We start from the raw sequence: 1,102,572 nt of genomic DNA, 5'->3' as shown, positions 1-1,102,572 counted from the left end.
ATAAAAAACTTCGTGAAATATACAAATGGAAAAACATGAAAAAAACAATCGCTAATTATATTAAAAACTGTAGTTCATGTACAAAAAATAAACATCAAAAACAAAATAGGGAATTACTAGAGATAACAACAACACCAACCAAAGTATTCGATACCATGTCCATAGACACAGTTGGACCGTTTACCGAAACCAACCAAGGTAATAAATACGCTGTAACTATGCAGTGTGATCTGAGCAAATATGTGATAATAATACCTATTCCAAACAAAGAAGCGAACACTGTTGCAAGAGCAATTGTCCATGGATTCATATTAAACTACGGACCCATGAACAAAATAAAAACAGATCTCGGTACTGAATACAAAAATCAAGTATTCTCAGAGATATGTAAATTGCTAAAAATTGAACAAATATTTGCAACACCAGCTCATCCTGAAACCATAGGAGCTCTAGAACGTAACCATAAGTGTCTAAACGAATACCTACGAAGTTTCGTTAACGAAAACAAAGACGATTGGGATGATTGGGTACAATACTACTCTTTCTGTTACAACACGTCACCCAATTCCATACATGGTTACACACCATTCGAGTTAGTGTTTGGAAAAAAAGTAAATATACCCTCAGAACTCTCTAAAACAAAACCAGAACCAATATATAATTACGACTTGTACAATAATGAACTAAAATACAGATTACAAAATTCCATTAGCAAAGCCAAACAACTTCTAGAAAAAGCAAAGAAAAAGACAAAGAACCAAAATGACCCAAAATGTAACCCATTATCATTGAAAATAGGAGATCAAGTTTTGTTATCCGTCGAAAACAGACGAAAACTAGACCCATTGTATGAAGGTCCTTATAGCATAATATCAATTGACAATGTAAATTGCCTGATAAAAGACCAGGACAATAAAATATCTAAAATTCACAAAAATAGGTTAAGACGAATAAATAAATAAATAAAATAAACAAAATTGCTTTGAAATTGCCTATACTGTTATAAATATAAATATACCACCTAATTAATCAATACCAATACAATACTATTACAATAAGTAGACTTTAAAAATATTACTCATTATTGTTAAAAAAAGAAAAAAAAAAAAAAAAAACTTCTAACTATACATAATATAAACAATAAAGAAAAAACGAATTGTCTACCGTTCCTAAAGACAATTCATTTTTTTCAAAAGGGGTAAGGTGTAAAATACTGTAAACTTATTCATTTTATCATCGCCTACTATGTATTATTTTCTCTAAAAATACTGTAAACTTATCATTGCCTACTATGTAATATTTTTCCTAAAATACTGTAAATTGATATGTACCGGCCTACTAAGTATAGGTAAAAATTGTATAAAAAAGGAAATATAAATTAAAAATACGTAGTTCGTTGGAACTATCAAACTCAAGCTTAACGTGTTTCATTCTGTGGAGTACAAGCAATTCGCTGCTCCCATAATTTACACTGCTTGATTAGGTCATTGTGGAGTTCAGGCAATTGCTGCTCCCATAACTGGTTAGTCTGGAGTTTTGGCATTTAGCTGCTCCGACTAACCATAATCTAATCTAGAAAGAAAGAAGAATAAGGTATTGCCGAGTGGATTGGCAACAATCACATAAGGTGGCACATCACAGGGATTGCCAAGTGGACTGGCAACAACCACATAAGGTGACACATCACATGGAGGAACAAGTGAGCGTGATGAAGTCCAATTACGAATTATACAACGAGACGAGGGGGCAGGAAGCAAAAGAACGAAAGCGAATCGTGTTGCTCTATGCATCTTTAGCAGCAGTTTTGAATTCGACAGCGAGTGCGGTGAACTTCGAGGAGCGACGGAGTGATGTAATCGAGCTCTTTTTATTAGCGCAGTTGGAAATTCAGATTTTGCTGGACCGTCAACGAACCCTAAGAGGGATCATTGAGAGCGCGAAATATGGAAGGCTACACCCAGGTCTACTTCATAATCAAGACCTCCTAGCACTCTTGAAACTGCTACCAAATCGGGATCCTCTGAATGCAAGATTTGAGCCTGGATCATCAATTGCTGGATCAATTGATGAAGGTTCAAATGGTGCAAAGTGGTCGCGAGCTGCTGTTCCGACTTGATGTGCCATTGCTAGAGAAGCGATTGTTTCAACTTTTCCGAGCGTATGCTATTCCGGCAGCCCTGGATGGAGGGTTTCATTACTACCATTTGGAAGCCGACTATTTTGCGGTTATTAGTGCCGCCCAACATTTCGCCCTAATGAGTGAAAAGGGAATTAGCGAATGTACCCCGATGTTGTTGGCAGCTGATGTAAAAAGAAAGTCATTGTACCGGCTGAAGGGATGTGTGTGACCAGCATTTTTGCCAAAATTGGTAATAAGGGCTGCCGTGGTAGTTGGGCTAGCCCTTGGGATGGAATAATTAAAATGAATACACGAGGTAGGTAGTGGCAGTTACGCTCCTCTGCTCAGATGGGCAAGGAGAGGATAGCACCGTCAGCGGAATGGGAGTGTTGGTACTTGGAGAGCGGTGCGTTTTGCGGGCGAACGGGTTTCGCTTGACGTCGCAAGATGTGGTAAAGAAAGAGGTCTTCATTCATACGGGTGAATGCTGTGACGTGGTTCAACCGTTGCCGGAAGAGATTCGTGAGCTCGTGCGACTTAACGAAACAAGGCCCTTGCACGTACTGAGCGCTGAAGGATTAGGTGAGCGGTGGCGCAGCGAAGGTCGGGCGGTGGAGGAGCTAGCAAGACGAGTTAAGGAGGAGGAATTTGTTCGACAACATCAGGCAGTGGGAAGACTGCATATGTACACATCAGCAGGTACACTAGGCATTATGTTCGTTATTATCATTGCGGTGGCGTTGATGGCATATGTGAGGTGGAAGAGGACAGCAGGACGAAATCAATCGATTAAGTCACATGCAGAAAAAGTGACGTCTTCGGTCGACAGCCAGCAAGCAGATATATTAAGTTAAGGAACACTCTTATCGAGCAGCAACCTGTCAAGGAGCCGTCCAGTGAAAGTTCCGATTCCACCACCTTTGCCGTTGGACACACGCACAGACACCATACAACAAGAGGGGTTAGCATCATCGAGCCAGGTTTTGTCAGGGAAAAATAGTGCCGAATGTCAGCAACATCAATCTCGACTAGAAATAGCTTCACCCAGCGATATTGGACACTGTCCACAGAAATCATCGGCATGTCGATCATTGTTTAAGTTAAGTTAAGTGAATTGTAATTATATTAATAGGAAAACTATTTATTTCATATATATTGTTTGGGGCAAAAGGCATTGTAACGACAATATATAGTAATATAGTGTATAATGATAATATATAGTAATTGCTAATTAAGTTAGTAGTATCATTTAGCAGACCAAGATTAACTCGGAGCAATTGTAAGTCGCTCTCAGGAATAGCTCCATCTAAGGTGGGAGAGATGAGGTGACTCATTGGGCGCGACCTAGAAATGTGTAACCGATATTGTGATAGAAAGTGTAAGCTTTGTATTACAATATGCGGAACATACTTGTCGGAAAGTATTGTGTTGTAAAATGCTGAGTGTTTGCATAACAGCACTGACCTCTTAATCATGTTTTGAGGTAATCGTGGGTCGGCAAATGAGAATAAGAAAGTAGGTTAAGGTAGGTCTAGAATAAGCATAAGGAAATATAAGAGGGAGTCGATTTTTAAAAGCGAACCCGAAAGTTAGGGAAAGTTTAAGTAGTGTAAAGTAACGTAAACGTATTGTAAGTGTAAATTAAGTGTAATGAATAATAAATTTAAGTATAATAACTAATAAAATTTGATTAGAAACGGAACTAAAGAGTTTGAGTGTTCAAAAGAAGTGAACAGTGAAAGTGGAGGTCACGACATTCTCCACTATCTTGCTAGGCCGGATAGCCCTATACGCCCATACCAAAGAGGCTTTACTCCAGGAAAATCAGCCTGATCTGTTGCTGAAGAATTTTTGGCCCCCTACATGAGGATGGACGATTCCGTAGCTTACATAATGACGAAATGTATGAGTGATACCATGACCGTCCGGTTGTGGATAAAATCCGGCTCAATAGGTTACGGTGGGCGGGTCACTTAATCCGTATGGATGGGGATGACCCCACTCGGAAAGTCTATAAGGGCAATATCATTGGTAGAAAAAGAAGACGAGGCAGACCCTGCCTAAGATGGAGCGAAGGCGTAGGTCAGGACGCCAGGCAGCTTTTAGGGATATCGAATTGGTGGACTTCGGCGCAAAACCGGGATATCTGGAGTTCCTTATTAAGGCAGGCCTAGACCGGATACTAGTTGTTGCGCCGTTGATGATGATGAAACTCTCCCCAAAACATTCAAACTTTTCCGAATAAGTAGTGCGTGGTTAATCGCAGCCGGAGATGGATGAATGAAGAGATATATGCGCTTGATACCAACATAAGTAATAATTTTTAATGAATAGGGTGTGAGTTATTTTTCTTTCACCTGTGTAATGTAAAACTTAAATTTTTAATATCTTTTTTTATTCCCAAATCCATCACTGAAATGTGATGTGATGAAAAATGTGATATTACAATCTAATGAAGTGCTCTAATATGTAATAAGTGTAATATTACAAACATAATCTTCCATTACAAAAAAAAAACAGACGACATTTTTACTATTAATTACAGTTGCAGTTTTTATTGTGCACTGTGAAGATAGATGCTTGATGCGAAGTAAAGGATAAGCAATCACTTGTTGCCTTTGCTTATTGTGGCTTAATCAAGCATAATCCATGTATTATGTACATGTGGCAGAGTAATTAGTTTTTCGTATTAAAATACACCAGTTAGTTCATTTACCTACATACTTTAGCAAATTCTAAAACCAACCAGTGTGAGGATACACAGGACGAAAGCCAACCCAAACCTGTCGAAAATCAGTGCAACGCCAGCACAAAGAGAACAACCAACCATAACAAAAATAGATCCACATGATCGGCCCTCGAATACTGCCGTCGCCACTTGCGCTACGAAGAACGGTGATCCTCTGTAATTTGGCATTATATTGCAAAACATTACTTTTCAAAGATGTAATATCATCAGCACTTTGGTAATGTCATGAAGTTAACTGGTGCAGTGATGTAAAGTAATGCGTTGATGTTAGATGATGTAGTAATGCAAGGTAATGCGTTGATATTAGATGATGCGGTAATGTGCTAATGTTAGATGATGTGGTAATGCAAGGTAATATGCTGACGTTACGTGATGCGGTAGTGCTAGGTAATGCGGTGATGCTAGGTGATGTTGTAATATTTAGTGATGTTTAATTAGATAGGTGATATATGTTATATTACATACATCGCCTACCCATCTCTAGTTTAAAATGATTTTGGAAACGGCAAAGAGCAGGTGGAGGGGTAATCTAAATTCTGCACACTGCCCCACAACGATTTGAAAAGTGTTGGTATGGTCAGTACAAGAAAATCTAGAGTGGAAACCAGCCTGATCTCAGACAATGAAACAATACCGTACTCACGCAGAAACCTTTCCACATTGTTATTACGGTCACCAAGACATGTTTCAAGATCATTTGCCTGATTGAGGTGTTCTTTGAATTCGCCATTGCATTGTAATAACCCATACCGACCACAATCTCACTTTTAGAAAGCCTCCCTCGAACTGTGTAGTAATTCATAGAATGTATCTTTCTTCTCTTCGAGCGTATCAGAAGTCTTTATAGGTGAGTAGAACTGCATATTTGTGTTACTCTTTCAGTTAGACCTGCATCTCGCATTCAAAATCCTGTCAGCATCTGGCAGTGCCACAAAAAGAAATCAGCGCCATTTTAAGTCTAAAATGCAACGCTTATAACGTCGGAGTTTTCGCTCATTTTGGTGAAGACCAGCATTTTAGGCACGCTCGATGTCGTTGAGTAAGATAATGAAAAATAGTAGAGTGAGGAGACATGGGTAAGTGAAAACCGAGACGGGGAGCGGTTTTGGTGTTCCGCCATTGAGTAGGCTACCCTAGCCTAGCAGTTCCTCTTGCGTTAGAACCTGTGACATTGCATATCGAGGGAATTTGTATGGTACACAGCCAACATCAGAGTGTATTGCGATAGCTATGGCACAATTCGAATAACATTAATGCCTCTAAAAGTTTCTGCTTCGTCATGAAGAGGGCTATTGTGCTGTATTGATGGCTGGACTAGCCCTGCCATATCTTCAGTATTAGAAACTGAGCACACCAATTTATAGCATCACAGGCGGAAGTACTGAAAACATTGGAGGCTTGTCGATGGCTAGGCTCATACTCCAAGCCCCAAGGGTATCCTAAAAATTCTGATTGGTTGTCAGGTTCCCGGTCATAGGAACATAGAGGGAAATTGGCAGACGGACTTGGCATGCGGGGTTCTAGCTTTGGCAGTCTCCCGCTAGATACATCCTGCATACTGTGTAGGAATCAAATTCACTGTGTAGGAATCAAATTCACCGACACTGCTAAGCAGTTATGGGGGCGAAATATATGCTGCAATAATTGCACTCAACAGAGATCCCGAATATGAAGCATCAACAAATGATCTTCATAATCACCTTAAGAACGTCATCATTGGTACGGCCACAAAGACGACGATTAAAGTAAGCCAGCAACGGAACGAAAGAATGCTGCATACCGAGTAATGTTGCATTCTCAGAGGACGCGGGCACGCGGGGAAATTTAACACGAACTTCGTCAAGTAGAGAAGCGACCTTACAGACGGAAAAAAAGAACCTAGGAAAACCCAAAGGTCTGTGAACTTGAAAAGTACAGGGAACAACTCTATCAGACGCGCAAGTTTCACCAACAAGTCAGCAGAATGAAGCCACCTCGATTCTCATCCTACCACGACAAAGAGGGAAATATGATTTCCGATAGAATGGACATACTGGAGTAATGGGTTGAGTATTTTGATGAACAACACAAAAACCAGAATATTGGCGAGTTGAAGGCCCCGCCAACTAAAAACGACGGACAAAACTGCCACCACCAAGTATAGAAAAAACAGTCCGTGCAATTCATCGGCTTAAAAATCATAAGTCGCCAGGAGCTGATGAAATTATAGCCGAATCAAAATTAAATACGGAGATGACCAATTACACCAAGTGGTTCATTAACTTGTTCTCAGGGTATGAGACAGCGAAGCAATGCCTAACGACTGACCACGGGGCATTATCTGTGCCATTCATAAACAGGCGGATATCCCGCCGCAAGAAAAATTGCAAACTCTGGGCATCGTTCGAGAGAAGAGTCCTCCGAAGATGTTTTGGCCCTTTACATGAGGATGGACGACTCCGTAGCCTACATAATGACGAAATCTATGAGCGATACAATGGCCCATAAAATCCGGGTCAATCTTCGGGCGGGTCACTTAATCCATATGGATGAGGATGATCCAGCCCGAAAAGTCAATATCTATGGTAGAAAAAGAAGACGAGACAGACGATGGCGTAGGCCAGGATGCCAGACAGCTTTTAGGGATATCGATTTGGTGGACTTCGGCACAAAACCGGGATGTTTGGAGTTCCTTATTAAGGCAGGCTCAGACCGGGTATGCTGCTATGTGATCAGGAAAATCTGCCAATATATAGACATTCACAGCGTACCGTTGATTTTATTGGCATGAATTTTCAGTAAATTAAAAAAAAAACAAAGTTGTACTATTTACAAAGAGTTGAGGGAAATAACCCTCCAACTCTCCGAGGAAGCAAAATACAAATGAGAAACTTCTTTGGAATAAATAACGAGAGTGAAAGATTCCCACTGTTTATGGCTTCTTCAGAGTGGCCTTTATCTCACCATGGGGACTAATGCTTTATCTATTTCTGCTACTAATATGTTACCTTCGTCTATGCGTCGGTAAGGTGAAACAACACAGTTTTTACTGTAAATTTCACTGTAAAGAAATCTATAATTGGGTATTGGTGCCGCTAAAAGCGCTATATCCGGCGCAGCCTTTGGATATACTGTACACAAATAAAAAATTTCCATGTGATCCCCCTTATTATGAACTCACACTATTGTGGTATTGACAAAAATTTCACCTTTTATAACTTTGTTAATAATGGTTAGATTTTCTTCAAAATTCCTAGAGTTGTGCTATACTACATCTCTGACCTTGACGTAAAATTTGATATATTACTTCCACTTCGAAAATATGGCAATATACCATTATTATCTTTATTTGAGCAGATATCGGAACGGAATGTACATACTTTGAGAACTAGACTTAATATAGATACGCCATTGTGAATTTTTTTTAGATGTTTCGGTTTGATGTTTTCTAGGAAAACCTGTTTTAGTTTTTGGGGTTATATTTTGAGCATCCTCCTCTTATATTTTACCCAATAGGATCAGTTCCGAAAATTACTAATAGAGCCCTTTCATTTGTTACCCTATATCACTATATTCTGAAAAAAAATGTTGTTAAACTCAGCAGGATATGGCATCTCTTGCAATATGTAAAGAATTTGTAGACAACACTTTCTCACCAAATCTCGTGGCAGTAGGTTCAAGAGTTTACAAATATACCGGGTATGACAGACAGAGGGGCACACATTGAATCGATTTTAATAAGGTTTTGTTTCACGCAAAAAATTAAAAAGAAGAGAACACTGTGGTGGATTTCTCAAAATATGATAACCATGTTCAGCCGGGCTCTAAAAATATGATCAAGCCAAGAATCAATACAAAGAGGTTCTGCAGGAGAGCGAACAGTAGGTAGTTCTGATATTAGCAGAGATTTCCACCAAACTTTCCAATATGCTGTGAAACTTTTCGGTTCGAGGAGGAACTTAAGGGGGGGGGGGGGGAGCGATTACAGTAAGTTTTTTGAATATAACAATATACTATTACTAACTTAATTTGAGCAGATATCGTAACGAGGGTATTTTGGGGTCTAGACACCTTGTGCATGGAACACCATATTTTTTCCAGATTTTTGTGTTGGATAGTTTCTGAGAATGGTTCCTTGAAATAATCGATCCCTTTCGTGCTCTCGCACTTCTCTCCTTTACAACTGATATCATATCGAAATGAGAACCGAGACCTTTCATTTGGTACCTTACATGGCACGTTATGTTTATGGGGACTTATCGTTAAGTTTAGCGAGCAATATTGTAATTCACCGCATGCGCTGGGTACACCTTTCGTTCCAGCCTTTCTATTGAATACATGTAATCGTTTCTGAGAAGTGTGTGTGTGACAGACAGATAGACGGACGGACCGATTTTAATAAGGTTTTGTTTTCACCATGATTGATGAAGAAGTTGTAAACCATTCATTTAAACCTGTGGGCGCGTTACACTTGAGAACGATCATGCCAACTTCTGTTGCGCTAAAAGGATTGAGGATATTGGTAGACTGTTCCATAAAGAGTCTGTATATTTTCAAATAGTGGCTCGATTACAAAAAAGATGCCTACTAGTAAGGTTTAGCACTCCACGAGGTTACGCAATATTTGAAAAGGAATAATACATCAGGTGCCAGGAGAAGAAGAAGATATGCATTGTGGTCGAAATAAAGTCAGTTGGGGTAGGATATGTTTCCTTCTTCTTCCTTGCTGTAACGCGTGGTGATGGACACCAATGCGCCGGCATTTCCGAATTAGTTGTTGGAATGTTTTTGGAAAAAGTATGTAACCGGATAGGTGCAACTCTTTGTGTATTCTAGAGCTGGTGTCTCCAAGTTGGATTCGCTGAATATGGTATAGCTCATCAACCAGCTTAGAGAAACAAACCAGCAACACAGAATTCAAGATTTGGGAGTATTCCTTCCATTTTGTAATCGCTAAGCAAACATCACGGTTGGCTCATGTAGTTTCCAAATTAAATTTACTGTTGATCGCAATGTGGTGGCAAGTGTTCCAACAGTTTACTACCTATAATGCGGTTGTGGAAAGTGCAGAAATCAATAAACCTGTCACCGTGGTTGCTGCGGTCATCAAGATCGTATTTCGCTATCACATGCCCGAGTGACATGCTGTCAGAGTCCACCTTGATATTCAAATAACCCTTTACGATCACAATGTAAGGAAGTATCTCCTGGACTGGATTCAGTTGCTCATAGACAGATTCCATCTCTGTATTGGAATTTTCCGTTGGTATATAACGCTATGTCATAGTCAGTATCCTGTCCAAAATCGGCTCGAAAGTAATGAAAGTGCGCATTGAAGTTGCCATTAACATTAATGTGGCACTGAATTTACGCTTCCATCAGGTTTTCAGGAGTAAAATAACAGTGCCGCGAGGGGGAGAACAATGCTATCCAGAGTTCCTAAGCATCGAACTTCGCTTAACTCCAAAATGGACGACTTGAAACACTGGAATTCTCGCTTAAGGTGGAAAAAGCAAGCATTATGTGGGGCCTTGATACCTAACCTAGTTGGGCAGCCAAAGTCGTAGCCAATAAGTCAGTCCTTATTCCGTTGACTGCTGGTCCAAACCTCCGAATAACCGCTTCCACAAAAATTGGTTTGAAAAAGGAGTGAATGAAGGAGCACGCTCTTCTCCGGCAGGGTGCATATTTTTGTAACGAATAAAGAGCGGTAAAACAGGTTTACGACAGCTTGTCTTCTTTTCCATTGCGTGTAATGAAGAAAAAACAGAGAACAAAATATACGAATTTTACTATATGAAGAAGATAGAGTTATTATATCATCACCCATTCAACTAACTTTTAAAAAAATATTAAAGAAAGCCCTCGACGACTGCTACACCTTTCCTTTTACTATTTACAGTGAATACATTAAGCTGTGACATGACTATACTATCGCATCTAAACAATGGTGCACTTTCTTGAAAGCATTTTTTTCTCGGGGATTACATGTACACTTTCAATTCACTACAAAGCCCATAAAACCATTAGCACTTCGCAATAGCAAGAACTTTCTTTTCCTCTCTAGGCTAGTGTTCACCGTGAATTTATTTACGAACATGAATTCGAAATTTCGTCCAGCTATTAATTTCTCCGAGTGTTCGGAACGAAAAGGACGAAGGCAACGTGCAGCGCCCCATTCAGACACCACTGATCCAATCGGCTTACTAAGTTCAGGGTATAACTATTGTATATCGCATGGAAACTATGGGCGTGTAGTTGTTTCGTGTCAGGAATACAGTAAATCCCCAAAACGGAGATTTATACTGCCCGTGGAGGATATTTACGCACAGCTAGTTGGACATTAATTCTCTTAGTTTCTGGTTCTAACACAATTTTGTTGACACTCGACTCAAAGAGAAAATTCGATAAAATGAATAAAGTAGTCCGAGGGCTTGATTGAATTAAAGACCCCCAGCCTCCGGCCAGAAATCTGTGTAAACGTATAAATTGACCGTGAAGATTAATGTGCTGACTCGTAATATTTCTTGCGTATGGAATTTGAATTGGACAATTTCAGAATTGGAGAATTATTACTTTTACTTTTGACCACACAAACAAAACTCCAGGAAATACTGAGCTAATTTTTTTAGGATATTTGTTACTTTTATTAATGCCTACTAAGGAACACGGTGTTTCAATCAACAGATCTAACGCCGGTTGTGTACGGGGTGGCGATATGTGTAACTCTGAATGCTTGAACAACATCACAATAACTTTGTAGTCATGTAGAGTACGCACCGGGGCATCTACTTATTAGCTACACATACAAAATAATGTACTACTTTATGATAAAAACGCGGGTGGTAAGACATCCATAGATGTTCCAGCAGGTCTGTCAGTTATGCAGCCATAGGTATTCAATGACCAAAAGCGCGGCGGGTCCGTTAGCGTGTAAGGCTTCCTATATTCACATTAAGGCCTGATATGGCTAACCGGGGAACTGGGCCAAAATCTCACAATTGACAGCAAGACATCAATATCATTAGTATAGCGGGATCCCGAGCAACACCCGATGTGCTGTAGTTTTTAAACTCTTCCGACCACTTCAATAAATTTATCCTGGGCGCTTCAGGTATAAAGGTTTTGTCTTCATCGTATTAACTTAACATAACTTTCTATGCAAGATGGCTGCAGATTCAATATATTCCTTCATATATTTCCCAATTTTAAGATACATATTGAAGACATCAATATTATGCTCATTCCAAACAAACATTACCATATCTTCACTTTACTCTATGCGCCAAAGCATGTACATATATAAGCACAAAAGTTGAATGCCACTGGTACTAGCGTAGATGTCTATCTCAACGAGACATTTCCCGCCAACGTTTTTAAAGGTTTTGTTTGCAAAACAAAACCTTATTAACATCCGTTCAATGTCTGTCTGTATGCCTTTTTTTCAGGAGTCGAAAATCTTCAAAAGACATTGGCCTGGACACACCAGCGTGTGGGATTTTTATCCACTATAACCACCCGCGACTCTCTCCCTGCCCGCGGAACCCCATATCAGGTATTACATCACGGGGCCGAGTCAGCTCATTCTAGCTTAGTCACCTTTCTTCTATACGCGGCGCACGTGACTGTGCTTTTCTCCTCTCCTCTGCCTTTCGCAGTTTGATTTGGATAGATGCGATCATGGAGTTGACTGCATCCCAATTTTCTTGATGTGCTAGCATTTCGGCACCAGATTTCTCCTAGAGTCTCCTCAAAATTCCTCCTTTCTTCCACAAATCTCGGACAGTAGAGAATACATGGTCTGGGTCCTCTGGCACTCCATCGCAATTTGGACAGTCGGGTGATGTCTCCAATTTAAACCTGTGCAGGTATTGGCGATATCCTCCATGCCCCGTGAGAAACTGAGTGAGATTATAATTAAACTCACCGTGTCGTCTCTCCAACCACTCCTTGATGGCAGAAATGAGCTTATGAGTCCACCGACCCTTTCCCGAGCGTTCCCACTGCTCTTGCCATCTATTTGTTGATCTCCTCTCTCAGCGTTCTTCGTCTGCGATAAGGGGGAGATTGGATTCGCGTTGTATATATTCGCCATCTCAGCTGCCAAGATGTCAATCGGCATCATTCCAGAGATGACGAATGCTGCATCATCTGAAACAATCCTGAAGGCAGAGCATACCGTCAGGGCTGTCCTCCGGTAGACTGCACTCAGTTTGTTAGTGTTAACTGACATCTGCAACGCCTCCCTTCAAACTGGGGTTGCATAGAGCATGACTGAAGGCACCAGCCTGGCTATAAGCAACCTAGAGGTATGCCGTGGTTCTCCCACGTTCGGCATCATTCTCGCCAGGGCCATACTAGCAGTGGAAGATTTATCGCAAACATATTTTACGTGTTGCTTATAGCTGAGCTTCTTGTCTATCACCACCCCCAAGTATTTGATCGCCGGCTTGATGATGATATGATTCCCTATTCTAATACAGGCGTAATTTCGTAATTTCTTTTCCGGCGTTTAGTGATGAAGACCGCTTCCGTTTGTTCCTCCGCAAGTGCCAGACCAGAGCTCTCTAGCCAACTTTTAACTGCACTAATTGCCTCGCCTGAGTATAACTCAGCATCTTCCAGATGCTTTGCAACAACAACCAGCGCTGTCGTCAGCATAACCCACCACTGTGGCTTCCTACGGAAGGGGAAGATTAAGTACATCGTTGTACATGATGTTCCATAGTAGTGAGCACAACACGGAGCCCTGTGGGACACCCGCAGAAACAACGTACTCCTGGGGTCCGTCATCGGTTTCATACCAGAGCCTTCTTTCAGTTAAATAACTGAAAGGAGGAGGCAATACCAACCTTCGCTAGGGATTTTCGTATTAGATTCCAATTGGCCGAATTGAATGCATTTTTAACATCCAGGGTTATTACCACGCAATATTTGCTAGTACCACCCTTTCCGTGGATTGCATCTTCGGCCAAACCAGTAACCAATTTGATGGCATCAATGGTTGATCTGGCTTTACGGAACCGATACTGCCGATCTGAAAAGCCACCTTGGCTCTCAACAACCGGGTATAATCTATTATAGATTACCCGCTCTAACATTTTCCCCACAGGCTTAGGCAGAAGTACCAACTTTTGCTGCTTCCATATCGGTGAAAATATTCCCTCGGACATGCACGCTTCGAATAGCTCAGCAAATATGCCCGGCCTAGATTTCACGGTAAGCTTAAGGGCCTTATTCGGTACTCCGTCCAAGCCCGGCGCTTTATTGTCTCTACCGCAGATCTCCAGCAGCTCGTCTCTGGTGACTGGCGGAATTGTCGTCACATTCAGAAGTGGTAGGATTGTGTTGGTGCACTCCTCTTGCTGAGGGAATAACTCCTGGATGATTTTCAGCAAGAGGCTGGGGCACGTGATCTGCGGAGATGAACGGCCTCTGAATAGTCCCATCACGATTCTATAAGCACTCCTCCACGGGTTTACGTCCGCTTCTGAGCAGAACTCCTTAAAGCATTTCCTCTTGCTTCGCTGAATGGGGAGCTTGAGGGTTTTGCGGGCTGCCTTATAGGCGCACTCTTTTTGCCTTGATCGACTCTACCCTCGCCCTCTGATCCGCTCTTCTGGCTCGGTGGCAGGCTGATCGAAGGGTGGCCAGTTCAACATTCCACCAGTAGTTTGGTGTTCTACTGGGGAATGAGCACATTCTAGGTATGGACGCGTCACATGCTTTGGCGATGCATTGAGCCTAGTGGACGGGTCTTTCCGTAGAGGTGCCTGCTTTATTAGGTTAATCGAACCATACCTCTACGAAGGTCTGCTCATACAAAGATTTTGCAGACCATCCTGAAATCTTTTTCGGTTTCGGGCATGATAGCTCTTTGCCCTGTGGCTCGACATATGTCTCAAAGAAGATTGCCTGATGATCGCTGTGGTTGTAGCGTTCGCTGATGCACCAGGACATACCACGCGCCAGCGCAGGGCTGACAAAAGTCAGGTCTACAACCGAGCCTGACCCCCCTTACTTAAAGGTGTTTACAGCACCTTCGTTAGCCAAGACTATGTGCGCAAAAGCTTCTAATAAACAGCGCCCCCTGGCATTTGATTCTCTGCTACCCCACTCAAGGGCCCAAGCGTTGAAATCATCAGCAATCAAGTTTGGACTTCGTCTTCTTGCGTCGAGAATAAGATTATCAAGCATTTCCTCGAATTCAGACAGTGTCAGACTTGGTGGGGCGTAGCAGCTGCATACATATACACCACTTATTTTTGCCCACACATAACCACAGGCTGCCTGACTTGCAGTACATTGTATGGCATGTCAACCGCAAGCCTATATCGCCGCTCCATCAGTCGAATCTGTGACCCATATGCCACCGTGACGGTGTCTATACGGTTCACTTATGATGGCAATTTCCATCTCAGATTCGAACGTGGTCTGCTCAAGTAAATCCTGAGCGACCCTGCAATGATTCAGGTTTATTTGAATAAACCTCATTTTCTCATTGCAGTGAGCGCCTTCCTAAACTACGGACATTTATCACTTCCGGTAACATGCCGGTTATCCTGTTCCTCTTTTACTTCACATAATAGGCATTTTTGGTCCCTATTGCACTCTCTGGCAATATGGCCTTTCTCCCCACACCTTCTGCATCGATCGGATCGATCAATGCTGCTGGTGCATGCCTTGGCGAAGTGCCCAAACATGAGGCAGTTAAAGCACCTTTACTTACCTTCGAAAAGTTTCTTCTCTTAAACGGCAGACAACCCATCCCATCCGAAACTTTCTGGCGGCTAACAACATCTGCGCTGCCTCCACTGGTACTCGTATTGTGGCTGTTTGAGTGCCACCATAGGTTTTTCGTAAGCCCTCAACAGACTCTTCTGTAAGTTCTCTCAACTTGAATTGCTCCTTCAGAGCAGTACAAACTTCTTCTTTCGATGTCACTTCATCGAGATCCTTACATTGTATATAGATATCATGTTTTTGGGTACGCACTACGGTGTTCTCCCTGACTGAGTTTTTCATTTGAGTGCGAAAGTCATCAGTTTTGCCTACGCTGGATCTTTTCAGCTCGAACATGAGATCACCTTCCTGGGTTCTTCTGATTCTGTTCACATTTCCGCTCAGATCTTTTAGGTCGGGATCTGCTTTGACCTTTTTGAGTATCTCCGCGTAGGACAGATTGCCCTTACTGGAGATAGCAATTGCATCTGGACGAGTTCGCACTTTTGATTCTCGTTTTTGGTAACTTTAGTCCATCCATCGTCTTCGTTCGTCTTGGGCTTCGCAACGCTGGTCGAGTTTCCTACATTCGTTGTACGCTTTCCTCCTTCTGAACTGCTGGTGCTGGTTTTCAAAATGTCCTGTCCGCCTTTTTTTCTCTTAGGCGCCTGCTGATTATCTAGAGGATCCCCCACTTTTTCACGTCCTCGTTTCTTTCGCCGTGATTCGATGGTAGTGCGGTTAGGCGTCACTTGGGTCGCTTGCGACACTGTTGGCACAGGAGGGTCGGCGTATCCTTATTATGCGTTTCCTCCATTTGCGATCTATTATAGAGGACTCTAATAACCCTAACCATATTCTTTATGGCTTGGTGCACGTTGTGCTTGTCCTCGATGAATTCGGACAGCTATTTTTGCCCCAAGCTGGGTGGAGGGTAATTCCTCCGGTTCGGGACTCTTCTCCCTATAAGCCCCGGCAGGATTACTCTTGTTACACGCTCCTTCACTTTTGGCGTTTATTGACCTTACCTGTACTTTATTCTTCATCGTCTTTGGCAGTGATGGAGATCTCAAAGTGGACGAGCTTCTTTTGAATGGGTTCTTTCCTTGTTCCTGGAGTACCTCCTGCTGTCACGATATGTTCAGATATTGCCTCGCGCCTCCACCAAAACCGGCTGCAGGTCGCATTTTGGTCTATTTCCGTTTTATTCAAAACCCGACCACGGTTCTTCAAAAGCGCTAGGTGGCAGCCATATTGGTTTCAGCTAATACAACTGAGCTTGCCATCTACCGGAGAGTGGAGCGAGCTGCTACTCAAATTAGTGCGGCCCGCTAGTAGATATCATTTGAATTCACGTGGAATACACAACTTTGACCTTCTATAACTTTGTTAGTAATAGTTGGTTTGCATTCATTTCCAGAATTATGTCTTACGTTATCACTTACACTGATGCCAAGTACGGATTAATTTCTAAAATATAGTAATATGCTATTATTAACTTTATTTAAGCGAACATCGTAATGGGATGCATTTTGAGACCTAGGCTCTGTATAAATGCATTACTGTGTTTTCTTTAGATTGTTTGGTTGTGTAGGTTCTGAGAACGAGACCTGTTTCACACACTTTTCTTTGCCTTCACTCCCCTGCGTTTCACCCAATATAAGAAGATAATTTTCGAAAAGTGCTAATTAGGCTCTTTCGTTTGATATGCCTTATGTTGCTTAAAGCCAACACAAAATGATGTAACTCGTTGCATGTGTAGCGGTTCATAGACCACATATTCCCACCAAATTTAGTAAGGATAACTCCAACGTTTCGGAGTGAATCGCGTGTGACAGATGGACAGACAGATAGACAGACATACGGACAAACAGATAATGAAACGATTTTAGTCAGGTTTTGTTCCACACCAAACCGTAAAAACAGAAAGAACGTCGCATCGTTCCCACAATGTGTACGACTGACGGTCTGTGCCCACCCGATGCACTTACTTCGATTTCATTGCATTCTATGTATTTCACTTTCAATGCGTTTAATTTTAACCTAACAAGCGGCAGTGTTTTGCCGAAGAAGAGAGTATATGATGTTTTTTCTTTTCAAAATAAGGCCAAACTTGTTGAAATGGTCGCAAGTTCTAACCTCAGATTCATCGTGGTTTCGGGAATCCATCCAATTCCATTTGTAGCATGAGTTAGTAAGATCAGCTTATATCTTCAATATTTATTTCGAATGTTGTTAATTCGATTGACAGTGGCCACCATCGGTGTTCTCCGTGGCGGAGCAGGCCATGCATTACAAATAAAAATGTACGGCCCTCTCAGCAGGCACAACTACCTCGTGAATACTGGTGTCGAAATTTTGGTTCTTCCCGTACCCCGGCACCATCGACTTTTTCCACAACTGTTCAAACTGGCGGCAGCAAATTCCTTCCGCATAAACACATACGGGTATAGGCAAGTGGACGTGAGTCTTGGCTTGCGTAGGACGTTTTCGTGGCGATTCATCCTGGCGAATGTCAGCTTCCCTATACTAAGCGCAGACTTCTTGTGTCACTATGATTTGCTGGTGGACTTGCAAAACAAGTCCTTTATAGATCCCACGACCAACGAATTAAGGTCTTACCCAAGTAACAATCTTTCCGTATTTTTAGAGGACATTACCGACTCTCGTGTTCGGGCAATCCTCTAAAAGTTCAGCCAGATTACTACCGAGTGTAATCGCTCTAAACCAGTGAAGCACAATATGCAGCACCATATTAATAATACTGGCTCCCCTATCTTCTCGAAGGTGCGTCCCCTACCACCTCAGAAGCTGGCTATTGCACGGAAAGAGTTTGAACAACTTATGCAACAGGGTATCTACAGACCTTCGGACAGCTGTTGGTCTTCCCCACTCCATATGGTCCCTCTACCAAGTGACGAATAGCGCCTCTGTGGGGATTACAGAAGGCTAAACGCACAGACTGTTCCAGATCGATATCCTATTCCCCTCATCCACGATTTTGCGCATCATCTCGCAAACTACCGCATCTTTTCGACCTTGGATTTAACCAAGGCCTATCATCAAATCCCTGTAGCTCCAGAAGATATTCCAAAGACAGCAATATGCACATCCTTTGGCCTCTTCGAGTTCACACGGATGACTTTCAGGTTGTGCAATGCGGCGCATACCTTTCAAAGGTTCATCCACTCGGTCCTGCGACACCTCGACTTCTGTTTCGTATATTTGGATGATGTTTTGGTCGCTTCTTCCTCAGAGTCTGGACATTTTTCAACGTCTCCTTGAGGCCGGGTTAGTCCTAAACGTTGAGAAATGTGAGTTCCTTCCAACACAGGTGAAATTCCTCGGCCACTTCATTTCCACTGACGGAATACAGTCCGACCCAGACAAGATGCAAGCGATGTCAAGCTTCCCGCGTCCGAGAACCGTGAAGGATTTGCGGAGGTTTTTGGGCATGCTAAACTTCTATCGTTTTGAACGCGCACTTGTCTGGCCCCAAAACAAGAGACACACGAGAGATTGTGTGGTCTGAAGAGGCCGTACGCGCGTTTGATAAATCCCGACAGCACCTGGCTGATGCTACACTCTTGGCATTTCCTCGACAAGATGCACCCATAGCCGATTTTGTTGACGCCTCTGACATCGCAGTAGGTGCTGCTCCAAAAGGTGAATCAAGCCTGGCAGCCGTTGTGCTTCTTCTCCAGACAGTTAAACCCCACTCAACAGAACTATAGCACTTACGATCGATAACTACTCGCAACGTATTTGAGCATTAAGTACTTCCGCTTCTCCCTTGAAGGCAGGCAACAAAAGCCCGACAAAGCGTCAGCTTCGACATCTGAGCCTTATAAGCCACTTCACGTCTGATATACAGCCTGTGTCCGGCAAGAGCAACATAGTTGCTGACGCTTTGTCACGTGTCTCCGAAGTTCGGCTCGAACCTCTCTCTCTGCTGTGGATACTCGGAAAAGGGAACCCGGGCACACATTCCGGGCACCTTTCGCAAGGAATTGTTCCACGCGGTTCACGACGTATCGCATCCAGGCATCAGATCGTCAAATCGGTTAGTCACCGAGAAATACTTCCGGCCCTCCATGAACAAGGATGTCAACTTCTGGGCCAGAGAGTGCATCGCATGCCAAAAGTGTAAGGTCACCAGGCATGTAAGAAAAGAGGTGGGCTCATTTCGCCGCACTACCAAGCGGTTCCACACCATCCGACATCGACATCGTAGGACCTTTGCGAGGCTCGCACGGTTACATCATCGGCAGCTTTACGCGGTGGCCTGAGGCAATACCTCTAAAGGACATTGCGGCGCAATCTTGTGCCGGAGCCCTCTGTCGAGAGTGGATCCCTCGCTTTGGCGTCCTTGCAGTGACCATCACTGACCAGGGAATGCAATTTGAGTCCACCCTTTTCTCGGAGTTAGGCAAACTCCTGGGTTTCAAACGCCAGCGGACTACTACATACCACCCGTAATCCAATGGGATGCTAGAACGTTGGCACCGGACACTGAAAGCCGCCGTTATGGCTCGCGATGATCCGTCCTGGACTCAGGTCTTGCCTCTCGTCCTACTCGGCCTACGAGAAACCCGTCGAGAGGAATTTACTGCCAGCCCCGCCGAGCTGATATACGGGGAGAAACCAAGACTCCCAAGTGATCCGGTCTTCGACAAGAGGTCGGTCTCACAGATTCGGTATTACTGCACCTGCTGAAAGACAGCCTTCGCCACAGGAAAGCCACATCTCCCATACAACACTCGTCCGCATCTGCCTGCGCCCCCAAGGAGCTGGACACCTGCACGCACGTCCTGGTCAGGACGGATGCTGTCCAGAAGCCGCTACAGCCCCCATACGAAGGCCCGTACCGTGTTCTCGAGCGTGGAGAGCATTTCTTCCAGCTCGAGATCTGGGGACACAAAAAAGCTGTCTCCTTATCCAGGCTGAACCCCGTTTGCGCCCCAAATCAACGTTGCGTTCGCTTCGCCGTATGATGGGGAACGCAGTTCGGAAGTCAGTCGCTGAAACCCCTAGGTTTCATTTGGGGGCGGAGTGATGTGGCGCAACGGGGCTAACAACATTCGAGATTTATTTCGAATGTTGTTAATTCGAATGGCAGTGACCACCATCGGTGCTCTCCGTGGCGAAGCAGGCCATGATTTAAGAAATGGTGGATTTCGAAAAAAATGAATTGAGTTTTAATGTCAGGTGTTTTAAGTAAGAGAGTTGAAGAAAAGTTTTGTTCATCTTGTATAACAAATTCATTTACATTTTTTTTAAATGAAAATAAAGTTACATGAAGACGAAAGAACTCAGGATTTTCTCAGAAAGCTCAATTTTTATCAAAGACCGCTTGCTAATGTGCTCATATACCTGTACACATCTAAACTAATCATACGTATCTGAATAATTCGGCTTTATTTTGTAAAAGTGAATATAACTGCACTGAAGTGGGAGTATGTACCACATAAATATCATATGTATGTATTCATCTACCCGCAAACTTTACAAGCTTAGATATGCTTCGAGAAATTGAGGCTTACAAGTCACCGAAATGGGTAAGAAAAAATAAATATAAAATCCTCCTATGCGGCCTTCATATATGTATGTATATGAGGTCTTATACCCTGATGCAGTGTTTCACGGTGGCGCTGACATGGGCAATTCTATGTATAAATAAAACAAATTCTACTTACGATGCCGTAGGAAGCGGTAAATTCTGACAAAATAAAAAGCTGTGACCACCATCAATTTTGCTAGTAACAGTATCATCAGCAGCAGATATCCGAATGGATATATTTTGAGGACTAGATTTTAAAAAGCTTTGTGATTTTTGAGGTTTCGTGTGAAACATCCCCGCGGGACTGCCATTACGCTGTTACATCGCGGGGCAGGATCAGTTATAAACTGCGGCTCATATTAGCGACATTTTACATCTCCGCCAGGTGCATGGCGAATCTTGAGCAGTTAAAAACAACGTGCTTCACATCCTCCGGAATCATACCCCATATCGGGCAATACGGGGAGCTGTCACGCCCAAAGCAGTAAAGATATGCGCGATATTCTCCGTGTCCGCTTAGTAATAGGTCATAGCTAATCTCCCCATGGCGTTATTGCGTTGATCACTTTAGGAAATCTGTAATTCTAGCGTCCTTTAAGAGAACTGTACCATCTTTTCTGCTACGCCAATCTTGCTTCAGTTCATGCCAATTGTCGACGATAGGTGTAGGATTTGCCGACTGCGTATGTTGGTCGTAGAGACGTCGACCCCCGTTCGTCAAGATGTGGATAAGGATCATGCCTGCTATTACGCATGCTGTCTCTTCAGATGTTGTACTGTAGGCACCCGATGTCCGCAATGCATTTAATCGATATGGGCGTGCAATCTTTTTCCTCTTTGAGCTCTGAGCTTCACAGTCACGACTAGCTTCGCTTGTCTCCACTTTTCTGGGAAAATACCTTCCTTGAAGCACGCTTTGAATATTTGTGGGAGCCAATGTAATCAAGATACTAGCCCAGTGGTCGTTGTGGTATATTCCTCGCTTTCCCACCAATTCAGATCCTTGGATAGCGTGTTGCTAATAAACGTAAAGTCTATTACCAAGCCCATATCCCGTCTTCGGAAAATATTGGCTCCACCGGTATTTCCCAGGAACACATTCAGACATGAAAATGCGCCGAGTAATACGGTGTTTTGCATTTGTTTCGCGACGTATGGAATTATAATTGGGTTGTGACGACTTGCATCGGTAGCAAGTTTTTCAAACATTAGTATGAATTCATCTAGTGTGAGGCTTGGTGCAGCATAGCAACTATTTACATATGTTAATCTGGAAAAACTGCGAGAGAGGTGGTTTCGATTGTATGGCCATATAATTCGCGCTAACGAGAATTCACTTGCCAAGATTGGTCTGAACATCGAAGTCGATGGTAAACGACCAAAAGGCTAGCCGAAACAATGGTGGCTTAATACGCTGGATGGGGATCTAAAAGCCTCGAGATTGCATCCAGATCAGGCATTTGATAAAATAAAATGGCGACACCGATCACGACGAGCCGACCCCGTTTGTGAAGGGCGCAAAGGCTGAAGAAAAAGACGAATGTTGTAGGCTACTGATAGCCTGTTCGATAGCTGAGTCTGGACCAAATTGCCGCTTCTATCTGATATCCAAACACCACTTTGGAGATTTTTGTATTGTATTGTATTTTCGAGAACAATTTAGGAAAGTAGGTCCTGGGCTACCTGGAAATGATTCAAGTTCCGCTGTAGGAAATTCATCTACGTAGAGCTGAAATCGCTTTCCTGTACGCCGGACATCTGTAAGTGCCTGTGAAATGATCGAAGGGACTGGTTTCCCATCCTTCACATAGCAGACATTTGGGATAACTTTTGCAGTCCTTGGCAATATGATCTTCCTCTCCGCATGTCAGTCCCAACTTCGACCTATCTGCTTCTCGCGATGTGTTCAAATTTTAGACATTTGAAATACTTCTTAGGCGATGTTTCTTCTCTTAACCGACAATAGTTTTTCCGCTACTTTGATTGGGAGGACTATTGTAGTAGTCTGAGTACCACTGTATGCATTTTTTAATCCTATTACATTGGACTTATCTATTGAATTTATACCGAGCTGTGATGTGACACCATAAAGCGTCACAGATATCCGCCTTTGTGGTAATCTCATCCAAGTCAATCATCACTCAATTTTGACATATTTTCACCTCCGGTGCTTCGTTTAAGGATGTTTCCATTTTCTATTCCATTCGATTCCATGCAGGTCTTGCGATTTATTTTCGCCGCGCTTGAGTTCGATTAACCTCCCGCACAATTTCAAGGTACGTCAGCTCACTTGTTAATGTTATAATCAACGCATCTGGTAGCAATCTGTTTGCTAGCTTGCTTTTCTCTCTACTTTAGTCCAGTGTAAAACGCCTTTGTCTACGTTGTTTCTAGTATTTAAGATACTTATTACTGGACTTCTCTTGTCGTTGTCTGCGAGTGTTTGTTTCAGTTTCTGGCTAGCGTTTGTGAAGATGTGGTCGGTGAACCGCTACGCGTAAATATCGTTTTGAGTTGGGTTCAAGGGGTGCAACATTTTTTCCACAGAATTTGGCCATGTATTATATCAAACGAAACGGCTTAATTAGTTCTTTTCGAAAATGATCTTCTTATACTGAATAAAACACAGGGCAGTAAGGACTCAAAATATGTGTGCCAAAAATTGAAACCGGTCTCGTTTTCAAAACCTATCCAAACGAGAAATCTGAAAAAAAATCATTATCATCATCATCAACGGCGCAACAACCGGTATCCGGTCTAGTCCTGCCTTAATAAGGAACTCCAGACATCCCGGTTTTGCGCCGAGGTCCACCAATTCGATATCCCTAAAAGCTGGCGTCCTGACCTACGCCATCGCTCCACCTTAGGCAGGGTCTGCCTCGTCTTCTTTTTCTACCATCCTCATCCATACGGATTAAGTGACCCGCCCACCGTAACCTATTGAGCCGGATTTTATCCACAACCGGACGGTCATGGTATCGCTCATAGATTTCGTCATTATGTAGCCTACTGTAGGCTACGGAATCGTCCATCCTCATATAGGGGCCAAAAATTCTTCGGAGGATTCTTCTCTCGCACGCGGCCAAGAGTTCGCAATTTTTCTTGCTAAGAACCCAAGTTTCCAAGGAATACATGAGGACTGGAAAGATCATTGCCTTGTACAATAAAAGCTTTGACCCTATGGTGAGACGTTTCGAGCGGAACAGTTTTTGTAAGCTGAAATTGGCTCTGTTGGCTGGCATCAACCGTGCGCGGATTTCCTCATCGTAACTGTTATCGGTTCTGATTTTCAACCCTAGATAGGAGAAATTATCAACGGTCTCAAAGTTGTATTCTCCTATCATTATTCTCCCTGTTTGACCTGTGCGGTTTGATGTTGTTGGTTGGTTGGTTTTCGATGCTGACGTTGCCATCATATCCTTTGTCTTGCCTTCATTGATGTGCAGCCCAAGATTTCGCCCTAATTGTCGCCTGCTCTATCTGGATGAAGGCAGTTTGTACGTCTCGGGTGGTTCTTCCCATGATGTCGATATCGTCAGCGTAAGCCAGTAGTTGGGAGGATTTAAAGAGGATCGTACTTCCTGCATTTACCTCAGCATCACGGATCACTTTCTCCAGGGCCAGGTTAAAGAGGACGCATGATATGATATCTCCTTGTCATAGACCGTTGTTGATGTTGAATGGTCTTGAGAGTGATCCTGCTGCTTTTAACTGGTCTCGCACATTGGCCAGGGTCAGCCTAGTCAGTCTTATCAATTTCATCGGGATACCGAATTCCCCCATGGCCGTGTACAGTTTCACCCTGGCTATGCTATTATAGGCGGCTTTAAAGTCGATGAATGGAAGGTGCAACTGTTGTCCATATTCCAACAGTTTTTCCATCGCTTGCCGCAGAGAGAAAATCTGATCTGTTGTTGATTTGTCTGGAGTGAAGCCTGTTTGGTATGGGCCAATGATGTTCTGGGCATATGGGGTATTCGCCCTAGCGAGATAGAGGAGAATATCTTATAGATCGTACTCAGCAACATGGTAAGTCTATGATTGCTGCACTGTGCGATATCTCCCTTTTTATGTATGAGGCAGATAATGCCTCGTTGCCAATCGTTAGGCATTGCCTCACTGTCCCATACCTTGAGCACAAGTTGATGAACCAATTGGTGTAACTGGTCGCCTCCATATTTAATTAAATTGGCTGTAATTCCATCGGCTCCTGGCGACTTATGATTTTTAAGCCGATGAATTGCGCAGACTGTTTCTCCTATACTTGGTGGTGGCAGTATTTGTCCGTCGTCTTCAGTTGGCGGGACCTCCAACTCGCCGATGTTCTGGTTGTTCAGTAGCTCATCAAAGTACTCAACCCATCGCTCTAATATGTCCATTCTTTCGGAAATCAGATTTCCCTCTTTGTCTCAGCAGGATGACCGTCGAGGTGTGTAAGGCTTCATCCTGCTGACTTGTTGGTAAAACTTCCGCCCCTGGTGCGGTTGCTCCCTGTACTTTTCTAGTTCACAGATTTGTCGGTTCTCCCAGGTTTCTTTTTTCCGTCCGTGAAGTCGCTTCTCCGCTCGACGGAGTTCGTGATAAGTCTCAGCGGGTGTCCGCGTTCTTTGAGAATGCAACATTACTCGGTATGCGGCATTCTTCCGTTCTGTTGCTAGCTTACATTCATCGTCAAACCAGCCGTTCCGACTTTTCTTGCGGTTGGGGCCAAGATCTTTGTGGCCGTATCAATGATAACGTTCTTCAGGTGGTTATGAAGATCATTTGTTGATGCTTCATCTCCAGGATCTCTGTTGACTGCGGTTATTGCGGCATCTATCTCCCTCTTATAGGTGTACACGAGGACTGCGTTGTGGATTGCTTCAGTATTCACCCTCACCTGATTATCAGAGGGGATTGTAGGTGGTGTCGTAATTCGAGCTCGAAGCAGCGTGCCAGCGAGATAGTGGTCCGAGTCTATATTGGGCCCCCTATATGTTCTGACATTTATCAAGGCTGAGAGGTGGCGGCGTTCAATCAGCACGTGGTCAATTTGGTTGAAAGTGGTCCCGTCTGGCCCACGTATGTTTGTGAACCGCTTTCAGCGCAAACCAGGTACTTCCAGCAACCATTTCGTGTGATGCTGCTAACTGGATAATGCGCAGTCCGTTATCATTGGTATTCTTATGTAAGCTATGGGAGCCAACGTATGGCTCCGTCCCTACTTGACTGTTCAAGTATCATTTTGATATCATACTTGGGACAGGCTTCGAGAGTCCGCTCAACCGCCTCGTAGAAGGTATCCTTCTCTGCAGTCTCCTCTGTAGGGGCGTGAACGTTTATGAGGCTTATATTTCTAAACCTGCCTCGCAAACGCAGAGTGCATAGCCGTTCGCTTATATTTTCAAAGCCCATAACAGCCGGTTTCATTTTTTGGCTGACTAAGAAACCTACTCCAAGCACATGGTTTACTGGATGACCGCTATAATATATGGTGAAGCGGCTCCAGGAAACCGGTCCCTGTCCATCGCATCTCTTGTAACGCTGTTATATCAGCCCTATATTGGGACAGAGTATTGGCTAGCTGCTCAGCAGCATTCGGTCTGTACAGGTAGCGCACATTCCATGAGAAAATGCGCAAATCGTTAATCCGTTGTCGTTGCCGGGTTCGTCGTTGTAAGATCCATCCTGTCTGTGCTCCTTTCGTGGCTTCGTAACATCGGTTTTTGGTGTAGGGTTGTCAGCCCTACCCAACCCCCAACCTGGTGGACCAGTTGGTATATTTGGTCCCGTTTTTAGGCGCGAAAAATGAAAATACAAACGTAATAAACAGAAACTCTTTTGAATCGGGGCGCTCACCCATAGAACGCGAGGACTTTCTAGGAAGAAATTAGTGAATTTTAATAATAATAATCGTTGGAACGACAATCCCAGCGCTCTAAGCACTTGAGCCATCCAGTGAATTTCAAGGTACATTTATATTTATCAATGTCAATTCCTGTATATATCCAGTGGAAATGTCAACGTATGATTTGGACTTTTAAAACCATTGTAAACTATGGGATAAAATATAACTTTCTTTGGAAGCTGAGGCTTTATTGATTAAGATGTATGATGTATGTACGAGTATCTGAAGTACTGGCAGATATAAGTTATAATACCACCGCATCATATATTCCAAAGTTAGCCACCCGATAAAACTCATTTCTCATAAAGAACTCAGCTTCGATAGTACATAATTTTGAATTCATTCCCCATATGTGGAAAGTAGCTGCAAAGCAAATGACTGTCTGATATCCGAGACAAAGGTCTCCCCTGGGAGCACTCTGCATAAAAGTCCTCAACTACGATAACAACCACTCCCGCCTAGCAAGCGACAAGCGAGGATGAGACTGTCTCTCCCAAAAGGTTTCTAAATAAAACCATTAATAACATATGCATGGAGCGAGAAATACTGTCGAGGTAACATTTCGTTACACCCTTGTGAATTTGAAGTTAGATAATATGCTTGGGTTCCGCCATCAAAATTTAACGATGACTTCGATAGCATCGAGTTGGATACATACATACGGAGCTTTATAAACTCCAAGGATAATGGCGCTACGTCCATGCTAGTCTACAAACGTGTACATACATATCTATATGTGAGCACATATATGAACCGATGTGTCGTTGGAGCAGCATTAGTGAAGGCAGACTCTGGGGAATTTGTGTGGCTTGCATTATTTAATTTTATTGTAAATTGCCGAGTCGATAACTAATGCTGAGAGACTCCCCTAATAGAAAACTATCATAATGTATATTAAATTGCAAATTGAAGAAATTTGGGTCAACTCAGATAGCTTCATTATCGATATGAATAATGACGGGCTATTGTATGAGCGTCAAATAATTGCCAGGCGACACAGAATAGCTTACGTTAAAAAAAGGACGAAAATTGGTGGTCCCATTCTGTGAAACAATTTATTACTGTATAGGAAAATTGAAAGCTAAGCAACTTTTATTGGCACTATTTGTGTCTCTTGTGTGTTAACTGGGTTGGAAAAGGGTTTGATGCTCCTGAATAAAGTGTCACTTTCAATATACGCTTATATATTGTATAATGAAATTCTATTGTCATATAAAAATTCTGACAATAGTTGAGGTAATCTTGTAATCTGCAGAACCATGATTTGTTTTCGTCCATTTATGGTCTGCATGTCACGCGAAACTGACTTTAAGTTTGTTAGGGGTGTTGGGATTACGCAATTTTAGATAGGTAAGGAGTATGGATATCGACGAATTTGTAAATAGTGAAATATATGCAGTAATATCAGTATTTCTGCGAATGATTCCTGCTTCTCTAATTTTGTTTCTAATATTGGTTAAAAGGAATGAAAAGTACAGTCTAACCGTACCGCGGACCTCTGGCAAAAAAGAACATTTTTTTATAAATAGTGGACATTACATTTAAACACACTTAATCTAGCGGAAGCATTAACAGTTAACTTAATCTTAGATTATACATAGCTGATATAATTTCATAACAGGCAATACAGCGGCTGAAGAGGAATAGGCGAAGGGAAGGATTGTGGTTTAGGCTTAATGCCTTGTTAATTTGCGGGATATTGAACAAGTCACTTAGATAAACAACTTATTTAATGGTAGAGATAGGAGCTGAATTAATACTAAATGACAAGATCTTGATGTTGGATGCCATTTTCGAAGATATCCTCATTCTGTTCCGGCGAAAGCCGATCGTCTGACACTTTTGGGGATCAGCGGCAAGTTTAATAATACTAATCGTTGGTGCTATAATTTGTATTGCATCAGGGCCTTGAAGTGTGTTAGAGCACTTCATTCAAAACCGTAACGATACACTACAGGATTAAAGTACCCCGTAGGAGGCAATGTGGTCAGCATTGCGCCATTACCCTGATTTGACTCAGGTATTCATTCACAGCTGAGTCGATTGGTATCCGATATCAAATCACGATACAAATTCGACTGCCACCAGTGAGATTTGAACCGCAACCTTCCGTATGACAGCCTTGCAGTTGAGACATATTTCAGTTCGGCTTATAGTATTGGATAATGATCTTGATAGCTCAGTGGTTGAAGAACTTGGGTTGTTAGCAGAAGGATTTGTATCATGACTGGATGCTGGATTATATTCAACTCGGCTGTAAATGTGTACCTGAGTCAAATTGAAGTAACAAGTACGGACGAGGTAATGCTGACTGCCCCAAGGCCCCGATGAAATTAGGTAGTCGCGTCAAATTATTACTTTTATATTTCCGAGCTGCCACAATCTCGGCAGATGCCGGGTTTTACCTAATACTAACATTTAAACGTGGAGGATCCTAGCTACTTAAAAGGTAAGTTGGCTCTGGTGATGGTGGCTGATGGCAGGCTAATGGGAGAATCCGTCAGGAATTCCCCGCGACATCGAAGGTATGCAGAATGGTGTATTTCTCTATGGTTTGAACCAGACTGTGTGTGGGTCCCAGGACATCAAGGCACGCCGTTAGGGATTTGGAAACAGCGTCTGTAGCTGATAATATTATGGGAACTACAACCATCCTCTCGAAACACCAAATTTCTTTGATTTCCTGAACCAGTAGCTCATTGATTTAAGTGATGTCTGTCGATTCGGAAGAGTTTTATGTTAGAGAAGAAAGATGCATAACGGGAGTCCAGCTTGGTTTCACTCAAAGGCATTATTTGTGGTTTGTGTTCGCCGAGGAGAAGCTTGAACTCATGCCTGCGAGCCCGACCAAATAAGGAGTTAATATTCAATTAGATGAGCTGACCTTGCATGTTTAGACGCTAGAAAATTGATCACCGCATTAAATATCAACATAAATTGCTGTGATTATCCGAAAACCTGGCACGAATTGGGGTTTGTTTGGTCGATTTGTGTTCTGTTTACTGATGATAGGCCTAAATTTCGGCTTATCGCTTTGATCAGTGCGAGCGATCAACTATAGGCTCAACTATCGCTACTTTACTTTACCTTCGTTGAGATTAAAGGCTTAATAGAAAGTACTCTTGAGATGCCTTGGGTTTTTAGGTCCTCAATAAACTTCTGCGTGGAGGAAATGTGATCCAGGCCATGAATTATGGGGGATGTTGTTTTCACTTCATTTGTAGAGTCCAATTACCGTTTCCTATGAGTAGGTATTTTGAATTCGCTTTTTAGTGTTTTTCCTGTTTGATGTTTTTGGTTTTTTTTTTTTTATTTTATTTGATTTGCCCGGTGGCAACTCTTTTGCTTTCTTTTTTAATAACAAAATTTGTTGACTTGACACTATGATCTGATCACTATGTACACAAATACAAAATTTCAATTTCACTTCGACTCTATTTTCCAGCACACAGTATGAACAAATTCACATTTGGACTCTAAACTCTCTCACCTGAAAAATTCGAAACAATTTATCGACTCCGCCTTATGTGAACCCACTTTAGGAACTTGAATTTGATATGTATTCAAGAATTATTTGTGCTAGTGAAACCAAGAGAGAATGACAAAATTTTACACGCTTGAGCTAATCAGCTTCTAACTACAGTTTTTTATCGGTACAGATGCAAATTGATGCCCCTTGATCGCTGTGAAGCACCTGACAAATGCTCGTTATTAATTTGCTTAAATAGTGAAATTTCAAACAACTATCACTTTTATGTTTTTTCGTGTTCCCCAAAGGAAATATTTGACATCCGAGAAAGTTCGACTTCTTGTGGGATATAGTGACTAGCCACTACAACAATAGAGTACTCCTGTCAGTAGAAGATGATCGCGGCCATCAATGCACTCAAAATGAGTAAAGCCGCTAGGCTCGAAGGTCTACCCGCAGAGCTATTTGTCGCTACTCCTGCAGTTTCTATAGATCTGCAACTTCCACTCGTACGGAAATCCTAGCGACCCGAGATCTTTCCCAGAGATTGGAAAGAGAGTGCGGCGGAGTGATACCGGCCGCACTGGAATCAAACAGAACCTGCCACAAGGCCGATTTGAAAGAGCGAGACTGCTTCACTTCTTTACTACGTTTTTAAAAAAGTTTCGAAAAAATAATTGAATTGAATTAGTGAGAAGTTAGAATTCAAGGACTGCAGAACTCCCTTCTTAAGATTCTTTAAATTCAGCCTTATAGTTGTCAATAAATTAATAAGAAATAACAAAAGTAAAATGTTCCAGTTGAATTAAACGTGTTCTTAATTAAAAAAACAACTGATGATCCTGATTAAGAAACAAACTTTCGCCAAGATTCAAAGAAAAAAATTCAAGGTGAGGGGGCGTTCATCCGTAGACCGGCACAAGTTCAGTTCGAGACCGGCGTAATTCAATTAGTGGTCAATCGATAGCAGCGCAGTATTTGGGGAAAACGTGTTTTATCTAGAAAATTCACCACAATTTCCGAGTGTGTGGTTTTGCCTGTGCATCGAGCCATGCATGCCATGAAAGGTTTCATTGAATTCTTTCATCGTTTCATTGCCGATAGTAGCGACGGACTCCCATAGTTCGTTTATGAACGGAGAAGTACCAGAGCACGTCAACCTCGAGGCGCTCAGCTGAATCGATCTCAAACGTCACATCGGCCATATCGCATACAAATTCTTCCAAATCAAGGAGAAGGTCAATTGCACGTCTAGCGAGGGGAAACATTAACAGATCCAAAACTCGAACAAAGAAAGTCAGACGACCGGCAATTCATTCAGAGCAAATAAGTACAGCATAATACTTTGCTGCAGAAAGTTCCTTTTTTGGTACCGCCCAAGCACCATCGATTATTTCACAACCAACCATCAATCAACTGTCACCGTCATCCGCGCCCCAACCAAACCTCAGTGCCTCGAGTACCTCTAGGAGTTCCCTCCATTTGGTTATTTTGCTATTCATGACAGACTTGTTTACGCTGTCGACGTAAAAACGGCTGCTAATTTCAAGGACCTTAGCGGTGCGAAAGGTGACCAGGGCTACCGACAATTTCGGAGGTGCCGCCAACTCCCCAATCGAATATCACATTTTACCTTCAACCGTCTATTTCGTCTGCGTGGATAATGTTTTGGCTGCTTCTTCTTCAGAATCTATGCACTTGGAATACCTCGAGTGCTTTTTTCAACGTTTCCTGGAGGCCGCACTTGTTCAAAATGTTGAGAAATGCAGATTCCACCAGCGGCAAGTAAAATTTTTCGGCCACTTATCCAACTTGAAAAGGTTAAGGCGATAAAAAGCTTTCCCTTTCCAACCACGGTAAACGATCTGCGAAGGTTTTTGGGCATGTTAAACTTTTATCGTCATTTCTTGCCCAAGGCGCTCATCACCAAGCGATTCTGAACGCCTATAAAGCCTCCCGCGAGGTTGCGTGGTATGGTGAGACCGTCCATGCGTTTGAGTCGGTCAAACAACAGCTTGTTGATGCAATACAGCTGGCATTTCCTCAGCCAGATGCACCCTTAGCTGTGTTCGTCAATACCTCAGATACAGCGGTAGGCGTCGCGGGGGTGAATCAAATCTGGCTTTCTTTTCAATCGATCGTGAACCACTCGCCGCATACCTCACCATAAAATACTTCCGTTTTTCCCTTGATGACAGGGAGTTCACAGTGTTCGCGGACCACAAGCCCATTACTTTCACGTTTACACAAAAGCCCGACAAAGTGTTCCTTCGCCAACTTCGGCACTTCTAATAACCAGCACGTGTTTGGAAAAAACAATGTTGTTGCAGACGCTTTGTCTCGAATTTCCGAAGTTTCAGTCCTCGCCGCGGTCGATTATACGGCAATCACAGAGGTACAAAATGACGACGCTGAGCTTTAGAGCCTGAAGGCAAACTCCTAATACAAATTCAAGAAGGTTCCTATCTTGGGCTCAAACTATTATTTACTCTGCGAGACCTCAGATAAAGGACCCAGGTCATTCATTCTAGCCGATTTTCGCAGGGAAGTATTTAAAGCAATACATGATCTTGCGAATCCAGACATCAGGTCGACGAATCGCTCAGTCACTGATAAATACGTTTATGAACAAGGACGTGAAATCTTGGGCCAGACAGTGCATCGCGTGCCAGAAGTGCAAGATCAACAAGCACGTCCGAAGGGAAGTAGGTGTATTCCTTACGTCAATCAAGCCCTTCTACACCATCCATTTCGATATCATCAGCCCCTTGCCAGACTCGCACGGACTCAAGTATTGCTTGACAATCATCGACAGGTTTACGTGATGGCCTGAAGCAATACATTACGGCACAATCATGTGCCGAGGCCCTCTGTCGAGAGTGGATTCCCGCTTTGGTGTTCCAGCCGTTATCATCACGGACCAAGGAATCCAATTCGAATCTACTCTTTTCACGGAGTTAGGAAAGCTCCTAGGCTTCAAATGGCATAGGACTACTGCATACTGTCTACAGTCTAATGGTACGCTGGAACGTTGGCAACGGAAACCCTATTGGATTCTGGCGATCTGTCGTGGTCGCGGTCCTTGCCTTTCTTCTTCCTCGGCCTCCATGCAGCCCAAAGAGAGGAGTTCACGACCAGTTCCGCGGAGATAGTGGACGGAGAGAATCTTCACCTCCCACCGACCCTGTGCTGGACATCAGGGCAGGGTTAGGCGACTCCGGAATGCGACGTCCAAAGCGGGTGCCAGTGGGTCTCCTTGTCGAGGCTGAGAGCGTTCCACGAGCCCGTGATTGCTTCAAAACAGTGCCTGCGAAGTGTCAGATTCGCGCAGAGACCCCATTGGCGGGATCACATGGTCGATTTACTCTGCTGAACCTGCGCGGTTCAGCTGGGGGCACATCGGAGAGTGCGAACGTCGTCCACAACGTAAAACAGAAAAACGAAGTTAATAAAACAAATTACTGTATAACTATTAACATTATATTTATTATACTCTTTATTATTTAATGAATAAACAAAATATAAAAGTTAAATAAATTGCAAAGTGTAAAAAGTGCCTTTCACTCCAGGCAATAAAGTGAAAGTACTAAAACTGCAAGAATGTACTCAATGTCAGTTACCCACACGAACACTTTGCATAGCAGCATATTGTATAAAAGCCCTTCTTACTACCGTCGGCGTTTTTTAGTTACCCATGCACCTCAAGTTACTTATCTTTTATCTGATTTCCTTGGTTCGAAGCTCCATTTTCAAATCGTTCTGTTTATATTCTATATTTCTCCATTAACTGGTGGGTGGCTTCTCTATTCGGTTAGATTTGAGTAAGTATTTAAGCTTGAACAAAATTTCTGGATAATTGCTAAAAATGATGATTTTTGTATTAATGAAACAGTGTATACTCGTATATATGTATGTACCCACTCACTTTCTAATTCATTATTTAGAGAGGTGAGAACATGCACACTAGAAGTGGGCTAATCCATGGCTCTGATTTTTTTTTTTTTGGAAGTAGGGTAGGTGATTGCGTCTACGCACAGAGTGTTGGACTCCCGCAATAGCACGCTGGCGGACTATCAACTAAACACTTCCCTGTCATCAGAGAACTAGCCTGGAACCGTTTGACACATTACTTCGGGCTAGCCCTCCCGCTCTCCCGGCTTTGGGAGCCTTCAAGTCAGGGAATTCCTTTCACCAACGGGAGGGGAGGGGAGGGGAGGAAGGGAGTTGTTGTTAGTTCAGGGAACCCCTTACCGTCCGATCCCTCTGCCGGTCGAGTTCAATCTTCTTCGTAGTAAGAAGAGCCCGAACATAACGCGCAATACGATTCCAGCTGCCACCGCTCTTCAACATCTCTCTGACAATGTTGTCTGGAGAGAGCCCCCCTGTTTTTGCATAAAGCTGGTGGCGTAGGCCGTCCCACCTCTCGCAAGAGAAAAAGGTGTGTTCAGCGACATCCGCCACTCTATTGCAGAACACACAATCAAGAGATCGCGCCTTCCCAACCCTGTGCAGGTAAGACTGAAAACCTCCATGCCCACTTACAAGTTGGGTAAGGAAGTAATCAATCTCACCGTGCTTTTTGTTCAACCATGGGTCTAATTTGTCGATGAGCCGTGCAGTCCACTTGCCCCTTGGCTCATTTTGCCAAGAAAAATGCCACTCGCTAAGGGTGCGTTGACGTTCTTCACAGGCAACCACTTCTCTTAAGTTTTCGCCCTTACGGCGATAGATAGCTTTGCGCTCCTTGACAAGGAAGGCAACGGGGATCACTCCCACAATCACCATCATAGCCGGTTCGGAGACGGTGCGATAAGCAGACGCCACTCGCAAAGCTCCCCGGCTCTGCACTTGAGCGAGGCGTTTACGATGCACCTCCTTGTCAAGGGCATCAGCCCATACCTCCGCACCATAGAGAAGGACGGACTGCGTTGCTCCCATGAGGAGACGTCTCCTAGTTGATATAGGGCCGCCGATATTCGCCATTAGCCAACTCAAGGCCGCGACTCCAGCTGCAGCTCTGTCCGCTGCTGCTTTGATTTGCTCGAAGAAGCTCATCTTCGAGTCGAGCATTAAACCAAGGTATTTAATCGCTGGTTTTGCCTCGATAGTCAACTCGCCGATCGATATGGGGCGCAAGGTCAGGATTCTCCTTCTGGTCAGGATGACTACTTCAATTTTTTCCAGCACAAGGTTGAAACGGTGAGTAGTCATCCATCCACTTACCCGTCGCATCAATATGCCATGTCTGCTTTGCGCCTGTTCAACAGTGCGTCCGGCAACAAGTGCCGCAACGTCGTCTGCATTACCAGACCAGGCGCGACTCTTCGGGCATATCAAGTCTCAACAGACTATCGTAGGAAGCGTTCCAGAGGTCCGGCTCTAGGATGGATCCTTGTGCTACTCCCGACGTGATTTTCATCCTCCTCTGGCCCTCGAGCATCTCATAGAGCAGGGAGCGGTCTTTCAGATAATCCCTCAATATCTGCAAGAGATAGCTTGGCACGTGAAAGAAGTTCGCTAGTGTGCCTAGTATATCTGTTCATCTTACGGAATTGAAGGCATTTCTGACATCAAGCGTTATGAGGAGCACTATCCGTCGAGATCAGCGGTTGTGTGCCCCGGCTCGATTAAACGCATCTACGACCTCCATAACCTCCATAACCTCCACTGTAGATTTCCCTATTCTAAACCAGAACCGCTTTGCGGATAAGTCCCCGGCAGCACGGGTCGCTTCAGCGAGTCTACCCCTGATGAGCTTCTCGAGCACTTTTCCGGCCGTGTCAAGCATACACAGCGTTCGGTATGCAGACGGGAGCTCCGGGTCTCCTTTACCCTTACTGGTCAACGCGAGTCTGGCCACTTTCCAGCGACAGGGAAAAATGCCCTCCTTCAAGCACGCGTTGAACACTTCAAGCAGCAATTCTGGCCGTTGGCGGAACACCAGTTGGCCACCTGGCGACTTCCTGTTTTTCATAGTGAGAACCGCTTCTTCGAGTTCTCCCATTGTGAAAAGGGGGCAGTCCACGACGCTTTCCGAGCTATTTACATCAACCCGTACAGGGTGTCTGGGGAACAATGCCCGAACAATGCGGTCCATCTGGTGGGTGCTCAATATGTAGGACTTCCGCAGAGCCCCGATTTTCCGAGTGACAAGCTTATAGCCAAGTCCCCACGGGTCATCATTCACCTTATTAACAAGATTTTGCCAGCCGCGAGCTTTGCTTTTTGCTGATCTATATTGTGCCTTCATGGCACATGCCTCCTCGTTGGCGTACAAACGTTGTGCCAAACGGCGGAGCTTATGACACTCCTTCCGTAGGTCGGCAATTTCTGCCGTCCACAAGTACATAGAAGGCTTGTCGCGCCTGGGGCCTCTCCGGGGCATGGAAACCTCACACGCCGTCGTTATCAGATTCATCACTGAATTTACGACGGTGTCAGCTGCGACACCACCACCCCCCGGGGTGCCCCCATCGCGGCCCTACCTACTCCAAGAGCTTCGACGAACTGTCCGATGTTCACCCTCGCGACATTCCACACGCAGGGGGAACGTCGTGTTGGTGCTCGCCGGCAAGTAGCGTCAAACACTTCGAACGCAATGTACTGACGATCACTTGCCGAGAAGTCTTCTAGGACTCGCCACCCGTCCACCGATGATGCCAGAGATTCCGACACAAAAGTGATGTCAGGAATGCTTCCTTCACAACCTCGGCGCCGAAACGTTCGCATGGATCCGGTGTTTAAAACTACGAGCCCGGTTCTCGCCGCCATTTCCAGAATCCGTTTCCCTCTGGAGTCTGACTGAGGCATGCCCCATTCAAGAGCCCTGGCATTAAAATCACCGCCAACCAGGATTCGTCCCTCCGTCCTCGAAACAGCGTCCTCCAGAGCATCAAGCCGGCGCTGAAAGTCCGGAATCGACTCATTTGGCGTCAGGTAAACGCTAAAAAATGTTATCCCTAGACACCGGATCCAGACAAATCCGTCTCCCCGGCCTTCGGCAAGAACACGAAGTCGAACATTGTCCCCAACGCAGATGGCAACGGTGCCCGATAAGTCGAGATACCATGAGGACGGGTCCTTGTTTCGGTATTGCTCGCTAATCAGCACTAGATCAGCATTTACTTCCGCAGCGAACTGTGCCAGCAGCTGGTGAGCGGTTGCACTCCGGTGCATGTTAATTTGCAAAATGCGGATCATGGCGTTCGCACCCTAGCCCACTCCAATTCCGTCCCGAGCCCGCAGTGTGTGCGACGCTTTCACCAGACGCGCCACGATCGCTGCAAAGAACACAACTCTCGCTTTCCTTGCAAGTCTTCGCTTGGTGACCCACTTGGCCGCATCTCCCTGTGGGGACTATCCACATTCGTACCCTGCATACTACCCATCCGATTTTGATTCTCCCGCTGTTAAGGAGTTTCCTCGCATATTGCTTGGGGACATCCACCACGAGAAATTTTTGGCCTCGAGCATTTACAGAGGTAGTACCTACCCGGGCATTGGTTACCTCTGGACATTCACACTTTAGCGCCTCCTCTACTTCGACCTTTTCTGTAAGGCAGTCAAGATCCCGTATTTCTAGAGAACACATGGGTTCTAGGCTGGAAACAAGAGCCTTCTCCCCCAATAGCCCCTTGACCGCTTCGCAGAACGTGCTCTTGTTGGTCATCTTTGGGCTCAGTTCGACGAGAACTCCACCACTCCTCGTTTTCCGTATCGAAGACACCTCTCCTTCATTCTCCTCGGGTTTCATCCTGTAGCGGATTTCACTAAGGACTTCCGCAAATGTCTTGCATTCAGTCGGCTTAATGAGCAGAGCCGACGGTCTAGTCTTTCTTCGTTTCCTCGTTTTTTCCGCTACTGGCTTTTGGTTGGCAGCCTCCTTGTTTTTGACCAGACGTGTCTCTGGGGACGGAGTCCGTTGTTTCTTTTTATCCTTTTTCGCCTTCTTTTTTTGGGCCATGGAGACTACTTCGATAAAGTCTGCTTCAGGCACGTCCTCTTTCCGCTTTTTCCCCTGTTCACTTTGCAGAGGGCTATCTGCGGTCCGTTTGACGCAAGCAGCATTCTCAGCGGGGAGTGCAACTGTTTCTGCTCTACAATCTTCTTTCGCTGCTCTCCACGTTCGTCTATAAAAGGAAATGCGGTCCAGTAGTTCCTCCAGTTCCATCAGCCCGTTTTTGACGCCTTTGCTGACGTTCCTCTGAAGGAACGTTGCCGACCGCATACGTTTCACCACTGCTGCGCACTTTCTGATGAGCCTTTCCTCTTCGGCTCTAGCTCTCCATCTGCTCAGGACTAGCGTTTCTCACTGAGCTTACTTCCAAAACAGGGGCACTGCAAGGTAATGGAATTGCCATCTCCGCACGGTCAGTCGCGCCACTTGATGAGGTTTCCTCTTTATTTGGGCGCGCCGGTGTCTCATCGGGTATGTCAGCCCTTGTTGCGTCCTTCGCTGGACGCTGCGGTGAACGACACATTTTTGTGCTCCGCCCAAACGCACTCAGCTCTTCCTCCTTGTCTGTTGTTTCGTCGTTTTTTTTTATAAGTTTCTGAATATTCTCCATGAAAAAGTAACCAGCGCGTCGTGTGCAAGGGAGCAGGCCGCAATAGTCAAGAACGGGTATACCCTCGGGGGCACAGCCCCTACCCCAGTTCCCCGAGGCCTGACCTACGCTTACCTGATCCCGGAATTCACGGACGGACCAGTGCTCGCTCGGGGCAACGCGGTCTACTAACACCGGTTCAATGCACACTTCCCGACCAAGTTCCGGAAGGGGCTGGCTCCTGATACACGTCGCAACTACTACCTTGGCAGAGCTACGCTCACATCACCCCGACGACGCCGACAGAGAGTTGTCGACGGCTCCGGAGACTCCCAGTGTGTCCCGACATGTACCGGTCATTTGCGGTTCGCTCTTCACCGAGAAGCTTTCTCGAGGCTACTACCTAGGACGCAGGTATGCTGCCAGCTAGGGGGCAGAACTACTTACTCGGGTACCTCGGGGACGTTACACCCCGTATCGTAAGCGTTAAAAGTCGCTAACGACCCTGAGGGGGTGAGAACTTGCAGACTAGAAGCGGGCTAATCCATGGCTCTGATTAGTGGAAACTCCCAACATTTATCTTTTAAAAAACTCCACAAAGAAATTAATTACAAATACCAAGAACCTGTCCAATTGTTTGTCTAAATGCTACAAAACTTTCTCGTTATGTTCTATTAGATTTCCTGGAACAAATTGATATGCATGTTTGGCCTTTGCGATATCTGGGATATCCTCTCCTCCTATCGGGTTAGATAAATTTATCTGAGTTAGAATTGTGTAAATGTTCACTAATAAAACAAACTTTGGCATCCATACCCATACGTACTTATGTATGTAGATAGTCCACACATTTCTCATCCTGAACGAATGTAGAAAAACGGTAGAACAATACGAAAAACCTTTCTGATTACGTGATGCGAATATCTATTATGCTATTGTCTGTTTCTAAGTACACATTGTGTTACAGCAGAAAATTTAAGAGAGATCCTTTTCGGTACCTCAGGCATGTCTTCGTTTCTCCCGCCTTCTTTTTCAAAGAAACATTCTTAAGTTTTCCTACTGTGCGTTGTGAAGTGAATTAAATGTATCTGATATGGCGTCTCCTTTGTATGCAAAGATTTGCGTCTGATATAAAATTAGACGGCTAGGAAATGTTCGAGGGGAGGAAAACAAGACTAGACACGATGCGAAGAAAAACATAAAATCTCCAATGTTGGGTGCTATACTTTCATCACAAGTGACGCTCACCAAGGTCAAAGGAGAAAAACACCAGTCGGGAGCGAAATTTGGAGATTGAATTTATAAAAGTGAGTACGCCAATAAAAGCCAAATTGTCTTTCAGGTACGCGACGTGAATTTAGTTACTTCAGTTGCAGGTGCCATACTTTGATCAGCATTTTAAATTAAAGATTGGATGTTGACTGACAAAAGACTACACAGTTTATGATATCTGCAAAAGTTTGCAAAGGAAAAAAGGGTGGGTTGGGTTTAAGAACTTTTTACTTACCTGAAGCGATTTTAGTTTAATGTCATTTAATTAATTTTGTTTAAAATGATAAATTAGAGAGAATAGAGGGAGTAAGTTGCTCCCCATTTGGTCCGGCATTAAGTTGATGCTGACTTAGGACTTAGGACCCCACAATTCTCAAAAAAATATTTTCAGCTCTGGCCAAGGTCTGATTAATAAGGCGGATTTGCGCTTAATATATCAATTCGTAGTCATGTAAAGCCGTCATCGCCTGACATTTTTTAGAGAGAATAGAATTTGAAATTCATAACTTACCGAAAAATAAGTTACCAATGTTGAAACTTGAAAGTGTCCGTGTGACTTAATGGTTAGAGCGCTAAGTTGTCGTAGCAGAATTTCACGGTTCAAATCTCACGGATTTATACCATGACTGAATGTTGGATACTAGTCGACTCAGCTTTGAATGAGTACCTCAGTCAAATCAAGGTAATAACAACGGGCGAGCACAATGCCTCCTATAGTGTACCGTCGTGGCTCTAGCACGCTTTAAGGCCCTGGTACTTTTGGATTGTCGCGCCAATGACTTCACAGTTGTATCTCCTGCATTCTAAAGCCTTTTGTTACTATTTTCTTGCTCTTTTAAAACAAAAGGTCATAGCAGTTGAAATAAGATGTAACCGTTAGACCTTAGCTAGTCAATAATTAGCTGGCGTCCGCGCAGCTTATTATGAGTGTATTGATGTCTAATATAGTGTTTTCCAAGTTTCATGAAAATTTCACTACTAATATTACAAAGTAATTGCTTATACACTTCCTGGAGCTATTTCAAATTTACTTGGGGGTAAAAGAGAACCTATCTAATGGTGGACAATGTCTCTGTACCATTGACGCAAAAGCTTTAAAGACAAGCTATTCTCTGTGGTTAATACTGGAAGAGACTGGCCAGATCACGTAAATATTAATTTTCACCGACAACTGAGCTTTGTGAAGGAAAACTAGCTGAGGTTTTCTCCCAGGAAATCGGAGGATGGGACTAGTCCCGGCCCCATAAAAATAACGCCGATATGTTATGAAGAGGTATAACCTATACCAGAATCTGTTTCGAAGGTAGTCGCGTTTGCAGAGCTAACCTAAATATCCTGGTAGTTGGTACCGAACTGCCACCAATTTTGGTTTATACTTATTGTAGTAGCAAAATTTAGTTGTGTATCTACTACTAGTGCCATCTTGTATAAAATATGTGAACTGAAGTTGTCTGTGTTCTTTACACCTTTGCCTATGAAAATACATTTTACAGTGTTTTCTTCGTCTTCACTGAGACACGTTGTTTTAATTATCGGTTATGGGCCCAGACCGCTCCTGGCTCACAGAAAGTTCTCGCGACAGTATAATTATAATTCGCTGTAAAATACATGATTGAACAATTTTTTTTTCTTGTGTTATCGTGTGGCATCTAAAATAATGACGTCCAGTTCGAACTATCTTATGAGTGTACCTAAATTGAAGGGGCGCGAAAATTACAGCGAATGGTGTTTCGCAGCAGAAAATTTCCTTGTATTAGAGGGAATAGTTGGATGTATCAAACCTGAACACAATGTTACTCCAGCAACAGCAGACGATTCAAAAACAAAAGCGAAGGTTCTAACAATTGACCCGGCTCTTTATGTACACATAAAGAACGTCGCAACATCGAAAGAATTGTGGAATAAATTGATGATGTTATTCGATGACTCGGGATTTACAAGAAAAATTAGTCTTCTGAGGAATTTAATATCTATTAGAATGGAAAATTGCTCTTCGATGACGGCATATGTAACACAAATTGTTGAAGCTGGCCAAATGTTACAACGTACGGGATTTGGCAACATGGCCACTACCGCAATCAGTGTACTTTTAAATGGCAACAAGGATCCAGAAAATAAATCGTCAAAAACGAGTAATGCATTTAGTGCCGTGTTTTTTTAACAGAATATTTGACAAGGATTATTGGTATGTCGACTCCGGCGCTAGTTCGCATTTGACAAGCAATGAAGATTGGATGATTGACGAATGTTATTCTGGGTTTACGATGGAAATCGTGGTGGCTAACCAGAAAAAAATCCCAGTGGTATGTTGTGGAAACATAAACCTAAAAATGTCAACTGAAGACTGTAACTATAACATAACTGTGGAAAACGTTTTATGTGCGCGTTATCTACTAACCTATTGTCAGCAAGCCAGATGATAAAGCAGGGCAACAGGGTCTATTTTACAAGCGAAAGATGCGAGATATTTAATAAACAGGACACTCAAGTAGCCACGGCATCACTTGTAAATGGAGTTTGTAAACTGAATACTTCTACTTGTTTCGTGGCAACAATAGCAGAGTCTCCAGAGGTTTGGAATCGTAGATTGGAACACGTCAACAGTTATAATATAAATAAAATGCAGGATGCTGTGGAGAGTGTCAAATTAACTGAGAAGGCAGATATTAACAAGTCTAACTGTTTAGTGTGCTGTGAAGGAAAGCATAGTCGGTTGCCCTTCAATAACAAAGGGAATAGAAGTACTAAGCTATTAGAAATAATACGCAGTGATATATGTGGCCCAATGGAGAATCTATCCTTAGGAGGATCAAGGTATTTTCTCATCTTTGTTGATGATCACAGCCGCATGACATATGTTTATTTTTTGAAACTAAAAACGAGGTTTTGCAATATTTTAAAGAATATAAAGCAAGAGTTGAAAACTTGACGTGAAATAAATTACAAGTACTGAGAATTGATAATGGCAGAGAGTTCTGTAATAGAGATTTTGATGGTTATTTGAAGCAAATGGGTATAATTCATCAAAAATCAAATCCTTAGACCCCTGAACAAAACGGGCTTTGTGAGCGCATGAATAGGACTCTGATAGAAAAAGCCAGATGTCTCTTATTTGATACAAGACTAAGCAAGGAGTTTTGGGCTGAAGCCATTAACACAGCCGTCTATTTACAAAATAGAATTGTAAAAAGTGGATTGAACGACTGTACATCATATGAGTTATGGACTGGAGGGAAACCTAACCTCAGCCATTTGAGGATATTTGGTAGTACTGTCATGAGACATATACCCCAAAAAAGAAGAGATCCCACTGGATAAGAAGTTAGAACAATGCACACTGGTTGGTTACCCCGATGATGTCAAAGGGTACAGGTTATACAATCCTTCAACAAAGGCCATTTTAACCATACGACAATATAGGCCCCCTATGTGTTCTGACTTTCATCAAGGCTGAGAAACGGGGGCGTTCGTACAGTACTTGGTCAATTGAAAGTGGTTGAAAGTGGTCCCGTCTGGAGAGATCCACGTTTGTTTGTGGACCACTTTCCGCGCAAACCAGGTAGTTTCAACAATCATTTCGTGTGATACTGCTAATTGAATAATCCGCAGTCCGTTACCATTTGTATTTTGATGTAAGCTATGGGAGCAGAAGTATCGCCTGAATACGGGTTCTGTCCTTATTTGGCTGTTAAAATCCCCAAGCACGATTTTGATACCATACTTGGGGCAGGCGTCGTGGGTTCGTTCTTTTGCCTGGTAAAAGGTATCTTTCTCCGATTCTGCAATCTCCCCTGGAGGGGCTTGAACGTTAATGAAGCTTATATTTTTAAATTTACCTCGCAAGCGCATGGCCGTGCGCTTATGCTTTCACAGCCGATAACAGCAGATTTCATTTTTTGGCTAACTAAATTTACCTAAATGTTCTAAATGCAATTTTGTGGCATTAGCCTTTGGTCCCTTTTTAATTTACCTTACCAGCCAACGCTCTCTAGGCTCACTCAAATTTTTTGATCTACTAAATCTGGGTTTATTATCAACTGAACTTCTTTCTTTAAACTTTTTAATTATAAAATGCACAGTTGTTCTGGGTCGATTCACTATTTCCAATATTTTGATCTCAGACAGACCGCGTTTATAATGACTGATAATTAAATTTATTACTTCTACGGACAACTGTTGTCCTTTGCGACCCATTTCCGTGTTTTTGCTTTCCAAAATTCTAACTACTAGCGATGTCGAATACCTTTTTGCTCACTAATCTGCGCATATGCAAATAATAAGGGTCCCTTTGCTATGGTATTTTGTTTTTGTAATTACTATTGTAATTGTAATTAATTGGTTAAAGGGTAGTATAGGTCCCAGGGCGAAACGTGGATTGGTACCCACGATGGAGCATAAAACCTGGGAAACGCCTGCTGAACCAACACCAACAGCTCTACTACCAGACCCTATCTCCGCCTCCACGTCGTGACCGCTGGGAGCTCTTTCTTAACGAGAAGCTGTAGACGGAGAAGGATGAAGACGAATCTCCCGCGCCTAAAAACGGGAAAAATTATATCAACTAGTCCCCCAGGTTGGGAGTTGGGTAGGGCTGACAACCCTACACGGAAAACCGATGTTACGAAGCCACAACAGGAGCCTCGGACTGGACGGATTACACAACGACGAACCCGACAACGGCAAAGGAATAACGATTTGCGCATTTTCTCATGGAACGTGCGCTCCCTGTACAGAGATAAAGCTGCTTAGCAGCCAGCCGATACCCTGTCCCAATATAGGCCTGATGTAACAGCGTTACAGGAGATGCGTTGGACAGGGACCGGTATCCTGGAGAAGTGCCGCTACATCATATATTATAGTGGCCATCCAGTAAACCATGTATTCGGAGTAAGTCTCTTAGTCAGCCAAAAAATGAAACCTGCTGTTATCGGTTTTGAAAATATAAGCGAAAGGCCATGCACTCTAAGCTTGCGAGACAAGTTTGGAAATATAAACCTCCCAGCCTTGATGAATGTCAGAACATAAAGGGGGGGGCAATATAAACCTCTCAGCCTTGATGAATGTCAGAACATAAAGGGGGGGGGGGCAATATAACTCGGTTCACTATCTCGTTGGCATGGTGCTCCGAGCTTGAATAATAACACCACCTAGAATCCCTTGTGACAATCAGGTGAGAGTTAACACTGAAGCCACCCACAACACAGCCCTTCGCGACACCCATAAGAGGGAAATGGATTCCGCAATAAGCGCAGTCAACAGAGGACCTGGAGACGAAGGATCAACAAATGATCTTCACAACCACCTGAAGAATGTTATCATTCATACGGCCAAAAACGTACTTGGCCCCAGCCGCAAAAATATGGAGGCGATCAGTTACACCAAGTGGTTCATCAATTGATGCTCAAGGTATCAATGTCTGACGATTAGCAAAGAGGCATTATCTGTCCCATACATAAAAAGGGAGATATCACACAGCGCAGCAATTATAGAGGTATCACGTTGCTGAGTACCATCTAAAATATATTCTCCGCTATTTTCCTAGGCCGGACAGCCCCATACGCCCACAATATCATCGGCCAATACCAAAGAGGCTTCACTCCAGGCAAATCAGTAGCCGATCAAATTTGCTCTCTGCGGCAAGCGATGGAAAAACGGTATCCCGACGAAACTGATTAGACTGACTAGGCTGACCTTGACCAATGTGCGAGGCCAGATAAAAGCAGCAGGATCACTCTCAAAACCATTCGACATTAACAACGATCTACGACAAGGGGATGCCCTATCATGCGACCTCTTTAACCTGGCCCTTGAGAAGATGATAAGTGATGCTGAGGTAGATGCAAGAGGTACAATCCTCTTTAAGTCCGCCTAACTACTGGCCTATCCTGACGATATCGACATCATGGGAAGAACCACCCAAAAAGTACAAACAGTCTTCATCCAGATCGAGCAGGCGGTAATCGGCGCGAGATGTTGGGCTGCACATCAAAGAAGGTAAGACAAAGTATATGGTGGGAACGTCAGCGCCGAATTCTAACCAACCAAGAACATGAAACCGCACTGGTCAAATAGGAAAAATAAGGATAGGAGAATACAACTTTGAGACAGTTGATAATTTCTCCTATCTAGGGTCGAAAATCAGAACCGATAACAGTTACGATGAGGAAATCCGCGCACGGTTGTTGCTTATTTCAGTTTACAAAAACTGTTCCGCTCGAAATGTTTCACCATAGGGTCAAAGCTCTTACTGTACAAGACAAGGAGGATGGACGATTCCGTAGCCTACAGTAGGCTACATAACGACGAAATCTATGAGCGATACCGTGACCGTCCGGTTGTGGATAAAAGCAGACTCAATAGGTTACGGTGGGCGGGTCACTTAATCCGTATGGATGAGGATGATCCAGCCCGGAAAGTCTATAAGGGCAATATCTATGGTAGAAAAATAAGACGAGGCAGACCCTGCCTAAGATGGCGTAGGTCCGGACGCCAGCCAGTTTTTAGGAATATTGAATTGGTGGACCTCGGCGCAAAAGCAGGATGTCAGGAGTTCCTTATTAAGGCAGGCCTAGACCGGATACCGGTTGTTGCCCCGCTGATGATGATAAATTAGAAAAATATTAGAGGTGAAAGTAAGCGATGGTTTGTGACAAATCGACAAGCATTTTTTAAGGTTTTGTGTGAAACAAAACCTTATTAGAATCGAGACGGTGTCTGTCTGTCCGTCTGTCCGTCTGTCTGTCTGTCTGTCTGTCTGTCTGTCTGTCTGTCACACCCAATTTATTCGGAAACGGCTAGACCGATTGTCACGAAAATTGGTGAGAGTATGTAATCTGGTGATCCCTTTACATGCAGTAAGTGGCGCCATCTTGTATTAAGTTTAAGGGGGGGCTCCCCATACATGTGAATGGAGGGTACAAATTTTTTTTTCACAGAATGTAGCCATGTAGGATATCAAATGAAAGGTCTCAATTAGCACTTTTCGAATCTGGTTCAATATTTGATATTGGGTGAAACATAGGGGAGTGAGGGTTCAAAATATGACCCACAAAAAGTGTAACAGGTCTCGTTCTCAGAACCTATCCAACCGAAAAATCTGAAAAAATCACAATGGTGCATCTCTACGAAATCTAGGCCTCAAAATATATCCGGTTCCGATATCTGCACAAATAAAGTTAATAATAGTATATTTTCACATTTTAGAAATTTACCCGGCACCCACCCTTATGTTCATCCCAGAAGTACAAAATTTGGCATGCCTGTAACGAAGAATATAATGCACAGTTTGATCAAGTTTGAAGAAAATCCAACTGTTATTAACAAAGTTATAGGGGGTGAAACTTTACAATCTTTTGTGAATTTCGTGGACTCCACAACCTGCATGACGTCATCATCACATGTCAATTCGTCAATACCACAACGAAATGAGTTCTTATGAATTGGGTCCCAGAGAATTATTTTGTTTTAGTTTTTTAGTTATTTGTCAGCCAGACATGTGTGCATGTAGGTATATAATATATGCGTGCTAATGAACTTTGCGGGTAGTGCCTAATTCAAATAGATAAAAGAAGTAAATCGGAAATATGGGTGCGATCAATTTATATACATGCATATATGTGTACAGTATTCGGTAATAAGCAGTTTGTTTGTTTAGGGTGAGCGTGATATCTATGGCTGCAATATGTACGTATGTCTCGTAGTTTGGAAAAATATGAAGGATTATGTTGGATTTGTAGCTATATACGTGCGTTGTGCGTTGAAGTTTCTTCCATAAGATGAACACAAAACCTTTATACCCGAAGCACGAGCTTCCGGTATTCCGACTTGTTTATTGCTGCATTTAGTTTGTGATATTTTAGATATTTGCAAACACAATAACATGTTGAATACTTTTTTGGACCGCATGTATCTATCCACGTTGTTGTAGCTCGCCTCTAGATCTTGCTGCGGCGGATCAACTTCAACACCGTTCACCCGATCGCCATGAAGGCTAGTACATATATATGGACAATTAACATACATACATAAACAAACAAAAGACGAAAATTGAACATTATTAGAAGATCATCCAGACGTGCAGGGCAACTGCCAGCCAGCAGAGCTACTGAAATATCTGAAGAATCGAATGGTTATATTGTGCGTACATTGTCACGCTGTTAAGTTTCAGTAAGAAATAGCTGGTATGTATTGTTTCACTGGGAAGGTAAATCACCAGAGCTATGTACTTCTAACTCATGTTGCTGGAGTTACTCAAGAATTCGATCACTCTACAGTTTATCCAGAAATATAATTCATGCTTTCAAATGGCATTGTTTGGGGCGGTGAATATTGTAAAATACGGTAATTTCACACCCACATTCAAAGTGTATCATTGGCATGGTGTGGGTAAATTGGCTCACTTCTTCCAGCATCTGAAGAAAATCCGCAGTTTTCGCAAATATACACAGGCAACCGAGTTCGGCTGGTATATCACACAAATGTCATTTTATACTGACAATTCTCAAATAAGTACTATCTGTTGTTTAGAAACTGAAAGTGTAGCGGATTGGAATATTAGACTCAACACCACTTCGAAGTCCCAATTCTATCTAAGTGTATTGTTATTATTTCACACCTTCCAGAACGATTCAATTATTCTATCAACCCTTATTATCTCCATGGCTTTCGTGTACATCACTCGCTGATTTAGGAGCGAAAGTACATTGCTTTGATTGTTGTAAGTGCTCCCCAACGTCTACTAATAGATTGCTTCAATTGCCTGTACGAGCACACATCCGCTTCGGCCACTGAAAACACTTTACTCAATGAAATTCTTTGCTTTAGCCCTTCCAGCTTCTCCTGCAAGAAAAACCTCGGAAAGAAGCATAATCCCCTTGTGGATGGCTTGAACGCATGTCCAATTTCCAGCTTACATCGAAAAGGTTACTGAAAGCTTTCTTCCATAAAATCACACGTACCTTGCTTTGATTCCGTATGGAAGCAAGTCCATCTGATATCAGTTTGTGCTCGCTGTTCGGAGGATTCGGTCTGAAATGGAAGTAATTTGAGGATAACGTTGATGTGAGAGTGTCTGGTGCAATTCGATGTGTATTTCAGATACGGATAACTTTAGCGCGTCATAAAACTCAATGGCACTATCCGTTCGTGGGTGAAAATTGGGTTTCTTCCGTGCCTGTGCCCTCTATATGCTTGAGTACGTTTTCTTATATGGAAATCTGTTTGTGTTCCCCTCGTGATGTGAATAAAATCTTTTATCCCAATTGTGAATCTTAAGATTGCAAAGTGTCCAAATTCGGTTTCGGTGCTCCTCTATGCTGGGGATGGACGTTATGCTTTGGCCTAATTTATTTTTGTTGTTAAGTAACTCGTGACGTCATGCTTCTTAATTCGCAAAATAGCCAGCTTCCTATCTGCCGAGGATATCATCGAGGATATCGCCGCCACCACTATTACTCAGAGTCATGCTTGTGGATAACCTTACTATGGATTGCCGCCTCGATTGCGCTTGTGCAATGCATAACATCGTCAATTCCACCGCCACAGAAGAGAGGTACACCGTTCTATCTAAGTCCTAGGACATGAGATTTCACTTATATTTTAAGGTTTCGGGTTTTGTTTCACACGCATTTGGGCTGAAAGCAAACCACCCCTTCATTGCTCTGCCATCAAGTTGTTGAATTTTTCCATGTTACTTGTCGCAAGCTCTCTATTTTGGTGATTTCTTTTCAAGTACAACGATATTGGGCATCCAGCGTGGACAACGAGCTTCCCTTTTAGGGAAAGGTTGCATAATAATAACTGGTTTCAAACCTATTTATTTTTGGGATGTACATAGTTAGGTAGGCCGGAGGAAGTATTCCGAAGGTATAAATCGTTTCGAATTACTGAGTAATGATGAACGATAATGAAGAAAACCGCGATGAGACTGAGAGTTCGACAACATTTTTGCAGCTATGAATAATGATCAACGTCTATCAGTGGCTGAGTACATTATTGAAAACTCAGGATAAATTAGGAAGATCAAATGGTTAGGTAGGGCAGATGAGAACCGGCGAGAAGAAATTTTATGGGAACGGAAATTTCGAAAACGAAAAATTCTATTGAAATTGAATCTGAGTCAGTTTGCCAATAGTAGATACGATTGAACATATTGTTGAAAACTTTGGTGAAAATATCGGATAAAAGACTCTTAACCCACCCAACGAAAGAAATTACCGCATTATTTCTATTGTGCGAAACTAAGCATGGCATATCGGACGTGTCTCATTTGGGAGGTCAGTCCTAAGGAAAAACTAGACACTTCACTTTATGTTAGCCTTTAGTCGAAAATGACTTCTGATTTACTTAGTTATTTATTTTAGTTTTCAACATTAGTATTTACAAATAATTATCGCTTACTTTTGCTGAATATTCCGTTTCATACTCTTTAATAACTATATTTGACACTGCTTCAGTTCTAATCCCTTTTATACACTATATCGGCTGCCAAAATTACGCTACCTCATGGCACAGTTCCAATTACTTATCAAATCAGCCATTTATAGTTTGAATCCGTTTTGAAAAGCTTTCCAATTTGCAGTACCATTCTGTAAGCATTTCTGTTTGTTGCATTGTTTACTTAACTACCATAGAGAGGAGCAAACTTGTCCATTTGGTCGATTGGATTGTACATGCATACATATGTACTTTATTTTCAGCACTCGTGTTGTTTGAATTCTTAAAAAGAAACGTTGTGCGAAATATAATTTTACCCATCGAAATACAGGCATCCTTTTTGCAAAGCTACCAATTTAGTGATGCATCCTCATATTTGATTGTCATATCATGAGTATGAATGTCATGTTCCTTTTAAGTTTATAACTTCAGAAATTTGTTCCCATCCAAAAAGTTGACAGAAGCATGCTATCAAACATCTAAATTCGAATCTGAAATATTTTTTAAAAAGTTGAAAGAGTGTAGAAACAACATCCACTGTTGAACAGTTTCCAAGGGAAGTCATGGAATTCTAATCGTAATAAAAATGAAAGTAAAAGCAAATTGGAAGTTGGAAGATGAAAGTTTCAGGTTTGAAATGTTGCATGACTTCTCCATATAAGCGTATTTAAAAATTAAATTGTGGTCGTTCTGGAGAGTACTGAATGGAAAATGGTTGTTTGCGTTAATTTTTGCCTTTATAATAATATCAATAATTTAATATATTTAGCAAGCAAACAGTTCATAATTAAGCTGTAATCTACACACCTTTATCTGAGAGTAATCAAAGGTAAAAGAAATAGTGCAATTTTTGATGTAGACCCCCATTAAACTACTTACAACTCGCAACAACACTTAACCTCGGTGATTGAAAATGGCTTTTCGCTTTCAACTACGCGTTGGTTAATTAAAATTCGTTCAGTAACTGTTAATGGGCAATTATTTGATATAACCCAATGAAAGGTAATGCTAAATCATATGTGCATGTACTCGGCAATTCTGATTAAGTCTATTCAACGACCCTTCGCTTGAGTGATATTCTAGAGTGATTCTATAGTATTTGACAGTAAATTACCAAAGATTGTTTACTCCATTGTGGTACTTAGATTTTTTACAGTGGATTAACAGAAAAACGACAATTTTGATCTACTGTAAATTTGATATTCATGGTAGGATTTCCACCAACTCTTTCCAGTGTTTGGAAGAACTGTTGTTAATGGTGTTCCAGTAAAAGTTGGAATTAAGTTGTTTAAATTCCATATAGATGCGCATATTTTAAGCCTAATTACTCTATATTTAAAATAGAAGTAAGCTAGATGTTGCCTTCAGGCAAAGTAATCCTGTGAAAGTTTTATAATTAAAATCCCGGTGAAAATAAACTATTCGAATGCAAAAATTACAAATGTGCTGCCTATTTCTCCGTTTATAAGCAGTGAATTGTACACATATTGTATATACTTTCAGGCTGTTGGTATTGCTATCGACGAATGATACGGTATTTTTCGTTTCACTTTGTCATGTATAGAATCCTCACGTCGCGTCGAGCAAGGGTCGTTGGTTTGGAAAGTCGTTCCAGCCAAGTACAACTGCAACTCACGAAAGAGATGATGATCACTAGCTACTAAATATAAGCTCAGTGACGACGTCCTCTTCAACCTGGCCCTCGAGAAAGTGATTCGTGATGCTGAGGTAAATGCAAGAGGTACGATCTTCTTTAAGTCTACCCAACTACTGGCCTATGCCGACGATATCGATACCATGGGAAGAACCACCCGAGACGTACAAATCTGGTAAAACCTCAATTTGGTAGTAAGGGAGGTTTTGGCAACCATATATCAAAGGTACCCCACCTGTCGAAAATATAATATATTACAAAATAAGGTTGCCAGAATAAGCTATTATCTATCCAGCCTTGGCGGCCATACCAACGGAATTGCTTTACATGGATATATATCCCTTTGAGATTTATAGATTTCAAAACCGTGCAACCGGTCGCTATGAAAATTGGCATATACTTTATATTCATTTTTTAATGGAGGTTTTTATGGTGTATACGTTGCTGAAACTCGGCGTTGCAAAGGATAAACTGCTACACTGTATAGCCGATCATCATGCCAATTAGTATACATATACTTATATGCATTTTTCCACGGAAAATATTCTGCTGTGAAGTTGAGGTTTGAGTTTCCACTTCACGGGCTTGATAATAACATGACGTACAAATTAGAAATCTTCGAGTTAAAGCGTCTGTTTCCAAAGCTGTTGGAATTCCGGAAGGTTAGACACATGAAGCTGAACACTCATAACAAGCTCAATCAAGATTAAGAGTCGATCCCAATAAAGCAGCAGTCAATTACAATGAAGACTAAGATTACACAATGCATGGAAATGGCCTCATTGATTTAATGAATATACTTTTCTACATTGTGGCGCTATGAACTTTTATTAAGAAATAATTGTTGTTCCACTGTCAAGCTATTCAAGAATCCAAATATTTTTTACAGCATATTCGGAAACACAATGCATACTTTCAAATGGCTTCATTTGGTGCGACAAATATTGTAAAATATGATAACTTCACACTCACAAAGTGAAAAGACGAGTGTATCATCAAGTTTGTTCACTCCGCCCAGTATCTGCAAAAAAGGAGAGTTTCACAAATATACACTGCCTGAACGCCATCTGCCAGGTTCAGATAATAGTGTATAATACAAGTTTAAATCACCCAATGAGATGAAACAAATTCTTTCTGAAACTGTAATGTCTCTCAGAATCTTAAGAAGATCTGCAGGAAAAGCCTGATGTCAGTATTGGGCTAGCGGTGGTAATTTTCTATTTTTTCTTCAGTTCACCCTGTAAAAATATAGAGCATTCTATAGTTTCATTTATTTCTCTCACCACCTTCACCCTTTCCTTTCGGCCAATCAAATTCTACTTCTTTTTCTTTTTTCTTATTGCCTGTTCCGTAATGGGGTCAGGCCGTCTAAACTGGATTCGTCGCTTTTCGGGGTCGTAGGCTTCGTCCAGGTGGTACAAAATTGATTCAAAGCAACATCTTCATCTCCCTATCGGGAGACGACACACATTATACTTGGTACCCGATCAATACTCAGACGAATAAAGTGACTGTTACATCTTGGTGGTTTTATGTGATTACCCGCTGTGTCAGCTTAACCTCACGGTCTTCTTAATACACGGATTTAGTCACAGGTCCGCTGTAATAATCACCACGGTACCAGTTTATAATGCGTGCAGGCTCAGCATCTATTGTAGTGGATGAAAGACCTACCGCCAACCGAGTTGAACAGCGCGAATCTACGCTTGAAATCCAAAGGACTCTGCCCGAGATGTATACGTAACCCCAACCCGCATAAAACTACCGCTAGGACCGAGAGCACATCCCCCAAGAATTTTTCTAAGACATATGAGCTCAGCTCCCATGGTAGCAGATAATCTTTGGTAATGCTGCATGGCCGATGCCATTCCCGATGAGTCCCCGTGCAGACTCGGGTCTCATCACGAATGGTCTTGGAGTACCGTTTCTTGTTGCCACCACGTGGAGATGCTCCATAGCTGCTTAAAGATGATTTGGGCGACAGGGTTGTTGCCCCGCTTCTCCATTTTTGACCACGAGCAAGAAGGGACATTTAAGCCCTTGGGTGTTTAACATAGGTACCTATCGTGGAGACTTAATCGTACGGTCTTCTTAAGACACGGATTGATTTTGGGACCACAATCAGAGCCCCGATGTGACAAGCAACAACGGTACTGTGGCGCGGCAGGATTCGCGGCATTCGAAATTTATTTCGAATGTCGCGAATACCAGCGGACAGATGACGTCAGCGGCGCTCCACTCATTTCAGACCTCGCTACAAGAGTGAAGAACAGAGTAGGTGACGAGAAACGTCAGATAAAAAATAATAATAAGTGAAAAAAGACAGTTGTTGGTAGTCATTGTGAAAAGAACAAGTTTTGTGCAGAAAGAAAATAGTTGCGGACGGAAATCAGTATAATTTCTAATATCCCGGATTTATAATAGGAGTACTTTTTTGAAATTGTGTATTGAACTTTGTTAAATACGAGAATTTTGTAAAATACAAAAAACATGGCAGAAAACTATTTCAAACGTACCTGGCTTGTTAATTTTACCTGGAATTCCGGACGAATTTTCTAGGTATTGTTAAGTTTTCATTAAAGTGAAGGGATAAACATTGGTTCAACTTGGAAAAGAATACAAGCTCCTAAATTGGTGACCCCGAAGCGAACATCGCCGCAGGAGTCAAAGCACCAGCTCAGCCACCGTACCACAGAATAATCGGCAAAATTGAGGAGATATTGAGAAGCTTTTCGTAGTGCCAGCAAGATTCCGTGATGCAAATCCAGAGTGTGTGATGTGCATTTTATCGCTGCCGTTTTAAAATAGACTCGTCGCCGTCGCCGCCATGTCTGTTGTTACGGACGCAGCAGCTGCCACCGCTGTCGTCACAGACACCGCAGCCCCAGACGCCATCACCGAAGCACCAGACACCATCATTGCCGCAGCCACTTTCACCGCCATCATTGCAGCCCCCGCCCTCAAGACCAGCGTCATCGCCGCAGGATTCGAAGCCGCCGCCGTCACTGCAGCCCCCGCCGTCAAGACCAGCGTCATCGCCGCAGGGTTCGAAGCCGCCGCCGTCACTGCAGCCCCCGCCGTCAAGACTAGCGTCAACGCCGTAGCCGCCGCCACAACCATCAACAAAACAGACACCGCCGCGTTATAATTTATAATTTTATTAAAATTTTGTTGTTTTAAAAAAAGTGGTAAGAATAAAAACAAAATCGTCGCAAGAGACGGCGTTGAGGCGTTTGCATCGGCATCTTTTCGCTTGCTCTCCACTCTTTTAGCGAGTTTTTTGATTTGGGGTGCGTCGTTGGTGTCACTTTATTTTTTTCGCTCGTGCGTGCATTTGTGGGTTCGGCCTGCCGTGTCGACTAGATCAGTTTCACCGCGTCTTCGCTTTAACACTCGCGTCAAAAAGAAGTTTTCTTTTTATTAGTCAAGTTGTCGATCGACAATAAAGACGCGGCAGGCCCATCGGACCCGCAAGTGACCGCCCTCGCCATGTGCGTCCCTTCGTTTTGGCGGCGGAACCCCGAACTGTGGTTCGTGCATTTGGAAGCACATTTCCAGATATCCGGGATCACAGTGGACGCGTGTTAATTACGCTGTGGTCGGCCTGGACGAGGAGTCCAACTTGCTCGTGTTTGACGTAGTGAAATCGGCTTCATATTCACTGCTCAAGACGAAATTAATCAGGCGCCTGTCAGTAAGTGAGTCAGCAAAACTGGATCACTTGCTGGCAGGCCTAACGTTGGGAGATCGGACTCCCAGCCAATTGCTGCGCGAAATGAAGCAATTGGATGGGAGTAAGATCGACGACGAGTTGATGAAGTCCCTTTGCTTGCGTCGGCTCCCGGAAGGCACCCAGGCGGTCCTCGCGTGTGCCTCAGGTTGTGTGTCTCAGAAGGCACTGGCAGCTGCGGCCGACAAAGTGCACGAGGCGTACGTACGCCCGACCATAGTGGCCGTTCAACAGCCATCGGACGAGGTGGGCGACTTAAGGCGCGAAATAGCCGCCTTAACAGCCAGTGTGGCTTAGATGCGGGGGACGCTGGGCGCTCAGCGTTCGGGCGCCAGATCACGAGCTCACTCGCGGTCTGCCACCCAAAAAAGGCAATCAGGTAGCAGGTCGTCAGGACAGTCAACGGACCGAGGGATTTGCTGGTACCACCGCAGATTCGGCGATAAAGCCACCATGTGTACTATCCCTTGTAAATTCACGCCTGCCGCAAAAAACTAGGTCCGCGGGGGGTCCTGGCGACGGCCACCCAGAACGCAGCGCAACGTCGCCTAATAATTTACGACCCTCTCAGCAGGCGCAACTACCTCATCGATACTGGTGCGGAGGTTTCGGTTCTTCCCGTACCTCGGCAACATTAACTATTTCCACAACCGCTCAAACTGGCGACAGCAAATTCCTCCCGCATAAACACATACGGGTATAGGCAAGTGGACATGAGTCTTGGCTTGCGTAGGACGTTTTCGTGGTTTTTCATCCTGGCGGATGTCAGCTTCCCCAAACTAGGCGCAGACTTCTTGTGTCACTATGGATTGCTGGTGGACTTGCAAAACATGCCTCTTATAGATTCCACGACCAACCTTAATTCGTCGGGACAAATGGTATCTCACCCAGGCAATAATCTTTCCGTTCTTTTAGAAGACATTACCGACTCTCATGTTCGGGCACTTCTCCAAAAGTTCAGCCAGATTACTACCGAGTGTAGTCTCTCCAAACCAGCACCACATTATCACTACTGGTTCCCCGATTTTCTCGAAGGTTCGTCCTCTACCATCCTAGAAAGTGGCTATTGCACGGAAAGAGTTTGAACAACTCGTTCAACAGGGTATCTGCAGGCCTTCAAACAGCTGTTGGTCTTCCCCACTGCATATGGTCCCTATGCCAAACGGCGAATGGCGCCATGTGGGGACTACAGATGGCTAAATGCACAGACTGTTCCTGACTGATATCCAATTCCACTCATCCACGACTTTGCGCATCACCTCGCGAATTGCCGCATCTTTTCGACCTTATACTTAACCAAGGCTTATCACCAAATCCCAGTAGCTCCTGAAGACATTCCAAAGACGGCAATATGTACACCCTTTGGACTCTTCGAGTTCACCCGAATGACTTTCGGATTGTGAAATGCGGCGCAAACTTTTCAAAGGTTCATTCACTCAGTCCTGCGAAACCTCGATTTCTGTTTCATATATTTGGATGATGTTTTGGTCGCTTCTTCCACTGAGTCTGAGCACTTAGCCCCTCTCGAGTGCATTTTTCAACGTGTCCTTGAGGCCGGTTTAGTCCTAAACCTTGCGAAAGTGGTGAATTATGAATTCTGCCGTTGATATCCCTTTAAGGTATTCCCGTGGACTGTCCGTCCTGAATGCATCCTTCTTATTATTAACGCAACAGGACTGTTAAAAATCCTTTGCGCTAATTTCATCGCATACTGATCTTTTACCGTAAAGGTATTCGTAGTGAGCTCCTTGTACAGCAGCTATGGCCTTTTTTTGCTTCTTGGGGTTTCACCAGCATTTTATTGACGAAAAATGTGGCGTATTACTGATCATCATTTGGATATTTTCATTAGCTTTTCATCAATCGATATAGATAGATTGCGCATTGAACCCAATGTAGACTGCCTTTACAAAGGATAAAGCTGAGCACTTTATCTCAAACCCCTCTTCCTTCATCTCGGATAGTATGCTATATAAATAATACGGCAGAGTTAATTTTTTTATTTTTCTTCTTTGTAAGAATCGAATATTGATAACTTAAAGCAGTGATTGGTTAGTGCCATTCTCACTCCTTTGCCGAGAATGGCAATCAGATCAACCGTAAGTTCGTTCTCAATTCAACCTAATCGTTTTCTGAATGAAAACCCTGCTGGTGTATTCCGGAGGTCCAACATCTTCGAAGACAAGCACTAGTGCTCATAGTGATTTTTTTTAAAAGACAGAAATCCTCAAAACCGTGGCTACTCTAAGCAGCCTGTAAGTATGCCAGAGACTCCTACATTCGGCCATTCGGGGAATGTTAACAGCCGCTTATCCTTACTTGTTAGTCATGATTATAAAATCATAAAAACCTGATTTACATGCATATATGTGTACCTCGACTTTGTATTAAATGCTTTTGTTTCTATTTTTAAACTAAAAGTTGTTCCTCCTTTTTATTCTTTGTTCGCTCTTAGTTCGCTGTAAATATATTTTACACAAACACGCACTGTTCTGGATGTTCTGCTCAACGGCATTTAACAAGTAACCACGAATGAATCTTAGATTCATAAATGCGCTGACAAACTTATACATCCAATATACGAACATGAAGCTTTGACCTAGCACATATTTTTTCGCACCCATTAACGTATCCTTGTTACATATGTCGATATCTGGTTTCAAGCATGCATACAGATACTAACAGTAAGCACAGATTCTTTGTTTAAAGTGTTTTACTTAAACACATGTTTTATTTGCATGTAACTAAAAATTCAATTGTGTAGAATGTTTTGAAGATCCGTCTAAACGCAGAGCACTGTATTAGGGGTAGCTTAAATAATGCATAAGGAAGGCATAATATAATACATACACAAATAGGTGGCAAAGTAGTTAATTGATTTATCATTCTAGTTTTTCGAGTAGTCGAATCTATTTTACAACTACGCTATTAAAAAAAATCTCCATTTGATCTCTCATCAAAGTACCCTCCTCTCACAAAAACGCTTAAAAGGGTCATTGAACGCTTTTTTAAAGTTGAATCAATTAGAGCTCTTTTTCATAAATTTTTTTTTAGAAAAATCTTATAATTTAGCGAAAAGTAAAACTAATATTTCCCATAATGGACTATCAAAGTTTTGTGTCAACATATAACTAACTCTAATTGATTAAAGTACAAAAGTTAAAAAATCTAATGTTGTAATAACAGATTGTCGCAAAATGGTTAAAAAACTGCAAAATTCTCGATTACTGTGGCGTACCTCATATTTTATGATAGCTTTTGTACTTCTATAATGAATATAAGGGGGGCCATTTAGTGAACTTCATAAACTGTAGGAATATATTATTATTAACAGTGCTAGAAGCAAATTTCGTTAGCGTAGTTGAGATGTTTGAGGAAAAATGACGTATACCATTGCACCCCTCCACGTTTTTTAGTCAAGGCACCATGAAGATCGTCACCGATAACGAGAAGAAGACGTATCGGTGACAAGATGTAATCTTATTGGATTCCGTTCCGATGATACCGACAGCAGAAAATAAATATATATAGCAACACCTGTCATAAAATATAACCTAGTATTATTTTGGCTAGAAAAATCAAATTAATTAGGCAAAATTTGAGGCTACGTGCCTGAAAAAGAAAGAAAATGCACGCGATACAACGAAGAGAATCAACCTATAGTTCAAAGGAAAGAAATGGAAAATTGACCCCACTTTCAACAAAAATCAACAGAAAATCAAGTCATTCAAAGCGAAAAGGGACAGAAGAAATAGGAAATAAATCTATCTTCGAAAATAAGGAAGTCGGAAATCAACAGACTTTCGAAAAAGAAAAAAAAAGAAGAGTTGAAAGTAAAGAAACTATAAAGGAAAATGAATTAAAAGGGCAAATTAAGTGAAACTTGAGGTCAAAAAATAAAAAAATAAGAACTTTCCCTCCCTAAAACTGCATCACAACCACATAATGTGCACCATTGATAAAGTCTTCATTAGTAGAAGAGACATCGAACGGAGATACTACCATTTAAGTCGAATACCAGTCGACTCAATTGTGAATGAGTATCTGGGGCAAATCAGTGTACCGTTACGTTCTAGAATGAAGCGCTCCAACACGCTTGAAGACCTTGATCCTACTGGGTTATTACTGTGACGCAAGACCGAAACCATCAAACACAAAGAAAGCGAAGGTCAGGACAAACAACTTCTCACCGCCGCATCTCCAGTGATAGCCGGGAAGCCTTCTCTGTAAAACCTACACTTCAACCCTACAACAATACTCAACACAATCACGAGAATAACTAACTTTCATGACATGCTACTAATTTAGGAAAATCTACGCATAATTCAAACGAATATTAGGGTCCACGTTGATAGCTACTTATAATGATCTAGCTGAGTGGGACAGACGAATGTCTATTCTAGTTGATCAAGTCACCAAGAACTCAAACAGCCAAAATCTGACCGCAAGAATGCAAATGGACGGAAGTATCTCGTAGATACGGGTTTGCTCACTTCGGTGGGAAGATGGGAATTCTGGAGGTAGTTGACACCGTTGTCAAGGAACATGCGCACATTCCAGAAACCAATTATAAGATATTTTCGATAGCCAAATGTCGTAGCCTTGAGGTCAGTCTCTATGCGAAGAGTGGTTGGAATTTCAGTAGCAACTGGAGCGCACAAATTTCAATTCTTTTTAGTCGCCTTTTATGACAAGCACTTAGACTGTATTATCATTCATCAACTCAAAGAGGGACCCCACGCACAGTTGTAGGCTGAACCTTCATATTTGCAATCGATATTGTAATATAGGTCAGTTTCGGTACAGTACAGTACAGTAGGAGGCAATGTGGTCAGCATTGCGCTCGTCCGAGATTATTACCCTGATTTGACTCAGGTACTCATTCACAGTTGAGTCGACTAGTATTCGATGTCAAATCACGATACAAATCCCACTGCTACCAGCGGGATTTGAACCGCTGCCTTCCGTATGACAACCCAGTGCTCTAACCACTGAGCTATTCGGCCCCCTTATGTCCAATCCAAAAATATATCCTAGAAATTTTGTAGCACAAATTACTTCAATTCGAAATTGTTTAGGTAATTCACTTTTACTTCAGTGTCCAAAAGTTTTCAATTTAAATCGGACTGGTAAACCGCACATTAAATTTTTTTTGTTTAAGTTAGGAGCATAGTGACAGACATCTGTCACAAATTTCACGTCAAAGTATTCATTATTTTCCGTTTTACACTGGGTTTTCAGCAATTTCGGCGATTTTTGCAATGTCTAAATATATTGAGCGAAGAAGTTGCATCAAATTTTTTGTTTGTACAACGAAGTTCCGGGTAAAGACACGTTCAGGATGATGCAGAAAGCCTTCGGACACAATGCTTCGTTGGGAAGGAATGTTGACAAGTAGTATAAATAGTTCAAAGAAGGTTGCGAAAGGGTTGAAGACGATGAGCATTCCGGACATTATCAACCTCTATCGATGACAAAACGTCATGAAAATCGAAGAACTTGTGCTTGTCAATAGTCGAATGATTGTTAGAGCCCTTGATGATGCTGTTTCTCCATCGAAAGGATCTATCAGTACCATTTTGGAAGATATTTTGGGCCTGAATTAGGTAAAGTCTCGGTTGGTGCCGAAAGAACTCAATTCTTTCGAAAGAGAGCACTGATTCTTCGTGCCTTTGGACGCATATCATTCCACAATTATAATACTTTGCTCGCTTGATTTAGTACCGCATGACATCTTACTATTCGCGAAACTCAAAAGACTACTGCGGGGAAATCGTTTTGAAACGATAGAAGAGATACACCGTACATACACGCGCTCTAAAAGTCATCCCGGGAGGAGGCTTTAATTCTTGTTGCGACGATACCAAAATATTGGCGATTGGAGATTAGTTCGAAAGAGACGAAATATGTTTAGAAGAATAAATATAATAACACTTTTTGTAATAAATAAAAACTGATCTTAATTTTTTCGACACAGTAGTACATTTGTTCAACCCGGTACTATCTTTAAGTAGCTTCTGTCACATTCAGCATTATTGTCTTCCTTCCAAGTTAACAGTTACTTTCCTTACCAATCACGATTCACGGTATGGACATGGCAAACTATGTTCATATAATCAGGGTCGAAATGGTCAGAGAGATATATATATTATAGATACTCCAACCAACTAGAAGTAACTCAGAGGTAGTTCTAGGTTGTCTCTAGGTTTCATCCTGGGACTGGTAAGAAATTCGAAGCATTTTCTTATGAATACAGATTTTTTCTAAGGATTACAGTTCAAGAAAGAATATATATTATTGTTGCAATCAAGGTGTACGCAAACTTCCACCGCGATTGAGTATTGAGCCGCTATTTTGGAGTTATACCTCTACTTACAAGCAACAGTAATCCCAACGTCTCCAAACTTAATGGCTGAAACCAATGTGAAGGGTAAAGGTGATACGGTGTGAAAATTCACTTTTGGACTATCGTACTTAACGGGGATGTAAATCGGATTTATCTAAAAATATTTCAGAAACATTTCTGCAAACTTCCAAGAAGGTCTACCATCATCATTTTAAAACAAAAGTTAAAGCAAAGTTCTTGATGCTGAGAATTACTTCTCCGATTTTGCAAACGAAGTGCAAAATGTGGTATTCAGCAAATTAATAGTTCACCGTGAGCATATTCTTGATATTACATCACTTCCTTCCTTGAGGATGGATTTCATATTTACGGTGAAGCATTAACACCCGGTATCCTTGGTTTAGCAATCAATTAGTTTTACATTCATACATACATACTAATAACGGTGAAGGAAGATTTTTGCTGTAAATTAAGGCTGTTTATTTAAAGCACCAGGAATTATTTTGAGCTGCCAACACTAAATTGAAAACCTAAGATTCCTTTCCTCCCGTCTAGTTTTCTTTCGTTCATCAAGAGTATTTCCCTCACCTGGAGGTTGTTGTTATTCCGAAAATTGTGTAATTTCACTCCCGTCGACATTATTCCATTCTTTTTCTTTCAGCGAACAAACACCTCATGCTGAGTGTTGAGCATGCACCCCACGGTACCTGAAAGCAGGGATCCAGTCCTTAGGCACTCGTGTATTCGAGAAAGGACCGCGTCGTAGGATCACAAGGTGTGCTATAAACGTGCATTATTGTTTGGTGCTATTTACGAATTCCACCCAGAACACCGTTGAGTGTCCAGATAATGTTATAGAAATGCTCCACTGTCTGGAACTTTGCGAGCTTTTAAGTCGAAAGGGATGATTTATGCTTGGAGGGCATGTTTCTAAGGTTCAGGCGAAGAGCTCGTAACAAAGCGGTAAAGACGCAAAACATGACTAGGAAAATTTAATTTCGACACGTTATATCGGAATTGATGTCCTTCGAGGGCATAGCGTGGATTGTCATCAATAAATTACGGGTCCACGAGCATTTCGTATATACATACGTACTCGTATATTTTCAATAAAATATGGATCCTTTCCATTTACGACCAGCGATGAGTACAGGCACGAGAGATGCTGGCTCGATTCCTTGGATCCCAGTGTTTATTGCATACGAATTTTTATTTTTATTCCAGTTTGATAAACTGCTCCCATTAAGAAGTGCTGAAAGAGAAAAGAGTGCAAAGCATTTTTCGCACAGAACAGTAGATGAGAATTTATGGAATTTATTAGGGTAAAAAGGTTTTACGCCTCGGAAAAAAGGTTCGCAAGATTTAGTGGCGTAAAGGTATCTCTATGATTGATGAAGTTTCATTTAAAAACATATTACATTGTAAGGTACCAAAAAAGGAAAGATGATTTATTGAACGAGCCGAATTATTATTCTGAATTTCATTATCTCCGGACTTATCATGACCAATTTCCCTCTTCTCGGGTCAGCACTTAAAAGGTTGGTAAAGAGATATGGTATTTTTATAGGTTCCTGGGTAATTTAACAGAGCGTGCTGTCTGATTGAAAATTTTGATACGCCTTTTGAGAAAACTCCAGAATGTTTTTGGAATTCATAAAATTTTTACTGTTTCATGGAGCGCGCATGGAGGTTTCATGAAAATTGGATGGAAAGCAGACAACGGATAAATTTTACTATCCCCTTAATAAGTTATCTCGCTTGAATAAAAAAATATTCAGCTCATTAAATATTGGGTTTATTTAGATTGGCTTGATATTTAATTTGATTTCCGATACGAAGAGGATAGGTTTGAAGTGCGGTTATCACAGGAGAAATGTGACTTTAGCTTTTGCATGGATAGTTGGAAAAGTGGGGAATATACCACGTGCTAGGCACAGCTTGTAGATTTCGCTTATTTCACGGCTTTTCATGGAATTGTAACTAATAGACCACAAAATCCTAATTAACCTAATTATCTGCTATTCTAACAATATAGCATTTTATGATTCCATTTATCCTACTTTTAAGGGCCGTCTGTTTGTCTATCTGTCTGTCTGTCACACCTGATTTACTTGAACACAGCTTAATAAATTGTGGCCAAATTTAGTCAGAACGTGTGGTTTGTAAATCCCTTTAGATACAGCCAGTGTCGCCATTTTCTGTTGACTTTAGGGGGGATGGGACTCCCAACACATGTGAAAGGGGGGTGTAATTTTTTTCATAGAATATGGTCATGAGGGGTTTCAAGTGAAAGGACCCAATTAGTACTTCCTGAAACTGATAATATATTTGATATCGGGTGAAATACAGAGTCCGGAAAGGTGGAAAAACAAGAGCCTGTAATAATCTGAATATATCGCATTTAGCATGTCAGACTATTCACTTTAATGGAATGGTGATTTTCAATGATATTGGTTGTTAATTTGCACAAAAAAAAAAACAATTTCGATCTACTATGGCTTTGCCACTAATAGTATAATTTTCACCACTCTTTGCAGTATCAGGCTTTACATTAAAGCTTATTTTACTTCAATTCTAGGATCGATTCAACGGGGCTTCCATTCAACATCCGAAAAATACACAAATATACTATTATTCAGAATGCATATAACACCGTAATCAAATAGTCCCCAAAATTTACCTAGAAATTTAAAAATTCAAAGTAATCCTCATTAACTGCCAGGCTACCATCGCTTAGTTCAATTTTTGAACTTGCTTTAACCATAACATGGAGATCGAGGCTATGTCGTGGACCTCGTTCCTGGATCTCGTAATGTGATTTGCAAGGCAGTCGACCATATTTTTCGTATGTTGGCGAGACTTCAAGCATCAAACTCCTCCTGTTTGGCTGCCCGAAGGCCAAGTAGGATGAGTGACAGTACTTGCAGTCAAGAAGGGTAATCATGGGTCATTATAATGGCTTTTAGCGTCCTGTGTCATCCTTCGACCGTTCCACTGGGTTGGTTGTACGCGGTTGCCCAATGGTATTTGAAGCCTAACTACGAGAAACTGCATTCCCGTACATCAAATGGTGAAATTCACTCTCGAAGGAGGACGTCGGCAGAAGGTTGTACAGAAATTTCTTTGAAAGCTGCCGCCTCAGGCTAGCGCGTGAACCCATCGATTCTTATGAGGTAATACCTGAAACCGCGCGAGTTTGGCCAAGGGCGGTTTATGTTGAAATGGATTGTGTCAAAACGCTTGGTGGTCCTGAGGAAAACACCTTCTTCTTTCCGCACATGTAATTGTGCACTTTTCGAATATGAATTGTCTGCCCCAAGAATTAATGCCCTTGTTCATGGAGGGTAAAAAGTATTTTGCGATGACTAAACATTTTGTTGTCCAGATGCCTGATGACACTGAACGGCTTGAAATACTTCCTGCGGAACTCGTCCAGAATATATTGCCTGGGTCCTTTGTTTGAGTTTTCGCAGTAAATCTTAGCCGTTGAGCCGAAGGGAGGAAACTCCCTAGATGTGCATTAGAAGTTGGTCATAAAGTGCTGCAGTACTGCGTCGCTATTCCATATCTGTTTGATTGCCGGAAAATCGATGGATGGATCTTATTTTCTGTAAAGCATGACTGTTGGTAACTGTTGAGCTAATCCCACAAAGCAGTACAGAGAAAAACATTGACGCATAACAATCCCAGCTTGTTAAAATGAGTGAATTCTGAAATTTTGGACAAAGCAGTAAAATCGGATATGAAGCTGCTGACGCATCGATTGATTTGATGTTCGCTTCTAAATAAACAAGGCTTCCCATATGTACAAACTATTCGATGCCTTTAATATTCTGCAATGCAAGTACGATATCCTATCAGACACAAAATCGCGCTTTTGTTGATATTTATTGTAGTCTGAATCTCCTGGTTTTCTTCCCTAAATTAAACTGAAGGTATTTGAGGAAGTATAGCATGGAGATCCGTGCTCGGTTCTTGGTAGCCAACAGAGCCTATTCAACTTACAAGAACTGTTCCACTTAAAACGTCTCACCACATTATCAAAGGTCTTACTGTACAAGATAATGATCTTGTCAGTTTTCATATAGTCCCTGGAGACCCAGGTTCATAGCAAGAAAAATTGCGGCCAAGAGTTCGCCGCATTCGAGAGAAAAATCCTCCGAAAAATTGTTTGCCCCCTATATGAGAATGGACGATTCCTAAGCCTATATAACGACGAAATTTATGAGCAATGTGATGACCGTCTGGTTATGGATAAAATCCGATTGAATAGATTGCATTTGATGGGTCCTTTAATCCCTATAGATGAGGTTAATCCAGCCGGGAAAGTCTATAAGGGCAATATCTTTAGTGAAAAAAAGAAGACGAGGCAGACCCTGCCTCAGATGAAGCGATCGCGCAGGCCAGGACACCAGACAGCTTTTAGGGAAATCAAACTGTGATCTCAGCGTAAAAGCGGGATGTTTGGAGTTGCTTAGTAAGGCAGGCCTAGACCGGATACCGGTTGTTGCGCCGTGGATGATGAAGATAATGGCATCGATCACGTGGACTCAGTTTTGCAATTAAAATTGGTGCATCATTTTACCTCGAAGTCGATTTAACTTTTTCTGGAATGTTCCCCCCACTCTGCACTCCCCATACACTCACTGTATATGCACTGGATTTTTTTCCAAAATCTACGAACAGTAGATGAAATGAAGATCCAAACTATGCACAGTATTCCACAATGATTTAAGGAATTTGAACATAGCAAGGAAACCTCTTTTTAGGTCAATCAAACTTCCTGGGTATTCCTTGATGTGATCCGGGAATGTTTTAACTATAATATTACTTTGGCGATGGAAGAAAATAGGCATTATTACACTCAAAACGGATGTCATTTCTTCAAAACATTTTAGCTTTTTGGTTTTAGCAATGAATATGAGGGCTCACAGGAGGTGGAACTTCACCGGATGTTATGCGTTTGAAAATCGTGGCACCCTCAGAAATAAGGTAGTATGCCATTTTTCCATGACGGTCGCCAAAAACTCGATTAGTCAGGTATGCAGGAAGCCTTGACATAATCGATATAGCAACTAAAGATGTTTTTTTGCCTCTAGTTGATTGTCCTACAACCAGATCAGGCATTCGATAGAGCCAAATGGCGAAGCCGATCACGACAATCCCCCGCTTGTGAACGGAGCAAATGCTGAAGAAAAAGAAGAAGAGTTGATTGTCCTACAACTACCGAGTCGATAATGAGTTGCTCTTTGCAACCCCTTGACCCAATTTGACCGCCATTCTACTGCTCGGACAGAATGTAATTGGTCTCGAGGTGACCCTTCCACGATTAATGTACGTTATGAATTTGTAGTTGTTGGCAAGCTAGTAATCTGTATACTGTCTGGACGCTCTGTTGGGATTCGTTGAGAGGTCTGAAAAACCTCCGGTGAAAGTTTCTGATTGCATCCAGAATTTCAACTACGTGTGCCTCATTTGGGATGGCATAGTTCCTGAAAACTTTCTGCACTTTATTTTTCACCCGTCTGCTGGCATTGCCAGAGATGAATTGAGTGAACCTAGCAATGTCCTGTCTTAGTGAGTCACCCCTATGTTTCGGACGAATTTTTCATGCTGGATCTCTTCGGTCACTCAAACCAATAATCTAAAAGCGAATTTTCTGACCGTGCAATCTGATAGCCATAACGGCACCACAATACACAAGTGATTGTAGTTGTAGCAGCGCATTGATTTGAGATGGAAAGCTCGAAGTTGCTGGAGATGCATAGAGCCTGGAAATACCTGGTCTATGCAAGCATCCATTTCCGAGAATTCTATACACGCTCTTTGCAATTCGTCCCGGACCTCAGCGGAGACCTCAGCTGGACGGTAGAGAAGAGTGTTTCGGCGAGTATTGAAACTGTTGCCTACAGTGCGGCGTGGTGTTTTTTATGCCGTCACCTCTGCTCCGGTCAAGTCGAACACGCTCCCTGATGATGGCTGTCAGTCACGTGCGCGAATTTATTTATTATAATTTATTATTTACAATATACAATATACAATCAGTCATATTGGCGAGTTGACTGCTTATCAAAAAATTGGTATCACCTAAACGCATAACAAACGCTGCCATAATGCAAGTATATTTCGTGTTCACTCATTTATCTACAGGGTCTCTTTTTCTTCTAATTTTTTTATTCTGCAATTTTTACTTTCCCAAATTGGAGCTAGTTCAACGCTCTCGGTGCTGAATACATTGAGCTATAAAAGCTCTTATCTCTTCGATATTATAGAATCCTTTTCCTCCTGTGTAATCCGGTCAAGCTTATTAATGGCTTTCTGGACAGCTGCGTTAATTCTAGCATATCACAACGTAGCCTACCCGCATCACAAATACTTTTTCTAATTTCAAAAGTAAACTGAACCATTATTCGTACTAACAAACTTGGATAATTTATAATAAGATTAATTTGATGATTGGATAAATCTTTTGGAAATTACAGCTATTACTTGACATAATTATCACGATTAGTTTCTTTAATTCGACGGTCGGGAGGGAGATGTGTAGCTACTGCCTTGGTGGAGTATTTGAGTCAAAAGGAGTCTTCCTCGTCTTCCCAGAAGTCTTTGAATACTCCGCGGATGATTACCCGATAAAAGCGGTTCTCTGCTGAACGGAGTTTGTTCTCTTGTTGATGTCAAATCGACAATCATTCTACATATGCCTCCACCCCATATGATCCTTTCGCCTTAAAGTACCTGATTGAGATTTGAATCCGTTGAAATTGATTGCATTTTGCCAATCACTAACATGTAGGTTTGCTTACTGAAATATGGATAATTATATGTAAGCTACTTTGTGAGACTCTATTTCTCAACTATCGTGAATTCTCTTCTTAAAGTTGACCGAACATGCTCTGGACAGTACTTTGCCACATCCTTGCTTTTTACATTGTCTGACAGGCAAATTTTCTCTTCTTTAGACAATGGGAGGGTAATTGTCAATTAGTGTGTGTAGTGCAGGCAGTAGTTACGTATTTCCAGATTGAATAAACGGCGATTATATGGTAGTATGATATCATTAAGGGACACAAGAGTCCATTGTTTCATTCAAAATTAACAGACAAATTGAAATTGACAAGAGAATACTATTTGCTTGCGACCCATAGACTCCATTTCAGTTAAAACGCTTACTAGGGGCAGACCCTCCAATGGAAGGCGATATCAAAGAGCTCGTCAGCTTTGTTCCGGTAACATGGGTCGATTCATTTAGATTATGAGGCATGTTATATGCATACGTGCACCTTGGCATATGTAAGACAATTTGAAGTAGATTAGCTAAATTGCAAATTTGGGCCTTTGCATGTTCTGGCTGATCTGTTAGGCAAATTGAACTACTGAAATGGAATAATTGAATTATGAATGTGAATTGAAGTGGTAATTTTCCATATTTTGAGGTTGCACCGGAGCTTCACATTAGTTATTTACAATCAATTATAGCAGTGGGTCTTTAAATTCTCTTTCAATCGCTTGGAGAATTGGATATCCGCGAAACGAAATAAACCAAACCAATAAACCAACTTCTGGAATTCAAAACCTCAACCAATATTGACATCAAAGTGAATTTTTATTATTTGCGGCAGCACCTTTTGGCAATCACTTTTGCCTTCAATGCTAAAAACGGTTAGTAGCTATCTCCTTTGATGAGCGGGATATTAATATGTCTTCAAGTTTTATGGTTTCCATATTACTTTAGGGCTTTCTAACATCAAGCTGTGCTCCCTTCATCAAGTCGAAGGTACATATCAAGGAAAAATCGTAACCAGATAATCAAGCTTTGGCTAAACTCCCTAAATATATATTAGACCCAATCCTTTTCTCTCTTATCCACTTGAACCCCAAACTCAACAAATTTATACAACCCTAAATATATACGAGTATATGCATCTTAAATAAAGTCAAACATAACGTCAATTTGTTTGAACTGTGATTGTGATGACACTCTAACAGGCAGATCCTAATTTCATCAATCCGCCTGTGAATTGAACTTACGGATCAGTTTGGATCCTTCAAAGTGTGTTGGCTGGCTTCGTCAATGCGTAGAGTAACGACTGCTCTACTATCCCTATATCGGCCTAAATAATCCGAATTCATTCTATCACTTGGCAACCACTTCAAATCGACCGGAGCTCCGCCAATAATGGAAAAGCATACGGAAACGACGCCATCACACTCTAAAAACATTATTCAGTAGAACCCTCTCCGATTTCAGGACTAGACTGAGAGATGTTTCGGGTACGGAAAAGCCTTCTTTAGTCCTTTACATCCTTGAGTAGTTTTATTCGCCCGTTATAGTTTACTTTGTGTCCGAATCGAACGAATAAGAGGATTTCATCCCTTCAGGGAGCAATAGGAAGGATACTGCGAATTGGGGCTACCTGAAACTAAAATGAACATTTGAATACTCTCGATTTGTACGAAAATGTATACGTGCCGGTTATATCTGTGCTTACTAGATGCAAATTGGGTGGAGTTTTGGAGGTAGAGTAAGGATCACTGAATTTCTTATGTACTTATTATACAAAGAGAATCCAATAAATGGGAGAAGAGGTTTGCATATATTTAAGAGCCTTTAATAGCGGAACCAAACCAAAGTTAACTTTATGGTTTGCTTTCCATTAAGTAACCGAATGGATTTCTAATCCCAAATTTTTGTTTGCCCGAACTTATTGATCTTGCCCAAGTAAAACGCTAATTTCAGGATTTGGATAATGTGCTTGATGTTGCTGCAAATGGCGTGAATTGAATACGCGACGAAAAGTCAGAAACCGGAAATTGAGCAAACTGTTTCGTATATTTGTTATGAAAGAATATTTTGCCGCACTAGAATTTCTATTCAATCCATTTTTATGTTGATAGTGTAAATGCATTGAGTATTGAGGACTATTCACTTTAAGGGGGTCATCTTGTGAAGGTCATTCTTTTGCCTTTTTAGGAATTTTTTGTGAAGAACTGGATAGACATACAAATGCGAATTTTTCATCATATATTTATTAATATCTTGAGCATGCTAACAATTTTTTCAGGCGGATATCACAGTTCATTTTCGAAGTACAGAGCAACATGCACATAAATCTCCAAAATATGTGTTTTTCGTTAGAAGGCGCTGTGCTCATTTTAAAGAAAAAAATAAACGGCGTTTGAACGTGTGAACTATACCACGGTTCGCAAACTATGATTATTAAACAACAAAGAATGTAAATTTTCGGTGTCTTGTTAACCTTTTTAAGGTTTCGCGAAAACAAAACCTTATTAAAATCGATTTACTGTCTCTCTGTCTGTCTGTATGTCCATCATATGCATTGTTTTCGGAGAGGGCTATAGCGATACACCAAATTTGGTGAATAGGTTTGCGCTTGTTCCCCATATATGCAAAGGGAGGGTATACATTTTTTCTTCACCAAATATAGCCATCTGGGGTATCAAATAAAAGGTCTTGGTTAGTATTTCCCGAAGCCGATCCCAGTTTTGCCATTTACTGGGGAGATGGTTAGTCCCGCGGGTTGCAAGGGACCATTTGTTTAGCGGACCCATTCCCAGAAACTATCCAACCGACAAATTTGGAAAAAAATCAAGAGGCTGCCATTATATGGTGCCTACGCTCCGAAATACTCTCCATACCGATAATAAAGTTAATAATAGTAATTGGCTGCGAAACCCCTCTTAAATACATCCTCGAATCAAGAAATGTTGGCAATAATATGGAACATGATCCTGCCAAGTTTGGTGGAAATCGCACATTACTAACAAAGTTATAACCTTTCAAATTTGCCGTTTTTGTGCAAATTTAAGACTTTGAATATCATTGTCACGCGGAAGTGGATATTCTCACATAATATATGTATATATTACGTGCTAAGTTCTAATAGGACAAATGCGCACTTAAATTGCTTTATAAAAGAAATACCCAAAACCTTCATACTTGAAGCGTCCGGCTTCCGGTTTCCCGACTTGTTTTTTGTAAATTTTAGTGTAGGCTTCTCTAATATATAAACAAGCCAGGTATAAAGGTTTTGTATTCATCTTATGTGCGAAACTTTCTACGCACATTTTTCTATTCGTGTATCGCTAAAATACCGAAAGATTCCGTCATATTTTTTTCTAATTACAAAATATACGTACATATTACAGGCGTAGATATTATGCTCACCCTAACAAACAAGCATTGCCTATTACCAAATAATAATAATAATCGATGGCGCAACAATCCATATTGGATCAAGGCCTTGAAGTGTGTTAGAGCACTTAATTCAAGACCGCAACCGTACACTAGAGTATACTGTAGGAGGCAATGTGGTCAGCATTACGCTCGTCCGAGATTATCACCCTGATTTGACTCAGATACTCACTCGTTCGCAGCTGAGTCGACTGGTATCCGACGTCAGATCACGGTACAAATCCAACCGCCGCCAGTAAGATTTGAACCGCGACCTTCCGTACGATAGCCTTGTGCTCTAACCACTCAGCTATCCGGACACTTACTTATATGTGCACTTATATGCGCTCGTTCATTGGCCTAACCTGAATGAAGTCAAAAGCCTTCAAATCACCATCTAAGGTATCAAGTCATCGTTGCTCGGTTGATTTGGATGTTAACACCAATATTGGGAAGTGAGTTTTCATTATTGTTGGGGATAATGGGGGATCCTAAGTCCACATTCACAACAACTTACACTCACGTTTCTTGGTTTCCGGACCCCTCGTTTGGGGCATAACATCCAAGAATTCAAAAATAAGGACTACCGGTTTCGTCCAGGCCATAGGCATCTCATCAGACACTGCCTGTGTCTCCAGGACTCAGCTGCAATGTTATCAGATCCTGTTTATTTTCCTGATTTCATTCATCTGATTGCTTTCTCGACTTCTTTTGGCAGTGCCTGTGAAAGTGTAAAATGAACAAATTCTTCTATTGAAGTATGCTTGAAGTATTCTCGCCTTAAGCCCGTCGTGAAAGTCGGTAAGCAAAGCATCGTTCTTGCAGTTAACGCAACAGAAATATTCGTATCCTCCGGTTTGACTCGCAGAGTGGCAATCAACGGCAGATAATGAGGTGCGATAATCTCATCTACATAGCCATTAAGATCACCAGCAATGACAATATAGCAATATAGGTATGTTTCTCGGCATTGGGGCGGCCTGCCACAGAAACCCTCAGAACCACCGACACCACAGTCTATACGCTAATAAAGTAGAGAAGTGTACAGCTATTGTCACCTCGTCGGTATTAATGCACCTTTTCCGAAGGGCCATTGCGATTTCCTACATCTTACCAGTGAGGGCACCAATATTCTGCCACTCAGAATGAATGAAAGAAGCATCTATCCGTCTGAGCGTATTTTATATCTGGACTATTCTCTCCATGAACTCTACTTAATGGTTACATGATTTACACCTTTCTATATTCAAGCAATGAAACTTTCTAATAGTTCCTCCATGAGAACCTCTATTATTTGTTTATTATCTACTTGGCATGTGTTAGTTGCACCTTTCTAATCATTAAACGCGAACATTTCATAGTGGATGCGCCATTATTTGGTCCATTGGTTTTTTTTTTCTAACTTTGCTTAGCTTGCAATCTTATGTGCGTTTTCCTTTTTGGTTAAATCACTGTATTCGCTGCCGCTTCCTGACAATATGCTCATCAAACCATTCTCCGAGAAGCTTGCTTCCTTCTTCCACTTCCTTATCCCATGACCCACTTGACGGCTCTCCTAGGAGAGCATGCCATACCCGCATGTAGCTCTAGCAAACAAGCCTGCCGTCAGCCACAAATAACCCTAATAGAAGCTTGGAATTCAGAATAAGAGAAGTCACCACCCCCCATGTACTACTCCTATACAATAGCACAAAGGCAAAATTAGAACAGAACAGCCTCAACTAGTCTAGTCATTTTGCCAAGATCTATGCCTGGGCGAGAGAGCAAACAGATGTCATTTGCGTTGTCAAGAGGTTGGAAGAAAACTAACATTATGCACTGAACACCTGCACGTATTCCACCCAAGTCAACATGAAGGACATCATTGTCATTGTCAAGCGTCCCCTCAAATTCGAACAATGTTAGATTTGGTGGGGCGTAGCACCTGTATACATATGCACCACCTATTGGCTCCCACACAAAGCCACTGACTATCTGAATCAGAGTCCTTTGTATGGCCTGTCGACCGTGCGCTCGTATTCCCCTCCATAAGTCGAAGCTGTGGCAATTTGCAACAGTGATATTTTCTATATGGTTCACTTGTAATGGCGAGCTTCGTAGGTAGTCTGCTCAAGTAAATCCTGAGCGACCCTGCAATGATCGGGTTTTGGATTGAATAAACCTCATTTTCTCATTATTGCTAAGGATTTCCTAAATTCCGGGTATTTAAAATTTCCGGCAATATGCCGGCTATCCCGTCCCTCCCGTCTTTCGCGAAATAAGTAGTTAGAGCCCCTATTGTACTCCCTCCCAATATGCTCTTTCTCTCCACAGCGCCTACATCGATCGAATCGATTAATGTCGCTGGTCCATGCCTTCGTGAGGTGCCAAACATGAGGTGTTTAAAAAATACCTTTATTGGGATCTATTTCTTTTAACAACATCCAACTCGGACCCTTCCCACCGCAAACAACTTCTGCGCCGCCTCCACTGGTAATCACATTGCGGCCGTTGGAATGTCTCTTATGCGTTTCGCAAATTCACAGTAGACCCCCGCTAGTTAATCTAATTTGAACTGTTCTTCCTAGACAGTACGGCTTTTCCTTTTCATGTCATTTCATCAAGATCCTCACACTGAATATAGATCTCATGTTATGGCACACATTGCGGTATTCTCCCCAAGTAAGTTTTTAACTTAAATGCGAAAGCCGTCAGTTTTACGTACACTAGATCTTTTCAGCTCGAACATGATATTACCCTTTTGAGGCCCTTCGCACTTTGGCCATATGCTTTCGCCTTCTGACTATTTGGTTCCCTTATTCCTCTTGGGAGGCTGTTGATTCCACATTGTTGGAATAGCAGGTTTCGGCGTCTCCGCCCTTTACCGTAAGTTTACTCCTTCGTTTGTCTTCCTTGATTGTTTTATGTTCGTTACCCTTCTCACATCCATTTTGATTTACACACCAGTCATAAGCAAATACTTGCCCATGCATAGTCTGAAAAGAGAGTGCATGAACATATACTTATACATGAATAGATATGCCCCTATCCGCCACTTGTGGTCGTGAGAGGGGCTGGAAGATGGGAGTTTATTGGCTGTCTGTCTGTCTTGCCGACTATTTGTCACATCCATTTTCTCGGAAATTGTGACTGCCATTGATACACAATCTAGTGGAAAGACGAGAACTGTGAATCCCTTAGCATGCAGTAAGCAATATTGGTTTACGTTGAATTTGAGGGGGTCCCCACACAGGGGGTACTCAATTGAACGTCTCGATTAGTGCGTTTTTCGGAGGGAGATACGCTCTGTACCGATATATGTTCGAATCAAGTTAACAATAATGTAATACCACACTTTTTGAAATGGACTCAAAACTCCCCTTAAATTTGTCGAAAATTCATCAAGTTCTGCAGGGATGTAGGCTGTAATATACAGCATGGTACTACTGGTGGAAATCATCCTATTACTAACAAAGTTATAATTAATGAAAGTTGTCACTTTTATGGAATTTTTTTGCAACCTAAGAATGAGTGTCAGCACCATACGACAGTGAAAAGTCCGAGGTACTACATAAGCATTACAAACAAATGGAGTAAATGTACACTGTAATAGCTGCTGCTTTTCGACCGTCGACAACAAGCTAATCAGAGTCGCTTAGATATTTGCTGCCTTTCAAGAACAAACCGATGAAATATAAGATAAGGTGTCAGACGAAAGGACATTACTAGCACTTGGAGGACAAATAAGATAATATTTTGAACTAAACTTTTGTCTCTATGTTCATGCACGAAAATTCTGTATTCGCGATATCCGTCGATACACATCTCCTACTTTGGTCTGACAGTTTTTGTTAGAGACGGGTTATTTGGAACTTTATTTTCAACTCTTGGATTTGTTAAATGAAATTCTAACGGCTTCAGTTTACTCCCATCGTGCTTACCAATCATTTTTTCTTGAATATAAAACTTAAAATTGAGATAAGCCAAATAAAAGTTCCCCGAGGTGAATTTGTGTTCACTTAATTGTAAGTACTTCTCAGCGTTTGGAGCAATACGTCTTTCTACTTTGGACCCATTTCCGTTTTTTTCGACAAGAAAACAACATGTCAATAAATAACCAACATTAGCCAATATAAAAGATAACAGTCCGGTTTCTTCGATGGAAGCTTACTAAAAATAAAATTATTTCTTTTTACCATTTTCCCCAGGGGCCCCGGTTATGACGTTGATGAAAATCTTAAATTATCAAATTTGGTTGATATCAATAGCCATCGTGCGAAGGCGAGCGGGATAAGGTCTGCCCACCATCTCATCGGAGAAAAAGTTTGAGTTTTATCCACTGTCGGCCGCAATAGAATTTTTTAATAGTTTTGATATACGGCCTTCATGAAATACCATGCGAGGAATCGAATAAACAATTAAAGGAGATAATTTTCTAGGATGGTTTATATTTAGAGAAGCTTGACAGTGGGTAGGTTAGAAAAACTGCTTTAAATGGAAAGCATAAGGGAATGAAAGGCGAATTGTTTTTTGGATAGTCGAAAGCTAATTGCATTCTGGTGTGTTTTTATGAAGAAATGAAAGCAAGAGAAACAGTCCAAGTTTGTATGACTTTGGCAATAATTTGGTATCGGTTCTGTTGAGAGGTGTTTAGAATACCGCTGCAAATGTTATCTTGCCAATATCTTGAAGCGACTCATTCACTTCGGCGAAAATTTAAAATTAAAAGTTGCAAATGAGCTTTACCTGCGTATTGCATAAAGCTGAAACAGACATTTGCCTGACGCAAGCGTTTGTGTGTTTGATGTCTGAGGCAGACTCAGGCATTTACGTGGCATGAGCAAGTAATACTATTCACAAAACAATTCTTCCGACTTGCAAATACAGGGTTTGGAATTTCAAATGCCCAGTATTTGGCCCTGAAAACATCAAATGTCACTCAGAAAGTGACAAATATTAAGTAAACACTCTAACATCTACGAAATGGGACGCTATTTGCTTGAAGAAAGTTGGGAAATATTAAAAACTTATTTCCAAATTTGTAAGTCTTCTACACAAACTGTGAGAAATTTGAAAAAAAACCCCATTTGCGGATCAATTTGTCTAGCGAGTTCGTGAATGTTGGATAAACCAACCCATGTACCTACCATAAAGTTCAATTGAGCACAAGCTCAAGCCAATTAACCATTCGAATCGTCCACGGTTTGCAAATTACGAGGAAAATCGTTTGGCCGGGGATGGTGAATTTTACTGAAAAATCATCTTTTCGGACGTAGTTCATTTCCACTTCAGTGGTATGTGGATAAGCAGAACTGTCACATCTGGGGCACAGAAAAACCCCCCATGTCGTCCAAAAGAAACCAATGCACCCGCAACGAGTGAGTTTGCTGCGTATTTTGGTCTAGTGGTATCTTCGACTCATTTTTAAGGTTTTGTGTAAAAATCGTTTTACTGTCTGTCTGTTCGTCACACGCGTTTTTCTCGGAGACATTTATAGCCATTGACACCACATTTGGTAGAAAGCTGGGAACTGTGAACGCTCACGCATACAGTAAGTTACACCCTTCTACAACGAATTTAAGGGAGGGGGCATATATGCAAAAGAGGAGTGTACATGTTTTTTTTTCATCAAATATAGACATGTCGGGTATCCAATTAAAGGTCTCGGTTAGTACTTTTCGAAGCCGGTGTTAGTTTTGACATTTGTTTGAAAGGTGGAGAGTACGGGGGGTTGAAAGTGATCATTCCTTTAAGGGGGCCATTCTCAGAAACTACCCAACCCAAAAATCTGAAATGAAATCAGGAGGCTGCCACTATATGGTGCCTGGGCTCCGAAATACCTTCAATACTGATATCTGTACAAATAAAGTTAATAATAGTATATTACTATAATTTTTGGTAATTGGCTGCAAAACCCCCTTAAGTTCATGCTAGCACCGCGAAATTTCGCAAAAATATAGGTTATAACATAGAGCGTGATCTCACCTCTCAAGTTTGGTGGAAATCGCGCTATTCCTAAGAAAGTTATAATACGTCAAAGTTGTCGCTTCTTTGCAAATTCAAGACTATAAATGTCAATATCATCCGAAAGCGGATATTCTCACATAATATATGCATATATTACGTGCTACGTACTAAGAAATACACAAAACCTTTCGTACCTGAAGCGTCCAGCTTCCGGTTTCCCGACTTGTTCTTCGTAAATGAACTAACCGTCAATGACGAGCGCTACCGCGCATGTTGACCGATTGATTCTTCGAACAAATTGAAATTGAAGTTTTGGACGAAATTTGGTTTCAAGAGGACGGCGCTATGTACCATATAGAGAACGTCACAATAGATACCCTGTCTTCGGAAATCGAACAATCACCAAAAACGGTAATGTGAATTGGCCACCAAGCAGAGATTTGACGCCATTGGACTGTTGTTGGAAAGCGGCGGAAGATAAATGTTACGTCAATAATTCAAGTCGTCAAGACCGAGATTCAACTTGTTGTTACCGATATAAAACCCGAAGCAATCCAAAATGTACTTAAAAATTGGGTGGACCGAGTGGGCTATTGCAAGTCAGCCTTGGTGGTCATTTGAACAAAGTTATCAGCTCATTAAGGCCCTAATATTCGCTATCCAGGCTCTAAGAAAATCAACAAAACTAACAATTATAATTTTTTTAAATTCGCTGAATATTCTCCTTAAGTTCATTCTATAATCACAAAGTATAGGTGGTAATGTAAACCATGACTCTGTCAAATTTGATAGAATTCCTACTATTACCGGCATTGTCTCCTAAATTTCTAAAATGACTACAACCCACCATATTGAATATTTATATCACATTAAAGTGAAGAGTCTCACTTACTGAAAGCATACGCAATACGAGCTACGCAGAAAAAGAACAGTTGTGCGCTTAAATATTTACGTGAGAAATACAGAAAATTTTATATATCTGAAGCATCAAGCTTCCGATTTTTGACTTGTATCTATTTACCTAACAGCATTACATTTCAGAGCCAGGGGTTTGCTCATGTAACAACGTGACGAAAACTTGGGCAAACATCGTATGCTACGGTTGCATCTTAGAAACCCGTAGTATTTAACCTCCCGCTGAAGTAAATACAGCTCTGAACTCTTAGGACTCAAATTCATATGATAAGCTTTTGATATACTTATATACATACCTATAGAGGTGGTCAACGTAGGCCTTGTCTACGGCTTCTAACTGAATTCAGATATTTGCATCTATAATTGATTTTCTTTTAACTAGTCAAGAACAGTCCCTTGTGAATGAAGGCAAATACATATTTGCAAGACTATCAGTAAGATACTGCTCTAGATACGATAGACACCTTTTCTGATTCGATAGGTTGTTTCACTAGCAGAATCCCTTTGATGAAGTCTATCCCCTTGATGTCAACAACATACCAACCCGAACCGGCTGAACTCAGTCATTGGTTTAAGTTTCTACAAGAACTATCGATTTGAAGATGGATTTCAATCTATCTCAGATGCTCATCCATGCCTTTAGAATATTCTATTTGCTGTGAATAGAAACTGTAACGAACGATGCGTATGAACCAATTAACTCTACGTCGAATCTCTTATCAATTATACGTTGGCAGAGAAGCAATCCAAAAATAACTCAGAAAATATTGAATAGGAGATTTCGGTGTAGTATCTATGAACGTGGGTCTTGACAACGAGAATATCTTTTTGACTTTTTCCATAATAACGGATGGTTTTATATCGGTGATTCCAAAAATGGCATTGATCTTATATGAGCAACGCCGAAAACAGTGTAAAGGAACGAGCCCACTGAGAACGACACGACACAAGAGACTGGCAAACGCCCACTGGGAACGACACGACAGAATATTGATTGATGTAACTGCAAGATATACAAATTGGAAACACTATTATGAACTTATGGCTGGCGTAGGGAAATGTCTCCGGGCTGCCGCAGACAACACAAATAATTGAGTGGAACTCAGATATTAGGTAGACAAAAGTCTGTGTCCGAGTCAGGCAAATGCTTGTCTAGTGCAAATGACCTTGAACCTTTGTATGAGATAAACATCTGCGCTTGTGTCAGGAAAATATCTGTTTTCCATTGCAGTTTGGACAACCGGTTGAGGTATGCAATTGAAACCTGGAGGTGCTGGGGACATCCTCCATGTTTCATGAGAAACTGGGTAATAGTAAAATTGGTCTCACTGTAACGTCTCTCCAACCAGTTCTTGAGGGCAGGGAAGAGACTGCCTGTCCACCACCGATCCTTTTCCGAGCATTCCCAACACTCTTGCCATCTATAGTATGTGCAAATCCCCCCCCCCTTTCGCCGTTCTTTGTCTGCAATAAAGGGGAGGTGGACCTGACGTCTGCGATGCATCATCTGAGGCAGTTCTAAAGATAGAGTACACCCTTAGGGTTGTCCTCTTGTAGACTGTACTCAGTTTATAAGCGTTACGTAAGATCTGCAATACCTTTCTCCAAACTGGGGCGGTATAGAACAAAATTGAGCTCACCACGCTGGCTGCAAACAACCTAGAGTACACCGTGGCCTTGCCACGTTCGGCATCATCCTTGCTGGAGCAATATTTGTAGCAGATGCTTTGTCATAAACATATTTTCACGGGTTGCTTATAACTGAGCTTCGCAATTATCATCCCTCCCATGGCTTGCAAGTGATGATAAAATCCCCAATTTGAATGTGAGTATAATTTATCTTACGGTGTTTTGGTGATAAGGACCGCTTCCGTTTTTTTCTCTGTAAATGTCAGACAATAATTCCCTAGTCAACTCTTAAGAGCGGCCTTGAGCGTCCTGTGCCACCTTTTGAGCATCCCATTGAACTGCGGGTGGTACACGGTTGTCCGGTAGCATATGGAGCCGAGGAGTTGACCCAACTCTGAGGAAGGAGGGGACACAAACTGTATTCCCTGGTCGGTGATTATAATTGTCGGCACACCAAAGCGTGGATTCTCGACAGAGGGCCTCAGCACAACATTGGGCAGTAATGTCTTTTAGAGGTATCGCCTCAGGCCACCGCGTGAACCTATCAATGATTGTGAAGCAGTACCTGAAAACGTGCGAGTCTTGCAAAGGTCCAAATAAATCGGGATGGAACGCTTAGTGGACTGAGAGAACACACCTACCTCTTTCCCCACATGTTTTGTAGTCTTGCACTTCTGGCATGCGACGCAGAGTCTGGCACAAGAATTAATGTTCTTGTTCATGGTCGGCCAAAAATATTTTGCGGTAAATAACCGAATCGTTGTCTGAATACCTGGGTGCGCCAGATCGTGAATGGTATGAAATAATCTTTTCAGAAATCGGCCAGACTATGTGGCCTTAGTCCCTTGTCTGAGGTGTCGCAGTGTGTCCTGGATTATGAGCGGAAATTGAAAACTTTCTAAATGTGGATTTGGAGTTGGTCCTCAGCCTCTGAAGAACTGTGCCATCCTTTTGCGCCTCTGAAATTGCCGAAAAATCGACGTTTGCGGGGATCTTCACCTCTGCAACACGTGGCAAAGCATCTGCAACTACGTTTTCTTTTCCAGAGTGCTGAATGTCGGAAGCGAAAGTGAGTGGCTTATGGTCCGTCAACAATGTGACCGGTCGAAATATCGGAATATCGAAAGAATTTAATTGCAAAGTACGCGGCTAATAACTTACGATTATATGTGCCGTAGTTCCGTTGAGCGGGTTTCAGCTGTTTGGAAAAGAAGTTGAACGGCTGCCAAATTTGACTCACTTTTTGGTGAAGAGTAGCACCAATGGTAATGTCTGCGGCATCGACGAATACGACCAGGGGTGCATCTTGCTAAACGAATGCCAGAAGTGTAGCATCCATCAGCTTTTGCTTGGTGGTCTTAAGTGCTTGGATAGCCTTTGGGGACCCCAAAATCAGACGCAAGTCTTTGGTTTTCAGCCTAGACAAGAAGGCGTTAAGGATCGACTAATAGAGTGCGGACTTGGGCAAGAAATGACGATAGAAGTTTAGCATCCCCAAGAACCTTTTTCGAGGTGTCCTAAACGCTTGGACTCAGAGAAAGACCCGATCAAAACATCATCCAAATATATGAAACGGAAGTGGAGGTTTCTCAACACTGCACAACCATCACCGTTTTCGGAATGTCTTGGGAAGCTATAGGGATTTGATGGTGTGCCTCGACTAAGTCCAAAGTCGAGAAAATACGGCAGCTGCGATAGAGTGCGCAAAATCGTGGATGAGCGGAATAGAGTATCGATCTGGAGTCGATTGAGCATTTAGACGTGTGTAGTCACCACAAGGTCTCCATACATCATTTGATTTAGGGACCATGGAAAGTGGCGAAAACCAATAACTGTTTAAAGATCTACAAGTAGCCTAATTGAGAAGTTCATGGAACTCTTTCCTCGCAACTGCGTTCTTTTGCGGTAGTAATGGACGCGCCCTAGAAAAAAATGGGGAGCCAGTAGTGTTGATGTGGTACTGAACATCATGCTTAATGTGCTCAGAGAGGCTACGCTCAGTAGTGATGTTACTGTATTTTTGAATAAGTGTGCGAATATATGGGTCGGTAACGTCCTCAAAACGAGGGAAAGAGTGCTAGGGGAGCAGAATGAGATTTCACCTGATGACTTAACAGAAGTTGTAGGGTCAATGAGGGACCTGTTATAATATAATCCTTTTTTGGTTTTATTACTAGTGTTCTCGGTAAGATGGTGCTACGCTTGAATACTTCGATGACCATAACCCCGCTTGTCCACTCCCAAACGCAGCCGGAAAGAGAATTGTCTTAACATTATAACATTGCATGTAATAATTTTGACATCAGCACGTAGGTCCTTTTAGTCGTAGTAGTAGTAGTAGTAGTCTTTTCCATAAAAAATCCCAGCCCGCTTACTTAAATAATGCTTTACAGTCTTCTGATATTACCCAATTCAAATCTTTCTAGGAAAAAAAAGGAACATCATTTGATGATTGTCCCTCAGCACCCTAAATCTATTTTGATTCAGTTCGAACACCAAGCTGAAACCCTCCGCGGTCTTGGATTTGTGCTTGTGAACTTCGCCATCCAGTGTCCGATATGAATACCCGACTTCTAGTGGACAAGCATGCGAATGATATTACCTGCCCCACCGGTTCTACTCTTCCTGGTAAGGGTATAGGAAAAGGTACCACCAGCCAGGATTTACCCTTTAGTTCCATTTCCTAGTGGCCGAGTTGCCATACATTCACTTCTGGCTGTCTGCGCCGTAGGCTTTGCATTGAAGTGGAGAGCACGCCTTCTACAGATTTTTCCGTGGAGGTATGAGGACCTCCAAAATCCGCGTCTCGTCCGGGACTTCATCGATCATAGCCGCGGATGGATTCCAAATCTGTAACTATTTACTGCTGAGAGAGGAGGATATCATAAGCTTCTATATTCAGATGCTACACATTCTTAGTGTATTAGTATACTACCACAGACTGCCTTACCCCGACACGAAATGGAGCTTCGCTTTCATATATAAAACAAACTAAAAACCGTGTAAAGGATTTAGTATATTTGAGATACGAAAAAATTTTGTTATACGAAGAGGCTAGTAGGTTAAATCAATATCCTACACTACATACGGACACAGTGAATTCATACGAAATAGACGACTTTCACCCACTAAATCTTTGATAATAGTGGTACGATTCCTTACAAGCTTTATAATATAGTCTAAATGATAATATACGTTTCTAGAAAATACTATACCTATAGAATTTTACTGGGGCTTTTGAGCTTTCCTCAGCCCTGTGAGATGGAGTATGAGAATACACTTAAAGTCTTTCCTGCTTGCTGTCAGAGGCAACTAAAAGGGATAAAAATTTGCGTGTTAATAACCTGCCAATTTTTAAACTTTATTGCTACCGAAACGTCAACAACGCCTCGGATATATAGTGACCTCACGCGGAAGACCTTTGGCTATCGAAAACGGATTATGATTAGTTTCTGGAATATTCTCACGCTCCTCGAGAATGGTAGCGTTCTAGAACTTGAGCGGGAATTCCCACGATATAAGCTGAACTGCTGAATTCTGAGTCTAGGGGAAGTAAGAGTTTAAGTGGTAGCAGACAAGAATTCAATGTCGGGATTTTTCTGGCGGTTACCGCAAGGCGCGCTCTTTTGACCTAAGAACCGGTTTCTGACAGACTTCAAACTGCAAGATTCTGGTCCAGCTATGGAACACTACGCATGGACAGTCATATGCATGAATGCTTTCTACGAGCAATTATACGCAGTTCCCGGGAGGCTTCCTAAAAGTGATGATGGATGATCTGATTGTGGTGGGCCCTGGCAACAACTTGTTCAGACATGTGATAAGAAAACACGGTCTTGGCGACCGTGACGTAAAAGTGGGAGGTTTGTGGATTTCTGCAGCTTCCACCGCCTCGTCATTGGTTGTTCGAGCAGAGAGCCTGTAATAAGGTTAGTTGGGTTTCAACTGACCGACATCGAATGAGCAACCAGATTAACTACTTCGCGTTCAGCAATAGATTTAAGAGTTGTCTCCTGGATGTGCGTAACAAGAAAGACGCTGACATCGGCCTAAAAAGGGATCACCATCTGATGGTTGCTTACGTTCGCTTGCATGCTGTGTCAGTTACTTATCGCAGGGTTGGAGAACTGCGAGCCCCTAAGCTCAACATCGACTACTTGTATGATCCAACCACCGCTCGATAGTGGGAGCGCTATCTTGGTGATCGGATGGAAGATATACTGGGCAGCCCGCCTGAAAATACAGATGAACATTGGGCTACCATCAAAAAATGCTTTACGGTGCGGCCTCATCATCAAAGGGCGTCACGGTCTCCCCAAGGAATTATTTATCACTGCACCTGCAGTTACTGCTACTTCCACCCGTACGGAAATCTTGGAAATCCAAAATCTTTTCCGTGGAGTGGTGAAGGGGGTGATCGTTAAGATTCCAGAAAAGGCACCCGTTTTGAGTGTAACAGTTGGAGGGGTATTTGCCTGCTCCCGGACCGCATCAAAGAACATCTCGAAATCTCAATCAATAGGGAGTAGGCTAGTCTCCGCTTCATATCCTCCTGCATTGACTTCATCTACATACTGCTAATCATATTGGAATAATGCACAGATTTTACACCTTCTACACCTGCTCTTCATCAATTTCGAGAATGCTTATGATTGCGTGAGCAGCGAGTGTATCTGGAATGCTCTGCGAAGAATACATATTCCGAAGACACTAAAAGCCGTTATCAGAGTGACATATAATGGCGCAAAATGTCATATGCTGCAACGAAGTAAAATCTCGGAGGGCTTTGTGGTTGAAAGCGTAATCCGTAACACGGCATCTTTTCTCAAACACCCCGATTACGCTGATGACCGCAGTCTGCTCTCTCATGGTTCTGGTGGGTCATAGTCCTTGGCCAAATGGCTCTAGATTTGAAAAAAGAAGCGAATACACAGGATATCGCACCCTCTTTATCTACATTAATGGGCAGAGCATCGAAAGCGTCGATGTATTTATTTATCTAGGAAGCGTGTCGTCCTGTCTAAAATCTGGAAAGGCAGTTGTCTCAAGATTAAATTGTGACTGTCCTGTGCTAGTGTTTTTTCTGTGGCGTTATATGGTAATAGCACATGTGTGGGCACAAGCGGGCCATATTGTTACTCAAAAGCTCCAAGTCTTCGTCAACACTTGTATGCCGCTGTTCAACTGCTATTTGATGCCGTAAGTTTGGCATCACCATGATTTTGTTCAGATGTTTGGTGGGCTAGTTTTCCGCTTCATTTTAAAATTGTATTACTTAGCCCCTTACTTTGTTGCTTTGACATCAATGTTGAATACAAAATCCAATTCGTAAAGTAGTCATTCATTGCTTCCATTTGATATCTATACAATCGGTATCCTCTTAGATTTCACGCAAAATTGTATCATACATTGTATCCCCTGGTTTTCACAGATCGCATTATTCTATCAAATTTCATCTCACCAGGTAGATCCATTTCAGATAGAAATGCATGTGATTGACAAACAGACATTTTAACGAAACCTTAAAGACCGTCAAACCAAAATTCCAAGAATTTTACAAATACTTGGTAGAGAGTAGTTACAGGGTCGCTCAAAGAGAAAATTTCTCTACATTTTTTCTTTTATGGGAACAGTCCGTTTAGCTGCAGCTTATTATTTGGTACAAACAATAGTGTCCATCAGACAGGATTGTTCTTTGTGTTATTCAGCGAAAAGCTCAATTAATTTCGCCCATTTCACCAAGCATCAATTTGAATTTATTTGGAGATTTTCCGGCTCTTTTTGACCTAATTGAACTTCTAGTAGCAAATTACCTTCCTGTGAAATCCTTTTACCGCTCATATTTTTTAGATACACATTCCAAGAACTCAGCATATGTGAAGTCCATTTTCAAGGTTTTATATAAAAAAAACCTGTTTAATGTCTATTTGTCTGTTCATCTGTCTGCCTTTCAGGCTGCTATCTGTTACATGCACTTTTCTCTGTAATTTTTATACCTATTGACATTCCTTACTTACTGTTACTTTGAGTTTAAGGTAAAATGGAAGATATCGATTAGTAGTTTATTATGTCAGCGAAAGTTTCTGGATTGAAGACAAAGGAAGAGGAGCGACGAGTGAAAAAATACAACTGAATCGCAGAACTATTCTCAAAGAATATCAAAACGAAAAAGTTGAAGTTATCGTAAACTCCTTTCCTCAATAGACTATGTGTCCTGCTGTCGAACTGACGTACCCTGGTTTACTGATGTTCTCTAAATGAGTTGACACTAAACCTTAGTAAATGTCTCCCGATGTGCTTGTCACTTGAACTATATTCATCGCCATCACTCGCAGTGACGAATCGAATATTCAGTCCCTTGCTTTCATGGATCCACTTCGCGATACCATAATCGGGTAGCTCGTTCGTTACGTTGATGATAATCTGAGTAGCAACTAAGAAAAGAATCTTTTTTAAAGACGAGGGAGTCAAAGTTGCAGTTATCTGCGAGTCTGTCCCCGTTGGGCTTACGATCACCAAGGATTGCCATCACATTCCCAACCAAGAACGTCATTCCATCGTTCGACAATATAAGCACATTGCAAAAACCAATCAGTGTCTTTGTACAATCAATCCTTACCCGAAGCGCCTTTAGCATGTTGGTAGCAAGATTATTTTGAGATTAGCAGGCTGTCAGCCCACAAAGTTCTGTCCCTTTTCGGCACCTGAATATTTTGCACGAATTCTTACGCCCTACCTACTACCTGTCGCGTCTGGATGTTACATTGCCGCCCAGACTATGCTTGTAGTCTGTTCATTAATTTATTACTAGTTTTGAATATTTAACCTAAACGATGCTCATATAACATTAATACCCACCACTCTTGAAAACTCATCCCCACACCATATGTAAGCTAACCTTTTACTACCTCCAGACTAATTTTAATTTCAGAATGACATTTTGGTGGAACTAAATAGTTTCAAGGACTTTCCTTTCAAAATCCATCAAAGTGCTAACTATAGCACATATAAAGCCATACGAATTTGGCTATATACATACATATGCTACGAATGTAGGCAATCCCCATTGGAACTGTATCTTCGGACTTCATATCATTTATTTTAGATCCTATTTACGACCTCCAATGTGATATTCCGTTTAGGCTTTCCAGATTTTCATGTATCCCATTTATATTTATGTACGCATGATGACCATGTTGCCTAGACGCATGTGAAGATAATCAGAAATGTGGATATATAGGTCAGAAGTGCTGATTGGAAACTTGCCGACTGACCACAAAGGAACACATGTTCGTCTTTGAATTGACCATTAATTTTCATAGAATCGATTTTAGCCTGATGAGAAGATATGTATCAGACTCAATATGTATTGAATTCACTATGAATGGATTAGATCAGGTGGGACTAATCCTTTTATTGAATAATTCGGAGTATGCGCTAGCTTAAATTGAAATGGACACAAACAGTGGGCACTGATGCATTTAAATGGTTGAACACGAATTAAAAGGTCATTGCAGTCCGCTCTATTTGAAGTCAGTCAATGGAAATTTGGCGAGTCAGTAAGGTGAAATGTGATCACTGTGTACACATTAAGAAAAGCTTATTTTAATGTTTCTTCAACAGTATGTAATCATGTTGGGTATCAAAGTTAGTTAATTACGTGTTGAAACAGGGCGTCTTATCGTGAGCCTCGTTTTCAGAAAATATCGAACCAATAAGCTCATCTAATCGACAATTTATTCGACCTACCAATTTAGGTTTTAAATAAAAAGGCATTCTGATCTCTCTTAAGATCGGAAAGCTTAAGGTCGCTCCAAAAACTTCAGTAAATTGTTAATAAGATGGGAAAGTTATGTATAACGCTACAGAAGTTGCTTCCCCCCTAAAACACATAATATGATGGGCATCTACGTGTACATGCCAAATATGGGCATCGATTACAGTAGGCCTAGACCTGACACCCATCGTCATGCCGTTGAAAACAATGAAGATTGTCAGTAACACATTAAACTGGATAGTATTATATTCGAAAGCGACGTATTCACTAGAGATGGGTAGGTGATGTACTATTACAAAAGTGATATCACCTTAAAGTGTAATATCACATTACATCACCGAGTGCGATCAAAACATTGGCAAACACTACACCATCACCGAAGATTACAACGGCATCTGAAATCACCGCATTCCCAACCATTACTGCATTACAAAAGTGATGTTGTAACATAGATATTTCTAAACATCAGTCATAAATGCAGGCCAAATCATTCTAGTAATAAGTAATATTTGGTACTATCAGAAACCGAGTGTTCATAATAACAGAACAATTAGGGCAGCAAAAATGATGTTTGTGATATTATTTTGTAATATCACATTTTTCGAAAGTCATATGATATTATATTACCTATCAAGGCGATGTTTTGTGCACCACTAGTGCATACTGCAATTGTTGAATGGATAACCTTTACTACTATAAATAATGAAAAAGAAGTTTAATGAAGAAACTAAGATCATAGAACTCATAGAGTGCAATAAATTCACATTAAAGTGACCTCTATAACTTCTTAAAAATATTTGGATTTCTTTCAAACTTTCCAGAATTATGTCTTATATTATGGCTTATGTTGATGGCAGTTTTGTACTTTTAGGATGAACTTTAGGGAGGTTTTCAGTTAAATTTATAAAATATGGTAATATAGCATCGTTACCTTTATTTGAACAGATATTGGAACGGAATGTATTTTGTGCCTCAGATTTATGACCGTTTTTTTCAGACTTTTCGGTTAGATATGCTTTCAGAACGTGACCGGTTATACTACTTAAAACAAAGCAAAATAATGCCACTTGTTGTATGTAAAAAGACTTACAGGCTACATACACTCTCCAAAGCATTTCCGGTTAGAACGAAAGTTACCGACGAATGGACAGACAGCTGGAGAACCAGACAGATTGGCAGACATTGAGGCAATGAAGAAACGGTTAGATTTTGCTTCAAGCATTTCCGAGTAAATCAGGAAACAGATTGAAAACCAGCCTATTCTCTGTCGGTAAAATTTTCGAGGTTCCTTTGATGTCCTTTACTGTTATTTTAGTTATTACTTTGGCTATACCCCTCCCCTCCCCTCTAATTGTGCCGCTTAGGATAGGTGTCCTGGGAATATTACTGATTACCACGTTACCAACCGAGTGCTTACGATCTCCTCCGTATCCATTACGATACGATACAAAATTATTTTCGTCGTTTTATGGTTTCATTAGCAATTGGTGGAACTCCAGTTGGCTCGTACTTTACCTCCAAAACGCAGCTACAGCCCAGCGCGCTCATCCCTTCTCGAATCAGCAGAACACTCAGTTCATTACATTAAACAATCGTCTCCACCTTTCCGCAATTCCGGTAAACAAGCTGCGCCGAAGATTAAGACGCTTTTGATGATGCCCCAATGCTCATCAATATTCAATATTTCTGCCGTTTGCGCAGTAAGTGTTTTAGCTCTGCTGGGCGAAAACTATATTGAATCCTTGAGGACGACTCACTGTTTCCCTGAGAGCAGATGCAATAGCGACACAGAAGTGAATGTAAGTGGCCGTCAGTGATGGCTTTTTTCTAGGCTGACGCTTGCCCCTCTTCTGCTACGCGAATTCTGAAAATATAATTAAAATATAAGTGATTAGATGTTTGATTCCGGTTAGTTGAAATTCGATAAACTTGTGGCAAACCCTATGCAAGAAAAGTTTACCGCCAATAACAAGAAAGTGGAAATTGCCGAAATCTGTAAACTTTACCCATTCTTGCTGTTACAATTGTAATTCATAGATTACTATTCTTTTATGGAAAGCACTGAATAGCTCTAAATAAAGCGGCAAATTCTTGCTGGAAATGGAAATTTGCAAATTTTTATATTAACATGCGTGACATACCAACTTGCTGTTGGTGTGGATGCGCGGTTACTACTATTCAATATTGTGTCAGTCCTCCTCCCCCCCCCCCCCAACAGACTCCAATACAATAATAGGGGTATAATTGGGTATAATTTAAAGCAAGTAAAGCCAGATAATGTTTATAGGAAGCCTCATTGAAGCGATATTAGCGAGTAGTTGTAAACAATTCATAGTTCCAGTAAACATTTTAAATATGTATAACTTTAACACAACCTGGATGAAGTGTTGTTCTACAACTGGTGTTCTTTGTGATCTATGTATCATGGAACGTCTCAAATCTAAAATTTACCGCAATGTCGTTCATCTTGTCGCTCTCTATGGTTCTAGGTGTTGGTCGACTATAAAAGACAATGAACGGTTTCTTGCGGTAATGGAGATTTTGCGTTGGACTAGTGGCGTGACAAGTTGTGATGAGGATATCCGCGATTGATATGGAGTTGCACTGATCGAGGAAAAACTACGAGAGAGGCGTCGTCAAGATTGGTCCAGATCAGGCATTTGATAGAACCAAATGGCGAAACCAGTCCCGTTGAGCCAATCTCGCTTATGAACGCGAAAAAGGCTGAAGAAAAAGAAGAAGAACCTTAGCACAAGTGAAGGACTTCCGTCAGGATGAATACCAATAATTTAGGTACAACTTTTCAATATGATTTTAGTTTAAATTTTAAATTTAATAGAAAAAACTCACTATACACTATCTATACATATCTATAAAAAAACGATGCTAGCACACAAAATTTCCATTTCACTTTCCGCTCAATACTAATTCCCTGCTGTAAATTTTAAATTTGAGACGTTCGTTGATACGCCGCGTCGGCCACAAGGAACCCCAGTTGTGGAACGTCACTTCGCCCAGGTTGCGTTAATGTGTGAATCAATTTCAAAACACAGTTCACATTGGCTGTTAGTATTGATCTGAGATATTTATATCGCTCATTTCTAGGTAGGTCACTGCCACGGCAGTGATAGTGCCTGTCTCATTGGGATTGGTCGTCCTAAATTCTGTTTTATTCAGATTCAATGAGATCGTGTTGCATGAGAGGATTATTCAAGCAAGTTGCTAGAGATCAGCTTTGTTATGAGACTCTATGAAAGCAGCATCTGTATAGGGAGCTGGACGTTGGATGTCCCGTGTGGCAGTGTCCATTGCCAGAACAAAAAAAAGTGGTGAGAGGGTGCTTCTTTCACGAGCACCGACGGAAACACCAATCGGTTTTGATGTACGGATCGTCGTCGATCGCCCAAGTTCGTTTGGCACTAGGTGTTACCGCAGAAGATACCAGATGATTAATTTTCACTTCCGATGATTGTAAAGTCTGTGTTGAACTTAAACGCATAGCTTCTCCTTTACAAGTATTTTTTTTAATTTATAATAAATAATATGCCAGTTAGCTTGTAATATATAATTAACGGTGCCCTATCGCTCATTCTCCACATGCGCTACTTAGTATTGGGTAGAGTTGGCAATTTAGCCGGCTCCAAATCTTATCTGAGTGCCATCAAAGGCTATAATAAACATTATATCAAATGCGACTGAAATTATTTTTTTCCGATAAATGTTTAATATTGAAACCAAACAATCCAATAGAGAACGACCCAGCAGACTTCATAACGTCATGATAAATATTGTTCGCAGATAGAAAGAGAAATTGCATTCTAGAGTTTTATTCTGCCACAGTTTAGTGCACCCTTGCTGTCAACCTGCCCAACATAGTACAAACTCAGTCCTGGGACTGCATAATCTTGAAACCCAGATGCAGAAACGTCTCAAATCAAGTTGCTTATGACGTTCCATACAACAGATTTTCTTTACACATCCCAAATACCAGTAACCCTTTTAACAATTTCTAAAAATAACGAAGAAAACAACAAACTGTCTAAGTGTCTTAAAGGTTCGTGCAATATTCAGAGATACTTTATTGTCTGAAACTGAGCATGATATCGCAAATACATCCACTTGGGCACGCACTACCTTACAATTGTGCTGCATCTCAAAAGTACATTATCCAACAAATGCATCCCCTCTATTCCACTCCTTTTAGAGTTTACAAGAATTCAACGGGATGCATGCATGCTGTGCACCCCCAACGCTTCTCCTACATGGGTATTTTAGCACGAAGTTAATCTCTTCAGACATTTCAAGAGCTGACACTTTAGCAACATTATCGTCCAGGAGATGACTCAAGTTTAGGAAAGTTTACTGTATCAGCTAGTCGTCGATAAGTGACAACTCCATTGTCCTTTATATATGTGGATGAGGTTCTAGTGGCATGAAAGTAGCGATATTTTCCAGGCGGTATTATTGTGAACATTATTTGAATTCCTTCCCCGTTTAAATGTTAGCAACAAGAATAAGTTGGAATTTGAAATATTCCTCATTCTTTTCAAAGATAGTCGATGCCATACAAGACGAAGCAAATAGTGACGCTGATGGGGATGACCAAATGTTAAGAGAAGCATGTATGAAAGATTTGTAACAGTTTCGGAATTCCCCTCCGACAGTCACACCACATAACATAATCAGTGTGAATAGTGAAATTTTTGTAACAGTATTCTGCAAACGTGTTGAAATTGAGAGACTTTTACTCTGTATGTATTGTTTAACTAATCTTTGTTTGAATAAACTAAAGTCAGATAATGAACTAATGCGTCCACGAAATTCAATGAACTGAATTGCCGTTACTTTCGCCATATCAATAAGTTCAATCAAGCACTGAGAAGATCCTTTATCGATTAAAGTTGTACTGCTAAGAAACACATATGCAGTACTTGGCAAACCAATTGTCCCTTTCTTAAATTTTAGCCAGTAAAAGAAATACTCCCTACAACTGTTTAATTTTATTTAACCTTACGCTAACGCCGAGCGCAGCTTAGTGAGGTGGCGTGACTTTTTATGAAACAAGGAACTGCTTACAACAGAGAACGTTCGCACGCAGGATTATGTGGTACAACTTGAGAGCGTCCGTGACCTCCGGTGGTTTGTGTTCACCCGCAGTTATCATTAGTGACAGCGACAAGGGTGGAGTAAAAAGTATCAACCACTGAGTATTTGAGGAATCCATGTAATACAAAATTTTTCTTCAGCCTTTGTCCCGTTCACAAGCGGAGTCGGCCCGTCGTGATCGGCTTCGCCATTTGGCTCTATCGAATGCCTGATCTGGGTGCAATCTCGAGGCTTTCAAATCCCCATCCAGCGTATCAAGCCACCGTTGCTTAGGTCTGCCTTTTGGTCGTTTACCATCGACTTCGATGTTCAGACCAATCTTTGCAAGTGAATTCTCGTTTGCACGAACTGCGTGACCATACCATCGAAGACGCCTCTCTCGTAACTTTTCCACGATCGGTGCAACCCCATAAAGATCGCGGATATCCTCATTTCGGATGTGATCTAAACGTGTGACGCCACTAGTCCAACGTAGAATCTTCGCCTCTATTACCGCGGGACGCCGTTAATTGTCTTTTATGGTCGGCCAACACTCAGAACCAGAGAGAGCGACTGGACGGACGACATTGCGGTAAATTTTAGATTTGAGACGTTCGTTGATACGTCGATCACAAAGGACACCAGTTGTGGAACGCCACTTCATCCAGGTTGCGTTAATGCGTGAAGCAATTTCATAAATTTTAATAACGCAGCTCTCCATTGGCTGATAGCGTTGACCCGAGGTATTTAAATCGCTCAGTTCTGGGCAGATCACTGCCGCTGACGGTGATTGTGCCTGTTTCATGGGGATCGGTCGTCAAAAATTCAGTTTTGTTTAAATTCAATCTGAGACCGTGTAGCATGAGGCGATCATTCCATTTTTGAACAAGTTGCTCGAGATCATTTTTGCTATCAGATGCTAGGAAAACATCATCTGCATAAAGCAGTGTGTAGGGCGCTGGACGTTGGATATCCCGTGTGACGGTGTCCATAACAAGGACAAAGAGGAGTGGTGAGAGGGCACTTCCTTGATGAACTCCAACAGAGACACGAAGCGGTTTTGACACACCCGCCATACTTCGAACGTTACTTTTCGGATCGTGGTAGAGCAATTGAACCCAGCGCACGAGTTCTTCTGACACGAAGTGTCGTCGTAAAGCATACCAGATGAGTTCGTGTGGTACACGGTCAAACGCTTTCTCTAGATCCAGAAAGGCAATGTAAAGAGGACGATGCTTCTCATGGTGTTTCTCCATGAATAACCGCGCAGTGTGTATTGCGTCAGTAGTTCCGCAGTTCTTGACAAATCCGGCTTGATTCACGGTTATTTCAACGATTTCGCGAATACTGTTGTCAAGAATGCGTTCGAAAATCTTCATGGTATGGAAAAAGTAACCGGATCGGACGGTAATTTGAACATTCTGCTGGGCTACCTTTCTTTTTCCATATTGGAACAGTGGTACTTTCTTGCCAGTCAGATGGTGCTCTTCCTTCCTGAATAACCCGGTTAAAGAATTCACTGAGCCACAGTGTTGGGTCCCAGCTTTCCCCCGATTTCATTTGTTTTATTGCCTCCTCGACTTCAGTTGCGCTGACTGGTGGAACTGGTCCAAATGTCGGCAATGATTGTGGAAGTGGAGGATGAGCAAATTCTTCAGTTGAAATCTGCTCCAAGTATTCTCGCCATCTATCCGTTGCGGCTCGACCGTTGGTAAGCAAAGTACCGTTCTTGTCGTTAACGCAACAGAACTGTTCGATATCCTGTGTGCGTTCGTTACGGCTTTTAGCAAGTCGATACAGATCTCTCTCACCATTCCCCGTGTCCAGTTTATCGTAAAAATTTTTGTAATGGTTCGCTCGGGTGACAGCGACCACTTTCTTTGCTTCCCGGTTGGCATTCTTATAAATTTGCCAACTAGCAGGCGTTTTATCGTCGAGAAATTTGTGGTAGAGGCGTTTCTTTTCACGGACCTTCATTTCAACATCATCATTCCAAAGCCAAGTATCTCGGTTGATGTACCGCTTACCCGGCTTGGTGACCCCGAGGGTTGCAGAGGCCGCTTTGTGGATCGTGTCTTTCATTTGGTTCCATGATTCTTCCACATTCGTAATGGTTGGCAATCGTATGAGTGAGACCGTTTCTTCCTTCTTCTCACCAAATCGCCACGATTTAATGCGCGTTCCTCACGCCGTTTTATCGGTGGCTTAATTCGCAGGCCAGCAATCAACGGCCGATGTTGAGGTGCGATGGTTTCATAGGGAACGACTTTGCAATCTGTGACAGTGGTAAAATGTTGGCGTCTTATGAGAATATAGTCGATTTGCGTTTTATTGTTCCCACTATAAAATGTGGGAAGATGAGACAATCGTTTGATGAACCATGTATTCATAACTACAAGGTCATGGGTGTCCGCAAAATCGATTATACGCTCGCCACCTTCATTGCGCGCTCCGAACCCCTTTCCCCCATGGCACCTGTTACCGTCTGCCTTTTCACCCACATGGCCATTAAGGTCGCCGGCAATGATTATGTAATCGTCAGCAGGCACGTGACAGGTCTTTTCATCGAGAAGTTGCCAGAAGGCATCTTTCTCGGCATCAGGTCGGCCTGTCTGTGGTGCATACGCGGTGAAGAAGTGAATAGTGTGATCAGCTGATATAATGGTGAACTTCGTCAGCCGATCATCAAATCGTTCGACTTCTTTAATGGCATCACGGAAACCCTCTGAGATGGCAATGCCAACACCATATTGAGTATGTGGGTTACCAAAATAGAGAAGTTTGTAGCCATTTTTACCGCGTTCGCGTTCAATGTCACAGCTTTTGGAACCAGACCATCGGGTTTCTTGCAGAGCGCAGATGTCAATGCACCTTTTCCGAAGGGCTCTTGCGAGTTCCTCCGTGTTTCCAGTTAGGGTACCAACATTTAGTGTGCAGACACGTATTTGTTTTGTTCGTTGTGTGCGGACTAACTTGCTTACGTCCTGACGCCGTCCATGCGTCAAGAATCCATGCCCATTTCTCGACAAGACCGGGGCCCGTCCTGCCGCGTCGACTGAGGTGGACGCCCTAGCATTTCTCCGAGGCCTGTGACTTAATCCGATCATCATGTTTGTAACGACAGAGAGATCAGGTAGGATTTAGCATAGTAGAATAACTCCAACTGTACTCTATTTAACTCTTTCCCTGATTTCAGCATTTTATTTTTGTTTTACTGAGGATAGTACAGAGTACGTTGCCTCAAACCGTCCTCCTTTACCTGGGCTTGGGACCAGCACACTATGTTAATAGCATGGCGGAGTTTATTTATGAATCGCTTAATGATGCTTTTCATATTTTTCATTAGAAGATTCGAACTTTTTTGAATGTGTTTTTCCAAAACAATCTAGGGAAAATGCTTGCGAATCTTTCGGCATTCAAAATTGGAATCAGATTTCGAATTTAGAAAACAATCATGATACGTAAATCCACAGGAATCCCGTACATTATTTGACACAGTAACGATAAAACTGCGAATCAACTTTCGCCCTACTATGTAGCTCCTAGACGACTTCAGCTCCTGCTTTCCTGCATTATCCTCCGCCACCCTGCGTTACACTGTGATAATTTAGGAAGAGTGCAACTTTCTTGGAAATTCGTGGGAGAAGCTTAAGCATATTACTAGAATACAGCCCGCAAATACGGTTAATGCACTGTGCTCGACATAAGAGCTTATGGCCACCATATATATGTCAAATATATTGCAGTTACAGAAACAGCAGAACCATCGGGTTTAGAGTCATAAAATAAAGCCTATATACTCTGCAGTAATATAGGCTAAAATATAGAGCATGATCCTACCAACTTTTGTGGAAATCGCGCTATTACTAACATAATAGGTCAAAGTTGCCACTTTTGTGCAAATTTCTTACATTCTGAATGAATGTTTTGACAAACTAAGTGCATAAACATTACTAGCTAGACACAAATGGAATAACTCATTATCATCATCAACAGCGCAACAACCGGTATCCGGTCTAGGCTTGCTCCTAGCTCCTGGTGTTGCGCCGAGGTCCACCAATTCGATATCCCTAAAAGCTGTCTGGCGTTCTGACCTAGCCATCCCTCCATCTCAGGCAGGGTCTGCCTCGTCTTCTTTTTCTATCATAGATATTGCCCTTATAGATTTTCCGAGCTGGATCATCCTCATCCATACGGATTAAGTGACCCGCCCACCGTACCCTATTGAGCCGGATTTTATCCACAACCTGATGATCATGGTATCGCTCATAGATTTCGTCATTATGTAGACTACGGAATCGTCCATCCTCATGTAGGGGGCCAAACATTTTTCGGAGGATCCTTCTCTCGAACGCGGCCAAAAGTTCGCAATTCTTTTTGCTAAGAACCCAAGTTTCCGAGGAACACATGAGGACTGGTAAGATCATTGTCTTGTACAGTAAGAGCTTTGACCCGATGGTGAGACCTTTCGAGCGGAATAGTTTTTGTAAGCTGAAATAGGCTCTGTTGGCTGCCAACAACCGTGCACGGATTTCATCGTCATTATCGGTTGTGATTTTCAACCCTAGATAGGAGAAATTATCAACTGTCTCAAAGTTGTAGTCTCCTATCTTTATACTTTTCCTGTTTAACCAGTGTGGTTTGATGCTGTTGGTTGGTTGGTTTTCGGTGCTGACGTTCCCACCATATATTTTGTTTTACCTTTATTGATGTGCAGCCCAAAATCTCGCGCCACTTACCGCCTGCTCGATCTGGATGAAGGCAGTTTGTACGTCTCGGGTGGTTCTTCACATGATGTCGATATCGTCAACATTGGCCAGTAGTTGGGTGGATTTAAAGGGGATTGTATCGCTCGCATTTACCTCATCATCACGGATCACTTTCTTCAGGGCCAGGTTAAAGAGGATGCATGATAGGGCATCCCCTTGTCGTAGACCGTTATTGATGTCAAATGGTCTTGAGAGTGATCCTGCTGCTTTCATCTGGCCTCGCACATTGGTCAGGGTCAGCCTAGTCTTATTAATTCGTTGGGATACCGAATTCTCTCATAGCCGTGTACAATTTTACCTTGGCTATGCTATTATACGCGGCTTTAAAGTCGATGAAAAGATGATATAACTGATGTCCGCAGAGAGAAAATCTGATCTGTTGCTGATTTGCCTGAAGTAAAGCCTCTTTGGTATGGGCCAAGGATGTGCTGAGCGTATGGGGCTATCCGGTCTCGCAAGATAGCGGACGGTATCTTGTAGATTGCACTCAGCAACGTGATACCTCCATAATTGCTGCACTATGTGATATCACCCTTTTTATGTATGAGACAGATAATGCTTCATTGCCAGTCTTCAGGCATTGATTCGCTGTCCCATACCTTGAGCACAACTTAATGAACCACTTGGTATAATTGGTCGCCTCCATATTTAACCACTTCAGCAGTAATTCCATCGGCTCCTGGCGACTTATGAGTTTGAAGCCGATGAATTGAACGGACTGTTTCTTCTATATTTTGTGGTGGCAGTACTTGTCCTTCGTCGCCGGCGGGACCTCCAATTCGCCGATGTCCTGGTTGGTCAGTAGTTCATGAAAGTACTCAATCCATCGCTGCAATATGCTCATTCTGTCCCAAATCATATTCCCCTCTTTTTCTCGGCAGGATGAACATCGATGTGTGTAAGGCTTCATCCTGCAAACTTGTTGGTAAAACTTCCGCGCCTGTTGCGGTTGCTCCCTGTACTTTTCGAGTTCACAGACCTGTTGGCTTCCCAGGCTTCCCTTTTCCGTTTGTGAAGTCGCTTCTCCGCTCGTCGGAGTTCATGACAAATCTCCGCGCGTGCCCGCGTCGTTTGGGAACGCAACATTACTCGGTATGCCACATTCTTCCATTCCGTTGCTAGGTTACATTCATCGTCAAACTAGCCGTTCCGACTCTTGTTGTGGCTGGGGCCAAGTATGTTTGTGGTCGTATTTATGATAACGTTCTTCAGAAGATTGTGAAGATCATTTATTGGTGCTTCATCTCCAGGATCTCTGTTCACTGCGGTTATTGCGGCATCCATTTCCCTCTTAGAGGTGTTGCGGAGGGCTGTATTGTGGATGGCGTCAGTGTTAACTTGGACTTGATTGCCAGAGGGGATTCTGGGTGGTGTTGTTATTCGAGCTTGGAGCACCATGCCAACGAGATAGTGATTCGAGTCCATATTGGCCCCCATATGTTCTGACATTCATCAAGGCTGATAGGTGTCGGCGTTCAATCAATACGTGGTCAATTTGGTTGAAAGTGGTCCTATCTGGAGAGGCACGTATGTTTGTGAACCGCTTTCCGCGCAAACCAGGTACTTCCAACAACCATTTCGTGTGACACCGCATTGAATAATCGGCAGTCCGTTATTATTTGACTGTTAAAATCCCCAAGTATGATTTTGATATCATATCTGGGACACGCTTCGAGGGTTCGTTCTACTGCCTCGTAGGAGGTATCCTTCTCCGACTCTTCCTTTTTTGGCTGATTAGGAAACCTATTGCGAGGACATGTTTTACTGGATGTCCGTTGTACGCATCTAACGCTGTTACATCAGCCCTATAGTGGAACCATGAGAAAATGCGCAAATCGTTATTCCTCTGTCGTTGCCGGGTTTGTCGTTGTGTTATCCGTCTAGTCGGAGGCTGCTGTTGTGGCTTCGTAACTTCAGTTTTCCGTTTAAAGTTGTCAGCCCTACCCAACCCCCAACCAGTTGGTACAATTATACCGTTTTTAGGCGCGGGAGACTCGCCTTCATCCTTCTCCGTCTGCAGCTTTTCGTTAAAAAGGAATAAACTTTTCATACCTAAAGCAACCTCCTTTTTTCCCGACTTGTTTATTACTTCTGAGTTGTCACAGTTCCGGCAGATTCTGGATTTTACCTAAGACTAGGACCAAGTGCCAAGCATTTGGGCACAAAAGATCCTACCTACCTAAAGATAAAGGAGCGCTGGGGATGGTAGCCGATGGTGGGTTAGTGGGAGAATCCGTCGAGGACTCCCCACAACACCGAACACGTATGCACAATGTTATATTTGTGCATGGTTTGAACTGGACTGTGTGAGCAGTATTGCCGGAAGCGGAAAAATGATGGTTCTACACCATGTGACAAAGAGGGCGAGGAGTGAATAAATAGTACTTTTATAAGAGCGTAATTCATGAAAAAAAGAAAGATTTTCACCTCATTTGTTGTTGTATTTTGTGTCATGTCCACATTGTCGTGTAATGTGACTATCAGCATTTTTAGTACACTGCGAGAAATGGTTCTAGGAGAGAGGAGGTTGGCGAATGCATATCTAAATACTTATCAGGCAATAGAATGAAAACATCATAATATTTATTCCTACCTAATACAGATCATATAAGCTGCACTGCAACAAAATTATTAGGACAACAAGAAAAATGAAAAATAAAAAGCGAACGGATTCTAAGTAAAAACCAACCGAATTTTAGCTTTCAATTTAATTTGAATGTTATGCATTATGTATGCAAGCAACGATTCGTCGAATTGGAAAGGAATTGAATCACACCCGAGCCAATTTCGTTCCCAATAATGCCACAAGGCCTCCCAGGAATCATTTCATGTGGAAGTGTGCTTCTTATGGACCTGGAGTTCAAGCAAATAATATATAATGTAGATGTTCAGCCAAGTTAAGGTTTACCGATTGCGGAGGCATATAGAGTTGGCATAAACATTATAAAATATCAATTGTGGACGACAAATGATTGATGTATGCCTAATGTGAGGGTTTGTAACAAATTAAGGCACAACACATTAATGTTCTGTTCTCTGGTCGCTTTGAAGTCAAGTTAATTGATTCCCCCCACCATGCTTGACAGTTGCGTGCATGTCGCTAGTTTTAAACTGCATTACCTAAAGACACAATGCCTTCTATTAAACCCAAATAGGTTCTGTTTATTTATGATATTTCAGACCACCGAACTGAATATCAAAAAGCTAAGATTTTGATTACGGTTATAGCACGCTTTTTCACAAAGGCAAACTGTTTTCTTGGTTATTTGATTGATGTGACGATTTTGTTCTGAGCAGGCTATTATGAAACTTCGTAACCCATAATTCCCTGCTCTACAGTGAATCTGTCCGCGCGTGGATGCCGAGACATCTTCTTTCAATATCATAGCGTTTTCAAGCGTTTTTCGTCTACAGCGAATAACATCGCATCTTTTTCAAATTGCCAGCTTTCGCAGTGGGCCGCTCCAATTTATCTCCAACTTAGTGGGTTATGGACTGTATTCATTAAAACCGTTACTTTACTTTTGCGATTTGATGGAAATTTTGCCTATTTCACAAGGTGACGACAGGCGGCGTAACGTTACCAGTCCAATTTTCGATAATTTTCTCCTACACGAAACGTATTATTGCCAAAAAGTAACTTCGTTTCGGTTTCTTTGGAAAGTACTGAAAAATAAGTACAGGGTGCGGCAGCATAACTTCCTTTTTTGAAAACTCAATAAAAACTATTGTATTAATCGGAAAATATATATTTATTTTTTATAATGTAGGTACATGTCTAAAGTTTTTATTTATATTGCTTTGAAGATCAAATCTGTTAGGTGACGTCCCCCATTCTCCATACATTGCGTAAACCGATTTCTGGCATTTGTCATGACTCTTGTTAGCATAACAGGTGTTATGTTGGCAATTTCTTCTTGGATGTTGGTCTTCAAATCTTGTAGGGTTCTTGGACGGTTCACATAAACACGGGATTTCAAAAAACCCCATAGAAAAAAAATCAGAAGGGGACAGATCGGGAGAGCGAGCCGGCCATTCCAAATCGCCTCTAATTGAGATAAGGCGCTCTTTAAAGTGTTCCCTCAAAACAGCCATCGATGCTCTTGAAGTGTGTGCTGTTGCACCGTCTTGTTGGAACCAAGTGTCCCCCAAATCCAAATTTCTAGCTGTGGGGGAAAAAAAATTCCGTAGCATGTTTACATACCGGTCCGAATTCACTGTCACTGTAACCTCATTTTCCTCACAAAACCAGGGACCAATAATTCCAGCTGAGGAAATTACATACCACACTGTGACTTTGGGTGAATGCAAAGGCTTTTGATGCAATTCTCGAGGGTTGGTGTCAGCCTAGTAGCGCATGTTTTGTTTATTAACCGACCCACACAAATGAAAATGGGCTTCATCGCTAAAAAAACAATAGCACCCTCGGGAACGACATCAAGAAGAAGCTCACACGCGTTCATCCGAGAATTGAAGTCACGTTCTGAAAGTTCCTGCACTATCGCCATCTTATAGGGATGAAATGAAGATCATCACGAAGAATTCTTCTCACAGAACGATCGGATAGTCCAAGGGCAGATGCGTGTTTGCGCGCAGAACGCCGTGGCGATCGCAACATTGACGCTCTCACTGCTTCAATGTTCTCAGGTGATCTAACGGGCCGAGGGACTCCAGTTCTTCCTTTTGTCGCACTTGCAGTTTGTCTGAATGTAGTGACCCATGTAACAATTGATTTGCGGTCTGGGACGGGAGCCAACGGGGCTAAATTAAAGTGATTCCGAAATGCACGCTGTGTTGCAATAACCGAACATCCGCTTGAAAAGTAAACCTGAACGGCAAAGGCACGCTCCTCACTATTCCAACGCATGATGGCGACTGAACCATGTCGGAACAAAACTTCACAGTATCCCCTCTTGAACGAGACCACTAGCGCTCCGCTATGACATCAACTAACTGAGTGGCGCGCATTTTAAAAAAGGAAGTTATGCTGCCGCACCCTGTATTTAATCATAAAAGTACTGAGGTGCCTGGTTCAAAAGTACTTTCCGTACTAAAAAGTTAACACTGGTCCCAAAACATCAAGAGAAGCCGTGAAGGATTTAGGTACAATACCTGTGACTGACAAAATTTTGGGAACTGCAACCATCCGCTGAAGACGCCAAATTTCTTTGGTTTTCCGAACTTGTGCCTCATAGATTACTTTCTTCTCCACGTGTTTCCGTTCAATGTTGCTGTCATCCGTGAGGCTTGCTGGGCGGTATGTTGCGATCAGTTAGAACTTGCCGGTCCAATAAAATACAATACAAGCATACCATACTTGTATGCTCGATTTTGGTGAATCACCTTACATACAGTATTATGCCTGTATTGAACCGGTTCCATAAGAACGCAGCCAGAAATGGGATGGTCCAACGTCTTTAACGCCGTACTGGTCGTTATCCGCGCGTTAAGTGGAATCAGCCCACAGTCTGCCTTACGAACAGCAGCACGTAAGGGATTGGTTTGCTGTTTGCTATAAAAATAAGCATGTAGCGAGTCGACTCGGCGGTGATATTGTGCCGCAACATGAACCATGCCTGCACCTCCGATATCACGAGGCAGGTTCATCCGCTCCACGGCACAGATTGGATGATGCATTCGGAATTGCGACATATTAGTCTGTATCCGCCGCTGGACGTTTTCCAGATCGGTTTTCGTCCACGGCAATATTCCGAATGCATAAGCCAGTGAAAGGATAGCAAATACATTCAATGAGTTTATTTTACACTTACCCGAGAGCTTTGATTGCAGTACCAGCTTTACACATCGCGGGCATTTGGATAACAGAGCATCCTTCAGATCACCAACTCGAGAATGGGTTCCTTGCAGAATTCCTAAGTACTTGTAGAAGTCTGTCTCGGTCACACCTTGGATATGGGGGTCACAAATGCTATGTCCGGCGATCGGCACATGACGATCTTTGGCTTTGTTTCGACACTTGTCTAATCCAAATTCCATACCAATATCGCAAACCCGTAGACCATATTTTATTACAAAACCATTGTATCTAGCATCATTTAGTAGCCATGAAAAGTGGTTCAGTTCCATGCAAAACCACATATGGATGGGCTCTGGGGTGTTGCTACTCTCATATGAATACACTGCCAAAATGGTATGCTACCTTTCCATGACTGTCACCAAAAACGTTATAAGTTTCGGATCAATGCGATGTAGATGGAGCACATCGATTAGCCAGGCGTGCGGGAAGTTGTGAAAACTTTTGGCATAATCGACATAGTACGTAAAAAGAGCGCGTTGCCCTGTAGTTGCTTGTCGCATAAGTACCAAATTGATATTTAGTTTGCGACCTCTGGATCCGACTTGGCTCCTCGGGCAGAATGTTATTGGTCTCGAGGTGCGCATTAACCATTCCCCTATTAATGGACATTACGAATTTGTAGGAGATTGGTAACCAAGTAATCAACTTTGTGTCTCTGGGACCAGCACCGTGTCCTTTTTAAGGACAAGGTAGGTAATCTTCGCAGTGATGAAAGTTGGAAATTTCTCCGGCCGACTAACGGCTTGATTTGTGTTATGTGCCAACCGACCATGTACACTGGTGAAGGCTGTGGCTGTTGTCTGCTGTGTGGCGTGGTGTTCTTGATGTGCCGCCTGGACCACCATCGACTCTTGGTCACCTGTTTCCGCTATGACCTCAAGTCGAACACGTTCCCTGATGGCGACCGGGATTGTATCGGAGCGAGTAACGGAATGGCCCTGGTTTGCACAGTCACGTGCGGGTATTGAGAGAAGCATTCGATGAATCTCTGGTGCAACAAGTGACCCGTCCCCACCGTTATTTCGTAGAAGGGGCAGATGATAAAGAGGTTAATATCCTCAGTCCACTTCATCCACTGCCTTTTCGAACGTGCTGAAGTGGTCGCCGCAAACTGTGGTGAAACATCTGTAGCAGGCGGAGCCATGGTGCTGGTCATCGAACTGCCATGCTGTACATTGTACTGCCGGCTATCCGTACTGCACTTCCTTCCTTCCCTAATTTTTTGATTTGCATTTGATACTTAACATAACTATGATAACTGTAAGATTGCAAGTTCCTCCACTATCCTACCTACCCTGTGGAATACAGCGTGGCCAACATCCATTTACACTGAAGCTGTTTATTCCTCCTCTTTCGCAAGCGGGCTTGGGACCGACTAAGGCGGATCTGCTTAACTTATTTTGGATTTAGTTTTCTTCGGTGTTTTTCTAGTTTATGTATTTTCTTTCTTCTCATGGTTAAAGTTTAACAAATTGAATTGTTTTTCTTTGCATTTCCTTTGCCTTAGATTAATTCTTTTGTGTCAAACAAATCCTTGTTAGAATCGAGTCGATGTCTGTCCGTCCGTCTGTCACACCCGATTTATTTCGAGGCGGCTAAACCGATTGTTACGAAAATTGTTGAAAGTCTGTTGTATCTTTTACATACAGCAAGCGGCGCCATTTTGCCTTAAGTTTGAGGGGGCTCCCTATACTTGTGAATGGGAGGTGCAACATTTTTTTTTACAGAATGTAGCCATGTGGGGTGTCAAATGAAAGGGTTCAATTAGCCCTTTTCCAAACTCGAACTCCATTTTTGAAATAATAAAAAAATTTCTTTTCCGTTGGTGTAGACATTTATTCTTGCAAAAACCGATAGTTGAGCAGCTCATAGTGGATGATTCCCTTCCAATCCCACCAAACACACAGCAAAACCTTCCTGGCCGTCAATCCGGGCTTGGCGATGGTTTGGGCCGGCTCGCCGCGCTTCGACCACGACCTTTTTCGCTTGAGGCTTATGTACGTGATCCATTTTTCATCACCAGTCACCATCCGCTTCAAAAATGGGTCGAATTCGTCCCATTTCAGCGGTGCATCGCAGACGTTGATTCGGTCCAAGAGAAATTTTTGTGTCACCTCGTGAGGTACCCAAACATCCACTTTTTTTTGAATCCAATCTTCTGCAAATGGTTCCAGACGGTTTTATGGTCCTTACCCAGTTCCTGGCCAATCGAGTGAATGCTCACATGCCAGTCTACTTGGACGATTTCGACGATTTTATCGGTTTCTACGGCGGTTGGCCTACCAATACGGGGTGTATCTTCGACATGCACTACACCAGAACGAAATCGATCGAACCAACGCCGTGCTTTGCGAACCGTTACAGTATCGGGCCCATAAACTTCACAAATTTTTTCGGCCGCCTTCGTTGCATTTTTACCTCTCAGGTAGTAATAACGTAAAATATGACGAATTTCTTGCTTGATGGACTCCACCTTTGTCGCGCTATAACTTGAGACTGAAACGTACGATCACAACACTGTGAAGGAGACACTTGTAACACAGATTGTCGTCATCGTATCGCCGTATAGTGTGGCCCGATGCGATAAGGACAACACAAGATATGTTTAAGTGTCGCCATCTATTGACAAAATACGACATTTCTTTTTCCCCAACGCACGCACGATTTTCCCAAGTCATATCGTACTTTTACTCACAGAGCTACAGTAGCTCAAAATTGCTTCTTCCGTGTAAATTGCCAAGAACCCGAAACATTAAATATCAAGATCCCACTAAAGTGAATAGCCTGATATGCTACGTGCAAATGGAATAGTTCTGCACTTAACACACTTACACAAGATATACACAAAACCGGTTAGCGCGGATGATCTTTTGCCCATAGCGCACATTTAATAAGTTAGACAAATGTGCCACTTCGTGACCGATCTAAGAGGAAGCATCTCTCTTATAAGGCATTGATCGACCACATGAATTTATTAAGGGAAAATTGTATTGTTGGTACTTCCTTTTGCCTGCATGAGAAGCCCTTAAACTCAATCCGAAATTATGCTAAATGTAATTCAGCTCCTTTCAGAATTCTTGGGACCCTTCTGGGTTAATAATGGGATAATAATCATAATTTAATGACTGTAATTGGGCGAAAATATTATCTAAAAACCATGTTCCATTGCAAATATTTCTGCAATTCGTTATAATTGAACCATTTGTATTTTTTTATTATTACACATGGACATATCTTCACCAACAAATATTGCATCGCTTAGCTGTTACGCCCAAAACACCCAAAGCTATCTCAGACTTCGTTTCATTCAACTCCAAACAACCTTTGCCTTTTCAAGCAAATAACAACTTTTCAATTCTTTCACAATCCTCATACTTAATAGGATTACTTTAAACATCCTTTTATTCTCTCGTCTTGAGGACTTTACAGTTTTTCCAATCATCTTAAGGTCAATACCCATCAAAGGCATTCGACCCTTCGGCAACGACAATGGTACCATCGACGATAACGACATCGTTTTCTTCAAAGTGGAAGACCTTGTTTGAGGAATGTTGTTGCTCTCTGGAGTTTTTAATCTGAAATATCCTTAAAAGTTGGCAGGACGGTGTGTGTTTATAGAAGCCATTCATAAAAAGAAAAGACAACATTAAGAGGATACAGTCATCGCAAAGTTTCAAAGATTGGGGAAGAGCTTTGGCTTAAGGGTTTTCGAAGCTAACTGCTCTCAAATTCCGCATATATCTATCGCTTTCGAAACAGCTCCTTACAAAAGTTTGCGTAGTTTGTTGATATTTGAGTATTAAACAGATTATAGCATCTAATGGAACCCTGGAATCGTTTCAACTATTGTTCGCAAAAATTTTTGTACATAAGTCGCTTTGTTTTCACAGTAAGTTTTCGTCTAGTTTATTTTGAATGATTAAAGCTCTCTACAGAATGGGCTGTTTTTCAAAATGTTGAAAGTGCACACAAAGTCATTTTGTTTCAAATCAGGCTCTCAGTCCCTTTAGAAATGATTTGTTAATTCCAAAGTGAAAAAAACTCAAAGATGAAAATAGGCCAACCACATCTCGCACTTTGTATGCCCTTGCGTTGTTGTTCTTCCTTTACTTTTTCCACTGCTGCAAATCCAAATGGAAGTTCTATTGTTGGAAGCTCGTTTCTCCCGTTACACTTTTTCCCAAATACACTTCCCGTGCAACGGAAAATTACCAAGCATATACTGAGTCAAAATGAAAAACTTTTTCTTGTTTTTTTCATGTTCACATTGAACCGAACACCAATGACAACGTTGTTCCTGGAAAAAACCAACGACCACGAAATCGTCAACGTGTACAACATGTTCGGAATAACAAGGATCCGCTGACACATCCAAAGACCATTGCAATAAAACGGTGGACATATATGAGGATATTGCATCGCCCGAGCTGACGAGCCTGAACCAGGGACGTCCGTTGACTTGTTGGTACCGTTTTCGTAGCCTTCGTGGTATGCCTCGTGACTGGGTGCTGCGGATACGCTTTAAGAAATTTAAAGTAGGAACGCTGATAAATGCAACCCACTGTGATGGTGGCTTTCTACAGGTAATTTCATTTTCAGCACTCTTAATTCCTCCATCTTCCAGGAAGTTTTATACAGGTGTAGGATGAAGTCATCCTATAAAGCCGCGCATAAGCCACGACAGCAGCTTTTTATGGCGCCAAGACGATGGTTAACTCGTCTTCAAGTGGCCCTTCTGTGTTTTGTATTTCCACTCGCTGGGATGATGCTTAACAATTCATGAAGGGATGGCCAGAGTTTGACGATTATTTATTTAGTATCGAAGCAGTATCCTAGGTAATCCTTTCCATTTTGTATGGCTAGAAACAAAACTGAGAAAGGTCCTAGTTGTTCTTCCAATTCACTATTCAGCATAATATATCATTTAAGGTCACTTCGCTAAGCAAACAAAAAGAATATTCCATGAATAACATTACTTCTTTCAAATTTAGCATTCACATAGAAGAAAACATCCTGAGGTATTGTGTACTTTCAGGCGTTTTCCTGAAGAAAGGCTTCTCGATTCCTAAAGTAAAGAATAGGTGCTCCCTACTACACAAAGCAGATTCTCTATCACTTTATCCACGATGGTTTGAAAACCATAGTCATTTAAAGTAGGTCAGGCAATGGCTTAACAGGAAAAATACAAGGACTCAGAAGGACTTGAGAGCATCACTCCCGGAAAAAATGAGGTCTTGTTGGGTGGAAAACTTTATCGTTCGTTGTATAGAGGCTTTTCGACACTTTATAGTTTTCTCTACTTCTTCGTTGCTTTATGTGCCAGCAAAAAATGTTATTTTGCCCTATAAAATTTAAATAAATATCCTGTGCCGAGAACTGCTATTCACTATATTCTGCACCCAGTAGGTAAACAGGAAAGTACGGGAATTTAATAACTATATTGGGCGGAGGAACTGTGACGCACTTGACACTTAACTTTTTCTTATATTCATTCCTGATTGAAACTAAGTTGATTTAAAGCCAATTCTAGTTACCATCATATCTGCTATACTTAATATGTTTATGTGTATATTTACATAGAGAAAGGTCTATTTTCAAACTTTCCTGGCGTTTGGGTTTTTTCCCAAAGTTATATCGCAGACCTGTTTCTAAAGTATCGCCTAAAACTTAGGTATGGAAGTTGATTTATTAATCACCTAGAATCTTATATACACTCTGTTACCTGCCCTTGTTTGAAAACGACTTTCAAATGTAAATGTTGTATATAGTGACCTGAAATGAATATAGTGCAATGCATCAAGCAAGATTACGTATATTCCCCTCAACAGATTCCATTCCTTCAGGGACTTCTTAACTGCTTAGAATTGCTGGGGAGGGATCTATAAACGCGTAAAGGCAGCAAAGTGTGTCAACCACATCATTCTGCGGTCATTATCTATTCTTGGTATTGTGTTTCGGTTCACCTTCAAACTATCCGTTGAACCTACTGCTGCAGACCTAGGGCGACCAAAAGATGAATAAATTTATCGACGCTCTTAATATTCTGTCCATTGTCTTTTATGTATGGAGTAATGATGACTGAGGCAAAGATCCTTGGTGATTATCCTTAGTGCAACTCTCCCTCCTCGTTCTTCAAATGTGGAACCTTTTGAGAGTGTAAGCAGATGCCATCAGCTTAGTTAGGGTGGATCTTTTTTAAGGACCGAGTTACAAAGTTTCCGGTAGTGTACCTATTCAAATCCCCCCTCTTCCCCACTCATAACGCTGCGAGATCACCGCGAAGTATAGCACTTCTGTGTATACCTGCATGATTAAATCATATGTCCGTCGAACTTTCCGGGCTCGATCCAGTTTCAGGAGGTTTTTTTCATAACGGCTATTTTTTGCATTTAACGAGCCAAAACTAATTGCCTACTTCATTGTATTATCCACAAGATTATAAAGTCGGGTAACTAACTACCTCTAGAGCGTTATCCCACCATCTTCTATCATCCGCAAATTTCTGACAATAGGACATAACATGCCCCGGGTTCGCTTGAGCAGCGGCGCATTCGGGACAGTCGAGGAACTCGTAAAATCCGAAGGGCTCAAATACTTCCTACAACGACTGTTCCCGTAAAACACTGTGTTAGGTGGTAACTCAATTCTTCGTCTTTCCTTTCAACACATCTATCAATATACGGACCCAAGTCCGCAGTCACCTCAGGCGGAGTCGCTCTCCTTCTTAGTGGAAACAATGTACTCCATTCACTAGAAGATCCGAGGAAATCTTTCCTACGATAATACACTCTCTCTTGCCCTGTCCTTTATGCACGGCAGAGCCTCAGCGCGACTGGCCGGTATATTGTTCATGATCTCAAGTACTTAATGGTCGATTTTAAAACGACCTTGTGGTTACCAATCCGTATTTTAAAAGTGTTGTTTGATAACAAAGATCGAATCCACCTATATATCCGCCAAGTCCACTTTAACTATTTGTAACCATACTTTGATAGCATGAATTGTTCCACTTCCATAAAGTTACACGCCCTCCCAGTTTAGCTTAGGTGCCTTTAATCCAAGCCCAGTTGGCCGAAGTAAAGGCATTCCCGACATCCAATGTTACCACCTTGCAGCACGACCATTGCTATCGGATTGATTGTAGAACTCATCATCCGCGGCGAACAGAAGCAGCCTCTTGTACTTTATTCTCTCCAACATCTTCCCCATAATGTCTAAAAGGGGGTACGCCAAGTGGTTTATGAGACTTGGGTAGCAGAGCCAAACTCTGCCTCCTCCATTGGGTGAGAAACACTTCTTCCACCATGCACGATGCAAATGGATTTATGAACCATGTAAGACTAATTTTAGTCGCCAAGCTCAGGGCTTTGTTCGAAATTCCCTCTAATTTCGGATTTTTACTATCCCCAATTCGTCAGCCGACGTAGTACTCCCTTGGCACTCCCTGTAGGACACCACTTTGTCGTGATGCGAGAGCTTGTGATAGTTTACTACTACACTAAGGGTGTCCAAAAACTCAAAGATTTCGAATGAACCTCGTTGCGGTCAACTTACAATACCAGGTTAATGGTAAGAGGAGAAACGCCATAGTTGTCTCTGCTTACTTTCCCTATGATTCTTTGTGCCCTCCGCTGCCGCAAAAAACTAAGGGATCTAGAAGTGTATGCAGAATCAAGCTGAACTTGTAACTTGTAATTTCCTAGGTCAACGTGGTAACAAGGTTCCATGGTGGAACCGAGAACTGCAGAGACAGAGGAAATCAACCAGACGACTTCTAGATCGTGCTTGCAATAGCAATAGAGATGAAGACTGTCTAAACTTCCGGAACTCACAGCGTGAATATAAGAGGCTCGAGAAACGTTCGAAACGAGACTCTTTTGAGCATACTGTGATGAAATGAAAGGTGAAAGGGAGACTTCTAGAGGCTGTGCTGACTCCTTAATAAGAATGAGTTGGCCAAGTTGGGGAGTTGAGTCTATGCAGACTCTCTTGGGAGTACACCACCCGGGAGAACCGTTCTCAGAAGTGGGAAGAAGTGAATTGGCCTGAACCCGTCAACGCGAAGGTGTCGGAAGGGGAATTAGGACACTGTGCAATGAAAAGGTGAGAGCTGCTATACTATCATTTGAAGACTTCAAAGCACCTGGCATGAAATATCTGGGAGTTATTCTAGACAAGAAATTTCTTTGGAAAAAATATGTAGAGATAAAGATGAAACGAGCTCTCAGAGCTTATGCGCCCTTTGCCTCGACATGGGAACTTATGCCTTAGGTAATAATGTGGATATATGTTGCTATCATTAGGCCGATGTTCGCTTATGTATCCGTAGTGTGGTGAGAACAAAAGGAACAAAAGAGTTTTCGCTGTAAACTTGCCACACTACAAGGAACTGTGTGTCTGGGTATCACCAATGCCATGAGCACCACATCCGACGCAACTTTGAATACATTACTCAATTTGCAGCCCTTGGATTTGTTTATTCAGAACACTGCAATGAGAGCAACTCATACACTAATTCGATTAGATCCATGAGAAAACAATGGAGGATGGCGGACACAGAACATTGGAAGAGTCATTGGGAGAACGTGAGTACCAGCCATGTAGACATAATCCCACGGCCTGTTGGCCGTCAATGGTACAGCTGTGCAGTGCGGTTTATACTAAGTGCAGGTTCAGCATTTATACCAGTGGATGCGAGGCGTAACCACGGAACTCAAGTTGAAAATGCGAACCCACGTATAGGGCACACAAGGAGCTCTGCTCGCGATGTGTGCACAACCACCATTAAACTCCTACAAGGGAACCCACTGAAAATAACCGGGCCGAAAGCACATCCAGCCGGAATTCTCCTGGAGCATATTCCCATGGTACTAGATGACCTCCTGTGTGGCTTCACGACAAGAGCCAAATAAGATGAGTCCCTGGCAGACTAGGGCCTGATCGTCCTCCTCGAATCAATGCTTCAAACTTGATGAGACATTTTTCAGCGGGGTTATTCAAGTTTCTCCTTTGACTTATCCGGCAAGTAATATGTCGTGTGTGTACTTCATTCAAATTTGTTATCTATTTGGGAGCTGCCATATCCCTCTAATTTACCTCCAAGGTAAGTTACATTCCTGTGAATGTAGTACACATGTTGTGAAGTAGCGAATTGTTGAGAAAATCCGCTACGTTTATATTATTATTGTTCTATCAAGGGAAGTTTCATTGCGCCCTTGAAGAAATATTGTTACCTTTTTACTGGATATAGTGTACCTGTTAACTATAGTATGTCAAGCAAACCTATAACCGTCAGGAATTTTAATTTATTCCCTACCTCCAAATATTTCAATTTGATATTAAGTATTCTACCAAGTGCCTTGACCTACTTTGCACATGGTTTCGATAAACTTCCCACAAAACCTGCAGGCAGCGTTTGTAGATATCCCCAACTTTGCCAGGTGATAGTTTAGTCGGCAATAACCAGTGAGTATTCTCACTATAATCCAGAGGTTCTTCTTCGTGAGGTTTAAATAGTCCTTCATGCGGTTGGATTCGATCCCTGAGTAGATTTAGTAGTTCTCTTCTGGATGTGCCTAACAAGGGAGGTACTGCGGGGTTGGGGAGCTCCGACGTCCTAAGTTCAACATCGACCGCTTGTACGACCCAGCTGTCGTTCGACAGTGTCGAAGCAATCTTGCTGATCGAAGGGCAGATCTACTGAGTAACGCTCTTGAGAATATCGATGAACATTGGTTCGCTATCAAAATTGCTCTCTTCTCGGGTACACAGGTCGTCGGTCATGTCTCGAAACGGTGTCATAAGATCTGGCTGACTGCAGAGTCGTAGCGGACCACTGAACAGAAGGGGTTGAAGGCTCTACTAAGCACTGCCAATGATGGAGAATGTGACGCGCTCGAACTCCGCTACCGAGAAGTTTAGCATAGTGCACGCTATGACAAAAGAGAATTTGCTATTTCGCTGGTCAGGGAAGCGGAAGATGCCGCAGATCGCAATGATTTTAGACTTGTATACCGCATCACGAAAGAGCTTACATGTGGTCGCAAATCTTTCCATGGTTCTGTGAAGGACATCAAAGGTCGACTTCCACGTTGATGAGCAACTGAAATGGTGGAAAGAACACTTCATCGCGGTCCTTAACCCTAGTACATCCAGTGAAGTTCCTCCTCTTGTGGATGAAATTGCTAGTCACCGCAAAATGAGGATACGCACTGTTCCTCCAAACAGAAAAGAAATCATTTCATTTCAACTGCTGCTTCCATTCGTACGAAAATCTTGGAAATCCGAGACGTTTCCCAGGGAGTGGAAGAAGGAGATGATTCCCAAAAGGGGCACCCGTTTTGAGTGTAACAATTGGAGTGATATCTACCTGCTTCCTGCCGTTGGAAAGAGGATAGATAAAATAATACTGGAACACATTAAAGAACAACAAACTTAATCGACAGAGAGCAGGTTGGTTTCCGCCCCGGATCCTCCTACATTGACCACATCAACACCCTAAGGATCATTTTGGAACAATACGGGGAATTTAGATCTTCGCTACATATGCTCTTCATCAATTTTGAGAAAGCTTTCGGTAGCGTGAACAGTGAGTGCATCTCGAGGGCTCTACGTCGGAGGGACATTCCGGATTCCATATTTATTATGAGATATATATATATGATGCCGCAGCATCGAGGTAAAACCTTGTAGGATTTCGAGGTCGAAAGCGGAGTGGCGTGCATCGGTGACGTTGTCTGCTTCCCTGTCTGAAGGAGGCAGAGGAATACAATGGATGACGAAATTTTTTCTCAAACACCTTCACTACGCTAATGGCATCTGTTTGCTCTCTCGTCGGGTTATGGACCTTGGCCAAATGGCTCTGGACTTGAAAAGAGAGGCAAGTTTCGCTGCCCTGTCTAAAATCAGAAATGCAGTTATCTCAACACTAAGATCAAGTTGAGACTGTTCTGTTCTAGTGTTCTTTCTGTGCTAGTATATGGGAGTGGCACATGGAAAGTGAACTCTACTCTTATTCAAAAGCTTCAAGCTTTCGTCGATACCTGTTTGCGTCGTATCAAGTTAGTACGCTGGCCTGACACTATCTCAAACGAACAACTTCGTCGGCACACGCGCTTGGCACTCGAATGCGATGTGATAGGAAGACGAAGTGGCCATGCATTAAGGAGGGGCGACGATTACATTGCTGTCCATGCCGTGCAGTGGAATCCACTCTCCCAAAGTGGTGAATGAGGATTGGGAACGTTTCGGGTACTTGTGGGGTGATCTGAAGCACATAGGATACCCCACCCTGAGATGAAAAGGCTATAGCTCTGTATATCCTGGGTCCTTCTGCCGTTTGTTCGATCTCTTCGCAGGATTCACTAAAGGTGTTCAATGTCGAATCTGATTATTCTATAATCCGACATAGAGGGCTCATCCGACACATTCCAATTCCCGACCAGCCCGTTCATCAGATAGCAGTGTTATGTCTAGTATACTTCTCTAGTGCTGGACACGGATGTTGGAGTGTTCCCTATGTTATATATTTTTAAGTTAGTCAAATTCAAGAAAGTACTCACCTCTTCGATTAGTATCGCTGTTTCCCCTGCAATAGTAGCGAAGTAACCAGAGAAGAGAGCTACGTTCATCGCTATGAACGGGTACTGTAATACATAGAGATGGGCAGTTTGACTAACATGGCTATTTTAAATATTCAAGGCGCATGCCTTTCTTCTGAGTCTTAACGATCATTCCCTTCTTCTTCTTACTGAGAAAGATGTCAGATTCCCAGCATTTACGAATGAGTAAGAATTCTGCAGTGGCTGCAGAAATTGCATAGACTTTACTCCGCTAGAAATTTCGATTCTGTTTGAAGGAGGATTTCGGACCCGGATGTAACGATGGCTTGCTATATCACTCATAAGACCGGGAACTTTACCGGATGGTATATAACTTAGAACAATGATCGAATGCTCCTTCAAACTTCTCAGGTGGTCATCATCGTAGATATGAAACCTACCGTTAACATCAGATCACCCAGTTTGAGGTGAAAACTACAAACTTTTTACCGCTGTTGTTACTATCAATAAGAGCATATATCCCAATTACATATTCCCAAATACACACTCAAATTCCCTTTAATCTGACCTACCTTGTCTTATCGACTAATAGAATAACCCCATTATTGTCAGGCACCCGCCTTATCTGATTCAGAACCGGGTAATCGGGTTAACAACACTGCTAGAGATTCTGGGGGTGTAAAGGGTGGAGTGCTACTTCATCTAGATTGCGCCATGATAAATATTATCTATTTTATGGTGGTCGATTTTCAAATATCCTGTTCTATACAGACACTGCGTAAAAGTAACCACTTTTAGACATGAAGTAACCACTTTTAGAGATGTTGCTCGAGATTGGCTTTGGTGCATGCCGTTAAGAAAACATCACCTGCGTAAGCAGTGTGTATGAAACTGGATGTTGGATGCCCCATGTGACAGCGCTCTTGACACGAATAAACAAGTCGGAATACCAGAAGCTCGCGCTTCGGGTATAAAGGTTTTGTGTTCATCTTATGTAAGAAACTTCAACGTACACTTTTAAATCCGTATATAGCTACAAAACCAACATATTTCTTCTTTTTTTCCAAATTACAAGACATACGTACATATTACATCTATAGATATTATCCTCACCCTAAACAAACAAACTGTCTATTTCCGAATACTGTACATACACATTCACGTATATAAATTGATCGTACTCATATTTCCGATCTACTTCGTGCCCAAAAGCACATGCACATGCCCACATGTCTATTTGGAGTAATTCATATTCATATACAAATGACTAAAAAACTAAAACAAAATAATTCTTTGCGATCCCAATCATATGAACTTACTTCGGTATTGACGAATTGATATCGGATGATGACGTCATACACCTTGTAGAATGTATGACATTCACAAAAAATGGCAAACTTTCACCCTCTATAACTTTGTTATTAATAGTTGGATGTTCTTCAAACTTGACCAAATTGCACCTTATGTTGTCCTTTACACAAATGCAATTTGTAATTCAAGCATGAACCTAAAGGGGGTTCCCGGCAAAATTTCTAAAATATGCTAATATACTATTATTAACTTTATTCATGCAGATATCGGAACCGGATGTATTTTGAGGCCTAGATTCGTAGATTTTTCGGTTGGACAGGTTCTAAAAACGAGCCCTATTACACTTTTTTATGGTCATAGTTTGAGCCCCACTCCTCTATGTTTCACCCGATATCAAATATGGAACCAGTTTCGAAAAGCACTAATTTAGCTCTTTCATTTGGTACCCCACATGGCTACATTTTACGACAAAAAATGTTAAACCTTCCATTAACATTTATGGGTAGCCCTCCCTTAGACTAAGTCAACCCAGTTCCCAGTTCCCAGTCAACCGCCTTCCCTAGATCCAGGAGTACAATGAAGAGAAGGCGATATTTTTCTCACTGTATCTCCCTGAGTGACGGCACAGCGTGTATTGCGTCAACCCAACTTGGTATACCTAACAACCCAATTGGACAGCAATCGGAACATTTCGACAGACCACCATTCTTTTTCCATATTGAAACGATTGTATTCTACCTAATATGTAAAATCTCAACTACAATGTCGTCAAGTAGTGTTGCTTTCGTTTTCATTCATTTGATTGCCGCTTCAACTTTTGTGGTTCTGAGAGGCGGTGTTTTTGGAAGTGATAAATGAGCAAATTCTTCCGAGTAAATCTGCTTAAAAAATTCTCTCTGCCTGATTCACGGTGAATTTCACGACGTCGCGAATGCAGCTGTTAATAACCCACTCGAAAATCTTCATGCGATGAGATAACAACCGAATGTTGGGGCACACCTTAGGTAGTTATTTCGCTTTTTCGTAAAAATTTTCCGCCGTGCAAATCAGCAATTCCTTTTTAACCTGAAGACAGGCTGCATCGCCCTACAAGCGGCTTCCCTTCCCACAAAAAGGCGATTTTATATGATTTCAACCTCAATTCGAACAATCTACGTATCAAATAAATTGTGAGACGAGCTCTCATAAATTGGCTACCTATGCCGTCCTCACGACTAACATATCCATCACATCATGTTGTATCAGTTTTGTTCGAAATAGTGAAAATCCGGAGATAATTTCATCAATCATGGTTGGATGAAGCTGGGAGAAGGATGAATACTTGATAGCCATTACTTCTTTTTGGATCTTCTACTATTCATGCCCAGGGACATAACGTCTCCCGAGCCTGAGCAAAAAATGGATTATTTGATGAAATCTTTTCGAAGCGGGGCCATTACGTCTAGTGAATTTGTATAATAAAGAAGGGGCGGGGAAGAGAGCTCCAGCAATGGAAATTTTTGTTTTCGGAAATTGAGGGAAATTAAATTTTCCGGATCGGATATTGATAGAACAAATTATATTAAATTTGTCTTCGACGGTTTGTTTCTGTTGCGAAACAGTGAAAAGATTTCAAGAATTTTCGACATCTCTCTGATGTATTTACTCATTTTTAGAGAAAATGTATAAGATTTTCGGAAATAGCGTTGTTTGCGTTGCTGCTTAGTTCTTTGAGTCCTGGAAACGAGATTGCATTTCCATTTTAGATAATATCAAAGGCGAATTCTGTGATTCTGCTCCTTTGCATCGAGCGAGATAAAGTTTTTATTGGAGCTAATTCTGCTGAATAATATGACGAATATTACGAAATAATCCCGATGTTTAGGATTATTCGTGTGATCAGAAAATTACTATAATAATTTGCCCAGAAAACGCACCGAAGTAAAATCGGTATTGTTTTACGCAAACTTTCCAAAATAGAATTCTTGAGCCAGCGCTTGGAGATTTTGCAGAACCCGTGTTCATCCCATTATTGAGTTTCAACTGAACGAAATTGTAAATAATTCAGTAGTCTAATTACACTAATTAGTAGCAACAGTAAAGATATTGCGAATGATATAATATTAAATCTAAATTTGATAAGATATATTTGCACGCAGGGTAAAATCATCCCAATAAACATCTTCAGTAAAGTAATCTTCTTATCTTTTCCACATCAAAGAGATAATCCTTAAATTTCTTAGAACTTTTCCAATTAATTTCCGACAAATTCAACCAAAATTTTGCCTTCTTCCAGATAGTCGATGGCAACACAAAAACAGATGTTTCCAACAGACGTGATCCTGGAATGTTTTGTGGCGAAGCCGAACAGCCGCAAACATTTATAAGTGAAACAAGTTACGTCAAAGTTCTCTTCCACACGGATAACTTTACGGATCAGGTAATTTCCTTTAATTATATGAAATTCATTGTCGTCTAAAATTGTGTCATATTTTATACCTTTGAAATCTTACCAAGGAGTTGGTCTTTGTGTGTAAAATATTTCTGCATGTACAAGCTTAGCTTGGGTACGTCTCTAATTGAATTCGGTTAGCTGAACAAGCTCGATTAATTGATTCAAAATGGAAATGGAATGTTATCAGTCAACATCTAGGCACCAGATTTCAGAAATCTTAGTTTCGGGTGCTTTAGATACCAATTTTGGAAATCGAAATTGAACGAAGAAACTGTTCATTATTGTAAACTCACTAATTGATACAATGTTCGAAGAGTATATTCAGAATGAGCAAATACATAAATTCTTGTTTAGGATAAGTGAGGGATCCTAAGTCCACAACCACTTGTTGTTGGACCGGACCAAATGGAGAGCAACTTACTCCCACGTTTATTTGGTCCGCGGATCCCTCGTTTGGGGCATGGCACCCAAGCATTAAAAATCGTAAGACAAACGGTTTCGTCCAGGGCAGAGGCAACTCTTCAGACGCTGCCTCAACCTCTGCCCTGGGAGCAGCGTGACCGTGAGTGGCATCGGATGGAAAACGCTCCATTTATATGTTAAGGAAAACACGCCAAGGGTGCGAATTATATCCAGTGGAAACCGATAGTTTGAGCCTGAGCTGGCTAAAGCTAAATTAATTGTTTAGGATAAGTGAGGGATCCTAAGTCCACAACCACTTGTTGTTGGACCGGACCAAATGGAGAGCAACTTACTCCCACGTTTATTTGGTCCGCGGATCCCTCGTTTGGGGCATGGCACCCAAGCATTAAAAATCGTAAGACAAACGATACGATTTTTAATGCTTGGGTGCCATGCCCCAAACGAGGGATCCGCGGACCAAATAAACGTGGGAGTAAGTTGCTCTCCATTTGGTCCGGTCCAACAACAAGTGGTTGTGGACTTAGGATCCCTCACTTATCCTAAACAATTAATTTAGCTTTAGCCAGCTCAGGCTCAAACTATCGGTTTCCACTGGATATAATTCGCACCCTTGGCGTGTTTTCCTTAACATATAAATGGAGCGTTTTCCATCCGATGCCACTCACGGTCACGCTGCTCCCAGGGCAGAGGTTGAGGCAGCGTCTGAAGAGTTGCCTCTGCCCTGGACGAAACCGTTTGTCTTACGACATAAATTCTGTTTACCATCCTGAACTGAAATTTAATAATTGGAAGAAACCCTAAACGTCATTGGAAGCTAGCTATCTATTTCAGAATTAAATAATTAAATTTACTGTAGCCGCGCATAAGTATTTGGATTAGTTTTTAGTTTTTAAAATCGCTTTTATTTTTGATAAATAATACAATAATATATAGATTGGAAAAGTGAAGAAAAGAACAATCTTGTAAACTAACCAAAATTACTTAAATCTAATGGTTACTGTGGGCTTTCAAAATTGTTTGATAGCGGTTTACAGTCAGAGAAGAGAAACAGTGTTTATTGCGTTGTTGGGAAATGGTAAAAAAAACCTGGCAGAATTCTCTTGGCCTTTGTGACAAATAAAGAAATATGAAAGTAATAATAGATGTTTAATTGTTTCAAAAGATACTTTTAACTTAAATTATTGTTCTTAAAACTATCATAATTAAAACTATTTACTTTTTGCCTTATATATTTTTTCTTTTTTTATAATAACATCCATAAGAAGAAAAAGTAATAATAACAGTTGTAATATTAACAAAAAAAAAATAATAACATATGTATGTGTGTGTTACAACTGGAGGTAAAAGCAGCACCCGTTGAATATGTACATATTTACAAAGCCCCACAAAGCCACAACTGACAGAACTGAGCACGGCCGCCGCTAACTGGCAGTACCAGGATTTCTCTTAATACCAATTGCTCTCGCTCTGGAGTGTCTCAAGTCGAATTCCGGAGCCCCCACAATCAAGTTCAGGAGGTATTCTATCTTTTTGTTCGTGACCCGCCTATGTATATCACACATAACCGGGTCACCGCCAGCATCAAGAATTAGACCATTCCTGTCAAGATACACAAACGTTTTGGGAGAAATCAAGCCTCTCGTGCGAGTTTTCTCGAAATTTCCATCATTTGGGTAGAACGGCTGGGAAACCCAAGGGTTCTCGTCATACGAAACACTATATGATTCGCAATCAATCTGATGATAACTGTGTCGATTCTCGGAACAGCAGCAGCTCGTAGTTTGACGAAGCAGTCCTATTAAGCTCCATGCACGCACATGGACATTTCGTTTCAAAGACCCTTATTTTCTCCATTTGGCTAGCACTCAAATTAAACCAGATAGAACACCCGTATTTGAGCACTGGTCTAACCAAAGTAAGATAGCAAATAATCTTAATCTTTCGGCTAAGAGGAGGATAAAAGAGTCTTCGAAGAGACATAAATGCCTTGCGAGCGCTTTCTAGGGCCACTTTAACGTGCTCATTAAATTGGAGACGCTCGTCAAGACGCACACCCAGGTATGTGGAAATCTCTCCAATTCCTTTTCAAGTTTCTACTGGCGTACGCCAAGGAATTTCGAAACAGAATCGTTTCACACTTTTGCGCACTGACTTTCCTCCGCCAGCTGTTTGTGAAGAACTTAATATCATTGAACATCTTCTGAAATTCAACTTGAAGCTCAGTTACCCTCTTGTGTGCCGTGTAGGCTATCAAGTCGTCAGCAAAGGCAACGAACGACCTTTTAGGAGATCTATTAAACTCTAGTGAAGCTTCCATTCGTGATGGCAAAGCACTTGCCATACAGCGTACTACACATCACCGCTACGAGGTGGCTGAGAAACTCGTTCTTCAGGAGCCTGAAAATCAGCCGATCCAACCAGACGGTATCAAAGGATTTCTCCATGACTATAAAGCAAGCACCTACCCACTCACCATTGTTAATCCGCCAGTAAATATCAGACGTTACTTTCATTAGTGCATGTATTGTTGAATGTCCAGATCGAAATCTGGATTGCACATTCGACAATAATTCCGTCTTCCTGATATGCCCGTTCAAGGCTTTCAATACCAGAACCTCAAACAGCTTGCTGATGTTAGGCAGCGAACTCATTGGGCGATAGTTCTTAGGACTGGATATTTCCATGTTTCCATGAATCTTGAACACTTTGGCTTTCTTCCATTGCCTTGGAAAGAAGGAATTGTTCAATAAATTATTAAACAGGATGCAATAATTAGGAATGGTAATGCCTGAGGACCACGTTGAGAATTGTTTACCCTTCTAAATATAGAAGTTAACTCCACACATGAGACAAAGTAATCAAGCAGATTATCACTTCGTATGAGATCAGTCTCCAACGCAGAGCCAAACTGGAGAACTGTACTGCCGTTCAGGCTATATTTGAAATTATGGACATCTCGTTCTACAATTTCCGAAAATCATCCATCACGATGTAGTTGCTTTGCGCATCAGCAGTTACATCATTCGTGTCTATACCTGAGTCAATGAGGTGTTGTATCTCGCTATCACTGACTTTGATTCTCGGTGCAGTTACTCCTGCCTCCTTCCAGAATAACATATTTAGAGGGATCAACAAAAAGATGGCATCTGAATCGCTTAGTGAAATACCATGTAACTCTCGCCATTGGGAGTTCACTTCATTTATGTAATATTGGCGGATAAGATTCCGCGCGATCTTGAGGAGTGATTTGAACTCAACCAATATGGGATGATGATAGTCCTCATATCTCCGATAGATTTGATAACGTGAGTGAGCAGAAGGCTTTTCACTTTTTTCAACCGTTTTATGGCTGCAGTTTCATATCATATCAAGTTCTTCTGGTTGAGAAGATATTGAAGTATTTCATCATTGCTCAAGGTTCTGTTACCTGGCGCAATTGTGCTATAGTTCTTCCTATCAAAAGGTGGACATTCCTCTCGATATCCCCGAATAAACCTCTCTTGGAATTTATTCCAATCCGTTTCCAGCCTGTGGACGCCACTGTTCATCAGCAGAAGGCGAACTCTTCGTTCATTAAACAGAACCTCAATACGAATAGCGTTATGGTCGTAAGGAAGAGTCTGTAGTTTCCGTTGAGGATTCCTAATATTATATTATAGTTTAAGCGCGCGTCAGAAATGCTCAAATTCAAATAGGAATTTGCCCTAGGCCAGGTTGGACTAGCTGACCCGTATAATTCGCATTTATACTCTAGCTGGTATTGCTCTATCCAAGATTTGAGGAATATCCCTCTGGGAGTGATTGTGGCGTATGCTTAGCATTCAAATCGCCTGATATAATATAATAATTATGCAGCCTGTTCAGTTCGAGTGTCGTAAACAGAGAATGGAATTCCTCCTTGAACTTGGCTCGATTCTTTCCCTCTGCATAGACTGATAGAAAGCATAAATTCCCTCCTCTAGGCAGTGAAAACAGAATACAAGAGACTTCCATCAATTCAAAGGTTTCAAATTCAGGCCTTTTAATAAGCCTGGAACGATAATGGCGACCCACACGTATTCCGGAACCACCTCCCCCATCACAATTTTGTTTATCGTTCCTCACGAATTAAAAATCTTTGAGTGTTATCGAATGCCTCGGACTAAAGTGGGTTTCTGAAATCAAGACAACGTCAGGCTGCTGCCTGGCAGTGAAATCAAGGAGCTCCGCTCTTTGGTGGATTCCTGCGATGGAATTCACTTCAATCGCGATGATCCGGAGACCATCCAGTGGTACCGCTGTGACTGCAGACCTAGCGGCGGGCATGCTGTTTGTGTAAATATTCTATTATACTGTTTATTTTTGTATTGTGTACGTAAACGCATGCTACATGTTTTCAGACATTGTTAATATTTTATTGATGATGGTATTCGTCCCCCCACTGGCATCTTGTTGGGTCTTCTTCCTCTCCCCGTGACAATTGGTGCCGAAGGGACGGTACCGTTCAACGCCGCTGACACCTACGTCCTTTGGGCCACTCTTGGCGCCTGCTGCTTAGTGACCTTAAGATTGCGGTATGCAGGACATCCACGATACGAAGCCGGACATCTTGTCACAGGCGCATTGATATTAGAATCCACATAAGACAGATTGCGGGGCATACAAAACTGAATTAAGCGCCTGAGTTACGATCCCTGGGAGACGCATCGAATCCATTGCTGACATTGAGAAAAAAAACCCAGATGATCACAACTAGCATGAGAGAAGCTTCCAACTGGAACTCGAAATTTAGCAAAAGAGAGGAGAACGAGAAGGTTGTTTCTCAACCGAGCTCTAAAGACTGATTCAATCAGGTCCATATATTCGGATTATATACCTTATTTGTCCAGCACATGTTTATATTCCAATTAACTGGCATGATGTTAAGTTCCCACCTACACAGACGCAAAAAGCTTGCGACCAATCAATCTATCTGTCGAAAGGGCTGGAAACACTAGTAAATCCGTTATTAAAGGATACATACATCCCTTCACTGTAGGCAACATACTTACCAGAAAGGTAAATCTACGGAGACAGCATTCCATGATCTAACGGCAAAAGAAGGTGATATCTGGAATTTCCCCCCCTTACGAGCTGATAACCGGTGCTTCTCACTTTCTTAAAACCGATACCACTTAGCACATGCGTCGCTCCTTCAAAACGTCTGATGCGCTGACTCAAACATACCATTGCTGGTCTTTGTTTTTGAAGCTGTAACGAACTGAAAGATAGACTGATCCCGGCATGATCAGTCTATCTTTCAGTTCGTTACTGGACCCACCTTTTCAATTAAACGACAAGTTATCTATTTAATTAGAACTCTTCGTATTGTAAAAGCTTTCGCTATTGGTGCTCTTGTGTTGTTTGAGTAACTTCTCTTTCAAATCAAAATCACTTATAATATTGGGTTTTACTGGGCCAAGTTATTCACCATCGGAGCAACATTTGATTGATAGTTGCACCTCGATATGAGGACTTAGAACATGGTGATGTGGATATACGTTGCTATTATTAGCCCAATCATCGCATAAGCATCTGTGTTGTGACGGGGTAAACTGCGACAAAAAGTTTTTAACCTTATTCTAATGAACTAAATGCGTGGAGCAGTTCATAGACTATAAATCAGCAGTCCATATATAGTCTATGGATATTTGAAAACAGTACACTTAAAAGGCATAGAACTTTACGAGAGATCCTTGCACCCTCACACATCTTTATGAGGCGAATCAGAAGATGATTTCCTTAACCGATGTTTTAAAAACTACCTTTCGCATAAGGACGAGAAAAATCGTTCAGGAATGCAGAAATGGTTTGAAACCTATATCTAAATTAGATATGGTGGCACTGCACTAAGTAAAACTGTTACGTAGAGGGAAATTAAATCTAAGGGGCCTTAGTAGGTCCGGTTTAATTGCTGCAACACCGTGAACGAAACCAGTGGCTTATGCCATTGTCCGAAAGTGGGAACTAATTTCCATAAAACTATAAATGGCAGAGCCTAAATGTCGCAAGATACATCAAACTTTTCTTGTCGGAAATAACGAAACAAACTGCAAAGCTTCTCCTCCCGAAGGATATATATAATAATACTGCTGCCTTTCACCCCTTGTTGGGGTATAGACCGTCATCCACACCTTCAGCTCCTCACCCATGAATTCCATAGATGCTAGCACTCGTCCTCTAATGTTCTGCGCCTAGCGCCCTTGGAGCAACTCGCTCGTCGGCCATCTGAGGAGAGTAGATTCCACTGCATAACATAGCCCGCAATGTAATTGTCACCTCCCTTAAAGTGTGACCTATCCACTGCCACTTCCGTCTTCTTATCACATCGCATACGAGTGCCAAGCCCATGTGCCGACCAAGTTGTTCGTTTCAGATAGTATCAGGTCAGCGTACTCCGATGATACGGTGCAGACAGGTATTGACGATAGCTTGGAGCTTTTGAATAACATGGAGTTTACTTTCCATGTGCTACTCTCCTATAGGAACACAGAAAGAACACTAGCAAAGAACAGTCTCAACTTGATCTGTGTGTTGAGATAACTGCATTTTCAGATTTTGGACAGAGCAGCGAAAGCGGATCTAGCGCTGTTAATGAGAGGGGCGACATTTAGTTCAGCGCCACCGTCGGCAGAAACCACGGATATACAAATTGATCAACGCTTCCGAGGCTCTGCCTATTAATGCAGATAGGTAGGTTGCGATGACCCATCAGACTAAGAACCTTGGTTTTGCCGGGGTTTATCTTCAGTCCAATTCTACTTGCCTCTCTTGCCGAATCCGAAACCATTTGGTCAACGTCCATGATTCGGTGAGAGGGCAAACAGATGTGATCAGCGTAGTGGAAGTTTTTGAGCAAAGATGTCATCGTCCATTGAATTCCTATACATCCTCTCTAAATTCCGCGCACTCTTCCAAAATGATGAGATGAGTCAATACAGGAGATCCAATTGCCACATCCAGATCGCCACGACGATCGCAATATCACCTTCAGGAAGCTTCCCCTGAACCGCATTTAATTCCTCGTATAAAGCATCCTTCCCCATTATATTGAAAGTTTCCGCTGTTGCGTAACATTGTACAATTCTGATGCTCGTTAACTTGAACCGAAATCTAGCAGTTAGAAGTCTGTGAGAAACCGGCTCCAAGGTCAAGAGAGCGCACCTTGCGGTAGCCGCCAAAAGCAACCCGACACCGGATTCCCATCTGCTACCACTTGGTTTTTCAGAGTACAAAGCACATTGCCGCAAGAGGGAGAGTCCACCATCTTGCTTCGCTTAGGCCCAGCATGTCCAGTTTATATCGCTGCAATTCCCACTCGAATTGATGAAAGCGAACATTTTGAGGACCCTGGCTACCATTGTCGAGGAGCTTGCGCACATTCCAGAGATCATAGTCCGTTTTCGACAGCCAAAGGTCGCTGCTGTGAGATCAGTCCCATTCCGAGGCGCTGTTGACGTTTCGGTGGCAGTAGAGTTTCAAAATTTGCAACTTGCTAGCCTATGAATTTCTATCCCTTTTAGTCACCTTTTACCACAAACTGGGAAGGCTATGAGTATATTCTTAAGCCTCAACTCACAGGGCGAGGAGATTTGCAGAAGTGTTTTGTGTTCAGAATAGGAACTCTACAATATGATGCGCATCCATGTGGCAATAAGGAGCCAAAACCCGGGGAGCATTTCCTGTATGAGACCCCTTCTTTTGGATGCATCAGGCATCAGAATTTTGGTGCTTTGTTCTCCAGCTGCAAAAGCTAGTTTCATGTCTAAATATTTTAGGCTACACCTCTCCCTCGCCTCATACACACACACAAAAATTAACAAAAGGAAGGTCGTTGTCTCAGAGAGCGTTGTCTGATTTCTAGAACTTAGACGATTGGAACCCCCTTCGTCTTCAGTTTCAAACTGATTTCGAGGCACCTTTTGGCTTGTTGACATAGCGTGAAATATAAGCAAAACTGTTTCCGGCTATTTTCAGCTATCGGTGGACGATGGTTTAGAATACCCCACCTGTGCTAGTAAAGCCCTACCAAGAAATGTACGTATCCAACCTAGTTAAGCGGGAGATGCAATCTTTTACCGCATCCATATCAAAGGTATCTTTGGGTTGGCTTGCAACAGGTTGAAAACTAGAAGCTCAGTGTGAAAGGTTTTTGTGTATTTTTGATATAATATACCATTTGTACCTGACCCGTTTTCTTTTTCTTCTTTTTATTTAGCCTTTGTTCCGTCCTTAGGCGGGATCCGCTAGTCGTGATCAGTTTCGCCACTTTATTTTATCAGAGGTCTGATCTGGATGTAGTCGTGAGGCCAAATCACTATCTAGCGTATTAGCCACCGTTGTTTCGGCCGGCCTTTTGGTCGCTTACCATCGACTTCGATGTTCGGTTGAATCTTGGCGAATTTTCTTTAGCGTGAATTACATTAATTAATCGATGCAACCCCATATCGATGGCATTTCGAATGTGATCAATATTCATCTCCATTACCGCAAGATACCGTTTATTGTCCTTTATAGTCGGCCAACACTCAGAACCATAAAGGGCGACGGGACGGGCAACATTGCGATAAGTTTATTTGTACCTAACTCGAAATGTATGTTACTATATTATATCCTCATGGTCAAAGCTCTTACTATGCAAGATCCTAAATTTTGGTTCCTCATCACGTAAAATTGCAAACTCTTAGTTGCATTCAAGAGGAGGATCCAACAGAGAATCTTCGTCCACCTACTGGAGGATAGACAACTTGACACCTGTATAACGATGAAGTTGTTGGGCCATATTGTGACTATTCAAGATCGGTTTGAATAAACGAAGAAGATCATACTCGGAAGATTGTAATTTTTGTTACTTCCAGTGTAATTTAACGATACAAATCGATTGATTTTACCTTTAGTAAGTGAAGTCCTTGAATGAAAATAAAACTCCTTGCATCTAGTTGGACTATTATTCAAATAGAAATTCTTGTCTAAAATCAAATTCCTCTACACGTGTTTAATAAATATACGTATGAGGATAGGCAAACATTTCTCATACTAAACATACTCGTATTGTATTATAGTATTTTGTTTTCCTTGGGGCATTTGTTGTTTTTTTTTAGCTTGATTTACTTTGACTTGTTATTAACAGAGTTCAGGGGAGACGAATATAGGAGAGCTGCACATCATCCCCAGTTGCAGCGAGCAAGTAAAGTTCATGTAACTCTACGGCTAAGAGTTTCCTGGTAGTTCCTCCACAGCAGAGTCCTTTATAAGCGAATACTCTATTTGTGCTGTCTCAATCATTCGAATTGAATAGTATTACTTTCTATTTGCTTCCAACGTTATTTCACTGAAACTTTGTTCAGTGCTACATATGGAAAATTATTCCTCCCACATTTGGTTTCGTCCTTGCCATAGCTAAATGTATGTATATGCATAAAGTAGATACATGCGGACTGCTCACATACTAGTTACAACCGCACAAACTTCCAAAGAAACATTCTCCGTCGTGATTTATTGATCCCTGAAGGACTTCCAGTCGACGACAAACCAAAGAATGAACTTTGTTCTCAATTTTTCCTCTCCGCCATTTTTTGCCTCGTTTTATATATTGAAATACTTGAAGCTGTTTTTGCAAAAGTTTGAGATATGCATTTCGTTAGAGAATTTTTGATGAAAAAGCAAATAGACTGGAGTAACTATTCTCCGTCAGTGGGAAGTGGATTAGTTTACATTTGTTCGGAAAGTGATGACAAGGGCATTGGGAAAATTCCGTAGAACGTCTTGGCATATGCTAGGAACTTTTTAAATTTTAAACTTTCTGCAGCCGGCCGGAACGGAAATCTTGGTCGGAATAGAAGGCATGCCCCCTTGTGAGTTGAAACCGTTCGACACATCCCAAATAGCACTCGCAAATTGAACATGAAAAATAAATACCATTATTTGATTGACTCACAGAGAAAGTTGAGCAAAAGTAAATTGACCTGAATTTTTGATTTTCATTTCATTTCAGACATATTTCGCATTCGACACGAGGGCAGAACAACAAATGGAAGTTTATTTGCGATATGGCCAGCATCCGGAACTGTATCCGAATCGTCGTGGTGAATTTGTTCAGGGGTAAGTTTTCCAACCCTCCGATTTACTTTCGAAACAGACCTACAGTTTTGTGGCTTATAGTCGTCGGTAGTTCGTTCCCAGCCATTCAGACTTGCTTTAAATTTTTTATAGCGGAATCCATGGAGCCTCGACGTTCAAGTTGGCTCTCCTTACTGAGCTGAAAGTGGGTTTCTAAGAAGACTGTCCCTCTATAATAATTCTGATACGCATGATGACATTTTTTATTGCTATCTGTGGTAGTATGATTAGGGATCAATGAGCATTTGGTTCGACTGAGGTTCATTTTAAGTTCTCCAGCATTTAGAACTATTCAGCTTACTCCTTCCTGCACAGATCAATGCGAAGAGCAATCATTTAAATAACCAGACGTGAGTAAACTTTCAGAGTCATTCGAAACCCACGTCTACCATTCAGTTCTCTACGTGAATTTTCACTCCCGGTCAATAATTAAATTTGTCAATGAAATATCCTAACAGTTGCATTTCAACATCCCAAATTCTATTTCTAGTCTAACAGGGCAATTTATTGATTTTTCGCCTTCCATATTTCAGATCGTATTGCGAACGAGAGTTTCGTGATTGCCGCCTGCAAACCTGTTACGTACAATCACCAGCCTATCCAGGACTTTATCCGAGAGCTTTAAATTGTCGTTACAAACTCCATACGAGACAGCCATATATCAAACTTTATCTGCAGAATGAACAGTTTGCTGTTGATGGTCAACGGTAAGTATGACTGGGAACAGTCGGGTTCAGCCGAGTTGGGTAAATTGTTTTCCTACCGTGATGCTAGGAAATATTTGCACGAAGGATTATCTAGTTGTTGAATTGTTTCCTGGCAGATAGTAGTGTTCTTTACATATCTAGGTAAATTCAAAATGGCTATCCTATTTGGATTGATTTCCTGAAAAGGTTATATTTGAGTTTTGGTTCGGAATTCCATTCTAGTTGACTAAATAGAAATTAATGACGAATTGGATTCGACTTTGTATTTGAAAAGGAGTTACTTACTCATTATCATCATCAACGGCGCAAAAACCAGTGTCCAGTCCAAGAGATAAGGGGTATAAAACTACAGATATCTCCGTTTTACGCCGAGGTCCACCAATTCGATCCCTAACAGCCGTCTGATCTTTTGGTCCACGCCATCGCTTCATCTTAGGCAGAGTCTGCCATGTCTTCTTTTTCTACGGTAGATACTACCCTTACAAACTTTTCGGGTTGAATCATGTTCACCCATACGGCTTAATTGACCCACCTACAGCAATGTATTGAGCCGGATTTTACTTTATCCACAAGGAGATGGTCGTTGTATGGTTCATAAATTTTACCTTTATGTAGATTACGGAACTTTCCACCCTTCTTTAGGAGGCCGAAAATTCTTTAGAGGTTTCTTTCCTTGAATAGGCTAAGAATTCGCAATTTTTTTTATAAAACAACGAATCTCCTAGGAATTTGGAAACTGGCAAGATCATTATCGTACAATAAGAGCTTTGATCCTATGGTGAGGCGCTTTATGTGGAATGGTCTACAAAGACCTAAAATAGGCTTCGTTGGTTGCTAACAATCATAGGTGGATTTCGTCGTCGTCAGCTGTTATCGGTTGTGATTTTCGAGCCTAGATTTGGGTTTATGAGTTCATTATATCTATAATATTTTGGTGCAGTTTTCCTTTAATATGTAATTCTACTACGTTCTCGGTTGGTCATTAAAGATAATCTTAGTACAAAGAGCATCAGCATTGACGGCACTATTTGTAATACAAAGATGAAACCGAATATAGTTTTTGAACTCCTTCATTAAAGCGCTTTTGCTGTACACTATACTAATATAAAATTATACTAAGATCAACGATGTGATAACTCTGTTTAGTTTCATGTCATCGATAGAGGTACATATGGTGAATTGTAATTAATTTCTTACCGGAGAAACTTACCGTATTGGATTTATTAGCATTCAGGTGGAAATTATTACACATAAACCAAAGCTCCAGATATTTTTTTTCGAGTATTGCAAGTGAATGTGTTTACGGACGGAGTGTTGGACTCCCGCAACGGTACGCCCGCGGACTACCAACTAAATATTTCCCGTCATCAGAGAACTAGCTTACAATCGTTTCACAACATTACTTCGGGCAATCTTTTCCGATCCGCCTGGCTAGGGAGCCTTGAAGCAAAAGAACTCCTTTCACCAACGGGAGGGGCAAGGAGGTTAGTTTAAGGAACCCCTTACCATCCACTGTCTCCAACAATCGAGGTCCCTCCTTCGCAATAAGAAGAACCCGAACGCAATGCGCAACACGACTCCACTTGTCAGCATTCCACAGCATCTCATTTAGAACGTTGTCTGGAGAGAGCTGCTCTATGTTTGCATAAAGTTGCTGACGAGACCCATCCCATCTTCCACAAAAAAGAAAACTATGATCGCTGTCGTCCGCCACCCCATTGCAGAACATACAATCAGTCCTTCGTGCCTTTCCAATTTTGGGCAAGCAGGATGGAAGCCTCCATGCTCACTTAGAAGCTATATAAGGAAATAGCCAATCTTATCATGTTTTCAGTCACGGATCTTAATTACTGTTCAGCCGCGCGGCCCATCTGCCTCTTGACTTAATTTACCAAGGCAGTTGCCAATCCGTTTGTGCTTTGATTTGCTAAAAGAAACTCATCAGCAAGTCGAACGTTAAACCGTTGGTTTTGATTTCTATAGTCAACTCACCGCTCGATATCGGACGCAGGGTTGGATTTCTTGTTCTGGTCAAAGCTGTTTCCGTTTAATTCCAACACAAGGCTGAAACCATGAGCAGTAATCCATCCGCTTACCTGTCGCATCAATATACCGAGTCTGCTTTGCGCCTCTTCAACAGTGCGCCCACCAAAAAGTGCCGCAACGTCGTCTGCATAACCGACCAGGCGCGATTTTCTGACATGCCAACCGTTAGCAGGCTATCATAGAAAGCGTTCCAGAGATCTGCCTCTAGGATGAACTTCTGGAGCACTTTCTCGGCGACAGTGATCGGTATACAGACGGCAGCTCAGGGTCTCCTTTTCCTCTGCTAATCAGTGCGAGCCTTGCCACTTTCGATCAACAATTACATTTGTGTGGTTTTATGTGAATACCTGTCGAGTTGATATAGCCGCACGGCCTTCATAAGAAACGGATTGATTTTGTGAACACAATCAGAGCCCCGTTGAGACAAACACGATGACATCAGTTTATACTGAGTGCATGAATCAATTTATTTATACTGGCGGTTGCAAGACCTACTTAATCTGTACCAAACTAAGGAATACAGCACTCGTGTTGAAACGCAATACCATGCCGAGGCCCGAAGATCTCTGTTAGCTTGAACGTAACCACAATCCTCATGAAACTTTCACCAGGAGACCGACCGTTATAACCGTGCTGAACGCATATGAGACAGAAATCCTTTTGAGGCATGTGAATTCACCGGCCATCCCGGTTCCCATGGTACCAGTATACCTTATTACCCGTTTCGTGACCTATTGCCACTTCAGGTGAGTCCCCGTGCAGACTCGGTTCTGATCGCCCTGATTAGGCCTTTGGCGCATTTGTCTACTGCATCATTGCCAGGGTACCATATTGGATACAGCGTATCCTGATGTCACCACGTTTCTCCTCGCCACTTGGTTTTGGTCCGGACGAAAAGGCTGCTGCCCTGTCTTCATCGCCGGCTCCTCAGAGCACCACCTTGGATGGACAAGGAAAAATTCCCTCCTTCAGGTAAGCGTCAAACGGACGGAGTAGCAAGTCGTATATATTTCCGCCGTGATAGCATCAGGATCTGGCGCCTTTTTATTTCTCATAATGAAAACTGTCTCTTCTCTTTCATGTTTGAAAGTGAGCAGTCCTTGATGTCTTCGGCCCTGCCATCAACCCGTACGGGATGCCTAGAGAATAATCCCCGTACAATGCGTCCCAAATATGCAGCGTTTCCGCAAAGCCCCGATTTTCCGGATGACCGGTTTATAACCGAGTCTCCAAGAATTCCCACTCACCTCGCTAACTAGGTTCTGCCCACACCGAGCTTTGCTTTTTTATCGCGATGCGAAGTATTCTTTTACTGGATCTGTACTCTGCCTTTGTGGTGCATGCCTCCTCCCGGACGTGTAAACTTTCTGCCAAATGGACGAGCTTATAGCAGGAATAAGGTAAATGCTAAAAATTTTATTTCTAAACACCGGCTCGAACCTGAAATTAAATGCTGTCCTGAACGGCAGCGGTACCCGATAAGTAGTCGGAACCTAATTCCGGTATTGCTCGCTGATTAGCATCGCAGTGAAGTGCGGCAGCAACTGATCTGCGGTTACACTGCATGTTAGCTTGTAGGACGTTGATCATGCTAACCGCGTTCTAGGCCTTTGCGCTCTGAAGACTAGACTCCGCTCTGAACCCGCAGTGTGTACAACGCTTTCACCAGACGTAACGATCCTTGTAAAGACCTACCTTACCTCATGCTGTTCTCATTTCGAGTCCCATGCACATTCCTGACGTGTGTCCATAGTCCAGAGACCTGTAACACTTGGCGGGGTTATCCGCATTCGTACCCTGGATACTACCCAACCAGTTTTTATTTTCCCGCTGTTAAGAAGCTTTCTCGCGGCTTGCACCACAGTGAGTTTTTGGCCCCAATCTATCCGGCAATTGTCACCTCTGAACAATCACGCTTGATGGCCTCCTCCACTTCGACATTTTCTGTGAGGAACTCAAGATTTCGAATTTCTAAAGACCACATAGCCTCTAGACTACAAATGAGAGCCTACCCCCAGCAGCCCCTTCACGGCTTCGCAGTACGTAATCATGCTCAAAACGCTTCTGCTTCGTTATCTTCAGGCGTGACAGATTTCACTGACAAATTCAGTCAATATCTTGGTTTCTGTCGGTTTAATGGGGTAAGCTGACGGTCTAGTGCTTCTTCGTTTCCTCGTCTTTTCTGTTAGTGATTTACTATTCGTGATCTCTTTGGCTTTGGACAGGCGGTTTTTTGACCGCTCAATGTGTTGTTTCCTTCTGTCCTTTTTTGCCTAATTTTTTTGGGCACTGGAAACGCTTTGGATAAAGTCTGATAGACGTCACAAATACCGCCATGTCAAAGCTAGGCTCACATCCCCTTCTCTAGGTCGGCAACGATTTTTCGACAGTTCTAAGGACTCCCAGTGTGTCCCGACGTTCATGGCGTGGTTCACTCTTCATCGAAAGGCTTTCTCAAAAGTACGACTCACGACGCGGGTATACTACCAGCTAGGATGTCAGAACTACTTACTGGGGCACCTTGGGAAAGTCAACTTGAAGATGTCCCCCCTGAACTATGCACTGCGTCAAAAATAGGGAGGGTTTGGATTTGCCTGTCGCTTAACATTTGAATAATATTTTTAGCGGTATTTAACGGTGAATTTTCTGGAAATCGGATCCTCGTTAATGTTGTAGCCGCTAGGTTTGTGGAACTATTTCCATTGTTTCCTTAGCTGTCTTAAATTACTATCCAATCAGCGTTTTGACTGTCAATTCCATTTCATTATTTTCGGTAATAGTAATTGTTAACAACGTGGCAGATTATCTTTTAAAATAATGCTACGGAAAAATTTTGAAACGCTCTTATAGTCAATATTTAAAAAGTCAGATACAATTACGAATAGATAGAGGGAGGATCCCTGAAGAGTGAAGCAGTTTGTACATCTCGGATTGTACTTCTCGTTATATCAACATTATCAGTGCAGAGCAGCTGCCAGATGAACTTGAAAAGAAATGCATCTCTTGTGTTTCAATTGGCGTTGTGGATCAACTTTTTTAAAGGTTAAAAACAACGCCTTATAAAGCATCCCATTGGTCAGATCGTTGATGATGATGGCCTCCCACATTACTCATTATTAATAATTTTGTCGGAATACCGAATTCCACAATTTTCATCCTTATTGTTACCCTACTATGTTATCATAAGCACTCTTACAGTTGACGAAATTTAGTCGCCATACAGAGTGCCCGCATGGCAGTGTATAGTTTAACCCTAGCTATACTATTATAAGCGGTAATGAATTCGGCGAAAGTGGCAATATTCCAACAGTTTTTCCATCGCTTGTTGTAGAAAAAAATCTGTTGCTGGTTTCCCAGGAGTGAAGCGTTTTTGGTATAGGTCAATGATTTTCTGGCCGTATGGGACAATTCGTGCAAGCAAGATAGCGGATAATGTCTTATAGATGGTACTCAGCAATGTCATATCTCTACAACTCTACAATTGCTGCTCACACTGTGTAATTTTCCACGGTTTATATATGGGACCGATGCTTCGTTTTTCGTGTTAAACCTTGAGCATAAGTTGATGAACTGCTCTGTGCTCTGGTCAACTTTCTTTTTAACCAATTCGACTGTATTTCCATCGGCTCATGACGACTTGCTCGCTTGCCACGCTTGGTGGTGGCCACATTTGTCCATCCTCTTCAGTAGGCGGAATCTTCAACTGGCCGGTCTTCTGGTTATTGGGTCGTTTAGTAATATACTCAAAGCATATCCCCAATATAACCACACGGTTGGAAATCGTCTGGTGAAGATGTTCCATGTATGTTTCAAGTTGACAGACCGATCGGTTCTCCCAGGCTCTCTGTTTCTGTTTGTCGTAAGTCTTTGTAGATAACCGTATTCTTTGAGATTGCTGCATTGCCCAGTATACAGGATTCTAAGGTTCCATTGTTAGTTTAGTTTAATTTAATGTGAGGAGCCAAAGCTCCCAGGATTCAATACTTATACTATCACCGTAAATTGCCTATTCAATGGTTTCCCGCCTTTGACGTTTGAATGCTTTTGCGAATCTGAGAACATTCTCCAGACCTCCCTCCATTTTTATCGCAAGCATTCGTTTACTACCAATGAAATGGCACATATCTCTGTCTGGAATATGGTCATCATTTCTCTGAGGGGTCGCACCAAATCCATAATCGGATTATCTGAGAACATGCTGCGGGATCAGTAATCCCGAAACACTTCTTCTCTCTTTTGGTGATTACGACAGTGTATGTCTTCTCAAAGACGAATCTGGAAACCATATGGTCGACCGACATCAGAGCTACCGAATGTTTGTCAAGGAATTTCCAGATAGACGCAGGACCGTATGATTGACCTGCTTTCTGTTTCACCTCCAAATGAATGGCGGGTAGATTTGAGATAGCTTTGAGTGTCCCGATCGGTCTAGTACTCATTGCTCCAGTAATACTTATGCAACCGAGCCTTTGAATCTGCGTTAGCAGTTTTTTGCTGTTAGCCGACCAACAGACAATACATGCGTACAACAAAAAGGGTTTTATTACGGACGTATACATCTAATGAATACGTTGAGGTGAAACTGCCCAGGTCTTACCTCAGTCGCGCAGCACGAGAGCAATCTGCAGGATTTCTGATATTGTTCCTGGATATGGCGCTTCCACGTTAGCTTGCAGTCGAGTTGTACTCTTAAATACTTGACTGTTTGTATCAGCTGGATTTCCGTGTCTTCGTGAACCATGAGTCCGCTGCGGAGGCCTGAACTGTGGATTACTTGCAGAGGTTGAATTAAAGCGGCCACATACTATCTCTGTAAACTTGCCGATAATTATTACGGCTGGCATTGCTAGCTTGCAGTCAGCATCGAACCGGCGGCTTACCTACATCAACTAGCAGCCGACATTCATTGGAACTCGTAATATAACAAATCAATTACTAGAAGTCAAGAATCTTTATTCGTTTTGAGAATGATGGGGTCCTATGTCCGCATCAACTTAATGCTGGATCGGACCAAACGGGGAGCAACTTACTCCCTCTTTCCTGGTCCACGGACCCTTCGCTTAGGGCTTGCACCCAAACTTTTAAAAAAAGTCAGGCGACGACGGCTTTACGGTTTCTTACCAGGGCAGAGGCAAATCTTCAGACGCTGCCTCACCTCTGCATTGGGAGCAGCGTGACCGTAGCGGCTCGCAGATGTTGAATGCTCCCTTATATAACTCGTAGAACACGACATGCCTATGAATTATATTGAGCGCAAATCCGCCTTATTGACCAGAGCTTGGCCAGAGCTGAAATTTCGTTTCCGGTCCAGCATTAAGTTGATGCGGACTAAGGACCCCATCATTCTCAAAACGAATATTACATCACTTTGTGATGCGGTAATGCTAAGTTATGTGGTAACGCTAGGTAATGTTGTAATGTTTGGTGATGTTATATTGTTTGGTGATGTTGCAATGTTTGGATCGCGCTTGGTGATGATAATATGATATCACACTTTAAGGTGATATCACTTTTGTAATCCAAACATCAGTTACCATCTTTAGTTCAAATGACTAACAGCATTAAGGGCGCTCTGACGTATGTATCGATTGAACTATTCTATTACTTGTCCTACTTCTCGCAAAAAACTTTATCTGATTCGGATGCCGAATGAAATTTTCTCACTTGGGAATAGCATCGTACTGTGACTAAATATAATACGGCAACGCTAAGTATAATAAGTCATGGCAACCAAGCATCAATGTCTCCACAAAATACGAATATTCAACAGAGCCTCGAAAGAGGGAGATCCCACGACTACAATCTCATCATCATCATCAACGGCGCAGCAACCCGTATCCGGTCTAGGCCTGCCTTAATAAGGAACTCCAGACATCCCGGTTTTGCGCCGAGGTCCACCAATTCGATATCCCTAGAAGCTGCCTGGGTCCTGACCTACGTCATCGTTTCATCTCCGGCAGGGTCTGCCTCGTCTTCTTTTTGTACCATAGATATTGCCCTTATAGACTTTCCGGGCTGGGTCATCCTCATCCATACAGATTAAGTGATCCGCCCACCGTAACCTATTGAGCCAGATTTCATCCACAACTTGACGGTCATGGTATCGCTCATATATTTCGTATTATGTATGCTACGGAATCGTCTATCCTCATGTAGGGGGCCAAAAATTCGTCTCTCGAACAACTACAACCTTACGCCACCGAAAATGATGATGATCGATTTTTCAATGGTCGCGCGCTAATCGATAAAGGTATCGGGGACCCATGAAATGATCACTTTGTCCAACTTGAGCGAGAATTCCGCCGATATAAGCTAGACTTGCTGAGCCTAACGAAGCGAGATTGTTGGAGAATACTCTTCTCCCTACAGTATTATGTGTTGCGCCTGGTGTGCCTGCATTGACAGAATTCATATCCGAACAAATATACAAATTCTGATTTTCCTTTTATGTCAATGATGGTCCGTTTATTTTCCGTATACGTATTTCGGTAGCCACTTACTGCCTTCTTCAGCGGGGTTGCGATGAAGTTCCACCACTTGTTAGCCTGCGAAGAGAAACGAAATCATCGTTGTTATGAACGCACTCAAACGTAGTAAAGCCATCAGTTTTAACGGTCCCAGGCGCTTATTATTGGTGTAGCTCCTTCAGACCCTGTAGATTTGGTACTTGTGCTCGCACCTGCGTCATAAGGGCTTTGTGTCCGGATTGCCCAGTGGTTAGAGGATAAAGTTTTCGTAAGGAAGTCGCGGTTGAAATCTCACTGACGGCAGTGGGATTTGTATTGCGATTTGACATCGAATACAGGCGACTCAGCTGTGAATGAGTACCTGGGTCAAATCCGGGTAACAATCTCGGGCAAGCGCAATGCTGAGCACATTGCCTCCTACAGGGTACTGTAATCCTGTAGTGTACCGTTACGGTCTTGAATGCAGTACCCTAACACACTTGAAAGCCCTGATCCAATTGGATTGTTGCGCCAACGATTATTATAATTTATTATTAGGGCTTTTAGCGAAAACACAGCAGTATATCTTTTGTGATTAATTTTTGGCTTTCTTCAGGATGGACGATTTCGTAGCTGATATAAGGAAAAAATCCTTGAACGATATCGCAACCGTTTTGTAATTGATGAAATTCAGCTCAATGATGGGAAAAGATGGCTTAACTAACCTTGCCATTAGGGATGTTGAATTTGTAGGCCTTGGTACAATGTTTGGATATTTGGCGTTCCTAACTAACTAACTCTACAACCACTTCCACCCTGTAATTAACATATCATATCTATGTTTATCTTTCTGGTATTGTAACCAGAGTAGGGGGGTACACAAATATATAAATTCGTTCGTTCGTAAGTTCGAGATCTTAAATACTCTTTTCATTGATGCCAAAAGTAAAGCTTTGCGGAGCAATATGTTGCTCTGCTGATAGCTTAGCTTCTTCGTAATATTTCTCCGGTGTATGTAGTACTCCAAACACACAGAGGTAAATTGGCAGCCCCATCTGCACATCTAAAAAGGTGCTTAGTTCCGTCATTTTTGCCGTCCCAAAGTGATAAGTGATTCAGGAAGTGAGGAAAAGAAGGTAATTTCGTCAAGAGTTGCCCCGGAAGTCAAGTGTATAGATCGACAGAATGTATGGAAAACAAGCTAGAATACAGTAGTGAGCTGAACGATACAGTGAAACGAGGTTGACAAAAATAAATGTCATCCACTACGACAAATGCGGTGGTCGCATTACCCCGGGTTTAAACCCTGGTCTTCATGGGTGTTTGTGTATATCTTTGGACTGTCTTACTAATTTGGGCTTATAACTTGCACTGCATTGAGTGTGACGCTGAAACGTCATCTTCTTGAAAACTGAGACTAAGTGAATGCGCTATACTCCACAAAGAAGGGAACAGGAGGCATAATGCGAAATAGTTCAGAGCTTCCTCTCACAAATGATCCGAATGTAGTTGCATGTAGATGAACGTCAAACTAGGCGTCTAATCCAATTCTAAACATTTGCGGAGCAGAACATTGTACTGACCAATGATAGATAAAGGGCTAAGCTCGATTGTCAACTCATGCACATCTCAGCATCCCATTGTTAAATGGTAAAATATGATAAATAATTGACACTAGATGCAGTGAAACTACCAGGCGATGTTCATTAAGATTGGAAACACCAGTAGTGACAGTCAAAAGCGCTGCAGAAATAAAATGTCGGACGGTTCCACTGGGTATCTTCTCACTCTCCGGGATCATAAAAAACAAATTGTGGAGCTGGAGGGATCTGCGAAGTACTGGGCATAAAATGACTTTAGGATTGGGCAAAATTCAGAGCAAAGCTGTCAAATGGGGTGTTGAGACCAGGAACTACCGTTTCAATTCGCATGTGGTTAGGCAGAAGTAATATATAATTATATTACCGAAACAACTAAAACCGCTCAGCGTACTCCCTTCATATTGTCGTATATTTAGGGAATATGATCCACAACAGGCAGATCCTCTTCAAAGAGTTGATGAGTATTCTATCAGAGGAACAATATGGGTTTTGACAAGCTCGCGCTACTGTCCAATATTACAGCAGTGATCATGGGTCTAGATTAAGATCTGATAGCCTTTGGCAATCGATGTATGTGGGGAGTAGGAAATACGAAGAAATGCTTCAATTTGGCCAACTAGGCTTATATTAAGGACATTTTAGCCAAACTGGGTATCGCTGGCTACTTAGTTCATCCCACTTTTCGTAGATGTTTCTCTGGCCCGAAATAGATGACGGACCGAAAAGTTGTATAATGACACCAGCTCTTTCCTAAAGTTTTGTTTTGATACGCTGTTGCGGAAGTGCTTGACTTTTGTCTGCAAGAGAAAGCACATTGATTGGTTGGGCAGATAATCAGGCTGCGCTTAAATTGCGAAGTTCGAGGGTCGACGTTATTCTTTCATGCAAATCATCGGTTCAAATGATGACAGAGAGTCTGGCGGACGGAAGCAGTAGTCATTATCAACGGAGATAGGAAAAGTAGAACTGATTATCCAGATTGGTAGTCATCAACTTGTCTTAAAATTGATCATTCGATACGTGGAGTTACTAATTGATGCCAAATTCCGCTTTAGTGGGTTCTTGAACTATGCATCAAAGGAAACACTAGAAATCAAATGAAAGTATAGATACACAGCATTTATTGCAGTGGTAATAAAATCCATCCTGCAATAGACGAGTCTCATTTGGGCAAGAGCAGTCGACAACGCTATGAACCGAAAGGGGGTAAGCAACGTATTAAAGACAGAATCGGTTGAATGATCCTTTTAGAAATTCTAACGGATGAAATGTAGTGTCTCTATCAGAAAATACGAAGTGGTAACTGAGCAAATATGGAACTTTTCAAATTAAGTTAATAATAGTATATTACCATATTTTTGGGGAAATTGAGTAAAACGCCCCTTAAATTTATCCCAGAGTTATAAAAGTTGGTAATAGTATAAATATATATTATATATATTATCTCCAAGTTTGATCAAAATCATACTATTACCAACAAAGTTACAGTAACTCAAAGTTGACTTTACCGTGTAAATTTACTGCAGCTAAATATCAATACCATACTAAAGTGGGAAGTTAGACATGCTAAATGCATACACGTAACGCGCTACGTACTAATGGGATAGTTCTACACTCAAATATACTCACAGAAGAAGCAAACAAAACCTCTCATACCTGAAGCGCCCGACTTGTTTAACTTTTTTAAGGTTTTGTGTAAAACAAAATCTTATTAAAATCGGTTTACTGTGTGTCTGTCGGTCACACGCATTGTAGCAGCGATTGACACCAAATGTGGTGGAAAGGTGGGAACTGAGAACGCTCACGCATGCAGTGAGTTACATCCTTTTACGTCGAATTTATGGGGGTTCCCATATATGCAAAAGGGGGGTGTAAATTTTTTTTGACCAAATATAGTCGTGTGGGTTATCAAATGAAAGGTCTCGGTTAGTACTTTCCAAAGCTGCTTTTAATTTTGACATTTGTTGGAAAGGCGGGGAGTTCGGCGGGTCGAAATTGATCATTTATTTAACGGGGCCATTCTCAGAAATTGCACAAACAAAAAATCTGAAAAAAATCAAGAGGCCGCCACTATATAGTGGCTAGACTCCAAAATACCTTCCGTATCGATATCCCTTCAAATAAAGTTAATAATAGTAATTTACTATAATATTCAGCAATTGGGTGCAGATCCCCCTTAAGTTCATCCTAGGTCACCGAATATACGAGCTTGATCCTACCAGGTTTAGTGAAAATCGCACTATTACTAACAAAGTAAAATCGCACTATCACTAACAAAGTAATAATAGGTGAAAGTTGTCATTTCTTTGGCAATTCAAGATTTTGAATGTGAATATCACCCGAAAATGAATATTCTCACAGAATGCGTATATCACGTGTTACGTACTAACGGGACAAATTCACACTCAAATGTCTTTATAAAAGAAATACACAAAACCTTTCATACCTGAAGCGTCCAGCTTCCGGTTTCTCGACTTGTTTACTTATTTGTGTATCTGTATAAATTCCGTAGCCTACATAACGTCGAAATCTATGAGCGATACCATGACCGTCAAGTTGTGGATAAAATCCGGTTCAATAGGTTACGGTGAGCGGGTCAGTTAATCCGTATGGATGAGAACGATCCAGCCCGGAAGGTCTATAAGGGCAATATCTATGGTAGGAAAAGAAGACGAGGCAGACCCTGCCTGAGATAGAGCGATGGCGTAGGTCAGGACGGCAGGCTTAGACCGGATACCGGTTGTTGCGCCGTTGATGATGATGATGTATGAATTGCTCGAGACAGATATTTGTATGCGTATAAATGTGCTAATTATGATAAGTCTGCGGGTAGTGACCAATATGATAGATGTGCACACACGTTAGAACCAGTGGTATTTATGTTATAATAAGTAAATATATATATGCTTTTCTGCACGGAGCGAAGTGGAAATCCGCGAAGATGCGTTAGATCAATTTGTATAGGCAACATTTTTTTATCTATGAGTGCCACAAAATCTATGTCATAATCTCATCATCTCATTTGATAGTGTCCAAGTGATAAACTTACAACGACAAATATAACACATTCCCGCAGGTTCGAACCCGGAGCAATGAAATCAACAGGCTATAAATACATAATCCTTACAGCCTGAGCTATAGTCTGAAAAGCCCTGTTTGGTAAGTCTGGCGTGGTGGCTTCTACTCTACATTTGCATTGTTTTCTATTTACCACCTATGTATCTACATATATGTCTGTAATTAAAAACCACCACGTCACCACTAAAAGCGTTTGCGTCAATTGGAGATGTAGTCACATGGTCAGGTTCAAACGCACCATTATTACAATTCAGGCCTCTGAATGTTGCCTTCAGTACACTCTAAGGCTGTTTGGGGGGAAGAGAGTTCGTAGGCTTATTTACTAATAGTTTAATAATATCATAGTATATGCATAATAAATATACCTGCACCCTTAAATCACTCATTACAAGTTTCCTCATACAATAGGAATGGAAATGAGTGGAAATTGCATTCTTACATAAAGAGCCAACGATTTAAAACTCAAGGGAAACTGTATTTGTTTGCTCAAACATTCCAGCCAACTAGCATACCAAGCCCCTTTTGCTACACATTCTCGGCACCGGGTCACCCACACTCCACCATCGTAAGTTCGAACGAGTCCACCGATATCATCAAATACATATTTTATTGCCTGGCCCTTATACGATACGTCCTGAATGCCTTCGGTTATCCATTTCGATGCTTTGGATATTTATCAAAACTTCAGAAAATAGTCCACTCCGAGTTGTAAGCATTGTCTCGATAAAACGGTCCTTTTTTCTCAAACTACCAGCACAGAAAAGGAAGATACGAAACAACCTCGCATCCGGGAAAGCAGAAAAAATTAAGAGCTGAACAGTTTTCAAATGTGTTATGCTGATATGTTGTGAACTTTCAGATTTATTGGATATTGTGGAATTTGTTGGGGCTTTTAGATAGTGTTATCTAAAGGGACTGCAATCGAATTATAAGACTTAAGAGGTTTGGCAAATTGTCAGATGTAGTTTTAGGCGAATTACATTGAGAACATGTTATGTGGTACTTGGACCGGTTGTTTGTTGCTGGTATCGTCCTAGATACCATTTCGAGCCTGTAGCGATTGTAATTTATCTAAAGGGCTCTTACGGGAAGTTAAAATAAATATTTCGTGGTGTTGAGTTTGCTTAGAGGCAAGCGTCCATGTTTTCCAGTGGATTTCATACTTAACATAGTCATTATTGATTTTATTCGATTTATAATTATTCTGTTACCTCTTAATACGAAGAAATAGAGAATACGTGTAAATAGTAGCAACAATTCTATGAGAAGTTATATTGTAGATTGGATTATTTAAATCTAATGGAATATTACTACTTATATAAATCTAACCAACAAACGAGCATCGATTGCAGTCGAAAATAACGACTTGACTAATGACATTCACACAAAGTCGCATATTATCGTATCTGTTAAGTACGAGCTGCTTCGCGGACGTTGCGAGTACTGAAAACACATTTGGATCAACTGAGTCCTAAACGTGATACCAAATCCCCAGGTCTTAAAACAGCTAATTGGGATCTCCGACGATAAACATCTTTGAAATATTTTGTTTGAGGAATGGGGGATCCTAAGTCCGCATCCGATGTCGGACCGGACTCCCTTGCTTTTTGGTCTACGGAACCCTTGTTTGGTATTAGCACCCAACTTCAAAAAATAAAAAGCGAGTATTTAACATCTGCAAAGCGCTTTATTAATTAATAAACGTTACCAAGGAAAAAGTTGACCCTGCTATGGTGCGGTGCTAATTACCTCCAGGAAGACAGGAGCAAAAAAAGATAGAAACCACCTAAACGAGATTGCTTACTTTTCTTTTCTACGGATATGTCTGTCTGTTTGTCAAACGCATTTTTCTCAAAGACGGTTGTTGCAATTGACACCAAATTAAGTGAATCAGTGGGAACTGTCAGCACTCACGCATACTGTGAGTTACATCATTTTAGGTAGAATTTATACATGCAAAAGAGGGGTGTACATTTTTTTCACCAAATATAGTCATGTGGGATATCAAATGAAAGGCCTCGGTCAGTACTTTTCGAAGCCGGTCTTAGATTTGACATTTCTTGGAAATGAGTAGAGTGAGTCGCTCCTTCATGGAACCGTTTTCTGCAGCTACCCAACCGAAAAATTTCAAAAAAAAAATCAAGGGGTTGCCATTATATGGTGCCCAGGCTCGGGAACAACCTCCATGCAGATATATATTCAAATAAAGTTAATAATAGTGTATTACTATAATTTTTAGTAATTAACTATAAAGCTCCCTTAAGTTCATCCAAGAACCACGAAGTAACAATATAAGCTATAACATAAAGTATGATCCTACCAAGTTTGGTGGAAATCGCATTGCTACTAATAAAGTTGTAATAGGTCAAAGGGGTCGCTTCTATGCAAATTCAAAACTTTGAATGTCAGTAACTGACGAAAGTGAATATTCTTACAATATATGCATGCATTATGCGCTACGTACTACTGGGACAAATATCCACTCAAATGTGAAACTTCCAGTTTCCCAGTTTGGCCTTTTAGATCTTCCAGTTGCTCCTACTCGTCAATCCGCCCGCACATTCCTGGGAGTCAGTTAGGTGTTAACACTCATTTCGAGACGTACACGATTACAAGATGTGAGTGACCACTGACCACGATAACAGGACCCCCCGTTCAGAAAATATAAAACCAATGACGAGTTGGTGGAGCATACTGAAATCTGCAGCACCCTCTCACCACTATCGTTACTGTCCAAAGACTCTGTTTCGGCATCACATGCCCAAGCAAGATATTATGGAATTCCACCTTTGCAATCAGATTATCCATCCACCTATCATTAGGGCGACTCTTGCGGGTATCGATGTTGTTAATCTCATACCCTACAGTACGGCAAAAAGGATATGGATTCTCTCTAAAGCCCTTGCAAAAACCAAGAAATTCCGTCCAAAAGCAGGAGAAGTGTTCTCTAATTTGGAAAACTTCAATAAGACTTGCTTCTTCTAATTGCGATAAGAGCTGTTTCTCTCCCTAGGAAACTAATATATATTCAAGTGCGAAAAATAAATATAAAATATCTTTCCAGGACCCTCCTCCCTGGCCTCCATAGGAACAGTCTGCGTCCGGTGGACACTTTCAGGGGCGGGATATACTCGCACTATTTACCAGCAGCTGACTTCAATCAAGTGAGAGTTAACACTAAAACCATCCAAGCACAGCCTTCCGTAACCACCCCTAACCGCCTTCCGCAATAACCACAGTCAACAGCGATCCTGAACATCAAGTATTAAGATATCATCTTCACAATCACTTGAACGGGAACAGGAACGTTATCATTGATGCGGCCACAAACATACTTGGCCCCAGCCGCAAAAGAAGTTGGAAGGGCTGGTTTGACGGTGACTGTAAGCTAGCAACGTAATGAAAGAATGCTGCATACCAAGTAATGTTGCAACCTATCACGAACTCCGGCGTGCGGAGAAGCGACTCCATAGACGGAAAAAGCAAGCGTGGGAGAAGCAAATACTCTGTGAATTTAAAAACTACGGGAAGCAACCACACCAGGCGCGGAAGTTTTACCAACAAGTCAGTAGGATCAAGCCTTATACACCTTGATGCTCATCCTGTCGAGACAAAGATCTGATTTTCGACAGAATGTGCATATTGAAGCGATTAGTTGAGTATTTTGATGAGCTCCTCAACAACCAGAACATCCGAAGAATTTTCGGCCCCCTACATGAGGATGGATGATTCCGCAGCATTTTTAACGAAGAAATTAATGAGCGATACCACGACCGTCTAGTTCTGGATAAAATCCGGCTCAATAGGTTGTGGTGGGTGGGTCATTTAATCCATATGGATGAGGATGATCCAGCCCGAAAAGTCTATAAGGGAAATATCTATGGTAGGAAAAGAAGACGGTGCAGATCCTGAAGCGATGGCGAAGGCCAGGACGCGAGATAGCTTTTAGGAATATTGAATTGATGGACCTCGACGCAAAACCGGGATGGCTGGGTTCCTTAGTAAGGCTGGTCTAGACCCTTGCTGCGCCGTTGATGAAGGCTCACCACCTGCATCAAGTCACGGGTCAGATGCGTGCAACTGTGTACAAAATTATGGCAAGTGTGCACGGCACTCTAGTCCATAGGGAGCCATGGCACCAGACTTGACAAAAACTATAAGGAGAAACCCTCTGTGAACCATTTTTTAAGGACCTGACAGCTACCTATAGCTTCTGGGTGGACGCGCTGCTATCCTTCGTGAATTCTAAGGGCTGGCTCTGAAGATCTAAGCCGGCTGGACTTTGCTCCCCTTACTCTTATCTAAGCAGCTATGGTTTCAGGGGCTTGTGTTGTAGAAACAGCACAATATAGCACCAATTACGAGTAGGTGGCTCTGAGGGGAAAACTATATATACCTCTCTCTTCTCCTTAATTTTGACAATCACATCCCCATAACCTTCCCCTTTTTGTCTACCACAAAAACTTCCGAATGGTGTGAAAAGATTTAAATTGAATTGAAATCACAGAAAGAACCGAGAATGAAGCAATGGGAACTGAAGAAAAACAGTGATTGCCACTTGTTTCCGCAGTTCATCCAAACGGTCAAACGTGGTCACCTTACCTTCCTGGAAAGAAAGCAAAACTGAACATAATTGAAATAATAGAATCGACATTCACGAAATGCCTCTTAAGAAAGCCGCGATGGGAAATAATTAGAAGGTAAATCTCTAAGATTCAAATTATTGTGATCCCAATTCCAGAGCAAGTACAAGAACCGTCTTTGACGGAGTTCCATGTTCTTCTGATAAGTCCCAAAATCGGGTGGGGAATTAAAAACAGAAGGTTCCCTTCCGAGATCTTTCATCATCAATAACGGTTTCATCCCTCCTAAACGGGTTGTTGTTGGTAGCCCAACAACAACCTATTTCAGTTTACAAAATCTGGGCCCCTCTAAACGCCAAAAGGTCAAAGGCAATGATCTTGTCAGTCCTCATGTATTTTCTTTGAGAGCTTGGGTTCGTAGCAAGAAAAATTACGACCTCCTTGCGGCATTCGAGAGAAAAGGGAGGTGGTAGATTCCATACCCCATATAACGACGAAATTTGTGAGCGATTGCAAGTCGATCTGGTTGTGGATAAAATCCAGATCAATAGGTGGCGGTGAATGGGTCAATTAATTCTTATGGGTGAGGATAAATGAGGATGGGGAAACCTCGGAACTCCAAAAAAGCATTATCTATGATGGAGAAAGAAGACGTGGAGCAATAGTGTGTGCGAAGACGCCAGATAACTTTTAGGGGCGTTGAATTGGTGGACCTCGATTCAAAACAGCCTAGAGTTCCTTAATAAGGCAGATGTTGACCGGATACTGATTGTTGCACCATTGATGATGACGTGCGTTTAGGATTGTTGTTTCCATAGTGACAGGTTCCTCTTTGCCCCAAAATAAACTTGATTATGTTGTCAATGGATAAGCCGTCATACACAATGCAGAAAACTCTGGTGAAGTATAGACATCATGGAAATTAAGAATTGAAGTAAATCGCTAGAAACCAGCAACGCTGTAGCCTATAAGTGATTTACTCGCTATAGTTCGCATAGGGGATCCCAAAGGCTATACATATATGTATGTGCAGAAAAGTACTTAAAGATCTAAAATTAATAAAACTGCTTTTTTTGGTCGCATAATATTACGAAAGTCTATGGATATACTTTTCGACGGAGAATTAAAAAAAATAGAGTATTTATCCTGTGTTGAATTTTTTTCTTTCCTGTACAAGTTTCTGGCTTGAATACGCGATAATTGGAAATTCCATTGAATTCAATTCCTAAGTGGATACCAGAGGCTTAAAATGGACACGGTTTATAACGATATCTTCTTTAGTAAGATTTTTTATTTTACTTTCATTCCGTTAATTGGAATCGGCAACGAGCCACTGCATTTGAAAGAATATCTAGGGTGAGTGGATGATTTCGGGCTTATAAGAAGAATGTCGAGGCCAAGTGGCTTGCTCTTAAGATTTTCTCAAGCTCCTTCCAAGAACCGAAAACTCCATCTTATTCCGCCAATTCATTAAGGACCTTCCGTGTATTTAATAGATCACTGTAATTGAGATTTTCACAGCATCGCCATAAATGTGCAGATATATACATATATAGATCTGCGTCTATCTTAATAGAATGGAACACGAACTGGGTTTTCCAATGATGGAGTGGAGGTAGTTAAATGGTTTTAGCTCGACGTTCTAATTAATTTGACCCCATTCTCTGACAGAGCTCCAATTACTATCTGAATTTCAACGTTTCCGTTCTTTGGAATATTTCCAGGTGTGAAAATATAATGACCTGCCCGATGAGACCAATTGGTTCGGGGAATGAGCATTGCCCTTACGACTGGTTAGCGGTTTATGACGGACGGGACGAGCATTCCCCGCTTATCGGAAAATTTTGCGGAATGGGAAAATTCCCCTTTAGCATAATCGGTGAGTAGATACCAACATTGAAAATTATTGTCCAAATTTGAGTAAATAGAATGTAATATAAATTATTTGAAAGCATGATTTTAATTTAGTATTTTCTGATTAATCAATAACAATCGATCCCCTAGTGATAAGCTCACCAATTTGCTTAACCATTAAAAAATAAACCCCTTTCATATTCCACTTGATTCTTAAGATCAAAGATAATAAAAGTTAATTAAGTGAAGTGAGATGGTATTGTTTTTCTGTTTTAAACTATCCTTCCTAAATAAAATAGCTTTATCTCATTTCATAGACGAGGTGAAGGGCCCTTAATTCATTTTTTTTAATTTATTATTCAATTTTCCGTGAGTTTGTCCTGATGTAAAATATTTTACTTGTAAATCATTTTTTGTCAATTACTTTACTTGTAAATTGGTGGATGGTTTCCGCGGGAATGAATAGATTATACCCCCCAAAATTCAGGCACAAACTGCTGAATATTCATGTAGTGATAAGAAACAATCTTTTTGGAGGATGTATTTTGATGGTTCCGTTCATATATAACTCGTAGTGTATATACATTGAATATACCCAATATTCAATTCTTTTGTATTAGGAAGAAGTAATTTGGCACAAAAGAGACAAATTTTACCTACTCTAACTTTGTTAATAATCGTAGCATTCCACCAAACTTTCCATAATACTGCTTCAAATTGAAACTGATATCAGCGCGGATCTAGGAGATGTTTGCCGTGAATTTTCGAAATATAATAATATACTATTATATTATTATTTATTAATTTTATGTGAGTAGATAGATAACATGTTCTTGCACCACCACCATTTTTCCAGAAGTTTCGATTGTCTTTTGAGAACGAATCCTTGAAGTATTTCCTTTGAGCCCTTTCGGACCCCAGCACTCCTCCCCTTTGCAACCAATGTCAAAACTAATCACAAGCTCGGATAGCGCTAATCGAAACCTTTGATTTGATACACATGGCTACATTAAGGGAAAACAAATTTGCCCCCCTTCTATCTCTCCACAAAATGGTATTAACTTGCGCTACCTAACCTAGATGTCAAGAAAAGAAACTGTCCAATTCGTCTTAACTCTGGTGGCCTACCATAAGATCTTTCTTGCCCCATCTCTTCAATTATAACTGCTTTCTCTCGTCAGTGTCTTCCTCTTGTGGAGAAACCCAAGAGATACGTTTTACCAACTCTAGACCACACTTTTTCTGGACAGGACTAATCGAATTACAGCCCAAGTTGCAAGAATTACAGCCTTTAGCATCTCCGTGTATGGTCCGGCCCTTATACCAAACGTTTTCAGAGTATTATGTACATCTTTCGGGACTTATCCTGTCGGTTAAATTTCAGCTGAGACTATTTGGATCTTCGTTCATATCATTCATCAGTTAGTGATATTTCTTATTGTTTTTCTATAGTGCTCGGGTCGAACGGTATGGCAAGATTGATTATGAAGCACGCTCATTCTTTCTTGAAAGCATATCAACATGTTTGGTTTGTCTTAATAATGTGATCCTGCAATAGCTCAACGGGGTCATTCTCCAAAATTCTCTGCTGAGTACACCTACATTGTGGGCTCTCTATTTTTCTGGGAGCTGGCCAACATAGCAAAGACAATGATATTGCGGTGGAGCAGCAAGGATATATTTTAGACCGAAGTCAGGATTCTGCCTCTTGGATAGGGAAAAAGTAATTGCATAAAGTTACTCACAGTTTAGTTATTAATCTGCTAGGCCTGATTAGGTTATTTCGAAAAACGTGACATCCTTAATAATTCTGATCGAGAAATCCGCTTTAGTTGCGCATCTAGACAGTTTTTTTTGTTTTCCGTCCTTTTTGACGGAAGCATAGCCTCTTTCAAGGTTGCATAGCAATCTGAAAAATTTGCAGATTTTCACGGTTCCGGCATCTACATGCTTTTGGTTTTTTTTTTCTTTTCAAGGAAACCTTAAACAGGTCGGAATATTAGAAGCTCGTCACTTCAAACATATATATTTTGTGTTTTTCTGTTCGAAAACTAAAATTTCAGATATACAGTTGCGGTCAAAAAGATAGTAGTGCTACTACGGCATATAGTTTAATTAATATGTTTAATTTTTTCTGTTGTCTTGTTTGTTCTACTATCTTCTCAAGATACTGATATATATAGATAGAATGTAATAAAAAATGCACCGTTGTAACTGATTACGTTAGCACTTGTTCCTGTAATTGTATTCAGTTTCAAAAGTGTTCGCTATTGGGTCGGTCAAAATGATAGTAGTGACAGTGGTGAAGTTAAAAAATAAATCTAAATTATTTATTTGTATAACAAATTTGCAAAAAAGTAAGTACTGCATTTTTTATGGATTTCTATATCATCTTGTGAAAACCTGATTGAAAATTTATCAGCAATGTCGCGAGGCAAAAATTGCATGGCTGATTAACGCAGCCTTATTAAAAAATAAATTTCGAGAAGGAAAACTTACCAAAAAGTTCAAGATATTATTGGTTGTTTACCGACGATGGTTCGTAATGCATTAAGTATCAATGAAAACCTGAAACATGTTGACGTTGTCCCGCAATCATTTCTCATGTAATTGAACGAAGGGTTAGAAACTCGAGAAAGGATACTTCCGCCCTTGAAACTAAAATAAAAAGTGCACTGGAAGTGAAGGTAAACTTAGAAAATATTCGTAGACATTTGCGGGAGCACGATCTAGCAACTCATAGCCCAAAAAAATGCCCTCACTAACAAAAAAATATGTGACACAAAAGCCTAAAGTTCGCGAAAGAGCACTTGGATTGCCAACCGAGAAATGGAGAAATATTTGATGGACAGATGATTCCAAAATTGTGCTTTATAGTTGAAGGTGTCCGGATAACTGAGTGGTTAGAGCGCAAGGCTGTACGAAAAGTCACGGTTCAAATCTCACTGGCGACAGTGGGATTTGTATCGTGATTTGACGTCGGATACCAATCGACCCAGCTATGAATGAGTACCTGAGTCAAATCAAGGTAATAATCTCGGGCGAGCGCAATAAGCGCAAAATAAGGTACTGTAATCCTGTAGTGTACTGTTATGGTCTTGAATGAAGTGCTCTTACACACTTCAAGGCCCTGATCCAATATGGATTGTTCCACCATTATTATAGTTGAAGAGGATCTCACAAATACGTCAGAAGACCAACTAAATCCGAGTAAAACCCAAAATATACAGCCAAAACTATTAAACATGGCAGATTCAGTATTATGGTTTGGGCATGTTTTTCATTTTATGGAGTATATACTGACTGATGGAAGAAACCATGCTATCATGCGCCCGCGAAGAAATGCCGCTGTTTTGGGTCTTCCAACAGGCCAATGACCCAAATATACAAGCAAGTTGGCGCGCCAGTAGCTTCAGGAAAATAGGGTTAAAGTCAGGCCTCAATCGAATAGAAACTTTGTGATGTGATCTGAAGGAGGTAGTTGCTCATTTTAACCCAACAAATAACAATCAGCTCTGGGAAACTGTAGAATAGAAATCAATACCTAAGAAACGATGTGAAGATCTTGTTGATTCAATGAATCGGCGGTGTGTTTCAATAATAGGAAAGGATACGCTGTTCAGTAACATTATTTTACCACTAAATCCTTTGAAATGAATCATTGTTTTAAGTATTTTTTTGACCGCCCATGTATAAAAGTTCGTACGAAATGCAATTTCAATAACATTATAAGGAATTATTCTTTGAGGTTCCCTTTTATAATTTTATTGTTAACAGTCGCACTTTGCTAAAATAATAAACAACATTGCTTACGTGATCAGAAAAATTCCTACTTTTCCATTATTTTTTTCCCACAGCGTGCGCACTACTATTATTTTGACCGTAGCTGTATGTATGCACATATTGAAGACATAAATATTATGCAGATACTAAACAAACATACCTATCGAAATTGATAACACGCATCTGAATATTTCCACTTTACTGCATGCATCAAAGCATACATACCATGTGTACATATATAAGCACAAAAGTTTATTACCCCTTGTACTAACGTAGGTAAACTTATATCCCTCTGGATGGAATACGCGGGGGTCTCAACAGACACTACCTCGCAGCTTCACCCTGAGAAGCCACCTGACCGAAACTCGCTACACCGTTTGCTCTATTTTTGTTTAATTGAAGGCTCGACAACGGTATGGCTTGCATTTCAAAAAGCGCCAGGTTTGCACCTAGACTGGTTTCAGCTAACACAACTGAACACAATTCTGCCATTTTTTCCATCTAAAGGAACATACGGACTACATATTCATACCAAAATTCGTGACAATCGGTCAATTGGTCGTTTCGGAGTAAGTCGGGTGTGGCAGACAGATAGCTAGACAAACAGACCGACAGACAGTCCTTTTCTTCAGCCTTTAGCTCGTTTACAAGCGTCGTGATCGGTTTCGCCATTTGGCTCTATCGAATGCCTGATCTGGGTGCAATCTCAAGGCTTTTAAATCCCCATCCATCGTACCAAGCCACCGTTGTTTAGGCCTGCCTTTAGCTCGTTTACCATCGACTTCGATGTTCAGATCAATCTTGGCAAGTAGATTCTCGTTAGCACGAATTGCATGACCATACCATCGAAGACGCCTCTCTCGCAACTTTTCCACGATCGGTGCAACCTCATAACCATCGCGGATATCTTCATTTCGGATGTGAGCAAAACGTGTGACGCCACTAGTTCAACGTAACATCTTCGTCTCCATTACCGCAAGACGTCGTTCATTGTTTTTTATAAATAGCCAACACTCAGAACCATAGAGAGAGACAGGACGGACGACATAGCTGAAATTTCTAGATTTAAAGCGTTCGTTGATACGTCGATCACAAAGAACATCAGTTGTGGAAAGCCACTACATCCAGGTTGCATTAATGAGTGAAGCAATTTCATAATGTAGTTCTCCATTGGCTGATAGCGTTGACCTGAGGTATCTAAATCGCTCAGTTCTGGGCAGATCACTGCCGCTGTCAGTGATTGTGCCTGTTTCATGGGGATCGGTCGTAAAAAATTCAGTTTTGTTTAGATTTAATCTGAAACCGTGTTGCTCGAGGCGATCATTCCATTTTTGGACAAGTCGCTTAAGCTCATTTTTGCTATTAGATACTAGGAAAACATCATCTGCATAAAGCAGTGTGTAGGGCGCAAGGACGATGGATATCCCGTCTGACGGTGTCCATAACAAGAACAAAGAGGAGTGATGAGAGGGTGCTTCCTTGATGAACACCAACAGAGACACGAAGCGGTTTTGATACACCCGCCATACTTCGAACTTTACTATTCGGATCGTGGTAGAGTAATTGAACCCACGGCACGAGTTCTTCTGGCACTAAGTGTTGTCGTAAAGCATACCAGATGAGTTCGTGTGGCACACGATCAAACGTTTTCCTAGATCCAGAAATGCATTGTAAAGAGGACGATGCTTCTCACGGTGTTTCTCCATGAGTAACCGCGCAGTGTGTATTGCGTCAGTAGTTTCGCAGTTTTTGACAAGTCCGGCTTGATTCATGGTTATTTCACCGATTTTGCGAATACAGTTGTCAAGAATGCGTTCAAATATCTTCATGGTGTGAGAAAGTAACCGAATCGGACGGTAATTTGAACATTCTACTGGCCAACCTTTCTTTTTCCATATTGGAACAGTTGTACTTTCTTGCCAGCCAGATGGTGTTCTTCCTTCCTGAATGATTCGATTAAAGAATTCACTGAGCCACAGTGCAAGATGCAATGTCGTCAGGCTCGGTGGCTTCCCCGATTTCATGGTTTTACGTTAGCACCTGTCTGGACGACTTAATCCCACGGTCCCCTTAAGACACGGATTGATTTTGTGACCACAATCAGAGCCCCGTTGAGACAAGCAACAACGGTACCAGTCTATACCAAGTGCATGGCTTAGCATTCATACTGGTGGATGGAAGACATACCTAAATCTCTACCGAACTAAGGAGTACGGCACCCGTGTTGAAACGCAACACCACGCCGAGGTCCGAAGGTCTCTTCTCACTTGAGCATAACCACAGCCCCCATGAAACTCCCACTAGGGGGCCTACCGCAAATAACCGAGCTGTACTCACATACAACGGTAGTTCATCCGAAGTATGAGAGTCCAGGAGCAATCCCGGTTCGCATGGTAGGAGTATACCGCTGGTAAGGTTTCGTGGCCAATTACCACTCCAGATGAGTCCCCGTGCAGGCTCGGGTCTGATCGCCCTAATTAGGCCTTTGGAGCATTCGGCTTCTGCATCTCGGCCGGCAAACGAAAGTGAGTACAGCGTCTCTCGCTGCCACCACTATGGAAGTTCTCTTCGGCCATTTGGTTTTGGTTTGCCGCCCCCGTCTTCCTCACCGCCACCTCTGAGCACCAATTGCGCTGACATGTGGAACTGCTCCAAATGTCGGCAATGATTGTGGAAGTGGAGGATGAGCAAATTCTTCAGTTGAAATCTGTTCGAAGTATTCTCGCAAAATCAATTATACGCTCGCCAATCTCATTGCGCGCTCCAAACCCCTTTCCCCCATGACACCTGTTACCGTCTGCCTTTTCACCCACATGACCATTAAGATCGCCGGCGATGATAATTTAGTCGTCAGCAGGCACGTGACAAGTCTTTTCAAGTTGCCAGAAGGCATCTTTCTCGGCATCAGGTCGGCCTGTCTGTGGTGCATACGCGGTGAAGAAGTGAATAGTGCGATCAGCTGATATAATGGTGAGCTTCATCAGCCGATCATCAAATCGTTCGACTTCTTTAATGGCATCACGGAAACCCTCTGAGATGGCAATGCCAACACCATATTGAGTGTGTGGGTTACCGAAATAGAGAAGTTTATAGCCATTTTTACCGCGTTCGCGGTCAATGTCGCAGCTTTTGGTGCCAGACCATCGGGTTTCTTGCAGAGCGCAGATGTCAATGCACCTTTTCCGAAAGGCTCTTGCGAGTTCCTCGGTCTTTCCAGTTAGGGTACCAACATTTAGCGTACAGACACGTATTTGCTTTGTTCGTTGTGTGCGGACTAACTTGCTTACGTCCTGACGCCGTCCATGCGTCAAGAACCCTTGCCCATTTCTCGACAGGACCGGGGCCCGTCCAGCCGCGTCGACTGAGGTGGACGCCCTAGCATTTCTCCGAGGCTTGTGACTCAATCCGATCATCATGTTTGTAACGACATTGTGTGCATTTGCTTGGTTGGCCTGTAGCGCGACCTACCACCGAGAGAGATCAGGTAGGATTTAGCATAGTAGATTAACTCCAACTATACTCTATTTATCCTTTCGCTTGATACGTTGCCTCAAACCCTCTTCCTTTACCTGGGCTTCGGACCGGCATATTATGTTAATAACTTGGCGGAGTTTAGACAGACAGACAGTAATTGCATCGATTTTAATAATAAGGTGGTGTTTCACACAAAGCCTAAAAAAATCTCAGAAGAAAAGTCCGAACTTACCTTCGAGCCTGCATTATTCAATATTCAGCGATTTGCTTCAACTGCCGTAAGTTTCAAAGTATTTCTAACTTGGAACCAATATTTGCTCTTCCGATGGTGATTGACAGGAAGGCTCATCAGAGTACTTGTTTGAGGATTGTATATACCATAAGTATATACTTTTAGATGTTGCTACCCACTAAAGCAATAGGCACCCTTTAAACTTCCAATATTTTGCATAACCCATGTAAGATACATAAACATCAGCGAACTCTAAAGTTTAGTTTGCGTTCATCTGTTAGCCCTATCACCCCAAAACCCGATGCAAAGTTACGTAGAAAGCTTCCCATTTGCAGCAACTAAACCCAACTTTGTTAAATTTCCTGCAAATTACAATTTAGAAGGGATTTGTTGAAATGCAAATTAGACTGAAATTTAGACACATTTGCCTTTACCTTAACTGATTAAAATGTTTTGTTTGTTTGCTTGTTTATCTGCTCGTTACAGGTACCTCACAGTATATGTATGTGGAGTTTGTGTCGTCGCCGGCGGGGCCTCTGCTAAATACAGGATTTCATTTCAATGTTGGCAATTGGCCAGGTCATGTAGAGGCGCCGGGTGTTAAGCAGGGTGTTTGCAATTGGCTTTTGAGCTCCGATGCTCTGAGGGAGTCGAGCTCTTCGGAAGGGATATTTTTGAGCATAGCGCACTGGTATCCACCGAATACATCCTGTAGCTATCACGTGAAAGGACGAGATGGAGAAATTGTTAGACTTTATTTTCCAAGGTAAGTTTAACTGACATGTTTTCGATTTCAATTTTACTTTTATTGATTGATCCAATGCTGCTGAACGATATTTTAGATTCTTATTCGGGGATGTGCTTGTATTTGTAAACGGTCAACATTGATAGGAATAAAATGATTAATTTTTCGCCCCACAAGTAGAACTTCGGTTCTGAAAATTATAGTGGTGCAGAATACGAGCTTTTTCACTAACACATTTTTAGTTAAATTTGTTTTGCTAAATCTATTTATTATATGACAAATCTGTTCTGAAATATTACGATTTTGTTGTCTTTCTTCTATTTTTTTGATTTTTAATAAAAGTTAAATGCGGAGATTACTTTAATGGGATACATTAAAATATAAATTCGAAAAAAACCCTCTTCATATTGTCTGGGCTAAACGCTTCAGGCGCATTTGCTGTCGGTTATGTTAATAAAGCTCACATAGTGTCAATCATAGTGAATTGCATATGTTGAATTACAAATACAATAAAGAATCATGTATATTAGGGATGCGATGGAAGTTTAATTTTTGAAATTGCACACATGAGCCTGTGTAGGCTGTCGAGGCATTTCATGTAATTCGTGGGACGTATAAAGCAATTGTATTAAAATATGGGATGATAGTTAATTGTTTGCTCATGACTGATTTAGGTGACATCGTAGAATGTTCAATACTTCATTTCCCATTATTATAAATCCATAGTGAAACTTTTCATAGCCATGCAATCGCTATTCATGAGCTCCGCCTATCAATTACTATGGGCATATGATGGAAGCCCAGGGCTTTAATAGACATCTATTGTGATCTTAATATCAATATGGTACATATACGAACGCTTGATGAACGAAATAAATATAAAAACCCCTATCAAATCAAATTCTGAGGTTTCGTTTCTTAAAAAGCTTCCCCATTCAGAGCATGAATATTTTTTCCATTGGGAATGAATCCGTTTTAAAACCAGGGGAGCAAATTACTTCTCTTCAAGATTTAGGAAGAAAATATGTACGTCAACAAAATAATTTAAAAGATAATTATAATGCACCTTTGCTGAATGATAAAATGAAATAACAATAAACAGCGCTGGTAAACTGAAGCAAATTAAGAAAAGAAAATATAACCGTTGATAATTTCTCCTACCTAGGTTTGAAAATCACAACGGCAAATAGTTACGACGATGAAATCCGCGCACGGTTGTTGGCAACAAACAAAGTCTAGTTCAGCTTACAGAAACTGTTCCGGAACGTCTCAAAACAGTGTCAAAGCGCTTACTGTATAAGACAATGATAGTGCCAGTTGTCACGTATTCATTGGAGACTTAGGCTACATGAGAATGGCCTTGGACTTGGATTCCATAAACTATATAACGACGAAATTTATGAGCGATACTACCACCGTTTATATGTTGAACCCTTGGTGCGGTATAACGCATCAACCACACCTACGTGCCATTGTTCGCGGTTACCTGTAATGGAAGTCAAATCCCCACCACTTCTTGAGACGCTCGCACTCCTTCCCCACTGTTCTGTGCCCAGCACCCTTTGGCGACCCCCTTACCGAACGAGTTTTTGGTTTAAGATAGTATCAGGCCAGCATACTCCGATGTGTTCATGAAGGCTTGGTGTTTTTGAGTAACAGTCGAGTTCACTTTCCATGTGCTATTCCCGAATAGCAACAAAGAAATACTACTAGCACAAAATGGGCAATATCCAGTTCAATGGCACCGTAGACATATATAAATTGATCGACGCCTTGGATGCTCTACCCATTAATGCAGATAGGATTGACTTTGTGGGTGTTTATCTTCAGACCAACTCTGCTTGCCTTTCTTTCCAAATCCATTGATTGAGCAAATAGATGTCATCAGCGTAGCCGAGGTGTTTGTGAAAAGTTGCCATAGGCCATTGAATTCCTCCAAGTCGTCCGGACAAGGCACCATGGAGAACGTCATCGATAAAAAGAAGAAATAATATCAATGACAAGATGCAAATCTGACGGACGTATATTACGCTGAACGCCTCGGGATTTCGCTCAGTATCGGAGTTCGTGCGCGTCATGTCCTCCATCACTTTTCTTCTTTTGCTTTAACCTTTGTAACGTTCACGAGCGGGGTCGGCTCGTCGTGATCGTTTTCGCCATTTGGTTCTATCAAATGTCCGATCTGGATGCAATCGCGAGCCTTTTAAATCCCCACCATTATTTTGGTCGATCTTTTGGTCGCTTACTTAGACCATTCTTGGAAAGTGAATTCTCGCTGTCGCGAATTACGTGGCTATACAATGGAAGACCCCACTCTCGCAGTTTTCCCACGATCGGTCCAACCCCATATCGATCCCGGATATCCTCATTTAGAATGTGATCAAGATTCAAGATTTATGACGTACGTTGATACGTCGATCACAAAGAACACCATTTGTGGAGCGTCACAGATTGCGTTAATGCGTGAAGTAATTTCATAACGCAGTTCTCCATTGGCTGATAGCATTGACCCGAGATATATAAATCGGTCAGTTCTGGCAGGTCATTGGCACTGACAGTGGTAGTGCCTGTTGCATCGGGATCGATCGTCAAAAATTCAGTTTTATTCAGATTCAATTTGAGCCCGTATTGCATGAGGCAATCATTCTATTTTTGAACAAGTTACTGGAGAAATTTTTGTTATTAGACGCTAGGAAAACATCATCTGCAGAAAGCGGTGTATAGAACGCTGGACGTTGGATGTTCCGTATGACAGTGTCTACAATAAGAACAAAGAGGAGTGGTGAGAGGGCGCTTCCTTGATGAACACCAACAGAGACGCGAAGCGGTTTTGATACACCCGCTACACTTCGAAATTTACTTTTCGGATCGTAGCACCAAGTGTTGTGCGTGTCGTCATTCCAAAGTTAAGTATAATAATAATAATCGTTGGCGCAACAATCCATATTGGATCAGGGCCTTGAAGTGTGTTAGAGCACTTCATTCAAGACCGTAACGGTACACTAGGAGGCAATGTGGTCAGCATTGCGCTCGCCCGAGATTATTACCCTGATTTGACTCAGGTACTCATTCACAGCTGAGTCGACTGGTATCCGACGTCAAGTCACGATGCAAATTCCACTGCCACCAGTGAGATTTGAACCGCGACCTTCCGTATGACAGCCTAATGCTCTAACCACTGAGCTATCCGGACACTAGTTAAGTATCTCGGTTGATATTCCGCTTACCTGCCTTGGTGACCGGAGTGTTCAGGGCTCGCTTTGTGGATCGTGTCTTTAATTTGGTTCCACGATTCTTCCACATTCGTAACGGTTGGTAATCGCGTAAGTTAAATCATTTCTGCTTTCTTTTCACGAAATCGCCACCATTTAATGCGTGGCGCCACGCTGTTTTATCAGCGGCTTGATTGGCTTGATTCAGGACGGCAATTAATGGCCGATGTTGAGGTGCAACGGTCTCATAGAGAACAGCTTTGCAATCGTCGGTGTCGGTGTCTAATGAGAATACACTCGATTTGCATTTTACCGTTCCCACTATACAATGTAGGAATATGAGACAACCATTTGATGAACCATGTATTCATAAGTACAAAGTCATGGGTTTGCGCAAAATCCATTATACGCTCGCCACTCTCATTGCGTGCTCCAAACCTGTTTCCGTCATGGCACCTGTTACCGCCTGCCTTTTCAGCCACATGACCATTAAGGTTGCTGGCAATGATGACGTGGTCATCAGTATGAACGTTGCAGGTTTTTGCATCGAGAAGTTGCCAAAAGACATCTTCCTCGACATCAGGTCGACCTATCTGTGGTGCGCATGCAGTGAAGATGTGAATAGTGCGATCAGCTGATATAATGACAATGCCAACACCTTAAGTACATTGTTTCCAACCCTCCTCCTTTACCTGGGCTTGGGATCAGCATGCTATGTTAATAAATAGCATGGCAGAGTTCAAGTCCGCCATCACTTGCATCGGTCAATAGAGCTTTCAACCCCTCCTGTTCATCGATGCGCTTCCACGATTCCACACTAAGCCAGATTTTGCGACGCCCCTTCGGGACGAGGACAATCACTTTTTTAACACCCGAGAAAAAGGTATTTTTGATGGCAGCCCGATGGTCATCGATTTTCTCAGGCGGGTTACTCAGTATATCTGCTGTCCGATCAACAAGATAGCTCTCCTAATGTCGAGCGGCATTTGGATCATACATACGGTCGATGTTGAACTTAGGGGGCCGTGGCTCCCCAGCACCGTGAGAAGTGATGGATGCAACACGTAAGCAAACGTAGGAAACCATCAGATGGCGACCCCTTTTGAGGTTGTTGTTAGCACTTCTCTCTCCAACAATTATGAGGCTGTAGAAGCTGCTGAAATCCTCAAACTCCCGCCATTATCGTTACGGTAACCGAGACCGTGTTTTCGATCATACGCCCGAGCGAGGTGTTGTCAGAGTCCACCTTGGCATTCAGATAACCCATCACGATCACAATGTCACCTTTAGTAACCCTCCCCCCCCTTATTAAAAGGTATCCTTCTCCATTACGTGGGAAGTCTTCTTTTGTGCATAACAGTGTATAACTGCCATGCTCTTTAAACTGGACCCGAATTTTGCAGTTGGAAGTCTATCAGAACCCGGCGTCCAGGTCAAGAGAGCGCGCCTTGTGGTAGCCGTCAGAAGCTACCCGACACCGGAGTCACGTCTGGTACCACTTCGCTTTCCACAGTAAAAAAGCACATTGCCGCAAGAGGGAGAGGAGTACTCTCCAGAGTCCCACCATCTTTCTTCGCTTAGGCCCAGAATGTCCAGTTTATAACGCTGGAATTTCCGATTGGAATAAGGTTTTGTTTTATACGAAACCTCAAAAATTATATATCAACATTGAACGTCAGAACAGATAAGAACCGTGTGAGCCCGCTTTTTTGTCGCAGAAATTTTTTTTAGTGCTGATAAAGTGGCATATATTTCAGCTTTGCATATGGTCAACGTTTTTCTGAGAGAATGGACCAGCTTCATACCCGGGGTTTCCAAGAACTCCTCCGGACGTACTTTGTTTCCCATCACTAATCCGTCGATGAAGATTGTTAAATCTTCAATTCCAGAAGACTTTTAGCCATTTATTGATAAAACTTTTCTTTTTGTGATTACGATAGATTATGTCTTCTCAAAGATAAAACTGAAAATCATGCAATCAGCGGGTATCAGAGACACCTCACGTTTGCACATGGATTTGCAGATCGACCCGTAACCAAAAGATCGGTCATCTTTCCACGCGTCAATAGTATTAAACGCATATTTGCCGTTAACTACTTTTTTTAGCTACGAATCTCTTGGTTGGCATAGTTCTCATCATACCAGTAATACTGAAGTAATTAAACCTTTTGATTTGTAGCAGCAGCTCATCAAAAGGGTTTTATTACGTATGCGCACCGTGAACTTGTGGTAATGAAAGCTTCCAAGTTTAACCTAGCACAGTCCTACAACATCAAAACGATCTACACAATTTCTGATGTTGGTCCTAGATATAATGCTTTACGTGAGCTTGGAACCGAAATACTTTTCTAAATTCTTAATTATTTATATCAATTAAATTTTCACCCCGATGATTATTAGGGACATCACCTTCTCAATTTTTTCCGCAAAAGTCAGGAGAGCTAGATGGGTCAGTGTCTAGAGTGCTAGGGTATTGCAGTGGAAGCTATCATGTTTCCAATCGTTTTACTAGAAAAGAAGATAGGCTGACCGGCCGGAAACTTTTTGCAACCATGCCTGGCTTCAGAATAAATACCACTTTCATGTCCTTCAAGTAATTATAATATAAACGTGGGCCAATAATGCTGTATATAGTAAGCATATTCCGAATGTGGAGACTCAAGGCGTCTATAGTATCTCCACCTCAAATTAACGGTACTCTAGATGAAATAAATGATTTTTTTAATCATATTCACGCGCTTGAAATTAAATTTTTTAAATCAAAATGTAGTCACCTTTTCTACATAGTTTTTTTTAGATTGCGTAATAGTTTGATCCTGTTAATTTGATTCGGGAAGTCGTGAATTTAATTTGGAAAGAATTTCCCATGAAAAATCATTAATTTGATTTAGAAAACTGTCATCTGAGAAGGGCAAACATGATTATATCGATGCATCAACGCAAGAAAAGATGTTTACTTTGATATTTCGGAAGTATTTGATTCCGTTAGTTACTTCTTACTTGTTTCTAAACTTCAATCATTCAGTTCACCCTTGTCTGCCCTCTCCTGCTTTAAGTCTCTATGTAAGAAGGTAGGTAAGCTGTCTTTAGATGGCAGCAATTCGACAACCTTCTTTTCCCTCTGCAGGACCCTGCAGGATTTGTACATTTATATATGCTTAAACCTTTTCTCTGTTTTTGATATGTCTGTAAAAATAAATAGGCTTCAATTAAATCTCATGAACTGTTTTAATAAGTTTGCACGTAATATGAGCAAATTCGACGTTGGCACCCTCTTGCAACGATCTCAGTATAACGCCAGATAGCAAACTTCAAATTAATCTACATTACATATACGTCATCAGTTTACCCCTTTTGGATGTCTTCTATACAAAACTAAATTTTCCTACGGAGTGTTGAAGCTGATACGATACCTAATCGGTTACGCTTTGGTTACGAACCCTATGTATGATAATATTTTATTTAGCTTTTTTGTTTCTGAGAAAGGTGTGTGTGACAGGCAGACAGATAGATCAACTGCAGCTTCTAGCGTCTAGCGTACTACGAATATTTCGTAGAAGGAAAGATGTAGAAACTCCACGCATAACACCAAGAGGAGAAGGAAACGGAAGGAACGAACTAAAACACGAAAAATGTCTCTATTCTCCCCATTGAAACAAACTGCTTGGTTTATATGTACCTATGCAAAGTATTTTTGCATAACTTGGAGGACGTATCATCCCTAAATCAAGATCCTTCTGCAGGCGCTTTTCCAATTGTTTGAAGTAATAATTTCACAGTTGGGCTTTCTTTTTCCCGTCCATGAGGGTTAGAGTTGCCTTTGCTCCGTGGATCACCGAACACTGGTATATTATATCATGCTCATTTATCTGTATCGAAGAATCGCTGGAGAGCGCTATGGACCTCGATCTGTCACCTTAGCCTTGTTTCCTGGGCTAAGAAAGGGGTCCCCTTTCTGATACGGTGTCCAATGATATCGATTCAATATTTCGTATTGAGTAAAACAGTTGCCAGTGGCTCCATGACATAGCCCTTCGCATTTAAGCATATTATCGATTGGAAGTTAGCAACGACAACTACGGTGACTGCCTTTCGAACAGTAGCTGCATGGACACTACCAATTTGTGATATAGTTGCTAGTGCTTTGATTTTATCCAGCCAACTTATTGGATGCTTTTGAGGAGATAGACGAGACATGTGACCCTCGGACCCTTACCACCTTGACCGATAGCCTTCACTAATGCTGTTGCCATTGGTATTGGTGTTTAAATCACTTCTGTAGTGCAGAAAATAGGTGAAACTTTTTGCATTCCAAACAGCGGGTTTTAGTTGTACATTTCCCAGAGTCGGCGTTTGATAAAAAATTCCGAGCTCTTTCTTCGGTTTTACGCATTGAAAATGGTTCTTCTTTGTGACCTGACGGACAACCTAGTGTTTGTTTTTGTTTACGAGAAAATGGTACCTGCAAAAACTTGAAGATCAATCCTTCATTGCTAGTTCAAATTTGCGAAGGTCAGCCAACCTTGTACAGACCGAGGACATGTCGGCTAGTTTTTTTCTTGTGAATTATTACGTCACAGCTTGCCGGGTGTTTGAAAATCGTTCCTCCAATATCGTGAATGAAGCTTGATAGTTCTACTGATCAATTGCAGACGAGGCGCTGCTTCTTTCGAGACGCCTTCCAAGTATCCAAATAAGTAAGTACTTTTTGAATGCTCTCCGCCGTGTGGTGACAGCTCTAACTATTTCCATGAATCGGATCCATTCCTCGCTCAGTTTTAGAAATACCAGAACCTGAATATGTGGCAGTTTCGCAGCTCCTACGGTATGTAAAACGGCAAACTGCACCCAGTGCCGCCCATTATATCAGCCATTCCAGTAGCAGGGAGTTTTGCATGATCTGTTTCGATGATTCCTCATAAACAAGAACTGAAGAAAGATTTTAGTTTTCGATTCATTATGCATGTATTTAGAGGTAGGTCCGTTTCAGATGGACAGCGTAGTACATCCGGGTTACTAAAAGCGCTCTTTTGAAGTATTATATAATTTTACGTCCTGTCCCCTCTTTCCGATAATTCCTTTCGAGACTTTCTATCTCTCTCATGATCTCTGTTTGTTCATTCAACATTGTCTCGGAGTGGGTATTAATGGCTCGATGTCCCAATTACAAATTGCTAGTAAAGGCTCGATGGGCGAACTTTAAAATTAACTTACTGGTGGGTCTGCTCTAGATTCTTTGATAGGTTAGTAGGAAAGTAATGTCCAAATGGTAGTAGCGCACTACGAGCTTTTAGGATAACGGGCGGAACAATAATTAATATAGTTTTAATATCACTACGGCTTAACCTAGGTAATGGCGGCATTGGACAGATTTCAACTCTTATAAAGATAGTGCGTAAATACTACGATTAAACCACCAGGATGATTGTGTGAAAATGCAAACTTATCAAACTTGGTTTACTATCTGTTGGTCTACCTCTGATAGTTCATGATGGTGCTCAACACGATGATCAATCTTATGGCATCAAACCATGGATATTAAGATCATTGAGTTGAACATCAAATTTGCAGTCGGTCGAGCTCGAAGACACGAGCTGCAATTGTTATTAAGCAAATACAACTCACAAAGAGTACTCGTGTGTAAAACCAGCTTGCACTATAAATACAAACCCACTCTTCAAAATTTCACACCGCTCACACCTCTTCGGAGGCACCGCATGCTGGTTTTCGACAAATTCCTTGCAACACAGCTTTTTTTTCCCGCTAATGCCTTTAAACATCTGGATATTACCATCGCAACTCCGTCCAACTTGCAAGTCGTGGTCTGTGATCTTTGGGGGCCAACTGAAACAACAGTTGCACTCCTATATCAATAATAACGCACGTTGACTACATACCAAGCTGCTCATAATATCTCCTAATTTAATATAATATAAGGAACATAATCCAAACACCGCCCTTTTTCTTGAAACAGTACCTGGCATAGGTGACTACGGTGACATCATCATCGATATCTAACTCCCCGATCGGGCCATTTCGGACTTTAGGAACGCAACTGGCGGCTCATAAACCAATTCCTCAAAGCCAGGCTCTCCCCAGCTATAATTCCCTCTAAACCAGAAAGTTTCCAGCGAAACCATTGAAAGTGCGATTCGTAAATACACTGAAGTAACCAGATATAATAAATTCATACCAACACGCTCCCGTCGATATTGTCGGCATCCCGTGAGCAGGTTTGAGTCGATCGATGGCTACTATCTGGTAACTTCAACTTTAAAGAACCTTTCCGTTCTACCGACACCCGAAATGTCCTTGGTATGGATGTTGGAATATTTTCTCTGAACTATTGTTAAGGATGAAGACGTGGCTTGCTGTCGCCAGGTCTATGAATGTCATTAGCTGCCGGATGGTACGCTATGGTTCTTATGTGGGTTTCGCCGGTCAGGTTGCTGAGTTTTTGAAACAACCTCGTCCTCCTGTCTTCCTTGATCTGTGATAATCCGAAGTGGTATGCCGAACTTGGAGATATATGTGTCAAATACAGCTCTGGCTACTGTGATTGTCTTTTGATTGGTATTTCCGGCCAATGTGAGAAACGGTCTCCCATGGTCAGGAAGTAGCGTTGCCCCTCACAATAAGATAAGACGATAAAATCGGGATGAACGGGCGAGAATCTAGATGATAATGCTGCAAAGGTGCCGACTAGTGTAGTCGCATGATGAGTTACTTTTGATCGCTGAGTGGTATTTGTACTGACACTGCTCTGGGAATGAACCTTATGTAAACATGTAACATACCCAGGAATGCTCTGAGATGCTTCAAGTTGGTTGATTGCGGGTATGACTCAACCGCTTTGACTTTGATTAGCAAGGGATGTGTTCCCCTCTTTGAGGCGAGATGTCCTAAGAAGCTGACCTCGTGCTGATCAAAAATGCATTTAGTTGAATTCACGGCTACTAAATATTGTTTCAAGAAAGTTCATAACTGGCTGACGTGCTCTTCACGTGAAGAGGAAACGACTAATATGTCATCAATGTAGGCATAGCAGAAGTCCAAACCTCTCTAAACTTCGTCGAAGAATCGTTGGAAAGTTTGCGCTGCATTCCGTAGGCCGAACGTCATAAACGGAAACTTGTTAAGGCCGAACGTTGTTGTGATGGCAGTCTTCGGTAGGTATTCTTAACCTACCGGGATCTGCTCTTATCAGGTCTATTGTTGAAAATATTGACCGTTTGGGCGAAATCTTGAATGCAACGAACTGGGTATTTGTCAGCACATACGGGCGTTGAGTGCGCGATAATCTCTGTATGGTTTCCACTCGTTATTCTTTTTAGGCACCATATGCAAGGGTGCAGTTCACGGAAATTTCAATGACGCGCCATTCTTAGCTAGATTATGGCATTGAATCCCTTTTTAACATACATATTCAGCTTGTTCTGAGCTAATCGTCTGTGTTTTGAAGCGCCTGGTGCTCCTGGCGTTGTGACCATATGATGCTTAATACGGTGCCATGCCCGCCCGAATTACTTCCTAAAACTCATGAAAGATATCATGGTTAGGGGTTCCTCTAGTAATTGTTCTAATGATCAGGGTTATAAATTCTGCCATCTTTTCTTGGTAGGTAAGGTGAGTTGTTAAATGTACTAAGAAATCTGCTCCAAGTAAGGGTTTAGACACATCCGCTGTAAAAATCTCCATGGAAAATCCAATCGAAGGCCGAGGTTGTGTGTGGAGATATCGATTCAGTATGTGGCAATTGTAGTAGCCGAAAGCTCGGACCGTGCCGTTTTATATGGTCCTTGGAATTTTGAGCGCGGATAAGCGCGTATGTTGTTTATTTGTCGAACAAAAACAGGCGGCATGAAGACGTTAAAACGGGGCAATTTTCCACTTTCAACGGCACCCGATGGCGTTTTCCAAAATCCAGTTACACGCATTTATTGGCTTCGGCATTAAATCTCCAGTGATACTAGCATATACCTTGGGGACGAAGATTTTCAGATCTGGACTATGAATGCGATCGAGAATGAGCATCGACGATTACGCCCAGAAGAATTATCGGGTTGGGACTAGATCTGCAAGTTGACTTAATAACTGCTGGACTAGCTGCGTCAAACTAGTTTCGCGCTGCTGAAGGCGAGAATGTTGTTATATCTGATGTTGCTTCCGTGATACTTGCCGGAAATGTGGCATAGACCTTATCAGCTATCTCGGCTGCAGTTTGTAGTGGCTGATTATGCGTCGTTCCCATAATCGGTTGAACAGTAGATGGCGTCTTAGCCATAGATTTTTCATCAGTGGCTCTGGAACTGTAGTAGAGTTGAGACATTGCAGACGGCGGACGAACTGGGCGGATTTCTCGTCACCCATGTATATGTCCTTCAAGAACTGTCTCATTTTCACTTCCTTGATGGTTGATAGCAGACATTTTATGAATGCCGCCGTGTTTATGTATTTGATTTGTTTATTTAAATGCAACATCGATCCTGCTCTCATTATGGTGTTCACAAAGTGAGTGTTGTGAGTAAATTAACTTTCTAGCAGGTGAATACTAGCAATTAGATAACTTTTAGGGAACAGATCACTTCAGAGACTTTTTTACTTTCAGTAAGTGCCTGAAAGTGATTAGCACCGTCAAAAGTTACACTCTAACCACTTAGTTGCTGAATATCGAGGGTTTCCATTAGCGAAGAAAACCTTCCCCTCGAATCAATTCCCACAATCCCTCCTTTCCTACAAAAGTGATAACCTTCTTTTCCAAAGGGAAGTAGTGTAGTCCTCTGCACAGGTGTCAGTCCCACGACCAATAGTTTCATCCACCCAAACAAAATAGCCTATACCTTTCACCTTTTTTTCTTAGTCTCTTTCCCACTCTTATCTTTATCCTCTCCCTATTTAAGAATTTCCGACAATAACGATTGGAGGTTTTTGTTAACTTTCCTTTTATCTCATTTATCTACAACCTAATGAAATTTCATTAGGTTAAGTTCCAGAGTTTTAACCTTAGATTAGGTAAGATTTGTGTTCGGTTGATCTTTTAAATTGTCATGTCCATATTTATTAATCGAAAGTGTTGTTTCAGAAGCTCAAAAGTTCAGATGTAATATTAATTTTCAAATTCATGATAGATTTATGGAGCAAATTTCCAAGCTGCCGCGGCAGATTAGCTAGATTCAGGTGACAAACCTGTTTGAACGTATGTTATATCTTATCGGAAATATGGAAACATTATGTGTCGGCCAAGTGATGCCAACTTGTGTTGGCCCTACGACTTTACGTTTCTATGTTGGCCTCGATTCGCTCGCGGAACTCTGGACCACATAAGCAACATAATTGCAGAACTGACCTTCCTCTAAAACTCTGTTCGAGAATGCTATAGGTGTGTATTCACACAAAGGAGTCGGCATTCCTCCTTAAAACTCAACGCGCAATCCTAATGGATGAATACAATGAGTGCTATTTAGACGGCCAGTAGCTTTAACATAGAATTCTGTTAATTTTCGTATTGTGCAACGTATCACAAATATCGGTTGTTTCAAAGAGAATATTCGAATTGAATAGCCAGAAAGCAAAGTAATGGTTTCTACTTTGTGCTTCCACATCATTCAGTTCAACGAGCAATTTTTAAACCATTACGTTTTCAATTTCCAAATGAAATTACATTCCCAATTTCCATAGCCAATGTTTGAATTATTTCTCTCTCCATCATTTCAGTTTCCGTATAAATCGCATAGAAGCGGCAGTGCTGAAATACGATGGCGACTGTGGTGAGTCCCTGACCATATACGATTCATCGAAACCAGATCCTGCCAGAATTATTAAAACATTCTGTGATACATTCTCGAGGCCTATGGAAAAGGTGGACTTTGTCAGTACGAGTCCATCACTATATGTTCGATTCGAAAGCAAGACAGGATCGTATAGTGGAAGCTCATTATATTACTGGGCGCACTACGACTTCTTCAATAACACAAAATTCGGCGACGCTGTTCCCAACACGCTGTGTGACGAGATATTCTATGCATGGAAGCATCCAGGCGGAAAGATACGTTCGCCGTTGAATACTCTTATTTTCAAGAGGACGGGCACGACGGACGTTCGTTGTCAGTACAAATTTGTAACAGATAGTCGCTTACACGCCAGAGCTGTTGTGGAGGTAATTATCATTTCCTTGACGTAACCACTCTCTTTCGCAAGTAAGTTTAGATAACATAACTATGATTTGACATATTATTAAAGTGGCTGCGAGATATCGCTTCAACTGCCTCTATACAATTATTTCACCTTGAACTTCTCCTACGACTTCACTGTCATACCACCTACAAACGTTTTCTACCCTAATAAAAAATTTAAACCTACATAACATACCTTGTTAAAAAAGCATTAATCTCTCCTTCTTTGCCCAGGTGACGTCGGTTTCGTTCAAAGAGGTACCCTACAATGTGAATGTTTGCACCCGATGTCACGAAGAGCGCGTGGATAAATTGGTAATTTGGGAAGAGAAGGATCGGATGCCGCACAATTTGGCCTGTTTCTGCGACAACATTCCACGCGCTGTGCGAGTTATATCGTCCAGTGACCAAATGAACTTGGAGATGATTGTTCAGGGACAACATGCTATCACGAGCTACTTCAAGAATCCGAATCCATTGTTCGAGGCCAATTACGAGTTTGCCCATGGGCCACTGTGTGGTCCTATTTCGTTTGGGCCATCCCCCGAGGGTGAGCTAATATTTCCGTACAGGAAAGCGCTGGGCATGATAAATCAGAATAACGGCGAACACAAGCGTGAGAAGTGCATATGGGAGTTGAAGGTGGCAGGTCAGCGAGATTTATGGTTGCACTTGGAAAAGGCACGGTTTAGCGATAGAACGTGCCACAGCGGGAAAATTGAAGTTTATTTGGCCGGTAGACTGGAGCCTCGCTTCATTGTTTGCCCGGAGAACGTATCGTCAGCGCGAGACCTTCCTATTTTATCAGCGCGAGAATTAGGAGCTTCCGGAAATGACCACGAACCGCTCCCTGTCCTCATTCAATATACAGGCGATGGTCTGGCGGGCAGAAATGCCTTCCGCCTGGTTTGGACAGAACTCTTTCATCTTCCACGTAATCCAGACGGAACGCTAGCATCATCAATGTTGCAGGATGGAGGCTGCGACTTCAAATGTCCGGGCGACACATCAATTTGCATACCCAAGCACCTGGTGTGTAATGGGGTAATGAATTGCCCGAACGTCACCCACACTTCTACTCAGGACCAACTATTGCAGTACGTCGAGGAAAACCTGCTTCGGCTCGGACTTGATGTCGGATTGAAGGACACGTTAACCATTTTAACGGACGAATCGCCGGAAATTTGCATGAAACCTTCGGACGAGAAAACACATTTCGTTGAACTATTGTTAATTGTTGCCGGTTTAACGCTGGCCGTGGTCATATTTTTGGCCATTATGTGTAGGATGTGCACCCGTAGACGCTGAAATGTGCACATGTACAGCCCCGTAAAGCCTTCATCACTACCACTACCGATATTACAATCATCGAATGTTGTTACTGTATAGAGGAGAGTCGGGAACGCAATGTTATATTTGGGGGAGGTTGATAGTCCTGAGGTACAACGACGAAACAATGGGAGCGACAGCGAGTAACTCGTTTCACAGAAATAACGCACTCAAAATGCATTTCCGGTTACTAAGTTGACATGCATGTACGCATAAATCTCATCCCGGACAGGAACAGAAGGACGCGCTCGTTGCTTTCGTTTGCGTCGTTGTGATGGGTTTTAAAATAAACGGGCAGACTCTATTGACCACTATAATGTAATTTGTTAATTTTTAAGAGCAAATTCATAGAGACGTTAAGTCAGCATGTTAAGAATAATTGTAGTGTTAAGGACAGGAAAAGGAGATGTACTGATATGATATTATATGTATGCACAAACTTGCATTCCAGAACAACACACGAGTATTTTGTACTCGGGCACAAAATTAACGTATTTTGTTATGTATCAATTGGCACGAACTAGTAAGGCGACATACATTGTTTTGTAATAAGAAGAGAAGCTATATTTGTGAAAAATAAGACAACATGGGAGAACTTCACAGTGCCATTGAGGTTTATGAGTTTTGGATTAAATAATATATTATGAAATTTATGACCACAAGGTTTTATTAATCCTCCCCTTCAATCCTGTTTCCACATTCTTCTTTTTAAAGGTCTCTGCATGTCTAATCACATCTCATCCTTTCAAATAAAGCCTCTAACACATGCAGCCTGCATAAAAGCCGACAGGAAAGTATTTCCATCCAGGAATTACAAAAAAAAAAAAAAATGGGAAATGTCTGCTTTTTTCAAATTCTTTTTATGGATATTCAAACTTTTATAAAGTATAGTATTTTTTTAGAAACCTAAACGACAATAACCTAACATAATAGCATTACTATCCGACTACCTGTTTGCCTATTGATTCCATGCACAATATGATATTCTGGGTTTCTGATAACAATGGAGACAGTTTAAGGGTGTCGACAATGCTAACTGAAGCTTTGAGGTAAATCCAATAATCTGTCTGATACACTATTTATTGGAAATGTCAAATAAGAATTGTACTGTTCTATTGCTGGATCTGGGATACCATGTCAATATGCTTCCTGGGCAGTACGGTCAACCGAAATTGCCCTGTATCAGGTGACGGATGCATCACCCGATACTATAGACACTAAAGAAGGAGGTGTCTGTGCGTTCTTGCACGTTGGAGGAGTTTACGAAAACCCATTCGAAAGGTATGAGCTATCCTAACCGGGAAGGGAGAAGGAAGCACCGCGCGCTGGCTGGCAAGCATGAAGAGAATGCAATGAACATTACTCAAGATTGTACACTGGATGACTTACCATCACCGCTAATGTACAGTATGGTAGTTGATGAATTCCTTAAGGGGCTACTATATACAGGATTATAGGTCAAGGATTACGCTGACGATAATTAATGAATCTATAGATTCAAACATCATAGCAATCTATATGATCGAATCCAAACTAGCTTCGGGAATTACTAGTACATAGTGCAGGAGGACGGGATTGCACATCAATCCAGTTTCCATTCACTAGGAAGCTCAAGTTTGATCACTTGAAGGCCACTAGAGTCATGGAGGTTAAACAAAAAACATTGGTGAAATATTTGTTAATTATAGTAGCAAAACCATCATTTAGTTATTACATCGCGGGATGGGTTTGCCTTTAGGTACTTGTACTTCTGCTCTTCTTTCTTTCTTCCTTCAGATACAGATCGTTTGCATTCTGATAAGGCGGAATTACTGTTCCAAGACTTGTGAGCCTCCTTGTTCGTGGTGAACGTATCTATATCTTTGCTGAATATAGTCTTTCTGGTCTGCTAACCACTGTTTCAATATCCTGTCCTAAGGGTCTCCCAACTTGGTTGAAAAATTCGTCCTTGCATTTCTTCAGCTCTAACGTAAGGTCTCTGATTAGTTCTGGGTATGTCTATTTCCCCGAAATATACAACATCATCTTGTTTAGAGATGATGATAATCTCCGATCGGTACGCTCTTTCTACAGGTTTCTACATCCCCCTTGTGTGATCCCTCCCTTTGTTCATAATTATGGCTATGTCAGTCTCGTCCGAAGCGTCAGCCGTCTTACTCACCTGTTTCACTTTCTCGGGAGTTGAATTGAGTTGGTTTTAAACCCCCTTTCAATTAATTCATTCAAAATCTTGCTCCATAAAACATGGTCTCCGATTGAAGCTGGATTTTTGACGACCAACCGAAAGCATTATCACTGGGTGATTTAAGTATATCGGATCAATACTACCAGTCAATTCGCAATTAAATTGCTTTACATATCAGAGCAGTTTTTTTGAAGTCCATAACTAGCATTTTTTGTGCTCGATGCATCAATGACCGTCTGAAGGTAGTAGTATAATGTGACATTCGTAATTCGAACGTTTTTAAAGTTTTATGTGAAACAAAACCATATTAAAATCGATTCAATGGCTGTCTGTCTTCAAACCCAATGAATATGATCATGTGGGGTGTCAAATGAAGGGGTTCGATTTTCAAAAATTACCTTATTTCTGATGTTGGATGAAACACAGAGGAGTGAGGACCCAAAATGTGTGCCCCGAAAAGTAGAACAGGACTCGTTCTCAGAACCTATCCAACCGAAAAATCTGAAAAATGTACAGTGATGCATCTATACGAAATCTAGGCTTCTAAATACATCTCGTTCTGACATCTGCACAAATAAAGTTGATAATAGAGCATTGTCATATTCTATGTAAGTATAGGCTATAATATAGGACATAATTCTGAATAGTTTAAAGGCAATCCAACTATTGTTAACAGTTATTGAAAGTCAAAGTTTTGAATTTCACGTAAATTTATTGCTCTCTAAGACGTGAATGACATCATCATCATATAAAGTGATATTATAAGTATAAACGGCGGGGTCCATGCGAACATTTTAATTTTTTTTGCCTTTTAGTTATTTCCTTATCAGTATGAATTACTTGAGACAGACAGACAGACGTATATATATATGTAGCTGCTAATTAAGTTTGCGGGTAGTGCCCAATAGGATAGATATGTCTGGTATCGGTGGTGTTTAATTTAAGGATAATACATATATATGTTTTCATGCACGGCATAAAGTGAAAATGCATGAAAATGCGTTTTAGGGCCCATAAACTGTCTTTTTGACTGAATTAAATTTTACAACGGAGCGATGCCGGACGCTGCGTTGCGCAATTGCACTACCCATACACTTAGTGACATTTTGTTCAAATATGAGCTACACGCTGGAAATGGTACGAGTAACATGTCACCAAATGTTATTGTATCTACTGTGATCGCATACGGTTCTTACCCAATTCAAGAATTGTATTTATCTCCCCCAATTGATTATAAAAACTGTTTGACGACGAATATAAGGCTGATGTAACAGCGTTGCAAGAGATGTGATGGACAGGGACCGGTTTCCTGGAGAAGAGCCGCTATACCATATATTATAGCAGCCATCCAGTAAACCATGTGCTCGGAGTAGGTTTATTTGAAAATATAACCGAAAGGCTATCCGCTCTGCGTTTGCGAAGCGCAGGCCACAAACATACGTGGGTCTCTACAGACAGGACAAAATTGACCACGTGCTGATTGAATGCCTTGGTGAATGTGAGAACATATAGGGGGCCAATATAGACTCGAACAACTATCTCGTTGGCATGGCGTTCCGACCTCAAATTACAACACCACCTACAATCCCCTCTGACAATCAGGTGAGAGTGAATACTGAATCCATCCACAACACCTATAAGAGGAAAATGGATGCCGCAATAACCACAGTCAACAGAGATCCTGGAGATGAAGCATCAATAAATGATCTTTACAACCACCTGAAGAACACAAAGATACTTGTCCCCAGCCGTACAAAACTCGGAACAGCTAGTTTGACACCGAATGTAAGCTAGCAATGGACCGGAAAAATGCCGCATACCGGGTAATGTTGCATTCTCAAAGAACGCAGGCACGCGCAGAGACTTATCACGAACTCCGTTGAGCGGAGAAATGACTTCGCAGACGGAAAAAGCAAGCCTGGGAGAACCAACAAGTCTGTGAACTCGAAAAATACAGGGAGCAACCGCACCAGGCGCGCAACTTTTACCAAGAAGTCAGCAGAATGAAACCTTATACACCTCGATGCTCATTCTGCCGAGACAAAGAGGGAAATCTGATTTCCGACAGAATGGGCATATTAGAGCCATGGGTTGAGTACTTTGATGAACTATTGAACAACCAGAACATCGGCAAGTTGGAGGTCCCGCCAACTAACGACGACGGACAAATACTGCCACCACCAGGTATAGAAGAAACAGTCCGTACAATTCACCAGCTAAAAAATCATAAGTTGCCTGGAGCCGATGGAATTACAGCCGAATTCGTTAAATATGGAGACGACCGATTACACCAAGTGGTTCATCAACTCGTGCTCAAGGTGTGGGAGAGTGAATCAATGCCTGACGATTGGCAAAAAAAGGGAGATATCACACAGTGCAGCAATTATAGAGGTATCACTTTGCTGAGTACCATCTCTAAGATATTCTCAGCTATCTTGCTAGGCCGGATAGCCCCATACGCTCAGACCATCATTGCCCCATACCAAAGACGCTCCCTGTGGGGCAAGCGATGGAAAAGCTGATGGAATATGGACATCAGTTCCACAATCTCTTCATCGACTTTAAAGCCGTAAAGCCGTACACAGCCATGGGAGAATCCGCTATCCAAACGAAATTAATAAGACTGACTAGGATGACCCTGACCAATGTGCGAGGGTAGATAAAAGCAGCAGGATCACTCTCGAGACCATTCGACATCAACAACGGTGCAAGAGGTACGACCCTCTTTAAGTCCACCCAACTTCTGGCATATGCTGACAATATCGACATCATGGGAAGAACCACCCGAGAGGTACAAACTGCTTTCATCCTGATCGAGCAGGCAGCGCGAGATCTTGGACTGCACATCAATGAAGACAAGACAAAATATATGGTGGCAACGTCGGCACCGAAAACCAACCAATCAACAATATCAAACCGCACTGGTCAAACGGGAAGGATAAAGATAGGAGAATACAACTTTGAGACCGTTGATAATTTCTTCTATCTAGGGTCGAAATTCACAACCGATAATAGCTACGATGTTGAAATCCGCATGTCAGCCAACAAAGCCTATTTCAGCTTACAAAAACTGTTTCGCTCGAAATATCTCACCATAGGGTCAAAGCTCTTACTGTACAAGACTATGATCTTGCCAGTCCTCATGTATTCCTCGGAAACTTGGGTTCTTAGCAAGAAAAATTACGAACTCTTGGCCGCGTTCGAGAGAAGAATCCTCCGAAGAATTTTTGGTCCCTACATGAGAATGGACGATCCCGTAGCCTACATAACGACGAAATCTATGAGCGATACCATGACCGTCCGGTAGTGGATAAAATCCGGCTCAATAGGTTACGGTGGGCGGGTCACTTAAACCGTATGGATGACGAGGCAGACCCTGCTTGAGATGGAGCGATGGCGTAGGTTAGAACGCCAGACAGCTTTTAGGGATATGGAATTGGTGGACTTCGGCGCAAAACCGGGATGTCTGGAGTTCCTTATTAAGGCAGGCCCAGACCGCATACTGGTTGTAGCGCCGTTGATCATAATGATGAAATAGCCCGTTTCCGAGATGCCGTAACTTTAACAAATGGAGAAAGGTGACCTTTTTCTTCCTTCTATTATATATATCCTCTTTACCCTCTCCGGATGTTTGGTTGGCAAACCCTACTTTATCACGATAATACCTCCTTTCTCTTTCTTTTACGCATCCTTCCCCCGCGGGATAATTTTGAAAATTCAAATTGACCATGGTGACATAAAAAGAACCCGACTTTGAGAAGCCATGATCGGGCATCAGTCGTCAGCTGAGAAATATTGAGCAACGAAGCGCAACATGCTCATACACAGCACAGCGCGTTGCGTGAAAGATTTCAAACATGTTTGGAATTCGTCAAAGATTTGCGCAACAGGCTGCGTTGCGTTCTAAGTAGAAATTCGAAACAGTAAACCACTGTTTATTAAATGGTTATAGTGAAAAACACGAAATAAATGTGGACATCTGCGATCATCCAGAGAAGCAGATTAAATTTCAACACAGAGGAATACGCCTACAGCACAAAAAAGCAGGAACAAACGAAGAAAGCGAACACAGAAACGAAATGTCTACAAATTCAAACACCACCGTGGATCTATCATCAATAAGATCAGCAATTCGAGGATTAATTGACCAACTCCCGACGGTCACTATAAGTAAGGAATATTATGAGTTTAGAGACAAGGGCGATCAAATAAGCTATTTGGCACAATTTCTTCCAACTGTGGAACAAGCTCCAGTTTTAATAACAATGTTACATAAAATTAATATTTTGCGAATTCGCTACGATTCATCGTTAAAATGGGACGTAATTAAACAAAAAGCGGAAGAAGAACTAGACAATGGCAAATCGTATGATACCATGTTAGATGATATTAAATTAATAAATGTTAGAAAGACATCTGAATACTTCGATATCCTTAGAGATAAATTAAATGAAATCAAACTTATGATAGACATCAGAGAAACAACTAGGCAAGACGAAACAAAAAAACACTATGAAGCGAAAGTAATTAAAATGGCAATTCAAAAACAGGATAGCAGTATTATTGGAGTATTAAAATCAATAAAACCTAAAACCTTAGAGGATTTGATACACGAAATGAAAGAAGAGAATTATTGGGATAATGATGAAGACACGAGACAGAAATATACCGCTGAACGTAGAAACAATTTTTATAATAGATCCAAGAATGAAAATTTTAGGCAAAACAATTTTAGGAATCAATACCGAAGTTCAAATTATACTCAACAAAACCAGAATCATGAAAATAGACAAAATCATACACAACAAAACAATACCTGGGGTAATAATTCAGGAATATCTAGACAAAATTTTTCACAACAAAATCGGACTTGGGGACAAAATTCAAGACAGAACAGGCAAAATTCTACACAAACCAGACAGAATTGGGGACAAAACAGACAAAACTCTGCACCAACTGTACAAAAGTGGGGGCAAAATAGAAATTGGGGAAATCATAATACATTTCAAAACCCTTACAATCAGAGCAATAATAGCGTTCAAACTAGAAGGGAACACACTCCCATGGATACTAACATGATCAGTGAGCAAAATTTTCGGCTAACAGCCTCAAGATTAGATTACCTTACATAGAGCTGTATCACCCATTGAGGAACATAAAAGCCATGATAGACACAGGTTCTACAATATCATTCACTAATACTAAAATAACAGACCCAAGAGGATACATTAAAGTTGACAAAAGGATAGTGAATACAATGAACGGTGGGACCGTTTTAGACACATTTATAACTAGGGACGCATTCGAAGAATTCAATTCAAAGGAAAAATTTTCATTTTTCGTACATAATTTTTCGGATACATTTGATATATTATTGGGTTCAGACATATTAGAGAAACTTAAAACAAATATTAATTATGAAACACAAGAAATCACCTTCAATGGTAGACTCCATAAATTAATAATACCTGGTAGGGAATTATCCGAACCGTCACAATTAGAAATAGAGGAAATATGTAATTTAGTTGAGGAAAAAGTTGACAGATTTAGATTAGACCACTTGAATAAGGAAGAAAAAGACAGCTTAGGGAAAATATTAGGTAAATATAACGACCTAATGTTTAATGAGGAAACTGACAATTTGAGCTTCACTCATCATATTAAACACCATATTCGTACTAAGGGTGGTCAAAGGGTAGTATAGGTCCCGGGGCGAAACGTGGATTGGTACCCACGATGGAGCATAAAACCTGGGAAATGCCTGCTGAACCAACACCAACAGCTCTACTACCAAACCCTATCTCCACCTCCACGTGGTGACCGCTGGGAGCTCTTTCTTGACGAAAAGCTGCAGACGGAGAAGGATGAAGGCGAGTCTCCCGCGCCTAAAAACGGGACAAACTGTACCAACTGGTCCTCCAGGTTGGGGGTTGGGTAGGGCTGACAACCCTACACGGAAAACAACCTGTTACGAAGCCACAACAGGAGCCTCGGATAGGACGGATTTTAAAACGACGGACCCGGCAACGACAAAGGAACAACGATTTGCGCATTTTCTCATGGAACGTGTGCTCCCTGTACAGAGATGAAGCTACTGAGCAGCTAGCCGATACCCTGTCCCAATATAGGGCTGATGTAACAGCGTTGCAAGAGATGCGATGGACAGGGACCGGTTTCCTGGAGAAGAGCCACTATACCATATATTATAGCGGCCATCTAGTAAACCATGTGCTCGGAGTAGGTTTCTTAGTCAGCCAAAAAATGAAACCTGCTGTTATCGGCTTTGAAAGTATAAGCGAACGGCTATGCACTCTGCGCTTGCGAGGCAAGTTTAGAAATATAAGCCTCATAAACGTTCACGCCCCTACAGAGGAGACTGCAGAGTCGGAGAAGGATACCTTCTACGAGGCAGTAGAAAGAACCCTCGAAGCCTGTCCCAGATATGATATCAAAATCATACTTGGGGATTTTAACAGCCAAGTAGGGAAGGAGCCCGTATTCAGGCAATACGTTGGCTCCCATAGCTTACACGAAAAAACAAATGATAACGGACTGCGGACTATTCAATTAGCAGGGTCACACGAAATGGTTGTTGGAAGTACCTGGTTTGCGCGGAAAGCGGTCCACAAACACACGTGCGCCTCTCCAGACGGGACCACTTTCAACCAAATTGACCACGTGTTGATCGAACGCCGCCACCTCTCAGCCTTGATGAATGTCAGAACATATAGGGGGGCCAATATAGACTCGAATCACTATCTCGTTGGCATGGTGCTCCGAGCTCGAATAACAATACCACCTAGAATCCCCTCTGACAATCAGGTGAGAGTGAACACTGAAGCCATCCACAACACAACCCTCCGCGACACCTATAAGAGGGAAATGGATGCCGCAATAACCGCAGTCAGTAGAGGACCTGGAGATGAAGCATCAACTAATGATCTTCACAACCACCTGAAGAACGTTATCATGGATACGGCCACAAATATACTTGGCCCCAGCCGCAAAAGGAGTCGGAACGGCTGGTTTGACGATGAATGTAAGCTAGCAACGGAACGGAAGAATGCCGCATACCGGGTAATGTTGCATTCTCAAAGAACGCAGGCACGCGCAGAGACTTATCACGAACTCCGTCGAGCGGAGAAGCGACTCCACAGACGGAAAAAGGAAGCCTGGGAGAACCAACAAGTCTGTGAACTAGAAAAGTACAGGGAGCAACCGCACCAGGCGCGGAAGTTTTACCAACAAGTCAGCAGGATGAAGCCTTATACACCTCGATGCTCATCCTGCCGAGACAAAGAGGGAAATCTGATTTCCGCAGAATGGGCATATTAGAGCGATGGGTTGAGTACTTTGATGAGCTACTGAACAACCAGAACATCGGCGAGTTGGAGGTCCCGCCAACTGAAGACGACGGACAAATACTGCCACCACCAAGTTTAGGAGAAAAAGTCCGTGCAATTCATCGGCTAAAAAATCATAAGTCGCCAGGAGCCGATGGAATTACAGCCGAATTAGTTAAATATGGAGGCGACCAGTTACACCAAGTGGTTCATCAACTTGTGCTCAAGGTATGGGACAGCGAATCAATGCCTGACGATTGGCAGCGAGGCATTATCTGTCTCATACATAAAAAGGGAGATATCACACAGTGCAGCAATTATAGAGGTATCACGTTGCTGAGTACCATCTATAAGATATTCTCCACTATCTTGCTAGGCCGGATAGCCCCATACGCCCAGAACATCATTGGCCCATACCAAAGAGGCTTCACTCCAGGCAAATCAGCAACAGATCAGATTTTCTCTCTGCGGCAGGCGATGGAAAAACTGTTGGAATATGGACAACAGTTGCACCATCTGTTCATCGACTTTAAAGCCGCCTATGATAGCATAGCCAGGGTAAAACTGTACACGGCCATGAGAGAATTCGGTATCCCGACGAAATTAATAAGACTGACTAGGCTGACCCTGACCAATGTGCGAGGCCAGATAAAAGCAGCAGGATCACTCTCAAGACCATTCGACATCAACAACGGTCTACGACAAGGGGATGCGCTATCATGCGTCCTCTTTAACCTGGCCCTCGAGAAGGTGATCCGTGATGCTGAGGTGAATGCAAGAGGTACGATCCTCTTCAAGTCCACCCAACTACTGGCCTATGCTGACGATATCGACATCATGGGAAGAACCACCCGAGACGTTCAAACTGCCTTCATCCAGATCGAGCAGGCAGTAATTGGCGCGAGATCTTGGGCTGCACATCAATGAAGGCAAGACAAAATACATGGTGGCAACGTCAGCAACGAAGACGAATCAACCAACAACATCAAACCGCACTGGTCAAACACAAGCACGAACAAAAATAAGGATAGGGGAATACAACTTTGAGACCGTTGACAATTTCTCCTATCTAGGGTCGAAAATCACAACCGATAACAACTACGATGATGAAATCCGCGCACGGTTGTTGTCAGCCAACAGAGCCTATTTCAGCTTACAAAGACTGTTCCGCTCGAAACGTCTCACCATAGGGTCAAAGCTCTTACTGTACAAGACAATGATCTTGCCAATCGTCATATATTCCTCGGAAACTTGGGTTCTTAGCAAGAAAAATTGCGAACTCTTGGCTGCGTTCGAGAGAAAAATCCTCCGAAGAATTTTTGGCCCCCTACATGAGGATGGACGATTCCGTAGCCTACACAATGACGAAATCTATGAGCGATACCATGACCGTCCGGTTGTGGATAAAATCCGGCTCAATAGGTTACGGTGGGCGGGTCACTTAATCCGTATGGATGAAGATGATCCCACCCGGAAAGTCTATAATGGCAATATCTATGGTAGGAAAAGAAGACGAGGCAGACCCTGCCTAAGATGGAGCGATGGCGTGGGCCAGGACGCCAGACAGCTTTTAGGGATATCGAATTGGTGGACCTCGGCGCAAAACCGGGATGTCTGGAGTTCCTTATTAAGGCAGGCCTAGACCGGATACCGGTTGTTGCGCCGTTGATGATGATGATGATGATGATATTCGTACTAAAACAAATGAACCAATATATACACGGGTATATCGTACTACAGGAAAACATAAAGAAGTAATAGACAAAACAATTGAAGAATATCTAGAATCAGGCATAATTAGGCATTCCGAATCACCATACAATGCACCAGTTTGGGCTGTACCCAAGAAAATGGATGCAAGTGGTAAGGAAAAATGGCGAGTAGTAATAGACTACCGGAAGATTAATAATGAAACAATAGAGGATAAATATCCTATACCCTATATCTAGGATATATTGGATAAATTGGGAAGATGTCAATATTTCACGACATTGGATTTGGCGAAAGGGTTTCACCAAATCGAAATTGAAGAAAAGGATATAGAGAAAATTGCTTTCTCTACTTCTAGCGGTCACTATGAATTCTTAAGGATGCCATTTGGGTTGAAAAATGGACTTGGAACTTTTCAACGATTAATGAATAACGTATTAAAAGAATATATAGGTAAATTATGTTTCGTTTATCTCGACGACATAATTATATTCAGCACATCATTGGAAGAACACTTAGTTGCACTTAACAAAATATTCGAAACTCTGAGAAAGCCAATTTGAAATTATCACTTGACAAATGTGAATTTATGAAGAGAGAAACGGAGTACCTAGGGCATATTATTACAACAGACAGCATTAAACCAAATCCGAAAAAGATTGAAGCAATTCAAAAGTACCCTCTACCAAAAACTGAAAGGGAAATAAAATCGTTTTAGGCTTAGTAGGCTATTATAGGAAGTTCATCCAGGATTTTGCAAAACTCGCAAAGCCAATGACCAAATACTTGAAAAAAGGGAAATAAAATAAATATTACAGATATCGAGTTTATCAGTGCATATAACAAATTTAAAACTTTACTGGTAAATGATCCGATTCTAAAATATCCAGACTTTTCAAAAGAATTCACATTAACTACTGATGCTAGTAATTACGCCATAGGAGCAGTTTTATCTCAACAAGGTCATCCAATTTGCTTTGCCAGCCGAACTCTAAATCAGCATGAAACCAACTATAGTGTAATTGAGAAAGAATTCTTGGCGATTGTATGGGCAACAAAATATTTCCGGCCATATCTATATGGAAGAAGATTCACAATAAAAAGTGATCATCGTCCGCTTCAATGGATCAATAGTCTAGACGAATCAAATAGTAAATTTGTCCGATGGAAAGTTAGACTATCCGAATTTGACTATAAAGTAGAATATCTTGAAGGGAAGGAAAATCATGTCGCAGATGCTTTATCTAGAATTAAAGAAACTAATATGCATGTAGAACAACAGGAACAACAAGATGAAAATGAAAGTTTAGCCACTCAACATAGTGCCGAGGAAGACAATAGAAACTACATAGAAATCTCAGAAAAACCTATTAATATATATGGGACACAATGGATTATAAAAAGGGGAAGAATGGGAACTCACATATTTGAAAAACTATTTAATACCAAAAAACGACATACGTGGGTAGTGAAAGATAAATTAACTGAAGAAAAAAGTAAAGAGATACTCAAGAAGATTCATAGTGAAAGTATCATAGGATTGAAAATTGATAATATAGACGACTGGAATATGTTTCAGAATACGTATTTAACATTTATTAATCAAGATTTAAAAGTAAAATTATTAAAATGCAATACTTTATTAGAAGATGTAAGATCAGGAGCCGAGATGCAGGAAAACATTTTAAAAGAGCACTTGAAGAATAATCACCGCGGAATCAGTTGTGTTTACCAAAAGATGAAAAGAAAGTTTTACATACCGAATTTAGAACATCTGATCACTGAAACTATAAACCAATGCGAAACTTGTAAACTGGCTAAGTATGAACGAAATCCAGTTAAACTGCCATTTAAAGAAACAGAAACATGTAATGGACCGAGAGAAATTTTTAGTATGGAAATTTGGATGCCTACTACTGGTGTTAACTATGTATCATGTATTGACAGATTCAGCAAATACGCTACTCTTATTAAAATTAAAGACAGATCATGGTTATCAGCGAAGGAAGCGATGTTCAAAGTAATAAATATAATGGGGAAACCAAAAAAGCTCATTGTTGACCAAGACGCATGTCTTACGGCCGAATGCTTTAAGAATTTTTTAACTAAAGAAAAAGTAAAAGTGCATATCGTTAGTTCAAAGACAGGTTTAGCAGACATAGAACGATTTCATGGGACAATGAACGAACAAATTCGAATTTTGAGAATAAAAGAAGACAAAGAGAATATCGATGAAGTTGTTGAAGCACTCAAACATTATAATCATACCCTTCATAGTACTACAGGACAAAGACCAATTGACTTACACCTACAAGACGAAAAAGAAACAAAGAATAAAGTGAACAAAAGTAAATGGGTAGAGTACAGAAATAACAAGGAAAATAGAAAAGACGTCGAAATTGACGAAAGGTATGTTAAAGATAAAAATAAAAAGCGTGGTAGAAAATATCGTAGAGTTGGTAACACTTCGAGGGAAAATGATAGGAGAATTTTAGTTCAAAATAAAAAAGAAAAACGAATATACAATAAAGGAAAATATTGTAGGAAAAGGACTTAAATACTTATATGGTACCTTAGACGACGATGATAGAATTAAAATAATGTCAGAAATAGATAACTTACATGAAAACCAGAAAAATATAATTAAAGAAAGTAATAAATTTAGCAGAATATCCGACATATTAAATAATGAGATTAGAAACATAATAAACGCACTAAATACTCAAAACAGGAATTTGAAAGATATAGTCCGAACAACCAATTCCAAATTAGATTCTTTTAACGAAATGATTATGCGAAATGATTTCCTGCAGCATCTTATCGAAATTGAAAATCATGTAACCGAATTAAAACAAGCCATTAACTTTTCAAAACAAGGAATACCAGACAGTAGACTAATTTCCGAATCCGAAATAAACTTAAAACAATTCACGAATATTAAAGTAGGTATATTTTTAAAAGAAAATATTATTCATTATATCATTCAAATCCCCATATATTCAGAAAAAAAATATTTTATTGTAAACATTATACCTATATATAATAAGGAAAACATTAAACTTAATATAACTCCAAGCCAATATTTAATTAGAAATAAAGAAATTTTCCATGTAACAAACAAAGAGACAGATTTAGTAGATGTCAAAGATGACTGTATTTTAAGTATATTGAAAAATGTGAATGGAACGTGCAGTTTCGTAAAAAGCTCTAACAGACTTATAGAATCAATCAATGAAAACATGATAATAACCCAAAATTTACAAGCTACGAAAATTTATCATAACTGTAACAATAGATACAAAGAAAACATTTTAGGAAGTAAAGTAATCAAATTTTTTAATTGTACTGTAGAGATTAAGTTTGAAGGAATTCGTCATTATAAAAATTTCATGATTCACACTCAAAACAATAATATGACGACTGAAATCCAATTTGTAGAGATAGATTTGAAAAAACAAATATTCGAACATATTAATGAAAGTAAGGAAATTAAGTTACAAAACCAAATTAACTCACGACTCAATTTTTCCACAATTACGATTATAATTGCAATATGCATAATAACCTTCTGCTACATGTATGTAAAATGTCAAAAGAATAAAACGAAAATTATAGTTAAGACCGAGCCTAGCGTTGAATATCAGCCCACAGCTTTGAAAAGAACTCCTACCCCAGATTCATTTAAACGAGTTGTTTTTCCACCTATGGGTAATCCTATTAAAAATTCGACTTTCTAAATTTTTCGGGGATGAAAAAACTTAAGGAGGGGGGAGTTACATATGCATAATGACTATCCTCTGATAAGACCGACTGTAAGATAAACAGATGAACATTAACATGAACATTCACATCTGTTTGTCATAAGATAGGATAAGAAATGCATAGTGATAAGAAGTAGTCATCGACTCCTACCACTCATGAGTCATGTGTATGTAAGTAGTGATAAGTTCGAAATGTAAATGTAAGGATCAAAGTACGAGCCTGATCTTCTATAAAATGTCATGCAAGATGGTCAGCTCGCCAGTAGTATTTGACGTATCGGAAGATACGAAAATAATAAAAACGAAAAGAAAGAAATAAAATTTATGGTGCTTATTAGATCAATTTAGATGGGGCACATTTGTTTATTTAGGATGAGCACAATATTTATGTCTTTGATATGTATGTACATGTGTATATCTGGAGTTTAGCAATTTTTGAAGGAATATTCTGCATTTTTAGCTATGTACGAATGGAAACCCGTGCTTAGAGAGTTTCTTACATAAGATGAACATAAAACCTTTATAACGCCCAGCTTATTATTCAAAAGTGACTTACATCTCAACATTGGTAGCCTATTTCTAGCTTAAGTTGAACTTAGCTTTCCCAACTTTATTTCAATGGGTGGTTACATTTGTTTGGCCTCTTTCTATGTAGATTTACTTTTACATTAACAGCACCAGAAGGTTTTCATTTTACTTATTTAAAAACCTACTATTTACATGCTTAATTCTAACTTAGGATAGTTTAAATTACTTAAAACTACTATATACAGTCGCACATCACAGCAACTTATGCTTATCCTCTTTGTACCTCTACCAGGCCAGGAGTGTCAAAGAGGGAAAATATGTTGGGTTACAGGTTGTTTGGCAGGGCCTGAGATATATAGCTAATGGCGACGTGCTACCCTGTTGGTAGAGTTGCCGAATTGATGGATTTGGGTGGTCTTCCATTTTATCGAATAATCTTCCATAAAATTGAGAACATATTCTCGTTACACGTGAAACTTAACTTCCCAGTATTTGATCGTCTGTGAATTGCGCGGCTTTGTTGGGGAGGAGGTTTGACGCTTGACATGTCATCGGCATATTTGATAACGTTAGTGCCAGTCTTAGGAATGGGAACGTCAGCCGGGAAAGCCTTATATAAGGTAGGCCCTGCAAAGTACCTTCCAGTACAATGGCTAGATTTTTAATGACAAAAAACTCAGAAAATGTTGCGAATCAACTGGTTTGACTGCAAAGCTCGTAGTTTAAAAGGTCAGTAACTTATTGGAATGTTTGGAAAAGAATTTTTTAATTGTGGCTTCAACAGTCGTAGTTAAGGCCGAATCGTTTTGAGGTGGAGAGGAATTGAGCCAAGCCTCAAATGATTCCGCAAGAACTTGCTGTTCTTAGTGAAAACGAAGTTTCGTGACTTGTGTTTACTCGTCAACTTGTTTATATTCTATATATTAGCCCGGGTTTTATGTCTACTAATTTCCAAGTCAATTCTGTATTGCGGAAATTCCCCACCATTTGCCGAATAATTGTACTCAGGCAATTAATCCGAGAAAACAATGCTTTGTATTTTGCATTGAATTTATTTCCATGTTTGTGAACCGTCCGCTTGAAATTCCTGCGCCATATTCGTCTCACTTTCATGTGTAACATGATATCATGGGGTAGAGAATTATATTCGACTTCATCGACTTTTATTAGCTTGGTTCTGCATACAGCAGTGTTCATGGAGTCGGTGGTCGCAATTATTGCTTCGTCGATTTCTTTATCTAACAAATTTCGAATTATAATAAGTTTTCTCAAGTTCAAATTAGACGCTAAGTGTGACTTGAATTTGTCCCGGTCTGTGTGAGCGCAGGATCTGATAGTCGTTAGGACTCGCTTTTGTAGTTGAGAAGACGCGGAAAGTTGGAGTTTAAGTGGAAAATGCAGCATTTCCCCTGAAAACTTTGTTTGGTTCCATCAGAGAGCAGGAACTAGTCAAGGATAGACTAACTACTCGGTTTTATCGATGTATCTGACAAAACCATCTCAATATTGGTGAAAACAGGTCGTGGATCCATTCTAGCAGGATTTTCTATATTGACTGCTTTGTCGCCCCAGGAGGCTTGCCTCAAGTTGAAATCGCCCTTGAGAAGAAGGTATTTTGATTTTACCAGGAGATTGCCCAAAACTTGCACGTAATGGCCCAGTCACCCAATTTTAGAATTGCACGGAGACTATGAGGATCCGTCTACGATCAGTAAGTTTAACTATTGCCGCCGCAGCGGAAGAGTTTGCAGGTTCTTAATGGCGACTTCCTCAAAAGTATAGTCTTTTTGGACTAGGATAATAGTGCCTGAATTGCTAATGTTCCGAATAATGTTATATCCAGTGAAGTTTGCGTAATGTGTGCTTATAAGGTGAGCCTCCGAAATGCCGTAAAAGTAAGCCTTCAGAATGTCGATTAACAATTGGGCTGTGGCACGTTGGGCGTGTGAGATCAGCGACGCGGAGTTGAATGTGATTATACTTAATTCCATAAGTTAAACATAAGTCTATTCGCATCGAATTGACACTGGTCCTTGCTGAACGCAGAAGCGAGAGCTTCAAGCAATTCTCGGAAACCGTTGTTGCTCGGTATTTGCTTGATTCGCTGCTTTGGGAACACATTTCTTAGCAGTATGACACGCCTGCGTTGGTCAAACTCTGTGAAAGTTGAGTCAATGTTTGCTTGACTGAGGATTTCTCAGTTGCCTTCCGGGCTTTGGTAGCTTCCCGTCTGGCTACCATCTCTTTATAAGCTGGACATCCACGATAGATTACAGGGTGGCGCAGTTGCAGCAGTGCCGTACTTTCGCGGATGGCTCTGGGCGCATTTAACGCATCTGTGCACTATCGAGCAATTTTGAGGAACATGCCCGAAGTTTTGGCAGTTGTAACACGCACTTCATCGACTCGGTTGACCTTTTCGAAAGTTATTTTTTGATGATTTTTGTGGCAGGCTCAAAGTTGATTATAAAAAGACAAGAATGTGATTTGATAAGGAGCGAAGGATTCTCCCTGTGGAGGGTCTAATCTTGTTTGGTCACACAATTTTCAACCGAGCGAACTCTCAGAAGCGGGTATTATGAAGTGAGTTCGGCCATACTTCCTTCAGGGTCAGTTTCCCTGTGAAGACCGCTAATAATTATGGACTGAGCTTTAAGGGATGGAGGGGTTCTTGTGGTGACACAAAGCCCTTCCTCTTTAAAGAGCAAAAAAAATGGCATGGCCCCCTGTTGACTTACCAATACACTTTTAGCATTCACTTGTTACTTTTTAAGGTTTTGTGCGAAACAAAACCTTATTAGAATCGAGACGGTGTCTGTCTGTCTGTCACACCCGATTTATTCGGAAACGGCTAGACCGATTATCACGAAAATCGGTGAGAGCATGTAATCTGGTGTTCCCTTTACATGCAGTAAGTGACGCCATCTTGTGTTAAGTCTAATTTTTTTTTTACAGAATGTAGCCATGTGGGGTATTAAATTAAAGGTCTCAATTATTACTTTTCGAAACTGGTTCAATATTTGATATTGGGTCAAACATAGGGGAGTGAGGGCTCAAAATATGACCCCCAAGAAGTGTAACAGGTCTCGTTCTCAGAACCTGTCCAACCGAAACATCTGAAAAAAATCACAGTCGTGCATCTATACGAAATCTAGGCCTCAAAATATATCCGGTTTCGATATCTGCACAAATAAAGTTAATAATAGTATATTTCCACATTTCAGAAATTCACCCGGCACCCCCCTTATGTTCATCCCAGAAGTACAAAATTTGGCATGCATATAATGAAGAACATAGTGCACAGTTTGGTCAAGTTTAAAGAAAATCCAATTATTACCAACAAAGTTATAGGGGGTAAAACTTTACCATTTTTTGTGAATTTCGTCCACTCTACAACCCGCATGACGTCATCATCACATATCATTTCGTCAATACCACAACGAAATGGGTTGTTATGTTATGTTTTAGTTTTTTAATCATTTGTATGTGAATATCAATTACTCCAACCAGACATGTGTGTATGTAGGTATATAGTATATGCGTGCTAATGAACTTTGCGGGTAGTACCTAATTCAGATAAATATAAGAAGTAAATCGGAAATATGGGTACGATCAATTGATATACGTGCATATATGTATACAATATACGGAAATAGGCAGTTTGTTTGTTTAGGGTGAGCGTAATATGTACGTATATCTCGTAGTTTGGAAAAATATAAAGGATTATGTTGGATTTGTAGCTATGTACGGATTGAGAAATGTGCGTTGAAATTTCTTACATAAGATGAACACAAAACCTTTATACCCGAAGCGCGAGCTTCCGGTATTCCGACTTGTTTAGTTTGTTCCGCTGACTCGTCGACGACTTCAAGGCATATCTTTTCTGCTATGGATCCCTGCTTTGACTCACTACCGGGCTCCCCGTTCGGGATGACGAAGTTGCTGCTTGACGTGGCTCCTACGCTGGGCATCGTTAGTGGTTTTAAGCTCTTAGGCCGCTTTTCTCCGTGCCCATTACCTGGAATTGCTAAACTCTATTTTTAAAAGCCTTTTCTGAAAGCTGGTCGGCACAGAGTGCCTAAAACTTTGTTCATGAGTCACAACGTCCGGCAACAATTTGGCGGCAATACAAATCTCTGCTCCTAAAAGCTGGCAGTTGATAGCGGCGGTGACAGTTTTCTGGCAGCGCTGCAGGTTTGTGGCAGTCCACTTTTTTTGAGCCCGAAAAAAGGCGATTGCTGTCCGTGGCAGACAGATGCAGAGTGACGTCCAGCTGCCAATATTCCGACTTCTTTAGTTATTATATATCAGTGTCAATTACGCGAGACCACAGTAGATCTACTATAGGCAGTACCCTTACAAAAATGACCCCACTTGCAATTATGCTTGCAGAAGCCTATCTGTACACATCAGAGACGCTAAACAAGGAAAAGGCATAATCTTCGTCAAATCGTATTGGTAAGAGAGAGATCGGTAAGCTTCTGCTATTCTGATACTGCGGCGTGGTCACCCATATAGCAAAAAGTTGTTTCACGTATTCACTTATACATAAGCAAAAACTTGTCAATCTCACCAATACATTGGCAAGTCCGGGCGGTATGTCAAACACAGCTGATCGGGTTTTTGGTACATCTTGCTCATGCTCAAGGGCAAAACAATTTGAAATCGTGTGTACTCGCACTGATTTCCCCCCTTGAGGGGCAAGGGGGAGTGAGGTAGCTGTCTAGTATCTAACTGTGCGCGAGACAGACATATGTATATATATATTATGCTAACAAAGTTTTGCAATTAGTGTCCAATAGAGAATGGTATGTATAGGTACGTTAGTACCCGGGGTAATCAATTAATATGTATATATATAAGTGTGAACGCCTTGGCGGAATTTAAATTTATGCCATCAGTTTAGATAGATATGCATATATATGTATACATGGGTATGTGGTGACAAACAATGTTTTTTTATTTAAGATGAGCATACTATTTATGTTTTTAATATGTACAAACATCTGTCTTGGAGTTTGGAAATATATGAAGGATTTTGAATTTTTAGTTTACAAATGGAAAAACGAACATAGAAAATTCCCCATATATGATTATCATATATGATTCCGCTATTCCGACTTGCTGAATTTTACATAGCGCATCTGTGTGAGGAGTTTATTTTCTTTCTGTGTTAAGGTTTACTTCAAGTCAGTATACTGAGAGAACGCGCTACTACAGTAGGGTGGAAAGTTCTCTACATTGTGGCTAACGCTAAGCTTATGCTTATCCTTCATAACTATTACTTTTTAATTCAATTCATCTTTTTAATTCCAGTGTAGGCTCTTGTTTTCTCATATTCGTCCTCCTCCTGTTCCTGCTTTTCTTGAATTGACTTAATTTCTCATCTTGTTTTTTCGGATTTCATCTTGATCACAAGCAATCCACATATTTCCTCGCCAATATTCATTCACGGACGGAGACTTTTCTTAGAGTCACCGAAATACTTCTTCAAGTCCTTGTAAGCAGATTAATCGAACTTTGGCTAGTGTATATTTAAGTATATGTATGTATGTCTTTATTGTATTGGATTAAAGGCATATATTTCTTCCCACCTCGATGTGCCTTGCCATCGGTAAGCCGGTCCTAGATATTTATATAAATGGCCCAGTATTTGCACAGTTAACCATCTGACAGTTAGCAAAAGAAAATAATTAAAATAATAATAATCCCTTGATTAACACTTTCGAATTAAGTTAATGCATATTAATCAAAATTGTTGTTTTACCATACAATATCCTGGAAAATGTCCTCCATATCTATTTCATTTCACCAAAGATATATATTTAAGAAAAAAACATTGACTAAATAAACTTTTTTTTCTTTGTAGATTTAAAAATTCTCACCTCTAGACAGTATCCAATTTTGACTTCAGTTTAGTAGGTCTCTTCAAGTACATGTCTGATGAGCAAGATGAGCTGATAAGTTATTGTAATATTATTCTCAGTTACTGAAGCCGTACATATTTAACAAATATGTTTCATATTTGAAATAATAAAAAATTGTTTTTCCTATTCGCTAGTGTTGATTTATTCGTATTACAAATTCCGATATTTTGGAATACACTTGTTCCCTTCATCAGTGCTAACAAGTCCCTTGTTGTTGACTTTTTACACAAAACCTTAAAAAGAAAAACTAAAATGTCCCCATGGACCCGCCGTTTACATAACATCACTTGAACTGATGATGACATCATACACGTCTTAGAGACCAATAAAAATCACATGAAATGCACAACTTTGACTTTCAATAGCTTTGTTAATAATAGTTGGATTGCCTTTAAACTTTCCACAATTATGTCCTATATTATAGTCTATATTGGTGCGTACTTCTAAGATCAACTAAAGGAGGTTTTCAGATGAATTTTCAAAATATGGCAATACACTAACTTTATTTGTGCAAATAACGGAACGATATGTATGTTGACGTCTAGAGTTAGTATAGATCATGACTGTAATTTTTTTAGATCTTTCAGGTGGATAGTTTCTGAGAACGAGACCTGTTACACTTTTCGGGGCACACATTTTGAGTCCTCAGTCGCCTGTGTTTCACCCAATATCAGAAAAATGGTCATTTTCGAAAAAACTGCTAAACTAGACGCACATTTATGCCATTCACTGTATGCTTCATCGTGAATAAGGATTCGACCGTTAATGTCCTCCACAAAACCATTGAAAACTTTGGGGAATATACCTCTGCAATCATTGCGGCACCTTTCGCTTCCCTAACCAGTGCAACAGCAGATACCCTATTGTCAAGGTGTACATAACACTGAGCTTCTGAACTGAACTGGGATTTCACACGGTATCAAAGGTGACTGACAAGAAAGTACCACTGTTTCAATATGGAAAAAGAAAGATAGTCCAGCAGAATGTTCAAATTACCGTCCGAACCGATTATTTTCCAATACCATGAAGATTTTTGAACGCATTCTTGACCACCGTATTCGCGAAATCGTTGAAATAACCGTGAATCAAGCCGGATTTGTCAAAAACTGCGGAACTGTGGCTCGGCAGGATTCGCAGCATTCGAAATTTATTTCTAATGTTGCGAATGCGGACAAATAGATGGCGCGGAACTCTCCACCTTTTAGAACTCGTCACGGGAGTGGAGGTTTAGCGGTGAGAAAGTGCCGTTGGTTGGGACAGAAAAGACCGCATCGAAATAAGCCGGTCTCTTCTATCAACCTTGGCTGCGGCCTTTTTAATCAAAAGAATCATAAGAATCGGTATCAAAATACCTAAAGTGGTGACCCCGAGAACGCCGCCGTTGCCGCAAGTGCCGCCACACACCATTACTTGCTGTATTCATCTTCCGACTCATCGTTTTTCTTTGACTTCTTGGCGGGCTTTTTCGATTGCTTTGATCGTTTCTTGTTTGCGCCAATGTCGGTTCCACCTCTACCGAAAAAGCCGCCGCTACAGCCCCGACGCCATCACCGCAGCCCCGCACGTCCACAAAAGCAGCACCGACTACGGCCAAATTTACTGCCGCACACCATCAGTCTCTATTTGAACCAGCCTTTGGGAATTAGTGAATTAGTGACATTTCATTACTTTTATTATAGTATTGTTTTTTTTTGTAACTTTAATTGTAAGGACCATTGCAACGTCCAAAACAACGAAAAGTGCCTAGGGTGCTGAGTTTGTCGAATTATATTGCTTCAAGTTTTATTTCAACTGTGCTGTGAACTATTGAAAAAGCTAATTAGAGAACTACTTAGAATTTTGAAAAAATAGTGAATTAATAGTAATATTAAATTATATTCTTATTTTCAATTTTAAAAAAAAAAAATAATAATTAAAGTAATAATCGCTGCAAGAGACGGCGTCGAAGCATTTATAATCACGTCGGGGTCACCACTTTAGGTATTTTGATACCGATTGTTATGATTCTTTTGATTAAAAAGGCCGCAGCCAAGGTTGGAGACAGAAGAGACCGGCTTATTTCCATGCGGTCTTTTCTGTCCCAACCAACGGCACTTTCTCATCGCTAATCCTCCACTCCCGTGGCGAGTTCTACAAGGTAGAGAGTTCCGCGCCATCTATTTGTCCGCATTCGCAACATTAGAAATAAATTTCGAATGCTGCGAATCCTGCCGCGCCATACTTTTATAATCACCGCGGGTTCTCCATTCTCTTGGCGAGTTCCTCCTTAATTTCGGTCTGCACTTGAGAGCGTCCGCTTCGGGTTGTTGTTATCTACTCTGTTCGTGCGGTCATTTGTGGGTGCGGCCTGCCGTGTCGGAGAAAATTCACCGCCTTTTCATTACAAACTCACCGCGTTTTCATTGCACACTCCTACTTTTTGTTACTCATGATGTCGTACGACAACAAAGACGCGGCAGGCCCATCGGACCCGCAAGTGACCTCCCTCGCCGTACGCGTTCTTCCGTTTTGGCGACGGAACCCGGAGCTGTGGTTCATACATTTGGAAGCGCAGTTCCAAATGTCCGACATCACATCGGACGCGACCCGCTTCAACTATGCGGTGGTCGGCCTGGATGAAGAGTCGATTCTTCTGGTGTCCGACGTAGTGAAGTCGGCATCATACACGCAGCTCAAGAGAGAGTTGGCAAAATTAGACCACTTGCTGGCGGGTTTAACGTTGGGTGATCGTACTCCCAGCCAATTGCTTCGCGAAATTAGGCAATTGGGTGGGAGCAAGATCGGCGATAACCTGATCAAGTCGCTCTGGCTGCGACGGCTCCCGGAGGGCACCTAGGCGATCCTAGCTTGCGTCTCCGGTTCCTTGGAGGAACTGGCGGCGACGGCCGACCAGGTGCAGGAGGTGTACGTACGCCCAACCATAACGACCGTTCAACCACCGTCGGATGAGGTGAGCGACTTAAGGCGCGAGATAGCCGCTTTAACGACCAGCGTGGCCGAGATGCGGGCGACATTGGACGCTCAGCGTTCGAGTGCCAGATCGCGAGCTCGCTCACGGTCTGCCACACGAAAAGGGCGTTCGGGTAGCAGGTCGTCAAGACAGCCTGCGGACAAAGGTACTTGCTGGTACCATCGTAACTTCGGAGATAAAGGGGCAAGATGTGCGCTACCTTGTAAATTCGCCCCTACCGCAAAAATCTAGGTTGGTGGGGGGTCTTGGCGACGGCCACCCAGAGCGCAGCGCCACGTCGCCTAACTATTTTCGACCCCCTCAGCAGGCGCAACTACATCGTCGACACTGGTGCGGAGGTTTCGGTTCTTCCCGTACCCCGGCATCATCGACTTTATCCACAACCGCTCAAACCTGCGGCAGCAAATTCCTCCCGCATCAGCACATACGGGTATAGGCAAGTGGACGTGAGTCTTGGCTTGCGTAGGACGTTTCCGTGGCGTTTCATCCTGGCGGATGTCACCTTCCCCATATTAGGCGCAGACTTCTTGTGTCACTATGGGCTGCTGGTGGACTTGCAAAATAAGTCTCTTATAGACCCCACGACTAACCTTAATTCGTCGGGCCAAGTGGTATCTCATACTAACAATAATCTTTCCGTTCTTTTGGAAGACATCCCCGACTCTCGTGTTCGGACACTCCTCCAAAAGTACCTCCAGATTACTACCGAGTGCAGTCTCTCAAAACCAGTAAAGCACAATGTGCAGCACCACATTATCACTACTGGTTCCCCGATCTTCTCGAAGGTGCGTCCTCTACCACCCCAGAAACTGGCTATTGCGCGGAAAGAATTTGAACAACTTGTTCAACAGGGTATCTGCAGGCCCTCAAACAACTGTTGGTCTTCCCCACTGCATATGGTCCCCAAGCCAAATGGCGAATGGCGCCCCTGTGGGGATTACAGAAGGCTAAATGCACAAACTGTTCCTGACCGATATCCAATTCCACTCATCCACGACTTTGCGCATCACCTCGCGAATTGCCGCATCTTTTCGACCTTGGACTTAACCAAGGCTTATCAGCAAATCCCAGTAGCTCCTGAATTCATTGCAAAGACGGCAATATGCACACTCTTTGGACTCTTCGAGTTCACCCGAATGACTTTCGGATTGTGCAATGCGGCGCAAACCTTTCGAAGGTTCATTCACTCAGTCCTGCGGAACCTCGATTTCTGCTTCGTGTATGTATCGGATGATGTTTTGGTCGCTTCTTCCACTGAGTCTGAGCACTTAGCCCATCTCGAGTGCATTTGTTAACGTCTCCTTGAGGCCGGTTTAGTCCTAAACGTTGAGAAATGCAAGTTCCTTCAAAAACAGGTGAGATTCCTCGGCCACTCCATTTCTCCTGAAGGAATACAGCCCGACCCAGACAAGTTGCAGGCAATTACAAGCTTCCCGCATCCAAAGACAGTGAAGGAGTTGAGGAGGTTCTTGGGCATGCTAAACTTCTACCGTCGTTTCCTGCCCAAGGCCGCCCAACACCAATCCGTTTCGAACGCGTACTTGTCTGGTCCCAAAACAAAAGACACACGACAGATTGTGTAATCTGAAGAGGCTGTCGCGCGTTCGATAAATCCCGATAGCAACTGGCTGATGAAACACTCTTGGCATTTCCTCTGCAAGATGCACCCCTAGCCGTTTTTGTTGATGCCTCTAACATCGCAGTAGGTGCTGCCCTTCACCAAAAGGTGGATCAAGTTTGGCAGCCGTTGAGCTTCTTCTCGAAACAGTTGAATTCCGCTCAACGGAACTACAGTACCTACGATCGCGAACTGCTCGCCGCGTATTTGAGCATCAAATACTTCCGTTTCTCCCTAGAAGGCAGGCCGTTCACAGTGTTCATGGACCATAAGCCTCTCACGTATGCTTTGAAACAGAAGCTCGACAAAGCGTACCCTCGTCAGCTTCGACACCTGAGCTTTATGAGCCAGTTTACGTCAGACATCCAACACGTGTCCGGCAAGGACAACATAGTTGCTGACGCTTTGTCTCGTGTCTCCGAGGTTAACATCCCCGCCTCACTCGATTTCTCGGCTATTGCCAAGGCGCTGGAGGATGACGCAGCACTTCAGAGCCTCAAATCCGACCCCAAATACAAATTTCGGGAGTTGCCTATCTTCGGCTCAAACCTCTCGCTCTGCTGCGAAGACTCGGAAAAGGAACCTCGGCCATACATTCCGGCCACCTTTCGCAAGGAAATGTTCCACGCAGTTCACGACTTAGCGCATCCAGGCATCAGGACAACAAATCGGTTAGTCACCGAGAAATACTTCTGGCCCTCCATGAACAAGGATATCAATTCCTGGGCCAGAGAGTGCATCGCATGCCAGAAGTGTAAAGTCTCCACGCATGTAAGGAAAGAAGTGGGCTCATTCCCCCACACTATCAAGCGATTCCACACCATACACCTCGACATAATAGGGCCTTTGCGAGACTCGCACGGTTATAGGTATTGCCTCACAATCATCGACAGGTTCACGCGGTGGCCTGAGGCAATACCTCTGAAAGACATTACGGCGCAATCTTGTGCCGAAGCCCTCTGTCGAGAGTGGATACCTCGCTTTGGCGTCCCTGCAGTGATCATCACTGACCAGGGAATGCAATTTGAATCCATCCTTTTCTCGGAGTTAGGCAAACTCCAGGGTTTTAAACGCCACCAGACTACTGCATACCACCCACAATCGAATGGGATGCTGGAACGTTGGCACCGGACGCTGAAAGCCGGCATTATGGCACGCGACGATCCGTCCTGGGCTCAAGTCTTGCCTCTCGTCCTACTCGGCCTACGTACAACCCACCGAGAGGAATTTGCTGCCAGCCCCGCGGAGCTGATATACGGGGAGAACCCAAGACTCCCAAGCGATCCGATCTTCGACAAGAGATGGGGTCTCACAGAGTCGGGGTTGGTAAGTCTGCTGAGGGACAATCTCCGACGCATCAAAGCGCCACCATCCACCCGACACTCGTCCACACCTGCCTGTTCGCCCAAGGAACTGGACACGTGCACGCACGTTCTGGTCAGGACGGATGCCGTCCGGAAGCCGCTGCAGTCTCCATATGAGGGTCCGTATCACGTTCTCGAGAGGGGAGAACATTTCTTCCAGCTCGAGATCGGCGGACATAAAAAGGCGGTCTCTCTGTCCAGGCTGAAACCCGTGTGCGCCTCGAAGCAGTGTCGTGTCCGCTTTGTGGATTGACCGTCAACGAAGTTCCGGGATCGGTCGCCGAAACCCCCTAGGTTTCATCTGGGGGCGGAGTGATGTGGCGCGGCAGGATTCGCAACATTCGAAATTTATTTCTAATATTTTGGGTCTAGAAAAAACGTTTGACCGTGTGCCACACGAACTAATCTGGTATGCTTTACGACAACACTTCGTGTCAGAACGTGTTTTTCGCTGGGTTCAATTGCTCTACCACGATCCGAAAAGTAAAGTTCGAAGTATGGCGGGTGTATCAAAACCGCTTCGTGTCTCTGTTGGTGTTCATCAAGGAAGCGCCCTCTCACCACTCCTCTTTGTTCTTCTTATGGACACCATCACACGGGATATCCAACGTCCAGCGCCCTACACACTGCTTTATGCAGATGATGCTTTCCTAGCATCTGATAGCAAAAATGATCTCGAGTAACTTGTCCAAAAATACGATGATCGCCCCATGCAACACGGTCTCAGATTGAATCTAAACAAAACTGAATTTTTGACAACCGATCCCCATGAAACAGGCACAATCAATGTCAGCGGCAGTATCTGCCCAGAACTGAGCAATTTAAATACCTCGGGTCAACGCTATCAGCCAATGGAGAACTGCGTTATGAAATTGCTTCACGCATTAACGCAACTTGGATGAAGTGGCGTTCCACAACTGGTGTCCTTTGTGATCGACGTATCAACGAACGTCTCAAATCTAAAATTTACCGCAATGTTGTCCATCGCGTCCCTCTCTATGGTTCTAAGTGTTGGCCAGCTATAAAAGACAATGAACGGCGTCTTGCGGTAATGGAGACGAAGATGCTACGTTGGACTAGCGGCATGACACGTTTTGACCACATCCGAAATAAGGATATCCGCAATCGTTATGGGGTCGCACCGATCGTAGAAAAGTTGCGAGAGAGGCGTCTTTGATGGTATGGTCACGCAATTCGTGCTAACGAGAATTTATTTGCCAAGATTGGTCTGAACATCGAAGTCGAAGTCGAAGTAAACGACCAAAAGGCAGGCCTAAACAACGGTGGCTGGATGAAGATTTAAAAGCCTCGAGATTGCACCCAGATCAGGCATTCGAGAGAGCCAAATGGCGAAACCGATCACGATGAGCCGACCCTGCTTGCGAACGGGACAAAGGCCGAAGAAAAAGAAGAAGATCAAAACTAATGTGTGTCATTCGCGGCATCATTTGTAGCGGTATATGGAATCTTCAATGCCTTCGGCACATCAATTCGCTCCGATGATTCCGCAGTCAGCGAGCACTTAGGACGCTACGTCGGGGCGTGACAGACTACCTACCATATACCCGATACAAGAGTATTTTTGATGGCGATAGGATACTCTCTGGCGAGTTGCTCAGTGTATCTGCCATCCGATAAGTAAGATAGCTCTTCCTATGCTCGTAGAAAGCATAGTTGTCCACTATTTTAAAAATCTCCGTTGATACATAGCATGAAACAATCATGATATTTTCCTCACCTGGGCCGGAATCGTGGAGCCAGAATCCTGCTAGAAATTGGCTCTCATGTCAAGGGAGCGCGCCTTACGGTAGTCGTCAGCAACAATCCGAATTGGCGTCTGCCACCACTCGACTTTCCAGAGCACAAAAGCGTAATGTTATTAGTGTGGCAAGCGGGAGCGAGTCCCACGATCTTGCTTGCTTAAGCTCAGAATATTCAGCTACCGTTGTCGAGGAGCGTACGCACATCCGTGAACTAATCGTCCGTATTCGATAGCCAAAGGTTTTCAACATGAGGGGTCGTTTCGGTAGCAGTAAAATTTCAAAGTTTGCAGGCTGCTCGCCCACTAATTTCCTTTTAGGCGCCTCTTAATGGAGGGACACCTGTAAACTACCAAAAAACGCCAGCTTTCAGGAGTTGTTGGGCCCATTACTCTTAGGCGTGACGTATGACCATGTACTACGCATTAAAGTCCCGCTTCAATCTACCCCTATTGGCTATGCTGACCACATCGCAATTGTGGTAGGAGACAAGCATCTGGACATGTAAGACATCGATCAGGTTGGTGAGGCTAGAGTTGCCTGAATACAACACTAAGGCTGTGCTAGTCAGCAGTCGCAAGATGAAAGAAATTCTAAATTCTAAAAAATCTCGGTGCTGGATCTTCGTTTACCCTGAATGACTACTTATCCTATGCGAGTCAAAAAGCAGCGAAGGTTTTAGCCATGTCCATCTACTCTGCTATACATAGCCCCAGTTTGAATAGAGGCTCTTAATGTTAAAGGCAATAAGGGGAAATTATCTTCAGAATACCGTCTGAGTACGCCAAGAGTTGCTAGCTCATTCAAAACGTCAGAACAAGCAGCTTTTGCAGTTGGAGCAATCGTCCCTATTGACATTTTGGCTGAGGACATGCAGAAATTGAATAGCTGTAAGACACCCCAGGCCCAAAATACTGAAGAGCGATGAAGGAAGGGAAGAACGCACTCAATCAGGGCGTGGCAGGAATAGGAATAAGTGGACACAGATGGTGATTCCAAATATCTAGTTTTGGATTATGCGCAGCCTAAGAGTTTCTGGCCGGGTATGCTGGATACCATCGGTATTTGCATCGTTTTGAATATGACGACTCCCCTTTCTGTCCTGAATGTCTAAGTGGACCGAGAGTAGCTAATGAGATAATTATATTATGGTTTGTTTAAATTTTAATGAACATTGAAAGAAAATTGTAAGAAATGCTGGAGAATATGTAGGGTGAGAAAAGTAAAATCAATCGCTGAACGCTGCTCGGCGTACCGAAAAACCATCTGGTACTTTACAGCCTCGAATTTTTAGCCACTTTTCACTTCCAAATTCTAGGGAGCTATTCAACTATTCTCTCTAAAATCTTGTTTATTCTAAACGTCAAATATATAATAAGTTTTCTGCAACTTGCAGCGTTGTATAGCCCTCTATCTGCCTCCTAAGCCTCTGAAAATATCTTTCATGTATTTGTGTATGTTTGCCGAATATTTGGGCAAAAATTTAGCCTTGCACGGCTATAGTCAGCTTTGAGAACGAGAGTTTCATAGGTTTAACAGCCTAACCACGCCCTTATCTTCAAGTGTTGCTGTGTTGCTCCACCAACAACATTCCAACAATTTCCAGGTAACATTTTTCGTGTCAATTTCTCTGCGAACAGTTGTATCGAAAGTAACATTCTCTCTGACTTTCGTTTGGAAATGAGAGAGCCAGCCATTTGGTGGCGGATCGTACCAACTGGAGAGACACTTTCTCTCACTTTGGTGGCACACGGTATTCTCTTTTGGGGCTATATTATTATACAGACGATTGCGATTTCGTCCAGGGCAGAGAACTCATCAGGCGCTGCCTTTGCCTCTGTCTTGGGAGCAGTGTGAGCGAAGTGGTTATCAAAGATTTTTTGCCCCTGTAATAAAGTATCTTAACGTAAGATGGATGTCGATAACCAAAACAGATTGGGTTTTATCTTACAGAGTTACTACTGAATAGCATACATTTGAAGGGGGAGATTTGAGGGCTTAGGTCTACTTACCTGAGCCTACTTATACATAGTTTCCCACTAGAGACTAAACCCCGCAGGCCATTAGTTTTTTTTGGTCAATATTCCTGTTAAGTGCGATTTTCTTCTCTTCGTAATTTATGATATTATATTAAATTTTTACAATAAGCTATTGCGAATTTCACTCTGGCTTATATTTGCTTTATTCTGTTATCCAATTTCACCGGAAAAATATAGTTATTTCCAGCTGTTTTCATCAGTTATTCTTTGTACGAAAGCGAAACCAATAGTTTGCAAAATATTTTCATTAAAATTTCGAAGAGAAATCTCATGTTATCACGCCACAGCTGTCCAGGAATGATTTTTTTCCAATGTTTATAAAATAGCAGAAACCAAAAGGATTATGGAAAAATATGAACGGAAATCAGATCATAGGAATGTAACTGTAAATAGAGGCGGGTGTTTCGAGTTTAATTTTATAGATTAAATAAAAGCATACGAGGATATATTTACATGTTTATCAGAGAATTGGACAAGGACAAAAAATCAAATCTGTTATACTGCGTACTGGGTGCGTAGGCATACATCTATCGTTATATATGCATATGAGGAATTTTAAATGATTAATTTCAAAATATTATGAAAAAAATTCCTATTGCACCATTTAAATTGCAAATGCATTAATTTATGATTTACATTGGGTGACCGAAGCCCCTAAATTTCATGCGTATTTTCTCTTTATTCAAAATCAGTTCTATTCAACAAAATCAAATGAAAATCCTTCGGTATATTCCTTACACCAGAGTACACTGATGTGGGTTCTACCAACTCCAAATAATTGAGGCAATCAATGTTCAAATGCCTCAATTCAATGCAGTTTTACCGTGTAATGCTGCTTTTGAAAGAACAGATTGAATGGATTCTATGGGGGATATATATTTTACAACTTACCGACCAAGCTTCTATGCTATCATCTAAAATATGTACATGGCAAGTACCATGGCATCCCCATGGCCAAATATAGCAGATGGGAAATAAAGCGACGTGTTTTATTTCATAGTCTGCTTTATTCGATTGCGCCAATCGTTAAGGCCAGCGCCAAATGCTTGACCTCCCATTACACTGTATATACAAAACATACGGTTCTACCCCTCTTTCAAAGCTACAATATGTGGTACTTCATTTAATGGCAAACCTTCAATTTTTAATATATGTATATGGTTGCTATTCACCTCTTGTGGGGTATGGCGCGTCATCATTCGTGCTTTGTTAAAACGCCTTTCAACTCCCCCACGACATTGCCAAACACCCCTCATCGACTGTTCTCCGCCATGTGTTCCTGGGGCAATCAAATCGTCGGCCATCCAGTAGGTTCCAAGGCGTAGCGTGCAATACAATTGTCGCCCCTTCTTGATGTGTAACCTATCTACTGTCACTTTAGTCTTCCGATCACATCGCCTACAAGTGACAAGCTTTTACGCTGACGAGTTCTTCTTTTGAAATATATAATATGAAGTCAGTATACTACGATGGTACGTCGCAGAGTGAGTTTTTGTGTGACAGTGAGGGTCACTTTCCATTGGATATTTTCATATAGTAACCCAGAAAAAATACTATCACAGAACAGTTCCAACTTGATCTTGGTGTTAAGATAACTTCATTTGAAGATAAACAAAGCAGCAAACGTGGATTTAGCGCTGTTAATTCTTCGAGCGACCACGGCATCAGTTTGGTGCCACCGTCGGCAGAAACTAAACTTGCTAGATATAAAAATTAAATACTGAGAAGCTTGGTTTTCTTGGTGTTTATCTTCAGTCCAACTCCACTTGTCTCTCTTCCCAAATCCAGAGCAACATGGCCCAGGCCCATGACCCAGAGACATAGCAAGAAAATGTGATCAGCGTACTCGGAAGGATGGAGGAACGAAGATGTCATCGCCAGCAGGAAAAACGTCCCTGATGACAAGAAACAATAATATTGGTCACAAGATGCAACCCGAGCTGGAGTTTAAATTCAACAAAAACTTTCACTTCGTTGCAACACGAGCCATTTTGCACTATCATATGTCGCTTTGATAATAGCTATGAGTTTATCTAGAATACCCTTCCTGCGTGGAGCGCATCAGATACACCGCGACAGCTTTATCGACATCGACGAAGACCAAGAGAAACGAAGATCTCAACTCCGCGTACTGTTCCAAGACGATTCAAAGGGTGTAGATGTGGTCATTGCCGGAAGTTCCAGAGAGAGGTTTGGCATCTGCCTGCTCTCTCTTGATCAAACTTTCGAGATTATTTAAGCATTATTATCTTTACGATCGCAGGAATTTGCAAATACAACTTTAATTGTCACACTCAAGACGAGTGCCTGTCTTTAGAATCTTACATAACAATCATCCTCCTGTTCCATTCTTTGGAAAAGTTTTGGATCCAAGGATTTCCATACGAGTAGAAGTAACAGATCTGCATAATCTGCATATGTAGCGAGCGCCTTTACTTCGTTTGAGTGCATAGCTGGCCGAAAACATATTACGGTGACCAGCCATTTCATCCAGAAGAGGCAGAACTTCAATAGATGTGATTCGGTTAAGAACTGTGGTGAAGTACTTCTTCGTCCTCTTCAGTTGCTTGTTGGTTTGGATGAAGAGTACACCGTTAGCATCTTTCGCAGGACTATCGAAGGGTTCCTTTTTTTTGACTAGGGTATTACACGGTATCGTCGCGCCCTCTATTACACGCTATGAGGGCCTTCAATCCCTTCTATCGATCTAATTCCACAGTTTAGCAGTCAGCCAGATCTTGTGACACCCCATCGGAACTTGCCGATGACCTGTCTAGCATCCACGAAACGACGCAACAACCTGCTTCCGGTTTAGGCCTGCCTTAACTCTAGACGTCCCAGTTTTGTGCCAAGCTTCACAAATTTGATATTCCTTAAAGCTGTCTGCCGTCCTGACCTATACCGCTGCCCCATTCCAGGCAGGGTCTGCCACATCTTCCGTTTCTACCATTGATAAATCCCTATAGATTTTCCAGGCTAGACCATCCTCATCCGTGCGAGTTGAGTGCCCAACCCATAACCTGTTAATACGAATTTTCTCTACAACCAAATGGTCATGGTATCGCTCACAGATTTCATCGAAATGTAAGCTGAATCGTCCATCCTCATTTAGAGGGCCAAAAATGCCTTAGAGGATTCTACTCTGGACCGTGTCTAAAAGCTCGAAATTTTTCTTACTAAGAATCCAAGTCTCCGAGGAATGCACGAGGAGGTATGGTAAGAGTTTTGAGCGGATCAGTTTATGTAAACTAAGGTAAGCTGTTGTATGTTCTATTTGGGGGTCGCCACTCTTGAACCCTGCATAACAAGCTATCGAACTTGAGCGACCATCAGATGTTGATTTCTATCGAGACTGATGTCAGTCACATCGAGAGGACAACTCCTTAATCTACTGCGCGAAATGGTCAACTTTGTTGGTCGTACAGTGTCGCCCTAAGACCTCTTCTCCATAATATCGGAAGTCCCCTTTGGTGTATAGCACTGTACAGTTCCTTAATTTGAACCGGAATCTTGAAATTGGAATCCTGTCAGAAACCGCCTTCTAGTTCAAGAGAGCTCGCCTTGCGGTAGCTGTCAGAATCAACTCGATACCAAATACCATTTGATTTTCCGGAGTATAGAAGGGCATTGCGGCAAAAAAAGGCACTGCCTGAAGTCCCATCACCGTACTTTCCTTAATTCCAAGATGTTCAGTTTATAATGTTGAAATTCTCGCTGGAGTTGAAGAAAGTGGGAACCCTCGTTACCGTTGTCGAAAAGCGTGCGCACATTCCAGAAACCATCATAGTCCATGAGGTCAGCCCCTATCCGAGGCGTTGTTGAGGTTCCGGTAGCCGCAAATTTTGAAATTTGCAAGTTGGCAGCCGAAAAATTTTAATACCTTTTAGTAGACAAGCTGAGAAAACTTTGAGTGCATTCTTCATTCATTCAATCGAACAGAAACAAAACTGAAATTCACATTTATAGTCTAGAAAAACAATACAAACAAAAGTACAAATTGTAGCAAGAGGTTGTCGAGATTGAGGTTGAATAAGGCTAATAACCCTATACGAAATACCGACGTTACGAAGCCACGAAAGGAGTCTCGGACAGGATGGAGTTTACAACGACGAACCCGACAACGAAAACGGAGTAACGATTTTTGCATTTTCCCATGGAACGTGCGCTCCCTGTACATACCGAATACCACTCAGCAGCTAGCCGATACCCTGTCACAATATAGGGCTAATATGACAGCATTGCAACGCTGAACAGCGAGCGGTTTTTTGGAGAAGAGCCACTACACCATAATACATGGTGGTCGTCCAGTAAACCATGTTCTCAGAGTAGGTTTCTTAGTCAGCCAAAGAATAAAACCAGCTATACATTCTACGAGGCAAATTTGGAAATATAAGCGTTCCTCCTACAGAGGAGACTCCAGAGTCGGAGAAGGATACCTTCTACAAGGCAGTTGAGCGAACCATCGACACCTGTCCCACGTGTGATAGCGAAATCATACTTGGAGATTTCAACAGTCAAGTAGGGACGGAGCCCGTATTCAGGCGATACTTAGGCTCCCATCGCTTACATAAAGATAACAATGATCACGGACTGCGGATGATTCAGTTAGTAGTATCACACGAAATGGTTGTTGGAAGTACCTGGTTTAGGCGAAAAGTGGTACACAAACATAAAAGGGCCTCTCCAGATGGGACCATTTTCAATTAAATTGACTACGTATAGATTGAACATATAGAATCGGATCACTTTCTCGTTGGCATGGTACTCCGAGCTGAAATAACAACACCGCCCAGAATCCCGTTTGACAATCAGGTGAGAGTTAACACTGAAACCATCCACAACACAACCCTCCGCAACAGCTATAAGAGGGAAATGGATGCCGCAATAACCGCAGGTAATAGATGTCTTGGAAATGAAACATAAACAAATGATCTTTACAACCACCTGGGTAGTTTCTGTGAACGGCCCTGTCGAATAATTGATCACTTTCCCGTCTCCGCACGTAATCCCTTTCCAACTTATCTCTAAATAAATACCGATGGAGGCTTTTTGTTTGGTATCCCACATGACTGTCTTCGATGAAAAAAAGTTACACCCCCTTAGCTATGTGTGGGAACTCCCCTCCTCTTGCACTTAACGTAAGTGTTATGCACGCATGCACGGAAGATCACAGTTCCAACCTTCTCACAAAATTTTGCGTGTCGTCGCAAAACCTTAATAAACAAGTCGGAATACCGACAGCTGAACGTTTCAGGTATAAAGGTCTTCTCTTCATCTTATGTGAGGACGATTCTATTAATGTTATTCCTTTTCTGCATAATATAGTTAAAAATGAAATATTCCTTAATATATTACCAAACCTTCAGAAATATGTGCGTATTGAAGACATAAATATTCTGCTTATCATACACAAAGATACTGAGAGAATACTGCGGAAAACATATGTATATGCGCACCTATCTATCTAAATTGATAGCAAAATATTCCTACTTTACTCCATACGCCAAAATATACATATTTACGTATATAAGCACGAAATTATACTAACATAGATACATTTCATATAGATGCCTCACTGTAATTTTTTTCAGATTTTTCGGTTAGACAGGTTCTGAGAATGGGACCTGCAACATTTTTCGGGTTCGCATTTTGACCTCTCCCCCAATATTCCCCCAGCATTAGAAAAAAGATAAGTTTCAAAACGTACTAATCGAGCTTTTTTATTTGATACCCCACATGCCTATATTCTGAAAAAAAATGTACACCCCCTTTCATAATATGAATGGGCAGTCACGCAAAATGATGTAAAGGAATTCACAAGCGGTATGTTCTCATTAAATTTCGTGATAACTGCTTCAGCCGTCTTCGAATAAATCGGATGTGGCAGACAAACATACATACATTGAATCGATTCTGATAGTTTCCCCTCACCAAGAACCTTAAAATCATCATTGCCACGGGAACGAATTTTGTCTTAACTAGTGGTAAAGAAATGAGTAATCTACAAATACAAATAAGATTTTTAACCTTCACGAATCAAATTACATATATCTCCCACTAATGACAATTATATCTTATTTACCATTTCCATTTTCGTATGTCTCGCAGTGAAAAATAAACAGATCAATCATATTTCAGTGGAATTTGAAGGTAATATTATTTCTGAGAATGTTTTCGCAAATTTGTTATTCGAGACGATATAATTTTAGATCAAATTGTTGCTTTGGGGGAAGATGAAAACGTTTTTGTTATTTCGGCAAGGAGAATCCTTCCGTTCCCTCATCATTATCCTTGAATTCTGTTCGAGATAACTCGTGTACGTTTGTTTGTAAACAAAAAAAGAGAAGTTGGGTCAGTTACGGATCCTGAACCTGATTTTGAGTAGGAATTACAGAAATGAAGGTCATTGCGTGTAACGATCTTTAATGTGGTTTATACAGAATTCCCGAATACAGTCCGTGCAATTCATCGGCTAGAAACTCATAAGTCGCCAGGAGCCGATGGAATTACAGCCGAATTGGTTAAATATGGAAGCGACCAGTTACACCAAGTGGTTCGTCAAGTTGTGTTCAAGGTATGGGAGAGCGAATCAATGCCTGACGATTGCTAATGAGGCATTATCTGTCTCATATATAAAAAGGGAGATATCACACAGTGTAGCAATTATAGAGGTGTTACGTTGCTGAGTACCATCTATAAGATATTCTCCGTTATCTTGCTAGACCGAAGAGGCTTCACTCCAGGCAAATAAGCAACAGATCAGATTTTCTCTCTGCAGCAAGCGATGGAAAAACTGTTGGAATATTGACAACAGTTGCACCATCTATTCATCGGCTTTAAGGCCGCCTATGATAACATAGCCAGAGTAAAACTGTACACGGCCATGAAAGAATTCGGTATCCCAACGAAATCGATAAGACTGACTAGGCTGGCTCTGACCAATGTGCGAGGCCAGATAAAAACAGCAGGATCACTTTCAAGACCATTCGACATCAACAACGATCTACGACAAGGGGATGCCCTATCATGCACCCTCTTTAACCTGGCCCTGGAGAAAGTGATCCGTGATACTGAGGTAAGTGCAAGAGGCACGATCCTCTTAAAGTCCACCCAACTACTGGCCTATGTTGACGATATCGACATCATGGGAAGAACCACCCGAGATGTGCAAACTGCCTTCATCCAGATCGAGCAGGCGGTAATTGGCGCGAGATCTTGGGCTGCACATCCATGAAGACAAGCCAAAGCATATGGTGGTAATGTCAGCATGAAAACCACACAACCAACAACAACAACTGGTGAAACGGGAAGAATAAAGATAGAAGACTGCAACTTTGCAACAGTTGATAATTTCTCCTATCTAGGGTCGAAAATCACAACCGATAGCAGCTACGACGATGAAATCCGCCCAAGGTTGTTGTCAGCCAACAGAGCCTATTTCAGCTTACAAGAACTATTCCCCTCGAAACGTCTCACCATAGGGTCAAAGCTCTTACTGTACAATGATCTTGCCATTCCTCACGTATTCCTCGGAGACTTGGGTTCTTAGCAATAAGAATTGCGAAATCTTGGCCGCGTTCGAGAAAAGAATCCTCCGAAAGATGTTTGGCCCCCGACATGAGAATGGACGATTCCGTAGCCTACCTAATGACAAAATCTATGAACGATACCATGGCCGCCTGGTTGTGGATAAAGTCCGACTCAATAGGTTACGGTGGGCGGGACACTTAATCCGTATGGATGAGGTTGAGCTAGCCCGGAAAATCTATAAAGGCAGTATCTATGGTAGAAAAAGAAGACGAGGCAGACCCTGCCTAAGATGGAGCGATGGCGTAGGGCAGGACGCCAGACAGCTTTTAGGGATATCGAATTGGTGGACCTCGGCGCAAAACCGGGATATCTGGAGCTCCTTATTAAGGTAGGCCTAGACCGGATACCGGTTGTTGCGCCATTGATGATGGCGATACAGAATTTCTCGAATATATTGGACAAACTTTTGGTTAATTACGTTGTTTTGTAATGAGATCCTTTTTTAAGTAAAGAGACTTTTAAAACTCTGACTTCATAGCTGCTTTTCAGTTTCCACGGCCACAGACAATCGCGATTGATGAAATTTCAGAACAAATGTACGTCAATTATTTAGATCGTACTAGGTTAAATGATTGGTTTGAAGGCTGCATTAGTAACTCACAACTGTGCAGGTAATATTAAATTTGCTGTGCTGCATTCTGTCACCTTGCTGGCATGGGCCATCAAGTGGGTCAATAAAGTGACTAACGCAATGGGACGGTGCTTATTAGAAGCATTCGCCCAGTTAGATACTGGTCTAGTCAACGAAAGTGATATAAACAGTTATCGGAAAGATGGGTCCAGTTCCATTGTAAATCAGACATTTGTCAGCCCTGGCGAGTTAGCAAGGAGTTCATGTAAAGCGACCACCAGGCAATCGCCCCTGAATTAGGAGCGGAACCGCAATTCCACGCCTAAAGCCAAAATCGAAAGGAACGGCAGGATGGTCAGCAAAAGTAATGGACGAACACACATTTGGAAGTGTCCCTAGACCTGCCTTGCAAGGCAGGCACCTCCACGGATAGAGCTCTCCATGCCAGACAATGCATCACTATGGCATGTGAGGCACAAAAAGATCCAATTACTAGTGGAATAGTGAACTACTGGTCGCTGAGAACCAAGGAAGCCTTTCATCGTTAGCAGTATGGAATCCGCAAAACCCGCCGTAACTTTGTTAGTAATAGCTGAATTTCCTTCAAACTTCCCAATATAACTTATACTTATGCCAAACTTTATACTAAGGGGGTTTACCAACTAAATTTCTAAAATATGGTAATATACAGGCATTGGAGAAGTTCACCGACACATTCGAACGTAAAGTTCTACGTCGAATACTTGGACTGGTAAAAGATGGAGCTGAATGGAATTAGATACAACCGTCAGTTGTATCAGCTCTATAAGGAGGTGGTAAAGCTACGAAAAGTGCAGTGATGGAGGACATGCGAATGCCTAACAGGGTATTTAAAGGCACACCTGAAGTACGCGGCCCAGTATGAAAGCTTCGTAAACGATGGGAGGACTCAATGAATAAGGCCAGTAAAAAGTTGCTGAAATTTCTAACTAGAAATCTATGCTGGAGGCCAAGGACCGATTTGGTCTGTCGCCTCCCTGAGCGGATATCGGAATATGACATATTTTGACAGTACTAACTAAGACCTTTTATTTTATACCCCATAGGGGTGCATTAGGTGAAAAGAAATTTTACGCCATCAATTTGAATAACCAGCGCCTCCTAAACTCCTAAAATGTATGTCATTCTCTATATGCGTGGGATTTCATAGTTCTTATATGTCCACCAAATTTTGTTTTAATCGGTGTAATCGACTCTTCAGCTATGAAAAGTTTTGTGTATCTCTTATATCAAAATATTTCAGTGCACCTTTGTCCCATTTGTACCTAGCACGTAATGTATATGCACATATTATATCAGAGTTTTCTCTTTAGCGTGATACTTTCATTCGAAATCCTAGCATTTTCACTAAAACGACAACTTTCACCAATTATGATTTGGTTAGTAATAGTTAGATTTAGTAGGATCATGCTTCATACTGTAGCCTATACTACTGCAATTTTATGAATCTAGATGAACGTAAGGGGACTTTTACAGTCAATTACTAAAAATTAAATTTTAGTTATGTAGGGTATTTTGGCACCGTATAGTGGCAACTTTGAGACTTTTTTCAAATATTTCGTTTGGGTAGATTCTGGGGATGGGGCCGTGAAAGACGTGACCGCTGACCAATCCCGCCTTCCCCGTTTGGCATTAAATGTCAGAACTGAGCTTTAAAAAGTACTAATCAAGACCCTCCATTTGACTCCACATGACTGTATTCGGTGAAAACATTTTACAGTATTCTTTTGTATATATTGTATTAGGACGCGCTAGGAGAGTAGGGTACTATCGCCACTAATATGGAGTATAGTAGTTGTTGGACTACTAAGAGCATTCGACTATATGACATAGAAGTTAAACGAAAAACGGAGGCCAAATATTTAAGGATTACACTAGACCGCAAACTATTCTGGAAGATGCATACGAGCACATATGTAGAAAAGCATCAAGGGCTTTAATGATTTAAAATGAAGATGCGCCCCAAAATACTATATTGGAGGGACACTGCGATTAAAGATCCAAAATATATTACAATTCATTTGAAAACCGCGTACAAATAAACATAATGAAAATATTTTAATATATATTGAATTGGATAGCCTCTGACTAGAAATTTCAATATTATTTGAACCTGTAAGTTTGAGCCACGCGTCAGGTGAATTGACAATTTGTCATGTCAAAGCGCAACTCGTTACCTACGTATTCTGTTAATTATAGAAGCAAGTATTTAGCTATTCCTGATAATGTATTTCTAAAGGACATCCACTATATGTATATACATATGTATGCCGAATTTAAAAGTAGTAGCAGAAAAAGCGTACTTTGAGGATGAAAATAAAGGACGCAACTGATTACCTGAAAGTAATACTACACATGAAAAACATTTCTTTTTCCATCTCAATAAATCCACTGAATACGTTTGTGGTTTTATCAGCTTTGACTAGTCTTTCTATCTCCGTTAATCCGTGTCTAGACTCATTGAAGCCTCTTATGAATGGAAAGAGGGAACCGAGCAACAGAAATGTACGCTTATGAACGAACATCAATATTCCTAATTATAATGAAGCATTTGATTCAGCATCCGTTTCAACTCCAATAATAATTGAAAAATACCCTTCGGAGAGAGAATGTTGGGCAATATGAGGGAATACCTGCGTTGTTGTTATCTACAATAACTTGAAACGACTGAGTTTGAAAACGAAGCCATTGCAGTTATTAGAAAATATATGAGCGTTGCTATTGGAAATAGACTCCTATTAGTATTGTGCTGCGCTGGGCCCCTTTGCACTGACTGAAGCCATGTCAATGAATTTTATTAATAACTAAATAGGTATTTGGGCAGACAATTGTTGCCTTCTTCAGTTAAATGAACCCAGAAATACTCTTAACCTAAATATAGACCAAATTTTTCTAATTTAATTGTTTTAATTACCATGCTAATTTGACTGTCTCTTCTATGGTATCAATGAAATGAGTGCATTGCCCAAATCTGTATTTAAACGGTGCTCCTAATGATCTTTTCCGTTAAAGAAGCTCTAGTGGGAGTCCAGTTTGTTGACCCTCCCTTGCATTTTAAGATCTTATTCCACGATGTGCCTTGCAACTGTAGAATTAAGATGTATTTTCTCCCACGTTTAACTAGCCACTGCCGGGCCAGATTGCAGCAGTGTGTGAAATTCTCACCCACTAACACCACCTCCTCTCCCCCTTCTCCTTCTTTCTTCCGCATGAAACCGCCGCAGAAAATTATTTCACGGGGAGGACTATGCTCTAAGCCACCATGTCTTCCGTTTTCTTTCGCGCTCTTCTTGCTTGCTCCGCTTTTCCAAGTTCCGACTGGATCCTTTTGATTGAGGACTTCATCATATAATAATTTCCCTCGGACTTCAGCATTTACAGCGATATTCTGTGGGTTAATTCTGATTTTCAGAGAGTTTTCCACACCACATTCAGGGCAAAAGGAAGCACCATGCAACCTGAATTGATACAGTTATTTCCTGCAACCAGCATGGCCTGACAGAAATTGAATCAGGTGGTATATGATCCCATCGTGTCGTTGGCGAATCCACTCCTCAATACGGGGAATCAAAGTGGCGGTTCAGCGACCCCACTGCGAACCATCCCGCCGTTGCTGCCACTTCCTTGCCTTGCCTTGCCGATTTTCGGTATTCTTTTCAAGTGCAGGCAGGGTGCCTCACTTGACAGAATGTCCATCGGGATCATTCCCGCAATAACATACGCTGCCTTGCTTGCATTTTTGACGTCCAACGTCAACACGCACAGCATTTATTAGACGACATCGCGTCTCCAGCCAGTTTCAAAACAACGTCCACGGCATAGATCGTTGAGTGGACTTGTCAAAATTAAAATTGTCGCTCTGATAGGGAGAAGACTATTGTAGACAACCCTTTCAAGCATCATTCCTACCGTGTCGATAAGGCAAATCGGGCGGTTTCGTGATCGACGGCCCGGTTATTTATTGGACTTCAGGAGCAAAACTAATTTTTCCCTCTTCCATCTAGCAGCGAAACCTCCTTCTACCATGCGTATTTCCAATGAGCTTATAAATTAGTTGGTCTGGTTGTAACAGCGAGATCCAAACCCTATTATATAAATCCAAACCTGGAGATTTATTTCCACCTATTCTCCGGCAAACCTCAGCAAGCTCCTCTTCAGTTAAAGTAGGTATGGTGTAGATGTCCTATGCTTGTTTAGCATCACGGTATAGAGTAGATGCGGGCAGGACGCTTGTAGTGTTCGCCCTCTCATCTTCTTCTAAATAACCGTCTACGCTGTTCCCAGGGGCTTTGGTCTACCTCGTTTAAGCATTCATGCTTGTTGGTCCGTGCAATCGTTTCTAGTTGAAGTCTCGTCTTTCTCTAGATCGTTGGCAGATCCTTCTAGCTCGAAAACATACAGCCCGAAATTCCGCGATCCCATTATTCAAACAATGGCCTTTTTGCGAGGACTTGCCGCCTCGGCATAGCAGCGTCGCCTGCTCTCAGTGTGCGTCTGTTCATTTGCTCTACCTTTTCTGAAGGCGCACCACCAGGATTTCGGCCTACCAGTAGCATTTCTATGAATGCACTCTCTTCAAACTTTTTCACGAACCAACGCTGATTTCTTGCTCCGCGGGAACGCACATCGCCGCATGGCTCATATACGATCTGGAGGAAAATTGCCTGTTAGTTGCTATGAGTATAATGCTCACTGACAAACCAAGCCATTCTCTTTATGGTACTCATATATGTTAGATCGACTATTGAGTCCGACCCTGTCTCATGAAAGGTGGACACATTTCCTGTATTTGCAAGCACCAAGCATAGTTCCGCGAAAGCCTCTAGCAGGATACGGCCCTTTGTGTTCATGATTCGACTGTGCCAATCAATAGCCTAAGCGTTGAAATCACCCGCTATGATCTTGGGATTTCGACTTTTTGCATCCGAAACCACCATACCGAATATTCCCTCGAATACTGCTATCGTTCATCACTTCTTGAAAGGCTAAATTTCCACACGCCCATATTGTCCAGTTATATCTGCAGCTCAGCCACTACTTTTATTGTTACGATAAGGCTTGCTGATTATTGCAGCCTCGATTCCCTTCTTATATGTGGTCTACCAGAGCAGGTCTTGTACTGCCTCGCAGTGGTTGAGATTGATTATCAATTTCATCAATTTCAATTCAATTTCAAATTTATCAATTTCATTTCCTCACTGCATCCAAGGCTCTCTTAAGCACTGGGCTTCGCCTGAGAGACACCTGATCCCAGAGTCAGCAAACGACCAAACCTATTGTTATTTTACCAGCCGTCAGCAGTTTGAACGCTGCTTCAGCTGGTAAGTCCGTACAGTTGAATCCCGATAATTCGTATCGTCAAGAGACTGATGATTTGGAACGAAATATCGGAATTACTAGTTATCGGGAATGAAAAATAGAGAAAACTAACCCTTGAGACCAGCGAATTTGTACGATTTGGCCAAAAATACAAATTATCGATATACGAATTATCGGGGTTTCACTGTAGTCGCCGTCTGTGTGCCGCCGTATGCCATCCTCACTTATCTGATTGCGAAATCTTGCAAACTGAGTGGTCTGAACTTCTTTTCTAATGCCCGCGGATATCGATGTCTTTATATTGTGTCATAATCTCTTTCATTCTGGCTCGTACTTGTGCCCCTTCTCCTAGGAACCTACCGTGTCGAGGGAATTTTCAGCATCAAATCTCTTTTTTGGAAGTACTAATTCGACTGACTCTTTCTCCAATGATAATAACTATACTAATCAATTCAGTCCATAATTTTCTTTTTCATGTCTCACTGTTCTTTTTGGGGCTCTACCTCCTTTGGGGATCATTCCAGTTTCCAAGAACTTTATACAGAGCTACAGAATAAGACGACCTAGATCCGTTAGAGGCGTGATTTCACTATGAAACTTCCTACCCCAAACTTAACTGTTTTCGAGGTACTCGGGTTTTAATTTTTTTTTATAAAAATGGTCGACTTTTGGGCTATTAAATTAGATATTTTGAAATACGTGACTCTCTTATTATTTAATGTTTACATGTAGAATATGTACATAGATGCTTTATGACCTCAATAATTGTACGTTAATTAACTAAATAGGTCGTTGTAGTTGATTGAAAGTTAAAAAAGTTGGTACAAATTTAAAAAGTTTATTTTTTTCTTACAGGATATTTTAAAAAAAATATGGCAAATATGCCTGAAAAAATATCCACATTTTATCAGTTATCCAACGAGGTATAACAATCTAGGGTTTTATTTAAACTCATAGAAAAAACTTAGCTTCTTATGCTACATGGGATTTCAAAATAATGGCGCTTATTTCATCTAATTTATAATATGTACGCAGATGTGAGTAAGAAAAATAATGTGCTGTGTTTGGCTGTTTCCTATTCTTAGTTAGTCTGCTTATATGATCCGTCCATGGTAGATGCGATATTATTTTTTTTTCTGTTTCCTACTCGAGTTGAATTTGTTTCTGGACTGATTCTCTTCTAATTGTGACTACTGTGCTTCTTTACAGGACTCCGATTTGTGCTTTTGATACGGAACTGTTGAAGATGACAATATCTTGATTTGCTACGTATACTGCAATTGTGTGTCCGTACAAGCTCGCAATGAACACATAGCACGCTATCCCCGTCGTCGAGTGCCGGATGTAAACGTGTTCGACAGAGTTTATCGAATACTTGGAGCAACTGGTTCCGTTTCCAGACGACGTACAGATAAAGATAAAGATGTGATTACGATACAATCAGAATAAGGAAATCCTAATAAGAAGAGAGTATGAGGATCACAAGATAGATTCGGCGTGAATGTTTGGATGGGCATCATTTCTAATCATTTGATTGGGCCTTAATTTCTCCCTAATAATTTAAATGGCGAAAACTACCAAAATTTCCTGAGAGGTGACATAGGCGACTTACTGGAGGATCGTCCACTCAATCTACTTCGAGACATGTGGTTTCATAATGACTGTCCTGCGCATTTCGCATTAGAGAATGGCTGGACAAATTATCTCAACTAGTGGATTGGACAAGGTGGGTCTTTACCCTGCCCAGCGAGAAGTCCAGACGTCCATGGATTTTTATCTCTGGGGGCACATGAAGAAGCTCGTGTACAGTGAGCTCAACCCAATTCCATCAGTTGAGATTCTGAAAGAAAGAATAATTAATGCGGCGAATGAAGTAAGAAGGACTTTGACAACTGGTGTAGTGAAAAGTAAACTTCTCAAAAGAGTGCGAAAATGTGTGCAAAACAGAGATGAGTGGAGTCGATCGTCCACCTTGCGGAATTTACTCAGACGCGTCAAGGATCCTTTGGCAGCGGAGGAAAAAGCGAGATTTACCGAATAACGTGCCGCGACAGTCGAAACGCCTGATAACGACTAGATTTAATGAGCACATCAGGAAAGTAGTGTTCGGAAACAAAAGTCGTGCATAAGATCATCAGTGGCAGTGCACATTGTCGAGGAAGCCCATACCATTAAACGCGAAAATCTTGAACTCTTGCGTCATACAAACCGAACGACAACCTTGAATCCTTATGAAAGTCTAGAAATTTTAAGAGAAGACGGGACGCGGTTATTAAACACAGATTCCGGTAATTGCCCCTCAAAATTAATAAGACTTGCCGCGATAATTAATAGATAATTAGGTTAATAATTTAAAGTTTTTTTTTTGGTTAAAAAGTATTTTTAGTATAAATAGAACGGTAGAATCGTAATTGTTTTCAGTAGCTTTGTACTGATGGGAGGGAGTAAGTTGCTCCCGAAACATATATATAATAAAATAATAAAATAAAATTGCAGTTTGGAGTAAGCTACTGGTCTATCAACAGAGATGAAATTTATAGGTATTTGATTAGAACATAAAAGTTAAATAAATGTTATTTTGTACTCATCTATTGTTTTATTTAGTTACTTAAGTTCAAAGAATAAATTAGATTAAATAAGCGCCATTATTTTTAAATCCCATGTAGCATAAGAAGCTAAGTTTTTTCTATGAGTTTAAATAAAACCCTAGATTGCTATACTTCGTTGGATAGCTGATACGTACATACTTTCAGCCACATCCGCAAAGCAGTTGCCACATTTTTTTTTTGAGATATCCTGTAACGAAAATTAAACTTTTTAAATTTGTACTAACTTTTTCAACTTTGAATCGTCTACAACAACCTATTTAGTTAAGTTACGTACAATTGTAGTTATTGAGGTAATAATGCATCTTATTCTACATGTGAAAATTAAATAATAATAAGCATGGGCTGATCACGGGAACATGTCCGATATGAGCCGCAAGCAGTACTTGATAGTTCTGCTTGCGGCATGTATTGGGACCGGCAAGTTCTGACTGATCGCCATACCGCACACAATAAGCCTGTCGTACTGTTAGTTGACAAGACGGGTCGCTCCGCGTATATTATTGATGCTGCTATCCCTCATAATAGCAACATTGAACGGAAATACGTGGAGAAAAAGGTGAACTATGAGCCATTGGCTCGGGAAATCAAAGAAATTTGGCGTCTCGGGCGGGTGGTTGTAGTTCCCATAATATTGTCAGCTACAGGTATTGTACTTAAATCCCTGACGGCTTCCCTTGATGTCCTGGGACTTTCGCACAGTCTGGTTCAAACCATGCAGAAGTACACCATTCTGCATACGTGCTCGATGTTGTGGGGAGTACTGGACGGATTCTCCCACTGACCTACCACCGGCCACCACCACCAGTGCCCCTTTTAGTTTTTAAGTAGGTAGGATCGTCGGAGCCTAAATGCTTGGCACTTAGTGCTAGTATTAGGTAAAATCCGGCATCTGCCGAGATTGTGATAACTCGGAAATAATAATAAGAGTCCCCAATAATAATAATCGTTGCCACAACAATTTAATTAGAACAGAACCTTGAAGTGTGTTAGAGCACTTCCTTCAGATCAAATCTGACAGCACACAAAGTCATAAGCTGTTCACTATGGAAGAATGCGAAAGATATAACAAGATCTAGATAAACAAGTCGGAATACGCAAAGCTGGCGTTTCGAGGATAAAGGTTTTGCGTTCATCTTATGTGAGAAACTTTCTGCGCACATTTTTTCATTCGTATTTGGCTAAAAATTCAAAATATTCCTTCATATTTTTTTAAACTACATGGAATATGTACATATTACAGACGTATGTAGATATTATGCTCACGTTAAACAAACAAACATTATCTATTACCGAAAACTGTATTCTAAATGCAAGTATGTAAATTGATCGTACACCTATTTTCGATTTACTTCGTGCATAAAAGTATACATATGTACATAGGAAGTGTGTATATTGAATACCGCTTGTTCAGTGTACAAATATATCTATCTGAATGAGGCACTACCACAAAGCTTCATTTACAAATACACACCATATAAATACATACATATGTCTCTTTGGAGTAATTGATATTTATATAAACATTATTGAAAAACTAAAACAAAATGTTTCCCTGCGGCCTCCCATTCATGTCAGCACATTTTGTTGTGGAATCGACGAATTGATATGGGATGATGGCGTCATATCCGTATGTACCATGTCATACCCCCTTCTATAACTTTGTTAATTAGTTGGATTTCCTTCAAACTTTCCGAAGTTATATTATCCTAAAGTTATGCCTTAAATTATTCCTTATGCAAGTTTTAGCATGAACTCATTTGGGCTTTGCGGCTAAATTTCTAAAATATGCTAATATACTTTATTTGTGTAGATATCGGAATGGGATGTATTTTGAGGCATAGATTTCGTTTAGATACACCACTGCAATTTTTTTCAGATTTTAAGAACGATGGATTTTTTCAACTCAAACATGAGATCTCTTTTTTGGGTCCTCCAGATTTTGCTGACATTTTCGCCTAGGTCTTCTAGGTCGGGGTTTCACCTTTTTCAGTATCTTTACATACGATAGATTTTCTTTGCCGGAAGCCGCTAGGCGAATTTGCACTTTTGGTTTCTTCTTCCGACGATATCTATTTGTCCATCACACACATTTTTCTCGGAGACGGTTGCAGCGATTGATACCAAATTTGGTGGGAACTGCGAAAGCTGACGCATATAGTGGGTTATATAATTCTACATCGAATTTAAGGGAGGGTCCATGCAAAAGGAGGGTGTAATTTTTTCATCAAATATAATCACGTGGGGTATTAAATGAAAGGTATCGGCTAGTAATTTCCGAAGGCGGTCTTAGTTTTGAGATTTGTGGGAAAGGTGGGGAGTGGGGGGTCGAAAGTGATCATTTCTTTAACGGACCCATTCTAAGGATCTACCCAACCGAAATATCTGAAAAGGAGGCTGCCACTATATGATGCCTAGGCTTCGAAATACCCTCCATACCAAAATCCTTTCAAATAAAGTTCATAATAGTATATTACTATAATAATTTTTAGTAATTGGCTGGAAACCTTCCCTCCCATTAAGTTTATTCTAGCTCGCAATAATATAGTGTATAATATAGGGCATGATGCTACCAAGTTTGGTGAAAATCGCACTATCGCTAACAAAGTTATAGTAGGTCAAAGTTGTTGCTTCTTTGCAAATTCAAGACTTTGATTGTCAATATCACCTGAATGCGCATATTCTCACATAATATATGCATATATTACGTACTGCGTACTAATGGGACACATGCACACTTTATAAAAGAGATACACAAAACCCGACTTGTCTTGTTTACGACCTTAATCTTTTTAAAGTTTTGTATGCAAAGGAAAACCACATTAAAATCGGTTCAATGTCTGTCTGTCTGGCCGCCTCTCTGTCTCTGTCTGTCGGCCATACGCACATTTCTCAGAAACGACTATGCCGATTGATATGAAATTTGGTGAGAAGATGGAAAGTATGAACGCCCAGACATGTAGTGAATGACATCTTTCTACGCTGAGATTAAGGGGGGTCCTCGTACATGCAAAGAGGGGTGTAAAATTTTTTTTAACCGAATGTAGTCATGTTGGGTATCAAACGAAAGGTCTTGATTATTACTTTCTGTCTATTTTTGACATTTATTGGAAAGGTAGGGGTCGAAACGGACCCATTTTCGAAAACTAGCCAACCGAAAAATCGTGAAGATTCCTCTGTGCGGCATTCTCACTTTGGGCGTATGTTTTCCCCCTTCTGAATTTCGGACCCCTTTGTTGGACTGATTAAGATGCTTTTTTCCTTTTCGGCGCCTGTTGTCTCACACTTTCTTATTTGATCGAAGGTCGATGACCTTCTGCTTTGGGGTGCTTGGCTTTTCCTTCGATTTTCTACCTTTTTTCTGTGACCTATAGTAAAGCACCCTAATGGCTCTAACCATGTTCTTAATGGCTTGATGTACGTTGTACTTCTCCTTGCTGAATTCGGACAGCTCAACTATTTTAGCCCCAAGCTGCATAAAAGGTATTCCTTCTAGGTCAGGGCTCTGTTCTCGGTAAGTCTTGACCAGATTACAACTTTTACAGACTTCTTCACCTTTTTCAATTGCCAAGCTTCCATGAGCTTTCTCTTTTCTCGTCTTTGCTATTGGTAGAGATCATAAAATTTATGAGCTTCTCCTGGATAGCTTTTTTTGGCCAGCTATCTCCTTTCAGCTCATCATTCTTTGCCTTTTCGATTGGGTTTTTGGCAGAGTTGTGCTTCGTTGGAGCACCTCCTCCTCCAAATCTAAAACACTTGTAGCATTAGATGCCACGTTGGCCAAGTTGTTCACTACCGAGACACTGGGGTCAAGGGATATCAACGGCCGGAAGCCCGCTTGCTTACTCCCAAAACCCGCCAGTAGTAGGGTGCAGAGCCCCTACACCGTAACTTTACTCCTTCTCTGTCTGTTTGTCACACGTACTTTTCTCAGAAATAGCTATACTGATTGACACGAAATCTTGCGAGAAGGTGGGAACTGTGAACCCTCACACATGCTGTGAATAACATCTGTCTACGTTAAAATAAAGGGCGAGGGGGCTCATAAATGCAAAACAGAGGTATAAAAATGTTTCTCACCGAATATAGCTATACTGGGTATCAAATGAAAGGTCTTGATTAGTGCTTTTCGACCTAAACTGCTAAATTTCAATATTGAGTAGTCTGACATGCTAAACGCCTATACATTACGGACTACGCAGGAATAGGATAGTTCTGCATTCAATTATACTCACGGAAGAAATAAGCAAAACCTTCCATACCTGAAGCGCCGAGCTTCCGGTTTCCCGACTTGTTTCTATTATATATTCGTGGACGGGGTTGTAGACTTCCACTTTATCTGTAAACAATTTCTGCCCCATACTAGTGTATTTTACGTGAAAAGTTTCAATACCCAGTTTAACTATGCTAGTATCGATTGCAGCTTTTGGTAAATTAAGAAAAATAATACGCGGATTCTTAACATTAAACTTTTTACCCGCATCTGCACACATCAAATGTTGCCACCGAACTCTTGCAATAATTTTATCTTCCATCCTTTTCCTCTGTTCTATAATAAAATTCAGAACTGCACCTACTTATAGATATCTGCTCCTTCAGGCAAGACCGATTGCCGCGAGGTGGGTGGTAGAGGGTGGCGTAAGAAATAAAGGCTATATAGGGCCGATGTGCACCTCCCCTCGGAGGGGTGTGGCGAAATAACCACAGAAATCAATTAAATGGTCGATTCTAAGCCACTTTTTTTTGCGAAAAGAAATCATTTTTACAAAAACAATTAAAATGATAGTGAAAAACTGTTAACTTATATTTAAGCGAGAGAAAGCCCATATTTTTATACTTTAGTATTTTTGCATTTTTTGTATTTTTTGAAATACTTAAAGAAAAGGATTATTTCGTTTAGAATAAAAAAAATTGTTTAGTGGTGAATCACCCTTTTCTCTGAAACTAGGAACTTTATATTCACTAAATTTCCAAAATCTATTGCAAGGGTTTAAATATAGTAGATTCTCAAGGAATTCGGCTTACTTTCAATTTATAGGAGAAAACCAGGTTTTGTTTTTATTGATTTTTATATAAAAAATTCAGGTAATTACATTATTTTGATCATAGCTTCGCGATAAATAATATCGCGTGACTTCTTGCATACCTCATTTTAAAGGCTTTAAAAGAGCATTGGCTCATTAATCATTAATTTTTTTAAAATTTTTAAAATCCCTCCATGGAGAAGGCACTTATCGGCCCTATATAATCTTTATTTCTTATGCCACCCTCTACCACCCACCCAACCCGCGGCAATCGGTCTTGCCTGAAAGAATTTGGAGGTTGAAAGCTTTAATGACTGGACTAGTATTACATCATCATCATCATCATCAACGGCGCAACAACCAGTATCCGGTCTAGGCCTGCCTTAATAAGGAACTCCAGACATCCCGGTTTTGGGCCGAGGTCCACCAATTCGATATCCCCAAAAGCTGTCTGGCGTCCTGACCTACGCCATCGCTCCATCGCAGGCAGGGTCTGCTCCGTCTTCTTTTTCTATCATAGATATCCCCCATCTCACATCAACGATCTCGTCGCTATGTAGGCTACGGAATCATCCATTCTCATGCAGGGGGCCAAAAATTCTTCGGAGAATTCTTCCCTAGGACGCGGCCAACAGTTCGCAATGTTTCTTGCTTAGAACCCAAGCGTCCGAGGAATATATGAGGACTGGGAAGATCATTGTCTTGTACAGTAAAAGCTTTGACCCTATGGTGAGACGTTTCGAGCGGAACAGTTTTTGTAAGCTGAAATAGGCTCTATTGGCTGACAACAACCGTGCGCGGATTCCATCATCATAGCTGTTATCGGTTGTGATTTTCGACCCTAGAAAAGAGAAAGGTCTTGAAGTTGTATTCTCCTATCCTTATTCTTCCCGTTTCACCAGTACGGTTTGATGTTGTTGGTTGGTTGGTTTTCGGTACTGACGTTGCCAGCAATATAATATTTTGTAATTACACTAGGCGACATAATTCATCGTACGGCATTTGAAAACGTAATAAACTACATTTATTTGAATTAACCCAGAATATACGGTATAAAAAAAGAAACATAACGAATAGGCAACTCAAATAACCTTTGTATTCATTTACACTTCCTTACAGTTTTAGCACAAATTAATAAAGTAATAAAAAAAAATGATAATTCAAAGTAAAAAAAGTGATCTTACCACTATTTTTATTCTGAGATATTTGTCTATCAGTTAAATGTCTATGCTTCGTTGGGCCTCCTTTGGTTCCAGGACTGATTGCATCCGCAATGGCATAGATGACACAAGTTTGCGGGTAATACTTTGAGGTATACTATTTCATTCATCCTGTAGAACGTTTTTTAGAGAACTCTTTAATGTAATGTAGTGTTTGTGTATTTGCTTTTCGTGCTAGTCCCACAAATGTTCGACTGGGTTTTCGTCTGGACTTTGCTTTGATAAATGCAGTTGCTTTGGAACATTATACAGTAACCACTTACGTAGTATACGAGCTGTATTTTTGGGGTTTTTGTCCTGTTGGAAAATATAACTTAGACCCAAGGCCATTTTATTGACAGATTCCTGTACATTGTGTTTCAAAATATTTAGGAAAACCATCAATAAACACTAGATTACCGAACCCTAACCAACTTATACTCCCCTAAGCAAGCACATCAACTGCGCCGTGTTTCGCGGTGCTCCAAAGGCTCTTCGTCTCTAATGCAGTACCTTATTTCCGCCAAACTTTTGGTCGACCATCGTCATCAAATGTCTTGTACTGGCTCTGTAAACACAACTTGTTTCCAGAACGACATGTCCTCGTCTTTGAGTAGAAAAAAAAATTATTTTCTTTTAAATTTTTTAAGGGGGCATCCCGTGTGAAGGTCTTTTTTTGCCTTTTTTCGAAAATTTTTTGTGAAGAACTGGATTAAGATACAAATGCGATTTTTTCACCATAGATTTACTGATGCCTTGAGCATGCGTGGTAATTTTTTTAGCCCGATCTTATAGTTCGTTATTGAAATACGGAGGAATTTATACAGCCATCTTTATAAAAAGCTGTTTTTCTGCTGCCACGCTAGAAGGCGCTGTGGTCTTAAAGGAAAAAAAGTAAACGGCATTTTAATGTACAGACTTAACTACAGTCCGCAAAACTAGGATTGTTAAAAAACATTAAAAGCAAAATTGTTGGTGCCTTGTTAAACTCTTTTTTGTGAACTGCGGTGTTTTTTCACGGTTTCTTCATTGAATAAAAAAAACAACTACTAAATGAATTGCAATTATCGTAGTTTGCGGGCCGTAGAAATATGTTCTAAATAAGTCCTGAACATTTCAAAGAATTTAGTTGGATAGATTTTGGGCTATGGTGGCAGCCCATTTTCAACATGCAGTTTCGAGAAAAACGCATTTAAAAAGTAGATTGCAATTTTTAGCCATAAAACCTTAACTGGCCGTTAATCTGCTATACCTAATCCATAAACCTTAGGCTTCTTCAAGAAACAAATTTACAATCTTGGCTTTAATTCTTGTCCTTTTAGCGAAGTCATTCGAACGTCATTCGGACCGATAAATTCGAGCTTTATTACGGCAATCGACATAAATTTGGCATGTGACTTATCACGTGTTTAACACTATAACGACTCCAAATATAAAAAAATTACTTTACCCATATATTCTATATTTATATCTATATCTAGATACAATTGAAGCCAACAAAAAAATTCGACTCCGCGGATCCGACTCACGGAATGACCCCTTTAAATCCACTGATGACGGACTTTTTCCTAGCTATCCTAGAAAAATTCCCGTGTTTAAGTTCTTTGCATTGTCCTAGTGCTAACCTCTACATTACACTTTTGCAAGAGTTCTTCTCTTAGTTTTACGCCACTTGTTATTGGCTTTTTGCGTATTACCCTCAGTATCACTCTTGCTTCCTTTTCAGATAACTTACAAGCGCGCCATGTTCCATTTCATATTCCACTTTTCTCGTTTCTTTATAACTTTTCACGATACGTTGGATTGTTGACATCGATTTTTTTTACCATTTTAGCTATTTTCGGTAATGGTTTCTTTTCGCAAGCTCACAAATTAATCAAAATTTGTCTAAAATCGGTCGATATTACTTTGTACGCGACATTGCAAATTTATAATTTGAACTGCGATCAATGCGTTGAGACTGACCGCAGTCGAGAAACCGGAAGCTTACGCTTCAGGTATAAAAGGTTTTGTGTTTCCCTATGTGAGGACCATAACGTAGTTTTCCATTGGCTTATCGCATTGACCCGAGATATTTAAATCGCTCACTTCTGGGCAGGTTACTGCCATTGCCAGAACTGAGCGGTTTAAATATCTCCAGTCAATGCTATCAGCCAATGAAAAACTGCCTAATGAAATTGCTTCACGCATTAATACAACCTGGATGAGGTGACATTCCACAGCTGGTGTTCTTTATGATCGACGTATCAGCGAACGTCTTAAATCTAAAATTTACTACAATGTCGTCAGTCCGCTGCTCTCTATAGTTCTCTATAAAAAACAATGAAAGGCGTTTTGCGGTAATGGGAACGAAGATGTTGTATTGCAATGGTGGCGTGACACGTTTTGATCACGTCTGAAATGAGAATATCCGCGATCGATTTGGCTTTGTACCAATCGTGGAAAAACTGTGTGTGAAGCGATGGTGTGGTGACGTAATTCACACTAACGAAAATTCAGTTACCAATATTGGTCTGAACCACAGTAGATCTACTATAAGCAGTACCCTTACAAAAATGACCCCACTTGCAAATGTGCTTGCAGAAGATTATCTGTACACATCAGAGACGCTAAACAAGGAAAAGGCATAATCTTCGTCAAATCGTATTGTTAAGAGAGAGATCGATGAGCTTTTGCTATTCTGGTATTGCGGCGTGCTCACCCATATAGCAAAAAGTTGTTTCACGTATTCACTTATACATAAGCAAAAACTTGCCAATCTCACCAATACATTGGCAAGTCCGGGCGGTATGTTAAACACAGCTGATCGGGTTTTCGGTACATCTCGCTCATGCTCAAGGGCAAAACAATTTGAAATCGTGTGTACTCGCACTGATTTCCCCCCTTGAGGGGCAAGGGGGAGTGAGGCAGCTGTCTAGTATCTAACTGTGGTCTGAACATCGAAGTCAATGGCAAGCAACCAAAAAGAGGGCCAAAACAACGGCAGCTTGATATGCTGGATGGGTATTTAAAGGTCCCGCGATTATATCCTGATCAGGCATTTGATAAAATTGAATGACTAAATCGATCATGACGAGCCGACCCCGCTTGTGAACGGGACAAAGGCTGAAGAAAAAGAAAAAGATGTGAGGAGCGACGAGTGCACGACAGCTCCGTGTAATATAGCTAAAAATTCCATTGCCGTCTATTTTCTAGAAAGCGATTTAAATAAATCATTTGATGGAAAGCCCTGTATTGATAATAATCAACCTCATACGCTTCACACTCTGAGTTTAACATTATTAGCAAATGCCAAGAATTTAACCAACATCAAATATAAAAAAAGGCTGGGGAAAATTAGATTCTTCTTGAATGGAATTATAATATGTCACTCGAATGTCAATTATTCTCTTTAATTATGACGACATCTTATTTGTGTGGCTTACGATGCTGTTAATTCGCACGAAATTGTTAAGCTTGCGGTGCTATAACTTTGACACTAATGGGTGGATTTTCATGAAACTCATGTGTATGTACTAGGCTGTCCTCTATGTCGGTGCAAAATTTAGTACACCTAGGATGAACTTAAGGGGAGTTTTTTATTCAATTTTTAAAAGTTGATACTATACTATTAGTAAATTTATTTGAGCAGATACCGGAATCTCTCGAAGATTAGATTTCACATAAGTGTTTTTCACAAAACCTTAAAAAGGGCTCCAGATAAGTAGATTTTTCATAAATATGACTTTAATATTTCACGCGAATGTCAATTATTCCTGTTAATTATGACGTCAGCATCTTATTTGCATGGCTTTTGGAAGCAGTAAATTGGTGCGAAATTGCTAAGTTTGAAGTGCTATAACTTTGGCATTAATGGCCAGATTTCCATGAAATTTAGCACGCATATGCGGATATTGTCCTCTATGCTGGTGCAACATTCGGAACTCCTAGGATGAATTTAAGGGGGGTTTTCGAGTAAATTTCTAAAAGTTAGTAATATGCTATTAGTAAGTTTATTTGAGCAGATATCGGAATGGGACATATTTTGAAACCTAGATTTCATCTAAGCGCGCCACCCTGATTTTTTTCGGATTTTTAGGTTGTTTAGTATCTGAAAATGAGTCCTGTCTCACTTTAAGTGCGTACATTTACTCACGCACTTTGCATTTCATGCCAAAACTAAATCGAGACCTTTCACGACTATATCCGGTGAAAAAATTGTTTGAATCCCCCCTTTGCATGTATGGGGAGTTCCTCTTTAAAGTCCACCTAAATTTATGAAACTCGCTGTATGCGTGGGATTTCATAGTTTCCATCTGTCCGCCAAATTTCGTTCGGATCGGTTTAGCGGTTTTGGAGAAAAGTGCGTGTGACAGACACAGACAGACATTATATCGATTTTAATAAGGTTTTGTTTTACACAAAACCTTAATAAAGGAAATGCGGAACGGTTGAAGCGGTATTCATACGATAACTTCTGTCGTTTGAAATAAGATGCATATTTGCATTTTTTCTGCTATCACTCAAAAACGATGCCAGGCAAACATTGCAAACAGTGACGGTCATAATACTTGCAATAGAAGTAATAGTATATAATGGAATAAATAATATATAATCAAAATAAAAAATGAAATGGAAAATAATTAACACTTAATATTATGAATTATGTCTCTTACTCTATATGTATCAGGATATGTCTATGGAGAACACAATATTTATTTGTGAAAAGGGGATGGGTTCTGCTCTTATCTTCTAAATTCCAAGGATCCAAGATGCCGTACTTTCTCATCCTTAACAGAAACTCTGCTCCACTAAAGCTTTTAGAAAGTAACGGAATTAAACCACAGCCTCGAACCCATTTTCCAGGAACTTTTGAGCACAAGCCAAATCATCCCAATAGCAACCCCTAAAAAGCTCCCAAATATTATTCGAGCAAAATCACTTTGAGAACGTCTGGTTCTCCTGGCACATGATTTCCGGAAATACTACGGTGCCGGTGGATGTAAACAAAACAATTTTGGCGCGGAAAATTCATTGAGAAGACACACGCATGCCCCGTCCGCGAAAATGTGAAATTCATTCAGAGAATGGAAACCGTAGCTGAAATTGCTCCAGAGGAGTTTTGTGGACTTGGCCTTAAATTCTGCTTCTTCAGTTGAAACGTTTCCTTGCGTGGATAAACGTCTCGAAGCGGTCCTGATGCAGTTACCATACATTTTATGTGGGTGAATCTCTACCGTTTTTAAAGTGGTGAAAAACGATAAAGTTTCTTTGGGAATTTCATTGGTCTAAGCGTTTTCCAATTTTCGCAAGTTCAATTCTGTAAAGCCAGATAATCTTAGGTCCGGGGACTCGTTTTTAGTGTCTCCTTAGTGCAAATTTTCCTCTGTTCGAATTCAATTTATTTTTATGGATGATACCCGGCTTTTGTGAAGTGGATAATCTGTGCGTTCTCTTAGTAAGTTCTGTATAAATGTAAAAGTGGGGGTGGAATAAGTGCGGAAAAGAGAATAGTGATAGTGTCGGTCCAGATAGTGCCAACTGGAAAGTGCTACCTTACCGGGGTATCTACCACAAATACTCGTAGCCTTCTCATATCCCTTCCTTAGCGGATTACTGAAACTCGGCGTGAAGTGATCCCTTCCTACGATTCGATTCCGTGTTGAGAGATTGAAAGGTTAGTGGTTTATAGTCGATAGTGGCAAATTGCTTTTTTATGTTCGTCGATTGCATGCGTGAACGAATTTGACATCAAACGGATAACGTGAAGTATGACGACTATATTTCCCAATATCCAGAGCTATGGGTAGAATTCCCAGACGTCAATTAGGGTTAATATCGGTATTCGATTAGCGTAGATACATTTATCCCAAGTTCTTAGCAAATCGATCTGTTAACGCCAATGAAGGGATGTTGTGAAATATTGCGGTTCGACACAAATCTTTGCATCTTTGCACTGAAACTCATCCATAAGAAGGAGACCGCCTACCAAAAACGAATATCAAAGAAATCCTATTTTAGGCAACGTAATTAGTTTCCAAGCAAATTATCAAAGAAAAATTACGCACTTATTTTCTGGTAGATAGGACGCCCTTAAAAAATGGCGTTAAGATGATAAATGGAGTGTGCAATGTCTCATCAAATTCATGTCGTTGGGGACTTCACCCCTTCATTTTTTTCTTAGAATGCTAATACGGTTAAAAAAAATTCAACTAGTATATCATGTCATATGAAGTCGTTTGCTTAGTTTCAGAAATACTTCTAAAGAACTGGGCTGAAGAATTTGGGTCCTGAAATGTGAGACGGAATCGGTATGCAGTCGAGAAGCTAAATAATAAAAATTTTCTCAGCCTGAAAAATTATTTCTGAAGCCTTCAAGTTGTGTCTCGAATGTCGTCATTCTTTGACATAAAAAACAATACCCGTAGTAGGTGAAGTTCAGGTGTAATTTTTGAATTCCTTTTGTATCCGTACCACTTAAAAACTTTTATATGTGGGATTGTGCTCCTAACTTATTCCTGCCATGTGTGGAGCTAGACTTATTAAGTTTCACCCATCATCACACGTGCCGGCCTCAAGTTTTATTTTATTGGATATAGGCGTAGGTACCCAGTTTTGTAGTTTAGAGAATTTACAATAGTTATCAATTTTTTTCTGTTCCTGTATACCACCCTTCATGGAAGTTATCTTATACTTGCTGGGAAGGAAAAAATATCATATTTCCTAAAAAATAATTCTCTCTTTGCTGGTGAATCTCGACGGTATCCACGCACGGATACAAAATTTTAAATTTTAGACGATCAGAACAGGGACCCTGGGTGCTTTTTATGCGTTACATAAAAATCTCCATAGGGATCTCTTTCGGGAAGCAAAAGTATGTCCAGGGGTTCAATAATTGGTCAAACAATACAAACTAGGCATACTCACCATTTTTTGCAAATGTAATGAAGTGTTGCTTTAATAAAATGATACTTTTTATTATTAAACCATAATTTTTGCCTTAAGAATTAGAACGGTAACCGGTGGCCCAGATGAAGGGTGAAGATTTTTTGAACTGTTTTCTTGTGATTGATTTTTATTTTCCTTTTATTCGCCCAGTCTATGACCATGCAACATAGCTCTCCACTCGTATAAAAGCTATAGATGACTTGCTGTGTCCTCCAGGGCAGAGGCAACTCATCATTTCCCTAAAAAAAGTTTGTGGCTCTGTAGTTCTTTTGCAGTTGTGCAACATGACTCTATCGTTCGTAAAAACTGAAGTTGCGAACTCGTTGTTGATAAGGATGTCTTCAGTGTACAATAGGTGTAGCGCTGGACCTAAGACGCTCTCTCTCAATTTCATAATTTCCATTGCATCATTCGTTCATAAACAACATCTGACATTTCTAATAATTAATTTTGCTTATTTTTAAAACAATCTGGCAATTGGTCGTTTCCCCCTAAATTCAACAACCTAAGTCCATTTCAACAATTCCAAATTTTATTTTTTTAATAATCTTCAAAGGGTACAAGCGAAACTTGACCAACTTGACCCTCCTAAACTTGCACATATTACATAGTATTGGATTCAGGCAGGCGATGGTTCATTGCTTGGAGGAATTTCCATGCCGCATAATATTATACAATGAAATCGGGGGTTACTGTTGTTTTCGCTGAGTCCACATGGATTTTGCAGTTCAAGACCCTGGTTGGCGGAATCAGAGTCAGTGAGACCGAGGCAACTGACTAGATGGACAGCTGATCAGCTGGACATGGGAGATCGTTTTTGGTTTTTGGAAGAAAAGGCGGGGGAGTTCGGGATTCGGAGTGCATTAGATTTGATCATAGCAGGTGTTTTTGATACCAATAGGAGATACGAATAGAAGTCGTTAAAATCCTAAATGTTAATATCTTTGGAAGTTTCTGCTTTGAGTGAATTTATTCAAGTGAATGTGATGCTTTCCATGGGTCTTGAGTCTGAGACGAGTGTCTCTTTTGAGCGCTGCATTGACGAATCCAGGCGCGCTGCCCCGCTGCACTACGTTACAGAGAATATTATCGAATGCAAAAAAGGTCGTCTTTAGTGGAAAGGTCGGAAACATCAATTTGAAAGCCAGAACTTGAGAAACGGAATTTCTTTCTCAGATTCAATTTACACTGAAATAAGATGCTCAGCTATTTATTGATTCTGATCTGTTTTTCTTGTTGGTCGTTCATCGAACACATATGGTTTCGGTGTGGGGGATTCTCATCTATCAGGAAAGAGAAGCATTTTTAACAAGAAAGGTGACAAAGAATTAAACAACCAGTGGCAACAAACACACTTTTTCCTTAATTTTTAATTTAATTAAATCCTTAACAGAAGAGATGGTCACTTTGTGTTTAGTTATAAAAGGAAGTGTCCGGATAGCTGAGTGGTTAGAGCACAAGGCTGTCCTACGGAAGGTCGCGGTTCAAATCTCGCTGGTGGCAGAGGGATTTGTATCGTGATTTGACGTCGGATACCAGTCGACTCAGCTGTGAATGAGTACCTGAGTCAAATCAGGGTACTAATCTCGGGCGAGCGCAATGCTGACCACATTGTCTCCTACAGTCTACTGTAGTGTACCGTTACGGTCTTGAATGAAGTGCTCTAACACACTTCAAGGCCCTGATCCAATATGGATTGTTGTGCCAACGATTATTATTATTATTATATAAAAGGAAGTAACAAATGTGTAAAATGACACTTAAATCAAACAGAGTTCTGTATGAAATATTTTAAATCGTTTTAAGCCATATCCACAATTCTTTTAATCATTTACCTTCCCTTTTATTTCAACTTGTCTCAATCCCGGTAGATACCGAATTTTACCTAATACTATCACTAAGTGCCAAGCATTTAGGTTCGGACGATCTTACCTATATAAAAAAAAAGGGCGCTGATGGTGGTGGCCGGTGGTAGATTAATGGGAGAATCCGTCGAGAACTCCCAGCAAGATCGAGCATGTATGCAGAATGATGCACTCCTGCATGGTTTGAAGTAGACGGATTTAGGTACAATACCCGTAGCTAACAATATTATGGAAATTACAACCACCCGCTGGAGACGCCACATTTTTTTAATTTCCGAGACAGGGGATCATAGCTCATCTCCTTCTCCACGTATTTACGTTCAATGTTGCTATTATGGGAGATAGCAGCATCAGTAATATATGCGGAGCGACCCGTCTTGTCAACTAACAGCACGACAGACTTGTTGTGCGCTACATAGTGATCAGCTAGAGCTTGCCTATCTATCAACTATCAACTACTGCCTGCCCCAACGGGTCATATTCCCGTGATCAGCCCATGCTTCTATTTTATGCAAAGTTTTGATGAATCACCTTACATACAGAATTGTGCCTGCTTGTGTATTGCACCGGTATCATAACAGTGCAGCCACCAATGAGATGGTTCAATGTCTCTAATGCTGAATCATGCATTCTGCATTGGTCGTTCTCCGCCTGTTTTTCCATTATTAGTTTGTTATAAACTCGGGCGGCGACCACGCCGTCCTGAAATTCACACATAAATCCCTCCGTCTCTTGGAAGATGCGGCTTTGTATACAGAAAGGCACTGTGGTGTTGGTACCTTTGGGATGAATGCAGTACAAACGTAGGACATTCTATTTATGTTATTTTATTTTTTTTCTAAGATTTTCCTTTTACTATATCGATTGATTCTATTTTTCATTTACTTCCTTTCGTATTCCGTTATTCCTTTTGAGAAGTTCTTCTTCCCCTTTTCATTTCTAACCCGCAAGGATCACATTAGATAAGGGGCATGCTCCAACAGAATGGCCAAAGGATGTCAAGGCAGGGTGGAAACCACTAAAGCCGTGCCTCGCCATTCATTTGAGGCAGGAGGAGCATTGATCAAGGATGTGATCCGTTGTGGATCCTTCCTCTCGATCGCGGCATTCAGGTCCGGAGTTAGTTTCAGTTTGTATGAAACAAGATCCTGTTAAAACCGATTCAATATCTTGCTGTCTGTCTATCCTTCACACCGATTTACTCGGAAGTTTCTGAACCTACAGTCACGAAATTTGGTGAGACGGTATGGGTTATGAATCCCTTTACATATAGCGATTGCCGTCATTTCGAATTGAGTTTGAAGGGGGCGCGCCATGCATGGGAAAGGAGGGGTGTAACATTCTTTTCACAGAATATGGTCATATGGGGTATCAAATAAAAGGGCTCGATACTCCTCATCGTCATCGTTATAAACGGCGCGACAACCGGTATCCAGTCTAGACCTGCCTTAATAAGGAAATTCAGACATCCCGGTTTTGCGCCGAGGTCCACCAATTCGAGATCCCTAAAAGCTGTCTGGCGTCCTGACCTACGTCATCGCTCCATCTTAGGCAGGATCTGCCTCGCCTTCTTTTTCTACGATAGATATTGCCCTTATAGATTTTCCGGGCTGGATCATCCTCATCCATACGGATTAAGTGGCTTGCTACGGAATCGTCCATCTTGTACAGTAAGAGCTTTGAGCCTATGGTGAGAAGTTTGGATCGGAACAGTTTTTGTAAGCTGAAATAGGCTCTGTTGGCTGACAACTACCGTGCGCGGATTTCATCATCGTAGCTGTTATCGGTTGTGTGGTTGTGTTTTTCGACCCTAGATAGGAGAAATTAACAACGGTCTCAAAGTTATAGTCTCCTATCTTTATTCTTCCCGTTTGACCAGTGCCGTTTGATGTTGTTGGTTGGTTGGTTTTTGGTGCTAACGTTGCCACCATATACTTTGTGTTGCCTTCATCGATGTGCAGCCCAAGATCGCGCCGCCTGTTTTGGATAAAGGCAATTTGTACGTCTCGGATGGTTCTGATGTCGATATCGTCAGCATAGGCCAGTAGTTGGGTGGACTTAAAGAGGATCGTTCCTCTTGCATTTACCTCAGCATCACGGATCACTTTCTCGAGGACCAGGTTAAAGAGGACGCATGATAGGGCATCCCCTTGTCGTAGACCATTGTTGATATCGAATGGTCTTGAGAGTGATCCTGTATTTCGATTTTCAATATTGGGTGAAACATAGGGCTCGAAATATATGCTCCAAGAAGTTAAACAGATCTTATCATTGGAACCAGCCAAAAAAAGCAGGTTTTTTGCATCTGTCCGAAATCTGGGCCTCAAAATATATCCCATGTCGATATCTGCTGAAATAAAGCTAATGATAGTATATTACTATATTTGAGAAATTCTTTAGTTTGTCCTAGAAGCACACAATTTGGCATTGTGGAATAATAGACGATTATGCCTTGAAGACTGTTAACAAAGTTATAGGAGGTCAAAATTTTGCATTCCAGGTAAATTCATTCCACTCTAACACGTGAAGGACGTCACCATAAAGTGAATTTATATGAATGATAAGTCCATCGAGACATTTTAATAATAATCGTTGGCGCAACAATCCATATTGGATCAGGGCCTTGAAGTGTGTTAGAACACTTCATTCAAGACCGTAACGGTACACTACAGTACACTGTAGGAGACAATGTGGTCAACATTACCCTCGCCTGAGATTATTACCCTGATTTGACTCAGGTACTCATTCACAGCTGAGCCGTGATATCCGACAATCAGTCAAGATTACAAATCCCTCCGCCACCAGTGAGATTTAAACCGCGAGAGACATTTTAGTTTTTCCATTTTCGTTTTTTGCAGTTATTTGTATATCAGTATGATCTACTCAAGGCAATTAAGTTGCTTGTACCAGTGGTATTTTCTTGAATTACATACATATGTGTGTACTTCTTCGAACGGAGTAAGGGGGAAATGCTTACAGATGCGTTAGATCAATTTGGATGCGTATATATATATACATGGGAGCATCTGTATCCTGTAATGGCAACACTTGTTTATTAAGGATGAGCACAATATTTATTTCTTTGATATGTATGTACATTTATATATCTCGAGTTTAGCAGTTAATGAAGGAATATTTTGCATTTTTGGCTATGTACGAATGGAAAACCGTGCATGGGACTTCGTTGCACTAGATGAACGCAAAATCTTATACCCATATACCCGACGTTCCCAGTTTCCGGTATCCCGACTTATTTTTATTTCAATTCCAGGTTTAGCTTGCGTGATGTTATGTCGACAGGCTCGCGTTTTCTCCTGTTTGTTTGCGCGCATCGGAAGGGATACACGAATTTTTGTACAATGACACGTGAGGGATGGGTGTGTTTAAAGGACTCCGCCATTCCGAGCCTGGCTAGCATAGACTCGTGCAAGCATGTGTCGACAGAGCACTTTGATCGAGCTTCAAGATTTGGGGGTAGACCTTCACGGTCAATTTCGCCATCTGTTTAGGGGTTTTGGAATACCTGTATATTGGTAGAAGAGGTAGAAGAAGATTATTGTTAAGATTCAAAAGAAGGACACTCACCTTCAGTGTAACAATTGGGGGTTGAATTTTGCCAAAGGGGAGTTATCCAGTGGCCTTTGAAAGAACTGGAAGCAGGTATACTGATCTGTACGATCTTATTTTTGTTTTAACTTTAACTTCCAACGGTTTGGAAGTGACGGTAATACTTGCATCTTTCCTGCGACTAGGAAAATAGCTTAAATGAGGAATGTCATTGAATATATACTTTATCAAAACGTACGGAGAATTCATCAGTCAGTTTAAGGTTGTTTTTAAAATTCTTCCTCTAGCTAAGTTGATACAACTGTCCGCTATTTAATTTATTTACTGTAATCGATTTTGTCAGTTAATTTCAAATGATTTTGTATAAAAAAAATTACAAACAACTACCGTTTTTGATGAGTTGCCTCTACCTTAAACTGAAGCGTAGTCGTCTGTAAAAAGATTTTTAGTTTTGGATGTAGGCCCGAAACGAGGAGCCCATGGACAAGTGAGGAGCAGTTTGTCTCAGTTGTGTCAGTTCCTACCTTTCCATGAAATTTGGTGTTAATCGCTATAAACATTTCCCAGAAAAATGCATGTGACAGACAGACAGACTTACTGATTTTAATAAGGTTTTGTTTTACACAAAACATTTAAAATATTAGTAGTATAGTCCATTTCAAAGATGAGGGGGAAGATCTGCATTACATTGGTCGGCCGTAAGCATCTTAAACTGAAGCTAAAATCGATCACGCGAAGGTAATGGTTTCTGGAAATAGTTATTTATATTTGGCTTAACTTTTTATATTTCACGAATTAATTCGAACAATTTTCAGTGATCATTTGGACATAAAATATGTTGCCAAGCTCAGAAAGATCTAAACTCTCCAGAAACTGAATCGGGAAAAGATCATTGAATGCATACAAAAGCAGATCACTTGGTATTCATGAAACTCATTAGAACTGATGGCGAGACATGGTTTAATGAATTTCACATGGAAACCAATGAACAAGTTTCAGGATGGTGCCTTCTAATTAAGTCGAAACCGAGAAAAAAAATGGAATACACAGCGAGAACTGAAATCAATTCCCATAATTACGTTTACACTATAAAGACACTACCATTATTATACCAGATTTTTTGGCTGAGTAGTTTCTAGGAATGATTCCTGAAAATACCTAACCAGTTTCTCACTCCTTGCTTCCTTCCTTTACAATTGATGACAAAACTAATATTTACTTAAGAAAGTGCTAATCAAGACCTTTCATTTGATACTCCACATGGCATGATGGGAAAAATTTTGCCCTTTTCTTTTACATGTACGAGAACGAAATTGCAAAAGCAAATACTAAAAGTCTAATGGTGCGTCCCGACGCTTGCTATTTGCCGCAAACTGCAAACTTTCAATAAATATTTATCTTGATTTCGAGTATTAACATCGTCATCGTGTGTAACTGCGTTACACTAGCACGTTTATTGACCGCACAAGATGCGGCAACCGCAACTTCTCCGCAGACATGCAATCTTGGTGCAACTGCAACTTGCCGACAAGCGTGCAATCTCCCTACACGAACCTACTTTACAACTTTCTCGCACCCATGTGGCTAGTATTAAGCCGATTCATGATGTTTGCCGGTTGCCGCAACCCAGCGAGAACCAAACCCAGAGCTTCGTTAAAAATTCGTTCAGGATTAATGGCAATTGATCTTCATGGAATCTGTGAGCGAATATTGCTTCAAAATTTCTCAATAGGAAGCTTAGTGGAAGAACATGCGCATATACATTTTTATTCTTTTCGTTTCTGTTTTCGCCTATGACCTTCCTAGAAAATTTTTGATTGATCTAAGCGAAAGGACTCGTTTCATTTTTAAAGCAAGTAAGCAAACTATTGTGTTTTAACTCCCCGCAGTCAAAATATTTTCTTCTGTTGGGAAACTTCCAGAACTGCAGTGTGAGCTGCAACTCAATGAACGTTCCACGTCGGGGAAGTTCGCTCATTCACCTCGCACACACCGATCGTTTTTTCCCCAAAAAAAGCAGCACTCAATCGGTTTGGCGGCAAGTGCTAGTAAAGGGACACATACCAAGCTAAACATCCGATCTACACGTTTGCGTTACGACAGTTTGTTAAGACTCGACAAACTTGTGGACGGTCCAGAACTCCAACAAGCGCTGGCAACCATGCCAGATACTGTGTCCACACGCTTGCGATTGAGACTTTTTGTCAAACTTTGGCAAATATGTGGACGGCACTTAAGATTTTTAAAGTACACTCTTTCACCAGGCAGCTATTTCTCCGTTATTTTCGTAAATGTCAATTGCGAATGATCTCGCATGCGTAGTAGGTCATCACACTTTATGTCCAAGTTAGTCTGTCATGCTATACCTTTTATCATATTTTAGACTGAATTACTAAACCCACTGCTTTGTTTTTACAATTTTACGGGAATTTCAAGCTACTTCACAAAGTGACAGTAGGCAGCGTTGCATTACAAATTCAACTTTTCGACCATTTTGTTATTTACAAAACATGATATTGCCAAACTTCGATTCGGTCTAAGAAATGGGAAAAAGCATTCAGGCAGCGATGAATTTGAAAAGATACTAAATATAGCACCTTTGGTACCAAAAAGGCAACACTGGCCAGGACCTTTTCTACAGTTTGGGGGATAAAATCGTCGAAATCATCCAAGTATACCGACATTTGAGCATTCGCTCGATTAGCCAGGAACTGGGTAAGCACCATAAAACCGTTTGGATCCATTTGCAGAGGATTGCATTCCAAAAAAAGCTGGATGTCTGGGTGCCACACGAGTTGATGCAAAAAAATGTCTTGGTCCGAATCAACGGAACGAGTTCGACCTATTTTTGAAGCGGGTGGTGACTGGTGATGAAAAGTGGATCATGTACGAAAATCTCAAGCCAAAAAAATCGTAGTCGAAGCGCAGTGAGCCGGCCCAAACCATCGCCAAGCCCGGATTTACGGCCAGGAAGGTTTTGCTGTGTGTTTGCTGGGATTGGAAGGGAGACATCCACTATGAGCTGCTCAACTATGGCCAGACCCTCAATTCAGGCGATTGACAAGAAGCGGCCAGGATTGTTCAATAGCAATGGTGTTTTGTTCCACCAGGACATCGTTCGGCCTCACACTAGTGGTTACCATCTCTTCCGGTACATGCAAAAGGCTCTTGGTGCTACTAAGTTTGCTTTAAAAGAGGCTTGTGAAAACTGGCTGTCTAAGGTTTTTGCAAATGGGGGGGGGGGGGGGGGGGGGGATAATGGAGTTGCCTTTTAAATGGACAAAATGGCCCATATTTGAATTAAATCGGATAATTCTAAGTGTGTTAAATGAAGCGTTAAAATTCGATCACAAATACGACATTACTTTTTCCCCAACCCAATATATGCCATGAGCTTTATATAAATGGCACCGTCAAATACCCTAATATTCTTTTTTTTAAAAATTCACCTGAAGCGCCGAATTTTTGGCTCCTCGTTTGCTTTTATACGATATCTGTTAGAGACTGGGATTTAAGGTCTATTCCGGTGCATATTTCGATACAACAAAAACACGCGAATTTCGTTAATGTCATGTTCAGGACTGAATTGTTCTTGCCCAACTATATAAATATATTGAACAATTTTGAAGACTACATTTTTCAATGTTCATAGGGTTGCGATCTTTACAATTTTTCAAATTTCACTTTGAAATTTCGGGAATATATTAAACTAGGATCTAGTTGTATATCGTCCCTTATGTTAGTTGATGACAGTCAACTAGAAGGCAATCATCTGATTTTCAATCTCTACGTTCATTATACTTCTCTCAGTTCCTTTTTTTCTTGATTGTCTCATTAAGGGGGGAAACCGCAATAGGAGGTTTTCAGAATCGACTTTTTCTCATTCCAATATCTGCAAAAAATAGTTAATAATAGCATATTGCAATATTTTAGAAATTTACCTGGAGACTTTCCTTCAATTCATCCTAGATGTACAATACTTGGTATCAGTGTAAAGGAGGACATCACTAGGAAAAGTTTAAAGTAAATCCAATTATTATTAACAAAGTTATAGATGGTCAAAGTTTGGTATTTCACGTCAATTCATTACATTGTAGGACGGGTATGACGTCATCATCAAATAAAGTGAACCCGTATGAGCGGCGGGAAACAAGGAAGCATCTAAGTTGTCCTTTTTAAGGTTTTGTGTGAAACAAAACCTTATTAGAATCGATTCGAAGTCTGTATATCCGTCTGTCTGTCTGTCACACCCGATTTATTCGGAAACGACTGGACCGATTGTCACGAAAATTGGTAAGAGTATGTGATCCGCCGTTCCGTACATGCAGAAACTGGGGCCATTTTGTGTTAAGTTTAAGGGGGGCTACCCATACAGGTGAAAGCAGGCTGCAAAATTTTTTTTCTCAGAATGTAGGCACGTGGGGTATTAAATGAAAGGTCTTAATTAGTACTTTTCGAAACTGGTTTAATATTTGATATTGGGTGAAACATAGGGGAGTGAGGGCTCAAAATATGACAATCAAAAAGTGTAACAGGTTTCCTTCTCAGAAGCTATCCAACCGAAAAATCCGAAAAAAATCACAATGGTGCATCTCTTTGAAATCTAGGCCTCAAAATATATCCGGTTCCGATATCTGCAGAAATAAAGTTAGAAATTTACCCGGCACCTCCCTTATGTTCATCAATGAAGAAAATAGTGCACAATTTGGTCAAGTTTGAAGAAAATCCAACTATTATTAACAAAGTTATAGGGGGTGAAACTTTACAATTTTTTTGTGAATTTGACGTCAATACCACAACGACGTAAGTTCGTATGAATTGGGTGGAAAAGGATTATTTTGTTTTAGTTTTTTAGTCATTTGCATATAAATATCAATTATTCCAACGAGACATGTGTATATGTAGGTATATAGTATATGCGTGCTAATGGACTTTGCGAGTAGTGCCTAATTCGGATAGATATGTTATAAGAAGTAAATCGGAAATATGGGTACGATCAATTTATGATATATACGTGCCTATATGTGTACTATATCTATACTATATCTCTTAATGACCTAACTGTCTGAGCCGGGCAGCTGGCCCCATATGTGTCAATGACGACTTTGTTGAGGTCTTCCACTGCTGTTTTCAGTTCCAGTTCGCTCCTGATATCACCGCCCCTTTGCAGGTGAGCCATGTTGTTGCTCAGGTGCGTAGTAGTCGCAATTCATTCTCCTGGGATTTCTTATTACCCTTTTTATTTCGGGGTTGCCTCCAATGTGGAATCTGATTATTCTGTGATCCGAGCTTATTCGACACCCTCCAATTCCTGTCAAGCCTGTTCATCAGAATATTCCGTAGAGTTATATCTAGTACATTTTGTCTAGTGCTTGTTATGGATGTTGGAGTGTTCTCTGTGTTATATATCTCTAACTTATTGCTAAGAATAAATTCAAGAAGGTACACACCTCTTTGATTGGTGTGGCTGTTCCCCGAGACTTCGTGATGGGCGTTGACATCGCAGCCGAGGAAAAGTGCCAGCGCCTTTCTTTCACAGTACTTGACCAGTCTAGCGACTAACTATGGTGGGATCCCTATGTCGTCTCCTGGGAAGTAGCCCGATACCACGACTGCCTCTCGAATTCTTCCCTCGGTTTTCAGTGAGACTTGGATTGCCACGAGTTCTCCGATCGGGAACTCTCAAAAACATCTATATTTTGAATTACGTTTAAAAATGATGCAAGATCCTGATTTTTTGCAAAACGAATCCCAAATTACTTGCATGCTTCCTCCTGTTATTATAATACTATTCCAAAGTTATCTTTAGAACTTGACCTTGCCATCATTGCAGATGCACGGGTGCTTTTGCACTCGGAGTAAGGAGAAAATATTGAGATGAGGAAATATGGAGATTACGTACATACTTCTGTATGTTTGCGTCAATTTGCGATATTGGCAATATTTGTTTGCTTAGGATGAACACAATAACTATCTTTAATATGCAAATACCATATATCTTGAAGTTTGAAAATATATGAAGTAATCTTTTGAATTCTTAGCTATGTACGAATTTAAAAGAGCTGCAAAATTTTAAATTTGATGACTTTTGATTTATTGATTGGTTTGATTCTGAAGGTTTTGTTTGAAGCAAAACTATTTCGAAATTGGTGTACCTTCTGCCTGTGTGTCTGTTCGTCTACAACACTGACTTCCTTAGGAATACGGTTGCTCCTATTGATATGAAATTTGGTGGATAGGGGGGAAATCGTGAATCTCCCCGCACGCATTGAGTAACATTATTATACGTTGTGCTTAACAGGATCCCCACATATGCGAATGGGGGATGCAATATTTTTTTTCACCGAATTTGGTCATTTGGGGTATCAAATGAAAGGTCCCGATTAGTACGAAACAGATATTAGTTTTGAGATTCGCTGCAAAAGAGAGGAGTGCGGAGATTCGAAAGGGGCAAACAGAACAGAAACTACTCAATCGAAAATTATTTTGGTCTCTGTATATGGAATCTAGACCTCAAAATACCCTACGTTATGATGTCTACCCAAATAAAGTTAATAATATTGTACTACTATATTTATTAACACTATTTTTCTGTCAAATTGACTGGAAACCCCCGTTAGTTTATCCTGGAGTCATCAAGTATTATATAGACTATGTAATTGAGCATGATACTACCAATTTTAGTGGAGATCGCAGTATTATTTCCAAAGTTATAAGAGGCTAAAGTTGCATCTTTTGTGCAATCTAAAACTTTAAATGCCAGTTGGTGGTGCTGATTTTCCCCAATCTTATATACGGAAAAATAAATAATATTTGAAATCTCCGTGATTACTATTATTCGCACTTGAATTATTTATTTTATGAGTGTACATGTTCACACTTTATTTTATGATTATCTAGCTTTTTTGTCATTTCAGTTGTTACTTTACTGTTTTTATGTCTTTTATTAGTCGGCGGCCAGGTCTCGAGAGTTTTAATGAGAATGTTGACAAATGTCTGTTTTTGACTTTTGTCATCCCATTCTCATGTCAGTCCGTCAGCTGTTTCTGCGGCCATTGAATGCAGCGGCGGAGGGGAATTCCTAATGGTGCTTAGGTTCGCGCCTCCGATGTGCCCCCTCACTAGTATCACACCGAAACCAATAGTCTGGCATAAATAAATATAAATGCATAAACATTACGAGCTATGTAAAAATGGGACAAATATCTCCCCAAAAATTCTCACATAAGAAATACACAAAACCTTTCATACCTGAAAGATACAGCTTCCGGCTTCTCGACTTGTTTGTTTTTTTCTCGGGAATTTCCATCAAGGTAAAATGAATAAATGAGACATAAAAAGTGAAATTAACCTACTATCCAAAGCCCTGCCAACTGTGTAAAAATGTGTTCATTAAAATTTTCCCGGAAAAAGTGTAACTAATAAAATCCCATATTTTAAGAAAAACTCACATTAGTTCTGAAAGTTTAAAACTTTTGGAATATTTTCCATATTAACGAATGGAAATAGAAGAGAAGATGAGTTATGAAGCTACGTTTCCTTCTATAGATACAATTTTAGCATTTGACGTAGTAAATGGACTTCGCAGCTGGTCAAATAATTCAGGATTAAAATCCATCCATAAATATAGAGGCTATTTATAGTCTCTTATGGCGTGGAAAAGAATCGTTAAAGATAAAAATTTTCATAAGTTTAGGGCTTATAAGTGGTAGCAACGGGCAGTTTTTCCCTCTTTTTGCATCCCTTCCTCTTCGAATACATATATCAAAATATCAATATCAATGTACTATTGCCACTATTTCAAATTCTTGCGTTTATATGCTGCCGCCGTACTATAAAATCCAAGGCGGTGGATAGTCGCAGGTTGACGCTAGTAGGTATGCACGGTTGCATTTTAAAATCAAAACGTAGTAATTGCGCGGTAGCGGCCTAGGCAGTTAGCCACTGGTGCATTTGAGTCCTAAGATGAAGGTACTTTAGATGTTGGGTGTGAGACCATCATCCGTATCTAATCCTTCACTTCAATTTAAGGATTTTTTATGGGGGGTATACAAACACAAACATTCTGTTTGTTCACAGCTACTTATTTACAGAATTAATCTGGGATAATCGTAGCTAATCCAATAGGTTGATGGGACATGTCATTACCCAATTCGTCACTCGTGCCTAGCTGTATACAGTTCTGCATTTGCAATTAAAACCCCCACTATAATTAACTGTAATTGACATAGGGGAACATATGCCAAATGTCAGTTTTCTAACGAATGTCAGCTCCATATCTTCAAAATTCCAAAATTCGAATTCAAGTTGCGACAATTCGAAGTAAAATGAGTAAATTAAAGGAAATTATATGTGCCTTTGAATTAGTGAAGTGAAAACCAAATGACACTTTCATGTGTGTAACAATCTTCGGATGGTGGAGGAATACATGATTTAGGTCCTCCGACACTCCATCGTAGTTTTGACAGTCAACGATTCCCGACATATTGGCCAAAAACTGAGTGAATTTAAACTTAGTCTTTTGAGCGTCTCCATCATTACTTCAGTTTGCTTATACAGGGGAAGAAGGACTTTTTTTTTATAGATGTTCATAATGCCATCTGTTTCACTCTGGACAATTCTGAAGGTGGAACGCACGCATAGGCTCTTCTCTATTTAAACTCTTATTTTATGTCCCTTACATAGCCTATATAGCGCCGTTCCCCAACCTAGCTGACACGAAATTTCTGATAATAATAAGTAGATTAATAATCTGAATTTTATTGACTGCATATTAAAATTTAGTTATTTTTATTTTTTTTGTTTCGCGCTGATTGACAGCTTTTATTCTCGAATTTCGTTGGTTGATTTCGCATAACCTGTTAGTTGAAGCCTAACTTTCAACTTCCTGGAAAGCTCCCTTAAATTGATCGTAGGGTTCTAAAATTTTATTGAAATATGAATCATAACATGTGGTTATGTACAGTTTGGAAAATTCGGAGGAATCCTGCTATTATTGGTTATAGTAGATCAAAATCAGGTAATTCTGTAAATTCACTGAACACCAAGGCACTGTTGCCCGTTGTTTAAGCAAATGCATCCTTGAAATCTTATGGAATCTTGTGGGACCTGATAATGGATGGACTGTTGGGTGAGCTTAGTGCAGTGATTGCATGCGTTGAAGGAACAGCCGAATTGAGCTCAAACAGCGGTATACTAATATATGATGATCGTAAATGCAGCTTATGATAATCTATGCCTATTTCGACCACTTCCGGGAATATGCCTCTTAGACCCTCCCTTCTTTAGTGAAATTGTTCCCCTCATGCAACAAATAGGCCATGAAATGCGAAATATTTCGGCAGTGAGCTTCTGTGCAGGTGGTTGTATTATCGTGGCGTGAATCTTACCATACCCGTTTCTGAGGCTCACAATAGGTTTCCCTTCAAGTTTCTGCAGCTGGAATAGTTGCATTTTTCCAAAGCAAGTTTTTCGCGTAGTTACAAAACCCATTAGTTTTCCAATGTCCTATCATTGTGAAATCCTTTTTTTAAATTCTTCCGATCATGCCGGATTGTTTTTTTGGTTGGATTCCCTTTTGATTTGTTGAAGTATGTACACGTGCAGCAATCGCCTCGGCGGAGATAACAACCGTCAATGGGCGAACTCGCATCCTTGTTTTCCTTTTCTCTCCTGCTTTCCTGACTAAAAGACTGCTTCGCTATTTTTCAGCCGCAGCATACTTACTAACTATGGTAGGTTTGATCGATGCCTATAACCCTCAGGAATTTTAAGATATTCTTTACGCCCAAGGATTTCAGCCTGGCATCTGGTCTAAAATACTCTCTCAAGTGCATCTGCCTACTTTGCATAAATGCTGGACGCCGCCGCGGAAATGTGTGGAGACTGGACGAAGTGTCAGAAACACGTGTCTGCGAAAAATTCAAAATACATATCTACAGTATAATTGGAATCCAATTGAAACGTTTTCATTTTACCCGGAAGCTTTATAACTCTCCTCACAGAATCCGTAGATTCTGGCCGTAGATTGGCCACAGATATTCCTAGTTTCCTTCGGTAGTAATTTATCTAGCAATTATTTGATTATAATTAATTGATGCAGAGCTGTTTGGGTTGGCATATCTCCATCGATGAAAGAGATGACGTGGTCGAATGTCGGTTCTAATGTAGTCGCTAAATCTTTCTTCAGTGTTTTGTGTACAGACAATGTCGCGCAAACTGGTCTGAAAGATTCGGAGTGAAAAGGACCATTTTCGCCCACCTTGATGTCAATGATATAAATTTCAAATTTAAGCTACATATTACCACCTTTAAAAGCGGTCCTAAGATGATTTCCAGGCCGTTTACAGCACTGTCGTTTTCAAGCATACTTTTCATCATCATCATTATCAACGGCGCAACAGTTTGTATCCGTTCTAGGCCTGCCTTAGTAAGGAACTCCAAACATTTCGGTTTTGTGCCAAGGCTTACCAAATAGACATCCCTAAGAGCTGTCTGGCGTCCTGACCTACGCTATCGCCCCATCTTAGGTAGGGTCTGCCTCGTCTTCTTCTTCTATTTGAATCAGGTTACTCGCCGAACACAACTTATTGAGCCGAACTTTATCCATACTCAGACGGACAAGGTATCGCTCATAGATTTCGTCGCTATATAGGGTATGGAATCGTCCATCCTCATATAGGAGGCCAAAAATTCTTCGGAAGATTCTTCTCTTGAACGCCGCCAAGAGTTCCCAATTTTTCTTGCTAAGAACCCAAGTCTCCGAGGAATACATGAGGACTAGCAAGATCAAAGATGTCTTGTACAGTAAAAGCTTTGACGTTTCGGGCAAAGCAGCTTTTGGGATGTCGAATTCATCATTATAGCTGTTATCGGATGTAATTGTCGACCCTAGATAGGAGACATTTTCAACGGTTTCAAAGTTGTTTTCCTTCGACCAGTGTGATTCGATGTTATTCGTTCTTTGTTCTGTGGTGTTGCTATCATGTACTTCTCCTCGCCTTCATTAATGTGCAGCTCAAGACCTCTCGCCACCTGCTAGATCTGGAAAAAGGTAGACTGCAAATCTCGGGATTTTCTTCACATAATGTCAATATCGTCCGCGTAGGCCAGTAGCCGGGTGGATTTGAAGAGGATGATGCCTCTTGAATTGTCATCTGCATCGCGAATACTTTCTCCAGGGCGAGGTTAAAGAGGACGCATGATAGGGAATCTTCTTTTCTTAGACCGTTGTTGATGTTAAATGGTCTGGAGAGTGATCCTGCTGCTGTTATCTGCCATCGCACATTGGCCAGAGACAGCCTAGTCAGTTAGTCGGGACACCGAATTCTCTGATATCCGTGTATAGTTTTACTCTCGCGATAATGGCATAGGCGGTCTTGAATTCTATGAAAAGATGGTGTTACTGATGGCCATATTTCAGCGGTTTTTCCATCGCTTGCAGCGGAAAGAAAATCTTTGGGATGGGCCAAAGATGTTTTGAGCGTATGGGGCTATCCGGCCTAGCAAGATAGCGGAGAATATCTTATAGTCGATACTCAGGAACGTGACACTCCTATAATTGCTGCACTGCGTGATGGCTCCTTTTTTTTGTGCAAGACAGATATTGCCTCATTGCCAATCATAGGCATTGATTCGCTGTCCTACATCTTGAACATCTGTTGATAAACCGCTTGGTGTTGTTGGTCGCCAGGGTAAAACTGTACACGGCCATGAGAGAATTCGGTATCCCGACGAAATTGAGAAGACTGACTAGGCTGACACTGACCAATGTGCGAAGCCAGATAAAAGCAGCAGCATCACTCTCAAGACCATTTGACATCAACAACGTTCTACGACCGGGGGTTGCTCTATCATGCGTCCTCTTTAACCTGGCCCTGGCCAAAGTGATCCGTGATGCTGAGGTAAATGCAAGAGGTACGATCCTCTTTAAGTCCTCCCAACTACTGGCCTATGTTGACGATATCGGCATCATGGGAAGAACCACCCGAGACGTACAAACTGCCTTCATCCAGATCGAGCAGGCGGCGCGAGATCTTGGGCTGCACATCAATGAAGGCAAGGTAAAGTATTTGGTGACAACGTCAGCATCGAACACCAACCAACCAAAAACATCAAACCGCACTGGTCAAACAGGAAGAATAAGGATAGGAGAATACAACTTTGAGACCTTTGATAATTTCTCCTATCTAGGGTCGAAAACCACAACCGATAACAGCTACGATGATGAAATCCGCGCACGGTTGTTGTCAGCCAACAGATCCTATTTCAGCTTACAAAAACTGTTCCGCTCGAAACGTCTCACCATAGGGTCAAAGCTCTTACTGCAAACTCTTGGCCGCGTTGGAGAGGAGAATCCTCCAAAGAATTTTTGGCCTCCTACATGAGGATGGACGATTCCGTAGCCTACATAATGACGAAATCTATGAGCGATAGCATGACCGTCGGGTTGTGGATAAAATCCGGCTCAATAGGTTACGGTGGGCGGGTCAATTAATCCGTATGGATGAGGATGATCCCACTCGAAAAGTCTATAAGACGAGGCAGACCCTACCTAAGATGGGGCGATAGCGTAGGTCAGGACGCCAGACAGGTTTTAGGCATATCGAATTGGTGGACCTCGGCGCAAAACCGGGATGTCTGGAGTTCCTTATTAAGGCAGGCCTAGACCCGATACCAGTTGTTGCGCCGTTGATGATGATGTAATTGGTCGCCAGCATATTTAAACAATTCGGTTGTAATTCCATCGGCTCCTGGCGACTTATGATTTTTAAGCCAATGAATTGCACGGATTGTTTCTTTCATGCTTGGTGGTGGCAGCATTCGTCCTTCATCTTCAGTTGTTAGGTCCTTCAACTTGCCGGTATTTTGGTTGTTGAGCAGCTCATCAAAATACTCAATATATCGCTCCAGTATGCCCATTCTGTCGGAAGTAGATTTCCGTCTTTGTCTCAACAAGATGAGCATCGAGGTGTATAAGGTTCCATCTTGCTGACTTGTTGCTAAAACCCCTCCCTCTACTTTTCGAACTGACACACTTGTTGATTTTCCCAGGCTTCTTTTCCTTCTGTGAAATCGCTTCTTTACTCGACGAAGGTCGTGGGTAAGTCTCTGCGTGGGCCCGGGTTCTTTGAGAATGCAATATTGTTCGGTATGCAGCATTCTGCCGTTCCGTTCCTAGCTTACATTCTTGGTCGAAACTGCCATTCCGACTTTTCTTGCGGCTGGGGCCAAGTATGCCTGTGGCGTTATCAATGATAATGCTTTTCAGGTGGTTGGGAAGGTCATTTGTTGATGTTTCATCTCCAAGACATCTATTACCTGCGATTACTGCGGCATCCATTTCCCCCTTATAGGTGCTGCGGAGGGTTGTGTTGTGGATGTCTTCAGTATTCACGCTCACTTGGTTTGTCGGAGGGATTGTAGGGGATGTTGGAGCCCGTAATACTATCCCAACGAGATACTGATCCGCGTGTAGAAGGTATTCTTCTCCGACTCTGCAGTCTCCTTTGTAGGGGCGTGAACGTTAATGGAGCTTATAATTCTAAATTTGCCTCGCAAACGCAGAGTGCGTAGCCTTCCCCTTATGTTTTGAGACCCGATCGCAGCAGGTTTCATTTTTCGGGTGACTACAAAACCTACTACGAGCACAGTAGTGACTATTCTCCAGGAAACCGGTCCCCATCCAGCGCGTCCTTGCGACGCTGTTACATCAGACTCATATTGAGAGATGATATCAGCTAGCTACTGAGCAGCATTCGGTCTATACAGTGAGCGCAGGTTGCGATGAGAAAATGCGCAAATCATTGTTGCGTTTTCGTTATCGGATTCTTCGTTGTAAAATCTATCTTGTCGGAGCTCCTTCCGTGGCTCTGTAATGTCGGTTTCCCGCATGTGGAAGTTACAACACCGGGGCTCGAGTTACAACACCGCCTAGAATCCTCTTTAACAATCAGGGGAAAGTTAACACTGCAGCCATCTAAAACGCAGAGTTCGGAAATACCTACAAGGGAAAATGGACCCGTAAATAACCGCAGTCAACAGACGTCTTAGAGATGAAGCATTAGCAAATGATCTTCACAACCACCTGAACCCATTGAAACGGCCACAAACATAGCTGGCCTCAGCCGTAAAAAAACTCGGAACAGCTGTTTCGGCGATGAATGTAAGCTAGCAACAGAAGAGAACAATTGTGCTTACCGGGCAATACTGCACTCTCAAAAAACGCAGGCACGCGCAGAAGCCTCTTATGAACTCCGTCGAGTGAAGAGGCGACTTCACAGAGAGAGAGAGAAAGCCTGGCAGTACCACAAGTCTGCGTCTCGAGAAGTACAGGGAGCAACCGCACCAACCGTGCAAGTTTTACCAATAAGTTAGCAGGATGAAGCCTTATACACCTCGATGTTTATCCGGCCGAGACAAAGAGGGAAATCTGATTTCTGACAGATTGGTCATATTGGAGCTCTGGGTTGAGTATTTTGATAAACGGAGAGTTGGAGGTTTCGCCAACTGAAAATAACGGAGAAATTCTGCTAGCATCAAGTATAGAAGAAAAAGTCCGTGCAATTCATTGGCTTAAAAAGCATGAGTTAAATATCGTAGCGACCAATTACACTGGGTAGTCCATCAAATGATGCACAAGGTGTGCGACAGTGAATCAATGCCTGACGATTAGCAGTGAGGCATTATCTATCCCATATATGAAAAGGTGATATCACACAGTACAGCATTTATGGGGGGGACCCGTTGCTGAGCACCATCTATAAGCTATTCTCGACGACGACGAACTTGATAAGACTGACTGGGCTGACCTCGACCAATGTGCGAGGTCAGATAAAAGCAGCAGGATCATTCTCCAGACCATTTAACATCAACAACGGTCTTAGACAAGGAGATGTCCTATAATACGTCCTCTTTAACCTGGCCCTGGAGAAAGTATTCACGATGCAGATGTCAACGCTCTTCAAATCCAACCAAATACTGGTCTACGCTGACGATATTGACATTATGGGCAGAACAATCCGAGATTTACAGTCTACCATCATCCAGATCGAGCAGATGTCACGAAATCTTGAATGCAAGACGAAGTGCATGGTGGCAACGTCTCTCCCAAAGAACAAGAACGAACAACATCGAATCGCACTGGTCAAACGTAAACAACTTTGAGATCGTTGAAAATGTCTATCTAGACAAGACAATAATCTTGCCAGTCCTCATGTATTCCTCGGAGACTTGGGTTCTTAGCAAAAAAAATTGCGGATTCTAGGCCGCGTTTGAGAGAAGAATCCTCCGGAAGACTTTCGGGCTCCTATATGAGGATGGACGATTTCGTAGCCTATATAACGACGAAATCTATAAGCGATACCATGTACGTCTGATTATGGATAAAATTCGGCTCAATAGGTTATGTTGGGCGAGTAATCTAATTCAAATGCCAGAAGCAGACGAGGTAGACCCTGCCTGAGATGGAGCGATAACGTAGGTCAGGATACCAGACAGCTTTTAGGGATGTCGAATTGTTGGGCCTCGGCGCAAAACCGAGATGTTTGGAGTATCTTTTTAGGCAGGCCTAGACCGGATGTTAGTTGTTGGGCCGTTGTTGATGATGAATGTTATATTACTAAATTTTTCCTTGAATTACACCCCAGTAGTAGATAATTTTCACCTACACCTCTCTCGACATTACCACCCTGAGTTCGAATCACGGTGTGTCAGTCAGGAGTGGCGGCAATAAGTTTGCTATTTCAAGTGGGACCGCTTTGAAACTTATTATTCAAATTTTTATTTTCTACCAGGCAAGGGGATTAAAACAAGAAAAGCTCCAGTTTTATTGTATCCATTTCTCACATTTAATTAAATTAGGAAGTTCGGAATGCTTAATAAATAATACTCATCCCATGTTGTGCACACGAATTTCGGGATTCTGATTTGTTTGTAAGATATTTGGTTCCTAATTAAAAGTTGCTACTACTTCTAGGTATCTTGATTCATTATTCAATAGCTACTGATTTTGCTTCAGAAATGAAGCACTGAAATATTTTATGAGCGTCCATTTAGTGGTAAACATTCCCTCATTTTAAGAATCTAATCAACTTTCCTATTTTTCACAACTATCGTGATGCCATTCTCAGGTTGATGAATTTTAGAGTTGTTGTAATAAGCTTGCCCAACTTCTTGATCCAAATTCTGCTTTCCTTGTTAAATATAAGAGCACCTGTCCATGCCCATTGGAGGGAATCCAATTTTCCATATTCGGGGCGTTATGAAAGTCGAGCATTATCTTCATGGAAGGTCATTGGGGTAGTAGCTCAAACATTTTACATGTATGATGCAAGCAAAGTCTGTCTACATTTTCTCTCTATTATTAGTACCCTCAGCGTCGTTGACATGAAACATTCCTTTCTATTTTACTTTGTACTAATCGTTATGCAAATCAAGATCTTCCGTTTCAAATGCATCTCTGCGTTGAAAAAAATTATCCGTATGATCGCAATTTGAGCCTGATGTTGAACATTCAGTTCCTCTTTGAAATGTTTCAGGACTGAAAAACATGATACTTATATGTTCTAAATCTGACAATAAGCACGAAATTCGTGCCAATCCTACCCGGGGTAAATACTAAACACTTCCGTTAGTGTAAGCTTTCTCGTTACTTTCATTGCCCCTAATGCTACAGTTTCAGGTGGAGTTTTACGCACCTTCGATTGACGGTTACTAAATGAACATATCCCTCGAGTCTCATGAATTCTCCTCCTTCGAACAACTACATGTTTCTGCTTGTCACTTGTTTGTTTAGATTACAAAGTAGTGCAAAGTAAAGCAATCCTCCATCGGAAGACCAACAAACATCATCAAATCAACATAAATCCAAAGATATTAAATAAATCACTAAAGAATATAAACCCAACTAAATACTGGTATTGAACACAATTCATCACAGTTCAGCTTGTCAAGGTATCGAAAAGATATAGAAGTTGCTTAACTTTTTAGGTCCGCATCAATTTCAGTTATCAACTTTGTACTTTACCGTCAAAGAATTGCCTTGACAGATACCAATAAAATTGATTTAAGGCTCACGTTGCTTACTTTGAAATTCTCAATATCCTTGCTCTTCGGACCTATCGGGACAGCATGAATTCTTATCCCATGAATTTTAAAGAAAACCAAAAGCTCCCGTGATGCCTATTCAATATTAATATTGAAAGTTAGATACTGCTCTCGTATAATTCGTTTTGATCAAATTGTCCAGGAGAGAGATATAACAGAAAGAAGTCTATTAGGGCATAAAGTTTGGTAGGATCTATGGGATTATCTTTCGAAACTTTTTATCTCCAAGAGCAGCATGTGTGGCTATGCATTGTATAAATTTATGGGAATTTGATAATCTAATATCTGCTACCGCATTCATGTACCTTCATAATTTTTAAATTCAAACTAGTATAACATAATGAAGGCGGATTTATGCCAATTTGTAGGTAGTTACCATCTTCCTCCATAACCGACCGGGCGATGAATAAGTTATGTGGGCTGATTATTTCGTGTGTGTTTCACCTTGATTGCGGTTTAAGTGTCCGGTGGTTCAAACCTCAGTGGTGGCAGAGGTTATCGTGACTGGATGTCGGATACTAGTCGACTCAGCTGTGAATGAGTAATAACCTCAGGCGAGCGTAATGTTGACCACATTGCCTCTATAACGGTACTCTAATCATTTAGTGTACCGTTACAGTCTTGGATAAGGTGCCCTAACATACTTCAAGGGCCTGATCCAATTGGATTATTGCGCCAACGATTACTATTATTATTAGGTTAATATCTCTGCCTTCATACCAGTCTCAACTGATTTGAAACCCCAGCATGGAGAAACGTTTTTATTATAATTATTTTAAAACCAGAAGAAACGTTTCCCCCAATCGACCTCCAAGCGTGTCGCCTTTTACTTCTTACAGATCTTCGTATGTATTTATATTTGTGTATTAATTGATGAGTCAATCCATGGTCTACCAGGAGGATATTGCAAACAGCATTTCCATAGTCGGACTGATATCTGTCAAATGAATATTTAATCCAATGCAAAAACTTCTTTCGCTAGTTCTTATGACTGAAGGTAAAATTCTTTAAAAGACACTTATCGAGATCATTAGCTTACGAGAATTTTATTTGACTTTCCACTCTCTTGGGGAACCACTTTACGCAGCAACTATATAGATTTTCTTTTTGGCATGTGAAAGTTGTCGTTACTAAACTGAACCATTTAGAGGTCCCCTCTGGGACATTACACAGTGTAGTATTGTTGTTTAATTTGGTGCTGCGTAAACAGAGTAAAACTGACCACATTCTTCTAATGCCAATAAAATGACAAACACCTATGTCTCCGTACAGAATTCTACCATAAATATTGCCCTTATAGACTTTCCGGGTGGGATCATCCTCATCCATACGGATTAAGTGACCCGCCCACCGTAACCTATTGAGCCCGATTTTATCCACAACCGCACGGTCGTGGTATCGCTTATAGATTTCTTCGTTATGTAGGCTACGCAATCGTCCATCCTCATGTAGGGGGCCAAAAATTCTTCCGAGGATTCTTCTCTCGAACGCGGCCAAGAGTTAGCAATTTTTCTTGCTAAGAACCCAAGTCTCCGAGGAATACATGAGGACTGGCAAGATCATTGTCTTGTACAGTAAGAGCTTTAACCCTATGGTGAGACGTTTCGAACGGGACAGGCTCTGTTGGCTGACAACAGCCGTGCGCGGATTTCATCATCGTAACTGTTATCGGTTGTGATTTTCGACCCTAGATAGGAGAAATTATTAACGGTCTCAAAGTTGTATTCTGCTATCTTTATTCTTCCCATTTGACGAATGCCATTTGATGTTGTTGGTTGGTTGGTTTTCGGTGCTGACGTTGTCACCATATACTTTGCCTTGCCTTCATTGATGTGCAGCCCAAGATTTCGCCCTAATTGTCGCCTACTCTATCTGGATGAAGGCAGTTTGTACGTCTCGGGTAGTTCTTCCCATGATCTCGATATCGTCAACATAGGTCAGTATTTGGATGGACTTAAAGAAGATCGTACCTCTTGCATTTACCTCAGTATCACGGATCCCTTTCTCGAGGGCTAGGTTGAAGAGGACGCATGATAGGGCATCCCCGTGTCGTAGACCGTTGTTGATGTCGAATGGTCTTCAGAGTCATTCTGCTGCTTTTATCTGGCCTCGCACATTGGTCAGTGTCAGCCTAGTCAGTCTTATTAATTTCATCGGGATACAAAATCCTCTCATGGCCGTGTACAGTTTTACCCTGGCTATGCTATCATAGGCCGCTTTAAAGTCGATGAACAGATGGTGCAACTGTTGTCCATATTCCAACAGTTTTTCCATCGCTTGCCGCACAGAGAAAATCTGATCTGTTGCTTATTTGCCTGGAGTGAAGCCTCTTTGGTATGGGCCAGTGATGTTCTTGGCGTATGGGGCTATCCGGCCTAGCAAGATAGTGGAGAATATCTTATAGATGGTACTCAGCAACGTGATACCTCTATAATTGCTGCACTGTGTGATATCTCCCTTTTTATGTACGAGACAGATAATGCCTCGTTGCCAATCGTCAGGCATTGATTCGCTGTCCCATACCTTGAGCACAAGTTGATGAACCACTTGGTGCAACTGGTCTCCTCCATATTTAACCAATTCGGCGGTAATTCCATCGGCTCCTGGCGGCTTATGATTTTTTAGCCGATGAATTGCACGGACTGTTTCTCCTAAACTTGGTGGTGGCAGTATTTGTCCGTCGTGTTCAGTTGGCGGGACCTCCAACTCGCCGATGTTCTGGTTGTTCAGTAGCTCATCAAAGCACTCAACCCATCGCTCCAATATGCCCATTCTGTCGGAAATCAGATTTCCCTCTTTGTCTCGGCAGGATGAGCATCGAGGTGTATAAGGCGTCAACCTGCTGACTTGTTGGTAAAACTTGCGCACCTGGTGCGCTTGCTCCCTGTACTTTTCTAGTTCACAGACTTGTTGGTTCTCCCAGGCTTCATTTTCCCGTCTGTCAAGTCGCTTTTCCGTTCGGCGGAGTTCGTGATAAGTCTCTGCGTGTGCCCGCGTTTTTTGAGAATGCAACGTGACGTGACGGTGACGGTATCCAGCATTCTTCCGTTCCGTTGCTAGCTTACATTCATCGTCAAACCAGCCGTTCCGACTCCGTTTGCGGCTGGGGCCGAGTATCTTTGTGGCCGTATCAATGATAACGTCCTTTAGGTGGTTTTGAAAATCATTTGTTGTTGCTTCATCTCCTGGTCTTCTGTTGACTGCGGTTATTGCGGCATCCATTTCCCTCTTATAGGTGTCGCGGAGGGTTGTGTTGTGGATGGCTTCAGTGTTATTATTATTATTATTCTGTTAAGGGAAAGTCGCACCGCGTCCTTGAAGAACTATTGTGCCCTTTCTACTGGTTATAGTGTACCTATTGATCATAGTTTGTCAAGCAGGCCTGGAACCATTAGGAACTTTAGTATGTTCCCTACTTCCAGATGTTTCAGCTTTGCATCTGGTATTAAGTGTTCCCCCAGATGTCTCGACCTACTTTGCACAAATGCAGACACTGTCCTAGGACATGTATAGAGGTTCTCCTCCTCACAAAACCTGCAGGCAGTGTCCGTAGATATCCTTAGCTTCCCTAGGTGATAGTTCAGCTGACAATGACCAGTGAGATTTCTCACTATGATTCGGAGGTTCTTTTTGGTGAGGTTTAAGCAATCCTTTATGCGTATGGGTTCGTATCCCCCAATAAGCACCCTGGACTGCTCCATCCCTGGCAGGCCCGCCCAACATAGTTCCCTCAACCGGTTCTCTTCATTTCTTAGATTCATAGCCATGAAACCGTTTCCGATTCCACAGAAGGGTTTTGGCCCGCGTAAAGAGGTCCCTGCTCCCTTCTTGGCTAGTTCGTCCACTGCCTCGTTGCCTTCCAACCCAGCATGGTCTGCAACCCAAAGTATCCAGACCTTGTTGGACGAGCCGAGTGTATTCAATCTCTCAAGGTACTCCCACACCAGTCTAGAGTTCACCTGGTTGGACCTAAGTGCCTTGATCGCTGCTTGGTTATCGGTGAGAATAGCTATGTTCTGCCCCCTATAGTTCCTTTGCAGATTAGGAGGAGGCACATTTGTCTATGGCGTATATTTCCGCCTGGAATATGCTAGTGTACCTGCCCATTGGTTCAAAGTACATTTTCCTTGGACCAATGACACTGGCACCCGCTTGCTCTGCTGTGAGGGATCCTTTAGTATACCAAGTAATCAGTTGCTGGTTTAAGCCGTATGTCGCAGCCACGCTCTCCCAGTTTGCCTTGTTACTCCAACGCGTTTCAAACTTCTTATCGAAGTGAAACCTCGTTGTCATGTTATCCCTCGGTATCAATAATTCGGGACACCGCCTAGAAGAAATATCAATTTTCCTTCGATTTAGGCAGCCCCCCGCCTCACTCATACTACCGGCCATCCTGAATATTGATCTCCTTGCTTTTTCTGTATGTGCAGATGAAGAGGGGTTAATCCCAGAAGGACCTCCAGGCATGCCGGTGGGCATGTCCTGTTTGTATGGGCATGTCCTGTAAGTCCTGTATTGGCCCTATATGTTCTGACATTCATCAAGGCTGAGAGGTGGCGGCGTTTCATCAGCACGTGGTCAATTTTGTTTAAAGTGGTCCCGTCTGGAGAGGCCCACGTATGTTTGTGGCCCGTTTTCCGCGCAAACCAGGTACTTCCAACAATCATTTCTTGTGACCCTTCTAATTGAATAATCCGCAGTCCGTTATCATTTGTATTTTCGTGTAAGCTATGTGTCGTATCCCCTAAATACGGGCTCCTTCCTTACTTGGCTGTTAAAATCCCCAAGTATGATTTTGATATCATATCTGGGACAGGCTTCGAAGGTTCGATCTACTGCCTCGTATAAGGTATCCTTCTCCGACTCTGCAGTCTCCTCTGTAGGGGCGTGAACGTTAATGAGGCTTGTGTTTCTAAACTTGCCTCGCAAACGCAGAGTGCATAGCCGTTTGCTTATATTTTCAAAGCCGATAACAGCATGTTTCATTTTTTGATTGACTAAGAAACCTATTCCGAGCACATGGTTTACTGGATGGCCGCTATAATATATGTTGTAGCGGCTCCTCTCCAGGAAATCGGTCCCTGTCCAACGCATCTCCTTTAATGCTGTTACATCACCCTTATGTCAGGGTATGGGCTAGCTGCTCAGCAGCATGCGGTCTCTACGGGGAGCGCACGTTCCATGACAAAATGCGCAAATCGTTAATCCGTTGTCGTTGTCGAGTTCGTCGTTGTAAGATCCATCCAGTCCGAGACTCCTGTTGTGGCTTCGTAACAAGTTGTTTTCCGTGTAGGGTTATCAGTCCTACCCAACCCCCAACCTGGAGGACCAGTTGGTACAATTTGTCCCGTTTTTAGGCGCGGGAGACTTGCCTTCATCCTTCTCCGTCTGTAGCTTTTCGTTAAGAAAGAGCTCCAACGGTCACCACGTGGAGTTGGAAATAGGGTTTGGTAGTAGAACTGTTGGTATTGGTTCTGCAGGCATTTCCCAGGTTTTATGCTCCCTTTGACCACCGTACAGAATATGTTTGTTATTTTTTCGAGATGTCAGCAAGCTCCATAATATGGCTTTTCCTAAAAACACCGGAGGCTGTTAAGGTTTCTATGGCTAACTTGTCAGTAATCTCAATCGACTTATAATAAATTGTCGATCATACTTATCTTCTGGTGATTAAGGCAGATCATGTCTTCTCCAAGATAAAGCATAACCTCTTCCTACGCCAATATTATGAAACCTATATGCACCGTTAGTTGCTTTCTGCTTCACCTACACATGAACATCTAATGTTTTTAATAATACCCGGGAAACCAAGCCGTTAGAACTTGGCTAACAATTTCCTGCTGTTAAGAAAGTCTCGTTCAACTGATGATACGTGCATATGTACAACAAAGTGAACTTTATTATCATGAGCACATCCGGTGAATGCATTGTGATGAAAGTTCTCAGGTGTTTCTTATCTTCCCCGGTCCTGTAGTATCAGACCAATTTGCAGGATATCTGCTGCTTATGCTGCCAGAATCCTATGAGTTAGGGTTCAAGATAGAAATTTGTGTTCTAGCAACCTGCAAATTTGACACTTTACTCCTACTGAAACGGCAACAAAGTCTCGGAGTGGAATTGACCTCGCGGCAACGACCTTTGGCTGTCGAAAATGGTCTATCATTCGTTGCTGGAATACGTCCACGCATCTCCACGACGGCAGCGAGGATCCACAAAATGCTTGCTTTCGCCAACTTGAGCGACAATGGCAGCGATATGAGCTGGATATTCTGAACCTAAGTGAAGTAAGATGGTGCGAGTCTGGAAACTATTTCACCCCCTTTTGTGCGAATGTGCTTCTGTACTCTGGAAAACCAAGTGGTAGCAAACGCGAATCTGGTGTCAGGTTATTTCTGACGGCTACCGTAGGGCTTGACAACCATAAAGATAATGGTGGTAAATTTGTGGATTTCTGTCACTTCCACCGCCACGTCATTGGTGGCACATTGTTCGAGCACAAAGCCTGCCATAAAATCACTTTCAAATGACCGACATCGTACGAGCAATGAGATCGACCATCACCATCTGATGCTCGCTTATGTTCGTTCGCTTGTGTGTTACTTCCGCCAATTCCCGTAGGGTTAGAGAGAGAGCTGCGATTGCCGAGAAGTCCAGTGTAGTGTGCACCGTAAAAGAAAGGTATTTGTTATTGTGCTGGTCAGAGAACAGGGAGATACTGCTGAACGCAATGATTTCAGAAGTGTATACTTCATCACGAAAGAACTTGTATGTAGTTGCAAATCTTTTGAAAGTCCCGTGAAGGACTCCTAATTCACGACGACTAGTAATTGAAGACGTGGAAAGAACACTTAACCGAGGTTCTTAAGGAAGTCATCCCGTGTGTCGGATCCGAGGAATCGATTTTTTTTGACATCAATTATATCTAGATATAGTGCAGAATATATGGGCAAAGTGATTTTTTGATAAAAATTACAGTGTTAAACAGATAAAATGTTGCATGGCAGGTTTATGTCGATCGCCGTAATAAAAAACGTATTTATCGGTCCGAATCTCGCTCGCTGAAGTCAAGGCTTTACATGTGTTTCTTCAAGAAATCTAAGGTTTAAGAACTAGCCGATTAATGGTCAGTTAAGATTTTATGGTTAAAAGTCGCATTCCACTTTTTAAATGCGTTTTTTTCGAAACTGCATGTTGAAAATCTGCTGCCACCATAGCCGAAAATCTATTCAACGAAATCCACCACTTATTCAGAACATATTTCTACGGTCTACAAACTAGGATAATTGCGTTTTATTTGGTAGTTTTTTTATTCATTAAAGATGCTGTTCAAGCGATTTCACCGGATTTTCTCCAGCAGCCGCATCTTTGGAGCTAGCCCCATGAAACCCCGTCTGCCTGCGCATTTAACCTCTTCCGTCGTTACATCACATGCTATGCAAATGGCCTGTTTGGACATCACGAGATTCTTTTCCGCCTTTGCATCAGCATGTTACATACCAAATGGTATATTTGGCCTCGACATGACTTTCTTCCGTGTCAGCAGTTCGCAGCGCAACAGCAGGTGTCGATTTGTCGCCGACAACCAAATTTACAATAATAAACAAGTGTTATTGTGTTGTGTACAAGAACACTTTCAAAGCAATGTGTAAACACGGAAGGGTCAAACATAGGTGATTTTAAGAATAACGTTACTTTTACTTTTGAGTTGTGTACAAGCCTCTGAACAGAGCTAAAGGGTTCTATCCGAGAACACTTTACGCGCGGGAATTACTTTAAAATCGCTTTTGAGATTAATTAAGTAAAAATTATTAATAAGAGTGAAATAGAATATTGTGATTAGAAAATAAAGGTATGTTGAAGTGGAGTCGCGAGTGTTCTCATTTACTTAAGCCATACAAATCAAGTAAGTATTCTTTCTAACCCCTTTAGTGTTTTCTGTTTCAGTGGTGTTTGATTACCCCATCGTTCCGAAGTTAGGTTTCGGCAACCCGGAACGAGAGCAACCACGGTCCTCTAGTTAAACATCCAGGAGCTAGTGCGCGAGCTTGGCCAACGCCAAGCAGGGTAGTTCACTGGAAGAGGCCGTTTAGGAGAATGCTGAAACAGCTGGTCCGTCGAGCCGGATGACGATCCAAAGTAAGTTTTTAAATAAAATTACTATTATAAAAATAATTTCTCTTGTGAAAAAATATATATAAAGTGCGGGAAATTATAGTGATTGTGTTTCGTTTACACAACATAAAACACTACTTGAACGTCAACGTTGGTGTGCATTGTTTTTTGTGTTGTTGATCCGTGGGCGCGTTCAAACCCAAGGCAAAGTTCCTTATAGCGTTGCGCCTCCCACGTTTCTCTAACGACATTCTATCATCGTTGGTGTGAATTTTTGAGGTGTTGTTGATCCGTAGGCGCGTTCAAACCCAAGGCAAAGTCCTTATAGTGTTGCGCCTCCCACGATTCTCTAACGACACTCTAACATCGTTGGTGTGAATTTTTGTGGTGTTGTTGATCCGTGGGCGCGTTCAAACCCAAGGCAAAGTCCTTATAGTGTTGCGCCTCCCACGTTTCTCTAACGACACTCTAACATCGTTGGTGTGAATTTTTGTGGTGTTGTTGATCCGTGGGCGCGTTCAAACCCAAGGCAAAGTCCTTATAGTGTTGCGCCTCCCACGATTCTCTAACGACACTCTAACATCGTTGGTGTGAATTTTTGTGGTGTTGCTGATCCGTGGGCGCGTTCAAACCCAAGGCAAAGTCCTTCTAGTGTTGCGCCTCCCACGTTTCTCTAACGACACTCTCACATCGTTAGTGTGAACTTTTGTGGTGTTGTTGATTCGTGGGCGCGTTCAACCCAAGGCAAAGTCCTTATAGTGTTGCGCCTCCCACGTTTCTCGAACGACACTCTATCATCGTTAGTGTGAATTTTTGTGGTGTTGTTGATCCGTGGGCGCGTTCAAACCCAAGGCAAAGTCCTTTTAGTGTTGCGCCTCCCACGTTTCTCTAACGACACTCTAACAACGTTGGTGTGATTTTTTGTGGTGTTGTTGATCCGTGGGCGCGTTCAAACCCAAGGCAAAGTCCTTATAGTGTTGCGCCTCCCACGTTTCTCTAACGACACTCTAACAACATTGGTGTGATTTTTTGTGGTGTTGTTGATCCGTGGGCGCGTTCAAACCCAAGGCAAAGTCCTTATAGTGTTGCGCCTCCCACGTTTCTCTAACGACACTCTATCATCGTTGGTGTGAATTTTTGTGGTGTTGTTGATCCGTGGGCGCGTTCAAACCCAAGGCAAAGTCCTTTTAGTGTTGCGCCTCCCACGTTTCTCTAACGACACTCTATCATCGTTGGTGTGAATTTTTGTGGTGTTGTTGATCCGTGGGCGCGTTCAAACCCAAGGCAAAGTCCTTATAGTGTTGCGCCTCCCACGTTTCTCAAACGACACTCTAACATCGTTGGTGTGTATTTTTATTATTGTTGTTGTTACGTGGGCGCGTTCAGACCAAAGGAAAGACCCTTATAGTGTTGCGCCTCCCACGTATTTTGTGTGTCGTTCATATACACTGTCCGTACCAAACGGAAATATTTAATTCAATTAAGTGACAACCAGTAAATAGAACCAAAAATGGAGATCCAGGAGATCATTGAAGCTCAGCAAAAGCGGGTTCTGAAAGTTGAAGAGGTTCGCGAGACGCTATGCAAACTGCGGCAGGAAAAGCGAACTAAGGAACGCTTCGAAACCGCGTGGAGTGAGGTCCGGCAGATCTATTTAGAGTTCATTGCAGAACATAAACGGCTTCTATTATTGAATCCCTCGGCAGATTTAATATATTTTCGAGAGAATAAGCTGGGACTCATGCAATCAGTTTATTTGAAAACAAAGGAGTTCGTTGAGAGAGTTCATCCCTCTCTTATTCCTGAGGAGAGACAAACAGAGGTCGACCCGTTAACTTTGGGGTCAGTTAGGGAGCAAGTCCCTAAACTCCCGCCAGTGACTCAAAACTATATAGATCCCGGTGAAGGAAGTTCGAGTAGGGGGGCCGTCCCAAGACAAGTTGAAACAGGGTTATTAGAACGAGACTTGGGCATAGACGTCAACGACAGACTCCAAGGTGAAGCGACAGCTAGGGATCTGCCCAGGAGTTCAAGCAGATGTGAAGTTGCATTTGGAGGGGCATGGGGGGCCTGTGATAAGGATAAACAAAATTATCCAACGTGGAGAGACGAACCGCGTACATCTAATCTTGGGCCCTTCCCCACCCATCTACGACCGGACTATTTATTAGATCCTAGTCAGCCCCGCCCAGAATATTTGCGGACTCCTGGACCAAACCGCTCAGAATCCTTCTTGGATCCCAGCCAGACCCGGCCAAACCATTTTGGTCCTTCGAGCCATTTTTCCCCTTGGAACTCAGGATATCGTTTTAGACCCGCCCCACCCATCCCAGATATTCCAATATTCAGTGGGGACATCAGTCAATACGAACCATTCAAAAGCCTCTTTAACTCTGTATACGATGGTTCTGAAATCGATTTTGCGGAGCGCTTAATGATGCTTCAGAGCAAGTTAAGAGGCGATGCAAAACGTGTAATCGACCATTTAGGGATATACGGAGAGAATTACCAACAAGCATGGGTTCTTCTTGACCGAAGGTACAGTAATCGTCGGGCCTTAATAGAAAAAGAAATTCAGGCGTTAGTTGACTTACCTCAGATAAACCAAAGGGAGGCTAGAACGCTGGGAAGAGCATTGGATACCATGCGTTCCGCAGTTCAGAACCTACGGAAAGCAGGATTCAATGCAGATGAAGGTATTCCATTCATTCCGTTCGTCCTGACGAGGAAAATGGATATGACAACTCGGAGGGAATTCGACTTAACGTTACGAGATCCGAAAATGCCCGTTACGATAAACGACATCGACCAATTCCTAGAAAATAGATATGTGGTCATGTCCCCCGGTTGGGATGGTCTAAGTGGGATATCCAAGGCGGAGGATCTTGGGAATAAGAGAAAAACCCAGAAGGAGATAGCCTTGGTCTCCAAGTCGGATGGTGAAAAGAGAAACTGGATTAAATGCTTCTTATGTATGGGGAAGCACTTCACAGCCCAGTGTCCTCAATTCATTGAAAGTACCGACAAGGAGAAACTGCTCCGCCGTTATCATGTTTGCATTTACTGTCTCTCCCACAAATATATCAGGGGGGAAGCGTGCAATAAACGCAAGAATCTCCAATGCGAAATATGCAAAGGGCAACATCTTACTGCCATGCATCCGTGCAAAGGGGATAACCCGTCTTCTGCTGTTCATCATGCCAAAAATTCGACAGCATTGTCATGGTCCGGAACCGTTCTTCCAACAGCTGTCGTTAAGCTAGAGGCAAGAGAAGGACATGCCGTTCCAGTTCGGTGTTTGATTGATCAAGGCAGTCAAAGCAGCTATATAACCGAAGATCTAGTACAGAAACTTCGGTTAAAAAAGAAAAAGACCAACATCGAAATTTCAGGAGTAGGTGGTGTGTCAGCAGGGAAAGTGTCAGCGGTTGTGTGTCTCACCCTTAAATTGGACGATGGTTCCGAGGTCAGCACTAAAGCGTTAGTAGTCAGACGGGTAACTAAAGGTTCCCTTCCACAGGTACCGCCGCAAGTAAAGGCACTGTTTCAAGGGAAGAAGTTGGCGGATCCCGTAACGGAACATGCATCTCACGTTCCAGTTTTATTAGGGTCTAGTATCCTTCCACAACTTTTCGTGAATGGAGTAGAAACCGTAGATAGTTTCCTGCTCCAGAACACGAAATTGGGATGGATTGTGTCTGGTCCGGCGGAATCCTCGGTATCGAAGTTCACCTCAACACATGTCACTATCAAGGAATGGGAACAGGACTTAAGGGCTTTTTGGGATATGCCCCTAAGTAGAGATGAATCTAGTCGCATAGATGACGAAATTTGTGAGGACCTATTCGTAAAGGGTCATTACCGAGAGAACGATGGCCGATACGTGGTACCGACCCCGTGGCGACAAGATAATATTAAACTAGGAAACTCGTACCACAAGGCTGTGCAGCACTATCTCGGTCAGGAGAAAAGGTGGTTGAAAAACAAAGACCACAAGCTCAAATCGGATGAGTTTATGGAAGAATATTTTAATTTGGACCACATGGCTGAAGTTCCAAAGGATCATCAATCTGACACTAGCGGCGAAGTATATTATATCCCGTATTTAAGCGTGGTTCGCCAAGAGGCCACGTCGACGAAATTGCGGAATGTCTTCAATGCTTCCAGTCCGACATCAAATGGTGTGAGCCTTAACGAGATGATCCATCCCGGTCTAAAGTTGCAAAACCATATTTTCGACATTGTCACTAGAATACGCAGGTTTGCGTATGTATACTCTAGTGACATTACTAAGATGTATCGGCAGATACTTTTAAGACCGGAGGATCAGATCAAGCTTAGGATTCTCTGGCGGGCAAAGCCTGAGGAACCGATAAGAGAGTTTTACTTGAAAACGGTGACCTACGGGTTAGACTGTGCACCCTGGCAAGCAATTCGAACGCTTCACCAGGTGGCAGACGACAATGCTCCTGATGAGGAGATCAACTGGATCATCAAGAACGCGTTCTATATGGATGATCTGTTATACGGGGCGTCCAGTATAAAAGAAGCTCAAGACGTCATCCGAAAAATCACAGAAACTCTAGGGAAAGGCAAACTTCCGCTAACGAAGTGGGCGACGAATTGCCCAGAAGTTTTAAAATATATTGACGAAAGTCACCGAATTAGGTCATATGTTGAGGTTGACAAGGCAGATAATGATCTTAAGATCCTTGGCCTACACTATAGTCCTAGGGAAGACTGTTTCCTGTACAGTATCAAGCCAATTTTAAATGTTAGGTATACCAAACGAAGAGTGCTTAGTATAGCTGCTTCTATTTTCGATCCTATTGGTTGGCTGCTTCCAGTTGTAATGAAACTGAGAATAGAAATTCAACATCTATGGCAGGAAGGTTACGACTGGGATGACATTATTCAGGAACCGTTCCGAAAGCAACTTGAAAACGTGTTCTCGTCCTTAGAATACCTGAATGAAATTCGGGTTCCACGTTGGAGTGGGCACACCTCCAAGGATGAAAAGATGGAGCTAGTAGGCTTCAGCGATGCATCCGGTGATGGTTACGCCGCGGTCATCTATAGCCGACGCAAAATTGAGACGGGTTACCTCGTGCGGTTGATCGCAGCCCGAGGGCGTGTCACGCCTTTAAAGACACGATCGAGTATAAGCTCCAAAGCATGCACGATCCCTAAACTCGAGTTGGAAAGTGTAGTGCTATTAACGGAATTGTTCAACGACGTCCGTAAAAACCTAGGGACTAGCCCAGTAAAATTCACGGCGTATACCGATTCAGAGGTGGCTCTCTGCTGGATTCGGAGTCGGAAGGATATCGAAAACAAATTGGTTAAGCGACGAGTAGCCGCGATCCATAAGTATTTGTCACCCACAGATATCCACCACGTGAGGTCAAGTCATAACCCTGCAGATTGTGCATCTAGGGGCATGTGTCCCCGGAAATTTGTAGCTCACAAGTTGTGGTTCCATGGGCCGCAATTCTTGCAAGGGGAACTCCCTCGCACGGAGGTCGTCGGTTCTGGTGCTGAAACAGTGACTCATCTAGCAGAAGTTGCTTCCGAGCCTACGCCTGATCCAGATTTCATTCAGCGATTCTCAAGTTTACCTCGATTGATAAACACAATCGCGAGATGCCGTCGATGGAGATCGGGAACTTCCGGTACGTTCTCAGCTCAGGAGTTGAAGCAAGCGGAGTGGGCAGTCGTCAGGTATCAACAAAAACTACTCTTCGGGAGGCAAATTTTCAGAATTCAGAAGGGATTGAATATCGAGAAAAACCATTGGCTGTCCACGCTAAACCCCTTTGTCGATCAGGTATCTGGGGTTCTCCGAGTGGGAGGAAGATTAGAGCAGGCGCTCATCCCGTTTGAGCAGAAACACCCTATAATTCTCGGGAAGTGTCACCTAGCTGACCTCATAATTCAACATGTTCATAAGTTTGACCAACATTGTGGAACAGGACTCACAATGGCTATCATCCGAGAAAGATATTATATTCCAGCGTTGCAACAGAGAGTGAAGAAGTGGATTAGGGGATGCGTTAGGTGCGTTCGAATGCGAGGAGCCACTATAATCCCGAAAATGGCAGACCTTCCTCCCGAGCGAATCAGGTCATCCGCTGTTTTTGAAAATGTGGGAACCGATCTGTGCGGACCATTTCAAATAAAAGCATCAAATTTACGGACCACAAAATCTATGAAGGTCTACATAGTGGTCTTCGTATGTATGTCTACTAAAGCGATACATTTAGAGCTCTGTACGGATCTTACCACAAATGCATTTTTGGCTGCGTTTCAAAGGTTCGTAAGCCGGCGAGGCCAGCCGAAAATGGTTCGCTCCGACAACGGCACAAACTTAGTAGGGGCTTCCAAAGTGCTCAGGGAAGCCTGGGGAAAGTTGACCAGTGAATGCGAGGAGAGGTTGGCTCAGCGTCAGATCGTATGGCATCATAATCCCCCAAGAGCCAGCCACTACGGAGGGCTGTTTGAGGCAGCAGTGGGGAGTCTAAAACGCTACATAAAGCGGATGCCTTCAATTTCCAACCTGACATATGAAAATTTTCAAACTGCCGTCTGCACATGGGAAGCAATATTAAACAGCCGACCATTGTATCCGCTGGCTGATAATAGTCATGACCTACAGGTACTAACTCCTGCACATTTCATCATTCAAAGAAGCCTATTGTCACCTCCGGCTGGGGAAGGTCTAAATGAAAGTCTCCCAGCAACCAAAAAATGGCTTCAGATCCAGGAACTGCAGAAGCATTTCTGGGTCAAATTCGAGACTGACTATTTGGGGTATCTACAGAAGCGGTATAAATGGAAGGCCCCCGGTAGGCAACTGGGGCCAGGTGAACTTGTTCTAATCAAAGAAAGGGGTCACAGGCCATTAGATTGGAAGACCGGGCGAGTGTTAGAAGTTTTTCCAGATCTACAGGGCACCATCCGTCAAGTAAAATTAAAAACTGCTGGTAGGGACAATATACATCGTGCTGTGCATCAGCTCGTTCCCCTTCTTCCAGAAGAGGAAGCTGAGCCCTCTCAAGCGCAGGAAGCAGATGATAATGCGTTAGAACCGGACAAGGCTCCACCTAACATTCCCTCCCGAACGCGAAGCGGAAAAGGATGGAAGCCGTGGTCTCTAGCGCAAGTGGCTACTCTGCTGTGTATATGCCTAATGCCCGCCACAGTGGTGTCCTGGGCAGTGGACCCGGTCTTGGAAACCAGAATTTTGGAATTGGGATTAGTGCAGGTAAAGGCATTTGACCTAAAATATACTATTGCAACCTCAGTAAACCTCACGCGTGATCTCGACACAATGTCGCAACAGTTGGAAAAGTTCCATAAGATATGTGAGCGGCAGATGGTGGAGGAAGTCCAAGAACATTGCAACGAGCTGAAACTTACAAGCGAACTGCAAGTCGCTGATGTTAATCGACAGTTGACCGCTTCCTATAAGGTCAACCGAGTTAGGCGGGCCTTTGGTATAGTCCCCATTATATCAAGTAGTTTATTGAAAACAGGTGCTAAGTATATCCCCGGTCTTTTAGCGGCGGGGACAGTAGCTTACCTTAGTTACCGAGACATAGCTATTCGCGAGGAAATGAAAGCTCTTGTACATCAACAGACAAAAATCGCAGCGTTAACGTTAAACATCACGGACCTCGAGTACCATCAGGTGGAGAACCAGATAAATCACCTAATGGAGCAGCAGGGGAAAGAAATGTTAAGGCAGGAGCTGTCGGAGTTCTCCCTAGGAATTAAAACATTAATTAGCGAAATCGTTGCCAAACATGAGCAATTACGAAACATTCGACCTACCAAGGAACTGGCTGCTTTTATAAGCCAGGTTAATAGGGAGGTCCCTGGGGTAGTCCTGCCGAAACAAGATGAGCCAGAAAGAGTGTTCGAGGTTAATCCAGTGTCTGCATGGCTTCAGAATGATCTCGTTACGATCGAATATACAATTCCTCTTGCGTATAAAGAGGAATTTAGACAGGTAGCAGTTATCACCCCTCCAGATTCTAAAAATAACACTTGGGACTTGGGGACAACGATACCATTCCGCATCCTATTCGTTGGGCCCAATGCGGACAAGTTTTTCTTCGAGGAAGAGTCTACAGAGATTCTTCCTCGCCTATACGAGACAAAATTGTTACGCTCTGGACCATCATGTATTAAGGAAATTATACGGGGAGGCCACCAATTAAAGGATTGGTGTTCGACCACGCGGTGGGGCAATGAGACCTACATCGGTCGCATTAGCCCCCATGTTGGAGTGATATTCAAAGGGCAAGTTGATAAAATACCAATCACGTGTAATGACACTCAGTTAGAAATTCGGTTTCCTGTTTCTTTAGTAGAGCTCGACTATTGTACCATGGGCGAGGTCCCCTTCCAGATAAAAGAGATTCCACGAGCCATTACAGTAAACTGGACAAAGGTGTATGAAACAGTCACTCCTCGGTTTAATCTTCCATCAACCGAGATCAGTCTCGTCCGGGACAACAAGCACCTTATAGCCACATTAAAGAGAGAACTCGATGGAGTAATTAATGACGATAATGTGTTCAAACAATACATTCCCCACGGTTGTACTTTGGCAGGGTTATTAGTAGGGGCCGTTATCGTAGGAATTTGGGTACGGTTAGCCAGAAAGAAGCGAAAGGGGGATGACGATCACCCTACCTTTATAAGCCATCTAGCAACAGCGGATCGGCAGCACGGGAGATGGGGTCAAGAATCGACAAACCCTATAGGTATCATGTCACCCGCAAATTCCTCAGTCTAAAATTCCTGTGTATACATTCCCATGTAAAAAAAAAAAAACAAACCCGTAGTTGGATCCGAAATTGTAATGTAAATAAATGAAATTAAATAATAATCACTAACCTACGTAAAATTCTTGTGTATGAATGGATTGTAAATAAGTGACTAATACAAATTAACAACAGACCGGCGGCAAAAAAGTCACGGTCAAGAACAGTAGCATGGTGTCAAGGTATCAGATTTGTTTTGATTGTTTTTTTTTGTTTTTTGTTATGTTGGGTGACAGTCGCTGGATATGTGTTGTTTTGGTAGCATGAGTGCAAGCAAAAATGAATGCAGACGCGTGCAAAAGTGATTCAATGTCTGGGGCAGCCGGCGCTCTGATTTCAAATGTGCAAAGTCAACGCTTGATGGATCACATTTCTTTACCGTGGTACGTCATCGTGAAACTGAGCTGATGAGGTATTCCCTAGGCATTGAATCGCTTTCGAGTAATTTTGATTACTACGCGTGTAGTTTAATTACTACCAATAGGTAGCACACTTAAGTGCACAATGAAAAAAAAAACGAAATATAAGTAATCTGAGAACAATTAACTGAGAGTAAAAATATTGCAGAAATAGTAAGCAAAAAATGAAATGTGGTGATTTTGTGAAGTATGAATATTTTCTAAATCAACACTAAAATTAACTATAAACACAAAATGCATATGAACATAATGATAACTACATCATATACAAGCAAAATAGCATCCAATTAAACGATTCAAGTTTTCCAGGCGTTTGTAAAAACGACCAAGTATTTATATTTGTGTAATTATTACATTCTTCATTTTCATCCTCTTGTAACAAAGTCCTAGGGTTAAATAGCCTTTTTTATTATAATTTTTAAAAGAGCAGATTCGATTATAAAAGAATAATGAACACAATGAAGAAAATAAGAACGATACATTTAAGAACAAACAAAATTGTGGACCCTTCCGCAAAAAGAAAATTAGGCATAAGCTTTGATATGTATAATACTAACAAGACAATCGACTTCATCGGAAAAAAACAACACATCAACACCCGGAAGACAACTCTGCATCAATCGGAGATCTACCAGGGGACTGGCTATTGATGGAAGGGGTTATTAAGGCGCTACGCACTACTTAGGGGTTTCCGTTTTGGGCGCCATCATTTCGATCGTTAGAGGTAGAAGGATGGCCTTACACCCTTAGAATGCAAGCTGGCAACGAGTGACACCAATACAAGAGTTTCCATATCCAGAAACTTGGGACCGTTTGCCAATAGATAACAGTCCAGGTCCAGGCAATTGGACTTTCTTTGCGCGGGAGGATGTTCAAGCGATTTCACCGGATTTTCTCCAGCAGCCGCATCTTTGGAGCTAGCCCCATGAAACCCCGTCTGCCTGCGCATTTAACCTCTTCCGTCGTTACATCACATGCTATGCAAATGGCCTGTTTGGACATCACGAGATTCTTTTCCGCCTTTGCATCAGCGTGTTACATACCAAATGGTATATTTGGCCTCGACATGACTTTCTTCCGTGTCAGCAGTTCGCAGCGCAACAGCAGGTGTCGATTTGTCGCCGACAACCAAATTTACAATAATAAACAAGTGTTATTGTGTTGTGTACAAGAACACTTTCAAAGCAATGTGTAAACACGGAAGGGTCAAACATAGGTGATTTTAAGAATAACGTTACTTTTACTTTTGAGTTGTGTACAAGCCTCTGAACAGAGCTAAAGGGTTCTATCCGAGAACACTTTACGCGCGGGAATTACTCTAAAATCGCTTTTGAGATTAATTAAGTAAAAATTATTAATAAGAGTGAAATAGAATATTGTGATTAGAAAATAAAGGTATGTTGAAGTGGAGTCGCGAGTGTTCTCATTTACTTAAGCCATACAAATCAAGTAAGTATTCTTTCTAACCCCTTTAGTGTTTTCTGTTTCAGTGGTGTTTGATTACCCCATCGTTCCGAAGTTAGGTTTCGGCAACCCGGAACGAGAGCAACCACGGTCCTCTAGTTAAACATCCAGGAGCTAGTGCGCGAGCTTGGCCAACGCCAAGCAGGGTAGTTCACTGGAAGAGGCCGTTTAGGAGAATGCTGAAACAGATGCCTTGAAAAAAACACCAAAATTTACAAAAAAAAGTTTAACAAGGCGCTAAAAATTTAGCTTTTAATATTTTCTAATAATCCTAGTTTGCGGACTATGGACGTTAAAACGTTCACATTATTTTTAAACGAGGCAGTATTTCAATAATCAACAAAGCTATCGAGATGGAAACATTACTACTTATGTTCAAGATATTAATAAATATCATATATGGTGGCAGATTAATATTGGTATCTTTATACAGTTCTTCATAAAAAATTTCCAAAAAAGGCGAAAAAACAACCTTCACACGCAATGACCTCCTTAACGGTATCACATCCGGTGAAGTTCCTTCCCTTGTGGATGAAATGGCCAGTCACCGCTTCACAGCATGCGGATACGGACTGTTCCTCCAAGTAAATCGGGAATTATTTCAGCCATCAATGCACTAGAGCGGGGTAAAGCCGGTGGGCTTGACCGTCTCCCTGCAGAGTTATTTATTGCTGCCCCCGCAAGATTTGTCTTTATTGCTCACTCATACGGAAATCCTGGAAATCCGAGACCAGAGTTGGAAAGAAGGGGATGATCGTTAAGATTCCAACGAAGGGGACCCATTTTGAATGTGATAATTGGAGGGGTATCTGCGTGCTCCCAGCCGTCGCAGAGATAATAGCTAAAATAATCCTGGAATGCATCAAAGAACATCTCGAAAGCTTTGTCAACAGAGAGCACGCTGATTTTCACTCTGCATTGACCACATTAACATCCTACCATCCACCACCATCCACCACATTAACGACGCTAAATCCGCTTTTCCGGCTTTGCCTAAAATCTAAAATGCACTTATCTCAATATGAAGATCAAGTTGAGACCGTTTTGCGCTAGTTTTTTTTAAGTGCTACTATATGGGAATAGCATATCGAAGCCGTCGTGTGTTGTATCATCGCAGACTGACCAGATACTATTACAAACAAAAAATCGTGCTCAGGCCAGGCACCCATACGCGGTATGATCGGAAGGCAGTAGCAGTGGATTGGTGACATAGTAAGGAGTGGCGACAATTGCATTGCAAACTATGCCATGCAGTGGAATCTACTCTCCCAAGATGGCCAACGAATGGGTCGCCCCAAAGGCACTTAGCTCAGAATGGTGGGGAAGGAGTGCGGGTATCTAGGGAAATAGTTGGGGGTGCGCATTTCAGGTAATCGCAAACGACGGCGCGTATCTGTGGTTGAAGTGTTATACCCTGCCAAGGGATAAATGACAACCATATATGATACAAGTCGGGAAGCCGGAAGCTGGATGCTTCAGGTATGAAAGGTTTTGTGTATTTACGAGTATTTTATAAAGAGATTTGAATGTGCATTTGTCCCATTAGCATGTAGCACGTAAAATATGCATATATTATGTGAAAATTTCCACTTTCAAGTGATATTGACATTCATAGCTTTTAATTTGCAGAGAAGCGACAGTTTTGACCTAGTATTACTTTGTTAGTAATAATGCGATTTTCACCAAATTTGGCAAGATCATGCTCTATACTGTAGCCTACATTGTTGCCTACATAGGATGAACTTAAGGGGGGTTTTTCTATCAAGTACTAAAAATTATAGTTATATACTATTATTAACTTTATTTGAACAGGTATCGGTATGGAGGGTATTTCGGAGCCTAGGCACCATGTAGTGGTAGCCCCCTGATCTTTTTCAAATTTTTTTGTTGAGTAGTTTCTGAGAATGGGTTCGTTAAAAAAATGATCACTTTCAACCCCCCACACTCCCCACCTTTTCAACAAAACTAAGACCGGCTTCGAAAAGTACTAACCGAGACCTTTAATTTGATATCCCACATGACTATATTTGATGAAAAAAACAATTACACCCCCTTTTGCATGTATGTGGACCCCCCTTAAATTCAATATAAAAGGATGTAACTCGCTATATGCGTGAGCGTTCCAGTTCCCACCTTTCTACCAAATTTGGTGCCAATCGTTACAACCGTCTCCGAGAAAAATGCGTGTGACGGACAGACAGACAGACAGACAGACGGACGGACAGACAGACAGTAAACCGATTTTAATAAGGTTTTGTGTTTACACAAAGCCTTAATAATGGATATAATGCTTGTGGGTGCTATTTGCACTAACTGAATTTCCACTCATGATAAGGAATGTGGCGTGTGGCTACGAAACTGGAGTCGTCATAGCGTTCACCATTATGGCATTTTTTAACTGTGGAATATCTGCAGACTTATCCTCGAGCTTGTATTCTGCAAATTTATGTCTATGATTCGAGTTCAATGCCCATTTTGCTCATTCAAGTCGCGCTATTTTGCCAAAGTCCAGCCCTGGGTTGAGGGCTGTGGATGTGGATGTCGGTATGACTGCCTAGGAAACGCACTACAGATAAATGTTTCCCGTTTGCCGTTTTCTCATCGCTCTCTGTGTATATCCCACTGGGTAAAAATCGTCGTAGTGAAGAATTATAGGTTTGAAGCGAGATAGGGTTCATTCTCAGAAACAAATCAGAATTATGGCCGTCAAAATATATTTCATACCAAACTTTGGTCACTAATTGGTTAACAATTATATAGTTCTTTATTCGCGAATTTTACGAAAAGCCCTCAGATATTTACAAATTGCGAAAACGTAAAGTACTATTAATGGCTTAATGTTGGAAAGTTTCAAGGAAATCATAATATTATTAACAAAGTTGTAGTAGTATAATTTGTCTATTTGCAGTGATCTTTTTTGTGTTCTAAAATAGCACAAATAGAGACATCGTAACGGAGAGTATTTCAGAGCCTAGATACCATGTACGTGGACCAATACATTTTTTTAAAAATTTTCCGGTTGAGCTTCTGAAAACGGATCATGGAAGATATTGATTGATACGTCCAAAATTTTTTCCCTGAATATAGTAGCGTAGGTTATCAAATGAAAGGTCTCGGTTAGTACTAACCAAAGCTGATTCTGACATTGGATGCAACATTTACATTTACCATGGTATATTACTATATTTTGTACAAATGGCCTAAAACCTCCCTTAAGTTTTTTGAAATAATTAAGACTTGCTTTTTTCTGTTCGCTAGTGATATTTGTTATGGTTGCATGGTTTTTTCGAAATGACTGCAGAAATATATTAAATGGTCAATTCTAAGCAAAAAATGTTTTGTGAAAATTTTTCGTAGAAGTTTTCGAGTTTAACTTTAACGGTGCAATAGTTATGGATTTAGTACTATGTTGTATGTATCTGTTCAAGTAAAGTTAATAATATTATGGTGTATGATTATATGTATTTTAAAATTTTTTTGCCAACCCTCTTAAGTTCACCCTGTATTCGTGTAATTTTGCATTGAAAGGTTTCAGTATCAAATATAATCCTGGAAGATTTGGCGGAAAACCTACTATAATTAACAAAGTTATAGTGGGTAAAAATTTCCTCTTTCAGGTCGAACTACAACTAGCTAAAACACAAAATGTCAGCCCTACATCGAATTGAACAGTGAGCGTCAAAATGAAGTGTCAACCATACTTTCAACATTTGTCTTCTTCATTTCAATACTTTACAAAGGGATTTCAAGAAATATTTCAGATTTTTGTAAAACGATATTTATACCTGTATTTATTAAGAAACGAAGTAACGAACGCGAAAATAAAAGTAATGTAATAGAAACAAAGTTATCTGCATATTCATAGGGTCAAAATAAATTGTGCACTTACAGAGACTGAATGATGATCGTTTAGAAGAAAAATATGTCCCGTTATGTTTCATATTCCTGATGGCAGCGATCAGTTTTAAAATGGTTATTCCACGTGCTTCATCTTTTGAAACGCGAGAACTTGTAATAAAATTTAATTAGGAGGGAAAATCGCTGCGTAAAATAGCTTCGTTATTGATCGAAGCCATAATGCAGTTAAAAGAATTATAGATAAGTTGGAGCAATCAGGAACACTGGAAAATTAACGGGGTCCTGGAAGACCGAAAAGACTCACTGGAGAGGAAATACGCTCCATGGTAAGAAACCGTTAGGCAAAGTGCAACTACCAAGGCGGTGAAAATATCACAGGAACTGTCGACCGCAGGAATATAAGTTAGCCCCACCAAAATCATACGGACGTTACATGACAATTTGGAAGGGTTCCGAAGAAGACGGGAAATTTACCCGGTTGTGTTGGAGTAATGTCGCTGCTGGATCTTCCAGAAGGATAATGACCCAAACATACAGTTAAAATAGTTAAAGAATGGCTGCTGTATCATAATCCAAAACAGCTGGATCACCCCCTCAATCACCGGGCCTTTATCAGATAGAGCATTTATGGGAACATCTCGACAGGAATGTTCAGAAAACAAACAAGACTCTAGAAGCAGTTCTTAAGGAAAAAGGTAAACAGACGAACTTTCAATAGTTGCAATTTTAGGTTTTATAGTTATTTATTTTTGACTGTACAATTTATTTTGATGCCATGGATATCCATCGATTTTTTTTATTGCTTTACTTTTCTTTTTGTGATATAAATTAAAAATGCTGTTTATTAATTATTAAAGGCTAGAATATTACTTTTGAAATCGCTTTATTAAGCGTTGAAATGAAGCAGGCAAATGTTAAAAGAATGTTGTGCACTTTATTTTAACCCTTACAGTATATTCTGAAGAATGAAGTACAAAACATTTTATTGCAGCTGCTACTCAAACAAAAGCAGGTGCTCAAGAGAATAAAATCCATAAAATACCACTTCACACTAATACTACTACTACTGCTGCTGCCACTACTACTAACCTAACTAATTAGAACATTTTTATTGCATTTTAAAAAAATTAAAAACCTAAATCATATTTCTCATCAAAATGAGTAACAAAACATTTTGAAAAATTCAAAACTTATAGGCAGGAAGATGCTTCAAATTCATATACACGATGACCTACTAGCTCTGTCCAAATGCAAGCCAGTAACGAAATATTGTTCCACGTGAAATACACCGCGTTTTATCGACGACGTTTCAAGGGGCTCGTTTCGCACCTGACTTTTACTAGTGCCAATACAAAATGTGGCAAGATAAAACAACCGTTTAATAAACCATGCACTGACAAGTGCAACGTCGCAATCTTTTTCTTCAGCCTTTGTCCCGTTCACAAGCGGGGTCGGCTCGTCGTGATCGCTTTCGCCATTTGGCTCTATCGAATGCCTGGTCTGGGTGCAATTTCGAGGCTTTCAAATCCCCATCCAGCGTATCAAGCCACCGTTGCTTAGGTCTGCCTTTTGGTCGTTTACCATCGACTTCGATGTTCAGACCAATCTTGGCAAGTGAATTCTCGTTTGGACGAATTGCGTGACCATACCATCGAAGACGCCTCTCTCGCAACTTTTCCACGATCGGTGCAACCCCATAACGATTGCGGATATCCTCATTTCGGATGTTATCAAAACGTGTGACGCCACTAGTCCAACGTAGCATCTTCGTCTCCATTACCGCAAGACGCCGTTGATTGTCTTTTATGGTCGGCCAAGAACCATAGAGAGCGACTGGACGGACGACATTGCGGTAAATTTTAGATTTGAGACGTTCGTTGATACGTCGATCACAAAGGACACCAGTTGTGGAACGCCATTTCATCCAGGTTGCGTTAATGCGTGAAGCAATTTCATAACGCAGTTCTCCATTGGCTGATAGCGTTGACCCGAGGTATTTAAATCGCTCACTTCTGGCAGATCACTGCCGCTGACAGTGATTGTGCCTGTTTCATGGGGATCGGTCGTCAAAAATTCAGTTTTGTTTAAATTCAATCTGAGACCGTATTGCATGAGGCGATCATTCCATTTTTGAACAAGTTGCTCGAGATCATTTTTGCTATCAGATGCTAGGAAAACATCATCTGCATAAATCAGTGTGTAGGGCGCAGGACGTTGGATATCCCGTGTGACGGTGTCCATAACAAGAACAAAGAGGAGTGGTGAGAGGGCACTTCCTTGATGAACACCAACAGAGACACGAAGCGGTTTTGATACACCCGCCATACTTCGAACTTTACTTTTCGGATCGTGGTAGAGCAATTGAACCCAGAGCACGAGTTCTTCTGGCACGAAGTGTTGTCGTAAAGCATACCAGATGAGTTCGTGTGGTATACGGTCAAACGCTTTCTCTAGATCCAGAAAGGCAATGTAAAGAGGGCGATGCTTCTCACGGTGTTTCTCCATGAGTAACCGCGGAGCGTGTATTGCGTTAGTAGTTCCGCAGTTCTTGACAAATCCGGCTTGATTCACGGTTATTTCAACGATTTCGCGAATACGTTTGTCAAGAATGCGTTCAAAAATCTTCATGGTATGGAAAAGTAACCGGATTGGACGGTAATTTGAACATTCTGCTGGACTACCTTTCTTTTTCCATATTGGAACAGTACTTTCTTGCCAGTCAGGTGGTGTTCTTCCTTCCTGAATAACCCGGTTCAAGAATTCACTGCGCCACAGTGTTGGGTCCCAGCTATTCGCTTTCCAGAGCGCAGATGCGATGTCGTCAGGTCCTGTTGCTTTCCCCGATTTCATTTGTTTTATTGCCTCCTCGACTTCAGTGGCGCTGACTGGTGGAACTACTCCAAATGTCGGCAATGATTGTGGAAGTGGAGGATGAGCAAATTCTTCAGTTGAAATCTGCTCGAAGTATTCTCGCCATCTGTCCGTTGCAGCTCGACGGTTGGTAAGCAAATTACCGTTCTTGTCATTAACACAACAGGAGTGTTCGATATCCTGTGTGCGTTCATCACGGCTTTTAGCAAGTCGATACAGGTCTCTCTCGCCATCCCGAGTGTCCAGTTTATCGTAAAGATTTTTGAAATGGTTCACTCAGGTGACAGCGACCGCTTTTTTTGCTTCCCGGTTGGCATTTTTATAAATTTGCCAATTAGGAGGCGTTTTATCGTCGAGAAATTTGTGGTAGAGGCGTTTCTTTTCACGGACCTTCATTTCAACATCATCATTCCGAAGCCAAGTATTTCGGTTGATGTACCGCTTACCCGGCTTGGTGACCCCGAGGGTTGCAGAGGCCGCTTTGTGGATCGTGTCTTTCATTTGGTTCCATGATTCTTTCACATTCGTAATGGTTGGCAATCGTATGAGTGAGACCGTTTCTTTTTTCTTCTCACCAAATCGCCACCATTTAATGCGCGGCGGGCCAGTGCGGTCCTCACGCTGTTTTATCGGTGGCTTAATTCGCAAGACGGCAATCAACGGCCGATGTTGAGGTGCGATGGTCTCATAGGGAACGACTTTGCAATCAGTGACAGTGGTAAAATGTTGGCGTCTTATGAGAATATAGTCGATTTGCGTTTTATTGTTCCCACTATAAAATGTGGGAAGATGAGACAATCGTTTGATGAACCATGTATTCATAAGTACAAGTTCATGGGTGTCCGCAAAATCGATTATACGCTCGCCACCTTCATTGCGCGCTCCGAATCCCTTTCCCCCATGGCACCTGTTACCGTCTGCCTTTTCACCCAGATGACCATTAAGGTCGCCGGCAATGATTATGTAATCGTCAGCAGGCAAGGACAAGTCTTTCCATCGAGAAGTTGCCAGAAGGCATCTTTCTCGGCATCTGGTCGACCTGTCTGTGGTGCATATGCGGTGAAGAAGTGAATAGTGCGATCACCTGATATAATGGTGAGCTTCATCAGCCGATCATCAAATTATCCTGCAAAACTGACGATACACTCGCCATTTTCTTTGCGTTTTATCAAGGCAATTCGCTGCTAATTTTCCGAGGGTGATTAATTGGCAGGACCTTTTTTGCAATAACTTTCCATTTGTTTTGCTGGAGGACTTGTCGTCGGACAAGGCAGCAGGATTTCATATAGTCGACTAGCTCCAACTATTTATCATTTTTCCTAATCTCAACATTGATTTTATTTGGCTGGGGATGGTACAGTAAGTATTGTATTGTAAGCCCACTGCCTGAAACTCATCTCTTTTATCTAGGGTTGTGAGCAGCATGTTATATAAATAAGGTAACCTTCCTGGAATTAAACCGATCTAAATACGGTTTTGTTTTACATTTATACGGTAGAATTCCGACAATTCCTATCGTTAGATTTCTACCAATTAGCCGGAAGTTCGAATTATCGGGATTCCACTGAATTAACATTTGCATCCCATATTCTCCCCTAATTACCAGTAGTTTCATTATATAATTGTCAACCTGTACGCAGAGCAAGTGATTTGGAACGTGAGTGAATATTCTTGTTATTCTTCAAAATTGAATTAAACTTGACTAACGCTTAGCTCAGATAAATAAATCTAAACATGGTGAAATTGATTTCCTTAATATTTCATGCCCGGTTGGGTATGTGTTCAAATCGGTCCCAATCTATCTCATATGCCATGGGCTTTTCATGCCTTTTATCATTCAACCCGTTCCATACACAAGTCATTATATTTATTATCGAACGTGGTTGGCGAATGTACCAATTGGGTCCCAGTATTTATTTCCAACATAATTACTTTTTTCCTGTTATGGAACTTGCCCATGACCGCACAGGCCTGTGTAATTCTATTCTGGACTAATTACTGTTCTCGAAAGGATGTAGGATGTAGGTTTTCAAACCCGCTGTTAATCGTAGCTAGTTACAAACCACCAGAGTTTGGGTAATTTATTAATACTATGTAAACCTAAACGGCGGAGCGATCCTTTTGTTCAGCAAGGATAATGACTTATTCTGTGGAGAGCATTATTTAAATAAATCTTTCGGTGTGTGCCACATCTGAATTCGAGGCTCCATAGGTGGGATTCCTCCAAAGGCTGATGAATGAGTACGTAAATCTTTCATTTTCTATTAAGCTTATTAGGATAATTTAACCCTTACAAATTATTTGCTGCGTGAAATTTCAGGACACGTTAATTACCTATAACAGTTTAAATGCGCAATTTATATGGTATGTAAGGAAGATCCAACAAAATTCAATATTTGCTTATACATAGACTAAGCAGCCATGGAATTCATTGTTGTTCTTTAATAGTCTAAAATGAAATGACGCCTAGGATTTCATTGTTGTTTTCTCTTTAATATTGTAAAATTACATCTTAAGTCATTCTGTTGACTAGTGCTTTTCTCTTCACAGAGACGTTTGCCTCAGAAATTCTCATGAAATTTATCAATACCCAAACCATATTTCGATGGTATGTAGTTGCTACTCTGGCTTTGCTCAGGGAATTTCATGTTTGTTTTATAGGCATCCACCTGCCTACATCATATATCATATAAAACATTGCTTGAGAACTAGCACAACGAAAAGAAAATTTTTGCTATCGTGGCAGAGCTTTAGAGATTATGAATCAAAAATCCATGAAAATTGATATTTCAATACAATCCAATCTTGATAATCTGCCTCTTGGTTGGTTGGGCACGTTCAGTAGACCGGGGCTCTGTGAATGCTTCTTCCTTGGCGCCGACTACCCCAGGATGGAAATAAAGAGATCTGCTGTTCACTTTTCCTCATTCACCCCCTTTCCCTATCTACTTATTCTGTGCATATGCCATTCATAATTCCTTACCTCTCCGTTTTGTTATTGTAGTTTGCAGAGTGTATTCTGTAATTTGCGTGTACACTGTCAGCGAAATGGGAACATGTGGTTTTAAGTTTATGTAGGAAAGGACGCTATAAGTACAAAATCCGGCCCAGCAGCGCTCTTTTTGGTTATGAGACTTGCCATGGAATCATCAAAGTCAATTCTGAAAAATTGTTGGGAGGGGCTTAAAGAAAATATTCTGAAATAAAAAGTGCGTTATTCAAATGGTTCATTCAATAATATGCCAGATATAGTCCATTATCTGGTGTCATTCTTTAACGAATTCGAAATATTTTTACGCAAAAATAAGGAAAAAGACTCTTTCAAAACTAGCGATGACTGATTTAATAATTTTTGAAACGGCTAGGATTTTTTTTAACGTTTTTTTTTTAGGCTTTAGCCATTGACCCCATTGAAAATTAATTTGAATTATAAATCCAAGAATTAGATCGTCCTTCAGAACGAATTAAAGCGGTTTATTTTAAAGGATGCTAACGTATGAGATCTTTATGCACTGTGCTGACGAAAGGTTCCAAGGAGAAAAAATATCAAGTGGCAGTTTGACATAGTTAGCATGACTAGTTGGGCGGGGAGAATATAAAGGAAGGGAAATAATTACCAGGTGTAAGTTTCGACTATGACGAAGGCAATTAAATTCCTAGAGTCCATATGGAGAGTAACGATACCATCACTAGCAGACATCTGTACCGTAATTGGCTACTAGTTAAACAGCGTCTGCTATTACCATGTCAACATGTGGAAGTCATCATGAGCGTCCAATGCAAAAGCCTAGGAAAAATAAGTTCAACGGTGAAATTGTGTGCGCTTCAGAGTTACGAGTCCCTCCTCCGAAACGAACCATAATTCCACGTGATCACCGGACATAATAATAAATATATTCCAATCAATTCAAAACTCATGCAAAATTGTTCACCCTTATTAGAGATCAAGTAATAATTGCTTCCACTTTTACCTTCCAATTCTTAGGGTCCAATCAGAAACTATTCAAGGTTTTTACTTCTTCCATTTATTTATGGCCACTGTTTAAGTCCACAGTAAAGCCGCAAAGGTGCAGTACATTCTTCCATAAAAGTTATCTATGGACGAGAACTTCGGACAGATTGCCTAGAACCACAAATATATAAAGGCCACAAAGCTTAATCTTAGGCAGCGTCTAAGACCCAAAATGAAAGTGCACTGCGTTGTTGGAACTACGGGACACCCGGGGAATTATTGCTGACGCCCAGCTGACAAGCAATTGATAGCTAGGGAGGATGCTGCGAAAATCAGTGAAGCCAAGTGACTTACTGTCCAATTCCGTGTCCAGTTTCGCCATTTCTTACGCCAAAGTAGCTAGAGTCACATCCTTGCCAGCATCGAACCCGATTAAAAAGTGCGTTGATGCCATTTCTTCATCTCAGCTCAAGGACTGATTATGTATCTATGGTGTTAAACGTCGTAACATTCAAATTATCATACCTGGTCTCACACGCCGAAAGTGTGAATTCTCTGCAACCAGACTTTTACTGAATTCATAATATGAATTTCATCGGATATAACATTGTTTGAAATGACCGCAATACGGGCATTAAAGAGAAAGGATTACAAATTTGAGGAAACCATCATTAATAACCTGCGAACCTGTTTCGCTGCACTGACATTTGTTAAAAACACCGATAAACCATTGTCGGTTTAGCTAAAACCAGCCTTCTCCTAATAACCGCAAAAATGGGTACTCATAACAATGAGGCAGATTCAACTTTATCATCAACGCTAAACCTGGAAATGTCGCTATTATCCATAACCTAATGGACAGAGAAATCGAAAAGGTTGCTGATGCCTTTGGCATTGCTACAGCAATAAGCCCGAACAAGCAGAATCTACCATCTCTTTTTTGCTACCAAAGATATTGTCCTTGTGGGTTTGCTGGGTTTTTCTGAGAATGAGATGATCTTCCTACCGCAATCATTCAGTTGAATTTGATCTATAATCAAATTATCATGGTGTCGCTTAGAGACTTTTGTAGGGTGGTTCGTCTAAATTCTATGGATGATTCTGCTTTCGAACGTGGCTTCTTAATTTTTGTCTGCTAAGAATCCAATACCTGGAACAATACTCGCCTTATCAACATAGTTGCGACTTCGACCCTATGTTAAAACGTTTCGAAAGAAGCAATTTTTGTAAACTGAAATGGTCTCTGTTGGTCACCAATAACCATGGGTGGATTTCGTCATGATAGTTGTTATCGGTTGGGATTTTAAATCCCAAATATGAATAATTTTGAACGATTTCCAAGTTGTAACCTCTGCTTTGATTGCTTTGAATTAGTCTTGGCTATTGGATGGTTTTGCTTTTGGTGCTGACGTTGCCATCATTTACTTCGTCCTGGTTTCTTAGCGTGTAGTTCAAAATGATCCATCGTGTAATTTATGCAGTTTATACATCCCGTATTGATTTTTCCATTATCTCGATACAATTAGCACATTTGAGCAGCTGAGTGGATTTAAAGAGGCCAGTGCTTCTGGCCACTGATGACTTCTATTCGTGTCAGCTTAAAAAGGACAACGTAGAGTATTCCATTGTTCTAGACTGTTAGCGGTAATCTGGTCTCACATACTGGTCACTTGGGATAGCCTAATTAGCAACAACCTCACAAATTTCAAGAGAATATGGTACTATTTCATTGCTTTGTCTCTGAATCAATTCCGTAGTGAAGACCTTACCGGCAAATTAATGTGAGCTCAATCATATGTTCTAGAACATATATTAAATAGGCAGCTTCATTTTTGTCAAAAGAAGGGACTCTACCCAGACTAAATCAAATCATTCAGGCAACTTAGAACTATCATGTCATGAGGAGAGGAGATGTAAGAGCAACAGGTGGTAGAATTAGATGCGAGGGAGTTAGCAATTTCTACAAAGTATTGAATATAAACGTATTTCAAACCGACTTATAACGCGTCGCAAAGACAGAAATTATATCTCGGATATTTTATCAAAAAGGGTTCAACTACTCTTACAATCATCACCCGGGGCCAGCGTTGGTGCATCATTGGCATTGGCAAACGCTTTTAAAAAATTGGGAGCAGGTTTCCCACAAGGGCATATACAGGGTGCGGCAGCATAACTTCCTTTTTTCAAAACTCAATAAAAACTATTGTATGCATCAGAAAATATTTATTTATTTTTTATAATGTAGGTACATGTCTAAAGTTTTTATTTACATTATTTTGAAGATCAAATCTGTTAGGTGACGTCCCCCATTCGCCATGCATTGCGTAAACCGATTTCTGACGTTTGTCATGACTCTTGTTAGCATAGCAGGTGTTATGTTGGCAATTTCTTCTTGGATGTTGGTCTTCAAATCTTGTAGGGTTCTTGGACGGTTCACATAAACACGGGATTTGAAAAAACCCCATAGAAAAAAATCACAAGGGGACAGATCGGGAGAGCGTGCCGGCCATTGCAAATCGCCTCTAATTGAGATAAGGCGCTCTGGAAAGTGTTCCCTCAAAACAGCCATCGATGCTTTTGAAGTGTGTACTGTTGCACCGTCTTGTTGGAACCAAGTGTCTCCCAAATCCAAATTTTCTAGCCGTGGGAAAAAAAAAATCCTGTAGCATGTTTACATACCGGCCCGAATTCATTGTCACTGTAACCTCATTTTCCTCAAAAAACCAGGGACCAATAATTCCAGCTGAGGAAATTGCACACCACACTGTGACTTTGGGTGAATGCAAAGGCTTTTGATGCAATTCTCGAGGGTTGGTGTCAGCCCAGTAGCGCATGTTTTGTTTGTTAACCGACCCACACAAATGAAAATGGGCTTCATCGCTAAAAAAGTAAAAAAAGTAAAAAGTAAACCTCAACGGCAAAGGCACGCTCCTCACTATTCCAACGCATGATGGCGACTGAACCGTATCGGGACAAAATTTTACAGTATCCCCTCTTGAACGAGACCACTATCGCTCCGCTATGACATCAACTAACTGAGTGGCGCGCATTTTAGAAAAGGAAGTTATGCTGCCGCACCCTGTAGTAAGGAGTAAATGCCGCCAGACACTTCTTTACCTGCCAGAAGAAAGCACACATACTGGAAAGTATTGTGGGCAGTTAGACTAGCCACAGCTCACCAGCTAGACATATCCTCAGAGTAGGAGTGTTATAAAATAATACTGACCTATCTATCGCTGATGAAATCAACGTACTATCCCCAGTAAAGCAGAGATAAAGTGCTGAGAGCTAGCAACAATATAAATAAAGTATAATAGGAGTTATTCCACTATGCTAAATCCCACCTGATCTCTTTTGGCGACTGGCCAACCAAGAAAATGCATCCAATATCGTTAAAAGCAACATGATCGGATCGAGTAAAACGCCTCGAAAAAATGCTAAGGTGTTCACCTCAGTAGACGTGGCAGGACGGACCTGTTGAGAGCATCAGGACGTAAGTAAGTTAGTCCGAGCAAAATACGGGTCTGCACTCTAAGTATTGGCACCCTAACTGAAAAGATCAAGGAACCCGCAAGAGTCCTTCGGAAAAGGCAGATTGATATCTGTGCTCTGCAGGAAACTCGATGGTCTGGTATCAAAAGCTACGATTCAGGGTGCGAACGCGGTAAAATCCGGTATTAACTTTTCTATTTTGGTAGCCCACACACTCAATACGGTGTTGGGATTGCCATTAAAGAAGTCGAACGACTTGATGACCGGCTGACGAAGCTCGCCATTATATCAGCTGATCGCACTATTTACTTCTTCACCTCGTACGCATCACAGACAGGTCGACCTGATGATGATGAGAAAGATGCCTTCTGGCAACTTCTAGATGCAAAGACTTGTAACTTGCCTGCTGATGACTATATCATAATTCCAAGCGACCTTAATGATCATGTACGGGAAAAGGCAGACGGTGACAGGTGCCCTAGGGTAAAGTGGTTTGGAGCGCGCAATAAGGATGGCGAGTGAATAGTCGATTTTGCGGATATCCATGACTTGTACTTATGAATACATGATTCATCAAACTATTGTCTTATCTTTCTACATTTTATAGTGGGAATAGTAAAACGCAAATGGGCACCGATTGCAAAGCCCTTCCCTATGGGATCATCGTACCACCAATAAAACAGCGTGAGGAACGCACTGGCCCATTAAATGGTAGCAGATTTCATTTACGTGATTACCAACCATTACTAATGTGGAACGCATTCTTCACAACCGTATTTGGGAAATCGTTAAAATAACCGTTAATTAGGCCGGATTTGTCAAGAACTGCGGAACTCATGACGCAATACACGCTGTGCGGTTATTCATGGAGAAACACCGTGAAAAGCATCGCTCTCTTTACATTGCATTTCTGGATCTGGAGAAAGCGTTTGACTTTGTGCCACACAAACTCATGTGATATGCTCTTCAGCAGCACTTGGTGCCAGGTGAACTCGTGTGCAGGGTTCAATTGCTCTACCGCTATCCGAAAAGTGAAGCTTGAAATGTGGCGAGTGTATCAAAACCGCTTCGTGTCTCTGTTGGTGTTCATCAAGGAAGTGTTCTCTCACCTCTCCTCTATGTTCTTGTCAAGGACACTGTCACAGCGTACTATACACTGCTTTATGCAAATGATGTTTCCCTAGCGTCCAATAGCAAAAATGATCTCGAACAACTTGTCCAAGAGTGGAATGATCTCTGGACTCGGTATCGAATTGAATCTAAATATAACTGAATTTTTGGCGACCGAGTCCAATGAAGGGTTAGGATATGTTGAGGAGGAAGGAGGTGTAGCAGTAAATTGAGGAAACATCTATAAAAATGGCGCTCTAATCCTCATAGCCCTGGTCGAGTAGTAGCTACATACTGGATACGATTGGATTATCCTGGTTTTTGGTATGTTTAGTTTTCTTTGCGCAAGGGAACTTCTTTGATTGCTTTGGTACTAATTTTGTTGGAAGCTTCCTCTATGTCGAGGAAGACAGCTAGAGTTCATATGTTGTCTTTAGTGTAACGACGGCTCAATTATCTTGTGAAGAGCGGTTTCTGCGGATTTGAATTTGAGGTAGATCTTTTATGGTTTGGAGAAGAATGATCTCTCCATGAACATAAATGTATCTCTAGGACACTTCTATGGTCTACAATGCAAAAGATGTGAGGCTAATTCGCCGAAAGTCCTCCGCTGACCACCACCGAACAAAATACAGTTCTGATAAATCTCAGCAAGGCAAAGAATTACCCTTACTTGCTATTATACTTTCAGGATGAATGCCATTTTGCCATCCTACGCAAAGTAACCACGAATGTGACTTGCGTATTTGGGGATGTTACGGCCTGAGGCAATAACAAATAGTACTTGATCGGTGTATGCATCAAAGTTCCATAGATGTGCTGATCGGAAGGTGGAAGTAGTAGTAGACAGATCACATATTTAGAAAAAAAAGGAAGACAACTTTCCCGTAAAGTCGATGAGTGGATCGCCATAGAACTACGTACCGCGGAACAATAACGAAATCTCAGAGACTCATGACGCAAGTTGAGTACTTTCCCAGGAAATGACAAGGATGACACCTACATGCTCATGTGCTATGTTTACAAAGTGTTGCCATAAATCACTGAAATGTTACCATTTTCTAAAACTTTTGACTCAACTTGGTAAAAGCATTCAAAAAGAGATTATCCTCTAGAACCTTAGACTGTCAAGGTATTTCTAACGCGTACTACAAATATTTTGTAGCATGTATCCTTGTAACAAGTTACACCAAGAGCCAGCCATAGGGTCACTCGACTCCCTTAAACTTCCGTAACTTTCTTGTTTCAAGGGGAAAGCATGGATATTCGCAACATACAAGGGTGGAGTCTGATGTGGTGGTTGCAGTTTGTTTTCAAAATACACATTACAAAAACAATTACCATTTGTATACCTATTTGGACGTATCTTTAGCAATATGAAATAGCAAAACCGTTGATCATGAACACAATCTGCTTCACAGACAACAGCATAACGTCCGCACTGAACTTCATTTCAGCCTTGCGTACTCCATTTATGTGTATTTAGGCCACTCAATCAACTTGACAATATTAACACCAAATTGAATTTCTTTTACCATAAAAGGCTTGATCAATTCAAATATGTGAGTACCCACCCATGATTGTTTGTACTATTCGTTATCCCATTTCGGTCGAATGTCAGCTCATGTAACTTATAGTTGTCAAAAGCGATTTCCATAGTTATCTGAAAATGATCTAGCACACATTTCTTTTCTTAAATCATTGGCTGCCAGCATAGATTATAGCGATTTTGTTAGGGTAACTCATGTGTTATTAAATTCTCATTAACTTCACTGGGATATCCATTCGAGACAGCAATGTGTACGTCCCCTTAATAGCCAAGTGGATTATGGAGGGAAATATTTTGTTAACTTCTGCTTTACATGAATTTCCATAAATAGGGATTAATCGATATTGAATCCGAATCCAATTATGCAAGTGAATTCCTTTTCGAAATAAATATTCCTAATTGCTTCTGAACCCTGGAATAGAAGGTGTTCTTATATGTACTACTCGTTGGAACGTACTATAATAATCACGGCGGCAAAAGTGATTACCTATTAACACTAAATCGCAACGTGAAAGTAAGCTTTCAGATTTCGGAATTATTGTATTTGGCATAATAATCCTTGGATGTAGAGCAACTCTAATATCATGAGTGAATGATAGCATTAATTTGATACTTGCTCTGTTATAACTGGGGACTTTGCTTAACCAATATGCATACTGTAAATTTTTGTGTGAACGGTTTAACCCTATCGCAACTAGACCCTATCGCAGCTAGATTTAAATATCAAAACAATGCATAAAAAAGCCTATCGGCAAATATTTTTCTAATTGTTTTTACGTTATCGCGCTTGACACATAGAAAGAGGATGGCGGTAACCGGTTAATATCATTGATTAATTATACAAAATAATGAATACGAGTCACAACCAATGTTAGAAAAATCTTCCAACGTTCTTTGAACTTAGGAATCAGGTGGTAGTCACTGAGCACTAAGTAAGGATTAAAATATGAGTGATGTTTCATTCAAACTTTTGCAGGCGAGCGACAAGCTCACTTGCATCGAATGGTAAGGGAGAGTGTCACTATGGAGAATGCTTACAACATTTCCCAACAATCTTCTTCTCCAATGCTTTGCAACATTTGTCAGTATTTTATTGCACCTCCAGGATCCACAAAGTTTACCAACCAAGCGCACTAATTATCAACAATTTACGGACAGTATGTTTCCATATGAAATTTCACGTCTTGACACAATGGAATTATAATGAGCAAGAAGATTGTGTCCGGATAGCTGAGTCGTTAGAGCACAAGGCTATCATACGGAAGGTCGCGGTTCAAATCTCACTGGTGGTATGTAGGAATTTGCATTGTGATTTGACGTCGGATACCAGTCGACTCTGCTGTGAATGAGTACCTGAGTTCAAATCAGGATAATAATCTCGAGCGAGTGCAATGCTGATCACATTGCCTCCTACAGTGTATTGTGGTGTACCGTTACGGTCTTGAACGGCTCAAGGCTCCTGATCCAATTGGATTGTTGCGCTAACGATTATTATATCATTATTAAGACGAGTGACGAATCAATGCCTTTCCTTAAATTTTTCTTACTTTGTCACTCTTTCTACTTCACTTTGGTACATCCAGGTTCATCTTTATCGTAAAGAACTCAGCAAAGCGACTTTCGGACTTGAAGTAAAGATGGGTAGGGTGTGTATGTCATATTTCAAAAGTGATATCATTTTAAAGTGCACGTCACCTAACATAACCACATTATCATATATTACAACATGAACAAACCTTATAACATCATCGAACATTACCGCATTACCCAACATTACCATATTACAAATGCGATGTTATTAAATGGCATCGTTCATTCAGATATCACCTAACATTACCGCTCTTTGTAATACAAGTTGCGGCGGCAGTTGTCGACGCCGAGCATGGGGCTGACTTTGGACTTGCTTTAGGCTGACTTCGAATTGGCTTTCGGGGTAACAACGGAGTGGCTTTGGACTGGCTGTGGGCTAGAAAATGCATCCGAATGCATTTGAATATGGGGGTGTAGGTTCCTGGCCATTAATTGTAATGTTATGAATTAGAATGAATGTTGGCTATTGGTTGAAGTGCTTACGACGTTGGTCTACGTAATAGTTTCTCATAAAAGCGAGGAAGGCGATTATCGAATGCCGGTGCCGACCATCCGTTGCGACTCTGTTCTGGCTTTGATCTGAAAGAATGATTTCGATTCTGTGTGTGACAGGCAAACTTTCAATCATGTCATGCATCTTCATTTTCTTTGTACACTATGAATCTTAAAAATGTAGGGCAAATATATTTAATATTTGGTACTATAGGAAGCCGAGTGGTTAGGGTAATGAAAGCTGTTGTTTGTGACATTAGTTTGTAATCTTACATTGTAATATCACTTTTTCAAAGCGTAATATAATATCACGTTACCAAGTGATGTCTTGCTTACCTCTAACTTCAAGTATTTCCTTCTTAAGTTTTTTTTCAGGCAGAAACAGATTCTGTGCTTCATGTTTCTTTTTTCAGATAACTCAATTCAACTCCCGCAAAAATGAATTTATCCAACTTTATCGCCCATAAATGGTTCTAACGCTAACGCTATTTTCTCAACCCTACTTCCTCCTTTGCTTCAGAAATGTAACGGACTGTGTTCACTTTTCTCTTCTACACACGTTTTCATTTTTTTTGCGGGCGGTACGAGGGCAATATCTTATCGACATGTTCCAAATATTTTGCTAAATTGAATCTGGAATTTTATTGTCACCCTCCTTCTCGGTATCAGCATTTCAGTATATCTCCCGAAGGTTGCGATTTCGTCTCCATCTGTATGTAAAGATGAAAGCTAGTCGATACTGAAAGGATTTTAGACGTGTTCCCAAGTCTTCGAAATTTATATCACTCCTTGAATATTTTACTAAAATTAGTCCTGTCCGTCCAAATTACCACACCAAAAGTACTATAAGGAAACAAAACAAGTGGGAATACCGGAAGCTGGACGCTTCTGATATAAAAGTTTGGTGTTCATCTTGTCTGAAAAATATCCTATTTACGTTTACCCTTCCGCTTATATTTCGAATTCAAAATATTCCTTGATACTCATCTGTATTTCCCAACTCCTGCGCCGTTCATCGCGCCTTATATGATAATGACGTCATACACGTCTTAGAGTGCGATAAACGTGAAATCCACAACTTTGATTTTCTATAACTTTGTTAATAATAGTTTCATTTTTTTCAAACTTTCCAAAATATACTTACCATATTATATTATACTTATCCATTGTATTATTACTTGCGCTTATAGGGCGAACTTAAGGAGGGTTTCGGGTAAATTTCTAAAATATGGTTATATACTGTTATTCGTTTTATTTAAGCAGATATCGGAATGGAATGTATTTTGAGGCCTAGATTTCATACAGATGCATCATTGAAATTTTTGTCAGATTTTTCGGTTGGACAGGTTCTGAGAACGACAACTATTACACTTTTTGGGGGACACATTTCACTCGACATCAAACACATCATCATGTGAACATCAAATGACTCAGTTCGAGAAAAGGGAGTAATCGAGGAATTTGGGGGGTTTTTATTACAGTAAAATGAGGCCAGTAAACCCCTCCCCCCCCCAACCCTCCATCCACAGCTTTCAAGGGGTTCACATCTAGAATTACCTAATAATTTACTACAATTTATGACCGCAAATTCACAATAAAATAATAAAATCTTATCTGATGCTGTTGCATTTATCATTGCACTTAAAATTCCGGAAACGATAAAGCAGTCAACATATACTATTATAGTATAATCCCACAGTTGCGAGGATGTCTAAAATTTCAATTTAGAACTTAGAAAAGACAAAATTAACCTGCGTAACTTACTTGACGTTTGCCCCGTTATAACTGAGTCACTTCCCGTTAAGAGGATTGATGGTATCGAAAGGAACGCCATTGTAGATAAATGCACTAATCTTTACCATCCATCTGGCGATTCAACAATCAACAAGATTCAATGACCACCAATGACATTTTCCGATTCAGGAAATCGAATTTCAAGAGCGGTATTCGGATTCGTTGTTGCGAATACCTTGACATCAGGTCCTTGAGGTAGACTAGCTTTACTCTGTAATCCATTTTCGCAAAAGTTAGTTTCTGTCATAGTCGAGTGATTCCGCGAAATTCTTCAATTCATGTGATATTGGATATTCTTTCAATTCATGTGATATGTCCGCCATTTGTTCCTGAAAATTTGCGCTTCACATTTAGCTTCCAATGGTCCACCGTATTGATTGTTCGTCTCGTTTCTTTCAGCAAACTCATCTTTCTTTCTCTCAACATGCCCGATCTTTCCGTGATTTGTATTAAATAACTACTTCAAGGATATCTTTGAGATCGTGATCACGGGAGTACATCCTCCAAGCTGCTAGTTAGTAGAATATATACATTCAGTTTGTCTAATGACCCTGTCGTCAATGTTTACATATATTGATTGTGACTTGCTTTCCAGCTATCCCAGAAATCAAAAAGTTAATGTTGGAGGAATCGCATAAAATACGTATTTCAGTACCATTTTGGAGAAAAACCATTTTCTATAATAGATTTTCTCCAAAACTACAAAGAAAACGAGAAACTTCTCAACCCAAATCAGAACTACACTAGTCGCCAACACCAGCCTTCAGCTTAAATAACAACAAAAATCCGCAATCTTATCTCTCTTTGCAGCATGCTGGCTTTGAAATAAATCGCGTTCCAATATCTGCTCAAGTTACACAAAGTTAATAATAGTATATTCGCATATCATGCTAGAAGTATAAAACTATTATTTGGCAGAAGGGATAACATAAGGCATAATTTTGGGAAGTTTGAAATAAATCCAACTATTGTTAACAAAACTTCTACATTTTGTGCAAATTTCGAGCATTCTGAAATGTGTATGAGGTCATCATAACATATCAATTCGTCAATACCACAAGAAAGTGAGCTCACGTGAATGGGAGGTCGAAAGGAAACATTTCGTTGAAATTTACGTCCATGTTTTTATTTTTTACAGTAATTCTAGATTAAGAAAAGTACTAGGTTTTTCCCCCTATATATATCATCATCATTATATATCAATATCAATTACTCCAGACAACCAAATGTATGTATTTATATGTATATGTGAATGAAGCTTTGGGGTAGTGCCTAATTGAGATAGAGATATTTGTACATTGAATAAGCGGTATTCAATATACGTACTTTATATGTACATATGTTCGCTTCTATAATAATAATAATTGTTGGCGCAACTTATATACTTTTATGCACAAAGTAAATCGGTGTACGATCAATTTATATACATGCGTATATACGCTAATAGGCAATGTTTGTTTGTTTAGGGTGAGCATAATATCTACGTCTGTAATATATACATATTTCTTGTAGTTTGAAAAAAAAATTTGAAGGAATATTTTGGGTTTTTAACCATATACGAATGAAAAAATGTGCATAGAAAGTTTCTCACATACGATGAACACAAAACCTTTATACCTGAAGCGGCAGCTTCCGGTATTCCGACTTGTTATATTTCATTTGAAAGTTAACATAATGAGGCAACTTTTATCAGTTTTACAGGTGTATAAGTTAAAAGTGCCGCTATAATATTGCATTTTGAAATTTAGATAAAAAATCGACATGAAATATATTGTCAAACGAAGATCTCGAACGGCTTCTAAACCACACTGGAATAAGAATAGGAGCTTGAAGTTGGCAATTTCAGGAGCAACTTCATTAAAAATTGGTTTCCTACTGAATACTTAATAATAATTGTCGTTGGCGCAACAATTTAATTGGATCAGGGCCTTGAAGTGTCTTAGAGCATTTCATTCAAGATCGTAACGGTACACTGCAATTGTACTGGATTGCAATTGCACTGGATTATAGCATCCTATTACAATGAAGGATCATCCACTGGAAAGCATATTGTCAAACTGTCTCTCAATTGTTCATTCTTTTCCAGTACCGACCTGACTCCATAAATTTATTCGTATATGGTTCTCTCTATATAACTCCTTACATTTTTTGACCAATTTCTTACCGTTAAATCGGCTCAAGCACCATATAATGGTAAATAATCACCATAAAAACAGAATTTATCTCTATCCCGACAAGAATATAAAATATAACATTCCAAAAGGTAATTTGACCGGAGGTTGTAATATTTGTCGAATTCGGGTCACCTTTTTTTCCTTGCATTAATTTTCCCCGATTCAGATGCAGAATGTGTAGGAGAAAATACTTTGACAACCCGCTCGCCGATGTATTTTCCATCCTTTCCCTCAGACTTGATACAGATTAATGTGGGTAATGGACGAAAAGCACACGAGAAAGTCTATCAATTTAGGCATGTATCTTTCGATAACTTTTCCCATTGATGATGATATCAGTTTCGTATTAACCCACAGTAGTTGCTAAAAAAAAAGTATCAAAAAAGAAAAATTTAAAATAGTTTTCAAGTTTATTCTTAATATGACAGGGATTTTGAATTTTTGACGAATATGAAAATGTATTTTGTAAAGAATATGTCTTATACGACGATTAAAGAACAAGTCGGAAGCCGGAAGTTCGGCGTTTTGTTGATTCTTTATATAAGAATATTTGGGTACACGATGGTTCCACTTATATATGTATTGCTTGTAATATATATACGTTGAGTATGCCCGATATACAATTCGATGTGGTACTGACATTTCATCTTTGATCTACTATAACTTTGTTAATTTCGAAGTTGGTGTGTATGAGGCTGAAAAGTACAAACTTGAAGGAAGATAGGGATTATTCTCGGAAACCACTTTCCTGCAAAATCTGAGGAGAAATTGTCATGGTGGTGCGTAGTGTGTATAAGTAAACACCCAACCAATTTAGTTAAGAAAGTATAAGAGCTACATTAAAATAACGAATGCAGTCACCTGATTTAAATTCGATCCAGCATTAGTGGGCATATGGTGAAAATTAACAAAAGAACCCAGATTTGACCGTGGTGTTAATGAACGAATGGCAAAAAATACCGGCCGAAATGAAAGAAAGCTGGATTGGGACAATTCGCATGACGTCAGAGATCTCAAAACAACTATTGACTATATCAATTATATAAAAGCTTTGAATTAAGAGCCAATGAAAGACAGATACAGAAAGATATCAACAAAAAAGAAATGGAAACCGGAACAATCGTCGCTGTTAAATATCCTGGAGATGAAACAACTACAACTAAACCACCAGACGCAATAAAAGGTGACTAGTTTGTTGATTGATTGAGTAGTGTAGTCAAAGAATGCTTTATACCCTGGTGTACTTATCACGAAATCCGTTGACTTCGATGACGTCATAAACAGGTCAACACTTATCCTGTCGAGACAAGGTTGGAAATCTGATTTCCCACCCTATTGGTATTGGTATATTGGTGTAACAGGTTGAGTATTTTAATGAAACGCTCAATAACCAGAATACTGACGACTTGTAGGTCTCTTCAAATTAAGATGACGAACGAACCAGTCTACATCGAACATGGAAAAAGCAGCCAGTGCAGTTAACTCGCTTAAAAACTGTAAGTCTTTGCGAGTCGACGAAATAACAGCCGAATTGTTTAAGAGGTTAGATCACTGTAGAGCGCTAATATATATGTATACTTTGTAATTTTTTGTTTTTTTTTGTGAAGGTGACATTGTGATCATGATGACCTGATTGCCAAGGTGGGATCTGACAACATCTTGCTCGGGTATGTGATTGGAAAGTACGATCTTGGCAAAAGTAACGGTGATCGTTCCCGGATTTCTGGTTCCGAGGGAACTTCCTTTAAAAGGTGGCTGAAAGGTTTCTAAAGGCTTGGGTAGGAATAATAGCTGCGGCTTTAGATTTAATTTAAGTATAATAATTTTATATTTACATATTTTACATATTACTAAGTTCCTTAGCTTAATTTATTACCTCCACACAACGTACTCCACGCTCGAGCTGCTGCTGTACTACTTAAAACCTTTTACACTGGGTCACCTGATACTGCATCAACCTCTTGGTCGACGTCGTGCCTTCCCAAGATTGCTCAACACCTTTTTATGTTGACTTGAGCTAATCCTTATGGCCTAAATTGAGCGTGTTATTATGCCCTAGATTGAGCGTGTCATTATGCCCTCAATTGCGTTTGTCACCTTTTGCATGTGCTTCAGGACGCTCGTATTGTTTACGGAAACAACTAGGCAATCATGTCGATGAGCGGTTTTGGGGCCATTACTGCTGCACTGCTCTAGTTAAACGGCCTTTTTTCGCAATCCCGCATATTTCTTGAACCAATTTGTTGAATGACAATTCAAGCGGGTCTTTCCAAGTTGTTCAATTCAATTATGCTCGACATCTATTTTGTAAAATACTGTAAACTTATTCACTTTATCATCGCCTACTATGTATTATTTTCTCTAAAAATACTGTAAACTTATCATTGCCTACTATGTAATATTTTTCCTAAAATACTGTAAATTGATATGTACCGGCCTACTAAGAATAGGTAAAAATTGTATAAAAAAGGAAATATAAATTAAAAATACGTAGTTCGTTGGAACTATCAAACTCAAGCTTAACGTGTTTCATTCTGTGGAGTCCAAGCAATTCGCTGCTCCCATAATTTACACTGCTTGATTAGGTCATTGTGGAGTTCAGGCAATTGCTGCCCCCATAACTGGTTAGTCTGGAGTTTTGGCATTTAGCTGCTCCGACTAACCATAATCTAATCTAGAAAGAAAGAAGAATAAGGTATTGCCGAGTGGACTGGCAACAATCACATAAGGTGGCACATCACAGGGATTGCCAAGTGGACTGGCAACAACCACATAAGGTGACACATCACATGGCGACCGTGACAGGACAAAGACTTCGTACATAAGTGACAGTCTAAAGACTTCGTACATAAGTGACAGTCTAAAGACTTCGTACATAAGTACCAGTCTAAAGACTTCTGCTTACTAGCGTTTCTACTTACTATCGTGAAAATTTGAAAATCAAGGTCGTGTAAATGAACGACATTGGGGAAAAGTTCGACCAGCTTTACCAGAAAATCTGGCAATTGCTCAAAAAACCAGAGCAAAACAATGGAGGCATAACACTATATAAAATTGGAGAGCAACCACCACGCTGGAAGCCGTCAGAATCAACATCGACAACTACGGTTGATGATAAACTTGCGGGACCTCGACGCCTTACGATAGAAGAATATAAGAAACGTACGAAACGACTATCCAATAACGAATCTGTCAGCGCTAAAGGAGGACGAAGAAGAGAACTCCAGCGGCAGTTCATAAAATATAAACGGTTAGAGGAAATCGCAGCTACACCAGAAGAGACCAACAAGTATAAATATTTAATAACCAAAGTTAAAAAAGAAATAAATTATTTAAAAAAAATGCAAAAAAAAAAATAATAAAGTTAATCAGTAAAATAATATAAAAAAAAAATGTTTGTTCCAAATTAGAATTATGATAGTTTAATAAATGTAATAGTAATAAATAATAAATGATTTTTTTTTGTTTGTTCTAAATAATGTTAGTATTTATATCACATGATTGAAAGCACGACAATATAACAATATAAAAGTAGATGTCTGAAAATGTTATTCTTTGCTTTTTCTAAATGGACAAATTAGAATCTCTAAAAGAGAAACTTCAAATTACACTAATAAATCTACGGAAAAGTGTAAATCGTCCTTACAGTGAAAAAACTATACGTGAAAAACGCGAATTAATTGAACAAACACTAATAGACGCAAAGTCGACTGAACAAAATATACGAACAGACGTTAAAACAGCAACTCTAATTAAGGGAGTTTACAAGGAAATACAGCAACTATCTGCTGAAATACTTTCAATATTAGACAAACAACAATTAGGGAACATGGCTTTCGACATTAAAACAGCCACAGCTCTAGTCAAATACTTTGACGGAAACCCAGAGGAAACAGAATCCTTCATTGAGTCAGTTTCACTATTGAACGAACTCACACCAGTAGAACACAAAGGTATTCTACTTAAATTTGTGAAAACCCGGATAACCGGCAAAGCCAAATACGCGGTATCCGAGGAATTAAACACAAATCAATCAAAACTCATTCACAATACTTCAGAAAACCATATTACTAACAAAAACATGCAGCCTGATCAACTGCACGTTTTCGAAGTTCTATCACCTAATGAGGTAGTGCGTTTACCGGAATTGAAATTGCGCAATATAAAAATAAAAATACTGATATAGAAATAGACGTAATACATAAAAATAAAGTCCAAATAAAGCGGTATATAAATTTAAATAATAACCAACCAATTGAACCGGCATTAGTGCAGGAACTCACAGAGTTGGAAAAATATCTAAATAATAGGTTTCAGACCAAGACTCTGAAACTATCGGCCGAAAGTGAATTATTCACTATATTAAATACGACCGCATTTAAAACGCTAGCGAATCATACTTTGAAAAATATGGATATCCAAATATACAAACCACTAATTACAATAACGGACAAATCGAAAATAATAGAAGTATTGCATAACAATCACTCTACTCCAACAGCAGGACACATTGGACAGAGTAGAATGTATAAAAAACTTCTAGAAAAAGCAAAGAAAAAGACAAAAAACCAAAATGACCCAAAATGTAACCCATTATCATTGAAAATAGGAGATCAAGTTTTGTTATCCGTCGAAAACAGACGAAAACTAGACCCATTGTATGAAGGTCCTTATAGCATAATATCAATTGACAATGTAAATTGCCTGATAAAAGACCAGGACAATAAAATATCTAAAATTCACAAAAATAGGTTAAGACGAATAAATAAATAAATAAAATAAACAAAATTGCTTTGAAATTGCCTATACTGTTGAAAATACTATTATAAATATAAATATACCACCTAATTAATCAATACCAATACAATACTATTACAATAAGTAGACTTTAAAAATATTACTCATTATTGTTAAAAAAAAGAAAAAAAAAAAAAAATTTCTAACTATACATAATATAAACAATAAAGAAAAAACGAATTGTCTACCGTTCCTAAAGACAATTCATTTTTTTCAAAAGGGGTAAGGTGTAAAATACTGTAAACTTATTCACTTTATCATCGCCTACTATGTATTATTTTCTCTAAAAATACTGTAAACTTATCATTGCCTACTATGTAATATTTTTCCTAAAATACTGTAAATTGATATGTACCGGCCTACTAAGAATAGGTAAAAATTGTATAAAAAAGGAAATATAAATTAAAAATACGTAGTTCGTTGGAACTATCAAACTCAAGCTTAACGTGTTTCATTCTGTGGAGTCCAAGCAATTCGCTGCTCCCATAATTTACACTGCTTGATTAGGTCATTGTGGAGTTCAGGCAATTGCTGCTCCCATAACTGGTTAGTCTGGAGTTTTGGCATTTAGCTGCTCCGACTAACCATAATCTAATCTAGAAAGAAAGAAGAATAAGGTATTGCCGAGTGGACTGGCAACAATCACATAAGGTGGCACATCACAGGGATTGCCAAGTGGACTGGCAACAACCACATAAGGTGACACATCACAATTTGCTCTCTCGCCGAGCCACCGGCCTTGGCCAAATTACTCTCGATTTCAAAAAAGAGGCAAATAGAGATTGACTGCAAATAAACATCAACAAAACCATGGCTCTCAGTCTGACGGGTCATCACACTCCCCCTATCTGCCTTGATGGGCAGAGTATTGAGTATTGAAGAAGCTCCAAGCTTTCGTCACTATCTGTCTGTGGCGTATCATCGGAGTGCGTTGGTCTGAAACTTCCTCTAACGAAGAATTTGGTCGGTGCACAGGTTTGTGACTCGTACGCACTTTAAGGGGCTCATCCCGTGTGAAGGCCGTTTTTTTGGCTTTCTTTAGAAATTTTTTATGAATAACTGGATAAAGATACAAATACGAATTTCTGTATTTCTATTGCCAAGCTAGAGGGCGCTTAGAAAGAAAGAAAGTAAACGGCATTTTAACGTACAGAGTTAACTACAGTCCGCAAACTAGGATTATTAAGAAATATTAAAAGCAAAATTTTTGGTGCCATATTAAATTTTTTTTTGTGAATTTTGGTGTTTTTTCACGGCTTCTTCAGTGAATAAAAAAAAACTACCCAATGAATCTCAATTATCCTAGTTTGCGGACCGTAGAAATATGTTCTGAATAAGTCGTTTCATTGGATAGATTTTGGGCTATGGTGGCAGCCGATTTTCAACATGCAGTTTTGAGAAAAACGCATTTAAAATATAGAATGCGATTTTTAGCCATAAAACCTTAACTGACCATTAATCTGCTATATCTAGTCCATAAGCCTTAGGTTTCTTCAAGAAACACATTCTTGTTCTTTTAGAGAAGTCATTCGGATGTCATTCGGATCGATAAATATGAGCTTTACTATGGCGATCAACATTAATCAGTCATGTGACTTATCACGCGTTTAACACTACAATTTCCGAATGACTCCGAATATAAAAAAATAACTTTGCCCATATATTCCAAGCCAAAATAAAAATCGATTCCGCGGATCCGACACACGGAATGACCTCTTTAAGGAGAGACAATTGCATTACTGGCTGCGCCTTGCAGTGGAATCGACTCTCCCAAGATGGATAACGAGTGGGTCGCTTCAAAGGCACTTGGACGCGCTGTACCAAGCAATAAATGGCACCTATATTATATATATAATGTATCTCAAAGATTCGGCCCCAAGCTGATTGTTATTCAAATAAATTCCTGAAAAGGAGGCGTTATTTGTCTCATTCGAAACAAAACAAACAGCATTTAGTGCAGGAGTTACAGAAATAGCACGTTGCTAACTACTATGAATAAGTTATTCATCGTCCTCCAATTACACACTTAAGCCAAATATGACGATATTATATTTTCATCCGTTTGAAGGTCGTTACGACAAGTTAAAATTTCCCCCGACCATGGGAACATTCGGTATCTCAATACAACTTATAAAATTAACTAGCTAGCTATAAGCAATGCCCGACGTTAAAAAATTCGCAAAATTACCCCACGTTTCACCATTACTGACGGCCCAAGAGAAAGACTGTTCTATGCTGCATTCTTTAGTTGGACAAATGGTCCGTGTAACTATCCTCCTTCTAACTGTCGGTTTTTCCGGCCGATATCGGCATAATAGAAATAATATCCCGGGATGAGCAAACTACCTTCATCGACCCATCGGGCAGGTGACGATTGGTGCGCAATTTCGAGCTCGATATCAATGAAGATAGTAGCGGTCGCACCAGAAATATTACTAGAAATAGACAATACTCAAGAGTTCCAGCTGATTAGAAGCCATTTATGTAGATAGATCACAACCGATAATAGTTGCAATGACAAAATCGGCTTATGGCTGTTTCCAGCCAAAAGAGCCCATTTCAGCTTAAAAGGACTGATTGGCCAAAAACCCCTCACTGTTCAAAACAATGCCTCTTCCGGTCCTCTTGCATTACTAGGAGATTTGATTTCTTAGTCTATGTTGGTCGAAGAATTTTTAACTCATTACAGGATAATTGATTATTTCTTATTCTACACTGCGCAGAAGTCTATGAATGGTACCAAGAGCATTTTGTTCTGAAATAAAACCGTGAAACTTTAACTTTATTCTCTTTTGGTGCAATATTCTTGCACCTCACTGTATAGGATTTCCCTCTTGAAAGTCAATTTTTATCATTTTCACTGCTATGCGAGCCTAGCTCATTCTATTAATTGAAATATTGCTCATATTTCCAAGTGGTATCTTTGATCATATATGTATACCATACACATATGGCTTTCTATCTATTCTTTCTATCTATACACAAGTTGGCTGCAAAACGAATATAGCTTTAGATAGCTCCTTTTTTTCTTAGCAAACATGTCTTCACACTCTCTTTCAAAGCGTTTTGATTTTTTTGCTACTTCCGTTTTGATATCTTTGCAGAGAAAAGGAGTTTCCGAAGACATTGAATATGTAATATTAGTTGATGATGATGGCACGATAATATCTTTTTGCTGCCTTAAGTCCTTTGACTCACAGCCTTCTATTTTGCGTTAGATTAAATGAGGGAATCAACTGAAATTTTTATAGGAGGAAGGATATAAGCTGCAAATGTTAATTCAACATTTGCAAATTTTTAAAATGAAAGAAGAAAAATTAATCTATGGAGGAAATGCATACGCTCAGTTCATCGAATATCTCCCTCTAGTATCCACAATAGCAACAAAATTGGCCAACTGAGCTGCATTGCATACAAAAACGTTGTTGCGAAGCAAATGCAATGTAGAGTACGATATGCAAATTATGCAGTTCGTTTGCATTTACTTGTAAAATTATCATATGCAAATGAAATTTCAAATGCATGCACGAAGCGATACAGATTATGTAAGTTTTTGTTTGCATTTGCAAGATTTCCATATTTCAAATGTATATAGGCTCTAAATTTTTGCAGAAGCATTGCGAACTTTAGGAATTCAACAGAATTGTGGTACGTAGGATCCCTATCAATTAATTCAGAGAAATAGTTTGAAAAACAAGATGAATACTTTGAATTCTATATCAATTAATTTGAATGGTGAAAAATTCATGATGAAACCGTGAATAGTAATATAAAATTTCAGGTATAAAGGATTTTTGTAAGAAATAGTATTTTACTGTGAGCATGATGATTAGCTGCAACTACTTCCATTCCTTATCTTGAATAAAATGCGAACTCGGTCGAAAGGTCGACTTTTGTTTTGAGGCCGCCGCGTCTTGCACCACAGTAAAATTTCAGAGAAAGTCCGAAAAGGTTGCATTCTGTTGCTGATACTAATCAGTTATGTTATTGGTGACATTCTTTGTCCGTAGGTCGTGGAGGACTTCAATGGACTATGACAGCCTCCTTAGAGCTTCGACGCTGATGACATCTGGTTTTAAATTCGGGGAAAAAAGCGAACAGAATCCAATTCAAGATCAACATCTAAAAAGGTTCCTAGCCTGAAAGTCTTCCAGTCTACATTAATGGGGAGAACATTAGAGGTGTCAATCAATTTGTCTACCTTGGTAGCATTTTATCTGCTGACGTTATGTTACCTGACACATTAACAGTGACAGATCCGTCCTAATGGTTTTGCCTAAAATCTCGAACTGCCGGTACCTCAACATCAATGTACTTTTCATTTATTGGAAAAGTGTCTAACGTAAAAGTCTAATACTAGCTTATTCTATTTAGCGTAAGCCACATTAAGATTTTGAGCTGGACGTCTATTTCTTTTGTTGCCTTCACGGTCCTAAACTGTAATTAGCACTTTGGTTTTAAGGTTTTGTGTCAAACAAAAATCGGTTTAGCTTTGTCTGTCTCTCCGGGTATGCTGTCTGCCACTCGCACTTTTCTCAAGAACGGTGGTATCGGTTGATACAAAATTTGCTGGAAAGATGAGAACCTTGAACGCCCACGATGATCCAAGCCTATATTGGGCCCCCGTGTACGTTCTGACATGCTGTGTTCGATTAACACGAGATCAATTTGTTTAATATTTCCAACAGCCATTCCGAGCGACACTGCTAATTGAATAATCTGCAGTCTTTTATCATGGTGTCTTTATGTAAACTAAGGGAGGGTTCATTCTACTCCCTCGTAGAAGGTATCTTCTTCCAACTCCTGTGCAGTTAATGAGGCTTATATTTCGAAATATTCCTTGCAATTGCAGGGTTCATAGTGTTTCGCTTATGTTTTGAAAGTCAATAACAGCAAGTCTCATTTTTTGGCTGGCCGGGAAGCCTACTCCAAGCAAATGGTACACTGGATGGTCTCTATAATATACGGTGTAGTGGTTTTACTCTAGGAAACCCGTCCTTGTTCAGGGCCTTGAAATGTGTTAGAGCACTTCATTCAAGACCGTAACGGTACACTACAGGATTACAGTACCCTGTAGGAGGAAATGTGATCAGCTTTGCGCTCGCTCGAGATTATTACCCTGATTTGACTCAAGTACTCATTCACAGCTGAGTCAACTGGTGTCCGGAGTCAAATCACGATACAAATCCCACTGCTACCAGTGAGATTTGAACCGTGACCTTCCGTACGAAAGCCTTGTGCTCTAACCACTCAACTATCCGGACACTGGTCAACAAGAGAAAGTTCAATTTCAACTGCGAAGTGGTCCGATATGTATGGATGAGTTTTGCTACTTTCTATATGGAAGTTCTGCTTGATTCTATTGGGCACCAAGAAGTTGTCAAGTATTGACTGACTAAATGGTCGGGTAGTATCACCTTAAGAGTAGGTAATGTGCAAGCTATTGAGCCAATTATAAAGGGCACTCTTATTCTGACTAACGGTTGTTTTGCCTAAGATGTACCTTGAATAAAAGTTCTTGTCGACCATGAGTTCTTCACTGGATATTGTTCAAGATTTCAAAACCCTTTTCGGTTGTTCATAGGAATCCCATTCACAAGTGACACGAAAGAAGTTTTTGCCTAGATTAGTTGCCACGGAACACAGTTCGAAGTCAAGGATGAGGGTATGCTCATCTTCTCGGTTCCTTTTAACTAGTAATACGACGCACTTGTTTTGGTCGTTCCGTATAGGATTGTGTCCTGTAAAATTTAAAACAACACAATTGTGAAGGCGAGTCTTTGTAATTCAGATAAAATCTGGCTTCAAGGTATCGACAAATTCTTGAGCTCATTAGGCGTTTTCGCATCCTAATGTTAATTTTCAGAGAGGCTTCAAGGTTCCTTATCTCTGATCAAAGTTGTAGACAGTAGAATAGGGCATGCTTCGGGTCTTCAGGTGTGCAATAACATTCAGAGCAAAAGAGAAAATCATTGAACCTGAATCGGTCAAATACTTCTTGTTACCACCGTGCTCTAGCTGTAATTGGGTCAGGTGGTAAGTAATTTCGCCGTGCCGTCGCTGAATCCACTCCACAATACGGAGTATCTGGGAGCCGGGTCCAGCGTTGACTTTGCGAATCATCCCACCGTTACTGCTTTTTCAGGTAGATTCATCCTCCTTTTCCCGTTCAGACAGTGTGCCCCACTTGCGAGAATGTCCATCGGGGCCATTCCCGCAATAACGCACACTGCCTCGCGTGAGATTGTTTTGCAGGCGCTACACACCCTAAGCGTCACTAAGGGTTAATCCCCTCCGAATGTTTCCACACGCTACGAAGTTGGTGCCGCGTTTAATAGTGTAGAGCGAACTAACCCGGCCACAAGTAATTTGCGACTGTGTGTAGGACCTTCAATATTAGGCATCATCCGCGCTAACGATACGTTGGTATTTGATACTTTCTCACAGACATAGTCCAGGAGTCCCTTGAAATTGAAGCCATCACCTTTAGTAACGTCAGTACTAATCGTATTTCCTTTTCTTACGGTTAGCAATCAATATAGCTTTTTTTCAGCCGATCCACTTTCGCCTGATACTGACACTCAAAGTCTTGCATTTGCACCAAAGCAAGAACTTTTACCTATTATAACTTTGTTTAGCAATAGTGCGATTTCCTCCAAACACTATGTTATAGCCTATATTGTGGCAAATTGGTGATTCTAGGATGAACTCAAGGGAGTTTTGAAGTCAATTACTGAAAATTATAATAATATGCACATTAACAGCAACAAACATTTCCACCAAATTTAATGTGAATTGCTGCAATCATTTCCGAGACAAATGCATGTGACAGACAGGCAGTAATTTTAAAAAGGTTCCGTTTTATGCAAAGCCTTAAAATAGAAGAACTCACTCCAAAAATGGCCAATTTGTTTAAACCTCCCATTACTCATGTTATTTCATGCTATCAAAGAGGGTAGTGCCACACTCGGTGCGTATATAATATTTCACCTTTCTGGTAGTGTCAAAAACAGTGATCAATTGGGAGAGAACAAAAACAAAAATGAATATGTGATTCGCGGTGTTTCTCGCGAAAAGATTTGAATACCTAAACCGTAACACCATCTCCGTCGCTAGTAGTGATTATTTTAGCAAATATCGGGAACAACTAAATATCGATATTTGTTTAATAAAATAATCACTGCTAGCGACGGAAACGGTGTTACGTTTTAATTCTTTAAACAAAAAAAGGAATTCAGCTTGATTTTCCTCTAAATAGGAGGGAGGCAAGCTTCTATGTATTCAGTTCTGAATAAAAGCCGTTGCTTATAGATACTTGGTTAAATAATATTGAAGTGTAGATTAAGAAAAGAACTACGTTTTTTTCTTATTCTGTAATTTTTTTATTTTCTTTAATAGACACTTGTTTTGGAGACCACATGCCTCCTTCATCAGTGCTAATACCTAATTGAAGTCTACTTACTGGAATGGTTTGTGACTAAACAAGTTCACAATAAATGGAATTGAGTTCCTTTTAATTAATACAAACAAAGGGATTACAAAGGAATAAAAAAAACACACAATTGCTCTCATATTGTATCTAATTGATAAAATGTTTCTATCTTCCATCCGATGTTTCGTCCGCCTATTGCACTTTTTCTGTCATCCTTTTGGATTCAAGATGTTATTATGTCTCATTCTAGGACAAAAACCCGTCTACACTGCTCACAGTTGACAGATAATGTCACAAGAGTGATGGCATTGTTAGCGTTAAGGATGCACCATTTGTAGGATAAAGGCTAATCTTGAATTGCCATCTGTTCTGAAACTCTTTGTTTCATTCGAACATTTTTCCAAGTCCTTTTAACTTTTTGTGGGTACCAAATCTCTAGTAAATCCTTACAAAACGTCCGCCAAAACGGATCGAATTCTAACCGAGAAATCTATTGTAATCGTTGAAGTTTAAATTGTTTCCCATTTGAAAAAGGTCTGAATTTTTTATTGAATAAACATAATTATGCAGTCTAGTCCTTACCCCCAAATTTTGTTCAGCCGTGGATTAATTAATGTTCATAGTTAAGCCATTAAATGAAATAACCTTAATTTCATGAAGTTGTTCACGAGGCAAAAGTGGAAAGTATAAAAAGCGTAGTGTTAAAACCGTAAACAATTCCAGAAAAGAGGCAGTTGATATTTAAGGACAACAAATGGACTTGAGAAAGCAATGAAATATGTATGAGTACATTATATGGTATTACAATTTCAGACAGCATGAGCATGGATGTAAAATTGACATGTCGATATCATGTTTATTCCAATTTATCTAGAATATTCCCAGTAAAATAAAATGGCTTACATTTCTCCTCTTTTTCAATAATTTATACCACAGGTACGCAATGGTGTATGTTTGTAAATTTGTGGTAGGTATAATTATAATTAATTCAATAAGCTAGTAAAAAAAAATTGTGAAATCGAAGTCCGGAAGTAAAAATGCGGCGACGGTAAAACAGAAATCCGCTTCTGTGGTTTTTCATTCGATTATCTGAGCTGTACCGAGCTTAAAATAAAAGTTTCAGTAGCTCCAACATCGTTTGATGTGAACTATCCAATTTTGATTGAAATATAATATCTTTAACGGGGTCTTCCGCCATCGATTTTTTCTTTTGCGTATTTTGAAAGTTGATGTTGAGAATACGCCATTAAAAGGATTTCGTGAAAAACACGTTCTTTTTTGGGGGTAAGCTTTCCCGCAATATAAATAAAATCCGGTTTTTGTTTATTCGGCTAACACTTTTATTTATTTAGCTAACACTTTGACTCTGTTTTGGTTAACACTTTTATTTATTAAGGTTTTGTGTATAACAAAACCTTACTAAAATCGATTCAATGTCTGTCTGGCTGTCTCTCTGTCACACGCATTTTTCTCCAAAACGGCTAAACCGATCCGAACGAAATTTGGTGGACAGATGGGAACTATGAAATCCCACGCATACAGCGAGTGGTATAAATTTAGGTGGAGTTTAAAGGGAGCTCTCCATACATGCAAAGGGGGGATTCAAACATTTTTTTCACTGGATATAGTTGTGTAGGGTATCAAATGAAAGGCCTCGATTTGTACTTTCCGAAACTAACATTAGTTTTGGCATAAATTGGAAAGTGCTGTGAGTAAGGAGTCAAAATGTACGCACTTGAAGTGAGACAGGACTCATTTTCGGAAACTACCCCACCTAAAAATCCGCAAAAAATCAGGGTGGTGCGCCTAGATGAAATCTAGGCCTGAAAATATGTCCCATTCCGATATCGGCTCAAATAAACTTATTTGTAGTATATTACTACTTTTTAGAAATTTACTGAAAAACCCCCCGTAAATTCATCCTAGGACTTCCAAGTTTTGTACCAGCATAGAGGACAATAATTCGTATATACGTGCTAAATTTCGTGGAAAGCTGACAATTAACGCCAAAGTTATAGTAGTTCAATCCTAGCAGTTACGCGCGAATTTACTGCTTCCAAAGCCATGCAAATCAGATGCTGACGTCATAATTACCCGGAATAATTCGCGTGAAATATTAAAGTCGCATTTATGAAGAATCTATTTATCTGCAACCTTTTTTAAGGTTTTATGTAAAACACTTATGTGAAATCTAATCTTCGAGAGATGTCCCATTCCAGTATCTGCTCAAATAAATTTACTAATAGTATATTATCAACTATTAGAAATTGACTAAGAAACTCCCCTTAAGTTCGTCCTAGGTGTACTACTACACCGGCATAGAGGACAGTCTCGTGCATACACATGCCAAGTTCCATGAAAATCCAACTATTAGTGTCAAAGTTATAGAAGTTCAAACTTATCAATTTCGTGCTAATTAACAGCATCCTAAGCTTGACAAATAAGATGCTGACGTCATAATTAACGAGAATAATTGACATTCGAGTGAAATATTAAAATTCCATTCAAGAAGAATCTAATTCTCCCTAGCCCTTTTTTAAATTTGATGTTGGTTAAATTGTTGGCATTTGCTAATAATATTAAACTCAGAGTGTGGAGGTTGACCATTATGAACACATCAAATGATTTATTTAAATCGCTTTCTAGAAAATAGAGGGCAATGGGATTTTTAGCTATGTGACACGGAGTTGTCGTGCACTCGCTCTTCACATCTTTTTCTTCAGCCTTCAGTTCACTAGCGGGGTCGGCTCGTCGTGCTCGGTGTCGTCATTTTATTTTATCAAATGCCTAATCAGGATGTAATCGCGAGACCTTTAAATCCCCATCCAGCGTATCAAGCCACCATTGTTTTGGCCGGCTTTTTGGTTGCTTACCATTACTTTCGATGTTCTGACCAATACTGGTTGTTGAATTCTCGTTAGCGTGAATTACGTGGCCACACCATCGAAAACGCCTCTCTCGCAGTTTTTCCACGATCGGTGCAAACCCATATCGATCGCGGATATTCTCATTTCAGACGTAATCAAAAGGTGTCAGGCCACCAGTGCAATGCAACATCTTCGTCCCCATTACCGCAAGACGCCGTTCCATTATAGTCGGCCCACACTCAGAACTATAGAGAGCGACAGACGGACGACATTGCAGTAAATTTTAGATTTGGGACGTGCGCTGATACGTCGATCACAAAGAAGACCAGTTGGGGAATGCCACTTCATCCAGGTTGCATTAATGCGTGAAACAATTTCATTACGCAGTTCTCCATTGGCTGATAGCATTGACTCGAGATATTTAAATCGCTGAGTTTTGGCAATGATAGTAACCTGCCCTTCGAGATATTTAAATCGCTCTGTTCTGACAATGGCAGTAACCTGCCCAGAACTGAGCGATTTCAATATCTCGGGTCAATGCTATAAGCCAATGGAGAACTAGGTTATGCTCCTCACATAGGGAAACACAAAACCTTTTATACCTGAAGCGTCAAGCTTCCGGTTTCCCGACTTGTTTGACTACCTCTTTTAGTGACTTGCTCGCATATTCGGTCAAGTCAAGAGGCGCGGTAGTGTTCAGGATTGCGCCTGCGATGTGCCGCCAAACTTTCATGGATAGTTCCAAAGTGGAATTTGAACATCTACCATCTTTTCGAACGGTTAGTGGCATGCGACCGCTCCGGTCCCTCTTCATCAGCCCCGGGCCCAAGGCACTATTAGAAGTTTTGAACCTGACAGAATTCCCATCGATTTCATATTATAGAGTTGAAAAAATGGACTTACAAGAATCTGTCTTTTGATAGTTTATCAAACAAATGCTTTGGTGCACGCCCTCGAAATAGAATTGAATCCCTCAAAAGCTGTATTTGGATTTTCGCTCCAAAACATTTGCACTCGGCCAAACGGCTGGTTGGAATTGCTACCCACATAGCAGTAATGACCTCGAACGTGTCATGGGCGTGTTGAGGATTATTTTGGGAGAGGAGAAACGCATTGACTGCTCCGAGCGGAGGGGAAGAATTCTACGGCCTTGTCACTGAATCGTAACTTTCTTCAATCATGTGTAAACGTGTTTTCCCCGAGAGTTGTCTTTTTTCAAAAATTGCGACATCATTTCTACCAGAAATATTTATCGAATTCGATTAATTTTTTCTCAGTTGTTCGGTGAACATTCCGCTATGACTTCCCGAGCCGGTTTTCGAAAATTTTAGGTTTGTTCCATTTTCACTTTTCTCTTCCTTTTCCTCAGCCTTTGTCCCGTTCACAAGTGCGGTCGGCTCGTCGTGATCGGTTTCGCCATTTAGCCCAGCGTATCAAACCACCATTGTTTTGGCTTGCCTTTTGGTCGTTTACCATCGACTTCGATGTTCAGACCAATCTTGACATCGAAGACGCCTCTCTCGCAATTTGTGCACGATCGACGCAACCCCATAACGATCACGGATATCTTCATTTCGGATGTAATCACATCGTGTCATGCCACTAGTTCAACGCAACATCTTCGTCTCCATTACCGCAAGATGCCGTTCATTGTCTTTTATAGTCAGCCAACACTCAGAACCATAGCGACAAGACGGACGACATTGCGGTAAATTTTAGATTTGAAATAATCGTCACGTCACAAAGAAAAACAGTTCTGGAACGCCACCTCATCCAGGTTGCGTTAATGCGTGAAGCAATTTCATAACGCAGTTCTCCATTGGCTGATAGCGTTGACCCGAGTTATTTAAATCGCTCATTTCTAGGCAGATCAGTGCCGCTGACACTGATTTTGCCTGTTTCATGGGGATCGGTCGTCAACAATTCAGTTTTGCTTATATTTATTCTGAAATCATGTTCCATAAGGCGACCATTCCACTTTTGGACAAGGTGCTTGGGATCATTTTTGCTATCAGATGCTGGGAAAACATCATCTGCATAAAGCAGTGTGTAGGGCGCAGGATGTTGGATATCCCGTGTGACGGCGTCCATAACAAGAACAAACAGGAGTGGTGAGAGGGCGCTTCCTCGCTGAACACCAACAGAGACACTAAGCGGTTTTGATACACCCACCATATTTCGAACTTTACTTTTCGGATCGTGATAGAGCAATTGAACCCAGCGCACGAGTTCTTCTGGCACGAAGTGTTGTCGTAAAGCTGTAGAGGGTTAAAAAGGTGCAAATTATTACCCTTTTATAAAATGATGGATAGTTTTAGCAGATTTCACAATAACAAAAATTCCAAAGGGGAAGAATAAAATATGCATTTTTTTGATCAAGTGCTTTACAGTTGCTCATGACATTTTGAGAACTACGGCGAGGACGTTTCAAGGAATATGTGGAACGATGGGTAATTTTCAAAAATATGTTTGAAAAGTCAAATTATGTACAAATTAGATAAAAACAAAAAGAACGTTTTCTTTAGTGTTTGCTTTGCAATTAATCCCACAAATGGACTGAAATTGGCATTTAACCTTGGCGGAAGAAGACCGCCTTAATAGAACCAGTCCAAATTGCTCAAGGGTATAATATACCCTCTATAAAAGGGCACACCAAAACTTTTGCAACCTTTGTGTGCAATCATCATCATCAACGGCATAACAATCGGTATCCGGTCTAGGCTTGTCTTAATAAGGAACTGCAGACATCTCGGTTTTGCACCGAGGTCCACCAATTCGATATACCTAAAGCTGTCTCGCGTCCTGACCTACGCCATCGCTCTATCTCAAGGCAGGGTCTGCCCCGTCTTCTTTTTACCATAGATATTTCCCTTAGAGACTTTCCATGCTGGATCGAAAGTGATCCTCCTACTTTTATCTGGTCTCGCACGTTGGTCAGGGTTAGCCTAGTCAGCCTTATCAATTTCGTCGGGATACCCAATTCTCTCATGGCCATATACAGTTTTACTCTGGCTATGTTATCATAATGTCCACATTCCAACAGTTTTTCCATCGCTTGCCGCAGGGAGAAAATCTGATCTGCTGTTGATTTTCCTGGAGGGAAGTTCTTTGGTATGGGTCAATAATGTTCTGGGGCTATGCGGCCTAGAAAGATAGACAAGAATATCTTATAGGTGATACTCAGCAGCGTGATAGCCCTATAATTGTTGCACTGCCTGATATCCCCCTTTCTATGTGTGGGATAGATAATGCCCCGTTGCCAATCGTCAGGCATTGATTCGCTGTCCCATACCTTAAGCACGAGTTGATGCACCACTTGGTATAATTGGTCGCCTCTATATTTAACCAATTCGGCGTTAATTCCGTCCATTTCTGGCGAATTATAGTTTTTAAGCCAATGAATTGCGAAGGCTGTTGGCAGTATTTGTCAGTCGCCTTTAGTGGACGGGACCTCCAACTCGCCGATATTTTGGTTCTTGAGCAGTCCATCAAAATACCTAACCCATTGCTCCAATATGCCCATTCTGTTGGAAATCAGATTTTCCTTTTTGTCTTGTCTTTGGAAACAGTTAATTCGCAGTTTGAACCGCTATAACTTTGGTGTTAATGGCCGGCTTTCCATGAAAGTTAGTATATATATACGAAATATTGTCCTCTATGCTGGTACGGAAGTTGTAGGATGAATTTAAGGGGGCCTTTCAGTAAATTTCTAAAAGTTGGTAATATATTATCAGTGATTAAAAATAAAACTAGGTAGCTTTCTCCTACTACAATATATTTTAGTAGTTCGTAAATACGTATTTCCGGAGCTACTTACCCTCTTTCTCAGTACTTAAGCTACCTAGCTAGTTTTATTTTTATTTAGAAGCAAGCATCGGTACAATAACTATTATATTATAAGTGAGTTTATTTGAGGAGATATCGGAATGGGCATATTTTGGGTTCTAGATTTCATTTAAGTGCACCACCTGATTTTTTTTCGGTTTTTTAGGATGGGTAGTTTCCGAAAAGGAGTTCTCTTTTCACGACTAAACTAATATCAGTACTAGTCGAGACCTTTCATTTGATACCTTACACGACTATATCCGGTGAAAAAAAATTTTGAATCCCCCCTTTGCATGTATGGGGAGCTCCCCTTTAAACTCCATCTACATTTATGCTGCTCACTGTATGCGTAGGATTTCATAGTTCCCATCTGTCCACCAAATTTCGTTCGGATCGGTTTAGCCGTTTTGGAGAAAAGTGTGTGTGACAGACAGACAGACACACGCTATAGAATCATAATGGGGTGATTCAGAGTCCGATCATCTCCGCAGGTCACGTGCCCTTCACTCTTGTTAGAAATTATCCAGGGGTTATTTCCCCAGCAAGGGGAGGGCATAGACAGCTTTCAGCGACCTCTGAACGACACGGCAATACCGAAAGTCACCAGTGACGAGCTGCTAGAGATCTGCGCTAGAATAGGAGATAACAAAGCTCCGGGTCTGAATGCCGTGCGGAATATATTCGTTGAGTTGTTCGAAATGTGCAAGTCAGAGGGGATATTTCCTGCATCATGGAAACGACGGAAGTTGGTGCTACTGCCTAAGGCTGGGAAACCTTCAAGTGAGTCAACTTCATACAAACCTATTTGTCTTTTGGACACTGTGGGCAAAATGGTAGAGCGAGTAATCTAGAATAGAATACTCCCCGTTGTTGAGAGCCAGGGAAGTCCCTCAGATCGGCAGTATCATCATCATCATCAACGGCGCAACAACCGGTATCCGGTCTAGGCCTGCCTTAATAAGGAACTCCAGACATCCCGGTTTTGCGCCGAGGTCCACCAATTCGATATCCCTAAAAGCTGTCTGGTGTCCTGGCCTACACCATCGCTCCGGCAGGGTCTGCCTCGTCTTTTTTTCTACCATAGATATTGCCCTTATAGACTTCCCGGGTGGGATCATCCTCATCCATACGGATTAAGTGACCCGCCCACCGTAACCTATTGAGCCGGATTTTACCCGACGGCCATGGTATCGCTAATAGATTTCGTCATTGTGTAGGCTACGGAATCGTCCATCCTCATGTAGGGGGCCGAAAATTCTTTGGAGGATTCTTCTCTCAAACGCGGTCAAGAGTTCGCAATTTTTCTTGCTAACAACCCAACAAGTTTCCGAGAAATCCATGAGGACTGGCAAGATCATAGTCTTGTACAGTAAGAGCTTTAACCCTATGTTGAGACGTTTCGAGCGGAACAGTTTTTGTAAGCTGCTGTAAGATCGGCACTATGGGTTCCGTAAAGCCAGATTAACCATTGATGCCATCAAAATGGTTACTGGCTTGGCCGAAGATGCAATCCTCGGAAAGGGCAGTACTAGAAAATATTGCATAGTAATGGCCCTGGATGTGAGAAATGTATTCAATTCGGCCAGTTGGAACCTAATACAGCAATCTCTGGTGAAGATTGTTATTCCCGCTTATCTTGTAGCGATTGTCAAAAGCTATTTGCAAGAACGGAAGCTTTGGTATGACACTGATGACGGACCCCAGGAGCACGTTGTCTCCGCGGGTCCGTTGTTAAGGGTTGGCTAGTGAGTTCTGGTTTGACACTTGCGAAGGAAAAAACGGAAGCGGTCCTCATCATCAAGCGTCGTAAATGAAATTTTGCTCGTATTCAAATTGGGAATCATATCATCACTTCTAAGCCTGGCATCAAATACTTGGGAGTGATGATAGACGGCAAGCTAAGCTACAAGCAACACGTGCAGTATATTTATGACAAAGCATCCGCTGCACGTCCCACGGCATGCTTCCAGGTTGCTTATAGGTAGGGCAGTGTGTTCGATCCTGCTCTATGCAGCTCCAGCTTGGGGGAAAGACATTGCAGGTTGCATTTATCGCTAACAAACTGAGTTCAGTCTAGAGAAGAACAGCTCTAAGGGTGTGCTCGGTATTCAGGATCGTCTCAGATGAAGGACCATTTGTTATCTCTGGAATGATGCCCATTGACATATTGGCAGAACAGATGACGAATATATATAATGCGAAGTCGATCTCTCCTTTATCGCAGACGAAGAACACCGAAAGGGAGAGATCTCTAAATAGATGCAAGAGCGTTGGGAACGCACGGGAAAGGGTCGGTGGACAGACAGGCTAATCCCTGCCACCAAGGAGTGGTTGGAGAGACGGCACGGTGAGATTAATTATAATCTTACTCAGTTTCTCACGGGGCATGGAAGATATGGCCAGTACCTCTTCAGGTTTATACTAGATACTTCACCCGATTATCCAAACTGCGATGGAGTCCCAGAGGACCCAGAGCGTGTATTCTTCCACTGTGCAAGATTTGTGGAGAAAAGGAAGAACTTAGAGGAGACTTTAGGAGAGGTGCTCGTGCCAGAGGATCTGGTGCAAAGAATGTTAGCATGTCAGGAAGACTGGGATGCGATCAACTCCATGGTAGTATCTATCCAGAGCAAACTACGAAAGGCAGAGGAGATTAGAAAAACGCGGTTACGTACGCCGCGTAGAGACGAAAGGGGACCAAGCTAAAATGAGCTGACTCCGCCCCGTAATGTAATACCGTACGGTGATTCCACGGGGCTTGGGAGGAGTCGGGGGTGATTTTAGTGGGTAAGAATCCCACACGCTGGCGTGTCCAGGCCATTGTCTTTTGAAGATTTCCACCTCATCAAAAAAAATCATAAGGTTTTGTTTTACTCAAAACCTGAAAAATGATCGGCTTTGATTATATAGCTGATAATTTGATTTCCTTGACCGTCAAACATCCTTTCTGCTGTTATACAAAAAATGGTAATTTTCAGGAATTTTTGTCAGGGAAACTATGAAAGCTTTTAAACGTTCATTATATCATCTTAAAGAGTACGTATTGAACAGCTTTTAGTATTTTTTTTTGTTGGAGATGCTGTCCTGAGTCCTGAGTCCACATCCAGTTAGTGGCGGAGCGAACTACTTGGGAAGCAACTTAATCCCTGCGATAGGTGAAAACCGATCCATCCAGAACCGGCACCTTGAACCCAGCCCCTAAAGATGGCAAATAGGCGTCACTCCACCACTACCTAGACGCTAATAACCCATCCATCAGGTTTTTCATCGCATATGAAAGTATACTTCTATCAAAGAATATAAAAGTTATTCAAATTAAACTACAGCATACCAAAGCCAATTCCTTTCTGATTCTTTACTGGTACAAGACCCATGGGTTCGATCTAACTTAATCTGTAGTAGTCGATCAGTAAATAAGGCTAAGTTCGCCTTTAATTAAAGACTTAAAGACCGAGGGCGTGTATATCAAATATTTTGGAAGCCGTGTTGATATTATCCCTTCCTCAATAACTTTCTGCAAATATTTCAAAATATCAGCTTAATCCTCTACTGACGAAAGAATCATCACTCTTAGCAGCTTGTGTTCGAATTCAAAGAAGAGAAGCTATTCGATTTTATCATTTCGGTGTTCATGTTTGTTCCGAAATGAAGTGAGTGACCTGATAATCTACTCTAGAAAGATGTTACAGTTGATTTGAAATTGCCAGCTCTTAGATGAAGTGTCATTGTCAAACCATCATTACTGTTGTACAAAAATGGAATCTAACAAAAACGGATCAGGTGAAGTTCATGGCAGTAAAGTGTATTTGTCAAGCCGACTAAGCGCACGATAAAAAATGTGGTAAATTTAGTGCGCGTTTTTTTTTTTTAAAGAAAAAGCGTTTTTCGAAAATGTGCCGATGATGAAGAAAGAATAAAGGTGTGCACGTACAAGGAAATGGGTTGATCTAACCATCGCAGGATAGCAAGATCTGAAGAGCACATCGGAACTTCTTAACAAGTCAAAATACCGGAAGCTGGTGCTTCGGGTATAAAGGTTTTGTGTTCATGTGAGAAACTTTCAACGCACACTTCATTTTTTTTCAAACTACGGGATATACTACAACGTAAATATTATGCTCATCCTAAACAAACAAACATTTCCTATTACCGAATATAGTATTATATATGGAGGTATATAAATTGATCGTACACATATTTCCAATTTACTTTGCGTACAAAAGCATAGATATGTACATATATAGTACGTATGAATACCGCTGGTTTAATGTGTAAATACGTTACAATCGCCTTTCGCAGGTATGAGGAGCCTCCCTTAAACTCAACACAAAATAGCGCCATTACCTATATGTGAAGGGATTCACAGACCACTCTCCAAACTTCGTGACAACAGGTCCAGCCGTTTCGAATAGATATACAGACAGGCACACATCGGATCGGTTCTAATAACGTTTCGTTTCACATAAAACCTTGAAAATTGGCAAGCGGTAGAGTAGAAGACCTACGAGCGGCAATACTACGTTACCTCCCTGAAAATAAATAGTCCAAATAAAGATAGAAGCAACTTCGCTCGCATAACTGCCGCGCGTTCAAGATCTGAAAAGGACGCCAGAACTTTCTTAAAAATAGACGAAATATACGGCGGAAGAACGCTCACCAGAGGCAACTAAGGTAACCTCTCGCGAAAGAGCACGGATAAAGACGGAAGAAGCAACGGTTTGGTTAAGTGCTCTTCCAATTAAAACCGTGAAGTGCAGGACATTTTAGAGGATTTGAGGGTGCTTTCATCGTGTATGAGGAACCGAAGAAATGTTCAACCTTGAAAGAGCATCATAATGGCGCTCATCTTGCATTCGCAAGGAAGGCCCCGTTAAAAAAAGTTTAATCTGAATAAACCAGATGATTTTATTGGCACCACTTATGGAAGGAAAATCCACCTAGAACAAAACGGAACTTTGGAGGTGGAAACGTGATGGTGTGGGAAGTTTCCTTCTTATTTGGCAAGGCGAAACTATGCATTGTACCCACAAAAATGAACTCCGAAAAACACGGCGAAATGATGGAAGCTACGTTGGTATCCTATTTAGAATGAAACGATAAAAGGATGTTTACGTTCACCAGGATAACGCTTTGGTTCACGTTGAGAACCTCTGGCTGGAACTGGCAGGGCGAGTTTACGCGTTACGTTTGCCACAGTGTCCGATCTCAAAGAGAAAATCATTACAAAGTGGATGAAATTTGAGTCGGAAGAAGCCCGCAATTTGGTTTCATCAATGTCAGAGCGAATTTTTAATGTGGTTGAGTATTATAGTGCAGCTATCAAATGTCCTGATAGCTGAGTGGTTAGACCACAAGGGTGTCATATGGAAGGTCGCGGTTCAAATCTCATTGGTGTGAGATTGACGTCAGATAACAGTCGACTCAGCTCAGAATGAGTACCTGAGTCAAATCAGGGTAATAATCTCGGACGAGCGCAATACTCAGGTGAGAGTGAACACTGAAGCCATCCACAACACAACCCTCCGCGACACCTATAAGAGGGAAATGGATGCGGCAATAACCGCAGTCAATAGAGGACCTGGAGATGAAGCATCAATTAATGATCTTCACAACCACCTGAAGAACGTTATCATGGATACGGCCACAAATATACTTGGCCCCAGCCGCAAAAGGAGTCGGAACGGCTGGTTTGACGATGAATGTAAGCTAGCAACGGAACGGAAGAATGCCGCATACCGAGTAATGTTGCATTCTCAAAGAACGCGGGCACGCGCAGAGACTTATCACGAACTCCGTCGAGCGGAGAAGCGACTTCACAGACGGAAAAAGGAAGCGTGAGAGAACCAACAAGTCCGTGAACTAGAAAAGTACAGGGAGCAACCGCACCAGGCGCGGAAGTTTTACCAACAAGTCAGCAGGATGAAGCCTTATACACCTCGATGCTCATCCTGCCGAGACAAAGAGGGAAATCTGATTTCCGACAGAATGGGCATATTAGAGCGATGGGTTGAGTACTTTGATGAGCTACTGAACAACCAGAACATCGGCGAGTTGGAGGTCCCGCCAACTGAAGACGACGGACAAATACTGCCACCACCAAGTTTAGGAGAAACAGTCCGTGCAATTCATCGGCTAAAAAATCATAAGTCGCCAGGAGCCGATGGAATTACAGCCGAATTGGTTAAATATGGAGGCGACCAGTTACACCAAGTGGTTCATCAACTTGTGCTCAAGGTAAAGGACAGCGAATCAATGCCTGACGATTGGCAGCGAGGCATAATCTGTCTCATACATAAAAAGGGAGATATCACACAGTGTAGCAATTATAGAGGTATCACGTTGCTGAGTACCATCTATAAGATATTCTCCACTATCTTGCTAGGCCGGATAGCCCCATACGCCCAGAACATCATTGGCCCATACCAAAGAGGCTTCACTCCAGGCAAATCAGCAACAGATCAGATTTTCTCTGTGCGGCAAGCGACGGAAAAACTGTTGGAATATGGACAACAGTTGCACCATCTATTCATCGACTTTAAAGCCGCCTTTGATAGCATAGCCAGGGTAAAACTGTACACGGCCATGAGAGAATTCGGTATCCCGACGAAATTAATAAGACTGACTAGGCTGACCCTGACCAATGTGCGAGGCCAGATAAAAGCAGCAGGATCACTCTCAAGACCATTCGACATCAACAACGGTCTACGACAAGGGGATGCGCTATCATGCGTCCTCTTTAACCTGGCCCTCGAGAAGGTGATCCGTGATGCTGAGGTGAATGCAAGAGGTACGATCCTCTTCAAGTCCACCCAACTACTGGCCTATGCTGACGATATCGACATCATGGGAAGAACCACCCGAGACGTTCAAACTGCCTTCATCCAGATCGAGCAGGCGGCGCGAGATCTTGGGCTGCACATCAATGAAGGCAAGACAAAATACATGGTGGCAAAGTCAGCACCGAAGACGAATCAACCAACAACATCAAACCGCACTGGTCAAACACAAGCACGAACAAGAATAAGGATAGGGGAATACAACTTTGAGACCGTTGACAATTTCTCCTATCTAGGGTCGAAAATCACAACCGATAACAACTACGATGATGAAATCCGCGCACGGTTGTTGTCAGCCAACAGAGCCTACTTCAGCTTACAAAGACTGTTCCGCTCGAAACGTCTCACCATAGGGTCAAAGCTCTTACTGTACAAGACTATGATCTTGCCAGTCCTCATGTATTCCTCGGAAACTTGGGTTCTTAGCAAGAAAAATTGCGAACTCTTGGCCGCGTTCGAGAGAAGAATCCTCCGAAGAATTTTTGGCCCCCTACATGAGGATGGACGATTCCGTAGCCTACACAATGACGAAATCTATGAGCGATACCATGACCGTCCGGTTGTGGATAAAATCGGGCTCAATAGGTTACGGTGGGGGGGTCACTTAATCCGTATGGATGAAGATGATCCCACCCGGAAAGTCTATAAGGGCAATATCTATGGTAGGAAAAGAAGACGAGGCAGACCCTGCCTAAGATGGAGCGATGGCGTGGGCCAGGACGCCAGACAGCTTTTAGGGATATCGAATTGGTGGACCTCGGCGCAAAACCGGGATGTCTGGAGTTCCTTATTAAGGCAGGCCTAGACCGGATACCGGTTGTTGCGCCGTTGATGATGATGATGATGAGCGCAATACTGGCCACATTGCCCTCCTACAGTGTACAGTGGTGTATCGTTACGCTCTTGAACGAAGTGCATTGTGGATTGTCGATTGGATTTTATTATTATTATTATTATCAATAACTAAAAACAAGGAAGTATTTCTCTAAATTTTAAAAGCGCTTCTATAGGAAATGTGCACCCAATTTTACGCTTTTCTTAAACAAACCTCTCGCTAAAGTGACCAGTGAAGGTAAGCTGCTCAATTAATATAGTAAACAAGGAAATACGGTTGTAAGAAAATACTGTGAAAGTAAGATCTATTTAGAATTCCTGGAGTTGAGCGTTTTAAAATTCTTGGAATTAGGGCGATTTAAAACTTTATAGCACAGTAGATCTACCAGTACCCACACAAAAATGACCCCACTTGCTAATGTTCTTGCAGAAGGTTATCTATACACATCAGAGACGCTAAACAAGGAAAAGACATAATCTTCGTCAAATTGTATTGGTAAGAGAGAGATCGGTGAGCTTTTGCTATTCTAGTACTACGGCGAGCTCACCCATGCAGCAAAAAGTTGTCTCACGTATTCACTTATACATAAGCAAAAACTTGCCGATCTCACCAATACATTGGCAAGTCCGGACGGTATGTCAAACACAGCTGATCGGATTTTCATTACATCTCGCTCATGCTCAAGGGCAAAACAATTTGAAATCGTGTGTACTCGCACTGATTTCCCCCCTTGAGAGGCAAGGGGGAGTATGGTAGCTGTCTAGTATCTAACTGTGCTTTATACTACATCTATAGAAATCGCGCGCACAGTATGTCAAGCGATGGACACAAGACGAAGTACATGCTGGCAACGTCAGCGCCAAAGAACAAACAGCCAACGACATTGAATCGCACTGGTCAAAAGAAAACAATAACAAGTCGGGAAACTGGAAGCTAGGCGCTTTAGGTATGAAAGGTTTTGTTTGCTTCTTCTGTGAGTATATTTAAGTGTACGACTATCCCATTTGTAGGTAGCCCGTTATGTATATGCATTTAGCTTTAGTGTGATATTGGTATTTAGTTGCAGTAAATTTACACGCTAAAGTCAACTTTGAGTTACTGTAATTTTGTTACTAATAGCATGATTTTGGTCAAACTTGGGGACAACATGCTTCATATTATACTTTGTACTACTACCAACTTTTATAACTCTGGGATAAACTTACGGCGGGGTTTACTCAATTTCCCCAAAAGTATGGTAATATACTATTATTAATTTAATTTGAACAGATTTGGAGAGTATTTTGAGGCCTGGGCACCATATGGAGACAGCTTCATGAATTTTTTCAAATTTTTCGGTTGGATATTTTCTGAGAATGGGTCCGTTAAAAAATTTTGCAAACAAAACCTTAAAAATAGGACACAACAACTTTGACACCGTTGAAAATTTCTCCTATCTAAGGTCGAAAATCACAACCGATAGCAGCTATCACGATGAAATCCGCGCGCGGTTGTTGGTTGCCTGCAGAGCTTATTTCAGCTTACTAATACACCATACGACCAAAGCTTTTTTTTACAAGCCTACGATCTTGCCAGTCCTTATATCTCTCTTGATCGCTTTCGAGAGAAAAATCCTCCGAGGAATTTCTAGCCCCCTACATAAGGATAAACGATTCCGTAGCCTACATAACGGCGAAATCTATGAGTGATACTTCGGCGCAAAACTGGAATGTCTGGAGTTCCTTACTAATGCAGGCCTAGACCAAATACCGGTTTTTGCGCCCTTAATGATGATGATGTATGCCGAGCGACTCACTAATATGTACAGTTCAAAATTTGCCGATGTGTAGAGATATACAACGTAGATTTTCCTGACGGTCCATGTCTCCGGCAAGTCAATATGGCATTGCTTACAAAAACGATAAAACTGAAACGCCTCCGCTTCCAAGGTGTTGGGCAGATCCCTTTAACTTTCTGAAAGTTGGAAATATCGAAGAGTTATTCTTTCCTTCTTTGGAGCAAACCTGCAGATTAAATGAGCTCTCACAGTATGTAGGCTAAGCAGACGGACTTGGCCTCCAATTGGGAGCGTATACCGCTTGTAGTAATTTGGAAATATGTTACTATCAACAGATCGAGTTTCGATTGTAACTACGCTCCACTACAAAGAACTGTATATCTGTGTGTTACTGGCGTCGGGAGCGCAACATCTAGCGCAGCTGCAGTTGTACTAGGCAAGCGGCCTATTAACCGAGATACTTGGCTTTGGAATATCGATGTCCAAATGGAGGCCTGTGAGAAGAAATGTCTCTGTCGTAAGTTTTTCGTCGATAAAACAATATGGAGCTGTGCAACCCTCTGATATACATACATTTTCAAAATCTTTCGATACAGTGGACACCACAGTAGATCTACTATAGGCAGTACCCTTACAAAAATGACCCCACTTGCAAATGTGCTTGCAGAAGCTTATCTGTACACATCAGAGACGCTAAACAAGGAAAAGGCATAATCTTCGTCAAATCGTATTGGTAAGAGAGAGATCGGTGAGCTTTTGCTATTCTGGTACTACGGCGTGCTCACCCATATAGCAAAAAGTTGTTTCACGTATTCACTTATCCATAAGCAAAAACTTGCCAATCTCACCAATACATTGGCAAGTCCGGGCGGTATGTCAAACACAGCTGATCGGCTTTTCGGTACATCTCGCTCATGCTCAAGGGCAAAACAATTTGAAATCATGTGTACTCTTACTGATTTCCCCCTTGAGGGGCAAGGGGGAGTGAGGTAGCTGTCTAGTATCTAACTGTGGTGGACACGATGAAAATTTTACGAGAGTGGGATATTAGAGAACGTGAGATAAACATTCAGCTTTAGTAATACGTTCTCGTTGTCGGATTCCGGAGAAAGACGAAAATTGAGCTTTTTCGTCAAAAGAAGTATATGCCATCCTATAAGGGTTTAAACTGTATATGACTGAACATTATGAAACTATTATGCGTACCTGGTCACTGTGGTTTAGAGCTAACTGAAATCTCGGATGCCTTAGCAGCGTTTCTAACATTAACAAACATTACTATCTGAAACTAGTAACTGATAATTATCGATTGAGCCTCTTTTCGCCCTATTCGTACACGCATACGACAGTGTAACGCGGAAATGGTGAGTGTGTGGGAACTCGCACTCTTGTATATAATAGAAGTGAACATATGTAGCCTCTCACGTTAACTTATAACAAGTTGGAATACCGGAAACTGGATGCTACGGACGTTAAGGTTTTATGTTCATCATGTGTGAGAAATTCTCGTTTTCCCATTCGCATATACCTCCAATTTAAATCCGTCGTTCATATGAGTTTCATTTATATGATCGTCCTAGAGTGCGATAAACTCACGCGAAATACACAATTTTGACCTTCTATAACTTTTTGTTGTTGGATTTTTTCAAACCCGAAAAAATTCATTTTGATACTCCACGCGACTATATATATATATATATATCACACATTCACGTAAGCATTGGAGGTGCAGTGCTGATTCATAGCATGAAATAAGGACAAATATGAACTTGCTAACTATTATTAACGAAATTCTCATCCCAGAATCAGTCAAAAAGCGAATGTTTTCTCAAACGAAAGTTAGAAGTCATTAAGAAGCTTCTCACCCCTCCGTAGTCATTCAAGTTTGTCCATCAAATTATTTTCTTCCAGTGTATAATATTTCAAGTTAATAGTTATTACGAGAAGGGTGAAACGCGCAGTAACCCTCGTTATTGCTATGAATGACAATCTAATGCCTTAGCTTATTAATAATATCTCAAGAATGCTTACAGAAACCCTTCATCTCTGTGGACTTCTTCCCGAAACCATTTTGTAGTGGATAAGGGCTTTCATCATCATTCTCGTAAAGGATAACGTTATATAGGTGGAGCAAGTGATTTTATATATATAAGCGCAAATAATGCCAAGGATTATATTGATATCCCCGCGAAAATAAGTGGGCGCAGAAAGAGCAGGAAAAGATTCAAACGCTTCTATCCAGCTGAGTTGGATTTGATCATTAACTTCTATAAGGGAGCTTGTCCAATTCTGAAGAAATTTAATTAATTTAATTTGAAATTTACTTGTTTTCTGCTTTATATTACTGTTACTTCTTCAAGTGTATTTGTATATTTCATCATTGGTGCCATATCTGGGAAAAAATATTGTTGTGGCACGAGGGGCGGAACATCTTCCTTCGTGCCTGAGGCATAAAATGGATAAACGTCGAGTTAGTAAAGTCTTTTTCCAATTTAAAAGCTTGAATGCATCTTACAGCAGGCCTTGTTCCTACGTTCATCTGTGAGATCCAATTAAGGCACAGCAACAATACATAGCAGGAACATGACTACATACAGTAGGCACGAAGAGGAAAATTGCATCTCTAACTTTATTAAAAACCCATCACCAGGAAAAGGAAAATAGAAATATCGATGATTCCAGCATTGAAGTGATGGTCGGATGCGAATAAAGAAAAACGGAAGTTCGCAGGAGTTGAAAAAAAACGAACATTCAACACAAAGTCGCGATGAAATTATGGAGATTGTTGACGTGGGTAAATGTGGGCAGTTTAAAGTCATTTGTGAAGATGCGGTAGACGTTCCATTTTTTGCTGTTTCTTGAACTACTTGTCAGTTTCTGAAATCACGTTATATATTGCCCCCAACGAGATCGCTTTTTTTTCAAGTTTCCATAAGATTACGAACTGAATAACCTCACAATAAAGTCTGATGTGCAAGAATGAATTATTTACAAGTCGCAATTACTGCAAATATACCAGGGAGTGGACAGGTTTTGAACATTTACTGAGTTCAGTTCAATCAAGGCTAGCACCTATTATTCCATCATCAACTTGGAAAGACTGTGATCAGCGAAGTTGGAATTTAATTAAATTTGAGATTTAATTTAATTAAAGATTTAAAGGCATCCTTCAGATTTTACACCTTTTTCACTGCGATGCTTCTTAATTAAGTTACTTTATGAAAGCAAAACTTCCTTGAAAGGTAAGTTCTATTTTTCATCTACATATATATAATGGATTGATTACAATATTAAATTCTCTTTACCTTCTTGCTCATTTGAAGGTACCACTTTTTTTTTCTTGCCCATGTCCGACAACTCTATTTTTCAGGCGATTGTCTGCCAAATGTGAAGCGTTATTTAAAAGTAGTGTTCATGCTCGCTCATTGGTTTCTAAGGATACGCAGTAATATGATATCTACCGACGCAATATAAGTACAAAGGAGAATTCATTCGAAGTTAATCGTCTACGATCTTGCCGCTGAGCAGAGCGTGCTAGAAATTACTGGACCATCCATCTAACGGGTAGCAATGCAGCCGTGTGTCGTCTTCAGCAATTTGACGCTATCGGTGGCTTTCGTTCCACGACTGGGAGTTTCAAAGAATGCTTGCAAGTAAAGCAAATGAAAACTAGTATATACTCCATCCCCCATCAGATGAAGGCGGATTATATGCTACTGGTTTTGGAAATCAAAGAAATTTGGCTTCTCAAGAGGGTGGTTGTAGTTCTCATAATATTGTCAGCCACATGTATTGTAATTAAATAATTCACGGCTTTCCCAGATGCGCTGCGGGTTTCCAGTCCTCTAATTCAAATCAGGTAGAAGTACACCATTCTGCCCCAAAGAACAGACAGACAGACCAACTTAACATTATTCTCGCTGAAATGCCAAAAGAGATTGGTGGAATATGATATTTGCAAAACAGCGTTTAGTTTGCACCCAAAAAAGTCCCGCCTCCTGCTCTCTTCGCTCTTTGGTTTTGAAGATAGAGGGCACAGTTGTGAAAGCCGAGTTTGCGATGATGATGCTCGTGAACATCGAAAGGTCTTATGACCGCTTGCCTATCCAAAATTTCGCTATGGCGCCAGAGAGGTGTCGATAATACTTTAGGTAAGTGGATCTGTGCAACGCTAACACAGTAATTGTAAAGTAATTGTGCTGTCGGTATTTGTATCGGGTATATTGATTGATTCACCGCTTCGCGAACTCCAGGATCTGTCAATTCACTACGAAGATCTTATTTGCAAAACGGAAGAAACTTTGCCTTACGATATCCGGTGCAGCTTTGCATGCATTGTTTAATTTAGAACCTTTATATATATATCCAGAGCAGTTCATAGACTGATTCGTTTCGGTTTTTTCCTTGGGTTAAGAGTCTTTTTGGCTGAATTGTATACCTGAGTGATTGATATGCGGTTAAAGGGAAGCCGTGATAGTCAAGCTAGAAACAGGGCGCAAAATAGTTATTTGATCATTTCAATAATTGTTCATGAATATAGAAGCCGTTGAAAATGCTTTTCTAGATTCAATACGGCGGAACTACTCAGCTCACATTATGTGGGGAGAGGTCTAAATGAGCACTTTTCAGAACTTGCCCCACTTTCCTGCTAGAAGATACAGCAGATAGAACCCAAAATGTATGGACCATAAACTGCAAAAGGCTCCCTACATACATTGCTATATTTAGACAAGTTTTTGAAAACCCTCTTAAATGTATCCCAGAATTACGAAAAGCGCACGTATGAAAAAACGTACGTTGAAAGTTCCTGGCATTTGAAAAACACGAAACCTTTCATACCTGAAACTTCCTCTGACTTCCAATCTTGCCTTTTAAATAAGTAGAATCATTTGAGCTTAACTGCTTGACAATTACCAATCACCAACAGCAGCAATAACACTGGCACTTCAGACATCCCGGTTTTGCACTGAAGTCCACCGGTTCGATATACTTAAAAGCTATACGGGTCCGGACCAATGCCGTTGCTCCATTTCCATCAAGGTCTGTCATGTCTTCTTTCTCTGCCATAGATATTACCCTCATAGACTTTCCGGACTGGATTATCCTCACCCATGCGGATGAAGATTAGAGAGTACAACTTTGAGACAGTGGAACATCTCTCCTATCTAGGGTTGAGAATAACAACCGATAACAGTTATGATGATGAAATCCACTCACGGTTGGTGGCAGCCAACAGAGCCTATTTCAGCTTAAAAAACTGTTTCGCACGAAACGTATTCCTCGAAAACTTACTAGCAAGAAAAATTGCGAGCTCTTGGCTGCGATCGAGAGAAGAATCCTCCGAAGAATTTTTGACACCCTACATAAGGATGAACGATTCCGTAGTCTACATAACGACGAAATCTATTAGCGATACCATGACCGTCTGGTTGTGGATAAAATCCGCCTCAACTGGTTACGGTGGGCGGGTCACTTAATCCGAATGGATGAGGATAATCTAGCCCGGAAAGTCTATAAAGACAATATCTCTGGTAGAAAAAGAAGACGAGGCAGACCCTGCCTGACATGGAGCGATGGCGTAGGTCAGGACGTTACACAACTTTTAGGGAGGTCAAATTGGTGGACCTCATGACTACAGTTGTGATAGTTCTGAGCAAACTCAAATCCCTTTACTTTACACGTCTTATCAGTCCTTCCGCTTCGCTGATTACGTTGGCGTTAAGGTACCCACACATTTCGACAGTTTAGTATAGATTGCTTGTGCACTAACTGCATAAATAAATCCTTGAATTGCATCCATTTGCAACAGTTACTGTCGAAATTCGGTAGTGTGATTCTCGACGTTAGCTCTGTCAGTCCCAATATGTTCGTTAAGCTTGATTAAAGTCATTTCTACTTGATCTTCGGATTATAAAAAATTTTCGAAGTCACACTGCCTTTGGTCAACATTCAGCTCTGCTAACTGTCGATCAGGGGCAAAAAGAGGGCGCTTATAAAGCAGCCCGCAAAACCCTCAAGCTCGCCATCCAGCGAAGCAAGAGGAAATGCTTTAAGGAGCTCGGCTCAGAGGCGGACGTAAACTCGTGGAGGAGTGGTTATAGAATCGTGATGGGACGATTCAGAGGCCGTTCCTCCCCGCAGATCACGTGCCCCACCCTCTTGCTGAAAATCATCCAGGGGTTATTCCCCCAGCAAGAGGAGAGCACCGACGTATTCCAAACACCTCTGAATGTGACGGCAATTCCTCCAGTCACCAGAGACGAACTGCTGGAAATCTGCGGAAGAATAGGAGACAATAAAGCACCGGGTCTGGACGGAGTACCGAATAAGGTCCTTAAGCTTGCCGTGAAATCCAGGCCGGATGAGTTGTTCGAAGCGTGCATGTCCGAGGGAATATTCCAGCGGTATGGAAGCGGCAGAAGTTGGTGCTTCTGCCTAAGGCTGGTAAACCTCCAGGTGAACCATCGTCATACTGACCCATATGTCTTTTGGACACGGTGGGGAAAATGTTAGAGCGGGTAATCTATAATAGATTACTCCCGGTAGTTGAGAGCCAAGGCGGCCTTTCAGATCGGCAGTATGGGTTCCGTAAAGCCAGATCAACCATTGATGCCATCAAATTGGTTACTGGCTTGGCCGAAGATGCAATCCACGGAAAAGGTGGCACCAGCAAATATTGCATGGTAGTAACCCTGGACGTGAAAAATGCATTCAATTAGGCCAATTGGAATCTAATACGGAAATCCCAGGCGAAGGTTGGTATTCCCGCTTATCTCGCCGCAATTGTTGGTAGTTATTTAACTGAAAGGAGGCTCTGGTACGACACTGATGACGGACCGCAGGAGTACGTTGTTTCCGCGGGTGTCCCGCAGGGCTCCGTGTTGAGCCCACTACTGTGGAACATCATGTACAACGATGTACTTAATCTTCCCCTTCCGGAGGAAGCCACAGTGGTGGGTTACGCTGACGACAAAGCACTGGTTGTTGTCGCAAAGCATCTCGAAGATGCTGAGTTATACTCAAGCGAGGCGATCCGTGCTATTAAAAGTTGGCTAAAGAGCTCAGGTCTGACACTGGCGGACGAAAAAACAGAAGCGGCACTCGTCACGAAGCGCCAGAAGAGAAACTATGCCTGTGTAAGAATCGAGAATCATATCATCACTTCCAAGCCGACCATCAAATACTTGGGGGTGGTGATGGACAGGAAGCTCAGCTATAAGCAGCACGTGCAGTATGTTTGCGATAGATCGTCCACTGCTAGTATGGCCCTGGCGAGGATGATCCCGAATGATGACGCAGCATTCCTCGTCTCTGGAAGGATGCCGATCTTGGCAGATGAGATGGCGAATATATACAATGCGAAGCCAACCTCTCCCTTATTGCAGACGAAGAACACTGAGAGGGAGAGATCCATAAATAGATGGCAAGAGCGGTGGGAACACTCGGGAAAGGGTCGGTGGACTCACAGGAGATCAAGGAGTGGTTGGAGAGACGACACGGTGAGATTAATTATAATCTCACCCAGTTTCTCACAGGACATGGAGGATATCTCCAATACCTTCCCAGGTTTAAATTGGAGACCTCACCCGACTGTCCAAGTTGCGATGGAGTCCCAGAAGACCCAGAGCATGTATTCTTCCACTGCCCGAAATTTGTGGAAGAAAGGAGGAATCTAGAGGAGACTCTAGGAGAGGTGCTGGTACCAGAAAATCTGGTGCCGAAAATGCTAGCACATCAGGAGAATTGGGATGCGGTCAACTCCATGATCGCATCTATTCAAGATAAATTGCGAAAGGCAGAGAAATGGAGAAAAGCGCGGTCACGTGCGCCGCGTGTGAAAGAAAGGTGACAAAACTAGAATGAGCTGACTCCGGCCCGTGATGCAATACCTTATGGTGGTTCCGCGGGGCAGGGAGGGAGTCGGGGGTGGTTTTAGTGGGTAAAAATCCTACACGCTGGTGTATCCAGACCAGTGTCTTTTGAAGATTTCCACCTCCTCAGAAAAAAAAAAGCTCTGTTAACTGTAGCAGAGACTGTTCTGTCAAAAGTTTGAAAGTAGTCCTGATCCTTGCCTAATTCAAACCTTCGCTTCGTCTTCTTCGTTTGAGGTGCTGTGCGTTTCGACTTTACAGCTATTGACTGTCTTTTCATTGTGCTGAGCCTCTGTAGTCACTTTGGAGGGAATGAAACCGTGCACTGCATGTTCGAAGGCTCCTAAACTACTCTAACTTTTTCATCTTTACTTTTCTCATCATCAACGGCGCAACAACCGGTATCCGGTCTAGGCCTGCCTTAATAAGGAACTCCAGACATCCCGGTTTTGCGCCGAGGTCCACCAATTCGATATCCCTAAAAGCTGTCTGGCGTCCTGGCCCACGCCATCGCTCCATCTTAGGCAGGGTCTGCCTCGTCTTCTTTTCCTACCATAGATATTGCCCTTATAGACTTTCCGGGTGGGATCATCTTCATCCATACGGATTAAGTGACCCGCCCACCGTAACCTATTGAGCCGGATTTTATCCACAACCGTACGGTCATGGTATCGCTCATAGATTTCGTCATTGTGTAGGCTACGGAATCGTCCATCCTCATGTAGGGGGCCAAAAATTCTTCGGAGGATTCTTCTCTCGAACGCGGCCAAGAGTTCGCAATTTTTCTTGCTAAGAACCCAAGTTTCCGAGGAATACATGAGGACTGGCAAGATCATAGTCTTGTACAGTAAGATCTTTGACCCTATGGTGAGACGTTTCGAGCGGAACAGTCTTTGTAAGCTGAAGTAGGCTCTGTTGGCTGACAACAACCGTGCGCGGATTTCCTCATCGTAGTTGTTATCGGTTGTGATTTTCGACCCTAGATAGGAGAAATTGTCAACGGTCTCAAAGTTGTATTCCCCTATCCTTATTCTTGTTCGTGCTTGTGTTTGACCAGTGCGGTTTGATGTTGTTGGTTGATTCGTCTTCGGTGCTGACGTTGCCACCATGTATTTTGTCTTGCCTTCATTGATGTGCAGCCCAAGATCTCGCGCCAATTACTGCCTGCTCGATCTGGATGAAGGCAGTTTGAACGTCTCGGGTGGTTCTTCCCATGATGTCGATATCGTCAGCATAGGCCAGTAGTTGGGTGGACTTGAAGAGGATCGTACCTCTTGCATTCACCTCAGCATCACGGATCACCTTCTCGAGGGCCAGGTTAAAGAGGACGCATGATAGCGCATCCCCTTGTCGTAGACCGTTGTTGATGTCGAATGGTCTTGAGAGTGATCCTGCTGCTTTTATCTGGCCTCGCACATTGGTCAGGGTCAGCCTAGTCAGTCTTATTAATTTCGTCGGGATACCGAATTCTCTCATGGCCGTGTACAGTTTTACCCTGGCTATGCTATCATAGGCGGCTTTAAAGTCGATGAACAGATGGTGCAACTGTTGTCCATATTCCAACAGTTTTTCCATCGCTACTTACTTTTCTGCACTTCCATAATTCGACCTAATGGTCTAAGACTAGTGAAATGTCATCTTCCCCAATTATTATTTGCCCTGGCTGCGTATTTTCGTATATTTCTCGCCTTGAACTGTATGTCAACATTTGCTGATAAAGCATTGTTTACGAGGAAATTAGCAGCGGTCAACCCGCTCAAATCATTTCGATTTTCCTAGCTGTCTGGAGTTTAAAATTCCCTCAATCTGCGCCCGTACTATTTCTAATTGGTCATAGGTTAGTGATGCAGCTTCGAAGATTCTGCGCTTCTTCTGACAGTAAAGATTCCAAAGATGGACCCCGGTTTGAGTGTGACAATGGAAGGGGTACCTGCGTGCTTGTTGGCATTCTAAAGATAATTGCTAAATTAATCCTGGATCGCACCAAAGGACATCTAACATATTGAAAGCTTTATTGACGGAGAACAGGCTGGTTTCCGCTCGCTATCCCCCTGCATTGACCACATCATCACCCTACGGATTCATTCTGGAACAGTGTGCCAAATTTAGACCTTCGTTTCACCTGCTGAAATCAATGAAGTTTTGAGAAAGCTTTCGATAACGGAACACGGAGTGTATCTGGAGTGCTCTACGCAGGAGGAGCATTTCGGAAAAACTAATTGTCAGTTTCAGTGTGACGTGTGATGGCTAAAAATATTACGTATTTCTTCGAGATAAAATCTCAGTGCATTTTAAGGTCCAATGCGAAGCCTGCTAGGGCTGCCTTTGCTTTAATTTGTGCACAAATCTTGGAAGCGTAGTTGCTGTTGACGCTGGCACCGACCAGAATCTTGCGGATGCATTAACAGTGGTAGATCCGCTTTCGCTGTCCTATCTAAAATCTGGAAATGCAGTTATCTAAACACGATCAAGTCGAGGCTGTTCTGTCCTAGTGTTCGTTCTGTGTTGCTATAAGGGAATAGCACACGGAAGATGACGGTTCCTGTTACTCAAAACCTTCAAGCCTTCGCCAAAGCCTGCCTGGGTCACATCATTGGGATACGCTCGCTTGAAACTATCTTAAACGTAACTAATGCGTATTGCGGGTCCCTCCAACGGAACTTGGCGCAGAACGTTCGCAGAATAGCGTACTTCTGCATGGTTTATAAACTGTGTGAGATTCCCAGGACTTCCAGGGAAACCGTTGGGGATTTAGAGAAAATAGCTCTAGGTGGCAATATTATACGCTAAGCTACAACCAGCCATTCCAGATGGTAAATTTATTTGATTTCCAGAGTCAGTGGCTTACAGTTCACCTTTTTCTCCACGTATTTCCGTTCATTGTTGCTATTGTTCGAGATAGAATCATCAATAACAGCTCATCAACCTTCCGGTCCCAATATATGCCGTAAACAGAACTATCGAGTGCTGTGTGCGATTCATTTCAGTGAACCAAAAATATATTATGCTCTTGATCATTCCAGATTTGGATGCAAAATTCTGGCGAATTACCCTATATAAAGTATCATGCCTGTCCATGTAATGCACCGTCGTTATCATAGTGCAACCAGAAATCAGATGCTCCAACGTCTCTAACGCCGCACAAAAATTCTGAACTGATTGTTCTTCATCTGCTCTCTTATTCTCGGCTTCCTATATGCACCCTTCCATGGCTGTCGCCAAAAACTTTATATGTTTTGAATCAAGGCAATGTAGACGAAGGACATCGATTATCCAGGTACTCGGGACCCTCTCGTGAGTTTAGGCATAATTGGTATTATATCTGAAAAGATTTGGCCTTAATTTCCTGTCGTACAACGGAGAGAATGTTGTTCACCTGGAGGTGCGCATTGATTGTTTTTACTAATAATGGACGTTATGAATTTGTAGGGGTTAGTAAGCAAGTAATCGGTGTTATGTCTGATTTGTCCTGCACCGTGTAAGTCCTTTTTAAGGGCAAGTTAGGTAAGGGATAGGGCGAAAATTCGTCAGACCGACAATGAATGACCTGATTTATATTATATGTCGACCATGTATACTGCTATACTTTTTATAACAAAAATTCTGCACCCGGTTCATTGCTTTGAATTTTTTATGGCTTTTCGAACCTCCTTTTCGGTAACATCCGCAAAATTTCGCCCGGGATAGTGGCATGGTGGTTGAGTTCCGCTGTAATGCACTCAAAATGCTCTCTACTTAGCAAACTCAGAGGTTAATTCCTAAAGTCTACTCCAAATATGCTCACTTTTGCCAAACCCTCTGCACTTTAGTCTTCACCCGTCAGCTGGCATTGGCAACATCGATTTGAGTGAGCCTACCAAAGATCTGCCTTGATGAGTCCCGCCGACAATCCTGACGAATTTTCCATGACAAAGTTCTTTGGCCATTCCCCATATATGTGGAAGAGGTGTGTGAAATTTTCCTCACCAAATATGGTCATGTGAGGCATCAAATCGGAGCTCAATTAGTACTTTTCGAAAATGATCTTGGTTCTCTTATTGGGTGAAAAGCAGCGGAGTGAGGACTCAAAATGTGTGTCCCAAAAGGTGAACCACGTCCCGTTCTCGGAACCTATCCAATCGAAAAATCTGAAAAATCACAGTGGTATATCTCTACGAAATCTAGGCCTCAAAATACATCCGGGTCGGATATCTGCACAAAAGTTATATTAGAAGTACGAAATTTGGCTGCAGTATAAGGGCTAACATAAGGCATTTGGTTAAGTTTGAAGAAAACCCAACTATTATTAACAAAGTTACAGGGGGTGAAATTTTTTGCGAATTTCATGCTTTCTACAATATCTATGACGTCATCATCACATATCAATTCGTCAATATCACAACAAAGTGAGCTGATATGAAGGGGGTCGCAAAGAAAAATTTTATTTTATTTTTTTTTTGTCATTTGTATATGAATATCAATTACTCCAAACGGACGTGTGTGTATGTAGGTATATAAGTATATGCGTGCTATGTATATGTGTACAACCAATTTGTGTACTTGTATGTTTATATATATGTACAGTATTCGGTAATCGGCAGTTTGTTTGTTTAGGGTGAGAATAGGAAGGAATATATTAGATTTCAACCTGTATGCGGATGGGGTAGAAGTTTTTCACATAAGATGAACACAACATTTTTATATCTAAAGCGCTATCTGGTGAAAAATAAATCGAGGAATTCTCACTCCTACCTACATAGTTCCCGATACCTAAAATGCAAATTTAACATTTTAGGGTGCTGGTCAACCTCACGAATAACACAAATAAACCAGTCGGGTAACCGGAAGCTGTGCACTTCAGGTATGAAAGGTTTTGTTTGTTTCTTGTGTGAGTATATTTGAGTGTAGAACTATCCCATTTGTGCATTTAGCATGTCAGATTTAGTACTTCGGGTTGTAAAGGTAAAGGCAAATTTGAGCTACTGTAATTTTGTTACTCATAGTATGATTTTGATCAAACTTGGAGATAATATGCTTCATATTATATTTTATACTATTACCAATTTTTATAACTCTGAGATAAACTCAAGGGGGGTTTTACTCAATTTCCCCAGAAATATGGTAACTCCTATTAACTTAATTTAAACAGATATCGGAGATTATTTTGAGGCCTGGGCACCATATAGAGGCAGCTTCATGATTTTTTCAGAATTTTCGATTGGGTAGTTTCTAAGAATGGGTCCGATAAAGAAATCACATTTATTTCCAGATTCCACGAGCAATATCAAAACTAAGATTTGTTTCAGAGACTACTATTCAAGATCTTTCATTTGATGTTCCATATAGATGCATCCTGTTTCATCTTTTCGCCCATCCTCACTTCTTCCCAAATAGCAGCGAAAGCCTGCAAAAATAATGAATAAACAAACCTTTATGCAGGTTCAAATAATCTAGCACATCAAACTAGGCGCATCCTCGGTCAGTATATTTTATAAGACGTACTCCTTGAGGGCGGTCCAGCCACAACTGCAGCATCTATACAAAAAATGAAGTTTATTTATTAAGGTCAAAGTTACCAATCACTGAAACATAGTATATATGATAGCACATATATTTCATAAAATTACATAGCGTTGCATATAGTTATGCATAATTAATTATTTAAGTATCAATTACTAAAAAGAGTTATCTTCGGTGAAGGGCAACAAAAAGGAAGAAACCACACTTATGTTCAGCCTTATTGAAAAATAGGAAATTGTCTGCACGTCTGCTCATCATTTTCTTATGTATTACAGTTGATCGATTCAGCATCTCAAAATTGTTTATTTTGCGACTGTCCTTCAGTTCAGTTTAGAAGATAGAAAAAGATAAGCATCAATGTGTTACCCCCTTTTCCCCCTCAAGCACGTGAAACCGATAGGGTGGTTTTCGTTCAGCTCGCCATTTAGAAATACTCAATATCTTCATTTTATTTAATGTTTTTTTTAAGCTTTTCTTAAAATATATTCTTGAAGGCAAACATGAACGCAAGTGTACTTTACAAACTATTCCCAACACAGTAGTCGTCGTTTATATGAAGCTTGAAAAGTGGTCCCCAATTAAATTTCCATTGTGTATATAAATTTTCTTACAAGCAAAACCACCCACCCCCAGGAAAACTCGTTTTTACGTGACTAATATAGTCCTAACGCATCTGTCAATCTCAATTTCAATATAGTTCACTCTAGTAAAACGCTTAGATGTGGTACTCATACACATACACATGGTCTTTGAGTGCTAGCATAGAGAGATTTCGAAAAAATTCAAGATGACAAGACATATTCAAACAATCCCACGAATATCCACGGAGTGACAATTTTCAATTATACCCACTTCCATAAAAGATTGCAGCTACCTTGGGGCCTACATGTGGATATATTCCACTGCTCTGTTAAACACAGGTGAAGAGAACACAAGGTGAAAATATCATTCGAATTGACTTTTCCTCTGCGAATAATATATGGTTTCCAATTTGAAAGTACTTCAGAATAAACTTGAAGAAGACAGACTAGAAAATATTTCAGACAATTAGAAATCTTTTTCCGTTTTGATAAGGAGACCAAGCAGGTACTGCAACCTATACGAAGTTTCCAACAGAATCATTACAATATCTTTTGATTTTGAAAGGTGTTAGTACCAGGTTTTTTAAGGTCCTGTTGAAAATAAAACCTTATTAAAATCGGTTTACTGTCTGTCTGCCTGTGTAGAATTTTGTTTGTTGTGTGGGGTATCAAATGATAGGTCACGATTAGTACTTTTCAAATCGCATGTTATTTTTGACATTAGTTGCAAAGGGGAGGAGTGCGGGGGCCCGAAACGGGTCAATTATTTCAAGGACCCGTTCTTAAAACTACCCAAACCAAAAATCCTAGAAAGTCATCGTAGTCCGTGCACATGGTATCTTGGCCTCCAAATACTCCCCATTACGCTATCTGCTCAAATAAAGTAACTAATAATATAAAATTATGATAATACAGGGTGCGGCAGCATAACTTCCTTTTTTAAAATGCGCGCCACTCAGTTAGTTGATGTCATAGCGGAGCGCTAGTGGTCTCGCTCAAGAGGGGATACTGTAAAGTTTTGTCCCGACACGGTTCAGTCGCCATCATGCGTTGGAATAGTGAGGAGCGTGCCTTTGAGGTTTACTTTTCAAGCGGATGTTCGGTTATTGCAACACAGCGTGCATTTCGGAATCGCTTTAATTTAGCCCCGTTGGCTCCCGTCCCCGACCGCAAATCAATTGTTACATGGGTCACTACATTCAGACAAACTGCAAGTGCGACAAAAGGAAGAACTGGAGTCCCTCGGCCCGTTAGATCACCTGAGAACATTGAAGCAGTGAGAGCGTCAATGTTGCGATCGCCACGGCGTTCTGCGCGCAAACACGCATCTGCCCTTGGACTATCCGATCGTTCTGTGAGAAGAATTCTTCGTGATGATCTTCATTTTCATCCCTATAAGATGGCGATAGTGCAGGAACTTTCAGAACGTGACTTCAATTCTCGGATGAACGCGTGTGAGGTTCTTCTTGATGTCGTTCAAGAGGGTGCTATTGTTTTTTTAGCGATGAAGCCCATTTTCATTTGTGTGGGTCGGTTAACAAACACAACATGCGCTACTGGGCTGACACCAACCTTCGAGAATTGCATCAAAAGCCTTTGCATTCACCCAAAGTCACAGTGTGGTGTGCAATTCCCTCAGCTGGAATTATTGGTCCCTGGTTTTTTGAGGAAAATGAGGTTACAGTGACAGTGAATTCGGACCAGTATGTAAACATGCTACAGAATTTGTTTTTCCCACGGCTAGAAAATTTGGATTTGGGGGACACTTGGTTCCAACAAGACGGTGCAACAGCACACACTTCAAGAGCATCGATGGCTGTTTTGAGGCAACACTTTCGGGAACGCCTTATCTCAATTAGATGCGATTTGGAATGGCCGGCACGCTCTCCCGATCTGTCCCCTTGTGATTTTTTTCTGTGGGGTTTTTTGAAATCCCGTGTTTATGTGAACCGTCCAAGAACCCTACAAAATTTGAAGACCAACATCCAAGAAGAAATTGCCAACATAACACCTGCTATGCTAACAAGAGTCATGACAAACGCTAGAAATCGGTTTACGCAATGTATAGAGAAAAACAATGTAAATAAAAACTTTAGACATGTACCTACATTATAAGTAATAAATAAATATTTTCCGATACATACAATAGTTTTTATTGAGTTTTGAAAAGGAGTTATGCTGCCGCACCCTGTAGTATAAAATTTATTGCGAACCCTCCTTAATTTGATCCTAGATCCGTAAAACTTTGCAATAATTTATATTTATTTATTTAAATATAAATATACTTGATATACTTGAATAGGAACATACTGGAAAGTTTAATGGAAACAATACCATTATTAACAAAGTTATAGTAGTTACTACTCCCCAATAGATAAAATGCCAGCACCACTTCGAATTGAATATCGGGTATATTCAATGTATATTCACTATGAGCTGAATTTAAGTGAAACCATCGTGTAGGCAAATATCCTTACATAAAAATTCAATAAAACCTTTCATTCCTGAAGTGCCGACCTTCCGATTTTCGATTTGTTTTTCTGTTAATTGAGCAGAGTTACGAAATGAAAAATAATTTGCTGTTAAATCAAGTGAAACCACTTGATAGATATATTTAGTTTCATGTTTCACTACGTAGTTAAGATCGCAATAAGAAAAAATTAAAATGTTTACTATCTATGTTAAAAATATGAAGACTGGTGAAGCAGAGAATAGTGCTAGAACTATCGTGGTTGAAGTTTCGGGCTAAACTTCGTTGCACGACCGAGGACCACGACTGATAATATCTTTATTTTATATCTCATTAACAACAGATGCGTCAAAATGATGATTGTTGTTCTGCCTTTTCTTCAATGAATCATGGCTTAAGGAGAGTTAGGAGAAAGGTAATTAAATCAAATCTAATTTTAGCTAGGGGACTTCATCATAATAATTTTTTCTGAAGTCATCTTTAAGGGTGCACTGCGGTGTAGATATGGGAGTCACTCCATCTATCTAACGACTCTGTCTTCCTGATTATTCAGCTATTATATATAAAGCAGCATATTAGTACAGCAATAGCCACCGACTTTTCTGAATTCTGACTTATGGGTTCACTTCTACCAAGAGAAGTCCCTCGCATTTTTGTTAATGCTTATTATTCTGTTGGTCGTATTATTTCTCAAAATAATAAACAAAATCTCATTTCTGCAGAACAAAACCGAATGTCCTTTATTACCAAACAAAGTGGATTCCCTGGATAAGAAAAACTCATTACCCTAGTACCAAAACTCCCGTTTGGTGGTGCACCACCACTTTATGTTATTCCCTGATTATTCGGTCGAACTATTTCAATGATAATAATAATCGCTGCCGCAGCAATCCATATTGTATCAGACCTCGCGCCAGTTACGGCCTCCTCGATCTGGATGAAAGCAGTTTGTACGTCTCGGGTGGTTCTTCCCATGATGTCGATATTGTCAGCATAGGCCAGTCGCTGGGTGGACTTAAAGAGGATCGTACCTCTTGCATTTACCTTAGCATCACGGATCAATTTCTCGAGAGCCAGGTTAAAGAGGACGCATGATAGGGCATCCCCTTGTCGTAGACCGTTGTTGATGTCGAATGGTCTTGAGTATGATCCTGCTGCTTTTATCTGGCCTCACACATTGGTCATGTTAGTCAGTCTTATTAGTTTCGTCGGGATACCGAATTCCTTCATGGCCGTGTACAGTTTTACCCTGGTTAGTATAATCGGCCTTAAAGTCGATGAATAGATGGTGCAACTGTTGTCCATATCCCAACAGTTTTTCCATCGCTTACCGCAGAGAAAATCTGATCTGTTGCTGATTTGCCTGGAGTGAAGCCTCTTTGGTATGGGCCAATGATGTTCTGGGCGTATGGGGCTATCCGGCCTAGCAAGATAGCGGAGAATATCTTATAGATGGTACTTAGCAACGTGATACCTCTATATTTACTGCACTGTGTGATATCTCCCTTTTTAGAGATTAATACCCTGATTTAACTCAGGTACCGAGTGGCAGCTGAGTCGACCCTCTGCCAGCAGCGAAATTTGAACCGCGACCTACTGTTACAACAGCCCAGCGCTCTAACCGCTTGAGCCATCCGGACATACTATTACAATACTTCCTCCTTATACTTTGCGGGGGTTTCATTGATTAGCTTAAGCTCAAATGATCGATCGAAAAAAAAGCCTTTTTTGTCTTGCCTTGTTGTCAACTGATCTCATTGTTCGCTTAGTTAATTGCTGAAACGATCCGTTTTTTTCTATATGTAACTTATGCGTGGACCAATGTATAGTACTTCCACCTACAAATAGTTAACTCTCAGTAACGCTAAGAACAATGTCTTTACCGTCCATTCAGGCGCCAACAACATAGTACAATAGCAAGCGAAATTAAATGTCAATAAATACTGCTTTTTCTCAAGAATTGAAAGGATAATGAATGACAGTCTTGATTGTTGTGACTTCCAAAAGTTTAGTTTTCTTCGCTCCGGGTGCACTGGGGTAGTTGCAAGCACATGGCTGCAGGTAGGTGGCATTGCACAGCTGTTTATGGCTTGTGGCATGCAATGGCGAAACACACACAGAAAATTATCTAAGCGCCATCGACACACCGATACATCAATAAATTAACCACATGGGTTACGGGCCAATTACGATAGCCACCTCGTTCCTTCCCCAAAGATACTCAATGACATTCCGTGCCCCTTTGCTCCTCCTCTGTAGAGGCTTCTTGGGTATTGGTTAATAACACCTGGTTGACCTGGTTCACTATGGGTTTGGGGAAATTCTCCGTGGGGATGGGAGAGGTATGGATGATTAGGGATAGGTTAATAAGGTTCACTGTACCTGTAAGAATAATTATTTAGTCTTCTTGTACCTCAAAATGTGCAGACAAATGAGCTTTACCCTATACTATGCCCCTCACGATAATTTATTTTGGAAAGTCATTGGTATATTCGGTCCATAGAAGGATGTAGAGACATGCGCTATGAAGGGTGAAATTAGGGCTGCGGAGTTGACGGTTCTCATTCTTTGTTAGGAAGAGTCTGATCGGGCCACGCTACCAACTCGTGGGGAAGTTGGCGTTAAGGAAGCAATAGTTTATAACAGGGGACAGGAATGGGCTTTTCAGAACAATGACTGGGATTTTGTCAAGCCCGGTTGATGTTCACGCAGGGTACAGTCCGATTGACAGCTCCGAAACGAACATTTTTTTTCAAGTTGCCTGTATGTAGGCAATATTTGGCAAACGATTCTTTTAGTGCTAGGGTCCGGAGTAAGTGTCCTCTCACGAACCTTGACTTCTTCGCTGTGTGATTCACTTGTAGTTGATATTTTAGAAGGACAGAGGATAATAGACAGAGGACAAAGTACAGAGGACAGAGGATAGAGGACAGAGGACAGTTGTCGTTAGGGGAAGAGATGAGAGTGTTGAAGTTGAGAGTAAGCCTCGATAGGAGTTCGTTACATACTGAAATGCTTCAATGTACTGCCAAACTACGGTAGTCCATTGTACTCGATGCCCCTCTAAAGCAACTGCAGCACATCAGCACGAAATATCTGATGTCTGATGTGTCTATACTCGGGCACTCACTAGAAGATGGATCCTGCTTCCTCATTATAAGATGGACACGCACCATTTTTCTTTTCTAAAGACATGACCATCTAGTGAATTGCTGCCAGTCAGAATACCCACAATACTCCTGCAAATCTTCCTGATTTTCGACAGGATAAACTATGCAGCATATTTGTTTGGTTACAGCAGTAAAAGTTTGGTGTGATTAGCGACATTAAGTTTCTGTCACCTGCCATTATTAAAAGCTTATTATCATTTTTGATAACAGAAGGGGATTAAGAATATACTCAAAGGCTTTTCTGCTTATCCTAACGGGTGACTAACAGGGTTAGAAATTTGTGAGTTAGCCACCTGCAAATTTTGTAACTTTACTGTTACCGAAACATCAACAATGCTTCGGATAGGAACAAACGCCGCAGACCTTTGGATATCCCAAATGGACTTTGATTGGTTTCTCGCATTTGCGTACACTCCACGACAGGTTGCCAGGGATCTCAGAATCCTTGCTATCTTAAACTTGAGTCGAAATTCCAAAGACATTCCCTTTCTATCACACTAATGGCAATGTGCTTTTGTAATCTGGAAAGGAAAGTAATAGCAGACGCGAATCTGGTGGCGAATTGTTTCTGACGGCTACCGCAAAGGCGCGTTCCCTTGAGTCGGGAGTCGGTTTCTGACAGATTTCTAACTGCAAGATTTCCGTCTAGTTTAAAGAGTATCATAATTGTGTCCGGATAGCTGAGTGGTTAGAGCGCAAGGCTGTCGTACGGAAGGTCGCGGTTCAAATCTCACTGGTGGCAGTGGAATTTGTATCGTGATTTGACGTCGGATACCAGCCGACTCAGCTGTGAATGAGTACCTGAGTCAAATCAGGGTAATAATCTCGGGCGAGCGCAATGCTGACCACATTGCCTCCTAGTGTACCGTTACGGTCTTGAATGAAGTGCTCTAACACACTTCAAGGCCTTGATCCAACATGGATTGTTGCGCCAACGATTATTATTATTATAATTGTACCATGCTATGCACCAACGGGACTTCCGATATAGTGGAGAAGGATGCTCTCTACGAGCAATTACACGCAGTGCAGGGGAGGCTTCCTAAAGGTGACATTGTGATTAGCATCACCTTGCTCGGACATGTGATGAGGAAGCATGGTCTTGGCGACCGTAGTGATAATGCTGGGAGGTTCGTGGGTTTCTGAAACTTCCAATGCATCATCAGGAGTTGCACATTGTTCGAGCACGGAGCCTGCAATAAGGTCAGTTGGGTCTCAACTCAGCGACACCATACAAGAAATCAGATCGACCACTTCGCGATCAGCAGTAGATTTAGGACCATGGGAGAGCTATCTTGTTGATCGAACCGCATATATATTGAGTAATCCGCCTGAGAATCCTTCCTTTAGTGTTTTTCAAGGCTCTATATTTGGCCCCCTATATTTTCTGGGTGTAATATTCGATGACAGACTTCACTTCAATTTCGTTGAGATCAGCAAAAGAGGTTCCAAAATGTCTGGTATTATCCTACGTTCCTCGTCTGACTTTACCTCAATTCAGTCCTCCTTAACACTCTTCAACTCCCTTGTCAGAAACATCCTTGAATATCCTTTTACAACAAGAGCCTTCCACGAGTTGACTATCGGTCACTATTGCGCACCCTCAATACCCCTTTCTTGCAGCTTGCCCGCATTTTCCTTGATATGTGTACCATGTTAAAACTCTGTAATTGTTTGTTGGACCGCTCTGCCAACTCTGATATTATTTTTCGCCACGTCTCTCATAATACACGTAGTGCAGGCATTTTGGAAGTACAATTCGCGGAGCTCGACATCTAGTTTTACTCCCCGATACCGAGGTTATGCCGGTCCTACAACGTCCTACAGCTTGGGTCCTTTGACACTGCCACCTTCTTTGGCTTTAAGCGTAAGGTAAGCCATTTGCTTGCTCCTCCTTCTGAGGACAACAGATAACAAGGTTTCGTGTTCCGTATATTGTCTTAATTAAATAAATAAATGAACATTAAATCGCCTTTAAAAATATTTTTTTTTCGAGTAGTACACCGGTCGTCGGCCACGTCCCGAATGGGAGTCATAAGATCTGGCGTCATAAGATCTGGCTGAAATCTTGGGAGTCCCAGACCTTTCCCAGAGAGTGGAAGAAGGGGATGACCGTTAAGATTCCAAAGAAGGGCACCTGTTTCGAGAGCGAAAATTGGAGGGGTATCTGGGTGCTCCCTGCTGTTGCATAGATAATGGCAAAAAATATTTCGAAAGCTTAATCGACAGAGAGCAATCTGGTTTTCGCTCTGGATCCTACTGCATTGACCATATCAATACCCTGCGGGCCATTTTTGAACAGTGCGTGGGGTTAAGATCTTCGCTGCAACTGCTCTTCATCAATTTCGAGAAAACTTTCGAAAGTAGGAAGAGGGAGGGAGAGAAACCTATAGCTATTATCAGAGCGTTATATTATGGCGTACAATTTGACGTGCTGCACCGAGGTAAAACCTAGGAGTATTTCGAGGTCCAAAGTGGTCCTATTACTGATATTATTTCTTGTTTTTATCGGTGACGTTCTCCATGCTATATTGTCTGGGGACGGGGAGGAATTCAATGGACTAGGACATTTTGCCTAACTACCGGGTCATGGACCTTGGGCAAATGGCTCTGGATTTGGACGAAGGTCTTCAGTCTGACGGTTCATTGAACTCTCTCTATTTACATTAATAGGCAGAGCATCGAAGGCGTCGTCTCCATTTTGGTTTCTGCCAAAAGAGGCACTGAACTGTATTTTGCTTGACACATTAATAGTACTAGATCCGCTTTTGTTGCCCTGTCTTAAGTCTGGAAGTGCAGTTATCTCGACTCCAAGATTAAGATGATACTATTCTGTGCTAATGTCCTTTGTGTATTGCTATATCGGAATGGTACATGGAAGGTGAACTTCACCTTTACTCAAAGGCTTCAATCCTTCGTGAACACCTGTCTGCGTCATATCATCGGGGTACGCTCGTTTGACACTATCTGAAACGGAGAACCTGGTCAGCGCACAGGCCTGGCACCCATACGCGTTGAAGGAAGAGGAAGTGCAAGTGGATAGACCACACATTAAAGAGGACCAACAATTACATTAATTGCAATCAAATCCACTCCTCTAAAATAGCCGACGAGTGGGTCCCCCAAAGGCACTTGGTGCAGAATAGTAGAGGACTAGCTGTCGACTAGAAATTTGATAGACATAAGCAGATTGTAGAAACTCAAGCATACAATGAATGACATAACTTTACGTGAATTTTAGTACTTTAGGAAGCTGATTCGTTTATTGCGGAATAGGAGAGTGTCTATGGGAGCTACAAGTTCGACGGGAGACAGGACCGACAATGTCCCTATATAAAATCTAGGCCAAAAAATATACCCCATATCGATCTCTTTTCGAATAAGCTTAATGATAGTATATAGCCATATTTACGAATTTTGCTGTATGGTCCGGTTTAACTCATCTTAAAATTATAAACTTTAACTGGAGCCTTAACGACTTAATACTGTCTCTTTTTCATTCCTCCATTATTTTTACGTATTTGATAGGATGGACTTTCTTAGTTAAAAATGCGAAATACCTAAATAATAAAATAAGAGAACTTAACTTTTCGGCTTATGAAAGCCCCTGTCAAGTGCTATTTATGTAAGTATTTTGCTGCAAGCGCAAATTCGGATGGACATCGCTGTCAAATATTTCGTTGCCTTTAATTGGCCCTGTCTGGCTTTGAGCATTATCCAAGTTATTGTTGACATCAGTCAAGTACGAATTAAGTTTTCATTTGGACGTGGACGAAATGAAATTAACCTCGACGTCGTAGCACTAAATTCATGCCAAGTGTTCTTAATAGTACATAAAATTATGTCTTTATTAGACTTTCGCCACGATGAATCTCCCTAAATCTCGGTTCTCGGCATATTCAGGTTTACATGGTGCCAAATGGCATTGTCCAACGGCTTCTCCTTTCCGGTAATTGCTTTCTACATATGCGTAACATATGCGCTGGAATACAATACACATGGAAAAGGATAATGTCCACATTGAGCAGATTTTGTTCAGAGGAAATTATTTTCTTTCAGTCCAGAAAGGAGCCCATACAAGTTTTATGTGTTTTATGATCTGATGTCACATCAAGGGATTTCTGCTTAGTATGCGAATCTATCTATTTGAATGGGAATTAGGCTAGAGAAAAGTGTGGATTATGTTTCCTTTTAGCGAAATTGAAACTGAAATATTGGCCTTGCCTTTTATGCATTGATTTTGACACTGATAGACTGTGTGTCGTTTGGAAGGGATTTGAGACTGATAACTCCGGGAATAAGGATGAGTATTTCAATTAGACTAATTAGTCCGCAGGTTGTAGATTGAAGCGATGATGAACTGAGATTATGTGCAGGATTAGAATAATCCGTTTATTCATCAGCAATGTTCATACGCAAGAAAATACATTACGAAATAATTTGAAAATATGCAATAAACATCGGAGTGTTAATATTTGAGGCAAAAATGTGTATACATATTTCCATGCTGAATTAGCATTGTCCTTGCTTGGAGCTTACCAGAGGATAAAGTCACCTAAATTATGGGGGAAAAGTTTCTTAAGCTTCATGTTACCCAGAGCTGGTTGTTTTACAAGAAATTGAAATACGAATATATTTTTAAACTTATTGCTCGAGTTCTTAGCTCTCACTCCCTCATTTTACATCTAAATCGAACATAAATTTGGGTATGAAAGACAAGCAAAAGACGCCATGTTTTTAATGATCTGGTATTATGATTTCAAGATGCAGATAACATCTTCGTATAAGATAAAAAATATGGAATATCACTTGGGGGGTCCGTTAAAGAAATTATCAATTTGCAGCCCCCGCACACCCACCTTTCCAACAAATGTCAAAACTGCTTCGGAATTTACCAATCGAGACCTTTCATTCAATGTCCCACATGAATATATTCTGTGAAAAAAAATGTACTACTTAGACTCAACGTAGAAAGATGTAACTCACTGCATGTGTGTTCATAGTTTCCGCCTTCCAACCAAATTTCGTGTCAATCCGTGTAGAGAATATTGACAGACAGACAGTGAACCAACTTTAATTAGGTTTTGTTTTGAAAAAAAAAACCTTAAAAACCAGTTCCAACTATTAGGTCACAGTACATTTATTGTAGAATGTTGACCGCAGAACATGCGAGTTGGCTTTTTTGAACAAATTTATCCCAGGTATCTTCTTACTGAAGTTCACGAAACTGGACAAATACGTATACAGGGTAATCTTCTACCTCTCCTTACGTTAGTTGTACTATGTTCTTGATGTACTCTTCTTGATGGATAGCAAAAATACCGCCCAGAGAGAGAGACAGAGAGAGAGAGTTTTGTTTGCAAACATGTCCGTAGATGTCAGATACTCCTGATGTTTGTCCAATCGTCCTTTTTCCAAAGTTCAACTTATTTTAGGTAAAGTGGATGCTTAGATTCAATTCTAAATCAAGAGGATGATTTAGGTTTAATTGTCATGGACAATATAATCCTTCAGCTGTAGAAATGAACAAATAATCAGTTTGGAAAGTTTAATGTCGATGAGAAGACCTTGCACATCAAAATGGGCCGCAGGGGTCTACATCCAGTGCACTTGTGAAAATTTTGAAAGCAATCTACAGGACTTCTAATGCTATCCCTTGATGTGGAAATTTCACGATAAATTAGAGTCATGATAAATTCCAGGATATTTTAGTAGTTGTGCTAAGTGAATCTCATCCACTGATAAAGTGGGTACTAGTGGTTACTAAAATGAGTTCGATGTCTGTCTATCCGTCCATCACAACCATTTACTAGATAGTTAGCCACGATATTTGGTCAAAGTATAATATATAGTTTACGAAGTCCTTTCTATGCAAGGAGGGTAACAACTTTTCGTTGACTTTAGGGATAAAGTAAAGTATCCTTCTCTCTAGACCTAGCCAAGCCTAAGTTTCGTAAAAATTTATCACTTTTACATCTCATGAACATCAAGTGGATGAAATAATTATCATTTCTGGCTCTTATTGTCTTTAATAATAAAAGAAACAAGCAGCTCCCCTGATGCTTATCCGAGAAGCTTGCACTATTTCCCCAATATTCTGCACCATGTAATTCTGAAGCGAACCCCTTATCGGTCATTCTAGGAGAGAGGATTCCATTGCATTGCATAATATGCAGTGGAGTTATCGCAATTGTTCAGTGGGTCACCTATCCGCTGCTACTTTCTCCTTCTCATCAACACATCTACGAATATCTGATCCATACGCCGCCCAATTTCTTCGTTTGTGATTGCTTCCGAATATGTCGGTGACATGATGTATGAGCCTGGAGCTTTTGAGTAACGATGGCACTCCCTTTTCTCCTACCATTCCAATATAGTAGTGTTAGATAGCCTCAACTAGATATGCAAATTGTTCGAAGCATTGAATCTACTGCCCACTCATGCAAATTGGAAGAGTATCGAGAATATTCAGACTGAGGAATTTTTTTTTCACTCTGACTCTGGTTCCTTTTCCAAGTTGTAGTATCGGTTGCTCTGAGTCGTGCCTACTATATATTTCTTAGTTGTCACAATCTTGGTAGATGCCGGATTTTACCTAATACTAGCACTAAATGCCAAGCATTTAGGCTCGGACGATCCTACTTACTTAAAAACTAGAGTGGCGTTGGTGGTGGTGGCCGGTGGTAGGTTAATGAGAGAATCCATCGAGAACTCCCCGTAACATCGAGCACGTATGCAGAATGGTGCACTTCTGCATGGTTTGAGCCAGACTCTACGAAAGCCCCAGGACATCAAGGGAAGACGCGAGGGATTTAGGTACAATACCTGCAGGTGACAATATTATGGGATCTACAACCACTCGCTCGAGACGCCAAATTTCTTTAATTTCCCAACCCAATGGCTCATAGTTCACCTTCTTCTCCACGTATTTCCGTTCAATGTTGCTATTATATTATGGGGAATAGCAACATCAATAATATACGCGGAGCGACCCGTCTTGTCAACTAACAGTACTGCTTGCGGCACATATTGGTAAACTGAACATGTTCCGTAATCAGCCCATACTTGCAAGGTTTTAATGGATAACCTTACATACAGCATTATGCCTGGTGATGTATTGTACCGGTGCCATAACAGTACAGCCAGAAATAAGATGGTCCAACGTCTCCAACGCTGAACCACGCACTCTGCACTGGTCGTTCTCCACTCATTAAGCGCAGGTGTCGACTACGCCGTCCTGAATGGTACACATGAGCCCTTCCGTCTCAGCAAAGAGTTCACCAGCACACAGTCATCTGTTCGACAAATGCAAATCGCCAAAGACAATTCACGTGTTTACAGTGCATTGCCTTCGACTTTCATTCATCGATCCGCTCTTGGTCCGACTTCACCCCATTCAGAGGATGGAAAAATTCGATTCTTCAAGTTAAGTGGAGTCAGCCCACAGTCTGCCTTACAGACAGCCGCATGCAAGGAACTCGCCTGCTTTTTGCTGTAAAAATAAGCGCGCAGCGAGTCGATATGGCGATGATGGCGACACTTGTCTAATCCAAACACCATCCGAATATCACGGTCGAACATGCCTATTATCCGCAACAGACTTCTGAGATGGTCGTCAGTACCAGCGTACAGTTTGATGTCATCTAAGTACATCAAGTGTGTCAGTTCGCACTTAGCACGTAGAATGTTGTTGGTCTCGAGGTGCGCATTGACTCTTCCACTAATAATGGACATTATGAATTTGTGGAGAGTTGGTAAGCAAGTAATCGGTCTTGTGTCTGCGGGTCCCGCACCGTGTCCTTCTTAGGGATATATCCCCGGAAGGGTGGACATTCCTCCGGTCGACTCATGACCTCAATTATACTGCGTGCCAACCGACTGGTAAATTTCTTATACCAGAAATTCTGCACCCGATCGTGAACTGGGTCCTTCCAGTTCTTCGAGCGGTTTATGGCTCGTCAGACGTCCTCTTCGGTAACATCCGCAAATTCATGCCAGGAACGGCGGGCGCCTTCGGCGGTGATCCACACAGCATGCTGAGCGTGCTGGGCGAGTAACCCCCAAAGTCCATCCCAATACTCTTTCGCTTACGTCACCCGAAACTGCACACTGGACGCTCTGTTGGGATCGGTTTTAAGATCTGAAAAAGCTCCACTGGTTCCTCGCGTATGTTGCATTCTGGACACGTTTGAAATGACTTTCGCCATGCCGTCGTAACCGACTGTAGATGGTCACTCAAACCAGTAACACGAAAACGAATCTTATGCAATCTGATAGCCGCAACTGCACCACAATACATACTTGAGTGTAGTGTCAGCAGCGACATATAAACAAACAGCCGAAATGCACAACCTGGGAATACCTGATCTATGCAAAGGATCCATATCCGAGAAATCTATACGCGCTCTTTGGAGTTCGTCGCGAACCTCAACGGAAACCTCAGCTGGACGGTGAAGAAGAGTGCTTCGGCGAGTACTGAAACTGTTGCCTGCAGTGCGGCGTGGTGTTGTTGATGCCGCTGCCACTGACCCCATCGACTCTCGGTCACACTTTCCCCGATGACCTCAAGTCGAACACGCTCCCTGATGATGGTAATAAAGCGGTGCTGTATGCGACTCGCTGCACAGTCATGTGTGCGAATCTCTGGTGCAACAAAGGACGGTAAAATGTTGTATCCGCTCCCAGTTATTTCGCAATAGGGGCGGATGATGAAGAGGTTCATTTCTTCTGTCCACTTCGTCGGCTGCCTAACGCGAACCAACTGAAGTGGTCGGTTTCGACGCCGTGCTGTCCATTATGGGAGCTCCACCCAGTCACCAAGTCAGACGACTCCCGCCGAGTTATCCGTGCCGGACCTTAAATTTCTTCTTCTCATATATGCCAGGTGTGGGGATAGCTTCCTCAGTGATTAATCCGCAGGACTGCAAAGCTCCTGCACTTTCCTCACCTATCCCCTGAGACGCTGCGCTGGCGTACAGCCATTCAGACCGAAGCTATCCATCCCTCCTCCTTTCTCAACCGCGTGGGACCGGCTACGGCTATTTATTTATTTATTTGTTATTATATTTATTTACTTTCTGTGTTCCATCCCTACTCCACATTCACAAATGTAGCCACCTCAGTTCCAATTCAAAAGGGCAACGTAATTCTACTTTGATATTTTTAACAAAATTCCCATAAATACCTACCTACGGCGATCAGGATTCAAACCCAGGGTAACAAAATCGATAGGCTAGCGCTCAACTATCTCAACTATCTCTCAACTATATCGCTCAACTAGCTCAGCTGTCATAGAACAATTTTGCGTAGCCACTTTTTAAGCAGCTGGCCTCTTCTACTCCCCTTTTCTTCGGGTCCGCTGTTGAAAACTTGGATTTGTCCTGGGCCATTCAAAGTGTCGCTTCCGATGTGGCTTTTCAATACTTATCATAACAAAAACAATCTTATCCTGCAGCCGACTTATTGGAATTAAGAGATCTCATAACAATAACAATGTGATCTTGCCGACTAAACAGGAGGGTTTTTCAACTCCCCAATCTAGATACCTGGTGTGGCTCTCCCCACCCACTAATGCTCTTGCTATAAAAGTTTGGCTTCTGGAGAGCCACGAATCAACCTAGGAGAGAGATAGGGTACCTTCCAGAGAGCTATACTCTGCATCAGTTCAATCAGCAGTCCCCTCACAAACTCAAATACAGAAATGCAGTTTATTCAATATTTCGTATTTTTATTAGTGCTCGGAAAAAGTTACTCTTCAAAGCAATATCATATGATTATATCTATTATGCAATAACATACAAATGGCGTAGTTCTACATTCGTAAGGATTTCGTTAATTTCCGAAGGAAGGTATTTATCTGGATTCGTTGCGAAACAATTTTTTAATTGCCTTTTTTTAGGTTGAATGAAATTTAAAAGGAGTTTGGCCCAAAATTAATTTTATTGGGCAAAAACCATCGGAAGGTGGGCAAAATTGGTTCGCGAAATACCGTATTTGCATGATAAAATAAAGTCATTGAATTCATTGTCCTGTTCGTTTATCTTTTTACAATTATGCTATTAAAAAGTTAACTATTATTTGATCCACGGGCGAGCAACCCGAAAATATGTGGTTTATCCACAATTCAAGGAGTGCATCCTTATCTTGTGAAGCAGTGAATATTTCAAAACTTCTTTCTACTAAAATAAATAGCCAAAGATTATCGGTTGGATTTCGCTTTTGTCTACATGTTTTGATGCCATAATCTATCCCATCCCCCCATCCCATCATCTATCTCCTCTATATATACATTCTTATCTTAGCATGTTGGTATTTTTCAAATTCGTCATTATAACCTTTGTGTCCCATCCTATTGTTTAATTTAAAAATCCTTTGACACTTTTTAGGGGATACCGAGATGGTATTCGTACTCATCGCTTATTCCGATAATTTACTGCATAATACTTTAGTGGGGACTCATTGACCCATTACATATATTCGTTATGTTCACTCCTTTGTGGAGTATAAAGCATCCACACAATCTTTTGTTATTTATTCCTCCATTTCATATTCAATGGGACTGTGCTCTAGTTTCATTATCATCTCACTTAATGGTATGCAAGTGATAACCCTGTAGAGGGGACATCACCAAGATGAACACATTCATGACGAACGGTGGTTCGAACACGGGGCAACAAGATGAAGGAGATGAACTTGGGCAGCACACCGTCATTGACCCATCCCATGGAGGATAATTTACCCAAGATTATCGACGCATGGTTTGATAAAGTCCGTAAATTGCACCTATGCCACCTCTGTTCTGAACGTTTGGCTGCATAAATTAGTGTAGCACTTTGAATCGTTTTCTTCTAATAAGGGTAGTATTGTATAATTCAAAGATGATGTGAGGCTGGTCGACAATTTTGTCCATATAATGGATAAAGAGCTGTAGTAAGTGTGGAAACATTGTTCATTACCTTGGTTTGGAATAATAACGGTGGGATTTTCATTTATTTTTAGATGCAGTGTTCTTACGAAATTAATCACATTAGGCTACTAATACCAAACCGATAGAAGTATGTAATGACTAGTAAAGTCTGCATTTCAGAAAATGTAATCAATATGTAGAAAATAACATTTACAAAACGTATGTCATGTCCATTGATTGCTCCAGTGAATTTAATTCTCTTAATTGATAAAATATATTATTGGCTTCAAATAATTGCTGATAATATAGGTATTGCCACTCTGACTGACCACCGTCCTCCGCGGATGATGAGCTTTCAAGAATTTTCTAGTTAATATTCCACTAGAAGAGCCTCACTTAATTAAGTATTTGATGACATGTTTTAGTATCGAACCAATGTTTACATATAAGCAAAGTTTACCATCGTAGAGTACTAATCAAAATCTGAATACTCATAGATTTTTGCACGAATGCAATTACCGTTGAATGCATGCACCGAAAAGATTACGGTTCATACATCCTCGATTCTCTTCGAAAACAGAATGGCACCACCGGAAAATTTGATGGGACTTCTTGAAATTCGTCCTTGGAGACTGTTGGATACAATATGTGATTGCACAATTGCAATATACATATAAGTGCAAAGATCCCTTCAAAATGAACATTTTGTTAAGGGGTGGAAATCTTCAAAAAACTAAATCCGGGTTTTACTTGCCCTGAGAGTGTCTGATTCTCACCTACTAAAGCTACCTCTCACCAAGTTAAGATTTTCCCATCTACCAGCTCTCTTTCCTACTGGAGTGATCTACTCCCGAAAAGTGAGCTAACCGAGACATTGGAAGCTAGCTAGAAGGATAAGTAGAGCTCTCACAGCTCTCACTTTGTGACGACTATAATGAGAAGCAGGATCGATATTGGCTTTAAATAAATATATAATATAATATATAAACACGGCTTTCACTGAACTTCTGCTATCAGCCATCAATCTCACCTGGTAATTCCCAAAGTGTTGACCTCAAGGGGAAATGGGAAAATTGCCGAAGGTAAGCAGGAAAACATTGAAAACCAGAATTCTTAGAGTCCGCCTGCAGGCATGAGTACGACTGCGACCGCGGTAAACTTGCGTTCCTAGATTTCCAGATTTCAATCCCCAGAAGCCCGAGATTTGGTTCGAAATAGTGGAGGCAAACTTTGTGAGGTCTGACATAACAGACCCAAAACAACAATGTTTCCAAGTCATAGCAATGCTACCACCGCGACATGCTACCGAAGTCGACATAATTTTATGAGCCGGTGACAGATAACTCATATCGCCACTTACGCGAACAATTAATAAGGTTGCTGAGTGTCAGCCAGGAGGAGAAAACAAAGTAGCTCATGGAAAGCACTTCCATGGGTGACGCGAAATCCTCCCAGTTCCTCAACCGCCTGGAATGTCTCGTCAATACCAAAGCTTCTGAGCCGCTAATGCGTAGTCTTCGAGTAAGATACTTACCATCTACTTTCCAACCGATTATGGCGACAGTTGATTATCAGCCATTACAAATCCCAGCCAACGTAGCTGACAAGGTCTATGCCGCAGTTTTTTCGAAACCATGCCTCGCGCGTGATGAAAAAGGCGGTAATCTCAAGGTTCTCGGTTCAGGGTTGCCTATAGGCACAGACGCCGATATAAGCATTATATCGCAAACATATGAAAAGAGACGCTCGAAAGCAGTAAACACCGCAACCATTTCGTGACCAAGAGGTATGAGCAGAGGCGCCAATATCTCAGCAACCGTCTCAACACAGCGGGCCGCCAAATGAATCCGCAAACAGTGCTGCTGTCTTAAGTTTGTTGGACAGTACTCCCGCAGTAATGACCATAAACACACAGTAACATCGACTGACTCCAATTTTTTCACGTGATGGCCATTGACCTTGAAAAAAACCCGATTTTGAACCGACACCAGAAAACTATGGCGTCAATACACGCTCGCAAAACTTTTAATACCTTTCTTTTCTACCGAAGTGATATACTCCCCAAAAGTTAGCTAACCGATACATTGCAGACTAGCTAGAGGGTTAAGTATAGCAGTGACTCAATAGAAGAGACAGTCTACTCCCAGCTCTCACTTTGTGAAGACCATAATGAGACGCAGGATCGATATTGGATTTAAACAAATCAAATATATAAACTCAGCTTTCAGTGATCTTCTGCTATCAACCATCAACCCCACTTGGTCGTCCCCCAAGTTTGCATAGTTCAGCTTCGCACTTATAAAGAAAAGACCCTGTTGTCCTCGCCTCATTTTGGATGGCTTTGCTATGTGGCTGCTTGTTCTTAAAAAAAATTCAGTCTTTAAGCAGTTTCTTCTTTATGATAGTAAGTCATTTGGCTTTTCCTCCCTATGAAGATTTTCATTTCGAATGTACTATGGAGCGCCTACTACGCTTCTTAGCACATTATTTTGAAAAGTTTGTATGAGTTTCAAGTTTGCTTCCTAGGTACAACCCGGTAGCTTTATGCTTGTAATTTAGTAGCTTGTTATCGGCGGTGGAGTGGTAGTTCATCCCCAACAGCTACTAGATCTGTCCGTATCTGACATGTAGCTTTTCCCTTCCTTCTAAGATATGCTTCTATAATTTTCTGCTGAGCTTAGTATTGTGTGACACACTTAAATATTTAACTTCATTCGCCTGTGGCACATCTAATCTGTCGATAGTAACTTTAGCTGGGGTCACTATTTTGGTAATGAAGTTAATTCAAGTCGATTTCATTTAGTATGATTTCGCCTGGTCTGTAAAATGTGGTCAATAGCCTTTTTATTGTTTCACCAATATTTCATACTAATGATACCAGTGCCATCTAGAAATGAATCATTGCAAGGCATATCATTGATAAAGCAATATTATGGGGTATACCAGTTACAATTTTTCCAATTCAGAGTATGTTCTTCCATATTTCGCCCTGAATGAACGTTCGGCAAAATAAAATTTTAGCATCTCGAAAAATCCTTCCGGAATGTCCCTATGCAGTTTATATCGCATACTTAATGCCACATCCTATCACACACCTGGGTAATATTGAAACAAGTTGAAAAGCCGAAAGCTGAACTCTTCAGGTATGATTTTGTTTTGTATTTTCAATGTACGAATATTTGTCCCATTTGTAAGGAGCTCGTAATGATTATGCAATTAGTATGGAAGACTATTCACCTTAGTGTAATAATCACACTTGAAGCCTTAGATTTCTATAAATTAGCACAAAAATATGTACCGTGTACTGTGGCCCCCCTTTAAACTCAACGTAGAACGATGTCGCTCACTACATATGAGCGGCTTCGCAGGTCCCATCTTTCCACCAAATAGGAGCAGCTGTTTTTGGGAAAACATCGGCGAGTTGGAGGTCCCGTCAACTGAAGGCGACGGATAAGTACTGCCACCACTAAGTGTAGAAAAAACAGTCCGTGCAATTCATAGGCTTAATCATAAGTCGCCAGGAGCCGAATTAATTAAATATGGAGGCGACCAATTACAGTGGTTCATCAACTTGTACTCAAGGTGTGGGACAGTGAATCAATGCCTGATGACTGGCAAAAAGACATTATCTGTCTTATACATAAAAAGGGAGGTACCATGCAATGCAGCAATTATAGAGGTAGCACGTTGCTGAGCACCATCTATAAGATATTCTCCGCTATCTTGCTAGACGGATAACCCCATACACTGAGAACATCATTGGCCCATACCAAAGAGGCTTCACTCCAGGCAAATCAGCAACAGATCAGATTTTCTCTATGCGGCAAGGGATGGAAAAACTTTTGGAATATAGACATCAATTGCACGCCAGACCTCAGTGCAAAACCGGGAAGTCTGGAGTTCCTTATTAAGGCAGACCTAGACCGGATACCGATTATTGCGCCGTTGATGAGGATAATGAAGTCCACATCCACTTGAACCAGACCAAATGGAGAGTAATTCACGCCTACATTTTTTCAACAAGTCGGGAAGCTGGAAACTGGACGCTTGAAAGATTTTGTGTGTTTCTTTTATAAAGACATTTGAGTGTGCATTTATCCCATTAGTGTCTAGCACGTAATATATGCATATAGTATGTGAGAATATCCACATTTAGGTGATGTTGACATTCAAAATCTTGAGAAGCGACAACTTCGATCTATTATGGCTTTGTTAGTAATAGTGCGATCTTCACCAAACTTGGTAATATCATGTTCTATATTATACCCTGCATTATTCGTGGTGTTAGAAAGAAGTTAAGGGGGTTTTGCAGCCAACTAAAAATTATAGTAATATACCTTTATTAACTTCATTTGAACAGATATCGGTATAGAAGGTATTTCGGAGCCTAGGCACCATATAATGGCAGCCTCTTGGTTTTTCAGATTTTTCAGTTGGATAGTTTCTGAGAATGGGTCCGTTAAAGAAATGATCGCTTTGGACCCCCCGCAGTCCCCACCTTTCCAGCAAATGTCAAAACTAACATCGACTTCGGAAAGTACTAACCGAGACCTTTCATTTGATTCGCCACACGACTTATTATGTTACTCACTGTATCGGCGAGCGGTTCCACCAAATTCGGTATGAATCGCTAAAACCGTCTAGATAAAAACACGTGTGACGGACAGACTGACAGACATAATAAGGTTATGTTTTACACAAAACCTTAAGAAAGACCGACGGTTTCACCCAGGGTAGAGGGCACTCATCAGATTCTACCTCACCTCCGTCCTGGGTGCAGCGTGACCGAAACTAGCAACAGGTGGAAAACGCTCCTTTATATAATCGCCGAAACACCAGAAGGGTGCGAATTATATCAAAATTTGAACCGCAACCAGTTTGAGAATAAGCTAGGCTAAATCTAGATTGTTTGTTTGGGTTATGAGGAATGCTTAGCCCACATCCAATTGACATTGGACCGGCCAAATGGTATAAGATTTCGCTCCACAATGATTTGTTTCATTTTCTTAAGGATTATGTTAGCTCTGCAAACAACTTGGCGGTAGTTGGGAGTGGTGATATTCGCCAATATAATTCGTTTTCCCTTGGCTCTCTCCCTGCTTCGGAGACCATTATAATTTCGGCCTCTTTCCATTGTCGCGGAAAGTATTCTCATTTTAACGCCTCATTGAATATTTCTAACGACTTTATTAGGCTCTTTTTTGGTAATTCCTTTCTCTCTATAATAAGTAGTAGGAGCAAGATTTGTTTTAATTTCTTTACCCAGTTCATTCAACTTTACGTGCCATACTGGGTAATGGTGAACTCTTTTGTTTGGGGTTAAACTTGCGGCTTGCCTATCAAGGGGATAGAAAGTACTTTCTAAATGCTTTCCGAAAAGATCTGCCTTATCTCTTGGAGAATGAACTTCCGTTTTCCTATTTAATCGGGGGATTTGATTTGAGTAACGTGTGACTCTTCGTGCTGGTAAGTTTGAAATATATCTGTTGAAGGCCGCGTTCTTAAATTCATCTCTTTACCTTTTTTGACAGGAAATTAAAACTTTTTTTCCTTTTCATTATGTTTTGTTTTGTCATAGTTTTTGTGCTTTATGTTTCTTTTTAATTATTGTTGATTTCTGCAGGGTGCTCAGTACCTATCTTCTTTATGTTGCAGTTTACATTGAGCCAGTTACGGAAACGTTGTATTTAGTACATTTTTTTACTACTGTTCACTTAATTTCTCCAATACTGAGCCTGGAAGGATAATTTATTCCCCTCAATGTTTCACTGAGTAGCATCATAACAGCGAGATGATCGGCCATTATGTTTTCATTATTGACAATATGGATGTGATCTTCTGAGATTCCCTTAGTTACGTGGAAATAAATGACCTCTAGTGTTTTTTTTTTTCAAGTCAGTCGTCCATGCAGACATAACACTGTATTGAAAATTGTACTTTTGCACTCATCCCTCCTTAAATAACGCTTTACCTCTGAATTTGTTGACCCAGATTCCCAGGACAGCGAAGCTGTTATATGACACTGATGGCAAACTACCGTTTATCATTTCCATGGCCGTTTCACAGTGTTTCTGCGCAAAATTATATCGTTATTGTTCTGGTTGAGGAGGAAAACGCTAAAGTGTTGTAATTGTAGTTTTAGAGCTTGTGCTTCTACGAAAAAGATTGATGCTATGAAGAAATCGGTCTGTAATATTAAACTCACACTGGCGAACGATGAAATTGATTCGGATTAGCCAATAAGAATTTACATCTTTGGTGGGTATGGGAAGATGATTTTTAAGGATTTGTTTGCAAAACAGAACCTTATTAAAATCGGTTCAGTGTCTGTCTATCTGTCTGTCTGTCTGTTTGTCTGTCTTTTTTCTATTTTTTTGTTTTAAGGAGGTGGAAATCTTCAAAAGACTCTGGCCAGGCCACGCCAGAGTGGGGAATTTTTACTCACTAAAACCACCCCCGACTTCCCCCCTACCCCGTGGACCCACCGTTAGGTATTACATCTCGGGGCGGAGTTAGTTTACTTTCGCTAGGTCTCCTTCCGTCTTCCCGCGGGGTTCGTTACCGCGCCTTCCTCACTTTTTCTGCTGTTCGCAGTTTCTCCTGGATTACTGCGACCATGGAATTGATTGCATTCCAGTCTTCCTGGCAAACTACCATTCTCCGGACGAAATTTTCCATTGAGAGCACTTCACCTAGAGTTTCCTCTAGGTTCCTTCTTTCTTCCACGAACCTAAGACATTGGAAGAATACGTGCGCTGGGTCCTCTGAGGCCCCGTCGCAGTTTGGACAATTAGGTCCGGTGTCCAATTTAAACCTGTACAGTTATTGACGGTATCCTCCATGGCCGCTGAAAAACTGGGTGAGCTTATAATTGATCTCCCCATGCTTTCTCTCCAGCCACTCCCTGATGGAAGGGATCAACCTGTAAGTCCAACGACCCTTTTCTGGCTGGTCTCATCGCTGTTGCCATCTGCTTATGGACCTCCCTCTTTCGGCTTTTTTCACCTGCGATAAGGGAGATATGAACCCGGTGTTATAAATGTTCATCATTTCGGTTGCGAGGATGTCAATCGGCATCATTCCCGAGATGACGAACGCTGTTTCGTCTGAGACGATCCTGACGGCAGAACACATCCTTAAGGCTGTTCTTCTGTAAACCGTACTCAGTTTATATGCATTGCCTAAAACCTGCGGGGCGTTTCCCCAAACTGGGGCAGTACAGAGCTCTGTGGGACACCCGCGGAGACAACGTACTCCTTAGGCCCATCATCGGTATTATACTACAATGTTCGCTCATGCAAATAGCTATCTATAATAGCGGCGAGATAGGTGGGAACACCAATCGCCGCCAGAGACTTCCGTATAAGGTTCCAATTCGCCGAGTTGAATGCATTCCTCATCCAGGGTGACCACCACACAATATTTGCTGGTACAACCCCTTTCGTGAATTGCATTATCGGCGAAGCCAGTAACCATTTTGATGGCATCAATGGTTGATCTGGCTTTACGGAACCCATACTGCCTACCTGAAAGGCCCCCTTGGCTCTCGACGACTGGCAGTAGTCTATTATAAATAACCCGTTCCACATATATATGGGTCTATAGGAGGACGGTCCCCTGGCGGTTTGCCAGCCTTAGGCAGCAGCACCAGTTTATGCTGCTTCCCCGGTGCAGGAAGGATACCCCGACATGCACATTTCGGACAGCTCCGCGAACATATCCGGCCTACATTTTACGGCTAGTTTGAGGGCCTTATTCGGTATGCCATCCAGACCCGGGGCTTTGCTGTCGCCTATTCGACTGTAGATCTCCAGCAGCTCGTCCCTGGTGACTGGTGGAATCGGTGTCACGTTCAGGGGACGCTGGAAAGTGTTAGTACCCCGCTCTTGCTTGGGAAATAACCCCTGGATTATTATTCAACAAGAGCATAGGGCACGTGATCTGCGGAGATGATCGGCCTCTGAATCGCCCTGTCACGATTTTATAGGCGCTACCACACGTAGCGATATGTCCGCTTCCAAACAGAGCTCTTTGAAACATTCCCTCTTATTCCGCTGGATGGCGAGCTTGAGGTTCTTGCGAGCTTGCCTATAGGCATGCTCCTTTTGCCCTTGATCAATCCTACCTATTGCTCTCTGAGCCGTTCGTCTGGCTTTGTGGCAAATCAATTGAAGACTGGCAAGTTCACTATTCCATCAATAATTGGGTCTTCTAGTGGAGAATGAGGATCTCCTAAGCATCGACGCGTCACATGCCTTACAGATGCTTTGTGTAACATGCAGAGCTCTATCCGTAGAGGCGCCTGCTTTGCTACGCAGGGCTAGCCACACTTCCATGAATGTTTGCTCATCCATCGCTTTTGCAGACCATCTTGGTGTTCTTTTGGGTTTCGGCTTCTGGGGTGCGGGCTTGTGGCTCCATCCTTAGTTCAAAGGTGATTGCCTGGTCGCTGTACATGAAGTCCTCGCTAACTTGGTAGGACACGCCTCGTGCCAGCGCAGGGCTAACAAAAGTCAGATCTACAATTGAACCAGTTCCCCCTTTCCGATAAGTGTTTACATCGCCTTCGTTGGCCAGAACTACATTTAACTGGGCAAATGCTTCTAATAAGCACCGGCTCCTTGCGTTAGTCTCTTTGCTGCCCCACTCGATACCCCACGCATTAAAGTCACCGGCTATCACCTTTGGGCCTCGTCCCCTTGCGTCGTTAACAAGATCATCCAACAGTTCTTCAAACTCAGGAAGTGTGAGGCTCGCTGGAGCGTAGCAGCTGTATACGAATATACCGCTTATTTTCGCCCACACAAAGCCACTAGCCGCCTGACGCATGCTATATTGTATTGCTTGACGAACGCACGCCCATATCGCCGCTCCACCAGTCGAATCTGTGACCCATACACCATCGTCAAGATTTCTGTACGGTTCACTAATGATAGCAATCTCCATCGCGGATTCGTAAGTGTTCTGCGCAAGCAAATCTTGTGCGACCCTGCAATGATTAAGGTTTATTTCTGTTAACCTCATTTTTCACTGCAGTTAATGCCTTCCTAAATTCTGGGCATTTACCATTTCCGGCAATATGCCGGTTATCCCTTCCCTCCTCTTCTTCGCACAAAATGTATTTGGGGTCTCTATTGCACTCCTTGGCAACATGTCCTTTTTCCCCACACCTTCGACATCATAAGGCATTTGAAGCACTTTTTTAAAGAGATCTGTTCCCTTAATCGGCAAACAACCCATCCAATCCGAACCTTCCCCACGGCCAACAACTTCGGCGCTGACGCCACAGTCGCATTGTGGCCGTTTGAGTACCGCCATAAGCTTTTCTTAGCCTCTCGATAGATTCTTCCCTGAATTCCTCCAACTTGAATTGTTCCTTTAAGGCAGTGCAGATCTCTTCTCTTGATGTTACCTGTCTGTCCGTCACAAGCACTTTTCTCAGAAACGGCTATACCGATTGACACGAAATTTGGTGAGAAGGTGGGAACTGTAGACCCCCAGACATGCAGTGAGTGATATCCTTCTACGTTGAGATTTAGGGGGGTCTCCATACAGCCGGTGTTAGTTTTGAGATTTGTTAGAAACGCGGGGAGTGCGAGGGGTGGAAAGTGATGATTTCTTTAACGGACCCATTCTCAGAAACTACCCAACCGAAAAATCCGCAAGAATTGATGAAGCTGCCTCTATATGGTGCCCAGGCCTCAAAATACTCTCCATATCGATATCTGTTCAAATTAGGTTAATAATAGTACATTACCATATTTTTGGGGAAATTGAGTAAAACCACCCTTAAGTTTATCCCAGAGTTATAAAAGTTGGTAGTAGTATAAAATATAATATGAAGCATATTATCCCGAGTTTGATCACAATCATACTATTCCTAACAAAGTAACAGTAGCTCAAAGTTGACTTTACCGTGTAAATTTACTGCAACTGAATATCATTATCACACTAAAGTGGGTAGCCAGACATGCTAAATGCATATACATAAAGGGCTACGTACAAATGGGATAGTTCTTCACTCAAATGTACTCACAGAAGAAGCAAACAAAACCTTTCATACCTGGAGCGTCATATGGTATTTCTGGAAAAGGAGGCATGCAGTGTACCAACTTAAAAAGAAAGTTGGTTTCACATAAGATAAATATACTCAAGCAACAAAGCGAGTTGCCACAATTGTGTTGGAAGTTATCTATATTAATTTAGTAACAAGTCAGGAGTCAAATCTTTTAGATGATGCATTCTGAACTGGGGACTTCTTACTTTAAGAATAAACTTTAACTTTTAAGTTAGTTAAAGTTTGGTTTTGCAAACCAACCATCTGTTGCCCAACGAACCTTTTTACTGGAAATTGGCAAACACCTATCAAGACAAAGTGCCTGCTACTCATGCCTATGTGAAGAAGACTTTCAAAGAACAAATAATGCCGAGCGAGTGATTTCACCTTGAATCTTCCATACGTTGTACTAGAATAAGACCGAAGCAACAACCGTGCAATTGTCATGCAATAAAATAAGACGATTTGACAGAACCTGGAATCAGAATGTGTTTCTAAATGAGAAATTTCCGCTTCGCTGATCAAAGTTACCGATGTTTGTATTACATTTATTCTCTTCTCCCTCGAAAAAGGTATGTCTCTGTGGTTTTACGTGCGTACCTCTCGATTTAACCCCACGGCCTTCTTAAGACACCAAATGATTTTGTGACCACAATCAGACCCCACAGATAAAGCACAACTGGCCATTAATATGCTACATAGACCATAGACCTTCGGTTTCTTAAAAAAACACATGTAGGGCCTTAAATTCTTGCTCTTTTGTGTGAAGTCATTCAAACGTCGTTTGAACCGGAAAATCCGCGCTTTACCTATTTAGCACCGTATTTTCCGAATTCAATATTCTACACTATATCTAGATACAATTGATCCAACAAGATAATCGATTTCTCGGATCTGAAACACGGATGACCCCCTTAAGTTGTAAATTCTATTTGGATCTTCACTATTGTCTAGCATAAGCATGAACGGTAGAAGGATTTTATTTTCAATTTCTTTAGAATGTTTTTTTCTTTCTTCGGTATATTCAGTCTAGAAACTAAAAACATTTCCCGTTAAGCCTTTTACAATATCCTCTTCTGGATGCATTGGAGAGTTCCATTGTTTTATCTTCGTACGTGCATCATTGGAGCTTTTTTCAGCAGTTTCTTCAAGAGAGCCTTAAGTCGTCTGTTTTTACAATGTGTTCTTTGGACATTTATAGTTTAGAGCATTTATTGGTATTAGCAGGTGTGCCAATAGTAGATTTCCACGCTCCTATTGATTCTGAAGATGTTAATCGGCGGGGGAAGCTTCACTTTCAATTTCGTTTTTCGCGTTATCGATTTTCACGGGACTTTCCTAATATCATAATTTGCGATGATGATACTGCCTTTGTTTTCTTAGATGCACTCCTTGTTTACAACATCCATTAGTTCGTCTTAATCTGTGTGATACCTGCTCTGGCTCGTTTGCACAGAAGTTGCCGTTCTTCTCTGGAAGTGAACTAGCCCGAGATGAGAATTTCGGTACTGCTGTAGTTCCGAAGTTTGGAAGCTAAGCTGAAACGTAAGCTTTTCTGGAAGTTCTTCATTTTCCTTTTCCTGAGATGTTTTAAGTACACCGCTAATTTTCTTCCTTCGTTGTTAATGTGATGTTTGCTGTACTTTGTGTTATGTTTTTGATCGATGATGGTGATCTTATAACCCTCGAACTCCTACCAAAAGGTCGATTAAAACGAATAAAAGTTCCAGCACAGAATTGGTAGGACTGGCTTCTTGAAAGGGAGATTTTCCAACACAACGGCTCTATATCCTGGATTATTAAATCCATGGTTTTGTTCCGTATTACATTTTAATTTTCCATCTGGTCGAATTAAGTATTTCTCTCTAATAAAAAAGCTTTCGCAAATTGAATGACATGTGTTTTATTTTTGCAGGTAACTATTTATCAATTGTCAACTGTAACTATATATCAACAAATGGCACATGAGAGCATCACCATAACCAGAAACGGTTGAAGTTTTGGCGAGAAAACAAGGCCAAATCGAATAAGAAATATTATCTAAAATTAGCAAACAACTACTTGAAGGAGTTATTATATAGTTATTGTATATTGCATTCTTTGGCGGCTGCCAAAACTTGGTAAGCCGAGTTTTACGCGGTGTGACCTATATTTTATGTTTGGATCCATATGCTGAATATAAAAAAAAATTGTTGTAATCATGAGCGCACTGGGCAGCAGCACCTACACTTTTGAAATCGTAAACCTGAATGACTATTGTTTTGAATAATTATAAAACTTTTAAATGCACTTTTCTCACAATGCCACTTTTAAACTAAAGCTATTATTCATAGGTGACACATTACACTTTAGCCCCCTACATAAGGATGGACGACTCCGTAGCCTACATAACGACGGAATCTATGAGCGATACCATGACCGTCAAGTTGTTGACAAAATCTGGCTGAATAGGTTACGGTGGGCGGGTCACGTAATCCGTATGGATGAGGATGATCCAGCCCGGAAAGTCTATAAGGGCAATATCTATGGTAGAAAAAGAAGACGAGGCAGACCCTGCCTGAGATACAGCGATGGCGTAGGCCAGAACGCCAGACAGCTTTTAGGGATATCATTTGGTGGACCTGGGCGCAAAACCGGGATGTCTGGAGTTCATTATTACGGCAGGCCTAGACCGGATATCGGTTGTTGCGCCGTTGATGCTGATGATGACACATTACTTTTCATACTTTCCCTGAATATTTAAAAAAAACAGTCCTATTTTCACATCGAAATAGGACTGGTCTGAGTAAAATACCTACAAGAACTGAAACACTGGACGAAACACTGGAATTTGCTTAGTCCTGCAAAGATAGAGAGCTAATTTGCATTTGAATAAAATTTAAATCAACCCAAGGAGTGAAAGCGTTGTTTGATTCAGAGTCTGGTCATAGCTGAAGAGAGGCGCCAAATCAAATTTAGCGGCATAAGTTAATTTAAAGTCACTTCTACATTCTAATTTATTCTATTGAATTATAACATACAATTTTTTACAAAAGGAGTCTGGAGAGTGGTAGCATATGCAAATTGAATATCATGATGAGGTTCGAATACATAAAAGAAGCAAAAAATCGTCCAATCACACTTCATCGCAGAAATCATATTTCCTCTTAGAGTTAGTGCTTTTTCTCAAGTGGAATTCACTTTGACTACCCTTAATTGCCACAATTTGCTTATTTTTATTTGAAACCCAAAGCAAATATCGTTGACCTACAATCACTCTGTCGATGTATGTATGTATATTATGCCTAAAATGTTTTAATTACTAAAAAAATGTACTTTCTGCTATGTTAGTGCAGGTACTGATCTACTAATTGATCGAGAGTAAATTTAATCACTTTGATGATTGATATTCAAGAAGACTTCAAAGCGATCTAGTGGTTGAGTCTGGATAAATTGGGTAGACATGAGTTTGGCCAAATGGCAAGGCCGCAATTAGGTTTCCTATCTTTCACGACTGCTGGAACAAGTTGATTTGGATGATTTATTGCGTGGTGTTCCTGAGCAATTAATTCGTTGTTTACATGTGCAGTCTTTGATTTCCTTGGAAGATAGAGTGAATTCAGTGATTTTAATTTATGTGAGGTGCGTTTTGCCAACTTGCAGACATGTAGAAATCAAATTGTTAATATAAGAAAACAAATTATAGCGTTTTAGTCTTCAAATCCTGAGATATAAATAGCAAATTTCTTCTTCTACGAGTTGAAACAGTTGATCTGTTATGCGCATTGCTTCTCGAAATGAAGATGAATATTGGTAGATCAGTGAAGAAGCTTCCACAACATACCTGCTGGACTGAGTTGCGGTATTTGGAAACCGGGTTGCCGCAAGTATAGTATTCTTGGATTGTCCTCTTGAACTAACAAACCAAACGTAACAAACAAGCAAAAAGTAATGAAAGAGTAAATCTTGAATTACATTGTTACGCACAACAGGATTGTTGAATATCTTTAGTCTAAAATAAGAATGTATGTATGAATAAACTCGTTTCTCACAACAGAAATATGATTATAGCTTCTCTTTGCTTCCATGCGAATGTAATAACTAGTCAAAAAACTGGATGAATTCCTTCCTCTGCTGAATGGAGACCCAATAAATACCAACAAACATAATCCGGTCTGGACGTGGGCTTAGTAAGGAACTCCAGATATCCCGGTTCAAGTCGATATTCCTAAAAGCTGTCTGGCGTTCTGGTCTAGGCCATCGCTCCATCGAAGGTAGAGTACGTCGCGGCTTCTTTTCCTACTATAGATATTGCTCCTACAGACTATCTGGGCTGGATCGGACTAGGTGACCCGCTCACCGCAACTAAAACATAAAATTTATCACCGTATGGGGTGCTGAGTCGTCCAAGTGCATCCTCCTGTAGGGGGATAACATTTAGCGAGAGTATTCTTCTCTCGAATTCGGCTAAGTGTTCGCAATTGCTCTTGCTAAGAACCCAAGTCTTCAACGAATGCATAAAGACTGGCAAGGATAGGAATTCAATAATTCATTCATCGTTTGCCGCAGAGAGAAAATCTGATCTGTTGCTGATTTGCCTGGAGGGAACCTTCTTTGTTATGGGCCAATGATGTTCTGGGTGTATAGGGCGTCTATATAATAGGATAAATAGCAACATGATACTTCTATAACCGCTGTATTACATATATCCCCTTTCTTGTATATGGAATAGATAGTGCCTTGTTGCCAATAATCAGGCATTTATTTTCTATCCCAAACCTTGGCCATGAGTTGATGAACCGCGTGGTGTAGTTCTTCAGCCCTCATATTTAACCTCACCTGATTGCCAAGTCGTGTTATTATTCGAGCTCTTAGCATCACGCCAAGCAAATAGTGATCCGAGTCTCTATTAGCCCTCCCATATTTTCTAACATTTATTTAAGTTTCGAAATGGCGGCGTTCGATTATCACGAACCCCCCTCTCGAGGCATTTGCGGCGTACACTTTATATACACTGCTTACTGGATAATCCACGGTCCATTTCGTAATTTCATGCAACTTATACGAGCCCCAAACATCGCCCGAGTACGGGCTCCAATGCAACTTGGCTGTTAAAATCTCAAAGTATGGGTTTGATATCATACCTGGGGTAGGTTCTGAAGTTTTATTCCACTGCCTCGTAGCAGTTCGAAATCGCCTCTCTAGTGGTCTTATCGTTTGTGAGATTTTCATTTCTAAATTTGACTGGCAAGCTCTGTAGTAGTAGTAGTGCATAACGATTCGTTTATGTTTTCAAAGCGGATAACACTAGATTTCAGTTTTTGACTGAGTGGGATGCATCTTTCTCCATCTACAGTTTTTCATTAAGCCAGCCAGTATTTCATTGACCCCAGCGGTCACCACATGAACGGTAGGATACAGTTCCCTTCGAAAAAGATGATCTGGTGGCCGCTGCGTTGTAGTGACCACTCACTCACTAGACCATTTCTTTCCATCAACGAGGTGCTGTATGTGTAATCGACGGTCAAGCCTAATCCTCCACCTCGGAAGGTCGGCGCAATATTCAACTAGCTTTGTACGATATGCAGCTCTGAAAGCTTCAATGAAATTTTAGATCGAAGCGGTTGTCTTTCGTCTGCCAAGCTGGGTGAGTCTTACCCTCACATTGAAATCGTCGGCAACAATTTTAATCACAATAATTTTAATATACCCATATCGTAGCGTTTCCGGACATATTCTACACCTTAGCTACCCTAGTTACCGTTAGGTCTATGTTCGGCTCTCAAGCTATTTGTGAAAACCGGCCGTGGACTGCTATGCAGCGGTCGAAGTTAAATCGTGTAACCCCAGTTATCGGTGCAGTTCAGCTTGTCGGTCATCCACATTTCCTTTCTCCTTGAACAGCATGCATTGTGGCTCTCCGGTGGAATCCTTAATAAAATGTCACATTTCTCCGCACTTTCTACATCTCTCCGACATATCAAGTGGGCTGATGCATCCTGCTACAAAGTAGCCGAAGTCGACACATCTGAAGTATAATACCTACCTCCTGAGTCTGCGCATAACCAAATGTATCCTTACTTTGCCTGCTGCATCCAATTTTAATCTACTTGCCCCTGCGATCCAAAAATAGTAGTCTTTCCACCCACATATGCCTACTGGATAAAGTACTCTATCCTATATCGCTGAATTATTCTTCCAACGAAATACACATATCTTGCCACGGAGCAACTTCGTCTAGATCTTCACATCTGATGTCCTGCTTTTTGACTCTAACCTTACCTCATTAAAATCGGTTTGTTGTCTGTCTGTTTGCAGGTCACACGTACTTTTTTCCGAAACTACTACACCGAAAAAGACAAAATTTAGTGAAAGGAAGTGCATGAATTTTCATAAATTAAAGAGGAGATGCAACATTCTTTTTCCTTAATGTATCAGTGTAATGTTTCAAACCGATGGTGTTAGTTCCTAGTTTCATAAGTTTTGACGTAAATTGCAAAATAAGGGACTAAATAATCAAAATACACAATCTTAAAATAAAATATGACTCGGAAACTTACCGACACAAAAATTAGAAATTTAGGCTTGAAAATATATCCCCGTCCGACTAAACTTAATAGCAGCATATTACTGACTTTGTTAAATTGTCCGCAAGGCCACTTTAAGTTGTTCCTAACAGTACCAAATTGCAGTAACAGAGGCGGTGGTATCGCTCACAATACTGAAAAGCTTCATGGAAGTCCTGCTATTTATAGCAGTTTAAATTTATCTATTTGTTACATCTTAAACCATAAAAATAGCATAATAATAATAATAATCGTTGGCGCAACAATCCGTATTCGATAAGGGTCTTGAAGTGTGTTAGAGCACTTCATTCAAGACTGTAACGGTACACTACAGTACACTGTAGGAGGTAATGTGGTCAGCATTGCGCTCGCCCGAGATTATTACCCTGATTTGACTCTCATTCATAGCTGAGTCGACTGGTATCCGACGTCAAATCACTATACAAATCCCACTGTCACCATCGAGATTTGAACCGCGACCTTCCGTATGACAACCTTGAAATAACATACTGACATCATAATTAGTGAGAATGATTGACAAGTGAAATACTCAAATTCATTGTCTGCCTGTCCGCATCTCGCTTTATCCGTCTGTCACGAAGTTTTGGTAAGATATGTGGTCTGCAAAACCCTTCAGTTACAAAGAGTTACATAATTTTTTGTTACACTCAAAATATGTGTATATGAATAAGTAGTGTACAATTTTTTTTCACCGAATATGGCCATGTGGAGTATCGAATGATAAAGCTCTATTATGTGAACTTATTGTATTATAAATCGTGTATAATGTCATCATCATATAAAGGTTAAGGTTTCGTATGAAACAGAACCTTATTAGAAACAGTTTACTGTTGGTCTCTGTGTTCGTCCGTCTGTTTGTCTCTCACTGATTTTCTCGGTTAATCCTATTGATACGAAATTTGGTGAAAGGTGGAAACTGCAGTACTTAACTTCGTTATATGTTGAGTTCAAGAGGGGGGGAGGGGGTCCTATACATCAAGAGGGGTATGTATAGTTTTTCTACCGGGGTATCAAATAAAAGGCCGCGATTAGTACTTTCCCAAGCTGGCCTTATTTTTGACATTCGATGGGGAATCCGGGAAATTGATTAATTCTTTCATGGATCCGTTCTAAGAAACGACTCAATATAAAAATCTAGTATGCCGACTTGTTTGTATCTGCTTTAGGTGAACTTAGGTACATTCGCTTATAATTTTGAACTCCTTTCGTGAATCGTATCAAGTTGACTATTATCATTACAAGACTTTACAGAGGAAGTTATTTGTGCAAATTGCTCTTAATATATAGTGCTCAACCGAATTTTAGAAGTGTAGTTAACCCAACATTAGCATCAAATTGAGGCTATTCCACATAAGTGCGCAATGATATGAATAGATCAAATTATACATATTCTGGCTTTGTCACTCTTCCTTTCCGTATTAAATTGTATAGAATAAACCACAATATGTTCTGAATTGATAAGAAGTCAGTAATATCCTGGTATAAATAAATTCAATGCAATCATGTCCTATTCTGTGACACACATTAGAGGAAAGTAGTCCAGACCGTTCAAGAGGATATAATAGATCAATTATGTATTATTCACGCAAAAAATTAACTTCTTATGAAAGTGGATTTCCTATCAATGAGTGCTAATGAGGGAGACTAGATTTTAGCTTTACAATACATAATTGATGGAGACTGAGTGATTTGTGAAATCTGTTATTCTTTCCATCCCGCGAATACAAATCTAGGACAAAAACGTTAGTTGCTATTATGCTTTTCCCTGGTATACGCAGGAACTTACAATTCGATCAAGAGGAAATAATGGATACTCGGAAAAGTTTTCTTCAATAAATCCAATTAATCATTAGAATTACCAAGTTGATAGCATCATATAGAAAAGGTACTTTCTACATCTGTTCAAAAACTTGGAGGTAGGGGGATTGGAATTTAGTGGAAGTGTTTTCTATATATGGATATTACTTGTAGTGCATATGTTATGTATGTGGAGAATTGTATCGAAGTGATATCTTTATAGTGTATGCGTACATGCATACACACTCTAGGTATATCGTCCCTCTGGAAAATTTCCAAATAACATGCCTATCAATGTCAATGTTTTCATCGTTTGGAGAAGATTGAATTGAAAAAAAAACATCAACAATCTCCCTCAGAAAGACTATCAAAGTTAGACTTCAACTTGTTATAGAAATTCAAGTACTCGTATGTCTCCATGCCCTTTAAAATGTAAAACATCCAAACATTGCTGTTGTGATCAATTCCCATGCGAAAGCTAGATACATACTCCAACCCAAGGTAATTTTTTTTTCACTTGATTACACTTACTGTTCGACCTTCTGATATCGAATTGTAGAATCTATGATACAAATATTGTGATATATCCAAGGAATTTTAGACACGAAAAATTCACCATTATGTTTAGTCAAGGAAGGAAATGATAAAAGTACAATTAGCTTTCGGAAAACTGGATGACTTGAGGCAGGTTAAACCTTATACTCCGATTTAGTTTTTCTCTCCGTAAAATTCACTCAGCCCATTATCATCGCATAAAAATGCTTCTTTATGATACCTACCAAAATATACACAGTTGCTATTGGCACATCTGGTTCTTCTATATCAGCCTTGGATTTGAAATCCTCCGCCATAAAAAAACACGTGCCATCTATTATGGAAGATTTGACTTGCTCTTATTCTTTTTCTTATTATTTGAAAAACCTCTTATGATGTGATACCTTTATCTTCTTTATCATTAAGGTTTTCTGTGAAGCAAAACCTTACTAAAATTAATTCAATGTCTGTCTGCCCGTCTGTTCATTTGTCCGTCTACCCGTCTGCCCATTCGCATGGATCTCTATTTCATGGGCGCAATGGGATGTTATGATCTCCCTGACTTCATCTGTGAATCCGACAACAACGACAATTAGACTCAATAATAGCAGACTGATGTTTCCTCTGCGTTGACTTCGTTTTTTGGCCTGTATACATTCTTTACGTTGTTGGCCGCGATTTTGATGGCCAACTTGTTTTTGGTTTCTTTAGGTGAGGATTTATTGGTCTAGGTTGCTTATTAACTGTGATGTACATATATCGCTTGCTGATCATTATGCGCATACTTTTCGTTGACATGCCCGTGTAAATGTTTGAGGAACGAACCAAGAAAGTAAGATCTACAATAGAGCCGGAACTCCAAGCACTCAAACCTTTCGTTGGACCTACTGTACTGTCCTCAGAAATCATCTATTCAAATCTGAAAGCGTTCTCGAGAGGCAGAAAGTGCGCAGATACTTCGTTGAGGAAAACCTGGCCGTGGCGTCTTCGTCTGAGGTCTAAGGGGGGCGGGCAGCTGAATGTGAAATGTAGGGCCGTTTCCTCCTTCTCCTCACATAGCTGCGACCACCACGCCAATTTTTTCCATGGTAGCCTAAGGAGCAGTGTCCCGTTAAAAGCCCTATTAAGAATATCATGACCCATTTTTTAAAGTACAACCAAAATACCGCCCTGCAAGAAACCCGATGGTCTGGTGTCAAAAACTGCGACATTGAACGCGAACGCGGTAAAAATGTCTATAAACTTCTCTATTTTGGTAACCTATACATTCAATATGGTGTTGGCATTGCCATCTCAGAGGGTTTCTGTGATGCCATTAAAGAAGTCGAACGATTTGATGATCGGCTGATGAAGCTTACCATTATATTAGCTGATCGCACTATTCACTTCTTCACCGCGTACGCACCACAGACAGGTCGACCTGATGCCGAGAAAAATGCCTTCTGGCAACTTTTCGATGAAAAGACTTGTCACGTGACGACTATATCATCGGGGTCACCAAGCTGGGTAAGCGGTACATCAACCGAGATACTTGGCTTTGGAATGATGATGTTGAAATGAAGGTCCGTGAAAAGAAACGCCTCTATCACAAATTGTTCGACGATAAAACGCCTGCTAATTGACAACTTTTGTAAGAATGCCAACCGAGAAGCAAAGAAAGCGGTCGATATCACCCGAGCGGCCCATTACAAAAATTTTTACTTTAAACTGGACACTCGGGATGGCGAGAGAGATCTGTATCGACTTGCCAAAAAACGCGACATTAATGCACGTTTGATATCCTAATATCTAACGTTTCTGTTGTGTTAATGGCAAAAACGGTACTTTACTGACCGATCGTCGAGCGCCGAGTGATAGATGGTGAGAATATTTCGAGCAGATTTCAACTGCAGGATTTGTTCATCCACCACTTCCACAATCATTGCCGACATTTGAACCAGTTCCACCTGTTAGCGCAACTGAAATGGAGGAAGCAATAAAACGAATGAAATCGGGGAATGCCAAAGGACCCGACGATATTGGATCTGACCTCTGGAAAGCGAAGAGCTGGGACCCATCACTGTGGCCAAGTGAATTCTTTAATAGGGTTATTCAGGAAGGAAGAACACCATCTGACTGGCAAGAAAGTACCACAGTTCCAATATAGAAAAAGAAAGGAATTCCAGCAGAATGTTCAAATTACCGTCCGATCCGGTTACTTTTCCATACCATAAAGTATTTTGAACGCATTCGCAAAATCGTTGAAGTAACAATCAAGGTCGGATTTGTCAAAAACTGCGGAACGTCTGACGCAATACACGCTCCACGGTTACTCATGGAGAAACACCGTGAGAAAAATCGCGCGCATTTGACCGTGTGCCACACGAACTAATCTGGTATGCTTTACGAAAACACTTTGTACCAGAAGAACTCGTGCGCTGTGTTCAATTGCTCTACCACGATCCGAAAAGTAGAGCTCGAAGTATGGCGGGTGTATCAAAACTGCTTCGTGTCTCTGTCGATGTTCAACAAAGAAGCGCCCTCTCACCACTTTGTTCTTGTTACGGACACCGTCACCAACGTCCAACACCCTACACACCGCTTTATGCCGATTATGTTTTCCTAGCATCTGATAGCAAAAATGATCTCGAGTAACTTGTCCAAAAATACGATGATCGCCTCATGCAACACGGTCTCAGATTGAATCAAAACAAAACTGAATTTTTGACGACCGACCCCCAGGAAACAGGCACAATCAATGTCAGCGGCAGTGATCTGCCCAGAACTGAGCGATTTCAATACCTCGGTTCAATGCTATCATCCAATGGAGAACTGCGTTATGATATTGCTTCACGCATTAACGCAACCTGGATGAAGTGGCGTTCCATAACTGGTGTTCTTTGTGATCGACGTATTAACGAACGTCTCAAATCTCAAATTTTTCGCAATGTTGTCCGTCTTATCGCTCTCTACGATTCTGAGTGTTGGCCAACTATAAAAGTCAATGAACGGTGTCTTGCGATATTGGAGGCGAAGATGTTACGTTTGACTAGTGGCGTGACACGTTTTGATCACATCCGAAATAAGGATATCTGCGATCCTTATGGGGCTGGACCGATTGTGGAAAAGTTGCGAGATAGGCGTTTTGGATGGTATGGTCACGCAATACGTGCTAATGAGAATTCACTTGCCAAGATTGGTCTGAACATCGAAGTCGATGGTAAACGACCAGAAGGCTGGCCCAAACAACGGCTAGTTGATACGCTGGATGGGGATTTAAAAGCCTCGAGATTGCACCCAGATCAGGCATTATATAGAGCCAAATGGCGAAACTGATCACGACGAGCCGACCCCGCTTGTGAACGGGACAAAAGCTGAAAAAAAGGAAGAAGATTTATCGAGAGTGAATCTGGAGGCCATATAATCAACTGACATCAAAGCCACTTAATGTTTGCCAAGGAATGTCCAGATGGACGCATTACCATACGATGGACCCTCTTTCTTTTTTACATCCAAATGTATGGGAAGTATATTTTGGATAGCTGCCTCGATCGCGTAGTATCCAGTAGCTTCCTGCTGTTAGCAAAGTTCAGTCTCCGCCAGTAGATGATGCATTCATGTATCAAAATAGGTTTTATTATGGTGTATACTTCCAATGATTCCGTTTTGGTTAGTGCCCAGGTCCTACCTAGCGAAGTCCTAGAGCACTAGAGCAATCTGCAAGATTTCTGATATTGTTCCTGGATGTACCGGTTCCAAGTTAACTTGGAGCCGAGATTTGCTTCTAAATACTTGACTGTTTGTATCAGCTGGATTTCCGCCCCTGATGGGATAGCGTGTCATAGCCCCACCTAATGCTCCTAGTGAACATAACTAGTCCAGTCGTCCTAGTGTTCACCGTAGGTCCGTTGGGTGGTCACATACTGTATCCGCAAACTTGTCGATAATTATTTCGGCTAGACAGTCGGCAAATCCTTGTACGAAGACCTTTGTGTCCCCCAGAAATTATAGCAAGGTGTCCATGGCCAGAAAGCATAACAGAGGAGTGAGACGCTCTCCTTGTGGGGAGACACAACCGATTTCTGGATAGTCAGTATGTAGATTTTTCTGCACTCCAGCATGTGAAGGATCAGACTGATTAACAGCGAATCGATTCCATACTCTCCTAGCACGTCACAAATCTCATAGAGCGAGGCATCTTCGGTGTTTGTGAACGTGCCGTATTCTTCTTCGGTCATCGTCTTTTCAGTTTCCGCCATGAGCTCATGGGGAGTTGCCTTCTTGGTAGGCGTGTTGCCTATAATGCCACTTAGGAATGTATGTACCTCCTACCAAACACTCTACCAGTCTTTCCAGTCGTTTTAGTAAAAAAGAAGACTGATCGGCTGGAAGGGTTTTGCTTGTATAGGTGAGGTTCTCTGATTGGGAACAAGTATTACTTTCACATTATTTCAGTTGAGCGGGACTAGGCATATGGTATATATTCCTAACATGTAGACCCAGGGTGTCCATTCCCTCTAATACTAGAGCAAAAATGATACCATCCGGGCTCGTAGATTTGTATCTATGGAACGAGTTAAATGCCCATTTTACTCACTCCAGTGATACTATTGTGCATGTCAGATTCTAGTCTCTCCTTTGAGGACTGTATGTACCTGTCGGCCCGAGATGAGATTTTATATGTTGTCTAAGGAGAGCTCGATTAAAGAAGACCCTTGTAATTCTCGTTTCTTTTGCTAAATCCAAGCTCCACCATGGTGTTTCACCCTTCTTGGCCGTCTTCAGTGGACATATCTCTCCGATAGCTTCCTTCATATGTGATATTTTCTTAATTCCAAAAACGGACTTGATGCGCCTCGTGTTTGTAACCCGGGCATTAAGTTCTATTTTATACTTTGCCCAATCTGTCCTTCGCGGATTCCGAAATGAAGTGGTTTGGAGATGGATCCATGCCCATTACGAAATCAATTCATCTGAGATATGTGGATGTGATATCGTTTGATACTTTCCACTTTCCGGCAATGTCGCAATGCCAGGAGATGTTACGTTATGGGGATGACCTCTCTTCCGACCACGTTGAAGGAAGCTCATTACCCAACTTGAGGATCTACAGATCGGTTTCTACTATATGTTCTAATATTCTCTATCCTGCTGGGAGGATGTTCAAACTTCCCCAACATATATGGTGGGCGTTAGCATGATATCCGGCTATTACTCCCACGCTTTTACCTTTGCCGTATTGGATAGCTCTGACGAATGTTCCATTCGGAAGTTCATCTGCCTCATAGGGGAAATAAGTAGAGCACCATTGAATCTCCTTATCATCTACATTCCAAAGCTGGGCTACCACACATATTAGTATTCAACAGTGCAGCATGTCTGAAATTTAATCCCCTAACTTCTCCACCAACAACCCGTAGTTCTTATATGAGGTATGTAAACATCTTTCAGCTATTAATCCGTGTACTGATAAGTGCAGTCGTCGCTTTACAATATTGCGAAATTTATTTCAGAAATATGACAGCTCATCTACGCTCCAGATGGAGATGCTGTGGACTGCACGTCTCCTTCAATGGTCTTACGGGAAGACACTGTTAATGAGGTGGTCCCAAGGCCTTAAGGCCTTCAGAGACGCCCAAAGCAAGGAGAGTTCCACGACTTATAGGCTCTCTCTCCTGCTTTCCTGCCTAGCGAATGAAGGTTTTGAGGTTATTCTCCACACCAGATTGTTCCAAAACCTCAACACCATTACGTTCTTCTTCTAGAAGGTAGAGGAAACATTTTTAGCATGATGGTAGCCCCGAAATCCTTTTCATGGTAAGTCGCGCCCCCTGCTGCCTGAGCCACTCTTTCTTGTTTCTGTCAGCAAAGTTTAGCCGTAAAATTTTACTGTATACACCTGCCGGCTAGTAGCGAAGCTTAATGCCCTGCGACGTTGCAGTCCTTATAGTTTGGAGGAGTTTTCTTCTACGCTATTCGCACTGCTCAGTATCATAACCACACAAGACTCATCCATTGGCTTTGATAGCCTTATCTGCAAATGAAGATTTAGCAGTTGTCGGCACTTGTGGCGTAGAGTTGGGATTGTCCGTGAACCGCTGCCGCTTTGCCCTGATTTGATCCGCACTTAAGTAAGTGTAGAATCTGAGTCGAGACTCAGATTCTCCATCAATGAGCTCAGGGTTGCCTTTTCACTCAGAGTTGGATTGTCACGATCGAAATCTAGTTCTATTTTTTTGTTTTTAGGTTTTATTTCTTGCCGAAACAAGACCAGTTGAAGCTGGGGTCGCCTGGTACCTAGAGTTCACCGTCCACAGCCAGATTTTAAGCCCTGTGACAATTCAGTCCTTAACATGTAGTCATACCTTGGCATGGGCTTTTGATTATCGCTTAGCTTCAGGTGTCATCTCAGATTCGCTAGAGAATCTTCCTTACCGAGTTCCCTATCCACAACAAGGTAAGTAACCATCAAGGGAATCTTCTGGTGTACCTTTACCGTGTTGAATGAAGTGTTCTGAAGGTCTTGATATAATTTGATTGTCGCGCAAAATATTTTTGTTCATGTTTCTACAGTGGAAGAATTCGTTTAAAATCCGTCCCCTTTCATTTATTGCCTGGCTTCCCCATTCCACTGGGCAGGCGAAGTCGCTTTGCGAATACGAACACAAACATCCAAAACGACCGAGTTTCGAACCCGAAGTAAGGAAGTCGTGAGACCGAATTTCAACCATCCGCACCCGCCACTTTTCAATTTTTTTTCCAATCCCTTGTTAAAATCGATTCACTGTCTGTCTGTCACACGCAGTTTTTGCCAAAACGTGGCGGCAATAATTCAAATGAAATTTGGTGAGCATATTAGAACTATGAAATCCCAAACATACATTGGGTGACATAAATTTACATAGAGTTTGAAAGAGGACTCACCATACATGCAAAGCGGTGATGTAATTTTTCCCCCAAATAATATACCCTTGGGGGGTATCAACTAAAAGGTCGCAATTAGTACTTTCCCAAGAGCGATGCGCTCATCTGAAATCTGAACTTCGAAATGTGTCTCATTCCGATATCTGCTCAAATGAATTTACTAATAGTATATTATCGACTTTTTGACATTGACTGAAAAACCCCGTTTATCCTAGGAACACCAGATGCATCAGCGTACAGGGTAGGACCCCTTATAATACAGCAAAGTTTCGTGGAAATCTGCATATCAGTGTCCAGGTTATAGCAGTATAAACTTCAATCAATTCAATTTGAATCAATCATTTCCTTTCAATTCAAATCGTATGAATTAACAGAAATCAATAGAATACTTTGCAGAAGAAAATATTTGTATAAATGGCTATTGAAAAATGGTGCACAGTTGAATCTTAAATTATTATGCAAGTGCAGTTGCTATACATTGAAATGTCCTCACATAAGAAATACACAGGCTTTCGTACCTAAAGAGTCCAGCTTCCTCTTTCGCGACTTGTTAAATTTGTACTCAATATGGTCTCCATATTTTGGCTCAAATTTGATCATGCTGACCTTTTTACGTTTCCTTCAAATATTTTTAAATACTTTTATTGTACAATTTGCACATGCAATTTTGTCTTTCTTTATTTGACACCCAAGACAACATTTATTTAATGAAGCCAGATAACAATGCATAAAAATAAATGAAAGTTGTTGCTGACAAGGTATCGAACTCAGAGCCTAAGCCGAATCTGTTACGAAAATGGGTGAATAGTAGTCTGGAATATCGACTTTAGCGTTTTTTACTCTACTTGGTGACAATCAATAATCATGTTTTACTTGATTATTCACATTCGGATGTCCATGGTTGAGTAGCTCTGATGATGGAATAAATACGAATATGGTTTGCACATAAAGATTTCCTGTATTTGTATATAGTTTATTCGTTATGTGTTCCTTTATGTTCTCGCGAAGAAAAGCTGTTTCTTCCTTCCAATGTAAAGTATCTGTCTGATCCTGAATGCGAAGTTAAATTGAGGAGTACAAATTGATTCCGCTGAGGAAACCAGCAAAGCTTTCTTGTCTCGTAAGAACTCCTTTGTGATGAAATCGGGGCTTCTTCTAAACATGCGGTCTTACACAAAATACGTCCCCAAGTTACTCCTGCATTTCTTTTAATTCGATCCTTACATTAAATGCATTGTATCGTGCAGTGATGTTAGCGACGTTCTGCGTACTATGGTCGACGGTGCGGTGACCGATGGGCGTCGAGTTGCAATGAGAGTTTTCTCTAACGCATCGTACTTCTTCAGGGCAGACTAATATTTTGCATTCGGAGATTTGTCAGCAGTAATCAGGCTCTGAGGGGAAGTATAGCTCTTTTAACTACGATCAAGCCGTCATCAAAACTTAAGTCAGTGTTGTTGTCCTCTCTCCGTTATTGCTTAGTCAGTTCGACAAATTAGCCAAAAGAGTTTCTGCTCTTAATAGTACTGCGACGCGTGCAGTCTGGTATCCGCTGACGGTGCTGAAAAGCAAAAACTATTCTTTTGTTAATTCCAGATGGTGCAAGGTTTTGGAGCAAAACCCGAATACCGGATGTTATGAGTCGCGTGCAAATGCTTACAGGATGACAGCGATTTGCCTGAGGCACTGACTAATAGGGAACTATCCCGACCTGGCTTTAGAACGCCAGCTCCCAGTTTTGATTAAAATGCGGACCGCTCGGGGACTTCTTTTTCGATTGCCCAGTTCATGCGAGAATCAGTTACCGACACTGGGCAAACTGTCTTTTGGTGACCTCAAGGAAAGCTCAAACCTAGGTTGAGAAAATTAAGATCTTTTGTGAACTGCATGGGCTGAATTTAAAAATTCAGAGCTGGCCAGATTTCACCCCTTTAGCTTATGGTTTTTGGAGTTCTAATATGTAATATATTTATCTATATATTTATCAAGTATTGTTATATTGATAGAAGAAATGCTGCATTAGTATTAATTTCAAGTAGCGATTTCAGGTTTCAAAAAACATTGTTTTTAATTTCTACGGAAGAGATTAAGTTATATGAAGACCTTTTATTGCTGTGTCCGCCAGCCTACTGCATTATCGTCCAGAACAAAGACTGGAGAAAAATAGAGGAGGAGAGTTTAGCCTGCCTTATGCTGGAGCTCGTATTTATATTTTTCTGATATTGCTTTAAAGGGCTTCATTCATTTGTCCACATTAAATTCCGATTTTGGCCATGACTGTTTCCATTTCGGTAAGGGAAACCAGCAATCGTCTCAAAAAGCTTTAGCTTTGATGTCGTCAACACCACCACTTAAAAAGCCAATTTTATTCTATTTCTATAAAACTAACATTTGCAGTTCTCAATGTTGAAGTCCACATCTTCGTTTGTAGGAAAATCAAACGTACCATTCATATACAGTAATATTTACAAAGTTCTCTGATGTAGCCTCTGAATATACCATCGATGGCCTTTAGCCCAAATGGAAGAAGTACAATTTAAAATTTCCCATTACACTATAAATCTGGAATGCGGTCTTTTCAATATCCGGTTCTTTCAGTCCAATTTGGTAGAAACCACTTTTCAAATCAAACATGTTAAAAAATTGTTTTTCTCTTAGATTTACTAGGACTCCGTTGACTTCTTATAGGGGGCGTTTGTGGGGTATGGTAATCGAATTCGTCTTTTTGTAGTCCATAACTACCCAGTTTTTTTATCGGAAAAGTCGGGTTTCTTAGCAACATTCCATGCCGTAGAATTGATGCTTTGGGTGCTTGATGATTCCATCCACTGGCAGTTTATTACTTCCTCGTTGGGGACAATTAGAGATAGATACCATTTGAATACACTAAATCCTTTGATGTGGTATAAATCTCCCCTTGTACAAAAGTGGTATGGGTTAGTTTTCCGTCCGTTCCCAAGAGGAGATGACGGGATTTTTCAATATTGGCTGGAACCGAATATTTTAGATGATGCTTAGAGGAGCACCTACATATAACCACTTGTATACATGATGCTTTTGAAGATTTTTAACAGTCGCTTCCCATTATTTTTGCAATAGTGTATGAAAGCATGGAAAATATACGTTTTCCTGTATTGCCATCAAATGATATGATAAATGAGTGATGTTTAATTTTTATTTCCCCACCGAATGTCTTGTCTCTGTGAAACATGGTAGAATATAATGGTCGTTTTAGACTCTATACCAATGAGTAATAGTAAAGTTTCTTTGTGATCGGCTACCTGATAAATGTACGGCAGAGTTGCTCATTCTATAATCAAAATGCCTTTTTTTGTGACAAATTTTTGCATAGTTCTGCTTTATTATTTTCTTCGGGAGTATGACTACTGGGACTTCTTATGAAATGCACCACATCTAGTATCTAGTATCTAATCGAAAAGATACTGCACAATAATCGTAGAAATAAAAAGATCACAGAAAATCTACTCTGCAACGGCGGAACTCACGCTCACGTTAGAAAAAGCGATCATTCTGGGGACCCTGGATGCTGTTATCGAGAAACTGGGCATACTGTCCAAAAACCAATTTCTGTCCTGATAAAATAGCCGAATGTCGGAGGAAGCAAGCATGGGAAACAAATGTGCCGCAGACCGTACAGCACTTCACCCACTCGCCTCACATGCCAAAATTTCCATTATTTAATTAATTAGTTTATCTAGAAAATATATGTTAGTCAACAATTCATAACTTCAATTACTGGAATAAAATTTCTTTTTTGAATAATTGTTTATTATATGATTCCAACCATATATTCAAATACATTTCAATTTTTAAGGGACACACCTAGCGTGAAGTTTAAAAGAAAAATCGATTTTTTTCGTATGGGTCATACTTCTAAAAATAGCATACTAAAATTTTAAATCTATATCTCAAATAGGTTTTGGATTATAGCCATTTAAAGGGTAGTCGCTGGGCAGTTTTATTTTACATAAGTTTTATTTTACAGAAAATGCATAAACAACTTCCATGCTTAAATAAAAAAGGAATTCATGATGTTCCCAGACATCGATCAATAGCAAACAAGCCGGGAAACCGGAAGCTTGACGCTTCAGGTATAAAAGGTTTTGTGTTTCCCTATGTGAGGAGCATAACGTAGTTCTACGTTGGCTTATAGCATTGACCCGAGATATTGAAATCGCTCAGTTCTGGCCAGGTTACTGCCATTACCAGAACTGAGCGATTTAAATACCTCGAAGGGCAGGTTACTGCCATTGCCAGAACTCAGCGATTTAAATATCTCGAGTCAATGCTATCAGCCAATGGAGAACTGCGTAATGAAATTGTTTCACGCATTAATGCAACCTGGATGAAGTGGCATTCCCCAACTGGTCTTCTTTGTGATCGACGTATCAGCGCACGTCCCAAATCTAAAATTTACTGCAATGTCGTCCGTCTGCCGTTCTCTATAGTTCTGAGTGTTGGCCGACTATAAAGGACAATGAACGGTGTCTTGCGGTAATGGGGACGAAGATGTTGCATTGCACTGTGGCGTGACACGTTTTGATTACGTCTGAAATGAGAATATCTGCGATCGATATGGGTTTGCACCGATCGTGAAAAAACTGCAAGAGAGGCGTTTTGCATGGTGTGGCCACGTCATTCACGCTAACGAGAATTCAACAACCAGTATTGATCAGCACATCGAAAGCAATGGTAAGAAACTAAAAAGCCGGCCAAAACAATGGTGGCTTGATACGCTGGGTGGGGATTTAAAGGTCTCGAGATTACATCCTGATCAGGCATTTGATAAAATAAAATGACGAATCCGATCACGACGAGCCGACCCCGCTAGTGAACTGAAGGCTGAAGAAAAAGAAAAAGATGTGAGAGCCGACGAGTGCACGACAGCTCCGTGTAATATAGCTAAAAATTCCATTGCCCTCTATTTTCTAGAAAGCGATTTAAATAATGTGTTGATAATGGTCAACCTCATACGCTTCACACTCTGAGTTTAATTTTATTAGCAAATGCCAACAATTTAACTAACATCAAATATAAACAAGTCGGGAAACCGGAAGCTGGACGCTTCAGGTATGAAAGGTTTTGTTTATTTCTTTTATAAAGAGATTTGGGTGTCCATTTGCCCCATTAGCATGTAGCACGTAAAATATGCATATGTTATGTGAAAATAGCCACTTTCAAGTGATATTGACATTCATAGTCTCGAATTTGCAGAGAAGCGACAGTTTTGACTTAGTATTACTTTGTTAGTAATAGTGCGATTTTCACCAAATTTGGTAGGATCATGCTCTATGCTGTCGCCTATATTGTTGCGATTCTAGGGTGAACTTAAGGGGGGTTTTCCTGTCAACTACTAAAAATTATGGTAACGTACTATTATTAACTTTATTTGAACAGGTATTTGTATGGAGGGTATTTCGGAGCCTAGGCACCATATAGTGACAGCCCCCTGATTTTTTTCAGATTTTTCGGTTAGGTAGTCTCTGAGAATGGGTTCGTTAAAAAATGACCACTTTCAACCTCGCGCACCCCCCACCTTTTCAACAAATGTCAAAACTAAGATTGGCTTCGAAAAGTACTAATCGAGACCTTTAATTTGATATCCCACATAACTATATTTGATGAAAAAAAAATGTACACCCTCCCTTTGCATGTATGGGGACCCCCCCTTAAATTCGACGTAAAAGGATGTAACTCACTATATGCGTGAGCGTTCACAGTTCCCACCTTTCTACCAAATTTGGTGTCAATCGCTACAACCGTCTCTGAGAAAAATGCGTGTGACCGACAGACAGACAGACAGACAGACAGACAGACAGACAGACGGACAGACAGACAGACAGTAAACCGATTTTAATAAGGTTTTGTTTTACAAACAAGGGCTAGGAAGAATTAGATTCTTCTGGAATGGAATTTTAATATTTCACTCGAATTTCAATTATTCTCGTTAATTATGACGTCAGAATCTTATTTGCTTGGCTTAGGATGCTGTTACTTAGCACGAAATTGATAAATTTGAACTTCTATAACTTTGACACTAATAGTTTGATTTTCATGGCATGTTTATGCACGAGACTGTCCTCTATGCCGGTGCAAAATTTGGTACACCTAGGATGAGCTTAAGAGGAGTTTTTTAGTCAATTTCTAAAAGTAGATAATATACTATTAGTAAATTTATTTGAGCAGATACCGGAATGGGGCATCTCTCGAAGATTAGATTTCACATAAGTGTTTTACACAAAACCTTAAAAAGAGCTGCAGATAAATAGATTCTTCATAAATGCGACTTTAATATTCCACGCGAATGTCAATTATTCCGGGTAATTATGACGTCAGCATCTGACTTGCATTGCTTTGGAAGCAGTAAACTCGCGCGAAATTGCTAAGTTTGAACTGCTATAACTTTGGCGTTAATGGCCCGATTTCCATGAAATTTAGCACATATATACGAAATAGTGTCCCCTATGCTGGTACAAATTCGGAGGTCCTGGGATGAATTTAAGGGGGGTTTTTCAGTAAATTTCTAAAAAGTAGTAATATACTATTAGTAAGTTTATTTGAGCAGATATCGGAATGGGACATATTTTGAGGCCTAGATTTCATCTAGGCGCACCACCCTGATTTTTTTTGGATTTTTAGGTTGGGTAGTTTCCGAAAACGAGTCTTGTCTCACTTCAAGTGCGTACATTTTGACTCCTTACTCACACACTTTGCAATTTATGCCAAAACTAATGTCAGTTTCGGAAAGTACAAATCGAGGCCTTTCATTTGATACCCTACACAACTACATCCGGTGAAAAAATGTTTGAATCCCCCCTTTGCATGTATGTTGCCCCCCTTCAAACCCCCCTTTATTTTACACAAAACCTTAAAAAACGCAAGTTTACCGGAAACCGGCATATATCTGAGCAATCTACTGCGAATACCAGTTCGTCTCCAGAGAAATTACTACGGAATGATGATGATAATGTTGGGATTGATTTAGTATCAAAACGAAATTACTTTTAATCAAGGAATTCAAAAAGGCCTAGGGTTTAAAATAGCTGTCATTTGTGAATATGGTAATTCGTACATTAATTCTGGAATAATGACTGATAACGCATTTGAAATAAATAGACGTCTTGTCTCTGTGATGCGTCGGAATAAACGGGATAAATCTTTTTTGTGGATTAATGACTCTAGCATGCAAATTCTATCATCAAACTTTTGCTGGATGTTTCACAAATTTGCGGACTGCAGCCGAAGCCATTTGTAAACTGAGTACGCAATAGGCTGTAAATGAAGAAAAAGAGCTTAACATCAAAGAAAGAAAACTTAGAGATAAATTTGACTATTAGCAGCGACGATACATGGAGAAAACAGGAAAGCAGGAAAATACAGCAAGAAAATTCTCGATTCATGTGGGAAGTCTACTTACTGTCAGAGTTGTGTATTTTTTTGGAGAAAGAAAAAGATAGCGATTCTGAAGGTTACGAATAATGGTTATCACTACACGAAGAAGAATGCGATATTAATCATAAGGAATCTGCCTACAAAATGAAAATAGCGTAAAAAACATGTTTGGTTGTACGAGTAGTAAATATGGTGTAAAATATTTTTGCTACATTGGTGATGGTGATAGTGCCACTCATAAAGGATTAATACATTTAAATCCTTGTGATATTCTTGTTGAAAAATTAGAATGGGAACACGTTGCTGAAGTTTAAAGGAAACCAACAAGAAATCAAAAATCAAACCTGCTGTTATGGGCACTCTATGCTTGTGAGACAAGTTTAGAAATATAAGCCTCATTAACGTTCACGCCCCTACAGAGGAGAGTGCAGAGTCTGAGAAGGATACCTTCTACGAGGTAGCAGAACGAACCCTCGAAGCTTGTCCCAGATATGATATCAAAATCATACTTGGGGATTTTAACAGCCAAGTAGGGACAGAGCCCGTATTCAGGCAATATGTTGGCTCCCATAGCTTACATCCAAATTCAAATGATAACGGACTACGGATTATTCAATTAGCAGTTTCGCACAAAATGGTTGTTGAAAGTACCTAGTTTGCACGGAAAGCGGTCCTCAAACATACATGGGCCTCTCCAGGTGGGACCGCCTTCAACCAAATTGACCACGTGTTGATCGAACGCCGCCACCTCTCAGCCTTTATAAATGTCAGAACATATAGGGGGGCCAATATACACTCGGATCATTATCTCGTTGGCATGGTGCTCCGAGCTCGAATAACAACACCACCCAAAACCCCTCTGATAATCAGGTGAAAGTTAATACTGAAGCCTCCGCAACACCTATAGCAGGGAAATGAATGCCGCAATAACCGCAGTCAACAGAGGACCTGGAGATGAAGCATCAACAAGTGATCTTCACAATCAGCTGAAGAACATTATCATTGATACGGCCATAAATATACTTGGCCCCAGCAGCAAAAGGAGTTGTAAGCTAGCAACGGAACGGAAGAATGCTGCATACCGAGTAATGTTTTATTCTAAAAGAACGCGGGCACGCGCGGAAACTTATAACGAACTTCGGCGAGCGGAGAAACGACTTCACAGGCGGAAGGAAGGAAGGATCTTGGGCTGCACGTCAATGAAGCAAGACAAAATAGATGGTGGCAACGTCAGCATCAAAAACTAACCAACCCACCAGCCTATTTCAGCCTACGAAAACTGTTCCGCTCGAAACGTCTCACCATAGGGTCAAAGCTCTTTCTGTACAGAACAATGATCTTGTCAGTCCTCATGTATTCCTTGGAGAACTGGTTTGTTAGCAAGAAATATTGCGAACCCTTGGCGGCGTTCGAGAGAAGAATCCTCCGAAAAATTGTTGGCCCTCTACATGAGGGTGGGTGATTCGGTACCCTACATAACGACGAAATCCTTGAGCGATAACATGACTGTCAGGTTTTGGATAAAATCCGGCTCGATAGGTCACGGTGGTCGGGTCACTCAACCCGTATTGATGAGGATGATACAGCTCGGAAAGTCTATAAGGACAATATCTATGGTAGAAAAAGGAGACGAAGCAGACCCAGCCTGAGACGGAGGAATGACGTAGGGGATATCGAATTGGTGGACCTCGGCGCAAAACCGGTATGTCTGGAGTTCCTTAGTAAGGCGGGCCTAGACCGGATACCGGTTGTTGCGCCGTTGATGATGATGAATAGGAAGTCAGGAGGAAAAAGTAAAATATCGAAAAAGTTAACTGTAAGTTTAATAAATGTAATACAAAAATATTACGGTTTGGCAATTACGGGAAATCAGGATAATGTAGTCGAAATGTATAAAGAAATCTTGGCTACGTCATATCATTTGTTTTCAGCTGATAAGAAATCAAACCATGGTAATTGCCCAGAATGCGTAGAGAGTTGGTGCACTTATCAGCGCGGAAGCTGATGGAATGATGAGTAAATTTAAGCGCGATTACCTTCTACTGGATCCAGAATTTGAAGAAGCTCTAAAACCTATTTAAGGAGACTTATCTCGACATGAATTGCTTGATAGATGTAAAGGTGGTAATACTCAACACAATAATGAAAGCTACAACGGTTTGCTTTGGCACTTCTCACCAACCTTGGCCTCAAAACTCTGGAATTATCAAATAATTTTGAAACTTCAATATTTATTGGTGGTTATTCACCAATTTTGAAGATATTGAACGTAATGGGAGTTACAGTTGGACCTCTAGCAAGAAATTATGCCGCTCTTAAAGGCGGGACGAGACTACGTTAGTCGTTAGTCATCGCCAACGGGCTTCTCCAGAGGGTCGATCATCTTGAAGAACAGCTTGTTCAGATCAAGAAGAACTTTTTGAAGAAGAGGAAGGTGAATTATATGGGCCTGGAATAGCAGATTAGCTATAAGTATGATTTTAATCCATTTATAATAGTGAAAATGATCATTTTATTTTTAAACGCGTTTTTCTCGAATTCGCTGCAGTGATTACTCGAAGACAAATAATCCGATCGCATGTTTTGTATATAGTTCCTCAACGATTAAAATTTTGGGTAAAATTCATGTTTGTTTTTAAAGACGCTGCCGTTTTCTCAATTTTGAGTTTTTTTCTGATTGTAGATCATTGTACGGACAATATCTTCTAAAATGTTGTTTAAGAATCGAGGGGTTCCTAGGTCTGCGATTCACTTAATAGCGGCTCGGACCAGTTTAGCCTTGGCCAGCCTAGGTCTAAAAAATATTAGAAGGCGGATTTGTGTTCATTATAATACATACACATGACGTGTTTTTGAATTAATATAAGCAAATACCACCTTGTAGCCACTTCGGTCATGCTGATCCCAGGGCAGAGGTGGAGCAGCGTCTGATGAGTTGTCTCTGCCCTGGACGAAACCGTAAGTCATAATATCTTCTAGTTTAACTAGTTTTTTTTTAGGTTTCACTCACGGAGAAGACCGGAATCACTGCAGCAGTGGAGGACTTTTTTTTAGTGCCGCAAGAGATTGCGTGTAACTCTAAAAATGTTTAATTTTACTGTGTATTCCTAAAATATGTATAAATATACACTAGTTTTTTTTTTTAAATTCCCAGAAATTTCCTTTTCTTAGGTGTCACGCTAGGTGTGCTCCTTAAAACTAGTAAATTATTATTATTATTTTTCTCACGTAATTTTCTACAAAATGGCTACACCAGATTTGGTAGGCGTATGGGAACTATGAAATCCCGCTCAAAGAGTGAGTGACATAAATTTAGGACGAGTTTAAAAGGAGTTTCCCCATATATGCAAAGGTGAGATGTAGATATTTTTGTCATCGTATATAATCATGAGGGATATCAAATGAAATGTCTCGCTTAGTAATTTCCGAAAATGAAACTAGTTTTAAATTACAAAATACGCGAGTAAGGAGCAAAAATGTGCACACTTAAAGTGTGACAGGACTCATTTGCGGAAAATACCCAACCCAACGGAAAATTTACTTAGATTCAGGCTAATATGAGCGCATTGAAATCTAGGCCTCAAAATATGTCCCATTCCGATATCTGCTCGAATGAACTTACTGGTAGTATAGTACCAACTTTTTAATATTGATTGAAAAGAGAACACGCATCTGTAAAGGGCCTTGCGAAGTTATATTAACCTCAACACAATATAATGATATTCAATTTATGTATCATGCATATGTTTCCTTACAGATTTTTTGTTCCTAAAATATTTAGCAACAAAAATATTATTGACCATTTTCTATTATCGAAGATGTAGTGGATCCACAAATTACCGAAAAGATAATAATAAATTTTCTTCTTTAAAATCATCCATCAATTGAAGATGGGCACTGCGTTTCTTGAGCTTACCTAAAGGAAGCCTATGTATCCTGAATGATCAAGCTATTAACGACAACCACTGCAAACTCACATAGGCATATTGTTACTTACCTTCCTCATTATCTTACAAAGTCAGGTCATTAAGTTGCTTTGGCTGAATTGTTGAGATACATAAGTTTTTACCTAATCTACAATTATTGAGGAAAAGCCTTTTATAAGATGTCCTGTAAGTTTATATATTGCCTATAAATATCCATCTATGTATATATAGATATGCTGCCTGTGCGAGCAATGTGCTGACATGCACTTGTGAAAAATTACCTAACCATATAACTCAATATCCATAAAGATCTAGCATTTCTTATGACGATAAAGACGATTTTATTTGTGCTATAAATACGTATCACTGCGAGTACAGCCTTTATCTAGAATATAGCACATCTATCACATATATCCAACTAAAACTCCAACAAATTAGCAAAATTATAGAGAAGTCTTAAGCAAACAATTGAACGCCTAATAAAATTTTAGTTTACTTTCTGCCGTGAGATTTGTTTACGTATTAACATATTTGACGAGCAACTGAACGTAGATTAGTAAATGGCCTTACTATAAACATCTTTTAATATCTGAGCGGCTAATGCAGACAAAAGTTGATCATGTCGGCTATGAAAAGAAATTTACTGTCACAAACATGCAAAGATATATGAATATTTACTATAAGAAGGTGAATAGGAAGGTGCTTTCTTTTTTCAAATAATTTCCAAGTGTTACTCAACATAATTTTCGGTTTGAATTCATTATTCCGCTTCTATATTCAATTGTATATGGTACAAGCATTCTATAGTCTAATTCCCTTGGAACTAGGCCAGCATTACAATTTTGTTAACACCGGTAGGACTTCTTAGTTGATATATTTTCTTTTCAGATTGATATATGGTGACTGAAATAAGCGGTCCATTCCTTTAATTCCTCCTTCTTTGCATTGCGAACAGGCGACTTCATTGAATGGGATAAACGAACTCACTACTGGACTCGTTAAAACGAACTCAAAAGAACCTTAAGGAATGCTTGAATGTTATAGAACACCCAGCTCCGCTCAGGATAACAAACTCCTCACTCCATTGAATCAGATGCTTGCCAAAGGCACATAAACAAGGCCACGAGTTGCGTAAAATCATTCAGTAAGAAACTCGATAACACATCAGATAGCACGATGGCTTCTGCAAAAAATGAATGAAGTTGATACTCCATCAACTCAAAAACGAACCATAAGAAAAAGAGTAGAACTCATTCAGAAACTTCGAAATACAGAAATAGGACCGGACATAGTGTCTTGTAACGTACAAGCCTTATACTCAAGCATTCCATTAAAGAAGCACTTGCGTACTTAAGAGGATAATCCTAACTTGCAAAGCAACATCTTTATGGACCAAATCGAATAATGCATGAGCAGTTTAGACTTTTCGCAAGATACCGAGGTTAATAGGATTAAAAAAAACCGCGTGTGGAGGTGTTACTGAGACTCTACAGTTCTTTCAACCTTAATGCCTTAATGCACTCCTACACTTAATGCCCTTAATGCACTCCTACACTTCCTTTCCCTGGATCCGGGCATTAAGTAAGATCTGCCAGACTGCAGAGCTCGGATCTTTAACAGGGAAGCTCTACACGCTTAGTAACATACTAAATGAAATACTTTGGGAACTGTAACTCCCAGAGTTTGGGTTACGCATCACGTAAACCACGATCCAAGAGGAATTTCGCAGTGTGCTTTCCATCCAGGGCAGAGTGTTGTAAGGTTATGATACAGTATTCTTCACCGATGGATCATAGATAGTTTGTGAAGTTCCTGCGCAGACTTTCTCTTCAATAAATACAGTGTAGTCCAGTCGTGCCATCTTCCAAGATTAGCCATTGTATTCCAAGCACAGTTACTGGCGATACTGGAAACCTGTCGATGGCTGGTGTATATTACGAGCCCCAAGGGTAACATAGTCATACTAAGCGATAGCTAGGTGGTCATTAAGACTTTGTATTCATCCTCCAAGCTGATAGAGCATTTACGGGGCGCGCTGATCAATCTGCGTAGCACGCACCCGGTCATAGTAACATATACGGGAATGACTGTGGAATATACTCGTACTCCATAGCAGCAGCCTAGCTTTATAAAAAAAATGTCTACTGATTGCTTGAATTGAGCTCCTTTCCAGTTAAACTCCAGACAAAATTAGGGCATTCACTGTCTGCGGGGTCTGCCATGGCATAAATATGTTCATCCAATTTTTGTATTAAGGAATAGATGTAACAATTTCCAAGAAAAAGTTGGACGAAGGACAGACGAGTGGATGAACACTTAGACAAATAGTAACCCGATTCGAATAAGATTTTGTTCAACACGAAACTATAAAACCTGTTAATTGAGTTTCTCCTCGTTGAAAAGCTGTCTGAATTGAAAACATTAAGCTGATGACTCTCAGCTACTGTCGATAAAGTATTTCATCTGTTGCTATTCTTACACTGCATGCATGCATGGAGAAGTGTTTGGAGCGAATCCAGCCGTTGCAATTTAGAAGCAGCGTGGCTCCCACACCTTATGCGTTCATGCGAGGCCCTCCCCGAAATGACCATGCCTGACGTAACTGAAGTCGACGTTGAAGCAGCCCTTGACACGGCAGGTAACTGGAAGGTGCCAGGAGTTGACAAGATTCACAACTTCTGGCTGAAGCGGTTCAAGAGCACTCACAGGATATTGGCAAATCAATTTAATCAGATGATTGCCGATCCTGATTTAGTTCCACCATTTTTCACCAAGGGGATAACTTTCCTCATCCCCAAGGAACAGGGTGTCTCTTGCCCTTCAAAATGTCGACCAATTACTTGTCTTCCTACCATCTACAAGGTCTTCACTTCAGTTCTGTGCGCGAACATCTCAAAACATCTTGATGTTCACAAATTGATAGCTGAGGTGCAAAAAGGATGCGCAAAAGGCTCCCGAGGCTGTAAAGAACAGCTTATAATCGATACGGTAGCTGTAAAGCAGGCTGTCCACCAAAAACGAAACATCTCGACAGCCTACGTCGATTATAAATCAGCCTTTGACTCCATATCACATTCGTGGTTACTACAAGTGTTACGCTTGTATAAAATCAACCCGAATGTCGTTCTTCTTCTGAGAACAGTAATGAAGAATTGGAGCACGAAGCTATCGGTATCCTCACAAACATCAGGAGAGATACCAATCAGGCGTGGTATTTTCCAAGGCGACTCTCTAAGCCCACTGCGGTTTTCTTTGGCTTTGAATCCGCTATCCCATCTTTTGCATGAAAGCAAATACCAACCCAAATCCAAGTCAAGCATGGCATATTGTGGAAATGTACATGAAGTCATTTGATGTACATTGACGACATCAAATTGTATGCCAAAGACGAGAACCAACTTCGCTCCTTGCTGGACATCACCATCCAGTTCAGCAAGGATATCGGCATGCAGTTGGGTTTGGAAAAATGTCGCATAAAAACAATTGTTCGGGGAAAACACACCGACAACGACGGATACAGCCAAAATAACACCTGCTGTGGCAATAATTAAATCTAAGTTGCTGGGGGAATTTGAACGGCGTCTGGATCTTGTCCTTAAAACTGTACGGAAAAAATAAGATCATGGCAATCAACACCTTTGCCATTCCCGTCCTTCTATACACTTTCGGTGTGATACAGTGGAGTAATACTAATTTAGAATCTGTCAATAGACGGGTAAGGGTAGTTCTTGCAAACAACAACATGCATAATAGAGCTGCCGAAAAATTGAGGATCACTATCCCACGTCATCAGGGAGGAAGGCGGGTACTTGATTTAAAAACGTTGCACTACAATCAAGTGCATTCTCTTCGTGAGTTTTCCTATGAGAAACAATCCTCTAGCCAAATACATCAGGCTACCGTCATGGCAGATAATAAATTATCTCCTTTGAACTTGAGAAGCAAAGAATGGGATCCTATGTCGAATGTTACTTCAGTCCAACAGAAGATCGACATGTGGAAAGAGAAACGCATTCACGGATCAAAGCCTCCAACAAATGGTTGACAAATGGTGTACTTTTCTATGAGACCGAAGCATTCCTAACTTCAATTCAGGATGCTTCGCTCCCAACAAAAAAATATAAATGGTACATTCTTCACGACTCCTCAATCACCAAATCCAGTTGCAACTGTGAAGAGGAGACCATCCGGCACATAACACCTGCGTGCAGGATGTTGAGCAGTACCGAGTACACCAATCGTCATAACTCCGTCTGCAAGATTCTCCATCAAAACCTTGCGTTGAAGTATAACTTAGTGGCAACCTATTATACCATCCTTACTATAAGTATACTCCGCAGAGAATCTTGGAAAATGATTGGGTCAAACTTGTGTGGGATCATACTATTGTCACCGACCACAGTGTTAATCATAACAGACCCGATCTAGTTCTGCTTCTGAAGGAAGAACGAGCGTGGTTTATAATCGATATAGCCGTACCGTTGGACCGGAACACTGTTGAAAAACAGCACGAAAAAATCCGGAACTACGGCCCATTGGCAGACGATATGAAGCAGATTTGGAGACTACAAAAGATCGAAGTAGTGCCAGTAGTAACTTCAGCGACGGGATTAGTCCCGCAGAACTTACATAAAGCGCTGAAAACGCTCGATCTTAGGGCTGGACTATACATGGAGATGCAAAAAGCGGTTATCCTTGCAACCTGTGCTATAGTCCGAAAAGTCCTGTCCGGTAACAATCTGACCTAATGGGTTTCAATCTTGATCCGCACTGTCTTCGATATAAGATCCATGTCTCTGTAGTGTAGAACCTCCGCGTCATTGGCTGAAGTGTTTGCGACAATCGGGATGTAGTAATACATTTTCGCATGGTCGCAGATACTTTGCGTTAAAACGCATTATCGCTGTAATGCGGGCCTTTGGATGTTGCCTTCAGCCCATCCTTACGTTGGTCGCCCCTCGGCCGGTTAGGCGGGAAGAGGGTCCGTGGGCTTTTTGAACTATATATATGTGTGTATGTATGTTCCATAGGAAGGTTGGAATTTTAAGTATCTTTTCACTAGATTTCGGTGAATTCCTTATAAACTCAACTATCGTTCATGTTTAACGGTATCAATGTCATATCCTGCTAGCTGTGATAATTTTGGAATTGCACAACTTCATTGAAATTTAGTACTGTATAGCAAATCGAATGTATTGAAGTTTGCCCACACTCAAATTGGTTCACATCTGAAAAAGACTGAATTGTTTTCTTTTGATTTCGAAGTCAGACTAAATACGAGTACTTTCAGCGAAAAAAAACGTCACGATGACTTGGAACAAAAAGATGCCATCCACCTTACCATTTAAGCAATGAAATTGAAAATTGGTTGATAGAATTCAGGCCAATAGACTTCGGTATGAAAATGTCAAGCTATATTTTTTAATATTATTTATATCAGTAAGAGAATTAGAAATTCAGAAGAAAGGTGCCGAATAAAATGATGTGCAACAGGAGTAACAAATTAATGAGTTACTGCTAGTGACTATAGCAGATAAACTGGACGAGTTGCCAATGACAAAACTAACTCCCTTACGAAGTATATATTTCCAATTAAAGCCTAATTTACCTAAATAGTATTCAAATCTTTCTACCATAATTTGTTTACATTTTTCTTATTTATTTACATCAACTTTTGGCCGACCTCTTGACCGCATTCGAGAGAAGAATCCTCCGAAGAATTTTTGGCCCCCTACATGAGGATGGACGATTCCGTAGTCTACATAACGACGAAATCTTTGAGCGATACCATGACCGTCAAGTTGTGGATAAAATGCATTGGGTTTACGGTGGGCGGGTCACGTAATTCGTATGGGTGAGGATGATCCAGCCCGGAAAGTCTATAAAGGCAATATCTATGATAGAAAAAGAAGACGAGGCGGACCCTGCCTGAGATGGAGTGATGGCGTAGGCCAGGACGTCAGACAGCTTTTAGGAATATCGATTGGTGGACCTCGGCGCAAAACCCGGAATGTCTGGAGTTCCTTATTAAGGCAGTCCTAGATCGGATACCGGTTGTTGCCCCGTTGATGATGATGATGATTTACAACAATATTCATTCAATAAAATTTGCTAAACTAATCTAATAACCTATTGTGTATCTCCTTTATCACGCAAGTGCAAAGAAATTAAAAATCAGGTGCTGTACAAAATTCAACTACAGAGACTCGATGTTGTGGAAAATATGTCATGTCAATTTGGCAACCCAAGGACAAAGTAAAAATTATGAAAAACAGGTATCTCGGGGATGTCAGCTTTTGTCGTACAAACGAAACTTGGTGCATATGGGAATGTTAGTGTTCATTTTGTGGGCGTACCCTCTTGAAATCATTATTTTTTTCTAAAATGTCGTTTAATGAGATGGAAATGTCTATGAAAATCTTATACAGTTCTCCGAGTATATCATCTTTAACAGAAAGGCGACATTGTGCTTGCTTTTACAAAAGGAACATTTATGTGGAAAAGCTGAATCCCGACTTAGTGTGTTGGCTTTTTCGAGAAAATGTCTGCCCTATGTGGATTGAAAGCCTCCGTTCATACATTAAACAGTTCTTCTATTACTATTACGTTGTGTGGAATTCCAAGACTTATTAGGTATATACCCCTTTACCCATAAATCTGTCTACCCTAGATTTACCGCCCTTATTGCTAGTTGTAATTATTTCCAGAGGGATTGTATGTGACAGTTATTCCAAAGCAGCTTTACATCTGAAAGCAGTTTCAGTCGTGGTTAAGGGAAGAGCATCTGGGAATGTCTGAGCCGTGTGTTCACTGGTTGAATATCAAAGGACTCTGTGAATTACAGGCTAAACTTAAGTATTGGCTGTGGGATTTCAGATATCATGAATATGATACTGGGATGCAGAACTGTAAGATATTCCTACATTCCTGTTTAAAAACAGCAACTTTTTTGGGTGTAGGAATTTTACAGATCACTAATGGGAACCTAATTCCAAAAAGGCACATTTTATTTTGTCACCCTGTATGAGCCCAAGAATACATTTTTCATTGTTTGGCGACTAATTAACATATGACTCAATAATTCGTTTGCTCATTAGCAATGTGCGCTTTAGCAGATACGTAGAAAATGCTTGATAACTTATGAATCAACGGCATTGACTGGGTGTTGATGACTTGTAAGGTTTCATAATACCTACTCATATGTATGCATCTACATTGCCTTTTTAGAGAAGGGGACCTACCCTACGGGTCACTATAATCGCTTTGTGAAATATTTCATGCATTCATGAATAGAGATGTCTATTTGATATACACCTGAATTTAGGGTAGATTGTTCACATTTGATTGACCGACAAAATCCATTTTCCAGATAAATAATTTATAAACAGTTTTCTGTTTCAATATAAACAGAAGTTATTATAATTTTTTCTGCTTCATTGGTTGGGTGGTTTTTGTTAATATCCAAAGGGCATTAACTGAAATGCAAATGAATAATTACAAAATAAATAATATAACAAAAAAAAATTGGAGCTACGTTTGGAAATATGCATTACCTTTTTTCCGACTTCCAAAGCTCTAGCCTTTTCGAACCTAAAAATCCAAAGTTGGATGAAAATATATTCCAATATTGAATAACGAACAGTAATGAAATCTTCTTTTAATAATGTTGTGGAAAACAACAGTTTGATCAAGAGTGAACTGGGCCGTCAGAATTGCATAGAGCCTCTTCGCTATATATATACATAGCATATTATATGCATAGTCTTTGGCAACCTGTCAGTAACAACCATTATGTGTACGACATTCTCAGATAATTGTAGTAATCGCTAAGCTAATCTGCAAACTGTTATTGTGTGTAACTTAACTTTTTCTTGAAATGGAAATAGGAATTTTCTCTCCCAAAAGTGAGAAAACCTATGCCCAGACTTAAAGTTGTCACACACTTTTACCCACCTGAAATTCAAGTAAATTGCAATATTTAAAGCTCCTAGTTCAAAATTCCCTACCAAACAAAGAATGTGAGATGGCTGAAATTATATGTGTGCATTGCTGAAAACCAAGGCTAGATACACGCTAAATATCGGCAAAGCAAATCGTCTATACAGGACCGTTTTAACCAGCAGCCGCCTGCATTTGCAACTTTCGTCCTGTGAACCTAATATAGGGGGAAACAGTTGATGATTGAATGACACATTTTTGTTGCACAGAAGAAAATATTAGTGACTGCAAACTCTTGTGGGTATCAAGCTTTCAGGAAAAAAAATATCAACGCTGCTCTTCTTATCTTGTCATCCCCTATCTCGAAACGCATCTGACAATATTTTAATTTATCATTATCACCTCAATCAGAAAATCTACTATTTTCCCAGTGAAAATCCATTCGCTAGAGGTGTCAGTTGGTCGCGATGCTAAGCTAATCGGAACCCATCACCACGGGAAACAAAATATAGTAAATTGGTCATTTACCCTGTTGCCTAACAAATTAGTGTTTTTGTGGATGTGATTATTTTAACAGGATTCAGTGGATATGTGAAGAGAAAATGCAAATTAATTTCGCACATTCTATACTCATGCATCTACGTTTATAAAATGCATTTATGACCGTATTTACACTTTTATTTATGAGTATGCCGGCAGACACATGTGCACATAGAATTGTATTATGACCCAAATATAATTCGAAATGAAGCCATTTCCTTGACCATTGCTAGGAAACGCAGAAAAACTAAAAGCTGGATGCTTATTTGTAGCAATTTTGTGGGAATAATAAAGAGCGGTAAGTGCACAACACAACTTCCACATATTTTGTTTTTATTCTCAGAAAGTTCTGATTATGGATTTTTCTTCAAAATGTATCTTAATATAAAGATAATTATTGAAACAATATTTCTATCGTAAGAGTACATTTTGTTACACGCAAAGTATGCTTTGCATTAGTGAAGCTTTTTCTCGAGTTTATGTGATGTCTTACGGATGATTCTGATACCATCTGTCATGTCCTCTTGTGTTTTTATATTGATTTATATCACAGAGATCGATACTAGGGAATGGTCGACGGAAAATGTTTAGAACGCCATTCAGCTTGATGAAGTGTGCTGGGAACTGACCTCGTAATAGCCCTCTGTCGTCATAGAGTCAAAGAGCTTCTGTTTTCATTTTTGTCCACCACAGGTGCAAAGATACTCCTCATACTTAGGAAGACTGATAAGTGACCACACTAGTCCGTTCAACGGAAGAGAATTTACCTTTTACATATTGTAGAGGGAAACCACCGATCCTCAAGTAAAGATGAAGACTAAGAATTTCATTACTATTCCTGTTAAAGCAAATGACTTAAATTCAGACTAGTGGAAAGCTTGGATAATCGACTTTGCATAATAAATTAAAATTTAACGGTAGATAAAGTAGAACAAGCTAATTCAGATTTTTTTATTGTCAATGTCATTGTCATTATTATAATATTATTCTGTTAAGGGAAAGTCGCACCGCGTTCTTAATGAACTATTGTGCCCCTTTTACTGGTTATACTGTACCTATTGATCATAGTATCTCAAGCAGGCCTATAACCGTCAGGAACTTTAGTATGTTCCCTACTCCCAGATCTTTCAGCTTCGCATCTGGTATTAAGTGTTCTCCCAGATGCCTCGACCTACTTTGCACAAGTGCCGGATAATGTCCCAGGGCGTGTATAGAGGTTTCGTCATCCTCCTCACAAAACCCGCAGGTAGTGTCCTTACATATCCCTAGCTTCCCTAGGTGATAGTTCAACCGACAATGACCATCCCTGGTAGGCCCGCCCAGTATAGTTCCCTCAACCGAGCCGAGTTTATTCAGTCTCTCAAGGCATTCCCACACCAGTTTAGAGTTCACCTGGTTGGACTTAAGTGCCTTGATCGCTGCTTGGCTATCCGTGAGAATAGCTATGTTCTACCCCCTGTAGTTCCTTTGCAAATTAAAGGAGGCACATTTATCTGTGGCGGATATTTCCGCCTGGAATATGCTAGTGTACCTGCCCATTGGCTCAAAGTACATTTTCCTTGGACCAATGACACCGGCACCCGCTCCTTCTGCTGTGAGAGATCCTGGTTTAAGCCGTATGTCGCAGCCATCCTCTGCTAGTTTGCCTTGTTACTCCAACGTGTTTCTTATAGAAGTGAAACGTCGTTGTAATGTTATCCCTTGGTATCAGTAATTCGGGATACCGCTTAGAAAGAATATCAATCTTCCTTCGATTTAGGCAGCTCCCCGTCTCACTCATACTACCGGCCATCCTGAATATTGACCTCCTTACCTGCATCTGTATGTGCAGATGGAGAGGGGTTAAAGGACCAAAAGGACCTCCAGGAATGCCGTTGGGCATGTCCTCATCGCTCCACTGATACACACGCAAGCTAGCCTTTGGAGCTTATGTAATTTCCTGGCTTGTGTGCTGAGTTCGGTTCTTTCTGCCTAGATTACCGCTCCATAGGTAATCATTGGCCTTACTATTGCAGTATATATCCAAAGTAGTATCTTCGGGCTGCAACCCCATTCTTTCCTTCTATGGATCTACTAGTCATCAGAGCCCTCGTGGCTTTCCGACAAGTGTTTCCGACATATGCCTTCCAGAGTAATTTTTGATCTAGCGTAATATAATATAATATTTGACCTCTGTTCTCGTTTCACCTACATATCATGTAATGTTATGGCTCCCAGGTGATCAAGCTTACGCCTCCTAGTGAATGGTGCTATGGTGGTTTTGGTTGGGTTAATCCGCAGTCCCACTTTCCTGCACCAGTCACTAGTAACCCTTAGTCCAGTTTAGATGCAATCACATAGGGTATCTTCATATTTGCCCCTACAGATTAAAACAATGTCTTCCGCGTAACCCTGGACTTGTATTCCAGTATTTGTTAACACGTCCAGGAGTTCATCCACTACCATACTCCACATCAGCGGCGGTAATACCCCACCCTGTGGACAGCCTTGAGTGGTGTTCATGACAGTAGAATTTGTACCTGTCGGTACTTCTATTTGCCTACTTTCTAGCATTTTGCCCATCCAGAATGCCAGGGTGTTTCCCACTCCTTTGCGGCTCAGGCATCTTATATCTCTGTGTGCGATGTGTTGTCGAATGCTCCTTTGATATCCAAAAACGCGTACAGCGCAATTTCTTTTGTGTCTATGGCATCCCGTAGTACCTCTGTCAGCTGATACACAGCAGTTTCAGTTGACCGTCCTGCCCGGTAAGCGTGCTGACAGTGATGTAGGGGATTACGCTTTAGAACGTTAGTTCTAATATAGTTGTCTGAGACCTTCTCCACCGTTTTCAGTACGAACGATGCTAGGCAAATTGGTCTGAAAGAGTTATGGTGAAAAGGGTCCTTTTTACCCGCTTTCGGTATAAAGACCAGTTTTGCCCGTCTCCATGCCCTTGGTATGTATCCCAGTGGTATGCTTCCCCTTACCACCCTCAGAAGGGACTCTAAGATAATTCCTAGGCCTCGCTGGATTAGTGCTGGGAAAATTCCATCCACTCCGATAGATTTCAGTGGTTTAAAAGTTCCCACTGCCCACCTTAGCCTAGCTTCTGAGCATACCTCTTTTGCTAGTTTCCAGTTCTCCTTTCTTCCCCTTTTTTTCCTTGTTGGGGTGTCAGGCAAAATGTTGTCGCCTGTCACCGTGGGGTAGGACCCCGGTGAATGAGTTCTGAGAAGCAGGTGTACCCTGTCCTCCTCATTCTCGGTAAATGTCCCATGTTCATTTTTCAAGCAGACATAGGATATTCCCCCGTCTTTGGCTACAGCCTTGTACAGCCTGGTTGCTTTTCTGATCTGTTCGATTCCTTCACAGAATTCCCTGAAGCTGTTCCGTTTCGCTTCCCTGATCGCGTTGTGCATTTTTATACCTCTGCCAGTCCCCGGTTTGTTTTGCCCGGTTGAAGAGTCTTCGTGCCTCTGTTCTCATTCAGGCCAGGTTCTTGTTTCATCATGATATATCCCTTGATGACTTAACTGTCTTAGCCGGACAGCTGGCCTCATATGCGTTAATGACGATTGCATTGAGGTTTTCCACCACTGTTTCTAGTTCCAGTTCGCTCCTGATGTCACCGCCCCCTTGAAGGTGGGCAATGTTGTCGCTCAAGTGCGTTGCGTAGGATTCCCAATCCATTCTCCATTCTCCGGAACAATAAATAATAACGGTTCTATGAACAAAATAATGTAATTATCTGAATTTTTCATGTAAAAATGAATAAAAACCTGCTTTTTTATATAAATTGATAGTAAGCCGAATCCATCCAATCTACTGTACTTAAGCCCTCGCAATCAATACTGAAAATTTTATGAATAGGAAAAAATCCAATTTTATAAAGAACCGGAGCACCGACACCGCGGTTGTGTTATGAATTCCACTTTCAAAGTTGTGCGTTCTTTGTAATATCGACTACCTTATGTAGCAATATAGACTGCGCGCGTTCTGACCACGACATCACAATATAACAAGGAGCGCAGAACTCTAAATGCAGAATTCAGAACTGATAACTTGTATAAAATAAGGAAAATGCGAATTTGTGTCAGCGAGAGACGTTGAAATGTCATGTTTTTACCAAAGTCGATGATATGGATAATGAGAGAAGTCAAGGCGGCTGCACCATCTGAAATGTTGCACACATCGATAAAGATTACGATAGAAAAAATTAAATTATGGACTCAAAAATTACGAATACTTACACATCACAAACTTGACGATTCTTACACTTAAATTTATTTAGCGCTAGGATACCATAAGTGATCGCACAAGTCAGTAATAGCGTTTTGCTTTTGCAGTAAGAATTCGACAATTCTGTGGCTAATTCATGCGCCCGTTTTTCGTTACTGAGTAGTCAATTTTGTTGAGAAATTCCTGGCCACTGTTTAGATTCTCTGAAGAAATGCTATATTTTTGAGTCTATGTGAGAGCATAACACAGGTCTATCCGAGCATTTTGATAGTTCATGATAGCTGTACTTTGTCTAACATTCACCATCAGCATCCAGGCCTGCTTTAGTAAGGAACTCCAGACACCCCGGTTTTGCGTCGAGGTCCACCAAATCGATATTTCTAAACGCTGCTTGTCATCCTGGCATACGCAATCATTCCATCTCAGGCAGGGCCTGCCTCGTCTTCTTTTTCTACCATAGATATTGCCCTTATAGACTTTTCGGGTCGGATCATTCTCATCCATAAGGATTAAGTGACCCGACCACCGCAACTTGTTAAGCCGGGTTTTATCTACAACCTGACGGTCGTGGTATCGCTAATAGATTTCGTCGTTATATAGGCGACGCAATCGTTCATCCTCACATAGGGGGCCAAAAATTTTTCTGAGGATTCCTCTCTCGAACCCGTCCAAGGGTTTTTGCTAAGTACCAAAGTCTCCGAGGAATATATAGGGACTGGCAATATCATAGTCTTGAACAGTAAGAGCTTTGACCTTATGGTGAGACGTTTCGGGCGAAGCAGTTTCTGTAACCTGCTGGCTGCCAACAACCGTGCGCGAATTTCTTCGTCATAGCTATTATTGGTTGTGATTTTCGACCCCAGACAGGAAAAATTTTCAACGCGGTTAAAGTTGTAATCTCTTATCTTTATTCTCCTCGTTTGACCAGTGCGATTCAATGTTGTTAGTTCTATGGTGGTTTGCGCTAACACCATGTACCTCGTCCTACCTTCATCGATGTACAACCGGAGATCTGGCGAGGCCTGCTGGATGTGAATGAAGGTAAACTGTATATCTCGGGTTATTTTTCCCATAATATCAATAATGTCAGCGTATTTCAGTAGTTCGGAGGAATTGAAGAGGATGGTACCTCTCGCATTTATGTCTGCATCGCGAATCACTTTCTCCTGGGCTAAATTGAAGAGGATGTAGGATAGGGCATCCCCTTGTCTTAGACCGTTGTGTGTGCTGTGACATGGGCTAGGGCCAGCCAAGTCAGTCTTATTAATTTCGTCGGGATACCGAATTCTCTAATGGCCGTGTACAATTTTACCCTGGCTTGCCGAGAGAGAAAATCTAATCTGTTCCTGATTTGGCTTCGAGTGAAGCCTCTTCGGTATGGACCAATGATCTTCTGGGCGCCTGGGGCTATCCTACAATGCAAGATAGCGGAGAATATCTTATAGATGGTACTCAGCAACGTGATGCCATTATAATTGCTGCACTGTGTGATGTCTCCCTTTTTATGTATGAGACAGATAATGCCTCTTTGCCAGTCGTCAGGCATTGATTTTCTGTCCGATACCTTGAGCGCAAGTTGATAAACCACTTGGTGTAATCGGTCGCCTCCATATCCAACCAATTCGGCTGTAATTCCATCGGCTCCTGGCGACTTATGGTTTGTGAGCCGGTGGATTGCACGAATTGTTTCTTCGCTGGCTATGCTTGGTGGTGGCAGCATTTATCCGTTGTCTTCAGTTTATCATTCTTTAGTAGAAAGCTGAATAGCTTGCTTTCTACGTGACAAGTTTGTCCCGGACGTACCGAGATAAACTTTATATTCCGGTTAGTATGATTTGTAAGCTAAATTGATTATTGCGGTACAGATCGATCTTGCAAAAGTTTCTTAGTGAGGATCTTCACTTTATCTTGTAATTTTCTTACTAAAACTGCTTTCAATCTCTTTTTAATTTGTTATAATCGCCGGAAAGTTATGAAATCTTATGAAAAAATCTGGGAAGACGTTAACGCCCCTATTAGAACTTTGGGCTAGCTAATATGCCAAGTCCCAAAGTGCAAGCTCTTCTTTTTCTTCGGTCTTTGTCCCGGTCACAAGTGGGGTCGGCACGTCGTGATTGGTTTCTCCATTTGGCTCTATCGAATGTCTGATTTGGGTGCAATCTCAAGGCTTTTAAATCCTCATCCAGCATATCAAGTCACCGTTGTCGTTTACCATCGACTTCGATGTTCAGACCAATCTTGGCAAGTGAATCCTCGTTAGCACGAATTGTGTGATCGCACCATAGAAGACGTCTCTTTAGCAATTTTTTCAAAATCGGTGCAACCCCATAACGATCGCGGACATCTCCATTTCGGATGTGATCAAAACGTGTCACGCCACTAGTCCAACGCACCACCTTCGTCTCCATTACTGTTATAGTGGGCCAACACTCAGAACCATAAAGGGCGACAGGACGGACAATATTGCAGTAAATTTTAGATTTAAGACGATCACAAAGAACACCAGTTGTGGAACGCCACTTCATCCAGGCTACGTTAATGCGTGAAGCAATTTCATAATGCAGTTCTCCGTTGGCTGATAGCATTGACCCGAGGTATTTAAATCGCTCAGTTCTGGGCAGATTACCGCCGCTCGCCGTGATTGTGCCTGTTTCATGGGGATTGTCGTCAAATATTTAGTTTTGTTTAAACTCAATCTGAGACCGCATTGCATGACGCGATCATTCCATTTTTGGACAAGTTACTTGAGAGCATTTTTGCTATTAGACGCTAGGAAAACATCATCTGCATAAAGCAGTGTGTAGGGTGCTGAACGTTGGATGTCCCGTGTGACAGTGTCCATAAGAGGAACAAAGAGGAGTGGTGAAAGGGCGCTACGTTGATGAATACCAACAGATACATACTTCGAGCTTTTCTTTTGGGATCGTGATAGAACAGTTGAACCCAACGCACTAAGTGTTGTCGCAAGGCGTACCAGATTAGTTCGTGTGGTATACGGTCACTTCAACATTGTCATTTCATCTCATCTCATGTCATCTCGGTTGATGTACCGCTTACCTGGCTTGGTGACCGCGAGGGTGGCAGAGACCGCCTTGTGGATCGTGTCTTTCATTTCATTCCACAATTCTTCCGCGTTTGTAATGGTTGGTAATTGCCACCATTCAATGCACCAGAGGCCAGTGCGTTCCTCACGTTGTTTTATCGGTGGCTTTATTCGTAGGACGGCAATCAATGGCCGATGTTCAGGGGGCGATGGTCTCATAGGGAATGGGTTTGCATTCAGTGACAGTGGTAAAATGTTTGCGTCTTATGAGAATATAGTTTGGTTTGTGTTTTACTGTTCCCACTACAAAATGTAGAAAGATGAGACAATCGTTTGATGAACCATGTATTCATAAGTACAAGGTCATGGGTGCCCGCAAAATCGATTATACGCTCATTACGCGCTACGAACCCCTTTGCCCCATACCACCGGCTACCGTCTGCCTTTTCACCCATATGACCATAAAGGTCGCCGCCAATGGTGACATAGTCGTCAGCAGGCACGTTACAAGTTTTTTCATCCACAAGTCGCCAGAAAGCATCTTTCTCTCTTTACCTGGGCTGGGGACCAACATACTATGTTAATAGCATGGCGGAGTTCTTAAAGTGCAAACTGTGGAATTACAAAGCCTAATCCCAGTTACTATGGTGATTCTATTTTCGATGCGACAACGTTGATGGTCAATCGGGGTAGCATTTGCTAAATTATTTTATTTGTGCCTACCATTTTTATCACTGCTAATCAAGAAAATGAAAACCACATCAATAAACAACAAACCAGCACGCCAAAAGCTGGGAAGCTGAGAGGTTGGAGCGTACGAGTATAATGGATCCCATTGGTACCATTAGGCAGGAAACCTTTAGAGTCCCACGAATTCGAAATTATCGAAATTGCCATTGGAGAGTCATAGAACAATTCGTTTTTGCCAGCCATCATAGTTCTTGCACTTGTTTTTTTATGCACGTGAGAATGTTTATTTATTTTCGCTCATTCCTGATATTTCCCCCATTTATTCTAATTCATCTGGAATTTAAATCTAAGATCCTGAAAACACCGTCTCACACATTTTGTAGGTCCTGAATGACTGGTCTATTGATGTGCATGCTGCCTTTATTCAGTTATGAAATCATGTTTTTTATATCACCATTAGAACCCCGACCATGGAAAAGCCCTTCCAGTATTTAGAGAAACAAATATTTCTTGAAAAAAGTATGATATTCGACCCGCATAATTTCGTAGAATGTGGTTGATGCAAACATATCAATTTCCTATTGACGGTTAGACTCACAAAGCTCGCGCCTCCAATAGAGGTTGGCCTAACTTTTAGCAATCGAAAAACGGCTTTAATTGGCGCCGGCATCGATGGCCATTAGAATTCTCGTTTTCTCGACGTTGAGTGGAAATTTTACGATAATTGGTGAATGTTTGGAGAATACTCTACTCCCTCTTCCTTTTCTACTCTGGTAAGTGTAAGAAAGCACAAGCTAACCTGTGTATAAAGAGCGCGTCATCACGATTTTAAAATGACATTCGGTGAAGTTTCACCCCTAAAGCCATGGAAGCGCTCTCATTTTTGTTATGAACATGTTGGCATCTGCTTTCCACCTCGACTGCGCTGATCTCATCTGTTTGCTCTCTCACCGAATCACCGGCTTTGGTCAAGTAATTCTGGGTTTGGAATCAAAACCTGGGTGCTGGTGTTAGTTGCTCATCGCACTAATGAGCTAAATACCGAAAGTGTCAAATAGTTTGTATACGTAGGAAACCACTAATTTCTTTTCATATTTCATTAGGGTTTAAGCTCTATTGACTTGGATACAAGTTTTGAAAATTATCGCAATTTTAAGCATATTTGAAAGGAAGTTTAGATATTCCAATGAAAAACGGTAGACAGTATGAGCTCCTGAGTGGCCGAAATTCATTTGATCATCCGCCAATCGTTCTATTCATTACAAGCCTAACATTCTTGATCACGATATTCATGAACGGCTTCAGAAAACGATAACGATACGACAATGAGAAACCTCCATTCCTTTCATTATACTGGCTCAGTTGCTTATAGTAGAAGTACTTGTGTGGATGGGGGAGAAAATCTTGCGGGAATCTTCTAAAGAAAAACTCGGTAAATATTAGGATACGTTAAGCTTTCATATCTTTGAATGATGAATTTCGAAGCGTATCCAATAGAAGAAAAATAGGAGCATTTTCCAATCGTATCCGCCGATATTCTAATACGGCAATCAAAAATATGCACAACCCCTTTCATATCTTCGTTGAAATGCAGTGTAGTCAACTGTCGTGTCTGTTGGACTGGTATCAGTTTAGATTGATGCCGAGGTAAGTAACTTGCTTCAATGTGGGAATAGGGGAAATCGTTTTACAGAAAGGTTCCTGATTTTCGATGTCATCTTCATTTTTCCTCCATGGGCAATTGTTTATATATGGTGGCAACGTCAGTAGCAAAAACCAACCAACCAACAACATCAAAACGCACTGGTCAAACGAAAAGAATAAAGATAGGACACTACAACTTTCAGACCGTTGATAATTTCTTCTATCTAGGGTCAAAGTTCTTACTGTACAAGACAATGTTCTTGCCAGCCACTGTATGAGGACGATTCGGTAGCGTACATAGTGATGAAATCTATTAGCCATACCATGGCCGTCAGGTTGTGGATAAAATCCGGCTCAGTACGTTCCGAAAACACTAATTTGTGGACCTCGGCGCAAAATGATGTATGGAATTCCTTATTAAGGCAAGCCTAAACCGGGCACCGGTTGTTACGCCGTTTATATGAAAAAGGATTTCTTCATTCTAGCAAATTTATTTGGTTGCCCTTCCGGACACAATACACTTACGCCAATATATTTTCCAATCCTCGAAACAAGAACTAAAGTCGCCTTCCGGTATCTTTTCTCCCGCCTCAAAACGATTTCCTGGTCTTATGAGTTTCAAGAATAGCCAGAAGTCACACGGTGTTATATCAGGCCAATACGGTGGTTGTGCAACGATATGCATAAAATTTTTGGAAATAAGTCTTGAAGAACGAATGGTCTTTTTTGAAGAAATTGAGTTGTTTTGACACTAGCCAAGACTTTAGACGTTTTAGGCCCAAAATATCTTTCAACATGGTATCGACAGATCTTTTTGAAATACCAACTGGATCATCAATGTCTGCCGTAGTCATTCGAAAATGGGGAAGTATAATTTCTTCGATTTTGTTGATATGTTTTTCATGAGTAGAGGCTGTCACAGATTTCTGGCGCAATGCTGCCAATATAGGAAAAATATTTTGATTTACAATTTACCCGCGCAATTGATATTGAAAACTGGTCTTACCTTTTGAACACAGAAATATATCTGCTAACATAGTTTTTCATAACTGCACATTATGATATTTTAGACAGATTTATTGGTATTAACAGCTATTATGCCAATCTAAAGCGTTATTAGATTGCTTAAAGTTCATCTTATTCAAGTTAAATATTACATAGCATGCAATTCTTCTGGGCCTAGGATTTTATTTTCGAAAATAGATATTATACGTAATATCCACTCTTGTACAAAGTTAAAAGCAAACGCATGTTATGTGAAGGAATGAATTTCTTGTATAGAAACTTGGGAGACATTCAATATGTAACCTGAATATAATTCAGAATTCACCCTGAAAACAGTACCAATAAAGCAAAGCTACGTGAGCAACAGAATGTATCCAAAACCGGGGTTGCCATGGAAATGAGCCAAAAAAAGATTTTCCTCAAAATGCTTGGCCACACAATGTTTTATTTAAAACACTTCAGAGGAGCTGTTAATTGAATAAATTTAAATTTCTGCTCTACAGCGCCGGTGAGTGTCACCGGCTACAAAATTGAAACTATACTGCTCACAGTAAGTAAACTGTATTGTCCTGAAATTCTAATTCACTGTGCTGTAACTCAGAATTAGCAAACAGAAAGTGAACACCACAATTATTCAGAAGTTGTAGGCTTTCGTCATTTCTTGTATAAGACATAGCATTTCAATGCTTTCGGTCGACATAATATCAAATACAAAGCCCAAGACAATTGAGTAAGATTGCCCTAGAATGCAGCTCCCCTATTAAACCACGCTGGATTAGCTACTTTACGAGAATGACTGGAAAGGGGCAAGTACCATTGCCAGAAATACATAGATAACGGTAGTACGTGGGTGTGATAAATGCGTAGTTGTCCAACTGGGGATTGTCATTTACTTTTGCGGTGCAAATCCAAACTAATAGCTGTTTCATGGCATATTTTTCCAAAACGAAGCTTCGAAACAGTTCACACTACATTCCCCTTTCTGGAAAATCAAACAGTCTAGTCTGGCTCTGGGCTGCCCTACAGATTTTGCTGACACAAGCTGGTGCTGAAAGGATTACGTGAGCTCTTCTTGGAAAATGATGCCAGAAAAGTGATTGAATTAGAATCTATGATAAGCAGAAGCTATTATCCACTTAGGTATATTGTGCGATATGGCGGCATTTTACGAATAGCTTCCCAGAAGGAACACCCCATTCAAATGGAAATAAACACAAAAATGGTTCACCATTAGACTTGGAAGTACTCGCAACTACCTCCGGCAATCTACACAAACAGTTGCCAGGAAATTATCTACAATTTACATTATCTAATCTGGAATTGAAAAGTTTGCGGTTTGGAAGGTTTAATGATTTCTTTAGTCATTGAATATTCATAGTTTCATAATGTTATGGAAACGAAGATAATTGATTGAATATAAGAATTAAGTCAGATAAATCAAAACATTAAAATAGATTTATCCTTGCTGTAGGTTTCTAAGAATCTGCACTGTTTTTTTCTTGAGTGAATATTTCATTGCAATTAGTTCTTCACACTCAATCACTCTATCCGGTGTCCACTGTGGAATTTTCTTGAAAATCAAGCTTTAATTGCCGCAAAATATGCTCTCACCCCTTTAGAAAAAGGGAAAAAGGTTCCTTCTTTGAAATGCCGGGCAGTTTTTCAAACGTAAAAGAGTGCATAGAAATAATTCCATACGCTCGCAGGGAATGGCCTAGATTTACCTTTTTATTAATTTTTTTTTGTGGAAAGCAAAATATTAATAAAATATATTTGCTATCTTTGTATCTGTTCTTCTTCTCACTCAATAAACCTTCTTCCACTTTCTATTTAATAGTTCCCCGCGGAGCCGCCGGGAGGTATTATTTCGGGAGGAGGGCTGGGCTTTAGATTGCGATTGGTTCCATACACTAGTGTTTTAATCGCAATCGGTGTTCCATATAATAGTGTAGAGGAAGCTACTCTCGCTAGAATGAATCTGGGGCAGTATCTCGGACCTTCTCTGTTAGCCATCACCCGCGCTAGCGAGACGTTGGTATTTGCCGCTTTAATCTTCCCGTCATCCATCACCACCAGATATTTGATAACCAGCTTAGTAATGATGATGTGGTTACCCGAATACTAATCGTATTCCTTTTCCTACTGTTTGTAATCAAGATCGCCTCCGACTTCTGCTCCATGAGAATAAAATAAGCCATCTTTAACCATCTTCTTGCTAGAAAACGTGTACATGCATTTTTTTCGCTCCACTAACAGTTCGATCGCCTGTTTGTAGAGATTCGTCGCCTCAGCATATTTTTTTAAGGTTTTGTGCAAAACAAAACCTTATTAAAATCGGTTTATTGTTTGTCTATCACATGCATTTTTCTCGGAGACGGTTGTAGCAATTCACACCAAATTTGGTGAAAAGGTCGGAACTGTAAACGCTCATGAATACAGTGAGTTACATAACTCTACGTCGAATTTAGTGGGGTTACCCATACATGCTCTCACTGTAATTTTTTTTCATTAAATATAGTCATGCTGGGTATCAAATGAAAGGTCTCGGTTAGTACTTTCCGAAGCTGGTCCTAGTGTCGACATTTATTGGAAAGCAGGGAGTGCGGAGGGTTGATCATTTCTTTAACGGACTATTCTGAGAAACTACCCAACCGAAAAATCTGAAAACCGAGGAGGCTGCTACTATAGGTTGCTAAGGCTCCAAAATGCTCTAGATACCAATATCTGTTCAAATAAAGTTAATAATAGTATAATTTAATTAATTATAATTTTTAGTAATTGACTAGAAACCCATCTTAAGTTCATCCTAGTACCTAGTATACAGCAATAAGCTATAATCTGGAGCATGATCCTGCCAAGTTTGGTGGAAATTGCACTGTTACTAACAAAGTTATAATAGGTCAAAGTTGTCGCTTCTTTCCAAATTCAAGGCTTTGAATGTCAATATCACTTGAAAGTGGGTATTTTCACATGTGATATATACATATATACATCATACATATATATATATTACGTCCTAGGTGCTAATGGGACAAATGCAATCAAATCCAGCGTCCAGCTTCCAGTTTCCCGACTTGTTTATTATTTTTCGACACGTGAAGTGCACAACATTCGACGGAGTTTAATTTCCTTTAGTGGATTAAGAATGAATCTTAATGCAGTGACCGTGCTAGACAAATACAGCACATCAAGCCTAATTTGACAGACGAGGAAAATAAGGCACATATCAGCATAAAGTCGACGTAGAAAAAACTGGGCACGATAAAGTTTAATTGATTTAATTGATTACTTCCAGCATCCAGCCCTATTTCTCCTGTTTGGCAAAAGCAGGTCGCCTCGCGAATATTCTTTACCTTATTATTCCTCACTATAGTTACATTGAGGGCAATTACTGCCTCGCAAAATCAAAGAAATTTGGCGCCGCTACGAGCTATAGCTGCGCCCGATTATCTCTATCCCTCACAAGCTTACTTAAAAATCATAAAATTTTGCAGCGCTACGATAAATCAAATTACGTTTTGCGCCATCATGACTGGCTCTTTGTTTATTATTTTATATACTATTTACAGCCGCTACTTTCAACAGTACAATAGTGCTTCTTTATGGCATAGCACAATCTAGACTGCACGAAGATAAACCGTATCTTACTTACCTCCGCTCACTGCCATCACTAGAACTCTCCTTAGCGAAAGGACACTTCCCAAGTTAAACACCCTGTTCACACGTTTGCATTACAACTATTTGTTGATGGTTGGCAAGTCTATGGACGCACATCGCCAACAAGGGCTAGGAACCACGCCAAACACGCTGTTCACACGCTTTGCTTGAGACTTTTCCTAAGGCTGGTAGACGGCACTTTACATTCATCGATCTCCTCCATGTTTCTGCAGCCAGCCAGGTCGGGCAACGTCCTTTTAGGACGTAGCCGACAACTTATTTATACCGGAGACAAAGCTTCTTCCTGTCTGTTTGTTTGCCTTTTTTCGCTGGAAAGTGGAAAGCTTCAAAAGTTATCTTCGGCTCAGATCAGACGGTTATGTGACGTCGTGGGGCTGGATCGAAATTTTTCCTGAACTCGTGCTTACGCTCGTTCTCCTCGCTCGTTCCTCCTTCCAGGTGACTTTCTCTTGTCTAATCTTCCCATAGATAGCTGCGATCATCTTTTCGATAGCAGTCTATACCCCCTTCGATTTCAACATATGATTCATCATGTTTCCCAGAGTAAAGTGCTCCCCAGTTGGAGCTTCCAATACGGCTCTTTGAACCGTAAACATATTCTGCGTTCTTCGCAATGTTCAGGAACATTAGACAATAAAGAGAATCATCATGCTCAGATCGATAGAGGAATGTTTGACAACCTCAATGTCCGTTCAAAGCTTGTGTTAGGTCGACATTTACTTCGACGTGAGGTCGCCAAATCCAGCTCTGTCCGTCTGCCTCTCGGGATGTGTGCCACACGCGCTTTTCATAAAAACAACCGTACTAATTCACAGGAAATTTAGTGGGAAGTTGGGAACTGTGAACTGTGATGATTTGCATTATTCCACGTTAAAATTAAGGGGGTCCCCACACGTTTAAAAGAGGGTGCAACATTTTTTTTCATCAAATAAGATGTTTCGGTCAGCAATTTTCAAGAAAGTGTTATTTTTGACAATGGTTGCAAGGCCCTGGGGGAGGGCGTGCGGGGTTCTGCAAACGAACAATCACTTTGAGGAACCGTTCTCAGAAACTACCCCCTTGAAAAAAATTATATGATATTTAGGTCTCAAAATACTCTTTATTGTGACATCTTATCAAATCAAGTTCATAATAACAATATATTATCTTCTTTTGAAAATTTACTACCAATCTTCTCAATTATTCAAATTCTTGGACCATATTCAAAATACGAGAATCCGCTTGTTGGCTTTTATTTCTCTTTCGCAGGTGAGCTAGCTAAATTGTTCCACCACTCCTCGGTAGTGCAGCTCTATACAAGGTAGCACAATCGACACTAAATTTTGCCCGTAATGGACGATGTGCAGCTTCTGCAAAATGATTTGTTCTGCCTTTTGTTGCTCTTTTTATAGTTCTGTTGCAAAGTTGTGAACAAAAAAATCAGCGCTTGACGTTGCTTGTTTTGCAACAGTCTGCCTATATAACTCTTCTCAAAATAATTTAAAATTGATGTCAGCTTTTAAGATAAGGTGTCATTCAAATAGTCGAACGCCTTTTCTAGAGTACCAATTCTTAACGCAGGAAAAATTCGGGCGGAAATCACAAGATTTGCGTCTGTATTTTAGAATCGCAATAAGTTGTCCTTTGATAATACGCTTTAAATATTTTTCACTACATAAAAAACGCACCTTAGCAGTTCCACATCCAAAGCTAGAAATTTGGTATGTTGGTACCGTAACTGGAAAGACCGAGGAACTTGCAAGACCCCTTCGGAAAAGGCGCATTGATATCTGCGCTCTGCAAGAAACCCGATGGTCTGGTGCCAAAAGCTGCGACATTGAACGCGAACGCGGTAAACTTCTCTAGTTTGGTAGCCCACGCAATCAATATGGTGTTGGCGTTTCCATCTCAGAGAGTTTCCGTGATGCCGTTAAATTAGTCGAGCGATTTGATGATCGGCTGATGAAACTCACCATTATATCAGCTGATACCCACTATTAACTTTTTCACTGCGTACGCACCACAGACAGGTCGAGCTAACGTGGAGAAAGACGCCTTCTGGCAACCTGTCGATAAAAGACTTGTAAAGTCCCTATTGACGACTATATCATCATCGCCGGCAACTTTAATGGTCATGCCATGCGAGGCGCGCAATGAGGGTGGCAAGCATATAATCGATTTTGCGGACACCCATGACCTTGTACTTATGAATACATGGTTCATCAGATGATTGTCTCATCTTTCAACATTTTATAGTGGGAACAGTAAAACGCAAAACGACTAAATTGTCATAAGATGCCGGCATTTTACCACCGTCACTGATTGAAAAGCTATTCCCTATGAGACCATCTCACCTCAACATCAGCCGTTAATTGCCATGCTGTGAGTTAGCCCACCGAAGAAACAGCGTGAGGCACTCACTGGCCAGCCGCGCATTAAATGGTGGCGATTTCGTGAGAAGAAAGGAGAAATGATCCTAATGGCGCACCCACCATTACTAATGTGGAAGAATCGTGGAATCAAATGAAAGAAACGATCAACAAAGCGGCCTCTGGAACCCTCCGGGTCAACAAGCCAAGTAAGCGATACATCAACTGAGATACTTGGCTTTGGAATGATGATGTCAAAATGATGGCATATGAAATGAAACGCCTCTACCACAAGTTTCTCTACGATAAAACGCTCCCCAATTAGCAAATTTCTAAGGTTGTCAACCAGAAAGCAAAAAAAGCTATCGCTGCCATACAAGCCGTCCATTATAAAAATCTTTACGATCTGTATTGACTTGCTAAAAGCCAACAGGAACGCACACAGAATATCGAACACTTCTGTTGCGTTAATAACAAGAACAATACTTTGCTTACCAACCGTCGAGCCGATGGCGAGAATATTTCGAGCAGATTTCAACTAAAGAATTTACTTTTCCTTCACTTCTACAATCATTGCCGGCATTTGCAGCAGTTCCACCCAACAGCACAACTGAAGTCGAGGAGGCAACAAAACGAATGAAATCGAGGGAAGCAACAGGACCTGACGACATCGCGTCTCAGCTCTGGTAAGCAAAGAGCTCGCACCCAACACTGTGGCTCGGCGAATTTTTTAATCGGATTATTGAGGAAAGTAGAGCACCATCTGATTAGCAAGAAAGTACCACTGTTCCAATATGGAAAAAGAAGGATAAGCCAGCAGAATGTTCAAATTACCGTCCGATCTAGTTACTTTACCACGCCGTGAGGGTCTTTGAACGTATTCTTGATAACCGTAGTCGCGAAATCGTTGAAATAATCCAGAATCAAGCGGGATTTGTCAAGAACTGCGGAACTCCTGACGCAATACACCCTGCGTGGTTACTCATGGAGAAACACCGCGAGAAGCATCGCCCTCTTTCCGTACCGTTTCTGTATCTGGAGAAAGCGTTTGACCGTGTGCCACACGAACTCATCTGGTATGCTCTACGACAACACTTAGTGCTAGAAGAACTCGTGCATTGGATTCAATTGATCTACCACTTCATCGAGACCGCTTCGTGTCTGTGTTGGTGTTCATCAAGGAAGTGCCCTCAGCACTCCTCTTTGTTCTTATTATGGACACTGTTACACGGGACATCCAACGTCCCGCGCCTTGTACAGTGCTTTATCCAGATGATGTTGTCCTTGCGTCTAACAGGAAAAATTATCTTGAGAAACTTGTCCAAAAATATTCCATTTCTTCGCATGCAACACGGTTTCAGATTGAATCTGAATAAAACAGGATTTTTGACGACCGATCCAGCAGTGACCTGTATAGAACTGATCGATTTAAATATCTCGGGTCAATGCTATTAGCCAATGGAGAATTGCATTATGAAATTGCTTCACGCATTAACGCAACCTGGATGAAGTGGCGTTCCACATCTGGTGTTCTTTGTGATCGACGTATCAACGAACGCCTCAAATCTAAAATTTACAGTAATCCGTCCGTCTTGTCGCTTTCTATGGATCCGAGTGTTGGCCGACTATAAAAGACAATGAACGGTGTCTTGCGGTAATGGAGATGAAGATGTTGGATTTGACGAGTAGCGTGACACGTTTTGATCACATCCCCATTGGACCGGCGGAGAATTTAAAAGCCTCGCGATTGCATCCAGATTAGGCATTTTATAGAATAAAATAGCGAAACCGATCACGACGAGCCGACCCGGTTTGCGAACGGGACAAAGTGTGAAGGAAAAGAAGAAGGAGAGGATGGAATGGAGAATGTCTGTGCTTGTCTTGTGTTTGTCTCACTGCTGTAAGCTTTTCATTTGCACAACGTTCTGTGTGAAGATAGTGAAGCTGAAACACAGTTTGTATGGATGCCTTATACTCCACTAAGGAGTGAGCAGGAAACACTAGTACATACCAACTGAACCATATATGTAAACGTATACTAAGTCTTATTTGGCAGCAATGCGTATATCAATGATACAACAAATCCTTCGCGCTCTCCCATTATTGCATGTACCTGAGTAAAGTAGTCCAGCAACAAATTAAACGTACCGTCAACATAAATCTTATGGACTAGAAGAATCCAATCTCTAATGTATTTCTTACCAAAAGTGAAAATGCAGTTGTCATCACCAGAACCTTAACTTGAGTAATTTTTAGGCGTAATGATCAAAACATGGTCGGCTGGATGAGTTGGGTCTGCATTGTCATCCCAAAGTGCTCACCTTATTACCATTCTCAAGGCGTTTCGAGTTGAGAACTGTCTCTAGCTCTAAAATGTGATGGAAGCTTTTGAGTGCTAATAGCGCGTCTCTTTGAGTTTATGACAGCGCTGATAAATTCAATGCGAGCATTAAACTACCCCGAGTTATTGAACGCAGATTGTATGTCTGTATAAGTTTACCCCTTGCAACGGCATTTCCCAATGTTTTCCTCGCAGCACCATGACTTATATTTCCCATTGATGGCGTACTTATCAAATAGGTTCATGTCCTTCTCACAATCGTACTTCATCTTTCCCCGTTTATATTCCATTTTTAAGAACTGAAAAAAAAATAATTAATAATTTTTTGATCCTTGATGTTTGTTGGAACTTTATAATTGTGACTCTCTTCATTCACCTCTATCCGCCCTTTTTATATCGAATAAACTGTTGGCTAAGTCTGGAAAATTGCTGCGGAGGTAGTGCTAGTCTAGTAAATTGCTGTAGACATATTACTATGAGAAATATGAGAAATTACTGAAGATGTAATCTGTGAAAACTCCTGTTACTTTGGTACTTGGGGCAGCTTCTGGATTAAATTTTTAATTACCTTAAATATATTTTGCTGGCAGCGGCTCATGTCGTCAGACTTATATACCTTCCATACGTGTGTATGAATATTTTTATTCCCCCTTGCAATGCCAAAATACACCTAACAATTTTATATTGATGTTACCCGTGCAAAATAATAATCCCTAGAATCACAAATTACTGTCGTTCTTAATCATAACAACCTTTTGCAGCATACTTGTTTACTCCGTCTTCATTTTCATCGATTATTTATTTTTTTTATTGCCTTTTACCGCATTGCAACACAATTCCACATCCACCACATATGAATATATAAATTGTGCCGGTGAAAAACTATGCGTCATCAAAGATCGTTTTGAACTCACATAGCAAATACAATTTGAAAACAACTGTTAATTCAATTCAATTCTTATCTGGCGCCGAAACATTCAGTGTCGAAATTTGCTCGAAACGGCCAGTTTCGGCGTTTGAAACCTTAAAAAATTGATATCTGTCGTCCAATCGTCCTGCTCCGAAGGCGCACTTTGCGGTGGTGTCAGTAGCAGTTCAATGCTGGTTTCCCACAGTACAAAAGTACAGTGCCTCGCGGGAGTGAGAAATTCTGTGCTGTCCAGAATTTCACTATTTCACTTCGCTTAGTCACAGAGTGTCTCCTTACAATGCTGGAATTCTCGCTCGGGCTAGAGAACGCAAACATATTGGTCCCTCAAAGCCATTGTCGAAGAGTAGGTGCATATCAGTATTTCAGAAACGTATCGTAGTCCACTTTAGATAGCTAAAGTTCGTAGCCGTGAGGTCAGTCTCTATCGGACATTGTTGGTGTTTCGGTAACAGAGTATTTTCGAAATTTACAGGTTACTAGCCCCCAAATTTCTATCTCTTATCTTATCTGTATTTGGAAATTCCAATTCACAGGGCATTTTAAATTATATAACTACGATTATATTGTAATTTTAATTTCTGAGAAAATGTCTAGAATTACACGTGAACCATAAATGAACTGCAAACTGATTGCGCATTTTCATGATTTGATTTCCTTCTAGACACAGTTGACTTTTCCTTTCCCGTTAATTTTTCTCCTTAGATAATCTTTTCAGGGTCCACTAAGCTAAGGAGATTTGCTTCCTTCCAAACAAATGTTGGCCTCCTTATTATTATTGCGAATTTCAATTTGGACGTGATTCTCAAACATCTGTTTTCTCGGTATTGCTACCTCTAAAAAGATATACAATTATATATATTTTCCTGTAAATAAACGTGAAATTTCTTCAAACATCTAAATAACATCTCCAACGTTCGCAAAGACGTATTCGATACGATTCAAATTCAAAGAATTATTAAAAATGTCCCCAGCTGAGCTGATCCATAGCAGATTCATATTATTGTAAATTTCCTGGAAAAATGTTTGGGGATTGCCATTCAATTTGAAGACTCTCCTTGTGAACAATATCCTTTGCCTAGTCCGTTTATCGAAACTCTCATTTCTTTTTATCTGCAATCTTTTCTATTACTTTGATTTGATGAAATATTGTTATGTACCTTTGTATTGGAGAAGGAAGTGATAAAAGGACAGCCAAGCATGCGGAAGTCGTGGAAAGACAACGAAGATGCGAAAGTATCTATATATGTATAAGGGTGGTGGTATTAGCATTAGTAGCAGGAATAACTTATGCACATGGAAAGCACTTTATTTTATCTATGAGCAAGGGGGAGTATGATGTGAAAAACTTATCCAACAATTTGCAATTTGAGAAGATTCGCTCTCAGCCAGGATTAGGATTAACAAACAAATCAATGTGACCTAAATCTTACCACTATTGACCCATTTTAAAAGACCAAGCTGTGGCAATGACAGAGGAGATATTTTCTGAATAACATGAGGAAAGATGAATACAGAGCTTCCAGGAGAATCTACAGGATTCGAGTTGAACATACACGAATGTGGTGGCCATGAAAACAGAATCAATGAAAAGATATCTCTTCTTTATTGGAAATGGAAAACTATTCCAGATGTAGAATAAATTTTATTGATCATACTGGATTTGACAAGTCAGCATATGGCAATGGAGTTATTTTACTTTGATGAGGGTAAACTTTCCTAAGAGATTCGGTTGGAAACACCTATGCAAATATGATGAAATAGGCGTATTACCATTTCCAAGATTTACACGAAATTGTCCGTGTAATTAACGATCGAACATTTGCACCATTCGATTTATTTTTATATTAAATTGCGTAGATATTAGTATTCAATAAATTGAGTTGAATTCCATGTTTCTTCTAGTAGTGATTCATTTGGAGTGAAGGATTACATGGAGTTACCTACCACCAAGAGCCTAGTCCAATGTAATTAGTTTTCGATCACGACCTCTTAATGGAAATCTCTTCAAGCAGGTGGGCGACCAAATATCATCCTATTATATTATCTGTTGGATTCAATCTGTCTGCTGAGGCTTAATACCAAATCAATTTGATTACTTGGTTCATGTTCATACATATGGCGGTAATTGCCACCCCACAGATTATCATCCGCATCAATTATCCACAGGTAGGTATACCGATACGTACATCTGCACATATATACGAATGTACAATATCCGTATATCGAAATAATTAAACGCTAAGAGAGGAGTCGAGCTCCCAATACTCGTCAAATAGGCACCTGGGAAATGTAATCGTTCCATGACGCGATTAAATCATAATACCTTTCACACGAATCGTGGCTTTCTTGATTGACTCATTGCTTAAGGACTCTCCCTTAATTACTTAAGTTTAGGCGGTCATAATAGGCTAGTCTGTGGCAATCGTTTTATGCTTATCCTTCCCATTTTCTGATAATGAGGAGTGTCACGACCAAATTATTTTGTCAAAGGAAATTTTCCTTGGAATGCTTTTAGCCTTAAAGGCGATTAATGACGAAGTGGATTATGAAAGTACCTATACTGCCAAGTCAAGACATTCTAACAAGTGCTGCCGATTGCTTACTATTTTTCCAGATTGTATCTATAACTATTTGATATTATATGCAGGAATATGGATGAAAACCATAAATATGTAAATATCCTCACAAAATTAAGAATAAGCTATAGGCTAAGCCTCGAAGAAAGTAAATAACATGGAGTCAACATAAATCCAAGGTAAAATTGCAAATTGAACTTAACGATAATATTAACAGGATTAGTTGGGCTCTAACAGAATTCACAGCAGTAGCTCCATGTTGAAGTTGAATTAATATGACTCCCACATAGTGAATAGTCCTAGGCAATCTCAAATAAATATGTTGAATAATTCAAACGTTTTACAAAACTTGTCAAATTGGGTGGGGGGGGGGGGGGGTGTGGGCTCTACTAATGGAGAGTCGTCGAGATCGACAACTGTAGCGTGGTTCGAAGGCTAGCTACTATGATGATCCTGAATATTGCTACTCCTGCTGCAGCTGCTTAAACGGAATCTTTTTAAAGCACTTCTGTTCGCGTGGACATGTATGAAATGAACTGAGAAAATTAGCCCATTTACAGCACATTTTGTTAAGGTTTTATGTAATACAAAACATTTTTAAAATCGTTTCAGTGTCTATCTGCCTTTTTTCTTTTCTTTTTTTTGTAAGGAGGAGAAATCTTCAGAAGACCCTGGCCAGGACGCGACAGTATGTGAGTGGTGGGAAAAGAACAACTAAAGCCAACCGTGACTATCCCTCACCACCCTGACTATAAGCAATCTAGAAGTATACCGTGGCCCTCCGACATTCGGCATCATTCTTTCTATGGCTGTACTCGAAGTGGATGTCTTTTCGCAGGCGTACTCTACGTTCTACTCAAAATGAAGCTCCGCATCTGTCATCACTCTCAAGTATTTGATGGCCGGCTGGAAATGATGATATGACTTTCAATTCTAATGCGAGCATGATTTCTTTTCCGGCGCTAGTGATAGGTCCATCTTTTCTCCCGCAAATTTAGTCCAGCTCTCTCTAACCAGGTCTTAATAGCACTGTTTGCCTCGCACGGGTACAGAGCAGTATTTTCAACATGCTTGGTAGCTTAACAGCACTATTTGCTTCGTATAGATACAGCTCAGTATTTTCGAGATGCGTGGTAGCTCTAACCAGTGCCAGTATGACTGTGGTCTCCTCCAAAATCGTACATGATGTTCCTCAGTAGGTGTCATAGCAGCGCCTCTGTTCTTGCAAGCAGCGTAATAGTTAAGAACATCAATCATGGTCAGAGACTGCTATATGCGGCTCCAATTGGCCTAATTGAAAACATTCTTTACGTCCATAGTGTCTAAAAAACATACAGGCCTATAAGATGATAGCCCACCTGTAGGTTTGCTAGCCTTAGGCAGCAATTCCAGCGCCGCTACCATGCTACAGGATATATCCCCTTGAACATGCACACTTCGAACAACTCAGCCTAAAAGCCCTGTTCGTAATTCCGCCCAAGCCCGGAGCTTTGTTGTTATTTATTCTACTACAGATTTCCAGCAGTTCGTCTGCGGTTCCTGGCGGAGTTGCCACCACATTCAGAGCTCCCTGAAAGGTTTTAGCATTCAGTACTTGTTGGAGGAATAACCCGTGGATTATTTTTAACAAGCGAGTAGAACACATGTTCTGTAGAGATGACCGGCCTCTTAGTGGTCCCATAAAAATTTTATATACGTTTCCTACTAATTTACATCCGCCTCCGAATAGAGCTCTTAAAATATTCCTGCTTCCTTATACGCATGCTCTTTTTGCACCGGATCGATTCTACCTACAGCCCCTAAATTGGTGGCAGAATGACGGAAGGCCGGCCAGTTCACTAATCCACTAGTAATTCCCGCCGTCTCCGCCCATCCAATGCTTTCGTAGACCAGTCCCATGACCATCTTAACTTTGGGCATCCTCTCTCTTGCTGTCATGTAGCTGTCTCAATATTTAAATGACAATTGCCTGATGGTGTAATCCTCGCTAATGTGGCAGGACATACCATGCACCACGAAGGACTGGCCAAAGTCAGTCAACTGAGTCCGAGCCCCCTTTCTGAAAGGGTTTTACTCGCTAGGACTATATAACTCGGCAAAGGCCTCTAAAGAAACTTCGACCAGTTGCGTTATTCTCATTGCTTCGAAGGCCCACGCATTGAAATCATCTGCAGCTACCTTTGGATTTAATTTCCCTGCGTGGAAATCAAGGTTGTCTAACGTGTCTCTAAACTCAGACAATGTGTGACTCTGCGGGTTGTAATAGCTGTACATGTATACACCGCTTGCTTTCACTTAAACAAAGCCAGTGATCGACTGACTCACGGTGCATTGTATAGCATGGTTACCGCAAGTCCATATCGCTCCATTTCCAGCAAATTATCCCCCATTTTTTTCACAAAATAGGCAGCTGAGATTCTTATTGCAATCTTTAGCCTGCATCGATCGACCAATGTCGCAAAGTGTCCAAACATGATGCACTTGAAGCACCTCTCCAATGAAATCTGCTTTCTCAGAGAGCCGACAACCCATCTGAATCGAACTTTTCCCGCCGCCAAATACTTCAGCGCTGTCTCCACTGCCAATCAAATCAATGTCGCGTTGTGTATTTCCGCACACCGTTCCCAAATCTCGATCAACAACTAGAACAGGCACGTCATCCTTATAAGCTTGAGGGAGTATTGGAAAATTTTGCTGTTCGCATATTTGTGAGTGAGAAATGACGATAGCACATCTTCTTGGGGGCAGTCTTTCGTCATTTCCGCTATTAGATAGCGATCAACACACACTTCAGCGCTCAGCAATCTGCGCGTATCACTTAAATAAAATTTCATTAACTACATGCTTTCTTGCGACATTACTGAACTTTTGGAACGGCGCACAGTCAAAGGCCCATTCAATGTCCAGGAACGCCCCCACCCCGAACTCGGATTGAAAAGTAGACTCACATGGCTTTCCACGCTGGTAAGCATGCTAGTTTTCATTTAGTGGGTGTGACTGTTGCGCCTTCTCGCGAATGTGAGGCTCAACCAGTCCCCCCAGACATTGTCATTGTCATTGTCGTTGACGCTGCGTCTGGTTTCCGACATTTTTAATAGTTGCCATTTTTTCTGTAATTGACGAAATCGTAGGGATTAGCCAAGTTTTTCAATAGCGTCGCTTATAGCTAGTTAAACGCATTTTTTTCGTTGAAATTTTTGAATATTTTTTTATTGAAATAAAAATCATAGGTAAATTGGCTTGTAGTTCTTCATAACAGAACTATTCATAAATATTCTGCCTACTTTGTTACTTTCTTTATCAATAACCTTCTGTTAAAAAAAGCTTTACAAAGTTGTCATTGTAGGAAAACTTTAGTAAGCTAATATTGTGGTCTAAATCCGGTTGTGCATATTCTCTGTATAAATATTCCGAAAAGCGCTTCTAAGCCCTACTCATTTAAAATATATGTAGTAAAGCATGTCAACATTTTTTCAATGCACCCTAGGTTAAAGAACTTAAGCCACGTGAAAGCAACTTTCCTAAGCCACAAAAGTTGCCCGCCTTATTACATTTTACAATATGCTTTCTTTAAGTTTTATATAAAACAAAATCTTATTAAAATCGATTCAATATCTATCTGTTTGTCTGTCTGTCATATCTGATTTACTCGCAATGAATCCCTTTACATATAGCAAACGTTGCTACTTTAGGTTAAGTTTGACGGGGGCTTTCTTTTCGCAGAATATGATCAAGTTGGGTATCAAATGAAAGGCCTCGATTAGTAATTTTCGAAAATTTTTCTGATATTGTGTGAAAAATAGGGGAGCGAGGGCTCAAAAATGTGTGCCCCAAAACGTGAAACGGGAGTCGTTCTCAGAACTCATCTGAAAAAATTGAGGATGGGGTATCTATATGAAATCTAGCCCTCAAAATTCATCCCATTCCGATACCTACTCAAAGTTAATACTAGTATATTAAATGCGTGGAGATGCGTTAGATCAATTTGAATGGGCGACGTTTGTTTATTTTGGATGAGCACAATATGTTTTTATCTTTGATGTTACGTACATCTGTATACCTAGAGTTTAGCAATTAATGGAGAAATATTTTGAATTTTTAGCTATGTTCGAATGGAAAACCGTGCTTAAAGAATCCCTTTCATAAGAAGAAAACACAAAACCTTCTACCCGAAGCGTCCAGCTTCCGGTATGCCGACTTGTTTATAAAGTCAAAATGTGGTCCATGGGCTATATATTAGCAGACGCTACCACTACCATTTGTTTCATTCAAAGAGAATCGTTTTCGATTTATTATTACTTCGTTATTTTGGGACTTTATGGAGATTAATCTTTTGAATAAATTATAAATAAATAATGAAGTTAGTATGGTATATACCCCTTCAAGTTAATAATTCTTATGTCCAGTTTATAGCTTTCGAAGCATCTGTGGGAAACATCAATGCCTGTTTGTCGATTTATGGGCAACAAACTGGTGAATGTTGTCACGGCAGGCACTAAGCTCTTTTGCAAGGATGGGACCATAAACCGATGAACTCTTAACTGAATCTATTGTTCGCTGCATTATATCTTCGCGGTATCGATATTCTTGAGTACAAAGCGATATAGAGCTCCAATTTTTCTGGAAAGTCATTCGCAGGATAAAGGGAGGTATCGATTTCATTCTCATTCTTTTTGCAAAAATCATGTTAGATACTTATCAAAAGAGGAAAAAATTAAATTTCTCCTTTATATTCACACTAACATATTTCCTAAACATAGGGAGTGAAGACACTAATTAATTACAATGGGACGACGCAAAGAGACAGTTTATAATTCGTTTATGACAACTAGGCATATCATATCTCTTTCCCTGATGTAATTTGAAGTGTTCACCTCTTCTACCCCACTCTAAAGGTAGCCGCGTTATAAGTCAGATATTACATGCAATATACATTTGGTCTCCACATTCACCTTCCCTTTTTATAGTCTAGTTTTAAGGTTTTATGTTAAACAAAATTTTATTAAAATTGCTAGCTGGTATGTTCAAAATGGCAGTGGGAAAATTATAACAAAGTTATAAGTTCACCATTTTTTGTTAATTTCGAGCACTCTACAGCCTGCATGACGTCATCTTCACATATCAATTCATCAATACTACAACGAAATGAGTTTTTATGAATTGGGTCACAGAGAATTATTTTGTTTTATTCGTTTTGAGAATGATAGTTAGGGTCCTAAGTCCGCATCAATTTAATGTTGGACCGGACCAAATGAGGAGCAACTTACTCCCTCTTTCCTAAGCGAGGGGTCCGTGGACCAGGAAAGAGGGAGTAAGTTGCTCCCCATTTGGTCCGGTCCAGCATTAAGTTGATGCGGACTTAGGACCCCATCATTCTCAAAACGAAGATTTTCAGCTCTGGCCAAGCTGTGGTCAATAAGGCAGATTTGCGCTCAATATAATTTGTAGACATGTCATGTTCTACGAATTATATAAAGGAGCACTCAACATCTGCGAGCCACTACGGTCACGCTGCTCCCAGGGCAGAGATGAGGCAGCGTCTGACGATTTGCCTCTGCCCTGGTAAGAAACCGTAAAGCCGTCATCGCTTGACTATTTTGTTTTAGTTTTGTAGTTATTTGACAATCAGACATGTGTGTATATAAGTATATAATATATGCGTGCTAATGAACTTCGCGGGTAGTGCCTAATTCAAATAGATATAAGAAGTAAATCGAAAATATGGGTACGATCAATTTTTATACGTGAAAAAATAGGTAGTTTGTTTGTTTAGGGTGAGCGTAATATCTATCGCTTTAATATGTACGTATGTCTGGTAGTTTGGAAAAATATGAAGGAATAGGTTCGATTTGTAGCAATATATGGATAGAAAAATGCGGGTTGAAATTTCTTACATAAGATGAACACAAAACCTTTATACCCGAAGCGCGAGCTTCTGGTGTTCCGACTTGTTTTTAAAATAAATTCCCAAATTCCATACTTCAACCAAATGTTATCCATGATTATGATACAATCACTGTGTGCAATGATACGATTGCATTTGGCAGATACATTACGCCCCATTCCATTCGGGCAGCCAAGTGTTACATATTTTGCGCGCCCTCTTTTGCCACTAAGAAGAGCAAGGACCGCGGTTGAGTTTTTGTTTATGTGCGACCGCGTAGAGATCGCAACAAGTCGGGAAACCGGAAGCTAGTCGCTTCAGATATGAAAGGTTTTGTGCATTTCTTTTATAAAGAGATTTGAGTGTGCATTTGTCCCATTAGCATGTAGCACGTAAAATATGCATATATTATGTGAAAATATTCACTTTCGGGTGATATTGACATCCATAGTCTTGAATTTACTGAGGAGCAACAGCTTTGACCTAGTATAACTTTGTTAGTAATAGTGGGATTTTCACTAAATTTGGTAGGATCATACTCTATGCTGTAACCTACATTGTGATTCTAGGATTAACTTAAGGGGGGCTTTGCTGTCTATTACCAAAAATTATAGTATAGTATAGTAATTATTAGTGTCCGGATAGCTCAGTGGTTAGAGCACTGGGTTGTCATACGGAAGGCCGCGGTTCAAATCTCGCTGGTGGCAGTGGGATTTGTATCGTGACTTGACGTCGGATGCCAGTCGACTCAGCTGTGAATGAGTACCTGAGTCAAATCAGGGTAATAATCTCGGGCGAGCGCAATGCTGACCACATTGCCTCCTACAGTGGTCTGTAGTGTACCGTTACGGTCTTGAATGAAGTGCTCTAACACACTTCAAGGCCCTGATCCAATATGGATTGTTGCGCCAACGATTATTATTATTATAGTAATTATTAACTTTATTTGAACAAGTATCGGCATGGAGGGTATTTCGGAGCCTAGGTACCATGTAGTGGCAGCCCCCTGCTTTTTTCAGATTTTTCGGTTGAGTAATTTCTGAGATTGGGTTCGTTAAAAAAATGATCACTTTCAACCCCCCGCACTCCCTGCCTTTTAAACAAATGTCAAAACTAAGACCGGCTTCGAAAAGTAACCGAGATGATGAAAAAAAATTTACACCCCTCTTTTGCATGTATGAGGACCCCCCCCCCCCCTTAAATTCGACGTAAAGGATGTAATTTACTATATGCGTGAGCGTTCACAGTTCTCATCTTTCCACCAAATTTGGTGCCAATTGCTTTAACCGTCTCCGAGAAAAATGCGTGTGACGGACAGACAGACACACGGACAGACAGGCAGACAATAAACCGATTTTAATAAGGTTTTGTGTTTACACAAAACCTTAAAAATGCTACCTGTTGTTTGTAATCAGTTTATTCAGTGACACAAATAAACAAGCACAATCAAAACTCTGAAACTCACTCACGGAGCAGGTATTTAGGCAGGAAAATCATGCAGCCCGGCAAATAACAGAACGTCATCAGGACGTCCTGGGATGAAGTCGCAGCTGAAGTCCTACCGATCGACGTAAGCTTTGAGTTAGAGGCCATTCGAAAATTAGCGAGGCAGCGAACGCCAGATATGGAGAGCTTCATCGACTTCTTTAACAGCTTTCTTACCAATGAAATTTATGTACGCTACTCTCTGCATTGATAACTACACTCAATGCATCCTTCGCATTGCCTTTGGAGATATGAAAAACATTCACTAAACCATCCGTTGGGTTCGAAATGTTTCCTTTTGATCGGGCATACAATAGTTGAACAATGTTATTATGTACAAATTGACAATTTTAGGGAGAGGTAAGAGGAAGATTTCGATAAATAAAATCAAACGATTGATTGTTAAAATTTTACATGGTTGACGTAAATGAATGTCAAGGAAGTAGGTGTTAAAATAGAAGAAAAAAGGGGAATATTACGTAATAATATTAGTAACTGCATTCCCTTTTTAAGATCATCTATGGAAAAGGCAAATGGAGGACTGCACCTGTTGCCGAGATGTGGATTTTTCACCTCGCTATATTCTGAGAACGAAAGAACGAATTTTGCGGCCCCATTCCCTGGTGTTTTAGATAGTATCAGAGAAAGGAAGAATTTCAAGAGTTCTAATCGAGCTTGTAATGACTTATAGTCCACTGGTCGAGGGGACCAAGCGGGGAGAAATATCTCATAAACCTAAAAAGATGACCAAATTTACCGTGAAGGTCACCCCGCAAATATTGAACCTCCATCGACACGTGCTTGTACGCCCCTGTGCTAGCCAGGCTCGCGAATGTGGAGGGGTCCTTTAAGCTAATCAATAAGATAAAAGACGGCTCGACCGTGCGCGTGCTTACCAACTCCGAAGGAATAGTGGTGGTCATAAAAGGTATTGAACCTGGTGTGGATTCGGACGAAATTGCAAGCATCCGATTTACAATCTACCTTATCTTCGTCATCGTAAAATAACCGTCGAAGAAAGAAGAGGCCCATCCACGGTGTCAAAATTCCCAGGATTCCCAGGATTTCAATCTGATCTATGGCCATTTGCGTTCAATATCAAGTTGCATGATGCAAGCGTACTGAAATGTAGCAACTTTGGTCGTCCACATACTGCCAATTATTCCATATTGAGCATTCCAAACTACAAACCTCTCATCACGAACATACTTAAAACCACTATTGAAATACCGGGTAACAGTGTTACCATAATCCCCAGCTACATATACCAAGGCAAAATCAAATATTCAAGAGGAACACTACGACAATAAACGACGCAAACGGTATAAACCAACGTAAATTAGAATCAAAATGTTCTCTCAATAACAGCGAAATAGATATCATGCACACTTCTGAAACATATCTAACGGATAAACACAATTTCTGCATAAAAAAATGCACATTCTACAATACGAAACATTCCGAAAGTAAGGCTCATGAGGATACCGGTATCCTTATAAAATTGCGCCTTGATCATTATGTCCTTCAAAACTGTTAAATCAATTATTTCTAACCAACATCTATTCGAGTAACACAGATGTTTGAATCACAAATATAAGGTGCTCCAATATTCAAAATAAGCTCCAAACAATTTCACGATTTCTTTTTGGAAACTGAACAATAGGGTCATAACTTCCAGAGGGAGCGAAACGGATAAAACACCTTTGGACACCAAGGGTGACATTCACCTAGCCATTGAAAGATTCACCAGCACTGTGTACTTGGCTACACGACTGTTCACAAAGTCAAGCCAAAAGGTAACCAACCGTTTTGTTTCACATAAAACCTTAAAAATTAAATGTATCTTTGTAAAATCTAGACCTCAGAGATCCTTACTCAAATAAAGTAAGTAGTGAATTATTATTATATTATTGACTTCACAACGACGAATATGGCAACGAAAATGCAATAACGATTTGCGCATTTTCTCATGGAACGTGCACTCCCTGTACAGAGATGGAGCTACCGAGCAGCTTGTCAATACCATGTCCATACATAATTATAATGGCCATCCAGCAAATCATGTGCTGGGAGTAGGTTTCTTAGTCAGCCATAAAATGAAACCTGCTATTATCGGCTTTGAAAACATAAGCGAAAGGCTATCCACTCTGCGCTTGCCAGGCAAATTGAGAAATATAAGCCTCATTAACGTTGACGCCCCTACAGAGGAGGCTCCACACTCAGAGAAAGATACCATCTACGAGGCAGTAGAACGAACAAGGAAGCCTGTCCCACGTATAATCTCAAAATCATATTTGGGGATTTTAACAGTCAAGTAGGGACGGCGCCCGTATACAGGTTATATGTCGGCTCCCATAGCTTACATTAAAATACAAATGATAACGGACTGCGGATTATTCAATTAGCTGTGTCACACGAAATGGTTGTTGGAAGTACCTGGTTTGCGTGGAAAGCGGTCTACAAAAAACGTGGGCCCCTACAGACGGGACCACTTTCAACCAAATTGACCATATGCTTATTGAACACCGCCACCTCTTACCCTTGATGAATGCAAGAACAAAGACTCGGATCACTATCTCGTTGGCATGGGACTCCGAGCTCGAATAACAACAAGAATCCCTCCGACAATCAGGTGAGAGTTAACAATGTAGCCATCCACAGCACAACTCTTCACAATACCTATAAAGACCAAATGGATGCCGCAATAACCGCAGTCAACAGAGATCCTCGAGATGAAGCATCAACAAATGATCTTCACAATCACCTGAAGAAAGGAGGAAAAGGAGTGGAAACGGCTGGATCGACGATGAACATAAGCTGGCAACGGAATGGAAGAATGCCGCATACCTAGTAATGTCGCATTCTCAAAGGATGCGGGCACGCGCAGAGACTTATCACGAACTCCGGCGAGTGGAGAAGCCGCTCCAAATTGTAAACTTGAATAGTCTAGGGAGCAACCGCACCAGGCGCGAAAGTTTTACCAACAAGTCAGCAGGATGAAGCCTTATACACCTCGATGCTCATCCTGCCGAGACAAAGAAGGAAATCTGATTTCCGACAGAATGGGCATATTATAGCGATGGGCTGAGTATTTTGATGAATTGGCGAAAAACCAGAACATCGGCGAGTGTGAGCTCCCGCCAACTGAAGACGACGGATAAATACTGCCATCACCAAGGATAAAAGAAACAGTCCGTGCAATTCATTGGCTTAAAAATCATAAGTCGCCAGGGGCCGATGGAATTACAGCCGAATTGGTTAAATATGGAGGCGATCAACTACACCTAGTGGTTCATCAAGTTGTGGGACTGCGAATCAATGCCTGCGACTGGCAACGAGGCATTATCTGTACCATACATAAAAAGGGAGATATCACACAGTGCAGCTATTCGCCCAGAACATATTTGGCACATGCCAAAGAGGCTTCATTCCAGGCAAATAAGCAACAAGAAAAACTGTTGGAATATGGACATCAGTTGCACGATATTTTCATCGACTTTAAAGCCGCCTATGATAGCATAGCCAGGGTAAAACTGTACACAGCCATGAGAGAATTCAGCATCCCCACGAAATTGATAAGACTGAAGCCAGATAAAAGCAGCAGGATCACTCTCAAGACCATTCGACATCAACAACGGTCTATGACAAGGGGATGCCCTAACATGCGTCCTCTTTAACCTGGCCCTGGAGAAAGTGATCCATGATGCGGAGGTAAATGCATGAGGTACGATCCTCTTTAAGTCCACCCAACTACCGGCCTATGCTGAAGATATCGACGTCATGGGAAAAACCACCCGAGACGTACACACTGCCTTCATCCAGATTGAGCAGGCAGCACGAGATTTTGGGCTGCACGTCAATGAAGGCAAGACAAAATATATGGTAACATCAGGGCCGAAAACCAAAGAACCAACAATATCAAACCACACTGGTCAAACGGGAAGAATGAAGATAGGAGACTACAACTTTGAAACCGTTGATTGGATTCCTAGCAAGAAAAATTGCAAACTCTTGCGCGCGCTCGAGAGAAGAATGGTCGGAAGAATTGTTGGCCTCTACATGAGGATGGACGATTCCATAGCCTAAATAACGACGAAATCTATAGTATGAGGGGTACCATGATCGTCAGGCTGTCTATAAGGGCAATATCTATGGTAGAAAAAGTGGACGACGCGGACCCTGTCTCAGATGGAACGATGGTGTACGCCATAACCCCAGACATCTTTTAGGGATATCGAATTGGTGGACCTCTGCGTAAATCGGGATATATAGAGTTCCCTATTAAGGCAAGCCTGGACCGGATACCGGTTGTTGCGACGTTGATGATGAGTGAGTTGTTAGAATTTCATAAAAAGGAACTTTAAGTACATTCTAGAAGAACAGTGTATATAAAAATATAAAGTATAATGCTGGAAAGTTTGATAGAAATCGCGCCATTAAAAAGAACTGTGTGACAGGTGAAAGTTTTCTATTTCGTGTGAATCTACTGTCTCTTAGGACATCATACATAGAAATATAATATTGTATATACACTGATATATAGTAGTACCGCTATGATTGCAATTGCAAAGCATCCCGAGGACGTGGAGCTTTATGCAAATGAAGCGATTCATACCATCAAGTCATGGTTACGAATGGCAAGCTGGACCTGGCAGACGAAAAGACGGAGGCGGTCCTCATTACCAACCGTAGGAAGAACAACACGGTTACCATCCGGGTTGGTAATCGTGAGGTCGTCTCAAAATCGGTTGTCAAATACCTGGGGGTGATGATCGATGCCAAGCAGAGTTTCAAGGGACACTTGGATTATGCGCGAGAAAAGGCAGCAAATGCCAGCTCATCCCTTGCAAGGATCATGCCTAACGTGGGAAGGCCGAAGTATAGTCGCAGGCTACTCATCGCGGGAGTGGTGAGGTCGATCCTGCTATACGCGGCCCCTGTCTGGGCGGGAGCGTTGAACCACGCGGTCAACCGGAGGAAGATATGTTCGGCATACCGGCCAATTGCGCTAAGGGTGTGCAGCGCATTTAGGACGGCGTCGACGGAGGCAGTGTGTGTTATCGCAGGAATGATCCCTATAGATCTTCTAGCGAGCGAGGCACACTGGCTCTACGAAAAGCGGAAGGCAAATCCAGCCGAGGTGAATGCGGATTTCCGAAAAGCCATCAGGAGAGAGTTGTGTGGCAAGTGGCAACAACGATGGGATAACTCCGACAAGGGCAGGTGGACCCATACATTGATCCCGTGCATCGAGAAATGGGTCAACCGAAAGCACGGAGAATTGAATTACCACCTGACACAGTTCCTTACGGGACACGGTGGCTATAGGAAGTACTTGCATCGCTTCGAGTTGGACGAGTCTCCCAACTGTCCTGAATGCGGTGCTACACTCGAGGACCCCGAGCACGTTATGTTCTATTGTCCCAGATTTCTACAGCAGAAAAGGAGGTTGAACAGCATCTTACGGGCGGACATCGAGCCCTCCAACCTGGTGGAAGAGATGTTGAAGTCGGAGGAAAACTAGATGGCGGTAAATGAGGCAGTAGCCGTGGTGCAGACAAAACTCCTGGAGTTGGATCGAGCTCGGAAGGCGGCGCGACGGAGACGTGACATGGACGAGCTGGTATAGCGAACCAGAGCCTCCCCCGCGAAGTAATACTTCACGGTGGTCCCGCGGGGAGGGGCGGAAGAGTGGGGGTGGTTTTAGTGGGTGTGAATCCCACACACTGCTGCTGCTGCTGCAAAAAAAAAAAATAAGTAGTACCGCTATGAAGTAACGAGTCTGAAGTATTAATAGCCCATGTATACGGGAAACGCATAGAAACACTGTAGTTTTATTTTCCCGAGAGCCAATTGGATAATTACGCCAACGATTTCTATTATTCAGACATGTATATGTATGTATATGTACGAAGTTGCCGGGTAATGCCCAGTTCATAGGTTCTCATACAAGTGATATTCATTTTAATACATATATAGGTATGTAAATTGCAGTCCGCCTAGTTTATTTTATCTATTTTTTGGTTTTTCTGTTTGTTGATTTAAAATTATCAATTGCTTGATTTGGAGGTATCAATCCTCTTCTCTAGCTTTTTCCATTCGTCTTCTGGAATTTCCATTTGCAAAATGTTTCTGTTGATGTCATATAGTACCTTTCTCCTTGTTTATTATTCTTAGGTCCAGGAAAGGAGGGTTCTGATCCATTTTTCTCCCTCCTGGAATTATCATGATGTTTACGTTAAGAGGAAAAGAATTATAACTCGCGCCCCCAAGGAGTCAATTAGCTGTTGTGTATTTTTGGTGGCTAAAGTGGGCGAAAATAAATAACGCATTACTCTGTTTGTTTGTGCTCCAAACTTGGGCCATCATTAGAGAAGCTACGTACACTTATAAAATTCGGAACAAAGAAGAAAGATTATAAATAATAATTCAAATAGTCTCCCAAAACGAGCATTCTTTCGATATCCTCATTGATTTTTATAAAGATATGAAAAACTTTCCGCATATATATTCATATACTTCATATAATAGTAGCCTTGCAGTCCTGAATACGACAAATAGAACCAAATCTGGAATAATTCTATCACGTTTAGGGACAACATTTTTTCCTGCGGTCGACTCGTTATGGATCGTATTTAGATGGTATTTCTTTTAATGTCCCCCGTTAGAATCACCCGGCATTTTTTCATCCTTCCAGGCAGATTAAATCCCCATCAAATTGAATTTTGGCTTGAATTGAATGAGCGAAACCATCAAGTCTATTTTTTTCCTTTTCCAATGGAACAATTTTTTGGGAGAGGAAAGCGTGAAATGTAATTTAATGCCAGAATCCTTTAAAAGGTTTGAAGGAATTCCACTTCGATCACACTCAATTTTTCTCTTCCAGAAACTTCATATGAGCTGATATTACCTAACGGTCCTCCTGAATTACGGAAGAAGGAATAGCTTCCTTCCGTAGATTCATTGCAGAGATAAAAAATTATCTTTTCAAGAGTTCTTGAAACCAGTTAATAGCAAGTAATAAATTGGATTTTGGGGTGTGCTATATTTCAGATATTAAAAATTGAGAATCATTCCAACATGAAATTCTCTTAGGGAAAATTGACGGAGAAAAAAAGATTTGACAAATAGTGGATAACATTTTTTAAATGAATTGTCATATGAGATATACAATTGGAATTTGTTTCGATCATATCGCATCACTAAAGTGTTACTGATCATTCTCAAAGGAATAAATTCACAGTCTATAATTTCATGTTTATTTACTAGAAGTGAAAAGACTTTCTTATGCCTCAATGTTGAAAGCTTTCATTTCAATCTAAGACGGTCTAATCAGTGTAACATGATAACATAAAAGCAGATTTAAAAATATCTTTAGGATTTTCACTAGATAAACGATGATACAGGGTGCGGCAGCATAACTTCCTTTTTTCAAAACTCAATAAAAACTGTTGTATGCATCGGAAAATATTTATTTATTTTTTATAATGTAGGTACATGTCTAAAGTTTTTATTTAGATTGTTTTGAAGATCAAATCTGTTAGGTGACGTCCCCCATTCTCCATACATTGCGTAAATCGATTTCTGGCGTTTGTCATGACTCTTGTTAGCATAGCAGGTGTTATGTTGGCAATTTCTTCTTGGATGTTGGTCTTCAAATCTTGTAGGGTTCTTGGACGGTTCACATAAACACGGGAAAAAATCACAAGGGGACAGATCGGGAGAGCGTGCCGGCCATTCCAAATCGCCTCTAATTGAGATAAGGGGCTCTGGAAAGTGTTCCCTCAAAACAGCCATCGATGCTCTTGAAATGTGTGCTGTTGCACCGTCTTGTTGGAACCAAGTGTCCCCCAACATCCAAATTTTCTAGCCGTGGGAAAAAAAAATTCTGTAGCATGTTTACATACCGGTACGAATTCACTGTCACTGTAACCTCATTTCCCTCAAAAAACCAAGGACCAATAATTCCAGCTGAGGAAATTGCACACCACACTGTGACTTTGGGTGAATGCAAAAGTTTTTAATGCAATTCTCGAGGGTTGGTGTCAGCCCAGTAGCGCATGTTTTGTTTGTTAACCGACCCACACAAATGAAAATGGGCTTCATCGCTAAAAAAAACAATAGCACCCTCGGGAACGATATCAAGAAGAAGCTCACACGCGTTCATCCGAGAATTGAAGTCACGTTCTGAAAGTTCCTGCACTATCGCCATCTTATAGGGATGAAAATGAAGATCATCACGAAGAATTCCTCTCATAGAACGATCGGATAGTCCAAGGGCAGATGCGTGTTTGCGCGCAGAACGCCGTGGCGATCGCAACATTGACGCTCTCACTGCTTCAATGTTCCCAGGTGATCTAACGGGCCGAGGGACTCCAGTTCTTCCTTTTGTCGCACTTGCAGTTTGTCTGAATATAGTGACCCATGTAACAATTGATTTGCGATCTGGGACGGGAGCCAACGGGGCTAAATTAAAGCGATTCCGAAATGCACGCTGTGTTGCAATAACCGAACATCCGCTTGAAAAGTAAACCTCAACGGCAAAAGCACGCTCCTCACTATTCCAACGCATGATGGCGACTGAACCGTGTCGGGACAAAACTTTACAGTATCCCCTCTTGAACGAGACCACTAGCGCTCCGCTATGACATCAACTATGATAACTGAGTAGCGCGCATTTGTAAAAAGCAAGTTATGCTGCCGCACCCTGTAGTAGTCCTTGTGAGCTAAATCTGGTGAATAGCAATTCGTATTTTAAGTGATCCAATTTAGCCTTTATGCTTTGCAAACCAGGTCTTTTTGATAATTTTTTTTCTCTCAACTCACACAGAAGATTGCAATAATACCCAGAGTTAACTCTTTTATCTTTCCCAAGATAATTAAGACAGACATACAGACAATAAATGGATGAACTGATTCTATAAACTTTGCCGACCGCTGTCACATCGGCTGTTTTGGAGCGGAAAACGTTAGTAAAGCTTTACCACTGTGTATTACTATAGGTTCACTAACTTTCGCACTAATTTATGTAAAATAAGAAGTATTTGTTCATCAATGTGTCAGCAATTTCATGCTTAGTCAAACTTGTATCTCCACAAACTATATCAGGGTTTTCCTATGTGACGGCTTTCACAAACCGATTTTTGGTTTTCGGTACATCCAACTGCAGAAAGAAAGAAAACCGAAACTCAAAATATTTACCACGGGCCATGCTGACATAGAAATGCAAACTTTAAACGCATTTTTCTCAAAAAAACACATTTTTTCAGCTGATGGAAAGCAAAACAAAATTTTTGTTGAACTGATTGGGCTCAAATTTTGATACTCTGCTTCACACTTCTGTAGTTCTAGTTCGAAACACGATTATGTGTTTTCGTTAATAATTTCTTATTTTTATTCTGAATTTTCAATGGTTAGTAGACAGGATATTCGAAGATTTTTCCTTACACGTCGGCCATATATATTTGGTTGCTATTCATCAATGTGGGCTACAGCACATCAATCATATCAACCCGCATCACCGCACTTCTCCCCTACTGTACTGCATGAGGTGTCGTTGGAGCAACCCCCTCGTAAGCCATTTCGCATTACGTAGCCAGCAATGGAATTGTCGATCTTTCTTAATGTGTGACTTATCCACTGCATTTTTATCCCTCGGTGGGAGGCCTGTGCGCCGACTTCTTCGTTTGAACTAATAGCGTGCTCTAATGATACGTGGATCTTGGGGGTATAGTGGTCACTTCTGATGTGCTACTCCCATATAACAACACAGAAAAAGCAAAAAGTGTCATCAGCGTAGTCGAGGCGTTTGAGGAAAGATATTATTGTCCGTTGAACTCCTCCACGTCTTGCGAGGCCTTTGAGGTAAAAAGCGTTATGAAGGATGTCACCTACAACAAGAAGACATATAAGTCGTGTTTCAGAGAATCAACCAACACTTGCAAAACATACACATACTTCGCGTGTGTGAAATCATGAGCGTAGATTTGAGTTTAACGACATTTATGACTTCCTGATAAGTTAAATAACAGCGAACTACCGTTGCTCCTTTTTAAAGTTTTGTGTGAAGCAAAACCTTATTAAAATCGATTCAATGTCTGCCTGCCTGCCACAGCTTATTCGACAGTTGAACTCATTGTTACTAAATTTGGGGAGAAAGTATGGTTTGTGAATCCCTTTACATATTGCAAGTGACGCCATTTTATGTTGAGTATGAGGGGGTTCTCCATACATTCGAAAGGGGGGTGTAAACACAGAATATAACATAGTCATGTGGGGTATCAAATGAAAGGGTTATGTTAGTACTTTTGAAATGAAATGAAAATGTTCTTATTTCTGTTATTGTGTGAAACGTATTTGAGATTGGGCTCAAAATGTTTACCCCGGAAAGTGAACAGCTCGCGTTCTCAGAACCTATCCAACCGAAAAATCTGAAATGATACATCTTTATGAAATCTACACCTCAATCAAATACAATGGAACTATTATTTACAAAGTTATAGACTTTCAAAGTTTTGCATTTTACATAAATTCATTGCACTCTAAGGTGTATGACGCTATCATCATTTATCAAATTATATGAATGGTGGGGCCCGTGGGGATATTTTATTTTTTAAGGTTTTGTGTGAAACAAAATTTTATTAGAATCGAGTCGATGTCTGTCTATCCGTTTGTCTGTTCGTCTGCTTATCTGTAACGTCCGATTTATTCGGGCACCGCTAAGGCTATTTGTCACGAGATTTCATAGGAACAAGTGGTCTGCGAATCATTTTACATGCAGCAATTAGTGCCAATTTGAGTTGAATTTCAGGGGGGCTACGCATATATATGAATGAGGGTTGGAAATTTATTTTCCTAAAATATTGTCATATGGGGTATTAAATGATAGGGATCAGTAATCAGTACGATTAGTATTCGAAACTGATTTTATTTTTGATACTGGGTCGAACGTACGAGAGTTAGGGCTCAAAATGTGTGCCCCGAAACAGGTCTCGTCTCGTTCTTAGATCCTCGTTCTATATCCAATTGGATCAGGGCCTAGAAGTGTGTTAGAGCACTTCATTTAAGACCACAACAGTCTATTGCAGGGTTACAGTACCCTATTGGAGGCAACGTGGTCAACATTGCGCTCGCCCGATATTATTACCCTAATTTGATTCAGGTCCTCATTCACAGCTGAGTCTAACGCCAAATCACGATACAAATCTCGCTACCACCATTGAGATTTGAACCGCGACCTTCCGTACTACAGCCTTGCGCTCTAATCACTCAGCTATCTAACCGAAAAATCAGAAAAAATCATGATGGTGCGCCTGTACGAAATCTAGGCCTCAGAATATATTCCATTTCGGCATCTGTTCAACTAAAGTTAAATATGGCGTATTTCATTATTTTAAAAATTTACCCGAAAACATCGCTTAGCATCTTAGCAATGCAAAATGTAGTAGCATGATAAACAATACGCAAATGTAATACACAATTTTGGAAAGTTTAAACAAGTCGGGAAACCGGAAGCTGGACGCTTCGGGTACGAAAGGTTTCGTGTATTTCTTATACATAGCATGCAATATATGCATATATTATGTGAGAATATCCACTTTCGGATGGTATTGACATTCATAGTCTTGAATTTGCAAAGAAGCGACAACTTTGACGTATTATAATTTTGTTAGTAATAGCGCGATTTCCACCAAACTTGATGAGATCATGCTCTATGTTGTACCCTATATCGTTGCAGCCAATTACTAAAAATTATAGTAATATATTATTATTAACTTTATTTGTACAGATATTAGTACCATACAGTGGCAGCCTCCTTATTTTTTCGAGACCTTTAATTTGATACCCCACATGACTATATTTGATGGAAAAAAATTTACACCCACCTTTTGCATGTATGGGCAATTTTGAATTTTTAGCTTTGCAGGAATGCGGAAACGTGCATAGGAAATTTCTCACATAAGATGAACTCATAACCTTTCCATGTCCAGCTTCCGGTTTTCCGACTTATTTTAGTTTTTTTAGTTATTTCTATATCTGTGTTTATTACTCGAGACCGACATGTGAATGTAATAAAGCTTGCGGGTAGTAATCAATATGATAGATGTGTGTACCTTAGAACCAGCGGTTTTTAATTTACGTACATACATATATATATGCTTTTATGCACGGAGTAAAGTGGAAATGCGCGAAGATGCGTTAGATCGGCATGAGGTAACAGGCAATGTTTGTTTCTTTAGGGTGAAAACAGTATTCATGGCTTTGCTATGTATGTACACATGTGTATCTTGGAGTCTGCCAAAATATGAAGGAATGTATTCTTAGATATATACGAATGAGACGCCCATAAAAACGCCCAACCTACCTTTGGAACACTTATTATTTTTTTTATTTGATCAACTTGCTCTTTGACAAACATGTCCTCACATGCCAGACACTCGCACTAACTGACATGATGTCTCGTTTGAGCTCAGTGTGCTCTTTGTGTTTTGGTCTTGGATATTCCCCATGAGAATGGCTTTTTGCTTACTCTACGTACTTGCGAGCGATCAGATAGTTCTGCGCGATGTTGCCCAGTGCGATTAAAATGCTGGACATCAGCAATACACTTGCCTCTTCAGCTCCCTAAAATATTTGAAAATGACAGCGAACAACCACGATTGCGACCTCATTGGGTGCGAAAGACTCTCCTGGTCGAGAACTTTATTCTTGTTGTGAGAGAATGAGCGACCGAGTGCAATTTTAATTGAGGGTGCTCAATGGTAAGACCCAAAATATATCCTTGTTACTCGCTTCTGCCATTTTATTTGAGGGTGCTCCACAGTAACATCCGAAAAGATGTCCTTTGAATTCGTTTCCTTGTGGAGTTTTCTGATAATAAAAGACTCGGTCTTTGAGGTTGCTTGTTGCGGATGATGAGAGATATATTTTGATGTGGTCAATGGATCCGTCATATCAAGGTCATCATAGATAGGTATAAAATAAGGTGAATAAAAATGCTCAATATATTTACTAGCTAAAAATTTGCTTGGCCATCTCGAAATCCATTATGCTGAAAAAAGCAGAAGAAAGTGGTTATCCATTATATTAATACGAGATGCTGTTTATGATATGAAGATACCCTAATACACGTTGCTATAAGGAGGAATGGTTTGCGCAATGAATGAAGGGTGAAAACTTTCGATTTACTTTTCATCAATTTGAGGAAAAATTGAACAATTTGAACTAAAATAAAATGTTGTATCTAGGTTGCTTTCGTTTTTCACCATCATAATTAATTTACAGATTATTTCACGGTTTCAAAGATTGAAAAAGGTTAGCAGACGTTTTTGGTGAAAATATATTTTTATTTCACGTATTCAGCATCCTGCTTTAGCTTTTGAGTGCTTCATTAGCAGGGTACGCTCCTCGCGATCTAGTACAGTCATCTCTCGGCCATAGGTTTGACTTGGAAAGGTCGACTTGCTTGCAAATCACCATCTATCGCATGGACTTATCGTTATTTTTGTTGGTTTTTTACATTTTCCCGTCGATTGCCAACGTAGATCACATCACCATATCATCGAAGGCGTCATTCTTACCACTTAACACTCTGATCAATATTGGATTTCAGTCATATAATGGTCGCCTCTTATTTTTCCAGATTTTTTCGGTTGAGTAGTTGCTGAGAATGGGTCCGTTACAGAGATGATCACTTTCGCTCCAGCTTATTCGACAGCCTCATAAAGTACTAGCCAATACCTTTCATACCTTTCATACCTTTGAGACCCTACAGGACTATATTTGGTGAGAAAAAAAAGATCCAGTATGGAAAAAGAAAGGTAGATCAGCAGAATGTTCAAATAATGGTCCGATCCGATTACTGCTATGAAGATTTTTGAACACATTCTTGACAACCATATTCGTGAAATCGTTGAAATAACCGTAAATCAAGCTGGATTTGTCAAGAAATGCAGAACTACTGACGCAATACACGCTGCGCGGTTACTCATGGAGAAACACCTCGAGAAGCATCGTCCTCTTTACATTGCCTTTCTGGATCTAGAGAAAGCGTTTAACCGTGTACCACACGAACTCATCTGGTATGATCTACAACACTCAAATTCGTGCGATGCGTTTAATTGCTCGCTCCGAAAAGTAAAGTTCGAAGTCTGGCGAGTGTATCAAAACGTGTCACTGTTGATGTTCATCAAGGAAGCGCCCTCTTACCACTCCTATTTGTCCGTGTAATGGACACCGTTGCACCGGACATCGCCTTATACACTACTTTATACACATAATTTTTCCCTAGCGTCTAATAGCAAAAATGATCTCAAACAACTTGTCCAAAAATGGAATGATCGCCTCATGTAACATGATTGAGATACCTCGGTCAATGCTATCAGCCAATGGATAACTGCGTTATCAAATTGCTTCGCGCATGACCGGATGAAGTGTGATTGACAAATCAACGAACGTCCCAAATCTAAAATTTACCGTAATGTCGTCCATCCTATCGCGCTCTATGGTTGTGAGTGTTGGCCGACTATAAAAGACAAAGAACGGCGTCTTGCGGTAATGGGGACGAAGATGTTGCGTTGGATTAGTGGCGTGACACGTTTTGATCACATCCAAAATGAGGATATCCGCGATCGATATGAGGTTGCACCGATTGTGGAAAAATTGCGAGAGAGGCGTCTTTGATGGTATGGTCACGTAATTTGCGCTTACCAGAATTCACTTTTAAAGATTGATTTGAACATCGAAGTCGATGGTAAGCGATCAAAAGGCCGGCCGAAACAATGGTGACTTGATACGCTGGATGGGGATTTAAAAGCCTCACGATTGCATCCAGATCAGGCTAGAGCCAAGTAGCGAAACCGATCACGACGAGCCGACCCCGCTTGGGAACGGTACAAAGGCTGAAGAAAAGAAGAAGATACACGTCCGTGTAACACTGATGAATATTGGTATATGCGAATAAAATAAATAACGCTAACGAAAAAGCGAAAACCATCTAAATATTTCAAATCAAAATTATTAGAGAACGGAGGCTATTTTTCCTTAAATAAATAAAATGATGCGGACAGAGGAGCAAGCTGGCAGCAGTTGTATTGGCGTAGCATTTTTGCAGGCGCCGTATGGAGAGTCCCGCAAATAAATTTTGGAGATTTAACAGACATTCATCAAGCCCTTGCATAATTTATAAAAGTCACATGCATCAGCGTTGTAGAAGCGAAGAATGAAACTATATATTCTGTAACCTCATCTGAGGATGCCAAGACAATGAAAATTAAACCGTAACTTGCTGTAGAATGTTATACCAACATCTTAATCATCATCATCATCAACGGCGCAACAACCGGTATCCGGTCTAGGCCTGTCTTGATAAGGAACTCCAGACATCCCGGTTTTGCGCCGAGGTCCACCATTTCGATATCTCTAAAAGCTGTCTGGCGTCTTGACCTACGCCTCGCTCCATCTCAGGCAGGGTCTGCCTTGTCTTCTTTTTCTAACATAAATATTGATTGCCCTTATAGACTTTCCGGGCTGGATCATCCTCATCCATACGGATTAAATGATCCGCCCACCGTAACCTATTGAGCCGGATTTTATCCACAACTGGACGGTCATGCTATCACTCATAGAGTTCGTCATTGCATAGGCTACGGAATCGTCTATCCTCATGTAAGGGGCCAAAAATTCTTCGGAGGATTCTTCTCTCGAACGCGGCCAAGAGTTCACAATTTTTCTTGCTAAGAACCCAAGTTTCCGAGGAATACATGAGGACTGGCAAGATCATAGTCTTGTACAGTAAGAGCTTTGACCCTATGGTGAGACGTTTCGAGCGGAACAGTCTTTGTAAGCCGAAATAGGCTCTGTTGGCTGAAAACAACCGTGCGCGGATTTCATCATCGTAGCTGTTATCGCTTGTGATTTTCGTCCCTAGATAGGAGAAATTATCAACGGTCTCTAAGTTGTATTCTACTATCTTTATTCTTCCCGTTTGACCAGTACGGTTTGATGTTGTTGGTTGGTTTATCAACTTATCTTCATAAGAGGAGAGAACTGAAAGAGTCGGGCCACCCAAAAAATAAATAGATATTTGGGAAGGATATGTTACAAAAAGGATAACGTGGAAGGTGGAATATTTACTAACATTTACCACGTAGGTTTGATTGTAGAAAAAAGAAGTTAGTTTCAAATTATAACAAAAGACATCAAGGAGGATAGAAATGCCCCAATGATGGAACCCTGAGGACACCAGATGAGGGAAAAAAGTCGGAAACCGGAAGCTTGGGGCTTCTGGTATGAAAAGTGCTGTTGCTTTACGTATGTAATAATAACTGACTACACGATGGTTCTATTTAAATGTAGCTCATTGTGTATATACTTTGAATACACTTAAGATTCATTTCGGTGTGATACATGACATGTTATCTCTTGGGGAGTAATAATTTGACGCGAAAGTGGCCACTTCTATATATTATAACTTTTTAATAATAGGAGGATTTGGAAATTCGAACTTTACAGAATGATGCTTTATATACCTACGATACTACAAAATTTTCCAAATCTAGGATCAACTTAGGGGGGTTCGCAGTTTTTAAACTATACTACTACATATACTATTATTAGCTTCATTTGAGCAAATATCGTAACTCAGAGTATTTGAGGGCCAAGATACCGTACGCATGGAGTATCATATTTTTTTCAGATTTTTTGGTAATTGATCCATTTTGGACCCAACATTCCTTACCCTTGTAACCATTATCAAAACTAATATCTGGTTCGGAAAGCGATACCATTCTTTGATATATTTTTCCAAAATTTTAAACATAGCGGAAATGAATGATATCAATTGACAATTTTCAAGTGATGAGGCATCACTTTTTTGGGTAGGGCCCTCTTGCAATTGTCTGGGAAGATACCTTCAGATCAGATCTAAGCACATAATGAGGAGATAGTTGCTTAAAGTTTTACTGTGTCCATTTGAAAATGCAGGAAGATGACCCAATCATTTAATAAACCATGTATTGATAAGTAGAAGTTCGAGAGTTTCCGCAAAATCGACAAATACATTCGGTACCCTTATTGCATGCCTCAAACTCTTTCCCCCTTGACCTTGACCCCCAATGACGATATAGTCATCCAGGGACGTTACATGCACCTGTGATGAGTAGCGGCTAGTAGGCATCTTTCTCGGCATCGGGTTTACCTATCTCACCTCAGAGATGGCAATGCTGACACCAGATTAGGTGCATGATCTACCAAAGCGAAGAATTTTATAACCATTTTTATCGCGTTCGCGAGTTTCTTATGTAGCGCAAATATCCTCTGAAGAGCCCTTGTAAGTCCCTCCATCTTCGTCAGGAATCCTTGCACATTTATCCACACAACCGAGGCCTTTTTTATCGAGTTGATAGCATGATCATTTTTGTAACGAGATTTCGATTTATTGGAGGACCCTTCCCAGGGCCTATCCCCAATACAGATCAAGTAGGATTTAGTATAGTGGTGTAACTCTATCTAGATCTCCTTTATCTGGGATTGAGGCTAGCCTAATATGTAAATAACATTGCATAGTTTTTTTAGTGTGTCTTCTTCTTAAAAGAGGCAAATATTCAATTCTTTTTCAGCTTTTTATTCATCAATATCCACTTGAAATATAATCTCAGAAAATTGCATGGCATAATCGAAGTCTTTTAAAGCTTCATTCCTGATAATATAATGATATATTACTTTTGAGGGCGGGCATGATTTTGTTTTCCAAGAAGGCCTTGAAAGAGTTTGATACTAAATATCTTGGAGTACTCCAACTAAGCAAACACATCTCTCTTTGGTCGCTCCATGGCCCTTGACCAAATAGCTGGATCGATGGAAATATTTTTTCATTTTAATGTTTTTGTTATGCTGCTATATGGGATAAGCGTATGCAAATTGATCTGCTTTGTGCCTTGAAATCATTCCGATGATGTGAGCAGGATACGTACATATTTAGTTCTTGTTGTTTTCTATTATTTTTCATCAAAGCAGCGTTAGCTTTATACGCATATATGTATTTCTATATTTTCCGCAGAAGGCTCAAGGAATCTATTGCAACGAAACTACATACCGTATACATGTTTTCGGTGTTAATTTCCCAAACTGAGAGTGAATTTGCTTTTTTAAGGTTGAGGGTCTGTCTGTCTGTGAGTATGGCAAGTGTATCTATTCTCATGAAATTTGGTAAAGGGAGACTATGAATTTCGACGCGTGCAGTGAATCAATTACGTATTCTACGTTCAGTTTGATCCTAATACATGCAAACTCCATTATATCTTTAAAAACTTTCTCATGCTTTCCTTGTTCAGGAATATGATTACGCAATTAATTTCAGTTATAATTTGAAATCGATTTCTTGTACTCTTATCGGAAACAGTTTCCATGAAACTTCATAAATTTACCATTTCGTATGAATTATGTGAATTTAAGATTACAACATGAAGAAATATGAATACATAATATAATAATTTCAATTAATGCGAATACGAGCAGCATTCCAGCAAGATACTTTTGCATCTATTTCTATCGAATCAGTGGAAGGTTGCTTATCGGCTTTGAGAGGACAACGAAAATCTGTAGAGGTTTATTAATTGCTTGCTACCGGCTAATTTTCATCTTAATAAGATACGCTGTTGAGATATACGTATAGATTGCTACTATTAAATAGTATGACAGGAAGGTATGGTATTTCACTAATGTTTAAATTACTTTTCATTGTGTCGAGATAGCAAATACTCCTGTGTACTTCTTATATGGTAAACATAACAATAGAAACAATTTCAGCGCATCAAGGTTTACATACAATGTACGTGTTTGTTCAAGAAGAGAACAGAGAAAGCCCTCAATTCCAAGCAAAGCTTTTGATAAGTTTATTTGATTCATATTCTAGGGTTTTCTATACATGCAATTTCCATTATATGCAGTACTGGTGGTTCCTTCCGTTAAAAGTATTTGCCACACCAAGGAGTATATTGCTTCCAGGAAGAGATGTTTTTCTCTGGAAGTCCATTAAACAGATTTATGAAACTTTCAACTCCATTCTCCATCTGCTTATAAAAGTTTGTATATGAATTCTAAGTATCTACAACTCCCTACCAGGATATTATTTTGAAGAGGTTGTCTTTTTGTATTTGTCAATATCCGGTTCTGTTTCTTCTATACCGGAAATTAATTGCCCACATTCAACCACAAGTGAGCGTTTTCATGTTTTCAGGTAATGAATACGCAAAAAATGTATTGGCAAATGTAAATACAGGTGCCTTATGATGAACAAAGGAAGCAATATTTTTATTTGACAAACGCCAACTTTGAATTCATCCGAATATTAACGCTTTGGAAGCTTTGGTTCATATGTATGTAAAATTTCATAACTTCAAGAATACATATCATGAAAATTCCTTCCTGCGCCTCACAAAATAAACAACGCGCAAATCCTTACGCATTACATGCATGCAAACTTCAAATATAATTTAAATGCTCTTTAAAAATGCCGAAGAAGGTTCCTTTCCCGACTCAAAGTTATCACATTTTCACAAATGACATCTGTAGGGTGCCAAATGCAAATACCGAAAGTTTGATCTTTGATCATTGCTGTAATCAATTGTTACAAACCGCAAGCTCGGCGAGTCATGCATTTAGAATGTCAGACTCCTTAGCCCTTCTACAACTCTTTCAAATGAGGCTTCAGAAAGTACTAGCCGAGTCCTTTCATTTGATGATCTTCATGCCTATATTAGGGGGAAAAATTACACGCTCTCTTTGTGTGTTCGGAACCCCGTCCCCAATTGAACTCAATGCGAAGCATGCCTGTGCGTACACAGTTTAAGTATTTCCATCAAATTTCGTGCCAATTGGTATAACCGTTTCTGAGAAAAGTCCTTGTGACACATCGGCAGACAATAAATCGACTTTAATAATGGTCTGTCTTTCACAAAACCTTTAAAGCGACTGCTAAATATTACAAATAATTAAGTAAATGTACAATACAGTGTACTTATCAGTGACGTTCTCCATGTTGACTTGTTTATAGGACAAGGAGCTCTTTAATCCTCCTCTTTGGTGTTTTAGTCGAAATAATAATACTTCTTTGAACCCCGTGTCAGAATTTTATCTATTTTCGACATTCTGCTCTAGGTTTATTTTGACGATTGTTTTTACTATTTATTTGATTGGAAAGTGAATGTCTAGTACATTAGAAGTAATTAATATGGAAAAAGCCAAACTATTAGGATTATTGATGGTATATATATATTGGTATAATAATATGATAGTAAAAGACTCAATAAATTGTGAAGTTAGGTGAAATATTTTGAATAAAAAAAGTCAGATAAGCCTTTAATTACAAAAATAAACAAAGGTCAACACTGGAGAACGCTGTAACGTTTTATGGTTACGATACGTGCTGGTCTGTCGTCATTCACAGTACTATCCTGCCAATAGGGAAGTTGCGAGAAAAAACTAAGATCAGTTGAATCCAGCTTAGTATTGGTCGACGACGCGTACTTTTTATCCTGATCTTCTTAGGTGGTTTTCAACCTTTTGTTAATTAGTCTGGGTTGGCTCTGAAATTGGAACGTGTGCTAAAACTTGATTTTGCAGGTTGACCTGATGCCACGTTGACTGCAGGTTGAACCACAAGAGATTTGGTCAATGATACAGCTATGTTACCAATATGTAAGCAGGTTTCAACTGATCGATTGATATTGCGATGTGTTTGACTTGACGGTATGCTTGTGCATTAATGTACAGTGCTTCTGAGCCCCTTGAAAATGAATATCTTCTTTTCTCCGTGACGTTTCACTGGTGTTGGGGGAAAATCTTTCCACTATCGCAACTCCAAAATGAAACTGTCTCGATTTAATGGTTCGCCTGCTTTTGAACCTAAGAATTCCTCTGGGAAATGTAAGTTTTCGCCATAATCCAAATGCGCTGAAACTACTTTGGGATCTCTTGGTGTTGCCTTGAGTTATCGATGAAACAATTCCAACAGTTTGAGGATGATAAGCTGCCACAATTACCTGTATAACACTAATGAAAGCAGTTCCCCGGTGGAAATTCCTCGAAGGTAGCCAAATCGGTTAATCCTTCCATTGTAAAATATGTGAGCTATGGTCCTTGCTTCTACCTTTTCCATGGGGAAGGCTTCAGGCTAACGGCTAAATCTGTCTATGCAGGTAAAGCAGTACCTCTAACCTGAAGAATATGACATCACTATTATGTCTGTATGATTATTTGAACATATTGAAACCTACTAGTTCAGCAATGTTCGCTATGAGTGTTGACACATGTCTACGCTCACTCATGACAGTCCTTTTTCACCGATGACCAGATGATACTTTGTGAGACTTGTTTAACTGTTTAACCCGGGTGCGGTGGATTGTGTAGAATGTTGAAAGCCACTCTGCGAAATGATTTTGTAAAATATGGACGCACATCCTGACACGAAGGTTCGCTTTTCTTGAGCAGTAAGCAAGAGTTATGCTGCAAAAGCATTTATATTTCATCGTCGTTCTTTTGTGAATTTATCAAGCTTTCGTATTCAATGCTAGTAATTTCACATGGCTCGATACGAGAGAGTGCAAAGTTGTGTGTCAAATACATGTATTTTATAGTTTGAGGCGAATTTGCTGATCAAGCGTCAATGGTGCGGTTATCGTGGTGAAGCCTTTGGAGATCCCTCGTCTCAATGATGGCCCTGAAGAAACGCAAATTGCCAAAGACCAGCGGCCAAAGTTGGTATATTTGGCTTCAGTCAGGTTCAACTTCTTTAAATGGAAACAAAACGGACTCAGCCCCTTTTGGCTGACTATTGTACTGTAGCGCCGATGACATAGTCCGAGGCGAATAACCTAGCTTGCGCTAAGGTGGCCTTCAACTTTTGAAAACATATTTATGCCTCATAAATCCCGCAGATAATGTCTTTGCATTTTACCTTACCTTGTGATAGGCTCCGGATAGTTGAGTAGTTAGAGCACATGGCTATCGTACGGAAGGTCGCGGTTTCAATCTCACTGGTAGGATTTGTATCGTGGTTTGACGTGGGATACCAGACGACTCAGCTGTGAATGAGTACCTGAATCAAATCAGGGTAATAATCTCGGACGAGCACAATGCTGACCACATTGCCTCCTACAGAGTACTGTAGTGTACCGTTACGGTCTTAAATGAAGTGCTCTAACACACTTCAAAGCCCAGATCCAATATGGATTGTTGCGCGAATGATTATTATTACCATTGCGATAGGCTACTTACAGGTGTCTGAAGTGAACTAAACTAAAAGGTGATCATGCCTAGAAATCTCATCAGTTCGTTTGCTGTTTTTGGCTCTGAATATTGTTGAATGACGATGACCTTCTTTCTGACGTGATTCCCACATTCGAGAAAAATATCAGATAATTAAGATAATGGGCGGTAAGGCTAATAGTGTCTGAGTTCTTTACAAGGCGACCCTCGAAAGAAAGGGACTTACAATACAGGCTTTCTAAAAATATTCAGAGTATTCCTCGTTTGTCGTGAAAAGCGACGAAAAGGGATGGAAATTTGTAGACTAGTAACCCGAAATTCTCTTGCTACCAAAACGTTTACAAGACAACTTTTGATTTTTTTCTGGAACTCTCCTTCACAACGGTATCAGGGCACCCCTCCATCTTATTGGAATCGACTGGAAGTCTGTCTGTCTGTCGGTCACACCCGATTTGTTCGGAAACGGCTAAACTGATTGTCACGAAATTTGGTGAGAACGTGTGGTCTGCGTCTTTACATACTAAAAAGTCGCATAATTTTCTGTTGAGTTTAATAAAAAGGAGTTGCCAAATTTTGTTCACAGAATATGACAATGTTGGGTATCAAATGAAAGGGATCAATTAGTACTTTTTGAAACTGGTTCCATATTTTATATTCGGTGAAATATCCCTACGTGAGTGAGCGCTAAAAATATAGCCCTCAAAAAGTGTAACAGGTTTCTTTCTCAGAACCTACCCAACCCAAAAGCCTTCCAAAATCACAGTGGAATATCTAAACGACATCGAGACTATAAAATACATCCCGTTTTGATATCTGCACAAATAAAGGCAATAATAGTATATTAGCATACTTTAGAAATTTAGCTGCAAAACACCTTAAGCTCATGCTAGAAGTACAAAAGCATAAGGGATAACATAGGGCATAACTTCCTGAAGTATGAAGGAAATCCAACTGTTATTAACAAAGTTATAGAAGGTGAAACTTTTACATTGTATGTGTATTTCGTGCATTCCACAAAGGGTATGACGTCAACATAACATATTAATACGTCTATACCACTACAAAGTGAGCTCATATGAATGGGGGATCGCAGGGAAACATTTCGCTATAGTTTTTTAATCATTTATGTATCAATATTAATTACTCGAGGCAAACATATGTATGTATTTAGATTTATATGCTAAGGAAACTTTGGGGTAGTGTTTAATGCAGATGTATGTATTTGTACATTAAACCAGCGGTATTCAATATACGTACTGTATATGTACATATGTTGCTTTTTTACACAAGTATAGCATTTGGTAAAAGGCAATGTTTGTTTTTTAGAGTGATGAATATGAAGGAATATTTTAAGCTTTTCACCATATACAGATGGAAAAATGTGCTTAGAAAGTTTCTAGCATGAACCCAAGGCCTTTATACTCGAAGCACCAACTCCCGGTATTCCGACTTCTTTCCAGCTCTTTAGCATAAACGATGTGACATGGTGAGACTATGGAAAGTTTTTCTCTCGCTCTTGCGGCACTGCGCTCTGTAAAGTTAAGTAGAAGCAGACGCGAATCTTGGGTCGGACCGCTGCTAACGATCTCGACGCCCTCATGTCTGGAGAGCTGGTTTTTGATATAATTTTGACTGTTAGATTTTCAGGTAGTTAAAAGAGTATTACAATTGTGCATTACTCGACACTAAAGATAATTTCCGATGTAGTGGAAGTGGATCCTTTTTATGACGAATTACACGCAGTTCTGAAGAGGCTTCCTGAAGGTGACATTGCGATCCTGATGGGTGGTCTGAATGCCAAACTGGGCTCTAACAACACCATGCTCCGATATTGTTGTAGAAATATAGTTTTCATGACGGATTCTAGAGGTATCCAATTTCACCGCCTCGTCGTCCGTGGTATACTGTTCGAGCACAGAGCCCAATGGAGGTCAGTTGGGTTTCGACTAACCGGCAACGAAGAGCAGCAGCATGGACCACCAACGGGGTCATCATTTGATGGTCCCTTACCGTCGCTCGTATGCCACTACTGCATCTGCTTATAGGAGAAGAGAATATTGGTCGTCCAAGTTCAGCATGGTTCGTTTTTGCAATCCGACCACCATCGATCAGTGGAAAAACATTCTTGCCGTACAACCGACACAAACTTGAAACAAGTCGACCAAACATATGGATATTATTGGGCCGTCATCAAAACTACCTTTATCGCTGGTGCGGATGAAGTTGTCGACCGTGTTTTAAAAGGATTGTGGAAGATGCGATGATGGAGATGGGTCGATGAATATAAAGAGCAAAGTTTAATGTTACGGACTATGGTACTATCACCGTGAAAAAAAGAATTCTACCATTACGTGCAGGAGTACAAACACCTCGCAAAATTGTAGAGACAGCTGGTGTACTTTGTCAGCAACCAACAACCATTACGCCTAGTTGGGGTTGACGCATTGTGCTTTACATGCGAGGTGCGCCAGTCGAGTTGTAACCTATAACATTTTGACCGCCGGAAGTAGTAATTAGTCACCATCATCACCAGTATCAAAACGGGCGATCCTCCGTACAGTAAAGCAATAAAAACATTCAAAATATCGTTAGACAATATTCACAGAAAACAAGACGTTTTGCATAACCCCCATGAAGGACTACATAGTCGAATCCATTGAGAAATCAGCTATCTATTCATGACACTTAGACGTTACTCAGGGGAAGTGGTAACGATTGGAAACAGGGCCACGATGCAGTCTTGGAAATGCAATGCTGGATTGGCCTGGTCATATAGACGAAATCAGCAATATGGTGATCAAGTAAACAGTGACAATGAATCATGAAAACAAAACAAAAGGCGTTTTAACGTGCAGGGTATAGCCCGGTTCAGGAACTAGGATTATTAACAAATATCAAAAGGTAAATTTTTTTAAAACTTTTTTTCGTAAACTTTGGTGTTTTTCATAACTGTATAGTAATAATAACCATTGGCGCGGCACTCCAATTGGATCATCTTAAAGTGTATTAGAGTACTTCATTCAAGCACGTATACGGTAGACTACAGGATTACAGTAGCCTGTTGTAAGCATTACGCTCGCCCGCGATTATTTGGCTCAGGTACTAATTTATAGCTGAGTCGAATTATCTAGTTTATATTAAATTCGTAATTATCCTTTTCTTCTTATTCTTTAGCCTTTGTTCGAGCCAGAAACAGGGTTAGCTTGTGATTGGTAATTAATATATTTAGTAAATGGTTTTCAACCGAAAGCTTTTTAAAGAAATCTTCCAATAGTTTACAGCAGTTTCGTCTTATATACATCGCGTATGGTACCGTGTATTTTAGACTATTGCCATCAATGTGGTGCTGATATTTTCTGCCGTTTTAGAATGCAGTAAACCTGATCGTACTATCAATTCATATGAATTCATTTTACAAATGAGTAAAAACAAAAGAAATGAAAATGAAAACCCCATAACCCCATAATATTATATTACATCTTGCAAATAGTCCTCAACCCGACGCACACTGTAAAATCGCAATTCCTTTTGGTACGAAACCTATAAAGTTGTTTGAAATAAAATATAACTAGTGTTTATAACGCATGCAATGTAAGTTACTTATTGCAAAGAAAATACGTTTGTAAATATATTATTCATTTGTAATTGGCAGGGGCAGCATTATGCACTTTGACTAAATTTGGCTTTTATTTCTTCTCGGAATACACTTTAAGCTTGGTAAGCAGCGACGAACTGATATTAAAGGTCTTTTTGTGTTGTGTCTTTTTGTGTTGGTATAAGTTCGTGCAATTTTTCTCGCGGAAAATTTACGATAGTAAATGAACATGCGTCATGATTTTTCCAGACTAAATTTTTGGTGCCTTGTTAAACATTTTTTTTTTCAAAGGTTGGGCTATGGTGGCAGCAGATTTTCAATATGCAGTTTCGAGAAAAACGCATTTAAAAAGTAGAATGTGATTCTTAACTATTAAACCTTAACTGATCATTAATCTGCTATACCTAGTCCATCAACCTTAGATTTTTTCAAGAAACGTATGTACAGCCTTGGCTTCAATTCTTGTCCTTTTAGTCATTCGAACGTCATTCGAATCGATAAATACGCGCTTTATTACGGCGATCGAGATAAATCTAGCACGTGACTTATTACGTATTTAATACTACAATTTCCGAACGACTCCGAATATTAAAAAATCACTTTGCCCATAGATTCTACACTATACCTAGATACAAATAATGCCAAAAAAAATTCGATTCCGCCGTTCCGACACACGGGATGACCCCCTTAACACTTCCTTCTGAATTTATCAGATACGCTTGATCGTATGATAATTAATAAGTGAACATTACATTCAGCTTTTGTATAGTTTCGCTCCTATTTTTCGGTTATATAAAGTTAATCAATCTTCAACCAGTTTGTTTGCCTTTGACGAATTATATTATATTATTAGATAGATAAATTGTATTGGTTGGAGTGAAAATTAGCATCCATTATCATGGCAAATGTTTCATCGATCAAGATAATCAATTCATACATCTTAAAAAATGTTCATGGGGACCAACATATTTCTGTTTATAGAACCCTACCTCTTATTTTTCGAATCTGCGGAAGCCCTTACAGGATGACAATTTCTCATGAAAAAAAAACTGATAGGTCAATTCGTGTATTAATCGCTCAAACATAGGAAATTTGGCTGTTTCATTTTCACGAAAATTACTCCGAAAAGCAATAATTTTTTCTTGTATGGGTGTCGTAAAAATGCGCAAAAAATGTTAGTTATATCTTATACTTAACACTCTAGACTTTATTATGATTGGACACATTAGATGAAATAATGCGGAATAACTTAGTTTTGGTTGCATTGAATTTGGAACCAAGGGAAGTTTATTTCATGCCTTCATTGAATAGGTTTATTTGCATATATTATTTATAATAAGTTTAATAAAATGTATTTATACTCACGTATAAGGCCAAATAACAACAACAAATGAAGAACATTACTGTGTCGATATTCACTTCGTAATCGTATTAATAGTTCGAACTAATAAACGCTAAACAACGATTAATTTAAATGATCCAGTTTTTCTACCGTTTTCACAATTTTTTATTTTTTTTTTTGCTTAATTGCAACTAAAAGGTGTGTGCTGACGTATTGAGTAGTATCTTAAGTATACATAGTTACCAGTTATAATGAATGAGAAGATTTTGCGCGCTTGATTCTGATTTCCTTACAGTGTGCGACGGCGCGTCTTACACACAAAGCCAATTTCCAAATAGCAAACTCGTTTCAGTAGTTGGTAATATAATGGAATGATTTGTGGTGTAGGGTTCTAGTATGACTGCCTCCAATTGGCAGTGAGTGTATAATAATTGATAATTCTCTTACAAAAAGTACTAATTTGATGGGCTATAACTTTATTGATTTCAATAAGGTTACTGTGAAACCTGTCAGTATCGTAGGATATATATATGGTAAAACTGTGTGCATGTACATAAACTTAAGACTGGTTTTCAAATAAATTTTTAAAATATAGTAATACGCTATTATTAACTTTATTTGAGTAGATATAGTAATGGGATGTATGTTGAGGCCCAGATTTTGAATAGGTGCATCACTGTGATTTTTTCAGATTTTTGGGTTGGGTAGATTCTGAGAACCAGACCTGTTTCACTTTTTTCACACATTTTGAGTCCTCACTCAGAAATAACATCAGTTTCGAAAAACACAAATTGAGCGTAATTATCATTTCCGATGCTTTGAAGAACTTAAACACATAACTTTCCCTCTTTACAAGTAAATTTTTATTTCTGCGAAGAAATAATATATTTATTTCGAGAGCTACTTAGTCCCTTCTTCAATGCTTGCGTTTGCGAACTATATTTTTTTCCCGAAAAATCGAAAATATTACAGGTATAAAGAGATTATAAAATATTCCCAATTTCATTTGATTGACTCTACTCACGAACAACGTAAATTCAATTGTTGATACAAACCGGAAACAAATGTTCAAGTGCAAATCCTGTTTTATTGAAAAAATTAAATTCAGTTTGCTCAATTGATTTAACATTCATATTCACTCGCTCCAAAGGGTTGCACAGCAATTTTTCGTGCGACTAGCGAGAACCATACTGGAAACGAAACGTACTACATTAATTCTAACACTTATTCGATTTATGTACAAAAATGTAATACAAATAGAATCCCTCCGTGCCAAAGCTTATCTGACATCGCCTCAATGTTTCAGTTAAGCGCTCTAAAAGGATAAAAGCTTTCATAAAGGAGGTTTGCGTGTGTTTGCATTCATTCATATATACATATGTACATACTAGCCTATGAAAAGATAATCCGCTTAACGTCAGTCTGGATTTGTTGAAATTTCCGCTGTAAGGGCTTGTTAAAATTAGCAAAACTCGGTTAGGAATCAACGCTTGTAGTGAATGTGTGCTCCATTTGGGTTTATGAGTTAATTTATCGTTTTATGCCAATGTTCGTATCGAAATTGTGTGTTTGCAGATAATACAGAATGATTGGATTCTGCAAATAACAAAACAGATATCCAGCGCACAATTACTGAAAGATGCCAATTGCATTTTGCAAACAAATATGCTACTAATAGATTTCCGTGACTTTATACATAATGTAGACCTTTACCAATTATGAAGTCATTATAGGTTGAAATTTGTTTGTATTTGGATGGAAATTGGAAACTTCCGTCAAATAACCTGCAATTTTAAGGGCCAACATATTTATTTATCTTATGACAAACGTTGCCAGCAAGAGTGTGGGCCATGTGCAAGTGTGAAAAAGGGAATTCCTAAGGCTTTTTTATCCGATGCATGTTCTAGCCAATTTGTTCACCGTATCTCTATTAAACTGCATCAAGCAGTTTTATTTGTCACAATGTTGTTCCTGGGGTTCGATGGGAAACCATGGCAATTAAACCGGGTAGCACAAAGTAACAAGTCGGGAAGCCGGAAGCTGGACGCTTGAGGTATGAAATGTGTTGTGTATTTTTCCTATATAAAAACATTTGAATGTGCATTTGCCCCATTGTACGTAGCACGTAGTATATGCATATATTATATGAGAGTATGCATTTCGGAATTTTGACATTTATAGTCTTGAATTTGCAAACAAACGACAACTTTGACCTAGTATAACTTTGTTAGTAATAGTGCGATTTCCAGCAAACTTGGTAGAATCATGCTCTATGTTATAGTCTAAATTACTGCGTTTCGTGGTACTAGGATGAACTGAAGGAGGGTTTTGCAGCCAATTACTAAAAATTATAGTAATATACTATACTATTATTAACTTTATTTGAAAGTATATCGGTATGGAAGGTATTTCGGAGCCTAGCTACCATATAGTGGCAGCCTGTTGATTTGCTTCAGATTTTTCGGTTGGGTAATTTCTGAGAATGGGCCCGTTGAAGATATAATCACATTCGACCCCCTGCGCTCCCCACCTTTCCAACAAATGTCAAAACTAACAGCGACTTCGGAAAGTACTAACCGATACCTTTCATTTGATACATCGATATATTCGGGGAAAAAAATTACACACCCTCTTTGCATTTATGGGGAGTTTCCACCTTTCAATTGCTATAACTGTCTCCGCGAAAAATGCGTGTGACGGACAAATAGACAGACAGTAAACTGATTTTAATTAACAAGCCGGAATATCGAAAGATGGGCACTTGGGAGTCATGACTTAATGTGAGGAATTTTCTATGCACGAGAAAAATTCTAATTCTTGCACCTCAGCGGCGAAAAAAAACGCAACATTTTCTGAAATTTAATGTTTCCAGGTAGAAGTGTTGCGTAATTCCCACGATAAAATTGATTTAAACTACAGTTACAGGATGCCTATCTGTTTAGTGTTTTTTGCATGAATCATTTGTGAATTGACTAAATACAGGTACAGGCATTTAGCTGGCAAAAGCATAGAAGAAGAAAAATATATTATGTCTTTACTTTCAATTCTTCAGGCTTGAAAGTATCTTTCGAGTTTATACGTATTTACATACATACTTTTTTGTCGACACCTGTAACGTTTTTTAATGGAGATTAAGTCCGACTCTACCGTACCGTACAACATAATCAAATCACTAAGACGTAAGTATACGCTATTAGATGCTACCCGCAAATTTTACCCACGCCTATGCTCCACCTCAGGCAGAATCCGCCTAGTCTTCTTTTTCTATCATAGATTTTGCCCTTATAGACTTTCCGGGCTGGATAATCTTCATCCATACGGATTAAGTAACTCGCCCACCGCAACCTGTTGAGCCAGACTTTACACACATAGGTATCGTCATTATGTAGGCTATAGAATCGTCCATCCTCATGTAGGATGCCAAAAATTCTTCGGAGAACTCTTCTCTCCAACCTGGCCAATAGTTTGCAATTTTCTTTGCTAAGAACCCAGGTCTCCGAGGAATACTATTGGACTGGGAGGATTATACCCTTGTACAGTAAGAGCTTTGATCCTATGCTGAGACGTTTCGAGCAAAACAGTTTTTGTGAGCTATAATATGCTGGACTGCGGGTGGTAAGCGATTGTCCGGTGGCGTTTAAAGCCGAGGAGTTTGCCCAACTCTGAGAAAAGGGAAGACTCAAACTGCGTTCCCTGGTCGGTGATCATAATTGCTGGCATACCAAAACATCAAAATCCATTCTTGGAAGAGGGCTTCTGCACAAGATTATGCTGTAATGTCTTTCGGAAGTATTGTCATAGGCCACCGCGTGAACCTATCCATAAATGTGAGGCAATACCTCAAACCGTGCGAGTCTCGCAAAGGGCCAATGATGTCGAAGTGGATTGTGTGGAAATGCTTGATGGGCCGAGGAAACATTCCTACCTCTTTTCTCACATTCTTTTTTGTTTTGCGCTTCTATCATGCGACACACTTTTTGTCCCAAGTATTGATATCCTTGTTCATGGACGGCCAGAAATACTTTTCGGGGACTAACAGAATATATGGCCTTGGTTCCTTGTCTGAGGTTCCGCAGTATATACTGGAAGTTGAACCGAAGATAGGAGACTCCCTAAATGTGTATTTGGAGTTGGTCTTCAAGCTCTGAAGAAATGCGTCGTTCTTCTGAGCCTCGGCGAATGCTGAAAAATCGACGATGGCGGGGACCTTAACCTCTGCAAAACATGACAAAGCGTCAGCAACCACGTTATCTTTTAAAAACACGTATTGAATGTCAGAAGTAAACTGGGTGATAAAGGTCAAGTGCGGAAGTTGGCGAGGGGACACTTTGTCGGACTTTTTTTTCAAAGCAAATGCTAGTGGCTTATGGTCCGTGAATAATGTTAACGGCCTCCCTTCAAGGAAATACCAGAAATATTTAATTGCGAGGCACTCGGCGAGTAACTCACGATCATAAGTGCTTTAGTCCTGTTCAGCGGGATTGAGTTGCTATGGAGAAGAAGCTCCTCCGCTGCCAAATTCAATTCACCTTTTCGTAAAAAGCAGCACCTACGGCAATATCTGAGGCATCGATGAATATGACTAGGGGTGAATCTTGCTGAAGGAATGCCAGAAGCGTAGCATCCACCAGCTGTTACTTGGTGGTCTCAAATGCCTGGGCAGCCTCTGGGAACCACACAATCAGAAGAGACTCTAACATCCTTAACGATATTTGGAAGCGGGAAACTCGAAATCGTTTGCACCTTGACTGGGTCCAGTTTCATGCCTTCAAAAGTAATCAGGTGGTCGATAAATCTCACTAGAAATTTTTATTTTGCAACGATGACTACTGGGCCAACCTGAAGGAGACGTTGAAAAAATTCAATCGAGGCGCTCCAAACGCTCGGACTCAGAAGAAGATGCGACCAGGACATCATCCAAATATACGAAGCAGAAGTTGAGGCAGATTGTGGATAAATCTTTGAATGGTTTGCGCTGCAGTGCACAGTTCATAAATTATCCTAGTGAACTTGGCGAGTCTGAAAAATGTGCATATGCCGTTTTTTGAATGTTTTCAGGAGCTACAGGGACTTGATGGCATGCCTCGACCAAGTCCAAGGTCGATTATTTTCTCGGCAGTTTGGGATAGAGGGCGGAAAGTCGTGGTTGAGTGGTATGGGAGAGCGGTCTGGAATGGTCTGAGCATTAAGACGTCTTTAGTCTCCATTCGCCATTGGGTTTAGGGAACATGTGACAAACAACTTTCTGAAGGTATACAAATTCCCTACTTAAGAAATTCCGGGTAGCGAATCACTTATGATTGGAGGCCGTTGGATATTTTTTATCGCTAATAAACATAAGGTTACCCAGCCCGTATTCCGTCACAACAACTTACTTTGTGGATGCTACCGTAGTGAGTGAATCCGTAGTTTTGATGATACAGTTTCCGCAGGTCTGTATTTTTATTATTCAGTTTCCCCCGCTCTATATAGCGGCTTTTCCGCTTCTGTTTGACGTCCGAATATACTGTGGAAATCTTTCTATTGCTCACATAAGATGGGACGGGACACTAAGCTGCTTCAATAATGCAAGTTCTAGTGTATCAAATTTGTCCGTAACTACGTTTGATACAATCGATCTCATTATCATGTGCTTTTCCGTATAGAAAATATTTGTTATTCTAATTACAGAAATTTACAATTTAACTCTCCCCTTTGCATTTTCGGTACAGCTTGAACCTATCACACTTACTCGGGCAAACATTTGAAATATCTTTTGGCGGTATCTATTCTCAGAATCGACAGATAATCTAGCCGATGCCAATTTTGTTAACAGCAACCGATTTTTTTTGCCGTTTTGGTAATTTAAAAACTACCGTGAGCATCTCGTAGTCTTAACTCGAGTTATTACTTTTGGACCTATCATACCTCCATTTTTTGTGGTGGCTTCGCCCAAGTCCTTTCATTCTGCCACGACTGAGTTGTGACTAATCTTTACCTCCACTGCTTCGCATACTGATTATTCTATCTTCGCTAGAGATCGTGAACTTGCTTTCTCCGGGTCTGATTTTGAGTAGTACGCATAACGCGGAAGGTTCTGCCTAGCTTGATCTGCCGCGGGACTATCGTATACGTAAACTCGTTTGTTGCTGTAGTAATCAGTATATCTGGATGCTATCTATTTTAACCTTTATATTCTCTTCCCCCTTCTCCTTCTTAATCGAAGTGAAGTCGTTAGCACAATTTTCTTTATTAAAGCTAACGAACGGCAATTAGAATGTCTAGCTCACAATGAAAGTGAACAAAATAAATAGGAATTGCAATAAGTAGGTGATTATTTAACTATGATAAACACTATGGTGGTCCGGACAGCTGAGTGGTTAGAGCACAAGGCTGTCGTACGGAAGGTCGCGGTACAAATCTCGCTGGCGGCAGTGGGATTTGCACCGCGATTTGACGTCGGTTACCAGTCGACTCAGCTGTGAATGAGTACCGGAGTCAAATCAGGGTAATATTCTCGGACGAGCGTAATGCTCACCACATTGCCTCCTACAGTGTTCTGTAGTGTACCGTTACGGTCCTGAATGAAGTGCTCTAACACACTTCAAGGCCCTGATCCAATGTGGATTGATGCGCCAACGATTATTATTATTTCCGAGTTATCACAATCTCGGCAGATGCCGGATTTTACCTAATACTAGCACTAAGTGCCAAGCATTTAGGCTCGAACGATCCAACCTACTTAAAAACTAAAAGGGCACTGGTGGTGGTGGCCGGTGGTAGGTCAGTGGGAGAATCCGTCGAGTACTCCCCGCAACATCGAGCACGTATGCAGAATGGTGTACTTCTGCATGGTTTGAACCAGACTGTGCGAAAGTCCCAGGACATCAAGGGAAGCCGTGAGGGATTTAGGTACAATACCTGTAGCTGACAATATTATGGGAACTACAACCACCCGATTTCCCGAGCCAATGGCTTATAGATCACCTTCTTCTCCACGTATTTCGGTTCAATGTTGCTATTATGGGGGATAGCAACATCAATAATATACGCAGAGCGACCCGTTTTGTCAACTAACAGTACATCAGGCTGGTTGTGTAGAGTGTGTCGATCAGTCAGAACTTGCCGGTCCCAATACATGCTGTAAGCAGAACTATCAAGTACTGCTTGCAGGTCACATCGGTAAACCGGACATGTCCCCGTGATCAGCCCATGCTTGTATGCAAGGTTTTGATGGATAACCTTACATACAGCATTATGCCTGGTGATGTATTGCACCGGTGCTATAACAGTACAGCCAGAAATGAGATAGTTCAACGTCTCTAACGCCGAACCATACATTCTGCACTTGTCGCTCTCCACCCGTTCTTTCATGATGAGCTTCTTATAAGCTCGGGTGGCGACCACGCCGTCCTGAATGGCACACATGAACCCCTCCGTCTCAGCAAAGAGCTCCCCAGCATACAGCCATCTGTTCGACAAATGGCTGCCAAAGACAATTCACGTGATTATCGTGCATTGCCTTCGACTTCCATTCCTCGATCCGCTCTTGGTCCGACTTCACCCCACTCAGAGGATTGAAAGATCGATCCTTCAAGTTAAGTGGAGTCAGCCGACAGACAGCCGCATGCAAGGACTCGCCTGCTCTTTGCTGTAAAAATAAGCGCGCAGCGAGTCGACTTGGCGATGATGTTGTGCCGCCACGTAAACTACGCCCCTACCTCCGATGTCACGAGGCAGGTTCATCCGCTCCACGACAGACTTTGGATGATGCATTCGGAATTTGGACATAGTTGTCCGTATCCGCCGCTGGACGTTTTCCAGATCGGTCTTCGTCCACGGCGATATTCCGAATGCATAAGCCAGTGAAGGGATAGCGAATACATTCAACGCGCTTATTTTATTCTTTCCCGAGAGACGCGATTTCAGCACCAGCTTTACACGTCACAGGAATTCGAACAGCAGAGCATCCTTCAGATCACCGACTCGAGCATGGGTTCCTTGCAGAATTCCTAGGTACTTGTAGAAGTCTGCCTCGGTCATAGCTTCGATGTGGAGGTCACCAATGCTATGTCCGGCATGCGGCTCGTGATGACCTTTGCGGATGGCTTGGATTCGACATTTGTCTAATCCAAACTAAATCCGAATATCACGGCTGAACATGTCTATTATTCGCAACAGACTTCTAAGATGGTTGTCAGTACCAGCATACAGCTTGATGTCATCTAGGTACATCAAGTGTGTCAGTTCGCACTTCGCACGTAGGCCATACTTTATTGCAAAACCATGCCCTCTAGCATCATTTAGTAGCTATGAAAGGGGGTTCAGTGCCATACAAAACCAAAGGGGATTCAACGAATCCTCTGGAAGATGCCCCTCCATATATGGGATGGGCTCTGAGGCATTAGCACCTCAGATGTTGGCGCTGATAAGGTGGTATGCCTACGTTCCATGACTGTCGCCAAAAACTTTATTAGTTTCGGATCAATGCGATACAGATGTAGGATATCGATTAGCCAGGTATGTGGAACGCTATCAAAAGCCTTGGCATAATCGATATAGCAACTGAAGAGGTTTCTTTGGCCTCTAGTTGCTTGTACTACAACTAGCGAGTCGATAGTGAGTTCTTTGCAACCCCTTGAACCAACTCGGCAGCCCTTCTGCTCCTCGGACAGAATGTTGTTGGTCTCGAGGTGCGCATTGATCCTTCCACTAATAATGGACGTGATGAATTTGTAGAGGGTTGGTAATCAAGTGATTGGTCTTGTATCTGCGGGGTCCTGCACCGTGTCCTTCTTAGGGATAAGGTAGGTAATCCCCGCAGTGAGGAAAGGTGGTACTGCGTGCCAACCGGCTGTGTACATTGGTAAATTTCTTATACCAGAAATTCTGCACCCGATCCAGACCTGGGCCCCTCCACTTCTTCAAGATGTTTATGGCTCGTCGAACTTCCTCTTTAGTAACATCCGGAAAATTCATGCCAGGTGTATTGACATGTCGGGTGCCTTCGGCGGTGATCCACTCAGCATGCTCAGCATGCTGGGCGGGTAACCCCCAAAGTCCACCTCAATACTCTTTCACTTCCGTCACCGAGAATTGTATTGTCTGGGCGCTCTGTTGGGATTTGTTGAGAGATCTGCGCGATCGCGTATGTTGCATTCTGGATACGTCTGGAATAACTTTCGCCATACCGTCGTAACCGACTGCATATGGCAGAAAGTTTCTGTTTTAGTGTGTCCAGAATTTCAACAACGGGTGTCTCACAGGGGATGGCATAGTTCCGGTAAACCCTCTGCACTTTATTTCTCACCCGTCGGCTGCCAGTGCTGATCTGAATCAGTCTAGCAATGTCCTCCTTAGTGAGTCCCGTCGACGTTCCAGACGAATTTTCCATGGTGGATCTCTTTTGTCACTCAAACCAATACCACGAAAGCGAATCTTCTGACCGTGCAATCTGATAGCCGCAACTGCACCACAATACACAAGTGATTGTAGTTGCAGCAGCGACATATCAGCACACAGTCGAGATGCAATCTCATCATTGATTTGAGATAGAATTCCCGGAGTTGCTGGAGATGCATAGAGCCTGGGAATACCTGGTCTATGCAAAGCATCCATATCCGAGAATTCTATACACGCTCTTTGAAATTCGTCTCGCCGTCGCCTCTGCCTCCATTGACTCTCGGTCACCAGTTTCCCCGATGAGCGCAAGTCGAACACGTTCCCTGATGGTAGCCGGGATTGTGTCGCCGCGAGTAATAAAGCGGTACTGGTCTGCGACTTGATGCACAGTCATGTGCGCGAGTTGCGGGAAACGCTCGATGAATCTCGGGTGCAACAAGGGGCGGAAACATGTTTTACCCGTCCCGGCCGTCACCTGCCCCCTAAGACGGTGCAGTGGCGTACAGCCATTCAGACTGAAGCTATTCATCCTCGCTCCTTTCAGAACCGGGCTTGGGACCGGCTACGGCGGTGTTTATTAAAGTTTTATCATCATTATTAAAATTTATAACACACAAATACCAAAAATAACTAGCAATTTCACAAGTATGTACATAATTATTTTAAGCACTCCTTTTGATTATAAAGTAGGTATATCCTTTGTTATAAATGCATTTTTTTTTTAAATTTGGAGTCCGTGTGGATCCTAACCTTTGAGTTTAACATGCAAACGTTCCGATTTACCTCGCGTATTTCGAGAACCTAACATGCCGTACGTACGAGGACTGCATGTACTCTATTAAAATATATGTACTACGGCGGACTAGCTACATACTAATAGGAATAACATGTAATCAAATGTTCACATATACGGCGCAAAGTTTCGCATTTGTGACCTCCTTGTGATTTAGAAAAACCTAAACAAGGATGGTTCTGATATTGATAGATCAGCAGCTTACTCCAGACTACAATTTTATTTTATTAGCTAGGTAGCTTTGTACTGATGAAGGGAGTAAGTTGCTCCCGAAATATATATACATAATAAAATAAAATTGTAGTCTTGAGTAAGCTACTGGTTTATCAATTTTAGACTTAACTACAAATAGAAGACAATATCTAACCTCTTAGAAATGGTTCTGATGCTATCTGGTATGGCATCTGATCTTTAATGAGAAGTTTGATTGCTCACTTTTTCATTATCAGCGCGTCGCGTTTTCGTTTTTTTTCAACGGCTATAATGAACAATCGTGCTATGCGGATATTCCAACTTTCATCACTACAACCTTTCTCTACTAGACGCTCTAAGTTAGTAACATCTGCTTTAAGTGGACTAAAGATATATTTCACCCTTGCAAAAATGCCTATAGCCAATGGGGATCATATTCAAATTTATTATGCCGTTTCCATATCCCAAATATTCTCTATCACTCTAAAAATAGTTGGTCTATATTTTACTGTGCCCCATTTAATTACGCTTGGTAGGATATCTTTCTTTCTCCCAATGTCAAGGTTAAGACGTATTTCAGCCTCTGAACCATCTCCAACATGTTCTAGTCCAGCAACCCTTTCTTAACACACAATGGACCATTTAGTACCATCGCATAAACTTTAATAAGGGTATGGATGGATTTTTACTCTTACCAAATCTGGCACGTCCTTTATGTAGGTATCCCTAATTTAGGAGAATCTTGTCTAAGGGATATATAAATGAAGGACGTGCCATATTTATATACGAATCTAGAAACTAAACAGTTTTCTGTCAACTATAGATTGAGAATTTCGAAAATGAAAATTCAATAACAATACGCTAAGGGTCGCGAAGTAATATGCAGAGCAATATTTAAGCATCCATTTGCACTACTTCCTTTTGTAATAATTTAAATATTCACTACAAGCCTGGTACTTTTACGCGGGCAGGGCGAATTATGAACTGCGACTCATTTTGTTCTTCCTTATTTTCTATGAAGTTCAGCTTATATCACAATCGTGTAGATTACCTTCACGACTTTCTTACAGTCCATTATGCTCTATAATAATCTCTGGGCACAACGTCGCTCATATTTGACTTAACTTACTGCAGAGGAAAAGGTACTTTTAATGACATCCCAATGCTCATCAATGTTACCCGCCAGGTTATTCAAGATATTTGCCGTCTAGTCAGAAAGGTTGTTCTTCTACTCATCATCATCATCAACGGCGCAACAACCGGTATCCGGTCTAGGCCTGCCTTAATAAGGAACTACAGACATCCCGGTTTTGCGCCGAGGTCCACCAATTCGATATCCCTAAAAGCTGTCTGGCGTCCTGACCTACGCCATCACTCCATCTCAGGCAGGGTCTGCCTCGTCTTCTTTTTCTACCATAGATATTGCCCTTATAGACTTTCCGGGTGGGATCATCCTCATCCATACGGATTAAGTGACCCGCCCACCATAACCTATTGAGCCGGATTTTATCCACAACCGGACGGTCATGGTATCGCTCATAGATTTCGTCATTGTGTAGGTTACGGAAACGTCCATCCTCATGTAGGTGGCCAAACATTTTTCGTAGGATTCTTCTCTCGAACGCGGCCAAGAGTTCGCAATTTTTCTTGCTAAGAACCCAAGTTTCCGAGGAATACATGAGGACTGGCAAGATCAAAGTCTTGTACAGTAAGAGCTTTGACCCTATGGTGAGACGTTTCGAGCGGAGCAGTCTTTGTAAGCTGAAATAGGCTCTGTTGGCTGACAACAACCGTGCGGGGATTTCAACATCGTAGTTGTTATCGGTTGTGATTTTCGACCCTAGATAGGAGAAATTGTTCTTCTACTGTGGAACGAAAACCGCATTAGGAAGAATGTCCCTGCTGAGGTTGGAAGTTCACACTCTACGCTCCTGCAAGTAACTTCGGACGCAACGCCTAAGCGACCAACAAATAATGATCGTACTCAACTCGTTAATCTATTGCTGATCTGATATTGTCAATCTGATTACTGGTATGTACCAGTCAGTGAGGCAGTGAAAGCTGCAGAAAGCCATGAACTTCCCACCAGTGCCATTACAGTCTTCAAGGCTATTATCAGAGCCCACCGATGCATGCAGGGCACCCATAACGATCACAATGTCACAATAACACTGCCATAAGAGTTTTCTTTTTCTCTAGTTGGTGCCTAACGTTACATTATTGAAATTTCACAGTCAATACTCAGGCTATGTTATATCGGTTTGCAAAACAAAACAAAGACAAAATGGCGTGCGTTGCAGATATCATTAATCGAACACCAGATTCTTACTAAGGTACAGGTAAGGTAATACAGTGTCGCTAGTTGGGGAAGGGTGTTCTTCAAAATCCCTGCATCGGCACAGCTTTGTTGTTTTGACTATATTCAGTCAATTTCCTCCGGTGATTCTGTTGGCTAGCCGTTTCTAGGGAGCATATTGATCCAGGGTTTGGGGCATCGACACTCTTGCAGATCCAATTTAAGTTCTGTCTTTTTCAGTGAGATTGCCATATCTGTTACTGTCATTCGAAGAATCATCAGGGTCGTGGCTCGCCAGTTACCAAAGGGATGCCGCTACAAATATGTTTGTCTCTGTACTTGCACTGCAATGTTTATTTGTCTGTTTTTTCTTCGCTCGTTGGAAAGTGGAAATGTTTAAAACATACCGTTGGCTGCCGCCCTACGGTTATGTGGGGCTTGTACTCAATAAAACCACCTCCTACTTCTTCGCTTACCCCGCGGGACCGTCATTTTGGTAGTACGTCACCGCGCAGCATTAGTTAAAAACTGCATCTCTTCTCCTTTTTCCACGTATTATGGATACTTTTGGTTTATTTTTATATCGCCCTACAAGTCGCTTTAGAAGTTAGCATGCGGTCCACGATATTCGTATTTCGAAAGTAAAAAACAACAAGCTCCACAGTTAATATGGAGAGTTGGCACCTCCACGGAATAAAGGGCAGATCGATGTACTCCGTGTCCGCTTAGCGTAGCTAACTTCACCGTGCCTTAATTTGATCCATTTTCAGATATCTCGGATAATTCTTTAGAATCATCTTTTTTGCCTTTCTATCATAACTTCATTTCGCACCAGTGGCCCGATAGGTACGAGGCTCGCTGATTGCATATGTCAGGTATAGAGGCGTCGTTGTCATTCGCCAAGATGTCAATGGAGAACATGTCTGCTATCACACATGCTGCTTCGTCTGATGTTCTACGGTAAACGCACAACGCTCACAGTGAACTCAATCGGTATGCGGTTGCGATTTTTCTCTTATTTGCTCCTAGCTTTAGTGCCGATGCCTGGACAAGAACTACATAAAGTAAGATAGAACTAACAACTTTCGACATAAGGAGCTGACATATGTCTTGAGTCATATGGCAATTCCTCTCTGCGAGCGCCAAACCAGCGTCTTCGCTTCAAGATCTCATGGGTCGGAGTCCACTCCCCTACATCACATCTTGAAGTGTTCTCCTCAAGGTGACTACTTACAGTTCTTTCCTCGCCTTTCTATATCGAAGACTGCAATATCCTTAAATTTCGGAGTTCCATCAGAAGTTGGGCATTTGCTTCTTCAATACAGTACGGTGTGGCACATGCACATCACATGCCTCTTGTGTCACTGGCATTATCTCTAGCAATGGTATTTCTTGAAACAATTGCTTGTCGAATTTCTTGGATGCCCAGCCCGCTACTGCAAATTTCTGGGTATGTTATGCTCTATTTCTATGCTTCTGTCTGCTTCTATCTGGAAGATAATAACCTGATGGTCACTGTGTGTTTATTCCGCGCCTGCAGGCATAGGACGTTCTTTGATAGACTATCGCTAACAAGCGTGAGGTCTATTGCAGAGCCTATATCCCATCTTCAAAAAGTATTGACTTCGCCATGTAGCGCTTGGCGATATTCCTCTCCGCATCATCGGCCCAACGAGACCTATTTACTAGAACAATTTCTTGCTATTCCAGACACTTTAAACACTTCTTAGTCAATTTTTATTCTCTTTGCCGACAGCTAATCCAGCCGATATGAATTTCGTCACCAGCAATAGCTTTTTTTGCCGCTTCAATTGCTTATTGTGGCGTTCTGAGGGCATATGTGTTTCTAATTCTTAGCACCCAACTTAAACTTGGTGCAGCAATCCATATTCGATCAGGGCCTTGAACTGTGTTAGAGCACTTCATTCAAGACAAACCATTCAACGTACACTTAGTTGTGATTTTAGGGCCTCACAGACCTTAACCTTCGTGGTGGTCTTATCTAAGTCGTTGCAACATCAACTATGGAGTCTTAACTTAAAAGGGTAAGTAAAAAGTGCTATTTCACCGACCGTACTTTCCAAAGTGGGTTTCGGTGTTGACGTTTGATGGGAAAGGAGTAAGGAGGTTGGAAAGTGATCATTCATTTCACGGACCCATTTTCTGAAGGAGCCCAAACGGAAACTCTGAAAAAAATCGCGAACCGCCACACACACAACTCCGAAATAACTTCCATGCTAATATTTGCTCAAATAAATTTGATAATAGTGCATCACTATAATTCCAAGTAATTGACCCCAAATCCGTCTTAAATTTATTCAAGAATCATAAAATTCTGCATTAAAGTTCTTGCCAAACTTGGTGCAAATCGCACTATTATTATAATAATAATAATCGTTGGGGCAATAATCCAGAGAGTATTAATAATAATAATCGTTGGCGCAACAATCCATGTTGGATCAGGGCCTTAAAGTGTGTTAGAGCACTTCATTCAAGACCGTAACGGTACACTAGGAGGCAATGTGGTCAGCATTGCGCTCGACCGAGATTATTACCCTGATTTGACTCAGGTACTCATTCACAGCTGAGTCGACTGGTGTCCGACATCAAATCACGATACAAATTCCACTGCCACCAGTGAGATTTGAACCGCGACCTTCCATACGACAACCTTGCGCTCTAACCACTCAGCTATCCGGAGAGAGTATTACCTTGGTTTGAATCAGGTACTCATTGACAGCTGAGTCGACTGGTGTCGGAAGTTAAATCAAGATACAATCCCACTGGCACCAGTGAGAGTTGAACTACGCCCTTCCCTATAACAGCCTTGTGCTCTAACTACTCAGCTATGCGAACACTATTACTAGCAACGTTTTAATAGGTCAAATTGAATTGAAGTCAGAAATTATGCTACTTCTGATGCTACAAGCCAGATTTACCAGCTTCATAGTAGAATTTGCGAAGTGATAGCGTACACTATTTCCTGCGCTTATTGTGTTTCTTTTCCCAAGATAAACGATTCCGGCACTAGGTTCCGCAGGAAATCAGGCCTCGAAGTAACTGTCAAATCATCACCTCGACCGCAGGTTCTTTGCAGAATTCGTCGGTTCATGCAGAAGTATGCGTTGGTCATAGCTTAAACGTAGACTTCACCAATTCGCGCGACCCGTGATGACGTTTCCGAACGGGTTGAATTCAACTCTTGTCCAAAGCAAACTTCATCCAAATATCACGGCTGACAGCAACCAAACAGATTTCTTTTGCTGCTAGTTATTCCTCCCTCTTGTTCAATTCGGTAGCCCTACTGCTACACGGGCAGCCGTTAGTCTGGGAGTGCGTATTCGCACCACATTCGAGCTGACATATGACCTACTTTATGCCATGCTCTAACCGATATCATCAATTTCTTGCACCCTATCTAGTGTAGCACTGGTTTTTCGAGATGTTTGGTCCAACATGCACAAGATCCAAAATTGTTTCTGTTACCGATAACTGCACCGATTGGATGCTCTGATGGAATTTGTGTGTGATCTGGAAAAGCTGCGCTTTCTTTGCACCGTAGCAATCGATTGCATACAACCAAGATCAAGAATCTCATCGAATGGACATTTCACGGGGATGGCATAGTTTATTTTTCAAGGATGAATTCCAAAGATAACTTAGAGTCTTTGGAATTCATCCTGAATCTCAGTCGAGACTTCTATATGAGAGTGGAAAAGAGTGCTACTTGGAATGAGGCATGGTGTTTTTCATGCCGCTTCTCCGCTTCCTTTCGACTCTTAGCTACTAGTTTCCGCGATGGCTTCAAATCTCCCTGGCGACAGGGTGGTGTCGTTGTGAATAATAAAGTAGGAGGCGTTCGAAAAATCTTTGATATAATTAAGGTTGGTATAATGTTATGCATTTTCTATCGTTGTGATTTCATAGTAGAAGCAGATTATCAAAAAGTTCACTACTGCGACGTATTTCCTTCGCTGCCTACGTGAACCTTCTGAAGTGATCGCCATAAATTGTGATGAAACAGCTAGAAAGCAGAGCCAACATCATTAACGCAACAACCGGTATCCAGTCAAGGCCTGGTTTAATAAGGAACTCCAGATATCCCGATTTTACGCCGAGACCCACCAATTCGATATTCCTAAAATCTGCCTAGCGTCCTGGAATACACCATAGCTCCATTTTATTCAGGGCCTGCCTCGTCTTTTTTTCCTGCCATAAATATTGCCCTTATATATTTTCCGGGCTAGATCATCCTCATCCATACGGATTAAGTGACCTGCCCAAAGTAACCTATTGAGCCGGATTTTATCCACAACCTGACGGTCATGTATCGCTCATAGATTACGTCGTTATGTAGGCTGCGGAATCGTCCATCCTCATGTAGGGGGCCAAAAATTCTTCGGAGGATTCTTCTCTCGAACGCGGCCAAGAGTTCGCAATTAATCTTGCTCTCCGAGGAATACATGATTGGCAAGATCATTATCTTGTACAGTAAGAGCTTTGACCCTATGGTGAGACGTTTCGAGCGGAACAGTTTTTGTAAGCTGAAATAGGCTCTGTTGGCTGACAACAACCGTGCGCGGATTCCATCATCGTAGCTGTTATCGGTTGCGATTTTCGACCCTAAATAAGAGAAATTATCAACGGTCTTAAAGTTGTAGTCTCCTGTCTTTATTCTTCTCGTTTGACCAGTGCGTTTTGATGTCATTGGTTGGTTGGTTTTCGGTGCTGACGTTGCCACCATATATTTTGTTTTGTCTTCATTGATGTGCAGCCCAAGATCTCGCGCCAATTATCGCCTGCTCGATCTGGATGAAGGCAGTTTGTACGTCTCGGGTCGTTCTTCCCATAATGTCGATATCGTCAGGTCAGTAGTTGGGTGGACTTAAAGAGGATCGTACCCCTCGCATTTACCTCAATATCACGGATCACTTTCTCCAGAGCCAGGTTGAAGAGGACACATGATAGGGAATTCCCTTGTCTTAGACCGTTGTTGATGTCGAATAGTCTGGAGGGTGATCCTGCTGCTTTTATCTGGCCTCGCACATTGGTCAGGGTCAGCTTAGTCAGTCTTATCAATTTCGTCGGGATATCGAATTCTCTGTGTACAGCTGTGTACAGTTCTGGCTATGCTATCATAGGCGGCTTTAAAGTCGATGAAAAGATGCTGCAAATGATGTCCGTATTCCAACAGCTTTTCCATCGCTTGCCGCATAGGGAAAATCTGATCTGTTGGTGATTTGCCTCGTGTGAAGAACCTTTGGTATTGGCCAATGATGACCTTAGCGTATGTGGCTATCTGACCTAGCAAATAGCGGCGAATATCTTATAGATGGTACTCGGTAACGTGATACCTCTATGATTGCTGCACTGTGTGGTATCTCCACTTTATGTATGATACAGATAATGTTTGTCGTCAGGCATTGATTCGCTGTCCCATACGTTGAGTACAAGTTGATGAAGCACTTGGTGTAATTGGTCTTCGGCTCCTGGCGATTTATGATTTTTAAAATGATGAAGTGTATGGACTGTTTCTTCTATAATTGGTGGTGGTGGTATTTGTCCGTCGTTTTCAGTTGGCGGAACCTCCAACTCGCCGATGTTCTGTTTGTTCAGTAGTTCATCAAAGTACTCGACCCATCGCTCCAATATGCTCATCCTGTCGGAAATCAGATTTCCATCTTTGCCTCGGCAGTATGAGCATCGAGGTGTGTAAGGCTTCATCCTGTTGACCTGTTGGTAAAACTTTCGGTTGCTCCCTGTACTTTTCTAGTTCACAGGCCTGCTGGTTTTCCCAGGCTTCCTTTTTCCGTCTGTGAAGTCGCTTCTCCGCTCTCCGGAGTTCGTGATAAGTCTCCGCGCGTGCCCGCGTTTCTTGAGAATGCAACATTATTCGGTATGCAATATCCTTCCGTTACGTTGCTAGCTTACAGTCATCGTCAAGGCAGCCCTTGCAAGTCTTTTTGCGGCTGGCGCCAAGTGTGTTTGTGGCCGTATTTATGATAACGTTCTTCAGGTGATTGTGAAGATCATTTGTTGATGTTATATTTCCAGGATCTCTATTGACTGCGGTTATTGTGGCATCCATTTCCCTCTTTAAGGTGTTGCGGAGGTCTGTGTTGTGGATGACTTTAGTGTTAACTCGCACGTAATTATCAGAGGGGATTTTGGGCGGTGTTCTTATCCGAGCTCAGAGCACCATGCCAACGAGATATTGGTTTATATTGGTCCCTCTATATGTTCTGACATTCATCAAGGCTGAAAGGTAGCGGCGTTCGATCGGCACGTGGTCAATTTGGTTGAGAGTGGTCCCATCTGGAGAGGCCCACTGTTGTGTGTGGACCGCTTTCCGCGCAAACCATGCACTTCCAACAACCGTTTCGTGTGACACTGATAGTTGAATAATCCGCAGTGCGTTATCATTTGTATTTTGATGTAAGCTATGGGAGCCAACGTTTCGCTTGAATAGGGGCTCCCTCCCTATTTGGCTGTTAAAATCCCCAAGTATGATTTTGATATCATATCTGGGACAGGCTTCAAGGGTTCGTTCTAGTGCCTCGTAGAAGGTATCCTTCTCCGGCTCTGCTGTCTCTTCTGTAGGGGCGTGAACGTTAATGAGGCTTATATTTCTAAATTTGCCTCGGAAGCGCAGACTGCATAGCCTTTCGCTTATGTTTTCAAAGCCGATAACAGCAGGTTTCATTTTTTGGTTGACTAAGAAACCTACTCCGAGCACATGGTTTACTGGATGGTCACTATAATATATGGTGTAGGAGACTCTTCTCCAGGAAACCGGTCATCTTTCTTCGTCTGCAGTTTTTCGTTATTATTATTATTCTGTTAAGGGAAACTCGCACCGCGTCCTTAAAGAACTATTGCGTCCCTTTTACTGGTTATAGTGTACCTATTTATCATGATATCTTAAGTAGAATTATAATTGTCAGGAACTTTAGTATGTTACCTACTTCCAGATCTTTCAGCTTTGCATCTGGTATTAAGTGTACACACAGATGCCCCGACCTACTTTGCACGAGTGCCGGACACTATCCCAGGACGTGTATAGAGTTGTTTCGTGTGTTTCGTCATACTCCTCACAAAACCTGCAGGCAGTGTCCGTAGATATCCCTAGTTTCCCTAGGTGATAGTTCAACCGACAATGACCAGTGAGAATCCCACTATGATTCGGAGGTTCTTTTTGGTGAGGTTTAAGCAATGCTTTGTACGTATGAGTTCATATCCCCCAATAAGCACCCTAGACTGCTCCATCTCTGGTAGGCCCGATTCCACAGAAGGGTTCTGGCCCGTGTAAAAGTTTTTCGTTAAGAAAGAGATCTCAGTAGTCCCCACGGGTAGGTGAGGATAGGGTTTGGTAGTGGAGCTGTTGGTGTTGGTTCAGCAGGCGTTTCTCAGGTTTTATGTTTCATCGTGGGTACCAATCCATTTCGCCCTGGACCTATACTACCTTTTGACCACCTGGTTATCATGGGGCCCATATTTTATCATACTGTTCCTACTGGTTAGCCAAACTGGGCCTTAAATTTTTACTTCTCCTCAATAATTGGTAATGCATTTACTATCTTACTGCCTGGTGTCGAGAGGGTTTCCTCAGTAACTAATTTGCGGGACTCCAAAGTTTGTACACTTTCCTCAGCTACCATTTGAGACTCTGGTGTGGCCTGAGACCATTCAGTCTAAAACGTGCTTTCACAACCGGGCTTGGTAGCAACTTCTGTGGAGTTGTTAATATTGTTGCTATCTTCACTCAATGAGTTATTGGTCTGCCTGCGTTTGTATCATTAAAGGAATCGTAAAATATCTGAGAAGAAATCTAGCAAAATCTCAAGCGCAGGAAATAAAAAAATAATTTTTAAGAGTCTTCTGCATGGCAATATTGTGCTGATGTGTTAGTTCACTTTAAATAATAAAGCGGAAATACGAAGATAAAATTAGGTTCACAATGAATTAGATGGTGCTCATCCTTATAATTTGCATAGGCATAAGGAGCTCAACCAGCACTGTTAATAGAAGATATAAGGGATCTATGCAGAAATACAAATGTACATTGCACAAAATCATTCACAAGAAGGTGACCCGGATTCAACTTTCGCTCCAATAATCGATTCAGGGAGGCCGACAACAATTCATAGCAGCTTATATAAATGCGTGGAAAGTATCGATAAACGTTTGCTTTAGGATATAAAGGGAGTTTCAAGACTAAGTACGTGGGCGAAGTTATTTCGATTCGGAAATTTACAACGAATGTAAACCTTTTCAAAATGGTCTTTCATAACTTGATTATAGGCTGATATGTCAGAGCGAAATGACAAAAGCTGGTCCAAAATCTTTAACCTCTCGATTTAATTGCATGACATTAGTTAAAAATTATTTATGCTCTCTCAATCTTTTTGTAATTATAAAATTTTGATCGTTCCAATCGTAATTTTATTCTCTATTTTCAGTTGCTTTTTTTTGGGACTAAGGTAAGTGCAGATGCGAAATGTACAGATTTCGAAAGAGAAAATTCATAATTTTAAAGCAATACTATAAATTCATCTATGAGGATCGTAAATGGTCTTAAAGAAGGAAGTTGCAGAGCAAAGCTACGAGTAGCTTCTGTGTATAATTTTTGTAAGGAAATGTAAATTGCATAGTTACTATGCAATTATGTCAAAGACTCAGAATAAGACTGCCTTCGAGTAAACTAACTGAAGTGTGAAAAGGTGAGCTCTTTCGGTGAAATTCTTACTTCTCGATACAATATTTAACGTCGGCATTTTTTACTGTATTATTTTCCAATTTTGGCGTCTTTATAAAGTACTTAAGTATGTACAATTCACTGGCAATTTTTGAGATTGTACAGGATATATATAATACAATGTGGAAAAATTTTAGCTCTGATCTGTATTTGGCCGTTGGTAATTGGTATTTTTCCACACATATATGGACTTTTTTGGATGAAGCAAGAACATCATTGGCAAAGGCAACATGTATTTATTTTGGATGAGGCAAGCTCAGACTGGTCAGCAGACTCAATTACCAGGAAAAAAACCTTAGGAAAGATTCATGACACCGTTCTTACTGCTTCTACTTTTAGAAGTTCAAGCTGGAAATGTTTATTGATTTTTTCAGCACGGTTACAGTACGATACTATTAAGAATTATTTAGCGAATATGACTTGAAACGGGGACAGATACGGCCTATTTTCGGGAAAGCAAGATAACACACCAACCGCTTCATTTAGATTTAACAGAGGCAAATTGCGTAGTATTGCCTACCACACCTACTCCCTAAATGAAATAGCAAGCAGCTCCAAACATTCAGGTCTAATATATTGTGTCCATGGTACTGTCCTCTGAAATGCCTCCTCCCCGCATGATTCGCAGGCTTTTGTGAATCTGAGAACGTCTTTCAGAAACGGAAAGTGTACAGACACTTAGTCGAAGAAAGACTTTTCGAGGGATATATTATTCAGAATCGTCTCTTCCCCTTCTTTAAATTGGCTATACTAGGAACCACTTCGCCTATAATTTCCATATTGTAATTTAGTAAGCAATGTCCTGGTCAAGTCACTACTCAGGTTCTTATATCCTACTTCTAGGGGGGTCACAAAAATTTAGCGACTACCGGTTCTTCCACAGATTGCAGTTCAAAGAAAGCAAATCCGCTATTAGACGGATACTGAACTTGGAGTATGACTGGAAATGTGAAGTCGCTCCTTGCTTACCCCAGCAATGCATCATCCTAAAAGGTTTGTTATAACATGATTGCGGTAAAATAATTATAAAAATCTTTTAGTTTGCTACTGTTCATTTGCTCAGAGTATATTACGTCTCGAAGGTTGGTTGGTAGGTACCCCGACTATCAATGATCGAAGGAGGATCAAGGTCCTACAACTGTCACTTCACACAGACCTATAGTTCTATTACCCATTCATTTGAACTCTTGATAATCATTTTAATCGGGCGAGTACTTCATGACTAGCCCAGGAGAAAATCGTAATCAATATGCAAATTTCCGTTACGGTAGACATAGAACTGATGTGTAAGTGCATCTCTTTTTCGAGAAAATAAATCGTGTTTTTAAAAAAGCCCAATTTAAAATCGGCCATTCTTTTGAATAGCACACAGAGTTTTGTTAAGGTTTGGCATGGTGACATCTTATCTGGGAATATTCCGAAAGTTCTGGAGCCATGTCTACAGGCAGAAAATGCATTTCGAACTACAACGGCTTCATTTTGCGTGAATCAAACATGAAGGGGATCAGCTCAGTTTTCTGCTATACTTTCTTACTTACACACTTGTTGATAAATTCGTATTAAACATGCGTTTATATCAGAATCCTAGATAGATTTCTGATCTGCATCTGGATAAAAAGTTTGAAAAGGATCAAACCAACAAGAAATTCAGAATCCTATATTGGATGCTTAACAGAAATTCAAAACAGCAAATTTAAAACAACCCCCTAGAAAACTACCACCAATTTGGACTTTGGACTCAAGCTTGAGGTATTTTACATTTATCAAAAACTAAGATTTTAGAGGGAATGCACTCGAACGAATTAAAAATCATTGTCAACCCTATGTTTTCTATGTCAAGAAATCGAATTTTGTCATCAGTGACGTACTATACGTTGTCTAGTCAATTACACACGAACGAACTGGACGTTACAGGTACGAAGGGTTTTCTGTGTTTCTTATATAGAAACATTTGAGTTTAGATTGTCGAAATTGACTGAAAAACCCCCCTAAGTTCATCCTAGGAGTGCTAAGCTTTGCACCGGCGTAGAGGACAGTTTCGTGAATACACATGCCAGTTTTATGGAAATTCGACTATCAGTGTCAAAGTTATATGTCAAACTTATCCATTTCGTGCGTATTTACCGCATCCTACGCCATACATACAGATGATGACGTCATAATTAAGGAGAATAATTCGGATGACGGTTTACCCCTTTTATTTGATCAAATGGCCGATCTGGATGTAGTCGCCATTCAGCGTATCAAGCCACCGTTGTTTCTGCTGGCCTTTTGGTCGCTTACCATTGACTTTCATATTCAGAACAATATTAGCAAGCGAATTCTCGTTAGTACGAATTACGTGACCATACAATCGAAAACGCTTCACTCGCAGTTTTTCCACGATCGGTGCAACCCCATATCGATCGCGGATATCCTCATTTCGGATGTGATCAAAACGTGTCACGCCACTCGTCCAACGCAACATCTTCATTACCGCAAGACGTCGATCATTGTCTTTTATAGTCAGGCAACACTCAGAAATATAGAGAGCGACAGACGGACGACATTGCGGTAAATTTTAGATTTGAGACGTTTGCTGATACGTCGATCATAAAGAATACCAGTTGTGAAACACCACTTCATCCAGGTTGCGTTAATGCGTGAAGCAATTTTATTGTGCAGTTCTCCATTGGCTAATAGCATTGACTCGAGATATTTGAATCACTTAGTTCAGGGCAAGTTATTGCCATTGACAATACTGAGCGATTTAAATATCTCGAGTCAATGCTACAGCCAATGAAGAACTGCGTTATGCTCATCACATAGGGAAACACAAACCAGTATATACCTCAGTGCTCATCAATATTCTCGGATGAGCTTCTCAATATGTCTACCGTTTAGTTAGAAATATTGTTTCGGCTGCGAACGACAGTCGTATCAACAAGGCGAGCCGTGTTAAGTTCGAGTATCAAAGGGCTCCCGCTTTGCGAGGTGATTCAAATGCAACACGCAAGCGACCATTAAATAATGACCTCCCTGGGGCCTCCTCTTCTGTTAGACACATTTAGACGACAGCATTTAAATCTACTGCTGACCGCAATGCTGCCGATTTGATTAGATTTGCCTTTCCACTTAGCTAAAACCTAACAGGTACTACGATCTACCCTACACGATTAGTACTTTATCAGTGCCGCATCAGTAAAAATGACAAAATCATGGTCAATGATCGTTTATAGCGATGACTGATCGACGGATGAATAAAAAAATGTCAAATAAAATCTGGCAATCTGATCAGACTGATAAATGGCTGAGTTAAGTGCAGTTGTCATTGTGTTATTAGTCAAAATGTAATTTCTTAATGGAGGGATGTTTAAATGCAGTTTTATGGGGAGGGGAGGGGTTTTACATCATTGCGCATCTTCGACCGCGACGGTAATTGCGGAAGAAAAATTCCCTGCTTAAGGTCTGGTGATAGTGCCGTGTATGTGATGCAGTGCATTAGTATGGTGGTTGGGGGCATGTGCATTGAAAAGTGGTTTATGGCTTGCCGTATGAGATGGGAAAGCGCACACAAGAAAACCATATCAGCGTCGTCGACACACCAATACATTAATCCAGAAATCTCAATACCTTTTGGATGCCGTTTCCATTAACCAGGAAATATTTTTAGTCAAGTCTTTATCCGCGACTCAATCAATCAATATCAATGCGTTTTAATAAGATAGAAATCCCCCGTCCCTGATGGTATCATAAGACAAGCAAAAATGTACCTCATAACTACAGGGTGCGGCAGCATAACTTCCTTTTTTCAAAACTCAATAAAAACTATTGTATGCATCGAAAAATATTTATTTATTTTTTATAATGTAGGTACATGTCTAAAATTTTTATTTACATTGTTTTGAAGATCAAATCTGTTAGGTGACGTCCCCCATTCTCCATACATTGCGTAAACTGATTTCTGGCGTTTGTCATGACTCTTGTTAGCATAGCAGGTGTTATGTTGGCAATTTCTTCTTGGATGTTGGTCTTCAAATCTTGTAGGGTTCTAGAACGGTTCACATAAACACGGGATTTCAAAAAACCCCATAGAAAAAAATCACAAGGGGACAGATCGGGAGAGCGTGCCGGCCATTCCAAATCGCCTCTAATTGAGATAAGACGCTCTGGAAAGTGTTCCCTCAAAACAGCCATCGATGCTCTTGAAGTGTGTGCTGTTGCACCGTCTTGTTGGAACCAAGTGTACCCCAAATCCAAATTTTCTAGCCGTGGGAAAAAAAAATTCTGTAGCATGTTTACATACCGGTCCGAATTCACTGTTACTGTAACCTCATTTTCCTCAAAAAACCAGGGACCAATAATTCCAGCTGAGGAAATTGCACACCACACTGTGACTTTGGGTGAATGCAAAGGCTTTTGATGCAATTCTCGAGGGTTGGTGTCAGCCCAGTAGTGCATGTTTTGTTTGTTAACCGACCCACACAAATGAAAATGGGCTTCATCGCTAAAAAAAACAATAGCACCCTCGGGAATGACATCAAGAAGAAGGTCACACGCGTTCATCCGAGAATTGAAGTCACGTTCTGAAAGTTCCTGCACTATTGCCATCTTATAGGGATGAAAATGAAGATCATCACGAAGAATTCTTCTCACAGAACGATCGGATAGTCCAAGGGCAGATGCGTGTTTGCGCGCAGAATGCCGTGGCGATCGCAACATTGACGCTCTCAGTGCTTCAATGTTCTCAGGTGATCTAACGGGCCGAGGGACTCCAGTTCTTCCTTTTGTCGCACTTGCAGTTTGTCTGAATGTAGCGACCCCTGTAACAATTGATTTGCCGTCTGGGACGGGAGCCAACGGGGCTAAATTAAAGCGATTCCGAAATGCACGCTGTGTTGCAATAACCGAGCATCCTCAACGGCAAAGGCACGATCCTCACTATTCCAACGCATGATAGCGACTGAACCATGTCGGGACAAAACTTTACAGTATCCCCTCTTGAACGAGACCACTAGCGCTCCGCTATGACATCAACTAACTGAGTGGCGCGCATTTTAAAAAAGGAAGTTATGCTGCCGCACCCTGTACTTCCTGCTTTTTCTAACAGCCGTAAATTTATTATTGCTGTTAACCGCAATTAGCCCCGACGATATTATGGTTAAGCACACAATTGAACGGCTTATTTAATTTATATCTTTTTCCCCTTTCTGTGATATTTAAGTTCTCACATTGGAGTATTCATTTGAGTAAAGTGTTTTTTACGGTTTTTTTAAGTAGATGAAGGCTTTGGTAGGCTTTTTTTTTCAATCAGGGTAGAAAATGCCAGACACATTCGATGACCATATCGAACAGAAGACACAAAAAAATGGTCTACTGAATTCTCTATCTCAAGAGAATCACGTCCAATTGGGATGTGAAATTCTCCTTTATGAGTAGCTGGTTGCCTGTGCTGTTACCAACTATCATATTAGGACGGATATATTCATTTCTATTCTAATACTGGTCCCTTCTATGCTCATCCCCACATTTTTAACATCTATGCTCGTAGAAAGCTCTGTCCGTATGTAGCATATTTTCTGCAACATAATCGGCCTTGACTACACATTTCTACAGCAATAGAGCGCTCGTGCTGAAATTGAATTTCCTAACGCTCTAGTGACATGGTTGGTGTCAAGTAATATCTTGGCTATGAAATTTTTTGCCGTATTTCATTGTCCTTCCTACGCGCAAATGGGAGAAAAAACAATGAAAATATGCGTTTGTTAAGTGAGTTGGAAAGTTATATTTTTGTTGTCCTGTTTTATGAATAAAATCGAGATGAAAATTCGACATAAACATTTTCAACTTAGACCACTTTTCACATCTGCAAGTTCTAGTTTCTAGAAAATTGTGTGTTGGTTTCTTAGGAAGTAGACATATTTCTGGCCTACGGCGACAATAAAAGACCACCTGGTGGGATGTAGTTTCCTCCTCCAAAAATGAAGAACTTAAAATTCCTCCTCGCAAAGGTAACGAAGGAAGGAAATATATTCATTTATGTATACAAAAAATTCCTTTCCGAGTTTAAAGCCAGGCATAAAAAGCAGTACAGGCAAATAAAAGAATGCAAACACATTATCTTTGAGCTTGTATGACTTTTGTGAGAACATTTGCCTAAAGGATCTTTGCGAAGATGAACGTGAGCTTTTATGTTCACCAAAGTGAATGAAGTATTGAAAAAATTGAGGAGTATTATTTTTGGAAAATGTTTTTTACAGTTTATGAAAAGAAGTCTTAATGTACCCACCATAGGACAAAAAACGAACAGCTTCACTACAGCACGATTACACAAACAAATGTTTCTATAATATATTCCCCGGAAAAGATGAATTCATATGAACGTTACTCTAGTCAAATGTTGAAATTATCACTGAATACTATTTCGCCCTATGCAGCCACGTATATAAACATTAGCTTGGACTACGTTACTGTGCCTCTAAATGGGTAGAATTAAATAGCTCCCACCCTCTGTCAGAGATTTCATTCCCCCAACATTTAGCATCACCCTTGCCACGACCCTGGTGACCTTAGGTGCGTTAAGGCAACCATGTTGCAAATGCTGCTTCACGTTCAACCAGGTAGTGTTTGCTTCGAAGATGAATCCGCGAGATGCTTTGTAAAAACAATCACCGCTAAGGCAACGGCGCGACCCACTATCTTCGCCTTTCCTGCGACTCCAACTTTGAGGGTGTCGTTATACATGATATTCCACAATAGTCATCGTAGTATAAAGCCTCGTGGAACACCTGCACCTGTATCGTTCTAAAGTCTTTTTCCTAGCTAGCTGTCAACAAGCGCAGCTAATCGTACCCAGGGACATCTTTATTAGGTCCCAATTCATTGAGTGGAATGTATTTCCGCATTAAGGGTAACGACCACGCAATACCTGCTAGTACTATCGTTTCGTTTTGCATGGCACTTTCAGCCTATTTGAGAGGCGAATTGATTGTATGCCTAGTTTCTAAGACCCTGCGCCGCAGGTAGTAATCTGTTATAAATTATTCTCTCCACTGAATCTCTGTAGGCGCTTTACCACCTCTGCGCAGAGTCGTTTGAAGCAGTCCGTCCTGCTTCTCAGTGTAGCCAGTTTAAGGTTTTTTCGCTCCTTTACTTCCTGGTCAGCTCAATTCATTGCTCTCTGAGTCGCTCGTCTAGTCGATAACAAGCCGACCGAAGATCAGACAGACTGCTCCAGCAGCAGTTAAGCCTTTTGCTGAGAAAGTTTAACTTCATGGCGTTGACGAATCGGATGCCGTCGTAATGCACTTGAAAGTGCAGGTCCCCAACTGCTTGGCCCATTCTTCAGGTCGGAGACGATTGCCTGGTAGTCGCTGTGGGTGTAGTGTTCACTGACTGACTATCACAGGTCAAGTTCGCAACCGAACCGAATTTCCCTTTCCGACTTGTATTAACCTGACTACCGTTAGTAAAAATGATGTCTAACTGCCCGAAGGCCTCCAAACGACAACGTTCCCCAATCTGTGGTCGAAGATCTCAAAGTGACTGACAAGTCTTTTTGATTTTTTTGGAAGTGATTGGCTGCCTGGGTTTTTCTCAGCTTTTTTCCGGATCTCCGCACATCTGAAAGTGCATGGTTGAGTGCCACATGTGTTAGCTGCGTGACGGCCTATATATTCGGGAAGATCATATGATTGTTAGGCTTTTCATGAACGGATCCGGTCGTGTTTGGTGTTGATTTTCAAACACAATCTAAAAATCGAATCTGAGAATAAGTTGCTAGATTTTAGGGCAATTTAATAATAATCGTCGGCCCAACAATCAATATTGGATCAGAGCCTTGAAGTGTGTTAGAGCAACTGTAACGGTACACTATAGTACAGTAGTACACTGAGGGAGGCAATGTGGTCAGTATTGCATTCGCCCGAGATTATTACCCTGGTTTAACTCAGGTATCCATTCATGGCTGAGTCGACTTGTATCCGGCGTCCAGCGCTCAAACCACTTGAGTCGGACACTTAGGCGAATTATCAGGCTTGCTCCAGTTTAATATCTAAAAAATATTCGCTGATTCCAAAAGTAGGGGTAAAATTTGCTTTCAAATAACTATGTATAGCGAACGTTCGCACTATATTTTCATTCAAACGAGAATTGAGAACATTTGGCATGTTTAGTGTGGGTGTAGGGACTCTGAATACCTTGACGGAAAAGCAGTTTTCTCGTTTAGGTGAAAATATTATTGGTAACTTCTGATTTTGCTTGCAGTGATTCAGTCTACAAAATCAAAGCAGAATGATAAAATCTTAATGTAAAATACTCCAAAGAGTCGGTAAATGAATGCTTAATTCCGGAGAATATCACCATATGAAAACTTTTCGGCCTTTTCGGTGCCCTTTTCCTCAGAATTTCTACTTTATGGTATGATGCTCGATACCAGAGTTAGCCTCTTAAATTTAAAAATTCACTAACCTTCTAGTTTTCGTTTTATCTGAACAGTTGTTCACACCGCAAGAGTCGCGGATGCAATTTTCATAATAATTTAAGTATTCTCCATTGGAATGACGAATCTACCTTAATGGATAGTGCACCAAGTTGTCGCAACACAACGTGGTGGTTTAAATTTTATAACTGGCAGAATGAGTTGACTCAGCTATGAAAAAGAGGAATAATTCCTGACTACATTGGTTATTCTACTCTTCAAGACCTAGATCGAAAATAGATTGTCACGCATTTATTATTATTCTTCTTCTTCATTCTATATCCTGTTTTGATGCGAGGTCGACTCGTCTTTGCCGGTTGCAATCGGAATAACCCCATGTCGATCATAGATGTCATCATTTGAGATGTGATCAGAGCGGGTTACGCCACTGGTCCAAGGGAACATGACCAGAACTCACAACCCTAGAGTGCCACACGGCGGACAGTACTCTTGTAAGTTGAGGCTTCCCTTGATGCATCGATCATAAGGGACGCCATTTGTGGAGCGCAACTCCATTCAAGTGGCGCAATTCCTTAACACAGATTGTCTTTCAAAATATTTTTCCTTGTTATTGGTTAAGGGTATTTGTTACGTATTTCAGGGACCAACTGTCCCCTTCTTCAGTGTTTCATCTGTTTAGTAGAAACAACACTGAAGTTGGTCCCCGAAATACATATTTGTATATATTACCAAATACTTTTAGCCAGTAAAAACGAAAAATATCTTGAAAGGGAATCTTTCATTTTAAGACTTCGGCGCACAAACTACCTCCTAACTCAAACCATCCTTAATACAATTTGCCATTAGCTGACAGTATTAATCCGAAATATTTAATCGTTCAGTTTTTGACAGGTTACTGACATAATAATGAATAAGACGCTTGGAAAACATCGTCTACATAGGATAGTTCCCAAGCCGCTTGTCATTGAATGTTTGGTGTCACAGCGTTCCTAACAAGAACAAAGGCCAGTGGTGAGGGGGCGCTTCTCTGATAAACACCGATGGAAACACGGAGCAATATCGATGAACCTACGATTCTCAACTTTACTTTTCGGATCGGGGCTGAGCAATTTAAAGAAATTGAAAAGTTTCTTTGACACTAGCTGTTGCCGCAGAACATACCACGTGCGCCTGCGTGACACAGTGTCAAATGCCCTTTCATAATGCAAAAATACAATATGTAGTGCGTTAGAAGTTCCATATTTCTTGATAAACCCGACCTGATTCAAGGTAATTTGATCTATGTAGCAAATACGTTTGTAAATAATGCGTCGTAAATACTTTACGGTATGGGACGGTAATTTAAAAACTCTACTGAACTGCCTTTCTTATAATTCTCTCGAAGAACTCATTGTGCCGGAGTGTTCAATCTAAGCTTGTTGTTTTCCAGAGCTCAGTTTTATTGTCATCAGTCCTTGTTATTTTCCCCGATCTCATTTGTTTGATTGCTGCGTCGACTTCTACAGCACTGACAGTTGTAAGTGCTCTTAATATTGACAGTGCTTTTGGAAATGGGCATGAGCAAATCCTTCCGTTGATGTCCGCTCACAATATTCCGTCCATCTGTTCTTGGCGGCGCGTAAATCGGCAAGCAAAGTACCATTGTTGTCACCAACGCAACATCTTATGTACCTCATGTCATCTTTTAACATTCGATACAAATCTCTTTTGTCGTTATCAGATAGATGGTGGCAAAATTCGCAAGATAGCTGACATCGAGGTGTGATGGTCTTATAGGGATCGGCTTTCCAGGGAGTGACAATGATAAAATGCTAACTTGGGTTTTATTATTCTCACTATAAAATGTAAGTGGATGAGACCATATACTTACAAGTTCAAGATCGCGACTCTTTGCAAAATTAACTATACGCTAATCACCCCACTGCGTGCTCGTAATCCTCCGAGACAGCCTTTATGTTATAGTATATAACTCGTTTTTGGCAACATATTGTTAGAATACAGAGCTTACTATAAAGTCGTTTGCATTTTGGGCGGTCGGTAACTGTCGTCCAACCATTGGTAATTAATTCTGTAATTAAAGCGGATATGGTTTCATTATGCTTTAGGATAAGTTTGCATAATTCGGAAAGTCCTCACACGACTTCCTCGCGGTGGATGCAGGAAACCGTATTTGGATGGGCTAAGAGTCTGTTAAACTGAAGTGGGAGTAGGCTCACCCAACCAACGAGAATCTGTTTGCCTGTTGATCAGGAGCAAACAGATCTGGTTGGGGGATGAGCCCTGCACTAGAAAAAGTGTTAAGCCAAGGGTGAACAGCATACGCCGAGGGCTACGTGACCAAATGGAAGCTTGGTTTTTCACATGGGGACTCTGAATACCTTGGGCACCTTTAGTTTCAAATAATACCCTTACCCTGGTTGCTGATTTAGCCAGGGTAGGCATTTTTCCTGGACTACTCGTGGGACCAAGCTAGGAATTCCAATTTAGTGAGAATAAAAAAACCCATCATCGGAAGACAAGCAACTGAAGGAGCCAGTGCCAGAAGGCCATACATATTCTAAACAAGATTACGAAAAATAAAGCTTAAAAGGTTGGTGATTGTCGAAGAACATAACCACAAACGTTTGGGAAACAAGTGAAAGAGCAAAATGTGCAAGATATCAGACGCCAAACAACCTCTGCAAACAGGTAAGCATCAAAAGCCAGCCAGCCAAACACGAACTGCGAAAACCTTCGGCGACGTAGTGAGAAGTCGCTTAAGTGTGGCGCTGACGGGTGATAACGGGATGTGTGGACCAGCTCAATAATCGTTAATATCAGAGTGAGACCCTTCTTAGGTCATAGTTGGATACTTTTCAATTGCGATCTCGCTGTAGAAGCCTTCAATCCTCAAGACCTTGTGGCGCGGCAGGATTCGCGGCATTCGAAATTTATTTCGAATGTTACGAATATGAGCGGATAGATGGCGCACCGAAACCCTCCACGTTTTTTTTTAGAACTCGCCACGGGAGTGGAGAGCTAGCGGTGAGAATGTGCCGTTGGTTGGGGGAAAAGGACCGCATGGAGACGAACCGGTCTCTTCTGGCTCCAACTGTGACCGCGAACAGTCCGACTGTACGCTCGAAGTCTCCTTTTACAAAAATTTATTTATTTATTATTTATTATTTATTTATTTATTTATTTAGTATTTGAAGTTGAAATAAAATTAAAAATAAATAGGTAAATACCTAAAGTGGTGACCCCGAATTTTAATTTCCACACGGCGAGTGCCTGTCAAGTGCGCATATCCTAAATCAAAGCAGACGACCCGCGTGCGGTTATTTCCATATAGCAGAGATGGTCGAATCGATTTGTTTTGATAATAAGCAGAATGTTTGAGCGTTGCTGCACATAAAAAAGTGAATTTTGATGAGACTATTCCATCAGAATATCAAAACTACGTATTCACTGTGATCGCGGCGATAATTCTTTTGCTGGGTTGGCAGATAACTTAAGTTCGAGAGGATCCCATGGCCGTTTCGATCATCGACGATAATCGGCGTCGTTTTATTGATCTTCAAGCGATACCCTGGGGAAAATCTGTTGATGAAGTGTTTTCCGTGAATTGGCTAAGGGAGGCTTTTGACAGCTGACAACAGACAGAGCCTGAGTGCGAGAGCTTCTTCGTTCCGGACCTGCAGCGACACTGGGGCAATCTAATATGGCGATACTGAATTTCTCTAAGCCCTAAGTTGACACGGTAGGTCGCACCCACAAATGTCCGCACGAGCGAAAAATACCAAAAAAAAAGAACGTTGAGAGTTTCGGTGCGCCATCTATCCGTTCGTATTCGTAACATTCGAAATAAATTTCGAATGCCGCGAATCCTGCCGCTCCACAACCTCAGGAGGATCGAGGAGGAAGTTTCGTCATGCTGTCAAGAACTTTTCGGTGTGCAAATTGGTAAGATTTTTAGGACAGGCCGACTGGAGTTAAAGGTCGGGAATCTGAAAAAGGCATTTGAAACCGCTTTAAAAGTCTTTCATCCTGCTAAATGCATAAGGGAGGTAGTCTCACCTTGGTGGAATGAAGCTCTGTCGAGCCTCAGAAAGCTGACTAAGGAGATCTTGAACACCAGCTGTAACCCCAAATTTAGCAGCCATACAAGGACTACCTGAAAAAGCACAAGTTGTCTATGAAGACTGTCAAGAGGCGGTCCTGGTCGGATTATTTTTAGAACGTTGAAAGCACCAGAGAAGCTGCAAAACTTAGTAAGATTCTATCCAAAGAACTCAGCGCGTCCTGGACATCTACGTAGGGACAATCATGAAGAGAACACTATTCTCCAAATTTCAGCACGCCCATCTCAACGGTGGATTCCCAGAAACCGCACTCTATGAGAAAATTAATAGCTTTCAGCGGTCAGTACGGTCCAACCATTACATTCTAGCTGCCTTTCAGTATAAAAAGGGAGCATTCAACAACGATATTGCCAACATCATCAAGGAAGCTTTGACCAGGATAGGATTGTAGGGGTGGGCTTTTGATAATATGGCTAAGAACTAGGATAATCCAGTTTGATTAGGGGGTAGACACTTGACCAGAGCTATCAGCAGAGATACGCGCCAGAGTGGCCCCATCTCTTCGGTGTTCTGGTTAATAGTGATGGACGAAATTTTTCGCTTATTTGACAGTACGACTTGGTGAAATTGGTTTCAGGGTTATTTCCTTCCGTAATGAGTGGCATCATGGAAGGAGCGTTGGGAAAGTTGGACCTGTACAAATTCCACCAAACCGTAACTGATGCTATTCACCACCAAGGCAATTTTACCACCCGCAGCTAAATGAACGAAAATTGGCTCTTTCCTCCAATGTTAAATATCAGGGGTAATGTTGCGTAATGAGCTTAAGTGGAGATTGAACATAAAACTCTCTCTCCAGCCGAGGACCTAAGGCACGGTTCTATTATGCGGTGACAGGCGCCAAGTAAAAGCTACAAAAGAACGAAACTTCACAGGATTCAAATAAGCGCGCATGCAGGTCCTAGTAGGGGCCTGCAGTCTTGCCTGACATATGCTCTCAATGAACTCCTACACATCCGCTTTTTGACTTCTATATAAAATACGTTGCAGCGTGCAGTATTGTCGAGCTACGTGAGTCCGGATGGTGAGTAGCGAAGCCCTACGGCCATAGTAACATCCTGGACGAAGTATCTCGGGACCTCAGGGCATTCCCCATTCAACACTCTAAGTGAACTCCACGAGGAACTTTGATGTAAATTTACCGACTAGGGTAGAGTAAAAGGCTGGCGCTGTGGTGCAGGGCTGTGATCCAGCATTCTTCAGCGACGAATGAAATATGGCCTGTGAAGTCGATGCGGAAGTTTTATTCGGATGCAGACAGTATAGCCTAGTCGTGCGCTCTCCGCAGATTGGTCAGCGTGCTGCGACGCTTCACTACCAGCGCTAAGTCAAGGAGCATTCGGTTCGCTTCGAACCAGACGCGTGCAAATGTTGACAATGTTACGCAATTTGCCCGACGCACTGGTCTATCTATCTATCTAGCTGTCCGGATAGCTCCGTGGTTAGAGCGTTGGGCTGACGTACGGAGGGACGCGGTTCAAATCTCACTGGCGGCAGTGGGATTTGCATCGTGACTTGCCGTCGGACACCAGTCGACTCAGCTGTGAATGAGTACCTGACTCAAATCAGGGTAATAATCTCGGGCGAGCGCAATGCTGACCACATTGCCTCATACAGTGTTCTGTAGTGTACCGTTACGGTCTTGAATGAAGTGCTCTAACACACTTCAAGGCCCTGATCCAATATGGATTGTTGCGCCAACGATTATTATTATTACTGGTCTATAGGGCCAGTTTTGTTAGCAAATTCGGCATAGCCTGCTGAGCGGAGGGAGAAATCTCCAACCACTTCTTTTGCGATCGCCCAGCTCTATCTAGAGCTAGGCAACGAACATTAAATAAACCATTCTTTGAGGGCCTCAGATAGATCTCAAGATTCAAGGTGGGGGAGCTGCTTTCTTTCGCAAATGCTACGGACTAGTGTGGAAGATCTGAGCCTATACCCGCTTGCTCTCACAGTATCAACGGCACACCATAGTGCTAATTGAGCTACACGGTGACGACAATACCAATATTTGAATTAAATACACGTAAATTTGGCTATTAATGACTTTAAGTCTTATAAAACCGCGTAATCTAGGGCTTTTGCAATAATCATTTCTTACGATTATTTGCTACATGCGCTGATTTTCAATTCCTGGTAATGTTATCTGATTCCGCTTTTAGCGAGGACCTTGGGTGATTGTGTTGTTCGGGTAATAATGGCTAACCTTTATAACATGTTAACTTGGAAAGAAACAAATCATCATCAATTATTTTACCACTCGTGTTGCAAATTTTAAGGTAACACATTCCACATCTTTCCAGCAATATTCTGTAATAAGTTTCGGTTACGCTAACATAAATCAATACGATCGGCACTTAATCTCTGTAGGCTAACAGCTCCATGTATCTATTCAAATAATTAGAAAAGTTTGACCTCATACCTTTGCAACTGTGAAAACAAGGAACCATCTATTTACGGCTCTAAGAATGAAATCCTCAAATAGTGGTGTTTTCCATTGTAAAGCTTCATACGTTTGAGGGTATCTACATAAATATCCACCTATCTAAGTGTAATCGGACTGGGAAGACTTCTGGAACAACTTAATGTTACCCCCATGCATTATTGGCATATTTTACTCACACTCTTGGGACAAATTTATTTCCGTTTAATTTAAATTGGTTCTTGTCAGACCCGTGTCAGAAAAACGGTGAACAACATACGCGGTCTTATTCCTTTCCTTGTACTTGTAAGTGTAAGCCCGTAGAAGCAGCAAATTGTTTAAGGGAGCAGTTAACACACAGCACACTTTCCAAGAAAATCATATAGTCCATACGTAGCATATGTAAATATAGTGAAATTAGCATTTATTACTGTTGTTAATGTTTTTAAAAATTGTAAGGTTTGTATATTTTTTCAATTTATTTTTGAATAATAAATAGCTTCAAGCAATTAATTTAAAAACTCCTCATATGTAGATTTACTAAAAATACCCATCTATTTTAAAATTAACATATGTTCCTTTACCAAATTATAAAACTTTTCGTGGTAACGATAACAACTTTTGATATTTCCTGCTCAATGCTTCCAAGTCTAGAAAATGTTGCGAAACTTTATTTCGAAGTCTACTGAACCCTTCCTTATATGCCAACCAGAGATACATGTATTTCGAAGAGAAGTTTTAAATATTTCAAGGTGAAAGTTGAAAGGTGTTAGTAAAACCAAATAAACCACAGGGTAAAGTTTACGTGCAGCGTCTACCCCATCGTTGGTGTTCTGGTTCCTCAAAGAAACTTTCCTGTTAGTTATTTATTGCCACGGGAAATATGAAAGCGTTTAAAATAATCGCTTGGTCGAATTCCACATATTGAAAAAGTTTTGAGGTAATAAAACTTAGAAAGACCAGTCAGTCGCTTACTCTGTAATTCCAGCAGAGTATATGGAAAGGAACTTTTCCAACCATTTTCGGGGAATGAGAGTAACACAGAACTAAATTCGTTGATAAAGCAGCCAAAGGAATTGGGTGAACGAGGGAGCAGCAATGATTTGCAAATTGTTGTAAGGCTGAAAGTTTTAGGTGAATTTGCCTTCATTAAAGCAGATGGAAAATTTCCCTTCGGGAAGAACTCTTTAAGAAACAAGCTTAGGCATCTTTTAGAAATTGGAGAACTTCCTACATTACGGTAGTAAGATGTCAATTATCCCTCGAAATGGCTTGACCTTGAAAATGTTTGAATGTTCTCCTAAAAAGCTTAAGTGAGGTCAGATGCTTACTTCGAATTTCTGCTCAGAGCACAAGATATACATAGACTGGTAAGTACTGCAGCACTGTGGCAAATATACATTTTGATATTTTTCTTGCCTTTACTGAACACTGTGTTACTGAATATTATCTCAGACCAAAGTATACATCCCGGACGCTGTAACAGTCGCAAAAAACTGGTTAAATATGTTGACGAACAACTTCAACAAACATCTTATCAACTTATGCTCAAGCTTTGGAACAGTGAATTAATGTTATCTGTTTCATATTATTAGAAAAAAGTTAACACGAGTACAATTTATAAAATATTCTTCCTTCTCCATATACTCGAATCATTAACCCATTTCAAAGCGACTTAACTGCAGGCAAATCAGCAACAGATCAAATTTTCTCTTTACGGCAGTCTATGGAAAAACTGTTACAATATGAAGACCAAGTACATCATCTTTTCGTCGACTATTAAGCCGTCTATGATATGATAGTTTAACCAGGGTGTCACTTTACAGATCCCTGGGAGAATTCAGCATCCCCACAAAATTGCGAGACTGAGTAGGCTGGCATTGACCATGGTTTGAGGCCAGTTAAAAAAAGAGTTTCGTAGCAACTAACATTTTAAACTCTTAGTCGTGTTCGAGGGGCAAATTTTCCAAAGGAAACACCACAAGGAACCTGCCGCGGACAGTCGCTAGTTCATATGAATGAGGATGATTCCGGAATTTGATGGAACGATCACATATTCCAGGATCATCAAATTGGTGCAAAAAAAACGGGATCTTTGGGGTTTCTTACGAAAGCAGCGCAATATTGAATACGAATTGTTGTGCCATCAAAACAAAGGCGAAAAGACACCATATAATAGTGGAAAGTGATTTTTTTGGTGATTTCGAATCATATAGTTAAGCTTAAGATGTATTCCTCATATACCATTTACGAGAACAGGCTGCTTATAAAGCAGAGAAGTAGATAAGTGTAAGAAAGTTCAATCTTTTTATTTAACGGTCACTACGTGCGCTAGGTCTCTTTTATACCAGACTTCGTTATGACGAATTATGACAGCTTTGTGTAATTGCCGTTGTGTTCGAGTCCGACTTAGACTTTAGAAGTCGATACATGTTTTTAAGGTTTTGTGTAAAACAAAACCTTATTAAAATCCATTCAATGTCTGTCTGTCACACTCACTTTTCTCCAAAACGGCTAAACGGATCCGAATGAAATTCGGTGGACAGATGGGAACTATAAAATCCCACGCATACAGTGAGTGGCATAAATTTAGCTGGAGTTTAAAGGGGGGCTCCCCATACATGCAAAGGGGGGACTCAAACAATTTTTTTCGTGTAGGGTATCAAATGGAAGGTCTCGATTTGTACTTTCCGAAGCTGATATTAGTTTTGGCTTGAATTGCAAAGTACCTGAGTAGGGAGTCAAAATGTACGCACTTAAAGTGAGACAGGACTCATTTTCGGAATCAGTCCAACCTAAAAATCCGATCCTAGGACTTCTGAATTATGCAGATCGTATATACGTGCTAAATTTCATGAAAATCTGGCTATTAACGCTAAAGTTAGAGCATTTTTTTATATTTGATGTAAGTTGAAATGCATGAAGTTGACTATGATCAATACAGGGATTTCCATCAAATGATTTATTTAAATCGCTTTCTGAAAACGAGAGGGCAATGGAATTTTTAGCTACGTGACACAGAGCTGTCATGCACTTGTCGCTCCTCACATCTTTTTCTTTTTCTTCAGCCTTCGTCCCGTTCACAAGCGGGGTTGGCTCGCCGTGATCGGCTTCGTCACTTTATTTTATCAAATGCCTGATCAGGATGTAATCGCAAGGCTTTTAAATCCCCATCCAGCGTGTAAAGCCCCTATTTTTTCGGCCTCTCTTGCAGTTTTTCCATGATCGGTGCAAACCCAAATTAATCGCGGATATTCTCATTTCAGACGTGATCAAAACGTGTCACGCCACCAGTGCAATGCAACATATTTCTCCCCATTACCGCAAGACGCTGTTCATTGTCTTTTATAGTCGGCCAACGCTCAGAACTATAGAGTTGTGGAATGCCACTTCATCCAGATTGCGTTAATGCGTGAAGCAATTTCATTACGCAGTTCTCTATTGGCTGATAACATTGACTCGAGATATTTAAATCGCTGAATTCTGGCAATGACAGTAACCTGCCCCTCGAGATATTTAAATCGCTGAATTCTGGCAATGACAGTCACCTGCCCCTCGAGATATTTAAATCGCTGAGTTATCGCAGTAACCTGTCCAGAACTGAGCGATTTAAATATCTCGGGTCAATGCTATCGGTCAATCGGGAACTACGTTATGCTCCTCACATAGGGAAACACAAAACCTTATATACCTGAAGCGTCAAGCTTCCGATTTCCCGACTTGTTTTCTTTTCAGCTTGTTTTGACGCTGTGTTTTATGCAAATATGTTTTCTTCCCTTTGGTCGTCTATATAGGTGCTTGTATACGCTGGGGAGACGCATACCCTTTGAAAACTCGGACTAAAGTGATCTTTTATACTGAACTCCATTGTCTAACGGAATACCCTTTATGTATCGCAGGATTTTCGTTTGTGGATATAATGCTATCTGCTGTACCTGGGCAACATCAGCATCAAAAATGAGATGTCTTTTGCATTCACATACGGGGCACGTTCCGTACATTCTGTTTCCTCATTACACTATAGACAAGTATCATCTCAGCTTGGGAATTATGGTCAATAAGGACGTCCACAATAATTCTGTAGTTGCTTTTGTTTGTCGACAGGGTAAATTTTGCAGTATGTTTGTTTAATTCTGACAGAGGAAGGTTGTTGTGTTGAAGAGAATTTAGGCTCTGCCACTTGTTCTTGTGGAAAACTTATTTCCAGTTTTTAATAGCGACATTAGCCAATATTATTAACACTCCAATTGTTGATTCCGATGCTAGCGTGAATGCGCTAAGTAAGATTCTGTCCTAGGGACATAAGAGCCCATCCTTTCTTAAAAAGTCGGAAGACCTGTGGGCGGAATCTTCTAGTGAAACCGTGGAGCTGTTGGTTCAAACGCACTTTCCCGCCAACGAGGAGGACTGTGAATCAGAACCTCGCTTGCAGATTTGCGGCCACCCCAGCTGTGCGAGACTACCAAATTGGTAGCTACCGAGGAAAAGATCGGCTGGGCTATAAACAGCTTGGTGTCATCTTTCATATCGAAAGCGGGCAGGCGCGGTCATGAGTCTGCGAAGGACTTTTAACCAACCAGCCTGACCTCTTTCGTGCTAAAGACTCTAGAGCGCGTCCTGGACATCCACTTAAAGACGATTATGGAGAGAATGCCTGGACTTAGACCCAGCATGTCTACCTCAAAGGAAAACCGCAGAAACCGTCCTCCACGAGGTATTTGGCACGGTTGAGCGATCGCTGCAGTACATGCAGTATACCCTAGCTAGAGGGGGAGCTTTCAAAACTGTTAGTAGCAACGCCATCAAGGAAGCCTTGGTCAGTATTTGATTGGAGAGGTATCTTACGCATTGGATAATCCAGTCAGATCTGGAAGGCAACCACTTGACCAGAATTGTGAACAGAGGGACGCCCCAGGGTGATGCCATCTCTCCAGTGCTTTGGTTAATAGTAATGGACGAAATTTTGCCAACATTGGACATAAGCGGAGTTAAGGTGGTGGCGTATGTCGACGACCTAGTGATATCAGTGCCCGGGATTCCTCCGTTCATTGTGAGCGACATCATGGAAGGAGCGTTGCGAAAGGTGTGCGTGTGGGCCACACGATGCGGACGCGGCATAAACCCAACTAAAACGCAACTGATGCTATCAACCACCAAGACCTGAATACGGGTTACCTGAATTCCACCTACCACGGCTGAATGAACAAATATTAGCTTTTTCCTCTAATGTAAAGTATCTGGGTGTTACCCTGGATCCAAAGTTAAATTGTATATTGAACATAGAACTGAGGGTTAAGAAGGCCTGTATGGCCATATATGCCTACAAGAGAACCTTTGCAAAGAAAAGGGGTCCGCTATAGTGCGTCCGATCCTAACGTACGGCTCTATTATATGGTGGCAGCCTTTGAGCAAAAAATACAATAGGATGAAGCAGATTCTCACAATTAACTCCTGCATCTCCTTCCCCTAGACATCCACATTAAATACGTTGCAGCGTGCAGTAGCGTCAGACTACGTGAGTCTAGATGCTGGGTAGCGAATTTCTACGGCCACAGCAACATCCTAGACAAGGTACCTCATGAAATCTGAGCATCCCTCCTCTGGGTTCCCGGGATTGAATGGGCCTACGGATTGGCCAGGCGAGGCTCTGCTCTTGGCAGCCCTTCAGTGTACACAGTCGGTGTTCCGCTGGCGGCTGCCAGGGGCGGAGGCTATTCGCACTACCTAACAGTCGCGGGGCCTATTTGGTGAAGACTTACGAGCTGTTCCAAGTCAAGGAGAATTTAGCCCGCTTATAACATAACCCGATCACGAGAGCTCCTGTGCCAGACGCGTGCAAATGCGATCAATATTACGGCGGTCTGCACGGAGCACGGGCCCATGTCACCAGGCTCGGCATACCCTACAATTCGCATTGCCGAAGCTGCGGAGAAGGAAGGAAAACCCTCATGCACTTTCTCTGCGATTCCCCAGCTCTAGCTAGAGTCAGGCTGCGGACATTGGTTAAACCATTCTTTGGAGAGCTCAGAGATATTTCTAGCTGCAGCGTGGGGGCTGCTTTCCGTCGCGAATGCTACGCGCTGGCTCTGAAGATTGGAGCCGGCTAGACTCTGCCTCCCTGCTCTCATAACAGCAATCACGGTTTTAGGAATTTGTGGCATCGAAACGGCGCATCACAGCGCTAATACGGCTCCTCGGAGCGGCCACTGTTACCTACCTACCAACCCTACGCTTATCTCTGGAAGGCAAAGATCATTCAGTTTGCACCTTTTGGAAATGATACCATCCTGACTTTTCTTATTTGGGTTTGCTGAAGGTCAATACTGTATATGTCCTGAGTTGCAAACGTAGAGCTGCATGCGACCAGGCGCGTGTCATGGGTTGTAGATAATGACATGACTCACTGGGTCAGCTATGAATATCGCAAGATGATATTGTAAGCGATGGAAAAACTGTTGGAATATGGACAACAGTTGCACCATCTGTTCATCGACTTTAAAGCCGCCTATGATAGCATAGCCAGGGTAAAACTGTACACGGCCATGAGAGAATTCGGTATCCCGACGAAATTGATAAGACTGATTAGGCTGACCCTGACCAATGCGCGAGGCCAGATAAAAGCAGTAGGATCACTCTCAAGACCATTCGACATCAACAACGGTCTACGACAAGGGAATGCGCTATCATGCGTCTTCTTTAACCTGGCCCTCGAGAAAGTGATCCGTGATGCCGAGGTAAATGCAAGAGGTACGATCCTCTTCAAGTCCACCCAACTACTGGCCTATGCTGACGATATCGACATCATGGGAAGAACCACCCGAGATGTACAAACTGCCTTCATCCAGATCGAGCAGGCGGCACGAGACCTTGGGCTGCACATCAATGAAAGCAAGACAAAATATATGGTAGCAACGTCAACACCGAAGACGAATCAACCAACAACATCAAACCGCACTGGTCAAACACAAACACGAACAAGAATAAGGATAGGAGAATACAAGTTTGAGACCGTTGACAATTTCTCCTATCTAGGGTCGAAAATCACAACCGATAAGAACTACGATGATGAAATCCGCGCACGGTTGTTATCAGCCAACAGAACCTATTTCAGCTTACAAAGACTGTTCCGCTCGAAACGTCTCACCATAGGGTCAAATCTCTTAGTGTACAAGACTATGATCTTGCCAGTCCTCATGTATTCCTCGGAAACTTGGGTTCTTAGCAAGAAAAATTGCAAATTCTTGGCCGCGTTCGAGAGAAGAATCCTCCGAAGAATTTTTGGCCCCCTACATAAGGATGGACGATTCCGTAGCCTACACAATGACGAAATCTATGAGCGATACCATGGCCGTCCGGTTGTGGATAAAATCGGGCTTAATAGGTTACGGTGGGCGGGTCACTTAATCCGTATGGATGAAGATGATCCCGCCCGGAAAATCTATAAGGGCAATATCTATGGTAGAAAAAGAAGACGAGTCAGACCCTGCCTAAGATGGAGCGATGGCGTGGGTCAGGACGCCAGACAGCTTTTAGGGATATCGAATTGGTGGACCTCGGCGCAAAACCGGGATGTCTGGAGTTCCTTATTAAGGCAGGCCTAGACCGGATACCGGTTGTTGATGATGATGATATTGTAAATAAGTAGCCGCAGACAAGCAAAACGTTTCTAATTGTGTTCGTCTTCCCTAACTTATTTTTCCTTTTCTGGGGAAGTAAACCTCGTTAACAAACCGGTATTTCGGGGGGAAGGAATCGAAGCGCCTATCGGATGAATTGCAGTGACGTTAGACTGTGTTTCAGAGACCCCCTCCAAATAGCTTCCCTATCTTTGGAGGTACCCATGGAGCAACATTGAGGCTCTTTTGCAAGGCGGAATAAAATTGTTGAATGCCTGTTCTAAACATATGCCCAGCTGGTGAATTGTAGAGTGTCAGAGTGCCCATAATACTTCTTCAAGTTTTCGCGCTTTTCGACAGGATAAACTTTTCGGTATGCATGTTAGTTTCTGAGAGGAAAAGTGTGGGGTGTCTAGCAGCATATATGTTCTGCCACCTATTATTATGGGAGACTTGTTCCCAGTTTATGAAGGCAGCCTTACCAAATGCTATTGATACTTCAATTGCTGGTTCCGAGTCCAACATGGGGTCGATTAAATACTCTTTTGCTAAGGCATTCAAGATATAATTTCCCTCTACATCACAGTGACCATGTACCCAGAGTAGTTCCACCGTATTGAATCTACAAAAAGAGTTCAAATGGTTTCTGCATTTATGAGCGATTTTAGAGGTAATCAAATTAGTATTCAACACCCTCAATGCAGCCTTACTTTCGCTGCAGATTGTAATGCGCTTGCTCTTCAACCGCTCGTCAATCACTTAGCTTACCGCGATTGGGTTCGCATATACTTCAGCTTCAAAAACCGCAGAGAGGGGTGAGTCACCTTTGTGCGTGTTGACGTAAGCTTATTCTAATATGTGAGTGAAGGAGAGGATTTTGCCAGCCTGTAGTCCTACCTTCTTAGTAGCTAAAGTTACCTTCTGCGGAGTATTTAATTGTTTATGATCGTGGGTGGGATTCGATATCTGTGACCCCTTACTGTCTGTTGTCTGTTGTTTTTGTGTTTTTGGATATCCTTAGTGTAGTAATAAGCTACTACAGACTCCCCCATCATAACAAGGTGGTGTCCGAAGGGGAGATCAATGCTCAAAGGGCAGTATAGCATCCCTATTAACAAAAACGTGTATTTAGTGCATTAAGTAAAGTTTTGTTTCTTTGTTGTTAAATAAAAGTCCAACACCTCTTTGGGAGGAAGGCCACAAATAGCCACCGAAACATGCATACTTGCAAAACATAAATTTCTGGTAACGTAAACGGAAACGGGTTTAGATTTTTAATTTATAGTTATTGTATCTCAAGTTTTCTCATTGGTTACCTCTCCTGCAACAATGCCTTTTGTAACACTTTCCTCTTAAAAGGCTCGTTAAAACCAGCAGATTCGATGCCAATCGGTATATCTGCGGAGCCAAAAAAATACTCTGTATCGGATTGGATCAGTTAAATGTGGTTTATTGGTGTCTTACAGGCTGCTCCAAGCAGGGAAGGGTTAAAGATCGAAGAAAAAACCAGACTACGAGAAATGGGGTAGCTAAATTTTAAGAAATTGAAGGAAATGTAAGTGTGAGTGAGATATATAGTTAAAAAAGCCCACGGACCCTCTTCCCGCCCAACCGGACCGAGGGGCGACCAACCTAAGGATGGGCTGAAGGCAACATCCAAAGGCCCGCATCACAGCGATGATGCGTTTTAACGCAAAGTGTGTGCGACCATGCGAAAATGTATTACTACATCCCGATTGTCGCAAACACTTCAGCCAATGACGCGGAGGTTCTACACTACAGAGACATGGATCTTATATCGAAGTCAATGTGGATCAAGACTGAAACCCATTAGGTCAGATTGTTACCGAACAGGACTCTTCGGACTATAGCACAGGCTGCAAGGATAACCGCTTTTTGCATCTCCATGTATAGTCCAGCCCTAAGATCGAGCGCTTTCAGCACTTTATGTAAGTTCTGCGGGACTAATCCCGTCGCTGAAATTACTACTGGCACTACTTCGATCTTTTGTAGTCTCCAAGTCTGCTTCATATCGTCTGCCAAGGGGCCGTAGTTCCGGATTTTTTCGTGCTGTTTCTCAACAGTGTTCCGGTCTAAAGGTACGGCTACATCGATTATAAAGCACGCTCGTTCTTCCTTCAGAAGCAGAACTAGATCGGGTCTGTTATGATTAACACTGTGGTCAGTGGCAATAGTGTGATCCCACAGTAGTTTGACCCGATCATTTTCCAAGATTCTTTCCGGAGTATACTTATAGCAAGGATGGTAGGTTGCCACTAAGTTATACTTCAACGCAAGGTTTTGATGGAGAATCTTGCAGACGGAGTTATGACGATTGGTGTACTCGGTACTGCTCAACATCCTGCCCGCAGATGTTATGTGCTGGATGGTCTCCTCTTCACAGTTGCATAACCTACAACTGGATTTGGTGATTGAGGAGTCGTGAAGAATGTACCATTTATATTTTTTTGTTGGGAGCGAAGCATCCTGAATTGAAGTTAAGAATGCTTCGGTCTCATAGAAAAGTACACCATTTGTCAACCATTTGTTGGAGGCTTCGATGTCAATGCCTGACAACAACGAATTTTTTATATGACCTCCGTGAATGGGTTTCTTTTTCCACATGTCGATCTTCTGTTGGACTGATGCAACATTTGACATAGGATCCCATTCTCTGCTTCTCAAGTTCAAAGGAGGTAATTTATTATCTGCCATGACGGTAGCCTGATGTATTTGGCTAGAGGATTGTTTCTCATAGAAAAACTCACGAAGAGAATGCACTTGATTGTAGTGCAACGTTTTTAAATCAAGTACCCGCCTTCCTCCCTGATGACGTGGGATAGTGATCCTCAATTTTTCGGCAGCTCTATTATGCATGTTGTTGTTTGCAAGAACTACCCTTACCCGTCTATTGACAGATTCTAAATTGGTATTACTCCACTGTATCACACCGAAAGTGTATAGAAGGACGGGAATGGCGAAGGTGTTGATTGCCATGATTTTATTTTTCCCGTACAGCTCAGTTTTAAGGACAAGATCCAGACGCCGTTCAAATTCCCCCAGCAACTTAGATTTGATTATTGCCACAGCAGGTGTTGTTGCTTACAATATGCCGAGGTATTTGTAGACGTCGTCCGAATCCATGCCCTCAATTCGGATGTTATTTTGGCTGTATCCTTCGTTGTCGGTGTGTTTTCCCCGAACAATTGTTTTTATGCGACATTTCTCCAAACCCAACTGCATGCCGATATCCCTGCTGCACTGGATGGTGATGTCCAGCAAGGAGCGAAGTTGGTTCTCGTCTTTGGCATACAATTTGATGTCGTCAATGTACATTAAATGACTTCATGTACATTTCGACAATATGCCATGCTTGACTTGGAACCCGTATTTGCTTTCATGCAAAAGATGGGATAGCGGATTCGAAGCCAAACAAAACCACAGTGGGCTTAGAGAGTCGCCTTGGAAAATGCCACGCCTGATTGGTATCTCTCCTGATGTTTGCGAAGATACCGATAGCTTCGTGCTCCAATTCTTCATTACCCAGTAGAAGAACGACATTCGGGTTGATTTTATACAAGCCTAACGCTTGTAGTAACCACGAATGTGATATGGAGTCAAAGGCTGATTTATAATCGATGTAGGCTGTCGAGATGTTTCGTTTTTGGTGGATAGCCTGCTTTACAGTTACCGTATCGATTATAACCTGTTCTTTGCAGCCTCGGGAGCCTTTTGCGCATCCTTTTTGCTCCTCAGCTATCAATTTATGAACATCAAGATGTTTTGAGATGTTCGCGCACAGAACTGAAGTGAAGACCTTGTAGATGGTAGGAAGACAAGTAATTGGACGACATTTTGAAGGGCAAGAGACACCCTGTTCCTTGGGGATGAGGAAAGTTATCCCCTTGGTGAAAAATGGTGGAACTAAATCAGGATCGGCAATCATCTGATTAAATTGATTTGCCAATATCCTGTGAGTGCTCTTGAACCGCTTCAGCCAGAAGTTGTGAATCTTGTCAACTCCTGGCACCTTCCAGTTACCTGCCTTGTCAAGGACTGCTTCAACGTTGACTTCAGTTACGTCAGGCATGGTCATTTCGGGGAGGGCCTCGCATGAACGCATAAGGTGTGGGAGCCACGCTGCTTCTAAATTGCAACGGCTGGATTCGCTCCAAACACTTCTCCAGAAGTCTTCTGACCGATCCAGATCGAGGTTACTTTCCCTATCTGAGTTGGTGAGATTTTTGTAGAATCCCCGTTGGTTCTGAAAGAACAAGGTGTTGTCTGTCCTTCGCTGAAAGCTTTTCTGATACCTACGGATGCGATTGGAGCATACCGCAAATTTCTGCTTCAGCACCTCGAGGATTTCTTCGATTGGTATATCATTGGACAGATGGTAGTTTCCTATGAACGCAACGCATCTGTGCACTCTTGGTGATGGATTTCCAAGGAGTGCTTGCGTCACACGACCAATCTCCTTTCTCAACTTTTCGACTCTTTTGTTGAGTCGAAACACCCAGAACGGTAAAGTCCTTCTGCGCATACCTCTGTTATTCGCTCTAAGATGTTGATTATGGAGACGAATAACCGTGGCAGCTGCAACATAGATCAGGCTGTGAACCTCTGAAGCAGTAATCTCGCTAGCGAAACGATCAGCCAAAATTCTGTCAACGGCAGCAATGATGTTAGTAGTTGCCGAAGTAAACTTCAGTTTTAGGATCTTTGGCCTAGCGTCTGGGAGAATGTCGGCATACTCTGTGAATGCGACCTGGAATGCGGTCAAAGCCTCATTAAAAATTGGGTCGACATCGCCAGTTACTAAGCTTCTCCTGACTACTGGATTCATGGAGTGCCTTACAGGTGGAGTACTTGTGTTACTCCTTTGACTAGTCTGGTAATTTTATGACTACAGACCGAGCTCAAGTGAAACCTCTTGGAAGATTTGTTGCCTAGTTGGTAAGGCAACTCGGTTGTTATTCACTATCACCCGATATTGATTGACAACGTTCTGCTCCGGAACATGACTTAGTTCCGGGAAGCGGGTTATGAACGCGTCATTTAGTCGATGTCTGTACCCTGACGGATTCCGTTCCAAATCCGTGACACGGTAATAGGCGCGGACGATAAATTCGTTGAGTTGGTTCGTCCAAACCATACGACGCCTAGGTCTCCCGTCCCTGGCGCTTGGCGGAATAACCGCCAAAACATCCAAGGGCGAAGAGCCGCTCTGATGTTGTTGAACGACCCTTAACCGTGTTGGGTACTGTCTTCGTGTCCCTAGGGTCCCATTAAAGGAATTTAAATTGTTTTCCCCAATTTTATTCCCACGAGTATTGGGGAAGCAGTCAACCCTGCAACAGAGCGCCAATGTTGCAATGCCCCTTGGTTACCTCCAAAGGTAGGCAAGGTATTTGGAGGAGAGCCGCTGAAATACAGTGTAACGTCACTGCAATTCATCCGATAGGCGCGTGGATCCCTTCACCCCGGATTACGGATTTGTTAAGTCAGGGGGGACGAACACAAAGGGAAACGTTCTGCTTGTCCGCGGCTACTTATTTAGAAGATTAACTTGCGATATTCGTAGCTGACCCGGTGGGTCATGTCATTATCCGCAACCCATGACACGCGCCTGATCGCATGCAGTTCTGCGTTTGCAACTCAGGTGAGGATAAACCTGGTACGCCAGGCTATATATATATATATATATATATATATATATATATATTTGTATCTTTTCAGTATTTTATGTCTTCGATCAATGATTCATAATCTGTTTGAATAGCGCTTCTATGCTTCCATATATATGGAACAAAATCGATCGTACATGACCACAGGGGATTATTAAACATATGAGAATATGGAATATGGCTATAATTTCAGAACCATTTTAGGGTATCCTCAAGAGCAGAGCAACCATTTAGCTAGTGATAGCTCCAAATAAAGTACAAAGTAGTGAAAACTATAAATCTAAAATTGCTCTTTGTTAAAGAGAGTTTATACAATTATTGGGGAAGAAAAAGAGACACAGGAAAGAGAGGTGTCTAGAGAGCTTCGCGATGTTTCATATCTACAACAATCTGGATGCAAATATTTAGAAATCCATAGGAGCAGTTGACAGATACAATCCACCCTTTCTATATGACAACGCTGTAAAATATTCGTCGACTTAAGTCAATATATGATATATAGTACTTCTTCTGACTTCGGTACACTGCTCGATTATTCCAGGAAAATAGTCATATATGTGATCTTCTATATCCCCTGATAAAAATGATTTTTTTGCTTCGAACACCCGAAAACAAAGAAAAAAATAAGGACATAATCTATATGTCTTTTGCCGCCAAACGAGTCCTTGACTGCCAATGAACCTACGACGTTCATTGAGTCTACTTCGGATTTCGTCTTTGTATTGCAGTCTTTTGGCCTGAAACCGTTAGGCTGGATGCTAAGTAACGGTGATCTGACAGTGAGGCTTCGTGTTGCACCCGCCAGTCCATAATCAGTTCTAAAATCTTTGGAGTTCAGATTGTTTGGTCAATTAGTTGACACGAAATTAGGGACGGACACTATCTTCGCAGTCATGAGACAATCTGGAGTGATGAAACCAAATAACTTCTCTTTTCTATGATTGTATTTGCTACTTTCCCAGCAAATACACTAAGTGTGGGCATCACAACCTATTAAGAGTTAAAGCCCACATGATTCTCCATATGCTTCCAGAACTTTTAGCTGTTGCTGCGGAGGACACAAAGAATCATAAGTATGTAAGCAGGGGGAACTAATCGCAGTTCTAGCGTTTTGTAAGCTGCGCTGGTAGTAGAGAAGAGATTTTAGTAAAAATCAGTTACAAGCATGTATCACGGTCGGTCTGTAACCAGATTTCTCTCACGCTCAACCGTCAAAGACTTGATCTCCTCATGATTACTTTTTCTAAGAACGGCCAGCAGTACTAATATCCTCAGTCACAAAGGGCCCGGTATTTTTGCGCAGAGCAGTTTTCAGTTTTCGATTTATTGTTTTCTCTGGTTCATGGTGTCCGGTTCAGACCATTCGATTTCATAAACTGCCATTAAGCCAATTTCGTTCTCGTCTCTAGCTTCCCTTCCTTGCACCTCTTCCGCTAAAAGTGTATGCAAAATTATTAACAGGGAGGATTTATCCTGCAGTCCCTTCGTCATTGCGAGCCCCCATACGCCACTGTATGCGTTATATTCCTCGTGCTCAGAGAAGATGCTGCCATTTTTTTGTATGAGGGAGAGATCGTCATTGTTCTCAACTCTTCAAATAAAAATGATGATATGAATGAATTTTAACCTTTCAATCTTTGCAAAAAAAGATGGAGCACTTATGGTGACTGCCTCTGAGAACCTTAGGCTCTTTTGCTCTAGTTTGAACGCCAAACTGGGACCACTCCACATTTGTGGGTTTGTCCTTCGTAACGTTTATGAGCTTTGCAGTGTTCGACTCTGTTCACGAAGCATGCGAATAATGTCCCCTGCCTTTCTCTGAGGGACGATTACAAAACTACTCCGATTTCACAATGGTAAAGTTAGGCCAACTGTCAGAACTTGGAACTGAAATCACCTGCTAGAGCCAGGCAGTCTTATGGGTGTACATCAAATGGAAGGACCCATGGTGAAAATCTTCATTATTAACCTTTGAATTTGGTCCTGGTTCCAACATTTTCTCCTGGAAGATGGTGAATTGCCCTTATGACATTTGGCAGATCCTTAGAGGAAACTCGATCGACAACGCTCGGAAATGAGACCTTCGTATTAGTATACCTATCGGAGGAATAGCTTCGTTGAGGCCTCTCTCACTAATTGCTACACCTCCAGATACACTGGTTCTACTCCCCGCGAACACAATAAAGCATTGCTCACTAAAGATGCGTTGGTATGACCGAATAGTTTGCTACGTTCAGTGTGGGTCTGCACGTGGTTATCAGTTTGATCCCTCGTCCCGCCGAAAATTCCACTTCCTGGCTACTGATTTTTCTTGGCAATAACTAGAGCGATGTTCATGTCCTAATTCCTGAGGAACTTCGCATTCTTTGGGAATGCATTTTGCTATTGCCGAGTTCGAATCGGTTCACCATATCCAGTCCGCACGGCTCCATTTTGGCATGACATTTGGCCGGCTTTCTTTCCACCTCCTGGGTAATGTCGGGGACAGGTTTGCGACAACCAAATAACAATTCCATCTAATCTTAAATTAATCAAACTGCACAATTCAACAGGTCGAATAATCTATACGTATATCCGTTTGATCATAAACAATTTCCATACCCTAATTCCAATTCATTTCTGAAAATTACGAAAAACTAGAAACAGTAACATCTTGCATGGGCAATTCCTAGCCGATGAATCCTCGGTTTGGCATTAGTAGTACTCTGATTGCAATCATTCAAAACTGAAGAATTCCTGTATGTCGCTCATATGAAAAATCTCACAATAAGTATCGTATACGCTATTTCATAAACAACATCAATTTATAAAATATATAGCCAACAGCTTCATCATGCGCTTCATTTAGCCTACATTCCATTCGTGGTTGTCGCTAATTTTAGTTCATTTATTTTAATTTGATTTCGTGTTTCGAGTTTACTTTGGAACATCTCATAAAGTGGAATAGTGCCAGAAATGTTTTGTTGTACTCAACATAGCATTAGTCAATAGGGGTCGGTCAGATATATGTTTGGATGTTTATGCTACTATATTTACTAGAAACTCCAGAGGAATATATCTCCTTACCAACCTAGTTGAAATGTTAGGCAGCCATTGCTGATTAAAATCGGTTCATCTGAAGTTAGATATGGGACTCAGAAATTTGGGCGATATTTAGAAGAGTATTGAGTTAGATACTCAAACGGATTCGAACTAGTTTCCCGACTTGGTGTCGATAAATAACTTCGTACGAAGTTAATAAACATGTTATCCAAATATTTAAATAGAAATTATATATTAAAAACCACATTTCCATCACAATTACCATTGTTAGCGTATATAAAAGAAATGAATCCTATCGCGCTGATACAGACTTTCAGAAGATTCTGCAGAGCTGTGAATGCTTACGGCGTACGTGTTTCTTATTTTTTTTCTAAATGATGATTCTTCTTTGGCAATTATTTTAACCACTTCCCAATTCCAGAACCAACCATAATTTCCACCATTAATTACCCTACAATGCTTGATTGAAAGAATCGTTTACTTTGTTGAAGTATCAGCTGATGTAAGATTATCTACACAACTTAAACTTGTGTGGCTCAATAATCAATCCTGATACCGGAAGCTGGGCGCTTCGGGTATAAAGGCTTTCCTTCATTAATTGCTAAACTCTAGATATATACACATGAACATACATTATGTGCTAAACCTCAATAAGCAAACTTTGCCTATCCAAACTGATCTAACGCACCTTCACGCATTACCACTTAACTCCGTGCAGAAAAGCATACATTTATGTACTTAAAGTAAATACCACTGGTACTGACGGACATACATATCGGAGGCTACCCGCAAACTCTGTTAGTACATACACATGTCTGCTCAAGTACATAATTCATACTGATTATCATTCTTCTGTTAAGGGAAATTCGCACCGCGTCCTTGAAGAACTATTGTACCCGTTTTACTGGTTATAGTGTACCTATTGATCATAGTATCTCAAGCAGGCCTATAACCGTTAGGAACTTTAGTATGTTCCCTACTTCCAGGTCTTTCAGCTTTGCATCTGGTATTAAGTGTTCTCCCAGATATCTCGGCCTACTTTGCACGAGTGCCGGACACTGTCCCAGGACGTGTATAGAGGTTTCGTCCTCCTCCTCACAAAACCTGCAGGCAGTATCCGTAGATATCCCTAGTTTCCCTGGGTGATAGTTCAACGACCAGTGAGAATTCTCACTATGATTCGGAGGTTCTTTTTGGGGAGGTTTAAGTAATCCTTTGTGCGCATGGGTTCGTATCCCCCAATAAGCACCCTGGACTGCTCCATCCCTGGTAGGCCCGCCCAGTATAGCTCCCTCAACCGTTCTTCTTCATTTCTTAGATTCATAGCCATGAAACCGTTTCCGATTTCAAAGAAGAGTTCTGGCCCGTATAAAGGCGTCCCTGCTCCCTTCTTGCCTAGTTCGTCCGCTGCCTCGTTGCCTTCCAACCCTGCATCGCCTGGAACCCAAAGTATCCAGACCTTGTTGGACGAGCCGAATGTATTCAGTCTCTCAAGGCATTCCCATTCCGGTTTAGAGTTCACCTGGTTGGACCTAAGTGCTTTGATCGCTGCTTGGCTATCGGTGAGAATAGCTATGTTCTGCCCCCTGTAGTTCCTTTCCAGATTAAAGGACGCACATTTGTCTATGGCATATATTTCCGCCTGGAATATGCTAGTGTACCTGCCCATTAGTTCAAAGTACATTTTCCTTGGACCAATGGCACCGGCACCCGCTTCCTCTGCTGTGAGGGATCCGTCAGTGTACCAAGTAATCAGTTGCTGGTTTAAGCCGTATGTCGTAGCCACGCTCTCCCAGTTTGCCTTGTTACTCCAAAGTGTTTCAAACTTCTTATCGAAGTGAAACCTCATTGTCATGTTACCCCTTGGTATCATTAATTCGGGATACCGCCTAGAAAGAATATCAACCTTCCTTCGATTTAGACAGTTCCCCGTTTCACTCATACTACCGACTATCTTGAATATTGCTCTCCTTGCCTGCATCTGTATGTGCAGATGGAGAGGGGTTAATCCCAGAAGGATCTGCAGGGGTGCCGTTGAGCATGTCCTAATTGCCCCGCTGATATACACGCAAGCCAGCCTTTGAAACTTATGTAATTCCCTGGCTTGTGTGCTGAGTTGGGTTCTTTCTGCCCAGATTACCGCTCCATAGGTAATCATTGGCCTTACTATTGCAGTATATATCCAAAGTAGTATCTTCGGGCTGCAACCCCATTTTTTTCCTGTTATGGATCTGCATTCATACTGACACACAGATAACTAAGATAAGTCAGGAAACCGGAAGCTGGAGGCTTCAGGTACGAAAGGTTTTTTTGTATTTCTTAGTACGTAGCACGGAATATATCCATATATTATGTAAGAGTATCCACTTTTGGGTGATATTGACATTCATAGTCTTCAATTTTTAAAGAAGCAACAACTTTGACGTATTATAACTTTGTTAGTAATAGTGCAATTTCCACCAAACCGTCCTCTACATTATAGCCTATATCACTGCAAAATTTCATGTTGTTAGGTTGAATTTAAGTGAGGGGGGGGGGGTTCCAGCCTATTGCAAAAAAGTATAGTAATATACTATTATTAACTTTATTTCAACAGATATCGGTGTGGAAAGTATTTCGGAGCCCAGGGACTATATAGTGGCAGCCTCCTGATTTTTTTCAGATTTTTCGCTTTGGCAGTTTCTGAGAACGGCCTCCTTAAAGAAATGATCATTTTCAAAAAGTACTAATCGAGTCCATTCATTTGATACCTCACATGATCATATTCAGTGAAAGATATTCGCCTACATTATTGCGGGGCCAACTGGCTAACATACGTAAAATTTTCCATGACGACACGAGAAGTTCTTCTATTCCACAGGAGATAAAATAAATTATCTTATGTAACAAAGCTTGTCGAATCCCTTGTAACCTTGAAACAAAATAGCCTTCAGATGACATTTACCTGGTGTTGATTTTAATTTAAAACACTAAACAAATAAATGGTAATAAAATATCTTGACAAATATTCTCACTTCGATCCCTAAGACATATTGTTTTACAAAAAAGGATAATTAGTTGTCATTTGAAACTTCATTCGACCAGATAAAAATCCTTTTATGGCATCCATTAAAGAAACGTGGCCCTCTTTGCGAAATTTTATTCGAAAAGCTTCTTCTCCCTGACTGTATAGTACGAACAACTGAGGTACACGAAAAGGACGGACACTTTACCATATTCTCGATAAAAAAAATCCTAAAAGCATAGGGCCAACTTCGCCTTTATGCAGATTCAACTGCTACAGTATCAAGTTAACAAATTATTCCCTTTGAAGGCGAAAATTCGAAGCATATCGCTTTTCGCTGATGACTCCGTGTTCCATTTTTCAAATATAGAGGCTGTAGTATCAGTTCAATCCAATTCCTTATGTTATCCTTAAAGAGGCAGAGGGAACATGTTTCTAGAAAATATGATTGAATTGGAAGCACGTGGGTGAAATTGGATTAATTCTGCATTTTATCCAGGCTTATAATTCTATTGAAAATCGAATCCTGGTTATAAACCAGGCTCCTCGCTAAAAATGAAACATATCCACAGTTTACATTGACTGTGGATCAGTCTATGGAATTTAAATAGCACTTTTTTCATTTACACGATTTTATAAATTACATTTTTAATTCTTTCTAGAAACTTAGATTCTATTGAATTGAATAAGATTTATAAAATTTAACGAAATGACAGAAAAAAGGTGTTGCACATAAAATGGCCAGTCAATGAAGAATATTCAAATATTGCGGATGTTATATGTCAAAGTAAAGTGGGAACGTTGCTCTATATAATTCATGAGTCATTTCGTTTGTGAGTTTCTGTCAAGCTGTATCGAAGCAATTACAGAAAAAGTGGATCGCAGTCAAATAAGGGTAACTTTTTTGTAGGAGTTTAAACTTGAACACAGTGCCGCAAAGGCAACAAAGAACATTGATACGGAAATTTGGAGAAGGAACAGGCTGTGAACAAGCAGCAGCCATTTGTTTGAAAAGTTTCGATTAGGAGATATGGGTCTTGAAAATGAGCCACTTGGACGACCTCAAGTAACTATTGACGATGGCTAGGGTTTTGTTATGGCAACTAAATTCGTGTGGAAAGCTTCAGAACCTTTTCTGGGATAGCAATTAAAAGGTATTATACCGAAGCGAGTCAGTATGAAGACACACGTCCACATAAAACACCCATCCCAGTTTTAACCACGTGCATAGAGTAATCATTTGTGGACACATTTTTAAGGATTTCATGCATATTGATTAATTGCATTTTTGGTTGCTACGGAAGACTGATGCCTGGGCTTTTCGTAATCAATTGCAGAATCGGCAATTATTGAATTTTACGATTCTGGCAAACATAAAATTAAAAAAATTCAAGTCGAGATCGGGAAAGGAACGGCGCAACAACCGATATCCGGTCTAGGTCTGCCTTAATAAGGAACTCGAGAAATCCCGGTTTTGTACAGAGGTCTATCAATTCGATATCCCTAAGAGCTGTCTGGCGTCCTGACCTACCCCACCACTCCATCTTAGGCAGGGTCTGCCCCGTCTTCTTTTTCTACCATAGCTATGTCCCTTATAGACTTTTCAGGTTGGATCATCCTCATCCATACGGATTAAGTGATCCGCCCACGCTATTCAGCCGACTTTTATCCACAACCTAACGGTCATGGTATCGCCCATAGGTTTCATCATTATGTAGGCTATGGAATCGTCCATCCACATGCAGGGGGCCAAAAATTCTTCGGAGGATTCTTCTCTCGAACGCGGCCAAGAGTTCGCAATTCAAATACATGAGGACTGGCAAAATCATTGTCTTGTACAGTAAGAGATTTGACCCTATAGTGGGACGTTTCGAGCAGAACAGTTTTTGTAAACTGAAATAGGCTTTGTTGGCTGATAACAACCATCCGCGGATTTCATCATCCTAGCTGTTATCAGTTGTAATTTTCGACCCTAGATAGGAGAAATTATCAGCGGTCTCAAAGTTGAATTCTCCTATCCTTATTCTTCCCGTTTAACCGGTGCGGTTTGATGTTGTTGATTGGCTGGTTTTCGGTACTGACGTTGCTACCATATACTCTGTCTTGCCTTCATTGATGTGCAGCCCAAGCCATCGCGCCACCTGCTCGATCTGGATGAAGACAGTTTGTACTTCTTGGGTGGTTCTTATTATGATGTTGATATCGTCAGCATAGGCGATTAGTTGGGTGGACTTAAAGAGGATCGTACCTCTTCCAATTGCCTGAGCATCACGGATCACTTCGTCGAGGGCCAGGTTAAAGAGGACGCATGATAGCGCATCCCCTTGTCGTAGACCGTTGTTGATGTCGAATGGTCTTGAGAGTGATCCTGCTGGTTTTATCTGGTCTCGCACATTGGTCAGGGTCAGCCTAGTCAGTCTTATCAATTTCGTCAGCATACCGAATTCTCTCATGGCCGTATAGAGTTTTATCCTGCCTATGCTATCATAGGCGGTTTTAAAGCCGATGAATAGATGATGCAACTGGTGTCTATATTCCAACAGTTTTTCCATCAATTGTCGCAAAAAGAAAATCTGATCTGTTGGTGATTTGCCTGGAATGAAGCCTCTTTGGTATGGGCCAATAATGTTCTGGGCGTATGGGGCTATCCGGTCTAGCAAGATAGCGGAGAATATCTTATAGATGATAATCAGCACCCTGATACCTCTATAATTGCTGCGCTGTGTGATATCTCCCTTTTTATCTATGAGACAAATAATGCCTCGTTGCCAATCGCCAGGCATTGATTCGCTGTCCCATACATTCTAGTTCACAGACTTGTTGGTTCTCCCGGCTTCCTTTTTCAGTCTGTCAAGTCGCTTTTCCGCTCTACGGAGTTCGTGATAAGTCTCTGCGCGTGCCCGCGTTTTTTGAGAATGCAACATTATTCGGTATGCGGCATTCTTCCGTTCCATTGCTAGCTTACATTCATCGTCAAACCAGCCGTTCCGACTCCTTTTGCGGCCGGGGCCAAGTATGTTTGTGGCCGTATCAACGAGAATGTTCTTCAGGTGATTGTGAAGATCATTTGTTGATGGTCTCCAGGTCCTCTGTTGACTGCGGTTATTGCGGCTCTTATTGGTGTCGCGGAGGGCTGTGTTGTCGATGACTTTAGTATTAATTCTCACCTGATTATCAGAGGGGATTCTAGGTGGTGTTGTTATTCGAGCTCGGAGCACCATGCCAACGAGCTAGTGATCCGAGTCTACATTGGCCTGCTATATGTTCTGACGTTCATCATGACTAAGAGGTGGCGGCGTTCAATCAACACGTGGTCAATTTGGTTGAAAGTGGTCCCATCTGGAGAGCCGCATGTATGTTTGTGGGCTGCTTTCCGCGCAAACCAGGTATTTCCAACAACCATTTCGTGTGACACCGCTAATTGAATAATCCGCAGTCTGTTATCATTTGTATTTTGGTGTAAGGTATGGGAGCCAACGTATCGTCTAGTGCGGGCTCCTTCCCTACTTGTCTGTTCAAATTTTTGATATCATATCTGGGACAGGCTTCGAGGGTTCGTGCTACTGCCTCGTAGAACGTATCCTTCTCCTTCATTAATTAGCACAAATATATAATCTGATAAGCTACCAAAATATATAAATATATGTACTCCATTTTATGAAATAGATCCCAAGGTGCATGGTGGCAGTGTGTAACACTCCATAGAGGTGCGGACCGCTGACTGCGCTTGGAGAGACGGTGGAGACGGTTTCAATTTAGGAGCGGCCTCCCAAACAATTCGTTCTTTCCAGGCCCTGATGTCTTCCGCGTGTGATGCCACATTCTAGCATCCCTTGAACTGCGGATGGTATGCGGTTGTATGTAAGGCGTTTGAATGTAAGGAGCTTTCCAAGTTCACTTTCCGAGAAAAGGGTAGTTTGAAATTGCATTCCTCGATGAATGCAATACTTGTATCCACGCGAGTCTCGCAAAGGGCCTCGAATATCAAGGTCTAGGGTGTGGAGATGCTTTGTAGACTTAAGGCATCTTCTTCTTCTTTCCTAGCATGACTAGTGACTTTTCTCTTCTCTGGCCTTGTTCATAATGGCCAGAAATGCTGCAAATTAGCTGATTAATTGTCCAAATGCCGGTGTGCAGAACATCGCGTACCGAGCAAAATACTAAATACGAAATACTAGTATGAAAACCGACGGGAATAATATTGAACCAGATCCATTTTCGGAGATATCGCAGCATATAAAAGGTGAGCCGAAGATAGGGAATAATTGAACTTGTATTAAGATCCTGACGGCAGGGTCTGAACAACTACGTCCGGGCCGCAGCGATTGCCGATAAATCGGCTGTGACTGTTTTGAGAAGAAACCCAACTGTTGGACGCTTTGGTTCACCATTTGGTGAATAGCGGCCTGTGTACGTGCCATACTGTGATATCTCAGGTATCGAATATGGGTGGGAGTGCTTCCTGTTGAGGAAATGCCAAACGTGTACCAGCTGCTGCTGGGTAGCTTCAAACGCTTGGACGACTTCTGGAGATTGGCAAATTCTCCGCGATTCTTTGATCTTCTGACCAGACACTCGACAGTTTGCTAAGTAATGGACAGAATCTTGGATGACTGGAATGGAGTACCAGACCGGAATCGTTTGTGCATTCATGCGTCTATGATCTTCACAAGGCCACCAGTCGCAGTAGAAAAAGAAATATTTTACCTGAATGATTATAATGATTATTTGTCATTATAACCATATCCTAGCAAAATAAATTTATACATTTTTTATGAGTTATAATTGATAATTGATGAATTCATTTATTAGCACCCGATGTCATGTAACCTTCATTATATAACCTAAGTAGTCACAATTTATCATTGCTTACCTCCGAAAACTAAATTCAAAGAAAGTCAATTTACTCCTTGGTAAATTAATAATTTCTGACATCAAATTTTATGAATGCATAATTTTCCGTCCGCAAGGATACAATGTACCGGCGAAATGTTTTGTTGAGACAATAGCGTGTGCAAACAACGTTTTGACAAATTATCTTCGTTTTATTCGTATTCAGACACAAATTGTCCGTGAACCTTTCAGCAAGGATCTAACGCGAATGTATAAATGCCGAAGTTCCTTCGTGGATACAATTAACTAATTGACGATGCCAGTGCTTCAGGAAACCATCATAGTTACGGTTCTGCCCGCTTTGTTTAGGTTTCCACTGAACATAAATTTCATTTGTTCAAGTGTCTTTAGTTCACACAATTTAGGTAAATTGAGAATGTTGCAGGCTCGTAGTACAATTATTGGTGTAGGCAGCAGCCAAGGAAGTGATGTTTGTGTCGGTTGGGAATTGATGCATGAATAATCTATGACATCCGTGAAGTAACGAAAGCGGAGTATCTCTACATGAATTTTCGAATGGACGAATTGCTTGAAAATCGGAGCAAATCATACTGGAATTGCAGCAAATTTGTGAAATTTGTGTTACCACCGAGGAATCCTCCAAAACGAGCAATTGCTGATTCTGCCAAATGTGCTTTTCAGAAATACTAACGATAGTGATAAGTTACAGGAAACTTAGTAGATAGCTTGCCAGAGGTTTGACATTCACATCTGGGGTTATTTCTATTAGTATGAATACCAAACATGCACTTTACATAAACGTTAATATGGGAGGCAGCTGGTGTACATATGCTCTCTCTTTTATCGGTGCTAATGCTACCAATTATTCCCCTCGGTAGGAATTCATAAAAATCTATCTCTTTTTAAGGTTTTGTTTTAGCCGGCCAAACCGAACCAGTTAGTGACATAAATTTACGTGGAGTTTAAAGGGGGGATGTCAACATTTTTTCCACCGGATATAGTCATGTGGGATATCAAATGAAAGGTCTCAAATAGCACTAGAATCTGATATTAGTTTTGACGTGAATTGTAAATTGCGCAAGTAAAGAGTCAAGATGTGCACACTTAAAGTGAGACAAGACTCATTTTCGGATACTAAACAACTCAAAAAACCGAAAAAATAGGATGGTGCGCTTATATGTACTTTAGCTCTAAAAATATGTCCTATTCCAATATCTTCTCAAATAAGTTTACTAAAAGTATATTACCAACTTTAAGAAATTGATAGGAAAAAACCCTTAAGTTCATTCTAGGAGTACCAAGCACCAACATAGAGAACAATATCTCGTATACGCACATCAAATTTCATGGAAACCCATATATTGGCACCAAAGCTATAGCAGTTTCGCGCAAATTTTCTACATCTGAAGCTATGCAGATAAGATGCTGACGTCATAATCAACGAAAGCAATTGACATTCGAGTGTAATATTATAGTCCAATGTCTGAAGAAGTTACTTATCCCCAACCCTTTTACCTATTCCTGTCATTAGGCGAAACATTTTTAAGATTTTGTGTGAAACAAAACCTTGCTAAAATCGATTCAGTATCTGTCTGTCTGTCCATCTGTCTGTTTATCTGTCGATTTACTCGGAAACGAAGCCGAAAAATCTAAAAAAAATGGAATGGCGCATCTAACCGAAATCTAGGCCTCAGAGTACATCCCATTCCGATATTTGTTCAAATAAAGTTAATAATAGTATATTACTATATTTTAAAAATTTACCCAAAACCCCCCTTAATTTCATCCTAGAAGATTTGGCGTTGGTATAAGGGATAATATAAGACATAAGTTTAGGAAGTTTGAATGAAATCCAATTATTATTAACAAAGTTATTGGCGTTGTAACTTCTGCATTTCATGAAAATTTATGGCACTCTAAGAGGTGTATGCCGTCATCATCCATTGCATATTTTAATTTTCCTTTTTTGACTTTTTTTAGTTATTTATATATCAGTATCAATTACCCGAGACAATCATTTGTATGTATATGTATGGGCCAGTTAAGTTTGCTAGCAGTGTCCAATAGGATAGACTTGTGTGTACGGTAATGCTAGTGGTATTTACTTTAAGTACATATTTGTATGACATTGTGGACAGGGTAAAGTGGAAATACGTGGAGATGCGCCAGATCAATTTGGATGTTCAACGTTTGTTTATTTAGGATTAGCATTAGGATGGCATCTTTGATATGTATGTACATATGTATATCTAGATTTTAGCAATTAATGGAGGAATATTTCGCATTTTTGCTATGAACAAATAGAAAACCGTGCAGAGGGAGTTCCTCACATAAAATGAACACAAATCCTTTTTCATATTTGCTAATAATATTGGGCCCCTAGTGTGAAGCGTATGGAATTAGCTATAATCAGTAGAGTATTTTGAAGAACATACTATTTGTGTAAATAGCTGCTGACACAGTGCAATTTTAATTAAGCAAGTTCAACTCCCACACACTTAAAGTTCCTCACATAGGGAAACAGAAAGTTTTTATACCTGAAGCGTACAGCTTCCGGCTTCCCGACTTGTTTTTACTTTCTCTAATATTTCGAGACAAAGAGGGAAATCTGATTTCCGACGAGACTGCAGAGTCGGAGAAGGATACCTTCTACGAGGCAGTTGAGCGGACCCTCGAAGCCTTCCCCAAGTATGATATCAAAATCAAAATTGGAGATTTGAAAGTCAAGCAGGGACGGAGCCCGTATTCAAGTGATACGTTGGCTTCCATAGCTTACATAGGGACACCAATGATAACGGACTGCGGATTATTCAGTTAGCAGTATTGCAGGAAATGGTTGTTGGAAGTACTTGGTTTGTGCTGAAAGCGGTCCACAAACATACGTAGGCCTCTCCAGACGGGACCACTTTCAACCAAACTGACCACGTGTTGATCGAACGCTCCTCCTCGTTGCTATTTCAGCTTACAAAAACTGTTTCGCTCAAAATGTCTCGCCATAAGATCAAAGCTCTTACTGTATAGGACAATAATGATGTCAGTCTTCATGTATTCCTCGGAGACTGCGAACACTTGACCGCGTACCAGAGAAGAATCCGTCGTAGAATTTTCGGCTCCCTACATGGATGATTCCGTAGCGTACATAACGAAGAAAATTATGAGTGATACCATGACCGTCTGGTTACGGTGTGCAGGTGGGTTAATCCGTTTGGTTGAGGATAATCAACCGCGGAAAGTCTATAAGGGCAATATCTATGGTAGAAATAGAAGACGATGCAGACCCTGCGTGAGATGCAGCGATTCCATTGGCCAGGATGACAAACATTTTTTAGAAATATCAGTTTGCTGGTGGCCACGACACAAAACCGGGATGTCTAGAACTCCGTGGCGACTTGTTTTTCTTTGAAGAAATTGCTTTTTATTTGAAGGTGTTTCACAAGTTTTACTAAGCTTGGTCAAGTATCTACGTTTCGATAAGATGGTGTAAAGCAATCCTTGTCACATTTATTTTGTTTCAATCTTATTTGGTATATCCTAAGTTCACCAGCTTCTAGACCCGCTCAATTCCCAAAAAAGAGGGGTTAATTGGATTCAATTTTCGATTTTGCGGCGCTGCTTTCCATTCCGTATCATCTTAGTCTTCAATACTATATTTTCCGTTTAAATGGATTCCTTGTCCTCATTACCCCGTAGTATAATTTGCTCAGGCTTCTTTTTGGGCGTCGCTAAATGATGGATGACTCTTCTATGATGACACAAATTCATCCGGTTAAAATAGTGAGATGTGCGAATAGTCTAAGAGGGAACCATTCCTTACTCTAAGGGCTGCATCATTGTAGGGCGTCAACTTTTGCTTTGAGTTGTTAGGTGTATGCCTTTCAATTTTACGGCTAAATTTTTTGGACGAAATTACGAACGATTGGCTCAGATACGCAAGACCTAGGGAATTTGACCACAGCGGTTTTTTTCGATGTGCATATCCACAAGTATGCATGCTTCTCCCGGTGGCTAAAATGGAATTTTTCTAACTGCAGGAAACTGCTAGCTCAGATGCAAATGCTCGGTAGCCTAAATACTATTGAGGCAATGAGGGTAGTACCCCGACAGCCGCATCCAAAGCTATCTTAATTCTTACCCTCCATTCATCTGGAGGCACGTAGAAAGGCGATAAATCATGCGTCCATCGTTTCGAAAACATCGAGAAGTTCTGATGTCTTTCAGAGGACATACTCAGTCATAACCCTTAAAATACAAGAATAATCGAGAAAAAGCCGCCAGTATTTCAGGATTACAGACCTAATAACGGTTTAGCCATGAATGGCGGATCGGACTTAGAGGCTTTTCGGAAAACACAATTATGGAACTGGCTCGACCTCTCGGAAAAATGATCCCCATACTCCAGGCGGAGATATATGCGATTTTATTGGCAGCAAAAGAACGACGTTAGTCAGTTCTAAATAGTAATAACATATCAGTTGGTGTGGAGTTCCACCAGTTTGTGCTGAAATTTGAGCGAAACATTCATGATGTGCAATGGAAAAAACTGCTGTGGTGGTCTCGGCTATATGTAGTTAATACGAGGAAGAGGACGAGGCGACCTGGCATTTTATACGAAGCTACCCAACCTTCTAAGATCTCAGACGATACCTCGAGTAGGGGTTTCCTCAATGAAGAATCTGCACACCGTAAAAATGCTCTCAGATTCGCAAATACCTGTGAATGTCGAAGGGGAGAGGCCATTTAATATATAATTCTAATGAGTATTTGGATCTAAACCTTCGCAAAAATAAGTCAACTAATTTGGTCAATCCAAAGGGAATGGTTATGTTCAAATGGTGTGCATTGTGTGCGGCCCATTCACTCACTTCCCTAATAGGTGGATATACAAAACCAAAAAAAATGTACTCTTTGAGATGTGCAGTAACTGTGCTGGAAACGAGAGAATCAATTACCTAAAAACAGTTTCGAAGAATCATCAATTCGGCGCTGAATGCGTCAAGTATAAAAAGTGTTGCGGTTTTCATATTTGAAGAACTTCCACCATTGTATGTACGTACCGTATATAGTTAAAATCCAATTATCTACCATTTTTCAAGACTCATTTACATAATAATTTCATTTTGGAGAGTACAGTATCGTGAATAGCTCACTTTTGTTAGTATCTGCCTTCGATGCAAGTTTTTTTGTAATATTCAAGGAGCATGCAGGAATTCCCAACTAAAATATAAACACCAGAAATAAGTAGAAAAGTATATTTTATTTATTATTCTTGTTTGTAAAACTTTACTTCAGTCAGTTTGGCAATTACCCAAAAGGTTGAAGACTAGACTAAAATTGTACAAATTTATGGGAGTATTCATATAAAGAAGCCCGAAGATGTATAAGTTTCCATATTGGACAAGGTATAAATCATTGCCATCGCAGGACATAGTACATTGGACATCAAACTTCCGGAACTCCTGGTATATTGTCAACTAAATTAAACGTTGAAATATTATAATATACTACCCCAATCTTAATTTGCGTGAATATCTTCACGTGGGTTGGTTATATATTAGAGCTTAGAGACTTTTTATAAGTGTATCATTTTATTCTTTTCCAAGTTTTCCAGTTAAGTAGTTTCAGAGGATGAGTTCCATCTGTCCTACCTGCAATCATAAAAATTGTGACTTTTTACAGAATGTACACCCTAAGGATTTGTATTTGACACGGGGTGCGGTAATATTTGCAAAAAAAACCGGTCGAAAACTGGAAGCCCCGTACTCCCTACCTTTACAGAAAATATCAGCTGCTTTTTACAGTGTACTGAATGAGACCTTTCATTAGATACATGTAGTGTCCACAGCTTTGCGACATGTGCTGCATTTTATTCGCCTTGGCTAATGGCAATGTCACAAGAGCATGTTTTTTCCGCTTCTCTCAAGTTTTAGCACCTCTTAACTTCTCCAATACACTTTTTCCTAATTTTCATCCCGAAGTATACTTATATTAAAAATTTAGTTGCTATAATGCCCAAATTTTATTTTAATTTTTGAAATTTTTCGTAGTGATGCATCTTTGGCGGATTTGTGAGAGATTCGACTTTCTGATAGTCTAAATTAGTGAAGATGTGTCTGCAGGATAACCTAAGAAATTCTCTGACGAAATCACCCGTTTTTCCCATTTTCTGGAGCAAATTTATAAAGAATATCGACTAATAGTTGCGTTGTTCATCTCAAATTCCATTCTAATTCTCACTGTAAGTAGATCTGTGCGTAATTGATAGTAGCCGCTTTAATTAATTAAGAGTTAAATTAACTTAGAAGAAGTGCAAGGCCGCGGAAAGTCGGAAGGAGACTCAGGGTGGAAATCTCGAAGAAAAAAGAGTGGAGTTGATAAGTGGCTATTAGAAAAGTGCGATATTGGTTGCTGTGAATTTCGTTTAAAGTGGTGATGATGATTTCGGAGGACATTTTTAGGTAAATGACATTAGAAGAATTGCAGATTTGATGACTTTTGACTTAATTATTTCGAGACGTATGTCGGCAACATCAAAGTGTTTCGTAACGCGTAGAAATTCGGAGATAGCAAGTGAAATCCAGTTCATAGTTCGAATACAGAACGAAAGGAGTCAGGATAAGGTATCTTTACGGTAAATGCTTCTCGAATTTCAATAAGATCAGACTGTAGACTAGGGAGAAAGCAAATTAATAAAAAAATAATAATTAATTTAGAATCTACCAAAGAAAGTATCGTCAGTGGAGCACAAAAACAAGAAAAATAAGCTATGACGTAATATATCGGCAAATATTTAATCGTTGCAAAGAACAACTGTCCGGATAGCTGAGTGGTTAGAGCGCAAGGCTGTCGTACGGGAGGTCGCGGTTCAAATCTCACTGGTGGCAGTGGAGTTTGTATCGTGATTTGACGTCGGATACCAGTCGACTCAGCTGTGAATGAGTACCTGAGTCAAATCAGGGTAATAATCTCGGGCGAGCGCAATTCTGACCCCATTGCCTCCTAGTGTACCGTTACGGTCTTGAATGAAGTGCTCTAACACACTTCAAGGCCCTGGTTCAACATGGATTGTTGCGCCAACGATTATTATTATTAAAGAACAACTAGCCGTTTACCATTAAGTGTGAAGCGTTATTAAACCTAAATCACTTCGTAAACTTATATCGCTATTGGCGCAAACGTACAAAAACAGTAGGAGTAAAAAAATATTTAAGAATTTATGTGGCGCTGGATAAAAGATTAAATCACACTATATAAGTTTATGAAAATGATAGGCACTACGCCCAACTTCTGACGCCATGTTTAACGTCAAATGGGGTGGATACATGTGATTATCAACTCGAGTGTATTGGATTTCGGTTTATTTCTGTGTATGGATTTCTTTTTGAATTTCCCCTAAAACCTAGTCAAATTTTTTGGGAACCAGACCCTTAAAGATATTTAGGAAAGGGGAGGGTATTTTATCTGTTTTTGTATTATTCCTTTATATTACTATCCCTTAATATTAGCATTTTCCTCATTTTGTTCTTAACTATGGTATTATTAGCATCTGAATTTTATAGCATTATTCCCAGTTGTCACAATCTCGTCAGATGCCGGATTTTACCTAATACTAGCACTAAGTGTCAAGCATTTACGGTCGGACGATCCTACCTAGCCAAACGATAAAGGGGTTCTGATGGTGGTGGCCGGTGGGAAGTTAGTGAGAAAATCCATCGAGAACTCCCCGCAACATCGAGCACGTATGCAGAATGATGTACTTTTGCATGGTTTGAACCAGGCTGTGCGAAAGTCCCAGGATATCAAGGGTAGCCATGAGGGATTTGGGTACAATACTTGTAGCTGACAATATTATGGGAACTACAACCACCCGCTCGAGACGCCAAATTTCTTTGATTTCCCGAGCCAGTGGCTCATAGTTCACCTTCTCCTTTAAGTATTTCCGTTCGATGTTGTTGTTATGGGGCATAGCAACATCAATAATATAAGCGGAGCGATTTGTCTTGTCAACTAAACGGTGCCATAACAGTGCAAACGGAAATGAGATGACCCAACATCTTTAATGCCGAAAAACACATTCTGCACTGGTCCTTCTTCCTCCGCCCCTGTTATGAGATTATAAGTTTGGGTGACGATCACCCCGTACTGATAATTATGTGGTATTATCAATTTTTTTATCTTTTGTTTTTGACACTTCTTTTCAATATTCACTATTTTCATTATTTTTTTAATGCATTGAGTTCTATAGTTGTTTTCTTTAGTTTTTCTCAACCTTGCATGATCTTTTTAAGGTTTTATATAAAACAAAAATCGATTCAATGTCTGTTTGTCTGTCTGTCACTCGCACTTTTCTCCAAAACGGCTAAACCGATCCGGACGAAATTTGGTGGACATATGGGAACTATGTCAATATTGATTAGTACTTTCCAAATCTGGTATTATATTAGTTTTGATGTGAATTGTCCAGTGCGCGAGTAAGAAACTAAAATGTACACACTTAAAACGAGACGGGACTAATTTTCGGGAACTACCCAACCAAAATCCCAACAAAAATCAAGAAGGTGCATTTATATTACCAACTTTTAGAAATTGACTGAAAACCTTCCTTAAGTTCATCCTAGGAGTATTGCACCGGGATAGAGGGCAGTATTGCGCATACACATGCCAAGTTTAATATAAATCCTGCTATGAGTGTCATATTTATAGCAGTTCAAACTTATCAATTTCGTGCGAATTATTATTAATTAACTGCATCCTAAGCCATGCAAATTAAATGCTGATGTGAAATATTAAAATTCCATTGATGAAGAATCTACTTACTACTGTGTAGATTAACTTCATCACATTTGTGAATAATATTGAACTGCTAGTGTGGAGCTCATAAGGTTGACTATTATCAATATTATATATGATACTTTTCCTATAATTTTTTTTTTGTGCAAATAGATCTTTAAAGGGTAGCGCACAGATGAATATGTAGACGCGGAACTGTCATGCACTCATCGTTCCTCACATAGGGCCTTAAGAAGGAACTCCCTAAAAGCTATCTGGCGTCCATCCTCATGTAGGGGGCCAAAAATTCTCGAACGCGGCCAAGAGTTCGCAATTCCTCTTGCTAAGAACCATGAGGACTGGCAAGATCATTGTCTTGTACAGTAAGAGCTTTGACCCTATGATGAGACGTTTCGAGCGGAACAGTTTTTGTAAGTTGAAATAGGCTCTGCTGGCTGCCAACAACCGCGCCAGTGTTTCATCATCGTAGCTGTTATCGGTTGTGATTTTTGAGCTTAAATATAATAGGAGAAATTATCATGACTATAATCGGTGAAAAAATGTTACACCCACTTTTGTATTTATGGGCGCCCCCTTAAAATTCAATGTAGAACGATATAACTCACTGTATGCAATAATGTAATTTCCTGTATGTGTAGAATTTTACACTTTCCATTTGTTTAAAAGATGTTGCTTTTATGTGTTCATTAGTTAGCTAGGAGGTGATTTAGGCGGATAAAAGTCCCACAGGCAGATACATATGTACCAGTGTTTCTTGAACATTTCCATCTTTAGAGAAAAAAGACAGACAGTAAACCAATTTCACACAGAACTTTAAAAAGAAATGCGGTTTCGGTGTGCTATAACTTCGTTAACAATGGCACCTATGTAAGTGTACAGAAGTGCATCTGAAATGCCGTGTCCTCTGTCCTACTTAGGCTCGGGAATATTGGAGAGGTACCTTGAGGGACATACATCATGCACAATCCCGAAATGAAATTGGCAATAATTAGATTACGCAATTTTCCCGACCTCGTTAACTTCTAGCCATTGAATACGAAGATGACAGAAAAGATGAGTTAAAGGGAAAATAATGGCATGTTCTTCAAATCAAGGAAAAATATTAAACAAGAAATAACACTAGTTTACACGGTTTATATACTTTCGACAAATTGTGTATTTTTTTATAGATTCTGGTCTACTTAGTACGGAAATGATTATAATTGGCTTGATCTAACTATTTGAAAATAGAGCAACTGCAGTCCCCTCATATATTTTCGTCCCAAAAACTATCGGATCTTTTTTGAAAGAGTTTAAGGTTTCGGTGGAAATGCTCGCGCTGCTCGTCACTTCCGCTGCTGAAGTAGATTCTCTACACTCATGCCAGAGAAATATGTAGGCATCTAAATATTTTCCCTTTATTTCACATACATATATGTATTATATAATACTTTTTTAGAAACTGAGACTGATCTACAAATAACTAAAACAAGTTAGTTCATTTGATTCTAATATGTATGTGATAAACACTAACCATCATTTCAACTTATCAAGGTTGTCTCAATTTTGCGTGGTAGCCTAAAAGATCATACTTCCCAAGTTATATGGAAACTATGGAGTATGGCTTGGAAAGCCATTTGATTCATTCGAATTACTCTTCTCCTACATTATAGGTTTCATGGTTACGACGGTAACTTCAGGCTGCCTTTTATAAACGACGTACGACATGCGGATAATTTGACAGTAGTCGTCTTGAGATAGTGGTTTCCATTGCAAATTGAACGAGGCCTTTGATGCTCTGTTCATTAATGCAGATAGGGAGGATACGACCCATCAGACTGAGAATCTTGGTTTTATTTGTGCTTATCTTCAGTTCAACTGTACTTGCTGTCCACGACTCGGTAAGAGAAGAAACATATCTTATCAGCGGAGTGTTTGAGAAAAAACGTCTTGGTCCATTTTATTCCTCCACATCCTTCGGGCAACGCGGCATAAATAACAAAAAGAAATAACATCGTTCACAGGTTATAGCGCTGACGGAAATCGCTTTCGACCTCAATTCCCTCTGAAATTTTATCTTGCTGCAGCATACAACATTTTCCGCTATCAAATTTCGGCCTGATACTAGCTTTTAGTTTCTACGGAGTACCCCTCCTATATAGAGCAAGCCAGATACACTCCCTGTTAACGATGTCGGAAGCTTTTTCGAAATCGATGAAAAACAGGTTAATCGTAGATCTGAACACCGCACTGTTTCAAAAAGATCCGTATGCTATTCGAGTAGGCAATGCAGGTGGATCGGAAGCGGAAGCCAAACTACTCGCTTTCGATCAAACTTTGAAAATGTTTTTTGATGCGCCCGAGGATTAGTTTAGTTTCTATCTTTTCAACTGCCGGGAACATGCAGATACCTTGTGCTAATAGTCGTTGGAATCTTTGACGGCAATTATATTTTGGAATTATATTCTGAAGATAATTTTTAAATTAAATTCATTTAATAGCGAAATAGACAACGATCAAATTTAAATTTATTTAATAGCGAAACAGACAACGATCAAATTTAAATTTATTTAATAACGAAATAGACAACGATCAGTTCGCCGCCGCGGTTGGGAACAGAAGTGACCGACTTATTTCCATGCGGTCCTTACTGTCCCAACCAACGGCATTTTTCCACCGCTAATTCTCCACTCCCCTGGTGCGTTCAGAAAATGAGTGAGTGGAGAGTTCCGCGCCATCTACCCGTCCGCATCCGCAACATTCGAAATAAATTTCGAATGACGCAGATCCTGCCGCGCCACATCACTCCGCCCCCAGACGAAACCTAGGGGGTTTTGGCGACGGATCCCGGAACTTCGTTCGCCGTTAATCCACAAAGCGGACACGACGCTGCCTTGGGGCGCACACGGGTTTCAGCCTGGACAAAGAGACCGCCTTTTTGCGTCCACCGATCTCGAGCTGGAAGAAATGTTCTCCCCTCTCGAGAACGCGGTATGGGCCCTCATATGGAGGCTGCAGCGCCTTCCGGACGGCATCCGTCCTGATCAGCACGTGCGTGCATGTGTCCAGTTCCTTGGGCGAACAAGCAGGTATGGACGAGTGTCGAGTGGGTGGTGGCGCTTTGATGCGTCGGAGATTGTCCCTCAGCAGACGCACCAACCCCGACTCCGTGAGACCCGATCTCTTGTCGAAGACCGGATCGCTTGGGAGTCTTGGGTTCTCCCCGTATACCAGCTCCGCGGGGCTGGCAGCAAATTCCTTTCGGCGGGTTGTACGAAGGCCGAGTAGGACGAGGGGCAAGACTTGGGTCCAGGACGGGTCGTCGCGTGCCATAATGGCGGCTTTCAGCGTCCGGTACCAACATTCCGGCATCCCATTGGATTGCGGGTGGTATGCCGTAGTCCGCTGGCGTTTAAAACCCAGGAGTTTGCCTAACTCCGAGAAAAGGGTGGATTCAAACTGCATTCCCTGGTCAGTGATGACCACTGCAGGGACGCCAAAGCGAGGTATCCACTCTCGACAGAGGGCTTCGGCACAAGATTGTGCCGTAATGTCTTTTAGAGGTATTGCCTCAGGCCACCGCGTGAACCTGTCGATGATTGTGAGGCAATACTTGTAGCCGTGCGAGTCTCGCAAAGGCCCTATTATGTCGAGGTGTATGGTGTGGAAACGCTTGGTAGTGCGGGGGAATGAGCCCACTTCTTTCCTTACATGCCTGGAGATTTTACACTTCTGGCATGCGATGCACTCTCTGGCCCAGGAATTGATATCCTTGTTCATGGAGGGCCAGAAGTATTTTCCGGTGACTAACCGGTTTATTGTCCTGATGCCGGGATGCGCCAAGTCGTGAACTGCGTGGAACACTTCCTTGCGAAATGTGGCCGGAATGTATGGCCGAGGTCCGTTTTCCGAGTCTTCGCAGCAGAGCGAGAGGTTTGAGCCGAAGATTGGCAACTCCCGAAATTTGTATTTGGGGTTGGACTTGAGGCTCTGAAGTGCTGCGTCATCCTCCTGCGCCTTGGCAATAGCCGAGAAATCGAGTGAGGCGGGGATGTTAACCTCGGAGACACGAGACAAAGCGTCAGAAACTGTGTTGTCCTTGCCGGACACATGCTGGATGTCTGACGTAAACTGGCTTATGAAGCTCAGGTGTCGAAGCTGACGAGGGGACGCTTTGTCGGGATTTTGTTTCAAAGCATAAGTGAGAGGCTTATGGTCCGTGAACGCTTCTAGGGAGAAACGGAAGTATTTGATGGACAAGTACGCGGCGAGCAGTTCGCGATCGTAGGTACTGTAGTTCCGTTGAGCGCGATTCAACTGTTTCGAGAAGAAGCTCAACGGCTGCCAAACTTGATCCACCTTTTGGTGAAGGGCAGCACCTACTGCGATGTCAGAGGCATCAACAAAAACGGCTAGGGGTGCATCTTGACGAGGAAATGCCAAAAGTGTAGCGTCAGCCAGTTGCTGTCGGGATTTATTGAACGCGCGGACAGCCTCTTCAGACCACACAATCTCTCGTGTATATTTTGTTTTGGGGCCAGACAAGTACGCGTTCAAAACGGACTGGTGATGGGCGGCCGTGAGCAGGAAACGACGGTAAAAGTTTAGCATGCCCAAGAACCTCCTCAACTCCCTCACTGTTTTTGGACGCGGGAAGCTTGTGATTGCTTGCACCTTGTCTGGGTCGGGCTGTATTCCTTCATCTCACCTGTTGTTGAAGGAATTTGCATTTCTCAATGTTTAGGACTAAACCGGCCTCAAGGAGACGTTGAAAAATGCACTCGAGATGGGCTAAGTGCTCAGACTCAGTGGAAGAAGCGACCAAAACATCATCCAAATAGACGAAACAGAAATCGAGGTTTCGCAGGACTGAGTGAAAGAACCTTTGAAAGGTTTGCGCCGCATTGCACAAGCCGAAAGTCAGGGTGAACAGTCTGTGCGTTTAGCCTTCTGTAATCCCCACAGGGACGCCATTCGCCATTTGGCTTAGGGACCATATGTAAAGGGGAAGACCAACAGCTGTTTGAGGGCCTGCAGATACCCTGTTGAACTAGTTGTTCAAATTCTTTCCGCGCGATAGCCAGTTTCTGGGGTGGTAGAGGACGCACCTTCGAGAAAATCGGGGAACCAGTAGTATTTATGTGGTGCTGCACATTGTGCTTCACTGGTTTCGAGAGACTACACTCGGTAGTAATCTGGCTGAACTTTTGGAGGAGTGTCCGAACACGAGAGTCGGTGATGTCTTCCAAAAGAACGGAAAGGTTATTGTCAGCGTGAGATACCATTTGGCCCGACAAATTAAGGTTGGTTGTGGGGTCCATAAGGGACTTATTTTGCAAGTCCACCAGCAACCCATAGTGACACAAGAAGTCTGCGCCTAATATGGGAAAGCCGACATCCGCCAGGATGAAACGCCACGAAAACGTCCTACGCAAGCCAAGACTCACGTCCACTTGCCTGTACCCGTATGTATTGATGCGGGAGGAATTTGCTGCCGCCAGTTTGAGGGGTTGTGGAAAAAGTCGATGATGCCGGGGCACGGGAAGAACCGAAATCTCCGCACCCGTGTCGACAAGGTAGTTGCGCCTGCTGAGGGGGTCGAAAATAGTTAGGCGACGTGGTACTGCGCTCTGGGTGGCCGTCGCCAAGACCCCCCGCGGACCTAGTTTTTTGCGGTAGGCGCGAATTTACAAGGTAGCGTACATCTTGTCGCTTTATCTCCGAAGTTACGATGGTACCAGCAAATACCTTGGTCCGCAGGCTGTCTTGACGACCTGCTACCCGAACGCCCTTTTCGTGTAGCAGACCGTGAGCGAGCTCGCGACCTGGCACTCGAACGCTGAGCGTCCAACGTCGCCCGCATCTCGGCCACGCTGGCCGTTAAAGCCGCTATCTCGCGCCGTAAGTCGCTCACCTCATCTGACTGTGGTTGAACGGCCGCTATGGTTGGGCGAACGTACACCTCCTGTACCTGGTCGGCCGTCGCTGCCAGTTCCTCCAAGGAACCGGAGACGCAGGCTAGGATCGCCTAGGTGCCCTCCGGTAGCCGACGCAGCCAGAGCGACTTGTCAGATCGTCGCCGATCTTGCTCCCACCCAATTGCCTCATTTCGCGAAGCAATTGGCTGGGAGTTCGATCACCCAACGTTAAACCCGCCAGCAAGTGGTCTAATTTTGCCGACTCGCTTGCCGACAGGCGCCTGATTAACTCACTCTTGAGCTGCGAGTACGATGCCGACTTCACTACGTCGGACACTAGAAGTATGCACTCCTCGTCCAGGCCGACCACCGCATAGTTGAAGCGGGTCGCGTCCGATGTGATGCCGGACATTTGGAACTGCGCTTCCAAATGCACGAACCACAGCTCGGGGTTCCGCCGCCAAAACGGAGGAACGCGTACGGCGAGGGCGGTCACTTGCGGGTCCGATGGGCCTGCCGCGTCTTTGCCGTCAAACGACATCTTGTTTAACGAAAAGTAAGAGTTGTTATGCAGACGCGGTGAATTTATAACGAAACGGGGTGAATTTTACTCCGACACGGCAGGCCGCACCCACAAATGCACGCACGAGCAGAGAAAATTACGACCGAAGCGGACGCTCTCCAGCGCAGACCAAAAACACCACCAAGGAAATGGAGAACCCGCGCTGCGAAACACCTAACGCCGTCTCTTGCAGCGATTTTCAATTATTATTACCACTTTTTCTGACTTGATCACAATTTTTAAATTTTAAAACTATAATTAACAATTAGTGCACAAATTCAAAACTAATGATAATGTCGTCGGATCGTAGCGCTGATGGGTTGCGATGCGGCGTCTAGTTCATTTGGCACGAGCACTCAATTGCAGGGAACGATACGATGGCACCAAACTCAAACTAAACCTGCGAGTTGATTGAAGCGAACTGCTGATTTTGTGGTGGCTGTTATTGCTGCTGTTGATATTGTTGCTGTTGTGCTGGCGGTTGATTATGATGTTGTTGAGCTTGAGGCTGATATTGTTGTACCTCGATGGGATTTTGCTTCCGTATTCCCAAAATTTTCCGCCGTTGCTGCGTTGTCGATGTCTGTGGCGGCGGCGCTTATGCAAGAAAATCGGGGTCACCACTGTGCTAATAGTCGTTGGAATCTTTGACTGCAATTATATTTTGGAATTATATTCTGAAGATAATTTTTAAATTAAATTCATTTAATAGCGAAATAGACAACGATCAAATTTAAATTTATTTAATAGCGAAATAGACAACGATCAAATTTAAATTTATTTAATAACGAAATAGACAACGATCAGTTCGCCGCCGCGGTTGGGAACAGAAGTGACCGACTTATTTCCATGCGGTCCTTACTGTCCCAACCAACGGCATTTTTCCACCGCTAATTCTCCACTCCCCTGGTGCGTTCAGAAAATGAGTGAGTGGAGAGTTCCGCGCCATTTACCCGTCCGCATCCGCAACATTCGAAATAAATTTCGAATGCCGCAAATCCCGCCGCGCCACAACCTCTCCAACTATCAAACTCAAAATCTTGTCGTTGCCCTTCTTTAAAATGTTATCGAACGAATATGTGATCTCCTCTAATATTCACGCGGTAAGAGGTTTGAGTTCAAAAATTTCCCTAAACATCCAGAAATATGCGGAAACAGGAAATAAGGTTACCCTGGCGCAGAAAACCCCTCTTGAGAAGAATCCTGAGCTAGAAAAATCATCGTTGCTTTTACGTGGAGCCAAGATTGTAGTCCTGTTGAAATTTACTAAGGACAAGCACAACGTTTACTATTAAGAATATTGTGAGGGTCGTCAGGATTTTGTACAACAAACGGCGGGGGGAGATGGGAAAAAATCAAAGGCAAATCCTAAAATTACTCCCACGACGGTAACGCAGCCAAAGCACGCGACACACAATAGTTCGATAACAAGTCGGGAAACCGGAAGCTGGGCGCTTCAGGTACGAAAAGTTTTATGTATTCTTTTAATAAAGGCATTTGGGTGTGTCCCATTAGCGCGCAGCACGTAATATATGCATATATTATATGATAATATCCACATTCAGTCTTGAATTTGCAAAGAAGCGACAAATTTGACCTATTATATCTTTGTTACTAATAGTGCGATTTTCACCAAAATTGCCAGGATGATGCTCTATGCTACAGCCTACATTCCTGGTGGTGGTAGTAGCCTCCTGATTTTCAGATTTTTCGGTTGTGTATTTTCTGAAAATGTGTCCGTGAAAGAAATGATTACTTTCAACTCCCGCACTCCCCACTTTTCGAACAAATGTCCGAAAGTACTTACCGGGACCTTTCGTTATATATTTGATGAAAAAAAATGCATGCTTGTACCGAGATCCGAGGCAATGGTCATTTCTAGTACTGGAATATTACTAGTGCTACGCAATTACACTAACAAAACTGACCCCAAACTTAAAGACTTGCGGGAAAAATCAGCAAGACCCGGAAGAAACAACAAAGGAAGCATCCATTTTAAACTTCTGGGTAGGCGATATTGCAGATTGAACGACGTTCTGGGCATGCATGGATCACCAAAGCATACAGATATAGGAGGCGGCTTGGGGAAAAATAAACGGCATACGAAAGTCTAACGTTGGCTGAATTCGAGAACATATTGGGCAGATTGGTTTTGGATGCGAGAGGAAAAAAACTTTTAAATTGGCTGCTAAATCGAAGTTGACAATATTTGTGGAGTTGTTTGAGATATGTTTGGTGAATGCAATTTTTCCTGATGTATCTAGGAGTACTGATAGGTGGAGCGTGGCCCTGGAAAGGATGATACAAGTTGTAAGCTATTTCTAACTAGAGTAATGATCTCTATTTTTCTCAACACAATGCCAGTTTGGGGAAATGTACTGTATATTATATGTAGCTCAAGGAATGAGTGGAGTTAATAGGAGCACTGCCTTAAAAGTGTTCACTGGATTTAGGACCCCCTTAAATAAAGCGAATTACTCAGTAGTCGGCATGGAAAGAATCATTGAGCAAGATCAATTAGACTCCAATATCAGAGGAGATCAACATAAAATATTTAATACTACATTCCTTCTCATATCCTGATATTTAACTATGCTGAAAAAGGAACCTTTGAGGAAGGTTTTCAACGTGAATGCGAAAACGGAGCGGAAAATACGATCTTTATATTAAGAATTCAGATTTATTAAGCCGACTAAAGTGGTTGGGCAAAATATTTGATTCTCAATGTTAGAACAGTATCTACTAAATTCAAAAATGGAAACCCTGATATATTAATGTTAACTTCCAGTCTACCAGGATCCATATGGCTCTCATACCGGGCATTTTCCTGATAATTAAAAAAACTCGCTTGAAATGAAAAATATCTCCACAACAAGACAAAATTCAAAAATTGGGATACATCTATGTAGTTTACAGTATTCACTGCTTACAGTTTTATGTATAAATTTCAACAAGATGATAATTAAATTTGCAAATCCAAAACGTAAAAGCACTTCCCAAGTTTGTAGACTACGATGAAAAATACAATACGATTTGCATTAAGTGTTTGTTCGTGCGAGTAATGGGAAACTTACTTAATATTCTGGTCGATAAGTTTTTCAGGCTGGATGGCTCCTTTCTTCTAAAAGCTGTTACAGTACAACTAGTAATGTACTCGTACTCAGGAGTCCCGTCTCTATAAAACAGGAGCGTATTGATTATTTGCACATTTGCAACCTCGCGATAAAGTAAAATGTGTTGTTGCCTTCATTTATTCCTAAATAAGTTTTAGGCCGCAGAGTCGTGCATCTGTAGTCATTTTATATTTCATTCGAGGTATAATAATTTCATCGCTAATCTTATATATCAATTGCTAGGCGGAAATACTAAAGCTAATCCCGCATAGCGAGCAGCTTAGCATTAGTTATTAGGTTATAAAGATGTCATGTAAGGTGTTATACTTTCGGCGATTTCTTAGTTAGTATGGTTCCAATTTCGTCACCGACAAGGATGGGATTTGCGTGCTTTCTACGTCGGATCCAATTGCTCAGTAAGAATTTTTATAAATGCTCCTATTACATGTCTTCCTTTCCACTACAATATGTTATTTGATCCATTCGTCTAATCTCCTCTATCCAACAAAATGAGAACATTTTCATGTACCATAGTTCATTTTGGTGAAGCTTTACATTACATTTTTAGGGAAACTCTTCAATATTTTTCGTCTGGAAATTAATCTTCTTCTAATTTGGCTTTCTATTTTATTATTTTCTACCTTTTTCATGTGCCTGAGGTGTTTTGTTAGCTGGCGAGGAATGATTTGCAAAAGAACGCATCGTGTATTATGTGGATTCTTTTCATTGGTGAACTTTCGTAAGTTTTTCATTTGGTTGTCCTCTTGTGAAACTTTTAACCGAAAGTATTTAATTCACTTCGAAAGTTTAAGAAATTGGCGGCATTAAATGCAGACTGTAGATATCACTGGAACTACCACCAAATCATCATCTTCTCGATATATTTGGTACATTACCAGTAATGATAATATAGGAGGAAACTGCAAAATCTACCAGAACTGACTGGTAAAAAATTCCAATGATACATTCATATTTAATTAGATTCTCTGTGGGGTCACCTATATTTCAGTTCCGATTTCGTAGGTTACATCAAGTGTTTCGGCTAACATATGGTAGTTATTTATAATCATCTAATATATGTATGCATATCAAAACTTCGATTCATAAATTGTCGATAATCGAACCCTGAAAATTTTCTGCTCAAATTTAAAGAAAAGTTAACTCTAAATTTTCTGTTATCAATCAAACTCTTTAGAACAAAAATCAAAACCATTTTTTCTTCAAAAATAAAAATAATAAACAAATAATACATAAAAGAGAAAGATTATACTATTTTATCATCTTTCCTATCAATACCTAACAATATACAACAATATACAATAATCAATACAATATTAATATCAACTATTAGCATATATATAGTTAAACAAGTCGGAATACCGGAAGCTCGCGCTTCGGGTATAAAGGTTTTGTGTTCATCTTATGTGAGAAATTTCAACGCACATTTTTCTGTCCGTATATAGCTACAAAGCCAACATAATCCTTCATATTTTTCCAAACTACGAGACATACGTACATATTGCAGCCATAGATATCACGCTCACCCTAAACAAAAAAACTGCTTATTACCGAATACTGTACACATATATGCACGTATATAAATTGATCGTACCCAAATTTCCGCTTTACTTCTTATATCTATTTCAATTAGGAACTACCCGCAAAGTTCATTAGCACGCATATATTATATACCTACATACACACATGTCTGGCTGACAAATAACTAAAAAACTAAAACAAAATAATTCTCTGGGACCCAATTCATAAGAACTCATTTCGTTGTGATATTGACGAATTGATATGTGATGATGACGTCATGGAGGTTGGAGAGTGCACGAAATTCACAAAAAATTGGAAAGTTTCACCCCCTATAACTTTGTTAATAATAGTTGAATTTTCTTCAAACTTGACCAAACTGTGCATTATGTTCTTCATTACATGCATGCCAAATTTTGTACTTCTGGGATGAACATAAGGGGGGGGGGGGGGGGTGCCGGGTAAATTTCTAAAATGTGGAAATATACTATTATTAACTTTATTTCTGCAGATATCGGAACCGGATATATTTTGAGGGCTAGATTTCGTAGAGATGCACCACTGTGATTTTTTTCAGATTTTTCCGTTGGATAGGTTCTGAGAACGAGACCTGTTACACTTTTTGTGGGTCATATTTTGAACCCTCACTCCCCTATGTTTCATCTAATATCAAATATTGAACCGGATTCGAAAAGTACTAATTGAGACCTTTCATTTGATACCCTACATGGCTACATTCTGTGAAAAAAAAAATTTGCACCCTCCATTCACATGTATGGGGAGCCCCCGTGAAATTTAACACAAGATGGCGCCATTTACTGCATGTAAAGGGATCACCAGATTACATACTCTCACCAATTTTCGTGACAATCAGTCAAGTCGTTTCCGAATAAATCGGGTGTGACAGACAGACAGACAGACAGACAGACAGACAGACAGACGGACAGACGGACAGACAGACACCGTCTCGATTCTAATAAGGTTTTGTTTCACACAAAACCTTAAAAAGCCCACGGACCCTCTTCCCGCCCAACCGGACCGAGGGGCGACCAACCTAAGGATGGGCTGAAGGCAACATCCAAAGGCCCGCATCACAGCGATGATGCGTTTTAACGCAAAGTGTGTGCGACCATGCGAAAATGTATTACTACATCCCGATTGTCGCAAACATTTCAGCCAATGACGCGGAGGTTCTACACTACAGAGACATAGATCTTATATCGAAGACAGTGCGGATCAAGACTGAAACCCATTAGGTCAGATTGTTACCGGACAGGACTCTTCGGACTATAGCATATATAGTTGCAAGGATAACCGCTTTTTGCATCTCCATGTATAGTCCAGCCCTAAGATCGAGCGTTTTCAGCGCTTTATGTAAGTTCTGCGGGACTAATAACATCGCTGAAATTACCACTGGGACTACTTCGATCTTTTGTAGTCTCCAAGTCTGCTTCATATCGTCTGCCAAGGGGCCGTAGTTCCGGATTTTTTCGTGCTGTTTCTCAACAGTGTTCCGGTCTAAAGGTACGGCTACATCGATTATAAAGCACGCTCGTTCTTCCTTCAGAAGCAGAACTAGATCAGGTCTGTTATGATTAACACTGTGGTCGGGGGCAATAGTGTAATCCCACAGTAGTTTGACCCGCCACCAAGTTATACTTCAACGCAAGATTTTGATGGAGAATCTTGCAGACGGAGTTATGACGATTGGTGTACTCGGTACTGCTCAACATCCTGCATGCAGATGTTATGTGCTGGATGGTCTCCTCTTAAAAGTTGCATAACCTACAACTGGAGTTGGTGATTGAGGAGTCGTGAAGAATGTACCGTTTATAATTTTTTGTTGGGAGCGAAGCATCCTGAATTGAAGTTAGGAATGCTTCGGTCTCATAGAAAAGTACACCATTTGTCAACCATTTGTTGGAGGCTTCGATGTCAATGCCTGACAAAAACAAATTTTTTATATGACCTCCGTGAATGGGTTTCTCTTTCCACATGTCGATCTTCTGTTGCACTGAAGTAACATTCGACATGGGATACCATTCTCTGTTTCTCAAGTGCAAAGGAGATAATTTATTATCTGCCATGACGGATGGATTGTTTCTCATAGAAAAACTCACGAAGAGAATGCACTTGATTGTAGTGCAACGTTTTTAAATCAAGTACCCCCTTCCTCCCTGATGACGTGGGATAGTGATCCTCAATTTTTCGGCAGCTCGATTGTGCAACTACCCTTACCCGTCTATTGACAGATTCTAAATCAGTATTACTCCACTGTATCACACCGAAAGTGTATTGAAGGACGGAAATGGCGAAGGTATTGATTGCCATGATGTTATTTTTCCCGTACAGCTCAGTTTTAAGGACAAGATCCAGACGCCGTTCAAATTCCCCCAGCAACTTAGATTTGATTATTGCCACAGCAGGTGTTGTTGCTTGCAATATGCCGAGGTATTTGTAGACGTCGTCCGAATCCATACCCTCAATTCGGATGTTATTTTGGGTGTATCCTTCGTTACCGGTGTGTTTTCCCCGAACAATTGTTTTTATGCGTGGATGGTGATGTTGGTTCTCGTCTTTGGCATACAATTTGATGTCGTCAATGTACATTAAATAGCTTAATGTAGCCAAGCCATGCCTGATTGGCATCTCTCCTGATGTTTGTGAGGATACCGATAGCTTCGTGCTCCAATTCTTCATTACTGTTTTCAGAACGACATTCGGGTTGATTTTATACAAGCGTAACACTTGTAGTAACCACGAATGTGATATGGAGTCAAAGGCTGATTTATAATCGATGTACGCTGTCGAGATATTTCGTTTCTGATGGACAGCCTGCTTTACAGTTACCGTATCCATTATAAGCTGTTCTTTGCAGCCTCGGGAGCCTTTTGCGCATCCTTTTTGCTCCTCAGCTATCAATTTATGAACATCAAGATGTTTTGAGATGTTCGCGCACAGAACTGAAGTGAAGACCTTGTAGATGGTAGGAAGACAAGTAATTGGTCGACATTTTGAAGGGCAAGAGGCACTCTGTTCCTTGGGGATGAGGAAAGTTATCCCCTTGGTGAAAAATGGTGGAACTAAAACAGGATCAGCAATCATCTGATTAAATTGATTTGCCAATATCTTGTGAGTGCTCTTAAGCCGCTTCAGCCAGAACTTGTGAATCTTGTCAACTCCTGGCGCCTTCCAGTTACCTGCCTTTTCAAGGACTGTTTCCACGTCGACTTCAGTTACGTCAGGCATGGTCATTTCGGGGAGGGCCTCACATGAACGCATAAGATGTGGGAGCCACGCTGCTTCTAAATTGCAACGGCTGGATTCGTTCCAAACACTTCTTCAGAAGTCTTCTGCCTGATCCAGATCAAGGTTACTTTCCTTATTTAAGTTTGTGAGATTTTTGTAGAATCCCCGTTGGTTCTGGAAGAACAAGGTGTTGTCTGTCCTTCGCTGAAAGCTTTCCTGATACCTACGGATGCGATTGGAGCATACCGCAAGTTTCTGCTTCAGCACCTCGAGGATTTCTTCGATTGGCATATCATTGGACATTCCAATGATGTTCGCAACGCATCTGTGCACTCTTGGTGATGGATTTCCAAGGAGTGCTTGCGTGACACGATCAATCTCCTTTCTCAACTTTTCAACTCTTTTGTTGAGTCAAAACACCCAGAACGGTAAAGTCCTTCTGCGGATACCTCTGTTATTCGCTCTAAGATGTTGATTATGGAGACGAATAACCGTGACAGCTGCACCGTAGATCAGACTGTGAACCTCTGTAGCAGTAATCTTGCTAGCTAAACGACCAGCTAAAATTCTGTCAACGGCAGCAATGATGTTAGTAATTGACGAAGTAAACGTCAGTTTTGGGATCTTTGGCCTAGCGTCTGGGAGAATGTCAGCATACTCTGTGAATGCGACCTGGAATGCGGTCAAAGCCTCATTATAAATTGGGTCGACATCGCCAGTTACTAAGCTTCTCCTGAATACTGGATTCAAGAAGTGCCTTATAGGTGGAGTACGTGTGTTACTCCTTTGACTAGTCCGGTAATTTGATGACTCCAGACCGAGCTCAAGTGAAACCTCTTGGAAGATTTGTTGCCTAGTTGGTAAGGCAACTCGGTTGTTATTCACTATCACCCGGTATTGATTGACAACGTTCTGCTCCGGAACATGACTTAGTTCCGGGAAGCGGGTTATGAACGCGTCATTTAGTCGATGTCTGTACCCTGACGGATTTCGTTCCAAATCCGTGACACGGTAATAGGCGCGGACGATAAATTCGTTGAGTTGGTTCGTCCAAACCATACGACGCCTAGGTCTCCCGTCCCTGGCGCTTGGCGGCATAACCGCCAAAACATCCAAGGGCGAAGAGCCGCTCTGGTGTTGTTGAACGACCCTTAACCGTGTTGGGTACTGTCTTCTGTAGACTGAACTCAGTATGTTAGCGTTAAATGTAACCTGCAATGCCTTTCCTCAAACTGGAGCTGCATAGAGCAGAATCGAACTTAGTACCCCAGATGTAAACAACCTAGAAAAATGCCGTGGTCCTCCGATTTTCGGCATCATCCTTGCGAGGGCCACACTCGCGTGTGGCTTATAGCTAAGCTTCCCGTCTATCATCACTCCCAAGTATTTGATGCCAGGCTTAGAGGTGATGATATGATTCCGACTTTGAATACGGGCAAAATTTCCGTTATGGCGCTTGGTGATGAGGACCGCTTTCGTTTTTTCCTCCGCAAGAGTCAGACTAGAACTCTCTAACCAAACCTTAACAGCACTGATCGCTTCGCATAAGTATAACTCAGTATCTTCGAAGTGCTTTGCGACCACAACCAGCGCTATATCATCGGCGTAGCCCACCACCATGGCTTCCTCCGGAAGGGGAAGATTAAGAACATCGTTGAACATGATGTTCCACAGCAGTGGGCCCAGTACGGAACCCTGTAGGACACCCGCGGCGGCAACGTACTCCTGGGGTCCGTCATCGGTGTCATACCAAAGCCTTCGTTCTTGAAAATAGCTGTTGACAATAGCTGCAAGATAAGCGGGGATACGAACCTTCGCCAGAGATTCCCGTATTAGGTTCCAATTGGCCGAATTGAATGCATTTCTCACGTCCAGGATCACTACTATGCAATATTTACTAGTACTGTCCTTTCCGTGGATTGCATCTTCGGCCAAGCTATTAAACCATTTTAATGGCATCAATAGTTCATCTGGCTTTACGGAACCCATACTGTATCCGGATAGGTGAGTGGTTAGAGCACAAGGCTGTCGAACGTAAGGTCGCGGTTCAAATCTCTGGTAACAGTAGAATTTGTATGGTAATTTGACGTCAGATACCAGTCGACTCAGCTGTGAATGAGTACCTGAGTCAAATCAGGGTAATAATCTCGGGCGAGCGCAATGCCAGATTGCCTCCTACAGTGTACTGTAGTGTACCATTATGGTCTTGAATGAAGTGCTCTAATACATTTCAAGGCCTAGATCCAATATTAATTCTTTGGCCAACGATTATTATTATACTGCCGACTTGAAAAACCTCGCTGGCTCTCAACAACCGGGAGTAATCTATTATAGATCACTCGCTCTAGCATTTTGCCCGCAGTGTCCAAAAGACAAATAGGTCTACAGGAGGTTGCCTCACATGGAGGTTTGCCAGCCTTAGGCAGTAACACCAACTTCTGTCGTTTCCATGATGCAGGAAATATCCCCTCTGACATGCACGCTTCGAACAACTCAGCGAACAAGCTGTCTGTCTGCCCCTCTGTCTGCCGGTCTGTCCGTCACATGCATTTTTCTCGGAGACGGTTATAGCGATTGACACCAAATTTAGTAGAAAGGTGGGAACTGTGAACGCTGACACATACAGTGATTTACATCCTGTTACGTTGAATTGAAGTTGGGGGGGTCCGCCCCAAAATGGGGGTGTAAATTTTTTTTTCATCAAATATAGTCATGGTATCAAATTAAATGTCTCGGTTATTACTTTTCGAAGCCGATCTTAGTTTTGACATTTGTTGGAAAGGTGCGGAGTGCGGGGTATTTAAAGTGATAATTTCTTTAAGGGGCTATTCTCAGAAACTACCAAACCGAAAAGTCTGAAAAAATTGGGAGGCTGCCACTATTTGGTGCCTAGGCTCCGAAATGCCTTCCATACCGATATCTGTTCAAAAAAAGTTAATAATATTGTATTACTATAATTGTTTGTAATTGGCTGGAAACCCCCAGCACCACGAAATTTTGGAGTGATGTAGGCTATAATATAGGGCATAATTTTACTAAGTTTGGTGGAAATCGCACTATTACTAACAAAGTCATAATACGTTAAAGTTTTTGCTTCTTTGAAAATTGAAGACTACGAATGTCAATATCACCCGAAAGTGAATAGTCTCACATAATATATTAAGTGCTACGTACTAAAAAATACACAAAACCTTTCGTACCTGAAGCATCCAGCTTCCGGTTTCTTGACTCCATACTTATTTGGCGCTATCGCACACTTTGCGCCATGAACGTAAGAAATGCAGGGCAAATCATTCTAGTGATAAGTAATCAGCTGCCGAGTGTTATATTTTATTTTGATGATATAATATCATATGTACGGTTACGATAACGAAAGGTGATGTTTGTGATATTACTTTATAATAACACTTTTTTCAAAAAGTATGTAATGCCGCATTACTTACTAAGGTGGTGTTTCGCGCACCACGAATTGCCAGCATCGAAGATGGAAATGCTGATAGACCTTACAACTCTACTACACTGTGCATATCCGAGAAATCCCTCGCACCGACTGCATAAAACATCTTTGATCCGTCGATGAAGGATTCTGCATTGTAACCTTGCACCACATCGCGGATCGTTCATTCTGTCCTGGTTGGAAAGTGGTTTTTTGAATAGTATTAACCTTAGTCTACTGTATTTTTTTTTGCTCACGAACCCAGGCAGTGTACATCTAGTGAATCATTCTCGGCAGGAGTCTTTTTTTGAAGGCCCTCTTGTAGGCGTAGAAGCCTAAGCAGATCTTCATATTACAACATTTTTTCCAATACATCCTCTATGATTTCGCTCATAATGGAAAGCAACTTCCTTTACTTAAATATCACCAAGTCGCGCAAGTGGTAAGGCATATGCCACCACCTTCACCCCATCTCTGCCCAATATCTGTAGGATTTCCTCTACCACTATGAGCCAGAGCAAGATAGAGATGGCGCCACCCAGATTTGTCACTCTACTCAGAACTTTAGTTATGTAGCTCCCGCCTGCTTTAAGAGGACTTGATCTTTCCACAAATTGCGCTCAGGAGCATTCCGACTGATGCTTCCAATATCCAGACATTAGGCAGTTTTGGTGACTGAACTGCACCTTTTCATGCAGACCTTGTCTGGCTGCCAGTATTTGTATCTATAGCAGATATTGAACGCCTCCCTGGTCAGTTTTTTTTACGTTGGACAGATTTTAATGTCTTTTTGTCGTCGTTGACAGTTTCGAATTTCTCTTTGAGAGCCCCGATCTTTAACTCTAGTTCGGCTGTCACGCCAATGTTACTGATTCCCATACCAGAGAGTTTGTTTTTGGTAATTTGACCAAACTTCCTTCCATTGTCGGTTAGTGGGATGATTGCTTAATAGTAAGTTACTAAGCAAAAGGGTCTGTCGGGTTTATTTTAGCTGGATAGTTCTAAGCTAAGCAACTAATAGAATGAAACACCGTCAGACAAACCTTTTCAAAATGCTCAAAGAATCGTAGAAACATTTTTACCTCAAAATTAGAAAGAAAAACAACCGAAAATATAATGTAATCGTATTTGTTGATTTCCTTGCAACACTTTACAAAATATTTGAAAATCATTTGCAGAACTAATTGGTCCTTGATATCCTCAACATAAAGTACAGAAATGTCGCCTTTTTTCTCCATAAAAGATGAGGTGAGCAGCTTTTCGTCATTGTATATATTTTTTGAGAAATTATTTCTTTTTTGGGGTTTGATGCCACACATTTTTTTCCGAAACTGGACACTTTAAATCCACCAAATTTTCAGAATTTATCGCTAGGACTTAAATACAGTGGATTCTCAAGGGATTTGGGCTTACTTTTAATTTGCAAAATAAAACTAGGTCCTGTTTTTAATGATTGTGTAAAACAAAACCCTGTTAAAATCGATTCACTTTCTGTCTGTCTGTCACACGCTTTTTTCTCGAAAACGGCTAAACCGGGCCGAACATAATCTGACGGGCATATGAGAACTATGAAATCCCACTCATACAATGAGTGACATAATTTTACGGTGAGTTTAAAAGGGGTGTTCCCCATATAGTTTCGACGGAAATTGTAATATGCGCGAGCGAGGAGTGAAAATGTGTACACTTAGAGTAAGACAAAACTCATTTTCGAGAATGACGCAACCCAAATATCTTAACAAAATCAAGGTGTTGCGCCTATATGAGGCCTAGGTATCAAAATATATCCCATTCCGATATCTGTTCAAATGGGCTTACTGATAGTATATTACCAGCTTTTGGAAATTGGTAGAAAAATCCCCTTAAGTTCATCCTAGAAGTACTAAATTTGGCACCTGCTTAAAGCATAGTATCATGCATACTTATACCCATTATGAAAATCCTGCAATTAGTGCCAAAATTATTATTGCAGTTCCAACTCTTCAATTTCGCGCTGAGTTACAGCTTCTTAAGCCATGCAAATAAGATGCTAAAGTTATACTTGACAAGAATAATTGACATTCGAATAAAATATTAGAATTCAATTAATGAAGAGTCCACTTCTCTCACCTCTTTTTAAGGTTTTTAAGGCTTTTTGTAAAACAAAACCTTATTAAAGTCGGTTTACTGTCTGTCACGCCTTTTATATCAGAAAGGGTTACTCCTATTTGTATCAAATTTGATAGAAAGACGGAAGCTGTCAGCCCCACTGAATGCAGTGAGTGACATAGTTTTGTGGCGAGTTCTAAAACGCGGCTGAACAGGTTGCGATAGGCGGGTCATTTAATCCGTATGGACGAGGATGATCCACTTCGGAAAATCTAGGAAGGACAATATCTATGGTAGAAAAAGAAAACGAGGCAGACCCTGCCTGAGATGGAACGATGGCGTAGGTAAGGACGCCAGACAGCTTTTAGAGAGATTGAATTGGTAGACTTCAGTGCAAAACCGGGATGTCGGGAGTTCCTTATTAAGGCAAGCCTAGACCGGACACCGGTTGTTGCGCCGTTGATGATGATGATGATGAAGTTGGTGGTTTTGCGTTGTTGGACCTTGCGTTAATTTTCTTGTTTAGCCATTGCAAATGTATGTTTAATGAGCTATAACTCGCCCCATATTTCACCTACAAAAAAATAAATTGGCAGTATTTTTGCTTAGTATCATTTCTACAGGAAAAGCATGATTTTTGAGTTATTTACCAAAAACCTTTTAAAAAAATCCATTTTTTCGATGAGAAACCGACATGTTTGAACATGGGTAACTCGAGTATTGCTACTTGTGCGAAAGATTTACATGAAACATTTTTTTCATAGAACTGACCATTTAATCGATTTTATGCGGTTATTTAGAAAAAAGATATTTTCTACCCCGGGAGAAGGTGCTACACCCCGGTGAAGCACACATCGCTATATAGCTTTTATTTCTTATAATAATTATAATCGTTGGCGCAACAATCTATATTGGATCAGGGTCTTGAATTGTGTTAAGGCACTTCACACATTCAAAACCGTAACGGTACACTACAGTACACTGTAGGAGGCAATGTGGTCAGCATTGCGCTCGCCTGGGATGATTACCTGGATTTGGCTTGGGTACGCATTCGCAGCTGAGTCGACCGGTATTCGAAATCCAGTCACGATATCAGATCTCTTTTCCACCAGTGAGATTCGACCCACGACCTTCCGCTACGACAGCCCAGCGCTCCAATCACTTGAAATCAACAAACAATAAAAGGACACAAAAACAGCCAGACAGAATCGATTTTAATAAGATTTTCTTTTAAACGAAACATTAAGAAAGTGAAACCAACTAAAAAGGATTTTATTTGACATGATCTATGTATATTTTGCTGTTCAAATGTTATCCGAAAGTGTCACCTGTAACCTTTTTCAGATGTTTTCGGTTTGATAACATCTCGAAATATGATATATCCCGTTTCAAGTGAAACTTTTCGCGCCCTTGCGTCCTACTTTGGAAACAATATCAAAACAAAAATTTGTTGCAAAAAAAAGAAAGCAAATAATCGAAAGCTTTGATCTATCTCCACATGAATAGCTTTAGACATAAACTTTTTACATCCTCATAACATTCTCGTAGATAAGGATGCTATCACAGACTCAGTGTAAAATCATGCGATTCACTGCATACGTTACCCAAAACATTAAACATGAAATTTGCTGACGATTTCCTTTCCAGAATAAGAAGAGCCACACCGGAGACTCTCCATTGGTAACGAAAATGTCGCCAAGAAAAATGCTATCAGATACTTGCGGGTGATTTTGAAAAAGTGCGTTTTGCAGCAATGGATATGGCGTTTGTAAAAAATATCCGATTGGACAGTTTACTCGCTTTATTTACATAAATAAGACTAGTAAACATGGCTCCGAAGAGTATCTGTTTATGTTGTTGATAGGAACATATTTCAGCTTCTACTATATAATCTCATATAACATTTTAACTGTTCTATAAGGATGTAAATGATTTAGAAATACTTGATAATATTTTTAGGATACTGTGAAGGCATCAATGAATGAAGTGGTGCGTACCATATTGCGTCTTTCCGTTATGTATATTTGGTACATGTAGCTTCAAGGAGGCATTATCTACACTTTGAAAAGGGTGCACGGTATACTACGCACATAAATGTGGGTACGCCTACACTATATATAGTTATATATATTACAAAAGCCAATCATAGAAATTCAAATACGTAGTTCTTGGAATAAACGATACAAGGCCTTTGAGTATCATTGAAGTAAAAATCAAGCAGAATAATTGAAAAAGGGACGAGAAAAGTATAAATATAACCGCATTTCTCCCGTATTAAAGCCCATTTATGTAAGTTATTTTTCATTATACACAGAAATATGTATTTACCTGAAAAGAAATGGAAAATCAGCCTCACAGGAACTTTAAAACAGTCTATTGTGTAGGCAAGTTTACTGTCGTGTATTGAATTTCTACAGCAAGGAAACGGGAAAATGATTAGTTTACGGCTCAAAAAATGGATCAAATTATTCACATCTGCCACTGCCACGGAATGGAAACCAAATTGCCGTACAATTTCAGAAGCTTCTTTTTAGGGCTTTGTTCAAAACAAAATCTTGTCGAAATCGATTCATTGTCTCTCTGTTCGCCTGCTTGCCTATCGCACCAATTTTGCTCGCAAACAGGCGAACTTTTTTCAAGTTTGATGAGACTGTGTGCTCTGTTAATCCCATTACATCCCAGAGTGGCATCTGTTAAGTTTAAGACACTGATGAAACAGGATGTAAAATTTATTTATAAGGATAAGGAACTCGAGACATCCCGGCTTTGCGCCAAGGTCCACCAATTCGTTCATAGCTTTCGTCGTTATGTAGGCAATTCTTCTTGTTAAGAACCCAAGTCTTCAAGGAATACATGAGGACTGGCACGATCATAGCCTTGTACAGTAAAAGCTGAATAGGCTCTGTTGGCTGACAACAACCGTGCGCGAATTTCATCATCGTAGCTCTTATCGGTTGTGATTTTCGACCCTAAATTGGAAAAATTATCAACGGTCTCAAAGTCGTGTTCTCCTATCTTTATTCTTCCCGTTTGACCAGTACGGCTTGATGTTGTTGATTGGTTGGTTTTCAGTGTTGACGTTGCCATCATATACTTTGTCTTGCCACCATTGCTGTGTAGCCCAAGATCTCGCGCTCTCTGCTCGCGCGCTGAATGAAGACAGTTTGCAGGTCTCGGATGGTTCTTCCCATGGACCCATGGACTTAAAGAGCATTGTACCCCTTGCATTTACCTCAGCATTACGGATCACTTTGTCGAGGGCCAGGTTAAAGAGGACGCATGATAGGGCATCCCCTTGTCGTAAACCGTTGTTCATGTCGAATTGTCTTGAGAGTGATCCTGCTGCTTTTATCTGGCCTCGCACATTGGTCACGGTCAGCCTAGTCAGTCTTATCAATTTCGTCGGGATATCGAATTCTCTCATGGCCGTGTACAGTTTTGCCCTGGCTATGCTATCATAGGTGGCTTTAAAGTCGATGAATAGATTGTGCCACTGGTGTCCATATTCCAACAGTTTTTTCATCGCTTGCCGGAGAGAGAAAATTTGATCTGTTGCTGATTTGCCTGGAGTGAAGCCTCTTTTTGGTATGGGCCAATGATGTTCTGGGCGTATGGGACTATCCGGCCTAGTAAGATAATGGAGAATATCTTATAGATGGGACCAAGAATCATGGTACCTGCCGCAATGTGTGATATCTCCCTTTTTATGTATGAAACAGATAATGCCTCGTTGGCAATCGTCAGGCATTGATTCGCTGTCCCATACTTTGAGCACAAGTTGACGAACTACTCCATATTTGTATCGCATTGATCCGAAATTAATAAAGTTTTTAGCGACAGTCATAGATGGGTGACATACCACCTTATCAGTGGGTACATCTGAGAGTGCTAATAGATCACAATCTGTATGCTGGTACTGACGACCATCTTAGAAGTCTGTTGCGAATAATAGACATGTTCAGCCGTGATATTCGGATGGAGTTTGGATTAGACAAGTGTCGAATCCAAGGCATCCGCAAAGGTCATCACAAGCCGCATGCCGGACATAGCATTGGTGACCTCCACATCGAAGCTATGACTTAGACAGACTTTTACAAGTACCTAGGAATTCTGCAAGGAACCCATGCTCGAGTTGGTGATCTGAAGGATGCGCTGCAATCCGAATTCCTGCGACGTGTGAAGCTGGTGCCTAAATCGCATCCCTCGGGGAAGAATAAAATAAGCGCGTTGAACGTATTCGCTATCCCTTCACGGGCTTATGCATATTGTCATGGACGAAGACCGATCTGGAAAATGTCCAGCGGCGGATACGGACAACTAAGTCCAAATTCCGAATGCATCATCCAAAGTCTGCCGTGGAGCGGATGAACCTGCCTCGTGACGTCGGAGGTAGGGACGTGGTTGACGTGACGGCACAACATCATCGTCAAGTCCACTCGCTGCGTGCTTATTTTTACAGGAAAGAGCAGGCGGGTCCCTTGCATGCGGCTATCTGTAAGGCAGAATGTGGACTTGAACTTGAACTTGAAGGATCGATCTTCCAATCCTCTGAGTGAGGTAAAGTTGAACCAAGAGCGGATCGAAGAATGGAAGGCGAAGGCAATGCACGGTAAAAACGTGAATTGTCTTTGGCAGCCATTTGTCGATTTGCATTTGTCGAACAGATGGCTGTATGCTGGAGAGCTCTTTGCTAAGACGGAGGTGTTCATGTGTATCATTCAGGATGGGGTAGTCGCCACCTGAGCTTATAAAAAGCTCATCATGAAAGAACGAGTAGAGAACGACCAGTGCAAAATATGTGGTTCGGCGTTAGAGACGTTGGACCATCTCATTTCTGGCTGTACTGTACACCAGCGCCACCTTTTGTTTTTAAGTATAGGTAGGATCGTCCGAGCCTAAATGCTTGGCACTTAATGCTAGTATTAGGTAAAATCCGGCATCTGCCTAGATTGTGATAACTCGGAAATAATAATCGTTGGCGCAACAATCCATATTGGATCAGAGCCTCAGTGAGTAGAGAGCGAGTAGAGTACTTCATTCAAGACCGTAACGGTACACAATAGGATTATAGTAGTAACGGTACACAATAGGATTATAGTAGGCAATGTGGTCAGCATTGCACTCGGCCGAGATTATTACCCTGATTTGACTCAGGTACTCATTCATGGGTGAGTCAATTGGTATCCCACTCAGTTATCCGGTACTCTTTAAAATCTAACTTTAAATATCAGCGCGGTAATAAGGGAATTAGGAACCCAAATGTGCTCACCATAAAGTTGAACATTTCTTGTTCTCAAAACGTCATCGCGGTACGTAAATTCTCGCTAACTTGCCATGATATATTACCCAATGGCGCAGGGTTCAGAAACATCGAAACCGACCCGATCACTTTCGTTGACTAATACTGTATTTAACTGGCCAAATGCTTCTAAAAAGACTGTGCCCTTGGTTGGTCTTTCTAGCTACAAACAAGCCATGCAACACGACATACACAACAACAGAATTATCAGTATTTCATTAAAATGAATTGTTTGACATATTTAGGGTATATACATGATGAACTTAATAAAAATGGAACCAACGAATACGCAAATGTTGTTACATTGAAAAAGTCCGGTCTCCGATTTAGTTTAAAATATTGCTAAAAACCAATCCTTCTAAAAATGGTTTCACTGTTTATCTGTTTGCTTTTGAGGAGATGGAAATCTTCCAAAACCGATGGCCTGGACTCGCCAGTGTGTAGGACTTTTACCCACTAAAACCACCCCTGACCCCCCTTCCGTCGTGGAACCATAATAAGATATTACATCGCGGGGCGGATTTAGTTCACTTTTGCCCAAAAATACCAAAACATAACTACCGAGCCAGTAAAGCATGATGTTCAGCACCACATCAATATCACCGCCTAAACGCTCAGATTATTCCGGACCAATTTTCCATTCCACTCATTCATGACTTTGCGCATTCTCTTGCTGCTAGCCGTATTTTTTCTACCTCGCATCTAGCCAAGGCCTACCATAAAATCCCTGTAGCTCCTGAATACACCTTTCGGACTCTTCGAGTTCACCCGGATGACTTTTGGAGTGTGCAATACAGCGAAAATATTTCAGAGGTTCATCCACCTTGTTCTATGAAACCTGAGCTTTTGTTTCGTTTACATAGATGATGTTCTGGTCGTCTCATCTTTATAGTCTGAGCATATAGCGGACCTCGATTGCATTTTTTAACGGACCCAGACAAGGTGCAAGCAATCGCGAGCTTCCCGCTTGCCAAAACTGTTAAGAATTCGAGGTTCTTGGGTATGCTAAACTTTTTGTCGTTTCCTGCCCAGGGCCGCCCCGTATTAATCGATCTTTGACAACCATTTTTGCAGGCTAAACACCAAGACCACCCGGCTGATTGAGTGGTCCACAGCGGCTGTCCAGGCATTTGAGTCAGCTAGCCATATTCATCCATGCTTCAGACCTCGACTGCTCTTCACCAAAAGGGGAACCAAAACTGGCAGCCATTGAGCTTTTTCTCGAAATAGTTGAACCAGGCCCAACTAACTACGATCGTGAGTTGTTAGCCGCGTATTTTGCAATAAAATACTTTCGCTATTCCTTGTCCACTCAGGCAACTAATATTCATAAGCCAGTTCACCATTGACATCCAACACGTTTCTCGAAAAGGCAACATAGTGGCTGACGTCACAATTGATTTGCCGTCAACCGCGGTGGCGCAGCAGAACGATGCAGTTCTTCAGGGCTTGCTGCCAAGTATGCTTTCAGGGAGTCCCCATTTTCGGCTCGACCTCTACATTATACCGCGAGACCTCAGGAATGGGACCAAAGTCGTAAATCCCGGCCGCTTTCTGCAAGCGAGTATTTATCACTGTTTACCATCTGGCGCACCCAGGCATCCGGACAATGAACCAGTTAGTCACTGCGAAATATTCCCATGAACAAGGGCATCAATTCTTGGGCCAAACAGTGCATCGCATGTCAGAAATGTGAAACTTCGAAGCTTGTGAGAAAAGAAGTAGCTGTGCCCGCACTTTCATACCATCCACTTCGACATTCTTGGCCCATTGCGGGACTCGCACGGTTTCAAGTATTGCCGTACAATCACATAGGTTCACACGGTGCCCTGAGGCAATTCCCCTAAAAGGCATTACGACATTCTCATGTGCCGAGGCCCTCTGTCGAGAATGGATTCCGCGCTTTGGTGTGCTGGCGATCATGATCACTAGCCAGAAAATGCAGTTTGAATCCTTTTTTCCCCGGAATTAGACACACTTCTTGGCTTTAAATGCCACCAGACAACTGTCTACTACCGTCAGTCCAACGGGATGCTTGAAAGATGGTAAGGAAAATAAAGGCCGGTAGAATGACGCACAGCAAACCGCCGTGAGCCGAATTATATCATCGCCAATCATACGAAAAACGTCGCCAGCGCGACCAGAGATCTTCAGTCGTGCACGCATATCTTGGTAAACACCGGCGCCTTCCGGAGGCCGTTGCAGCATAGGACGGATCTCACAAACTCCTTGAGCGAGGTCCGCACCACTTTACCTTCGACTTCGCCGACGTGCCCTCTTTTAAGTGTGTAGGGACCTCCCTTAAAGTTCAATGTGGAACAATGTAATTCACCGCATAGTCGGGGGTCACAGTTCCAATTTTTCTGCTAAATTTCGATACAATAGGTGTAACCGTTTCTAAGAGAAGTGCATGTGGTTGATAGACAGACACACAAAAAAGCAACCGATTTAAATAAGATGTTGTTCTCCACAGAACCTTAAAATTATAGTCCTACATTACAGATTGCATACCATATATCTAAAAATTGAGTTCTATTTAAAGAATTTATTTAGTTGTACACATGCTTCACTGAGACGACAGTTTTTTCGCTTTTTTATTGATGTCCTTTTTATTTTATTCGTTAAACTCCAATAATACTCATCCCTTAATCGTGGATTAAATCTTTAAAGATCTCAATGTTACAACAAATAGCTGAAGGGCGGAATTTCACGTCAACATGAAGGAAATATTTTGGTATTGTTTGCTAAAAATACCGCCAACAAAACATCACCAATGCTTAAAAGCTTAAAAGCAACCTGCCTTTATTTAGAAGAGAAAAAATTTGAATGTTTACCCACTATTCAGCAGAAAACCGGCGCGTGAACATAAACATACACGATACATATGTAGATAAGTAAAGGTGCAGAAAGGACTTCAGAGCTGTTGGGAGGCTTTTATAAAATCTAACAAGAAAAAAAACGAACTTCCTATAGTGGAATACGTGACAGAGCAAACAATACAAGTAATTGAAATCTTGGCAAGCTACTGTGCTCTCCAGGATGGATTCGCTTCAGTGTGCTGAGGGTGTGTTCTACGATCCTACATGTGAGTCTTCAATTCCGTATGACTAGGAAGTTCATGACTAGGTACATATGACCGTGGCACAGCAGACGGAGAGAGGACCGAATTCAATTTCACGGGGAAACTTTTATGCAACAATTGGGAAATCTTTTTAGCAGAAATAGGGTTGAAATATCCATTCAGAGTATATCGGTTTTTCCAAATATGTTTTATTAGAATCCTGAATATGCAAAGAATCAATATTTCGTTTAACAAAAAAAGATGATTCAAAATATACATATTTTACATGTCTTTTTATGTTTTCAGGTATAACCTTCATAGGAAACGTCAGCAATATTAACGTAATTACTTTAAGCTACTTTTCCAAATATTATTCCGTTCTAGGGTTGTGCTCTGCACTTGGAATAAGATATTCAGGTATTCATCAAGAAAATTTAAAGCTCCTCTCAGTTGGGTGAACACTCGTGAATGGTGTTACCTTCATTCTGTTGTTAATATGAAAATCGATTGATAGGTTTAGAGGCTAATGGCATATGTATGTATGATAAGTGATTGAAGTTGAAATGACATATGTGTATCAATAATTTGCATTACACCGCATATAGGGACAGACATCAAAGTGAAAATTACTCTGCTTGCAACATATTGCATTACCATTCATACCTTCTGTCAAAGGAGGCATACGCCTATATGCATATTTATGCACTTGCCTGAGCATTCTGGTTCTATCCCACGTACATTTAAAAGGAAGTTTAAATGATTAAGTTATTGATGGAATAATAATATGGAACTTCACGGCACAAAGGGAATTTAAATGATAAATGATTGATACGATAATTATGTGGCATTTGTAGCAAAGCATTTTAATTAACCTTTTCGCCTATTTATAATTTGACTGCAGTTATCGAATATCGAAGTTTTATATTCTAATTCAAGAGGTTATGATTACAACTTTTTAAATATACACATTTATTCGAAAATATCAAATCTGGAATCCAAGAACTACATATACTTGCGCTTTTGATTTAGATAAAAATACTCAAGTTGTAGCCACCACATCTGAATAGGTATTAGGTCATTACTACTCGGTAGGCAAGTACAAGTTTGACGTTACTCGATTGGGGAACGAATTTATGTCTGCATGGTAGGACAAGATTGGCCCGTTTGGTTCGACAAAAAATCATTGCTGGACGTTGGGTGTCCCATAGTGGCCAAAACAAAACAACAAGTCGGGAAACTGGAAGCTGAACGCGTCAGGTATCTAAGGTTTTGTGTGTTCCTTTTATAAAAACATTTGCACCCTGCATTTGCTTATGTAATATTATGCTTTATGCAATATTTTCTATTACTTCGTGGTGCTAGAATGAACTTAAGGGCGGTTTTGCAGCCAATTACTAACAATTATAGTAATATCATCATCATCAACGGCGCAACAACCGGTATCCGGTGTAGGCCTGCCTTAATAACAAACTGCAGACATCCCGGTTTTGCGCCGAGGTCCTCCAAATTCGATATCCCCAAAAGCTGTCTGGCGTTCTGACCTACGCCATCGCTCCATCTTAGGCAGGGTCGGCCTCGTCTTCTTTTTCTACCATAGATATTGCCCTTCTAGACTTTCCGGGTGGGATCATCCTCATCCATACGGATTAAGTGACCCGCCCACCGTAACCTATTGAGCCGGATCTTATCTACAGCCGGGCGGTCATGGTATCGCTCATAGATTTCGTCATTGTGTAGGCTACGGAATCGTCCATCCTCATGTAATGGGCCAAAAATTCCTCGGAGGATTCTTCTCTCGAACGCGGCCAAGAGTTCGCAATTCTTCTTGCTAAGAACCCAAGTTTCCGAGGAATACATGAGGACTGGCAAGATCATAGTCTTGTACAGTGAGAGCTTTGACCCTATGGTGAGACGTTTCGAGCGGAACAGGTTTTGTAAGCTGAAATAGGTTAATATACTATTATGTAATATATTATTAACTTTATCTGAATAGATGTGGGTATGGAGGTTATTTCGGAGCCTATAATGGCACCCTCGTGATTTTTTTAAGATATTTCGGTTGGGCGGCTTCTGAAAATACTTCCGTTAAAAAAATGATCCCTTTCGACCCCTTGTCCTCCTTACCTATTCAACAAATGTTAAAACTAATACCGGCTTCGAAAAGTATTAACCGAGACTTTTCATATGATACCCCACATGACTATATTTGATGAAAAAAAATGTACACCCTCCTTTGGTAGGTATGGGGACCCCCCCTTAAATTCGATTTAGAATTGTGTTACTCACTGTATGCGTAAGTGTTCAGAGTTTCCACCTTTCCACCAAATTTAGTGTGAATCGCTACAACCCTCTCCGAGAAAAATGCGTGTGACGGACAAACAGACAGACAGACAGTCAATAACGTTTTGTTTTACACAAAACTTATGAGTTATGAGAAAGCACTTCCTTGATGAACACCGAAAAAGACACACGAAAGGCTTTGATGTACCTGCCACATTTCGAATTTGACTCTTCGGATGGCAGGAGGACAAATTAACCAAGCGCAAAAGCTCTTCTGGCAATAAGTATTTTCCCAACCCATAACAGATGAGTAACAACGAGCCACGATAGCGGAAATATTTCGAGCAGAATTTTTTTATTCAGTTCCCGCGGCAAGAAAGCACAACCAAGATAGTCTAGCGGAATGTTCAAATTACCGTTCGATCAGGTTGCTGCCTAGATTATGAAGTTTTTTGAACATACTCTTGAAAAATGTATTTGCGACATCATTTAAATAACCGTGAAACAAGCGAGGTTTGTCAAGAACTGTGGAACTACTGACGCAATACACGCTGCGCGGTAACTCATGGAGGAACATCGTGAGGAACATCGACCTCTTTAAATTATATTTCTGCATTTAGAGAAAGTGTTTCACAGTATATCACAGGAACTTATCTAGTAGCGTCTCACAAATACGCTGATCTCCACCATCTTTTTCGAAAATGAAATGATCGGCTAATGCAACAAGATCTCAGTCGGAATCTAAATCAAACAGCGTTTTCTGGCCAATCCCAACTGAACAGGCAGCGTCACTTTCAGTGGCAGTGACATGCCCAGAACTGAGCCATTTAAATATCTCGGATCAATGCTATCAGCCAATGGCGAACTGCGTTATGAAAATGTTTCGCGCATTAGCGCTTCTTAGATGCAGTGCCGCTTTTTTGATCAAAAATAAAAACTTTACTACGGTGACGTCTTCCCTATCACTTTCTATGGTTCTGAATGTTGGCTGACTAAAAAAGGCAATGAACGGCGCCTCGCAATAATCGAGATGAAGATTTTATGTTGGACCAGTCGCGTAACACGCCATGATCACATCGTAAATGAGGATATCGCAAACGGGGCGCCTTCGATGACATGGTCATGCGATTCGTGCTAACGAAAATTCTCGAATACAGTTGCCAAGAATAAATTCTTAACTGAAGTGAATCTAACGGTAATTTGAACATTCTGTTGGAATATATTTCTTTTCTCATATTGGAACGGTGGTTCTTTTTTTCAAGTCAAGTGGCCTTTTACCCTGCTCAATACCACAACTGGAGAACTCTCTGAGCCAGAGTATTGAGTTGCAGCTCTTGACTTTCCTAAGTTCAGCTGTGATGTTATCAACGGTCGACGCTGCGATGTGATAATCTCATTGGGAACGGTTTCACCGTAAGCGCGGTCGGCGTTTAATGAAGATTTGAGTTTTACTATTCCCAGTATCAGCTGTTGACACAACCGTTTAATAAACCATGTATTGGCAAGTACAAATTCATGATATGCACGAAATCGCCAATTGGCTCGCCGCTGTATGTTCCAAAGCCTTTTCCTCCACGCACCTGCTGCTATGTCTTCCAAGTTCCTCCGCCTTGGCAGTGAGGTTACCAGATGTTGATTCGCATAGCTCGGACTAAGTTCTAGCCTCTATGAAAACTCATGCTCATTTGTCGACCAGAGCGAAGTCCGCATGTCACGTCGAGTTGGATGGACGCATTAGCCTGTTTCAATCAATGCCATGGACGTTTGATAATATAATGCAACTAAGTTATCTGTAGTAGTTTGAAATATTCTATTTTGTACAAACTCGCTGCATCCTAAGACAACATATATAAAATGTTTCCTATATATGTATTGATATACAGCCTTGGTGAAAAGTGTTAGGTACTCTATATTTTCGCTTTTTTTCTTGTTTATTGTATTATATAATACATAAAGCACCCCAGGATTTTATTAGATCAGGTATTTTGTACAGTATGCTCCGTATGAGCTTCGCAAATTCCTTCGCGCGTATGCAATTTCATTCTTGGATTAACAGGTTAAAAGGAGATCCCAAAACAAGCTCACCAGCTTTCAGCTGTTCACCTCCAACGGATTTCCATCCATACAGTCGGCTGGCGAGATCAGTCACACGCGCAATATTTCGCTTTAACTAGAAAGAAGCGTTAGGAATGTATTTTGTAAAATGTAACAAAATAAAATCTAGATGTAAACAATAATGGAAAAGGTTAATAATCGTTTTAGAAACGATAGAAATTGTTAACATTAACCTGCAAATATTTGAAGGAATTTTAAATAAATTTCGTAGATAAAATTATAAAAATGATCAGTTTTGAATTCATCATCATTAACGGTGCAACAACCGGTATTCGGTATAGGCCTACTTTAATAAGGAACTGCAGACACCCCGGTTTTGCGCCGAGGTCCACCAATTCGATATGGCTAAAAGCTACCTGGCGTCCTGGCCTACCCTATCGCTCGATCTCGCGCAGGGTCCGCCTCGTCTACCATGGGGCAATATCCCCTTATAGACTTTCCAGGCTGAATCATTCTCATCCATACAGATTAGGTGACCCACCCACCGCAACCCGTTGAGCGGGATTTTATCCACAACCAGACGGTCGTGGCATCGCTCATAGACTTCGTCGTTATGTAAGCTACGGAATTGTCCATCCTCATGTAGAGGGCCAAAAATTCTGCGGAGAATTCTTTCCTCGAACGTGACCAATGGTTCGCAATTTTCTGTGCTAATGAACCAAGTCTCCGAGGAATACATAAGAACATAAGATCATAGTCTAGTCCAGTAAAAGCTTTGAGTCTATGATGAGACGTTTCGAGCGGAACAGTTTTGTAAGCTGAAATAGGCTCTGTTCGCAGCCAAGAATAGTGCGCGGATTTCATCGTCATAGCTGTTATCGGTTACGATTTTGACCATACATAGGAGAAATAATCAACGGTCCCAGAGTTGTAGTCTCTTATCTTTATTGTTTTCGTTTGACCAGTGCGGTTCGATGCTATTCGTTTTTTGGTTTTTGGTGCTGACATTGCCGCCAGGTACTTCCTCTTGCCTTCATTAATGTTCAGTCCGATAACCCACGCCGTCTGCTCGATCTGGATAAAGGTAAACTGTACATCTCGGGTTGTTCTTCCCATAATGTCAATATTGTCAGCGTAGGGCAGTAGTTGGGTGGACTTAAAGGGGATGTTGCCTCTCGCTTTCACATCTACATCACCAGTAACTTACTCCAGGGGAGGTTAAAGACGATGTATGCTAGGACATCTCCCTGCCTTAGACCGTTGTTGATGTTGAATGGTCTGGAGAGTGATACTGCTGCTTTTATATGGTCTCGCACGTTGGTCAGGGTCAGCCTATTCAGTCTATTAATTTCGGCGGGATACCGAATTTTCTCTTGGTCGTATACAGTTTCAACCTGACTATCAAATGCGGCTTTAAAATCGTTGAAAAATGGTGCAACTGGTGTCCATATTCCAATAGTTTTTCCATCGCAGATCCATTGCTGATTTGCCTGGAATAAAGCCTCCTGTGTATGACCTAGACTTAAGGATGTTGTGAGCGTGTGGGCCTATCCAGCCTAGCAAGATAGCACCAGTCGTCAGGCATTGATTCGCTGTGCCACACCATGCACATCAGTTGATGAACCGCTTAATGTAATTGGTCGTCTTCACATTCAAACAATTCGGCTGTGATTCCATCGGCTCCTGGCGACTTAAGGCTAAGCCGTTGGATTGCACGAGCTATTTCTTCTATGCTTGGTGGTGGCATTATCTGTCCGTCGTCTTCAGTTGGCGGAACCTGTTCAATAGTTCATTAAAATACTCAACCCGTCGCTCCAATATGCCCATTCTGTCGGAAATCAGATTTCCATCTTTGCCGCGCAGGATGAGCATCGAGATGTATAAGGCTTCATTCTGCTGACTTGTTGGGAAAACTTCAGCGCCTGGTGTGGTTGCTTCCTGTACTTTTTCCGTTCAGAGACCCGTTGGTTTTCTCAGGCTTCCTTTTTCCGTCTGTGAAGTCGCTTCTCCGTGATAAGTCGTGTGTCTGTTTGAGAATGCGTTCCGCAGCTAGCTTACATTTATCAACGAACCAATCGTTCGGGCTCGGGCCAAGTATGTTTGTGGCCGTATTAATGATAACGCCCTTCAGGTGGTTGTCAAGCTCATTGGTTGATGCTCTGTCATCTCCAAGCATCTGTTAGCTGCGGTTATTGCGGCATCCATTTCACCCTTAAAGGTATTACGGAGAACTTTATCGTGAATGGCTTCAGTATTCGCTCTCACCTGATTGTCAGATGGGTTTGTAGGCGATGTTGTAATTCGAGCCCGGAGTTCTATGCCAACTAGATAGTGATCCGAATCTATATTGGCCTCCATATATTTTCTGACGTTCATCAAGGCTGAGAGGTGACGCCGTTCAATCAATACGTGGCTAATTTGGTTGAAAGTGGTCTCATCTGGAGAGACCTACGTATGTTTGTAGACCGGTTTCCACACAAACCAGATACTTCCAACAACCATTTTTTGCGATACTGCTAACTAAGTAAATCCGCAGTCCGCCATCATTGGTATCCCTATGTGTTCTATTGGATCCAAGGTATCGCCTGAATACGGGCTTCGTCCCTACTCAACTGTTGAAATCTCCAAGTATGATTTTGATATCATACTTGGAACAAATTTCGAGGGTCCGCTCAACTGCCTCGTAGAAGTTATCCTTCTCCGACTCTGCGATCTCCTCTGTAGGGGCGTGAAAATTTTATGAGGCTTATATTACTAAATTTGCCTCACAAACACAGAGTGCATAGTCTTTCGCTTATATTTTCAAAGCCGATAACAGCAGGTTTTATTTTTTGGCTGACTTCTTATTCCGAGCACACTGGATAGCCGCTTTAATATATGGTGTAGTGGCTCTTCTCCAGGAAACAGGTCCCTGTCCATCGCATCTCTTGCAGCGCTGTTACATCAGCCTTATATTGGGACAGGGCATTGGCTAGTTACTGAGCAGCATTCGGTCTGTACAGGGAACTAACGTTCCATGAGAAAATGCGCAAATCGTTATTTCTTTGTCGTTGCTGGCTTCGTCATTTTAAAGTCCATCTTGTCCGAGGGTTCTTCTGTGGCATTGTAACATCGGTTTTCCATGTAGGGTTGTCAGCCCTACCCAACCCCAACCTGGAGGACCAGCTGGTGCATTTTGTGCCGTTTTTAGGCGAGGAGACTTATCCTTCTCCGTCTGCAGTTTTCTATTAAGAAAGATCTTCCAGCGATCCCGTGGTGGATGTCGAGATAGGGTTTGATACTACTTTGATTCATCTGTTGATGTATTATCTCCGTATTACCTTTGAGTAGATCTTACTTAATGTATGGTAAACAAGAGTTGTTAATTGTATCATTCACTTAGGCCTCCAACACCCATTTGGTACCTTGATAGTTGGTCTTTAACCGTGACTCTCTCTTTCTAGGATCTGGGTGTCACATATGAAGTTTCCTCTATCAATAGATAGAAATTAATTTCTTCTTCATTCTTCCATCTTCTGTAATATTTTTGAGTATGTTCTATATTGTTCGGAATATAATACTCTTAGTGATTTTTAAGTACCTCTTGCCGAGTTCTTGTGCTATGCCAAGTCTGCATGCCGAAAATGTTTCTCGAATATAATCGGTTTCGTTCCACGCTGCTTTGAAAAATGTTACAGGTGCATTGCATACAAAATACTTAATATAATTGGAATATCCCCCTGTTTATTGGCTGTAATAAAAAAGGCAAATTTCGGATTATATTATATGAATGTATGTATAGTATGTATATTAGAAGCTCGGAAAATACTGGACTTAGGTTTGGTAGATCGTTGATTGGCCTGGAAAACTTAAAGAACTTTTTTACTGCTTTTAAGTCCGGGTATAGACAGTCGATATTGGCGCTTATTACTGTGGATTGCCTGCTTTCAAAATTAAGCTAAATGCAACTTAGATACCACCATTTTACTATTTATAGCGATTCTAATGCATCCATGTACAATTTTTAACAGTTATGACTTCTGAAACAAAAGTTGAACTTTTGCGAGGATTTTCCGCCTTCAGGTGGAGATTTTTCTTTATGTGGTTTTGGTAGACAGCAACTGTTGAATGGAATTGGGTTTTTTAGCGTATCTAAGCCCCGAACAGTACAAGAAGTACTGCCGTCTTGGGATGTCCTGGGAGGACAAAGGCATTCCAGTGGATCATGTGATATGGCGCATAGGCGAGGTCGGCGTGCGCTACCCCATAAAGAGGTGAACGGGAACAAATATTATAATCTGAGATACTTTCATAGTAACTGCAGTAATGAAAGCCAACTCAACCCGAAGTGAAAGAAATGGGTTATGAACTAATAACGTAAAGTATGTATGGGAAGCAAATTACACAATAATGAAGAAAAAAAAAGTTCAGTATTACAAAAGGTTAAAAGGACCCGAAAAAATATCTACATCAATCGTTTCCAATTAGGCTCCAAGCAATTCAGAATTTCAAGTGAACGCGCAAAGAGGTAGCCGTGATGAAAGAGCAGAGTACTTCGGTAGGTATTGACAATTATTTCTATAGAGCGGCTTAGAGTTGCCATGTGCATAGATCCTCCAAATACTCCAAGTATTCTGCAAATACTTCATGTATTATATGTTTTCTCTACGATTACTCAATCGAGTTACTAAATCATCCGACTAAGTGGATATTCAATTTGTTTTGTTTCTCATCCCGCATTTAATAAATTTAATGAAGTCAAAGTCAACTGTGGAATGACGACGAAAAGAAGCTAATTTTTTAAAAAAAAAAAATGTTTAACTAGCAATCGACATTAAGCAATGATGAAACTACAGACACTTAAAAGCAATTATTGATTGGGTGAGAAGTATTTTTTATTAGATGAATAAAACTGCACAACCGTTTATATTGGAAAAATACTTTTGGAAAATACGGGCCCCCAATTCAATGGTTGAAGAAATGTAAGTTTTGAAATTTTCTATAGAATAATACTATTGATTAAAAAAAAAGAAATGATTTTATAGAGAGCTCTAACTCTCCTCTCCTCTTAATGGCAAAGTTACATATAAATGAATTTCTGCTCGGTTTTCATTTAGTTCTGCTGACGTTATGTATAGTATAGTATTGCGCAAAACACGATATGTGTTTTTGAAATCTAATCAATATATCTACGAACGCCTCAGATTGAAATTTTGCTGAGTGTTGGCCGACTACAAAAGGCAATGAATGCACCTTGCGGTAATGGAATTAGACTAGTGTCCTAAGAAGCCATGATCACATCTGAAATCAGGATTAGTCTGCAAATCGAAGTCGATAGTAAACGACCAAACTACCGGCAGAAAATATGGTGGATTGATACGTTGGATGGCATTCTGAAAGCTTCTTCATGAAATTCACATCAGCCTTGACAGAGCAAAATGACGCAACCGATCAATATCTTGCTTCAGAGCGGGTCAATGACTGAAGTAAAAACAGAAGTTTTGGGAAAAGCGGATTTAAAAATTCAAATGTCTTTGTTAACAACAAAATTTTAACTGACCACTTATCTGGTATATCTGGCCGATAAAATTTCAGTTTCTTTAAAAAAAAATCATGTAATGTCAATTTTTGCTTTCTTGCTCTTTTAGCAAAGTCACTTGATCGTTGCTCAGACTGGTAAATACGCGCTACATTATGGCGGTCGTCATAAACGTGACGTATGACACCTTATCTGTTTTACACTCTAATTTCCGAATAACTCGGAATATTGGAAGTATTCCACATTATATTTGGATAGAATCAATTGCAATAAAATTGCTTTCTCAGACCCGGGATGAACCACATAATTGATAAGAAATTGTATAAAGGGACAATCAGATTTCTAAAAACGCTTTTTCTATATTTATATACCATTGGGAATTGTTGTACACGTATATAGTTATAGCCTGCACCAGAATTATGTATTTTCATTATTTTTTAAAGTGATAACATAAAGAAAGAGCCAACAAATTCGAAATTCGCGAATTTTATCTATCCATATCTACTTTGAATTTTTAAGATTTTTTAGATAGCTTGGGATATTTTGTTATGTGGACATTTTTGATTTTATTTTTGATTAATATACATACAATATAAAGCAAAATCCAGCTAGTTAAACCATGTGTGACTCAACAACGACTGGTCCGATTCCCATGAACTTCGACTTTATGGATCTGCCTTCGCTCTGAATGGAATAATAGCTGTTAGAACATGCAAAAATTTCACGCAAAACAAAAGTATGGAAAAAAATCATGCTTCCATACATATTATATCAAACGGTTTTCTTGATCATATCTCGAGAACGAGTTCTCTTTTAAGGAATTTTAAAAGTTTTGTGTAAAACAAACCCTTATTAAAACCGGTTCACGGTCGATTTCTGTAACATGCACGCTTATCAGAAACAGCTATACCGATTGGCACGATGTGATGTGATTTATGGAAGAGTTGGGAAGTGCAGGGGCTATGGGTGATCATTTCTTCCTCGGGTCCATTCTCAGAAACTAGCCAACCAAAAGATCTGAAAAAAAACACGAAACCCTATACGGTGTGCAGGCCTCAAAATACATTCAGTGCTGATATCTACTCAAACAAAGGTAATAATAGTATGTTGCTATGTTTTTGGGAAATTATTTAAGAAACTTTCTCGATTTTATACTAGAGTTAGAAATATTGTCAGTAATATGGACTACGGTATACAGCATAACATCCCCAAGTTTGGTCAAAATTATTACAATAGCTTAAAATTATCTCCCACGTGTAAATTTACTGCAACCCAAATTCCAGAATATCAACATCATACTAAAGTGAGTAGTTTGATATGCTAAATATGTGTAGATTACGCACAAATGGAGCAGTTCTGCACTTAAATGTACTTACAAAAGAAATACAAAAAACGTTTCATACCTGAAGCGTCGAACTTCCCGATTTCAACTTGTTCTGAAATTCATCATCGAAAAGTGATTTTAAAGAGGTGAATTTAGTTGATGAAGTGCTCATTGCAATAGGTAATGCCGTTTGTACTTCGGCAATCAATCCAATCAGTGATTTTAGTCTACGTGTTTGATTTTCCAGGCTCCGTCGACACGTGCTTGCACGCCTTTATGCTAGCTAAGCTCGAGAATGTATTTTTCGTATAGATGCACCATTGTGATTTTTTTCTCAGATTTTTCGGCAAGATAGGTTTTGAGAACGAGACCTACCCCCCCCACTTTTTGGGGCATACATGTTGAGCCCTCACTCCCCTATCTTTCACGCAATATAAGAAACAAGATCAGTTCCGAAAAGCAATAATCGGGCCCTTCCATTTGATACTCCATACAACCATATTTTGTGAAAAATTGTATACCCTCCTTTCACTTGTGTGGAGAGCCCTCCCTTCAAAATCAACACAAAGTGGCGCTACTTGCTATATGTAAAGGAGTCCACAGACTACACCTTAACACCAAATTTCGTGACAATGGGTTCAGCCGTCTCCGGGTAAATCGGGTGTGACAGACAGACAGACGGGCACACGGATAGACGGATAGACTGGCAGACGGACCAACAGACACTGAATCGATTTTAAAAAGGTTTCGTTTCACACATTTTAAAAAGGACGGCTCGACCGTTCAACTCTGGACCCGAGTACCGCGGTCGAAAGGGAGGTTTCACGACGGATCAAATCCTCGATCGATGTTATATTGGAGAATGTCCCTTTATCAAAATGAGTTTTGCAGGGAGTACGGACGACTAGGTGAAAAAAAGGTTCTCAAATCAAACAGAAATTATATCAAATTCATTTATATTTCAGGATTCATTCTACGAAAAAATGCAAAAAAAGAAATGATAAGTATTTAAAGAAAGGAGAAAGGTACAAATACATACATATCAACACAGCATGAACAAAGAAAATTAAATGCAAGAAAGGAAGAACCTAGGAACCTAGGAATTAACTTAATACAAAATATATAAAACAAGTCGGGAAACCGGAAGCTTGACGTTTCGGGTATAAAAGGTTTTGTGTTTGCCTATGTGAGGAGCATAACGCAGTTCTCCATCGGCTGATAGCATTGACTCGAGATATTTAAATCGCTCAGTTCTGTCAATGGCAGTAACCTGCCCAGAACTGAGCGATTTAAATATCTCGGGTCAATGCTATCAGCCAATGGAGAACTGCGTTATGAAATTGCTTCACGCATTAACGCAACCTGAATGAAGTGGAATTCCACAACTGGTGTTCTTTGTGATTGACGTATCAGCGCACGTCCAAAATCCAAAATTTACTTTAAATGTCATCCATCTGCTGCTCTCTATAGTTCTGAGTGTTGGCCGACCATAAAAGACAATGAACGGCGTCTTGCGGTAATGGTGGTGTGACACGTTTTGATCACGTCTGAAATGAGAACATTCGCTATCGATATGGGTTTGCATCGATCGTGGAAAAACTGCGAGAGAGATGTTTTCGATAGTGTGGTCAAGTAATTCACGCTAACGAGAATAACGAGAAACAACGGTGGCTTGATATGATGGATTTCAAGGCCTCGCGATTACGTCCTGATCAGGAGTTTGATAAAATATGACGAAACCGGTTACGACGAGCCGACCCCGCTTGTGGGGGGAAAAAGGCTGAAGAAAAAGAAAAAGGTGTGAGGAGCGACGAGTGCAGGACAGCTGCGTGTCAATTGGCTAAAAATTCCATTGCTTTCTATTTCTTAGAAAGCGATTTAAATAATAATAGATAAGAGTCAACCTCATACGATTCACATTCTGAGTTTAATATTATTAGCAAATGCCAAGAATGTAACCTACATTAAATATAAAAAAAGGCTGGGGAGAATTAGATTCTTCTTGAATGGAATTTTAATATTTCACTCGAATGTCAATTATTCTCGTTAATTATGACGTCAGCATCTTATTTGGCTTATTTGGGTTTGGAAGCAGTTAATTCGCTCAAAATTGCTAAGTTTGAACTGCTATAACTTTGGCGTTAATGGCGAGATGAACATATACGAAATATTGTCCTCTATGTTGGTGCAAAATTCGGAAGTCCTAGGATGAATTTAAGGGGGATTTTTCAGTAAATTTCTAAAAGTTAGTAATATACTATTAGTAAGTTTATTTGAACAGATATCGGAATGGGACATATTTTGAGGCCTAGATTTCATCTGGGTGCACCACCCTGACTTTTTCGAATTTTTAGGTTGGGTAGATTCCGAAAATGAGTTCAGTCTCACTTTAAGTGCGTACATTTTGATTCCTTACTCACGCACTTTGCAATTCACGCCAAAGCTAATTTCAGCTTCGGAAAGTACAAATCGAGACCTTTCATTTGATACCCTACACGACTATATCCGGTGAAAAAATTTTGCATGTATGGGGAGCCCCCTTTTAAACTCTACCTAAAATTGATGCCGCGGTATGTGTGGGATTTCATAGTTTCCATCTGTCCACAAAATTTCGTTTGAATCGCCGTTTTGGAAAAAAGTACGTGGGGCAGATAGGCAGACAGACAGACATTGAATCGATTTTACACAAAATTTTTACACAAAACCTTAAAAAAGAAAAAAAGAAAATACGCAAGAAAAGAGATGCGATTATGAACTGGAACCCAGTCCCAGTCAAATGTATGCCAAGTTTTTCTTCTATGATATAAATATAAAATCGAATTGGTATACCACGAAGAAAAAAAGTGAATTTCCGCGCGCGTTTGTTTCATCTGCTTTTCGTCTCGCGCAGCCCTCAAACTAAACACTTCAGTCGATGAAGATGGGGAGGATCAATCAATAAGATTCTCGACTTTTGCAAATTACTTCCTTATAGTTTTAAGGGAATAAAAACAAAATAGTGTCCGGATAGCTCAGTGGTTAGAGCACTAGGCTGTCATACGGAAGGTCGCCGTTCAAATCTCACTGGTGGTAGTGGAATTTGCATCATCATTTGACGTCGGATACCAGTCGACTCAGCTGTGAATGAGTACCTGAGTCAAATCAGGGTAATAATCTCGGGCGAGCGCAATGCTGACCACATTGCCTCCTAGTGTACCGTTACGGTCTTGAATGAAGTGCTCTAACACACTTCAAGGCCCTGATCCAATATGGATTGTTGCGCCAACGATTATTATTATTATTAAAAACAAAATAATTTCATTTAGATTAACCAATCACACAAATAACCAACTCAATATTAAAATCTATACTAGGCTCACGAATTCGGAACATGCCTTCTGTCAAAGGTGTTTCGGATATCATCGATATAGCAAAGGCTAGGTGCGGAGGACTTCATCGACTTCAGCAGCTACTTTCGGTTTACAGGAATGTAGGTCGCCTCATCAGCGCACTCAAGGTGTTTGGTGAAATATGTTATAGTCCAATAAACTTCTCCATGTCCCCCGTTCAAGGCAGCATGAAGAACGTCGCCGATAATAAGGAAAAATAATATCAATGACAAGGCGCAACCCCGGTGGACTCTGCTTTGGACTTTCAAATCCTCCGAGACTTTACCTAAATGCAGCACGTGATATTTTGCACCATCATATATTATTTTGATAATAACTATTAGCTTTTCCGGAATGCCCCCTTCCTAGAACACAGCAGATACACTCCCTGTTCAAACTATCGAAAGCCTTATCGAAATCAATGAAGAGCAGGAGCAGTGAAAATATAAATTCTGCGCACTGTTCCAAAATGATCTATAGTGTGTTGATGTGGTCAATACAGGAGGATGCGGAGCGGAAATCAGTATGCCCTCTGCCAAACAAGTTTTAGAGATGTTCTTTGATGCGTTCCATTTCTTCTGCGTTCTATTTTCGCTATTATATTTGCGAAGGCGTGGAGTAAGCAAATACCGCTCCAGTTGCCACACTGAAAACGAGTTCCCTTCTTGGGAATCTTAGCGATCATCCCCTTGTTCCACTCCCTGCGAAAGGTCTCGGATTTCCATCAAGCCCAGTGGCTTTATTTCTCTTGAATGTATTGATGGCCGAAATGATTTCTCTCCCACTTCCAGGAGTAGTCAATATCCGCATATTACCGTGGCTGGCGATTTCACCCACAGAAGGCGGAACTTCACCGGACCTGATACGGTTAAGAACTGTGGTGAAGCGTGTTTTCCACCTCTTCAGTTACTCGTCACCGAAGATGAAAGTCGACGGTTAACTTCGAAAGATTTGCGACTCCATGCAAGCTTTTTCTTGATTCATTTTTGTCACGCAGCACACTACTCTGAACTTGTCTTTAAGCGTAACACCTCTAGATCATACAGGCGCTAGATGTAAAACTTAGCGGATCACAGTTTCCCAACACTAATAATCATTGGCATGACAATCCAAGTGGATCAGCAATTCGAAGTGTGCTACATTCAAGACTGTAACGTACATTACAGGATTAGAGAACACTGTAGACCGTGATTAGTACCGTGATTTGACTCAGATACTCATTTACAGCTGAGTCGACTGGTATTCGACGTCATGTAACGATGCAAATCCCACTGCTACCAGTAGACTTGAACCGCGACCTTCCGTATGACAGTCTAGCGCCAAACACCACGAGGTGGTAGTAGCTGCAAAAATTCAGAAAACCCCCACTATCATCGTTACTAAGACGTTGCTTCCGCATTACATGTCCGAGTAAGATATCGTCTGCACCCACCTTGGTATTCAGGTCACCCAACGCGATCACAATGTCACCTGTAGGAAATGTCTTCTGAACTGTCTGCAATTGCTCGTATCCTTCTCTACAGTGCCGGAAGTTAATTTTCAGACAAATTGAGCTACTCAATAAAGCTTAATGATCGGATAAATAGATTTCGAAAAGCGTGATCAATTAAATATTTAATCACGCCTGAAGGTACTTTGGATTGCGAAAACAATAAATGGAGAAATTCCCCAAAATACAAACCAGATACCCGTAGACGTTGTGATGATAACTTTCAACTTAGCTCAACTAGGTTACATATATTGATGAAAAGTGACAACTCGACTGCAGGGTGTACTATGCAATCCACTATCCCGGGATGGCCGAGAAGTATGTCCTCTAGAGTTTCGTAACGAAGAACAGTGGACCTTCTCGGGGAGTGGGAGGTAATTGAAGCACATTACCAGGAACCGATAATGATGGCGCTTAAACATTGTCTACACTTTATATCCAGCATAGGGGCATATGGCAATTATATGTAATGGTAATATCCCTGTACCTAAAGTTCAACGAACGTGAAGCTCCCTGTTTTCATGTTGTCAATGAATAATTTTTGAGCTAGTGTTGATTGCTGTTTCTTAATTATAAAAAAAGTCCATATTATTTTAATTTATTTTCGCCATTTTTTCTAAGCCCATGAAATTCACAGCAATTTTTACTGGACTTTACTTTACTATTAAACATGTAAAAAATTAACAATAACTTTCTCCAAATAAAGCAGGTCGCAAAACGCAATTCGCTCCAGTGCGTCTCTCAGCCTTTCTCCCTCTAATTAGAGCATTTCAAGCATGTTTTATTGGGACATCCTAACCATATTAGACTCGAATTAATTTACATAAGTACTTTAAACTTATTTAATTTTCATATTGTTCACAGATAATTTCTTTTGCACCCACAAACTTTCTCAAATTAACTTCACCATTCTCCAGAAATATCCTATAATTGCTCCATGTACCGAGGTTATACTGTAAAAATTTTTTAATGTTATTTAACATAAAGTGGAATGCGTGCTTTTAATAATAATGATTTTCCCTCGTCTTCTTGTTCTTGTTTTTGCTGTAAACACCACCGTCAGCGTCGTCCTAGCAAGTGAACTCTGGCTTCGGTAAAAGGCTCAGTATGCTGAGTTTAATGACTGGAATGAAGAAAATGAATTTTCCAATAAGCGCTTAATAATCCCTACAATAACCATGCACCTAGCCTTGCGCTTAATTACGTCTAATGTCGCCATCATTGGCCATATAAAAACTCAAGCTCACCCGCTCCCTTCGTTTCGTCCTAACAAGTTTTGAATTATAAGAGATGTTATGACTTAATGGCTTCTATTGTGCATTATGTGGTAACGGTCTTACATATGACAGCGGTACTGAATCATCTGAGTCAGACGCAATATAAGTTTATTGGCTCACTTTGCTGAAATAGACTTTTGCGATGCTCCGGAGAAAGAATAAAATCCGAAAAAGGTCACAACATTCAATCCTGCATTATTATTTTATGAAGCATGCATAAATTCATATACACTTTCAGTCTATATCATCAAGAACTGAAAAAACATGTAGCACCGTCTGGCTTAGTTTTTCTGGGAAATCAACTTGTGGTAGTTGAGCTTTCCGACGGATCCCAGCCTTCAAGGATTCTGGAACATAAAACCGATGCCTTGACTATGATGTTTTATTACTTTGCAGAACTTATATGAACATCAATATTCATGGAATAATAATGAAGGAAGCAGATAGGAAAAATTGTACCCGCGAGTTTACTTCCAAAGGGATAAAGAAATTACGTCCACTTTTCAACGGTGTGTTCTAATTAATTTCACACGGGCTATTTTTTTATAACTTAATAAAAACAAAATCACTTCGTACTCTAATCGATACATGAGTAAACAACTTGGCCTAATTACAATCTCCAGAACATTGAGAATCAGTCTGAGGATTCTATTGATATAACCTTTCTTCAAATATTTTACGTAGGCTTAAATAAAGATGAAGGAAAAGGTACGCAAATAGTCTTGTCACCGGCAGGGAAGTCCAGCACAAAAGCTCATTTTATTATATGATATATTTACACTTCTGTGAAGGAAATTTCGTTTCTGCTTACAATCAGGGTCCCGAATTTCAACATCTTCAGCCCAATATTTACGATGAGCATTGTCAACGAAATGCTGCAGATTTCATGTGTTATCGATTGAACAACGGTTCCGATTTTATATTCGTATTATCCTCAGATAAGTAAGCAGCGGGAGAGATTTCTGTAGTTTTATGATTGAACATTGAGCTTTTGTTCATGCTCCAAGAAACCTTAACTGAGCATAAAAATCCCAAGATTGTCGATATTGGGATTTCTGTTCGATGTTTTGGGTTCATTTGTATATTCAAATCATTTTCTTCATTGCGAACGTATTTATTGTCAGATTCGATAATTTTGATCGATAGTCCAAAGGGTAAGTAATACTAGGCTCAAGGCTTATTTCACTTTCGATACATAAAAATTGACAATATTTTTTCAAATCTTACAAGTTTTCACACACAGTATTTCTTATCAATATCAGGTAGTGCCCCTTCAACAAATTCAAGTTCAAATCTCAACGAATTTTTATTTTCAACAAAATGTAAACAAGTGGCAATACCACTTCAGGTATAAAGCTTTTGTGTTCATCTTATGTGAGAGACTTTCTATCCACGTTTTTTCATTAGTACTCAACTAAAGATTCAAGATATTTCTTGATATGTCCAAGCCTCAACGCTGTCGTTCATGAATTCCCTTTATATGATGATAATGCCATACAAGCCCTAGTGTGAAATGTATTCAATCGAAATGCAGAATTGTGACTCTCTATAGAAAAGGTTTAACTTTGCTAATAATAGTTGGATTTCTTTAAACTTTTCAGAATAAAGGGTAATATTATCACTTTTACTGATGCAACATATGCAACATTCGAAATAAATTTCGAAAGCCGCGAATCCTGCCGCGCCACAATGTCATTATTAAGTTTATTTTAGCATACATCGTAATGGGATGTATGTCGGAGGATTTTGATGAGATATAAGTAGAGTTTGGCTGAAGATTGAAGCCAACAAAACCAAGGTTTCTTAGTCTGACGGGTTATCATAATCTGCATTAATGGGCACAGTTTCTTAGGTGTTTATCACTTGGTGTATCTAAGAAGTGAGATTTGCGCGGACGGTGTCACCGAACTGGATTTTGCCCGACATCGCAGCCTTGGGTCGCTTTCGCTGCCCTATTTAGAATCTAGAAATGCAGTTATCCTAATACCAAGATCAAGTTGAGATTGTTCTTTGCTAGTATTCTTTCTGTGTCACTATATGGGACTAGGGCATGGAGAGCGAACCCCAATGTTACTCACTCGTCTGCGTCGTACGATCGAAATACAGTGGCCTGACACTACCTCGAACGAACAACTTGGTCAGCACGCAGGCCTACCACTTGTACCCACTGTGATCGGAAGATGGAACCGACAGTGGATATGCGACAATTAAAGATGGAACCGAGAGTGGATATGTGCCATTAAAAGACAATTTCATTGCAGGTTACGCCATGCAGTGGAATCTAATCTCTCAAAATGGCCGACGTGCGATCGCCGTAAGTGCGCTTAGCGCAGAACAGTAGAGGAGCCGGGTTTCAGGATATAGCAAGGGGAACTGAGGAGCATTTAATTTTAGCGCAGAACAATAGAGAAGAAGTGCCGGGTTTTTGGATATCGCAGGGGGAACTGAAGGGTATTTCAGGTAGCCGTGAACGATGGCTCGTAAGTTTGGTTGACGCGCTATACCCCACCAAGGAGTAAATAGCGGACAGACAAACATTGCATCAATTTTAATAAAGTTTTGTTTCACACAGTTTGCCATTAGTGATTGTGTTTATCACTTTCCCAGATTTACTTGAGACCATAATGAAACATTGGAAAACAAAGACAGGCCAAACCTCGGCAGAAACAACTCGAATAAACTTGAAGCCGATTTTCAAACGATTTCCAAAAAATACAGTAATAATAACCGTTGCCGTAATAATAATCGCACTTCGTTCAAGACCGTAACGGCAACCTACAAGATAGCCCATAGGAGGCAATACGATCAGCATTGCGCTTGCCCGAGATTATTACCCTGATTTAACACAGGTATGCATTCACAGCTGAGTCGACTAGTATCCGACGTCAAATCAGGATCACTGCTACCATATTACTATACTATTATTGACTATATTTGACCACATATCGATATGTGTATTATGGGTATTTTGAGTTACTGATAACGCATTGGGGCACCCTTAGAATTTTCCCTATTTTTGGGTTGGGTATTTCTAAGAATGGATCTGCGAACTAAGCAGTCACTTTCTAGTCCTCGTACACTCCTCTGTAAAACTGATGTCAAAAGCAGGACACAGTTGGGAGAGTTCCCATGAAAGCCTTTCAACGATATAATGCGTTAGGGTTCACAATTCCTTACAAAATATCATTGGCCCTTCAACTGATTATGAGCTGCTTTCATTGCAGCGCTGTCAATGAAAATCGAAGGCAACAAAATGAGAAATGCATTTAGAGCTGCACCAGATGTCATGCTCATGGCACTGGTAATGCTCGGACATGCAGTTTTTTTCACTCAAATCAATTCACATTGAAAACTCGTTATTTAATCTGGTTTACTGTCTGTCTGCCCGGCCGTCTGCCACACTAATTTTTTATTCAAAATCGTTTTTTATTAGAACAAATAACGAACAGTAATAATGTGAATGGAGAAAAATGAATGAAAAGCAATCTTATAATATAACAAAAAATGGACTAAACATTATGGTCACTGGAGACACTATATAACAAAATATATTAAATTGAAAAATAATATATAAGGTAACCCGACAAAGTTAACTATGTCTTGTTGTTTTTTCCCTTTTTCTTGTGATGATTAAAGAGCGAAATGAACACACATCAATATAATAGAATGTGTAATTGATTACGATCCAAGATGAAAGTAACACCCGTATAATATCTATATTATTTACGTAGTTCCACCATGAGATAAATGTCAGAATTGAGCACGGTCGCCGCTAGTCGGCATCCCGAAGCCACCAGTAGCAGGATTTCACCTATTCATCCCGCCTAACATCAACTGTTCTCGCTCTGAAGTATCTCCAGTCGAATCCCGGAGAACCCGCAGTCACGTTCCAGGGATATTTTATCTTCTCGTTGGCCGCTCGCTTATGTATATGATATATTACCAGGTCACCGGCAGAATCAAGAACTAGACCGTTCCTATCCGAATCAAAATAACGATAACTGTGTCCATTCTTGACACAGCATACATCACCTCATTAGTTACATAATGTTCATAATTTGACGAAGCAGTCCTGTTAAGCCCCATGCAAGCGCGCAGACATTTTCTTTCAAAGATCCTTATTTTCTCCATCTGGCTACCACTCAAGTTAAACCAAATAGGGCACCGCGTTCTAGCGCAACTATAACGTGTTCGTTAAATTGGCAACATCCGTCTAGATGCACACCTAGGAATTTAACGCACCTTTTATGGTGGATGCGCTCAGAACCATTTTCACATTTGTCACACCTATTACCTCAGAAACGTTTACGCCTATTGATACAAAATTTGATAGGAAAGTGGGATCTATGAATCCCCTTGCATGCCCCTTGCGTACATGCAAAAGTGAGGTGTAATTTTTTTTTAACGAACATAGTCATGTGATGCATCAGTACTTTCTTAAGTAGTTTTGACATTGGATCTCATTCTTTACAAACTGACTGCGAACCAATAGGTTTATCCTAGGATTATCAACTTTTGCAATAATATTGCCTATACTATAGAACATGATTGTCACTTTTGTGCAAATTTCTTCCATTCTAAGATTTTGAATGTCAGTATTATACTAAATGAATAATTGGACAGAGTAAGTACATGACCATTACGAGCTAAGTACAAATGGGCCAAATACCCATCAAATATGCTTGCATAAGCAGTATATAAAGCAGAAGCGTTCAGCTTGCGGTTTCCCGACTTGTTTTACCTTAGCCCACCACACTATGGATGCATAAGCGAATTCCGGCCTAATCGTAGCAATATTCTATCTATCTGTAACGGAAGTCCATATGTCGAGGCAAAGGTTCGCCTGCACAATTAATAAGCTGTTAGAGCTCGTTACCTCTACTTCTTTCTTCCAAAGGAGCTTCTAAATAATAATAGTAATAATAATCGTTGACGCAACAATCCATATTGGATCAGGTCCTTGAAGTGTGTTAGAGCACTTCATTCAAGACCGTAACGGTACACTAGGAGGCAATGTGGTCAGCATTACGCTCGCCCGAGATTATTACCCCTTCACAGCTGAGTCGACTGGTATCCGACGTCAAATCACGATGCAAATTCCACTGCCACCAGTGAGATTTGAACCGCGACCTTCCGTAAGGAGCTTCTTGCCTAGAATAACTCCCAGATATTTCATTTCTTCGCAGAGTTGAAAGAATGTACCCCTCATCTCTGACAAGCACAGACCATTCAGACATATTCCACACAAGTGACAATATTTTGAAGTGCTCAAAGGACAATGTACCAGCTCTCGCTTTTTCATTGGTAACAACCGCTCACATATTGTTCCAATTTCTCTTGTAATATTTTCGAGTCGAAAGGTTTGCAAAAATCGCCAGTTCTCTTGCTCCTACTTCTGTCACTTGTTGTCCCGGGTAATATACTTTCAAGAGAGTCTGTACAGACTCAACACTGGAGTTCATGATAATTCCATCCGGTTTTCCAACACAACCAACTTGGCCGATTCATCCCTTGGACTTGGTAGGGCCAGAAAGTCTCTCATTAGCCGTCCAGTTCCTCACACTATACTCAATTCTAACAACTTTGAAGTGTTGATTGATAGGTCAATTACTTTAGTTCTTCTTGGCCCTGCAAGCATGGGGCGCCATATGTTTGCGATCAACAGATGAAATGAATCGAATAGCTTTTTTTCTGTAGGATTAAATGTGCAGCTGCTTCAAAAAATAGACTGAGCGCTCGCAAAACGAGCTAAAAGTTCAAGGCCACTTGATTATGAATACAGAACCAAATCCTTCAGTTCTTGGGTAAGCGGAAGGCATAAAGAATCAGAGGGCAAGCAAGCAGAGGAAACTATGGCGTTTCTGCAAATGCATTAACTTGTTATTGTAAGATGACAGCAAGACCTGGGACAGAATTGTCTTAGCATGGTCTATTTTGTCGTCAGGACGCAGGCCCTCGGTCTCGAAGAAAACCCTAGACTCTTTTCTCATCTAATACTACCGACTTTATTAAAACGAACCCACGGCTCTTGTAACAGAAATATATAACGGCAGGCCTGCAGGTTTGCCAATCTTGCTACCAGAAGATAGAAAGAGGCTTTGGCATGCTGTAGTTTAATTTGACTAATCTATATGTTTGTATAGGTGGAGCTTAATGTAAAAACCGCCGCTAACTGAAGGATCTGCTGTGTCCAGTGTAGATTTCAAGGCGGTCGCCAGCTAGTCCCCCATCTCCGCAGAAAGTTCCGCTGTCTTGTGTACGACTTCTTTCGATATTACCCAACTTGGTGGTGCGCCAACTCATTCCCAAGAAGCTTCCCCATCTTTCGTAATATCTTCCGTTGTCATCAGCTGGGACTCTTCCCAGGTTTACGGTGTCCGAGCTACGTGGATCCGTTTCTACATACCGGTATTTGATCAATTGGGTTCTGATCACCAGCTTCCCTTCCCCTCCTGTTTTCTAGAAGAATTTAGCAGCAGTGTTCGTCTCATTAAGGGAGTTGCTGTTCTCTCGTTTCTGTCAGATGCTTCCTTCTTCTCTTTTATCTTGAGGACGAATTACTAAGCACAGAATCTAGATAAGGCTTTAGGTTCTGAAATTAATTTTATTGTCTGGCGTTTCGAAGTTTTAGTTTTGAGAGTTGAGCCTGGAGTCCCATCGAGCGCACGGTGGAAGAAATCAGTCAAGAAAACAAAAAGCAGAGTTACGAAAAATGCGAAGAACCTGATTTTCCGTGAGTAGGAGATCTATATTTGATTTGATTTGAGTAGTATAATCCCTAACAGATTATTAGTCTTATAATGAAAATTGTAGTAATTTGTTTTCTTCTTCTTACTTAAGCATATATACTTTCATAGATCAATTATTAGCTAATAATTCCTAATATCTTGTGAATGCCATTCTGGAAATTTTTAATATTTTTTACAATGTTAAACAGACTATGTTAACATTGAATGCTAATTTGGACCACAGATTAAAGGACTGTTTACAAATGCCAACAACAGAGACACTTAAGGAGTGCAGTCAGTGCACGATTATATTTGTCATTGCCGGTGGCAGTTGGATATTTCGGCTTCTGAAAATACAGAGAAACGGACAACTCAAAGGCATAGCAATTTTACCATCGAATCTAGACTTCTATGCATTTCCTAGTGGGAGTTGAGTGTTTTCCAATTGCATGCTTCAATAGAGTATGATACCAAATTTCTGTTTAGAATATCCTCTTTTTAATTCATCTGCCCGCAATTTAAAGACATGTCCCAACCATGCAAAGCAAACTAACGGTTGGCTATATAGAAAAGAAGAGGAAAATTCATGCAGATGCACGATTCGTTTGTTTTTTCTTCAAGTGTTTCTCTTTTAAGGTTTTGTGTAAAACGAAACCTTGTTGAAATCGGTTTAGTATTTTTCAATGCTTGCCTTGAGTTCTGGAATTCACAGGAGTTTGCTGGAAACCGCACTATTAATAATAAAGTTATAGCAGGTGGTTTAATGAAAACTCTACTCTCTAACTGCTAGGCACAAATGGAACGTTTGTTCACTCAAATATTTTATATAAGAAATACACAAAACTTTTCATGTCAGAAACGTCCAGCTTCCGGTTCCCTGACTTGTTATGATGATGTTATGTATTATAACTGGAAACCGGAAGCTCGGGACGTCAGGTATGAAATGTTTTGCTCACTTTTAAGGTCTTGTGTAAAACAAAACCTTATTAAAATCTATTCAATGTCTGTCTGTCACACGCATTTTTCTCCAAAACGGCTAAACCGATCCGAACGAAATTTGGTGCACAGATGGGAACTATGAAATCCCACGTATACAGCGAGTGGCATAAATTTAGGTGGAATTTAAAGGGGGGCTCCCCATACATCCAAACCGAGGATTCAAATTTTTTTTCACCTGATGAAGTCGTGTAGAGTATCAAATGAAAGGTCTCGATTTGTACTTTCCGAAACGAACATTATTTTCGGCGTAAATTGCAAAGTGCGTAAGTAAGAAGTCAAAGTGTACGTTCTTAAAGTAAGACAGGATTCATTTTCGGAAACTACCCAACCTAAAAATCCGAAAAAGATCAGGATGGTGCGCTTAGATGAAATCTAGGCCTCAAAATATGTCCCATTCCGATATCTGCTCAAATAAACTTACTAATAGTATATTACTGATTTTTAGAACTTTATTCAAAAACCCCCCTTAAATTCAGCTTAGGACTTCCAAATTTTGCACCAGCATAGAGGACAATATTTCGTATATACGCGCCGAATTTCGTGGAAATCTGGTCACTAGCGCCAAAGTTATAGTAGTTCAAACTTAGCAATTTATTGCTTCCAAAGCTATGCAAATAAGATGCTTACGTCATAATTAACCGGAACAATTGACATTCGCGTGAAATAAGTCGCATTTATGAAAAATCTATTTATCTGCAGCCCTTTTTAAGGTGTTGTGTAAAACACTTAGGTGAAATCTAATCTTCGAGAGATGTCCCATTCCGGTATCTGCTCAAATAAATTTACTAATAGTATATTATCAACTATTAGAAATTGACTAAAAAACTCCCCTTTAGTTCATCATCATCAGTGTACTACACCGACATAGAGGACAGTCTCGCGCATACACATGCCAATGAAATGAAGATCCAACTAATAGTGTCAAAGTTATAGAAGTTCAAACTTATCAATTTCGTGCTAATTAACAGCATCCTAAGACATACAAATAAGATGCTGACGTCATAATTAACGAGAATAATTGACATTCGAGTGAAATATTAAAATTCCATTCAATAAGAATCTAATTCTGCCTAGCCCTTTTTAAGGTTTTGCTTGTGAAACAAAACCTTATTAAAATCGGTTCAATGTCTGTTTGTCTGTCTGAAATTTGGTGAGAAGGTGGGAACTGTGGACCCCCAGACATGCAGTGAGTGATATTCTTCCAGGTTGAATTTACAAGGGGGTCCCCATACATGTAAAAGGGGGGTGTACATTTTTATTCACCGAATGTAGTCATGTGGGGTATCAAATGAAAGGTAGTACTCGATTAGTACTTTTCGAAGCCGGTCCTAGTTTTGAGATTTGTTAAAAGGGCGGGGAATGGGAGGGGTGGAAAGAAGAAACTACTCAACCGAAAAAGCTGAAAAAATTCATGAAGCTGCCTCTACATGCTACCCAGGCCTCAAAACACTCTCCATATCGATATCTATTTAAATTATCATAAGTTAATAATAGCATATTGCCATATTTTTGGGGAAATTGAGTTAGATAAACCCCCCTTAAGTTTATCCCAGAGTTATAAAACTTGGAAATGGTATAAAATGTAATAAGATGGATATTATCCCCCAGTTTGATTAAAATCATACTATTACTAACAAAATTACAGTAGCTCAAAGTTGACTCTCCCCTGTAAATTTACTGCAACTAAATATCAACATCACATTGAAGTGGGTAGTCAGACATGATAAATGTAAATACGTAACGGGTTACGTACAAATAGGATAGTTCTACCATCGAATATACTCACAGAAGAAGCAAACAAAACCTTTTATACCTGAAGCGCCCAGCTTCCGGTTTCCCGACTTGTTTATATTTGATGTTGGTTAAATTGTTGGCATTTACTAATAATTTTAAACTCAGAGTGTGAAGTGTATGAGGTTGACTATTATCAATACAGGGCTTTCCATCAAATGATTTATTTAAATCGCTTTCTATAAAATAGAGGGCAATGGAATTTTTAGCTATGTGACACGGAGGTGTCGTGCACTCGTCGCTCCTCACATCTTTTTCATTTTCTTCAGCCTTTGTCCCGTTCACAAGCTAGGTCGGCTCGTCGTGATCGGTTTCGTCATTTTATTTTATCAAGTGCCTGATCAGGATGTAATCGCGAGACCTTTAAATCCCCATTCAGTGTATCAAGCCACCATTGTTTTGGCCAGCTTTTTGGTTGCTTACCAATGTTAGCGTGAACTACATGACCACACCATCGATCGGTGCAAACCCACATCGATCGCGAATATTCTCAGTTCCCCATTACCGAAGATACCGTTCATTGTCTTTTATAGTCGACTAACACTCAGAACTATAGAGAGCGGCAGACGGACGACATTGCAGTAAATTTTAGATTAGTTCGATCACAAAGAACACCAGTTGGGGAATGCCACTTCATCCAGGTTGCGTTATTGCGTGAAACAATTTCATTACTCAGTTTTCCATTGGCTATTTAATTAAATCGTTCAGTTCTGGCAATGGGAGTAACCTGCTCAGAACTGAGCGATTTAAATATCTCGGGTCAATGTTATAAGCCAATGGAGAACTACGTTATGCTCCTCACATAGGGAAACACAAAACCTTTTATACCTAAAGCGTCAAGCTTCCGGCTTCCCGACTTGTTTATGTAAGGAAACATCCTACACGATGTTTTCATTTATTCATCATTTCAAGCGTATGTCTGTGCGTTGACTATCTCCCACTGTCCACTGCGATGTGATATTGGTATTAAATCTTGCTCAAAAAAGAAGACGACTTGAAGTTTTATCCACCTCTGAAGTGGTTACAGGTAATTGGGGGATCAATCTCCAAAGAAAAACTTACATGTGAGAGGCGATTTTATGTTACTGTAACTTTGTCAATAGTAAAAGGATTTCTATTAAACTCTTCAGTGAGATATTATACATCCTGGCCTGTTAATATTGTCATAATTAATTATCATTCTATGATGAATTGGGGGAAGACCACGCAGTAAATTTACAAAATATGGTAATATATTGGCCCTGTGAATTAATTCTCCCCGTTTTCCAATATATGTCATAACTATTAGTGGTTTCTATTTGAAAAATACTTTGGCAGCACTTGTGTACGGAAGCATTTTTGACAGGGTATTTCGGAGTCTGATTTTTTTTTAATTTTTCGGTTGAGTAGGTTCATGGGTCCACTAAGGAGACGACCACTTTGCAGCCGTAGTCCTCCATCATTTTACGTTAAAAGTCTAACCTGAGGCCAACATTGACCAGTTCACAGTTCCCAAAATAAATGGTTCCAGTCGGTTTCGCGGAAAAATAAATGTGACAGACAGACGGACGGACAGTAAAGCGATTTTAATACAGTTTTGTTTTACATAAAACATGCTCCAGACTGTAGTAGGTGTAGAAAATGCGTTAGATAATTCGAAGAAGCTTTTTAAGATATCGAAGTGGCAGAACGTTTAGGAGAATGGAAACAAAAACTTGAAGAATTGCAACCGTTACTTGATGAGGAGGGAATTATTCACAAAGCTATTTATTGGGCATCACATGAATTCATAGGCAAAGAGATGATACCTCGAAAAACCATTTGTGAAATGATTCTTCATCGACAACCAGGAAAGGGTTTTCTGCATCGAGTTTTTATTGGAAATGAAAAATGGATACAAAGCGGATACCGGGAGACCCAGGTCCATGGCATTTGAAGTGAGATATCCATAACCACAAGGGTGCGGTGTATTAGAGTTGCTGGAAACAGGTGAACATATTACTGCTAATGTCTACAGACGAAACTAATGTGTTTGAAACGAGATATTGAAGGAAACGTTTAATTTTAACAAAAAAAAACGGGGCAGAATTAATTCACATATTCACGCATACCATTATTAACATTTTTGAGTAGATATCGATATGGATGACTAAATACTGCATAGAGGCACCCCGACCACGATTTGCCTTTCAGATTTTTCCCCTAAGTAGTTTCTGGGAATCGCTCTTTCAATTAAGTAATAACAACTTCTTTCGAAATAGATGTGTAGAACAGAACCTTATTAAATTCGGTTTACAGTTTCCTTATCTGCTAAATCCACTTTTCCCAAAAGTGACTTGCCAATTAAGAGTGGCAAGTTCTCTATTGACTTCTACTCCATTATAAATCTAAGGAATAAGATACATTAGAACCTTAGATTTACAATGGAGGTAGAGATGAATGACGCAGCGAACGATACCAGATAATTCGAACCACTCCTTTTCACATAAAATGGTTCCTTGCAATGCCATGTTCCACCGATTGTTCACCATGCCCCTTTGTGCTGAAAAATTTATGAATTGATTTATGAATGAATGAAAAGGGGTATATATGCAAATACCTCGGTATATTACAAACAGGGGTTAGAGCGCTAGACTGTCGTACGGAAGGTTGCGGTTTCAAATCCCATTGGATAAGATAGGATCGATTCGACTTGACGTCGAATACCAGTCCACTCAGCTGTAAATGAGTACCTGAGTCTAATCAGAGTACTAATCAAATGCAATTGTAATACTGATCGCGTTGCCCCTTTCAGGGAGCTGTAATCATATAGCACACCGTTGCGGTCTTGAATAAAATTCTCTAGCACACTTCAAGGCCCTGATCCTATTGAATTGTCGCGCCAATTAATATCCCAAGTAGTCACAATCTCGGCAGATGCCGGATTTCAACAAATACTGGCACTAAGTAGCAAGTAGGTGGTAGGTTAATGGTAGAATCAATGTGTATGATGATCAGTTTGAGTTTGTTGGTCCCAATACTGTAAGCAAAACCGGCTCATAACAGTAAACTAAACATGTCCCCATGATCAGCCTATGCTTGTATGCAAGGTTTTAGTAAACCATACATACAGCATTATGCCTGTTGGTGTATCGCGCCGGTGCCATAACAGTGCGCCGAACCACCCATTTTGCACTGGTTGTTCTCCTCCTACTCTTATCATTATAAGCTCTTTATAAGCTCGCGCAGAGACCACGCTATCCTGAATGGCACACAAAAATCTACCTGTCTCAGCAAAGAGCTCCCCAGCACAGCTCCCCAGTCGAAGCCAGTGAAGGAATAGCGAACATATTCAATACGCTTATTATATTCTTCCCCGAAAGATGCGATTTTAGTAGCAGCTTTACAGGTCGCAAGAATTCGGACAGCAGAAAATCCCTCAGATCACGAGCTCCAGCAAGGATTCTTTGCAGAGATCCTAGGTTCTTGTAGAATTCTGTCTCGGTCATAGCTTGAATGTGGAGGTCATCAATGCCATGTCTAGCATGTGGCTCGTAATGATCTTTGCGGATGACTTGGATTCGACACTTGTTTAATAAAATTTCCATCCGAATATCTTGGCTGGTGTACCACCTTTCCATGACTGTCGCCAAAAACATTATTAGTTTGGGATCTCGAGGTGCGCATTGAACCTTTTACTAATAACGGACGTAATGAATTGTTAGAAGGTTGGTAAGCAAGTAATCGATTTTTTGTCCGCGGTATCCTGTACTATGTCCCTGTTAGAGATAGAGTGGGTAATCCCCGCGGTGAGGAAGGGTGGAAATCCCTGCGCCGACTAATGACCTGATTTATGCTGTGTGCCAACCGACCATGTATACTGGTAAACTTCTTGCTCCAGAAGCTCTGCACCACATCCAGACTTAGGCTCCTCCAGTTCTTCGAGTTGTTCATAGCTCGTCGAACTTCTTCTTCGGAAACATGCGCAAAACCCTCTGCACTTTATTCTTCAGCCGTCTGCTGGCATTCCCAGGGCTGGTTTCAGTCAGCCTAGCAATGTTTTTAGTGAGCCGTCGTTCTGAACGAATTTCCCATGGTGGACCTCTTCAGTCGCCCAAAGCAATAACGCGAAAGCGAACCTTCTAACGTGTAATCTTACAGCCGTAACATTTTACATATCATTCAACCGAGATGCATTTTTATCAGTGATTTGGGATAGAATTCTCGGAGTTGCTAAAGATGCATGGAGCCTGGAAATAGCTACCTGGTCTTTGCAAAGGATCTATTTCCAAGAATTGTACACACACGTTTTGGAATTCGTCCCGAACCTTAGCGGAGACTTAAGCTAGACGATAAAGAAGGGTGCTTTGGCGAGTACTGAAATTTTTACCTGAAGTGTGGCGTGGTGCTGTTGATGCCGCCGCCCACACCACCATCGACCCTTGTTCACCAGTTCCCGTGATGAGCTCAAGTCGAACACTCTACGTGATGACGGCGGGTATTGTGTCACAGCCAGTATAAAACGGTACTGGTTAGCGCACAGTCAGGTACGTGAATTGGGGGAAGCGCTCGACGAATCTCTGGTGCAACAAGAGGCGGTAATATGCTGTAGCTACCCTGGCCGCTATTTCCTAGTAGGAGTGGATAATAAATAGGTTCATTTTCTCAGTCCACCTCATCCGCTGCCTACGCGAACTTGCTGAAATAGCCGCCATAGATTATGGAGGAACAACCGCTGCAGGGGCAGTAATGCTCCTGGTCATCGTGGGGCCTAGACGTCGAACTGAAACACAATTAGCGGTTTCGATAAAGTGCTGTAGTAATCTGCAAGACTACGCAGTTCCCGCACTTTCCTTACCTACCCTCTGAGGTGCTGCGGCAGCCTACAGCCATTCAGACTGAAGCTATCCATCCCAACTCCCCCTTGGTAATTTGCTGGAAAAATTTGAACGTCGGCTGTATCTTAACCTGAAAACTGAACTGTTCGGGAAAAATAAGATAATGGCAATCAACACATTCGCCATTCCTGGCTTCTATAAGCTATCGGGTGAAGGGTAATGTGGATTTCTTGGGAAAAACTATGTGCGTGATAGCGCTGGTTAAAAATTGAGGATCACTATCTCACGTCATCAGGAAGGAAAGTCTACTTGATTTAGCAGCTTTCGCCAATAATTATGAATTGTCTGTGAGTTTTCTACGAGAAGCGACCATATAGCGAACTGCCTCAAACTAAATTCATGGCAGATAATAAATTATTTCCGTTGAAATTCAAATGCAAATGAATGGAATCCGATTTCGAATGTAACGACAGCTCGGCATAGGTCCGACATGTAAAAAGAGGGACCAGTTCAGGGAGGTGATGTAAAAATTTTGTGTTGCCAGGCGTAGATATGGAAGCCTCTAAAAAATGGTAGCTGACGTGTACTCTTTTAAGAGAGAGGTATTCTCACTTCAATTCAGGAGGCTTCACTGCCAATAAAAATTATAAATCGTACATCCGTTTTGATTCCTCAATTACCAACTCCAGTTTAAGGCTATACGACTGTGAAGAGGAGGCCATTCCCCATATACTATAACATCTGCTGGCAGGATGTTGAGTAGTACCGGGTACCTCAGCTGTCATAACTCCGTCTACAGGATTCTCCATGGAAACCTTACGTTGAAGTAAAATTTAATGGTAAATTACCATCCATTTTATAAATACTCTCCGCAAATAATCTTGGAAGATGCTCAAATCAAAATACTGCGTGAACGCACTATTGCCAGAGACCAGAGCATTGATCATAATAGATCCGATTTAGTTCTGCTTTTCAAGCAAGAACGAGGGTATGAAACTGCGGCGTCTTACCGGACGATATAAAACAAGCAGAAAATCTACGAAAGATCCAACTAGTTAGAGTTGTAATTTCAACGAGTGGATTAATACCGACACACTAAGACGCAAAAGCTGTTATGCTTACAACTTGTCCGGCCCTTTGGATGTTGGGTTCAGCTTGTGCTTAGGTTGGTCGCCCTTTGTTTTTTTTAGACTACACATTCTCATCGAATTAGGTTAGGATATCAGACCACCGCCGTTCTGGTCAGCCATCTGGCCGTGTCTCATCGACTTGACTGTTGAGGCCCATCTTAACAGATACCGTAGGACCGCATCATCGCAAATGACTCGTTTGCAATTTTTGCTCAATGGGTGCAACCCTAATAGGACCTCTTTTCAGATGTGAATCTAGTGTATTAGGCCAGTGATTTAATACAACATATTTGCCTCCCTTACCGCGGGGCGGCGTTTATTATCTTCTATAATTGCGTAGGAGTGAGCGAATCACACTACGACAGGCCATGGACTTGAGATTTTAGTTGATACGTTGATCACAAAGGAAGCCTAATGCGTGAACCAATTTCACCGTTGGCTGACAACATTGTTACTAAAATCACTCAGTTCTTGACAGGTGGTTATCACTGAAAGGAATATCTCGTCATAAATTGTGTTTTATTTAGATTTAGTCGGAGACCATGCTGCATGAGGCAGTCATCAAAAAGCTCAAGTTTGTATGGTACATTATTTTCTTAAATGCTTTTATATTCACACAAATATTAAAATATAAATATATTAGTTACAATATTAAAAGGCTCGGTTATCAACAACATCCTTCGAGCGGAGTACCCCTAAACAATAGCTAACCATTTCGTATCACTTCACCGCGTTTGAAAATGACTAGTGCGGAGGAGGAGGATTTTTTTTTACAAATCTCAGACGTTTCCATTAAGTGTGATTTTATCCAGTTTGCACGATATTGTGCCCGACAGTCCATCAATCACGTCTACGCGCCATTGTCATCGTTTTCTCATAATATATTTCAGCCCCCCTTAAGACTTTTCGAGAAATTCGCGCTGCTCCTTTTCTATTCAACACCCTGATGAGGCAAAATCGTCAATTACAATGATATTTACTCGACCTCAATATTTTTCTGCTCATATCAGTATTTTCGAATGCCTCCATTCTAGCTACGTGGTACGTTTACTTCTTTCCATGCAAATGCGTAATAGTTTGTTCTAAATGGTTTTCTTGTGCTTTGGTAAGTTTCATTCGTTTCTGGTATCATCAACTGGGGTCCAAAGTTGTAAATTAAAAAATCCTTACCATATATGCTTATCTATCCTCTTTTGATGAAATGTACCCTTGACAATTGGAACTAATCGCAAACCTGGAAATAATAGGTGAGTCTTCCGTTCTCAGATTCAACTCCATTTTCAACAAATTTAAAGTCATACTTTTACCTGAGTCACAATATGCATACATATGTGTATATATATATATGAACACATCACATGTGTAATAAGAAAACACGATACGAATTAGGATTGAATATTTCATGTCAAATTGATTCACGTCAGTCAGTAAGGATTTGCTTAAGGAAGGAGCACAACCATTATCCCGTAAGGTATATACCAGAGCACGGATATGGTAAAGATTAAAGGTACCGAATAATATCACAAGTCAAATATTTTCCTCGTGATTTATCAAATACTTGAAATTTAATTGGATTTATTCAGTATGTCGACTGAGCGTGTGTACTTGCAAAAATGGAATAATGTTATGTGCATGTTTGGTAATAAAATAAGTCAAACTGGATTTTAAGAACTTGTACGATATTTTAATTGAATCATATTTATACAAACAATTTGGCTCTTCAATTATGCGTGCAAATGGTAGCAGGTGTAGCTAATCACATCTCTATTTATTAAAAGTAGCTGTAAAATATAATGTAAACAAGAAGCCGAGGTGTTTCAAAAACATGTTACATGCTGTGAATGCCAATTATTGTCTTAAGCCGGCAATCATTCTGGATTAAAGATGTACTCATATTGCAAATTGCAATTTATCGCTATCTATATTTTGAAAGCAGAATATGTTTTGTAAATACTCGCAAAATTTCTGACCGAAATTCAAAATATTTGCGAAGATACAGCAAATCGAAGAGCACAAGCCTTGTTAGCGTAAATACAAAACAACAATTTTAAACTTGTTTTTCTCGAAATCACATTTTTGAAGTTTTGTCTGGAACTAAATTAATCGATTCTATGTCTAATCCTCAAAATAAATCCCATTTCGACCCCTGCTTAAGTAAAGTGAATAATAGCAGCATACTATATTTTAAAAATTTACCCGAAAACCTACTTGAGTTCATCTTAGAAGTACAGTAGTAGTGCAACCATTATAAGTAATAATATAATACACCTTTTTGGAAAGTTTGAAAGAAATCCATCTATTATTAACAAAGTTATAGAACGAAATTTTGTACTTCATGTAAATTTATCGCAATCTAAGACATATATGACGTCATCATCATATAAAGTGAACTCACATGAACGCTGGTGTTGGATATTTCAAAGAATATTTGCAATTTGTAACTATATGTATACGCACGAATACCTGCTCTACCAATATACCTGATGCCGGACGATGAAGGATGAAAGAAAATGTAACAACTTAAGTGCCATGATTCGTAAACCTAAACCCAATAAGCAGAAAAGTACATATATTTGTACGATGCGTATGTCCTTACCTAATAACAAGTCGGAAACCGGCAGCTCTACGCTTCAGTTATTGAAGGTTTTGTTGTATCAATATCTGGGTACATTACGGTTCCATTTATATATAGTTCGTAGTGTATATCCGTTGGACTCCGTGGTACTCACATTTTATTTGATGTACTGTAACTTAGTCAATAATAGTAGGATTTTCACCAAACTTGCAACTGTGCTGTCTCATATTAAATCATATATTATTGCTTTTACAGATCTAGGATGAATTTAAGGGTAAATTTTAAATATATACTGTGACGAAAATCACTTTGGAAACTTATATGTGACGTCAAAGTAAACCGCACTTATGAGAATTAGCCAAGGCTCCAAAACTGTATAACAGTAGGGCGAATATTTAGTTACGATAATTGTGAACAGAGGACTCGAATGTCGGCAAGAAGATCTTGTCGCAAAGCAGTTTTCTAGTAAAGTGTTTGCATGCCTTTCTAGAATGTTCCGCGGAGTATAAAAGGGCCGGAAATCCGCCCACAAAGTCAGTCTGGTTCTAGAGTTAGAACAGATCGCGTCGGTTATGAATACGCCTCGAATTGTACTAGTTAAAGGAATTGTTCTATAATTAATTATACAGTACGGTTGTATAATTTAGTGTTTAATAAACGCAAATATTAAAGTTATAGAACGGATTTTTGTTTAGTGCTACGCAATCCAGTGATACGAGCCTACGTAAAGCAAATAATGCAACTAGTGGCGAGTACGAATAGCTAAGAACGTAACAATTGGTGGCAGCGACGGGATTACGTAAAGGAAATCGTAACAATTGGTGACAACGGTAGAAGTACGTAAAAGCAGATTCGTAACAATACTATTATTAACTTTATTTGAGCAGATATCCATATAGAGGCAGCCTAGACGGATCATGATTTTTTTCAGATTTTCCTCGTGGATAGTTTCTGAGAATGGTCCTTTAATTTATGTGACCTTTCTATGACCACTTTACTCCCCTGTTTTGCAACTGGCTTCAAAATTAAGATCTGATTCTAAAAGTACTAATTGAAAGCTTTCTTTCATTCAATGCATTGCATGAAAAAAATGATACATCCCCTTTTGCATGTATGGAGACTTTCTTAAATTCAACCTACAATGTAGCTCACTGCATGCGTGGGCGCTCACAGCTTCCATCTTTCCACAAATTTTTTTGTCAATGTGACAGATAGACGGACAGACAATTAACCGATTTATAATAAGATTTTGCTTAGAACAAGACCTTTGAAAAAAGTTTTAGTTTATTTGATTAAAACAAATGGCAGTATTTTATATAAAAATTTTAGTCAGTGCAGCATAGAGGAAGGTAGACAGATGATCTTTTAGAGTGTCAGATTACTACACGGTGCTAACTACATACATTGTTGCGTCAACGATTATTATTATTTATTATTAGTTTCTACGAGTGGATGCAGTTATCTTGGGCCTTTAAAGTGACCAGAGTGAATAGATTGGTATTTATTGACTAGAACATGAAAACGAGGTATACGTTAATGCGCTGTGCTTTAATTTGTTACAAAGCCTCCTTAGGCATAGAATAACCATTTGTCTTCCAGTAGGGCACAAACCTAAATACACTTCCTTCTCGCACGGGAATAGTTGATTTATTTATTTATTTAACAGATAATAAACGGAGTCACGTCTAATTACTTCTGCCATCTGGAGGAGGAGAAAACAATAATCCAATCCTATGCCCAAAACTGCTTAAAGAAAAGAAGTTAAAAGGACCAAACTGTTATGCGTTATAACTTCGACAAAGCCTACAAATTGGAGAATGGAACTAGAGTTCGAGCTCTGCGAAGGGCACGTTGACAATGTGTGCGCTACGTGTGTTATAAGACGCAGGACGGCAGGTGACGTGGTTAACGACGGAGCAGTCCATCAGATTGGAGGAAAATTTGAAAAAATGTTCATAAATCCAGATAGGATGTACGCTGTTGTGAAAGGGGAAGTTCAGAAAGCAGAGGCGGGACGGGTAGTCCACACGTGGAAAATTTTTCTTAAAGAAGAGGGAACGGGTGAGTTTACGTTTCACATTTTCAAGGGCAAGGCAATCACAGTTACAGGAAAGTGGCCAGATCACGGAGCAGTACTCGAGGGTATTCCTCACGAGAGAATCAAAGAGAGCTAAGAAGGGTTAGGTGGCGTCAAAAGTAAAGAAGGAGTGTAGTATAAAGCCTGACAATTTCGCTGCTCGATTGGTGACTTTGAGGAAATGGGTGTCAAAGCAGATCTTATTGTCGAAAGTGACTCCGAGGTCTTCAGTGAAATTTAAGTATTATAAGGAATGTCCGTTAAGAAAGTAGAAGAAAGAAGTCGGTGAGGATTTAAGCGAGTAGCCCATAGAGTGACACTTTCTGAAATAAACGTCAGCGGTCCTTTAGCGCTAAAACGCTAACCAGTAGGCGACGATATAGCGGAAAATAATTTTAAAGTCGTCGGGATAGAGCAAACAGGGACAAGTAAAGGGGAGGAAAGGTTGTTGATAAAAAGTAAAAATAATAGTGGACCCAGAATAGATCTATGCAGAACGCGAGGGGAGGGGGAGAAGGTGCGGGATGTCCATCTGTCAAAAGAAACGCCTCAGCATCGATTGGAAGGATAAGAGATAAGCCATAAAACAAGTGGTATAGGAACGCTTTGAGACGAGAGTTTGGATAGAAGTATCTTGTGATTTACAAAGTTGGTAAACTCGAGCAAGTTAGAGGCAATAGACCTACGCTTAACAAAGTCGTGTTCCTCTTTCACTTTGTAGTGGCAGACCATTTTGGCCAGTCGCTGACATATCCTTCCAAGATTTTGGAACACGAGGACAGAAGTGAAATGGGACGGTAATCCTCGGCACGTGTTCGATTACTTTTGTGAATGGGGATGATGAGGGTTCTAAGCAAAAAGAGATTTGGAAGACTATCGTAGTCAGGACCGACATTGGCATCAAGTTTGCCAATGAGGTACTCGACAACGACGAGAGAGGGAAAAAGGGGAATGGTAGACGATGCGATGTTACTGTATAGTGTCCCACACCGACAATCAGTAAACCTTAACTTGTCTGAAATCCAGGTCCATAAACAGCAAATCTCCTCAAAACACTGATTTCCGGAAAAAATTGTAGGAACCCAGGAACAAAATTTGCCTCAATGTAATTCACTACTTTTCCAATCCGTTCGTCGTTTTACAGCGGTAATTGCACTAATGACATTATATCGGCTCATATGAGCGTTCTCCAACCTCCTCCTAAAACATTTTTTGCATGGGGCCAACTAACAATATTGCTTACACGATATACATGACCATGACAAACTACAACAACAACAGAGTTGAAAACCTTTTCTTTTGGCTTGAACCCAAGCACGCCCATATAAAAGTACCATTTTTAAGGTTTTGTGTAAACACAGAATGTCTGTCTGTCCGTCTGTCTATCTGTCACACCCGATTTATTCGGAAACGGCTGAACCGATTGTCATGAAAATTGGCAAAAGCTGATCTATTGTTCCTTTTTAAGCAGCAAGTGTTTGTGTTAAGTTTAAGAGTTGGCCCTCCATATATATGAATTGAAATGAAAGGGATCAATTGGTACTCTTCGAAACTGCTTCCATATTAGATATTGGATGAAGTATAGGGGAGAGAGGGCTCAAAAAATGACCATCAAAAAGTGTAACAGGCCTCGTTCTCAGAGCCTATCCAACCGAAAAATCTGAAAAAAATCACAGTGGTGCATCTCTACAAAATCTGGGCCTCAAAATACATCCGGTTCCGATATCTACACAAATAAAGTTGATAATAGTATATTAGCGTATTTTAGAAATTTAGCCGGAAATCCCCCTTAAGTTCATGCTAGAACTACAAAATTGAATTTGTGTAAAAGACGACAATTTAGTTAAGTTTGAAGAAAATCCAACTCCAAAATCCAAATTAACAAAGTTATAGACAGTGAAACTTTGCCATTTGCTGTGAATTTCGAGCATTCTACAACGTATATGACGTCATCATTCCATATTAATTCGTCAATACAACATCATCATCATCATTAACGGCGCAACAACCGGTATCCGGCCTAGGCCTGCCTTAATAAGAAACTGCAGACATTCCGGTTTTGTGCCGAGGTCCACCAATTCGATATCCGATATCCCAACAACAGTTTGTTGTTTAGGGTGAGAATAATATCTATGTTGTAATATGTACGCTTATCTTGTAGTTTGGAAAAATATGAAGAAATATGTTGGATTTGTAGCTATATAGGGTTGGAAGAATGCGCGTTGAAGTTTCTCACATATTATAAGATGAACACAAAACCTTTATACCCGAAGCGCGAGCTTCCGGTACTCCAACTTGTTTGATACTATAATTTTTTTACTTCCGGCAGCACCCTACCATACCCCGCTTGAACTCAACATAGGACAATGTTCCTCACCGCATGTGAAGGGATTCCCAGTTCCCTAATAAACTTTGTAACAATAAGTCTTTTGAACAAAACCCTTAAAAAAATCCGATTTAGGAAGAGAAATTATTAAATTTTTCATATCTTTACTATACACTCAGTTAGTATCATATATTATTCAAATAACTGAAACTGAACATTGCGCCAGCCATGCAGCAATAACAAACAAGAATAGTGGATTCTAATTTGAAAATGTGGTAATTTACCTGCTCATTTCAATTTAAAGTTACTCCATTCAAGGAGTTTTGAAGGGCGTAAAATAAATGAAAGTCAGACGATGCAAGGTCGGACGAGTGTGCTGGATTAGGAAGCACATCCCATTCAAACTCTAATGATTTGTGACGGCACCAAAGGTACTTGTATTATCGTGATGAACCTCGACTCTGTTGCCATTGACGAGCTCCTGGCGGTTCTGGATGAGAAATGCGTTCAAAATGTCCATTTGTAGTCAATGCTTTTCTCAATAGATTGTTCGATTCCTTAATAGGAGCACAAAAAACACACTCCCAATCTCACTACACTGAAAGCATAAGCTTCCTTTTATGAAGTTCTGCTTTTGAATTCATTTGGGGCATATCTTCACATTGGTACCAAGCCCATTTTCGTCGCTCATCCTTGTAAATGATCCACTTTTAATCATCAGTCATCATTCTTTTCAAAAAAGGATCGTTTTTTCGACTTTCATGAAGAATCCAAATGTCGCGCTTATTTATCTATCCAGGTTTCTTTATGTACAAGTGAACACTTCTTTCACGACCCTTTAACATTTCTTCAACTACATACAACACCATTTTAGCTTTTCGCGTTTGAAGACTTTCTAGAAGTATGACCTATTGATAAAGATACTAAAAAAAGACAAACCCAATGTTGAAATTTAATGATAAGGGCAAAACGTGCCAATACCAAACAATTGATAAAGTTGCTTTCGAAAGATTCAGCCTAGCGAACCAATATTAAATGAAAAGTTCTTAGAATTCTTAGAAAGCTTGAACTGTTCTCCTAACACAGCGTGTGATACTACAACGATTCAAAAGTAAACATGAGGCGAGATAGATTGGAGAAAGTACAGCAACCAAGAAGCGGTCGATGACTGGCTAAAAATTGTAAGGTTTTATGCAAAAAAACACCTGATCGGTTTACTCTCTGTCTGTCACAATCATTGACAACAAATTTAGTGTAAAAGTGGGAACTATGTTACATTGTTCTACGTGAAGCTTAAGGGGGTCTCCAGACAGCTACTTTTCAAGGCTGGTCTCAACTCTGTCGTTAAGTGTACCAAAGAGGGGGGAGGGATGTTGGTTGAAAATGGTCATTTCTCGCACCCATCCTCAAAACCTACTCAACCGAAAAATTAAAAAAAATACCAAGATGGCACTATGTGTTGCCTAGGCTACGAAATACCCTCCATACTGACATCTGTTCAAATAAAGTTAACAATACTACATTATTACAATTTTCGGTAATTGGCGGCAAACCATGTCCACTCAAATATTTTTATATATTAAATACACAAAACTCTTCATATCTGGAGTCTGGAGCTTCCTTTCCGACATGTTTACAAGTGCGGCACTTTAATACTATACTAAAAGAAGATAACTGTTTTTACAGGAAGCATAGCAAAGGAAGAGTAAATTTGCTGATTGGAGTCAACATGGCTCGATGAATCAAGTTAAAGCCTTCAACAATGGGGAGACGTAACAAATCCCATAAAAAGTGATACCCACTTGCGTAAACATTCTTATACAAGTATGTGTGTTTTTGCTTGCGAAATAAAGCTGGAATGATCAGATCTGTATATATGTGCCCTCTGAAATAGTCCTGATATGCTTCAATTCAGATACGTATAGTAATCGTGTAGATTATCGCTAGAGTCTGGGACGCGGTGAAGCGTTTTTCCACCTAGTACCGTTCAATGTTGCTGTTATGGGGGAAAGAAACATCAACAATAAAGGCAGAGCGATCCGTTTTGTCCAATAAAAGCACGCCAGGCTTGCTGTGTGGTATATGGCGATCAGTTAGAACTTGCTGGTCCTAATACATGCAGAACTATCAAATACTGCTTGTGGCTCATACCCATAAACCGAACATGTTCCCAACCCATGCGCGTGTGCAAGGTTTTGATAAACCACCTCACATAGATTAGTATGCAGACATATCCCACCGGTGCCATAACAGTGCAGGCTGAAATGAGATGGTCCAAAGGCTCTAATGCTAAACCGCACATTCTGCACTGGGCGTTCTCCACCCCCTCTTTCATTATGAATTTTTTATAAGCTCGAGTGAGGACCGGCTCATCCTGAATGGCACACATAAATCCGTACGTCTCAGCGAAGAGCTCCCAGAATACAGCCATCTACTCAACAAATCCTGATCGAAAAGTAGCTGCCAAAGACAGTTCACGTGATCTGACTTCCCGCCACTCAGAGGATTGAAAGACCGATCGTTCAAGTTAAGTAAAGTCAGCCCCCATTCTGTCCTACAAACAGTTGCATGCAAGGGACTGGCCTGCTCTTTGCTGTAATGTAGCAAGGCGACTCGGCGGTTATGTTGTGCTGCAGCGTCAACTACGCCCCTGCCCCTCCGAAGCCGCGCACATGGTTTCCTTGCAGAATCCCTAGGTACTTATAGTAGTCGGTTTCTGGATATTTGCCGATGGGTTTAATTCGACACTTGCCTAATCCAAATTCTATTTGAATGTCACGGCTAAACATGCCTAGTATTCGTCACAGATTCCTAAGGTGGTCAATAGTGCCTCTATACAAATTTGTTTTATCTAAGTATATCAAGTGTGCAGCTCGCATTCAGCAGGTACGCCATAATTGATTGCAAACCATGCCCTCTGTCATCCCTCAGCACCCATAAGAGGGACTACAGTATCATACAGAACCAAAGAGGACACAATAGATCCTCTTAGAAAATGCCTTTCCATAGTCGGATGGACTCCGAGGAGTTGGTACCCTCAGGTGAATACATCGTTAAAGTGGTATGCCACCCTTCCACGACTACTGCCAAGAACTTTATTAGTTTGGGATCAATGCGGTCTGTTGGTTCTTCACCTATTTTGCATTCGCCATACCGTCGCAACCGACCGCATACGACTGAAAATTTCTCCTCTAGTGTGTCTAGAATTGCAACTACGCGTGTCAGACTGGGAATGGTATAGTTCCAGTAAACAAAACCTCAGTACTTTGTTCTTTACCCGTCTGTTAACATTGCCAGAGCTGATTTGCGTCAGTCTAGTACTGTGCCCCCTTAATGAGACGCGTCACTTTGCAGACGAATTTTCCATGGTTGATTTCGTCAGTCGTTCACACCAATATCACGAAAGCGAATCTTCTGAAATCCGACAGCCGTAACTACACCACAATACACAAGTGATGGTAGTTGCAGTAGTCAAGTAGTAGTAGTAGACTGGACGCAATCTCATCATTGATTTGAAAGAGAATTCTCGGAGTTGCTGGAGATGCAGATGGAGGGAATACCTAGTCTATACAAAGGATGCGTCTTCGACAATTCTATACACTCTCTTTGGAATTCATCCCGGACCTTAGCAGAGGATTCAGCTGCACGGTGAAGAAGAGTGGTTCGAGATATACTAAAAATGCTGGTGCAATAGAGGTGGTGAGATGTTGTACCTGCCCGCACCGCCGTTATTTCGTAGTTGGAACGGATGATAAAGAGGCCCTTTTCCTCCCCCCCCCCCCGGTGACTACGCAAACCTGCTGAATTGGTCGCCACATTATGGCGAAAGAGCTGCATCGGACGAAACCATGCTCCGGGGCATCATGGCGTGAAGACGTCGAACTGCCCTACGATTAGCGGTTTGGACGCCGTGCCGTCCATTAAGTGAGCCCGAACCAGTCACCAAGTCAGCTGGCTCCGACCGATTATCTGCACCGAACCTTAGGTTTCTCTTTCTCCTCATTTGATGGATTCATTTTTTAATTAAGTGCCAGTTGTGATGATAGATTCTTCCGTGAGTACTCTGCAAGGCCTACCCCTTAAGCGCTGCGGTGGTTTGCAGCCATTCAGACTGAAGGCATCCGCCCTTCCTCTTTTCGCATCCGGAATTGGGACCGGCTGGAGTAATTTAATTAACATGAAATTAGCGCAGGGAATAAGATATTCTTCAGGCGTTCATCCAGCTAATCATGTTTGGGAATGGCTAGTTCTTATTAAATTAAATTATAATATTTTATATTGCATTATTACACATAATTTCCCTGCACTGTTCCATATCATGTCAATCGGGTAATTCAATAGAATTTAGTGCGTAAATGAGTGCTTGCCCCTTGAAAACGAAATAAAGCCAGGAAAATGATCTAAATTGAACTAATTGATATTAAAGTAAGCCCATTCCACAATTTAGTTAGTTATATTTAAAAATCAATCACGCCAATCAAGTGTAGCAATAAAATCAAAGATGATCACGGGTATACGTATAATAGGTATAAGTTCATTGCGGGTGACAATGTGAATTTCGCAACACCAAATTTAAAACTCATTACATCCGGAAAATTCTCGAAGCTGTGACACAAACTGAAAGGAAATTCAATTAACTTTTCACTGAACTGAATAAAAAGGCAGGTTTTGGTTATGTAGCCACATCAAACGTGCTTTATGCTTTGATCTATCAATCTCTGAGGTGTGATATCATGGGGGACGCCCGGACGTTATTTGTAACGTATCATAAAAGACAAATTCGTCCATAACAGCATGGAACCTTTGATGAAGGCTCCGAATACTTTGGAAATGGACAGAGTATTTTCTACCACTATTTGACTTTTACTTTTATTTTATAGGACAATCAAAATTCAATATTTCCGATTTGGGCTGTAAACTGCGGTTCAAAATCAATCAAATAATAATAGTACTTTTGACAAATGGTTTCATTTAGTACTCATTGAGCGCAACTACCCCAAGAAACTATGAATATAAGGATAGCTCGTTTCACAGTGGATCGAATCGAAGGGTAGATTCGTACTGCTTTCATTAGTGGAGTAATGAAAGCCATTAAAACTGCTTACGTGAGGTTGTCGATAGCAAGTACACAAGGACATACTTCACATTCAGCGATGTGTTAGCGGTTAAAGTTGTTTATTGCAACATGAAAATCCTTTGATGGATGTGTCTCCGGCTTCTTCAGCTACATTATATGTACTATAACTGTCCTGAGATACCTACACGTTGGAATAAACACAACATTTATAAGTGATTTTCATGGTTTAAATTTAATATTAACTTTAATAGTAATGTTTTCGATGTTTTTATGTTTAATTGCTCAAATTAAGAGCTACCTCTCTCCTGATTTAAAATTAAATTGAAAAGAAAAAATTGGGGAGGAGGAGGCTATATGTAACTAGTGTCGTGAAGAGAAGGAAACTATTCTGTATTTCATATGGAGCTGCCCAACTGCCTAAGACTTTAAGCGGTGATACCTCGGAAACATTTCCTTCAACTTGAAATGTACCCACATTTTGCCTCTGGAGGACGTAATGCAAAAAAAAGCCGGTAATAAACCGTTGAATACGCGAACTTAGAAATGGTAGAATAGGAACATTTGTCATAAAAAAGAAGAAGCAATAAATTATGTTTAATGAAGGATGAAAATGCTGCTGAGTTAGGCAGCATGAAATTAATGATCAGCTGATCAGTTTCACGAGGTTAACAGATGGTTGTTCCTATGGGACGGAGAAGAGAAAAGGTGAGGGCATCCCGGGTGTAGTGCATGTAAAGAACTTTTTTTCATTAGTTTTCCTCGAATCGTAGTCCACTGTGAAATTTCCAAAAAACAACCGTCAGAATTGTATATTGATGGCCCTTCCAAGGTCAGCGAAATCTGGGGTTGTTATCTATGATTAACATTAACATTCCACGTATTGCTGACAATATTTTTAACCAAAAAATTTAGATAAACAAAATAATAGATTTGATCAGTGTCTTGAAATTTGAGTGTACATACCGATAGCAAGTCGGGAAAACGGAAGCTTTAGGTTTAAAAGGTTTTGTGTTTCCTTTTGTATGAGACCTTGAGCGCATGACGATTTCAGTTGAACGTAGTTAAAATTTAATTCGGCAATATTCTTTGAGACACATTTTCAGAAAAATACTGTATTGATAATAATCAACTTCATACGGTTGTAGAATTTCTCCTCGAACAGATGCAAAGAAGTCGGAAGCCGGAAGCTTTGCCCTTCAGGTATAAAAGGTTTTGCTGATTTCTTATGTAAGAATATTTGGGCACACGATGGTTCCACTTATATTATACATGTATGTGTAACTCGTAGTGGTACGTTGAATACATCCGATTTTCAATTCGATGCGATACTGTCATTTTATCTTCTAGTTAGCAGTAATTTGACGCCAAAGAGGCAAACTTCGACATAGTTTTGCTATAATATTCCCAGTAAGCTGCATCATATTAAATTTTATATTACCTGAAAATTATACGGATCCACGAGGAAGTTAAGGGGAGTTTGCAGTAAATTTTCAAAATATAATAACATACTATTGTTAACTTCAATTCAGCAGATATCGTTGTGGAGAGTATTTCGGGTGCATGGCCCAACATAATTCTTTTTCAGATTTCTGTGGATGAGTCCTTGAAATAAGTGACCCTTTTGGGTTCCCCGCGCTCCTTGCCTTTGCAACCAATGGCAACATTAAAATTGGATTAGAAAGTACTAATTAAGGCCTTTCATTTGATACCTCACATGGCTATATTCGCTGAAAAGGATTTTGTACCCTTCCTTGTTTTGAACTTAAGTAGCAAGAGCAGGAACCCAATTTACCGCATACTTGGGGGTTCACAGTTATAAACAGTTCTAACCTTTCTACAGAGTTCTGTGTCAAAAGATGTAACTGTTTCTGGAAAAGTGCGTTTGTCAAACAGATAAATAGTTTTGTTTTAAAAAAAAAAAACCTTAAAAAGAACTGGGGAAAAGTAGTATTTCTCTAGTATGTCATGTTATGGATTAAGATGTAGTATATTCAGCGAAATTGACAGCTTTGAACTTGAATGCTAATAATATTAATCGTTGCCGCCACAATCCATGTTAGAGCACTTCATTCAAGATCGTAATGGTACGCTACAGTACAGTGTAGAAGCCAATGTGCTCAGCATTGCGCTCGCTCGAGATTATTACCGTAATTTGACTCAGGTACTCATTCAGAGTTGAGTCGACTGGTATCCAGTCACGATAACAGATCCCTCTGTCACCATTGAGATTTGAGCTGCGACCTTCCGCTACGACAGGTCAGCGCTCTAACCATTTGAGCCATCCGGACACTACTTTGAATAACTTTGGTATTAATAAGAGTTTTTGCACAAAATTTTCAGTATTATCTTCTATGCTAAAGGTACTTCTAGAGGGTTTCCGGTCGATTTTCGAAAGTAGCTATTAAGTTACTTTTGAGCAGACGCCTATTTGGTGGCCTAGATTTCATATAATTTAGAGTTGGTTAGTTTCCGAGAGTGGGTCCTGCCTCAGTTCAAGTTAGTCCCTTTTAAACCCTTACCCCGCATATCGTGGAATTTAGGTTGAAACTAAAATCTGCTTGCGAAAATACTAATCATCATCATCATCAACGGCGCAACAACCGGTATGCGGTCTAGGCCTGTCTTAATAAGGAACTCCACACATCCCGGTTTTGCGCCGAGGTCCACCAATTCGATATCGCTAGAAGCTGTCTGGCGTCCTGACCTACGCCATCGCTCCACCTTAGGCAGGGTCTGCCTCGTCTTCCTTTTCTACCATAGATATTGCCCTTATAGACTTTTCGGGTGGGATCATCCTCATCCATACGGATTAAGTGACCAGCCCACCGTAACCTATTGAGCCGGATTTTATCCACAACCTGACGGTCATGGTATCGCTCCTAGATTTCGTCATTATGTAGGCTACGGAATCGTCCATCCTCATGTAGGGGGCCAAAAATTCTTCGTAGGATTCTTCTCTCGAACGCGGCCAAGAGTTCACAATTTTTCTTGCTAAGAACCCAAGTTTCCGAGGAATGCATCAGGACTGGCAAGATCATATTCTTGTACAGTAAGAGCTTTGACCCTATGGTGAGACGTTTCGAGCGGAACAGTCTTTGTAAGCTGAAATAGGCTCTGTTGTCTGACAACAACCGTGCGCGGATTTCATCATCGTAGTTGTTATCGGTTGTGATTTTCAACCCTAGATAGGAGAAATTGTCAACGGTCTCAAAGTTGTATTCTCCTATCCTTATTCTTCTTCGTGTTTGTGTTTGACCAGTGCGGTTTGATGTTGTTGGTTTATTCGTCTTCGGTGCTGACGTTGCCACTATATACTTTGTCTTGCCTTCATTGATGTGCAGCCCAAGATCTCGCGCCGCCTGCTAGATCTGGATGAAGGCAGTTTGTACGTCTCGGGTGGTTCTTCCCATGATGTCGATATCGTCAGCATAGGCCAGTAGTTGGGTGGACTTGAAGAGGATCGTACCTCTTGCATTTACATCAGCATCACGGATAACTTTCTCGAGCGCCAGGTTAAAGAAGACGCATGATAGCGCATCCCCTTGTCGTAGACCGTTGTTAATTTCGAATGGTCTTGAGAGTGATCCTGGTGCTTTTATCTGGCCTCGCACATTGGTCAGGGTCAGCCTAGTCAGTCTTATTAATTTCGTCGGGATACCGAATTCTCTCAGGGTCGTGTACAGTTTCACCCCGGCTATGCTATCATAGGCGCCTTTAAAGTCGATGAACAGATGGTGCAACTGTTGTCCATATTCCAGCAGCTTTTCCATCGCTTGCCGCAGAGAGAAAATCTGATCTGTTGCTGATTTGCCTGGAGTGAAGCCCCTTTGGTATGGGCCAATGATGTTCTGGGCGTATGGGGTTATCCGGCTTAGCAAGATAGTGAAGAATAACTTATAGATGGTACTCAGCAACGTGATATCTCTATAATTGCTGCACTGTGTGATATCTCCCTTTTTATGTATGAGACAGATAACGCCTCGTTGCCAATCGTCAGGCATTGATTCGCTGTCCCATACCTTGAGTACAAGTTGATGAACCACTTGGTGTAACTGGTCGCCTCCATATTTAACCAATTCGGCTGTAATTCTGTTTCTCCTAAACTTGGTGGTGGCAGTATTTGTCCGTCGTCTTCAGTTGGCGGGGCCTCCAACTCGCCGATGTTCTGGTTGTTCAGTAGCTCATCAAAGTACTCAACCCATCGCTCTAATATGCCCATTCTGTCGGAAATCAGATTTCCCTCTTTGTCTCGGCAGGATGAGTATCGAGGTGTATAAGATTTCATCCTGCTGACTTGTTGGTAAAACTTCGGCGCCTGGTGCGGATGCTCCCTGTACTTTTCTAGTTCACGGACTTATTGGTTCTCCCAGGCTTCCTTTTTCCGTCTGTGAAGTCGCTTCTTCGCTCGACGGAGTTCGTGAAAATACTAATAGAGACTTCTCATTTGATGTCACATACAGGTACGTTGGGATGTCTAATAACAACGAAAGTCAGATAAGTCGAGGAGCTGGAACCTGAATCGAATGAGATGAATCAATGACGGATTACATCCTCAACTTCGTTGTTTTTCGGACGTCGGCTATTATGGAGGCGCGATCTGCCGGGAGCTCACCCATCGTTGACATCTCTTGACCGCTGTTTATAAGATGCTTCGAGACCAAAAGGACAGAGGCGTAGCTTCCTATCACACTTGCAGCCTATTCATAAATTCATAATAAGAGTATACTCAAATCCCTAATTTTTTTCTTATTTTTAATTCAAACAACTTTTTCTCAGAAATTAACATGGAACAAAAATAATAAACGTACAATCATCGCTACTTAGTGTTGCAAATGTTATTGTTCCAATTCTCTACAAAACTTTTGAACTAACTGAGATTCACAAACAAACTTTTCGTTATAAACAAAGCCAGCATTTGTATGTATATAATTTTGGAGTTCTAATTGCAATTCCTTTTTAGCCTGAACTAAAAGCCAATACAAAGCTTGAAGATACCCACGCAAATAACTGTCATAAGCAGAAATAAATGGTTAATACTGTACTCGTTCATATGTAGTAGACGTGGGATGGTAATGCCCAATTAATGCTGCTAATCGGTTGAGCTTTTGAGCCCATATACTGAAGGGATAATGGAAGAAATTGTAAAATCGCGTTTGACAGCTCTGTAAAGAAAGATGAACTGTTCCAAATTTCCTCGTGTTAAACTTTTTTTTTTCGTTGCTCTAACAACTTTTCCAGAAAATAACTTTTAAGCACCTCGTCCTTTCACTCCAAAAACCTAAAAGTGCGGTAACCAACCATCCAATCCACTCCAAATTTCTTCGAAAATCACCCGAGAGCGCTGTCTTCAGAGATACACTTCCCGAATTCTCGGTTGACTTGTCCGAGCAATAACCAGCAGACGCTTATATCCAGTGCAGCGCACACTTCTATCTGCTCCACTTTAGCTACATGAACATTTCTATATTATCAAAGCGGAATCGCTTAGCCAAAATACATTTAATTGTACGTTACCATGGGGATGGGAAACCAGAAGCTCCACGAATAGTTTGGTCTTTTTCTTACACGAGGAATTTTTGATGCATGTTTTTCCATTTATATCTAACTAAAAGTTCAAAATATCCTTTCATCCATGTTCACTTCATTTACTGCTAGACATTGGTGCACTGAAGAAGAAATTATTACGCTCCTCCTTAGCATACATATGCTCAAATAACTTTTAGCGTTTCCTGAATGCTGTCCGTTCTGATCCAAAGGTTATGTCATGATCATGGATGACCACCGTTAGATCGCATACGTCCGAACATGTTACAAACTTTCAGCGCCTTGATACCATTTGATGGATTTGGTGCTCCTATTGCACCGGCGCCATAAGAGTACAGCCAGAAATGAGACGGTCCAACGTCTCCAACGCCGAACCACACATTATGTACTGGTCGTTCTCCACCCGCTCTTTCATGATGAGCTTTTTATAAGCTCGGGTGGCGGCCACGCCATCCTGAATGGTACACATGAACCCCTCCGTCTCAGCAACGATCTCCCCAGCACACAGCCATCTGTTCAACAAATGCAAATCGGAAAATGGCTGCTAAAGACAATTCGAATATTTCCCGTGCATTGCCTTCGACTTCCATTCATCGATCCGCTCTTGGTCCGATTTCATCCCACTTAGAGGATTGAAAGATCGATCCTTCAAGTTAAGTGGAGTTAGCCCACAGTCTGCCTTACAGACAACCGCATGCAACGGACTCACCTGCTCTTTGCTGTAAAAATAAGCGCGCAGCAAGTGGCGATGATGTTGTGCCGCCACGGCAACCATGCCCTTACCTCCGATGTCACGAGGCAGGTTCAATCGCTTCACGGCAGACTTTGGATGATGCATTCGGAATTTGGACATAGTTGTCCATATCCGTCGCTGGACGTTTTCCAGAGCGGTCTTCGTCCACGGTAATGGGCTCTGAGGTATTAGCACCCTCAGAAGTACGCACTGATAAGGTGGTATGCCACCCTTCCATGACTGTCGCCAACAAATTTATTAGTTTCGGATCAATGCGATACAGATGTAGGACATCGATTACTCAGGCATGCGGAACGCTATCAAATGCTTTGGCATAATCGATATAGCAACTAACGAGGTTTCGTTGGCCTCTAGTTGCTTGTCCTACAACTACCGAAACAATAATGAGTTGCTCTTCGCAACCGCTTGATCCAACTCGGCAGCTCTTCTGCTCGTCGAACAGAATGTTGTTGGTGTCGGTCGTTCTCAGTTGTTTTCGATTCCTCCGGCCGACTCATGACCTAATTTATACTGCGCGCCAACCGACTGTGTACGCTGGTAAATTTCTTACACCAGAAATTCTGAACCCGATGCAGATCTGGCCCCTCCAGTTCTTCGAGCTGTCTATGGCCTGTCAAACTTTCTCTTCGGTAACTTCCGCAAAATTCTTGCCAGGCGAATTGGCATGGCGGGTGCCTTGGGCGGTGATCCACTCAGCATGCTGTGCATGCTGGGAGGGTGACCCCCAAAGTCCACCCCAATACTCTTTCGTTTCCGTCACCGAAAACTGTACTGTCTGGACGCCCTGTTGAGATTCGTTAAGAGATCTGAAAAAGCTTCCCTGGTTCCTCGCGTATGTTGCATTCTGGACTCGTCTGGAATGACTTTTGTCATACCGTCTTAACCGACTGCATATGACAGAAAGCTTCTGCTTTAGTGTGTCCAGAATTTCAACTACGGGTGTCTCACTGGGGATGGCATAGTTCTCGCAAACCCTCTGCACTTTATTTCTCACCCGTCTGCTGGCATTGCCAGTGCTGATCTGAATCAGTCTAGCAATGTCCTGCCTTAGTGAGTCCCGCCGACGTTCCACACAAATTTCCCATGGTGGATCTCTTCGGTCGCTCAAACCAATAACACGAAAGCGAATCTTCTGACCGTGCAATCATATAGCCGCAACTGCACCACAATACACAAGTGATTGTAGTTGCAGCGACATATCAGCACACAGCCGAGATGCAATCTCATCATTGATTTGAGATAGAATTCCGAAGTTTCTGGAGGTGCATAGACCCTGGGAATATGTGGTCTATGCGAAGGGTCCATATTCAAGAATTCTATACACGCTCTTTGGAATTCGTCCCGAACCTCAGCGGAAACCTCAGCTGGACGGTGGAGAAGAGTGCTTCGGCGAGTACTGAAACTATTGTCTGCAGTGTGGCGTGGTGTTGTTGGTGCCGCCGCCTCTGCCCCATCGACTCTCGGTCACCAGTTTCTCCAATGACCTCAATTCGAACACGCTCCCTGATGCTGGCCGGGATTGTGTCGCTGCGAGTAATAAAGCGGTACTGGTCTGCGACTCGCTGCACAGTCACGTGCGCGAATTGCGGGAAACACTCCACGAATCTCTGGTGCAACAAGGGGCGGTAAGATGTTGTACCTTCCCCCGCCGTTATTTCGTAGTAGGAGCGGATGATGAAGAGGTTCATTTCTTCAGTCCATTTCATCCGCCGCCTACGCGAACCTACTGAAGTGGTCGCCGCAGATTGTGTCGAAACAGCTGCAGCAGGCCGAGCTGTGCTCCTGGTCGACGTGGCGCCTAGACGTCGAACCGCCCCACGACTAGCGGTTTCGACGCCGTGCTGTCCATTACGAGAGCCCGACCCACTCACCAAGTCAGACGACTCCCGCCGGTTATCCATACCGAACCTTAAATTCCTTCTTCTTCTCATAGATGGATTTGCATTTTATACCTAACTGCGAGGTGTTGGGATAGCTTCCTCAGTGAGTAATCTGCAAGACTGCAAAGTTCCTGCACTTTCCTCACCTACCCGCTGAGACGCTGCGGTGGCGTACAGCCATACAGACTGAAGCTAGCCATCCCTCCTCCTTTCACAACCGGGCTTGGGACCAGCTTCGGCGGAATTATTAACTTAATTTGAACAAGTATCTGCATAAAGAGAATTTTGATGCCTAGATACCATGTACATGGACCACCATATTGCTTTTCTGATATTTGGGCTTGGTATTGACTGAAAATGGGTCGTTGAAATAATTGACCCCCTTCGGATCCCCGCACTTCTTCTCTTTGCACCCAATGTCAAAATCAAAACGGGCTCCGGGAAGTACTAATCCAGCCCCTTTATTTGATTGCACATAACTGAATAAGATGAATAAGAAAATTACACCGTCCTTTTGCATGTATGAGAACTCCCCTTAAACTAAATGTGGGACTATGTTGCTGACTGTAGGCAAGCGGATCCACACAATTTTGTATCAGTAGGCATGACCATTTCTGAGATAATAGGTATGACAGAGATGGATAGTAAACCGATTTTAATAAGGTCTTATTAACCTTAAGGAGGAAAACTAAGACGTTCGTTTTGTGACCCCTCGAGAAATGGAAAATTTTGACCAGCTATACTTTACTTTACTAATAATAGTTGTATTTACTTCAAGCTTTTCAGATTTATGTCCTATCTTATCACTTATGTTCACGTTAAACTTTGTTCCCCTAAAATTAACTTAACGGGGCTCCGGGAAAATTTGTAAAATACGGCGATGTTTCTGCATATATGGGAATAGAATCTATTTTGAGACCTAAATTTCATATAAATGCATCATTGTGTGTACTTTCATATTTTTCGGTTGGATAGATTCTGAGAAAGAGACCTATTTTAATTTTTGAAGCTCACATTTCGATCCCTCACTACCTCATGTTCCATTCAGTTTCAAAAATAAAACTAGATTCGAAAAGTACTAATTAGCTGATTTTAGTAAGGTAAGAGACCACAAAACTTTCAAACGGTTAATTGTTAATTTTATTTCTAAGAGTAAGTATAGTAATTTTATTTAGGGTTGTCAGAAGTTGTTGATGGGTTTTGGTAGAAATTTTAAGCAAATTTGAATTGATTATCTAGGATCAACATTGCAAAGCTATTCATTTTACGATTTTGTTTAAGGGGGTCATCCCGCGGAATCGATTTTTTTGGGCATCAATTGTATCTAGATATAGCGTAGAATATATGGGCAAGGCGATTTTTTGATATTCGGAGTAATTCGGGAATTATAGTGTTAAACACGTGATAAGTCACATGCTAGATTTATGTCGAACTCCGTAATAAAGCTCGTATTTATCGCCCCGAATGACGTTCGAATGACTTCATTAGAAGGACAAGAATTGAAGCCAAGGCCGTACATGTGTTTCTTGAAGAAACCTAAGGTTCATGGGCTAGGTATAGCAGATTAATGGTTAGTTAAGGTTTCATGGCTAAGAATCGCATTCTACTTTTTAAATGCGTTTTTCTCGAAACCGCATGTTGAAAATCGGCTGCCACCATAGCTCAAAATCTATCCAACGAAACTCTTTGAAATTTTTACAATTTATTCAGAACATATTTCTACGGTCCGCAAACTAGGACAATTGCGGTTCATTCAGTAGTTTTTTTTATTAATTGAAGAAGCCGTAAAAAAACGCCAAAATCCAAAAAAAAAAGTTTAACACGGCACCAAAAATTTAGTCTTTAATATATTTTAATAATCCTAGTTTGCGGACCGTTGTTAAGTCTCTACGTTAAAATGCCGTTAACCTTTTTTCTCTAAGATGATCGCAGCGCACTCTAGCGTGGTAACAGAAAAACATTTTTTTGAAGGTGGGTATATAAATTGCTCTGTGTTTCAATAATTTCAATAATCAACTATGTGATCGGGCTGGAAAACTTACTATGCACGCGGAAGACATCAATAAATATATGGTGAAAAATTCGTGTTTGTATCTTTCTCCAGTTCTTCACAAACAATTTATGAAAAAAGACAAAAAAGCGACCTTCACGCGGGATGACCCCCTTAAGGAAAGCTTATACAAATCGGTTCGGTGGTCGAGACCTCTATGTTCGTGTTTGTGTTTGTCCTGTCCTGCTGATGTTGGCTTATCACTTTTCAAGCATTAAGTGTATAATGATAATGAAACTGAGCCACAGTCTCTTGAAATTTACCACTAGGTGGATGCCCTATACTCCCCTGGGGTATGGGAAAGTAACCGGATCGGACGGTAATTTGAACATTCTGCTGGACTACCTTTCTTTTTCCATATTGGAACAGTAGTACTTTTTCGCCAGTCAGATGGCGTTTTTCCTTCCTGAATAATCCGATTAAAGAATTCACTGAGCCACAGTGTTGGGTCCCAGCTCTTCGCTTTCCAGAGCTCAGATGCGATGTCGTCAGGTCCTGTGGCTTTTCCCGATTTGATACGTTTTATTACCTCCTCGACTTCAGTTGCGCTGATAGGTGGAACTGCTCCAAATGTCGGCAATCTGTTCGAAGTATTCTGGCCATCTATCCGTTGCGCCTCGACGGTTGGTAAGCAAAGTGCCGTTCGTGTTATTAACGCAATAGATGTGTCCGATATTCTGTGTACGTTCATTACGGCTTTTCGTAAGTCGGTACAGATCTCTCTCGCCATCCCGAGTGTCCAGTTTACGTATAGATTTTCGTAATGATTCACTCGGGTGACAGCGACCCCTTTCTTTGCTTCCAAGTTGGCATTCTTATAAATTTACTAATTAGCAGGCGTTTTATCGTCGAGAAATTTGTAGTAGAGGCGTTTCTTTTCACGGACCTTCAAATCAACACCATCTTTCCAAAGCCAAGTATCTTGGCTGATGTACCACTTACCCGGCTTGGTGACCCCGAGGGTTGCAGAGGCTGCTTTTGTGGATCATGTCTTTCATTTGGTTCCATGATTCTTCCACATTCGTAATGGTCGGCAATCGTGTGAGTGAAATCGTTTCTTCTTGCTTCTCGCCAAATCGCCACCATTTAATGCGCCAATCAACGGCCGATGTTGAGGTGTGATGGTCTCATAGGGAACGACTTTGCAATCAGTGACAGTGGTAAAATGTTGGCGTCTTATAAGAATATAGTCGATTTGCGTTTTACTGTTCCCACTATAAAATGTAGGAAGATGAGACAATCGTACAAGGTCATGGGTGTCCATAAAATCAATTATACGCTCGCCACCCTCATTGCGCGCTCCGAACCCCTCTCCGCAATGGCACCTGTTACCGTCTGCCTTTTCACCCACATGACCATTAAGATCGCCAGCAATGATAATATAGTCGTCAGCAGGCACATGACAACTATTTTCATCGAGAAGTTGCCAGAAGACATCTTTCTCAGGTCAACCTGTCTGTGGTGCGTACGCAGTGATGAAGTGAATAGTGCGATCAGTTGATATATTGGTGAGCTTCATCAGCCGATCAATGTTCGAATTCTTTAATGTCATCACGGAAACCCTCTGAGATGGCAATATCAACACCATATTGAGTGTGTGGGTTACCAAAATAGAGATAGCCATTTTTACCGTGTTCGCGTTTAATGTCGCAGCTTTTGGTACCACATGATCGGGTTTCTCGCAGAGCGCAGATATTAATGCGCCTTTTCCGAAGGACCCTTGCGAGTTCCTCGATCTTTCCAGTTAGAGTACCAACATTTAGCGTGCAGACACGTATTTGTTTTGTTCATTTTGTTCGGACTAACTGGCTTAGGTGCTGGCGCCGTCCGTGCGTCAAGAACCGTTGCCCATTTCTAGACAGGACCGGGGCCCATTCTGCCGCGTCGACTGAGGTGGACGCCCTAGCATTTCTCCGAGGCTTGTGACTCAATCCGATCCGGGATTTACCGAATAACGTGCAGCGACTGCAATAAAATATACATAGGACAAACGAAACGCCTGATAACGACGAGATTTGATGAGCACATTAGGGAAGCGGTAAATTGTGTTCGGAAACAAAAATCGTCCATAAGGTCATCAGTGGCAGCGCACATAGTCGAAGAAGCCCATATCATTCAACGCGATAACCTTGAGCTCTTGAGGCATACAAACCGAAGGACAACCTTGGACCCTTGGGAAAGTCTAGAAATTCTGAGGGAAGACGCGACACGGTTATTAAATACAGATTCCGGTAATTGCCGCTCAAAATTAATAAGACTTGCCGCGGTAATTAATAGATAATTAAGTTAATAAATTTAATGTTTTTTCTTTTTTGGTAAAAGTAATTTAGGTAATTAGTGTTTTTAGTATAAATAGAACCGTAGAATCGCAATTGTTTTCGGTAGCTTTGTACTGATGAAGGGTGTAAGTTGCTCCCGAAATATATATATATACATAGATAGATTAGATAGATATAGATATTAATTTGACTGGCCGAAACGAACAAGCCTCCAATAAACGTTTTGTCTACCCAGGGTCACAAGAGTGGATTTTCCACTTCATCACGCTTACCTGCTCTCCCAACACCGGCCGGTTTCCCTATACTGCAACTCCTCTAGCCTGCCGAAGTATCACCCAGGATGTTGAAAAATGAACGCCTTACTCTGTGATGCTCCAAAAAGTCGCCAAGTTCTGTCGGCTTCTCATCAGTTGTTTCATCCTAGTCATTGATTTGCATTTGTTTTCGACTCCCCCTAACTGGTTACACGTTTTCTTCATTTGAGTCAAAATGCGATTTAAGGACTCCAACCCTTCTTACTATCCGTCACCTTGAGTCTAGTCAAAATAATCTTATTTAGTACATACGAAATTTTCTATGTTTAAGCCCCAATATCCGCACTGACCACTACCAAATAACTTGAAGAACACAATCACCAAAAATGCCCGGAAATCGGGGAGCGCAGCACGCAAAGCAGAACTCCATTATTGCACGGGCCAATAATTGGATTGAGGCAATCTTATCTTTCTAAAATGGGGAACACAGACGTAACACCGACGTTTATTACACTCATTTGAAAAATGGATACGGTTTGCAATTTGACTACTAGCCATTTCGATTTTTCGAGCGAAATAACATGAATATTGTATTTTAATACCTGTTTAAAGAATGCTTTCACCACTTTCATTCTTTACAGTAATCACTTCTTCCAATTACAGAAAGAGTAAGAGTTTCCATCTCTTCTTCATCAAGTTTCGAACGAATATACTTATGGCACAACCCCCAATCGTCAATTTGGAGGGTTAGACCTGGATAATTATTATACGGCGGTAGATTCCGCGGTAGTTTTCAGTCTAAGCAGCGTGCTGAAGTTCTTTCATATCACTGCATGTCAAACTTCTATATACCACGATTCCAGTCTGTTATTACCAATTCATGCGAAACTCCAATATTCGCAATTTCGATTAGCGTTTCCCGACTGCAGACAAGAGGCGGCTCCTTACGTGTAATTAATGTTCAAGGTTGCAGTAGAGGTCCGCCTCTACCTTGGTTTTGATTCAGATGTTTTTTACTCCCTAGCACTTGTTTAAAATTGCTTCCCTTCTTTCCTATTTAATTTCGCTTTAAGATTCTGCCCCTGGTCTACATCTGTATGTATTTATGGGCTCTTAGAGAACTCAACCTCAAACTTCCTGAATGTCTTGTCTAACTAACAATTTATTTACAAGTGCTTCTGTTTCGAAAAATAAACATAAAATTTTACTAGCCGTCTCCGATTTTAAGCACTTAATTCCACCTTTTTCTCCGCATCTTCGTCGATAATTCCTAGTCAAACTCTTTAATATTTTAATGCTAACATGTGCACATTAACTTGACGAATGCTATCATTTCAACAATTTGTTCGGTTTATTTTTGGTTCATCGACTTTGCTGGATGGAAAAAAATAATTTATGATCCATTAAATTAGCCATAGGTCTAAGAACAAGGTCAAGATCAATTCACAGCATTTCTGGAGAAAGCTTATTTAAAAAATGTTTGCATTTAGATTTATGGTTGGAGGATTTATTGGAAAAGTGAAGTCTACATTTGTTAGTATTTCTTTTTTGCTGGAAACGATTTTTAGACGATGACTTACCATTCCGAAAGATGTGGCCGCCAAGTGTTGTTTCTGAATTTTCAAGATAATTACTATCAAAACACCTACGCAAGTCACTTCGCTGTATACAGTTAAATTGTTTATTGTATTTCAGCTTAAATAATAATTCAATATGAATTTTTTGTGATTGTGAATCATTTATTCTCTCCACTTTATGTGTTGCTTGGTAATGAACGTTCCATCATTTTCGCCATATAGCTTCACATATAGATTCATTAACTTTATATTTAAAGACAAAATTTTAAATGATGATGATAACTAAAAGCAATCGTATGTTAGACTTTCCATTTTGAGTGTAACTTCTAAAGGTTTCTGCGTATTTCTTATATAAAAACAATTGACTGGATATTTGTTCCTAGCACGTAATGCATATGTCAGAATATTCACTTTAACGTGATACCGACATTCAATGACAATGACAACTTTGACCTACTATAACTTTGTTGCTAATATTGAGATTCCCACCATAGATAGGAACGAGCTTTCTATTAGAGCCTATATTACTGCGAAATGATGAAATGATTGTAGGATAAAGTTAAGGGGGTTTTACAGGCAGTTACCCAAAACTATAGTATTGTATCATTTTCAACAGGTATTGGCATGGAGAGTGTTCCGGAACATGAAAGAAAAAAATTACCAGTTTCCACCCGAAACCTCCGCCTTCTACTTTAAATATTAGAACTGAGACTAGAATGCAAAAGTACGAAACGAGACATTTGATTTGTTACTCCACAAGACTACATTTGATACCCACCTTCGCATGCATAGGGATGTAATTCACTGCATGTGTGGGCGTTCACAGTTTCCCCCCTCCCACCGAATTTCGTGTCAATCGGTGCAACCGTTTTTAAGGCAAGTGCGTGCAACGGACAGGCAGGCAGACAGACAGTAAGCCTATTTGAATAAGGTGTTATTTTACACAAAACCTTAAAGAATATTCTATCAAGTCTTCCTAATCAGTTATTCTGGTTAGTCTAGTCCCAATTATTGAAGGCTAAGTGAGCCCTTGCATTGCGAAAAAGTGGGAAATATGTACCCAAAAACTGCATTTCAGATTTTGCCGTTAACAACCATTTATTTCCAAAAAACTTAAATTTCACTTTCTGTCTAAATCTAGAATTGAAAACTAATATCTTTCCTTGTAATTTCCGCACCTTCTCAAATAAAATATTTGTGTATTTTTATGAGCTTACTGTTGGAAATCCCGACGTTCGTCCAAGGAATATGGCAATATATATAGTAATAATATAGGAAGCAATACTGAAAATTTTCGTGGACATTCTACTATTATTAACAAAACTTGAGTGAGTCAAATTCATATTTTTCGAGTGAATTTACTACACCTCATGACATCAGAGAATATCATTATGAATAATGCGACATTCGGAAAGCGTATGTATGATAGCAAGCTACATACATTGAGTGTTTCCAAACAACCGGACTGATATTAAGGAGTAAGGAGTCAAAATGTCAAACACTTAAAGTGAGACAGGGTTAATTTTCGGAATTTACCCAGGCCAAAAATCCGTAAAAAAACAGGGTGGCGTGCTTAGATAAAATCTAGGCCTCAAAATGCGTGCCATTTCGACATCTGCTCAAATAAACTTACTAATAATATATTGCCAACTTTTGGAAATTGACTGAAAAATCCTCCTTAAATTTATGCCAGGAATACCATGCCAAATTTTATAGAAATCGGGCCATTAAGTTATAGTAGTTCAAACTTAGCAATTTTACACAAATTCACTGGAAATAAGATGTTGATGTCATAATTAACGAGAATAATTGACATTCGAGTGAAATATTAAAATTCCATTCGTGAAGAATCTACTTCTCTTCAGCCCTTTTTTGTATCCGTTGTAGATTAAGCTCTTCACATTTACTAATAATATCAAACACCGAGTGTGAACCGTGTGAGGTTGACTATTATCAATACAGGGCTTTCCATCAAATTATTTTATTTAAATCGTTTTCTAAAAAATTGAGGGCAACGAAGTTTTTAACTATGTACACTCGGAACTGTCATGCACTCATCGCTTCTCACATAGGGAAACACAAAACCTGAAGCGACAAGCTTCCGGTTTCCCGACTTGTTACAATATTAAAATTGAAATAATTCACCCACTATGGCAGCTAGGGCATTGCTGGATCTTAGATAAAACTTAATTCTAAGATATAAATGTTAGTTTGTATAAATAAAGTGAGGCGCCTGGAAGTAATAAATTTCCAAATGCAAAAATTTTGTGTTTCTCCCCCTAAATTTTGCTGTTTAACCCAATCAGAGTGAAATTATGCGGTGTATCCAACGATTAATTAATTGAAATAATAAAAACTTGTTGTTTCTTTTTCGTTGGTGTGGGTATTTATTCTTGCAAATACCGATATTTCGGGAACCACTTGTTCCCTTCATCAGTGCAAACAAGTTTTTATTATTTCAATTGTTTAACCCAATTTTTCTCGAATTTCAACATACACAATGCATTAATTTTCTTACACCAAAAGAATCTCTATTCGATTGTGAAAAAAATTTTGTTAACATAATTTCATCCTCAATACTCAATTTGTAGTAGTTATAATACGTTAAATTGAAATTCACTCATTGGAAAAATACCCCAAAACTCTGAACTCTAAGATATTGATAAAAACCTTTCATAACTGTTAGATAATCCAAATAATTGATCTTTGTCAAGCATTATTCATTGGAAAACGCTATTAACACTAAACCTTGGTAATAGCGTCTTCCAATGAATAAAAGTTGACAAATATTAATTATTTGGATTAACTAACAGTTATGGAAGGTTTTTCCCTATTAAAATCGATTCAATGTGTGTCACAACCGGTTTACTCGAAAACACCAAAACCAATACTTACAAAATTTGATAAGAAGGTGGAAGGTACCATAACATCTAATACGTGACGCCATTTTGTATTATGGTGAGTTTGTGATACATGTGGTGTAATTTTTTCTAGCAAATATGGTCATGTGGCGAATCAAATGAAAGGACTCGATTAATACTTTTCGAAAATGGTCTTAATTCTGATATTGGTTGAGAAATTGAAGAGTGAGGGCTCAAAATATGTGGCCCATCGAACCGAAAAATGAAATCTAGGCCTCAAAATACATCCGATTCCGATATCTGCGCAAATAAAATTAATAATGGTATATTTCCATATTTTAGGAATTTATCTACCCTTTTAGTTCATGCTAGAAGTACAGTGGCATTGAGATAAGGGGTAACATAAGACACAATCTGGTGAATTTTGAAGAAAATTCCAAGTTATAGAGGGTGAAACCCTTCCATTTTTTGTGAATTTCGTGCATTCTACAGTGGGTATGACGTCATTATCACATATCAATTCGTCAATACTACAAGAAAGTGAACTCATAAGAATGGGGGGTCGCAAGAAAACATGTTGTTTTAGTTTTTTAGTCATTTGTATATCAATATAATTTCTCCAGACAGACATTTGTGTGTATGTTGATGAAGTTTGGGGCTAGCGTCTAATTCGGATAGATATATTTGCACATTAAACCAGCGGTATTCAATATACATACTATATATGTACATAAGCATGCTTTTGTGCACGAAGTAAATCAGAAATATGAGGATGATCAATTTATATACGTGCATGTGTATGTACAGTATTCGGAGTTTGTTTGTTTAGAGTGAGGATGATATCTATGTATGTAATTTGTATTTATATCTTGTAGTTTGGAAACACATGCAGGAATATGTTGGATTTGCAGCTATATACGGATGGAAACTGTGCACAGAAGATTCCCACATAAGATGAATACAAAACCTTTATACCTGAAGCGGGAGCCTCCGGTATTCCGACTTTTTTCCGCGGTGTCAAAGTTTTCCCATGAAAATGCAAAACTTTCTTTATATTGGCGTGCAAAGGTTTTCGTTAAAATTACAAAATTTTTGGCTTGATAATATATGTTTTAAAAAATGGTTTTCGTTCTCGTAACGAATGCACGAGCATGGGTCCACTGCGGAAATAACACTCGAATAATGTTTTTAATTTTACCATTAATTTACTCATAACTGGCAATCTTTTGATGAACAGAAAAGTTAAAAAAGGTCTAAATGATGTAAGGAATTACAAACATGATATTCACTGTACAGTTTTCAAAAATATTCTAGTGAAATTAGAAATTTCAGGAATCCCCTGCAATTCCAAAATTTGGGAAGTGTTAAATCTTCGCAAAAGATTCTGGTTTGCCCTAAAAGAGTTCTGAGTACCATGTCTATGTATAGAACAGGGCCGGCAGAAATAATTTATGCTGAAGCTCGCTGGAAAACCTAGCAATATTCGCAGCTAAGTAATTACCTCCATTGAGTTGGGGCCTAGAAATACACTAAAAGCTGACCTGACGGCAACGATCTTTGGCTATCGGAAACAGACTATGATTAGTTTCTGGAATGTGCGCACGCACTTCAACAACGGTAGCGAGGTTCTTCAGAATGCTCGCTTTCCAATCCGAGCAGGAACTCCAGCGATATAAACTGATTATGCTGGACCTAAGCAAAGTAGAATGGTGGCATTCTAGAGAGTACTCCTCTCCCTCTTCCGGCACCATGCTTTTGTACTCTGGAAAGCCAAGTGGTGCAGACGCGTGTCGGTTTGCTTCTAATAGCCATCGAAAGGCACGCTCTCTTGACCTGGAAGCCGGTTTCTGACAGACGTCTGACTGCAAAATTTCGGTCCAGGTCAAGGAGCTTCCTAAAGGTGACATTGCGATCGTCATGGGTGATGTGAATGCAAAGGTGGGATCTGACAACACTTTCCTCCGTATGTGATGGGGAAGCACGGTCTTGGCGACCGTCACGTTATTATAGGTTCACAAATTTCTGCAACTTACACGCCTACTCATTGGTGCAGATTGTTCGAGCACACAGCCTGCCATAAGTTGGGTTTCAATTGACCGGCGCCATGCGAGCAATCAGATCGACCACTTTGCTATCAGTAATAGAGTTAAGAGTTTTCTTCTGCATGTGCGTAAAAAAAGAGGGACTGACATCGACCTCGATTGTGATCATTATCTAATGATCGCTTACGTTCGGTTGCGTGTTGCGTCCGCCAGTTCTCGTAGGGTTGGAGAGCTGCAACCGTCTAAGTTCAATCTCGACAGCTTGCAAGACCCAGCTATCGCCGCCCGGCTATAGCTCGACATTAGGAGAGCCATCTTGCTGATCGGACGGTGGATCTACTGAGCAACTCGCCTGAGAATATTGATGAGCATTGTGCCGCTATCAAAAGTGTACTTTTCTCGGGTGCTGCACAGGTTGTCAGCCATGTCCCCAAGGGGTGTCATATGATTTGGCTGACTATGCAGTGGAAGCGGATCGATGAATGGAAGGGATGTACTGACCACTGTAAGTGATGGCGGACATGATGTGCTCGAACTCCGACACCAATTAAAATCCCGAGAAGTTCGTAGTGTACGCCGTGACATGAGACAATTTGCTATAGCACTAATCAGCGAAACCGAAGATGCCACATATCGCAATGATTTCAAAATAACATACCGCATCACGAAGCAGCTTACATAAAGGACGTCAGCGGTCCTCTTTTCATCCACAATGATGAACAACTAAATAGGTGGAAAGAACCATGGTTCCTAACCGTATTACATCCGGTGAGGTTCCGTCTTTGTGGGTAAAATAACTAGTGACTCTAATATGCAGATACGGACTGTTCCTTCAAGCGAAAGAGAAATTATTTCGACCATCAATGAACTCAAACGTAAAGTAAAACCGCTGGGCTTGACGGTTTCTCCGCAGGGTTATTTATTGCAGTACCTGAAGTTACTGTAGATGCTTCCACTTGTATGGAAATAATGGAAATCAGAGAGCCTTCCCAGAGAGTGGAAGAAGGGGATGATCTTTAAGATTCTAAACAAATCGGCAAACCGGAAACTGGACGCTTCAGGTACGAAAGGTTTTGTGGATTTTTTTTATAAAGACATTGAGTGTGCATTTGTTCCATTAGTACGTAGCACGTAATATATGCATATAATATGTGAGAGTGATATTGATACTCATTTTGAATTTACAAAGGGGCTCCATACAGGAGCGCCTCCACTTTGGCACAGGTTTCTTGTCGTATGCCATGTGATAAGAAAACGGAAGTGGGAGTGGATAGTATGTGACCTATCCACTATCCTATGAGAAGGCGCGACAATTGCATTGCGGGCTATGCCATGTAGTAGAATCCACTCTTCTGAGATGGCCGACGAATGGGTTGCCCCAAGGGCACTTGGCGTAGAACAGTGCGAGCGTCTTGGGAAGTTGTGTGTGGAGCTAAAGGGTATTTCACGTAACCGCGAGCCATGGTACCAAGGTGCGGTTGACGCGTTATACCCGACCATGGGGTGAAGGGCAACCATATATAACTTATCAAGGCAAATTCGTGTTAAAGTACCCTTTAAAGTTATTGGAATATTTTCGATTGAACGTTCTTCTTCTTCCAAAATTTTCAGATCTGCTTTAATGATGCTATTTTCACTTTTGCTTATCAATTCCACATAGTGCTCAGAAAACACAGTCACTTACTTGAGAGGTGATCATATCGGTAGCTGATGTTGGCACCCATAAAATTCTTGATAAAGCTTATGAAACATGATTCAGCCGATACAAAGTTTATAATATTTTTATTGACTTGAGCGAATCACTACCTTCGACTATTCGACTATTTGCACTAAAATAACAAGTTATTTGAATACTTGACCTGCAATGTGAGGATTGCTGATAGTACTTAATATTAGGAGATTTTTTAAATTCAAAAGTAATGTTAGCCGAATAGTATCGCAAAATAACAATCAAAGGCACTCTAGTTTCACAGCGATTATCGTTTTCATTTTCGTCTGACTTTAAATTCAAAAAGCTGAGATGAAGTTCAGGTACAACAGAAGTTATTCTATCTGATTGGATGTCAGATATAAAATTTTGCAAAAATACCTAAACGGAAGTTCAAGTCGAATTCTATTTGACATAAATAATGGAGCATAAAAACTCTTTCAAGCTTTCTAAAGAACCATACTCTCTGGTCAGTGACATGAGGCGTCCATCCAATGCAATATAATATTGTTCGATTGATGCATTTGGATCTCCAGCTACAGCTATGGATGGTGCTCTGCTCTCCAGATAGTCACAGTTTGCAAAGTTGCGCTCAAATTGATGTTTTTGGTTACTTTCAAAATGTATAAGAAAATATTATTCAACCTTTTTAGAAATGAACATCCCGTCGACTGCCTTTTCATCCTCTTAATTTCTTCCATTCATGTGCTTTAGGCGCAATAGGTTCAACACAGACAGTTTGTCAATAAATCAATCTAAGATAAAAATAACATTAGTAAATATAATATTTTGGGAGATTTTTCTTTCCCTGCCTTTAAAATCATAAACACACAGTTTTTATTGAAAAGATGTCGACTTTTATTTTTATTTATTTTTTGTAAGATGTGAGGAATTTATAATTAAAAAGAAATTACTTATTATTATGTCGTAGTTTCGACTCCGGCGTTTAAATGAAATGATGAATAAATGAACTATTTGCGTCAATGTTTTATCGACTAATCTTTTCGAGATGAATTAAAAACTCAGTTATTACTTACCAACTTGGGGCTCGGAAAGTAGAACTTATTTAACTGATAATTCATTGTTGATTGTTGTGGTAATTCCCGTCTGTACAGCACTGTCGTTTTTAACTATTGCTTCACAAATTGCAGCTCCGCAGGACATGTGCGATTTTGAATAATTTCAAAATTTTTATACTATCAGGCAACGTGAAAAATATCTGCATCTGAGTCTATTTCTGCATCAATAGCATTTAAAAAGCTTTCAAAATCCTTAACTTTAAAATCTTCTACTTGCTGGAAGATTTCGTTCCCTGTAACCATACGATTTTACGTTCCTTATAAGACTCAAAAGAGACGAAAAGTTGGACACGACAGCAACTTTTTACATATTTAGTTGGCTATATTAACACCAAACTTCTATAACAAGTCGGCAAACCGGAAGCTGGACGCTTCAGGTATGAAAGGTTTTGTGTATTTCATTGATAAACACATTTGAGTTCTCATCTGTCCCAATAGTACATAGTACGTAATATTTGCATGTATTATATGAGAATATCCACTTTCAGGTGATATTGACATTAAAAGTCTTCATTTTGCAAGGAAGTGATAACTTTGACCTATTATACCCTTGTTGGTGATAGTGCGATTTCGTCCCCCGCATTCCCCACCTTTCCAACAAATAACAAAACTAAGGCCGATTTTGTATCGAGACCTTTCATTTGATACCCCACATGACTGTATTTGGTGGAAAAATATGTACACCCCCCTTTTGCATGGATAAGGACCTCCATAAAATTCGACGTAGAATGATGTAAATCGCTGTATGCGTAAGCATTCATAGTTTCCACCTTTCCAACAAATTTGGTATCAATTGCTATAACAGTCTCTGAGAAAAATGCGTGTGACAGACAGACAGACAGTAGACCAATTTTAATAAAGTTTTGTTTTACACACGTTATTGATAGTGGTTAGTGCACAGATGTGGGATCCAATGAGAGCATTATATTTTCATTCTATTTAACCTTTCTAAGTTAACTGTAAAATAAATTCACCTACTCTAAAATAGATGAAATTGTAGAGATAAGATTATCAGATAAAGCAACTACTTATTGAGGTTTTGGGTAAACGCACAATCTTATTAGAATCGATTCAATGTCTGTCTGCTGAATCCCTTTACATATAGCCAGTGGCGCCATTTTGTGCTGAGTTTGAGGGGAGCTACCAGTACATTTGAAAGGGAGGTGTAAAATCTGTTTACCAAATATAGTCATGTGGGGTATCACATAACAGGGATCGATTAGTACTTTCCGAAAATGATCTTGCTTCTGATGTTGGGTGAGACATAGAGGAATGAGGGCTCAAAAAGTGTGCCGCAAAAGTGAAGCAAGACTCGCTCTCAGAACCTATCTAACCACATCTCTACAAAAAATCTATACCTCAAAATACATCCGGTAACGATAGCAGCACAAATAAAATTAATAATAGTATATTTCTATGTTTTACAAATCTACCTGGCAACTCCCTTAACTTTATACTCATCATCATCATCAACGACGCAACAACGGGTATCCGGCTTAGGTCCGCCCTAATTAGAAACTCCGAACTTCCCGGTTTGGCGCAGAGCTCCACCAATTTGGTATCCCTAAAAACTGTCTGGTGTCACTTCATCTCAGGCAGAGTCTACCTCGTCAGATCAATCTATTGAGCCGGATTTTATCCACAACCAGACGCCGAAGAATACATGAGGACTAGCAAGATCATTGTCTTGTACAGTAAGAGCTTCGACTCTTGTTGTCTGTTAATCGACGAGTTTTTTAATTAAATTAATTGCGAGTATACTTACCAGTGATCGCATTTGGTCGTGATCATTCGCAACAGGCAATCCCTTATTGAGTAAGTTGAATTATTTAAGGATTTATTTTGTTCTTCGTTTTGTATACTTTTCTGGTTCTTTTGGAAATCTCAAAAAACGATTTAATTTGTTCACGTAAGTATTTCCTCACCTCAAAAGTAAAACCAATCTTTAAAACTTATCCAGGCAATAAAATGTGGGCTTTTTATGAAGGTTTTCCTATGTGTAGTTCCCTCTCGATGTATACACAAATGTAGAACAAATCTTTTATTGCCTGATGACGTGATTGAAAAGGATTTATGTACAAGGCAATAAAAAGGTATTTACAAATATCGCATTGAGTGGTTTGGCTTTGAAAATAGCTGTATTGGTAAACCGTCCATTTTTGAATAGACTATATATTTACATCTTTTAGAATATTGCCCTAACGCCTATTGCTCGAGCTTGTGCTCTAATGTATGAGTAAATTTGAAAGGCTTTCGGGTCTGATATGTGACTCCGGAAGGCTTAGTGGTTACAGCAATAAGCAAATGCAACCGAAGATCGCGATTCAAATCTCACTGGTGGCAGAAGGGTTTGCATCCGATATCAGTCGGCAGGTATGTCGTATGAATGAATACTTGTGTCAAATCGGGGTAACGATCATGGACGATCGCAACGTTGATTAAATTAACTCCTAGTGTGTCGTTATTGTTAACACACTACTCGAACATGCTTCAAGTCCTAGATCCAAACTGAATCGTTGCGTCATCGATTGTTATGATGATTGAATTGGGATTATTTTTATATCACCTTAAAAATGTTAGCAAACTTCTATATAATAAACTATGAAAATCTCAAACCGAAATTCGAAATGATTTTGAAGTTATAGCCTGATCTGGCCCAAATATATTTTCGGCGATTAACTGTTGTATCTGTATATGTATGGGCATTCAATTTGAGTTTACGAATACACCCCGCCCTATGCAAAGAAACTGAAGGATTACAGTATGGAGCTGGAATCGTTAAATAGTTCTTACTATTCTCGAATTTTCGTTATTTAAGTTACGACCCCATCTACGCTACGCGGCGCGCTGTGCTGAATATAGTGTCGCGTCGCGTAGTGTATGTGGAAAATTATTCTGTATAAATATTTATTTCCATTCATTGGACGCTTCAAATATATTTCATTTATTTTTTCATTTCATGAGACTTGAAAGTATTTACACAATCCCATGCCATCGTTGGAAATTTTCTGTTATATCATTAAATTATAAGTTTTTAATTTTTGAAAGAGCAAATTTTTGCTGATTTGCGATCAATATTTATTCAAATATTTTGTATCGGGGTGACTCCTTAGTCTGGCAACGTGTTTATTAGCGGAACACTTAATTTCTTACACTATTGTGTTAGTCTCTTAGTCTTTATGGGAAATTAATGTTGCCAAAATACAAGGCACCACCAGAATACACACCGCAATTTTTGATTTTGATCGCTGAAGCAGATTAATGTTGGATGGTTTGGCAGAATCCTGCAATTGAATCCCATAAGTTCAGCCTTCATGAAGCATCGATTTGTAGATTATCAACTTGAAGTTCAGAGAAAATGATAATTTGTCGTGAAGCATCCCCCACAGGTTTTTTAACTTAAGGGGGCAATCCCGTGTGAAGGCCCTTTTCGCTTTTGTGTAAAACAAAACCTTATTAAAATTGATTCTGTCTGTCTGTCACACGCACTTTTCTCCAAAACGGCTAAACCAATCCAAACGAAATTAGGTGGACGGATCGGAACTATGAAATCCCACGCATAGAGTGAGTGACATAAATTTACGTGGAGTTTAAAGGGGGGCTTCCCATACATGCAAAGGGGGGATTAAAAAATTTCTTTCACCGGATAAAGTCGTGTAGGGTATCAAATGAAAGGTCTCGATTTGTACTTTTCGAAACGAACATTATTTTCGGCGTAAATTGCAAAGTGCGTAAGTAAGGAGTCAAAGTGTACGTACTTAAAGTGAGACTGATATTAGTTTTGACGTGAATTGCATAGTCCGTGAGTAAGGAGTGAAATGTACGCACTTGAAGTGAGACAGGACTCATTAAAATTCGAAAAAAATCTAGGCCACAAAATATGTCCCATTCCACATCTGCTCAAATAAACTTACTAATAGTATATTACCACTTTTTAGAAATTTACTGTAAAGCCCCCCTTAGATTCATCCATATCATCATCATCATCAACGGCGCAACAACCGGTATCCGGTCTAGGCCTGCCTTAATAAGGAACTCCAGACATCCCGGTTTTGCGCCGAGGTCCACCAATTCGATATCCCTAAAAGCTGTCTGGCGTCCTGGCCCACGCCATCGCTCCATCTTAGGCAGGGTCTGCCTCGTTTTCTTTTCCTACCATAGATATTGCCCTTATAGACTTTCCGGGTGGGATCATCTTCATCCATACGGATTAAGTGACCCGCCCACCGTAACCTATTGAGCCGGATTTTATCCACAACCGGACGGTCATGGTATCGCTCATAGATTTCGTCATTGTGTAGGCTACGGAATCGTCCATCCTCATGTAGGGGGCCAAAAATTCTTCGCAGGATTCTTCTCTCGAACGCTGCCAAGAGTTCGCAATTTTTCTTGCTAAGAACCCAAGTTTCCGAGGAATACATGAGGACTGGCAAGATCATAGTCTTGTACAGTAAGAGCTTTGACCCTATGGTGAGACGTTTCGAGCGGAACAGTCTTTGTAAGCTGAAGTAGGCTCTGTTGGCTGACAACAACCGTGCGCGGATTTCATCATCGTAGTTGTTATCGGTTGTGATTTTCGACCCTAGATAGGAGAAATTGTCAACGGTCTCAAAGTTGTATTCCCCTATCCTTATTCTTGTTCGTGCTTGTGTTTGACCAGTCCGGTTTGATGTTGTTGGTTCGTCTTCGGTGCTGACAATGCCACCATGTATTTTGTCTTGCCTTCATTGATGTGCAGCCCAAGATCTCGCGCCGCCTGCTCGATCTGGATGAAGGCAGTTTGAACGTCTCGGGTGGTTCTTCCCATGATGTCGATATCGTCAGCATAGGCCAGTAGTTGGGTGGACTTGAAGAGGATCGTACCTCTTGCATTCACCTCAGCATCACGGATCACCTTCTCGAGGGCCAGGTTAAAGAGGACGCATGATAGCGCATCCCCTTGTCGTAGACCGTTGTTGATGTCGAATGGTCTTGAGAGTGATCCTGCTGCTTTTATCTGGCCTCGCACATTGGTCAGGGTCAGCCTAGTCAGTCTTATTAATTTCGTCGGGATACCGAATTCTCTCATGGCCGTGTACAGTTTTACCCTGGCTATGCTATCATAGGCGGCTTTAAAGTCGATGAACAGATGGTGCAACTGTTGTCCATATTCCAACAGTTTTTCCATCGCCTGCCGCAGAGAGAAAATCTGATCTGTTGCTGATTTGCCTGGAGTGAAGCCTCTTTGGTATGGGCCAATGATTCATCCATAGGCCTTCCGAATCCCAGCATAGAGGACAATATTTCCTATATACGTGCTAACTTTCATGGAAATCTGGCCATTAACGCCAAAGTTACAGCAGGTCCAAAGAGATGCTGACGTCATAATTAACCGGAATAAGTGACATTCGAGTGAAATATTAAAGTTGGATTTATGGAGAATCTACTTATCTGCAGCAAATCTAATCTTTGAGAGATGTCCCATTCCGGTATCTACTCAAAGAAATTTACTAATAGGATATTATCAACTTTTTGAAATTGACTAAAAAACTCCCCTTATCCCCCTCATCCTAGGTGTACTAAATTGCACCGACATAGAGGACAGCCTCGTGCATATACATGTAGCTTCTCCCCCACCATACACACACACACACACACGCGCATATACATGCCAAGTTTCATGAAAATCCAACTATTAGTGTCAAAGTTATAGCAGTTCAAACTTATCAATTTCGTGCGAATTAATAGCATTCTAAGCCATACAAATAAGATGTTGACGTCATAATTAACGAGAATAATTGACATTCGAGTGAAATATTAAAATTCCATGCAAGAAGAATCTAATTCTCCCCAGTCTTTTGTTATATTTGATGTAGGTTACATTCTTGGCATTTGCTAATAATATTAAACTCATAGTGTGAAGCATATGAGGTTGACTATTATCAATACAAGTCTTTCCATCAAATGATTTATTCAAATCGCTTTCTAGAAAATAGAGGGCAATCGAATTTTTAGCTATGTGGCACGGAACTGTCGTGCACTCGTCGCTCCTCACATATTTTTATTCAGTCTTCAGTTCACAAGCGGGGTCGGCTCGTCGTGATCGGTTTCGTTATTTTATCAGCCTGATCAGCATGTAATCGCGAGGCCTTCAAATCCCCATCCAGTGTATCAAGCCACCATTGTTTTGGCCGCCTTTTTGTTTGCTCACCATTGACTTCGATGTTCTCACCAATACTGGTTTTTGAATAGCGTGAATTACGTGACCACACCATCGAAAATACTTCTCTCGCAGTTTTTTCCCCGATCGGTGCAAACCCATAACGATTGCGGATATGCTCATTTCAGACGTAATCAAAATGTGTCACGCCACCAATGCAATGCAACATCTTCGTCCCCATTACCGCAAGACGCCGCTCATTGCCCTTTATAGTCGGCCAACACTCAGAACTATAGGGAGCGGCAGACGGACGAAATTGCAGTGAATTTTAGATTTGGGACGTGCGCTGACACGTCGATCACAAAGAACACCAGTTGGGGAATGCCACTTCATCCAGGTTGCATTAATGCGTGAAACAATTTCATTACGCAGTTCTCCATTGGCTGATACCATTGACTCGAGATATTTAAATCCCTGAGTTCTGGCAATGGCAGTGACCTGCCCCTCGAGGTATTTAAATCGCTCAGTTCTGGCAATGGCAGTAACCTGACCAGAACTGAGCGATTTCAATATCTCGGGTCAATGCTATAAGCCAATGAAGAACTACATTATGCTCCTCACATAGGGAAACAAAACCTTTTATACCTGAAGCGCCAAGCTTCCGATTTCCAGACTTGTTTGATATTTGGGGTCGTTCGGAAATTACAATGTTAAACAGGTAAAATGTCACATAGCAGGTTTATGTCGATCGCCGTTATAAAGCGTGTTTATAGCTCCGAATGACGTTCGAATGACTTCGCTAAATTCATAAAGATTGAAGCCAAGGCATTGTATGTATTTCTTCAAGAAACCTAGGGTTTATGAACTAGGTATAGCAGATTAATGATCATTCATCATAATGAGCATTCTACTTTTTAGAAGGCCCTTTCTCGAAACGGTTTGCAGAAAATTTGCTGGCAAAACAGCCTAAAATCTATCCAACGAAATTCTTTGAAATTTTCATCACTTATGCCGAACATATTTCTACCGTCCGCAAAATAGGATAATTGCGATTCATTCAGTAGTATTTTTTTATTCATCAAAGAGACTTTGAGAAAACACCTAAATTTACAAAGAAAAAGTTTAACAAGGCACTAAAAATTTACCTTCTAATATTTTTCAATAATCCTAGTTTGCGGACTGTGGTTAAATCCGTTTACATTTTCCCTTTAAGATGATCAACACCTCTTTTTGGTAATGGATATATAAGTTGCTTCGTAGGTAGGTAGGTAGGTAGGTATCAGTGGCCGCTCCGAGGAGCCCAATTAGCGCTTTGGTGCGCCGTTTTGATGCCACAAACTCCTAAGACCGTGACTGTTGTTATAGGAACAGGGAAGCGGAGTCCAGCTGGCTCAGTGGATCAGTGGCCGCTCCGAGGAGCCCAATTAGCGCTTTGGTGCGCCGTTTTGATGCCACAAACTCCTAAGACCGTGACTGTTGTTATAGGAACAGGGAAGCGGAGTCCAGCTGGCTCGGATCCTCAGAGCCAGCCCGTAGCATTCACGAAGGAAAGCAGTTCTCCGACCCTGTAACTAGAAATCTCACTGAGGTCCCCAAAGAATGGTTTACCCAGTGTCCGCAGCCTGACTCGAGCCAGAGCCGGGCAATCGCAGAGAAAGTGCATGAGGGTTTCCCTTCCTTCTCCGCAGCTTCGGCAATGCGAGTTGTAGGGTAAGCCGAGCCTAGCGGCATGGTCCCCTATGGGCCAGTGCCCCGTGCAGACCGCCGTAATCTTGAATGCATTTGCACGCGTCTGGCACAGGAGCTCTCGTGATCGGGCTATGTTATAAGCGGGCCAAATTCTCCTTGATTTGGCACAGCTTGTAAGCCTTCGCCATCTCAGGCCCGCGGCTGCTAGGTAGTGCGAGTAAACTCGGCCCCCGACAGCCGCCAGCGGAACACCGACTGTATTCGCCGAGGGACTGCCAAGAGCAGAGCCTTGCCTGGCCAATCCGTCAGCCCGCTCATTCCCTTCTATGTTCCTATGCCCGGGAACCCAGAGGAGAGTGATCTTGAGCGTGCCGCCCAGATGGTTAAGCGTGTCTCTGCACTGCCCCACCAACCGGGAAGATGTCGTCGTTGAGTACAAGGCCTTGATGGCCGCTTGGCTGTCGGTCAGAATGGCTATGTTACGCTTGGGACTCGAATCACGCTCCAGCCATCGGCAGACTTCCAATATCGCCAGTATTTCCGCCTGGAATACACTGGCGAAACCTGGGAGACCATACGACTTGGATACACCGTGTGTATTCGAGAAAACCCCCGCGCCGACTCCATAGGCCAGCTATGATCCGTCCGTAAAGAATACCGTGTCATAGTCTTGCAACACGCCGCCGGTCTTCCACTTTGCCCTGGTTGGAAGGTCCACAGCAAAGTTTCTCGTGAAGTTCAGCTTGCGTGTGACATAGTCCGTGGGGGATGCCCAGATTTCTCGAGGTATTTCATCTAGAATGTTGCTGTGGCCATAGGACTTCGCTGCCCAGCATCCGGACTCACGCAGTGTTACGGCACTGCACGCTGCAACATATTTGATGTGGAGGTCAAGGGGGAGGAGATGCAGGAGTACATTGAGAGCATCTGCTGGACAAGACTGCAGAGCCCCCGTAGCACCTGCACACGCGGTTCTTTGAATCCTATTAAGCTTCGTTCTATTGTATTTCTTCTTTAAAGCCTGCCACCATACAATAGATCCGTACGTCAGGATCGGACGCACTACAGCGGTGTACATCCAGAGAACCATCCTCGGCAGGAGACCCCATTTCCTGGCAAAGGTTCTCTTACAGGCATAGAAGGCTATACATGCCTTCTTAACCCTCAGTTCTATGTTCAACCTCCAATTTAGCTTAGGATCCAGGATTACACCCAAATACTTCACATTAGAGGAAAGAACCAATCTTTGTTCATTCAGCCGTGGTAGATGGAATTCAGGTATCCTTGTCTTGGTGGTGAATAGCATCAGTTGCGTTTTGGTTGGGTTTATGCCGAGTCCGCATCTTGCGGCCCACAGGCACACCTTTCGCAACGCTCCTTCCATAATGTCGCTCATAATGGACAGAAACATCCCAGATACTAGTATCACCAAGTCGTCGGCATACGCCACCACCTTCACCCCGCTGCTGTCTAATGTACGTAAAATTTTGTCCATTACTGTTAACCAGAGCACCGGTGAGATAGCACCACCCTGGGGCGTGCCTCTGTTCACAGCTCTGGTCAAGTGGTTGCCTCCCAGATCGGATTGGATTATCCTGGTACTCAGCATGGATATAATCCAATGCGTGAGATACCCCTCCAATCCAATACCGGTCAAGGCTTCCTTGATGGCGTTGGTACTGACGTTGTTGAAGGCTCCTTCTATATCCAAAAAGGCAGCAAGGGTATACTGCTTGTACTGCAGCGACCGCTCAACCGTGCCAATTACCTCGTGGAGGGCGGTTTCCGTGGATTTTCCTTTGAGGTAGGCATGCTGGGACTTAGAGAAAGGCGTTCTCTCCATAATCGTCCTTAAGTGAATGTCCAGGACGCGTTCTAGGGTCTTCAGCACGAAAGAGGTCAGGCTGATTGGTCGAAAGTCCTTCGCGGACTCATGACCGCGCCTGCCCGCTTTCGGTATGAAAACCACCCGTGCGCGCCTCCAGGACTGCGGTACGTATCCTAAAGTGATGCAGCTCCGGTAAATCTCAACAAGCCACGGCACAACCCTTTCCTGCTGCTTCTGTAGCATGACTGGCATTATGCCATCTGGGTCCGGAGATTTGTATGCGGAGAAGCTGTTTATAGCCCAGCCGATCCTATCCCCGGTAATTACCGATTTGATAGTCTCGCACAGCTGGGGTTGCCGCAAACCCTCCAAGCGAGATTCTGACTCACAGTCCTCCTCGCTGGAGGGAAAGTGCGTTTGCACCAGCAGCTCCAAGGTTTCACTAGAAGATTCGGTCCAGGAGCCTTCCGACTTTTTGAGGAAGGATGGACTCTTATGTTCCTTGGACAGAATCTTATTGAGCCTCGCGGATTCACTAGTGCTTTCAATGTTCTGACAATAGTCTAGCCAAGACCGCCTCTTGGCGGTCCTGATGGCCGACTTGTACTTCTTTAGGCAGTCCTTGTATGGCTGCCAGTATTTTTGCCTGTAGCAGATGTTGAAGATTTCTCTGGTCAACTTCCTGAGACCAGAGAGATCTTCGTTCCACCACGGTGGCAGGGTCTTTTTGCTGTACTTAGCAGGGCACGAGACTTTGAAGGCGGTATCAAAAGCCTTCTCCAGAGCCCCGACCTTTGACTCCAGTTCGTTTGTCGTGCCAATCCTACCAATTTGCGCACCGGAGAGTTTGTTCTTAATTACCTGACCAAACTTTCTCCAGTCGATCCTCCTGGGGTCTCTAAAGGGCTTGGAGACCTCTGCGGCGAGATCTAGACTGAAGAGTATCCAACTGTGGTCAGAGAAGGATCTCTGGTCAGACACTCTCCAGTCCTCCACCCTAAGAATCCCGTTGTCGGTTATTAGGGTGATATCAAGGACCTCTTCCCAACCGTCACAGTTCTCCGAGCAGGAGAAATGAAAGGTTGGTGTACTGCCCCTGTTACACACCGATAAATTTGAAGTAATAATAAAATCAAAGAATGACTCACCCCTTTCGTTGATTTCAGAGCTGCCCCAAAGCGTATGCCTTGCATTTGCGTCGCAGCCTATCAGCAGGTTGGCTTTCTTTGGTGTTATGGTGTTCATCAGATGTTGTAGTTCTTGTGGCGGAGCTGATCGGTCGTGAGCCATGTACGCCGAGGAAATATACACGTTCTCTGCCCCCACCTGCTCCAGCTTGACCACAACTAGGTCACTGGAACTCAGGTCCGGGCACAGAAAAGCGTGCAGACTCTTCCTCGCAAGAATACATGCTCTAGGTTTAGCCTGATCAGCGTCTCCTGTGCTGTGGAATAGATTAAAATATTTGTTTTGGAGCCCTTTGATGGTTCGGTCGCTTCCGACCCAGGGCTCCTGTATTAATGCAATGTCGATGTCTTCCTCTAAGAGGAAGACGAGCAGATTAGCCGAGGCACACTTCGAGTGCTGCAGATTTATCTGCGTTACCCTCAGCATGATCTGCTTGCGTATTTCAATAATAAACAATGCTATCAAGCTGAAGAAAATACTACGCACGTTCAACATGTTAATAAATATATGATGAAAAATTCGTATTTGTGCGTTTATCCAGTTCTTCACAAAAAAATTCTAAAAAAAGCAAAGAAAAACGGCCTTCACATGGGATGACCGCCTTAAGCGTGAATTTTTGATTTTACGTCTCTATACAATATTTCCAAGAAAGTTTTCTATCAAAGTGTATCCGTAGGTATTTAACTTCATTCGATTAGGGTATAACAATGTTGAGGACAATTTCCTTTTCGCAAAGTTATCGCACAAGCTTCAACTCGTTGATTTTCATCCACCACATTTGAAGCCAGCTTTCTACTTCCCTTAGATGCCATTCTAGTCTCAGAGGAGCTAGTTTTGGGATTGCATGTGAACTTAAGATTGGCGTATCTTCAGCAAAGGTAGCCGTTGTAGTTAGCCTGCTAACAGGGAAATCTGCTTGTAGATAAGGTACAGTATACATATATAAAAAGGATTGTGGGAATAAACACGCAGTAGTAGTTTGATTTTATTGATAAGGCCAACCTTTTTGAAAACTTGCGCCGTACCTAAGAATACTGCTGTGCAATATCTTATTCCTTTCCCCCGCAATAAACGCTTGGTGCTTATTGAATATCCAGGAAGGCCAAATGACAATAGGAGATCGATTCGTCCTTTTTTCAAGTAGGCTGTGAATGCTTTGGCTTTGTACTCATTAGTTTTAGCCCAATTTCCTACAGTAGGGTTCAGCGGGGACTCTCTGAACATTGGCCTATTTATCTTATAGCTGCAACGTATAGTCACAGGAGTTATAAGCAGACGAATGGGTGATTTTCTTAAAAATTTCCATAATTAAGCCATTTCATTCATTTCAGTCATTTGAAGGGTAACATAATGAGGCAATTTTTGTCAACTTTGCAGCTTTGTAAGTTTAAGTTACCGTTACGGTATTGCAATTGAAATTTAGATGAAAAATCGATTTTGAAATTCATTTACCATTTAAATAGTTATATCTTGGAAGTGATGATGACCTCTGCAATTGAAAAAATACACTATTGTTGATTTCCTCTTTGAGCGTTCACTAATTTGTGCAGAATTCATCGAAGATAGTTCTTACTGTGAACTTTGTTTTGGCCTTCGCTTTTCACTACATCCACAAATTGCACTTTAAGACGAATACATGGGGATGGCAAATTAACGCAAATTAAATGTGTGTGGCAGCCAGAGATCAGCATATTTTGTTTTATTGGAAGATAACTGAAAAATACTTTTTTGATCTTAATAAAATGTACCACATACGTTTTATACTATCATAGTATATTTTATTTGAAATGAATGCAAATATAATTGAAATGAAAATATTTTTTTAAGGCATATTATTCCCAATTTTTCCCGACTATTTTACTTTATTAAATATTTAAAATATTAAAAACGTAAAATTTCTTTAAGCAAGAAAATCCCTGCTTATTTTAAGCTTTCTGCAGTATCTCCCTTCTTAAGCCCATTTTTGTTTGGATGTTTCCATCATCAAGTGAATGCAGACTTAGGACTTCCCAATCCCTAAAGAAATTGTCCAGCCTTGGGCAAGCTTGGGTCGCACCCTCGTCGTGTTTTGTGAATTATAAAGGAGAGAGTATAACATCTACGAGCCGCTTCAGTCACACTGCTCCCAGGGCTGAGGTGAGGCAGGGTCTGATGAGTTGCCTCCGCCCTAGTAAGAAACTGTAGCGTTTTCGTCCCTCTTTTAATTTTGGAACCTTGGGTGTTAAACCCAAAAAGAGGAGCCCGGAGACCATCAAGAGTGAGAGCAAGTTGCTCTGAATTTGGTCCCGTCCGGCGTCAAGTGGATGCGGACTTGACACTCCCCAATCCCTAAAAAAAATAATTTTTTATTATTTAATTTGAATTGGTTTACTGCCATTTTTATTATCTTGGAAGCAACTGCACAATTAAGCAGCATTTTGTTCAGTACAATACTATTTATGTTGTACTCACAATATTTCCCAAAAATATTGTGTCTGGTCCGTTGAGTCGCCTCGTTAAAATCTCAATTCATATTTGCCTGTCATTCCGACAGTAATATTATACTAGAAAGTCTAGCCAGTAGTTATATATCCTTAATAACATTGATTATATGGCTATCATAGACCTTATCTTTGTCATAGCATGTCAGGCAAATTTAAACAAATCGCTGCCGAATTCTCACAATGCGCTCAAACTAACCCCATGATTTTCTGAGAAGCTTGTACGCCACTTCCACTGCTGTACAACACGTAGTTATAGGCGAACCATTGGTCGGTCATCTTGGGATAGTGAGCTTCATTGGATGGCTTAGCCAGCAATAAAGTTGTCGTTCTTATTTAAAGTGTAATTTATCCAATGCCGCTTCCAATTTCTAATCATCGTCTGGCCCGTACGCTGATCAAGTTCTTCATTAGTTTCTGTCCTAGGACAGAATACCTCATGATATGATGCAGGGCGAACAGCCTGAACTTGATGTTGGGGTTAAGATTCGTCCAATCTATTCCATATTTTGGACAAAAGAGCGAAGGCGAATTTAGCGCAGTTAATGCGTCCAGCGGCGACAAGTTCAGTGCCATTGTCGCAAAAAACCAGATTTCCTAGGTACACAAATTGATCAACGATGGTCTGTCCATATTCTGTCCTTTAGTAAAGGTAAGAAAAGTGTGATGACCCGTTATCTTGAAATAGCTCATATTCTCTGCCGGCAAATGCCATAGTGACACGGAAGCAAAGGTAAGCGATCACTCGAAGCCAGTGCCAGAGCTTCTTTGGTTGCGCGCATTTAGGAGAAAACTCCTTAACTGATGGTGTTATGGTCCATCGGATTAGACCTCACCTTTATCAAGTCGCTCTTGAATTGCATTCAATTATTCATTCAAGCTATCCTTTTCCACTCCATCGGAAATCTCCCTTGATACGCACCGCTGCAAAATTGTGATACTTCCTAAACCTTCCTCACCTAAACCGTGATCCGACAGTCAAGACCTTGTGAAGAACCGATAACCAAGTAGCGTTGACTAAAAGAGGCAAAAAACAGTCAACATAGAATTGCCTCGAGATCTTAAAGAGGAAAACTATTTTAATGCTGAAAAGAATCTGGTTACGGTCGCCCCTTTAATGGCGTTTCTTAATAACTACAAAAATTAGTTGGAGCTTAAGAATAAACTCAATTTCTTCCCTGGTTATTGCAAGAGGTGATTAACAGGTATAGAAATTTTGGGTTAGCAAGCTGAAAATTTTGAAACTTGATTACTGATTCAGATAGGGACTAACCTCACACCGAAGACTTTCTGCTATCGAAAATAGATTATGATTGGAATGTGCGCATTTTCCTCCTTAACGGTATCAAGGGTCCCCAGAATGCTTGCTTTCTCCAGCTCGAGGTAATTCCAACGATTTAAAGCCTAAGCGAAATAAAATGGTGGAATTCTTCAGAGTGCTCTTCTCCCTTTTGCTACATTCATGACAAGGTACTTTTGTACTTTGGAAAGCCAAGTGCTAGCAGATGCGAATCTGGTGTCGGTTTGTTTTCGATGCAAACGCGCCACGCACTGTTTTGACCTGGAAATTGGTTTCGAACGGAATTCTGAATGCAAGATCCCGGTCCAACTTAGGAGCATCGCAACTGTACATTGCAATAAACCAATTGAGACTTAAGATATAGTGAATAAAAATGCCTTCTACGACGCGCAGTTCAGGAGAGGCTTCCTACGAGTGACATTGTGATCGTTATCTGGATACCCCTTGTAGGATACAGCTGTCACTGGACATTGGGAGAGCTATCTTGCTTATCGGATAGCAGAAATACTGACTAACCCGCCTCAAAATATCGGGTGTTGCGCAGATCGTTAGCTGCGCCCCGAAGGGCCATTATAAGGTCTGGTTAACTATGGAATCGTGGAAACGGATTGATGAACGGAAGCGATTGAAGGCTCTATCAACCACTGCGAATGATGGCAGGCGTGACATGCTTGAACTTCAATACCCAGCGAAATGCCGGGAAGTTCAGCGTAGAGCGCACCGTGACAAAAGGGAATTTATTATTGCGCTGTTTAGGGAAGTGGAAGATGCCACAGAGCGCCTTGACTTCAGAAGCGTTTACAGCATTAAAAAAGAGCTTGCATGCGGTGGAAAATCTTTTGAGGGTCCTGTGAAGACCGTTATCGGTCGACTTCTCCTCCACGATGACGAGCTATTGTACCTAAAGTTACGGCAGAGCCGCTACCTCTCCTTGAGAGAAAATCCTGGGAATCCTAGAACCGTTTTGAGTGTGACAATGAGAGGGGAATCGGCATGCTCCCTGCCGTTGCAAAGATAATAGTTAAAGTAAGCCTGGAGCGAAAAAGAACATCTTGAAGGTTTGATCGACAGAGAGCGGGCTGATTTCCGCTCTCGACCTGCACTGGCCACATCACCACCTTATGGATCATTTTGGAACAGTGCATGCAGTCATCGATTTTAATAAAGCTTTCGTTAGCGTAAACCAGGACGGTGTCTGGAATGCTCTACGCAGGAGGGGCATTCGGGACAAACGAATAGCTATTATCAGAGCGACATATGATGGCGACTAAATTTGACGTGCCGAACCGTGGGAAAAAAAAATTTGGTTATTCTTGCTGGTGCCATGTAGAGTGTAGTTGGTTGGTTTCTATGTTTTCCGAATTTCAGCTTCGTACATTCGTTGGTTATCAGGTAAGTTTCCTTTTCAAAATTCCAATAGGTAATATGCTGGCTTGAAGAATGCATTCCATCCTCGCAATAGCTGAATCCCAATGGATTTTTTTTAAAAATTGAAAATTGAGAAACAGTGGGATTCTGAAAGGAAGTTGGCGAGCAAAGGGATAGATGTCGTGCAGGGGTAGCCGAAAAGGCAGGGAATCGGTTTTATGAGCTAGCGGTGCATAGTTTTCGATATTGTAACGGCGTTAATCAAGTTTTGGTAAATTTCTGCATGCGTGTGAGGCGGAAGGATAAAAAGCGAAAACATAGTGTACCAAGAGGGCGTGATTAACGAACGTCAAAGAGGTACTTGCTTTGCTGCCGCTGATGTGCATTTCTGCAGTTTCTTGCTAGAACAATCGTATAGTGATTTTGTGGTGGAGTTCTAGTTTCCAGATGTGGGAGGTCCTATCTTGAGCCAAGACAATATATTAATTAAACCTAATTAACCGGCTATAATGTAAATATCTGCAAAACATTATCATTTGGATATGTAGCAGTTTCAATATTTACTTCAATTCGGTCGGGAAAAGTATTTGAATAAACAAAGTGAAATTATAACTAAAATAAGGATGAAGTTTATTTTTCTGCCCGCCTGACAAAGCGTTTGAATCTCATGAAATATGCATCCTCACAGACTCATATTGACTTCATAACAGCTCTTTAAAAATTTTGCGGGAACGGTTCTAGCAAGTTAGTCGATGCAATTTCAAAGTTGGTGGGAACTTTCCATAGAGTGAATAAAGAGGAAGTTAGTTGCAAGTGATTTCAAGTAAACTTTGAAGAATTACTAAAGTGGCAAAGTTTGTAGCTCCACTCTTGTTTACACACTAAAGAGTCGAGAAAGTGTTATGAAGGAGGAAGGACTGTTATTTGCAGCGAGTTTAATGATATTTAGTTGGTAACGGTTGATGAGCACATTACACGTACGGTTGGGGTTTAAACTTCTCGCTTCATTGTTTTCTCTAATTATTTTATTGCATCTTATAAGTATTTAGCATGGAACAGACAATTTTGATGGTTCCCGGTGGAAGGTTATGGAGAATATCCAGCGAGAGCCCCTCTTTTCCTGGGATATTAAGAACTTTGCAGAATGGTGTACTCATACATAGTTTCAACCAAACTACGCGACCCGCTAGGACATCTAAAGAAATGGTAAAGGACTTCGACACAATTCTTCGAGCTGAACTGAAAACTACCACCACCCTACTAAATTGCATTTCGTCAAGTGTCCTATATGTAGTTCTCCTTCTTCTTTACTTATAAACGCTCAATATAGTTATTATGATTGATAGCCACTACAAAAACATATGCGTAGTAAGGCGTCTTGTTAACTAACGAAAAATCAACCTTGTTGCTTGGAACGTGGCGATCATTTGAAGTTTTCCGGTCCTGCTATATGACGAAAGTGCAACTATTAACTACAGCCTGCGGCTCATATCAGTAAATTGGATGATCTTTGATCATGACATCTGCTTACTCTCTCACCAAATCATAGATCGGTTACAGAATACACATGATGCCATCATCATAGAATTTGGTCTGCAGAAACTACATATATCCTTGATGGCTGAAGTGAAGAAGTGCTCAAAGGTGGAGATTCCTCTAATTATCTGATTCGTACTTTGTGCCAACCCTTATACCAGCAATACTGCACTCAATCTAGCCTGAAACCCTTTATTTATGTTTTGTTTTTATTTAAGCTATTGTTAAACAGTTTAAATTTGTAAATTAGCATATATATCTGAGTTAAAGAAATGCAGCTTAACTAATTTTCTTTAACTCCCATTCAATTCCTGCTAATTATCAGTAAAAGTTGAACATAAAGGTAGGCTGAACCCCACTAGGACGCGTTCTACTAATATCAGAACTTAAGGAGAAATAGCAGGTTGAAATAACTTTTTATCCCTCCCTCCTAGCAAATCCCGGCTGCAAAGCGTTTTGTTCAGGGATGTAAAATCCAATTTAATATAATTTATTTATTGAAATGCATTTCAATTCCATCGATAATTTCTCGGACATTAATTCAAGGTACCGGTCGCAGAAAGAATTCAACCGAAAAAAAAATTACTTCGAACCCTTCTTACGCTCATCCTAGATCCGCAAAATATGTTTCGCGCTAAAGTACTACTCACTACGAGCAACATATAAATGGAACCATCGTGTACCCAAATATTCTTCTATAAAAAAGCAACAAAAACCTTCCATATCTAAATCGCCGAGCTTTCCGTTCATTGGGATTCTTTAGGCGTTTTCTTCTTGACAAACCTGACGCCTTTAAATGGTCTTTAAATCTAATAGTGTTTGCTCCAGCATTTGCTTCCTAAGTATTTTTCAATCTACAGAAACGAATGACCGGCCAGGATGTCGCAATTGAGCTAACCTTATCTTATTTATCTCTCTTTCCGGCGTGGAAATTTTGGACTGCTTGGTCGGGTTTAAATTGTTAATAATTTCAATTATAGATCTTTAAATCACAATAACGTTGTCTCGGCTTCATTTACTTTTCTTTGGCACAAGAAGTAACTTCGATTTTTATTATGGTTTGAATATGCTTCAGGTTGGGGCTGCATAATTCGGCAAGTCCTCAAACAACCTCCCAGCGGTGGCTGCTGGAGACCAGCTTCGGGCTAGCCAAGAGTGTTTAGGGCCAGGCTGGGAGTAGGTTCATCCAACTGACGATAATTTGCTTGACTGCTGATATTGCTGCTGGGGCAAGCGAATATAATGAATGAATGAATGAATGAATGAATCGAAAAAACAGGTCGGGGTCTTCTCCCCTGCACTGGAAAACGTATATATAGAACACCGAGCCAAGGTGGAACACTATACCATGAAATATGCATGGCCAATGGGGGGCGGGGGAATTGGTCTCTAGCATCTCCTGGATAGTAAAATGAAACACGGAAGATACGTTCTCTGCTTTGAATCTTCCTGATTGATTTGTGGATTCATGTCACCGCACGCGCCTACGAGGCGTATAGTTCAATTTCAGACCATACGACGAGGGTTGCATGCGACCTCTGGCTCGCATCTGGTTGCCGAAAATTCGTATAGATAACAAGTTTGTCCAATCCCTGCGTCTTTTGGACGACAGGTGGTATTCCAAGCGAACAGTCAATCTTTTCTGCTCCGGATAAATGAACTGAACGGGCACTGGAAAATAGGAACTATAGAATAACGCTCCGCGAAACCGGACGGAAATCTTGGTCCAGTTGAGGTCGCCAACGAGCCGCGGGAGGAAATGAAGATCGACGATCCGTCAGGGACTGAGAAACCTGCTACCCAAGTTTACCATATTGAGGGTAGTGCAGGTAAATCTGCAGCACTCGAGGTGTACCTCAGCTAATCTGTCGGTTTTGAGGAAGTCATCGATGTCGCCTTAATACCGACAATGTAGAACAATTTATTCCACAGTACCAGAAACATTGAACGGGACAGGCCTACAGTACGTATCCTCGCCAGGAAGAGCCTGCATGCTTTTCTGTCTGTAAACCTCAGTTCCAGCGTCTTTGGTCAAACTGGAGCAGGCAAGAGCGGAGAACGAGTATATCCCCTCGGCGCGATCAGCTCGATCAGAAGAACTACAACATTTGACGTCCACCATCGCATCAAGGCAAGCTAACTTGATGATAGACCGTTACGGAAATGGAAGGCATGTGCTTTGAGGTAGCTCGAATATCAATGAACTAGATGAGCCTTCCTTTGACTTTATTGTTAACACAAACCTATCAGAATATAACAGAAGCAGTGCACCAACCTCCCATTTTCCTAGCTCGGAGATCGGTAACGGATGGGAGAAGATCTTTGTTATCACCCTGTTAACCGACAATGGGGCTTTGAAGGCGGAGAGCTGAAGAGTGTCTGACCAGAGATTTTTCTCAGATCATAGTTAGATACTTTTCAGTCTAAATCTCGCTGTGGAGGTTTCCAACCCTTTCAGAGTACCGTGGAGGACCGACAAGAGGAAGTTTGGTCAACAACGAATTGATGTCAAAAGGATCAGGAAAAGGCTATCGAAACCGCTTTAAAAGTCTCGTCTTCTGCTGGATATAACAAGAAGGCATTGCAACCGTGGTGGAATAGAGATCTGCCTAGCCTCAGAAAGCTGACCAGAGAGGTCTGTAGCATAAAAAAAAGTGATGAAAGTCGCCCGTCAAGACTGTCAGAAAACTGTCTTAGCTGGACTATTTTCAAAACTTTGAAAGAAACCGCCAGCGAGACGCAGTAATCGGCAATTACTGAGAACTAAATCAGCAGAAGAGCTTCTCTGTATATAAATTACCGAGCTAGCTGGAATTTTAGAACTCAAGCGGTACTTTTCATTCTACTAAATTGAACTGGATTTATTAAACTAGACAAAAAATATTATAATAAAAATTATTGTTAATTATTATTATGCAGAAGTGAAGTGCTCATTTCTTTTTTCACATTCATAATTAATTCAGTTTCTTTAAATCTCAATATCAACTCCAATCAAAAATGAAAAATTAGAAAACCTAATCCGCGCTCGACAATTGCTTGGAATAAAATCACAAAAACAGCTAAAAAGGGCTGTGCCGTGGTTTGTAGAGATTTAGCCCATATGCACCACACTCATGAAGTCGCGAGCGCGTGGTTTTCATGCCAAAAGCGGGCAGATGCTGCCATTAGGCAGGAAACTTTCTACCAACCAGTCTAATCTCTTTAATGTTAAAGACTCGAGAGCGCACCCTGGACATCTACAATTATAGTGCGAGTGAACTTTTCCAAGTCTCATCACTTCGCAAAGGCAAATCCACAGGAACTGCTGTTCAAGTGGTAATTAACGAAGTAATCAAGCCTTATCTCGGAGTTAACCACTTGACCAGAGTTGTCAGCGGAGGTACACATAACGCCATCTTCCCCGTGCTCTGGTTGATAGTGATGGACGAAAGTCTACGTATATTGGACAGGAGCAAAGTGAAGGTTGTGGCGTTTGCTGACAACTTGGTGATATTGGTGCATGGGATGTGTACCTTCGTTATGAGAAAACAAGTCGAGTAACCGTAAGCTGGGCGCTTTAGGTATGAAAGGTTTTCTTTGCTTCTTCTGTGAGTATATTTAAGTGTAGAACTATCTCATTTGTACGTAGCCCGTTATGTATATGCATTTAGCATGTCTGACTACCCACTTTAGTGTGATATTGATAGTCAGTTGCAGTAAATTTACCAGGTAAAGTCAACTTTGAGCTACTGTAACTTTGTTACTAATGGTATGATTTTGATCAAGCTTGGGGATAATATGCTTCATATTATATTTTATAACACTAGTAACTTTTATAACTCTGGGATAGGCTAAAGGGGGGGTTTTACTCAATTTCCCCAAAAATAGCGTAATATACTATTATTAACTTAATTTTAACGGATATCAATATGGAGAGTATTTTGATGATTTCAAAGTATTTTTATGATTTTTTTCAGATATTTCGGTTGGGTAGTTTCTGAGAATGGGTCCGTTAAAGAAATCATCACTTTCGACCCCTCACACTCCCCGCCTTTCATATAAATCTCAAAACTAAGACTGGCTTCGAAAAGTACTAATTGAGACCTTTCATTTGATACCCCACATGACTATGTTCGATGAAAAAATTTTTTCACTCGCCCTTTACATGTATGGAGACCTCCCCCCTAAATCTCAATGTAGAAGGATATCACTCACTGCATGTCTGGGGGTCCATAATTCTCATCTTCTCACCAAATTTCGTGCTAATCGGTCCGATTTTAACAAGGTTTTGTTTAACCTTAAAAAGGAACGAACGTTTTGAAAGGAAAGACCTGTGGGTTGCCAGATGCGGATTCAAAATAAATCCAACCAAAACGCTACTGATGATATGTATCATCATCCATCTATTCCAATGTAAAGTATTTGTGTGTAATCTTGGATTTTTAGTAGCCATCTACGCCTTCAAGCGGACCTCTGCAAGGAAATGGGGGACTTCGGCCGTGGATGATTTCCAGATGTACACAGTCCTTCCTTTCTAACGTACGGTTCTGTTGTGTGGTGGCAGGTGATGGAAAAAGTAGAATGAAGCTTAGTAGGATTCAAAGAGCAGAGTGTTCTGCCCGGCCAAATGTTCTCAATATGCTCCTGCACTTCCTTCCCCTGGACCTCTCCACTAAATACGCTGTAGCAGAGCTGTCACACTACGTGAGTTCGGATGTTTGGCAGTGTAGTTCTGTGCCGATAGCCACATTTTTAAGAAAGTACCTCGGTAGCTCTAGCTGTTCCCAATGGATTACCCCACATGCAAACCAAACTTCGCAGGGAATTTCGTTAGAGACTTTTCGGACTTTCGAACGATCATTATATCATGGATATACATTGAATAACTTTGACTAATCTTTTTATTTAAAAATATTATAAAGTTATATTACAAATGGGCGTCCAAAGAAATATATTTTGCTTTTTACGTTTTGCGGTGACCAGAATTAGGGGAAACTGCATCATATGAGGTGACAGTAAAAACTGGTGTCCGTTCGAAGGAATTTGAAACTATTTATTTTTCACAAAATGGCGGACAGTGAAAGGAACTTTTTCAACATTTAATTTTTCAGCTGTAAAACGGCCATTTTTTATAGAAAAAAACCAAACAGTTAAACACTACATTTTCATGCATTGAATATGCCTACCAATTTCAAAAAGACCAGTTCAGTAATTTCCGAGTAATTTTGTTCAGAGGTTTCAAATACGTCATTTGTAGAAAAACGTGATGAATGTTTCAGCTTTAGGTCGTTTACGGTGAGGATTCTCCTCTGCAAACGAACAATATTCAGTCAGTTTTATTTCGGATGTGAAATTTTAAAAAATTAAAAAAATTGATTTTTTGGAAATATTCACATCCTCCTAGTTGGCCGGAACACTTAAAGCTACGCTTCCCTAGGTTCCTGGAACTTAGAGGGAAATGAGCGAGCTGTCGCACTGTCCAGACGGAGCACCATGCTATATGTTATAAAATTTTTCTGCTCATGTTAACCAAGTCTGGCTAACCACCTTGACCCTTTGCTAAACAGCTAACCACTTCATTTACTTTTTCATTTAAGTGTTTATCCTAACAGTTTTTCTTTGGTCGGTCACGTTTATTTAATCTATTGACCGTCCTTCCGCTTTGTTCATAGTCAGTCTCGCTATCATAAAAAATTTATGCTTGAGTGAGATGTAAATGTAGCGACCAAGCTGGTGATGTGGCTTGAAAATATCTGTAGTAGTTTCCGCGAAAAGTACGTCAACAGGCAGGCAGGCAGGCAGACTGAAAACTGATTTTAATAAGATCTCATTTTTACAAGAAACCTTCAGGATGAGAAACAAATTCAAACAAATTTACAAACACGAAGCCTTTCCAATACGTCGATGGTGGAATGGATACCGAAAAGGAGAATGGGAAGCTACAGAGCATCCATTTCATGTTGCGAGTAACGATAATGGGAACATCTTGTTAACTTCCCTCATTAAACGGATATTGTTATGAACTTAGCGTGCACAAGAACCTACATTATATTCTGAAGCAAACAATGATTCATCCAATATAGACAAGTATGACACATCCTTCAATGTTGAAAGCATAAAGTAGAAAAATGAGATTCAGTTGCAAAGTCAACGGTAAACACACAAAGAAGAAGTCAAAAAAAAAACATGGAATAATTAATTGAAATAGTTTGGAACTTGGAACCTGATGGTTTCTGGTATAACAGCTTTTTTGGTGTCCTTATGCGGGAAACGCTGATTGTACGACGGTTTCATTTATATGCAACATAAATCCTATTATGTACAGGGTGCGGCAGCATAACTTCCTTTTTTCAAAACTCAATAAAAACTATTGTATGCATCGGAAAATATTTATTTATTTTTTATAATGTAGGTACATGTCTAAAGTTTTTATTTACATTGTTTTGAAGATCAAATCTGTTAGGTGACGTCCCCCATTCTCCATATATTGCGTAAACCGATTTCTGGCGTTTGTCATGACTCTTGTTAGCAGCAGGTGTTATGTTGGCAATTTCTTCTTGGATGTTGGTCTTCAAATCTTGTAGGGTTTTTGGACGGTTCACATAAACACGGGATTTCAAAAAACCCCATAGAAAAAAATTACAAGGGGACAGATCGGGAGAGCGTACCGGGCATTCCAAATCGCCTCCAATTGAGATAAGGCGCTCTGGAAAGTGTTCCCTCAAAACAGCCATCGATGCTCTTGAAGTGTGTGCTGTTGCATCGTCTTGTTGGAACCAAGTGTCCCCCAAATCCAAATTTTCTAGCCGCGGGAAAAAAAATTCTGTAGCATGTTTACATACCGGTCCGAATTCACTGTCATTGTAACCTCACTTTCCTCAAAAAACCAGGGACCAATAATTCCAGCTGAGGAGATTGCACACCACACTGTGACTTTGGGTGAATGCAAAGGCTTTTGATGCAATTCTCGAGGGTTGGTGTCAGCCCAGTAGCGCATGTTTTGTTTGTTAACCGACCCACACAATTGAAAATGGGCTTCATCGCTAAAAAAAACAATAGCACCATCGGGAACGACAACAAGAAGAAGCTCACACGCGTTCATCCGAGAATTGAAGTCACGTTCTGAAAGTTCCTGCACTATCGCCATCTTATAGGGATGAAAATGAAGATCATCACGAAGAATTCTTCTCACAGAACGATCGGATTGTCCAAGGGCAGATGCGTGTTCGCACGCAGAACGCCGTGGCGATCGCAACATTGACGCTCTCACTACTTCAATGTTCTCAGGTGATCTAACGGGCCGAGGGAATCCAGTTCTTCCTTTTGTCGCACTTGCAGTTTGTCTCAATGTAGTGACCCATGTAACAATTGATTTGCGGTCTGAGACGGTAGCCAACGGGGCTAAATTAAGGCGATTCCGAAATGCATCCTGTGTTGCAATAACCGAACAATCGCTTGAAAAGTAAACCTCAACGGCAAAGACACGCTCCTCACTATTCCAACGCATGATGGCGACTGAACCGTGTCGGGACAAAACTTTACAGTATCCCTTCTTGAACGAGACCACTAGCGCTCCGCTATGACATAAACTAACTGAGTGGCGCGCATTTTAAAAAAGGAAGTTATGCTGCCGCACCCTGTATAATACTACATGTCAAGAATCATTCGTACGACAAGCTATTAGATAGTATTATATTTCAAGCTGACTGGGTTGATATTTGTATGCACGAATACGATAAATTAATGGAAACTAGTCGGGAAACCTAAAATTGGATGTTAGAGGTATGAAAGGCTTTACGCTTTCTTAAGTGAGAGACTCCAGCCTATGGCTATGAGCAATCAAATTGACCACACTGCAGTCAACAGTAGATTTATGAGATGTCATCTGATTGTTCGTATCGTCCTCCTCGAAAGGGATCACTCCCTGATGCTCGTTTACTTTTCATCGCTTTTTGCAGCACTGGAGCATTTCGTTGCCTCAGTATCAACACCGACTACCTACGAGTAAATGATTCAGATGCCTTTTAACAGAGGGCACGAAACAGTAGAGCTTCTTTGAAAGTGCTATTGGGAACTGAAACACATTTCATTAAATGGATAACGTGGGCACGTAGGCACTGAAGGTTATAATAGCTCCATCTGAATAACATACTATTATTAACTTTATTTGGATGCGCATCAAAATGAGATATACTTTTTATATCGACCAAATTGCATATCAATCAATATCATTTTCAAGAAAAGCTAAAAAACTAAAATATCCCAAAGAAAAGTTCGTATAAGCTCACCAAGAAGACTCTACACAGGAGGAGCAATTTCAGCGGCAAAAGGGCATGGAATTTCATTGTGCACCTTTCGAGTTGGGACGTCGTATGTAAGTGGCTTTGGTGTGTCAATATCGCCTAGATGGTTTCTTCATCTTACCCAGCAAGAAGCCGACGCATTCGAAAGATACATGATTTTAGATGCATCTATTTATTTGCTCCTTGCTTCCTAGGAGAGCAAACATGGATCTATTGCCGAGAATGTTGCACATGCTTGCTTCCACCAAGTTTTTTTAGAGAGGAATTTTGAAACATCATTCGTTCAGTAATTCCGTTAAAATCCATTACCATCAATTTGAAATGAATCTTTAAGGAACCTCTGCCTTTGGTTCTAACTGGGATGTGGCAAGCCATAAACAACTGTGCAATGTCTGTTGTTATGACTGTCACGTACTCGCAACAACTCGCAACCATGTGCTCGCAACCACGTGGGCGCACACCAATGCCCTGCGTCACATACACGGTACTAACCCCAGCCCTTATGCACAGAATTTTACTCGCGCAGCTCTCGCCGCGATCAAATGTATGCAAGACTTTTCCGTTTCCATAAAATTTCAAAGAATATGCTGAGAGTTGAGTCTCCCGTGTATAGCCTTGCTCACTTTAAATGATGATGTCATACATGTCTTACAGTGCAGTAAATTTACGTGAAATGCAAAACTTTTTCCTTCCATAACTTTGTTGATAATAGTTAAATTGCCTTCAAATTTTCAGAAGTATACTCTATATTATCCCTTATACTGGTACCCATTTGTGTACTTCTGTGATGAGCTTAAAGGGGGCTTTCGGGTAAATTTCTGTAATAATATTCCTTTATTAACTTTATTTCAGCAGATATTGGAATGGAATGTATTATATTTTCAAGCCTTTCGTATCTCGTATAGATCCACCATTGTGATTTTTTTCGTATTTTTCGGTTGCATAGGTTCTGAGAACGGGACCTGTTACGCTTTTTAGGGCACACATTTTGAGGCTTCATTCCCCTATGTTTTACCAAGTAAAAAAATAAATGATTTTCGAAAAGCGCTAACTATGCGCTTTCATTTGATAGCCTACATGTCCATATTCTATGAAACTCTACATACAATGGTGACACTTGCTGCAGTTTTTCAATTACTAGCAAACGTGGCCAATAACTGAAATGAAATGAAATGAAATATATACTTTGAGTGTTTAAACGGCAACTCACAAGGCAAATGGAAGAACAATACATATTTTGACATAGATTCGAATTTCGATGTAAACCATTTATGCCCATATATAAATTCGTATCGGTACATCACCATTTAATTTTTTTGATACCACTCGACATACTATATGTCTGTATATAAATTTTTTAATTTTTTTATGGGCATACCCTGTTTGTACTAAAATAAATGTAGTGTCCTCATGTAACCCCTTGGTAGGTGTCCCTCGATTAGGAGAGTTCTCTAGCAAGGAAAATAATAATTGGTGTGAATATCTTTACCCTCGCCGATCTTAATCTTCATAAAATAAAGTCAATTACCACATAAAAATCCAACAAGGCCTAATTCTATCGCTGTAAATCTTGAGCAAACCTAACAAGCACCTATAATTTTCGGAAACAGAAATAAATTTCACCCAGTAGACTTTTTTCCCCTGTAATGCAGGTTGAGACCAAAATCATGCAGTGGAATTTGTTTTTGATAAATCAGAAAGTTGATTATTTGACTTTCAAGTGAAAATGAGGTAGTACTTGCACGCAAGTGGAAATTATAATAACTTTCGACAACCACTCTGCAATTCTTCGGTAAAAATAAAATCCGCTTGGATAAAAATATGGAATTCCATTGAATCCGATCAGAAGCATTTGGTTATTATAATAATGTTACAATGTCGGAGAAAATCACATTCCAGGCTCCAGGGTACCGTATCTAATTGCATTCATTGAATTCATGGCAACAGAATATTCGCCAGTAACTGTTTATGGAAACAAATTGGAATTTTTGGTTTCAACTTAATTGTTGCCAATCCATTCCAAATGAAAATCCAATTAGTTTTCTGCTGTTTGGCTTTTATGTTCCGGAACTAAGAACTGCACGCGTTTGTATACAAACAGACGGCGAGCTTATATGTAGTACCATCTTTCATTAGAAATTCAAGTTGAATTCAATCGATATTTTCACTTCAGAAGGAAAACCCCCAGGGCGCAACTGTTCTTCGCTGCTTTTCGTTAAATGCAGCACAGTTGACAATGTCATTCAGAAATTTCGAGTATGCAGAAAAGGAAGTACATATTTCGCTCCGTTTGCTAATAAAATGCAGCTAGGACATGAGGAGCGCACATTTTAATGGAATTTCTCTCAAAATCGTCTGAGTGAAGGGTGTGCCTGGAGACACTTGCACTGCAGAATGTCTGGTTGTGTCTTTCAGCGCAAAATTAGATTTTCACTTTACCCTGACTGCAATTTCGGTTAATGGGCTAAATAAGAAATAAACGACTATGTTTGCCTCGTTTGCAAATACTTTATATGGACCATGAAACATACATACATATATCTCTCTCATTTTGAAGATTGCAGTGAACAGATTCATCTGTTTGTGGAAATCCGTAGCAATTTCCAATTTTCGTCATCTTTTCAACATTGGAGTGTTACGCCAGAAGGGGTTGTTATTTGTGGGTGTCTGAATATATTTGTATCTCTATTTCTCATGCCATCTTTGTTTCGTTAATTACTTTCGCATGCTTCCGAACCTGATTTTAATGCGAAATTCCATTTGTGAATTCAAAGAGCAATTAAGAACACAGCCACACAGGTAAATGGATGTGTAACGCGTAGATATTTATTCCAAACAATTCCAAATTGTTGGCCTCATTGAAAACATTTAAATTTCACTTGACATTGTCGGGAAATAGTTTCCCATTTAATTTATTATAATTTCCAAATATTTGTCCCAAATCTAGTTAAAGTAATCCTCACCCGGGCTTCTAGTATTTACTTTTAAGTAGGAAATTTGATGCCCCATTGAGATAGTAACGCCATTGGGAGTTGAAGATTGTAAATTTACTGGAAGCATTTCCTACTTCTCGTGAAAGGCTATCAAAAGAGGTAGAAGTTTTTGAGGCTAGCAGGCTGGCAGCCCCAACTTTTCTTGCCGTGTGAAGATAGTTTTTAAAGTTTTGTTTGCAAAACAAAACCTTATTAAAATCGGTTCAATGTCTATCTGTCCGTCTGTCCATCTGTCTGTCACGCGCACTTTTCGCAGAAACGGCTGTACCGATTGACACGAAATTCGGTGCAAACGTGGAAAGTATCGAGACCTAGACATGCAATGAATTACATCTTTCTACATTGATATTAAAGAGGTCCTCATGCATGCAAAATGGGGTGTCAATATATTCATGTTGGGTATCAAATGAAAGGTCTCGATTAGTACTTTTCGATGCCGGTTTTAGTTTTGACATTCCTTGGAAAGGCGGGGAGCGCGGGGTCGAAAGTGATGATTTCTTTAATGGACCTATTCTTAGAAACTACTAAACCGAAAAATCTGGAAAAATCATGAAAAAATTCCCCTACACAATGTCCAGGCCTCAAAACACTCCCCATCGATATCTGCTCAAATTGAGTTTATAATACTACGTTTTTGGGGAAATTGACTAGAAACCCGCCTTATGTTTACCCTAGGGTTATAAGTTTGCATCAATATAGACTAAAGAATGAAGCATGCTAACCCCAATTTGAATCAAAATCGTACTACCACTAACGACGTTATTTATCTTTACCGTGTACATCTACTGCAACCCCAAGTACTAAATATCAATATCACACTAAAGTGAGTAGTCTGACATGCTAAATGCATACACATTACGGGCTAGGTAAAAATGGGATAGTTGTGCACTCAAATATACTAAAACAAGAAACAAACAAAACCTTTCATACCTAAAGCGCCGAGCTTCTGGTTTCCCCATTCATTACAGGCGTAATACATACATACATCTTATAAAAGCAAATTTGGGAACGAATATTTTTGAAACCATTGAATTCAAGCCAAAATTTGTAAATTATGAATTTATTTTACAAGCGGAAATACTAAAGCACCATTACTAAAACTTTCTTCAAGGAGAATCTGTCAATCTCGATGGAATGGTAATTTTTTAATTGAGGCTTGCCTTAACTATAAATATGCCAATTCGAAGTGCAGGCAACTTAATAACTCTCTTCACACTCATCACATCTCTATTGTATTTACTGAAACAAACAACTGACTACTTCACCAGAGACCCGTCTGCCCAAAGTCAAGGAGGCTGCAAACCAAAAGCCAGAAAATACCTGGAAATAAAGAAGGACTAGACTCGACGGCTCCGCTCATTAACCCGACAGAAGGCAAGACATTTGCGGAAGTCCTTAGTGAAATCGGCTACAGGATGAAACCAGAAGACAACGGAGCAGAAATGTCTTCCATACGGAAAACGAGGGGTGGCGGAGTACTCGTCGAATTGGGCCCCAAGACGACTAGTAAGAGTACGTTCTGCGAAGCGGTCAAGGGGTTATTTCAGGAGAAGGCTTTTGTTTCTACACTACCCATATGCTCTCTAGAAATCCGGGATCTTGACTGCCCCACAGAAAAGGTTGAAGTGGAGGAGGTGATAAGAGAAGTAATCAATGCCCGGATAAGTACCACCTCTGTAAATGTTCGGTGCCAAAAACTCGCCGTGGTGGAAGCAATATGCTTGGAAACTACTTAGAAGCAGTAACCTCAGAATTGGATCATTAGTATGCAGAGTACGAATGCGGATGTTGCCCACCAAGTCCTACAGGTGTCTAGACTATGGACACACATCAGCAACTTGCAAGGGATCGGACAGGAGAGTAACATGCTGGAGATGCGACTAGATAGGTCACTAAGCAAAGACCTGCAATGAAAGCGAAAATTGCGTTCTCTGCAGCGATCGTGGCGCGTCTGATTAGAGCGTCGCACACACTGCGGGCTCGGGATGGTGTCCAATCTTTAGGACGTTACTGCAAAGGGTTAAGGCGCGAATGGTATTATCTGCATTTTATAAATTAACATACACCGAAGTGCAACCGCTCACCACTTGCTAGCGCAGTTCGCTGCGGAGGTAAATGCTGATCTAGTGCTATCAGCGAGCAATACTGAAACAGGGGCCCGGGTTCATGGCATCTCGACTTGTTGGGCACCGCCGGTATCTGGGTTCGAGACGACGTTCAACTTCGTGTTCTTACTTTCCCAAGGCCGAGTGAATGGGTTTGCCCGGATTCGGTCTTTAAGCATAACGTTTTTTAGCGTTTACTTAACGCCGTACGAGACGATGCCGGACTTTCGGCGGCGGCTTGATGCTTTGGAGAACGCTGTTTCGGACATGGAGGGGCCAATCCTTGTAGGCGATGATTTTAATGCTAGCGGCTTTGAATGGAGCATGCCTCAGCCGGACTCCAGAAGGAAACAGATTTTGGAAATGGCGGCAAGAACCGGACATGTAGTGTTAAACAGCAGATGCACACCAACGATTCGGGGGCGGGCTGTGAAGGAAGCATTCCTAACACCACTTTTGCGTCGGAATCTCTGACATCATTGGCGGACGGGTGGCCAGTCGTTAAAGACTTCTCGGCAAGTGATCACCAGTATATCGCGTTCGAAGTGGTTGACGCTACTTGCCGGCAAGCATCAACACGACGCTCCCCCTCCCTGTGGAATGTCGCGAGGGCGAACATCGGGAAGTTTACCAAAGCTCTTACTGGGTGATAGCGTTGCAGCTGACACCGTCATAAATTCATTGATGAACCTGATAACGACGGCGTGAGAGTCTTCCATGCCCCAGAGGCGCCGCCGCAGAAATTACCGACCTACGGAGGGGGTGTCATAAGCTCCGCAGTTTGACACAACATTTATACGACAACAAGTAGGCAAGCGCCATAAAGGCACAGTATAGATCAGCAAAATGGAAATTCCCCAGCGCGATAACAGCAAAGCTCGCGGCTGGCAAAACCTGGTTAACGACATGAATGAGGACCCGCCGGGACTTGGCTATAAATTTTCTACCTGGAAAAGCGGGACTCTGCGGAAGTTCTGCATACTAAATACCGACGAGATGGTCCGCATTGTACGGGAATTATTTTCCAGATATCCTGTACGGGTTGAAGACAATTTCGCGCAAAGTGTCGGGGATTGCCCCTTTCACAATGTGGGAGCTCGAGAAGGCGGTTCTCACTATGAAAAATAAGAAGGTGCCAGGTCCTGATAGCATTCCGGCGAAAGTCTACAAACTAGTGCTCCGCAACGGCTAGACTTGCTGCTTGAGGAGTTTAACACTTGCTTCAAGGAGGACGTTTTTTCTTGTCGCTGGAAAATGGCCGCGAGCCTGGCACTGATCAGCAAGGATCGCTGTCTACTCTTGACACTGAAGCGATCCGCCCTGCCGCGGACTTACCCAGGCACAGACAAGGAGGCAGATCGGGTTCAGAACAAGCAGATCCACAGTGGATGCTATTATGGAGATCGTAGATTTGGTTCATCGAGCCGAGGTACACAGCCGCCGATCCCGACGGATAGTGCTCTTCATAACGTTTGGGGGTAGAAATGCCTTCAATTCCGTAAGATGGACAGATATGCTTGGTACACTAGGAAACACATTTCACGTGCCAAACTATCTCTTGCGGATATTGAGGGATTATCTGAGAGACGGCTCCCTGCTCTATGAGACACTAGAGGGCCAAAAGAGGATGGCAATAAGGTTGGGAACAGCACAGAGATCCAACTTAGGGCCGGATCTCTGAAACGCTTCCCATGATAGTCTGCTGAGACGTCTTTGCGGCTCTTGTTACCGGATGCACTATTGAACAGGCGCAAAGCAGACTTGGCATATTGATGCAATGGGTAACCGGATGGATGGTTTCAGTCCTACGCTGGAAAAACCGAAGTAGTCATCTTGACCAGAAAGAGAATCTCGACCCTGTGTCCCATATCGATTGGTGAATTGACTATAGAGTTAAAACCAGCGGTTAAATACCTTGCTTTAATGCTCGACTCGAAGATGAGCTTCTTCGAGTAAATCACTTGTGTGAATACGAAACTATTCTCTTATTCGAATACGAATATTTTCATATTCATATTCACCGAAAGTTATCGCACGAATATATTCGTATTCGTATTTATGAATACAAATATGCCCAAATCTGTCGCAGATCCCATCAATAAAATTCAGTTCAGAAATTAAAAACTTCGTCAAAGAGAAAAGTTTCCTTGGAAGCATTCCAAGCTTAACTGTCAACAAATTAGAACCTTATACTGCGAATATCTGAAGGTAAGTTCGAATTCGGAGGAAATATGTTGGTGGTGAGTAGGCTGTTTAGATCTGGTTGTACGTCAGACTTCAACTTTTTTGCTGGTCGGGTTCCAAGTATTTTGTACATGAATTCTTGTGTAGCCCTTCGTGGCCCATATAACCGAACAAATAATGCCTTCCAGTTATCGTCAAAATTATAATTGCCTGATAGGGAAGAAGTTCTTCGAAATCACTTTAATGTCATATTTGCCATTAATTAGAATATTCTGAACTTTAAATTACATCTTGCGCTTAAATTGGCATCGGCCCTTTAGGTGGACCGTTTGCTGAATGGCATATATACAGAAATCACATTTTTGGTAATGATGTATTCAGAAACCATGAATTTGATTCAGTTTCTCGATCCCAGAGTATTTCAATTCCTACCAACCGTTACATCGGTTACTTTTGTCCGCCACGATTATCCCGAATTAGGATTATTGAGTGTTTTCACTAAGTTTCATAAGTGTTTAGAAAGGGGGTTAAAGGAATTGTATCTGTTTTGCTTTTTCCACAAGAACGCAAAGTACAGTCTGTCGAATACCATGCAAGGAAAATCCATGAAAAAAAATAGAATAAAACCCTTGCTGAGGGAATAACAAAAGAAATCCTATTTTCCTATGCAAGATTGAAATCCGGACATCTTAGGACTATTGAATAGTACTACATGCGTGTTTTTCAAGCTTTATGTTTCGATTCACTGTTTTGCCATATCTTGAATGTTTTAAAATATCAATGAACATATTCGTATAGATATTCCCCTCCACGAATACCACTTTACACCCGCCATCCACCCTGCGGCTGCCACCCGACCATAGCACTTCCTTAGTCATATATTTCACGTATTGCACGAAATAAAATTCATGTTAATGAAGTCAATATTTATGTCTTTGATTTGTATGTACATATGTATACTTGAAGCTTAGCAATCAATGAAGGTATATTTTTAGCCATCTATGAATGAAAAACCGTTCTTGGAGAGTTTAACAGAATAAAACACAAAACCTTTATACCAAAGCGCCCACCTTCCGGTATCCCGAATTGTTTCTTGCTAGACTTGATATTCCTCATATGTTACGTGGGAAGTAAAATGTATTTATTTAACCCTGTCTAGAATGTGTTCGACCGGTCTCTGCCGATCTCTCGATACCGGCATTTTTCGGTTCACCAAATAGTTTGAATACCAACCTGATCAAGACTCGAGAATCGGGGGTCTTTCTCAAATAGCAAACTTGGAAACGTTGGGTAATTTCAGCGGTATGCGTTATATGAATCCTTTTTCGAAGTTTGATAACGCAGGATTTCGTGAAGCGGGGCACAGAATCCACTTTCCGGAATACTATGACATCGTAAAAGCGCCCGACGCCAATCTAATGTCTGAACCAATACACAAAGCCTTGCTCTTCTTCAACATTTATCCCATTCGGGAACGGCGTTCCGTTTCGCTATTTTGCTGTGTCGTCCAGCATATCAAGCCACCGTTATTTCGGCTGGCATTTTGGATCGTTTCCTGTTGACTTGAGTGTTTGGACAATCTTGGCAAATAAAATCTAGCTGGCACGAGTTACATGAAGATGCCAGCGAACACGCCTCTATCGCAATTTGTCCATGATTTGTACATCCCCGTATCCATCATGGATTTCTTCATTTCGTATGTGATCATGGCGTGTTACGGTACTGGTCTAACACAACATTTTCATAGAGATAGATATTGTCTTCTATTTGTAGTTAAGTCTAAAACTGATAGACCAGTAGCTTAATCCAAACTACATTTTTATTTCATAGTGTATATATATATTTCGGGAGAAACTTATCGCCATCATCAGTCCAAAGCTACTTCATCTCCATTAGGCACCTTCCATTATCTTTTATAGTCGGGCAGTCCTCAGCTCCACAGAGGGTGGCAGGGTGGACGAAACTATGGTAAATTTTTGAGACTTCCGTCAATGCGTCGATCATAAGGAACGCCGTCGTACAACGATACTTCATCCTGGTTATGTTAAGCAGCTGGATAAAGCAATTTAATAACGCAGTTCTCCATTGACTGATGGCATTGATGCGATTACCCAACTTTCTAGGCCGGACAATTCCATGCAACCAGAACATGATTGGGCCATACCAAAGAAGCTTCACTATCGATCGAAATTTCTCTGGGCAATAAGAGATCAGTTTACAGCAATCTAGAGCAATGTATTCAGTAAAAATTCACTGACTGACCAGGTCGAGTCGATACCAGTTAAAAGCAGCGGGATTACCCTTGAAACTTTTCAACTTCAACGACGCTCTCAAAGAAGGGGATGCCGTATCATCCATCCTTTTTAACCGATCCCAGGAAAAAGTGATCCGTATTGAAATACGTTCCTTAAATGATTGTTTATTAATTTATTCCTTGAAATCTTTTATATTCTTAATTCCAAAGATCCAACCTAATGATTTTTTTTTTGTTGAATTTCAGAAACTCATACCCGTGACTTGGGATAGTGATTCCGACTGTATACTTGTACAACGAATTCAAAACCATGTAAGTAAAATCAATTTCACATTTGTTATCACATCACTTCAACGTAAAGAATGCTAAATCGGGTAGTTTATGATAATCATCGTAGAAAATTTACTTAATTTGTAGAAGCAAATTCGAAAAGTATGTACATATATGTATAGATATGCACGACACTTTAGCCAAAGATAAGCTCTTTTTTGAGGGTACTTTCCATGCTTAGCCTTTTTACGGTTTTGTGTAAAACAGACTATTATATTCAGACTATATTAGATTGCAATAAATTTGCAGCAGAAGAAAACTTCGGCCTCCTCCACCAAACTGGAATTCTCATCAGAACCCACATTATTGCCGAAGTCATCCCGTGTGAAGGCCTATCTGTACGCTTTTTTGGGACTTCTTCGCGAAAAATCGAATGAAGATTTATTTCTTTCTTGAGCACACAAAAGGTACCTTTTTGGTGTCTTGTTAAACTTTTTATTCTAAATTTTGGTGTATTTTCCCGCTTTCTTTAATGTTCAAGTAAGTCGGTCAAAGGGTAGTATAGGTCCCAAGGCGAAATGTGGATTGGTATCCATGATGGAGCATAAAACCTGGAAAACACCTGCTGAACCAACACCAACAGCTCTACTGCCAAACCCTATCTCCACCTCCACGTGGTGATCACTGGGAGTTCTTTCTTTATGAAAACCTGCAGACAGAGAAGGTTGAAGGCGAGTCTCCTGCGCCTGAAAACGGAACAAAATGTACAAACTGGTCCTCCAGTTTGGGATTTGGGTTGGGCTGACAACCCTACACGGAAAACGATTTGCGCATTTTCTCATGGAACGTGCCCTCCCTGTACAGATCGAATGCTGCTGAGCAGCTAGCCGATACCCTGTCCCAATATAGGGCTGATGTAACAGCGTTACAAAAGATGCGATGGACAGGGACAGGTTTCCTGGAGAAGAGCCGCTACACCATTTATTAGAGCGTCCATCCAGTAAACCCTGTGCTCGGAGTAGGCTTCTTAGTCAGCCAAAAAATGAAACCTGCTGTTATCGGCTTTGCAAATATAAGCGAAAGGCTATGCACTCTGCGTTTGCGAGCCAAGTTGAGAAATATAAGCCTCATAACCGTTCACGCCCCTACAGAGGAGACTGTAGAGTAGGAGAAGGATACCTTCTACGAGGCAGTTGAGCGGACCCTCGAAGCCTGTTCCAAGTATGACATCAAAATCATACTTGAAGATTTCAATAGTCAAGTAGGGATGGAGCCCATATAGCTTACATAGGGATACCAATGATACCAGATTGCGCCTGATCCAGTTAGCAGTATCACACGAAATGGGTGTTGTTAGTACCTAGTTTGCGCGGAAAGCAGTTCACAAACATACATGGGCTCTCCAGACGGGACCATTTCAACCAAATTAACCACGTGCTGATAGAAGGCCGTCAACTCTCATGAATGATGAATGCCAGAGCATACAGGGGGGCCAATATAGACACGGACCATTATCTCGTTGGCATGGTGCTCCGAGCTCGAATAACGACAACACCTACAAACCCCTCTGACAATCAGGTCAGGGTGAATACTGAAGCCATCCACAACACAGCCCTGCGCGACACCTATAAGAGGGAAATGGATGCCGCAATAATCGCAGTCAACAGAGGTCCTGGAGATGAAGCATCAACAAATGATCTTCACAACCACGTGAAAAACGTTCATTGATACGGCCACAAACATACTTGGCCCCAGCCGCCAAAGGAGTCGGAACGGCTGCTTTGACGATGAATGTAAGCTAGCTACGGAACGGAAGAATGCCGCATACCGAGTAGTGTTGCGTTCTCAAAGAACGTGGGCACGCGCAGAGACTTATCACGAACTCTGTCGAGCGGAGAAGCGACTTTACGGACGGAAAAAGGAAGCCTGGGAGAACCAACCAGGCTGTGAATTAGAACAGGATGAAGGCTTATACACCATGATGCTCATCCTGCCGAGACAAAGAGGGAAATCTGATTTCCGACAGAATGGGCATACTGGAGCGCTGGGTTGAATACTTTGATGAGCTATTATATCGGCGAGTTGGGGGTCCCGCCAACTGAAGACGACGGACAAATACTGCAACCACCAAGTATAGGAGAAACAGTCGATGCAATTCATCGGCTTGAAAATCATAAATCGCCAGGAGCCGATGGAATTACAGCCGAATTGGTTAAATATGGAGGCGACCAGTTACATCAAGTGGTTCATCAATTGGTGCTTAAGGTATGTTGCAGCGAATCAATGCCTGACGATTGGAAACGAGGCATGATCACACAACAACATCCAACCGCACTGGTCAAACAGGAAGAATAAATATAGGAGACGAGAACTTTGAGACCGTTGATAATTTCTCCTATCTATTTTCGAAAGTCACAACCGATAATAGCTACGCACGGTTGTTGTCAGCCAACAGAGCCTATTTGAGCTTACAAAAACTGTTCCACTCGAAACGTCTCAACATAGGGTCAAAGCTCTTACTGTACAAGACAATGATCTTGCAAGTTTTCATGTATTCCTCGGAGACTTGGGTTCTAAGCGAGAAGAATTGCAAACTCTTGGCCGCGTTCGAGAGAAGAATCCTCCGAAGAATTTTTGGCCCCCTACATGAGGATGGACAATTCCGTAGCGTACATAATGACGAAATCTATCAGCGATACCATAACCGTCAGGTTGTGGATAAAATCCAATATCAATCAATAGGTTACGGTGGGGGGGGGCGTTTGAATCCGTATGGATGAGGATGATCCTACCCGGAAAGTCTATAAGGGCAATGTCTATGGTAGAAAAAGAAGACGAGGCAGACCCTGCTTAAGATGGAGCGATGGCGTAGGCTAGGACGCCAGACAGCTTTTAGGGATATGGAATTTGTGGACCTCGGCGCAAAACCGGGATATCTGGAGTTCCTTATTAAGGCAGGCTTAGACCGGATACCGGTTGCTGCGCCGTTGATGATGATGAAGTCGGAATAGGTTTTGGTTTTTGTTGATCTGATGTGAGAAACTTCTTATGCACGTTTTTCCATTCATACATAGCTAAAAATTCGAAATAGTCCTAATAGATTTCCAAACGGTAAAATGCACACATGTACATATTAAAGTCATCCTAAACAATCATTTTCTACTACCGTATATTGATGCACACATATGTAAGTATGCAAGAACTCCCCACGCAAAGTGAACTGAATACCTCTGGTATTATACATACGTATGTATATCTATTTGATTGACTTGGTTCGGCTAATTAATGCTGATATACAAATAATTAAGAAAAGGTAAAACAGATAAAAATAAGATATTCATGTGCTTTCAATTAATTGAATATCCTTCGAACGTTCCATTGTCTTTTGTTTCACACAAAACCCTAATAAATAATCAAAAAAGTAAAAAAGGGCAAACACCTCTTATCTCGGAATTCTCATCTTGCCTGTTTAACGTTTAACCGTTGTGATTTCACGAAATCCACCAACTCAACCACCATCCACCAAATTAATCCTCAGCGGATTGGGTATTTGATAATCTTATTAGGGTAAGCTCGTAATTGGTAATTAATACATTTAGTAAATTGTTTTCAGCTGAAAGCGTTTTAAAGAAACCCTGGTGTGGAGTATTCCAGACTATTGGCTTCATTGTGGTGCTGATATTTCCTAATGTTTTCGAATGCAGTAAATTCAGATTTGGCACATTTTGCTAATAGTAATAAAATCATATCAAACATGATGCTACTATATGTTTTCTCGTGAATTCAACTTACGACTGAATAAAAAGCAAAAAAAAAAAATCCAAATAAAAATCCTATATAGCTCCCATCAAAATCACATATGGCGCCCATCAAAACACTACAAATTGCAAAAAGTGGTTAACCCGTCTCTAATTGGTAACGAGTCTATAGTAATTAATATTTCTCTAATGAAAAGTACTTATTTGATTTAATATAATGTTGTTGATTTCAATACGATTACTGTGAAAAATATCAGCATCAGGCGATATATAATCAGCTATGGTACTGCACAATTGTGTGTACAGTGAACTTGAGGAGAGTTTTCAACTCAATTTCTAAAATATCGTTATATGCTACTGTTAACATTATTTGACCAGATATCGAAATAAGTTTTTTTTTGTGGCCGAGATTTTGTATAGGTGCATCACTGCGATTTTTTTTTCAGACCTTTCGGTTGGATAGGTTCTGAGAGCCAGATCTGTTTTCGAAAAGTACTAATTGAATTCTTTCATTTCATGCCCCACTCGAAAATATTCTGGGAAAAAAAATGTTGCCCTTCCTTTTCACATATATGGGAAGCCCCCCTCAAAGCCAACATCAAATAGCATCATCTCTTAGCACGCAGTTCATACACCACATATTCTCACCAAACTTCGACATGACCCTTAAAACAAGTCGGGAAACCAGAAGCTAGACGCTTCAGGTATGAAAGGTTTTGTGTATTTCTTTTATAAAGAGATTTGGGTGTGCATTTGTCCCATTAGCATGTAGCACGTAAAATATGCATATATTATGTGAAAATAGCCACTTTCAAGTGATATTGACATTCATAGTCTTGAATTTGCAGAGGAGCGCAGATTTGACCTAGTATAACTTTGTTAATAATATTGCGATTTTCACCAAATTTGGCAGGATCATGCTCTATGCTGTAGCCTATATTGTTGCAAAATTTTGTGATTCTAGGATGAACTTAAGGGGGGTTTTCCTGTCAATTACTAAAAATTATAGTAATGTACTATTATTTACTTTATTTGAACAGGTATCGGTATGGAGGGTATTTCGGAGCCTAGGCACCATATAGCGACAGCTCCCTGATTTTTTTCAGATTTTTCGGTTGGGTAGTTTCTGAGAATGGGTTCGTTAAAAAAACGACCACTTTCAACCCCCCGCACCCCCCACCTTTTCCACAAATGTCAAAACTAAGACTGGCTTCGAAAAGTACTAATCGAGACCTTTAATTTGATACCCTACATGACTATATTTGATGAAAAAAAAATTTACACCCTCCCTTTGCATGTATGGGGACCCCCCTTAAATTCGACGTAAAAGGATGTAATTCATTGTATGCATGAGCGTTCACAGTTCCCATCTTTCTACCAAATTTGATGCCAATCGCTACAACCGAGAAAAATGCTTGTGACGGACAGACAGACAGACAGACAGAGAGACGGACAGACAGACAGACAGTAAACCGGTTTTAATAAGGTTTTGTTTTACAAACAAAACCTTAAAAACAGCCCAATAAATCACAATTTTACTTTGCGAGCCGTAGAAATATTTTCTGAATAAGTCGTTCAAATTTCAAAGAAATTCGTTGGATCGATTTTGGGTTATGGTGCATTTAAAAATTAGAATGTGATTATTAACCAATAAATCTTAAATGGCCATTATTCCATAAATCTTCGGATTCTTCAAAAAACACATGTAAAGTCTTGGTTTCAATTCTCGCTCTATTAGCGAAGTCATCCAAACATCGTTCAAACCGGTTAATTCAAGCTTCAATGCGACTATCGTCATAAACCTGACATACATATAACATTTCACCTGTTAACACTCCAGTTCCGAATGACTCCCAATATCGAAAAATCGGTCAGCCCAAATATTCTACACTATATCTGGATGTAACTGGTGCTAAAAAAAATCGATCCCGCGGATCCGACACATGGAATGACCCTGAAGCCCTAATATCTCTACCTTTCAATTCACTACAAATATTGGTGTATACTAAGTATGATATTATTATCTTTAGGGAGAGTATTTTGAACCCTAGAGACCACATAGTAGCAGCTTCATGATTTTTTTAGATTTTTCGGCTGAGTAGTTTCTGAGACAAAACTTTTAAAAACACAAAGCAGCACATTTTTAAGGTTTTGTGCAAACACAAAACCTTATTCAAATCGGTTTAGTGTCTGTCTGTCTATCTATCTGTCCGTCTGTTTGTCTGTCCATCACACGCATTTTTCTTGGAGAGGGTTACAGCGATTGACACCAAATTTGGTAGAAAGCTGGGAACTGTGAACGCTCATGCATACAGTGAGTTACATCCTTTTACGACGAATTTAGGGGAAGGGGGTCCCCATACATGGAAAAGGGGGGTGTACATTTTTTTTTCATGAAATATAGTATCAAATTAAAGGTCTCGATTAGTACTTTTCGAAGCCGGTCTTAGTTTTGACCTTTGTTGGAAAGGTTGGCACTGCGGGGGGTTGAAAGTGATCATTCCTTTAAGGGGCCGTTCTCAGAAACCACTCAACCGAAAAATCTGAAAAAAATCAGAAGGCTACCGCTAGATGGTGCCTGGGCTTCGAAATACCTTCCATACTGATATCTGTACAAATAAAGTTAATAATAGTGTATTACTATAATTTTTAGTAAATGGCTGAAAAACCCCCCTTTAGTTCACGCTTGCACCATGAAAAGGCGGCAGCAATATAGGGTATAATATAGAGCATGATCTTACCAAGTTTGGTGGAAATCGCACTATTACTAACAAAGTTATAATTCGTCAAAGTTGTCGCTTCTTTGTAAATTCAAGAGAATGAATGTCAACATCATCCGAAAGTGGATATTCTCACATAATGCATGCATATATTACGTGCTACGTACTAAGAAATACACAAAACCTTTGGTACCTGAAGCGTCCAGCTTCCGGTTCTCTGACTTGCTTTTCATTTAAATTGTATTGGAATTTTTTTGGACACCATGTTTTTCCGGATGCTTTTTGAGATTGCACGGCTATTGATTGATCCGACCTCGTACGTAACGACGATGATTGCCCCACTGCTAAGTTTACTAAAGATATGAAAATAAGCCCCTTCCTTACCCTAAAAACCCCTTGGTTTTCTATCATTCATGAACCTTTCTAAATATGACCTGGCTTGGGTTGAAAGTTCGCAGCAACTTATTATACTAATGTATGTTCAGTACGTACCACTACCAACCCCTGCATACATCATCTTTATTAATTAGTGAATGTTTCAGTCAATTCAGATAAGTGAGTATGTATTTACGCATTTGTGTATGTATATATATCATGAAGATAGCCACTTCGATGCCTCAAATTAGTTGAATTAAACCACTTAAATGTTACTGGATTCCATGGAGACCTAAACCGTACAGTAAAACATCTTGACCTATTTACGGATGGATCATGAGGTCCAACATCCTCCACTATTTATGTGTTCCCTGAACTGAACCAAATGTGTCAACAACATAATCTCTTCCTCTTTACTTTGTGAAGAGAGAAGAGATCCAAGAATATTCTCCCTTATGCCTTTGGCCGACTGTTTACCGTTACCATCCAAACTTATAAATATCCTCTTCAATGACTTAATAGGTCCTGAGGCCCGTATTCGTACATGGCGGAAATACTTTCAAAAGGCTTGGTATTATTTCGAGGCACTAGAGTTTCTGGAGATGTCGTATAAGTGGATCCTTAAGTTTGCTATTGCTCCTAATATACGCTCTTTTGCAAATTTAACCCTCACAAAACAATAACAAAAAATAGAAGATACTCTTTACAATTGCAAAGTCCACAGTTTTAACGCAAACTTCCATTAGAACCTTGTGTAGTGAGCTCAGAAACCCAGGAGGCCTAATATCTCTTGAAAGCAGGTCACAAAAGTTTGCATTACTGCCTGAAGGCAATTTGTAAATATGCCAGACAACTGAACAAAAAAATTAACTTTCATACTAAAGTGTCATTAGGCCAATTTCCTCCTTGTGCAAACAACATTACGTTCAGGTGATTAGGTCACCAACTCAATAAAAGTTTTGAGTGGGATGTGGGTACACTGTAAAATAAAAGCCGAGTTGTTTAGTGTACCCGCCCATCCCTATTTAAGTTTATGATGATGACCGGTCGAAAATCTGTTGATGATTTCATTATGTACATGCGTTTCTTGAAAATTTTGCATGTTTCGCGTGCAATATGCAGCAAATTTTTATTTACCGTCCCTGAACTCAAACATGCACTCACTCCGATAAAAAAAGACATTCTACCATATTGCAATTACGCAGGTGGGAGCAACAAATGCCAGTTTTATTAAAAAAAAAGTCGGGAAACCGGAAGCTAGACGCTTCAGGTATGAAAGGTTTTGTTTATTTCTTTTATAAAGAGATTTGGGTGTGCATTTGTCCCATTAGCATGTAGCACGTAAAATATGCATATATTATGTGAAAATATCCACTTTCGGGTGATATTGACATCCATAGTCTTGAATTAACTGAGGAACAACAGCTTTGACCTAGTATAACTTTGTTAGTAATAGTGGGATTTTCACTAAATTTGGTAGGATCATACTCTATGCTGTAGCCTATATTGTTGCAAAATTTTGTGAACTTAAGGGGGGTTTTCCTGTCAATTACTAAAAATTATAGCAATGTACTATTATTAACTTTATTTGAACAGGTATCGGTATGGAGGGTATTTCGGAGCCTAGGCTGTGACAGTCCCCTGATTTTTTTCAGATCTTTCGGTTGGGTAGTTTCTGAGAATGGGTTCGTTAAAAAAATGATCACTTTCAACCCCCCGCACCCCCGACCTTTTCAACAAATGTCAAAACTAAGACTGGCTTCGAAAAGTACTAATCGAGACCTTTAATTTGATATCCCACATGACTATATTTGATGGAAAAAAAATTTACACCCTCCCTTTGCATGTATGGGGACCCCCCCTTAAATTCGACGTAAAAGAATGTAATTCACTATATGCGTGAGCGTTCACAGTTCCCACCTTTCTACCAAATTTGGTGCCAATCACTACAACCGTCTCCGAGAAAAATGCGTGTGACGGACAGACAGACAGACAGGCAGACAGACGCACAGACAGACAGACAGTAAACCGATTTTAATAAGGTTTTGTTTTACAAACAAAACCTTAAAAATTGCATTGAAGTATCTATATGTACTTACTTTACTGTGCGAGCAAATTCTAAGTTAGTGTGCGTTTTAAGATTTTGTGTTTTTACTCAGCATGTTTGGAAAACTTTCGATAGGGTGGGCAACAGATGTATCTGGAATGCTCTACGCATGAAAGGCACCTCGGAAAATCAAATAGCTGTATCAAGGTAAAATTTCGAAATATTGCAAGTTTTTTCTTGTTATTATCGGTAACATCCTTACTGTTGTCATAACTGAAGGGCGTGGCTCAGCGATGCGATCCTTCCCGAACAACTTGACTAGGCTCATAACGTTTGTCAGCTCCCTCATCGACAGACAAGTAGTTCTGAACTTCAAGAAGAAGTCAAGCTTGCCTGGTTTGCAACTAAACACCCCCAAAACTGGGCTGGCAACCTACAAATTTCGAACATATACTAATACTTCAACGTCGGGCTGATCTCACGCCGACTTTTGTCTTTTGAAACGGACTATGTTACGGTAGGGAAATTCCTCAGAATTCACGCTTTTCCCATCTCGAACGGGAATCCCAACGATATAAGCTGGACATTCTGGGCCTAATCGATGGTGGAACTTTGGATAATTCTCTTCTCCTGATTTTGTACTTTGGAAAGCCTACTGGTAGCAGACGCGAATCCGATGACCGGTTGTTTTTCACGGCTATCGCAAACCGCGCTGTTGTAAACTGTTTCTGTCTGATTTCCGATTCTGGTCCGGCTTAGAGAGCATCACAATCGTACAACACTATGCATCAAGGCAGACTTCTAATATAGTGGAGAAGGATACTTTCTAAAGATGACATTGTAATATCGACATCGAAAAGATTCTTCATTAGATGGGCGCTTACCTTCTCTTGCGTGTTGCGTATGCCATTTCTTGAAGGGTTGGAGAAATGCGATGGCCCAAGTTCAACATCGATTGCTTGACTGATCCAGCTGTCGCGTGACTGTGGCCGAGCTACTTTGCTGATCTGTACGCAGATACTCTGAGTAATCCGCCTGAGACTATCGTGAACATTGGGCAGCCATCAAAAATGCCCTTTTCACGGATGCTTCATAGGACGCCGCCGCGTTCCGAAGAGAGCATCACAAAATGTAGCTGACTGTGGAATCGTGAAAGCGGATCGATGAACGGAGAGGATTGAAAGCTCTACTGATAATCGCCATTAATGGTGGGCGTGATGCGCTCGAGCTCGATACTATGCGACATTTCGTAACAAAAGGGAATTTGCTATTGTGATCCAGTAATAAAAAATCCTTCACGGGTGGTTCGCAAGTCGACGGCCACGTTCCGAAGGGGCATCGCAAAATCTGGCTGACTGCGGAATCATGGAAGCGGATAGCGAACGGAGGGGATTCTTTTGGCCAATGCTATTGATGGTGTGCGTTGGTCAGGGAGTCGGATGACGCTGCAGAACGCAATGATTTGGGAGGTGAATACCGCATCACAAAAAATATCATGTGCTCGCTCGCAAATCCTTTAATAGTCCTGTGAGGGACCTTAGCGGTCGATTCCTCATCTACCATGACGAGCAACCGAAGAGGTAGAGAGAACATTTCATCACGGTTCTTAACCGTATCACATCCAGTGTTTTACTGATTATTCAGTCAAACAGATGAGAAATTATCTTGCTCATCAATGGCCTCAAACGGAGTAAAACTACTGGATCGGGTAGAGGCGCTGAGGCAGCGTCTGTTGAGATCGCCTCTGCCCTGCGATCGAAACCGCATAACCAATATTTAAAAATTTTTAAAAGTATTGGGCGCTCGCCCACGAAAGAGTAGTCCGCGCACTGAATAGCAAAAGTAAGTTGCTTCTCAAATATGCGCAGCCCGCCATCAAGTAAATGGTGGGCTAAGGACAAGCTCATCCCAAAACAAAATTCATTTGTATATCTACTGCTGCCTCTTGTACGGATATCCTGAGAATCAGATACCATTCCCAGAGAATGGAAGAAGGAGATGATTGTTAAGATTCCAAGGAAGAGCATGCTACTTGGCCGGAGAACGCGGAGGAGTTCAATGGACCCTGACATTTTGCTTCAAAAACTTCGACTACGCTAATGGCATCTGTTTGTTTTCACATCGGGTCATCGATTTTAGCAAATAATTCTGCATATGAAAGAAGACAAACTAGAGTCGGATTCAAAAAAAGCGTGTCATCAGACCTTCACTATTTTCGCTAATTGGCAGACCATGGCAGGCATTAATCTATTCCTATATACAGGATACTTGGTTTCTGCGATGGTACTGAATTGGATGTCTTTCGATGCATTAAAAACACTTGATGGGATATCGTTGTCTTGTCTAAAATCTATAAAAGCAGTTACCTCAACCCCAAGATTACTAAGCTCTCGAATGGAAGGTCGCGCTTTAAATCTCACTGGTGGCAGTGGAATTTGTATCGTGACTTGCTGTGAATGTCTACCTGAGTCAAATCAGGGTGATAATCTCAGGTGAGCGCAATGCTGACCACATTGCCTCCTACAGGGTTCTGTAATCCAGTAGTCTTCCGTTACGGGCTCGAATGAAGAGCTCTCGCTCAATTCAAGCTCCTGATCCAATTGGATTGCCGCGCGAACGATTATTATTCTTAAGATCAAGTTTAGACTCTACTGTGCTATTGTTCTTTTTGTTTTTGTTATACCCACAACTCTCGTCTGCGGCAACTTATCGGTCAGCACATAGGTAAGTTACTCGTGGCCGTTATGATCGGAATTCAGAAGCGACAATTCTATTGTTTCCTTCGTTTTGCAGTGGAACCCACTGAAGACGAGTAAGTCGCCCCAAGAGCGTTTGGCGTAGAATAGTAGAAGAGGAGGAGAATCTCGGAAAGAATCGGGTACTATTGCGCGTAGTCACGATTCAGGCGCTATACCCACCAAAAGCATAGCAACCATATATTTGTTTTTTTAGTCGTTCGATGAATTACCAACATTTGATCTGCTTTCGCGGTCTCGTTGAAAATCTGTAAATTTCAGTGCCAAGTTAAACATTTTCAATGCCATTATATTGTAAAAGTGTGGATCACTGATGCTTGAAAAATCTAAACTTTGGTCAACTCACATCTGCGTCATGCTATGGAAGTCATCTGGATTGATGCAATAACAGGTGGGAAACCTCGTGGGTATATAGGGAAGACATAAGTGGACTTGTTAATCAAAGGGCGAAAGTGGCAGTGGATAGCCCATACATTCAGAAAGAGCGACGACTCTACCTCGACTTTTACCACGCAATGGAAAGTGCTACTACAGAATGACTGATGAGCTACGTGGTATAGGACCACGGAGAAGGATGTAAGCTTCTCGGAAAAGCGTGAGTTAACCGGGAACCGACAACGATGGAGTGGAAGTCTGACTCACGCATTATGCCTCTTATAGAAGTTTAGTGCAACCATATATAAACTCAGTTTTTAGTATTATAATATTAACATAACATTTGAAGTAGGAGTTTTATGGTTACTTAAGGGGTTACATTTAGTTGCAGTGTTTTCGGCAACTTAGTAAATGTTTGTTACTATTTACAAATTGCGGATCTAAACCCTTTTTTTTTTAAGATCGCTTTTCTGGGAATTATGGGCAAGATTACTAGATCAAAGTTCAGTCGAAATTAGAATTTAAAAAGAAATACTTTAGAATATCCCATTGTCTAGTCAGTGAACAAAGGGTTTGTCAAAATAAGAACTGTTAAAAAATGACGATGGTTTTAACAAAATGTTTACTTTTCCTAGATGTAAAACTTTCGATTTTTTTACTTAAAAAAGTAAGTTTTTTTGAAAATTGATTACGACTAGTAATTATCATAATAAATAAGTGGTAAAAATTTGGCGTTGATTGGACCAGTAGTTTCATAGTAATCGTGTTTAATGTTTTTCATTTTAAAATGTAACCTATTTATTTACATCGAGTCGTCGATTCCAAGGCCATACAGTATTCCTTCTGAGGACTCGAAAACATCGATTTAATGATGGCTACAAGCTATGATTGCTTCTCTTGCGGTTGTAACTACAAGCAGTATATACATCAGTAAAGGTTAAAAAGTCTATGCAACTACGGTGGAGCCGCGAGGTAATGGGTTAGAAGTAGCTATAACGTCGCACCTAATGCTCCGATCGTTATAAATGAGTGAGAATGTGCTTAAAAATATACAATAAAAGAATCGATTTCCACGGCCATCACAACTGTATATAACCCCTTAAACCAACAACAACCATCCAAACAAGAAAACAGCTTTTACAACAAATAAGTATATTGGGACGCTTTGTGAAGTGTTGTCTAGTAGTGTATGATAACGGATAATGCTTTTTTGCTGAAAGTACCTTGTCTACCTTTATCCAGATCGAGCAGGCGCCGAGAGATCTCGATCTGCACATTAGTGAAGGCAAGACGAAGTACGTGGTGGCAATATCAGGGCCAAACAACAAAGAACCGACAACATAGAAACGCACTGGTTAAATCAGAACAATTAAAGTATTAGACTACAAGTTTGAGACAGTTGAAAATCTCTCCTGTCTAGGGTCGAAAATCACAACCAATAGAAGCTATGACGATGAAATCCGCGCACGGATGTTGGCAGCCCACTGAGCCTATTTCAGCTAACTATTTCGCTCGAAAAGTGTCACCTTAACATCAAAACTCTTACTGTACTATGATCTTGCCAGTCCTTATGTATTCCTCGGAGACCTGGGTTCTTAACAAGAAAAATTGCGAACCCTTGGCCGCATTCTACAGAAGAATTCTCCGAAGATAAGGATGATCCTGCTCAGAAAATATAGAAGGGCAATATCTATGGTAGAAAAAGAAGAAGAAGCAGACCCTGCCTGAGATGGAGCAATGGCGTAGGTCAGGGCGCGAGACAGCTTTTAGGGATACCGAACTGGTGGATCTCCGCGCAAAACAGAGGAGTCTGGAGTTCCTTACTAATGCAGACCTAGACCGGATACCGATTGTTGCGCTGATGATTGTGTATGATAATTGACAAATTGTGAAAAATTAGTTGTCCATATGGTTTGTGAAATCTTCTGGAATGCCAAAATCGGTAGATCTCGCTTTTACTATCGCTGAATGCTGAATGCGCTGCTGAAACTACGTTTATAGTCGATGATGCAACACCAAACTTGCCTACCAGTCGAAATAAATTCGATTCTTACTTTGTTTGTAGCTGTGCTAATTACTTACGACTCTTATCTGAAACTGGGAAGTCGGGAACTGCCAGAGGTGATCTTTTCCCCAGAGGTTTCTTAAGTGTCAGAGTTTTAAGTAAAGCGAAAAGTAGGTAGGAAAGTCAGCCTACTTACAAGTGTTACATTGTGAATATTATCAAGTAAAGCAAGTCGAATCTTACCTATACACAAAAGACATACTCAGTTTATCTAAAAGGCTTCTATTAAGTTTCTGGCAATTGATTCACTCTACCAAGTATTTCACAATAGTTCGATGAAAGGTCTCCATGTACCATGAGGTTGCAAATTTCATCTTCAAATAAGTCCTTGTGAATTATTAAATTAAGAAGTTTAGATTCGCATTTTCCGAGGCACATGTCAGCTTTGATATTAGCTGTAACAGAGTTCCCACATAATCGGTAGTGTCTAGCTGTTGCTTTAAACAATAAAGATTATTTAGGAAAAAGTTGGAAACTCGGAGCTCGACATTTCAAGTATCATTTTTAATGTATGTCCGATTACATCAAAGGGCTACTGAAATTTTACCTTTTAGATTTCCAGTATGATGTTTCGTATCATAGCCTATCGTATCTATCATAATTCTTTCTTTTCAATCGGTGTAACCATTTCCGTGGAAAGTGCGGGTGACAGGCAGACAAAGAATCGATTTTAACAAGATCTTTTGTTTTCCAAGAAACTTTAGAAAGGGAACGAAAAAAATATTGATAGTGGTCTAAAAAAAAATTATAAAATTGAGGCAGCGATACCAACCTTAACTTCATGCATAGTGGTATACCGCACAATAATTATCTGCGACGGACGAAGAAGAACAGCCTTTACCAAATTACCAAGCTTCATAAAGTACTCTCCACGGCGCATATGAATTATAGGAAATAAAAAAGTAGAAGTAAAAAGGACCAGGTTTGGCACAGAGACATCCACAACTAAAGTCTATACAAAAAAAACACTACAAACTTTTCTTATTACCCCGGCACGTGAGGAAGTACTAAGTAAGGTGACGGCGATTATAGTGATAAAGAAAAGCTAAGACGTAAAGAAGAATAACGGCTGTGTCAGGAACGAATTTCTGTGAAACTCTGGATTCAAGAATTCTCGTATTGCTCTTCTCCCCTTTCTCTTTCGTACGTGCTCATATATACAATATTTAGTTTCGTTGTGATTCTATTTATAAATGTGGTATTACGCGCGCCTTCTCTGTATTGACTTCCTCTCATTTAAAATTCTGTCAATGTTTACTTGGTTTCAAGTAGAAAATAACATTTAGCATTTCGTTGTAAATAATAAGCTTTAATTAAATTATTGTCTTTTTCTCACTTTTTTATCTGTTTACCCACCAAAATTTAGGACACTAATTTCCTTTTTCTCCAAGTTTCCGCAAAGACTGAAATCTAAAAAGGAACATACGCTGTAGCCAGAAAATACCAAACCTGAAAGGTTTTGCGTATTTCTTATATAGACATGTGAGTGGACAAATGCCTTAACACGTAATATATACATATATAATGGGAGAGATTCTCTCACACTTTCGGGTGGTATTGATATTCATAGTCTTGTATTTGCAAAGAAGCGACAACTTTGACATATTATAGTAGTAATAGTGCGACTTCTACCAAACTGGTAGGATCATGCTCTATGTTATAGCCTACATATAGTGGCAGCCTTCTGATTTTTTCCAATGTACAATGTAAGGTGACAATGTACAGCCCCTTTTGCATATATGGCGACCTCCCCTTAGATTCGACGTAAAAGGATGTAACTAGCTGCATGCGTGAGCGGTCATAGTTCCCACCTTTCCATCAAATGAGGTGTTAATCAGCATAACTGTTTCCGAGAAAAAATGCGTGTGACAGACAGACAAACAGTAAACCGATTTTAACAAGGTTTTGCTTTACACAAAACCTTAAAAAGGCTTCATGTTATTTTCGGCCATCGGAAAATATTCAAATATTTGTTACAGGGGCATCATTTTAGCATGAATCACTTTGTATTATCTTTAAGGGCAATTTACTAATTTTGTATTTCTGTGTAATATAATGCATTATATTTATGCAACTGTTAAGTTTTCTCTTGAAACTAATCATTCTATGGTAATTAATTCTCAACTTTAATAATCGGGTGAAGACTATTTGTTCTCCCGAAATTCATTTTATTTATTTAAAGTAAGCTGACCGAAGTACAAGAATAGTTTTCCAATAGTTTGTAAGTAAGGATGTTCTCACTAAGCTTTAGTTTGCCAAACTTGCCAGTTTTTCACTGATATTCTGTGATAAATAGGGTGCATTAAATTCAATAGAAAGACGGGTACCAGGGGGAGCAATAATACGATATTATGACTTGTGATGCCGAAACTTTATGCTACAAGGATGTTGTAAGGGAAGTTTTCGACTAAATTTTGAAACTGAGCTTTTATTAAATTTCATAGATATAAGAACGTTATCATAGCTTTTTCAGATTACTTGTTTGGGTCTGATAGTTGCTCAGAATGGGTTGTGTGTCAGCTTTCTAGCATACCACTTCTTTCGTTCGCGGACGTTATCGAATCTTGCTTCGAGAAATGCTGCTCAATACCTTTCACTTATGGGTCAAGTTTAGAAAACTGTTTGTGTCATTACAAAATAGCAATACAAAAACAAGGCAATCAGTGAATACCACGCAAGTTCTCAGACTGGAAGATACACAATTGACCAGCTGTTTACGGTCAAATAGATCCTAGAAAAATGCTGGGAATTCACGACGTCCATCAAATATTCGTTGACTATTGACCGAAATTACTGTACCAAGTAATGCTTGACTCGGGTATTTCAGCAAAACTGGTAAGCTTTACCAGAATGACAATGTCCCACACAACAGCGCAGATAAGAGTAAATAACAGCCTGTCAGGGGGTTCGAGATAAAAGTTGGATTAAAGCGAGGAAATGGCTTCCCATCTCTACTGTTGAATCTGGCACTGAGCAGGTTATGCGAAAGTTGCCTCTAGACACAAAAGGTACGCTTCTCTATAAGCCCTGCCAAATATGCGGACGATATAAATATTATGGCGCCGCCTTTCACATCAGTAAAGGAGATTTTGATAAACCTCGATAAAACAGCAGTGTCTACGAATTAATGAAAACGAGACGAAAATTATGACACAAACCAGACAAAATATAATAATTAACGAGCACAACTTAGCAAATGAACACAAGTTTATATATTTAAGTGTACAACTGACGAAAGATGGAAATGAAATGGACGAAATAAAACACTCTTACAAACACACCCTTCTTCTCGATGCTGCCGGTTTCAAAAGCATACAGAGAAAAGCAAAGATCCGAGTATTTAAAACTATAATAACACCTACGCTATGCTATGGATGTGAAATATGGAGCCTAACACAAACTTTCGAAAAATCTTCGCGAGAACGATCTTGAGGAGAATAATACGAATTAAACGAGAGGGCGACTAATGGCGAATCAGATACAACCATGAGTTGCGTCAAATATTTGACGACCCTAAAGTATAGAAAATATAAAATTGGGAAAGTTGCAATGAGCATGGTCACGTTCAACGTATGGTCGAGTGTCGGATACCTAAAACGGTATTCAAAGGGTGAACAGAAGGACGAAGACCGGTGAGAGAACCTGAAAGCACCACTAGGCAGATTCTGTTGACGAGGAGAGCACATTACTGCTCGGATTTCGAAATTGGAGGACGCGATTGATGGGTCAAGATAGTTAGAGGAAGGACATACTGAAGGTCAAGGCGCGAAATGTCGTGTCGAATTTCGAAGAGGCATACAGAAACAAATATCTATATATACAAGTTGTCCGATATCTTAAATATTTTGAAAAAAACTTAGTTTTGTTGGTATTAATTTTCAGGTCGGCAACAGTTGGTTTTGCCCCAAATTCTGTGCTATTTCTCTAAGATTCATCACTCAGTGCGGGATTGAGTAAAAACTAGCCCTGTAGCCTACGAATTAAAATTCGACATTCTTTCAGATTACATTTGTATAATAAAATGAGTATCGTGTTCGTAAAGCGTGTCAATGTCGTTGACTTGCCTTCGAATTCCGGTTTGCTATTATTGTTTGTGTTCGCCTCTGTGCTATCCCGCTGCTCTACGTTTCTCACTTACCCAGCGTTACGGCTATGATAATGAAATTGAGGTATAACGTCTTTAAACATCAAATAGTACTTCACAGAGCAGTTAACAAGAAACATATATATGTATGGTAATAACTATTATCTAAAGTATCCACCGTGCGTATATCACCAAAAACACACTCATAGTTCAGGTTGCTGAAAGTTTTCTAAAATTGATAAGAAGAGGCACAGCCCATAAACTATTCGCAGAAATGCTGAAAGTCATTTTTCATTGAATATCAACATTATCTTACGCATAAGATCACTCTCAAAGACGTTACTCAAGTTCTGAAAAAAAACCATCACAAAACACTATGGAAGAAATGATTCAGATCCATTTTGGGATCATATGCAAGAATGGACATAATATTTTATGTTCTGAAAAATACTGACAAAAGCATCATTAGTATGCTCGTATACTTTCATGATTATTCGCATCTCTTCACATGACAAAAATGGATAATCTAGATTAATGTCATCTCGTATTACTCAGGGTCCACCTCCAACTACTCAAAATTCGAAATGCCAATCACAAGTTCTGCATTTCACCCTGAAAATTTCCCTATAATTTCAGCCTACCTGTATACGCGAACCCCCAGGCACCTACGTCTTATTTAAATATGACTCCATTAGGTGAAGTTTAATCAATTTTGTATTATTCTTCTATCGAGGAAGCATCTTGTCGGAGCAAAAGTCGTAAGGAAAAAAGCGAAAATGTTCGCTGTCGTCACTGCTTCACGTTTTGTTTCCTTTTGCGGCCCAGAAAGCAAGTCACGAATTGACGAAACGATAAACGTGACGAGCATTCGTAGGAATAATAAAGTATTTTCACTTCCGATTACAAAAAAGCACAGTCTTGGTGGATTTCCTTTATTTCCGCTACTCTCCGCGAAGAAAATAGCCAAGATGCTGTTCAGGTGAAAGTAAGTGGCTATTTTTCAACTTCTCAGTTTCGCGACACGATAGGTATGAATGTTAAAAGAAGAGAGAGGGAAAGACAATTATTCATTAAGTCTCTTTAATTAATTTCGCTTCTCTGGTTGAAAGTGGTTGGCTTCAAATAATTTAAAGCGATTTTGATATAAAAAAGGATTCCTGTTTAGATATTACTAACATTCTGCGTTTTGAACGCCAGCCAGAACGAAAGTTCGCAATTTATCATAATTCATCACAAAAGGTGTGCTCGACAAAATGTACAATATGATAATCTTGCCAGGAATCTTTATTCAATTGTAACATTACTCAGCAAACGAATCTTCCGTATGTAAACCTATTTAGTCAGTTGTTTTCGAGAAACATTGTTTATTAATCCTCAAATGCTATCATTCCACTTCACTGCTACGTACTAGCAGTTAGTCAACATATTATTAGTACTCGATCTATACAGTTCGCGGAACATGGCAAAACCGAAATTAACAGAATACAGTATTATATAAATGACAAAATGTCTCCATGTCAAAATGGAATTCATTCATTATTGGTGATAGATAATGCAGTTTTTATTAAAATTTATCTAGACAACTTTATAGATACTGCGGGTTTTCTCTATTCTCTATTTCCTTCAAAACATAATTTGTCCATTAACGTGGAGGCTTTAAAATTCTCATCTTAATTTTCCCATCATTTATAAATCTGAATTTTCTTCCCTTCATAGGATATTATGACTCTTCTGGAGGTAATTACATTTCACGTTTCGGTCACCGTCCCTCCTAATTAGCTTGCAATAATCGAAAATTAATTAGTAATTACAAATAGATTTCCTCCACTTTTTTGTGTCTGCTCCTTCATTCATTTTCACTTTCTATCATACTTGGGATGATTACTGGTGGAAGTAGCAATGGCTGTAATGGCAGGTCAAGTGAAAGTTGGGGGGTTACCTTGATTTCATGTTTCTAGCTGATAGTATGAGCCTATTATAAAGACAAGTTCACCTTGAAAAGGAGATAACTCTTGTAGGAGGCCATTTCCATCCAGATAACAGTGAGAAGAGAAAAATGGACCTAGGATGCAGCTTTTAATTAAAAGAAGAAATTTGATTTATGCTTCACGTTAAAGAATTGAAAGTTGGAGAAACGTGACGATTCGTATTCGACTTTCGAAGGCAGGGCATGAAGAAAAACCCGTGCATGAGTTCGGGCTTCTTTTTGAAAATTTCTAAACAAGTTAATACATGTACACTATTAATATAACCCAAGGATAAAGTTGAAATAATGATAATGGACTATTGCAAATTTTCAGAGCCAGCCCGTAGCATTCACAAAGGAAAGCAGCTCTCCGACCCTGCAGCTAGAAATCTCGCTGAGGTCCCCAAAGAATGGTTTACCCAGTGTCCGCAGCCTGACTCGAGCCAGAGCTGGGCAATCGCAGAGAAAGTGCATGAGGGTTTCCCTTCCTTCTCCGCAGCTTCGGCAATGCGGTAAGCCGAGCCTAGCGGCATGGTCCCCTATGGGCCAGTGCCCAGTGCAGACCGCCGTAATCTTGAATGCATTTGCACGCGTCTAGCACAGGAGCTCTCGTGATCAGGCTATGTTATAAGCGGGCCAAATTCTCCTTGACTTGGCACAGCTTGTAAGCCTTCGCCATCTCAGGCCCGCGGCTGCTAGGTAGTGCGAGTAGACTCGGCCCCCGACAGCCGCCAGCGGAACACCGACTGTATTCGCCGAGGGACTGCCAAGAGCAGAGCCTTGCCTGGCCAATCCGTCAGTCCGCTCATTCCCCTCTATGTTCCTATGCCCGGGAACCCAGAGGAGAGTGACCTTGAGCGTGCCGCCAAGATGGTTGAGCGCGTCTCTGCACTGCCCCACGAGCCGGGAAGATGTCGTCGTTGAGTACAAGGCCTTGATGGTCGCTTGGCTGTCGGTCAGAATGGCTATGTTACGCTTGGGGCTCGAATCACGCTCCAGCCATCGACAGACTTCCAATATCGCCAGTATTTCCGCCTGGAATACACTGGTGAAACCTGGGAGACCATACGACTTGGATACACCGTGTCTATTCGAGAAAACCCCCGCGCCGACTCCATAGGCCATCTTTGATCCGTCCGTAAAGAATACCGTGTCATAGTCTTGCAACACGCCGCCAGTCTTCCACTTTGCCCTGGTTCGAAGGTCCACAGCAAAGTTCCTCGTGAAGTTCAACTTGCGTGTGACATAGTCCGTGGGGGATGCCCAGATTTCTCGAGGTATTTTATCTAGCATGTTGCTGTGGCCGTAGGACTTCGCTGTCCAGCGACGTAGTCTGACGGCACTGCACGCTGCAACATATTTGATGTGGAGGTCTAGGGGAGGAGATGCAGGAGTACATTGAGAACATCTGCCGGGCAGGACTGCAGAGCCCCCGTAGCACCTGCACACGTGGTTCTTTGAATCCTGTTAAGCTTCGTTCTATTGTATTTTTTCTTCTTCATGAAGCGTGCCACCATACAATAGAGCCGTACGTCAGGATCGGACGCACTACAGCGGTGTACACCAAGAGAACCATCCTCGGCCAGAGACCCCATTTCTTTGCAAAGGTTCTCTTACAGGTATAGAAGGCTATACAGGCCTTCTTAACCCTCAGTTCTATGTTCAACCTCTAATTTAGCTTAGGATCCAGGATCACACCCAGATACTTTACATTAGAGGAAAGAACCAATCTTTGTTCATTGAGCCGTGGTAGATGGAATTCAGGTATCCTTGTCTTGGTGGTGAATAGCATCAGTTGCGTTTTGGTTGGGTTTATGCTGAGTCCGCATCTTGCGGCCCACAGGCACACCTTTCGCAACGCTCCTTCCATGATGTCGCTCATAATGGACAGAAACATCCCTGATACTAATATCACCAAGTCGTCGGCATACGCCACCACCTTCACCCCGCTGCTGTCCAATGTACGTAAAATTTTGTCCATTAACCAGAGCACCGGTGAGATGGCACCACCCTGGGGCGTGCCTCTGTTCACAGCTCTGGTCAAGTGGTTGCCTCCCAGATCGGACTGGATTATCTTGGTACTCAGCATGGATGTAATCCAATGCGTGAGATACCCCTCCAATCCAATACCGGTCAAGGCTTCCTTGATGGCGTTGGTACTGACGTTGTTGAAAGCTCCTTCTATATCCAAGAAGGCAGCAAGGGTATACTGCTTGTACTGCAGCGACCGCTCAACCGTGCCAATTACCTCGTGGAGGGCGGTTTCTGTGGATTTTCCTTTGAGGTAAGCATGCTGGGACTTAGAGAAAGGCGTTCTCTCCATAATCGTCCTTAAATGAATGTCCAGGACGCGTTCTATAGTCTTCAGCACGAAAGAGGTCAGGCTGATTGGCCGAAAGTCCTTCGCGGACATTGGCCACGCAGCCCTCGGCGCATGCTGTTCCACCTTGGCTTGGGGTCCTATTAGCACCTTCTCCGGTGCAGGGAGGACGACCCCCCGGGCTGTTGCTTCGGTCCATCCCCCCGCCAGATCCACTTGCCCCCAACACATCACCAGCAGACAAGCAGATCCTCGTCAGTTGGATGAGCCTACTCCCAGCCCGGCCCTACACACTCTTAACCCGGTCGAAGACGGTTTCCAGCGGCCACCACGCGGAGGTCGTGTGAGGAATTATGCAACTTTAACCTGAAGCCTAATCAGACCGGGCCGCTAAGGAGACTGTGAGTGTGCCGTGCAGATTGTCCAACGCATTCCTACACTCCCTCATCAGTCTGGAGGAGGTCGCCACTGAGTACAAAGCCTTCATGCCGATCTGAGTGTGGAACAGAATGATTATGTTACGCTTAGGGCTCGGATTGACAGACCTTCAATATCGGCATCACTTCCACTTAGCATACACTTGCAAATCCGAGAAAGCTGATAGATTCGACTACACTGCGCATATCTTCGAAAATACAGGGAATTAGATCATCTTTTAACCGTCATTAAGGAGTATTGTGTCATAACCATGCAACGTTTCGCTAGTCTAGTCACTCGGCCCTGATTTGAAAACCCATTACAAAGTTTCTCCTGCAGCTTGAGTCTGACAAAACTGCATGATTCAGCCTATTTAGCGGAAAAAATAATATGTAGTACATACGCGGACTAAAAGTTATATGTTTGTAACTTAGAATCCAGTATCATACTCAGATACTTTACATTGGAGAAGAGTATCAATCTTTGTCCATTTCGCTGCGGGAAGTGAAATTCGATTGTCTTTATCTTGGTGGAAAATACTATCAGCTTCGCTCTGGGAGGATCTACGCCGACTTCGCATCTTGTAGTCCAAAGGCTCACCTTTCCCAACGTATCCTACATAATTTCATTCATAAAATTATCTCTACTAGGTTTTTGTCTGGAGTGGAGTTGCGGAAAACATGAATCGTATCGTATCACTTTTTGAAAAGGGTACATTGATCTTATATCATCAACATCAAATATTAACAATGCGTGGCGGATAGCACCAAATATTACTTATTACTAAAATAAGTCGTCCTGAATTTATCTTATTCCTAACTTGCATATACGACAGCACGAAATAGATGTTGATGAAGAATGAATGAACCTTTCATGCAAGAGCTGCCGAAGCTACTAGGAAATATTGCATAGACCAACGGCGTTCACACATTAACCAGCAGCTGACATTCATTTCAATCCTCAACATTACAAATAAGATATTATACATATTCACATGCAATCGAAATCATTTGCTAGCCCAAAGCCAGCATAAAGTCTGCTTAAAAACCAGCCCGATATTCAGCATCGGCATCGAGAACTGTAGTCACCTGCACTACGAAGAAGGTAATATTAGGGGATGTTTTGAAATGTGATGTCATAATAGCTTTTGTAATACGGTAATATTAGGTATTGCGGTAATTTTTGTAAAGTGGTAATGTTAGGTAATTCGGTGATGTGGTGGTGTGGTAATCTTAGGTAATGCGGTAATGTTTGTAATGCGGTATCCGCATTACCGCGCACCGCAACCTATTGCGCGCCGCTACCTATTGAGCCGGATTTTATCCACAACCTGACGGTCATGGTATCACTCAGGGATTTCGTCATTATGTAGGCTACGAAGTCGTCGATTCTCATATAGGAGGCCAAAAATTCTTCGGAGCATTCTTCTCTCAAACGCAGCCAAAAAGTCGAAACTTTTCTTGCTTAGAACCCAGGTCTTCGAGGAATACATGAGTTCATTGTGTTATACAGTAACAGCTTTGACCCTATGATGAGGAAAAATTTTGTAAGTGGCAGTGGTGGTGGCAGTATCTGTCCGTATCTCGCTTCAGTTGGCAGGACTTCCTACGAGCCGATATTTTCGTTGTTGAGCAGTTCATCAGATTACTCAACCCATTGCTCCAATATGTCCAGCCTGTCGGAAATCAGATCCCTCTTTGTCTCGGCAGGATGAGCATCGAAATGTGTAAAGCTTCATCCTGCTGACTTGTTGATAAAGCTTCCGCGCCTGGTGCGGTTGCTTCCTGTGCTTTAGAGTTCACAGACCTGTTCATTGTTCCGGGCTTCCTTTTTCCGTCTGTGAAGTCGCTTCTCTGTTCGACGTCCGCGCGTGCCCGCGTCCTTTAAGAATGGAACATTGCTCAGTATGCAACATTCTTTTGTTCCGTCGCCGAACTAGCCATTTCGACATTTTTTGAAACTGCGGCCAAGTATGTGAGCAGCTGTCTCAATGATAACGTTCTTCAGGTGATTGTCAAGATCATCACATGTCCAGGATCTCTGTTGACTGCGGTTATTGTGCATCCATTTCCTCCTTATAGGTATTGGGGAGGGCTGAGGGGCTGTGTTATGGTTGTCTTCAATGCTACCTGATTGTCAGAAGGAATCTAGGTGGTATTTTTATTGCTTGAAGCACCATGCCAACGAGATAGTGATCCGAGTCTATATTGCCCCCCATATGTTCTGATATTCATCAAGGCTGAGAGGTGGCGACGTTCGATCAATACGTGGTCAAATTAGTTGAAATTGGTCCCGCCTGCAGAGGCCTACGTTTGTTTGTGGACCACTTTCCGCGCAAACCAGGTACTAACAACAACTATTTCGTGTGGTACTGCTAATCGAAAAATCCGCAGTCCGTTATCATTTGTATTTTTATGTAAACTATGGGAACCAACGTGTTGGTTGATTACGGGGTCCGTCTCTACTTCGCTGCTAAATTCCTCAAGGATGATTTTGATATCATAACCAGGACTGGCTTCGAGGATTCGTTCAACTGCCACGTGGAAGGTATCTTTTTCCGACTATGCAGTCTCCACTGTAGGGGCATGAACGTTAGTAAGACTTATATTTCTATACTTGCCTCGCAAGGGCAGAGATCATAGATTTCGCTTATGTTTTCAAAGCTTTCACAGCTTTAACAGCAGCTTTCATTTTTTGGCTGACTAAGAAAACTATTCCGAGCATATGATTTACTGGTTACTGGATACTATAATATATAGTGTAGCGACTCTTCTCCAGGAAACCGGTCCCTGTCCAACGCATCTCCTGCAACGTTACTACATCAACCCTATATTGGGATAGGGTATAGGCTAGCTGCTTGGCAGCTCCTTCTCTGTTCTACGAGGAAATGCGCAAATCGTTATTCCGTTGTCGTTGCCGAGTTCGTCGTGGTAAAGTCCATGCAGTCCGAGGGTCTGTATAGGCTTGTCAGCCCTACCCTATGTTTCCTAGATATGAAATTTGATAAACGCTTTCCATGCTCCGCCTATTACTGATGATAGGAAAAGTGCGATGAGCCGTCAGACTGAAACCCTTGGTTTTGTTGGTACGTATCTGCCGTTCGATTCTACTTGCCTCTCTTTCCAAATCCAGAATCATTTGGCCAAGGTCCATGACCCGGTTACAGAGCAAACAAATGTCATCAGCGTAGTCAAGGAGCTTGAGGAAAGGCGTCGGAGTCCATTAAATTACTTTACTACCTACAGGAAAAGAAGCGTAGAGAACATCGCCAATAATAAGAAGAATAGTATCGGTGAAAAGATGCAATCCTGAGGACTCCGCTTTTTTACCTCAAATTCTTCTGAGATTTTATCTCGATGCAGCACCTAACATGCGTCATCTTATGCCGCTCTGATATAACTATTAGTTTCTTCGGAATGCCCCTGATGCGTAATGCACACCTGATGCACACTTCACTTTTCCTCCTGCCCTTTTCAAGCTGCCGAAAGCTTCCTCGGAATCGATGAAGCACATAATGAACCGCGCACAGTTCCAAAATGATTTGTAGAGTGTTAAGGTGCTGAATGCCGGAAAATCACGAGAGGAAACTAATCTGTTGATCGAAATTACGAGATATTTTTGATATGTTGTGGGATTCTAGTTGTTATCTTTGTAAAGGGTAAAGGGCATGCAGATACGCCACCTTCTGTTGAATTCAAAACGGGTGCCTATCTTTACACTCTTAACAATCACCCCTTCTTCAAATTTCTTGGAAAGATCTCGGACAAGGTTTCTGAGCGAGTTGAAGTAGCAGATCTGTACAAATTTGGGATGCAACAATGAATAACTCTGTGGGTAGACGGCCAATCCTAGCGGCTTTACTCCTTTTGATTGCATTGATAGCCGATATCACTTCTCTTCCATTTTGGGGCAGTTCCCATCCGCATGTTACGGTGACTAGCCATTAAATCCACAAGAGGCGGAATTTGACGGGATGTAATACATGCATTACATCAGTTGTGTCGCAATTCATAACAAACTGGCATTGACAATTCAAACTATGTCGCAAAATGCGGCTGTCAAAACTCTACTCACAAAATTTTATGGTATGGAATATATTATGTGGGATGTGATCGTAATTTGGACATTCCACCATTCTTTTTCTCCATCTTGGAACAGTTGTGGTTTCTTACCAATCATGTGATGTTTTATTCTCTACAACAAGGCGATCAAAGAAATCACCAAGCCAGAGTGTTAAGTCTCCGTTCGAGGTATTTTAGAGTTCAACCGCCATTTTTTAGGTTCAATTGCTGTAGCTGTTTTCATTTGTTTCGTTGCCTCCTCAGCTTTTGTGGCGTTGGGAGCCGAAATTGCTCCAAATATCGGCAGGTGGAAGAGCAATTAAGGCACGGCCCCATCTACGCTACGCAACGCGATTCGGCCACAAACTACGTTGCCGGTCAAAATATCTTTATTTGATTTTGTAGACAGCAATACATACTTGAGTGACACTGCGTGGCGCGACATTCAGCCAAGCGACCGAGTTGCCTGGCAGAGAATATTTTGCAGTGTCGCGTGTCATTTCCATATAATGGACTCAGTTGACTACTACGCAGTTTTAGTTTGTACTCACCTGTTCAAATGTCAAAATATGTAGTTGTTTGTATAATAGTTGGCTGCCGCGAATGCAGAGTCGTGTCGCGTAGCATAAATGTGGTAGTACCTTAATTGCCAATACAACGTTCAGTGTAGCTTCCTTGTATCCTCGTATAAGCCACTCGCCTGGATGTTCATAGTTTCCTGAGATACTTATATAAAATAGGTATAAAGTCAAATCGTTAGTCAAAAGTACCATTGTTTGTTTGCTTCTGCACTTTCAGAAACGTTAGAGTTTCACTGTTATATAAAATCGAAGTACAAGCCACTGTAATCGCGAAAGAAAAAAAATTAAGCATCCCCAAAATATTCGGAGAATACTATGCTATCCGCTTCATGAACGTTTCCATGTTGTTATGGACGAATTTGTCTCTTACGTCTTCACTGAAAATTCAGGTCGTCCCCGTGATATCGCACTTCAGGGATTGATAGAGCAAGGCAGCAAGTACGTTTGATCTGGCCACATAACCAAAAATTGCCTTTTTATTCAACTCAGTGAAAAGTTAATTGAATTCTCACTCCATCTGCATCACAGCTTCAAACAGCTTGCCATATACCAATGTAATCGGTTTTCCATTTTGTATTTTGAAATTGACATTGACACCCGTGATGAATTTAATGGTTTTCGCCGTATAAATTGGATACATATACCATAAGGATGTTAATATTTGATTTTATTGCTACTATTGATTGACGTGACTCATTTGGAAAAATCCCTGACTAATTCCTGGAATGGGTTTAACCACACACCATTTAATTCATTTTAAATTATTTCCTTGGCTTTATTTGCTTTTCAAAATTTAAGGGTTTCTGCATATCAGGTATTTTGGGAGAAGTGAATTTAAGTTCAGTGAACTTGGGCGGAAGGAATATATTCTTGGTAGTAGAAGGAACATGCAATCGCTTACGTGATCAAGTTACGAATTTAATTCTTTTAAGCAATAAGCAGCAGCATGTGCCAATGGGGGACAAATGTATCTAGGTAGTGTAACTAGTTTTCAATGAGAGAAATATTCTAGCTTTCTAACGACTTTAGTATTTGGAAACATTGTTTGCAGAAGCATGTGCCGATAAAAGACTGCAGCTATTGTGAACTCGCATCTTTCAGCATTTCAAAGCAAAACAAGTCAGTGGAACGTTTCCCTTCAAAATTTTGATGATGAATTGAGGGGCCGGGGGTGACCTTCCGGCAAAAGCTAACAACAGTTTATCTCTATAAGCCATTGTTGGCTTCATTTCGGTAAAGATCGATGTGATATGTATTTTGCAGCCCAGACTTTACATAGAGACTTTAAGATTGGTCTGAACATCGAAGTCGATGGTAAACGACCAAAAGGCAGACCTAAGCAACGGTGGCTTGATACGCTGGATGGGGATTTGAAAGCCTCGAGATTGCACCCAGATCAGGCATCCGATAGAGCCAAATGGCGAAGCCGATCACGACGAGCCGACCCCGCTTGTGAACGGGACAAAGGCTGAAGAAAAAGAAGACTTTACATAGAGACTTCCGTTACCTTTTTCGATTTTTATTAAGGTTTTTGTTAAGTGATTTCAGAAAATGAGTCATGCCTCACCTCAAATTTATTCTTTTCTTATCACACTCCTGCTTCGCAACGATGACAAGTCCAAAGTCTACTTCGTAAAATCCATGGAGGAGTTCATTTGATATCCCACCTTACACTGTACTTGGAGAAAATAAGCGTCTCTCCTCTTCTTCGCTTGTTGTTCGTTTTTATTAAAAACAAGTCAAGTTCTGTGAGCAACTCTCTATGCACGTTTTTCCATTTGTATGTAGCTAAGATATTCCTTATTTAATGTCTAACTTCAAGTTGTACATATTTATATACGCAAGCCTAAATATTGTGCTCACCCTAAACAAACAAACATTGCTTCCTGAGGCTGGCCAGATTTTATTTAATTTAATACTCCATTAATTAGGTACATACTGGTGTATGCTGCCCAAGACTCATTAGCAGCGGATGTTCGCCTTCTGCCGAACATTTCGACGGTTCGAGCGTTGGCAGCATACAAAATCGCTCCAAGGATTATAAACGTACATTGAACTGGTTCACAATTAAGGGCTCCGCCCCAAAATATCATTTTTAAGGTTTTGTGTGAAACAAAACCTGATTAAAATTGACTCGATATCTATCTGCCTGTCTGTCTGTTTGCCTGTCTGTCTGTCACACTCGATTTATTCAGAAACGGCTTGACTAATTGTCACGAAAATTGGTAAGAATATGTAATCTGCTCCCTATACATGCAGCAAGTGGCGTCATTTTGTGTTAAGTTTAAGGGGGGACTCCCCATTCATGTGAATGGGGGGTGCAAATTTTTTTTCGTAAAATGTGGCCATGTGGGGTATCAAATTAAAGCGCTCAGTCAGTACTTTCCGAAACTATATATTATATTTGATATTGGGTGAAACATAGGGGAGTGAGGGTTCAAAATATGACCACCAAAAAGTGTAACAGTTCTCGTCCTCAGAACCTATCCAACCGAAAATTCTGAAAAATTCACAATGGTGCTCCTCTACGAAATCTAAGCCTCAAAATACATCCGGTTCCGATATCTGCATAAATAAAGTTAATAATAGTAGATTTCCACATTTTAGAAATTTACCTGGCAACCCTCCTTATGTTTATCTCAGGCACGTAGTAATGGAGAACATAATGGACAATTTGGTTAAGTTTGAAGAAAATGCAACTATTATTAACAAAGTTATAGAGGGTGAAACTTTGCCATTTTTTGTGAATTTCGTGCATTCTACAACCTGTGTGACGTCATCATCACATATCACTTCGTCAGTACCACAAAGAAATGAGTTCTTATCAATGGGGTTGGAAAGAATTATTTTGTTTTAGTTTCAAATGACTAGAAATCATTTGTATATGAATATCAATTACTCCAATCAGATATGTGGGTATACAGGTATATAGTATATGCGTGCTACTGAAGTTCGCGGGTAGTGTCTAATTCAGATATCATAGATTATTTGTACATTAAACGAGTCGTATTTAATATACGTACTATATATGAACATATGTATGCTTTTGTGCACGAGGTAAATCGGAAATTTAGGTACGATCAATTTATATACGTGCATATATATGTACAGTATTTTCCAACAAAAAGTTTGGAGAAGAATGAATGAATGAATGAACGATGATTGAATATGTTGGATTTGTAGCTATATACGGATGGAAAAAGGTGCATTTAAGTTTCTTACATAAGATGAACACAAAACCGTTATGCTTGAAGCGCGAGCTTCCGGTATTCCGATTTATTTTTATATCCCATTGCCGCAACCTAATCGATCAACCGAAATTTACTCACAGACGTGCAATCTCGCTGCGATCAGGAACTTGGTTGCCAACTTGGTTGCAAGGCCAGCTTAACGCGTTTTCATGCATTTTCACTTACTCGGTCCGCAAAAGCATACACATATGTTCGTACAAAGATGTCCATCGTAACACTATCTGCAAACTAGATTAGCACATAAATACCCATGCAAATATCCGTCTCCAGTAATTAATACTGATATACAAATAACTAGCCAAACGCTTTTGCATGTCTGGGGTGTGTGCTCACTGTACGCTGGGGGATTCACAGTACACACATTTTTATCAAATTTCATACCAGTAGGAGGAACCATTTCTGGGGAAATGAGTGTGACAGACAGACAAACATATAAACAAGCAGATGATAAACGGAGATTAAGAAGGTTTCGTTTTGAACAAAATCTTGAAAAGGGATGAACAAAGTAGATTCTTCATAAATGAAAATTTAATAACTGACTTGAATGTCAATTATTCTCGTTAATTATGACGTCATCATCTTATTTCCTCGGCATCAATTGTATCTAGATATAGTGATGAATATATGGGTGAAGTCATTTTTTGATATTCGGAGTCGTATGTAAATTATAGTGTTGAACCCGTGATAAGTCACATGCTAGATTTATGTCGATCGCCGTAATAATGCGAGTGTTTATCGGTCCGAATGGCGTTCGAATGACTTCGCTAAAAGGACAAGAATTGAAGCCAAAGCTGTACATGTGTTTCTTGAAGAAACCTAAGATTTATGAATTAGGTAAAGCAGATTAATGATTAATTAAGGTTTTAAGGCTAAAAATCGCATTTTACTTTTTAAATGTGTTTTTCTCAAACCCGCATGTTGAAAATCAGCTTCCACCATAGCCCAAAATCTATCCAACGAAATTCTTTGAAGTTTTCAGGACTTATTCGGAACATGTTTTTACGATCCGCAAACTAGGATAATTGCGATTCATTCATTCAGAAGCCTTAAAAAAACAACAAAATTCAGAAAAAAAAGGTTAACACGAAAAATTTATCTTTTAATATTTTTTAATAATGCTAGTTTGCGGACTGTAGTTAAGTCTTGACGTTAAAATGCCGTTTACTTTTTCTTTAAGATGATCGTAACGTCCTCTAACGTGGCAGCAAAAAAACACTTTTTTTTTGGAGATGGGTGCATAAATTGTTCTGTATTTCAATAACGAACTATGAAATCAGGCTGGAATTACTACGCACGCTCAAGGTATTAATTAATATAGGGTGGAAAATTCGTATTTGTACCTTTATCCAGTACTTCACAAAAACTTTCTAAAGAAAGCCAAAAAAACGGCCTTCACACGGGATGACCCCTTTAATACTTATAGTTGAATTTCCATGACACTAGTCAGTATTATGCACGATACTACCGTCTATGCCGCTACACTCTTAGTATGAACTTAAAGGTGTTTTCGGTGAATTTAAAAAGGTACTATTGCTAAGGATATATAAGATGTCGGAATGAGACCTATTTTGACATTCATATAAATGCATCACCCTAATTTTCTTTCAGATTTTCATGTAGTAGAAAATGAGTCCTGTTTCACTTTAAGTGTGCACATTTTGACTACTTAATAGTACACTTTGTAATTTACGCCAATTAATATCAGTTTCAAAAATTGAGACCTCTCATCTGATACCCCACATATATTCGGAGAAAACATCCCCTTAGCAAATATGGAAGCCCCCCTTTAAACTCCACGCCAATTTCATAGTTTCCATACCTCCACTAAATTTCGTTTGAATCCGTGAAGCCGTGCTGGATAAATGTACGTGTGAGTGACAGACAGACGGAGAGTCATTGTAGATTAGACAATGTTGCACCAGAAACAAGAAGGAATCCAAATTGGTTGGTGCAGGGTTATTTGGTGACGGAGGAGACCTCTAAAGATCCTTTGTGCTTCGCAAAGGAGGATGGCAGGTTAAAACACGTTCATTGGCGAATGTTCGAATGTTCACTGTCATCTGGCATGTACGCTGACGAAGTTTTCCATTTGTTATTAAAAGGACGACACGAAGCAGATATGAGGTACTGAAAACTAGGACTCTCCGAGTAAATGTGGCCATCACTTTCCATGAACTACTCCTCTATAACAGAGAGAGCGTTTCCAGATTTTCAACAAAGCTGGGAAGGCTGATTTAGTCGTAGTAGGTCTAATGACAGTAAGTTCGGCGTTACCATCAGTAGAAACAACTCATCCTGAATATATAAACTGCAGAGGGAGCAAAAAGCATTTGTCAACAAGAAAAAGAAAAAGTGTCTGCGACTAGATGGACTCCGTTTGACACATCTTCATAGACTTTTCCTCCATGCAAGCCGCGACATTTGGAGCAGTCATATGCCGCTTTTATAAAAGCTAGCAGTTTCTCTGGTATGCCCGTTCTGCCTAGAGCATTTCAGATTGGCGTTGTGGAAACCTGTCTCGAAATCAATGAAGTATAGGCACAATGGTAATTTTAACCCCGCACACTGTTACAAGATAATCCGTTGGGTGTTATTATGACCAGTATTGGAGGATCCAGAGCGAAAACCAGTCTGCTCTCTATCATCCGGTGGGGAGAACGTGGCTCTACCCTACTTGAGTTCGCTGACGCAAAGACAATTTCACTTTTGCTTGTAGAAGCAGTTCGTATGCGCATGTTATGCTAGTTAATTTGGGTCAAGATCCGGTTATGAGAACCGTGGAATGCCGTCATACCGGCCGTCGTCCACTCATTTACCCAGGCATTGTGCCTACGTTGAGTCTTTTTCTCTTGATGATTTGTTGTCATGTGAATTCGTTTAACCCTTTACGGAACCTCTTTCTCTTCTCTTTGTCATTTCTGTGGGCTAACTCATTTTTCTGGTTGACCTTTTCGTTCCCTTTCAACCAAGGGCCTTAGCAAACGTGAAGCTATTAGCTTTTATTATGGCCCCTAAATTCCGATGATTTTTCCGGCGTTCGTTATAAGATCACAGAGTTGCATTATGTCGTTACCCATTGCGCAAAATGTAGTTCCTGATTGATTGCCGATATCGACAAGCTGCCCGCTCAGTTCCAAAAATCGCCCGTATTGGGTTTCCGAAACTGCTATTTTTGGTGGTGGTTTGTGATTTGAGTGCTAGCGGAGCGAAAGGTAGTGGCTCAAATTAAGCCGGTGGTAAAGCGATTTGCATCATGACTGGATGTTAGGTACCAGTCGGCTCAGCTGTGAATAAGTATCTGAGTCAAATCAAGGAATCACGGCGAGGCAATGCTAACCATTGCCTTCTAGCGTACCGTTGCACGGTTGTAAATGAGAAAGGAAGATACCAATCTCGCATAGCTATCGTATTATTTAAGAAAATGTTTCTCACTACACCGCATCATTGAAGCAGTATATAATAAACTATGCTACTTTCAGCATTAACCTAATTATTTACTTTCAACTTTGGAAAAAGAAATTTCCGGCTTTTTATCCTTTATGAGAAATGAATTCAGATAATTATCTGCTGACTAATTTATAGCCCTCATTCCGATGGCTGACAGAGTGAAGAAGGACAAGCCTGTTGACTTTTGTAATAAATTTCCTCGTGACAACCGTAAGTAAAGATATGAATCAGAATTTAAATTCTGAAAAATTCTCTCTGAAAAGCAAATCGAGCATGGTTTTCTTTCCAAGAGGAAGTGGTAACCCAAAAAAGTCATTTCTGTGATAGCTATGGAATTATCATATCTTTCTTCCTTGTCAACTGATGACAATTCAACCATACATACAATTTCAACCATAGAAGTATCTCAGCTATAATAGCTAGTTTTTTTCCAAAGTACGTAATAAAAGATGAACATCACGTTTAACCCATATCGTCATTTCATCCTCTTTTTCCCATTACATGCACATTCAAGGTACATTGCGGAAACTTGAATATTTAAAAATTCTAGCTTTTTCTAGAAAACAAGACATTTGACACCTGTTCAGAATTTCAGACAAGGGGCCACTTTTTTTATTTAAAAAGAAAGCATCAGCAAATTAAAAGCATATAAACCTAGTAAAATTAAGACTCGCCCCATTCATTTTGTGCATTTGTGAAATGGAACTGTGTTTAGGAATTTATTTATTATCTTTATTTTCTGTCAGTTTTTCCTTCTATCTTTCATTGCACTTTACTCGTCATGAGTCTCAGCTGCATGATTATGTAGCTCTTGCGTTTTTGAAACAGTGACCAATATAACACGAAAGGAGGTTGGTAATGTTTACGCTATCAAACAAGCTATTTCAGATAGAAACATATGTATTTATATGTATTGTATTCAAAATTTGATAAGTCCCCAACCATTGTGTTTAAAATATATTAAAATGATTTCCTGTTTGTTGTAAAAGGCAAATCTCGGTGGAAATTTGAAGTAACCAGCACCAGCGAAGCCCGCCAGTACTTGTTACCGATAGTTTTTTGCCGTGCTGCTTTACCGAGATGATGTGGAGTGTGAGACGACGATGTCATCTTTCCACAAACATAACGGTGCCACCGAACTTCATGCCACTCAACGACCTTGATCTGGAAATTAAACTATACCAATACCAGCATTAAGTTTAATCTATTCTACGCCCATGTGTCATAGTGATATTCTGGCCGCAGACAACAACAAATAAAGAATTTCGCCGCCATAGGGGGCAGATACCCATGGATATTTTGAGATGAAGCAGAAAGTGGCGATAAGTGGATCACACATTGCGAAAGGGGGACAATTTAATTTTCGATTATGTCCTGCAACGAAGCCCTTTATCCCAGGGTGACCGACTGGATCCACGTGACGTTGAATAGTGGAGGAGGCGTCTAAGCTTTTTAGAAAATCGAGGGTAGAACTTGTCATGAATCCATAGCGATGGCGTTTAGGTGTAATTAACATTCTATGTCCTGCAGGTATACATTTAGCCCTTCGCAATAGACGCAAGCTGACTGCAGTTAATTTTTTTTTCTCAAACATCACATCCTTTTCTCCTTCAGCCTTTGCTTCTTTCAGAAGCGGCGTCGGCTCGCCTTGATGGGTTGCGCTATTTACCACGTCAAAAGCCTGATCTGGATGGAATCACGAGGCTTCCAAACCACCATCAAGTATATCAAGCCACCGGTGTTTCGGGTTTTCGGACATTTCAACTATTCACTAAGTGATAGCGGATGTAAGATTTTATTTCGTAACATATGGTCATGTGAAATATAAAATTAACGGGCTTGATTAGTACTTTTCGAAAGTGGTCTTACATAGGGGAAGATAAAGGATTGAGGCCTGAGAAAGTATGTCCCGATAATTGTAATAGGTCTGGTTACCAGAACCTATATAACCGAAAAATCTTAGAATATTCGCAATGCTGCTCATATACAAAATCCTAAAATAGGCCTCAAAATACATACCAATCTGATACTTGCTGAAATAAACTTAATAATGGCGTAATGCCATATGTTAAAAATTTAACTGAAAACCCCCTTAACTACATCCCAGAAGTATAATTTAGTACCGCTATAAGTTGTAATATAATACACAGTATTGGAAAGTTTGAAAGAAATCCAACTATTGTTAACAAAGTCATAGAAGGTCAAAATTCTGTATTTCACGGGAAATTATAGCAATCTAAGACGGGCATAATGTCATCATCAGATAAAGTGAGCTTATATGAATTTTTAGCTCTGTACCAATAGAAACCTATGCATAGGTAATTTCTCACACAAGATGAACACAAAACCATTATACCCGAAGCATCCAGATTTTCGTATTCCGACTTATTAATAATCGTTAAGGTCGTCAGTGAATTGAATGTCAATAAAGAGGTTAGAAGAGTGTAGCGGCGCTATTCGTTTGCCGAGAGACCGGCTGCTTTTCAAAGGAATTCTATTATAAGTTCTCCATCCAAACGGTTTGTCATTTGTGTTTAAAATAGCCTAAATAGTTAGACAGGTTCGTAACTATCATGAATTTCACTTGCCTCCATTGCACGGTGAAAACTACATTTTACCGACATTCCACTCACTTGGGCATAAAAACCCCGGTAGTATCTTCAAAGCCGTTTATTAAATTTTATTTGTGCTCACTCAGATAAAGCCTAGGGAAATGAACTGCATTTTGGTTGAAGGCAGGGCAAATTTTCGGGTCCCCGTGAACTCGATGCTAGAAGCAGCATGAACGCAATTAGCAGCCTGCTTCGTTCTTTTTTGCTTCGCAAATAGGAACTGCTAACGTCACCAAAAACACCTGCAGTTTGGGTCCCAGATACAAGAAACCTACAAAATTCGTTGAATTTAGCAGAAGGTAACCTACCTACATACATATAAGTCCTTTTAGGGCCACGTGTAGTCATCTGAGGAATTTTTTAAAGAGTCCTCTATTATGATATCTACAGAGTGATAGTGGGCTCCCCATCGGTGGTCCGAACCAGAATAAGCATACTACTACTACATACACTACGCAAAGCCTTATTATTTCCAAACAAGGTGGAAACCGGAAGCTCGGCGCTTCAGGTATGAAAGGCTTTGTTGACCTTTTAGATAACAATATTATGTAGCTCGTAATGTATTTACGTTGATTATACCCTATATTCGATGTGATATTGGCATTTTATCCCCTAAGGGGTAGTAACGCTAAACCGGCAAGTTTGACCTACTAGAACTTTGTTAAGAATAGTAGAATTTCGAACAAACTTCCCCTTAGAAATTACAGTATTGCAAAATTTTACGGATCTAGGATGAAATTAAGGGGGACTCACAGTAAGTTTTCAAAATATAATACTGAACTATTATTAACATTATTTAAGTAAAAACGTAACGGAGAGTATTTCGAGGCCTAGATACCATGTGCACGAATCTCAAGGTAGACAGTAAACCGATTTTAACCGCCGATACACGGGACTACCTACATACAATATTTCAATGTTTCAGTGGGCTATCTGCTTTTTGTATCTTTGATAATCCACAAATTTTCGGCAAGACAGCTGTGTATGGCGTAGGTTTCGCTCTGCCACTTTTGTTAGATCTCCTATTTGTGTCTATAATTTAATGTAAAAATTGCTCCTGGATTGCAATTAGTCTATTGAATCGCGTCGAGTCTGCAATGGAACTCATATGAAGTGGCCCTTGCCAGGAACCATCACCGGAGATTATCTGGTTCCATGGGAACCGCGATGGCCCTCTGAGAGCATATGCTTTAGCAGTATTCTTGGAGGATATGCCTTCGGTCTGATTATTTGCGTTTGCAGCCCTTGTGGGATCTTCATGGTGGTTGTGATTATGCTCATATCGCACGAAAGCTCCTTGTGCACTCGAGCGAGGAGTTGCGCTGAACATTTCACCGTACCCCATAGTTGCACCAAAGTTGATAGATTTATTTTACGGGTATGAGTGCTGGTATGAATGCTAGTCACGGCGAGGCTCTGATTGTGGCTCCAAATAAATACGTGTCTGAATAGAAACATGGGATTATGCCTACACGGCGGTACATAAGCCCCCATGACCTTCATGTTGGATTGCCCGGTTTAGTTTTGTAGGTAGCTTTTGTGCATGTATATGGACATTTAATGGTTTTCAACATATGAATTTTATTTTCTACTTTTTTTTGGATATGTACAGAGAAAAGCAGCATTAGTTATTTTTATTTTATTTAACTAAATGGCAACAAGTTACTTTTCGGGATGAGGTATTGCAAACAAAGTACCGAGAATTGATCAAAACCCCAATACTTCTTCTTTCCCCCCGATGTCGGGAAAGCAGAAGCGGATTGCTTCAAATATATAAGGTTGTGTATTTTCTTTTGTTAGAAATTTTGGGAGTGTGGTACAATCTGCCTTAGGGTTGAAAGTTGAGCACTAAGTAAAAGCCATAAAAAAGCTTATTGCAAAATTAACGAAAGAAATGCATGAGGAAAGGTAGCTATTTTATAGATACTACATATATAACCTAAACAGCTTTATCGATTCCCGAGTTATAATTACGCGGAGTAAACTAAATCTTTGGGTAAGCCATAATGACCGTCTGGATTGATTGCGGTCAATCGCGAAAGCAAAGTTATAAAGAGACAAGTGGCGAAAGTTTGTTTTTCAAGTCCACCCACACTGAATTGAAAGTCCACTGAAGCGCCTTGTTTGAAATGTTTTCTTTAGGACACTTCAACCCTTCTCATGTCATACGCAATACTTTTTCTGCTTTATAAGCGGTACGCTGAATTCGCGACAGGATCTGGCAACCTGCAAAATTAAACTGTAAATAAAATTTATAAAATTTACATTCGGAAAATTCGGGACAGCATGCTGCTAACAAGAAGGCAGAATACACGACGGAGCATAGGTTCGTGCGATGCTATTTTGCCTCAGACGCTGCTGATATAGGCTCTATTGGATTACCACCATGACTCCGCAGATGCCCTTTGTTATATACGAGTTTCCCGGGAAACTGCGGGGAAATCGATAAATTATTTAAGGAAAAATTGTCCAGGGAACGGGCACCCAACTTTTTAGCGTTACAGAGTTATAGCGTTTTTCGTGAATAGTGTTCTTGACCCTACTTGGCATTCTCAACAAATTTATAATTTTCCCCTCCCTGAATTGTTTAATCCCAGAATACACAATTACATATAGCTTCGAAGTGGTAATAATCTATCCATTTATAAGAAATTGTATATAGCTTCTAAAAATCTCAGATTAAATATTGCCGTGGATGACAGTCGAGCGACGAAGGCGGACTACACTCTACGAATTTTGAATGGCTCATCCAAATTCTGCCGTGGAGCGGCGGGCGCCGTTGACGATGCGTCGCAATAGTCAATCTGCTGCGCGTTTATTTTTACAACAAAGAGCATCCAAGTCCCTTGTATCCAGCTGTTTGTAAGATAGATTCTGTGATGACATCACTTAACTTGAAGGATCGATTCTTTATTACCCTGAGTTGGGTGAAGTTAAAGGAAATGCACGGTAAACACATGAATTCCCTCTGGTAGTTATTTATTGATCCCCATTTGTCCAACCAATGCTTGCTTCCAGGGAGTTCTTTGCTAAGGCCGAGGGATTTATGTATCATCATCATCAACAGCGCAACAACCGGTATCCGGATTGGCCTGCCTTAATAAAGAACTCCAGACATCCCAGTTTTGCGCAAAGGTCCACCAATTCGATATCCCTAAAAGCTGTCTGGCGTCCTGACCTACGCCGTCACTTCATCTCAGGCAGAGTCTTCCTCGTCTTCTTTTTCTACCATAGAATTGCCTTTATAGATTTTTCGAACTGGATCATCCTCATTCATATGGATTAAGTGACCCGCCCACCGTAACTTATTGAGCCAGATTTTATCCACAACCAAACGGTCATGGTATCCCTCATAGATTTCGTCGTTATGTACGGCTCTGGAAATCGAGAGTGTGATTGTAGTTTCCGTGATATTGTTAACTATAGATATTGTACCTAAATCTCCTAAATCTAAGGCTTCTTTTTATGTTCTAGGACTCTCGTTCGGTCTGGTTCGATTGAGTTATTTGCTAGCAGCTTTTAGGTATTCCTGTTATATTCAGAAATTAGACGCAAGTCACCAAGTTGCTAGTGAATGTTCCAACTTTTGATGGCGAATCTATTTGTTCCAACTTCATACTATCATACAAAATCCCTTTTCATTAAGGATTTGTGTGAAACCAAACCTTATTAAAATCGATTCGATGCGTGACTGTCTGTCTGTCTGTCACGAAATTTGGTGAGGGCATGTGGTCTGTGAATCCCTTTACATACAGCAAGTAGCGCCATTTTTTGTAGAGTTTAAGGGGGACTCCCCATACATGTGTAGGGGGGTATAATTTTTTTATAAGGTGAACCCATATGGACGGCGGAGTTGCAGTTTAGAAATATATATGTATATCAAGGAATATTTTGAATTGAAGGTGTACGTGAATGGGAAGACATAAATAGGGTATTTGTCATACAAGATGAACACAAAATATCCAATTTGAATTATCTTTCATTGTCTGAACGGATTATTCATATCTATCCACCCTTCACTCCATGAAACTCCTTAATTTCATTCCACGTCCACCTCCTTTCGAATCCAGAAAACAATCTCCTCACTTTGTTGACATTAGTTAAACTTTTCGCAATTTAAAAGCCATCCATCTACCTGAAACAAAAACCAAGAATGGTCTAATTCTACCGTCAGCAGATCAATGAACTTAGCCGTCCCAACCCATCGTTTGACCATATGAGACACTGCAACTGCCAGCTAGATCCAAAGCGCTACGTACATCCATATCAGTACAATGCCTCGAGCAGTTTGGGCTCAATCATAATGCGTTCAATTCATCACAACCCGAACCAAGTTTGTAACAGTAGAATGGCAGAAAATTAACAAATATTTTCTAAATTTTCGTAATTTGCTAACTCTTTATTTATATATTTGGAGTTGAGGGAGATTATAGACTCTTAAGTTAACTACTAAACTTAGAACAAACCTACTAATGTTTGTATTTCCAAAGTAGGAAATGTCTCGATAGTTTAATCCTATGGCGAAGAATCTTTAGAATATGATTTTGAAAGTGGCAGAACATCTACTGACAAAGCGAGGGCTGATGACCAGATTCCCGGTAAGGGTGATACCGTCATATATTTCTCGAAAGTAGTTACAGGTTCAGAAGAGGTAATGGTGGAGGATTATACGGATAATATACTAATGCTGTTCGTTAAAAAACGAAAACAAAGTGAGGGTGATAAAGGGCCAAACTCTTCAAAATTAAAAATCAGATCATTAGAAAGAATAGGTTTTTCAAAAGAGGTCAGGTTTTTTTATCAATCAGATATAATAAAAGCCAGTATGTTTAATGTCTTCCAAAGACTTCCACTACCAGAATAAAACCATTTACTCTGTTTCATCTACGGAAACACTGTACAAACTCTACCAAGCAAGAATAGGCTGGATAATTATATCAGTTGAACTTTCTGATTTCACTTTCGATTCCGAATTATCCTTTTGGCACGGACGATATATTCAAATGATCCGATGAGTATTTTAATATTTATGGTTGATGAAGCATACAGAATGGATGAAAGTAATGATAATTAATTGGAAGGTTATTACAAAGGCAAGCCTATCTGAAAGTCTCATTTATTTATACAAGGACCGAAAATGAACAACAACAACAGACATCCTACGAAAAAACATACCAGCAAACTTTCAACCAATTTTTAATAGGCTTCATAAATGCATTAAAGCGTGAAATTTACAGAACTTGACATCCTTTTCTGGGAAACTGGAAAAGTGACTATCTACCTTGTAAAACGTCGCATCATTAGGTAAAAGCCTAAACATCTGTGGGTAAATTGTAGGCTTCCATAAACCGACAATATAGTTCCACAGCAGACTCCCAGGGAGCTGTAGAATTTAAGTAGCAATAAATGCAAAGCATACACACAAACAAAAATCCATTATGAGGTCTTCCGTTTGCTTGGTGATTTCTTCATTCTAAAGGCTTCTCCGCCTAGCTCAGCATGGGTTAATGTGAATAATTTACGGAGGAACGAGATGATTTCACTGACAAAACGACAAGCTTTCGACTTCCACGCTTTGTTATGAGAAGCATAATGAGTTTGCATAATATACGGAAAGGACTCTCGAATGTTTGGTCTTATAATGATATAAATATTTGACTTTTTAACTTTGGTTTCGTTCAAACAGACGTGAAGTAGCTTCTAGGAGTGGAGTTTATAGTATGTCCGTAACTAGTGAAAATTAAGTTAAAAAGGAGGTTGTATCTTGTTTTGTACGTATAACGATACCCGTCAATTTATGGGTAAAATGCGATATCAAATAGAAAAATATTTACGAAAAAGATGAAATTCTATTGTTGTATTAATGGTACCATTGACAGTAAACCTGATAAAACTAGGTAGCCTCTAAGATAAAGTGTCTACGTCCGTAACCGTATTGGCGAAGCACTAGGGATTTCAAATTATTTTCTTCACATGAACCAGCTTTAGTTCTGCTACATAAAACTATTCTGTCTATCTACATTTTTTGCAGGTAATAGGAAAAGGTAGTGAGCTCTTTCATTTGATACCCCGCACGACCCTATTCCCTTCCTGCAGATAAGGGAATGCCCAGCGGATGTGTTTTAACTTTAAACATATATTAGTAACCGTTCGTACCAAGCCATACATATTCTTCTCCATTACACTCTTACCAAGACATTATTTCAATGAATAAAATTTCTCCTCAAGGCTTATGAACATTAGAATGTTAATGAATTTTGTGTTTTCAAGTTTTTGTTGGAAACAAAACCTTACTAAAATCAGTTTACTGTCTATATGTCTACATTTTCGGCTGTCTGTCTGTCTGTTTTTTTGTCAATGGAAGGTGCAAACCTTCAAATGCTACCACTGGATCCTGTCATACGGTTATGTTGGACTCCTTCCTACTGAAACCACATCCTCCTCCTTGCACTTTCTCCGTGGGATTCCCATATGGTATTATTATGATATTACATTGCGGGGCTGAATCAGGATTTATCCTGCACTCGTGTTCACGTTCTTGCTTCTCTGTTGCTTATTCTTCCGGAAGAATTCTTCCTGGCTAAGCTTCGTATGGATGCTGTTATTACCTTTTCGACCTGAACCCATATCATCTTCGACTTCAACATATAACGCATGATTTTTTAGTTTTAAAGTGTTCCCCGGTTGTAGCTTCCACTTCAGCCCTCTGAGTTGCGAGTCTCGGGAAGTGAAATAAAATGTGTTCCTCCACTATGTTCAGGCACTTTGGGCAACCTCCGTGCCCACTCTCTCCATGATTCTGTAGGCTCAGTGACCTTTTTCTGACTCATCCCACCTCTCCTGCCATTCATGGATAATTTCAGTCCGTGCTAGCTCTCGCCGAGCTAAGATACGCTCGATCGTGAAGCGTTGTCCTTCTCTCGCTAGAATATCAATCGGGATCATTCCTGCTATCACGCAGGCTGCTTCATCGGAAATTTTTCGGTAAGCGTAACATGTTCGGAGTGCACTTATGTGATATGCAGCTCCAATTTTTCTCGGAGCACATAACTGGGGGTTCCAGATAATAGGATCGAACTGACATCCTCAAAATAAAGAGTCGGCGGCTCCGCCTTAGGCTTCCTGTATTTGGGAGCATTATCGTAATCGGTGCTCCGGTATGGTACACCTTCGTTGCTGCACACTCAGCATGTGATTTGAAATTCAGCCTCTGGTCAACCATTACGCCTAACTACTACAAGCTTCTAATGTATTGTTTGTTATTTGCTTTGATTTTCATGGGCGGGCAATGTCTCCGCATGGTAATGAGAACTACTTACGTCTTATGTTCTACAAGCAATAGATCACTAGAATATTACAATAGAATTTAACCTCATAGATCGTTTCATTTGCATAAAACTCGACTTCTTCGAGGAGACGCGCAACAACCGTCATATCAATGTCACCCATGAATTCAATGGAAGGTCTTGCATCATTATACATAATAATCCACAAGAGCGATCCGTTGTTGGACTTCGCATGTCGTTCGATGTGATTTCATTTCTCATCTCAGCACAAAAGCCTATCAATTAAGAAGTTGGCGACGGTATGCATCAGGTATCTAGGTTGTTTAGAGACTCAAATACTTTGCTCCATCTAGCGGAATTGAAGGCATTCTTCACATCGAGCGTGATCACAGCACAGCATCCATTCTTATTAACTGCGACCTTAACTGTGTTAGCTACCAGGTTAACTGCCTCAGTCGTGGACTTCAACCTTCGAAATTCGAATTGATTCTCAGAGATACCACTTTCATTTTCGACAGTTGGAAGTAATCTGTTATAGATTATCTATTCGAATATTTTACCAGTATTATTTAGAAGGCATAAGCTTGTAGGATGAAGCTTCTTCCACAAGTTTGTTTTGCTTGGGGATTAGCATTAGTTTCTGCTTCTTCCAATGTTTAGGAAATGCCCTTCCTTTAAAGCTGGCGGTAAATGCCTTGATAAACATATTTGGCGCTACTTTGACTGCTGCCCTGACCGCTTTATTGCGGATGCCATCCAAGCCGCCTTGTTCCCAACTATTTTTTTTTTGTGCGGATTCTAGGACCTCCTCCTCACTTACCACTTCGTTTCTATCTCGCCAATGGGAAGGTACTCACGTTTTGTGCGAAAATATTTGTTACAATTTCATTACGCAGGTTAGGGCCAGAGGGCGGCTAATGGAGAACGTTTGCTCTTAACTTTCGACATTTTTTTCTTGTAGACACCACCCCAAATGTCCATGCCCACTTCTTTACACAACCGCTCTGTTTGTCACAAGCAGTTTTTCAGAAACGGTCATACCGATTGACACTAAGGAAGGTGGGAACCACAGTAGACCTACTATAGGCAGTACCCTTACAAAAATGACCCCACTTGCAAATGTGCTTGCAGAAGCTTATCTGTACACATCAGAGACGCTAAACAAGGAAAAGGCATAATCTTCGTCAAATCGTATTGGTAAGGGAGAGATCGGTGAGCTTTTGCTATTCTGGTACTACGGCGTGCTCACCCATATAGCAAAAAGTTGTTTCACGTATTCACTTATACATAAGCAAAAACTTGCCAATCTCACCAATACATTGGCAAGTCCGGGCGGTATGTCAAACACAGCTGATCGGGTTTTCGGTACATCTCGCTCATGCTCAAGGGCAAAACAATTTGAAATCGTGTGTACTCGCACTGATTTCCCCCCTTGACCTTGCTCCTCAAGGGGCAAGGGGGAGTGAGGCAGCTGTCTAGTATCTAACTGTGGTGGAAACTATGAACGACCACGCAAGTAGTTCGTTAAATTGTTCTATGTGGAACTTAAGGAATCGTCGCCATATATGCAAAAGAGTCGTGTACATTTTTTATCATGGAATATAGTCATTTGGGAACATCAAGTAAAAGGTGTTGATTAGTGCTTTCCAATTCAAGTCTGAGTTTTGCAGCCAATTGCAAAACGAACAAGGGGGTCATGAAGGGGTCACTTAAATTAAGTGGCTATGTTCAGAAACTACCCACCAGAAAAATCTTGAAAAGAATCATGATAACGACCATATATGACGTCTAGGCTTGGAAATACCGTTCATATGGATATCTACTAAAATCAAGTTGATAATAGTATATTAGTAATTATAGACTCGTAAAAAGCTTTAATGTAGGCTTTAATATGGAGCAGCCTACTGCAAAGTTTGGTTGAAACCCGACTATTATTAACAAAATTACAGTAGGTCAAAGTTGTTTTTTGTGTCAAATTGGTACTTTCTAAGAGAAGAGTACTTTCGAAGTATGAACACTACGAGCTATGTAGAAATGAAACCATCGTGTACCCGAATATTATTAAGTGAAAAATCAACAAAACCTTTCGTACCTGAACCGCCAATCTCCCGGTTTCTCGACTTGTTTTATTATTAACTATCAGAGTCTAACATGATTTTTTTTTTTGAAAATTAATTGTCAAAATGATTTCTGCCAACTTAACACTTGCTCTTTGAAACCTGCAAGATTCGTAGAAAATGTTTTTGGAAGTCAAATATTACATGTCTAGAAAACCCAAAACCATCTTATTTATTGTATGTATACTATTACATGTCCACCAGGCCTCCGTAAAATCTCATAATCAAAAAGCGCAGTCAATCAAATGAGTGTCAGATTGACACTCATTTGATTGAAAACAGTTTGCGCTTTTTGCACTAGACAAATGGCCATTGAGTGCCGTTTACTTGAAACTTTTGCGCAGATGGCCATGGCATTGGCCGACGACGCTGACGGGAACCACTATCGGAGGAACTGACACATTACTTTTTTGATGAGTAGAATGATTAGAATTGATTTCGAGCTTTTTACTCCTATATACACTGTTCGTTTACAACCGAAGTGGAACCCTGGGTTTTGAATTTTTTCCTTTGTCCTAGTTCAGGTCAGTGATTTTACAAAAATGTTGTGTGTATGGTTAATACACTCATTGATTTAATTTTCGCATTTGTAAAGCTCAACCTTCCTGATAGAGAAGGAGACTCCATTCATACTATTTTACATCGTTTTGACTCCTCATTAATTGTCGCCTTTTTGTTTCCTGGACCGTTTAAGAAGCCCAAATAATTCTATTTATTTTCAACGTATCCTTCGAAAAAAGACGTGAAGGAGTGAAAATTTGGCTACTTTGTACAAAGCTGACTTCCCTATATAAGAACTGTTCAACCCATTTTTCGCACCTTATTCTACACGATTTTCTAAAAGGGAAAAATCGAAAATCTCAATCAATCCTTACACGGAAAAACTCATTCAAGCATTTAAAGATATGCTTGATATTATACAATCAAACATAATTGGCCTGGGGGAAGGAAAAGCTCTCCCTTTCAGAGATCCGCACTCAATTTATCATTGACAGGCGCTAGACGGAGCAATGCTCTAGGCAGAAAATATATTTCTTCCAATAGTGCTTACCTTGAGAGTTTGCTCCTCTCTATCCTTTCACTTTCCAAAGAATAAATGAAGCGCAATTCTAGCGTTTCTGATAAGAATTTTCTTCTAAGCCAGACAAATAGAGAATTCAAGTACGTGCCAATAAATTGTCCCGGTCCCATAAAATTGATTTGTGGGAATATTTTCCGCGGAATACTTTAACACAGGTGCTGTGCTCCGATGTTCAAGGCTCTAAGTCTATAGTCATTTATTAGTAAAGTTGGAAGTATTAACAACGCCCAACTTGAACTAACTAAATATAAAATTAATATGTAATATGTAATAAAACAAGTCAGAAACCGGAAATTTGGTAACATTTAGGTAAAATTTATGGTGTGTACCCCAATAAATTTCTGAGATAGATTAATATACTATTATTAACCTTATTTGAACAGGGAACAAAATTTGGTGTATTTTGAAATTTTTGAAAATTACGCCTATTTTTATCCCCTCGCTCCTACACTTCGCATTGACTGCAAATCCCTTCGTCAAGGCTAATCGAGACCTTTCATATGATACCCCACATAGCCATATTCGTAGAAAAATTACTCCCTCCGCGCTTGTATAAAGGAAATTCCTCGACTACACAAAAATAACGCCATTTACTGCTTGCGTGGGATTTAAAAGTCAGCATATATTCACCAAATTTCGTCGTAATAGGCGTAGCGCTTTCCGCCTGAAAAGGAGACAGCCAGACAGGCAACCGATTTTAATACGGTTTTGCTTTTGCACAAAACCTTAAATAGTATACCAATCCGATTGCGCGGAGCCAGGAACTCGCTTCTCGATTGTCGTGAATTTCCGTCCTTTGATTCAAACTGTCTTCGATTTTAGTAAGGCGCGTCCTAGGGTTCGACACGGTAAATCTGACATTTTAAGAGATACCTACGTACCGTCATTGTCGGCTTGCTGAAATATGTTTCGACTCCCACTAATGCTTTAAAGGAAGCTTTCTGTTATGGATTTTTTTGATCAAGATTGCGTTAAGTCAGAGTTCTTCGAGGTTTTTCGAGTAGCATTGGTGGTCACTACTCGTATGCTGCTGCTATATAGCACCGGCATGAGAAAGGTAAATGGTGTTGCTTTGAAATCGCCTTTTAACTCCAATCTGTCAAAAAGAACTTAGTGGGAAGATCTCCATTATTATATTTATCGTTGTCTGTTTATACGAATATAAAAGGTTATGATCGAGTCCTTTCTTCTTTTCTATAATATGTGCAGAGGGCCAAATTGGTTGAAAAACATGGCGAACTTTTCCAAATAAATAATTTTTGTAACAAGGAAAATAGCGTCTACCAGCCTGTACCGGGCACTCAGTTTTGAATGAAAATCTCCGAGATCTATTCTCATCTGAGTAATTTAGATATGGTTCTAACCTGTCCACCGCGACCACTTTGGCCATTCGCCCATCATATTGCAGATGAAACAGCATCGAGAAACTTCCTCCGTCGTCGGAAGGCAGCATTAGCGCATCGAAGCGTATTATTACTATCAAAGTACGGACCAAAGTCAGCAAAACTGTTTACTACATGAACGCCCATGTCGTCTAGATTATGGATGTCACAGTACGCTGAACAGATACATATGACCTGAAATCAGCGCTCTGAATCTGCCCCATACAAAATACAACTCTAACTAGAGGCAAGCTGCCATAAGAAGAAGAAGCCCACATTCCACGACAGAAATTCCTCTGGCAACATGTGGCATTGACAGGTGAAATTGCTCAAAATGTCGGCAGTGCTTCCGGATGTGGAGGCAAACCACTTCTTTAGTGGAAATTTGGTCGAAGTAGTCCGCTATCCTTCCTTCGTAACTCATCCATCGGTGAGCAAAGCAACATTCTTATCATTAACGCAACAGAAGCGTTTGAGTGCTATGTTCGTTCATGCGCCAACGAGTGTCCAGTTTATCATAAAGATCTTCCTTTGCTTTTCGGTTCGCATTCATGTAACGTTGCCAATTAGCCAGTGTTTTATCAAAGAGAACGAGAACCTTCTCACAGCCAAGTACAATGCATAGATCATTTTGTGCATCGTCTTTTTAGCTTGATTCTAGCATTCAATTCGCGACGAGTCAGTGCGTTCCTCCTCTTGCTGTTTTATTGGTGGCTTCATTCAGAAGGCGGCTATCAATGGCTGATGTTGAGATGCGAGGGTATCATAAGGAATGGTTTTGCAGTCAATGGCGGTGACAAAATGCTAGCGTATTATAAGAATATAACAGATTTACGTTTTAATGTTCCCACTATAAAATGTAGAAAGATGAGACCAACGTTTAATGAACCATGTATTGACACGTGACACATATTAAAAGAAATAAGCAATTTTTAACGATAAACTTTTATTTTTTAAATATAATAAATAAATTTACGGTAAACAGGAAACAAAAATGTGCACAATATACCTGAATATACATGTTTTTCTTTCCGTTTTTCTCGAAAATAATATTACAAAACTCGCTCTTTCATTATGAGCTTTTTATAAGCTCGGGTGACGACCCCGCCATTTTGGACTGACACACATAAATCCCTCGCTCTCAGCAAAGAGTTCCCTAGCACACAGTTATCTGTTCGACAAATGCAAACCGACAAATGGCTGCCGAACACAATTCACGTGTTTACCGTGTATTGCCTTCGTCTTCATTCATCGATCCGATCTTGATCTGACGTCACCCCATTCAGAGGATTGAAAAATCGATCCTTCAAGTTAAGTGGAGTGAGTCCACAGTCCGCCTTACAAACAGCAGCATACCAGGGATTCGCCTTCCCTTTGCTGTAAAAAAAGCGCACGGCAAGTCGACTTGGCGGTGATGTTGTGCCGTCACGTCAACCTCATCCCTGTCTCCAACATCACGAGGCAGATTCATTCAATCCACGGCAGAGTTTGGATAGTGCACTTGGGACCCGGACATATTAGTTCGTGTTCACCGCTGTACGCTTTCCACATCGGTTTTCATCCACGGCAGTATTCTAAATGCAAATGCCAGTGAAGGGATAGCGATTATATTCAATAAGCTTATTTTATTCTTCCCCGAGAGATACGATTTCAGTACCAACTTTACACGTCACAGAAATTCGGACAGCAGAGCATTCTTTTGATCACCAACTCGAGCATGGGTTCCTTCGTTGTACTACCTATTGCGTAATATTCCTCGATTTTCCTTAATTAAGCCAATCATTTTTACATGCCATTTGATAACTAACATAATGGGGCAATTGAGCAGATTTTGTTATGTTACAATAATTTAAATTAAAATATTAAAATCGATTTTGCAATTGAAAAAAATATCCATTTATAAGAAATTTCATGTAGTTTCCGAAAATGGTATCAAATCTGGGATCAAATGATCGAGGGAGTGGAAAATTGTATTTTTTTTTGGGAAGGTGAAACTTTTTAAAACTATTCAAGATAAATACTATAACTCTGACTAAAGATATGCCTATTCCAGGGATCAATTTTCCTCAAACAAGTGGTACTATCCACTATTAAAATTTGTACCATAAATGAGACCCCTTGTAGAATTATTGTAACAAACTACTTAGCAAAATGATATCCCAGTATTATTTTTGGGGTCTGTGACTTTTTTATATCGACTTTGTTAAAACCGTTTGTTCTTCATTCAATTCTCGGCAAGAAGGGGCACGTCTGCCGCCTCGACTGTGGTGGACGCCCTAATATTTCTCCCAGACTTTTTAAATTGTTACAGGTATTCTACCAAAATGTGAGGCTTATCTCACGCTATAAGGAAAGTAAAGTATTCCATAAATGTACTCATGAAATATTAATTCTTAGAGAAATTGCGCAAAAAAAATCCGCCGTGAGCTGAAGAAAATGTAGATCACGACTGGATTAAAGTTATCTTTATTGAAGGGCCGTATCTTGGATGTCTGTGTCAATGAAATCTATATGTGTGTTCAGGCTGCAGTAAAAAAAACCGTCTGCACGCGCATCCGGTGCATGCAAAAAATATTTGCATAGCCAAGGTGAATATTTTCCGCATGCACGCATATTTAGCATGTAAGCAATTTGTAATTTTTCTCATAGCAAGTAAGCATTTTTGTACACTTTTTGATATTAGCGCGTAAGCACTTTTGTACCTATTTAAGCGACAACAATTAATAAAGAATTTAGTGTATTTTCAAGTCCCGAAGAACTAAGCCTTTTATTCTTCTCCAGTGAGGCTGCTGGAGACTTCGAAGATTTGGAAATATACTCTACTGGACTGAACTTGATTAGGTGTTTCACCCAATTAAGAAAAGACAGACTCATTCGGTGTTTCACCCAATGAACATACAGACAGACTTGAAAACGAACTTTACTTGGTTTTGACTTGAGCAGGTGTTTCACTTGATCAAGAAGAGAGACTCACCCGGTGTATCACCGAATGGACCTATCAGGATTGAGACATTTTTTGGTGACCCCGACGTGATCGGCCGATCACAACATTAAAAGGACACGAGGCGAGTTAATAACCTTGTGGAATTATCTTAGCCAATCATGGAGGCGATACTTGAGAAAGTTAATAATCTTACTCAACAACAAGATGTGACGGGCCAGGAGATTCAGCGTCTCTTGAGTAACTACCGGAAAGATTCGGTAGCTCGTAAGACAAGGGAATATCTCACGACGAGATTGGAACAATTGGAAAATCTCTGGACAGCCTTTTCGGAGAGAAATGAAGAGCTTGAAGAGTTAGCGCATTATCTTCCAGCTCATCCATATTTCGAGAAACAATATTTCTCTTCAATGCAGCGCGAGTACACCAAGTACAAGGAGGACATTGCGGAACGCCTTCAGGGTTTGGAAGGCACGTCCAAGTTGAATATCGATTTGGGTAAATCAGCCACGGGTGCTTTAGATACAAAGGCCGCCACGGCAGCAAACAATGCTCAGAACGAGCTTCCCAGCGATGTCGTGGTACTAATAAGGCAACAGCAATCAAGGATACGGGCTGTGGAAAACATTATTAGCGGCATCGACACAGTTGAACAGGCACAACCCAAATCATACTACGAATTGAAGACAGCTACTTTATCAAAGTACTGGGAAGAGTTGCGTCAAGGCCATCAGAATATATGGCAATATTCCAGCGATCCAAATGAGTTAGGGTACAACGAGGAGAATTTTCTCAACCTCGAAGAGCGAATTCAAGACACTTTAATATTTCTCGCTGAATGCCGTTCAAGGCTAGAGCCTAGCATAGCTACCGCTACAAGGGCCTTTCCAAGCATCAACTTGCCACACGTGACAATTCCTGCCTTTGACGGCGATTATGCACAATGGCAATCCTTCCACGACTTATTCCGCCAGATGATCCACGAGCAGCAATTGGGAAATGCTCAGAAAATGTGGTATTTGAAGACCAATCTAAAGGGTGAAGCAGAGCGACTTATACGTCATCTGCCCATCACTGACGAAAATTATGACATTGCATGGACAGCGCTAACAAACCGCTACAGCAATCAACGATTGAGGGTAGCCACACTATTGGATAGGCTCACACAACAGCCGATGATTACTTCGGATTCCCCCAGTGCTTTGAAAAAACTTCATGACATTACGAAGGAATGTCTAGCAGGACTCAAGAACTTTAATATCAATATAGCTAGTTGGGATCCCATTTTATTACATATTTTACTGAAGAAGTTAGACAAGGTTACGCACGCCTTATACGAACAAACTTTGACTTCACCACGAGAACTGCAGCCGGTTGATGCATTTCTCGCGTTTTTGGAAAGACGCTTTCAGTCTTTAGAGGCCTTGTGTAGCGACAAGAGGAGTACGACTCAAAACAAACCTACAAACCGAACCTCGGCTTTAATATCCACCAAGGACAGTCAATCTTTACAGTGCAAAAACTGCAAGGGAAGCCATCGAATCTACACATGTGAAGCCTTTAAACAATTGTCCATCTGGGATCGAGTAGCCAAAATCAAGCAGCTGAGGCTATGTTTGAACTGCCTACGGGAAGGACATCGAAGTGCACAATGCAGCGCAGGAAGTTGTCTTAAATGTGGAAAGAAGCACAACACTCTACTACATATGGACCCCAACAATCAAGACAAAACAACGCCCTCTATCACCGCAATTCAAACAACAGCCAACGCCACCAAGCAAGGTCAAGTATCAAGTATTGTAAAGGACAAGGGTTCTACAAATGTCAACCATTCTATTGCATTATCAACGGAAATATCAGCATCAGAGGGACCTTTTGTTCTATTAGCTACTGCACTCATCAAGGTGACAAACCAAAAGGGCAAGTCGATAGAAATGAGAGCTCTGCTGGATAGTGGCTCCCAAATAAACATAATTACAGAAACGGCTGTGAGAAAGCTTGGACTACAACCAACTAGTTACCATATACACATTCGTGGTCTGGGTGGAGCGTCGCAACAATCGCAACAGAAGGTAACATTGTCATTGCAATCAAGAATCACTACGTTTGCACGGAAGATAGACGCTATAGTTTTACCACATATAACATCCTCTCAACCATCGCAAGGTCTGAATTCAAGGAATTGGGCCATACCCGGCAACATTCAGCTTGCCGATCCTCATTTTGACCGGGAATGGCGTATTGATCTACTTCTCGGAGCTGACATCTACTACGAACTATTAGCTACAGGGCAAATGCGGCTATCAAGGAACCTGCCACTGCTGCAAAACACGGTCTTTGGTTGGATAATTGCTGGAAGGGTTGCAACATCCTATCAGAAAGAGGTTACATGCGGCATCCTCAACACCGATGATTCCAAGCTCAGCGAGCAGATAGAGCGTTTTTGGAAATTGGAGGAACCAGAATCTACAGAGAACCTTGCGATGACAACACAAGAAATAAAGTGTGAAAATCATTTTGCTCAAACCATGAAACGAACGAACAATGGACGTTTCATTGTGAAACTGCCTTTCAAGGTGGATCCAGCAAAACTCGGCAAATCTAGGGGCAATGCGGAGAGGCGACTTTTCAAATTAGAATGGAGATTAGCACGAAACCCAGAACTACGCAAACAGTACAATGAATTTATGGACGAATACAAGCAACTGGGACATATGACGGAAATAGATGAAGGAAGTATTCCGAGTCTTCATTACTTTCTTCCCCATCATAGCGTTCTGAAGCCAGAGAGCACCACCACTAAACTTAGAGTAGTTTTTGACGCCTCTTCGGAAACCTCTTCTGGATACAGTTTGAACGATGTACTTGCTACAGGCCCTACCATCCAATCCGAATTATTTACCATTCTTGTACGATTTCGGCTGCCTTGCTTTGTTTTTACTGCTGACATCGAAAAGATGTATCGACAAGTCCAGGTGTCGGAGGAAGACAAGAGATTTCCACTAATTCTATGGCGAAATGAGCCTAATGAACCTATAAGATGTTATCAGCTGAACACGGTCACATATGGTACTTCCTCTGCACCATATCTAGCCACCAAATGCCTACAAGAATTGTCATCACAGACAACGCACAAATACCCATCCGGTTCGACTGCATTAAGACGGGATTTTTATATGGACGATGTGATGTCAGGTGCAAACACCTTGACAGAAGCTATTGAGACGCAACATCAACTTCGCACAATCTTGCAATCAGCCGGCTTTAAGCTTCGAAAGTGGTGTGCAAACAACAATAATCTTTTAAACAACATTCCTGTTGAAGATCAGGCACTCCAACTGGACATAACCCAAGAAAGGGAGGAAAACGTGAAGACACTGGGATTAGCTTGGACTCCTAAGACAGATGAATTTCAAATTAGATGCCCATACACGGAATCTAAGAAAGTAACAAAGAGATCAGCGCTATCCGATATCGCTCATCTGTTCGATCCGCTAGGATTGATGGCACCAGTTACAGTTACTGCTAAAATCTTCCTTCAAAGGCTGTGGAGTCTCAAAATAGGTTGGGATGAAGAAATTCCTTTAGAACTACAGGCGGAATGGTCAAGATATTATAATGACTTGCAGGGGCTGAATCAAATTAAGGTACCTCGTCACATATTTGGAGGGAAGGTACCTGAAAAAATACAGTTACATGTCTTTTCGGACGCTTCGGAAAAGGCGTATGGTGCAGCGGTATATTTACGAGCTATTCAGTCAGATGGGGTTCGCACAGTTCGTCTTTTATGTGCAAAGTCGAAGGTGGCACCATTAAAACGAGTGACCCTACCAAGATTGGAATTGTGTGCAGCAAGGCTAGCAACTGAACTCGTTCATCGGCTTAAACGGGACATAGAAATTCCAGACTATAATTGCTTTTACTGGACCGACTCCGAAATTGTCCTAAATTGGATCAATGCAGAAGCATCGTCATTTTATACGTTCGTGGCTAATCGAGTCGCTGCTATACAACAAAAATCCTCACCCAAACAATGGAGGCACATACATTCGAAGGAGAATCCAGCAGATTTGGTATCGAGAGGTATCGCTCCAGGAAAACTGCAGAATTATGCCCTCTGGTTCTATGGGCCTATATTTCTTCATGGGACTGAAGAGTGCTGGCCGGAAAGGTTTCATAGTGTAGATACCACCTTGGAGAAAAAACGTTCAAAAATGGTATTGGCCATGGTGAAGGACTCAATTTCCCTTATCAATCAAATCGACCATCAAAACTCTTTTCAACGACTGCAACGCATAATGGCACATGTGCTACGGTTCGTTAGGAATGCACGAACAACGAACCACAAGGAACGAGAAAAATCGCTCTTAACTGCAAGCGAAATGGAGGAAGCCTTGCGAGTAATAGTAAAGGAAGCTCAATTGGATGTGTATCGAGAATCTATGCAGCAACTAACATGTAACAAGCAATTAAACAACAGCGATCCATTGAGCAGTCTGCATCCATTCTTAGACGAATTCGGACTTTTGAGAGTCGGCGGTCGGCTTGAAGCTTCAAATTTAACCTATGATACCAAACACCCGATCGTTCTTCCTTACGGCCATTACGTAACTCGATTGATTTTAAATGATCTGCATCATAAGCATCTTCACGCCGGACCACAAGCCTTATTGGCAATAGCGAGACAACGATTTTGGCCTATCAAGGGCAAAGCAGCCATCAGATCTATCGTGCAGAGCTGTATGAAATGCGCAAGGGCGAAACCAAAACTCATGACGCAGCTCATGGGAAACCTGCCCGCCCATCGAGTACAACCAGCCAGACCATTCACGAATACTGGTATCGACTTCGCCGGCCCTCTATGGATTCACTTTAAGGGGAGAAGCAATCGTCCGCAAAAGGCGTACCTTGCTGTTTTTTGTTGCTTTGCAACAAAGGCGGTGCACCTGGAACTAGTGACGAATCTAACGACAGAAGCCTTCATCAATGCGCTGAAACGTTTCATTGGGCGTAGAGGACATTGTCGAAATCTATATTGCGACAATGCAACTAACTTTGTGGGCGCCAAAAATCAACTAGCAGAATTAAACGAAAGCATATACAGGGAACAATCCCAAGAACAACTGATCAATTTTTGCACACCCAAGGGTATTGATTTTCATTTTATTCCACCAAGATCGCCTCATTTCGGTGGCCTGTGGGAGGCGGCAGTAAAATCTGCCAAACACTTTTTAATCAGAAACACGTCCCCAGCAAAACTTACGTATGAAGAAATGGCAACTTTAATAATCGAAGTCGAGGCTATTTTGAATTCAAGGCCACTGACACCTCTATCATCCGAGGCCGGAGACCTTACGGCATTAACTCCAGGCCATTTCTTAATTGGGGAACCACTAACGAACCCAGTTGATGTACACGCCCAAGCAGTAAAGGCAAATTTACCGCAAAGATGGAAGGAAATCAACGACATAAAGAATAGATTCTGGCAAAGATGGTCAAGCGAATATTTGTCGGAACTGCAACAGCGTCAAAAATGGAAACAGAGCTGCGAAAACGTGAAACCTGGAATGCTGGTGGCTATCAAAGAAGACAATATTCCCGTTCTGTAGTGGAGATTGGGGCGAATCATAAAGGGGATAAAAGGTCGAGATGGTCTAATAAGAATAGCAGAGATCAAAACTTCGTCAGGAGTCCTACAGAGAGCAATTCATAACTTAGCACCGTTACCGGTAGAACCGAACGACACCGAAGACTCCTCGCAGCAAAAACCCCCAGCTCCATCAAAGGAACGGATTATAGATACCTCCACGCAAAACTCAGAAGCAACTCGGTGTTCAAGAGCGAAGAAGAAGAGAATTTCGCACTCCCCCGTAAACCTGCTATTGTGGACTAGTTTAATCCTACCCGTTCTAGCCAACCCAGCACGGATCACCCATTTCCAATCTCCACCAGGTATCTACTTCGAAAATTTAGGAGCCGCCCACTTGATCTTGAACGATTGGAATTTGATAATCTATTACAACCTCACATCATACTGGAAGAACATGGACAACCTACAAACAGGAATTGCGAGACTTCACAATATTTGTAACCAACTACACAACAATAACTCCTGTTTAGCCACCACAATGCAGCTTAACCATCTCTTAAGCGATATAGCAGTTAATAACGAACTGTTACGGCCATTCAATAACGAGATGTCACGAAGACATAAAAGAGAAGCTCTAAATATCGTTGGTAACCTTGCCAACTCACTCTTCGGAGTACTCGATTCTGACTATGCTACAAAGATGACAGAAACTATAAAGAACTTAAAGGGGAACGACGAACATCTCCTGCAACTAATGAAAAACCAGACGTCCATCGTTGACTCCACGGTCAATGTAATGATGAACTTGGAGCAATCAATCCACAAATCGATGCAAACTCTAAACGTAGCTCTCAACCATACCGCCACACAAACAAACAAAATAGCCAAGGAAGTGTGGGAGCAAGAAGTGATGCAGACATTTTCATCAGCAGCGTTGCAGCTCTTATTATCAGTCAACCACTATCAAAAGGTACAAACAAGTTTACTAGACATCCTTATTGACACACACCATGGAAAATTTAACCCGCAATTGTTGGCACCACAACAACTACAACAGGAGTTATCCAACATCAGGGAGGAACTACCTCCACATTTACGGGTGCCAACTAAATCGAACGATCTACTAGAGCTGTATAATATCATGACTATTGAAGGACGCATCATGGCAGAGCATATTATCTTCCGATTAAAACTACCATTAATATCGGTCGAAAGTTTCGAGCTATTCTATATTGTTCCTGTGCCCATCTCTGCTAATGGAATCGTCACTGCAATCACAACAACGTTACGTTATCTAATCGTTAATTGGGATCGTGACCAGTACTATCCCATGCCTGATCAGGAGGTGGAGCACTGCCATCGGACTCAGAAGTTGAACTACGTCTGCAGACAACGGCATCCCCTATATCGGATAGGATCAAGAGTTAATGCATGTGAAATGAGCTTCATCAGTCACATTCCTTCCAAAGAACGATGCAAAATGTCCAAATTAGACAACCCACCACGATGGATCCAGTTGCCAAACACCAACCGTTGGATATATTTCTTCGAAGACAAGGAGATAAACATAGGCTGCGGCACAACAGTTACTCAGATGACTCTATCAGGAAGCGGTATCATTGAACTACGTGAAGGTTGCACCATAAGAGAGGAATCACTAACTATCCAAGCACATCAAGTATTTCCAAGCACTATGAACATTTCATTTGCACCAATTCAGAATCTTACCGAATTCGTTTTACCACCGCATAGCAGCGAATTAAGTAATGACGAAGGCATAGGAGAATCCCTTCTGAAAAATTTAACAGAACTGAAGATGGATCTATACAACTTGCAACAACGGGAGCATCTAGTGACTACCATACTCCCAAAGGACGTTCACCATATCACTATCGCCTACATTTGTCTCGGTGGTATTCTAACAGTAGTAATTTACCTTTATTGGAAACACAGATGTAGGACCTCTCGTAACACTACTACGAAACCGATACCTCTACCTAGGAATCTTTCAACCCCAGCCTTTACGATTGCGATTGATCCAGAATAACGGTTGATCTAACGCTCAACGGAGGGGAGGATGTTCAGGCTGCAGTAAAAAAAACCGTCTGCACGCGCATCCGGTGCATGCAAAAAATATTTGCATAGCCAAGGTGAATATTTTCCGCATGCACGCATATTTAGCATGTAAGCAATTTGTAATTTTTCTCATAGCAAGTAAGCATTTTTGTACACTTTTTGATATTAGCGCGTAAGCACTTTTGTACCTATTTAAGCGACAACAATTAATAAAGAATTTAGTGTATTTTCAAGTCCCGAAGAACTAAGCCTTTTATTCTTCTCCAGTGAGGCTGCTGGAGACTTCGAAGATTTGGAAATATACTCTACTGGACTGAACTTGATTAGGTGTTTCACCCAATTAAGAAAAGACAGACTCATTCGGTGTTTCACCCAATGAACATACAGACAGACTTGAAAACGAACTTTACTTGGTTTTGACTTGAGCAGGTGTTTCACTTGATCAAGAAGAGAGACTCACCCGGTGTATCACCGAGTGGACCTATCAGGATTGAGACAATGTGTATGTGACAGGGAAGGAAAATGGTTTCTCATGGGCATCAGAAAACATCCTGGTCTTAGAAATCTCATAGTAGAATTCGTGTTAACGTGTTATATACGTTAAAATGAATTATCGAGTTTGAATTGCTTTTTATGGTTTTGCGTGAAACAAAACCTTATTCAAATTGATTCAATTTCTGTCTGTTCGTCTGTCCGTCTGCCCATCTGTCCGTCTGTCCGTCTGTCCATGTGTCCGCCTGTTCGTCTGTCCGTCTGTTCGTCTTTTCGTCTGTCTGCCTGCCTGTTCGTCCGTCTGTCACAGGATATTTACTCCAATACGGCTGGAGCTATCTTCACGAAGAATATTTGATCTACAACCGGTACGCGTGCAACGATTTGCATCATTTTTTGTTGACTTTGAGGGGGCTCCCCACATATGTGAAAGGGGGCGCAATTTTTTTTACAGAATATGGTTGTGTGGGGTATCAAATAAAAGGCTTCACTTAGTGATTAATAAATAATCTTATTTCTGACATTGGGTGAAGCGCAGTGGAGTGAGCCACAAATAGTGAAACAGCTCCCGTTCTCAGAACCTATCTAGCCGCAATATCTGAAAATTATCGCAATGATGCCAATATACAAAATCTAGGCCTCAAAATACATCCCACCCCGATAGTCGGTCAAACGAAGTTAATAACAGCATATTACTATATTTTTTAGATACCCACAATTTTGCAATAATATATCGCATGGTTCTGGAAGATTTCACGGTTATCGTATTGAAATCAACAAAGTCATAGTACATTAAATTAATATTGCCATCAGCACTACAATGAAGGCAATAGTCTCAAACACACTGTACCAAGGTCCTATACCTATATAAGTCGAACTTTCTCTATCTACCTGTCTAACTATTAGGAAATTTCTTTATTTCCCTTTCTTTATTTATTCTTTCAGCTGAAAACAATTTATTAACTGTGTTAATTACCAATTACGACCTAATCCTAATATGATTATCAAATATTCAGACCACTCGTAAGATCAAAAGGTTGAATATTAAACGGGGAAGATTAGAATTCCGAGATAAGAGATGTTTGTTCTTTTTAAGGTTTTGTTTTACACAAAACCTTATTAAAATCGATGCACTGTTTGTCTGTCTGTCACACGTACTTTTCTCCAAAACGGTTAAACCGATCCGAACGAAATTTGGTGGACAGATGAGAACTATGGAATCCCACGCATACAGTGACATAAATTTGAAGGGAGTTTAAAGGGAGGCTCTCCATACATGCAAAGCGGGGATTTAAAAATTCGTTTTCCCCGGATATAGTTGTGTAGGGTATCAAAAGAAAGGTCTCGCTTAGTACTTTTCGGAACTGACATTAAGTTTGGCGAAAAAAATCAGTAAAAGTCACCCAAATGAAATCTAAGCGTCAAAATATGTCCCATTTCGACATCTGCTTAAATAAACTTACTAATAGCATATTAGAAATTTACTTAAAAACCTCCTTAGGTTCATCTTAGGAGTACTTAATTGCACCGGCATAGGGGATAGCCCCGTACATACACATGCCAAGCTTCAATCCGACTATTAGCGCCAAAGTTATAACAGCTCAAACTTATCAATTTCGTGCGAATTTCGCATCATAAACCATACAAATAAGATGCTGACGTCATAATTAACGAGAATGATTGACATTCGAATGAAATATTAAAATTCTGTTTATGAAGAATCTACTTCTCCCTAGTCCTTTGTTGTTGATTAAATTCTTCACATTTGTTAATAATATTAGACTCAGAGTGTGAAGCGTATGAGGTTGACTGGTCTCAATGCAGGGCTTTCCATCAAATGATTTATTTAAATCGCTTTCTAAAAGATAGAGGGCAATGGAATTTTTAGCTATGTGAGACGGAACTGTCATGTACTCGTTGCTCCTCACATTTTCTTCTTTTTCTTTAGTCTTTGTCCCGTTCACAAGCGGGGTCGGCTCGTTGTAATCGGTTTCGCCATTTCAATTTATCAAATGCCTGATCTGGATGTAATCACGAGGCCTTTAAATCCCCAGCCAGCGTATCAAGTCACCATTGTTTCGACCGGTTTTCGGGGGCTTACCATTGACTTCGATGTTCAGACCAATTTTGGCAAGTGAATTCTCGTTGGCGCGAATCACGTGACCATACCATCGAAAACGCCTCTCTCGCAGCTTTTCCCACGATCGGTGCAACTCCATATCAATGGCGGATATCCTCATTTCAGATGTGATCAATCCGTGACACGACACTAGTCCAACGCAACACAAGACGCTGTTGATTGCCTTTTATAGTCTTCCAATACTGAGAACTATAGAGTGCGACGGGACAAACGACATTGCGGTAAATTTTAAATTTGAGACGTTTGCTGATACGTCGATCACAAAGAACACCAGTTGAGGAATGCCACTTCATGCAGGTTGCATGGCTGATAGAGTTGACCCGAGGTATTTAATTCGCTCAGTTCTGAGCACAACAAACACAAAGCCTTTTATATCCGAAGCGCCAAGCCTCGGTTTCCCCACTTGTTTACTTTTTTGATTTTTTATTAAGGTTTTGTGGAGGAGGAAATTCAACTATTTTTAACAAAGTTATTTTTATATGAACTGATTGCACTCTAAGGCGTGTATAACATTAGCTTCATATGAAGTGGGCTCATCTAAACAGCAAGAAGCATGTGGATATTTTTTAACTTTTTGTAGTTATTTGTATGTCAGCATCAATTAGTCGAGTAAACACAAAACCTTATTAAAATCGGTTTACTGTCTCTTTGTCTGGCCGTCACACGCATTTTTCTCGGATGCGGTTATTGCGATTGACCCCAAATTTGGTAGAAAGGTGAGAACTGTGAACGCCCACACATGCAGTGAGTTACATCTTTTTATGTCGAATTTAAGGGGGTGCAAATTTGCTTTTCATCAAATATAGTCATGTGGGGTATGAAATGAAAGGTCTCGGTTAGTACTTTTTGAAGCCGGTTTCAGTTTTGACGTTTGTTGGAAAGATGGGGAGTGCGGGGGGTTGAAAGTGATAATTTCTTTAACGGGCCCATTCTCAGAAACTACCCAACCGAAAAATCGGAAAAAAATTAAAAGGCTACCACCATATGGTGCCTAGGCTCCGAAATACCCTCCATACCGATATCCTTTCAAATAAAGTTAATATAATATAATTAGTTAAGTTCATCCTAGAATCACGAAATTTTTCAGCAATATAGGCTACAGCATAAAACATGATCTTACGAAATTTGGTGAAAATCGCACTATTCCTAACAAAGTTATAATAGGTTATACTTGTCTCTTCTCTACAAACTCAAGACTATGAATGTCTATATCACCCGAAAGTGAATATTCTCACATAATATATGCATATATTACGTGCAATGTACTAATGGGGTAAATGCCCACTCACATGTCTTTACATAAGAAATACACAAAACCTTTCATACCTGAAGCGTCTAGCTTCCGGTTTCCCGACTTGTTTTACGACCGAATCTATTTCATGGGTTATTGCGGTTGAAGGTACACTGTTTTGTTAACTGAGGATGTGGGACGAAAATGTTCTACCAATAATCAGCGTGACGTGGAATTTCGAATTATCTCAAATTGAAGTGAAATTGCAAATATGAATGCATTGCTATAAGTAGAAATCTATTTACTATTTGTTTTCATTTGATGGTATTTGCACAACTTTTCAAGTCAGAGTGAACGTACATTTTTTTGTGGTCGTTTTTTTTGCAGCCAATCTTTTGTTGTAAAAAGTATTCTTTGCAGTATTTCATATATTTCCCCTTGGTTCCAAATTTTATATTGCAGTCACCCTCAATGACCTGTATTTTTGTATATGGATATATATATATATATTATATATATGTTCCTTTTTGACCACGACCTTCCTAAGTTCCGTTTGAACTTTCTTTTCTCTTTCCTATTTTTTCTGGTTGGTACTTTTTGTTCACTTGTGAAATTCATTCGATGGCAAATATATTCTCCCATATCTCATAATATGTACATATGTGTCCAATAAGGAAAAGAGAATATTTAAAAAAAAAAAAATTAATATTCTCCATATCTCAGAGATTAAATCAAAAATACAAAAATGTCCTGCTTCATCATTGCATCGTTAATCCCCCATTATTTTGAAAGCTCCCTGCAGCAGGCAGTCGTGGATGTACACCACATGGAAATGGATATGCTGCTTTGTTTTAAATTTGAACCGATGCGAGTTGCCTAGACAGGGAATGGATGATGGGTCTTCTACAAGGATGTTCACGTTTATTGCATGTGCCATTACAGGGAACCACTTAGATCACTGAGTAACAAATAAGCTCCCTGAAAACGAAATGATACAAGTGATTGAAAGATAAAAGTCAGTGATTATAGTGAATTTAACGGGTAACCGAAATGTGAATTTAAGAAAATAAGTAGCCGCTATTATGAGATTCAAATCTTCAAAAGCATTTGCTCACTTAATTGCCTTGTTTATACCGTGGCTCTTAGTCAGTTTACTGATAATATCAATTATAAATTGTACTCGTAATTGTCTTTCATTTCCTCTCGGATGATATTCCAACTTTTTTGGATCATTTATCTCATTTATCATTTCCTTTATTTCTGGACTTTCGACTTTTTATCCATATTTTGTGTTGAACAAATCCTTATTAAATCCGATCAATGTCAGTCTGTCAGTCACACCCTATTTACTCGGAAACGACTGACTCTATTACCACGAAATTTTGACGAGAACGTGTGATCTCTGAATCTCTTTGCATATAGAAAGTGACAACATTTTCTGTCGAGCTATCTACTCTACCCTACATGCGAAATCAGGGTTCAACATTTTTTTGCATTGAATATAACGGTGTGGAGTATCAAATGGAAGGGCTCAATTAATATTTTTCGAAACCGGTTCTATTTTTGATACTGGACGAAACATAGTGAAATGAGGAAGGTTCAAAATGTCGGCCCCAGAATGTGAAACATCTCGTTTTCAGAATCTGTCCAACCGAAAAATCTGAAAAATACAACGAATCTAAGCCTCAAAACCCATCCGATTCCAATATCTACTCAAATAAAGTTGGTAATAGCATATTGCCACATTATAGAAATTTACCCGGAAACCCCTCTTTAAGGGGATCATCCCGTGTGTCGAATCCGAGGATTCGAATTTTTTTGGCATCAATTGTATCTAGACATAGTGTACAACATATAGGCAAAGGTGTTGATATTCGGAGTCGATCGGAAATTAGAGTGTTAAATAGGTAAAATGTTTCATTCCAGGTTTACGTCGATTTCCATAATAAAGCGCGTGTTTATCGATCCAAATGACGTTCGAATGACTTCGCTAAAATCATAACAATTAAAGGGAAGATTTTACCTATGTTTCTTCAACAAACCTAGGGTTTATGAACTAGGTATATCAGATTAATGGTCAGTTAAGATTTTATGGTTAAAAATCACATTCTACTTTTTAAATGCGTTTTTCTCGAAACTGCAAGTTGAAAATCTGCTGTCACCATAGCCCAAAATCTATCCAACGAAATTCTTTGAAATTTTCACCACTTATTCAGGACATAGGTCCGCAAGCTAGGATAATTGGGATTAATTTAGTAATTTTTTTTATTCATTAAAGAAGCCTTGAAAAAACATTAAATTTAGAAAAAAAGTTTAACAAGGCACCAAAAATTTAGCTTTCTATATTTGTTAATAATCCCAATTTGCGGACTGTGGTTAAGTCCGCACGTTAAAATGCATTTTAGATTTTTTCTTTAGGATGTTCACTCTGCCCTCTAGCGTGGTAGCAGGAAGACACCTTTTCTTGGAGATGGGTGCATAAGTTGCTCTGTATTTCAATAATGAACAATTACTACGCGTGCGCAAGATATTAATAAATACATGGTGAAAAATTCGTATTTGTATCTTTATCCAGTTCTTCACAAAAAATTCTAAACCAAGCAAAAAAACGGTCCTCACAGGAGACGACCCCCTTAATTTCATCGTAGAAGTACAAAATTTAGCACCAGTATGAGTGATAAGATCATTATTCTGAAATAAAGTAGATCCAACTGTGGTTACCAAAGTTATAGATTTTCAGACTTTACTATTTTACGTGTATTCATTACATTCTAAGTAGTGTACGATGTCATCATCAAATAAAGTAAAGTTTTCTTTTTTTAAGCTTTGTGTGTGAATGGAGGGTGCAAATTTTTTTTAATACAATGTGGCCATGTAGGGTATCAAATGAAAGGGCTCGATTAGGACTGGTCCCATATTTGATATCGGGTGAAACGTAAGAGAGTGCGGGCTCAAAATATGACCCTCAAAAAGTGTAACAGGTTTCGTTCTCAGAACTTATCCAACCCAAAAATTTGAAAAAAATCACAGTGGTGTATCTAACCGAAATCTAGGCCCCAAAATATTTTGGGCTTTTAGCCATATACCAATGGAAAAATGTGCGTAGAAAGTTGCTCACATAAGATGAACACAAAGCTTTATACCCGAAGCGCCAGCTTCCGGTATTCCGACTTGTTTAGTGGTTTGTTAATCAGTATCGATTACTCGACACAGTCATATATATTTAAATATGTCAATGAATTTTGCGGGTACGTTTACTTTTGTGCCCGGAGTTAAAAGGAAATATTGAAATGCTTTTAATCAATTGCGTGCATAAATGTATATATATGCATCAGGGTGTTGTACAAGCAATGTTGGTTTTTTTTAGGATGAGCGCAATGTCTGTCTTTAATATGTAAATATATCTTGCCGTTAGGAAATATATGAAGAAATGTTTTGAATCCTTAGCTATGTACGAATTGGAGAATGTACATAGGCCGTTCCTCACATGAGATGAACAGAAAACCTTTACACCTGGAGCACCCAGCTTCCGGTATTCCGAGTTGTCACTATTCTTTCAGTAGAAGTTGCCGAAAAGCAATTCGGAAAGTGTGTATGAAGTTTGAGAAAGCAAACGTGCACTGTTCGAAGTGGTTTCGAATCGTAAGTTTAAAATGTCGTGTCTTCAATAGAGTTGCTGTTTCTCTATTGCAGTAGAGAAGTACGAACTACTGAGTTCAAAGCCATAGCGGAAATTTTGTATTCAGCTCTTATTTCAGGATGAGTACGAGAGATGTCTAGTGACCAATTTCAAAAGTCTAATAAACACCTATCTTTCACAACATATTATTACTCCCTAATAAACTCGAGATTAAAATAGCTTAATTTACTCTCAAATCATCTGCAATTGAACACTCTCACCCCTCACTCACAAAATCGGCTTTTTCAATCATGTAAAAAACTTCACATAACTACTTTTGGATATAATTTTTGAATAGTTAAGGAAGCATTTTAATTAGTACAAATGAATGCATTTAATATTTGCAAACCGCTTCGTTCATACTGCTCCCAGGACAAAGGTAACGCAGCGTCTGACGAGTTGCATCCGCCCGGATAAAAAACCGTAAAGCCATCGTCGCTTATTAAAATCGGTTTACTGTCTGTATGTCTGTCTGTCTGTCCGCCACACGCATTTTTCTCGGAGATGGTTATAGCGATTGACACCAAATTTGTTAGGAAGGTGGAAACTGTGAACGCTCAGTGAATGACATCTTCTTACGTCGAATTTAATGCAAAAGGGGGGTGTAAATTTTTTTTCATCAAATATAGTCATGTGGGAAATGAAATGGTAGGTATCGGTTAGTACTTTTCGAAGCCGGTCTTAGTTTTGACATTTGTTGGAAAGGTGGGGAGTGCGGGGGATTGAAATTGATCATTTCTTTAACGGAGGCTGCCACTCTATGGTACCTAGGCTCCGCAATACCTCCCATACCATAAAGTTAATAATGGTACATTACTATAATTTTTAGTAATTCGCCAGGAAAGTTCATCCTAGAATCACAGAATTTGGTGAAAATCACACTATTACTAACAAAGTTATAATAGGGTTAAAACTGTCGCTTCTGTGGAAACTCAAGACTTTGAATGTCACTATCACTTGAAAGCGGATATTTTCAGGTAATATATGCATATATTACGTGCAACATACTAACTGGACAAATGCACACGCAAATCTCTTTATAAATGAAATACACAAAACCTTTCTTACCTGAAGCGCCTAGCTTCCGGTTTCCCGACTTGTTATTTTTTTAAGCTTGGGTGCTTGCCCAAACGTGAGGTCTGTGGACCAGAAAATATAATTTGCTCCCCATTAGGTTCGGTATGACATCAAGTATCATAGATCCGGACTTAGCATCCCTCAACCCTCAAACAAAACACAAACTCAAGTCAGCAGAATGAAGCCATATAAATCTCGATGTTCACTCTGCCGACGAGTTGATTGTTCCGCCAACTGAGACGATGAACAAATGCTGCCAACAAGCGTAGAGGAGACGCTTCGCGTAATTCATTGCATTAAGTGGGGATGACATTATGGCCGAAGTAATTAAATATGGAGGGAAGCCTAATAAAGAAATTGGCAACTGGTTACCAGGCATTCTCAATGTTTACTTATTCATATTTAGTTAAAAACTAAAACTTAAAATATCATGCCCGAAACCGAAAAAGATTTCAGGCTGGTCTGCAAAATTTTGGATGAGCAGACCTTCATAGAGGTGTGGTTAGATCAACTTGATAAAGCAGGCGCCTCTACGGAAAGAGCTGTCCATCTGGCTCAATGCATCGTCAAAGCATGTGACGCGTCCATGCCTAGAAGGTGCTCATTCCCCCGTAGAAGACCAAACTATTGGTGGAATGATGAACTAGCCGATATTCGATCAGCCTCCCACTGAGCCAGAAGAGCAGCTCAGAGGGCGGTATGTAGAGTCGATCAAGGGCAGAAAGAGTGCGCCTACAAGGCAGCTCGCAAAACCCTCAACCCTCAGCGAAGCAAGAGGAATGCTTTAAGGAGCTCTGCTCAGAAACGGACGTAAACCCGTGGGGGAGAGCTTATGGAATCGTGATGGGACGATTCAGAGGCCGTTCCCTCCGCAGATCACGTGTCCCACCCTCTTGCCCATCCAGGGGTTATTCCCCCAGTAAGAGGAGAGCACGGGCACATTCCAACCACCTCTGAATGTGACGGTAATACTGTGGAACATCATGTACAACGATGTACTTAATCTTCCCCTTCGGGAGGAAGCCACAGTGGTGGGTTACGCTGACGACATAGCACTGGTTGTTATCGAGTTATACTCAAGCGAGGCAATTAGTGCTGTCAAATGCTGGTTAAAGAGCTCTGGTCTGACGCTTGCGGAGGAAAAAACAGAAGCGGTCCTCATCATGAAGCGCCGGAAGAGAAATTACGCCTGTGTTATAATCGGGAATCATATGATCACTTCCAAGCCGACCATCAAATACTTTGGGGGTGGTGATAGACAGGAAGCTCAGCTATAAGCAACACGTACAGTTTGTTTATGATAAATCATCCACTGCTAGTCATCTCTGGAATGATGTCGATTGACATCTTGGCAGATGAGGTGGCGAATATATACCATGCGAAGCCAATCTCTCCCTTATTGCAGACGAAGAACGCTGAGAGGGAGAGATCCATAAATAGATGGCAAGAACGATGGGAATGCTCTGGAAAGGGTTGGTGGACTCACAGGCTCATTCCTGCCATCAAGGAGTGGTTGGAGAGACGACACGGTGAGATTAATTATAATAGAATAATATAGAAGAAATGGGATTAAGCTAGAGCGCCCCGTGATGTAATACCTTATGGTGGTTCCGCAGTGCAGGGAGAGAGTGGGTTTTAGTGGGTAAAAATCCCACACGCTGGTGTGTCCAGACCAGTGTCTTTTGAAGATTTTCACCTCCTCAACAAAGAAAAAAAATTAAAGACAGAAAGACAGTAAACCGATTTTAATAAGGTTTTATGATTACGTATGCATATATATGCTTTTGTGCGCGAAGTAACGTATTATGTTTTTGCAAATGAAATGGCCGTTTTTGTACTAAAATCTGAAACGACTGTAAAGCTTGCAAAAATTTATTTATTTAATCAAAATAGGTGCCAGCCGATTCAAAACACTTCTCCCAGCGAGATTCAAGCGCATGTATACCGGTTTCGTAGAAGTCCAACTGTCGGGTGTTTGACAGCATCTTCGTTCCTAAATTGTTTTTCCACCAAAAAATTATCCAAATGCTTAAAAAAGTGGTAGTCGGTTGGCGAAAGGGTCGGTGAATATGGTGGATGAGGCAGAGTCTCATACTGCAATTCTTTCAACTTTTGAACCGTTGTCCTGGAAACATGAGGTCGTGCATTGTCGTGAACGAGTATCACACCTCTGCCAAGCCGTTGAATATTCTTTTCTTCCTTTCTATTCTCTGTTATCCCAACGATGGTCAAAACTGAAATGACTCGTTGATTAAATGTGGGAGTATTTATACTTTAATATTCAACACCAACAGCGCCAATTGGTCGTGGTTTGATACACCAAAATCGCAACTAACTTCACTTGATTGCCAAAACGGCCATTTAATGTGCAACAACCCAATAGAAATGCGTGAAAATGCGTTAGATTAATTTAGATACGCATCGTCATGCTGTAATAGACAATGATTGTTTATTTACAATGAATACAGTATTTATGATGTTGATATATATATATACATATGTGTATCTTGGAGTTTAGCAAAATATGACGGGATATTTTGTATTCTTAGCTATGTACGAATGCAAAATCGTGCATAGAGAATTCTCACATAAGATGAACACAAAACTTTTATACCCGAAGCGTCCGAGTTTTCGTTCTGACTTTAATTGCTGTGATATGTAAAAATTTGAATCTCTTTTGATAGTAATAATAAGCCTGACGTACTGTTAGTTGACAAGACGAGTCGCTCCGCGTATATTATTGATGTTGCCATCCCCCATAATAAGAACATTGAACGGAAATACGGCTTCCCTTGATGTCGTGGGACTTTCACGCAGTCTGGTTCAAGCCATGCAGAAATATACCATTCTGCATACGTGCTCGATGTTTCGGGGAGTTCTCGACGGATTCTCCCATTGTCCTACAACCAGCCACCTCCACCGGCGCTCCTTTATAATTTAAGTAGATAGGATCGCCGAGTCTAAATGATTGGCACTTAGTGCTAGTATTGACTAAAATCCGGCATCTGCCGAGATTGTGACAACTCGGGATAATAATCGTTGCTACAACAATCCATATTGGATCAGGACCTTGAAGTATGTTAGAGGACTTCATTCAAGACCGTAACACTACATTACAGTACACTGTAGAAGGCAATGTGGCAGCATTGCGCTCGCACGGGGTTATTGCTTTGATTTGATTCAGGTACTCATTCACAGCTGAGTCGACTAGTGTCCTACATCTAGTCACGATAACAAATGCCTCTGCTATCAGTGAGATTTGAACCGCGACACTCCGCTACGACAGCCCAGTGCTCCAACCATTTGAGCCATCCGGACACAACCAACTCTTTTAGGTACCGAAATATTTCTTCTTTCTCTGCCTCTGGATACCAAATATGACTATCTTTTTTTTAATTTGATTTTATTTTATTCTCATTTATGTTCCACACGTGATTTCTGAAAGCCTACATTTTTCGTAGGGCAGATTTGGAGTGTCCAAATTCTAGCCTTCAGACACCATCAAATTAAAATGCAAGGCAACAGATACAATAAATTTTTATGTATCTAATCGCCATTCCGATTTCCAATGAACCTCAATCTAGAATGACCAAGTACTAACATTATTCAGAAACTAATATTCACAAGAGATACTTTAAATGCGTAACTCCATCCGCAAACAATGTAAAGTTTCTCAACAGTAATTAACTAAAGATTACAGTCTACTGATTTTATCTCCAGTCCATATTTTCCAATCAAGGAAGTTTTCAACTATGTTATGTTGTTCTCCTTCGATTTACATCCACTTTTACCAGCCCCTGCGAACATATTTCTCTTATTATCATAATTTCCATTATCAAACTGTGATCACAAACTTCAAAGTAAGTGGCAGAGATGCAAATGGTTGTCATTTCTTTGTAGTAAATTTATTCAAACGGGAATAATTCCAATTATGAACCATAAAGAAAGTGAATGTATCTCTTAAGCAAGTCTTAGCTACCACACTTTTCTCCCCGTTGAATTTCCAAGAAATAATTGCAATATTTAGAAAATTTATCTTTTGTTGGAACCATGTTGTGGTTTTCCTTTTTTCCTTTGTGCTTGCCATAGTTACGCTGCGTGGCCTGTCGGAAATCCATTATGAATATTTTCAACGCCATGGGAAATTCAGCTTAATTTGAGGATGGACTTCTTTTTACTTTATGATGGATGTAATGACGTCAATCAAAATGATATTTTCAAGTAAGCATATGTATATTCCGAACGGAATCCTCCAAACTTTGTAGCAATCGTTCAACATGGGAAAGTGGGCAATTGTTAAATTAACTACGAAAATTAATTCATTTGCACTATTTTTAAGAACAGATTAGAAAAACGTAAGATATTTTAGACAAAATTTAAGTACTTTACATCAAAATGGTTGACAAAAGTTTATTTTCACGCCAGAAAAAATTCTGCTGCTGCTGTGTTCTTTGCGTTCGCCTTCATATAAAGCTGACTCTGAAATAATTAAGGAAAATGCTTTTAGGTGAATTTGAATTTGCTGATTTGATCCGAGTTTTTGATCTCTTTTCAAGATAACTTTCAGAGATTTATCTTCTTCTTAAGGTAGTAGTATAGAATGACGCTCAAAATTTCAACGTTATTTCAATACTTTTTCCAAACAAGAAAATTGTATAATACTCGATTGTTCTTAAATTGTTATATGATTTCGATGGAAGGTTAAAATCTATATAACAAATATTTTTTTACTTAAATGATCAATGTATGTTTCTTATGATAAAATTAGACTTCTTAAAAAAATGATAGTATCACTCAAAGAAGCACACTGCCTTCTGTGATGCTTAGCATTCAGAAAGATAAACTTCTTTCGATTTTGTCAAAATAAGTGGAACCTCAAATATACAAATATTTTTAAAAAATAAAAAAAAAGGTAGAAAAGAATAAAAGAAAATAAAAAGAAAGATTTACCGAACAGTTAATATATGCTGGAGAAGGAATTAGAGTTGCGCGCAACACAGCCTTAGTAGATGATGTAACATCATATCACTTTTGGAAAAGGTGATATTACAAAGGAATATCACAAATATCACCTATCATTACCCTACATATGATGTTGTCCTTTTCTCTCCTTTTGGAGTATTGGGCATCCGCACAATCAGATTGTGCTTCAGTTTCACTACCATCATACTTAACGCTGTGAAAGTGATAACACGGCAGCGAGCCAAACACAAGACGAACACAGACACCAATCACGACTGCGATTCGAAGAGTGAGATTGGTGGGCTGACGGTCTACCCTCTCAACCATCGCGTTGTCATGTTATAATATCAACATGATGTGTTAACACTCGGGAGCCCATAGTACCAAATATTATTTATTACTAGAATAATTTGGCCTGCAGTTATTAAATTCATACGACAAAAAATATACGACCGCACCAAATAAGTGTCAATGAAGATTGAATGAACCTTTCATGCAGGTGAAGAAAAAAAACAAAAGATCCCATAAGGATATAAGATAGACAATATTTTAATCATCAAATCATCTAGTCACATCAAAACCAGCCAAGAGAACTGGTCCACAACCGATAGTCGGTGTCACTACTGTATGGTCGCCTCCGATGCTTAAAGAGATCAATGGCATACATAACCATCAGCAGTTGACATTCGTTCCATTTCATAACATTACAAAACAATTAATTAAAGCCAAAAATCTGCATCTTAATATTCGCATGCACTCGAAATGTAATACAGTGACGCTTGGTAATGAGGTACTGTTCGGTGATATTGTAATGTTTGGATACCGCTCAGTGGTGGTAATGTGATATAACACTCACTTTTGTAATAATGCATACATCACCTACCCACCTCTAGAAGTAGTATTTAATAAGTATGGCGGTATGTAATTTAAATAGATATATGGTATATAAATAAAAATAAAATAAACTTAACATCCGCCACAGGTAGCTGAGAGTGAACTATAATATTATAACTTGATAAGGCAATTTTAATTTGGTTTACTTTTATCGATTTTTATTATATAAGCAGGACATACTTCACAGAAAAGATATTTCTTTTCTCTGTGCGTTAATGATGGGAAAGAGCTTTTTACAAACCCAAACATTGAATATTGATTGCTTATAAAATGAATAGCCGTGAAAAACCCTTGCACGGAAGTGTGGAAACGAGCCCCGTCGATATGACCTGCTTCGACTAATTTTATGGGCTTTCAGTTTTTCTCCTTCTAAAACCCTTCTATTTTATTATATTATTTGCTAATACCAATTAAATTTTAAGGTGTATCTAGTAGAATTGCACTAAGGCTGTATCTTCTCCTATTTGTTTTCTTTAATAAAATAATAATCCTTTTACTGAAGAGATTAACTTATTTCACTCGGCTAGATGAACATTTATTATTGTGGGAGAAAATCTTAAAACCTCATTAGGTTTGTTAATGACTCTTTTACGTTCTTCAATACAGCATTACTCCGAGGAATTCGTGTCCTCAATCAAAAATTTATAAAATGAAATTTGTTCTTCCAATGTGACAATGTTTATCAAAGAAGTTACATCCCATGGGATATTTAATTTCATATCCACATTTCCATAAAACAGATTTCCGCTTCCTGATCTTTATGTTATCGAGTAGATTTTATTATGTCGGTCTTTTGAATGACATAAGCTTATATGCACAGATAATTAAACGTCGATTTGTACCCATATCGTGCACAATCAATTTCGTGTTATTCAGTGACGGATATTTGCTTATCAATGTCCTTTTCGTATAACACAATAAAGCGTTTTAATTGCTTTGCTAACGATGTTTGAAACTGTCAACTATGGTCCTATGCAAATGGATTTCAAAATACTATTTCGTATTTAGCTTGAAGAATGACTCAGATATCCTTTTTAACAAAGTTTGGCAAAATAAACACTGTGCCATGGCTACATTGGCGAAATAACTTTTTAATGGAGTTTTATTGTTCCATGAACATTTTTTCCGGGTTTGTTGTGATGTTAATTAACAAAAGGGTTAGCCAGCAGTTTCCTGTTAAATATTTGTGTTATTTTCGGTTGAAATTTCTAATGTTTGCAAATAGGCTCTTAGTTTCAAGAATAAATTTAATGAATGGGTGACAAACTGCCTTAAAATGAAGACATTAATAGGGGAAACACCTTCATCTAAACCAAATGGATTGGGAGAGTTTGAAAACAAACAAACATTAAAGGGAATGAATCAAATGACGCAAACGCAATTTGTAAAGTGGGTGCCTAAGGAAACATTCACATTTAAATAGGAGGAGCATACATTTTTAAACCAATTGGATAAGGGACATCGGAACTTTAACGAAATTACCTCTTTATCGGCATATTGCAAAAAAGAATGGAAAAGCAGAGCAAAAGGTTGAGCCGGATAGCTGAGTAGTTAGAGCGCAAGGCTGTCGTACGGAAGGTCGCTGTTCAAATCTCATTGGTGGCAGTGGAATTTGTATCGTGATTTGACGTCGGATACCAGTCGACTCAGCTGTGAATGAGTACCTGAGTCAAATCAGGGTAATAATCTCGGGCGAGCGCAATGCTGACCACATTGTCTCCTACAGTGTACTGTAGTGTACCGTTACGGTCTTGAACGAAGTGCTCTAACACACTTCAAGGCGCTGACGATTATTATTATTATGAAAGGTTGAGCCTTATATTTATATTGAACTAACTGAAACCGACAGATGTTTTGTCTATATACGAGGGCGGTCCGATAAGTACTTAGCCTCTCCGCCCGATGGCGCTACTATCGCAAGAAGTATTTACTATCGTGTAGAACATTCTCGTAGACGACTACTGTCAAAATTTTAGTCGAATAGGACTTGTAGTTTTGTTTTTAGCGCGTGTAGAAGCGGGCGTGCGGGCGAATTTTAGAAAAATGGAAAAAGAACAATATTGGTCGGTGATTCGATTCTTGTTTTTGGAAGGGAAATCGCGCAGCGAAATCAAAGAACGCTTGGATGCTGTGTACGGTGACGCTTCTCCTTCGAGACCGTCAAAAATTTGTTTAATGAATTTCAACGTGGTCGCACGTCAGTTTTTGATGAGCCACGCCCCGGTGCCCCGAAAACGGCTACTGCGGAGAAGAACGTTACAAAAATCCATGACCTTGTATTGGCAGACCGCCGATTGAAGGTACGCGAGATAGCCGAGACAGTAGGCATCTCAAAAGACCGCGTGGGTCATATCCTGCACGAAATTTTGGGCATGAGAAAGCTGTCGGCGAGATGGGTGCCGCGTTTGCTCACTCCGGACAACAAGCGCAACCGTGAAACCACTTCAGAGCAGTGTTTGACGCTGTTTAAGCGCAATTCGAAGGAGTTTCTTCGTCGTTTCGTGACCGTCGACGAAACATGGATCCACTGGTACACTCCAGAGACCAAGGAACAGTCGAAACAGCGGACTTTACCCGGCGAACGTGCTCCCAAGAAGGCAAAGACTGTGCAATCGGCAGGAAAGGTGATGGCCGCCGTTTTCTGGGATTCACAAGGTGTGATCTACATCGATTACCTGGAGAAGGGCAAAACGATCACAGGGCTGTACTATGCCGAATTATTGAGCCGATTTGACGCCGAATTGCGGAAAAAACGGCCGCATTTGGTGAAGAAAAAAGTGCTCTTCCACCACGATAACGCACCGGCTCACACTTCCGCCGTCGTCACGGCCAAATTGGTCGAATTGGGCTACGAACTGCTGCCCCATCCACCGTATTCCCCAGATTTGGCCCCGTGCGACTATTATTTATTTCCTAACTTGAAAAAGTCACTCGCCGGGCAGAAATTTGAGTCGAATGAGGAGGTTATAGCCGCCACGGAAGCCCACTTTGCAGACCTCGAGAAAACGTATTTTTCAGACGGGTTAAAGAAGTTGGAGCATCGCTGGGAGAAATGTATCGAGTTAAAAGGAGACTATGTCGAGAAATAAATCGCCACTTTTCAAAAATTTTCGTTTTTTTTTGGTAGGCTAAGTACTTATCGGACCGCCCTCGTATTTGCAAAAACTGCGGATTTTCTTCGGATATCGGAAAAAGTGAACCGACCGAATAGCACTTGCCCTTGGACTTTAAAATTGGTTGCTCTAAATGATGCGAATTGTAAGTACGCTGTAAAAAGTGTGTGGATTCCAGAGAAGCTGCAGAAGCATACAGGGTGCGATCCCAAAATCATAAACAAATTTCTAACGTACTCTTGTATGTAAGGAGGACTTTTTATACTTAGAATTCTTTGTAGCATTTTTTTGTGTTTAGCAATTCGATTGAATATAGTCTCAAGAATCATTCTTCAAAATCTCAAGTCGAAACTCACAGTAGCTCTTCCTTGAATTTTTCTTTTTGTCGAGGCTATCTTGGGGATTTCACACAATCATTGTAAGAAAATACAAAAGAGCATATTTTTCATATGCATTGTATTGGCATTCGTTGGTGCCCGATACTTTTTAAGATTGCGCGATTATTTATTTTTCGATGTTTCTCTGCCGCTACCGGATCAATTTTAATAACTTAATAATCCTTTAAAATGATGATAACACTAGCCACTATGAAATGAAAATCACCTCCGGTTTAATCTTCCTCCGATAATTTCTTTTCCGCGGTTCTACCTTCCTCCAAGCTTCCGCATCCGCATTTGAAGGTTCGATCCCTTTTCTCGAGGTAGCCACTGCAGTATTTTCACTGGCAGCTTCAGACGTACTTTTCATGAACTCCGCCTTTTTGGGAGTTGCGTCCTTTTTTCTTTTTGGGGTTTGCTGGCTTGTTGAGTCATTCAGCTTCTCGCGCAGCCTCTTCCCCGGTTTCTCCCCTTTTGTGTTTTGAACCGGCGCTACTTGAGTTGCCTGGTTTACTTTTCCAATCGGCGACTTCTCTACTCGTTCATCCTGGGCCTTGCCGTACGTCAAACGGATGCCTCTTATCATGGCCCTTATATTTTGGTGAATGTTCCTGCGCTCCTTTATAAACTCACACAGCTCCATGATCTTTTTACCGAGGGCAGGAAAGGCAGCTGCAGACTGATCATTGCCCAAAACATCGCTCGGGTGAATCGGCGTCAGTGATTCTTCCTCATCGAAGACTCCCGCTATACGCTTCCCACTGGGGGTAGCGATCGTGGGGGCTTGTGCCCGTGTGGGAGGGGATCTGCGAAAAACCGAGCTCCTTCTGAACGGATCCATCACTGGAGCCAGTTCAAGTTCCTCCCGTACGCTTGTAACATCAGATGCCACAGTAGCCAAGGTTCCCAGTACTGAGGCATTGCGATCGTTGGATATCGACGGCCGGGAGCTCGCTTGCTCACTCCCAAAAACCGCCGGTACTGGGTCTCCGAAGCCCTGCACCGTAACTTCATTTTTCTTCTGCTCCTCCATGTTTGGTTTTATTTCTGGGTATCCTTCCCATAGCCAATTTTTATCCACGGGTGGGCGTTTATTTCCCACCTACCCGGCCTGCGCACAAACATGCCCATACACGCACATCTCCGGATGCGTGCATGTGCATCGCCATGACACATTCGCCGAGCATTCCCTTATCCGCGCGAAGGGACGCGCCTGATGGGAGATTTGGCAACTCCACACAGGCCAAGCAGGCCTATAATCGTTAGGAACTTTTGTATGTTCCCTACTTCCAAATCTTTCAGCTCCCCCAGATGCCTCGACCTACTTTGCACAAGTGCCGGACACAGTCCCAGGACGTGCATAGAGGTTTCGTCATCCTCCTCACAAAACCTGCAGGCAGTGTCCGTAGATATCCCTAGCTTCCCTAGGTGATAGTTCAGCCGACAATGACTAGTGAGAATTCCCACTATGATTCGGAGGTTCTTTTTGGTGAGTTTTAAGCAATCCTTTGTACGCATGGGTTCGTATCCCCAATAAGCACCCTGGACTGCTCCATCCCTGGTAGGCACGCCCAGTATAGTTCCCCCAACCGTTCCTCTTCATTTCTTAGATTCATAGCCATGAAAACGTTTCCGATTCCACAGAAGGGTTCTGGCCAGTGTAAAGGCGTCCCTGCTCCCTTCTTGGCTAGTTTGTCCGCTGCCTCGTTGCCTTCCAACCCAGCATGGCCTGGAACCCAAAGTATCCAGACCTTGTTGGATGAGCCGAATGTATTCAGTCTTTAAAGGCATTCCCATACCAGTTTAGAGTTCACCTGGTTGGACCTAAGTGCCTTGATCGCTACTTGGCTATCGGTGAGAATAGCTATGTTCTGCCCCTATAGTTCCTTTGCAGATTAAAGGAGGCACATTTGTCTATGGCGTATATTTCCGCCTGAAATATGCTAGTGTACCTGCCCATTGGCTCAAAGTACATTTTCCTTGGACCAATGACACCGGCACCCACTCCCTCTGTTGTGAGGGATCCGTCAGTGTATCAAGTAATCAGTTGCTGGTTTAAGTCGTATGTCCCAGTTTGCCTTGTTACTCCAACGTGTTTCAAACTTCTTATCGAAGTGAAACCTCGTTATCATGTTATCCCTTAGTATCAGTAATTCGGGATACCGCCTAGAAAAAATATCAATTTTCCTTCAATTTAGGCAACTCCCCGCCTCCCTCATACTACCGGCCATCCTGAATATTACCCTCCTTGCCTGCATCTATATGTGCAGATGGGGCCTGAACTGGGGTCTCCTAGATTCCTTGATATTTAGTTTCGTTTTTTCGATGTTTAAAGTGAAAAGACAGGAGGGCGATTTTAAATTCTTTTTTTTTTAAATCTGGCAGAATGTTACATTCCAACCCATCAAGTTAATTCTAGGTCGGATCACAACTATTATACATGAATTCTCTACAAAAAAGTATTTACACTTTCTTCTTGGGGTTCACCGTGTGCAAAAAAATGCAAGAGAAGTTGCATCAAGTCTCAAACAACTCGGAATACCGGAAGCTCACCCTTCGGGTATAAAGGTTTTGTAGTTATCTTATGTGAAGGACTACTTAGCACATTTTTCCATCCTTATATAATTACAAATCCAACATATCTCTTCATATTTTGATATTATCCTCACCCTAAACAAACAAAGGGCTAATCACCGAATACTTTACATATACATGCTCGTATATTTATTGATCGTATCCATGTTTCCTATTTACTTCGTGTACGAAAGCATACATATGTACATATGTAGCACGTATATTGAATACTGCTGGTTTAATGTACAAATATACTTGTCTGAATTAGGCACTACCACAAAGCTTCATTAGTATATGCATATAAATACACACATAAGGCTGTCTGGAGTAATTGATATACAAATGGCTAAAAAACTTAAACAAAACATTTCTTTACAACAACTCATTCATATGCGCTCACTTTGATCTGGTATGTACGAATGTTATGATGACGTCATACATGTTGTAGAATGCATGAAATTCAAAAAAAAAATAAATAAGTTTCACCCTCTATAACTTTGGCAATAATGGTTGGATTTTCTTTAAACTTGACCAAATTGTGCCTTACGTTATACCCCTTCATTCGATTCCCAAATTTTATATTTCTAAGATGAACTTAAGGGGGTAAATTTTTAAAATATAGATATCGGAAGAGGATATATTTTGGGGCCTAGATTTCGGAGAGGTGCACCACTGTGATTTTTTTCAAATTTTTCTCGATCGAATAGGTTTTAAGAGCGAGACTTGCATCTCTTTTTGGGGCACATATTTTGAGCACTCACTCCTCTATGTTTCACCCTATACCAGAAACAAGACCATTTTTGAAAAGTAAGTAATTGAGCCCTTTCATTTGCTATCCCATATAACCATATTTGGAGAAAAAAATTAAACCCCCATTTCGCATATATGGGGAACCCCCTTTCAAACTCAACACAAAGTGCCCCCACTGGCTATATGTAAAGGGATTCACAGACCGCACGTTCTTCCAGATTTCGGAGCAATTGGTTTAGCCGTTTTCGAGTAAATTGGGTATGATAGACAGATAGACAGACATTGCACTGATTTTAATTAGGTTTTGTATTTACTCAAAATCTTAAAAAGGACAGCTTCAATCTCAAATATTTCCGAGAAATCACAATTTTAAAAACACTCTACTAATTACGCTCTGAGTGGGAGATATATCCTTCACATATCTCGATCCATATCGACGCTTTAATTACAGTTCTTAGTAATGCGAATTTGTGGTGTTTAGATTTGTTGGTGACTGGAAGTCGGGGAGTTAGAATTCCTGTCATCAAAATATATCAATGTTTCCCAATAATAACTTTGAACCAAGTGGCTTGTGTGAGCAGGCGTATCATTCTGCAAAACAAATATATGGATTTCCGGACGAAACAGTATCACCCAGGGCTTCTCCATATTATTCAAAACGCGTAAACTCCTTTTTGACACTTTTCTCTTTGCTAAGCAAATGCGATGGTGTCAAATCATCTTCACAGTCGTTTTCGAGTTGTTCATGTTCAAGTACGTCGTATTGTCATCGAAAAATATGCTTGGTTTTAAGCTGTTTTTCGCAAATAACTCGAAAACCATACCTTTGATGTAGAAATGATATTAAGCAGACACAAAGTATTATACATTTAGTAACAAAAGAACAAATCTGGTTATCTTTTGCAGCTGCAATATGGACTGGAGTTATAGCTCGTCAAACATAAGCTAGTAATACCTAAAAAAAAATAAAACCGTCAAGGTCAAATAAGGCAAAACTAGAAAACCGGTGGAAAAAATAACAGAAAGAATCTACTGTATTTAAGTCGTCGCAAAAAATTTGGTGGTTTCCGAAAAAATATGATCTACTCCAAAAGGTTTCTTTATTATTAAACGAAAAAATATTTTTTTTTCAAAAAAATAAAAAAGATTGTGTAAAAATACTAAAGTACAATAATGCGGCCTTTTTCTTGCTAAAAGATTAAGTAAACAATATTTCTTTGCAATAATAAAGTTTCTTATGGGGTTAATCACACACTTCATATTCTCAAAATTTTCAGAATTAAGTTGATTATCAAAGGATTCGCCTTACTTTCAATTTATATGAAATAACAACATTTCCCTTTTATTGATTTTGATATGAAAAATTCTAGTAATTAGATTATTTTTATCATAGCTTCCTTATTATTTATTTCAATATAATATAAGTCATTTTAAAGCTCTGCTGAAGCACTTTTTTAAGTTTCAGATTCATTCCCACTAAAAGTTACAGGTTTCGCGTTATTTGACATTGATTGTGTTAATTTATTTAGACATTACGAATTTATGTTTGCCGAGTTATAACTCAGTCCATATCGCACAAAAGCACAAAAAATAAAAAGATTTGTACTTTTTGTTACTAAATGTGCTTTGTTTCTGCTTGAATCGTTTAAAAGTAGGCATTTTTCGATGACAATACGATTCATGTAATTCTTAAACTACTATTTGTATAAGAAATTTTCATGAAATATTTTTTGCTTAGAATTAATCATTTGTTCAATTTCTGCGGTTAAAAAAATTCGACTCCCGAGAGGGGTTCCACTAATTAATTTAAGTTATGTAAGACTTGTAGCGGAGATCATCTTTCACCATTCGTCCCATAGGTTTTTCGTTCACACCGACCACTGAAGACAATTTCCAAATCGACTACACTCAATCATCAAAAATCATCTTGAGCCCGTTGAATGACGAGGGGCGTTCTAGCAATGCGCTTTATCGAGTATGTTTTCCTCGCTGGGCTAAGGAAATGCCAATCGCGGCATTTACCAATAGTACGACAGAAGCTCCGAACTAACATGTAACTTAAAAGAGGACCTGGCAGCTGAGTCAATGGTGACAAACCATCCTTATCACTAGAATCACACATTTCATGCTTTCATTCTAAAACTTGAAAGCGCGACAATGTGTCGTTTGAGTCAATGAGGACGTCTCGCTGCATTTTGAAATCATAGTCTCTTTGGTAATTGAATGCTGCTTTATTGTGGTCGCTTCTCATTTTAGATGGAGGCAGCCGCGAGCTGTCAGTTTCAAGTCGTAACTTTAGCCCTTCGGATGTTGCAACAGCTTTCAAAGTAGACACCCTTGGTCGAAGGTTTGCAAATCATTGTTGTGTAGGTGCTTAGCAACCCTTACGTCTCGTTCTTCTAATGCCGGTCCCACACCACAACACTTGCTGCAAACTCGAAATCCCTGCAAGTATTTGGCTTGGGTTTGGGGATAGACCACCGCCACACTTTTGCAAGCGAGCAGGCATACAAATTTCCTAGTACCGAATTAGCATACCGTGTAGAAGATCTCTCAATTAAAAAATATAGAAGAACGTATATGTCCTTGCGATGGGCATACACGTGTCGTCTGTGAGTTTCAAAGTATCGTATATATTATATATATTATGTGTACGTGTGAAACAAAACCTTATTAAAATCGATGTCTGCCTGTTACTTTCGATTTACTCGCAAAACGGCTAAACCAATTGCCACCAAATTTGGTAGGAATATGTGGTCTATAAATGTAGCAAGTTGGGCCATTTTCTGCTAAGTTTGAGGGAGGGCTCCCCATCCATTCGAAAGGAGAGTGTAACATTTTTATTCATTGAATTTGGTAATGTGGGGTACCAAGGGCTCAATTAGTACTTTTCGCACCTGACCTTATTTATGATATTGGTTGAAACATAAGTGAGAGGGAACTCAAAACGTATGCCCCTAAAAGTAAAACAGGTCGAGTTTTCACAACCTATACAACCGAAAAATCTGACAAAATTCACAATGGTGCGTCTATGCGAAGTCTCCGGACCAAAATACATTAATAATACCATATTACTATATTTTAGAAATTTTCCCGGAAACCGCTCTTTAATTTCATCGTAAAAGTACGTGATTGGTATTAGTATAAAGGATAATATAAGGCATAACTTTGGAAAGTTTGAACCGAATCCAAAGTTTAGGAAGGTCAAAGGTCTGCATTCATGGCACATGGGGTTGGCCCTTTTGTAATTAGCTCGTAATGTATATGCATATATAATATCAGACCGTTCACTTTACGTGATACTGTAGATTACAGTAAATTTGCATGAAACGGCAAAATTGACCTAATATAACTTCGCTAATATTTCAATCAACGGTCATAAGTTTACAGTCTGAGCAGATATCGCATTGTATCAAATATGAGAACTGAGGAATTCAAAATACTGATTGAGACCTTTCGCTTGATACCCCCATCGCAATATTCAGTGATAAGAAATCTTAGACTTCAATTTTGCATGTATGGGGACCGCCGCCCCTAAACTCAATGCAAAACGGTATTACTCACTTCATGCATGGGTGTTCACAGTTCCCACTTTCCAACCATTTGTGAGAAAAGTGCGCCTGACCGACAGACAGACTGTGAACCGATTTTAAGGAGAAAATAGGTTTTTCAACAACGTTTTCCAAAAAACATGCGCTGGGAAGAAGTAGCTTCTTCATATATTGGACTTCATTATTTCACTCGAAGATCAATTCATAATAATAATTGTTGGCGCAACAATCCATATTGGATCAGCGCCTTGAAGTTTGTTAGAGCACTTCCTTCAAGACCGTAATAGTACACTACAGTATATGTATAATAAGAGGCAATATGGTCAGCATTGCGCTCGCACGAAATTTGCAGTGTTATGCAGGATGCTACTCTATCCTGCTGCAAAGTTTAATGCCCATAGGATAAATTGAATAGGGTTTTCCGGTCAATTTTGAAAAATTAGTACTGTACTATTTTGAAGTTTTTTTTCGAACAGATATCGGAGTAGTATACATTTTTCAGGCCTAGATTCCATATGATTGTATCGCTCTGAATTTTTGAGATTTCTGGGTTGGGTAGTTCCCGGAAATGAGTCCTGTCTCAGTTTAAGTATGCCCATTTTGACTCGCGCAGTTTACAATCTACGGCGAAACTAGAATCTGCTTATAAAAGTACTAATGAAGACCTTCTATTTGATACCCGACATGGGTACATTAGGTGACAAAAATTCCACATCCCCCTTGGCAAGCATGGGGAGCTCCATTTAAATTCTACATAAATTTATGTCATTCACTGTATTTATGGGATTTCAGAGTTCCTACATCTACACCAAATTTCGTTTCAGCCGGAGTAGTCCTCTATGTCATAAAATACATCTGCAAAGCATGTGACTTATTAATTTCTATGAGATGCACATTCCCCAGTAGAAGACCAAATTATTGGTGGAATAGTGAACTAGTCGGCCTTCCATCAGCCTGCTACCGAGCTAGACGAACGGCCCTGAGGTCGGTAGGTACAATCGAGCAGGTGCAAAAGAGCGTGAATATGGATGTGACGGAAATTCTGGCAGTAACTAGAGACGAGCTTTTGAAGGTCTGTAGCAGAATAGGTGACAGTGAAGCTGCCTGCCAGAACGGAATACCGACTAAGGACCCTTAAGCTCGCCGTGAAATCCCGACCGGAAATGTTCGCGGAGTTGTTCGAAGTGTGCATGTCCGTCATGATATTCCCTAAACCATGGAAGCAGAACCCATATGCCGAAAACGCTGGAACTGGTACTCAATAAAAGACTGCTCTCAGTTGTTAAGAACCAAGGTTCCATTAATTCCATCAAATGGGTTTCGGCCCGCCCGAAAGTGTAATACAATTTATGGAAATGCTAGCAGCAGCAAATATAGCAAAAGAGATTTAAAATTAGATGTCAACAGCGATGGTACTGTTAATACCTGATAGGTTCAAATTGGACACTTCACTTGATTGTCAGAACTGCGATTGGATCCCGCTGAACCCAGTGTACATATTCTTCCAATGCCCGAGGTTCATGGAAGAAAGGAAGAACTTAGAGGAAACTCTAGGTGAAATGCTATCACAGGAAATTCCAAGCCCGGAAGATTGGATTTAATAGATTTCGAGACTTCTAGCTCATCGCACAGTTCATACAACTCATGGTTGTATCAAATGCGCCATCCATCATAGTCGCGAACTGCTCCAAAAATTCGACGAATTCAAATGTGTTGAGAAAATTTTCGGAGGCTTGGGTTAGGGTCCATGTTTTGTACCCATAGCTTACCACTGGTTGTATGATGGTTTATGTATGCGGAGTTTCGTGTTTCTGTCACGACCCTAGGCTCGTCGGTCTCATTGGCATCCTTTGACAGGCTAATACTCGAATATATAGAGCTGTCTATTCAGAATTCATTGTTGAGGTCCCCTACGTTGATGCTCGAATAAGTTGCCGTCCTACTTCTTCATTGCATCATTATTTTCGCTTTGTCCTCTTTAATGCATAGTCCAACTTCTTTTGAAGCAATGTCAAGAGTATGCAGAAGTTTTCCTGCGTCGGTTTTCGGGACACGATGTTGATGTCATCTGCGTACGCTAATAATTGTGTCGACTTAATGAGCAGCTTCTCGCTGGTGTAAGTATCCATTACTCAGATAGCGTATTCGAGTGTTAGATTGAAAAGCGTCGGTGCCAGTCTTTCGCCCCGCTTCAAACCAGTTCGTGTTTCAAAAGGATTAGTCGACCAGTTCTGGATCCTGACTTGTGAGATGGAGTTGGTCATAGTCTTCGTGTACATCTGGGTTGTTGTTGTCGTGTAGCATTGGTTATAGTTTTTCTTCCACGTCGGCAAGGGTTTGTTTGTGAATGCGCCAGTGCGGGAAGCATGTGGAACTTACGACAGGATTTCCACTCTTGGCGAAGTCAATTATTCGTTGAGTGTTGAGATTGCATTCCCCAAGACAGTTCAGTGCTCCGCATTAAAATCGCCCAACAGTATTTTGACATCGTTTGTTGGGAGTGATTCAAACAGTGTCTACAGACATGCATAAAACTCAGCTTCCATTTCAACTTCGTTAATTTCAGTCAGGGCATGTACGTTGATGAGCCAGAAGTTGAAAAAAAAACGAGTCTTAAGGGGATCATCCCGTGTGTCGGACTCGCGGAATCGATTTTTTTTTTGCATCAATTGTATCTATGTATAGTGTAGAATATATATTTTATATTCGGAGCCGTATATTTTTTATATTCGGAGCCGTTCACAAATTATAGTGTTAAACACGTGATAAGTTACATGTCAGATTGATGTCGATCGCTGTAATAAAGCGCGTATTTATCGGTCCGAATGAAGTTCGAATGACTTCGCTAAAAGGACAAGAATTGAAGCCAAGGCCGTACATGTCTTTCATGAAAAAACCTAAGGTTAATGGACTAGGTATAGTACATTAATGGTCAGTTAAAATTTGATGGCTAAAAATCGCATTCTACTTTTTAAATGCGTTTTTCTCGAAACCGCATGTTGAAAATCGGCTGCCACCATAGCCCAAAATCTATCCAACCAAATTTTTTGAAATTTTCACGACTTATTCGGAACATATTTCTACAGTCCGCAAACGATTCACTCAGTAGTTTTTTTTTTATTTATCGAAAAAGCCGTAAGAAAACTCCAAAATTCAAAAAAAAAGTTTAACACAACACCAAAAATTTAGTTTTTAATATTTTTTAATAATCCTAGTTTGCGGACTGTAGTTAAGTCTGTACGTTAAAATGCCGTTTAGTTTTTTCTCTAAGAGGATTGCAGCGCCATCTAGCGTGGCAGCAGAAAAACAGTTTTTTTTTAGATGGATATAAAATGGCTCTGTATTTCAATAACGGACTATGTGATCGGGCTGGAAAAATTACTATGAACGTTCAAGATATTAATAAATCTATGGTGAAAAATTCGTATTTCCATCTTTCTCCAGTTCTTCACAAGAAATTTCTAAAAAAAAACCAAAAAAAAACGGCCTTCACACGGGATGACCCCCTTAATGCGTATTGCACACAATTTTCCGTTGATAAGTTTGAAGTCGGTGACATGTGACTTGAGCTGTTTGCTCACTATAAATGAAACTCCAAACTCCTTGTGATATGATGGTTTACCACTTTTGAAAATTGATTGCGTATCCATATGGCTTATTTCGCTACGAATCCAATTCGTTTCCTGAATTACAATCATGGTCAATTTAAATTGCGACCTGTTAAAGGACGGCTTTGTCCGCCCCTGGTTTGTTCAGGAAGCGTACATTCTAGGATCCGAAAGAATAGTCCATTAGACCTTTACTTGGTAGCCGTCGTTTATCCGTTGAATCCGAGGCAAATGTTCCAGGTTTCTTGACATGGAGTAGTTTTTACATTGATTGGTTGTCGATTATTTAAAAAATCCTATGCAGGGTTGGCCTTGGTGATAATGGTTCGAAACCTGCCAGAGTTCACACAACTATGTTGCAGATCTGCCTACGTAGGTCGTGACACCCTAATCACCTGAAACGTTTAGGTGTATCTCAGCCATTCAAGGTAAAGCTGTCCCTTTCCCCTCCTTTCTTAGTCACGACTTACTTGGGACAGGCTACGGCGGAGTTTGTGTTATACAAAAATTTAAAAAGGAAAACCAATATTGGGGTGCCTTAAAATAGCATATTCTGAGAATAAAAGCAAATGAGTAAGTGCAAGATTTTTGAATAGACAATTCTCAAAATGTTTTCGGTCAACAAAAGAAAAATTTGGAATATGGGAACAGATCTGCACTAATTGACCCAACGCGAACCGTGCATTCCAAGATAATAATTTAAAGAACTACCGCCTCAATGTTGCGATTAGTTCCTGATGATTTTCGCTCTTTATGCACATATCCAATAGATAGAACTCCAGTCCTATATGAAATTCGTCCAGGGAATTAGCGTCCGGCAAAATAATTCTTCTGCTAAAATTACAGAAAGTACATAGAAAATAATAGCTTTAACTAGATATAGAGGTCATAGTTGGCCAGAATTTGTTAAGGCGTTGTTATTATGTTTACAAATCATATGCTTACAAGCCCAAGGTGTTAAATTGTTATAACCCTACAAGCCAACTGCTATTTCACTAGAAACGTGGAAGGTTATTGTCTGCATTTTCATTTAGGTACAATGTGTTACTTTTTATATTATAATTGAACATAAAAATGGTATGTGGTATGCAACAACGCCTGATATGCATATACAGATTCCAGTATTATACTTGATATGTATATATATTATATTAACGTGATCCATAGTTTGGTAAAACCAGGAGAAATTTGAAAGAAAATCGGGAGAGAACGAGTTTACGAGTTTTGTGACTGATTAATATTCCACTATAAACCAAATAAGAGCAGAAATGAAACTTCCACTTTCCAAAAGAAGGATACAATAAATTTTCTTCAGGAGCAGCTACCTATAATAAATGACATCAGATTTGAAAAAAAATCCTCCAATAATGCATAAGCATAAAATGGAAATATTGGTTTCCGCGGAATAATATATCACATGTGAGGCGTTAAACGAAAGGGTTGCCCCCTTGGATTGGATATCTGATCGGTCCAATACTATTGGCGCACTCACACCGTCTCTGTGAGTTGAAGTTTTGTCGTTGATAATAGGCGTAGCATATAACGGAGACGGCGTTCTCACCTTTTAAATGGTAATAAAAGTCATAATTCCATGAATACTAAATTAGTAAAATGGTTATTTAGTTTAAATGTATGTTCGACGAATCCGATATGACATGTTTCGAGCACTTCTTATGTAAGAAAATTTTAGGTGCACGATGTATATATTTCGTATAGTATATGCATCAAGAATGGAAAATTCCCTGTAGTGTCTCATTCTTCTTCATATTAGCATACAGTAAATTGCGGTAGGGACAACTTTGACTTGCTACCAGTAAAACTATGCTACAAGTGAACCCTTTCAAAACAGTTCTGGAATCATGAGGAAAGGTAGGAAACCGGAAGCTAAACGCTTCACGTAGGAAAATTTGGTGTTTTTATGCTTTAAGGACATTTAAGTGTTCACACGAGCTTATAATGTACATTTATACATTTCCGTCGTCAGATTACTGACTTTATTGTGATATTGATATTTACTGTTTTGAACTACAGTAAATTTGCACAAAAGAGACAACTTTGATCTTTTATAACTTTGTCCTTAATAGTGGAATTGCCACCAAATTTGACAGCATCATGCTCTATTATTATATCTATCTATTATAGTCTATATCTCTGCAACTTGACGATTCTAGCAGAAACTTGAAGCTGGTTTTATTAATATAATTAATCAATAATAATTATAAACTTTATTCGACAAGATATCGGTATAATGGGCATTTTGAGGCCTGAACATCATATGGTGGCAGCTTTGTGATTTTCTTCAGATGCGTTGGTTGAGTGGCTTCTGAGGACGGGCCTGCGAAAATAGTTATCATTTTCCACCACCGGTCTTCCTCCTCTTGCAGGAAATGTCAATGCCAGGTTGGGAAAGTCCTACTCGAGACCTTTCTTTTGATATTCCATCTAACTATATTCGGTGAACAAAAATGTTCCACCCTCCTTTGTATATATGGGAACCTCCATTAAACTCAGCCTAGAGCGATGATACTCACTGCATACAAGAAACTGTGAACGTTCCAACCTTTTCATCCAATTTCGTGTCGAAAGCTGTGACCGTTCCTGAGAAAATGGGTACGGCGGGCAGAAAGACAGACGGGCAGACAAACAAACAAACGGACAGGCAGATGGACGGACAGACCTTAAAAAATTTTTGCTGAAGCTCAACCCAACCAAGGTTGCAAACCGCAGTTTTCGATTTTTACAATTCATACCAATTTTGGTTTTTGAATTAAGAGATTGTTCTAGTGTTAGCATTTCTTATCAATTTTTGTACATATTTTGATAGATGAAATGTTCAAGAATAACTTTGTTTAATATTATGTTGACATCTACGCCCGTTTTGTTTTTATCAGCATATTTCGAAGTGCTTCGAAGGGTTTCTGTATAAGAGAAATAAGAAAGAAGAAAGAAAGAAAGAAATACAATGAAGTAATTTAAGGGGTCTTTTTCACGTACTTTTTTGAGATGTGTTTTAAGGGGAAGGATTATTTGGAAGTCTATCATGAGTTACGTAACAATATTTCGCTGAAGGTCGTAAATAGAGTTCTGTAACTGCGGAAAGTGTAGTGAGTTTAATTTTTATTTGAAACAAGTCGGGAAACTGGAAGCTAGACGCTTCAGGTATGAAAGGTTTTGTGTATTTCTTTTATAAAGAGATTTGAGTGTGCATTCGTCCCATTAGCAAGTAGCACGTAAAATATGAATACATTATGTGAAAATAGACACTTTCAAGTGATATTGACATTCATAGTCTTGAATTTGCAGAGGGGCGACAGTTTTGACCTAGTGTAACTTTGTCAGTAATAGCACAATTTTCACCAAATTTGGCAGGATCATGCTCTATACTGTAGCCTACATTGCTGCACAATTTTGTGATTCTAGGATGGACTTACGGGGGGTTTTCCTGTCAATTACTAAAAATTATAGCAATGTACTATTATTAACTTTATTTGAAGAGGTATCGGTATGGAGGGTATTTCGGAGCCTCGACACCATACAGTTTTTTCAGATTTTTCGGTTGGGTAGTTTCTGAGAATGGGTTCGCTAAAAAAATGACCACTTTCAACCCCCCGCATTCCCCACCTTTCCAACAAAAGTCAAAAACAAGACCGGCTTCGAAAAGTACTAACCGAGACCTTTAATTTGATACCCCGCATGACTACATTTGATGAAAAAAAAAAGTGCACCCCCCTTTTGCATGTACGGGGACCCCCCCTTTAATTCGTCGTAAAAGGATATAACTCACTATATGCGTGAGCGTTCACAGTTCCCACCTTTCTACCAAATTTGGTGTCAATCGCTATAACCATCTCCGTGAAAAATGCGTGTGACGGACAGACAGAGAGACAGACAAACAGACAGACAGTAAACCGATTTTAATAACTCATCAGACGCTGCTTCATCTCTCCCGGGGAGCAGCGTAACCGAAAGTAGCGACAGGAAAAACAACAATGCGAAAAACAACAATTTTTATATAACCTATAAAATTACATGTCTAAATTAACCTAACTTATGTACTACCTTAACAGCTTAGCTTAATCTAGGTAGTAGTAGCTTAGTAGTTGCTTATCACTAAAGAATACATTGAACAAAAATGAAAAGTGATCTGGAGGAAAAGTCGAAAAAAACCTCCACTCGTTGATTTTTCTATAAAAGCGGGCGGGCGGGGAAGGAACTAAGATGTGGGTTGGGTTGGTGGCCATGCGGGAGGGGTTTGGGAAAGGAAGCTAGGAGTGGCGCGAAGGATGGGTAGGTTTTGAAAACTGGGATGAGGAGTAAATGCAGAAATGCAGTTGCAGAAGATTACTCTACCGCCGGGGTCGAAAAGGAGGTTACGGGACTGGAGAGATAAGAGAATTTAAGAGAACAGATGAGTTCGTAGAAGATTCTCTTCGACGATCTCGATCTGCGTGGCCTGGGAGATAAGTGCATTTGGGTGCGATATGGATTTTTCTAGGAATTTGAGGGCATGTCGGGTTAGGACGGCGTCAATGCGGGGCGTTTGAGAGGAGTCGTAAAGGATCTGGTTGGATATGTATTTGGAGCGGTCTTCGTTCTTGTAGTGGCGGAGGATTCTGCGCTCTTTGCAGCGGTGTCGTTCGATTTGGTGGGGGGAAACGTCGGACCAGAAGATGAAACCCAAAACGAGGAGGGGACGGATAAGCTTTTTCTAGCGGAATAGCTTGACTTTCTGAGGTGTTGGGCTACTGTATTTTAAGATTGGGTAGAGGGATTTGAAGGCACCTGTTGCACGGTTCAGTGCCTCCGAGATATGGGGGGCGTGGGATAGGCGGGAGTTGATTGTCACCCCAAGGTAGGTGAGTTCTTTGACGGTTGGGATGGTGTCGTTGTGGATCTTCAGGGATAAGGTTGAAATGTCGTTCCTCATTTTCGGTGTCATCCTCGCGGTACCACGGAATACGATGGTTTCGCATTTTTGTGGGTTTAGGGACAGTTTCCAGCGGGTGAAATACCGGTAGAGCTCGTCCATATAGGAATTTATGTTTGTGGTGGAGGTGTAGAGGATGAGATCATCCGCGTATTGGAGGATTCGAATTGGATTTGGGTGTGGAGTTGGTTTGGGAAGGTCTGCGGTGAACAGGGAAAAGAGGGTAGCGGAGAGGACTGACCCCTGAGGGATGCCAGCCGGGCTAGAGTATGGGGAGGAGAGGTGTTCACGGAGTTGGACTTGGGATTTCCGCCCATCAAGAAAGCTAAGAATTAGCTTGCAGAGGTGTGGATGGTACTGGAGGACTTCGGAAAGCTTGTATGCGAGTCCGTATTGCCATACGGAGTCGAAAGCCCTCTTTATGTCGAGGAGACAGGCTATGGTCGGTGCGTTCCGGTTGACGCCGAGGAGGACGTCCGATTTGAGCACGAGTAATGCATGCTCGACTGAGTGTTTGGGGCGGTTGGTGAATTGGAATTGTGGGATTGAATGGTTGGAGTCACAGTGCTCGTCGATGTTGAGTTTGATGGTCCGCTCGAAAATTTTGGCGGAGGATGAGAGGATTGAGATAGGCCTGTAGCTATCGGGATTTAATGGGTTTTGGTTTTTTTTGGGAATAGGAACAATTCGAGCACTCTTCCAATCTGTTGGGAAGTGGGCGTTGATAAGGCAGTGGTTGATGATGGAGGACATAATGGGGTTAATGCTTGGGGCGCATTTCTTAAGCACGATGGAGGGGATTTTGTCAAGCCCAACCGATTTCTTGTTTTCGGAGGCGGCGATGGCCACCCTGACGGAGTCTGGACTGATAAAGTGAATGGGGAGGATATTCTCTCGCTGACTTGGGTCGGCGAGGGCATGGGTGAAGGGATTTTGTGCGGGTTGGGGAATGAGGTAGGAAGGGTGGGTTAGGAGTTGGGAGATCTTTCCGTTTACCTCGTTATGGAAACTTGGTTCACGGAAGTGGAGGGTGCAGTGGTGAGCTTGAAGGAAGTGGTCAGCGAGGACTTTTTCTGTGGGTGGGATGTTTTGGGGAAGGATCGCGTTTTGTTGGACTGATTTGCCCAAACGCGGGCAGGTCTTATTGAGTTCCCTGTATGTACCAGGGTTCAGTTCAGTGTTGGAGAGGCGGTTGTGAAGATATTGGGTATATAGGGTGAGGATTCTTTCGCGGATGAACTTGTCCAGCTCGCAGATTTCGATCAGGAGGTGAGAGGATTGCGGAGAGTATCTATTCCTAAATAATCTCCGCCTGAGGGTCTTTTTGTATTGGATGTCGGATAGGATATCGTCGGGAAGGGTGATTAGGTTGCGGTAATTTAAGGGACGGGAAGGGATCAATTCGTCGCATACTTGCCAAACTGCTTCGGTGTATTGACGAACTGTCAGGTCGATGAACTCATTAGGAACTGTACGGTTGGATGGGAGTAGGAGAGGTTGAAGTTTGGTTTTGGGGGCCAGGTTGATATGTTTCCAGTTTGCATGCTGGAAGTCGGGAACTGAGGGTGGGGTGGACCGAACGACTCTGTCCGGGAGTTTTATGTTTAGGGTTACGGCGTCGTGATCGCTGATGCCGGGGACCGTTTCGAGGAAGGGGAAGATGTTAGGGTTGGGAATGACAGTCAGGTTGCTGCTAATCAGGAAGTGGTCTTGGTAGGAATGGGAGTGTAGTTTGTTAAAGGTCGGGAGTGCCGGACTGAAATGGGCTAGGTGGGATTTGAGGTTGTGAGGAGCAGGTGGAGCTGATCCCCGTTATAGTTCGACCGTGCATCGAACCAGGACGGGTGTTTGAAGTTGAGATCTCTGTCTATAATTAGGGACAATTGTTTACCGGGAGGGCGGTGTAGGGACGCGCAGAGGGACGTGATACGGATAAAGTCGTGGGTGTCGAGGGATTGGTTGGGACAGTATACAGAGGCGACGAAGACCGAGGTTGATTAGGATTCGAAGGAGATTAGCGAGATTTCGCTGGATTTGAAGGTGTTGGGAGGTGGGTGGATTTGGGTAACTAGGAATTTGTCGGAGATAAGGACGGCCGTTCTGCCACAAGTGTCCCGACCTTGAGGATTGGACTGAGATCGGTCACTCCGGAAGAGGTTGAAGTTGCGAAAGGAAGGATTGTATCTATATTTCAACCTAGTTTCACATTGGAGAACTATATCGGGTTTGTGCTCGCCAAAGAAACAGCTCGAACTCATGTCTGCGGGCACGGCCGATGATTGAGTTGATGTTCAACTCAATTATCTTAACGTCCATTAATGGATGCCAAGATACCGACCATTGAGTTGAACATCTGCAAGAATTTGATTTCTTGGCGAACTCAAGGAAATCTGGATTCGAGATGGTGGTGGGTCTTTGCCCAAGTCGTGGCAAAGGGTTTCGCGTTCAGGGTACTTGACACTCCCTGAGCCTTCAATTCATCGACGATCTCCTGAGGGGAGAATGTCGAATGAAGACCTCGTAGGATGAGGCTGGCCGTCTTATCCGAGGGAAGGGTGTATCTGAAGAAATTGTTATTGTTCTCCACGAGGACCTTCTTGGCGGTAGCGTAATCTTCCGGTGTTTTCGTTAAGATTTGGTGGGGGTGGGTTGTTGGGGAGGGCACGGGATATATTGTTTTTAATATTTTTAAAGGTAGTCGAGCTTTCGACTACCACAAGTGGAGGAATTTTTGGACTTACTTCCTTCTTTCCTGGGGCTACAGCGACTGGGCTCGATTATTGTTGTTGTTGTAGTTCCGGTGGCGGCGGCTTGATTGTGTTGATGGGCTGCCGCTTCCTCGCCTCGCCGAGGGTCGGGAATGTTTCCGGGTGTGACCCGGATGGTAGGGAGAGTGTTGCCGATGATGTTTCCTGGGTGTGGACGATGGTGTCCATCACCTCGGTAGGCGCTGTTGGTACAGTAGGGGTCGGAGGGGGGCTGGGTGTCCCGAACGTGCGGCGATGGTTGCTTCGAGCGACTTGATGACGGCCATGAGTTGCCCGTTATTCTCGCGGGCTTCGCGGAGCTGCCTCAAGAGCAGCTTGTTCTGCTTGCGCAGAGCTACGGCATCGCGGATCGTGCTGACGGATACGGAGCTCTTGACCGTCCCGTCCGAGCTCGTCTGCGAGTCGGATTCGGAGTCACTGGCGAGGGTTACCTCAGACGCGGTCTCCATTCCGTCGTCTGAGTTTAGAGGCTGTCGGGTTGTCAGTCGCCTTACGCCGCTTCTTCCGGGTCACCTTCGTGAACCCGTCTGTTTCCGGCGCACTCATTGTCTTTTCACTTTTTAATTGTTTTTGATTGTTTTTTTTTTTCCGCAATTGTCCACAATACAAATGTCACACACCTATCGCGATTTCACAACGATTTTCAATTAGCACACACGCAAACTCGCAAACTCACGAACTGGATGCACGACCATCTCGGCCGAGCGCTGAAAGTGAACTTATCTTTAGTCTTGAAAGTAGCGACAGGAAAACAAACATTCCGAAAACAAACATTTTTATTACACCTATAAAGATACAATTCTAAATTAACCTAACTTATGTACTACCTTAACAGCCTAGCTTAATCTAAGGTATATTCTATGGCTTAATCTAACTTATCACTAAAGAATAAATGTCAAAATATATAACCTGTTCTCTGGAGGAAAAGTCGAAAAAAACCTCCATTAGTTGAATTTTTTATAAAAGCGGGCGGGCGGGGAAGGAACTAGGATGTGGGTTGGGATGGGGGGCATGCGGGAGGGGTTTGGGAAAGGAAGCTAGGAGTGGCGCTAAGGATGGGTAGGTTTTTTAAACTGGGATGAGGAGTAGATACCGTTGTAGAAGATTACTCTACCGCCGGGGTCGAAAAGGATGTTACGGGCCTGGAGAGATAAGAGGATTTGAGGGAACAGATGAGTTCGTAGAAGATTCTCTTCGACGATCTCGATCTGCATGGCCTGGGAGATAAGTGGAAAAAGTAGCGACAGGTGATAATCGTTCCATTTATATATAATTGCAAACACGACATGAGTGCGAATTATATTGAAGTGAAATCTGTGGTAAGTTCAGACCTAAACCAGGCTGAAGTAAATGTTTTGTTGAGGATGCTGGGAGTTCATTTTAAACCAAAAATCTTTTAATTTTAGACCAATAACTTATTTTCTGCCGCATTGGAGTCAAAATCTGAAATTTTGAAGCTGTTCAAAAGTAAATATTTCAATTTTTACCACTTCTTACACTATTTATAAAAAACAACAAGGCAGGATATCGGAAGCTGGACGCTTCGGGTGAAAAAGCTTTATATTCATTTTATGCAAGGAACTCGTTATGCACGGTTTTTTGTTCGTACCTATCTAAAACTGTAAGATATTCATTAGTTGTAATATCCGGGTGCACACTTTGACCGCTCCTTACCTTATGTTTCATCCTATATCAGAAATAATATCAGTTTCGAAAAGTACTAACGAAGTCCTTTCATTTTATATCCCACTTTACCATATTCCCCGAAAAAAAATTACACCCCACTTTACACCCTTCACACTCAACATTAAATAGCGCCAATTCTTGCATGTAAGGAGATTCGCAGATTACACCATCTCACCAAATTCCGTGACAATTGGTTCAACCGTTTCCTAATGAATCGGATGTGGCATATACACAGACCACAGAGACATTGAACCGATTTGAATAATACACAAAATCCTGAAAAACCCCCGTAAAAATACGATATCATCCCAAATGTTCTATTCTCCGTAATTTTGTAAGGAATCAAACTTCTAAATTTGATAGTAATCGATTCATTGCTTATTGGGCTAGAATTCCAGCAAAAGTGAAAAACAATTTGAGAAAAACGCGTATGAAAAAAATTTGTTTCAAAATTCCCCTTTCAGATATGAAGCCATTTACCACTCTTAAGGGGGTCATCCCGTGTGTCGGATTCGCGGAATCGGTTTGTTTTTGGCATCAATTGTATCTAGATATAGTGTAGATTATATGGACAGAGTGATTTTTTGATATTCGGAGTCGTTCGGAAATTATAGTGTTAAACACCTGATAAGTCGCATGCCAGATTTATGTTAATTGCCGTAATAAAGCTCGAATCTATCGATCCGAATGACGTTCGAATGACTTCGCTAAATGGACAAAAATTGAAGCCAAGGCTGAACATGTGTTTCTTCAAGAAACCTAAGGTCTATGGATCAAGTATAGCAAATTAATGGTCATTTAAGGTTTCATGGCTAAAAACTCCATTTTACATTTCAAATGCGTTTTTCTCGAAACTGCATGCTGAAAATCGGCTGCCAACGTAGCCCAAAATCTATCCAACGAAATTGGTTGAAATTTTCAGGACTTAGAACATATTTCTACGGTCCGCACACTAGGATAATTGCCGTTCATTCAGTAGTTTTTTTTATTCATTGAAGAAGCCGTAAAAAAACACCAAAATTCACAAAAAAAGTTTAACACGACACCAAAATTTTAGTTTTTAATATTTTTTAATAATCCTAGTTTGCAGACTGTAGTTAAGTCTGTTCGTTAAATGCCGTTTACTTTTTTTTCTTTAAAATGATCGCAGCGCCCTCTAGCGTGAGAGCAGAAAACAGGATTTGGAGATGTGTGTCTAAATTGCTCTGTATTTCAATAAAAAACTATGCGATCGGGCTAGAAAAATTACTATGAACGCTCGAGATATTAATAAATCTATGGTGAAAAATTCGTATTTGCATCTTTCTCCAGTTCTTCACAAAAAAATTCTGAAAAAGCCAAAAAAAAACGACCTTCACATAGGATGATCTCTTTAAGTAGCGCCAAATCTTGTATGTAAAGGGATTCGCAGATTACTCCATCTCACCAAATTTCATGACAGTTGGTTCAGCCGTTCCCTAATAAATTGGATGTGACATACAGACAGACACACAGACATTGAATCGATTTTAATAACCATTTTGTACTACTGTGTTTTTGTCACCATTTTGTTTTCGCATTTTGCTACAACCATGAATCTTTAGTTCTAAGGACTCAATAAAAAAAGTATGTTCAATTTCAAATTGGTAGCTTTTATAGTTTCTTTTTAAGGTTTTCTGTAAAATTAAACCTTATTAAAATCGATTCACCGTCTGTTTGACTGTTTCCAACTCCCACTTTTCTCCAAGAGGTTTGAACCGATGCGATATGAAATCCCACGCATACAATGAGTGACATGAATTTAGGTGGAGTTTAAAGGGGGGGGGGGGAAGTAAAATTTTTTCGTCGAATATGGTCATATCGGGTATCGAATATAAGGTCTCGGTTATTACTTTCCGAATCGACGCGAACTGTAAAGTACGCGAGTAAGGAGCTGAAATGTGCACACTTAAAACGAGACAGAACTCATTTTTGGAAACTATTGTGTGCTTATATGAAATCAAGGCCTCAAAATATGTCCCATTCCAATACCTGTTCAAATAAACTAACTAATAGTATATTTCCAACTTTTAGAAATTGACTGGAAAACCCCTCTTTAGTTCATCCTTGGAATACCAATACAGAGGGCTGGTCGGAATGCCGAAAGCTGGTGCTTCGCATATAAAGGTTTAAATCTATAAACTTTCTACCAACATTTTTCCATTCGTATATAGCAAAAAGCTCGCGAAAAAAATACCCGAAACTCGGCAAGGCAAAAGTGTCCGGATAGCTGAGTTGGTAGGGCACAAGGCTATCGTACTGAACGTCGCGGTTTAAATCTCACTGGTGGCAGTAGGATTTGCATCGTGATTTGACGCCGAATACCAGTCGACTCAGCTGTGAGTCAAATCAGGATAATAATCGGGCGAGCCCAATGCTGACTACATTGTACTGTAGTGAACCGTTAGAGTCTTGAATGAAGTGTTCTGACACACTTCAAGGCCCTGATCGAACGATTATTATTTTTATTGAAAGTTAAATCGGTCGCCTAAAAGTTAATCGAAAAGATAACTCGTATGACGAGTTTTTGATATTTAGGGTAGCAGTTAGAGCTCAAGAAAGCAACCAAGGTATTTCCAAATATTGCGGAAGATGCATCAAAAGGGGCCACTTCACGAAGGATTTCGAAAAAGACTGGATTTGTATACTCTGGAGAAGTAAGTGAAAAAGGCCGTCAGCTAATTGAAGTCGCTCATATCCATGTTTCCACATAAACCTCAAGCGCCATAAAAGGCTGAATAACTGATCAAGGTGCATATACAGTAGGTAAGGTTTCCATTTCGTTGTATAGAAAGTATAGTTCGTAACCAGCATAAAATGGGAATTTTAGTTCCTATGCCCCTCCAAATAGTAAAATAAAGAAGTATGAGGTAATGTTGTTGAGTATGCAGCAGCGCCCAGGAATCAAACACTTATTATTAGTAGCTAACATCATAACTTCAACAATCAGCGGTAAATATAAAAAGAAAGGACGCAACTAAGGGCAAGGGATATAAAGTCCAGAAGAAAAAGCAAAAGAAAGTTGGCAGGAGAAATTACACGAGGATAAGGACATCAATTTTTGTTGTACACCCTATGAGGTGGTTACATTTAAAGGAAGTTAGCTGTGTAGTAGCAAACATGTTCTCTAAGTGGTCAGATAGCGCTGCCCCGAGAAAGGATTTATCCTTAGCAGCGACAAACGGCTAGAGCGATTGTCACGGTGGTGAGTGGTGGATTGGTGAGAGGGTGTGATCTGTTGTTCCCTTTACATATAGCAAGTGGCGGCATTATGTGTCGAGTTTAAGGGGGCTCTCCATACATGTGAATGGAGGACGAACAATTTTTTTCGCAGTATGTAGCAATGTGGGGTATCAAAGGGCTCAATTAGTACGTTCCGAAAGTGATTCCATATTTGATATCGGGAGGGGAGTACGGGAGTGAGGTCTCAAAATATGACCATTGCAAAGCGTAATATGTCTCGTTCTCAGAACCTATCCAACCGAAAAATCTGAAAAAAATCACAGTAGTGCACCTCTACGAAATCTAGGCCTCAAAATACATCCGGCTCCGATATCTGGATAAATAAAGTTAATAACAGTATATTTGCACATTTTAGAAATTTATCCGGCAACCCCCCTTATGTCCACCCCAGAAGCACGGGTAGTGTCTAATTCAGATAGATATATTTACAACTTAAACTAGCCGTATTTAATATACGTACTACATATATATGCTTTTGTATACGAAGTAAATCGGAAATATGGGTGCGATCAATTTATATATGTGCATGTGTATGTACAGTATTCGGAAGTAGGTAGTTTGTTTGTTTAGGGTGGGGATAGTATCAATGGCTGTAATATGTACGTATGCCTTGTAGTTTGAAAAAATATGAAGGAATATGTTGGATTTATAGCTACATACGGATAGAGAAATGTGCGTAGAAGTTTCTCACATAAGATGAACATAAACCTTTTATGCCCGAATCGCCAGATTCCGGTATTCCGACTTGTTTGGTTTTAGATAGGGTAGTTGCATGCGTTTTTGTTGTCGTGTTTTTTTTTTGACTCCCACAACGGTGCGCTCTCCAACTACCAATCAAACACCTCCCTGTCATCAGCGAATTAACATGAAATCGTTTGGGACATTACTTCCGCCTAGTCCTCCCACTCTCCCGGTTTGGCCTTCAAGTTAGGAAATTCATTTCACCAGCGGAGAGAGAAGTTCAGAGCTGGCCTTCAGTAACTTCAATCCGATTCCTACTCCGGTTGAGCTCAGTGTCCTTCGCAAGAAGAAGAATCCGAACATAATGCGCGCCACGACCTCATCTGCCTGCGCTTCTTAGAGAGATCCCTTGTGTTTGCCGACGAAACACATCCCACTTCCGACAAGAGAAAAAGATCGCCCACTACTTCATTGCAGAACACACAATCTGGAGATCGTGCTTTCACAATCTTGTGAAGGTAAGACTGAAAACCTTCAAATAATCAATCTCACGATGCTTTCAATTTATCCACGGGTCCAAATTGCTGACGAGCTGCATAGTACACCACCTTCTCCCTTTCACACATTTTGCCAAGAGAGTTACCATTCTGTGGTGCGCTTCCGTTCTTCCAAGGCAATCACCTCCCTCAGCCCTTATGTCAGCATCCAGGTACCCACTTGCATGTTATTTTCAACATATCTTACTGGTTTGACGGAAGATCATCAAATAATTTCACGAAACTTCAACACGCCGCCTGTGGAGCCATTATTATTTTTTAATTCATTTGCAGGTATAGCCCGCGCTTTGATTCAATCGATGCGCTTCAGTGCTTGTTTATTTTTCAGGGTCCAGTGCGTGCCCAGGCATTGGTAAAGAACATGCTAATTTTTGTATAATGACATGTGAGGAATTGAAGTGCTCAAAGGATCAGCCACATTCCTGAAACTGGTTAGTATACAGTCATGCAAGCATGTGTCCACGTAGCATTTCAATGGGGCTACAATATTTACGGCGGACCTTCACAGTCAATTTCCCAACTTTTAAACTTTTTGGGATAGCTCTCCCCTGGAGACGATCAAGTCTCCAGCCACTTCTGAATGGTCGTTGGAGCATCACTCATCCCATTATATGTTATCATTACAATCTACTGGACATAAATACATCACAAGACAAGAGTATCAAACTAAAGTGAAAAATCTAACATACTAAATACTTACAAATACATACGTATGTACATTTGACCTTAGCTTTCCACCTACGTATGCTTGTAAAACAATGTTCAACTCTTTCCGAGAAAAATGAAGTTCAAAAATGTATGTTTAGCTACAGGCAAATGGAACAGTCGTACACGCAAATTTCCTCACATAAGGAAACCTTTCTTATTTCCATCCAGTTTTCGGTTTTCCCGTTTGTTTGATATTCAGTTGTTGTAAATTGCTTGAATTAAAAGGAGGAGGGGGTCGTAATAATCAAGAAAGTAATCATCCAATGCACATCCGAAAATTGAATGTTTACTTTTACCTCAAGAACTCAATCATTTCGAAGTACCTAAACTAAATGTGTATTCCAAAGGGAGGTGCCACAAATTAGCTAGCGTGGCGAAACACTTCTAGGAAAGGACAGATAAATCTAAGAAGCCAATATGATTAATTGAACTGACACTCACTCACTCACTATTTACCCAAAAAAATCAATGCATGAGACTAATTTTGTTTAATTCTAGGGCTTTTGGAGTTTTGGAGGCAAGTGTAATCAACAAATAACAAAACCCATTCAAACAGGATACTCTCTTGCCCGTAGCATTTGAGCCAGAGAGTTTTGCATTGTATTTATTAATTATGTTGGTATAGTAGTAATCAAAACTTTACCTTCCGCGTTGTTTTCGGATCCTGAAAGGACTCTAATTGGGTTGTGGGCGGCCACCAAGGTCAAATCAAATACTATTTGTTTACGTTTGGGAGTAATTTTCCTATCAAAAACCTTGTGACCAAGTCTCTTAATTAGGTCGGATTGCTACAAAGACGAAACACAAAGAATAGAGGCCAAACATTTTAGCTAGTTCGTACACAGTGTTACGTCCTCCGAGAAAAGGTCTCGAGAATATATCCATTATATTTATTAATCGTTTTTCCAATTGCAATATCATTATCGTATAGCTTCTCTGTCAAATAAAAATCGGTCGTGTTTTATATCGAAGGATTTGCTTATCGTCAATCAAAACTGGGCGCTCATTTCAATCCAAGTTTTTTTTCTGTTTGTGTTAATTTTCTGACGAAAATGTGACATATACGTGAAGAGCTTAGTGAGTTTCCAGATAAAGAGACAAAATAAACCACTATACAAGGACCTTCAAAATAAGAATCGGCCCCCGTACGTGAGTGTCAGGAGGAAAAGATCAGAAGTACTGCATTCCACATAGTAATATTTATCAAGGCCGAAGTTTGACAAAATGACATAGCTTTCCTGAAAATATCTTAAAAGCATAAACTTTGCTAGCGATCAGGAAAAATCCAAACGGCATTCAAATAGAATCAGAGCCGACACTGTTAGCAATTAATTCATCTGAATAAAAAATTTGATCAGAAATCGTGGCAGTTAAGGATTAATTAGCGCTCAATAGAACAAAGCGCAAAGAGAATCATGAAATAATAGGCACCGTCACGGAGGCTGGGTGAGAGTATTATAGGCATTACTTAGGAAATCATCCTCTTCCTCAATAAGCACCCTTCTTTTCTATTACAGATGACTAAAACAATGATATCAGTAAATTGAGTGGAAATAAGAGGGGATTAGGCGGAAATGGGAAAGTTGAGACAAGCGAAGTTCAAAGTTTAGGTCAAATTTTGTTTCAAGTGTCCGGGACTTCAAAAGTTTTAATCTATAAAACTTTGTAATTTCTTTCAATTTTGAATTGTACCGTATCAGCTTCTAAGGAAGTAATCTGTATCTGTAAAATGGGAAAATCTTATTCACTGTGTACAGGGTGCTCAAAGCTTAATCGCATGTCACATCTTTCCAGTTGATATCAGGCGAAGGTATTTTGAAAAATTCGAAACTTTTCGTCATGAAATTTCAATTTTCTTTTTATGAGTTGAATATTAGCCTTGAAAAGATTCCCTACTCTTTCAACTGTAGAGCCGAGCAAGCATAAATTATATAAATGCATTTGGGAAAGGATTTGAAAGAAATAGAAGTTGAATAGGTGCTCCAATATATGGTAGTAACATTCGCCACACAGAGTGAATCAGACTACTACTACTAGAAAGAAGAAAATAATTACTGCGCCCAGAAGATACACAAATAATAGCATTGCTTTTAAGTTTTAAATTATAATACTTAAGGGGATGCTAATCCTATAAACTGTAGCAATTGTGGTGAACTACACATAGCTAACTATAGAGATTGCTTAATCTTTACTTAAATCAAACATAAACTGCAGCCGAAAGGACGACCGCATTCTAAGCAAATAACAACAACCCGTAATCTTGAAGGGCTTCTCCTCCCACGGGCTGAAATGATGAAGCATGGGATGCAAAACATGATGCAAGAAATCATCAGATCCAGATCTTACAGATCCTCCTCAGAAGTAAATGGACCACTCCAAAATATGGCATTGGAATACAAACGGTGTCAGCGGAAACTGGAAATACGAAACTTTCTGTTTGACGAAGAAACCGACATATCCGAAACGCATTTTACTCACAAATTGGTGGGCACTGATTCTATAATATGACAGTAAGCGTCCGGAAGGAAATTGTAATGGTGATATCGGAATACTTATCAGATCGCGCATTATCTCCTAGAAGACTGCTGCAAAGACTACTTACAAGCAAATTCAATCCAATTACTGAAATTTTTTACACACTGAGGAACAGATTTCTTACCGCTCGGGACTGTTGTAATGTTAGGCACACTAATTAAGGGCTCAGACTGATCACTCCCAAAGGAAGACGGTTGTGGGACGTACTCGACCCCAGACACTATAGTTGACATCATCTCATCTAGACCCACTTATTTGCCAACATTGATTGATCGATTGATTGATTGCCTTTGGTGTTACTAAAAATGTGAGACGCGAGTTGATATCAAGCAAACCATATCTCCTATAACGAGCAATACAACTAGGGTCGAAAAATAAAATATGCGCTTCGTAAAATACAGACCAAAATCATAATCATCATCACCGGCGCAACAACTGATATCCGGTGTAGGCCTGCCTTAGTAATGAACTCCAGAAACCCCGAGTTTGCATACGACAGACGATTGATCAATGGCGACTGACGACGGGGGACAGATGACAGAAAACAGACGACTGACGACAAACGACGAAGGACAGATGACAGATTACATAGGGCAGGGGACAGAAGACAGAGGACAGAGGATAGAGGACAGAAGACAGACGATGGAGGACAGATGACTGAGCACAGAGGACAGAGGGCAGACGACGGACGACAGTGATAAACAATAGACGATAGACGATAGGCGATAGACGCAGACGGCAGGCGGCAGACGGCAGACAAGAGACGGCAGACGGGAGACGGCAGACGGCAGGCGGCAGACGGCAGACGAGAGACGGCAGACGGGAGACGGCAGACGGCAGACGGCAGACGGCAGACGGCAGACGACAGACGACAGACGACAGACGACAGACGACAGACGACAGACGACAGACGACAGACGACAGACGACAGACGACAGACGACAGACGACAGACGACAGACGACAGACGACAGACGACAGACGACAGACGACAGACGACAGACGACAGACGACAGACGACAGACGACAGACGACAGACGACAGACGACAGACGACAGACGACAGACGACAGACGACAGACGACAGACGACAGACGACAGACGACAGACGACAGACGACAGACGACAGACGACAGACGACAGACGACAGACGACAGACGACAGACGACAGACGACAGACGACAGACGACAGACGACAGACGACAGACGACAGACGACGGACGACAGACGACAGACGACAGACGCTCCATCTGCGTCACGTCTTCTTTTTCTACCATATGGTAGGCTGGGTCATCCTGATCCATACGAATTAGGTGGCCTGCCCACCGCCACTTGTTGAGCCGGATTTTATCCATAACTACATGGTCGTGGTATCGCTCATAGATTTCTTGGTTATAGAGGCTGCGGAATCATCCAGCCTCATGTAAGGGGACAAAAATTCTCCGAAAGATTCTCTCCGAAGAATATGTAAGGACGGGCAAGATCATTGTCTTGAACAGTTTCAGTTCAATTTAGACAAAAATATATTTTTCCCTGGATTTAGTATATGTTCATTATCAAATTCCGGTCATTGCCTTTGATTGGTAAATTTGTTCCAAAATGTTAAAAAATTATTTTTCACTATTTCGTGGTTCATGCAATAGATAAATGTTGAAAAATTACGACACTCATTGGAAAAGTGTGTTTAGAGCAACACACGTCTGAAGTTGGTAGTGCCGAAAAGAGAGGGGAGGGACGCTTACTTTTAAGCGCTTTGAGAAAAAACGAATGTAAATGTCTTTAAGTTTGTTTCTACTAAAACAAGTAAAACAAATAAAAATGGAAAAAAGTATTTAATAGTAGGTTGCCCTTTAATAGGAAATCCTAATTTGGCAAAAGAACAGTCCGTGTACTTGTCTCTATACTGAAAGAAAAAAATGTTAGTAACTATTATAGTATTGGTTGCGATATATCGCACGAGCAAAATGGGTTTGTTAAACTATTTTTCACTACAAAATGGCTGTAAAAATGCGTTCAATCACAAAACGGCAATAATTTAGGTTCTTATTGAAATATTTTGACTGCTATAGGAAAAATCAAAAACTGATACTGTAACTATGTTTAGATTTTAAAATGGTGAGTCTTCTCCTAGGATAGTAAAGTGAATTTCCAAGACATACGTCGCTTATTAGCTTTTCGAACAGCGGAGATACATAAAGTCTGTGGGATCACAAGGACCAGACTAGACTAGCCTTCAATGTTAATGATGAAAATTTTGATGAAACAGTCACTAAAAAGTCGAGAAACCTGCTGGACGCTTCGAGTGTGAAAGACTTAGTGTTTTCCTAATGTGAGGAACTTTCAACTGGAACATTTTCCCATTCATACTTATTCCTTCAGATATTTCGATACTCCAAACGGTACAAATTTACAGACTTAACACGGTAATCCTAGGCATTTCTCATTACCGTTGATTCTTGCATAGCTATGTATGTACGCATCTAAATTGATCGTACGTATCTGAATAGTCCCCCGCAATGACAATATACATATAAATACATCTGAATTCAATACTACTAGTGAGTTTTGCATGTACAGATATGTATAATATGTATGTCTGGAGTAACTGATTCTGATGTACAAAAGAAGAAAGAAAGCAAAAAAGTAAAAATAACATGTTCACATGCAACGTGCTACGAAACGATATAAGAACCAAAATATTGGAGCTTGAAATTATAATATTTTTCTTATTTTTCTATAAAAGTACACTCGAGTTACATCTCAAAAGATCAAGTTACTAAATGTCTATAAAGAAGCTACTTACGCATATATTTTCAGGAATAAAATTATAAATGTGAGTTATTATTAATTTCAAGTAAAGACAATCTCGGTCAAGTCATCATACATAAGGGTTTGTTGGCCCAAACAAATTTCAGAGTAGTAAGCTGGAATATTTTGAGAGAACTGATAGATCTTTAACTAATTTTGATGGACTTTTTTCCTAAAAATATACAGACATGATTACCCAGATACTTTTTGCTGTAGCAAATAATCCTATTTGCAATTTTTTCTGCGTTGCTTTTGCTCTTACTTTTAAATAAATGTAATTTTAAATAATATCCAATTTTCTTTACTCTATTTGCAGACGAAGTCATTATCTTGGAAACAAGTAAGTATGGCCCTCGAATCCATGTTATTCGTTATCAAAGAATGTTATGCTATGAAATAGATCGATTCGCGCTATAACGGACTAATGCATTTTTTCTTACGAGTTAGTGGGAAAACTCATGAAATAGTGATAGTCACTTGACCACTTTTACACTCTAATTCATAAAAGCTGCGCCGTCCGCACTAAATGAACTAACTAACCCAATACAGCACGTGGAATTTCCAATACTTTCTAGATACATTCGCAAGGTGAAAATTGCTGGAGCTGCGATAAACAGTCCAGGGAAGCTACCGCCAAGCCCAGTAGGTTTATTCCCCTTGAGTGCATTTATGGCCGAGCTATTTAATATCTATTTCATGGAGAAGTCCACATGCGCATGCTGCGGTGACCATTTCAACCACAGGTTTAAAAATGTGATGAAGTGATCCCTTTACGACTTTTGCTGTACCTTATCGCAGATGAGGAGTCGGCTGTTGCGTTCTTGATTCGACCTCACATTGGTAGATTTTCCAAAAACATTTTTCGTTTTTCAAGGCTATATGTGAAACCAAACCTTATTAAAATCGGCTTATTGTCTGTCCGTTTTGTGTCTGACCATCTGTCTGTTTGTTTGTCTGTCCATCTGTTACACGTACATACTTCTCAAAACTCTTTATATCAGTTGATCTGAAATTTGATAGGAAGGTTGGAACTGTGAATCCTCATCCATGCAATGTATAACCACATTTCGCGGATCCATTCTCGAAAACTGCCCAACCGAAAAATCTGAATAAGTCATAAAGCTGCCCCTATACGTTACCTAATCCCAATATCTGTACCTACCTACCTAGTAAAGATAATAATAATGTGTTATTGCACTCTTTGGAAATTGCTTATAAACTCCCCTTAAGTTAATTCTATAATCATAAATTGATCATTTTGTAATAACCTATAATATAAGGCAAGATACTAATAAATATTGGTGAAATCCCACTGTTACTGACGAAGTTATAGTAGTTCAAAGTTGTCTCTTTTGTCTAAATTTACTGCAACGCCATATCACAGAAAACTGAAAAATCTGACATACTAAAAACATATATTTCAACTACATGTGGAATTGGAGGTTGGGCTTTCTTAGCTTCTTTTTCGCAAACGATTTGTATAAAGACAAAAGAAATCAGGAAAAGGTTTTTATTGAAATCGACTACAACACAAACTTTTACTTAGCACCGTTTGTTGAAAGTTTAAGCGGCATCAGCACTTAAATAGTGATAATAGTGATAAACACGTGATGGTAAGGTAGAATAAACTTTATAGATTATCCTCTAGGCAGGTAGATAACATTCTTGTTTTACCCTTAACAACAGGATAATCTTTTCACTCGTAGACTTTATTAATTTCTATTATCGTACCTTCGAATATGCTTGTCAGGATTTATTAACACATGTTGAGGAATATGTGACATCTTTGAGTATCTGTGAAGCATCTCCTTTTCCACCTTATTGAAAAAGTGAATGAGTCGCATGAACAAGGGCACACTTAGGACGGCGTAAATTGCTTTCGTTTTCCTTGTTCTGCTTCGTTCACTTAATTTGTTAAAAGGCTTACATGGTCGACCTCGTGAACTTCGTAAGCTCGACGATTCTTTAGGATTTTAAAAAGTTTCCAAGCTTTAAAGATAAACAAAATTCTTTCAATAAGCTTTGAGTCATCTTTGCTTTATTTTCTATTTCAGATAAATGCATGTTTTTATCAGCTGTCTCTCAGTAGCGCAGTAAAAGACGATTTTGGTAAAAATCCATTTTTCCATGCAAAGTCAGTACATTTTGTGTTGAATTTTTTATACATACATATATATAGTGTACCGTTACGGTCTTCAATGAAGTGCTCTAATACACTTCAAGGCCCTGATCCAACATGGATTGTTGCGCCAACGATTATTATTATTATATATATTTGGGTTATTACTTTTTACACAGGGAACTTGAGGTACCGTCAAAAAATAAATCATAACTGGGACTAGCTCGGAAGTGTTTTAAGGCGGTCATCCGGTGTGACGTTTTGGAGGACTTTCTTTGAAGAATAGAATTAAAATATAAAGGCGAATTTTTTTGTTTACAAATATCTTGGCCATTCGCTCATTGAATCACACGGTAGCTTATCCACCCATCTCCAAAAAAAGTGTTTCTGGGGTGTCACCCTAGAAGGCCCAGTGCTCACCTGAACTTCATTAAAGAATATCGAGAAGTAAATTTTAGGAAACTTACTAAACTTTTTTTTATAAATTTTAGTGGTAGCTTACGAACTGTAAAAATAAGTTCTGAATAAGTTGTGAAAATATCAAAAAATTGTCTTGGATAGATTTTGACCTAGGGTGACACCAGATTTTCAACATGCAAATTTGAGAAAAACGCATTTAAAAATTAAAACTACAAACAATATAATTTTATCTCACCGTTAATCTGCTATACTTGGTCGAAGAACCATTAATTTCTTTAAAAAAGTCATGTAAAGCTCATTATTGCTCCTTGAGTTCAATTCTCGCTCGTTGTCCGGGCCGCAAAATTAGCGCTTCATTACGACGAGAGAGATATAACACCGTTCCTGCTTAATACGGTAATTTCCGAATGATTCAGAATGAAAAAATCACTTAGCCTAAGATATATTAGACTATATCTGGAAATACTTTTTTTTCTTTCCCGTTCACAAGCGGAGTCGGCTTCACGTGATGGGTTGTGTCATTTTGTTCTGTCAAATGCTTGGTCTAGATGCATTTGCAATGCTTTCAAATCACCATCCAGCGTATCAAGCCGCCTTTGTTTCGGCCAGCCGTTTACCATCGACTTCAATGTTCAAACCAATGTTGGCAAGTGAATTCTCGTTTGCGCGAATTACGTGACCATACCATCGAAAATGCCTCCTTACAATTTTTCTACGATCGGTGTAACCTCATAGTGACCGCGAATGTGCTTAAGGTATGTTGCGCCAACGCAAGATCTTCGTCTCCATAACTGCACGATCCTGTTAATTGTCTTTTATAGTCGGCCAACACTCAGAACCATAGAGAGTGAGAAAGCGGACAACATTGTGGTATGTGCTAGATTTGAGATGTTCGTTGATACGTCGATCACAAAGGAGCCCAGTTGTAAACCGCCACTTCATCCAGGTTGCGTTAAGACATGAAGCAATTTTATAACCAAGTTCTCCATTGGCTGATAGCATTGACCCGTGATATTTAAATCACCCATTTCTGCACGAGTTCTTCTGGCACTAGTTGTCGTCGTAGAGCATTTCAAATCAGTTCGTGCGGCACCCGGTCAAACGCTTTTTCCAGATCCAGAAATGCTATGTAAAAAGCGACATTTCTCCATGAATAATCGCGTAATATGTATTGCATCTGCATTTCCACAGATCTTGACAAACCCGGCTTAATTCACGGTTATTTCAACAATTTCGCAAATATGGTTGTCAAAAATGCATTTAAAAATCTTCATGGTATGGAAAGTAACCGAATTGGGCGGTAATTTAAACATTCTTATAGACTAACTTCTTTTTTCCTTATTGGAACTGTGGAACTTTCTTACCTTCCTAACAACCTGACTGAAGGATTCACCGAGCCACAGTGTTGGATCCCACCGATTTGCTTTCCAAAGCTTGGATGCAATGTCGGCTTTGCAGTCACCGGTGGTAGTAAAATGTCGGCGTCTTATGAGAGTAAGTTGATTTGCGTTTTACTGTTTCCACTATAAAGTGGAGGAAGATGAAACAATCGTTTGATGGACCATGTATTCACATTTACAAGGTCATGGGTTTCCGCAAAATCGATTATAGATGAGCCGCCCTCATTGCGCGCTTCAAAACCGTTTTATGCTATGGCGCCTGTAGCCGTTCGCCTTTCCACCCAAATGACCATTAAGATCGCCTGCAATGGTGATATAGTCATCCACAGGTCACATTACAGATTTTCCCATTGAGAGGTTCCATCTTTCTCGGTTTCAGGTCATCCTGTCTGTGGTGCGTACGCGGTGAAGCAGTGAAAAGTGCGGTCAGCTGATATAATGGTGAATTCCATCGGTCCGTCATTTAATTATTCGACTTCTTTAATAGCGTTAAGGATACCGTCAGAGGTGGCAATGCCAACACCGTATTGAGTGTGGTTGCTACCAAAACAGAGAAGTTTATAGCAATTTTTATCGCGGCCACGTTCTATGTCGTAGCTTTTGGCACCAGATCATCGGATTTCTTATAATGCGTGTAGACACGTATTTTACTTACCTGTCTGGATAGCTGAGTGGTTAGAGCATAAGGCTGCCATACGGAACATTCAAATCTCACTGGTGGCAGTGGAATTTTTGTGGTGATTTGACATCGGATAACAGTCGACTCAGCTGTAAATGAGTACTTGAGTCAAATCAGGGTAGTAAACGCAGGCAAGCGCAATTCTGACCACATTGCCCCCTACAGGGTACTGTAATCCTTTAGTGTACCATTATAGTCTTGAATGAAATGCTCTAATACACTTCAAGGCCCTGATCCAATATGGATTGTTGCGCCAACAACGATTATTATTATTAATAATTTACTTGCGCCCTGACCCATCCATGTGCCAGAAACCATTGCCCATTTTTCGACAGGACCGGGGCCCGTCCTGTTGCGTTTAATGCGATGTACGCCTTAGCGTTTCTTCGTGTTTTATGACCCAACACGGCCATTTGGTTTTTAATGATATTGGATGCATGCCTGTCGCAAGACCTGTCACCAAGAGGGATCAGGTAGGATTTAGGATTCATGTAAATGTATAAATCATATAACGATGACGCCGAAAAAAATTCTCGAAATCGGCGCACGGGATGACCCTCTCAAAAGTACTATTTTATATCAAAATTGAGGATAAGAATCTATTTGCAAGGCGGTCATTTAAGACATGTTCAAAACATATCAAAGCGGTGGAAATTACAATGTTTTTATGAAAATTAAGTCTTTTTTACATGATTTATCAGAATCCATCACAATTAAAGCAAAAACACTTATAAACAACAGAATGCTGGCTTTTCAATGGTGACTATTTTAGGAACATCGAAAACTGATAAGTACATCGTGAGGCACAGCCGAGCTTTGGCGACCTGGTGCTTGGCTCACTCTCATTAACAGGGAGTAATGACGATTGCCTCTTCTACGTCAAACTATATATTAAACTTCGAAACCACTGCTTTGTCTCCCCAGTAGCTTTCTAAAAGCATCTTCTTAGAAATTTACTATATGCCGTTATTTCGTGATGTGGTATACCGTTTTAAAATTATTTTCTTCTTCAACGTTCATAACTAGCCAAATAATAAATTACATGTTGTCGCGGCGCATATTATGCTTAACTTCTTAAGATTTCGACCGATATTGAAACTCGTGTGCATCACACCCAACGATCAATTGAATCTTTAATCCGTTTTATTCATCAATCCGCTTGATATTCTCATGCCGATTATACATCAGGATGCCTCTACTGTCAAGCGACAACTGCATTTTAAAAGCCATCATCAGATGATGATGTCCTCTAAAACCGATATCGGTTTGCTTTGTTTTCCGCACATTCAGACTGATTGCAATATGGCCAATGAGATTGCCCATACGTTGTTGTTCACCTTAAACCTGATGGAACTTACGACAGACTCGGTGCTCGGATAATGTGCCGCCGACGACAAGACGGTTAAACTTACAGAGATCCACACCTTCAGTATCACTGCGGTCGTCAAAACGGTATTTCCAATCACATATTTCATTCAGGTCACCCATCACGATCACAATGTCATCCTCATCCGCCATTCATCCTTGCGATCAAGTTGGAAAATGGAAGATTTCCACGGGCTCTTGACACCATTGTCGAACCCCACAAGTTTCTATCCCTTTTCGTCGCCTTTTATCACAACTAGGGAAAGCTTTGAATAAATTCTTAATTCGCACTTCAAAAGGAGGTCAGTATCTCAGTGAAGTAATGATACTATACATTATACTATTAGTCAGGTCTTTCTTCCTTAAGACTTCTTCCTTCCTTCCTTAAGACGCCTGGGTGTTACATGGTCATAATGACTCGACGGTTGCCCTCCTTTCCCAAACTGGCTTGGGACCGTCTTTGTTGGAATTAAATCCTTCCAATTTAAAATTACACCTGGAATGTGAAAGATTTTTTTTGTTTTCTTTTCTAAGTACTTCTGGATGCACTGGCGCCCAATGGAAAATAAAACAATTCAAACGACTTCCGTCATAATACTAAGCCAGAATATGCCTTCAGTAAGTAAAACATTACTGTGATTCTAATTTACTATAGAATGTTTTTTTGGGCTGAAGTAATTTTTGATTTGTATCAACTTTTCATTATCGTCGTACCACAATTTGCATTCCTGAAAATAGTTTTCTGCTGTGATCAAAGTAATTAAATTGCAAAAATATAGTAGTAAATTATTTTATTAACCGGCATGAGGAGGCCCCTTAAACTCCAGACAAAGTCATATCATTCACTTCGTGCGTAGAATTCACAGCACTCAAGTAAATATATAAGATAGGAGTTTCCCTGTAAGGAAACAACAGAAACTATTTTCGCAAAATATTAAAAACGACGTTGAATACCTTTGTCTTTTTATTTTCTGTACCTTTTCAGATGTAAATTTTAATATGCAGCATCTCTAAAAAGCTTCTTCTTTTTTCCAACCCTAATACAAACGTACTTCTGATTTAATTATTATAAACACTAACTACCGGCCAATGCTTTGGATGATAACGTCTTATTTCCCTTCTATCTCAAAGAAAACACAATAATTAGCAAGGAAAAACAAAAATCACAAATCTTCCAGCTACATTTTCTGCCCAAACAAGGAAACATGGAGCTAAAGGAAACATTAACTTGGTCCTATTCCCTACTAACATATCTCTTCCATGTGCTGGGCAAAGGCAATACAAAGACATTATTCTTAATTAGTACAAAATAGCAGTTCATTAAATACGCAAGCATCACTACAGGAAAACCTTCAAGGAAACATGACGTGGAATAGAAGCATCCAAGCTTATTTTCGCAAAGTACGTATTGGGATTGGCTGCTTGCGGGCGGTTGCCCTTAATGTAATATTTTGGTGGACTTTGGTACTTCAGACGTGGGGAGAGATGGCGGACGGATAGAGTTTTAATCAACTTAACTAATTAGGAATTATTTGGCCTAGAACTTGACAAAAATAAAAGAAATCAAGTTATTGATACATCGGTAGAATTTATACGGTAGATCATTCCACCAAATAGGAAATAACGCTGTTATAAGGTGTTTTTAATTCATTGGCTATACCTGATTAACAAAAAAATTTATTTGGGCAGAAATTCTTTTTTGTGATTAGATATTTGTGAGACACTGGAAAACTGAAATTTAATTCACAACAGGCTTTTTTGAACACTTTAGTCCCACATGGAGGAGGGAAGAAGAGAGTCCTCAAATAGAAAGATAGTTTATCTTCATGTCAAAATAAGAAGCTATTGGAAATAATAAAACACAAATAAAACATGGGGAAAGGTGAGGAAAGTATGGTCTCGCAGATTACTTAGATTACCACACCTGGTAGTTAGGTATAAAATGCAAATCCATCATTTGAGAAAAAAAAATCCAAGGTGGGATGCCGATAATTAGCGGAGATCGCCTGACTTGGTGACTGGGTCGGACACCCGTAATAAAAAGCACTGTGTAGAAGTCGCTAATCGTGAGGTGTTTCACTATCTAAGCGCCACAATAACCACAATCTATAGCGACCCTATCAGTCGATTCGCGAAGGCAGCGGTTAAAATGGACTGAGGAAATGAACCCTTTATCATCCGCTCCTACTATGAAATAACAACGGCGGGGGCAGGTACAACAACTTACCGCCCCTTGTTGCACTAAAGATTAGCGTTCCCCGCAATAGGCGCGGGTGATTGTGTAGCGAGTCGCAGAGCAATACCCGTTAATTCCTCGAAGCCACACAATCCCGGCCGTCATCAGGGAGCGTGTTCGACTTGACACCACGCCACATTGCAAGCAACAACAAATGAATCCTTCAAATATAATAGAATAAGTATTCACAGTCTATATGCGTCCACAGCAACTTTAAGAACTCTATGTCAAATCAATAATGAAATTGCGTCTGGGCTGTGCGCTAATATGTCGCTCCTATTACTGCAATCACTTCCGCGTTAAGGTTGGCGCTGTCAGGTTGTCTGGTCAGAGAATTCAATTTCGTGTTAATGATTGTGGTGAAGAAAAAGCGCAATGAATTTATCGGAATTATTTCGCCCCCAGTGAGACATTCGTAGTTGAAATGTTGGGCACACTAAAGCAAAAACTTTATGTCGTATGGCAAAAGTCACCCCAGACATGTTCAAAGTGCAACTATTCGAGGAACCAATAGAGTTTTCTTCAGATTACTCAACGTATCCGAACAGAGCTTGAGGACAGTGCAATTTTTGGAAACGAAAGTAAAAGAATATCGAGGTGGACCTTGGAGAGTACGCGGCCAGCATACTGAGTGGATTACTACTGGAGACACCCGTCATGCTACTGCGCAGAGCCATGAACAACTGGGAAAAACTGAGACCTGGCGGTTTTGTAACCACAGTTAGATACTAGACAGCTACCACACTCCCCCTTGCCATGAGCGAGATGTAACGAAAATCCGATCAGCTGTGTTTGTATTGGTGAGATTGGCAAGTTTTTGCTTATGTATAAGTGAATACGTGAAACTACTTTTTGATATATGGCTGCGCACGCCGTAGTACCAGAATAGCAAAAGCTCACCGATCTCTCTCTTACCAATACGATTTGACGAAGATTATGCCTTTTTCTTGTTTAGCGTCTCTGGTGTGTACAGGTAAGCTTCTGCAAGCACATTAGCAAGTGGGGTCATTTTAGTAAGGGTACTGCCTATAGTAGATCTACTGTGGTTGTAATAGGCAGCTATGTTGAGGCTCTTTAGTTGCTAAGTCAATTACGCTCAGAGCTTTGGCGGCTTCCTGTATACCTGGCCAATCAATTTCCTCCATCTGTATCGCATTAATCCCAAATTAATAAGTAGAGTCATAGGATGTAAAATTTCAGAGGGATTTGCGTTCGAAAGCAGAGTCCGTCAGATACGAATCTTATCATCGATAGTATTTATTTATAAAAATAAAATAAAGTAAAGGTCTCAGTCTGACGTATTGAGTATTGAGGCTGTTGCACATAAAGCCGCAATAGTCTTAACTGGCGACGAGTAGGACCTGCGGAGTAACAGAGCTGGCGGCGCAGAAACTTAAGAGGTTTTCAGGCAGCCTGCAGGCATGCACATGCCTATCTCCAATAATTGATACTGATACACAAATAACTCAAAACAGCTAAAAAAACAAAAATGTCCCTTCGGAGCCCGCCGTTTATATACATAAGTTCACTTTAAAATTTAAATCAAATGCAATGAGTTTGACTTTTTATAACTTCGTTAATAATGTTTGGATTGCGTTCAAAATTTTCCAGAAGAATGTCCTATATTATTACCTATACTGGTGGTTCTATAATGAACTTAAGAGGGATTTTTGGGTAAATTTATAAAATATATAAAATATAAATATAATGTACTATTTTCAACTGCATTTTTGAGATGTATTTTGCGACCTAGATTTCGTGTAGACGCACTGAGTTTTTTTTTCAGATTTTTTGGTTATATATAGTCTGGGAACGAGACCTGTTTACTTATCCAGGTTCATATTTTGACCCCTCACCCAATATCAGAAATCATTTTCGAAATGTACTAATCGGGGTCTTTTATTTGCTGTCCCTCATGACCACATTCTGTGAAAATAAATTTACATTCTCCTTTCGCTTGTATTGGGAGCACCCTTCCAACTCAATCGGTATATGTAAAGGGGTTTACGGACTGCACCTCCTCACCGAATTAGATGACAATCGGTTCAGTCTTTTTCGAATAAATTAGCGGTGACAGACAGACACTGAATCATGTTTAATAATATTTTGTTTAACTCAAATCCTTAAAAAAGTAAAAATATTTTTGCGAGTTGAGAGGCCAGCAAAAATGTAACGCCGAATGGTTGCATAAATTTGTTTGGAAATTTAACAAAATGACCAATTCACAAAGTATGTTGTGTAGGAAGAAAACCACAAATATGTTGTTTCGGAAATTTCATTGGCAAAGTGGGTGGAACAACAAACATAGTGAAAGAAAACTGAAGATTATAAATGGATTTGCTTCATGCATTCCAAGACTTGCTCAATTTATCTAGTGCTAGCGCTTACCCAAACGTGAATTAATCAGTTTAGAGCTTAGAGTTCCGCCAAAGTATTTCCAAGCTCCTTATTTCCAGTGTGAGATTGCGAGAGAGAATGAAAAAGGCAGTGGATTCTAGTAGTCTATGGATTTTGCCTTGACCGAAACCGCCAATACAACATGTTACATGAAAGATGCTGAAAGAGTGCTATGTGGATTTAAATTTTCGTAAATTCTTTTGGTCTACCGGGTTAAAAAGCAAGCAAAGTAAATATAGTAAAACGTTTTCAGCCATCAACTTCAAAGTTGAATAAGGGAGTTGTACGTGTATGCTTTGCTAGAGTGATTTCAAACACCACAGATATTTTATAAAGTTTGGCGGAAACTGAGCGTTTACGATAGTCCTATTCTCTTGCTCAGAATAACGTAGAGTATTCAAACAGACCTTAAAAATATTATCAGTGTTCCAAAATAGTTCTTAATGAATACAATATGACATTTCTATATTTGAATGTGAATTTACTTTTCATGATTTTCACGTGCTTTTTAAAGGCTTTCTGTAAAACAATAGCTCTTTAATTTCGGTTCGTTTGTCTATCCATCTGTTTTTCTAAGGAGGTGGATATCTTCAGAAAACACTGCCCTCACCCTCCAGTGTGTGGGATTTTTACCCATTAAAACCACCCGCCGGTTCTCCACTTTTTGCAGTTTACTTTAAATCATTGCTATCATGGATTTGATCGCATTCAAATCCTCCTGGACTGCTAAAGGACAAAACTTTCAGATGATAGAAGTTCCCTCTAAGTTCCCCCTTTTTCGATGAACCTCAGACATTGGAAAAATACCTGCGCTAGGTCAGTCAAGTGAGCAGTCCAATTTAAACCTATTTAAGTATTAACGGTATTTTCCATGGCCGGTGAGAAACTGAGTGAGATTACAGTTGATCTCCCCCTGTTTTTCTCTAAAGCCACTCCCTCATGGTAGGGATCAACCTGTGTAGCCAACGACCCTTTTTCGAGTGGCACCATTGCTGTTGCCATCTAATTAAAAATCTCTTCCTTTCGGCTTTTTTTCACTTCCGATCAAAGAGTGATGGGCTTGATATTATACATGCTCATCATATCATCTGCCAGGACATCAATCGACACCATCCCTGGGATAAGGAACGGTGCATCACCTGAGACGTTCCGGAAGGCAGAATACACTGTTAAGGCTGTTCTTCTGTAGACTGCACTCAGTTTATATGCATTAGATAAGATATGCAGTGCTGACCTCCAAACTGGGGTTACATGCAGCAAGATGGATTTCTCCACACTGGTTATATGGAGCCTGCTGGTGTTGTAATGGCAATATAGTATTAAGCGATGCTCAGAAGACTAAGAGATCATCCGGTATGGATGGCATTCCCAACGTGGTCCTCAGGCATTTACCAGACATTGCCATTCGTAATTATTGCATTTTGTTCAATAATTTATTGAACAATTCCTTCTTTCCAAGACAATGGAAGAAAGCCCAAGTATTCCCGATTTTAAAGAGAGAGAAGGATTCGTGTTGTCCGGAACGCAGATCCCACTCCTAGAGTTGTCCTTGAGTAGACTGCACTTTGTTTATTGGCGTTAAATTTGATCTACAATGACCTGCCAAACTGGAGCTGCATAAAACAAGATCGAGTTCACCACCCTAGCGTCCCTGCCAGGGCCATACCTACAGTTGTTGCTTTATCGCAAACATATTCCACGTTTGCTTTTAACTGAGCTTCTTGTCTATCATCACTCCCAAGTATTTGATGGCCGGAGGTGTTAATATAATTCTCAATTTTTGCATGGGCGTAATTCCTTCTACAGTGCTTGGTGATGAATACCCCTTCCGTTGTTTCCTCCACAAGTGGCAGACCAGAGCTCTCTGGATCTTCTTACCGATATTAGCGTCATCTGTTAACAATTATCGTAACTAACTATTCGCCATATTCATTACTACGATTAACATTGACGTCACACATAATTTTCTAAAGGGATTTTCGTCACAATATGTATATACATATTTTCATGCGTGAGTGATATTTGCCTTTGTGAATGAAGTAAAGCCGGATGTGTACTATCAAACGAAATGCGTACATATATGTATGAATGAAATGTAATTAGCAGTAAATGGTAATGGACAATATTTATTTATTTAGGCTGGTCATAGTAGTGATATTTGAAATTTATGATCTCTCCCGGTCACTTAGAAAACCTGGCAAATACCTCGGGCAATTCGCTCTCTTTGCCTTTTCATACTACACCGGACACTGCGCCAGCCATTTCGTTCTTTTTTGTAACCATGTGATGTTAATTGAAAGGACTTAATAAAGAAGCATGTAATATTTTAAGTTGATAGCTGTTACAGTTTCGTCATTATAACAGTTTTTCTCATGGATTTAACACTATAATAACCTCTTAATGCTTCTACATAGTTTAGATTATTTGATTGATTTGATGACACTTCCCCCCTTTTCTTATCTGAGCTCCAAACAGACCTCCTATTTGATCAAGGACATCTCGAATTAGATCGGCCATGAGAAGGGGGAACAAACAATGGCAAAGTAAGGTATGTTATTAGGTGAACAAGCAATCCCGCCAGACACCTTTTCATCATCAACGGCGCAACAACCGGTATCCGGTCTAGGTCTGCCTTAATAAGGAACTCCAGACATCCCGGTTTTGCGCCGAGATCCACCAATTCGATTTCCCTAAAAACTGTCTGGCGTCCTGACCTATGCCATCGCTCCATCTTAGGCAGGGTCTGCCTCGTCTTCTTTTTCTACCATAGATATTGCCCTTATAGACTTTCCGGGTTGGATCATCCTCATCCATACGGATTAAGTGACCCGCCCACCGTAACCTATTGAGCCGGATTTTATCCACAACCAGACGGTCATGGTATCGCTCATAGATTTCGTCATTGTGTAGGTTACGAAATCGTCCATCCTCATGTAGGGAGCCAAAAATTCTTCGGAGGATTCTTCTCTCGAACGCGGCCAAGAGTTCGTGATTTTTCTTGCTAAGAACCCAAGTTTCCGAGGAATACATGAGGACTGGCAAGATCATATTCTTGTACAGTAAGAGCTTTGACCCTATGGTGAGACGTTTCGAGCGGAACAGTCTTTGTAAGCTGAAATAGGCTCTGTTGGCTGACAGCAACCGTGCGCGGATTTCATTATCGTAGCTGTTATCGGTTGTGATTTTCGACCCTAGATAAGATAAATTCTCAACGGTTTCAAAGTTGTATTCTCCTATCCTTATTCTTCTTCTTGTTTGACCAGTGCAGTTTGATGTTGTTAGTTGATTCGTCTTCGGTGCTGACGTTGCCACCATGTACTTTGTCTTGCCTTCGTTGATGTGCAGCCCAAGATCTCGCGCCGATTACCGCCTGCTCGATCTAGATGAAGACAGTTTGTACGTCTCGGGTGGTTCTTCCCATGCTGTCGATATTGTCAACATAGGCCAGTAGTTGGATGGACTTGAAGAGGATCGTACCTCTTGAATTTACCTCAGCATCACGGATCAGTTTCCCCAGGGCGAGGTTAAAGAAGACGCATGATAGCGCATCCTAATGGTCTTGAGAGTGATCCTGCTGCTTTTATCTGGCCTTGCACATTGACCATGGTCAGTCGTATTAATCTCGTCGGGATACCGAATTCTCTCATGGCGGTGCACAGTTTTACCCTGGCTACGCTATCATAGGCGGCCTTAAAGTCGATGAATAGATGGTGCAACTGTTGTCTATATTCCAACAGTTTTTCCATTGCTTGCCGCAGAGAGAAAATCCGATCTGTTGCTGATTTGCCTGGAGTCAAGCCTCTTTTAAATGGACCAATGATGTTCTGGGCGTATGGGGCTATCCGGCCTAGCAAGATAGCGGAGAATATCTTATAGATGGTACTCAGCAACGTGATACCTATATAATTGCTGCACTGTGTGATATCTCCCTTTTTATGTATGAGACCGATAATGCCTCGTTGCTAATCGTCAGGCATTGATTCGCTGTCCCACACCTTGAGCACAACTTGATGAACCACTTGGTGTAACTGGTCGCCTCCATATTTAACCAATTCGGCTGTAATTCCATCGGCTCCTGGCGACTTATGATTTTTTAGCCGATGAATTGCACGGACTGTTTCAGCTAAACTTGGTGGTGGCAGTATCTGTCCGTCCTCTTCAGTTGGCGGGACCTCCAACTCGCCGATGTTCTGATTGTTCAGTAGCTCATCAAACTACTCAACCCATCGCTATGCGCTATGCCCATTCTGCCGGAAATCAGATTTCCCTCTTTGTCTCGGCAGGATGAGTATCGAGGTGTATAAGGTTTCATCCCGCTGACTTATTGGTAAAACTTCCGCACCTGGTCCGGTTTCTCCCTGTACTTTTCTAGTTCACAGACTTGTTGGTTCTCCCAGGCTTCCATTTTCCGTCTGTGAAGTCGCTTCTCCGCTCGAGGGAGTTCATGATAAGTCTCTGCGCGTGACCGCGTTCTTTGAGAATACAACATTATTCGGTATGCGGCATTCTTCCGTTCCAATGCTAGCTTACATTCATCGTCAAACCAGTCGTTCCGACTTCTTTTGCGGCTGGGGCCAAGTATGTTTGTGGCCCTATCCATGATAACGTTCTTCAGGTGATTGTGAAGATCATTTGTTGATGCTTCATCTCCAGGTCCTCTGTTGATTGCGGTTATTGCGGCATCCATTTCCCTCTTATAGGTGTCACAGAGGGCTGTGTTATGGATGGCTTCAGTGTTAACTCTCACCTGATTGTCAGAGGGGATTCTAGGTGGTATTGTTATTCGAGTTCGGAGCACCATGCCAACGAGATAGGGATCCGAGTCTATATTGGCCCCCCTATATGTTCTGACATTCATCAAGGCTGAGAGGTGGCGGCGTTCGATCAACACGTGGTCAATTTGGTTGAAAGTGGTCCCATCTGGAGAGGCCCACGTATGTTTGTGGACCGCTTTCCGCGAAAACCAGGTACTTCCAACAACCATTTCGTGTGATCCTGCTAATTGAATAATCAGCAGTCCCTTATCACTTGTTTTTTCGTGTAAGCTATGGGAGCCAACGTATCGCCTGAACACGGGCTCGTTCCCTACTTGGCTATTAAAATCCCCAAGTATGATTTTAATATCATATCTGGGACATGCTTCGAGGGTTCGTTCTACTGCCTCCTAGAAGGTATCCTTCTCCGACTCTGCAGTCTCCTCTGTAGGGGCATGAACGTTAATGAGGCTTATATTTCTAAACTTGCCTCGCAAGCGCAGAGTGCATAGCCGTTCGCTTATGTTTTCAAAGCGGTCACCACGTGGAGGTGGAGATAGGGTTTGGTAGTAGAGCTGTTGGTGTTGGTTCAGCAGGCATTTCCCAGGTTTTGTGCTCCATCGTGGGTACCAATCCATGTTTCGCCCTAGGACCTATAGTACCGTTTGACCACAGCTTTTAGGGATATCGAATTGGTGGACCTCGGCGCAAAACCGGGATGTCTGGAGTTCCTTATTAAGGCAGGCCTAGACCGGATACCGGTTGTTGCGCCGTTGATTATGATGATGATGAAGAAATCCCTACGCCTGCATACTGGGTCGGGTTGTTTATTTTCGCTGCCGTTCTTGCACTTCATTCCGGAGAAGTGACTTTAACACAATTCCCATTTTATTTTGCCTTGTAAAGTTTCTACCTTCCGACCTACGAATAACCAGCCTCTCCGTCAAACAACCCTCACCCCTTTTATCACAAGCTCGCACAAATTCCCGAAATGGTTCTATGGTTTCAACTTTAAATGTCTGAGCTGGAATTATATTCAAAAATACGTTTCACTATTATAATTTATGGTATTATACAATTTTACCTTATGAAATAATTTTCATCATTCTGGAAAATCCACTTGAACGTATCTAAATTATTCATGTCGCAGAAGTTTTGCCATTTGTAACCTTCTCATCTCTTAATATTACATAGATCGAACTACGTACTACCTAATATGCATCCCACAACTCTTCTCTAAAAGGATTTTTTATCTTCTTCATAAATATTTATAGACACTTTTCCATATGCACAATCGTGTACTTGTAACTCAAGCTATCAACCAAAGTTTGGCCCGTAAAACAGCTTGCATTGCCCTAGATAGTATAGGCCTATAAATAACTGTGGTTTATGAAATATCTTGTACGGGATCTAGACAAAAGTTCATATTTGGATTCATATACACCGGACATATCTCGTCACATGCTGGACTTCATGGAAATCATGCTGAGAATTTTGTTGAAAGGACGTAAATAACAGACAAACTTATTGCCAGCTTTTGTTCTTTGATGAGAAGTCGTAAATTTCGTAAGGTACAGATTCTATTCAAAGGACTCCTGAATTGTGTCCCGGTGATACTCCATACAGCTCGAATGTGATGGTTTTAAGCATATGTAAATCAGGAAATAAATCCATGTCTTTCAACATAGTTTACATTCAATTATTATCTCCCAAATTACGTGTCCCTAAAACATTTTATGAGAATAACTTCGTTTCACAATACCTTTCTGAATTAATGAGAAAAGGCTCAGATTTGTTTTTCCCTAGCCGAAAAGGGAACCTGCTAATTGAATAAATCCGTCATTAAGTTCAACATTGGTTATTAGTCTTGTACTTGATAGACCCAGAAATGTTCACTGAAAACAACCACGACAAAAGAACAAGCAACCCCCCCAAAATTACACAGAAAGGGTTCAGGAGACAATTTCAATTAATCGCCTTAGCAAATATGTTTCACAGGCAATGTATGTATGTAGTTTGTCGTTAGCATGTCGAGCCATGAAGCGGAGCCTTTCCTTTACTCGGGATAAGTATTATAGTTCCTCCTGAAAAAGTCATTTTTTCCCAAATATACCAAGAGACCCAGAAAGAAATATGCGGAACTTAATACAATTCCTCCTGTGAGAGTACTCAATGGATAGCTTTAAAGGAGGGAACGGAATCAACCCATGATGGACTGTGAAAAGGTTGGATTTCACAAATGTATGTCGTTTTATCTCTGTTACAGTTAATATTTTGAGGGCAAATCAAATGGACTTTGAAGATTATATCCCAGCCTTCTCATAAGTAAGGCATTGGGGTGGCATCACGGACGCTTAATCTAGGAAACTTTTATTTGGTGGTGGTGGGTCACTTGAAGGATATAAGCCATTTTGTCAACTACAAAATCCCCTCTGGTTGAATGATGGGTAATTTTTTTATACACATGAGTAGATATGCTGCTATGTATTTTGATGAGCTTTTATGAACCTTTGAAAAGGTGATAACCCAATTTGGGTGATAACAACAGAATAAAGTGGAAATGTTTGTTTCACAACAAGAATATGAGGGTATGATATTGGAACGGGCAACTTTTTACTCCAGTTTTGTGGAAAATGTTTAGAAAATATTGAACTAGTTATCTGATAACTGGTTGTAACCATAGCTAATTCCACTGTTGTGTATCCCGTTTCGTCCAACTTAGTTATGTGTTGTGTTTCATAACTATAGGATCACCTCTGATTTGGCTCATTGAACCTTTCGTTGTAATTTGAGCTATTTGAAATTTTTTGTTTTTGAATACTACTACATAACATTTTATGGATTATATCACAGGAAAGTGTTGAGGGTGTTTTCCTATGTGACGGTTTCCACAAATCGATTTTGCTTTAATATATTTTCAAAGTATAAATATGTTGTGACTATACAGGAAAAATTCTAGATTGAAATTCAAAATATTTACTAAGGAACAGACCTATAAAACGGAAACTTTGAACACTTTTTCTGGAAACCACATTCTTTCAACTGGTGCAAAGCGCAACTAAAATTCGGTTGAACCCATTGGCTGAAATCTTTACTCGTTACTCTACACATCAGTTCCAATCTAACGCAAGTTGACGTATTTTCGTCTAGGTCTGTTTTTACAAGTCTCCCATTTTAATGTTTAGTAAGGTTGTATTATAATCGTGGTTCAGACCATAGAGATAAGCGTATATTAGAAATAGGAAACGTTTGAATTTTTGATTCCATATTACTACGAATGGAGATATGCCCCCTTAGCCGCCCACCGTTTTTTTTGAAGTGCCTAGTTTGATCGCAAAGAATAAATACAAAGGATTATCAAATTCGGTAATTACATTTTTGTATCAAAACTCAAGACCCCAATAATAACATAAGAAGATTGAAAAGATGAAGAATGTAATCTTATTACCAAAAAAAAAGTTTTAAAGGAGTTGGGAAACCGGAAAGCTGGACGCTTCAGGTATGAAAGGTTTGTGTATTTCTTTTATAAAAACATTTGAGTAGACATTTCCCATTAGTACCTAGCAAATAATACATGCGTACATTATGTGAGAATATCCACTTTCGGATGATACTTCCACTTTCAGGTGATCGTGCTCTACGTTAAAGAGTACATTGCGGCAAAATTTCGTGATTGTAGAATGAAATTAAGGAGGGTTTTACAGTCAATTATTAAAATTATAGTAATATATGACTTGCGGTTTCGTTCAGGGCAGAGGCAACTCATCAGACGCTGCCTCGCCTCTGCCCTGGAAGCAGCGTGACCGAAGTGGTTACAAGGTGGTATTTGTTCCCTTTTATTAATTCAAAAACACGTCATATGTACGCATTATAACGAACACAAATCCGCCTTTTTAGGCCTATGCCGGCCGAGGCTAAAATGAAATTTTGTTTGAGAATTGAGGGATTCCTAAGTCCACCATCGACCGCAAGTCTTAAATTTTCCATCTTGGGTGCTTGCCCAAGAACGAGGTTTCCGCGGACCACAACTGCGAAAGCATGTTGCTTTCCAACTTGGTCCGGTCCGCCATTAAGTGGATGGTGGACTTAGAAATCCCTCAATTCTCAAATAAAATTTTATAGTAATATACTATTATTAACTTTATTTGAACTGATACTGGTATGCAAGATATTTCGAAGCCTAGGCACTATATAGTGACAGCCTCTTGTTTTTTTTTGAAATTTTCTGGTTGGGTATGATAACTTTCGATCCCTCGCACTCTCCACCTTAAAGTACTAACCAGAACCTTTCATTGATGGATGCGTTAGCATACATATAGGATTTTTGGATTGGGTAGTTTCTGCCAACAAGTCCTGGCTCACTGTCAGTTTGTGCTTTTTCTCCGCTTACTGTAAACCTGGTGACATTTTTAGAAACTAAAATGCCTATGACGTCAAAAATATTAAGAAATCGAAGAAAAATACTTAACATTTTTTACTTACTGTTTGATGGTTTTCAGAATGTAGGCACAATATTTTCTCAAAGAAATAATTTGACCAGTGTACAGCTATGTACCCACATTACTAATAACAAAGTCACAGGAGGCCAAATTTGAGTTCTCATGGGCATTGATTGCATTTATTGAATATCAGTATCGATTTAAGTGAATAGTCTATTCTAATAGCCATTATGCATATACAACGCCTCGGATAAGGACTGACTTCACGGCCACAACCTTTGGCTGTTAAAAGCGGAATTCGATTGGTTTCTGGAAAGTCCTCGATGGTTTCCAGAATGCTCGCTTGCTCCAACTGGAGCTGGAATTCCAACGATATCAGCTGGATATTCTGGGTATAAGCAAAGTAAGATGGTGGGACTCAGTAGAGTACTCCTCTCCTCCATGCAATTTTTCTGGCGAGCCGAATGGTAACCGTTTCGAATTGGGTGTCGGATTGTTTCTGCGGGCTACTGCAAAGCGCGTTCTCTTTACGTTCTCTTTACCGGAGCCGGATTATGATAAACTCCGTCCAGGTTAAGCAGCATCACCATTATCCAGTGCTAAGCACCAACGGAGACACCCGATATAGTGAAAAAGGATGCTTTCTTTGAGCAATTACACGCAGTTCAGGGGAGGCTTCCTAAAGGTAACATTGTGATCGCAATGAATGCAAGTGAGATCTGACAACACCTTGTCGCGCATGTCATGGGGAAGCACGGTCTTGTCAACAGGATTTCCGCAGCTTACACCACCTCGTCATTAGTAGCGCATCGTTCGAGCGCAGAGCCTGCCATAAGATCAGTTGGGTTTCAACTAACCCACAGCGCATGAGCAACCCGGTCCTTCTGTATTGAACACAACAACACACGAAGGATCAACACAGTGTACGGAGCTTAGATCTTCGCTTCACCTGTTCTGCAGCGATTTCTGGTGTGCCTACGCAAGACGGCCCTTCTAAGAAAGCTAATAGCTATTATCTGGGCGACATACTTTGTCTGAAACAAAAGAAGCCACACCGCTGTCACTTGTCAGCAATGCCCCCCAGTCGCCTCTATGATTTTCCAAGAAGCCTGAAACCTTCTCCATCATTCTACGATACGTAGTTCGAGGGTTTTCCAGCCGTTGGCCACCCTGATAACGCACACTGGAGTTGTCACCCCTTCTTAATGCACAAACCTCTCTTTGAAGGACAAATTTCGCCCCCGGCTATTTGGCGACTCCGCCGCTTAAACTTAATATAGTCCTGCCATTCTGTATCTGCGCGCGTATCAACAGTCTACGGGCTGAATTCCGTCTCAACATTCCGTCAGACAGGCAAGTTGACAGACACAGCAGAAAAATAGTAGAAAATGGAATACAAAAATAGAACAGAATAGTAAACCGACTTTAATAAGGTTTCCTTCTCAGCAAAATATTAGAAATTGTAACTTCATGGCAGATTGAGATTGGATATCCGTTTTTCTACCTACAACGGACGGAATGTTTTAAATAAACATGTTAAATATATATTGGAATAATAAGGAAGGTTATAATTTTTTCCTATTTTTTATCTGTTTTAATTATAAATTTCTATATGATTGCTAAGTAACGCTCAAATCTCGACGTGAACGCAAATACTAGCGTGGGTGAGATTTCAAATATAATATTTTGCAGAACAAGTTCGTCGTGTAATTGGATCTTGAAAAACAATGCAAAATTAAAGCTTGAGCTATGTGCAGAGTAGAGTAGTCAATGTTCCCACATAATGAAACTACAAAACCTTTCAAATCTAAAACTTCAAATTTCTCCTCCTGCCTTTGTGAAAAGTAACCCTGTGTTTCATATTCCTATGCAATAGCCACTTATTTCAAAGTCGCACGCTATTTGCTACCCGCCCCCGTGGTGTCTACTATTAGACACCACGGGGGCGGGTAGCAAATAGCGTGCGACTTTGAAATAAGAAACGTACGTACCTGAACCAGGGATCCTAGAAACTAACTAATTGAGTAATCACTGCCAAACCAATTCGCGGAAATACGTTCATCATAGTTGGTCAACACCACATACCCCGATTTGATATAAAAATTTCCCAAAGTCACATGGAGAAAATGAGGACTTCAATGCTTCTCCTTCTTCTGAATTTGTCCCGTTCAGAGGCAGTACCATTTTGTATTGTCAAAAGCCTGATCTGGATGCAGTCACAGGGCTTTTAAATCACTATCTAAAGTACCAAGCTATCATTGTTTCGGCCGGCCCTTTGGTCGTTTGTCATAAACTTCGATGTCCAGACCAATCTTGGCAAGTGAATTCTCGTTAGCGCGAATTACATGATCATACTATCGATGGTACTTCTCTTACAATTTCTCTACGACCGAATGCAACCCCATATCGATCATGAATGTCCTCATTTCTCACCTGGTCATGGCATATTACGCCCGAAACAACGCAAAATCTGTGTCTCCATTATCGCGGGACGCCGTTCGTTATCTTTTATTGGTGGCCGTTTTTGACTAATGTAGGGCGAAATTGAAAACAAAAATGCATCAATAAATAGGACAAATTTCGGAAAAATAAAATAAAAAAATTCAGGGAATGGGAAATTTTAAAATTTTTATGTACGAAGAGAATTTTCGGAGGCAGAATGAAGAGGGAATTGTAAATTGCATGACCCTAAGGCGGACTTAAACGAGAGCCTCTGGAAAATGTACACAATACAGTTATTTATTGTTATCGACTTCATGTGAGGAACTTTCAGGAAGGAGGGTATTTAAAGGTCTGTACGTAAAGTTATAGTAGTTTCCTTCATGGTTTTCAGCTGAACAGCTTTAGTAATGGCCCCTACCGACCTCTTTCTAACCCCATGCCCCTTCATTTTGCAAAAGATGTCAAAGTTAAACATGCTTCGTAAAATACAAGTCGAGATTTCAGCAATCACAATTCCCTCTTGCATGTATGGGGGCTCAAAGTATCATAGAACGAAGTCATTCACTGCGTGCGGATGGGTTCATAGCTCTAACCTTTGTACGGAATTTCATGTCAGCAGTTACACTGTATTTGGTAAAATTGTATGTGACCGACAGGCAGAGGATGAATATTAAGGGGTTAGGCGCGGCAATAGAGTAAATTAAAATTCTGATAAAGGTCCTTAATTGTATAAGTGATATATGATGCTTTCTTTTTGAATTACGTGCGACAGATTCGTTTTTCACAAAATCGTAAAAAGTAAAGTTTGCAGGTCCAGGCATATCAAATAAGAACCAAACGGTCCTAATATTGAAAATAAGAAATCTTGTAGAAGAATCAACACAGGCATTTATGTGGTCAAAATGGATGACATAACGTAAAGGGCCACACATGGGCCACTCAAGAGGCTACTGACACCGCCACTGCATAATGAAAATTCAAATCAACCAGATATTCCAACATAAGTATAAACAAGTCGGAATACCGGAAGCTCGCGCTTCAGGTATAAAGGTTTTGTGTTCATCTTATGTAAGACATTTCAACGCACATTTTTCTATCCGTATATAGCTACAAACCCAACATATTGCTTCATATTTTTCCAAACTACGAGACATACGTACATATTACAGCCATAGATATTACGCTCACCCTAAAGAAAAAAAAGCTGCCTATTTCCGAATACCGTACACATATATGCACGTATATAAATTGATCCTACCCATATTTCCGATTTACTTCTTATATCTATCTGAATAGGCACTACCCACAAAGTTCATTAGCACGCATATACTATATACCTACATACCCAGTTGATATTCACATACAAATGACTAAAAAACTAAAACAAAATAATTCTTTGGGACCCCATTCATAAGAACTCATTTGGTTGTGGTATTGACGAATTGATATGTGATGATGACGTCATGCAGTCATGCATGAAGATGGCCCGAAATTCACAAAAAATGGTAAAGTTTTACCCCCTATAACTTTGTCAATAATAGTTAGATTTTCTTCAAACTTGACTAGCTTGTGCACTATGCTCTTTACTCTATGCGTGCCAAATTTTATACTTCTGGGATGAATATAAGGGGGGTTGCCGGGTAAATTTCTAAAATGTGGAAATATACTATTATTAACTTTATTTGTGGAGATGTCGGAACCGGATATATTTTGAGGCCTAGATTTCGTAGAGATGCACTATTGAGATTTTTTTCAGATTTTTCGGTTGGATAGGTTCTGAGAACGAGACCTGTTACACTTTTTGGGGGGCATATTTTGAGCCCTCACTCCCCTATGTTTCACCCAATATCAAATATTGAACCAGTTTCGAAAAGTACTAATTGAGACCTTTCATTTGATACCCCACATGGCCACATTTTATGAAAAAAAATTTTGCAGCCTCCTTTCACATGTATGGGGAGCCCCCCCTTAAACTTAACACAAAATGGCGTCAGTTTCTGCATGTAAAGGGAACGGCAGATTACATACTTCTACCAATTTTCGTGACAATCTGTTCAGCCGTTTCCGAATAAATCGGGTGTGACAGACAGACAGACAGACAGACAGACAGACAGACAGACAGACAGACAGACAGACAGACGGACAGACAGACATCGAATCGATTCTAATAAGGTTTTGTTTCACACAAAACCTTAAAAAAACTTTAGGATGAACGCAGTATTGATATCGTTAATATGTATGTACATATTTGCATCTTAGAGTTTAGAAAAATATTGCGGCTGCGGCTGCGGCAGCAGTATAGGCGCTAATATAGGACACAATTTTGAAAAGTTTGAAGGCAATCCAAGTATTATCAACAAAGTTATCGAAGGCCAAATTTGTGGATTTCAGATAAATTTATTGCACTCTAGGACGTGTATGACGTCATCATCTTATAAAGTTAACTTATATGAACGGCGGGGTCCATGGCGACGTTTTAGTTTTCCTTTTTTAGGCTGTTTTTAGTTATTTGCATGGCAGTGTCAGGTAGAAATGTGTATGTATATGTAATAAAACTTTCATGTAGTAAAAAATATAATAGAAAGTTTGTACCTGGTTACTAGTGGTTTTTAATTTGCACGGTATGATTACAATGTTTATTTATTTAATTTGAACACAGTATTTATGTCGTTGATGTGCATATACATATGTGCATCTTTGAGTTTAGAAAAATATTGGGCAATATTTTGTACATTCGCTATGTGCGAATGGAATAGAGAGATCGTGAATAGAGAGTTGCTCGCATAAGATGAACACAAAACCTTTCACCTGAAGCGCCGAGCTTCCAGTATTCCGACTTGTTTGTATCTGTTGTTGGTTACCTTCAGTACATTTATGGTAAATATTGAACTCCTAGTGTGAAGCCTATAAGGTTGACTATTATCAATACAGTGCTTTTCAGATAAGTTTTTTTGTGTAAATGGATTTTTAAAAGATAGCGTTGAATATTTAACTATTTACACGCGGAACTGTCGTACCCTCATCGTTCCTCACGTAGGGGAGCACAAAACCTTTTATATCTAGCATCTAGCTTCCGGTTTTCTGACTTGTTTTACATATTATGATGTCCAGGAATAATTGTGCATATTTCGAAGTACGTGTCGAATGGTTTCTACATAGCAAAAATCGGTAATAAAAACTTTTTATGAGAACATATTTCGAAGTGTCCCAGGCAATAAGCCAATCTAACATAATCAATTTTGTTTTGCTTTTTAAAATTTTGTTTGCAAAACAAAACCTTATTAAAATCGGTTCAATGTCTGTCTGTCCGTCTGTCTGTCTGTCTGTCTGTCACAAGCACTTTTCTCAGAAACAGCTATACCGATTGAAACGAAATTTGGTGAGAAGGTGGGAACTGTGGACCCCTAGACATGCAGTGAGTAATATCCTGATAGGTTGAATTTACGGGGGAGATCCCCATACAAGTAAAAGCGGGGTGTAATTTTTTTTTCACCGAATGTGGTCATGTGGGGTATAAGATGACAGGTCTCGATTAGCACTTTTCGAAGCCGGTCTTAGTTTTGAGATTTGTTAAGAAGCCGAGGAGTGGGAGGGGTGGTAAGTGATGATTTCTTTAACGGACCCATTCTCAGAAACTACTCAACCGAAAAATATGAAAGAAATCGTGAAGCTGCCTCTATATGGTGCCCAGGCCTCGAAATACTCCATATCGACATCTATTCAAATTAAGTTAATAATTACCATATTTTTGAGAAAATTGAGTAAAACCCCCCTTAAGTTTATCCCAGAGTTATAAAAGTTGGTAGTAGTATAAAATATAATATGGAGCATATTGATCAAAATCATACAGTTACTGACAAAGTTACAGTAGCCCAATATCCCATTGAAGTGGGTAGTCAGACATGTTAAATGCAAATACATAACGGGCTACGTACAAATGGAACAGTTCTACACTTAAATATACTCACAGAAGAAGCAAACAAAACCTTTCATACCTGAAGCGCCCAGCTTCCGGTTTCCCGACTTGTTTTTATTTATAAATGCCTGGCGTAGGCATGAGGACACGTTCAAAAGCTTGTGAAAATGCCAAGTTGAAAACTTGTGGGCAAATATAGGTACGCACAATATATTTTGAAAAAAACCAAAGAAGTGAATTGAATTGGTTACAAGCAGCGTGGGATACATGGGTACTACGCCGCCCAATTCGCTTTCTTTGCAACATCTGGATACTATAGCAACTGTTTTCATTTTCTATTTTTTGTAGTCATAAAATTTTAATTTTAAGAACTCACTAAAGAAGCAAGGAGCTGGAAGTTTTTATAGTTTTTTTATAATAGTTTCAAAATGATAACTTGAGTAATATTTGTGAAAAACTATTCAGTTGATCTCAAAAAGATAGTCAGGATGATGTCCCCATGTGTCTGTCTCATACCGATATCTGCTCAAATAAAGTTAAAAATGATATATTATCAGATTTTGGAAATTTCTAGAAAACCTCCTCAACCTACTTAAAAGTTCGTTTGCTGAAGTCATTAACCAGCACGAAACAAAATCTCTTGCCACTAAATAAAGCTATCCCAATTTGTAAATGAATTACGCATAAATTCGTGGCGCGAATCTGAATGTATGAAAACAGTTCCTACGAATAATTTCATTTGCAGCACATAACATATGCATTGTTTTCCATATAGTGTCAAACGTCATATCATCCATAGCAAGATTTTGTATTTTCGATAATATAAATTGGTTAACGTGAGCCAATCTTCTATGGCACAGTTTTATAGATGCTGTCGCCGAATTCATTGGCAGAGCCAAACGTTGCACACTATTCAATATGTATAAAGTTTTTTTCACTAAAATCGCCGGTGCAAACAGTTCACAGCACAGTTTCGCATGATTCGAAAAAAACGACTGCTCCCATTTCCATTTAGATAGACTTGACGTACGATAAAGAGTTAGTTGTCAACTCTAATTGTATACAGTTATGTACAGCATATCCGTGTGTTATAGGTCCAATCGCCTTCCATTAGATTCAACACTAGCGTTGACAGAACCAACCCCTTCTATTTCCAATACTTGAATACTGGCTGTACGAATATGGTATCGACTCTCAATACGGTCATCCACTTCCAATTCATAGTAATGTCACACAAAACTCCTATGAACTATGAACCTTCATATCACTGTACATCGTCATGGTTTCCAATCAAGAGTGTCATAGAGTAGACTATGGAGGAGTAGGCTGACATTTGTAGAGAACGGACGTGTCTACAAATTGATATTATTAATAAAAATAATTTAAAATTGAAATTAAATTAACTTTTATCAAGAATATAAAAAGATATTTATATTACTTAATTAATAATATATAATTTAAAACTTAATTGAAACTAATTTACTTTTGAGTTATTATCTAAGTTACTTTTCCTTAAAAAGTTTTGAGAAAAAATTCGTTTTTTTTGGCTTGGCGGGAATGAGCGGCCGGCGGGTGGCGGACCAGACCGGCCCCCCACCATAAGGCCTAGGGGCACTCGGATCGGTCGTGGAGTCCGCAACGAGGAGGATCCAGACTTGAAAATAGCCAAAGTGACAACATTGATAAAAAAAAATGAAAAACTTACAGAGCAGTTAATGGCTGGGGAGGCGGGCCCGCCGTCTCCAAAGGTAGCCAGAAAAAAGGTTAAGCTATCTTCGACTACTTTTGCAATCATGGAGGAACCGGGCTGCCTTGAGGTCGAACAAGTTCTCGACAACGAATCTGTCCGTATGGAGGACATAGAGAGCAGTAAAGCAGACGATACGAGAGTCGGCGACCACGGTGGCGATGGAAATGTCCCAGAAGAGGATGCTAACCAGGCAAGTTGCAATAGTGAAGATGGAAAATTGGGTGAGTTTTTGCTCTATGTTTCCAAAAAATTAAAGAAAAAAAACAAAACTCAAGAAAAAATATTAAATAATGTTAAAAATAATGCAAGTACGAGTGAAAATTTAAAAAATAATGCAAGTACGACTGAAAATTTAAAAAATGGTCCGACTGAGGATACAATTAGCACCCGAAATAAAGAAAAGGGGGAAAGGGTGCCCCCCATTAATGTTTATAAATTAGGTGGTAGAGATTTAGCCACTCTACTTAATAGGAGCGCGGGGCTCTCAAATTTTGTTATTAAAAAGACGGGGGCCGAGAGAGCCCAAGTCAAATGCAATAAAATTGCAGATTACAAAAAAGCACGGGAGGTCCTCGAGCGAGTGAAGGCTCCTCACTTCACCTACACTCCAAAGGAAGAGAAGGTGCAAACCTTCCTTCTGAAAGGCTTGGATGCGGAGGAAGAGCCCGATGAGGTGCTCAAAATGCTCCGGGAGACGGGAACTGAGGTTAAGTTCCTCTCAGTGTCACGGTTTAGTACGAGGAGGTCCGTTTTGGAAAAACAAATCCTGCCGCACTTCCTCGTGCAGATAAGCCCGGAGAGCCGGGGAAGCGATCTGATCGGCATCAGGTCGCTTAATTACCAGGCCATTCGTTTTGAGCGCCTGCTAAGGGGCGAAATAGTCCAGTGTCGAAGATGCCAGCGCTATGGTCACTCGGCAGTGAACTGTCAAATGACCTTACGATGTGTAAAGTGCGGGAAAGACCATACCGCAGCTGAATGTTCGCTGACTGAAGCAGATGGCAAGGAAAAAACTTTCTGTGTTAACTGCGGAAGCGGAGGGCATCCGGCTTCGTACCGTGGATGTCCTGCATACCGCAATGTTAAGGTCACAAGGCAGCAAGCACCGAGATCGGCCCAAAAAACGAAGGTGTCAGCGGCGTTGGACAGTACCGTCCCTTCGGCACCAATCGTCTCGGGGATCCCATTCGCAGAAGTAGTTCGACAAGGGGGAGCTAAGAAGCCCCAACAAGATGCAAGTGGCGGGATGAACACTATCCTCAATAAAATACTAACCATGTGTGAAAACATGCAGCATACGCTACACGTACACAATACAAAAATAAATAGCATAACAGAATATTTACACAAACAGCATGCCCGCTGCTAGGTCTGCAGTCACAGCGGTACCACTGGATGGTCTCCGGATCATCGCGATTAATGTGAATTCCATCGTAGGAATCCATCGAAGAGCGGAGCTCCTTGATTTCGCTGCCAGACAACAGCCTGACATAATCTTGATTTCAGAAACCCACCTCAATCCGAGGCATTCGATAACATTCAAGGATTTTGAATTCGTGAGGAACGATAGACGAAATTGTGATGGGGGAGGTGGTACCGGAATACTTGTGGGTCGCCATTATCGTTTCAGGCATATTAATAGGCCTGAATTTGAAACCTTTGAGTGTATCGAAGTCTCATGTATTCTTTTTTCACTGCCTAGAGGAGGGAATTTATACATTCTGTCAGTCTATGCAGTGGGAAACAACCGAGCCAAGTTCAGGGAGGAATTCCATTCTCTGTTTACGATACTCGAACTGAATAGGCTGCATAATTACTATATTATAGCTGGCGACTTGAATGCTAAGCATACCTCGTGGCTAAACGCCACAAACAATCCCAGAGGGGTATTCCTCAAATCTTGGATAGAGCAATACCAGATAGAGTATAAATGCGAATTATATGGGTCAGAGAGTCCAACCTGGCCCAGGGCAAATTCCTATCTGGATTTGTGCATTGCTGACGCGCGCTTGAACTTTAATTTTAGGAATCCTCAACGGAAACTACAGACTCTTCCTTACGATAGCGACCATAACGTTATTCTTATTGAAGTTCTGTTTGATGGACGAAGAGTTCGCCTTCTGCCGATGGACAGTGGCGTCCACAGGCTGAACTTTAAACAAACAAATTGGAAGAAATTCCAAGAGAGGTTTATTCGGGGATATCGAGAGGAATGCCCACCTCTTGATGGGGAAAACGATAGTACAATTGCACCAGGTGACAGGAACTTGAGCAACGAGGAAATACTTCAGTATCTTCTCAAGCTGGAGAACTTGACGCTGGAAACAATTGAACAAGTCGTCCCTAAAATTAAACCTCGCAATAATATGGAAGGATATGAAACTGCAGCCACAAAACGGTTGAAAAAAGTGAAAAGCCTTCTGCTCACTCGCGTCAACAAAATCTATCGGAGATATGGGGACTATCATCATCCCATATTGGTTGAGTTCAAATCACTTCTAAAGATCGCGCGGGATTTTATCCGTCAACATTACGTAAATGAAGTGAACTCCCAGTGGCGGGAGAAGTTAAAGGGTATTTCACCAAGCGATCCAGATTCCATGTTTACTAAGATAAATACGTTATTCCGCAAGAAGTCACGAATAACTGTGCCGAGAATTAAAGTCGGTGGCAGCGAGATACAACACCTTATTGACTCAGGTATAGACACGAATAGTGTAACTGCTGATGCGCAAGGCAATTACATCGTGATGGAACTCGAACTTATAGGGGAGCACTTTGAATCGGTGCATCGGCCCAGAACGGACTTAGAGCCAACGCGACTTTCGGAAATTGTAGAACAAGATGTCCACAATTTCAAATATAGCCTGAACGGCACCACAGTTCTCCAATTTAGCTCTGCGTTGCAGGCTGATCTCATACCGAGTGATAATCTGCTTGATTACTTTGTCTGATGTGTTGAGTTAAGGGGGTCATCCCGTGTGAAGGCCGTTTTTTTTGCCCTTTTTTGAAAAATTATTTTGAAGGACTGGATAAAGATAGAAACGTGATTTTTTCAGCATATGTTTATTGATATCTCTAGTATATGTGATAAATTTTTCAGCTTGATTTCATACCTGATTTTCGGAGTAGGTTTTAATTTATGCACCCATCTCCAAAAAAAGGTGTTTTTCTGCTGCCACGCTGGAGGGCGCTGTGTTCATCTCAGGGAAGTGGCTATTTCTACGACCTTGGCCCCAGAATGAAGGTGTTTAGGAGCGAAAGTTCAGATCAATGCATTTAACGACTCATTGTTATTCTGGGTCTCTGCTCCTAAACATCTGTTCAAGAGATCATCTCATGACAAATCTTTGTAGATTGGTTTGATGACTGTTTGAACTTCTTCAGTCAAAGGTGCCTTCTCGTGGTGAAAACTATTCAGTTCTCCTTTAGCTTCCGCTTTGCGCCATTTGCACCAACTGTCCTCGCCTGCTAGACAATTTTGATGCTGAGGATTTCCGTCTGTAGAACATTTATGGAAGAAAGTTTCCCAAATTTCCTGCTAGCCCAGAAAATGTAGTTAGGTCCTTATCAGTAAGTTTTGCAGCCCCTTTTCCACCAATGCCTTTGTGATTCTTCTTTGCATTTCTAAGCCGCGTTCCCATTCTTTTCTCGACATGTCCTACGTATTCCTTTTTTACTACCACGTATATTTTATTATTTGCAGAAATTTGCAGAAATACCGAAGAAATCTCCAGCAAAATCCAATATACAATATACAAAACTTGTCGCAATTGGAACATCCATGTTCATGCTTGCTAAAAGTTTCTGTGCTGATGTTGATGTGAAGTCCTTTTTCTTCTCTGATAAGTATCGATTCCCATGAAATACTCGTTTTTTAGTGCGAGCATGACGTTGAACGTTAAAGCGATCTGCCTTCGTACGATCCATTTAAAAAATCACTGAACACACAAACAGCACAATACTTACAACAAAATATAACTGAGTATAGCTTGAAAGCCTTTCAGTGCTCACTCAAGACGGGATTATCCTTTTTATTCCAAACAGCAAATAAGTTTAGACAATTGATTGGTTTTTCATCTTTTTATATTTATACCTGTGTTCAAATTTATAAGGCTCAGGTAAAAAACTAACAGGTAAGAAAAGATTCGATGCTCTTTCTCATCGAGTACTCTAGCCGCGGCTGCAAACTCCTTACCTGTTTAACCCTGTAATTTCTGAAGGACTCGGAATATCGGAAAATCCCTTTGCCCACATATTCTCCACTATATATAGATACAATTCATGCAAAAAAAAAATCGATTTCTCCAACCCGACACACGGGATGACCCCCTTAACTTCCATATTCAGAAGAGTAAACAATAAGAGATCATCCGGTATGGATGGCATTCCCAACGTGGTCCTCAGGCATTTACCAGACATTGCCATTCGTAATTATTGCATTTTGTTCAATAATTTATTGAACAATTCCTTCTTTCCAGGACAATGGAAGAAAGCCCGAGTATTCCCGATTTTAAAGAGAGGGAAGGATTCATCCAGCCCTCAAAGCTACCGCCCAATCAGTTTGCTGCCTAACATCAGCAAGGTGTTTGAGGTTTTGGTATTGAAAGCCTTGAACGGGCATATCAAGAAGAAGGAATTATTGCCGAACGCGCAATTCGGATTTCGATCTGGACATTCGACAATACATGCAATAACGAAGGTAACGTCTGATATTTGCTGGCGGATTAACAATGGTGAGTGCGTAGGCGCTTGCCTTATAGGCATGGAGAAAGCCTTTGATACCGTCTGGTTGGATGGACTGATTTTCAGGCTCTTGAAGAATGAGTTTCCCAGTCACCTCGTAGCGATGATGTGTAGTATGCTGTATGGCAAGTGCTTTGTTATTACGGACGGAAATCTCACTACTAACAGAGAATTTCATGTTCTGAATGGATTACAGCAAGGGACAGTGACTGCGCCTACACTTTTTGCGGTATTTGCCGGCGAATTGCTCAATTCTTTCGATTTTAATAAACCTCCTAAAAGGTCGTTGGTTGCCTTTGCTGACGATCTGATAGCCTACACGGCGCACAAGAAGGTAACTGAGGTGCAAGTTGAACTTCAGAAGATGTTCAATGATATTAAGTTCTTCACGAACAGTTGGCGGATGAAAATCAATGCGCAAAAGTGTGAAACGATTCTGTTTCGAAATTCCTTGGCGTATGCCAGTAGGAACTTGAAAAGGAATTGGAGAGATTTCCACATTGTCGCGAACGAGGATAGTTCAGAGCGCATTCCTCATAAGAAGTGCGTTAGATACCTGGGTGTGCGTCTTGACGAGCGTCTCCAATTTAACGAGCACGTTAAAGTCGCGCTAGAAAGCGCTCGCAAGGCATTCATGTCTCTTCGAAGACTCTTTTATGCTCCACATCTTAGCCGGAAGGTTAAGATTGTTTGCTATCTTACTTTGGTTAGACCGGTGCTTACCTACGGGTGTGCTATCTGGTTTAATTTGAGTGCTAGCCAAATGGAGAAAATAAGGATCTTTGAAAGGAAATGTCTGCGTGCTTGCACGGGGCTTAATAGGACTGCTTCGTCAAACTATGAGCACTATGTAACTAATGAAGTGATGTATGCAGCTGCTGCTGTGCCAAGAATCGATACAGTTATCGTCAGATTGATTCGAAATCATATAGTGCGATCTGCTTCGCATGGTGAGAACCCTTGGGTTTCGCAGCCGTTCTACCCAAATGATGGGTATTTCGAGAAAACTCTCACGACAGGCTTCATTCCTCCCGAAGCGTTCGTGTATCTTGACAGGAATGGTCTAATTCTTGATTCTGCCGGTGATCCGGTTATGTATCATATACATAGACGGGCCACGGACAAAAGGATAGAATACCCCCCGAATTTGACAGTGGGGGCTCCGGGATTCGACTGGAGATACTCCAGAGTGAGAGCAATTGATATTAAGCGGGATGAAAAAGAGAAATCTTGGTACTGGTGGCTGCGGGATGTCGGTTAGCGGTGGCCGTGCTCAGTCCTGCCATTTGTTTCTTGGTGGGGCTTTGTAAATATGTATACATTGAACGGGTGCTGATTTTGTCTCCAGTTGTAACTTATAAATACATACGTTATTATTCTTTGTTTTTTTTGTATGGATGTTATTTAAAAAAAAAAAGAAAAAATGTGTAATATAAAATCTAGAATTATGATAGTTTTAAGAACAATAACTTAAGTTAAAAGTGTCTTTTGAAGCGATCAAATATTTATTATTACTTTTTATATTTCTTTATTTGCCACTAAGGCCAAGTGAATTCTGTCGGGTTTTTGACCATTTCCCGACAACTTATTGTAAAATTATATTTTCATTTCTTACTGTTTCTCTTCTCTGTCTGTAAATCGTTATTAAAAAATTTTGAGAGCCCACAGTGGCCATTAGATTTAAGTTATTTTTTTTTTTGTTATTTTAAAAGATTGTTTTTTTTATTGTTCATTTTTCCAATCTACATACTATTGTTACCTATTTCTTAAAAATAAAAATGATTTAAAAAAAAAAAAAAAAAAAATAGAGTAGACTATGAACGATTGCTCATCTTTTGATTGTACTGATTTAGCTGAGTTCTCAGATTAGCATGCTCTGCTACAACTTATGACTTACAGAATAACAAGTGATTCCTCGATTTTTCCCAGGATTTTCTTCTGTGAAAAAAGCACACTCAACATGTGAGATTATATGGACGACCTATTTCAAAAACTTCGTTTTCATGTTGTCACTCTACAGCTTCTAGTCATTGCTTCCTATTCCCAAAATCATTACTAAATATTCACCGCTTAAACCGATCAACAAAAATATCGACAATCATTCATCTGGACCTATTCACTTTTGTGAGCGTGTGCCCTGTTATCAATTATCGTATTTTCAATTTTTTGTACATTCCTCATAACTACTGTCTCTGAACTCCTTTCAGTGTTGTCGCGGAGAAAAATTCCTGTCATCATCAATAAAAAGGGCGCCTTGACGTTTTCCTTTCGATCGATTCTTCTCCAGATATAGATAAATTCAGCAAGAAGTTTTCCCCAAGGTATAAAAATCCAGATTAAGTTTTCTTACATCTAACCTCCCTTTCTAGCTCTACGATACTGATACAATAAATTATAATGAACAAGTCGGGAAACCGGAAGCAAGGCGCTTCAGGTATGAGAGGTTTTGTTTGCTTCATCTGTGAGCATATTTGAATGCAGAACTATTCCATTTGTACGTAGCTCGTTATTTACATATATGCATGAGCATGTCAAACTTTAGTGTGATATTGATATTTAGTTGCCGTAAATTTACAGGGAAAGTCAACTTTGAGCTACTGCAATTTTGTTAGTAACTGTATGATTTTGATCAAACTTGGAGATAATATACATCAACTTTTATAACTCTGGGATAAACTTAAGGTGGGTTTTACTCAATTTCCCCAAAACTATGTAAATATACTATTATTAACTTAATTTGAGAAGATATCGATATAGAGAGTATTTGAGGCCTGGATACCGTATAGGGGCAGCTTTGTGATTTTTTTCAGATTTTTCGGTTGGGTAGTTTCTGAGAATGGGTCCGTTAAAGAAATCATCACTTTCCACCCCTCCCACTCCCCGCCTTTCTAACAAATAACAAAATTAAGAACGGAATCGAAAAGTACTAATCAAGACCTTTCATTTGATACCCATCATGACTATATTCGGGAAAAAAAAATGTACACCCCCCTTTTACATGTATGGGGATCTCCCTCCTAAATTCATGACCATATTCGGGGAAAAAAAATTCACATTCCATTTTTGCACCTTAACCTCAACGTAGAAAAATATCACTCACTGCATGTGTGCGCGTTCACAGTTCCCACCTTCTCACCGAATTTCGGTTCGATCGGTATGGCCGTTTCTGAGAAAAATGCGTGTAACAGGCAGACAGACAGACAGGCAGACACGTGTACTTAATCTTCCCCTTCCAGAGGAAGTCACAGTGGTGGGTTACGCTGACGACATAGCACTGGTTGTTGTCGCAAAGCATCTCGAAGATGCTGAGTTATACTCAAGCGAGGCAATCAATGCTGTCAAAAGTTGGCTAGAGACCTCTGGTTTGACACTTGCGGAGGAAAAAACGGAAACGGTCCTCATCACTAAGCATCGGAAGAGAAATTACGCCTGTATTAGAATCGGGAATCATATCATCACTACCAAGCCGGCCATCAAACACTTGGGAGTTGTGATAGACAGGAAGCTCAGCTATAAGCAACACGTACAGTAAGTTCGCGATAAATCATCCACTGCTAGTATGGCCCTGGCAAGGATGATGCCGAACGTGGGAGGGTTACGGCATACCTCTAGGTTGCTTATAGCAAGAGTGGTGACCTCAATCATGCTCTATGTGACCCAAGTTTGGAGGAAGGCGTTGCAGATGTCAGTAACACCAACAAACTGAATGCAGTTTACCGGAGGACAGCCCTGAGGGTATGCTCTGCCTTCAGGACTGTCTCAGATGATGCAGCATTCGTCATCTCTGGAATGATGCCGATTGACATCTTGGCAGATGAGATGGCGAATATATACGATGCGAAGCCAATCTTCCCTTCATCGCAGACGAAGAACGCTGAGAGGGAAAGATCCATAAATAGATGGCAAGAGCGGTGGGAACGCTTGGGAAAGGGTCGGTGGGCACACAGGCTCATTCCTGCCATCAAGGAGTGGTTGGAGAGACGACACGGTGAGATTAATTATAATCTTACCCAGTTTCTCACGGGGCATGGTGGATATCGTCAATACCTTCACAGGTTTAAATTGGAGACTTCACCCGACTGTCTAAATTGCGATGGAGTCCCAGAGGACCCAGAGCATGTATTCTTCCACTGTCCGAGATTTGTGGAAGAAAAGAGGAATCTAGAGGAGACTCTAGGAGAGGTGCTTGTACCAGAAAATCTGGTGCCGAAAATGCTAGCACAGAGAATTGGGATCGATCACATCTACCCAAAATAAACTGCAAAAGACAGAGGAGAGGAGAAAAGCCCGGTCACTGACTCCGGGGCAGGGAGGGAGTCGGGTGTGGTTTTAGTGGGTAAAAATTCCATACGCTGATGTGTCCAGACCAGTGTCTTTTGACGATTTTCACCTCCTGAAAAAAAGAGACAGACAGACAGACCCACATTGAACCGACTTTAATAAGGTTTTGTTTTGCAAGCAAAACCTTAAAAATGCCCTTTTTTGCAATGAAACCGAAAAACTCCAACTGTCGCATTTACGAACTAGCATCTTCTTCAAACTAAGGTCAGTGGGGTAATTTGTGATCAGGGCGCGAGAGAGAAAATCTCGGCTCGGGGTGAAAACGCGAAAAACGCATTATACAGGTTTTCCTCTTTTTCTTTAACTTTTGTCCTGCGCACAAGCGCGTTTAGCTCGTCGTGATAGATTGTGCCATTTGGTTCTGTTATTTGCCCGATCTAGATGCAGTCGCAAGCCTTTTAAATCCTCATGTAATGTATCATGCCATAGCTATTTCGGCTGCTCTTTTGGTCGTTTACCATCGACTTATTGACACGATCGATGCAGCCCTATATCGATCGCGCATATCCTCATTGCTCCATTACCGCGTGACACCGTTCATTGTCTTTTGTAGAACAACACTCAGAATCACAGAGGATGACAAGGCGGACGACACTACGGTAAATTTTAGATTTTTGAACGCCACTTCATCCAGGTTGCGTTTATGCATCAAGCAATTCCATAACGCAGTTCTCCTTTGCCGGATAGCATTGACCCAAGATATTTAAATAGCTCAGTTCTGGGCAAGTCACTGCCGTTGACAGTGATTGTCCCTCTTTCATAGGGATCCGTCTACAAAAATTCACTTTTGTTTAGATTCAATCTAAGACCGTGTTGCATCAAGCGATCATTCCATTTTTGGACAAGTTTCTCGAAATCATTTTTGCTATGTGATGCTAGGAAAACGTAATCTGCATAAAGCAGTGTATAGGGCGCTAGATGTTGAACATCTCGTGTGACAGTATCCATAACACGGACAAAAGGAGTGGTGAACGGTTGCTTCCTTGATGAAGACCGACAGAAACATGAAGCGGCTTTGATACACTTGGCGCACTTGGAACTTTACTCTCGCAGGGTAACAATTTAAACCAGCGCACGAGCTTTACTAGTACTACGTGTTGTCGTAGAGAAAACCGGATGAGTTCGTGTGGCACACGGTCAAATGTTTTCTCAATGTGAAGAAGGCGATGCTTCCCATATTGTTTTACCATGCGGTTACTAATGCACCGCAGTTCTTGTGAAACTTGGCTTGATTCAGTGTTATTTGAACATTTGTCAAGTATGAGTTTAAAAATCTTTGTGGTATCGGACGGTAACAGGGTCGGACGGCAATTTGAACATTCTGCTGCACTGCCTTTCTTTTCCCACATTGGTGCTTTCTTGGCAGGCAGATATTATTCTACCTTCCTCAATAATCCGATTAAAGAATTCATTGTGCCACAATCTTAGGTCCCAGAGCTCGGATACAATGCCGTCAGGTCCATTTGTTTTCTTACTGGGCTTGGTGGCCCCGAATGTTGCGTAGGCCATCTTGTGGATCGTGTCTTTATCTTCGTTCCACGATTCTTGCACATCTGCAATGGTAATCGTTGGTAACCGCGTAAGTGAAATCACTTTTTCTTTCGTGCCACGAAATCGCCACCATATAATACGCGGGGGCCAGTGCATTCCCTAAATTATTTTATCGGTGGCTTGATTCGCAAGGCAGCAATCAACCGTCGATGTTGGGGTGTGATAGTCTCATAGGGAAGGGCTTTATGGTCAGTGGTGGTGGTAAAATGTCGGCGCCTTTTGAGAATATAGTCGATTGGCGTGTTACTATTCTCGCTATAAAATGTAGAAAGATGAAACAGTCATCTGATGGCCCATGCATTCAGAAATGCCAGGTCATGGGTGTCCGCAACATTGACGATATGCCGTTTCGCATCATGGCTTCTGTGACCGTCTGCCTTTTCAACCACCAGATTATTAACGTCGCCTGCAATGACATCATCAGCAGGCACGTTACAGGTCTTTACTTCGAGAAGTTTCCCCAAGACACCCTTCCTGGCATCAGGTCTGTGGTGTGTACGCGGAGAAGGAGTAAATAGTACGATCAGGTGATATTGGTGAGCTTCATCAGCTTCATCAGAGTGAGGTGAACGCCCTAGCATTTCTTCGAGATTTAGGATCTCTCAACATAATCATTAAAAAAATATCTTCAGCTCTGGCCAAGCTCTGGTGAATAAGGCGGATTTGCGCTTAATATCATATAATTCGTAGTTATGTTGTGTTCTGCGAATAATATAAAGGAGCACATAACATCTGCGAACCGCTTCGGTCACGCTGCTCCCAGGGCAGAGGTGAGGCAACGTCTGACGGCGTGCCTCTGCCCTGGTAAGAAGCCGTCATTGCCTGACGATCATTTTGTTTTTACCAACTTTCACCAAGAGAGATCAGGTAGGTTTAAACACAGTGAAATAGCTACAAACGGTGCTTTATTTATCTTCTTCTCGAATCTTAGCATTTTATTTTTGTTTTACTGAGGATAGTACAAACTACTTGCCTCAAACCCTCCTTCTTTACCTGGGCTTGAGACCAACATGCTATGTAAATAACACGGTGGAGTTTGTGAAGATTACATTGGTATGGGGTGAAAATTATGCGGGTTCCATGTTATCCCCCTCTTCCGCTAAAATTTCCATTCTGCAAAGCCGATAAAAATTCCGGGCCCGGGAGAATCTCCGTTTTCACCTCCCTTTTCATCAGGCCTGCATGTTATGCACAAATTAAACCATCAAAAGTTTAACAGGTTCAGTTGTCACCGTATGATACAAGTCACATATCAGTCTAGGTATAATGAAATACTAGCAAATGCAATGCAACACCTTGCACATGCAGCTGAGTAAGCAGCTTGCAATTTGACCGTTTATAAAAATTCCATAATATGGCAAAAATGCAGACGACAGGTCAGCACTTTATTTTGAATAAATTAGCGACTGATATGTGGTTTCTCGCAGTCCGTTCTCGATACCATTAGCTGTAATGCTGTCCGTGGAGTTTTGAAATTGTTTTGTTAATAAATTGTGTAAAGTACAAAGTGTTTGTTTTCCTAATTGTGGATTATCACAAGTGAAATTTGGACAACTTCTTTTTTTCGCGAGTCGTAAGGCCACAACGAAACTGGCGCAGTCGGTCAACTTGGTAAATCGGGAAGTGATTATTCGCGAAGAATAAGCCGATAATAAGAACAATAAAACATAAGTTTGTAAATCAAATATAGTGTTCGAAAAGAACCAATTGATTACAAACCTTAATAAATCAATTAGTAAATTTTGTAAATTAAAAATAGTGTTCGCAAAGAACCTTTTGATTGCAAAACCTAAAAACACACATTGTAATCATAGTAAGTGTTCGCGAAGAACCAGTTGATTACAATTAATTAAACAATTAACGTATTACCTAATTACACGCAGCTAAAATCATTATATTGCAAGTACAGGAACTCACCCAAACTGTTTTAAATTATATGGTGAGACTGCCATATAAGCTTGCTCATTTTTAATAACAACAATAATATAAAGAGTGAAAGTGCTTAGCGAATGCTTAGCAGCAAAAAGAGACGGTGCCATAAATTTGACGTGACAAGGAACATTGAAAATCAGGAAGAAATGGCAGAACAAGTTCAACATTTGCAACACCAAATTCAGGAACGAGAACAACAAATCCATCAGTTGGCAGAGGCATTAGAACGGTTAACACAACAACAACAGTCGGCGGAAAATAGACACAGGATCATGAAGGAGATCCAGTTCATGAGTTGTTTTACGGGCAGTGGCCCAGTTTCCGTTAATGCATTTATCAAAAACGTGGAGTACTACCTGAACGACATAACCGACCCAAATGCAAGGAAAGCAGCAACAAGGGCAATATACCAGGAAAAAATCCAAGGGGAGGCGAAAAATGCTGTTATGGGTTTACCTGAACCCGACAACTGGGATGACATTAAAAGCAGCCTGAAACTACGGTACAGACCGGAACTGGAACCGGCGGAAATTTACCGACAAATTACCAACCTGCGAGGAGATACGGTAAGCAATCTTGCTATCGATATACTAAATTTAAAATATAAGGCTGAGGAAATTATATTGTATTATGAGAATGATATGAATGTAGACCTAAATAGCGCTGAATCCCTATTGGTAAATGTTGTCAAAGAAATGACACAGGGTGTATTGTTAGAGAAAATTTATTTTCTAAAAAGTGTAAATGAAATTGTAAAAATCATGAGAGAGAGACGTTTCGAAGATAGTTGTATCAGACCAGAATTCCGGAAAACTGACGTGTCTAGCTATAATAACCATTTCAATAATAAAAAGTACAAAAATAAATTTCGAAAAAATTGGAGTTAAAATAATTCTCAAGATAATCCAAAATATCAAGGAAATCCTAGCCAAGACATCCGACAAAACGACCAAAACACTGATAACAGACAATACAACAACAGGGAGGAATACAATGTTAGTAATTCCAACTCACAAAATACGAACGAAACCCGTAATCACAACCCTTCCAGAAAATTTAAAGCCAACTATAGACAAGGTAATTCACGTCAATATTCGAATACTCGAAAGCATCAGCAAGTAGAGCCCATGGAGGTGGATAATATCCAAAACACCTCATTGCGAAAGCCCTCTAGTAACTCACGGCAACCTTCCGAACTTGATAGTAACTCGAACGAAGGAGGCCAATTTTTTATCAATTAGTCTCGGATGAGTTACCCTTAATCAAGATTACAATAGACCAATCAAAATTTATAGCTTTGGTAGATACAGGGTCATCCTTTAGTTTAATAAACGAGAAACTAAAGCAATTTCAGAAAATAAAAATCAAACCAATACAATTCCGCACAATTACAAACATAGATGTAATTAATTTCGAGGTGCATACACCTTCACCAATCGAAATCAATGCCCCACGAGGATTTAAAGTTCGCTGGAAGGTTAGGGATTTAGGAGAAAGGAAATATGATTTTATTATAGGGATGGATATACTTAACCAGTTGGAAACGATAATAAACTTGAAAATAAAACTGTTACCCTTAATGGTCAAGTAATCCAAATGGTAAATAAACCTTATCCGGTGAAAGAGATATGTTTCCTTGAAGCTACAAGTCCTGATTACCTTAGTCGACTGAAATTAAACCATTTAAACCAAGAAGAAAAGCGAGAAATCTTAAAATTAATCAAACAATTTGGGGAGATATTCTTTAAAGAAGGTGGCAAACTCACCAGCACACCAACTACATATAATGCATGACATAAAAACAACGACAGACCAGCAGATAAATGCTAAACTGTATCGCTATCCGCCCAAGCACGAGGAAGAAGTGCGACGCCAATTAACGGAAATGGAGTCACAGGGCATTATAACAAAGATCCGTTCAAAATACTCAAGCCCTCTGATTGTCGTCCCTAAGAAGACGGACAACTCAGGAAAACCTAAATATCGTATAGTAATCGATTATAGAAGGTTAAATGAGGTAACGGTGGACGACAAGTTCCCGTTGCCTAATATCGACTCAATTTTGGACAAACTAGGGAGGGCACAATATTTCTCCACGATAGACCTAGCGAAAGGCTATCATCAAATTTTAATAAAACCAGAAGATCGGCATAAAACGGCATTCGTTACTCCTCACGGACTATGAGTTGCGTATGAGTTCGTTAGGATGCCGTTCGGCCTAAAAAATGCGCCCGCCACCTTTCAGAGGCTTATGAACGACATTTCACGAAATTTTATAAATAAAACCTGTGTTGTGTACCTAGACGATGTGCTTGTATTTAGCACAACGTTACAGGAACACATTAAAAATTTAACAGACATATTTAAGGTTCTAAAGGAACACAAATTGAAAGTCCAAGTCGACAAATGTGCTTTCATGCAGCACGAAACAACCTTTTTAGGGCACATAGTTACAAAGGATGGTTTTAAACCTAATCCTGCGAAGATTGAGGTCATTAGAAACGTACAACTATCAAAAACGACGAAACAAATTAAGAGCTTTTTGGGTCTTACAGGATTTTATCGAAAGTTCATTCGGGACTACGCCAAAGTAGCACAACCAATGATAAAATACCTTAAAAAAGAGGCTAAAATCAATACCAAAGATCCAAACTATGTAGAGGCTTTTGAAAAACTTAAAAGCCTGATTTGTTCTCCACCTATTCTTCAGTTTCCGAATTTTGATAAGCAATTCCATTTAACAACAGACGCCTCTAATTATGCGATTGGTGCCGTACTATCACAGGAAGGACATCCAGTGTGTTTCGCGTCAAGAACGTTAAATAAGCATGAAAGAAACTATTCGGCCACAGACAAGGAGTTCTTGGCCATTATGTGGGCAGTGAACTACTTCAGGCCTTACCTTTACGGTAATAAATTCATATTATTTACGGATCACCAACCAATAAAATTCTTACACGCAAAGTATAAAGGAAAAGAATTATCCCCGCAACGGTGGCTCCTGAGACTAGGGGAATACCAATTTAGCATACAATATTTAAAGGGAAAAGAAAATCATGTCGCTGATTTTCTGAGCAGGCTTAAACAAACAGATGCAGATGAGGAAATATCAAGCAAATTATTAAGCCGTACAAACTCATATTCGGAGTTGCCAGAGCTGTTTAACATGGAAGACGAAGATGACGTCACTATGGCAACAGTCCACTCTGCAGACGAAGAGTTACTTGGCCACATCCCTATCAAAGAGGAGATAGTCAACAAGTAAAAGACTCAAATAATCCTTACTAATGATAAAACTAGAGAAATGGAGGTGATTCATAACAAACGGATAATATATATTGCAGAATATGACTTCGATAATCTATCTGACATCTTCAAACGCTACATTAAAAAGGGTACCACTGGAATTTTCTCTGAAATATCGGATCGAAAATACAATTTAGTCCAAGAAAAACTTAGGGAAATGTACTCAAACGATAATCAAATAAAATTTGTTAGATGCGCATTTAGAGCAGAGGATATGCGAAGCGAAGTAGAGGCCGTCAGGCAAATTTCCCTATATCACGTTAAAGAGAGTCTGCACTCTGGCATCCAGGAGACGTTCAATGCGATAAAAAATAAAATCTATTATCCTAAATTATTAGAGCTAATAAATATCGTAATCAACCAGTGTGAAGTATGTCAAGAAATAAAGTACGATCGCCGACCAACAAAACCCAAATTTCTATATAGTGAAACCCCAAAAGATCTAAACGAAATTATACACATAGACATATATACCATTATGAAACATAACTTTTTAACAGTAATAGACAAATTCTCAAAATTTGGAACAGTTTACTACCTGTCAGATAAAAATCATATGACGATTATAGAAAAATTAGAGGAACATTTTACAAAATTTGGAAACCCTAAAAAGTTAGTCGCTGGAAACGAGTGTAATCTTGATAAAAGATTTCCTACAGAAGGAGGATGTCGAAATGCATCTAACTAAACCGCATAGCCATACAGATATAGAAAGGTTCCACGAGACCTTAGTAGAAAAATTCAGGATTATCTATAATCTGAAGAATGGATTGTCCCCGCGGCGAATTATCCAACAAGCGGTAAGGAACTATAATGAGCGGTTTCATTCGTCAATTAAATGTACACCTACGGCAGTACAGCGACATAAAATTGATTTTGAAAAGGTATTCACAAATTTAAAGGAATCAAAGAACAAATGGTTAGAAAAATGTAACAAAAACCGAGAAGACTATGCCGAAAATAGAAGTACGGGATTTATAAAAAACTACAAGGCTACGCGGCAAAATCATCTGCCGAAATTCAGAAAATCAAAACTGGACAATGTACACCCAGTTAACATAAAAAAGAAACCGAAATTTTGCAATGAAGACGCTCCAGAAAAAGAATGGATTTTAACCACCGAAGAAGAAAAAATAATTGAAAAAGCAATAAATGGTGACGCTCAAGACGAGGTTTTGGCATCAAAATTTAAAATAGACATAACACGGGAAGACATAAGAACGTTGATGGAAGGAGAATGGCTCAACGACAATATAATTAATTTCTATCTGAAACTTTTAGAAGATCGAAGTAAACAGGAAGACAACTTAAATCTGCCAAAAATATACTCCATGAACACATTTTTCATCTTACGTTTATTGGAAGCAGGATACCAAGCGGTCCGTAGATGGACACGCAAAGTAGATATATTCTCTCACGATATTATATTGGTCCCTGTGCACGTTAACAATAACCATTGGTGCATCACAATCATCGATTTGAGGCACAAAACCATAAAATACTATGATTCACTAGGTAACACTAACCAAGTAGTTCTGAAAGCCTTGAAAGAATATTTAGAACAAGAATCATTAGATAAACATAGTAAAATACTGGATATGTCGGAATATACAATAGAGAATGTTGCTGATGCACCACGTCAAAGTAATAGTAGCGACTGTGGAGTTTTCAGCTGCATGATTGCAGAATATGCCAGTCAAGATCGTAAAATCACGTTTACACAAGAGGACATGCCCTATTTCAGAAAGAAAATGATAATTGAAATCATTCAAGGCAAATTATTTTTTTAATTCTACAGGTTTTTATGAGGATATTGTTCCTAATACTCATTCTTTTCACCCCAGTAAGAGGGGCACTGAACATATTCGAGTTATCGGAGCAACGAGGTTTTGCCGAAATCCAATTAAATAAAGTCGATATAGCTAATGAAACATCTTTAATTATACATGTCGTAAATACAACAGAAATTTTAAATCTTATAAATAGCTTTTCTCAAAATATAAAACATTTGGACGTAGAACACCAAAAACCACTGTTTATAGAACTTGACCATCTAAGAAATAAAATTAATACGTTAGTTCCCCAAGTAAATAGAAGAAAAAGAGGGTTAGCTAATATAGTAGGCAGTGTACAAAAGTGGTTGTTCGGGACTATGGACGAACAAGACAGACGGGATATTGAAGAACACTTCCAGACTACTGACATAAACAACCATAATACAATTAACGCAATAAACCAACAAATAACAATAAACAATGTATTCAATGAAACCATTCACCAGCTAAAAAATACAATAGAATCGGATCGAAAAATAATTTTATCTCGATTTAATAGTTTGTCGAATTTTACAATCACAAACAACATATACTATGATCAACTTTTTAAAGTTCAAATATTGAAGAGTAGAATAGAACACATTCAAGATAACGTTATTTCGGCTAGATACGGCATTCTACACCCGAATATTTTGACAGATGAGGAAATTAAAAAATTTAATATCGATGTACATAAGTTACAATATATAAAGTTGGGAGTAACGAAATCTGTGAATAACCTTTTAATTTTTGCATTAAAGATTCCTACCAATTTTGTAACGGTACAACTCAAAAGAATTGTCGCTTTGCCGAATGAAAACCAAAAAGAAATTGACTTCCCATCTGAAACAATCTTTACATATAAAACCATTGTATATAGATACGAAAGTTTGAAAACATTAAACGAATTAGATGTAAGCAAACATTGCATATATAGTCAAAGTTGTGAATTAATACGAAATAATAATACAGAGATTGTAGAAATTGATGATTAAAATTTGATATTGTTTGATTAAAAATGGATACAATTTGAACTTACATCAAAATTGTGATGAAAGAAGCTTAGTAATTAAGCAGAATGCATTAATTCATTTTAGCAATTGCTCAATTAAGATTCGGGATCACTACTTTTCAAATACAAAACAAATATTTAATGAAAGATTTTACTATCCATCAAACGAAAATTTTACAAACTTTAACGACAAAATCGCCCTGGATGAACTCATTGTAAAACATACAGATAATATCCAACAAATTAAAGAACTATATTTTCATAAAAAAAATTTCATATATATTTAATATAAGTTTTATAGTGATCCTGACAATTTTAGCATACGGAATTTTTACCTACCTGAGGAAAGAAAAACAGTGTAAAATAGTTTTAGATAATAGAATTCAGGAGAATTCTAATCCAAAGGGGGGAGAAGTCACATATCATTCTAGGTATAATGAAATACTAGCAAATGCAATGCAACACCTTGCACATGCAGCTGAGTAAGCAGCTTGCAATTTGACCCTTTATAAAAATTCCATAATATGGCAAAAATGCAGACGACAGGTCAGCACTTTATTTTGAATAAATTAGCGACTGATATGTGGTTTCTCGCAGTCCGTTCTCGATACCATTAGCTGTAATGCTGTCCGTGGAGTTTTGAAATCGTTTTATTAATAAATTGTGTAAAGTACAAAGTGTTTGTTTTCTTAATTGTGGATTATCACAAGTGAAATTTGGACAATTTCTTTTTTTTCGCGAGTCGTAAGGCCACAACGAAACTTACACGCACCACTTAAATTCTCTTAGCTCGTTACCCAACCGGAATTAGTTAGAACCGCATGTGCAACGCCAGCATCGCAGTTTTGAGCTAGAGATTCCTAGCATGTGTACAAAACCTTAATAAAATCAATTCCCTGTGGCTGTCATGCATATGGCTACATCAATTCAGGGCAGAATACAATGAGTTGCATATATGTATTTGAGTAGAGTTTGAAGGGCGACTCCCCATGATGCAAAAGGGGCACCATTTTTTTTCTCATGTATCCGTATTATGTATCAAATGAAAAGTCTCACTTAGTATTTTCGCAAGCCATTTTAACTTGCTTGGAAAATAAGTATGTAACGGAGGAGGAAGTATAAATTAAAAGTTAGACAGGCCCCATTTTCGGAAACTCTCAATATCAAAACTACTTTTTCGCAATCACAATAATGCATCTATATGGAGTCTAAGGCTCAAGACATATCCCATTCCGATATCTACTCAAATAAACTTAATAATAGTATATAATTAAATTTTTGAAATTAACCGGAAAACTCCCTTAAATTCAACCTAGAGTAGCTAATTTCGCAGTAGCATAAATAATAGTGGGGCACATGGTACTGTTAGTTTCCAAATATGGTCATATGGGGTATCAAATAAAAGGGCTCGATATTAGTTTTGAAACATAGGGGAGTGAGCTCAACATGTATGCCCCAAAAAGTGAAACAGGTTTTCTTCTTAGAACTTATCTAACCGAAAAATTTGATTAATCACAATAGTGCATCAATCTAAGCTTCAAAGTGCATCCCATTCTGTTCAAGTAAAACTAATAATGGCATATTACACTATTTGAGAAATTTACCATAAAAATAGTGCGCACTGAACGGTATCCGGGCTAGACCTGGCTTAGTAAGGAACTCCAGACATCCCGTTTTGCGTCGAGGTCCACCAATTCGATATCCCTAAAAGCTGTCTTGTGTCCTGATCGCCCCATCTGAGGCAGGGTTAGCCACATCATCGTTTTCTACCACAGATATTGTCTTTATAGACCTCGCCTCTTCATGGTATCGCTCATAGATTTCACTGTTATAGAAGCTGCGGAATCGTCCACCCTCATGAACGGCGCCAAAAGTTCTTCGGAGGATTCTTCTTTTGAACGCGGCCAAAAATTATCAATTTTTCTTGCTAGGAACCTATGTGTTCGAGGAACACATGAGGACTGGCAAGATTAGTGTTTGTACGGTAAGAACTTTGATCCTATTGTGGGACGTTTCGACCGAAATAGTTTTGGTGAGCTAAAATAAGCTCTGGGGGCGGATTTCATCATCATAGCTGTTATCGGTTATGATTTTCGATCGATAGGAGAAGTTATCAACAGTCTCAAAATTGTAGTCTCCTATCTTTATTGTTCTCGTTTGATCAGTACGATCCGTGATCCGCACGAACTTTTTTTATGAAAATTTTGAATCATGCATTGAACTACTTTTAGTATTTTTTTATTAAAAAATATTTCAGTTATATTACAAATGTTAGTAAAAGATATGTATTTTTATTTTGATGTTTTGCAGTGACCAAAATTGTGAGCTGAAGGCTCTGAATAAAAAAATGCCGATGTCAAATTTGATAAAAAATATGCACTTTTATAAAATGGTGGCCAGTAAAATAAATTTTTCCATTTTTAGCTAAAAAATGTTCGTTTTTAAAATTTTGAGAAAACAAAAGCTTGTTAAAATCGGTTTACTATTTGTCCGTGTATCTGTCTGCCTTTTTAAGGTTTTCTGTGAAACAAAACATTATTAGAATCAAGTCGATGCCTGTCTGCCTGTCCGGCTGTCTGTCACACCCGATTTATTCGGAAAAGGCTGCACCGATTGTCACCAAAATTGGTAAGAGCGTATGATGCGTTGTTCCCTTTACATGCAACAAGTGACGCCATTTTCTGTTAAGTTTAAGGGTGGAGGCTCCCCATACATGTGAATGGAGGGTGCAAATTTTTTTTCATAAAATGAGGCCATGTGGGGTATCAATTGAAGGGGCTCAATTAGTACTTTTCAAAACTGGTCACATATTTGATATCGGGTGAAACATAGGGGAGTGGGGTTTAAAGCCCCTAAAAGTGTAACTGGTCTCATTCTCAGAACCTGTCCAACCGAAAATCTGAAAAAATCACAGTGGCTCATCTCTATGAAATCTAGGCCTCAAAATACATCCGGTTCCGATATTTACACAAATAAAGTTTATAATAATAATATATTTCCACATACTTGCTAACCCCCCAGAAGTATAATATTCGATATCGCATAACATAACGCACAATTGGGTCAAGCTTGAAGAAAATCCAACAATTATTAACAAAGTTATAGGGGGTGAAACTTTCCTATTTTTTATAAATTTCGATCATTCTACAACATGTATGACGTCATCATCAATATCACAACGAAGTAAGTTCATATGAATGGGGTCGGAAAGAATTATTTTATAGGTATTATTTTATGGCTAGGTATTTATCGACATCATGGGAAGAACCACCCGAGACGTTCAAACTGCCTTCATCCAGATCGAGCAGGCGGCGCGAGATCTTGGGCTGCACATCAATGAAGGCAAGACAAAATACATGCTGGCAACGTCAGCACCGAAGACGAATCAACCAACAACATCAAACCGCACTGGTCAAACACAAACACGAACAAGAATAAGGATAGGGGAATACAACTTTGAGACCGTTGACAATTTCTCCTATCTAGGGTCGAAAATCACAACCGATAACAACTACGATGATGAAATCCGCGCACGGTTGTTGTCAGCCAACAGAGCCTACTTCAGCTTACAAAGACTGTTCCGCTCGAAACGTCTCACCATAGGGTCAAAGCTCTTACTGTACAAGACTATGATCTTGCCAGTCCTCATGTATTCCTCGGAAACTTGGGTTCTTAGCAAGAAAAATTGCGAACTCTTGGCCGCGTTCGAGAGAAGAATCCTCCGAAGAATTTTTGGCCCCCTACATGAGGATGGACGATTCCGTAGCCTACACAATGACGAAATCTATGAGCGATACCATGACCGTCCGGTTGTGGATAAAATCCGGCTCAATAGGTTACGGTGGGCGGGTCACTTAATCCGTATGGATGAAGATGATCCCGCCCGGAAAGTCTATAAGGGCAATATCTATGGTAGGAAAAGAAGACGAGGCAGACCCTGCCTAAGATGGAGCGATGGCGTGGGTCAGGACGCCAGATAGCTTTTAGGGATATCGAATTGGTGGACCTCGGCGCAAAACCGGGATGTCTGGAGTTCCTTATTAAGGCAGGCCTAGACCGGATACCGGTTGTTGCGCCGTTGATGATGATGATGATGAGGTATTTATATATGTAGTATATGGGTGCTAACGAAGTTTGCGGGTAGTGTCTAATTCAGATAGATGTGTTTGTACTTTAAACCAACCGTATTTAATATACATACGTGCTATATATGTGCATATATATGTTTTTGTGCCCGAAGTGAATCGGAAATATGGGTACAATCAATTTGTGTACGTGCATTTATATGTACAGTAGTCGGAAATAAGCAGTGTGTTTGTTTAGGGTGTGGATAATGTCTATGGCTGTAATATGTACGTATGGCTTGTAGTTTGGAAAAATATGAAGTATTTTGTTGGAATTGTAGCTAATAGGGATAGAAAAATGTGCGTTGAAGTTCCTTACATAAGATGAACACAAAACTTTTATACCCGACGCGCGAGCTTCCGATATTCCGACTTGTTTTTTGTATGGTCGGTGGAAAGCTTCAAAAGCTACCGTTGACTTCTGTCATGCTAACCATATGTGGGACTTTTATCCACTACAACCACCTCCCTTTCTATCCACTCTCCCCGCAGGATTGCCATATGGTATTACATCGCGGGGCAGGATCAGTATTTAATTGCTATTCTTGATGGTGATCCTCTCTTTCTTCCCTCCAATCTCTTCCTGGCGTAGTACTCTAGATATTCTTCTTTGCTTGTTATAACGCTTTCCAGATCTCAATCATCATATTCTCTATGATCTCAAACTCAGCATATTCTCTATGTTTTTCGCTGATAAGTGGATGTTGGTTACCGCTTCCATTTCCGTTCTGTATGATACCAACCTTGGGCAGTCGAAGAATACATGTTCCGCATCCTTCATTACATACTCGCAAATCGGGCAGATTAGCGAATCATCATGATCAAATCGCTGGAAGTATCCTCGATAACCACCATGTCCGGTTAGAAACTCCATCAAGGCGAGGCCCACGTTATCATGCGTCCGTTTAGTCCAGCTTTCGACTTTCGGTATCAACCTATGAGTTCAGTAGTCTTTCTTGCTCTCGTCAGTGCAGTCCGCGAGCCGTGTGATGGTGCTGAACCTAAAACCTCTCGAATCCGTAGGGCTTCAATCGCCAAAATATCGACGGGCATCATCCCAGCTATTATACATGCTGCGTCGCCGGATCTCGCTCGGTATGCGTAGCATGTTCAGAGGAGGCTAAGTTGATAAGCGGCTGCTGCTTTTCCTCTATTGTTAATATTACCTACCACCATTGCCCATACAGGTTCTGCGTAAAATAACATCGAAGTAACCAATCTTGAAATGAGTTGTCGACGGGTTTGCCTAGGGCCCCGATATTCAATAGCATTCAATCGATCAACAAGCTCATGTTAGATGCCTTTGTAGCTGCATATTGCAGATGTTGCCTGAAGTTCAACATCTGATTAAAAATCACCTCGAGATATTTGAAAGCAGGCTGGGATTGTATAATTTTGTCCCCGACTTTAATCTTAATAGACGCATTCTTCCTGCATGCATGTGCATGATCAGTACTTATTCTGCTTTGCGCTCTGCGAGTCCAACCACGACTTTATCTGCCATATTGCTTTATTGGCGTATATTTCGACGTCGTCCACATGATGTACTACGACCGTAACACCAATGGAGGTGACACTGCAGTCGAAGACGCAACATTAGCACTCCGTTATGAATTATGTTTGACACTAAAGGAGCGAGGACTAACCTTTTGAGACACCATCGGTTGTTCGGTATTCTTCAGGGCCTCCATATGAGTCTGGCAAGTGCCGCAATGACTTCTTTCCACCTCCCCGAGTGGAAGGGATTTTTTACGTCGAGGGTTATCATCGCAGAACATTGTACGACGATGGTTCGCCTAGTGACATTTTTGGCTTGGGGATGAGTGTAAATTTTTGTTTCTTGCACTAAGCAGGAAAAATACCCTTCTTTCAAGCACGCAGTAAACACTTGTGCGAAAGTTTTTAGGACTATCTCTATCTCTATATAAGCTGGGAACTTTGTTCCTGGCCGATTCTAATACTTCTTCGTCGCTTATCTTTGGTACTTCATCGGGGTTGACTTGAACGCTCTTTCCGAGCGCCGTCGTTAATATTCTAAGGAAATAAGACGTTAATTGTGTCGTTCAGCGACTGAGAAAGTATATTCGGTGGACAACGCCTTCCCTTGGTTGATACCGTAACTGTATTGTATGCGCCATCCTAAGGGTTAGAGTTAGCTTGCCTGCAGAACTGTTTGAAATGGATGGTTTTACCCTTTGCGATGGCAGTTTGGAGTTCTTTCCCGGCAATCCTGTATAGTTGGTGTAGTTCCTCATATTCTGGTCTGTTTCTGCGGCTTTGGCATCGCCTTCTCGCATTTAAGCATACTTTGCGATATTCGTTGATTTCGTCATTCCACCGGAAATTTGGTTTTCGCTTCTAGGATCCTATTCGCCGCGCCACGGAAGCGTCACAGGTCAACTGCATTCGCTCCAGAATCTATGCAGCCATATCCATTGTACTCCCCGGCAAATTCGTACCTTGTAACAATACCCTCCGAAAATGTTTCTTCATCCAACTACCCAAAAATCTGAGAAATCACGCCACTATAAGGCGCCTATTGAAACAATATTTTGGGTTTTTTAGAAAGCTTCTCACCTAAGATGAACACAAAACCTTTATACTCGAAACCCCAGCTTCCGGTATTCCGACTTGTTTTAAGGTAGCTTTTAAACTCACTTTCCGGAAAGTTTAGCATTTTAACATTATTGCTGTACAAACTAACAGAGGTAGTTTCTTCATGGGGTACGCGGGTGCATTCCAAGTCCTATCTTCATAAGTGATTATTTCAACACAGAATTTTTACCATTCTTTCGTTTTAATTAACGGCATTTTAATTAACTTATCTTTAATGGGGAAGCACATACACAACGTGGAAACTTGTCTATTATTACCGTATAAAATTGTGCTTGAAAAGTTGGAAAAAAATATTTCAACAGTCTATTTTGTATTGTTTAAACTTTCCTCCATTCCAGAACTAATTATTGACTGTAACAGGCAGAGTAACTGCATATTTTATAGAAAAAATTCGCAGTATGGTATGCATCGTTGCGACAGATATTCTGATAATTTCGTGAAATTCCCATTGCTTGGAAAACTTTCCTAATTATGATGATGATAAGCTCAACCTTCAGTGAATGCCTGAATATTATGAAAAGTGAAAATCTTCTAATTAAAATTATCCACTTTTTTCTTAAAGCTCGTCAGTTTGCTCAGAATAAATGATGTGACGGAATATTTCGAGCATACTTTGGTTCATCGTTATCGCCAACCGAATACAATGCAGAATTGAACCAAGGAATTTGTAGTCCTTATGATTATATGTACATACATATTTGAGGGAATTTAGGAATTCGAATGGATATGTCCGTAAGTATGAAGGAATGCTTGCTACGTTAACATTCCATGACATCAGTACCGTTGCCATAAGTTATTTCTCAGCCTTTGGGGCGTGCATAACTCGAGCTTTCTCTGAAACTCCATCCTTCCTTCCTTCCTTCCATCTGAAAGCTGAAATTTTCACTAAAAAAATGTGCCCTCACATGCTCATAAATGTCGTTCAAGTATTAAAGCTTATCCGCACCGGACGCGAAAAAGTTCTGAAAAACCCAAGTCATGCCTTCATACATATGTAGGATATATATTAACTGTCGAAAAATCTACTACATGACATTAAAGCCAATTTGTATTCCAGCTGACTTTAATCAAAGCAATTTGTCTAGACACCTTCTACAATTTGTTAGGCACATTATGATAGGACTTTGTGTGGAATACATTAACTTGTAATTTCGCCTTACAAGGATACTGAGCTAAGTTAAACATTATGTTTAGTTTGGCTGTTTCCGTACACGCACTCAGAGCCTATTTATACCTGGATAAACTTGGTGACTCAATCCTTGTTGCTGTACTTTTATTTTAGGTAATCTGATGAAATGATTTGTGGGTGGAATATAATGGCTTTATTGTCAACGTTACCCAGCACATTTTCTATTTAAATTAATGAAGTCAGGAGAAACATTGGTGTTAGGTAAGCGTAAATCTTGAAAGACCTAATGCATGTACATTTAACATCATTTCTAAGATGTGTTACAAATGACAGGGGTGGCATTAATGAAGATGAAGCGTGTTATCTAGTTAAGATTAGTTAGTGCTATGACTGTTTGGAACATATCATGCCAGCAAGCTCAATTTACAATCGAATTCTGATTAGCTTTATATCCCTTATTTTGACAGGAATTGTGTATATGACAGACGAATTGTCTGTGCAAATTGTGAAAATGTAGTTCTGATGTAACACCAGAGATGTACTTCGGGGTGGCATTGAACCTTTGTCACCCCGTTTATACTTTGTGGAAGGAAGAAGTAGGGGCAGCCAGCTGAATTTTATTTGTAATCTTGGGTGAATACTTTGAAAACAACAGATATACATCTTACTCACTAGTCGTAACATTCAGTGTGTCTAAATCGGCAGAGCACGCCAGCCGTGGAGGCTTGGCAACATCATTGCCATGTACAGTAAGAGCTTTGAACCAATGATGAGACGCTTCGAGCGGAACAGTTTTTGTAAACTGAAATAGGCTCTGTTAGCGGCCAACAACCGTGCGCAGATTTCACCGACGTAGCTGTTATCGGTTGTGATTTTCGACCCTAGATTGGAGAAATTATCAATGGTCTCAAAGTAGTAGCCTCCTGTATTTACTCTTCTCGTTTGACCAGGGCGATTTGATGTTGTTGGTTGGTTGGTTTTTGCTCGAGGCAGTTTGTACGTCTCGCGTTTTTCTTCCCATAATGTTGATATCATCAGCATAGGCTAGTAGTTGGGTGGGCTTAAAGAACATAGTGTCTCTTGCATTTAACTGGGCATCACGGACCACTTTTTTCCGGTTAGGTTAAAGAGGACGCATGATAGGTTATCCCCTTGTCTTATACCGTTGTTGACGTTGAATGGTCTTGAGAGTGATCCTGCTGCTTTTATCTCGCCTCGCACATAAGTTAAGGTCAACCTAGTCAATCTTATCGATTTCGTCGGGATACCGAATTTTCTCATGGCCATATACAGGTTTCCTCTGGCTATGCTATCATAGGCGACTTTAAATTCGATGAAAAAATGGCACAACGAATTTGTTGGAATATAGTTCCAACAGTTTTTCCACCGCTTGCCGCAAAGAGAAAATCTGATCTGTTGCTGATTAGCGTAGAGTGAAGCCCCATTGGAATGGGCCAATGATATTCTGGGCATATATAGCTATCCAACCTAGCAAGATAGCGAAGAATATGTTATAGATGGCATTCAGCAACCCCTATAATTGCTGCACTGTGTGATATCTCCATTTTTATGTATGGGATAGGTAATGCCTCGTTGCCATTCGCCAGGTATTGATTCGCTGTTCCATACCTTGAACATAAGTTGAAGAACCACTTGATGTAATCGTCATAATGTCGCCTCCATATGAAACCAATTCGGCTGTAATGCTAGCGGCTCCTGGCGACTCATGACTTTTAAGCCGATGAATGCCATGGACTGTTTTTTCTATACTTGGTGGTGGCAGTATTGGTCCTTCGTCTTCAGTTGGCGGGAGTTGGCAGTTAATCAAAATACTCACCCCATCACCTCAACATGCTCATTCTGTTGTTTGGTAAAATTTTGTCTCACACAAAACCTTAAAAAGATTCGGTGGGCCACGACAGCCGTATGCGAATTTACCCAGTCATGCTTCATTGGACATAAGGATAGGCTGATTTTTTTGAGATTGTTCCTTTCGGTAAGGGTTCAGCACTTTTCATCGCTGTTCCCGATACTAATGTCGAATGTTTAAGTAATTAAACCATAAGGAGGAGGAAACATTGGAATCTATCAGACGAAAAATCTGAGCAAGTTCATGATGCTAATATTTTGTATAAAGCTCAAAAATATCATCCAAATACAAAATGTTATTGTATCTATTCAGAGTTAATGAAAATACGATAGTAATAATACGTGTTCAGAATACAACTTACGCGAGGAACCAGCGGAGTTTTTTCAGATCGCTCAATGAATCCCAGCAGAGTGGCCAGATAGTACAGTGTTCAGTGACGCTGATGCCCTGCATGCTGAGTGAATCACCGCCGAAGGCACCCGCCATTCCACTACGCTTGGCAGGAGTTTTACGAATGTTACCGAAGAGGAGGTTCCGCGAGCCATAAACAGCTCGAAATACTGGAAAGGACCTTGTCTGAACCTACCTTCTCGATAAAAAGGACAGGGTGTAAGACCGCGCGGATACAAGACCGATTATTTGTTTACCAAGCCTCTACAAATTTATAATGTCCATTATTAGTGGAAAAGTCAGCTCGAAACCAACAACATTCTGTCCGATGAGCAGAAGGGCTGTCAAGTTGGGTCAGAGGGTTGCAAAGAACAACTCATTATCGACAGGCTAAGTATAGAGCAAGCAACTAGAGGCTAAAGAAACCTCTATAGCATCGCCCATACCTAGCTAACCGATTTCGTACATCTGGATTCCATTGATCCCAAACTAATAAAGTTTTTGGCGACAACCATGGAAGGGTGGCATAGCACCTCCGCCTTCGTCAGAGGATGCAAATACTTCAAAGCCTATTCGTATAAAGAGAGGTATTTTCGGGGGAAGTCGGAACCTTCAGTTCAGTGCCATGCCTGGTTTTGCATGGCACTGAACTCCCTTCCCTATCCACTAAATAGTGCTAGAGGGCATGATTTTGGAATAAAGTATGGCCTACGTGCTAAGTGCGAGCTGACACATTTGATGTACTTAGATGACATCAAGCTGTATGCTGGTATTGACTGACATGTTCAGCTGTAAAATTCGGATGGAAGTTGAATTAGACAAATGTTGAATCCAAGCTGTGCGCAAAGGGCATCACGAGCCGCATGCCGGACATAGCATTGGTAAACCCCGCATCAAAGCTACGAGCAAGGCAGACTTCTACCAATACCTAGGAATTTTGCAGGGAACTCTTGCTCGAGTTGGTGATCTGAAGGATACTCTACTGTCCGAATTCCTGCGATGTGTGAAGCTGGTACTAAAATCGCATTTCTCGGGGAGGAATAAAATTAGCGCATTTAATGCATTCGGTACCCTTCACTGGTTTATACATTCGGAATATTGCCGTGGACGAAAAGCGGTCAAGCGGCGGATACGGACTACTATGTCCAAATTCCGAATGCATCATCCAAACTCTGCTGTGAAACGGACGAACCTGCCTCGTGACATGGGAGACAGAGGCGTGGTTGACATGCCTGCACTACATCACCGGCAAGTCGACTCGCTGCGCCCTTTTTTTACAGCAAAAATCAGGCAAGTTCCCTGCATGCGGCTGTTTATAAGGCGGACTGCGGCCGGAATCTACTTAACTTGAAGGGTCGATCTTTCAATCCTCTGAGTGGGGTGAAGTCAGACCAAGAGCGGATAGATAAATGGAAGTCGAAGGCAATGCACGGTAAACACGTGAATTGTTTTTGGCAGCCATGTGTCCGTTTGCGTTAGCCCAGTTGCCGGGACAAAACGATTCGTGTGTGCCATTCAGGACAGCGTGGTTGTCACTCGAGCTTATAAAAAACTCATAATGAAAAAGCGGGTGGAGAACGACCAGTGAAGAATGAGTGGTTCGGGGTTAGAGACGTTGGAACATCTCATTTCTGGCTGCAATGTAATGCACCAGTGCAGTTCACGAACAGCCACAATGCTGTATGTAAGGTGCTTCACCAAAACTTTGCATACAAGCATGGGCTGATCACGGGAACATGTCCGGTTTACCGATATGAGCCGTAAGGAGTTCTCGATATTCTGCTTAAAGCATCTATTGTATGAACTTCCAGCTTTCCAACCCCTCTACCGCTTGAGCTTTATTTTCTTTACAACGAAAAGAAGAGTGCGCAACACTGCTCCATCTATCAGCGCTTCCCAGTACCTCCCAGACAAAATCACCGGCAGAGAGCTCCCCTTATTTCAAATAAAGTTTTTAACGATAAAGATGTGATCCGCGTATTTTGCAATTCAATTGTGAAGCACAGGAGGAGGAGATCTTACGTTCCGTTCCGCGTCCGCTTAAGAGCTGGGTAAAGAAATATTGAGTCTTACCATGCTTTCGATTAAGCCACGCACCCAAGCTGCTACCGAGCCGCGTAGGACTCTTTTCTCGTTTAGTCAAAGCAGTTGCTGCTAAGTTTGTGTACGTTGTCGTGTTTCAAGAGCAACTCTTGGCAAGAAGGCCAATGGAGATCACCATCGCAGCGGGTTCAGAAGCAATGCGATGGCAGACGTCACCTGCAAAACTCCCCACTTCCGTACTTGTATGAGGCGCTTACGGTATACTTCCCTACCGTGAACATCAGCCCACCCCTCTGCTCCGTAGAACAGAACAGACTGTATTGCACTCATTAGAAGACGTCATCTGCTAAATGTAGGACACACAATGCTTGCCATTAGCCGACTTAAGGCTGAAATTCCAGTTGCAGCCTTGGCCGCTGCTAAATGGATTTGCTCGAAAAAAAATCAGCCTTGAGTGGAATATCAATACGAAGTTCATAATCGTTAGTTTTGACTCGATTACGACTTTCGGATCTATAGGGGATGCAGGGTCGGAATTCTATTTTTAATGAGGGTGGCTATTTCGGTTTTTTTTCCAACACAAGGCTGAAAACATGAATCGTCGCATTAATATGACAAGCCCGCTGTTGGGCTTGCTCGACAGTGATTTTAATTTTTCCGCTGTTAACAAATTTCCTCGTGTATTTTTCGGCAACTTCCATCAAAGCGAGATTCTAGGCTAGAGAGTTCGTAGAGGTGACATAATACCCTGAATTGGTTACCTCCGGACATTCGCGCTTGGTGGCCTCTTCCAGCTCATTCTTTACTGTAAGGCAATCAATTGGATTTTCAGAGAGCATGGTGGTTCTAGGCTGGAATCCAAAGCTTTCCCGCGCTCCCGTTGCACAGAACCTATCTTCGTTTGTTATCTTCTGGCCTAATTCAACGAAGACCTCACCCTTCCTCTTCTGAATGAAAGACATTTCCGCTCCGGGCCCAGAAAGCGAATCTAGCACTGTTAATGCGTCGGCAAACATCCAGTTACATGCCACCATCGGGAGAAACCACGCCCCCTAGATATACAAATTGATGCACGTCTTCAATGCTCAGAGCATTCATGCAGATAAGGAGAGCGCGGTAACTCGTCAGTACAACTCTACTTACCTCTCTCCAAATCGAGAGAAATTTGGCCTAGGTTGACGACCCACTGAAAAAGCAATCAAATGTCATCAACGTAGTCGAGGTGTTTGAGAGGTGAGAGTCTATTGAATTCCTTCACGTCCTCCGGACATGGTAGCATGAAGAACGTCGTTAAGAAGAATTCAAATTGGTGACGATACGCAACCCTGGGAAACTCCGCTTTGGACCTCAAAATCCACCGAGATTTTCCCTCAGTGCAGCCTGTGACATTTTGCGCCATCATATGTTGCTCTGATAATAACTAATAGTTTCTCCGGAATGACCCTCCCGCATAGAGGACTCCAGATACACTCCCTGTTCATACTATCGACAGCTTTTCGGAATCGATGAAGAACAGGTGCAGCGAAGATCTAAACTCCGCGCACAGTTGCAAAATGTGCCGCAGGGTGTTAATGTGGTCAATGCAGGAGGATCCGAGGATTTACAGTATTATCCAGTCATTAAAGCCGAAATTCGGGTGTGGCCTTCGAATTCTTTCAGTCAAAACCGATTCACTTGAAATTTGGGGTGGGGGTCGAAATGGGTACATAGCGCCAATGTGCGCTGTGATGTGTGTCTGAAACTACGCACTCTATATCGACCAAATTTTCAGAATTTATTGCAGCACTTTAAAAGAGCTGTAGATCAATTTCCATTACGAATTTACGTTTGATAATCCATAACTCTGTCCATATTGTACTTATACAAAAATAAATAAACAAATAAATCCAATTTTTTTGTTTGTTATTTAATATGTTTTGTTTTTGCCTAATATCATTTTTATAGGAAATGCATGGTTTTCGAGTTATTTTTGCTCGCAAAAATGACATGTTTGCGCATGAAGAACTCGAAAACTGCTACTTGTACGAACAATTTTCACCAGACATTTTTTTCTTAGAATCGCCCATTTAATCGATTTCTTTGGTTATTTCGAAAAAAAATTGTGGAGGGCTGCCGGTGCACATCGGTGCTATATAACTTTTGTTTCTTATGCCACCTTCTACCCCCACCCCAAATTTCATGTCAATCGGTCTGGACTTAAAGAATTCGGAGGTGGAAAGCTTTAATGTGTGAACTAATAGAGAGTTATTTTTTGCATTACTTTTTCAATGACTTTACGAACTAAGTCGGTCATTGCTTTCGAGAATTGTCTCCTCTATCTGAGGAGTTTGATCACTAACGTATTATGATATACTTGTATTTTGTCCGTTCTACAATGTCAATGTCTACATTTTGATATAATAGTTCTGCATCTAGTAGGCTCCCTTCCGACAACTACCCAAATCTTTCTTCATTCTACATTGACAGGATAAGAAGATAAACAATGAATCGGCTCCTATCATAGTTGATTGTGTTAAATTTGTCTTGCTGAAGGCTTATTTCTTGCACAACCTCAAATGTGATGATAATAGATTTGATAGCTAGTCTCAATCAATAAAATATAGAATGTAAGGAAAATCGCATTAACTTCTTATACTTTATAAAAAAAGGGAAAACATATACTTATATGTGTTCTGTGGGGAAGCCGAGACAATCATAACCCAATATCAATCATTAATATTTCGAAAAATCCTGGAACTTCTGACTAAGGTGAAACTATATTTACACTTAAGTCCATGGAAGTACATATGCTTACAAAGGTATGCCGAAAAGTTATGTATATTCAGATATGCTTAGATGAGTCATAAAACCTCGCTTCTCCCATAAAACGATTTAGGAGTTAATATGTGCGTTTTCACTGAGCATAAAAATAAATACCCAGTGCTTATGTGCATACATCCTTTCACTTTCCGGCATGAATTTCGAATATTTTCGTTTTCTTATGAAATTCATGGATTTATTTTTTCAAAACATGCTGCAAGCTTTGTTAATGTTTGGCATCTGCTTGGAGAAGACAACATCAAGAAGAAGCTGTGCCGAACTTTAGTCCACCTTCTCTAGCAATCAAATTCTATTCGCTTTCCTTGTGCTGCTCCTTTGAGCGAATTTACTGCAGGGCCCGATCAGACGAATTGATCAGCTGTGGACATTCAGCAGATGCCATTTGTTTTCTTCCGTTGGGGCCCACTGATCGGAAGGCAAAAGTGGAAGTAGATAGGTCATAGGTGAATGACGGGCGACAATTGCATTGCGGGTTATCGCAGGTGCTTGGAACTGACTTATATCATATATAGATCGGCTATCGCGATTGTTAATAGTGATGGGAAATACGACTCTTTTCGGTGAGTCAGCTCATTTTGACTTGCTCACTTTGCTGACTAGACACAGAAGAGTCAGCATTATTTTCACTTCACCTATAGCACTATGAGGAAAATTTCGAAAATTTGAAAATGAATGTTTGCCATTTGGTTATTGAAGAAAGTTCCTTCGGGAAAAAATAGTACCCATAATAGCTTCCGATGTATAAAACAGAAATACGGTACATATCCCAAAAGTTTTCTATCAACAAATGTTAGAAAGTAATCCAACGTTTAAAATAAGCATTTCGAAACAAAAATCACATCTGGCCTTTTCATGGGAAATTTGCTTAAATAGTTACACGTAGGATTTGTTTTTCTCAATCATTGATTTCGTCGTTATCTGGGCTACGGAAACGTCCATCCTCATGTAAGGGGTCGAAAATTCTTCGAAGAATTCTTTTCTCGAACACGACCAAGAGTTCGCAGATCTCCGAGAAATACATGAGGACTGACACTGGACAGTAAGAGTTTTGACCCAATGGTGAAACGTTTCGAGCGGAACAGTTTTTTTTAAGTTGAAATAGACTCTGTTGGCTGCAAACAACCGTGCGCTGATTTCATCGTCGTAGCTGGTATCGGTTGTGATTTCCGGCCCTATATAGAGGAAATTATCAATGATCTCAAAGTTGTAGCCTCCTTCCCTTCTTCTTCTCATTTGACTAGTGCGATTTTATATTGTTGGTTGGTTGGCTTTTGGCCCTCACGTTGCCACCATATATTTCGTCTTGCCTTCATTGATATGCAGCCCAAAATCTCGCGCCGCCTTCTCGGTCTGGATTAAAGCAGTCTGTACGTCCCGGTTTGTTCTTCCCGTAATGTTGATATGCCTTGGTGCCAGTCGTCAAGCATTGATTCTTTGTTCCGCACCGTGAGCATAAGTTGTTGAACCGCTAGGTGTAATTGGTCGCCTCCATATTTAACCAATTCGGCTGTAATTCCATCGGTTCCACGCACTGTTTCTTCTATATTTGGTGGTAACAGTATTTGTCCTTCGTCTTCAGTTGGCGGAACCTCCAACTCGCTGATGTTCTGGCTGCTCAGCAGTTCTTCAAAATACCCAAATCAGATTTCCCACTTTGCAAGGTAAAACTTCCGTGCCTGATACGCGCGTGCCAATGTCCTTTGCGTTATTCTTTCGTTCCGTTCATCATCATGAACGGCGCAACAACCAGTATCCGGTCTAGGCCTGCCTTAATAAGGAACTCCAGACATCCCGGTTTTGGGTCAAGGTCCACCAATTCGATATCCATAAAAGCTGTCTGGCGTCTTGACCTACGCCATCGCTCCATCTTAAGCAGGGTCTGCCTCGTCTTCTTTTTCAACCATAGATATTGCCCTTAAAGAATTTCCGGGCTAATTGAATAATCCGAAGTCCGTTATCATTCATATTCTTATGTAAGCTATGAGTGCCAAAGTATCACTTGAATACGGGCTTCGTCCCTACTTGGCTGCTAAAATCCTGATTTTGATATGATACTTGAGACTAGCTTCGTTCTACTGCCTCGTAGAAGGTATCCTTCTCCGACTCTGCAAGCTCTTCTGTAGGGGCGTGAATGAGGCTTATATTTCTAAATTTGCCTCGCAAGCGCAGAGTGCATAGCCGGTCACTTATGTTTTCAAGGCCGATAACAGAAGGCTTTATTTTTTGACTGACTGAGAAACTTACTCCGAGTACATAATTTACTGGATGGTGTGGCTCTTCTCCAGGAAACCGGTCCGTGTCCAACGCATCTCCTACAGCGTTGTTACATCAGCCCTATATTGGGACATGGTATCGGCTAACTGCTGGGCAGCTCGTTCTCTATACAGGGAGCGTACGTTACATGAGAAAATGCGCAAATCGTTATTCGGTTCGTCGTTGTGTAGTCAATCCAGCTCGAGGCTCCTTTTGTGGCTTCGTAACAAGTTGTTTTCCATTTAGGGGTTTTCAGCCCTTCCCAACCCTCAACCTCGAAGACAAGTTCATCCTTCTCCGACTCCAGCTTTTCGTTAAGAAAGAGCTCCCAGTGGTTGCCACGTGGAGGTGAAGATAGGGTTTGGCAATATGGCTGCTTGTGTTTGTTTTGGCAAACGTGTTCCAGGTTTTATGCTCCTTCGTGGATACCAATCTGCGTTTCACCCTGGAACCATTACTACCCTTTGACCACCAGAATTGAATATTTTTTTTGAATGGTATCGGGAGTTTAGTAATTTATATTTTCGCGGATACAGTTTTTTAAGCTTTCGAGTCAACTGAATTAAAAATATTTTTTATATATATTTCTTTTATTATTAATCGTGTGGTTACTGTGACTAGAAACCAAATATATTATAGTTAATTATTTTCGACATTTCACAGAGTCTTTCAACATCTTATGACAATTACAATGATTCGGAAATTAAAAATATTGATTGAGCAAATAATGGGAGGAATCTGTATATAATGATAATCTTAATTATATGCATACACACTCCCACATGTGAAATTAAAATTGGCGCATCACAAAGAGAATAATCTTTAGAATCTAAAATTTAGTTCCCAAGAAATTCCGTGAGTAATTGATCTTAGTAATTCAAATCTCAGAAAGGTATAAGTACATACATTCATTTTTAAAATTTGTATGATAAACAGAAATATCCCGTCGTGTTAAAACCTGTTAACTAGCACTGCAGTAGATAGGTATTTGTTATTCACTCTAGATATCCACTCTACCTATACTTTCCCTGAACTATTATGCGTTTTATACTTTTCTGTTAATTCCGTGCTTCCTCAAATGCAACAAAATCAATCAATTTATTCTGCACAATAAAACTTTACTATTTCATCGTGAATGTCTCAGCGAACTAACTTACTGGATATTGGATGTTGAATAGATGAAGATGTTCACTCCAGGAGGAATACCAACAAATATCTTTTACTCGTCAAAAGGATTCTACTCACATACAGTTTTATTACTTCACCCCCTTGTAACATTCGTCAGACAACTTCATTATGAATGTTCTTCGTACATATGTAGATTGCTCTATGATAATTCTTTCTAATGTGGTGGCGGCGTCATAATAGCCATTACATGCCGTACAACTATAATTCCCACCAAAATTGCATCAGAAAGCGTCGTTGTGACTTCTGTTAAAAATAGATACTTTCCGTTTTGAAATTTAATTTTATTTGAAAAGAAAACGCAAAAATTGAATATCACCTGTCGAATCTGTGAATAATCGCATTAAAGTTGCTTCATTCTATATTGAGATTTTTGCACATTTTGCTCTTACCACATTTCACCTTATACATAATTGTTTTCACACAAAACCAAAAAGTGCTCACTTCGATAAACAAACGTGCCTGGTACAATATTGCCCTGTAAGCATACCTTATTGTGGCGTTGAGACGGTTCAATGTCGTCGACTCTTCTGAATCGACTCACCTCAATAGACTGACTAGCACAATTGAGTCGACTCACTCATGAGTTGCCCATCTCTACTTGCTGATGTGTCACCGATGGGAATCGTCTCCGACCAGTAGATAAACTGATCGAATACCGCAAAACCATATTGATACTCTTTTAACCGGGTCAGGGGGCCGAAAAATCAGGGTGCAGATGCGAAAATCAGGTAACTTATCCTGTCATATGGCTCGGTTTCATAATATTCATTGAAAGCCGTAATGGTATCCTACTGGGCTACGGTACAAAGTATTAGCGGCCGTGATTATAACATCACCTTTGACCCAAGTGCTCATACACAACTGATTCGAGTAGTATCCGACATCCTCTATTATATGAGACAAACTACTCTTCTAACAACGAAGCCATCCAGACACACAGGGCAATACGCAAAAACATATAAAATCAATGGTACAAAAGCTTAAAGCAAAGTTAAAATTGAATAATATACTACTGGAAAATATTAAAGTTCATGCTTAAATACATCCGTCTTCTAGGATAGACGTACATTAAAGAAACAAGTCGGAATGCGGAAAGCTCGACGCTTCCAGTATAAAGGTTTTCAATTCATCTTGAACGTGGACTTTCCCATACACGTTTTTCCATTCACACATAACTAAAAATTCAAAACATTTTTAACTCAGCTATTCACATAAGTTCACTTTATAATGACGACACACTCGTCTTAGAATGCGATGAATTCACGCGAAATACAAAGTTTAACTTTGTTAATAATAGTTGGTTTTCCTTCAGACTCCCCAAAATTGTGTACTATATTGTTTCTTATAATTTTGTATTTTTTGAATAAACTTAAGGGGTTTTCTAAAATATGGTAATATGCTTTTATGTGGATATATTCATCAATGTACATTTTTCGGTTGGATAGTTTCTGAGAATTTTTCCACTTTCACTTTTCGGGGAACACATTTTGATCCTTCACTCCCTTATATTTCAGCTGCAATCAGAAATCAGTTTCGAAAAGTAATGATTGAGCTCTTCCATTTGATGCCATATCAATTCTGTTTAAAAAAATTCACATCTCACTTTCGCAAACTACACGCTCCCTTAAACCAAACTAAAATGATGTCACTCGTTAGATGTAAAGGGACTCATAGACCACATGTTCTCACCAAATTTCGTAACAATAGCATCAGCCGTTTATTTTGGTGGTAAGGCTACTCGTATTCCTCGTGCTGCCTCACTTCTCACTAAAAAGCTCCCGGCGCCCTGACCTACGCCATTGCCCCATCTCAGGAAGGGTCCGCCTCGTCTTCTTTTTCTACCACACATATTGCCCTTATAGACTTTCCAGGCTAGATCATCCTCATAGATTTCGTCGTTATGTAGGCCACCGAATTGTTCCTCCTCATGTAGATGACGTAGTTTAATTTTCAAATTTGTTTTATGATATTCGCCACGATTTCTCAAACAAACGTAACAAAATTGCTAGCTTGCTTAACGAATCTAGATGCAAATTTTACAAATGACACAAAATGATAATTCGGGTCAAAATTTCGAAACAACATAGTTCCAATCTGCATAAGTTTCCACCATCCGAACTCGGGAGCTCAAGATTGAGCGAAAATCAGAGCACTGAGCGAAAGTCGTATTAAATTCGATATGGTTGACGCCATATACAGCGGCGAAAACCCTGAGGCACCGTTATAGTAAACCGTATAGATGAAACCATTGCAATTAAATTCTCCTAGTTTTCGAATTATTTTCCTTTTGCTATTTACATAAATGCCTGTTATTTACTAGGATCTAATTTCAACTTGCTCCATAAAATTTGTATTATGCTAAATTTGCACGAAATTCAAAGAGCTCTTTGAAAGGAAATATTTCCTTCAATGGAACAAATGTAATCCGTGTAATTACAAGGGTACAGGTCTACCTACATATTCAGAGTTCCATTCGTTTTTCAACAGTGTCAGGAACTGATCTGGTATGCTATCTGCAATGTCGGTATTGTCTGCAATCGTCATTGTTCCATGTTAATTATACGAGATGTAATTTCCGCTTGAAGTGCTTTTCCTAAAAGTATTATTAGACTGTACTATTCTCGAATTAATATATATAATTTGTGCCATCAAAGTTGCTTTCTTGTTCTGACTGTATAAATTTATTCTATTCTTACCATTGCTTAAAAAAATATTCATCTTTTTTGGCAACCGCAATCAATTCTCATTCACCTAAAAAGTTTTCGGAAATGGTCCCAGATATGTTCAATGGTATTGTGCATCTTGCATGCAGCATACAAAACCGTGGCACACGTTTGGCGCTACTTTCTTAAAGTAGTTCTGAGTCATCTTCTAAAAATAAAATAACGGCTAAAGGTATATTCTATGGTTATTAAGCCTTAAATCCTCCAAAAAAACTTTAAACTTTCTCAGCAATGGAGGATTTTAAAATTCTTTTATGGAATAAATTTAAAGGGAATATCATCCGTGGGCATGTATGACTAGTAAGCCTTCCAACTTTGTACAACGATTTTATGAAGGTCAATGTTGAACAAAGTTTATGCTTATTAAGATGCCTATCAAATATCCTTAATACGAAAAACATTGAAAAATATTATGAACAGCTTGCCTGGAAGAAGATCCGACTTATAACCAAGTGTATTGTATTTTGTGCCTTACATCTTATTCAGGTTTTGATTGGATAGTTTCTGAGGTTAACTGAGATAGTCTGGAGATTGCACGACTTTTCAATTTTCTTTAAATTCGAAAATCAAATTTTAAGAATGCCTAATTACTTAATAATCGGTGGGATCCAAAAAAAGTTGTCATGAAGTAGCCGCTTTCGTCAATATTGCACAGCAAAATAATTCTAGCCGTATCCGTCGGTATCGATGCCACGGAGTTGCGTTTAACCCGGTATTCCCCACATAGGCATTTACGGCAACCTCATAATCTTGTCTAGAAATCTGAAGGTATAGAGATTTCTCAAGTTATGTGTGTTCATTACAAAATCATCCATCTTTCAATTCCGAATTTTTGGTCCTAGTACTGATTTAATTACAGACGTTTCTACATTTCTTAGTATTTGTCGCTCTGGTGCAGGCACCACAAAGTTTCTAGTAACCTTTTCCACATCACTATTTCCGGAAACCAGGATCCAGATATCAAATGGCGCTATACGGAACTAATTAGGGAAATGAAGGCATGATTGCAAAAGAAGTTATAGTTATAATTTTATCGGGCTCCTTCAAACTCTTGACGCTGACTTTTATTACCCACTTTTCACAAGACATAGTAAATACAGCTTTTCGACTATACAATCAAAATATACGTCAATAGTAAATAGAAACAGGTAGCTACTATATATTTTGTCCTTACCTAAGTGCATTGATTTGTTGTTGAGGTCTGTTAACTTAAGGATCTACGAATACACTCAAAGTATACCCTCCCTGTCATAAGAGGTGACTAAATGAGACAGAAATTTGTGGAGCAGTAAATTTCCAACCTATCCTTGCTATATAAAGGTCAGCAGCACCTTAGGTATTCAATCTTTCCCCTTTTCCATCAATTTAGCCGTTTTCATAAGCAATGCTCGCAAATGACAAATACATATGCTTCTCTTATACGTTTCCGTCTATAGCCTCTCTTTCATCTACACTCCTTCTAGATCTCTCTTTACAATTCTCCTGGTTCAGTTCCTCGTGGATAAGCTTTACAGTAATATAAAATCTGGCCCCGATTGGTGTCCCAACCTACTTCCACCTAGAATACCGGAACCTTGGTGCTTCAGGTATAAAGGTTTTGTATTCATCTTATGTGAGGAACTTTCTATGCAAGTCTTTCAATTCATGCATAGGTAAGAATACAAAATATTTTTTTCATATATTGCCAAACTCCAAAAAATACTTATGTACTTACTAAAGCCATAAATATTGTGGTCATTATAAACATACAAACATTCCGCATAGTGATGTATACTTGAATGTATGTATATGTAGCCAGTAGAATCGCTTGGCATGTCAGTGACGACTATACTCACAGCGACCACCAGGCAATCTGCATAGAGATCAAGGGCGGATCGAGCTCGAAAAAGAGTTTTCGCAAAATGCCGGGTGGTATGCTTGGCTGGACAGTGAAAGCTTTCGAGGGGGACACGTTTTCCGCGGTGCTCAAATCCGACATATCCCTGAATGGTACGGCTGGAGAGAAAGCTACCCAGATCACTCGATGGGTGACGGAAGCATGCGATGCTACTATGCCCAGAAGGCGATTGCTCCCCAGTAGGCAACCCAACTACTGGTGGAACAACAAAATCGCAAGTTTGCGAGCCGCATGTTTTCGGGCAAGGAGGCTTTGCCAGAGGCTCAGGGGAAAACCCGGTGGCGACGGTCGAGAGGAGGCACACAAGCAATTGCGTGGCCGCCTAAAGGAAGCCATTCGGAGGAGCAAAAAGAACTGCTTCAAACAGCTGTGCCACCATGCCGACATAAACCCTTGGGGCGAGGCTTACAGAGTGGTGATGAAAAAGCTGCGGAAATCACCCCAGGTGACCTGTCCGCGCCTCCTGAAACAGATTGTTACCACTCTGTTCCCTCACCACGAAAATAGGGGAAGGCAAATTTTTGTCCAGCTAAATGACGGCATAATACCGCCTGTAACTGTGGAGGAGCTGCGGGAAATATGTGGTACGTTCGGTGACAACAAGGCCCCAGGGTTGGATGGCATCCCCAACCGAGCTTTGAAACTGGCAGTGAAGACTAGGCCCGACCTTTTCGCCAACACCTTCGAGGCGTGCCTAAAAGAAGGAATATTCCCTGCCCAGTGGAAAAAGCAAAAGTTAGTGTTGCTTCCGAAGCCTGGCAAGCCACCTGGAAACCCAGCGTCGTACCGTCCTATCTGCCTGTTGGATACAATGGGGAAGATGATGGAGAGAGTCATCTACAACAGACTCCTGCCCATCGTCGAAGCCAGCAATGGTTTGTCGGAACGCCAGTTTGTTTCCCGACGCGCCCACTCTACGGTCGACGCAATTGGCATGGTGGTAAACCTGGCAAAAGGTGCACTGATTTCTGGCGGCTGCTGTGCCGTGGTGGCGTTGGATGTCAAAAACGCATTCAACTCGGACAACTGGAATAGAATTAAAGGGGCGTTGGGTGACATAGGTGTCCCCGGATACTTAGCGAATTTGGTGGAAAACTACCTCTCAGAGAGGACTCTCTGGTACGGGACGGATGAGGGCCCCAAAGAGTACATTGTCACAGCCGGGGTACCACAGGCATCGGTACTTGGTCCCCTGTTGTGGAATATCATGTATAATGGGGTGCTTGCTCTTCCCGTCCCAGAGGGGACTACGATTGTCGGCTTTGCTGATGACCTAGTTGTGGTTGTTGCAGCAAAACACCCAGAAGATGTGGAGGTTTACGCAACGGAAACAGTGAGAGCGGTAAAGTCCTGGCTAGAAAAGGCCGGGCTGACCTTGGCGGAAGCGGTCTTAATAACGAAACGCAGGAAAAATAACACTGTAAAAGTGAAGGTCGGTGGACATACGGTCGTATCAAAGCCGGCTATCAAATACCTGGGGGTAATAATTGACAGCAAATTGAGTTTTAGGGAACACCTAGCGTATGCATGCCAAAAGGCAACCAGTGCCACCACGGCACTTGCAAAAATGTTGCCAAATATTGGTGAGCCGAAACATTGCCGGAGGTTGCTGCTAGCCGGAATGGTGCGCTCCATCCTGCTCTACTCATTGCCTGTGTGGGCAGAGGCGCTTGCAAACTCTCAGAGACGGAAGCAGGTGAACTCGGTTTACCGCGGATGGCTTTGAGGGTTTCAGTGCTTTTAGAACCACATCAGATGAGACAGTATTGGTGGTGGCAGGCATGATCCCGGTTGACATTCTGGCCAAAGAAATGAGTGTCCTGTACAATGCAAGACATATGGAGGGGCATGCACAGCGTAGAAGTGCGGCAAGGTCAGAGTCGCTTGATCTCTGGCAACGCAGATGGGACGAGTCTGCGAAAGGTCGGTGGACGCACAGGCTCATTCCCAACATTAGGGTGTGGCTTGAGCGAAAACATGGGGATACCAACTACCACATTACCCAGTTCCTCACGGGACACGGTGGTTGCTACAGGCAGTATCTGCACCGCTTTGGGTTGGATAATTTTCCGAACTGTCCCAGATGCGATGGCATACCGGAGGATCCAGAGCATGTGATGTTTCACTGCCCACGATTTGCGATGGAGAGAAGGAGCTTAAACCAGGTGCTGGGCAGGAGCGGGACCCCGGAGAGCTTGGTTACTGAGATGCTGGAGTCCGAGGAGAAGTGGCTTGCGGTTGGCTCCGCAATCATTCAAATGCAGGAGGAGTTGCAGAAGGAACAAAGAAGGAGGAAAGCTGCAAATAGAAGAAGGATGAGTGCCTAAGAGCAAGCCTACCCCGCGAAGTAATACCTCAATGGTGGTCCCGCGGGGCTGTGGCTGGAGAGACCGGGGGTGGTTTTTAGTGGATGTGAATCCCACACGCGCCCGCTGTAGTTCCGCCGTTCGGGCGGCGGAGCTGCGGCGGACGTGTCTTTCTAAAATTTTCCACCTCCGTGTACGCACAAAAAAAAAAATATATGTATGCATCTAAATTGATTCTATATATCCGCTTTACTCCGTGCGCAAAGGTATACATGCAAAAGTATACATACATATTTAAACATTTACGTAAATTGAATACTGCCATTTCTAACGTACATGTATAACTATGTTAATGGAATATACTACCCGCAAACTTCATTAGCATATAACATATAACATACATCTCTGTGGAGTAGTTTAAGCTGATATACAAATAACTAAAAAGCTAAAAAACGAAAATTGAAATGTTCTCATTCATCTCCCTTAAAGTGATCTTAGAGGAAAATGCAAATGCCCCGATGATATGGAGAGGACAGGTTTTAACGAAGTTTGGGACCTTTCGAGTACGAATGGTGGCCACTTTCTATACTATACTGCTAATATATCACGGCAGAGAGTGAACAAAGGCGTGAGGCAACCTGAGGTTGAGATTGTTGCACTTCCAGATCTTAGACAAAACAGTGAAGTCGGAATTAGTGCCAAGTTCCGTCCCACCATAAACAGAAACAACAAACGATTGATCGGTACTTTTAATATTCTTCCCAATAATCAAAACAAAAGGAAGGCGACGTTCAGTCAGACTGAGGAGGAGAAAGCTTAATTTTATTAATATTCAATTCGACTCTGTAAGCCTCATTTACCAAATTCAGTCGACCAGGGTTCATGATCGGTTTGAAAGCTAGCAGATGTCATCAGCTTAGTCAAGGTATTTAAGAAAAGACGTCAAGGCCATAGCGGATATACAAATTGTTGACGCAGTGGAAAACTTTCCCAAAGTCGATGAAAACTATGTGGAAGGGAGACTTCAGCCCACACCCTGTTCAGGAATGAAGATACCAAAGCGAAGAGGTTCCCAGAACATAAGGACGCGCTTTGCGGTGGTAGTAAACCTCAATCTGTCATCAAATTCACTTCTAAATTCAATAATACAGTACCGGAAGAAGAAGGGAAATGCTCCCAAGAATATGATGGGCTTCGCCATTTGGCTCTATCGAATGCCTGATCTGGGTGCAATCTCGAGGCTTTCAAATCCCCATCCAGCGTATCAAGCCACCGTTGCTTAGGTCTGCCTTTTGGTCGTTTACCATCGACTTCGATGTTCAGGCCAATCTTTGCAACCGCTTAACCTCAAAATATTCCTATGCCAGTCCTATGCCTATGTCAGTAGACTGCTAGTTAGTTATATCCAATGCTGAAGGAATCATCGAAGTTCTCAGGCAGGGATTCTAATCCAAAATGAGCTCCAAATTTTCTCTCAGGATACCAGTAAATAGAAAAACGCACCGATGCGGAAATGATACGAGTGAACTCAATGGCAGTTCGCTGAAACTGCATCAGCTGCTTTTTTCCCCGGCACCCCAAATCCAGACTCCTGAGAGCCAGCTGATTCTCACTTTGCGAATTTAATAATGCTTTTATCCACTTAATTCAGCTAGGCTCTCCTAATGCGAATACGAGAAACGAAAAGCCTGCGAATTTGAATAAAGTTTCTTTCGAAATACTAGCATATATAATCTTTGAAAGAACAACCAAATATTTGGATGTTGTGGAACAATGATTGTTTATTATTACGTCTCTCCAGTTTAAATCAAGAGATTTAGGGTCAGGAATGGGTGAAATATTGAAGTAAAACGGGGGAAGATGTAACTAACTAATATTTAAAACATTGTAGCTTCCCGAACTTATTATTTGGCCTATTTTATAATTTAAATATTGCTTTCTATAAAGGGCAGTTGCACTATCTCCCAAAAGATCTATTGTGCCCCTTTGATGATTAAAGTGTACCTATTACAGGGTCGACATAATCCCTATAACTGGCAGAAATTTTAAGATATGTCTACTTTTAGAACCGCATCTGACATTAAGTATACTCCCAGATGCCTTAACCTTCTTTCTTCAAGAATCTGCAGGCAGTGTGCGCAGATATCCCTAGCTTCCCCAGTTGATTTTAAAATCTGCAGCGAACCGTTTGTACTTAGAATGATTGTAAAGCTCTTTTTGATGTGGTTTAAACAATCCTATCGGGGCTTGATGTGTTCCTATATAGTCCTAGTATAGTTTCCTCAACTGTCCCCCGTCCTTCTTTAACCCACGACCATGAACCAATTTCCAATTCTACAGAACGCATCATTGTCTTCTAACCCGGTAAGCCCTAGAACTCAAAATATTAAGCGAACCAATCGAATTCAATTTATTCAGGCATTCCCATACCAGTTTAGAATTTACTTGAATGCAACGATCGGTAGGAATCTTAATATTCTATTGATTATAGTTTTTTCGAAGGTTAAAATTGACATACCTCTTTGGTTGTAAGTACACTTTTTTTGGACTAATGGGCCCGGGCATGCTCCTTCTGCTGTAAGAAATGCGGCAGTGTACCAGGTATAGGTATAGTTTCTCGGTCGTACGTCACACAGTCTTTGAAGTCGATTAACCCGTTGACTGTTATGTCGATTTTGGTTCTATCTTCTCAGATTTCCGCCTCGTAGGTGACAATAGTTTACTACTTTCGGCTGCGGCGGTTTACTAGTTTTCGGCAAAATGTGTATTTTTTATCAATTACCGCCCACTGCATACGAGAAAATGCTTTTAAAAAATCCGATCCAACAAAAAATAAAAACTATATGAAATATGAAACGAACAAAATGTCATGAGGACCAGGACCGTTGCCCCGTCTGCTGCAGCTGTTTCATCACAATCTGTGGCGACCAATTCAGCAGGTTCGCGTAGGGAGCGGATGAAGTAGACTGCAGAAATGAACCATCCGCTCCTACTTCGGAATAATGGCGAAGCCGGTTCAACATTTTACCCCTTGTTGAACCAGAGATTCGTTGAGCATAGACCAGGTATTCCCCGGCTCTATGCATCTCCAGCAATTCCGAGATTTCTATCTCAAATCAATGATGAGATTGCATTTCGATGGTGTGCTGATATGTTGCTGCTGCAACTATAATCAGTTGTGTATTGTGATGCAGTTGCGGTTACCAGATTGCACGGTCAGAAGATTCACTTTTGGGTTATTGTTTTGAGTGACCTAAGAAATCCCCCATGGAAAATTCGTCTGGAACGTCGGCGGGACTCACTAAGGTAGAACAGGGTTTACCGAAACTATACCATCCCCAGTGAAACATCCGTAGTTTAAAACACACTAAAGTAGAAACTTTCTGTCCTATGCAGTCGGTTATGACGGTATGGCGAAAGCCGATTTAGATTAGTCCAGAATGCAACTTACGCGAGGAACCAGCAGAATCCAGACAGTATAGTTTTCAGTAATGGAAGCGGAAGAATATTGGGGTGGACTTTATAAGTTACTCCAGCATACTGAGCATGCTGAGTGGATCACCGCCAAAGACGTCTGCCAGGCCAATACGCTTGGCATGAATTTTGCGGATGTTACCAAAGAAGAAGTTCGACGAATCACAAACAGCTCGAAAAACTGGAGGAGCCCTGCCCTGGATCGGATGTAGTATTTCTGGTTTGAGAAATTTTCCAGTATACATGGTTGGTTAGCAGATAGCATAAATCAGGTGATTAGCCACCGGAGGAATTTCCACCCTTCCTTAAAAAGGACATGGCAAGACAAAATCGATTACTTGCATGCTAACCCTCTACAAATCCATAATGTCCATTATTAGTGGGAGGGCTGATGCGTACTTCGAGGCAAACAACATTCTATCCGAGAAGCAGCTGAGTTGCCGAATTGGGTCAAGGGGTTACAAAGACGAACTCATTATCGACTCGGTAGTTGTAGAACAAGCAACTAGAGGCCAAAGAAACCTTTTCAATGGCTATATCGATTACGCCAAGGCTTTCGGCAGCGTCCCGCATACCTGGCTAATCGATGACCTACGTCTGTATCGCATTGATCCGAAACTCCGAAAAATAAAGTTTTTGGTGACAGTCATGGAAAGGCGGTATACCACTTTATCAGTACGCACATCTGAGGGTGCTAATACCGTAATCTACCACCGCGACTTCCTCCGAAACCAGAAGGTTAAAAACATGTTTCTAGATGATGTTTCACAGCAGTGAGCCGAGTGTGGTGGGGCAGCTGCAGACACAACGTACTCCTTTGGCCCGTTATGTCATACCAGTAATATTTACTAGTACTGCCCTTTCCGTGAATTGCATCTTTAGTCAAACCAGTAACCAGTTTTATTGCATCAATGGTTGATCTGGTTTAATGGAACTCATGCCGTCGATCTGAGAGGCCTTGGCTCTCAACAACCGGGACTATTCTATTGTAGATTACTCGCTCTATCATTTTCCCCGCAGTGTCCAAAAGACATATAGGTCTGTAGGAGGAGGAATCTGTCTGTCCTTCGGCTCGAGTGTCCGTATTTTTATCGAGATGAAAAGAATCGAAAGCCACAGTGTGGGACTTTAACCCACTAAAACCAGCTCTCCTCACCTGCTATACCCCACAAAATTATCTAGAGACATTACATCGTTCAAACCCTACCGGCTTCCTTCCTTCTCGAGTTTTGTCGAGAGAAGCTGAAGCTGCTCCCTTTCATAAATCTCGGACATACGTTTATACACTCAGGACAGAAGGGGGAATCGTCATGTCCAAAAGGATGTAAATACCTACGGTAGCCACCATGCCCAGTTAGAAACTGGGTCAAATGATAGTGAATATCTCCATGATTGCGCATAATCCTAAGCTGGATATTTGGAATCAGCCTGTGCGTCCACCGCTCCTTGTGAGAATTATCCCAACTTTCCTGCCACACCCTGATTGTACGCGCTCCTCTCGTCATCGATCTTCGCCACTATGGTCACTGCGTGCTTTCCAATTATATAGTGTTCGCATCTCCTCAGCCGAAATATCAATGGTCATCATTGCCGCGACTACTAAAGCTTTTTCGTCTGACGTTGTTCGGAATCTGCTAGCGGCTCTTAACGCACTCACGCGATATACTGAAGATAATTTTCTCCTATACACCGGAACATTAAAGGTTTTTTTCCTAACTGATGCTGCATACAGTGCAAATGGATGATCATGCTCTGGATAAAAACAGCCTCCTCGGTGGTTTGGGTCCTCGAATATTGGGCATCATGCCAGGTAACACAACTACAACTCGTGTTCCTTCAAGGTCAATCGATAATCCAGCATAACGCCGAGGTATTTGATGAAAGCCTTGGACTCTATTTCATGTTGTCCCGCACGAAACCGTAAAATTACTTTCAGTTTGCGGCTGCTGACCAATACAGCCTCAGTTTTGTGTTCCTCTAACTCTAATCAATGTGATCAATGTCTAACCGATGTCTCACATGCCCAGATAACATCCTCCAGGTGTTTATCTATTCCAACAGTTACGATATCGTCTGAATAACCGATAAGGGTAACTTGCCGCAAAATTTTGATGCACAGCTCATGGTCATACATCACCTTTCAGAGCAGTGGGGTTTATGCTCTGCAAGCGTCAGACCAGCGTCTTCTACCTAAGACCTTATCTCAGAAATTGCCTCGTTTGCGCGGACCTCGATCATCTCAATATCTTGTGCCACGATAGTCACTCCGATGTCGTCTGCGAAGCCAATGATTGTCACTCCTTTAGGGAGTTGCAACTTTAAAATTCCATCATTATTATCCGCAGGAGAGGATGAGGACTGATCCTTGTATTGTTTTATATGTCTTATGTCCATCGTCCGAATCGTAACATAATCGCCACTCCCAGCGGAATTCTTTGACTATGCGCACTAGGTATTTGGGAGCGTCCAATTCGGCTATACCCGCAAATTCTTTGTTCCATTTTGCAGTATTGAACGCATTCTTCATGTCGAGAGTAGCTATCGCGCAATAAATCATTGCCCTCTTATTGCTTCCTCAGCAATTTCCATCACCGTACTGATCGCATTAACAGTTGATTTTGTCTTTCGGAATCCGACTCTATCTGAGAGGTCACCCTCTTTTTCTGTGATCGGTTCAAGCCGTACATGACTTGTTCCAAAAGTTGCAGAGATGCATCTATAGAAAATCTAGCCCGCGAAATACATCCCATTACTATATCTGTTCAAATACAGCAAAAAAAATCGTATTACTAGAAAAAATTTACCCGAAAACCCTTTTAAATTCATCCACGAAGTACAAAATTTGACACTAGTATAACTGATAATATAATAACACAATTTTGAATCCAATCGAACTATTAGAGCGTCTAATTTTTATATTTCAGGTGAATTTATTGGAGTCTAAGACATGCATGACGTTATTATCATATAAAGTATACTTACATGAATGACGGAGTTTGGAGACATCTCAAGGAGTATTTTGAATTCCTGTGTACGAGTGAAAAAACGTGCATAGAAAGTTTCTCGCCTAAGATACACAACCTTTTTACCCAAAGAGTACATCTTCCGGTATTCCCACTTTTTATATAATAGATAATGAAGATATAAGTAGGAAGTTTTCCTGAGAAATGTTAAAACGAAACATAAAGAAAGTCCAATCATGTATCTAAGCAGCCCCTGACACCTTTAGAAAAGTTACATTAAAATTTACCTAATTTCATTTTCGATCTTTGCAATTACATTAGTCTTCTCCACTTATTACACCGCTTACCGTAGATTTGCCTAATTAATGACATCAACTTAAAGTCAAACTCTAGGAATTGTACTTTTCTGAGATTCTTTTTCCAACTTCCTAAACCTTTTTTCACAAATTATTCAACCGAATTTCAACTGCTAAGAAGGGTTACCTTTTCGGTTTCGACTCCTTCGGAACATTTAAATTAGTCGAAATAAAAGGTTTCCTGAGTGTTAACTGCTAAATGTCAGTGGAGCTTGCTTCATTTATTCCAAACCTTTCCCTTCTTTTTGGTCTTTGATAAATGTTGCCTAATTACGGGAGCTATTAAATGTTGAATGAACCTTAATAGCGGGACTCCCATAAATCAAATTTAAAAGCTGGTTATTGTTATTTGGAACAATGTCTGTTGTAAAATGTTGGGTGCTTCCATCAACAACACAATTAAGTTCTACGAGTTCCTTTACAATTGAGTAAGGATTGACGTTTTGAAAATTAAATTCAAGAGTCCAGATATTAATGTAATATTTACTTTGCTGCGACGTAAAAGTTGAAATATCCTCCACTTGAATCCAGAGCACGAAATCCTTTCGCGATAACGAGAGGAACTTTACCCGTAATCATAAAGATAAAAACTAAAGCAGAAAACGACTTGAGTTCCGCTCTGGCTTCTCAATTGCATTGTATCAAGCAAAATGTCTTTTCCAAAGTTCCCCATTTTCGCCAGTTTTATCATATCGTACGCAGACATTGCAGTTGGCTGAATTGTATTCTATTTTAACATAATGCAATGATTCCACCCACTTGCTGTGTTATTAATTCCACCCGCATATTGAAGAGAGTTTTGACGCATCGGGTAGTACGCTAGCATGCGACCTAAGATTTTCCGGGCGGTATGGGGTTTATATCGACTTCTTGTCTTAACGTCAAGCAGAAGTATTGAAATGTCCTGAAATCCGGAAAGATCGTTTTGAATGCGTTATCAAAAGACGCACAACCAAACAATTTCAAATAACCAGAAACACAGTGTATTACGCCCGATTTAAAAATATTTTTATGCTGTCGTATGTACATACATAAATCTATAGGAAAACATATCTCTGGTACAAAGCGCTGTTTGCTCGGTTACCAAGGAAATCAATCATTTCCGCACGGTTTACACCAAGGCACATAGTCGTAAAGCCAAAAGAAAAAGTCCTTCAGATACAGTTACTTGAAAGTACACACTTCAAAGGAACGCCGTGTTGACGTGCAGCAAACAGTGGAACCATTGAACAACTCCTTGACATATTTGTGGAGATGGGCTTGAAGACAACCTAAAACAGTGGCTTCCTAGCTCGAGGGCAATATGGTATATGCAAATTACCTTTCTCTGTAAAAAGGAGAAAGTCACCAAGCCTTTGCGATTAATGCAAGCTAAGATTTTTATGCTGTGAGAAAGTTAATGGTGAGTCAAGATTTGAATAAAGAGGGGATTAGTAGCAGTGCTTCTCAACAAGAATCTACTTTGGAAACTTCGCCAAATTCTTTCGTCTATTATTCAAAGATCAGATTGATTAATTTGTGGCTTTTGCCGGGAAGTGTAAATATAGGAAAAAGGAATTCCAGCTGTTGAAACCATAAAGACATACCAGGAATACCAACCATAGAATTCATTTCCATTTACACTCATAATATCTTTAACAATATTTTATAATATGTCAAGGTTTTCCCAAGAAGAAACTAGCCTCTGATTGATTCAATGGAGTCTATATTTATAACACTGCACTGTTGCACTTAAAACTTTTATTCTTTTCACTCCCTTTGAATAAGTGGTTTAAATCAATCAAAAATTTTCCAGAAAGTTCATGCCCGAAAAGAAAAACAACAGAATAACAAGTCGGGAAACCGGAAGCTTGACGCTTCAGGTATAAAAAAGGTTTTATGTTTCCCTTTGTGAGGCGCATACCGCAGTTCTCCACTGGCTGATAGCATTGACTCGAGATATTTAAATTACTCAGTGCTGTCAGCTGCAGTAACCTGCACAGAACTGAGCGAATTAAATATCTCCGGTCAATGCTATCTGCCAATGGAGAACTGCGCAATGAATTGTTTTCACGCATTAATGCGACTTGGATGAAGTGGCATCAACAACTGGTGTTCTTTGTGATCGACGTATCAGCGAACGTCTCAAATCTAAAATTTACCGCAATGTCGTCCGTCTGCCGCTCTCTATAGTTCTGAGTGTTGTTCGACTATAAAAGGCAATGAACGGTGTCGTGCGGTAATGAAGACGAAGATGTTGCATTGGACTGGTGGCGTGATACGTTTTGATTATATCCGAAATGAGGATATCCGCGGTTGTTATGGGATTGCACCGGTCGTGGGGAAACTCCGAAGAAGGCGTCTTTGATGGTATGGTCACGTAAATGGCGTTAATGAGATTTCATTTACAAATATTGCTCTGAACACCAAAGTCAATAGTAAGCGACCAGAAGGCCGGTCGAAACAACGGTGATACGCTCGAAATTGCATCCAGATCAGGCATTTGATAAAATAAAATGACGAAACCGATCACGAAGAGCCGACTCCGCTTGTGAACGGGACAAAGACTGAAGAACAAGAAGATCTGCGGAGCGACGAATGCATGACAGCTCCGTATCACATAGTTAAAATTCCATTGCCCTTTAGTTTTTCCCCCTTTTTCATGCATCCCTTTTTCCCCCTTTTTCATGCATGAGGACCCCCCCCCCCCCCCGTAAACTCGACGTAAAAGGATGTAACTCACCGTATACGTGAGCGTCGTTCACAGTTCCCACCTTCCCACCAAATTTAGTACTGTACTTCCTGTAAAGGAATTTCGAAGCATCATTCGCTCATAGATTGCATTAACATCAATTACCATTAATCCCAAATGAATGTTTAACGAAGCTCTGCCTTCGGCTCCCACTGGGTTGCGGCAACCGGCTGTGTTGAGCGAGCTTAATACTAGCACACAATACATCGTACCTCTTGCATTCACCTCGGCATTACGGATCACCTTCTCGAGGGCCAGGTTAAAGAGGACGCATGATAGCGCATCCCCTTGTCGTAGACCGTTGTTGATGTCGAATGGTCTTGAGAGTCATCCTGCTGCTTTTATCTGGCCTCGCACATTGGTCAGGGTCAGCCTAGTCAGTCTTATTAATTTCGTCGGGATACCGAATTCTCCCATGGCCGTGTACAGTTTTACCCTGGCTATGCTATCATAGGCGGCTTTAAAGTCGATGAATAGATGGTGCAACTGTTGTCCATATTCCAACAGTTTTTCCATCGCCTGCCGCAGAGAGAAAATCTGATCTGTTGCTGATTTGCCTGGAGTGAAGCCTCTTTGGTATGGGCCAATGATGTTCTGGGCGTATGGGTCTATCCGGCCTAGCAAGATAGTGGAGAATATCTTATAGATGGTACTCAGCAACGTGATACCTCTATAATTGCTGCACTGTGTGATATCTCCCTTTTTATGTATGAGACAGATTATGCCTCGCTGCCAATCGTCAGGCATTGATTCGCTGTCCCATACCTTGAGCACAAGTTGATGAACCACTTGGTGTAACTGGTCGCCTCCATATTTAACCAATTCGGCTGTAATTCCATCCGCTCCTGGCGACTTATGATTTTTTAGCCGATGAATTGCACGGACTGTTTCTCCTAAACTTGGTGGTGGCAGTATTTGTCCGTCGTCTTCAGTTGGCGGGACCTCCAACTCGCCGATGTTCTGGTTGTTCAGTAGCTCATCAAAGTACTCAACCCATCGCTCTAATATGCCCATTCTGTCGGAAATCAGATTTCCCTCTTTGTCTCGGCAGGATGAGCATCGAGGTGTATAAGGCTTCATCCTGCTGACTTGTTGGTAAAACTTCCGCGCCTGGTGCGGTTGCTCCCTGTACTTTTCTAGTTCACAAACTTGTTGGTTCTCCCAGGCTTCCTTTTTCCGTCTGTGAAGTCGCTTCTCCGCTCGACGGAGTTCGTGATAAGTCTCTGCGCGTGCCCGCGTTCTTTGAGAATGCAACATTACTCGGTATGCGGCATTCTTCCGTTCCGTTGCTAGCTTACATTCATCGTCAAACCAGCCGTTCCGACTCCTTTTGCGGCTGGGGCCAAGTATATTTGTGGCCGTATCCATGATAACGTTCTTCAGGTGGTTGTGAAGATCATTAGTTGATGCTTCATCTCCAGGTCCTCTATTGACTGCGGTTATTGCGGCATCCATTTCCCTCTTATAGGTGTCGCGGAGGGTTGTGTTGTGGATGGCTTCAGTGTTCACTCTCACCTGATTGTCAGAGGCGATTCTAGCTGGTATTGTTATTCGAGCTCGAAGCACCATGCCAACGAGATAGTGATCCGAGTCTATATTGGCCCCCCTATATGTTCTGACATTCATCAAGGCTGAGAGGTGGCGGCGTTCGATCAACACGTGGTCAATTTGGTTGAAAGTGGCCCCGTCTGGAGAGGCCCACGTATGTTTGTGGACCGCTTTCCGCGCAAACCAGGTACTTCCAACAACCATTTCGTGTGACCCTGCTAATTGAATAGTCCGCAGTCCGTTATCATTTGTTTTTTCGTGTAAGCTATGGGAGCCAACGCATCGCCTGAATACGGGCTCCTTCCCTACTTGGCTGTTAAAATCCCCAAGTATGATTTTGATATCATATCTGGGACAGGCTTCGAGAGCTCTTTCTACTGCCTCGTAGAAGGTATCCTTCTCCGACTCTGCAGTCTCCTCTGTAGGGGCGTGAACGTTTATGAGGCTTATATTTCTAAACTTGCCTCGCAAGCGCAGAGTGCATAGCCTTTCGCTTATACTTTCAAAGCCGATAACAGCAGGTTTCATTTTTTGGCTGACTAAGAAACCTACTCCGAGCACATGGTTTACTGGATGGCCGCTATAATATATGGTGTAGTGGCTCTTCTCCAGGAAACCGGTCCCTGTCCATCGCATCTCTTGCAACGCTGTTACATCAGCCCTATATTGGGACAGGGTATCGGCTAGCTGCTTATCAGCTTCATCTCTGTACAGGGAGCGCACGTTCCATGAGAAAATGCGCAAATCGTTGTTCCTTTGTCGTTGCCGGGTCCGTCGTTTTAACATCCGTCCTATCCGAGGCTCCTGTTGTGGCTTCGTAACAGGTTGTTTTCCGTGTAGGGTTGTCAGCCCTATCCAACCCCCAACCTGGAGGACCAGTTGGTAGAATTTGTCCCGTTTTTAGGCGCGGGAGACTCGCCTTCATCCTTCTCCGTCTGCAGCTTTTCGTCAAGAAAGAGCTCCCAGCGGTCACCGCGTGGAGGTGGAGATAGGGTTTGGTAGTAAAGCTGTTGGTGTTGGTTCAGCAGGCATTTCCCAGGTTTTATGCTCCATCGTGGGTACCAATCCACGTTTCGTCCCGGGACCTATACTACCCTTTGACCACCTCTCCTCTTCAAGTCTACCCAACTACTGGCCTATGCTGACGATATCGACATCATGGGAAGAACCACCCGAGACGTACAAACTGCCTTCATCCAGATCGAGCAAGCAGTAATTGGCGCGAGATCTTGGGCTGCACATCAATGAAAGCAAGAAAAAATATATGGTGGCAACGTCAGCACCAAAGACGAATCAACCAACAACATCAAACCGCACTGGTCAAACACGAGGAAGAATAAGGATAGGAGAATACAACTTTGAGACCGTTGACAATTTATCCTATCTAGGGTCGAAAATCACAACTGATAAATGCTACGATGATGCAATCCGCGCACGGTTGTTGTCAGCCAACAGAGCCTATTTTAGCTTACAAAGACTGTTCCGTTCGAAACGTTTCACCATAGGGTCAAAGCTCTTACTGTACAAGACTATGATCTCGCCAGTCCTCATGTATTCCTCGGAAACTTGGGTTCTTAGCAAGAAAAATTGCGAGGGAAGAATCCTCCGAAGAATTTTTGGCCCCCTACATGAGGATGGACGATTCCGTAGCCTACACAATGACGAAATCTATGAGCGATACCATGACCGTCCGGTTGTGGATAAAATCCGGCTCAATAGGTGGGCGGTGGGCGGATCACTTAATCCGTATGGATGAGGATGATCCCACCCAGAAAGTCTATGAGGACAACATCTACGGTCAAAAAGAAGAAGAGGCAGACCCTGCCTAAGGTGGAGCGATGGCGTAGGTCAGGACGCCAGACGGCTTTTAGGGATATCGAATTGGTGGACCTCGGCGCAAAACCGGGATGTCTGGAGTTCCTTATTAAGGCAGGCCTAGACCGGATACCGGTTATTGCGCCGTTTATGATGAAGTTGTTAAGTAGGTTATTGGTTGCAGGGAAATTAGACGTTTGTCGGCAAGTTGCGGTTGCAGCGAGATTGCATGTCTGGGAACCAGTTGCAGTAGGTCGAACACAGCCAACCGCAACACACATGCAATCCCGCGCCAACCAACAACTTGTGTGTATGTGTTTGAGGTGAGCGAGCCTCTGAGCACTCAAACCCTAATGGCCCATTGTACTCAATTCCCCCGTCTAACGGAATATCCCGGATTCCCGGTTCCTGGATTTCCATTAGTGGATGTCATACTACCCGCTGTAGTTGTAGCACATCAGCACCAAAAATCTGATATCTGATACCTCGCATAGAAAATATTCCGAGGAATCCGCTTCCTCATTGCAGGATGGATCATCGTGGGCAATTCCTATTCTGAACATATGCCCAGCTGCTAATTATAGCCTGTCAGAATTCCCACAATACTTCTGCAAATCTTCCTGCTTTTCGACAGGATAAATTTTGCAGTATGTTTGTTTAGTTCTGACAGGCAGAATATGGTGTGTTTAGCAATATTAAGGTTCATACACCTGTCATTATTGGAAGCTTCCTCCTAGTTTTTGATAGCAGCATTAGCCAATGCTGCTGACACCCTAATTGCTGGTTCCGGTCCGGGCATGGGGGAAATTGAACCCTCTTTGGCTAAAGGATCCAAGATTTCATTCACCACAATGACCGGGTACCCAGAGTTGTTTCACATTATTGAATCTAGAAACGGAGTTCAATCGATTTTTACATTCCTGAACGGCTTTTGAAGTGATCAAAGGACTACTAGACGCCCCCAATGCAGCTTGACTATCGCAACAGATTCCGAAGTGGCTTTAATCGCTCCTCAATCATGCAATTTGTCTAGTTTACAGAGAAAACTCTTTTGTTTCACCTTATCCCACCACAATACGGATGCATAAGCTAACACCGACCTAATGATAGCAACATATATCCACATTACTACCTGAGGCCTAAGTTCCAATGTCGAAGCAAGCCTACACAGCCCATAATCTGCAAGAGCTCGTTTCATCTTTACCTCTAGATGTTTGTTCCAAAGAAGCTTCTTATCTAGAATAACTCTCACATATTTCACTTCTTCGGAGAGATGAAAGGTTGTACCCCTCATCTCTAGAAGGCAAAACCATTCAGTTTCTTTCTTTTTGTAAATAATACCATTGTGGTTTTATTTGGATTTAATAAACATCCCTGAGGCACCAATTGTCAATCAAATCAACGGCGCGTAGTGTATTTCTACACACCATTCCGAGATCTCAACCAACAGCCAGCACAGCCAGGTCATCCGCATAAGCTTGAAGGTGTATTGGAAGATTTTGCAGTTCGCATAGTAGTGAGTCGACCAAAAATACTCCACATAAGTGGCCCTTCCTTGAGAGCAGCCTTTTGTCGCTTACATTGTTAGGTAGCGATCAACACCAAATTCTGCACATAACAACCTCGGCGTTACCATAACGTAGATCCACTTTATTCAAGTTTCATCAGTACCATGTTCTCTGCCGGCATTACACAGCTTTTGGAAGGGCACAAAATCAAACGCCCCTTCAACATCCAAAAACAATCCCATCGTGTTTTCGCCTTTCAGAATTGCGTCCTCTATCGTTGAAACCGAAGAGTGAAGAACAGATTCACAGGACCACGTTGGTAAACGTGTTGATTTTCATTTAGTGAGTGCCACCTTAATACCTTCTCGTGAATGTGACTCTCAACCAGTCTCTTCAAACAATCGAACAAAAATGATGTTAAGCTGATTTGCCTGAAGTTCTTTGGATTTGAATAGTCATCTTTCCCAGGCTTAGATATGAAGACCACCTTAACTTTCTGCCAAGAGGAAGGCACGAAGCCCAGTACAAAACATACACGGAAACTATTTTTTAGATGTTTCTTTAAATGCTCTCTGCCTTCTTTTAGCATGAATGGGGGCCATCTATGTCAGGTGCTTTGGAGCTTTCAAATAATAGCATAGCAGCTCTCGCCTTTCCAGTGGTATCAACCGCTCTAGTAGCACCCTAATTCACCTTGCAGCAACTTCGTGTTGAAACGTTTGCAGAAACTCTCGATTCTCTTCCTCCCACTTCTGCGGCCTATTCTACTGGATGCTGTACTTCCAAAATAGTCTGAATAGACTTAACTCTGGAGTTCATGAAAGTACCATTCGGTTTTCTAAGAGAGTCGAAACTGGCCGGCTCTTCCTTATTATCTGCACAGGCTGGAAGTCTCCCTTTCACCTTCCAATTTCTCACAGTATGCTTTAAAAAAGTTTCGTTTCGAACGTTTTACGAGCCTTTTATATTCACGCTATGAATCCCGGGAGTTTAACCAATCTTCTTCTTTATTGGTTTTGCAAGTTTGATTTAGAAGTAGGCGTCTGCGATGGTATGGTCACGCAATTCGTGCTAACGGGAATTCACTTGGCAAGATTGGTCTGAACATCGAAGTCGATGGCAAACGACCAAAAGGCCGGCCAAAACAACGGCGACTTGATACACTGGATGGGGATTTAAAAACCTCGAGATTGCATCCAGATCAGGCATTCGATAGAGTCAAATCGCGAATCCGATCACGACGAGCCGAGCTTGCTTGTGAACGGGACAAAGGCTGAAGAGAAAGCAGAAGGAGTTCGACTTAGAAGTTGTCTGGTGGATTTTCTGGGTCTATGCGGTTGTCCGTTCCATCATGGAACCAATTCACCGCTTTGGCCTCGGGAAAAAAAACAATCCTCTTCAAAGCACGCTAGAAGTGATCGATTCAGAGTTTCAAATTGATCTTCTATCGCCAAAGGAATCTGGGTGATCTGAGAGTGAGGTTTTAGCTAGCACTCGCCAGTCTCTAATCAATTCTAACCACTTTAAAGTGCAGATTGTTAGGCCAATTATTTAATTTCTTCTTGGCACCACGAACGTACGGGCGCACCCTACATTCGCGGTCATCAGGCCAACTGAAGTGATAAAATCAAACAGCTTCTCTCCTCTAGGATTGCATTTGTTACTGCCCCAACAAATTTGCAGAGCGTTCGCATCAAAACCTATTAAGAGTTCAAGGCCACTTGATGCTGCATACACTACCAGTTCCCTTAATTCTTGCACAAAGAAAGGTAAGTAAGCAGAAGCAACGACAATGTCCCTTCTCTTACTATTAACCTGGTATTGTAATTTGACCGCGACAAGGTCCTGGGAACTGAATTGTCTCAGCATCGTTGCTTCTAACAATTTTGACATCAGAACACACGCCCTCGGTCTCGAGGATCTTTCATCGACTAATCCAATACCAGAGATTTTATTAAAACGAACCTATGGCTCTTGAACCAGAAATATATAGGGACAGTCCTGCAACTTTGCCAGCCTTGCCGCCAGTACATAGGAAGAGGCTTTGGCATGCTGCAGGTTAATTTGACTAACTCTTATGTTTGTAGACGTAAGTGTAGTCTAATGTGAAAATTGCTGCTAACTGAGAAGTCTGCTGCGGTCATTGTGGATTTCACCTTTTGCCGAAAGTTCCGCTTTCTTACGTCCAATTTTTCTGGACAGCACCACTCTTGGTGGTATAGCAACGCCATTGCCCTGGTTCCCAAGAATCTTGACCTTCTTTCACAGCGCCTCCTGCTGTCTTCGTCTGGAGCCCTCCCAGGTTTACGGTGTCCGCGCTGCATGGATCTGTTTTCGCATACCGTACTTAGACCAGTTGCGTTCACGTTACCAGCTTCCCTTTCTTCCGCTTTTTCTGGTAGAGGCGAAAGAAAAGATTCTGACAGGTAAGCCTGTAGTCCCTACTCTTTTGCGGCTGAAGTTTTCTTCTGCCAAGCCTTCCTCTCCCGCTTTTTTTGGAAGAGTTAGGCAACACTGTCCCCGACAGACCGCCCACAGTCAGGTTTCCAGTTCCACTCATTAAGAGAGTTGCTGTACTCTTCTTTCTAACTGACTGCGCCGTAGACACTTGTTGCAGGTTTTCCACTGAAGTGGAGAGCCTGTCTTTCGCAGATTTCTCCGTAGGGGAACATGAATCGCTAATTTCTAGCTACTACTGAACATATATATAGATACATGGGAATCAATTCGTTGCGTCGGAAGTGTTGCTAATGACGCCCCAATATCACACCTCTTTCGCTGTAAATTTTCGTTGCTTCTTTTATCACATAGCGATCGACATCTGCTTCAGTTCATAACAATCTTCGCGTTAGCATAGCATATATCTAATTAAAAAGTATCATCAATGACATACTATTTGGCGGCATCACGAAGTTCTTGGAAAGGCGCGCCGTCGATTGTGTTTTAGTAGGCGAAAGCCTGTCCAGAGCGTTAAGAATAGTGATGGGGGTTTGTCTATTAAGAGTCAGTTGGTTGGTGGCTAGAGTCTTCGACTCTGTTAAAGGTAAACAGACGATCCTCAGTAATTAACAGTATGGTTGAAACAACAACTACCGCATATCTTCATCCAATCTAATGTATGATGCTGTCTATCCAAGTTTTTGACAATTACGACACTTTATAACTCCTTAACGTTTCATTGATTCTTTGACTGTTATCTACCGATACAGAGCCTCTAAATTGAATGCGTTAGATCTGCACTGAGTTTCTTTGATTGTAGCCCCAGTTCTATTTTAAAAAGAGATTATGGGACTCGAAATTAGCTACTCCGGTTCAATGTCTTTGATTCTTACTACTAGCTCTTTTATGTTTCTAAACTGGAATGTACAGTATTCTTTCCAAGTCAAATTTAGACTTTGTTGACTTTTAGGAAGTCGCCTTCGGTATAAGCTAAACTTTCATTTTACCAATATTCCGTTTCTTGATTAGAACTATGGAGAAGTTGCTGCGTCCGATCTTCTGGGTGGATAGGTAGATATTAGTGGAACTATTTCTCTCCCGTAATAGGTTGTTCGTACAATCTTGGCAAGTGAATTCTAGTTAGTGTGACCATAGCATCTAAGACGTCTCTTTCGCAATTTTTCATGGTCAATCCATTCCTCTATCGATCGTGGGTGTTAACATTTCGAGATAATGGAGTGTTACACCACTCGTTCAACGCAACATCTTCATCTCCATTCCCGCGAAGCGCCATTCATTGTCCTATAAAGTCGCATAAATCTCAGAATCATAGAGGGCGACAGGGCGGATGACACTGCGCCAATAGATTTGAGACTTTCATTAATACGTCGATCACAAAGAACACCAGTTTGGAACGCTACTTCATCGAAACTTCGCTAATGCATGAATTACAGTTCTCCATGCGCTGATAGCATTGACCCGACATATTTAAATCACTGAGTTCTGTCAGGTCACTGCCACTTACATTACAAAGATACGAAAGATAGGAAGCGATTTTGATATACCCGCCACACTTTGAAATTTACTTTTCGGATCGTGGTAGAGCAATTTCACCTAGCACATAAGTTCTTCTGGTACTAAGTGTTGCTGCAGAGCATACCAGATAGGTTCCTGTGGCACACGGTCAAACGCCTTCTCTAGATCCGATAGTTGTCAAGAATGTATTCAGAAATCTGGATGATGTATGGGGCTCGAACGGATTACACACAGCAAGTGGCGCCATTTTGTGTAAAGTTTAAGGAGGCCGGGGAAGGAGCGTGCCATTTTTTTTAAAGAATTGCTCCCACGTTTAATTTCCGATGAAATGTGGGGGAGTGAAGACTCAAAATATGACCCCCAAAAAGTATAACAGACCTCGTTCTCAGAACTATCTATGCCTGAAATTACATCCCGTTCTGATATTTGCACAAATAAAGTTAATAATCGCGTATTACCATTTTCTAGAAATTTTGCTCGAAACCACCCTTAAATTCATGTCAGAAGTACAAAATTGGGCATTTGCATAAGGCATAACTTTGGGAAGAAAATCCAACTATTATTAAGAAAGCTATAGACTGTGAAACTTTTACGTTTTATGTGAATTTCATGCATTCTAAAACGTGTATGAGGTCATAATAATATATCAATTCGCCAATACATTTTGTTGTTGTATTGACGGATTGATATGTTATTATGACCTCATACACGTTGTATACACATGAATGGGAGGTCGCAGGGATACATTTCATTTCAGTTTTTTCATCATTCATATATCAATACCAACTACTCGAGACAAACATATGTATGTATTTACCTATGTTTGTTTAGGGGGACATAATATCTACGTCTGTAATATGTACACATATCTTGTAGTTTGAAAAAAATATGGAGGAATATTTTGGGTTTTTAGCCATATACGAATGGGAAAATGTGCGAAGAAAGTTTCTCACATAAAATGAGGACAAAACATTTACACCCGAAGCGCCAGTTTCCAGTATTCCGATTTGTTTAACTCTTGTATAATATACTCTACTATATTAAAATAACATAGTAATATTTTAACCTGGTCCATAGAAATATACTTTCCAGAGAAATTGCAAGAATTTAACTAATCCAAAAATGTACGACTTGCGGTTTCATTTTTGGGTTTCTAGCCCAGAGCAGAGCGGCCCACGGACCAAGAAAGATGAAAGAAAGTTTCTTTTCATATGTACCGGTCCGCCATCAAGTGGATAGCGAACTCAGGACTACTTCATATTCCTTTAAAAAAAATTTTTGCAACTAACACTTTCATTATTTTCGAAACTACTCTGGTAATGCAACTTATTTATGGTTAGGATGATAATGCAAGTAAATGCGGGTCCATTCAATTTCGTTTCTATTTCGATTGATCCAGATAATTCTGTCATTGGTTATCCACGTTGAAATTAAACATTTTACCATGTCACACTTAACTTTTAGTTTCTTACACTTAACTTTTACCTTCCTTAAATAGCAAAAACCAAGAGAGCATGACGATTCTTTTTAAGGTTTTGTGTGAAACAAAACCTTATTAGAATGGTGACGGTGTCTGTCTGTCCGTCTGTCCGTCTGTCTGTCTGTCTGTCTGTCTGTCTGTCTGTCTGTCTGTCTGTCACACCCGATTTATTCGGAAACGGCTAGACCGATTGTCACGAAAATTGGTGAGAGTATGTAATCTGGTGATCCCTTTACATGCAGCAAGTGGCGCCATCTTGCGTTAAGTTTAAGGGGGGGCTCTCCGTACATGTGAATGGAGGGTGCAAATTTTTTTTTCACAGAATGTAGCCAAGTAGGGTATCAAATGAAAGGTCTCAATTAGTACTTTTCGAATCTGGTTCAATATTTGATATTAGATGAAACATAGGGGAGTCAGGGTTGAAAATATGACCCACAAAAAGTGTAACAGGTCTCGTTCTCAGAACCTATCCAACCGAAAAATCTGGAAAAAATCACAGTGGTGCATCTCTACGAAATCTAGGCCTCAAAATATATCCGGTTCCGATATCTGCACAAATAAAGTTAATAATAGTATATTTCCACATTTTAGAAATTTACCCGGCACCCCCCCTTATGTTCATCCCAGAAATACAAAATTTGGCATGAGTGTAACGAAGAATATAATGCACAGTTTGGTCAAGTTTGAAGAAAATCCAACTATTATTAACAAAGTTATTGGGGGTGAAACTTTACAATTTTTTGTGAATTTCGTGCACTCTACAACCCGCATGACGTCATCATCACATATCAATTCGTCAATACCACAACGAAATGAATTTTTATGAATTGGGTCGCAGGCAATTATTTTGTTTTAGTTTTTTAGTTATTTGTCAACCAGACATGTGTGTATGTAGGTATATAATATATGCGTGCTAATGAACTTTGCGGCTAGTGCCTAATTCAGATAGATATAAGACGTAAATCGGAAATATGGGTACGATAAATTTAGATATGTGCATATATGTGTACAGCAGGTAATAGGCAGTTTGTTTGTTTAGGGTGAGCATGATATCTATGGCTCTAATATGTACGTATGTCTCGTAGTTTGGAAAAATATGAAGGATTATGTTGGATTTGTATTATAGCTATATACGGACAGAGAAATGTGCGTCTCTTACATAACACAAAACCTTTATACCCGAAGCGCGAGCTTCCGGTATTCCGACTTGTTTCTCACTGTCCTGCTGTCATGGTTGTGTATAATTCGAACATAAGTCAGCTTTCTAGGGATTCTAGAGCTTGTCTATTTTCGGTGTGATATTAAATCTTAGTTACAGCCTTTTGAGTGGGTGGAATTGTTAATAACATAACGAGTACAGTAACAAAAAAGGTGGAAGTAAACTGCCTTCCAACATTATCCTCTTGGATAGAATTTCGCCTAAAACTTTGTGGATATAAATTATGTAACTTTAACATCGACAAATCATTTCACACAGCTGGAGTGTGAAAGTTGTGTGGAGCACTAATTTTATGGCCTTGCAAAATGATAAAGATGACATTTGCTATTATGGATCTGGAGCATGAACGTAGCTCGATTATCTCAATTATGCAAATGAAACGCTTCAGAATGGCAACTTCAAAATTTATTGCTTTCATTCTTGATTTTGATGAATTCTGTTTGAGATAGGTAAGATGTCATGCAACATATACATGGATATAGGGAAGAAGTATCCGCTAGCGCTTAGGCTATGTAATTTGCATATTTTTTCAAAAACCTAGTTGACCTTAATTTACAACAAGTCGGGAAACCGAAAGCTAGACGCTTCAGGCATGAAAGGTTTTTCTCTATTTATTTTATAAAAACATTTGAGTGGAGATTTGTCCCATTAGTACCTAATACATATTATAACGTTTTTAGTAATAATGCGATCTTCACCAAACTTGGTAGGATCATGGTGTCGGTTATAGCCTACAATGCTGCGATGATGACCTTAAGGGGCGTTCTGCAGCCAATTACTTAAAACTATGGTAATATACTATTATTAATTTTATTTAAACAAATGTCGACATGGACGGCATTTCCAAGCCTTGGCACCATATATTGGCAGCCTCTAGATATTTTCCAGATTTTTCGATTGGGTAATTTCTAAGAATGGGTCCGTGAAAGAAATTATCACTCTCGACCCCACCTGGGGAAAATAGCTTCTTCGTATATGGGACTTCAATATTTCAATCGAATGTCAATTATTCTCGTTAATTATCAGGTCAGTATCTTATTTACTTGGCTTAAGAGGCAGTAAATTCGCGCGTGAAATTGATAAGTATTACTTACGTTGCTGGCCTCCATACTGTTCCATTTGATACCCCTAGAAGGAACTTTATGGGGGTTTTCCAGCCAATATCAGAAAGTTGGTAATATACTATTAGTAAGTTTATTTTAGCAGATATCGAAATGGGACATATTTTTAGCATCGACTTTTTGAAAAAAAAACTGGGTTTTTGAAATTATCAGCATTTTAAATTTCAACCAAATTCAAACGGACTGAAAAGCTCGGGCCATGTTGTGTGACGTCACAACTCGAGCCAAGAAACTTCAATGGGCCGGCAAGTGGCAGTTACTGATAAAAATATAAAACTGTCAATACTGATTTCCCGCATGAAATGCTAGGGAAGACGATGAAATATTCTTTCGAGCCTTGCTGCACAAATAACTCCACAAAAACCCCCAAATGTCAACAATGACATTTGTCAACATACTCATTCTAGACTCTAGTCTGATCACGGAACCACAATGTAATAACAGTAATATCTATTAAATTAATTTATAGTGATTTAGTTTGAGGTATATTTTTCAGATAAGTAGAAATGAACTTTAGCGTCGCGTCATAGAACAATTATAAAGTTCTGGTAAAAATAACAAGTCGTTCATATCCTGGAGATATAACTCAAACAGTCATGAAAAGGACGTCCAGAAATTGAACTTTCTGAAACTCCACTGAAGGTGAAGGGAAGACCTGGATCCTCAAAGCACCGTGGAAAACCTTACTTCAGGAAATAAATAATTAGGGATGCAACATCAATCAGCGTCGCGACTTAGAGAAAGGGAATTTAGTACATGAAACTTCATATGGGGAAAACGGTTTCTTCAAAACTGAGAATCTTTCAGAAACGTACGTTTTATTAACGTGCAGGTAGAAATGTCTGAGTTTGCTATATAGCTTATTACCATTACTGCCGAATCGTAAAGTAACTTGAAGGATTGTCCATTCACCCATCAATTCCCCACTTTCCTGTTAAAAACTGATTTATTACTTGAAAAGTAACAAGAAACAAACACTAAACCGGATGCCTGCACGTAGATAAGATTTACATCGCTCCCTTGATGATGTCACAGCGTTTTCTTTTCGGCCTTGTGAGAATTCAATTTTTAGACCATTGTAATTAACAAATGAACGTTCCGAATTGAATTTTTTTAAAAGATAAGGTAATTTGGCATGTAACTACTATTTCGGTGTTTTTACTGTGAACATATAGTCAATTTCTAACGCGGGGAGTCTATTCGGAAACCAGATGAAAATTTTTGTTTGTTTCTTCTGTAAGTATATTTGAGTGCAGAAATGATCAATTTGTACCTAGTCCGTAATGTATATGTACACTTAGCATGTCAAACTACTCACTTTAGTGTGACATTTATATTTAACATTTTGGATTTCAGCAAATTTACACGAAAAAGACAACTACTGTAACTTCATCAGTAATGGAACTTGGGAATCTCATACTGTAGTCTCCATTAATACAAATTTTTATAACTCTGGGGTAAACTCAAAAACGGTTTCTAATCAATTTCACCGAAAATAGTAATATACTATTATTAAATTAATTTGAGCAGATATCGGTATGAAGTCAACTTATGTTTTTTTTTCAGATATTCCTATTGGGTAGTTTCTGGAAACGGGTAGGTTCAAAAAATCATAACTTTCGAACGGTACTAATCGAAACCTTTCATTTGATATATTCTGTGGAAAAAAATGCACGCTCCCTTCTGTATATTTGAGGACCTCTTTAAACTCAACGTATATAGATGTAACTTACTGCATGTGTAGACGTTCACAATTCTCACCTTTTTACCAAATTTCGCATCAATCGGTTATCCATTTTAATAAGGTTTTGTTTAACTAACCTTAACAAGGTTTTATTTTACACAAAGCCTTAAAATTGCTTAAAAATGCTCTACACTTTCGTCAGTCATAATACTTTAAATTGAAAAAAAGAAAATCAATTTGACGTTCTATATGACTGGAACGATCCCATTTCAAAATGCTTCCTCATATACCTTCAACTGATATGTATAAAGTTCTTTAAACTTTAAACCACATATGACTCGATTCATGGACTCTCCTATTCACAGCCCCAAGTTATTGACGAACTAAAAGTTATTTAGCTGATGTTTCACGAGGTGGAAGAAAGTTTTCAATAACTTTTGTATGTTCATAATAAAGATGCAAACGACTTACAAACGTAAATGAATTTTGTATGAAATTTCGAAGTCCTTTGAGAACAATGAAAAACGTTTAGCAGAACAGTGAATATGGCCAACAAGGCAAATTCAGATATGTGAGCACGTACAAGCGTATGTGGAATTTTGAGGCCATTCACAGCTGAAGAAAACGTTTTTGCATGCCCTTGGAAGGTTTCGTGCTTGAACACACTTTTTGTTCAAATTTCTGGTCATATTGGGCCAGAATTCGAATGTAACCGGTCATGAATACTAACTAACTTATCTTTAAAGAAAAGCAGATGTGTTCATAAATATTTGCAATAGAGAAAGAAGAAGAATTAGAAAGACTACATTCATCAGCTATCCGAATAGAGTGACTTAAATATGATACTGCAAATCAATATACTATCGATTAAGACGAAAAAACAACATCAAGAGGCAAAAGTCCTTATGAAGGTGTGTCCTAAGTTTCTTCCTGCATTTATATAGGGAAATGTAGCTTGAACTAAACTTACAATAAAACGTAATAGATTTACTTTCAGAACTGATCTAAGCGGAAAATCTAAAGAAATCTGGGCTTCAGACACTTTCCATAGCAATATCTGTTCAAACCATCTTCATACCGGCAGTCTAGTACATTTAAGAAATTTACCCATCCTTGTCCTTTAATTCAATCGAAATGCACAACGGAGCAGGAATATTTACTGCACTATAAACAACTATGCTCTAACATCTGATTTAAATACTAGGTTCGAATGAAAGTGGAGAGATTAAGAAGACACTGCTCCTCGATATTGCAAAATTGTGTGGGTTCATGACCAAGTATCTACACCCACTAAAATCACCATCCGTCTCCTTCCATGTCCACCCTCCTCCTCCGCTCTTGTAGTCTTCGTCGCCTTCTCCTCATTAAAGATTATGTGACTATGGTCCTTGAGGGTGGCAATTTTTCAGGCTCATTTTCGAAGCGATGCAAATAATTCTTATAATCATCATGTCGTACTAGGAATTGTATCAGGCGCTCATTTTCTCCTCAGCGTTTCGTAATACTCGAGTTGTTCCACCGCGGTTGCCATGCTATGCAGCGCAGCTGCTATAGTAGTCACCACGTCACGGATATTAACAATATTGCTTTTACTTTTGCAATTAAAAACTAGGACTGCTTTCATTATTCCACCGCCAAATCCTGATTAGTCATTTTTAATCGAGACTTTATAGTACAAATGGTTTTTCTTGCGTACACCGCCATACCTCCAATGCTCTTTGCGACTACAACCGGAGCAAGTCCGTCTGCAAAACCAACCATCGTTGCCTCCAATTCATTAAACAACACTTTCCACAAGCCGGTAAAAGCAATGCGTATACAGTTTTCCGACTGTTCCCCATACATGTGAAAGTGGTGGTGTAAAATTTTTTTCCACCAAATATGATCATGTGGTGCATCAAATTAGTACATTTTAAAATAATTCGGCTTTTGACATTGGATGAAACCTAGAGTAGTGAGGGTTTAGAATATGTGCCCCAAAAAGTGAAGCAGGTCTCGTTCTCAGAACCTATCGAACCGAAATATCTGAAACAAAATCACAGTGGTGCATCACTACGAAATCTAGGCCTCAAAATCCGGTTCAAATATTTGCATAAGTAAAGTTAATTATAGTATATTTCCACATTTTAGAAATTTATCCGACAACGCCCCTTAAGATCATCCTAGAAGTATAAGTGGCATTGGTGTAACGGATAACATAAAGCACAATTTGATGCATTTTGAAGAATCCAACTATTATTAACAAAGTTATAGAGGGTTGAATTTTGCAATTTTTGTGAATTTCATGCATTCTATAACATGTATGATGTCATCACACATCAATTCACCAATACCACAGCAAAATTGGCTTATATGAATGGGGGATCCTAAGGAAACATTTTGTTTTAGTTTTTTAGTCACTCATATATCAATATCATTTACTCCAGCCGGACATATGTGTATGTATAGGTATATATAAGTAAAAATAGTCTTTGCGGGTAGTGCCTAATTCAGATAGATATATTTGTACATTAAACCAGCGGTATTCAACGTACATACTATATATGTACATATGTATGGTGCACAAAATAAATCGGAAATGTGGGTACGATCAATTTATATACGTGTTTGTTTAAGTTGAGGACAATATACATGTCTGTAATATGTATGTATATCTTGTAGTTTGTGTAGTAGTGTAAAATATGAAGGAATGGCAAAATGTGCATAGAAGTTTCTCACATAAGATGAACACAAATCCCTTATAACCAAAACGCGAGCTTCCGGTATTCGGACATATTTAAGGTTTAGTGTGAAATACAACAACCCCTGGTTGTTTGTCCATCTGCCTCCTTGCCTAACTCGATTTACTCGGAAACGACTAAACCTACTACCATGAAATTTGTTGGAGGCATGTGGTCTGTGAATCCCTCTACATAATGCTTCCTGTTGAGTTTAAAGGGAGCCCCTTTGCTTGCGAGAGGAAGGTACATTTTTTTTTAACAAAATATAGTCGGATATATAGTGCTCAAAACCTATCCAGCTGAAAATTCTCGAAAAAAAATCGAAAAAATTTAACTATATTTCATTCCAATATCTGCTTAAATAAAATTAGTAATGGTATATTACTCCATTTTGGAAATTAATCAGAAAACCCCTTTCAAAGCAGGAGTATAATCGATAATCTAGGCCATATTACTGCAGAGTTTAAAGGCGATCGTACTATTACTAACGAAATTAAAGTATGTCTTTCTTCTATTTAGTGTAAATTTACCACCCCCTAAGACATTGTATAAGACATTGTATGTCTGTCTAAATACTATAATGATTAGCAATTTATAATTACTGTACTGATGAGCTTTATATAATAATAATAATAATCGTTGGCGCAACAATCCATATTGGATCAGGGCCTTGAAGTGTGTTAGAGCACTTCATTCAAGACCGTAACCGTACACTACAGTAGATTGTAGGAGGCAATCTGGTCAGCATTGCGCTCGCCCGAGATTATTACCCTGATTTGACTCAGGTACTCATTCACAGCTGAGTCGACTAGTATGCGACGTGAAATCACGATACAAATCCCACTGCCACCAACGAGATTTGAACCGCGACCTTCCGTACGACAGCCTTGTGCTCTAACCACTCAGCTATCCGGACACTTTAGCTTTATATAATCATATATAAAGTGAACCGCCTGAGATTGCAAGAGCTAGATAGTATGTATACTAGGTCAGCATGGAAACATCTTATTTCTATTTTTTGGAGGATTTTTGATTATATGTATGTCAATCTCAATTTCTGTAGACATATGTACATTTTTTTTTTTTTTTGTGCGTACACGGAGGTGGAAAATCTTAGAAAGACACGTCCGCCGCAGCTCCGCCGCCCGAACGGCGGAACTACAGCGGGCGCGTGTGGGATTCACACCCACTAAAAACCACCCCCGGTCTCTCCAACCCCAGCCCCGCGGGACCACCATTGAGGTATTACTTCGCGAGGTAGGTTTGCTTTTAGGCACTCATCCTTCTCCCATTTGCAGCATTCCTCCTTCTTTCTTCCTTCAGCAACTCCTCCTGCATTTGGATTATTGCGGAGCCAACCGCAAGCCACTTCTCCTTGGACTCCAGCATCTCAGTAACCAAGCTCTCCGGGGTGCCGCTCCTGCCCAGCACCTGGTTTAAGCTCCTTCTCTCCATCGCAAATCGTGGGCAGTGAAACATCACATGCTCTGGATCCTCCGGTATGCCATCGCATCTGGGACAGTTCGGAGAATCATCCAACCCAAAGCGGTACAGATACTGCCTGTAGCAACCACCGTGCCCCGTGAAGAACTGGGTAATGTGGTAGTTGGTATCCCCATGTTTTCGCTCAAGCCACACCCTAATGTTGGGAATGAGCCTGTGCGTCCACCGACCTTTCGCAGACTCGTCCCATCTGCGTTGCCAGAGATCAAGCGACTCTGACCTTGCCGCATTTCTACGCTGTGCATGCCCCTCCATATGTCTTGCATTGTACAGGACACTCATTTCTTTGGCCAGAATGTCAACCGGGATCATGCCTCCCACCACCAATACTGCCTCATCTGATGTGGTTCTAAAAGCACTGCAAACCCTCAAAGCCATCCGCCGGTAAACCGAGTTCACCTGCTTCCGTCTCTGAGAGTTTGCAAGCGCCTCCGCCCACACAGGCGACGAGTAGAGCAGGATGGAGCGCACCACTCCGGCTAGCACCAACCTCCGGCAATGTTTCGGCCCACCAATATTTGGCAACATTTTTGCAAGTGCCGTGGTGGCACTGGCTGCCTTTTGGCATGCATACTCTAGGTGTTCCCTAAAACTCAATTTGGTGTCAATTATTACCCTCAGGAATTTGATAGCCGGCTTTGATACGACCGTATGTCCACCGACCTCCACTTTTACACTGTTATTTTTCCTGCGTTTCGTTTTCAAGACCGCTTCCGTTTTCGCGTCCGCCACGGTCAACCCTGCCTTTTCTAGTCAGGACTTTACCGCTCTCACTGTTTCTGTTGCGTAAAGCTCCACAGCTTCTGGGTGTTTTGCTGCAACAACCACAGCTAGGTCACAAGCGAAGCCGACAATCGTAGTCGCCTCTGGGACGGGAAGAGCAAGCACCCCATTACACATGATATTCCACAACAGGGGACAAAGTACCGATCCCTGTGGTACCCCGGCTGTGACAATGTACTCTTTGGGGCCCTCATCCGTCCTGTACCAGAGAGTCCTCTCTGAGAGGTAGTTTTCCACCAAATTCGCTAAGTATCCGGGGACACCTGTGTCAGCCAACGCCCCTTTAATTCTATTCCACTTGACCGAGTTGAATGCGTTTTTGACATCCAACGCCACCACGGCACAGCAGCCGCCAGAAATCAGTGCACCTTTTGCCAGGTTTCCCACCATGCCAATTGCGTCCACCGTAGAGTGGGCGCGTCGGAAACCAAACTGGCGTTCCGACAAACCATTGCTGGCTTCGACGATGGACAGGAGTCTGTTGTAGATGACTCTCTCCATCATCTTCCCCATTGTATCCAACAGGCAGATAGGACGATACGACCCTGGGTTTCCAGGTGGCTTGCCAGGCTTCGGAAGCGACACCAGCTTTTGCTTTTTCCACTGGGCAGGGAATATTCCTTCTTTTCGGCACGCCTCGAAGGTGTTGGCGAAAAGGTTGAGCCTAGTCCTCGCTGCCAGTTTCAAAGCTCGGTTGGGGATGCCATCCAAACATGGGGCCTTGTTGTCACCGAACCTACCACATATTTCCCGCAGCTCCTTCACAGTTACAGGCGGTATTATGCCGTCATTTGACTGGATAAAAATTTGCCTTCCCTTATTTTCGTGGTGAGGGAACAGAGCGGTAACAATCTGTTTCAGGAGGCGCGGACAGGTCACCTGGGGTGATTTCCGCAGCCTTTTCATCACCACTCTGTAAGCCTCGCCCCAAGGGTTTATGTCGGCATGGTCGCACAGCTGTTTGAAGCAGTTCTTTTTGCTCCTCCGAATGGCTTCCTTTAGGCGGCCACGCAATTGCTTGTGTGCCTCCTCTCGACCGCCGCTACCGGGTTTTCCCCTGAGCCTCTAGCAAAGCCTCCTTGCCCGAAAACACGCGGCTCGCAAACTTGCGATTTTGTTGTTCCACCAGTAGTTGGGTTGCCTACTGGGGAGCAATCGCCTTCTGGGCATAGTAACATCGCATGTTTTCGTCACCCGTCGAGTGATCTGGGTGGCTTCCTCTCCAGCCGTACCATTCAGGGATATGTCGGATGTGAGCACCGCGGAAAACGTGTCCCCCTCGAAAGCTTTCACTGTCCAGCCAAGCATACCACCCGGCATTCTGCGAAAACTCTTTTTCGAGCTCGATCCGTCCTTGATCTCTATGCAGATTGCCTGGTGGTCGCTGTGAGTATAGTCCTCACTGACATGCCAAGCGATTCTACTGGCTAAAGTGGCACTCACGTATGTCAGGTCCACTATAGACCCCAGGCCCCTTCCCCGGAAAGTGTACGAAGACACAACATTCGCCAGTACCACGTCCAGCTCCGCGAATGCTTCGAGGAGAACACGTCCCCTGACATTAGTTATCCGGCTGCCCCATTCAGGAGCCCATGCATTGAAATCGTCTCCTATTATGATCGGCCAACGTCCTCTTGCATCCAAAACAAGGGCAGCAAGCATCCGCTCATACTCGACGAGTGTAGCGCTGGGTGGAGCATAGTAGCTGTAGATGTGGACGCCATTCACCTTCGCTCTGATGAAGCCCCCCTCCGGGTGCTCCATTATTTCCTGAAAAGCTTGTTCTCCACAAGTCCACAGCGCTGCTTGGCCCGTTTGATCTTTGACCCAAACGCTACCACCGCGGTTTCGGTATGATTCACTTAGTATGGCCAAATCGATGTTTTTCTCGCGGATGGTTTGCGCGAGTAGATCCTGCGCCGCCTCGCAGTGGTTGAGGTTGATTTGTATCACCCTCATCTGCGATTTGTGCTAAGGGCTCTCCTGTATTCCGGGCACCTGCTGCTGCCCGCAATGTGCCGATGGTCCACACCCTCCTTTCCTTTGCACAGTAGACAATTTGGGTCAGTTCCGCAGTCCTTGCTGATATGGCCTTCCACTCCGCATCTCCTGCATTGCTTTGACCTGTCATTTGGGCTGGTGCATGACTTCGCAATGTGACCAAAGCCAAGGCATCTAAAGCACCGTTTTAACGCCACCTGTTCCCTAAGGCGACACATAACCCAGCCTATTCTCACTCTCCCTGCTGCTAACAGTTTAAGTGCGTTCTCCACTGGTAGGCTGATGATGGCGGTTTGTGTTCCACCATAGGCTTTCCTCAGCGTTTTCACCACTGACTCTTGTAATCCGGCAAGATCGAACTGTTTCTCCAACGCTTCGCGAACCTCCTCCTTCGTCGTGATTTCATCTATCTCTTTGCAGATTATAGTGATCTCCGGCCTGCTAGCTCTTATGTCGGCTTCTTGTCCTAAAGTCTTCCCGATTTGGCTTAAGAATTTGTCCGCGGTTACATCCTTGGATTTCTTAAGTTCCAACATAAGATCTCCCTTCTGCGACCGTCTAATGCGGCTGACGTTGTCTCCCAAATTGGTGAGTTCGGGGTCTGCCTTCACTTTCCTGAGAATGTCGGCGTATGACCCTTCGCCCCGTTTGGAAATGAAAATCATCTCCGGTCTAATCTTCCTCCGATAATTTCTTTTCCATATGTACATATATTTCATATAAAGTTTGCGTGCATGTTCACTTTTACGTGGGAAATAAAGTTGAAATGTTGACATGCATACGATTTAAATGTAATGTACGCAAGATATTGATTATGTCTTCAATATATATGTATATAAATATTTACATCTTGGAGTTTCGAAAAACATGAAGAAATATTTAGAATTTGTGATTAAGTAACAACAACTTCATTAGTAATTGTACAATTTTGATCAAATATTATTATATTATGCTTGATAAAAAAATGTCAAGCGGTCACGGGTTTACGGTTTCTTACCAGGGCAGAGGCAAATCGTCAGACGCTGCCTCACCTCTGCCCTGGGAGCAACGTGATCGAAGCGGCTCGTAGATGTTAAGTGCTCCTTTTTGGTCCGGTCGGCGGACTTAGGACCCCACAATTCCTAAAAAAAATATTATGCTTGATATTTTCTAAAATTATATTATGCTTTATACTACTACTACTACTACTATGGAGAGTATTTTGGGGCCTGTTACCCCCCTTTTGCATATATTAGGGCCCCCCCTTAAACACAACTTACTGCATGTGTGGGCGTTCACAATTCCCACCAAATTCCGTATCAATCGGTATAGCAGTTTCTGAGAAAATGACGTGTGACTGATAGAAATATTGAACCGATCTATAGGTTTTATTTGGAAAACAAAACCTTTAGCACATAAGTTTATTCCCTCATATACACGTAGCTCACACACTCCTAATTTTGTCCCGTTTGATCTTCTGCAGGGAAAGTAAAAGTTGGTTCGTCATGGTGAAATCCCATGTTCCTACAATTACGTCGCCTTGGATTTTCGGCCATAACATCCTTTAATGTGTTGATGACATTGGTGATGGCCCGAAGACCGTCGAACTCGACCAAGAGAGGAAAGTCACCTCAAACCATAAAATGTTGACGAAATTGGCCGTAAAAGTCTGCCCGCAAATACTGAAATGTCCCGTCGATACGCGCTTGCATGCTTCCAGATTCGCCAGACTTGTGATCAGGTGGAGGGGGTGTGTTTTAATACTTGAATGAGTCGCGTGTCATTTAACTGAAACATGGGAATTGGAAAGATAAAAAAATTCATCCTCAACGGCGCACATGGAGTCGGAAAGCGAAGTTTCATGATGAATTCCATCCTCATTTAATGTTCCAAATGTGAATTTATAGAAAACTACCGAATTATTGGAGAAAGTCGGTTATTGATTATCCCCTCGAGAATCTTGCCCATCGGCCTACCTGGTTTCAGCATCAGCACAACCTTTGTCAACCTTTGTTTTCACTTTGCGAAGAAATACTCTTCATCTAGGGAGACTGCAGCTCGCCAGTCTCATGGTCTTGTTAGAGATTTGATGAACTCTGCGAGCTACGATATCTTGTACTCTTTTCGTTGGTGCAAAACTTTAATCATGTTCCCAAATTACGAAATAAGTTATTAACGCTTGTTTCTAGCTAAGGCGAAATTTCGCACATGCAAATCGAAAGATGATATGAAACGAAACTGCTATTAGAGGGTTGTTGGTTCGATCAAGCTTGGGTTCTTTGCAAGAAAAATTGCGTACGCTTAGCCGCGTCCGAGAAAAGATTTTTTGGCACCTTCATGAGGATGGACGATTGCGCAGCCTACATAAAGACGAAATTTATAAGCAATACCATGACCGTCTAGTTGCGGACTAAATACGGTGAGGATAGTCCAACCCGGAAGCTCCATAAGGGCAACATTTAGACGCCACACCGATTGAAATGAAATTTGGTGGAAAGGCTGGAACTGTAAACGCCTACGCATGCAGTATAACATCATCAGTTTTTTCCACCAAATACCAAGTACAGTTGAATATCAAACGAAATGTATCGATTAGTGTATTCCGAAACCGGTATTAGTTTTGATGAAAGGCGGATTGGGAGGGCTAGAAAGTGGCTACTTATTTACCGGCGCCATTCTTAGAGTACCTAATCGAGGAACCAGAAAAAATCACAAAGCTGCCCCTGTACAGTGCCTACTCTCTGTAACGATACCTGCTAAAATAAAGTTGATTATAATATATTGCTATATTTAGGAGAATTGAGTTGATATTTATATCTGCATATATAATAAAAGATATGATATAAAGCATAATGCTGACGAGTTTGGTGCAAATCACACAATTGCCATCAAAATTATAATAATTCCAAATTGTCTTTTTTTTGCAAATTTGCCTCAATCTAAAACTTTAAATGCTAGTATCACACTAAAGTGAACAGTTCGGCATACTATATGCATAGACATTACGAACTAGGTACAAATGCGAGGTATCTCCACTGAAATATATAAGAAACACACAAAACCTTTCATACCTTCCGGTTTCCCGACTTATTTGTAATTGTTTTTTTGTTACACTTTCAGTTAGACTGCTTTAATTTTATTATGGTCACACTTCATGCTCCGCAACTGATAAGCTCACAGCAGCGAGATAAACACAACCATCCATGGCGGCTGTTAGTCGAACCTAGTCATGCTTAAGGGGGTCATCGCGTGTGAAGGCCGTTTTTTTTGGTTTTTTTCGAATTCTTTTGTGAAGAACTGGATAAAGATTTCACCATAGATTTATTAATATCTTGAGCGTGCATAGTAATTTTTCCAGCCCGATCGCATGGCTGGTTGTTGAAATACAGAGCAATCTATACACCCATCTCCAAAAAAGGTGTTTTTCTGTTGCCACGCTAGAGGGCACTGCGATCATCTTAAAGAAGAAACCTCCTGAAGAAACACATGTAAAGCCTTGGCTTCAATTCTTATGATTTTATTTATTTATTTAATTTAACGGACAACAAACAGAGAAAATTCCAATTAATTATTGTCCTCTGGAGGAGGAGAAAGCGAAAACCAAAAAATAAAATCCTATTCCGCGGTTCCGACATACGGGATGACCCCCTTAATGCGACAGAGAAGCTGGACATGGGGCGGTCTTGCATAGATAGAGGCGTCAATTTCGTTTTCATAGACTTTCTGTGACAGCAGGTCCTCCGCAACGTGGCAGTGGTTCAAGTTCAGCCGAGTGGCTTTCATTTATGTGGCTTAATATTAAAAAATATAAATAGTTCTAATTACAGATGCCCTATTCATTCAGTCATGATAATTTAAAAATATTTTATGTAATTTATTTGAAGTTAGCTTCAATTTTTAAATTAAAGATTGAAGCGGATTTTCTTTTCAAAACGCTATTGGAAACGATTGGTTGCCTGTCTGTCACAGAACGAATTGAAAATTGAACTTGGAAAAGAAACATTGAAACGAAGTTTGGTAGACATATGGAAACTATGAAATGCCATGAATTTGCATCTCTCTGTACAGTATCAAATGGAAAATCTCAAATAGATTGATTTTCTCTACTCAAGGAAATGTTTGAAATTCACGATGTTGCGCTTTTAGGATAACTAGGCATAAAAAATATATCGTATTTTGCTATCTACTCAATTAAACTTAGTGTTTGCTTTTCACTCTTTATTGGAGTATAGGGCATCCACATTATCAGACTGTGCCGCACTTTCACTATGATTACACTTAACGCTCTGTAGATGATTGGCTCACAGCAGACTTTGTGATAGTATATTACCAAAGTTAGTTTTAAAATTGACCGGAAAATCCTAATTAAGTTCATCTAAGAAACACTAAAATGAGCAAAAACATAATGAAAAGGGAAGTGAGGTGGAATTCTCAGAAGCTGCACCACCTAAAAATGTAAGGGAATCATGAAGTGCCTCAGTAGAAAATCCACACCTCGGTATACGTTTCATGCCAACCTCAGTTCGGATCTAGTTAATAATAATGTGTTATTATGTATATTTTCAAATGTTACTGAAAAAGCCCCCAGGTTTTACAGTAGTATTGCAAAATTTTGATGAAGTCTGCAAACAGCAAAGCACAACCTAGGACATGATATTGCATATTTATACTTGCTAAATAATGTTCAACTTGTACTGTGAAGCGAAAATCTAATGCAAGTGTAGTATTATAGATATAGTAGTTTTCAGAATGAGATAGTTGCGTAAAAGGATCTTGAACAATAATGAAGAATTGAATTTTGAACCAAGTAGAATTGGAGCTATCTTTGGCGGGAAGTTTCCTCACACAAGAAAATGAGAAACCTTTCATACTTGAAGTGTCCCTATTTCACTTCTCCTACCTGTTTTTCTCGTCTCCCTCATGTTAATGGTCTGATTACCACTCAATATATTTACCTCAGGATGGACTTTTATTAAGTTTTCTAGATATACAGCTCCAAATCCTTCCCAGCTTGTCACCAGTAGTGACATCGTGTAATCAATAGTAGATTTTGGTTGCCAATAAAGGCGGTTTGCATGATAATATTGATATCGATAGATGACGGATAGAAAAAAAGTAGGTCACAGGGCAGATATGCAGTGTCTTCAAGTGAAGACAGAGTTTGGTATTAAAACTAACTACTATAGATATTAATTACGCCATGACAAGGGGATTATGTCATACTTTTCTAGCAAGAATTATTGGGCGATATTTCAGTTTTCTTTTTCAATTTGTTAATTTAATGGAGTATTTCGTCATCTATGAGAGGAGTACTTAGGTCTTAATGTAAAGTACTGCTCTATACCAACCAACGTACATTTGTTATTATTCGGAGAATCTTCGACTGTGTTTATTGTTTGATGGACCAGTTTGGTGTTACAAAATTTCATTGCACCTCATAACTGAATTCCGAAAATCCAGATGGGTTTAAATAACGGCTTATTCAAAAGTGTCTTGTTATCTGGTGATAAGATTTTATTGATTAACCAGTAGGTGGTTTGCATTTTTAATTTGACTCCAGTTCTTTTTCTGTCTTTTGCAAGTCATTCATTGATCGAGGTGGATAGTATATCTGACATTGCCATTTTATCCAATATTGATTCGATTTTAGCGGGTAAGTTTTTCGATTTAGAGTAAAAGTAACATCAAGCATTTAGCTTTCATTGGCGAGGACTCTCCATGTCGTCAGCTATTGCTTAGAATTTTTTGGATAAAACTCGTAACAAGGCACCTTTTCAGGATTGTTTTGAAAAATAAGGATCGCCATGTTAGCTGCTGCATAGATGCGTATATATGTATAAGCAGATTTATCGTCGGTTAGTAGGTCGAAAACAAATCTTAGAAACCATAATGGTCCTAGTACGCTTCCTTGGGGTACATCTGCTTTGATAGAAGTATGTTCGGATTTAAGGCTTTTGTGCTTCAATCCTTAGATGGTGATTGTTAATATTTAACATAATTGATGAGGATAATCACCATATATATTAATAAATACAATGCAGTACCATCGAATTATGGAAACTAAGAAAATAAAAAAATGTAAACTAAACTTAAGGGCCATCCTCAGAAGGTACCCGCAAAATCAGAAAAAAATTAACGAAAAAATTAATGAATGCATGACATCTGGGCCTCAAAATATTCCGCTTACTGACATTTGCTCAAATAGAGTTAGTAATATTGTACTATTATTTTGAAGTTTGCTGGAAGCCATCCCTTCCCCCGCAGGTATATTGGTGACAACAATTGCTAATCATGCCGAGAAGTTCATACGCATGGCTTCTTGTTTCTGTATAAAAACTATGCTTGTGTATGTATGTAACTATGTATATATTAGGTACTTTGCGGTTGTGTTTAAGCCTATGGCAATAAACGCGGATCATATTTCATACCTCTTATATAATATTTCAATCCTAAAGCTTTTCATTATGGCTCTTAAATCCATTATTTGGTTTCTTTCATTGCAGAACGCAAATTATATCAATGCCAAGTGACAAATCGATGCAGCACATTTTTATAATCACGACTTCAATGCCAGTGAATAAAAACTGAAATCAATATCAAAACGCAACCATTATCTTGCATTTTTCAAAATCAATTATGATTATTGCTTGAAGGAGCAGTATTACATGTGACAGAAGCAGAATATCTAAGGAGATGGCCCTTTTCATCGACAACGACCGTTCGCATCACCAGCAGCAGCATTTAAGCTTCGATGAGTTCGGCGAGAATACATCACAACATTTCATCACGACAGAGCAACATTTATGGGTCACGAACGCGACCGAGGTGCCATACACTCCTTATGACCTTCGACCTGAAACGTATATTGTACCAATTTTGTTCGCCTTGATTTTCATCGTGGGTGTGGTTGGGAATGGGACACTGGTGGTTGTATTCTTACGGCATAGGGCAATGCGGAATGTGCCTAACACGTAAGTACCAACCCACTTTTTGACTGAAAGCAAACATGAAGTTACAATATTGATGAGATTATTGTTGGGAAAGGATCACACGTGTTATTAGATTGGATTAATTTCAGTTTACTTCATGGCGGAGATCCGAGATAAATGAGGGGATTTAAAGATTATATGTGGCGTCTGAACAGTCCTTATTGCTTTGATTCGTTATCATTTAATGGGACGATTGCAAAATGATATATTGTTAGTTAGGATAATGAAAGTGGTTTCATTTATTTGATTGGAATAAGAGGAAAATACAAAGCCTGAAACATTTGGAGTAGTTCACATGAATTTAAACTCTTGAACATCTCAATTATGTTCACCTTCACGTTGCAAATAAAGTACATTTTCACCTTTGAAACGTTTGGTGAAGAAGGAAAAATTGTACTCATCAAGTACCAGAAAACAGCATAAAAATTATCAAGGTATTAGTTTATCTAGAAATTTATTCTTGAGCGTGAAATATCTATTATATAGCATCTTGGGATACCGGAAGCTGGGCGCTTGAAGTATAAAGGTTTATTGTTCATCTTATGTGAGAAGCTCTCTATACATTCCAGAATGCAAAATATTGCACATACATATCAAGGACATAAATACTGTGTCCATCCTAAATAAACAGGCATTGTTTATTACCGCAAGACGGTGCACACATATATATGTGCCTATTTAAATTGATTTAACGCATTTTCACGTATTTACTCTGTGCGCAAAAGCATACATATATATACGTAAATTAAAAATTGCACGTGTCTATTATATTGTTCGCTATCCGCAAGCTTTACTAGCACTTACATATATATATACATTTCTACCTCGAGTAATTGACACTGATATGCAAATAACTAAAAAAAGTCGAACGATTTGATGATCGGCTAATGAAGTTCAGCATTATATCAGCTGATCGCACTATTCACTTCTTCACCGCATACGAGTCTCAGATAGGTCGACCTGATGACGAGAAAGATCCCTTCTGGCGACTTCTCGATGAAAAGACTTGTAACTGGCCTGCTAATGGCTATATCATTATTGCCGGGGACCTTAATGGTCATATATGCGAAAAGGCAGACGGTAACAGGTGCCATGGGGAAAAGGGGTTTGGAGCGCGCAATGAGGGTGGCGAGCATATAATCGATTTTACGGACACCCATGATCTTACTATGATGATATGTATGATCGTACTAATGAATACGTGGTTCATCAAACGATTCTGCCATCTTCCTACATTTTATGGTGGGAACGAGAAAACGAAAATCGATAATATCCTCATGAGACGCCGGCATTTTACTACCATCACTAATTGCAAAGACGTTAATTCGTCCTGCGAATTAAACCACCGATAACACCACCTGAGGAACGCACTGACTCACCGCGCATTAAATGGTGATGATTTCGTGAAGAAGAAAGAAGAAACGATTTCACTTACGTGATTACCAACCATTACCTATGTAGAAGAATCATGGAATCAACCTTCGGGGTCACCAAGCCAGGTAAGCGGTACATAAACCGAGAGACTATGGAATGACGATGTTGAAATTCATTGACTTGATAGCCAGGGTAAAACTGTACATGGCTATGAGAGAGTCCGGTATCCCGACGAAACTGATAAGACTGAATAGGCTGACCCTGACCAATGTGCGAAGCCAGATAAAAACAGCAGGATCATTCTCAAGTCCATTCGACATCAACAACGATCTGCGACAGGGGGATGCCCTATCATGCGTCCTCCTTAACCTGGCCCGGGAGAAAGTGATCCGTGATGCAGAGGTAAATGGCTACTGGCCTATACTGACGATATCGACATCATAGGAAGAACCACTCGAGACGTACAAACTGCCTTCATCCAGATCGAGCAGGTAATAGTTGACGCGAGGTCTTGGCCTGCACATCAATGAAGGCAAGACAAAGTATATGGTGGCATTGTCAGCACCGAAAACCAACCGACCAACAACATCAAACCGCACTGGTCAAACGGAAAGAATAAAGAGGAAAATACAACTTTGAGATGGTTGATAATTTCTCCTATCTAGATTCGAAAATCACAACCGATAACAGCTACGATGATGAAATCCACGCACGGCTGTTGTCAGCCAACCGAGCCTATTTCACTTTACAAAAACTGTTCCGCTTGAAACGTCTCAACATAGGGTCAAAGCTATTACTATACAAGACAACGTCCTCATGTATTCCTCGGAGGGTTCTTAGCAAGAAGAATTGCGAACTCTTGGCCGCGTTCGGGAGAAGAATCCTCCGAAGAATTTTTGGCCCTCTACATGAAGACGGACGATTCCGTAGCTTACATAACGACGAAATCTATGAGCGATACCGGCTCGCGAAATCCGGCTCAATAGGTTACGGTGGGCGGGTCACTTAATCCGTATGGATGAGGATGACCCAGCCGGGAAAGTCTATAATGACAATATCTATGGTAGAACAAGAAAACGAGGCAGACCCTGCCTAAGATGGAGCGATAGCGTAGGTGAGAATGCCAGACAGCTTATTGGGATATCGAATTGGTGGACCTCGGCGCAAAACCGGGATGTCTGGAGTTCCTTATTAAGGCAGGCCTAGACCGGATACCGGTTGTTGCACCGTTGATGATGATGATGATGCTGAAATGAAGGTCCCTGAAAAGAAACGTCTCCACCACTAGTTTCTCGACGATAAAACGCTGGCCAATTGGCAAATTTATAAGAATGCCAACCGGGAAGCAAACAAAGCGATCGCTGTCACCCGAGCAGCACATTATAAAAATATTTACGATAAACTAGCGAGAGAAATTTGTATCGGCTTGCCAAAAGCAGAAACGAACACATACAAGATATCGAACACTTCTGTTGGGTTAATGACAAAAACTCTCTATGGTTCTGAATGTTGGCCGACTATAAAAGACAATGAACAGCATCTTTCGATAATGGAGATGATGTTGCATTGGACTGGTGGCTTGACACATTTTGACCACATCCGAAATGAGGATATCGCGATCGCGCAGTGTTGTCCCGATCGTGGGAAAACTGTGAGGAAGGGCTCTTCGACGGTATAGTCATGTAATTCGTGCTAACGAGAATTCACTTGCCAAGATTTGCCTGAACATCGTCTGAAGGCAGACCGAAACAACGGTGGCTTCATACACTGGATGGGGATTAGAAAGCCTCTCGATTGCATCTCGATCAGGTATTTGATAAAATAAAATGGCAAAACCAATCACGATGAGTCGACCCCGCTTGTGAACGGGACAAAGGCTGAAAAAAAATATTACAATGTAATATCATTATTTTTTTATATTACTGTGTAAACATTGAAAATGCAATATTTTTTTCGCAGCGATGATATTGTGAAATATGGTCATTATTGTAATCATCATACTTACATATATACTACAGAAAGAATTAAAAAGGAACATAATCTCTCATAATTTATTTACCTATAAATATCGATTTAGCTTTTTTGTTCAGAAATACATTTACTTTTTGATATAATACACATAAATAACATGAATTTTGTAAATGGATGTTAGTTTATACTTGCATTTTTTCAACCTCAAAATTTTCTTATGTTTAATCCATAAGTTAGTAGGAAATGGGAATGTTCATCTCTCAGTGGGATCTGCATCGTGATTTGACGTCGAATATTAGTCGACTCCGCTGTGAATGAGTACCTGAGTCAAATCAGGGCAATAATCTCGGCCGAGCGCAATGCTGACCACATTGCCTCTTACAATGTACTATAGTGAACCGTTACAGTCTTGAATGAAGTGCTCTTACAAACTTCAAGGCTCTGATCCAATATGAATTGTTTCCCCAACGATTATTATTATTATTATTTTTATAAGTTGATTACCTCTTCATCCGCGGTAAGAAGAATACGATGGACGCGGAATACGCATCCTAAAATGCTGGTGTCATAGCCTCGCCAGCCGACTGTGGCGCCTTTACACGCTTTAGAGTAGGTTCACCACATGCAATCCACACAGATGGCGATCGTTTTGATTCTGGTGTGGAACAATGGAGCCATGTTTCGTCTATTGTCACATATCGATGGATAAATTTGGGTTTTTTTTAAGAAGGAAGAGCTTAAAACATTGCTCAGAATCGTCAACTGGGTGTTGTTTTTGGTCGATTGTGAGCTCGCGCGGCATCCACAGACCCAAACATACATGCACGGTATGTCGAAAACGTTCCTTTGATATCCTTAGAGCCTCAGCTATCTTAATCAACTTCACTTTGCGATCATCCAAAATTTTTTATGGACTTTTGGATATTTTCCACGTCCACTGCGTGCATCGCCCCCGGGGCCCGTTTCGTTTAAACTCAGCAAACCGCTTCGCAACTTTTGATTTTCCTGCCGCAAAGTCCGAATGATGTTTACCAGCCAATCCTTGGCTTCAACAGTATTTTTTTTCACCAAATAGCAATCCTTTACTCACACAAAATTTCTTTTTGTCAATCAATCAAATGTATTTAATACTGGTAGCGTCACATGTGTATTAGCTTAAGAACTTTTCCGCCCAACCGGTCCATTGAATTATTGTTCTAAAACATGACGCATCGGATTGGAAAGGTATTGAATCACAGAAGGGGATTTTTTTCGCTGGTTCATACAATAATAATAACAGTCGTACCAACCCAATTGGATCTTGGGCCTCACAGCACTTTATTTAATACCATAACGGTACACTATAGGGTAATCGTCTCCTGTAAAAGGTAATGTGGTCAGCATTGCGCTCTTCCGTGATTATTATCCTGATTTGATTCAACTGGTACCCAACATTCAATCACGATACAAATGCCACTGCCAGCAGTGGTTGCCATTTATGGGCCTGAAGTTCGAGCAAATGCTACTGATGTTCAACCAGGTTAAGGTTTACTGATCGGGTAAACAGATAGAGTTGGCACGGACATTAGGATCGCTGGAAGACAAATGGTTGTTCTATGCCTAAGGTGGCGTTTTACGACACATTAAAGTATGCTTCCTTTTCATATGCTAGTCAATAAATACCAATCTGCTCACTCTGATCACTTTGAAGACCCAACTTAACTGATTCTCACCACCATGCTCGTATGCTTGTATGCTTGCTTGTATGTATGTCGCTAGTTTTAAACTAGCCTAAACTAGAGCCATACTGCCTTCTACTAAACCCAACCAGGTTGTATTTACTTTTGCCTAACCAGCGAACTGAATAATAAAAGCCTAAAATTTTTATTATATGCTCTTTCACAAAGTCAGATTGCTTTCCTGATTATTTTCAGAGATGAGCGATTTTGTTTTAGTTGTATTTTACAGGGGATAGTTTGAGCGTATCCTCAAATGGCTATCGCAAATATAATAGAAGAACAAAATTTTGTCCTCTGTTCTTCTTCTTCTTTTTTTTTAGCCTTTGCAAAATTTGGAAGTGGGGTCAACTCGTCGTGATCAGCTCCGCTATTTTACTTTATCAAAAGCCTGATCTGGATGTAGATGCAAGGCCTTCAAATCACCATTATATCAAGGGACCGAATTCGATGTTCAGACAAATCATGGCAAATGAATTCTCGTTAACGCGAATCACATGACCATGCTGTCGAAAAGCACCTTACATTCCACATTTCGATCGCGAATGTCCTCATTTCTGACGTAGTTAAGGCGTATTACGTCCCCAGTTCAATGCAATATCTTTGCACCAATTGCGATGAGACGCCCTACATTGTCTTTTATAGTTGGGCAGCACTCAGAACCATAGAGGGTGATGTTTTTATAGTGAACAGTGGAGTGTCTTACAGATAGATTACCTCTTCCTCTTTCAATAAGATCGACAATTTTCTCCTCTGGCCATAGTATTTGCCTTGCCTTAACAAATATTACATTTCCTATTTGTGACAACCAAAATTCGTTCCAATTTTTCACGTGGCAGTATGGCTGTGAATCAGTAAGCTTCGTTGCTACCAGACCTGTATCACTATCAATGTGTCGATAAATCGTAACATTGAAGACACTTTCATAGAATTTAACATAGGGGATCACAAGAACCCTATTGGGATCACTAGCCATATATGCAGTTTTGCAAATATTTTTCTTGCAATTGCGTTAAGCTCTGGCAACTACTGGGGCTCGTTGTACATTGACCGGTTATCTAGAATGAATAGAAAAACTAATAATCATTCTTCGCTCGACAGGAACTGCACGATTTTTTGTCCGTTCGTTATCTTATTCCTTTTTACAGAACGTTCTAAAATACCCCAGAATTAACCGCTTTATATCGGAAGACATTCAATGAGAAAATATTAAAGCCTGATTTGTTTTACTTGGATACATACATAGCAATGGTGATTTTCAATGAATTCTTTATTTGAACATATTTCTAGAATTATAGCTTCGTGATTTGTTGCTACCCGATTCCTAGTAAGCGAATGTTCTAATTCCATTCAGTTGATACATAGTCCTATTTTAACCAAGCGTGAGCAGAATTTTTCTTTTTATTGGATTGAAAAAAAATATCCTCCACAATGGGGGTGAAATACAGAAATCATGGAACATTTTACATTGGGTGGAAAATATTATAAATTGCAATAAAACCGACTAAATGGAACTTGATTGAAGTGTTATTATGGCATGTTACTTCCTATAAATTATGTACGAGTTCATTTTCATGGACATGGTTGGGAGTGTATATTTATGCTTGAATTTGGGCTGTCCCATTTATGTAGTAACATGGTGATGAAATTGCCCTTCATAGTGGGTTATCACGCAAATTTCCTACTAATGGGGATGGATATTCCGATCGAGTTTTGGTTTCCCATAGCTCAATCAATACTCTGCTAGTGTTGTATATATGCTTGAAAATCGATAATTATCATTCCACCGAAATAACCGATAATATAATAATTACTACTAATCAATAGAGCATCCTTCTTAATTAATCGTTACCAAAGTCGATAACCTCAATTTAACAAGTAATTGATTTATTATTATGATATTTTAATGTAGTACAAAATATGTAAAATATCATCCAAGTAGGGCAAACATTAACGGCTACTTCATCGCGACGGTTTCTCTTACGACTTGGTCATCGAAAGTTATCGTTAGGATAAAGTTGATTATTGATACAAGAAGCAGAAAAAGAGTATGCGTGAGCTAAATTAATTATTTTTAAGACAAATTTGCATCTTTCGATTAAATAAAAGTTTCTGTTGAAGCGAACAGAGGCACTTTTAGTTTGCTATGTTTACCTAATTTCAATGGATGGCTTATTGAGAGAGTTGTTTCCGCAAATTTCAGCCTCTCCAGTTATGTTATGTCCTACTAAAGTTCAAACACGCCAATTTCTGGCCGCTGGGGTAAGTAAATAAACTACTAAAGGCCCTGATCGAGCGAGGAATGCCTTTTACATGGGTTCGTATTCCCTAAGTGGTATGGTTCCACCGCGAAAGCCCTTGACAACCAAATAAAGGGTGCCCGGGAAGTAGGGATAAATTTGAATTTGGCGCCATTTTGTCCTGTGATGCCGTGGTTTTTTACATTTGTTACCTAATAACCTTCCCATTAGTAACCTACCACGTTTGTTACCTAATAACCTTCCCATTAGTAACCTAAAAGTGTTAGTGATGGAGCAGATGACATGAGTAACATTTCCACAAGGAATAAAAATTCATTACAAAAACAATGAAAGGCCCACGGCAACCGGTCGTAAATTATATGTGACACTTGGTAGTAAAGTTCGCCATCCAAGTATAGTTTTGCCTGTCAGTTACATTTGAGTAACCCGCATTTGACGGCGGCCGTTACGTGGATGGGATGCAATTGTCTGTCAGTTTTGACTGTTGTCGCAGCTATTGATCGAATGAAAAATTATTCGGTCAACCGCCCAAATATATTTGTTTAAGCTATAAGCGAGGATTTCCTGTTCGTTTAGGCTGTAAAGCAAGAATTTTCTGGGCGTCTTCATCGCTAATGAACATTTTTGATAAATTCTCAGACACGAATATATCTCAAATCCTGGTCTCAAGTCCTCCCACGTCCAGTGTTGAATTAATGATGTTGCAGCTTGCCGGTACGTGAATGGTGCATTCAGTTCAACTGGAAGGCGGATGCATTGCGGGCTCTTCCGTCGAACTGTACGTAGATTTCGAGCTTAACGTTGCTCCAACCAAATCCTCAGTTCGTAAGTTGCTCTGGGAATTTGAGATCACACGAGGAAGGCCACGATGTGACAGAAGAAAACACTGATGTCGTGCATGACAATGCGACTGTGACACTCAGAAAATCAGTTCGCTGACGGTCCAAACGCACAATGGGTACGTCAATAGGCGGCACTGAAAAATTTGGGGTATCGAAAGACCGCAAGTCACTGCGAAAAATGAGATGCGTCACTACACAGTAGTGCGATGTAAAACTCGATTTAATGTCAGTCTGTGCGTCTCCTCGTCTATCTGTCTATTTGTCCAGGAGAACGGCTGGAGCTCATACATGTGAAAGTAGTCATGTGAAATTAGCAGTTTTTAGAACTAATCCTATTTCTGATATCCCGCGATATATAAGCGAAGGAGGGTTCTCACGGTCTGATCAACTGGAAATCTAGGCCTCGAAAGCAGCCGAATCTGATATCTGCTTAAATAAGGTTAATAATGGCATATTACCCTATCTTAGAAATTATACCCGATAGCCTCTTAAAGTTCGTCCCAAGAGTACAAAATTTGGCATATATGTATGGAAGGTTAAGGTTTTCTATTCCGTGTGAATATACGTCATCATAATATTTCTCCGCCTCGGAACTTCTTTCTTTTACATTTTTTACCTTTTAGTTGTTTTTAGATATTTGTATATCAGAACCAATTACTCGAGACACATATCCGTATATGTTATATCAATGTAGTTTATGGGTTTTGGCCAAACCCCCCTACGGACAAAACTGTGAGATATATGTAGACATGTACATACATAGGCAGTCAGAAGCAATCTGCAATGAAAATGAAAGAACGTGCACCCAAAATATCGCACCCAAGAAACAAATCGGGAAACCGGAAGCTAGACGCTTCAGGTATGAAAGGTTTGTGTATTTCTTTTATAAAGTGATTTGAGTGTGCATTTGCCCCATTAGTATGTAGCATGTAATATATTCATATATTATGTAAAAATATCTACTTTCAAGTGATATTGACATTCAAAGTCTTGAATTTACAAATAAGTGACAGTTTTTACCTATTATAACTTTGTTAGTAATAGTGCGATCTTCACCAAATTTGGAGGACCATGGTCTATGCTGTTTTACACAAACTCTTAAAAACTGAAAATGTAGCCAGCACTCAAGGAATCTTATCCAGGAATGAAGCATTGAAAGGCCAAACTGCAAATGCTTTTAAAATATGGCCTTTACTAAAAAATTGTCTATATCTTTAAAATCCTTTAAAACCGCCTGATAAAGAAAATTGCTAAAGCTTGGCGGCATATTCGAATTTCAAATTTCATTGCCATCGTATTTGAAGACTTAGCCACACATACTGCCAGTTTCCACTCGTACGCAGCTAAAAATTGAAAATATTCTTTGATATGTCTCCAAACTCCAACTCCATCATTCACATGAGTGCACTTTATATGATGAGGGTGTTATACATGCCTTAGAGAGCAATAAGTTCGCGTGAAATGCACAGTTTTACCTTACATAGCTTTGTTATAGTAGTTGGATTGCCTTCAGAATTATGCCCTATATTGTTATCATTATTATCATCAACGGCGTAACAACTGGTATCCGGTCTAGGCCTGCTTTAATAAGGAACTCCAGACATCCCGGTTTTGCGCCGAGGTTCACCAATATTGTCCCTGCCACCAATGCCGAATTTTTGGTGAAACCACTTTAGGAGGTTTTCATAATCAACTTTATTTTTCATTGCTAAGATGGTTAGTCAAAATATTCCAGATTCCTTTAGATTTTGTGGGAGTAGGAACGACAGTTTATTGAGTACAGGGTAGGGCCGGCCGTCCAGGGAGTTATCGCTTTAGGTTCTTACGAAATCTGGTAGCATTATGTAAATAGTCATGTTGTCATGTTTTTCTCAAAACGACGTTTTTCGCACTTGCGGGAATTTTAGCCTATATTTTTAACGGTGCCCATTTTGCATAATTAGTGAAAAACAAGTCGGGAAACTGAAAGCCGGTAGGTAGAAAAGGTTTTGTGTTCCCTATGTGATAGACTTTGAGTTATTTACGCAAATAATTTGCTCTGCAAAATATTCCACCGATTATAGCTAATTCCATACGATTTACACTAGGAGTTCAACATTACTATTATAGCAAATGTGAAGAAGTTCACCAAACAGATACAAAAAATGACTCACCTAATAGCAGCAAAGAGGCTGGCAACTGCTTTATATATGGAACTTTAAGGGGGTCATCCCGTGTGTCGGATCGGCGGAATCGATTTTTTTTTTTGCTTCAATTGTATCTAGGTATAAGTGTAGAATATATGGGCAAAGTGATTTTTTGATATTCGGAGTCGTTCGGTAATTACAGTATTAAACAGGTAATATGTCACATACGAGATTTATGTCGATCGCCGTAATAAAGCGCGTATTTATCGGTCCCAATGACGTTCCATTCACTTCGGTGAAAGGACAAGAATTGAAGCCAAGGCTGTACATGTGTTTTTTCAAGAAACCTAAGGTTTATGGGTTAGGTATAGCAGGTCAATGGTCAATTAAGATTTAGTGGCTAAAAATCACATTCTAATTTTTAAATGCGTTTTTCTCGAAACTGCATATTGAGAATCTGCTGCCATCATAGCCCAAAATCTATTCAACCAAATTCTTTGAAATTTTCACGATTTATTTAGAACATATTTCTACGGTCCGCAAACTAAGATAATTGCCATCGATTCCGTAGTTTTTTTTATTCATTAGAAGAAGTCTTGAAAAAACACCAAGATGATCGCAGCGTAGCAGCAGAAAAACACCTTTCTTGGAGATGGGTGTATAAATTGCTCTGTATTTCGATAATGAACTATGCTATCGGGCTGGAAAATTTATTACCATGCTCAAGATATTAATAAATATATAGTGAAAAATTCGTACTTGTATCGTTATCCAGTTCTTCCCAAAAAAATTCTAAAAAAAGCAAAACAAAACGTCCTTCACACGGGATGACCCCCTAATATTCGACTCGAATGGCAATTATTTCCTTTAATTATGACGTCAGCATCTAATTTGCATGTCTTCAGCTGCAGTAAATTCCCGCGAAATTGATATGTTTGAACTACAAACTTTGGCACTAATTGCCGGATTATCATGAAACTTGACATGCGTATGCAACACATTATCCCCGGGCGCAAAATGTTGTGCTCCTAGGATGAATTTAAGGGGAGTTCTTTAGTTAATTTCTAAAAGCTGTGAATACACAATTAGTAAATTTATTTGAACAGATATCGAATTGGGACATATTTGAGGCCTAGATTTCACCTTCTGATTTTATCGGATTTTTGGGTTGAGTGGTTTCCGTCAATGAGTCCTATCTCACTTTAAGTATGTACATTTTGGCTCCTCACTCGCGCACTTTACAATTTGCATCAAAACTAATACCAGATTCGGGAAGTACTAGTCTAGGTCTTTAATTTGATACCGCGAGTGACTATATTCAATGAATGAATGAAATTCTTACATCCCCCCCTTTGCATGGATGGGTAGCCCCCCTTTAAACTCCACATAAAATTACTCACTGTATGCGTGGAATTTCATATTTCTCATATATCCACCAAATTCCTTGCGGATCGCAAATGCTCCGGAATATGAATAAAATAATGTCCAAATTTTATTGAATTCCGAATAATTATTCATACTAAAAAACTTAAAAAAACTACGTGATGAAGGGCCTTCTAAGGTGGTTTCCCTCTTAAAGGGTCATCCCGTGTGAAGGCCGTGTTTTTTTCGGTTTCTTTAGAATTTTTTTGTGAAGAACTAGATAAAGATACAAACACGAATTTACCGTAGATAGATTTACTAATATCTTGAGCATGCGTTGTACTTTTCCAGCCCGATAGCATAGCCCATTATTGAAATACAAAGCGAAAGGCGTTTTTCTGCTGAAGAGAAAGAAAGAAAAAAAAAGTCAACGGCATTTTAACATGCAGACTCAACTGCAGTCCGCAAATTAGGATTATTAAAAAATATTAAAAACTAAATTGTTGGTGCCGCGTTAAACTTTTTTTGTGAATTTTGGTATTTTTTAAGGTTTTGTTTGCAAAACAAAATTTATTAAAATCGGTTCAATGTCTGTCTGTGCGTCTATCTGTCTGTCTGCCACACGCACTTTTCTCAGAAACAGTTGAGATTTAGGGGCGGGGGGTGTAAAAATTTTTTCACCGAATATAGTCATGTGGAGTATCAAATGAAAGCTGTCGATTAGTACTATTCGATGTCGATCTTATTTTTGACACTTGTTAGAAAGTCGGGGAGTGGGAGGGATAGAAAGTGATGATTTGTTTAACGGACCCATTCTCAGAAACTACCCAACCGAAAAATCTGAAAAAAATCATGAAGCTTTCTCCATATGATGCCCAGGCCTCAAAATACACGCCATATCGATATCTATTCAGGTTAAGTTAATAATAGTATATTACCATATTTTTGGGAAAATTGAGTAACACCCCCCTTAAGTTTATCTCAGAGTTATAAAAGTTGGTATAAGTATAAAATATAATATGAAGCATATTATCCCCAAGTTTAAGTTTGATCTAAATCATACTATTAGTAACAAAATTACAGTAGCTCAAAGTTGTCTTTACCTAAACTACTAAATTTGACATGCTAAATGCATATACATAACGGGCTACGTACAAATGGGATAGTTCTATACTCAAATACACTCACAAAGGAAGCAAACAAAACCTTTCATACCTGAAACGCCCAGCTTCCGGTTTCCCGACTTGTTTAAGGCTTTTTTAATGAATAAAAAAAAAACTACTGAATGAATCACAATTATCCTAGTTTGCGGACCGTAGAAATATGTTCTGAATAAGTCGTTTCGAATAAATTTTTAAAATATCCTATGTCACAAGACAAGTACATCCACTCGACGGCGGAGTTTCAATGACGCATTCAGAATTTGGGTATACATAGTAGCCCGTATTCGCCGCTGGTCGTTTTGCAGATCGATTTTCTTTCACGGCAATATTCTGCATACGAAAACCAGTGAATAGCGAATACATCCAATGCACCTATTGTATTCTTGCACAGAGATGCGATTTCAGTACCAACTTTACAAGAATTCGGACAGGCGAGCATCTTTCAGACCACCAACTCGAGAATGGGTTCCGTGCAGAATTCCTAGGTACTTGTAGAAGTCTATCTAAGTCATAGCTTGGATGTGGAGGTCACTAATGTTATGTTCGGCATGCGGCTCGTAATGACGTTTGCGGATGGCCTGAATTCCACATTTGTCTAATCCGAATTCCATTCGAATATCATGGCTAAACGTGTCTACTATTCAGAACAAACTTCTAAGATGGTCATCAAAAATGAAAGGAGACTCAAAGAATCTCCCAAGAAAATACCTCTTCGTATATGGACGAAAATGCACTTCCGTTTATGGATAGGCTCGGAGGTATTGGCATCCTCAGATAAACACACTGCTGAGGTGATATGCACCCCTTCTATGACTGCCGCCGAAAACTTTATTGGCTTCGAATCAATGCCAGCCAGATATAGGAAATTGATTAGCCAGGTATGCGGCACGCTGTTAAAAGCTTTTAGTCGATATAGCAACTAAAGAGATTTCCTTGGCCTCTAGTTGCTTATCCTACAAATATCGAGTTGATAATGGGTTGAGCTTTATAAGCCTCTATTTGTTAGACAGAATTGACCCTTCCACTAATAGCGGATGTTATCAGTTTGTGGAGGCTTGGTAAACAAGTAGCCAACCTTATGCCTGTGTGGTCCTCACTGTGTGGTTTTCAGGGAGAAAGCAGGTAATTTCCGCAGTGAGGAAAGGTGGAAATTCCTCCGGCCGACTAATGGGCTAACTTTTGCTGTGTGCCAACCGACCATGTATACGGTACTAGCAGTGTTCTGCCTTAGAGAGCCTCGACGACGTTTCAGATGAATTTTCCATTTTGGATTCATCGATCATTAAAACCAATGACCGTGCAATCAGATTGTAGTTGCAGCAACGACATATCACCACATAGTCGAGATGTAGTTTCATTATTGATTTGAGATATACTGCTCGAAGTTGCTGGAGATGTCTGGGAATATCTGGTCTATGCAAAGAATCCAAGAACTTTGTCAGATGCTTGCATCCTTTCCAAGCTTTGTAATGGTCTGATGAATTGTTCGGTAGCTGCTACCGCCGATACGTGCCCTTGAATCTTGTTATAATGTTCGCACTGTTAGTGTTGGTCTCTTGTGGAGCTTTTGTGTTACCTTTTTTCTTCAATCTTCTTCGTGAATATAATCGATTGCAGCTTGGTCTTTTGTCATTTAAAAATAATGTTATGGCTGCATTGTGAATTTCTTTTGTACTTGGTACCGTTTATGGTACCATTTATTTAAAATAAAACTGAAATGAAGTAAGTAAAATTAAGTCGGAGAAAAGTGTATGCAGTAATTCGCAATCCAGTGCAATTGGACAAATTCCCTTAGTTTTGCGCACTATTCAAAATCATAATTCAATAACTATTGTGAAGTTTCGGGATTGTAAGACATAAAAAGTAGAAAAGAAATTCGGTGTTTCAAGTATGAAAGATTTTGTGGATCTTTTGCCTAAGAATACTTCAGTTTATGATGACTCCATACATGGCTCATAGTATTTAAGTAATCCAATTAAGTAATTATGATTACTTATTATTTTTATTGAAATATTTAAGCGAACTCAATGCGAATTTTATACAGCAAACTCAACGCGAATTCTATACAGTAAACTCAACTCAAATTCTATTTTCAAAAAGGACTTCCATCTTCTTTAGCAATTTTCAACTTAATAATTAAATTCAGTGACAGGTCTGAAAAACATAATTACTGCGATCTTCCACTCCCTTGGTGTGCCACGCAAAGTGGATAGATCCGCGCCATCTATTCGCTCGCAACATTCGAAATAAATTTCGAATGCTGCGAATCCTGCCGCGCCACATCACTCCGCCCCCAGATGAAACCTAGGGGGTTTCAGCGACTGATCCCCGAACTTCGTTCGCCGTTAATCCACAAAGCGGACACGACGTTGCTTCGGGGCGCACGCGGGTTTCAGCCTGGACAAAGAGACCGCCTTTTTGTGACCACCGATCTCGAGCTGGAAGAAATGTTCTCCCCGCTCGAGAACGCGGTACGGGCCCTCATATGGAGGCTGCAGCGGCTTCCGGACGGCATCCGTCCTGATCAGCACATGCGTGCATGTGTCCAGTTCCTTGGGCGAACAAGCAGGTATGGACGAGTGTCGAGTGGGTGGTGTCGCCTTGATGCGCCGGAGATTGTCCCTCAGCAGACGCACCAACCCCGACTCCGTGAGACCCGATCTCTTGTCGAAGACCGGATCGCTTGGGAGTCTTGGGTTCTCCCCGTAAACCAGCTCCGCGGGGCTGGCAGCAAATTCCTCTCGGCGGGTTGTACGAAGGCCGAGTAGGACGAGAGGCAAGACTTGCGTCCAGGACGGGTCGTCGCGTGCCATAATGGCGGCTTTCAGCGTCCGGTGCCAACGTTCCAACATCCCATTGGATTGTGGGTGGTATGCCGTAGTCCGCTGGCGTTTAAAACCAAGGAGTTTGCCTAACTCGGAGAAAAGGGTGGACTCAAATTGCATTCCCTGGTCAGTGATGACCACTGCAGGGACGCCAAAGCGAGGTATCCACTCTCGACAGAGGGCTTCAGCACATGATTGCGCCGTGATGTCTTTCAGAGGTATTGCCTCAGGCCACCGCGTGAACCTGTCGATGATTGTGAGGCAATACTTATAACCATGCGAGTCTCGCAAAGGCCCTATAATGTCGAGGTGTATGGTGTGGAAACGCTTGGTAGTGCGGGGGAATGAGCCCACTTCTTTCCTAACATGCCTGGAGACCTTACATTTTTGGCATGCGATGCACTCTCTGGCCCAGGAATTAATATCCTTGTTCATGGAGGGCCAGAAGTATTTTCCGGTGACTAACCGGTTTGTTGTCCTGATGCCGGGGTGCGCCAAGTCGTGAACTGCGTGGAACACTTCCTTGCGAAATGTGGCCGGAATGTATGGCCGAGGTCCCTTTTCCGAGTCTTCGCAGCAGAGCGAGAGGTTTGAGCCGAAGATGGGCAACTCCCGAAATTTGTATTTGGGGTTGGACCTGAGGCTCTGAAGTGCTGCGTCATCCACTTGCGCCTTGGCAATAGCCGAGAAATCGAGTGAGGCGGGGATGTTAACTTCGGAGACACGAGACAAAGCGTCAGCAACAATGTTGTCCTTCCCGGACACGTGCTGGATGTCCGACGTAAACTGGCTTATAAAGCTCAGGTGTCGAAGCTGACGAGGGGACGCTTTGTCGGGCTTCTGTTTCAAAGCGAACGTGAGAGGCTTATGGTCCGTGAACACTGTGAACGGCCGGCCCTCTAGGGAGAAACGGAAGTATTTGATGGACAGGTATGCGGCGAGCAGTTCGCGATCGTAGGTGCTGTAGTTCCGTTGAGCGGGATTCAACTGCTTCGAGAAGAAGCTCAACGGCTGCCAAACTTGGTCCACCTTTTGGTGAAGGGCAGCACCTACTGCGATGTCAGAGGCATCAACAAAAACGGCTAGGGGTGCATCTTGCAGAGGGAATGCCAAGAGCGTAGCGTCAGCCAGTTGTTGACGAGATTTGTCAAACGCGCAGATAGCCTCTTCAGACCACACGATCTCTCGTGTGTCCTTAGTTTTGGGGCCAGACAAGTACGCGTTCAAAATGGACTGGAGATGGGCGGCCTTGGGCAGGAAACGACGGTAGAAGTTTAGCATGCCCAAGAACCTCCTCAACTCCCTCACTGTCTTTGGACGCGGGAAGCTTGTGATTGCTTGCACCTTGTCTGGGTCGGGCTGTATTCCTTCAGGGGAAATGAAATGGCCGAGGAATCTCACCTGTTGTTGAAGGAATTTGCATTTCTCAACGTTTAGGACTAAACCGGCCTCAAGGAGACGTTGAAAAATGCACTCGAGATGGGCTAAGTGCTCAGACTCAGTGGAAGAAGCGACCAAAACATCATCCAAATATACGAAACAGAATTCGAGGTTTCGCAGGACTGAGTGAATGAACCTTTGAAAGGTTTGCGCCGCGTTGCACAATCCGAAAGTCATCCGGGTGAACTCGAAGAGTCCAAAGGGTGTGCATATTGCCGTCTTTGGAATGTCTTCAGGAGCTACTGGAATTTGGTGATAAGCCTTGGTTAAGTCCAAGGTCGAAAAGATGCGGCAATTCGCGAGGTGATGCGCAAAGTCGTGGATGAGTGGAATTGGATATCGGTCAGGAACAGTCTGTGCATTTAGCCTTCTGTAATCCCCACATGGGCGCCATTCGCCGTTTGGCTTAGGGACCATATGCAGTGGGGAAGACCAACAGCTGTTTGAGGGCCTGTAGATACCCTGTTGAACGAGTTGTTCAAACTCTTTCCGTGCAATTGCCAGTTTCTGAGATGGTAGAGGACGCACCTTCGAGAAGATCGGGGAACCAGTAGTGATAATGTGGTGCTGCACATTGTGCTTCACTGGTTTGGAGAGACTACAGTTGGTAGTAATCTGGCTGAACTTTTGGAGAAGTGCCCGAACACGAGAGTCGGTAATGTCTTCTAAAAGAACGGAAAGATTATTGCCTGGGTGAGATACCATATGTCCCGACGTATTAAGGTTGGTCGTGGAATCTATAAGAGACTTGTTTTGCAAGTCCACCAGCAATCCATAGTGACACAGGAAGTCTGCGCCTAGTATGGGGAAGCTGACATCCGCCAGGATGAAACGCCACGAAAACGTCCTACGCAAGCCAAGACTCACGTCCACTTGCCTATACCCGTACGTGTTTATGCGGGAGGAATTTGCTGCCGCAAGTTTGAGCGATTGAGGGAAAAGTTGATGATGCTGGGGTACGGGAAGAACCGAAACCTCCGCACCCGTGTCGACGAGGTAGTTGCGCCTGCTGAGGGGGTCGAAAATAGTTAGGCGACGTGGTGCTGCGTTCTGGGTGGCCGCCGCCAAAACCCCCCGCGGACCTAGTTTTTTGCGGTAGAAGAGAATCTACACGGTAGCGTACATCTTGTCGCTTTATCCCCGAATCTGCGGTGGTACCAGCAAATCCCTGGGTCTGTGGACTGTCTTGACGACCTGCCACCTGATCGCCCTTTTCGGATGGCAGACCGCGAGCGTGCTCGCGATCTGGCGCCCGAACGCTGAGCGTCCAACGTCGCCCGCATCTCGGCCATACTGGCTGTTAATGCAGCAATCTCGCGCCTCAATTCACCCACCTCATCCGACGGTGGTTGAACGGCCGCCAAGGTTGGGCGTACGTACACCTCCTGAACCTGGTCGGCCGTCGCTGCCAGTTCCTCCAAGGAACCGGAGACGCAAGCGAGGATCGCCTGGGTGCCCTCCGGGAGCCGACGCAGCCAGAGCGACTTGATCAGGTCTTCGCCGATCTTACTCCCACCCAATTGCCTCATTTCACGAAGCAATTGGCTGGGAGTTCGATCACCTAAGGTTAAACCTGCCAGCAAGTGGTCTAATTTTGCCGACTCGCTTGCCGACAGGCGCCTGATCAACTCGCTCTTGAGCTGCACATACGATGTCGACTTCACCACGTCGGACACCAGAAGTATGGACTCTTCGTCCAGGCCGATCACCGCGTAGTTGAAACGGGTCGCGTCCGATGTGATGCCGGACATTTGGAACTGTGCTTCCAGATGCACGAACCACAGTTCGGGGTTCCGCCGCCAAAACGGAGGAACGCGTACGGCGAGGGCGGTCACTTGCGGGTTCGATGGGCCTGCTGCGTCTTTATTGTCAAAAGACATCTTGTTTCACGAAAAGTACGAGATTGAAATGCAAACGCGGTGAGTTTATTCTGAAACGCGGTGAACTTTACACCGACACGGCAGGCCGCACCCACAAATGCACGCACGAAACGAGAAAAAAACGAAGCGGACGCTATCCAGCGCAGACCAAAAACACTACCAATGAGAATGGAGGACTCGCGATGCTAAACACCTGCACGCCGTCTCTTGCAGCGATTTCAATTTTTTTATTACTATTTTTTTTTTTTTTTTTTAACTGAATAAATAATATATTATATATAAATGAATAATAACTTCTCTTAAGAATAACTCCTCGTTGTTTGTCGGCTGTAGCTGCGGCGTTGGCGGTGCTGGGGACGTCCGTTTGTTGCCGTTGTTGATCGTTGTGGCAATGATGACTAGTTCGGTGCGTGAAAGGTGTTGTGCAGGAGGGCGTGCGTACGGGAAGTCGCGTGAAAATCCACTTCTGGTGAGGGTCCGACGTGTGTCGCGCAGTACACTGTGTAGAGAAGGTTTTCTCGCGTTTTTCTTTCTTGCCTCTGCTCCGACTCGGGATGTGGAGATGTGACACGTTTTCGTGATGTTTACCACGGCACTCCACACTCAACTGTAGATGCGAACGCGTGAAAATCGCTTGCCGTACGGTCTACTGATGTTTTGGAAGGATTTCTCAGTCCTTGGAAGTTCTATTTCTGCCGTGTTGTTCGGACGAATTTTTGTCGTTAATAGAACTTCACCAATGTCGGCGAAGGTGGAGTTGAGTGCGGCGGCGAAAGTGGCTGCGGCAGCGATGGCGGCTGCGGCTGCGGAACTCTTATTTATCTCCAATCGGTTGTTGCGGCTGCCTGCTGGGCGATTGTGCTTGCGCAGACTGCGATTTGTTGATGGGGATGATGATGTGCTTGAGTTTTTCAATTTTGCAGGTTCTGGGAATTCGGGATCCTAGTTGTTGATGCTGTTGGTGCGAGTTCCGGGGTCACCAATTAAGTAATCCAATTAAGTAATTATGATTACTTATTATTTTTATTGAAATATTTAAGCGAACTCAATGCGAATTTTATACAGCAAACTCAACGCGAATTCTATACAGTAAACTCAACTCAAATTCTATTTTCAAAAAGGACTTCCATCTTCTTTAGCAATTTTCAACTTAATAATTAAATTCAGTGACAGGTCTGAAAAACATAATTACTGCGATCTTCCACTCCCTTGGTGTGCCACGCAAAGTGGATAGATCCGCGCCATCTATTCGCTCGCAACATTCGAAATAAATTTCGAATGCTGCGAATCCTGCCGCGCCACAGTATCTGTACATAGATTGAGTATGTACGACTATTCACTTTAATCTGTTGTTGTTGTGTTTTAACTCTAAGGGTGCTTGTAGCACTTGACTTCACCTTCACTTTTCATTTTTGGCTATTATAACTTAATTAATAATATAATGATTTTCACAAAAGTTTCCAGTATAGTATTTCACATCGTAGCCTATGTTATCACAAAATATTATGATTGTACAATGAACTTAACGGGGCTTTTCAATAAATTCCGAAAATATGGCTGAAGAAAAAGAAGAAGAAGATTCGGCGATGGGCGCAATCTGTTGGCACTGACGGATTTCATGCCACCTCTCTCTCGCCAACTCTCAACAAGTCCTTCGGGCGCGAAGGGCGCCCCACCCCACCGCAACTGTTATTTGCCGCATATTAATGGCGGACCGAGCATCCTCGCAGTTTCTTTTAAGATTATTAGATTGACTTCTTTCTAAGAATCGCCCCGTAAAATAAGTGACTACTTGCTAACCACCTTACTCCTTCTACAACCGATATCCAAACTGCTACTCGTTTCGAAAAGTACTAATGGGGAGCTTTCATTTGATGCCTTACACGTAGAAACAGATGTTTCACTGCATGCATGACAATGGGTATAACCGTTTCTACGCGTATGACAGATAGACAGAAGTCGAACCAATGTTCATGTTGTTGATGTTTTCCACAAAAGCGTTCAATGTAGGGAAGAATCAGAATGTTCCTCATAATGTACACAACACACCATACTAAGTTTATTTGAGAAATGAGAGAAATGAGATATAGAGACCCTTTTTCCAGTTTTTCGGGCGGGTAGTTTCTGAAAATAAATTTACACCAAATCCTGTCTTTCTTGGATTTAATACTTCCTTCCAAATGACAGAAATGGTTAAATAAGTATATTAGCCTATTGAAACGCATTTTCACTTAACATGTCGCATTCAAACTCCAATATTGATTGAATTTTCTGTGGACTTTAATGTTGATTGAATTGACTATTTCACTCAGTATTCAATGGTGCCTGCAAACTTACAATATGACTTGAAGTCCCTCAAAATTATAAAACATATCACCGATTCTGCATTTAACGTCTGTGAATTATGGTAATAATAAGATAACACTTGGAAGAATAAGCGATGAATCCACTCAAGTTGTCTCGAATAATTCAGAATTGAGTTACCATCAATCTTCATTATGCTAATTGCTTCTATTTAAAGTGCAGTGTGATGTCCGAGCAACCCAAGTATATGTGCCGTAATTCCTTCTGCGTGGGATATAAGGATTTATTGCAAGACTGTGTTCGTAGCTCACCCGAAAGGCATCGTAAAAACAGAAAATGGGTCAAATTAAGTGACTACAAAACGAAACCTCCATAAACGCCATCGGGAAGTGAGCAAAGGAAGATAGAAGCAATTTGCACCCTGGACGCATAAAGTTGAAAAGGAAAGTTTCAAGGGGTGGTAATGTAATAGTGGGAAATAGCGAGAGGCATAGTACAGCCCATCATGGAACGCAATGTTAATAAATATATCATAAAAATGTTTAATATTGATCATTAAATCGAATTTTACTACAGACTGATCAGGATTTTATCGGTTTTCACTTGTTTGTTGTCATATGAATAAATTGCTCATGTAATGGTTTCTCAGAGAATTATTAAATTACGTGACGAAGGGATCGACAGCGTTTCCTTTTAGATGACAGCCTTCCAATTGTTTGTCACGCTGGATTTACTATGGTTTGAGCAGAGGTAAATAATTAATGGCACTATTTCGAAGGTTTGGTGTAAAATATTTTTAAAATCCGTTCAATGTTCGCCTGAGTGTCTATCTGTCTGTCCCTCACAGCCAATTTACTCAGACATAGGTGTTGATATTTTCATGAGATTTGGTAGTAATATGTGAAAACGCAAACCGTGTAACGACAATTTCTGTCACATTTGAAGGAGGGCACATGCATAAGTAAGAAGTGTGCAATTATAAATACGTTCCCTATAGAGTGAGACGGGTTTGGTTTCAGAACATAGAAAACTAAATAGTCTTGCACAAATAGTGATATCCGTTCGGATATCTACTCAAATAAAGTTAAGCTACTAAACTACATTAGCAGGCCAAAAAGCCAATTTTCATGACTTTTTTCCAAGCTCTTTTATTAAATGTTACCGTGCAACTCACTGATTAATCTATCCTTTGAGAGTACAATGATTTTTTTTTAAATGCTAACTATTTAACTATTTATAGAGGACGCCTTGAAAATTAACTTATCGGATGACCAATAGCTAATTTCGAAAGTCCCGAGTCTGAACAGAAAATTCAAAGTAGGTGCAGAAATTGTTAAAAAACAAAAAAATGGTGGTACTTTGAAAAGATTTTTTTCCATTTGTGATGATCATACAGAATAACAAATAAAACACACTTAGATTTATTCAAATCGGTTAAGTAGATCCTGAGATTAACTTCAGGATATTTGAGAAAACGTCATTTCAAGAAAAACCCATTTAAAGTTTTTAGATTTTATTTGTCGAATCTATTGGAATCAAGTTTTATCATTTACAATTGAGTAATATATTATCCCTGAGCCATATAAAAGTAGCCTCCTTCTATGTAAGCCAATGAATAGAAGAAATTCCTATTTTGGAGGGAAGATAAAATCGAATCAAATCGAAGCTGAAAAAGCGCTCACGCTTAAATCTCTTTTACCCTTCTCTCATGTTCCAATCCAAAATATTTTAAGAGGTCGTTTTTGTAGGTATAAAGAGTTCCAATATTTTTATATTTTTATTTTATAGAGCTTAATTACATGTCTCTAACATCTTATTTTTAATTTTTTTCCAGCTTCGTTTAGTTACTTGTAAATCAGGGTCAGTTACACAAGAGATATATAGCTCTGTAATGTATTCAATTCAGATACATATGTCTGTACGTGTGTGGGGCGTTAGGTATTTGATTTAGATACATACAATTCACATAACCTACTTATTTAGACTACTGTTTTTTGGAAAAAGCTTGTAAAAAAAGAAATGATTATCAGGAATTTTATAAAAAAAACTTATCTAAAGTTAAAAGAGATTTAAAGTACTTTTCATTCATTTATTTACTTTCATTGGCTTTGACAAAATTATAATGACAATTCACAGAAACTTAGTTGGACAAAATTGTTGTGAAAATATTATAACTGCGAAACTGTACAAACATTTTTTTTAATAGTCTGTGTAGTTGCCGCCAGGTTTTTCTGACACTAAGCCTTTTAAGGTTTGAACAGGAATGCTGGCCCAGACTTCGTTAATGTCTAATTTTCGTGCGCGCACAATGTGGAATTGGCTGCTTTCAACCACCTCTTGCGAAAATGTCCCGAGTCTCGGTGGAATTGCAGTGCGGACTTTTAGCAGGAAAGTTGGAAACCTATTTTTATTCTTAAACAGGTCGGAAACCAGGAGCACGGCGCTTCAGATATGAAAGATTTTGTTTATTTATTGCAAACTTTTATCTATTACCACTTGGTTAACGAGCCTATATTACCGCAATGTATTTTGCGAACCTGGGGTGAACTTAAGGAGGTTTCGAAGTAAATTTTTAACATACAATAATATACAATTATTAACTCTATTCGAGCAGGTTTCGTAACGTAGAATATTTTGAGATCTAGACACCATGCACATGGAAGCCATATTTTTTTTCAGTTTTTTTCGGATAGGTATCTCTGAGAGAGGGAGTGAACTGCCTCGACTTAGCGCTGCAAAAACAAGCAATCAACTGAATTTTTGCTTGATCAGTATTCTCCACTATAGCCTAAAATAAAATTTCTTTTTGCATTTTTAAAGTTGAATTTTATTGCATGAGTTTACTTTAACACACCTACAAATGGTAAGTTATATGGTAAGTCGAAATGGTCAATATGTGCGTATGCAATAAGCAGGAATGTGTAATGTTTATCTGTGCAGGATAGACGGAATCGAGTCTTCAATATTTTCTTTTGAACTGGGGAATACACAAAAAAATTTCCAATTTTTAACTCTGTACAAACGAAAAAACTGGCAATGATGACCAATTTAGATGTATGTATGTAAGTTTTTGGGAACGACCTGAAACGTTCAAATGTTCAGGTGCATATTTACGTATGCATGCACTTATACGAAAAATCGCGACGTTTAATATGTATGCCTGGATGAATATAACCGTTGTCTGTATATTCATATATCTTGTGGAATGCACGATGGAATTGAATTCTAAGCTAAATACTAATGGAAAAATATGCATCGAAAGTTTCTCACATAAAAAAAACCAAAACCTTTCAAATTCGAAACATTCAGTTTATTCATGTCTCAATTAAAGGTGGACTTACCGGCGACGACTTTTGCTATCGTGTCAGGACACAAATTTATTTTTGATTTCACGACAACGGTCTCGGTGGCCTCAGAGTACTCGTTTTCTACAATTTGAGCGTGAGTTCCGGCGCTATCGACTGATTATTCTGGAGTTAAGCAAGGTTAGATGGTAAGACTCTGTAAAGCTCTCTTCTCGTTTAGCGGCACTCTGCTATAATTATCGGGATAACTTGGCGGAAGGAAGCATTAATGCAGTGTTGGATTAATGCTTAGCGCATACGCTAGGGGATTAAGAACCGGTTTCGGAAACGATATTGAATGTAGGATCCCCTGGCCAGAGGGAAGAACATTTCAATAGTACAGTCTTATATACCAACCGAGAGTGCAGTCTAACAAAGTCTTCTCAAAGGCGACATTTCAATCATAATGGGTAATCTAAATGCCAATATGTGCTCTAACAACACCTTCCTCGGACTTGCTCCTGATGACCGTAACCATAATGGTAGGAAGTTTGTGGTCTTCTGTAATTCCATCGCCTCATCTGGTGGGTTTCCACCGCCTGGCGACACCCACGCACAATTAGATTGTGATGTGTGGATATGCGTATCAAGGCAGGCGCTTATATCCGCCCCGAGGGAGGTCATCACTCCATGCTTTGGCTTTCTGTTCCATTCGTCACTTCTTGCAAATCTAGCTGAATGTAAAGCATGGATGAGCTCCGATAGCCGCAAATTCCAAAACTATAAACCGCTTTACGAAAGAACTTACATATAGTCGCAAATCTTTCGATGGATCTCTGGGGGACATTAACAGTCGTTTTTTCATTCATGATGATGAACTATCTATGTCGACTGAGTTCAAACCTGAGCCAACGAGATCATGTCATGTAGGACAACATATGAAAGCTTCGATTAGTACTTTATGGATTACATCTTAAATTTGACATAAGTTGCAAAGTTGGGGAACAAAGAATTACAAGATACAAATTTGCAGTGAGGCAGGATTCATTTTCAGAAACTACTCCTTCAGAAAGTCAACAAGTCGAAAACCGGAACGCTTGAGGTATGAAAGATTTTACATATTTCTTCTGCAACAATATTGAAGTACACAACTATTATAATATGCCATCATTATTTTCTTATCTTAATTTTACTTTAATAGCAATATGTGGATATTTTGAGGCCTTGACATAATATAGAAACTTGATGACTTTTTTTTTTAATTTTGTTGTTCGGTAGTTTCTGACAATAGGTCCATATCACTTACTTACTTATTTCCAGCTTAACGTTGACCACATTACCTCCTACAGTGTACCTCTTGTAAGGTACCGTTACAGTCTTGAAAGTAGTACTCTAAATCACTTAAAGACCCAAATGCAATTGGATTGTCGCATCAATAATAATTATTATTAAAACGAACATGGAATAATGTACATTAAGCCATTAAAAGTATATTGACGGCATCAAATTGCATGCCCGTTGCGCATTCTTGTTTGACACCACCATCGAGTTCAGTAGGAATATTGGCATCCAATTGGGTTTAGAGAAAATCATACAAAAACAATTGTTCGTAGAAAACACACCGACAAGGAAGGATACAGTTACAATGAAATCGAAATAGAAAGTATTGATTTGGATGATATAAACAAATTCCTCAGCAAGCAACAACATTTGCTTTAGCGGTTGTTAAATTTCAGTTGCTGGGGGATTTGGGTGACGTCTATACCTTGGCCTGAAAAAAAAATGTTCGTGTGAAAATAAAATCATGGCAGTCAACACCTTCACCATTCTCCTTCCTAAACAATTTTATTGTAATGAAATAGAGTAATGCGGATTTAGAGTCTGGCAACAGACACCTAGGGGTAATTACAATAGACCTGGCGAAACACTGAGGGTGGTACTTGATTTTAAAACTTGTTTTCGTGAGTTCTTCCATGAGTCTTTAATCAATTACATCAGGCGAAAGGAGGAGACCATCCAGAGTATAGCATCTGTGTGCAGGATACTGAGCACTATCGAGTACACCAACCTTGTAACTCTTAAACTCTCCACTAAAACTTTACTTTGAGCATTACTTAGTGGCAAACCACCATCTGCATTATAAGTATTTAAGCAGAGAATCTTGAAAAATGATGTGCGCCTCCCTCCGGAAAGGTTTGGCAGCACCCCCCGGGGTAGAATTTTAGAAATTAGAAATAACCACCAAAATCAATTAAACGATTGATTCTAAACAAAAACTTTTCATGAAAATTTTTCGTACAAGTAATGGTTTTCGAGTTCTTCATGTTCAAACATGTTGTTTTTAAGGTTTTGTGTAGACACAAAACCCTTTTAAAATCGGTTTAATGTCTATCGGTCCGTCACACGCATTTTTCTCGAAGACGGTTGCAGCGATTGACACCGGTAGAAAGGTGGGAACTGTCAACGCTCACGCATGTAGTGGGTTACATTCCTTTAGGTCGAACTTAAGGGGTTTTTTTTCATCAAATATATTCATGTGGGGTACCAAATTAAAGGCCTTGGTTAGTACTTTTTGAAGCCGGTGTTAGTTTTGACACTTATTGGAAAGGGGGGGCGGAGGGGTTGAAAGTGATAATTTCTCTAACGGACCCATTCTCAGAAACTGCTTAGCGGAAAAATCTGAAAAAAGTCAAGAGGCTGCCACTGTATGGTACCTAGGCCCCAAAATATTCTCCATACCGATACCTGTTCAAATAAAGTTAATAATAGCGCATTACTATAATTTTTAGTAACTGGCAGGAAAACCTCCTTTGAGGGGGTTATCCCGTGCGTCGGATCCGCGGAATCGATTTTTTTTTTCGCATCAATTGTATCTAGATATAGTGTAGAATATATGGGCAAAATGATTTTTTTATATTCGGAGTCGTTCGGAAATTATTTATTTATATCGACCGCCGTAATAAAGCGCGTGTTTATCGGTCCGAATGACGTTCGAATCATCATCATCATCATCAACGGCGCAACAACCGGTATCCGGTCTAGGACTGCCTTAATAAGGAACTCCAGACATCCCGGTTTTGCGCCGAGGTCCACCAATTCGATATCCCTAAAAGCTGTCTGGCGTCCTGACCCACGCCATCGCTCCATCTTAGGCAGGGTCTGCCTCGTCTTCTTTTTCTACCATAGATATTGCCCTTATAGACTTTCCGGGTGGGATCATCCTCATCCATACGGATTAAGTGACTCGCCCACCGTAACCTATTGAGCCGAATTTTATCCACAACCTGACGGTCATGGTATCGCTCATAGATTTCGTCATTGTTTAGGCTACGGAATCGTCCATCTTCATGTAGGGGGCCAAAAATTCTTCGGAGGATTCTTCTCTCGAACGCGGCCAAGTGTTCGCGACTTTTCTTGCTACGAAGTTTTCGAGGATACATGAGAACTGGCAAGATCATAGTCTTGTACAATAAGAGCTTTGACCCTATGGTGAGACGTTTCGAGCGGAACAGTCTTTGTAAGCTGACAAAGGCTCTGTTGGCTGACAACCTCCGTGCGTAGTTGTTATCGGTTGTGATTTTCGACCCTAGATAGGAGAAATTGTAAACGGTCTCAAAGTTGTATTCTCCTATCCTTATTCTTCTTCGTGTTTGACCAGTGCGGTTTGATGTTGTTGGTTGATTCGTCTTCGGTGCTGACGTTGCCACCACATATTTTGTTTTGCTTTCATTGATGTGCAGACCAAGATTTCGCGCCGCCTGCTCTATCTGGATGAAGACAGTTTGTACGTTTTATTAATTTCTTCGGGATACCGAATTCTCTCATGGCCGTGTACAGTTTTACCCTGGCTGTGCTATCATAGGCGGCTTTAAAGTCGATGAACTGTTGCAACTGTTGTCCATATTCCAACAGCTTTTCCATCGCCTGCCGCAGAGAGAAAATCTGATCTGTTGCTGATTTGCCTGGAGTGAAGCCTCTTTGGTATGGGCCAATGATCTTCTGGGCGTATGGAGCTATCCGGCCTAGCAAGATAGTGGAGAATATCTTATAGATGGTACTCAGCAACGTGATACCTCTATAATTGCTGCACTCTGTGATATCTCCCTTTTTATGTATGAGACAGATAATGTCTCGTTGCCAATTGTCAGGCATTGATTCGCTGTCCCATACCTTGAGCACAAGTTGATGAGACACTTGGTGTAACTGGTCGCCTCCATATTTAACCGATTCGGCTGTAATTCCATCGGCTCCTGATGATTTATGATTTTTTAGCCGAAAAATTGAACGGATTGTTTCTCCTAAACTTGGTGGTGGCAGTATTTGTCCGTCGTCTTCAGTTGGCGGGACCTCCAACTCGCCGAGGTTCTGGTTGTTCAGTAGCTCATCAAAGTACTCAACCCATCGCTCCAATATTCCCATTCTGTCGGAAATCCGATTTCCCTCTTTGTCTCGGCAGGATGCGCATCGAGGTGTATAAGGCTTCATCCTGCTGACTTGTTGGTAAAACTTCCGCACCTGGTGCGTTGCTCCCTGTACTTTTCTAGTTCACAGACTTGTTGGTTCTCCCAGGCTTCCTTTTTCCGGTTATGAAGTCGCTTTTCGGCTCGACGGAGTTCGTGATAAGTCTCTGCGCGTGCCCGCGTTCTTTGAGAATGCAACATTACTCGGTATGCGGCATTCTTCCGTTCCGTAGCTAGCTTAAATTTATCGTCAAACCAGCCGTTCCGATTCCTCTTGCGACTGGGGCCAAGTATATTTGTGGCCGTATCCATGAACGGAGCTACACCTCGTCAAACGTAAATTCCTAATGTCTAAAAAGAATTAATACTTTCAAGGCCGAATAACGTAAAATTAGTAGCATTTGGTGGAAATTGATCTGAAGCGCTATTAAAGTGCTTGAAAAGGCCTTTAAAATATGGTATGATAGAAGTCAGTAGGATCAATAATAACGAAGCTATGACCAAAATAATGTAATTACCTGAATTTTTGATATAAAAATCAATAAAAATAAAACCTGGTTTTCCCATATAAATTGAAAGTAAGTCAAATTTTTTGAGATACTACTCGAGATTATTAGCCTATTTGACTCAGGTACTCATTCACAGCTCAGTCAAATGGTATCCGACGTCAAATCATGATACAACTTACACTGTCACCAGTGAGATTAGAACCGCGACCTTCCCTACGAGAGCCTTGTACTTTAACGACTCAGCTGTTCGGACACGACTCTTCGGATGGATTGAAGAATCATTGCACAGGCTTGTGAGGAGCATCTTTCTACTTTAAGGACTTTGCATCAGGAACTTCAAGAAGAAGGAATAAGCATTTCGGAAATTACATTAAAGAGAAGGCATTACGAAGGGAACTTATGATCGTGACAGCCGCTTTACAGTAACTTTCTTGTCCATTTCAAAATGTAAATTTTCAATGAAATTTGCAAAAATTATTCAAAGTGAATTTCAAGGTAAAAGTTGTGATTGATGAAAGTAAGATGTCTAGGTATTTGAATAAAAAGCAGTTATCCCAATTATGCTATTATTATGACAAGTACTTTCATATTTTCAAGGCTAGCTGCATGGGATATTTTGTACGGCACTTGAAATACATGCTCAGGCTTGGTGTATATTTAATTCATTGTGTCTTTACTTACTTTAACCTTGCAAGCTTGCAAGGTTATCGAATGACATATAAAAATTATGGGCTTAATTATGGAAAATTTACAAATATTACGCAGTAAATGAGTGAAAACGTGGTCTTGAAGGGAAACAAATCAAAAAGTCCTCCAGGCGCTTTTTAAGGTTCTGTGTGAAACAAGACCTTATTAAAGCAGATTCAATGTCTGCCTGTCCGTTTGTCCGTCTGTCCGTCCCTTAGTTAGCCTGGCTGTCTATCAAACGAAAAAGCACAATTTGTGCTTTCGAAAATGGTGGGTACATTAGCTGAAACCTTGGGGAGTGAGGACTGAAAATATGCTGTCCAAAAAATGAAACAAGTCTCGTTTTCAGAACTTACCCAAACGCAAAATCTGAAATCTGATCAAAATCATAACATTATGATCTCTACTCAAATCAGGTCGATAATAGCATATAGTTGTATTTTGAAAATTTACCCGAAAACCCCTTTGATTTCAATCTAGAAGTACAAAATTTGGCATCAGTTATAATAAGTGGTAATATAAAACAGTAAACAGTGAATATTCAAATGCTGTTGACTTTTCTAAAAAAATCAAACTGAATATGGCCAAGTGCTTAGGCAGTCTCACCTAAGCTTTAAGGTAGTAGTCTGGTAACTTATGCCTATTTTCATGACTTTTTTGGAGGGTGGTTTTTTATAGGAAAATGAAAATGAATTATCTTGAATATTTAGAGTGTTTTTATTTACATATTGAAAATATAAAAAAAAATTTATTTGAAAAAATTTAATAGTTTATAACTATTATTATTGTCACTCGTAGTTGGAACCTCAAAAAAAATGCACATGAGTGGCCCGGGTGATTTTGGCTCTTGATGTCATCTGAAATCAAATATTCTTGATTATTCTTAATCTATAGACATCTCATTCTGGTCGGATCTACCGAAGTTAAATTTCAAGCGTAAATCACAAAATGGCGGACTTTGAAAAAAAAGTCCTTTTATTTTAGCAAAGAAAGGGTTGTAAAATAAAAAGTTAGGGGTGGAAAAAATTCTCTTTAGTACCGACGAGAACTATACGTGTGTAGAACAGCCTGTTAAAATTTGAAAGCAATCGGTTCAGTAGAAAAAAAGTTAGGACCCGGGCCGACCAGAAAAACAATGTTTTGAGAAAGAATGTTGAGAGAAAGAGAGAGATTGTTATAAATATTTGCTTCTAGTAAATTTTTAGAAGTTTTGGAGTCCCCATCACCAATATATTTTTTATATTTTACACCGAGCTCTTCAACGGATCGTCGAAACATTTCAATAACTCCGTCAACCTCCATCTTACCAGAACTTCCTTCGTGATTCGCCGTACACTCAGTCTGATGATCCTCGTACCATTCTAAATATTCATCTTTATTTTCTTTACTTTTTCTTCTTGTGCTGCTTTACGAAATAAAACTTTAGCAACACTTTTAACAGCAATATGTATTGTATCAAGGATACTGTAGTATCCGCTCTTACTTAACCCTGGTCCCAAATCCATCATGGCACAAAAAATGTTTATACCCGATAAACCAACACCGTGTAGTCGCATAACAAAAGTAAGACGTCTGTTGACCTCAAACGCATTCCTCACTTTTGGGCAAGAATTAATAGTAGTGAATTCATTGCACTTACACTTTATACACAAGTTAAATCCCAATCCAACTTGAGATTTTTTAAGAAATTTTATATCAGTCTTGCAAGCTTTACAAATCAGAACACTTTCTAAAGCACTGAATACTAAAGTAAAACTTAAAAGAGCGTAAGTTGAGCTCTCATCAATGGCTACTTCAATATCTTCTTCATTTTTTAATTTTTCAGCAGACTTGCTCACACATGTTACATCTTTTTCAGCAGTGTATCTATTACCGTGAAATTTTCGCTTGATGCCTGGATCTCCAGGACTTTTCGTACCACGTTTTTTTCCTTTCCTATCCATCTTAGATGCTTACGTGTCAACGCACGATCAAATACTAACGAGTACTGTGAATTTTGAGTTGAATATACTTTAAAGTAAAGATATATTATATAAATATATATATATATATATATATGCCTGGCGTACCAGGTTTATCCTCACCTGAGTTGCAAACGCAGAGCTGCATGTGACCAGGCGCGTGTCATGGGTTGCGGATAATGACATGACCCACCGGGTCAGCTACGAATATCGCAAGTTAATCTTGTAAATAAGTAGCCGCGGACAAGCAGAACGTTTCCCTTTGTGTTCGTCCTCCCTTACCGATTCTTCCCGTTCAGGGGGAGTAAACCTCCTTAACAAATCCGTAATCCGGGGTGAAGGGATCGACGCGCCTATCGGATGAATTGCAGTGACGTTACACTGTATTTCAGCGGCTCCCCTCCAAATACCTTCCCTACCTTTGGAGGTAACCATGGGGCATTGCAACATTGGGGCTCTGTTGCAGGGCTGACTGGTTCCCCATTACTCGTGGGAATAAAATTGGGGACTTTGGTTTAAATTCTTTAAATGGGACCCCAGGGACACGAAGACAGTACCCAACACGGTTAAGGGTCGTTCAACAACATCAGAGCGGCTCTTCGCCCTTGGATGTTTTGGCGGTTATGCCGTCAACCACCAGGGACGGGAGACCTAGGCGTCGTATGGTTTGGACGAACCAACTCAACGAATTTATCGTCCGCGCCTATTACCGTGTCACGGATTTGGAACGGAATCCATCAGGGTACAGACATCGACTACATGACGCGTTCATAACCCGATTTCCGGAGCTAAGTCATGTTCCGGAACAGAACGTCGTCAACCAGTACCGAGTGATTGTGAATAACAACCGAGTTGCCTTACCAACTAGGCAACAAATCTTCCAAGAGGTTTCACTTGAGCTCGGGCTGGAGTCATCAAATTACCGGACTAGTCAAAGGAGTAACACAAGTACTCCACCTGTAAGGCACTCCATGAATCCAGTAGTCAGGAGAAGCTTAGTAACTGGGGATGTCGACCCAATTTATAATGAGGCTTTGACCGCATTCCAGGTCGCATTCACAGAGTATGCTGAGATTCTCCCAGACGCTAGGCCAAGGATCCCAAAACTGAAGTTTACTTCGGCAACTACTAACATCATTGCTGCCGTTGACAGAATTTTGGCTGATCGTTTGGCTAGCGAGATTACTGCTACAGAGGTTCACAGCCTGATCTACGTTGCAGCTGCCACGGTTATTCGTCTCCATAACCAACATCTTAGAGCGAATAACAGAGGTATGCGCAGAAGGACTTTACCGTTCTGGGTGTTTCGACTCAACAAAAGAGTCGAAAAGTTGAGAAAGGAGATTGGTCGTGTGACGCAAGCACTCCTTGGAAATCCATCACCAAGAGTGCACAGATGCGTTGCAAACATCATTGGAAACTACCATCTGTCCAATGATATGCCAATCGAAGAAATCCTCGAGGTGCTGAAGCAGAAACTTGCGGTATGCTCCAATCGCATCCGTAGGTATCAGAAAAGCTTTCAGCGAAGGACAGACAACACCTTGTTCTTCCAGAACCAACGAGGATTCTACAAAAATCTCATCAACTCAGGTAGGGACAGTAACCTCAATCTGGATCAGGCAGAAGACTTCTGGAGAAGTGTTTGGAGCGAATCCAGTCGTTGCAATTTAGAAGCAGCGTGGCTCCCACACCTTATGCGTTCATGCGAGGCCCTCCCCGAAATGACCATGCCTGACGTAACTGAAGTCGATGTTAAAGCAGTCCTTGACAAGGCAGGTAACTGGAAGGCGCCAGGAGTTGACAAAATTCACAACTTCTGGCTGAAGCGATTCAAGAGCACTCACAGGATATTGGCAAATCAATTTAATCAGATGATTGCCGATCCTGATTTAGTTCCACCATTTTTCACCAAGGGGATAACTTTCCTCATCCCCAAGGAACAGGGTGTCTCTTGCCCTTCAAAATGTCGACCAATTACTTGTCTTCCTACCATCTACAAGGTCTTCACTTCAGTTCTGTGCGCGAACATCTCAAAACATCTTGATGTTCATAAATTGATAGCTGAGGAGCAAAAAGGATGCGCAAAAGGCTCCCGAGGCTGCAAAGAACAGCTTATAATCGATACGGTAGCTGTAAAGCAGGCTGTCCACCAAAAACGAAACATCTCGACAGCCTACATCGATTATAAATCAGCCTTTGACTCCATATCACATTCGTGGTTACTACCAGTGTTACGCTTGTATAAAATCAACCCGAATGTTGTTCTTCTTCTGAGAACAGTAATGAAGCATTGGAGCACGAAGCTATCGGTATCTTCGCAAACATCAGGAGAGATACCAATCAGGCGTGGCATTTTCCAAGGCGACTCTCTAAGCCCACTGTGGTTTTGTTTGGCTTTGAATCCGCTATCCCATCTTTTGCATGAAAGCAAATACGGGTTCCAAGTCAAGCATGGCATATTGTCGAAATGTACATTAAGCCATTTAATGTACATTGACGACATCAAATTGTATGCCAAAGACGAGAACCAACTTCGCTCCTTGCTGGACATCACCATCCAGTTCAGCAGGGATATCGGCATGCAGTTGGGTTTGGAGAAATGTCGCATAAAAACAATTGTTCGGGGAAAACACACCGACAACGAAGGATACAGCCAAAATAACATCCGAATTGAGGGCATGGATTCGGACGACGTCTACAAATACCTCGGCATATTGCAAGCAACAACACCTGCTGTGGCAATAATTAAATCTAAGTTGTTGGGGGAATTTGAGCGGCGTCTGGATCTTGTCCTTAAAACTGAGCTGTACGGGAAAAATAAAATCATGGCAATCAACACCTTTGCCATTCCCGTCCTTCTATACACTTTCGGTGTGATACAGTGGAGTAATACTGATTTAGAATCTGTCAATAGACGGGTAAGGGTAGTTCTTGCAAACAATAACATGCACAATAGAGCTGCCGAAAAATTGAGGATCACTATCCCACGTCATCAGGGAGGAAGGGGGGTACTTGATTTAAAAACGTTGCACTACAATCAAGTGCATTCTCTTCGTGAGTTTTTCTATGAGAAACAATCCTCTAGCCAAATACATCAGGCTACCGTCATGGCAGATAATAAATTATCTCCTTTGAACTTGAGAAGCAGAGAATGGGATCCCATGTCGAATGTTACTTCAGTCCAACAGAAGATCGACATGTGGAAAGAAAAACCCATTCACGGAGGTCATATAAAAAATTTGTTGTTGTCAGGCATTGACATCGAAGCCTCCAACAAATGGTTGACAAATGGTGTACTTTTCTATGAGACCGAAGCATTCCTAACTTCAATTCAGGATGCTTCGCTCCCAACAAAAAATTATAAACGGTACATTCTTCACGACTCCTCAATCACCAACTCCAGTTGTAGGTTATGCAACTGTGAAGAGGAGACCATCCAGCACATAACATCTGCGTGCAGGATGTTGAGCGGTACCGAGTACACCAATCGTCATAACTCCGTCTGCAAGATTCTCCATCAAAACCTTGCGTTGAAGTATAACTTAGTGGCAACCTACCATCCTTACTATAAGTATACTCCGCAGAGAATCTTGGAAAATGATCGGGTCAAATTACTGTGGGACCACACTATTGCCACCGACCACAGTGTTAATCATAACAGACCCGATCTAGTTCTGCTTCTGAAGGAAGAACGAGCGTGCTTTATAATCGATGTAGCCGTACCGTTGGACCGGAACACTGTTGAAAAACAGCACGAAAAAATCCGGAACTACGGCCCCTTGGCAGATGATATGAAGCAGACTTGGAGACTACAAAAGATCCAAGTAGTCCCAGTAATAATTTCAGCGACGGGATTAGTCCCGCAGAACTTACATAAAGCGCTGAAAACGCTCGATCTTAGGGCTGGACTATACATGGAGATGCAAAAAGCAGTTATCCTTGCAACCTGTGCTATAGTCCGAAGAGTCCTGTCCGGTAACAATCTGACCTAATGGGTTTCAGTCTTGATCCGCACTGTCTTCAATATAAGATCCATGTCTCTGTAGTGTAGGACCTCCGCGTCATTGGCTGAAGTGTTTGCGACAATCGAGATGTAGCAATACATTTTCGCATGGTCGCACACACTTTGCGTTAAAACGCATCATCGCTGTGATGCGGGCCTTTGGATGTTGCCTTCAGCCCATCCTTAGGTTGGTCGCCCCTCGGTCCGGTTGGGCGGGAAGAGGGTCCGTGGGCTTTTTGAACTATATAGAATAACAGAGTCAACCCAGGTATAAAAATGCGCGCAAACAAAAGAAGGGTCCAAGCGGTTGCAGCTGTGGGTCAACTTGAAAGGTTGGACTCCGAGGCGCTCTAGGAAACTCGTTATAACTCCCGAAATATTTCGAATTTCTGTCTGAAATTTTCACAGTATATTCTCAAGACATTGCACTTTCAAATTAAGCAAAAAAAAAATTTTCGATTTTTTGAACTCCAGTTACCAGACTACCACCTTAAACAAATTAAAGGCTTGTGTGCTTGAACCATATTGAAATTTTATTGCATTTGAACACTTATTATATACACAATTTTTGCTTACAGGTAAAATTCTTAATAGACTAAAAAACCGTAGGTACGAATATTACAAAAAAAAACGCTATGTCAACCAATTTCTCATTCAATGTATTTTTAGCTGATTTTGTTCAATACATTTTTAACGCGAGTTCTTTACCATCGTTGTTGACAATCGAAACTAATACCTTGCATGCAATTATTGCGAGTTAATATTATATTCTAGATAAAGTATGTGTTATATTTCTTAAAAAGACTTATTCTGATTATATTCTAAACATTCTGCCCAGCCAAGAACCACTGGTTCTTCTATTTATCGTGGTTGTACCACTGGACCGTGGATTCAGGAGATGTTCTGGGTGATGAAGTTGACTGAAAGCTTTGTGACTTGCAGAATTTCCAAAGGAGCGCCGTGATGATGATGCTGGTAATCGGGAACCTGAAACCGAGCCCGGACCCTAATACGATGGTCTGATGCCTAAGATGGTGCCAAGTAGTAGTTGGGCTTCTTGATGTTGAGTCTCCTCAATGAAGTTGTCGTCTCGTTCGAGAATTGTCTTTGATGGTACGTACACAACTGTCGTGTTGATTGTGTCAAGTCGTTGGATGATGACGGGTTTCACGTAGGTGTACTGGACCATGGCGTTGTTGATATCGGTGGGAGTGGTTCGAAGAATAACTGTAGAACTCTTCAGACTACAACTTGGGTCCATTTCTAAGATGCCTACGCCTTCGAGTTGTAGGTCTTGTCTTTGTCCCTTGCAAGTGAGGACGACAGGATTCGTGGTGGAAGCAAGAAACAGCCAAGTGTTGGGTCGTATTAACTGTTTCCACAACATGTTCTTCACATGAATGATGTGCTGCGGGCATGGTGTCTTGTTGAATCTGTTGTAGATCTCGTCCAAGATGCAATTCGGGTGGTCATCGATGCTCGACAATATGGTGACTGAACAATGAAATTCAGTTACTTGCTGTTTTTTGCATTGGTTAAATTGTTCCGGAGTCAGCGTGAAGTACGTTTGGTCGTCATACCTCACTCCGAGATAATTTTGAGCGATATCGGGAACTGAAAATTTTCCATTCCCTAAATTGTGTGGAATTCCGGTGAAATGCTTGAGCTCGAATTTCTTTCGTTCAACGATGTGGAACCAGCCGGAGATCGTAATTCCGTTTCCCTGGGTAGAAATGCCAGGTTTGCCTACTTCGTGTGAAACTATGATCAGTTCACCTCCTAGCTTTTCTTGCATCCGAGAGAGGGTAGTCACTATGGTTAATGCTGGTAGTATTTCCGAAAAGCTTCCTGTTCCTGATTTAATTTTGTAAATCGCTTCATAATGCTTCTGAGTGTGCTCCAGCCCAGTGAATGCTGCTTGATACGCTGCCAAGAGTTGAATATTGATTCTGTTGTGATTGGTGTACCAGGTGGCCATTTCTGCCATTGTCTTATAGGCGTGATCTACTTTCCTAGCGATGAAGTGTAATTTAGTGGTAAGAGCTTGCCGTGTCTCTTTCACAAGTGCGGTAGTGCTTAACAACAGGTTGCCGTGGTGTTCCAAAGTCTTGATGACCTGCCTTTGATTTTCATCCAGTTTGTCGATGTCTGCGTAGACTTCGTCGTTCACTCCGAAGATTCCTTGCAGTAGATTTCCTAGGAGACCGCGTTGACTCCTCACTGTAACCCATGGACTGATAGCGTCTATTGTTATGTTGACTTCATGTTCAAGTTGAGTCACAAGCTCCGCACACCGTATATCTGGGTGTAATCGTAGGAATTCTTTACAGATATTGGACATATTCTGACATATCTGTCGAGTTTGCTCTAGGTCAGACATGATCTCTTCACTAGAGATATTGACGTCTAACCGGAATTGTCCCTTTATTAGTCGGACCTGACCCAAATGATCGACATATATCCCTGGTGCAGAGTGCTTGATGGTATGGTTGCTTTTTGCCCCTGTGACACAAACTAATAAAGCGATTAAATTTATCATCAGTTTGGACATTTTTGATGTCTTTCCCCCAGACCGGGATTCTTGTTTCCTTTTCTGCCGATTTGGGTGGATACCAATGTCAGCTATCGTTGGCTCTACTGTACATTCATTGTTTGGCAAAGGACAAATCTTCGAAATAGGTCGTTTGATTATGTTATTTTCGGTCTTCAGCGTGACTACTCTAGTTAGTCCATCATTTCCAGGATGAACTGCCACAATTCTTCCTAGAGGCCATCGGCCAGACGGTTGATTTTCGCATTTAATGAGGACTAGATCATCCACGTTTATTTTTCGATTCTCACTAAACCACTTTGCTCGTTGCTGCAACTGTGTCAAATACTCCAAACTCCATCGATGCCAGAACTGTTGTTTGAGCCTTTGTACTAGTTGCCACTTTTTTGTAACATTGTCTTCTGTATTTCCATCCGGCAGTTCAAACAGATGTTCCCCCGTCAAGAAGTGTCCAGGAGTCAAAGCGGTAAGGTCATGTGGATCAGTGCTCAATGGTGTCAAGGGCCTCGAGTTCATACATGCTTCGATCTGTGCTAGCAGCGTGAACATTTCTTCCACGTTTAACAAGTGCGCACCGATGGTTTTGATCAAATGGCGCTTCATACTTTTGACTGCTGCCTCCCAGATCCCTCCAAAGTGAGGACTTCCCGGTGGAATAAACTTCCAGTTGATGTTGTTTACAGCTAATTTTCCTTGTGCTTCCTCAATCATCTTTCGTGCCGTCTCACGCAACAGTTTGTCAGCCCCTACAAAATTGGTGCCGTTGTCGCTTATCAAGGTGTGACACATACCTCTCCTTGCAATGAACCGTCTGATTGCTGCAATGCATGTTTTCGCTGTTAGATCGCTAGCGAGCTCAAGATGTACAGCCTTTGTAGATAGACATACGAACACAACTATGTATGCTTTGGTGGTCTTGGTCCCTCTACCGTTACTCCATTTAATTGTGATTGGCCCAGCGTAATCAATTCCTGTCCGAGCAAAAGGTTTTCCTGGCCGTACTCGTTCCTGAGGCAGTATTCCCATCAGTTGTTGACTCGGTTTGGCGTTCATTCTGAAACAATGGGTACATTTCCTTGCGAATTGTTTCACGGCCGTAAGCCCGTCAATGATCCAGTACTTCGTACGAATCGTCGAGTGTACTAGCTGAGCGGGACCATGCAGCATTAGATGATGGTAATGTTTTATGACCAGATTAGCCATATGTCCTCGGGGTAGTAGTATAGGGTGTTTTGTATCGAAATTTGCAGCACTCTGCTGTATCCTTCCACCAACCCGCAATATCTGGTCTGAATCGAGGAACGGTGTTAACCTAATCAGCGAACTAGTCTTGGCCAAGGGTTTGTTGGTGTTGAGTAGACTGATATCGTCTGCAAATGCGAATCATCCTAATGAGAGCGGTTTCCGCTTGTCGGAGCTCATCTGACTTTAAAAATGGGTTGTGAGAGTTAGACCTCCATCTTCTGCAGTAAGCGATGACTATTACGAGTTTCGTGAATGATGAGAATCGTTGCGTTAAATTCTCCTTTCCTTCTGCCTTAATAGTTGTGAAGCATGCTGCCTTTTGTCGTACTTCTAAATTGGTGACTGCTTTGTTGCATATGAATCTGGATTTCGGCCATTTGTCTTGATGTTCCTTTAACCAGTCTGGGCCGTTCCACCACTGTACATGATTTTTTAAAAAGTTAGGGAAAATTCCAGGGGATGCGAGATCTGCCGCGTTTGCTTTGCTATTTATATGTCGCCATTGTTTGGAATCGGAGGAGGAATGAATGTGGCTGACTCTATTGGCGATAAACACTTTCCATTTAGCTGCTGGACTTTGGAGCCATTGTAGTACGATCATCGAATCTGTCCAATAATAGGGAATGACATGCTCCCAATCATGGGCTTCTAACGTAGTTGACATCAGGTCGCACAAGAGCGCAGCGCTGCACAGCTCCAACCGTGGAATCGATTGGACCTTTAACGGTGCGACTTTGGACTTCGACGTTATGAGTTGAACAGTTGTGGAACCGTCACGTTCCTCAATGCGTACATAGATGACTGCCGCATATGCTGCTTCTGAGGCGCCACAAAATCCATGGACTTGAATAGTTACAGTATCACTACAGTGTAGCCACCTTGGAATAGTAATTTCCTGGAGAACCGGCAATTGTAAACCGCCATTTCGCATCAAGTTCTTCTGTGATTGGTTCATCCCAGGTTCTGTGTTGTAACCACAACTGCTGCATCATTATTTTCCCTACGACAATACACGGCTGCAACCATCCCATTGGATCGAATAATTTGGCTACCTCAGAAAGCAATTGTCGTTTCGTGAGCACAGTACCTGTGATCTCCTCTAAGGTAACCTTGAAGAAGAAGCAATCCCTTGCTGGATGCCATCGTAGTCCTAGAGTCTTGATGTGATCTTCCTTGTCGATGCTTAACGGTGGGTTCGCTTCTCTATCGGAAACAGGAATTGACTCCAACAGACTATCGTGATTTGCTGCCCATTTCCTTAATTTAAACCCTCCCTTTTGTAGCACTTTGATAAGGTCTTGCTGTAAGGTTTGCGCTTCCTTGATTGTATCTCCGCCTGTTAGGACATCATCCACATAAAAGTCTTCTTTAATGGCTCGACACGCTTTTGGATAGTGCATCCTTTCGTCATCCGATAGCTGATGCAAAGTGCGCATCGCCAAGTACGGGACGCTGGCCGTGCCATATGTAACTGTTGTTAACTTAAAATGTTTAATCGGTTCGGATGGATGACTTCGCCACAGGATTCGTTGATAGTCCTGATCCTGAGGATGTATACTTATCTGTCGGTACATCTTTTCTATGTCAGCTGCTATCACGTATCGATGCGTTCTCCATCTCATCAATACATGAGTGATGCTATTCTGAATGTTGGGACCGACGAGCAAGATATCGTTGAGTGACTTGCCTGTTGGTGTTGCTTGAGAGGCATTGAAAACGACTCGAAGCTTTGTGGTGGTACTGTCATCCTTGCGTACGGCATGGTGAGGCAAGTAATATGTCTGTTTTGTAAACTTATCTGCGACTGGCACTTCCACCATGTGGCCTAGCTCAAGGTATTCCTCCATGAATGCTACATATTGATTCCTTAAGTCATCGTCGTTGTTCAATCGTTTTTCCAATTGCGAGAAACGAATATACGCCTTTTGCTGCGAGTTGCACACGGTTTTTCCGGGATCCGCATTTTGCTTAAACGGGAGCCGAACAATGTATCTGCCAGACTCGTCCCTCCTGGTGGTCTGCTGATACCATTCCATAGCTGCCTGCTCGTCCCTTGTTACCGGCTGTTCGCTCGGTATCTCGTTGATTTCCCAAAACCTCTTGACCAGCCTATCCGTGCTGTCTTCAGTAGCGATAAATGTCAATATTCCCTCTTGATTGTTTCGAGCAGAAGTCAGACCGAGAAAAATCCAGCCAAATCTGGTATTCACTACACAAGGAGATCCCCTTTTGAACCCTGCTAACACGATCTCGTTGTAGATGTCTGCTCCAAGCAGAATGTCGATTCGCCCTGGAGTTCCGTATTGGGAATCAGCTAATTTTTTGACTGATAGTCCCGCTGGTAGCTTGACTGGGGTTTCGGTTGACGAATGCAAGTTCGTTATGGTCGGTAGTACTAAAGTTGACACATTGGTTGTGAAGTCTCCATACTTTGCCTTAATCACTAACTCCACACTGCCTCTGCTCTGCAGTCTTGTACCTGCTCCGACTCCGCATATATGTATCTTTGAGAATTGCCTTCGTAGACCAAGCAATTGAACCGCTGATTCCGTGATGAAACTCCTTTGCGACCCAGAATCTATTAAAGCTCTCAAAGTCACAAATTCACCCGAAACACTCTGTACATCAACTCGAGCGGTTCCGAGTAGTACTGTTTGATCCAGCGTTCCATCCCCAGCCAACAACGCTTGGGTAGTCGGGATGAACGGTTTAGCATCGACTGTCAATTGAAATGCTTGTGATTTCACTGTTATGTAGTAACGAATGGTGCTTCTTCGAACATGTCCGGCACCTGCCACTCGAGGGGCATTGGTTGACGCCATGTCCCTTCCTCAAGCAGTTAAAGCACAAGTTTTGTTTTCTTGCTTCATTTTTCCGTTGTTGCTCGTCCATCTCTCTGAACTTGTCGCACTGATTCACGTAGTGGTCCTTGGTGCAAATGCTGCATGCCTTTGTCGTTGTAGTCGTCAGTGAGTCAACCTTAGAAGTTTTCCGAGGAATATTCAACGCCTCGAGTGCCCTGAACCGACTCGTCAGGAACTCCAAAAACGATTTCAAGGTGGGTAACTCTGCGTTAGCACCCAGTGATGCCTCCCATAATCGTCGAGATTGTTGGTCCAATTTCTGAGTTGTTTCGAAAATGACCAATAAGTCCCAATGCTCAGTGTTGACGCCGATGCTATTCATATTAGCGATGAACTTTGCGGTGGCGTCCATTACTCGTTTGATAGAGGAATCAGAATCTTCCTTTGCCATTGGCAAGTTGTGGAACTTGTGCAAGTAATTCCATGCCATGGCTCGCTTGTTGTCATACCGTTCTCGCAGCATGTGCCTTGCTGCCTCGTAATTTTCGTTGTTCACATCCAGATGTTGAATGACTCTTGCAGCATCACCTTGAACAGCGCAGACAGCGTCTCGTTGCAGTGAATTAACGAATTGAACATGCGCCACTGACTGTATTTCCCATCAAACTTCGGGATAGTCAATCTTTCCAATTGCACCCGGTTCGTCGCCCCTGAACCGCTGCTGTTCATATGTTGCGTGATTGGCTGGTATGCCGCCAAGCCCGACTTGAAACGAGTAAGCAAATCCAAATACGTTTCTTCGGCGCTCTCATACTCTTCCAAGTAGGACTTCTGTTTACTGGAATCTCCTGAAAGGTCATCCAGGACTGCTCCATGTCGTTCCTGGCAAGCCTGCCACAGTTCCTCCAGACGTTGTGTTCTGGCTTTGAAATAGCCGAGGGAATGCTTCTCCTTGCTGTCCTTCAAATGATTTCGGCTCAGGCTGTTCAGACTGGCGAAATTATCCCGCTGTACTAAGATCACCTCCTTGGTCATCTTGTGACGTCACGGATCTACAAGGATACTGACGGATGGGTACTTTTAAGCTCTCTAGCAGCGGAGTCTTGCCACTCTTTTGCACCAAATTGATTTGTTCAATTTACACGGTGGAAAATATTGAGCGCAAAGATTGCGGTAGAGAACAATTTCTCCAACTCGTTCAGTGTCCGGCTCGACGGACCAGACAATGTTGACTTTTCTAAAAAAATCAAACTGAATATGGCCAAGTGCTTAGGCAGTCTCACCTAAGCTTTAAACAAATTAAAGGCTTGAGTGCTTGAACCATATTGAAATTTTATTGCATTTGAACACTTATTATATACACAATTTTTGCTTACAGGTAAAATTCTTAATAGACTAAAAAACCGTAGGTACGAATATTACAAAAAAAAACGCTATGTCAACCAATTTCTCACGCAATGTATTTTTAGCTGATTTTATTCAATACATTTTTAACGCGAGTTCTTTACCATCGTTGTTGACAATCGAAACTAATACCTTGCATGCAATTATTGCGAGTTAATATTATACTCTAGATAAAGTATGTGTTATATTTCTTAAAAAGACTTATTCTGATTATATTCTAAACAAATACGTACTATCATTCCGGCATTCCGCCCTGTTTTATTGATTAGAACTAGCATTAGAATGGTTCGAACCACCATGTCTGAGTCAATTTCAGATCGCGACGACGTCTGTTTACTTTTAATGCGTATTATTCGTAAATTTCCCATAATTAAACCCATCATTTTTATATGACATTCGAAAACTTTACAAGCTTGCAAGTTTAAAGTAAGTGAAGACGATGACCTTTGTAATCGGAAAAGTATCCATTTATATAATATGTAGTTTCTGAAAATGATATCAAACCTGGGATTAACTGATTCGGGCAGTGGAAATTGTGATTTAATTGGACACATCTAGCTTTTTAACACTGTTGGCGAAAAACCCTATTTCATGGATCAATTTTCCTCAAAGGAGTAGTGCTATCCACAATTAAGATTTCTACAACCATAAACAGGACAACCTTTTGAAGGGATTCTTCAATGATAGCCCTAAAACAGGATAAACCGGGATTAATTTCCAATAAATAACCTGACACTATAAGGAAATCAAATCCTTGGATTGCAAAGTTGAAATATACTAAACAGACAAAATGTCTTGTTCCTCTTCTCCTATTTCTTTAGTATTTAGCTGAAGCGGAATGGGCTCGTGAAGATGGGGTTCATCATCTTTCTTTTTGATAAGTTTAGGCGAAGCCGATAGTCTTCATAATCAAAACCCTAGGTCATACCCGATTGATTTGGATATCCAGGTTTGCCTTAGTTAGTTAGTTCTTATCATCCAGGATACTTTTCTTGCAGCTACTCGGCAACGGATGCGATGCCATATCAATGGTGAATGTCCTGATTTCGCATATGAACATAGCATTTTATACTACTGATCTAGCATATTTTTGTCTGCCAAACTACAACGCAGCATTTCTTTCATGCCCTGCCAGCACTCGGTACAGCGGTGGACGATAGGGCAAACTCGCTCCGGTAAATTTTAAAATATTCCTTGATGCGATAGTCACATAGTTATCGAGTGCAACTTTATCGAGATTGCGAAGATACCTAAAATTATTTCATGATATAGTTGATCATTGGCTGAGAGCATCGAAGTATTCAAAACACACAGTTTTTTATCATAGTTATATTGTGGTCGGTCATCCAAAACTTTGTTTTCTTAAGATTTGATCATGTGCCATGCTGCATGAGATGATCATTCCACATATGGACGAGTTGCTCGAAATTAGCTTTGTTATGATAGGTTTCATTGCAGGCATCTCAGATCAAATTAGGCAATGTTGAAGAGTAATGCTTTTCAAAGTTTTCTTTTAGAAACTCCATAATTATAGACAAACCTGACGCGGTTAATGGTAATTTGAGGATAGATTGAAAAAAGAAACTTAAGCCTACAAGTGGGAGTACAGAAATCTCATATTAACTGTCGGTCTTGTCATAACAAATCATAATTTTTAGTAAAAATATAACTTCCTTGCTAACTATCAAGAATCGGACTGACATAATCGTTCGAAAGAGCGGCGAAAATTTTAAACTTCTCACGGAGATGCAGATGGGGCCTGCCAACCATTCCATTTGCATCTACCGAAGCATGATAAAATCATTATAGAAAATGCTTCCACTTCGATGTTAAAAAACAGGAAACAGTCTTCGATAGATAATGCACAACTCGGATGGTGCATCCACATCTAATCATAGAGTACCATATGTTTGCAAGCAGTAAAAAAGGTGAAGGAGAAAACTCTGGCAGGGTTTCAGGCTGTTTAAAAATGCCAAAACGCCAAGAATACAATTGCAGTCGATTTCCGATAAAATGGAAATAAATTGCTTTGTGGTAGCCCCGGCCACTGCGCAGTCACATCAAGAAGGGTCCAAATGAAAAAAGCCATAGTTGTTAGCACAGACTATCTGCATGCTCTACAGGCGTAGATGACAGAGGAATAGAACATTGAACATAAAATGGTATTCTAACTATTACAGTTAAATTGTGCACCACCTCCTCTCTAAAGGTTGCGGCATTTAAGAGAATCCAATGAATCGTCTATTAACAAATCCTTCGGACAACAAACCTTTACTTAAATAGACTAGCTCTGACTTATATGAAAGATATCAGGAATACTAGCAACGGTATCATTCTCTACTACAAAACTCTCAGAAATAAGTACCCTTGAAGACGAGACTCCGTTATAACTCTCTGACAATCTTTTTTAAAAGCAAGATCTCTGGGCACGCCTAGGAACAAGCGGAGTTCATTGTTTAGAAGTTAAGAACAACGATGTTCATTAGTTATAACACTTCCTTTATTTCATAAAAACAGTGGCACTGACAACTTCAACAAAGGATAAATTTCATAGAAACTTTGTATAGGAATCTTTTCACTTTTTCCAACAACACAACTGGTCTAGCACCATTTTATTTACCATTTTTATTATTTTTCTGACATCTTCTATCTATCTTTCGGTTCTCATTTTTTTCTCATTCCAAGATATGACATTTCTCGTCACCTACTCTGCTCTTCACTCCTGTAGCGAGGTCTAAACTGAGTGGAAAGCGCCGGTGACGTCATCTGTCCGCTGGTATTCGCAACATTCGAAATAAATTTCGAATGCCGCGAATCCTGCCGCACCACAATTGTATCAGAGAGAACAAAGCTTTAGCACTTTACCCTAGGCTTTCCACTGTTTTATTTCTAGCTATGCTCCCCAAATAAAAATTTCTTTGCAATATGAATGGATTGTGCCCATCCCTTTTGATTTCATTTTATAACATATTCTAACAAGGCGGAATACCGTGTTTTGTGTTTATCGTACGTGAGCAACTCTCAATCAACGATTTTCCATTCGTAGATAGATAAGAATACAAAATATTCTTTCATATAATATTTTGTCAAACTCCAAAATACTACTTGCAAGCTTTATTAACGCATACATATACCTAACGCATACATATACAATTGAGTAATTGACACTGATATACAAGAAACTAAAAAAGCCAAAAAAAGGAAACCTAAAATGTCCCCACTTTTTGACTGACACCATACATCATCTCAGATTCTAATAAATTTAGCTGAAATGCAAAACTTTGACCTTCTATAACTTTGTTAATACATAATAGCCGGCTATACTGATGTCTACTGTACTTCTAGAATGAACTTAAGGGGGCTTTCCGGTAAATTTTTAAAATATGGTAATATGCAATTATTAAGTTGATTGGTGCAGATATCGCAACATATTTTGATGCCCAGATTTCATATAGATGTATCACTGTGATTCTTTTCAGACTTTTCGGTTGGATGAGTTCAGAGAACGAAACATGTTTCACTTTTTGGGGCACATAGTTTGAGCCCTATCTATCCTATGTTTCAGCCAATGTCAAAAATGACAATTGTTCTTATTAATTATGACGCCAGCATATCATTTGCATGGCTTAAGGAGGTCATCCCGCGTGAAGACCGTTTTTTTTTCGCTTTGTTTTTAGAAATTTTGATTGAAGAACTGGATAAAGATACAAATACGATTTTTTCCCCATATATTTATTAATGTCCAGCCCGATGGCATAGTTCGTTATTGAAATACAGAACAACTTATACACCCATCTCCAAAAAAGGTGTTTTTTGCTGCCATGCTAGAGGGCGCTGCGATCACTTTAACGAGTAAGTAAATGGCATTTTAACGTGCAGATTTAACTACAGTCCACAAACTAGGATTATTAAAAAATGTTAAAAGCTAAATTTTTGGTGCCTTGTTAAACTTTTTTTTGTGAATTTTGGTGTTTTTTCCAGGATTTTTTAATGAATACAAAAAAAAACTACTAAATAAATCGGAATTATCCTAGTTTGCGGACCGTATAAATATGTTCTGAATAAGTCGTGCAAATTTCAAACCATTTCGTTGGATTGATTTTCAACTATGGTGGAGGCAGATTTTCAGTTTGCGGTTTCGAGAAAAACGCATTTACGTAGAAATGGAATAGCTCTGCACTCAAATATACACGCATAAGTAACAAGCAAAACCTTTCACACCTGAAGCGTCTAACTTCCGGTTTTCTAACTTTTTCAAATACAAATCACATTTTTGTTAACTTTATCATAGAACATTTCAACGCATAGTCACTTATTACTTACAGTCTTTGACTTTAAGTATATTTTTAGGGATTTTTTGTAAAACAAAACAAAAACGATTTATGAAGAATCTGCTGCTGACCAGCCCTTATTAGAATCAATTCAATGTCTGTTTGTCTGTTATATCCGATTTACTCGAAAACGGCTGAACCAGCTGTCAGGAATTTGGTGAGAATGTTTGGTCTCTGAATCCTTTTACCATATATACAATGAGTGGCACCATTGCATTGTGCATTGTGTTTAAGAACCGGTTCCACATACATACGAAACGAGGGTATGAGGTACTGTAATCATGTAGTGCACCGTTACGGTCTTGAATGAAGTGCTCTAACACACTTCAAAGCCCTGACCCAATTGGATTGTCCCGCCAAAGATTATTATTATCAAAACCATCCACCCAGGACCTATCCAATGAAAAATCTGGAAAAATTCAGAATCGAGCATAATTCCGTTATCCACTCAAATAAAGTTAATTATAGTATATTATCATATTTTAGAAATTTACACGAAAACTTCCCTTCAATTCATCCTAGAAGCACAAAATTCCGTAGCATTATAAACAATAATATTATACACAAAGTTGAAAAGTTTGAAAAAATCCAACTACTAAGCAAGATCTCAAGGTCGAAATTGTGTATTTTAATTTTCCGCGATTTTCAAGTGTCCTTCTCGCGGTGAGTTTCCTGGGATATTTCGCTTTCCTGATGTCGTAGTGTAAAAATTCTTGGATTTCGTGAATCTGAGCCGCTTCCCCATTCGAACAAGACATCGCCCACCGAAATCCGACAATTTTGCTTTTTTGCCCATTTTTACGACCCGGGGGCCGTGGAAATTTTCAATTTTGCTCGATTTTCACGAGTCCTCCTCGCGGGGGACTTCTTGCGATATCTGCATAGTTGTGAACACGCGGTAAAGTAGAAACGTGGAGAGATGCGTTAGATCAATTTGGATGGATATATTTTAATTTTGAATATTTCGGATTCTTAGCTATGGAGGAATGAAAAAACGTGCGTAGAAAGTTGCTCACATAAGATGAACACAAAATCCTTATTGCGGAAGCGGCGAGCTGCCGATATTCCAACTTGTTTTTATTTGAACAAGCCATATGTGGCCCAGGATTCTGGTAAACTGGTATATCTCAGAGAAAAAATCAAGTTTCATTTTAATCTATAGGCTATCTTGGGAACGAGGCTTTCTTGGAAATGTACGAAATTCAATTTTTTCCACTGCTATAACTTTCCAACGACTTCGAATTTTGACAAATTAGTTCCCAGTATATTCTAGATTTATGCAAAACATTCCTTAAGTCGGCACATTGGGGGTACCGGTGATATTCATTAGTTAAGTATTTAAGTAATCTTGGTGAGTAATGTACTGGAATTGAATGTTTCATTTTTCACGGAGTTCTACAAAATTTATCTAAGTACGTCGCACTGAAAGCCACAAGTCGGGAAACCAGAAGCTGGACGCTTCAAGTATGAAAGGTTTTGTATATTATTTCTTTTATAAAAACATTTCCCACTGACACTCAAAATCTTAGAATTTGCACTAAAGCGACAACCGGGCCCGTAAGAGAAACGATCACTTTTTAGCTCCTACCCTCTGCCTTGTGAATTAAATGTCAAAACTTTTGAAAAGCGCTGATCGAGACTTTTCATTTAATACAGCACTTGGCTAGATTTGGTGAAAAATAATTGTACACCCCCTTTTTGGAATTATGGGGACTCCTCTTAAATTCCACGTAGAACGATACAACTCACTGTATACGTGAGCGTTCACAGTTCCCACCTTCCCACTAAATTTGGTGTCAATAAGTATTGCCGGTCTGTCTGTCAATCAGAAGACAGACTGACGACAGTAAACCGATTTTAATAAGGTTTTGCTTTATACAAAACCTTAAAAATTATTTCCCTTGGTTACGCCAAAACTTGAGAACGGGTCTAGCGATTTCATTCTAAAAGTTTCCTTATGCTTTGCAGAAGGTTCTTAGGCAAAGAAAACAGGGCGGGAAATTCGAAAATCGCAGAAACTGCAATTGACTTTTGTCAAAACCACTCTACTCAAAACAAAAACCAGCCAATACTGCAAACCTGGGGGTTTCGATGAATGTAATTCATAACCTTCTCGAGTTTTGAATTTAATGCCGCATCCACATATGTATTTACCAAGTTCCAACAAGTCATGGCAAATTCAAACGTGTGAATAATGTGTTTTGGTAAGTTTGTAATCGTTTGCCAGCGACCCATCGGTCGGTTTTTGGATGGCGAGGTCTGGTTCGGTAAAAATTTTGTAGAATTCTGGAGTTGGCGGCAAGTGGACATTGCAAAAAAACTCTGCTCTGCAAAGGCGCAAAGTAAAGTCTGATAAGATTGCCTTTGCTCTGCGATCGAACCAAAGCTAGAAACATTTTTAATTCTTTTAACAGCTACGTTGTTCGGTATCCATCGATCAAAACATTCGTTTATTCATTTGTTAGTGCATAGTCCATTCCATTCGTTTATTCAGTTTCAGTTTGAGTGAGATTTTTGAGAAGTGTTAGTTCAACTACAAGAAGGAGGGGAAGGGAGTATTTCAATAAGGAACTATTCAATCTATACACGCTCAAGACATTAATAAATCTGTGGTGAAAAAATCGTATTTGTATCTTCATCCAGTTCTTTACAAAAAATTTCTAAAAAACCAAAAAAAAACGGCCTTTACACGGGATGACCCCCCTAACTTGTAGTGTATATGGTTATACAGAGAACACTAAGTGAACCAACGTTTTATTTTCAATTTTTTGGTTACTCAAGAAGCCACCAGTTGAGTGGAATCGCTAAAGTGAAAATCAACTACGTAGAAATGTCGCATTTAATTCAACGTTGTGTTTCTAGATATCAAGGCATTCACTATATTAATTGGTTTCCGGAAATGACCTAGATTCTATACATTTTTTGACTTACACCCAGGCATGCAATTATTGCTTGACGTCATATGACGTAACAGAACCTATTTGAGATAATTTTATCTTTACGTTCAAGGTAAGTACAATGAGAAACAAAAAAAATTCTATCATCATCTGGCTAGTGCGAAATATGTCGGCAGTTTTCAATTGAGATGGTCTAAAGCACGTTGGTAGTTCCGAAATGAAAAAAAAAGCAAGCAGAAGTTAATGAAGAAATGGCTGTGCTGTGCAACAGAACATCTGTCGGGCCAGCTAGTTCTCTAAAATAATTGGAAAAGTACATTAGATGCAATATTTTATGAAAGAAAACAAAAAACAATTCCATGCATATTAAAAACTCCATTATATGTTAGTATCATAGAGACTGGCTCAAGCCACTTTGTATCAATTTACTCACCTACTCTCTGGCATAAGGGGGGACTAGTAATTGTATCTTATTGAAATAAGTATACATATGAAAACGTCAAAGATAAGAATATCCTCAAGCATCTGTTCAGAGCACGCAGTAGATCCTTTCTATGCTCATATATATATATATATATAAATGAACATCGTAATTTCTTCACTTATCTCACGTACACAATTAACCATTTATTCCAAGATTTTTTTCCATTTGTATATATTTATCTTTTCACAGATACATTCTCTCATTGGCACTTGCGGATCTTCTGGTTATTGTAACAACCGTCCCACTTACTTCCACCGTATATACCGTTGACTCTTGGCCCTGGGGTAGCATACTTTGTACACTATCAGAATTCATCAAGGATGTATCGATTGGAGTGTCGGTTTTCACACTAACCGCCCTTTCATGTGATAGATACTTCGCTATTGTAGATCCCCTTAGGAAGTTCCATGCTCATGGTAAGTGAACATAAGCCACTTTGCTAAACTTTTATCTGTAACTAAAGCTGATAATTGAAAGTTATTAAAGAGCGAACTATTTGTTTTGCCACTTCTTTGCTGAAACAGGAGGTGGACGACGTGCCACGCGTATGACTATAGCAATTGCTGTCTTGATTTGGATATTGGCTATAATATGTGGTCTTCCAGCCCTAATTGGAAGCTATATAAAGGTAATTATCAGAGTTAATGTTATTGATTTGCTTTTAGTGCTGACAATGTAATCACTTTGATGGTGAGTCCAACCATTGGTATTGAATGTTGCAAATAGTGGCATCAATGATAGGAGGTTTGTTTGTATTTATAAAAAGATTCATGTACCCCTGCACTTACTCATAATTATCGTTTCAAATTTGGAGAAGAAATTAACGCGTGATTGGCCATTAGTGAGAATTCATGAGTACTTGGTTAACATGAGCAAATTTCACATTGAAGAAAAATTGCCTTTACATGTGAAAAAATAAATTAAGGGTTACACCCAAAAACGTTGGGCAAAAATGTAATACCCGTAGCCAAAAAATAATAATGTTTGGCCTTGGTGAAACATTGTTGCTTTCGAATAACAATGGCGATAACTTCACAATTACAGCCCCCATACATATACTAATACAGAGAGACTATTGGGACCGAACGGCTTCAACTTAAGGTCGGTATTGCGATAGTTTCACTTTCAGATTATGGATAAAACAGTGAAAGCCGACTAAGTGTTGTTAACCGGTCAAAAGACTTAAGGTTCGGGGCTACTATTGCTTGAAATTGAACTATGTTCTACACATTGATGCAAATAGGAGAAGCGCGTTAATCTACCACATTGAGAACCTTAGATTTGATGGCATTTGCCTTAATATGGGTCTCCTACCCTCCTTTCTAAATCCAACCCATGATAAATAAATCGGTGAGAGAGCGAGCCGGTGTTATCAGCCTGGTCGAGGCGTTTGATGAAAAATGACCCAACAGGAGGCGCAAAGAACAATTCCGTGTCAAACCTGGTAGCTCAACTTCAGCTTGTTGAAGGCAAAGATGAGTTGGCTTCTGTTTGGAAAAACATATATCAATCATTCTCTCAGTACTTAAAGGATAAAAGCATCCACGTCCAACTCCAATTTTTAGTATCAGACCTAACAATGAAATAAATAGTTTATAAATAAGTTTAAATTCAACTCAACCACGCTCCAGTTAATATGGGGAAATTATGAAAACCTATGAATCTAGAACATGTACCGAAATTCTATACTTGGAAAGTGTCTAATATTTTTCTTATTTACTTTTTAATGTTTCCCGTAAAGTAGAAGTTACTCCAATATGATAAATCCTATCTGAATTTTCTTGGTGACAGGCCTCGCGACTGGCCCACAAAGAAAACGTATTAAATGTTGTTAAAAGCAAAAATGATCATATTGAGATATCCCAAGCCTCGGAGAAATGCTAGCGCGTTCACCTCAGTCGAAGCGACAGAATGGATCTCGATCCTGTCGACAAATGGGAAAGGATTCTTGATGTACGGACGACGTCAGGTCACATATAAATTAACCCGAGCGAAACAAATATGTGTTCGCACGTTAAATGTTGGTATCCTCACTGGAAGGACGAAGGAACTTCCAAAAGCAATTCGGAACAGGCGCCTCGATATTTGCGCTCTACAAGAAGCTCGATGATGCGATGCCAAGCGATTAAAGGAGTCGGGCGATTTGATGACCAGCTGATGAAATTCACCGTTATACCAACTGATTGCATGATTCACTTTTTTATCGTATACGCACCATAGACAGGTCGACTTGATGCCCACAAAGATGCCTTCTGCCGTTTTCTCGATACAAAGACCTATACTGTACCCACTGCTTTTTATATTTCCAAACTTATCTGTTCATATGGGTGAAAAGGTAGACAGCAACAAATGCCACGGGAGAAAAGGGTTTGGAGAACAAAATGAGGTTGGCGATCGTGTAGTCGATTTGGCGGATGCTGACTACCTTGTGCTTGTCCATACATGGTTCATCAAACAATCGCTTTATCTCAATGATCTCCTTCTCGCCATTAACAACCATCACGAATGCGAAACACTCATCGAATCAACCCAAAAACACTTTTAGGAATGACGATGTCCAAATGAAAGTCCGTGAAACGGCTTTACCATAAGTATTTCCACGATAAAAAGCTTACCAATTGACAAATTTACAGGAATGCCAATCGGAATCAAAAAAGGTGATCACTGCTATCCGAGCGGTCCATTACAAACATCTATCGATAAACTGTATAAATGGGCGTTAGAAATCTGTATCAACTTGACAAAGGCGGACAACAATACACACAGCGACGAGCAGCGACGGATAAATAACGGGAATATTTCGAGCATATTTCAACGGAAAAATTTGTTCATCCTCCACTTCCACAAGTTCTGCCGAAATTGGGAGCAATTTCACCTGTCAGTCCATGCCTGATGACTTCGTATCTTAACTCAGAAAAGCGAGTTATTGAGAAAGGTAGAACAGCGTTTGACTAGATAGAAAATAACACAGTTTTCATATTGCCGTTCGATCCAGTTGCTGTCTCATACGATGAAGGCTTTTAAACGCATTCTTGATAACCCATATTCTAGATATCATTCAAATAACATGAATCCAATGCATTTTGTCAAAAATTGCCAAACTACTGACGAAAAGCACGCTGCGTGGTTGCTCATGGAGAAACACCGTGAGAAACATCATCCGCTTTACACTGCTTTTTGAATCTAGAGAAGGGGTTTTACTATGTGTCACACGAACTCATATGATATGCTCTGCGGCAGCACCTGGTGGTAGAATAACTTGCTTTACCGAAAAGTAAAGTTCAAAGTGTGACTAGCATATCAAAACATCACTCGAAGTTGATCATGCAGTGGATATACGATATCTAGGCTCAAAATCTTACTGATATCTCCTCAAATAAAGTTTATAATTTCATAATTTTATTTCATTTTTTTTTTAATTTTTTCCAAAAAAAAAGGTTGACTCACGGTTACCTCCAGGACAGAGGCAACTCATCAAACAATATCTTACCTCTGCCCTGGGAGCAGCGTGGTCGAAAGTAGCGACAGGTGGTAATCGCTCTATTTATATACAATCGCAAGTTCAGACCTGAATCAAGCCGAAGTGAATTTTTTGTTGAGTATGCTGGGAGTCATGAGTCCGCATGGATGTTCAACCCAAAAAGAGGAGTCCGTGGACTACAAAAGAGGGAGTAAGTTGCTTCCCACGTGATCTGGTCCGTCATCAAGTCATGTGGTCCCAGAACTGCCAGCAGTCGAGTAAAAAAATTTTAGCGTACAAGTACTGCAAAAGAAATTTTCGTTAAATTTAGGAAATCACTCTTATACAAATTGTGTGGAATATCTGTATCTGAGATGAATTAGCACTGTGATTAGAAGGCATGACAAGCCTAAATATAATATAAGACCCAGGTTACCGTACACTGGGTGTCCCCTGCGCTAGTAGAATTTGTTGTTGGTAAAAGAATCGAAATAATTTCGGAAAAATTCATTGATATATAATTAACAAGTAATAGGGATCAGATGCCGTCCATGATGAAAGAAATTAGATGGCCTCATGGAGAATACATTCGTAACCACTACTTCCAACATTCCCGGATAATTTGTATAAACTATTTAGAAGACTGTCATATATTTAAGAATTTTAAATCGCCTTTGCATATCCTGAGATCTCCAAACAAACCTAGAATCTTGCAATAATTTGGACGTTCGATTATATGTCAACTCAAGCCCAGACACTTTGCGAAAATCTTAGAGTCTGTTTTGTGGTTTTGTTTTATAAAAATGTATTTGACCACACCATAGCTCCATATGTACATCACTCGAAATGTACGTATGTTAAGGATGTATGTAACTATTCACTTTAATGGGATTCCGATGTTTTATTTCTTAAGGTGCAGTAATATCACAAGAAAGAATTACCTCTGGTCTCCTATAACTTTGTTAATAATAATACGATTTCTACCAAACTTCCCAGTACGGTCCCCTGTGTTGACCTATATTACTACTTCATGGTTCTTGGCTAAACTACGGGGAATTTGCAGTGAATCTAAAAAGTATATTAATTTTATTTGAACAAATATCGGGATGGAGAGTATCATTTGGTCGAGACGTGGTATGCATCATCAGGATTTTCCAGATTTGCTGAATGGATGGCTTCTGATTGGCTTTTAAAATAAGCGACCACTTTCTAATCCCAATAATCCCCTTTTCAAATAGTGACTTTTCATTCCATATTTTCACTAAATTAGCGGTCAATAGATACAACCATTCCTAAGAAATGAGAGTGATAGAGGCAGACAGACGGACAGTCAACCGATTTCAATAAAATGTTCTTCTTGACAAAACTTAGAGCGTATTTAAAAAATATAGTTATTTACTATTAGAAGCTTTACGTGAACAGATATCGATATGTATAACCCCATATACTTCCTCTCGTTAATGAAGACTCTGCGATACCTGGAAATTCTTCCCCGAATCTTCAGTAATTAATAATAGAGCTGAATTTTCATACTTTTAGCAATTTAAATTCAACTCATTTTGTTACCGATATATACACGAAATATTTAATAAAGCAAAAGTTGAGATTAAAAAAAACTGTGGAAAAAATTAATTTTTAAAGGGTAATATAGGTACATTGACTGCCAATTAATTGAAAACGGAGGATAAAACATAAAAAGCTAGGATAATTAATTATTTTATTACTTCCCTATATTCACTTTGTGCCAGAGGACTAAAGTTTGCTTATTTTTTCATTCCAGGAAATCGAAATCAACAGCAACAAATCATTTAGTTTTTGCTACCCGTTTCCGGACGAGTGGGGTGTTGAATACGCCAAGTCAATTATTCTCGCCAGATTTCTCATTTACTACGCCATTCCATTGGTTATTATTGGAATATTTTACGTTTTAATTGCGCGGCATTTAGTTTACACAGCGAGTGTGCCCGGTGAAATGCAAGGTGCTATGCGGCAGGTAAAGCAAGCAATATTCTGAATTACCATTTTCGTGCTATTTTATTTCAGTCCAATAGCAGGTGTATTGTGTACCCATATGCAAGTTTATGTACGTTTATTTAAGTTCATAACTACTATCAGATGTATCCAGTTAAAATTCTAATATGATTGGATTATAAAAATTTTAAATTTATATAATTTATATATATGCACAATTTGCTATTATTTCGACTCAGCTCTTATATATACTTGCAAAAATTGTATCGAAACTGTAAATTGTTATACAGCAGTGTCATTGAATTATAAATAATTCATTTAAGCCTTCTTTTCTTCATATTTTGTGTCATTTATGATATTATAAATGTAGTATAGTAATGCTGCGACAATTCACCCGGATTGAATCCTTAGCGGGGGGAACAAGTTTGACCTTGCTGATAAAGCAATTGACCTGCGCGATCCTTAATATACATCGACTGCTTTGGTAAACGTTAACGACTCCCTTGACGCTTGGGAAGTAGGCCATACGAGAGGGGGTGGCTCTATACATTTAAGTCATCCGGAACTGGAAACGATATTTGAATGAAAAAAGGGAATAATAGGCGGGATCATATAATTTTCACCCCAAACATGTATAATTTTCACCTTGAACCACGTTTCCGCACAATTTACACACCATGTTCTGTCTGCGGCCATGCTAGCAATGCAACCTATTGTTTTCAACTTTGAAAGCATAGGCTTGATGGGACCACTTCCAACCAAACTGACGACATGCCAATCGAATGCCATCACCTCACAACTTTGATGATTGTCAGAACATATACGGGGTCAATATAGACTTGGATCACTATCTCCTTAACAAGGTGCTCCGAGCTGGAATAACAATACTACTTCAAATCCCCTCTGACAACCAGATCAGAGCGAGAACGGAAACTTCCATAACAAAGTCCTGCATAACATCCGTAAATATGAAATGGATACCACAATAACGGCAGCTAACAGGAGCCCTGGAAATGAAGTATCAACAATTGATCTTCACAATCGCCTGTAAAACGTTATCAGTGATACGGCCACAAACATACTTGGGGTTTGGGCCCTGATTTGACGATGAATGTAAGCTAGCAATGGAACGGAAGAATGCTACATATCTGTCAATGCTGTACTCGCAAAGAACGTGGGCAGAGACCTATGAGGAAGTTCGTCCAGTGGAGAAGCGACTGCATAGAGCGAAAAAGGAAGCCTGATAAAACAAACTGGTATATGAACTCGAAAAGTACAGGCAGAAACCGAACTAAGCGCGGAAGTTTTGTAAACAAGTCACCGGGATGGAGCCTTATACAACTTGATGCTCACCCTGCCGAGGCAAAGAGGGAAACCTGATTTCCTGCCATAAGGGCATATTGGAGCGATAGGTTGAGTGCCTTGATGAACTACTCAACAACCAAAATATAGACGGATTTGAGGTCCTGCCGGATAGCTGAGGGGTTAGAACACAAGGCTATCGTACGGAAGATCGCGGTTCTAATCCCACTGGTGGCAGTGGGATTTGTATCGTGATCTGACGTCGGATCCCACTCAAATCAGCTGTTAATGAGTACCTGAGTCAAATCAGGGTAATAATCTCGGGCGAGTGCAATGCTGACCACATTACCTCCTATAGGGTACTGTAATTCGGTAGTGTACGGTCTTGAATGAAGTACTCTAACACACTTCAAAGCCCTGATCCAATTGGATTGCTGCTGCGCCAACGAATATATATATATGTATAATATATATAAATCAAGGTCCCCCACCCCCAACTGAATAATATGGACAAATGCTGCCGCCACTTACCATGAAGGGAACAGTGCGTCCAATTCATCGGCTTAAAAACCTAAGTCGATGAAATAACTTGATTAAATATGGTTCATCAACTACTCCTTAAGGTATGGAACATCGAGTCAACGAGGCAAATTCATAAGACTGACAAGGCTGACTCGGACCAATGCAAAATAAGATATGAAAGCAGAACTGTCACTCGAGATCAACAATAGTGTAAAACAATGGGCGGCTATCATGCATCCTCTTTAATTTGTCCCTGAAAAGAGTGATCCGTGATGATAATGTAAATATTAAGGGCACCATCCGTTTTAAGTCCACCCCTTTGGCATTTAAGGAACAACAACTGAAATGTGTAATCTACCTTGACTGAGATCGAGCAAGCGGAGCGAGATTTTGAGGTGCACATTAATGAAGGCAAGACAAAGTATATGGTGTCAACGTCAGCACCCCAAAGAACCAAAACCATCAAACGGCACTAACCGAATGAAAACAATAAAAATAGGAGGCTACAACTTTAATACCTCTAATAAGGTCGCAAATCACAACCGATAACAACTGCAACGATGAAACGTCTCACCACTAGATCAAAGCTCTTACTGTACAGCCCAATTATCTTACCAATCCTCATATATCCCTCGGAGAGCTGCGTTCTTCATCATCATAATAATTAACTGCGCAACATCCGCATCCGGCCTACCGTCATAAGGAACTCTAGAAGTCCACCAACTCAATATCCCTAAAAGCTGTGTGGCGTTCTGGCCTTCGCCATCGCTCCGTATCAGGCAGGATCTGTTTCGTCTTCTTTTTCTACCATGAACATTGCCCTTACGGATTAAGCGACGCACCCGCCGAATTTTTCCCACAAACAAACGGTACCGCTCATAGATTTAATCGTTATGTAAGCTAGGGAATCGTCCATCCTCATGTAGGGGCCAAAAATTCTTCGAAGAATTCTTCTTTTGAACGCGGCCAAAAGTTCGAAATTTTTCTTGCTAAGAACCCAAGTCTCCGAGGAATGCATAAGGACTGGCAAGATCATAGTCTTGTACAGTAAGAGCTGTGGCCTTATGGTCAAACGTTTCGAACGGAACAGTTTTTGTAAGCTGAAATATGCTCTGTTGACAGCTAACAACCGTGCACGGATTTCATCGTCGTAGCTGTTATCGGTTGTGATTTTCGACCCTAGATAGGAGAAATTTTCAACGGTCTCAAAGCTGTAGGCTCATATCTTCATTGTTTTCGTTTGTTGTTCGCTTTTTAGTTCTTGCCGCTATGTACTTCATCTTGCCTTCATAAATGTGCAGTCCGAGGTCTCGCGCCTCTTTCTCGATATGCATGAAGATAGACTGTACATCTTGAGGGGTTCTTCTCATAATGTCAATATCGGCAGCGTCGCCCAGTAGTTGGGTAGATTGATAGAGGATGTTGCCTCTTGCATTGAGATCAGCTTTGCGAATCACTTTCTCCAGGGCCAGATTAAAGAGGACGCATGATAGGGCATCCCCTTGCCGTAGACCGTTGTTGATGTTGAATGCTCTCGAGAGTAATGCTGCCGCTATTATCTGGCCTCACATTATGGTCAAGGTCAGCATAGTCAGTCTTATCAATTTCTTTGGAATACCGAATTCTCTCATGACCGTGTACAGTTTTACCCTGGCTTTGCTATTATAGGCGAAATCAACGAAAAGACGGTGCAACTGATGGCCATATTCCAACAGTTTTTTCATCGCTTGCCGCAGAGAAAAAATCTAATATGTTGATGATTTGCCTGGAGTGAAGCCTCTTTTGTATGGGTCGATGACGTCCTGAGCATACGGGGTTATCCAACGTAGCGAGATAGCGGCGAATATCGTATAGATACCTCTATAATTGCTTCACTGCGTTATATCACCCTTTTTATGTATTGGAATGATAATGCCTCTTTGTCGGTCGTTAGGTATTGGTTCGCTGTACCATACATTCAGAATAAGTTGATGAACCGCTTGGTGGCGTTGGTCGCCTCCATATTTAACCAATTCGGCTGTAATTCCGTGGGCTCCTGGCGACTTATGATCTTAAATCGATGAATTGTACGGACTATTTCTTCTATATTTGGTGGTGGCAGTATTTGCCTGAGCCGATGTTCTAGTTTCTGAGTAGTTCATCAAAATATTCAAACCCATCGCTCCATATACCCATTTTGTCGGAAATCAGATTCCACTCTTTGTCCCGGCGTCATCGAGGTGTATAAGGCTTCATCCTGTTGACTTGTTTATTAAACTTGCGCGTTTGGTGCGGTTGTTCCCTTTACTTTTTGAGTTCACAGACCTGGTGGTTCTCGCAGGCTCCCCTTTTCCTTCGATGAAGTCCTTTCTCCACTTGACGGAGTTCGTGATAAGTCTGCGTGCTTGGCAGCGTTCTTTTAGAATGCGACATTATTCGCTATGTGGCATTCTTCCGTTCCGTTGCTAGCTTACATTCATTGTCGAACCAATCCTTCCGACTTGTTTTCGCGATTGAGACCGAAAATGTTGGTGGCCGTATCAGTGGCTACGTTCTTCAGGTGGGTGTGGAGATCATTTGTTGATGTTCATCTCCAGGCCATCTGTTGACTGCGGTTATTGCGGCATCCATTTCTCCCTCATAGGTGTCACGGGCGGTTGTCTTGTGGATGGCTTCAGCTTTAACTCTCACCTGATTGTCAGAGGGGATTATAGACAGTGTTATTATTCAAGCTCGGAAAACGAGTCTATATTTCGCATGGATGGCCATTGTAATGTTGTGGCTCTTCTCCGGGAAATCGGTCGCTGCCCGTTACGCTGTTATATCAGCCTTATTTTGAGCCAGAATATCGGCTAGCTGTTAAGCAGCATTCGGTCTGTATAGGAAGCGCACGTTCCATGAGAAAATGTGCAAATCATTATTCCGTTGTCGTTGCCGGGTTCATCGTTTTAAGGTCCCGCCCGTCAGAGGCTACTCTGTGGCTTCGTAGTATCGGTTTTCTATGTAGTGTTGTCAGATCTACCCAACCCCCAACCTGGAGGACCAGTGAGTACAATTTGTTCCGTTTTTAGGCGCGGGAGATTTCCCTTCATTCTTCTCTGTCTGCACTTTTTCATTAACAAAGAGCTCCCAGCGATCAAGAGGTGGAGATAGGGTTTGGTAGTAGAGCTGTTGGTATTGTTCAGCAGGCGTTTCCCAGCTCCATCGTGGGTACCAATCTACGTTTTACCCTGGGACGTATACTACCCTCTGACTGCCAAGTTTATACACCGAATATGTGACCGCTTGAATGCAACTTCGCAGAAAAGCCGCAGTTGGTATTCTGGTGACGTATTCACGGTAAATAGTTATCGTTCCGATGCTTGTAGTTCTTCTAAATAAAAATAAAACTAGGTAGCTTGCTCCTACTACAATATATTGTAGTAGGAGCAAGCTACCTAGTGTTACTAGCTACCTAGTTTTATTTTTATCACGGTAAATGCTGGGAAGATTGAACTATTTATGTTAACTAGGAATGTCAGGTGGGGTACCAACACGCTACCCACTCACGTGGAACAATTATATCCACGAACAATATAAAAAATCCTGATTGCTGCGATTGATAAGATCTGTGGACTTGCACAATACTGATTTATTCAACGAACACATCCATAATACAGTCCATTCTGATGTATGTGTACATCGTTTGGTGGATTACGCATGGAGTTGCTGACACAAGCCCAAAGACTCATTTACTAAGTACTACAGAAGTGATTAGTGCAATGTCAACGACGGCACTCGAAGCTACACAATGCGTATGGACTTAAGGGTAAAAGATACAGACAGTCCTCTGCGGAACTTTCGCATTCAGCTCCTGCAGTCTCTGCAGAGTTGCAATGTTGCATTCGATCCACCTTAAATGTTTTGTCTAAAATTTCAAAATCCAACTATATCAGCACACATCAATCTCAGGTTTTTTGCGCCCGGGTTTCCTCTTCCATGATAGTAGTACATGGAAAGTGGCCGTCGCTGTTACTCACAAACTTTAAGCTTTCGTCATTTCCTGTCAGTATGGTGTCATAGAGGCATTCTAGGCTAAAGCACTAACTAACTAAAAACTTGGACGGTGTATATCAGATACCCGTGGAAGTGTTGTTCAAGAAGCTCAAACGACTGGATAATTCACACGTTGAGGAAGGTGAAAACTCCATTGAGGGTTACGCAATGTAATGGAACCCACTATTACAGGATGGCGGACGAGTGTGTCGAACGACAATTACGTGCCGTAAAACAGTGGAGAAGACTGCAAACTTCTCGGAAAATCATGGAGGAAGTTGAAGTACATAAGGGGAATATAGGCAGTAAAAGAGCGCTTGCGACAAAAATCACGGGGTCGGGCCATTTGAAAGTTTTCTGTCAATCCAGCAGCTTCATCGACGCTAAACGGCTACACAAATTAAACCAGTTGGTATAAAGTTGTCATCAGTTGCTGTCAACTTGGATAACTGGACGAAATATTCTTTATATTAATGCCAGGGGCCTCGAACATTGCTGACAGACTGGTTCGCCATTGGAGCCTGAGCCAGTATTCGGCATCAAGTTACCTACCGCTAAATCTGCTCTGAAGGCTGGGGTTGCAAAAGTTCATGCCATGTCGAATGGAGAAATTTGAATTCCTGTCGGCAAGTGAAAATGTTTGTGAACACCGCAGACAGGGCGACATTGAATACACGATTTTACGGGACAGTACAGTGTTCCTAACAAAAGACTTGAGTGCTTGGAGCTGCGTCTCCCTACACCAACCAAACTAATTAACTAAGAAATTATGTTGCCTGAAGTTAACAGTAATGTTGTAGTTCATACATAGCACCGCTACATGGATGTAAGCGAGACGCCTTAAATCTAAACTTTTCGACCCGATTCCGTTCTTTTCAACAACCGTTTACACTAAAATATTTATAAAAAAAATGAGTACTTTTATTTAATATACATACCATGTAATTATATTCGAGAAAAAAACTTCGTGTATCCCATCTAGCGGAGAAGAGAGAAAGATTGAAAAAGATTCAATTTTAAAGCCATTTTGCTCTATCCAAAACCTGAAAAATTATATATAACTATTCCGAAATCAATCAAGAGATTAAGAAAAATCCTATCGTTTGATTGCAGTCTCACAATAGAATGGTTCTTGCCTTTCGTCTCATAGTAATATAAATAAATCGGCTAGACACCATTATTTCATGGGTACCTACATATATCTCTTTTATTTAATCGAATTTATTTTTCGTCCTTAGGTGCGTGCCCGAAAAAAAGTTGCGGTGACAGTTTTGGCTTTTGTAGTTATTTTTGGGATTTGCTTTTTTCCATCACATCTTTTTATGATGTGGTTTTATTACTGGTAAGTAGAATCTATTATATTTGTAACCATTATGAATTGTTCCAACAAAAAGGAGGAAATAAAATTAATTTCCTTCCATTACGCCTAGTATTCACTAAAACTGTTAACTTGTATCCGCAGAGCTTAACCCAATATAAAATGCCAGTCAATAATTGAAGACGAATGGTATAATGTTGTATAGTTAAAAATGATAACCATTTCAGTTTTCGAAGTCAATATCCTTCCAAGGATTAATTTGACAATTTGGGGGTGATGGGTTGATAAGGGTATTTCATCCTTGTTATCCTCGCAATCCTGTCCTATTAATACTAAATTCACGTAGGGAGAAAAAATACGGTTGAAGTGACGACACTTACCCTGTACCGGGTAGTACCCCATGGCATTGTTGTAACACAATCAGCAAGAAATTAATCGAACACAAAATATAATTATTAGTGTATGAACATAACATTATTATTATTATTCTGTTAAGGGAAAGTCGCCCCGCGTCCTTGAAGAACTATTGTGCCCCTTTTACTGGTTATAGTGTACCTGTTGATCATAGTATCTCAAGCAGGCCTGTAACCGTTAGGAACTTTAGTATGTTCCTCAGTTCCAGAAGTTTCAGCTTTGCATCTGGTATTAAGTGTTCTCCCAGATGTATCGACCTACTTTGCACAAGTGCCGGACACTGTCCCAGGACGTGCATAGAGGTTTCGTCCTCCTCCTCACAGAACCTGCAGGCAGTGTCCGTAGATATCCCTAGCTTCCCTAAGTGATAGTTCAGCCGACAATGACCAGTGTTCTCACTGGTCATTGTCGGCTGTCTATCCCACTATGATTCGGCTGAACTATCCCACTATGATTCGAAGGTTCTTTTTGGTGAGGTTTAAGCAATCCTTTGGGCGCATGGGTTCGTATCCCCCAATAAGCACCCTGGACTGCTCCATCCCTGGTAGGCCCGCCCAATATAGTTCCCTCAACCGTTTCTCTTCGTTTCTTAGATTCATAGCCATGAAACCGTTTCCGATTCCACAGAAGGGTTCTGGCCCGTGTAAAGGCATCCCTGCTCCCTTCTTGGCTAGTTCATCCGCTGCCTCATTGCCTTCCAGCCCAACATGGCCTGGAACCCAAAGTATCCAGACCTTGTTGGACGAGCCGAGTGTATTCAGTCTCTCAAGGCATTCCCATACCAGTTTAGAGTTCACCTGGTTGGACCTAAGTGCCTTGATCGCTGCTTGGCTATCGGTGAGAATAGCAATGTTCTGCCCCCTGTAGTTCCTTTGCAGACTAAAGGAGGCACATTTGTCTATGGCGTGAATTTCCGCCTGGAATATGCTAGTGTACCTGCCCATTGGCTCAAAGTACATTTTCCTTGGACCAATGACACCGGCACCCGCTCCCTCTGCTGTGAGGGATCCGTCAGTGTACCAAGTAATCAGTTGGTGGTTTAAGCCGTATGTCGCAGCCACGCTCTCCCAGTTTGCCTTGTTACTCCAACGTGTTTCAAACTTCTTATCGAAGTGAAACCTCGTTGTCATGTTGTCCCTCGGTATCAGTAATTCGGGATACCGCCTAGAAAAGATATCAATCTTCCTTCGATTTAGGTAGCTCCCCGCCTCACTCATGCTACCGGCCATCCTGAATATTGATCTCCTTGCCTGCATCTGTATGTGCAGATGGAGAGGGGTTAATCCCAGAAGGACCTCCAGGGATGCCGTTGGGCATGTCCTCATTGCCCCACTGATACACACCCAAGCCAGCCTTTGGAGCTTATGTAATTCCCTGGCTTGTGTGCTGAGTTCGGTTCTTTCTGCCCAGATTACCGCTCCATAGGTAGTCATTGGTCTTAGTATTGCAGTATATATCCAAAGTAGTATCTTCGGGCTGCAACCCCATTTTTTTCCTGCTATGGATCTGCAAGTCATTAGAGCCCCCGTGGCTTTCCGACAAGTGTTTCCGACATGTGTCTTCCAGAGTACTTTTTGGTCTAGCGTGATTCCCAAATATTTGACCTCTGTTTCTCGTTTCACCTCCATATCATGTAATGTTATGGCTTTCAGGTGATCCAGCTTACGCCTCCTAGTGAATGGTACTATGGTGGTTTTGGTTGGGTTGATCCGCAGTCCCACCTTCCTGCATCAGGCACTAGTAACTCTTAATCCAGTTTGGATTCTATCACATAGGGCATCTTCATATTTGCCCCTACAGATTAGAACAATGTCGTCCGCGTAGCCCTGGACTTGTATTCAAGTATTAGTTAACACGTCCAGGAGTTCATCCACTACCATACTCCACATCAGCGGCGATAGTACTCCGCCCTGTGGACAGCCTTGAGTGGTGTTCATGATAATAGAATTTGTACCTGTTTGTACCTTTTGTCTGCTTTCTAGCATTTTGCCCATCCAGAGTGCCAGGGTGTTTCCCACTCCTTTGCGGCTCAGGGCATCCTGTATCTCTGTGTGCGATGTGTTGTCGAATGCTCCTTCGATATCCAAAAACGCGCACAGTGCAATTTCTTTTGTTTCTATGGCGTCCCGTAGTACCTCTGTCAGCTGATACAGAGCAGTTTCAGTTGACCTTCCTGCCCGGTAAGCGTGTTGACAGTGATGTAAGGGATTACGCTTTAGAACGTTAGTTCTAATATAGTTGTCTATGACCTTCTCCACCGTTTTGAGTACGAACGATGTTAGGCAGATTGGTCTGAAAGATTTAGGGTGAAAAGGATCCTTTTTACCCGCCTTCGGAATAAAGACCACTTTTGCCCGTCTCCATGCCCTTGGTATGTAACCAAGTGCTATGCTCCCCCTTACTACCCTCAGAAGAGACTCTAAGATAATTCCTAGGCCTCTCTGGATAAGTGCTGGGAAAATGCCATCTGCTCTCGGAGATTTCATTGGTTGAAAGGTTCCCACTGCCCATCTTAGCCTAGCTTCTGAGCATACCTCTTTTGCTAGTTTCCAGCTCTCTTTCCTTCCCCTTTTATTCGTTGTTGGGGTGTCAGGCAGATTATTGTCGCCTGCCGCCGAGGGGTAGGACCCCGGGAAATGAGTTCTGAGAAGCAGGTGTACCCTGTCCTCCTCATTCTCGGTGAATGTCCCATCTTCCTTTTTCAAGCAGACAGAGGATATTCCCCCGTCTTTGGCTACAGCCTTGTACAGTCTGGTTGCTTCTGTGATCTGTTCAATCCCTTCACAGAATTCCCTAAAGCTGTTCCGTTTCGCTTCCCTGATCGCATTGCTATACGCAGTCAGTGCATTTTTATACCTCCGCCAGTCCCCGGTTCGTTTTGCCCGGTTAAAGAGTTTTCGTACCTCCGTTCTCATTCTGGCTAAGTTCCTGTTCCACCATGGTACATCCCTTGATGACTTGACTGTCTTGGCCGGACAGCTGGCCTCATATGCGTCAATGACGATTGTGTTGAGGTCTTCCACCACCGTTTCTAATTCTAATTCGCTCCTGATGTCACCGCCCCCTTGAAGGTGGACAATGTTGTTGCTCAGGTGCATTGTGTAGGATTTCCAATCCGTTCTCTTGGGATTCCTTATTATTCTTTTTATTTCGGAGTTACTCTCAATGTCGAATCTGATTATCCTGTGATCAGACATTGAGGGTTCATCCGACACCCACCAATTCCTGACCATGCCATTCATTAGGGTATTTCCTAGAGTTATATCTAGTACCTCTTGTCTGGTGCTGGTCACAAATGTTGGAGTGTTCCCTACGTTGTATATTTCTAACTTATTACTAAGAATAAATTCGAGGAGGTACTCACCTCTACGATTAGTGTCACTGCTTCCCCACACTTCGTGGTGGGCGTTGGCATCGCAGCCGAGAAGAAGTGGTAACGCCCTCTCCTCACAATACTCCGTCAGCTTTGCGACTTGTTCCGGTGGAGCCCGACTCTCGTCTCCTGGGAAGTATCCCGATGCTACAACTACCTCTCGAGTGCTCCTCCCGGCTTCCAATGAGACTTGGATAGCCACAAGGTCCCCGGTTAAGAACTCTGAAAGACATATGTATTTTAAATTACGTTTGAGAATTATGCAAGCTCTTGGTTTTCCACAAGAGGAGTCCCAAATTACCTGCATGTCTCCTCCTTGCAGACCGCGAATCTGCCCCCCGTACACCCAGGGCTCCTGAGCCAACACTATTCCAATGTTCTCCTTGGAATTTGCCCTTGCAATCACTGCAGATGCAGTTCTCGCATGATGGAGGTTTATCTGGGCTATCCTAGTGCTGGCCATTGGCTCCGTTATTGTTTGGAGCTCTTCTCCACTGTCGGACTGTCACCCTCCTCCTCCGACATGGCGCTTTCCTGCGCGTCGCTGTCCACCCCGAGCCCTAGGAGTCCTAGGTCTAGGTCGTCCAGCTTCTGCTCTTCACTGGGCAGCAGGTCTATTTCCCTGGTTGATCCCGTTCTTTCCGCCTCTATGGCTTCCGCGACTTCTTCAGGGACCTCGGTAAGTTTTCCACCCGATGCCTCCTCCGAGGTCTCTTTCCTTGGCTTTTCCTTGAGCACATGCACGGATATGTTGCCAAATCGGTAGTTGATATGACAACTCCGACGTTTAATTGCCTCTAGGGATCGGTCATCTACCCCGATCGTGAGGAGTTTACCCTTTCCCTCCACCTTGCTTCTGAAGACTCTCCATAGTCGAGTATGGAGATCTTCGTTCTGAGCAATTAGGAGTCTCATAAGGTCTTCTGTTTCTATTGCCGCGGCCTTTGGGAGAAAAACTGTCACCATGTGGGCTCCTGGTATATCATCTCCAGCACATGTTGACAGTTCCACCCCTTCCCAGCCTGGCAATCTAGGAATTATGGTTCTAACCCATTCTGCGGTACCTCCCGTCGCGCAGTCCACCAGTATAAGGCCTGGTCGAAAGCGTATCCCGGTGAACACCAGTTTCGACGTCCAACCCTTGATCGTTTGCTTGACGACAAGTTCTTCAATGATTTCCTGTTCCTCCCGAGTGAGTATTTGCGCGGGAAACCTTTTTGGCAGTATGGCCAGTCGAATGCCCTTGACCGCACTAGCATAGCTAATGCCGGGCTTCCTGGGTCCTGCCTTCACTCCTGACCTGCCCGGGTTTTCTCCCCCCGTAGGTTCAGGTCTGGGTTTTTTGGGAGCATTCCCTTCATGCGGGCTGATCTCTGCTGCTCCCCGCTTTCTCGGCTCTGGTAGAGATGGCTTAGGTCTGTCCTGAGCCTTCTTAAGGGCCTCTTTTGGTTTCAGGCCTTCCTTCAGATAGTGCAGGTACCATTTAACCCCGGCGCCACTGAGACCTGTCTCCTTCCTGACGTCTGTTATATTTATCTCAGACGTGCTTTTGCTGGTCCCTGCTCTTTGAGCAGTGGTGTTCGTTGGCTGTAGTCCACGCAGTATACCAATGCTCACCTTGGATCCACTGCTTGACGTCCCAACTTCTCCCTTCTTGGGTGTAGTCACCTGGCTTTCAGTAATTCGGAGACGTTCCTCCGCCTGATTAACCAGTTTTGGTGCGGTACGGGGCCCCGCTTTTTTGGTTTTTGTTTTCTTTTCTAGTTCTAGTTTTGTACTCATTTGATTCCCACGAGTATGGGGGTTAAGAGGTCCGCCGTACCATAGCCCCCCGTAGCACGGTAAGATCTAACTTACTCACTGAGGCGACCAGGTATCAGTGAGGCTCCGTTTGAATACAGTCAGTTACCCCCGACTGCAAACTATCCAATGGGCACGGTTCGCATGACACCCTGGATTGGGGGAGATGTTTTTCGACTCCCCAGTCTAGATCCGTAGCGATCCTATTATAACTATCTCAATAATGGTAGAATTTTTACCAAACTTTGCAGTATCGTGTTATCTACTGCGAGTTATATTACAATCTCGGCAGATGCGGGATTTTACCTAATACTAGCACTAATTGCCAAGCATTTAGAAACAAAAACAAGTCGGAAGCTGGACGCTTCAGGTACGAAAGGTTTTGTGTATTTCTTAGTACGTAGCACGTAATATGTGCGTATATTATGTGAGCATATCCACTTTCGAATGATATTGACATTCATAGTCTTGAATTTCCAAAGAAACGACAACTTCGACGTATTATAACTTTGTTAGTAATAGTGCGATTTCCACCAAGCTTGATAAAATCATACTCGATGTTATACCCTATATTGTTTCGTGATGCTAGCATGCACTTAAGGGAAGTTTAATTTGATACCCCACATGACTATATTTGATGAAAAACAATGTACACCTCCTTTTGCATGTATGGGAACCCCCCCCCCCCCCCCGCTTAAATTCGTTGTTCCCAGCTTTCTACCAAATTTGGCGTCAATCGCTGTAACCGTCTCCGAAAAAATGCGTGTGACGGACAGACAGGCAGACAGTAAACCGATTTTAATAAGGTTTTGTGTTCATCTTATGTGAGAAACTTCTACGCACATGTTTCCATCCGTATATAGCTCCAAATCCAACATATTTCTTCATATTTTTCTAAACTACAAGATGTGCGTACATATTACAGACATCGATATTATTCTCACCCTAAAAACACAAACTATATATTACCGAATACTGCACATATCCATGTATCCATTGAAAACTAAAAATTTGTAGTTTGGAGGAAGCTACTTGTCTATCAATGTTAGGCTAGATTACAAATAGCGGACAATATCAAATCTGTTAGAAATTGTCGTCCTTTATAGAAATGCAAAATTTTGTAGTTCTAGTATGAGCCGGGGGGTTTCCGGCTAAATTTAAAAAATATGCTAATATACTATTATTAACTTTATTTAGGCAGATACCGGAACGTGGTGTATTTCGTTTAGATACACCACTGTGATTTTTTTCAGATTTTTCGGGTTGAGAACGAGACCCGTTACACTTTTTGTGGGTGCCACTCCCCTATGTTTCACCCGAAATCAAATGTGGGGCCAGTTTCGAAAAATTCTAATTGCCCACATGACTACATTCTGTGAAAAAATTGCACCCTCCATTCACATGTATGGCAGCCTCCCTTAAACTTAACACAAAATGGTGCCACTTGCTATATGTAAAGGGAACATCAGACTACACGCTCTCACACGCTGTGACTATACGTGTGACGGGTGTAACAGACGGACAGGCATGCATCGAATCTATTCTAATAAGGTTTTATTTCACCCAAAATCGTCGGCGGTAGTAGGTTAGTAGGAGAATCCGTTGAGAACTCCCGGCAACATCGAACACGTATTCAGAATGATGTATTTCTGTATTGTCTGAACCAGACTGTGTGAGAGTCTCAGGACATCGAGGGAAACGGTGAGGGATTTTGATACAATACCTGTAGGTGATAATATTATGGAAACTATAACCACCTGGTCGAGACCCCAGATTTCTTTGATTTCCCGACCCAATGCCTCATAGTTCACCTTCTTCTCCACGTATTTCCGTTCAACGTTGCTATTATGGGAGATAGCAATATTAATAATATACGCGGTGCGACCCGTCTTATCGTACATACAGCATTATGCCCGGTAGTGTATTACCCCGCGCCCTAACAGTGCAGTCAGAAATCTTTTTAACGACTAACCATTCATTGATCCGCTCCTAGTTTGACTTCACTCCCCTCTGAGGATTGAAAGACCGATCCTTCAAGTTAGTGGGGTCAATCCACAGTCTGCCTTACAAACAGCCGCATGCAAAGGACTCACCTGCTCTTTTCTGTAAAAATATCCTGGATGCGAAAGTCACCAATGCTATGTCCAGCATCCGACTCGTGATGACCTTTGCAGATGACTCAGATTCGACATTTGTCTAATACAAATTCCTTCCGAATAGCAGGAAGAAAACTGAACTATAGTAAATAAAGGAAATATTTTTATAAAACTTGAAAAACCATACTCTCTAGGATCCTTCATACGCATGAAAAGGGGTTCCGTGCCATGCAAAACTAAAGGGCATTCAACGAGTCGCACACGGATGGACTCGCAAGTGTTCGTACCCTCAGATGAATGCGCTGATAACTTGGTATGTCACCTTTCCATGACTCTCGCTAAAAACTTTACTAGTTTAGGATCAATACGATTCGGATATATGGCATAGATGAGCCAGGTATCACCAGGTAGTCGATATAGAAGCTAAGCACATTTCTTGGCCGCTAATTTCCTGTCCTACAACTGCCGACTCAATAACGAGTTGCCCTTTTACTCCTCGGACAGAATGTTCTTGGTGTCGAAGTGCGCGTTGAGCTTTCTACTAATAATGGATGTTATGAATTTGTAGAGGATTGTTAGGCAAGTAATTCTGGTCTCATGTCAGATCTGCCCGTTCCTCAAGTGCTCCGCCGGTGGCCAACATAAAATTCGATGATTCTGTTTCAGTCTCCCCCAATTCTGTTTGTGAGCTTCTTCAAAATTACTTCTTTTCAATGTTTATACCTTGCTTTCTCCCTCTTCTTTCGATAACTTTGATATTTTTTCTCCCTATGCCCCTTCCATTCTTGCTGTCTCTCTTGCCATTGTCGAATTTCTTATCGACAATTTAGGAGGTTGCGGTCCTAACGGTCTTCGTAATATTAAAAAAAAAATTAAATGAAACATATCGCTTCTCCTTTCGATAATTGTTAACAAAAGTTTATCTGAAGGTTTCTTTCCCGACAATTGGAAGGAGGCACGTATCATCCGTCTACACCAAAAAAGCGATGCCACTTTTGCTGAAAACTACCGGTCCATATTACATCTTTGCTCAGTGTCTACAATTCTTGACAAATATGTCCAAGACTGCCTTTCGTTTTGCTTTGGACATCTCATTGCGAAGAAGCATGGGTTTCAAAGGAGGCGCTTGATCGTAACTAATTTATTGGAGTTTACAAACTTTGTTGCTAAATCCCTTAGTGAAAGGAAAGACGCGCATACAATTTATAATGATTTCTCCAAAGCGTTCGACTCCATCTGAATTGACCTAGTTATGGTTCTACTTATGTGGCCGAGCAGGTAGGACCTCCTTCAACAGTTGCATCTCAACTCCTTTTTTTCCTCATATGTATTCCTGCAGGGTTTCGTGTTTGGGCCATTTCTTTTCTTCTTATTCATTAATTAATTACTGTCTTTTGTATGCAGACGATTTAAAGCTATTTTCTATTGTTGACTCACCTGCAGAACTGAATCACCTGCAATGAAATCTCGACCCACTGCCCCATTGGTGTATGCAAAATAAGCTTGCACTTAATGTTAGTAAATGTTTCACGCTAGTTTTTTCCTTGAAATTTCCAGTCCCTACCCATATTTACTACTTGGATGGCCAACCACTTTCAGTTATTGCTTCTTATAAGGATCTTGGCATAACATTCGACAGCATTCGATTTAAGTGTCATTATGTTGACATTCTCAGCCGAGCTTGCAGAATGTCTGGTTTCGTTATTCGCTCCTCTTACCAGATTAAGGATGTTCATTCTTCAGTTATTCTGAATAACTCCTTTGTTCACAATATTCTAGAATATGCTTCAGTAGTACGGTGTCTTTACCATTCTGGTGACAGTTATGCTATAGAGTCAGTTCAAAGGAAATTTACTTGCTTCTGCTTTTTAAAAATAGCCTTCCCTATTCATGTTACCTTGATTGTCTTACATTTCTTAACATGTCGTTTCTTCAACAGCGCAGATCTCTGGCTGATGCAAGTGCCCTTTATAAATTATGCCATGATCTAATGGACATCTGTTTATTCTCTGAAATATCAGTTCCGAAATTCTTCACATAGCGTCCGCAATACAAACGGTTTTGGAATGCCTTTCGCAGAGCTCTTATGCTACTGTTACTTCTCTGCCAAGAATGCTTCGTGAATACAACTGCTTGCAATTTGGTCCTTTGTCTTCATCATTTAATTTATTTAAAATTACTACTACTGTAATCATTTTTAATTTTTCTTTTTTGTCGTTTTCATTTTTGTTTTTTTTTGTTCTTCTCGGTGTTGATCTTTCCATTATATCTGCGCGTACTATACCTTCCTGAATTATTTTTTCTGTTTATCGTACAGTTTGAATTAAATAAATAAATAATCGGGATCCTGCACCCTGTCCATTTTATTGACAAGGTAGGTATTTCCCGCAATGAGGAAAGATGGGAATTCCTCCGGACGACTAATGACCTCATTTATGCTATGTGTCAGCCCACTGTGTATGGCATACAGGTAAACTTTCTATACCAGAATTTCTGCACCCGATTCATACCAGGACCCCTCCGCTTCTTCAAGCTGTTTATGGCTCCTCCTGTCAGCAGGCTCAACATGCTGGGCGGGTAACCCCACTTTCACCCCAATATTCTTTCGCTCCGATGTTCAACAACCTAGCGTTACTATGTTTAAATACTTCCAGACTTTCTGCGGCGTCCAGTTTGTGGATTTTTTGGATAATATCCACGTTGTCCCATGAAATGTTATGGCCGCTGTCCGAAACACGTGTCTGCTATTTTTAAATAAATAAAACAAGTTAAACAGGAAAATTTTCCTTTTAAGAGTTTTACTTAAAAAGAACTATAGTAAACAAAGGAACTATTTTTATAAAACGTACTTTATTTTTCACCCGCTGCTGACATTGCCGGTGCTGATTTGAATCAGCCCAGCGGTGCTGCCTTAATGAGTCACGCCAATGTTCCAAAAGAATTTTCTTTTTTTCTTCGGTCACTCAGACCAATGACGCGAAAGTGAATCTTCTGAGCGGGCCATCTGGCAACCGCCACTGCACGACAATACACAAATGATTATACTTGCAACAACGACATATCGGTACGCAGATTGCAATCCCATAATTGATTTGAGATAGGATTCTCGGAGTTGCTGGAGATACATAGAGTCTGAGAATACTGACTCTATGTAAAGAATCTATTTCCGAGAAATCTACACACCCTCCTCGGAATTCGTCCCGAACCTCAGCGGAGACTTCAGCTGAACTGTAGAGAAGAGTGCTGGACTCAGGCGACTCCCGCCGGCTATCCGTATCGAACCTTCAATTTTTCCTTCTACTCACTCGCTGGATTTGCACTAACTGCTAGATGTGATAATAGTTTCTTCAGTGAGTTATCTGCAAGACTGCAATGATCCCGTACTTTCCTCACCTGCCCCTAAGACACTGCGGTGGCCTACAGCCATTCAGAATGAAGCTATGCATCCGTGCTTCTTTCACAACCAGGCTTGGGACTGGCTACAGCGGAGTTATTATAGTTAATATTAACTTCTTATGGAAATTATTATTAACTTCATTTGAACAGATATCAATATGCAAGGCATTTTGGGGCCTAGTTGTCATATAGAGGCAACTTCTTGATTTCATTCAGATTTTTGGGTAGGGTAGTTTCTGAGGACAATTGAGTTATAAAACTGTACTTCTTCATCCCCTGACTTTGTAAACAATTCCAAGAAATTTACATAGTACTGTACTAATTGGGAAGCAAATCATTCTGTAAGTAAGAAAACTCTGAGCTTGGGGTAGAACCCTATTTTCATCCCACGAGGCTCGCACTGTCAACATTAGACAAATTACTCCTTGATCTTTACATTGCGGTTTGGGTTCCTCCTGCAGGAATAAAAAACTACTCCCTCCCCGTAACTACTTTCTTTCCATAAATTTCAAACATTTGTAAGCATTTGTGCAAAAACAAAGTCTAGCATTATTAAAGCATATCCAGATTTTCGTTGTTTTTTTTTGTGGAGGAGAGCGAAATTGTTCCTTAACCAACCGCTTTCTTACCCTGGAAGCACCGTGGATGAAATTTCTTCTCTTTTGTGGTAGGGTTCAGCAAGTTTATCCACCGACCTTTCCTCTCTCTCCTTGAAATCGTTCGTATGGTTCCTAATTTTAATGCAGGGTAAGCTGGATCCGTGTGCTCTACTCAACGTGATCTCCATCCTCACACGCATCTCATAGAGCAGGGAGCGAACCCTAAGATCATTCCTCACTATCCGTAAGAAATAGGTCGGTTTGTGGCATCCGTTTTGTAATGTTCCTAGCATATCTCTTCGTTTTATGAAATTGAAGGCATTTCTGATAGCAAGCGTTACGAAGAGCAGTATCCGTCGAGATAGGCAGCTGATTGCCCCGGCTCGATGAACCGCATCCGAATTGCCATCAACCGGTACGGGATGTCTGGGAAATAATGCACGTACAATGCGGTCCATCTGGTGGCATACATAATGCTAAGTTTCGGCAAAGCCCCGATTTTCCGCGCGGCAAGTTTATAACCGAATCTTCACGGATCCCCATTTACCCCACTGAGTAAATCCTTCCAGCATCGAGCTTTGCTTTTGACACAATTGATGATTCTGTCCTCCATAATAGCAATATTGAATTAAGTTGAAAACTACTTGCTGAGAAAACCAAACATCTCGATGTTGTGGGCGTATTGGATGAGAAGCTACAGTCACAAAAGTGGTTTACGGAAAATCCGCAAAACAAACAACTTCCACAGTTTACCAAAGTCGCCATTTTTATTCGAAATGAATCCAGGGATAGTTGAAAGATTCACGAGACGGAGCATCAATTCCGCTACTTTCAAGCACAAATTGACTTTCCAAAACACCAATAATCGCCATTGCTTATATGCATAGTAGTAGGTGAAGCGCGTAATAACAAAATGCACTGCCTGCCTCTCCTCCAGTATTGGATTGCTCTTCTCAGCCTCATTTCCACTTTACTCCGTGCACAAAAGCATACATATATATACTTGTTAGGTACATTAATTAAAAACCGCTGGTAACCAGAACTCACATGGCTTTTACATTAGTTACTACCGGCAAGCTTTATTAGCATATACATATACATAAACATGTCTACCTGGAGTAATTGACACTGAAATGCAAATAAGTAAAAAATGTCAAAAAAGGAAAACTAAAACATTCCCACGACCCCGTCGTTCATATAAGTTTATTTTATATGATGACGTCATACATGTCTTGGGTGCCATAACTTTACCTGAAATGCGATGCCTTCAAACTTTTCAGAATTATGTCCTATATTATCGTCCATGCTGATGTCCTGTACTTCTGGGATGAAATTAAGGGAGGCTCTCCGGTAAATTTCTAAATCATGGTCATATACTATTATATAATAATAATAACTTCTACAAGTACCTAGGAATTCTGCAAGGAACCCATGCTCGAGTTGGTGATCTGAAGGACCACCGGCCACCACCACCAGCGCCCCTTTAGTTTTTAAGTAGGTAGGATCGTCCGAGCCTAAATGCTTGGCACTTGCTAGTGCTAGTATTAGGTAAAATCCGACATCTGCCGAGATTGTGATACCTCGGAAATAATCGTTGGCGCAAGAATCCATATTGGATCAGGGCCTTGAAGTGTGTTAGAGCACTTCGTTCAAGACCGTAACGGTACACTACAACACACTGTAGGAGGCAATGTGGTCAGCATTGCGCTCGACCGAGATTATTACCCTGATTTAACTCAGGTACTAATTCACAGCTGAGTCGACTGGTATCCGATATCCAGTCACGATTACAAATCCCTCTGCCGCCAGTGAGATTTGAACCGCGACCTTCCGCTACGACCGCCCAGCGCTTTAACCCCTTGAGCCATCCGGTCATATACTATTATTAACTTTAATTGTGCAGACATCGAAATGGGATGTATTTTGATGCCTGGAGTTCATATAGTTGCATCACTTTGATGTTTTTCAGATTTTTCAATTGGGTAGGTTTCGAGAACGAGACTTGTTTCACTTTTTGGGGCACACGTTTTGTGCCCTACCTCTCCTAGGTTTCACCCAATATGGAAAACTACTAACTGCGCAATTTCATTTGAAACTCCACATAACCATGTTCTGTGGAAAAAAAAATGTACACCCTCCCTTCGCATGTATGTGGAGGCCTCCTTAAAACCCAAAATGGCGCCACTCGCTGCATGTAAAGAGACACACAGGCCACACCAAATTTCGTAACAATCGGTTCAGCGGTTTCTGGGTAAATGGGGTATGACAGAGAGACAGACAGACGGACAGACAGACATTTAACCGATTTTAATAAGGTTTTGTGTTTACACAAAACCTTAAAAGTTAATGTTCCGTATGCTGACTTTTACTACCATATACAGTTGGAAATTTATCTTCCATGTCTTTTTGAAGATTTTCTTCTCTATGATTTGTTAAAAATAACTTATGTTAACAAAACTTCAAAAGATAAATGTACAAAAAATACATAGTATTTCAGCTTTACCCGTAGACTAGCGAAAGTATAAACCGTAAACTGAGCTATTCACATATAATATTCTCTTTGACAGATGTTAACCTCCTAAGTTAACCGTGAACATACTTGGAAGTTCACAGTTAACCGGGAAATAGTATTTGACAATATTTGAATATTTACACCATAACCTGCTTTGTACTATCGAAAGCGCTGTATATTGTATCTATAGAGTAATATATTGAAATCATTTTCTTGAAAAAAGGCAGGCAGCTTAGTAGAAGGACGACCCGGAAACAGGAAAATTTTCAAATACTCAAAAAGGTACATGGCGTAAAAAATGGTTCATAAAAAGCTATTGATTGAGGGCTTCAGATACGTTTGCTCTTAATACAAAGTATCAAGTTGTCAACAAACTACACAATAATGAAAAGACTGTGAAGTGAAATTCCCGAGCCAGCCAAGTAATTTCCGACAACAAAACTCAACAAAGTGGAAATATCCTCTGATGTCATATCCCTTAACATTCACCGACAAATCCGGGTTATGACACAAAACCAAATTCAAGCAAAGTGGAGTCAATGTCGTTGCAGCTTTGTCACAAAGTGAAATGTATTTGTTCCCTTCTCTGAATTCCTCTCTCCAGCAATCGGATGTATAAATTTTCAAATTGCAGATATGACATCATCTGAACACGGGCCAAATTCTCCCAATATGACCTTACTTCTGTACACGAGGCCTTGAATGAGATTAAATTTTCTCCTCTAGGGTAAAGCGCACTTAGGTTGACCGGAGAATTAATAAGGCTTAATTATTTAACAAAAAGCCTATTTTGAGCAGTTTACGGCGTTGATATTATATTTTATATTTTACAACCCCCATAAACGGTGAATAATATCAGCTAATTGAATATATTTCATTCTTCTTCGCCAGTCCTACAGCACGAGATGATTACAACGCTTTTTGGCATGTCCTTCGAATCGTGGGCTTTTGCCTATCGTTTGCTAATAGTTGTGCAAACCCAGTAGCCCTGTATTTCGTAAGTGGCGCTTTCCGCAAGCACTTTAATAGGTAATTGATTTCAGTCAACTCCTTTTATCCACGTGCAAACCATTTTAGCTCTACTACTAAGCCTATTTAATGGACGTTTTCTCTTTCTGTGTTCTATTTTCCTCTTAGATATTTATTTTGTCAAGGAGCCTCCGGTGGTCTGCGTCATAGAAGTGAACATCTGACTCATCGGGATACATCATTGACAAGCACGCTGTCGAGACGATTTACGTCACGTCATTCGTGTCGCCACAGTACAATTAGAAGGTATCCTTTTTTCAAATCCTTTTATCCTAAAATAAGCACTACAATCCTTGAAAGCCTATGACATTTCACATCTCGTTTTTCTTCTATTTTCTCCCTTGGCTACAGGTTCAGTGTGAATAGAATGCAAGAGACCACAATTACAGTGATACCAAACGGCCTTTTGAATACGAACGACGATTATGGGTACGAGAGTGATCATGCTATATGAAAATTAAAGAAACGACGAAACCTTCATCCGAAGCGAAATGTAGTCCTAACGTGCACAAAATCTAGACTTGAATTTAGTACTATTAAAGAGTGAAATCGTACGAAATATTTTTATGTATTCTATCAACGAATTTCTCACACACTTTACTGTGAAAGCATTTGTAAAAATTTTGTTTGAAGATAGTTTCTTCATGTATTCGTTAAGTAGACCAATTTTTCCCAATGTACATAAGATCCATAAAGAAATGTAAGATATCACAAACTAGAGTTGTAACTGTACAAAATAAATGAAGTTGTAAAGTTGAAGATGCTTTTTGCTCAAACTTAAATGCCGATTGGTTACCTGGTAAGTACTATATTAATTTGCAACAACTACATATACGTATTTAAGACGGAAGCACAAACAAAATATTACTACACTCTGTTCTCCAAAATATGTAGCGATTCATTCTGTATTAAATCTATGTTTCTCTATTCCTAATGCCTTTGCCCTTGCCATGAAAGCTGTAACCCGGAATATCCAACGCCAACTGAACTACACAACCAAGACGACTATACATAGGAGATTCAACTTTTAGCACATTCTTTGAAATTTTATGGTCAGAGACAATCATTGCGCATTTTCGACCGCGATAGGAGTTGTGCGTCAAAAATTCCGCACATGAGGGCTGATGTTAGCGCTGTGTATGTGATGCAGTGCACTGATGTGCGTCCACATGGTTGCCAGCACATGGCTACGAGATGCTGGAAGCACGTGACAGAACCTGTCATAACAACAGATATTGCACAGCTGTTTATGGCTTGCCACATCTCAACGAGAAGCTAAGCAGAGCTACTTTAAAAATTCATTTCGGATTAATGGTAATGGATCTTAATGGAATCACTGAGCGAATAACGCTTCAAAATTCTTTTATAGGAAAATTGGTGGAATCAATTAATCCATGTTTGCTCTCTTAGGAAATGAGAAGCAAATAAGTTAGTGCATCCAAGATAACTCTTTCGGATGCATCCATTTCCTGCTGTGATAGGGTGGAGAAATACAAACAGTCTATGATGGAGATAGAAACGACCGTCTCGAATTAATAATCCGCCAGAGTGCAGTTTTTCCTGACATCTTTTACAGTTCCGAGTGCTGGCCAGGCACTAAAAACAATGAACGCCATCTCTTGGTAGTGACGATGGTTAGTTGCAATGGATTAGTTGAATAACTTCCTATGATCACGTGCGAAATGAGGATGTCCGCAATCGATATGGCGTCACGAGAACTGATCCGCCATACAATTAGCGGAGATGACAATATGCTAGCTAAGATCAAAAGGTCGTCTCGACTTCATCCTAACCAAGCTTATAACCTAGAGAATAGCAAAGTGAATTTATATTAGCTAGCCTCGGTACCTATCGGGACCAAGGCAAAAGAATTTTAAATTAGTATTCAAAAAAAAAAACTTATTAAATGCAGCTACATATGTTCAACTGCTGGTATGAAAGGAAAAAAGTTTAATCATGAAGGCAACTACGGTATTCCAATTTCGATTACATTAAAGCGGTTGAGTTATAAGTTTGTTGTCCGTAGTAACAAATTGTATAGTTGAACTATAGCATATTTATGTGATTTTGCGAGAAATTAGACTTCATTATAGATGAAAAAAATGACAACTGTCATGAATTGCAGATAAATAAATTACGTCATGCCGCTCAGGCCACAATGGTACCACACTTTTCTTTCTTCTTCTGTGGAGATATTATTTGCTTTATTTTCCACAGATTTTTAGAGATACGGGCCTTTGTCGCGCTGTAATAATTCCTTGAGATTTAATGGCAATTCCGCTTGTTGTAAACTACGAAGCTTATAACATAAGAATAAAATTCGTAGTTTAGAAATACTGCTGCTTGAAAATACGGAAATTCTTAAGTTTTCATTAATTTGAATTTTGATTTTCATTAGTTTTTTTCTAAAATGTTGAATTATGGAATTTCTTTCATCAATTCTGTTATGCTATGGTTGAACCCAGTACTCCACGTAAAGCAAAGCCCATCAATTCCATCTACACCCGGCCGCTTTCCGTTTGCCGGTAATGCGCATCCATTCCCCTCACGTCTTTTTGAGAAACTTCATTCCGTGTCCATCATTCTGGGCCATGTAGTTCTTGGAAGACCCAATCGTATGCCACCTACGAATAGTGAGTTCTCTTGCTTCGAATGACTCAAAAGAAAGTTATGTAACCCATACATTACCACTCTCTTTTTTTATCTTCCATCAACCATGTCTGATGAGTATCTAACCCCTACCCCACAAGGTGGGGTATTATCACCACTAATGTTTAGCATGATAGTTGATGAACTCCTAAGAATGCTAACAAATACAGGAATACAGGTGCAGGGTTACGGTAATGATATTATTTCAATCTATAGGGGTAAATATGAGGATGCCCCATGTGACAGAATCCAAATCGAATTAGGAATCAAGGCGGGGCTGCGTGTCAATTCAGCCAATGCCAATAGAGTACCACTCACTAAGAAACGTAAGCTTTATCCCCAGCCTTTAGATTACATGGCATCGAGTAACAGAAGTCAAATATTTGGCATCATAATGGACCATAAACTAATCTGGAGGACACATGTTGAAAAGCCACAAGGACGCTGATGACTTTCTGATCCATTACAGTGGGGAATGCACAACGAAAATGCTGCACTGGATAATACACTCCTATAGTTAGGCTAATGATTACCTACGGGGCGGTAATCTGGGCAGACTCAAAGTTGAAAAACTGCCTGGCGTGTGTATCAATGGGGCAATGAGAGCTTACCCAACGGCATCCCTAGAGATCCTGTTGGAATTAATTTCTCCCCATCTGCACATAAGGATGCAGACAAGGAGAGTGATACTCAGAATTCCCGGTAGTACCAACGAGGCGGGAAGCTACCGCAATTGAGGGAAAATTGATATTCTTTCTAGGCAGAATCCGGAATTACTGATATCAACATGACAACAAGTTTTAACATCGATGAAAAGTTCAAAACGCGTTGGAACAGCAAGACAAACTGGTAGAGAATGACATTTTCATACGACTTAAACCTGATTACCTGGTATCTGACGGATCCCTTACAGCAGAGGGAGTAGGTTTCGGGATAATTTGTCCGAGGAAAACGCACTGCAACCCATTGGTTCAAGCACGCCAGCATATTTCAGATGGAAATATACCCCATAGACGGATATGCCTCCTTCAGCCTCTGAAGAAACAATAGGAGGCAGAACATTGCTATTCTAACCAATAGCCAAGTGACTATTAAGGCATTTGGGTCCTACCAGGTAAATTCCAAACTAGTATGTTAATACCCTAACAAACTGGACACGCTCGACTCATAAGGTCTGGATACTGTGGATTCAAGGCTACATTGGGTTATAAAACTACGAGGCGGCGGACGAGCTGGACAAGCAAGGGGCAGCGATGCCTCTATACGGGCCAGAACCATTCTGTGGGATCGGAAATGGGTTCAAGGCCGTGGTCTAGTTCTTGTAAGACCCTGTGCGGCTTCCCTTGACGATATTATTATTATTCTCTCTGGTGGCAATCTTTTCGGGACATAATCATCAACTCAATGCGCACCAAAAGTGAAAACACTTTTCGTGGCGGCACAAACTTATTAATATTCTCAGTTGATTAGAGTCGTTCTCGCCGAGAGAACATTTTTCCACTGCCGCGCGACACCCGGATCACAGAAATGGTCCGTATTGAATAAGGGGTCGACTCTCCGTTGCCCTCCGAGCATACGCCAAAAACGGCACTCAAGCAAAGGTACATATGTACGTATATTGAATACCGTCGGTTTAATGTACAAATATATCTTTCTGAATTAGGCGCTACTCCAAAGCTTCATTAGCATATGCATATAAATTACACGCATATGTCTGTCTCGAGCAATGGAAGTTAGTTAAAACACTAAAATGAAATGTGTCCATGCGACCCCACATTCATATGAGCTCACTTTGTTGTGAATTGACGAATTCGCAAGTTATGGTGATGTCATACACATTTTAGAATAGACGAAGTTAACATAAAATGTAAAAGTTTTATAACTTTATTATTAATAGTTGGATGTCCTTCAAACTTTCTAAAGTTATGCTTTAAGGTTTACGCTTATGCCAAATTTTGTACTCCTAACATGAACTTAAGGTTCTTTCTGGCTAAATTTCTAAAATATACTAATACAATATTATCAGTGTAGATTTCTGAACGGTATGTATTTAGAGGCCTAGATTTCGTTTAGATACACCACTGTGATTTTTTGCAGATTTTTACTTGGATAGGTTCTGAGAACGAAAGCTGTTATGACGTCACGCCCATTCCTTTCACTAGTCGCTTATACTTTGCCACGACTTATAGTCTTCTTCCGGTAGGGACCAAAATTTTGTGGTAAGGGAGAGACACGTTTCGAGATTTCATGTAACACAAAATGTTATTGAAATCGGTTCATTGTCGGCCTATCTGTTCTTTTGTCTGTCTACTTATCACATACCTTTTTTCTCGAAAACGGTTATCCCTATTGACACGAAATTTGGTAGAAAGGGTGAAACTGTGCACTCCATAGTACCGGGGTTCCAAAGAGTCAATAACTTCAGGAACTCTTTCTCAGAAACTGCCATACCGGAAAATGTGAAAATAACATGTTCTATCTCTAAGCTGTTTCTAAAAAAACCGAAAGGCGCCAGTATTATTTCACATGATTTCAGAACCAGAAATAGAAGCAGAGTTGTCTACCCCTTGGAATATAAAGTAGAAATTAGGCAACTGAATACCTATATTGGAAAACAAAGAGATTTAACTTTCATTGACTTTGTAAATGTAATAACAAAGTCAATGAAAAGATGAAAAGATGTGGTCGGATTTTAGGACTGTCCTCATATTTTGATTTCATTTGATAAACTACTGAAATAACTGAACGCATCAATGGAACATAACACATCAAATCCGTAGCTTAGTTTCAAATTGCACTGTTCCCATAGAAACCTCAAACCTCATTTGTTTATGACATTGATTGACATTGTATTGGATTAACATGTTTCACAAGTTGGGTAAATTGTTTGATATGAATTCAGAATGTGGTTTTTGATTGAATATATCGGTGATTTAAAGGCAAAGGCTTGATTGATACCATGGTTCTACCTAATAGACGTCATGCTTAAAAAGACACATTGCATTTCAGAATTTAGGTTGAACTTAATTGGTCGTAAGATGTGACGTGGCGGCTTCAAGACAGACTTTTTAAGGTTTTGTTTGTAAAACAAAACCTTATTAAAATCGGTTTACTGTCTGTCTGTCTGTCCGTCTGTCTGTCTGTCTGTCTGTCCGTCACACGCATTTTTCTCGGAGACGGTTGTAGCGATTGGCACCAAATTTGGTAGAAAGGTGGGAACTGTGAACGCTCACGTATATAGTGAGTTACATCCTTTTACGTCGCCCTTGCAAAAGGAGGGTGTAAATTTTTTTTTCATCAAATATAGTCATGTGGGGTATCGAATTAAAGGTCTCGATTAGTACTTTTCGAAGCCAGTCTTAATTTTGACATTTGTTGAAAAGGTGGGGGGTGTGGGGAGTTGAAAATGGTCATTTTTTTGACGAACCCATTCTCAGAAACTACCCAACCGAAAAATCTGGAAAAAATCAGGGGGCTGTCACTATATGGTGCCTAGGCTCCGAAATACCCTCCATACCGATACCTGTTCAAATAAAGTTAATAATAGTACATTACTATAATTTTTAGTAATTGACAGGAAAACCCCCCTTAAGTTCAACCTAGAATCACAAAATTTTGCAACAAGATAGGCTACAGTATAGAGCATGATCCTGCCAAATTTGGTGAAAATCGCACTATTACTAACAAGGTAATACTAAGTCAAAGCTGTCGCTTCTCTGCAAATTCGAGACTATGAATGTCAATATCACTTGAAAGTGGCTATTTTCACATAATATATGCATATTTTACGTGTTACATGCTAATGGGACAAATGCACACCCAAATCTCTTTATAAAAGAAATACACAAAACCTTTCATACCTGAAGCGTATAGCTTCCGGTTTCCCGACTTGTTTGTTTTGCATACATGTTATCTACAGAATGCATACAATATACTTCCAAACTCATTTTCCGAATTTCTTGAAATTATTTGGAAAGTTACAACTGTGGGAAGGTAAGATTCTTAAGCGCGCAGCTGAGCGCTTGACGAAGGGCGAGCGGAGCATGAGTGACTCCAAAAGACAGGCTAGAATTTCAACCAGTGAAGGGCAGTCGGAATTACTAAATTTCCAAGAAGAAATGAAAGCAAGTCTCTATACACCAGGACTAGCAGCTCAGTGGAAAGCAACAATTTCATGGTGTAATTAAATTAAATTTTTAATATTTTTAAAAGCATTTTTCGTTCCCACGATGACCATTCATTTGTGTATGAGTGTTTGCATTGGGGAAAAGCCAAGCCTCTGAGCACTCGACCCTAGTGGACCATTGTACTCAATTCCCCCGTCTAACGGAATATCCCGGATGTGTTTATGAATGACAGGATTTCCCTTGGTGGATGTTATGCTATCCACTGCAGTTGTCGCACATCAGCACCATGTTTGATGCGTCCATAGGTGGGCCACTCACATAGAAAATGTTCTGTGGATCCTGCTTCCTCATTACAGGATGGACACGTATCATCTTGGAGAATTCCTATACTGAACATGTGCCCAGCTAGTGAATCATAGCCAGTCAGACTGCCCACAATACTTTTACAAGTCTTCCTGCTTTTCAACAGGATAAACTTTGCAGTATCCTGGTATCCTAGTTTTGAACATTGCTGTGTTTAGCGGCATTAGGGCTATGCCACCTGCTATTATGGGAAGTTTGCCCCCAGTTTTTGTAAGCAACATTAGGTTACCACAATAACCAGTTATCTACAGTAGTTCCACCATATTGAATTCAGAAAGAGAGTTCTACATTCCTGAAAGATGTTTGAAAGGACTGTTCAACCCTCTCAATGCAGCTTGACTATCGCTACCGGTTGCAATGCGCCTGCCCTTCCGCCGCTTCTCAAACATTCAGGTTGCTGCCCTAAGGATCAAATACACTTCAGCCTAAAGGAACCTTGTGTATTGTCCCAATTTTTCAATTTTATTCGAGATTTAGACTACTACTCCAGAACCCTGTTCTGTTTTCGAGTCATCGGTGTGGAAGACTTCAGTAAAGCCTGACACACTCCACTGGTTCGTGTCAGTTTTCTCTTTGTTTGAAAATTATTTCATATCTTCTACCAACCAGATATATAATAATAATCGTTGGCACAACAATCCATATTGGATCAGGGCCTTGAAGCGTGTACACTACAGAACACTGTAGGATACAATGTGATCAGCATTACGCTCGCCCGAGATTATTACCCTGATTTGACTCAGGTACTCATTCACAGCTTAGTCGACTGGTATCCGACGTCAAATCACGATCCCAATGCCGCCAGCAAGATTTGAACCGCGACCTTCCGTAAGACAGCCTTGTGTTCTAACCACTCAGCTATCCGGACACAACCAGATGTATGGGGATTCGAAAATCAGAATGCATTGCGGAAACTGGATTCACTTCTCCCTCTAAATCTTCCAACCCTCTGCGCTCCCACGTCTATTATGTGATACCCAGACACACATTTCTTTGCAATGTGGCTAGTTAACAGCGAAAACTATTTTGTTTCTAATTAACACACCACACTACGGATGTATAAGCGAACGTTGTAATGATTGCAACATATATCCACATAGAGAGCTAAGTCCCCATGTCGAGGCAAAGTTCCGCCTACACTGCCCATAAGCTGTGAGAGCTCGTTTCATCTTTACCTCCTGCCTCTTTTCTTGAATAACTCCCAGATATTTCACTTCTTCGAAGAGTTGAAGAGCTATACCCTCATTCCTGGAAGGCAAAGGCCATTCAGTTTCTTCCTTTTTATCAATAATATTTGGATTAATTGAAAGTCCACGCCTGAAGCACCAACTGCCAATCAAATCAACGGTGCGTTGTATGTCAACGAATAGATAGTACAGCTACGTCATCAGCATAAGTTTGAGCGTGTATTGGCAGATTTTGCAGTTCGAATTGTAAAGAGTCGATCAATATACACCATAGAAATTGCGATAGCACACGTCCTTCCGTTGTTAGGTATCCCACTTCAGCACACAACAATCTCTTCGATGGCATAGCGTAGATCCACTAAATAATTGTGTCATTAACATCATGTTCTTTAGCGGCATCACAAAGTTTTTGCAAGGACGCACAGTCAAACGTCCCTTTAATGTTCACCCCATCGCGTACTCGCCTTCAAAGGTGTGACGTTTATCTTTGAAACCAAAGAGTGAAGAACAGACTCACAGCACTTTCTACGTTGGCAAAACATGTTGGTTCTCATTTAGCGGGTGCAGTTTTAACACCTCCTCGCGAATGTCACGCTCAATCAGTCTCTCTCAGTAAAAATGATTTGCATGAAGTACTTTGGATATCGTTTAGGGCTTAACACCCAAACTTTAAAAATATTCGGCGATGACGGCCCTACGGTTTCTTACCAGGCCAGAGGCAAATCGTCAGATGCTGGCTCACCTTTGCCCTGGGAGCAGCGTGACCAAAGCAGCTCGCAGATTTTAAGTTCTCCTTTATACATATAATTCGCAGAACACAACATAACTACGAATTATATTGATCGCAAATCCGACCATACTATTAGCAATAGCTTGGCCAGAGGTGAAACTAACTTTTTTTTTAGAATTGCTCGGTCCTAAGTCCGCATTCACTTGATGCCGGACCGGACCAAATGGGGAGTAACTTACTCCCTCTTTTTTTGGTCCACGGACCCCTCGTTTAGGGCTTAGCCCTTCCAATCACAGTAACCTCTTGAGAAAATAACACATAATGAAGTATGTATTTCTGGAAAAGATTCAAGTCCTTTTCACATATTTTTTCAGTTATATTTTCGGGGATTTCAAATGGTGGCTTTAGTTGCAGTAGTGGAAATTTTCGGTTTCTAAACGAATCCGCAAGTATCAAAAGAACTTTTTGTGAACGACGGGGATTGTTCTTCTAAACCAAAGAACATTCTATCAAAATCTCCGTAGCTCCATCCGGAAAAGCAACATTACTTTGGTACTGATAGCGGACTTCGGGAAAGTATTTGAAAACATCCCTTATGCTTAAGGCGGCATTGAAATATTCCTTGACAGGACGTGCTACTTGAAGGTGCCAGCCGCTGATAAGATTCGCGCCCTCTTCGTAAAACGAAAAGCACTCATAACGCATTGGCAAGGTTCACATTTCGGTTCTTTTTCCTTTTTTGTTTGTGCAAAACTCCCAAAACATCTAAATGTTTATAAATTGATATTTATGTAAACAAGTCGAAATACCGGAAGCTCGCGCTTCGGGTATAAAGGTTTTGTGTTCATCTGATGTGAGAAACTTCAACGCACATTTTTCTGTCTGTATATAGCTACAAATCCAACATAATCCTTCATATTTTTCCAAACTACGAGACATACGTACATATTACAGCCATAGATATCACGCTCACCCTAAACAAACAAACTGCCTATTACCGAATACTGTACACATATATGCGCGTATATAAATTGATCGCACCCATATTTCCGATTTACTTCTTGAATTAGGCACTACCCGCAAAGTTCATTAGCACGCAACTATTATATATCTACATACACACATGTCTGGCTGACAAATAACTAAAAAACTAAAACAAAATAATTCTCTGCGACCCAATTCATAAGAACTCATTTCGTTGTGGTATTGATATGTGATGATGACGTCATGCAGGTTGTAGAGTGCACGAAATTCACAAAAAATTGTAAAGTTTCACCCCCTATAACTTTGTTAATAAGTGTTGGATTTTCTTCAAACTTGACCAAACTGTGAATTATGTTCTTCATTACACGCATGCCAAATTTTGTACTTCTGGGATGAACATAAGGGGGGGTGCCGGGTAAATTTCTAAAATGTGGAAATATACTATTATCAACTTTATTTGTGCAGATATCGGAACCGGATATATTTTGAGGCCTAGATTTCGTAGAGATGCACCAATGTGATTTTTTTCAGATTTTTCGGTTGGATAGGTTCTGAGAACGAGACCTGTTACACTTTTTGTGGGTCATATTTTGAACCCTCACTCCCCTATGTTTCATCTAATATCAAATATTGAACCAGATTCGAAAAGTACTAATTGAGACCTTTCATTTGATACCCTACATGGCTACATTCTGTGAAAAAAAAATTTGCACCTTCCATTCACATGTATGGGGAGCCCCCCTTAAACTTAACACAAGATGGCGCCACTTACTGCATGTAAAGGGATCACCAGATTACATACTCTCACCAATTTTCGTGACAATCGGTCTAGCCGTTTCCGAATAAATCGGGTGTGACAGACAGACAGACAGACAGACAGACAGACGGACAGACAGACACCGTCTCGATTCTAATAAGGTTTTGTTTCACACAAAACCTTAAAAAGGGTTACGAAAAAGGCATCAAAGGATTACACTCATAGAATAACTGTTAAGCAGCCTACTTCGCTTATAATTCTACATTTAACTCCATATCACATTGGTGGCTATTACAAGATACGTTTGAACAAATGCAGCCTGAATATGGTACTTTTGACATAAAAGAGAGTGAGGAATAAAGCATTGGTATCCTCACAATTATCAAAGATACCAATGAGGCTTGGAATCTACTAGGGCGAATTTTTAACCGCGGTGAAGTTGCAAGTCAAACAAGGAATGTTTCTCAAATATTGAATATCAAAGATGAAAATCAACTTCCTTCTAGTAGGCCGTCACCTTTCAGTGCAGCAGGTCTATAGGGATGCAGCTTGGTTTTGATAATGCCCCATAAAAGAATGGATTCGGATAACTTCAGCAAATACCTTGGCACATTAAAAACAACAACACCTAAATTGCTAGGTGAATTTTAGCGGCGTTTTGGCGTGAGTTGTTCCAGAAATGTAACGACTTTACAATCAACATCAACAACAGATGGAATCCCCAGTATGGGAACCCTCAAGGCAAACAATGGAGTATCTCAAAGTAAAGAAATAGTAAAAAAATCCCACCCGGTGACTGATATCAAGGTTAAATATGGGTAGCGGACGAAGCCCCAAAAAGCAAATCTTGTTTATGGGGTCACAAGGCATGGGCCTCATCAATTAGTAATATACTCGCGGAATCGCATATAAACCAAATATTACAATCGCATAATAAATCAAGAACAAGTCGGGAAACCGGAAGCTGGACACTTCAGGTACGAAAGGTTTTGTGTATTTCTTAGTACGTAGCACGTAATATATCCATATATTATGTGAGAGTATCCACTTTCGGGTGATATTGACATTCATAGTCTTCAATTTTCAAAGAAGCAACAAATTTGAGGTATTATAACTTTGTTAATAATAATGCGATTTCCACCAAACTTGGTAAGATCATGCTCTATATTATAGCCTATATCACTACAAAATTCCATGGTACTAGGATGAACTTAAAGGGGGTTTCTAACCAATTACAAAAAATTGTAGTAATATACTATTATTAACTTTATTTAAACAGATATCGGCATGGAAGGTATTTCGGAGCCCAGGCACCATATAGTGGCAGCCTTCTGATTTTTTTTCAGATTTTTCGGTTTGGTAGTTTCTGAGAATGGCCTCCTTAAAGAAGTGATCACTTTCAACCCCCCGCGCTCCCCACCCTTCAAAGAAATGTCAAAACTATGATCGGCTTTGAAAAGTACTAATCGGGACCTTTAATTTGATACCCCACATGACTATATTTGATGAAAAAAAATTTCACACCCTTCTTTTGCATGTATGGGGACCCCCCCTTAAATTCGACGAAAAAGGATGTAATTCACTGTATGCGTGAGCGTTCACAGTTCCCACCTTCTTACCAAATTTGGTGTCAATCGCTATAACCGTCTCCGAGAAAAATGTGTGTGACGGACAGACAGACAGACAGTAAACCGATTTTAGTAAGGTTTTGTGTTTACACAAAACCTTAAAAAAACAACAACATGTGAAAATATATGTCAGTGCAAGATCGAATAACATCCTAAACGATGATTGAACAAGCAATGATAACAGAGAAGAAGAGGATCAGTGTGTATTCCGAAGATATAACCGTGGTGCTCGTGACCTAATAGTTGAGCGGTTAGAGCACAAGGCTGGCGTATGGAAGGTCGCGGTTCAAATCTCACTGGCGGCAGTGGGATTTGTATCGTGATTTGACGTCGGATTTCAGTCGACTCAGCTGTGAATGAGTATCTGAATCAAATCAGGGTAACAATCTCGGACGAGCGCAATGCTGACGACATTCCCTAATACAGCGTACTGTAATCCACGACGAGCCGACCCCGCTTGTGAACGGGACAAAGGCTGAAGAAGAAGAAGAAAAGGGTACTGAAATCGTGTAGTGTACCATTATAGCCTTGAATAAAGTGCTCTAATACACTTCATCCCATGGCCATCATCCAATATGTTGCTAGAGAAGGATTCGGGAAACAAAGTAAGACCGCACAAAGAACTATTCTGTATCAAATGTAAAAGTGAAAACGCTCCACTTAGGCTAAGTTCGCGAGTAGCTATTTGGACACAAGTATCTTGATTCTGCGCAAACCGGTAGACTCAAGATTAATTGAAAGTCACGATGTTACTTGTCGGTTGGCGAAGCCAGGGAGTTCGTCAAAACGAATAAAGTGGTGGCCTAAATACCAATACAGGCATTTTTTGATATCTGAAGTTTGCTCGTTAAGTTAAGGACTTAAAATGTGGGCCCCAAAAGCAAGATATCGAACGTTGGACCATCGATTATTATTGTTATCAACTTAAAAGCCTGGACTGAAGAGAGCCTCCACCATTTACTCCTTCGAACCATCGCGATCCATCGATCGCGTCTTCCAATTTTAAAATCCGAGAACTGGGGTGCTGTCTCCTTTAAAAAAAAATCTGCTTAACCCTTTCCAGGTTTTCCTACCGGTCTTCGTCCTTCTGACTTCCTTTCGATAGCCATTTTAGGTATCCGAGTGCGATCCATACCCTAAACTTAGGTTGTTGTCCCCATCCACATGATGGTGGACCCTAAACTTGACAAGCCCATTACAACTTTCGAAGTTTTATTAGTTAGGAAACTTCCTCGTCGTCAAATGTTTGGCAACCCTGTCCATAAAATACCTATAGAAAACCGACTGCAACACTGTTCATTGTTCTGTGCTAACGTGACTCAAATTTCAGAACATCTCCCAGGCTCAAAACGTCTATGCTAATTTTTACGCAATTCACAAGAAAATCACAAAACCTTTCAAATGTAATGCGCTTGCTTACCAGTCATATTCAATTGTTAATTATCAATCAGCACCACCATCACACACCAGTTAACTGGTTTTTCAATTAATTGATTTCCATGCAACTAAACATCAATCAATTGAAATTGTTCGAATAACGAATGAAAATAAAAAAAATTTGTTGCACATTTTCGAATAACAATTGAATTTTGAATTTAACTGTTCATTCCAGCAGGTTAAAGTCATGCAATAAATTCAATTCATAAATAAATATTTTTGCTGACATTATGCAATTAATTTTTAAACCAAACAGTTTTTAGCGAGTCTTAAATCTTTTCCAGAGAAAGAAGAAAACATTTCAGGGCGTTTTGTAAATACAGCGGGGCGAAAAACGGACGAAAGTATTAAAATTTTCAAAAAAAATCGCTTCTTTGCAAATCATTTCACCTGTCTGGCATCAAGGAAGCGGAAGTTAATGTGGGAAAACATTAAAATTAAGTACACCAGATTGACTTAAATAACACCTAATTCTTCTTTAATATAGATAAAAGATTTTACTTAATTCAATTCAAAATCTGTGAAGTGTGTGTATTTGCATACAGTTCATAAATTATCCTTATACTATCATTCCTTCACATGAAATAGCGGCATACCCAAGGGTTTTTCAACATTTGATTGATTGCTGTGTATAACTACAGCTTGCTATAGTGAATCTATAGCGCATGGACGTCAGCAATTTTATCTAAATATTTTCTTGCAATACAAATAGTGCTTAAAGTCTAATTTAGCAGTCGTGCTACATACGCTCTCACGTGGTTCTGCCCAAACCCTAATATCCCCACGAGGACAAACTTGAGTAAGTATTGGTTTAATCAGATCATTTGCATCTTTTTTTTTTGTACAGAATGTGGAAAGTAGGAGAATCCCCGAAGGACCATAAGAGATTTCCGTACAATTTGTGAGGCGTGAATGGCAAGTCGATTAAACGGCAGGTCCTCGCTACCCTCGCAAAGGCAAATAGAAGCCGGGTCCCCTGATAACAAAATTGCTTGCTGTTATTGGGAACAAATTTCCATTCGTCGACTATTCGTGAGGAATTGTATGTATTTCATTTGAGCCTCTTCAGTTCGATTTTCACGTCGTATGTGGTCGTGTAGACAATCAGATTGTCATCGGGGGCAATTTCTGCCTCCAAAATCGTTACGAACTAGAAATTGTCAGTCGACATTAAAATTTGCGACCAGAATAAGAAGCAATTCACATACTATGTAGACATCAACAACTAGTCGATATCAATAGGCATCTCTAAAATATGTAGTAAATGATATGCGTAACTCGGCTTTGCAAAACAAAACCTTATTAAAATCGGTTCAATGTTGAATCCTGGTAGCCGGTGATTTTAATGAAAGGGGGGGTGGTAGTGTCGCAGTTGACACCATCGTAAATTCGGTGATGAACCTGATAAAAACAGCGTATGAGGCTTCCATGCCCCGAAGGGGCCCCAGGCACGACAACCCTTCTATTTACCAGTGGACGGCAGAAATTGCCGACCTACGGAGGGAGTGTCATAAGCTCCACCGTTTGGCACAAGGTTTGCACTCCAACGAGCAGACAATGTGCCATAAATGCACAGTATAGATCAGCAAAAAGGAGACTCCTTAGCGCTATAAATAAAGACTAAGCTCGCGGCTGGCAGAACCATGTTAACGAGGTGAATGGTGGGGGCTTGACTATACGCTGGTCACCCGGGAAATCGGGGCTCTGCGGAGGCCCTGCATACTAAGTACCGACCAGATGGACCGCATTGTGAAGGCATTGTTCCCCAGACACCCGGTACGGGTTGATGTAAATACCGCAGAAAGCATCGAGGATTGCCCCCTCCTCATAATGAGAGAGTTCGAAGAAGCGGTTCTCACTATGAAAAACGAGAAGGCGCCAGGCCCTAATGACATCCCGACGGTAGGGTAGCTTACAAACTGGTGTTCCACCAACGGCCAGAATTGCTGCTTGAAGTGTTCAACGCTTGCTTGAAGGAGGGCATTTTTCCTAGTCGCTGGAAAGTGGCCAGAATCGCGTTGATCAGTAAGGGTAAGAGAGACCCGGAGCTCCCGTCTGCATACCGACTGCTGTGTATGCTTGACATGGCCGGAAAAGTGCTCGAGAAGCTCATCACGGGTAGACTCATTGAAGCGATCCGGGCTGCCGGGGACTTATCCGCAAGGGGTTCAGAAGAGATCTACAGTGGATGTTGTTATGGAGGTCGTAGATGGGGTTCATTGAGCCGAGGCACACCGACGCCGATCTCGACGGATAGTGTTCCTCATAACGCTTGATGTCAGAAATACCTTCAATTCCGGAACATGGACAGATATGCTGGGCACACTACAAAAAAAACTCATTTCACGTGCCAAGCTACCTCTTGCGGATATTGAGTGATTACCTGAAAGACCGCCCCCTGCTCTATGAGACGCTAAAAAGCCAAAGGAGGATGGAAATCACGTCGGGAATAGCACAGGGATTCATCCTAAGGCCGGACCTCTGGAACGCTTCCTACGATACTCGATATGCCCGAAGAGTCGCGTCTGGTCGGTTATGCAGACGAAGTTGCGGCACCTGTTGCCGGACGCACTATTGAACAGGCGCAAAGCAGACTTGGCATATTGATGCGACGGGTAAGCGGATGGATGACTGCTCACGGTTTCAGCCTTGCGCTGGAAAAAACTGAAGTAGTCATCTTGACCAGAAGGAGAAACCCGACCATGCGTCCCATATCGATCAGCGAGTTGACTATAGAGTCAAAACCAGCGGTTAAATACATTGGCTTAATTCGATTCGATGAGCGGACGGAGCTGCAGCTGGAGTCGCGACCTTAAGTCGGCTAATGGCGAATGTCGGTGGCCCTATATCAACTAAGAGACTTCTCCTTATGGGTGGTATGGGGTGATGCCCTTGACTTGCTCAAGTGCAGAGGTGGGGAACCTTGCGAGTGGCATCTGCTTATCGCACCGTCTCCAATTCGGCTGTGATGGTGATCGTGGGAGTGATCCCTGTTGCCCTCCTTGCTAACTTAAGAGAAATTGCCCGTGAAGAACGTCAACGTTCCCTTACTTAGTGGTAACTTTCCATACATGCAAAAGGGGGTATAACATTTTTTCGCCGAATAGAGTCATGCTGGATATCAGATGAAAGTTCTTGATTAGTAGTTGCCGGTCTTAGTTTTGACATTTGTTAAAAAGGCGGGGAGAGGGAGGGGTAGAAAGTGGTGATTTCTTTAACGGACCCATTCTCAGAAACTACCCAACCGAAAAGTCTGAAAAAAATCATGAAGCTGCCTCTATATGGTGTCCAGGCCTTCAAATACTCCCCATATCGACATCTTTCCATATTAGGTTAATAATAGTATATTGCCATATTTTTGGGTAAATTGAGTAAAACCCCCTTAAGTTTATCCTACAGTTATAAAAATTTGTAGTATTATGTAGCATATTATCCCCAAGTTTGATCAAAATCATACTATTACTAACAAAGTGACAGTAGCTCAAAGTTGACTTTACCACGTAAATTTGCTACAACTAAATATCAATATCATATTAAAGTCAGTAGTCTGACATGCTAAATACATATACATAACGGGCTAAGTACAAATGGGATAGTTCTACACTCAAATATACTCATAGAAGGAGCAAACAAAACCTTTCATAAAAGAACGAAAAAGCTGACTGCCGGTTCGTCGAGGGCAGAGGCAACTCATCAGACACTGCCTCACCTCTGCCCTGGGAGCAGCGTGACCGAAAGTAACGACTATGCGGTCCGTCACCAAGTGGGTACGGACTCAGGACTCCCAGCATCCTCAACAAAAACCTTTCATACCTGAAGCGCCAAGCTTCCGGTTTCCCGACATGTTTATAATTGTAAAATTGAAAGTTTCCTTAACACATATGGGTGCAATATATGCGTAACCCATACTTATGGCGTAGTCCACAATGGATATCTGGCCGGTCCGTTGAAAAAAATCGTCATTTGGAATTGTTTCATGGTGGTAAAAACAGATTTGAGATAGTAACCTATGACTCTCTGATATTGAAGAACTTTATGTTGATGCGAAAATCCCTGAGAATAGAAAAAGATTTCCATCATTAGCTTATCGTCACTGCAGCCATCATCGGTTTAACTCCCGGAGGCGAGCATAAAACACGTACTATGAAAACTGCCACACGCCCAATTTTTGCACCGATTGTCTTGAAACTGCAGGTGTAGATGGCTAAACCCAATTTCTCCCCTGCGACTATTATTATAATTTTTTGAACTGCCTCCGTATATGTGTTGTTGTTTTGCTGATGTTTATTTTCCGTCCGGTTCTCCACGCGTCCCTCCCTAAGCCCACAGCCAACTAAAACGAGAAATCAAAAAGACGTCATCAACGTAGTCGAGTAGAGTTTGATTAAAGATCATCGTCAACTTTTTGTAAAACAAAACCTTATTAAAATCGGTTCACTGTCTGTCTGTCCGTCTGTTTGTATGTCTATCTGTCTCTTTGTCACACGAATTTGTCTCGGAGACCGTTATAGCGATTTGGTGGAAAGATGGGAACTGTAAAGGCATACAGTGAGTTACATCCTTCTACGCTGAATTTAAGAGAACGTAAAAGAGGGTTGTTAATTTTTTTTCACCAAATATAGTCATGTGAGGTATCAAATCAAAGATTTTGGTTAGTGCGGGTCTTAGTTTGACATTTGATGGAAAGGTCGAGAGCGCGGTATGTCGAAAATGATCATTTCTTTAACGGACCCTTTCTCAGGATCTAAAACGTAAAAATCTGAAAAAAATCATCAAGCTGCCACTATATGGTGCCTAGGTTTCGAAATACCCTCCACATCGATATGTTCAAATAAAGTCAATAAAAATAATAATAATTCAAATAAAGTTAATATGAAAGTTAATCACGGCAGCATGTCCGGTTTACCGATATGAGGCGCAAGCAGCACTTGATAATTCTGCTTACAGCATATATTCGGACCGACAAGTTTTAACTGATCGCCATATTCCACACAACAAGTCTGACGCCGTGTTAGTTGGCAAGACGGGTCGCTTCGCGTATATTATTAATGTTGCTGCCCCCATTCACACCAGCTTTCATCAAAATTCAAATGATAACGGACTGCGGATTATTCAACTAGCAGTGTCACACGAAGTGGGTGTTGGAAGTACCTGGTTTGCGCGGAAAACTGCAAACTACCAGGAACGGGTAGAAGGAACCGGAAGAATAAAGATAGGAGACTACAACTTTGAGAACGTTGGTAATTTCTCTTATCTACGGTCGAAAATCACAACCCATAGCAGCTACAACGATGAAATCCGCGCACGGTTGTTGTCAGCCAACAAAGCCTATTTCAGCTTATAAAAACTGTTCCGCTTGAAACGAAGCATAGGGTCAAAGCTCTTACTGTACAAGACTATGATCTTGCCAGTCCTCATGTATTCCTCGGAGACTTGGGTTCTTAGCAAGAAAAATTGCGAACTCTTGGCCGCGTTCGAGAGAAGAATCCTCCGAGGAATTTTTGGGCCAGTACATTAGAATGGACGATTTCGTAGCCTACATAACGACGAAGATGATCCCACCCAAAAAGCCTATAAGGGCAATATCTATGATAGAAAAGAAGAACAAGCAGACCTTGTCTAAGATGGTGCGATGGCGGACTGGATACCGGTTGTTGCGCCGTTGATGATGATGATGTCCCCCATAATAGCAACATTGAACGCAAATACATGGAGAAGATTCACTGCGAAATCAAAGAAATTTGGTGTCTCGAGCGGGTAGTTGTAGTTTCCACAATATTGTCAGCTACAGGTATTGTTCCTAAATCCCTCACGGCTTCCCTTGATGTCCTGGGACTCTCTCATAATCTGGTTCAAACCAAATACACTATTCTGCATACGTGTTCGATGTTGTCCCAACGGATTCTCCCATTGACTTACCACCGGTCACCATCATCAGCGCCCCTTTATAATTTAAGTAGGTAGGATCGTCTGAGCCTAAATGCTTTGTACTTAGTGTTAGTATTAGGTAAAATCCGGCATCTACCGACATTGTTATTGCTCGAAAGTTAATAAAAGTCCGCCTGTGCGGAGTTGCCAAATCTCCCATCAGGCGCGTCCCTTCGTGCGGATAAGGGAATGCTCGGCGAATGTGTCATGGGCATGCATATGCACGCATCCGGAGATGTGCGTGTATGGGCATGCTTATGCGCAGGCCGGGTAGGTGGGAAGTAAACGCCCACCCGTGGATAAAAATTGGCTATGGGAAGGACACCCAGAAATTAAACCAAATATGGAAGAGGAGAAAAGTAGTTTTTTTACGGTGCAGGGCTTCGGAAACCCAGTGCCGGCGGTTTTTGGGAGTGAGCAAGCGGGCTCCCGGCCGTCGATATCCAACGACCGCAGTGCCTCAGTAGTGGGAAACTTGGCTACTGTGGCATCTAATGCTACAAGAGATAATGGTGGATTGGAAATTAGGTCCACACCGGATCCCTTTAGGAGGAGTTCGAAGCTTGGGAGATCACCACCGAGAACAATGGTTATTTTTGGTAGTCGAGATTCGTCGCGGGACTCTGAAAGAAATACGAATAATCCCTTAATCGAGATCATTCCTTGTGGCGCAAGGCGCGAAAGCAAACGAGAACATACCGGAATGGCGTTCGTTACACTTGGGGAACGAATAAATGAACTGTGTGAGTTCATCAAGGAGAGGCGGAATATCCATCAAAATATTCGAGCCTTGATAAGAGGCATTAAATTGTCTTATATCAGGGCACTCGAAGAAAAGAATTCCCAAGCGTCAGTTGGCAAGGTCACAAGGGAAACGCAGGTGACGCCTCCCCGTGATAAAGCAGGCGGGAAGACAGGAAAACGGGCTAGAGACGGTACCAGCGAGCCTCTTGGACCACAGCAAGCCCCGAAGAAGAAAAAAGCCTCTTCACCAAAGAAGGCGGAGTCGGCGAGAGTACCCGCGAAAGTCGGTAATCTCACGATTGCAGCCACAACACCTACAAAAGTGGAAGAAACCAACGCCCGGAGGCCCGAACAATGGACTAAGGTGAGCAACAAGAGGAAAAAGGACAAAAAGAAGTTCCGCCCGGAAATAATAATTATTTCCAAGAAGGGAAATATGTCCTATGCCGACATCCTGCGAAAGGTGAAGTCAGATCCGGAATTGAAGGATTTGGGGGATAATGTGAGCCGTATTAGGCGAACACAGAAAGGGGATCTGATGCTGGAGTTAAGTAAATCCGCCGACAAGTCGGCCGATAACTTCCGCGGGAAGGTGGAAAGTGTACTTGGAGAGGAAGCTGAGGTAAGAGCTCGGAAACAGGAGATAGTGGTTGAGTGCAAGGACCTAGATGAAGTCACCTCACGGGAGGACATCTGTGCTGCGCTAAAGCAGCAGTTCAACCTTGGCGATATAGACCATAGTGCCATAAAAAGGATGAAGAAGGCATATGGTGGCACACAGACCGCTATTATTAGTTTGCCGGCGGAATCAGCTATTAAGTTGATTACCGCGGGCAAGGTAAGAGTAGGTTGGGTCGTGTGCAGGCTCAGGGAACAAATCTCTCTAAAGAAATGCTTCAGATGCCTCGATTTCGGTCATTTTGCGGCGGCATGCACTAGCCAGCATGATAGGTCGAGGAGTTGCAGGAAGTGTGGGGAAGAGGGCCACCTCATCAAAGATTGCACCGGAGATCCACGGTGTATGTTATGCAGTGGGAAAGAGGGCGTGGACGGCCGGCATATTGCGGGAAGCAGCAGATGTCCGGTATATAGGAGGGAGCTGAACCGCACAGGAAAATGAGATTGATACAAATCAATCTCAATCACTGTGAGGCAGCTCAGGACCTGCTCTCGCAAACCATTCGAGAGTCGAATGTCGATGTCGCGGTTATTTGCGAGCCATACAGAAACTACGGCGGTGCGACTTGGGCGGTGGATGCGTCTGGCAACGCCGCAATCTGGGCGTGCGGAAGACAGGCCATTCAGGAAGTCATGGCCCCCCCGGCAGCCGGTTTTATAAGGACGAAGGTCAACGGTGTCCATATTTACAGCTGCTACGCTCCTCCTAGTGCAACCTTAGTACAATATGAGGAGATGTTAGACAGTCTGGTGTTGGATGCTAGAGACCACAGCCCTAAAATCATTGCGGGCGATTTCAACGCGTGGCCCTGGACTGGGGAAGCCGATCGACGAACACCAGAGGTCAAATTCTGTTGGAGTCATTTGCGGAGCTGGACATCGTGCTGGCCAACGTTGGATGCGTGCCCACCTTTCGAGGAAGAGGGTCGGGTTCGATCGTTGACCTGACATTTGTTAGCACTTCACTGGTGAGGGGGATGGCTTGGCAAGTGAGTGAGCACTACACCCACAGTGACCACCAGGCCATCTTCCTCCACATTGGGAACCGGGGAAGCAGTCAACGACGCTCTGGAGGTGGAAAGGCTAAGGCGGTTGGCTGGTCTATCGGAGCTTTCGACGAGGAGATATTCCTGGCCGCATTGGAGGGAGCCCATGATCCGGATGGAACAGCGGTGGAAAGGGTCACACAGCTGTCTCAGCGTGTAACCGAAGCATGCGACGCTACGATGCCACGACGACGTTTGCACCACGGCAAGAGGCCAAACTACTGGTGGAACACGGAGATCGCTGCCTTGAGATCCTCTTGTCTCCGAGCGAGGAGACTTTCCCACAGGACAAGAGGAAGGCCGGAGCACCAGGAGCGTGAGGAAGAATACAGGGATCTGCGAAGCAACCTTAAGAAGGCCATTCGGAGAAGCAAGCGGGAATGCTACCAGAAGCTCTGCATGGAGGCTAATACGAATCCGTGGGGTACAGCCTACCAAATTGTAATGAAGAAGATCCGCGGGCGAAAATCACCTCAGGTGACATGCCCACGGCTCTTGTTGCAAATAATTGCAACTCTTTTCCCGCAGCAGGAGCAGGACGAAAGAGAACCCCAACTGGCAACTCAGCAGGACGTCTTCTCGATCCCTGATGTTACCGAAGAGGAACTTTGGGAAATCTGCAGACGTATTGGGGACAGCAAGGCTCCGGGATTGGACGGAATTCCGAACAGGGCTCTGAAGGTGGCGGTCAAGGCCAGACCAAGGTGGTTCGCAAGCACATTCGAATCGTGCATGGCGGAAGGAGTGTTTCCCGCCCAGTGGAAGAGGCAGAAACTGGTCTTGCTACCGAAGCCTCGAAAACCACCCGGCGTGCCCTCTTCATATCGCCCTATTTGTCTCTTAGACACCATGGGGAAGATGTTGGAGAGGGTGATATACAACAGGCTGCTCCCGTTCATCGAGCTTGCGGGTGGTCTTTCAGAGCGGCAATATGGGTTTCGGCGAGCCCGTTCTACGGTCGATGCAGTAGCAAAGGTCGTGGAATTGGCTCGAAATGCGATGGCCATGGGCAAATGCTGTGCTCTGGTGACGCTGGACGTCAAAAATGCTTTTAACTCAGCCAACTGGGGCTGGATTAAGGGCGTTTTGGCCAAACTGGGTGTTCCTAGCTACTTGGCTCGGCTCATCGAGAGTTACTTTTCGGGTAGACTTCTCTGGTACGAGACGGACGACGGGCCGAAGGAGTACATTGTGACAGCAGGTGTGCCTCAAGGTTCTGTATTGGGACCGCTGCTGTGGAACATAATGTACGACGAAGTGCTTGGCCTTCGCGTGCCGGAGGAGACAACGCTGATTGGTTTTGCGGACGACTTGGCGGTAATTGCAATTGCAAAGCATGGAGCGTGGAGCTTTATGCAAATGAAGCCATGCATACCATCAAGTCATGGTTACGAATGGCCAAGCTGGACCTGGCGGACGAAAAGACGGAGGCGGTCCTCATTACCAACCGTAGGAAGAACAACACGGTTACCATCCGGGTTGGTAATCGTGAGGTCGTCTCAAAATCGGTTGTCAAATACCTGGGGGTGATGATCGATGCCAAGCTGAGTTTCAAGGGACACTTGGATTATGCGCGAGAAAAGGCAGCAAATGCCAGCTCATCCCTTGCAAAAATGATGCCTAACGTGGGAGGGCCGAAGTATATTCGCAGGCTACTCATCGCGGGAGTGGTGAGGTCGATCCTGCTATACGCGGCCCCTGTCTGGGCGGGAGCGTTGAACCACGCTGTCAACCGGAGGAAGATATGTTCGGCATACCGGCCAATTGCGCTAAGGGTGTGCAGCGCATTTAGGACGGCGTCGACGGAGGCAGTGTGTGTTATCGCAGGAATGATCCCTATAGATTTTCTAGCGAGCGAGGCACACTGGCTCTACGAAAAACGGAAGGCAAATCCAGCCGAGGTGAATGCGGATTTCCGAAAAGCCATCAGGAGAGAGTTGTGTGACAAGTGGCAACAACGATGGGATAACTCCGACAAGGGCAGGTGGACCCATACATTGATCCCGTGCATCGAGAAATGGGTCAACCGAAAGCACGGAGAATTGAATTACCACCTGACACAGTTCCTTACGGGACACGGTGGCTATAGGAAGTACTTGCATCGCTTCGAGTTGGACGAGTCTCCCAACTGTCCCGAATGCGGTGCTACACTCGAGGACCCGGAGCACGTTATGTTCTATTGTCCCAGATTTCTACAGCAGAAAAGGAGGTTGAACAGCATCTTAGGGGCGGACATCGAGCCCTCCAACCTGGTGGAAGAGATGTTGAAGTCGGAGGAAAACTGGATGGCGGTAAATGAGGCAGTAGCCGTGGTGCAGGCAAAACTCCTGGAGTTGGATCGAGCTCGGAAGGCGGCGCGACGAAGACGTGACATGGACGAGCTGGTATAGCGAACCAGAGCCTCCCCCGCGAAGTAATACTTCACGGTGGTCCCGCGGGGAGGGGCGGAAGAATGGGGGTGGTTTTAGTGGGTGTGAATCCCACACACTGCTGCAACCTGGCGCAGCAGCGTCTTTCTAAGATTTCCACCTCCATCCATTAAAAAAAAAAAAAAAAAAAAAAAAAAAAAAGTTAATAATAATAGTATATTAAATTACTATAATTTTTAGTAATTGGCTGCAAAACCCACCCTAAGTTCATTCTAGAACAGCGCAGCAATGTAGATAATGATATACTGCCTGATCTTACCAAGTTTCCTGGAAATCGCACTATTACTAACAAAGTTATAGTAGGTCGAATTTGTCGCTTCTTTGCAAATTCGAGACTTTGAATGTCAATTTCACGTGAAAGTAGATATTCTTGTATAATATATGCATATACATATTACGTTCTAAGTACTAATGGGTGAAATGCACAATCTTCACTAAAGAAATACACAAAACCTTTCATACCTGAAGCGTCCAGCTTCCGTTTTCCCGACTTGTTTAAATCGGTAGGGAGTAGTGCTTTTCAACATTAAACGAAGCGAAGTTAATATTAGGCAATATCACGATTTGGTGAATGACAAAATGATCGAGAATTTGAGCTGGTAACGTTACGCTGCCTCTCAATTCATGAAATAGGTCAACATTTCCGTAATGGCGCCAAAACAAGGTAGCGGTTTCGGTAAATTTGTTCTACCACATCTTAATGGGTAGAAAATAATCCACTAAGTGGGACATAAAGTAAAATGACCCACTGATGGAGCTGGTAGTTCGAAAACAACGCGAGGTAATTCTCGATTCACAGAAAAATTCATTCAAAAGCACCACGTCATTCAAGGAAAATGTTGCGAAAAACACGGGCAGGCAAGTTCACTCTTAGGATGTATGCAGAGTATTGTGGGCAGCACAGTTTCACACAAAGAACAATCGTTTAGCTTCAAGGTGGATAACGGCCCTAAGTAGAGTTCTTTCTCGACACGAGAATGTTGTTGTATAATGCGCCACGCCGACAGGGAATAAATATAGCCCCAGCATTGCTCGAACTTCAGATCCATAAACGGCCCATCTCTGCAAAAAATACTTTCTCCCATGTCATTTGCACCTTGCGGTCATCGTAGTCCGGATTCGCGTCTGCTATTTAGTTCTGCAAAGCACAAAAATACTCGCCAGAGTCGAATCACCTCATTTGGCTTAGCCCTCACTCAAATTGAAGAACCTACCATTCTGGAGCCCCCGATTGCGTTATCGAGGAGCGTGTGCACATTCCAGAAACCAATCATAATCGCATTTCGTTAGTCAAAAATCGTAGTCACGTGGTGAATTCGCAGTTGATATTCCGGATAGTCCGGAATTTTGCAAGTAGCTTCCCCACAAGTGGTTATTTGTTTAAACAAGTCGGAAACCAGAAGCTCGAGGCTTTTCTTCAAATTCCGATAGAAGTGAACCATTCTGATGCGCTTATCTTTTCACCAGGGATCTTAATAAAAATTTCAAAGCACGACAATGTAAGGATAATATTATATCCATTCGATCAATGAGACATCTCCCTATTAATATTTTCAACTTTTTGAGTGGTATTTTCAATAATTTTCAGAATTTCTTGTGCCGCCAATCGCAGTCATCATTTTTCTGGACAGCTGGTTGAAAGATGTATAAGATAATCCACTACAGTGTCATCTAGGACCACGTTTCAACAACGTGGACCTCATAAAAATATTTGCATGGCTATGTGGTGAACTGTTTAGAAGTTGCCCCATCGCGGTACCACAACGTAAAAAATACAGGGTGCGGCAGCATAACTTCCTGTGGTGGATGTGTGGTGGAGGTTGATTTGATCGATAGAACTATCAATGCAGCTTGACTATAGCTACAGATTGCGATGCGCCTACCCTTCAACCGTTCGTCAATCATCCGCCCTTAGGATCGCATGCACTTCAGCTTGAAAGGTCGTTGTGTATTGTTCCAAGGAAAAAGCCCACTTCTGGTTTTTATTCGAGAGATAGATGGTTTTGAGCTATCAGTGTAGAAGACGTCAATATATCCTGACACGCAATCTCCTGGTTCGTCTCAGTTTTCTTTTCTTCCACGATAACGTCATCTTCTACCAAACAGATGTATGGGGATCTGAGAATCGGAAGGCATTGCGATAACTAGATTCAGTTCCCCTATGACTCTTCCAATGCTCTGTGCCCCCACGTCCATTGTTTCCCCATATATCTAATCGAATTAGTCTATGAGCTGCTCTCATTGCAGTGCTCTGAATAAACAAATCCAAGGGCTGCAAATTGGGTTATGCATTCAAAGCTACGCCAGATGTTTTACTCATGGCACCGGTGATACCCAGACACACAGTTCTTTGCAGTGTGGCTAGTTTACACTGAACAATATTTTATTTCGCCCTAACCCGCCACAGTACGGATGTATAAGCAACCATCAGCCTAATGATAGCAACATATAACCACATTACTATCTGAGGCAAAGATCTGCCTGCACAGCACATAATCTGTGGGAGCTCGTTTCATCTTTATCTCTACATGTTTGTCCCAAAGAAGCTTCTTGTCTAGAATAACTCCCAGATATTTCACTTCTTCAGAGAGTGGAAGTATTGTACCCTTCATCTCTGGAAAGCAAAGCCCATTCAGTTTCCTCCTTTTTGTAAATAATACCATTGTGGTTTTATTTGGATTTACTGAAAGTCCATGCTTGAGACACCAACTGTCAATCAAATCAATGGCGCGTTGTGTGTTTCTACACACCGTTCCAAGATCTCGACAAATAGCCAGCACAGCCACGTCATCCGCATAAGCTTCAACGTGCATTGGCAGATTTTGCAGTTCGCGTAGTAATGAGTTGATCAACATACTCCACAGAAGTGGCGATAGCACACCTCCTTGAGGGCAGCCTTTCGTCGCTTTGATCTCAAAGAATTAAGAGCAAGATCACATGACTTTCCACGTTGGTAAGCATGTTGGTTTTCATTTAGTAGGTGTGACTTTGGCGCCTTTCGTGAATGTGATGCTAAACTAGTCACTCCAGGCTTTTCGGCAAAAATGGTGTTAAGCTGATTTGCCTGAAGTTCATTGAATTTGAATAGTCATGTTTCCCAGGCTTTGATATGAAGACTACCTTCACCTTTCCCAAGAGGAATGCACGTAGTCCGAAGCAAGATATTCTCGAAAAATATTTCTTAGAAGTTGCTGTAAGTGCTCTATACCCTCGTTTACGATTGCTGGGTAGACGTCATCCAAGCCAGGTGCTTTGAAGTATTCTAATGATAGTATAGCAGCTCTGGCCTTTTCATTGGTACCAACCTCTCTCGCAGTGTCCTAACTTCCTTTGCAACACCATCGTGTTGAAGGATTTGCAGAAACCACAATTTCTCTTCTTCCCACTTCTGAGACCTTTTCTCCCGGGTGGTGTACTTCCAAGAGAGTCTGTATAGACTCAACTCAGTTCGTAAAAGTACCATCCGGTTTTCTAAGAGAATTCAACTTGAGCGACTCATTCTTATTAAAGACTCTGAGCAGCCTGGAAGCCTCCCTTTCATTTTCCTCCCAGTACGCTCTAAAAGAGTCTCGTTTCGAACGTGTTACGAACCTCTTATATTCATAGCCAGTCTTCACAACACAATTAAGAAGTCGTAAGCACAATTAAGAAGTCGTCTAGTTGACTACCTCAGTCTTTGCAGTTCTCGGTTTCACCATGGAACCGTTTTACCACGTTGGCCTCGAGAAATAGGACAAGTCTCTTACAAACACTCTACAAGTGTGCGAATCAACGTTTCCAATTGATCTTCTACCGCCGAAGGAGTACTCAGTCCCATAGTGAACTCAATTTATCACCAAAATATTCCTTGAACTTTGTCCAGTCCGTTTGTATTACACGCTATTCACCTGCAGTAGTCAGACTAAATTGTACTTAGCGGTGATCTAAGAGTAAGACTTCATCTAGTACTCACCAGTTTCTAATCAATTCTAACAGCTCTGAAGTGCAGATTGCTACGTCAATACGTCAGTAAAGGGGTGATAAACGGGCCGACGGAGATGGAAGAGTTAATGGACAGAATTTTGTACTACACTTGGGCATGGAGAGTAAGAGAAAATGCAGGCAAAGCCGAAACAACTGCATCTCCCGATAAGAACACTGCGCGTGCTAAACGGATCGCAGGCAGCCCATTGTAGAATGAACTGAGGAAAAAACGAAAAGAGGAAGGGGCCAGGGATCAAAAGAAACAGGCGAAGAGGGACAAAAGGCAACAACACGCCGCATCATCAGAAGAATCTCTGCTTACATTTAAGGCAGACACGAAGGATGGAGCACCAACAGAAAAGGTGGAGAGGTGAAGCTTGGCTTATTAAGCCGACGAAAGCCCTCAATGAAATTCATTACAAGATCAAGTCGTATATCACTATAATTTGTTGTTATTAGCTGAAAACCCCCCTTAAGTTCATCCTAGAACCACAAAATTGCAGCAATGTGGGCTATGATATAGAGCATGATCCTACCATTTGGGAATATCGCACTATTACTAACAAAGTTTTAACAGGTCAAAGTTGTCACTTCTTTGCAAATTCAAGACTTTGAGTCTCAATATTACTTGAAATTGGATATTTTCACATAATATAGTATATGCATATATTACGTGCTACGTAGTAATGGGCAAATGCACACTCAAATGTCTTTATAAAATAAATAAACAAATCCATCGCTTTATTACGGCGATCATAAACCTGGCATACCTGGCATGTGACACTTTACCTGTGAAACACTGTAATTTTCGAACGACTCCGAATATCAAAAATCACTTTGCTCATATATTCTACACTAGATCTAATAAAATTGATGCCAAAAAAAAATCGATTCCTTGGATTCGACACACGGAATGGCCCCCTTAAAGTGCGGACACAATTAATTAGTCGACATTTCATACAACATATTTATTTAACATATGCAGAGTCTTGGAGACAAGACGGGCAGGATTAGTGACCATCTAATTAAAATAATTGGTCAATACCCTGTGCATGCATTTAAATCACTATAGAGAGAAATCTAGTGAAGCAGTCATTGTATACTATCGGGCGCAGAGCGAAAAGGTGGGGTTAATATAATTTTCACTATAACAGGAGCCATGCTGCTTCTAAATTTCAAGTGATGGAGTAGCTTCCCAATTCCTCCAGAACTTTACTACCTGACACCAATTGGCGTTGTTTTCTCGGTAGAAACCAATGAGGTTTTTATCAAATCTTTTTTAGTTTTGGTAGAATAAGATTTTATCTATGCTTCACTGATGGCTCTTGGGGTATCTACGAATAAAATATAGCCTAGTTTATCTCAGTCAAATTACACTCTTTCTTACGATTGAATTATTTGGAATAATAAAAACTGGTTTTGTGGGTAATTGCAAGACCAATAAATAACACTAGCAAATAGGGAAAGTAATTTTTTATTATTTCAAACACCCTAGATTTCACTTCAATACATCAAGGATATTGAGTCATTCGGTTACCACTTAACTTCCTATTGAGCGAAAGTAAAATTAACAAATTTGTTGGCTAGTTTACCCAATTGTTTTTCACTTTAGCTCATTATTGACAATATGCCTGCCGACCCCAGTGAATTCCGGCATTAATGCCAAAACACTCAGGGCAGTAGAGCGAATTTGAATCATTTGAGCGACTACCTCAACTATGTTGAGTACTATATCCGGAATTTCGTCTAACATTATTGATTGTTTTTTTCCAATTTTTCCCCATAAAGAAGCAGCCACCATTGTAACGAACCCCAAATGATGCACTGCATCTTGATGGAAATTGATGAAGTATATTGTGATACCGTTGCAGTTCACTCCATGTCCCGGTCGATTCCTTCAACCTTAAATTTTTTTTTAAGTTCACTCTACCGTCCCCGCGGCTTCCTGATTTTCTTGTGATATTTGAAACAGACCCGATGAGTTATGATATTATATGGAGCTCGTAATACACACCTAGTACATCAAGCTTCACCTAGGTGAAGAACAGTCCTTATACACCAGATGGTTCAGAAACCCGAAAGTCTTTTTATAGAAAAGGAATGAACTGTAAGTTTTTCGACGTTCGTTAATGATGATTAGCAACTTGAATGTACACTCTTCCAGGATTCTGGATCATGTTGCATCCGGTGGTTCCGTTCTGGTTAATGAGATGACTTCCTATTGTAACGTGCAGACGTGAAATTCACCCGCTAGCAAAAATCAAATCATTAATATTCTCAACTAAGTAAAGTTACAGCAGTTGGATAGTATTCCAACAGGAATTTTTCGTAAAATTGTCTTTGTAACGGGATGTTATCGTGTCTGATATTTATAGTTTTCATTCATAGTTCCACACAGCTTTTTCAGAAAATAAAAATATTTGTAGGAAGAGAAAAAGTTAAGTGTTTTTATCATGTCTATTGAATCCAATGACTACATCTCTAACAAGCAAAGGAGCTCTGCCGTTGCAAAAATGATAGGGAAATTAATACGCGTGAAGAAAGTAAAGTAAAACGCGTGAAAAAACCTTGACCTACTTTCCTTTCTGTATCTTTTTGCATCAACCCCAACGACAACCTGTAAGCAGATCTTCGCCTTTTATCGATTCCTGGGAAACGAATACCTAATTTCTGTATTATCAAAGCAACATGAACATTCCTAAAATGTTATGTAGTATGTCGACGTAAGATATGAGTAAGTTCTGTAGTGAAAGTTCACCAACCCGAAATTCATCAAGTCTATATCCTGCCACCGATTCTTATGATGAATGGAGCGTTGTCCATTGCCTTTTAACATAAGTTTCTTAAAATTTATTCCTTTATTCTCTACAGTTAAACAACCAACCAAAACTTTTGCAAAAATGAGGTTCCCATTATGCTGTATCTTCATCATCATCATCATCAACGGCGCAACAACCGGTATCCGGTCTAGGCCTATGCTATGCTGTATCTTCATCAGAGTCAATTTTACATTTTATTTTCATACCTAACCTTGCTTATATATCTGTCTCAACAAAGTAATCTAATCTATCTTAATGAACTAATCACCCTCTTTTTTTAAGGTTTTGTGTGAAACAAAACCTTATTAGAATCGAGACGGTGTCTGTCTGTCCGTCTGTCTGTCTGTCTGCCACACCCGATTTATTCGGAAACGGCTGGACCGATTGTCACGAAAATTGTTGAGAGTATGTAATCTGGTGTTCCCTTTACATGCAATAAGTGGCGCCATTTTGTGTTAAGTTTAAGGGGGGGCTCCCCATACATGTGAATGGAGGGTGCAAATTTTTTTTTCACAGAATGTAGCCATGTGGGGTATCAAATGAAAGGTCTCAATTAGTACTTTTCGAAACTGGTTCCATATTTGATATTGGGTGAAACATGGAGGAGTGAGGGCTCAAAATATGACCCCCAAAAAGGGTAACAGGTCTCGTTCTCAGAACCTATCCAACCGAAAAATCTGAAAAAAATCACAGTGGTGCACCTCTACGAAATCTAGGCCTCAAAATATATCCGGTTCCGATATCTGCACAAATAAAGTTAATAATAGTATATTGCCACATTTTAGAAATTTACCCGGCACCCCCCTTATATTCATCCTAGAAGTACAAAGTTTGGCATGCGTGTAATGAAGAACATAGTGCACAATTTGGTCAAGCTTGAAGAAAATCCAACTATTATTAACAAAGTTATAGGGGGTGAAACTTTACAATTTTTTGTGAATTTCGTGCACTCTACAACCTGCATGACGTCATCATCACATATCAATTCCTCAATACCACAACGAAATGAGTTCTTATGAATTGGGTCGCAGAGAATTATTTTGTTTTAGTTTTTTAGTTATTTGCCAACCAGACATGTGTGTATGTAGGTATATAATATATGCGTGCTAATGAACTTTGCAGGTAGTGCCTAATTCAAATAGATATAAGAAGTAAATCGGAAATATCAGTACGATCAATTTACATACGTGCATATATGTGTTCAGTATTCGGAAGTAGGCAGTTTGTTTGTTTAGGGTGAGCGTAATATCTATGGCTGTAATATGTAGGTATGTCCCGTAGTTTGGAAAAATATGAAGGATTATGTTGGATTTGTAGCTATATACGGATAGAAAAATGTGAAAAATTTCTTACATAAGATGAACACAAAACCTTTATATCCGAAGCGCGAGCTTCCGGTATTCCGACTTGTTAAGGTTTTGTGTGGAACAAAACCTTATTAGAATCGAGTCGATGTCTGTCAGTCTGTGTGTCTGTCTGTCTTTTTTTTTTCTTTTTTATGGATGGAGGTGGAAATCTTCGCCAGTAGCGCCAAGTAGCAGCAGCGTGTGGGATTCTCACCCACTAAAATCACCCCCACTTTCTCCTTTTTCCTCCCCCGCGGGACCCCCGCAAAGCGTTATTTCGCGGGCTTGAGTGCGCTTTAAGCGACCAAGCCTTCCGTTCTTTACGTCCTCCTTGCGCGCTCCGCTCTTCCAAGTTCCTCTTGTATTTTTTTGATTGCGGAGTTTACCGCACACCAGTTTCCCTCCGACTTCAACATTTCCCTGACGATGTTCTGCGGGCTTAGGTTGGTTTTCAGGGAGTCTTCCAGACTCCTCCTTTCTAAGAAAAATCGTGGACAGTAGAACAGAACATGCTCCGGGTCCTCAGGTGTCCAACCACATTCAGAACACAAGGAAGAATCATCCCAACTGAATTGGTGGAGATACTTCCTGTAATCACCATGTCCTTACAGGAATTGCGTCAGATGGTAGTTAATCTCGCCGTGTCGTCCCTGGATCCACTCCTCAATACGGGGAATCAAGGTGTGGGTCCAGCGACCCCTCTGCGAGTCGTCCCACCATTTCCGCCACTTCTCCAGTAACTCTCGCATTGCCGTCTTTCGGTATTCTGCATCCTTTTCAGGAGAATTCATTTTCCTTGTCTTGTACAGACAGCGTGTCTCACTTGCCAGAATGTCTATCGGGATCATTCCCGCAATAACATACGCTGCCCCGCCTGATATTGTTCTCAAGGCGCTGCAGACCCTTAGCGCCACTAAGCAGTAAGTCATATTTATTCTCCTACGATTACTCTCACACGCTAGTGCTTCCCCCCAAACTGGTGCCGCGTATAATGGTGTGGAGCGAACCACTCCGGCCACAAGTAATCTGCGACTGATCTTGGGCCTCCAATGTTAGGCATCATCCGCGCTAATGATACGCTGGTATTTGCCGCTTTCTCACAGGCAAAGTCCAGATGTCCCTTGAAATTGATTTTAGCGTCAATCATCACCCCTAGGTATTTGATAACCGGTTTGGAAGTAATGATGTGACCACCAACACGAATATTAACCGTATTCCTCTTCCTACGATTGGTAATCAAGACCGCCTCCGTCTTTTGTTCCGCAACGTCAAGCTGAACCACCTCCAACGACGCTTTTATGACGCTAACGGTTTCGTTAGCATACATTTCAACATCTTCAGGTTGTTTCGCGACGACAATCACAGCTAGATCATCTGCGAAACCGATTATCGGGGCTTCCTTTGGCACGGGAAGGACAAGGACCCCATTGTACATGACGTTCCACAGGAGAGAACCCAACACTGAGTCCAGTGGTACTCCTGCGGTGACGGTGTGCTGCTTGGATCCCTCATCGGTGTCGTACCAAAGTGTCCTCTCCGAACGGTAACTGTTGTAGAGCTTAGTCAAATAACTAGGTACACCCGTTTTAGCCAGTGAGCTTTTTATCCACTCCCAGCTTGCGGAATTGAACGCATTTTTGACGTCCAACGTCATCACGACACAACATTTTTTAGACGATATGGCGTCTCGAGCCAACTTCGAAACCACGTCTATCATTGAGTGGGCTTGACGAAATCCAAACTGTCGCTCCGATAGTTCATCCTTATATTCGACGATAGGGAGCAGTCTGTTGTAGATGACCCTTTCGAGCATCTTTCCTGCCGTGTCGATAAGGCAAACTGGTCGGTATGATAATGGGTGTCTTGGGTGCTTATTCGGTTTAGGGAGCGAAACTAGTTTTTGCCTCTTCCACCGGTCGGGAAAAACTCCTTCTACCATGTATGTTTCAAACACGGTGACAAACCAGTCGGGTCTGGTCTTAACAGCGAGTTTAAAGGCTCTATTGGGAACAGCATCCAGATCGGGTGCTTTGTTATCACCAATTCTCCCGCAAATTTGCGTAAGTCCCTCCTCAGTTACTGCAGGTATGGTGTAGACGTCCAATGCTTGCTTGTGTTGTTTGCGCTCCCCTTTATCAGGGGGTTAGAGCGCAGTCACGATATCGAGCAGAAAATGCGGGCAGATCAGTTGTGGTGTTCGCCCTCTCATCTTCGTCATACCTATCCTGTACGCTGTTCCCCAGGGGCTTTGGTCTGCCTCTGTGCAAAGTTCCTTGAAGCATTCTCGCTTGCTGGTCCGTATAGCCTACTTAAGCCTACCTTGAAGATCGTTGGCAGATCCTTCCAGCACGAAAACGTGCATCCCGTAACAGTGCGATCTCTCCATTCTACCACTAGTTTGAACGCATTTTTTCGAGAACTCGTCGCCTCGGCATAGCAGCATCGCATGCTCTCGTTATGCGTCCCATCATTTGCTCTGCCTTTTCTGTAGCGGCACCACCGGATTTTGGTCTCCCAATAGCATCTCTATGAATACATCCTCCTCAAGCCCCTTCACGGACCAGCCTCGGTTTCCAGCCTGTCTGACAGCCGATTTATTCGGAAACGGCTGGACCGATTGTCACGAAAATTTGTAAAAGTATGTAATCTGTTGTTCCCTTTACATCCGGCAAGTGGCGCCATTTTATATTAAGTTTAAGGGGGCTCCCCATATATTTGTGAATGGAGGGTGTAAAATTTTTTTTCATAAAATGCTGGGTATCAAACTAAAGGGCTCAATTAGTACTTTTCGAAACTGGTTCCATATTTGATATTGGGTGAAACATAGGGGAGTGAGGACTCAAAATATGACTCCCAAAAAGTGCAACAGGTCTCGTTCTCAGAACCTATCCAACCGAAAAATCTGAAAAAAATCACAGTAGTGCATCTCTAGGAAATCTAGGCCTCAAAATACATCCGGTTCCGATATCTGGGCAAATGAAGTTAATAATAGTATATCTCCATATTTTAGAAATTTACCCGACATTACATTGCATTTCTTCTTCTTCTTATTTTTCTTCAACTTTTGCCCCGTTCACAAGCGGGGTCGCCTTATCGTGGTAGGTTTCGCTATTAAGCTCGATCAAATGCCTGATCTGGGTGCAATCTCGAGGCTTTTAAATCCCCATCCAGCGTATCAAGCCACCGTTGTTTCGGCCTGCCTTTTGGTCGTTTACCATCGACTTCGATGTTCAGACCGATCTCAGTAAGTGAATTCATGGTAGCACGAATTGCGTGACCATACCATTGAAGACGCCTCTCTCGCAATTTTTCCACAATCGATGCAACCCCGTATCGATCGCAGATATCCTCATTTCGGATGTGATCAAAACGTGTCACACCACTAGTCCAACGTAACATCTTCGTCTCCATTACTGCAAGACGCGGTTCATTGTCTGTGACCAACACTCAGCACCATACAGAGCGACAGGACGAATGACATTGCGGCAAATTTTAGATTTGGCACGTTCGTTGATACGTCGATCACAAAGAACACGAGTTGTGGAAAGCCACTTCATACAGGTTGGGGGGTGCGGGACGGAATTTCATAACGCAGTTCTCCATTGGTTGATAGCATTGACCTGAGGTATTTAAATCGCTCAGTTCTGGGCAGATCACTGCCGCTGACAGTGATTGTGCCTGTTTCATGGGGATCGGTCGTCAAAAATTCAGTTTTGTTTAGATTCAATCTGAGACCGTATTGCATGAGGCGATCCGGAAAACGGAACGAAAACGGAATAACGATTTACGCATTTTCTCATGGAACTTGCATTCCCTGTACAGAGTTGGGGATGCCAATCAGCTAGCTGATACCCTGTCCCAATGTAGGCCTGATGTAACACCATTGCAGGAGATGCGTTGGACAGGGACGCGATTCCTAGAGAAGAGTCACTGCACTATATATTATAGCGACCATCCCATAAACCATGTGTTCGCCACAGGTTTCTTAATCAGCCAAAAAATGAAACCGGCTGTTATTGGCTTTGGCAATATAAGCGAAAGGCTATGCACAAACATACGTGAGCCTCTCCCGACGGGACAACTTAATCAATGTCAGAACATATAGGCAGGCCAATATAGACTCGGATAACTATCTCGTTGACGTAGTGCTCCAGGCTCGAATTACAACAACACCTACACTCTGACAATCAGGGGATAGTGAATACTGAAGCCATTCACAACATAGCCCTCTGTAGCACCTATAAAGCAGCCAACAGATGTCCTGGAGATGAAGCATCAAATGATCTTCACAACCACCTGAAGAGAAAGCATTATCATTGATATGGCCACAAGCATACTTGGCCCCAACCGTAAGAAAAATCGGGACGACTCGTTCGACGATGAATGCAAGTTATCAACCAAACGGAAGAATGCTGCTTACCGAGTAAGAGTAAGAACGCAAGCACACTCAAAGACTTATCACAAACTCCGTCGAGCAGAGAAGCGACTTCGCAGACGGAAAAAGGAAGGGGTTGTACTTTTTGAAGGAACTACTCAACCAATCCGCACCAAATTTTGGCCACATATACTACACACAAAAACCACGCAACCTAAAAAGTCAGAATTTTTCACAATATCATATTTTTCGGTATTAAATTACCGCAAAAAAAATTCCTTTTCTCAAAATTTTGGTTAAACGATCCCGATTTTAGTATTTTTGAATGAAAATTGGTAATCATGCGTCAAACGGTATCCAATGTCATGATTAGCATAAAGCTTTTTGCTTTTTGTTTCCGATACGCCTTTTCCACAACTGCAAAACACCGAAAAGACCTATATTTTGAAGACACTATTTCTAAAGCCGGCTATCACCTGCCTGACGCAAAACCATCTTGACCACCTCACCTGCTATTGCCACGATACATAATAAAGTAGGGTTCAAATCGTTGTGCAACTTAATATGAAAACATACAGTTAATTCATAAATAACTCGTTACGCTAACAAATACATCGTCAATATGTGACTTATATTCCATTTTCATCTTTCATTCATTCACTAAACTAAATTTTTATCATAAGGAATACCCTTACTCTCACTCAACTTGCCTTTCTTGCTCTAAATCTTCTTCCTAAGATCAAGGCTTTTTTTAGCTTCTGCTACTTCTTATTTTCACCCAATAGTCACAGAAATACTTATAAGTAATTATATCTACTTTCCTTGCCAAAATGATAAGAGATCTGTCTTGACTTTCCCGCCAATCTCCGATACTTCCTATCACCCTTTCTGTGATTTTCTGTCACAATGTCAACTACAATTGAATTGAGTATAACAGAAGCTGTTCTTCTTCAGTTTAACTGTTTATATTCCCCTTATTGGTCACAGGAGTGGGTGAAAATTAAATTAAAAGTTTGGCCTTACTTTTGATACCATATGTAATTGAACCCATCCAAATTCAAATGAAACACTGTTGATTCCAAGCAGATGTTGACAAGGGTCCTACATCTTGATTCCAACTCTCATTCGCAATTTCGTAAATTGAACCATTTCTTTCGGGTGACCTAAGCTGAACACCAGCTATCAAGAGAACACCCCAACAAAAAATAAGAAAAGGAAGCTTGTTTGTATACGGGGAAAAAAGTGGAAGCAATATAATTCTGGAAAAGTTAATGTAAAATTCACTTTGTTTCAACTTTGGCAATATTCTCCACATGAAAATCGTTATCTACATTGAACACAATAGCCATTTCTTAGTAGATAATGCCTTGGAGGGGTTGGTCGACACAAATATTAATCCCTACTAAGAGTTACTGCTTTAACACAAGGGAAATCCCACTTTTCTGCTTTTCTCTTCCTATTACGTTGAAGACGTAATAAAGTTTAAGACCGAATTCAATAGGGAATTCGCCTGTAGTCATTCAAAGTCCTTAAAGACTTTTCAGGGGTTTTGCGTGTCCACTTTATGACCAAATCTGTTGAAATCGCAAATTAAGGCACTCCCTGCCTTTTCGCACATAGATTGCATTCGGGAATTTTTAAGTAAGTATAATAAACAACGGAACTAATTTAACGTAATTAGAAAGCTGTAAAATAACTGGCCCGAAAAATGACTGCTTGTCTTAATTTGATGACAGCCTAAGATCGTATGACATGCCTATGAGGCGAACATGCTATTCTCTCGTTTGCCTTCTTGTCTTCCACAAATTCTAATTGTTTCTGCGAAAATGTCATAGTCGCAAGTCGGGGTAGGAAGTTCATCATTGCTTTCTTTGGAGCATCAAAAATAGTCACTCATAACAATGCAAAAGCAACGAGTGGCTGTGATCCTTGGAAACTGTTGGCATAAGTAATTTATTTTGGTGGAACCGTTTTGATTATAATTAATGATACTTAAGCTCTAAAGCCTACTGATATTAGTCGTTGTCCAAGAATTTACTAATTATTGGAGTTGTTGGCTTTGTGAATATATACATATATTAGAGCAACAGGAAGCATTCCTTAAGTAGAATTTCATAGTAGTGTTATATGTACATATATAGGGGCCTCTTATCCAGAATGTTACATCTATTTGCTTTAGAAGGATGTACACCATGCTGTTTTAGGATGTCTGTTTGCATTTGTTGGTTCGGATCGGATGTACATCAAGGATTACCAATCATTTGTTTGTGTTACATTGGCTGTAAGTCTTTCAAATCCTTGAAGAAAAAGTATGTCACATACCAGCTTCGTTCGATTTTAAAAAAATATTTGACTACATAAAAACCTAGCAAATCCAATTCCCTAAACCCTTCTATTACTTGATGTTACATATCTTCGAACTCAGCTCAATATTAAATGACCTCATTCTTGGACAACATAGCAACGGGAACGATGATGCATACGAATTCATTCAGAAACTGCACAATTCTTTCACCTTTCCACGAATTTATGGACCAACCATATCCCTTTTCAAGTTTCTTTGCATTGCTAGCCGTAGGTATGTAGTATGTCAATACGATTGATCACCTCCCCTGAGTAGAGTTGAACGGCTGTTATAATCGAAGTATCAGGAGCTGAGCTTTCACTCTTCCGCTATTATAAAATAGAGAATTGAGAGTAAAAAGATCAATTCAACTAAATTCTTTAACGCCATACCATGCAATTAGAATTCTCGAATAAAAATGGAATGCAAACGACTTACGGTTTCATAAGCCAAAAAAGTAGGAGTAAGTTGCTCTCCATTTGGTCGGGTCCAACATCAGGTGGATGCGGATGCGGAAAAAAAAAAATCTAGCTCCGGCCAAGGTTTGGTCTGAAGTGGGAGCGGACTTACTTTCGATATAATTCACACCCATATTGTGTTTTATAGTACAAATTATATTTTCGCCCAATTTTAATTTTTGAACCTTAGGTAGTAAGCCCAGAAAGAGGAATCCGTGAACCAAAAAGAGTGGGAATAAGTTGCTCTTCATTGGCCCGGACCGGCATCAAGTAGAGTGCGAATCCGCCTAAAAAGTCAAGTAGGCAAAACTTCAGCCGAGCTTCCATGTGCAAATATTTTTGTAAAACCAAAATTGGGTTGAAAGATATCTCGGATGGTGTTTTCATCACAGTGGTAAGCGACAAATATGCTAACCGTATTATCTCTTATACAGTTTGGAGACAATTTTAAAGAAGTTTTTCTAATCATTTCACCCTACCTCAAGCACCAAGTGCATTGAAATATATTTTCAAACAACTCCCAAACCCATTTGAGAGAGAAGGAGGGAGAAATCACAGCAGGCTGGCTGGCTTTGTAACACCTTGGCATCTCAGGAAGTAGATGGACTAATGGTATTTTCTACAAGAAGTCGTGGTTCCACATTTTACTCACCATCATCAACGGCGCAGCAACCGGTATCTGGTCTTGGCTCTAGGAACTCCAGACACCCCGGTTTTGCGCCGAGGTCCACCAATTCGATATCCTTCAAAACTGTCTGGTGTCCTGGCCTAGTCTTCTTTTTCTACCGAATCATCTAGCCTCGTGTAAAGTACCAAAAATTCTTCGCAGGATTCTGCTCTCGAACACGGTCAAGAGTTCGCAATTTTTCTTACTAAAAGCCCAAACCTCCCAGGAATATATTAAGGTTGTCAAAATCGTTGTGTTGTACAGTAAGAGCTTTGATCCTATCACCAAATTTTTCGTCTTCCCCCGCCTGCTCGATCTAAATGACAGTTTATACGTTCGGATCGTTCTTTCAATCAATATCGTCAGAGTAAGCCAGTAGTTCTTTGGATTTACGTCAGTATCACGGATCTCTTTTCCAGGGTCAGGTTAAAAAGGGGCATTTCCTTCCGTTAGACCGTTCTTTAATGGTCTGGAGAGTGATCCTGCTGCTTTTATGTGGCCTCGCACATTAGTCAGAGTCAGTCTATTTAGTCTTACCAATTTTTACCTAGTTTTACCCAAGCTATGCTATCATGGGCGGCCTTAAAGCCGATGAAAAAATGATGCAACTGGTGTCCATATTCCATCAGTTTTTTCATCGCTTGCCGCGCAGAGAAAATCTTATCTTTTGATGATTTGCCTGGAGGGGAGCCGCTTTAGTATGGGCCAATAATGTGCTGGACCTATGGGGCTATGAGATCTAGCAAGATGGCGGGGAATATCTTATAGATGGTACTCAGTAACCTGATACCTCTATAATTGCTGTACTGCTCGATATTTTTCTTTTTATATATGGAGCAGATAGTGCCTTTTTGCCCGTCGTCAGGCACTGATTCGATGTCCCACACCCTGAGCATCAGTTGATGAACCGCTTGGTGCATAATAGTTGGTCGCCTACATATTTAACCAAATCGACTGTAATTCCATCGGTTCTTGGCGACTTATGGTTTTTAGAGACAGCCTCTTCTATACTTAGTGGGGGCAGTACTTGTCCATCGTCCTCAGTTGGCTCGCTGATATTCTGGTTGCTGAGCAGTTTATCAAAATACCCAACCCATCGCTCTAATATCACCATTCTGTCGTAAATCAGATGTTTATAAGACTTCTTCCCGCTGACTTGTTGGTAAAACTTGCACGTCAGGTGCAGTTGCTCCCTGTACTTTTCGAGTTCACAGCTTGGTTTTCTCAAGCTTTCTTTTTCCGTCTGTGAAGTCGCTTCTCCGTTCGATGGAGTTTGCGATAAGTCTCCGCTCATGCCCGCGTTCTTTGAGAATGCTAGTTCCGTTCCCTACTTGACTGTTAATATCTCCAAGTATAATTTTAATATTATATTTGGAACAGTGCCTTGTCTATAATGGTTGGATTGCGGTTCCAAAATATTAAATTTAGTACTTCTAAGATGAACCCAAGGGGGCTTTCCGGTAAGTTTCTCAAACATGACAATATACTATTATTAACTTTATTTTTATAGATATCGGAACGAGAATTATTTTGAAGCCTAGATTTCGTACAGATTTTTGTGATTTTTTCTGATTTTCCGGCTGGATAGGTTCTGAGAACGGGACCTGTTTCACTTTTTGGAGCACACATTTTAAGCTATTTTAATCCCCAGTATCAGAGATAAGTCAAGTTCCGAAAAGTACTAATCGAGCTCTTTTATTTGATAACCCACGTGATCATATTCCGTAAAAAAAAATTAAGCGGCAGGTTTGCACCTAGACTGGTTTCAGCTGACGAGTGATCCTAAGCCCGCCATCAACTGAAGAGCGGAGCGGAGCGAATTACTACTTAAATCAGTACGACCGCCATTTAGTAGATTGTGTGATATGTGTGCAGTTTATATCATGATGACGTCACGCGTGTCGAAATACAATGAATTCAAGTTTGTCCTTCTGCAATTTTGTTAGTAATAGTTGGATTGTATTCAAACTTTCCGGAATTATATCTTATATTACGCTTGTATCGTTTATTCGTATTTATAGAATAAACTAATTTCAATGTAAATTCTTAAAATATAGATTGGTTACAGCGCGAGGCTGTCGTAGCGGAATGTCGTAGTTCAAATTTCATTGGAGGCGGACAGATTTGTTATCGTGACTGGATGCCAGTCGACTCAGCTGTGATTATTATTTCCAAGCTGTCACTGCCTCGGGAGATGTCGGATTTTACCTAATATTAGCACTAAGTGCAGAGCATTTAGGCTACGATCCTACCTACTTAAATTATAAAGGGACGCTGGTTGTGGTGGCCGGTGGTAGGTTAATGGGAAAATCCGTTGCGACCTCCCCGCAATATCGAAAACGTGTGCAGAATGGTTTATTTCTGCATGTTTTGAACCAGACTGTGTGCAAGTCCCAGGACATCAAGGGAAACCATGAGGAATTTAGGTACAATACCTGCAACTGACAATTTTATGGGAACTAAAGCCACCCGCTCGAGATGCCAGATTTTTTTGATTTCCCGAGCTTGTGGATCAAAGTTCACCTTCTTCTTCACTTATTTCCGTTTAATGTTGCTATTATGGGGGGTAATTAATTTTTATTTGTTCAAAAATGCATGTGATTAATCAAGACAGTTAGAAGTTAAGTATTGCAACTGAACCGGTAACTGATGAAAAGAGAATGCGCTTCACAAAAGCTAAAATGTATGTATAAAATTATACCTCTCATTTATATCTTAGAAAACTGGACCCCATATCGTTTGAATTCCATTTTTGTATGCCGCACCGTAATCCATAAATGAGCTAGGAACTCGCTTGTTTCCATTTTGAGAAATGCCCAACAGAATCTAACAAACCATGTTAGATTCACCATTATCATTACAGGTTATCACATCAGTTTGTCTGTCATTTGAAAGCGAGATGAGGCACTACTTCGTCATTGGTAGCTCAAAACATCGTCGACAACGCACGCTTCCAATTAGAGTTGAAGGACGTAATCCTGCTTCTTTCTAATAATAATGTAATCAATCTGCAACAAGTCAATTGTAACTAACAGTGTCTTGAAGTGTCACCATTTTGTTGAAATGATATCTCATTCAGTTCCAGCTTATCCTAGAAATAATTGGTCAATGTATACAAGAAAGAAAGCGGTTTTTACTGACTGCAACTCGCTCACCAAATTCATCTCAAAAACAGTACCTAACCGTTAAGTTTCGAAATAGATTAGTTGTTCTTAAAATACCTAGTTACACACTGCGACCTTTGAGGCTAATTTCGATTAGATTCGTTAAAAAAATTATATCGTAAACGAGATTGTCCTCATTTCAAATCAAAATTTTAAATTTTCATTCGTTCTGATCTAGAACAAGTTGTTTATGCAAACAAACAGTCAGCTTCCGATGTTGCGATAACACCCTTTCCCGAGCAAAATGTCCGCGTCACTTACCTTAAAATAACATCATTCTCCTCAACATGGTAAACAAATTCCAGTGCAATCACTTGGAATATCCTCTTACGACCCCCTTGTAAATCTTCCTAAATTTACTTCAATTTTTAAAGCGCCTTCCTCCTACGTCAGCTCCAAAGTATTATTTTACAGATCCAGGCACTACAGTGTTTGACCCTATTTTGGATGCTCAGGTGAGTTCTTATTTGGAGATGAAAAGAACTTTCAAATGCTAAGAATGGAAACGTAATAACCTAAATTTTTGCGTTTTCCTTTTTATTATTTGGCGTTCAAAGTTCTTTGAATTGAGGGCAGCGCTGAACTACGAAAAGCCCGAATGATTTCGTGCGTTGTGAAGCCCGATTTGAAATTTGCTAACACAATTTGAAATAGAATTCAAACGTAGAATTCGGTTATGATTGGTGAAATGAACATAAATTCCGCCTGATTCTCCTGCCTTTGAACTACGTCGAATATGCATATATTCAACCTCCTCCTCCATTAATCAAACTCTGTATACTGTAATGAACAGCTTCCTCTACAGTTCCGCCGACACATCAAATCGATGGAAAGGATGTGTAAGCATAGGAATATTGGCATACATACATATGGATGGTACGCCCATGTGCATGTAGCATGCATACGAATGAGTAATCAGTCAATCTTGACACGGTGGAATAGTTTATGATAAATTCATCCCCCGCTGATTCCTAAAAAATGTTTCTGAAAGCTATGTACACATTGCACGATAGGTTTCTGGTTTATTTTTAAATCAACGACTACGATAATAGAAGTCTTAGTAGCGAAACATATGTGATAATAATAATTGAAGACAAAATCAGCGCAAATTTAGGTGCTACTTATTCTTACCATATACAATAATATAAGTATTGTGAATCGTCAGCGTCTTCTCAAAATAAATAAGAAACAAAAATTATATAGCGCCGATGTTCGCCGGAAGTGGACGCCTCAGGTATGAAAGATTTTGTGTTTTCCTTATATAGAGACATTTGAGTATGCATTTGTTCTATTAGTAGATAGCGTAATATACGCATATATTATGTGAGAGTATCCACTTTCGGGGGATATTGACTCTTAAATTTGCAAGGAAACAACAACTTTGACCTATTATAACTTTGTTAGTAATAGTGCGGTTTCCACCAAATGATAGAATCATATATTAACCAACTTTACTGCAAAATTTCGTGGTAATAGGATGGACTTAAGGAAGTTTTGCGGCCAATTAGAAAAAAATATAGTAATATACTATTATATTATTAACTTTATTTGACATGGAAGGTATTTCGGAGCCTTGCCATATAGTGGCAGCCTCCTGACTTTTTCAGATTTTTCGGTTGAGTATTTTCTGAGAATGGACCCCCTCTTTTCCAACAACTTTTAAAGGTAAGACCGGAAAGTACTAACCGAGACCTTTCATTTGATATATAACTATATTTGGTGAAAAAAAATTAACTCACCCCTTTTGCACATATGGGCCCTCCCTTAACTTCAACGTAAACGGATGTAACTCACTGTACGCGTGAGCGTTCACCCACCTTTTCAACAAATTTAGTGTCAATCGCTATAAATGTCACCGAGAAAAATGCGTGTGACGGACAGACAAACAACCAGAGAGTAAACCGATTTTAATAAGGTTTCGTTTAACACAAAACCTTAAAAACGAATGTTTTTCAACGATTTTTCGCAAATAACTCTAAAACCATGCATTCTATGTAGAAATGATCTTAATCCGGAACAAAACATATTAAAAGAAAGAATGAGTATTTTTTTTTGTAGCGGCTGAGTTATAACTCGCCAGACGTAAGTTTGTAATGTCCAAAAAAACTTACTATATTCAAGGTCAAATTACACAAAACCAGCAACTTTTAATGGAAATTGATCCAGGGGTCAGTGCGATAAATAACAATGGAGTTATGATCAAAATAGCGTAATTACCAGAATTTTTTATATAAAAAAAAAACACAATCTGATTTTCTCTCCCTTATTCTATTGTATTCAAGCCCTCGCAATAAATTCTGAAAATTCCAGAGGAGTTTCTCAAAAAAAGTGTGATTTGCCCCAACAAAAAAATTTTTATTTTTAAATGAAAAACTCATTTTATTAAAATTAGTTCAATGTCTATCTGTCTGTCCGTCTGTCTGTCTTTTTTTATATGGATGGAGGTGGAAATCTTACAAAGACACTGCCGCGCCAGGTTGCAGCAGCGTGTGAGATTCTCACCCACTAAAACCACCCCCACCTTATTCCTTTTTCCTTCCCCGCGGGACCGCCGCAAAGCCTTGCATCGCGGGGTGGACTGTGCTTTAAGCGACCAAGCCTTCCGTTCTTCGCGTCCTCCTTGCGCGCTCCGCTCTTCCAAGTTCCTCCTGTATTCGGCTTAGGTTCGTTTTCAGGGAGTCTTCCAGACTCCTCCTTTCTAAGAAAAATCGTGGACAGTAGAACATAACATGCTCCGGGTCTTCAGGTGTGAAACCACATTCAGGACACAAGGGAGAATCATCCAGCCTGAATTGATGCAGGTACTTCCTGTAACCATCATGTTCTGACAGGGATTGCGTCAGATGGTAGTTAATCTCACCGTGTCGTCGCAAGATCCCCTCCTCAATATGGGAAATCAAAGTGTGGGTCCAGCGACCCCTCTGCGAGTCGTCCCACCGTTTCTGCCACCTGTCCACCCACTCTCGCATTGCCGCCTTTCGGTATTCTGCATCCTTTTCAGGAGGATTCATTTTCCTTGTCTTGTGCAGACAGCGTGTCTCACTTGCCAGAATGTCTATCGGGATCATTCCCGCAATAACACACGCTGCCTCGCCTGATATTGTTGTGAAGGCACTGCACACCCTTAGCGCCACTAAGCGGTAAGTCATATTTACCTCCTACGATTACTCTCACACGCTAGTGCTTCCTCCCAAATTGGTGCCGCGTATAATGGTGTGGAGCGAACCACTCCGGCCACAAGTAATCTGCGACTGTATCTTGGGCCTCCAATGTTAGGCATCATCCGCGCTAATGATACGCTGGTATTTGCCGCTTTCTCACAGGCAAAGTCCAGATGTCCCTTGAAATGCATTTTAGCGTCAATCATCACCCCTAAGTATTTGATAATCGGTTTCGAAGTAATGACGTGACCACCAACACTAATATTAACCGTATTCCTCTTCCTACGATTGGTAATCAAGATCGCCTCCGTCTTTTGTTCCGCAACATCAAGTTGAACCATCTCCAGCCACGCTTTCATGGCGCTAATGGTTTCGTTAGCATACATTTCAACGTCTTCAAGTTGTTTCGCGACGACAATCACAGCTAGATCATCTGCGAAACCAATTATCGTGGCCTCCTTTGGCACGGGAAGGACAAGGACGCTTTGTACATGACGTTCCACAGGAGAGGACCCAACACTAAGCCCTGTGGTACTCTGCGGTGACGGTGTACTGCTTGGCTCCCCCATCCGTGTCGTACCAAAGGTAACTGTCGAGGAGCTTAGTCAAATAACTAGGTACACCCGTTTTAGCCAGTGAGGTTTTTATCCATTCCCAAATGCGGAATTGAACGCATTTTTGATGTCCAACGTCATCACGGCACAGCATTTTTTAGACGACATCGCCTCTCGAGCCAGCTTCAAACCCACGTCTACGGCGTCGATCATTGAGTGGGCTTGACGAAATCCAAATTGTCGCTCCGATAGTCCATCCTTATATTCGATGATAGGGAGCAGTCTGTTGTAGATGACCCTTTCGAGCATCTTTCCTGCCGTGTCGACAAGGCAAACTGGTCGGTATGATGATGGGTATCCTGGGTGCTTATTCGGCTTCGGGAGCAAAACTAGTTTTCGCCTCTTCTACCGATTGGGGAAAACTCCTTCTACCATGCATGTTTCAAACATGCTGGTAAACCAGTCGGGTCTGATCCTAACAGCGAGTTTAAGAGCTCTATTGGGAACAGCATCCAGACCGGGTGCTTTATTATCACCAATTCTCCGGCAAATTTGCATAAGTTCCTCCTCAGTTACCCCAGGTATGGTGTAGACGTCCAATGCTTGCTTGTGTTGTTTGCGCTCCCCTTTATCCGTCTGTCTGTCTGTCACAGGCACTTTTCTCAGAAACGGCTATACCGATTGACACGACATTTGGTGAGATGGTGGTACCTGTGGACCCCCAAACATGCAGTGAGTGATATCTTTCTACGTTGAGATTTAGGGGGAGTCCCCATACATGTAAAAGAGGGGTGTAAAAATTTTTTCCACCAAATATAGTCATGTGGGATATCAAATCAAAGGTCTCGATTAGTACTTTTCGAAGCCGGTCTTAGTTTTGAGATTTGTTAAAAAGGCGGGGAGTGGGAGGGGTGGAAATTGATGATTTCTTTAAGGAACCATTCTCAGAAACTCCACAACCCAAAAATCTGAAAAAAATCATGAAGCTGCCTCTATATGGTGCCCAGGCCTCAAAATACTCTCCATATTGATATCTGTTCAAATTAAGTTAATAATAGTATATTACCATATTTTTGGGAAAATTGAGTAAAACCCCCCTTAAGTTTATGTCAAAGTCATAAAGGTCGGTAGTAGTATAAAATATAATATGAAGCATATTATCCCTAAGTTTGATCAAAATCATGCTATTAGTAACAAAGTTACAGTAGCTCAAAGTTGCCTTTACCGTGTAAATTTAAAACCCAAGGTACTAAATCGGACATGCTGAATGCATATTCTTAACGGGCTACGTACGAATGGGATAGTTCTACACTCAAATATACTCATACAAGAAGCAAACAAAACCTTTCATACCTGAAGCGCCCAGCTTCCGGTTTCCCGACTTGTTTTTTTAATATATGTGATTTTGAGATTCTAAGATGAACTTAAAGAACCTTATACAGTCAATTAATACAAATTATAGTAAATTATGTTACTTACAGATAGCCGTATGGATGGTATTTCGGAGTCTACGCACCATATAGTGCCCCCTTTTCATTTCTTATTCAAATTTTTCGGTTTTTCGACCCCCGCACTTCCCACTTTTCCAACAAGTGACAAAACGTCGGATATTTTCTCATGCATTAGAGATATATTTTTTGTTGGGGGGCAGTTTCTGGTAACGTCACTTCTCCCCCATTTGAGTTTGGATTCTCCTGAATCCTGTCAATCATCTTTGATTTGAAAATTCGATTTTTATAAAACAAAAGAGAGATAGTTATCAGCATAATGGCGATAATGAATGTTATGAATGATCCGAAAGTTGAAACTTCAATTTTATGGTACTTTAATTCTTTGTTGTTTTCTTGATTGAAAACAATTAAACAAAAACAATAAATTTTGTTACTTTATTGCTATATATTTTATTTCCAATTTGAATTGTCCACTTCTGGAAATTTAGAAAGTAGTTTCCATAAAGTGTGAATTTTCTGTTATCGCATGAACTATTTAATGTTGCATGTCTTACATTCATAAGTATTATAATATCTTCTTCAATTTCTTAGAACTCCGTTTCAGTGTTTCTTATAAATTTACAACTGTTTTTCAATATAGAGTTTTTACTAAGTAAAAGTTCGTTAAATGACTTTCATGGTAATTGTACGTTCTAAATCAGCAAGCTTTCCGTTTGAGGTTACAATTGGTATAAATAATTTTTTTCCATTGGTTTTCATTTCAACTGGAATTTTGATTGCTATAATAATTGAATTATTAACATATTTTGCGACTCCTAATTTTATATGTGAAGTTTTTCTAATATCGATATTTGGTATAGGGAATTTATCGCTTACTGTGACCTCGTTCAGGCGTCTGTAATCAATTACGATTCGCCACTTTTGTTCGCCCAAATTATCCAGTTTTTTCGGGACAACCCACGGAGGACTATTATCAGGAGAATTGCTGTGGGTAATTATATCTTGATTAAGCATCTGCTTTATTTGTCGTTCAATTTCTTTTTTAACAACGCGAAGATATCTGTATATTTTGGAATGAATAGCGTTACTATTGTTACATGTTCGACTTCGTTAGTAGATGTCAATTTATCTCCTTCCTTATAAAATAAATATTGGTATTCTTTCAAAATTTTATTTATACTCAGTTTTTCGAGAGTTCAGACCTAATTGATCAATATTTCCGGATTATAAGCTACAGATTTCATTGATAAAGAATGGATGGTATTTACTTTCATTTACTTCAACGAAACCATTTTCCAGGTCAATGTTAGCTTTGAGGAGTATAAGGAAGTTTTGTACAATTATTGCTTCATATTTACGACCTATTGCTTTCCAGGATAATGTACCAGAAATGTTAAATTCATTCGGCATTGGAGTTATTATTTTACTGCGGACTTCATTAATCCCATTTAAAGTTGTAAACAAGTCGGGAAACCGAAAGCTGGGCGCATCTGGTATGAAAGGCTTTGTTTGCTTCTTCTGTGAGTATATTTGAGTGAAAAACTATCCCATTTGTACGTATGGTAGCCCGTTATGTATCTATATGCATTTGGCATGTCAGATTTAGTACTTTTGGTCGTAAATTTACACGGTAAAGACAACTTTGAGCTAATGTAACTTTGTTACCAATAACATGATTTTATAACTCTGACATAAACTTAAGGGGGGTTTTACTCAATTTTCCGAAAAATATGGTAATATATAATACTATTATTAACTTAATTTGAACAGATATCGATATGGAGAGTATTTTGAGGCCTGGGCACCATATAAGGGCAGCTTCATGGATTTTTTCAAAATTTTCGGTTGGGTAGTTTTTGAGAATGGTTCCGTTAAAGAAATCATCACTTTTCACCCCTTCCACTCCCCGTCTTTTTAACAAATCTCAAAACTAAGACCGACTTCGAAAAGTACTAATCGAGACCTTTCATTTGATACCCCGCATGACTATATTCGGTGAAAACATTTTTACACCCCCCTTTTACATGACCCCCTAAATCTCAACGTAGAAGGATGTGGGCGTCCACAGTTCCCACCTTGTCACCAAATTTCATGTCAATCGGTGTAGCCGTTTCTGAGAAAAGTGCGTATGACAGACAGCCAGACAGACAGACAGACAAACGAACAGACAGACATTGAACTGATTTTAATAAGATGTTGTTTTGCAAACAAAACCTTAAAAAGAAGGGTTTCGGATGGTTTTGCTCTGAGTATTTTTCGAAAATGTTGGGTTGGGGTGTTCTACCCAGTGTGTCTCGTACCCGGTATCAATTCAGCATCTAATTCGAGGCTCGTCAATAGTTAGAGTTGCTGCTGGCAATCTGTTTCCCGAGCTGCTTCTGAAAAATTTACATCCTGTTCCTGTCCGACCCTAAATTAGTCCGAATTGTGGGTGTTGTTGTTAAACTATCCACTTTGTCTCGTATTATCGTAGGAAGGTCTATGTCCGAATTGTCTAGTGTTATTATCGTCTTTAAAATTCCTGTGATATTTCCCAAAATTTCGATCGATATTATCCAATTTTTGATGATTTTGAGATTTATTTGAAATTAGGTTATTGTTTTGTTAATTTGGTCAACCACTAGAAATGGGTTTTTGACAGTTTGACAACCAAACGAATTATTATTACAAGCATGATATTTATTTTTTCTACAATGGTAATGAATTACATCTGATTCATCTGGCATCAAGTTAAACACGTCAATTAAAGTCATATCTCTCGTAATAATTGTCCGATAACTGGCGGTTAACATGTCTTTTACGTTATCAATTAAGTTTTTATCATTATTTTCCGAACTGTAATTTGAGTGCTTAGTTGCCTCAAATTCATATAACTCATTTAATTGACTGTTTATTGAATTTATAATATAAAAGAGTTCTCTTAAGGTTGCGGCTTTCGTGCATCAGCTTTTTAAAACTTTTCCGGGATCTAAAGTAGGTTTTCAATGCAGCTTTCACATCTTCCCAAGTGATTTCATCTTCTACACGTGAAACACAAATCCTAGCCTCCCCTTAAATTTTCTGCTTGATCACTGTTAGTAACCCGAAACGTAGCAAGGCCTCATCGTCAGCATTCTAAGAGGCTGTATTTTCTACAGTATTGATAAATTCCTGTAATGTAATTATCTGGCCCAGCAGATAGAGAAGAATATCTTATATCTCCGCTATCTCGCTAAGCCGGATAGCCCCATACGACCACAACATCATTGCCAAGTACCAAAGAACCTCCACTCCAGGCAAATCAGCAACAGATCAGATTTTCTCTCTGTGCCAAGCGATGGAAAAACTGTTGGAATATAGACAACAGTTGCACCATCTATTCATCGACTTTAAAGCTGCCTATGATAACATAGCCAGGGTAAAACTGTACACGGCCATGAGAGAATTCGGTATCCCGACGAAACTGATAAGACTGACTAAGCTGGCCCTGACCAATGTGCAGGGCCAGATAAAAACAGCAGGATCACTCTCAAGACCATTCGACATCAACAACGGTCTACGAGAAGTTGATGCTCTATCACGCGTCCTCTTAAACCTGGCCTTCAAGAAAGTGATCCGTGATGCTGAGGTAAATACAAGAGGTACGATCCTCTTTAAGTCCACCTTGGCGACGATATCGACATCATGGGGAGAACCACCCGAGACGTACAAACTGCCCCGCGGCGCGAAATCTTGGGCTGCACATCAATGAAGGCAAGACAAAGTATATGGTAGCAACGTCAGCTTCGAAGACCAACCAACCAGCAACATGAAACCGTACTGGTCAAACACGAAGAAGAATAATGATAGGAGAATACAACTTTGAGACCGCTGGTAATTTCTCTTATCTCGGTCGAAAATTACAACTGATGACAGCTACGATGATGAAATCCGCGAAAGGTTTTTATCAGCCAACAGAGCCTATTTCAGCTTACAAAAACTGTTCCGCTCGAAACGTCTCACCATAGGGTCAAAGCTCTTACTGTACAAGACAATGATCTTACCAGTCCTCATGTATTCCTCGGAGGCTTGGGTTCTTAGCAAGAAAAATTGCGAACTCTTGGCCGCGTTCGAGAGAAGAATCCTCCGAAGAATTTTTGGCCCCCTACATGAGGATGGACGATTCCGTAGGCTACATAACGTCGAAATCTATGAGCGATATCATGACCGTCCGATGGGATGATCCCACTCGGAAAGTCTATAAGGGCAATATCGATGGTAGAAAGAGAAAACGAGGCAGACCCTGCCTAAGATGGAGCGATGGCGTAGGTCAGGACGCCAGACAGCTTTTAGGGATATCGAATTGGTGGACCTCGGCGCAAAACCGGAATGTCTGGAGTTCCTTATTAAGGCAGGCCTAGACCGGATACTGGTTGTTGCGCCGTTGATGATGATGAAGTTTATTTGAACAGATATCGGAATGGGATGACCTTTGAGGACCAGACTTGATATAAGCAAATTAGCCTGAATTTTTTCAAACTTCTTGGTTGGTTCGGTACTTATCGAAAATGAGTTCTGTCTCACCACATCCCTCGTTTTGGGCTTAGCACCCAAACTGCAAACTTGCCCGGCCCGACACCAAGATAATGCGGACTAGGACCCCTCAGACCTTAAACAAGATACTTATTCAAACCAGGTCACTGTTTGTCTGTCTATCTGTCTGAAACACGCACTTTGTTAAAAAATGTACTGTAGTGCACCGTTACAGTCTTAAGTGCTCTAACACATTTCAAGGTTGCGCCACGATTGTTATTATTATTATAGCCAAATAAAAGTCTCGATTAGTACGAATCAGGTCACAGTTTCGACACTGAGTATAAAAACAAATATGGTGGTTCGCGGTATCTGCTCCAATGAAGTTAATAATAGTCCATTATTATATTTGGAAAATTTAATGAGAAACCCCCTTAAGTTCAACCTGAATGGGTGATGCATTGATATGAAATCTAGGCCTAAAAAAACATCGCGTTCCGATACCTGCACAAATAAAGTTGTTAATGGTATATTAGAAATTTATCTGCAAATTGAGTGAAGTTTGCAGGTATACTTCCTGGAAGATAAAATAGACATATGTCTACGTTAGTACCAGAGACATTTAATTTACGCACATTTGTATGTTTTTGACCACATGGTAAAGTAGAAATATATGGAGGAAAAATTTGAGAGTCCCTCACATTAAATAAACGGAAAACCTTACACACGATAAGCTCAGTTTCCGGTTTTCCAACTTGTTTGGATCTTACAGCCACATAATCCATCTCGGAAATATCTAATGGATTGTAGGAATATATAAGACATTCATATTCATATTTCATAAATATGTGCTAACTATAATCATGTGTTGATTTCTGGTTTTGGATGTGTTCAGAAAACTGTGCAGTATATGCTGAGTGAAAAGTTGTGAAAATTTTCAGAAAATATTTACCCATATATAATTTTGGAGTTGGGAGTCAAGCATCGAAAAGAAGACGACGGTGTAATCTTGTGCTAGCGACAAAGCCCTGGAAAAGGTGCATTCAGAAAATCGAGCAGCTCTTTTTTCCACAATCACCCACGTAAAGTGTATGTAAAATGATATCCATTTCAATTAAGAGCCCTATTAATTATTCCATAGACTTATGACAATGTGGCGAGGTATTTATGTCCATTTTGATTCCTTTCATTTCTATAATCACATTATTATTGTATTGATCCCTACCGTTGTTCATATAAGGAGTTCATATCAATTCTCCCATTGTTGTTAATTATAGCTGTTATATTAAAAGGCACCCTATCCGAATTATCACCCATTATGTGACTCCCACCGTCGCCGCCGACATCCAATCCAAGCCAAGATTTTAAATTGTCGCCATTAGTAGGACAATTCCGTAGCTCATCATTACCAGAATTATGATACATCAAATTTGATGATGCATTAGTCGTCACTAATCCACCATTCTGATTATTATTATTCATCAAATGAGGACACGTACAATCCTTGGCCGACAAATCTTCGATATTCCACATGAGAAGCAATACTATAAACTTCTTCTTTCTTGTCCCTCTTCCGCCTTATGTCACTTCGTCCTCTTTCAGAATTAGATGATCGATCATTCCAAGTTATGTTAGTTGGTGGTGAAAAACCATTTTGCTGGCTATTTTTTGTGCTCCATTAACAAAGCCCACATCATCACCCTCAAGACAACACTCGCTCCATTATCTTTATGTACTTTAACTACTGCTTATATATAAATAATAAAGAAGCTTAAGGGTTTCGAGACAAATATAGGAGGTTTGTCTTCGGGTGCATTTCCTCTCTAAATAGATTGAAGGCTTTGCCAGACTGAGTTGCGACTTCCTCAACTTTTCAAAATAGCCGACACTATGAAACCAAAAACCATTAATAGACTCTTTCAGGCGTTGATTTTATTTGAAATAATAAAAACTTGTTTTTCCTATTCGCTGGTATTAATTTATTGGTCTTGCAAATACCGATATTTCGGGAACCACTTGTTCCCTTCATCAGTACTAACAAGTCTGCTCATCAGTGGGTTTATCAACTACTTTAATACTAATCTAAATCTATAATACAATTAACTAACCTAGGGTTGTACATCTAGAACTTAAACTAATAATACTTAATATGTATCGATTGGTGTTGGAAAAGAGATGATTAAAAGATTAAAAGGTCCCTAATCGCTGTTATCAATTTAAGTTAACAAAGGAGTGGACACAGTACATCAAATTAGTAGTACACCCAGTGCACCGGACTTGCAAATCTATTGGAAAAGTTTATTCACACACACCATAGGCGCTAAACCACATGTAGATACTGCTGAGAGTCTATGATGTGTACTGACAAGCTTCTCCAATGAATTCGCAAGTCCGGTCCCACAGTAGATCGACTATAGGCAGTACCCTTACAAAAATGACCCCACTTGCAAATGTGCTTGCAGAAGCTTATCTGTACACATCAGAGACGCTAAACAAGGAAAAGGCATAATCTTCGTCAAATCGTATTGGTAAGAGAGAGATCGGTGAGCTTTTACTATTCTGGTACTACGGCGTGCTCACCCATATAGCAAACAGTTGTTTCACGTATTCACTTATACATAAGCAAAAACTTGCCAATCTCACCAATACGTTGGCAAGTCCGGGCGGTATGTCAAACACAGCTGATCGCGTTTTCGGTACATCTCGCTCATGCTCAAGGGCAAAACAATTTGAAATCGTGTGTACTCGCACTGATTTCCCCCCTTGAGGGGCAAGGGGGAGTGAGGTAGCTGTCTAGTATCTAACTGTGTCCGGTCCATTTAGTGTGGATACTGCCTGTTTGATATACTGTGGGAGTGAAGAAATAGTGGAAAATAAGAGGGAGAAATGAGTATTGGTGATGGAAAGATGGGCTATAAATGGCGTTGACCGTTTTGCTTAGATGGAAAATGTATTGAGCATGGATGTGGCAGCTTGTATAGAGGGCTACTGAGGTTTCTCTCTCAAAAGGGCAATTTTCACTTCGATAGGCACCATGCATTGAAGAAGAGGACGTTACCTCCTGAGTTACGGTATTTGTTTTACTTAACACAAATTTTTAGCTAATATAGGAACTATTTTCAGAACCTTCTTCTCTTTCTTCAGCCTTTGTCCCGTTCACAACCGGCGTCGGCTCGTCGAGATTGGTTTCGCCATTTGGCTCTATCAAATCCCTGATGTGGATGCAATCGCGAGTCTTTTAAATCCTCATCCAGCGTATCCAGCCACCGTTGTTTCAACCGGCCCTTTAGTCGTTTACCATCGACTTCGCTGTCCAGACCAATCTTAGTAAGTGAATTCTCATTAACGCGAATTGTGTGACCATACCATCAAAGATACCTCACTCGCGGATATACTCATTTCGGATGTGATCAAAACGTGTCACGCCACTAATTCAACGCAACATCTACGTCCCCATTACTGCAAGACGCCGTTCATTATCTTTTGTAGTTGGCCAACACTCAGAACCAGAGAGTACGACATTGCGGTAAATTTTAGATTTGAGACGTTCGTTGATCCAAGTTGCGTTAATGGGTGAAGCAATTTCAGAACGCAGTTCTCCATTAGCTGATAACGTTGATCCGAGATATTTAAATCGCTCAGTTCTGGGCAGATCACTGCCAGTGACAATGATTGTGCCTGTTTCATGGTGATCGGTCGTCAAAAATTCAGTTTTATTTAGATTCAATCTGGGACCGTGTTACATGAGACGATCATTCCATTTTTGGACAAGTTGCTCGAGATCATTTTTGCTATTAGATGCTAGGAAAACACCATCTGCATAAAGCAGTGTGTAGGGCGCTGGACGTTGGATATCCTGTGTGACGGTGTCCATAACAAGAACAAATAGGTCGCTTCTTTGATGAACACCAACAGAGACACGAAGCGGTTTTGATACAGCCGCCATACTTCGAACTTTACTTTTCGGATTTTGGAAGAGCAATTGAAAGCAGCGCACAAGTTCTTCTGGTACTAAGTGTTGTCGTAAAGCATACCAGATGAGATCGTATGGCATACGGTCAAACGCTTTCTCTAGATCTCTAGAATGCAACGTAAAGATTGGTTGGCCTGTTGCGGGACGTGTCACCAAGAGAGATCAGATAGGATTTAGCATAGTGGAATAACTCCAACTATACTCTATTTACCTCTTTCCCTGATCTCAGCATTTTATTTTTTGTTTTACTGGAGATAGTACAAAGGACGTTGCCTCAAACCCTCCTCCTTTACCTGGGCTTAGGATCAGCATACTATGCTAATAGCATGCCGGAGTTAACTATTTTTCAGAACCGGTTTGATTTTAAATATTTATAGTTAAATTAAGTTCAACATGTTCCTAGAAATTAGAAAATATGTAATGTAGATTACCTCCATTTCATCATCTTATTATAAACAAGTTGAACACACCTCTTATACCAAAAAAACCTCGAGATTGAATTTTCAGACATTCAATTAAATTTGGGACCCAGTTTTCATAGTTGTACAATATTTAATGTTTCATTATCCACGCGGTTGGTTACTGGCTAACTCAGTACTCATGTCATAAAATCATTCTCAACTCCTTTATTTCTGAAGTCAATTGAATATTTTAATTATGGATGAGTCATCGTTATTCTGAGTCATTGATCGATATGAGTCAAATACCAATGTACCCATCGTGTGAATAACTTAATTAGGATACAGAAAATTAATATTGTTTAGCAGTGTTAACTCAAAGAACATATGTTTAAATAATAGCTTATCCTAGCTTGTAATATTAGAGGCAGTGCCAACTACTCATTATATTCATTATCCTTTTCCTACTCACCCTACTGAGTTCTACTCTCTACTACCATTGGCAACTTCATCCTCTCTTCCTCTAGTTAATTAAAGAGACTGGAAAGGTGTCACCGGCTAATTAATCTGATGTCAGGTTTTTGGTACAGAAAATCATTCCCGTAATGATCCTCATTTTTCTTTTAAGAATGGGGTAGGTAGGTATCAGTGGCCGCTCCGAGGAACCCAATTAACGCTTCGGTGCGCCACAAACTCCTAAGAATATGACTGCTGTTATGAGAGCAAGAGGGGGGGGGGTGGATTCCAACCAGTTGAGATCTTCAGAGCCACCCTGTAGCATTCACGAAGGAAAACAGCTCTTCCACCCTGCAGCTAAAAATATCTTTGAGGTCCTTAAACAATGATTCACCCAGTGTCCGTAGCCTGCCCCTAGCTAGAGCTGGGCAATCGTAAAGGAAGTACCTGAGGGTTTCCCCCTCTCCTCCGCAGCTTCGGCAATGAGAATTGTAGGGTATGCCGAGCCTAGCGACATGGTCCTCCATCGGCCAGTGCCCCATGCAGACCGCCATATCCTTTAAGGATAATCGTCCGGCTTTTTTGTGGATATTGACTGGATGGGTACATCGCTAAAGCCTTTCTAAATTCTAATTTAAATGTGCCCCGCCGCATACTATGTATCTTGTTCCTTGCACTATCTTTGGTGAGATCAACCAGGGAGCGGAATTCGGAAACAAATGAATACAGAATGGAACCTTGTGGGACTTCAGCCCAACTTTTGTAAAGATAGTATACTGTTACTGAACTTTTACTTAAAACTGCCGCCCATCTAGAGAGGTTAAGATAAATTAGAAGAAGTGTGGGTAGACGTAAAGTTCAATCGAGTCCATGGTGCCATGCAGAATCTAACGTAGTCGCTAGGTCAACGAACTGCGAGCAAAATATCAGTTTTCAATACAAGGAGGACATGCTGAAAATCTTTGATATTGTTGTTGCTATCGTAGTAATCATCTAACATGGATTTCATGGTTCACTCGAAAATTTTGATGAAGGTTGAGAGGATGAAGGTAGATTTACAGCTCGATTTTAGATGTGATCTGAGCGCACTTCCAATTGATTGATTGAATGATAATCGAAATTGAACCAGTGAATATGTTTGAGAGAGGATATTGGAACAGTCTAGTCTGGTGGAGAGTGTTAGTGAATTAAACAGTGCTAATTAACCCATTGACCGGAACTTCAAAGTTTTCGTGAAGCATGTAGGGATTCTTTCAGACCTAAGTCTAAGCTTCCCGTACGCATTAGAGTTTGGCTCGATATTGGCAAGGTGGTTGTGGAGATGGTTACTGGGTCGGATTAAGTTGTCGAGATTGCGGGTCTCTGAGCTTGGGAAAGAATACTAAGGAGATTCTCCGCCCTAATATTTCCTTATATCGGATATCTTGGAGGAAATCATCCGATCGACCCTAGAAAATCAGCGAAGTGATGTACAAGAACGAAAATTTTACTCTCATTCTCAAAAACTAACCAAACGAAAAACTCACATTGATGGTAGACGAAATCGAGGCCTCAAAATACATCCCATTACGCTATTTGGTCAAATAAAGCTATTAATTGCATATTGCCATATTTTAGCAATTTACCTCCCTTAAGTCCATTATAGAAGTTGACAATTTGACACCAGCAGCTTTTAGTTTCGAGGAAATCCAACTATTATTACCAAAGAGAATCAATTTTTGTTTATTTTAACTGCTCTCTAACCCAGGTATGAGGTTTTCACTGACTGAACCGGCAAGAACGGGGGACGCATTGAAACATTTTCCTTTTCGTCTTTTGGTAGTTTCTATTTGTCTGTATATCAGCATCAACTATTCGAGGCAAGACATGTATATGTAAATATATGTACATATGTACATACTAATGAAACTTCCGAGTAGTACTCAATTCAGATGTACACGTGCATTAGTAGCAGCGGTATTTAATTTCCTTACATATTTATATGTGAATGCTTTTATGGACGAAGCAAAGCGGCAATATTCAGATGCATCGAATCAAAGATACACATGTACATACATACGGTAATAATGTTTGTTTGTGTAGAATAGGTACAATATTTATGTTTCTAAAATGTGAATATGTATAACCTGGAATTTGGCAATAAATAAAGGAATATTCTGTATTCTTTGCTATGAATAAATTGAAAAACGTGCATAGAAATTTCCTCACATACGATGAACACAAAATCTTTATACCCGAAGTGCCCAACTTCCGGGTGTCAATAACGATATTTTTCGGTTGAATAGGTTATGAGAACGGGACCAGTTACCCTTTTAAGAGGTCATATTTTGAGCCCTCACTCGCCTACAGTCTACCCGTTATCAAAAATATTTTCGAAAAGTACTAATTGAGTCCTTTCATTTGATACCCTACATGGTCACACTCTCTCATGGGTGGATGTCCCCCCTTAAACTCAACACAAAATGATGCCACTTGCTACATGTAAGGACCACACGTTCTCACCAAATTTCGTGATAATCGGTCTAGCCATTTCCGAATGAATCGGGTGTAGCAGACAGATATTCAATCGATTCTAATAAGGTTTTGTTCCACACAATCCTTAAAAATAAAATCTCTAGATTGGTCTTAGCCGTGACCTTAATTTTATTGAAAATCCGTGGTCGACTGTTAAGTGCAAAGTTTGGCAACCAGACCCCAGAACGTTTATTAATATGATAAAAGTTACAAATGCAGTGTCATATAAAGATTTGTATCTGTTAATATTAAAAAGGATTCAGTATAATTAATTTGCATTTTTCCGTGAAAAATATTCGTCGAAAATAAAATGTTAAAAATACAATAATTGGATTAAGTGCGGAATATGTTTTTCGGCTAATACAGGCGGTCTCAGTCATGTAAGAAGCGGTAGGGCGAAGCGTCCAGCTTCCGATTTCCGGACTTGTTTAATGTTCATGAGGGAAACTATCATCGCTATCGACTTATGTATGCTACAGTTTATATTGCTGGGTAAGCCATCTTTTCGACAACCATAAATTAAGCCGCTTCCTTTTAAGGTTTTATTGAAAACAGAAGTGGTAATGCCTATTAAGATGAAATTCAGTAGAAAGGTTGGAACTGTGAACCCATTCCTGTGGTGTGTTACACGTAATATAGCACTTTTCGAAGCAGGTAGTTTTGACATAGGTTGTAATTAAATTAGGAGGATAAGAGATACAAATTAACTTCAACCACCAGCAAGGTAGGACAGAATCTACTCTCGCATACCAACTGCAACGAAGATATCGATGTGGCCATAATTGGTGAGCCGTATTGAAATCACGGAGGTGGCATTTGGGTCAAGGATCAAAGGAACCAAGCAGCGCAATGAGCTTACGGAGAAGGCTTCCAGAATCACCCGTAGGAAGGCTTGACAAGTATAAGCAAATGATGAGCGCTTTGATTTCGGATGCCAATAATCATTGCATGTAATTTTAAAGCGTGGTCTCTTGAACGAGGAAGCGGACAGGTGTTTTCCTCGAAGTATCCGCGAACTAGGGATGCTACTCGCGAATGTTGGGACCTTACGCAGTTTCAGAAGAAGGGCCTGGAGTCTATATAAGAGCTGACATTCGGAAGAATCGTTATGCAAGTTAGTGAGGCCTATACTCGTAGTGACCATATATCCCTGAATAGTATGGCAATGGACAATGCCACCCAGATCACACAATGGGTGAAGAAAACGTACGATACTACTATCCCCACATGGCGACTGTTTCCAATTAGGCAGGTCAACTATCGGTGGTACAACGAAATGGCAAGAAGCTTCATCAGAAGTTCAGGGGAAATGATAGCAATGATCGTTTCAAGGAACACAAACAACAATGGCTTGTCCAGGCAGAAATCGCATTAAATTCTAACAGTTAATCCGCGCAATGGCACTGGATGTCGAAAATGCGTTCAATTATGCCAACTGTCGACGAATTAACGGCGCATTGGCTGACATAGATGCTCCTAGATATCTGGTGAATTTCATCGAGAATTACCTCTCAGAAAGAACTGTCTGGTATGGGCCTCAAAGCGTACACTGTCACGGCGGGGTATCACAGGACTCAGTACTGGGTTCTTCGCTGTATAACGTCATGTATAATGCTTCCCGTCCCAGAAAAGGCTACGCCAATGAACTGTAAAGTTATAGCAAAACACCCACAGGATGTAGAGGTTTTCACGACGTGGCTTTTTGCCACTGGCCCGATTGACCCTGGCGAATAAGGAAACAGAACTAACCTTAATAATGAAGGGTAGAAAAGAAACACCGTGAAAGTGGAAGTCGCTGGACAAATGACGGTCTCTACACCAGCTCTTAAGTACCTAGGGATGATGACGACACCAAACTGCGCTTTCAGGAGCACCTAGGGCACTTGCAAGAATTTTCGGTGGATATCGGTGAATTGAAACACTGCAGAAGACCATTTTTAGTCGGAGTGGTCCAATCCATTCTGCTTTACGCTATACCTATGTGTGGGGAGGCGCTTGCAGACTTTCCAGCGCTTTAAGAATCATATCAGGTCGTGGCGGCCATGATCTCAGTCGACATTCTGCTGAATGAAATGAGCGTACTATAACATGGAGGACGCATGAAAGGGCACACAAAATCCTAGCATGCCGCAAGGTCAGAGTCTCATGATCCTTGGTAACGCAAACGGGATGAGCTTTCGAAGGACTGATAGACGCAGAAGCCTACTCTAAATATCAAGGTATGGGGGCGGTAACAAGGAAAAAACAACTACCATATTGCCCAATTCCTCACGGGATACAGTCGTTGCCCCAGCCAGTATATACATCGTTGGGACTGAATGATTTGCCGAATCATCCTTTATGCAGTGGCACAACGGGAAATCTAGAGCATGTGATGTTTCACTGTCCAAGATTCGCAATGAAGCGATGGAACCAAAATCAAACGCTGAAAAGGAAAGTGAGCCTGCAGAGTGTATTTGCAAAGATGCTGAGGTCGGAGGAACTGGACTGGCTTAAAATTTACGAATATTACCCATTAAATGGGAGGAACGCGGTCTTAATAATAATAATCGTTAGCGCAACAATCCATATTGGAACAGGGCTTTGAAGAGTGTTAAAGCATTTCATTCAAGACCGTAACGTACACTACAAGAGGCAATGTGGTCACCATCGCGCTCAACCGAGATTATTACATGATTTGACTCAGATAACCATTCACAGCTGAATCGACTGGTATCAGACATCCAGTCACGATAATAAATTCCTCTGCCACCAGTGCGATTTTAGCCATCCGGACGTGGTCTTGATGTGGAGGAAATTGACTTCGAATGCAAAATTAACATAACAGAAAACTAGAACTACCACATATAAGTGAACTTTTTCTATATCAAGACCAAATTTTTTTTCCTTAACTTTGAGGCTAAGGGCTCTAATTGCAACTAACTAATATTGTATAGCTTAGCACGTCTCCAAACAATGGCTATACAAACTAATTGGCCCATTACAATAGTTATAGAGGAAAAAATTAGTGTTATAAGTACAATTTTTGGTTTGGTCCAAAATTAAGCCAACGCGATACAAGTATTTTGGAAGGAAGGGAGAGAGAAAGCAAAAGAGGCCTAAACCCTTCAAACCCAATGGGTTAGCCCCGCTATAATGAGAGGATCTTTACACTTTCAAACAGCAAATTCTCTTCTCGAGCCAGCTCTCAATACACGGGAGTACTTTACGTGCCCCGCAGCCTGTTTTGGGAATTATCCCACCGTTGCTTTCCGAAAGCCCGTAGTCGCTTCGGACGAATTCGCCCGCCTTCTCCGGTAATGTGCCGCATTCGCTAGAGGATCCGAGGGAAACATCAATACAATGACACACACGGCCTCACCGGATACTGTCCTATATGCGCTCGACGCGATTAGCTAGTATGCCGAACTCATCCTTCTCTGGCTCATTGTGCGCTAGCTGAGGGCAGCTCCAGCTGAATAAAAGACCCAGAAACGAACCCAGATTTTGACAGTATTGTTTGTCTATGATTGGTAATAAGGAGCGCCTCCGGTTTATCGAGTGCTAGGTCCAGTTTCGCCTTTTGTAGCCATGCTTTGATGGTATGGATGGTTTCACTTGCAAAAAGTTGCGCGCCCTGGGGTTATTTCACAACTACCATACTACCATCGCCCGATCGTCTGCAAAACCGATCATCGTTGCCTCCTTTGACACGCGAAGGCCGAGCACAGCAAGACATTATGTTCCACAGCAGGGGCTTCAGTATGGAGCCTTGGGGAATATTTGCTGTCACAACATATTCATTCGGCCCGTCGGCCGTCTCGCACGAAAGAAGTCCCTCCGAGAGGTAACTCTTCATATTCCCAGCTAAAAACCCAGGGACACCCAGTTTTTGACCGAGTTAAAGGGATTTAACAGTTGCGATGATGATATCCGCGAAAGGTTGTTGTCAGCCAACAGAGCCTATTTCAGCTTACAAAGACTGTCTCGCTCGAAACCTCTCACCATAGGGTCAAAGCTCTTACTGTACAAAACAATGATCTTGCTAGTCCTCATGTATTCCTCGAAGACTTGGGCTCTTAGCAAGAAGAATTGCGAACTCTTGGCCGCGTTGGAGAGAAGAATCCTCCGAAGAATTTGTGGATGGACGATTCCGTAGCCTATACACTCACGAAATCTATGAGCGATACCATGACCATCCGGTTGTGGATAAAATCCGGCTCAATAGGTTACGGTGGGTGGATCACTTAATCTGTATGGATGAGGATGATCTCACCCGGAAAATCTATAAGGGCAATATCTATGGTAGAAAAAGAATACGAGGCAGACCCTGCCTAAGATAGAGCGATGGCGTAGGTTAGGACGCCAGACAGCTTTTAAGGATATAAAATTGGTGGACCTCGGCGCAAAACCGGGATGTCTGAAATTCCTTATTAAGGCAGGCATAGACCGGATACCGGTTGTTGCGCCGTTGATGATGATGATAAAGGCATTTCGGACATCCAAGATTTCCACTACGCAGCCCTTACCAGCGGCCGATTCTTCCCTAGCAGGATTCACGACCGTTGCTATTTCATCGACCGTAGATCGCACTCTGCGAAACCCATACTGCCGGTCCGATAGACCACCAGTCCAATAGATTAACCAATGCAGTCTGTTGTATATTACCCTCTCCAACATCTTTCCAATAGGGTAGCAGAACCAACTTCCACTGGGTGGGAAACACTATTTCGACCATGCACGATTCAAATGTACTGCAAGTCTGATTTTAACAGCCAACTTCCTTGTTTTATTCGGAACCCCCTCTAATTCCGAGACCTTACTATCCCCAATTCGTTCACCGATCTCTCGTAGTTCCTCCTCGGTCACCACAGGAGTTGAGAAGATGTCCTGTTAAATTTTTTGCTGAGGTCCACTTTCTGCCTGTTGTGGGAAAAGCATTGCGATTATTTTGAATAAGAGTCGCGGGCACGTCACTTGGGGTAATTTTTGTCCACGAATCTTGTTTGCCTCAAGGTACAACTGATTGTAGTAATTCCGCCTGCTTTCCCGAAAACCGGAACATTCAGCCTTCTTGCTCGCAAACACAATTCTCCCAACAGCGAGACTTCTTGGTTCCAGCAGAAGTTTGGTTTCTTCTGTGCTGAGACTTCCGTCTTAGCATTGTATTGTCCCGTACTTCAGTTACCTGCCGACATACCTGGCTCACTTTTGCCAGTGCCATTCCTTCCGGGTGTCCGAATAGCTCAAGTGGTTAGAGCCCTGGGCTGTCGTAGCGGAAGGTCACGGTTCAAATCCCACTGGTGGCAGAAGGATTTGTTATCGTGATTGGATGTCGGATGCCAGTCGACTCAGCTGTGACTGAGTAGCTGAGTCAAACCAAGGTAATAATCCCAGACGAGCGTCCGCGAAGCCCTCCCTTTCGACAAACGAGGTAGTGAGGTAAGTCAGATCAACGATCAAGCCTAGTCCTCTGCCTGGGAAGGCGGGCACGCATCCAGCGTTGGCTAGTACAATGTCCTGCTTCGCGAAGGTTTGAAGCAGGATCTGGCCACTGGTATTCGTCACTCGACTTCCCTAGTTCAAGGCGTACGCGTTGAAATCACCGGCAATAATTTTGGGCCTAAGTGTAATTTCGCGATGTTTCTAGCGATTAAATTATTTGAAATAATTAAAACTTCATTTTTTCTATTCGCTAAAAAAACGGCAAAAGCAGGTCTTTATTATTTCAATAATTTTGGGGCTGTAGTCTCTACCGACCAACACCAAGCCCTCTAGCTTCTTGTCATATCGCACTGCACTCGGAAAAGCGCAGCAGCTGCAGATATCGAAGCCGTTGACTTTGCGCTTACAAAGCAACTCCCGAGAATGCCATTGTTTCTTGAATAGCTTGCCGTCCGCATGCTCAATTTGTACTTTCCCATATTAGATATGTGAAGAGACAAAGGGGAGCGAGGGTTCAAAATATGACTATCAAAAAGTGTAACAGGTCTCGTTCTCACAACCTATCCAACCAAAAAATCTGAAAAAAATCACAGTAGTGCATCTTTACGAAGTCTAGACCTCAAAATACATCTGGTTCCGATATCTACTAATAATAGTATAGACGACATAGGGCACAATTTGATCAAGTTGGAAGAAAATCCAACTATTATTAACAAAGTTATAGAGGGTGAAACTTTGCCATTTGTTGTGAATTTCGTGCATTCTACAACATGAATGACGTCATCATCCTACGGCAATTCGTCAATACCACAACAAAGTCGGCTGATATGAATGGGTGGTCAGAAGGAAACATTTTATTTTACATTTTTGGATCATTTATATATCAATATCAATTACTCCAGACAGACAAGTGTGTATGTAGGTATATATGCTTGCTAGTGAAGTTTGCGGGTAGTTAATCCAGACAGATATATTTGTATATTTGTACATTAAACCAGCGGTATTCAATATACGTACTATATATGTACATATGGGTACTTTTGTACATGAAGCAAACCAGAAATATAGGTACGATCAATTTATATATGTGCATGGATATGTACAGTATTGTTTGTTTAGGGAGAGAATACTATCTATGTCTGTAATATGTACGCATATCTTGTAGTTTGGAAAAATATGAAGGAATATGGCGGATTTGTAGCTATATACGGATGGAATAGTGTGCGTAGAAGTTTTTCACATATTGTTAGATGAACACAAAACTTTTATACCCGAAGCGCGAGCTTTCGGTATTCGGACTTGGGGTCCGTGGACCAAAAAAAGAGGGAGTAAGTTGCTCCCCATTTGGTCGGGTCCGGCATTAAGTTGATGCGGACTTAGGACCCCATAATTCTCAAAAAAATATTTTCAGCCCTGTCCAAGCTCTGGTCAATAGTGCGGATTTGCGCTCAACATAATTCGATATCATATTGTGTTCTGCGACTTATATAAAGGAGCACACATCTGCGAGCCGCTTCTGTCACGCTGCCCCCAGAGCAGAAGAAACAGTAAAGCCGTCATCGCCTAATATTTTTATTCTGACTTGTTTTCCTTTGTACAACATGCATCGTGGATCTCTATCTTTGATAAGATGACTCTCATCTCCACAATTCCTTCATCTTCTCGATCTATTATACTCACTAGTAAATTCTGCTGCAAACTGACCGAAATCGAGGCATCTGAAGCATTCCTTGAAAGATACTTTCTCCCTAAGTTGGCACACGTGCAAACCTATTCTTACCTTGCCGGCGGTAACTAATCTAACCCCTGATTCAACTGGCAAGCTAATAATAACGGTCTGGGTGCCTCCATACGTCTTCTTCATCCTCTTTAACGCGTTCTCTTCTATTCCGCTAAGTTTGATTTATTCCCTTAGAGCAGCACAGATATCCTGTCGTGGTTAAATCCCGTCTAGCGCTTTGCACTCAATTACTATCTCTTTTTTTCGAGCTTTCGCGTCAGCAGGTTCAACCAGCATATTTCCCCCTCGTCACGAACACTATCCGTTCTTTCCCTTTTGATACGACTGACACTGCCACCTAGGTCTGTTAATTCCGGACCAGGTTCAATTTTTCGACTTTTCCCCTCTCTTGGAATTAATGATTATTTCCGGACGAACCTTCTTTTTTTTCTTTTGTCGCTTTTTCCCGCACAACTTTGTCCATTGTTGAGGTTTACGAGCTAAAGATCTTTCCCGTTTTGTCAAAGTTGAGGCCGTAATCAAAGAACTACTCGAAAATTTCGCCGGCTCCGCTTTCTTTGGCAAAGAGGTGTGCTCTTCTTGACAGCTTGCTGGGCACCAAAGGGTTTACTACTCGGTTTGCCTTCGTTCTCACCTACCTTAAGTTGAGAAGGCGCCACCTGTATCTCCCTCGTGACTTTGTCACATGACGCTTCAGAGTTTATCTCCTCCACCGCCCTAATATAGCACAACATAATGCCAGTCGCCTATTCTACAATGTTGTCAATAGCTGTTTGTATATTTATTTTTGCTTCTTCCGTAGTTTTACACGTGGTAAGTATGGCAGTGTCGTCCGCAAATGTCGCTATCTTGGCTTCTTCACTGCAAGGTATATCATTGGCATGGGTAGGTAGGCCGCCCCGAGAAGCCGAATTGGCGCTGTGGTGCGCCGTTTTGATGAAACAAACTCCTTAGACCGTGACTGCTGTTATGAGCGCAGCGAAGCAGAGCCTAGCCCACCCGGATCTTCAGAGTCAGCCCGTAGCATTCACAAAGAAAAGCAGCTCTCCCACCCTGCAGCTAGAAATTTCTCTAAGGTCCCCAAACAATGGTTTACCCAGTGTCCGTAGCCTGACTATAGCTAGAGCTGGGCAATCACAGAGGAAGCGCCTGAGGGTTACCCCTCCCCTTCTCTGCAGTTTCGGCAAAGCAAATTATAGGGTATGCCGAGCTTGACGATCAGTGCCCCGTGCAGACTGCCGTAATCTTGAATGCATTTGCACGCGTCTGGTACAGGAGCTCTCGTGATTCTCCTTGACTTGGCACAGCTCGCAAGCCTTCGCCATCTAAGGCCCACGGCTGCTAGGTTGTGCAAGCAGACGGTATTCACCGAAGGGCTGCCAAGAGCAGAGCCTTGCGTGGCCAATCCGTCAGTTCGCTCATTCGCCTCTATGTTCCTATGCCCGGAAACCCACAGGAGGGTGACCTTGAGCGTGCCGCCCAGACGGATCAGCGCGTCTCTGCACTGCCTCACCAGCCTGGAAGATGACGTCGCTGAGTACAAGGCCTTGATGGCCGCTTGGCTGCCAGTCAGAATCGGTATGTTACGCTTGGGGCTCGAATCTTGCTCCAGCCATTGACAGACTTCTAATATTGCCAGTACTTCCGTCTGGAATACACTGGCGAAACCTTGGAGTTCATGCGACTTGGATACACTGTGTATTCGAGAAAACCCCGGCGATGAATAAACAGGCCATCTTTGATCCATCGGTAAAGAATACTGAGTCATAACCTTGTAACACGCCGCCGGTCTTCTACTTTGAAATTCAGCCTGCGTGTGGCACCATCCGTGGGGAATGCCCAAATTTCCCGAGGTACTTCGACTAGGATGTTGTGGTCGCCGTAGGACTTCGCTGCCCAGCAACCGCACTCCCGTAGTCTGACGATACTGCAATGTACTTAATCTGGAGGTCAAGGGGGCACATGCACACGCGGTTCTTTGACTCCTATTAGGTTTCATCCTATTATATTTTTTGCTCAAATATATAGTACGTTAGGATCGGACGCACTACAGCAGTGTACATACAGAGAACCATCCTCGGCCGGACACCCCATTTCTTTGCAAATGTTCTCCTGCAAGCATAGAAAACTATACAGGCCTTATTAACCCTCAGTTCTATGTTCAATCTCTCTAATCTCATTCAATCGGGTAGGTGGAATTCAGATATCCTTATTTAGTGGTGAATAGCATCAGTTCCGTTTCGGTTGGGTTTTTGCCGAGTCCGCATGTTTCGGCCCACAAACACAACTTTCGCAACGTTCCTTTCATGATGTCGTCATAATGAACGGAAACATCCCCGACTCTAATATCACCAACTCGTCGGCATACGCCACTACCTTTACCCCTTAACATGGATATAATCTCGTCTGTCGTAAGATACCCCTCCAATCCGATACTGATCAAGGCAATTACCTCCTGGAAGACGGTTTGTGTGGATTTTCCTTCGAGGTAGGCATGCTGGGACGTAGTCCATAATCCTCCTTAATTGGATGTGCAGGATGCACTCTAGGGTCTTCAGCACGAAAGAGGTGAGGTTGGTTGGTCAAAAGTCCTTCATGGACTCATGACCATGCCTGGCCGTTTTCGGTATGAAAGACCATGCCAAGCTGTTTATAGCCGATCTTATCCCCGGTAATTACCGATTTTGATCTAGTACAGCTGGGGGGGCCGCAAACCCTCCAAGCGAGGTTCTGGCTCACAGTCCTCCTTGCGGGCGGGAAAGTGTGTTTGAACTAGCAGCGCCAAGGTTTCACTAAAAGATTTCGTCAAGGAACCTTTCGACTTTTTAAGAAAGGGTGGGCTCTTATGTTCACTAGTGCTTTGGATGTTCTGATAATAGTCCAGTCAGCGGTCCTGATGACCGACTTGTGCTTCTTCAGGCAGTCCTTGTAGGGCTGCCAATATTTACGCCTGTAGCAGATGTTGAAGATTTCTCTGGTCAGCTTCCTGACACTTGATTCCACCGCGGTGGCAGTGTCTTTTTACTGTACTTAGTAGGACACGGGACTTTAAAACCGGTATCGAATGTCTTTCCCAGAGCCCCTTTGACTCCAGTCCGTCTGTCGGGCCAGTCTGACCAATTTGCGCACCGGTGATTATTACTTTTCCAAACTTTCTCCGGTCGACCCTCCTGGGGTCTTTAAAGGGCTTGGAGATCTCTGTGGCGGAATCTACACTGAACTGTGATCTGAGAACGATCGCTGGTCAGACACTCTTTAGTCCTCCCCCCCCTGCCCCAAAGCGTATGCCTTGCATTGGCGTTAGAGCCTATCAACAAGTTGGCCTTCTTTGTTGCTGTGGTGTTCGTCAGATGTTATATTTCTTCTAGCCGAGCTAATCGGTCGTAAGCCATGTAAGCCGAGGAAATACACACGTTCTCTGTCCCCGCCTGGATGCAACTTCCGGACACAGAAAAGCGTGCAGACTTTTCTTCCCAAGAATACGTGCTCTAGATCTGTCCTGATCAGGGTCCCCTGTGCTGAGGAATAAATTAAAATATTTAGCCCTTTGATGGTTCGGTCGCCTCCGAGCCCTGGGGTGTATTATTGCGATGTCGATGTCTTCCTGTAAGAGGAAGACAAGCAGATTGGCCGAGGCGCACTTCGAGTGCTGCAGATTTATCTGTGTTACCCGTCCGCTGACTGTTGCTGCGCACTATTCTTCGGATGTTGCTTAGCATCTGAGCTCTGCCCACACCGCTCCGTTTGTGATCTTGCTCGACTTCGTCTTGGGGTCGATTGTGTTTCAGAGCGATGGGCTTTGCCTTCTGCTCGTCTGCCGGGCGTTTGCTATTGTATTCCTCAACAATCGCGTGATATTTAGCGAGGTCTTTTTCATCCCGCTCGTCGACAGTACCGGCCTCCTTATTCTTAGCAATCTTGCTGAGAATATGCATGGCCTTCTGATACTGGCTCTTGAGCAGGACACCAGTAGACCTTTTTCGGTTCTTAATGGGCTTCCGGCGATCGACGTTCTTGTCGGTTTGCACTTTCGAGGGATCCCCCGACATTGAGGGTTTCGGTTTAGGAGTACTATGTCTGGTACTCGCTACAGCCAGTTTAACGGCAGTGGATTCCAAGCCGGAAGCCACTAATCCCTCTGACGCGTCGCTCCAGAGGTCCCTGGGGCTAGTTTCAGCATAGCGGTGCTACGGCTGGCACCGAGTTTACTGTTCTCGACGGCTACTGCCTCCTGGCTGGATGCCAGCAGCTCGTCCTCTGATGCACCTGGCATCACCACCTCTTCTTCTATCGTCGGTTTATTTATTTTTTTTTTTTTAAATGGATCCATGTCTTGGTCCCACGAGTACTCCGGTTAGAATGTCCTCCCTGGCTGGCCCTGCCACCAGGGTAAAGTTCTTATTTAAAACTGAAGGTGCCCAAGATATTCCGAGTTCGCATACTAAAGACCAAGCTCCCCATTGGCCACGCAGCCCTCGACGTATGCTGTTCCACCTTGGCTTGGGTTCCCATAAGCACCTTCTCCAGTGCAGGGAGGACGATCCCCGGGCAGTTGCTTCAGTCCATCCGCCCGCAGATTTACTTGATTTACATGATCAGCAGACAAGCAGATCTTCGTCAGTTGGATGAGTCTACTCCCAGGCCGGCCCTATACACTCTTCGCGTGAGGACTTGCCGAATTATGCACCTTTAACCTGAAGCATAATCAGACCAGGCCGCCAATTGGTATACAGAAGGAACAGTTTTGGGTCCAAGACATTGACCTGCGGTACACCAACTGTAATTTTTTAAGTTCCTTCCTATTTCACTCTGATGCATTTTAAGATATCAGAAAATTCTTCTAGGAGATCCCTTTGCATTTATACAACAGGTCTTCATGCCACACCTTATAAAACGTCTGGGCGAAACCGAGAAAAATGGCTCAGCACACCCGCTTTTTTTTCCAATGCATTTTCCATCTGATTCGTGATCGTGTGCACCTATTGGGTTGTGGAATGCTTTCCGCGGAAACCGAATTGGTGGGGTGGTATTAGATTTCAATCTTGAATGATTTGCTTCAGTTTCTTAAGGAAAAGCCTTTCATATAGTAGGGAGTACCGATACTGGTACGATTACTTGGCTCCTTCCCTGGTTTGGAGACCATTACAACTTCAGCCATTTCCCACTATCGAGGGACGACGCTTTTCTGATAATTCTTTTAGTATTCTCCCTGTAATAAGTACATAGCCAGGAGCTTAGTTAGGAAGCACATTTGTTTTAATTTTCTGTCCTCAGTTCATTTAGTTTTACACGGTGTAATGGATAATGGTCCACTTTTTTGACTGGGGTTAATCATGTAGACGCTTGTGTATCTAGATGCTGAAAGGCATTTTCTAGATGCTTCACAAAGAGATCTGCCTATCTGACTTATCATGTGCAGAATGAACCCATTGCCCGTGTTCCTGTTTAATATCTGGATTTTTTTGTCTGGGTCTTTTTAGATCTTCTGAGCTAGCTAGTTTTGAACTCTTGGGAAAAGGGCACTTATATCATTAGATGCTAAAGTAGCCAAGTTTTCCGCTACTGAGGCATTGCCGCCGCTAGATATCGGCGGCCAGGAGCCCACTCGCTCACTCCCAAAAGTGAAAATAAACCTCCTTTTTCGTCCTCTATGTTTGGTTTGAATTGAATTTTTACCCACGGTTGGGGGTTTGCTCCCTTATCCGTTATCCACACGAGAGGACGTGCCTTATGGGGAATTTGGCAACTTTACACAGGATATATGTATGCGTAGAGTTTTCGAATATCCTTTAAAATGGCACAGAAATAGTGCGTTTCGTTTTGAACCCATAAGTTCCTTAGTTTCTCAGATATCGAACTATTGAAATTTTTTTATAGGAAATTTTGTGGGCTATAAGACGTGTAAGGTTTTTTGGGTACTTCCTTTTTGAGATTTTCCAATTAAGAGCTTCAGGAAGGTACTCTTGCCTAGAAAAAAGTATAAAATGTTCCACTCAGCCTAGATGTAAGCATGCATTGACATTGTATAACTTGTATTTCTTATGGCACCTTCTACTCCCACTCCAAATTTTATGTAAATCGGTCTTGACCAAAAGAATACGGAGGCTAAAAGCTTCCCTGACTGGACCACTTTTAAGCATTATGAGATGCTATCGCCGAATTAGCCTCCTCGCAATTTCTTTCAGTTCAATTGAATTAAAGAAACCTCTACGAAGGAAATATTTTTACAACCGATAGCTCTGATGAACATAACACTGGATATCAAAACTGTTTCGACAACTAGATCAGTATATATTATCTTCAGATTTTCGGGTATATTCAAATTGTATTTCAAATTTTCTGAATATACTATACTTTGTGAACTTCTTGGTGAAGGTAGTATTGTCACACTTCTAATAGAACAAAAATTGTTTCTCGATACTTCCTTTCTGAAAACATCTTAACTGAAACGAATTAAAGCCGACATCATAAAAAAAATAAGATGAAATTTATATTAGGATCATGTACGAGGCACTTAAAATCCTAATATGGTAGACCGCACGACAAAGAAAACATTCTAAACCAATGGATAAACTTGCTCCCGTTAATATCGTTTTCTTTGCATTTGGTTTCACTTTACAAGTTACGCATGTTTTATCGTTCGTCGAATTCAATGCTAACGAGAGCGGAAAGGGTTCCGCAAACTCCTCCAAGGACATTAGAAACTTCTTAATACTTTAAACTTCCAGGGACATATTTATATAAGCCACCCATTGAACATTGACCTAAGGAAAACTTCAAACGTTGACTATTGGATTACTTTATTGTAATTACAACGACTACGGCTCCATGATAGGCAATGAAGTTTAGCCTTGTTAGAATGGAGAGAACGAATTGAAAATGGGAGGATAATTTTATTCGCTGGTTAATGACTTTCTAGGGGATGGGATTTTGGAATGGAGAAGAGGCAAGCCACATTTTCTCGAATTCAACTTTAGAGCTACAGCAACTATAGTAAAAATATTCAGCTACTCTGATAAAACTAGCTCTTCACAATATAAGATGCTTTGTTATATTTGTATAGCCTTTTATAGACTTAGTTAAGAAAATACGTCATAGGATGGAAAGGATTTCATGCAGATAGAAGGCTCTTGCTTCTGACAGAAAACAGTGTCATCGGGATTTGTTAGAAAGCTGAAGTCAGAGCCGCAATGAGAGATGACAAAAGTTTGTTTTGTTTTAATTGCCGTGTAAACAGACTTCCAGTACACCAGATTATTAGTTTTAATATGGCACTGACATTCTATGATGTCTTAGAGTGCAAAGTGCTATATTCAACGATCAGCATAAACTCATACTATTAGCTAGATGCGTGGGATTAAACTGTATTAATCTATATACCAATAAGTATTATACAACCAATAAAGAAAACACCAAATTCAAAGTAAACATGCAAGAGAAGAAAAATGTGAATGCTCCAGTGCACAGGCTCAAGATCCCTTCTTTTTCTTCAGCTTTTGTCCCGTTCGCAAGCGAGGTCAGCACGTCGTGATCTCATCAGTTTCACCATTTGGTTCTATGAAAAGCCTGATCAAGATGCAATCGCGAGGCTTTGAAATCCACGTCCAGCCTTTCAAGCCACCGTTATTTTGGCGGCTTACCATCGACTTTAATCTTCAGACCAATCTTGGAAAGTAAACTCTCGTTGGCGCCAACTACGTAACCATACCATCGAAAACCCTCTCTCGCAATTTTTCCGCGATCGAAGATTGAAGAACACTAGTTGATTGGTTTTTGGTGCTGACGTCGCCATCATATATTTTGTCTTGCTTCATTGATGTACAGCCCAAGCTCTCGCGCCGCCTGAAGTTGAAAACAGTTAGTATGTCTCTGGTTTTTCTTCCCATGATATAGATATCGTCATCATAGGCCAGTAGTTGGGGAGACTTAAAGAGGATCATGCCCCTCGCATTTTCCTCAGCATCACGGATCACTTTCTTTAGGGCCAGGTTAAAGAGGACGCATAATAGGTATCCCCTTGTCTTAGACAGCTGATGTTGAATAGTCTCGAGAGTGATCTTGCCGCTTGTATCTGGCCTCAGTCAGTCATATTATTTTCGTCGGGATACCGAATTCTCTCATGACCATGTACAGTTTTCCCTGGCTTCTATCTTTCATAGGCGATGAAAAGATGTCGAAAGATGTCCACCATTCCAACAGTTTTTCTATCCAGTTTCTAACCAACTAGCCTGTAATTCCATCGGTTCCTGGCCACTCATGATTTTTAAATCGATGAATTGCACGGACTGTTTTTTCTATATGTGGTGGTGGTAGTATTTGTCCGTCGTCTTCAGTTGACGGGACCAGTTCCCTATTATAGGTGTTACGAACGGCTGTGTTGTGGACGGCTTCAGTATTCACTCTCACCTGACTGTCAGAGGGGATTGTAGGTGGTGTTGCAATTCGAGCTCGGAGCACCATACCAACGAGATAGTGGTCCGAGTCTATATTGGCCCCCCTATATGTTCTTACATTTATCAAGGCTGAAAGGCGGCGGCATTGGATCAGCACGTGGTCCATTTGGTTGAAAGTGGTCCTATCTGGAGAAGCGCATATTTGTTTGTGGATGGATCTCCGCGCAAACCAGACAGATATGGGAGCCGACGTATCGCCTGAATACGCATGATTTTGATATCATACCTATTCCAGGCTTCGAGGGTCCGCTAAACTGCCTCGTAGAAAGTATTTTGCTCCGACTCTGCAGTCTCCTCTGTAAGAGCGTGAACCCTAATGTGGCTTCTATTTCTAATTTTGCTTCACAAACGCAGAATGCATAGCCGTTCGCTTATATTTTCAAAGCCGATAACAGCAGGTTTAATTTTTTGGCTGACTAAGAAACCTAGTCCGACCACATTATTTACTGGATAGCCATAATAATATACTGTCTAGCGGCTGTTCTCCAGGAAACCAGTCTCTATCCAACGTATCCCCTGCAACGCTGTGACATCAGCCTTATATTGGGACAGGGTATCGGCTAGCTGCTTGGCAGCTCAATCTCTGTACAAAGAGCGCACATTCCATAAGAAAATGAGCAAATTATAATTCCGTTTACGTTGCCGGGTGCTTTGTTGTGTTGTCAGGCCAGTCCGAGGCTCATTTTGTGGCTTCGTAACAAGTTTTTTTCGTGTGGGGTTGTCAGCCCTACCCGACCCTCAATTTGGAAGACCAGTTGGTACAATTTGTCCCGTTTTTAGGCGCGGAAGACTCGCCTTCATCCTTGTCCGTCTTCAGCTTTTCGTTAAGAGGTGGAGATAGCGTTTGTAAGTAGAGCTGTTGATGGCTCAGCGCGCATTTCCCAGGTTTTATGTTCCATCGTGGGTACCAATCCACGTTGGACACAAATCGAAAACTTACCGTATCCAAATCACCGGGAGCAATGTTGTCGGAAGCGGTAATAAAAACTGTGACAAAAGGTACTAAATGGTACCTTTCTATGAGCGCACTTAGGTTCAAGTAAAAAAATGATTTTAACCCCCGCTGTTGCTGTATTTTGTGCCCATGTATTTCGCCTAATTCGACCGCCAATATTGTTAGTACACTACGAAAATTGTTTTAGAAGAGAGGAAGTTGTAGAGCGCGCATCTTAACATGTTTGTGACTTTGCAATGAAAAGACTAAAACAATTTCCCCCCACGTAATACAGATCACACAACGACGACAAAAAAAATTAACTTATCCGAACACAACAAAGGTATTGGAGCGATGGGTTGAGTACTTTGATGAGCTACTCAACAACCAGAACATCGGCGAGTTGGAGGTCCCGCCAACTGAAGAAGACGGACAAATACTGCCACCACCAAGTTTAGGAGAAACAGTCCGTGTAATTCATCGGCTAAAAAATCATAAGTCGCCAGGAGCCGATGGAATTACAGCCGAATTGGTTAAATATGAAAGCGACCAGTTACACCAAATGGTTCATCAGCTTGTGCTCAAGGTATGGTACACCAAATCTATACCTGACGGTTGGCAACGAGGCATTATCTGCCTCATACATAAAAAGGGAGATATCACACAGTATAGCAATTATAGAGGTATCACATTGCTGAGTACCATCTATAAGATATTCTCCGCTATCTTGCTAGGCCGGACAGCCTCATACGCCCACAACATCATGGCTCATACCAAAGAGGCTTCACTCCAGACAAATCAGCAACAGATCATATTTTTTCTCTGCGGCAAGTGATGGAAAAACTGTTGGAATATGGACAACAGTTGCACCATTTATCGACTTTAATGCCACCTATGATAGCGTAGCCAGGGTAAAACTGTACACAGCCATGGGAGAATTCGGTATCCCGACGAAATTAATAAGACTGACTAGGCTGACCCTGACCAATGTGCGAGGCCAGATAAAAGCAGTAGGATCACTCTCAAGACCATTCGATATCAACAACAGTCTACGACAAGGGGATGCGCTATCATGCGTCCTCTTTAACCTGGCCCTCGAGAAAGTGATCCATGATGCTGAGGTAAATGCAAGAGGTATGATCCTCTTTAAGTCCACCGAACTACTGACCTATGCTGACGATATCGACATCATGGGAAAAACCACCCGAGATGTAGGAACTGCCTTCATCCAGATCGAGCAGGCGGTAATCGGCGCGAGATCTTGGGCTGCACATCAATGAAGGCAAGATAAAATATATGGTGGCAACGTCAGCACCGAAAACCAATCAACCAACAACATCAAATCGCACTGGTCAAACGGGAAGAATATAGATAGGAAAATACAACTTTGAGACCGTTGACAATTTCTCCTATCTAGGGTCGAAAATCACAACCGATAACAGCTACGATGATGAAATCCGCGCACGGTTCTTGCCAGCCAACAGAGCTTATTTCAGCTTACGAAAACTATTCCGCTCGAAACGTCTCACCATAGGGTCAAAGCTCTTACTGTACAAGACAATGATCTTGCAAGTCTTCATGTATTCCTCGGAAACCTGGGTTCTAAGCAAGGAGAATTGCGAGCTCTTGGCCGCGTTCGTGAGAAGAATCCTCCGCAGAATTTTTGGCGTCCTACATGAGAATGGACGATTCCGTAGCCTACACAATCACGAAATCTATGAGCGATACCATGACCGTCCGGTTGTGGATAAAATCCGGCTCAATAGGTTACGGTGGGCGGGTCACTTAATCCGTATGGATGAGGATGATCCTACCCGGAAAGTCTATAAGGGTAATATCTATGGTAGAAAAAGAAGACGAGGCAGACCCTGCCTAAGATGGAGCGATGGCGTAGGTCAGGACGCCAGACAGCTTTCAGGGATATCGAATTGGTGGACCTCGGCGCAGAACCGGGATGTCTGGAGTTCCTTATTAGAACAGACCTAGACCGGATACCGGTTGTTGCGTCGTTAATGATGATGAAGAAAAATGAACCGATTTGGAAGGGTGTTGAATCACACAGGGCGAAATTTTCATTCCAAGCTTTCTGCAATGCTTTTTGGAAATCATTTTTTTGAGAAGATTTGCCACCTGAAGTTCGAGCAAATACTACAGATGGTTAAGCAAAACATTAGAGAAGCATATAGTCGGCATTGAACATTATACAGCAACCATTCTCGTACTGCTGTATTTGTACTAAAGGTTGTTGTCCTATTGGAAAACAAAGAGTGCCTATGCCTAAGGTGGCGTTCTACAACAAACTATAGTACAGCACATTGAAGTACACTTTTGTTTCATATTCTAGTCAATAAATACCAACAAATATTCTAGTCGCTGTAAAGCCCCAATTCAACTAATTCTCGCCACCATGCTTAAATATACTTTTACTTGACCACAGAACTGAATGCCAAAAGTCCGAGATTTTTATAGCACGCTGTCTTCTCGCTTATGAAAATAAGGAGGAGAACTTTCCTTTCCTTTCTTCCTAACGGGCGGTTATGAAACCTCGCTACCCAACAGTGATCATCGCATATCATTATATGTGAATTGTGAATGAGGTCGCGTTGGTTTCGAACTGCCAGCTTCCGCAGTGGGTCGTCCAACTTTATGTCCAACTTGGGGTGTTCTTTTATACCTTCATTCACCAAAACCACGGATTTGTCTTTGCGATTTTACGGGAATTTTGACCTATCTCACAAAATTACGACATTTTGTCAACGTGATATTGCCAAATATTGACGTCCTCACGTTTTCTGTTGAAAAGTACTGAAAACTACCTATTTAACATATAAAGTACTGAAAAATGAGAGCCAACACTGAGCTAAGGTCTGAGCGTGTAGTTCCGTGCTGTGTCGTGTCGTGTACTATAAAACGTCTGTAATTTATCTTTCGTGAACGGTTCTCTGGGGTAACACCCAATATAATTCCAAATTTACTCGACACATATTTTTTTTAAGATTGATATTTTCTTAAGCAACGACAACTGTCTGTAACGAAAGGTCTTCGTGGAATTGGTGAAAAAGAAATTAAGGGCATTAATACCCATTTGCTATTAATGTCCTTATTTTAATTAATAAATTTCAATCAAAATATGAGCATTCCGATTTAATAAAAATAGAAGTTTTCTGAGATATCCATCGCAACGCGTGATTGATATGATGAACGGGCTTGAAAATCTCAAGCCAACAGATAAAGTCTATTATTTGTCCAAAGCTTTATAGGTTTAGTAATTGTCTTTTATTGCCTTCATAGCATATAACTAGAAGGGCCAATTAAATCTCGGGAGTGTCTAATCATTATGAGCAAAACATCAGACAAAAACATTTCATTAGTGTTATTATGCTTTAATTGATATTAAGGTGAAATTTAAATTTACATGGATACAGGGAAATGGCAGTTAGCAGTAGAGTAATTTCTGAAGTTTCCAGGGAGAGTCAAGGAAATGTTCAATTATGAATAACGAGAAAGGAAATTAAAATTCTCGGAATAACTTTTTTATGAAGACTGAATTTAGATTCTCATCCCTGGGAATCATAAAGCCCCATTAAGTTTAACCTCGAAAACCAATGTCCTTCCAAGAATAATAATCAATTGTACTATTGCTTTACTTATTTACGGAGGTTGACATCGTCAAATTCATCGTAAATATTAATTCAATCAAAGAGAATGGCACACGTGGCATTGATAAGAAGCAATTGAAACATCAAACAATCGAATAATCAAACAACAGAGCGAATTATTCAAACAAGCTTCTGAACTGCTGTTTGTTGGCCCGTCAGAGGCTAATGTCCTATTTGTTGAGTTGCAGCACTCCTTACTTACCGAAAAATTGGAATCCCGAGCGATAGTATCGCTCCGGAACATATTCGATCTGATACGCGACAAGTTTGACCAAATAAACAACATACCGGAATCTAACGATTTTCTTTGGAACACAAAATACTCATATGACGACTCCTTGTAACTCCACCATAGACGATCCGGAGCCTGGTTGCGGGTAGATGGAGGAGTCGCCAAAGTCTGAGTGGCTGCATAACACTTTAACACTTTGGTGCCTCAAGAAGGTGGGCCCAACTCCATCCGGATTAATTGTATTTACTATTAATTCGGCTCCTCGCTGGGTTAGTGACTTCCCTGTGACCCAGTGTCCCTGCTGTATAATTCACTCAAAATATTCTCTGCTTGTCGTAAAAGGTGATCAATAAAAGTTTTGTGGTCTCCCGGAATTAATTATGCTTCGAAAACGCGACCACACCTCGGAACCGGGCTGATGTTTCTACGACCTCTCCCTTTCGCCAACGGTTTATGATTGGATACTAGAATGTGCGAACCCTTTTTGGACGGCAATAATGAAGCCCCGTAGAATGTTTGCTTGCTGCAACTACAGTGACAATTTCAATGACACTGGCTGAACATCTGGGCAGCACTCATCTCCCTTTCAAGGCACTGTGCTTTAGTATTCTGGTAAATCTTTCAGAAGTAAACGTGAATCCGGTGTCTGCATGGCATACATGCATGTCCTGGCATGTACTGAGAACCGGTTCGGCCCAGAATGAGGAAAATACCAATATTGCAGTGTTTTGCACTAAAGGGGACTTCCAAATCAGATGACAAGCAAGCTTTCTATGAACAACTCAATGCAGTCCAAGAGAGGCTTTCGAAAGTTCACATTGCGATGGTAATCTGAACGTCAAGGTGAGTTCTTATAACACTTTACACTAAAGTGATAGGGAAACACGATGTTAGCAACCGTAATTGCAACGCTGAGAGGTTGGCAACTGTTTAGAACTTGACATTACTGACACATTTTAAAGGCACAGAACTTTCCAAAGGTCGATTGGATTTTGATTGACTGGCAATACACGTCTAATCAGGTCGACCATATTGCCATCAACAGCAGATTTAGGAGTTACCTGCTGGGCATGGCAAACAAGGTGCTGCATCTACATATTCTCGCAGGACTGAAGAACTTCGACCCCTGAAGCTCAACACTGTACGCCATGACAAAAGGGAAGTTGTTGTGGCGACCCGGCATACCCACCATGAAAGAACTGGTAGGACACAATTCTTCTGAAGGTCCAGTGAATGACATTGGCGGTCGACTCCTCATCCACGACGAGGAGCTCCTTAAGCGGGTTTCTAAGGTTTTATGTAAAACACAACCTTATTACAGTCGGTTTACTGTCTGTCTGTCTGTCCGACACTCGGAGACTGTTGCAGCGATTGACACCAAATTTGATGAAAAGCTGGGAACTGTGACCGCTTACGCATACAGTGAGTTCCATCCTTATACGTCGAACTTCAAGGGAGGTCCCCATAAATGCAAAAGGAGGATGTAAATTTTGATTCACCAAATATAGTTATGTGAGGTATCAAATGAAAGGTCTCCACTAGTACTTTCCGAAACCGGTCTTAGTTTTGAAATTTGTTGGGAAGGTGGGGAGTGCAGGGGGTCGAAAGTGATCATTCCTTTAATGGACCCATTCTCAGCAACAACCAAACCGAAAAATCTCCAAAATAACAGGAAGCTGCCACTATATGGTGGCTGGGCTCTGATATCTATTCAAATAAAATTAATAATAATATTTTACTATAATTTTTAATAATTGGCGGTAAATTTCCCTTAGCACCACGAATTTGCAGTGATGTAGGCTCTATTATAGAGCATGATCCTATCAAGTTTCGTGGAAATCGAACTATTACTAACAAAGTTGTACTTCGACTTGTTTTCAAGGGTTGTTTTCCTTTTCTTTTTGCGACTGCTGACTGCAAATTTTTACTATATACTTATTACATCTTAATGCAATTTTCGTTATCTAAACATATGCCAGCGATATAAAAAAAAAAGCAGGCAAACAGTCACTAATCTGAAATCAGATTTTAATCTACAGGTGAATGGCCACCGTGGGAACCAGAATTTTTTGAAAATATTGAAAATTCAATTTATCGCATGCGTTTGAAAATTCTAACTCAAAAACGCAACATTTTTTGCTACTATTTTCATATGTGTCGCGGTTCAAATCTCACTGGTGACAAAAGGATTCGTTATCGTGATCGGATGTAGGATTCCAGTTGACTTAGGTGTGAATGAGTACCTGAGTTACGGTCTTGAATGAAGTGCTGTAACACCCTTCAAGGCCCTGATCCAACGCGCCAAAGCTTATTATTTTCCGAGTTGTCACAATCTCGGCGGATACTAGCACTAAGTGCCAAGTTTTTAGGCTCGGGTGATCCTGCCTAATTAAATTATCAAAGGCCGCTGGTGGTGGTGGCTGGTGGTAGGTCAATGGGACAGTCCGTCCAGAACTCTGCGCAACATCGAGCACGTATGCAGAAAAGTGTACTTCTGCATAGTTCGAACCAGAGGGTGTGAGAGTCCGAGGACAGCAAGCCCTGGGGAATTTAGGTACAATACCTGGAGCTGACAATATTATGGGAACTACAACCACCCGCTCGAGACGCCAATTTTTTTTGTTTTCTCGAGCCAGTGGCTCATAATTCACCTTCTTTTCCACGTATTTGCATTCAGAGTTGTTATTATGGGAGCTAGCAACATTAATAATTGACGTAGATCGACCCGTCTTGTGAACTAACAGCATGGTGACCAGTTAGAACTTGCCGATCCCAATACATGCTGTAAGCAGAAGTATTGCTTCCGGCTCATAACGGTAAGCTGGACATATTCCCGTGATCAGCCCATGCTTGTTTACAAGGCTTCGATGGATCACCTTACATACAGCACTATGCCTGGTGGTTTATTGCACCGGTGCCATAACAGTGGAGCCAGAAATGAGATGATCCAATGTTTCTAACACACATTCAGCACTAGTCATTCTCCACCCAGTCTTCCGTTATGAGTTTTTTATAAGCCCGGGTGGGCGGTCCTGAATGGCACACATAAATCCCTTCGTCTCAGCAAAGAGCTCCCCAGCACACGGCCATCTGTTCCACAAATACGAATCGACAAATGGCTGCAAAGGCAATTCACGTGTTTACCAAGCAATGCCTTCGACTTCCATTCATCCATCCGTTCTTGGTCCGACTTCACCCCACTCAGAGGATTGCATAATCGATCCTTCAACTTAAATGAAAACAGTCCGCAGTCTATCTCCGATGGCACGAGGCGGGTTCATCTGCTCCACGGTAGAGTTCGGATGATGCATTTGGAATTTGGACCGTATCAGCCGCTGTACTTTTTCCAGTTCGGTCTTCGTCCACGGCAATATTCTGAATGCATTAGCCAGTAAAGGAATAGCGAATATATTCAATGCGCTTATCTTATTCCTCCCCGAGTGATGAGACTTCAGTACCAGCTTTACACATCGAAGGAATTCGGGCAGCAGAGCATCCTTCAGATCACCAACTCGAGCATGGGTACCTTGCAGAATTCCTAGGTACTTGTAGAAGTCTCTTTCAGTCATAGCTTCGATGTGGAGGTCACCAATGCTATGTCCGGCATACGGCTTGTGATTTGAATTCGACACTTGTCTAAACCAAATTCCATCCGAATATCACGGCACATGTCTATTATTCGCAACAGACTTCTGGGGTGGTCATCAGTACAAGCATACAGCTTAATGTCATCTAAGTACATCAAGTGTGTCAGTTGGCACTTAGCACGTAGGCCATATTTGATTGAGAAAACCATGCCCTCTAACATCATTCAGTAGCTATCAAAGAAACTTCTATATCATGCAAAACTAAAGGGGACTCAACAAATGCCTCTCCGTTTGCGGATGGGCTCTGAGGTATTAGCACCCTCAGATGTACGCACTGATAAGGTGGCATCACAACATGATTGTCGCCAAAAACTTTATTAGTTTCGGATCACAGGACGTCACTTCATCACAAAACACCAATTTCTGTTTTAGTATGTCCAGAATTTCCAATGCGCACTTTATTTCTCACCCGTCTGCTGGCATTGATTTCAATCAACCAAGCAATGTTCTGCCTTAGTGAGTCCCGCCGACGTTCCAGACGAATTTTCCATGGTGGATCTCTTCGGTCACTCAAACCAATAACGCGCAATGACCGTGCGATCTGACAACCGCAACTGTATTATAATACAAAAATGATTGTAGTTGCAGAAATGCATCAGCACACAGCCGAGATGCAATTTCATCATTGATCATCATTGATCATCATTTCATCATCTCGGAGTTTCTGGAGATGGATAGAGACTGGGAAAGCCTGGTTTATGCACAGGAACCATTTGCGAGAATTCTGTATACTCTCTAAGGAATTCGTCGCGAACCTCGGCGGAAACTTCAGCTGGACGGTGGAGAAGTGTGCTTCGGCGTGCTCCATTTTTAAGGTGTTTTGTGAAACTAAACCTGATTAAAATCGATTCTGTCTCTCCGTCTGTCTGTCTACCTGTCTATTTGCTGTCATAGCCGATTTGCTCTGAAACGGCTAAAATGATAATCGCAAAATTCGGTGAAAACATGGGGTCTGTGTGTCTCTTTACATGCGGCGAGTAGTGCGATTTTGTGGTGAGTTTGAAACTTTCGAAAGGAGGGTGTACATTTTTCATCACATAATATGACAATGAGGGGTATCAAATGAAAGCGCTCGATTAGTACTTTTCGAAGCTGATCTTGTTTCTGATATTGGGTGAAACTTAAGAGTCTTATTCTCAGAACCCATTCACCCCTATCCCGGAAAATCTGAAACAAATCGCGCTGCTACCCATTCCAATTTCTGCACAAATAAAGTTGATAATAGTATATTCCCATGTTTTAGAAGTTCATCCCAAAAGTACAAAAATTTGACATCAGCATAGGCAATAATATCGGATATAATTCTGAAAAGTTTGAAGGCAATCCATTCATTATTAACAAAGTTGTAGAAGGTCAAAATTTCGCGTTTCAGGAAAATTTATTGCACCCTAAGACATGTATGACATCATTTAAAGTAAACTTATATGAACGGCATGTTCATGGGGACGTTTTAGTTTACCTTTTTGGCTTTTTAAGATTTTGTGTAAAACCACACTGTCTGTCTGCCTGTCACACGCATTTTTCTCGGAAACGGTTATAGTGATTGACATAAAATTTGGTGGAAGAGTGGGAACAGTGGAAGCTCATGCACACTGTGAGTTACATCATTCTATGTCGAATTTAATCGGGGATTCCCATACATGCAGAAATTGGGTGTAATTTTTTTTTCATCAAATATAGTTATGTGGGTTATCAAATGAAAGGTGGAGCAGAGTACTTTCTGGAGCGGGTCTTAGTGCAGGGGGTCGAAAGTGATCATTTCCTTCACGGACACATTCTTAGGTACTACCCAACCGAAAAATCTACAAAAAATCAAGAAGTTGCCATTAAAAGTTGTCTAAGGTCCGAAGTACCCTCCATATCGATATCTGTTACTATAATTTTTAGGAATTGACTCCAAAACTCTCCTGAGTTCATCCTAGAATAACGAAATTTTGCAGCAATGTAGGCTATAGTATAGAGTATGATCCTACCAAGTTTTAATATTAACAAAGTTATAATAGGTCAAAGTTGTCGCTTCTTTGCAAATTCAAGACTTTGAATGTCAGTATGACCCGGAAGTTGATATTCTCACATAATATGTGCATATATTACATGCTACGTGCTAATGGGACAAATGTCCACTCAAATGTTGTTATAAAATAAATACACGAAACTTTTCATACCTGAAGCTTCCGATTTCCTGACTTGTTTCGCACTTCTTTGGAAGAAATCTGGAAAACCGCTAATTATGCCTATGGCGCTCCACCATAAGAGGAATCGGCCCGGATCTGGCGTGTCTCAAGTAAGATGTTTCGAACGCCAATTCTATTGTATTTATCTAGACCATATTCTGAGCTGAATCAAATTATCGAAAATCGTAGTCGTATCGAACAACTTTAAACTCCGAGGTTTTGCTTCTATAGAACCAACGACGATAAAAAAGGCCACCATCGGTGAAATTTAATTCAGGCAGCACTCCTACCTCGCCGGTGCGACTGTTGGGACGAAAAATTAATTAGAAACCGAGATCTTTGCCCTTTTGGAAGAAAAACATTAAACTCTACAAATGTTAAGCGTCCGAACCCCTCACCCAAAGAGTGGGAGAAATGTTCGGAAAGGACTTCCAGGCAGACAAATTTGATCACAAATTAAAATATTTCGCTTTTTCAGGTGAAGAGTTTCAAAGACCGATACGCCGTTTATTTGAATTTTAGCGGAGGAGATTTCACTAGTGATAAATGGTTAAGAACTCCAAAATGGAATGAACAGACGAAGAACCCACACGGGACCAACAATTTACCAGAAATCAAAATATTCATCATTTTTTTATGAAACTCTTCAAATACCGATATGTCGCTTAATTGGTCAACTTCCAATAAAAATTTCACCCCTAATCACTCCGAATGTATTTCGGAACCATACAATCTCTCAAAGTTCCACGTATGTAAAGTGTCCTGATTCTGAATAGAATGGTCGTTTCTGACCGAGCCAACAATCAGCACGTGTAGATCCTTGCTAAAGTGAATCACTCTATTGCTAAGGATTAGCGAATACTTGTTGCTTGATGGTTCAATAAATTCCCATCAATCTCGTTCGTGCCTTTATCTTTGAATAGGTTAAGAGATGAATGTACCATTTCGGTATTAGAGTAGAACAAAAATCCTTCAAATAATTGCTTAAAGCTCTTAGCCCTTGAGATGGATAAATGGGCTAGCAAAACCAGTAACGTACAAAGATATAGGTTTGACAATGACTAACTCCCCTTTATTCACTTTCATAGTTTTTAAATACAAAATTATTGCTTACAAATTCTACAAAAAACACATTTTAAATTCCCCATATCCGCAATGTGATCTTGACCGTACTGAACTTGTAGAATAGTAGCGTCAACCTTTTGTTGGCTATACTATTTGCAAAGACAATTGATGGGCTTCATGGTACAGGGTGAAGGTCGCTAACTTGTTAGTTGAGCATGGTGTATTGTGCGGGTGCCTTGTGTCCATTGTAATGGCTTTGTGGTGAGCAGAAATTATGTTGATGACCTGAGAGTTATGTAATGCGGACCTGTTTTTCTGAACACTACCGTAGAGATAATTATAGAAATCTCCCCCAATAGGAAGGAGCAAAAGCGTAATTGTGTTTTTTTCTCTTTAGCATTAAGTATCGTTATTTTTATTCTTTCCTTTAAATTTGTAAGTATGAAGTCCTCCTCATATTTACTGGACACGCAGGGAAATAACTGGTCTCTGTATTTATGTATTGCTGTCAGGACAATAACAATAAGTACCGAAGTTATGTGAGATTTGAAACTGAAGGTGAAAGGTAGACGCATGACGAATTTTTCTAGGAACTTCAGATTCTCAAGGCAGTGTAGCTTTTCAACAGGAGGTCTAAGTACTCAGTAACTAAGTACTGAGATTTTCCAAAAACAACCCTCAATCCAATCGATCATGGCTGACCAGTCGATGAAGATTGCCTTTACTCAAAAAAGATTCGTACCCATTTGTCGATCATTCTTTTCTTTTGGTGATCATGTCAGAATATGTCCTCTCAAAGACAAAACTGGAAACCATATGATAGGCAAACATATGAGCCGCCTAATGTTTGCCAAGGGAGTTTCAAATGGACGCATAACCACCACCAGGCGATGCATGCATACCACAAGACAAGTTTTATTATGTGTATTTATATCCAGTAAACCCATTCTAACGAAAGTCCCTAGATCTTACCTTACATGTCGTACCAAGGAAGTTTTCTCGATTATTCTAGCTATATAACCAGGGAAACCCCGTTTAGCGAAGGAAACCTTAATCAAGCCCCAGTTCGTCAAGATAACGCTAATGTTACATTGTTCTATTAGCGCCACACAAATATCCTCTCGTGATATCACCTCGTCCAAGGTGTGGCATTCGATTAATGTCTGCTGCTTTCAGGTTTCTAGTTCTGCTTACTCACCTATGTAACACCATTCCCAACTACCCCTGAAAACTATCCGCTGATTCCTCGCTGGATTTATTCCAAACACTTTTTAAGGTTTTGAGTAAAACAAAACCTTAAATCGGCTTACTGTCTGCCGGTCTGTATGTCTTTCTTTTTATGGATGGAGGTGGAAATCCTGCAGTCGTTGTGATTTTAATCCGCTAAAACCAACCCCACTTTCTCCTTCTTCCTTTCCCGCGGAACCGCCGCAAAGCATTACTTCGCAAAGTAGTCTGCACTTTAAGCGACCAAACTTTCCATTCTTCACGTCCTCTCGGCGCGCTCCGTTTTTCCAAGTTCCTCCTGTATACTTTTAATTGCGGAGTTCGCCGTACACCAGATTCCCTCCGTCTTGAACACATCCTCGACGATGTTCTACGGGCTTAGTTTGATTTTGAAGAAGCCTTCCAGAATCCTCTCTGAGAAAAATCGTGGACAGTGGAACGGAACATGCTTCAGGTCTTCGTCATCCAGCCTAAATTGGTGCAGATACCTCCTGTAACCACCATGTCGTGATGGGAATTGCGCCAGATGGTAGTTAATCTCGCCGTGTCGTCCCTGGATTCACTCAATACGGGGAATCAAACTGTGGGTCCAGCGACCCCTCTGCGAGTCATCCCACCGTTGCTGCAACGTCTCCAGCGACTCTCGCATCGCCGCCTTTTGGTGTTCTGCATCGAAGTGATGATGTGACCACCAACACTAATATCAACCGCATTCCTCTTCTTACGGTTGGTAATCTATACCGCCTCTGTCTTTTGTTCCCCACGATCAAGCTGAACCATCTCCACCCACGTTTTTATAGCGCTAATGGTTTCGTTAGCGTACACTTCAACATCTTCAGGTTATTTCGCGACGACAAACGCAGCTAGATCAACTGCGAAACCTATTATCGTGGCCTCCTTTGGCATGGGAAGGACAAGGACCCCATTATACATGACATTCCACAGGAGAGGATCCCATACTGAGCCCTGAGGTACTCTTGCAGTGATGGTGTACTGCTTGGATACCTCATCCGTGTCGTATCAAAGTGACCTCTCCGAAAGGTAACTGTTAAGGAGCTTAGTCAAATAACTAGGGGCACCCGTTTTAGCCAGTGAGCTTTTATTCACTTCCAACTAGCTCAATTAAACGCATTTTTTATGTTCAACGTCACCAGGGCACAACATTTTTTAGACGACAGTCAACTTCAAAGCAACGTCTGCGGCGTTGATCGTTGAGTGGGCTTGTCAAAATCCGAATTGTCACTCCGTTAGTTCATGCTTATATTCATTGATAGGGAGCAGTCTATTGTAGATAGCCCTTTCGGGCATCGGTCGGTATGATGATGGATGTCCTAGGTGCTTATTCGGCTTCGGGAGCAAAACTAGGTTTTGCCTCTTCCACTGGTCGGGAAAACTCCTTCTACCTGCTCTCTGAATCGACAAACCACCCAACCTATTTTTACTTTACCTGCCGCAAACAGTTTGAACGCTGCTTCGGCCGGGTAACTTATATTTGCGGTTTGCGTGCCTCCGCTGATTGCGGAATGTGGCAATGCAAATGATCCGAACTGCGTTTCTAAGGCGTCGCGGATATCCTCCTTGGACGTAATTTCATCAATATCATTACATTGTATAACAATCTTCTGCTTCTGCCCCGTACTTGTACTTTCTCTCCTAAAGACTTCTCCACCTTGCCGAAAAAATTTTTGTTCGGAGACTGCTCCAGCATCATATCTCCTTTTTAAGAGCGTCTTATTCGACTGACGTTTTCTTCAAGATCCATCAGCTCTGGATCGGGTTTGACCTTCTTGAGGATATTGGCATAAGTCATATCACCTTTTTTGAAGATGATAATTAATTCGGACCGTAATCTTCTTTTATGTGTCGCATTTTTCTTTCCGCCAACGTTGGTCCATGCTTCCTTGGTTCCTTTTTGGGGCTTTACCTCCCTTGGGTCGATTGGAGACGATTTTTGTAACTCTGTTTGCCTTCCCCGATACCGGTAAGGGGCCTTGTTGCCTTTTTGCATCATGCGCGGATACCGCCCTTTAGATTTTGAGGGGGTGCCACCTGTCTTGCCTGCGCGACGCTTGATTTCTTCGAGGTATTTTTTTCATCCTTAGGACTATTGTACAGTACCCGAATGTTTCGGACCATGTTTTTGATGGCCTGGTGCACATTGCATTTGTCCTTTATGAATTCAGATAACTCTATGATTTTTCCTCCGAGTAGGGTAAACGATTATTCGTCCGTATTCTGACACTGCTCCTCGGGATGCTTTTCCCACTGGCCGCTTCCGTATTTATTAGACTTACGGACTCCTTCCTTTCATCATCAACATTGATTTCGAAGGAGATCGCAGGATCGTCAAGCTTCTCTTAAATGGATCAACAACTTAGTCCTGCGATAGGTTCCGATCAGGTGTAGTCATCCCACTATAGATTAATGAATGACCAGTTTGTGAGGCATATTTCCGTATATTTTGAACAGACGTCCTCGGGAGTGATGTACTCCTTTTAAATGCCTCTTTCTCCAGGCTACTTGTAGGATTCGATGCCACAGTGGCCAAGTAATCCACCACTGAGGCACTGCAGTCGAGCGATATCGATGGCCGGCAGCCTGCCTGTCTGTTCGTCACACGCATTTTTCTCGGAGAAGGTTGTAGCGATTCACACCAAATTTGGTGAAAAGGTGGAAACTATGAACACTCACGCTCACGCAGTGAATTACATAATTCTCCATTGACTTTAAGAGGGGGGACCCCATACATGCAAAAGTGATGTGTAAATTTTGTTTTATCAAATATGGTCATATGGGATATCAAATGAAAGGTATCGGTAAGTACTTTTCGAGACCGGTATTAGTTTTGACATTTTTTGGAAAGGTGGGGAGTACGGGCGGTCGAAAGTGACCATTTCTTTAATGATCCCATTCTCAGAAACTACCCAATCGAAAAATCTGGTGCCTAGGCTCCGAAATACTCTCCATACCGATCTCTATTTAAATAAAGTTAATAATAGTTTATTACTATAATTTGCAAACCCCCCTTAAGTTCCTCCTAGCATCACAATGCAGCAATGTAGGGCATAATATAAAGTATGATCCTACCGAGTTTGACGGAAATCTCGCTATTCCTAACAAAGTTATAATTGCTCAAAATTGTCGCTTCTTTGCAAATTCAAAACTTTGAATGTCAATATTACCTGAATGTGGATATTCTCACATAACACATGCATATATGTATTACGGGCTACGTACTAATGGGCCAAATGCACAGTCAAATGTCTTTATAAAAGAAATATTCAAAACCTTTCATACCTGAAGCGTCCAGCTTCCAGTTTCCCGACTTGTTGCATTTATCTGGGATGGCACATACTACCGCTCCAATCTGGTGATCCGCTTTCACTTTCCCAAACATATCGGTATATCACATATCTCCTCTCTTAGAAATAATGATACTTCTCAGATAGGTACGCTATTTGTCTTTTTGCTGCTTTTTGCTTTGCTTGTTCGGCGTTACGAGTTGCCGGTATTTAACTTTTACCAATGTTGTTTATCCCGAATTTATACTGGGTCAGCTTTCTCCGCTGAGAAAGTTTTTTAATTCTTGGCCCCCCGCTGAACATATATAGATATATTTTCACCACTAGCGGCCTCATATAGCATAACTTAATGCCCCGTATCAGAACCCGAAGTCCAGAAAATTTTCATATTTGTTAGAAAGGCTGGGAGGGCGGGGGGTCGAAAGTGATGATTTCTTTAACGAACCTATTCTCAGAAAATACCCAAACGAAAACTCAGAAAAAAATCATGAAGCTCCCACTATACGGGGTCCGGGCCTCAATGTACTCTCCATATCGATGGCTGCCCTAACTAAATTAATAATAGTATATTGCTATGTTTTTTGGGAAATTGAATATAAGCCCCCCTTAAGTTTATTCTATATCTACAAAAATTTACAGTAATATCGACTAATATTAAGCATGATAACCCCTAGTTTGTTCAAAATCATACTATTATTATCAATAAAGTTACAGTAGCTCAAAGTTGTCTTTTCCGTGTCAATTTACCGCAACCCAAAATACCAAATATCAATATCACATTCAAGTAAGTAATTTGACATACCGAATATACATACACATTAGGGGCTAAGACAAATGGGATATTTATCCAAATAAAAGCGTCTTCTGGTTTCCCAACTTGTTTATTTTTGGATATAACGAGAAATCACTCTGCGCTGGGTCAGAGGAATATGGAGCTAAATAAATTTCTTTGATGCCTGAGAGTGCAATCAAATTATTGAGTGTAAGCTTGAGCATTGCCATGGCGTAGAAAGTAGCGTCTAAGTTCCGTTTTAAGGTTTTGTGTAAAACAAAACCTTATTGAAACCGGTTTACCGTCTGCCTGTCCATGAGTTATATCTTTCTAAGCCCAATACCAAATAATATCAAATCAAAGGTCTTGGTTTATAATAAGTAAGTAAGCCGGCCTTAGTTTTGATATTTGTTGAAAAGGTGGGGAGTAATATGGGCAAATTTGTAAGTATGCCAATCGGGAAGCAAATAAAGCGATCACTGTCACCTGAGCGGACCATTATAAAAATCTTTACGATAAACTGGACAGTCGGGATATCGAGAGAGATCTGTATCCACTTGCCAAAAACCGAAACGAACACACACCGAACACTACTGTTGCGCTAATGACAAGAACGGTACTTTACTTACCAGCCGTCGAGCCGCGACGGATAAATGGCGAGAATATTTCGAGCAGATTTCAATTGAAGAATTTGCTCATCCTCCACTTAAACAATCATTGCCGACATTTGGATCAATTCCACCTGTCAGCGCAACTGGTGCTCAGAGGTGGCGGCGAGGAAGATGAGGCGGCAACCCTATCGGCCAAACCAAAACCAAGTGGTCGAGGAGAACCTCCATAGTGGTGGCACCGGGAGACGCTGTAATCACTTTGGCTTGCCGGCCATGATTCAGTAGGCGAATACTCCAAAGACCTAATCAGGGCGATCAGACCCAAGTCTGCACGGGGACTCATCTGAAGTGGCAAATTGGTCACGAAACCTTACCAGGGGTATACTGGTACCATGGGAACCGGGAAAGCCCCTGGACTTACATACTTCGAGTGAACTCCTGTTGTATGTGAGGACAGCTCGGTTATTTGCGGTTGGCCCCCATAGTGGGAGTTTTATGGTGGTTGTGGTTATGCGTTTGCGTTATGCGTGGTGTTGCGTATCAACACGGGTGCCGTACTCCATAGTTCGGTAGAGATTTAGGTAATTCTTGCATCCGCCAGTATGAATGCTAAGCCATGCACTTGGTACAGACTGGTACCATTGTTGCTTGTCTCTGCGGGGCTCTGATTGTGGTCACAAAATCAATCCGTGTCTTAAGAGGACCGTAGGATTAAGTCTCACGACAGGTGCCTACGTAAAACACTATGGGCTTCACTGTCAGCGCAACTGGTGCTCTGAGGTGGCGGGGAGGAAGACGGGGCGGCAACCCTGTCGGCTGAACCAAAACCAAGTGGCCGAGGAGAACCTGTAGTGGTGGCACCGGGAACCGCTGTATCGCATTGGCTTGCCGGCCGTGATGCAGTAGGCGAATGCTCCAAGGCCTAGCAAGGGCGATCAGACCCGAGTCTGCACGGGGACTCATTTGAAGTGGCTTCGGTCACGAAACCTTACCAGGGGTATACTGGTGCCATGGGAGCCGAGGTAGCCCCTGGACTCCTATACTTCAGGAGAATTCCTGTCGTATCTGAGTACAGCTCGGTTGGTTGCGGTTGGCCCCTTTGTGGGAGTTTCGTGGTGGCTGTGGTTGTGTTCAAGCAAGAAGAGACCTTCGGGCCTCGACGTGGTGTTGCGTATCAACACGGGTACCGTACTCCATAGTTCGGTAGAGATTTAGGTGATGCTCGCATCCACCAGTATGAATGCAAGCCATGCACTTGACATAGACTGGTACCGTTTTGCTTGTCTAACGGGGCTCTGATTGTGGTCACAAAATCAATGCATGTCTTAAGAGGACCGTAGGATTAAGTCTCAAGACAGGTACCTACGTTAAACACCGAGGACTTCACTGTCAGCGCACCTGGTGCTCAGATGGAGCAGCAACCCTGTCGGCCAAACCAAAACCAAGTGGGCGAGGAGAACCACCATAATGGTGGCTCCGGGAGACGCTGTACTCACTTTAGCTGGCGGGCCGTGATGCAGTAGGCGAATGCTCCAAAGGCCTAATCAAGGCGATCAGACCTGAGTCTGCACGGGAACTCATCTGAAGTGGCCACGAAACCTCACCATGGCCACCGTGGCCACCGGGATACCTCCTGCACTCTCATACTTTGGGTGAACTCTCGTTGTACAGGGTGCGGCAGCATAACTTCCTTTTTTCAAAACTCAATAAAAACTATTGTATGCATCGGAAAATATTTATTTATTTTTTATAATGTAGGTACATGTCTAAAGTTTTTATTTACATTGTTTCGAAGATCAAATCTGTTAGGTGACGTCCCCCATTCTCCATACATTGCGTAAACCGATTTCTGGCGTTTGTCATGACTCTTGTTAGCATAGCAGGTGTTATGTTGGCAATTTCTTCTTGGATGTTGGTCTTCAAATCTTGTAGGGTTCTTGGACGGTTCACATAAACACGGGATTTCAAACCCCCCCCCCCCCAAAATCCTCGGGAATGACATCAAGAAGAAGCTCACACGTTCTTCCGAGAATTGAAGTCACGTTCTGAAAGTTCCTGCACTATGGCCATCTTATAGGGATGAAAATGAAGATCATCACGAAGAATTCTTTTCACAGAACGATCGGATAGTCCAAGGGCAGATGCGTGCTTGCGCGCAGAACGCCGTGGCGATCGCAACATTGACCCTCTCACTGCTTCAATGTTCTCAGGTGATCTAACGGGCCAAGGGACTCCAGTTCTTCCTTTTGTCGCACTTCCAGTTTGTCTGAATGTAGTGACCCATGTAACAATTGATTTGCGGTCTGGGACGGGAGCCAACAGGGCTAAATTAAAGCGATTCCGAAATGCACGCTGTGTTGCAATAACCGAACATCCGCTTGAAAAGTAAACCTCAACGGCAAAGGCACGCTCCTCACTATTCCAACCCATGATGGCGACTGAACCGTATCGGGATAAAACTTTACAGTATCCCCTCTTAAATGAGACCACTAGCGCTCCGCTATGACATCAACTGAGTGGCGCGCATTTTAAAAAGGAAGTTATGCTGCCGCACCCTGTATGTGAGTACAGCTCGGTTATTTGCGGTGGGCCCTCCAGTGGGAGTTTCATGGGGGTTGTGGTTATGCTCAAGCGAGAAGAGACCTTCGGGACTCGGCGTGGTGTTGCCTTTCAACACGGGTGCCGTACTCCTTAGTTCGGTAGAGATTTAGGTATGTTTTGCATCCACCAGTATGAATGCTAAGCCACACACATGGTATAGACTGGTACCGTTGTTGCTTGTCTCCGCGGGGCTCTGATTGTGGTCCCAAAATCAATCTGTGTCTTAAGAAGACCGTGAGATTAAGTCTTCCAGACGAACGAATGAAATCGGGGAAAGCCACAGAACCTGACGACATCGCATCTTGGCTCTGGAAAGCGAAGAGCTGGGACCCAACAGTGTAGCTCAGTGAATTCTTTAATCGCGTTATTCAAGAAGGAAAAACACTATCTGACTGGCAAGAAAGTACCACATGCCAATATGGAAAAAGAAAACTAGTCCAGCAGAATGTTCAAATTGCCGTCCGATCCGATTAATTTCCCATACCATGAAGATTTTTGAACGGATTCTTGACAACCGTATTCGCGAAATCGTTGAAATAACCGTGAATCAAGCCAGATTGGTGAATAACTGCGGAACTACTGAGGCAATACAGGCTGTGCTGTTACTCATGGAGAAACACCGTGAGAAGCATCGCTCTCTTTACATTGCCTTTCTGGATCTAGAGAAAGCGTTTGACCGAGTGCCACACGAACTCATCTCGTATGCTCACAACACTTAGTGCCAGAAGAACTCGTGCGCTGCGTTCAATTGCTCTTCCACGATCCGAAAAGTAAAGTTCGAAGTATGGCGGGTTTATCAAAACCGCTTCGTGTCTCTGTTGGTTTTCATCAAGGAAGCGCCCTCTCACCACTCCTCTTTGTTCTTGTTATCACACGGGATAAACCTCAATGTAGTTGAAAATAATCAAAATTAGATATTTATCAGGTGTTAAAAAAAATATTTTAATTTTGACCATTTTCTTTTCTTACTAATTCTACAAAAATACTCTCAACAATACGTTATCATAAAAAATTTGACTGACGGTTTCGTCCAGGGCAGGGGCAACTCATCAGACGCTGCCTCACCTCTGCCCTGGGAGCAGCGTGACCGAAAGTGCCAACAGGTGGAAAGACGCTCCCTTTTATCATCGCAAAAACACTGATTTTTTCAATTCTTAATGCTTGGGGTGCTACGCTCCAATACTAGGGATCCATGGACTAAAAAACGAGGGAGTAAGTTGCTCCTCATTTAGTCCGGTCCACCATCAAGTGGATGGGGACTTAGGATCCCGCAGATCCTAAACAATACGTTATCATGTAATGAAATAAAATGTGGTGGTTCATAGTCTTCTTAATTTGATAAAAAATCATACCTCCAAATTTCATAATGATGGGTTTATTACTTTTTAACTTAGAATTTCCGCGAATGTGGAAAACATTATTTTGAGAAAAAAAAATTGTTTGAAAAGTCGCTTTGCCGATATGAAGGCATTTATCACTGGTAATTACAAACAATTGGTAATTACAAACGGACTTTAAAACGACGGACCCGGCAACGACAACGGATCAACGATTTGCGCATTTTCTCATGGAACGTGGCCTCCCTGTACAGAGATGAAGCTGATGAGCAGCTAGCCAATACCCTGTCCCAATATAGGGCTGATATAACAGCGTTGCAAGAGATGCGATGAACAGGGACCGGTTTCCTAGAGAAGAGCCACTACACCATATATTATAGCGGTCATCCAGTAAACCAAGTGCTCGGAGTAGGTTTCTTAGTCAGCCCAAAAATGAAACCTGCTGTTATCGGCTTTGAAAACATAAGCGAACAGCTATGCACTCTGCGCTTGCGAGGCAAGTTTAGAAATATAAGCCTCATAAACGTTCACGTCCCTACGGAGGAGACTGAAGAGTCGGAGAAGGGTACATTCTACGAGGCAGTAGAACGAACCCTCGAAGCCTGTCCCAGATATGATATCAAAATCATACTTGGAGATTTTAACAGCCAAATAGGGAAGGAGCCCGTATTCAGGCGATACGTTGGCTCCCATAGCTTACACGAAAAAACAAATGATAACAGACTGCGGATTATTCAATTAGCAGGTTCACACGAAATGATTGTTGGAAGTACCTGGTTTGCGCGGAAAGCGGTCCACAAACGTACGTGGGCCTCTCCAGACGGGACCACTTTCAACCAAATTGACCACGTGTTGATCGAACGCCGCCACCTCTCAACCTTGATGAATGTCAAAACATATAGGGGGGCCAATATAGACTCGGATCACTATCTCGTTGGCATGGTACTTCGAGCTCGAATAACAACAATACCCAGAATCCCCTCTGACAATCAGATGCGAATTAACACTGAAGCCATCCATAACACAACCCTCCGCGACGCCTATAAGAGGGAAATGGATGCCGCAATAACCGCAGTCGACAGAGGACCTGGAGATGAAGCATCAACAAATGATCTTCACAATCACCTGAAGAACGTTATCATGGATACGGCCACAAGCATACTTGGCCCCAGCCGCAAAAGGAGTCGGAACGGCTGGTTTGACGATGAATGTAAGCTAGCAACGGAACGGAAGAATGCCGCATACCGAGTAATGTTGCATTCTCAAAGAACGCGGGCGGCAACTCCGTCGAGCGGAGAAGCGACTTCACAGACGGAAAAAGGAAACCTGGGAGAACCAGCAAGTGTGCGAACTAGAAAAGTACAGGGAGCAACCGCACCAGGCACCAACAAGTCAGCAGAATGAAGCCTTATACACCTCCATGCTCATCCTGCCGAGACAAAGAGGGAAATCTGATTTCCGAAAGAATGGGCATATTAAAGCGATGGGTTGAGTACTTTGATGAGCTACTGAACAACCAGAACATCGGCAAGTTGGAGGTCCTGCCAACTGAAGACGACGGACAATTGCTGCCACCACCAAGTTTAGGAGAAACAGTCCGTGCAATTCATCGGCTAAAAAATCATAAGTCGCCAGGAGCCGATGGAATTACAGCCGAATTAGTTAAATATGGAGGCGACCAGTTACACCAAGTGGTTCATCAACTTGTGCTCAAGGTATGGGACAGCGAATCAATGCCTGACGATTGGCAACGAGGTATTATCTGTCTCATACATAAAAAGGGAGATATGACACAGTGCAGCAATTATAGAGGTATCACGTTGCTGAGTACCATCTATAAGATATTCTCCACTATCTAGGCCGGATAGCCCCATACGCTCAGAACATCATTGGCCCATACCAAAGAGGCTTCACTCCAGGCAAATCAGCAACAGATCAGATTTTCTCTCTGCGGCAAGCGATGGAAAAACTGTTGGAATATAGACAACAGTTGCACCATCTGTTCATCGTCTTACACGGCCATCAGAGAATTCGGTATCCGGACGAAATTAATAAGACTGACTAGGCTGACCCTGACCAACGTGCGAGGCCAGATAAAAGCAGTAGGATCACTCTCAAGACCATTCGACATCAACAACGGTCTATGACAAGGGGATGCGCTGTCATGCGTCCTCTTTAACGTGGCCCTCGAGAAAGTGATCCGTGATGCTGAGGTAAATGCAAGAGGTACGATCCTCTTCAAGTCCACCCAATTACTGGCCTATGCTGACGATGTCGACATCATGGGAAGAACCACCCGAGACGTACAAACTGCCTTCATCCAGATCGAGCAGGCGATTATCGGCGCGAGATCTTGGGCTGCACATCAATGAAGGCAAGACGAAGTATATCGTGAGAACGTCAGCACCAAAAACGAACCAACCAACAACATCAAATCGCACTGGTCAAACAGGAAGAATAAAGATAGGAGAATACAACTTTGAGACCGTTGACAATTTCTCCTATCTAGGGTCGAAAATTACAACCAATAACAGCTACGATGATGAAATCTGCGCACGGTTGTTGACAGCCAACAGAGCCTATTTCAGCTTACAAAAACTGTTCCGCTCGAAACGTCACACCATAGGGTCAAAGCTCTTACTGTACAAGACTATTATCTTGCCAGTCCTCATGTATTCCTCGGAAACTTGGGTTCTTAACAAGAAAAATTGCGAACTCTTGGCCGCGTTCGGGAGAAGAATCCTCCGGAGAACTTTTGGCTGCCTGCATGAGGACGGACGATTCCGTAGCCTACACAATAACGAAATCTATGAGCGATACCATGACCGTCCGGTTGTGGATAAAATCCGGCTCAATAGGTTACGGTGGGCGGGTCACTTAATCCGTATGGATGAGGATGATCCTACCCGGAAAGTCTATAAGGGTAATATCTATGGTAGAAAAAGAAGACGAGGCAGACCCTGCCTAAGATGGAGCGATGGCATAGGTCAGGACGCCAGACAGCTTTCAGGGATATCGAATTGGTGGACCTCGGCGCAAAACCGGGATGTTTGGAGTTCCTTATTAAGGCAGACCTAGACCGGATACCGGTTGTTGCGCCGTTGATGATGATGATGAATCACAAACAAAATACAGTTGCAACTAATACAATTGCACTGGTAGAATAAGCTTATAAATAAGCGGTTTACATAGCGCTATAAGGTTTCTTAAGGGCATAAAACGGCTACCTCCTGAGCGCTCGACTCTAAGCATGTACCCGATTATCGCTCGGTTCTACGTTAACGGATGATTCCTCATCCAGCACCAGGCAAGAGTTACTAGACATAACTCTTGGGAACGTGAGGGGCTTGTTCAAAAATTGGACGGTATCGGATGAGCCTTCTACCCCAGATCACAGAATAACAACATTCGACATTGAGGCTAACTCGGAAGTAGATAAAACAATAAGAAACCTGAAGAGAACAGACTGGGATTCCTACACGAGACATATGAGTGACAACATAGTTCACTTACACTTAGAGGTAGAAAGTCGCCATTGACGCATATGAGGCCAGCTCCCCGGATAAGACCATGAAGTGATCAAAAGACGTACTCTCGTGGAACACAAACCTAGCCAAAACTAAAAAAGGGATGCAAAACGAAACAGCTTCAGGCAATTCTGTGAAGGGTGAAATAAACTACACAAGCATCCAGGGTATATAAAATTATATCCGAAGACAAGGTAATATCTTCTGTCTACCTATAAACTGTAGTATATAAGCTTATAACCGACAGGAATTTTATAACGTTCAATAATTCCAAGTGTTTCAACCTGGCATCTGGTATTAAGTATTCTCCCAGCCGCGTGAATCTACCTTGGTAAAGTGCCGGACATTGTCCCAGAATGTGTGTAGAGGTTCCATCAATCTCCTCACAAAATCTACAGGCAGTGTCCGTAGATATCCCTAGCTTCCCAAGGTGATAGTTTAGCCTATTTCAACATATGAAAACATATGTCTTCCAAAATAGTTTTTGGTCTAGTATGATTCCTAAATATTTAACCTCAATTATTCCTTTCACCTACATGCCATGTAATCTAATGGTTCAGGTGATCTCGTACTACATCCGTCAGGAGAGACAGTTTCGGTTGACCCGCCCGGTAAGCATGTTGACATAGATGTAGGATATTGCGTCTTCGAACGTTAACTCTAGTATAGTTGTGTAAGATTTTCTCCACCATCTTAAGTACGAACGATGTAGGGCAGATTAGTCTGAAAGAGTTATGATGAAGAGGATAATTTGTACCTTCTTTCGGAAAAGAGAAGGTTCTTGCCCACCTCCATCGCCCTGGAATATGTCACAGGTTATGCTGCTCCGTACAACTCCTAGGAGAGATGCTAAGATTATTTCTAGATCTCTCTGGATTAGCGCTGGGAAACTGAAATTTATTCCGGGTGATTGCAGTAGTTAAAAGATTCCCACTGCCCATCTTTTTCTAGCTTCCGGGCATATGTCTTCCGCTGATTCCCAGTTCACTTTTTTATTCCTTCTGCCCGATGGTGGGGTGTCAAGAAGAATGCTACTGCCTTCTGTGGGGTAGGACCCTAGAATATGCATAGCTTTGAATAACCTGCATACCTCTGTGGTTAGTGTTCGATCCCATCACATAATTTCCAGCAGCCTTTTCGTTTTATTTCCCTAATCGCCTTGCTATACGTCGTCAGTGCATTTTTGTATCTCGAGTTTTCATATCTGCTTTCTCATTCTGGTTGGGTTCCACGAGGGTTCATCCCTTGATGACTTGACGGGGTCTTAGCCGAACAGCTGACCTCATATGCATCAATGACAACTCTAGTTGAATCTCTTCTCCAGCAGAAGAGATACTTGGTTAAATTTGTCTTTTCCAGCATGTTGAAAAATTTCCTGATAACTTTTCTGAAACAAAGCAGAAGCACGAGTGAAGGGAGAGTTGTTCCCAGCGCAGACTGCTAGGACCCAAGGAAGTGCTCAATGCAACGAACTTGACCGTCGGTACAGCCACATCGAACTGACAGAAACGAAATAAAGGAGAAGATTTCACATTTAGGACTTTTGCCGGCATGGAACCTCGCACTGCGACCTTCGACTTCTTTCAACTTTAAGAAAGGTCTGGCAGTGATCGATCCGGCTTTCAGATGGCTTTGTTATACTCGAGACAAAAAACACGAATTCACATGTGGTAGGTAGGTATCAGTGGGCGTTCCGAGGAGCCCAATTAACGCTATGGTGCGCCGTTTTGATGCCACAAACTCCTAAGACCGTGACTGCTGCTTTGAGAGCTGGGAGACAGAGTCCTGCCGGCTCCGATCTTGAGACCCAGCCCGTAGCATCCACGAATGAAAGCAGCTCTCCTACTCTGCAGCTGGAAATTTCTCTGAGGTATCCAAAGAATGGTTTACTCAGTATCCATAGCCTGACACTAACTAGAGCTGGGCAATCACAGAGGCAGTGCCTGAAAGTGTCTCCTCTCCTTCTCTGCAGCTGCGGTAATGCGAATTTTTAGGTATGCCGAGCCTGGCGGCATAGTCCCCTAGGGACCAGCGCTCCGTATAGACCGCATAAACTTAAATGCACTTGCACGTGTCTGGCAAAAGAGCTCTTGTGATCGGACTATTGTATAAGTGGGCAAAATTTTGCTAAGACACGCGACTGCTAAGTAGTGTGAGTAGATTTCGCCCCTAACAGCCGCAAGCGAGATCGACGAAAGGCTGGCAAGAGCAGAGCTCCGTCTGGCCAGTCCGTCAGCACTCTCATTCGCCTCAACCTGAACTTTAGCGTGCCGCCAAGACTGTTCAGCGTGCTTCTGCACTGTCCTACCAGCCTGGAGGATATCGTCGCTTAGTACAAATTCTTAATGGCCGCTTGACTGTCGGTCAGAGCTGCTTTCTTACGCTTAGGGTACGGATCATGCTCCAGCCGTCGGCAAACTTCCAGCATCGCCCGTACTTCCGCTTGGAATGACGACTCGGATACACTGTGTTTATTCTAGAAAACTCCCGCGCCGACTCCACATATCATATGTCATAACGTTGCAAAACGCCGCCGGTATTCCACTCTGCCGTGGTTGGAAAGTCCACAGCAAAGTTTCTCTACATTTCCACAGGTACTTCTTCTAGAATGTTACTGTGACCGTAGGGCTTCGTTGTTCAGCATCCGGGCTCACCTAGTCTGACGGCACTGCATTCTACAATATATTTAATGTGAAGCTCTAGGTGTTGGCGGCGTCGACTGGATACAGGTCGTCCTCCGGTTTTGCGGAGCAGAACACTTTTATCTGTGCGTTCCTAACTCCGAATCGCACCTTATAGTCGACCTTGTCCAGTGCCTCGAGGCACTCTCCATTCATACGGAGCTGGTTAGCTGTTTGTCTAAAGTTCCTCCTCCTTGATAATAACCCAGTCGTCCGTAGGAATCCTGGGGTTTTGAGGGCGCAGCGATTGGACAACCTTGTCCTTATCCATGCGGATCTTCGGCAAACAGATGCAAGCGACCAGTCTCCTGAGAATCTCATCGTAGAGGTGACTTTGAGCCTTATGCCCTCCCAGGCATCGCTGATCTTAGCGACGCACGAATCAGTAAAGTGCCTGGAGTATTGGTGCTGGCAAGCTATAACGTGGGACCCACGGACCAACTGAGAGAAATCAAAGCAGCGGATGGATCCCGTGTGTTTGCCTTCGGTGTTATTTTTTTTTAAACTGGATCCATGTCTTGGTACCACGAGTAGTCCGACAAAAATACCCACCCTGGCTAGCCCGGCCACCAGGGTAAGGGTGTTATTTCAACCTGAAGCTGCAAATGGTAATCAGAATTCACCTACGTAATACCAAGCTCCCCATTGGTCACGCTGCCCTCGGCGTATGCTGTTCCAACTTAGCTCGGGATCCTATTAGCACCTTCTCCAGTGCAGGGAGGACGATCCCTGGGTTGTTACTTTGGGTTATTCCCCCGCCAGATCCACTTGCCCATAACACATGACCAGCAGGCAAGCAGACCCTCGTCAATTGGGTGAGCCTACTCCTAGCCCGGCCTTACACACTCTGGGCCCGCCTGAAGATGGTTTCCAGCGGCCACCACGAGGGGGCCGTGTCAGGACTTGCCAAATTATGCAACTTTAACCTGAAACATAATTGGACAAGGCCGGCTCACATGTGGTACTCCTTTAAATTTTATTCGAATTTGAAGAGTTGGGGAAACCACTAAAAAATACCTAATTAAATTGACATTTCAATTAAAGCATTCTAAACTGATTAACAAAAATGTACTTTTTTATTGAGAAAACCAATCCGGTGAACTCGAAAATAATTCCGCATCTGTTAGTGCCAATAATAAAACTTTCCGCCACAGTAACATAGAAATTGATCTTTGAACTTAAAACCGAAGCTACACTCTTTATCCATCTGGAATCAGAAAGAAACTTTATACAAAATTGTTAAGAAATATAATTTCCTTGGCGTCTGCTTTAAAATTCAGCAAACCTATAAATAATTCGTCGAAATTGAAGTTCATGAAGCAATCTGTATTATGATAACCGCCTTCGTGTAGAAGTCCTAGCCGTTCTCTGGGAAAGTAAACTGAACTTTAAACTCGACAAGGCGGAATTGGCCAACACTTCTTTTTCCTATTGCCTCCAGCTACTTTGACTCAGTAAATTGGGAAGAAACTTCTATAAGGAAAAATTTCTACGGCGCGACATTTTACATAGGCAAAGCACCATATCATTCTACAACACAAGAAAATTCCCACGAGGACTGTGTGCATAGAAATCGTGCGTAAATTAAAAAACTTAGACTAATTAGAGCTGAGCATAACAGGGAGAAGTGGGACATTTATAATCCGAATTGAGTCCTCCGAAAATTTCGTTTCCAGTAACAGAAAATTTATAAAATAGACAACTCTAGGAAAGTTTTTATGTCTCTTCCTCTTCTTCAAGTTCAAACAATTAGACTTTGGTGCTGATGATATACGTATATCTTTCTCCATTGTAACTTGATCATGAAGAACTGATGATTCAAGGATCCATTTTCTTCAAAATAACGAAAATCAGCCAGACTTCCTGGCTTTCATCAGCTTGTTAAATAAGCAGACGTTCATTAAATTTAGGGTAAAGTTGCGACACTCTGGAGAGTACTTTGAGTGAGTACTATGAGTTTGTGGCTAATTAGTGGCTATATATTTATTTGTTAATTTAAAGTGGAAAATATCCAAAGTGAATTCAATTAAACATTGTTCTGTTGTTATCAAATCCTCTCCAAAGTAGTAACAAGAGTGTCTCCCTTTCTTAGTCTGTCACTTATTCAATGGCTTCAAGAACCCTGGATGTATCAAGAGCAGATTCGCAAGGAGGAAGCATGCGAGTAATTCGGGATTCCTCTTGCGAGCAAATCAAAGCTTGCATTATTCTTGAACGAAAGTTAAAATATATATGTCTTTTAGAGTCCTTAGAGTCCTGAAGCCGAAGGGTGAACTCGAGAGGCAGTCATGGCATAGGGATATTCCCCAGGAGATGACACCCGGTCCTAACGGGGATTAGTTGTTAACTGACAAAATTCTGCAAGGCGCTACCAATTTTCCGCGATTGCGATGCCAACCCCCACCATAACATCTAAGGAACCAACGACATTAATCAAAAAATAGGTACCTTCTTAAATTTATCCTTAGCAATAAGCTAGAAATATCTGATGTAGGGAACACCCCATTCGTGACCAGCACAAAGCAAGTAGTAATTTCATAACTCAAGGAAACAATCTAATTAAGGGTTAGTTATGAATTAGGTGATCCCGGTTGAGATCCCTAAGTCACATCGCAAAATAGTCAGACTCGACATTGAGGTAACTCGAAAGTAGAAAGAGCAGTTAGCAATCCTACACAAGACGCCTGAGTAACAACATGGCCCAATTACGGTGGGCGGTGATTTCAGAGGTTGGAAACATTAGAGGCTAGCTAAGGAAATCAAGACCAAAATGAGAACGAAGGTGCGAAAACTCTTCAAACAGACAGAACAAACCGGAACTGGCAGAAATTCAAAAATGCACTGACTGCATTTAGAGAAACAAAACAATGAAGCTACGGAGAATTCTCTAAAGGGATCGAACAATAGACCACGGAAGCGTCCACGCTATACAAAGCTATAGCTAAAAACAGAGCAATATCTTCTGTCCGTCTGAACAATGAAGATAACACTTCTTGCGATAGTGAGGAGGACAGAGTACGTCTGCTTCTCACAACCCATTTTCCATTCTACCTGACACCTCAGCAACGGGCAGAAGGAGTGAATTGGAAACTAACAAAAGATGTATGCTCGCAAGCTAGAATAGGATGAGCAATGGGAACTTTTAAACCACTGGAATCACCCGGAATGAATTTCATTTTCCCAGCGCTAGTCCACAGAGGACAAAGAATCTGTATTAAGAGTCGTGAGGAGCAGCATAACTTGGTATATATACTAAGGCCATGGAGGCGGGCAAGAATGTTCGTTATTCCGAAAGCGCGTGAATATTATACTCTTCACCATAAGTCTTTCAGACCAATCTGCCTCACATCGTTCGTAGCTAAAACGGCGGAGAAAATCATACACAACTATACTAGAGATAACGTTCTAAGACGCGATGCACAGAAACAAAAGAAATAGCACTGTATGCGCTTTTGGACGCCAAACGAGCGCTAGCACATTGCACAAAGAGATACGAGATACTCTAATCGGCAAGTGAGGGGGAAACACCCTGGATGTTAGAGAATGGGCAAATAGAAGTACCGACAGGTAAAATTCTATTGTCATGAACCCCAAAGTTGTCCACAAGGTGGGGTATTATCACCTTTAATGTGAGCATGGTAGTTGATGAGCCCGTAGGAAAGCTAACAAACGCGGGAATACAATTCCAGGGTTACGCGGATGATATTGTTTTAATCTGTAGGGGTAAATATGAGAATACCCTATGAGGCAGAATCCAAACCAAAACTAATAACAGGTACAGGAAGCTGGCAGAGCTGCCAGGCCAATACCAGTACCATTCACCAGGAAACGCAAGCTTAATCACCAGAGATTAGATTACATGACATGTAAGTAAAAGGAAGTAGTAGTCAAATATTTGGGAATTCTTAGATTTCTCTGATTCCGCTTCATTTGCACATATAGATACTGGCATAGACCGCGATTTCCAGAATGTTCGGGAGTATTAGAAAGGAGAATTTCCTAAATCAAAGAAAAATTGATATCTTTTCTAGCTGAAATTCCGAATTACTTATGCCAAGGCATAATATGACAATAAGAAGTTTCAAACACGTTGGAGCAAGAGGGTAACCTGGGAAGACGTGGCATGGACATATGGCTTAAACCATCAAATCCGGTACGCCGACAGATGCCTCACAGCAGGAAAATGTACTTTGAACCAGTGGGCAAGCACACTATTATATTCCAGCAGAATACTGCTACTCTAACCGAATGCGGCTATTAAGCCACTTAGACCCAACCAGAGAAATTTCAAATTAGTATCGGAGTACCATTATAAACTAAATATGCTCGACTCCCTTGTGGTTCCAGGCCACATTGGGTTACAAAGCAATGAAGCAGCGAACAAACTGGCCAGAAAGGGAGCACCGAAAACGGGTTCATACCTACGACGCTAAAAAAAAAGTGCGGTTGAGGGAATTGTTTCGGACGAACCTACCTGAAACGGGGTACTCATGGGGGATACAAACCCAAGCGCTCAAAAGATTAATTAAAGCTCGTCTGTCCCGGAGTTACCAAATCTCCCACTAAGCAAGTCCCTTCTTGCTGTATTGTGCAGCGACCATTCGGGAGCTGACTTTATGACCCCCATCTAAAAGCTATGCGAATTATCAAGGAACGCCGAAATATTGATGAGAATGCATATAAAGACCATGGTAAAAGCTCCCTGCAGCGCTCGAGTAGGATGTATCCCCGAATAGTAGAGCAATTGAAAAAGTCACGCAGATCACCAACCCCAGCACACGATGCTACTATGCCCAGAAAGCAACTGCTCCCCAGAAGGCAACCCAACTGCTGGTGGAACAAATAAATCGTAAGTTTGCGAGCCTGTACCAAAGGCTTGAAGGAAAACCTGGGTGAGAGGGTGAACTGTCGATAGGCCCAAAACAATGTTGAATGCCTGCTCTAATTCAGACGATTTCATCCATAACCACTAACGAAATTGTTCCGCTTCAGAGCATTCACCTGTTGACTCCTCTGCTAAAACGACTGCCCCAACCTCTCCGCAGTTGTCTTGGCTTATCATAGGTGGAATCCATTGAGTGCGGAAACTGTCCAACAAAATATTAGCCTTTTGGAGCGCTTCATTATTTACGGTGCTAAAAACTCTTTTTAAGTGTGTCCCTACTGCCTCGTGGAGGGTTATTTCTCTCTAATCAACTCACCTTTAGCAAACAGGCTCTCAGTGGGATTTGTATCGTGATTTGACTTCGAATACCAGTCGACTCAGCTGTGAATGAGTACCTGAGTCAAATCAAGATAATAATCTTGGGCGCGCGCTATGCTGACCACATTTCCTCCTATAGGGTGCTATGATCCTGTAGTGTACCGTTGCAGTCTTGAATGAAGTGCTCTAACACACTTCAAGACGCATTTGGATTGTTGCACCAACAATTATTATTATAATAGATTTAAGAGTTGCCTTCTGGATCCGCGTAACTAGAAAGGCGCTAACATCGACCTGGAAACGGATCAGTATCTGATGATCACTTACATTCGCTAGCGTGATGCGCCCGGCACGACGCTGTAAGCCCAGCATCGACCGCTTAAATGATCCAGCTTTCACTCGAAAGTAGAAAAACTACTTTGCTGGTCGGACGGCTGCTACCCTGATTAACGCGTCTGGGAATACCGATGATTCGTGCCTTGCGACAAAAGGAAATCCACAAGAGGACTTAATAGAGGAGAAGCAAATCAAGTATCTAGAGAGTATGGAATGTCATTGCGCATCCGTGGGGTAAGGACGAGGAAGCTAACTGTCCCGTAGCCCTTGTCGTTAATGCATTGGTGAGTCAGTGTGCCGATGGTGCCTAAATAGTTTTCTTGTGTGTGTTTCCCCACCCCATATGACAATCCATAAACAACCGTGATTACGTGGCCGCATCCAAATGCAATGCATCACATACACGGCCCTAAAATCGGATAATGCACATTCACCGTGGACTATTGAACATGCTCAATGATTTTTCTCCATCATCCAATTTTGAACAATGCGCTGGGAGTTGAATCTCCTGTGTTTACCTTTCCTTGGAAATTTGTTATTGCACTGGTGAAGCGGAAGCTACCACAAAAAGCAGTCATTCCATAACTGTATACCGCATTATGTTTCGATGGTCCTGTGAGGGAGGGTGACGTTCAACTCTTCATCCACGATGGCGAATAGCTGAAGAGGTGGTAGGAACACTTCACTACGATTTTTAACCCTATTTTTTCCGGTGAAATTCCGCCTCTTGTGGATGAGATGACTAGTCACAGTAAAATGCGAATGGTGGTTGCTCCTACAAATAGGAAAGAAATTATGTGGATGTCACCTAACGCATTAAAAGCGCTAGATCCAGCTTCACTGTCTTGTCTAATATCTGGAAATGCAGTTATGTCAGCACCAAGATCACAGTGAGACAGTCCTGTGCTAATGATTTTCTTGTATTACTATATGGGTGTAGCGCATGGAATATGATCACCGCTGTTACTCAAAACCTCCAAATATTCGTAAACACCTTTCTTTCACGTATCATTGGAAAGCGCTGGCCTGATACTACTTCAAACGAAGAACTTGTGACGTGATCGAAATCATGCTTGGGGATTTTAACAAATAAGTAGGGAAGGAGCCCGTATTCAGGCGATACGTTGGCTCCCATAGCTAACACCAAAGTACAAATGATAACGGACTGCGGATTATCCAATTAGTAGTGTCCCACGAAATGGTTGTTGGAAGTGCCTGGTTTGCGCGGAAAGCCGTCCAGACACATGCATGAGCCTCTCCAGACGGGACCACTTTCAACCAAATTGACCACGTTTTGATTGAACGCCGCCACCTCTCAGCCTTGATGAATGTCAGAAAATAAAGGGGGGCCAATATAGACTGGGATCACTTTCTCGTTGGCATGTTGGTCTGAGCTCGAATAACAACACCACCCAGAATCCCCTCTGACAATTAGGTGAGAGTTAACACTGAAGCCATCCACAACACAGCCCTCCTCAACACCTATAAGAGGGAAGTGGATGCCGCAATAAATGCAGCCAACAGTCACCTGAAGAACGTTATCATGGATACGGCGACAAACATACTTGGCTCCAGTCGCAAAAAGAGTCGGAACGGCTGGTTTGACGATGAATGTAAGCTAGCAATCGAACGGAAGAATGCTGCATACCGAGTAATGCTGCATTCTCAAAGAATGCGGTCACGCGCAGAGACTTATCACGAACTCCGTCGAGCGGAGAAGTGACTTCACAGACTGAAAAAGGAAACCTGAGAGAACCAACAAGTCTGTGAACTCGAAAAGTACAGGGAGCAACCGCACCAGGCACCAACAAGTCAGCAGAATGAAGCCTTATACACCTCGATGCTCATCCTGCCGAGACAAAGAGGGAAATCTGACTTCCGACAGAATGGGCATATTGGAGCGATAGGTTAAGTACTTTGATGAGCTACTGAAAAACCAGACCATCGGCGAGTTGGAGGTGCCGCCAACTGAAGACGACGGACACCACAAAGTATAAGAGAAACAGTCTGTGCAATTCATCGCCAGGAGCCGATGGAATTACAGTCGAATTGGTTAAATATGGAGGCAACCAGTTACACCAAGTGGTTCATCAACCGATGCTCAAGGTACGGGACATCGAATCAGTGCCTGACGATTGGAAGCGAAACATTACCTGTCTCATATATAAAAAGGGAGATATCGCAGAGTGCAGCAATTATAGAGGTATCACGTTGCTGAGTACCATCTATAAGATATTCTCCGCTATCTTGCTAGGCCGGTTAGCCCCATAGGTCCAGAACATCATTGGCCCATAACAAAGAGGCTTCACTCCAGGCAAATCAGCAATAGATCAGATTTTCTCTCTGCGGCAAGCGATGGAAAAACTGTTGGAATATGAACAACAGTTGCACCATTTATTCATCGATTTTAAAGCCGATAGCATAGCCAGGGTAAAACTGTACACGGCCATGAGAGAATTCGGTATCTCGACGAAATTAATAAGACTGACTAGGCTGACCTTCATCCAGATCGAGCAGGCAGTAATTGGCGCGAGATCTTGGGCTGCACATCAATCAAGGCAAGACAAAGTATATGGTGGCAACGTCAGCACCGAAAACCAACCAATCAACAACATCGAACCGGACTGGTCAAACGGGAAGAATAAGGATAGGAGAATACAACTTTGAGACCGTTGATAGTTTCTCCTATATGGGGTCTAAAATCACAACCGATAACAGATACGATGATGAAATCCGCGCACGGTTATTGTCAGCTAACAGAGCCTATTTCAGCTTACAAAAACTGCTCCGCTCGAAACGTCTAACCATAGGGTCAAAGCTCTTACTGTACAAGACATTCATCTTGCCAGTCCTCATGTATTCCTCGGATACTTGGGCTCCTGGCAAGAAGAATTGCGAACTCTTGGCCGCATTCGAGAGAAAAATCCTCCGAAGAATTTTTGGCCCCCTACATGAAGATGGACGATTCCGTAGCCTACATAACAACGAAATCTATGAGTGATACCATGACCATCCGGTTGTGGATAAAATCCGACTCAATAGGTTGCAGTAGGCGGGTCACTTAATCCGTATGGATATAAGGGCAATATCTATGGTAGAAAAAGAAGGCCCTGCTTAAGATGGAGCGATGGCGTATGTCACGCCAGACAGCTTTTAGGGATATCGAATTGGTGGATCTCGGCGCAAAACCGGGATGTCTGGAGTTCCTTATTAAGGCAGGCCTAGACCGGATACCAGTTGTTGCACCGTTGATGATGATGATGATGACGTGATCGAAAGACGGAAGTGGCAGTGTATACGTCACTTCCTAAGAAGATGCGGCAATTACATTGCTGGCTGCAAAATGTACTAAAATCCTCTCTCAGAAGATGGCTAGCTAGTGGATCGCCCCAAGCAATTTAATTCTAGCAAGAGAACGAAACAGTAAAGGAAGGATACAAGGAGAGCCCAGGGAAAAGCTGAAGCGCATTTCAGCGAGCTGCGAAGAATGGCGGGTAGTTGCATATACCTCACCAAGAGCTAAATGGCAACCATATAAATACATACAAAACTTATTATCAGAGCTTCATATGATGATGCAATATGTCACATGCTGTATCGATGTGAGATCTCATATGATGTCCAAAACGGGTCCCGCCAGGGTTGCATATCGGTGACATTCTTCATGGCTGCTTTGTTCGGAGGACGTGGAACAGTTGAATGAACTATATCTTCTTTTCTCAAACACCTCGACTATGCTAATGACATCCGTTTGCTCAATTATTTAGTCATGAACCTTGGCCAAATTTCTGTGGATTTGAAAATAGAGGAACTAGACTGAAGATAAATACCAACAAAACCAAGGTTCTCAGTTTGATGGATCTTCGCATTCTTCTCACCAAAGGCGTTGATCAATTAGTATTCTTAAATCTTAAAATATGGTTATAAGCTCCAAGTCTTTGTCAACACTTGCCCGCAACGAAATAGGTAACTCTTCGATTTTTAACTGAAACATGATATGACTGGATGTTGATACGCTTCCAGGAGCACCCACATATCTTCTTTCTAAATCAAACCTTAGGCCATTTACTATGGAATCAGATGCTCAAGTCAAACATTTATATTCTAACTTGTACCTTCCCTATTTGTTCAAAAGGACCAGTTTCAATATTATTATGAGTAACAACAGCAGGGTGGTCAAAAGGTAGTATAAGTCCTAGGGCGGAACGTAGATTGGTAGCCGTAAAAGTATAAAACCTGGGAAACGCATGCTGAACCTACACCAACAGCTCTACTACCAAACCCTATCTCCACCTTCGCATGATGACCGCTGGGAGATCTTTCTTAATGAAAAGCTGCAGATGGTAAAAGATGAACGCGACCCTTCCGCACCTGAAAAAAGGGACAAATTGTACCAACTGATCCTCCAAGTTGGGGGTTGGTACGAGACCACAAGAGAAGCCTCGGACCCAACAGAAAATGGAACTCCCTCAAGCGGAAAAGCGACTTCACAGACGGGAAAAGGAAACCTGAGACGCACAGCAGTATGTGAACTCGAAAAGTATGGGAAGCAACCGAAGTAAGCGCGGAAGTTTTGCCAACAATTCACCAGATTCAAGCTCTATATACCTCAATGTTTATCCCGTCGAGACAAAGGGAGACATCTGGTTCCCGACAGAATGGGCGTACTGCAGCGATGGGTTGAGTACTTTGATAAACTGCTCAACAACCAGAATATCGGCAAGTTGGAGACCGCGCCAACTAAAGACGATGGGCAAATAATGCCACCACCAAATGTATTATAGAAGAAACAGTCCATGCAATTAAACTGCTTAAAAATCATAAGTCGCCAGGAGCCGATGGAATTACAGCCGATTTGATTAAATATGGAGGTGACCAAATACGCGAAGCGGTTCACCACTTACGGAATGGGACAGCGAATTGATGCCGGATGATTGGCAACGAGGCACTATCTGGCCCGTATATAAAATGGGAGATATCAAACCGTACAGCAATTCAAGCGGTATCACGTTGCTAAATATCATCTATAAGATATTCTTCGCTATCTAGCTAGGACGAACAGCCCCATATGACCAGAACATCATTGGCCCATACCAAAGAAAATTCACAGATCAGATTGTTGGAATATGGCCAGCAGTTACACTATCTTTTCATCAACTTCAAGGCCGCCTATGATAGCATCGCCAGGGTAAAACTATACAAGGACATGAAAGAATTCGACATCCCGACGAAATTGGTAAGACAGACTAGGCTGACCGTGACCACTGTACGAGGTCAGATAAGCAGGATCACTGTCGAGACAACTCGTTATAAACAACGGTCTAACAGAAGGAAATACCCTATCGTACACCCTTTTTAACCTAGCACTGGAAAAAGTGGTCCGTAGTGCTGATGTAATTACGAGAGGCACCAGCCTCTCTCATGGGAAGAACGACTGAGATGTACAAACTACCTTCATTCAAATCGAGCAGGTGGCGAGAAGTCTTGGGCTGCACAGCAATGGAGACAAGACAAAGTATATGGTAGCAGCGTAGCCAAAAACTAACCAACCGACAACATCAAATCGCACTGGTCAAACGAGAACAATAAAGAGAGAAGACAACAACTTTGAGACCGTTCTCCTATCTAGGATTGAAAATCACAACCAACAACGGCCACGACAAAGAAATCCGAGGACGGTTGTTGGAAGCCAACAGAGCCTATTTCCAATTCTCATCTATTCCTCGGAAACCTGGATTTTTAACAAGAAAAATAGCGAACTGTTGACCGCGTTCGAGAGAAGAATCCTCCGAAGAATCTTTGGCCCCCTATACGAGGAGAGAAGATTACATAGCCCACATAACGACAAAATCGCTGAGTGACACCATGACTGTCTGCTTATGCATAAAATCCTGCTCAATAGGTTGTGGTGGCCCAATCACTTTATCCTTATTGAGAAGGATGATCAAGCCCGGAAAGTCTCTAAGGGCAATATTAATGGTAAACAAGTCGGAAAGTCAGAAGCTCAGTGCTTCAGGTATAAAGGTTTTGTTTGTTTCGTCTGTGAGTATATTTGAAGGCAGAACTATCTCATTTGTACGTAGTCCCTTATATGTATGCATTTAGCATGTTAGACTACTTACTTTTCATGGTTACGAATGGCCAAGCTGGACCTGGCGGACGAAAAGACGGAGGCGGTCCTCATTACCAACCGTAGGAAGAATAACACGGTTACCATCCAGGTTGGTAATCGTGAGGTCGTCTCAAAATCGGTTGTCAAATACCTGGGGGTGATAATCGATGCCAAGCTGAGTTTTAAGAGACAGTTGGATTATGCGCGAGAGAAGGCAGTAAATGCCAGCTCATCCCTTGCAAAAATGATGCCTAACGTGGGAGGGCCGAAGTATAGTCGCAGGCTACTCATCGCGGGAGTGGTGAGGTCGATCCTGCTATACGCGACCCCTGTCTGGGCGGGAGCGTTGAACCACGCTGTTAACCGGAGGAAGATAAGTTCGGCATACCGGCCAATTGCGCTAAGGGTGTGCAGCGCATTTAGGACGGCGTCGACGGAGGCAGTGTGTGTCATCGCAGGAATGATCCCTATAGATCTTCTTGCGGCGAGGCACCCTGGCTCTACGAAAAACGGAAGGCAAATCCAGCCAAGTGAATGCGGATTTCCGAAAAGCCATCAGGAGAGAGTTGTGTGGCAAGTGGCAACAACGATGGGATAACTCCGACGAGGGCCGGTGGACCCATACATTGATCCCGTGTATCGAGAAATGAGTCAACCGAAAGCACGGAGAATTGAATTACCACCTGACACAGTTCCTTACGGGACACTGTGGCTATAGGAAGTAGTTGCATCGCTTCGAGTTGGACGAGTCTCCCAACTGTCCTGAATGCGGTGCTACACCCGAGGACCCGGAGCACGTTATGTTCCATTGTCCCAGATTTCTGCAGCAGAAAAGGAGGTTGAACAGCATCTTAGGGGCGGACATCGAGCCCTCCAACCTGGTGGAAGAGATGCTGAAGTCGGAGGAAAACTGGATGGCGGTAAATGAGGCAGTAGCCGTGGTGCAGACAAAACTTCTGGAGTTGGATGGAGCTCGGAAGGCGGCGCGACGGAGACGTGACATGGACGAGCTGGTATAGCGAACCAGAGCCTCCCCCGGGAAGTAATACTTCACGGTGGTCCCGCGGGGAGGGGCGGAAGAGTGGGGGTGGTTTTAGTGGGTGCAAATCCGACACACTGCTGCAACCTGGCGCAGCGTCTTTCTAAGATTTCCATCCATAAAAAAAAAAAGACTACTCACTTTAGTGTAATATTGATATTTAGTTGCAGTAAATTTAGACGTAAAGTCAACTGTTATTTTGTTAGTAACAGTATGATTTTGAGATTTTCCGGTTGGGCAGTTTCTGAGAATAGGTCCATTAAATTAATTATCAGTTTCGACCCTTCCCACTCCCCGTCTTCCCAACAAATGTTAAAAATAAAATCCAAAATCGAAAAGTACTAATCAAGACCTTTCATTTGATATGCAACATGATTGTATTTGGTGAAAAAAAAATTACACCCCTCTTTTGTATGGATCAGCCCCCCCCCAATTAACCCCAACGTAGAGAGATGCCACTTACTACATGCCTGGGCGTTCACATTTTTCATCTACACACCAAATTTCATGTCAATCTCTGTAGCCGTTTCTGAGAAAAGTGCGTGTGATAGACAGACAGACAGATATTGAGCCGATTTTAATAAGGCTTTGTATTGCAAACAAAACCCTAAAAAGAAGATGAGGCAGACCCTGCCTCAGATAGAGTTATGGCAAAGGCCAGGACACCAGAAGTCTGGTGTTCCTTATTAAGGCAGGCCTAGACCGGATACCGGTTGTTGCGCCGTTGATGATAAGAAATATTGGCCAACTATTATTTAGGGTACTTTATCTGCTAAAGGACTGAGACGACTATATGACTTGAAATATAAAATTAAGAAAATCTAATCAAATTTTAATTTCCCTATTTCACATTCCATTGTTGACTTCAAGTACTTAACGTACATGAAAAATGCCAGACTCTAAGTTATTTACCATACATATTCATGCAAAATGTGAAAAAAATCTTGGAAGGCTTTGGCATAAAATCCTGTGGAAAGAACGAATTCACAAAGGCAAAAAGCACTATGCAGCCACAAACATCCCCATCATCCGAAACTTTGAAAGCAATGTCGTAAGTGTGCATGAGGAAAATTTGCACTTGAAAGCAAAAGGAAATTGCTACATCCGTCAGATAAAAGGCATAAGTTAGGAGGGAAACCATTAAGGATGTACATGCACACATTCGCCATGAGTCCAGAATATTTGATATTTTAAGGCCAGTGCCTAACAAGCTGTTTCGACAGTTGTATTTATCGAAGGTAAATCCGGCTTAGGTATTCATCACATTATTGTGAAAGATTGCTTTGAAGAGCGCCGATCTAAAAGACAAGTTGGAAACCGTAAGTTCCTCGATTTCATGTAAGAATATTTAGATACATGATCGTTGAATTTATATTCCGCGAAAACTGGATTATCCGGCCCTCAATTTTACGGATTCGCGATTATCCGGACTACCAACCGCGTTCAAATACCCACATAGCATTATATGAACTTCGAAATATTCATTGACAGGTATGAGAACTACCAGATATTTCAACATAAATTAAACTACTAAATATTATGTTTCATGGTCCCCAAATGAAAATTACCAAATATAGTAAACAAACTGAACTATATAAATGCATACGTACATATATTATTTCATGATTTAATTGATTATTACTATAGACTTATGTTGATAATTTGTTTTTGTTGTTTTTTATAAACACCTAGCATTATGCATTATGCATTATGCAATAATATGTACAATAACCGGTTTTCATCACACATTCGACTACCCGGATTAACGATTACCCGAATGCCTAATGACAATATTAGTTCGATTAACCGAGTTTACACTCGTGGTATATACATGGTCTTCTTCTTTTTCTTCAGCCTTTGTTCCGTTCACAAGCGGGATCGGCTCGTTGTGATCGGTTTCGCCATTTGGCTCTATCGAATGCCTGATCTGGGTGCAATCTCGAGGCTTTCAAATCCCCGTCCAGCGTATCAAGCCACCGTTGTTTAGGCCTGCCTTTTAGTCGTTTACCATCGGCTTCGATGTTCAGACCAATCTTGGCAAGTGAATTCTCGTTAGCACGAATTGCGTGACCATACCATCGAAGACGCCTCTCTCGCAACTTTTCCACGATCGGTGCAACCCCATAACGATCGCGGATATCCTCATTTCGGATGTGATCAAAACGTGTCACGCCACTAGTCCAACGTAACATACTCGTCTCCATTACCGCAAGATGTCGTTTATTGTCTTTTATAGTTGGCCAACACTCAGAACCATAGAGAGCGACTGGACGGACAACATTGCGCTAAATTTTCGATTTGAGACGTTCGTTGTTACGTCGATCACAAAGAGCACCAGTTATGGAACGCCACTTCATCCAGCTTGCGTTAATAGGTGAAGCAATTTCATAACGCAGTTGTCCATTGGCTGATAGCGGTGACCCGAGGTATTTAAATCGCTCAGTTCTGGGCAGATCACTGCCTCTGACAGTGATTGTGCCTGTTTCATGGGGATCGGTCCTCAAAAATTCGGTTTTGTTTAGATTCAGTCTGAGACCGTGTTGCATGAGGCGATCATTTCATTTTTGGACAAGTTGCTCGATATCATTTTTGCTAGGGAAACGTCATCTGCGTAAAGCAGTGTGTAGGGCGCTGGACGTTGGATATCCCGTGTGACGGTGCCCATAATAAGAACAAAGAAGAGTAGTGAGAGGGCGCTTCCTTGATGAACACCAACAGAAACACGAAGCGGTTTTGATACACCCGCCATACTTCGAATTTTACTTTTCGGTTTGTTGTATAGCAATTGAACCCAGCGCACGAGTTCTTCTGGCACGAAGTGTTGTCGTAAAGCATACCAGATGAGTTCGTATGGTACACGGTCAAACGCTTTCTCTAGATCCAGAAAGGCAAGTAAAGAGGGCGATGCTTCTCACGGTGTTTCTCCATGAGTAACCGCACAGGGTGTATTGCGTCAGTAGTTCCGCAATTTTTGACAAATCCGGCTTGATTCACGGTTATTTCAACGATTTCGCGAATACGGTTGTCAAGAATGCGTTCAAAAATCTTCATGGTATAGGAAATTAATCGGATCCCAGCTCTTCGCTTTGCAGAGCTAAGACGCAATGTCGTCAGGTCCTGTGGATTTCCCCGATTTCATTCGTTTTATTGCCTCCTCGACTTCAGTTTCGCTGACAGTTAAGTCCTTGAGGGTTTAACGTGGTACTTTCTTGGCAGTCAGATGGCGTTCTACCTTCCTGAATAACCCGATTAAAGAATTCACTAAGCCACAGTGTCGGGTCCTTGCTATTCGCTTTCCAGAGCTGAGATGCGATGTCGTCAGGTCCTGTTGCTTTGCCCGATTTCATTGGTTTTATTGATTCCTCGACTTAAGTTGCGATGACAGTTAAGTCCTTGATGGTTTAACGTGATCACCTGTCTAGCGACTTAATCCCATGGTCTTCTTAAGACACAATTTGATTTTGTGACCACAATCAGAGTTCCGCTGAGACAAGCAACAACAGTATCAGTCTATACCAAGTACATGGTTTAGCATTCATACTGGTGGATGCAAGACATACCTAAATCTCTACCGAACTAAGGAGTACGGCACCCGTGTTGAAACGCAACACCACGCCGAGTCCCGAAGGTCTCTTCTCGCTTGAGCATATCCACAACCCCCATGAAACTCCCACTAGGGGGCCTACCGCAAATAACCGAACTGTACTCACATACAACGGGAGTTCACCCTAAGTATGAGAGTGCAGGAGCTATCCCGGTTCCCATGGTACCAGTATACCCCTGGTAATCGCCTACTGCATTACGGCCGGCAAGCCAAAGTGAGTACAGCGTCTCCCGGTGCCAACACTATGGAGGTTCTCCTCGGCCACTTGGTTTTGAGTTGACCGACAGGGTTGCCGCTCCATCTTCCTCACTGACACCTCTGAGCACCAGTTGGGCTGACAGTTAAACCCTTGGGTGTTCAACGTAGGTACCTGTCGTGGGGACTTAATCCTACGGTCCTCTTCAGACACGGATTGATTTTGTGACCACAATCAAAGCCCCGCTGAGACAAGCAACAACGGTACCAGTCTATACCAAGTGCATATCTTAGCATTCATACTGGTGGATGCAAGGAATACCTAAATCTCCACCGAACTAAGGAGTACGGCACCCATGTTGAAACGCAACACCACGCCGAGGCCCGAAGGTCAGTTGCGCTGGCATGAAAGTCCTGGGGGTTTAATGTGAGTACCTGCCGTGAAGGCATAATCCCACGGTCCTCTTCGGATACGGATTGATTTTGGGACCACAATCAGAGCCCCGCCATGCAAGCACAGCGGTCCTGGTTTATACTGAGTGCAGGCTCAGCATTTATACCAGTGGATGCGAGGCCTATCTAACACCTCTGCCCGCGATGTAGGCATAACCACAACCACCATGAAACTCTCACTAGGGGGCCAACCGCAAATAACCGGGCCGAGAACACATCCTCCAGGAATTCTCCTGGAGCATATGCTCTCAGAGGGCCATCCCGGTTCCCCCAGATAACCTCCGGTAAGGCTTCGTGGCAGAGCCACTTCAGATGAGTCCCTTGCAGACTCGGGTCTGATCGCCCTCCTCGAGTACGTGGGGACGGAACTCCCCAACGGGAGTTGCGCTGGCAGGTGGAACTGCTCCAAATGTCGCCAATGATTGTGGAAGTGGAGGATGAGCAAATTCTTCAGTTGAAATCTGCTCGAAATATTCTTGCCACCTATCCGTTGCGGCTCAGCGGTTGGTAAACAAAGTACCGTTCTTGTCATTAACGCAACAGAAGTGTTCGATATCTTGTGTACGTTCGTTGCGGTTTTTAGCACATCTCTCTCGCCATCCCGAGTGTCCAGTTTATCGTAAAGATTTTTGTAATGGTTTGCTCGGGTAACAGCGACTGCTTTCTTTGCTTCCCGGTTGGCATTCTTATAAATTTGCCAATTAGCAGGCGTTTTATCGTCGAGAAATTTGTAGTAGAGGTGTTTCTTTCCACGGATCTTCTTTCATCTCAACATCATCATTCCAAAGCCAAGTATCTCAGTTGATGTACCCGGCTTAGTGATCCCGAGGGTTGCAGAGGCCGCTTTGTGGATCATGTCTTTCATTTGGTTCCATGATTCTTCCACATTCGTAGTGATCGGTAATCGTATGAGTGAGATCGTTTCTTCTTTCTCCTCAACGCTGTTTTATAGGTGGCTTAATTCAGGACGGCAGGACGGCAATCAACGGCCAATGTTGAGGTGCGATGGTCTCATAGGGAACAACTTTGCAATCAGTGACGGTGGTAAAATGTTACCGTGTTATGAGAATATAACCGATTTGCGTTTTACTGTTCCCACTATAAAATGTAGGAAGATGAGACAATCGTTTGATGAACCATGTACTCATAAGTACAAGGGTGTCCGCAAAATCGATTATACGCTAGCCACCCTCATTGCGCGCTCCGAACCGCTTTCCCCGTGGCAGCTGTTACCGTCTGCCTTTTCACCCACATGACCATTAAGATCGCCGGCAATAATAATATAGTCGTCAGCAGGCACATGACAAGTCTTTTCATAGAGAAGTTGCCAGAAGGCATCTTCCTCGTGGGGGTGTGTGTGGGTTACCCAAATAGAGAAGTTTATAACCATTTTACCGCGTTCGCATTCAATGTCGCAGCTTCTGACTCAATCCGATCATCATGTTTGTAACGGCATTGTATGCATTTTCTTGATCGGCCTGTCGTGGAACCTGTCACGAAAAGAGATCAGGTAGGATTTAGCATAGTGGAATAACTCCAACTATACTATATTCATCTCTTTCCCTGATCTCAGCATTTTATTTTTATTTTTACTGAGGATAGTACAGAATACGTTGTCTCAAACCCTCCTCCTTTACCTGGGCTTGGGACCAGCATACTATATTAATAGCATGGCGGAGTTTAGCATATACATGGTATTGATATTATGTTATTATTATTATTCTGTTAAGGGAAAGTCGCACCGCGTCCTTGAAGAACTATTGCGCCCCTTTTACTGGTTATAGTGTACCTATTGATCATAGTATCTCAAGCAGGCCTATAACCGTTAGGAACTTTAGTATGTTCCCTACTTGCAGATCTTTCTGCTTTGCATCTGGTATTCAGTGTTCTCCCAGATGCCTCGACCTACTTTGTACAAGTGCCGGACACTGTCCCAGGACGTGTATAGAGGTTTCGTCATCCTCCTCACAAAAGCTGCAGGCAGTGTCCGTAGATATCCCTAGCGTCCCTATGTAATAATTCAGCCGACAATGACCAGTGAGAATTCCCACTATGATTCGGAGGTTCTTTTTGGTGAGGTTTAAGCTATCCTTTGTGCATATGGGTCCGTATCCCCCAATAAGCACCCTGGACTGCTCCATCCCTGGTAGGCCCACCCAGTATAGTTTCCTCAACTGTTCTTCTTCATTTCTCAGATTCATAGCCATGAAACCGTTTCCGATTCCACAGAACCGTCCTGGCCCGTGTAAAGGCGTCCCTGCTCCCTTCTTGGCTAGTTCGTCTGCTGCCTCGTTGCTTTCCAAACCAGCATGGCCTGACAATATATCTCGTAAGGCGTAATAATTTGACGATAAGCAGAAAATTTAATACTGCTATTGATAGAAGGGTTTCCACTAAACTTTCCAGTTTGGTGCATCATGTTAAAATCTATATTACTGCATTTTATGGATCTAGGATGAATTTAAGGTTTTACTATTAGCTTTATTTGAACAGATATTAAAGCGGACTGTATTTCGAAGCCTAGATACCAGATTCAGATTTTTCGGTTGGGTAGTGTCCGACAGTCCTTGAAGTAATTGACCCCTTTGGACACCCGCACTCCTCCCATTTGGAAACAGTGCCAAAACTATTTAGGTGCATGGAAACCTTCGTTAAGTTCAACGGGCACCAATGTAATCCGCCGTGTGTGTAAGCGTTCACATTTCTACAAAGTTTCGTGTTAAAAGGTATAGCCATTTTTAAGAAAAGTGCGTGTGACAGAAAGACGGACAGTTTTTGGTGCCGACATTCCCACAAATTATTTCATCTTGCCTTTACTAACGTCCAACCCAAGATCTCGCATCAATCGTTGCTTTCTCGATATGGTCTATACATGTCCGGTTGTACTTCTCATTATATAAGTACCGTCAGCAAGATCAGTAGTTAGTGGAATCGAAAAAGTTAGGGTCTCATTTACATCAGCGTTGCGGAACAGTTCTTCCAGTTTCAGGTGGATGCATGACAGAACTTCCCCTTATCTTAGACCGTTGTGAACGGCGAATGTTCTCGAGAGTGATCTTGCTGCTTTTATTTGGCCTCGCACATTGGTTAGGGTCATCCTAGTCAGTCTCATCAATTTGGTCAAAATTCAGCGGTTGGCGCAGAATAGAAATATGATCAGTTGCTGATTTGTCTGGAGCGAAGCCTCTTTGATATGGGCCAATGATGTCCTGATGATCTGGCAAGATAGCGGAAAGTATTTTATAGATGGTGCACGGATCGATGTGTTAGTCAAGAGAAAGCACAATCGACGGAGCGTTTTTCTTAATGGTGGTTGATGTCAAGTTGCTCTGAGTATTTCATCAAGCTTGTCGCATACTACTGTTTTACCGAAGCCATTGGTCAATCACCAGCAGTAATGTGCGACGTACATATTCATATATCCTCTCTTTGTTGTCACCGCAGAAAAAGAGCCACAGGCAGAAGTACCCTCCACAGGGAGAAAGGAAATTGTTCTTCATCAGTCATTTCAGATGAACAATAACAAAATTGGAAACCACCACAGTACATGTGACATTGGCCTAAGACAATGTTTCCACTGGTATGGAAAAGCGAGTAAAAAAAACTTTAATTGGAAGGATCTCTGCTTTGAGCATTAATGTTCTTATGTACGCGTACGAATACCATCATACAGAAAGGAAATGAACGTCTTCAGAGGTCTTCCTTGCTAAATTTCGATTTATAGGGGAATGCGAATGAAAACCCTTTTGAACTGGAATCTGACCTTGAAACTAACTTGATAAAATTTGACAAATATGTGTATTTTTAACAATATCTATTTCGATCGAGACTTTTCATGACTTCAGGCTTATACATCTCGGCAATGTTCTCGGTCAAAAATGTCTTGCATTAACAGAATATTAAATATAGCGATGACAACTGCTTTCCTTCCTTTCCCACAGGTATTGAGCAAGTGAAGAACTATCGGGATAAACCCTCTCCTCTGTAATATCCGCCAAACAACGATTGAGCAAAGAATTTGCCAGAGGATAAATTACGATTGACGAATCAATAAAACATGATTCCTTATCACGAAAAATGAAACGGAAGGATTCTCTCATCCGCCACTCTGTTCGAAACACTTCTACCCACTAGCGTCATAGACTTGGAGAAACAATTAAACAATACAACCGAGTTCCACAGAGCAGCTGGAATCCAGTTATTAAGGAAAACGGAATATTATCTGATTGACAAAGCAGCGAAGAGATGGAAGACTGCTACTTCAGATATGAAAAGGTTTGTCGACGCTTTCCTTTGTAAATTACACGTAGTGTACATGAGAAAAATGAATCAAACTATCCACTTTAATATGATACTAGTTTGCCTTTCAATACCTTTGTTAAAAATAATAATAATTCCATTGAACTTTGCAGTAACTTGCTCAATGTTATTGAAATTTTTTTTTACTTTGAAACAAACTTAAGATGGGTTTCACTGTCAGTGGGGTGACCTGACCAGAACAGAGTGATTTTAGTATCTCGCGTCTATGTTTTCAGTCAATGGAGCCGGGTTATGAAATTGCTTCACGCATTAGGGCAACCTGGATGAAGTGGCGTTCCACAAATGATGTTCTTTGAGATCGGCGTATCAACGAACATTAAAAATCTCAAATTGACAAGCATTATCGTCCGCCCTGTCGCTTTATATGGTTCCAAGTGTTGACCGACTATAAAAGACAATAAACAGGGTCTCGCAGTAATGGAGACGAAGATGTTCGGAATCGATGTGGATTGCACCGATCTTCTAAAAATTGCGAGAGAAACATTTTCAATAGTATAGTAACGTAATTCGCGCTAACGCGAATTTACTTTCCAAGATTGGCCCGAACATCAAAGCTGAAATAACGGTGGCCTGATACACCAGATAGCGATTTGAGAGCCTCTTAACTGCATCCAGATCAGGCCATTGACAGAACAAAGCATCACAACTGACTGTAAACCTTATATAGATATACCGTTGCTTATTGCTAAAATGTTGTTACCGGATTAGTTAAGGACTAAAAGCAGAGAGTTGCTTTCTTGAGTCGGTGTTCTCAATCAATAGTGAACTGCGCCATGCAATAAGCAAGGATTAAATGGCGCTCTAAGCCACAAATCGATGGCAGCGTTCTTTTTCCTATAATAATATACGCAGAGCGACCTGTCTTGTCAACTAGCAGTACGTCAGGCTTTTTGTGTGCAGTATGGCGATCAGTCAGAACTTGCCGGTCCCAATACATGCTACAAGCAAAACTATCAAGTACTGTTTGAGGCTCATATCGATAAACCGGACATGTTCCCGCGATCAGCCCATGCTTGTATGCAAGACTTTGATGGATAACCTTACATACAGCATTATGCCTGGTGATGTATTGCACCGGTATCATAACAGTACAGCATGATGAGCTTTTTATAAACTCGGGTGGCGACCAGGCCGTCCTGAATGGCACACATGAACCCCTCCATCTAAGCAAAGAGCTTGCCAGCACACAGCCATCTTTTCGACAAATGCAAATCGACAAATGGCAGCCAAAGACAACTCACGTGTTTACCGTGCATTGCCTTCGACTTCCATTCATCGATCCACTCTTGGTTCGACTTCACCCCACTCACAGGATTGAAAGATCGATCCTTCAAGTTAAGTGGAGTCAGCCCACAGTCTGCCTTACAGACAGCCGCATGCAAGGGACTCACCTGCTCTTTGCTGTAAAAATAAGCGCGCAGCGAGTCGACTTGGCGATGATGTTGTGGCCTCCGATGTCACGAGGCAGGTTCATCAGCTCCACGGCAGACTTTGGGTGATGCATTCGGAATTTGGACATAGTTGTCCGTATCCGCCGCTGAACGTTTTCCAGATCGGTCTTCGTCCACGGCAATATTCCGAATGCATAAGCCAGTGAAGCGATAGCAAAAACATTCAACGCGCTTATTTTATTCTTCCCCGAGAGATGCGATTTCAGCACCAGCTTTACACGTCGCAGGAATTCGGACAGCAGAGTATCCTTCAGATCACCAACTCGAGCATGGGTTCTTTGCAGAATTCCTAGGTACTTGTAGAAGTCTGTCTCGGTCATAGCTTCGATGTGGAGGTCAACAATGCTATGTCCGGCATGCGGCTCGTGATGACCTTTGCGGATAGCTTGGATTCGACACTTGTCTAATCCAAACTCCATCCGAATATCACGGCTGAACATGTCTATTATTCGCAACAGACTTCTAAGATGGTTGTCAGTACCAGCATACTGCTTGATGTCATCTAAGTACATCAAGTGTGTCAGTTCGCACTTAGCACGTAGGCCATATTTTATTGCAAAACCATGCCCTCTAGCATCATTCAGTAGCCATGAAAGGGGGTTCAGTGCCATACAAAACCAAAGGGGACTCAACGAATCCCCCTGGAAAATGTCCCTCCGTATACGGATGGGCTCTGAGGTATTAGCACCCTCAGATATACGGACTGATAAGGTGGTATGCCACCCTTCCATGACTATCGCCAAAAACTTTATTAGTTTCGGATCAATGCGATACAGATGTAGGATATCGATTAGCCAGGTATGCGGAACGCTATCAAAAGCCTTGGCATAATCGATATAGCAACTGAAGAGGTTTCTTCAGCCTCTAGTTGCTTGTCCTGCAACTACCGAGTCGATAATGAGTTGCTCTTTGCAACCCCTTGACCCAACTCGGCAGCCCTTCTGCTCCTCCGACAAAATGTTGTTGGTCTCAAGGTGCGCATTGATCCTTCCACTAATAATGGACGTGATGAATTTGTAGAGGGTTGGTAAGCAAGTGATCGGTCTTGTGTCTGCGGGGTCCTGCACCGTATCCCGTCTTAGGGATAAGGTAGGTAATCCTCGCAGTGAGAAAGGGTGACCTCATTTATACTGCGTGCCAACCGACTGTGTATTCTGGTAAATTTTTTATACCAGAAATTCTGCACCCGATCCAGAGCTGGGCCCCTCCAGTTCTTCGAACTGTTTATGGCTCGTCGAAGTTCCTCTTCGGTAACATCCGCAAAATTCATGCCAGGTGTATTGGCATGGCGGGTGCCTTCGGCGGTAATCCACTCAGCATGCTCAGCATGCTGGGCGGGTAACCCCCAAAGTCCACCCCAATACTCTTTCGCTTCCGTCACCGAGAACTGTATTGTCTGGACGCTCTGTTGGTATTGGTTGAGAGATCTGAAAAAGCTCCGCTGGTTCCTCGCCTATGTTGCATTCTGGACACATCTGGAATGACTTTCGCCATACCGTCGTAACCAACTGCATATGACAGAAAGTTGCTGTTTTAGCGTGTCCAGAATTTCAACTACGGGTGTCTCACAGCGGATGGCATAGTTCCGGTAAACCCTCTGCACTTTATTTCTCACCCGTTGGCTGGCACTGCCAGTGCTGATCTGAATCAGTCTACCAATGTCCTGCCTTAGTGAGTCCTTATGTTATTCCTTATAATGATAATTTTGTACCTCTGGGAACTTAAGGGGCTTTCGAATAAATTTCTGAAATATGGTAATATATGGTAATATTCTACTACTACTACTTGTATGTAAAGGGATTCACAAGCCACACATTCTCAACAAATTTCGTGACCAAGGAACTTATAGATGCACTCTAGAGTCATCTCATGAAAGACCTGCACTCTAGAATGTCTATAAATTTGTATTCTCACCTTGAATGACAGCAGCGAGTCAGCCATAAGTTTTCTTGGTTTTAACTTAATTAACAACGAATAACAAATCATATCATATACGGTAGCTAAGATAGCCGAGCGTCAACCTTTCAGGTCGGGGTCGAAATCTTGACTGCGTTATTGATCTTCGCATTTATCTTTATGCTTACTCCACTCCTGGAGCTTACTATTTTCAAACACAGCATCATGTTTAAGGGTAACTTAACCACAGCGCCAAAGAAAGTAGAGAATGGGTATAAGAAAAAGAAACTATACGGATGCCTTATGTTCCACAACGAGTGAACAGAAGAGTATGTAATCATTTAAGTTCTCCAATGCGGAATCTGGAATTCTATTATTTACCCTACTTTTGCAGTTTTCTGAAAGAAAATGAATAAGCAGGCTATATAGCATTATAAAGTTGAGTACATGATTATGAATAAATTCTCGAAAGTAATGAAAACCTAAAAGTGGGACCCATCAAAACTTTATGCGCGGTGGAGACGGACATGCTGGCGGTTAATAATGCTCTCTTTTCTATCTTATCTGGGGAATACAAACAAGACCAATACGTTACGATTACGGGGAGCATCCCTACTTGCTGCTTGCCCAGGCCATTAATTTTAACGGAAAGGCTCAATATCTCGGAAACAGGCAAGCAGGAATACACAAAAGTATTACTCATTTTTTATCGTTTTCGATAATCTGGTTTCATAGAATCAACCTCAACCACTGCAAAACTGCACAGGACCTACTCTCGCAGATCATAAATATGAAAGGGCTTCAATAAGAGTTGTACCTGGGGCACAGACGTAACTGCCAATACGGCAATATGGCGGTGCGGAAGTCAAACCATCCAAGAAGTGATGGAGTTTCTGGAAATTGATTTCGTCAGGAAAATAATAGCTGGCATCCAAGCGGTGGGTTTCGGATGTAAGAAGTCGAAATCACAAAATCATAACAGAACATTGCAGTTCTCACCGATAGCCAAGCAACGATCAAGGCACTTTGATCCAACCAGATGAACTCTAAACTGGTATGAGAATGCCTTAAGAGACTGAATACACTCGGCTCGTCCAACAAAGTCTGGATACTCTGGGTTCCAAGCCATGCTGGGTTGGGAGGCAACGAGGCAGCGGACGAACTAGCCAAAAAGGGAACAGGGACGCCTTTACACGGGCCAGAACGCTTCTGTGGAATCGGAAACGAGTTCATTGCTATTACATTAAAAAATGAAGAAGAACGGTTGAGAGAACCATACTGGGCTGGCCTACCAGAGATGGAATCGTTCAGGGCACATATTGGGGGATACGAACCCATGCGCACAAAGGATTGCTTAAACCTCACCAAAAAGAATCTCCGAATCATAGTGGGAATTTACACTGGTCATTGTCGGCTAAAATGTCACCTAGGGAAGTTAGGGTTATCTACAGAGACTGCCTGCAGGTTTTGTGCGGAGTGTGTTGAAATCTCTATACACGTCCTGAGATAGTGTCCGGCACTTGTGCAAAGTAGGTCGATGCATCTGGGAGAACACTTAATACCAAATGGAATGTTGAAAGATCTAGAAGTAGGGAATATACAAAAGTTCCTCACGGTTATAGGCTTGCATGAGATACTATGATTAATAGGTACATTATAACCAGTAAAAGGAGCACAATAGTTCTTTTAGACCGTATTGCGACTTTTCCTTAACAGAATAATAATAATAAACTATAAAATCATAACTCTTTCCCAAGAATGACATGAATATAGCTACGGTCGCTTCATGAAAAAGAAAGATTTGCAGGAAGTTTTACAGTTTTATTGCCTATACTACAACTTGTACAGTTAATTTCTAAGGTAGCTTATATTTTAAGACTCGTATTTCTGGTGTTAACCGGATCATCACGATTTCATGAAATGTCATATCGTCTGCAATTTTGCAGCAACAATGGTGTTTCTATTCACCTATTCCAGCATCATTTCACTTTCCTAATTTTTAAGTAACCATTAACATGAAGCTTACTTTACAGTCAGGAGAGAGAGCTTTGTCCATTCTAATGCACCGATTAGAATGCTTAACCGCTAGCAACGTACTGCTTTGGTCAAGAGGCCATCTAGCAAAAATTTTCAACCTCAACCAGCAACAACCATTAGTTCGTCCTTTTCTTTCTACTAAAAAGTGCTGGCAATAGCAGAATTTGTGGACATCTTTCGCTTACGATATTCAGTCTAAATCTTTCATCTATACCTAAGTGAAGAAGTGCGGATTTGCTACCCACCTTTAGATACGTATATACTACATATACATATTATAGGATACACACTTTCCCAAGTTCAAATAAGGTAGAAATCGAGAATATTCGATGACGCACTGCAAACAACATGCAAACTAACTCAATAATGCCAGGAAGGGTAGCCAGAAAGCCCGCTGGCTATACAATTAATAATTTCAATCAACATAAACGCCTTTCTCCTGTGATTTCTTCTCGCTGAACGGGTACAACATGGGACACGACAAAAATTAAGTGAACTTGCTTGAAATAATGCTCTACTTCTCCGCAAAGCCACGCCATCCTGCTTGGTTCCCAAAGATCAACTAAACACTTCGTATCTATGAAGAAGCCGTTTATAGAATCTGTTTAAGTTTTTATTTTATTGCAAATCATTACAAGGTAAAGTAGAGATAAAAGGAAAATAAAACCCATGACACTGACTGGTGCGGCATCAGGTAAAACTGAAGGTATTTCGCTGGTGGCACGACGAAGGCCTGTATGTATCTTTAGTCTGAATGTCTTTGGTCTGGGGCAGAGCCATCCACATGCGGCACAACGCGAGTCATTGAGAGTATAGTGTTGCCTTCAATGGGAAAATATTCACCGTAGAACAGATGTTTAGGAGGCAATCTGTTCTCTTATTAGAACAAAGTATCATTTTCAATCTGCTTTCTACCTCACAAATAGAATAACCATTCATTATTGTGATTTTTTTTTGCGTATCGATTATAGTTTACTTCAAGCTCTCGTTCCATTTCCTAGGCCTCAAAATACAACCCACCTCCATATTTGTTGAAATAAAGTTAAGAATAGTATACAGGCAGTGCTGGACATATTTGCATTCGTAAATACGAATACGAAATGGCACCTGAAGTTAAGCGGTAATCAGCCAAGGTGTGACTACCTTTCCGAGGGCGGAATGTTCAGAGGGGTTAAGATATGGCCGCGAACGGTGAACTCTAGGTACTAGGCGACTCCAGTTTCAACTAGTTTTGTCTCGGCAAAAAGGGGCTCTGCCGAGATTGACTTATTTTCCCCGGTGGCAGTCAACTGTGAATAAAATAAAACCCACTCACAAAAGAAAACAACAACACTTCGATCATGACGAAGGGGCAACCCTGAGTTCATCAATGTAGAATCTGAGCCCCAACTCAATTGGGGCCCAGTCCAAGCAGTTCTCTTCTGTCAGCACTCCTGACACCGGGCACCAGTCAGCGCCACCTACTGAGACTAAAGTCTTGGCTAGGAGTAAGCATCTGCCTTCGGACAGCAGGCAGCCTTCCGGGTTGTGCCACTGATGAAGGGAGCGGATCATCTGACGCAGCATTTCTGGCTAAGGGCAAACCAAAGTGACAGAGGTAGTCTGACGACCCCAACTCTTCGGCTCAAATGTCTGCAGAAAGGACTAGGCCAGTAACGGCCAAGTCTTCATTTGCCGATGAATGAGTATTGTATAACGATACCAACTCATCCGATTACGATACCGAGCAGTGCGAGCAGTTTAGGAGGAAACTTCTCCTAGCTGTAAGGACTATATCCTTCCAAGGGAATCTACTAAGCTTTGAGTCGGTGGATGTATACAGTAAAATGTTACAGATAAACTTTTCCGGCGAGAGCACGAACGAATGGCTCAGGCAGCACCGCTTCTCCTTCAACGATGGGTGTAAAGATGCGACTCTGACCCTGAAAGGTCCTGGAGCAGTTTGGAGTCCAGAATAACCTCAACACTTCCACCCAGATGCTGTTAGGCAGCAAAGCAGGAGGAAGAGCCGATAGATCGGGAACTTTCCTCACTATCGGCGTTCCTGCACCGAATATTAAGAGGGTTCGGGAACAAACGGGCTGTAGGTTCTACTACGGACTTGGGACCGCTACATTACAAGTGTGGGCATGCAGCCCACGGCATCATCATCTGAATCGTAGATGACGACCGCACTAATCATTTGTCGGATCAATAGCTGCAAGACATGTATGTATATACCTCATAGAGGAACCATGGGTTGTTGGTGGGGAAATTAGAGGCTTAAACTTCCCACATGCTGACTTGTTGTATTCTAATAGAAGTCACAGTCCCTGCTCCTGCATGGTGGTTTCAAAAGACCTTCAACCTATCTTGATTAACGGTCTATGTGATCGGGACAAGATCAAATTGACCATAAAAAGTCAACGAAGTTTCCAGTGGAACATTCATCAGAGCTAACCAATATACCAAAAGTAAAGGCATCGGAATAAAAACAGGATATGATGTTAACGCCCATAATATATGCTGGAGAAGTTTCAAAATCAACGCGAGAAATCGAGACTACTGGAATATTTGGTAGGAGCCGAATGGCAGATCCTCAATTTAGGTAATGAGCCCATTTTCTTGAACGTGGTCTGGCAGAGGTCATCGACATCACAGTGTCATTGCGGCTCTTGTCGAGAAGTGGAGAGTATCTAACGGTATCACTCTCTCAAATCACATGCACATTAATTTCTAATGAGCATGGATCCTCCTACACCCATTCCATTTTGGATTCCACGTAATACAAATTAAGCGATGTACAAAACAGGACTGAGCGCCCGAGTTACGATCCGTAGGAGACACATCAAATCCATTGCTGGAATTCAGGAAACAACCCAAATGATCATAACTAGCATGAGCGAAGTGTTCGAAGAAAGCTGTCAAACTCATGATGCCAAAGAAGGGTGGAACACTATGGCGGAGTTCGGATTTGACGAAACAGAGGAGAACGATAAGGTTACTCTTCAACCGACCTCTAAAGTGTTATTCAGCCGCTGATTGGAATCATTACTAAGAGGCTCAGAAAGCGCTAAAGAAGAGCATAAGATCGGCCAAACGATCATCTTGGAGACGCTTTTGCGAATACACATCGAAAGCGCCTTCAAGTATACCTCATTCGCGGCGATTTGTAACGCGGCGAGACAGCATGAAATCTGAGTAAAATTATGCGGTGTTTCCAAGCATAAAATCGTTCCGCTGGTAATTCAGTTGGATCCTTCACATGCTGTGGAGAAATGTACACATATCAGTCGGACAGAAGTCTATTGAGACATTATGTCTTAAGGGTTGCCTACAGGAGGGGTTTTCTCTCTTTAGTTATGGTTCCTAGTTAGGTCTTCACACAATCATTTGCAAACAATCTATCCGTAGTAATTATCGATAAGTTTGTGGGCACAGTATGTGACCACTTTAGTGCAATTCTGCATGTAATCCACAGTTGGGGCTTTTATAATTGACTCACGGTGAACGTTAGAAAGACTGGACCAGTTATGTTCACTAGGAACTTCAGATGGGGCTTCTACACGCTATCTAGCTTAGCTGGGGCGGAAATTCTTCTGTTACAAACTGTCAAATATTTAGAAGTACATTTCGACTCCAAGTTAACGTGGAAGACCATATCCAGAAACAATACCAGAAATCCTCCATATTGCTCTGGGGCTGCACGATTGCGATAGTAGGACCTGGTGACTTTCACCAAAACGGATCCATTGGATGTATATACCCATAACAAAAACCCACATTTGTATATGCATACATCTTCAAGTTACCGAGATTGAACCTCGCTAACAGCAGGAAGCTACTGACGCAGATTCAGACACTCGATTGCCTAAGTATTACTGGAAAAATGAGTAGTACACCGACGTGGCGCTCGAAGCTATACTAAATCTACCCCATTCATTTGGAGGTGAAACGGCAAGCAGCTAATGACGCATATGGGCTTGATACTATTGGCGCGTCGAAAGGTGGCCAATCATGCATCCATCTGGAAATTTCTTGGCAAACATGAGCTGGATCTGATACCTGTCAATCATATGGTTTCCAAATACGTTTTCGAAAAAACATACTCCGTCGTAATCACTAAAAGAGAAGAATAGTCGATAAATGACCACGAGCCTTTTGGAATTAAAGATTAAATAATCTTCACCGACGGGTCAGTCACAGAAATGAATCGGACGCAGGGGTGTTCTGGGGAAATCCGACTATGGTACTAAATGCCAATCCGGTGTCAGATTGTTGCCGACGGCTATTGCATCACAATTGCTACGCATCAACGAAGATTCCCAATATAAAAGTAAAGGGAGGCTTCCTAGATGTGAAATTCTGATCGTGATAGGGGATGTTCACCATAGCTGCCATTTCCTGGCAATGCACTTCAGCCCAACTCACGATTTTCAGAAAAGCTTTCACTTTTTTTCCATTGATTACGCAACGTAGCTCAAGGGTGCTCGAGCATTCTGGAGGAATTGGTTCGCTTTAATAGTATAGCCCGCAATGAATTCGATGCTTTTCTCTATATTTGACGCATCCACTGACATTTCCATCTTCTGATCAACAATTTCCGGAGTATACGCCCAGACAGCGGCCTAATTCTGTATTTGATATTCTTTCAAACTAGAGTAAATCGCTAATATAACACAAACACTAGTTGGTGAAAGCTTGAAGCATATCAGTAACAATATACTACTCCCATATGGCAGCGCCGAGAGAAGCTTCGAATGCAACATCATCAACTTAATATTGGTGTTGCGATAGTTATATTTCCAGAATAGAAAAATCGATTTTAGTGTTGTTAATATGTCTAGGGACATCGAGTTTGGTGACACTATCAACAGACACTCCGAATTATACGAATTGTTCGACGCCATCAATGTTTTGCTCATTAAGGCAAACAGGAATAGAGCGATCAAAAACAAAACTGAGAACTGGGTCGAACACGGCTTAAGGTTTCGTCCAGTGGTGTGCCAACTCATAGGACATAGGGACTGAAGCGATTCAGAAAACACAACGTGAGTGTTAATTTACACTCACGTTGTGTTTTCTGAATCGCAACCATGTATGCGCGATATCTCGAACCAAGGCGGGAACTAATTTTTTTAAGCAATCGTAAGTCCGCGTTCACTTATGTTGGATCGGACCAAATGGTAAGCGACTTCCTCCCCCTTTTCTATAGTTTTGTGTAAAACTAATCCTTATTAAAATCCCCATCTTTTTGTCTGTCCGGCGTATACTTTTTTTCTCAGAATTTGAGGGGGTATCCATACATACAAAAAGTTTGTGCAATTTTTTTCACCGTATATAGTCATCTGGGGTATCGAATAAAAGATCTCGATTAGTACTTAAAAAAGTTGGACTCAGTTCTGACATTTCATGCACAAGAGGAGCACAGCGGGGGCTGAAAAGTGGTCATTTCCTTCACGAACCCATTCTCAGAACCTACCCAACTGAAAAAAATCTGGAAAACTCACGAAGCTGTCACAGTGTCTAGGCTCCGAAATACCCTACCATACCGATATAAGCTATAATATAAACCATGATCCTACTATGTTGTGCAATATTAGTAAGAAAGTTATAGTAGGTGAAAGATTTGTCAGTAGCACGCGAAAGTGAATATGATGATATAATATATGCAGTGTGTCTGCCCTGCGGTGGCTGGTGGTAGTGGCAGTACCTGAGTCAAATCCAACTGTCACGAAATTTGGTGATGTGGTCTATGAAGTCCTTTAGATATGGCAAGTTTAGATATGGCATGCGAAAGGTCGTGCAATTTTTTTTTTTCATAGAATATAGCCATTTGGGATATCAAATGAAAGGGCTCGGTTAGTACTTTTTGAAACCTATTTCTAATATTGGATAAAACATAGGAGAGTGAGGGCCCAACATTTATACCCTGAAAGGGAAGGAGGGCTCGTTCTCAGAACCTATTAAGCTGAAAAATCTAAAAAAATCCTCAATGGTGCATCTCTACGAAATCTAGGCATCAAAATACATCTCATTACGATATCTGCTCAAATAAAGTTAATAATAGCATATTACTATATTTCAGAAATTTGCCCCTCCTTAATTTTATCCTAGAAGTACAAGCGGACTTATATGAACGGTGAGGTCCATGGAGGCATTTTAGTTTTCCTTTCTTACCTTTTTTTAATTATTTTATATCATCATCATCAACGGCGCAACGACCGGTATCCAGTCTAGGCCTGCCTTAATAAGGAACTTCAGACATCCCGGTTTTGCAACGAGGTCCGCCAACCCGATATCCCTAGAAGCAGTCTGGCGACCTGACCTACGCCATCGCTCCATCTTAGGCAGGGTCTGCCTCGTCTTCTTTTTCTACCATAGATATTGCTCTTATAGACTTTCCGGTTGGGATCATCCTCATCCATACGGATTAAGTGACCCGCCCACCGTAACCTATTCAGCCGGATTTTATCCACAACCAGACGGTCATGGTATCAATCATAGATTTCCTCGTTGTGTAGGCTACGGAATCATCCATCCTCATGTAGGGGGCCAAAAATTCTCCGGAGGATTCTTCTCTCGAACGCGGCCAAGAGTTCGCAATTTTTCTTGTTAAGAACCCAAGTTTCCGAGGAATACATGAGGACTGGCAAGATAATAGTCTTGTACAGTAAGAGCTTTGACCCTATGGTGTGACGTTTCGAGCGGAACAGTTTTTGTAAGCTGAAATAGGCTCTGTTGGCTGTCAACAACCGTGCGCAGATTTCATCATCGTAGCTGTTATTGGTTGTAATTTTCGACCCTAGATAGGAGAAATTGTCAACGGTCTCAAAGTTGTATTCTCCTATCTTTATTCTTCCTGTTTGACCAGTGCGATTTGATGTTGTTGGTTGGTTCGTTTTTGGTGCTGACGTTCTCACGATATACTTCGTCTTGCCTTCATTGATGTGCAGCCCAAGATCTCGCGTCAATTATCGCCTGCTCGACCTGGATGAAGGCAGTTTGTACGTCTCGCGTGGTTCTTCCCATGATGTCGATATCGTGAGCGTAGGCCAGTAGTTGGGTGAACTTAAAGAGGATCGTACCTCTTGCATTTACCTTAGCATCGCGGATCACTTTCTCGAGGGCCAGGTTAAAGAGGACGCATGATAGGCCATCCACTTGTCGTAGACCGTTGTTGATGTCGAATGGTCTTGAGAGTGATCCTGCTGCTTTTATCTAGCCTCGCACATTGGTCAGGGTCAGCCTAGTCAGTCTTATTAATTTCGTCGGGATACAAAATTCTCTCATGGCCATGTAGAGTTTTACAATGGCTATGCTATCATAGGCGGCTTTAAAGATGGTGCAACTGTTGTCCATATTCCAACAGTTTTTCCATCGCTTGCCGCTGAGAGAAAATATGATCTGCTGCTGATTTGCCTGGAGTGAAGCCTCTTTGGTATGGGCCAATGCTGTTCTGGGCATATGGGGCTATCCGGCCTAGCAAGATAGCGGAGAATATCTTATAGATGGTACTCAGCAACGTGATACCTCTCTAATTGCTGCACTGAGTGATACCTCCCTTTTTATGTATGATACAGATAATGCCTCGTTGGCAATCGTGAGGCATTGATTCGCTGTCCCATACCTTGAGCACAAGTTGATGAACCACTTGGTGTAACTGATCACCTCCATATTTAACCAATTCGACTGTAATTCCATCGGCTCCTGGCGACTTAACGATTTTTTAGCCGATGAATTGCACAGACTGTTTCTCCTAAACTTGGTGGTGGCAGTATTTGTCCGTCATCTTCAGTTGGCGGGACCTCAAACTCGCCGATGTTCTGGTTGTTCACTAGCTCATCAAAATACTCAACCCATCGCGCCAATAGATTTCCCGCTTTGTCTCGAGCATCGAGGTGTGTAAGGCTTCATCCTGCTGACTTGTTGGTAAAACTTGCGCGCCTGGTGCGGTTGCTCCCTGTACTTTTCTAGTTCACAGACTTGTTGGTTCTCCCAGGCTTCCTTTTTCCGTCTGTGAAGTCGCTTCTCCGCTCGACGGAGTTCGTGATAAGTCTCTGCACGTGCCCGCGTTCTTTGCGAATGCAACAATACTCGGTATGCAGCATTCTTCCGTTCCATTGTTAGCTTACATTCATCGTCAAACCAACCGTTCCGGCTCCTTTTGCGGCTGGGGCCAAGTATGTTTGTGGCCGCAACGATGATAACGTTCTTCAGGTGGTTGTGAAGATCATTTGTTGATGCTTCATCTCCAGGTCCTCTGTTGACTGCGGTTATTGCGGCATCCATTTCCCTCTTATAGATGTTGCGGAGGGCTGTGTTGTGGATGGCCTCAGTGTTCACTCTCACCTGATTGTCAGAGGGGATTCTAGGTGGTATTGTTATCGCACTTTATATCAATCTGTGATATGTAATCGCACTTTATATCAAATACAACATAAAGTTTAAAGATAATACTTAGAAACTCTCAGAAAGAGATATTATTACTTGCTTCAATTACCTGTGAATCGACAACGACATAATAGTGATCAATAACCGACTTTCTCATGCCTACTGTTGTAATCTAAGGAGTTTGCTTCTCGGAACCTTTCCAAAGTTCTTGATTATTCATACCCGGCTGAAAATATAAATGATTTCTAATCTTTCTTTTTTAAGAAAAAACAAATTTACATTTCTCAATAGAATGATTCTATTTGCTGCCTCTTCGTCTATCACTCTGTTACTTTCTGATCTCTATGGGTTTGCGGTTTAAGTAGTATCAGAAGATTAATTGATAATGTTGATGTATCTCAATCCCAATTGGTGAAAATCATATTTTCTCCTGTATTAATATTACCGACGATATCCTCTTTAACTAAAATTCTAAATCTATCGTTATTTAATTTATCAAAACCAAATAGCACTTTCATCATGAGGTCCACCAATTCGATATCCCTCAAAACTGTCTGGCGTGCTGAACTACGCTCTTGCTCCATCTCAGGCAGGGTCTGCCTCGTCTTCTTTTTCTATCATAGATATTGAATTTATAGGCTTTCCAGTCTGGATCATCCTCACCCATACGGATTAAGTGACTTGCTCACCGCAACCTATTGAAACAGATTTTATTCACAACTTGACGGTCATGGTATCACTTGTAGATTTCGTCGTTATGTAGGCTAATCGTCCATCCTGATGTAGGGGACCAAAAATTCTTCGGAGGATTCTTCTCTCGAACGCGACCAAGAGTTCGCAATTTTTCCAACTAAGAACCCTAGTCTCCGAGGAATACATGAGGACTGGCAAGATCACAGTCTTATACAGTAAGAGCTTTGTTCCTATGGTGAGACGTTTCGGACGAAATAGTTTCTGTAAGCGGAAATAGGCTCTGTTCCCAGCCAACACCCGTGCGCAGATTTCATAGTCATAGCTGTTATCGGTTGTGATTTTTGAAATTTTCAACAGTCCCAAAGTTGTAGACTCCTATCTTCATTGTTTTCGTTTGACCAGTGCAATTCGATGTTGTTGGTTCTTTGGTTTTTTGCGATGAATTTGCCACCACGCACTTCGTCTTGCCTTCATTGATGTGCAGCTCAAAATCTCGCACCGCCTGCTCTGGATGACGGCAGTTTGTACATCTCGGGTGGATGTCAATATCGTCAGCGTAGACCTCGGCAAAATGACATAAGACAAATTTGGGGATAAATGAGAGAACACATGAACTATTTTTCCGTCGCTTTCCAAGTTCAAAATGAAAAGTATCCTCAAATAAAGCTCCATTGCACAAAAAAAATATTCGACGTCAATTTATAAAAGAAGTTATTAAAAGTCTGTTTAAAAAATTCAATGAATAAAAATCATTTCAATAACTATGCAATTGTTCAATTTAGACTTTAAATGAATTTCACGACCTCACTGCTCACTGCTCTACTTGCATATACACATTGGTCCATATATATATTCAGTAAAGATTTGTTGAATAGCGTATTTCTTTTTACTATATGTTAAAAATTTCATAGTGCTTTAATTTGTTTTTCAAAAATAAACCAAATTATAGAAATTATTCATTATTTTATTATATCATATTACTATTATTAAAAACCCTTACCCTTTCCATTGGAGAACCTACGAAAGTCATTTTGGTATTGATCAGACTAACTTGGATGTTTATTCTTCGTTAATTTTGGCCCATCCCCCAATAATAACCCTTTTAAGCATTTCTTTGGTCGTAATGTTTGCGAATCTTACGCTCCAATAAATGCCACAAATGTTCTATGGGGTTGAGGTCTAGTAATTGACAGGGTGTCAATTATGTTGATGTTTGACGTTATAAAGTGGCGACAACTTCACATTGTGCGCCGTGTGCTTAGGATCATTATCCTGTTGCAATCAGAAATCTTGTCGTAGGTTCAGCTGTTGTGTACTTTGTTGTAAATTTTGTTTCAAAATACTTAAATAACCATACGACCATTATGAATTCTATAAGTGTTAATTTTCTAAACCCTGTGGCTGACATACACCCCTCCCCCTCACTTTAACACTACCTCCTCCATGGTTAACCGTTGGAACAAGGTTTTCTTTATTATTCGCTGTTCCTTTCTTCCGCAAAACTAACTTCTTTCATTTTATTCCAAAGATGCAAAATTTGCCTTCGTCGAGAACTAGGACCCGTTACCAGAATACTACAGCCATTTTTATGTATTCATTAGCGAATTCTATTCTTTTCTTCCGGCTTAAGTGGGATATGTATGGCTTTCTACCTGCTGCAAGGGCAATTATAACCGGCGATCTTTGTTGAAGGATTCCCTTACATCTTCGCTAATTTTGAAGCTGTTCTTGGATTTTCTTTCACTAACGACAAACTTAATCGCTTCTCCCATTCGGTCAACTTAGATAGACTGCCCGTTCATAACGTACAAAATAGAACCCATGGATTGAAAGTTTTCTAATAACATACTGGATGGAAGGGTGGTGGAACGGTAGCATAGGTCCCAGGGCGAAACGTGGATTGGTACACACGATGGAGCATAAAACCTGTGAAACGCCTGCTGAACCAACACCAACAGCTCTACAGACCGTAGGCTGCTGAGCAGCTAGCCAATACCCTATCCCAATATAGGGCTGATGCATTGGACAGGGACCGGTTTCCTGGAGAAGAGCCACTACACCATATATATCATAGTGGCCATCCAGTAAATCATGTGCCCTTAATAGGTATCTTAATCAGCCATAAAATTAAAACTGCTAATATCGGTTTCAGATCAGATCAGATCTTCTCTCTGCGGCAAGCGATGGAAAAACTGTTGGAATATGGACAACAGTTGCACCATCTATTCATCGACTTTAAAGCCGCCTATGATAGCATAGCCAGGGTAAAACTATACACGGCCATAAGAGAATTCGGTATCCCGACGAAACTGATAAAACTGACTAGGCTGACCTTGTCCAATGAGGCCAGATAAAAGCAGTAGGATCACTCTCAAGACCATTCAACATCTACAACGGTTTACGACAAAGGGATGCTCTATCATGCGTCCTCTTTAACCTGGCCCTCGAGAAAGTGATCCGTGATGCTGAGGTAAATGCAAGAGGTACGATCCTGTTTAAGTCCACCCAACTACTGGCCTATGCTGACGATATCGACACCATGGGAAGAACCACCCGAGACGTACAAACTGCCATCATCCAGATCGAGCAGGCGATAATTGGCGCGAGATCTTGGGCTGCACATCAATGAAGGCAAGACAAAGTATATCGTGAGAACGATAGCACTAAAAACGAACCAACCAACAACATCAAACCGCACTGGTCAAACAGGAAGAATAAAGATAGGAGAATACAACTTTGAGACCGTTGACAATTTTTCCTATCTAGAGTCGAAAATCACAACCGATAACAGCTACGATGATGAAATCTGCGCACGATTGTTGACAGCCAACAAAGCCTATTTCAGCTTACAAAAACTGTTCCGCTCGAAACGTCTCACCATATGGTCAAAGCTCTTACTGTACAAGACTATGATCTTGTCAGTCCTCATGTATTCCTCGGAGACTTGGGTTCTTAGCAAGAAAAATTGCGAACTCTTGGCCGCGTTCGAGAGAAGAATCCTCCGAAGAATTTTTGGCCACCTACATGAGGATGGATGATTCCGTAGCCTACATAACGACGAAATCTATGAGCGATATCATGACCGACAGGTTGTGGATAAAATCCGACTCAATAGGTTGTCGTGGGCGGGTCACTTAATCCATATGAACGAGGATAACCCAGCCCGAAAAGTCTATAAGGGCAATATCTATGATAGAAAAAGAAGACGAGGCAGACCCTGCCTGAGGTGGAGCGATGACGTAGGTCAGGACGCCAGACAGCTTTTAGGGATATCGAATTGGTGGCCCCCGGCGCAAAATCAGTATTGCAGGCCAAGACGGTGTACCGTTTGTTGCGCCGTTGATGATGGTGACTGGATGGAGGAGTGGCTTCTACGAATAGTTTTCGAGATCTGAGTTGGAATTTAAGGATTAATCCTCGCTTTTCAAAACCAATTTCTTTTATCTTAGGACTCATCACGATTTTCAATTCGGAACAAACTATCATCGAGTCAAATCAATTTAATTCAAACCAATTTTATACTGTTTTATTATTCTACGCAACTTTGGCACATTGAAAAATAAGTGTGGGGTTCCCCTAAGTGTATATGTACGAATACTTTTTCTGGTTGCGAAGCGATGCCAGGCTGCATTTTTCCGCGGAAGAAAAAATATTACACAGGGCTTGGAAAACATACCAAAAATAAAGTAGACATTCCGATAAATCGGTAGTATTAGGTAAGTGAAGAAAACTATTTTATTTTTTTTAATTAACTTTAAAACTGAAAATTGAAATGTTCGAATAGTTATTCTGGCAAGTGTATGTATGTATTTCTGTTGGGTAAATTCTTATTCTCAGTGTGACGAGTTGACAATTCGAAATTCGATCAGTGTTTCTTAATAAATTTGGCGGACATGGACCATAGTTCTCATGAAAGTTCTCTTTTTGAATATTGTATTAATTTTATTCAAATTTTTAAGGATTTTTATAACTAATTACAGTGAAGGAAGCACTTTACATATTACGATTTTCGGATAATTTCTAGCAGCAAAAATTCAGGTAAACAGGACTCAAATACAGTAATTTATTGAGATTTATACCCAAAATTGATTGCATAAACTTTGTTATAAATAAGACACCAGAATTTTTACCCGTGTGCAAAGCGGCTAGCAGCAGTTATGAAATGCAAAAGATACTCAATTAATTATTAATTAATGACAACTTCAAAATAAGAATTTTTGTTATTTTTCCCATTTTGTACGTATACTTCTTCTGCAGGATCAGCACATCAGAAGGAATATACAGTGGGTCAAACGCATAATCCCACAAAGAGTGCTCCATGTTTTCAACATATTTATTTGAATTAAATTATAAGTTTTTTCTCAAAATTTGCATGAAGCTTTTAGATAATAAATTTACCTTTCAAGAGATGTATGTAACATAATACATTTTTATTCAACATTATTGTAAAAAATCAAAACTACAAAGAATAGGCAAAAAATTAGATGAAACGAATAATCGGACACATAGACAAATCGGAAGAAATTCGCTATGTAACTTTACTTTCATCCTGGAATTATTTATTACCGGTAGGTGCAAGCTTACATCAGTTGAAATTTAAAACGTTATTCAAGTTTCTTCTGTCTTCTAATAATAAAACTGTCCGAACCATCGGAAAATTTTTTTGTGAAAGCAGGGAACGGGAAATGAATTGAAAAGTACAGTCCGAAACGATTTGAGAATAGATCTTTGTGCAGAAACGGTTTAACAATTTCTTAGGAAGTCTGATTTTCATGGCAGAATAGATGGAAAAACGCCATAGATCAGTAAGTTAAGAAAAAACGTTTCACGGCTTTAGCTCCGTAAAGAATATTTTAACAAAGATAATGTCCTTTGCAAAATTCGCCTTCTATCAGGACGTTGATCCCAGGCACATTTCCTCTATTCCTAAAATGTGGCTCATCTATAACTGCCCAAAATTTCTTAAAACGCCTTCGAAGCCACCAGATCTAGGCGTTACCCGACACGTTTGGAAAGAATTGGCACGGAAATTAGAGAAATCAAGATTCAAAAATGTAGAGAAGTTTAAAGAGGCTGTTAAGCAGGGGTGGAACAATATTTCCCCAATATTTGGTGCAAATATCGACCCGATTTAGTAGAAACCACAAAAGCAAAGGGAAATGCTTCAAAATATTAAAGTCTCGTGTCTGAAAGGTTTGTCCGATTATTTGTTTGGCTTAAATTTTTGCTTATGTATGGTTATAACGTCTTTTATAGTGATGTTTAATAACTGTATATATTATGGTATATACTTCTATTGAAAGGTCTGTTCATTATCTAAAAGATGCATGTACATT

General features: G+C 41.1%; 4 protein-coding genes across 4 annotated transcripts; all 4 read left to right on the top strand.

The window, feature by feature from the left end:
• The first annotated feature begins 49,293 nt into the window (after nt 1–49,293).
• On the top strand, nt 49,294–174,382 carry LOC119655672. The gene is made up of 9 exons (XM_038061661.1): nt 49,294–49,853; nt 108,958–109,184; nt 119,749–119,892; nt 130,343–130,449; nt 131,001–131,174; nt 150,653–150,807; nt 158,758–159,037; nt 171,943–172,384; nt 172,635–174,382. The coding sequence occupies exons 1-9, from the start codon at nt 49,679–49,681 to the stop codon at nt 173,706–173,708; spliced, it is 2,778 nt and encodes a 925-aa protein (XP_037917589.1). The 5' UTR covers nt 49,294–49,678; the 3' UTR covers nt 173,709–174,382.
• A 58,069-nt stretch (nt 174,383–232,451) lies between these two features.
• Nucleotides 232,452–958,061, top strand: LOC119655796 (neuropeptide CCHamide-1 receptor-like). The gene is made up of 12 exons (XM_038061891.1): nt 232,452–232,939; nt 481,167–481,187; nt 660,089–660,154; nt 768,114–768,137; nt 877,139–877,606; nt 929,700–929,926; nt 930,035–930,138; nt 934,751–934,963; nt 942,018–942,121; nt 957,179–957,316; nt 957,425–957,562; nt 957,668–958,061. The coding sequence occupies exons 5-12, from the start codon at nt 877,329–877,331 to the stop codon at nt 957,768–957,770; spliced, it is 1,305 nt and encodes a 434-aa protein (XP_037917819.1). The 5' UTR covers nt 232,452–232,939; nt 481,167–481,187; nt 660,089–660,154; nt 768,114–768,137; nt 877,139–877,328; the 3' UTR covers nt 957,771–958,061.
• On the top strand, nt 711,916–717,363 carry LOC119653988. Its single transcript, XM_038059149.1, has one exon. The coding sequence runs from the start codon at nt 711,916–711,918 to the stop codon at nt 717,361–717,363; it is 5,448 nt and encodes a 1,815-aa protein (XP_037915077.1).
• On the top strand, nt 717,799–719,391 carry LOC119653987. Its single transcript, XM_038059148.1, has one exon. It carries the CDS (start codon nt 717,799–717,801, stop codon nt 719,389–719,391), a length of 1,593 nt encoding a protein of 530 aa, XP_037915076.1.
• Nucleotides 958,062–1,102,572: the final 144,511 nt, after the last annotated feature.

Source organism: Hermetia illucens, chromosome 4 (assembly GCF_905115235.1).
Source record: "Hermetia illucens chromosome 4, iHerIll2.2.curated.20191125, whole genome shotgun sequence".
NCBI lineage: Eukaryota > Metazoa > Arthropoda > Insecta > Diptera > Stratiomyidae > Hermetia > Hermetia illucens.
The sequence above is the reverse complement of the archived record's forward strand: the minus strand, read 5'-3'. Positions and strand labels throughout refer to the sequence as shown.

Coding starts and splice junctions, on each gene's coding strand:
- LOC119655672 (XM_038061661.1), top strand. CDS start 49,679: ATGCTTCTTAATTCGCAAAATAGCCAGCTTCCTATCTGCCGAGGATAT. Junction 49,854..108,957: donor TCCACCGCCACAGAAGAGAG/GTACACCGTTCT, acceptor CGGAATAACAAG/GATCCGCTGACACATCCAAA. Junction 150,808..158,757: donor ATTCCCCTTTAGCATAATCG/GTGAGTAGATAC, acceptor TGCTCGTTACAG/GTACCTCACAGTATATGTAT.
- LOC119653988 (XM_038059149.1), top strand. CDS start 711,916: ATGGAGGCGATACTTGAGAAAGTTAATAATCTTACTCAACAACAAGAT.
- LOC119653987 (XM_038059148.1), top strand. CDS start 717,799: ATGGACAACCTACAAACAGGAATTGCGAGACTTCACAATATTTGTAAC.
- LOC119655796 (XM_038061891.1), top strand. CDS start 877,329: ATGGCCCTTTTCATCGACAACGACCGTTCGCATCACCAGCAGCAGCAT. Junction 877,607..929,699: donor ATGCGGAATGTGCCTAACAC/GTAAGTACCAAC, acceptor ATCTTTTCACAG/ATACATTCTCTCATTGGCAC. Junction 957,563..957,667: donor CGCCACAGTACAATTAGAAG/GTATCCTTTTTT, acceptor CCTTGGCTACAG/GTTCAGTGTGAATAGAATGC.